Below are 1,044,158 nucleotides of genomic sequence, written 5' to 3' on the forward strand. Positions count from 1 at the left end.
AATGAAACAGATAATCTACTTGATAATTCAAAGTAATGTCATAAAAATGGTCACTGAACTGGGGAAAAGACAATCACAAGGAGAACTTCAATAACGGTACAAAAAATATAAAAAAAGAACCAGTCAGGAAAGAATAGCAGCTCGAGAGGATTAAAGATGGTGACATGAGGTGAGACTGAGGCTTCCTCCTAAAACTGCATATAACATGAAAATATAATTAATACGACTAATCCTGAAAGAGCAACAGGAAAGAGGGTTGCACCAAACTGCATACACCTGGAGAAAAGAATAAACCTCACGGAACAGGGTAATGTACCAAAGCTGTGTACCAGTGGGACCCAAGCCCTTCCCCCACCCCAGCTCACTTGTGGGAGGAAGAGAAATGGAGCGGGGAGGGAGTGGAGGCCTGGGACTGCTGAATACCTAACTCTGGAGATCTGCTCTCAGGACGCAAACCTACATTTCATGGTGCTTTTTTGGTACTCTCGTGATTAGGGGATTGGAAAGCTAAGACAGGCAGCATACCTGGAGAGCCTGAGATTCCAGCCCCTTGTGGAAAGCAGGGATCCATATCTGGCTGCTCTGGGACAAAAGAGGTGGGCAGTCTGAGAGACTTCCTAACAGCAAGAGGGCAGCTAAAGGGGCAAGGATTGCATAGAGTTTACTGCTCAGGAGAAAGGACAGGTAGACAAAATTGTCCAGGTGCACTCTGCCCAGCAGGCCGGGAACTTTCTTAAACTTCAGGTGCTCCAGCTGCCTGGCTGGCTACACAGCAACAAGGACCCCCTCCATGATAAGCAGCCTACTGTGCCTTTCTCGCAGCCAGCCCCACCTGACTGACAAACCAGCAAAACCTACGCTGGCATTAGGCCAGCCAGAGGGAAGCTCCATCTATAGCAACTACAAATGCAAAGCATAGAGGCTTATACCTGTGTGCTTGGCCCACTGGTTCTGGCAGTGGAGGCAGGCATAGCAGCCAGGAAGCAGGAAACAGCTCTCCTCCCTCCAGGCACCAATACCACTTCCCTGTGACCCCTGACATTGCTTCAGGGACTGAGCAGCTCCAGAGAGTAGAGCTTCTGGGCACTAGAGGGTGACATATACAAATATGAAACGCCAAAGAAACCTGGTTCAAAGTAAAACTATGAATACAACACCTGAGAAAGATTCAAATGACATCGACCTCATGAATCTTCCTGAAAGGGATTTCAAAATAAAAATCATTAACTTGCTCATGGAGGTACAGAAAAATATTCAAGAACTCAGGAATGAATTCTGGTTGGAGATCCAATCATTGAAGAGCACAAAGGAGAGTATTAAAAGCAGATTAGATATGGTGGAGGAGATGATAAATGAAATAGAATTTAGAGAAGAGGAATACAGAGAAGCTGAGGCACAGAGAGAAAAAAGGATCTCTAAGAATGAAAGAATATTGAGAGAACTGTGTGACCAATCCAAATGGAACAATATTTGTAATATAGGGGTACCAGAAGAAGAAGAGAGAGAAAAATGGATAGAAAGTGTCTTTGAGGAGGTAATTGATCAAAACTTCCCCAATCTGGGAAGGAGGTAGTCTCTCAGGCCATGGAGGTGTGCAGATCTCTCAACACAAGGGACCCAAGGAACACAACACCAAGACATATAGTAATTAAAATGGCAAAGATCAAGGATAAGGACAGACTATTAAAAGCAGCCAGAGAGAGAAATGAGATCACATACAAAGAAAACCCCATCAGGCTATCATCAGACTTTTCAGCAGAAACCTTACAGGCCAGAAGGGAGTGGCATGATGTATTTAATGCAATGAAGTAGAAGGGCCTTGAACCAAGAATACTTTATCTGGCAAGATTATCATTTAAAATTGAAGGAGGGATTAAACAATATTCCAATAAGCAAAAACTGAGAGAATTTAGCTCCCACAAACTCTCTACAGTGTATTTTGGAGGGACTGCTATAGATGAAAGTGTTCCTAAGGTTTAATAGCTGTCACCAGAGGTAATAAAACCACAGTAAAGAAAGTAGAACAGTTAATTACTAAGCAAATGCAAAACTAAATTAACTATCCCCAAAGTCAATCAAAGGATAGACAAAGAGTACAGAATATGATAACTAATATATAAAGAATGGAGGAGGAGAAAAAAGAACCTTTAGATTGTGTTTGTAATAGCATAGTAAGTGTGTTAAGTTAGACTCTTAGATAGTAAGGAAGTTACACTTGAACCTTTGGTAACCACGAATCTAAAGCCTGCAATGGCAATAAGTACCTATCTATCAATAATCACCCTAAATGTAAATGGACTGGATTATTGTCTAACCCCATACACAAATGTAAACTCAAAATGGATCAAAGACCTGAATGTAAGTCATGAAACCATAAACTCTTAGAGGACAACATAGGCAAAAATCTCCTGAATATAATCATGAGCAACTTCGTCCTGAATGCATCTCCTTGAGCAAGGGAAACAAAAGCAAAAATGAACACATGGGAGTACATCAAACTAAAAAGTTTCTGTATGGCAAAAGACATCATCAGCAGAACAAAAAGGCATCCTACAGTATGGGAGAACATATTTGTAAACGACATATCCGATAAGGGGTTAACATCCAAAATATATAAAGAACTTGCATGCCTCAACACCCAAAAAGCAAATAACCCAATTAAAAAGGGGGCAGAGGATATGAAGAGACAATTCTCCAAAGAAGAAATTCAGATAGCCAACAGGCACATGAAAAGATGCTCCACATCACTAATCATCAGGGAAATGCAAATTAAAACCACAGTGGGGTATCACCTCACACCAGTAAGGATGGCCAGCATCGAAAAGACTAAGAACAACAAATGCTGGTGAGGATGTGGAGAAAGGGGAACCCTCCTACACTGCTCATGGGAATGTAAACTAGTTCAACCACGTGGAAAGCAGTATGGAGGTTCCTCAAAAAACTAAAAATAGAAATACCATTTGACCCAGGAATTCCACTCCTTGGAATTTACCCTCAGAATACAGCAGCCCAGTTTGAAAAAGACAGATGCACCCCTATGTTTATCACAGCACTATTTACAATAGCCAAGACATGGAAGCAACTTAAGTGTCCATCAGTAGATGAATGGATAAAGAAGATGTGGTACATATACAATGGAATACTATTCAGTCATAAGAAGAAAACAAATCCTACCATTTGCAACAACATGGAGGGAGCTGGAGGATATTATGCTCAGTGAAATAAGCCAGTTGGAGAAAGACAAGTGCAAAATGATGTCCCTTATTTGTGGAGTATAACAACAAGCAAAACTGGAGGAACAGAACAACGGCAGACTCACAGTCTCCAAGAAGGGACTAGTGGTTACCAAAGCGGGAAGGTGTGGGAGGGCAGTTGGGGAGGGAGGGAGAAGGGAATCAAGGGGTATTTTGTTTAATACACATGGTGTGGGGGGTCACAGGGAAAACAGTTTAGCACAGAGAAGGCAAACAGTGAATCTGTGGCATCTTATTACATTGATGGACAGTGACTGCACTGGGGTATCGGTAGGGACTTAATAATATGGGTAAATGTGGTAACCACATTATTTTTTCATGTGAAACCTTCATAAGATCATATATCAGTAATACTTTAATAAAAAATTTTAAAAAAAAGAACCAGTCAGAGCTGAAGAATACACTAACTGAAATGAAAAATGCACTAGAGGGAATGAATAGTAAATTATAGGATGTAGAAGAATGGATCAGTGAACTGGAAGGCAGGGTAGGGGAAAGTAACCAAGCAGAAGAATGGAGAGTAAAAAAGAATTCTAAAAATGAGCATATGCTAAGAAAGCCCTGCAGCAATTCCATAGGAAACAATATTTGCATAATAGAGGTCTCAAAAGGAAAATATACAGACAAAAAGATAGCAAGTCTAATTGAAGAAATAATAGATGAAAACTTTCCCACCCTGGGAATTCAGAGAGCCCCTAACAAGATGAACATAAGGAGGTCCATACCAAGATACAGTAATTAAAATGGCAAAGATTAAAGATAAAGACGGAATCTTAAAAATAGCAAAAGAAAGGGAGACAGTTACCTAAAGGGAAACCTCATAAGGCTCTCAGCATATTTTTCAGCAGAAACTTTATAGTCCAGGAGGGAGTACCACAAAACATTCAAAGTGCTGAAAGGGGAAAAAATCAATCCATAATACAACACCTAGCAATATTTTAATTCAGAATTAAAGGATAGATAAGTCTTCAAGATAACAAAGGTTAAAATAACTCACTGCACTAAACTGGCCTTAAACTTATGTAAAAGGGACTTAGATGGAAATGTTCTTAATTTTTTAAATGTTTTTCATCAGTGTAAACAAACCTACAGTAGAAGTAGCAGAACAATCATTTACAAAGTGAGTATAAAATTCAAATAACAAATGCAGTAAAACCAATAAACATAAAATTAGTCAAGGGATACACTAAATAAAAAGACATAAATTATGGGATATAAAGCATGGAGAAGGGAATAATAATAAACAAGTAGTATTTTTAGAACATGTTGGAAATTAAGTGAGCATCAACCTAACAGTTATATATAGGATGCTATTCCTGAACCAAAAGCCTATGATACATACACAAAAAAATAGAGAAAGGCCTCTTTGCATAACATAAAATCATCAAATCACAAGAGAAGACAGCAGAAAGGAACAGAAAATTACAAAAACAACCAGAAAACAATTAACAAAATAGCAACGAGTACACATCTATCAATAATTACTTTGAACAGAAATGGACCAAATGCTCCAATCAGAAGACATAGGGTGGCTGAATTGATACAGAAACCAGGCCCATCTATATGCTGGTTATAAGAGACTCACTTCAGACCTAAAGACACATACAGACTGAAACTGAAAGACTGGAAAAAGATATTCCACACAAATAGAAAACAGAAAAAAGTAGGAGCAGTAATACTTGTATCAGACAAAATAAACTTCAAAACAAAAAAAGTAACAAGGAACAAAGAAGGGCATTACATACAATTAAAGGGATCAGTCCAACAAGAACTTGTAACAATTGGGTGCATGACTGTGCACCCACCAAGAAGCAGCTAAATATATAAAGCAAATACAGACCTAAAGGGAGAAACTGACAGTAATATAATAATAATAAGGGACTTTAACACTCCACTTATATCAATACATAACAGAAAATCAATAAGGGAACAGTGGCATTGAGCAACACATTACACCAGATGGACTTAACAGATATATACAGAACATTCCACCCCAAATCAGCAGAGTACACATTCTTCTGCAATGCACATAGAACATTTTCCAGGATAGATCACATATTTAGGTCACAAAATATGTGTCAGTAAATTTAAGAATTGAAATTGTATCAAGCATCTTTTCTGACCACAATGGTATGAAATTAGAAATCAACTACAAGAAAAAAAATGAAAATAACACAAACATGTGGAGGCTAACCAACATGTATCTAAACAGTGAATAGATTAATAAACAAATCAAAGAGGAAATTAAACAACACCTGAAGACAAATGAAAACAGAACCTAAACAGTTCAAAACTTGTGAAATGCAGCAAAAGCAGTTCTAAGAAGGAAGTTCATAGAGATAGAGGCCTACCTCAAGAAACAAGAAAAATCTCACAATTTACAACTAAAGGAACTAGAAGAAGCACAAAACCAAAGTTAGTAGGAGGGACATAATAAAGAGCAAAGCAGAAATAAATGAGAAATTAAGAAAACAACAGGAAAAAAAATCAATGAATCAGAGTTGGTTCTTTGAAAATATTTCAAAAGTTGACAAATGTTTATCCAGACTTAAAGAAATCTTCCAAGAATGACCCACAAAGAAACAGAAAATCTGAACAGACCAATTATCAGTAACAAAATTGAATTGGTAATCAAGAAACTCCCAACAAATAAAAGTCTAGAACTGGATCTTAGTGGGTGAACTCTACCAAACTTTAAAGAAGAGCTAATACCTGTCCTTCTTAAAGTATTCCAAAAAGTAGAAGAGGAAGGAATACTTCCAAATTCTTTCTATGATGCCAGCATTACTCTAAGATCAAAACCAAAGACACCACAAAAAAAGAAAATTACAGACCAATATCCCTGATGAACATAGATGCAAAAATCCTCAAAAAAATATTAGTAAACTGAATTTTAAAATATATCAAAAGGATCATTCACCACAACCAGTGAAATTTATTCTAGGGATGCAAGGATGGTTCAGTATCCTCAAATCAATGTGGCATACTACATTAACAAAAGGAAGGATAAAAACCATATGGTCATCTAATAGATGGAGAAAAAGCATTTGACAAAATTCAAAAGTGAAAACTATAGACCATTGTGATGACCTTACAGTATTTTATAAGTATGAACTTAAAATAATTTGAATGGACAATTTTAGTAAACTTTTGTTGTTGCTATTTTGTCTCGACCTAAAAATATTGCTATATCCCAAATCAAAGATTTTTAGCACTGCCAGGGATAAGGAAAGAACATGGCTCATCTTCCCAGACCAGCAAGGTTTACTCCATGTGAAGTAGAAGTATTTTTATATAAAAATATGCCAATATATTGATAAGCAAGATTTACATTAATTTTTAGTGCAATCACACGACTTCAAAGTAGTTTTAATTTTGCAGCAGTCATTTATTTTATCCCTCTCACCCAGTAACACTGAAAATCCTTTGGACACAATATTGGATGTTAATGCATCTCTATACAGACTATGTTTTAAAAGAGGAAAAAAATTCTGTGTTATGGGTTGGAAATACAAATAGCACATGAGTTTTCTCTGAACAATTTTGTTTGTATATACATGGAGTATTGAATGCCATTTTAATTAAATTTTTTAATAGATCATTCTAGGTTCTTTGGAGTCCTTATAAATACTGATTTATTATTCTATACAACCAGGTATTAGTAGGGAAAATGGGGCGGGGACTTTCATTTATAATCCACATCTACATGCACTATGCCCATTCTCACCTAATTGTTTCCTACCTAATTAGAGAAGGTATTTTTTCTCTCTCTCTCTCCAATACTTATCCTTTAGATTCCTTTCCACATAAAACTAATTGAATAAGAATAAAAATGACAATGGCTGTCATCTATTGATTGCTATGTTCTAGGCAGTAAGCACTTCTGTATATGTGATTTCATTAAATACTCACAACCACCTTTTATGATGGATATACTTTTAGGAATGAGGAAACTGAGGCAATGAATTTAAGTAACTCCTCAAATGATACAGCTATGGTTAAGAAATTGGGTTTCTGGCTCTGCTTTGAGCCAAATTCTGTGTTGTGGGATCCCCATATGCCAGGAAAAGGCAGGCTTTGCTCTTGGATATAAATACCTACATGCCCTTTAGAGAACTTTTTGAGTATTTGTCAAGGGGATAAACACCTAGCTGTAAGCCCATAAGCTTAGGAAAGAGGGGGAATTGGGCAATAAGAGACCTTCAGTTATTAATTGCAATAACATCAGCCCCATTTCTTATTTCCTCCCTAGTTTTCCAGCAATCTCTGATTCTAGAACCTTTCTGGAGTTGTGCTGGACCGATCAAAGTCTCCTCCCCAGAGCTCTCTGCTGTGAGGCTGCTAGGCTACAACTTATTTCTGTCTGCCTCCCCAGTTCATACCCTTCTATCTATTTTGTCTTCTGGATATACAGCGAAATCTCCAGTCTGATGACAGATCTTCCCATTCCTTACATCTTAATAATGTAGTCACTTGTTTATTCCTTTACTATTAATTTAATGGGAACTGAAGTTGAGGATACAAAGGCATGTGTTCATTATCTTGAATTCAAAGCCAATGTAAATTTCATTTAAAAAAATGGTGAGACTAACTTCTACTTCTGGTTATGATATAAATTACAAAACAACTAATCCAGTGGAAACAGAAAAATTCCAGGTAAAATAAATTTTCTTTATTTGAGCTACTGGAGTGTTACATGCAAGCAAGTGTAGGAGAAACAAATCCCAGAGAGGGATGAGTTCTTCATGAGTAAGCAGCGACTGAAGTAGCTTTTTATCTGAAGCAAATACCTGTCTGAGTGTTGGTGCATGAGAAGTGGAGCTGCCATAGACCAAGAGACGATGCAGAAAAGAAGAAACTGGCTGAGCTTTTGACAACATTGTGAGCTGGTGAGATGGGTCAGCAAGGGCATTCGGTGGTTGATCCAACAATTCTCCTGCCTTTTTTCCCTAGAATTTTGCCAAGAAAGTGGCAGTGGAGGATAGCCTAGTAAGCAAAGAGAATTCATGCAGTTTTGCCCACCACACTTAATTGCCAGAGTTTGAAACAAATTTGTATCTAAATGATGTAAAACTGACACCTAACTCTTACTCCAGTTCAAATAGTAAAAAGATCAAATTGCTTGGTCTCTTGGCACATGAAGCATGGGAGGTTGGGGACTGGGCTAACTGAAGGTGAATGCAGCCTAATTAAAGCTGCTGCCCAGCTCCAGCTCAGTGCAACCTGTGGGGAATTCTGCAGGGTGAGTCCCCCACCAGAACCACCAGAGAAAGATGGTGGTTTCTCTGGCATGTTTTCTATGGACACAAAATTACACTTTACTCTTCACTCTTCTGTTATGCACAAGACATGAAGAGGGGAGAAACTGGACCCACTATCAAGAGTAAGCAGCTAACAGAAACTTGTAATTTACAAGCAGACAAGAACAATTAGTGTGTTGAGGAATTTACAGGTAAGGATGGATATAATAGCAGAGAGATAGGAAATACCAAAGGGGTATTCTAGGACTTGTAAGTATATCAGAAATTTTAACAAAATCACTGGATAGCACTCATGGAAGGGGGGGACAGTCTCTGGCATGGGGGGTGTCAGAGGGGGTAGCAGGAACCATAAAAAGGGGTTATCAGGCATGGGCTAAGGAAGGCATCCACATCATAGATAAGGGAGTGATGATGGTGGGAGATTGGTTACATAAGGAGGGATTTGTCAAATATGAGAATGTTAAAGATAATGAAATCAGATTCTACTGTTGAAGAAGGGAATTACAAATATAGAAATGGAGAGAATTAGAATGATCTCTAAGATATAGAATTGAAATAGAAAGTACTAGATAGATTTAGAAATTATCATGACTGTAAGCATGTGTGCATGTGTTTATATATATAATCCATAGCTTTGCCTAAAAGAGGACTTCAGATTACTAGTGCCCCAATAGCAATGAACACACTTAGACCCCAGATTGTGGCTTCTGAATATTATTCTCCATTTAAAAGGAACCAGTGCTCTTTGGAGAAATAACTGATTACTTCTGATTATTTTTGCTGAAGCATCGAAAGAACAAGAAGTCCAGAATATCTGTTAGTTCCAAAAAGCAAACAGTACTCAAAAAATAATAGGGACAACTCAAAAAGGCACAAAATCTTGAAGTAACCCCCAATAGCCAGCTCAGATATATAATTTGATCATTAAAATAAACAATGATATAACAGATTATAGTCCATTGAGTAAAATAGGAAACTATGTGTCCATAATGGTATATATATTTTAAAAAATTAATACTTCGATGAACAGGACTGTTATATTTAAACAAAGAGGCATAATTTTATAAAATCAATAGAGGAGATAAAATAGAATTTAAAAATACTTGATTAACTCAAAAGAGGGTAGGAAAGGAAGAATAAAAGAACAAAACACCAATAGAACAAATAGAAAACAATTATCAATATGTCAGATTTAAAATTAACCTCACTGATAATTATGTTAAATGTAAATGGACTAATGACCTCAATTAAAATCAGAGATTGTCAGACTGGATCCAAGTTTCTCAACCTTAGTGCTATTGACATTTTGGAGCATGTAATTCTTCATTGTAGCAGTCTGTGCTGTTTTCTACTGTAGACCTCTACCTACTAGATGCCAGTAGCACCACCCCTTTTCCTTTAGTTGTAACAGTCAAAATTGTCTCTAGATATTTCCAAATGTCCCTTGGGGAAAAAAAATCACCCCTAATTGGAAATGATTTGAGTAGATTTTAAAAACCAAGATTCAACAATATATACTTGAAATTGCATTGATACAAGAAAGAAATTCCTATAAAATATAGACACTGATGGTTTTCACGGAAAAGTTTGAAAATATAAGAAAGTTAGTATGACTATATTAATATCTGACAATGCAGATTTGAGGATAAAGAGCACTTCCAGAAATAGAGATATTTCATAATAATAAAAAGATCTACCCTTCAAAAGGACTTAAATGTGCATGCCCTTAATAACAGAGCGTCAAAATACAAAGCATGAATTGACAGAAATAAGGGGAAAATATCTATAATCATATTGAGAAATTGAAACTCTGCTCTTTCAGTAATCACTAGAATAACTAGATAAAAACCAGTTAGGTCACAGAAGATTTGAACACTTTCAACCAACTTGACCTAAGGGATACTTTTCAGAATATTACACTTAGCAATTGCAGAGCACACATTCTTTTCAATTGCACCTGGAATGTTCACCAAGGTAGACTACATTCTGGTCCAAAAACCAAGTTTCATTAAATTAAAAATGACTGCAATCAAACAAAATATTTTCTATGGTAACAGAAATACATTAAAAATCAATAATGAAAAGGTATTTAGAAAAATCTCCAAATATTTTCAAGTAACATACTTCTTAGTAACCTTTGGGTCAAAGATAAGTCACAGGGGAAAGTTTAAAATATTTTAATTAAATGTCAAAGGTCTTCAGAGTAATTTGTTTTCATATCCTTGCTTTGCTGGTGCTTTAAGCAAGTGCTAGAATAAAGTCATCATTGAGGCAGGATTTATATTATCAACACACAGAATATAGAAATTCATTTTGTATACACTTATTTCAAAGGCATTTTTTAGATAACAACCAAATCATACAGATTTCTCCAGGGACTAATATATAAGAAACTTGAAGCCATTTTTTCAAATCCAGGATTGCCTAGGGTCCTTCTTGTGGAAGATTACAAAACCATGAAGGATAAAACCTCCAACACTAGAATGAACTCAGACCCTCCTCACAAGGAACGATTCTCTCTACCTCTTTACAGAAGACAGTATTTCAATGGAATGTCTAGTCTGACTTTAGGACGTGATTCCCCTCTTGGATACAGTTACAGAAGTCCCTTATCTAAATGAGTAGGGACTCCTTACCAAGAGATACAACCTATTTTATACTGGCACTTAAAAAGTAGCCATTCCTATCAGGCTATGAATAACTCCTTTGTGCTGGCTAAAATAAAAGGCTTCCAAGTTACAGAATTTCACCAAAATTCCATGACTTCTTTGAATATCCCTGAAGCACCTTCAGTTCCAATCAAGTCTTTTCATTTGGCCCAACCAGAAATCATTCTGGGTAAGTGCATAAATTCAACCCTATAGCCCTTGGATCATACATGCCAACACTTTGGTTGGTCACTCTTGATGACATAATAGATTGAAAACCACTTTCTCAGACCCAGCTGGCTTTGGATGATCAAAAAAAAGAGTTTATTGAAACCATTCATTTGCTTTCCTTGTATCCTTGGGCAGCCATTCTTCACTTTTAACCTCACATCTATAGGAATGGAAAGCTAATGAAGGTCATAAGTGTTATATTCATATTGTTATTCAAAAGAGACTTGGAAATAAATAAAAAGAATTCAATGTTCCTCTATTTTATAAGTCCAGAAATTGTTTTGAGTGTAGCAGGTATTGGGATTGTAGAAGATTACAGTTACAACTACCTTTTTGAAAAGATATTTCCAACTAGGAATGATCTTATAACTTTATAATGCTAAAACTTTGGCTATTTAGTGACAGATCCTAATCGGGATGAAATTGTATTTATTAGTAAAAAGTTATATACAATATTATGTTGGTTTCAGATTTATAACATAGTTACTGGATAATTATATATATAACTAGATGCTTGCCACAGTAGGTGTAGTTACCCCATTATCATATTAAGACATTACAATATTATTGGTTAAATTCTCTATGTTGTACTTCCACTCCTATGTCTAACTTATTTTACAATTTGCAACTTGTATTTCTTTATCCCTTTCACCTACTTTACCTATCCCCCCACTCCCTTCTCTCTGGTAACCAACAGTCTGTTGTTTATATTTGTGGGTCTATTTCTTTTTGTTTGTTTTTAGATTGCACAATAAGTAAAACCATATGTCTTACTCTGCCTGGCTTATTTCATTTAGCATGATACCCCCTAGATCCATTCATGTTGTCACAAATGACAAGATTTTCTTCTGTTTACGGCTGAGTAATATTCCGTGTGTACATGTATCACCTTTTCTTTAACCATTCATCTATCAAATGGGCACTTGGATTACTTCCATATCAAGATGAAATTTTGAAAGATCTACATCTAGACATGTCATAACATGCAAAGAACAAAAAAAATCTAAAGCAATTAGATTTTTTTAAAAGGACAAATTATCTTCAAAGAGGCAAAATATATACTGACAACTGTGTTTTAGCAAAGCAACAAGACAAATCGAAGGACAATAGAATTACATAATCAATATGCTAAAAGAAAATAATGACCAACATAGAATTCTATACCCAGCAAAAAATATCCTTCAGGAATCAACATGAAATAAAGACAATGTTTGGCAAAAATTGAAAGTATTTTCTATCATCACACCTTCAGGAAGGAAATAAGTACATACTTGATGCAGAAGGGAAATGATTTCAGTTAGAAGGTTAGCTATGTAGGAAGGAAAGAATTCCAAAGAAAGCCATAAATAAGTAGGCAAATCTAAATGAACATTGGCTACATAAAGTACTAATGATAAAGTCTTGTGGGGTTTAAAATATAGAGAAATTAAAATAAAGAGCATATGTAAATAGTAGCATATTGGTTGTACTTTCCTGTTGGAAGGTTTAAGTACTAATTAACTTGTAATTTCTGTGGTAAAAAATTGCATAATTTTCAGACTAAGAAAGAAAAACATGGACTAAGAAAATCAGTGACTTCACAAGAAAGTAAAAAGGGAGGAAAAACAACACAGAATAGGCAGGCTATATAGAAAGCACAGTAAGAAGGTAGGTTTAAAACCATATTTACTGTTTTAAGACTTTTGAGGATAGTACATGGGTGTATGATAGAAAACTGAATAACAGATTTATTCAGTTTTCCTTGTTCTAAGAAGTCCTCTTTTATAAGTTCTCATAAATGGAAGTTTAAGAATTGCTACTTCTTGAATACTTTAGGTACCCAGAGCACCAGCAATCCACTCTGCATTTGTCCTGTCATTTTATCATCATGATGAACTTTCAAGGAAAGTTGTTTTACCCCCAGTTTAGAGGTGAGGATTGCCTACCATTTCTGACAGTAAGTGACCAAAACAGGATTCAAATCAGTTTGAACTCATCCCAACCCCAACACAAATCCTGATATGACACAATTTCCACTTTTTAATAAACACAGCTTAGTCATATGTTATTTAAACATATCTTAAGTTCTTAACTGCCCAGAAGAAACACCTGAGCAAAAGTTTTACAACTCTAACTTTAAAAAAGTAAAATTTCTGAGATTTCTGAAGCTACAAATAGATATTTTTAAATGTACCAAACTTAGCCTATAGTCCTGTGCAGTTACTCATATTCAAAACAAAATTTATGGAGATGCTATGCATCCTGTATTTTTCCATTTTGCAGTCCACACTGCATATGCATTTCAGTTTCTACTTGGATCTCCATTTAATTCTGCTAAGAGTATTCATTCATTTCTTATTAAAAGTAGAGTTTTCATTTCTGAAGTGATTTATACAAGAAGACAATATAATTACATTAGAAGACATTTTAATTTTCAAATTCATTTCCAGCCAAGACTTGTGCAAAATAAAATCTAATTTATGTCAAAGAATATCAAACCTGCTAATCAATTCTCTTTAAATGACTTCCCAGGAAGAAACTGGTGTTGGCTATGATTCTTAACACAGCAGTTATTTTCCAACCATATTGCTTTCTAAAAGTGATCAATTTATTTTTGTGCTTTTTCAGAAATGAGGACTACATTATCTATTTACCACAAAATTAGAATTTTCTTGCCCAAATGATTAAGAAGAAAGTCTTTGATTGTTTTCCTTTCCTTCATTTATTTCCAGGTACATTCACTTTTATTTCCTTCTAGTCTTCTTTTTACTGTTTGACTCATAATGCCTTCTATGCTGATCTATTAACCATATTTCCTTGAAGTATTATTGATATACAGTATTATATTAGTTTCAAGTATATAACACAGTGGTTCAGTAGCTACCCATATTATTAAAACCTCAGCCCCACTATTAATAGCAGTTATGATCTGTTAACATAGAAGCTACAGAATCATTGGTTATATTTTCCATGCTGTACACTATCTCCACAACAAAGATATATTATGATTGAGAATTTTTACACCCATTTATTCTCTTCACTCTCCCCACCCACCAACCCCAGCCCCTCCCCCATGGTAACCACCAGTCATTTCTCAGTGTCTATGAATCTATTACTCTTTTGTTCATTTTGTTTTACTTTGTTTTTATATTCCACAAATTAATGAAATCATATGGTATTTGTCTTTCTCCACCTGGCTTATTTTACTTAGCATAATACCCACTAGATCCATCCATGTTGTCACAAATGGCAGGATCTCTCTTTCTTATGCCTGAATAATATTCCATTGTGTATATATACCACCAAATCTTAATCCATTCATCTCTTGATGGACACAACTGAAGCACTGGCCATTGTAAATAATGTAGCAATAAACATAGGGGTACATATATCTTTCTGAATCAGGGATTTTGTTTTCTTCAGGTAAAGTCCTAGAAGTGGAATTACTGGGTCAAATGTTATTTCTAAGTTTTTTGAGGAGCCTCCATACTACTTTCCACAGTGGCTGTACCAATTTACATTCCCATCCACAGTGTAGGAGGGCTGCCATTTCTCTACATCCTTACCAACACTTGTTATTTCCTGTCTTTGGATAGTGGCAATTCTAACTTGTGTGAGGTGATATCTCATTGTGGTTTTAATTTGCATTTCCCTGATGATTAGTGATGTAGAGCATCTTTTCCTGTTGGCCATCTCCATTTCTTCTTTAGAGAAATGTCTGTTCAGGTCCTTTGCCCATTTTTTAATTGAGTTATTTGCTTTTTTGGTGTTGAGTTACATGAGTTCTTTACATATTTTTTATGTTAACACCTTATCAGATACATTGTTTATGAACCATATATTAACTATATTTTAATATTATACAATATAATGCTGAAATTTCTGTAGCTTGTCCCTAGACCATTACATGAGAACAAGTTGGAGATAGAAAAATTGCCACTGGAAAAATGGATAACAGACTGGCCCTTACACACTGCTTCTAATAGAAAATCCAATGTAGTAGGTGAAAAGTTACCAGAAAACATGAACTGCCTCATTAACTTTATGCCCAACTTCTATCAGTGATTGATTTTCAATGCCTATGTTCATCATTTATGAGCTCCTAGCATTCTTTATATACATTTTAAATTAAATTTTATAAGGTGAACTAGTTACATCATGATGCTCACTGCATCATCATACATATAAAGGATCTAAAAGAATAATTCACAAACAGAAAGCTGATGAGCCACTGTGATGCAAATTAATTTGTGAAGCAAATTTCTAATTATTAAATGTCAAATCTGGCTGACATAACTGCTACTCTCTTTGAAATGACCTTAAAAATTGCCAACATGTCGTGAAGATACTTTCATAAATTCAAGGTAACATTGCTTCTTTTATTGTACTTCCATGGCATCTTTCAACCAAGGTTTCAGACAATACCACAGTGAGACCATCTGTACCACAACATATTTGTCAATGATAAAGAGATATCAGATTTGGATATTGTTGCATATTGAAGTGAGCCAAATGCATTTGCTTTCAAAGTGGGTTCTAGAAATGCCAATTCCATAGGTTCAGTAAATAATCCTTCAACTTTATAGAGTTGCTTGGAGTAATTTGTTTTTTAAATAGAAAATCATTTAAAAAAATTAGTAAGTAGAAAATAAGATTTGAAACATGGTTTTATAAGTTTGCTTATGATCAGTGGTAGGATGAGACTGTTAAAGCTAGCTGTGATGTTACTGAAACTAAGTTAAAAATAAATTCCCAAAACATTGGGAAATATTTTTTAATTTACATTAGAGGACAGCTAACATGTACAATCTCTATTGTATGCTTTGATGTATGTTAACTAATTTAATCCTCTCAACAGTCCTATGAAGAAGTACTATTATTGATATTTTAGGGATAAGGTAATGAGGCATAATTCACCTGAGGTCACTTAGTAGGAAAAGCAGGGATCCAGCCTGGGTAGTCTGGCTCTGAAACCCAATTCTAACTACTGCGTAAGCTTCAACTGAAGTGCTCAAACTGAGTGTAAAATGTCTTCTTTCATTAATGGCAGAAGAATCGTTGGAGAAATTCTAGTATATGCAGGAAGTCTTGATGAAACTTCAAAATGGAGCCAATCATTAATTAGATTAGCAGACTTTTTCACTGGCTTTCCCTCTCTAAGGACAGACTCACTCTGCTGCCTTTCAGCCCCTGACATTTAATTTCTCGCTCACTATTCTACATCATCTCATTTAATCCTCACAACAGTCCTATAAACTACAATGGATTTTATTATCTTCATTTAAATCAACATATGACATGGATTTTTGTGAACCTGAGGGCAAAGGAGATCACAAATATTCTGAAAATGCCAAGGGTTTAATATATTTCCACACCCCTTTTATAAATTTCCTTATGAAAAGTTTTGCCTTAAAAACTTGAGGCTGCAGATATCAACACAAAGTTGTTCTGATAGTCTGTTCTTCTGTAATAAAGTTTCTCTAATATAAATAAGTTAATGTAGGAGATATATGTTCAGATAATGTAGAAACTGTGTTGGTTCTTAGACTGTTTTTTGAAGTCAAGGGAACCAAAATTGTAGAAACAGAATTACAAACCTCAGCAGGAAAAGGAAAAGCTTGCAAGCTGGGTTGGTGATCTGGCAACATGAGCATTTTTAGCTATATTTTAGAAAAATTAGAAAATCCAGTAGAGAAATACAGTCATTTCAAGTACACATGAAACATTTTTCTGGACAGCCCATATGGTAAGCCATAAAACAACCATTCAAAGTATGTTTCTGGCCACAAATGAATGAAATTACAAATCAATAGCACAAATACATAAGAAATCCCCGAATATTTTCAAAACTAAGTAACATGCTTATGAATAATCCATGAGACTAAGAATAAATCACAAGACAAATTAGAAAAATTTTGACATGAATTTAGAAAGTACATTTAAAAATGTATAGGATGCAGCCAAAGCAGTACTTAGAAGAAAATATTTAGCTCTAAATACCAATATTTGAAAAGAAGAAAGCATCAGATCAAGAATCTAAGCATCTACCTTAAAAAGAATAGATGAAGTAAATTAAACCCAAAACAAACAGAAGAGAAGAAATACATGATGAGTAGGGAAACAATGAGTATGGAAAACTTCTCAACTTATTTGAAGAAGCTACCTGTACCTTGATAACAAAACCAAAGACTCCATAAGGAGAAAAACAGACCAATATAAACATACACAAAAATTCCTAACAAAATATTAGATATTGAATCCAGCAACATATAAAAGGGATTCTATATCATGACCAAGTGGGATTTATCCAAGGAGTACAAACTTGGTGAACTAATGAAAATCAACTAATGTACTACAGTATTTTAATAAAATAAATGCAAAAACATGATTATCTCAATAGTTCCAGAAAAATCATTCCACAAAATCCAACAGTTCATGTTAAAAACTCTTAAATTAGAAACAGAAGATTGCTTCCACAGCCTGATAAAGGAAGTCTACAAAAAATATATTGTCTCCTATTCACCCCATTGGTGAGGGAGGGATTCTTACCCTATGGTTCTGGGAATGACTGGACTTGCAACTCCTGATCCTTGATAGATGCGGTCAACAGCAGTTCATTAGTCAAATATACTCACAGCCCAGGGAAGGTGGAAACTACATGCTATGAAGGAACACACAGCGGTTGGTCGGGGTGGCCAACAAAATGAATAACCATAGACTGTAGGAGGCAAGCTTTGTAGTATCAAAAGATGAGCTGCCCCCTGGTGCCTGTAAGAGGATGTGAATTACTTGTTTGAATAATGCTATGGGCTGATAGGGAACAGAAACCCACTACTGAGAGATAAACAGGAACTGCACCTGCTCTGTTTAATAAAGAGGATTGTTTAGCTATGGGACCTTATCCATGCCCCTTATTCCCCTTCTCGCTCCCTTCCCACCCACCCTTCCCAGTCCCTTTTCCATTGGTATCTGTTTGTCCATTCTCGGGTTCTGTGAGTCTGCTGCAGTCTGAAGAGATCTTCTGGTAGAGATTCAATCTCTAATATGTTAGGAATTTTTGTATCTATGGTGGTCTGTTTTTCTCCTTATGCGTCTTTGTTTGGTTTTGGTGTCAAGGTACAACTGGCTTCTTCAAATAAGTCGGGAAGTTTTCCCCACCCATTGTTTTCCTACTCATTTGGAGTTGTCCCAATTTTACCAAACGTCAAAGCAGCACATAATGTGAGACTTTGGCTATATCCTATATATTTTTTAATGTACTTTTTCCATTCAAGTAAAAAAATTTAGGCTCTCTCTCTCTCTCTCTCTCTCTCTCTCTCTCTCTCTCTCTATATATATATATATATATATATATATATATATATATATATATATATAACATAACATAATATATAATATAACATAACATAATATATAATATATATATATAACATAATATATAATATATATAACATAATATATATAACATAATAAATATATAACATAATATTTATCAGTGAAAGAATAATTACTTTCTCCCTAAGATCAGGACAAAGGCAAGGATATCCATTCTCAACACTTATATTCAACATTCCTAGAAGTTCAACCATTGTAATAAGGTAAGATGATAAATTAAAGTCATATAGATTAGAAAGGAAGATGTAAAACTTGTATTTGCAGATGACATTGTGTTATGTAGAAAACCCTAAAGAATGTATCAAAAATATTATTATTATTATTGAAACTCACCACCAGGTTAACAAGTTTCAAGACACAAAATACACAAAAATCAATAGAATTCCTATGTATTAGTAATGAACAATCTGAAAAGAAAATTAACAATTTCATTCACAATAGCATCAAAAAGAATAAAATACTTTGGAACAAATTTAGCAAAAGGGTCACATACCTCTGCCATATGAACTTTGCTTACAGAAATTAGAGAAGACCTAAGTAAATGGAGAGTTATAGTGTGTTTGTAGATCACTCAATATTGTTAAGAGGGCAATTCTCTACAAATCGATCTATATAGTCAATGTCATCCCTACCAAAAACTCATCAATTTTTTTAATAGAAATGGACTAGTTAATACTAAACTTATATAGAAATGAAAAGAAACTAAAATAAGAAAAACAGTTCTGAAGAACAAAAGTTGGAGGCCTTACATTTTATTTCAAAACTGACTCTAAAGCATTTTACAAATACAATGTAATAACACTGTTGTATTCACATAAGAATAAACATAGTTCAATGAAACAGAAGAGAACATGTAGAAATAAACTGTTACGTTTATGGTCAACTGATTTTTGACAAAGTGCCAAGCAATTCAAAAGCAAAGGGAAAGTCTTTCAGCAAATGTTGCTAAAACAGATGGCTGTCCACATGCAAAAAAAAAAAAAAAAAAAATGACCTTTAAATCCTTACCTCACACCAAACGGAAAAATAAAGTAAAAATGGATTATAGGCCTAAATATATAAGCTAAAAATGTAAAACTTCTAGAAAAAAAAGCAGGAAAAAGTCTTTGTGACATTAGGTTAGAAAAGATTTATTGGATATAACACTGAAAGCATGCTCCATTAATAAAAAAAGTGAAAAGTTGGACTTCGTAAAATTAAAAACTTTTCCTCTACAGAAAGCATCATAAATAATAAGATAGCCCATAGATCATAGAAAATATTTACAAATCATATGTCTGATAAAGGGTTATGTCCAGTATATATAAAGAATTCTTAAAACTCAAACACAAGAATAAAAGTAACCCAATTTTAAAAATGGGCAAAAAGTTTGAACAGACATTTCACTAAGAAAATATATGGATGGCTAATAAACCCATGAAAAGATACTCAACATCATTTGTTTTTAGAAAAATGCAAATCAAAACTACAGCGAGATGTAAATACGCACCCATCAGAATGGCTGTAATGAAAAGACTGTCAAGACCAAGGTTTGCAAATATAAGAAGCTGGAATCCTCAGACATTGCTGGTGGGAATATAAAATGGCACAGCCACTTTGGAAAACAGTTCTGCAGTTACTTCAGAAGTTGAACTTTAACTCTTACCATAGTTAACTTACTATTATCTGTGGGGGCCCGGCCTACGGCCGAGGCTGAGCCCCACTCTAGCTGGACAACGCCCTAAAGATGGCACCCATTTCCTGCTCACCACCCTTTCCCCTCTTCCCTGTTGGGGATTGGCCCAGCAGACTTCCGTACCCATGCAGAGCTCGTGCTGCCTGCTTAGAGTGGCGCGTGACACCTATCCGCTTAAAGGTCACGCATGATACTGTCCCGGATTGGTTGGGTGACTGAATATAAGGGAGCCCGCGGGGAGGGAGAGGAGCTCTCCGACAACTGCTGTAACCGCTGCGAGAGATTAGACAATAAAGCCTAGAGAAGAATCAAGACCTTGGGCGTGTTGCTTTGGTCCCTGAAGGGTTGCGACAAGTGGTGCCGAACCCCGGGAATCGCTAAACCTCATCGCGACCTGATCCGCTGACCCTGGCGCCTGCCGATGAAGTAGAGCTTGTAACTCTTCAGGAACATCGCTGGACGCCGTTCGGTCGGCTGGCCAGACTGGGAGAGGGAACCGAGGAGGGTGAGTGGATCGGCGAGCAAACTGAAAGTATATGTGGCAGGGCAGACAGCAGGCAGTTGCGTTGGGTGTTTATGTGTAGTGTGTGTGTCCTGTTAGTGTTTGTGACATTGTTTATTATAATATATGGAATGAGGAGGCACCAGTGAAGGTTCGCAGAGCGGCGACGAAATCAAAAGGTTCGCAGAGTGGCGATGAAATCAAAAGGTTCACGGAATTAGCGACGTAGTCCATCTAAATCATAACTAGGATACTTCCCCCTTTAGAGAGAGGATGGGGACGGAGGACCAGGATTGGGTTTTTCTTTGGGGCCACTGAGGGAAAACAGCCTAAAAAGGCCCGTGTGAGTACCTCAGTGGCCCCTCACCAAAGAAAAGAAGGAAGCAGCCCACACTTTAGTACAAGAACAGATAGCAGCTGGTCACCTCCAGCCCTCTACCTCGCCATGGAACACACCTATTTTTGTCATTAGGAAAAAGTATCAAAGACTGTTTCTTCTCCATCCCGCTTCACCCCAGAGACTGTCAAAGGTTTATTGCCACAGGGCATGGCTAATAGCCCCACCATGTGTATGTAAAGAAGGCCTTACAAACTGTCAGGAAACAGTTTGCCCTGATAATCATCTATCATTATATGGATGACATCCTTTTGTGTCATGAGAGCAGCAGGGAGCTAGAGACAACCCTCAGGGTCAGGGTATGGTGGAACGCACCCACCTCACCCTCAAGAATGCCTTATATAAACAAAAAGGGGGAATAGGAGAAGATTTTAGAACACTGGACAAAAATGGCCGCAGTGCAGCAGAGTGGCACGGCCAACAATCCAATCCAAAACACATGTCTAAAGTTTTGTGGAAGGATGTGTTGGAAGGAACATGGAAAGGCCCAGACCCAGTGATAATCTGGACCCGAGGCTCGGTTTGTGTTTTTCCACAGGACCAGCAGAACCCCGTTTGGGTGCCTGAACGTCTGATACGCAGAGTATAAAACCCCAGAGCGGAGGTACAAGATGATCGCACTGCTTCTGCTCCTGCCGTGGATCCTACAGCAGGCGACGGCGAGCTGAGCTGCAGCTGCAGCCACCGCCGCGCTGACTATCACCATTCCTACAGCAGAGACGCTGAATGGTCTGTCCCAGGCCACTGCCTCAGCAATGACAGCACAGAACATCATCAGTGGCCATTTTAAGAATGGGATGGCCTTGGTCAACCAACGCATGAACCTTCTTCAAGAACAATTGGACCTCTTGGGGGAGGTTTTGTCTGTGGGCTGCATCCATTCTTATACAGGGGTGTATTACTGGTATTCCTTTTCATAATTATTCTAAAGCTGCCAACTTGTCCAGACAGTTAGGCAAGATGTTAAACGCCACCAAAGCCTGGTCAGGTGTAGGTGTCATAGGAATATTGCTAATTGTGGGCCTCTCCTGCTTGGGAGGAAAGTCTGTTACAAAAACAGCAATGGGGAGAATGGAAGGTCCTGTTGCAGTCCATGGCAGCACTAGAGGAAGGCATCTCCCCTAGAGTATATGCTGGATCAGTAGTCAAGGACGGGTAAGATCGGGAGCTGCGCATATCAACCTAAGACAGGGCGCAGACCTAAGCTGTCTGTTGCCTGAGGATGGGTAAGAATGCCGCAGACTCCGGACGACCTAAGACAGGCATGATCCCGACAGCCCTTTGGTTATAAAACAATAAAGGGGGAGATTTGGGGCCCTGCCTACGGCCGAGGCTGAGCCCCACTCTAGCTGGACAACGCCCTAAAGATGGCGCCCATTTCCTGCTCACCACCCTTTCCCCTCTTCCCTGTTGGGGATTGGCCCAGCAGACTTCCGTACCCATGCAGAGCTCGTGCTGCCCGCTTAGAGTGGCGCGTGACACCTATCCGCTTAAAGGTCACGCATGATACTGTCCCGGATTGGTTGGGTGACTGAATATAAGGGAGCCCGCCGGGAGGGAGAGGAGCTCCCTGACAACTGCTGTAACCGCTACGAGAGATTAGACAATAAAGCCTAGAGAAGAATCAAGACCTTGGGCGTGTTGCTTCGGTCCCTGAAGGGTCGCGACATTACCTAGCAATTAATCCACTCAAGAAAATGAAAACATCTATCCATATAAAGACTTGTACATAAATATTCACAGAAGCATTATGCATAGTAGCCAAAGACAGGAGACAATCCAGATGTTCACTGGCTAGTGAATGAATGAACAAAGAAACAACCTGTTTTTATCGTGACGAACATTCTTATGCTGCCCTTTTACAACCAGCTCCCTTCTCCAGTTTCTCCCTTCACAGCCTTTTTCCCCACTCCTGGCCATCCCCCAACCACCACTAATGCATCTTCCACTTTTATCATTTTTTGATTTCAAGAATGCTGTGGAATAGATTGTATAGCTATTACACAACCTTTTGGGACTAGCTTTTTTTGCTCAGCGTAATTCCCTAGGAATTCATCCAAGTTGTTGCATATATCAATAATCCATGTCTTTTTATTAATGAGTATTATTTCATGATATGGATGTACCACAGTTTTTTAACTATTCATTGAAGAACATTAGGGTTTTAGCCCAATTTTTGGCTATTATGAATGAAGCAGTTATAGACATTCATTTACAAGCTTCCATGTGAGGATAAGTTTTTATCTGAAGTGCAACTGCTGGGTTGTACGGTAGCTGCATATTTAGTTTTTTAAGAAACTGTGAAACTATTTTCTAGAGTGGCTCGGAATTATCTTTAAAAAAAAAGTAGTTCTGTAGAACTGAACAGAGAAAAACAAGGAAAACACATTTTTTATTCAAGCTTAGGTCTTTTTTAGAAGAACAGAAAATGAGAATTCTGTCCAGACCCTCTTATCACAGCTTAATTAATGAGAAAGGTAACAATGTGTTATAAGGTATCTTTGAAAGAAAAACAATTTCTTAATAAAATCAACTTAAAATTTCACAAGTATGTTTAACAGTAAACTAGGAGCTCAATGTCAATAGTACTGTGAATGCATAGTGATATAATAATTTGGCTTTGAGCAGACTCTGAATGTTTTACTCAACATTTTGGGATTAAATAGGAGAAACATGCTTCACGTGTTCTCAAATATGTAAACCTATGTATCTTGGTTCATTTTTTTGAAAGAAAAAGCCTTTAAAAGCATAGATACCTTTTCTCCTCTCAAAATGAAATAAACTATATCCTTTGAGGTTGAAAAATATAAATTTCAGATTTCTGAATAATTTAGAAGGTTCTAACCTTGAGACATAATGTTACGATTAGGAAATCATTATTGTATAACAAGTAATTTTGGCCCAGTCAAATGGAAATCTGAAGTCAACAGGAATTATGTGCAGAAAATGCTCCTGTTCTGCCTGTACAGGGTCACTCCCAAACTTGAAGCTTTCATTTCATTAAATATTTATACACTCTAAATTAGATTTTAAAGTCATCATGGGAATCTACCTGCACACAAACTTTTTTCTTTTCTTCCTCCACTTACCAGCTGCCTGGATTCCCACCTATTCCAGTTTAGCATTTTATGCTATTCCCTACACAACTCTGTTCACCTACATCTGATTATCTAATGCAGGAGATCATAGCTGCAAATACATTTGGTACAGCATGAGTCTAGGAAACTAGAAGCCTGCTCAGACCTCTTATCGCAGCTTAATTAATGAGAAAAGGTAACTGTGAGGTCTACTGTTTCCTTTTACATAGACAAAGATCACTTCCTGTCCTTGATGACATTTCCATCATGAGTCTTTTTCCATCATGACATTTCCTGGTTGGAGCTGCTACAATGTCTTTCTTGATTCCTCTCTCTCTTAGTCATTATCAACATTCATTTTACTCCTGAAACATTTGTACTAGTTCACAACTGTCATCAGGACAATAAAAATTTTGTTTACATCATTTTTTCTCATAATCCCACTAGCACTCCTTTCTTTCCCATAATTACACCCTTAATGATAAGTTTTTAATTCTTATTAGTATTATAATACTTGCTTTAATTGAAGGAGTTGTAGCTTTTCCTTGTATTCAACAAATACAACACATATTCATTGACTGCCTACTATTTCTACTGTGATATGCCTGGAGGGTATGTGATGAAAAAGATGGATATAGATCCTGCCCTAAAGGAGCTTACAGTCTAATGGTGGAGACAGACATTAAGTAGATCATCACACAAGTAACTAATTGCAACGTTAGCAAGCATAGGAAAAAATGCCACAAATGTATACACAAAGGGAGTCATGATGTGGAAGGAATTGTAGGCTGTGAAAAATGATATTCAACCTGAGATCTGAAAATGATTTGGATTTAGAGTCAAATGGAAGAGAAAGAATGTCACTAAAGTGAAAAGGACTTTGGCATAATTAAGAACTCAGTGAAAGTCACTGTGGCTGGAACTCCAAGAATCCAGGGGAGAAAGCTGGGAAGGAAAGCAGGAATCACACCACACTGAGTCTGATAGGCTCTGAATTTTATTCAAGTTGCATTTGAAAATTTTTTAAGCAGGGCTTGTCATGATCAGATCTGTTCTATGAAAGGATCACTCTAGGAAAATGAAAGTAACCATCTGGCTTAGGTTGGAGAACAAAACTGGATGAGGAAAGGCCAGTTAGGAGCCATGTATAGATGCTCAGGAGAGAAATGATGGAATTCTTCCATGACTGTGTGGGCACTAAAGGAGAAAAATACCTTAGATGTAGTTACTAAGCTGTAGTTTTCAGCCAGAGCAACTAAATGGCTGGGAAAAATTTAGGCATGTAACTTCATTTGGGAGGATATTTTGGGTATGGGCTAGAATGTGAATTCCATGAGGACAGAATTTTTTTTTGTATTGCCTGCTTTGTTCACTGCTGAGTCCCAGTGCCTCGGGAGATAGTCAAGTGCTGTTGAATAGGCAGTGAGACTACATGGGTTTGTAACTCAGAAGAGAGGTTGACTTGGAATTTGAAATGTGTGAGTCAGCAGAATATAGATTGTTTCAGAAGCCAAAAGAATGCTGAGCTCCTCTGGGGGAGTGGGAAAAAGCAAGATCAAGGATCAGTGCCAGGATCACTAGCTAACAGCTTTCTGCAACACCATGTGGCTGCTAAAGCATTTAATAATCATTCTCATCATGTTGAAATGAGCCCAATATGGTTCATACGCTAAAGGGGTCCTGAAGGCGTTCAGGTCCCTGTGTCTCCCATTGCAGTGCTCAGTTGGGTCCTTAGGACCTTTGTCCCTAGGTTATTATTCCTCCCTCTTCATTCCTTCTTTCAAGAGAAGTTGATGGGAGGAAATCAGGAAAATGAGCTATAGTCTAAAATGCAACACAGTGCCAAATTGTCAATGAAAGACACAGATTTAATGCTCTGCCCTTTCTAGCTATCAGGTCCCAAGTCAGGCTAGTAGGACACATTTTTAGCCAAGAAGGCATTTCTATGCTCTTTATAACTAAGCTACTTTCTCTACTCATTTGCATGACAAAGTCCTTCCTTCTTCCAGTTCTTCTGAAAGAAGTCTTTTATGTCTCACTGTTCTTAATCCACCCAGAGCAGAAAGAGGTTTATCAATCTCCTACAAACTCTTATCAGTTAACTAAATTTGTTGTGGGGGAAAAAAAACACTGCCTGTAGACATTTTGTGTTATTCTTTTACATGAACATGGGTGTCACTAGCATCCTTGATATATTACTGGACTAGTAAATTTATGTATACATTTCACCCTTAATTTCTCCTTAATAAAATGATATTTAATAAAATGAGATCTTTTCATAGTATGATAGTTGCTGAAGATATAAAACTTCTAAAAACCAAACTTGTTAGGGCCAGTTTAGAATCAGTTCATTTTTAGAATTACCTATCTTCTATAACTATTAATTTTAAAATGTAATTTGTTTATTCTATCCAAGTATCAGTTGCATTTTCTAGAAACATATGACTAGAATATAGACTGTCCTAGGTAACCAGTCTAATTGTTGCCAAAATGGAGAAACCAGGAGTCTCTGAGAGTTATAGTAAAAAAACAAAAAACATAGAACCCTCTGCTGTATCCACAATAAATAAGCACTATTTCTTTCATAATCAAGTAAAATGACTTATTTTCAAAAGATGGGGACTACAGATATATTCTGTTTGAGATCCTCCTGTCAGTACATGACCCCCCAAAAATCTCTAGTTAATGAAGTTCATTGATTAGGACTATTACATCATAGTGGATTTTATATCATTAGTAAAACACATTTTAAATTTTTCCTAAATACTATTAATATACTCATTACATGAGCTTAAAAAAAAACCAAAACTTTTAGATTAATGAAAGTATGGTTAGCCCAGTCCAAGGCAAACAGGTTACTCTATAAAATGGGAATAATGATGTCTGCCTCATAAGACTGTTGTGAGAATTAAATGCATTAATGTCTGGAAAGCATTCATAGCAAGCCAAATTAGTGTTGGCTGTTATTGCTGCTGTGACTGCTTACATGGCTCCTGTTAATCTGTATTAGAGATATCCGCAGGGTGGGGATTACAGCTATGCTGGAATTATAATGATTATTATTTTTAATGTTACATTGGTTACTAAGCAGAAATTCTGTATATAAATCAAATTATTTTTAAGGCACTAGAGGAGCCACAAATCAAAAAACTTCAGGAATGTTGAAAGAGACCATAAGAAAGGAAATCTCCCCTTTGCTGCCACATCCCCCAGCAGCTGTTTCAATTTGCCTCCGAGACAGCCTGCTGGAGAACTGGTTTGAGTCCAGGTTGGAAGAGAGTATGTTGCAAGAGGTGAGGTGGCAAATGACCTTAGCTAATACAGCTCTCCAGTCTGAAAATCATGTATTTACTTACTCCAATCAATTACTCTTACCTTTCCTAACATGTTCATATGCTGGTTCTCTGTCTACTTTCCTACCACGTACGGTTCCCTGTGCCCACTCAGAGTTTGTCCTCCTGACCTTCAGCCAATGTTTGTCCTGGCCCATCTCAGTGCTCCCTGGAATATCAGGTCAGACTGACCACACTCTTTACTCAGACCCTGTGATGTTTCTCTGGCCCTGGCTTCCTGTCTTTCTGCAGGCTTTTCTGCTGTACCTTAGCATGAAAGAGAGTCGAGGAAATTGCTATGAGACCACAGGTTTCTGTGTCTCTGATGTGAGTTATGAGTCCTTCTAAACTCTTCTCTTGCTTCTGTCCTTTACCTTCCTCTTCCTTCCTGAACATTTTACATAAGAAATCCAAGGAATGATGAGCCTACTAGTGGGTAGACAGTGATAAATCACTACTTCAGAGAGGTTTTTCCACCGTTTCCTCCCACAGTACAACCTTCAGTGAAGAGTTGGGCTCCTTTCCTTGTGGGCTCTGATAATGAAGCTGAAAGGAACCCACGCCCGGCCTGAGCAGGCTGGTCAAGCTTTCTCACCATGGTTTTTCAGAATGAACCCGGAAGAAAAGCCAGTCTGTGTGCTAAAATCCCCTACATGCTCACCAATGGGAACATCTAGGGGGCCCACCCAGCACATTAGCCAGATTTTCTGCCTTGCTGCAGACATAAACTAGGATAACTTAGATCCACAGCCCTACTTCCAGTAAGAGCTGCACTCACTCCAAGGGGATGATCCAAATTTAAGGATTACTGAGGCTTCTGAATCCACATAGACCTGTTGGCTGTTGAGCCAAGTCTCAAGAAGCGAAAGGAGGTCTTTTCTTCTCTTCAATTGCCCTTTAGACTACAGACTTGCTAGAGTCCACTCAACTGGAAAGGAAACCACTCATTTTCTAAAGTGAGCCAATGAATGGAGCAACATTCAGCATAAAAAGGAATTATTGATATATACACCAACATGAGTGAATCTCAAAATAGTATGCTGGTTGGAAGCCAGACAAAATAAGAGTACATATTGTATGATTCCACTGAAATTAAATTCTAGAAAATGCAAACTAACCCATAGTGACAGGTCACATGAGGTTGGGGAGGGGGCCTGTGAGAAGGAAAAGGAGGAAAAGATCACCAAGTGGCATAAGGAAATTTGGGGAATGACATATGCTCATTATCTTGACTTTAGTGCTGGTTTCATGGTGTACACATGTCAAAACTTACCAAATTGTCCATCTTAAACATGTACTATTTGTTATAGGTTAATTATATCTCAATGAAGATATTTAAAAGCCCATCTCCAACTAATAATACAGTATATGATATTACTGAATTCCCTAATATTAAATCAACCCTGCATTTTTGGAATAAATCTCATGTGATCAGGTTGTAGTATTGGATTCTGTTTGCTAATATTCAATTTTTGCATGTTTTAAATCTTTCACTTCTTAAAAATAGCTGAGCTATTTTATAGCTAATACCGAGGCACATGCTCTCAACCATAATATAGTCCTGGGGAGGAAAATACAGCACAGAGAATACAGTCAATAATTATGTAACATCTTTGTATGTTGACAGTAGCATCACTAGGTGGGGTGAGCTAATAATGCAGATAAATGTTGAATCACTATGTTGTATGCTTGAAACCAGTATTGCAATCAACAATACTTCAATTAAAAAAAGAAATAAAAACTCCGTTTCTGAATTCCGTATGATCTAAGTCTATTATTTGTTGTGTTTGCTGACTTTCAGTCACTGGAGTTTGCTTTCTTGTGTTTGGTAATTTTTCATTGGAAATTTTTGTTTTAATCTAATATGTTGGACTCCTGAGGGCCTTGAAAAGGAGGTGCTTTCTCTAGGATTTGTATTTGCTTATGCCAGGCACCCAGGGAGTATTTTTAGTCCAGCACTACTTTACTTTTTTTATTGAAGTATCACTGATGTACAATCTTCTATTGGTCTCAAATACAACATAGTGGTTCAACAGTTATCCATATTAATAAATCCATACCCCCACTAGGGCAAGGACTTTACTTTTTACTTTGGGGTTTTCTTGCTTGTGGGTAGCATAAGTTCATTAGAGACTATAAATGCCAACCACAGAATCACATGCAGAATCATAAACTCTCAGAAGGGATGATATTGTTGCTGTTACTGTTTTTCACCCAAAGTTGCAGTCCAGACAGATTTCCTCACAGCTGCCCTTTGCTGACTGTCAGATTTTTTTTTTCACACATTATTTTGTTGAAGTCATAGTCTCTTCAACAGGTCCTGACTTTAATATGTCTCAGGCTGTTTCCTTATTTGCATGGACAAAGCCTGGCCCTTTCATTTCCTCAGCAGTTACAAATCATAATCCTCTAGATACTGGGTATTGGCATTTGCTCCAAGTTAGCCAGGCTTCTATGTTTGGCTGCAGCCCAGATTTTCTTTTGGCTCTTGGGAATCCTCCTTACTTTCTTGCAAACTCAGCCATTTTTTAAAATATATTTGTTGTTCCGGACCTATGTGTATTTCAGCAAGATGGCTTTCAGAATATCTGACCCATAATACTGCTACTAACAGTGAATCCCCACTGTCTCTTAAGTATGAGACCTTTCTCTTCATTAAATTGGACTTATGGGTAACATGATCTGGTCAGAAAGCAATCATTCACATTTCTTAGGCTACACCCTTGGCTTTTTAAGATCCTAAGGGAGCTTTAGAATTTGATGAATTTGACTCTTCCCCAGGATTTTCTGTTGGTTGTGGCCAGCGGGAATGGCAGATACAACTAAATTCTGTCTAGCCTATTACCAAGAATGCGAGTTGTGAATTTCTCAGTCTGTGATTCTCCTTGTTTAGATAGCTACTGGTCATTCGGATTTACACACTTCATGCACTACTCTTCACTTCATTGTGACCAGTGGCCACAATCACTACACCACTGCAACAGTGAACTATATCAGAAGACCACTGAAGTCCAGTGGGCTTTCTCAGACCAAAGCATAACCTCAGCTTTAGCACCACTATGAATTCAATTAAATTTGAAATATTCCTGTGAGGTTGAACTGGGTACATCAAGTCAAGCTAAATAATTCTAATCAACCTGCCGCAATGGGTATAGATCATGTGTGAAAGCACCCTAACTAGTTCACATGTCAATTGAGGTGAACCACAGGTGGAAAGAGGGCCAAGACTAGCCCTCCTGCTTGGTGTGGTACTATTACCAGGGGCCACTATTAAGAGCCACACCTGTTCTTGGTTACTAAATCCTGAATTTTTTAAAAGCCATTCCCAATTACCGTTCCTGGTGTGTTTCTAGGCTATATCTAACCAGAAATGCAATGTTCCTATCTGGAAAAGATGCAAATAAAAACAAGTAGAGAGGGCATGGTGCTCAGTCCATGCCTGTCACCTGACCCTGCTCTTGCCAAGCCTCCCTGGTCGTTTCTGACCTGCCCTCCTCTTCCCTGCTGACCTCTCAAATTACTGTGTGAGTTGAGATCATAGGAAAACTTGCTTAAAATTTTTTTTAAATATCCTAATACAACTTAAAACAGGTGAGGGAGAAACTGAGAGTGGGGCCTGGTGCATTTAGCAAGTTTCTCAGATGACAACACAGCTGTCCCAGCACTACACATAGAGAAACATTCTTAGGTCCTGGGTTCAGGCTGACTGGAAGTACTCTGGCTCTTGGCCCTCTGATATTTGCTCACTTTGATCGCCTGATCTCCTGTGTATGTCTGTTTGAACTATTTGGCCCTTCCCTCCGTCCCCTCCCAGGCTTTATCTAACTGGGCTATAGGTCCTTGTGTCAGCTGCCCTGCTACTGAGGCCTGCCTGATGCATGCAGCCTGATGCTATCCCCGACACCTCAGCCCCAGCCCCAGCTGATCACATCTGTGGCAGCTGAAGAATTCAGCTCCTGACTAAAAACCTATGTGTGATTTTTCAGGCCTGACCACAGGCAATCTCAAAGGCTTTATCTGGCAGGCCTAATGGGGGATGCTACCCTCCCCATACCAGACTTGGTGCACAACCAATGCATAAAAGTCTCTGAAGGGAGTTTCAGTCAAGGATGCAAGCCCCTCTAGCCAGCAGGCTCTTCCATATATCTGCAATTCTGCCCCAGCACCTTTTGGCCAAGGAGGGCCTTGAAGACACTTGCCCACTCTGACTCAGTACCCTGTAGTTTTCCACTCCTAGCCCTCATTTCCCCCCAGTTCACCCATGAGGAGCACACTGTTCCATGGGGAGCAACAGACCAACAGACTAGGGACTGTCAATGTCGTCTCCTGTTTCAGCCTCTTACTTACACTATTACAGCATGTGAATAAAGACTTCACTGTTACCTCCATTTTGGCCTGTTGCTTTAATCAGCTACTCTAGCCTCTACCAGTTCAGCTCTCTCTCAGCTTTGCTGAGCTCCTGACACCCTTGAGATCCTGAGCCAAATCCACCTACTTACAGAAACTCTTGTAGAAAATTAGTATTTGCTATTTCAAGCTGCTAACTTATGGAATAATTTGTTACACAGCATTAACTAGCTAATACTATATCTCTCTCAGTTCTTGCATACATCTGGACTCACAACCATTTCAAAATGTTTTCACATCCATTATCCCACCTCTTCCTAAATATAATAGCTAACATTTATAGAAAATTTACATTGTGCCAGGCATGAAGTACATTCAGTATTTAACAGCCGATGTCTGAGTAAATTGCCACAACAACTCTCTGATATGGGTCCTTTTTTAACCTCTGCTTTATAGGTGAGGAGGCTGAGGCACTAGATGCTAAATAACTTGCCCCAAATTGGATAAATAGGAAGTAGACTCAGGATTTGACTCTTTGCTTCTACCACTACAAGAACAGAGACCAGAGAGATGGTATTATTTGCATAAGTTAACAGCCGGATGATATTGAAGGCAAAACCAGGACTCTGGGCTCCTAATAATCCACCCAGGAGTCTGGGAAACTGCTGAGGATTGTGAACAGACTTAGAAAACATTCTCAGCTGCCAGCTGGGCAGGGAGATTTGCTCAGAGGTTTGGAGGCAGAAAGCCTACTCAGGTGTCAAAATCTTACGCACCTCTGTGTCTTCATCTATATCCTGGGCACAATTGATCTGACTGGATGTAGAGTCCATGCATTCTGATTAGCTGGATGAAGACTTCCCACATCTCAACTACATGAGACAAAACTCACTTCAGCATGACAGGAAAGATAGTGAGGAATAAGGTACAAAAAATGGGGATTCAGTTGGGATTGTTCCCAGGACACTGTCTATGGGAAGATGCTGTCCAGCACAGGGGAGGTGCAATTGCAGAGGAACAGTAGGACTTTAGGAGGATGGTTTTCTGTAAGTTCATTAATTTAGACTTATTAAAGTAGAATTCATGATTAATATGGGAAGCACTGAGCTAAAGCTACACATCATGGTATAATAACGAGCTAGATTTGTCCATGTATTTATAGGATGCTATTGAATGCTTAAACTATTTGAGAGAACAAAGACTTCAAATTCCTTAATTCTTTGCAGCACTTGAAATGCTCTCTGTGGAATAAATTTGAAAAAGTTCTAAAGGAAATTTTCATTAGTTCCCTAAGGAGTTTGCAGAAAATTGAGATTCCTAGGCTTTTCTCTCCATGCTGATTTTGTAGACTGCCCATGGGCCCACATACCACCAGATTATTCTGATGCAATCAATTCCTACACAGTTGTTTGGGGATCGCTGCTTATTACACAACCAGGCATCTTATCCATTTATTTATTATCTATAATTTATTAACAGATACCTTAAGAACTTCCAGCCCCATAATAATTGAAATTTAGAAATGCTTTCAGAAATGCTTGTGCAATTGGCAATTACTAGTTGTTTATATAGGAACTTTATTATGTATTGATTTATCACCACAGCAGTTACACCTGATTAGTGAAAGTTCATTTGCAACGAGCACTCCCTCACTCCCCACAGACCTTACAACTAGGAAAACGTACTTGAAGACTCAGCCCACCCCAGGTTCTTAAAACAGTCCTCAATCAATAAATCTTAAATAGATGTCTGAACTGTACCTTATGTCTGGATGTCCCGGAAATGGTCCTTGTATCAAGTCCCTGCTGTGAGCCCCAAATCCAATAGCAGGAACCTTGTACCCTCACCCCAGCACAGGGGGCTTTCCTGTGTTCTGATCCCAAGAGCTAAAAATGCACCAGTGAGCCTGCAATGGGTCTTTTGAGCTTCCTGGCTTGACCTCTGACCTTTGCCTGCTACCAGATTCTCCTGATGGTCCACCTGTCTTCACTGATCACCTTCTATAATCCATCAAGGGTATTTCCTGGATCACCTGCCCCAGTGCTGGGTCTGACTACTCTCTATGGCCCTCCCCCAGTCCAGTTCAAGGTCTGATAGAGTCTGTGTTTCTTACAGCCTTGGAAATCCCCAAACCTACAGGGTTTTTTGAAACAGTGTCTTTGGCATATTTAAGGTACATTAAATCTCTTTATTTGTAATCTCTTTAAAAAAAACGTCTGAACCAATTTAAGAAATACGTTGAGCTACTAAAATAAAAACCCTCACATCTGAAACAAAATTTTAATATTCTGTTTTTTTGGGAAAGCCCTTTTTTATTTTATTCAAATTCATGAATAATGGATGACACTTCTTTTACGATGTCTCATTATGCTTGCGGCATACAAATACAGTTTCTTAAAATGGCCTCCTGTCAAATACATATGATTTCTCTTTGTCTGATGTTAATGTAATGGACTAAACACTAGACTCCACTGATTATGCCTTCCCTTGTAAACCACTTACTCTATAGGCATAAGCAGCTGTGTTTATGCTTCTGTGATTTTCGGGTTTCATTATGAAGTTTTCGGCATGCGGCTCCAGAGCAATAGGCAATGTAAGCACCCAGACTCCAGCTGGAACTCCCTCCCGGTAAAGGGAAGAGCCCCCAGGGGTTGGGTGTGTCGTGTAGATGGAGACACAAATGCACGTGCAGAACCACTGCGTCCACAATGCTGAAGATGAACAGGAAGAAGACAATTTTTCTGGAAATAACTGATCAACAAAGACCCGAATTTAACCGAGATAGTAAGCTCTCTCTCCTGCTCCTCCCTCAGCTGGGAGGTCCCAGCGCTTTGTTTTCTGACTTAGGAGCCCAGTGTCGGTGTTCAGAGGGGAAAGGGAGAAAGACTGACAGAAAGCAGCCACCAAGATGAGGAAATGCGTGCCGAGAAGCAGGAGAAGGAGGAGCAGAGGAGGAAGGAGGGGACGTGACTCTGGGGACTACGAGGGGACTAGGCTCGCTAGTCACCCAGGAGGTGTTTGCTATCCAAGCCTCTATGTTATTACACTTTAATTTTTTACAGCCCCAGGAAGAAGAAGGTTGCAGAAAGAGCTGATTTAAAACCTGGTTCTGCAACGTACCATCAGCATGACCTACGCCATCCCACGGCTTCTTCGGTTTCGTTTCCCATCTGTACTGGCAGCAGATAGTGGCTGCGTCTGGATGCGGATCCCACGACACCAGCAAAGCACAGGGGCTGAGAGCCAGGCTCTGTGATGTGATCGCACTGCACGGGTTTGAAGCCCAGTGTCTAGCTGGACAACCTTAAGCAAGTTACTAGCCCATCTGTGCTTAGTTTCTTACCTTTAAAACAGAGATAATAAAAATAGTGCCTATGTGCTTGCCGTTATTATGAGGTTTGACTGGAAAATACATGTAAAACACAACAAACAGGTAAAACAATGCCTGGCATTTGGTTAGTACTCAATAAATGATGACTCAGGAATATAAACAGGTGCACAAAATATGGCATTAATGGTGATGTTGCCTCACAGGAGGGCAGACACCATTTTGCTTTATTTATCCCTAGTATCTTGCAAGTGTATTGCCAAGTCCTTACTGAAAGTGTATTATTATACAATAGAAATAATAGAAAGCTTTTGTTTTCACACTTTTGTTTTGCACACTCTTGTGTTTACACTTATCTTTGCCTTGTGTAGTGTTGATTAGATGGCTAGCCAGACTTTCAACTGTTCTTTTCTTCAAAAAATATTTTAAGCTCACAAGAAATATATGAGTATCTTCTCTTGATTTAAAAAAAAGTTGATAAGACTAGAATCCATTAAGTTCAAACTTTATCCCATGCTCTTCCCCAAAGGCAATCAGCTTATTGATTTTGATGAATATTCTTCTCACCTTCTATTTTATATGCATGTGTGAATTGACATCTATGTACCTGTGTCATTTAGGGCTCTACCACAGTAACAGAACCCTTTAACGTCCATGGGATCAACAATGATAGCTCCTCTTTCATTTCTGATATTAGTAATTTCTGTCTTCTCTTCTTCTGTTAGCTGAATACAGTTTTATCAATTTTATTGATTTTTTCAAAAAACCAGCTTTGGTTTTGTTGATTTTATCTATTAAGTTCCTATTTTCAGTTTCATTGATTTATGCTCTGATTTTTTTTATTATGTATTTTCTTCTGCTTGCTTTAGGTTTATGTTACTCCTTCCTCCAGTTTTTTGAGGTGAAAGCTTAGATGAGTGATTATAGATCTTTCAAGTTTGATGTCTTCATTCAATGCTATAAAATGCATTGCTTTTGTGGTATCTCACAAATTTTGATAAGTTGTGTTCTCATTTATATTCAAAGCATTTTTAATTTTTCCTGAGCCTTCTTTAACCCATGTTTTGTGTAGAATTCTGTTAAATCTCCAAATATTTTTGATTCTCTAGCCTGTTTTCTGAAATTGATTTCTAGTTTAATTTCATTGTGGCCTAAGAGCATAGTTGTTTGATTTCTATTATTTCAAATTTGTTGAGGTGTGTTTTATCTGTATTACTTATCAGGATGTAGTCCATCCTGGTGAAAGTTCCATGGAAGCTTGAAAAAAGTGTATTCTGCTGTTGGGTGAAGTATTCTGTATATGTCAATTAGATATAGTTGATTAATGGTACTGTTCAGTGTAATTATATCCTTATGGATTTTCTCCCTGCTGTAACTGTCAATCACTGTTAGAGGTGTTTTAAAATCTCCAACCATAAAGTAGATTTATCTATTTCTCCTTTCAGTTCTATCAGTTTTTGCCTCATGTATTTTGATATTCTGTTAAGCAAGTAGGCATTAAAGATTGTTATGTCTTTTTGGAGAACTGACACTTTTATCATTATGTAATGACCTTCATATTCTTGATAATCTCCCTTACTCTGAAGGCTGCTTTGTCTGATAGCTACTCCAGCTTTCTTTTGACTGGTGTTAACTCTGGTGTATCTTTCTCCATTGCTTTACTTTAAAGTATCTGTGGCTTTCATTTACACTGGTTTCTTGCAGACAATATACAGCTGAGTCTTGTTTTGTATTCACTCTGATAGTTTCTGTCTTCTAATTAGTGTATTTAGACCATTCACATTTAAAGTGATTATTGATATACTTGTATTAATATTGACTATATTTGTAACTGTTTTCTACTCATTGCACTTATTTTTGTTTTCTTCTCCTCTTCCTTCACTGCCTCTCCCTCCCCCTCTTCTTCCACTTGTCTTTCACTCTTGTTCTGCCTTGTCTGGTTTCTGACTTTCACTGAACATGTTATATGATTCTCTTTTCTCTCCTTTTTTAGTATATCAAAAATGATTCTTAAAAAATTTTTAGTGGTTGCCTTAAAGTTTACAGTATATCTATTTAATTTACCACTAATCCAGGCCCACTTCAATAACACCGTATTGCTTCATTGATAGTGTGGCTACCTTAAACACCATATTCCTAATCCCTCCTGTCCCCTGTAACATTACTGTCATTTACTTCACTTATCTATATGCTATAATCACCAAATACATCATTGCTATTATCATTCTGAATAAACTGTAATCTGCTAGATGAGTTAAGAAAAAGATTTTATTTTACCTTCATTTATTCCTTCTCTAACATTCTTCCTGTCTTTATGTATATCTAAGTTTCTGAGCTATATTACTTTCCTTCTTTCTAAAGAGCCTCTTTTAACATTTCTTGCAAGGCAAGCCCATGGGTAACAAATACCCTCAATTTTTGTTTGTCTGAGAAAGTCTTTATCTCTCCTTCAGTTTTGAAAGATAATTTCTCCAGATACATACTTTAAGGTTGGTGGTTTTCAGCTCTATTAGGTTACCTCTGGACTGGACTTTCTCCAGAAACATGAACCTTACTACTATGGCATGGCCTTTCTGGTGCCCCATCTGGATGCCTCAGTGTTTAACATTCTTTCTGGATTGGAACTCCAATTTTACCCAGAATTGATCAACCTCTAGAATCTTTGTTTCAATCTCTACCTCACAGCAAACACTGTGGTGAGCCTCAGTTATCTCATCTGGTGCATGATGATGATACGAGACTTCTATGTCCTCTCTCACCACTCTTTCTTCCATTCCTGCCCTGCACATTGCAGTGACTTTATTTGCCCCATTCTGATTTCTTCCAAGCAGGACTTTCACGTTCTGCTTGGACTTTATCTCATTGTGCCATAGTTGATTAATTGCCTCCAGAGAGAGAGCCAGGGTCATTATCGCATATTATCTGATGAGTTTTCTTTTCAGGGATCACAATCCATTGTCCAATGCCTGAAACAATGGCTTTATATACTTCATGCAGTTACATGATTTCTAACAGTGTGAAAGCTAATCTAGTGCCAATTACTCTGTAATAGAAGCAGAAATATTTCTTATTCAATCTTATATTCCCAGTATCTAGCACAGTTCTTGGCATACAGAGGCAATCAACAAATGAATTAATTTGTAATCAATGAATTCAGGGAAGGGAGAAAAGAGAAGGAAAGGGGAAAGAATGAATTTGAGAATGTTTGGAAGGCACTGAGTAGATACAGAGTACACAAGTAAATTTAAAGTTTTAGTGTGGAATCTGATTCTTAAACTCAGAAGGTTCAAGAGTTAGGCTTAATATCATTGGTAGAAAAAATTATTCAATAATATCTGAGTTACTGTTCACTTATCAATATAATACATGTATTGAAAATCCTGTACCAAGGTTTCTGGTTTGAAATTCATCTTACATATCATGTAATCAATAAATTAGTTCCAAGGTAAATCGAGGCATATATGGTCATTAGAGTAACTATTAGATTTCAGTATTCTACAGATGCATGTTTTTGAATGTTAGCAACTGACAGACTAGTGCCAGGCTTTGAAATCTCTTAGGTTTTGAGGAAATATGTTTTTAAGTACTTTAAAAAACTTTGCTCCCTACTTCTGAGATATATTTTTGGGTATTATAATCAACCAAACAATTAGTTATATCATTAAGATAGATTATTACTATATGGTGAAGTGATCCACTTACTTTTTAGAAATAAATTTTAGAAAAATTATTTAACCAGTCTTATACTTATGTTTATCCATTTATTTTTTAAAGTATACTTAGCTGAGACATGTATAAGACCATAAGTTGTTATTTAAAACCATTTTTTTCAAGCTTTTCATGTAATATTAGGTGGTTGTATTCATGTGAGGTTTCTAGATGCTGCTGTTAATTTAAATAAAAGCATTCGATTCCTTATGGATCTAATTTTATTTCTCAACTCACAAGCTCCGATTTCTTTTACATGAAAAATACTGTCTTGCTAATATCTTCTATAAAGAAAATGAATATATGTCTCTGTCACAGAAAGATTTAAAAACATCATATTGTTATAGAAGAAAATAGGCAGGAGAACTTTTCTCACAGTCAAGCATTGTTCAGTGAGCTAAGGGTCATAAAAATATTTTAAAATGAGGACAATAAATAAGAAAAATAGAAAGAAATTTTCAAATAAGACATCAGGATAGATGGTTAAGCACCTGGCCTGACTTTTTAAGTGCCCAACTATTCACCTGTTATAAAACCTTGTGGCCCCAGGTGTGGGAGAATTTAAGTAAAATAAATAAATGAAATTGTCATGAACAATATTTTATTTTCAATAAAAATAGAAGGAGACAGGGAAAGATATCTTTGGGTAGTCCTGGAGGAAACAAGAAGAATTTTTCATCTATGAAAATTGAACTTTAAGGGAAGATTATAAGAGGAAGAATAGCCTGAAGAAGAGAAGGTTGAATGGGAATGTTCAATATCCCTCAAAGTATGTACATGTGTCAACAAAGATCCAAAGACCTGAAGTCCACTGTGACAGAGTAAATAGATGAGAAATGCTTGACCTACAGATCAGATGTTTCATACAATTCACAGCACAGGTAAACCCACTGGTACTAACACTCACTGTCTTCCTTAATAACACTGCAAAAGTGTAAAAGATGTTTTATTAAAGGCACTGAAATAATGGGTAGACCGAGACAAATCAAAGAAAAACTAAATATAAGCAGCATCTGTGTGTCAGACATATTTAAATTATCCTCACTTAATTTTGTTAACCAAAAATGTCACACACCAATACCATAGAACACAGTATTTCCAATAGCAGGGTTGCTGTAATATAATTTGCCGAGTGGAAGTGAGACAGGGATCGTGGGTGTAGTCAGAGTAGGGTGAGGGCCTCCAGGAAAAGCAGGGCAGAATATTTACAGTCAGAGCAATGTAACAATGGGCAAAGAAGTCCCTACTGAAACTCTGTGCTAAGCATTACGCAAAGTCAAAGTCACACTAATTCTCTAGGATAAAGATATAGACATCATCAGTGAGATCAGTTAAAGGTCAAAAGGCCAGGAGCAACTTGGCCTTTAATGTTTGAGTGTTCTGCAAGGTTATCAGCATAACCCGTGACTCTGCTGTCAGCCCTAGCAATCAGACTGTGACCCAGCGCACCTTGAGGACAGGGCAGGTGATGCAAGTCCACACCCTAAGCCTTTTTTTGTTGTTCTCGAAAAATCCTCAGCTGCCTATAAAACCCTCTAGATAACGCACCAGTATGGGCTCTCTTGTCCCCTCCTGGTGTGGGCCAGGAGCTCTTTCCTCTCACTTTATTTCTAAATAAAAGCCTGTACCTGACTCTCCTTGAGTGTTTGTGAAGCTCATTCTCCAGCTTCATGAACAAGAACCCCAGCATCAGAAGTATCAGCCAAATTTAATGGTTTTCCAAGGAAAATATTGTTGCAGAAAAAGCGTATGAATAGCTCTCTTTTGGGCATGCTACATACATGGTGTATTAAATTTTTCTCTTTCTGTTTCTCATTCTTTTCTCCTTTGCTTAGTACTGCTCTTTGGAGTCTCCAAAAGGAAAAAGAAAAAAAAAAAGAGAAAGACATTTATTTTGATTATGTTGTGGAAGTATGTTGCAGCTTGTAGTCTATTTTAAAACAAAATATAATCAAAATATTAAGTTATATCTGGGTGGGGAAGTTATATTGATTTGTACTTTCTTCTTTATTCTTTCTTAAACTTTCCAAATTTTCTATAAGGACTGTATATACTACCTCTATAATCATAAGCAAACCAATAAATTTAAAGGAACTCATATGCCTATTTATTTCATTCCAGCTAGGCACGTTTACGATTCAACCGTCCCTGTGATATTCTGATCATCACACCCTTATAAAAATCTGCTATTAGCTTTATAATTATTTAGGAAATTCTAAATAAATTGCTTGGCTTAAAGGCTAATTATAATCTGAGCACCTTTGACAATTTGAGGCTCAAACTCCCAGGTTTGTGGGGAGGAGGGAATAATGTGAGGAAAGTTTTATGCTACGAAAGGATACTCTAAAGATTTTCCAAAAAGTTTAAGAATTCCAAAAATAACAAGGATTATGAAAAAGAGAAAGAAAACTGAGTTTTAAAAAATTCTAAATAGAGTTGAAATTAACTAAGGTTAATCAGTAGTTTTATAATTACAAGCCAGAATACCTGTAGAGCTTGCAAGACTTTACTTAAGATGTTAGCATCCAAGGATAAGATCAGTTATATCCTGATACATTACTACCAGGTAGAGGAAAATGTTAAGTTGAAATACCATTGAATTTTTCAGGTCTTAACTACTATTACTATAAGAGTGAAGCAATAAAGATATTGATAGAGAGAGAGAGGAATATCACAGTTCTTGGCATACATATTACATTTAATGGATTGTTTCTATGTTCATTCTGTTTCCAATCAAGAAAACTTTTTCTTTATTATTTTTTTACCTGAAAGAGATAGTGGATGATTTTATCATTGGTGAGTCATGAAAATCTTACTATTAGATATGGAAGATACTCCTACTGTTTTTTTGTGTTGTCTCTGAAAACTTGCTCTCCAGAGAATCAACACAAATTTTCTATATCATTTTTAGACTTGAATGTTAGTTTAGCAGTATCCAATTTCAAATTGTGAATTTTTCCTTTAGTAACTGAAATATTATTATTCAGTATGTGTTTTGCTGTATGCTAAACAACTATCAGATTTAACTTCTAGTAATTTTTATAATAGGGTAATACCCTATTATAAGCATAACTTCTTAACTAATTGGTAGAAAATATAAATACAAATATACACTTATTGTTAATGATAGTAACTGGAGCATTTCAGATTATTCCTGCTTATTAATTCAATAAGGTTTCCTTTTTAGCAGATTCAATAAGCTGTCCTTTTTAACAGAAAGACTATATTGGCATCATTGAATTATTATTAAATATAAAAATGCTAATTTTATAACAGTTTATATTCAGACTGGTTCTTGCTAACCAAGGAGATTATTTTATAGGTCCCATTAATTACAAGGTGTACATGCACATTACTAACATTTGATCAAATAATAACACAGAAATTGAAATGCTATTATTCTCTCACCAGATACTTCACCTATTGATGCCTACAAATCTGTGCAGGTCTAGATTTCTCTAACACAGTTCTCAGACCCACAGGGGTTTAACAACATTTACATAAAGTTCAGGATTAATGGACTAGAATTTTCAGTGGTTAAAGGCCTATGTAACTCCTATTTCCCCTACATTTTGTATTAAATAGGTTTTGAGATTAGGAAATTGAATATAAATACGCCATTGATTTGTAATGGGTCTCAGCCTATTGATAGTAAAGCTATGTGCTAGAAATGTCTGGGGCACTCATCTGGGCCCTAGTGAGCTTTACACAGTATCTCCCCTTTCCAAACCAATGTTAAGCGGGCTACCTTTGTGGTTCTTACTATGAGCAACAACCACAGAGAAACTGAAAAAATAAAGGTTTATAACTTACAAGTGAAGGCAAATTCTGGCATGCTAAGACTCTCACCCCTTAAGATCCAATCACCAACACAGAGCACACCCTACCCCTACTCCTTAAAAACGCACTTCCTCACCCACAAGCTGCTGCTCCCTCTCCCTGGGGACAGCCATTTTCTCTTTCAGATAATAAAATCTTTTGCATGGGCCCATGTCTCCTGAGTCATTCTGGGGTAAGGAGGGTTGTGGCAAAATACTCTTTCATTGGTGCTGTGACTTTGGATGAGGCTCTCCCATTGACTTTGCTCTTCCTCCGGGAATCTGAGGCGCTTTGGGAACCCTCACTGCCCGATCCTCCTCTACGGGCTCACCGTCCATTTTCCCGGTCACTCGTCTTCTCACCTAACACTGGCCTTCAATTTGATGAATCTCCCCTTCATAGTCAACTTAAATATCCCTTTGGAACCTGCGAAGTGACCATTGAGTGTCCGACACCCCCAAGGGCTCCTCCAGGACAGGGGCACCCCCAACCACAACTTTCAGAGTCACGGTTGATCCCCCTAGCTGACCCTTCTCTGCCTCCCCATTGTGAGAATCCTCATTCACTGAGGCCCAGCCTCCCTTTATCTACTCATAAACTCCTGGTACCAGCTACCGAGCCGCCTCAGTGTTTTCGCCTGGACCGCTCGGTTAGAGGTGGTGATGACCCCCTAACTGTGTCTGGTCTTCTCCATGACCTTCTCAATCACTCTGGGATGCCTGAGCTACTTGTGAATGGTCTCATTCTCAGCATGGGATCTGGCCCCTCCATTCCTGCAGATTCACTGCTGGGGTGCTTACTCAATAATCTAATGCCCCTCCACCTCACTCCAGACCTCAAACCTTCTAAACTTATTCACTACTGTAATGAGATCTGGCCACAATATCCCCAGTACCTATGTTTCTAAAACATATTTTTAGTCTTATTGGATTATGATGTGACCTGCAAGATATTTACTTCTTCAAATTTGTAAGGTTTTCTTTGTAGCTGATAACATGATCAATTATTATAAATCTTGCAGTAATATATGAGAAGTTTATTTTCTAATAAATAGCTAGAAAATATGTACACATAAGTAAATATTATCCATTACCTCATACTTTTTGATTATATGATTCTAATCATATATTAAAGTCTCCCACCATAACTTTCTTTTTAAAAAGGTCTCTTTGTACATCTGATAGTTTCTGCTTTATATATTTATCTGTTATGTTGTTTGATTCATACAGAATGATAACTATGTATTTGTCATAGATTGGATCTTTTTCCTACAGTATGGGAGAATATATTTCTAAATGACTCATCCAAGAAGAGGTTAACATCCAAAATATATAAAGAACACACATGCCTCAATACCCAAAAAAAACAAAAAAAAAAAGTGGGCGGAGGACCTGAATAGACATTTCTCCAAAGAAGAAATACAAATGGCCAACAGACACATGAAAAGATGCTCCACATCTCTAATCATCAGGGAAATGCAAATCAAACCCACAATGAGATATCACCTCACACCAGTTAGGATGGCCAACATTGAAAAGACAAGGAACAACAAATGCTGGCCAGGATGCAGAGAAAGGGGAACCCTCCTACACTGCTGGTGGGGATGTAAATTAATTCAACCATTGTGGAAAGCAATATGGAGGTTCCTCAAAAAACTAAAAATAGAAATACCAGTTGACCTGGGAATTCCACTCCTAGGAATTTACCCTAAGAAAACAAGATCACAGATTTAAAAAAATAAATGCATCCCTATGTTTTTAGCTACATTATTTACAATAGTCAAGATATGGAAGCAACTGAAGTGTCCATCCATAGATGAATGGATAAAGAATTGGTGGTACATATATACAATGGAATAGTATTCAGCCATAAAAAATAAATCCTGCCATGTGCAACAACATGAATGTATCTAGAGGATATTATGCTCAGTGGATACTATGCTCAGTGAAATAAGTCAGGTGGAGAAAGACAAATGCCATATGATTTGACTTATTTGTAGAGTATAAAAGCAAAACAGAATGAACAAAACAGCACTAGACTCTTAGACCCTGAGAAGTGACTGGTGGTCACCATTGGGGAGGGGTTGAGGTCACTAGGTGGGGAGGGTGAGGGGGATAAAGGGGCACAAAAATTCTCAATCATAATATAAGAAGGCCCTTCCATGGGATGGTAGTACAGCATAGAGAATATAGTCAGTTGTTCTATAACATCTTTCTATGTTGACAGACAGTAACTGCACTAGTGGGGGTGAGGATTTAATAACATGGGTAAGTGTTGAACCACTGTGTTATATATTTCAAACCAGTATAAGATTGTATATCAATGAAACTTTATTCTAAAAAATCCAGCAAAACAACAAAAATGGTACAATAGAACACAACTAGGTAAGATAATCATCAAAGCACTGATATATTAGGGATTCATTATATCATTCTCTCCACTCGTGTGTATGTTAAAAATATTCCATAATAAATTATTTTTAAAAGAATTTTTTAAAAAGGACATCAGCTATATTGGTTTAGGGTCTAGCAATATGATCTTATTTTACCTGAATTACCTCTTTAAAGGCCCCATCTCTAAATACAGTCACATTCAGAGATACTATCGGTCTGGAGTTTGGGGAAGATTGCATTTAGCCTATAATAGTAGTCTTCTTTTCTCCAGAGGAGGGTGTTCAAATGGTGAGATCTATTACATGTTTCAAATTTGCCAGAGGCAGAGTCAAGAAGATCATTTTTTGGAGGATGGGAAGTTTTAGAAGAGCTAGAAAGTCATACAAACTGGATTTGCCTCTTTAGAGTATTAGTTCTAAAGCAAAATAGGTTGAATAAAGTGCCATGAGGTAGTTTTTCAAGTCCAATATTTGGATAGTCACTAACTCCCCACTTCATTTTTCAGGTTACTATTAACTATAAGGTAAAGAATAGAGAACTTAGTAGAAATAAAGACTAGTTACTGTTCTTAATGTCCCCAATCTTACCCACCTCTTCTTGGACTCCCTCAGTCTCTCAGCAGATAGACCCCACTCCATGTGGGCCCCCTGCACTTCACTTCCTCTCCTCTCCAACTATCTGTGTGCCTTCATCCATCCCATCTCCCTTCCCTCCTCTCTCAGAGGTCACAGGCCCTTCCATCTTCCAAGGCCAACTTCTCTACTTAGGTGTTTTTATGGTCAATCATAGCCTCTGAAACCTTCTTCTTCAATGACTCTTTTCTATCTCCACCGTCTTTCCTTCTCCACTGGTTATTTCTCCTGGGTCCATCAAAACAAGCTCAAAATACTAGTATTTTTAAACCAAGACAAAACATAATTCCCTCAAACGGTGTGTTATGCCTCCTCCTCACTGCCAGAGCTCCCAAGGTAATTGTATACTTGAATTCACTTGTCAGTTGTCTCCCTTAGTCCTCGTTCAGAGACTCAACTCTCTTGACATTTTTCAGAAGCAGTTCCCTCCCTTGGTTTGTTCTGGTCCTTCCTGTTCTCACTCTCTCCCTATAGCTTGGCTCTTGATTCAGCCCTCTTATTGCCCTGTGGCCTCCCAGTGATGTCATTTGTTCCCATGGCTCCAATATAAACCTCTGCTCAAATAGTTACCAAATAAATATAAACTGCTTTGACGTAAGCTCCTGACCCACACTGCCAACTGTCTCCTGACCAATTCCACCTAATGTTCAACTGGCATCTCCAGCAAAATGTGAGCAATACCAAATTGCTTTCTTCACCTCAATACCCACCCATTTTTCAACAAATAAATTGCAATTTTGGAAAAGGCAACAGAAAAATATAACAGAAACCTATAGGCTAAAGAGACTTAAGAGATGTGTCAGCCTTGTGGATCTTATATTGAATTTGATTCAGACAAGTTGGACAAAATTATAATACAATCAGAGAAATTTGAACACTGATTAGGTGTTTGCTAATTTTATGGAATTAATACTAGCCTTGTTTAGATGTGCTAAGGGTATTGAATTTATGTTTTAAAACATACTTACCTTTTTGAAATACATACTAAAATATTTATGGATGAAATTATGTAATGTACAAGAATTTTCTCTTAAATCCTCTGGCAGAAGAAGTAGGACTTACAGATGAAATAAGGCAAGGAATGAGTTGAAGCTGATGATGTTTACACAGGGGGTCATGCACATAATTATCTTACTGTGGTATTTATTTAAAGGTTCCCATAATACAGAGTTTTACAAATTAAGAAGTTAAAAAATGAAATTAAATTTTTAAAAACTGTACCACCTTCTCACTCCCCTAATTTTGTTAGTAGACCCTTCCTCCTTTATCTTTGTCTTTCCATTATGGAAAATAGTATGGAGTTCCTCAAAAAACTAAAAATAGTACTACCATAAAGCCCAGTAATTCTACTTCTGGGTATTTTCCCAAAGAATACAAAAACACTAATTTGAAAAGATATATCCTCATATATATATCATAAAAATATATATGCTCATATATACTATGTTCATTGCAGTATTATTTATAACAGCCAAGATATAGAAGCAACCTAAGAATCCATCAATAGACGAATGGATAAAGAAAATGTGGTATTTGTGTGTGTGTATAATGGAATATTACTCCACCATAAAAAAGAATGAAATCTTGCCATTTACAACAATATGGATGGACCTACAGGGTAATATGCTAAGTGAAATAATTCATCAGGGAAAGACCAGTACCATATCATTTCACTTATATATGAAATCTAAAAAACAAAACAAATCAACAAACAAACAAACAGAACAGAAATAGACTCATAAATACAAAGAACAAACTGGTGGTTGCCAAAAAGGGAAGGGCTGGGAATTTGGGTGAAATAAGTGATGGGGATAAAGAGGTACAAACTTCAATTATAAAATAAGTAAGTCACAAGGAAGAAAAGTATAGCATATGGGATACAGTTAAAAAAAATCACTACATCCAAGAAAAGAAACTACAGACCAATATCTTTCATGAACATTGACAAAATTCCTCAATAAAATATTAGCAAATTGAATCTAAAATGGTATAAAAAGAATTATACATCATAATCAAGTGGGACTTATCCCAGGTGTGCAAAGCTGATTCAACATTTGAAAATCAATTAATGTACTCTATCATATCAATAGACTAAAAAACTCACATGATCATATCAATAGATGTGGAGACAACATATGACAAAATCCAACACTCATTCATGATAAAAATTCTCAGTAAAATAGGGAATAGAAAGGAATATTCTTAACTTGATAAAGACTATCTAACAAAAAATCTAAGCTAACATAAAGTTACAGTTTAACCCAGCAATTCTACTAAGTATATAACCAAGAGAAATGACAAGATATGACCACACAAAATCTTGTACACAAATGTCTATAGCAGCACTATTCACAATAGTTAAGACGTGGAAACATTGCCAATGTCCATCAACTGATGGATGTTTAAAGAAAATGTGGTATATTCATATAATGGAATATTATTCAGCCACAAAAGAAATGAAGTACTGTTACATGCTGCAACATGGGTGAATCTTGAAAACATACTAAGCAAAAAAAGTTAATCACATAGACTGCATATTATATGACTCCATTTATATGAAATGCCAAGAGGCAAAACTATACAGACAAAATATACATCAATGGTTGCCTAGGGCTGGGGGAAATGAGAAAATAGAATAATTAAAGGGCATGGGGTTTTCGTTTGAGGTGATGGTTGTGCATATCTGTAAATTTAACAGAAACTATTGAATTATACATTTTAAATAGGTAATTTGTATGATGTATGAATCATATCTTAATAAAGCTGTTTTTAAAAAAAAAATGAGTGGGAATTTTGTTTCAGACATTTTGTTGCTGATGACACATGATCAAAAGATTGAGACCACCTATGTGTTCTTGGTGGATGGGTATATTAAAAATATATCATAATTCTTGACAGTTGTATCATTCTTTGCAAGTTATAAAGTAGCCTCACTTATAATTGTGGTTGTGAGCCAACATAAGTTCTAGTTAAGGAGGGTGAAACTCCACAGATGCAAATTAAAACTGGTTCCAATCTCATTATATACAAGAAACACTCTTCAGAGATATAGTCTGAACACAATAAACGTTATTCTCTTTCATTCTAATTTCCTTCACTGAATTCCAATTTCTTAGCCAGGCATTTATAGATCAAGAAGACGAACTTAACTATTATCAGTTTGTTTTTGTTACTATCAGTCAATAGTTGGGCTTTTATTTCTTTGTTTTTTCCTTAAATTATGCACATAGTTTGTGGACAAGACTAACCTGGAGTACAGATTGGCAAACTTTTTCTATAAAGACCCAAATAGTATTTTAGACTTTGCAGTCAAAAGGTCTCTGTCTCAACTACTTAACTCTGCCATTACGGTACAAAAGCAGCCACTGACAATCATAATGAATTAGCACAGTCATGTTCTAGTAAACTTTAGTAGGAACACTAAAATTTGAATTTCATATTATTTTCATGTACAAATTATTTAGGATAGCATTATTCTTCTTTTGATTTTTTTCAAACATTTAAAAATATAAAAGCATTCTAAGCTCATGGGGCCTATAAAAAAAGTAGCTGGCAGGACCATAATTTGTTAGCTCTTGTTTTACACTATGACTGAATAGAGCTATAACTAAGGAAATTTTCTAAAATAAATATTAACCTTTGAAAACATATTTATTTTCCCCAAATATCCCACTTAGGGTCTCATGGTAGGAGTGGAGAGAAAGTTATAGAAATCATCATACTGTGGCTTTAACACTTAAAATCCCTTAAATCTAATTATGTAAAATTAGAATTAATTCTAGCATTGACTGAATACATAAATACAAACAAACAATCCCCCAAACTCCTTAGTAATCTGCGTGGCAAGCTTATAATTGAAAATTGATTTTCATCCTCTTCAACTGAGTGAATTTTATAGTCTCTCTAATCTTGAAAATTAGACACTGGGGGAGAAAAGACCTCCACCATTCCCAGGCATCAAGATGAAATGCTTTCTTCCTTTCTCTCTCTTTTTCTCTCTGATTTATTATCATCCATAACCTGCCACATGCAATTATTGTGTTACACAGGTTGTAGCTAAGTAACAAAACTGACTGAAAAAATTTAAAAAGTCAACCTCCCAAATTATAATTTTCCTTATTTACAAAACAGTTTGACAAGATTTTCAAAACTGGACTGACACTAATCACTCCTCATAGACACAGCTGGGGCCCAACCTGTCTTTTGGTAGTTTCCATCTCTACCTCTGTTGGCTTTGCCTCTCATGAGAAACACTAGTCATTTAATGTTTTTATTTAGTCATCATGCGTTTTAATGGCTTGAAGATCACAGCTTTTCTAATTATTCCCAACTTTAAGCAAACATATGTAGATCAGAATATATACTGCTTAAAGACGAAGTATGTCTTTCCGATAGTTCTACCATTGTGATAGTGTGAGGCATGTGCAGAGACCACAAGAATCTAGGAGAAAGGCAATTTTAATAAGCCAAATGAAACTGTTTCCTTCCTTTCCTCAAATTTTCTTTACTAATTTGGTTAATTTAAATGTGACATGAAACATCCATTTTTATTTACCACAAAAAGATTAAGTGCTACTCACAATAGGAAAAATAATTAGAACCAGAAGAAAGTGATCTCTTCTCCAAATACGATTCAATACATAACAATAAAAGGGCAAATTGTATTGACACCCACTAGGACACAATCAGGTTTTGAATCACATTTGTTTCTACTGAGGGAATCAGTACATTTTCATTCATTTTGTGTGAGAATTCCTGTGTCTCTTTTGCATGGGTTAACTGATGTGTATTTTCAGTTTTCTTGTATTACTATCCTTTTCTTTCTTCATTTTTTCTATAGGACAAATTTAGAATGGAATTTATTGTAACCATGGTGAGTCAGGGATATAATCAATGTAAAATGAATTATCAGAAAGATTTTTTTTAATGTTTACAATAATCCCTTCAGTATATTGTGATATCTTTTTGAAAATGGTTAAAGAGACTTAAAAGTTAAATGACCCCTGGTGGAGAAAAGGCAAAATAAAAGTTTGACAGTATATACATGTATGAATGAATTAGACTCAAGCTTTTCTGGGCTTCAGAAAAGCTAACAAGGACTCCTGAATTATGATCGTCTTCCCTAAGCAAGTCAAGCTCTAATTTTAGGACTGTCTGTCAGAAAACCACAACCTTCCATCATTTTCAGTCTGGAACCAAAATATTCTTCTGAATTTTGGCTTAAAAATGTATATAATATTCCTAAAGTCACCAGACACCAAGCTCAGGCATGCTGCACTATTAAATGTGGATATATTCTAAGTCCACCAACATTGGCAAAGATGTAAATGGGCGTACATTTAAGTAGTTAATTGAAACAGTCTTCAGCTTTCTGGAGGTTTGGAAAAAACTCCAGTCTCTGAGATCTAGCCATCTATGATACAAATGGGTATTCACACCCTACACATATTCTCCCTCAATCCGTGTGTTGAGTCATTTTTAGCTGCTAGTTCCGAAGCACACTGCATAGGTCTCACAATGACTCAAGCAAAATAAAAAAACCATTTGATGGTGGCCTAACAGCATAATCAAGAGTTCTCAAACTTCTTTTATAGCAGGGAAACTTAATTTTCAAACAAAATTATGCATTGAATTCCCAGAATGGAATGCGTATTTTTAAAAATAAGAGATTTAAAATAAGAGCTTTACTTCATAAAGCACACAGCAAGCAAGAGAGATTCTCCAAATTAGGGGTTGCCCACCACCCGTTTTTATACAGCCCACAAGTAAAGAATGTTCGTTATATTTTTAAGTTGTTGAAAAGTATCAAAAGAAGAGTATTTCATGACACATGTGAAGTATATGAAATTCAGATTTCATTGCCCATAAAGTTTCATTGTACACAGCCATGGTTATTTGTTTACCTGTTATGTATAGCTGCTTTCACAGCACAACAGCAAATTTGACTACTGCAGAAAAGACACTGTCTCCCACAAAGCCAAAAACATTTACTCTATGGCCTTTAAAAGAATGTTACTAAACTTCTGCTGTAAATGAGAACATTCTAGCTCACTTCCTAAAAACAGGTTTTGCAATGACTTCCTTTCCTCTTACATGTGTGTATGTTATTATACTCTGCCAAATGCAAATATCCCTGAGAATTGTTCGTCAGATCTACCTGAGGGCAAATTGCTTCGTTGGTAAGCTGGGTATGGGATATCCCAGCTCTGTGCTTGGCCCTGTGGAGAATTATGAAGGAAAACACGTTATATATAGCCTCTGCCCTCAAGGAGCTTACAATCTAGCTCAAGAGAAAACAATATTCTATTCTACGTTAAATTAAGTGTGAAAAAATCTCATTTCTTTGGTTTCTATCAGGAAACACTTACATGAGGCCTGTGTGTAGAGAACGGATCAAAGCGAAGGTCGGGAAGAATGGAAAAGGTAGTTTTCCTTACAACAAAGAAAATAATTTCAGGTGGAACGTGAACCATCCTGTTCTGCAAGCGTCCCCCGGTTGCTTGGCCTCCCTTTACTCTCACTCCTCTCCCCATTCCCGGTTCTGTCCATCTCTAGTGCAGAGGCATCTCATCAGGCTTTTCTGCCCTTTTCTGTCACTCCAAGCAGCTCATCAAAGTTTTGTTTTTCTACATTCCCCAAAGGAAGATGATTCTCTCCCTGAACTTCTGATGCCACCTAAGATAATACTTGAAAAAAAATTCAAACTGAGGAGGGAAGGAAAGAAGACAAGCTTCCTTGGTAAGAGAAACATGAGAGGAGGCTTGGGGATAGGCAAGGGGAAGCATGGAAGCAAGCTACCCAAGTGTGGAGCTTGGGCAGTGGAGGTTAAATGGAAGTCAGACCAAGCAGGCAAGTAATACATGGCCCTGGAGATGGCAATGAAGGCAAAACTTCACAGAGAAACAGAGAATCATTGTACATTTCCGGGCATTAGAGTAGAGTGATGAAATTAGCACCTAGTGAATGTGGATAGTGAGGCTGGATTCAAGGGGACACTTTTAAGGCCAAGAGGCCAGACAGTGGATGTTATAATAACCTAGGTAGAATGGGGTAAGAGGTGGCCTTCAGGGAGAGCAGTGGGGATGGAAGGGGTAGTGGCTATAAAGATTTTTTAGAGAAAAAAATCGATGTGACGATAGGCGGAGCCAGGATGGCGGTGTGAGTAGAGCAGTGGAAATCTCCTCCCAAAAACACACAGAGCTATGAAAATATAACAAAGAAAAATCTTCCTAAAATAGAGACCACAGGACACAGGACAACATCCAGACCACATCCACACCTGCAAGGAACCAGCGCCTTGCGAAGGGGGTAAGATACAAGCCCCGGCCCGGCGGGACCCGAGCGCCCCTCCCCCCGGCTCCCGGCAGGTGGAGAGAAACCGGAGCGGTTTTTTTTTTTTGGCGAGCGCTTTTTGGAAGCCTTAGGGGGACGGGCCCCCGTTGCTGGGGAGGTAGGGTGGCGGGACCGGTGAGCAGGTGCCTGGGAACGGCGCTGGAGGACAAAGAACACCCCGCGTTTCTCCCTGCGGGACTGGCGGGCGGGTGCCTGAGACCGGTGCCTGAGGACGGAGGAGGTCGCGCGTTTTTCCCCTTTTTTTTTTTTTTCTCTTTTTGGCGAGCGCTTTTTGGAAGCCTTGAAGGGACGGGGACCCCAGTGCTAGGGAGGCAGGGTGGTGGGACTGGTGAGCGGGTGCCTGGGACCGGCGCCTGAGGACAAAGAATATCCCACGTTTTTCCCTGCGGGACCGGTGGGCGGGTGCCTGAGACCGGCACTTGAGGACAGAGGAAATCGCGCGTTTTTCCCCTTTTTTTTTCTCTTTTCTGCGAGTGCTTTTTGGAAGCCTTGAAGGGACAGGGACCCCGGTGCTAGGGAGGCAGGGCGGCGGGACTGGTGAGCGGGTGCCTGGGACCAGCACCTGAGGACAAAGAATATCCCGCGTTTTTCCCTGTGGGACCGGTGGGTGGGTGCCTGAGACCGGCACCTGAGGACGGAAGAAATCGCGCGTTTTTCCCCTTTTTTTTCTCTCTTTTTGGCGAGTGCTTTTTGGAAGCCTTGAAGGGACAGGGACCCCGGTGCTAGGGAGGCAGGGCGGCGGGACTGGTGAGCGGGTGCCTGGGACCAGTGCCTGAGGACAAAGAATATCGAGCGTTCCTTCCCTGCGGGACCGGTGGGTGGGTGCTTTTTGGAAGCCTTGAAAGGACAGGGACCCTGGTGCTAGGGAGACAGGGCAGCAGGACCACTGAGCGGGTGCCTGGGACCGGCACCTGAGGACAAAAAAAAAAAAAAAATCGCTTGTTTTTTCCTTTTTTTTTTTTTCCATTCTTTCTGTTCCCTCTCTCATTGTTGCTGTTGTTGTTTTAGTTTGGAGAGTGCTTTTTGGAAGTCTTAAAGGGGCAGGACAGGTCACTTAGACCAGAGGCAGGGAATCTGGGGATCTCTGGGCACTCTAACCCCCTGGGCAGCAGGGAGCACAGAGGCCCCTTACGGAGATAAATAGCCTCCTGGCCGCTCCCCCTCCAACGGGACTCCACCATTTTGGAGGAACAGCCCCAGCCAGGCCAAGCCCACAGCAACAGCGGAGATAAACCCCAAAGCAACTGGGCAGGAAGCAGAAGCCCTGTCTGCGCACAGCTGCCCAGCACAAGCAACTAGAGGTCGCTATTCTCCCAGGAAAAGGCTACAAACCAACAAGAAGGGAAGCTCTTCCAGCGGTCACTTGTACCAGCTCTGCAAACTATCTCTATCACCATGAAAAGGCAAAACTACAGGCAGACAAAGATCACAGAGACAACACCTGAGAAGGAGACAGACCTAACTAGTCCTCCTGAAAAAGAATTCAAAATAAAAATCATGAACATGCTGACAGAGATGCAGAAAAAAATGCAAGAGCAATGGGATGAGATGCAGAGAAAAATGCAAGAGCAGTGGGATGAGATGCAGAGAAAAATGCAAGAGCAGTGGGATGAAGTCCGGAAGGAGATCACAGATGTCAGGAAAGAGATCACAGAAGTGAAACAATCCCTGGAAGGATTTATAAGCAGAATGGATAAGATGCAAGAGGCCATTGAAGGAATAGAAGCCAGAGAACAGGAACGTATAGAAGCTGACATAGAGAGAGATAAAACGATCTCCAGGAATGAAACAACACTAAGAGAAATATGTGACCAATACAAAAGGAAAAACATTCGTATTATAGGGATACCAGAAGAGGAAGAAAGAGGAAAAGGGATAGAAAGTGTCTTTGAAGAAATAATTGCTGAAAACTTCCCCAAACTGGGGGAGGAAATAATCGAACAGACCATGGAATTATACAGAAACCCCAACAGAAAGGATCCAAGGAGGACAACACCAAGACACATAATAATTAAAATGGCAAGGATCAAGGACAAGGAAAGAGTTTTAAAGGCAGCTAGAGAGAAAAAGGTCACCTATAAAGGAAAACCAATCAGGCTAACATCAGACTTCTCAACAGAAACCCTACAGGCCAGAAGAGAATGGCATGATATACTTAATGCAATGAAACAGAAGGGCCTTGAACCAAGGATACTGTATCCAGCACGACTATCATTTAAATATGATGGTGGGATCAAACAATTCCCAGACAAGCAAAAGCTGAGGGAATTTGATTCCCACAAACCACCTCTACAGGGCATCCTACAGGGACTGCTCTAGATGGGAGCACCCCTAAAAAGAGCACAGAACAAAACACACAACATATGAAGAATGGAGGAGGAGGAATAAGAAGGGAGAGAGGAAAAGAATCTCCAGACAGTGTATATAACACCTCAATAAGCGAGCTAAGTTAGGCAGTAAGATACTAAAGAAGCTAACCTTGAACCTTTGGTAACCACGAATCTAAAGCCTGAAATGGCAATAAGTACATATCTTTCAATAGTCACCCTAAATGTAAATGGACTTAATGCACCAATCAAAAGACATAGAGTAATAGAATGGATAAAAAAGCAAGACCCATCTATATGCTGCTTACAAGAAACTCACCTTAAACCCAAAGATAAGCATAGACTAAAAGTCAAGGGATGGAAAAACATATGTCAGGCAAACAACAGTGAGAAGAAAGCAGGGGTTGCAGTACTAATATCAGACAAAATAGACTTCAAAACAAAGAAAGTAACAAGAGATAAAGAAGGCCACTACATAATGATAAAGGGCTCAGTCCAACAAGAGGATATAACCATTCTAAATATATATGCACCCAATACAGGAGCACCAGCATATGTGAAGCAAATACTAACAGAACTAAAGAGGGAAATAGACTGCAATGCATTCATTGTAGGAGACTTCAACACACCACTCACCCCAAAGGATAGATCCACCGGGCAGAAAATAAGTAAAGACACACAGGCACTGAACAACACACTAGAACAGATGGACCTAATAGACATCTATAGAACTTTACATCCAAAAGCAACAGGATATACATTCTTCTCAAGTGCACATGGAACATTCTCCAGAATAGACCACATACTAGCTCACAAAAAGAGCCTCAGTAAATTCCACAATATTGAAATTCTACCAACCAATTTTTCAGACCACAAAGGTATGAAAGTAGAAATAAATTCTACAAAGAAAACAAAAAGGCTCACAAACACATGGAGGCTTAACAACATGCTACTAAATAATCAATGGATCAATGAACAAATCAAAATAGAGATCAAGGAATATATAGAAACAAATGACAACAACAACACTAAGCCCCAACTTCTGTGGGATGCAGCGAAAGCAGTCTTAAGAGGAAAGTATATAGCAATCCAGGCACACTTGAAGAAGGAAGAACAATCCCAAATGAATAGTCTAACATCACAATTATTAAAACTGGAAAAAGAAGAACAAATGAGGCCTAAAGTCAGCAGAAGGAGGGACATAATAAAGATCAGAGAAGAAATAAACAAAATTGAGAAGAATAAAACAACAGCAAAAATCAACGAAACCAAGAGCTGGTTCTTTGAGAAAATAAACAAAATAGATAAGCCTCTAGCCCAACTTATTAAGAGAAAAAGAGAGTCAACACAAATCAACATAATCAGAAATGAGAATGGAAAAATCACGACAGACTCCACAGAAATACAAAGAATTATTAAAGACTACTATGAAAACCTATATGCCAACAAGCTGGAAAACCTAGAAGAAATGGACAACTTCCTAGAAAAATACAACCTCCCAAGACTGACCAAGGAAGAAACACAAAAGTTAAACAAACCAATTACAAGCAAAGAAATTGAAACAGTAATCAAAAAACTACCCAAGAACAAAACCCCGGGGCCGGACGGATTTACCTCGGAATTTTATCAGACACACAGAGAAGACATAATACCCATTCTCCTTAAAGTGTTCCACAAAATAGAAGAAGAGGGAATACTCCCAAACTCATTCTATGAAGCCAACATCACCCTAATACCAAAACCAGGAAAAGACCCCACCAAAAAAGAAAATTACAGACCAATATCCCTGATGAATGTAGATGCAAAAATACTCAATAAAATATTAGCAAACAGAATTCAACAGTATATCAAAAGGATCATACACCATGACCAAGTGGGGTTCATCCCAGGGATGCAAGGATGGTACAACATTCGAAAATCCATCAACATCATCCACCACATCAACAAAAAGAAAGACAAAAACCACATGATCATCTCCATAGATGCTGAAAAAGCATTTGACAAAATTCAACATCCATTCATGATAAAAACTCTCAGCAAAATGGGAATAGAGGGCAAGTACCTCAACATAATAAAGGCCATATATGATAAACCCACAGCCAGCATTATACTGAACAGCGAGAAGCTGAAAGCATCTCCACTGAGATCGGGAACCAGACAGGGATGCCCACTCTCCCCACTGTTATTTAACATAGTACTGGAGGTCCTAGCCACGGCAATCAGACAAAACAAAGAAATACAAGGAATCCAGATTGGTAAAGAAGAAGTTAAACTGTCACTATTTGCAGATGATATGATACTGTACATAAAAAACCCTAAAGACTCCACTCCAAAACTACTAGAACTGATATCGGAATACAGCAAAGTTGCAGGATACAAAATCAACACACAGAAATCTGTAGCTTTCCTATACACTAACAACGAATCAATAGAAAGAGAAATCAGGAAAACAATTCCATTCACCATTGCATCAAAAAGAATAAAATACCTAGGAATAAACCTAACCAAAGAAGTGAAAGACTTATACTCTGAAAACTACAAGTCACTCTTAAGAGAAATTAAAGGGGACACTAATAAATGGAAACTCATCCCATGCTCATGGCTAGGAAGAATTAATATCGTCAAAATGGCCATCCTGCCCAAAGCAATATACAGATTTGATGCAATCCCTCTCAAATTACCAGCAACATTCTTCAATGAATTGGAACAAATAATTCAAAAATTCATATGGAAACACCAAAGACCCCGAATAGCCAAAGCAATCCTGAAAAAGAAGAATAAAGTAGGGGGGATCTCACTCCCCAACTTCAAGCTCTACTACAAAGCCATAGTAATCAAGACAATTTGGTACTGGCACAAGAACAGAGCCACAGACCAGTGGAACAGATTAGAGACCCCAGAAATTAACCCAAACATATATGGTCAATTAATATTTGATAAAGGAGCCATGGACATACAATGGCAAAATGACAGTCTCTTCAACAGATGGTGCTGGCAAAACTGGACAGCTACATGTAGGAGAATGAAACTGGACCATTGTCTAACCCCATATACAAAGGTAAACTCAAAATGGATCAAAGGCCTGAATGTAAGGCATGAAACCATTAAACTCTTGGAAAAAAACATAGGCAAAAACCTCTTAGACATAAACATGAGTGATCTCTTCTTGAACATATCTCCCCGGGCAAGGAAAACAACAGCAAAAATGAGCAAGTGGGACTACATTAAGCTGAAAAGCTTCTGTACAGCGAAAGACATCATCAATAGAACAAAAAGGAACCCTACAGTATGGGAGAATATATTTGAAAATGACAGATCCGATAAAGGCTTGACGTCCAGAATATATAAAGAGCTCACACGCCTCAACAAACAAAAAACAAATAACCCAATTAAAAAATGGGCAGAGGAACTGAACAGACAGTTCTCCAAAAAAGAAATACAGATGGCCAAGAGACACATGAAAAGATGCTCCACATCGCTAATTATCAGAGAAATGCAAATTAAAACTACAATGAGGTATCACCTCACACCAGTAAGGATGGCTGCCATCCAAAAGACAAACAACAACAAATGTTGGCGAGGCTGTGGAGAAAGGGGAACCCTCCTACACTGCTGGTGGGAATGTAAATTAGTTCAACCATTGTGGAAAGCAGTTTGGAGGTTCATCAAAATGCTCAAAACAGACCTACCTTTTGACCCAGGAATCCCACTCCTAGGAATTTACCCTAAGAACGCAGCAATCAAGTTTGAGAAAGACAGATGCACCCCTATGTTTATCGCAGCACTATTTACAATAGCCAAGAATTGGAAGCAACCTAAATGTCCATCGGTAGATGAATGGATAAAGAAGATGTGGTACATATACACAATGGAATACTACTCAGCCATAAGAAGTGGAAAAATCCAACCATTTGCAGCAACATGGATGGAGCTGGAGAGTATTATGCTCAGTGAAATAAGCCAAGCGGAGAAAGAGAAATACCAAATGATGTCACTCATCTGAGGAGTATAGGAACAAAGGAAAAACTGAAGGAACAAAACAGCAGTGAAATTACAGAACCCAAAAATGGACTAACAGGTACCAAAGGGAAAGGAACTGGGGAGGATGGGTGGGCAGGGAGGGAAAAGGGGGGGGGAAGAAAAAGGGGGTTATTAAGATTAGCATGCATGGGGGGGAGGGAGCAAGGGGAGGGTGGGCTGCACAACACAGAGAGGACAAGTAGTGACTCTACAACATTTTGCTAAGCTGATGGACAGTAACCGTAATGTGGTTGTTAGGGGGACCTGATATAGGGGAGAGCATAGTAAACATAGTATTCTTCATGTAAGTGTAGATTAAAAATTTAAAAAAAAAAAAAAAAAAAAGAAAGAAAGAAAGAAAGAAGGAAAAGGGGGATTACTCCTTAACAGGATAAAACTATTGGTAAATCAAAGATCAACGCATGCTTTAAATATCCTTAATGTTGATCACTTAAAGGGTGTCAGATGATCAGCTATGGAGGTACTCTTTTCTGATAATATTCCTTTCTCTTAATTAAAAAAAAAAAAAAAGCAGTTACTGTGTGCTGACCTCCAATGAGTTCTGCACAGTGGTATAGAGGGCATGTCAAAGTGTGGGCAAAGGGTCTGTTTGTTTCTATGCAGGAGATCAAGGCCTAGCTTGGATACCCAGAAAATGAACTAAGATACGATATGAGGAGGAGCTTCCGGCATCAGCACTCTCTGGAGGACTTGTGCCGGGGGATGATCATCAAAAAGCCTCCACAGGGATTCGGACGATGCTGCGGTTGTGGCTGCATCCAGCCCACCATCTCCTGGACTTGCCATAAGAATGAGGAGGGAGATGTCTAGGCTGGCATGTGCATACAGTGAGACAACGAATTTGACCGGATCTGTACTGTTGGAACTCAACCAGGAGTTGGGAGGGGTGCAGTTGTAGCACTCCAAAATCTCATGACTATAGACTATCTATGGTTAAAAGAACATATGGGATGTGAACAGATCCCAGAAATGGGCTGCTTTAATTTGTCTGATGGTTCAAGTACAGTTGGACAATATCCATCATATCATAGATAAATTTTCACAAATGCCTAGGGTGCCTAAATGGTTTTCTTGGCTTCACTGGAGATGGATGGTAATTATAGATTTGCTTTGTTTATGTCACCGTATTCCTATTATGTTAATATATGTGTGCAAATTAGTTAGTAGTTTAAAACCTATACATACTTAAGGTACTCTACAAGAAGATATGTCAAAGAAATAATCAATCCTCCCAAGTTTCCTTCGTATGCTACATCTATAGCTTTTCTTCTTCCTTCCTAATTACAACCCTTAAATAGAATTCGTGCCTCATATCGAATTTACCGAGTATCATAATTCCTCCAGGTGGTAAAGATACCTTGAGACAAGTGCTGGGCATAGAAGCCACAGGGCATAAATCTGCAAAGAAGTAAAAAGCTAACCTTTGCAAACAATATGGCTTCTCTCTCACTTACCAACTTTACATTTCCCTGTATGGCCCCGGAAGATGACTGGTTAGCCAGAGACGGGTAAGATTCCTCAAGGGAGGAACAACCTAAGACAGGCACAGTCGCAGGGGGGCCATCAGGTGAGAATTTGGGGATCAACAGAGGTGAGGCTCAGAACCTCACCCCCCCTGCTTTGAGAGAAATCTTCTGCATCCGTGGATGTCTTGATGCCCTTGTCTAGCCTGGATTAATACTTAGTCCATAGGCACACACCTGATCATCTGATCATCTACATTTGCCTTCTTACAGCACTAAACTATGTTTTCTACCTTTATCTTGCATCTACCTACCACTTCAGCATTTTATTAAAAATAAAAATAATAATAATAGTAGGAGAAATGGGGGATCAACATATAGATCAAGTACAAAAATCAAACGAATATTCATATTTGACCTGATTGTTTATAGGTCATATTGCATGATCAAAACCGAAAGTTTCTGTGATGACTGCCCTTGTACTGTTCACCATGTAAGAATTTATTCACTATGTAAGAATTCGTTCACCATGTAAGAACTTGTTCGTTATGCTTCAGAAGATTGGAGACTGACGAGAATTAGGCTTGAGATGGATTAATGATTGTACATTGAGCGTTGACCCCCCTATACTGAATTTTATTGTTGTTAACAACCATTTGATCAATAAATATGAGATATGCCCTCTCAAAAAAAAAAAAAAAAATCGATGTGACGTAACATTAGAGAACAAGGGAGGGGATAAAGATTTGAGCCTCCGTGACTTAAAAGATGGTAGAGACATTATCAGATAGATACCTTTCCTATATCCATAAAAGAATCCAGTCTTCTTATAGAAAAGACATATACATATATACACAGGGAAATAAAATGAGATATCTAAATTAATAGGAAAAAAGGAAACTGAGGCTGTTGTGATCCTCTGCCCAAGTACTAAATTTCACTCTGAACTCCCTTGCATCTGAGGCAGGTGGCTTTGCAGCTGGGGCTATCTGTATCAGTTTTTGCAGAGAACCTCATCTGCCTGGCAATAAATTCTGGAACAAATTACACTGATGTTTACTGAGCAATATAATAGATATGGTCTCAGAAGTGTTCCTTAAAGGACACAGAAAATATTCTTCATTTGGCCAATGCACTGATCACCACTGGAGTAAATCTGAGGGCATGGAGTTGAGTCATAGTTCTATGAAGGCTTTTCTAAATGAAATGAGGCTGATATGGATCAAATAGGGTGGGAACTGGGCCTGCTCAGGCCTAGGGGGTGCAGCTGCACTAAGGAGGAGAGGCAGGTCATACAGTATCCCTCTTGCACCAGAGACACCCAGCCCAAGTTCTGGAGCAGAAAGGGAGACACAAGACTTGGCCCAAGAGTGAAGGAACATGAGAACAAGGTTGAAGAGCAAAGGTAGTTGGAAAATGATCCTCAGGAACCTCTGGCCATTTCTCCATCTTCTCTGGGGTCTCACTGATAGAGAACAAATGGTCCATTACTTTCACAGGATCCCCACAAAGGGAACCAAAACCACCTTTCATTGTAACAGCATATATCACACACACCCTGTTTCCAGCCTGACCCTGGGCTTGGTGTGGGAGGTGAGGGAACACAGAGGGTGTGAGCACGGGGTCTCCACCGGGAGATGGCCCAAAGGAGCAGGGTCCGTGCGAAATCTTAGCGTGAGGGTGTTCCATAGTCACAATTTACCTCCCTTTCAGTTGTTACCATTGTTTTTTTTTTTAATATTTCTCCTCCAACTTTTCCTAAAAACATAGCAAATCCTAGGCTGAAACACAAAGTATTTGCCCTCAAATCAACCTGTCCTTCTTGTAACAACACTTACCACACTGTAATTGTTTGTACTTTTATGTCTTTCCAGCTGAATGATAAGAAAATTACAGGGGGCAAGACCTTGTAATCCTGTTCATCACTGCGTCTATGGTACCTAACATTGTGTTCAATAAACATGTGTTGAGTAATGTTGTATGAAAGTCTTCTCACATTTCTCTCCTTTTGTTATTTCTACTATTCTTGACCCTGACCCATTTTTTTTCCTAAGCAAAGGGACTGCCTCTCATTCTGACTTAAGAGGCCTGAAGCTGGTATTTGGAATCATAATTATTACTTGTCTAGGATTTTTTCCTATTAATTTTAAGTAGAGTTGTAGTAACAATGAGTGTATATAAAGTCTCCAATCCCCTGTATTTCTTACTCTGTAGTTCTTTCCAAAGCCACAAAAAAACTTCCATGTTTCATGGAAATCCCTGCTACCTGTTTGCCTACACTGTAGAGAAAATTAATGACAGCATGGCATTTATTGAATGTTTATCATATGGCAGCCTCTGTTAAAAAACTTCATAAATGTGAAGTTATTTAAAACTCTCACCAACTCGGGGGGCGGAGCCAGGATGGCGGCGTGAGTAGAGCAGTGGAAATCTCCTCCCAAAAACACATAGATATATGAAAATATAACAAAGAAAACTCTTCCTAAAATAGAGACCAGAGGACACAGGACAACATCCAGACCACATCCACACCTGCAAGAACCCAGCGCCTTGCGAAGGGGGTAAGATACAAGCCCCGGCCCAGCGGGACCCGAGTGCCCCTCCCCGCAGCTCCCGGCGGGTGGAAAAAAACTGGAGCAGTTTTTTTTTTTTTGGCGAGTGCTTTTTGGAAGCCTTAAAGGGACAGGGCCCCTGGTGCTAGGGAGGCAGAGCAGCAGGACCAGTGAGCGGGTGCCTGGGACCGGCGCATGAGGACAAAGAATATCGCGTGTTTTTCCCTGCGGGACGGGTGGGCGAGTGCCTGAGTCCGGTGCCTGAGGACGGAGGAAATTGCGCGTTTTTCCCCTTTTTTTTTCTCTTTTTGGCGAGTGCTTTTTGGAAGCCTTAAATGGACAGGGACCCCCAATACCAGCGAAACACGGCAGCAAGACTGGTGAGCGGGTGCCTGAGACCAGCACCTGGGGGCAAAGAAAATCGTGCATTTTTCCCAATACTAGGGAGGCAGGGCAGCGGGATCAGTGGGCGGGGGCCTGGGGCCGGCACCTGAGGACAAAGAAAATCACGTGCTTTTCCCTTTTTTTTTTCTGGCGAGTGCTTTCTGGAAGCCTTGGAGGGATGGGGACCCCAATACCAGGGAGGCAGGGCAGCAAGTCGGGTGGGCGGGTGCCTGAGACTGGTGCCTGAGGACAAAGAAAATCGCGCACTTCTCCCGTTTTTTTCTTTTTGGCAAGTGCTTTTTGGAGGCCTTAGGGGGACAGGGACCCCAGTGCCAGGGAGGCAGGGCGGCAGGGCGGCAGGGCCGGTGAGCTGGTGCCTGGGACCGGCGCCTGGGGACGGAGAGGGTTGCGCGTTTCTCCCTTTATTTTTGGCGAGTGTTTTTTGGAGGCCTTGGAGGGACGGGGACCCCAGTGCTAGGGAGGCAGGGTGGCAGGACCAGTGGGCGGGTGCCTGGGACCGGCGTCTGAGGACAAATATCACGTGTTTTTCCCTTTTTTTTTTTGGCGGGTGCTTTTTGGAAGCCTTGAAGGGACAGGAACCCTGGTGCTAGGGAGGCAGGGCAGCAGGACCAGTGAGAAGGTGCCTGGGACCGGCACCTGAGGACAAAAAAATCGCGTTTTTTTCTTTTTTTTTTTTTTTCTGTTTCCTCTCTCATTGTTGCTGTTGTTGTTTTGGTTTGGAGAGTGCTTTTTGGAAGTCTTAAAGGGGCACGACAGGACACTTAGACCAGAGGCAGGGAATCTGGGGATCTCTGGGCACTCTAACCCCCTGGACAACAGGGAGCACAGAGGCCCCCATATGAAGATAAATAGCCTCCCGGCCGATCCCCCTCCAACAGGGCTCCACCATTTTGGAGGAGCAGCCCCAGCCAGGCCACGCCCACAGCAACAGCGGAGGTAAACTCCATAGCAAATGGGCAGGTAGCAGAAGCCCTGTCTGCGCACATTTGACAAGCATAAGCCACTAGAGGTCACTATTCTCCCAGGAGAGGAAGGTCACAAACCAACAAGAAGGGAAGCTCTTCCAGCGGTCACTCGTACCAGGTCTGCAAACTATCTCTATCACCATGAAAAGGCAAAACTACAGGCAGACAAAGATCACAGAGACAAACCTGAGAAGGAGACAGACCTAACCAGTCCTCCTGAAAAAGAATTCAAAATAAAAATCATGAACATGCTGACAGAGATGCAGAGAAAAATGCAAGAGCAATGGGATGAAGTCCGGAGGGAGATCACAGATGTCAGGAAGGAGATCACAGAAATGAAACAATCCCTGGAAGGATTTATAAGCAGAATGGATAAGATGCAAGAGGCCATTGAAGGACTAGAAGCCAGAGAACAGGAACGTATAGAAGCTGACATAGAGAGAGATAAAACGATCTCCAGGAATGAAACAACACTAAGAGAACTATGTGACCAAACCAAAAGGAATAATATTCGTATTATAGGGGTACCAGAAGAAGAAGAAAGAGGAAAAGGGATAGAAAGTCTCTTTGAAGAAATAATTGCTGAAAACTTCCCCAAACTGGGGGAGGAAATAATCAAACAGACCATGGAATTACACAGAACCCCCAACAGAAAGGATCCAAGGAGGACAACACCAAGACACATAGTAATTAAAATGGCAAGGATCAAGGACAAGGAAAGAGTTTTAAAGGCAGCTAGAGAGAAAAAGGTCACCTATAAAGGAAAACCCATCAGGCTAACATCAGACTTCTCGACAGAAACCCTACAGGCCAGAAGAGAATAGCATGATATATTTAATGCAATGAAACAGAAGGGCCTTGAACCAAGGATACTGTATCCAGCATGACTATCATTTAAATATGATGCCAGGATTAAACAGTTCCCAGACAAGCAAAAGCTGAGGGAATTTGCTTCCCACAAACCAGCTCTACAGGGTATCCTACAGGGACTGCTCTAGATGGGAGCACTCCTAAAAAGAGCACAGAACAAAACACACAACATATGAAGAATGGAGGAGGAGGAATAAGAAGGGAAAGAAGAAAAGAATCTCCAGACAGTGTATATAAGAGCTCAATAGCGAGCTAAGTTAGGCAGTAAGATAGTAAAGAAGCTAACCTTGAACCTTTGGTAACCACGAACCTAAACCCTGCAATGGCAATAAGTACATATCTCTCAATAGTCACCCTAAATGTAAATGGACTTAATGCACTAATCAAAAGACACAGAGTAATAGAATGGATAAAAAAGCAAGACCCATCTATATGCTGCTTACAAGAAACTCACCTTAAACCCAAAGACAAGCACAGACTCCTAGGAATTTACCCGAAGAACGCAGCAATCAAGTTTGAGAAAGACAGATGCACTCCTATGTTTATCGCAGCACTATTTACAATAGCCAAGAATTGGAAGCAACCTAAATGTCCATCGGTAGATGAATGGATAAAGAAGATGTGGTACATATACACAATGGAATACTACTCAGCCATAAGAAGTGGAAAAATCCAACCATTTGCAGCAACATGGATGGAGCTGGAGAGTATTATGCTCAGTGAAATAAGCCAAGCAGAGAAAGAGAAATACCAAATGATTTCACTCATCTGAGGAGTATAAGAACAAAGGAAAAACTGAAGGAACAAAACAGCAGCGGAATTACAGAACCCAAAAATGGACTAACAGGTACCAAAGGGAAAGGAACTGGGGAGGATGGGTGGGGAGGGAGGGATAAGGGGGGAAGAAGAACGGGGGTATTAAGATTAGCATGCATGGGGGGGAGGGAGCAAGGGGAGGGTGGGCTGTACAACACAGAGAGGACAAGTAGTGATTCTACAACATTTTGCTAAGCTGATGGACAGTAACCGTAATGTAGTTGTTCGGGGGGACCTGGTATAGGGGAGAGCATAGTAAACATAGTATTCTTCAGGTAAGTGTAGATTAAAGATTAAAAAAAAAGAAAGAAAGAAAGAAAAGGGGGATTACTCCTTGATAGGATAAAACTATTGGTAAATCAAAGATCAATGCATGCTTTAAATATCCTTAATGTTGATCACTTAAAGGGTGTCAAATTATCAGCTATGGAGGTACTCTTTTCTGATAATATTCCTTTCTCTTAAAAAAAAAAAGCAGTTCCTGTGTGCTGACCTCCAATGAGTTCTGCACAGTGGTATAGAGGGCATGTCAAAGTGTGGGCAAAGGGTCTGTTTGTTTCTATGCAGAAGATCAAGGCCTAGCTTGGATACCCAGAAAATGAACTAAGATACGATATGAGGAGGAGCTTCCAGCATCAGCACTCTCTGGAGGACTTGTGCTGGGGGATGATCATCAAAAAGCCTCCACAGGGATCTGGGCGATGCTGCGGTTGTGGCTGCATCCACCCCACCGTTTCCTGGACTTGCCATTGGAATGAGGAGGGAAATGTCTAGGCTGGCATGTGCATACAGTGAGACAACGAATTTGACTGGATCTGTACTGTTGGAACTCAACCAGGAGTTGGGAGGGGAGCAAGTTGTAGCACTCCAAAATCTTATGACTATAGACTATCTACGGTTAAAAGAACATATGGGATGTGAACAGATCCCAGAAATGGGCTGCTTTGTCTGATTTCTCTCAGACTGTTCAAGTACAGTTGGACAATATCCATCATATCATACACAAATTTTCACAAATGCCTAGGGTGCCTAAATGGTTTTCTTGGCTTCACTGGAGATGGATGGTAATTATAGATTTGCTTTGTTTATGTCACCGTATTCCTATTATGTTAATTAGTTGGTAGTTTAAAACCTATACATGCTTAAGGTACTCTACAAGAAGATGTGTCAAAGAAATAATCAATCCTCCCATGTTTTCTTCCATATGCTACCTCTATAGCTTTTCTTCTTCCTTCCTAATTACAACCCTTAAATAGAATTCGTGCCTCATATCGAAGTTACCGAGTATCATAATTCCTCCAGGTGGTAAAGATAGCTCGTGACAAGTGCTGGGCATAGAAGCCAGGGCATAAATCTGCAAAGAAGTAAAAAGCTAACCTTTTCAAACAATATGGCTTCTCTCTCACTTACCAACTTTACATTTCCCTGTATGGCCCCAGAAGATGACTGGTTAGCCAGAGACGGGTAAGATTCCTCAAGGGAGGAACAACCTAAGACAGGCACAGTCGCAGGGGGGCCATCAGGTGAGAAATTGGGGATCAACAGAGGTGAGGCTCAGAACCTCACTCCCCCTGTTTTGAGAGAAATCTTCTGCATCCGTGGATGTTTTGCTGCCCTTGTCTAGCTTGGATTAATACTTAGTCCATAGGCACACACCTGATCATCTACATTTGCCCTCTTACAGCACTAAACTATGTTTTCTACCTTTATCTTGCATCTACCTACCACTTCAGCATTTTATTAAAAATAAAAATAATAATAATAATAAAGGGAGAAATGTGGGATCAACATATAAATCAAGTATAAAAATCAAACGAATATTCATATTTGACCTGATTGTTTATAGTTCATAATGCGTGATCAAAATGCCCTTGTACTGTTCACCATGTAAGAACTTATTCACTATGTAAGAATTCGTTCACTATGTAAGAACTTGTTTGTTATACTTCAGAAGATTGGAGACTGACGAGAATTAGGCTTGAGATGGATTAATGATTGTGCATTGAGCATTGACCCCCTATACAGAATTTTATTGTTGTTAACAACCATTTGATCAATAAATATGAGAGATGCCCTCTCAAAAAAAGAAATAACTCTCACCAACTCTATGAGGTAGGTACTTACGTCTATTTACAAGAAAGGATAAAGGGACACAAAATAATCTTAAAATGGGCCGAAGGTCCACAGCCATACATATGGCCATGCAGACTGTGCACTGTGCAGCTCTAGCGGGTACATTATACTTCCTACCCTGCTGTCACAGAGCGAGTAATCAGCGCAGCTAAGGCTCTAATCCAGGCTCTCTGTCTCCAGCTCCTGCCCTTAACATTTGAACAAATCTAGGACATTTTCCTTTCACATAATTCCTGCCCCTGTGGGGTTATTCTTTGGCATGTGGGAAATGCCAACCCTTCAAAGCTCACTATTGGTGAGTTCCTGATTCTATAAAGATCAATTCTTTTACATTATCTGGGGGTTCTGCATCATCATGCATACTGGTTTTATACTAGAACTGACCATAGGTCGCAGGTAAAAAGTGGAGGAGAGCAGGGAGTATTCTTTAACCTAAACCCAGAATTCTATCAAGTGAAATAGTTCCTTTCCTCATATATTTATGAAATAACTTTCTTTCCTTATGCTAGCAGGAAGCTTCCAGCCATGTTCTTAATGCTAACATAGCAGAGAATAAAGACAGATGAGAAGATAAAAAGAGGTTTATGCATAACATGTGCTCATAACAATGAATATACATTTATATTGCACTTACAGCTGGCCAAGAAATGTTTTAAACATTCGAAACAAAAAAAAAAACCAAAATAACAAACTGACTTTAGCTGCTTTTGCCTTCATATAGAGGGAAGGGGAGTCTAATTTACAGAGGGGAAGATGGAGTCACCATTCAGAAACTAGCAGCTGAGCTAAGGGAGCAGAGCCTCAGAATTGCCTCCTATTAAAACTTCAAGTGACCACACAAGTATTCTTCTATACATGGAGGCACTGGCGAGGTGGCCTTTTATTCAGCAAAGCAGTTGAGAGCATTGGGGTAAAGCAAGGTTTGTAACCACAGCGTGGTCAGCCCTTTGCACCAGATCATCCCCCTCTGTGGGGACGTCCTCAGGATGTTTAACATCATCCCTGGCCTCCACCTGAGAGATGCCTGTAGCTCCCTCCCCTCAATGGTGACAACCAAAAATGTCTCCAGGTATTACCAACAGTGCCCCAGAGAGCAAAACCCACCCTAGTCAAGAACCACTGGGGCAGACTAGGTAGGTTCAGAAACGGATAGAGACCAGAGTTAGATTGTTTCAGGCCAGTGCTTCTAAATGTGTAGTTCTTAGACCAGAGGCATTAGCACCACCTGGGAGCAAGTTAGAGACGCAGAATCTTAGTCCCCGCTGCAGACTTACTGAGTCAGAATCTGCATTGTCACATGATCTCCAGGTGGTCCATGCACACACTGAGTTTGAAAAGGACTGCTCTAGTCTAAGCATTAAAATAAAGGCATTTCTAAAAACCTTTATGTATTGTGGGACTCCAGATAGCTGAGAGAAGAAGAAGCTGACAAAGGTCTGGAGAAAGGGTGAGGGCAAGTACAGCACGGTGTTAGGCAAAAACTTTCTAAGGCAACTGCCTAAAGACCTCCAAAAAGTAATGTTTCATTTTCAATTAAACTGTTTGCTGTGCTGTGATATAATCCTCCTTTATCCCCCAATCTCTCTCACCTCCTTCATCCCCATATCGGCCCGCATAGACCTAAGCCTGCAATCCTGCTCTGCTAAATAAAAGAGACCTACATTGTTATTTTGCGGGGTTGAAGAAAAGCGGGCTCTTCCACGTCTGTGTTGATGTCCGGCAGATCAAAGACACCAGTTGCAGCAGGTAAGACACACAGGGGATCAGCAGCTCAGTGAAAGCAGGCACTGAACACAAAAGACAAGGAGAAACAGGCTCCCAAACCTCTAAAAATGTGGGAAGGGGCGCTTCACTGTGGAAAGGGGATGAGAGCCATTTTCTCCCCGTCTTCATGTTAGAGGAAGAAAGTAGGAGTCGGAGTAGAGTAGGAGAGGAGGGGTGGCTACGGCATCTGCAGACTTGTGCTCAACTCTCGGCATGTTCTACGGCGCAGGTGTCAAATGGGTTACTTCCTGTTTCTAAGGAAATGTGTATATATTTCCAGAAATAAATCTTTTTCTGAAACCCTTGGTTTCAACTAATCTGTATTTATAACTGAAATCTCCATATAATGAAAATAAAACATGGATATTTTAGTACTGATCTTTCCATGACCCTCAATATAAACAAGGGAAGAAGCAGGGCAAGTGACTGACATACTTGTGCTACAGCCTGTGCAATGAAGTGGATGCTTTAAATGGATAATGAAATTATATTTGGCATATCAGCTTAAGTGGTTTGAAAAAAACCTGCTGGAGTAAACTTCAATATGTCAATCAGGAATCCTAAAATGTGTGTTTACTCAATCAAAACTAATTCTCATTAATTAGTTTGAACAATACCCTGGGAACTGTTTCAAACAATGCCAGTTAAATTCTGTTGAAGAAATGTTGTTTTGTAAATAATCTGCTGGATTTCCATTTTAGAAAACAGTTCAGCAATTTATTAAGAAGCTACACGTACACTTACCATATGATACAATCATCCCGCTCGTGCACATAGTTACCCAAGATAACTGATGGCACATAAATGTTCATAGTAGCTTTATTTACAAACACCCAAAGTTAAAAAGCAAAACAAAATATCCATCAAGAGGTGAATGGACAAACAAATCATAGACTATCCATACAGCAGAATGCATCTCAGCAATAAAAAGGAGAGAACAATACATTCATAACATGTATAATTCTCAAATTAATTATCCTGAGAGAAAGAACACAAACAAAAAAAGGAGTCTACACTGTATTATTCTATTTATACAGAACTCTGGGAAATGCAAACGAATTTGTAGTGACAGAAGCAGATCAGTGGTTGCCCGGGTAGCAGGGCTGTGGGAAGTGAACTACGGAGGGGCACTAAACTTTTGGGGGTGATGGCTATGTTCATTACATCGGTTTTGCAAATATATGCATATGCCAAAGAACTCATCAAATTGTACACTATAACTATGTGCTGTTTCTTATATGTCAATTAACCCTCAATAAAACTATAAGAAAAACATTAGACCAAAAATTTTTATATGATTATTCATCATAAATTAATCACAAAAAGGGAATAAAAGTGCTAAATATATTTACTATTTTAAAAGCAAAAAATGAGCTGCACTTTTCTACTTCATAAGAATCCTTCCAATTAATCTTAAACAGCAATGGATCTGGTTTTACTTTTCTTTAGTCCATCACTCAGAGGGCGGATCCCTATAATTTTGGATGTTAGACTGCTCCCTTTGTGTGTTTCATATTAGTTAAATCTGCTTTCACATTGCAACTGATACTTGCTTACATAAATTTTTTTATTGAAATAAGCCTTGAAACAGATAATATCTACGGTTGTGAGCAGAGATACCTACCCTTACTTAAATGTGGCATTTAGTTTGCCTAAAGAGCTAGTTGAATGCATGCTGCACTCATTGCATGATCATTTACCAAATGAGATAAATCTGGGAGAGCACCTTATAAATTATAAAATACTAGAAAGATGGAAATTGTTCCTGCTACAGCTTCTGCTATTAATTAATTAGGATGGTGACTGGTGCTTATGAATTCATTTGATCAATACAATTAGCTAATTTGGAACACTCAAATTCCAAAGTGAACTGATACATTAATAATAAAGTTAACATGAAACTATTATATGAGAGAACAGAATTATAATATTTATATGTATATACGCTGGTCAGTGTGTGTGTGCATTGTGGGGAGGGGTGAGCTGTGTATATATGGCAGCCCCAGGGATTAGTAAGATTGTAAAGACATAATAAAAGTTTAGGTACAAACTAGGTATTTTGTGTGTCAAATAAAACTCTGCCACTGAGAGTCATAAACACTTATGAGGTCAAATAAACCGCTGATACAATAACTACCCCTCTCCACTTTTCCACACGCTAGAGAGTATCATCTTGAAGCAAGGATATCTCACTAGCTCCTGTTGTACAGAACCCTCTGCGGCTTCTTTTTCTATTCCCTACATTTTACTTTCCCTGTTTTGTTCCCAACTTTAATTCCTTCTGGCCTGCTGTGCTCTAATAGGACAAAAGTTTGATTTTCTTTGCCTCATTCTCTTCCTAGACTTTTTCTTTCCTGCATATAATCTCTATCAACCAAATCCTTACACAACTGCTTCTTTGACACAGCTTTTTTCAGAGCAATATCATAATGTTAAATTTTGCTGGAATTTGTGGTTTCCTTGCTCATTTTGAGCACATCATATACACAAAGATCTCTGAGTGCTTGTTTATTTGCATTCTAAAGGATTTGAAATGAAAACATATTTTCCCACTTCTCAACTGAAGCCTTAAAAGCATGGATTTGTCCATCACTCATGCTTCTTTCATTTCTGAGCCTGGAAAAGGTCTGGGATTATCTCTCTTGGGCCTGACATTGCTTTTCAATGCACTGCATAAAGGATTTTTTAAAAAGACAACCACTAGAGTAATAATTTAATTAGTAGAAGCCTATAGACCCAAATTTGTGAACAATGTAATATGATGATATAAATGTTGGTTTGGATTTTGAAGAGTGTGACATTGGTATAGGCAGCAACTGGTAAGAACCACAATACCCCATTAGCCTCCTTAAAAAGGAAACCCCTTTTCCATGAACCTGCTTGGATTAGCGATATCTCTGGTCAGCCGCAGATACTGCTTCTCTGATGGCTGAAGAGGACACTCTTTCTCACTGGAGGAAGCATAACCCAGGGTTCCAAATACCCACAGGATGCTGAGACCTTACTCTCTCTTAGCACAGACCAGATGGCACCCAGCTGGAAAGACTGCAGGAAGCACCTCCTGGTGGGGAACCTTCCTACCCAAAGCAGGAAGTAACAAAACTCACATTTTTAATGTGAACATGTATGTATACAACTGCACAGACAAAAGGTAAAACATCCAAAGTAATATGCCTTGTCCCACTGTCGGTACAATCTACAAACCAATCTATCTGATTTTCCTTCAAAATATTCACTTCATTAATTCCCATCACTGGTTATCTAACCCAGACCTTGGTGTCTTCATGTGTAGATTATATAGTGAGCACACCTTGAAGGCCTGTCATGTGACAGGCGTCATACCCACCTTATTATTAATTCTCACAGTAATGCTACAACTCAATATTCAAAGCTTGTACAAATGAAGAGTGGAGGAAAGCCATTGTTTCTGTCTACCTGGCACCCCTTTCCATCAACCTGTGGGGCAGTTGTTCCTTCCTGACCCCATTCCCATGGTACAATGACAGTGCCCTTCTCCCTCCTCCCAGACATATGAAGGGGTTTAGTTCAACCAGGGAACCACATGCTCCTGGCCGCAGTGCTGGTCCAGAGGGGCGCTAATGATGATGACATAAATGACAATAGCAGCGTTGTGCTGGCAACTATTCCAAATGTTCTAAATATTTTAACAACAACCCTATGACATAGGTCCCAGTATTTTTCCCATTTAAGACAGAGGCACAGAGAGGTTAACAAATTTGCCTAATTTTCTCAGAACTCAAGAACCACAGCTATGGAAAGAGTCCTTTCTCTTTGCTGAAGAAGCCAGAAAGAGGTGAGCATGCAGGAACCAGCAGACACACCCCTTACTCCATTATGAAATCTGCTCCCTTTACTCCCTTTCCCAGAGAGGAAAAGAGAGTTCTGGAAGTTTTTAAATCTCTAGCTTCGTTTCTTGAGTTCCTCAAACTGCCTCGGCTCATATTTCCCAAGGCTTGGTTGTTCAGCTTTCCCTCAGCTTTAGGAGTCAGTCCAGTCATTGTCCAGTAAGTACTTTATAAAACCTAGATTGAATTTAGACTTAATCACTTGAAAGCAAAAGATTACTGATTAACACAGGAAAAGGACACTCAGAAAGGCTAGAGGGTAGAGCCGGGAGGACAGCGAGGCTTCCGGGATTCCAAAGCCCCTGCCCACTTGACCGCACTGCTCCTCAGCTGGCCTGCCCAGTGCAGAACTTCACTGCTGCAGTTCCCCCTGCTCACCACTGCACACTTAGCCTTTCTTAAACACTGTTTTCATCACTCTTCAATTTCTCCAGTTCTCCACATTTCCTGATGCATCAAGTCCACATCTCTCTCTCTGCCTACTTTTAGTGCTGTCTGAATCTGACCACACTTAAATTTGAAAATTTTCCCACCACCCACCTTTCAAGAACCTAGCCCGAATCATGTCATTCACACTTGGATGATTTCTTTACTTGAGTCCTTTCCAATGACTAAAATCAAACCCACTCAAGACTCAGTTCAAGTCTTGCCCCTTTCCAGAAATCCTGACTACTCTACTCACTTTTAATTTCCTTAACTAAGACTATCGGAACTGTTTGGCATAAAGACAAGATGTGAATGGGTGAGAGGAGAATAAGGCCAATGGAGCCCACTAAATGGGACTCAAAGAGTTAACCATATAAAACCAGAGAGCCAGAAAGGACTCACAGAGTTAATTAGTTGAAGTTTTCAAAGGCCAGGAGTGACTTGGAATGTCCAGATATTCCCCAGGTAAAGTCAGTCAAGGACTTCTCCGCCCTACCTCATGAGGTAGAGCAGGGAAATAGGACAAGGCCAGGCCACTGAAAGGTGTACTTAGCCTGTGAAAAAGGCCCAGTTTATTTTTTAACTTAATCTATATGCTGTTCTTCCACTTCTTCCAGACCCTTAATTAAGCAACTCTGTAACCAGGATAGGATATAGACCTCTGAGGTGTAAATAAACCTATGTCAATAAAGAATGCTGAGGTCTGGACCAACACAGTCACTTAAATAACCCTATTCTCAAGATAAAACTTCAAAGGAATTTTAAACCACCTGTATACATCATACCTTATGCTGACCCTTACCCCAAAAGGCCTTATAAATCCCACACCCTAAACCCTTAAGTGCACCTCCTTTCTGAGGTTGCCCACACTCCCCTTTCTTCAAGTATGTCACTCTCTCTGTTCTACTCCAGATAAGCAGGGAGGGGCTACTGAGAGCTTTGATTTGGGCTTGCAAATTCCCATAGGCTGGGTGAGCCAGAGAGGACTGCAGCTGTATGATGCTCTTTAGTAGCCTGCCTGAAAATCTCCTCTTTTTGCCTGTGGGAAGTTCTCAGAACATAATCTCACTCTATTAGTGCTCTAGGGTTTCCCCAAGTCCTGGGGTGGTAGGGACTTAGTTCCCATGCCTTGAAGATTCAAGCAGACACAGGATGCCAGGTGATCCTGGCTTTAGGAGTTGGCAAGGGATTTGCCCAATGCTGAGCAGAAGTTCAATGAACTTCCCTTTCTTGCCTTTGTCTGCCTTGGCTCTGGCCTGCTCCTCCCTTGGAATGCATTCAAATAAAACTTGCATTCTGCTTCACTACTGTGTCTGCCTTTCAATTCTTTGCTGCAGTGGGACAAGAACCAAGGAGAATGAACTAGACCCATAACAGAGCTACTTTGTGTAGAAGGTAATTGAATAAGGCAAGTGGAATCAATATATTTATCTTCATATCACTTTGCACTTCTATTTCATTTTTAGCTATTTCATGAAAGTATTGCTACTGGAAACTGTGAAACAGGAATTGTAAAAAGAAAAACTGTAAAACAGATTCCATTTTAAGTAATCATAAAGCTGATTTCCTCTGATACTTTTGTCTTTCAGTTAATGTTTCAGCTCATGTTTTATTTCCTGTTCAGCTATAAACATACCAGAATTCAGACAAAAATCTAACTGAATGAGAAAAAAAACAGCACTATGATTTTCTCTAAACTCTTTTTCTTAGCTGAGATGTATTGCCTTTCCGGCAAGGAATTCAAAGCCCTCCTGTATGAGGTGTGCTATCCCCCATTAATGGTCTTCAGGGAAGCTGGGCTTGTATTGCTCACATCCCAAAGCAATTCAGTCTTTCATACACTCAGGAACATTGAAATCCAGTTAAGGAGGAAATTGCAAAGCTAAGGCCAGGATGAGCAACCACTGCTGTTCCTAAAAATGCTATTTATATCTCCCTTTGTCTGAACCTCAGAATATATGTTGCAATTTTTTGTTTAGGTAAAAGCTGCTTGAGTCCTTGACTTGGAGCCATTTATTTAGAACTTCAAATCCTCCTCTTCTCCTAGGTTACACTCCTACAAGCCTCATTTGACTTGTTCTCTAATTCCTACAATGTCAAAAAGTGATTTTTAAAAGACAAATCAGTAAGACATTTAGAAGACAGTATAGGATATATTCTCATGCTTTCAGGATGAGAAACTGACTTCTTCAACAGAACATAAAGAGTGCTAATTATAAAGGAAAAAATTGACAAATTTGACTTTATTGAATTAAAAAGCATATATTCATCAAAGGATACAGTTAAGAGTAAAAAATCAAGCCACAGAATGGGAGAAGATATGTGAATATATTTAACTACAAATCAACAAGAAAAAGGCAACCCATTTTTTTAAAGAACAAGAGCCTTGAACCAACACTGCATAAAACAAGAAATCCCAATAAGCTTATGAAAAGTGAGCAGTATCATTTGTGATCAAGGAAATCCAAATAAATAATACAATGAGATTCCACTAATAACCTACCAAAAGAATGAAAATTCAAGACTTAGACTCAATGTGTTTATAGAACTGGAACTCTCATAGATCACTGGTGGGACCATAAATTGTTACCACCACTTTGAAAAACGTTTTAGCATTGTCTACAACAGTTGAGAATATTTATCCTATGATAACAATCCACTCCTAAATATATAACTCTATAGAAAATATGTGCACAAAAGTGTTCAGAGAAGCATTATTCTGGCTATAATCCAAATGTCCTTCAGCAGTAAAATGGATAAATGATGATACATAATGGAATAATACAGAAATGAAAATAGCTACATCTAAGAATATAGAAGAATTTCAAAAATACAATATGGAGCAAAAGAAGTCAGAGAAGGAGAACTGTGAGACTGCATTTATAAAGTTAAAAAATCAAGGAAAACAAAACCATGAAGGTAAGGATAGTGGTTACCTTGAGAAGAGAGAATTCACTGAGATACACAGTTATGATCTATGCATTTTTTTCAACATGTTATATTAAACTCTAGTTTTAAATAATATTAAAAATTATTGGCCCTGGCAATTGGAAAAACAGTGGATTTCTCAGAACGTGTTCAATAGGTTACTTTGGCTAAAAGGCAGATTTAAAGTTTTTATGTAAAGCGAAAGTGAGAAAAAAAATGGAGTTAATTGGTGCATAAATGTTGAAAAGATTGAAGCAACCAGTAACAGCTCACCCAAATAGAAACAATAATAGTATGTCCATCTAATGTGCACATTAAATTTGCTGAGTACTCAATCTTTAATTTTGTTTTACTGCAAATCTTCACACGCTGCTCTGCTTCCTATGGTTTAAATTAGCCATAATAACCATAAACTGAATAATGAACATCCATAACCTATCTAGTGAAATGAGAAGCATTTTCAGTTTTGAGATATAAATGGCCAAGCTTGGAGGAAAACAGTTTTTACTTTGAAATAATATTGTATCTGGTTTAAAATCTTGTTTTTAAAATAATGAATACCGAAAAATGAGTTTTAATTATCAATACAGTTTAACTCGAGTTCCAATAGCTATCTCAATACTCCTATTTTGCACACTCTGGGTAAGATGACTCAGCAACACCTATTGTAATTAAAAGCTTCATATAAATATAGGAAACACACTCCATTGTAAAAGTTAATGCAGAAGCAAATCAAAGAAATTAAAGAAAATAATTAATAAGAACTTTGCTGTGTTCATAAGTCCGATTTCCTCATCAGAATTATTCACTCTTTCATTTTGGAACTTGCTTCCTTTCTTTTTATATATTACAAAGAGCTATTATCATTTAAGTAAAACTATTCTATTAAATAGCTGATCTTTCACTTCATAAGACCTGGTACTAAGTTTGATTCAAATTCCAAGTTGAAGTGCTCTCAGCTGAAAGCATATGTATGTTTTTGAGTCTCAGATTTGGGAAGATTTGGGGAGCTGGCTCTCACCCACCCCTCTGTGCTTCAAGCTTCTCTGCCTAAGTCAGTGACTCACATGCTGCATGTCTTTAGGAATGGTACCCCTTGGAAGGCATTACCAAACTCTAAGTCACAAACTTAAGATTAGTGTGTTATGGCCCATGGTCACAAAGCTATCCAGGAAATATTTTGAAATATTGATTAATTTTTGAATTCCACAGAATCATAATTTGTGAAAGTATTCTCCAAATGAAAGTCAAGGTTAAATGCATTTTGAAAACTTACCAAAAATATAAATTTAATAGATAACAAAGTCCTTTTCATTGTTGTAAGGTTAGAACTACTGGCTTTATATAAATATAAGAAACATACAGGATTATTTTCCTACCATTAATACACACTGCCAGTTACTTCCCAGTAAAAAACCCAGAAGTAATAAGTTCTTTTCTGTGTTCTAGATTCTTTTTAGTTGGATTTTTGGGGTGGTCTTTTAAATTATATTTACAATTTTAGAATGAAGCCATTATTACAATATCTTAATATATTCATGTCTTAACTACATGAAGCAAAATGTCTCTAGCGCACCTGATAAGACGGCTACCAAGATCCCAAGATGGCCTTGATTCCTGTTCCTTCTAAAATTTGGTGAGCAGATTCTTCTACTAAATTCATTTTTTATTGGCCTGTTGCTTACAACCACTGATGGCTAAACTGATCCACCTCCCCACATGTAGGACACTCCCAAATAGCTTACCTGCCTTTACCTGACCCTACCACAAAGGAGTAGAGGTGAGTTAAGATAAAACCCAAGACAGAGAAGGGTGACTGAGTAAATATTTGGCATGGGATCCACTTCTTTGATGACCTGCTGAGTATGGATGAATGGACATGCAGAGTAATAGCCTCAACGAAACTGGCCTCTCTGACATAGACATACAAAGGATGAGAGGAAGTAAAATAGAAACTTATTTTAAAAAATCATTAAGGGTTTGGATAGTCTGACTATGGAAGAGACGGGGGTGCTCTTGAGAACCAAAGTAGTTTAAAGATGAAAAAAACAAATTAGTGTCTTATACAGTAGGCACTAAAGGAATGCCTACTTGTCACCTCAAAAGGAGTAAATTTCAAACTAAGCAAGGCAAATAATATAGGAGGTGAATAATATATACATAACATACAATATATTAGCATATATAAATAATATAGCAAGGCAAACAATTATTTCATTAGAGAAATTATTTAATACATTTTTCTGTTTTCTCAGTAGTATTAACTTCTTGGTCTTCCATTTGGGAATTTATTTATCTTTATATACTTAAAGAATCATCATGTATTTGAAAACTAAAATAGGCTTGGCTATAAGTATGGGTGATACTAAAAAGTAAAAAATAGGTTGGAATATTTGTGGAGACTAAACTCACAAAGAGCCTAGGGAATTTTGTGTATGTCACCTCGCCCTAACTTCCTGTATCTGCTCCAGCCCTTTGCTTAAAACCTTTCAGGGTCTCCCTCTCCTCCTGCAATAAAACTCAGAATTCCACAAGACTAATATGGTCTGGCCTGCCTGCTTCTCCAGGGTCACATGACACTGCACCCTGCCTGACCCTCTGCTTTCTGACCCTGCTGCCTTCTTTGAATCCCTCAAATCGTCCCATTCCCTCTAAGCACAGTGCTCTCCCCTCTCCCAGGAACATCCTCCCTCTCCCTGACAATCTCCCTCCCCAAACTAATTCAGCACAAACATCCCTCCTCTGGCAGGCTCCTCGCCCCAGCAACCAGGTTGGATTCTGTTTGTTCCTCCCTCTAATAGTGCTGTGCTCAGGCTGTAAGTGCACATTTATTTGTATATTTATTTGATCTAACGTCTCTTCTGCTAGACTGTAAGTTACAGGTGAGCAGCCACTACATCTGTTTTACTTGTCATTTTATCCTCTGCAACTAAAGTAGTGCCTGGCATAGCCTAGGCTGGCAATATTCACTTGCTGATTTAAGGAAGGAACCAAGACCCTTGGTACCAAGGTCAGAAGCAGAATCTTGGGTTGGAGACCAGAGGTTTGAGCCTGTCATACTTGACACATTTTTCCTGATACTTGATATGGGGCTGAAAGACATCTGTGAGGGGCAGCCTTCTGCACGTTTGTATTTCTGCAAAGATCTACAGTACCTGATAAAGGTATAGGTAACATTCCATGAAACTCCCTCTCCTCTCAGGATCTAGGTAGACCCAGGGTGTTAGTGCTGGTAACATGTGGATGACCCTAGATTACTGCTCCTCTCCCCGAGAAAGCATTGAGAGGCTGCCACATACAAACAGGACATGCTTTGAATCTCTCCACTGATGCTGTAAGAAGGCAGGTGATGAGAAACACTGCTTTTACATGTTTCTGTTTTCTAATTCCATTAAATGCCAGGTTAGCATCTAAAAACACGGAGGCAGAATCTGGCTCCAAGCTGGCTGCAGAGAACAAAGAAAACTACCAGCTTTGAGATGAACCAGTACTTGGTTTCTCACAGAAAGTGGGATTAGCAGCTTGTTGGGAAATGGAATGGAAAAATGTTTATTTTAAAAACAACAATGAATTTTAATGTTCTACTGCAAAAATCTTGACAATGCATTTGAAATACAATCTTGAAAAGACATTGGCTTAAAATAAACTTAACAAATTGTACTGGTTTAGTAAATATCATAGTTAACTTTCTTCCATGGAGCAGCTATTTAGGTAAAATGCATTTTAACAATTCCAGATTGTACCATTTATGCCTGTGCCTTAGCAAGTATACCTAGCAATTTGCATACAGCATTCATTTTTCAAAGAGCAAGGGGAAAATAAACTAGTAGCTAAAAGCAGAAGAGACAGCTGTTGAATTCAATGAGAGTTTTGTATTTGAATAGTTTGTGTGAATCTTTGACTTGCAGTGCATACTAAGGGGACATTAAAAGATTCTTCACCTAAGTAAAGATACTTAGGTTGCCAAATATTTATGTTTTTCCTCTTTGAAGCCCAGAAATATGCAAAATTTTCATTTAAATTTCAGGCACAATTTCAAAAGCACTTGCTTTCAAAAAACCATCACCAATCTATTCCTCCAATCTGTAGGGGAATAAAATGTACACTTGTCTGAATTTTCATCTCTATTATAATCAACAATCACTAAATCCTGCAAGATGTATCTACTTAAAATAGTACACCCAAGCCTTTAAACCAGGTTGCAGGTTGTACATAATTTGTACTTACTTTCCCCTGTCACTAGACAATAGTCCTCTGAGGGCAGAGATTAGCTCAGTCATGCTGTATCCCAGTACTCAAGGTCGGCATGCAGCCAGCAGGCAGTATACCTCCTTAATGAACGCACAATTGTTCATGTAGAGAAAAAAGTATTATGTGACTGAGGACAAACCTTCTCTAAATCTTCTGGAGAGGAACTGTATATAAGTATATGATATTTAGTACATTTAGTATACATCCAAGTGAGACCAAATGCCTAAAATGCACTTTATCTTATGCAATTCTTGGGCTTGACTATGATTTGAGGGTGTTCAGAGGCAGCCTTGTGTAGAAGCTGGTAGGCTAGGAGAGATGATGAACTGGAAAGACAGACTATTCCCTAGATAACAAGCTGTAGATTTTAATGGAAACATCTGTGCCCAGAGGCTTTCAGTCACCACCCAACAGAAGAGAGTTTCAGGAGATTTTGTAGGATATAACCTGCACATTCAGTATATGCCCTAGAACTGCGGTAAGAGCCATTAGCTATTCAAAGATAGTTTGGTACTGAGCAGAGAGTGGATTGTAAAGCAAGATCCTGCCCTTGGATAATGTATGACCTGCTGATTGGTAGTTTGGTACAGAACGGAGGAAGCCCAGCCCCCAGGCTCGATGAAAAACAGAAACAGCAGATACGGAACATGTCAGCACTGCCAATGGGAAAAAGTCTACAACTCCCACCTCACATTTTGAAAAATATTATCTTAAGCCAAAACAATTTGGAACAAAGTGAAAAAAATGCCAGGAATATCAACGCATCATATAGCCTCTTGAGAAAACAATGTAACAGGGGCTGATGAAGGCCAGCAAAATTCTGAAATAAACTATTGCCGCTATGCTGAGGGTCGAGGCTGGGAGTGTGGCTGCCTGTGAGAAAAACAAAGAACTCCCTACAGGGAATCTTTCCTATGATCAGAGGACAAGGACTCAGGCCTGCCTGAAAGAATCTCACAGGGTCTGCTCTTTAAAAATATCTTACAGCAGAAGAAAGGCCTTGAGGGTGTAAGGAAGAATGTTTTAAGGATGATGATCTGGACAACGCAGGCAAGCTTGACCCAACGGAGCGGAGGAAGATGAGAGGAAGGCAAAGCCTGAGGCCACGGAGCCCGTGCATCAAATCAGAGTAAGAGCTCTTCCAGGGAAAACAGGGCCCCAAGTCATGGAGTGGCCTTGTGTGGGTTTGGAAAGTCACTTCAGGTTTAAAGAACACAGACTTTAGCTGATTTAACTGCCCAAGCCTCAGTCTCCTTCCTTCCCCAGGGTCTCAGACCTTGGTGTGGGTACATGTCTATACTAACAGCTTGAAAAAAATTAAGTCCACTTCACAATAACAATGAATTTTTTAAACAGCCCAAGTTCTTCTCAACTGTCATAGCACTTCCTTGTCATAGAAATCAGCCATCTGGGGACCACTGAAGTCTGTAACATCCAAGAAATGCTTGCTAGTTGGGCATATTTTACAAACCTATTAAAGAAAAGAGATGACACCTCAACTGTATTAATGTGAATTGCTAACACTGCATTAATGATGCTTAAATGCAATGATCCTGTGTGAACAAAAGTGAGAAATTTTTATCTCAAAGGCATTACTGCTTTAAGGGATTGAGTTTGTTCATGGTGTCTAATTGTATATTTATTATACGAAGTCTATTTCTGTGGTGCAAAAAGCAGTTTTACAATTACAAGCAGTCTAACAAATGAATCTGAATAGTTGGATAGTAGTGTAAGCATCTCATGATTAGTCTTTTTACAAGGCTTATTGCTTCATTGCTATAAGAAACATAATTGTTTAGAAATATAGAGAAACTTTTCAGAAAAAAAGCAGGTTGGATTTTTCTACTTATAACTCAATAAAACCAAAGTAAGCCATTCTATTTACTTAATTGGGGCAAGGATTCCAGCAGCCACAGTTTATGATTAGATGGTTTTAATAACTCTCCATTGCACTGCATTGTCAGACAGTATTCATTTAATTCTATTACTTTTGAGTGCATGAATCCTACACAAGGGAATAATCGCTCTTGCTTTTCCACATTTCTCTTTTCTGGAGATTGAGAACATTGTTGCTGGTTTTCTATAACCCTCAGTTCTGGCGATTATTAAATCTCAAAGTTAAGGTCAGATCTGGAATGTTTCATGTGTGGGTGGCTTCTTGTCCCTTATTATTATTGTTACTATTATTATGTGTGTGTGTGTGTGTGTTAATAGAGCACCCCCTTATTATCTAAAAATCAGAGGGTTGCTTAGACTTTCAAATACTATGAAGTCATAAAAAAGAAAAGTGTGGCATGTGACAATATGGAAAGAGCTTTAAGACATGCTGTTAAGAAAGCAAATTGCAAAATAGTATTATGGTATTTTCCTATTTGGATTTGAGTGTCTTTCAAGAATATGAATCCTCTTGTATAAACTATCTGCTTACACTTCCTGGAAGGATATACCCAATAGTGCTACTGGTGAGTGGGCTGGAAATCAGCAGTAGAAAAAAGAATCACCTCTCATTGCGTGTCTGGCACCCAGTCTCTGTTTTCCTACCTCTCTCTGCTCCCTCAGTCCTTTGCTTGTCCCTCTTACTGTGCATTCGTTCTAAATGTGATAAGTTCCAGAGCCTATGCTAAGTTCCTTTTCTTCTCCACACTCTCATTAATGACTTCATGCACGACCAGGGTTTTCAATATCCTCAAATGCTAATAACTCTCAAGTCAAAATATCTATTTCTTACATATTCCTGGAAATCTTGAATCATATAGCAAATTGGCCACTTAATTTAAACATGTGTTTTACTAATGGCATCTCAAACTTAATATGACCAAAAAAAGAAAGAACTGATACTGGTTACTGAGTCCTTTTCAGCTGAATAAATTAAGCCACTATTCCCCAAGTTACTTAAGCCAAAATCCAAGAATCATCCTTCATTTCTCTTTTTTCTCATACCCAGTATTCAATATATCAAGGAGTCTCTCCAGCTTTATCTCTAAAACTCCCCTCACCCATCCATTTTCCTTCATTTCTTTGACTATAACCCACACTTAAGTAACCATTATATTTCACATGAACTTACAGGACTCCCTACTTCTGCTCACTTCCCTATAATCCATTTCCCCCATAGGGCCCAACAGGACCCAATAGTGTCCCCTCTTTTGCTTAAAATACTCCAGAGTCGGGCGGGGAAAAAGGAAAAAAAAAATACTCCAGAGGCTTCCCATTGCTCTGAAAACAAATCCGTAGTTCTTACACTTGCTAGAAAGCCCTACAAATGTAGCCCGACCTCATTCCAGATTGTTCCACCCTTTTTCCACTAAGTTCCATTCATGCTGGCCTTCATTTGGCTCCTCAAATAGACTATAAGTATGTTCCAACGCTTGCCCTTTCCACCAGCTCTTTGTTCTATCCGAAACATTCTTCCCCTGAATTCTCAAACGGCTTATTTTTTCTCTTGTCACTCAAACCTGTGACAGAGACTGATACTCTAAAGTGGAGTGCTGACATCACAAAAGCCTAAAATGTGGTGTTGGACTAACAGTGTGATGGCAGAAATAAAGATCGCAGACACTGCAAGCTAAAAATCTGTTGACTCTTGTTACGCCACAGCAAAACTTCTGGTAACTGTTTCCTGTGATAATTTGGAAGGCAAATTATATGCCTACCAGGCCTGCAGCTCTAGCGGAAGTAGCTAAAGGAAGCCAGGATGTCCCTATGCACCTGAAACTCCTTGCCACTTTCTGGCAAGGTAGAGACAAAATCAGGCAAGAACTGGCCAGTTTGCAAGAGGTAAAAATATACAGCATCCAGAAGACTGGGACTTGACAAGGTCGGAAAAGCTTAACTAAGTCTGCACATCCCAAACAGCAGGAGATAAGATTCTTTTTGCTCTTAGCCTTTTTCAAAACCCTTACATGAGTCCTGTACATGAATCCATGAATGTTCTGTGGCAATTATATCTCAAACATTACAAACAAGGGAATAAAGCAGTGATTCTCACCCAGGGGCAGTTTTGCCCCTCAGAGAATAGTTGAGAATGTCTAGAAACCTTTTTGTTCTTGCACCTGAGAGAGAGGGTGCTACTGGCATCTAGTGGGTAGAGGCCAGGGATGTTGCTGAATATCCTTCAATGCCCAGGATGGCCCTACATGATAAAGACTTACTGAGACCCCAAACCATAAAACCCTTTAAAGAAAACACAAGGGAAAAGCTCCTTGGCCTTGGTCGTGGCAATGATTTTATGGCTATGACACCCAGGCACAGGCAACAAGGTGAAAGTAAACCTGGGGACTAGATGGAACTAAAAAGCTTCTGCACAGTGCAAGAAACGCTCCACAAAATGGAAAGGCAACTCAATGAACGGGAGAAAATATTTGCGAACCACATATCTGATAAGGGGTTCATATCCAAAGGAATTCATATCACTTAATAGCAAAATACTACTCCTACTAATAATAATCCAGTCAAAAAATGGGCAAAGGACCTGAATAGACATTTTTCCAAAGAGGATATTCAAGAAGCCAACCGGTCTATGAAAAGGTGCTCAGCATCATTAATCACGAGGGAATGCAAATCAAAACCACAATGAGATATCACCTTACATCTGTTAAATGACTATCATCAAAAAAACAAGAGGTAACAAGCGCTGGTGAGGATGTGGAGAAAAGGGAAACTCTGTGTACTGTTGGTGGGAATGTAAATTGGTGCAGCTGCTATGGAAAACAGTATGGAATTTACCCAAAAAATTAAAACTAGAACCACCATCTGATCCAGAGAAGCCACTTCTGGGCATATACCCAGAGGAATTGCAATCACTGTCTTGAGGAGATCTCTGCACCTCCATGGTCACTGCAGCATTATTCACAGTAGCCAACACATAGAAACACCCAAGTGACTGTCAGCATTTAAATGGATAAAGAAAACATGGCACACACAACACAGATGCACACACACACACACACACACACACACACACACACACACACACACACATATTATTCAGTCATAAAAAGAAGGAAATCCTGCCATTTGCAACAACATGAATGAAACTTGAGAGCATTATGCCAAGTGAAATAAGTCAGACAGAAAAAGATAAATATTGTATGATCTCACTTATATGTGGAATCTAAAAAAACAGAACTCATAGAAACAGAGAACAGATTGGTTGTTGCCAGGGGCAGGCATAGGGGTGGGAGAACTGGGTGAAGGTGGTCAGAAGGTACAAATTCCCAGTTATAAGATAAATTAGTTCCGGGGATGTAATGTACAGCATGGTGACTATATTGAACAATAGTGGATTTGTATATTTGAAAGTTACTAAGAAAGTAGATTTTAGAAGTTCTCACCACACACACACACACACACACACACGCACACACACACAAATTTCTAGCTACATGAGGTGTTGGATGTGTTAACCTTATTATGGTAGTCATTTTGTAATATATAGATGTATCAAATCACTAAATTGTACACTGTAAGCTTAAACAATGTTATACGTCAATTATACTTCAATAAAGCCAGAGGGGGTGGATGTAACCAGTCCGAAATGTCAGTAGTGCTAAAAGTTGAGAAACCTAGGTAAAGATGTATGGCAAAGATAAGATTAGGTTTGCCTTCTTAACCAATAAGAATAAGAATAAGGTGAAAGAACTATGTCCAGTAAAGAACTCCGAGTGTGATTACTGTCAATAGATCTGACTGAAACAAAAGGATGAGAAGTCTAAGCTTTCTAAGTTTTTTCAATTGAGCTCAAAGGAATGCCGCAAGATTACTTCCGATTGGTCACGGGAGTGCTTCTTCCATAATATCAAAAGGTAGCTTCATGTTCTGGAAAGTGGGCTTCTGACAAAAGTACAACTATTTGTAATTCCTACTTAAATAATGGATAGCTGCCATCAATGCAACACTGCCCTAACAGGTATAAAAATAAATGTTTCTTTCAGACATTTCTTTCAAAGATATTTAAAAGATGCAAAGATTTAAATATCTTCTCCCAAAGATAATTAAAATTCAAAAAGTGATTGTTAGTGTATTATGCTTTTGAGTGTGTATGTGATATATCTCTGCATCACTCATGTACCCAAGGTTTTTTTATTCTGTATTATAATTTGTTTTAGATAGGCTAATGCTATTACGATGCAATGATTTCTACTCCAAAATTTCTAATTACTAACTTACCGCTTTTCACATCACATTTCTTAATACAGTTGAAACTTCAGATAATAGAAGGAATGTGTATTGATTTAAAATTTATGATGTCAAAAGCATTTTGAAAATTACATTTACCTTTTTATGATCTTCATTATCATCAAACTGCTCATTTTCATCTGTAATAGACTTGGTGATAGCCCCTCTTAATACTAATGTACAAGTGTGATAAGGATTTAGCCTGAGGTCATAGTTCAAATCCTATACAGTTTCTTTGCATGAATTCCACGCAAGAGCTCTAACACAGTACACATCCTGGAAAACGTGAAAATCATGAAAATAAAAGTGGTTAATCTTCAGACTTTTACAAAAATGAAATCAAAACAAGCAAGAAAGACATAAGGCCGGCTAGCATAGCATAGCTGAAGGAACCCTATCTCAGTTCAGAGATCTGGACTTTTGTCCCATAAGTTCCATTAACTAACAGGGCCGTACTGTTGTGCACTGGAAACTCTGGGGCACCATTCACACACTAAACTTAACTCATTTACAACAGCCATTAGTGTCATTTACCACCTGCTGGCCTGGAGCCCATGTAACTAACCAATCAGTTCCCTGGATCTCACCTTCCTCATCTGCAAAATGAGAGAACTGGAACAGCTATCTTTCCAGCTTCTCTAGCTATGGGCTTACCATCATCTTCTCCATGCATTTACATTCATTACATTAGCTCTGCCTATCTTTTCAGAAAACCGCATATACCCTCTTAATGATAAACTGTTAATAAATTGATGAAACATGTTATCAATTTATTTTGCTGGAAGGTTTTAAAGGCATGTTTTATGAAGATGATGTGCAGTTATAAATAAGCTCTAGTTCAATATTATTGATCACAATAATTTTTAACTTGCTTAAGTCTTCCTAAATTTCACTGTTACATTTCAAGGGGCAAAATTTCCACTGGTTCAAGTATTAGTCAAGGACATATACAGTGGCACAGACGTACAGAAAAACAGGGAGTAATTATAACACTGAAAAAAACAGCAAGCAGAGATGATAAAGGAAAGAATCACAGAAATTGTACACCATTATTAGTCTTTTATGTTACTATTAAAATTTATCAAACCTACCAGGTTCAGAATGTCCAGAGAAATAGCTTTGTTAGCATCCTTTATTGCTTCTCTCATCTGTCCTAAATGAATGTAGAGAATGTTGTGAGTATGTTTTCCATAGCCAAGAATAAACTGGATAATAAATGCACACAATATTCTGATTAATATTCATTTATATGACATATTCATAGATGGTTGTAATTCACTGAAAAGGTACCACAGGATGTGCTGAAATTCTCACAGATTTATAAAGTGAGAAAGGGATTTTTTAAATGAAGATGAGCCACTGGAGTAATCTAAAGCAGTTAGTGGCAGTAAAGGGACTTACAACTGCAAGCCAGACTAGGGAGGCTGGCTGTGGGCATAGCTTGTGTTGGAGGGGAAGATCAGCAGATAGAAAAGGGCTAGAGAAGAGAGTAGAAGGTTAATCTCAGTGGAGAGCTGGCTTTAATAATTCTTTACTTCTTTGAATAGAAAATGAATAACATGCTTGAGAAAGCTTTGACAGAACTTGTGAGATAAAATGTAATTGTTCCCCCCACCAAAACTTAATATTTTAACTGCTTGAAAGGACTGGGGATGAAAGTGGAGATTATCAGGGGCTTTTGCTTCCTATGCTAATGTATTAGTCAGCTATTGCTGAGTAACAAATTACTAGAACACAAAGAACCTGGCCAGGGTCTTCATTCATCTTCCAAGGGATAAAATCCTGAGATTTAAATATGTCTGTCCTGGCACACATAGCATGGTTTTCCTATGTGGTAAAAAACTGATGACCTCCCTCATAAAATAGTAGTTCTATGTTTGAACCTCTGGGTTTAAGCACTTCATAGGCATATGAAGATACTATCCTATTGCATTTTTAAGATCCCAGTGCTTTAATCAAGCTACCTGTAAGTTATAAATACATAAAAATATTTTAGTATAGGAAGCACTTGACATTTCAAAACACTGACTTTTGTTAACTACTGTTTATGTAAAGTGAGAGTAAGGCCTCTACTGGAAACCTAATTTTATAGAAGAAACAGGTTTGTTAGCTTAAAAATTAATATCAGCCCAATTCAGAAAGAAATGATGCATCATATACATGAGAATATGTCATTCTTGAAAATATTGGTATGTGGAAAAAAGTTTCATATTACAGCCATTCTGGAAATGAGTGAATATCATTAATATACTATGAATTTAAAAGTGTATTATTAAAGCATTATAACATTGCTTAATATTTGAAAAACAGAGGAGGAAATATGTGATTTCACTATCGTTAAGTAAGTTACAGACTATTTTATATGTTACTTTCCTGTCTTACCTACATAATTGTTTGTAATTATAATAATGACTTTATTATAATAATGGCCTGTATTCTAACTCATACACTCATTTTTCACTTAAGATTTAATACATTTCTATATCATTATGTGATATTCATTATCATTTCTATGAGTTGTACAGTCTCGTAACAAGTAAAGCAACCCTACTTTACCAACTGTGATATTATTGTTGGCTATTTTTCCTTCCAATATTTTTGCTGTTATAGATAATACTACAGTGAACATCTCTGTCCATAAAGTTTTTCCCTTATTTTAGTTTACTTTTGTAGGATGAATTCACTAAGTGGACTTGCTAGTTAAAATGCTATGAATTTTTTGACTCTTGACTCATATTACTACACTGCTTTTCAAGAAAGCTGCATCATTTGTCTTCCCATTTGCAAGATACAAAGGTACCATTTTCATTTACATTTTAACTAATTTGGGTGGAAAAATAACTTATTTTGCCTTTTAATTTGCTTTTATGATTACTAGCAACCACAAATATATTTAATGCATCCTTAATAATTCTACTTCTTTGGTTGAATTTTATTTATGTGTTTGCCATTTATACTGGGGCACTCCTTTTTCCTTATGTAGTTTTTATATGTCATTTTTAGCTCTGATTATGTATACTAAAATACTTTTCTCTGAAATTTCTTTGGTGGTGCAATTTTTCTGAGTGATTTAATGATTAACTAGAATTGCCAAATATAAAAATCCCTCATGACAACTTCAACATATTTTTATACCATAATGGCATTAGCACAACTGGTTCTTTCTTTTAAATCACCACTCTTATTTATCTTGACTTTATAAAAAGATTTTCAGGACTTTTGCTTTTTCTCTAGGGCTGACTTATGCTGCTGTTCCAAGTGTTTCTCCTATAATTGTACTCAGTTTTTAAAAACAACAATAAAACCCAAGAGGATATAAAAAGAGCTATAACCTTAGTTATACATTAAAAAAATCAAGTTACATCCTTAAAAATTATTGTTTTTAAGTACATTTAAGAAACACATACAAAACTATAGTTAGCAGTTAAATACACTTTCAAAACACATAGGCATTGTGCAGAAAATTTTATGAAACTGAGAAATAAGCATTTATTTTAGGTTACTTTGAAAGCAAATATTATCTCCAATGTCTGTCCAAGTGTGATCAATACTCTTGGGAAAGAGCCCAACTGGAAGGTGAAATGGGAAGAGCATGGGCTCTGGAGTCAGAAAAACTGAGTCCAAATCCTGGCTTTGCCAGTTATAGTAACTGAATGAACTTAACTTATTAATCCACATCTGTTTCTCATCTATAAAATATAATAATAGCTTCCTCTATGCTCAGTATAGGGAACATTGAATACTTTATCCCACATTCTTACAACATCGTTGTAAAGCAGAAATTCCAGCTTCCATTTTACAGGGAGATCTTTGACTTCTCTGCTTAAACAATAACTGCCCCTTATACCCCACACTTGCTTTCCCCATTATCCTCCTCTTCTGTAACACAACTCACCATCTGATATACTATTTACCAATTTGTTTTTATGCTTACTCTCTGTATTTCCCTACTAGAAATTAATCTCCTTGAGAACAGGCCTTTTGTTTTGTTTAACACTGTATCTCCAGCACTTAGAAAAGTACACTCAGTAAACAGTTGTTGAATGAATAAACAATAATACCACTCGCAACCCAGGTTTCTCAAATCATTTTCTTCTCTATATAATTTCTCTTAAAAATTGTATGCAAAAATACATTCTAAGTGATATGACAAAGCTATATATTTTTTCATGTTACTTAATCACTAAATGAAAATATTTTTAATTGGGAAAAGAGCAGTGTGCTTGAATTCCTCCTACACATTTTAAAAAATGCTATCTCTTTTAAGCTAGTGTCAAATCTATTCTTTCCAATTTATTCCAAGTCGGGATTAAACATTAAATATCAAGACATGAGATTGTAGATTCAATACAATCTTTGGGCATTATGCTGAATCTCTGGTGGAATTCTCCAAACTGGACATCAAAGTGGGAGTTGGTATGAATCTACAGGGCTAAGGAGTCTTTAAGTCCAGTTTGTGTATCATCCTACATAAATATATAAAAAGAGGCAATAAATTTTTATCTTATAAATCTTTGTAGTAAAAAAGAGACATAAACTAGTTTTCTTGTGCAGTTGACAAGAAATGACTGCTTTGGAAACAAAAAACTGAGTCTTTCTCCTAATAAGTTCCACCACTTGTTTTCTGTGTGACTTTTAATGAGGATTTAATTTCTCTAAGCCTCAGTTTCCATATTAGCAAATGATAATATTATAATTTACCATGTGAGGTTGTGAGAATTGAATGAGATAAGTAAGAAAAGAAACTAGCATAGGGCCCTATGTAATGGTGATCAATAAATTAGCACCTTCCCTCTATTCTTTTCATGAATAGATAAAGTAAGAATGTTTTTCTCTTTTTCTTTTTAATTTATTGAAGTATTGTTGGTATGCAATCTAATATTGACCTCAAATACACAACACAGTGGTTCAACAGTTAATCCATTTTATTATTAAATCCTCACTCCCAGTAGTAAGGTTACTGTCAACAAGAAAGATGTGACAGAATTATTGACTATATTCTCATTGCTGTACTACTTATCCCCACAACCAACTTACATTATGATTGAGAATTTTTGTGCCCCTTTATTCCCCTCACCCTCCCCACCTAGAAACCCCAACCCCCCCCCTCCATGGTAACCACCAGTCCCTTCTCAGTGTCTATGAGTCTGCTGCTGTTTTGTTCATTCTATCTTGCTTTGTTTTTATATTCCACAAATAAGTGAAATCATGGTATTTGTCTTTCTATGTCTGGCTTATTTCATGGAGCATGATACTCTCTAGATCCATCCACATTGTTGCAATGGCAGGATTTCTCTTTTTTATGGCTGAATAATATTCCATTGTGTATATGTACCACTAATTCTTTATCCTTTCAGCTATTGATGGACACTTAGGTTGCTTCCATATACTGGCTATTGCAAATAGTGCAGTGACAAACATAGGGGTGCATATGTCTTTTCAAATCAGGGATTTTGTTTTCTTCAGGTAAATTCCTAGGAGTGGAATTACTGGGTCAAATGGTATTTCTATTATTAGTTTTTTGAGGAATGTACATACTATTTCCACAGCAGTTGTACCAATTTGCATTCCCACACACAGTGCAGGAGAGTTACATTTTTTCCACATCCTCATCAAGACTTGTTACTTCTTGTCTATTAGTGGCCATTCTGACTGATGTGAGGTGATATTTCACTGCAGTGATTTGAATTTCCCTGATGATTAGTGATGTGGAACATCTTTTCAATGTGCCTGTTGACCATCTGTATTTCTTCTTTGGAGAATGTCTGTTCAGGTCCTCTGCACATTTTTTAATCAGGTTATTTGTTTTTTTGGGTGTTGAGGCATATGAGTTCTTTATATATTTTAGATACTAACCCCTTATCAGATAAATCATTTACAAATATATTCTCCCATATTGTAGGTTGCTTTTTTGTTCTGCTCATGGTATTCTTTGATGTACAGAAGCTTTTTAGTTTCATGGAGCCCCACTCTTTCTTTTTTTGTGTGGTTTCCCTTGCCCAAGCAGATATGTCCAGGAAAAAACTGCCCATGCTTATGTGTTGGTTGGGTTTATTCCTAGGTATTTTATTCTTTTTGATGCAACTATAAATGGAATTGTTTTCCTGATTTCTCTTTCTGCTAGTTTGTTGTTAGTATATAGGAACACAACAGGTTTCTGTGTATTAATTTTGTATACTGCAACCTTGCTGAATCCAGTTATTAGTTCTAATAGTCTTTTGGTGGAGTCTTTAGAGTTTTCTATGTACAATATCATGTCATCTGCAAATAGTGACAGTTTAACTTCTTCCTTACCAATTTGGATGCCTTTTATTTCTTTGTGTTGTTTGATAGCTATGGCTAGAACCTCCAGTAGTATACTGAATAAAAGTGATGAGAGTGATATCCTTGTTTTGCTCCTGATCTGAGAGGAAAAGCTTTTAGCTTTTCACCATTAGGTATGGTGTTAGTTGTGGGTTTGTAATATATGATCTTTATTATTTTGAAGTATGTTCCCTCTATGCTCATTTCTTGAGAGTTTTTTATCAAGAATGAATGCTGAATTTTGTCAAATGCTTATTCAGTATCTATTGAGATGTTCCTTCTTTTAATGTTATGTATGATATTGATTGATTTATGAATATTATACCAGTTTTGCATCCCTGGAATAAATCCCACTTGGTCATGATTAAGCATCCTTTTGATGTATTTTTTAATTCGGTTTGCTAATATTTTGTTGAGGACTTTTGCATCTATGTTCATCAGGGATATTGGTCTTAAATTTTCTTTTTTTGTAGTGTTTTTTGTCTGGTTTTGGTACTAGAGTGATGCTGGCCTCAGAATGAGTTTAGAAGTACTCCCCCCTTTCCAACAATTTGGAATACTTTAAGAAGGATGGTAATTAGCTCTTCTTAAAACGTTTGTTAGAATTCAGCTCTGAAGCCATCTGGTCCTGGAATTTTGTTTTTCAGGAGTTTTTTGATTACCAATTCAATTTCATTACTGGTAATTGGTCTCTTCAGATTTTCTGTTTCTTCATGGGTCAGTCTTGGAAAGTTGTATTGTTCTAGGAATTTTTCCTAGAAAGGCTGTCCAATTTATTGTTATATCATTTTTCATAGTATTCCCTAATAATTCTTTGTATTCCTGTGACATTCATTGTGATTATTTCCTTTCATTATTCATTTTGTTTATCTATGTCCTCTTTCTCTTTTTCTTAATAATTCTGGCTAGGGGATTGCCCTTTTTTGTTTATCTTCTCAATGAACCAGCTCCTGGATTCATTGATATTTTTTCTATTGTTTTATTCTGCTCTGATCATTATTATATCCCTCCTTCTACTAACTTTAGGTTTCATATATTCTTCTTTTTCTAGTTTCATTAATTTGAGTTTAGACGGTTTATTTGGGATTGTTCTTGTTTCTTGAGGTAGGCCTGTATTGCTCTGTATGTTCCTCTTAGTACCACTTCTGTGGCATCCTACAAACTTTGGACTGTTGAATTTTTGTCTTCATTTGTCACCATGTATTGCTTGATTTGTTTTAATGTGTTCATTGATCTATTGGTTATTTCAGAGCATGTTGTTTTGTTTCTATGTGTTTGTAGGATCTTTTGTTTTCTTTGTGTAATTTATTTGTAGTTTCATACCAGTGTGGTCTGAGAAGCTGCTTGATAAAATTTCAATCTTTTTTAATTTATTGAGGCTCTTACTGTGGCTTAGTATGTGATCCATTTTGAAAAACATTCCATGGACACTTAAGAAAAATGTTTATCCCATTTCTTTTGGGTGGAATGTTATGTAGGTATCTGTTAAGTACATCAGATCTGTGTTGTTCAGTGCCTCTGTTTCCTTATTTTCTGTCTATTGATGTTAGTGGTGTGTTACAGTCTCCTAAAATGAAGGTGTTGCAGTCCATCTCCCCCTTTAATTCTGTTAGTATTTGTTTTACATATGTAGGTGCTCCTATGTGGGATGCATAGATATATATAATGGTTATATCCTCCTGTTGGATTGACCCCTTTATCATTATGTAATGTCCTTCTTTGTCTCTTGTTACTTTCTTTGTTTTGAAATCTATTTTGTCTGATGTAACTACTGCTACTTCTGCTCTTTTCTCCCTATTTGCATGTAATATCTTTTCCCATCCCTCCACTTTTAATAATAGCTATATTAAGCTGATGATTGCTGTATTTCAAACACAATCTAAAAGTACTACTTTTTTCTTCCTCCTCCTCCTCCACATTTTATGTATTAGATGTCATAATCTGCACTTTTTGTGCATCCCTTGGCTGATTTTGTGTTTAACTCATTTTATTACTTTTGGTTTTTTTTGTTTTAATCTCCTACTTGCTTGATAAGTAATTGGCCTATTACCTTTACTCTGGGTTTACTTTCACTGGTGAAAACTATTTAGGCTTAGGAACATTTCCATCTACAGCAGTCCCTTTAACAGGTCGTGTAATGCTGGTTTAGTGGTTATAAACTCTTTGAACCTTCAGTTATCTGGGAATTTTTAAATCTCTGCTTCATATTTGAGTGATAATCTTGCTGGGTAGAGGATTCTTGGCTGAAGGTCCTTCTGTTTTAGTACATTAAATATTTCATACCACTCCCTTGGGGCTGAGCCACCAGTGAGGGGCCTATAAAGTTTCTGCTGAGAAGTCTTCTGAGCCTGATAGGGTTTCCCATATAAGTAATCCTTTTTCTCTCTCTGGCTGCTCTCAATATTGTCTTCTTATCCTTAATCTTTGCTATTTTAATTATAATATCTCTTGGTGTTCTCTTCTTTGCTTTCCTTTTTTACAGTCTCTTCGCGCTTCTGTGACCTAAGGGTCTATTTCCTTCCCCAGACAGGAAATTTTCAACAACTATTTCCTCAAAGAGGCTTTCTATCCGTGTGTCTCTCTCTTCTATTCTGGTATGCTTATTATGCAAATATTGTTTAATTTGATTAGTCACACACCTCTCTAATCATTCTTTGATTCTTGGAGTTCCTTTCTTCTCTCTGTTCCTCAGCTTCATTGTGTTCCTGTTCTCTAATTTACATCCCATTGTCTCCTCTACTTGCAGCAATCTATTAATCATTCCTTCCATTGTATATTTCATTTCAGTGACTATATTCTTTAGTTCTGAGTGGTTATTTTTCAGCTCTTGTCTCTCTTTTTTGAAATTCTCCCTGAAAACTTCAATGCTTTTCTGCAGATTAGTCAGCTTATTTATAACTTTTACTTTGAAATCCTTATCAAGATTGGTGATACCCATTCCGTTTAGCCCTCTTTCTGGTTTCTTCTCCTGCAGTTTTGTTTGGAATAAATTCCTCTGCCTCCTCATTTTGGCAGGGTTTCTGTGTTTTTTTCCTCTCTATTACATGGTTCTGCTATGCTTCCTGGCCCAGAGAGTACTGGCCTTATAAAGAAGGCATCCTGTGGTGCCCAGAAGCTCAAGGCTCTTTACTCTTCAGTGCCTGGTTCTTTGTGGTGGAGCCCATTGCTGTTGGTGGGCTATGGATGGGACCACCTTTCTCTCTCTTTGCTGGCAGTGGTCTGTCCACTGCAGCAGGCAGTTTGCCTCAGCTAGCCCTTTGTGATCAGAGCATCATCTTCTGCTGGGGTCATTGTGGGCTCAGCCTCCCTCTGCCTTCTCTGCAGCCGGGCTGCAGGGTTAATGGGGTGGGTAGTGCAGATGCATGGCTCTGGGGCAAGCATGTGGCTGCTACAGCAAGTCATATGGGTGCCCCCTGGTTGCAGTGAGGCACCAGCACCAGGCTTGGCCACCAGCAGGGAGGAAGGAATGCTTGGTGCTGGCTCCTACAGATACCTCCCCAGTTGGGCTGAGACAGAGTTGAAAAAGCTGGGAAATTCTCCCTCTGCCTGCCAGGCAGCAATGTCTGACACTGCTGGGCCAAATGGGCTGGCACACTGGAGGTATGCAGGGAAGCACCCTGGGGCTGAGCCACCAGTGAGGGGGATGGTGTGTCTGAGGCTCCTGAGAGTGCCCAACTCGGGGAAGCCTGGGGAGATATCGTCCACCTGCCTTTTCTCCTGCGGAGAGAGCTCTGTACAGTCCTCACCCTTCCGGCACCCTTCCCACTGCTCACAAATCTCGCAAACTTCCTCCCCTGCTTTGGGTCTCAGCAGGACCTGTGGAGTGTGCCTGTCCTCCACAAGTAGCAGGAGTCTCAGCCTCTCGGAGAGTTCCAACTGTCCCTGCTATCCAACCCCACTAATCACCAGAACCCAATGCAGTATGAACTCATGCTCCCAGCGCAGATCTCCAGGGCCAGGTGTGCAGATTTCCTGGGTACCTCTCCCTGCCCCACTGTGTTCCTCTTCCTCCTGCCTGTGGGCTAGGGTGGGAAAAGGATTTGGGTCCCACTCAATAGCAGCTTTACCCCTTTAGCCTTCTCTGTGGGGTCTTCTCTTCTTCCCCAGGTGTAGGTGGTCTGTTCTGCAGTCTTCAGGTCATTTTCAGGGTTAGTTGTATTTGCTGTAGTTGCTTTGTTGGTGTGCATGTGGGAGGAGGTTTCTGCCTAGCCTTCCTATTCTGTCATAGTTTTTTTGATAGTGTAATAATATTAGAGGAGGCTTTGACTTTTGGTGCCCTCATTACCAGCCACTTCACCTTTTGGGCACATTCTATAATCATGCCCTGCTTCCACTAACCCATCTGTATAAAGTTACTAAGGATAGTGCCAGTGTCCTAGGTTTCTTGTGAAGACTGAGATCATTTACGTGCAGTGCTTAGCACTTTGCCTGACTGATGGTGGGTGCTCAGGGAGAAAGTTTAATATTAATAGTAATAATAATACCAATGTAAGTTAAATGATATTGAAGAACAGGCTAATTTCTCCTTACACTTGTGATATTAGATGCAAATTTAATGTAAAAGAAAAAATTCTGTTCTTAACAAGTCTCTCATTTACATATTTACAAATGACATCACTTTAGGAAATGCAGAAGAGGCTATAGTGGTGGGATTTGAACATTTCTTTATTTTCCAAACTCAACACAGAGTTGAGTATGCCCTCTACAAATGGAAAAATGTTTACTTTTACAAAAGCATGAAACAGCCTAAAATATTCAGCTAAAAGTGTTTATGTTATTGCCTGATATGACCCAAGCATTGTGTTGTGTATTCTGGGCTAGAGTATTTCATGTATTTTACATGACATCATGTACTGCTGCTGGAAACGCATGGCTGTCAGTCACCTTCAAATAAACATGCTATGACAAAACCAGCACATTATACTCCTATAATTTTCACATTTTTGAAAATTCTAAGCAATAGTTCCCCAGGCTTACCTTGGGTATGGAAGCAATATTTGCAGTATTTGTTAAATGCTGTATGGCTTTCTTGTGAAGATTTAAGTTTTGGGGAGCTACTGCTAAATGGAAATGACTCTCATAGAGCTGAAAGATTAAAATGGTGTCAAAATACGTAATGTGTTTTGGGGTTTTGTTTTGCTTGCTTTGTTTTCTTAAGAAGCAAGCTTTCGTCTAAGTTTAAACCATAAAACAGTTCTTTCTGCCTCTTTACTAATGTCCTCCGTGAAGTTGGACAAGTTGCCTCAATCTCCCCATGCCACTGAGAATGGACCCGTCCAAAGGCACAAAAGCTAAAGGAAGCTCACGACTATGATTACACTTACACAGATCCCCTAACCAGTACAGTTCCAAAGCCTCACTGGCCTAGGAGTTTAGTAGTTTGAAATGGCAGGTACATTCTTTTATATTATAAACTAACTCCCAGTTCCCTCTCAAAACAATGACACATACTTCCTATGGACTCCTGGATACCCTGACATGCTTTTTCAGTCAGTTTACATTCCTAACCATGTAAGGACAAATCCCTTGGCTTATGAGTAAATCTCTTGGCATTAACAGCCAGAAGGACAGGTAGCATAGGCAGAAAAATCACAGGTCTGGTGAGATGCTAAACTACCCCAAATTACACAGAAATTCATTCTTAACGTTGCAACCAGTATTGTTTTTAGTATAGTCCAATGCTAAAAGTTATGTGTTGTAACTTTCAAATCTTTAAATAGATATCCATTTCCAGAGGGTATGTATCTCATTTGGCAGTACTGATTCTAAATATTCTCTTATTACATATTAAAGAGACATTGAGGCACTGAAAGCATTAACCCAACAAAACAGGCGTAGCTTAATGTCTGATTCAACAAGGGAGAATTTTTAAAAATCTCTTCATTTGGTCTAGGGTCTCCCTCCATGATGTGACATTGGTGCAAGAGAAGATACGGAAGTCAGCAGAGAGCGTTAGGCTTTGAGCTGACTACTTTTTGTTCCAAAGCTGCATCAGGACACATCAGAAAGAGCAGGAACATAGATTCAGCCCCATCTCAGGGAGCTTCTCCGGTGGGAGTCATTCACCCACGCAGTACCTCAGTTTCCCCAGGAACAAGATGTAATGAACTCCTGAGGTCCTTCTCTTTGCTAACATTCTCTGGTTCTCTAACTTTGCTGATGCCAAAGTTCTAGGCACAATTTCTGGAGTTTGACCCAGAAAAGCCCGGAGAAGCAATAATTCACTCTTGCTGTCTACAAAAAACAAACAATAAAATGCCAGAAGTGAAACAAAATGAGATTTAAAAACAAATAAGACAAAATAAAGTATATTTTGCTATGTAGCCTTAATATTTATACTATCTACTCGTATTTATACTTATTACTTATATTACTTTGTAGTGGTCACCAATAACCAATGTTTCCCCAAATTTATCTTTTCTCATTCATCACTCTCTGCTTCTCTGAAGACTTGACCCTCTCTATAGGTGCTCATCTGCGGGGAAATTCTCTCCAAACTGGAGCCTTAGCCTACTGTCATTCTCCTCCTCCCTTCATGACTATTTTTATTTTACTTCAGTTTCCCTTCCTTTACCCTCATCTTAACTATGTATTTATCATAAATACATTTCCTCTGCTCCTCTTTCTATACATTCACTTCCTTGGAAAAATCATACTTTCTCATCTATATCCTACTTTGTGTATGATTCTCCGATCCATACCCACACTGCAGGCTCTGCCCTCATCACAGGTGTCTAGCTGTCCATAGGACGATATTTGTATATCCTGACATCATGTCATTCTAACATGCCCAAAGTTAAATTTATTACTTCCTCCTTCTCTGTTTGCCAAGACAAATCCAGGCTAGATCATCTCTCCAGTCCTTTCACTTTCTTAATAATACTACTAGTCTCTCAAGCCATTAATTTAAAAAGCTTTAGACTTTTGTATTCTGCTCTGGTTAAGGGGAGTCAGACTGCCTGTGTTAAATCTCAAGTTTCCCATACAGCATCTGTAGTCTAAATTAAAAATACAGACTGATTCAAAAAATAGTTAGGGAACTTCATGATAAATTTATAACCAAGGCATAAAAAAAGGGATGTTTGAGTGACTGTTTAGCATTTTGAGGTATCATGAAAGGCAAACATGATCCCTGAAGAATATCCCTATTGCTGTTAAGAACATAAGTCAGGTTGCCAGGAATTCTAAATCTGACCTGCAATTCAAGAAGCAGGGTTCCTTCAAGTGTGAATATTTTTTCAAACAGTAGTCAGGCCCAAGATGGTTTTGGTAATATTGCCCAAAATAATTTTGTTAATAGTCTTCTCTATTTATTCATGACACTTGTCATTTTACTGTTTAATAACATCTCCACTGGATATCATTGCCACCAACATACTAGGAACAATATTTATGGAAGCCATTAATTGCAAAGCATGTTGAATTTCACTACTTGAAATTACAACTTCAGCTCATTTTTTAAAAAATCCTCTAAATATGTGATGTCTAATAAATTTAGACAGGTTATTCATTCCTAAAAAATGAGACCAACAAAATTTATGGGATTTAATAAAAGTGAGGAATTCAAAATCTCCCATTGAAAACTTTTAGTAATTAATCATTTAGAAAATGATTGTTAAAATTGTCTAAATCCAAGTTAGTGGTACGACTGGGGCAGCCTTAACTGGAAAATGCCTTGGGGCTACTCCTGCTTTGTTAGGGCTTGTTCCAGAGAGATTTTGAAAATCAGTCATATCTCATAAGCATGAAAACCTATATCTACTATTGAGCTCAGAATGAGTGGGGAGGCTTTCTAAAGAGGATGAGTACCACTAAGATGTTAAGAGAAGTCAGAGAAGACATTCAGAAACAGCTCCAAGTGCACATACAAAATTCAGCAGAGCTTTAGTTCTACCTCTTCAATATCTTCGAGAGGAAGAAAATAAGTTAATCAGAAGGGTTAGACCAACCTCAATATGTGAATAAGTGAAAATCATCTGGAGCAAAAAAAAAAAAGTGATTACCTCTAAAATCAACTCCTTTTGTGCCTCCCCAGGAAAGGACAGGCCTTGATAAGACCTCTCTCAACACTCGGGTTCCAAACCATGCTGACGGATATGATTCCAGAGACTGCCATGAAACAAGTTTGTTTCCTCAGCTGTTTCCTTCCCCCAATCTAAGAAATTGCGTTTTGAAGTAACACAATGAATTAGGAATCTTTTCACACACTGCCTTCTTGCCTAAAAATCATACCATCTTGGTGCCTAATTCTTCCCCTTCTTAACCAGTGAAACAGTAATAAAAGAACCTCAAATCTACTTCTGAGATTCCCACATTAAAATATACATTTGATTTAAAATCAGGCTCACATTTAAAAGAATGAAATTCATTAACAATTTGATGTGTTCATTCATAATTCTCCAGTTTGACTGCCCCCTGAAATTGCCTTGGGAGCTTTAAAATTGCTCATCCTGGGTCACACACCCAGAGATTCTGCCACAGGTCCAAGGCATTTGAACTTTTATGAGCTCCCCAGGTGAATCTCATGTGTAGCCCCTCTTGTAAATCTTGTGGAGCACTGGTGCCCTTCACAGTACAAAGTTTGTACATCTATCAGCCTCATTAGGTTGTACACTCCTAGAGCAGAGTGGATAGAGTTGGTTTTTCTGTCTACTACTTTCCTATTTTGTTCTATGCTTTGCAAAAGTGAATCCAAAAGAACGATGCTTCAGGAATCACGTAAGGAGGACATACGAAGATACATTTGTTTCTGATCCAGTCCCACATTTTTTCCAAATTATTTTGTATCCACAACAGAATACTAAGGATAATAATCAACAAAACTCAAGAATTAAATTCATAATGTATGCTTTGCATTTTTTGTTCCAGAAATTTAATTCTTTTTTTCAAGGATCACCTATTACTACCCATAATAAGATTCATTGGCAAGAAAGTTAAAAATTACCTGTTGGGCTAAAGAAAGGACAGAGTCAGATATCAGATATACTTCCACTTGGTTTAGAGTGTCCAGTAGTTCAGTGTAATGTGCAACAACCTAAAATTAAAAGGAAAAGTAAAGCTTAATAAATTACCTAACTTGGTTATATTAATTTCTAGAATTTGATTTTCACCCTACAGTTAGCATGGCAGAGCCTTATTTTCAGAGCATTGAGAGGTCACTGAAGTGTCTTTAGTATAGGAGGGATGTTATTTTCTCAGAGGAAACCTGGAAGAGGACTAGGTAGAAAAAACAAGAGTTCAATTTGGGGCAACTGAATTTAAACTTGAGACATCCAAGTAGAATGCCAGTTAGTCAGCTGGCTATACTCTGAAAGGAAAAGGAAACTTTCAGGTTTCTACAGAGAGAAGATAACTGAAATTATGGGCAAGAAGAAGGGGTCTTGAGAAAGAGTAGAGAATGAGTGGTCAGATACAAAATGATAGGAGCTAGAAGAAGAAAACTGCAGTAAACACATTTCTATCCCAATCTCTAGCCACATCTCTAATTTTATTTCTTATATAAATCTAGAAGTGGAATTATTAGGATTAAAAAGCATTTAAAGTCTCTCGATCCAAACTAACAGCTTTCCAGAAAGATACTACCAGCTTTATCCCCCACCCTTGCCAGGACTAAATATGATCTTTGTCCACTTGGTTGGTAAAAACGTCACCCCATTATCTCAGGCAACTGCATGAAATAATTTATATTATGGAAGCTTAAATGGTGTTGCTATATAAATGAGACCCAGAGACTCCCAAATGCAGAATTATATTTGAACTGAGACTATGTAGTAAGCACAGTCATTACCCAACAAACTTGCTGAATTAAATTGAAATCAAAATATTTCATTTGTTTTCATAATTTGTTCCTAATGAGGGCAGGCTCTGATACTGATAGGGAAATATTTACAAGGCCAGCAATCTAGTCCAGGTGACTCCCTTCTGCTTCTCTTCTTTAGCAAAGGCAGCAGAAAAAAAATCTCCCGGTACCCCCTCCTCTTCACTCCTTGCTCCACCAGGCACTCACTCCCCCAACCCCCTTTTCCCCCTGCTTGCTTGCTGTGCACGTAGAAATGTTGCAGATATGGAAGAAAGACGTATATATTGCTCCCCTTGCCTTTGTTCAGGGCTCGGACCTTGGGAGATTACTTCCCTCTGAGCCCGCCAGTGTAAAAATAAAACCTCAACACTCCAAGACCTCCGAGTGCCGCTTGGTTCTTCTACCAGTGATCCAGTCCAGGTTTTCCAGTTTTTTCCATAACAGTACCTGCTTCCAAAGCTGTGTTGAGGAGGTCCCCAGAGTACGTGGCTGGGTATTTCAGGTAGACTGTCCTTTGGAATCCTCTCCTCCAACAGCACATCAGGATACTGCTCAACAGTATAAACTCAACAGTGGTGTTTTCAGGTTCAGCTTGGAACTTCAAAATCATCTTGTTAATGTTTTTAACATTGCTTGGAAAATAGGCGAGCAGTGCCTAACATATTTCATTTCAACCAATCTGTATAAATTCACATATAAATGTGCTGATATGTACTCTGTTTTCTGGTACATATATCATTGTCAATTTCAAATATCCATATATCATTATATCATTGTCAATTTCAAAGCCTTTTGGTCAAGTTCAAATCTTAATGTGACTAGATCAGGGCTTATTCCAATTGGTGTTTTTCTTCTTTTTTTTATTAAAGTATCATTGATATACAATCTTATGATGATTTCACATAAACAACACTGTGGTTTCAACATTCACCCATATGATCAAGTCCTCACCTCCTCTATTGCAGTCACTGTCTATAAGCATAGTAATCCAGTTGGTGTCTTTCAGATACTAATACACATTAATTTTCCTCCAAGACACAGCAGTCTCTTTAATGTATTTATATTTTTAACTGACCCTTAGAGATACAATAGACTGAAAGGACTTTCTCTAACGTAGACCACATTTTAATGTTGCTTCCTGCTCTGCATATTACCCTCAGAGCCTGTGGCTGTCTGCAACTCCCTGCTCCTGCCCTTAAAGGGCCACCGCGCCTCCTTGTGCAGAAACTCAAGGGCCTCAAACTTTTACCCAGTCAGGCCGGTTGGCTTTGCCTACTATGAACTTGTCCAGCCACTGTCCTTTGCGGTGGCCATGCTGCTTCAAGTTCCACACCTGCTTCCAGCTGCCTTCTTTGGAGAGCGAGCGGGTGAAGGCTTCCGTCTGGACCTGTATCCGGGCATCACCCCTCACAACCCACAAGACCCCAAAGGTTCTTTAACCTTTCAGGTGCCTCAGTTTCTTCATCTGTACACAAGTGATAAATACTACCCACCTTACACGGGTAGTTGAGTATTAATTATCATCACTTCACCTGGCTGTTTTGTTATTGCTTGTCGTTACTTTTGTCTGTCTGTTCCAGGGGCATGAGGAGTGTGCCACTTGCAACCCCATCCTGCCTACAACACAGCCCTGGTGGGAGTAATAGTCTGTCCTTTCTAATTTACCAGCCCTGCTCCCGAGGCCTGGGATTTCAGTGCACCTTGGCTTGCCAAGCCAAAGCAAAGCCCATGGAATTTTCCAGAGACTGGAAATGACACCACACACACACTCAGGTCCTCTCTGAGCACACATACCAGTACACGAGTCCATGCATATAAAATGCACACTCCTCCCCTGAGAGAAATAAACCATAGGATGTCCTTCCTGTTATTCTTTCACACAGACACACACACATCTGACAAGACAATGAAAGATGAATTCGAGAGCAAGCCTGAGGCTGGGAGGCTCATTGGAAAACTAGTGCAACCATCCCGTGGCATATGGAGGGCACATGCAGAGTAACACAAAATGATGCACTTATGGCAGTGAAAAGTGAGCACACGGACATTTTACATGTGTTTAATGCACATTTGCTGCAGCACACAGCACGTTGGAAAGGCTCTTTGGGGGACAGTCTGTGATCCACCGGCCAGGGAGGGTATGTGGGAGTGGAACTGCCAGCCTCCAGACCCGCCTGTACAGCAACTGACCCCACATCTACCCACGTGCCGGTCACGGGTGCCGTCCGCGCGCCTGGGTCCGCTGACCTGTCCGGCGCTGAGCTGTTGAGGACAATTCCTACTGCGACCTCGGAGACGACGTCACCCCGCGCTCAGTCCCACAACCCGCCCGACCAACTGCCGGCCAGAGGGCACGTGGCCGTGACGACAGGGTGACAGGTGGAGTCATGTCATAATCCTACTGGGATACCTTTATCAGCTTCACAAACAGAGCCGCGCACCTGGGGAGGGCCAGGACCCAAGGAAGGGATAGCTTCTCAGCAGACTAACCAGGACTAATGGAAGGGATAGAGCTTCTCAGGAGGCTGCCAAGGAGCCAGGTAGGGAACAGATTCTCAGGAGGCTGCGCAGGACCTAGGGAAGGGACAGGGTTTCTCAGGAGGCTGCCGAGGATCCAGGCAAAACACAGTTACTCAAGAGGCTGCCAGGACCCAGTTAAGGCACAGCTTATCAGGAGGCTGCCCAGGACCTACGCAAGGCAAATTTGCTCAGTAGGCTGCCCAGGACCCAGGTAAGGCACACTACTCAGGAGGCTGCCAGGACCCAGGAAGGGACAGTTTCTCAGCAGGCTTCCCAGGATAAAGGTAAGGTACAGTTTCTCAGCAGGCTGCCCAGGACCCAGGTAAGGCACAGTTTCTAAACAGGCTGCCCAGAACCCAGGTAAGAGACAGTATCTCAGCAGCTTCCCAAGAGCCAGGTAAGGAACAGACCCACAGCAGGATGCCCAGGACCCAGGGAAGGGACAGCTCTTCTCAGGAGGCTACCCAGGACCCAGGTAAGGGACAGCTACTCAGCACGCTGCTGAGTATCCAGGTAAGCCACAGTTTCTCAGGAGGCTTCCCAGGACACAGGTAAGGCACAGTTTCTCAGCAGGCTGCCCAGGACACAGGTAAGGCACAGTTTCACAGGAAGTTGCCCAGTACCTAGGGAAAGGACAGCACTTCTCAGGAGGCTACCCGGGACCCAGGTAAGGCACAGTTTCTCAGCAGACTGCCCAGGATCCAGGTAAAGCACAGTTAATCATCAGGCTTCCCAGGACACAGGTAAGGGACCGTTTCACAGCACTCTTTCCAGGACCAAGGTAAGGTACAGTTTCTCAGCCAGCTGCCCAGGACACAGTTAAGGGACAGTTTCTCAGCCAGCTGCTCAGGACACAGGTAACCGACAGTTTCACAGCAGGCTGCTCAAGACACAGGTGAGGTACAGTTTCTCAGAAGGCTGCCCAGGACCCAGGTAAGGCACACTTTCTCATCAGGCTGCCCAGGACACAGGTAAGGGACAGTCTCTCAGCAGGATGCCCAGAACCCAGGTAAGGGACAGTATCTGAGCAGCTTCCCCGGACCCAGGTAAGTGACAGTCTCTCAGCAGGATGCCCAGGACCCAGGTAAGGCACAGTTTCTCAGCAGGCTTCCCAGGACCCAGTTAAGGGACAGTAACTCAGAAGCTTCACAGGACCCAGGGAAGTGACAGATTTTCTCAGGAGGCTGCCCAGGACCCAGGTAAGGGGCACAGTTTCTCAGCAGGCTGCCCAGGAACCAGGAAAGGCACACTTTCTCAGCAGGCTGCCCAGAACACAGGAAAAGGCACAGTTTCTCAGCAGGCTGCCCAGGAACCAGGTAAGGCACAGTTTTTCAGCAGGCTGCCCAGGACACAGGTAATGGACAGTTTTTCAGCAGGCTTCCCAGGACCCAGGTAAGGCACACTTCTCATCAGGCTGCCCAGGACACAGGTAAGGTACAGTTTCTCAGCAGGCTTCCCATGACCCAGGTAAGGTACAGTTTCTCAGCAGGCTTCCCAGGACTCAGGTAAGGGGCAGTCTCTCAGCAGCTTCCCAGGACTCAGGTAAGGGACAGTCTCTCAGCAGGAATGCCAGGACCCAGGTAAGGCACAGTTTCTCAGCAGGCTTCCCAGGACCCAGGTAAGGGACAGTATCTCAGCACTTCCCAGGACGCAGGTAAGGGACTTTCTCTCAGGAGGCTTCCCAGGACTCAGGTAAGGGACACAGTTTCTCAGCAGACTTCCCAGGACCCAGGTAAGGTACAGATGCTCTGCAGGCTGCCCAGGACCCAGGTAAGGCACACTTTCTCATAAGGCAGCCCAGGACACAGGTAAGGTACAGTTTCTCAGCAGGCTTCCCATGACCCAGGTAAGGTACAGTTTCTCAGCAGGCTTCCCAGGACTCAGGTAAGGGACAGTCTCTCAGCAGCTTCCCAGGACTCAGGTAAGGGACAGTCTCTCAGCAGGAATGCCAGGACCCAGGTAAGGCACAGTTTCTCAGCAGGCTTCCCAGGACCCAGGTAAGGGACAGTATCTCAGCACTTCCCAGGACGCAGGTAAGGGACTTTCTCTCAGGAGGCTTCCCAGGACTCAGGTAAGGGACACAGTTTCTCAGCAGACTTCCCAGGACCCAGGTAAGGTACAGATTCTCTGCAGGCTGCCCAGGACCCAGGTAAGGCACACTTTCTCATCAGGCTGCCCAGGACACAGGTAAGGGACAGTCTCTCAGCAGGATGCCCAGAACCCAGGTAAGGGACAGTATCTGAGCAGCTTCCCCGGACCCAGGTAAGTGACAGTCTCTCAGCAGGATGCCCAGGACCCAGGTAAGGCACAGTTTCTCAGCAGGCTTCCCAGGACCCAGTTAAGGGACAGTAACTCAGAAGCTTCACAGGACCCAGGGAAGTGACAGATTTTCTCAGGAGGATGCCCAGGACCCAGGTAAGGGGCACAGTTTCTCAGCAGGCTGCCCAGGAACCAGGAAAGGCACACTTTCTCAGCAGGCTGCCCAGAACACAGGAAAAGGCACAGTTTCTCAGCAGGCTGCCCAGGAACCAGGTAAGGCACACTTCTCATCAGGCTGCCCAGGACACAGGTAAGGTACAGTTTCTCAGCAGGCTTCCCATGACCCAGGTAAGGGACGGTATCTCAGCAGCTTCCCAGGACTCAGGTAAGGGACAGTCTCTCAGCAGGAATGCCAGGACCCAGGTAAGGCACAGTTTCTCAGCAGGCTTCCCAGGACCCAGGTAAGGGACAGTATCTCAGCACTTCCCAGGACGCAGGTAAGGGACTTTCTCTCAGGAGGCTTCCCAGGACTCAGGTAAGGGGCACAGTTTCTCAGCAGACTTCCCAGGACCCAGGTAAGGTACAGATTCTCTGCAGGCTGCCCAGGACCCAGGGAAGGGACAGCACTTTTCAGGAGACTACCGAGGACCCAGGTAATTCACAGTTTCTCAGCAGGCTTCCCAGGACACAGGTAAGGCACAGTTTCTCACAAGGCTGACCAGGACGCAGGTAAGGCATAGTTTCAAAGGATGCTGCCAAGGACAAAGGGAAAGGACTGCGCTTCTCAGGAGGCTACCCAGGACCCAGGTACACAGCAGGCTGCCGAGGATCCAGGTAAGCCACAGTTTCTCAGCAGGTTGCCCAGGACCCAGGTAAGGCACAGTTTCTCATCAGGCTGCCGAGGACACAGGTAAGGCACAGTTTCAAAGGAGACTGCCCAGTTCCCAGGGAAAGGACAGTGCTTCTCAGGAGGCTACCCAGGACCCAGGTAAGGTACAGCTACTCAGCAGGCTGCCGAGGATCCAGGTAAGGCACAGTTTCTCAGCAGGTTGCCCAGGACGCAGGTACGGCACAGTTTCTAAAGAGGCTGCCAGGAACCAGTTAAGGCACCGTTTATCAGGAGGCTGCCCAGGACCGATGTAAGGCAAATTTGCTCAGGAAGCTGCCCAGGACCCAGGTAAGGCTCAGTACTGAGGAGGCTACCAGGACCCAGGAAGGGACACTTTCTCAGTAGGCTTCCCAGGACAAAGGTAAGGTGCAGTTTCTCAGCAGGCTTCCCAGGACCCAGGTAAGGCACAGATTCTCTGCAGGCTGCCCAGGACCCAGGGAAGGGACAGCAATTTTCGGGAGACTACCGAGAACCCAGGTAATTCACAGTTTCTCAGCAGGCTGCACAGGACCCAGGTAAGTGATAGCACTTCTCAGGAGGCTTCCCAGGACCCAGGTAAGGCACAGTTTCTCAGCAGGCTGCCCAGGTCACCGTTAAGGCACAGTTTCTCATCAGGCTGCCCAGGACACAGGTAAGGCACAGTTTCTCAGCAGGCTTCCCAGGACACAGGTAAGGCACAGTTTCTCAGCAGACTACCCAGGACACAGGTAAGAGACAGTTTCACAGCAGTCTTCCCAGGACACAGGTAAGGTACAGTTTCCCAGGAGGCTGAACAGGAACCAGGTAACGCACAGTATCTCAGGAGGCTGACCAGGACCCAGGTAAGGCACAGTTTCACAGCAGGCTGCCCAGGACACAGTTAAGGCACAGTTTCTCATCAGGCTGCCCAGGACACTGGTAAGGGACCGTTTCACAGCAGTCTTCCCAGGACACAGGTAAGGTACTGTTTCTCAGGAGACTGACCAGGACCCAGGTAAGGCACAGTTTTGAAGGAGGCTGCATAGTACCCAGGGAAAGGACAGTGCTTCGCAGGAGGCTACCCAGTATCCAGGTAAGGTACAGCTACTCAGCAGGCTGCTGAGGATCCAGGTAAGCCACAGTTTCTCAGCAGGTTGCCCAGGACCCATGTAACGCACAGTTTCTCAGCAGGCTGCCCAGGACACAGGTAAGAGACAGTTTCACGGCAGTCTTCCCAGGACACAGGTAAGGCACAGTTTCGCAGGAGGCTGCCCAGTACCCAGGGAAAGGACAGCGCTTCTCAGGAGGCGACCCAGGACCCAGGTAAGGTATAGCTACTGAGCAGGCTGCCAAGGATCCAGGTAAGGCACAGTTTCTCAGCAGAATGCCCAGGATACAGGTAAGGCACAGTTAATCATCAGGCTGCCCAGGACACAGGTAAGGGACCGTTTCACAGCACTCTTCCCAGGACACAGGTAAGGTACAGTTTCTCAGCCAGATGCCCAGGACCAAGGTAAGGCACAGTTTCTCCGCAAACTGCTCAGGACCCAGGTAAGGCACAGTTCCTCAGGAGGCTGCCCAGGACCCAGGTAAGGCACAGTTTCTCAGCAGGCTTCCCAGAACCCAGGTAAGAGACAGTATCTCAGCAGCTTCCCAGGAGCCAGGTAAGGAACAGTCCCTCAGCAGGATGCCCAGGACCCAGGGAAGAGACACATCTCCTCAGGAGGCTACCCAGGACCCAGGTAATTCACAGTTTCTCAGCAGGCTGCCCAAGACACAGGTAAGGTACAGTTTCTCAGAAGCATGACCAGGACCCAGGTAAGGCACAGTTTCGAAGGAGGCTGCATAGTACCCAGGGAAAGGACAGTGCTTCGCAGGAGGCTACCCAGGATCCAGGTAAGGTACAGCTACTCAGCAGGCTGCTGAGGATCCAGGTAAGCCACAGTTTCTCAGCAGGTTGCCCAGGACCCATGTAACGCACAGTTTCTCAGCAGGCTGCCCAGGACACAGGTAAGAGACAGTTTCACGGCAGTCTTCCCAGGACACAGGTAAGGCACAGTTTCGCAGGAGGCTGCCCAGTACCCAGGGAAAGGACAGCGCTTCTCAGGAGGCGACCCAGGACCCAGGTAAGGTATAGCTACTGAGCAGGCTGCCAAGGATCCAGGTAAGGCACAGTTTCTCAGCAGAATGCCCAGGATACAGGTAAGGCACAGTTAATCATCAGGCTGCCCAGGACACAGGTAAGGGACCGTTTCACAGCACTCTTCCCAGGACACAGGTAAGGTACAGTTTCTCAGCCAGATGCCCAGGACCAAGGTAAGGCACAGTTTCTCAGCAGGCTGCCCAGGACCCAGGTAAGGCACAGTTTCTCAGGAGGCTGCCCAGGACCCAGGTAAGGCACAGTTTCTAAGCAGGCTGCCCAGAACCCAGGTAAGAGACAGTATCTCAGCAGCTTCCCAAGAGCCAGGTAAGGAACAGACCCACAGCAGGATGCCCAGGACCCAGGGAAGGGACAGCTCTTCTCAGGAGGCTACCCAGGACCCAGGTAAGGGACAGCTACTCAGCAGGCTGCTGAGTATCCAGGTAAGCCACAGTTTCTCAGCAGGCTTCCCAGGACACAGGTAAGGCACAGTTTCTGAGCAGGCTGCCCAGGACACAGGTAAGGCACAGTTTCACAGGAGGTTGCCCAGTACCTAGGGAAAGGACAGCACTTCTCAGGAGGCTACCCGGGACCCAGGTAAGGCACAGTTTCTCAGCAGACTGCCCAGGATCCAGGTAAAGCACAGTTAATCATCAGGCTTCCCAGGACACAGGTAAGGGACCGTTTCACAGCACTCTTTCCAGGACAAAGGTAAGGTACAGTTTCTCAGCCAGCTGCCCAGGACACAGTTAAGGGACAGTTTCTCAGCCAGCTGCTCAGGACACAGGTAACCGACAGTTTCACAGCAGGCTGCTCAAGACACAGGTGAGGTACAGTTTCTCAGAAGGCTGCCCAGGACCCAGGTAAGGCACACTTTCTCATCAGGCTGCCCAGGACACAGGTAAGGGACAGTCTCTCAGCAGGATGCCCAGAACCCAGGTAAGGGACAGTATCTGAGCAGCTTCCCCGGACCCAGGTAAGTGACAGTCTCTCAGCAGGATGCCCAGGACCCAGGTAAGGCACAGTTTCTCAGCAGGCTTCCCAGGACCCAGTTAAGGGACAGTAACTCAGAAGCTTCACAGGACCCAGGGAAGTGACAGATTTTCTCAGGAGGCTGCCCAGGACCCAGGTAAGGGGCACAGTTTCTCAGCAGGCTGCCCAGGAACCAGGAAAGGCACACTTTCTCAGCAGGATGCCCAGAACACAGGAAAAGGCACAGTTTCTCAGCAGGCTGCGCAGGAACCAGGTAAGGCACAGTTTCTCAGCAGGCTGCCCAGGACACAGGTAATGGACAGTTTTTCAGCAGGCTTCCCAGGACCCAGGTAAGGCACACTTCTCATCAGGCTGCCCAGGACACAGGTAAGGTACAGTTTCTCAGCAGGCTTCCCATGACCCAGGTAAGGGACGGTATCTCAGCAGCTTCCCAGGACTCAGGTAAGGGACAGTCTCTCAGCAGGAATGCCAGGACCCAGGTAAGGCACAGTTTCTCAGCAGGCTTCCCAGGACCCAGGTAAGGGACAGTATCTCAGCACTTCCCAGGACGCAGGTAAGGGACTTTCTCTCAGGAGGCTTCCCAGGACTCAGGTAAGGGGCACAGTTTCTCAGCAGACTTCCCAGGACCCAGGTAAGGTACAGATTCTCTGCAGGCTGCCCAGGACCCAGGGAAGGGACAGCACTTTTCAGGAGACTACCGAGGACCCAGGTAATTCACACTTTCTCAGCAGGCTTCCCAGGACACAGGTAAGGCACAGTTTCTCACAAGGCTGACCAGGACCCAGGTAAGGCATAGTTTCAAAGGATGCTGCCAAGGACAAAGGGAAAGGACTGCGCTTCTCAGGAGGCTACCCAGGACCCAGGTACACAGCAGGCTGCCGAGGATCCAGGTAAGCCACAGTTTCTCAGCAAGTTGCCCAGGACCCAGGTAAGGCACAGTTTCTCATCAGGCTGCCGAGGACACAGGTAAGGCACAGTTTCAAAGGAGACTGCCCAGTTCCCAGGGAAAGGACAGCGCTTCTCAGGAGGCTACCCAGGACCCAGGTAAGGTACAGATACTCAGCAGGCTGTCTCAGCAGGTTGCCCAGGACGCAGGTAAGGCACAGTTTCTAAAGAGGCTGCCAGGAACCAGTTAAGGCACCGTTTATCAGGAGGCTGCCCAGGACCGATGTAAGGCAAATTTGCTCAGGAAGCTGCCCAGGACCCAGGTAAGGCTCAGTACTCAGGAGGCTACCAGGACCCAGGAATGGACACTTTCTCAGCAGGCTTCCCAGGACAAAGGTAAGGTGCAGTTTCTCAGCAGGCTTCCCAGGACCCAGGTAAGGCACAGATTCTCTGCAGGCTGCCCACAACACAGGGAAGGGACAGCAATTTTCAGGAGACTACCGAGAACCCAGGTAATTCACAGTTCCTCAGCAGGCTGCACAGGACCCAGGTAAGTGATAGCACTTCTCAGGAGGCTTCCCAGGACCCAGGTAAGGCACAGTTTCTCAGCAGGCTGCCCAGGTCACCGTTAAGGCACAGTTTCTCATCAGGCTGCCCAGGACACAGGTAAGGGACCATTTCACAGCAGTCTTCCCAGGACACAGGTAAGGGACAGTTTCTCAGAAGCCTGACCAGGACCCAGGTAAGGCACAGTTTCGCAGGAGGCTGCCCAGTACCCAGGGAAAGGACAGCACTTCTCAGGAGGCTACCCAGGACCCAGGTAAGGTATAGCTACTGAGCAGGCTGCCAAGGATCCAGGTAAGGCACAGTTTCTCAGCAGACTGCCCAGGATACAGGTAAGGCACAGTTAATCATCAGGCTGCCCAGGACACAGGTAAGGGACCGTTTCACAGCACTCTTCCCAGGACACAGGTAAGGTACAGTTTCTCAGCCAGATGCCCAGGACCAAGGTAAGGCACAGTTTCTCCGCAAACTGCTCAGGACCCAGGTAAGGCACAGTTCCTCAGGAGGCTGCCCAGGACCCAGGTAAGGCACAGTTTCTCAGCAGGCTTCCCAGAACCCAGGTAAGGGACAGTATCTCAGCAGCTTCCCAGGAGCCAGGTAAGGAACAGTCCCTCAGCAGGATGCCCAGGACCCAGGGAAGGGACACATCTCCTCAGGAGGCTACCCAGGACCCAGGTAATTCACAGTTTCTCAGCAGGCTGCCCAAGACACAGGTAAGGTACAGTTTCTCAGAAGCATGACCAGGACCCAGGTAAGGCACAGTTTCGAAGGAGGCTGCCCAGGACCCAGTTAAGGCACAGTTTCTAAGCAGGCTGCCCAGAACCCAGGTAAGAGACAGTATCTCAGCAGCTTCCCAAGAGCCAGGTAAGGAACAGACCCACAGCAGGATGCCCAGGACCCAGGGAAGGGACAGCTCTTCTCAGGAGGCTACCCAGGACCCAGGTAAGGGACAGCTACTCAGCAGGCTGCTGAGTATCCAGGTAAGCCACAGTTTCTAAGCAGGCTTCCCAGGACACAGGTAAGGCACAGTTTCTCAGCAGGCTGCCCAGGACACAGGTAAGGCACAGTTTCACAGGAGGTTGCCCAGTACCTAGGGAAAGGACAGCACTTCTCAGGAGGCTACCCGGGACCCAGGTAAGGCACAGTTTCTCAGCAGACTGCCCAGGATCCAAGTAAAGCACAGTTAATCATCAGGCTTCCCAGGACACAGGTAAGGGACCGTTTCACAGCACTCTTTCCAGGACAAAGGTAAGGTACAGTTTCTCAGCCAGCTGCCCAGGACACAGTTAAGGGACAGTTTCTCAGCAGCTGCTCAGGACACAGGTAACCGACAGTTTCACAGCAGGCTGCTCAAGACACAGGTGAGGTACAGTTTCTCAGAACGCTGCCCAGGACCCAGGTAAGGCACACTTTCTCATCAGGCTGCCCAGGACACAGGTAAGGGACAGTCTCTCAGCAGGATGCCCAGAACCCATGTAAGGGACAGTATCTGAGCAGCTTCCCCGGACCCAGGTAAGTGACAGTCTCTCAGCAGGATGCCCAGGACCCAGGTAAGGCACAGTTTCTCAGAAGGCTTCCCAGGACCCAGTTAAGGGACAGTAACTCAGAAGCTTCACAGGACCCAGGGAAGTGACAGATTTTCTCAGGAGGCTGCCCAGGACCCAGGTAAGGGGCACAGTTTCTCAGCAGGCTGCCCAGGAACCAGGAAAGGCACACTTTCTCAGCAGGCTGCCCACAACACAGGAAAAGGCACAGTTTCTCAGCAGGCTGCCCAGGAACCAGGTAAGGCACAGTTTCTCAGCAGGCTGCCCAGGACACAGGTAATGGACAGTTTTTCAGCAGGCTTCCCAGGACCCAGGTAAGGCACACTTCTCATCAGGCTGCCCAGGACACAGGTAAGGTACAGTTTCTCAGCAGGCTTCCCATGACCCAGGTAAGGGACGGTATCTCAGCAGCTTCCCAGGACTCAGGTAAGGGACAGTCTCTCAGCAGGAATGCCAGGACCCAGGTAAGGCACAGTTTCTCAGCAGGCTTCCCAGGACCCAGGTAAGGGACAGTATCTCAGCACTTCCCAGGACGCAGGTAAGGGACTTTCTCTCAGGAGGCTTCCCAGGACTCAGGTAAGGGGCACAGTTTCTCAGCAGACTTCCCAAGACCCAGGTAAGGTACAGATTCTCTGCAGGCTGCCCAGGACCCAGGGAAGGGACAGCACTTTTCAGGAGACTACCGAGGACCCAGGTAATTCACACTTTCTCAGCAGGCTTCCCAGGACACAGGTAAGGCACAGTTTCTCACAAGGCTGACCAGGACCCAGGTAAGGCATAGTTTCAAAGGATGCTGCCAAGGACAAAGGGAAAGGACTGCGCTTCTCAGGAGGCTACCCAGGACCCAGGTACACAGCAGGCTGCCGAGGATCCAGGTAAGCCACAGTTTCTCAGCAGGTTGCCCAGGACTCAGGTAAGGCACAGTTTCTCATCAGGCTGCCGAGGACACAGGTAAGGCACAGTTTCTCAGCAGGCTGCCCAGGACACAGGTAAGGCACAGTTTCACAGCAGTCTTCCCAGGACACAGGTAAGGTACAGTTTCCCAGGAGGCTGAACAGGAACCAGGCAAGGCACAGTTTCTCAGAAGGCTGACCAGGACCCAGATAAGGTACAACTACTCAGCAGGCTGCCAAGGATCTAGGTAAGGCATAGTTTCTCAGCAGGCAGCCCAGGACACAGCTAAGGGACCATTTCACAGCACTCTTTCCAGGACACAGGTATGGTACAGTTTCTCAGCTGGCTGACCAGGACCCAGGTAAGGGACAGTTTCTTTGTAGGCTGCCCAGGACACAGGTAAGGCACAGTTTCTCAGTAGGCTGCCCCAGGACCCAGGTAAGGCACAGGTTCTCAGCAGGTTAATCAGGTACCAGGAAAGGCACAGTTTCTCAGCAGGCTTCCCAGGACCCAGGTAAGGGACAGTCTCTCAGCAGGATGCCCAGGACCCAGGGAAGGGACAGCTATTCTCAGGAGGAGGCTTCCCGGGACCCAGGTATGGGACAGCTTCTTAGCCGGCTGACCAGGACCCAGGTAACATGCAGTTTCTTCGTAGGCTGCCCAGGACACAAGTAAGGGACAGTCTCTCAGCAGGATGGCCAGGACCCAGGTAAGGCACAGTTTCTCAGCAGGCTTCCCAGAACCCAGGTAAGGGACAGTATCTCAGCAGCTTCCAAGGACCCAGGTAAGGGACAGTCCCTCAGCAGGATGCCCAGACCCAGGGAAGGGACAGCTATTCTCAGGAGGCTACCGAGGACCCAGGTAAGGTACAGTTTCTCAGCAGGGTGCCCAGGACCCAGGTAAGGGACAGCTGTTCTCAGGAGGCTACCCAGGACCCAGGTAAGGTACAGTTTCTCAGCAGGGTGCCCAGGACCCAGGTAAGGGACAACGCTGCTCAGCAGGCTCCCGAGGACCCAGGAACGGGGCAGTTTCTCAGCAGGCTGCTCAGGACCCAGGAAGGGACAGCTTCTCAAGAGGCTACAGAGGACCTAGTGAAGGGTTAGCACTTCTCCAGGAGGCTGCTTGGACCCTGGGAAGGGACAGCGCTTCTCAAGAGGCTACGAAGGTCCCAGGGAATGTACCACACTTCCCTTGGAGGCTACCAAGGTCCCAGGGAAGGGCTGTGGCTGCCCCACTGGATACTTCACTTGGCAGACCAGTGCTGCCCAAATGACATTCATCCCAGTGTTTCTGTTCATGAGCCTTACTGCTGCCCTCTGTTCTATTAATAATGTAAGAGAAAAGATTGTTGTACCTGTGTGAATTTTTTCCCTCATATTTCCTTGGATTTCCCCTGCTGGTGTGGCAGAAACTCCCTCCCACCAGGCTGCGGGCCTTCCGGCGAGGTGTGGTAGTGAATGGCTGCTTGCCTCTCTGCTGCCCTGGCCCTGGATATGACTGTAGCCCCTCCCATGCACAAAAACAAATTCAAAATGAATTAAGACCTAAATGTAAGGCGCGAAGCCGTAAAACTAGAGGAAAACTTTGGCAGTATGTTCCCTGGCCAGGGGAACAAAAGTGAAAATAAACAAGTGGGACTACATCAAAGTAAAAAGCTTCTGCACAGCAAGGGAAAACATAAGCATTGAAAATCATTAAGACTACCCAGACCCGCAAAACACAGGGGGATGACTCCATAATCCACAGTAAAATGCAGTAACTCCACTGCAGTGTGCCCTTTCCGTAACTCACTCACATACCACAGATGCCTCTAGACCCCCTTCCTCTCTCACTTCTCATTCCCCTAAACTTTCCACCCCAACCTAGACAGAACAGTTCTCCTTTTATTTGTGTCATTTTTTTTTTGGCCCATCGGAACTAAACAAGAAATGGTGGCTCTCATTATAATTCCTTTAAATATATAAACATAAACTCTTGTCTAAACTGTCAATGAATAAATGTGTCACTACAGAAAAGAGAGAAAAAGGAACACAGCCTTTGATTTTTAATAAGACAAGGGAGTTGTTTGTCCCATTTTCCTAATTTTTCTATTTCCTTATGGCTAGTTAATGTGCAGTTTTCTAAGACACAAGACACACATTCCAACTTCCTTGTTAGCATGAGAGCAGCTTCCATTTCCATTTGGAGAATTACACAGTGTTTGATTTTTACACTCCAGGAAGCTAGTGACCTTGTGAGCACCTTCCTTTCCTAGAATCAAGCAGATGAATAAATCAGCGAGAGCAGAGGAGTTCCCCTTATTGCAGATATATTCACAGAGTTCTAGTAGAGACTGCAAATATAAAGACTGTAGAATTATCAGTGACAGTGTCCCGTGGGAACAAAATGGTTTTCAATCAGGCTAAAAAATACATGATAGAAGGAACCGACAGGAAGTTCAGGTGCTTCTGTCTTGGTGTAGAAGACTGACTGGCCTCCGTATGGCCCGCATGAGCCCAGCATTATTGAGCAATTCTACAAGAAAGGCCAGTACTGAGCTTTCTAGAGGATCATGCCATGCTGGATGATCCTTAAGAAGGTACTTGGATTCAAGGTCTCAACATCATTTTGTAAAATTCAGGGGCAGATGAGATAACCCCTGAGCTCCTCTTCTGGGAAAAGAAGATTCTACCTTATAGTGAGATGAGAAATTTATTGAAATAGAAAGGGAATCCTGGAATTCTCCAAATTCTATTCTATTCTCTTCTTTGAAAACCTGGGCGAGGAAAACAGGTTCATGAAGTGCAAGTGCAGCTTCTCGGGAGGTGTCCTAGACCATTCCACTCCTAACTGAAATCCACAGGACTTCCGTCTATCCTCCCCTGTGAGCTACCTCACCCAGGCATCACTTTGGAACACACTAGCATAACTGTTCCAGATCATTTTTTTCTAAGCTGATTTTCCTCTGCCTGAATCTTCTAATGATTTAGCTTAAAAAAACTTATTATATGGGATTTGTAAAGTTCCTTTATTTTCAGGAACAGGAAATATATGTAGAGAGAAAGCAAAGGTGAGAGAAGAAGAGTAAGCAGGAGGAGAAAGGAAAGAGATGGGTGGTTTTCTGCATTGTCTTTGTCCTCCACTGATACACTGCACCTGTCATCTCCAGGCCCGGAACATGAATGCCTGAGAGAAGGGGAAAGGCGAGAGGGATGGGTGCCCTGGAAGTAGTAATCTAGTAACAAAACTGCAGCTGGCACACTTCTTTGGAAGGTTCCACCATGTTTATCTTCAGCCACAAGCTTTCTCCTAGTTTCATATCCCGACTTGTCTATCTACTAGATTATTTCCACTTGCATGTCTTACTGTCACTTCCAAGTAATAGTTCTAAAATCATTTAAAGTGGTTTCATCCCCAAACCAGTCCCTTTCCCTCCACTCCCATTTCTATTAATGCCCCAAAACTTTCTAAATCCCTCAGCCAAACCCCAGATGCCATCTGACTCTTCTTCCCTCTTCTCACCTTTACATCACCCACACTTTCATCTTCGTGATATTCTCTCTCTCCTCCATACCTTCCTTTCCACTGTTAGCCTATCAGGCCCTTACCACTTCATAGACACCTAAAGCTCTAAAGATAAACTCCAGCAATTTAAGAGCTTTTTTCTGGGCTTATCTGATTGAGGATATTCTGAACTGAAAGGAAAAATTACTAAGGGGGATAAATAAACTAGAGAAGAGGTAAAAATTGTAAAATGACAATAGTAATAGTTGACATTTCTTGATCACTTATTATTTATCAAATACTTTTTAAAAACCCTTTACATGGATGAACATATATCAGGCTCACATTAAAACTATGAAATGGATGCTTCTTGTATCTTCCTTATAATAGGCAGAGAAACATCAGAGTGGAAATAAAACTTGCATGATACAATTACTGGGAGTCAGAGGACTAGGATTCAAGGTCTCAACATCATTTTGTAAAATTCAGGGGCAGATGAGATAACCCCTGAGCTCCTCTTCTGGGAAAAGAAGATTCTACCTTATAGTGAGATGAGAAATTTATTGAAATAGAAAGGGAATCCTGGAATTCTCCAAATTCTATTCTATTCTCTTCTTTGAAAATTACCCTTATTCTCTCCAAATTCTATTCTATTCTTTTGAAGGAGGAAGTGATATCTCTCTAGGAACAAAAAAAAATAAGGGATAGATGTAAAGACAGAGATATTCTAATGTAGATAGAAGATGAGATGAAGGAATATACAAGTGGATAATTTCCAGAGAAACAATAATTCGTTCATTTAAAACATTCATCAAGCACCTAGGAAGTACCATTGCCAAAATTTTATACAGCCTTCTTCTTTGCATCAACCCTTCCCTTCCTACTGCTAAAGTCTTCCCTGAGGTACATAACAGGACAAAGAAAAGGAGAGCTAAGAAAAGGTAATGGATCTTAATGGCAAGGCAGCTCAGAAACCACTAAGTGTCTTAAAAAGAGAAACCAATATGAATGGAGATGATTTTAGACTCAGGATTCCTGTACTTAAATTCTTTCCTGGGTGAGCAGAACCTTATATGCTTTGGTCTCTCTCAGATTTGTGGGGAGACAACTGTCCACAACCCCTGTATACACTCTATTTGTTCCAATCATGTTATGACATGTGTGATCCCTTATTACATCTTCACTACACTTCTTCCTCATCCATGTCCCTCCACTGCCTCAGTGACCCACTATCAGGGCTTAACCATGGGACCTCTTACCACTTAAAAAAACTCAAATTTAATGGCCTCCTTAAAAGTGGCACTGCCTTTCCGGACACCTATTCTACTTGTTCCACACAGGAGCAGTGCTTTCCCTCAGTCCACACATCTCCTCTCCTAGTCTAGAGAGTATGTCCACCAGCACCAGTGTTCCCCTGAATACTTCCATGAGGTCATCGGTAAACCCGAATCTTCACAGCCCCCAACTCAACTTCCTCTCCTCCTAAATCCAACAAGCTCGTGCTCCACCTTCACCTGCTTTCACCTGGGCCCTGGTGACAGCTTTCCATTGAGTATGACAGCCACGAGGAAGGGACTGTGTGTTCCCTGACCCTGTGCTTATACAGAATCTTAACATGGTGATGCTCATTGAAGTGCATTGAACGACTGAACTGACCTCCGCGCTGATTTTTGTCACTCTTCTACTGACTCCTTCCTTTCACCTAAGTGAGGCTGTTCATACAGAACTAACCCTTGTCCCTCCCTTTCTCATGCAAATTACTTAAAATCTTCCCCTTCTTTCTTTCCTGAAATATTGAGCCATCACTTGTTTATTCCTTTATCTCACCTTTTATCCACATTAAATATCTGGCTTTACCTCCATCCCTTCTGTCTGTAGAGAGATATCACTTCCTCCTTTAAAATCTATGTCATCTTCATAGGCTCTCTCTCTGATCTTTTCAACCATTTCCCTCTGTCATAAATTTCAGAATCCCCTACCCATTAAGAGACACAGATAATTTCAGACTGATATCATCTGGGATCAAAATTGCTTTGACCATGCCTGAAGATGAATGGGAAAGTTAAATTTAATAAGCTGGGCATAGATGGTAATGCAACCCTTAGCACAACATTAAGGTCTGACACAGGAAATTAATGATGAGTCCTTTAAATAAGGCATGATTATATATTTTTATTATATGTCCTTCTAAAAAAGAATTTAAGGCAGTTTATTTAATATACACATAAGAGATTAGCAATGATTGGATTATAAAATTGTGATGGAAAAAATAAAACAACATTATAGTTAAGCTAGAAATAGGCCATAAGTTTTGGTTAGTTTCCTGCAGTAAAAATAAGAGAAACTTATTAGAGAAGTTACCAGGCTGAAGAAATCTTGAGAGAGAACAAAGCTGGAGGAATCATGCTTTCTACCCTCAAGCTATATTACATAGCCGTAGTAAACAAAACTATATATATTGGCATAAAAACAGAGACAAGGATCAATGAAACGGAACAGAGAGCCAAAAGTAAACCCATGCAAAGATGGTCAACTAATTTATCACACAGGAGCCAGGAATATACCGAGGGGATAAGGCAGTCTCTTCAGTAAATAGTGTTAGGAAAACTGGACAGCTACATGCAAAAGAATGAAACTGGATCCCTACCTTCCACCATACACAAAAATTGACTCAAAATGGAATAAAGACTTGAATGTAAGACCTGAAATCACAAAACTCCTAGAAGAAAACACAGGGAAATCTGCTTGGCACTGGTCGTGGCACAGATTTTACTGGATTTGACACCAAAAGCAAAAATAAACAATGGGACTTCATCAAACAAAAAACCTTCGGCACAACAAAGAAAACCATCAAGAAAATGAAAAGGCAATCTACCAAAGAGAGAAAATATCTGCAAATCCCATACCTGATAAGGGGTTAATATCTAAAATATATAAAGAACTCATACAACTCAATAGCAAAGAAAGCAAACAATCCAACTAAAAAATGGTCAGAGGATCTGAATACATATTTTTCCAAAGAAGTCATACAGGTGGCCAACAGGTACATGACAAGGTATTCAACATCACTAATCATCAGGGAAATGCAACTCAAAATCACAAAGAGATATCACTTCACAGCTGTCAGATTGTCTATTTAAAAAGATAACAGGTAACAAATACTGGCAAGGATGGAGAGAAAAAGGTGGAGAAGTAAATTGGTGTAGTCATGGCGGAAATAAATATAAAGTTTTCTTAAAAGACTAAGAACTACCATATGATTTAGCTATTCCACTTCTGGGCATTTATCTGAAAGAAACAAAAATGCTAACTTGAAAAGATATGTGTATCCCCCATGTTCATTGTAGCATTATTTACAATAGCCAAGTCTCCATGTGTTGCTATTTATAATAGCAATCTAAGTGTCATCAATGATGAATGAAGAAGATGTGTGTATGTGTGTGTGTGTATAATAGAATATTATTCAGACATAAAAAACGGAAAGCTTGCTATTTGCAACAACCCTGAGGGCATTACGCTAAGTAAAATAAGTCAGAGAAATACCATATGATCTCACTTACTGTAAAATCTAAAACAAAAGAAAAACAAAAGCAAACAAGAAATTCAAACTCAAGGATACAGAGAACAGATTGGTGGTTGCCAGAGGAAGGGGTTTTGGTGGGTGATATGGGTGAAGGTGGTCAAAAAACACTAACTTCCAGTTACACAATAAATAAGTCCTGGGGGTGTAATGTACAATATGGTAACTATAGTTAGTAATACTGCATTGTATTATTGAAAACTGTTAAGAGAATAGGTCTTAAAATTTTTCACTGTAAGATGAATATTGTAACTCTGTGCATGGTGGATGTTAACCACATTTGTTATGGTGATCATTTTGATTATATACAAATATCAAATCATTATACAGTGTACTTGAAACTAACATAATGGTATATGTCAATTATATTTCAATAAAAAAAGAAATTTTTAAAAAGCAATTTAATAAATGCAGGCTATATAATGTCAAATAATATGGCACATGTTTGCAACTCTCTCTGTTTTTTGACTCAATCAAGATTCAATATACAGAAAATCTTTAGCCTCTCATAGTTAGAAATCCCTTTGAGAATTTAATGAAATGTAGGCTTCTTTGCCTAGGATAAAAAGAAAGAAATGCACCATGTATGTCTGCTAGAGTCCATATGCAATGTAGGAAGATTTCATAGGTTCCCCTCAACTTCAAAGCAATGCCACAGGTGGACATGGGTACCACCTTAAGGACCGCTGCAAAAGAAACCAGTAAAAGGAAGAAATAAGAAATCTAAGAGATCAAAAAGCTGGTCGACACTGGGGAGCATGAACCCGCATGCAAACACTGCACACAAGGGACCATCAGCCAGAACACTCAGTAAGGATGAGGGATAAGGCATGACCATGATTTTGCCCACAGGATACCTATTCACACAACTATTGTCACAACAAAAATATAACCCTAAAGACGAAGGGGTCACAAAGTCCCCCCACCTCCCCACCTCTGCCTTCTCCAAATAGACAGACAGTCATGAGACAATATCAAATCTTCCTTAGTAATTAGAGAATCTCATTATCCTAATCAAAATTCCCATGTACTCCCTAAGGCATCAGCCATTTCTCAAGCATGGCCAGTCTGAGAGGCAGGATAAGTGGACTGTGGTGAGAAGTTTACTTGTTCTCTAAGGAATAATGGTGGTTGGAAGAAAAGAGGAATGAGGAAAGATATATGGGCGAGTACTGCCACCATGATAGGGGTAGAGAGTAGATCTGACTTGTATCAGTATTAGTTAGAATTAGGTTTAACCATGAGAAAGATGAATTTAAGATAACAGTGACTTTAAATTCTTAGAATTTTATCTCTTTCTCTCATAAAACCTGGAGATAAACTATCCAGGGCTGAATGGTGGCTGCATGATCTCCAGTCTCCTCTTACTGCTCTGTCACAGTCAGGACACAGATCCAAGGTGGCTACTCAGGCTCCAACTACCTGTTTGCACCCCGGTCAGCAGGAAGGAAGAAATGTAAGGAAAGGCATACTCCATCTCTTTAAGGAAACTTGCGAAGGTTGCACATAATGCTTCCACTTACATCTTGTTGGCTAGAACCTAGCCACATTACTGTACTAACTGAAAGAAAGGCTGTGGGATTTAGTCCTGATTTGAGACAGCTGTGTGCCCAGTCATAATCTGGGGGCTTTATTACCAAGTCACAGGGGGATAATGCATGTTAGAGTAGCTGACTCACAGTCTCTACCAAGACTTCTCTCAAAATTCTCCAGCTCCTCATAGTATAGAGATACCATGTCAACATGAGAACAAATGGAGAAAAATCAGCACACCTGATTGTCTTGGGGATTTTAAGGAGTTTTACCATCACAAGCTGGGGTTCCATAAAGTTTCTGGAGGGACGAAGGGGCATTTCCCAAGGAACCACATCCAGATCACATGGGAAGAGATCATGAAGAGACAGAAGTGTGAGACTATGTGAGTTGCAGGTTGCATAGGTTGGGGTTCTCTCTGGTGGGGATGAGGACACGTGAGTGAATACTTTTAGTGTAATATGGTTAAATGCATTGACAGAAATACACATTGGTGTAAAAATCACAAAAATATTATCCAACTGAATCCAGAAGTTTATTTCTAAAATACCTCAGAACTATCGAGGACATTAGTCTTTCCTCTGGGCTATTTGGTATCTGACAACTTTCCCTTTGTTCAGGGAATTCCCATCTCCCTTCAAAGAAGCTGCCCCTGCTTTCCTCGAAGCTAAAGCCAGAGAGGTACATGACCTAGACTTTCCCCACCAGATCCCACCACTCCAGACTTTAAGTGGAAGCAACTGATGTGAAGAAGCAGGGAATGCTGAGAACCCATCTTTTGGGCCGTGGAGCTGATAGGGCCAAAGAGAGTACCTACTCTCCAACTTAGGTGATACAAGTTGTGGCATCTGTGCCCAGCAGTTTCTGCGGTGTGTCTTTGCTTGACCCTTTTTACAAAATTATGTGAAGCTTTGCTCTGGACTGTGTAGCCTACAAGCCTGACTCTTTTGACTTCCCAGAAATTCCAAAAGTTTCCTGATAGCTTTTTATAAATTGCTTTTTTGTTTAACTTAGCATGAGTCAGTTTCATTGCTTGCAACTAAGAACACGGACTTATATGCTGACAAAAGTAGCATTTATCCCACTAATGCAAGGATCATTTACACTAATAAATCAACCACAGTGATTAATTGCATGAACAGATTAAAAAGAAGAGCCACAGATTAAACAACCCAAAACCATTTCAACACCTCTTATTCACCAAAAACAATACAACTCTGAATTTTTCAAGCTAGAAATAGTGGGAAATTCTCCTAATACATAAAAGATATCTACCAGAAACAGAGCAAACAGAATATTCAATATGAACACATTGGAACCACTACCAGTGATGCATCAATAAGACAAAGATGTCACTCTCACCAGGACTATTCAGCCATGCACCTGAGATCCTACCTGACACTATCAGATGATTAAATCAATGACATAAATCAACTGTTGTTATTTGTAAAGAACTATGATTGCTTACCTAGAAAATCAAGAAAAACCAACAGAAAATTGTTAATTATTTTAGAAGGTTTAATTACATGGGCAGATATAAGATCAGTGTTTAAAAACACTGGAAACATTATGATATACTTAGTAATAATCAATTATTTTAATATAGTAGAAAAACCATATATAATAGCAAAAGAAATATAAAATATATAGAAAGACACCTATCAAAAATTTTCTAAATACATATGAAGAGAACTATAAAATTTAACTGAAGGACATAAAATTATATTTGAATAAATACAGAGGCCCACCTTGTTCTTGGATGGTTTTCTCCAAATTAATCTACTAATGTTATATGTTTTCATTCAAAATCCTACCAGGATTTTTGTTGTATATGTAACTTGACACACTGATTCTAAAGTTCATCTGGAAGAAAAAAATACTCCATAATATCCAAAAATGTTTGAAAAAGAGGAACTGCACTAACATTTATTTAAATATACTATGAAGCCATGATAATAAAAACAGAGTTGAGTTGGCACTGACATATACAAAAGCAGATCAATGAAACAGACTGGAGAGTCCAGAAACTGCTCTTTAAATATGTGGAAACAGAATACTTGATGAAGTTGATGTTTAATATCAATATGGAAATGATAAACCTTTCTAACTACGGTGTGATATCTGGCCATAACTTAGAGTGGGGGAGAATTATATCTCTTCTCCTCACCAAACATAAAATTAAATACCTAAACATAAAGGGATTTTTAAAAAATGAAAAAGTTTTAAAATCTTGGAAAGGAAGGGTCTTGCTTAGCAAGACACAAAACCCAGAAATTAGAAGAAAAAAGGCTGAGAAGTTAGACAACACCAAAACTTAAAATTTCTATACGGTAAAATATATCATAAATAGAGTTTTAAAAGGGGAGAGGGAGGAGAGACTAGCAGAAAATATTCAATATTGTAAAACAGATGAAGGCTTGTATCCATAACACATAAGGAGCTTATATATTGCCGTACTGCCCTTGGATAGGATTGCATGAAGAACAGCTCCATGAAATTTGCAGGTGCAGTTTAGCTGATGACCTTTTGGTAACTGGCACTGAGAAAGAATGTCACCTCTTGCATCTGTGGAAGGTATTGAGGGTGGTAGTTAAGGATAGCAGTTATACACAGTCTTGCTTCAAATCCTAGCTCTACTCTTCCTTTTGCCAGCTCTGTAATTTTGAGCAAGTCATTCCATTTCCTAATCCCTGAAATGAGGGTAATAATATTACCTAACTCATATGTTTATTGAGAAGATTAAATGAGATGATGCATTAGTTTCCAAAGGCTACTGTAACAGAGAACCACAAACTGGGTGGCTTAAAATAATCAGAAATTTATTGTCTCACAGTTCTGATGGCTGGAACTTCAAAATTAAAGTTTTGGTAGAACCATGCTCTGTCTGAAGCCTGGAGGGGGGATCTTCCTTGACTCTCCTAGCTCCTGGTGTTGGCTGGCAGTCACTGGTGTTTCATGGCATATAGACGCATCACTCCAGTCTTCACCTCTGTCATCCATGGCCATCTTCTCCCCATGTGTTTCTTTCCTCCTCTTATTAAGACGCCGTTCATACTGGATTAAGGGCCCTCCTACTCCAGCACGACTTCATCTTAACCAATGATACTTTTAACCACCCCATTTTCAAATAAAGTCACATTCTTAGGTACTGGGCATTAGGATTTAAACATATTGGGAGTGGTACAATTCCACCCATGAAAACTGTTATTTGAGAATCACTTGGCACTCAAGAAATACTTAGTAAACATTTGCTGCTATCACGAAGGCAGACGAAGGCAACAATTTTCATCCAGATTGACATTGTATTATCTTGCACTTGGCAGGCACTTAGTAAAGGTTGTTGATATAATCATTTTGTACATAATTACATTTTATTGTATTTATATTTATTTCAATGTGGCTCTCTGCCAAAGTATCCTTAAGAACAGGAAGTATGTCATCTTCCCTTGCATGGTATCTTAGAATTTTGCAAAATTTGCAAAAATATCTTAGAAGAGTTTCAGTGCCAGGTGAATAAATAAGCATATCTTATAACCACAGCTCTGTAGTTTTAAAAGTATGAAGAATGTCATTAAACTTGTTTATATTCAGAAACAAAAGTCTGACAACCCCATCTTCCTTGAGGTGAACTGAGGCTCCTTCACTTTTTTCAGTGCCAGAATCCTTCTAACACACAGAATTTAGTTAAGTTGTGTTTTTATAGTCCTGACAAGTTCTCCTTGTTGCTATATACTTAGCATTGCTCATTTTTCACTTCCTAAAATGAAAAGGAAGAAAGTGCCTTTCTTTGTAATCATTTTGATAGTGACTTAAAAATACAAAAGATTGATGGGAAGAGTGCCAAAACTGAATTAAATCATAAGATTTATCAAGATGAAAACCTTCCGTTTAATATTAAATTGTTTTAGAGGTTCTGGAATCTGTTGTAAGCACAAAATCAGTTCAATTATCAGACTAGGAAATATATGCAGAAGAACCATACAAATAGAAATCTTATTTTTATTCCCTTAAACGTACTTTTAAAAGTTCTATCAGGGACAAACTGCAACTTAATATCTCAAATGTCTTTCAAAACCAATCTGTGGCAAAAGACAGACTACAAAAACTAGAAATTAGAGAAAGTTGTCCCAGGCAGGTCTGAGAGAACCTTACACTCTTACCTAGATTCCTTCCATGGAATGGGAATTCTAGGAAGCCAGGGAAGCTGGAAAAAAAAGGCAAAAATCCTACACTAAAGTATTTATGTTCCCTGTTTTTAGCAATAGTTAAAATACTGAGGTCAGTTAGAACCAAAGCCTAGAATAAAGATGAATGGGCTCTGTTAAAAGGTAGAGGGCAACCTGCCTTACTATAGCCAGATATTTATCTTTTTTAAAGCCTTAATCTCTGATGGAAGTCGTCAGCAGAGAGCTAAGTATATAGCAACAAAGTGCACTTGAACCAGGGTCTTGACAGATTTAGAGTATAGGCTTGATTCTGTCTCTTATTAGCTCTGTCTCCTTGGGTAAACCATCAGCCACAGAAGCTCTCTGGTTTCCAATATTGCTGTTAATAATTTGCTTCTCTGTGTATGGTTCAGAGTGTACAAATCTAAAAATCTAAAATTATATGACTCTGAGTTTATGGATTTATTTTAATTCTGTGAATATGCACACATACACAGAAGTGATATTCAAAATATTTCACAACCAGTTCAGCACCAACTAATCATGACAAAGGTGCCTACAAATGACCAATATCATCATACTAATACATGCCTCCTGAATATTAGCTCTACAAGGAAAAAAGATCAATTGACTGACTGATTGATGGACTTGAGCATAAAGGTGGCTGCTCACTTTCAGTAAACCAAATCCATATTCACACTATAAAAATGCAGTCCGTGGGCTGTCATTCACCTGGTAGCAATTTTCCTGCATTGTAGACCTAGTGAGTAAGGGGAATAAATAGCTTCTATAAAAGAAGGAAGGGAGGGAAAGAGGGAAGAAGGGAAGGATCTGCATTTCAGAATCACAGGTCCTGCAAGTAGCAGAGGTTTTGATGAAACTATCACCAGAACTTGGAATTGCTTGGCAAGTAAATACTCATTCTCATCCTCTGACTTATATGAGTGCTAAGGAGCCTTTGAGGGGGAAAAAAATCTTCAGCCACAAGTCAAATTCAGATGGACAGATTTCAAAGACTCACCTGATGAACTAGGGCAGGAATCAGGGGAGCTGAGGGAATCCGGATGAACCCCTGAAATCTCCCCTTAGAGAAGGCTGCTCGGGGTGGCATTAGCTAGAAGTAAGGAACGGTTCTGCTGCAGCTGGCAGCAGGGCACGGTTGCAAGGCACTGTCCTGGGAGATGCGGCCTGTAAGAACATGGCCTCTAGTCTCTCCCAGTAAGGGTTTCTGAACGGCATCTGGCATCACTTACTGTGAGGTTTAGGCAATTACTTAGCATCTTTAGATTTCAGTGTCATTATCTGTAAAGTGGAGATGGTAATGATCACAGTTCCTGTATCACAGGGTGTCTATGAGGATGAAAGGGGGTATTGCATGTAAAGCTCTTAGAGAGAATTTAACACATTAATTATCATTACTTTGGAAGCACAGGAACATTTAGAAAAGGAGACTCAAGCTATTTGCTTACAAAATGAAAAACTTTTTATCTTATAAATCTTTGTAGTAAAAAAGAGACATAAACTAGTTTTCTTGTGCAGTTGACAAGAAATGACTGCTTTGGAAACAAAAAACTGAGTCTTTCTCCTAATAAGTTCCACCACTTGTTTTCTGTGTGACTTTTAATGAGGATTTAATTTCTCTAAGCCTCAGTTTCCATATTAGCAAATGATAATATTATAATTTACCATGTGAGGTTGTGAGAATTGAATGAGATAAGTAAGAAAAGAAACTAGCATAGGGCCCTATGTAATGGTGATCAATAAATTAGCACCTTCCCTCTATTCTTTTCATGAATAGATAAAGTAAGAATGTTTTTCTCTTTTTCTTTTTAATTTATTGAAGTATTGTTGGTATGCAATCTAATATTGACCTCAAATACACAACACAGTGGTTCAACAGTTAATCCATTTATCCATTTTATTATTAAATCCTCACTCCCAGTAGTAAGGTTACTGTCAACAAGAAAGATGTGACAGAATTATTGACTATATTCTCATTGCTGTACTACTTATCCCCACAACCAACTTACATTATGATTGAGAATTTTTGTGCCCCTTTATTCCCCTCACCCTCCCCACCTAGAAACCCCAACCCCCCCCCCTCCATGGTAACCACCAGTCCCTTCTCAGTGTCTATGAGTCTGCTGCTGTTTTGTTCATTCTATCTTGCTTTGTTTTTATATTCCACAAATAAGTGAAATCATGGTATTTGTCTTTCTATGCCTGGCTTATTTCATGGAGCATGATACTCTCTAGATCCATCCACATTGTTGCAATGGCAGGATTTCTCTTTTTTATGGCTGAATAATATTCCATTGTGTATATGTACCACTAATTCTTTATACTTTCAGCTATTGATGGACACTTAGGTTGCTTCCATATACTGGCTATTGCAAATAGTGCAGTGACAAACATAGGGGTGCATATGTCTTTTCAAATCAGGGATTTTGTTTTCTTCAGGTAAATTCCTAGGAGTGGAATTACTGGGTCAAATGGTATTTCTATTATTAGTTTTTTGAGGAATGTACATACTATTTCCACAGCAGTTGTACCAATTTGCATTCCCACACACAGTGCAGGAGAGTTCCATTTTTTCCACATCCTCATCAAGACTTGTTACTTCTTGTCTATTAGTGGCCATTCTGACTGATGTGAGGTGATATTTCACTGCAGTTTTGATTTGAATTTCCCTGATGATTAGTGATGTGGAACATCTTTTCAATGTGCCTGTTGACCATCTGTATTTCTTCTTTGGAGAATGTCTGTTCAGGTCCTCTGCACATTTTCTAATCAGGTTATTTGTTTTTTTGGGTGTTGAGGCATATGAGTTCTTTATATATTTTAGATACTAACCCCTTATCAGATAAATCATTTACAAATATATTCTCCCATATTGTAGGTTGCTTTTTTGTTCTGCTCATGGTATTCTTTGATGTACAGAAGCTTTGTAGTTTCATGGAGTCCCACTCTTTCTTTTTTTGTGTGGTTTCCCTTGCCCAAGCAGATATGTCCAGGAAAAAACTGCCCATGCTTATGTTCAAGAGATTTTTCCTATGTTTTCTTCTAAGAGTTTTATGGTTTCATGACTTACATTTAGGTCTTTGATCCATTTCGAGTTTACTTTTGTGTATGGGGTTAGACAGTAATTCAGTTTCATTCTCTTGCATGTAGCTGTCCAGTTTTCCCAGTACTAGTTATTGAAGAGGCTTTTTTTCCCCATTGTGTATTCATGGCTCCTTCACTACATATTAATTGACCACACATGCATGGGTTTATATCTGGTTTCTCTATTCTGTTCCACTGATCTGAGTGTGTTCTTGTGCCACTATCATACTCTGTTAATTATTGTAACTCTGTAGTATAGCTTGAAATCAGGGAGCATAATCCCCCAGCTTTGTTGTTCTTTCTCAGGATTGCTGTGGCTATTAAGGGTCTTTTGTGGTTCCATATGAATTTTAGAACTATTTGTTCTAGTTCTTTGAAGAATGCTTTTGGTATTTTGATAGGGATTACATTGAATCTGTAAATTGCTTTGGGCAGAATGGCCATTTTGGCAATATTAAATCTTCCTATTTGAGAGCATGGAATAGATTTCCATTTATTTGAGTCCTCCTTAATTTCTCTCAGGAGTATCTTATAGTTTTCAAAGATCCCATCTTGGTTGGGTTTATTCCTAGGTATTTTATTCTTTTTGATGCAACTATAAATGGAATTGTTTTCCTGATTTCTCTTTCTGCTAGTTTGTTGTTAGTATATAGGAACACAACAGGTTTCTGTGTATTAATTTTGTATACTGCAACCTTGCTGAATCCAGTTATTAGTTCTAATAGTCTTTTGGTGGAGTCTTTAGAGTTTTCTATGTACAATATCATGTCATCTTCAAATAGTGACAGTTTAACTTCTTCCTTACCAATTTGGATGCCTTTTATTTCTTTGTGTTGTTTGATAGCTATGGCTAGAACCTCCAGTAGTATACTGAATAAAAGTGATGAGAGTGATATCCTTGTTTTGCTCCTGATCTGAGAGGAAAAGCTTTTAGCTTTTCACCATTAAGTATGGTGTTAGTTGTGGGTTTGTAATATATGATCTTTATTATTTTGAAGTATGTTCCCTCTATGCTCATTTCTTGAGAGTTTTTTATCAAGAATGAATGCTGAATTTTGTCAAATGCTTATTCAGTATCTATTGAGATGTTCCTTCTTTTAATGTTATGTATGATATTGATTGATTTATGAATATTATACCAGTTTTGCATCCCTGGAATAAATCCCACTTGGTCATGATTAAGCATCCTTTTGATGTATTTTTTAATTCGGTTTGCTAATATTTTGTTGAGGACTTTTGCATCTATGTTCATCAGGGATATTGGTCTTAAATTTTCTTTTTTTGTAGTGTTTTTTGTCTGGTTTTGGTACTAGAGTGATGCTGGCCTCAGAATGAGTTTAGAAGTACTCCCCCCTTTCCAACAATTTGGAATACTTTAAGAAGGATGGTAATTAGCTCTTCTTAAAACGTTTGTTAGAATTCAGCTCTGAAGCCATCTGGTCCTGGAATTTTGTTTTTCAGGAGTTTTTTGATTACCAATTCAATTTCATTACTGGTAATTGGTCTCTTCAGATTTTCTGTTTCTTCATGGGTCAGTCTTGGAAAGTTGTATTGTTCTAGGAATTTTTCCTAGAAAGGCTGTCCAATTTATTGTTATATCATTTTTCATAGTATTCCCTAATAATTCTTTGTATTCCTGTGACATTCATTGTGATTATTCCCTTTCATTATTCATTTTGTTTATCTATGTCCTCTTTCTCTTTTTCTTAATAATTCTGGCTAGGGGATTGCCCTTTTTTGTTTATCTTCTCAATGAACCAGCTCCTGGATTCATTGATATTTTTTCTATTGTTTTATTCTGCTCTGATCATTATTATATCCCTCCTTCTACTAACTTTAGGTTTCATATATTCTTCTTTTTCTAGTTTCATTAATTTGAGTTTAGACGGTTTATTTGGGATTGTTCTTGTTTCTTGAGGTAGGCCTGTATTGCTCTGTATGTTCCTCTTAGTACCACTTCTGTGGCATCCTACAAACTTTGGACTGTTGAATTTTTGTCTTCATTTGTCACCATGTATTGCTTGATTTGTTTTAATGTGTTCATTGATCTATTGGTTATTTCAGAGCATGTTGTTTTGTTTCTATGTGTTTGTAGGATCTTTTGTTTTCTTTGTGTAATTTATTTGTAGTTTCATACCAGTGTGGTCTGAGAAGCTGCTTGATAAAATTTCAATCTTTTTTAATTTATTGAGGCTCTTACTGTGGCTTAGTATGTGATCCATTTTGAAAAACATTCCATGGACACTTAAGAAAAATGTTTATCCCATTTCTTTTGGGTGGAATGTTATGTAGGTATCTGTTAAGTACATCAGATCTGTGTTGTTCAGTGCCTCTGTTTCCTTATTTTCTGTCTATTGATGTTAGTGGTGTGTTACAGTCTCCTAAAATGAAGGTGTTGCAGTCCATCTCCCCCTTTAATTCTGTTAGTATTTGTTTTACATATGTAGGTGCTCCTATGTGGGATGCATAGATATATATAATGGTTATATCCTCCTGTTGGATTGACCCCTTTATCATTATGTAATGTCCTTCTTTGTCTCTTGTTACTTTCTTTGTTTTGAAATCTATTTTGTCTGATGTAACTACTGCTACTTCTGCTCTTTTCTCCCTATTTGCATGGAATATCTTTTCCCATCCCTCCACTTTTAATAATAGCTATATTAAGCTGATGATTGCTGTATTTCAAACACAATCTAAAAGTACTACTTTTTTCTTCCTCCTCCTCCTCCACATTTTATGTATTAGATGTCATAATCTGCACTTTTTGTGCATCCCTTGGCTGATTTTGTGTTTAACTCATTTTATTACTTTTGGTTTTTTTTATTTTAATCTCCTACTTGCTTGATAAGTAATTGGCCTATTACCTTTACTCTGGGTTTACTTTCACTGCTGAAAACTATTTAGGCTTAGGAACATTTCCATCTACAGCAGTCCCTTTAACAGGTCGTGTAATGCTGGTTTAGTGGTTATAAACTCTTTGAACCTTCAGTTATCTGGGAATTTTTAAATCTCTGCTTCATATTTGAGTGATAATCTTGCTGGGTAGAGGATTCTTGGCTGAAGGTCCTTCTGTTTTAGTACATTAAATATTTCATACCACTCCCTTGGGGCTGAGCCACCAGTGAGGGGCCTATAAAGTTTCTGCTGAGAAGTCTTCTGAGCCTGATAGGGTTTCCCATATAAGTAATCCTTTTTCTCTCTCTGGCTGCTCTCAATATTGTCTTCTTATCCTTAATCTTTGCTATTTTAATTATAATATCTCTTGGTGTTGTCTTCTTTGCTTTCCTTTTTTACAGTCTCTTTGCGCTTCTGTGACCTAAGGGTCTATTTCCTTCCCCAGACGGGAAATTTTCAACAACTATTTCCTCAAAGAGGCTTTCTATCCGTGTGTCTCTCTCTTCTATTCTGGTATGCTTATTATGCAAATATTGTTTAATTTGATTAGTCACACACCTCTCTAATCATTCTTTGATTCTTGGAGTTCCTTTCTTCCCTCTGTTCCTCAGCTTCATTGTGTTCCTGTTCTCTAATTTACATCCCATTGTCTCCTCTACTTGCAGCAATCTATTAATCATTCCTTCCATTGTGTATTTCATTTCAGTGACTATATTCTTTAGTTCTGAGTGTTTATTTTTCAGCTCTTGTCTCTCTTTTTTGAAATTCTCCCTGAAAACTTCAATGCTTTTCTGCAGATTAGTCAGCTTATTTATAACTTTTACTTTGAAATCCTTATCAAGATTGGTGATACCCATTCCGTTTAGCCCTCTTTCTGGTTTCTTCTCCTGCAGTTTTGTTTGGGATAAATTCCTCTGTCTCCTCATTTTGGCAGGGTTTCTGTGTTTCTTTCCTCTCTATTACATGGTTCTGCTATGCTTCCTGGCCCAGAGAGTACTGGCCTTATAAAGAAGGCATCCTGTGGTGCCCAGAAGCTCAAGGCTCTTTACTCTTCAGTGCCTGGTTCTTTGTGGTGGAGCCCATTGCTGTTGGTGGGCTATGGATGGGACCACCTTTCTCTCTCTTTGCTGGCAGTGGTCTGTCCACTGCAGCAGGCAGTTTGCCTCAGCTAGCCCTTTGTGATCAGAGCATCATCTTCTGCTGGGGTCGTTGTGGGCTCAGCCTCCCTCTGCCTTCTCTGCAGCCGGGCTGCAGGGTTAATGGGGTGGGTAGTGCAGATGCATGGCTCTGGGGCAAGCATGTGGCTGCTACAGCAAGTCATATGGGTGCCCCCTGGTTGCAGTGAGGCACCAGCACCAGGCTTGGCCACCAGCAGGGAGGAAGGAATGCTTGGTGCTGGCTCCTACAGATACCTCCCCAGTTGGGCTGAGACAGGGTTGAAAAAGCTGGGAAATTCTCCCTCTGCCTGCCAGGCAGCAACGTCTGACACTGCTGGGCCAAATGGGCTGGCACACTGGAGGTATGCAGGGAAGCACCCTGGGGCTGAGCCACCAGTGAGGGGGATGGTGTGTCTGAGGCTCCTGAGAGTGCCCAACTGGGGGAAGCCTGGGGAGATATCGTCCACCTGCCTTTTCTCCTGCGGAGAGAGCTCTGTACAGTCCTCACCCTTCCGGCACCCTTCCCACTGCTCACAAATCTCGCAAACTTCCTCCCCTGCTTTGGGTCTCAGCAGGACCTGTGGAGTGTGCCTGTCCTCCACGTAGCAGGAGTCTCAGCCTCTCGGAGAGTTCCAACTGTCCCTGCTATCCAACCCCACTAATCACCAGAACCCAATGCAGTATGAACTCATGCTCCCAGCGCAGATCTCCAGGGCCAGGTGTGCAGATTTCCTGGGTACCTCTCCCTGCCCCACTGTGTTCCTCTTCCTCCTGCCTGTGGGTTAGGGTGGGAAAACGATTTGGGTCCCACTCAATAGCAGCTTTACCCCTTTAGCCTTCTCTGTGTGGTCTTCTCTTCTTCCCCAGGTGTAGGTGGTCTGTTCTGCAGTCTTCAGGTCATTTTCAGGGTTAGTTGTATTTGCTGTAGTTGCTTTGTTGGTGTGCATGTGGGAGGAGGTTTCTGCCTAGCCTTCCTATTCTGTCATAGTTTTTTTGATAGTGTAATAATATTAGAGGAGGCTTTGACTTTTGGTGCCCTCATTACCAGCCACTTTACCTTTTGGGCACATTCTATAATCATGCCCTGCTTCCACTAACCCATCTGTATAAAGTTACTAAGGATAGTGCCAGTGTCCTAGGTTTCTTGTGAAGACTGAGATCATTTACGTGCAGTGCTTAGCACTTTGCCTGACTGATGGTGGGTGCTCAGGGAGAAAGTTTAATATTAATAGTAATAATAATACCAATGTAAGTTAAATGATATTGAAGAACAGGCTAATTTCTCCTTACACTTGTGATATTAGATGCAAATTTAATGTAAAAGAAAAAATTCTGTTCTTAACAAGTCTCTCATTTACATATTTACAAATGACATCACTTTAGGAAATGCAGAAGAGGCTATAGTGGTGGGATTTGAACATTTCTTTATTTTCCAAACAACACAGAGTTGAGTATGCCCTCTACAAATGGAAAAATGTTTACTTTTACAAAAGCATGAAACAGCCTAAAATATTCAGCTAAAAGTGTTTATGTTATTGCCTGATATGATCCAAGCATTGTGTTGTGTATTCTGGGCTAGAGTATTTCATGTATTTTACATGACATCATGTACTGCTGCTGGAAACGCAATGGCTGTCAGTCACCTTCAAATAAACATGCTATGACAAAACCAGCACATTATACTCCTATAATTTTCACATTTTTGAAAATTCCAAGCAATAGTTCCCCAGGCTTACCTTGGGTATGGAAGCAATATTTGCAGTATTTGTTAAATGCTGTATGGCTTTCTTGTGAAGATTTAAGTTTTGGGGAGCTACTGCTAAATGGAAATGACTCTCATAGAGCTGAAAGATTAAAATGGTGTCAAAATACGTAATGTGTTTTGGGGTTTTGTTTTGCTTGCTTTGTTTTCTTAAGAAGCAAGCTTTCGTCTAAGTTTAAACCATAAAACAGTTCTTTCTGCCTCTTTACTAATGTCCTCCGTGAAGTTGGACAAGTTGCCTCAATCTCCCCATGCCACTGAGAATGGACCCGTCCAAAGGCACAAAAGCTAAAGGAAGCTCACGACTATGATTACACTTACACAGATCCCCTAACCAGTACAGTTCCAAAGCCTCACTGGCCTAGGAGTTTAGTAGTTTGAAATGGCAGGTACATTCTTTTATATTATAAACTAACTCCCAGTTCCCTCTCAAAACAATGACACATACTTCCTATGGACTCCTGGATACCCTGACATGCTTTTTCAGTCAGTTTACATTCCTAACCATGTAAGGACAAATCCCTTGGCTTATGAGTAAATCTCTTGGCATTAACAGCCAGAAGGACAGGTAGCATAGGCAGAAAAATCACAGGGCTGGTGAGATGCTAAACTACCCCAAATTACACAGAAATTCATTCTTAACGTTGCAACCAGTATTGTTTTTAGTATAGTCCAATGCTAAAAGTTATGTGTTGTAACTTTCAAATCTTTAAATAGATATCCATTTCCAGAGGGTATGTATCTCATTTGGCAGTACTGATTCTAAATATTCTCTTATTACATATTAAAGAGACATTGAGGCACTGAAAGCATTAACCCAACAAAACAGGCGTAGCTTAATGTCTGATTCAACAAGGGAGAATTTTTAAAAATCTCTTCATTTGGTCTAGGGTCTCCCTCCATGATGTGACATTGGTGCAAGAGAAGATACGGAAGTCAGCAGAGAGCGTTAGGCTTTGAGCTGACTACTTTTTGTTCCAAAGCTGCATCAGGACACATCAGAAAGAGCAGGAACATAGATTCAGCCCCATCTCAGGGAGCTTCTCTGGTGGGAGTCATTCACCCACGCAGTACCTCAGTTTCCCCAGGAATAAGATGTAATGAACCAGGATGAACTCCTGAGGTCCTTCTCTTTGCTAACATTCTCTGGTTCTCTAACTTTGCTGGTGCCAAAGTTCTAGGCACAATTTCTGGAGTTTGACCCAGAAAAGCCCGGAGAAGCAATAATTCACTCTTGCTGTCTACAAAAAACAAACAATAAAATGCCAGAAGTGAAACAAAATGAGATTTAAAAACAAATAAGACAAAATAAAGTATATTTTGCTATGTAGCCTTAATATTTATACTATCTACTCGTATTTATACTTATTACTTATATTACTTTGTAGTGGTCACCAATAACCAACGTTTCCCCAAATTTATCTTTTCTCATTCATCACTCTCTGCTTCTCTGAAGACTTGACCCTCTCTATAGGTGCTCATCTGCGGGGAAATTCTCTCCAAACTGGAGCCTTAGCCTACTGTCATTCTCCTCCTCCTTTCATGACTATTTTTATTTTACTTCAGTTTCCCTTCCTTTACCCTCATCTTAACTATGTATTTATCATAAATACATTTCCTCTGCTCCTCTTTCTATACATTCACTTCCTTGGAAAAATCATACTTTCTCATCTATATCCTACTTTGTGTATGATTCTCCAATCCATACCCACACTGCAGGCTCTGCCCTCATCACAGGTGTCTAGCTGTCCATAGGACGATATTTGTATATCCTGACATCATGTCATTCTAACATGCCCAAAGTTAAATTTATTACTTCCTCCTTCTCTGTTTGCCAAGACAAATCCAGGCTAGATCATCTCTCTAGTCCTTTCACTTTCTTAATAATACTACTAGTCTCTCAAGCCATTAATTAAAAAAGCTTTAGACTTTTGTATTCTGCTCTGGTTAAGGGGAGTCAGACTGCCTGTGTTAAATCTCAAGTTTCCCATACAGCATCTGTAGTCTAAATTAAAAATACAGACTGATTCAAAAAATAGTTAGGGAACTTCATGATAAATTTATAACCAAGGCATAAAAAAAGGGATGTTTGAGTGACTGTTTAGCATTTTGAGGTATCATGAAAGGCAAACATGATCCCTGAAGAATATCCCTATTGCTGTTAAGAACATAAGTCAGGTTGCCAGGAATTCTAAATCTGACCTGCAATTCAACAAGCAGGGTTCCTTCAAGTGTGAATATTTTTTCAAACAGTAGTCAGGCCCAAGATGGTTTTAGTAATATTGCCCAAAATAATTTTGCTAATAGTCTTCTCTATTTATTCATGACACTTGTCATTTTACTGTTTAATAACATCTCCACTGGATATCATTGCCACCAACATACTAGGAACAATATTTATGGAAGCCATTAATTGCAAAGCATGTTGAATTTCACTACTTGAAATTACAACTTCAGCTCATTTTTTTAAAAATCCTCTAAATATGTGATGTCTAATAAATTTAGACAGGTTATTCATTCCTAAAAAATGAGACCAACAAAATGTATGGGATTTAATAAAAGTGAGGAATTCAAAATCTCCCATTGAAACCTTTTAGTAATTAATCATTTAGAAAATGATTGTAAAATTGTCTAAATCCAAGTTAGTGGTACGACTGGGGCAGCCTTAACTGGAAAATGCCTTGGGGCTACTCCTGCTTTGTTAGGGCTTGTTCCAGAGAGATTTTGAAAATCAGTCATATCTCATAAGCATGAAAACCTATATGTACTATTGAGCTCAGAATGAGTGGGGAGGCTTTCTAAAGAGGATGAGTACCACTAAGATGTTAAGAGAAGTCAGAGAAGACATTCAGAAACAGCTCCAAGTGCACATTCAAAATTCAGCAGAGCTTTAGTTCTACCTCTTCAATATCTTCAAGAGGAAGAAAATAAGTTAATCAGAAGGGTTAGACCCTCCTCAATATGTGAATAAGTGAAAATCATCTGGAGCAAAAAAAAAAAAAGTGATTACCTCTAAAATCAACTCCTTTTGTGCCTCCCCAGGAAAGGACAGGCCTTGATAAGACCTCTCTCAACACTCGGGTTCCAAACCATGCTGACGGATATGATTCCAGAGACTGCCATGAAACAAGTTTGTTTCCTCAGCTGTTTCCTTCCCCCAATCTAAGAAATTGCGTTTTGAAGTAACACAATGAATTAGGAATCTTTTCACACACTGCCTTCTTGCCTAAAAATCATACCATCTTGGTGCCTAATTCTTCCCCTTCTTAACCAGTGAAACAGTAATAAAAGAACCTCAAATCTACTTCTGAGATTCCCACATTAAAATATACATTTGATTTAAAATCAGGCTCACATTTAAAAGAATGAAATTCATTAACAATTTGATGTGTTCATTCATAATTCTCCAGTTTGACTGCCCCCTGAAATTGCCTTGGGAGCTTTAAAATTGCTCATCCTGGGTCACACACCCAGAGATTCTGCCACAGGTCCAAGGCATTTGAACTTTTATGAGCTCCCCAGGTGAATCTCATGTGTAGCCCCTCTTGTAAATCTTGTGGAGCACTGGTGCCCTTCACAGTACAAAGTTTGTACATCTATCAGCCTCATTAGGTTGTACACTCCTAGAGCAGAGTGGATAGAGTTGGTTTTTCCGTCTACTACTTTCCTATTTTGTTCTATGCTTTGCAAAAGTGAATCCAAAAGAACGATGCTTCAGGAATCACATAAGGAGGACATACGAAGATACATTTGTTTCTGATCCAGTCCCACATTTTTTCCAAATTATTTTGTATCCACAACAGAATACTTAGGATAATAATCAACAAAACTCAAGAATTAAATTCATAATGTATGCTTTGCATTTTTTGTTCCAGAAATTTAATTCTTTTTTTCAAGGATCACCTATTACTACCCATAATAAGATTCATTGGCAAGAAAGTTAAAAATTACCTGTTGGGCTAAAGAAAGGACAGAGTCAGATATCAGATATACTTCCACTTGGTTTAGAGTGTCCAGTAGTTCAGTGTAATGTGCAACAACCTAAAATTAAAAGGAAAAGTAAAGCTTAATAAATTACCTAACTTGGTTATATTAATTTCTAGAATTTGATTTTCACCCTACAGTTAGCATGGCAGAGCCTTATTTTCAGAGCATTGAGAGGTCACTGAAGTGTCTTTAGTATAGGAGGGATGTTATTTTCTCAGAGGAAACCTGGAAGAGGACTAGGTAGAAAAAACAAGAGTTCAATTTGGGGCAACTGAATTTAAACTTGAGACATCCAAGTAGAATGCCAGTTAGTCAGCTGGCTATACTCTGAAAGGAAAAGGAAACTTTCAGGTTTCTACAGAGAGAAGATAACTGAAATTATGGGCAAGAAGAAGGGGTCTTGAGAAAGAGTAGAGAATGAGAAGAGTGGTCAGATACAAAATGATAGGAGCTAGAAGAAGAAAACTGCAGTAAACACATTTCTATCCCAATCTCTAGCCACATCTCTAATTTTATTTCTTATATAAATCTAGAAGTGGAATTATTAGGATTAAAAAGCATTTAAAGTCTCTCGATTCAAACTAACAGCTTTCCAGAAAGATACTACCAGCTTTATCCCCCACCCTTGCCAGGACTAAATATGATCTTTGTCCACTTGGTTGGTAAAAACGTCACCCCATTATCTCAGGCAACTGCATGAAATAATTTATATTATGGAAGCTTAAATGGTGTTGCTATATAAATGAGACCCAGAGACTCCCAAATGCAGAATTATATTTGAACTGAGACTATGTAGTAAGCACAGTCATTACCCAACAAACTTACTGAATTAAATTGAAATCAAAATATTTCATTTGTTTTCATAATTTGTTCCTAATGAGGGCAGGCTCTGATACTGATAGGGAAATATTTACAAGGCCAGCAATCTAGTCCAGGTGACTCCCTTCTGCTTCTCTTCTTTAGCAAAGGCAGCAGAAAAAAAAATCTCCCGGTACCCCCTCCTCTTCACTCCTTGCTCCACCAGGCACTCACTCCCCCAACCCCCTTTTCCCCCTGCTTGCTTGCTGTGCACGTAGAAATGTTGTAGATATGGAAGAAAGACGTATATATTGCTCCCCTTGCCTTTGTTCAGGGCTCGGACCTTGGGAGATTACTTCACTCTGAGCCCGCCAGTGTAAAAATAAAACCTCAACACTCCAAGACCTCCGAGTGCCGCTTGGTTCTTCTACCAGTGATCCAGTCCAGGTTTTCCAGTTTTTTCCATAACAGTACCTGCTTCCAAAGCTGTGTTGAGGAGGTCCCCAGAGTACGTGGCTGGGTATTTCAGGTAGACTGTCCTTTGGAATCCTCTCCTCCAACAGCACATCAGGATACTGCTCAACAGTATAAACTCAACAGTGGTGTTTTCAGGTTCAGCTTGGAACTTCAAAATCATCTTGTTAATGTTTTTAACATTGCTTGGAAAATAGGCGAGCAGTGCCTAACATATTTCATTTCAACCAATCTGTATAAATTCACATATAAATGTGCTGATATGTACTCTGTTTTCTGGTACATATATCATTGTCAATTTCAAATATCCATATATCATTATATCATTGTCAATTTCAAAGCCTTTTGGTCAAGTTCAAATCTTAATGTGACTAGATCAGGGCTTATTCCAATTGGTGTTTTTCTTCTTTTTTTTATTAAAGTATCATTGATATACAATCTTATGATGATTTCACATAAACAACACTGTGGTTTCAACATTCACCCATATGATCAAGTCCTCACCTCCTCTATTGCAGTCACTGTCTATAAGCATAGTAATCCAGTTGGTGTCTTTCAGATACTAATACACATTAATTTTCCTCCAAGACACAGCAGTCTCTTTAATGTATTTATATTTTTAACTGACCCTTAGAGATACAATAGACTGAAAGGACTTTCTCTAACGTAGACCACGTTTTAATGTTGCTTCCTGCTCTGCATATTACCCTCAGAGCCTGTGGCTGTCTGCAACTCCCTGCTCCTGCCCTTAAAGGGCCACCGCGCCTCCTTGTGCAGAAACTCAAGGGCCTCAAACTTTTACCCAGTCAGGCCGGTTGGCTTTGCCTACTATGAACTTGTCCAGCCACTGTCCTTTGCGGTGGCCATGCTGCTTCAAGTTCCACACCTGCTTCCAGCTGCCTTCTTTGGAGAGCGAGCGGGTGAAGGCTTCCGTCTGGACCTGTATCCGGGCATCACCCCTCACAACCCACAAGACCCCAAAGGTTCTTTAACCTTTCAGGTGCCTCAGTTTCTTCATCTGTACACAAGTGATAAATACTACCCACCTTACACGGGTAGTTGAGTATTAATTATCATCACTTCACCTGGCTGTTTTGTTATTGCTTGTCGTTACTTTTGTCTGTCTGTTCCAGGGGCATGAGGAGTGTGCCACTTGCAACCCCATCCTGCCTACAACACAGCCCTGGTGGGAGTAATAGTCTGTCCTTTCTAATTTACCAGCCCTGCTCCCGAGGCCTGGGATTTCAGTGCACCTTGGCTTGCCAAGCCAAAGCAAAGCCCATGGAATTTTCCAGAGACTGGAAATGACACCACACACACACTCAGGTCCTCTCTGAGCACACATACCAGTACACGAGTCCATGCATATAAAATGCACACTCCTCCCCTGAGAGAAATAAACCATAGGATCTCCTTCCTGTTATTCTTTCACACAGACACACACACATCTGACAAGACAATGAAAGATGAATTCGAGAGCAAGCCTGAGGCTGGGAGGCTCATTGGAAAACTAGTGCAACCATCCCGTGGCATATGGAGGGCACATGCAGAGTAACACAAAATGATGCACTTATGGCAGTGAAAAGTGAGCACACGGACATTTTACATGTGTTTAATGCACCTTTGCTGCAGCACACAGCACGTTGGAAAGGCTCTTTGGGGGACAGTCTGTGATCCACCGGCCAGGGAGGGTATGTGGGAGTGGAACTGCCAGCCTCCAGACCCGCCTGTACAGCAACTGACCCCACCTCTACCCACGTGCCGGTCACGGGTGCCGTCCGCTCGCCTGGGTCCGCTGACCTGTCCGGCGCTGAGCTGTTGAGGACAATTCCTACTGCGACCTCGGAGACGACGTCACCCCGCGCTCAGTCCCACAACCCGCCCGACCAACTGCCGGCCAGAGGGCACGTGGCCGTGACGACAGGGTGACAGGTGGAGTCACGTCATAATCCTACTGGGATACCTTTATCAGTTTCACAAACAGAGCCGCGCACATGGGGAGGGCCAGGACCCAAGGAAGGGATACCTTCTCAGCAGACTAACCAGGACTAATGGAAGGGACAGAGCTTCTCAGGAGGCTGCCAAGGATCCAGGTAGGGAACAGATTCTCAGGAGGCTGCGCAGGACCTAGGGAAGGGACAGGGTTTCTCAGGAGGCTGCCGAGGATCAAGGCAAAACACAGTTTCTCAAGAGGCTGCCAGGACCCAGTTAAGGCACAGTTTATCAGGAGGCTGCCCAGGACCTACGCAAGGCAAATTTGCTCAGCAGACTGCCCAGGACCCAGATAACGCACACAACTCAGGAGGCTGCCAGGACCCAGGAAGGGAGAGTTTCTCAGCAGGCTTCCCAGGACAAAGGTAAGGTACAGTTTCTCAGAAGCCTGACCAGGACCCAGGTAAGGCACAGTTTCGAAGGAGGCTGCATAGTACCCAGGGAAAGGACAGTGCTTCGCAGGAGGCTACCCAGGATCCAGGTAAGGTACAGCTACTCAGCAGGCTGCTGAGGATCCAGGTAAGCCACAGTTTCTCAGCAGGTTGCCCAGGACCCATGTAACGCACAGTTTCTCAGCAGGCTGCCCAGGACACAGGTAAGAGACAGTTTCACGGCAGTCTTCCCAGGACACAGGTAAGGCACAGTTTTGCAGGAGGCTGCCCAGTAGCCAGGGAAAGGACAGCGCTTCTCAGGAGGCGACCCAGGACCCAGGTAAGGTATAGCTACTGAGCAGGCTGCCAAGGATCCAGGTAAGGCACAGTTTCTCAGCAGAATGCCCAGGATACAGGTAAGGCACAGTTAATCATCAGGCTGCCCAGGACACAGGTAAGGGACCGTTTCACAGCACTCTTCCCAGGACACAGGTAAGGTACAGTTTCTCAGCCAGATGCCCAGGACCAAGGTAAGGCACAGTTTCTCCGCAAACTGCCCAGGACCCAGGTAAGGCACAGTTCCTCAGGAGGCTGCCCAGGACACAGGTAAGGCACAGTTTCTCAGCAGGCTTCCCAGAACCCAGGTAAGAGACAGTATCTCAGCAGCTTCCCAGGAGCCAGGTAAGGAACAGTCCCTCAGCAGGATGCCCAGGACCCAGGGAAGAGACACATCTCCTCAGGAGGCTACCCAGGACCCAGGTAATTCACAGTTTCTCAGCAGGCTGCCCAAGACACAGGTAAGGTACAGTTTCTCAGAAGCATGACCAGGACCCAGGTAAGGCACAGTTTCGAAGGAGGCTGCATAGTACCCAGGGAAAGGACAGTGCTTCGCAGGAGGCTACCCAGGATCCAGGTAAGGTACAGCTACTCAGCAGGCTGCTGAGGATCCAGGTAAGCCACAGTTTCTCAGCAGGTTGCCCAGGACCCATGTAACGCACAGTTTCTCAGCAGGCTGCCCAGGACACAGGTAAGAGACAGTTTCACGGCAGTCTTCCCAGGACACAGGTAAGGCACAGTTTCGCAGGAGGCTGCCCAGTACCCAGGGAAAGGACAGCGCTTCTCAGGAGGCGACCCAGGACCCAGGTAAGGTATAGCTACTGAGCAGGCTGCCAAGGATCCAGGTAAGGCACAGTTTCTCAGCAGAATGCCCAGGATACAGGTAAGACACAGTTAATCATCAGGCTGCCCAGGACACAGGTAAGGGACCGTTTCACAGCACTCTTCCCAGGACACAGGTAAGGTACAGTTTCTCAGCCAGATGCCCAGGACCAAGGTAAGGCACAGTTTCTCAGCAGGCTGCCCAGGACCCAGGTAAGGCACAGTTTCTCAGGAGGCTGCCCAGGACCCAGGTAAGGCACAGTTTCTAAGCAGGCTGCCCAGAACCCAGGTAAGAGACAGTATCTCAGCAGCTTCCCAAGAGCCAGGTAAGGAACAGACCCACAGCAGGATGCCCAGGACCCAGGGAAGGGACAGCTCTTCTCAGGAGGCTACCCAGGACCCAGGTAAGGGACAGCTACTCAGCAGGCTGCTGAGTATCCAGGTAAGCCACAGTTTCTCAGCAGGCTTCCCAGGACACAGGTAAGGCACAGTTTCTGAGCAGGCTGCCCAGGACACAGGTAAGGCACAGTTTCACAGGAGGTTGCCCAGGACCTAGGGAAAGGACAGCACTTCTCAGGAGGCTACCCGGGACCCAGGTAAGGCACAGTTTCTCAGCAGACTGCCCAGGATCCAGGTAAAGCACAGTTAATCATCAGGCTTCCCAGGACACAGGTAAGGGACCGTTTCACAGCACTCTTTCCAGGACAAAGGTAAGGTACAGTTTCTCAGCCAGCTGCCCAGGACACAGTTAAGGGACAGTTTCTCAGCCAGCTGCTCAGGACACAGGTAACCGACAGTTTCACAGCAGGCTGCTCAAGACACAGGTGAGGTACAGTTTCTCAGAAGGCTGCCCAGGACCCAGGTAAGGCACACTTTCTCATCAGGCTGCCCAGGACACAGGTAAGGGACAGTCTCTCAGCAGGATGCCCAGAACCCAGGTAAGGGACAGTATCTGAGCAGCTTCCCCGGACCCAGGTAAGTGACAGTCTCTCAGCAGGATGCCCAGGACCCAGGTAAGGCACAGTTTCTCAGCAGGCTTCCCAGGACCCAGTTAAGGGACAGTAACTCAGAAGCTTCACAGGACCCAGGGAAGTGACAGATTTTCTCAGGAGGCTGCCCAGGACCCAGGTAAGGGGCACAGTTTCTCAGCAGGCTGCCCAGGAACCAGGAAAGGCACACTTTCTCAGCAGGATGCCCAGAACACAGGAAAAGGCACAGTTTCTCAGCAGGCTGCGCAGGAACCAGGTAAGGCACAGTTTCTCAGCAGGCTGCCCAGGACACAGGTAATGGACAGTTTTTCAGCAGGCTTCCCAGGACCCAGGTAAGGCACACTTCTCATCAGGCTGCCCAGGACACAGGTAAGGTACAGTTTCTCAGCAGGCTTCCCATGACCCAGGTAAGGGACGGTATCTCAGCAGCTTCCCAGGACTCAGGTAAGGGACAGTCTCTCAGCAGGAATGCCAGGACCCAGGTAAGGCACAGTTTCTCAGCAGGCTTCCCAGGACCCAGGTAAGGGACAGTATCTCTGCACTTCCCAGGATGCAGGTAAGGGACTTTCTCTCAGGAGGCTTCCCAGGACTCAGGTAAGGGGCACAGTTTCTCAGCAGACTTCCCAAGACCCAGGTAAGGTACAGATTCTCTGCAGGCTGCCCAGGACCCAGGGAAGGGACAGCACTTTTCAGGAGACTACCGAGGACCCAGGTAATTCACACTTTCTCAGCAGGCTTCCCAGGACACAGGTAAGGCACAGTTTCTCACAAGGCTGACCAGGACCCAGGTAAGGCATAGTTTCAAAGGATGCTGCCAAGGACAAAGGGAAAGGACTGCGCTTCTCAGGAGGCTACCCAGGACCCAGGTACACAGCAGGCTGCCGAGGATCCAGGTAAGCCACAGTTTCTCAGCAGGTTGCCCAGGACCCAGGTAAGGCACAGTTTCTCATCAGGCTGCCGAGGACACAGGTAAGGCACAGTTTCAAAGGAGACTGCCCAGTTCCCAGGGAAAGGACAGCGCTTCTCAGGAGGCTACCCAGGACCCAGGTAAGGTACAGCTACTCAGCAGGCTGCCGAGGATCCAGGTAAGGCACAGTTTCTCAGCAGGTTGCCCAGGACGCAGGTAAGGCACAGTTTCTAAAGAGGCTGCCAGGAACCAGTTAAGGCACCGTTTATCAGGAGGCTGCCCAGGACCGATGTAAGGCAAATTTGCTCAGGAAGCTGCCCAGGACCCAGGTAAGGCTCAGTACTCAGGAGGCTACCAGGACCCAGGAAGGGACGCTTTCTCAGCAGGCTTCCCAGGACAAAGGTAAGGTGCAGTTTCTCAGCAGGCTTCCCAGGACCCAGGTAAGGCACAGATTCTCTGCAGGCTGCCCAGGACCCAGGGGAGGGACAGCGATTTTCGGGAGACTACCGAGAACCCAGGTAATTCACAGTTTCTCAGCAGGCTGCACAGGACCCAGGTAAGTGATAGCACTTCTCAGGAGGCTTCCCAGGACCCAGGTAAGGCACAGATTCTCAGCAGGCTGCCCAGGTCACAGTTAAGGCACAGTTTCTCATCAGGCTGCCCAGGACACAGGTAAGGCACAGTTTCTCAGCAGGCTTCCCAGGACACAGGTAAGGCACAGTTTCTCAGCAGACTACCCAGGACACAGGTAAGAGACAGTTTCACAGCAGTCTTCCCAGGACACAGGTAAGGTACAGTTTCCCAGGAGGCTGAACAGGAACCAGGTAACGCACAGTATCTCAGGAGGCTGACCAGGACCCAGGTAAGGCACAGTTTCACAGCAGGCTGCCCAGGACACAGTTAAGGCACAGTTTCTCATCAGGCTGCCCAGGACAATGGTAAGGGTCCATTTCACAGCAGTCTTCCCAGGACACAGGTAAGGTACTGTTTCTCAGGAGGCTGACCAGGACCCAGGTAAGGCATAGTTTCGAAGGAGGCTGCATAGTACCCAGGGAAAGGACAGTGCTTCGCAGGAGGCTTCCCGGGACCCAGGGAAGGTACAGCTACTCAGCAGGCTTCTGAGGATCCAGGTAAGCCACCGTTTCTCAGCAGGTTGCCCAGGACCCATGTAACGCACAGTTTCTCAGCAGGCTGCCCAGGACACAGGTAAGAGACAGTTTCACGGCAGTCTTCCCAGGACACAGGTAAGGCACAGTTTCGCAGGAGGCTGCCCAGTACCCAGGGAAAGGACAGCGCTTCTCAGGAGGCGACCCAGGACCCAGGTAAGGTATAGCTACTGAGCAGGCTGCCAAGGATCCAGGTAAGGCACAGTTTCTCAGCAGAATGCCCAGGATACAGGTAAGGCACAGTTAATCATCAGGCTGCCCAGGACACAGGTAAGGGACCGTTTCACAGCACTCTTCCCAGGACACAGGTAAGGTACAGTTTCTCAGCCAGATGCCCAGGACCAAGGTAAGGCACAGTTTCTCCGCAAACTGCTCAGGACCCAGGTAAGGCACAGTTCCTCAGGAGGCTGCCCAGGACCCAGGTAAGGCACAGTTTCTCAGCAGGCTTCCCAGAACCCAGGTAAGAGACAGTATCTCAGCAGCTTCCCAGGAGCCAGGTAAGGAACAGTCCCTCAGCAGGATGCCCAGGACCCAGGGAAGAGACACATCTCCTCAGGAGGCTACCCAGGACCCAGGTAATTCACAGTTTCTCAGCAGGCTGCCCAAGACACAGGTAAGGTACAGTTTCTCAGAAGCATGACCAGGACCCAGGTAAGGCACAGTTTCGAAGGAGGCTGCATAGTACCCAGGGAAAGGACAGTGCTTCGCAGGAGGCTACCCAGGATCCAGGTAAGGTACAGCTACTCAGCAGGCTGCTGAGGATCCAGGTAAGCCACAGTTTCTCAGCAGGTTGCCCAGGACCCATGTAACGCACAGTTTCTCAGCAGGCTGCCCAGGACACAGGTAAGAGACAGTTTCACGGCAGTCTTCCCAGGACACAGGTAAGGCACAGTTTCGCAGGAGGCTGCCCAGTACCCAGGGAAAGGACAGCGCTTCTCAGGAGGCGACCCAGGACCCAGGTAAGGTATAGCTACTGAGCAGGCTGCCAAGGATCCAGGTAAGGCACAGTTTCTCAGCAGAATGCCCAGGATACAGGTAAGGCACAGTTAATCATCAGGCTGCCCAGGACACAGGTAAGGGACCGTTTCACAGCACTCTTCCCAGGACACAGGTAAGGTACAGTTTCTCAGCCAGATGCCCAGGACCAAGGTAAGGCACAGTTTCTCAGCAGGCTGCCCAGGACCCAGGTAAGGCACAGTTTCTCAGGAGGCTGCCCAGGACCCAGGTAAGGCACAGTTTCTAAGCAGGCTGCCCAGAACCCAGGTAAGAGACAGTATCTCAGCAGCTTCCCAAGAGCCAGGTAAGGAACAGACCCACAGCAGGATGCCCAGGACCCAGGGAAGGGACAGCTCTTCTCAGGAGGCTACCCAGGACCCAGGTAAGGGACAGCTACTCAGCAGGCTGCTGAGTATCCAGGTAAGCCACAGTTTCTCAGCAGGCTTCCCAGGACACAGGTAAGGCACAGTTTCTGAGCAGGCTGCCCAGGACACAGGTAAGGCACAGTTTCACAGGAGGTTGCCCAGGACCTAGGGAAAGGACAGCACTTCTCAGGAGGCTACCCGGGACCCAGGTAAGGCACAGTTTCTCAGCAGACTGCCCAGGATCCAGGTAAAGCACAGTTAATCATCAGGCTTCCCAGGACACAGGTAAGGGACCGTTTCACAGCACTCTTTCCAGGACAAAGGTAAGGTACAGTTTCTCAGCCAGCTGCCCAGGACACAGTTAAGGGACAGTTTCTCAGCCAGCTGCTCAGGACACAGGTAACCGACAGTTTCACAGCAGGCTGCTCAAGACACAGGTAAGGCACACTTTCTCATCAGGCTGCCCAGGACACAGGTAAGGGACAGTCTCTCAGCAGGATGCCCAGAACCCAGGTAAGGGACAGTATCTGAGCAGCTTCCCCGGACCCAGGTAAGTGACAGTCTCTCAGCAGGATGCCCAGGACCCAGGTAAGGCACAGTTTCTCAGCAGGCTTCCCAGGACCCAGTTAAGGGACAGTAACTCAGAAGCTTCACAGGACCCAGGGAAGTGACAGATTTTCTCAGGAGGCTGCCCAGGACCCAGGTAAGGGGCACAGTTTCTCAGCAGGCTGCCCAGGAACCAGGAAAGGCACACTTTCTCAGCAGGATGCCCAGAACACAGGAAAAGGCACAGTTTCTCAGCAGGCTGCGCAGGAACCAGGTAAGGCACAGTTTCTCAGCAGGCTGCCCAGGACACAGGTAATGGACAGTTTTTCAGCAGGCTTCCCAGGACCCAGGTAAGGCACACTTCTCATCAGGCTGCCCAGGACACAGGTAAGGTACAGTTTCTCAGCAGGCTTCCCATGACCCAGGTAAGGTACAGTTTCTCAGCAGGCTTCCCAGGACTCAGGTAAGGGACAGTCTCTCAGCAGCTTCCCAGGACTCAGGTAAGGGACAGTCTCTCAGCAGGAATGCCAGGACCCAGGTAAGGCACAGTTTCTCAGCAGGCTTCCCAGGACCCAGGTAAGGGACAGTATCTCTGCACTTCCCAGGATGCAGGTAAGGGACTTTCTCTCAGGAGGCTTCCCAGGACTCAGGTAAGGGGCACAGTTTCTCAGCAGACTTCCCAAGACCCAGGTAAGGTACAGATTCTCTGCAGGCTGCCCAGGACCCAGGGAAGGGACAGCACTTTTCAGGAGACTACCGAGGACCCAGGTAATTCACACTTTCTCAGCAGGCTTCCCAGGACACAGGTAAGGCACAGTTTCTCACAAGGCTGACCAGGACCCAGGTAAGGCATAGTTTCAAAGGATGCTGCCAAGGACAAAGGGAAAGGACTGCGCTTCTCAGGAGGCTACCCAGGACCCAGGTACACAGCAGGCTGCCGAGGATCCAGGTAAGCCACAGTTTCTCAGCAGGTTGCCCAGGACCCAGGTAAGGCACAGTTTCTCATCAGGCTGCCGAGGACACAGGTAAGGCACAGTTTCAAAGGAGACTGCCCAGTTCCCAGGGAAAGGACAGCGCTTCTCAGGAGGCTACCCAGGACCCAGGTAAGGTACAGCTACTCAGCAGGCTGCCGAGGATCCAGGTAAGGCACAGTTTCTCAGCAGGTTGCCCAGGACGCAGGTAAGGCACAGTTTCTAAAGAGGCTGCCAGGAACCAGTTAAGGCACCGTTTATCAGGAGGCTGCCCAGGACCGATGTAAGGCAAATTTGCTCAGGAAGCTGCCCAGGACCCAGGTAAGGCTCAGTACTCAGGAGGCTACCAGGACCCAGGAAGGGATGCTTTCTCAGCAGGCTTCCCAGGACAAAGGTAAGGTGCAGTTTCTCAGCAGGCTTCCCAGGACCCAGGTAAGGCACAGATTCTCTGCAGGCTGCCCAGGACCCAGGGGAGGGACAGCGATTTTCGGGAGACTACCGAGAACCCAGGTAATTCACAGTTTCTCAGCAGGCTGCACAGGACCCAGGTAAGTGATAGCACTTCTCAGGAGGCTTCCCAGGACCCAGGTAAGGCACAGATTCTCAGCAGGCTACCCAGGTCACAGTTAAGGCACAGTTTCTCAGCAGGCTTCCCAGGACACAGGTAAGGCACAGTTTCTCAGCAGACTACCCAGGACACAGGTAAGAGACAGTTTCACAGCAGTCTTCCCAGGACACAGGTAAGGTACAGTTTCCCAGGAGGCTGAACAGGAACCAGGTAACGCACAGTATCTCAGGAGGCTGACCAGGACCCAGGTAAGGCACAGTTTCACAGCAGGCTGCCCAGGACACAGTTAAGGCACAGTTTCTCATCAGGCTGCCCAGGACAATGGTAAGGGTCCATTTCACAGCAGTCTTCCCAGGACACAGGTAAGGTACTGTTTCTCAGGAGGCTGACCAGGACCCAGGTAAGGCATAGTTTCGAAGGAGGCTGCATAGTACCCAGGGAAAGGACAGTGCTTCGCAGGAGGCTTCCCGGGACCCAGGGAAGGTACAGCTACTCAGCAGGCTTCTGAGGATCCAGGTAAGCCACCGTTTCTCAGCAGGTTGCCCAGGACCCATGTAACGCACAGTTTCTCAGCAGGCTGCCCAGGACACAGGTAAGAGACAGTTTCACGGCAGTCTTCCCAGGACACAGGTAAGGCACAGTTTCGCAGGAGGCTGCCCAGTACCCAGGGAAAGGACAGCGCTTCTCAGGAGGCGACCCAGGACCCAGGTAAGGTATAGCTACTGAGCAGGCTGCCAAGGATCCAGGTAAGGCACAGTTTCTCAGCAGAATGCCCAGGATACAGGTAAGGCACAGTTAATCATCAGGCTGCCCAGGACACAGGTAAGGGACCGTTTCACAGCACTCTTCCCAGGACACAGGTAAGGTACAGTTTCTCAGCCAGATGCCCAGGACCAAGGTAAGGCACAGTTTCTCCGCAAACTGCTCAGGACCCAGGTAAGGCACAGTTCCTCAGGAGGCTGCCCAGGACCCAGGTAAGGCACAGTTTCTCAGCAGGCTTCCCAGAACCCAGGTAAGAGACAGTATCTCAGCAGCTTCCCAGGAGCCAGGTAAGGAACAGTCCCTCAGCAGGATGCCCAGGACCCAGGGAAGAGACACATCTCCTCAGGAGGCTACCCAGGACCCAGGTAATTCACAGTTTCTCAGCAGGCTGCCCAAGACACAGGTAAGGTACAGTTTCTCAGAAGCATGACCAGGACCCAGGTAAGGCACAGTTTCGAAGGAGGCTGCATAGTACCCAGGGAAAGGACAGTGCTTCGCAGGAGGCTACCCAGGATCCAGGTAAGGTACAGCTACTCAGCAGGCTGCTGAGGATCCAGGTAAGCCACAGTTTCTCAGCAGGTTGCCCAGGACCCATGTAACGCACAGTTTCTCAGCAGGCTGCCCAGGACACAGGTAAGAGACAGTTTCACGGCAGTCTTCCCAGGACACAGGAAAGGCACAGTTTCGCAGGAGGCTGCCCAGTACCCAGGGAAAGGACAGCGCTTCTCAGGAGGCGACCCAGGACCCAGGTAAGGTATAGCTACTGAGCAGGCTGCCAAGGATCCAGGTAAGGCACAGTTTCTCAGCAGAATGCCCAGGATACAGGTAAGGTACAGTTTCTCAGCAGGCTTCCCAGGACTCAGGTAAGGGACAGTCTCTCAGCAGCTTCCCAGGACTCAGGTAAGGGACAGTCTCTCAGCAGGAATGCCAGGACCCAGGTAAGGCACAGTTTCTCAGCAGGCTTCCCAGGACCCAGGTAAGGGACAGTATCTCAGCACTTCCCAGGACGCAGGTAAGGGACTTTCTCTCAGGAGGCTTCCCAGGACTCAGGTAAGGGGCACAGTTTCTCAGCAGACTTCCCAAGACCCAGGTAAGGTACAGATTCTCTGCAGGCTGCCCAGGACCCAGGGAAGGGACAGCACTTTTCAGGAGACTACCGAGGACCCAGGTAATTCACACTTTCTCAGCAGGCTTCCCAGGACACAGGTAAGGCACAGTTTCTCACAAGGCTGACCAGGACCCAGGTAAGGCATAGTTTCAAAGGATGCTGCCAAGGACAAAGGGAAAGGACTGCGCTTCTCAGGAGGCTACCCAGGACCCAGGTACACAGCAGGCTGCCGAGGATCCAGGTAAGCCACAGTTTCTCAGCAGGTTGCCCAGGACCCAGGTAAGGCACAGTTTCTCATCAGGCTGCCGAGGACACAGGTAAGGCACAGTTTCAAAGGAGACTGCCCAGTTCCCAGGGAAAGGACAGCGCTTCTCAGGAGGCTACCCAGGACACAGGTAAGGTACAGTTTCCCAGGAGGCTGAACAGGAACCAGGTAACGCACAGTATCTCAGGAGGCTGTCCAGGACCCAGGTACGGCACAGTTTCTCAGCAGGCTTCCCAGGACCCAGTTTAGGGACAGTATCTTAGAAGTTTCACAGGACCCAGGGAAGTGACAGATTTTCTCAGGAGGCTGCCCAGGACTCAGGTAAGGGGCACAGTTTCTCAGCAGGCTGCCCAGGAACCAGGAAAGGCACACTTTCTCAGCAGGCTGCCCAGAACACAGGAAAAGGCACAGTTTCTCAGCAGGCTGCCCAGGAACCAGGTAAGGCACAGTTTCTCAGCAGGCTGCCCAGGACACAGGTAATGGACAGTTTTTCAGCAAGCTTCCCAGGACCCAGGTAAGGCACACTTTCTCATCAGGCTGCCCAGGAACCAGGTAAGGCACAGTTTCTCAGCAGGCTGCCCAGGACACAGGTAATGGACAGTTTTTCAGCAGGCTTCCCAGGACACAGGTAAGGTACAGTTTCTCAGCAGGTTGCCCAGGATCCAGGTAAGGCACAGATTCTCATCAGGCTGCCGAGGACACAGGTAAGGCACAGTTTCAAAGGAGACTGCTCAGTACCCAGGGAAAGGACAGCGCTTCTCCGGAGGCTACCCAGGACCCAGGTAAGGTACAGCTACTCAGAAGGCTGCCGAGGATCTAGGTAAGGCACAGTTTCTCAGCAGGTTGCCCAGGACCCAGGTAAAGCACAGTTTCTCAAGAGGCTGCCTGGAACCAGTTAAGGCACAGTTTATCAGGAGGCTGCCCAGGACCAACGTAAGGCAAATGTGCTCAGGAGGCTGCCCAGGACCCAGGTAAGGCACAGTACTCAGGAGGCTGCCAGGACCCAGGAAGGGACAGTTTCTCAGCAGGCTTCCCAGGACCTAGGTAAGACACAGATTCTCTGCAGGCTTCCCAGGACCGAGGTAAGGCACAGTTTCTCAGCAGCTTGCCCAGGACCCAGGTAAGGCACAGTTTCTCAGCAGGCTTCCCAGGACACAGGTAAGGGACCATTTCACAGCAGTCTTCCCAGGACACAGGTAAGGTACAGTTTCTCAGGAGGCTGAAGAGGAACCAGGCAAGGCACAGTTTCTCAGGAGGCTGACCAGGACCCAGGTAAGGTACAACTACTCAGCAGGCTGCCAAGGATCTAGGTAAGGCATAGTTTCTCAGCAGGCAGCCCAGGACACAGCTAAGGGACCATTTCACAGCACTCTTTCCAGGACACAGGTATAGTACAGTTTCTCAGCTGGCTGACCAGGACCCAGGTAAGGGACAGTTTCTTTGTAGGCTGCCCAGGACACAGTAAGGCACAGTTTCTCAGTAGGCTGCCCCAGGACCCAGGTAAGGCACAGGTTCTCAGCAGGTTAATCAGGTACCAGGAAAGGCACAGTTTCTCAGCAGGCTTCCCAGGACCCAGGTAAGGGACAGTCTCTCAGCAGGATGCCCAGGACCCAGGGAAGGGACAGCTATTCTCAGGAGGAGGCTTCCCAGGACCCAGGTATGGGACAGCTTCTTAGCCGGCTGACCAGGACCCAGGTAACATGCAGTTTCTTCGTAGGCTGCCCAGGACACAAGTAAGGGACAGTCTCTCAGCAGGATGGCCAGGACCCAGGTAAGGCACAGTTTCTCAGCAGGCTTCCCAGAACCCAGGTAAGGGACAGTATCTCAGCAGCTTCCAAGGACCCAGGTAAGGGACAGTCCCTCAGCAGGATGCCCAGACCCAGGGAAGGGACAGCTATTCTCAGGAGGCTACCGAGGACCCAGTTAAGGGAGAGTCCCTCAGCAGGATGCCCAGGACCCAGGGAAGGGACAGCTGTTCTCAGGAGGCTACCCAGGACCCAGGTAAGGTACAGTTTCTCAGCAGGGTGCCCAGGACCCAGGTAAGGGACAACGCTGCTCAGCAGGCTCCCGAGGACCCAGGAACGGGGCAGTTTCTCAGCAGGCTGCTCAGGACCCAGGAAGGGACAGCTTCTCAAGAGGCTACAGAGGACCTAGTGAAGGGTTAGCACTTCTCCAGGAGGCTGCTTGGACCCTGGGAAGGGACAGCGCTTCTCAAGAGGCTACGAAGGTCCCAGGGAATGTACCACACTTCCCTTGGAGGCTACCAAGGTCCCAGGGAAGGGCTGTGGCTGCCCCACTGGATACTTCACTTGGCAGACCAGTGCTGCCCAAATGACATTCATCCCAGTGTTTCTGTTCATGAGCCTTACTGCTGCCCTCTGTTCTATTAATAATGTAAGAGAAAAGATTGTTGTACCTGTGTGAATTTTTTCCCTCATATTTCCTTGGATTTCCCCTGCTGGTGTGGCAGAAACTCCCTCCCACCAGGCTGCGGGCCTTCCGGCGAGGTGTGGTAGTGAATGGCTGCTTGCCTCTCTGCTGCCCTGGCCCTGGATATGACTGTAGCCCCTCCCATGCACAAAAACAAATTCAAAATGAATTAAGACCTAAATGTAAGGCGCGAAGCCGTAAAACTAGAGGAAAACTTTGGCAGTATGTTCCCTGGCCAGGGGAACAAAAGTGAAAATAAACAAGTGGGACTACATCAAAGTAAAAAGCTTCTGCACAGCAAGGGAAAACATAAGCATTGAAAATCATTAAGACTACCCAGACCCGCAAAACACAGGGGGATGACTCCATAATCCACAGTAAAATGCAGTAACTCCACTGCAGTGTGCCCTTTCCGTAACTCACTCACATACCACAGATGCCTCTAGACCCCCTTCCTCTCTCACTTCTCATTCCCCTAAACTTTCCACCCCAACCTAGACAGAACAGTTCTCCTTTTATTTGTGTCATTTTTTTTTGGCCCATCGGAACTAAACAAGAAATGGTGGCTCTCATTATAATTCCTTTAAATATATAAACATAAACTCTTGTCTAAACTGTCAATGAATAAATGTGTCACTACAGAAAAGAGAGAAAAAGGAACACAGCCTTTGATTTTTAATAAGACAAGGGAGTTGTTTGTCCCATTTTCCTAATTTTTCTATTTCCTTATGGCTAGTTAATGTGCAGTTTTCTAAGACACAAGACACACATTCCAACTTCCTTGTTAGCATGAGAGCAGCTTCCATTTCCATTTGGAGAATTACACAGTGTTTGATTTTTACACTCCAGGAAGCTAGTGACCTTGTGAGCACCTTCCTTTCCTAGAATCAAGCAGATGAATAAATCAGCGAGAGCAGAGGAGTTCCCCTTATTGCAGATATATTCACAGAGTTCTAGTAGAGACTGAAAGTATAAAGACTGTAGAATTATCAGTGACAGTGTCCCATGGGAACAAAATGGTTTTCAATCAGGCTAAAAAATACATGATAGAAGGAACCGACAGGAAGTTCAGGTGCTTCTGTCTTGGTGTAGAAGACTGACTGGCCTCCGTTTGGCCCGCATGAGCCCAGCATTATTGAGCAATTCTACAAGAAAGGCCAGTACTGAGCTTTCTAGAGGATCATGCCATGCTGGATATCCTGCCACTCCGGGCAGGCGAGGAAAACAGGTTCATGAAGTGCAAGTGCAGCTTCTCGGGAGGTGTCCTAGACCATTCCACTCCTAACTGAAATCCACAGGACTTCCGTCTATCCTCCCCTGTGAGCTACCTCACCCAGGCATCACTTTGGAACACACTAGCATAACTGTTCCAGATCATTTTTTTCTAAGCTGATTTTCCTCTGCCTGAATCTTCTAATGATTTAGCTTAAAAAAACTTATTATATGGGATTTGTAAAGTTCCTTTATTTTCAGGAACAGGAAATATATGTAGAGAGAAAGCAAAGGTGAGAGAAGAAGAGTAAGCAGGAGGAGAAAGGAAAGAGATGGGTGGTTTTCTGCATTGTCTTTGTCCTCCACTGATACACTGCACCTGTCATCTCCAGGCCCGGAACATGAATGCCTGAGAGAAGGGGAAAGGCGAGAGGGATGGGTGCCCTGGAAGTAGTAATCTAGTAACAAAACTTCAGCTGGCACACTTCTTTGGAAGGTTCCACCATGTTTATCTTCAGCCACAAGCTTTCTCCTAGTTTCATATCCCGACTTGTCTATCTACTAGATTATTTCCACTTGCATGTCTTACTGTCACTTCCAAGGAATAGTTCTAAAATCATTTAAAGTGGTTTCATCCCCAAACCAGTCCCTTTCCCTCCACTCCCATTTCTATTAATGCCCCAAAACTTTCTAAATCCCTCAGCCAAACCCCAGATGCCATCTGACTCTTCTTCCCTCTTCTCACCTTTACATCACCCACACTTTCATCTTCGTGATATTCTCTCTCTCCTCCATACCTTCCTTTCCACTGTTAGCCTATCAGGCCCTTACCACTTCATAGACACCTACAGCTCTAAAGATAAACTCCAGCAATTTAAGAGCTTTTTTCTGGGCTTATCTGATTGAGGATATTCTGAACTGAAAGGAAAAATTACTAAGGGGGATAAATAAACTAGAGAAGAGGTAAAAATTGTAAAATGACAATAGTAATAGTTGACATTTCTTGATCACTTATTATTTATCAAATACTTTTTAAAAACCCTTTACATGGATGAACATATATCAGGCTCACATTAAAACTATGAAATGGATGCTTCTTGTATCTTCCTTATAATAGGCAGAGAAACATCAGAGTGGAAATAAAACTTGCATGATACAATTACTGGGAGTCAGAGGACTTGGATTCAAGGTCTCAACATCATTTTGTAAAATTCAGGGGCAGATGAGATAACCCCTGAGCTCCTCTTCTGGGAAAAGAAGATTCTACCTTATAGTGAGATGAGAAATTTATTGAAATAGAAAGGGAATCCTGGAATTCTCCAAATTCTATTCTATTCTCTTCTTTGAAAATTACCCTTATTCTCTCCAAATTCTATTCTATTCTTTTGAAGGAGGAAGTGATATCTCTCTAGGAACAAAAAAAAATAAGGGATAGATGTAAAGACAGAGATATTCTAATGTAGATAGAAGATGAGATGAAGGAATATACAAGTGGATAATTTCCAGAGAAACAATAATTCGTTCATTTAAAACATTCATCAAGCACCTAGGAAGTACCATTGCCAAAATTTTATACAGCCTTCTTCTTTGCATCAACCCTTCCCTTCCTACTGCTAAAGTCTTCCCTGAGGTACATAACAGGACAAAGAAAAGGAGAGCTAAGAAAAGGTAATGGATCTTAATGTCAAGGCAGCTCAGAAACTACTAAGTGTCTTAAAAAGAGAAACCAATATGAATGGAGATGATTTTAGACTCAGGATTCCTGTACTTAGATTCTTTCCTGGGTGAGCAGAACCTTATATGCTTTGGTCTCTCTCAGATTTGTGGGGAGACAACTGTCCACAACCCCTGTATACACTCTATTTGTTCCAATCACGTTATGACATGTGTGATCCCTTATTACATCTTCACTACACTTCTTCCTCATCCATGTCCCTCCACTGCCTCAGTGACCCACTATCAGGGCTTAACCATGGGACCTCTTACCACTTAAAAAAACTCTAATTTAATGGCCTCCTTAAAAGTGGCACTGCCTTTCCGGACACCTATTCTACTTGTTCCACACAGGAGCAGTGCTTTCCCTCAGTCCACACATCTCCTCTCCTAGTCTAGAGAGTATGTCCACCAGGACCAGTGTTCCCCTGAATACTTCCATGAGGTCATCGGTAAACCCGAATCTTCACAGCCCCCAACTCAACTTCCTCTCCTCCTAAATCCAACAAGCTCGTGCTCCACCTTCACCTGCTTTCACCTGGGCCCTGGTGACAGCTTTCCATTGAGTATGACAGCCACGAGGAAGGCACTGTGTGTTCCCTGACCCTGTGCTTATACAGAATCTTAACATGGTGATGCTCATTGAAGTGCATTGAACGACTGAACTGACCTCCGCGCTGATTTTTGTCACTCTTCTACTGACTCCTTCCTTTCACCTAAGTGAGGCTGTTCATACAGAACTAACCCTTGTCCCTCCCTTTCTCATGCAAATTACTTAAAATCTTCCCCTTCTTTCTTTCCTGAAATATTGAGCCATCACTTGTTTATTCCTTTATCTCACCTTTTATCCACATTCAAATATCTGGCTTTACCTCCATCCCTTCTGTCTGTAGAGAGATATCACTTCCTCCTTTAAAATCTATGTCATCTTCATAGGCTCTCTCTCTGATCTTTTCAACCATTTCCCTCTGACATAAATTTCAGAATCCCCTACCCATTAAGAGACACAGATAATTTCAGACTGATATCATCTGGGATCAAAATTGCTTTGACCATGCCTGAAGATGAATGGGAAAGTTAAATTTAATAAGCTGGGCATAGATGGTAATGCAACCCTTAGCACAACATTAAGGTCTGACACAGGAAATTAATGATGAGTCCTTTAAATAAGGCATGATTATATATTTTTTATTATATGTCCTTCTAAAAAAGAATTTAAGGCAGTTTAATATACACATAAGAGATTAGCAATGATTGGATTATAAAATTGTGTTGGAAAAAATAAAACAATATTATAGTGAAGCTAGAAATAGGCCATAAGTTTTGGTTAGTTTCCTGCAGTAAAAATAAGAGAAACTTATTAGAGAAGTTACCAGGCTGAAGAAATCTTGAGAGAGAACAAAGCTGGAGGAATCATGCTTTCTACCCTCAAGCTATATTACATAGCCGTAGTAAACAAAACTATATATATTGGCATAAAAACAGAGACAAGGATCAATGAAACAGAACAGAGAGCCAAAAGTAAACCCATGCAAAGATGGTCAACTAATTTATCACACAGGAGCCAGGAATATACCGAGGGGATAAGGCAGTCTCTTCAGTAAATAGTGTTAGGAAAACTGGACAGCTACATGCAAAAGAATGAAACTGGATCCCTACCTTCCACCATACACAAAAATTGACTCAAAATGGAATAAAGACTTGAATGTAAGACCTAAAATCACAAAACTCCTAGAAGAAAACACAGGGAAATCTGCTTGGCACTGGTCGTGGCACAGATTTTACTGGATTTGACACCAAAAGTAAAATAAACAATGGGACTTCATCAAACAAAAAACCTTCGGCACAACAAAGAAAACCATCAAGAAAATGAAAAGGCAATCTACCAAAGAGAGAAAATATCTGCAAATCCCATACCTGATAAGGGGTTAATATCTAAAATATATAAAGAACTCATACAACTCAATAGCAAAGAAAGCAAACAATCCAACTAAAAAATGGTCAGAGGATCTGAATACATATTTTTCCAAAGAAGTCATACAGGTGGCCAACAGGTACATGACAAGGTATTCAACATCACTAATCATCAGGGAAATGCAACTCAAAATCACAAAGAGATATCACTTCACAGCTGTCAGATTGTCTATTTAAAAAGATAACAGGTAACAAATACTGGCAAGGATGGAGAGAAAAAGGTGGAGAAGTAAATTGGTGTAGTCATGGCGGAAATAAATATAAAGTTTTCTTAAAAGACTAAGAACTACCATATGATTTAGCTATTCCACTTCTGGGCATTTATCTGAAAGAAACAAAAATGCTAACTTGAAAAGATATGTGTATCCCCCATGTTCATTGTAGCATTATTTACAATAGCCAAGTCTCCATGTGTTGCTATTTATAATAGCAATCTAAGTGTCATCAATGATGAATGAAGAAGATGTGTGTATGTGTGTGTGTGTATAATAGAATATTATTCAGACATAAAAAACGGAAAGCTTGCTATTTGCAACAACCCTGAGGGCATTACGCTAAGTAAAATAAGTCAGAGAAATACCATATGATCTCACTTACTGTAAAATCTAAAACAAAAGAAAAACAAAAGCAAACAAGAAATTCAAACTCAAGGATACAGAGAACAGATTGGTGGTTGCCAGAGGAAGGGGTTTTGGTGGGTGATATGGGTGAAGGTGGTCAAAAAACACTAACTTCCAGTTACACAATAAATAAGTCCTGGGGGTGTAATGTACAATATGGTAACTATAGTTAGTAATACTGCATTGTATTATTGAAAACTGTTAAGAGAATAGGTCTTAAAATTTTTCACTGTAAGATGAATATTGTAACTCTGTGCAGTGTGGATGTTAACCACATTTGTTATGGTGATCATTTTGATTATATACAAATATCAAATCATTATACAGTGTACTTGAAACTAACATAATGGTATATGTCAATTATATTTCAATAAAAAAAGAAATTTTTAAAAAGCAATTTAATAAATGCAGGCTATATAATGTCAAATAATATGGCACATGTTTGCAACTCTCTCTGTTTTTTGACTCAATCAAGATTCAATATACAGAAAATCTTTAGCCTCTCATAGTTAGAAATCCCTTTGAGAATTTAATGAAATGTAGGCTTCTTTGCCTAGGATAAAAAGAAAGAAATGCACCATGTATGTCTGCTAGAGTCCATATGCAATGTAGGAAGATTTCATAGGTTCCCCTCAACTTCAAAGCAATGCCACAGGTGGACATGGGTACCACCTTAAGGACCGCTGCAAAAGAAACCAGTAAAAGGAAGAAATAAGAAATCTAAGAGATCAAAAAGCTGGTCGACACTGGGGAGCATGAACCCGCATGCAAACACTGCACACAAGGGACCATCAGCCAGAACACTCAGTAAGGATGAGGGATAAGGCATGACCATGATTTTGCCCACAGGATACCTATTCACACAACTATTGTCACAACAAAAATATAACCCTAAAGACGAAGGGGTCACAAAGTCCCCCCACCTCCCCACCTCTGCCTTCTCCAAATAGACAGACAGTCATGAGACAATATCAAATCTTCCTTAGTAATTAGAGAATCTCATTATCCTAATCAAAATTCCCATGTACTCCCTAAGGCATCAGCCATTTCTCAAGCATGGCCAGTCTGAGAGGCAGGATAAGTGGACTGTGGTGAGAAGTTTACTTGTTCTCTAAGGAATAATGGTGGTTGGAAGAAAAGAGGAATGAGGAAAGATATATGGGCGAGTACTGCCACCATGATAGGGGTAGGGAGTAGATCTGACTTGTATCAGTATTAGTTAGAATTAGGTTTAACCATGAGAAAGATGAATTTAAGATAACAGTGACTTTAAATTCTTAGAATTTTATCTCTTTCTCTCATAAAACCTGGAGATAAACTATCCAGGGCTGAATGGTGGCTGCATGATCTCCAGTCTCCTCTTACTGCTCTGTCACAGTCAGGACACAGATCCAAGGTGGCTACTCAGGCTCCAACTACCTGTTTGCACCCCGGTCAGCAGGAAGGAAGAAATGTAAGGAAAGGCATACTCCATCTCTTTAAGGAAACTTGCGAAGGTTGCACATAATGCTTCCACTTACATCTTGTTGGCTAGAACCTAGCCACATTACTGTACTAACTGAAAGAAAGGCTGTGGGATTTAGTCCTGATTTGAGACAGCTGTGTGCCCAGTCATAATCTGGGGGCTTTATTACCAAGTCACAGGGGGATAATGCATGTTAGAGTAGCTGACTCACAGTCTCTACCAAGACTTCTCTCAAAATTCTCCAGCTCCTCATAGTATAGAGATACCATGTCAACATGAGAACAAATGGAGAAAAATCAGCACACCTGATTGTCTTGGGGATTTTAAGGAGTTTTACCATCACAAGCTGGGGTTCCATAAAGTTTCTAGAGGGACGAAGGGGCATTTCCCAAGGAACCACATCCAGATCACATGGGAGGAGATCATGAAGAGACAGAAGTGTGAGACTATGTGAGTTGCAGGTTGCATAGGTTGGGGTTCTCTCTGGTGGGGATGAGGACACGTGAGTGAATACTTTTAGTGTAATATGGTTAAATGCATTGACAGAAATACACAGTGGTAGAGAGATACATGTTGGTGGAGAGGCTGTTAGAGCATCAGCCCTGCATGGAGGCTCTCCCTGTAGCTGGAGCTATGCTCAGGTCTGCCCTCAACCAACAGAAGGTTGTCTTGGATCCAGAAGTTTTCCAGTTATTTGAAAACTTACTATGATAATATGTATTTTGAAGAAGGAGAGGCTATGTAATGCAGTGGTTAACAGCACAGATTCTTGAGTCAGACTACCAGGATTTGAACCTTGAATTTTCCAACCATGGGACCTTGGGAAATTCGCTAACCCCTACATGCTTCAGTTTCCGCATCTCCAAAGTGGGTTAATAAGAGAGGCTCCTGTGTTATTTGACTCTGTTTGGTTCCTGAATTAAAATAGGAAGGCAAACTCTAGTATCTGTCTCACGGTGGTATGGTGCGGAGTGAACAAGTTCAGACAAGCGTGCTGTGATTTACATCTGGAACATATGACGTGCGATGCAAGCATTTGCTGTTTTTATCAGGCACCCACTAGATGAGGGTCTCAGCACCATAGCACACATCTGCCCTGCAGTGTCTGCCTGAAGCTGTGTTCTGGGCCTTCCCAGAGGGCTCTCTCTTACTGCTATTAACTAGGTCCTGCTCACTGGGCCCCTCTCTGAAAAGGCACAAAAGAAGACAGAGGACACTTTCATTCTTTCAGTGGAGACAAATGAAGGTTTCAGGTCGCTAATAGAGAATTGCAGCACTCAAAGGCTCCAATCTAGAAAGTATAGGTTTAAAAAAAAAACCTCCTAGTGTACCCAAACAAATGAATGGCTTAGACAGGAGCCCCTTTGTGGGTATGGACTATATCTAACCAATTCACCAGTGTATACCTGGAAAATAGCACAGCCCCTGACAGCATACATACTTCACATATTTTTCTTAACTAAAGAAATAAACGGTGAATGCCACAAGAAGCTTCAGCAGTTTTCTTTTGACTATGATTAAGTCACAAAGAAGTGAGTAGGAACTTCAGGCTACTTGCCTGAGTTTTCTCAAGTCTAGCCCTGATGCTAAGAAGGAAGGCACTAAAGAGAAACCCACCTTTGCTCACTCCTCAACTAGTGGCATCTCCTCGGAGGAACATTTATGAATGACAGACATTCACTTCAAATTCTTCGATACTCTCCGTCAGAGCCTAACTTTTTTAAGTTTTTTCTTCAAATTTAAAATATACTTTGATAAAACATTTCAAAATGTTACCACTCCTTCTTACTCTCCACATGTCAGCCCTTTTGTCTTAATCTTACACAATTTTAGCAACATATAATTGGCCCTTGAAACTCTGTAATAACATGCCTAAAGTCAGAAAAAGATAATCCAATTTTAATAATCATATATATTTCTTTAATAAAATGCCTAGGGATAAATAGTTGTCTTGAGACATTTAAATAAGTATATGTAGAAAATTTTGGCCTGGAAACATTGCAGAATGCTTTTAAGGAGAGATTTGTCACCATGATGTAGACAGACCAAACAGCGCAGGTCAGCCCTGGAGAGCTTCTGGGAAACAACACAGAAAGCTGCCCATTTCAAGGGCTTTTCTGTAGTTTCAAATGACAAAATCAGATGAGGTAACCCCCTCCTCCTTCATTTTTAAATTGAGGTTTCTGACCTCAATAAAAATCCATCAAAAAGCAATTTTTATACTAACAAAGAAATAAATACCCCACATTAAAATTTAGAACACAGAACATCAAGCCATTCCATATTCTAGTTCTGCACTGTATTCAGTTAAGTTATAGTGTGACAGATGAAGCAGAGAGAAAGAAGGATCATCTAAGAAAGCAGATGAAGAATCATCTTGTTCTGAAAAGGACAAATGTTGAGTGGACTCACTAGTATGACTTGAAGTCATCCCTAACCTCAGAAAGTCAACTTCTTAAAAAACTATTTTTATGTTCCTAATTTTAAACTGGAAAAAAGAAAAGGCTTTACAAAATTTGTGACTGTTGAATGAAAACCGAGCTTTAATATAAAATGTTTAATCACAGTATCTAAGTGATTTCCATTTGGAAATATTTCCATAAAAATATTCTGAATAAACCTGGTCAAAAAGTTTTAATGGCAAAGATGATAGTCCATTTCAAACATTATGCCAGTTTAAGTTCTGGCTGCACTCTCGTTGCAATGTCTGAACCCTCAGATCTCATTCTACAGTCTTTTGCTCCTTTTAGTATCATCACAGATAAAGCATTTTTTTCTCAGACTCATCAACGTGATATTGTATAAATATACTGTGACTCATTCATCAAAGGAAGTCGTCGAGTAGCTAAAATTTATTAACTGGATCTACATGTCTTTTCAGAGATAAATCTTAAGTACAATATGCTCAGCAGAAGCAAAGGCAATTTACCAAATATTTAACTTTAAAAACTTTATATAAGCTCTATGTTGCTTGTGGGTACCTATAAATGCAGTAAACAAAAGCATAATGAATACAAAGTTTAGGATAGTAGCTATCACTGGTGAGGAATTCATAAGGATACAAAAAGAAATACTTTGTTTCTTAAAAAAACTATCTGAAGCAAATTTGACAAAATATTAAGACTTGCCAAATTTGTGTGGGGAATATAGACATGTCCTCTGCTATACTTTTCTGTTTGCTTGATATAATTTATAATTTTAGGAAAAAATAAATATGCTAATTGCTCAGATCAAATAGCTAGAAAAACAATAATATCTCCAGAGAAGAAGAAAAAGAAATTTATAAAGATTAAATTTTAAAAAAATGAACCAGAAAATATAAAGGAGTAAAGTTGGTCAATAAAACCAAAAGATAGCACTTTGAAAAGTCCCATAAAATAGATAACAGCTTTGAATATTAAAAATAAGAGAGAAGAAATAAACACCATCTATAATGAGAAAAAGAATTATATCTACAAACACAGAGATTGTTTAAACTATAAAAGAATACTAAACTTTCTAACACCAATTCATTTGAAAATATAGATGAAATTATTGTCTCTTTAAAATGTAAATTATCAAACTGAAACAGAGAAGGAAAAAGGGTGAATATATCAATATTCACATATAACCTAATATGTCAAAGCTCTATCCTAAAAACAGGTTCTAGTCCCAGATGGTTCTATAAGTTTCACCTACCTATAATTACCCAGCAGGTAATTTTCTTCCCATATCATTCAATAAGAATAGCCTAACTTTGTATCAAAAACAAATGAGGATAGCTCAAAAAGACAAGACAACATTGGTGTAAAAATCACAAAAATATTATCCAACTGAATCCAGAAGTTTATTTCTAAAATACCTCAGAACTATCGAGGACATTAGTCTTTCCTCTGGGCTATTTGGTATCTGACAACTTTCCCTTTGTTCAGGGAATTCCCATCTCCCTTCAAAGAAGCTGCCCCTGCTTTCCTCGAAGCTAAAGCCAGAGAGGTACATGACCTAGACTTTCCCCACCAGATCCCACCACTCCAGACTTTAAGTGGAAGCAACTGATGTGAAGAAGCAGGGAATGCTGAGAACCCATCTTTTGGGCCGTGGAGCTGATAGGGCCAAAGAGAGTACCTACTCTCCAACTTAGGTGATACAAGTTGTGGCATCTGTGCCCAGCAGTTTCTGCGGTGTGTCTTTGCTTGACCCTTTTTACAAAATTATGTGAAGCTTTGCTCTGGACTGTGTAGCCTACAAGCCTGACTCTTTTGACTTCCCAGAAATTCCAAAAGTTTCCTGATAGCTTTTTATAAATTGCTTTTTTGTTTAACTTAGCATGAGTCAGTTTCATTGCTTGCAACTAAGAACATGGACTTATATGCTGACAAAAGTAGCATTTATCCCACTAATGCAAGGATCATTTACACTAATAAATCAACCACAGTGATTAATTGCATGAACAGATTAAAAAGAAGAGCCACAGATTAAACAACCCAAAACCATTTCAACACCTCTTATTCACCAAAAACAATACAACTCTGAATTTTTCAAGCTAGAAGTAGTGGGAAATTCTCCTAATACATAAAAGATATCTACCAGAAACAGAGCAAACAGAATATTCAATATGAACACATTGGAACCACTACCAGTGATGCATCAATAAGACAAAGATGTCACTCTCACCAGGACTATTCAGCCATGCACCTGAGATCCTACCTGACATTATCAGATGATTAAATCAATGACATAAATCAACTGTTGTTATTTGTAAAGAACTATGATTGCTTACCTAGAAAATCAAGAAAAACCAACAGAAAATTGTTAATTATTTTAGAAGGTTTAATTACATGGGCAGATATAAGATCAGTGTTTAAAAACACTGGAAACATTATGATATACTTAGTAATAATCAATTATTTTAATATAGTAGAAAAACCATATATAATAGCAAAAGAAATATAAAATATATAGAAAGACACCTATCAAAAATTTTCTAAATACATATGAAGAAAACTATAAAATTTAACTGAAGGACATAAAATTATATTTGAATAAATACAGAGGCCCACCTTGTTCTTGGATGGTTTTCTCCAAATTAATCTACTAATGTTATATGTTTTCATTCAAAATCCTACCAGGATTTTTGTTGTATATGTAACTTGACACACTGATTCTAAAGTTCATCTGGAAGAAAAAAATACTCCATAATATCCAAAAATGTTTGAAAAAGAGGAACTGCACTAACATTTATTTAAATATACTATGAAGCCATGATAATAAAAACAGAGTTGAGTTGGCACTGACATATACAAAAGCAGATCAATGAAACAGACTGGAGAGTCCAGAAACTGCTCTTTAAATATGTGGAAACAGAATACTTGATGAAGTTGATGTTTAATATCAATATGGAAATGATAAACCTTTCTAACTACGGTGTGATATCTGGCCATAACTTAGAGTGGGGGAGAATTATATCTCTTCTCCTCACCAAACATAAAATTAAATACCTAAACATAAAGGGATTTTTAAAAAATGAAAAAGTTTTAAAATCTTGGAAAGGAAGGGTCTTGCTTAGCAAGACACAAAACCCAGAAATTAGAAAAAAAAAGGCTGAGAAGTTAGACAACACCAAAACTTAAAATTTCTATACGGTAAAATATATCATAAATAAAGTTTTAAAAGGGGAGAGGGAGGAGAGACTAGCAGAAAATATTCAATATTGTAAAACAGATGAAGGCTTGTATCCATAACACATAAGGAGCTTATATATTGCCGTACTGCCCTTGGATAGGATTGCATGAAGAACAGCTCCATGCAATTTGCAGGTGCAGTTTAGCTGATGACCTTTTGGTAACTGGCACTGAGAAAGAATGTCACCTCTTGCATCTGTGGAAGGTATTGAGGGTGGTAGTTAAGGATAGCAGTTATACACAGTCTTGCTTCAAATCCTAGCTCTACTCTTCCTTTTGCCAGCTCTGTAATTTTGAGCAAGTCATTCCATTTCCTAATCCCTGAAATGAGGGTAATAATATTACCTAACTCATATGTTTATTGAGAAGATTAAATGAGATGATGCATTAGTTTCCAAAGGCTACTGTAACAGAGAACCACAAACTGGGTGGCTTAAAATAATCAGAAATTTATTGTCTCACAGTTCTGATGGCTGGAACTTCAAAATTAAAGTTTTGGTAGAACCATGCTCTGTCTGAAGCCTGGAGGGGGGATCTTCCTTGACTCTCCTAGCTCCTGGTGTTGGCTGGCAGTCACTGGTGTTTCATGGCATATAGACGCATCACTCCAGTCTTCACCTCTGTCATCCATGGCCATCTTCTCCCCATGTGTTTCTTTCCTCCTCTTATTAAGACGCCGTTCATACTGAATTAAGGGCCCTCCTACTCCAGCACGACTTCATCTTAACCAATGATACTTTTAACCACCCCATTTTCAAATAAAGTCACATTCTTAGGTACTGGGCGTTAGGATTTAAACATATTGGGAGTGGTACAATTCCACCCATAAAAACTGTTATTTGAGAATCACTTGGCACTCAAGAAATACTTAGTAAACATTTGCTACTATCACGAAGGCAGACGAAGCAACAATTTTCATCCAGATTGACATTGTATTATCTTGCACTTGGCAGGCACTTAGTAAAGGTTGTTGATATAATCATTTTGTACATAATTACATTTTATTGTATTTATATTTATTTCAATGTGGCTCTCTGCCAAAGTATCCTTAAGAACAGGAAGTATGTCATATTCCCTTGCATGGTATCTTAGAATTTTGCAAAATTTGCAAAAATATCTTAGAAGAGTTTCAGTGCCAAGTGAATAAATAAGCATATCTTATAACCAAGCTCTGTAGTTTTAAAAGTATGAAGAATGTCATTAAACTTGTTTATATTCAGAAACAAAAGTCTGACAACCCCATCTTCCTTGAGGTGAACTGAGGCTCCTTCACTTATTTCAGTGCCAGAATCCTTCTAACACACAGAATTTAGTTAAGTTGTGTTTTTATAGTCCTGACAAGTTCTCCTTGTTGCTATATACTTAGCATTGCTCATTTTTCACTTCCTAAAATGAAAAGGAAGAAAGTGCCTTTCTTTGTAATCATTTTGATAGTGACTTAAAAATACAAAAGATTGATGGGAAGAGTGCCAAAACTGAATTAAATCATAAGATTTATCAAGATGAAAACCTTCCGTTTAATATTAAATTGTTTTAGAGGTTCTGGAATCTGTTGTAAGCACAAAATCAGTTCAATTATCAGACTAGGAAATATATGCAGAAGAACCATACAAATAGAAATCTTATTTTTATTCCCTTAAACATACTTTTAAAAGTTCTATCAGGGACAAACTGCAACTTAATATCTCAAATGTCTTTCAAAACCAATCTGTGGCAAAAGACAGACTACAAAAACTAGAAATTAGAGAAAGTTGTCCCAGGCAGGTCTGAGAGAACCTTACACTCTTACCTAGATTCCTTCCATGGAATGGGAATTCTAGGAAGCCAGGGAAGCTGGAAAAAAAAGGCAAAAATCCTACACTAAAGTATTTATGTTCCCTGTTTTTAGCAATAGTTAAAATACTGAGGTCAGTTAGAACCAAAGCCTAGAATAAAGATGAATGGGCTCTGTTAAAAGGTAGAGGGCAACCTGCCTTACTATAGCCAGATATTTATCTTTTTTAAAGCCTTAATCTCTGATGGAAGTTGTCAGCAGAGAGCAAAGTGCACTTGAACCAGGGTCTTGACAGATTTAGAGTATAGGCTTGATTCTGTCTCTTATTAGCTCTGTCTCCTTGGGTAAACCATCAGCCACAGAAGCTCTCTGGTTTCCAATATTGCTGTTAATAATTTGCTTCTCTGTGTATGGTTCAGAGTGTACAAATCTAAAAATCTAAAATTATATGACTCTGAGTTTATGGATTTATTTTAATTCTGTGAATATGCACACATACACAGAAGTGATATTCAAAATATTTCACAACCAGTTCAGCACCAACTAATCATGACAAAGGTGCCTACAAATGACCAGTATCATCATACTAATACATGCCTCCTGAATATTAGCTCTACAAGGAAAAAAGATCAATTGACTGACTGATTGATGGACTTGAGCATAAAGGTGGCTGCTCACTTTCAGTAAACCAAATCCATATTCACACTATAAAAATGCAGTCCGTGGGCTGTCATTCACCTGGTAGCAATTTTCCTGCATTGTAGACCTAGTGAGTAAGGGGAATAAATAGCTTCTATAAAAGAAGGAAGGGAGGGAAAGAGGGAAGAAGGGAAGGATCTGCATTTCAGAATCACAGGTCCTGCAAGTAGCAGAGGTTTTGATGAAACTATCACCAGAACTTGGAATTGCTTGGCAAGTAAATACTCATTCTCATCCTCTGACTTATATGAGTGCTAAGGAGCCTTTGAGGGGGAAAAAAATCTTCAGCCACAAGTCAAATTCAGATGGACAGATTTCAAAGACTCACCTGATGAACCAGGGCAGGAATCAGGGGAGCTGAGGGAATCCGGATGAACCCCTGAAATCTCCCCTTAGAGAAGGCTGCTCGGGGTGGCATGAGCTAGAAGTAAGGAACGGTTCTGCTGCAGCTGGCAGCAGGGCACGGCTGCAAGGCACTGTCCTGGGAGAGAACATGGCCTCTAGTCTCTCCCAGTAAGGGTTTCTGAACGGCATCTGGCATCACTTACTGTGAGATTTAGGCAATTACTTAGCATCTTTAGATTTCAGTGTCATTATCTGTAAAGTGGAGATGGTAATGATCACAGTCCCTGTATCACAGGGTGTCTATGAGGATGAAAGGGGGTATTGCATGTAAAGCTCTTAGAGAGAATTTAACACATTAATTATCATTACTTTGGAAGCACAGGAACATTTAGAAAAGGAGACTCAAGCTATTTGCTTACAAAATGAAAAACTTAACAATGGTAGCAATTATAACAACAGTCAAGTAGACAGCCTCACTATGTATTCTGCATCATTTAGGGACCCAGCTCAGGGTGCCCCACCCTCTCCACCCAGTCCTGTCCCTTCTCAAAGGAGGGCATTTTTCTTTTCTCTTCCAAGAGAGTAGCTTTGAGTTGGAGAATTTGGGGCTCCCTCACTCTGGGGAAGAATGTGAAGCCTTCAACTTAAAAGCTGAAGTTCCCAAAGTTGGACTGTTTGAGCAAAAAGCCCTCCTCACATGGAAGGAGGTGGTAACAGCCTCTGGGGGAGACAGAGGACCCCAAGATACAGGCACATGTTTCCATCAATGCACCAATTTTTCTAATGAAAAAGAACAAACTATTATGAGAGAAGAATATCTTTATGACGATTTAAAGTTGCTGTCTATCACCATCTAAAACAAGCTGAAGAGCTGGCTTGGAGGTGACGACAGGGCTGAGGACACAAGAACCACCCGAAGAACAGGGGTGGGGCGGGGCTGCTGTTTGAGCCCAAGGCTGCAACGGAGAAATGATAGACCACCCGTCAAGGCTCCAAGGTCCGGGTCACAGGGCAAGGATGCCAGGGACAAAGAAGACTTGAGTAAAGTCTACAGATAAGAAGACGGAAAAAGAGTCTAGGTCATATAGAAGTGGGTGTCAGATCAACATCTGGAAACAACTTAGGAGGTCGCTGTCCAGCCTTGGTGCACCTGGCCTGCTGGTTCCCCTAACGATGGAGCCGATGAAAGCCTGGCCCTGTGACAGGGACCCCTGCCTGTTAGAGGGCTCAGATTACCCTGGAGAGCTGGGAGGAGGGAAGGAGTTTGTAGCCAGTCGCTTTTAAAGACCAGAGAAATCAACTCCTTCAATTATTAGTTCAGAGGTTGATTAGAGTTTTGTTTCCTATGTAACAATTATAGGCAGTATACCAGTGTACACTGTCAAAAATGTCATAAGAAAGTTCTCAGAATTAATGCATCAACTAGAGTGCTCTTATCAAGAGTTAAATACAGAGTTTGGGGTGAGGCTATGGGGCCATTACATATACAATGACAAAAATACAATTTTGTATGAGAGAATTCACTTTTGGTTTTGAATTGTAAAAACTGGCATCTTTACTATTTCTAGTCTCCTCTGTATATTTAGGTGATAATGAGTTCACAAGTAAAAGTGTTTGCCATGGTGGTCAGAGACTGCCCTTTCTAAGAAGATAAAAGGTGAGTAGCAATATTCTGGACCCACTGTTTTCACCTCTGTTCCTTCTATATGTGTCTCTCCATTAATATCACAGCATTAATATGATCCACAACACACTTGAACCCTTTGCTTTGAATATCAAGATGACTCAGCCACTCTGTCCTGTAAATAATAAGGTTTCGACACTTACAGATTACTCCTGTCAACTAAAACGTGGTTAAAGTGAGAATTACACAGTCCTGGAAAACATTCATGTGACCTAAGGTTTGGGGATTTTCTTAGGATTTATAACCCTGACAGTTAATTTTGTGGGCCTCCTTTAAAGCCTGTCATTTAGCACAAATTGACATTTAAGCAGCTCTTTAAAGCTCCAGTATAAAAATGTTAAAACAGCCTGCATTTTTCCTGTTAACATTGCCTATTATTTATTCTCATAGTCAGAGAAGTGAATCATCAATTTCTCCTCTCAACATTTCTTAGGAATTGGAGGCAGTGGAGAAAATAAGACATTCTCAGTCAATTTTATTTCTTTATTTAAGAAAAAAAATAAGCTGCTTAGATAAACATTAAAATCTTTTGTACAACGAAAGACTGCAAAATGAAGACAAGCTACCAAATGATAGTTGTGATACTTTTAACAAGGAAAGGGTTAGTATCTAGAATATATACACACATACATATTTCTATTTCTACAAAATTATTTGAAAAAATAGACAGGAAAACAAGATGTAATATGAAGTAGCAATTTACCAAAGACAGAGTTTGAATGGCCATAGTAAAGATACTCAAACTTACTAGTAATCAGAGACCGTCAAATTAACACAACAAAATGCCATTTTGTGCTCATAAGACTGACAAAAACATAAAGGGAGGAAGGCAGTGGCTTGAACTAGTCCTTGTGCTCTCACATTCACTGGCTCCCACCTCCAACCCACCTGCCACACTACTTTCCAGCCAAATGGCTCCTGGGCTTAGAGAGGCTGAGCAGGCTGTGGCTCTGCAAGTCCTGAAGGGAAGGTGAATCCAGGGGGCAGCAGGGAAGCAGCAGTAAGAAGGCCCAGGGGGAAGGGAAGACCTGTAGGTGAAGATTCTAGAGAAAGTTTGGCCTGTGGCGGTCCTTGATCCCCAGTGTTTTCTATGTTCTGTGGAGATACAGAAGAGCCAGGCCAAGACCTCCCTGTCCTAAAAGATGGGAGAATGACACACTTTGCTAGCATTTCTGTTTTGTTTTGTTTTGTCAGGGATTGTATTTCATTTTTTTTTTAACTCCCAGAGCATAGAGTTAACTAACCCAAAGGGATGCACATTTATTACAAAGGACTGCAAAAGAACACTTCAGAGGGACTTCAATCACATCAGCATAGAACTCAAGCTTCTTGGAAAGAAAAAGAATAAGAACCAGTTTGACAACTAGTGGGAAACTAAAAAGGAACTCACCACACGCAGTTCCCACTCTGCCATCACATGCAAACCTCAAGGCTGTGACGCTGGTCTTTCATTACAAGATGATGACCATGTACACCACTCCCCCAATGGCACCATTATTCAGGAGAATGGGTCTCATCTTGAAATCTGAAATTGCTTGGGTAAAAAATACATCCGTAAGGTTTGGATAAGGCCAGTCCATTACTCGTTCAGTATTTCACACTGAGGAAGATGAGTTAATTTTTGAAGAAAACAACTTAAAACTTGTACTGAATTCAGCTGCATCAATTCAAAAAACCATGACAGTTAAAAAAGGATATTAGAAAGGCTTTGGATGGTATTCTGCTTCTGATAAAGGAACAGGTTAGCAGGCAGATGAATAACATCTGGAAGCTGCCCGGCTATGGCAACAATGAGATGTGAATGATACTGAAGACCAGTATGCGATATTCAAAGAGTATCCTGAATTCATCCATTGAAAGACAGATACAAGGGTAAAATAAAGGCATTTTGAGACATTTAAAACCATTTTTCTAAGTAATTCTTGGATTAAAGGAGAAATCAAATCTAAAATTATCAATGAAATGAACATCAATGAGAGTACTATAGTTCCATCTAGGGCATGCAGTCAAAAGAAGTATACATCCTTCAGGTCACTTATTAGAAAACAAGAAAAACAGAAAATAAATGCATTAAGCTTTCAACTTATGGTGACAGAAAAAGAACCAGACCAAACACAAGTACACAAACCTCTAGTGGAATTTGATAACAGAGAGAAAGAAAGAACACCAGAAATAAGAACTAAGACATAGCCACAAATATAGAAAACACTTGCTAAATCAAATACTTATACCAATAAAATTTAAATTTTAGAAGAAAAAGTTATTTGGGACATCTAGATATCAAAATAATGTCAGAGAAGATGTAAAACTGAGTAGCCATAGAAAAAATGCAAAATGTAGTTTTTAAAAATCTACTCTTTAAAAAAAGGTATCAGTTCCAGACTGTTTTATGAGTGAGTTCTACAAAATTTTTAAAGGACAGATTTTTTGTTTTCATGTTTTATTTCAACTGTTTTAGGACATAGAATAGATATAAAACTCCCTGACTTGTTCTATGAGGCTGACATAACACCAAATTTGAGCAAAGGCTGCCCAAAATAGCCTTTTCTAAATTTCATATAAGATTATAAAAGGAAAGATATTTTTTAAATTACAAATCAAAACTAGCACTGTATTAGAAGAATAATATGTCATGACCAAGTAGTACTTTCTATAAGAATAAAAGGGTAGTTAAATGCTTAAACAATGAGAAATGTATTAATTTCTTGTATAAATAGAAAAACAAAGAAAATCTATATGATTCTTGCAATTGATGCTGAAAAAGGCATTGAAAAATATCCCAAACCTATTTGTGAAATGAACTCAGGAATCTAGGAATAGCATGAAATAGGACGCTCTATGAGAAATTAATGCAAATTTTATTCTTACTCCTTCAGATGCATTAGTTAGGAATAAAAGATAGTTTGACCGCTTTGCAAGAGGAGAGCCAAGCTATGGCCTAGGTTCTCCCTACCACCAGCTGGAATGGAGCTTCTGTGTCTCCAGACTAGTAAAGGAGAAGTTAGCAATTAAGTACAGACTACCCTGAAGATATTCAGTTTTGTGATTAGAAAATCTGGTTACCTGAGGGCCTTGAGCTAGACTATCCAAGAGAAGTCAGAAAAGAGCTTTGGGTAGAATTTGAAAGGAACTAATAGCTCGACTGAGAACCCAAATAAGGAAAACACTGGTTTTTTATAGAGGTGGGGACTTGAACAGTGAGGAATGACCTGAGCCGACTGGTATGTTGCTTTGGCTGTGTTGGCCAGGACCTTGTTGTTGGAGGGGGAGATGCCAAGGGCTTGTAAAAGTAAAAATAAGCAGGGCTGCCACCCTGGATATGTCCATGCGCTCTGCAGCATATTGTGTGTGGTGCTTATGTATGTCGTGTGTGTGTGTCCTTCGTGTATGTGTGCACACATTTGTGTGCATGTACACTCCCATATGTGATGTTCTGGATTTGGCTTGTCAGTTTTCACAGTGAATATATAATACTCATGAAATATTTTAAAACTATGAAAACTCACAAGAGAATTTTGTCAGATGGCCAAATATACAATCAACTATGAAAAGATGTGCTTTCCTGCATGTTGGCTTTAATCTACAAAGCAATGAGGAGGACATTCACTCACATTGGCAACAAAACCTATAAAACACATTGGAATACATATAAAACCTATGAGAAAAAAAACATAAAACTTTATTGAAAGAAATACTCATTTAAGTAGAATGACATCCTCTGCTTCTGGATATACAATCTTTCCAGTTGCACAGCAGGGTGAATTACTTAACCTCCCTGTGTCTTCTTTCTCTTGTCTGTTGTTTGGAAATGAAAATAGTATCCACTTCATTGAACTGTTATAAGAACTAAATGAGTTAATTTATATAAAGTATAATATAGTTACTTTTAATAAAAACAAATAAATTCTTCTTAAATTAATCTATAATTTCAATGCAATTATAAATAAAATCCCAAAAAGATTTTTACAGAGCATGAAAAAGATAACTCTTAAGTTCATCTACAAATATACATATTAAGACTACCTATGGAAATTATAAAAACTTATGAGAATGACTTGCTGTGCAGGATTTCAAAATATACTTTGGAGAACTTCAGTAACAAACAGTGTAGTACTTACTAAAATAACAGAAAAATCTTTCCAAAAATAAAGATCAGAGTAAAATAAAGGTCCTAAACAGACTCTTGTACTTTGTGTATGTGGGATATGATCTAAGATAAATGTAACATTTGAAAGAATTGTATATTCAAAGAGTTTTGTTGGGACTAATAATTATTTTATCTTTACACAATACCAAACTCTAAAATAATTTCAGATATAGTCCCAATCTGTAAATGAAAAACTACTATAAGGGTATTAGAAGAAAATAAAAGAGAATGAATGTATAACTTTAAGGAGGCATTAGAAAGTATACTAACCAGGATTTAGTTGAACATAACAGAAATTATTCTACCTGGCTTAAGTAGAAAAAAATTAAAATAGAGAACTTAATGCTTAGAAAATTATCAGAAGAGAATGAAAAGCAAGATCTAAGAACTTTCAAAAAAGGTTTTCAGAATATCACTGCAAACCTGGTCCACCAAAATAGTCAGAAACTTGTGTTGTGATCAGGAAATTCCATGATCAGAAAGCTGGGGAATCAGCTAGTTTTAAGACCACTCCACCTTAGCTCTTCCATAACAGCTAAATGGATCCCCCGCATCTGCCCTTTCCATCTATGGAAGTAAAGACCAGGAACTGGGATTCCACTATTGCTCTCTTAAAACCAAATGTACCCTCCCACCATGCTCACCTGGGGAAACAGTTAGACTAGCACAGGCATGAACCCACCTCACTCTCATCTTTTAAAACTTGGGAAGAAGGGCATTCATTGTCTGCTAGGAATTTGCTCACATGCAGAATTCAAGCTTTCATGAATTTTGTGAAATGCAGTCTTTCTACCCACTAGCCTTTAGCATGAAGTAAGGCATGCTACAAGGAAGCTGGAATTTCACCAAGAGTCAATTTCCAATTCTTTTCATTATAAGAAAGAAAATTCAGAAACCATAAAGGAAAAGATTGGTAGGTGGACTGCATAAAATTTTAAATTTTGATATAGCCAAAGAAGCCATAAACAAAGTAAAATAAGCAACAAAAGCAAAAAGCAACATACTGGGGGAAAATAGTTGCAATATATAGAGCAGATGAATCAATCCTCATATAATGATCTCTGCATCACTAAGGAAAACACAATAGGAAAGTGAACAAAGCATCTGAGCAAGTAATGAACAGAAAAATATACATGAATAAACATACAAAATGATTCTTAACCTAACCAGTAAAGAGTGAAATGCTTATTAAAACAAAGTAAAATTTTTATGAACCAGATTAACAAAATTTAATTGGCAATATGCCCAGTTGATGGAAGTATGAATTAGTGTCGTCCTTTTGGAGGGCCATTTGATAATATCTGACAAAATTGTAAATGCATATGCCACTTAACTGAATGTTTTCCCTTCTAGGAATCCAACTTAAAGAAATCTATTAAATGAAGCATCATTTGTGATTGCGAAAAAGGTAGACAACTAAATGCTTTCAAAAGGAAAAAGTGTTGAATAATTCATGTACAGCCATTCCATGAAATAACAAGAGATCATTTTTGATACTTGCATTTATTCATAGTATCCTGAAAATAGATACAAGATTTCTGGGGCAGGAATATACATCACAAAAATGTTTCCCCTTTGTCCCAATTCTTCCCCTTTCTGGGATGATAGAAGGAGAGCCAGACAGATGTCACCCTACTTATGCAAGAGTCTGATAGGTAAAGAACCCCCAAAAATATTAATTGGGAGTTTATTTACAAAAGAGGAACAGTTGCTTCCCCTCTTCTCTCCTACAAGGGAGAGAAACCTTTGTTCATGAATATAAATAAATTCTCCTTTGGAACAAAAGGGTGAGGATGCCAGGCTCTTACTCTTTGGCATATAAATAAATGTCTCCAGAGGGAAAATAAGCATCTCTGAGTTTACAACTTTGGAATGTTTCCATAGTTTGGAAGAGATAAGCTTATTTCTCTTTGGATGGGTGCAGATAGATCCAGGTCTAACATCCTTCAATGCAAGAAACAAATGGATCTGAGAAAACGGAGACTCCTGTCGCCTGTGGTTTCCTTTGCTTATGAGACCAAACTATGGGGAAACATGAGAATATTCCTCTCCTGACAATAAACAGATGAATAAAATGTAAATTTCTGATTCTGGCACACAGAATAATCAAAACATAGAATATTAAATTAAAAGTCAAGTAAGAGAACAATACATTAAATATCTCATCTATGTGACCTACTGAATAAGAAACCCCAGAGACAGGTGTCCAGCAACCTTTCAGCAAGCTCTTCAGGTGATTCTGACACCCATTGCGTACGCAAGTTTGAGGACCACCTGCTAAGGTTAAATTCTCAGAGACTGATGTGCAATGAGCTGGTGGTTTTCATTTAACCAGGTATCTTTTATTTATGCACAAATAGAAAGGGAGAATTATGGCAGGAAGGAGAATTTACAAAAGAAACATTTTGCTATTTTTCTCAAATACATGTATGTAAATAATATTTAATATAGGGAACATGAGTAAAAATATGCTTCACTTTAAAGAAAACAGCCTGACAAGTAGTGGGTAGATACTTCAGTCTCTACTGAGTTTTGGGCTTCAGAGAATAAAGTGGTACCAGAACCAAGTCCTCACAATGATAACACAGGCAATCTTTGATGTGTTATGGCTTGAGGAGACCAGGGAGATGCTCCTTGCCTCCAACACATGTCCAACCAGAGGCTATGTGACTAAAAGTCCACTATCAAAGATTCATTTTCTTCCCTTTAAGCCAAGCCTCTGAGTATCTATTCTTAAAAATTCAACTCCCCTCTCAAAGAATAACACTTTAAATTCTCACCAACTGATTCAAGCAATAATTTATTAATCATAAACTTTCTTCTGAAATGAGAGGTCCAGGAAGCATACTCAGGAAGGCCCTGGTCTGTTGGGGGAAATGATATATAGATAAGGGAGGTGGGGGGCATTAGTCACTAGAAATTAAATTTCTACCTTTTCACCAACAATAGGCTTAGATTCTTCAGAGTCTAATTCTGACCAAACTTTAGATAAGCCCCTCAACCCCTTTAATGCCTGAAATTCTCAGCTGTCAAAAGTCTCACAAGGTTAGGGTTTTAAAAATGCTTGATGGTCTTTGAGTATTAAATATGTGAAGAGAAAAACAAGTTCACATCAATGTATGGGAGAGGATCATTCTGGCTAACCTCACTCATTACTCCTATTATTAGTGCCAATCTAAAGACCTTCGAGCACCCTTGGTGAAATCAGGGAAGTCATTTGGCACCCAAATATTATCTCCTAGTGACAGCTTATTTTACCCCAGTTAATGAAAAGGTTGATTAAATTATAACCAAATATTAATGATGCTGAATGACTTTTGTGGAGACTGAACTGCAGGAGGAAGCCAGTGCTTTTTTTCATTAACCTACACCAATTCATATTGTTTATTTTATATATTTTTTGTCTCCTTCAGTATTGCTATGAGATGAGGGGAGAGAATTCCTTATATTTTATTACAGAACTGAGTTAAGTGGTTAATTAATAACTTGGACAGGGACTTTAAAGCACTTCCCTGGCTGCCTAATGAAGAATAAGATGTCTCAGGATATTCTTTCTATTCCTGGCAGCAGAGTTGCTGAAGAGATAAACAGCCAGGGCTGCTAAACATAAATCACTCTGGAGGAGATAAACTGCCTGACCTTTGGGGGAACCATTTATGATTGTATAACACTGAAACTCAAGGAGCTCAACACTCTCAGGGAAGAATACTGTGCATATTCATTTTTAAGTATTTGATATTGTCACTCCTGAAGACAGGAAATAGAGCATTCTGAATATATTTTCTGGGACCTGTAGACCACAGCAGAACAACATCAAAGAAAGCCCCAGTCTTCTCATACCCTAGTCCTGCCATTCCTCTGTCTCACCTTTTCTCTTTCCAAGCAGTGCTTCCTTGGTGGCAAAGGTGCCCTTGGGCAACAATTCTTGGTTCTTCATCTCACCACATACACTATTAAATCCTGTTCTCAGAAGACAGCACGTCATCTGTAGGTGTTGAGTCCAAACTGTAGGAGTCATCCCGGATGTGTCTCTTTCCCTCCCACCCCACCTTCCAACCAATCAGAATTGCCAAGTCCTACTTCCAGTATGTAAATGAACCCAACCACTTCTCACCACTTCCTCTGACACCCTGTCTGCACCCCCACTGCCGCCTCTTACCTGCACTCTGCTCCCTACAGTCCACTCATTACACAAGAGTCAGAATCATCTAAAATACAGATCAGATTTTATGACCATCCTGCTTCAAATCCTTCCTGAACTTCTGAGTATAATCAGAATACATTCCAAACTCCTGTCACGGTCCATAAGACTCTTAACTATCTTTATCCTCATGGTCTCTTTGTCCCTTCACTTCAGATACTCCAACTCCTCTGGTCCCCTGGTTTTTGGCCCCTCAAATACTTCTTAACACTACTAACTTCTAAGAGCCCTTTCCTGGAAAGCTCATCACACAGCCGGCACTTTCGTGTCATTCAGGTCTCAGCCTACATGTTCCCTCCTCAGAGAAGAATCTTCTGAAATGCTAACCTACCTCTTGGCTCAGCCATTTTATCAGCTTATTCATTTAAATGTTCTTTGGGTTACTCATCATACATAACATTTACTTATTTATTAAATATCTGTCTCTTCATACTTGACTGTAAGCTTCATGAACACAGGGACCTTGTTGTCTCACCCCTTAATTCCTAGAGCCCAGAGCAGCTGCAAGCACAGAATGGTGTTTCATAAATGTTGAATTAATGAATACATTCTTCTGAAAAAAACCCACTCTATAGATCATATATAACAATCATAAATGTAAGAACAGTCAACTCAACAAATATTCTATGTGTCTACCAGGTACCAGGCACATTACCAGGCATTTCATTGGGGTTGGCTTACATTCATCTACTAAAGTTGAATAGAACATGGTTTTGATAATAATAATATGCAAGTTAGTTGCCACTAGGAATAAGCCCGCTTGAGGTGCCCAGGCTGTGCCACTCACTGCTGACATGGGTGTTGCCAAATACACCACTAAGAAGAACAATCTTATTAATACTTCTGGAAAAACAAATAACAGAACACCTTTTCTGAGGATGGTGGAACAGAAGTGCATCTGTAGATATGAGGAGTAAGGAGCCGGGGCTCCAGCCCCAGGTTAGCCATTTACAATGCACGTGACTTTATCCCTCTGTGCCTCAGATATACATCTTTTAAAACTAATAAAATATTAGTAACTCCCCTGCCTACCTCCCAGAGTTATAACCAGCAATGAAATATTGCAGCTAAGAAGACACTGCATCCTGAGTATGTATATGCATGCCGGGAGGATAACAAAACATTAAATGATTTATGAATCATATTTACCACTTATAATCAATTAATTCATGTCCAGTGCAAACACTCACTAAAAAGTAAGAGTAGGTGGATCTTTCCAAACTCATTTGTTCACAGTAGATTTCCCCAACACAGCCTCATTTCCAGAGTCCTTTCCTTGAATCTGTCCTTGTATATGAGTCCCTAGCCAAGAAGGAGTACCAAGCATTTGGCACATCCATCGTTAGTAGTAACATCTCTTTCCTAAGAGAAACTAAGCTCAGAACATAGACCAACCTTCATTTAGGACTCCAAGGACATTCCAGGTAGCCTAAAATTCCCCAAATGTTTCCTTTCTAACACTAAATATTAACCCTGATGGTGATACCAGCCAGGGAGGAAAGCTGGCATGAATGCTGCATACATTCTGGCTAGGCCAGTCCACTCTGATGGGATGGCCTGCATGATAACTCTAGGCCTTTCTGCATGTAGTATAGAAGCTCACAGTCAATAAACTTCTTAACCCACATAGTTTTTCCAGCTACAGAGTTGATAAAGGGGAGAGGAGAAAATGCCACCATAGAACTCTGGTGACTTTTTGACAAATATTCCTTCACAAAATCAAAATGAAAACATGGTAAAGGCTTTCTCTTGATTGTCTTACCTTGGAGGCTGAATCTGCCCTTGCTCTGTCTTTCCAGTTTGAAGTCGTTTGTGTTTCATCAATTATTAGGCACCTGTTTCATTTGACCGTTCCTTGAGGCTCCTTCTTACTTATTTAAACACTCAGGAATATAAACTAAATAAACTTGTGTGAATGTCCAGCTTAAAAAGCATTTTAATAATTCTCTCATCTGGGCAGGTTTAAGAATTGTACCGCAAGGTGCTAGAAATGTGAAAGGAGAACAAAAATTTTAAAGGAAAAAATAAAAGGCGGCTCTGGTTCATGGCATCCATTGCATCTGCCCGAGAACACAACCCAGATAGTAGGGCTCGCCCTTCTTCCTGCCTTACGTGCCGATCCGTCCTCTTTATCCTCGCTCCCTCTGAACCGTGCAGGGACCGCACCCTGAGGGTGGCTTCTGAGTGCCCAACACAGGTCAGGAGGTTGGTGAAGGGGGGAACGTCAGAATCAAGGCCCGTGGGACCTGCTGCTGAGTGCTGCCGCTGTGCTCCCACAGGCGGTTTCGGAGCTCATCCCTGACTCCCAGGTCTGCATCCACATTCCAGAGCCTGTACTGGGTAGCTGCTGATCTAAATCTCTCTGCAGAGCGATTAGGCCCTTTGCGGTATAGAATTAAGTACAAATCCATATGTGTGGGGTTTTTAGGAAAGAGAACAATAGTTTTTATTAAAAGTTACGAACCACTGATATCCATGATTTGTGTTCTCCTAGTTTCTGCATTTTTTCCGTTGACTCACTACCTTGCTTCAAACTTGGACTTCAGTGTGTGCTCAGTTACAGAAGCATAGCCTCACCCTGGCCAGGTTGGACAGCTCATCTCACTTCAGCCCTGAGCTGCCCTTGGCCGTCATCCCCTGGGTCCTTTCCTGATTTCATCCCTCCCCTGACTCGCCCCTCTTCTTTGCACACCTGCTATAGCTTTTGTTCTTGGTCCCAATGTCAGTAAGCAAACCCATAGTTCAACTACAGTACTAGTCTTCAAACCTGTTCTTATGATCCTACTCATTGTAAAAACTACTCTGTCTCACTGATTTTAAGTATATTATCCTAAACAGATCCCATTCACTCACCACTCAATGTTATAAAAGAAAAAAGAAATGTTTACATTTAACAAGAACTTCAAGTGTTTTGATACAATGTGCTAGCTGACCTTCTGAACTGGTCGGGAAAAGGGCTTTTCACTGAATGTTTGTGGTTTTAAACATACTATAAACCAATAGGACAGGAGTTTTAGACATACTATAACCAATACTATCATGGTCCATAAAATGAATTCTTGACACTGGGCAAAAGACTTGGAAAAGAATGGGCCCTCAGGCCTAATAGGTAACTATTGGGAAATGCCTCATAGATTTCATCATTGGAGTGAGCATTTAGATAACCTGAAAGTCCTCCCTACAGAGATGAACTGTTTTGCTCAAAAATCAAGAGGAAGTGTACCTTTAAATTCAGTAAAAGATCTTACATTCTTGTAATCTGATTTCTGGTTTAGATATAATGTATAGATATTATATACTACCACTTTCTCCCAAAGATAGCAGCCATATTATCAGCCAAATAAAACTGAATAGTCTTCATTGCACATATAATATAGATTACATGTATTTTCAAGTTATAATAATTGTCTTATCATTTAAATAATGTCCCCATCTCTTTTAGGCAGAACTCTAAAACAGACTCTCAGGATTCTTGTTCACTAGTTAGTCAGTCATATGCTAATCTAGGTACTGCTGTAAAGGGGTTTTTAAGATATAAAGTCCCAAATTAATTGACCTTTAAATTCAGAAGTGTATGGGTAGGCCTGACCTAATCACATGAGCCCTTTAAAAGCAGCATTTTCTCTGGCTGTAGCAGACAGCGAAGCCAGAGAGATTAGAAGCATAAAAAAAAATTCCATGCACCTTTGCTGGCATTGCAGATGCAGGGGGCTGCATGCAAGGACCAGAGAACAGCCTCTGAGACCTAAGAAACAGCCCCAGTCAACAGCCAACAAAGAAATGACAACCTTAGTCCTATGGTGAAGGAACTGAATTCTGCCAACATCCTAAATGAGCCTGGGGACAGAACCTTCCCCAGAGCCTCCAGATTAGAGTTGCCCCCCTCCCACAAGACCAGTACCTTGATTTCAACCTTGTTGGGACCCTAAGCAGAGAACTCAGCCAAGTTCCTGCTGGACTTCTGACCTAGTGAACCATGAGCTAATAAATGGGTGTCATTTAAGCCACTAACTTTGTGATAATTTGTTACACAGAAATAACTAACTAATACACTATCCTTCTGGGAACTTATGTGTCATGTTTATTTTGTATCTAACATTTTCACACAGATGTGTATGAAGATTTGAAATCTAACTCAGAGGGAGAAACAGCCAGGCCACCTGGCGACCAGCAGAAGAGATCTGTCGGCCATTCTGAAGATAATTTGTTGAGTTACAATGAGCTGTTATAGGAAAATGACTCACGTGGCTTCATCAACAAGCCTAAACAGATGAATCAGCAGAACCAACTAACTGAAATGACTAACAATCATTTTCTAGACTGGGATGCACATTTGGAAATTGTTGCAAAGTTCTCTGATGAAGTTAAGTGCTTAATTTTAGAGCAAGCAATTTTCCAATAAAAGCAAGTGATTATGAAAACAAAGAGACAAAACTACATTGGATGGTTACATGGAAATGCAAGTAAATGCATACCTACAGGCACACAAAAGAAAGTTTTAACACTGCCATCCAGCGTATCTCAACATTGCTTAGCTATGATTACCTTTCCCCAACCTTCTGCCTCCCTCTCTACAGAATAAATATAATAGGAGGATGAGGAAATTGGTGGTCCACAGGGACCACAGAGAACATACATGAATCAGAATTCCCAATGTTATATATTCCCTCTGTATTGCTGGGAAAGCAATACAGAGCTACCTCCACTCATAGTTTGGAAATAGCACAGCATGATTCTCCAATTAAAAATTAATCAAGTGAGTAAGGCCCTGCAATACAAAACAGCAAAAGAAAATTAAACATCTCCCCAGGGGGAAGCCTACAAGTCATAAAAAATTGAAACATAAAACTGTGAATATTTACAAATATCATTTACAAAACTTAAGGCTGTTGATGACTCATATTCATGGCAAGATCACAAGTCCTTAGGGAGCTTCAAGACCTATCACAGGTCAAGCAAAGCTTCACCTGCCTGATGCACACCAGAACCACCACCTGGAAGTTGGTGGGGGCTGCTAATAAAACATATATGCTCAGGTCCCATGCTCAGAGGTGCTGACGCAGAAGGTCTGGGATGAGGAAAGTCTGGCTTTGGTAATTGTGACAAGTCACCTGAAGGGATTCTGATGGACATTAACCTGAGAGGAAAAGATAGCAGCCAGATTCCTCACAAGGTTTATTGTTCTGCCACTCTTTCAGGCATTGACTGTATTTTTAAATTATTCAGACACTTTCCAATTTTCTTTCCCAGTTACAAATGAGACCATCCTAAGAAGAAATAACTTTAGGATAAACATGGCTGAATAAACGTTTTCCATTGCTATTTTCCTCATTCATTTACTAATTCAACAGATAATGAGAAGATATTATATGCCAGGCACTGTCCTGGAGATTCAATCACAATAAGGTGAGAAATAGCTCCTGTTCTCAGGGTGCTCACATCCTAATGTCATTAATAAGCAAATATAATACAAAATGATGAGTGACAGGATGAGAGAAATACAAGGAGCAGAAAGAGTGTTGTTGGCAGGGGGAACAGTTGTTTCTTTCTTAACTTTTAATAAAGTTAAGAAAGACGATATGGAGGAGTAGAGTGTCTGTATATGGAGGCCTTATGTCTGGGTGTGTGCATGTGCACAACAGATGTTAGAAGGAATAGTGAAAGAGGAGATTGGAGAGAAAGTGGGGCCAAATTATGCCTCATTAAAGGAAATCTCATCTTGTTAAAGTATGTTGGTAAACTTTGCTGAGAGCCATTATTCAACAGACTCTATTCACGTTAAGACAAACAGAATAAGACTGGATACTGTTACAAGATGTGTTTTAAAGACAGCGAGATCTTCTAATAGCTCAACACTTACTGATATAGCGGTGCCTGTGTAAATTCAGAAAGATATATGACATATTTTCTTTTCCCACTTGCCTGTTAGTTATCAGGAGTGGTTGGCATAGCAAATCTACAGAGACCGCTATTGTGTACCTTAGCATGCTGACAATATTGTCATGCTTCTGACAATATTCACAGACTTCAGAAGTCATGGTCCAAAGCAACAATCTCTTTTTACATATTCTTTGTGGGGGTAGAACCTCTATTTCTTTTGAGTGGCTTGTCCCAAACATAGGAAGCCATGCTCTTCCAGTTTATGATATTGCTCTTCTAAACTGGAATTGAAATTTGAACTATTATTCTTGAAATAAATAATTTGAGGCAGGAAAAAAGTAGGGGAAATCATTCAGCATGTTCAAATAGAAAGAAAAGAAAGCGTGAGATTAAAAGAAACAGCTGATTTCTGGGAAGGAAGTAATTGGTAACATTCAAGGGAAAGATGCTGATATCTGGGCCAAAGTTAATTGACCCATGCCAATGAGGTAGGAAGTAGATACCAGGTATCGCCTGTGAGCTGGGTGTATTTCATTTGCTCTTGCAGAACAAATTCACTCTGCATGCTCCTCTTGCCTGCTGGGTGGTCTGGAGGCTGATTTGTATGGATTGCATCAGTGGGCTGTGCTGTCTTGTGGCCTCCAGTTGGGTTTAGCCTAAAGGAGGCACTAGTCAAAAGACGAAAGTGAGAGAGAGGACAATGAGACTGAGTATCTGTTTCCCGGGCCAGGGTTTGGCTCTTTCCCTTTCCCTTGGACCACAGCACCCATGAGACAAACTATTACAACTGCTCTCTCTCTCTTGAATCTGGTAGCTGCTCCCTTGTCTTACTGCTTCAGGCCTAGGAAGGTAATGGCTCCCTGGTACCACTAGCTCTGTACACTTCATCATTCTTTGCTGGCTCACTTTGACCTTGCCAACCTTGCCGACATCTTTGTAAACAGTCCTTTGATTAAACTCTCCTCCATTGCTCGCTTTAAGTGAGCCACTTATTTATTTCCTTTCTGGATCCTGACTGACACAACCTGCCACAGCATTGGTAATGGGAGAGTCAGCCTGACTTTCGGAGGCAGTTAAAGAGAACTGCTGATATAAACAGTTACAGAAATGTCAGCTCAAAGTGTGTTCACATGTTTTATCTCTTTTCTCATTCTTCATCCAAGACTACTAAAACTCAGACTTCACCTGCTCTACTGGAATAATAATTATGCATAATAAATGTAAATGTGGTTATTTACTACCAAATCCAAATCTAAACTATATTCTTAAGAATTAAAAAGCTCAACTATTGAATAGTCTTTTAAAGTTGAATTAAAGCCTCATTATATAAATTGGCTCTATTTCCATCACCTGAGCTCCAGGTTCTTCAAATTAGCTAAGGCTCATTTTGCAAGCTTTTGTTTCTATTGGAAAATTTCTAAAGGCAAATTGTCAAAAAATGCAGGATTATGAATCAGAGATTAATCATGAGCTGGTAGTTATCTAAGAACATATTTTACAATGATAATTGAATCAATTAAGAGTGGATGTCTACCAAACCAGTTGTTTGGTGTCATATAAATACATTAATGACCATAGTGTTTTCTCTCTTTTCAACCACTTATTTATTTTTTATATGGACTCAACCCAAATCATTTTCTATGTCAGTAAGCAAAACATATAGAACAAATTTTAAAAAGCAAATTTTTTAATTCTAAACAAAGAAGGGTGAATATTTATATAAATAAACTTGGTAACCAACTTCACAGGATACTAAATTCCCAAAATAAGTAACTGCCCAATGAATGCACACAAAATAGAGTTGAGCAATATGTGAAAATGTCATCTAATATTTGAGCAGGTTTATGCTATCATAATAAGGATATTGTTAAATCCAGGGAGTTTGCCAGTCTTCCCACTAAGGTAAGAGAGGTAGATATGACAAAGTTAGAATTCATCTTAGATTACTTCTAGCAAAGTTGGACTTTACCCCATACCCTACCCCTTATACCCAGAAAACCAAAGGGCCCAAATTATTGAATACCAAAAAATGAGATTTCTAAATCCATGTCTCCTTCTGATACATGCATATAAAATATAAAATAATTATCCCTCCAAAAAGTTGCACACAATAAAGACCCTATCTCCTTTCAGGAGAGGAACTATCATCATTGGAAGGTACATTCCTGATATGAAAGAATGAAATCTATGACCTGAAGATATGACTTAGCATAAATAGAACCTCAATGTCCCATTGAGTGGCTTGCCCCAAATTTTGTAAGTCAAGTTCTAGAGTTCAAGAAAAGCTTTTCTAACCAAGCTCCTATAGTTTGAGATAAAGCTTTTCTAGACTAGAATAAATATTTGAGCTGTAATTCTAGAAGGAAATAATTTGAGGTTGGGGAGAAGAGGCAAAGGAGATCACCCAGCATATATTTACAATCTGTACAATAGACAGAAGGGTAAGTAGGAAGATAAGAAACTTCCGACTTTTCAGTAAGCAGGTAATTGGTGACATTCAAGGGTGCACCTTAGTAGGAGGACAGGTGGGTACCAAACTATCATAATTAGTGGACAGAAAGGAAATGAAGATAGTAATCATTATCCACAAAAAGAAGAAATAAGTGGTTGAAAAGAGGGGAAACAATCACTATTGTGGTTGATATGTCTATATGACACTGGAGGCTGGTTTGGTAGATTTTTATTCTTAACGGATTCAATTATCATTATAAAACTATGGTCTTAGATAGCTACCTGCTTATGATGAATTTTCCACCATTTAGAAGCTTGCTTATGAAAAGGAAAGAACCCTATTGTGTGCTACCCTGGGCCGCTAGGACCTAGGAGCTGATGCCTGGCAAATGGATGTGCAGGACTGCATTTCAAGTCAATCCCTGATTCAGCCAGTGATTGGGTGATTGGGCTCAAGACCAAGGGAAGGTTTTTTTATGTTATAAGTGAGCCATGTATTTTTGAAAGCAAAGAAGATGAAGCCAATGGGAAAACAAAATTGGTCAAGTTAAAAGAAATACCTTGATTAAAAGAGAGACATGGGAGAAATTGTCCAGTGGCAATGGTCAAATACGGCACAAGGGCCTTCTCAGTGCCTCTCCCACTGTTCCAAGGAATTGTTTCCAGGCCTCCTTTTCCTCATTCCCCTCAACTTCCTTCCTTTTTATTTCTCCTTTCCATTTTTTCTTCCCTCAACTCCCTTCTCTCTCTCCCATCTAGCCACAATAGAGAAGTGAAATAAAACTGTTAAAAGTTAAATGTTAAAGTTAGTAATATTAACTTTAGTAAAATTATATTGTTTTATGATTGTTCTTATGCTAAAAGAAGGTGGACTGAGTGTTTTATATTCATCTCCTTTTTGGGTATGTAACTCTAGAATAAATATTTTCCCTTCAGGTAAAAAGCAATATAAGAAAAACCTTACCCTCATTTAGACCCTGGGAAAAAGAACTTGATTTTTGGTAGAGAGGGAAGGGGTTTGTGGTGAAAAGCATTATGATATCACAGGTTAAAACAGGGCTCCAGAGGTAAGCAGACCTGAGCTGAGATCACAAATCCATCATTTACTGGCTATTTGTCAAGTGATGCTATTATCTTCCTGTATGGGGTGGTTCTAATTTTTTTTTTTTTAATAAGGGGATGGTAGAGTTTTAGCCTAGTACCCAGCACAGGGTAAACACTCAATAATAGTAGCCATTGCCATTATTAGCGGTTTTACAGTCCTAAACTCCCTGAACAGATGAACTAAACCATAAAAATATTTTTCTAAAGCAACATTTAGCTTTTTATGGCCTTGGTTTGTATTGGCAAATTCACCGTTACCTTTATTCTCATTATCCTCATCTAAGGTTAAGGAAAAAAAAGGAAAAACTCAGACCAAATCCAGTCTCTTGCTGATATGCACAGAGGTAACTACTAACTGCAGCCAACTGCCCCAAAATGTAGCAGTGCTGAAAAGGCAAAGGTACATATGTTGATTTGACAGTTCAAGAGACAAATAAGCATATCAATTTTAATTTAACTTCCCAAGGAAGCAGGCTGTCACTCAAGATCATTGTTACATCAGTTATCTGGAGTTAAATATTGTTATGATTTTTGACATCAAATCCATAGTAGAACATTGTTGTAGAGTGACAGTTCAATGGAAAATTCCTAGTACTTTCCCTCTGCAGTCTGGGCTGGTAAGGTTTAATTAAAACAGCCAAATTACAGGCTGCCTCAGAAGGTTTTGTAACAAAATTGCTGGCTGGCCTTTAGTGATAATGGTGATTACTGTCACATGAGCTTACTTGGATATGAAAGGATCGGTCATTGATTCAGTAACAGAAGCCAAGACTTTTTTATTGCTGTCACTTTTCCTGCTTTTACTGACAATGAGAGTAGGAGACTGAAGGTTTCAGTTGTTCTCATAAATATGGCCAATAATGGAAAAGCATGGAGAGTTATGCATATGAAAGTATGTTGAAGGTTATGCATATGAAAATCTATTGAAGGCTAAATAATGTGAAATCTTAAGAACTTCGAATTCTATTCCAAACACTAATACTAAAAGCAATTTGGTCTGGACTCAGGCAAATCATTTTCGAGCCCTCCTGCTCCTGTTTGCCAGCTCAGTCCCAATTGCTTGTAGAGTGGGGAAAGATGCCAGGCAATGTTTCAGCTCTGTTGATGAGTGAGGGTGTAAATGGGGCATCAAACCTCTTGCTTCAGCAACTGTTTGTTCCCCAGTGGATATCTGGAATTTTAGAACAGAAAAATCTGTCAAAGGATATGGTTACTCCTTTCCTTCTAGTGACATTATCTCACAATCCTTCTAATTAGTATATATTCTTCAGGACCTTTATTCTCTTTCACACACCTCTTAAGTCTTTTGAGGCTTCCATCTCCTATTTCAAACCAGTCTCAACCCTCTTCTCTCCTACTCTGTTAAGACTGGCTGCCTAGACATCAACCAAATAGTCCAACTCTACCCTTCTTCATTTCTCAACCATAATACCAGCATCTTATTCAGCTCTGAAACTGTATGTATTTATAGATTATATGAATAAGCACTATCTGATTCAGATCAGAGTATAAAAAATAACCCAAACCAAATTTATTTGTACCATAGTAAATGGATTTAATAGAACTCCTCTGTAAGTACATCTGAAAGCTTCTTCTCCCACCACCACCATTCAGGAATGTCTAAGCTGGAATTACATCTTTCTATTAACTCTTTATTGGGACCTCCTCTCTTTCAAACCTTTAGAATTAAACTGGGGAAAAAAACAACAAAATATATCATCATACTCCTTGTTTAAAAAATGTATAATCATGACAATTAAAATTGTCAGAAAAGCCTACAAAGACAAAATTCAGTGCAAGAATTTTATTTATTAGTGCCAAAACTTTCTTCCAACATCTAATAAGGGTCACTCAATTATTGAAGCAATTATACATGTGAAAAGATCTTTGATTGGCAAGGGACACTAAATTACTATAAAACTTGTACCCATTAGTAAAATCATTGCCTGTTTGGAGTCCCATCACCAAATCTTAACTCTATTTCACTCTCTCCCATAGCCATGAACACATCACAGAGACGACTTTAGAGTGATATTGCCTGGGTTTGAACCTGTCAACCCTTGTGAAATGTTGACTATGGGCAATTTCTTAACCTCAGCCTCAGATTCTTTATTAGTAAAATGAGGCCAGATAATAATAGTGCTTACCATTTAGAGCTCTTGTGAAAACTAAAGCTAATATTCAGGATGTGCTAGAACTCTGCCTGGTCCTAAGCCCTCCATCAGGGCTAGCCCTGACCCTCTAGAATGTCAGTGCCACATGGGTAGGGACTTGTTCTCCAGTGTATCTGTCTCTACTTCAGTCCTAGGACAGTGCCCAGCACAAAGTACATACTCAATAAATATTTGCTAAATGAATGAACCAGAACATTCAAGTATAAAAGTAGTTCACAAAAATCATTTTCTTTATCGTTTTTCCTTTGTTTGCTTAATATTTATTAAATACCTATCACTTGCATTTTCCAAATCCATTTCCATTTTATGAAATCCATACAAAGAAAGAAAGTAATGGGAATATAGACTCTACCAACATTATGGCAATGTGTATTTCTGTTAGCATCTATTAATTCTGTAAGAAAAGTTGGTATTTAGGCAGTGGCCCAGGATTCACGTTGCAAGCCTAATTAACCCGAGTAAGAAGCAAACATGTATTTAAGGTTTAATTCCTAATAACTACAACCTAAATGCATTTATTCTCTATTCTTTATTGAAATAAACTTGTAATTGATTATTTCCATCTTTCACAAGATTTTTTGGCTGTAATATCTAGCTGATGCACCATGATTTGCTTGACTATTTGGTATTTCTGCATCCCCGTGTAAATAAGTAGATAGTAATAGTATTTGCTGATCATGTAGAGCTGGATCAAAAAATGTATGCCCATCAGAAAGACTTTAATCCTAACTAACACCAAGTTCATTTAAATAGACATCTTTAATTACATAGCTTGAGCAACAAGAAAACTTATAGTACAGTGTCTCTCCAAACTGTCAATGTTTTCAATTCATTAAAAATGTCAGTTATTTGTTATGTTTTATACACTCATTATGGGAAATATTTGTTGAGCACTCACAATGAGCCAGGCCCTCAGCTAGGTATTGGGGATAAAACACAGATATGGTCCCTGCAGTCATGGAATTTACAACCTAGCTCAATTTATAGTCGTAGAGTCATATTTGTATTCTAATTTTATTATTTTAACTCATAATATAATATGTTCTAAGGATAGGAAAATGAGTCCTTAATTTAAAACTTCAATTTTTCCAATCATCGCTTAATCTTTTCAAGTCATTTGAAACTATCACAAGCCAAGGAAACTATTAGTGTCAGTAACTCACAAGCCTGAATATCTGTGTCAAAATACTCTCTTATAATAAAATTCCCACCTGTTTTTATATTTATGGATTGGAGAGGAAAGAAAAATTTTTAATTGGGTTAGCTGTAATAAACGTACACTAAAGGAGCAGAGCTCAGGACGTGCAGACCTGGAGTCACTGCAGACTGGCAGGGGAGTGAAATGGGGCTGTGGTTCTTAGAACATGTTCATGAGTTCTTCAGTAAATAAATAACCATTTTTCTTTAACATTCATTTCCACTATTCAATAACTATAAATATGGCTTTCCAAATGCTTTTGAAAATAACTTATTGGACTAAAGGACTTCATTCAATAAGCTAATCTATTTCCTTTGTTTACATGATTAATATTCATATCAAACACATTTTTCTTAATGCAAAAATAACATCCCTTCCATTCTGAGGGTCAGAATTATCACCAATTCCCATCAAGTCTGTTAATGAGGTGTTTGGCTTTGTGTAGAGTACTATTCCTACCATTACTGCATATCCCAACTAGTTCACAGAGACTTCTTAATTATGCCATCTAGTGTATTCACAGGGACAATACGCCCTTGTCTATTTACCACCTCTTCATTTATGTACTCATCATTTACAAAGTGCAGTACATTGCAAAGACTCGTTTAGTAATTATGGGAAATTACTAAGTTTCCTCTACATAGCATTTCTCATTATACTGTAACAGAGTTCACAGAGAACTCAATTATATAAACTAAAGATTATATAAACTAAAGAAAATGACTAAAACCCTACACTAGCCCACTAACACCTTTTGAATCAGAGTAATGGCATTTTGCTAAATTTTTATTAACATGTAACTTTTAACAAAATTCACTAATCCTGAGTATACAATTTTTTGAGTTTTGACAAATGTATACAGCCCTGTGCCCTTCAACACAATAAAGTTACAGAGCAATGCTGTCCTATAGAACTTTTGATGATGATGGAAAAGTACTATACCTGCCCTGTCCAATATGGTAGCCATTGACCACAGTGGCTATTAAACACTTGAAATGTGGCTTCGGGACTGAGGAGCTGAATTATTAACTTTATTTAATTTTAATTAATTTAAATAGCTACATGTGAAGTGTGGTTACCATATTAGTGCATAGCACTTCCATTACCCCAAAAAGTTCCCTGTGCCATTACCTTGAAATGTTACTTCAGTGCCCTCTACTGAAAAATCCTAGTATTACACTAGCTTGCAGAAAAAAAAAAATGTTTGCAGGTTACAGATCCACTATCATAAAGCCAGGAAAGGTGGGTTGGGGCTGACAGTAAAAAAATGACTGCTCCAATACATGTATGTTTAATTGTGATGAATTCCACTGTATCCATTTTTTTCTTCACGCGTTTTGTGTCCTGCCTTCAGAATTGTTGACTAATGGAAGATCATAAATATTTCCTCCTGTTTTCTTTTATAAGTTTGACAGTTTTAGCTCTTACATTTAAGCCTATCATCTAACCTGTGTTAAAATTTTTATATGGTATGAGGTAAGGATGGGAGTTACTATTTTTGCATGTGGATATTAAACAGCTTCAGCATTTGTTGAAAAACATATTTCTTTACCCCACTGAATTGAATTACATTAGCACATTCAGCAAAAGTCACTTGACCATACATGTATAGATCTACTTCTGGACTCACTGGTTCACATGACTATCCTTAAATTAATTAAACCATTTTGATTACAGTAGTTTTATAGTAAATCATGAATCAGTTAAAACTTTGTTCTTTTTCTCACTTGAAAGCTATCCAATATCACTCACTCAAAATTGTTTTGGTTATTCTAGGTAAGTTATACTTCCATATAAATTTTAGAATCAGCTTGTCAGTTTCTATTTTGGGGGGTATTTTATTTGGGGGGTATTGACATTTTATTAAACCATAAGCCAATTTGGGATTAATGGATACCTCTGTAATGCTGCATCCTCCAACCCACAAACACAGCAGATCTCTCTATTTGTTTAAATTTTACAAAATTTCTCTCAGTAGTGTTTTGCAGTTTTCCTCCGTTGCCATTCTGGGGATTGGACAAACTCACAATTCTTACTCCTCTGGTTTAGAAATCAAACTCTCCTCTGGCTCTCAACTGCTTTAGATACTTTTCACAACCTTTAATAGCTTTTTTAAATTATTTAACGAGCTTCTATAATTATCTGCTCAGAATTTGTGGGGCCACTTCACTCCTCCATTATTACTAAAAGCAATTTCTTAAAATTTGTAAATAATAATTAACAAGTCTAAAATAAAGATTAGAATTCCTTTCTGTTCTAAGTTATATCAACTTTTCATGGCTTAAACTATTGAATATTATCCAGTCATGTCATGGTGCTTATACCATGATAACATCTTAGCTACAGTCTAGAATGGGGAGAACAAAATAAACAAAGTGAGTGCAGTTTCTATCAAGGTTCTTGTATTTGTAAATTACACAGATCAGAACAGACTCACTGATCAGGAAACCCAAAGACTGCACTCATTTCCTTGAAATATTAGATCATAAAGCATAAAAGTATCTTCATTGGAAGGTGAAATAGTGAGGAGAGAGGATAGTCCAGGAAAATACTTTCAAATATTATCCAATCTGTTTTATTTATCCCTCCCAGTACTGCCCTGCAATTCCTCTCTGCCATTTCCCTGGACAGCGAGCAAGAACAAAGATGTCATATTCACTGCCTTCAGGTTTGTTTTCTTACAGCAGAAATGAAGCTGTAAAGAAATGAGTTAATACTCAGCTTTTAAGGAACAAATTAGACTTGAATATTTTATCAGAGACAATATCCTTAGTTACTTCATTTTATTAAAAAATATTTCATTAGGTAATATAGGTACAATACAACATTCATAAAGTACAAAAGCATCTACAATGAAAAAAGTCTCCTTCACTCTCTATGCCTCAGGAAATTCCTTTCTGTGTTTTCTTCAACAACTTTTAAAGTTTAATTTTGATATTAAAATCTTTGATTCATCTGAAAGGTATTTTTTCCAGATTTACTGAGGTATGATTGATATATAACATGTGAATTTTAGGTCTACAATGTGATTTGATAAACATACATGCTGCTAAAAGATTACCACAATAAGGTTAGTTTACATATCCATTGTCTCACTTAATGACCTTTTTTTGTGATGATAACATTTAAGATACTCTCTTAAAATTTTCAAGTATATAATACAGTATTGTTTATAGTCACCATGCTGTACAGTAGATCCCCAAAACTCACTCATTATAGCTGTAAATCTGTACCCTTTGACCAACACCTTGCTTCCTCCCCACCAAGCCCCTAGCAACCACCATTCTACCCTTTGTTTCTATGAGTTCGGCTTTTTTAGATTTCATATGTAAGTGATACCATATAGTAACTGTCTTTTCTCTGACTTATTTCACTTAGCATAATGCCCTGATGGTCCATTCATATTGTTGCAAAAGGCAGGATTTCCTTCTTTTTTTAAGGTTGAAAATATTCCATATTTGCATGTGTGTGTGTGTGTTGCATTTTCTTTATCCATTCATCCATCCATGGACACTTAGGTTGTTTCCATGTCTTGGCTATTGTAAATAATGCTGCAGTGAACTTGGGAGGGCAAGTATCTCTTCAGAATAGTGATTTCATTTCCTTTGGATATGAATTGGATGTATTTCCTTGGATGCTTTATTTCCAGAAGAGGAATTCCTGGATCATGTGAGAGTTCTATTTTTAATTTTTTGAGGAACCTCCATATATTTTTCCATAGTGGTCATAGCAATTTACATTCCCACCAACAGTACACAAAGGGTGCCTTTTTTCACATCTTCACCAACACTTGTCATCTCTTATCTTTTTTATGATAGCCATTCTAACAAGTGTGATTGTCTCAGTGGGGTTTTGATTTGCATTTTCCCAATGGTTAATAATGTTGAGCACCTTTTCATATACCTGTTGGCCATTCTCTATGTCTTCTTTGGGAAAAAGTCTATTGTGTTCCTTTGCTCATTTTCTTAATCTGATTGTTTTTTTTTTGCTATTGAGTTGTATAAGTTATTATTTATATATTTTAGATATTAACCCTTTATGAGATAGATGGCATGCAAACATTTTCTCCCATTCCACCAGCTGCCCTTTCATTTTGCTGAGTGTTTCTTTTGCTGTTTAGAAGCAGTTTGGTTTGACATAGTCACACTTGTTTGTCTTTGCTTTTCTTGCTTGTACTTTCTAATGTCATATAAAAAAAAATCATTGCCAAGACAAATGTCAAGGAAAATTTTCCCTGTTTTCTTCCAGTAGTTTTACAGTTTAGAATTTTACATTTAGGTCTTATGTTCAAGTTTTTATCCATTTTGAGCTCATTTTCCTGTATGGTATAAGATAGAAATCCAGTTTCTTTTTTTTTCATGTGAATATCCAGTTTTCCTAGCACCATTTATTGAAGAGACTTCTTTCTCCATTGAATATTCTTGGTTCCCTTGTCAAATATTAGTAGACCGTGTACATGAGTTTATTTCTGGACTTTCTGTTCTATTCCATTGGTTTGTGTTTCTTTTTTTATGCCAATACCATACTGTTTTGATTAACATAACTTTGTAATAAAGTTTGAAATCAGGAATTGTGATACTTCCAGGTTTGTTCTTCTTTCTCAAAAATGTTTTGGCTATTAGCGTCTTTTGTAGTTGCAGACAAATTTTAGGATTGTTTTTCTATTTCTGTGAAAAATACCACTGGATTGTATTATTAGGGATTATACTGAATTTATAGCTTACTTTGGTAGTATGAACATTTTAACAATACTAATTCTTCCAATCCAAGAATATGGGATACTTTCCATTTGTGTTTTATTCAATTTCTTTCATCAATGTCCTGTAATTTTCATTGCACAGCTCTTTCATCTTGGTTAAATTTATTCCTAGGTATTAATTATTTTTGATGCTATTGTAAGTGGATCATTTTATGTTTTTCATATAGTTTGTTGTTAGTGTATAGAAATGCAAGTTATTCTTTGGTATATTGACTTTGTATCTTGCAGTTTTACTAAATTCTACAGAATTCATTTATTCTAATGGTGTTTTGGTAGAGTCTTTAGGATATTCTATATATAAAATCCATATCATCTGAAAACAGAGACAGTTTTACTTTTTCCTTTCTGATTTGGATGGCTTTTATTTCCTTTTCTTGCCTAATTGCTCTGGCTAGGCCTTCTAGTACTATGTTGAATAGGAGTGGTAAGAGTAGGTATCCATGTCTTGTTCCTGATCTTAATGGGAAAGCTTTCAACCTTTTACCATTGAATATGATGTTATCCATGAGTTTGCAATAAAATAATTGAGATTACATATACCTCTTTTTCCTTTGTTATATCATTGCTTAATATGTTTTTGTTGTTATTATTTTTATGTGGTAAGCAAAGGGAAAATTTAGCTTATAAAAAATACTCTCTAAAACTTTGCTAAAAGATTCCCTCAGAAAGAGGATTTATAGAATACTTACTATATGGCAGACAACACATTAGGTATTGGAGAAATGGAGATGCTTATTTTGATAAAATCTTTACTCAGATCTGTTCTACATGGACTGTCTTTGGAAACACAAGAAACTGTTAACAGGTTTACCTCTGGGGAGAGCATTTAATGTTTAGTGTATAACCTTTTCACTTTTTGAATTTTATATTCAAAAAATATTCTATAAAACTCTGTAAATCTTCTAGAAAATAATTTGTAAGATATCATGGGTTTTTATCTTTCATTAAAAGTCATTCCACATTGCAGCAAGTTAAATTCTAACAAACTTTTCTGTTTATTCATCTCAACTTTTTTTTAAGAAAAGAGCCTGTTGTTTACTTCGATTTGTCAAGCAGCATGGTTTATTGTTGGTTACAGAGGATCATATGACCCTTAACCTGTCCTTAATTAACCATGATAGCTCCACAGGGAGGATTCTAGTGTGTAGCATCATCTCTACTTTAAAATTAGCCAATTTGTACTGAGCATCAGCTCTTACAAAGCTCTCCTGTGGCTCTCCACCAAGTCCTACTTCCCATGTTAATGCAGCATCTCAATCCCTGTGTCGATAGAGATTATGAGAACATTTTTTATCTAATTCCCTTGCCTCACAGCGCTCATCTCCTTCAGTGAGAGCTGTAGCTGGGAGGATCTCAGCAAGGTGCTGCAGAAAGCTGATATGAATCCTCTATGAATGCTAAATACACTGAGACTAAGTACAAGAATACCTGATTAGCCAGTGTTTCAGTTGCTCAAAATGAATTAAAATGTTTATTACACTTGGGTTCTAGGAAAAAATAGAAGATGGGTAATGTATTACACAAGACATTGGCTTTGAGGGTGTATAAAGTAGTGCCACACAGAAGGGTAAATGCCAAAGGTTCACTGGGTATGTGGTCACTCTCAGAAAGGAGTTCAGATCTTGCTGCAGTGTGGAAAGGGTGGAAAGAGGATGAGACTGGAGCAGAGAGACCACATAGAGGATTGGATTAAGGCAGTAAGAGTGTATAGAAAGGATAGGCCAAATATGTTACACATTAAGAACATAGAACCTAAATATAATAACGAGGTAGAATCAGTAAGACCTGAGAACTGACTGGCAGAGAAAGTAGATTAAAAGCAGGATTCTTGCACCAGTGAATTCTAGCTCTATACTATTAATAATCCTGGCTTAGTTAAGACTAACAGAAATGTGGCTATCAGATTATTAGGCATATTGGGTGAAACAGTGAGTGACAGAGATGACTCCTGAGTTTCTGGAACACATGACTGGTAAAGAGACATGATTTTTCCTGAGCTGGAAGTAGAGAAGGAAAGACAGGGTTAGGCAAGAAGAGGAAAAGATGAGAAAGACACTGAGTTAGAGGGCTTTGGGGAGCATCCACTTGGAAACAAGCATATGCTGCATATGTGGAAACTGTGGTCAGGAGGGGGATCGAGGCATAGAAACAGAGATCAGTGAGTGGCCACATGGAATTGGTAGTTGATGTCATCAGAGTAAAGGAGAATGAGAGAATCATGCAGAGGAGAAAATGTAGAATGTAGAAAAGGAGGAGAGGTGGTGAGAAGGAAGAACAGAGAGCTTCCACGGAAACCAGGAGAGACAGTGACACAGAAGAAAGAGAGGGGAGAATTTGAAAGAGAAGGGCCGGGTCAGGGGCTCCTTCCTCATCAGACCAACCCAAGTGAAGTCTTGTCTAGAAGAGCATGAGGTTTGAGGTCTACTCCAGGACCTCAGGCTCAAGTATCCAAGAGCAACAGTGGGTGCACCTGCAACCACCCACCAGCCTCCCCGGATGCCTCCATGACAGGAATGGCCAGGACAGAAAAGTCCTCCTCTGCGCTCTTATTTCAGGTCCTCCAGAAACCCCATGGCTTCCACAGAACAGAAAGAAGAGTTTATCCCACTGTTAGTAGCTGGCCCATGTCAGTTTCATATAAATGGGAAAAGTTTTAGAAAGCATGAAGTCATGGAAGGTTGACAAAACCTGCCTATTAACAAATAAGTTAGAGATAATACTTAAATGTTGGAAGTATAAAGTTAGCACTCTCAAATTCCTCCATATTGTATAGTATGGTAATGTCTTATTCATATAAATAAATTTTTTAGACAAATTCTACTACTTTTGCAACCAAACCTTTAATTTTAGCCATTTTCATGTAAATCTCATTAAAATTTCCCTACTCTCCCAATACATGGTACACTGGACATAAAACATAATCTTGCTTGTAAACTCAAGATCATCATTATGATCATCATTTATTATGGTAAAAGAAGGAAAGAATGAGAACAAGATTTATTGTGCACCTACTATGTGCCTGGTGTATAACATTTAACCACTTCAATGATCCTATACACTAGGTATGTTTATCTCCATGCTATAGATAAAAACGTTAAGATTTAGAAAATTAACTTGGCCGAAATCAAACATATTTTTAGCTAGAATTTATATCTAGTTATGTCTAATTCTGAAAGTTTTCTATTCCCCTTTCCATGCCTTCCCCTCCAACTTTTGAAAGTTGCTTTTTAAAGCTATTTCTTGCTAGGGGTCCCTCAAGGGCTGTTTATCCCTATAACTAAACAGGCTAGGTTGCTGAGCTTTTAGTAGATAATTTACCTCTCATCTCCCTTGCTACCAATGATCACTTTCAGTGTATCCACTTCATCAGTAATCTCTCCCTGCTCCTAGTATCCTCTTTTCTGAAACCTAGGCAACTTGCCAGGGAAAACCAAATTACTGATTTTATTAAAGGAGTAACATAATTTAACACAATATTTAAGAATGGTTTCACATCTCTCCTGCGAATACTGTTTTCATTCCTTCTCAGAGACTTTTTCTTACAATCATATTTATGGCTGTATTCTAGAAAATTAAAGTTAATGAAAGTCTAAATGTTAAATAAATCACTCTTTCAGTTTGCCCAACAAGTCTTCCCCTCAATCACCTGCCAATAGGTAGGCCATAGTGATTGGTCCAGAGAAGGGCAGGTACCCTAGTCATTTAGAGCCTTTCTTGGGGATTTATCTGGTTGGACCCGGCAAGAAAGATATGGTCTTGTCACTAGAGCTATTCCAAGATGAGTTCAGAGCTTTCCAGAAGTCTATGGAGACAGCCCACCACTGTAATAGGGGAATAACTGCCACTCACAGAGCAGAGAGGAGAGATGGAGAGAAGGGAGGCAGCCTTAGTCTCTGGATCCATATACTGCTAGCTCTCCAACCATCAAGATATTATAAGCTTAGAAACCTTCATCTTCTTTATTATTTTAAGCTTGTTATGTTTCTTGTGCTTCTGTCACCCATCACTAATAGGCTCATGACCAATAGGCATTAATCAAGAATAGTAGTTCTTAACTTTGGTTGAATGTTAGAAGCATTAGGAGAGTTTTTAAAAGTCCCAATGCTCAGGCTGCATCCCAAACCAATTAAATCAGAATTTCTGAGGGTAGGAACCAGGCATCGGCATTTTTATACAGTTTCGCCAGGGGAGTCCAATGTATATCCAGGGTAAGAATCACTACTTTGGGAGAGCTTTTACTCTAAGTAGCCTATGAAAAACCAACAGTAAAGAAGGAATCTTTGGAAACATTCTCACTGAAGTAAAAACCAGGAGAACAATTGTCACTGTTCCTTGTACTAGTCAAGGTATACTAAAAATCATAATTGATACAAAAATACTAAAAATGTTCTATGAAGTTTAAAAATAGGATGTGGAGAGACAAAGTTGTCATGTTTTGGAGAAAAGTGATTGTCTGCATAGAAATCCAAGAGACTATATAGACAAATCATTTAGAGTTAGTATTTGAAAATTAGCTGGATACAAAATCAACACATGTACAAAGCAGAAATTCTTTCCAAAAGAATATGTGTAATCAATGCAAAGTCAACAGGGCTTCTCACAGAACTTTACTGGTTCATCCTAATGTTTACTTAGGAAAATAAAGGGTCAAGAAAAGCCAAAACAATTTTAGAAAATAACAAGTGGTGCACTTGCCCTACCAAATATAAATTCTTTCTCTCTTTCTCTTCTAAATTATATTTTACACACACACACACACACGCACACACACTTGTACCATGTATATCTATTCACTGTCCAGAGATTAAAGCAGTTACCAATGCAGTAAAAAACCAATAGACCAATAGAAAACCACTGAAAGGCCAGAATCAGAGCAACACACAGAGAAAAACTTGATAGGTGACAGAGGTAGAATTGCAAACCAGTGAGAAGAAAAAATGGAGTGCTTGATAAATGGTACTTTATATGAGGAAAAATAGATTCTTACTCCTCTAGTACATAAAAGATAAATTCCAGAAAAACTGAATAACTAAACTCAAGAGCAAATTTTAAAAATTTTGGAACAACAAATGGGAAAGTGCTTTGTGATCTTAGGATAGGCAAGAACTTAAACAAGATTAAAAGTACACACTACAAGGACACCCAATGAAAAATGTGACAGCATTTAAATTTAAAAATTCTATATGATGCAATACCATAAAAAAAGATAAGCCACAAACTGGAAGAAGATATTCATACTGTAGAAAGACAACAAAAGATTAGTATCCAAGCTATATAAAGAACTCCTATAAATCAAGAATAAACTCAATAAAAAAAATATTGGCAAAGATTAGTGGAAATGAGCACATCACAGATGAAACCCCATTGACAAATAAACATATGAAAATATAAATTTAAAATTATATATATTTTATATCTCTCAAGTTAATGAAAATTTAACAAAATGACAATCACAAATTTGGTGAAGGATATGGGAATAGGGAACTCCACTAGCTAAAAAGCTAGTGGGAGCATAAATTGCCACAGCTTTTTAGAACAATTTGAACTTGTCCTAAGATCCAATGATTCTATTTGGGATATATATGCTAGGGATACTATAGCCTATATGGACTAGAACATATGTGCAAGCATGTTCATTGCAATAGCATAATTTGTAATTGAAAGAGAAAAAGAAAAAATTTTAACATACAGATTACAGTATATTTATATTGGAAACAATACATCAGTTAAAATGAATGAACTACAACTACATACATCAATACAGATAAAACTAAAAAGCATACTATTCACTCTTCATGATAAAAGCATTCAACAAACTAGGAATAGAAGGGGAAAAAACCTATGAAAACCCCCAGCTGACATTATATTAAATGGTGATCAAGTCAATGCATTCCCTTTAAAATCAGAAACCAGACAAGAATATCCACTCTTCCCATTTTTGTTCAACACCCTAGGTCCTAGCCAAGGAAATTAGGCAAGAAAAAGAAATAAAGGTAGCCAGACTGAAAATGAAAAGCTAACTATATTCACAAATGGCATGATCTTGTGTATAGTAAAACCTAAGGAAGCCATTGAAATCAATCAAGATAAAAAAAAGAGTTCAGCAAGATTGCAAAATACAATATCAATATATAAAAATAAATTGCTTTATAGATACTTGCAATGAACAATCTAAAATTCAATTAATAAGACAATTCTATTTATGATAGCATCAAAAAGAATAAAAGACTAAGAAATGAATTTAATAGAAGATGTGCAAAATTTATAATCTGAAAACTATAAAACACATTGAAAGAAATTAAGGAATATCTGAATAAATAGAAAAATATCCCTGTTCATGATTTGGAAGATTTAACATTAAGATGGCAATGCTCCCCAAATTGATCTATAGATTTCTATACTTATCAGAATCCCAACTGACTTTATAAAAATTGATACGCTGATTTTTAAATGCATATGGAATTGCAAAAGACCCAAAAGAGCCAAAACAATATTAAAAAGAAAAACAAAGTAGGACTCACACTTCCCAACTTCAAAGCTTACTACAAAGTAATGATAATAAAGACAATTGGTACTGGCACAGAATAAATGTATAGATCAATGGCATAGAATTGAGAGTCTAGAAATAAATTCATATACCTATGGTCAACTGATTTTTGGCAAGGGTGAAATAGGAATAATAGGAAAAGAAAGGTCTTTTCAACAAATGGTGCTGAGACAACTGAAAAGCCACATGCACAGGAATGAAGTTGGGCCCTTACCTCACAACAAATAGAAAAACTAATTCAAAATAGATCAAAGTTATAAATATGAGACTATAAACTCTTAGAAGTAAACAGAGGTCAGTCTTCATGACCTTGAATTATGCAATAGATTCTTAGATATGACACCAAAGCATGAGAAAAAAGAAAGAAAAAAAATAAACTGGACTTCATCAAAATTGAAAATGTGCTTTAAAGGATACCATAAATAAAGTGAAAAGACAATCCACAGAATGTAAGGAAATATTTACAAATCATATGTTTGAAAGCAACTTATATCTAGAATACATAATGAACTCATGCAACTTAATAAAAAAGAGGCAACTAGACCAATTTAAAAGCAGGCAAAGGATCTAAATAGACATTTCTCCAAGGAGGATATAAAAGTGGCCAGTAAATACTTGAAAGGATACTCAACAGGTCACTTAGTCCAGAAGCAGGGAATCTGTAAATCTCTGAGAACTACAACCCCCTGAGCAGCAGGGAGCACAGAGGATAGCTTACGCATAAAAATAGTCCTCCTGGCTAATACCCCCTCTAACGTGGCTCAAAAATTTTGGAGGAACAGCCCCCAGCCATTCTCAAACACTACTGCAACAGTGGATGTAAAATGGCATAGCCACTGGGCAGAAAACAGAAGCCCTGTCTGCGCATTCCTGCAAATGATAAGCCACTGGAGTTAGCTATATGACCCAGCAAAAGGCTACAAACCAACAGGTATATAAGCTCATCCAGAAATGACTTGTACCATATGTCCACACAATCTCTATCACCATGTACATGCAATGTTTACAGGCAGACAAAGATTACAGAGATAGCACAAAAGGTGGAAACAGACCCAAACTAGTCCTCCTGAAAAAGAATTCAAAATAAAAATCATGAACATGCTGACAGAGATGCAGAAAAAAATGCAAGAGCAATGGGATGAGATGCAGAGAAAAATGCAAGAGCAGTGGGATGAGATGCAGAGAAAAATGCAAGAGCAGTGGGATGAAGTCCGGAAGGAGATCACAGATGTCAGGAAAGAGATCACAGAAGTGAAACAATCCCTGGAAGGATTTATAAGCAGAATGGATAAGATGCAAGAGGCCATTGAAGGAATAGAAGCCAGAGAACAGGAACGTATAGAAGCTGACATAGAGAGAGATAAAAGGATCTCCAGGAATGAAACAACACTAAGAGAAATATGTGACCAATACAAAAGGAAAAACATTCGTATTATAGGGATACCAGAAGAGGAAGAAAGAGGAAAAGGGATAGAAAGTGTCTTTGAAGAAATAATTGCTGAAAACTTCCCCAAACTGGGGGAGGAAATAATCGAACAGACCATGGAATTATACAGAACCCCCAACAGAAAGGATCCAAGGAGGACAACACCAAGACACATAATAATTAAAATGGCAAGGATCAAGGACAAGGAAAGAGTTTTAAAGGCAGCTAGAGAGAAAAAGGTCACCTATAAAGGAAAACCAATCAGGCTAACATCAGACTTCTCAACAGAAACCCTACAGGCCAGAAGAGAATGGCATGATATACTTAATGCAATGAAACAGAAGGGCCTTGAACCAAGGATACTGTATCCAGCACGACTATCATTTAAATATGATGGTGGGATCAAACAATTCCCAGACAAGCAAAAGCTGAGGGAATTTGCTTCCCACAAACCACCTCTACAGGGCATCCTACAGGGACTGCTCTAGATGGGAGCACCCCTAAAAAGAGCACAGAACAAAACACACAACATATGAAGAATGGAGGAGGAGGAATAAGAAGGGAGAGAAGAAAAGACTCTCCAGACAGTGTATATAACAGCTCAATAAGCGAGCTAAGTTAGGCAGTAAGATACTAAAGAAGCTAACCTTGAACCTTTGGTAACCACGAATCTAAAGCCTGCAATGGCAATAAGTACATATCTTTCAATAGTCACCCTAAATGTAAATGGACTTAATGCACCAATCAAAAGACATAGAGTAATAGAATGGATAAAAAAGCAAGACCCATCTATATGCTGCTTACAAGAAACTCACCTTAAACCCAAAGATAAGCATAGACTAAAAGTCAAGGGATGGAAAAACATATTTCAGGCAAACAACAGTGAGAAGAAAGCAGGGGTTGCAGTACTAATATCAGACAAAATAGACTTCAAAACAAAGAAAGTAACAAGAGATAAAGAAGGCCACTACATAATGATAAAGGGCTTAGTCCAACAAGAGGATATAACCATTCTAAATATATATGCACCCAATACAGGAGCACCAGCATATGTGAAGCAAATACTAACAGAACTAAAGAGGGAAATAGACTGCAATGCATTCATTGTAGGAGACTTCAACACACCACTCACCCCAAAGGATAGATCCACCGGGCAGAAAATAAGTAAAGACACACAGGCACTGAACAACACACTAGAACAGATGGACCTAATAGACATCTATAGAACTTTACATCCAAAAGCAACAGGATATACATTCTTCTCAAGTGCACATGGAACATTCTCCAGAATAGACCACATACTAGCTCACAAAAAGAGCCTCAGTAAATTCCACAATATTGAAATTCTACCAACCAATTTTTCAGACCACAAAGGTATGAAAGTAGAAATAAATTCTACAAAGAAAACAAAAAGGCTCACAAACACATGGAGGCTTAACAACATGCTACTAAATAATCAATGGATCAATGAACAAATCAAAATAGAGATCAAGGAATATATAGAAACAAATGACAACAACAACACTAAGCCCCAACTTCTGTGGGATGCAGCGAAAGCAGTCTTAAGAGGAAAGTATATAGCAATCCAGGCACACTTGAAGAAGGAAGAACAATCCCAAATGAATAGTCTAACATCACAATTATTAAAAATGGAAAAAGAAGAACAAATGAGGCCTAAAGTCAGCAGAAGGAGGGACATAATAAAGATCAGAGAAGAAATAAACAAAATTGAGAAGAATAAAACAATAGCAAAAATCAACGAAACCAAGAGCTGGTTCTTTGAGAAAATAAACAAAATAGATAAGCCTCTAGCCCAACTTATTAAGAGAAAAAGAGAGTCAACACAAATCAACATAATCAGAAATGAGAATGGAAAAATCACGACAGACTCCACAGAAATACAAAGAATTATTAAAGACTACTATGAAAACCTATATGCCAACAAGCTGGAAAACCTAGAAGAAATGGACAACTTCCTAGAAAAATACAACCTCCCAAGACTGACCAAGGAAGAAACACAAAAGTTAAACAAACCAATTACAAGCAAAGAAATTGAAACAGTAATCAAAAAAACTACCCAAGAACAAAACCCTGGGGCCGGACGGATTTACCTCGGAATTTTATCAGACACACAGAGAAGACATAATACCCATTCTCCTTAAAGTGTTCCACAAAATAGAAGAAGAGGGAATACTCCCAAACTCATTCTATGAAGCCAACATCACCCTAATACCAAAACCAGGCAAAGACCCCACCAAAAAAGAAAATTACAGACCAATATCCCTGATGAACGTAGATGCAAAAATACTCAATAAAATATTAGCAAACAGAATTCAACAGTATATCAAAAGGATCATACACCATGACCAAGTGGGGTTCATCCCAGGGATGCAAGGATGGTACAACATTCGAAAATCCATCAACATCATCCACCACATCAACAAAAAGAAAGACAAAAACCACATGATCATCTCCATAGATGCTGAAAAAGCATTTGACAAAATTCAACATCCATTCATGATAAAAACTCTCAGCAAAATGGGAATAGAGGGCAAGTACCTCAACATAATAAAGGCCATATATGATAAACCCACAGCCAGCATTATACTGAACAGCGAGAAGCTGAAAGCATTTCCACTGAGATCGGGAACCAGACAGGGATGCCCACTCTCCCCACTGTTATTTAACATAGTACTGGAGGTCCTAGCCACGGCAATCAGACAAAACAAAGAAATACAAGGAATCCAGATTGGTAAAGAAGAAGTTAAACTGTCACTATTTGCAGATGATATGATACTGTACATAAAAAACCCTAAAGACTCCACTCCAAAACTACTAGAACTGATATCGGAATACAGCAAAGTTGCAGGATACAAAATCAACACACAGAAATCTGTAGCTTTCCTATACACTAACAACGAATCAATAGAAAGAGAAATCAGGAAAACAATTCCATTCACCATTGCATCAAAAAGAATAAAATACCTAGGAATAAACCTAACCAAGGAAGTGAAAGACTTATACTCTGAAAACTACAAGTCACTCTTAAGAGAAATTAAAGGGGACACTAATAAATGGAAACTCATCCCATGCTCATGGCTAGGAAGAATTAATATCGTCAAAATGGCCATCCTGCCGAAAGCAATATACAAATTTGATGCAATCCCTCTCAAATTACCAGCAACATTCTTCAATGAATTGGAACAAATAATTCAAAAATTCATATGGAAACACCAAAGACCCCGAATAGCCAAAGCAATCCTGAAAAAGAAGAATAAAGTAGGGGGCATCTCACTCCCCAACTTCAAGCTCTACTACAAAGCCATAGTAATCAAGACAATTTGGTACTGGCACAAGAACAGAGCCACAGACCAGTGGAACAGATTAGAGACTCCAGAAATTAACCCAAACATATATGGTCAATTAATATTTGATAAAGGAGCCATGGACATACAATGGCAAAATGACAGTCTCTTCAACAGATGGTGCTGGCAAAACTGGACAGCTACATGTAGGAGAATGAAACTGGACCATTGTCTAACCCCATATACAAAGGTAAACTCAAAATGGATCAAAGACCTGAATGTAAGTCACGAAACCATTAAACTCTTGGAAAAAAACATAGGCAAAAACCTCTTAGACATAAACATGAGTGATCTCTTCTTGAACATATCTCCCCGGGCAAGGAAAACAACAGCAAAAATGAGCAAGTGGGACTACATTAAGCTGAAAAGCTTCTGTACAGCGAAAGACACCATCAATAGAACAAAAAGGAACCCTACAGTATGGGAGAATATATTTGAAAATGACAGATCTGATAAAGGCTTGACGTCCAGAATATATAAAGAGCTCACACGCCTCAACAAACAAAAAACAAATACCCCAATTAAAAAATGGGCAGAGGAACTGAACAGACAGTTCTCCAAAAAAGAAATACAGATGGCCAAGAGACACATGAAAAGATGCTCCACATCGCTAATTATCAGAGAAATGCAAATTAAAACTACAATGAGGTATCACCTCACACCAGTAAGGATAGCTGCCATCCAAAAGACAAACAACAACAAATGTTGGCGAGGCTGTGGAGAAAGGGGAACCCTCCTACACTGCTGGTGGGAATGTAAATTAGTTCAACCATTGTGGAAAGCAGTATGGAGGTGCATCAAAATGCTCAAAACAGACCTACCATTTGACCCAGGAATTCCACTCCTAGGAATTTACCCTAAGAACGCAGCAATCAAGTTTGAGAAAGACAGATGCACTCCTATGTTTATCGCAGCACTATTTACAATAGCCAAGAATTGGAAGCAACCTAAATGTCCATCTGTAGATGAATGGATAAAGAAGATGTGGTACATATACACAATGGAATACTACTCAGCCATAAGAAGTGGAAAAATCCAACCATTTGCAGCAACATGGATGGAGCTGGAGAGTATTATGCTCAGTGAAATAAGCCAAGCGGAGAAAGAGAAATACCAAATGATTTCACTCATCTGAGGAGTATAGGAACAAAGGAAAAACTGAAGGAACAAAACAGCAGCAGAATTACAGAACCCAAAAATGGACTAACAGGTACCAAAGGGAAAGGAACTGGGGAGGATGGGTGGGGAGGGGAGGGATAAGGGGGGGGAAGAAGAAGGGGAGTATTAAGATTAGCATGCATGGGGGGGAGGGAGAAAGGGGAGGGTGGGCTGCACAACACAGAGAGGACAAGTAGTGACTCTACAACATTTTGCTAAGCTGATGGACAGTAACCGTAATGTGGTTGTTAGGGGGGACCTGATATAGGGGAGAGCATAGTAAACATAGTATTCTTCAGGTAAGTGTAGATTAAAAATTTAAAAAAAAAAAAAAAAGAAAGAAAGAAAGAAAAGGGGGATTACTCCTTAACAGGATAAAACTATTGGTAAATCAAAGATCAACGCATGCTTTAAATATCCTTAATGTTGATCACTTAAAGGGTGTCAGATGATCAGCTATGGAGGTACTCTTTTCTGATAATATTCCTTTCTCTTAATTAAAAAAAAAAAAAAAAAAAGCAGTTACTGTGTGCTGACCTCCAATGAGTTCTGCACAGTGGTATAGAGGGCATGTCAAAGTGTGGGCAAGGAGAAGTAAGAATTCTCAAACACTACTGACAGGAATGTAAAATGGCATAGCCACTTTAGAAAACAATCTGGCAATTCCTCAAATGATAAAATGTGGAGTTAGCATATGACCCAGCAATTCTACTCCCAGGTATATACTCATGAGAAATGAAAACATATGTCCACACAAAAACCTGTACATGAATGTTTACAGCAGCATTATTAGTAATAGCCAAAAGGTGGAAAAAACCCAAATGTTCATCAAAGGACAAATTATATAACTTGGCCACAAAATGGAATGAAATACTACATACATGCTACAACAATTGATGAACATTGAAAACATTCTGCTAAGTGAAAAAAAACAGTCACAAAGACCGTATGTTATATGATTCCATTCCTATGAAGTGGAAAATCTAAGAGACAAAAAGCATATTTGTGTAAGATGCAAGAGGCCATTGAAGGAATAGAAGCCAGAGAACAGGAACGTATAGAAGCTGACATAGAGAGAGATAAAAGGATCTCCAGGAATGAAACAACACTAAGAGAAATATGTGACCAATACAAAAGGAATAACATTTGTATTATAGGGATACCAGAAGAGGAAGAAAGAGGAAAAGGGATAGAAAGTGTCTTTGAAGAAATAATTGCTGAAAACTTCCCCAAACTGGGGGAGGAAATAATCGAACAGACCATGGAATTACACAGAACCCCCAACAGAAAGGATCCAAGGAGGACAACACCAAGACACATAGTAATTAAAATGGCAAGGATCAAGGACAAGGAAAGAGTTTTAAAGGCAGCTAGAGAGAAAAAGGTCACCTATAAAGGAAAACCAATCAGGCTAACATCAGACTTCTCAACAGAAACCCTACAGGCCAGAAGAGAATGGCATGATATACTTAATGCAATGAAACAGAAGGGCCTTGAACCAAGGATACTGTATCCAGCACGACTATCATTTAAATATGATGGTGGGATCAAACAATTCCCAGACAAGCAAAAGCTGAGGGAATTTGCTTCCCACAAACCACCTCTACAGGGCATCCTACAGGGACTGCTCTAGATGGGAGCACCCCTAAAAAGAGCACAGAACAAAACACACAACATATGAAGAATGGAGGAGGAGGAATAAGAAGGGAGAGAAGAAAAGAATCTCCAGACAGTGTATATAACAGCTCAATAAGCGAGCTAAGTTAGGCAGTAAGATACTAAAGAAGCTAACCTTGAACCTTTGGTAACCACGAATCTAAAGCCTGAAATGGCAATAAGTACATATCTCTCAATAGTCACCCTAAATGTAAATGGACTTAATGCACCAATCAAAAGACATAGAGTAATAGAATGGATAAAAAAAGCAAGACCCATCTATATGCTGCTTACAAGAAACTCACCTTAAACCCAAAGATAAGCATAGACTAAAAGTCAAGGGATGGAAAAACATATTTCAGGCAAACAACAGTGAGAAGAAAGCAGGGGTTGCAGTACTAATATCAGACAAAATAGACTTCAAAACAAAGAAAGTAACAAGAGATAAAGAAGGCCACTACATAATGATAAAGGGCTCAGTCCAACAAGAGGATATAACCATTCTAAATATATATGTACCCAATACAGGAGCACCAGCATATGTGAAGCAAATACTAACAGAACTAAAGAGGGAAATAGACTGCAATGCATTCATTGTAGGAGACTTCAACACACCACTCACCCCAAAGGATAGATCCACCGGGCAGAAAATAAGTAAAGACACACAGGCACTGAACAACACACTAGAACAGATGGACCTAATAGACATCTATAGAACTCTACATCCAAAAGCAACAGGATATACATTCTTCTCAAGTGCACATGGAACATTCTCCAGAATAGACCACATACTAGCTCACAAAAAGAGCCTCAGTAAATTCCAAAATACTGAAATTCTACCACCAATTTTTCAGACCACAAAGGTATGAAAGTAGAAATAACTTCTACAAAGAAAACAAAAAGGCTCACAAACACATGGAGGCTTAACAACATGCTACTAAATAATCAATGGATCAATGAACAAATCAAAATAGAGATCAAGGAATATATAGAAACAAATGACAACAACAACACCTAGCCCCAACTTCTGTGGGATGCAGCGAAAGCAGTCTTAAGAGGAAAGTATATAGCAATCCAGGCACACTTGAAGAAGGAAGAACAATCCCAAATGAATAGTCTAACATCACAATTATTAAAACTGGAAAAAGAAGAACAAATGAGGCCTAAAGTCAGCAGAAGGAGGGACATAATAAAGATCAGAGAAGAAATAAACAAAATTGAGAAGAATAAAACAATAGCAAAAATCAACGAAACCAAGAGCTGGTTCTTTGAGAAAATAAACAAAATAGATAAGCCTCTAGCCAAACTTATTAAGAGAAAAAGAGAGTCAACACAAAAGTTAAACACAAAAAAAGCCAAGAAATTGAAACGGTAATCAAAAAACTACCCAAGAACAAAACCCCAGGGCCGGACGGATTTACCTCGGAATTTTATCAGACACACAGAGAAGACATAATACCCATTCTCCTTAAAGTGTTCCACAAAATAGAAGAAGAGGGAATACTCCCAAACTCATTCTATGAAGCCAACATCACCCTAATACCAAAACCAGGAAAAGACCCCACCAAAAAAGAAAATTACAGACCAATATCCCTGATGAATGTAGATGCAAAAATACTCAATAAAATATTAGCAAACAGAATTCAACAGTATATCAAAAGGATCATACACCATGACCAAGTGGGGTTCATCCCAGGGATGCAAGGATGGTACAACATTCGAAAATCCATCAACATCATCCACCACATCAACAAAAAGAAAGACAAAAACCACATGATCATCTCCATAGATGCTGAAAAAGCATTTGACAAAATTCAACATCCATTCATGATAAAAACTCTCAGCAAAATGGGAATAGAGGGCAAGTACCTCAACATAATAAAGGCCATATATGATAAACCCACAGCCAGCATTATACTGAACAGCGAGAAGCTGAAAGCATTTCCACTGAGATCGGGAACCAGACAGGGATGCCCACTCTCCCCACTGTTATTCAACATAGTACTGGAGGTCCTAGCCACGGCAATCAGACAAAACAAAGAAATACAAGGAATCCAGATTGGTAAAGAAGAAGTTAAACTGTCACTATTTGCAGATGATATGATACTGTACATAAAAAACCCTAAAGACTCCACTCCAAAACTACTAGAACTGATATCGGAATACAGCAAAGTTGCAGGATACAAAATTAACACACAGAAATCTGTAGCTTTCCTATACACTAACAACGAATCAATAGAAAGACAAATCAGGAAAACAATTCCATTCACCATTGCATCAAAAAGAATAAAATACCTAGGAATAAACCTAACCAAAGAAGTGAAAGACTTATACTCTGAAAACTACAAGTCACTCTTAAGAGAAATTAAAGGGGACACTAATAAATGGAAACTCATCCCATGCTCATGGCTAGGAAGAATTAATATTGTCAAAATGGCCATCCTGCCCAAAGCAATATACAGATTTGATGCAATCCCTCTCAAATTACCAGCAACATTCTTCAATGAATTGGAACAAATAATTCAAAAATTCATATGGAAACACCAAAGACCCCGAATAGCCAAAGCAATCCTGAAAAAAAAGAATAAAGTAGGGGGGACCTCACTCCCCAACTTCAAGCTCTACTACAAAGCCATAGTAATCAAGACAATTTGGTACTGGCACAAGAACAGAGCCACAGACCAGTGGAACAGATTAGAGACCCCAGAAATTAACCCAAACATATATGGTCAATTAATATTTGATAAAGGAGCCATGGACATACAATGGCAAAATGACAGTCTCTTCAACAGATGGTGCTGGCAAAACTGGACAGCTACATGTAGAAGAATGAAACTGGACCATTGTCTAACCCCATATACAAAGGTAAACTCAAAATGGATCAAAGACCTGAATGTAAGTCATGAAACCATTAAACTCTTGGAAAAAAACATAGGCAAAAACCTCTTAGACATAAACATGAGTGATCTCTTCTTGAACATATCTCCCCGGGCAAGGAAAACAACAGCAAAAATGAGCAAGTGGGACTACATTAAGCTGAAAAGCTTCTGTACAGCGAAAGACACCATCAATAGAACAAAAAGGAACCCTACAGTATGGGAGAATATATTTGAAAATGACAGATCCGATAAAGGCTTGACGTCCAGAATATATAAAGAGCTCACACGCCTCAACAAACAAAAAACAAATAACCCAATTAAAAAATGGGCAGAGGAACTGAACAGTTTTCCAAAAAAGAAATGCAGATGGCCAAGAGACACATGAAAAGATGCTCCACATCGCTAATTATCAGAGAAATGCAAATTAAAACTACAATGAGGTATCACCTCACACCAGTAAGGATAGCTGCCATCCAAAAGATAAACAACAACAAATGTTGGCGAGGCTGTGGAGAAAGGGGAACCCTCCTACACTGCTGGTGGGAATGTAAATTAGTTCAACCATTGTGGAAAGCAGTATGGAGGTGCATCAAAATGCTCAAAACAGACCTACCATTTGACCCAGGAATTCCACTCCTAGGAATTTACCCTAAGAACGCAGCAATCAAGTTTGAGAAAGACAGATGCACTCCTATGTTTATCGCAGCACTATTTACAATAGCCAAGAATTGGAAGCAACCTAAATGTCCATCGGTAGATGAATGGATAAAGAAGATGTGGTACATATACACAATGGAATACTACTCAGCCATAAGAAGTGGAAAAATCCAACCATTTGCAGCAACATGGATGGAGCTGGAGAGTATTATGCTCAGTGAAATAAGCCAAGCGGAGAAAGAGAAATACCAAATGATTTCACTCATCTGAGGAGTATAGGAACAAAGGAAAAACTGAAGGAACAAAACAGCAGCAGAATTACAGAACCCAAAAATGGACTAACAGATACCAAAGGGAAAGGAACTGGGGAGGATGGGTGGGCAGGGAGGGATAAGTGGGGGGAAGAAGAAGGGGGTTATTAAGATTAGCATGCATGGTGGGGAGGGAGCAAGGGGAGGGTGGGCTGCACAACACAGAGAGGACAAGTAGTGACTCTACAACATTTTGCTAAGCTGATGGACAGTAACCGTAATGGGGTTGTTAGGGGGGACCTGATATAGGGGAGAGCATAGTAAACATAGTATTCTTCATGTAAGGGTAGATTAAAAATTTAAAAAAAAAAAAAAAAAAAGAAAGAAAGAAAGAAAATAGGGATTACTCCTTAACAGGATAAAACTATTGGTAAATCAAAGATCAACGCATGCTTTAAATATCCTTAATGTTGATCACTTAAAGGGTGTCAGATGATCAGCTATGGAGGTACTTTCTCTTAATTAAAAAAAAAAAAAAAAAAGCAGTTACTGTGTGCTGACCTCCAATGAGTTCTGCACAGTGGTATAGAGGGCATGTCAAAGTGTGGGCAAAGGGTCTGTTTGTTTCTATGCAGAAGATCAAGGCCTAGCTTGGATACCCAGAAAATGAACCAAGATACGATATGAGGAGGAGCTTCCGGCATCAGCACTCTCTGGAGGACTTGTGCCGGGGGATGATCATCAAAAAGCCTCCACAGGGATCCAGACGATGCTGCGGTTGTGGCTGCATCCAGCCCACTGTCTCCTGGACTTGCCATAAGAATGAGGAGGGAGATGTCTAGGCTGGCATGTGCATACAGTGAGACAACGAATTTGACCGGATCTGTACTGTTGGAACTCAACCAGGAGTTGGGAGGGGTGCAAGTTGTAGCACTCCAAAATCTCATGACTATAGACTATCTATGGTTAAAAGAACATATGGGAGGTGAACAGATCCCAGAAATGGGCTGCTTTAATTTGTCTGATGGTTCAAGTACAGTTGGACAATATCCATTATATCATAGATAAATTTTCACAAATGCCTAGTGTGCCTAAATGGTTTTCTTGGCTTCACTGGAGATGGATGGTAATTATAGATTTGCTTTGTTTATGTCACCGTATTCCTATTATGTTAATATGTGTGTGCAAATTAGTTAGTAGTTTAAAACCTATACATACTTAAGGTACTATACAAGAAGATATGTCAAAGAAATAATCAATCCTCCCAAGTTTCCTTCATATGCTACATCTATAGCTTTTCTTCTTCCTTCCTAATTACAACCCTTAAAAAGAATTCGTGCCTCATATCGAATTTACCGAGTATCATAATTCCTCCAGGTGGTAAAGATACCTCGAGACAAGTGCTGGGCATAGAAGCCACAGGGCATAAATCTGCAAAGAAGTAAAAAGCTAACCTTTGCAAACAATATGGCTTCTCTCTCACTTACCAACTTTACATTTCCCTGTATGGCCCCGGAAGATGACTGGTTAGCCAGAGACGGGTAAGATTCCTCAAGGGAGGAACAACCTAAGACAGGCACAGTCGCAGGGGGGCCATCAGGTGAGAATTTGGGGATCAACAGAGGTGAGGCTCAGAACCTCACCCCCCCTGCTTTGAGAGAAATCTTCTGCATCCGTGGATGTCTTGCTGCCCTTGTCTAGCCTGGATTAATACTTAGTCCATAGGCACACACCTGATCATCTACATTTGCCTTCTTACAGCACTAAACTATGTTTTCTACTTTTATCTTGCATCTACCTACCACTTCAGCATTTTATTAAAAATAAAAATAATAATAATAATAGGAGAAATGTGGGATCAACATGTAAATCAAGTACAAAAATCAAACGAATATTCATATTTGACCTGATTGTTTATAGGTCATATTGCATGATCAAAACTGAAAGTTTCTGTGATGACTGCCCTTGTACTGTTCACCATGTAAGAATTTATTCACTATGTAAGAATTCGTTCACCATGTAAGAACTTGTTCGTTATGCTTCAGAAGATTGGAGACCGACGAGAATTAGGCTTGAGATGGATTAATGATTGTACATTGAGCGTTGACCCCCCTATACTGAATTTTATTGTTGTTAACAACCATTTGATCAATAAATATGAGAGATGCCCTCTCAAAAAAAAAATAAATAAATAAAAATAAAAATAAAAAGCATATTTGTGGATGCTTAGGAGTGGGGAAGCAGCAGAGGTGAGCAGATAGGGTGGCGATTGCTAATGGGTACAAGATTTCTTTTTTAGATGATGAAATTATCTATGTTCTAAGAATCATGGTGATGGTTGCATATATGTGTGAATATACTAGAAACCATTAAATTCTACACTTCCAATGGGTGAACTGTACAGCATATGAATTACATCTCACTAAAGCTAATAACAAGCTGCTATTGAGTTAAATAACATGTAGGATATCATATTTATGCTGTAACACCACTTTTTTAAAGTTTACAAATGCACAAAGGAAAATTTTTTATTGTATGGACAAATGCAGTAGACGCCTTAGAAGTCACTTAAGCAGGAAGATGCACACATTCCAAGACAATGGGTTAGCTTTTGGAAAGAAAAAGAAGTAAAATTGCTAAGGGTGCAAAGAGGATTTCAAGCACAGTTTAGTTTTCTGAACTGAAGTGGTTTCAAAAGCAGGATATCAGGGCAGGGTCAGTCTGCAATTGTTTTAGTTTACGGGAACATTCTGATGCACTCCTATGGATGCAGCTTCATCAAGATATAAACTCATCTGTAATACTGTATTAAATATTAAAGCAAAAGCAGAATAATGATGTGAAGTAGTGGTTTTCTTTAAAATTTTTAGTAAATCTTTCTTGTTGGCTTTAGTAAGGTCCAAATTGGCACAAGCAAAAATTATCTTAATTGCTAACAATATTGCCAAAGTCTACTTACAGGAAACAAAGTCTATGAGATACCTCTACATGGTATATTTTGAACAGAAATAAGGACCTGGGTCTATGGTTAATGAAGACTTGTTATACGTTATGTCTTTTGATCATTTAGTCCTTTTCCCAAACTCTTTTCAATTTCTACTCTACTTTACTAGTGCTTTGACCAAAAATAGATGTAATACAATCTAACAAGTATCTGACCAGTGGAAGGATTTTGCATATTTTTTTCATCCAGTCTAGATTCTGACACTTCTCCCACAAATTACCTAAGCTAAAGGCTCATTTTCAATTTGCACATAATCCACTAGGTCCTCTGGACTGATGTTGAGCCACAAACAACCATGGATACTAGCATGTAAAATATCCTGACCTAGCGTCTGTAAGAGCAAGAATTTGCTTTGCTAGATTTCTTGGCCCTACAATATAGCAATTACAACTCTTCCACAGGGTTTGAAACACTTATTGTAAACTCTGTCACTTTAGTCCTGTAATTTCAGTGCAAAGATCTTCAAGACTTCATTCTCATTCTCTCTCTCTCTTTCTCCTCACCCCCTACATGTTTACCATGGTTCTCAGACAGATGCCACAGTGCCTTAGCAGAAGAGACCATCAATACATTACTGATAATGCCTTAAATCTCTTTGCAACAATTTTTCCCAGTTTCATACTCACCCACCCACCCACCCACCTGCAAAAAAATGTTTTATTGTGCTAGCTTCCCAGACACCGCCACTTTACTAAAGAACAAACATCTAGAAGCTAATATTTGCTTTTAATGAACATGATTTAAAACTCTTTCTTAGAGTGCCACTAAAGTGCTGCTTTTTAAAATTTTGTATTAAGGTATGATTAATATACATTCTTATGAAGATTTCACATGAAAAAACAATGTGGTTACTACATTTACCCATATTATCAAGTCCCCACCCATACCCCAATGCAGTCACTGTCCATCAATGCAGCCACTAAACTGTTTTTTAAAGTGATTTTTTTCATGACCAATTTGCATTATGCATAAATGAGTCCTCTGTCCTTTTAGTGACTAGAAGTGGATTCCCTGGGTCAACCTGGGAACATAAGAGAAGCCAGTCACCCACGCGATTTGATATTGCCACACATATAGCAGATATGAATTGCCCCCCAATCCTCAAAAAGCAGTATTTCAAAATAGTTCTGATCTGAGCCCACTCCTCCACACTCAGTGAGGCCAAAAAGGAACAATGTACTTACAGATTTTCAAGAATACCATCTCCTCTCTTTGCATCATGCAAGAATACTAGGCCTTACAAGGTCTAGAAAGATAATGAGGAAGATCTGATTCTCAGTCCATGTGGACAGTACCCCTTCCACCCCATCCTCCCACCCCCACTTACTCCCCACCTCCACCAGCCACCGGAAAACAACTCATTTCAGTGGCAGTTCTACTCCCTCCATCCCAGGCTTGGCCAAGGAGACCTTCAGCACAGTTCACAGGGCCACATTCTTCATGATCAGGCCTCTCCGGGCCTGTCTAAAGCCTGAGAGCCTCACCATAGGGGCCTAGATGTTTTCCTTGGAACCTAGCTTTTTCCCCTTAATATTTTAGCCACCACTATCATATTCAGGCAGACTGTTTTGGCTGATTATAGCTAAAACTTTGGAGAGCCAATGGCCCTAAGGGAACTGGATGACATGGGCACACTGTGGTGGGAGGAGAAAGGGAAAGGGTGCCCTGGACCATGTACACAATCTTGGGTGTGAACATGAGGGTAATCCTCAACCATCCCACACCCTTCTTTTCTCTCTCTCTCTGACAAAATGACAGCCCCACTGCCAAGGCCTTTCCCCACTCCCTGATTACCTGTCACATTCATGCAGTTTCCACAGCAACATGTACAGATTTCCTTTGTAGGGACTGGGCAAAAGCTGAGGCTGCAGGAGATGCTGGCCATCAACCTCCCTGAAAAAAATAGCTTAGATTTTAAGGTCTCTACTGATATACTTCTTGATTTAAAAATTAAAATTAATTTGTATTTGTGGTATAAATAACTAAATAGGCCCAGAACACCTGATGAAAAACAACTGTCTCTCATCCAACCCCTTCCGATTCCTAGTTCTGTTCCACAGAGACCACCACTTAAAACCATTTCTGTTTTGAGTTCTTTTGCTAATTATACCAATATCTTTAAAAAATGTGCTTATATTGCTATGTCCTCATTGATGAACTTTAGGCCATGTGAGTCTATCGACTTTCTGCCATAATGGGGTACAGGCTCAGCTCACACCATCATGCACCTTCTCTTCCACCTGTATCCTCATTTTTGATATTCAGGTAACTATCTTTAACTCACCTGCAGCTTATCTTTGTAATTTTAAATAATCAATTAAACTGCCATCGATTTTCAACACAACCTCCCGACTCCACAGTTTGTAAACTGAGGATATTAATACCCCTGCTCTGACTTCCACTGCCCCTTCCTCTTCCACCTGCCCCCTATTGACAGATACCTCTTTGCTTTTCCATTGTCAGAGGTAATACCATTTTTATTCTCTTGTGTATTCTATACTTTTTAAACGCAGTTTTCTGAACTGAAGTGGTTTCAAAAGCAGGATATCAGGGCAGGGCCAATTTGCAACTGTTTCAGTTTAAGGGGGACATTCTGATGTACTCCTATGGATGCAGCTTCATCAAGATATAAGCATTCACCATTTTTTAAAACAAGAATTAGAAATGTACACGATAGACTTCCCAAGCTTCACTCCATCCCTGGGCCTAAGAGAGTGGGAATGGGGGAGAGTATGTAGGTCATGCACTGCTTGGCTTTAAGAAGACAGATGCTTAGAGAGATTCGTATTAGGCCACCTCAAAATGTCATCTAATTTCTGTCCTCCCCCACACTCATTTTGTCAATGCTGCCATCCAGAGGAAAATATTGGAAAACTCAATTATCTCCTGCATTTGGGACAGGCTAGGCAGCTAATCTAAGTAAGAATAATAGCAAAACCTCATGAGAGAATATGTCTAGTAATGTAAATAGCCCTGTGGGAAAATGTAGTAAAATTACATAGAAAAATGCTTCATAAAAATGAAATCTTATCTGAAAAAGGCCAGTGCTAAATCTCTTCAATAAAATACAAACTGTTAAAATAAAATACTATAATCTCTAGTTCATCTCTGGTCTCCCAAGAAAGCTATAAAAGAGTCATTGTTCTCTTTTTACACACACCAGCCCACCATCAATTTAAGTGACTTCCCTAGAGCCCAATAAGGGAGCTCATGGGTTGCCACAGGCACCCAGTCCCATAAAGCTTGAAAATTAGTATAAGACAAGACTCAGTCTTGGATCCTGTACCACACATTTTAACTCTCACAGAAAAATCATTTCACTTCAAAAAAATATTCTGGTAAATACATAATTCTGCAACACACCTCCAAAAGTCTACACCACGGTGAGGCTTCAGAGTATCTGACAGTTCACTGATTCAACTGTCTTCCGGCAATGCTCTTTACTGCATTAGATAAACACTTAGTTGAGATATTAGATAGATAAAAACTTAGTGTCTCTTCAGAAATGAAGGAGAATAGACATTCCCTCATGAAGATACCCATCTGCATATGAGTGCCAGGGTATTTTTGAAAGAGAGCAGAGGAGGAAAAACATACAAAACAAAGAATGCAGTAGTTGTAAAACAATCTTGTTTCAACTGGGATTGACTTCCAAGTGAACAACTGCGGCTAAAAATGTGCTTAAGACCTCTCAAACAGAGCCTGCTGCTGCCTCTGCTTCATTTTTTAAATAAAAACGCCTGCCCAAATCCAGGTGAATTAAAAGCACCTTGGCTGGCCAAGTCAGCATCCTAGCTAAATCAGTTGCATTTTAGATATTGAATCAAACAAGAATTACTTAGCAGGCAACCTCTATGACAATCTGGATCTGACATTTAACCTAGAACTCAAATAGGAGATGCTGGAGGGAGGAGACGATATGGAAAACTCCAGGACGCTCTACTCTGTTCAGTTAAATTAAAAATGCAGCACAAGAAATAGGGAACTCCTAGATTACAAAGGCAGGACGGAAATAAAGAGGAATTTGGAGAAATTAAGGTTCTAGAGTGAGCTGAATTGACACGGAGCTGCCATCAGGAGACTGAGATGAACAGATGAGGAAAGAAGGATTAAATGCCTTAGGTCACCATTCATCTTTGCTAGGCTTGCAGGGGAAGTAGACTGCTTCCAGGGAGCTGCTGAGCAACAGACTGAGAGGCTGAAGATCTCTGGGGTGGTCAGGAGCTTTCGAGGAGGACAGCCCCCTCTGGATCTCAGTGATGGGTGGCCTCTCTGTCAGTAAAGGTGCCTAAAGGAGTAAAGCCAATTGATCTAGGAATTAAAGTGAGACTAACCCTCTTAGAGACCTCATTAAGCTGTGACATTTTAAAGTAAAAAAATGAGTGCAAACCACAGGTCTGGTATTTTAACATGTTAACCTAACATGCATAAACCTTTGTATATGAATGTGGACAACCCAGTAGGTGCCTGAGGGATCCAGAAACTCCTCATCCTACCCAGATGCCACAGCTCAGGATGTCCTTTCCATCACTGCTGTCAGACTCTACCTTTCTTCTATGCTGAGGTAGATGAAATACTTAGGGTTACCTGAACAGAATTATTCTCAGAGATGTAAAAGTCTTGCTTCCATCCTCTGTTCATAGAATGACCAGAAACTCTAATGTGCAGTCAACCCAATGTGGTCTGAGAGACAACAGAAGGCTGGGAAGGAAAATAGGAAGGAATTCCTTTTATTAGAAAAAAACAGAAAAGATGCTCACCTACACTGCTTTTTGTCACCTAGCCACTTGGAGCCCCCATTCCCTCATCCTTCCAGAAGGAATGAGCAGATATAATTCTAGGAAACAAACTGTTTGTAAAATATCCACTCTACAGTCTTGTCTTTTGCAAACTTTAGAACTGCCATATGTGACTATGGTGTCCAATGGAGTCATGCAACACTGTGGTCCCAAATACTTTTGGGCCCTAGGATTGATTGAGTTGTTTACTCAGCAAGCATTTTTACTGAGCACCTACTAAGTGCCAGGCTCTGTTCTAGAAGCTGAGAATATAGTAACATCAACATCAGAATCCTCATATTCATGTAATTTACATTCTCATAGGAGGCAGAGACTACAAATAAGTGAATAATAAATATACAATCAAGCAGTAGTAAGGGCTATGCAGAAAAACAAAAAGAAAGTGGCAGAGGTTGGGGTCAATGGAGCAGGTTGGTTGTTTTGCAGATGATTAGGTAAGATCACTCTGAATAGTAATAACTAAGTAAAATCTGGATGATGAGAAAAAGCAAGCCCAAGGGAGTATGACTTTTATTAGAAGTGTGATGGAAAGCCATTATAGGGCTCTGTGCAGGGGAGTGAAATGACAGATGATGTTTTTAACAATCCCCCTGGCTGATATAAGAATAGATTTTATTGGGGCAAAAGAGGATGCAGAGAGACTGGTGAGAGATGACAAAGACTCAGACAAGCGTGACAGAGTGAAAGTGATACATGGTCAGAGTCAGCAAATACATTGAAAATGAAGTGTAGACTGATGGACTGGATGGAGGAAAAACAGAAAACAAGGATGTCTTCTAAGTGTTTGGACTAAGCAATTAGATAGAAGGAAGTGCCACGTACTGTAATGGGGAAGACTATAAGAGAAGCACGTGGGGGGAATGAGGGTAGTTAGGAGTTTTACTTAGGACATTTTAAGACCAGTATGCCCATTAGACATCCAAATAGAGATGTCAAAAGGCAGCTGGATATCAAATCTGGAGCTTAAATAAGAAGTCAGAACTGACTGAAGATACATATTTGGAGGTCATCAACCATGTGTAACATACCACATATTAGAATAAAGTTTTCTACTCTTATCTACTTGATCAATAAAGCTTTGCATTCTACTTACTTTCCTGCTAGAAAAGGTACCCAAGGGCAGTTTAAAGGCTTTCTGCAAAGACTGAAAAGTTTACCAATGATTGAAGACCCTCCAAAGCCTTCTTTTGAGGCAACTTTCAGGGCTTTTTCCAACTGATTCTGCTTTGTTAAGAAGTAAAAAGCTGCTTAAGCTCCAGATCTGTTCATGATTTTAGAAATGCACTTGGGCGAAGTGCCCTCTATTTATCTGCTTACAGTTATCATAGCTCCCACCTGGCCACATATACAGCTACAACTCAGGTGAGCTCTTATTGGTGCTAGGATTCCTTATGAAAAAATAAGCTAGCTCCATTTGCCCTCCTTGCCATTTTCCATTTTGTATCCACACAGAATACAGATTAATTAAAAGGATTCAGAGATCTTACACAGAAGCCAAGGGCAGAAATATAGTCAAGACAAAGAAGGACCTGGAACCAGGAGCAGGGAAGTTACCAGGACTCTGTTTGTCCTTTCTGGTCTAGGTGTTTGCTTTGCTCTTCCTTCTCAGGGCAGATGCATTCTATTTTCTGGGCCACATGGAGTAATATGGCCACCCCACAGATTAACTCCAGCCACATGTATAATAGAGTATATCATTAGCTTTGATTCTTCTCACCTCTCACCACCCATCCCTCAGGCCTCCTATGCACGCCGTGGACCATATGACTTCAGTGCCACCCAGGGCAGAGTGTATTTATCTACATCTTAACCATTGTCATATTAGGCCAACAGAACAAGGCTGAAGTGAGAGTGTGTCTGCCCGACGCCCAGGCTCTAACCGTCTGCTGCATTTCCACTTGTTCTCTTGTAACTCTACCATTGCCATGTATCTTAGTCTGTTTAGGCTGCTTCACATGATACCATAATGCATTAAACTCAGTGGCTTACATTCAACAGAAATTTATTTCTCACAGTTCTAGATGCTGGGAGGTCCAAGATCAAGATACCAGCAGACGGGGTTCCCGGTTCCTAGATGTCTCTCTCGCTATGTGCTCACATGGTGGAAGGGATAAGAATCTTCTGAGATCTCTTTTATAAAGCCATTAATCCCATTCATGATGGCTCCACTTATTATGACCTAGTCACCATCATCTTAATACCATCTTAATACCATCATCTTGGGGGTTAGGATTTCAACATAGGAATGTCAGTGGTGGAGGGAACACAAACATTCAGACCAGAGCACCATGAGAACATGCCCAGCCTAGGCCACTGGTTCAGAGATGGGGTAAAAGGCACAGGGAATGGAGCCGCTCAGTTGGGGCCAGACTAGATCAACCAAACCCCTGGCAAGCCTAGATGCATGAACATACATGAACACTGATGCTCGTATGACCTTGTGATGTGTGGTTGTTTTGCAACAGTGTTTTTCCAGAGTTACCTGATACATGTTGTGGTTATAATCATTCACAGAGACTGTGTCTGAATCTCAATTTCACTTTCTGAGGAGACAACAGAAGATTCATTTTGGGCCAAGTGTCAACCCTATTGCTAAAGAAGGTGGTCCAGGCTGTGAGTATAAACCTGGCTAGTGGGGGCTACCCCTACAGATCAAGAGACAATTTCCAGAAGAAGGTGGAGGTGAGGTGGTTATTATGAGTTGAGCAGGCACCCAAAAGGAGTCTACTTCTATTTTATGTGTAAAGTGGTCCCTGAAGCAAGAATGGCCTGTTTCCTCTGAGAAAAGTTGTCTCCTGCAAGAAAAGTTCAGAATTTCAGAGGCAACTTTACTTTGAGAAAAAAAAAGAAGAAAACAGCCACATTCTTTAAAAAGAGCAGATAGCAGGGATGAGAACAAGCAGGGATGTTTAAATGCTATTAACCACAGGATTTGGGCAGAATTTGATCAATGGTTTGCAAGGAAATCAAGTGTGAAATAGAAGGGACAGCAAGAAATTTCAGCTCTCACTCTCCTGTGACTCCAGAAGCCACACCATGCAGTTGGCCACCAGATGTGGCTATGAGCCTGCCGAAGGATACAGAGCTTCTCTTGAAGAAAATGGATCAGGGTATAAAGGTGAAGCTGAGACATAATCACAACCGTTTCAAATGTAATGAATACACAGTGATGTTAGTCCTTTACTTGAGTGGTGAATTTTAAATCAGAGTTACTACACTGCAGAAAAAATGGTTTATTCAAATTAGCTTCATGGTAACAAGAAAACAAATTGATAAGGTTCGAAGTTGTTTTTGCCTTAAACAGAGATTCTGTTTCCTCTAATCACTCTTGGAGGAGATGAGAATTTAAAAATTTTGAACATTCATATAGAGAAATGTTTATAATAATGCTCATGGTTCCATGTGCATCTAAAATTTAAATAACTCTAATTACCAAGCCATTTCTCAAAATATTAATATGAGGATGGAGATTGTTTTTCCTCTGTCACTTCTAGTGAAGAAATGCTGATTGTGTTTTTACTTGCTTACATAAATACAAGCAAACATATAGATATATATATATATTTGAACTACCATGGTTATTACACACACTATGTGCTAAAATTTAAATTGAATAAATAACTACAGAAAAAAGTCATAGCCAAATGGACTATGGATAGATCTTTGAATAACTGGTATGAATCTGAAATTAGTGCATGATACTTGTCAAGAACCAATGATTCCTGAAGGATTCTTTTTGGAAGCAATTAATTAATAACATTCATTAATGATAATGAGGGCATTTAGGAGGTACATGGTGTCCTGTCAAATACTTGCCAGGTAAGCAATAAAATTTGAACAAAGGATCTAATTTCATGAGAGAACTGCAAAAAAGTTGAGAAGAAATAGAAAGCTGTTCCAAATACTTTATAAGAAATAATACTGGGAGCAGAGTCACCTAGCAAGCAGCCCTTCAGAGAGTTTGGGTTTTAATGAAAAGCTGGAAGAGCTGGCCTTCAGCTTGTGGTTCCTCCTAGGCAAACATCCCAGAGGCAAGGCAACTCAGACGGCTGCTCTGGAGGTGGGTCACTTCCTCAGCCCTGCCTTAGACCTACTGAATCTGATGTCCCACACTAGACTAGGGATCTGTATTTTTAATAGGTCCCCCAGATGATTCGGTTGTGCAACCAATTTGGAAACCATTGCCCTGGAGGGAAAAATAAAAGCTACTGTTGACACAGCTGGTACCTCTGTGGTGGTACCCAGCAGGCCTTCAGATTGCCCTGAAAACACATATCACCTCTTTAGTTGAACACTCCCCACTCTGCTCTCCTCCCCACCATGGTTTAAGACTCTCCCTAGAATCTCCCCTTCTTCAGACATACAGGAGAAGGTGTTTTAACTTTCTAAAATCTTGTTTTTTAATTGTTAAAAAGTCTCAAGTGAAACGCAATCCATCTAAGACATGAACAATTTGGAATTAAACTGGCATAGGGCCTAGACAAAGGAATCTAAATTCTCTATTCATGGCTGTGATACAAAGAGGAACAATTGATCGCAAACCTGGTTTCCCTTGAAATGCACATTTTAAATCTGTTGGCACTGTTTCGTATTTGAAAAACACACGCCACACTTAATTCATGACTCCTTCATTCTTTGTTTGTTGATCTTTTGAATTATATACCTTTATTACACCAAGTTGCCTAAATGGGATTATGCTATATGACAAACTGCTTATAAGTGAAAAACTAAGAGCCTCCATCGGTCCACATAGCTTTCTGATGAGCAAGCGAGGCAGCACTCGCACAAAGCCGTGCTCAGAGCCCCACTGCACGACTCCTGGCAGCCTCCAGAGCACCCGCAAGCTGTGTGGAGGCTGGCTCCGGGCCAAACAGTATCACTGAGGGGTGGACAGGCAGGCAAAGGCAGGTGGGAGTCCTGCCCTTTGGTGATGGACTGCTGTGAAGCTCAGGTTGCAATTTGGATCTTACCATTAATGCGAACAAAGTAAAGTCTGAAGAACTTATACTCAGGGACCTAATAATCTTTAGATTTCCAACACGGTTGGAAGGATAAGCTCTGCATCTCTGACCCTCTTACACTGTTTTTGAAAGTAACTAAGAACAACTCGGGACACTCCAAAAGGAAAGGTACAAAAAGAGAAGCCTACAGAGAGTATCCACTCCTGGATATTATGGTGTGAGCAAATAAAATGGAGAGAGGAGAGACGTCATTTACATAGAAACACACACAGACACGAACCTACATGTCAGTGCAGGGGGCGGGATGTATAGAAAGCAAAAGCTGGTGCCCCCCAGGAAGAAAACAAGAAAGGCCACTGGGGACAGACCTCCCACAGTTCTGTGTCTCTGAGGACCAAGACGCCACTTTTAAAAAGTCTTTCTAAAGAAAGGAGAATAAAGTTACACAAATGTGATCCAAGGGCATTAGGTCAGTGTAGGAAGGGAAAGGAAATTCAGGAACAGTTGCTGGCCTGAGTCTTAGAACAAGAGACTGAAATACAAGGAATGAAAAATAAAAGACCTGTTTCAGTAAATTTTCTGTTAGCTACAGAACATAAAAAACAGCAGTCTGAAAAAAATAAAGGTATTCTGCCAGCCAGAACATAGAGGAGTTCACAGAGGGATTCTGTCATACACCACTTCAAGGAATTTGGAGCTTACTACAGCAGAGGACTACAGCCACTGACCATGAAGCTGGCCCCCCGCCTTCTGGAATAGTGGAGACAGCGGAGAGAATGTGTACCTGAGCTCCTCTCTGGGTGGCATGTGATGTCACCACAGCAGAGGGCAGAGGAGCGAGCAAGCTGGCATAGGCTTAGCTCCTAAGCACTTGCAAAGCACCTCAGGGTCTTCCTGAACCAGTTGGGAAGACCTGAGAGCCATCTGAATTTCCATAATTATAGGTGGTAGCAGAGCCAGAGAAATAAATACCTTTCTTCTTATATTATAACCCCATGGCAACTTCTAGGACGGCATGGCCTGGAGAAATAGGAGTCATTCCATTTAAAAAAGAAAGTGATGATATAATAAAAAATGACTCCCATCTCGAACTAGCATGTGTCATTATTGACAGATAAAAGTATATAAATTTATGAGTATGTACATGTATACACACATCCAAACACACTTATGTACTGTGGCTAAGCTTATACCCATATACTCTAATGCACATGTGTAAGCTTCATGCATGTGTAAGCTTATACCCATATACTCTAATACACACTTCTGGGAGAGAAATGGCAGATCTGGCTGATAGATTTGATGATAATCCAGGTGGTAGATGATGGCACTATTTACTAAGAAGGGGAAACCAAGAGAGGAGACAGAGGGGGCCAGTGGGATGCTGTAAACAGGAGTTAAGAATTCCATTCAGGACAAGTTCTGTTTGAGAAGACACCGGGGAGGCAGTGGATACACTCTGTGGAGTTCGGTGAAGAGACTGGGGGGAGATGTCAAATTGGGCATCATCAGCATTTTAAACCACAGCCCTAGATGAGGTCTCCTCTGAGGAAAGGAAAGATGGAAAAAGAAAAGATGTCCTAGAATTGAGCCTAGGGGAAGTCTGGCTTTGTGGCTGGACAGGAGAACTGGAAGAATGAAAAATTAATATGTATGTTTAATTAATGGAATTTTATAGAATTGTGTTTCTCCAACTCTAGTCCTTGGAATACCCTGCAGCAAAAGGGTTTTATGATCAAATCATTGTGGGATAAGCCACATATACAGTTCCCCACGAGCCTCCGAGTACCAGGGTAATACCTGCAGATTCAGAGCTGTCCTACGACGAAAGGTTGGTTTAACTTTATTGAACAAAGCATTTCCTAAGTCAGGAGTTCTTGAGATATAGTCCCCAGACTAGAAGCATGAGCTTCACCTGAGAACTTGTCAGGAAGGTGAACTTCAGCCCCACCAAGGCCTATAGAATCAGGAAGTCTGGGAGTGGGGCCCTCCATCTGGCCATCACAAGCCTGCCAAGAGGACTCTGATGTCAGTTTGAGGACCACAGTCCTAAACATTGACCTTTTTTCTATTTTTGACAAATATGAGTGTTTTGCAAGGTGATTTACTTAGAAAATATTGTTATTGCACTCTCTAGGTTTTAGATTCTTAGTTTAACAAACCTTAAAGTGAGGAATCACTCATGAGGATTAAATCCTATATCCCACCATTTTCTTGTTTGTCACTAAATCAACATGCTGTGAAATATTTCTATCAATAAAACAAAGGCTTCATCTGCCAAGAAGCAACACATGGTTATATTCTAGTCTATGATACACTTAGAAATTTTTTCTCCCCAAAAAGAAAAATCACATTGATTCCTTTTGCCTTCCTAAATAGGTCAAATTATCTGAATCTGCACTAGCCACCAAGTGAGCCACTAGCCAGATGTGGCCATTAACTTTTAAATTTGTGAACAAGAAATCAATTAAAAATCCAGTTGTTCAGTCACATTAGCCTCATTTCCAGCACAAGCCCCACGTGGCTAGTGGGCAGCGCAGCTGCAGAACTTTGTTGAACGGAGCACTGACTCAGACAATGAATAACTCCTTCCCTTTCTTTGTTATCAGTGAATGCCTCGCAGCCAACCGCTCAGAGAGGAGAGCAATCGTGATGCATGAGCATGCCCCTCATTTCTCTGGAAATCAGTCCAGATGGGGAAGACTGGAGAGGGGACAATGAAGAACACAGGAAGAAAAAATCCATGACCTAGAACTTCAAGCTCACATGTCTGCCTCATTTTCTGCCCTGAGTCTTGGGAGTTTCCCACTCCCAGGGGGAGAGACTACTCCTGCTGCAGCCCAGGAAGCCCGCGCCCCTCCCGTTGATGACTGTGTCTGCCCACCACCCCTCTGCCGCTGCTCCTGGTTTAAACTCTTGCCGCTACTGCCTCTCTCACCACACGAGGCACACTGGCCACTCCGTACCTTGGAAGCCCTCTCCTGCGCATGGGCACCCTGTGTCGTGAGCCCTGCTTTCTCACAGGACATGCTCTGCCCCTGCCGGCCTCCCTAGGACCTTGGCTCCACCAATCAGGTGCCTCCGGGCGAGATCTCAGTTGGGAGAAAGTAAATCCATTGGAAGGCAGCCCCCGGGTGCTACCTGACAGCATGGTGGCAAGGATGGGGGTGGTGGCGAGAAAGAGTCAGCTGTCAGAGACTGCAGTGGCCATGGTGTGGAGGCGGTGTCCTAGACTCAGTGTCTGCAGGGGACCTCCTTGTCCTGGCCCAGCATGACAGGAGGGTCTCCACTGGAACAACCCACTGATAAAAGCAGGATCTTGTTCCTGACTATATAAAACATCCAAGTCACATTCTCTGGTTTCTTGGAAATCTTGTGGGTTATCTAGTATCTTTTAATAAATTCGTTTTGAGCTCAAATTAGCAAGAATGGATTTTGTTGCTTGTAAACAGCATCCATAGCAGAAATTCTTACCCAAGTTGGAAAGAATTCTCTCCATAGCATTTTCTCACATATATTGATTATGTGGCTTGTATCAGGCTCTCTGCCAGAGCCTAGGGATAGAAACACAGGACTCATTCTCTAGGGCCTTTAAATTCAAGGGGAAAGAATGACCAGCAAACCAAGAACTTTAAAATACCATAGGTGGCCAGGGCAGAAATGCAAACATGGTCTCATGGGGCCCAAATGGCAGGGAGGAGGAGGGCAAGGTGGGAAGTCACCTAAGTGAAGATGACCCTTGAGCTGAGCAGTAAAAGATAAGCAGGTTGTTGACATGCAGGCAAGCAGCAGGACAAAGGTAAAGACAAAAGCAGAACTAAGGGCCAGGCGGCTGCAACAGTCTTCCTGGCTCCTGGCAGGACAGTCAGAGCATGTGAGGAGAGGAAGGAATGGCAGCAGCAAGCAAAGAGTCTAGAGAAACCCCCACTGTAGCAGACTATGTGTGCACTGCTCTAAATAGCTCACGTGGCATGAACCCATTCACTGCTCACTACAGTCCCAGGAAGTAGATGACTCTATCACTCTTTTTTTACAGACAAAAAAAGGGAGGCAAACAAGCAAGTGACAGGCCTGAGGTCACACACACCTGGGGAGCAACAGAGAGGGAGTTTTACCCTCCAACCTAGCTCCAGAGTCCACACTGTTAAGCACAGCATGCTACTGAAGTCAGGCAGGAGCCTGTTCAGAGAGGACTTCCCATCCCCTTCTGGGAGTTGAGCTGTACTCCAGAGCAGCAGCACAGATTTAAGCAGATGAGTGGAATGATGAGACTTGTGTTTTAGGACAAATGCAAAGTTTTTACAGAGTGGAGGGCAGAATGAGGGTGAGTAGCTGAGCAGGAAGACCTGACTCCACTCACCACACCTGCATGTACACACACACATACATTCATACACAACCACACCTACACATATACACACATGCATATGTATACATACATAACATAACCCACACACACACATACACATGCATACATACACACATAGACATACACACACACACACACACATACCCATCCTCTTGGGGCCTGCCACAGAAGCCAGGATAACAAAAAGGGGAGTTTTGGGGAACATGATTCAAAACCAAGGAAGAAATAGCAACTTTGAGAAGAATGGCTTGAAACAGATCTATGTTGGGACAACAGCTCCCAACTTAGCAGCTTTATGACCCTGGGAAAATGACTTAATCTCTTCAAGCGTTAGTTTTTTTATAGAAGCAAAGACACAGAATGAAAATTCCTATTCCAAAACTCAGAATGGAGTCAGCTGTGTCTTCAGAATCCAGATTTTCTAGATTACAGAACAGTCACACATTGTCCATACCATATATTATATAACAGACCCAGTGAGGTCCAACATGGTCCCCTTTAATCAAATCCATTAATAGTTCTGCAGCAAAACATATTCACACTAAGTGGGATAAATCAAAACTACAAATACCCTCACATAAATTCAAGTTATACTTTCCTATCAAAAGATTTCAGGTCAGATCAGTTTATGTTCAAATGAGTTATGAAAAACGAGGTTTCAAAGCTTTTGCGATTTCAGACTTGTAGCTAAGGGATTATGCCCCTCTTTTGATATTATTTGTTTCAGAGTTGCAAGAATTCAATAAGATAATGCATATAAAGCACTTTGAATCTGATATTCCTTCCAAACTACAAGAAATGTGACCCTTATGTCCCTCTTTTGATATTATTTGTTTCAGAGTTGCAAGAATTCAATAAGATAATGCATATAAAGCACTTTGAATCTGATATTCCTTCCAAACTACAAGAAATGTGACCCAGTGTCCCCAGCGTGTGCAGGAGGTGCCCCTGCCCAGCACGGCACAAGGGACTCCGCCAGACCCGCAGACTGATACGACTTACATCCTGTCCCTGGCTGTAAAACGTCCAAATCCCATTCCCTGAGTCACCTGCTTAACTCTGCTATCTCAAAGAGCCCCCAGAGTTGGAGCTATCTTCATTCCTCCTTTTAATTATGGGTTCTAATCTTTACAGTCTATGAGCCCTATCAACATGCACAATGCCCACCTCACCATTTTTATTGGGAATCCTAGTAAATCTTCATGCAAATAGTCCTCAAATTCCTAAGGTCCACGCTATGGACCAGCCCAGTCCTTCCTGTCCCCCTGTGTAGACCAGACCTGTCTGCAGGGTCACCCTGGGATGTGTGAGCTGGAGTGAAGTGCACCATGGGGGAACCTTCTTCTGCATCCACAATATTTTTGAAGGCAAAATATTGTTAAAATCAGCAAAAGTGATCATTAAGTGTAAAAGATAGGAAAGAAATGTCAGCAGAAGACACAAAACCTCAGTGAGGAAACACTTATTGACCACATACCATGAACCAGGCATCCTGCTGCGGGGCCTCCTACCCCACCCAAAAGATGCTCAGTTTCTGCCTCCTCTTCTCCAACTCTCCATTCTGCTCCTTTGCCTCAATCAGAGCTTTCCTGAGTCATCATCACCCTCTCCATCATTATCCTCCCATGATACAGTGCTTTAAAATTTACTTAGGACTCTTATGCACATCACCTTGAAGTTGGGACCTATGTCTCTACCCTGCTATTCTACCAGGCACTGCCTCCTCAGTCAGCCAGGCTTCGCAGCAAGTCATTTCCATGAAGTGCTGGTTGTTCTGCTCAGCAGGAGCTCTGGAGACAAAAACATCAAGTGCTGCAGATCAAGCCCTCTCACACCCACAGAAAGCCACCAGCACCATTTCCTGTGTTTGCCTGGGCCTACTTGGGAGGTCTCCACTGAAGCACAGAAGGGTAACAGACTGCCTGTCAGCAAAGCAAAGGGGAGGTGCAGTAGGTTGGCATTTCCATCATCATTTCCAGGAACAGCGGTTACCGAACCTTGACTGAGCATCACTCATCCTAGGAGACCTTTTTCAAATCCAGATTTCCAGGCCCCATCCCCAGAGAGTCTGGAATTGTGGATGTGAAGGGAAGGCTGGGAATCTGTACTTTATCATGCTCCCCAGCTGATCCTGACACAAAGGCAATCTTGGGAACCACTGACCTAGAAAATCAGGAAACACGAATTATAGAAAAATCACTTTCAACATATCAAATCCTAATTTCTGAAAACTATAAAATCTATGGCCGCACTGGGGACAGAAAGGAAATGGCCTTGGAATATTAATACAAACAGTCATAATAACTATTCACTTTGGGTAACCTTTATATAAATGAAATAAAGACTTTGCAAGGGAAGCACAAAATTGTAAAATGTGAAGCCTGAAATTAGGTGGAGTGACAAATGAATATTAGTTATCTAGAAGAGGCTCCAGGCAGCTTTTACAAAAGCTCAAGCTTGTTCTTCACCTCACTCTCTCCCCTAGCTCCCCACTGCCCTCCCCTACACTCCCTAAGTGGAAGCTGCCTTCAACTGCAGGATGACACTTCAGAAATCAAAAGGAAACCAAAAAATTACTTCTCTGGTTAGCATCTGTGTGGCAATATGTTTACTGCCTCTATTCAGCCCTGAGCAACTGCAAGGAAAGCCAAAAAGAGGGCAAGAGCTCTATTCATCTAATTACTTCAGCAGAAGAAAAATGTGTTAATTAACTGACCTTAATAATTCATATATATCCAGACCGAGGGATCATTAGACCTGCGCATAAGGCCTGGCATCTGAACAAAGGATAGCTGGAATGATCGCAGGGGCAGCGTCATTTTGGAGAGGTGATCTATTTTTGTTTTCTCAAGAGCAAATCTCCCACCTCCAAAATGATGAAGAATGGTTCTGCAAATTCTGGGTTTGCTGTAATACCTTGATTCCTCTCATTTCCTCAGCCCCTCTGGGGGGTATGAAATATTTTTAGAATCACAACAGCCTAACACATTAATTGGATTTCATTATGCTGGCTGCTGATTGGAACATTATACAGTAAAGGGAAATGTGTGTGTCCTCTACAGACTTCCAAATCAGAAAGAGGAGGGACAGCAATGAGGCTTTTTTAGGGAGTTAATAGAATCACAGCTCCCTATCAAATATGCTACTAGATAGAAACCAGCCGAGACATTAGTTCAGTGGGCCTCAGCTTTGAAGTCAAAGCGAATAGATGCTGATAATTTCATTCTTAAAGAGAGTGGGACCCCCAAGCAGATACTGCTTACATTTGCCTTCCTGGGGTCTTAGCAGGCAGAGGCAGAAAACTAAAGTCCACAGAGAGGAAGGGGGGTAAATGAGTCATAGTGCTTTTGCAATTAGGACAAAGTCATTTTCCAAAAGCATTTATGAAATAATTACAGAGGCCTCCTAGACAGAGAAGCACACAGATGGAAGCTAGGAGTCTGTTCTGCGGAGGACAAAGAACAGCAGATGCTTTTCCAGTGGGTCAGCAAGACATGGCAGTTTTGACAAAGAGGCAGCTGGCCGTAGGAGCAGGGGATGAACAGCTGCCCCTGGCAGTGACCCCAGCCCATCAGGCCAAGGCCATCATCACAATGTGCATGCCGCAGCTGAGCCCCAGCGTCAGCAGCAGAGCCAGGGGGACACCTGCCTCCCAGCCAAGGGGACTTTGTCAGGGGCCCAGCTGGAGGTGTGAATAGGTGGAGAGGACTGCCGACACACAGAACCCATGTCCACAGGTTCCTGGTGTGATGGGTTGAATCTTGTTCCTCCAAAATTCATACATTGAAGTTTTAACCCTCAGTGCCTCAGAATGTGACCTTATTTGGAAATAGGGTGGTTGAACATGTAATCAGTTAAGACAAGGTCATACCTGAGGAGGGTGGGCCCCTAATCCTACATGACTGGGGTCTTTATAAAAAGAAAATCACATGGAGAAACAGACACCCTGGGAGACTGGCATGTGAAGACTGGAGCTACATTTCTACAAGCAAAGGAGCAACCAGAAGCTGGGACAGAGACTCTGCACAGATGCTTCCCTAGGGCCCACAGAGGGAGCAGGGCCCTGCTGACACCTTGGCATCAGACTCTGGCCTCTAGCAGAGTGAGACAGGACATTTCTGCTGTTCTAAGCCGTCCACTTTGTGGTGCTGTGTTACGGCAGCCCTAGGAAACTAGGCCACTGGGCCAGAGGAAGCTTTAAATTGGAGGAGAGGGATCAGTCCCCTGGCACTGGAAATCAGCTTCGTGATCTTAGCTCGCTAGCTTTTCTAGCCTATTCCTCCATCTATAAAATAGGGTCACTGAAATAATGCCTCACCATAGGGTTGTTCTGAGGATTAAGTGACATAATGCTGGTCACCTGGTTAGCCCTGTGCCTGGCATATAGTAAGCCTTCAGTAAATGTGAGTTAGTTCCTCTTAAGGGGCTGCAGAGTCAAATTAGCCAAGTGTGGGTCCCAGTGGACATCCATCTACAATCTTTTCACTCCTAGGTTTTACTTTATAGACCCCATGATTGTGACATGCATTTTCTACCATGACAGCGAAAATTATTTATCTGAATGGCTGATGCACAAATATCACAACTCTTCTCAAATCCTTCTTTCCACATTGCTGCTTCACTGAATCACTCCCAGCTTGCAAGTCCTCCATAGGTCCCTCTCTCTGTACCTTCCTCCCTCGCTGCATCTACGGGGGGCTTCCCGGCCACCTTCCCTCCCAGGGAGATGCCTTTTCCCCTTGCCCATTCCATTGGCTCCGCCCACCTCCAGCCATAAATCTTCCCTCCCTGCTGCTCTGCCTGGGGCAGTCTCCCGTCATGGGCATCCCCTGCTTCCGTAAGCCTCCTCTCGTGCTGTCTTCCCCACCGAAAGACGTCCACATCCAAGCACAGTGAACAGAAAGAGAGGCAGCTTCCCACTCCACTCACACCTTAACATCATCAGTTACCTTCTAACCCCAGACCACCTACAGCTAATAAAAATAAACCTTTAAAAAACAGAATGAGTCAGATCGATCCAACCTCTCCTCATTGCACCAGGAGGAGTTCCATGTCCACGTCCTGCACAGAAATACAGCACATGAAAGACAGGGAGGTTTGTGTGGGGGACAGTTGATGAGAGAAAGCTGCTAGGTGGCCTGGGCTCTCTCACCTCCCCTGCCCTGCTCTAGCATCTACTAGATGCTCCCAGGAAAAGGCAGAGGCAGAGCACCCAGGAACTCGTCTGCAAACCCACAGGAGGAAAGCCAGGACATGCAGGCAGCCCTTGCCTCCCTCCACCAACCTATCACTGGGAGTCAACCTTCTGGGACCTGCTCCCACCTATTTGAGAAGCAGCAGCCAAGAAATGGACTGAACCAAGTGCAGCAGTGTACATGTTCGTGGGGAGAGAAGCTCTTCTACTCTTAACCTAACACCTTGCTATCAATCAACAAGTAGACAGTGTTTGCCTGTCAGCTCCTCTGTTTCTATTGGGGAGCTATTCCTTTCCTGTTCCACAAGAGTTTCATGAGGCAATCAAGAAAAACCATATACTCAGAGTAACAAAAATGCTCCCCATCCCCTGGCAATCAAGAAAAACCATATACTCAGAGTAACAAAAATGCTCCCCATCCCCTGGCAACAGTGATTGTCTAGGTCTAGGCACATGACCTAAGATGGGCCAATCTGAGTCCTTCCCTATGTTGACTTAAAGACATGGGGGGAGATAAGTCCCTTTTCCTGCTGGGGCTGCTAAACAGAAAGGTTTCCGTGGGACTCTCATTAGCTCCTTCCTCACCACCCTGAGCACCTGTCCACAGGAGGAGGCCAACCATGGGGGGCAGGCAGAGGGAGACCCTGACAGAGGCCCACGCAAAGCCCTAGCAGCACCGTTTGAGCTGCGGGAGCCAGATAAGCTTAAAGCCATATCCACCCGCAACCCCACCGAGGGTTGTAGGAGCTCTTTTTTATTTAACCCAGTTGGAGTTGGATGCCTAGCTTTTGCAACCAGAGCTGATATTTAGGTAATTTACACCTGTATGTCAGTATGTACGGTTGACATCTGTTCTGATTGTTACCAGTTGCTTAATATTTTGATCACCACCACTGCTTTTAGCAAAACAGCCTGCCCCAGCAAAGTGGGTGGTTAGCAGTGCTCTCTAGACTGTGAGATGGTTGCCTCCCCAACTCCCACCTCAATAGGGGAATGACACAAAGCCTGGAGACACTCTTCTCGTCCCCAAGGCGGGAAGAGAACTGCGGAGGCAGAATTAGTTCTTTATTCTATATGATCACGACATAGTCTGGTTAGAGGCTCGCCACAGCAGAGGATGCAAGACCACACAGGATGTACCATAAGGAGACTGGAGCCTGCTCTGGACAGCCAAGTCCTGAATGGCTGTTCAGAAGTACAAGTTTCAGAGAAAGCAGATCTGTCCCTGGGTAGATGGTCTGCAGGCAGGAAGATGTCTCCTTTCTGGGAGGCTGAGATATGGCGGAGGATTTTAGAGCTACCCTTGCATTATGGACTGAATTGTGTAGCTTCCAAAATCCCTATGTTAGAACCTTAACCCCCAATGTGATAATATTTGAAGGTGGAGCTTTTAAGAGGTAATTAGGATTGGATGAGGTCTTGAGGTCGTGGGATTAGAGCCCTTACAAGAAGGGGCACAGAAGACTTGCTCTCTGTCTCTCCACCAGGTGAGAACACAACCATCTGCACGGCAGGAAGAGAGTCCTCACCAGAATGCAGCCACGCTGGCGCCGTGATCTTGGACTTCTAGCCTCCCAAATCATGGGAAAATTCATTTCTGGTGTTTAAACCACCCAGCCTATGGTATTTTGTTTTGGCAGCTCAGGAAATTAAGACACCATGAAACCAAGAACCTGACTGAGTACGTGGGGATGTATGTAAAAAAAGGAATAAAGCAACTCAAATATTGAAAAGATAAGCCAGGATGATGGCTTAGCCCTTCAGCCATGCAGGTGAGGGGGAGGTGCGCTCAGAGGATTTTGCTAAATGGCTCCAGGCTGCCCTGGCTTTCCTCTGCAAATGGTATCTTACTAACATCTAAAGCCCGATGTTTGTTGACTCTGTAGCATCCTCCGGGTCAGGCAGGCATTCCAGCCCCAGGAAGGTGCTCCGTGGGTCCTCAGGAGTCCACAAAAGCCACCTCCCAGATCATTTGGAGCTGCCCCCAGACCCCAGCCCCTGCTACTCTGCCTTCCCTGTGGCTCCTGGATGGCCTGACCACCGTCCTGCCGACCTCATTCCTCCAGGTGCCTCAGCAATTCAGATGCTCTGTCTGTTGAGGATACCGAATAAGAGTGGCCCTTCTGGGGAGCACTCAGTTGCTCACTCAGTTGCTGAACCTCACAGGCCCCAGAGTGCTTCAGGCCTTGGGCCTTGATTAGGACCACTTAGGCTCACTCAAAACCCTAAATTTTTCCTAACACAACATCCTGAATCTTAGGGATAAGAGGCCGGTGTCCACCCAAAGGCATGTTTTGCAAGCAGGTCCGTCCCTCTCCCCAGAGTTTACACACCAAGCTAGAGGTTGGCTCTTCCAAGTCAGACAGAAAGTGCCCTCAGGCCTTTGCCCAGAGCCAGGGCCAGCTTGTGCTACAGTAACAAACTCAGAGGACCCATTGCACTGACTCTGATTAAACCTCTGGCCCCATGCAATTCCACCAAGAATACAGCTGTCAGTTTTTCTCTCAAAAAAAAAATAAAAGGCTCAGGGAAAGCACCCTATGGCATACCTTGTTATACAAGTGGAGGAAATAGATGCATGAGCGAGAGGTTATCACTGCATATCTCAGATATAGCTGCACCTCTGCTCTAGCCCAGGCCTGTGACACAGATACACAGTTACCAATCTGCTCTCTGCTACGGTGAAACCTAGTCATTAATTTTCCATTAAGGTCATTCTGGGACAAGAGTTGAGGGGCGGTGGGGAGGTGGTGGCACTTGGCAGAGCACAGCAAGGATACTAACAGTGGCTGGGTACATGGAGAGTGTGAGATGGACTTTTGGGGACCCCCTCCTCAATAAGCTCTTCCCCCTACTTACTACTCTGCCAAGAGGCACTTCAGCAGCCCATCCCTGCGAGGAGGGAGGACAGTCAACAACAGGGGGATTTGCAATCTTTCAGGAGGATCGCACATCGCACTCCTTGTCTCCTCCAGGCCCTGCAAGGACAGCTGGGGAGAGGGTCCCCCGTCTCGTGCCTCAGCCCATGCTGTCACCTCCCTGAGAGCTTGTGCGTCTGTTTCCCAGGCTCCAGGAACATCTGCTCGGGGTTTTGCAGAGTCCCATTTCTATCCCTGGCTTTGGCTCTTCTTAATTTACAGTTTTGCTGCCATCCTCAGGAAGGCTCCAGGCAGAAGAACGGCAATTCGATGACTGTGTAGGGGAGATGGCCCCGGGTCTTGGGTAATTTTGCTTTGCACGGGAAACAGAGAAAGCAGAAGCACACTCAGGGGAGGCATTTTACCTCTGTTAACCCCCAAAGTGTCTTTATAAAGAAAAATTAAAGGCAAATTTAGACTAGAGTTAAGTAGGGGATATTACAAATGGAAAGTGCTATGGGTCTGCTAGGAAAATGAACATTTGGAAGTTACTGAGAGAAGCCAGTCTGAGACATGTATTCCATGTGCTCTGGATAAAGATAATTATGTGGCAGATACCACTGGGACTGAAGAAATTATAAAGTGATATGGGGGCAGAAATACTCTAAGAGAAAAGGCCTCAAAAATGTCTTTTATTTTATTAGAAAATAATTTACATCAATGAGACAAATAAAACTTTTCTTACAATGTAACAGAATGGCCCACACAGTGACCAGTCGCTTAGTGAGGCATTTATAAAGAGTGATTCCCAAAATGTGCCTGGCAGGAGGGCTGTTGAGAGGTCATCCTCAATGTCTGAGACCTGCAGAGCAGGGTAGACAGTGGTTCCTGTGCCCTGGAAACTCCATTCTCTGTCTTTTCAGGCCTTCACACCAGCTGCACTTCCCATGTTGGCCCCTGGCCCCCACTCCCCAGCCAAGGCCACCCCACCACCATGGCCACTCTGAAGTCCGTTAACATTCTTGGATGTTGGACCATCATCTCAAACTCAAAAGCTGGTTTAATGAACCTGCTCCTTTCTTCCTGCCCTCATCTCCTGACCAGGCCTACCTCTTGGCCTTGTTTCTGATAATAGCCCCTCTGCTCTCTCAATTACCCAGACTTAAACCACCCAGTTACTTTTTACTTTCTCTCCATTGCTCCTACCCCTAAACCCATTGTGTAGTAAGGATTTGACCTTACCCAAAGAGAGGTCTAGCCTTTGTCCTTGGCTCCTTGGAAGTAATCTCTAGGGCCCTGAAATGTCCTTCCTGAGAAGAGTATCTTTGTTTACTCACGCCAGATAATCTAGCAGTGTGATTTGTGGGGCACTAAGTGGAACTGGGTTGGAAAGGATTTTCCAAAGATGGCCACATGATATCTTTCATGCCCTATCTTCTGAGCCCTGAGTTGACCACGTAAAGTGTCCAGCTATTGCAAGACTGTATGTTGTGAGGAAGCCCAGGCCACACGGAAAGGCCATGAGCAGGTGCTCTGTTGATAGTCTCTGCACAGGTGCCAGACATGTGTGTGAATACATTGCAGTGGCTCCAGCCCCAGCTGACACATTAGCCCCCCAGCCACTGGAGTCTTCTTGGCCAAGGGCCCAGACACTGTAGCACAGAGCAGAACTGGGCCCACTGGACCCCTCCCAAGCTGCTGACCCCCAAACTCTGTGAGCTAATGGAACGGTGGGATCAGGCCATTAAGTGTTGAGCCAGTTGGTTGCCCAGCACTACCAACAGACAGACCTGGTCCCCCGGCTCTGGATTAGGCTCTCTGGACCCCCAGGGAGTCTTGTACCTTGCCCTTCCTAACTTTTCATCCTGAATTATCACTGCCAGCTTGCTCATCTCTACCCCACGCTAGATATTAGGTCTGTTAAGTCAGAGACCATGTTTGCTGTCTGTATCTCCTCAGCACACTGCATAAAAAATAGGCAATCAATAATGATTACCAAAAGTCTCCAGTAAGGGAGTGCCAGCGAGCACCTGAAGACGTGCTGATGGCACCACCCAGCAGGAAGAAACCGTCCACAACAGGTACCCGATCACATGTACCACCTTCCTACATGAACAGAAGCACCTCAGGTCAGTGTGAGGGCTACCAAGGGCCTAAGCCTGACTCTACTACGAAACCAGCTTTCAGTCTGCGAATTTTTCTTGAAAAGGCAAGCTCTGCTCTGAAAGACCCAGACAGCAGGAGGCCAAGAGGCCGGGGCTGTGGCTCTGGGTGGCAAATTATCCAGTGAATGTAGGCCACCAAGGGGCTCAGAGAGGGAAGCAAGGTCTAGTGACCTTTATCTAAGGCCTGAGATTAATCATTAATCAGAAAGCCTGACCCAAATCTGTTGAAGTGACAGTCAGATCCTGTTTTCAACAGAAGCCTTTATAGTGCTCAAAAGATGGAGGGAAAAGGGCCAGAGTACCACACCACAGAATGATGAGGGGAGCTGGAAGGTTCGCTTCTCAGATAAGGAAAAATGAAAGGAATCTCACTAAGGAGCCAAGGTTCTATTCGGAGAAACCTGATGGAAGTGGAAACATTTTAATTGCTTGGCCAAGTAAAAACCTAAAAAAACAAGGAAGATTATCTAATCTCATTTCCTAATTAGAACTAGAAATAATGGACTAAAGCATGTTCTGTGGTATGCAAAATAATTATTACACTCAACCCAACAACATTTAAATAAATCAGACAAGGGAGGTTAGGTATTAGAATGATGATTTCATTTGGGGAAAAAAATGAGAAGTTCCATTTAAAAGCTATTTTGACAGTAAAGAATTTATCTTTTGAGATTTTTCTCTCTCCAGTTCTCTAGGCTTTTTTTCTCAAAAGTGCTAATATAAAAAGGAAGTTGTTAATAAAACAACCAATTCTGACAAATCCTGGCATGACACACTTGCTGAAAGGCAGGCATTGTGATTATGGAGGGCTGTGGTCTCCCAGATGTTTAAGATGGTTCTGTAAATATGTGTATCCACACCTGCCTATGGGAGTCATTCAAACTGTGAAAGAATCATATTCCTTCACGTCTGAAGAGAGCCAAAATTTGCTAGTCTTCTGAATATGCAAAACATGCACATGATATAAAATGTAACAGGTATAAAAGGGTATGAACTACTGGTGGTTACCATGGGGGAGGGTTTGGGGTGGCTACATGGGCAGGTTGAGGGGATAAGGTGGCACAAAAATTCTCAATCATAATGTAGGTTGGTCACAGGGATGGTAGTACAGCGTGGAGAATATAGCCAATGATTCTGTAGCATCTTCCTATGTTGACAGATAGCAGCTGTATTAGCAGGGGTGAGGATTTAATAATATGGGTAACTGTTGAACACTGTGTTGCATACTTGAAACTAACATAAAATTGTATGTCAATGATACTTCAACTTTTTTTTAAAAAGGTATAATGTACTAAGTTTCCCTCTAAGAGTGTTCTTTAAATGCCCAGTTTTATTCTGAGAATTCAGAACATTGAATTGTTTTGTTTTGGGTCTACTTCAAGAATAGCATTAGGAGCATTTTTCTGTGTTTGTACCAAGAAAACAAGTCTATTTGATCAATGTGTTATTATTAAAGTCACTTTCTATCTTAATTCAACCCTTCCTAATTAAGTTACTTTCCCTGCTCCCAACATTTGAGACTATGACCATGGCAAAATCCTACCACCTAGTGGAAAAACTCTCCATTCTCTACTCTAAATCAGTTTTTAGAATTTAATATACATTAGCTGTTAGTCATTAGCTACAGAGATTTTAAAAGCTTAATTTTAAGGAAATGAGCTGCTAAGACACCTTTAATCAATGAAAGATTATGTAAATTTTGGCCTTAGAGATTTCATCAGTGTTACCATTTTTTAGAAAGACAATAGTTACTGGGAACTGCAGAGATCCACTCCCATTGTTTTAACTTTCTCTCATTTTTTTGTTTAGTTTCAAGATATAAGTACAAGTGGGTGACATTCGGCACAGTTTTAATTTCTTGCTCATGTTATGCATGATAAATTCACATGTGTATCTGTCTATGGGAGTCCTTCAGACTGAGAAAGAATCATGCCTTTTCTCATCCCTCAAGTCAGTGAAGGAGGATCTTATTCTTGCAGTAGATTTTGAGGTTGTATTTTACTATATATGGGTAGTTCTACATTTATTCATAGATACAGACTTTCCGATGCTTTATTTACATTGATTACCCCATCACAGGCAATAGTTTTAAGGCTACAAAACTTAATGCAGAAACTACAGACTAATGATCAAACTAAGGCAATAGAGAAGGGGAGAAGAGGGGGAAAGAAAATGGTGAATTTTTGTGGGAAACTTCAGTCCATTTCAGCACTAAACCAACATGAGTTGACATGGAAAGAGAAATAAGATCTTAGCTCTTTTTCACATTTCCCTCCTTCTTCTAAATGGAATTCTTAGTTTCAGGTCAGTCCATCACTGACCCCAGCCTATGGTGACCCCATACAGGGCAGAAGAAAAAAACACCTGTCAATACAGACATAGGAATAATAAATATTTCTAGAAGCCCAAGATCCTGCCTTATATGTTATGCCTTGTCTGCTCATCTGTTTGACTATCTAAGTCCTGTACATCCCTCTTGGCATTTATCTCCTCATTTTGGAATTCCTACACCATGAACTAGAGTGTCCTTATTTCCCAAGATCACCTTCAACTTTCACTTTTCACACTCTAGAAATCTTCTAGCTCAAGTCCCTGCCTAATATATGAGTGTCTCGTATCTTAAATGTATGTCCACCCTTTCTTTCCTAGCAGTGAAGGAAAATGCAGTCTCCTGTCAACAAACTCTGCCTTTTTAAATGGAACCTTAATCTTATCTGGATTGTCTTGTCTTAACGAGGTGATGAAGTCACAAATACCTCTTCTCTAATTCTCTTCTTCTGAAGTCTATGTCATACCATACTGGGTCACCAACACCAATATCCACTCAGTTTCAGAAGCTTATGTCTCTGCTTCTGGCAAATCTGAACCCAAACTAATGTTATTTCTCCCTTCTCACTTGCTTCCATAACATTTGAACATTGGATATCCATGTTGATAACTCCTTGGCATCCTCATTTCTCAATAAACTTTGGGATTAATCTAGATGGAGATGTGTCTAGAATGAGTTCAGTGAAGGGATGGAGTATAAGGCAATTAAAGCCTTGATTAGTCACCTTTTAGCGTGTATGTCCTGTTTATAACAAAGCCCTTCTGAAAAGGGGTAACCATGTTCATACCATATGGCCCCACACCCCAATTCAGTCACACATGAATGGACCAGAAATAGTATAAGGTGGGCCACGAATTCTCCTAGAAATTTGAAATGGGCTTCATAGAAAACCAGATTGTTTCTTGAACTGAGGAAAAATAAATTCAGAAGATGTCAAGAAGTTAAATAGTTTTATTGCTATGTCTTCAAATTCACTGATGATTTTTTCTGCAGTATCTAATCTGCTGTTGATATACCTACTGTATTTTTTATCTTACACATTGCAGTTTTTATCTTTAAGTGTTTCATTTTGGGTCTCTTTTATACTTTCAAGACCTCCAGCTTTTTAAGCATATAGAATACAGTTCAAGGCAGTAAGCTGGAACAATCATTGGGCTTACTGTATTTGTTTCCACTCTCTAGAAACAAGTCCTTCAATGCCTGATGTCCATTGTCTTGAAACCACAGTTGCAAATATTTTGGGGAAGAGAAGTGATAAATCCAGTCCCACTCTGTCTTGATGAGAAACAGAAGTCCTTCCTCCCATTTCCTAAAGCCTATTCAACTTTTCATTGGATTTCATCATATAGACCAATGTCCTTCAAAGAAATTCCCTTTTTTACCTAAGCAAAAACGTCTGATACATTGAACAAATAGGACTCATGGGGTTTCATCATTAAAAAAATTATCTTTGTCTCTTGCATCTTTAAATCTCTTCACTGAAAGGTAACCATTCTTCTGATCTTGGAAAAAAACTCAGGCCAGTCTACATGGGAGTACTGAATATTAGTACCCTCCCATGTATATGTCACTTACTAAAAAAGGACAAAAAGAGAGCTAATGAAAGGGTCCACTTTATATCTCTGACACAGATCATAGCTGGGGAAGTCAGGAAGTCAAAAATCAAATAAAATACAACATATAAATAAGTAGCTACAAAGAATTTAAGTAATGCCATAGCTGTAGATACATATAATGCGTGTTTAATTTCTAATCACTCAGAGGAGCTATGAAGAACACCACAGTCACCCATAAAATATCCCGAGTGCCAGAGGCAGAATGCTAAACTAAATAAATCTCTGATCTGACTCAATATGGGTGGTCTTTCTTATCTTAGGACAACAATTAAAACCAAAGAATAAGTTTATGTAGAACCAAAGAATGTCAAGAAATTTGACAAAACCTGTCAAGATTCAAGTAAAGGTGAGTGCTAACTAAAATAATTGGAAGTGAAACTCTACTTAGGAAACTGATACTAAATGGATGCAGAAAAAGCATGAAGAGAGGAAATGCCAAATGTGAAAGGAGCCAGTTCTGAGAAAAGACTGTGGATATAATTTGGACCATAACAATGGCTGGAGTTGGCAAGCCATCTGTTGATAAGCTGGGTCTCCTAAAATAAGGCAGCCTAGCGCTGCATACACAGCCAGCCACGGCACTTGAACACTACACTCAATTTTAAGCAATTCATTTGTTGAGGAAAGGTGAAAATTGGAAGGAATCCAAAGAAAACTAAAAGTGACCGTGGAAGAGCAGATTATTTAGGACAGTCTAAATTAATTAGAGATGGAGAATCTGGTTAAAAGACAGCAAAGGCAGAGAAGGATGCATGGATGACATTCAGTCACAAAAACAGTGCACAAACTCTTAACAGAAAGGATGTGAGCTCGGACGAGAACAGGACAAAAGAAACCTGGAAAACCATAATGCATAAGGACTTTCAGGGCCTGGGGCAAACCACAGACAGGTACGAATCACAGGGAACACAGCCCAACTTTACAGAGGAGAGAAGACTTGCTGGCTGGGTATTTTTCTATACTTCCTGAGTCAGGAATTGGGCTGAACGCTGCAGGAAATGCCAGGAACACAAAGACTTTGTTGTCTCCAACACTGATACAGTCTCTAAACCAGGTCAATTTCACCTGCTCTTCACCCATACACTTGTACAGGCCCCTGGGCTTGGTTTAATGCTCTCCTTGTCACTGTCTTGAAATTCTTACTTTTCAAACAAAGGACCTATAATTTCATTTTGCACTGGACCCTACCAGTTATACAGCTGATCCTGCATTTTTCTTAGTCGCAGAAAAAAGGTGAGAGCAGAGTTTGAGGACAAGGGGAGGCTTTCCAACAAACTGAACCTGTAAAGAATTTCACCCCTACTTCAAAGTGTCTTTTTTCTCCACATCTAAAATAACAGACAAATCTGGAGAGAGACCAAAGCAAGAACTAGGACAATCCATTCACCTCCTTTTTCTGCAAGATCCCCTTTTCCGTCTTACCTGCCAACTGAGCTTGCCCCAGACATCCTGCCCCAGGAGAGCAGTCACAAGGTTAAGGAGTATGCAGTGCAGTCACAGTAGGAGCTGTCATCAGTACAATGCTGTCCTCAGCATCAGGGCACTAAAACGATTCCACCACAGAGGTCACTACATGTTAATAAAGTCTTTCTTTAGTCAACTGACATCTCTAATCTTTCCAGATTAAATCACCTTTCTTCTTGCAGATTCCACAATCTGCCTTTGATGAGTAAAGAGCTACATTGGCAAATAGGAGGGCAGGCCATTAAGGCCTAGGAGAATTAGAGATTTCTTATCCCAAAATAGTATTAATAAGCAGAAAATTGTAGGAAATACACATGTACATATATTTCTGAGAGTTACAATTTCTTTGTTCATATATGCAAAAAAGCCCCATTTGTGCAAGACACTGTCAGGCACTAAGGATTCGGGGATGAATAGGATAGATATGGTTGCTGCCCTCATGGTGGTTACAGGCCAGTCATATTGAACATGTTCAGTTTATCTAAATCCATATATTGAACAGGCAATTCATTCTATATCCGAAATACAGTAGAAAGACCTGGATTGAGGAAACAGATATGAAAATCACCTATTTGTAAATGGCATTTGAAACCATAAAATGAACTACCCCAGAAATAATGTAGAGACAGAAGAGCAGTGGGCAAAGTCCTGAGGAACAGCGACATGGAAGAGGCGGGCAGAGCAAGCAGGGCCTAGAAAATAGAACAGAAACCCTAGGAGTGTGGAAGGGAAACCATTGTTGATCGTCAGTGTCAAATGTAAGCAAAAGTCCATTAAGAAAAAGTTTGAGAAATGGTCATTGCATCTAGCAAAGAGGTCATCAGTCATACCCCTAACAAGGACAGCTTTGACAGAGGGGATGAGAGGGAGGTAGATGTCAGATTGCAGCAGGATTTGAGGAATGGATGGGAAGTTAAAGAGGGGGACATGGATTAAGAAATCTACCTGTTTAAGAAATCTAGACAGGAAGGAGAGTAAGAAAAAAGACAGTGGCTACAGCAGGTCATGGGAGAGGACTTATTAGGATGGGAGAGTCTTAAATGGGTATCAACAGGAAAAGAAGGAGCAAATGGAAAGGGACAGACTGACCACACAGAACATGGTCCACATGAGAACGAGAGACTGGGGTCAAGGACAGAAGACAGCGCACATTGGTCTAAGTAGTACGGAAAAGCCACAGCTGGGGGGAGGCTCTAAGTAAGTCTCGAGGAACAGAGGGAGAAAGCGTACATCTGGAGAACTCTTCCTGATGGCTTCAGTATTCCCTCTGAAAGTAGGGTGACCGACCTTCCCAGCTTGCCAAGGACTCAGGCTTTTGCAGGACAGCTGGTCAGCTTATTGTCCACTCAGGGAACTGCCTTCCCTCTTCTGGACCTTTCCAGCCCTTAGTCTCTGGGCCACAAATTGGGCACCTAACCATTTCTTATGTCTTGTTTTGCCATTGTGTGGTAATCTTATCTGCCCACTTACAGGTAAGCTCTGTAAAGGAAGCATGTCTTCAGGGTGAAAAGATATTTAAGCAGCTTATAAATCCCTACTGCTTCATGGGAAGATACTCCCCAACAGGCCTGACGATAGGTTACTTTGCACAGACCTTCCTAAAAGTGGATCAGACAGGCCCCTTCCAGAGATTTCCCCAAATCCAAAAAAGAACTATTGGCCCCTCACTAGAGCCAGTAGAAAGCCTCCCCTTGCCCTCAAACCCTGCTCTCACCTTTTTTCTGTGACCAAGAAAAATAACAGCCTCTTTGCCTGATTAAGTGCTTACCAAGTATTAGGCATCACTTTGTTCAATCTTCATAGCTACCCTGTTAGGTGGGATTCTTCCCATTGAGATGAGGAGGCTGTGGCTCAGAAAGGGTAACTCGGCCAAGGTCACACGGCTTGTGAGCAGCACGAAATTCAAAGGCAGGTCCTTCAACTTCAAAGCCAATGATCTTCACCACCATCTAGGTGGTCTTCTAGCCTAGTGGCCATTTTCCCCAGACATAGTCCCCAGATGTCCTATGTCTGATGTAACCATTCGCTGTCTCCTCAGAATCACACACTACATTTTAACTCTAGTCTAAACTTTTTTCCTTTGCAGGTGACCTCCTGCCCCTGAAATAACCAACTGCCACATGGTGTCCCTCCTCTCCCATCAGTGAGCACCACTTTGCTCTAACTGCAAATGGGAGGCAACGCAGATGGTGTGCAAACTCCTCCTAGCTTAGCTCTATCACATAAACTCACATTACTGAGCAGTGTACTGAACCCTGAGGATGCCCAGATGAGAATGCCATGCAAAGAGTATAACACATGTACACAATTACAAGGCAAAATCTGAGAGGTCCAAATGAAGTTCTAGGCTTGAAGGAGGGATGCATTACACAGTTGGTGGGGGAAACAATCGTAAAATATTCCTCTGCAACATCTACAGGCAATATGGGAGGAACTTGGGTTTTCTATCATTTGTACTGAATGAAGGTTAAAAATGGGTCTGAGATTGTACCTTGGAGACTACCTAATGTCTTTTCCACCATTGTTTTTCCTGAGTCTGTAAGAAACTGTTCCTGAGCCCGTATGTGGATTTAGAGTAATTCAGAAGTTCACCTCAGCTCATCAATATTAAAGAAGTTTGGCAAAGGGATGTGGAGTAGAATTATAATTTAGTCTGTTTTGGCAATATTTAAAACCATTTAAGGGTATGGAAAATTAGATATTCTTAGCATTTGGGAAGCCATAATTAAAATATTAAGTTAAAAAATATTGTTTGGCTTGCTCCATTTGTTTGTCAGACAAAAAAACAATCTGTGGCAACAGCAGTCCACATTCAGGATGAATATTGCTGATGGAATAAGCTTGTTACAATCCATTTCTTTGAGGATTCGTGCATGCATAATGACTGTTTCAAAATTTAAAAAGGGACATGAAAGTCAGAGGAGGCCAGCAAACAAACAAAAATTAGGAACATAACTTTTTTTCCCACAGCTCATTCATTCTTCATCTCCCCAGAAAGACACAAAATAGCTCATGTGTTCCTCTACCTGGGAGGCCCTCAAACACTGTAGCCTTCAGGTGGCCTCTATCACATCGCAGCTGCTTTCTCTGCCCTTGTTCACCTTCATGTCCTGCTCCCCCATATTCCTGGCCTAAATGCAAATATCTACAGAAAAATCTCTAGGTATTTTATTGGCAAAACCAACCCTGAAGGAAAAAAGTGAGAAAAAAGAAATGAAATAAAAGTCAATGCTTCCTTAAATTTCTTTCTCACCAATTCTGTGACTTCCTATGGGTCCAGTTTGATTCCTCTTAGGTGGTGAGGGAAATTTAGGGGCACCACAAACTTTGTCCAAATTAACTCTTGCAAAAACAGAAAACTCAATTAAATTTAAGACACGTTTTAATCTCTGTGCAGTTTGAAGAACTGCACCACACTGTATAGTAGTCAAGGCTGCTCAACTTTGTTTTGCTCCACAGGTGCTGAGAATTGAGTTAATCATTTGCCTTACTTCATGGCCCGCGACTGCCATTAGTTTCAGCTGATTCTTGGATGTTTTGGTATTGATTTTATTTTTTATCCCAACTCTGAAGAGTAATTTCTAAGTCACTTACAACAGTTATGTGAAACAAGAAGGACTTCTGACCATTCCTTGACATTCTCAATCCCCAGGGCAGGTCAATATTCTTTCACAGAACCTATAAAATGTCTTCATATGAAAATTTCAAAACAGAAGTTTTGCAATTCAAAATGGAAGACCAGGTGGGTTCAACACAACTGGTGCAGGTGTAGGACAGGCAAAGGTGATTCTAATGTGCAGCCAGAAGCCCCTCAGGTGGGGCCCTGAGCAGGGAACTGCTGTCTCCTATTCATGGTTAAAGGTCATTACTGGTTTCTTACACATGTCTTATTCATACAATCCTTCCTTTTTTTCTGTTTGTTTCCAGTGATTACAATTTATTTATTCCATAGAATGAAATATAAAACAAGAAAACATTAAAATTGCTTTCTTTAGACTAAAGAAATCATCTAGTCCATGTTTAAGAATCTAACATGTTTTCTTCTTGTAATTAAAATATTATATGAGGAAATTAGCACAGAGCCAGGCATTTAGCAACACATTAGATCCTTTCATATGTTTCCTGGGTGAAGAATTTGAGGGTGTTAACCAAATGTTTTGGTTCAAAGAACAAAATTTCTTTAAAAATTTTTAATGTCAAGGCCTGCCAGAGTAAGACATTAAAGACAGCATTTTATCACATGCTGGAAGTATTACTGTTATAAGCAATTAATTTGGACTTTTTTGAACAGTTCTCATAAAATATACATGGTTATCAAAACTCCCTCCATTCCCAACTGCAGGTAATGTCCTATTTAGCTTCCCCAGGCAGGAAAATAATTTGTTATGAACATAACCTATGACATCGTCTGTAGGGGGGAAGGACCACATCTCAGGGCCCTCCTGGGTCCTCTGCAGCATCAGCTCAGCACGGCACACACTGCCAGGCCCGGTAGATATGGTAGGAACTTGAATCACTTTTTCATCGCTTTTCAAAAATCCTTTTCCTCTTCATAAAAAGTAGAATTATATTTTAGGAATGTTATCACTATAAAAACCTTAACTGACAAGCTCTTATCTTCACCAAATAAGAATAAGTGGGCACACCAGTTCCAATAAGGGTATTTTCATTTGTCTTTTTTTAAACGCACATCCTGACTGAAAAGATAGCTCACAGTCCTAATGTTTTCTCCTCTTCTACAGCTTTTTTTGGGTGAACTAATTCACAGAAGGAATAGATTATTAGTCTTTTCTAATGATCTATTTCTTTTGCTCATCCTCTATCGAATTTAAATGGGGTCATTATTTTAAAATGGAATTTTACACACCCTGAATCAGATCTTGTTTCCATTAAAACTGTCTTTCTCAGCAATAAAAATGGGTTATAACCTAATAGTTTGTGCAATATTTCCCAAGATACCTCATTTAGTACAAATGACACCTGTACCAAAATTCTTCCCTTTTCCACAGGCTGTTGTTAGCAAAACAAACAAAGCAAGCAATTGTTTTGTGTTATTTGCAACCCTCCGGTTTGCTTTGCTCTTACCCAAAGAGCTTTGCTTTGGAGACTGGTGTCCACTGGCAGGGTGCTGGGCAGGTGATCCTGGCCTTTTCCTGAGACAGAAGTAACCTGTGTACCCCACAGTGCAGCTCAGCAACCACACCGGGAAGCTGGGGCCCCCTAGCTCCAGGCGGCTCCCGGCCCCAGCTCCTCCAGCTGTTATTAACAGCAGGGTGTGGTGAGCTGGGCCAGGCCAGGCTCACCTGCAGGTGGCTGCCAAGACAGAACAACTTGAGGAGCTATAGGAAGGCCCTTGCAGGGTCCTCCAGGAGGAATAGGAAATGCGTGGCATAGGCCTGGGATCAGAAGATGTGTGCAATCCTGTTATAGCTGGCAGTGTCAGAGGGGGCGTGCAGACACAGCCCACTGCCAGAAAAAAACCCTCTTATCCTCTTGCAAACATACACAAAGTCCAAAGAATGGAACAAAACGTTCCTTTCTTTCTCTATCAGGACATGTCTCAGCTCAGCTGTCCTTTCCATTTTGTTTTCCTACTCCTTTGCCTCCTGTTAGTGTCCTGGCTTCCCCTTCACTGCACCTGTGGTCAGGTTGCCAGTCCAGGACAGAGAGGCTCCTGGCTCCGTCCCAGGCAGGCGATGTGCACCCTTATGTTTTTCAGACTAGATTATTTGGAGAACAATAGACCTCCTGCCTGTACAGATCACCTCTTGTGACACAGCAGAATAAATAATTTGCCAAAAGGCTCTTACCCCACCATCCTTGGCCAGGTGCGATCAGGATGCCACAGTCTTAAGCAGTGCAGTGGAAGAATATTTTGACCCTAATTCCCCACCAGTAGAGGTTTAAATGTAGTGGGTTATTTCGACTGTACTACACCTAATACTTGTAGCAGTAATAACTACAATAACAATTAGCACGTACTTTGTTTCTGATGATTTTAAGTCCCTTATCACCTCTTTTAAGCCTCCCATCAGTACCAAGGAATAGATTTTATGGTTATCCAATTTTACTGATAACCAAAATGGTTAATTTTCCCAAATTCACAGTAAGCGGTGGCACCAGGATATGCAAACCAGGAAGCTGGGTTCCCGAGCCCAAGTCTCAACCATCAGATTTGCCCTAAGACTACATGTAGCCACAGGGTTTATACAAGATGAGTAAGTTCTCAAGTCCTAGGTTCCCAGCATCATGATAACAACTAACAATACTGTATTGTAGACTTAAAAAGTTGTTAAGAGCATAGATCTTGTATCTTCTGACTCCCATCCCTGCCCACCATCCCCAAAAGGTAACTATGTAGACATGATACATATGTTAATTAGCTCAACTCTGGTACTTATTTGACAATCAATATTCTGAAACATCTAGTTGCACACTTTACATAAATTTCTATATTTCAATATCTTAATAAAGCTGTTCCAAACAAATTGAAGTTTCAATTTAAAAAACTCCAGATGTTAACATTTACCATAGCTGCTTTATGCACACACACACACACACACACACACACTTTATTCTAAAAATTTTTGAAACTGAAGACATGATGTCTCTTTACCCTTAAGTACTTCCATGTATGTTTCCTAAAAACAGGGACAGTGTCTTACATAACCATGATACAATCATTAAAAATCAAGAAATTAACATTGATACAATACTTAGTCTAAGATCTTATTCAGATTATTTCAGTTGTTGCTTTCATAGCAAATGAAAATTCCTGTACTGCAATTAAAAAAAAAAACTACATAGACATGTAGCCAGCCAGTGTGCTGAAACAGGGCCAATGCAAGTTGTTAATCTGTGACTCCAAACACCAGGAGCCACGGTGGCTGGAGTCTAGGCTGTGAGTGACCACAGCTCCGTCCACGTCAGACAGGCTGGGCAGTGCAGATCTAAAAGGCCAGATCCAAAAAGATGGATGACATGATTTATCCAACCCTTCTTCAAGTTGGAAAAATCATAAATTTCTTGAAATAAATATCATTTATTACTGAGCATGAAATACATACACTGTGTAGGCTAAAGGGGAAAAAACATAAGATTCAGGAAAGAAATGGGTGTTTTTTAAAAATATGGTTTCTGAAACAATGTTACAATAAAACCGTATAAACTTATTTTGCCACATCCTATTAACAGGTCAATAAGTATTTTCCAGCAAACACAAATTCTAAATTTTTTGAAAATATTCTGTATGATATCAATTTTAAGAAAATGAGTATGCAGTACAAATGATTTTGAAAAAATGATTAAGTAAAATGGCTTGTGTTTTTCCATTAACTACTAAGTCTTATAAATGTGCATTATAAATAAGTCTTACCCAGATTCAATTTCTGGGTAAACACAAATGTTTTTGATCAACCTAAAATTATAGAATCACAATATATTTTGTGGATAAAGTGAAGGTTCCTGTGGCCAGGATTCTCACCTGGCTCTGGTTGGCTAGCTCACTACACATGTGTGGGCAATGCATTGTTATTGACTATAAAGAGCTCTGGGCAACACAGTGGCATGGCTGCAAGGCTGCAGGAGAGCAGAGGAGGGGCTGGAAGGTGGCAGCTCCGAGGATGAAGACTGGGACTGCTGTGTGGGCAGAGAGGCCTGCAGAGACCGGCTTGCTGCATGCAGACTCACTGAATAAATGGGATTTTAGTGACTGACCTGCCACTGTGGAAATAAAGTTGGGTATAATCCTTTCATCCAAGAATGTTCTTCTGTCATTTCTTTGGTCACATTGAATCCATAGTGAACTTGCCTAGGGCTGAAACCCATTGGCAAGACAATTCTTCAATAGACTTGCACAATATATATTAAAGATTTTCTAAGACTCATGCTTTCTAAGCTCACTTACATCACACCATATCTTATTTCATAAGTTGTCTATCTTACCTTTGTGCTAAAACAAGGCAGGTAAATATTCCAAATATATAGTTTTCTACTATAGGGAAGTAGTAAAGGCCAAAAACTGATGAGATTTCTTCAAAATAAATCAGCAAAGTACTGAAGCATTTTTTTCAGGAGAAACAAAGTCAACAAAGCTTATGTAATTACATATAGTCATACATGTCCTTTGTTCCCATACTTGAATGTGAGCTCCTCTAGAGTAGGGGGTTTTGCACAAAGTAAAAGCTCATCACCATCAGTTGAATCAACTGCTCTCTTTTACCTCCTCACCACCACACATACCTAATACTACCTGCAAATACCAGAAGGCAACGAGCTCTAAAGTCCACCCACCCCTTGTCCCTGGGGAAGTAAGAGTCAATGTGTAATCACCTGAGCAGAATTCTTTTTATTGAAAAGTTATCACCTGGATCCTTTGCATTCAAATAATTCAATGAGTTCTTTAGGCTTTCAAGGAAGTTCATAAAGGTACATGGGCTCCAGCACCATGAACTTATCTGGTAACAAAGCTCCTTTTGTAAGAGAAGGTGCACATACAGAGCCAAATCCTCTTGCTTACTGTGAGCTCTCCACCACGTCAGCCACCCTGAAGCCCGTTACGGCAAAAGGACCCTGTAATAACATAAGCCCCTTTCTGGCTGTTGTCCCCACACCCCTTCGCCTTGGAGTCCTTCCCATCCCTGCTGAGTTCACTAACCAGGTAATTTGCTGCCTGCAGAAATGTGCTTGCTCAATTCTTAACCCCGTACACTCCCAGGAAAGTATGAAGCTCAGGCGTTAGCAGTTCTTAGATGCTCACTTCTTTAGTTCTGTTTAGAGTCCAGTTGGTTGAGGCGCTTTACGATCATGCTGTTGATTTTCTTAAGATCCTCTATGTCCTTTCCCTCAGCCATTAGTCTTCTTGACACATCATCCATCTTGTTTCCAGTTTGAACTTCAAAATGGAAAACAGTCTGTGTTACACTGGCTTCCAGTACGTTCCACCGGGTCTTGTCAGCGCCCTGTGCTGGTGTTCAGCTGAGCGCTACAAGGCCCTTTGACAACCCCCCTGCTCCAGCATCCCCCGCAGCCCACAGCCCGCAGGGCAGAGAAACTGCTGAGGACTGAAGTTACCTAGCAAGTGACTGATCTCTACAACCTCGTGGTGCCAGCCTAGACACCTCTGGCAGCTCAGCTCAGATTTTGGCTGAGAAAGAATCACTGAGAGCAGCCAGAGGAAGCCACCAGCAGGTCTGGCTGTAAGCACGTCAGAGAAGGGGATGCTATGTTGGCTCATTTTAAGATCCATTCTCAGAAAACATTTTTCACTCCTCATTTGGGAAGTGAGATTTCTTTAGATTCCAGCCTATTTTGACATAGCAACCATGACATGGTTCTGAATTACCAGCCCATAATAATTCTCCTCTGACCACTCAGACCACAGAAAGACAGTATTTTCAAAATAAACAGAACCGCTGGCAATAGAGTAAGGTAGGGAATGGAAGACTCTGAGGTATGTTTATCAGAGTTAAAATTTCCAAGAAATTCAGCACAAAACCCAAACTTAACATTCTTATTTCCATTTCAGGAAGGTTTCCTCGAAGATATCTTTCAGGAGCTCATGGTGTTGGTAACACGCCGCTGGGCTCAGCGGACAAACTAACGTGGGAAGGTAAACTAGGTGATAGGGGTCCCCCTTCCAGCCTTGGGAAAAACTCTTGCCCAGAACTGCTCTACCCCCACATCTGAAAAATCATGCTGGGTGAACCACGGTCCAAGGGTGAGGGAAGGGTCGTGAGTAAACTGCTGCAGAGCAAGGCAGAGATACCACTTGCTTCTGGAGAGAGGAGTGAAGCAGAAGTAAATCCAAAACATGCAACATCCTTCCCCTCTCAGAAGCCTCCTACATCAGTCAAACACAGGAGGTAGCAGCCATGGCAGCCAAAGTATGTTCCATAATACAAATTAAATTCCAATGAAGGAAAAGGGCTCCACGTGCACAAAGAGTTAGAAAAAAATCAATATGCAAACCTGCCTAGTGGAATTCAGAAGAAGTAAAAAACACCTTGAGTATTACCCTAACCCAGCAATCTTCAAGCTTATTTCACCACGAAATCTTTTTTCCTTAAGGCAACACTTAATAACATGCCATGCACTTGGTATTTTCTGGAATACTGCTTGGTCCCTGGAAACTGATACCAAAGTTAGAAAGGCATCCACAGTAATCTCCTGCTGTGGATTATTCCTCTTTAGGACATGGAGTGTGACAACAAAATAAGGCTAAAAGTTTAAGAACTATGTAATCAGTATAAAATAGTCTTATTTCTTTTGTGTAAAAATGGCAGAGTTACAAAGAATACAAGTTCTTGCACTTCAGTTAAAAGGATACAAATTTGCACTGAAGCCCACTGACGGCAAAAAGATTTCTTGGTTAAAATGAGCACAGGCCAAGTTCATTTACAGAATGCCCGTGCCAACTCTGTTCTCAGATTGGGTTAAGGTTTGTCTAAAAGCCACAGGAAGCCTTCCCGATGACTTCAGCATAGGCAGCAGAGTGTGGGGCGCTCCAGCGCCAGACCGGCTGGGCTTGGATCCCAGCTCTGCCTGCGATTAGCCCAGCAAACACGGAGAGGTGAACTCTCTGGGTCTTAGTCCTTCATCAGTAAATATTACACACTATCTTGAGGGATAGAAAAGGATTTAAGATAATGAATGTACATACCTGGCACAGAGTAATTGTCAAATAAAAAAGCCTTCTTTATTCACGCCTTCTTTCTGTTTCTTAATTTGACTTCGCCCTCCATATAAAACTCCAGAAGCAAATATAAAATAAATCCTGTCTATATGAGAAGGGTGAAATGCTGATGATGAAGTGCCTGGTCTGTGATGTCAGGCACGAGTGTCTCTGAGCCCTGATCCAGCACTTGGGAGCTGTGAGCCTGGGGCACAGTAATTCATCTCTCCAAGTCTGTTTCATCATCGGTAAAGCCAGAATACTAACAGATCCTACACTCCAGAGTGGTTATGAGGTTGCGAGAAAACAGACATCAAGAGCTTAGCTCAGTGCCTGGGAGAGAGTAAGCCCCTAATATATAGCATTTTTTATCATCCTTACCCTTAATCTTATTTCTTATCATCCACAAAAGACAGAAGTTCCTGTGGGCTGCTCCCATGTCAGTAGGCATATCTTCAATTTCCCAACTGAAGTTTAACTGAATCATTACCCAAGCCAAGTGTGGCAGGATATTTGAAGCATTAATTTATGTGGTATAACATTTCAGAGGAGTAATTCAAGTGCTCTTTCTGGTCCTACAGGTTCAGGGCCAACACTCCTGCCCTGACAGTTGGATGCAAGGGCACCATTACTGCATGGACAGCTCCCGTTGCAGCTTGTAAGTGCAGTAGGGCATCAGTTGGTGAAAGGGAAGCTATTAAATATCACTCCTCCCACCAGTCCAAACCCCCAGGCTAGAGAAAGACCTTCAATCTGCAGAGGAGGAAGGAGTTTGGGGTGAAGAAAAGGGTCTGAAGCTGTACAAGTCATGCCCTCTGCCCACTGCTCTCCCTTCATCACCATCACCACTACTTCCTGAGTCCTGAATAAACTTAAATTAGAGGCACCTAAAGACCTAGGCTCCACTTCTCAGTGAGGATTTTTAAAAGCTCAAGGCTTGCAAAGCATGAAAATTCAGAAGAAATGACAGTGTGGTAGATCCAGGTAAAGAGCTGTCAAAGATAACTCCCTCCTCTCAGGCTCCTTAAGGGGCCTGGGAGGGAACTGAAATTATTCTGGATGATGGTAGGCAGAGAGGGGTTCGCTGAGAGAGAAAACTGGGTGGGCCCAGGGGATGGGGCTACAGGCAGGCGGGGACAGCACCCCTTCCCTGCCCAAGTCAGAGCGTGGAGGGCGGGACTGAGTCCTCTGGGATTTTCTTGGCCGAGGAACTGTGTGGGAAAGGCCGGGTGCCCACTCCAGGCCCAGGGCAGGCGGGGCAGGGTACAAGAGGAGCAGAAGGCCAGCCTGGGCTGTCAAACAGGGAAGAAGGTGGGCACATCCCAGCACTGCCTCTGGGGCCTTGCATAAGCCCTCAGGGTGTCTAACTGATTTCTGGGAAGTGAGAAAACCCGGGAGGGAGTTTGAAACCTGAATGTGACTGAATTATGTTATGGATCCAAATTAATGGAGAAATTATACCAAGCTGCCTACCATTTAACAGGGTCTCTGAGTACGAAATTAAAGTGTTACAGAAATATTGAACAAACGTGCTTGTGAACCTCCAGCACTAAGGCTGATGCCGTGGGCTTGTGCCCCTGTGATCCTGTCTAGGGCAACAGGGCTCACGCCAGTGCAGCACTGATGGCCAGAAAGCACCCACTACTAGGGAGCGAAGTTAAATAACCAGCTGCAAAAAAGTGCATGCAAGGAATGAACATGTCAGTTATACTCACCTATTAGAAAAATCACGAAGGAAACGAGTGCCAGGCTGACAATCAGCACAATTATCAGCCCCACAAAAAACAGACAGTGGCTTCCGTTCCCTGGGTCAGTGCCAATGACTGGGACTTTCTCCTCAAGAGCTAACATGAAACAAACACAAACCTGCTCAGCATACGTGTGTTAGCAGATGGAAGGCGCCCCCTCTGTGAGCGCCCACCCTGCAAAGTGGCCCTGGGAATATCTTTGGGCTGGGTGCTCTCGGCGAATTTTTTCCTCCTAGATTGGTATTCACAGAACAAGCAGGGCCAAGCCATCTCCTTATCCCTGTTTGGAAAGTTCTTGGAAGATCGTGATTTTTCTTTGCAGGGTGGAATAAAGAGGTTAAGTGTTAAGACTGATTAGGGACTCTTTCGCCCTTTTCCCAAAGTGGCCCAGGAGTAATTAAAACCCGGCTGGCTGTGGAACAGCTCCTCGGGGAGGAAGTCTGAAAACTCTGGGAAACTCCTTTTAAGCAAGGAATAATCAGCCATGCCTACATCCCTTGAAAGAGAAAAATGGCCCTGATGTATTTTGGTTTCTTAGAACAGTTTTCAGGATGGAAATGCTCTGGAAGAAAGTTCTTTGCAATATTTTACAGTTGAACAGAGAATGCAACCATGCTTCTAAGACAAACAGCTTGGTTCCCCCAAACCATGAGCTGCCTACATTTGCTCATCATTTTGCAAAAGCTGTTTGCCTAACACCCAAATTAAATTGAATAAGAAATACAGAAACTAAGGGAAATGAAGAATTGAATTACTTTTTGGATTCTCTCCTTTGCCTCAGTCCCACACACTGTGCTACTTGATTACTGATACATGGGTGGCTTATGTCCCATACTTCATAAGTATATCCTATGTCTGTCGGCCCCTCCACAGCTTTTGCTTCCTAATCAAAGCAATGGCATAAGCTGGCACCCAACACCTGCTTGTACTGAAACCGAATGCAATAAAATCAGGTGAAAATCTGAACACATAAAAATGAAGAAAAAAGCAAGACTTCAGAAGGGATTTAGGAAAATAATAGATACAATATCAGACAAAGTTTGGGGTACCTATGAAGAAATGGCAACTAAGCAATTAACATCTGTGTTTGAATGTCAGCATTTAAGCTAGGAAAGAGGGGGCTCAGAATGGTCTGAGAGAACCCATTTATAATGTTTTGCCAAACAAATAAAGTACACTTAGTATTTAGCAGATTTTTGTTTTTGCTTTTATCCTCCTTTTCCTTTTAATTGGGGCAATTTATAACTTGTAGGTAGGAAATAAAGTTGACTTCTAATAATTTTGTAAAAACTGAATATGTGGAACATTTTTCAGCAATCCACTATGAAGTGCAACCTCTCTAGAATAAAGTGGGCACCATCCACGATCTGGCTGTGGTCACCAGAAAGCACAACAGCAGCCAAGGGGGACAGCGCCCCTCTGACAGCCCAGCTCGGCAGCCTCTGCCCCTTTCCAGGGAGAGAAACTCCATAGGGGCTACTCAGAACTTTTAAAGACAAGAGTTCAAATCTTCTTTAGGAGCCGAGAAAGCCCGTAAGCTTGTCCAGTACTCAGAGAACAAAAGCAAAAATTGCCTACTAAGAGAGCATTCCCAGTGCCAAGCTGTTGCTAATGCCACCCCCCACCCCCCACCCCCACCCTGCCACACATCCAGTTGAGCATCTGCTATTTTTAGGTGGCCTAGGAGCCAGGAAGGGCTGTGGCAGTGGAGCTCACACATACGGAACAGATGCTGAGACTCCACAGGGCAGAGGTTTAGTTTGTTTAAGTCATTTATGGAATCCACAACGTAAAGCTTTCTATCTTCAGGAATGCCGGGGAAGCCAGCCTGGGAAGAGCGATTCATTGTCCCTGGAAGAAAACACTGGCGTGAATCAGAAGCCTGGGCTGGGAAGCTTGATTTCACAAAAATCACAGCCCACAGCAAGCACATAAAGAACCACCCACACATTTCTAGCTGAAGGTCTAGGAGAGCTCTCTTTGTCTGGAAGAAAATATTTCCTTTCTGAGACACCTTTGTAACTATTTTCACTTTGCTTGCCAGGAAGCTCAGAGTCAAGTGCACAGCCCAAGCTTAGTGCTTTATAGCCTGCTTCTCCGCATGTGCTTTTTTCCTCTCCCTCAGATTCCCCAATTCTCCCTATGGTTTCCAGGCTTTCTTTTTATTTTATAATTGATTTGTAAATATTTCTCTTTTATTACATTGTTATATTCAGTCAAGATGCTTCAAATGCTTCATCCAAGAAGACTGTATGTAAACATACAGATAGATAAAATTAAGCTGGTCAGACTGTGGCCATAAAGATTCTGAAAAAAGAGAATACTACTGTGAACCATTCTAATTACATGAGGCTTTAATACAAAGCTGTAATTTTCATATACTCCTTCAATACACTACATCAGTTTCTACCTTAAAATGTATCATTTAGCCATTGGATGCTGTGAGTCCTCAAGACAAAAACTTAGCAGCTTAGACACTACCAAGAGGAGCCCTGCAGCAGTGGAAAGTTAGACCTCAGGACCTCTGAGGTATCTTCCCCCTGAGCTCCTTTAGATTGAGGTCACTTATATAATAAAGAATTTCAAAACTGAGGTTTACCTTTAAGGTGATATTCTCTATTAACAGCTGAACTTCAGGAAACACTGAAAAGCCTGAGTGGATTAAAAAGGCCCATTTTAAGATGTCTCTGTAGCACACCAAAGAACTTGTGGCCTTTTAATTACATGAAAAGAAGGCTCCAGGAAAATAAATTCCAATTCCTACAAAAGCTTTCTTTCACAGTTACCTGTTTTCATAAAATAAGTTTAATAGTGATATAGGATTTTTTTTTATCTGAAAGGACTTAAAACATGCTTTGGTCTAGCTCCCATCCTTTCTACGAGGAAGTTGAAGCTCAGGTGGTAAATGCCTAAGATGGTGCATTTATTGAGCTGTTGCAGAGCCGGAAGTGGGCCTCTTGTACAGAGTGCCCTGGTGTGCTACCATATATAAACACCTGGTAGCTGCCCCTCTACCACGTCCTTGTGTAGGACTCCAGACCAACCAGACCACCGCAGTAAACAGGACCCAATAAGGTTGCAACGTAACTAGGATAAGGGCAGGTCAGAGGATACCTAAGGCTTCCAGTAGCTACAAAACAAGATTTTTAGTGGGAGATTGTATGGCTACAGGTGATTGAAGCACTTTGTCTCATCAACTTCCTTTCCTTTCTGAAGGTTTACCCTGGGAGTTTTCATGCATCCTCCTTTCTCAGCAATGTGTCAGCCTTTCTCTTTGGCGGTTCCCTTTGCTACCTTTCTCCTCCGCACCCTTCCTTAATCATCTTTCAGGACTCAGCTCAACTCTTATGTCCTCAAAGAATCATCCTGTCTTTCCCTTGTGCCCTTGCTGGATGCTGGACATTCTTCTGTCAAAACCTATAGTATTTTAGAACATTTATTTGCTTATATTTTTTACTTCACCAATTGACTGAAACTCCTTAGGGTTGGCACCATCCTGTGCTTCAAATGCTTAGTACCAAGTTTAGAAAGTGACTTAAGTTGGAACACCTAAAATATTTTACTAGGATTTCAACCTCACTATTTCAAAAGAATTTGAGGCAGTTAATTATAAGTATACTGACAGAAATAAAATAGAGTATAAATCTTCATGTGTGTCTATCTGGATTCTAGTGAAGTCAGTAAATTTCGTGCCTGCCTATATGGGGTAGTACACTATCTACTTCCCATTAACATTTTTGAAATTCCCTTTACTATCCAGCTACAGAATGAACAGAAATAGAGTTAGGAGAAACCAAATTCAGGAAAAGGAAAAAACAAATGTGAACACTTTCAGAAGATCTGAAAAAAGTACCAGCCATTTACTAAAAAGCTTGAACTGTACTCAAAATATTAAAACCCACTGGCTTCCCAGTAATACCTAAACTAACTAGTTAAACTTATTACTTATAAAAAATATGCTCCCAAAAGCCTAAGAAAACAGTGAGCTCAAGAAGTCATAGATAAATTACATTTTTTTTCAATCAAAGTTAAAAACTAAAAAGGGTGTTTCAGTTACCCTGAAATTTTAATGAACAGGAACACATAATTCCCTGAGTATTTTAGATAAGATACTACTGAGCATTTTAGATACTGATATTGCTGAATTCCAAATATACTTCAAAGAGCATTTCTAAGGGAATCACTTGAACTGCAATTTTTAAAAAAGTAACAGCATATAGAATGAAGGAGCCATAGTGATCAGTTAAATCTTACCCTTTAAAGATAAAACCAAAAGTACTGGCTGTTGCTTGGTCACAGATTTCTACACTATTCTTCTAGAAATGTTTTATGTTTCATCATCTCTTTATACTTTATTATCTCACATACTAGATTGCATGTGTCTCATCAGATCATTGTTCCAAGCACAGCTTCTATTTCAGCCTTGTGACTGACCCATGATTCATTTTTGGATCTGACTTAATATTCTTGATTCTTAGCTTCCCTTTTAGGAATGTAATTACTATTGCTTAGATCTCAGTGAGGCTTAATCAATGTTTACAAAGTAGAGGACTAGCTAGAAAGCCATCACGACAGAAACTGACTTAGTAGTGTAGCTTATAAATCTCAAAATTATTGGCTTTGCTACTGACTCAGAAGGTGACTCAATGCACCATCAACTCCAAAAGCACTAAGACAACAACTTACAGTGAGCTATGAAGTGCTCTGAAAGAAAATTTCTTTTTTAGGTTATAGCCACAGTATAAATAGATGCTATTTCAATGTATTTTTTAATTAACTGCAACATTCAAATGGAAAATAACTAGCAGAGAAAACTGAGCTTGGTGTGATTGGTTTACAGCCACCAAGATCACACAAGTGACTGTGCATAAGTGGATACAAGATCACATGGCCCCAGAACCAGGACCCGTGGCTGCTTGGCCCCCAGGACTTCTATCTTTGGTATTTCCATATGAGGGCATGTGGGAACAAGCAGCAGGGCTGGAAAGCCAGACTGTTACTAAGTCTGGCATCACAGTAACCCCGTGCTCCTTCCCAACTCTGGTGTGCAAATTTGCTCATTAAGACTGACCAAAGCAGGATCCTCTTAATGGAACCCTCTCTGATACCTTGAGCTGAAACATGTAAGTAATTTCATTTTCCTCCAGTTTAGATCAATACTAACAGCTACTTCTTTTGGTCATTTAAGTATTAAGACTCCCTACAAATATTCTGACAAATAAGATGACTATGAAAAATTGCTTTGCTCTTTATTTTATTCCCATAGGTGCTTAGTATTGAACCACAGAAATAATTCACACCAGTATTGCCCACCACAAAGTCAGATTTGTTACAATAGGGCTTAATTCAGAGCTAATAGGAAGCTTTATTGAGTGAGTTATGGTCATTTGTTCTTTAACTCCATTTCAGTCAGTGCCTCTTCATATTCAGTAATTTTTAAAATCAAGTCTACACCATTTCTATCAAAAGCAAAAAGCATAGAGCACATATGCAACAAGAAACATCCCGTCCCACCCTGAAGAATCACAATTCAGTCTCAGCAGAGTAACAGCATGCAAGTTACTTACAAAAATTTGAGCTTTGACTGCAACGTTACCAGAAAAAAAAAAATTATTCAGAAGCAACTATAATAAACTTTCTAAAAATTCTGTACTTCTCTCTCTGCCTTCCTTCAGCAGCTGGGTGCTCCTACAAGGCCCACAAGCCCCAGCATGAAACTGTTGGTCTATATTTGGTGTTAATTTAGCCAAGCAGTATTAAGATTCCAAATACTGACTTTTCATAATGTCTATGGTTTTAGTAAATAGATTACTGACACGATGATTTAAAAAGAAAAAGCCACCATGCCTTGATTCAGTTGGTAACAGGTAAAGCTCTGATTGGACTGAAGTTAATGTCCTTATTTGGCGACACGACCGTGCAAGCTGACAGACTGCCAGCCTCCTGCCCTGGTGTGCTCCCATATATAAGCACCCGGTAGCAGCCTGGAGCTGCCCCTCTACCACCTCCTTGTGTAGGACTCCAGACCAACCAGACCACTGCAGTAAACAGGACCCAATAAGGTTGCGACATAACTAGGATAAGAGCAGGTCAGATGATACCTAAGGCTTCCAGTAGCTACAAAATCAAGATTTCTAGTGGGAGATTGTATGGCTACAGACCCACTGTAGGTGATTGAAGCACTTTCTCATCAACTTCCTTTCCTTTCTGAAGGTTTACCCTGGAAGTTTTCATGCATCCTCCTTTCTCAGCAATGTCAGCCTTTCTCTTTGGCGGTTCCCTCACACACACTGAGGAGCTTCTGCCCTCTGGTGTAAAAAAGCAGCTACAGTGGGGAGAGACCTGCAGTCCCGCAAACCCTGATCCCAGAATGCAGAGACGCACTCTCCCAGCAGGATACTGAGCGTTAGGTGGTAAACTGATATGCAGTCCTTTATAAGCTTACCTTCCACTGCCACGACTAGATAGACATTAGTCATCCTTGAAACACTGCACATCAATTAGAAAATGTTTGCTCCAGCAAACTTGCTTCACAGCTCTACTTTGGGGGAAGAAAGACTGTCATCTTCTTAAACTTCATCTATACCTGAGGACCAATTCATGACGGAGATAATGTAACTGTTGACTCAGAAGCACATTATGCATTAAAAAGCCAGGCCAAATTTCTATAAAAATGAAGATATTAGCTGTTATTCTATTTGCCAAGATGCTGTTTTAAAAATCATCTCCCAACTACCAGATCTTAAAACATTTATCCTTTTAAGAAATAATAGAATAGCCTCATTTGGAGCATTTACTATGCGTTTTTCTCTCTACATTACAACCCTGTGAAATATTAATCCCCACTCAGCAATGAGGGAAATGGGGACTAAGCAATTCCTCACAGCAAAGTCTGAATTCAACCATATTTTATACCAGTGAGGTGGGAGTTGTTTTTTTTTTTTTTTTGCTGTTTTTGTTTGTGGCCAGTTAAGACTTCTGGAGAACCACTTAAGAGCAAAGCAAGATAACCTACCTTACCTGTCTGAGAGGTGAGCCACATCAACAAGAGGTCAGGCTCAAAGATGGGTATTCTCACATGAACTGTTTGAATTGGGGACATTCTTGAGTATTTCCTGCTTTTTCTTTCAAATATTTTCTCACAGTAGCCAGATGTAAATACCATCAAAGCCTTGAGTCACAGATGCTGATGGATTCAACACTAATGTTTGAGCCTCAAAATAAAGAACTGATTAGGCAGGAACCATTTTAAATTCCTTTAAACTAGCAAGATTAACCAAGAATCAAGGAATGAACTGGTCAATCATACACCATTTTATTCCTTTTGAGAAAACTCATTGTTATATATTGAATCCCCAGTAATCTTTGTCCAACAACTACCACATCAAGTTCATAAATAAAAAGCACCCATTGATAAATTTCATATGCAGATTAACACTCATTTATCTTTCTCCTAAAACCACAGTAAAAAGGCAGAGTAGCAATAAAAATGACAAAACCCCAAGAATGCAAATAGGAGGAAACAATACTAAGACTTCAACAAAGTTATTGATTATGAGAGAGAGACAGCAGCTGGTATGTGCATTAGCAGCCTCTGGGGATGACCACTGATGAGGGGACTGGCCCTGCAGAGTTCAGACAGGCTCAGGAATTGGAGGCAACAACCAAGTGTTGAACTAAATATAGGCAGGTACCTTCATGTTAATCAAGATTAAAATGCATTAGGAAAATTGGAAAACTGTTACAGAAACCTCCCAGAGAGGAAATGAAATCCAACAGCTCTAGAATCTCATGGAGTTCCAGAACAAAGAAAGCATGTGTGTGTGTGTAAGGAGGAAGAAGGGTTAAGAACTTAAATTTTTTCCAGATTGCCAGAGCCCACAGAGCACAGTATCACAATTGTATTTTAAAACACTAGAACACAGAACTTTTAGAACACTAGTGACAGTCTAAGAAAACAAATCAGAAAATAAAAATTGAGTCAGATACCCCAATGCTCTAACTAGAAGACAGTAGCACAATGCCTTCTAAATTCCTAATTTGAGTTTCTACCTACAATTTTATATACCAAGCCAAACTAGCTTTGACATGTAAAATCTCAGTAACTTGACACCCCCATGCACCCATTCCCAGAAGTTCCTGAAGTGTTCTTCTTTAGCAAAAAACTAATCTAGTAACAAAGGCAGGGCCCAGAAATCCAATCCAAGGGGAGAGGAAAACAAATCCCAAGATGAAGTCTCAGGGACTGCCATGTACTCCAAGAAAGCAGTCCAGGCTGAAACAAGAAACATGTTAGGGCTTTAACATGGAAAACAGGTTAAAGAATTTGACTTATCTGTTGCTGTTTTGGAAGAATTAGTGATATGAACGTAAAACCAAGATAAAATGTTCTGAGGGAAATGTAACTAAACTATCTAGCTCAGGAATGAACACAGAAATATGATCATTATAATGCAAACAATGGTGCTGACTTAACCGAAAACAGAGAATGAGAAGTGAAAAGGGCAGAAATCTTCACTTAATCAGGTATAAACCATCAGATTAGTCTAAACATAATAATCTGAGACAGCTGTATAAACCTATTACTTAGAAAACAGAAATCAAGGTGTTAAAAATAAGCTAAAGGCTGAGATGCCTCCTGAGGAATGGAAAAAGATGGTGCCAGTTTTCCTTATAAGCCCTGAAGTACTATTAAACTATGTACATGCATAAAACTGTAATAAAAATTTAAAAAGTGTATACATATATGAAATTAAAAATTTAAAACATTACTTGCAATCTCTTCTCCATAGTTCTGACCTTCTTAGAATATGGAGGTGACAAAATGCAAATCCAAGTTCTAGATTCCAAGTTGTTTCCCACTGCAGTGTTATCTGAGAGTTGGAACTCACTCCCACAAGCAACGACTCATAGGCCAGCCAATGATTTTCAACTAGTGGCCACACATCAGAGCTTCCAGCCACTGCTGAGGAAGTGGAGAAGACCACTAGTTTGAAAAATATACCTTCCCTGCTTTTGGCACTTAACAGCAGTATGCATGCTTCCCCACCCCACCTCTCATGCCTCTTACCAGTTTTCTGCCCTTATAGCAAAGAATTAAGGCTATGAATTCTAAACTGCAGATAATGCTGGTGCAATGTAATTCTAATATGAAGTTTAATAATAAAATACTGGGGCACTGCTAAAATGCTTACAACTTCATAAAGTGAAAAATTACTTTCTGGGGGCAACCAAGGAGCAACAGCCCTGAGTCAGCAACTGGAATCCCCCTGATAATATTGCCACAGTTTTTCACCTGTTTTCATGTTTCCAAATATACAAAGTTTTGTCTTTTTCCCTATCCAGGTTGGTCATTTGGAACCCTGAACCTCAAAACCATAAATAATATTTCTTCTATTAGAAAAAAGAAACACTTTTAGTGTGAAAAGATCTTTATTTCAAATGAAAAGCACAAGGTCTTACATGCAAATAAAATTAGTGTTACTGCCCTCAGAGGTCAAGGTTAGCAACCCTTGTGGTGTATGCTAATTCATCATCAACTCCCAGTAGCTGGACTGAAGAGCCTTTAAGTGCAGCTATAAGGTCACATGGTGTAATTCCCTTTGTCGATCCCAGTGACAAAATTTAAATTATAAGGCTCCATTTAAAAAGAAAATAGAGCAGCTTTCCAGAAGAACTCCCCAAAATTGTATCTAAAACTCATTTGTCTAAGATCTTGAGTTAAATGCCTTGCATATATCAGTATTTGTCAGCCACAGCATAAGAAATTTAACCGTAAGTGAAATTCTGCATCTTTTGCCCTCTTCATAGAGAAACTGACCAAGTATTATATACACTTTATTCATGTTTACTGATATTTACAAAGAATATTCAATAATCAGAACTCACCATTCACAATACTGTACATTAAATTATAATATAACCCCAACTACAAAAGGTAGCTCTATGTTAACCCAAGATAATAACTGTCTAGAATTTAAATACATTAGAAATCACACACACAAAAAAGGAAATTAGAAAGTGATCTTCAAGTGTTAAAAATCTAGAAGAATTCTCCAACATCTGCTCTCTTATCTCGACATTTGCTTCGAGCTTTTGTTCGAGCCTTGAAGGCTGCAGAATTATATAAATGCTGAAATTAAGAGAAAGTACTTGTTAGTCACTTAAGGCTTAAGGTATTCTTACAAAGTAAAAAATAATTTTGTAAATCACAAAGTAATGAACTAATTCAAACCTGTAAATATTTTAAACGTTTATAAAAAGAACAAGGGAAATGAACATAAAATGGTTACTGGCTTTTTTTATTAAGAAAAAACAATTAATGTAAAATACCAATGAAACGCCAAAGAATAAAGTTTTAAAACGTGTGAACATTTAATCTGACCAAGGAAAAGGTAAATCATGAAGTTATGTGAGAAATATCCAACCAGGCTATCAATTAAAATAACAACGAAAAAAGTGGTAAGATTTCATTTTAATACCAACTACCTTACAAATTTTTATAATTATAAAACCCAATGCTGTCAAATGTGTGTGTAATAGGTACATACCTCTTTACTCATTACTGGAAACAATAAAAGAATGATAGAATAACTTTGGAAGGTAATTTGGCAATACATATCAAGTCATAATCTGGTTCTGTATTCTCATTTAAGGATTTCTTCCAAGAAATCATTCAAAAGAGAGGTATATGTAAGAATGTTAATGTTTATTCAAAACATTTAAAAATAGCCAACAATTATATGGCTATGTAAAAATTAAATATAAATTAAATATAAAGATTCTATAAAAAAGAATTACACATTTCATACCCATTAGAATGGCTATAATTTAAAACAAGAACAAAAACAGGGTAACGAGTGTTGGTAAGAAGGTAGAAACTGAACTCTCCTACACTGCTGTGGGAATGTAAAAATAGCACAGTCACTGTCAAAGACAGTTTGGCAGTTCCTTGTAAAGTTTAACATAAAACCACTACATGACCCAGCAACGCCACTCCTAAAAGAACTGAAAACAAGTACTCTATAAAAACCTGCACACAAAGGTTCATAGCAGCACTATTCACAAGGGCCAAAAAGTGGAAACAAGCCAAATGTTCAACTGATGAATGAATAAACAACATGTGGTGTAGCCACACAATGGAGTATTATTCAGCCAGAACAAGTCCTGAAGAACTCATACGTACTACAAGGCAGATGAGCCTTGGCAACACTATTAACACTTCACAGAATGAAAGGAAACTGAAAAGGAAAATAATTTCTGTGTTCACAGGATTATGGACAAAATGTTTCATTACAATCCCCCATACTCTAAATGCAGTGAAGTTCTATACTTTAAGGACAGTTACTCTGTGTCTGAAGCATCAAGAACTCAAACCTCACAGAGACAGCTGAATACCCACCACCTGGCAGAATCAAAGCTTGGGCTCAGCTTTTTTTTGGTACTTTTTAGTTCTGTTGGAAACAAAAACAACACTTACCCTTTCAAAACGAGAAATCTTCATTGTTTTAAGCGTTGCAGCATCAAGCATGACTGGGGGGCCAAGTTCAAAGACATTGCGAAGGAATTCATTTGACTAAGGTAAAAGACAAAAATAGCAAGATTCAGTATTCCATATCAGCACTTTTTCCACTACATACAGTGAAATTTGATTAAGTTATGTGGAGCTATTTTATATGTATCAACTTAGACCATTTATTTTATTTCTTTCTCATTATAAGGCACAATTGTTTTGTTTTTCAGTGCCTTGAATCCAAGAAGTGGCGAACTATGTGCTTTCGTACAGATTTGAGTTGTGCTCCACCAGACAGCCACAATACAAAAACAGAAGTTTCATGTTTGTTCAATTTTCCTTTCAAAAATAAAGATATTGCTTTGTATCATGCTGAAAGCATTCTGCACATTCAACTAACCTCAAAAGCCAATTAAGTGAGCTATATTCTAAACTGCTTCCTAACTTAAAAGTAAACACGTAGAAAGGATGTCACCCACTCACCTGTAAGTGGTACTGCATCCCTGATCCAAGAACCTCCTTAAAGGTGTCATAGGTATGTTTTTTGACCCAGCAGTCAATATACATACGTTCAGGACCAAATTTAACAGTTTCCGTTGGAAAATCCCGTTCCTAGCCAAGAGAAGAATCAAAATTGTAAGAGGAACTAAAATGTCCTAAAGAGAGCCTACATAGACATAATTTCCAAGTAGATATCTACATGTCGAGAGAAGTGAGCAATATGGTTTAATATTATAACCATATTATACCTCCATCCCTGCTACATAAACAGTCTAGAAAGTACTATGTTATATATATGGATATAGGATTTGTCTAGCTGTGACTAACTTGAAGGCACAACTAAGTTTGGATAATAATGGCAAAACCATGTTGTGCATGTTTTAAAATTTCAGAAGCACTCAACAAAGAAAAAAATCAGATATGGGTACTGGTCTAGGATTAGGGGGTGGAGTGGGGAGGAGGTTACAGGACAGGTCTGAAACACAAGATGCCTCCACAAGCCAGTGTGGAATTGAGGAGAAGCAGGATCTAGGAAAGGAGGTGAAGATAAATGGGGTTAAAAGAGCAACCAGCAAAGAGAGGACCAGCAACTACAGTGCTCCACAGGCCTTTGAGATAAGGTTTATTAAGAAAATGAGAGTTAGCTCTGAGATCAAGATTTCCAAGATGAAGTTTTGCAAGATCATTTCTAAAGAATAAGCATGGGTGGGTGATCCAAGTGAAATGGAAAAAAGCTCACTGAAACAAACACAGGATAGGGATTTCCACCCAGACAGAGAAGTCACCCAGAATGGTGGCAGAACTGGGGATGAAAAACACTGGCTGCTCCATTCCTTAATGAATTATGAACACGGAAGACGATCAGAAAGGGAGAAGCTGACCCACTGTTAGGGGAGAAAGGAGATGGAAACTGATGGGGCAAGAGCACTCCACGACTTCCTAACATTTACCCAGCACCCTTCTCTCTCAGCAGACACAGTATGTATAGTATATAATGCAGTAGTAAAGAACGTCAGCCCTAGACTTTCACGGTGTGTTACTCACTGCCTTGTGACCTTGGCAAGTAATTTAACCTCTTTGGACCTGGTTCCTTGCTTGTCAAATGAGGCTGACTCCATCTATACCACACAGTGTTATTAAGGTGTTAAAACAGAACATGTCTGTGAAGCACATACAATGCCTGGTTTGTTACAACAGCTCAAAGAAAAAAGGAGAGGATTCTATTACTTCAGCCTCATGTCCGAAAATATTGACACCAGGGAAGAACTCCCTATAAGCTTATCTACATCTTTACCTACTCCTGTCTCCTGAATCAGACACAGCCTTGCATTGAGGAGTGTCTGACAGTACTCTTTAAACCATATCATACTACCAGTTTTTCAGTTGTTTTTTCAAATGCTCTCCTCTCCACTGGTTCCTTCTCCCATAAACTATCTCTAGCATCTAAAACAAAACAAAGTAATAAGCCCTCCTACAATCCAGGAGATCAACTCTCTTCCATTCCCATTACAGAAATGTTCCTCAAAAGAACTTCTCTTCCCATTCACTTTTCAATTCACTTCAGTCTGGCTTTTCTCCATTCAACTGAAGCTGCTTTTACAAAGGTCACCATGACCTACTAATTGATGAATCTAATTGGTACTGTTCACTCTTACACGACCTTTTCTGCATTTGGCCTTGTTAAAAGACAGCACAGTACAGTGGGTTCAAATCCCAGCTTTGCTACTTACTGCTCTTCAACTATTCCATTGGTATCCACTGTTCCTTAAAAAGTAATTCTGTTGCTTAATTCTATAAGGGAATTGAATAAGAAAATCGTATGTCAGAGGACCTAATATATTAATGCTTGCTGATTTGAGGACTGCATGAGCTTCAAGAAGGATTTCTGGATGAAAAGGCACAGTGTGGCAGCGACCACCACACCTAATAAAATGGGGAATTCTCTTCTGGGGCACTTCAACAACTTTCATTTAGAAGATCTATCAAGGAAGCAGGGTCCTTTAGAGAAAGCTGGGTGCCAATGAAAGAAAATCAACAGAAACACTTCACAAGGCTCTAGGAATAGGCCCTTCCTTGGCAGGTGCAGAGGCAGAGCTGGAGGGACAGGCAGCCCAGTCAACGGGCAGGGGAGGGACTGAAATCTGAGATGAGGAATAGAGGTGGTAAAGCCTGGGAAGGAGGTCACTTAAGGACAGAACTATGATGCAAACAGAGGGCTCCTTCCCTTTTTGCATACCGGCGGGGAGGGCAGGGGGAGAGGTGCACAAGAGGCCTGGTAAGGCTGCTGAGCACTGCAATTTCACTGGTGTCTTTCTCAGGAGATTCGGGCCTGCAAGTTGCAGCTGACTGAGGGACTGTTCAGGCCCTGCTGACCCTTAAAATCTATTACCCACAGAAGACACATTAAGAAGGAAAATCTGAAATCAGGTCTAACCCAGAAAATCTAGGACACATCATTTATCTTATCTTTGGAGGCCACAGTATCCAAGTAAAGGAATGGTTTCTAGTTAATCAAAACAATGGTTTGCTTAATTTGGGGATCCTTATACTCTAAATTATATGACTAATCAGATCAATTCTTAATACGGATGTCTGCTCAAGTCTGGGGGTTTTGTTTTGATTTTCACATTATAAAATTCAGAGTAAATATCAAGTATTACTACAATTCAGTTATAGTCAGCATTCACCAGAAAGTTTAGAACCCAAGAAATCTACACTACTTTATACCTTCACTTTTTTATGGAAGATTACAGTGAAGAAAGTAGTTCTTTAGCAGGCTACATACGGGAACCAGAAACACTTCAAAACTGGATCTGACTGGGGCTTCAGTTTCTCTATTTCTTTAAATTCCCATTCTAAATTTTCATATATACATCAGGTTGCATGACTCTCTGGTGTTCATTTATTCTAAAAAGAACTGCCATATTAGACAGCAATAACCTGATAAATTACCCTTCATATCCAGGAAATATTTATCTGGCCAACAAAAAGGAAAAGTTTTAAAAGATTTTGGTATTCTCCACAGCAAGACTGTCCTTATTAATAGGTTCTACAGTTCATTTTAATCAACATTCTATTCTAATCACTGAAAGCTTCTAAATCAATTTTTTTGCCAGGTAGACTGAAACAGGTTAAGATCCAGAGAAGGGACTCAAGCATCAGATGATCAGAATGTGCTCTGGTTGAAGGCTGGGGTTTGTTATTTCAGGTTTTAGCACCTAGCCTTCATAGAAGGATCACAAAGGTCTTTCTTTTCTTAAAAGTACTGAGGGGTAGGCAATATACTATTCACAAAACACACTGTACTAAGTATGTATGTTGTAAGTACCACTGCCTATATCAAGTACCCCAAAGTGAAATACATTTTTATCATTATCAGTGTTATTTTTTTAAACCTAAAAACGTACCTTTATGTATCAGAATTAAATTTTCATTTGTTTAAAAGAAGTCTTCATTTATGTTATTAAAAACCTGGCTGTCTCAAAATGAGATTATTTTAATCAAAGATGAAGTTTAACTAACAAAATGACTAAACTGTCAAGTTTAGCCTGAGATCATGTAATTTCAATATGAGTAGCCAGTATAGTGTTAAGCCTACCTCCATGGCCCTCAGGATGTCTCTGAACACTGACCGCTGCTTTCTCTTGTCCACTTTGGCACGGTGTTTATTTCCATCTGTAGCCAAAGCCCTAAGCATCTGAGTCAAAGACTCCATGTCTTCATAAAAGAAGTCCTGTAAAAGGAAAAGCAGTTTCATTTAGTCTGTTACTTGTTTTTTCCCCCCAGCCTCTTCCGGTGCTAACAAAGAACAGCCCACCTTCGACGCCATCCAGCATTGCTACAGAGCCATATAAACCTTCAAGCTATTCAGGCATCTTGGCAAACGCACAAAGGAACACATTTATGCTGTCATGCAAAGATGTGACCCCCAACTGCTGGCAAGATGTGTTACCACCAAATGATTAACACCCCCTTCCCAAGGATACCCAGATGCAGTCAATAAATACTTATGTGCTCCAACTGCATACAAGACATTCTTGGGATTTCAAGACGTTCAGTGAGTCAGATACACACGTACCAATATAGCTTCTATCCTTTGGCACTCCAGGCCCCAAAGCACACATTCCCAGAATTCCAAATATGCTTATTCCAGAGTGCAACCTATCAGTAATGCTTAAATCACCTCATGTCTAATGTATTGGCTGTATTTCAAACAAGCAATGAAGTATTTACATCAGACACTCAAGTAAGACGGTATTTTAACCCTTTTGGAGGAAAGCCATAAAATGCATTATTTGCTATTATCTTTGAATTGACTATGGGCTTCCTTGCTACAGTTTAAGAGGCTATACTTTTAAAAGGTTGCTTTATTTTGGGTGTTTTTATTTCCACTACATTTTACAACATTAAAAATTAAAGATGATTAAATTATTTTGCTGACCAAAAGCAAAGCAGACACTTATAGAAGTCAGCAGGTGAGCAAACTCCAGTTCTAGTTACTAATGCCTATTCAACATTTTTTTTGCATTAGCACTGGCAGTCATTTAACTCTTCTATTAAATTAAACAGTTCTTATTCTAGCATCCTTCAAATTGTATATATAATTTTCTAATCTCAGTAAGTCCAACTATGATTATTTTTAATGTCTAAAATGAAAAAGATTATTACACTGGTAGAAAATAAGGTTGCAATTAACAGATATTCTAACTTTCAAGTACATAAATATTTTACTGTCAAATATTTTAGAGATTTTATATTATTAACCATTTTAACAAATGTTTTCTTCAAATGTTATAATTCAACCTCCTATGTCTGAGTTAGTTGGAGACAAAACCCATTAAGATTTGCATGGAGAAAAGCAATTATTGAAGTTGGTGAGGTTTAATTAAAAACAGATCAAGGTCATGTGGATCTCTCTATTTCAATAAATTTGACTATCTTAACAAGATGAGGACAGTTTTACTTGTAGAAACTAGTATAAATTCAGGAACTAGCCATTTCCTACTCATTTTATTGGCTACTCTTTCATACTATTCTTAAAAAAAATGTGTGAAACATTTAAAAATACATTTTGAAGGAAAAAAACAAAATTAAGCAAACTCCATGCACTACTTTAATTAGTTCTAAGAACTGGGAAGTACCATCAGGGTTCCTGACAATCCTCCAAGGGGACACTGGTTATCTGTAACACATTTCTGGATGTCACCTCTGGGGAAGGAGCAGCTGCTACTGGCACCTACTGAGCAGAGGCTAGGGATTCTGCTTAACAGCTTACAATGTGCAAGACACCCCCCCCGCCATAACACAAAGTTAACCAGCCCAACACACCCACAGTGCTGAGGCTGAGGAACTCTGCAGGACGTGATCCCTGCAACTAATAAAACTCAACAGTCTACAGTCTGAATCAATGAGTTCAACTAACTTGGAAAAATAAACGTTAAACATTACAGGGAAATGTCACCACAAAGTGCATGGGCATTAGAAAAAAAGAAAATGTAAAATAACAACAAAAATAGTCCATGAGCAGCATCCAAAAGCTAATTTATTGGAGTTTAGGTAGCTATATAGTAAAACTGTACAGTAAGGGACAAATGAAAATGGGCTCCTGGAAGGTACAAATAAACACTAACTCCTATCCATCATAAGAAAATGGCATAGTAATTTTCACACAACAGGGCATGTGGCGGGGGATATGTGCATCTGTCTGTCTCTTTCCTGTGGCACTCCCTTCCCATCAGGTCAGGTCAGGGACAAAAAGGCAGAACTGGGGAAGGTCTGACCACACTAAGTTTTGGTGTATTTGCCTGAGCCAGCACATCATGTTACACCCAAGATCTGTAGTTCTGTCCACTTAGTCTTTGTCTTATTTACTATAAAATATCCTAGAGAGCTCTTGAAAGGCCACTACTAGACTACTGCCATAGAGGGGAGGCAACACTTAATTCACCTATGTATTCAGCAACACCTGGTTTAATTAATTTTTTAAACATCCTGTAACTGCCCTCACCACCACACATTCATTCCTTTCAAAAAGCTTATCTACTTAACAAACACAGCAAACAAAACACTAGGAAGGTTCTGCTTTGTAACCCAGTTCATGTTTGTCCTTGGACCAGGACTCAGGTCAAATTAAACGTTTTGGATGAGTCCTCCTGGCTATCTCATATGATTTATTAAGCCAGAGAACATAAGATATGTGGGTGATAATACACTCATGTTTACACAAATTTAAACAAGTTCAAGTATAAATTAAACTGCATTTCAAAGTCAAAAGAAATGACCATTTCTAGCCAACAGAACAAAAATTAAAAACTAGGACATCTGGTTTCTGTGCCTTAAGCTTCAGGAGTCATTAATTAGATCAATAAAATTAAATTGACTGCTAAACTTGAGTCCAGTTTCTCACATAAGGAGAATCACTGCTAATGACAGCACTGACAACTTACTTTCCATTCTTACCTGATATCCTTCCTCAAGAGGCAGGAGTGCCTACGGAAAGACATTTCCTAGACATAAACTCTAAGAGCTTAACCATTTGTTAAATACAGAGAAGAGAGTACTGGGGGCCGACGTAACCCAGAACGTGTATTGATCCTATTTATAATTATTCACCAGTAAGTAACTTAAATTCGAGAAAAATTATGGAAACTTTCTGGAAATAATCTTACTCCTTAAATTAAAAAGCACTAATAAGTAACCCAATGTTCACAATGGAAGTCACAAAACAGGGCTACTAAATGTCTCTGTTAGGGAGACAAAGGGTTTCCTGGAACTCAGCACTTTTGGGGCTAAACCTGAAACAGGACCAGGCAAACCAGGAGAGCCAAACTGTGGCAACATCCATGAACAGAAAGTGGGTGGGAAACTGCAAGGCACATATCCCAGCTAAAGGGCCGTGTCTGTTTCCATCTTCGGCTTAGAGAAGTTAAACTAACAGCAACTAAACTCATCTAATCGCAAACCTACGACAGCTTAATATTTCAACCATTTGTCTGATGTTTATTACAAAGCATCCATGCCTGAATTACCTGAATCCATGGTCTGAGAAATCCAAGCAGATCTGCACAAATTATACTATAGACACAGCTCTCTCCATGAGTAGTAGCAGAGCATCCTAAGCTTTAGTTCTACAGAGAGCAACAATTAAGCATAATGAACTATACTCAAATGCTGCTCTACCAACCCCTATTGGTTTATGCTTTTAAAAGTATTTTCTCAGTACTGCCAGGGAGGTGGCAATCAATCACCTGGTTCTTAAGCTGGTCACATTCCCAAGTTATCATCCAATTCTTAATGTGAAGGCGGTGATACAATAATAGTCCTCATGGCACAGTCTTTTTCCTCTACTCATCAGATACTTACACTCTCCATTCCTCTGGCGAGTTCAAATAGGAGCGCCAAAGATTCACCAGCAGCTATTCTCATGTTTACATCATCAGAAGAAAGGAGGCTTGGAAGTTTATGGAAATGCCTAAAAAAGAAGTCAGTTACTACTATGTGAACATGACCATTACGTCAATAAATGTTTTTATAAAATATGAAACTAAAAAATACATACATCTCAAGCTTTTTCTTCACTTCACTGATTGGGCATATGGTCAGTAATAATGTCCATGCAAGAAGGGAGTGGATATGAAGCACCGTATTAGTGGTGCTGCAAATAACATTAGTGTCTTTCTCTTTGAGATAGGACTTGGTGAAGATATTTTCCAAATATTCCAGAGTTGAAAACAGCTCCTAATGCATAAGATTATGAAATAAGATAGCCATCTTAAATTAAAAGTGTGCAAATAACTGGAGTCAAAGGTTTTCTACTTACTGTAATGTCATCTGTGGCAATAAAACAGCAAACACCAAAGCAAGTTGCACACTAAAAAAAAAAGACATTAATGTTTGTAATTTTCTTATTAATACCACATCTCCCTGCTTTTATAATTCAGTGTGAAAATGTTTTCAACTACCTGACTACCCTGGTCCCAAGTACAGTATAAAAAGAGGGACAAAGAATATCAGAGTTACAGGAAGTGAGTTTCAGCACAAGCTCTGCTTCCAAACTCAGAGTACAACTTTAGAGAAATTATTCCATTTCTCGAGTCATCCTTCATTAATCTAGCAGATCAATTTTTTTTCTTGGTATTTTGTTAAATATTTATTATATACTATTATAGTAATAAAAAATACAACGGGCCTTTTTTAAAATTAAGTTATCATTGATATACAAGCTTATGAAGATTTTGCATGAGCAACATTGCTGTTTCAACATTCACCCATATTATCAAGTATACCCCCTTTACCCCACTGCAGTCACTGTCCATCAGCATAGTAAGATGCTATAGAGTCTCTACTTGTCTTCTCTGTGCTATACTGCCTTCCCGTGACCCCTACACCATGTGTGCCAATCATAATGCCCCTTAATCCTCTTCCCCCTAGACATAAACTCTCACCCCTCCCCACCCGCCCTCCCCAACCCCTTCCCTTTGGTAACCACCACTAGTCCCTTCTTTGCGTCTGTGAGTGTGCTACTGTTTTGTTCCTTCAGTTTTGTTGTTACACTCCACAAATGAGTGAAATCATTTGGTACGTGTCTTTCTTCGCCTGGCTTATTTCACTGAGCGTTAATCCCTCTGGCTCCATCCATGTTGTTGCAAGCAGTAGGATTTGTTTTCTTTTTATGGCTGAATAATATTCCACTGTGTTTATGTACCATATCATCTTCTTTACCCATTCATCTACTGATGGACACTTAGGTTGCTTCCATATCTTGGCTATTATAAATAGTGCTGTGATAAACATAGGGGTTCTAACAGATCATTTTAAACTTCAATGCAAAGACAGGAAGTCTGAACATTTGAGATAAAGAAATCTGCTCTGTTAAAAATCTTTAAATACATTGTTTGTTGTAGGTTTGTAAGCTTTTAAAACTATTTGTATTCATTTGTTTTTATGTAGACTTTACTCCAAAAACTTTAAAAGGAATCAGCTTCCAAAAAATAAGCACTTAGGAGCAGAAATTTCCTAAAATTTAAGTAACTGTTCTGAAACTTCCAACCTAAAGGAAGATCTCTTTAACTCAGATTTCATTTTTTTGGATTATGTTGAAAAGAGGTCAGGAATCTTTTAATTACCTTTTGTTGGGGAGAAAAAAGGGTTAAACAAGTGAGTATACTACAAGGTTACCAAGGTAAAGCTTACCTAACAGAATGGACACAAAATATTTATATACAAACTCTGTGCAACATAAACAGGAGTCAACAATTCTCAGAATATTGCTTTAGCAAAACTAGTCACATAAAAACAGAATTTGTAATTTGTGAGATTTTATTATTCTCTATTTCCCTTTACTTCACGTATTCACTAAAATTCCCTCATGTTATTTCAAGTACCATTAATACTGTAAGTCTTTAAAGTCACCATTCAGGTGTCCAGATTTCAGCTAGTTTGTTTCAAGAACTATAAGGACACTTGTGATATTAATCTCTTAATGTTAGTATTTTATTTTTATTATATTCTTCTGGCAAAAATTGGCCATTGTTAAAATTAAGAGTCGCCTAGGCATTATTCTCAATCAAGGAAAATTTCCATCTGCAATTCCTTCTCCTAAGCAAGCAGCTGAGGCAAGGCCACATCTATTCTACTGATGACCCTCAGAGAAAACTATGACTATCTACCTTTAACACAGATTCCTGCTGCTAATTAGAGCTGCTAAGTGTAAAAAAGAATTCACAGCAGGAATTACAAGTATGAAAAAGAAATGGCCAAAGCAAATTTACATGCAACCAAAATTAAGTTGTCACTAAAAAGTATCTACCCAACAGTGTTTTCTGTCAAACATATCAAAAGTATCTCCATAGTCCTGCATGATTTAAAAGCTGCATGAAACTACTCCAAAAGGGGAGACAGAAAGTTAAATAACAAAAACTTAATTAAATATTTTAGGATTACTAACTGCCGGCCAGCAGAGAGGCCAGGATATCACCCTCCTATTTCTTTGCCTCTAGGGAAGCAGCTTAACTATTCCCAGCTCCGAAGAGTTAGTAAACCAAGGGAACTGGCCACTGAAGTGAGATGCCTGAGCTCCTGTTCGCTTTTTTCTCCACTGAGCTAGGGACCCTGCTGACTTACACTGGGCAGTTATATGAGCAAAAAGTAAACTTTGTTTGAGCCACTAAGACTTCAGGGGTTATCTGACTCAAAGATTAATGTCATTTACTTTAAGTAATACTAAAAAAAAGAAAGCTAATTTGAAAAATCAATATTAAAAGTATTAAAAAGAGTGAAACCCCAAAACTAGATGAGTATTTCCACAAGTCAGTTTCCTCCATCAACCCAAATCTACCAAGGAAATATGGCATTCAGCTTTTTCAAAAGGACTTGTAGGCCATGGCTGCCGAAAACTCTTAAAAAACACCCCACTGCATTTCTTAGAATAAAAAATGACCACCCAATAAACATTGTCTAGACCACTTCTATGAAAATTATTCTATGATCATCCTAAAGAACTCAACACAGTATTCCATATCAGTGTTATCTCCCACTTGAAAGATGTAGAAATTTGCTCTATATGGGATGCATTATGGCATCTCAGAAAATTTAAGAGAACAGTTAATTGTCCTGTTAACTCTGTTCACTAAAACTGAGACAAATGAAACTATAATGTTAATATAAACTATTTTTTTAAATGCTGTTTTCCAAGATCACCACAATGTATGGTGTCACGCCTAGATAAGATCTAAACATTTTTAAATCTTAATACTTACAGTTTGTCTAGCCTGGACACTAGCTGTTCCATCACAAATTATCTTCTTTAGTACTGGTCCGAGAGTTTTGAAAACCTCTTCACTTTCAATGCCAGGCCCCAGCTGAACACAGAGCACAGATGCCAATGCCGCAGCTGCTCGCTGCTCATCACTCTTACCTACAAAAGCCCAGGTGCCACTTCTTAGTAAGACAGCAACTGCCCCAATTTGTTCCACTTCAAAACTGCATCTAGCATTTATGAAACCCATAACACACCCTAGGCTTTGCCATGAGAAGTATGCCTAGTGAGGTGTAAGAGCTCCAACTCTGAAAAAAGATCTTACTCAAATTCTAGACCCACCACTTATTAGCCAGAACACCTTCAATTCCTGTTCTGAGAACAGATTTCCTCCTCAGTGAGATGGAGAGAAACACATTGCATAAGGGAGTACTGTAATGGCTCAACAAAGCAATTGTTTGAAGATGATTTGGCCTTTCAGATCCTTCAGGTACTGGCAGAAGAGTACTCAAGTAGCCCTTAAATTAATCTCTCACGCATTTCGGATACACATAGTCCACAAGGTAAACTAATACCTTCAAGATTTCTCCTCCCCACATTTTGTTTTTTTAAATAAGTCTTTAAAACCAAAACATCCATGTAAAGGTAAATACTAAGTTAATACTTTTGAGAACTGTAGAAACCAAAAGGTTTCTGCAAGTTTTGATCTCAAATTATTACCTGACAAACTAAAACTCTGTAAAATATTCAGTTGGGATGAAATGTTTAATCCCATCTGACTACCACTACTGGAGACAGTTTCAATGTAAACACTGCTAACAAAGCCACAGTAAAAACTCAAAAAAGGTGGCTCTGCTATCAACTGTACCACTAGCAAGTTATACAACTTTAGACCAGTCTCATGTTTCCTAGGCCTTTCTTTATTCTGTATAATGAGAGGCGGATTGGATGAAAGGTTTAGAAACACCCATTCCTGACAAAAGCTTTCACCTGAGGCAAAATGAGAAAAACAAGGACATAAAACTAAGTTAATTCAATTTAAAGAAGCATCTGTGCTTCCTATATTTTTGGTGCTAGAAAATATTTTTGTTAATAGAGATAATGATAGTATAAGATTATTATTTTCATTATGTTCTGCTTGGCAAAGTTAAGCCGGCAACCCCAAATCTTTTAAATTCAGTGGTTCCTAAAACTGCAGTCTGGTAATACTAGACTTAATCCTTAAGGTCTCTCTTTATTCTCAAAAGCTGTATGATTATAACAATATGAATTCCAGAGCCTCTATTACAAAATTCTGGAATTCATATATTCCAAGGGACATCCTGATAATGATGTCATTGACAGATATGACTGACATTTTAAATAAGCGCAAGGGAAAATGAGCTGGATGATTATGATACCTCTTCAATTTTAGAAAAATAAAGTAGGATGGCTTTCTTAATAATACTTTTTGCTGACATCTGACACAAGCTTTCAAACCTTTCTTAAGTACATAAGAATGGCAATCACCTCCTCAGATACAATAAAGGATGACAATCCACCCTGATCCTTCCTAATTTCAAGCTACTTACTACAAAATATAACAAAATGTTTTGTTTTATAAACAAAAACAAAGCTAACAAGTCTCATGTTGAGTTTTAACAAGCATGGTGTATTCCTTGACAATTATTAAGTTATGAGAGTGACCCAGTCTTCTAGTGCTGTAAAGAAACATTATTGCAAAGGCAGCAAATTCCTGTATAGATCGGGGCCTGTGACTCAAAAATAAGGACATTACCTTTTTTCAGGCAGCGTTCAATGCTATCAGTTAAAGTCATTCTTCTTTCCAGAATAAATTCATAAAGCATTTTTGAAACCAGTGCATTTTTAATACCTTCAAGAGCTGCCTGCCTTGTCTTCGCACTATTTAAAACAAAATTAAGAGAAAAAAGACCCAGATGGAGTATCATCAATAACTTGTAAAAACCTAGCTTTTCCCTCTAAATTTTTTCTATTTACAGTTTTTTAAAATCTGTCATCAAGCTCAATTTTTCAAAAATTAAATTTTCATCTACAACTCACCTTATTACACAAAAGATTTTAGACTGGCTTTGTATCAGAGCATTTTTGTTAGTTTGTAATCACAAGTTTAAATGACTAAGAAATATAGTTTCAATGGAAAAAACATTATTATATGTTTAAGTAAACTCACATTTCTTTTTTAACACTACACAAGTCTAGAGTTCACATTTGCATCTTCTGAGTTTTTAAAAAAAATTCTATTGGTTTTATGTCCATTTTGGAGCTACTGTGAAGTAAGGAGGTAATTTAGCTTGATATTTCCCATGTCTGCAACAAAATTCGTGGACAAGAGGCTTCAAGTTTAGTTGTTCTTTCTAGTTGAAGATTAAATTCAACACATCCATTCCAATTACAATGAAATACAGTTATAGACTATTACACTAAAATAATGACAAATCCCAGTCAATCTAAACTCTAGTGGCATGTTCCTAGTCACATTAAAAGTCCAAAGGAACAACAAAACATCCAAAGTAAACAATTCAAACTTTAGGGAAACATACTGTTAAGTCAGAGTAGTACACATATAACATATACCTGTACATAGTATTTCCTACCTCTTATCCATGGTCAGGTCAATGAATCCCTTCAACTTGTACTCTATGTCTTCCTGAGTTCCTTCTTCATCAAGGACTTCTGGTCCTAAGGAATAACATAAATCAACCACTGCAATTTAGAAAAAAAGCAGAAAGGGAACAGCAATACCTTAGCTACAGTATATTTTAGCTATAACAATTCCTTCACCTAAGACATCCTTTTATCTAAAGTTGCAGGTTTAAATTTAAAATTCATACCATCTTCAGCAAAACTGGAAGGATCACTGTAGCCACTGCAATGGCTCATTGTTTCAATCGATGCATCCTCATCACTAAAGGGCTGAACATTTCGATGCTGGCCACCTATTAGGTAAAGTGGAAGTAGATGATTTCATTGCCATATGTGTAAATATTTAACGTGGATATTTATTTACTTAGGAGAAATCCAGTAACAAAAACCGAAATATATTTAAGAAAAGGGATGATCAAATTACAAGAGTATACTTAAATATTCCCAAGTAAGTCAATTCACCTAAAAACTATTTCAGAGCATAAACTACTTATGATATACACCTGCTTCAGAAATATACTTAATACTGGTATTATGGATGAAAAACCTACTTCTAAACTGTAACTTCAAATATGAAGACAATAAAAATATCCAGAAATACAGAATGATGCTATAGAGCATCACAAAAAAAGCCAGTTTCCAATGACTACAACTGGGCTTATTACACATGGTAAATGAGTTAGTTTCTAGGTTATACATACCTTATTTTAAGGGGAATTAGGGAGTTAGAAGATGGAGCTTTAAAGATAACTTGAACTGAAAGGGGGGAAAAAAGGTTTAAAGCAGAAATTTTGGTATTTGATATAGTATAAAAGTCTGTGAAATAAATTACCTTCAAAAGTTTCTAACATATCCATCCAACAGTTTAAAAACATAGTGTTACTAGAAAATAAAACCTCTTAAAAATTAAAATATTTTTCTCAACTTTAGTAACTTAAGGAATAAATCCATAGCCACCGTTTTTTTGGGGTAGGGATTTAACATTAATACAAAGATTGCCCAGTCATGAATTATACTGAGCATGGACTTACAGTAAGTCCCAAATTCTGCCCAAGTGACCTTGAGTCTCATGATTTACTTTTGAACCCAAGTTCCCTAAAATCAAAAATTGCACCAGGTATCTGTAGGTCCCTACGCTCAAGAAATTAGTAACATTTACTATCTAAAGTTTGTTAAAAAGTCCTCCATGTTTAAGCCTGTTACTGTTGGGCATTCCTTTTTTTTTAAAATCAAAACAGATTAGATAATTTAGCAGATTTTTAAATCAACAGGGGAAGCAAGTGACTTTCAGATTTACTTGCTATCCTAAAGGAAAGACACTACCAATCAAAGCAGAAAAAGCATAAAGCAATGAAGAACCCAAAATAAAAAAAGATCTATGACAGTATATTCTATTTCTGGACATACCTTCACTGTCTTCATGATTTAAAGTCATGGAAATAAATGAGTCATTTGATTAACTTTTACTAATATTACTCACAACTCAATTTATATTTTTATTTTTCATATTCAGCCTATTTCTAAACTGCCAAGAAGTGTATTCCCATGCAGCTCTTACTCTAAGTTTGAATGATTTCCCAAGACTCAAGAGATAAAAATAAAAAAATAAAAAACTTTTCAAGAAAAACAACCCTATATAAATCCTTGATATCTAGGTCAAGCTTACCTACCTTGTGATCCCAAGTATCATTAGTGAGGTGGCACTCTAGACACATCGTCCTTATTTCTTATTGGGCTTATTTACTAACAAGGTTTTGTTCTTTCCTAAAAATGTTCTCTTCAAATTAAGTGCTATGACAGTTATGCATTTCTTGTAAGAGTTCAATTTTATTAGCTTTCTATAACCCTCCACTGACAAAAAATAAAGAATTTAAATAGAAAACCCACAGAAGTTGGTTATCTTTTGGTTATACATGTGAAAATCTCATTTGAGTCCCATTTCTTTTAAACGTCATCTCAAAATACCAGTAAGTGGTTTGTAAATAAGTACAAGTTTGTGACAGTTTTCCATCTCTCCTACTTAATTATTTATTTAATGAATACACTCACTTGGAATTAAAGTTTTGAAAAAGTAAATCTCACCCCCCCCCAAGCGCCACCTACCACAGGTGAGCAGTTTGCAAGTTCTAGTGTAAACGCCCAGATATTCAAAGCATGTATCGCTTTATAAGCTAATCAAAGGATTCTTTTCCGTTTGCTTATTATATATGCTAAAATTCAGTGTTTAAATATACCCTTCCACTGAAATCAATGGAAAAAGCAGCAGTAATAAAGCTGGCTGAAATCAGGAATGAGCCTTAAAAATTTGAAAGGCAACCCCTCCACTGGCACTTCAAGTTAGTACCAGGAAGGAAGAAGCCTAGAGCAAAAGTTTCCGAAGTGGAATGAAGCTTTATTTGTGATACAAGGAAGCCATTAGTAACATCACTACCATTTTCGAAATGACTTTAGCTTGCGGCTTCTCCATCACTTGCTTCATCAAAAGAATAAAATAATCTTCCAGACAGAATTGCAATGTTTACTTAAGTTGAGGATAAGCTGAAGCACAGTAAAGAGGTATCCCCAATTCAACACACAGCAACCGGATTCCACGACAAACTAATTATGAAGTTTTGATCGAGAATGAATTTCACGAACATCGAGAGCATTCAATCAAAATAAAGAGCGATATAAAAAAGGGGGTGGGAAATCTGCATTTACATAATCCATTCTATTGTTAATTATTAAATGTCTGATACATGGTCACAAGTTTTCCTGCTGCTCTAAACCCTACAGGAAAGCTTTTTAAATGCGTTTCCAATTACCTTCAACAGGAAAACCGGCCTATTTACCATCCAATGAGCAAAAGGCATGGCATTCTGAGAGTTAGGATGGAAATCTTGTTGACAAATATCTAGTGGTTAGTTCAGATGTGATAACATTTTAGGATAGTCCAATGTTTAAGTTCAGAATCTCAACAGAACAATTACTAAATGAGATGATTTTATCCAGTTTAATACTCGATGTACGTTTAGTGTAGTGTCTCATAAAACCTTCCACTTAATGCCTTTTTTGCTTTTAGTACGTAATAGATAGTAATTAATTGGGCTGAGGACCTACTCATCCTGGAAAAGTTTCAACTTCACGGTGAGGAGACCAAAGACCTAAACTTTTGGCCAATTGCAACCTGAGTTCCTTACCACCCCCGCCTACCCAGCGCCCACAGCAGAAACACTACACAATGCAACACAAAGGAGAAGGCAGTTGCTGCCCCTCGGAAGAGAATGTTGTCCCGACTGGTCTCCGGGTAGCTGCGGGCTTGGAACTGAGGTGCCAAGTAGAGGGAGGAGGAGAGCCTAAGCTGGGACTTCCCAGCAGCCGATGCCTCGCCTCGGCCCGGCCAGGTGGACACACGGGATGCACAAGAACGCAGCGGAAAAGGGAATGGCATACGGCACAGAAGGCCCAAGCCGCGTGACGCAGGAGCCCGCCCAGACCCGCTGGACATCTGGCATTCTCCGAACTCCGTGTTGGAGCCGGCGGTCAAGGGCGACCAGTGACAGCGCGACCGCAGCCCCGATCTCTGCCCCACCCTCCGCAAGAGCTCTGGAGAGCAAGCTCCTGCCTCTGGGGACACTCGTCGCCCGCCAGCCTCGCGTCACCCCCAACCCCGAGCTCTCCGGCCACGGGCGCACCCGCCGCGTCCCGCCCCAAGGCCGGTGTCAGAGTCCCGTTCGCGCACCAGACCAAATCGCGCGATGTGCGACCCCGAGGCACGCTGGGAACGGTAGGTCGCCAGCAAAGCCAGGAGCCCCGCAGGTGCCCACGCCAGGAGGGAAGAACTACAACTCCCGCAGTGCCCACGGAAGAGACACGCCAGCCCTCCGACGGTCGGGACACCCCCTACCTGCCGTCGCCGCAGCTGCCACTGCGCCGCCACCACCACTGCCACCGCGGTGGGGCGTGTTCCGCTTCTTATTCTTCGGCATCGTGGGACGCCCGGGGCCGCCTAAACTCGGAGCTTAGCGAGGATCAGCCGATGGAGCTGCACTTTTTACTCGTGCGTCTGTGCGGCGGGCGGCTAAAAGGCGAGTCTTCGGCTAACAACAGAGGCGAGCAGCGGCGGGGGTAAAAGTGGGTAGTGGCGGCCGCAGAAATCCCCGTTAAGAGCTGTGATCGGAAACGACACATGTTTCTCTCTAGCGCGGGAGCTAAGGCGGGGCAGGCCAGGCCACGACGCCTTAAGTATGCAGACCGCCGCTGGCGTCACCGCCGGTGGGCGGGACTCGAACGCTCACTGGCAAGTGCGTGCAGCTGTCCCCGAGCCCGGCTTCCGGCGGCCGCGCCCAGTTCCGGGACGTGTAGTAGGCGCCGGGCCTGGCCTGGCCCCTCCCGGCGGGCTTGTGTGTCCACCTGCGTCCCTCTCGTGACTCCGCCTGCATCCGTGGCCCTGCCTGGGGTGGACTTAGGTGCTCACGTGTCATGAGCAATGGAGCGGGTGTGCCTGATGACTACAGCTGGCTTCCAGCAGCGGGCGCCGCAGTCAGCCTCGCTCGTCCTGCTGCAGCGGCCGGCATTGTTCTCCTTAACCTTTCCCCTGCTTCTGTGAGGCCTCAGCCCGGGCACAGCCATGCCCATCCTTGGAAACACTGGTTTTAGTAATTGAGTTGATTTACCGATCATCAGTGTATATAATTGAACCGTGGTTCAGGGCTGTGTGCCCCCCCAAACCCCTCCAAAAAAAAGGTGTGCTTTAATCTACTTGGTTGTGTAGCTCGCGTATTTCTTCCAGACTTGTGATCTGGCGATTCAGTGTCTACAGGTTTCTATACAAGAATGTGTCCTTTGGTAATTCTACCTAACGATTAGGAGGTCAGTCTGGGATAGAGTTGGTTTCTGAGAACCTAACAGCTGGTAAAACAAACATGAGCTATAAATATCATTAATCACAGTGTTTTTTATTTTCCAAAGTGCTCCTAGATCTCTGTCTTCCTTCTTAACATCTGTCATGCATTTAGGACCTGTTATTAGGTTCATGTATTCTTATGACAGACAAACTCACTGACTCACCTCAGTGTAGGCGACTCATCCCCCACTCCACCTCTCTCCTGAGCTGCTTCTCTTCAACTGCCTGTGGCACATTTCCACCAGAATGTTCCATCTGCACCCCAGTCCTACATCTCTAAAACAAATACTGTTTCCCTTTTTTTCTGTCCCCTTTCTGTGTTCACAGTACTACTAACCTCTCATATGTCCAAATTCAAAATCTCACCCTCTTACATGGATCCTCTCTTCAGTGCCCCACAAAACAGTGTTTTACAGTAAAACTTACATGCATGTCCTATTCTCAGTCACACAAGGCCTTAGTTCATGCCTGGGCACTTAAAGGGATTTCTGTCTTCACCAGTGTTCTCATGTGTGATAGTGCTGCCAGATTAGTTTGTATATCCTCTATTTTACTAATTCACCTTCTTTAATGCTTGCTCAAAAACACCCCTTGGTTTCAGAACCAGTATGGTAAATGTCAACCCTCTTAGCCTGGCCTGGACTCCCTTTCCAGCCCCATCTCACTGCTGCTCCCCACACGCCCTGTTCTTCAGACACACAGGACTACTTTGCATTTCCAGTACATAGCTCTGCTCTCCTACCTCCATTTATCATTCCCATTCTATCTATCTTTCAAGATCTAGCTTAAATACCACTTCCCTCATGAAGCCTCTAATCAGAATTGTTTCTCCTTACAATTTTCAGCACTCTTTGTGATGCTCTAATGTCACTTAGTACATCCCCAAAGGCCACACGGTGTATTCAAAGATGCTATTTAAGGGGCAGCATTTCAGGTTGCTTTTACTTTGGTTAACCCTGAAGCAGCAAGACAACTGCTTGGAGCACCTGACCAGAAATGGATGCAGGCTGGTAGACTCTGCTCCAGTTCCCGTGCATCATCCTTCAGATGGCTGCACACCTTAAGTCTGATGGCTTTGGCCTACACTGAGGGAGGTGACCCCGACTGCAGGAGCACAGAACTCCATACCTTTTATAATCCCAGACTCTCCATCATCCAGACACAACTAATGCTATACATAAGGCAACAATTTTGGTACTCTGTGAGCCACATGGCTTAGTCTTGGAAACTTGTCTCAGACCTTGAAACTTTTGCTTTGCTTGCATCTGGGACACATTCCTTTCATCTGCATCCATTTTTGTCCACTTAGAGACGTTTCTTGGGCAGGCCTACCCATGGCCCAACACATCATATACCTACTTGTGTTAAATCTATTTGTGAACATAATCAATCGGTCATCCCATGAAATCGTCAGCTCTCCACAAACGAGAACCTTGTTCTTGTTTCATCTCTTCACCTCATGGCACATAAAGAAGTATATCTTTCTAATTATAGGTAGTAAGTACATGTTACTTGAATATTTAAGAAATAATTATTGACTAGATTTTTTTGGATCAAGAAAAGGGAAAAAACATTACATGCATGGAGTATAACTTTTAATATAATGAACTCTGAGAGACCCTTTTGATAAAATGATCTTGCTATATTTTATATCTGCAGTTTAGATCAGTACAGCTACCAGAAAGATTTAGCTGTAGTTCTCATAACTCAATATATTGATTTTGCAATATTTTAAAAGAAATTAGAAGACTGCAAACATCACTAAGTGAATCATCAAATAACTACAAATACCAGGAGGAAATGGAACAGAACAAAAGGGCTTTTTCCTAGCCAGGCTTGGCCTTTTTGTTTGGGAAGGAACACCTTTTCCAGGGACTTCTGCCTGAATCTCATTGGCCAGATATTTGCCACATGATGATCCCTTGTAGAAAGGAAGTCTAAAAAGAGTATTTTTAGTTGGTCTCAATTTTAAGTTCTGTTGAAATGCATGAAGGGGAGATCATGGATTTAAGGTAGGCAGCTATAGCAATGGGGAAGGTTTTTCCATGCTCTTATCAAAGTAAATATCACATATTTATTGCCACCTTGACATTATGTGATACCTTTTGCCTCTTACCAGCAAGATGTATCCTCCTATAAAACACCACCTACAACATTCCATCTATAGATTTACCATCATGGTAAAGTATACTCAGATGTCGCAAAAATACATTTTACATTAATCTGAATTTATAGGCAACACCTGAGAAGATTTTGGACATCTCATGGAGTTTGTATATTTAGGACTTTGGTTCAAGAACAGTGAACACAAATAAGGCTTGGTATTCAAACCTCCCTTGAAGGTGTAAACGTGAAAGGTTTTCTTTGAATGACTTTAGTCATGGCTTTCTTGGGATTCTTTGCAGAGCATCAGGCAGAATTAAGTATCTCCCAGATCCATCTAAGACTTGTCATAATCTAGATCCTGCATGTCTTCCCAACTCATCTCTCACTCACCTAACAACACAGTCCCTTCTCTTCTGCCATATAGAACTCCTAGCAGGTCTCCGAGCTCACCATGCTCAAGCTGCTGGGCCTTGCACTGGTTTGGTACCTGCCTACTGCTCCACCTCATCTCTTCCTCCCCCATTTCTCACCTGCTACACTTCAGGGACACCTGTCTTCTTTGCCAACTCAAAAGACACAGTTAATTCCCCCACTTAAGACTTTTGTAACAGCTCCGCCTCTGCCTAATATGATCATCCCCTGAGCTTCCCACCACTGCCATTCAGATCTCAGCTTTAAATGATACCTTCCCCACTGTCCATTCTAATTATCCCCATCCCCACTTACCACCACCCCACCTATATTATTCTCCTATAGCACATCTCACCACCTAATATTTGTCTAGTTCAGTTATTGAGACTCTGCCCTGCTAAAATGTTAGAATTATGAGAAAGGATATTTTGCTTGTTTTGTTCACTGCTGTATCTTCAGTACTGGTACTTAGTAGATATTCAGTCAATGTTTATTGAATGAATAAATGGCTAAATAATTGAGTATCACTCCTGTGCCTGGGATATCCTTCTCTACTCACCTTCATCCTCTAAGTCACAGATTCTGGATGCCCCCACCTGAAACACATCTGATTTAAATCTCACTTCTGTGTTCCTATTGTAACCTTCCCCAGAATAGCATTATTTATATATATACTGTAATTCCTGATTACTTAGCTATTTCCCCACCAGACACAAAGTGGGCAAAATCCAAGTTCATCATCTCTGAAGCAGACACGCACATGTAGCACCACTGTGCATATTAAAGAGAGGCCAGGGCACCCAGGTTAATGAGTAATAGTGGGCTGGAATTCAGCCTCCCTCTCCCTTCAGCAGGGAACAGCCTAGAAGTCTATGGCCCTGGCAGACAATAATGGTTTGTTTAATTCATTAAGGGGGCGAATTTCCTCTATCTGAGCATTTTCTTAAAAGAAAAGAAACTAAGGTGACTGAAAGGATGAAACTGACAGTTACTGAAAGTCTGCTCTGTTGCTGGCACTGTTAAAAGTTCTTTTTTTATTTTTAACCACCTTTGTATGATTGTCATACAAAAAGCTGTACATGTTTAATGGATACAACCCGATGAGTTTGGAGCTAAGTATACACCAGGGAAACCATCACCACTATCAATGCCATAAACACACCCATTACCTTCACAAGTTTTCTTCCACCCTGTGTGCATGTGTGTATGTGCATGTGTGTGAAAAATACAATTCTAGGTTCTTTTCACACATTTCATGTACTTCTTACAACAACCACATGCAGGGAAGATTAGTTTTAACATATTGTGGATGAAGAAACAGGCTCAGAGAGATTTTGCAACTTCCCCCATGGTCATACCATTAGTAAACATTGAGTCTGATTAAAACCCAGGCACATCTGATTCCAAGGTTGTCCCTGGCTGGCCTCGGCTTATTCCCGAGAATTCCCTTGGGCTTCTTCCCAGGAGTCATGGGTTATGTATGCAGTACTGTTAGGACAGGCCCATGTGCACAAAATCTTGTCTTGTTCCCTTTTTTTTTAATGTGCCTTGACCATTAGTGTTGTTGACTGCCTGATGATTATTGAGCAGATTTAGATTTTTCTGATATTTCTAAGTCTGTAGCGGAACTGTATTATCGAGTAGCAATGCTATTGTCAAATAATGTTTTTAAAAATGGATTATCATTTGTTATGTTTCAGGTTACAGTTGCTTTCTTAACTTGTTTGCAAGTTTTACTGCAAGGAATGGTGATACATTTTAAATTTGAGAAATTCTAAGAAAGGATACAGTAGCAATTTTAAGTTAGAACTCTTAAGCCTTATCATTTATTTTATTTGCCTATTATCTTTTTGCTATGTAGGAGATATTTCCTTTTCGTTTTGTTTTGAAATTATATACTTTCTCTACTGAAATTTCTAATAAAAGAGTAAGTTCAATTGTCTTCTGAAAAGAGAATATTGCTTATCTTACAAATTTGTGGTATTACCAATAATACAGTATAGGCTATGTTAGAAGAGTACCGTGGACCATAAGTACTATAATATACACAGCCAGACAATAACATTGATCACATATAATGTTGGAAGAGCTTTTCATGGCAACAACACACATATGAGTTATCTTTCTCTTGAAGATGGAGACATCATTGGACTTTTTCATTTGGATATCCTCTGACACTTTCATACTGGACATCATCAAAATCAGCTTGTTCTCCACCAACCTCTCTATCCTAAATCTTACAACCAGTTCTCCTTCCCTGCTTACTTTGTACTGGTGGTGCCAATCTTCTGCTCAAACAGCCAAAGGATCTTAAAGTTGAAAAAGACTTGAGAGACAATCTTCTTCAAACTCCTGTCTCATCTAAGGAAACACTAAAAAAATTACTGAGACCCAGATAACTCAGTCTCCCACAGTTAAAATCCTGGCCACACTACTTGCAGTGGATTCTTGAGCAAGTCATGTCACCTGTCTGTGCCTTGGTTTTGATAAAGATAAATAGAACCTATTTCATGTGGTTGGAGTGAAGAACACATGGAATAATACACATAGTGCTCTCATCACAGTAACCCAGCACACAGTAAACACTCAATGAACATAAGCCTTTAGTGTTAGCCAGTAGATATTTATCCAGCTTGCCTTAAATTGCCAATGCTAGGAATCACACAACTTTTCACAGCAGATCATTCCAATATTGGATAATCATTTTTAGAAAAGTATCATATTCCTTCAACAAATATTCACCAACTGTCTGCTATATGTACCAAATACTGTAATAGAACCTGAGAACAAAGGGGTGAGTGGGAAGAGGGTATCTGGCCTCATGAAGTCCCCTGTCTAGCAAGAGTCTACCTGACTGGCCGTTTCAGCCCACTTGGCGGTGATACTCTTCTTTGAGTCCCTTAGGGACATGACCAAGGAGACCTTTTATCTGCCCCTAAGCAACTGGTCCACAGACTCCCCAAGAAGTTCAGTCCTCTCTTCTAGAGCAAATCACCCTGTCCCTGTGAGCTTTCATTTCCTTATCTGTAAAGGGGAGTAAACAGTTCCTGCCTACTGTCACTAGGCTGTTGTAAAAATAAAATGAGATCATTATGTGGTCCTTGTAACCTGTCAGGTACTTTATAATGATGAGGTATTCCTGGTGTTAAGCCAAAGAAAGAAATGACTCTCCTGATGATGGAATTTTAGACATCAGTCAGCCATGGAAGATCTTTTGGCTACGACTTGATGGGGGTTGAGAAGAAGAACTGGACTGAGTCCCCAAACAGGTCTACCTACAGGGACAAGGCTGGGCCGTGTCAACAAGGCATCCAGCTTTGCTCCTGAAAATCACATTGATGGCTAATACTGTGCTGGAAGGTCACCAGGTTTTAGATCCAGACAGACCTGAGTCAAAATGCCTTATCTACCACTTACTAGTTGGGTGACTTTGTGCAAAGTACTTAACCTAAGCCACAGTTTTCCTCATTTGTAAATCATATTCTCTCTCCTGGGAATTCAGAATTAGAACCGAGACACATTCAGTTTGGACTAGGCTTTTGAGCAGAGAAGATGTAATGTCAAGGAATAAAACATGGCTATCATCTTCCCACACTGACGTGACAAAGCAAGAAAGCTAGGTTCCAAAGAGAAAAAAATGAAACAGGATTGTAGAGAAAAGCAGAGATAAGAGATGGAGCTGCCCAGCTCCTGATAGGCTTCCACTTCCAGGTGGCAGAATTTCCTGAACTCAACCAGGACATACCCCTGATATTTTAGAACAAACTCTTTCTTACACTAGAGCAGTTTCTGTTGCCTGCAAACAGAAGTAACTGATAGTTCCTTCTTGTCACCCTCCTATTTTCCTGAGTCTAGTATCTACTGGATTCCTAGGAAACTGTCCAGGCAGTTGCAAATGGGACTTGAAAAGTCCATCTTCTGTTTTCAGAGGAAAGGCAATAGGAAGTAGGAGCAGATTCTCCAACACTTGGGAGGCATGGTAGCATTTTTCTGAATTAGGGAGAATGAGGAAACTGCCAAATTTCATGCATCATCAGTAATATTTACTGTGAACCAACCCAGCCAATAGAACTCTGAAGAGATACTTTAAAAACCTATGCCAAACTGAACTGACCAAATCAGGTTTATCACATTGAATTATTTATATTAAGTAGTTCTAAAGTTATGATTATTTTATTAAAAATAAAATTGGCCATTGAACATGTTGCTAAAAGACAATTTTATTAATAAGACATTTTAGTAAATATTTCCTCATTCAAGAAAGTCCTTTGTAATTAATTTGTATTAGACACCTTGATTGCCTTCCCCAGATCTACCCAACTCTCCTTCCTCATTCACACACACACACAAACATTTCTGCCCATATTCCAACCTTCTTTGAATAGCCACGTGCTTCAGGAAAAGCTGGAGGATGTAGCCTCAGCTCCAGAGCCTGGGTGATTATTGATCCTATGATTGATTTCCTCTTATAAATGGTTGGTTTGACCAATTAGGTGTAAGAGTTGAGAGGTTTTTCAAAAAGATTTCTCCTTCACAAGAGAAAATAAATGAAACGATGGTCTTTTCTTTCTCTGGATATTATCATTTGTGACCATGAGGGCAAACACAGCTAACATACCAGAATGACAAAAGGATTAAAAAACCTGAATGACATTTTTGAGTCATTTAATTACTAACTGGCACTACCCACCACTTCTAGGCCACTCAGTATGTAAGATAATAAAGGCCCCTAATATTTAAGCCAGTTTTAACTGGAGATTTCTGTGACTGGGCTGAAAAACATCCCAACTGATGACCATGATATCTAACAATCCTTTTAAATGATGGTAGCATTTGGCAATTTCTAACATTCTTACATGTGTTCAAAAGTGAGTTGAATAAAAATAATCCCCTAACTATTCCCCTACAACCCTTAAAAGTTCCATATGTTACAAGAAAGAAAATGTATTTGAAATCCTCATTGCTGTCATCTGCTGTTGTGTACATAGAATGTACCAACACGGTGCCACTGCCCACTTCATGCCGCCTCCACAGAATTCTGTCCAAGGACATCCTGTTAAAACTCTATTTGGAGAATTTCCTTTCCTCCACTTCCACTATTATTGTGTATGTGTGTTTTGTGGGCTTTTTTCCCAGTGTCCTTTTTTCTTTTTGCATCTTTGGCATTCCTAATTAAGAGTTTTCCCTTAATGGCCCTTATAAGGTTGTTTGTGCTGTTATTGGCATCAGAATTTTTGTAACGGAAACATCTTGTAATGGGAGGAAACAATTTTTCTGTCAGTGGTATCCCCAATGGCTAACTTTCATTATACCAAGGTTGATGATTCATGAATGGGAGTTCTCCTTGTATATAAGCACTGCCATGATGGGTGAGCAATGGTGCTTTCGCTATAGTCCAAAGACCGAAGGAATAAAATGTCCTCCACCCATATGATAATAGGGTTAATTTGATTCTAAATAGATAGGTCACGACTTATTTCTTTGGAAGTTATTTATTTGTTGGCTTGATTTCCACAGCCTGCTCTTTTTTTGAATAGGAGATATCTTCTAGTCTCAAATTATTTCCATTCATACATCCATTGAAACAAACTTGCATTTGTCTCCTAGTTTTGTTTCCCAGAAGCTCCAGGCTGATCAAAGAACTCTCAAAATAGGAAGTAAGCTAAGAACTTTGATACCTTTGTGCTTTTCATATGCTTAAGGCAATATTCAGGAATGTTCTTTCCCTGCTCTTGCTCTCCCAAATTCTACCTCTTCTATCTTAATTCACCCTCTCCCCATCCCCAGTGTTCCCTTGTGCCAAAGGTATACACAGTGCTACAACTCCATTTTCACAGCCCTATAGACTAGCATAGCTGCCTGCAAGTTTTCTTTAAAATGAAGTGGTACATTTTGCCAGCTCGCTATTTGCTTCCTCATGGTATTATCCATTTTGTTATATTTGACCCAATTTTTTAAATGGAATCAATAGTTATGACACTTAGAGGGATACAATCAGTTAACTAATGTGTTAGTTTTTAAATCTTCAAAGATGACAATGCAATCTATACCTTTGATACTTCTCTTAAACTCGAGAACCCTATCTCCAATTACTGACTTTTACTGCCATTTACTATCCCACAGACTCCTCAAATTCAACAAATAAAAAATGTACCTACTCTACTCCTAACCCCACTGCTACCTGTTTCTCCTTTGGCGTCATGAATCATGCTTAATGGCTCTACTATCCAACTTGATAGCCAAGTCAGAAACCTAACCTCATCCAGCACAATAAATAAAATGCTTTCACAACTAAAATATCTCTGGATTATATCCTATCCTCTCATTCCCACTGATACTACCAACTGTTATTACTTAGCCTCCTCACGCACCTTCTTACTTCTAGTCTTGCCCAGCTCCAGACCTGTCAGAATGATTTTCTTTAAGGCAAATCCCATCACTGTCTCCATGAAACTTTCCAAACCCATCATCTATCCCTGCAGAATGGATTGTCCTCTCCAATGTCACCACTCATGCTCTCAAGAGATTTCTGTCAAGGGGAATCATAGACCTTAGTGGTGAAAAGTGCATTTTCTGGAATCAGATCTTTATGATTTGTACCCTGGCTCCACCACTTTACTAGAGGCAAGTTACTGAATATCTGTGCTTCAGTTTCCTCTTCTATAAAATGGCACTAATCAATAGTACACCTTAAGATTAGGCAACACATGTTAGCACTTAGCACATACCTGGCACATAGTAAATAATAAATGTTATAATAATGTGACTATTATTACAGAAAATCTATGACTTCCATTGCATTTGTATTTATATATAAATATATATTACATATTTACATTGTTTATATATCTTTTCACTAGGCTTTGAATTCCTTCCACCTAATTTACCTTTGTAGCTCAGCATCTAGCACTAGCCTGAAAAGTAGTAGACACTCCACACTTTTTGTCTGAATGACCACATTACAGCCTGGCCACATAACCCTTCATTGGCTTCTGATTGCCTGTATTATAAGATATATACTTTTTATAATGGTTTACAAAATCTCTGAAGTTCAGCTCCTACCCATCTATTTTGCTTCATCTGCTATACTCCAGCTAAGGAAGGTCATATGCAGTTCCCCAAACAGACATTTCCTTCAACCAGGAATTTCTTACCAGCCTTTTCCCCAAACCTGGTAAACTTGATATTCAAGAACCAAATCAAATATCTTTCCCTTAAAAGTCTTTCCTGACCTTACAGATGGTCACCAAGTCTAGAAACACAGGCAAATACATAATAAATGGTTTGCTCGTATATTACAATACAGGATGAAATTTATATATCTCTGTTTCCAGACTTCATGGCCACCCTAAAGCTAGAACTGATCCCTCCTTCCCTCCCGTGTGCACCTACAGTACTCTGCCTCTTGTGAAGCACTGATTACTCAGGATGCAGCACACAGAGGCTCTGCCTTACTCATCTTTGTATCCCAAGCATCCAACTCTGTGATTGACACAGATGAGCCACTCCGCAAATATTTGTTAAACGAATAAAATGTAAATATTTATGGATGATCTATGTTTAAGGGAAGGAAAATTGCTGCCCATTGAATCATAAATAGTGACTATCCCTAATATACAAATGGTGGTGAAGCAAATGCTTGGCATGTGCCCTGGGAATTTCCTGCTACATAGCTTACATTCAGCTTTTATTCATGGTTAAAACATGTCTCCTTTGAATAGATATTCCCATTTTTTTAAAAGGGAAAATATAAGGAAATATGGTCTATTTTAATCAGTCACCATTATTTGAAGCACTCAAGAAAAAAATTGAGTAAAATAAATAAAACATTTCAAAAATCAATGATATAATGAAGTATGAAGGTTCTTATTAATATGGGAAAATTAAAACCTTATAAAGAGCTATTATCCAAACTGAGCCGATAAATGTATTGCTGTTAAGGTCAACTTTAATTTATACTGGCCGATGGAACTCATGTATATGGTTGCAGTCAGATGTATATGGTTGCTATTCGAACTAGGGAACTAGCGGTCCCCCACCCATCCACCTGCAGCAGATTTCCTCTGGCTCATGGTAAAAATCACAAGCCAGTTTTCTCTCAGCAAACTTCTCAAAGAAATAATATTTCTTAAAGGTGACATTTGGCCAGAAAAATAAACACTAAACATGACAGTTTCGTGACATAGTCTGTGAAGTGGAATAGAGCCTCAGGCTGGTGACAATAACCACACTGTCAGATGTACGTTTTACAGTCGCACACTGGCTAGTCTAATAATGGAACCATTTAGAGGCTGTCTTCGCTTTCATAGTGACTCATTGTCCTAAGAAATTTCACTTTCTATGAGAGTAGAGTAGCTTGTAATTTCATGGTCACTGTAACAACTTTCAACCTGTCAGAGACACTTTAGGTCTTGGGGAGGTTATATTTTAGGTCTGATTTTGAAGGAGTATTGTGGGGGGGGGGGGTAATGCCACCATCACTCATTGAAATCTAAAGTAAAATTATTTTCATCTAATAAAGGATTACTCTGTTCACCATTAAACTAACCTATAAAAGGCCATGTGCATATAAGCTATAATAAATATGGCATAATAACACTCAGAACTAGGAGTGCAGAATTGGCATTTAAATCTCCGAGGAAGTTGTTAAATGGTATAGGATGAGTCAAAAAGAACTGAACATTTCCAAAGTGGACAACTCTAACCAGGTAATACACAATCATGTATGTGCTAAACTGTGGGCGACCTTTTAAGTGTCGAGACAGAGAAAAGTATTAGGTTTTGACCATGTTTATATTTGTTAAGTGTTCAGTTCCTTCTGAATCATTCTGTACAATGAGTGTAATAATCTGAGGTCCAAAAATGGGATCTAGATGGTCTGTGAAACCCCTGAAATTATATGTGAAAATATTGTATAGTTGAGAGTTGAAATTATTTGATTTTATCCCATATTACAATTTGTATTTACTAATAATACAGAATCAATAACTTTTTCATGAATAGATTTCATGATAATGTTAGTAATTATTGAGTTAATCTTAAATATTTATTTTAGAGTTTAATAAACTCCAACAGAGTTTTAGAATTTAAAAACTACAGTGTTTTTTTTTTAAGGTCTATAGTATACATATAAAAAACATGTCTCATATGTTTCATAAGTACACTTCACCCAAAGCACTCCCTATCAAAATACAGGACTGTATTTTTTACATAACCAAAGCACATAATCCTAAAATTTGTTTGGAACCACAAAAGACCCTGAACAGCCAAAACAATCTTGAGAAAGAAGAACAAAGCTGGAGGTACCACACTCTCTGGTTTAAAACTATACTATGAAGTTATAACAAACAAAATGATATGGTACTGGAACAAAAACAGATGCATAGATAAATAGAACAGAATAAAGAGCCCAGAAATAAACCTATTCTTATATGATAAGTTAATCTATGATAAAGGAAGCAAGAACTTGTAATGGGGGATAGACAGTTGCTTCAATAAATGGTGTTGGGAAAACTGGAGAGCCTAATGAAAAAGAATGAAACAGGACCACTTTTTTATACCATATACAAAAATAAACTGAAAATGCATTAGAAACATAAATGTAAGATCTGAAACCATAAAACTCCTGGAAGAAAACATAGGCAGTAGGCTCTCTGACATTAGTATTAGAAAAATGTTTTTGGATATATCTCCTCAGGCAAGGGCAACAAATGGGTCTATATCAAACTAAAAAAGATTTTGCACAGTGAAGGAAACCATTCAACAAAACAAAAAGGCAACCTACTGAATTGCCTTGAGAAAATACTTCTAAATGATATACCTGATAAGGGGTTGATATATAAAATATATAAAGAACTCATACAACTCAACTCAATCACAAAATATAAAACCTGATTTAAAAATAGGCAGAGGATCTGAATAGACATTTTCCCACATAAGATACACATAGTCAACAGGCACATGAAAAGATGTTTGACATCACTAATCATCAGGGAAATGGAAACCAAACCCACAATAAGATACCACCTCACATCTGTCACAATGGCTATTATCAAAAAGACAAGTAATAATAATTGTTGGAGAGGATGTGGAGAAAAGAGAACCCTTGTGCACTGTTAGTGGGAATGTAAACTGGAACAGACACTACTGAAAATAGTATGGAGTTCCTCAAAAAATGAAAAATAGAACTACCATATTATCCAGTAATTCTACTTCTGAATATTTATCCAAAGAAAACAGTAACACTAAAAGACATATGCAACCCTTTGTTCAGTGCAACATTATTCACAACAGCCAAGATATGGAAGCAACTTAAGTGTCCACTGAAGATGAATGGATTAAAAAAAAGATATGGTACATACATACAGTAGAATATTACTCAGCCATGAAAAGAATGAAATCTCACCTTTTGCAACAACATAGATGGATCTAGAGGGTATTTGCTAAGTGAAATTAACCAGACAGAAAGACAAATACCATATGATTTCACTTGTATGTTCTTCACTTTTGTTAAAAAATAGAACAAATGAACAAAAACAAACAAACATAGTCATAAATACAGAGAACAAACTGATAATTGCCAGAGGGGTGGGGGGTTAGAGGGATGGGAGAAACAGGTGAAGGGGATTAAAGAGGTAAAAACTTCCTGTTATAAAATAAGTCACAGGGATATGATATATAGCATGGGAAATATAGTCAATAATATTGTAATAACTGGACAGTGACAGAGGGTAACTAGACCTAACAAGCTGATCATTTCATAATATATAGAAATATTGAATCACTGTGGTATATTTGAAACTCATAAATTATTACATGTCAGTTATAATTCAATAGAAAAAATAAACTTCAATCCTGGCTGCTGCAGCATTGTTATCATTCTTGTTGGGGGACCCAGGGTCACTTCTAGTACAGAGACTCTTTCCTACAAAATATAAAAAAGGCATCAAGATGCCCTTTCTCTTAGTGGAAGAGAGGCAGTCTTGCAATGGGGAACATTGTTTGGCGTGGGAAATGTGACTGGAGTTCAACCTTTCATATCCCCTCAGCTCGCTACCTTTGTGTCATACACAAATTGTACAACTGTACACAGCAGCCCTGCTGGAACCCCAGTGAAAGAAAATATATAAGGACTCCAGTACTTTCTCTACTTAAAATACCTTGAACAGAGACCAAGCTATTTTTTTTTAATTTTTTCAAAAAGAACTGTATTTAACTTATTGTAAGGTCCACATTTTTAAACAATTTAACATCTCTGAAATTTCTCACAGTGTTATACCCAGTAAGCCACATTTTATATAATGAATACATTTGTTAAGCAAAGAAAAAATCATTAAATAAGTGAAATAATCCTAACTTCTATTTATTGTTCTCACTCAAAATAATATGCCATTTCTTACTTGAAAGAAGATACCCTGTAGATCTATCAAACAGAACACTTTCCCTTGTCCTCTGTTTTCAAGGACTCCTTAGACTAAAATAATTCCTCCTCAACCTCAAAGCACTTTGTTCATATTCTGCTTGTGGCTTTATTTTGCTCTGCTTTGTACTGTAATTATACTTTGCTTCTCTTGCCTGTAAGCTGCTGCCGGGCAGAGCCTGTGGACCTTTGTGTTCTCTTCTATGTCAGGTAACAGCAATGGTCAGGTGGAAGCAGCCTGGGCTCTGGAGCCAGGCTGACCTGCATTCGGACACTAGCTCTATGATCATGAGGAAGTCACTTTTAGAATCCCATTTCTTCACTTGCGAAATGGAGGTAACACAACAATTGGGATTGGTCTGAAAGTTTAAAAATGAGTGAAGTTGTAAAGGACTGGCACTTAGCAGGTTCTTTATAACTGACTAGCACTATTTGTCAGGTGGCAAGAACTTTGGAAGCAAACAGTTTGACATCCTTGCTTGGTCACTTAATGTGTCCCTAAACTACAAGCTACCTCTCTAAGCCTCAGCTTCTAGGCACCATGAAGGTATGATCTTGTCCATCTCACTCAGTGTTGTCCTCAGCATCTAACACAGAGCCTAGCTGTCGTTGAATGGATCAAAGAAACCTGAAGATAATTCCTTACAGCACGACTACAAACATTACTAAGACTGTATACAGAGTGCCAGGCACAGTTACAATACTTGGTACCTAGGCCATAATAACTGATTTTTGGTTGTCAAAACAAATGGATATAAAAAATTTTGGATGTAAAAAATGCTATGGGCATTCATGCCCATGTATTTACCATGTTAATTACAGAAGTAGGCAGGCAATAAGAGGACACAGCTAAAGGACTGGCCTGATGACTAACACCTTCTACTATTAAATTGTCCTCATACCTCCAATGCAATACTATTACAGGCAGCAAGAATCACTTGTTTAGTTAATATTTATTGAGCACTTAGGATGTGGAAGACACCAAAAGGGATAAAATATGAACAAGTTCATCTATGTCAGCAGCAAAACAGAGAGGTACTTGCTTGCTTTCAAGAGTCTGAGGCCTCAGATTACTGGTGTTTCATGAAAAGGAGATTCAAAAAGATCATAATTAACACACAGAATACTTGGTATCCCTTTCCCCCTTATTTCAAATAACTACTTCCATAACTATGACCTTTCTACTCCTACCCATTTAGACAGTGGGAGGTAGCCCCTATGACCTTTGTCACAAATCTAGATAATACAGGTCAGGACAAGGGAATTTCCTATGCCCTGATACAACCCTCCCATTATTACCACAGGCTAGACAGGAGGGCTGCCTAGATAAGAGGAATGGATAGAAGGAGGGCAAAACGCAGCTGTGAGTCTAAAGATAAATGATTACACCTCATCTGTGACGTGGCTGTTAGGTGATCTCACCTGAAACATTCCTAATCAATGCATGTCATTCTTGTTCTCCAAGATAGGTAGTAAAGCAGACTCCATAAGCCGTACTGGAGTACTATTGATCAAAGCAGAAGAAAACGTCCAAAGCCAGTATACTTGAATTATCAACTTGAATTTTCTTGTCATACATTTATGTCTTGATTCTTAATTCAAAATATGTATTAGGATATAGAGTCCAGAGTCTAAACAATGTTTTTATATGATTGTTTCTAGGCAAAAGGATCCAAGCAATGACCTTGAGGCCTAGCCACTAGCTTCTCCAGCTCCCTTTGTGCCCTCTGAGCCTCTAATGTTGGAAGTAGATTTCTGGCCACAACATGAAACACGGGATACTGGGAGGAGCAGCAATGCTGATTGAAAAGTAAGGAGCAGAAAATTTCCTGGACCAAGAATTCAAGAAGGAAAGTAGGGAGGGCAGAGAGAATATGGGAGGATGGAGAGGAGGATGGAAGGAAGGAAAGATAAAACAGATTAACCTAGAAGTTCCATCCATCTCAAAGATGAATTACATTAAACATGGAGCTGAAGGAGCTCTGAGGAATGGCCCCCGACCTACACTGGCCAGTGGGGTGGGGTGTGGGGAGGCACTTGTATCAGCTGAGGAGCACAGTGCTGAGCTGCGTGGAACAGGACACCTGGAGACCCTCTGTTTCAGACACCAGGCTACGTGAGCACCCAGGGCCACTTCTGGGGTGGGAGGTGATGGTGCCAAGCTACCAACAGGTGGTGTGAGTCTTTGAAATCCTCCTTGCTCCCTTTATACAAAACACCTTCTTGTCTTCCCTTCCCACCTGGGCAACCCCAGATGGAAGACGCAAGTGCATGGAAGCCAGCTAAGCGTGAACGTGTGTGTGTGGAAAGGAGGCAGAAACTAGTATCTTTCCTGGGTGTGGACTCATCAGTGTTGATTCTGGGGAGGCTAGATGTTCAAGGATCAAAACTCTTATCGTGTGTGACAAAAAGTTTATCTTCTACCATGTTCTTCACATGCTTCCGAGAATCCCTAAGGACTGCTTGCCTGCCCTGCACATCCACACTGGCCGCCCTATGTGCCCAGGAACAGCATGGAGCCGGGCTGTGGCTCAGCTCTCAGGCAGTCACCTCTCGCTGGGGAATGACCACCCTCCCAGGCTGCTGCCAGGCTTCTCGTTCTGCTTTCCTTCAGCCACCGACACATATCCATCCCTGAATCCCCCAGGGCACCACAGAGATCAGAAGGCTTGGGATAACAGAAAAGAATAAGAATATAAAAAATAATATTTTCCCAAAAAAGAACTGGCTCCCAAAAAGCTCCTTCAGGTTTTGTGGGTTCTGCATTGCTTAGTATTAAAATTTTTTGCTTTCCTTGGCTCCTAATACTGTCTGTGGGATTATGGGGGACAGATCCAGATCCCTTTATCTAAAGAGAAGGCTTGGGACCTCTGCAGATTGCTGTCAACCTGACCACATTCTGATTTGGATCTGCCAACATCGAGGATGGAGAGAATCAGGAAGTACAGAGAAGCTGAGAAGCAAGGAGATGAGAAAGATCTGGTATGAAACATCAGCACTGTGCTCTATGACTCAGAACCGTCTCCTAATAGTAACATTCTATCTTTATTTTATGTATATAGCAACTTTTCTCCATAATAAATTATCTTCTTATAAGAAAAACTGAAGGACTCGAGTGGAAAATTTAACCAAGCTGCAATTTTTGTAACATGAGGTCATACAGGAGGTTCTTTTACAGAAAGATACTAGGCCTGCCTTATTCCTAAAGGAAAAATAACATGGTGAAACTGCCTTGTTTATTGAGAATGCTAAGATAATAAATTGATGTTATGAGTCCCATTTGAGCGTGTCTGAGTGAGAATCTGTTGAAGCAGAAGGAACATTATGGGAAAAAAGCTTGGGAAGTGAAATTAGATTTTTCATACATGGAATAGCAGCTGCTCAGATAGCAGAAAAATCCTCGCAAACAACTTATCAAGGGGCAATGCAGAAAACAACAATGAAGACAGCTCTTCTTTCCAAAGAGAGAATGGTCCAGGACAGCTCCGTGACTGCAGGTGACAGCAAGTTACATTCCATATATGGAAAGTACTGAATAACTAATGTTCAAAGGTTTATAGCCCAGAATGAACAGTCTAGCTTGCAAACTGCCTCTGACTCAACTCAAAAACAGAATTTTAAAGCATAATCACGTGTTGGATGCACACTATGGCCACAATAAAGAGTGATGTTTGCTTATGCCAGAGGCTTTCTGGAGATCCAAGACATTCCAAACACCAGTCACCACTGAATGGCCAACTCTGAGATTAGGTGAGTGTTTAAGGTAGAGCAGCCACACTGGTATAAAAACAAAGCAAAAGATTGGTAGTAAACACGAAAGCCCAACAGAGTAATTGCACTAATGCAGCCCTCCTAGTGGGTAGGTCTTAAAGGACCAAAGACTTTCAGCATTTGTAAACGACATCCTTGCTCTTTGGCAGACAGGTCAAAATTATTTTTCTGAAACCATAAACATTTGGTGGGAAATGATTTTAGAGAGAGGAGGTAAAAGGCAATCCCAAGGTAAAATTGCCAAGCTGGGTAAAAGTTGACATGATGACGGTAGCTTTTGAGAAGAGGACTGACATGGTGTCAATGGTTTTTTAGGAAGATTAACAGTAATCAGAAGAATGAATTAAAAGAGGATGGGCAGGGGTGGATTCAGGTTTTGTGTATCTGAAGCTACCCTAGCTTAAAGAGTGTGGACCCTCTTTTAAAATAAGAATACAAAATTGCCAAGGCTACACTCAGAGCCTTTGAATGGACCTGTGAAAGGGAGACGGCCTGAAGGGTAAGCTTCCTTACCTTCACAATAAGCTGCCACATGGGTAAGTGACAGCTCAGGCCACTCACACTGTCACCCCCACCTACCCATCCACCAAAGCTAGAAATCGAAGAATCAGTTTTGATCCTTCCTCTCATTTCCTCTTCAGTCACCAAGTCATGCCCATTTCATTTCCTAAGCATTTTGCAAATTCATCTCTGTCTTCATTTTTCATTCCTCATGCTACATCACCACCTCTTACCTACTTCACTGCAAATAGCCTCCTAACTGGTTTCCCGATTCCACTCTGGTTTGCCTCCCAGAAATCTATCCTTCACCCAGTTGCTCAGAATACTCTGTCCATCTAAAAGGCAAATCTATAATTTCACACTCCTATTGAGTACCCTTCATTAAAGCCCAATCAAGAGAAAGCTCCAAGCCTCCTTACCATGACAAGCAAAGCCTCATGACCTGGACCTTCCTACCTCTCCCACATCACCTCTCAGCTTTTCATAGTATCAACACCATATTGCCTGTAGTTCTCTGCAAATTCATTGTAAGTTTTCACATCCAACTTTTGGCTCCTGGCTGGCCTCTTTGCTTGGAATCTCCTCCTTTTCTCCTCACCCCTTGTCCTTCCCACCTCCCTTTACCAGGCTCACCATCTCCTGGAGGGCTTCATCAACCATTCCTACGCCACCAACTAATGGGGTAGGTGCCCTCCTCTGCAGAGTTCCATCAAAGTACTGAGCAATGTAAAATGCTGAAGAAGGCCTAAAACTAGAAATTTTAGCCTTGGTAAGTCAGAAGGACTCCTCTTCTGAAGTTAAGGGTAGGATGAAAGGACAGTATGGAGACATTGATACTGAAGTGGAAGGAAGGTAGACTGGGAAATTTACACCATCCACCAGTTCTCCAGGGTTTCCCACGACAGAGCCCCAAGCTCCCGGCTTCCCCCACCCTAATTCTACCCAATCACATCCCCCCCAAAGTCACCTGTGACGCATTCCTCTCCATTTTCTACTTTTCTAAGTCAATGAATCCGCTAGACAAGAGTGTAAAGCCTTCAAGGGACACTGCCTTCTGTTCACCTCTTTAATTCACTTGTTTACATATTGTTATTCAATACATAGAAATTACCTTCATTGCCACAGCTAAGGATATGGAGGCAAAGAAGACAAAATCCCTGCCCTTGTGGATTTGATTTGAGGGCAGCATGTCCACTTCAATGATAACCTTCTAAGGATGATGCCCAGCTTTTGCTGCCTTATGCCAGTGAAATGTTCAGGGAGGGTAGACAGGGCTGCACTATGGCAGATGCCTCTCCAGTCATACTGAATATACACCTGTCCCCTGGTGACTGGGAGAATACAGATCTAGATAATAAATCCATGGGACATAAACATATATAAAAACAGAGGTGACAAAATATGGCTATCTTGAAGATAGGTTAATAAGGTAAACAAGCTTCGAGGTGGGACCTTACATGGCCACAAGGCCACCTTGGTTTTCTACCAGTAGCGTATGCTTCCCTCACCCTCTTCTTCCCTTCTCATCACATTCCCAACTCATGGTTTATTCTTAATTTTCTCCATGCTCTCCTGGGTATGATAACATAATTTTTGCTTAAACCCAACAAACCATTTCTAATCTCCACTAGACAGTAGAAAGTATAGGTTCAGAGCATGGGCTCTTCAGTGAAAAGGCTTAAGTTAGATTCTCAGTTCTTGAGCAATTTAATAAACATCTCTAAACCTGTTTTTACATCTACAAAAGGAGATAATACCAACTTTGTGGCTTGCTTCTGAGAATTGAAAGAAATGTCCATGTCAGGTTCTTCTATACCTAGCAATAACCAAAGATTATTACTTCTTGTTACGTGACAATGAGATCAGATACAGCAGCTGGTGTCAGCCCAAAGCCTGACCAGTTCAGGCTGTTGGCCCACATTTTAAAAGTAATGAGACTTTAATTCTGGGATTAATTTCACATCCCTTATGAAACAGCCTTCTGCTATACAGACCTAAAATAAACCAGTGGCCAGAAGAACAGACCAGTTTTAACATTAGTCAGCCTTGCTAGGGCCTCTGGGGTTGGCCTTAATAATAATAGTAATAATAGGAAATGCTGAGTCATCCTGCCCCTGGAGGGGGTGAGGGTGGGGTCGGGGACTGAAATCCTCGGGAACCAGGCCTCCCAGGGGAGCATTACAGGGGCCACTCTGATCTCCTGACCCATATGCAGCTGACTTTTGGTCTCAGTCCTATTTACAGCTCTCCTTTCTCTCTTGCTGATCCAACTGGTTACTGCCCTTCTCTGGGCACGAGCCTTCTGACCTCGGTTATTGAGCAGCAGCCAAATGGGCAGGTGCTCTTACTGACACCTGGGAATTTCCACCTGCTAATCAGGGAGTGCCCTGAACAAGAAAAGGTGCTTTCTTCCTGGGAACATTGCTCAGGTTCTTCTTTGTAAAAAGTTAAATGAGAGGGAGGAGGAAGCAAACACCTGTTCAATAGTGAAAATGGATGGAAATGAAACAAAGGAAAAAAAATTAGATGTGTTTTCTAAAAGACAGATGAATGCAACAACTTTATTAACTTCCTGATCTCATCTGTGCAATCTGAGCTTGCTGTCAGAGATGTAAAGATCTTGCCATCTATTCTCTGTTACAAATTCTCCCCATAATAAATATCAATTCTAGTGACTAAGTGACCCTTGCTCTGTGCTGTAGGACTGTGAGATAGATGGCCCTGATCTTCAGGCTGCGGAGCACTGTGGTGGACTGCAGATGTTCTGAGTTATAGAACTGGTCAACCCTCTATAAAAGAAGCTACCTGGGAAAATGTATTTCAGCATCCACACTTACTGGAGAACCAGTATTGACAAAAATGCTTGCCCTCTGACATCCTGAGTATACAGCTGCCAGCCCCTGTTCCCTTCTAAGCCCCCTCTTCCTATTTCCTCAGTTGTGAAATGCAGAGTGGGTAGAAGTCTCATGCATGAGGACCGAGTGGTCACAAATGCCTCCTCTGTCCTCACTGCTCCTCTTGCAACCCTAACCACAGTTCCTGCAAGTGGCAGGAGGAGGGAGTGGCCAGCAGGTCCAAAGAGCAGCAACTACCGACTGTGCCACTTCCTTCCTCCCTCCTGGGTTCTAGCCTCTGATACCCACTCTGCCCTCTGCCCCCAGCAGGGATGCAAACAAAGCCACCCCACAGTGGGGGCAGGCCCAACCTGGCTGAGCGCCCTTCTCCACTCTGATCACGGAGGGTGGCTGCCGCATGCGGGACTGCTTCCTGCCCCGCTGCTCCATGCACAGCCCTCCAGAAAGGCCTGTGAAGATGCCTTCCTGGCAGAGACAGGGTGTCCCTCCTCATGGGAGAGATGCTCCCCCACTCTGCCCTCTCGGCTTCACAGAGGGCCCACTGCTGAGTCATCCTGTGATCTAGAGATGGTTCTTATTGGCCAACACCCGAAATGATTTGCCATCTGCTCACCAGGTCCTAAAAGTTCTGACATTTGTGGTAAAGATCACATCCTCAGTTTTCATTCTTACCTTTGTTTGTGGACTGTTTTTTGTTTGTTTGTTTCTGGCCCTGGGTCTGTGTGCCCATATTAATTCTCCTGGTTTGTTAATGAAATGAACAGACACGACTTCTTTTATTTAGTTTGATTTTTGTTGCACGTTCTTATTGAAGAACAGGACAGAATCATGGAAGGAGAGCTGAGAATTTTAAAACTCTTAAAGAGTTATACAAATTACCACTTTCATTAACATTTCCTGATTGCTGTAAAATCATTTTTACATGATATGAAAAGTCCAGGAAAGTTTAGCTTACTAAGATAAAAAGTACAATAATCTCACCACCCCATGGCAATGACTGTCCACATTTTGATGTATTTCTTTCTTATCTTTTTTCCTACAAGTTTTACTAGGAATAGGAAACCTATTTTTATCAATAGCACCCTTTAGCAAAGAATTGGTGCCATGCTAGGTCTGTGACATACATATTTGCTATCTTTCTGACAACTTGGAAAGATAGGTATTGCTGAAATTGTAGAAACTGAGTTCCAGGAAGATGAGCTAGTAACTTGTCTGTGCAAGCATTCAAATCCGTATGTCTCATTTCCAGAGCAAATAGACTCCCAACTGAAAGTGAATTTTATAGTGAGAATGAAATGCCAATATAGGGATGTGGAAAGGTTGAGGCTATTCTCGGTGATAGTCAGATCTATCCAGTTCATAACTAAATCCGACCCAGGGAAAAAAGTTTCTTCACTTTTATATAGGAATTTTTAAAGAAAGATTTGTTTCCCCATGAATCTGAAATATTATTGCTTATCACTGTAAGCTGACCAGAAAGGAATGGAGAGGTATCTTTGAAGCATCTACAAAACAGCTCAGCTGGAAGTGCCATAAAGGAGAGAAGAGAGTAAATCTGTGGCAGTTTGGGCCACACTCAGCACAGCATGAGCCTGGCCATGTTTTGTCTGCCAGCTGCAGATAAAGTCATGGCAGCACCGTCCGGTACTATGGGCCAGATGTGAATGAAAGACAGTGAGGATAGAAATGTAGTTGTAGTTCTGCTAAAAACATCTGGGTTCAGATAAAAATATATAGTAAATAGTAAACCCTGTGTTAGCCCTGTACTAGCATGGGGGCATTAAAATAAGTACATATAATAAATGGCTTCCTTGCCCTCAAAGAGCTTCATTATTAAAAAAATATTTATTGAGCATCTACTATGTTCCAGACACTGTAGAGACTGTTTGAATACATCAGTAAGCAAAACTGATAAAGATCCCTGCCCTGTGGAGCTGACTGTTCAGTGGGAGAAGACAGACAACAGACAATAAACATATCTGAGGCAAGCTGGGCAAATCTCAAGCAGCACAGGATCTGGGTACAGAGCACAGGCTTTCTTGGGGAAGCTCCTTGGTGGGGTTGACAAGAAAAGGCACGTGGTCCCTTAATATGCTATTCATTTAAAATTCTTCAGTTTCTAATATTAGGATTTGATTTTATTATCCTTTACCTTTTTTTTTAATTTGTAAGATGTTTACATTGTTCAATATATTTAAAGAAGTGTCACTCTACCTCCTTTTTCCTGCCCTTTCTAGGAAACCATTTTTATAAATTTTTTACTTTTCCTTACAAGGCCTTTGTTTTTGGCAAAAATAAGCAAACATTTAATACATTTCTTTTATCTGCCTAATTTTTGTTTGGAATCTTGTTTTTAGAGAACTGTTCCTTTCTCTCTTTTCTTTAAATAGTTGCTGTATTTTCTATTTTATTTAGCAAGGCTCCTATTGAAGGATATTTGTATTGTTTGTAATCTTTAGCTAATAAAAGTGATGTCACAATGAATAACTCCCTGCAAATAGTTGTTTTGAATTTCTAGAGATTCTGAAGAATAGAATTGCTAAGTTGACAGGTCTGCAGCTTTATTAGGTAATTCCAAATTATCCTCTGTAGAGGCTGTACCATTTTGCACTCCTAACAGTTATGACAGTGACTCTACAGCCTCACTAACAGAGGATATTGTAAGACTTTTTGAGTTTTGCCAGATAGCTGAGCAGTGTTTTCTACCTCATGAAAATAAAACAAACAAAAATCAAAAGAGAACTTCTGCAGTTTTCTCATAGTATAAAATAATATTTTTACATCCTTTTTAATTCACTTTTCTCTTAATATATTCAAGATTGGTAGCTTTTCAGATATTTAAGGGCCATTTTCTTTAAAAAATTTTTGTTCTTCTTTGAACAGCCTGTTCATATCCATTGTGCCTCCTTTTCAGGGGTTTCCTGAATATTGCTTATTCATTTCTCTTATGTATTGTTGGGGAGGAAGAATTTTCCTCTATGCTTTGAGGTTCTTCTAGCTGGGCTAAGAGTCAAGGAAAAAAACCAAAGTTTGAATGGGCAATCCATAGACATGAGATCCCAGAGACAGGAAAAATGAGGTATATTGCAAACTAAGGAGAAGTGGGTAGGGGTTCTGAGGCTTCAAAGTAAAGGGACACAAAAGGAGAAGTGGGTAGGGGTTCTGAGGCTTCAAAGTAAAGGGACACAATTCATAGGAACATGAAAGCACAAGTGTTTAGTCAACAAATGGGCCACAGAAACAATGGGACAGAGAGAGAAATTTTAGTAAGACTTTGCCAGATTCCTCGGTTGTCCTGTTTCCTATTACAATGGAGTCATCTATGGTGACAGCTCTCTTCCTGGAGCAGGTCCTCTATTTAAATTCTTTCTGTGCAGTTAGGGATAAGGTCAAAGTTTCTTTCTGACCCATTTTTGGACCTTGATTGTTTCCAGCTCTGATGTAATCTACATGCCAAAGGGGCATGTATGGGGCGGCCTGTCCTTGGCCCTTACAGGGCTGCAGAATCAACTTTCCTGACTAGGAAAGAGAAAAAGACCACTTTTAATGTGATCACAATAAATGTCAATGTCAGCTCAGGGAGAACTGACATCTCCCTGATGCTGTGTCTGGTCCCAAGACAAGGCATATCTCCTGTTTGCTCAGTTCTTCTTTTGAGTTTCACAGGAGTGCTTTAAAGTTTTCCTCCTTTTGCACATTTCTTTGCACTCATTTGATAAAACAGAAAGGGTGCAGCTGAAGGTGACTGGAGAAATCCCACGGTCTTGCTTAATTCATCACCGCAAACTTCATGTAGTGCCTTCCTGTCCCTAGGCAGTCACACTCCCCTACACCCGGGACAGCTATTCCCACTCTACCTTTCCCTCCCCCACCCTCATTCAGCTAATTGTCTTGTTTTCTACCTCATTGAGAAAGTAAAGCAAATCAAAAAATCAAGAGAACTTCTGCAGTTTTCTCATAGGATATAAATGTCAGCCACCCAAATTCAAATCTCTCCACACACCCCCTCTAAAAAAAAAGAGAAAGTACAGGTCAATAAAGAAAGAGAATAAAGAGCTTGTACCTGCAGAACTACCAGGAGGCAAAGAATAATGCAGATTTCAGTTTAAACATAAAGGGAAAAGCAGAAATCCAAGAGCAGCAGTCATTTCAAAGCCTACCGCATAACCCCAAGCTTGGGTTACTCGGAAGAGGGGAGAGTGCAGTGGGGTATCAGCAGTAACACAGCCCAGGGGATGTCAGCTTGGGTTCACCACAAATGGGATGTGGGGGGAACAGGTCTCAGACTCTCAGCGGGCTCACTCTCCTCAACGGGGCCCACAGGGAAGGGCTGACTATCCCCAAGTGTGTGTGCTCTATCTGGACCGCTGCAGGTAGACTGAAGCAGGCCTGGCAATGCCCGGCTCATAGCCAGAATGAGGGCCCTTCACTGCCCCATAGAGCTCTAGGGACTGTGTGAGGGCTTAGTTTCCATAGCTGAGGAATCTGAATCCAGTTAATGGGGTTGAAGGCCTAGAGAACCAAGTCACACTGGGAAATCATGACAAACACCAAGCAATTAATAACCAAGAGAGAATGATACAGCTTAGATTTACACACTGATGTAGCTACTAAATATGCAGTGGAGACAATTCAGGAATTATTACAATATATAATAAGGTGCTAATCAGGGGATGAACGAGGTAAATACAAAAGATGCTTGAGAAAGAACAGATACCTCAAGCAGGAACCATCAGATCAGGGATCTCTTGATGAGAAGTGGGATCTAAAGTTAGTTTTTTTATCTCTGGCATAAAGATCGTGGAGGCTTTTGCCACAAGGACCTAAAAATGAGCAGTACATAAGGTGTACATTGGTGACCACAGGTATTAACTGTGGTGTCTCTTAGGAAGGTCCCAAGTCAGCCAGCAGAGGGCAAGAGAACACAGAGATCACTCCAAGATTTATGGTCTTGGGAATGTTTGGAATAGAAGGACTGTATGTGTCTTTGCAAAAATAAACAACAAAACAACCACAAGTGTGGCTTTTTGAAAGAATATATTTAAAAGCTGCATGTCTAAAGTAGAGATTAATGTACTACTGACATTACAACAAATTCCTGCTTTTTTATAAAAATCAGAATTTCTAAAAAATGCATGCATTTCTTTATAGATCCTTAAATGCTTGACAAAAATATGGGAATAATTTAACATTTTAAGAACCACTTTTATTTGAAGATGCCACAGAAATACAGTTTCTGAAATTTTAATAAACATACATGGCAGTGATTAATTTTATAAGTTCCAGAAATAGATTTCTTTAAAGAATGAGTAAATATAGCATGCAGTGACATTTGTTAAATGGGCTAACAAAGGTCAAAATGTTAAATGTGTTCTTTATTAAAAACAAACATGTAGTTGGTCTACCAGGTAAGTAAGACTGGAGGTAAGAAGAGCGCAAGAAGGAACTGCCCTTTCCAATAGCTAGAGGGCAAGACAGGCTTAGACCTCAGCAAAATCCTGAGGCCACTGTCTGTTCTGTCCAGTGTCCTCGGCTCTCTCTCTCTCATGCTGCTCACCCTCCCCAAAGGCAAAAGTATACTCACTGTTCAGATGAAGCTTCAAGCCGACAGACTCCAGACCCAGATGGAGAAATTGCGGCAAGTTTTCTCCAGGCATTTAAAATGTACTGTTCATACACTTACTTTGGGGGTGGCAAAGTGTAAAATTCTCTGAGCTGGAAGTCTGAAAACCAGGATAAATTATAGCTGAGTAAAGTTTTGAACTTTTCTGTCCACATATTTTCATCTATAAAAGTATGAGGTTAGCTGATCTCAAAGACACCTACTAACTTATGTATGCTAAGATTCTGTTCATTTTGTTCCCACATTACACTTCCCTATCTCTATTAACAACTGAGCTTGTAAGAGTATAGGATGCTAGTCTATGCTCAAGAAAATGTGTAATTTAAAAAAGGACTCCTGAAGAATGAGAAAATTGATCTCTACCTGTAAAATATCAGACCTGAAATCAAGATATAAGGAAATCTGTTTTTTTTTTATTTTATATGATGGGTAGAGTATTTTGGTGCCATTCAAACCACACTTCTAGAGTTCAGCTGCAGGTTGGAAGCACAGGCTGCTTTTACACATCCCCAAGCCTTATTGAACCATAATCCTTGGGTCTCTCAGGTCACTGAGCAATCAAAGAAGCAGTGAAGAGAATGAGAAGAAGGCAGGGTGGCCAGTTCTAACACTCCCCCAGGCAGTGGAAGAAGCGTTACCTCCTATCCAGATTTTAGGCCGTCTGTAGCAGCCGAACTGCATTCAACTTTAAGTAACAGAATATTCAACAACAGAAGCTTAAGCCTTAATGAACAAGAAGTTCAGAGCTGGACTCTTCCTGGGGTGGTCAGCAGCTCAGTGTTTCATCCACAGAATTCACTCCTGATGGTTACAAAATGTCAGGTTCTAGGCAGCCCAGCCTCACCTAGCAGTTCCATAAGCAAGGAGGGATGATAGGCAAATGTAACTTTCTTCTCCTGTAGCTTTTGCTTTTATCAAGGAGGAAAAGCTTTCCCTACCTACTAGCTTTTACAGTTCATTGGCCAGAACTAGATCGCGTTTATTTTTCACAGTTGTAGAGGCTGGGAAGTCCAAGATCAAGGTGCCAGCCAAATGCAAAAATCCTCAACAAGATACTAACAAAACAAATTCAAAAGCGTAATAAAAGGATCATACACCATGATCATGTGGGGTTTATCCCTGGATGCAAGGATGGTTCAACATACACATATCAATCAATAAATGTGACTCACCACATATAAAATTAAGGATAAAGCATAGGATCATCTCAACAGCTGCAGAAAAAGCATTATTTTATGAGGGCATTCATCTCAGTCATGAGGGCTGCACTTTCATGACATAGTTACTTCCCAAAGATCTAATTCCAGATACCACCACACTGGGGATTAGGGTTTCAACACAGGAATTTGGGGGAGGATGCAAACATTCAGCACCCACTAAAGGAGTTTTAACATATTTCATTTTTTGGTCTATTACATATCTTACTGTGTGTTTCTTGCCCTTCTGTTGAAAGTAGAGTCTCTGTGTTGAATAAGCAGCTAGGTTATTCCCAGGGAAGTGACTGGAGACATTGCCTTAGGAAGACTTTCTTGGCCCACAATTAAAATGCACCCTGTTTCTGCAGCAGCCCGCTAGGGTGCAGTGCTGCGCTGCTCACTCCCTCTTAGGGACGCCTGGGACCAGCTGTCAAATTAATCTCTCCTTTCTGAAATGTATAACAGTTCATTCTGGGCTTCTATCTGTTCAAGAATTTAGAGCCAGAACCTTAGACAAAGGGAATTTAATTGCATGCTGATAAAATATCAAAACTCTTGTGCATAAAATAGCTGTATATATTTTTTTGAAACAATGCCTCCATGATTACAAGTAAGATTTGCACCAGTGAGTGAAATCCATTTTGTAACTCATTAGAAAATCTTCAACCTAAAAGCAAATTCTTATAATCTCCTCTATAAGCCATTAAATGGTGGCTTTCTACCTTTTGGACTGCACAGGAATACAATATATTAAAATGAGTAGTCTGCAAATTTGGTTAACCTGTTTTTAACTTTAAGTGTTGATTTTTACCTCCCTGTGAAAACCTAATGGTGAATAAGGGCCATGATTTGGGGAAGTTGCTTATTTCACAGAAAACAGCTGTTATGCCTCATATTAAACCATGAAGAACTGTATCAGGTCACCTTCTCTAACAGTCCTTCTCGCTTTAAAAAGAAATATCCAGACAACAAGGACGTGGCTTGACTTTCAAGGTCATCCAATGAGATAAAGAGTTGCTCTAGGTTAAAGCAGAGATATTCAGTCAAAACATGCTACCACCATTGGTACCCAGAATAGTCAGGGTGAGCTACACGATTTATAGAACAATTGCTGTATAGAACCGTCTCCCAAAAAGGCAGTTTTTCTTTCTATGGGTTAAGACACATTCTCTGAGAAATGATTAATGAGAGGCAAGATGCAAATGGTTTAAGGCACTTGTCACTATCCTTAGTATTTAAGTAATAAGGCAAAAATGCATATATATATATATATATATACACACACATATGTAATATATGTACCTATAATATACATATATCTATGTATGTTTTCTATTTGCAGTAAAGTGCCCCCACCCTAGTCACCTACCTTACTCTTCAGTCCAACTGAACTTGATTTCAACAAAAGAGGTCATATATATGTTTTCAAAACCTGTTCAATGAGTCTGAAGTTACAGAACAGAAAAACAAATACCCCACTATTCTCATGATCCAATTACAAGCCTCTCAGCTATTGGAGTTCTTTCACGAGCAGCTTACAGCCCTTGAAAACTTCTAATTCCCCTGATAGACTCTCCAGGGTACACAGTCATTGCCTCATTATTGTGGTTCACAGTGATTGCAAATGTAACCCCCAGCTTGCATAAGTAAGCTTATCACTGCTTTAAAGTAACCCTGTGTTAGGTCCTGTGTAGAAAAGAATCTCCCTACATACATGTGTGTATTCCTGTCAAGAGTTTGTCCTTAAACACCTCGAAGCTAAGAAGAGGTATAACTGTTAATGACAGATCAGTTTTAAGATGTTTAAATAGACTTCTTTATTGAAGTTTAGCATACATGCATAAAATTATAAAAATATTAAGAGTTCAACTCAGTGAAGAATTACTTTAAAGAGACTGATCAAAGAGAACTTTACCAAGAAGGCTGTCAGCCTACAATTCAACATTTTAGAGAGAGAGAGAGACAGGCCAGTCAAGGGACTACTGTGACACCAAATTGAGAAAGCTTGATACATGGCCCCCTGAGCTAGAAGGACATGGAAACCGATACTTTTTTCCCACCATCGAGGGTGTAAGACAAGAGGCTGGCTAGAGCTGTTGGTGCAAAAAAAGAGAAGTACAGTGGGAGCAAGCAGGACTTGTGCCAAAGGTGGACAAACTGACAGCACAGTAGGTCACTGTGCTATTGTCATCCTCATGTGACCACAGAAGGATGCCTACTGGGATGAGGAGAACCAGGTAAGGACCCTAGAATAGGACCTGGTTGAGGGGGATTCATGAAATCAGATGTGAAGTACAATACTTGGGCCAAAAAATAATGTAATTAAAAGCCCTTGGTGGACCCTCCTACACTGCTGGTGGGAATGTAAATTATTTCAACCATTGTGGAAAGCTGTATGGAGGTTCCTCAGAAAGCTTAAAATAGAAATACCATTTGACCCAGGAATTCCACTTCTAGGAATTTACCCTAAGAATGCAGCACTCCAGTTTGAAAAATACAGATGCGCCCCTATGTTTATCACAGCACTATTTACAATAGCCAAGATATGGAAGCAACCTAAATGTCCATCAGTAGATGAATGGATAAAGAAGATGCGGTACATATACACAATGGAATATTACTCAGCCATAAGAAAAAAACAGATCCTACCATTTGCAACAACATGGGTGGAGCTAGAGGGTATTATGCTCAGTGAAATAAGCCAGGCAGAGAAGGACAAGTACCAAATGATTTCACTCATATGTGGAGTATAAGAACAAAGGAAAACTGAAGGAACAAAACAGCAGTAGAATCACAGAACCCAAGAATGGACTAACGGTTACCAAAGGGAAAGGGACTGGGGAGGATGGGTGGGAAGGGAGGGATAAGGGCGGGGAAAAAGAGTGGGGGGAGACACGGGGAGGGCTGTGCAACACAGAGAAGACAAGTAGCTACTTACTGTGCTAATGGACAGTGACTGTGAAGGGGTATGTGGGGGGGACTTGGTGAAGGGGGCAGCCTAGTAAACATAATGTTCTTCATGTAATTGTAGATTAATGATACCAAAAAAAAAAAAAAAAAGCCCTTGGTGGGATGGAGGAGAGGGCGTGTCCTCAGAAATGCCTCAGGAGAGAAAGCCCAGCATTTGGACCTTCTCCCTAACAAAGGGCATTTGCTCTCCAGGGAAAAACTACACACAGCACTAGCTGCATTCAAAGGCAGGATGTTCTTCTCCTGACATCCTAGGGGAGACTGTGACAGACAGTAGGAAAGAGGAAGGACAGGCCCTCCCCACTGCTGGCCTGAGGGACAGCAGGTCAGGCCTGGGCTGAGAACAGAGGGTAGGCATGCGAATATGGGTCAAAATTTTTACTTCATCAGGACTGGAGTTTCTAACACCTGAAAACAAGACTCTTTTGATAACTGAGAGACCAGAAACAGATGGCATTTCTCAAGATGTCCAGAGTCAGAAAAGAAAATCCAGTGTGGTGTGTTTGAGGGAAGCTCATTCCATGAACTGGCTACGTAAGTTTGAATGTCCATAGCCACAGATGAAAAAAAAGCCCACTGGCCATCATGAGATTGCCATGCAGCCTGAGGGTGTTCGGATTCCTACACAGGATTTTGAGTGAGATGGAGAGACTTGGTCAAAGCAGGAAGATTAAAATGATAGCTTGGACACCAAAAGTATTCACCAAGTACTAGGTTTTCTCCAGAAGCTTCCTAAGTAGCAATAATCTGCTTCACTGATTATCGCTTACCTACCTGGCATCTGCCACACCACACCTGGAGTCAGCTATTTCCTTCCAGGGGCCTCACTTTCAGAGGCAAGTGCCCTAAAAGTAATGGGAGAACTGTAAACAGGAGAGGAAGGAGATTCAAAGCCCTGGAAAACAAGGAGGGGACGAAACCTGGGGTGTTGAGTCTGAAAGAGACCTCAGGGGTTGTGGATAAAATGAAGGTTCCGGTGGCCAAGATTCTCACCTGGCCCTGGGTGGCTAGCTCACTACACATGTGTAGGCAATGTGTCGTTATTGGCTCTTTATAAATAGCTCTGCTCAGTGCTCTGGGCGATATGGTGGCATAGCTGCAAGGCTGCAGGACAGCAGAGGCTGGAGTGGTGGCAGCACTGAGGACAGAGGCCCAGAGGATGGCTGTGCAGGCAGAGAGGCCCAGAGGCAGAGACTGGCTTGCTGCATGCAGACTTGCTCTGAGTGAACAGGATTTTAGTGATTGACCTGCCACCTGGAAATAAAGTTGGGTATAAACCCTTTCACCCCAAGAATGTTCTGTCATTTCTTTGTTCACATTGAATCAATTGTGAACTTGCCCAGGGCTGAAACCCACTGGCAAGACAGGGTTCCATTTTTGAGAGGTGTGGCCCATCTCATGGTAGCAGTCACTATGTGTGCCTCAAGATGGCACACCAGCCACCATCTAAGAATTATAGGGTAGCTGGTTTTATCTTAGGAAGCTTTGGGTCAAAATGACTACTAGATAACTTCTTGGAGGGATGGTTATCCTAAGACCTAACAGGGAAGGCCATTCCCTTCTGGGGAGCTCCCTGTCCTTTGAAATGTGCAGTGTCAAGGAGAGAGTAATTCTTTAAGCATGGAATTGGAATTTGAAAGTGGGCTGAGAAGAAGGTGAGAAATGGAATTGCTTATCTTAGGTCTTGTTCTCCTGGGTCTACATCTCAAGGAAGAAAAACTTCCAGGATTCACTCTTGGGCGTCAATAGGAGGGATTCCATCTTCTAATCATAGTGAAGTTGGCCAGAATGGAAGAAAGAAATCTTAGCAAATCTAAATAGATCAAATATAATTTGATTTAATGATTTCAAATTATTTTCAGGCCCTCAAATTCCCATCTTCACTGTTGATATCACTAATTTGGAATTATAAAAGGATACAGTGGTTTCTTGGTCTCATGGTTCCTTGGTCTGTGGGGGTGAATGGTGGACAGTGCAAGAGTGGAGGCCCTGGAGTACCAGACGGACCGTTTTCTCTTCTCTTCAGCCACTCACCTGACTTAAGGATGTCACTCTGGGGACCTGTCAGACACAATTTTGAAATATAAGACAAGACCAAAACTTTTTGGCAAGTAATAGCTTAAATCTCACATTAATCTAAGAATTCTTGCCTCCCACTTCTTTGTTCTCATTTTTCATAGCATCTGTAACATATTTCAAGAACAGTCATGAAAAATAAACTCCTTTTATGCCCTTTAGGAGAGTCATTTCAAACAGGCATGGTAGATTTAAGGCAGGGCTTTAAAATGGACTATCTACCCTAATCTAATACTTGTCTTTTGGAACAAGGGTGATCCACCACCATTATCACAGGATCCTTGAGCTGTTTCATTTTAGTAATTTGTAGTGGTGATAAGTTTAAACTGATCCACTTAACACTCAGCTAAGCACATTTTGCAAGACAGCCAGCTAATTTTAGAAGTGTAATTAATCCATGGAGGGGAGCAAATACACATGGTTAAATATTTATAAGTAATATTTACTGAATGCTTGGTATGTACCGGGCTCTCTTCTAGGATTTTATTTACACATATAATCTCATTTAATCATCACAGCAGTCTAATGAGGTTAAGATCTACTGTACTGTATTATTCCTCCTTGCAATGGATGAGAAGCCCAAGGCAACAGAGAATTAAGTGACTATTCTAAAGCCAGACTTCCCTCAGGATACTGTCCAGCCAGGCTTCAAATTTTATATTCGTTTGCACAATAACATACCAATTCAATGCTTCCAATAATAGCACGTTCTGGACACAATGCTCTGATATATGCAATTCCAAAATTTCCCCAAATATCTGTATCACCTGCCAAGTAATTAGCCTTTGAAAACAGCTTACCAGAGATAGGTGGGTCTGGTTTAGTGAAAATCTTAACAATGTGTTCAAGGTTTCTGCTTAATTTTTCTAAGCATGCACTGTATCTTAAAACAACAGCTGAAACTGTCTTAAGAGTGAGTCATTACTGCCTAACTCCATGTACAAAAGTAAACTCAAAATAAAGACCTGAACGCAAGACATGAAACCATAAACTCTTAGAAAAAACATAGGCAAAAATATCTTGAACATATGTATGAGCAATTTTTTCCTGGACACATCTCCTCAGGCAAGGGAAACAAAATAAAAAATGAACAAGTGGAACTACATCAAACTAAAAAGCATCTGTACACCAAAGGACACCATCAACAGAACACAAAGGCAACCTACAGTATGGGAGAAATATTTACAAACAACTGATAAGGGGTTAACATCCAAAATACATAAATAACTCACATGCCTCAACACCTCAAAAACAAGTAATCTGATTAAAAAATGGGTGGATGATCTGAACAGACATTTCTCCAAAGAAGAAATACAGATGGTCACCAGGCACATGAAAAGATGCTCCACATCACTAATCATCAGGGAAATGCAAATTAAAGTCACAATGAGATATCACCTCACACCAGTAAGAACGGTCACTATCCAAAGACAAGAAATAGCAAGTGTTGGTGAGGATGTGGAGAAATGGGCACCCTCTTACACTGTCGGTGGGAATATACATTGGTACAACTGCTGAGAAAAGAAGTATGGAGGCTCCTCAAAAAACTAAAAATAGAAATACCATTCAACCCAGTATTTTCACTTCTAGGAATTTTACCTAAAGAAAACAAAATCACTGATTTGAAAAGATATATGCACCCTTATGTTTATTGTTGCATTATTTACAATAGCCAAGATATGGAAACAATCTATGTGTCCATCAATAGATGAATAAAGATGTGGTACATATACACAATGGAATGTTATTCAGCCATAAAAAAAAAAGAAATCCTGCCATCTGCAACAACATGGATGGATCTAGAGAGTATTATACTCAGTGAAATAAACCAGGTAGAGAAGACAAGTACCATAATTTCACTTATTTGTGGAATATAAAAACAAAACAAAACAGAATGAACAACACAGCAGTAGACTCAGAGACACAGAAATGATTAGTGGTGACCATGGGGGAGGGGCTGAGGTGGGAGGGTGGGGAGGCCGTGGGGCATAAAAGAGGCACAAAAGTTCTCAATCATAATATAAGTTGGTCATGGGGTTAGTAGTACAGCATGGAGAATATAATCAATGATTCTGTAAAATCCTTTTATGTTGACAGTAACTGTACTAGAGGGGTGAAGATTTAATAAGGATAACTGCTGAATCACTGTGCTGTATATTTGAAACCAGTATAAGATTGTATATCAATGATACTTCAATAAAAAAGAAGAGTGGGTCAGTTATACTATTTTTCTCCTTAAGACAAATCAGAAGGCCAGATATGTTAGTTATGGGTTATAATTAATTTTACTGTTCAGTTTCCTCTGAAGACCAGGTAGTTTTCCTGAATTATAATGCCCACTCTTCATTGCTTGTTTTAATCTTGGCAACACTTACACAAAATACTGTATCAGTCTCCTTGCTTTGCCCCAAGAATTCATTCCACTCACTTTACCCTTCCCTCTGTCCATTTGACCTAGTTTGGGTAAGGAGAAGGGAACCTAGCATTGTTTTAAATCAACTGGGACAAGTTAAAGTGAAGAATCAGATTTCTGAAACAACAAAGTGAACATAAAAAACAGTTCATCAGGGTCAAGTTGCTTAGGACAGAAAGGTCTAGGTTGGAAGGAAATGGAAGCTCAGCAGACCTTAATGTTTGTGGGAACTAGGGCCAAAGTAAAAATGTTGGCAAGGATGTAGAGAAAAGGGAACCCTTCTGCAATATTTGTGGGAATGTAAATTGGTACAGCCATTCTGGAAAACAGTATGAAAGTTACCCAAAAAATGAAATATAGAACTACCATATGATCCAGCAATTCCACTTCTGGGTATTTATCCAAAGTAAGTGAAAACACTAATTCAAAAAGACCTATGCACTCCCATGTTCATTGCTGCATTATTTCCAATAGCCAAGAGATGAAGCAACCTCAGTGTCCATCAATGGATGAATGAACAAAGAAAAAGTGGTATATGTGTATATGTGTATATATACACACACACACACAATGGAATATTATTCAGAATAAAAGAAAAAAGAAAATCCTGCCATTTTTGACAACATGGATAAAACTTGAGGGCATTATCCTAAGTGAAAAAAGACAGACAAATACCATATGATAATGCTTATATAGAGAATCTTAAAAAAAAAAAAAAAAGAAATGATTGAAACACAATAGATTGGTGGTTTCCAGAGGCATAGGGTAGGAGGAAGGAATCAGGTGAATGTAGTGTAAAGGTACAAATTTCAGTTATAAGATAAGCAAGTCATGGAATGGAATGTAAAGCATGGTGACTACAGTTAGTAATATTATATTGCATACTTGAAAGTTGCTAGAAGAATAGACCTGAAAAGTTCTCATCACAAGGAAAAAAATTTTTGTATCTATCTGTGGTAATGGATGTTAACCAGACAACCTGCTGGGCTGAGTATGCTGGGATGATTTTGTCCACCTGTCCTTTCTCCTGAGCAGCAAGTTCTGTGTAATCCTTAAGCCCTTTAGCAGCCCCCTTGCTGTTGGGAAGTCTTTCAAAGTGCCTGCCTTTCTTTTGTCCCAGAGTGACCAGTTGTGGGTTCATGTTCTCCACAAGTGGCTGGAGAATTCTCATTCTGAATATTTTGCCTGTCTTTGCTTTCCAACCCCACTAATCTCCTGAGCACCATGTAATGTGGGTTTGTGTTCTCGGAGTTGATCTCCAGGGGTGGGTATTTAGCAATCCTGGGCTCCTACTCCCTTCCCACTCCATTTCTCTTCCTCACTCCTGTGAGCTGGGGTGGAGGGAGGGCTTGTGTCCTGCCAGATCGTGGCTTTGCTACTTTACCCTTTTCCATGAGGTCTTCTCTTTTGCCCAGATGTAGGCCATCTCCCTAGGTATTTCGTTCTTTTTGATGCAATTGTAAATGGAGTTGTTTTCCTTGTGGTAAGTTCTTACAAGGAAATTCAAAATCTGTAGTAACTTGGCACCATCAATAATAATAAATATTAAACTATTGTCATCAATGAGCAATGTGGTACCAGGAACCAAAGTAACATTCCCATTATCCAACTCTTCTTGCCATTTTATCAACTTAAAGAATTATTAGGCTCTTTTAAAAGTGTTCCAGAGAAATATCTTTAATTGCTGATGCTAGATTCAAGTTAAACAACTTTCTACCCACGTAAGTGGGTAGGATTACATGATGACTCACTATTTCTCCCACTGAACAGAGCTGCACACAACCTTTTGGCCATCTGGCTAAGACTAATAACCTACGGCTCTCTGGGACCTAATAATTATATCAGACTGATACATATAACTCCTGCTGGCTAAATAATAACATTTGGACTGGAGCCATGAGACAAAGATGATGATTAAAATAACATTGGTAGGGCAGTTTACAATTTATATTATTTGTCATTTATAGTTTTCATTTGTTTCTCAACTAAAACCTCATGTATTAGACATTACATTTATTATAAACCTCTTTCACCATGCTACATTCTTTGCCATGTATCTAGGACAGAGTTTGCTAACTCTAGAAATCAAAGACAATTTGCCACATAGTAGTTGTTGATTGCTTAAGCCATGAAATGCCTGCATAAAATGTAAATAGCTCCATTATAATGAGAAAAATCCTACTACCCTACTACCTTACCAATCTACCTTGGCTGGACTTTGAAATTGTTTCTGTTCTACATGGCTTAAGACGCTTTTTTTTAATTTGGTTGCTTTACTCTGGCTTAATGAGCCAGATTCTTGAGCCAACAAGTACCTTTCCTACCAGCCCCTAAACAAAATTGACTATTTGTTACAGGAAAAGGCAGTGCAATGACATGGTAATGACTGCCTACTGTGGAATTTTCATCTCCTGCAGAAATTTATGACCCCATTCACCACAGCATCATATGCCTCCTAGAAAAAGCAGCAATAGGTAGTTTATTCCTGTCTAGAAATTGATGTGTAGCCAGGGGTAACATGTGCACGTTCACATCTGCCTAAAGTAGGGTATAAAATGTGCCCATGAATCAAAGATACTCCAGTATTTTTAAATCACAGGAAGTCAGAACTAGCTGCAAGAGGCAGGATTTGATTGCTAGGCTTCAAATGATCTTGATTTATCACTGCTCCATTTCCTGGACTAGATGTTCTCTACAGGTCCTTTTGACTCTAATGTTGTCAGATCTGTGGACAAGCTTAGCTGGTTTAAGGAATCCTCCTAAGCTATGGTAGCATGTGTTGGATCCTTGATGTCATCTGGTATTTTTCACGAGTGCTTTGGGTTAGGAAACATAATGGACATTGAAAGATATTGCAGTATAGCTATAGAAAGGAGTCATCAAAACTGGTTGAAAAAAAGGAAATATTTGAATGAAAAAGAAAACAGGTCAGAAAATAACATGTTTGGGTGTCCCAATTTCCATTCTCTCCTTATTTCCTTTATATCAAAACTCCTGATTTTAAGCTGGGCACAGGGCCATCGGAAACAAAGATATTTCTCAGTAGCTCACCAGTAGATATGGCCATATGTCTCACTTCTGGCTAATGAGATATAAGCCAAAGCATTAAGTGCAATATCTGTAAAGAGTCCTGCTGGCTGGAATGCAGACAAGACCACTGAAACACAAGTAGCCATCCTGAACCATGAGGGGGAACTTACCTCCTGGGGATGGAGGAGCCTTGATCCCTGACATCATGAGTGCTATCTATACTTGCCCTGAACTCACTTCAAACTTCATTTCCATGACAGAGAAATAAACTTGTTTATATCACTACCATTTTGGATTTTCTGTCCTTCGCAGCAGAATTAATCTTGGTGACAAAGCAGGAATATTTGTATCCCATTTTAATAAAATTATGTAGGTGTGTATGCATGTGTGTGTGTGTGCACACTCATGTGTGTGTGTGTGTGTGTGTGAGTGTGTGTGTGTGTGCTGGGTTCAGCCACCCAACATGCATTTTCCCATTTAATATTCTGATTTCCTTTTAGTGAACTGCTCCTTTCTTGCTGTGTGACACCTCAGTGGGTGGTCAAGAATAGGTGTCTGTTCTCTGATGAATCCAAGGGCATCCCCAGAGGCTCCTTTCATCAGGTCCTTCTTTTCAGTGCCCTGTTTCCTGGGAGACCAGGTAAAGTTTCTTAAAGCTCAATCCTAAAACCTCTCCATTTCTTGGCTATGCTCCCCCACAAAGGAATTTATTGTCCACGTCAGCTTTTGCTACATCTATTAACAGATAAATCACAAAAATATAGCTACAGCCTGAACCTGTTCTTTGAATTCTGTACACATGTATCAGTCAGGACCCTGGCAGAAATAGGCAATACACTCCAAGTGGCACAGTTTGAGTGGGTGGACAGAATACAGGGAAATTATTAGAGGCAGCACAGTATTCTGGAACAAGCAAGAAGGCAGCCCGAGACTGGAGGCAGAGGACTTGGTAGGCAGAGCCTCCTCACAAGAGTGAAGATCTTTGGTTCAGGCAGGCAGCTAGCCCCACAGCCACTCTGCGGGAAAGAGGCCAGGAAAATAAAGACCTACCTCATTCCTCTTTCTCCTGCCAGTGCTGCCCACTGACCACACCCAGTCTGAAGCCAGAGGCAGAGGGAGTTTGTCGGTGCAGGTCAGCCTCTCGGGGCTGTAAGTAGGGTGGAGATAAGGTCTGGAGAGCAGGCAGAAAATGTGCTGTACAGCCCATATATCCAGTTACCTGCTTAACATCTTTTGATGTCTCAAGGCACCTCAAATTCAGCATGCCCTAAATCAAACCATTCATCAATCCCTGCCAAGACTTAGCCAACCCAGTCTTCTTTCATTGTTGGCAATATTAGGAAATGGCACTATTACCAACGTATTTATGCAGGCCAGAAACCTTGAAATAATTTCTCACCCCTCTCTTTCCCTCTCCATCTATACTCAGTCTATCATCAAGTCCAGCTAATTTTATGTAACATTATGTGATTCCCATTCTTCCAACACCAAAAGCAATGATGTATTTTTTTCCCTGCATGTATGTATAAAAGTAACAATATTATACACAGCAGTAATAGTAGTATAACTCCATTTGGGTACTAGCACCTGATTCCAATGTGTGTAAGTAAGTGGGAGCGGCCTTCCCACACATACTTACACTAAGCAACTCTTGAACACCAGCAGGGTGTTGGAGAACTCCTGATGTTACCTGCTCTGAGATGGCACCAGATTCCCCAGATTAAGTGTTCCATCCTCCAACACTGCATTCCACCCCCAAAGATGCCAGTCCAAGCCCCAGGCAATTCCCTGTGCTTCTGACCTACTGGCTACAGATAGGAGGTTCCCACAACCTCCCCCTTAGGTTTGATTAATTTGCTAGAGCGGCTCACAGAACTCAGGAAAACCCTTAAGTTTACCAGTTCAATGAAGGATACCATAAAGGATACAAGTTAACAGCCAGATGAAGAGAGATATAGGGCAAGGTCCCAAATAGAGGAGCTTCTGTCCTCGTGGGGCTTGGGGCCTGGCTCCGTGGCTCATGGAGGTGCTCTGGTTCCCCAAGCATGGAAGCTCTCTCTGACCAAGAAGAAGGACCCAACGGAGCAGGGCAGAGCACAGACAGAGAGAGAGCTCTTCTCATGGGTTTGTGAGGCTTTATTGCATAGTAATCACTGACTAAATTATTGGCCCTTGGCTGATCCAGCCTCCAGCCCCTGCCCTTGGGTAGAGTCCCAAAGTCTCTCATTAGCATGACAAAACACCCATTTCACCTTTAAGACTGCAGTGTTTTCAGGAAATGTGAATGAAGAACAAATATACCTGGGAAATACATATTTGGTCATATGGTTTTGGTATTTCTTATAACTCATAATATCACACCTAAATTCCGCAAAACAAAACAAAACAAGAACCACTCTCTCCCACTACTTTGACTTTTGAGAAGAGAGGGGGAAACAAGGAAGAAAGGCCGAGACCACCAAGTCCTGTCTATTATAAGCCTTCTCTTCAATCCCATGAGACCCTTATTCTTCCAGTAAAACCTCTTTTTCCTCAATTTAGTGAGAGTTAGTTCCTGCTGTTTGAACAAGAGCCATAATGAATAAAGTAAAATGCTTAATTAGGATGCCAACTGAAAAAGTACTGGCTCCTCAAACATATCATTGCTCTTCAGAATTTACAGGATGTCTGAAGCTATTCTCTATTTCTAAGTATCTTCTTCAAAGAGAGGCAATAAAAGATAATTTTGTTAATTAAAAAATGTAAGGTATAACCATGCATAGCATGACACCATATGGTTACAGTTGACATCTCTCAGAGGAGGGATTAGAGGTGATTTGTATTTTCCTCTGGATCTTTGGTCCTATATTTTCTACTGCAAGTATACATGATTTCTGTAATTGAGTTTTACAAAGTAAGTAAACATCTTAAAAAATAAAATAAATTTTAGTGTATTAATGCTGGAATAATAGTAAAAAGTAAAGTAAAAATAAAAAATAAAAAGCTTTGATACTGTCTACTAAGACAAACGGCAAGAAACAGGTATTAAAGAAATGTATTAACAAAACAAAACTAAGGTTTGGGTTTTGGATGGGTATTCCCACAATATAGACACTCACAGATACACTCACATACACTTGCACACACACACACACACACACACATACACACACACATACACAGTAGCTGAGGTCATTCAGTCAATAAGCATGTATTCATTTGTTGAGTGTATGCTTATAATTCAAACTGGTAAATTGTTTGACTAACAGATTTTACCTTCATTATGTGTCTATGTACATAGCACATGGTCTATATAGGTCTTGGAGATAAAAATGAATGAAACATGACTTTCATTGTTGAAGCACTTAGAGTCATGTGTGTGGGATTATACAAGCATGGCCTGTGTACCACCTGCATCAGTCACTGGCAGCAATGGTTCAGTGGAGACACCTAGGGTTTTCCCCTGGAATCAGGGAAGACAATACATTGAAGATGAGATTTAAGCTTAATTTTTAATAATATAAGGAGTTAACTAGGCAAAAAAAAAAGGACTGGCATTCTACTTAGTACAAGGCAAGGAATATTCAAGAACTTCATTCTAGAGCTTCCCTATTTACTAATTTGTAAATAATGTATCATAGTAACAGTACTATAGACTTCCACTTCTGCTACCGAAAGAATATATATGCTGGAAGTAAAAGATGAATGCTGGCACTGTCCACAGCCATAAAGACTAACATGTTTATTAATTATCCTTCTGCTTATACTTCATACAGGTTAGTTGTTTGACTAACAGATTGTATCTTCATTATAAGTCCTGTGTGGCCAGTAGTAAGCTGGAATTTTATAGCTATCTTTGAGTTAGAAATGTCTTATATTTCATACCTGGAGCCAAGTTCAACTGACTCCATAGTAATACTGCCTTTGAGTTGTAAAACAGCAAGAAAACTTACATTTAAGTTGTTCTCTAAAAATTTGCAATTGAAATATTAACAAAAGGATTATTTTAAAATTGAAACTCCCCATGCTTTCACCTTGCCTTTATTCATTCGTTCATTCATCTAAACATTCATTTACACAGTCCTTTATATACATAAGCTAGAAACTGGAGTCAAAGAATCAAGGAGATGCTTGGAGCCTGGGCGGCAACAGTAGAAGCCAAGAGGAGGCAGAGCTTTTGAGAGGGGAAAGATGAGGTCTGTTTGGTGCTGAGTCTGATACTCTGCTGGCACACCTAAGAGGACAGGAAAGCAGGCAGTTGGGAAGGCCAGTCTCCAGCTCTGGGGAGTGCACGGTTGACTGTGAAGTGACCCCGATCAGAGGCAATGCTCACTGCCGGCTCTAAATGTGGCCTTAGTTGTGTCACTAAGCCTCTTTGGTCTTCAGCTTCCTCCTCTGCAAAAGGATCATGTATTTTAGAAAAAAAATTACACAACAAAACTTGACTTTACTGATACTATTTCTTCAATTAAGTAAAGAGGAAAAGCATGTTGAAAGAACATGTGAGAAGAGAAAGGGGTTTGCGGCAGAGCCTTGAGGATCCCACTGGCAGCTTTGGATGGAGGTGAGGTTGCTGCAAGCAAAGAGGCAGGGGAGTAGCAAGGAGCTCTGCCTCTGTTCTTTGGTCTTGGAGGTGGGATGCAGGGAGCCTATACTGAGCAGATGGAGCAGAAGGTGGAGATGGGCAGTTACTTGTACTTCCTTAGTCCCTGGGGATTCCCACATGCCAGGTGGAAGTACTTTGATCTCCCGATTCAGTAAGCTGAAGGAAAAGGATGGGAACATTAACTGCACACAGAACAACAAACTCAATCACACTCTTAAATCAAATGCCCCACACTGTGTCTGCACCTTTACGCGTGGGCAATTCATTCCAACTGACGTTTAGCTGGTGTCTAACAAGTTCCAGACACTCTTCGAGGTAGTGGGGATTTAAAAATGGATGAAATATAGTTATTACTCTAAAGACCCTGTGGCATGGAAAGGAAGGCAGTCATGTTTATAAACAATTAGAATTTAACGTGAAGAGTACAATTATAACACAAGTGCAGGGAATTGTAGTAGCAGAGAAGAGAAAGTGAAAAACTCTACTTGAATGAGACCAAGAGAAGAAAAGAGGGTGGTAAGGAAAGACTACCCAGATGTAGATGACCCCAAGGCATAAGGGAAATTTCACATTTTATATCATACCCTGAAATTTATTCATTCAAACACTATTTATTAAATGCCTATTATGTGCCAGGCACTATTCTAGACATGAGATAAACAGCAAACAAAACTGACAAAATCTCTGCTCTTAAGGAACTTACAGGCTAGTGAGAGGGGACAGGCAACAGATACCAAATAAATGAACAGTACATGAGATGGTGGATGAGTGCTATGGGGAAAAACAAGACAGGAAGGACGATGGGGAGGGCCTGAGGTAGAATGAGTTATTTTTAAAAAGGTCATCAGGGCAAGCCTCAATAAAAACAGGATCGTTGAGGAAATCCCTGAGGGAGATGAGGAAGCAGGCCATGTGGATTTAGAGGAATAGTGTTGCAGGAAGAGGGAACAGTGACTACAAAGGCTATGAAGGATGCATGCTCAGCAGGTTTAGGGAACAGCACAGAGTAATGTGAGTCAGGACAAGGGAAGCAATAGAAAATAAGCTGGAGAGTTAAAGTAGAGCCAGTTCAGCTTTGAACACAGAAAGAGGGAGATGTTTTGGAAACCTTATCCAAGTGGATTTGTTCAGTGGGCTCTCTGAATCCAGGGTTCAGATGGTCTGAGCTGGGCATTGATGGTGGACAGGTGGTGTTTGAAGTCTTGAGACTAGACAAGACCACCACAGGGTGAATGTACATGGCAAATGGAGGAGGTCTGTGGACTAAGCCAAGAGCACTCCAGTGTTCGGAGATTGAAAATGAGGAGGAACCAGGAAGTAAAAGATAAACAGCCTGATAGGAAAAAGGCAAGTCAGGAGAGTGCAGTGTCCTTGAAGCACAGTGAAGAACTGTTTCCAGAAGGAAGAAGTGATCAACTCTGTCAAATGGGTCAAATCAAACAAAAGGAAGACTAGGAGTTGGCTGTTGGATGAGGGAGCATACAAATGCTTGTTGATCTTGACAAGTTTTGGTGAGGTGGTGGGAGCATAACCCTCTTACTTGGGGGTTCAGGAAAGGAGAAAAGCAGGATTGTAACTGGGAAGTATCACAATTCTTTTGAAAATTTTGCTGTAGAGGCAGAGAAATGGGACAGTGGCTAGAGGGAGTTGGGGAATCAAGAGAGTTTTTAGAAGTTTTTTTTTTTAAAGAATAGGGATATTACAGCCTGTTTGCATACCAATGGGGATGATCTAAAAGAAAGGGAAGTTCATCAATACAGGATAGGGGAACTTGATATAGAAATAAGGGGAGAAAATTGTAGAAGCACTATCTTTTTGTAGAAAAAGAATAAAAATTATAGAAAGGTGTGCATAAAAATGTTTGGTCCTTGACAAACTTAAACTAAGAGAGACCCCCAAACAGCCATTCACGCTTTATGCATCAAGTCACGTTTCCCCATGGGCACAAGTGCTTCTGTGTATATTTGTGACAATATTGTGGAAGTATAGTACATATGGTCTGCTAGTAAACTGGGTTCCTTTTTGGTACTGTGGTTGAATAGATCCATATTTGTGTTGTTCTAAAAGGTTATCTTGATTCCTGGGTATTGATCCATTTATTCATTAAGCAGACATCTACTGAGTACACTATGTTAGACACTGTGACAATTGCTGAGGACACAAACGTTGAGCAAGGCGGGCATCATTATCCTTGTCTCCAGGGATCTCGAAATTGGACAAGTAAGCAAGTATTTACAATACATATAAAGCTGCAATGGGAGAGGTAGGTACAGTATATTTGTGGGTGTAGAAGGGATCCTAACACAAATATTGGGAGTGCAAGAGGACACGGAAGTTCTCATACAGAAGTGACATCTAAGCAGAAACCTGAAGAGAAGAAATTGGCTACACACAGGAGCAGTGTTCTGACCTCTCAGCAAATGTGAGAGCCACTGTGCTTCCAAGTAATTTACATACAACTGAGATAAGGAAAAAGCCAGATATTTACATGAGGGTTTCGCTGCTTTTCAAGGCACTATCCACACATTATTTCCTGAGACCCTCACAACAATCCAGAGCAACAGTGCTGAACTATTATCACCACTTTACATGGAACCAAGTAGAGGTACAGAGAGTAAATGACTGTTTTAGTTCATTTGGCTACTATAACAAAACACCATAAACTGGATGGCTTATAGAAACCAGATTTGTTTCTCACATTTCTGGAGGCTGGGAAGTCCAAAATCAAGGCTCTGGCAGATTTGCTGTCTGGTGGTTCACAGGCAGCCATTTTTCTTCACTGTGTCCTCACACAGTGGAAGGGGCCATGATCTCTCTGGGTTCTCTTCTATAAGGGTACTAATCCCATTCACGAAAGCCCCACCCTCATGAATTAATCACTTCCCAAAGGCCCCCACCTCCTAATACCTTCACATTGAGGGTCAGGTTTCAACATGGGCTTTCTAGGGCAATACAAATATTCTGTCTATAGCACTCCCCAAGGTCAAAAGACTAGTACTTATTGGAACTAGGGCCTGAATGACTGATATACTGAGCATTTACTATGTGCCTGGAAATCTTTTAAGCATTTTACAGGCCTTAACTTATTCAATCCTCATCCTCACAAAAATTCTGCCATCCCCATTTTACAAATGAGGGGACTAAGCCACTGAGGTTATTATTGCCCAAGGGCCATACAACTAGTAAGTAGTGGAGCTAGTATTCAAATTCACTTAGTCTGCCATAAGAGCACATAGTTACACCCACCATACCAAGTTGTCCACTGAAGAATTTGTCTTTACTGAGCTCAAAAAGGATGCATTTATATAGGTATGCTGTATATACAGTGGTGGATCAAGGTATGGAGAGGTATTCTTTCGTGATAGCCCTGAACCATATTACTACCTCTGTTAGGATGGTCAAATGGCCACTATAAGTGAAGTTGGTGTTAACTTTGTGTAATCTTGTTTAACTAGGAGAAGTTTCCATGACCACAGAAGGGAAGGATGCTTTACTTCTGTGACTTGGGAGCTGTCTTGAGGTTCCTCTAGTCTTTGTTGACCTTCCACACTGAGCAGCTTTCCATATTATGTACAGGCAAGAATCACATGTCAGACATCAGACATAACAAAGCACTATGCAACTGCTTGAGGAACACACTGGCACTGTGACATCTAAATGAAAGTTGTCCCTTCAAAGTTTCTTTAGGAAAAACTGATGCTATTGCTTAAAACATTTTTGCAACTCCTCTTCCACTCAGACCCTATGGCATGTAGAAAATGTTCATCCTGATAGCCAGAAAATGTGGAAGTGTCTAGAGGACATTCATAGCCAAGTCTGTTGATCAAATTTCTATTTTTAATAACTTTATTCAGGTCTAATTTATATACCACATAATCCACCTATTATAAATGTGTATATCAATGATTTTTGATACATCTAGAGTTGTGTAACCATCACCAAAACCTTGTTTTAGGATGTTTCCATCATCCTGTAAATCTCACCAGTGCTCATTTTATAATTCATCTCCACTTCCACCCATTGCCCTAGGCAACCATTGATCTTACTTCTATCTCTGTAAATTTTCCTTTTCTGGACATTTCACATAAATGGACCATATGATCTGTGGTTCTTTGTGACTAGCCTAATGTTTTGGAGGTTCATCCATGTTGTGTCATGTATTAGTATTTTGTTTCAATACATTGATAAATAGTAAGTAGTTCATTGTATGGATATACCACTTTTAGTGTATCCATTCACCAGCTGATGGACATTTGGGTGCTTCTAGTTTGGAGCTATTATGAATAATACTGCTATAAACATTCATGTATATGTCTTTATGTGGACATGTTTTTATTTCTCTTGAATAAGGGTTTTTAAGTGTACAATTAAATGGCTTTCAGTATAGTCACAGTGTGTAACCATTGCCACAAACTAATTCCAGAACATTTTCATCATATCCTAAAAAGAAGCCCTGTACCCATTAATATTCACTCCCTATTTCCCTTTCCCTTCATTCCCCAGACACCAGTAGTCTACTTTCTATCTCCATGCATTTACCTATTCTGGACATTTAATATAAAAAGAATCACACTGACTGACTTCTTTCACTTAACATAATGTTTTCAAGATTCATCTGAGTCTTAATACATATTAGCACTTCATTTCTTTTTAGTGGCAAAAAACCCAAAACAGATTGTATGGATATACCACAATTTATCCATTCATCACTTGATGGACATTTGGATTGTTTCCTCTTTTCAGCTATTACGACTAATACTGCTATGAACATTTGTGCATAAGTTTTTGTTTGGATACTGTGGGCAAAACTGTAATACTTCCAGAATATCTCACCTGGTTTTAGTACATCTGCATATCAATAGATGGTCAGAGGTGGAAAGAAGTATGGCTTTGGTACATTTGCATCATTCCTCAGGAGTGGAGAGAAGTTCATCTCCACATCAGTGGGTAATTACCTGGGCAACAGAGGGCTTATCTATACCTGAGAGGTGAGGGGGATGGCCGGTTTTGCTTCTTCTGGAGCAGAGGAGACAGATGGCCCCGGACTGAAGTTTGTAAGCAATAAACAGATTTTAAACTTTATTTCTCCCTTTGACTGATTTTGGTTTCTAGAGGTATTTTGCCCAGGAATTTCCTCTCCCCGGACTTACATCTGGCGTAGTTGGCAGGATTCCTCTGAACCTGAAATGTTATAATGAGTGCGACCTTTGGGAGGGCCACCCCAAGAAATGATGGGGAGAAGTGGTGCTCATGCTGAAGGACATGTGTTCACACTCGTGTGGTCATGGAGGCACCACCGCTGCTGGCTGTGCTGACCCTGGCCTGTGGCCTGAGCCTAAGGCTACTGCTTCAGCCATTGCTGCTGCTTCTGCTGCCAGCTGGAGCCTGGTCACAACTATGGAAAGGAGCAGAGGTCTGGTACATCTTAATAGAGAAGCAGCTGGCTGCTGTGTACCATGCCTTGCTGGCTATGGAGTCCATTACTGGAAAAGCTCTGACCAAGGTAATAACTACCTATCCCATTGCGGGGTGGGTGGGAGACTGGACCCAAAGGTCATGTAGTGGTGTGGCACAGACACCTACCATATATCATGTGACAGGCCATTTGCCTTTGGCATCCCCAGGGAATGAAGCAGACGCTTTGGCCCAGGTGCACTGGCTAGAAGGAAAGTCTGCTCGGATGTGGTTCTGCCCAGTGGCTACATCAGTGTTTGTTGCACATGGGGCAAAAGACAATGTGGGCTGTAGCCCGTCAGTGGGGCTTGCCATTGACCTTTGTAGAAGACAGCTGAGCCTGGATGGAGTGCCTTGCATGTTGTGCAGATCAGCAAACCAACAAGAGAGGCCTAGAGTGTCTCTTGGCAGCCTATGGCTGGTTGCTGGTGATTGACAGCAATCAAGGCACCCACTTTATTGGACATGCATTGCAAGGATGGGTGCAGCAATTAGGAATAAAATGGATGTGGCCCTGGACATTTCAACACATGGACCAGCAATGGCTAGCTCTTCTAGCCCCTTGGGGAAAAGGCCTGGAAGCTGGCCTCCATTTTATTCCTGGAATAACAGAAAAGTGGCCTCCCAAAATCATGGTTATTTGCTTCTACAGTCCCTGTGTCCTGGATGTACCCACTGGCTTCAGCTGCTGCATGATGGCTGGAATGGACAAGCTTTGGACTTTATCTGCATGGGACTTTGAACCTAGCTGAATCCAATGGCTTGAGAATCATGATTGTGTTGCTGTTGTCAAGAAAAAAATGCTTAAAGAGAGGCTTGACTTTGTCTAATGTTTGGGAAAAGTTTTGTGAGCAATCTAGCATGGTTGTTAGGAATGAGTAAACAAGTGTAGAAACATATTTTGTGCTTAGTAAGAGATTGTGCTATAAAGTACATTTACTTAATCTGAATAGGATGAATCCTCTGGCTTGATGATTATCATGATTTTATTGTTGTTGCTATTGTATGTCATTAGTTTGGCCATAAGAGGGGGAACAAGTAAATTGTAAGGTGAGATTTCTGGAGGGGTGGCCTGTGGGTAAAACTGTAATATTTTCAGAATATCTCGCCTGGTTTAGTACATCTGCATATCAATAGGTGTTCAGAGGTGGAAAGAAGTATGGCATTTGCATCATTCCTCAGGGGTGGAGAGAAGTTCATCTCCATATCAGTGGGTTATTACCTGGGCAACAGAGGGCTTATCTGTACCTGAGAGATGAAGGGGAAGGCCAGTTTTGCTTCCTCTGGAGCACAGGAGAGAGACGGCCCTAGACTGCAGTTTGTAAGCAACACACGAGTTTTAAACTTTATTTCTCCCTTTGACTGATTTTGGTTTTTAGAGGTATTTTGCCCCAGGATTTCTTCTCCATGAATTTACAGACATAAGTTTCCAATTTTCAATTCTCTTGGTATATATATCTAGGAATGGACTTGCTGGGTCATGTGGGAACTCTATGTTCAAGTTTTGAGAAACTGCTAAAATGTTTTTCAAAGTGGCTGCACCATTTTACATTCCCCATCTTCAAAGAATGAGGGTTCTAATTTTTCCACGTCATTGCCAACAGTTACTCTTATCTGTATTTTTTTAAATAGCCATCCTTGAAGGAGTTGAATATTTTGATCAAGGTTTTGATAAAATTAAATTTTGGTAAAATGAACTAATACCACCAATGAGTCAAAAAAGAATCCCAGGGATTGATAGCAAAGTAAAATAGGAATTCTTATGCAGCATATAATTTGACTGTAAACAATTCCCAAATACTAGCTCCCTAAGGCTCAAAGAAGCAGTAGCATTGTGCACTTGAACATGGCTTTGTACTGAGAAGAACAAAGAATGTCTCCCACATCTGTCTGACGATACAAGGGCTTTGGGACTTATACGTGACAGGTACAAGGACAAATTAGTATGACCCCTTTGGAGGGCACTTTAGTATGTTACAGAAGACTGAAACTAACAATTACATATTTCAGAATGTATCCTGAGAAAATAAGCAGAGACACACACAAAATTTAGGCACAAAAATGTTCATCACAGTATTATTTAAAAAGACAATTACTGAAGGGTTTAAAAACTTAAATCTTTAAATCTCCTTTATTCTTACCTATATTTTCTAAATCTTCTAACATTCCTTTATGTAATTAAAACCATTCAGAATACATGTTATTTCTTAAAAACTCTACTCAGTCTTCAGTGTGAAATTCAAGGCTGCAGCTTTCTTGATGAGTTCCCTAATCTTCCAATGGTCACTCCTGTCTTGGCATTTTGGTGCAGATAGGGCTGGGTCTGAGAAGGAAGATAATAAAAGAGGAGTTGCTTGTAATGACAGAGATTCATGACCAAGAGTGGCTTTTAAACTTGGTTTCTAAACTGATTACGGAAGAGGCTTAAAGATAGTTGCATGAGAGGTGAGAAAGAAAACTCCTCCCAAAACCACATATAATGTGAAAATATAGCAAATACATCTAATCCTGGAAGAGAAACAAGAAAGAAGGCTGCAGCAGACTGCATACACCTGGAGAAAACAGAAGACCTCGAAGAAAAGGGTAAAGTACCAAAGCTGTGATCCAGAGTAGGGAGGGGGTGGAGGCCTAGGACTGCTGTACACCCAGCCCTGGAAATCTGCTCCGGGAGCATGAACCTACATGACATGGTGCTCTGGAGATGAGTGGAGTTGGAAAGCTAAAACAGGTGGAACACTTGGAGAGACTGAGATTACAGCCACTTGTGGAGAACACGTATCCACAACAGGCCACTCAGGGACAAAAGAAAGGTGGGCAGTCTGAGAGACTTCCTAAGAGTGAGAGGGCTGCTAAAGGGGCAATGATTGCACAGAGCTTGCAGCTCAGGAGAAAGGACAGGTGGACAAAATTGTCCAGGCGCACTTTGCCCAGGATGTTGGGAACTTTCAGTAGCTTCAGGGACTCCAACCCTCTGGCTGGCCATGCAGCTAGGAGGCCCCCCACCGTGATACACAGCCCGCTGAACCTTCCTATGAGCCGGCACCAGCTTGCAAACCAGCTGCCCCCACCACTGCACCACACCAGCCAGTGGGTAGCCCTGCCTACAGCAGCTACAAGTGAAAAGCATAGAGGCTTAACCCTGTGCAGTGGAGGCAGGCAGAGCAATGGGGAAGCAGGAAAGAGCTCTTTCCTCCCAACAGGCACCAGTGCTGCTCTAATGCAACCCCCACCATCACTCCAGGGTCTGAGCAGCTCCAGAGACTAGAACTTCTGGTCAATAGAGGGCGCCACCTACAAATATGAAATGTTAAAGGAAATTGGTTTAACCAAAAATCCCACAAACACTAGAAAGAGGGCCATGTGAAATTGAACTCATCAATCTTCCTGAAAAAGATTTCAAAATAAAAATCATAAACATGCCCATGTAGCCACAGAAAAACATTGAAGAACTCAGGGAGGAATTAAAAAATGAGATAGAAACGTTGAAGAATACAGTATCTGAAATGAAACATACAATGGAGAGATTTAAAAGCAGATGAGATGAAGCAGAGGAAACAGTAAATGAAATAGAAATTAGAGAACAGGAAATCAAAGAAGCTGAGGCATAAAGAGAAAGAAAAGGATCTCTAGGAATGAAAGAATATTGATAGAACTGTGTGACCAATCCAAATGGAACAATATTCGCATAATAGGGGTACCAGAAGAAGAAGAGAGAGAAAAAGGGATAGAAAGTATCTTTGAGGAGGTAATTACTGAGAACTTCCCCAGTCTGAGGAAGAAAACAGTCTCTCAGGCCATGGAGGTGCACAGATCTCCCACCACAAGGGACCCAAGGAAGACAACACCAAGACCTATAATAATTAAACTGGCAAAGATCAAGGATAATGATAGAACTATTAAAAGAAGCCAGAGAGAGAAAAAGATTACATACAAAGGAAAACTCATCAGGCTATCATCAGACTTCGCAGAAGAAACCTTACAGGCCAGAAGGGAGTTGCATGATATATTTAATGCAATGAAGTAGAAGGATCTAGAACCAAAAATACTCTACTGTCAAGATTATCATTTAAATTTGAAGAAGGGATTAAATAATTTCCAGATAAGCAAAAGCTGAGAGAATTTACCTCCCATAAACCATCTCTGCAGTCTATTTTGGAGAGACTGCTATAGATGGAAGTGTTCCTAAGGCTAAATAGCTTTAACCAGAGAAAATAAAAGCACAGCAAAGAAAGTAGAAAAATTAATTACTAAGCAAATGCAAAATCAAATCAACTGCCCCCAAAGTCAAGCAAGGGATACACAAAGAGTACAGAATATGATACCTAATTTATAAAGAATGGAGGAGGAAGAAAATGGAGGAAAAAAATAAAGAACCTTTAGATTGTGTTTGGAATACCATACTAAGTGAGTTAAGTCCAATTGTTAGATAGTAAGGAAGTTACCCTTGAACCTTTGGTAACAAATCTAAAGCCTGCAATAGCAATAAGTACATACCTATCTATAATTACCCTAAATGCAAATGGTCTGAAGGCATCAATCAAAAGACACAGAGTCACTGAATGGATAAAAAAACAAGACCCATCTATATTCTGCCTACAAGAGACTCACTTCAAACCCAAAGACATACACAGACTAAAAGTGAAGGGATGAAAAAAGGTATTTCATGCAACTAATAGGGAGAAAAAAGCAGGAGTTGCAGTACTTGTATCAGACAAAATAGACTTCAAAACAAAGTCACAAGAGACAAAGAAGGACATTACATAGTGATAAAGGGATCAATCCAACAAGAAGATATAACCATTATAAATATCTTTGTACCCAACACAGGACCACCTACATATGTGAAATAAATACTAACTGAATTAAAAGGGGAAATAAAATGCAATTCATTCATTCTAGGAGACTTCAACACACCACTCATTTAAAAGGACAGATCAACCAGACAGAAAATAAGTAAGGACACAGAGGCGCTGAACAACACATGAGAACAGATGAACCTAACAGAATTCTACAGAACTTTACACAGAAAAGCAGCAGGATACACATTCTTCTCAAGTACACATGGAACATTTTCAAGAATCATATAGTAGGGCACAAAAAGAGCCTCAGTAAATTCAAATAGACTGAAATTGTACCAACCTACTTCTCAGACCACAAAGGTATAAAACTACAGATAAAATTATGAAAAGAAAACAAAAAAGCCAACAAATACACAGAGGCTTAACAACATGTTCCTAAATAATCAATAGGCCAGTGACCAAACAAAAACAGAGATCAGAAATGCAGCAAAGACTGCACTGAGAGGAAAGTATATTGCAATACAGACTTATCTCAGGAAAGAAGAACAATCCCATCTGAACAGTCTAAACTCACAATTAATGAAACTAGAAAAAGAAGAACAAATGAGGCCCAAAGTCAGCAGAAAGAGGGATATAATAAAGATTACAGAAGAAATAAATAAAACTGAGAAGAACAAAATAGAAAGAATCAGTGAAAGTAGGAGCTGGTTCTTTGAGAAAATAAATAAGAGAGATAAATCCCTAGCCAGACTTACCAAGAAAAAAAGAGAGTCTATACACATAAATAGAATCAGAAATGAGAATGGAAAAATCATTATAGACACCACAGAAATAATAAAAATTATTAGAGAGCGCTATGAAAAATATATGCTAACAAACTGGATAACCAAGAAGAAATGCACAGCTTCCTAGAAAAATACAATCTTCTAAGGCTGACCCAGGAAGAAATAGAAAATCTGAAAATACCAATTACCAGCAACAAAATTGAATTGGTAATCAAAAAACTACCTAAGAACAAAACCCTGGACCAGATGGCTTCACCGCTGAATTTTATCAAACATTTAGTGAAGATGTAATATCCATCCTCCTTAAAGTTTTCCATAAAGTAGAAGAGGACGGCATACTTCCAAACTAATTCTATGAGGCAAGCATCACTCTAATACCAAAATGAGGCAAAGACACCACAAAAAAAGAAAATTATAGACCAATATCTCTGATGAACACAGATATAAAAATACTCAACAAAATATTGGCAAACAGAATTCAAAAATACATCAAAAAGAGCATCCATCATAATCAAGTAGGATTTATTCCAGGGATGCAAGGATGGTACAATGTCAGAAAATCCATCAATATCATCCACCACATCAACAAAAAGGACAAAAACACATGATCATCTACATAGATGCTGGAAAGCATTTGACAAAATTCAACATCCGTTCATGATAAAAAACTCTCAACAAAATGGGGATAGAGGGTAAATACCTCAACATAATGAAGGCCATATATGACAAACCCACAGCCAACATCATACTTAACAGCGAGAGGCTGAAAGCTTTTCCTTTAAGACTGAGAACAAGACAAGGATGTCCACTCTCCCCACTTTCATTAAACAGAGTTCTGGAGGTCCTAGCCATCAGACAACGAAATAAAAGGCATCTAGATTGGTAAGGAAGAAGTTAAACTATCACTGTTTGTAAATGACATCACATTATACATAAAAAGACCCTAAAGATTCCCCCCTAAAACTACTAGATCTAATATCTGAATTCAGCATTCTTGCAGGATACAAAATTAATACACAGAAATCTGTTGCATTCCTATACTACACTAATGATGAACTAGCAGAAAGAGAAATCAGAAAAACAATTCCATTCACAATTGCATCAAAAAGAATAAAATACCTAGGAATAAACCTAACGAAGGAAGAAAAGACCTATAAATGAAAACTACAAGACACTCATGAGAGAAATTAAAGAAAGTATCAATAAATGGAAATACATCCCATGCTCATGGATAGGAAGAATTAATATTGTCAAAATGGCCATCCTGCCTAAAGCAATTTACAGATTCAATGCAATCCCTATCAAAATACCAACAGCATTCTTCAACAAACTGGAACTACAAAAGACCCTGAATAACCAAAACAATCCTGAGAAAGAAGAATAAAGCTGGGGGAAATTATGCTTCCCAACTTTAAGCTCTACTACAAAGCCATAGTAATCAAGACACCTTGCTACTGGCACAAGAACAGACCCATAGACCAATGGAACAGAGTTGAGAGCCCAGATATAAACTGAAGCATATATGGTCAATTAATATATGAAAAAGGAGCCATTGATATCCAATGGGGAAATGACAGCCTCTTCAATAACTGGTGTTGGCAAAACTGGACAGCTACATGTAAAAGAATGAAACTGGATTATTACCTAACCCATACAGAAAAGTAAACTCAAAATGGATCAAAGGCCTGAATGTAAGTCATGAAACCATAAAACTCTTAGATGAAAACATAGGCAAAAATCTCTTAAGTAAAAACATAAGCAACTTTTTCATGAACGCATCTCCTTGAGAAAGGGAAACAAAAGCAAAAATGAATATATGGGACTACATCAAGCTAAAAAGCTTCTGTATAGCAAACAACACCATCAGTAGAACCAAAAGGCATCTTACAGTATGGGAGAATATACTGGTAAATGACATATCTGACCAGGGGTTAACTTCCAAAGTATATAAAGAATTCACAAGCCTCAACACCCATAAAGCAAATAACCCTATTAAAAAATGGGCAGAGGATATGAACAGATAATTCTTCAAAGAAGAAATTCAGATGGCCACTAGGCACATGAAAAGATGCTCCACATTGCTAATTATCAGGGAAATGCAAATTAAAACCACAATGAGATATCACTTCACAGCAGTTAGGATGGCCAACATCTAAAAGACTAGGAACAAGAAATGCTGAAAAGGATGCAGAGAAAGGGGAACCCTCCTACACTGGTGGTGGGAATGTAAATTAGTTTAACCATTGTAGGAAGCCATATGGAGGTTTCTCAAAAAACTAAAAATAGAAATACCATTTGACCCAGGAATTCCACCGGTAGGAATTTACCCAAAGAAAGCAAGATCTCAGATTCAAAGAGACATACGCACCCCTTTGTTTATTGCAGCACTGTTTACTATAGCCAAGATATCGAAGCAACGTAAGTGTCTATCAGTAGATGAATAAAGAAGATGTGGTAGATATACACAATGGAATACTATTCAGCCATAAGAAAGAAACAAATCCTACCATTTGCAACAACATGGATGGAGCTGGAAGGTATTATGCTCAATGAAATAAGTGAGGCAGAGAAGGACAAGTACCAAAAGATTTCCCACATTTGTGGAGTATAACAATGAAGCAAAACTGAAGGAACAAAACAGTAGCAGACTCACAGACTCCAAGAAGGGACTAGTAGGTACCAAAGGGGAGGGGTCGGATAAGGTATTTGGGGCAGGAGGGGGAAGGGGATTGAGGGATATTATAATTGGTACACATAGTGTGTGTATGTGGAGAGGGGGGACAAGGGGAAGACAGTGTGGCACAGAGAAGCCAAGAAGTGACTCTGTCTCATCTTAGTACACTGATCGACAGTGACTTCAATGGGGTATGGGTGGGACTTGATTATATGGGTGAATGTAGTAACCACAATGTTTTTCATGTGAAACCTTCATAAGAGTTTGTTTCAATGATACCTTAATACAAAAAGAAAAAGAAAAAAGAAACTGATTATGCTTCTGTGTATTCAAGAGTTGTTTCTGAGATTATCAACAAGAGAATAAATTTTCCCTAAAATTAGGCTGTGGAAATTCACTTTTTAACAAACATTATTTAAAAAACTTCATTGATGTGTATTTATATTAGTTTCAGATGTAAAACATAGTGATTCAACATTTATATACATTGTGAAATGCTGACTGTAAGTATAGTTACCATCTGTCAACAAAGGTATTATAATATTATTGACCATATTCCTTATGTTGTAATTTTCATCTCTACGACTTCCTAATTATTTTTATTGAAGTATCACTGATATACAATCTTATACTGGTTTCAAGTATACAACATAGTGGTTCAACAGTTATTCATATTATTAAATCATCACCCCCACTAACACAGTTACTATCTGTCAACATAGGAATATGTTACAGAATCACTGACTATATTCTCTATGCTGTACTATCATCCCCATGACCAACTTATAATTGAGAATTTTTGTGTCTTTTTATCCCCCTCATTCTCTCCATCCACCCACTCCAGGAAATAAATTTACTTTTAACCAGTCTAAAAGTGGCTAAGCACTTACTTGGGGTGCTTCAGAAGAGTGTAATATTGCAACACCTCTCTGGGCTGAGTCTCCAGAGTGAACTGCTGGGTTACTCCTACAACTAAGGAGAGAATTGTCAGATGCAGATACTAATCCCATGGCAAAATCTCACTAGAAGCCTCCTCTGCAGCAGCTAATCAAATAATAATGACTTTGTAGGAATAGTTACACAACAGCAACATGCAACTTCCCAGAAACTACTTATTAAACATGTAATTCATGATTATATGTACTTCATGATTTCTCAACTCAAATTAGTTTCGATAACAGGTTTTAATCAATGAAGTAGAACATTTGTCTAATACAGGGAGTAGATCTGTGAAAAGAAGTTAAATTGTGTGTGTATACATATATAAATATTACTATACAATTTGGCATTGTATTATCATCTGCATTAAAATGCCAAGGCAGACAGCCAAAAGCCTCAGGGGATGCTTCCTTTTGGCCTAAATAATAATGGGGAAATTTTAAAGAGCTCATTATATTGAATTACAATTAGTACTATCTAAGTATAAGATTATGATGTTATATATTTCATGCACTGTTCAAGCAACTGCTTTAATTATGATTTTGGTTATAGTTTCTGCAATAATAATAATATCACATGTAACTAGTGTATTATACCAACAGGCATAATAATGTTAAGAACCAAAGAACCAGAGTGTGAATCCTTAAAGAAAATTCACATATACCATAATCTAAGAACATTTTAGAAATATCACATCAATATATATTTGAATGGACTCACAATAACTGGCAAATACTAGCAAACAAACCAAAATCCCCCAACTTGATGAAACTAATAATATAATGTCAATTAGTAAAACACTTTGCAAGAAAGAATTGAAAAGATAAAATTCCAGGTATCAGGTTCTGGAACAAAATCATCTAAAGATGTTCTCTTTTCCAATTATTCACAGCTCATATTTATATTATGTTTACTAACCCAACTGGTATCTTTTTGTTCTTCTTTTTATTTATTTATTTATTTATTATTTTGTTATTAATCTACAATTACATGAAGAACATTATGTTTACTAGGCTCTCCCCTACCCCAAGTCCCCCCCACAAACCCCATTACAGTCACTGTCCATCAGCATAGCAAGATGTTGTAGAATCACTACTTGTCTTCTCTGTTGCAAAGCTCTCCCCTTACCCCACCCCCCACATTATGCATGCTAATTCTAATACCCCCTTTCTTCTTTGTTGCCCTTATCCCTCCCTGCCCTCCCATTCTCCCCAGTCTCTTTCACTTTGGTAACTGTTAGTCCATTCTTGGGTTCTGTGATTCTGCTACTGTTTTGTTCCTTCAGTTTTCCTTTTGTTCTTATAATCCACAGTTGAGTGAAATCATTTGGCATTTGTCTTTCTCTGCCTGGCTTATTTCACTGAGCATAATACCCTCTAGCTCTATCCATGTTGTTGTAAATGGTAGGATTTGTTTTATTCTAATGACTGAATAATATTCCATTGTGTACATGTACCACATCTTCTTTATCCATTCATCTACTGATGGATACTTAGGTTGCTTCCATTTCTTGGCTATTGTAAATAGTGCTGTGATAAACATAGAGGTGCATCTGTCTTTTTCAAACTGGAGTGCTGCATCCTTAGGGTAAATTCCTAGAAGTGGAATTCCTGGGTCAAATGGTAAGTCTATTCTGAGCATTTGGAGGAACCTCCATATTGCTTTCCACAATGGTTGAACTAATTTACATTCCCACCAGCAGTGTAGGAGGGTTCCCCTTTCTCCACAACCCTGCCAACATTTGTTGTTGTTTGTCTTTTGGATGGTAGCCATCCTTACTGGTGTGAGGTGATATCTCATTGTGGTTTTAATTTGCATTTCTCTGATAACTAGTGATGTGGAGCATCTTTTCATGTGTCTGTTGGCCATCTGAATTTCTTCTTTGGAGAACTGTCTGTTCAGCTCCTCTGCCCATTTTTTAATTGGATTATTTGCTTTTTCTTTGTTGAGGTGCGTGAGCTCTTTATATATTTTGGATGTCAAGCCTTTATCAGATCTGTCATTTACGAATATATTCTCCCATACTGTAGGGTACCTTTTTGTTCTATTGATGGTGTCCTTTGCTATACAGAAGCTTTTCAGCTTGATATAATCCCACTTGTTCATTTTTGCTTTTGTTTTCCTTGCCTGGGGAGATACATTCATGAAGAAGTCACTCATGTTTATGTCCAAGAGATTTCTGCCTATGGTTTTTTCTAAGAGGTCTATGGTTTCATGACTTACATTCAGGTCTTTGATCCATTTTGAATTTACTTTTGTGCATGGGGTTATACAGTGATCCAGTTTCATTCTCCTACATGTAGCTGTCCAGTTTTGCCAGCACCATCTGTTGAAGAGACTGTCATTTCCCCATTGTATGTCCATGGCTCCTTTATCGAATATTAATTGACCATATATGTTTGGATTAATGTCCGGAGTCTCTAATCTGTTCCACTGGTCTGTGGCTCTGTTCTTGTGCCAGTGCCAAATTGTCTTGATTACTATGGCTTTGTAGTAGAGCTCGAAGTTGGGGAGCGAGATGCCCGCCACTTTATTCTTCTTTCTCAGGATTGCTTTGGCTATTCGGGGTCTTTGGTGTTTCCATATGAATTTTTGAACAATTTGTTCCAGTTCATGGAAGAATGTTGTTGGTAATTTGATAGGAATTGCATCAAATCTGTATATTGCTTTGGTTAGGATGGCCATTTTGACAATATTAATTCTTCCTAGCCAAGAGCATGGGATGAGTTTCCATTTGTTAGTGTCCTCTTTAATTTCTCTTAAGAGTGTCTTATAGTTTTCAGGGTAAAGGTCTTTCACTTCTTTGGTTAGGTTTATTCCTATGTATTTTATTCTTTTTGATGCAATTGTGGATGGAATTGTTTTCCTGATTTCTCTTCCTATTGGCTCATTGTTAGTGTATAGGAAAGCCACAGATTTCTGTGTGTTAATTTTGTATCCTGAAACTTTACTGTATTCTGATATCAGTTCTAGTAGTTTTGGAGTGAAGTCTTTAGGGTTTTTTATGTACAATATCATGTCATCTGCAAATAGTGACAGCTTAACTTCTTCTTTACCAATCTGGATTCCTTGTATTTCTTTGTTTTTGTCTAATTGCTGTGGCTAGGACCTCCAGTACTATGTTAAATAGCAGAGGGGAAAGTGGGCATCCCTGTCTAGTTCCCAATCTCAGAGGAAAAGCTTTCAGCTTCTCGCTGTTCAGTATAATGTTGGCTGTGGGTTTATGATATATGGCCTTTATTATGTTGAGGTACTTGCCTTCTGTTCCCATTTTGCTGAGAGTTTTTATCATGAATGGATGTTGAATTTTGTCAAATGCTTTTTCACCATCTATGGAGATGATCATGTGGTTTTTGTCTTTCTTTTTGTTGATGTGGTGGATGATGTTGATGGATTTTTTAATGTTGTACCATCCTTGCATCCCTTGGATGAATCCCACTTGGTCATGGTGTATAATCCTTTTGATATACTTTTGAATTCGGTTTGCTAATATTTTATTAAGTATTTTTGCATCTACATTCATCAGGGATATTGGTCTGTAATTTTCTTTTTTGGTGGGGTCTTTTCCTGGTTTTGGTATTAGGGTGATGTTGGCTTCATAGAATGAGGTTGGGAGTATTTCCTCCTCTTCTATTTTTTGGAAAACTTTCAGGAGAATGGGTATTATATCTTCTCTGTATGTCTGATAAAATTCCGAGGTAAATCCATCTGGCCCAGGTGTTTTTTTCTTGGGTAGTTTTTTGATTACCGCTTCAATCTCTTTGCTGGTAATTGGTTTGTTTAGATTTTGTGTTTCTTCCTTGGTCAGTTTTGGAAGGTTGTATTTTTCTAGGAAGTTATCCATTTCTTCTAGGTTTTCCAGCTTCTTAGCATATAGGTTTTCATAGTAGTCTTTAATAATTCTTTGTATTTCTGTTGGGTCCGTCGTGATGTTTACTTTCTCATTTCTGATTCTGTTGATGTGTGTTGATTCTCTTTTTCTCTTAATAAGTCTGGCTAGAGGCTTATCTATTTTGTTTATTTTCTCAAAGAACCAGCTCTTGGTTTCATTGATTTTTGCTATTGTTTTATTCTTCTCAATTTTGTTTATTTCTTCTCTGATCTTTATTATGTCCCCCCTTCTGCTGACTTTAGGCCTCATTTGTTCTTCTTTTTCCAATTTCGATTATTGTGATATTAGACTATTCATTTGGGATTGTTCTTCCTTCTTTAAATATGCCTGGATTGCTATATACTTTCCTCTTAGGACTGCTTTCGCTGCGTCCCACAGAAGTTGGGGCTTTGTGTTGTTGTTGTCATTTATTTCCATATATTGCTGGGTCTCCATTTTAACTTGGTCGTTGATCTATTGACTATTTAGAAGTGTGTTGTTAAGCTTCCATGTGTTTGTGAGCCTTTTTGCTTTCTTGGTACAATTTATTTCTAGTTTTATACCTTTGTGGTCTGAAAAGTTGGTTGGTTGAATTTCAATCTTTTTGAATTTACTGAGGCTCTTTTTGTGGCCTAGTATGTGGTCTATTCTGGAGAATGTTCCATGTGCACTTGAGAAGAATATGTATCCTGTTGCTTTTGGGTGTAGAGTTCTATAGATGTCTATTAGGTCCATCTGTTCTAGTGTGTTGTTCAGTGCCTCTGTCTCCTTATTTTCTGTCTGGTGGATTTGTCATTTGTAGTGAATAGTGTGTTGAAGTCTCCTAAAATAAATGCATTGCATTCTATTTCCTCCTTTAGTTCTGTTAGTACTTGTTTTACATATGCTGGTGCTCCTGTGTTGGGTGCATATATATTTATAATGGTTATATCCTCTTTTTGGACTGACCCCTTTATCATTATGTAGTATCCTTCTTTATCTCTTGTTACTTTCTTTGTTTTGAAGTCTATTTTGCCTGATACTAGTACTACAACACCTGCTTCTTTCTCCCTGTTGTTTGCATGAACATCTTTTTCCATCCCTTCACTTTTAGTCTGTGCATGTCTTTGGGTTTGAGGTCAGTCTCTTGTAAGCAGCATATAGATGGGTCTTGTTTTTTCATCCATTCAGTGACTCTATGTCTTTTGATTGGTGCATTCAGTCCATTTACATTTAGGGTGATTATCGATAGGTATGTACTTATTGCCATTGCAGGCTTTAAATTCGTGGTTACCAAAGGTTCCAAGTTTCTTTCCTTACTATCTAAGAGTCTAACTTGACTCACTTAGTATGCTGTTATAAACACAATCTAAAGGTTCTTTTCTATTTCTCCTCCTTTTTCTTCCTGCTTCATTCTTTATATATTAGATATTAAATTCTGTACTTTTTGCCCATTCCTTGATTGACTTTAGGGATAGTCAATTTGATTTTGCACTTGCCTCGCAATCAACTGCTCCACCCTCCCTACTGTGATTTTACTACCTCTGGTGACAGCTCTCCAACCCTAGGAACACTTCCATCTATAGCAGTCCCTCCAAAATAGACTGCAGAGATGGTTTGTGGGAGGTAAACTCTCTCAGCTTTTGCTTATCTGGAAATTGTTTAATCCCTCCTTCAAATTTAAATGATAATCTTGCTGGATAAAGTAATATTGGTTCCAGGCCCTTCTGCTTCATGGCATTTAATACATCATGCCACTCCCTTCTGGCCTGTAAGGTTTCTGCTGAGAAGTCTGATGTTAGTCTGATGGGCTTTCCTTTGTATGTGATCTTATTTCTGCCTCTGGCTGCTTTTAACAGTCTGTCCTTATCCTTGATCTTTCCCATTTTAATTACTATGTGTCTTGCTGTTGTCTTCCTTGGGTACCTTGTGTAGGGGGATCTGTGGATCTCCATGGCCTGACAGACTATGTCCTTCCCCAGATTGGGGAAGTTTTCAGCAACTACATCCTCAAAGACACTTTCTATCCCTTTCTCTCTCTCTTCTTCTTCTGGTATCCCTCTAATGTGAATATTGTTCCGCTTGGATTGGTCACACAGTTCTCTCAATATTCTTTCATTTTTAGAGATCCTTTTTTTCTCTCTGTGCCTCAGCTTCTTTGTATTCCTCTTCTCTAGTTTCTATTTCATTTATTGTCTCCTCCACCGTATCCAACCTGCTTTTAATACCTTCCATCATGTTCTTTAATGATGGGATCTCTGACCTGAACTCATTCCTGAGTTCTTGGATGTCTTTCCGTACCTCCATTAGGATGTTGATGATTTTTTTTTTAACTCCCTTTCAGGAAGAGTCATGGGGTCCATATCATTTAAATCTTTCTCGGGAGTTGTATTAACAATTTTACTCTGGACAAGGTTCCTTTGGCATTTCATGTTTGTATATGGCGCCCTCTAGTGTCCAGAAGCTCTATTCTGGATCTGCTGAGCCCCTGAAGCAACGTCGGGGGTCACAAGGGAGCAGTACTGGTGCCTGGGGGTAGGAAAGAGCTGTTCTCCACCTCCTGGCTGCTGTGTCTGTCTCCACTGCCTGAGCCAGTGGGCCGGTCACACAGGTATAAGTTTTTATCCCAGAGCAGCCAGATATGGATCCCTGCTTTCCACAAGCAGATGGAATCCCAGTCTCCCCAGGAACTGTGCCTGGATTAACTTTCCAACCCAGTAGTCATGCGAGTCTCATGAAAGCACCATGAAATGCAGGTTTATGCTCCCAGAGCAGATCTCCAGAGCTAGGTATTCAGCAGTCCCAAGCCTTCCACTCCCTCCCTGCTCCATTTGTCTTCCTCCTGTTGGTGAGCTGGGGCGGGGGAGGGGCTTGGGTCCTGCGGAGCCACAGCTCTGTTACGTTACCCCGTTCACTGAGGTCTGCTCTTTTCTCCAGGTGTGTGCAGTCTGATGCCGTCCTCTTTCCTGTTGCTCTCTCAGGATTAGTTGAGCCAATTAAATTTTCTAATTGTATCCAGTTTTAGGAGGAAGCCTCTGTGTCTCCTCTCATGCCACCATCTTTTCCCAACTGGTATCTTTTTATTCATTTTCATTAATAACTGGAATATTAAAACTTTTTGCTCTTAGCCATAAACACAAATTGAGCAATATTAGTGAAATTTTAGCAGACTCAACCTGGGAATGTTTGCATCAGTGAAATGGCCCATTCTTTTTTTTTTAATCTATTTTTTATTGAAGTGTCATTGATATTAAATTTTACATTGGTTTCAACTGTACAACATACTGGTTCAACAGTTATACATATTAAACCCTCACCCCCACTAGTGCAGTTACTATCTGTCAACACAGAAAGATGTTACAGAACCACTGACAATATTCTCAATACCATACTACTATCTCTGTGACCAACTTACATTAAGCTTGAGAATTTTTGCAGGAAATGGCCTATTTTTGGCAAACATATACTAACAGGGCTTGTGTCAGGTGGCTATGTTTAGGAAGGACAAAAGTGTTCCAAAGGTCCTCTGCACAGCAGTAGCAACCTGTGTGTTGTGTACCAGAGGCCCTCAATCAATGAAGATGGAGAAAGAGTGGGGAATTTGCTTCTCTCTCTCTCTCTCTCTCTCTCTCTCTCTCTTTCTCCACAAGCCAGGTGGGGTTTTAAAATATATATACAAGGAAAGGAGCCATCCTTTTTGAGTCCATTACAGTCATCTAAATACACAGGTTAACCAATCTCAGAGCATGTTCCTCTTCCAAATCAAGAAACAGACCTCATAAAAACAATGCCATACATACCACGTCATGTCCAGACAGCTGACCAGTCACTGTGAGATGGTTTCTGGACTCCCTGAGAGAGGCCATGTCAGACATAACCAGCTCCTCAGGCCCTACTTGCAACTGTGTTTGGGACTGCTTGGCCTGCCACGCAGATGGGTGGGAGGCAGAGCACCTCCACACCACCTGCCTTTTCTGCCCAGAAGACCAGACCCACCATTTCTACACAGTGTGCAGAAGAGTCATTTAGGAAAATACCCTACCCTTTGGGCATAAAGAAGGAGTGGCTAGTCCCCGACTCACCGCATCCCTAAAATTAGAGTTCTCTTTTAAGGGATTAGGTGCTAAGAGGGCTCAATACTGATGAACTGTCTGAATTAAAGCCTCTTACAGTTAGAGAACTTGTGGGGAGCTCCAGCTGGTGAAATTTTGGTGCCCATCTATCAGTGATACCAGTATTAACATAGGGACTTGGTGCCTAGCCTGGGGCTAGATTTGGGCAGGTGGGACACAGGGGCTTCTGAAGTTCTCACGTAGCTTGACCAGTCTCTGGGGATGTGGCCCACTATGTTCCACCTTCCCCCTGACTCGGCATGACTGACCCTCATGGTCCCCCTTTTTAGGGCTTTCTCCATGTTCTACCTTCACCTTCCTGGCCAGGAGTAATCTTTGAACAACCAGGTATCTCAACAATCCATAATAACGATCTGCACAATCTGTAGTAACTATTAATGGAGATAATAAAAAGACCTTAAAGACCAAGTTATGATGAAAACATCTGAGCCAATCTGAAGACCCCATGATTCTAAAAGGTCAAAAAAATTCCTTACTAGAATATTTAATGTACATGTACTATTTATTTTAATGTAATGTGCACATATTGGGTCAAGATGCTGGGGATTCATCAGGGAGTAAGAGATGAAAATTTCATCTAGGAAGAAAAATAAAGTAGAGAAGAAGAGTGGACAGCAGGGATAGAGTGGGTTGCAGTGGCCATGAAGGTTTCTCAGTGGAAGTGCTATGTTTGAGCAAAAACTCGCAAGAGGTGAGTCACACTGCTGTACCCAAAAGAGTGTTCCAGGCAGAACAGACAGCAAGTGCAAAGTTCCCAGGTTAGAGCATGCTTGGCATGTGCAAGGGGCAGCAGGGAGGCCAATGTGCTGGGATCAGAAAAGCAAGAGAGAGAGGGCCACGGAGAGCAAGACAATGGGGTGAACTGGGGGTCAGGTCTTATAGGCTCTCATAGGACCTTGGAAGGAGCTGGATGGAATAGGAGTTGCTGGAGCATTTCCAGAGGAGAAGAGAAAAGGCCAGACTCCAGCCTGCTGAGTGCCTGGGTCTGTGACTGGTCACTCACAGCACTCTCATAATCAGCCTGATAGTGCCCACGGAGCACGCCATCAGAGCAGAAAGACAGAAGAAAGGGAAGTCAGGGAGTGTGAAGGGTAGTAGTGAGCACAAGTCGGGGGTGAATGGGTGGATGGGTCCGTGTTTGACGTCTGAAGGAGTTCAAGAGCCATCACTGACATGGAAGTGATATGGACACAGGTGTTGAAGAGCCAAACCCCTAATTTACCCTAACAGCCCTGGAGGGTTCTATAGAAAGTTAAAATATGACCAAAAGAGAGTTGTTTCCACTTTATCATATCATGAGATTACACAATCTTTGGGAACATTCTGCCAGACATGCCCCACCACTTGTATTATTTGTGCCCCATTCTGGTGTCTGCTTTTAATTAAATTTGTAAGCTGCTTCACATATAAGCATACACCAATTATTACTGTAGTTATTAAATATCCATTTTATAATCAGCCATTGGAAATATCCCCAACTAAGTACGTAAGAAAAGAAACCAAAAGAAATTCAAAGGTCCAGTGCTGGGCAAACACAGAGAATGGGAGGATTTCTGATAAGCAATACAGACAAACTGACCAAATGGCACTGTCCCCTGTCCCTGAGTTCAAGAAGTGGAGGATCAAGGACAAGATTATTGTTTTGTGTTGTATAGTTTCGAATTGTCACTTTATTTTTATGTTACTGATTGTTGCAAATATATGAAGTCCTTAGGAGAGGCACGTGGGTGCGATGTTCTAATGGGTGTCTTCTGGTGGTCAGGGGGTGGGGGGACTCTTACATCTTTTCTGCCTATTTGATTCCCAAAGTAAGGCTCATTCATTGTAATTTTTTCCTAAACATTACAGGAGGCATGAATTTTTAAAAATTCCTGTCCTCTCAAATCAAACTGCAAGTTGTCAGAGTTAATAATTTGGTGTTTGTCTTCTACACTTTTTTCTGTGCATATATGTAATCTTTACATACAGATATATATTTCACATATATGCACATTACACACACACACACACACACACACACATTTAAGCAATGAAATAGTAGGTATACTTTACTTTTTGTTCTCCTCTCCCCCCACCTACTTCTTCATGGTCTTCTCTTCAGATTAGTTTATGTAGATCTGCCTCATTTTTTAAAATAGGTTTTTTAAGAAAATGGTGGTAAGATACACATAATATACAATTTAGCACACCAGCCAATTTTAAGTGTACAGTTCAGTCATGTTAAGTCTACTCACATTGTTCTGTTCCTTGGGCTTCTTAAGAGCTAGGACAACAGAATGAACATGTGGGCATTGGAGTGACTGCCTGGGTTCAACCCCCAGCTCCCAAGCCTTTCAGCTGTGTGGCTCTGAGCAAGTTATGTAACACCTGGGTGCAACCGTTTTTACACCTGTAGAATAGGAATAATAGCGCCATCTGTCTCATAGGAGGGCTGTGAAAGTCAAATGCATACCAATACTTGAAGTACTCAAAACACGGCCTAGCATGCAACGTAGTTAAATCACAGGTTTAAATAATTATAAGGATACATCACAATTTATCTAACCAACTCTCTACAAACAGCCAGTTAGTATATCCTGGTGGAGAGCTCCTCAGAGGCAGAAAGATGAGTGAGCACATATTAGTTTACCTCTGTGACTAGAGGATGTTGTTGGCATTTACTGAGGAAGAACAGTGCTGCAGAACAATCCTAAACAGTGAATAATTCCTGTACCCTTGATGTCAGAAGCAGAGAAATACTGTCATACCCTTTAACCCTGTATTCCCACTTCTTGAAATTTGTTCCCACAGATTTACTTGCACACAAACAAAATGATAAATGTAGAAGTTTACTCAATGTAGTTTTGTTTGTGATAGTAACAGATTGGAAATAATTCAAAGGCCATTCTTGACATGCTAGTTAATAATTTATTGTACATTCATACAATGGAATGCTATACAGCTGTTATAAAAGATTGAGAAACTTCCCCAGTACTAGTATGGAAAGATTCCCAAAATGTCTGAAGTGGAAAAAGAAAAGTTTAGAGTGATATTCACAGTAAGCTAGCATTTCCATAAAAATGACAGTGGTAGATGGGAGGCCACATTATCATATAGTTTTATTCTTATACAACCTACAAGTAATTAATAAATATGGTTACCTGGGAAAGGGCTTTCAGGCAGAAGGGGGAATGTGGTGGATGGAATTAGGGTAGAAAGTACATTTTTTAATCTTTGCCTTTTTTTAATTAAAAAAATTTAGAATCACATGAACCTCATGGTTTTTTAAACTAAGGAATGAGGTAGTCTTTCCTTGAGCATTTGTGGTACCTGGGACAAGAATACAAATGGAGGCCCAGATTGTATAATTCTAATTATGTAAAAGATATAAATCAACCTGTTAAATATGTTCTCTCACCTCAACAAAGTTTCTTAGTGACAAAATAGATAAATAAGTATGAAATGTGAAATCAGGCTAAATATCAAACATAATAGAATCAAATTATTGTGCATATATATCAGCATGGTCCATTGACGGTTCAGTGTTGTTTGAAAGAGTAATAAAGATATGCATAATTCACGTTTTTTTGTTTATTCCAACTTTTTTCCTTGCCTTCATTTCAAAAGCAACACTAATTATTTCATTATAATCAAGATTTTTGTAAAATTTGAGTCCTAGTAACAGTAATATCAAAGTACACAATCTTACTTGAGTAATTAAAGGTTTTAGGTCTTTTCCTTCATCAGTTTCAATTTGTGGAAATCACCTTGCTGAGGCAGAAACTGTAATTTTCAATAACTTTTTCTGGAAATACTTAGACTGTAACAAGCCAGTTAAATATAGGTATGTTCAAACATTATAATGGGATCTCTTTGCACACATTTTTACAATATATTAAAAAATTTATCCTATAAATCAGTAGTACTCAATTGCCCTTTTCTTCATCTCTCAAAGAGGTTATCTAGATCTATACAGTATTTCTCAAATTCTTCTCATTTCCAAATTTCCAATGCTGAGATGTTGTAAAGAAAACTAGAAATAGCACACCTCCTTCAGTGTCATACTTCAGAGCACTCAAAATCTCCAAACTTGCCCAGGTTTTCCTGAAGTATGAACATGACTGGTTTCTTTTAAATTGGGAGACAATATAAGCCAAATTAAAATAAATTATGAAAATGCATCTTTAATACTTAAAAACTAATTATTATACTGGTAATGGGATTAAAAAAAAGAAGGACTCTGAACTACACTGACACAGGTGGGAATGTGGTTGCACTTATTGCAGTCAGCAAAAAACTGCTCTTCTTTTCAAGTGTCTTACATCACAACAGAACTGAAGATGTAAAGGCAAACAATTTCCCAGAACTGCTAAAAACACCCATCTAAGAATGATGGAGACAGATGCATGGGACTAGGCAATAATACTTTCTCCAAAGACAGTCTCTAGGGGAGAAAAATCCCAAGTCTTTGAAGAGAAGGTAATTAGTCCAATTATTTCAGTAAATTTGAGCTTCTTGCTACAAAGTTTCTAGAACATTCATGTGATTATGATCTTGACAGTATGGTCATCTATATATAACAGCAGCAAGAATCTGATACAAAATTATAATATCCCAACTTTATTAAAATGCTTTATGTAGAGAGTAAGAATTTGACATTCTTACTACTCAGTGAAAGGATATATCTTAAGGTGAACTGGATAAGACAAAATGGTTGAGAGAGCAAGAGGAAGCAAGTAAGCTGGAGGAGATCATCTATGTAGAAAAAGACTGGATGAGGTTGACACCGAGTGGATAGACTTATCAAGGTGGATGGATGTTCATTCGTAACCTTTATGTTCACCTGTCATAGCATGTAAATCACTGTGCTGATGCTTAGCATGCAACACTGTGTGGCAATGGCCTTTTTATTTGATTGCCTCACCACTGATTTATAAGCGTAAGGATAAAGATGGTAACTTTTATTCCCGGTTGTGTCTCCAGCAATTTACCCAGGGTCTAACACAGCAGGTACTAGTAAATGTTAACTGCATAGGTACATGGATGGGTAGATTAGCTCATGAACCATTGGTGTTAGGAGCTACACATCCCTTGGCTACAGTAAATGAAAAGTTTTCTCATATCCATGGGAAGCTAAATGGGTCTGACACACAGTAGGGACTAGTAATTAACAGTAGGTGAATGGATGGGTGGATGAGCTCCTGCATCAGTGATGTTAGGAGCTACACTTTCTTTGGCTACAGTAAATGGGAAAGTTTCCTCATATCCATGAGAAGTTAAACTGCTAATACAATAGCAACAGATGTCTCTCAGACACCATCAACCTCTCTGCAACAGCTGGCTCAAATCCCTGGTGTTTACCTAAAAGGAACTCCAAATATTGAAAGAGGAATCTTAGAAATCCAAACCTAAAAAGTGAGAAAAAATGTACCACCTTCTCATAATTGGCCATACATTTCAAAGATAGCTCTGGTCAGGGCCAATGTGAAGCAACTTTGCTTTTTTGAGGTATTCCTGCACTTTTATTTTTATTTTGGGGGGCAATTTATTTATATTTTTTGGTATCATTAATCTACAATTACATGAGGAACATTATATTTACTAGACTCCCACCATCACCAAGTCCCCCCCCCCACAGTCACATACAGCATTACAGTCACTGTCCATCAGCATAGTAAGATGCTATAGAATCACTACTTCTCTTCTCTGTGTTGTACAATGCTCTCCAGGTCCCATATCCACATTATGTTTGCTAATAGTAATCTGCCCTCTTTTTTTCCCCTTATTCCTCACTTCCCACCCATCCTCCCCAGTCCCTTTTCCTTTGGTAACTGTTAGTCCATTCTTGGGTTTTGTGAGTCTGCTGCTGTTCTGTTCCTTCAGTTTTTGCTTTGTTCTTGTACTCCACAGATGAGTGAAATCCTTTGATACTTGTTTTTTCCACCTGGCTTATTTCACTGAGCATAATACCCTGTAGCTCCATCCATGATCCATGTTGTTGCAAATGGTAGGATTTCTTTTCTTCTCATTGCTGAATAATATTCCATTGTGTACATATACCACATATCCTTTATACATTCATCTACAGATGGACCCTTAGGTTGCTTCCATTTCTTGGCTATTGTAAATAGTACTGTGATAAACATAGGGGTGCATCTGTCTTTTTCAAACTGGGCTGATGCATTCTTAGGGAAAATTCCTAGGAGAGGAATTACTGGGTCAAATGGTATTTCTATTTTGAGTTTTTTCAGAAACCTCCATACTGCTTTCCACAATAGTTGAACTAATTTACATTCCCACCAGCAGTGTAGGAGGGTTCCCCTTTCTCCACAACCTCACCAACATTTGGTGTTCTTTGTCTTTTGGATGGTGGCGATCCTTACCGGTGTGAGGCGATTTCTCATTGTGATTTTAATTTGCATTTCTCTGATGATTAGCGATGTGGAGCATCTATTCATGTGTCTGTTGGCCATCTAAATTTCTTCTTTGGAGAACTGTCTGTTCAGCTCCTCTGCCAATTTTTCAATTGGATTATTTGCTTTTTGTTTGTGTGGTGCATCAGCTCTTTATATATTTTGAGTGTCAAGTCTTTATTGGATCTGTTATTTATGAATATATTTTCCTACACTGTAGGATGTCTTTTCATTCTACTGATGGTATCCTTTAATGTACAGAAGCTTTCCAGTTTGATATAGTCCCACTTGTTCATTTTTGCTTTTGTTTCCCTTGCCCAGGGAGATTTTTCATGAAGAAGTCGCTCATGTTTATGTCCAAGAGATTTTTGCCTGTTTTTTTCCTAAGAGTTTTATGGTTTCATGACTCGCATTCAGGTCTTTGATGCATTTCGAATTTACTTTTGTGTATGGGGTTAGACAATGATCCAGTTTCATTCTCTTACATGTAGCTGTCCAGTTTTGCCAACACTAGCTGTTGAAGAGGCTGTCATTTCCCCATTATATGTCCATGGCTCCTTTATCATATATTAATTGACCATATATGTTTGCGTTAATATCTGGACTCTCTATTCTGTTCCACTGGTCTGGGGGGTCTTTTCTTGTGCTAGTACCAAATTGTCTTGATTACTGTGGCTTTGTAGTAGATCTTGAAGTTGGGAAGTGTAATTCCCCTGCTTTATTCTTCCTTCTCAGGATTGCTTTGGCTATTTGGGGTCTTTTCTGGTTCCATAGGAATATTAAAACTATTTATTCCAGTTCATTGAAGAATGTTGTTGGTATTTTGATAGGGATTGCAATTAATCTGTAGATTGCTTTAGGCAGAATGGCCATTTTGACAATATTAATTCTTCCTAGGCAAGAGCATGGAATGAGTTTCCATTTGTTAGTGTCCTCTTTAATTTCTCATAAGAGTGTCTTGTAGTTTCCAGGGTATAGGTCTTTCACTTCCTTGGTTAGGTTTATTCCTAGGTATTTTATAATTTTTGATGCAATTGTGAATGGAATTGTTTTCCCGATTTCTCCCTCTGCTAGTTCATCATTAGTGTACAGGAATGCAACAGATTTCTGTGTATTAGTTTTGAATCCTCCAACTTTGCTGAATTCAGATATTAATTCTAGTAGTTTTGGAGTGGAGTCTTTAGGGATTTTATGTACAATACCATGTCATCTACAAAGAGTGACAGTTTGACTTCTTCTTTACCAATCTGGATGCCTTGTGTTTCTTTGTTTTGTCTGATTGCCGTGGCTAGAACCTCCAGTACTATGTTGAATAACAGTGGGGACAGCGGGCATCCTTGTCTTGTTCCTGATCTTAGAGGAAAAGCTTTCAGCTTCTCGCTGTTAAGTATGATGTTGGCTGTGGGTTTGTCATATACGGCCTTATTATGTTGAGGTACTTGCCCTCTATACCCATTTTGTCGAGAGTTTTTTTTATCATGAATGGATGTTGAATTTTGTCGAATGCTTTTCCAACATCTATGGAGATGATCATGTGGTTTTTGTCCTTTTGTTGATGTGGTGGATGATGTTGACAGATTTTCGAATGTTGTACCATGCTTGCATCCCTGAGATGAATCCCACTTGATTATGGTATATGATCCTCTTGATGTATTTTTGAATTTGGTTTGCTAATATTTTGATGAGCATTTTTGCATCTATGTTCATCAGGAATATTGGTCTGTAATTTTCTTTTTTGGTGGCATCTTTGCCTGGTTTTGGTATAGAGTGAAGCTGACTTCATAGAATGAGTTTGCAAGTATTCCCTCTTCTATTTTTTGGAAAACTTTAAGGAGAATGGGCATTATGTCTTCTCTATATGTCTGATAAAATTCAGCAGTGAATCCATCTGGTCCAGGGATTTTGTTCTTGGGTAGTTTTTTGATTACCAAAAAACTTTAGTTTTTTCTATATATTAGTATTCTCTGATAAATCTTTGTATTTCTGTGGAGTCCATCATGATTTCTCCTTTCTCATTTCTGATTCTGTTGATGTGGTAGATTCTCTTCCTTCTTTAAATATGCCTGAATTGCTATATACTTTCCTCTTAGAACTGCCTTCTCTGCATCCCACAGAAGTTGGGGCTTTGTGCTGTTGTTGTCATTTGTCTCCATATATTGCTTTATCTCTATTTTAATTTGGTCACTGATCCACTGATTATTTAGGAGCATGAGGTTAAGCCTCCATGTGTTTGTGAGCCTTTTTGTTTTCTTTGTACAATTTATTTCTAGTTTTATACCTTTGTGGTCTGAGAAGTTGGTTGGTAGAATTTCAATCTTATTTAATTTACTGAGGCTCTTTTTGTGACTACTATGTGGTCTATTCTGGAGAATGTTCCATGTGCACTTGAGAAGAATGTGTATCCTGCTGCTTTTCAGTGTAGAGTTCTGCAGAATTCTTTTAGGTCCGTATGTTCTAGTGTGTTTTGCAGTGCTTCTGTGTCCTTACTTATTTTCTGTCTGGTGGATCTGTCCTTTGTAGTGAGTGGTGTGTTGAAGTCCCCTAAAATGAATGCATTGCATTCTATTTCCTCCTTTAATTCTGTATTTGTTTCACATATGTTGGTGCTCCTGTATTGGGTGCATACATATTTATAATGGTTATATCCTCTTGTTGGACTGCCCCATTTATCATTATGTAATGTCCTTCTTTATCTCTTATTACTTTCTTTGTTTTGAAGTCTATTTTGTCTGAGACAAGTACTGGAACACTTGTTTTTTTCTCCCTATTGTTTACATGAAATATCTTTTTCCATTCCTTCACTTTTAGTCTGTGCCTTTCTTTGGGTTTGAGGTGAGTCTCTTGTAAGCAGCATATAGATGGATCTTGTTTTTTTATCCATTCAGTGACTCTATGTCTTTTGACTGGTCCATTCAGTCCATTTACATTTAGGGTGATTATTGAAAGATATGTACTTACTGCTATTGCAGACTTTAGATTCGTCATTACCAAATGTTCAGTGGTTGCTTCTTTACTATCTAACCATCTAACTTAACTCGCTTAGTAAGCCATTATAAACACAGTGTGATAATTCTTTATTTCTCTCCCTTCTTATTCTTCCTCCTCCATTCTTTATATGTTAGGTGTTTTATTCTGTACTCTTTCATGTTTCCTTTTCACTGGTTTTGTGAATAGTTGATTTTATTTTTTGCCTTTAGTTATTATTTGGTTGGTCTCCTTTCTTTGCTGTGATTGTATTTTCTCTGGTGACATCTATTTAGCTTTAAGAGTGCTTCGATCTAGAGCAGTCCCTTTAAAATATCCTGTACAGGTGGTTTGTCGGAGGCAAATTCCCTTGACTGTTGCTTGTCTCAGAATTGTTTAATCCCTCCTTTATATTTAAATGATAATCGTGCTGGATTTAGTATTCTTGGTTCAAGGCCCTTCTGTTTCATTGCATTAAATATATCATGGCCTGTAAGGTTTCTGTTGAGAAGTCTGATGATAGCCTGATGGGTTTTCCTTTGTAGGTGATCTTTTCTCTCTCTCTGGCTGCCTTTAATAGTCTGTCCTTGTCCTTGATCTTTGCTATTTTAATTATTATACATCTTGGTGTTGTCCTCCTTGGGTCCATTGTGTTTGGAGACTGTGGGCTTCCATGGTCTGAGAGACTATTTCCTCCCCCTAGTTTGGGGAAGGTTTCAGCAATTATTTCCTCAAAGACACTTTCTTTCCCCTTTTCTCTCTCTTCTTCTTCTGGTACCCTATAATGCAAATATTGTTCCATTTGGATTGGTCACACAGTTTTCTTAATATTCTTTCATTCCTGGAGATCCTTTTATCTGATCCTTTTATCTCTCTCTGCCTCAGCTTCTCTGTATTCCTGTTCTCTGATTTCTATTCCTTTAACAGTCTCTTGCACCTCATCCAGTCTGCTCTTAAGTCCTTCCAGAGATTGTTTCATTTCTGTAATCTCCCTCCTGACTTCATCCCTTCGCTCTTGTATATTTCTCTGCAGGTCCATCAGCATGGTTATAACCTTTATTTTGAATTCTTTTTCAGGAAGATTGGTTACATCTATCTCCCCAGGCCCTCTCTCTGATGTTGTCTGTTTGATTCTTGACTGGACCAGATTCTTCTGCCTTTTCATGGTGATAGAGGTAGCTGTAGGCAGGTAGCGTGTGTGTCAGAGAACAAAGTCCCTTCCTGCTTGCTGGTCACCTTGTCCTTCTCCGCTGCCTGTATTGGTTACCCGCACACCAGGAGCAGCCTCTGTGTTAATCCCCTGAGCTACCATGGGCGGGGCAGCCCTCAGTGTTGCCCAGAGCCCTGCGCAGAGTGGCAGGTGCAGCAGGTGTGTTCTACTGCAAGAATGGCACCCCTTCATGCCCTGCTCTGCCTTCCTCTGTCTGTGTTGGGCAGCTGCACGCCGGGAGCAGCCTCTGGGTCTGGCCCAGGTAGCTGTGCGCTGGGAGGAGACTCTGAGCGGTTGCTGTGGGTGGGGCCACTCTCCAGCTGCTCAGCTGCTGTGGTGGGGTAGCGCCAGCCAGGAAAAACAAATGCAGGCTGCTTATCACCTGCATTTGAAGATGGACTTCAAAGCTGCCTTGCCACCCGGGGGGTTATAGCACCTGAAGTTTCTTAGGATTCCCAGCCTGCTGGGCTGAGTGTGCTGGGATGATTCCATCCAGCTGTTAAGCCCTGTCCCTTTAAGACTTTCAAAAAGCACCTGCTTTTCTCAAAATAGACATACCATTTGACCAAGGAATTCCACTTCTAGGAATTTACCCTAAGAATACAACAGCCCAGTTTGAAAAAGACAGATGCACCCCTATGTTTATCACAGCACTATTTACAATAGCCAAGAAATGGAAGCAACCTAAGTGTCCATCAGTAAATGAATGGATAAAGAAGATTTGCAACAACATGGATGGAGCTAGAGGGTATTATGCTCCGTGAAATAAGCCAGGTGGAGAAAGACAAGTACCAAATGATTTCACTCATATGTGGAGTATAAGAACAAAGAAAAACAGAAGGAACAAAACAGCAGCAGAATCACAGAACCCAAGAATGAACTAACAGTTACCAAAGGTAAAAAGGGACTAGGGAGGATGGGTAGGAAGGGAGGGTTAAGGGTGAGTAAAAAGAAAGGAGGCATTAAATTAGCATGTATAATGTGCGGGGGACCATGGGGAGAGCTGTGCAACACAGTGAAGACAAGTAGTGATTCTACAGCATCTTACTATGCTGATGGACAATGACTGTAATGGGGTTTTTCGGGGGGACTTGGTGAAGGGAGGAGCCTAGTAAACATAATGTTCTTCATGTAATTGTAGATTAATGATAACAACAACAACAAAAAAAGCACCCGCTTTTCTTTTGTCCCAGGGGAGCCGGAACCGGCTGTGGGGACCCACTCACAGATTTTACTTTTCCATTTCTGTAATATCCAGTACACCATGCAATGTGTGTCTGTGCTCCCAGTACAAATTACTAGGGCCAGTTATTTAGCAGTCCTGTGCTTCTACTCCCTCCCCACTCTGATTCTTTTTCTCCCTCCGGTGAGCTGGGAAGCGGGGAATGCTTGGGTCCTGCCGAGTTGTGGCTTTATATCTTACCCTTTTCATGAGATGCTGAGTTCTTGCAGATGTAGATGTAACCTGGCTGTTGTACTGTATCTTCTGGTCTCTCTGTTAGGCATAGTTGTATTTGTTGTATTTTCAAAAATATATATGGTTTTGGGAGGAGATTTCCACTGCCCTACTCACACCGCCATCTTGGCTCCTCCTACTTTTATTTTTTGCAAATAATTTCACTGTGATTTGTCACATTGCTACTCAATAAGTCAACTAATGAGTAATTAGTATAAGATTTACTGAGAAATAATTAACATACCATTATGGTTTACTCATTTGAAATATACAATGTAATGGTTTTTAGTATATTCAAAGAATTGTGCAGCAACCACAATGAATTTTAGAACATTTCCATCACCCCCAAAAGTCCCCAAACCTATTAGCAGCCTCCTCTCATTTCTCCTTGCTCTAATAACTGGAAACCATTAATCTACTTTCTGTTACCATAGATTCCCTGTTCTGAATATTTATTTTATACATATGGAATCAAATAATACATGGTCTTTAGCTTCTTTCATGTAACATGTTTTCAAGGTTCATCCATGTTGTAGCATGTATACATACTTAATCCCTTGTTATTGCCAAATAATATTCCATTGCATGACTATATCACATTGTGCTTACCCATTCAATAGTTTATTTACATTTAGGTTGTTCCCATTTTTTGGTTATTGTCAATAATACTGCTATGAACATTCATGTACAAATTTGTGTGTGGACATATGCTTTTGCTTCTCTTGGGTATATAACTAGGAGTGGAATTGCTGGGTTATTTGGTAATTCTATGTTTAACCTTTTGAAGAACCACCAGACTCTTGTAAAGCAACTGCAGCATTTTACATTCCCACCAGCCTGTAGGAGGGTTCCAACTCCTCTACATTCTCATTCACACCTGTTTATATGTGTGTTTTTGAACACAAGGCAATCTTGGAAAGTGGACAAAGTTTGACTCGTGGCCCCTCCCAGTCCCCTATCTTCCCTCTCCTTCCGAACTAGGGTTTCTTCCAAGTACCCAGTGCTCTCCCCAGGCAGTGTCCCTTCCCACACCCATATGTTGCTGTGGTCCAGCTTTAAAACGCTCTCCTCACTTCCTCAGCCATTATGCTTTTTTAGTAGAGAACTCTGAGGGGGTATCACATTCTAGAAGCACAGGTTAACAAGCCAAACATAATTTAAAATAATTTAAGTTCTTCTCTTGATTTCTCAACACTGAGAAAGCTGCTGGGTAGACACTTCTGGGTGGTCCAAACTCTCTTCCAAGAAGGACTTGCTTCCCAGCTGGGGGTTGGGGGAGAAGCAAGTAGTGTAGTCAGCTGCTAAGAGTTGCTGCTTTTGAGTTCTGTCCCCTTCTGTGGGACAGGGCAGCCCACATTCTGTGACTAAGCAGATTGGAGATGTAAAGACACATTCATTCTGGCTTCTCACAGAACACTCACTCCAGAGCTCCTTGCCCAATTGATCAAGTCTTTGTTGAGCCTGCTCTGCAGTTCAACTTCTTCCTCTGCCTAATCCTGTTTCCTACTCTTTCCCTTCACAGGTGTTTATTCCTGATAAACACCTCTGCACTGCAAACCGCATCTTAACGTCTGCTTCCAGGGAGCCCAAGCTACGAGATTTGGTACCAAGAGTGGTCTAAGAAAACAGGCAGTAAAATAGAGGTTTGGAGCAGTTATTAATCACCTTTGGCTGGCAATAAGAAGTCCAATTACTGGTGGTAGGTAGGAGGAACACAGCCCTGGGGCAAGCTGTCAGCCCAGCTTTTACACTTTCACCTGTAGTGACTTGGGAGCGTATAGTGGTAGTACAGAGTGAACTAGGTGGAATGACTTACAAGGCATTTGAGATGTATGAAGAAAAGAACAGCTGCAAGGGTAAGAATATTAGACAGCAACTGCTAAGTGCCTGTGATGCTCTACAGAAAGATAATGAATATTTAAGGCCTGGGTACTGGGCAGGTAAAAGCCAGGTGAGAGCCAGAGGGCCTTACAGGAAGAAGCTCTCTTCTCCTCTTGGAGGGTGGAGAAAGTTAAGGTCCAAGTTCAGGAACACTGAACAAGCAATCAAGGCCTCTGAAGATTTTGACTTAGAGACTCAGAACTTTATAAGCCTGCAGATTACACACTGCTCATCTACACTATGAGGAGCTCACACCCTTCCATCTCTCTACCCCAGGAGACAATGCAGGAGCCTGTCCTTCTTGAAGGCATCCTATGATATTTACTCAGATAACTGTGCAATGGAGAAAGAGGAACACCTGGACATTTCAAGGATTACCGGAACAAGGCCTGGGTAGACACTGATACCCACAGACCCAAAGTATCACCACAGTCCCCCTGTTATAGTGAAAGTGTATGGAGATTAGGTAATATATGAAATTCTAACCAAATTCTGGACCCATCCTGTGATCAGTTCTCCTGTCACCAAATGTACAACTGGTATCAATATACTTGATGTTGATCCCACATCCTTCAACTCCCACATCAGATCCCTAGTCTTTGGGGCAAAAGCTATCAAAATTGGAAAGGCCAAGAGGAAAGCTCTGAACCTGATCTTCCTCCCAGATAGTGGTACTGCATTCTGGGAGAAAAAAGAGCTTAGTGTCACTCTTAGGAATAAAAAACATGCAGGGGAGGTGGTCCCCAAAATATCTCCATTTAATTTGCCAATTTAGGTCCTGAAGAAACCAGATGGATTCTGGGGGATATTTGTAGAACAGGGTCAATGAACTTTTTCCATAGATGACTAGATAATAAATATTTTATATTTTGCTGAACAGAGAGTTTCTGTTGCAACTACTCAATTCTGCTATTGCAGCATGAAAGCAACCACAGACAATTTGTAGATTGTTCTACATAATAACTTAAAAGATAAAACAAACCGTATTTACAAAATTAGCCAGAGGGCTGGCTTGTGGTTGCTGACTCCTGCTATAGACCACACAGTAGCCTACATCACAGCCACCATGCAAGATGTGGCATCTTTGCCAAAGAAAGTAATATGACCTCAGGAATATGGCATGTGGTCACTGATTTGGTGAATATACTTTTTTCCTATCAGTTAAGAAAGGGATCAGAAATGGCCCACATTCCTATCAAATGGACAACAATAAACATTTTCAGTGTTGCCCCAGAGCTCTGCAAACTTCTGTCCTTTGTCATGATATACTATAAGATCTGGACTATCTTGGTTTTCTTTTGAACATGTTACTGACCTATTACCTAGGGGGCATTACATTGATCAGCCCAGATGAGCACAAGGTGACCATCAGTCTGGGGTCCTTTGGTAAGAGCTCCATATATGATCTAGAAGTAGGAGATAAACTCTTGAGTATATAGGGGCAGGCAGCCTATATCCATTAAAATTGTATGGTCCCATGGTCAGGGACATGCAGGACATCCCCTCCCAAAGGAAAGACAAATTATTACATCTTACACCTCCTACCACAAAGAAAGATGGACAATGCTTAATAGGCCTCTTTGGATTCCGGAGGCAGCATATTCTACAGTTAGCAATACTCCTATAGCCCATATACTGAGTTAGGTGAGTGGCTGCTGGATTTGAGAGCTGCCAAACAGAAAATGGCTAGGCTGTAGGTCCAGGCTACAGTGGAAGCAGCCCTCTTGTGTTAGTCACATGAGTAAGCACCCTACGGTGTTGCAGGAATCAATGGTGGGAAAAGATGCTGGTGGAGTTTGTGGCAAACCCAGTGAAGAATCACAACATAGGTTCCTGAGATTCAGGAGCAAGGCCATGCCTTTCGAAAAACAACTCCTGGTGTGCTACTGGGCCCTGGTAGAGACAGAATGCCTGAAATAGGGCACCAAGTGATCAGTTTTCTAGAGTTGCCCATCATAAGCTGGGTGCTGTCAGATCCACCAAGTCATAATATTGGGCTGGCCCCAAAACAACCCTTCACAAAACAGAAGTGGCATACCCAAGACTGAGCATAAATAGGACCAGAAGGTATAAGTAAGAACTTAGACCATACCCCCACGGCCCCTACCACTATTGCACCAGCTCCCCTCCCTCAACTCTCGTTTATAGCTGTATAGGTGATTTTGTACAACTAACTGAAAGAGAAAGCTCAAACTTGATTTATGGATGCATCAGCTCAGTATGTATGCAATCTGAAAATAGATGCCTGTGGCCCTTCAGGCTCACTCAGGGCTGACCTTGAAAAACAGTGGCAAGGGAAAATTCTCCCAGTGGTCAGAACTTTGGGTACCTCTGGTTATTCACTTTGTGTAGTAAGAGAAATGTCTCAGAATATTTATAGATTCACAGGTGGTATCAAATGCGCCAGCCTCTGGTCACGTGCTTGGAAGGAAAAAGAGGAAAACTGTGGACAAGGAGTTCTAGGGGAGAATTGGTGGCTGGACATACAGGCATGGGCACCAAGTGTGAGAAGTGTGTATCTCATGTTGGCATCCACCAGATTGTGTCTATCACAGAAGAGCCAATGAACCAAGGAGACAAAGTGACCGGGCCACTTGAAGTCTGCCAGCCTTTGTCATTAGCTGTCCTAGCTGCTGGCACATGGAAGTGGCCATGGTAGCAAAGATGGAGGCAATTCATGGGCCAGCAGCATGGACTTTCTGATCTTTCTCATTTTGCTACGGGTCATCCACTTTGGGCAGAAGGGGAAAAGGCCCGAGGTTAGTTATTTCAATTGCTGATGCCCAGCAACAGAGATCAGCACTGAGCCCCTGATATGACGCCAGCCCCCAAAGAGACCCACTAGCTAACTTGGTAGGAAACTGACATTAGACCCCTTCAATCCTGGAAAGGCCAAAGTTCAGGGATACACATGTATTTTGGGTACAGATCTGCCCTTCCCACCTGTAGTCCTCAGCCCACACTACTACCCAAGGGCTTCCAGGCATCTGCTCCACTGGTATGGAAGATCCCATGTACCATCGCATCAGGCCACGGGACCACTTCCCCGAGGAGGAGCAGGAATGGGCCCAGGACCACAGGACTGCAGGCATTTCACACCTCTCAGAAGTCACCCACGGAGTGTGCTGTAACTGCTGCCTGCAGGGACAACTGAAGCACCAGGTCAAAGGCGTTACTCTGAAAGGATGGGGCACCAGTCTCTAGGGTGCAGTATATTCATGGAATGAAAGATCTTTAAATGCTGTCGCCGAGAGAAAGAACAGATGGGACAGTAAACAAGAATGGAAGGAGTAGACACACTCACAGTCAGTCTCAATGACGCAGCCAGAGGCTTCCTGCTTCCTCAGGATTGGGGTCTGCAGGTTCAGCAGACCCGGCACTCAAAACAGCCACGTTCTTGCCAGGGGACACAGTAAGAGTCCTGAATCATAACCTATGGCTCCAAGCCGGGCATTCTGGGCTCTGTATCCAGGAACCGCAGGAGGAAGAGCGCTCACCACGTGGGCACGGGTAGTGCCTTCCATCATCAGGGTCGGGCGGCCTGTGTCGAGGACGGGGAGGAATGCGGGGGCGGCCCACTTGGGCGCCCTTCAGCTTTCCCTTGCACGGCTGTGACTGACCAGCAAGGCCTGAGAACGGCGTGGGGACCTGCACCCCAGGGCTCCTGGGGCAGAGGCCTGGGTAGGCCATGGCATCAGGCCGGCAGAGGTGGCAGCTGCGCGCGAGGGGCCCTCGGGACGCCCGTGCAGGAGAGGCCCGTGAAGAGAAGTTTGTCCGCTCACCTGCCCTTCCAGGTCCCCTCAGGAAGAGAGGCCCACGGGGCAGTGGAGGAGAAACACGGCTCCGAGCCCCACCAGGGAGAATGCGGCAGTGACAGAGCTGCCGCTCACGGGCTTCAGCCGCCGGCCCGTAGGCCGGAGGGTCCGCGGCACCCGCAGCAGCCTCCCGTGGGGCGCGGGGTAGGCGGCAGGGATGCCGCTCGCGGGAGGCGGGGCCGGCCCGAGCCCCACTCCCGATTGGCTGGGCCTAGACGGGACCGCCTTCTTCCTTTGCCCCGCCCACTTCCCTTCCCAGGTGATCACTAATAACCTTTTTGTAACCGGAACTCCGTCTTTGCCTCAGGAGAACCCGGCCTAAAATAAGCATCATGTAAACCACAGCAGTAATTCTTTATAGAGTCCCCTTTTCCTTCCGCTCCCATCAACTTTCTTCCCAAAATTTAACTGATTTCCAGTTTTTTTTCCACTGCTTCTCCAAAGCACTCTTTCTTCTCAAGCCACAGTTGCAAGTGAGCCCAGACTTCACACCCACCTGGCAGAGAAACGCCAGTCTCCATGATAACAGAGGCCTCCCCCTATTCTCTCTTCCGCTGCCCACTCTCTTTCTCAAAGTGTATTTCTTCCACAGCCACTGCCAATCCCTGGGAGGGGGAGCTCTGGATACTCACGTTACGTTTTTGTCTTAGTCACACATAACCTATCAGTGCAAATTAGTGGTAATAGCTCAATAAAGCATACCTGAGAAGCATTTGCATTTTTTAAAAAGTGATTACTACAGAGAAGAGCTCTTTAATGGAATGTCAGGCAACAATTATGTAATAACAAGGTTGAACGTTCCCTATGTTCTTCCAAATATGCACCATTACTTTGCACACAGCCCCTTGGCTCACTCAAATACCAAAGAACATTAAAACAACAAAAATAACAATGACGGAGTCCATGTTACATGCTAGATATGGGGCTGGGCTTTTTACATTCCTCTAAACCCCACATCAACTTTGTTTAGATAAATAGTTCAGGCTTGGAAAGCCTAAGTGGCTCCCCAGGACATGCAGCTTGCAAGTAGGAAAGAGAAAATCCACTCAGCTATTTTGACTTCAAGTGCCCAGCCCACTGCAAGGGAAGGAAAGCTGCTCCCAGCTGGCATACAAACACGGTGCCATTAGCAACAGCTCAACAGCACACACAGAATCATCACACATTTGGTTGTTGAATAATACTCAAAAGGCATTGTTCACCATTTAGGATCTGAAATAATGTATCAGCCTGCGAAGAAAATGGGTAGGAAATTCTTGGATCAAAAGATAAATTTCTAAAATTATCCATTAATTTTCTTCCCAAGATTTAAAGCAATAATGAAGCCATCTACATGTATGAGGGTGTAAAGACCCCATATTTGGGAGTGCGAGGTGTCATATGTGGTAGCGGTTAATTGCTATTCAGCCACTTTCACTCAGAAATGCAATCTAGATCTTAGTGACAGTTTCAGATGTGTGATCAGAGGGAATGCAGATCCCATGGCCTCAGCCTACCAAAGACCGCAGCCCTGTGACCAGGTTTGGACCGGTGAATGACGGCTGATATGACAGAGGCAAAGTGCCTATGAGCCACCTCGCCTTTACTACAACATTGACCTTATTTGTGAATTCCAGTTCATCCAGTAGTAGCATTTTTAGGAAAATATGGAGAAGTGATACTGGGGTCCCTCACACAGCCATCTCAGTAAGTACACACCCTGTTAGCTCCCTTGTGAAAGTAGCAAAGATTTAAAGGCAGGGGTAGGGTGGGGATAGTCAAAATATTTCAGCCATCATGGTACACTGTGATACCCAAAGAGGCCATGCAAAAGTGACTTTTGGAGGTAGGCATCAGGCCACTGCATGCAGTTTTGGGGTGGCCAGGTGGGCATGGGCCATACCTCCCTACAGGACAATGGTCCCCTTCCCAGGATGGCAACTGTCTGAGTCTGCTATGGTAGCATCTGTAAGGGTGGGAGGAAGTGCAGGACAGCTTCAAGCGTGCAGGGGTGTCGGCTACTCCTAGGCTGACCCCTTGTAGTGCCCCCCAGGGCTTCTAGGGTAGAGGTGGCTGGCGTGGAAAAAGGATTCAGGGAGCTCAAGCCAGTGTTTAATTACCAACTGGCAAGGAGATTTACTATTTTTCTAATGTGCATTGCTGTATACTAGTAGCAGTTCTGGTTGTGACTCATGGACACTTGATGGCTTCCTGAAGAACACTGGATTTTTTGCACAGTTCTGAGACCAGAAAATCTCTGGGCTACTGACCATGCGTCCAGGGGCCAGTCTTCAAGAGCTTCCAGAATGTCTGGAGACTTGCTGTAAACACTCAGCAACAAAAGTTCAAAAGCCTTCAAAAGCCATGGGCAGAAAAATCCCAGGGCAGATGTAATCCACGGCTATGTCTTAACTCCAAGTGGACCTGAGCCTTATGAGGGCTAGAGATGATAAACAGGTATCATTTCAAAGGCCAGCACCAGTCAATCGCTAGTGGCTGCCTGATGCACTGTGTTGAGTAGGACTCCCAAGTTACATCCGGTCTCTAAAACTGAAGGAGTCCTATGGTTGGTGCAGTGGTGACACCTCACTCTAGCCTAGGGCTTTTTTTTTTTAAAGCTTTTTGTGTGTGTCATGGGCCCCCTTTGCTACCTGGACATTCTTTTCAGAGTAATGCTTTTCAAAAATAAAATTAAATGCAAAGGAAGTCAAATCTTTTAAATAGAGTTAAATAAAGGTACTAAAAAATATTTCAGATACAGTAATATATTTGCATTTTAATGTATTCAAGAAGATCGAGGGGTAAGTACAGTAACTGTTGAATTTTGAAGCACTAATGAGTGTAAATGATATTTGAAACATCTGCAACAGCTGAATGTGATATGAATATATCTGTGGTTTTTATCATCAAAAACACTGATAATTCCATCATGACGTTTTGCCTATATTCATAGTAGAGGGAAATGTTACATGTCTGTTTAAGGTCAGTGTAAATAAACTGTCATTTTCTCCTATTCATATCCAGAGACCCCTTAAATTCTATCCATGGACCCCTGGGGTCCTGGGGAACATCCAGGGGCCCCAGGTTACTAACCTGTAATTGAGATCACATCAGACACTGCTTTGTCATACTGTTCTCTAAGATGTTTCAGGACTGGTACTCACTGAGGCCCAGAATTGTGCACATTGGCAGCTAACACCCATTTGTTTACCTAAATGTATATCATTTCATCCTTGGGGAGGTGGGACATATAGTATCCTTCTGGTTTCCATCATAGCCTCATTCCTGGGAAAATAGAAAACTCTCTCTTGTGTGTAAATTCCCTGGAAAGCTCAGGTTCACTCAAGGTCCACAAAATGGGACACCAAGGATCATGGCACTCATGAACTGACAGTTCCCTGGTGTTGAGTGAGGTCTGGGCTATCATCAACTGCCTTGGGTCTGGTCAGGTCAGAAGAGAAGGGACTCCAATAGAAGCCATCTACAATGCATTGATGGCACATGTCATGGAGAAGAATGGCTAACACCCCCTCCTTGACTGTGTTTGTAAGAGTTAATACCTCTTGCACATTGATGAATTTGTAATTACCTCCTTGTAAAAGTAGGACTGAAAACAAACCATCTTCTAGTCTTAGACTTTTAAATAAAAATCAGCAGTAGATTTTTATGATAGCATGAGTGGAATAAACTGAGACTAACCCTTTTACAATAAAAATGATACCCAAATTTGGTTGCTACTAGTTACTATATTCAGAGAAGAAAAAAGTGAACAGCTTCCACCTGGAACACCAGATGATATTACTCTGAGGCAATGTCAACCCAGCATTTTCTTCGCTCCTCTGAAACTCCAGAAGCAATTGTGCAAAACACATGTCCAGGTCTTGACCTCTGAGCTATCTGCCCAACATTTTATTCCTTGACCTCAAGTCTGCTCTGAAATAACCTAAACAATAAAGTGTTTGAGTGTTTCATTCTCACAGGATATATCCAGCAGTGCGGCATTCAAGAGCACAGACCCTATTTGGTCTCCCACGCTCTGAAGACTGTACAAGTTATTAACCACAGTCCTTAGTGGTCTATAATAGGCTTTGTGTGAGCTATGGTTTGCCCATAGACTTGCTGCTCATTCAGTAACTCCAAACAGTGAGACAAGGATAAGTTCCTCATTTCTGTTCAGAATCCTAGAAGGGAGAAAAGATTCTGTCAGGTTCAGTCCTTGGGGACTAATGAGATTGGAACCTGTTCTTCCTTAACTGATCCCTGCCTACATCACATTTCTCCTTACACCCAGTCAACACTTGCCAAGCTCAAAGTCTGTAAGGAGTCACAGAAATATGCTAAAGGACTGACATCAGTATGCAGTATATAGAGAAGTAGGCTGGGAGAAAAACTGGTAATTATATTCAGGCTTAGTGATGATGATGGCACATGTATTAAGTGCCTCCTATAGGCTAGAAGTGATGTTATTTCTGAGCTCTCTATTCCATTCCATTGGTCTAGATGTCTCTTTATGTCAGCACCATGCTGCTTTGATCACTGTAGCTTTTGATGTGTTTTGAAATTAGGAAGCATGAGATCTACAACTTTGTTCTTCTCTGCCAAGATCCTTTTGGTTATTTGGATCCCTTGAAATTCCATATGAATTGTAGAATAGATTTTTTTCTATTTCTGCAAACAATGCCATTGGGATTTTGGTAGTGTTGGGCTGTAGGAACTCTGTTACACACTTTTAAAATATATTCCCATTTATTTCTTATGACAGCTTATGAGATAGGTACTATTATTATTTCCAAAATACTCATAAGAAAGCAGAGGCACATACATGTTAAACAACTTGCCTATGATCACACAAATATTGAGAGAGCCAGGTTTTGCACCCAGATAGCTGGACTTTGAATATCATCTACTTACCCATCGTCCTAAACAGCCTCCTTACTCAGGGTATGGGAAACCTAAAAAGTTTTTTCACTTTTATTGCAGAAAAAGTGAGGAGGAATGAGGAAAAATCAGCTAGCTGTTCACTAACATCCACTCTCCCTTTCTTTAAAAATAAGACCCTGAGTTTTTTGGTCACCAGACAGTGACTACATGTCTCAGCATATCCTGTGGTGAAGTGTGGCTATGTGAATAAGTTCTGTCCAATGGAGTGTCCGTGGAAGTGATTTGTGCACCTCCAAGGTTTGCATCTATAAAGAAATACTCAGGCACTCCTGTGGATTTTCCCTTTCTCTGTCCTGATGAGATGGAAGCCCTGCTCAGGGATGGCCAAGTAGCCTTACTGCCCTGAACCTCTAGACTGTGATGGCAGATACAAATAGACTCTGAGTTAAGCCAATGTATCCTTGGGTGTTTTTGTTACAGTAGCTTAGCCTAAACCCTTTTGGTAAAACTAGCATTGGGCAAAAGTTTCACTTGGAATTTTGTGTTCTGGAGAATGAGGTTTTCAAACACCTGCCTGAGAATAGAGTATCACCATGAGTGTATAACATTCAGTGCCTGCTGGTATTTGTTTTAGAACTTGGTGATTTTTATAATTATACTTCCAGGTCTAGTACCTTTTCACAAAGGTGTTGGCACTGAGCTGTGGAAATTAGGGCATGTGCTTTAGATTTACTTTCCAGTAGTGATAATGAATGCTCATCTAGCTATATTCTCTTGACCTTGTTCATCTGCTTTTGTCTGTGGGGTACCTTGACTGGAGCTGGGGATTTGGCCCCAGGACCTAGGACAGGGCCTGGCCAACTGGATCATCCCAGCAGAGAGATGGCAGTCTGCTGGAGCCTCCAGCTCTGACAGCTCTTGCTAAATCGGCCTTGTATGTGCTAGGATGGTTGATGTGCTTCACCGAGGGTGCCAAGCTAGTGCCATGAATAAGGCTTTTACCTTATATAGTGGTGCCACCAGCAGAACTCCCAGTGAGCCACACGTGGTAGGAATTTAAGAGATGGTGCCTGAAATACACTGCCCAGGTGTAAATTTCATGTGTTATTAGTCATAGTCTCTCTTAGGGAGGTTATGTTTGGAGCAGTTCGTGTGAATAAAGACTTTTTAAAACTTTTTTATTAAGGAAATTTTGAAACATATTCATAAATAGAGATTAGTATGAGTGCCCATGTTTGTGAATATTTTACATAGATTAAATCAAGTTAAAAAGAAGATCAAGGGCAGCTTTGAAGAGCAAAAGAGTTTGAGAAAGAGCAGACAAAGGAAGGCATGATGAAAAGGAGGGGTCGTGCTCAGACGAAGGCTCTTTATAAGACAAGAGCAGCAGGGGTGACAGCTCACTTGCCCTAGGAACATTCCTGAAACCTCCCACAGGATTTAAGATAACTCAATCATAACAAAATAGTTACTATTTTTTTATACCTTCCAGTGTGCTGAGCACTGTTTTACAAACTTATGAGGGGCCGTTATTATTATCCCCATATTACAAATGAGAAAATTGTGACTTTGAGAAGTTTAAGTTAACTTTCTCAAAGTCCCAGGGCTAATAAACATCATAGCAAGATTTGAACCCAGGACCTTTTGACTCAAGAGCCTCTAATCCTAACAATGTGCCTGTGTGTATTAACTGTGGTCTATGAGCTTTTTGATTCAAAACCACTTAGGGCACTTCAAAAGGCAGATTTCTCATTCCCACCCTTGACCTAGGGCATCAGAATACCATGGTGTGAGGTTTAGGAATGTGCATCTAAAACAGGGTTTTTTTGAGTGCCAAGTTTGAGAACTGTGGCTCTGTGACATTGTTGAGGTAGAGTCTCCATCAGAGGCTCTCTAAACTTTTTTTGATTTTACACCTTTATCTGCAAAATGTTTTAAAATATGATTTCTCAGGGCATTCTCATTCTCTCCTCAAATTATATCTATTCTTTATAAATCACTCTACAATAATATATAGGCACCATTCTTACAATATATTATATATACCATAAATATACACAAATATAAATTTGAAAACATCCCGAGTGCATGTACTCCACCTTTCTTTTGAGAACACTGGTCTATACTCAGTACAATATGAATTTGTTACTCTGTTTTATCATGGAATTAGCCTTCAGGTAGGAATTAAAAGTCATGAAATTTCACATGAAAATTGAGGTTTCTGACTTGTTTTGAAAAGTGTTAGATTGGGCCAACTGGGCCTGAGTTTCTGATGTGACAATTGTCAGGGGCATCTTAGGGAAAATGGGCTACAGCTGAGCTGTGAGCCCTTGAAGGTGGGGGTGCACAGGCAGCCTCATGGGGCACTGCAGTCCCTGCCTAGCCCATAAATCCACAACTGGTGGACACTTCAGGCTTTGCTGTCAGATCTGCTGCCTAGACATGAGGATTTCTAATTCTGCTCTACATGAAGGTAATCTTCATCCTGGTATGTTGTGTATGGCAAGGTAATTTTCACCCCCATTAACTTTTAAAAACCAACTGTAAGATAAATTCCAATAAATTCGAACTGAAATAAGCAGGTGAAGAGAGGCAACAAAGGGCCAGGTAGTTTATTTGAGTGCAACTCCCGGGTGATGTTCTGCGGTCTGGCTATCACAGGCCGGGGAAGTCACACCCGGTCAGGGAGGTGGGGGCTTATAAGGGGTTAGGAGGGGGAGGAGTGGGCAAGCTATCTTAGGGGGTGTGGAGAGGTATGATTGGCTAAAGGTGACATAATAGACAACTAGAAACTTTTTTCCTTCCAAGAGGGAGGAGGCTGACATCCGGGTCTTAGTTGACACATCAGAAGGATGGAATTCAGGAAGAGCTGTCCCCTTTCTATATAAAGCATGGACCTTGGGGTCTGGTCTGTTCTCCTTTTATGGTATCTCTCTGTTCTGTTTGCATGTCCTTGTTTTTCCTTCCGCCAGCCTAACACCAACCATCTTAGCCTGACCTACAGGAATTTGCCTTTTTTGTAGGTGTCAAATGCTAAAAATAAAGGAATTTTATAGAGGTCAACCTAATAAGTCTGCTGATTATGTGCACCACAGTGAGACCCTGTTTTGCTAATAGCCCAGGTTATTCCATTGGCTGGCACAGTAACAGACTGCTGAAACCCGGGCACTGACAAGCAGAACACTGTCATGCCTTTCCAGGGAGTGTTAAAATAACCATGTCCTCACTTTCTGAGGAAATGATAATATGTAAAGATGAAACTTATCTTATAAATTAATAAGCCAGATTCATTCAGAGGTTAAACCATTCTTTGATTGTAAGGTGGGGATCTGAAGAGGCAGAGCTTTCATTAGTGCCTTGGAATTTCAGGGATACAAGGAGACACCAAGTTTTACTCAGAGGTTTGTGTCCATCCGTTGGCAATGGGGCGACCATACGGCTGTTGTGGGGCCTGCCTCTGCCTGGTATGTCCAAAAAGAACAGATCAATTACAGAAAGATTGATGACAGATTTTTATCAAGATTTTTTTTCTCTAGTCATAATAAATTTTATTAGAAGGATTAACTATCTCAGAATATAACTGATAATGGTTAAAATATCACACAGTTTTTCAATCTCTTTTTTTATTGTGGTAAAATGTACATAAAATTGTCCATTTTGACCACTTTCAAGTATGTAATTCAGTGGCATAAATTAAATTCACAGTGTTGTGCAACCGTCACTACTATTTATTTCTAGAACTTTTTCATTAGCCCAAACAAAACTTTGTAACCATCAAACAGTAACTCCCCATTTCCCCTTGCCCCCAACCCCTGGTAAGCTCTAGTCTGTTTCCGTTTCCCAGGGACTGTTTCTGAGCATAAGCCCCACACGCCCAGCTGCCCACGAGCCTTGCAGGAAGCCCTCCGTGGCCCTTGCCCCGCTGAAGTGCCTGCGCGTCTCAGAGCCCGCGGTCCCTCCCGGTGTTCGCCACCCTGCTGCTCGCTCACTCCCACCTTCTCCTGTCCTGCCCATGCCTGCTTCTTGCATGTGACCTTCTAGAGCCCACACGGCAAAGTACAACCTGGCTTTTGTCTCATGGGGCACCTTCTTGGGATTCTTGGGAGTAAAATTCTCTGCCTGAGCCTCAGAAAAACTTACGACCGCACAAATTTACTGGAGGATATTCTCCCAAGAGAAGAGTGGGCAGAGACCAAATGCAATATTTACTTGCAGCACCCAAGGGTGTTTCCAACCCTTAGGCGACCACCCCCTTCCGCCCCCTGCTGATGGAGCTGAGGACTTTGAAGCGCTCTGATGCAAATTGGTTAGTGCAGGACACTGCGTGCCCTGGGCCAGGATGAGCGCATGGTTAACCTGCAGCCTGCGTGGTAAGGGGACATTAATGTACAGAGCCAGGCAAGTACAGACAGAACACCATGGGTGAAAATGCCAACGCAGGAAAAAGCGTGGTCTGCTCGAGAATGAAAGAAGGCCTGGGAACCTGGAGCGTAGTGGCGCACTACATGGCATTGTGAGGTTGGAGGTGTGGCTGGGGCCAGTTCATGAGGCCTGGACGTCATGGAAGTTTAGGTTTCCATGTTCAAGGGAAGCCATTTGTATCAGTTGGGACACTTTCACTGCGTGTAATAGAAAACCCAATAAAGGGGATTTATTCGCCTGAGTAACTGAAAAGTCCAGAGGAGGACAGCCTTGAGGTGAGAGATCTGGCTTCACTTCTAAGGAATTCTCGACTTGGCTCTTCTGGGAGAGTCGCTGGGCTAGTTTCTCTCAAGGTGGCAGAAGGTTTGGCAGCAACCCGTGTACGGGTTCCTTTTTGCACAAGGAAAGGGAGAGCCTAATTTCTCTAATGTAACGGAGTCCCCAGCCTTCCTCTCACTGGACCTGCCTGGCCAGGAAGCAGGGACTTGCCCCTTTCTGTATAACCCAGTCTCTGCAGTGAAGTTCTTACCCAACCAGGACTCCCTGCTCCTGAGGCTAGTGCTGGGGCTAACCCCAAATGGCATGGCTGCAACTTAGGGCAAAGTGGCCCCCAAAGAATCTGGAGTCTATTAGGAAAGGAAGGTGGAGTGAATGCTGGGTAAGTGTGGGTAAAATTGCAGTATTTCCAGAATCTCTCACCTGGCCTTAGTGCATCTCCCTATCAATAGGTGTTTCCAAGGGGTGGAGAGGAGAAGCCATCTCCATGTCAATAGGTAATTACAAGGGCTAACTGGACCAGAGAGATTGGGTGAGGCCTCTTCTTTTGTGGCTGGGTGGCAAGAGACATGGGAGCACAGAAACGGACTGCTTGTAAGAAATAAATGGGTTTCTCCCACTTTATTTCTCCCTTTGACTAATTTCAGTTTCAAAGGTATTTTTCCCTGGGATTTTCCCCCTGGAGTTACAGTAAGTAGCCAAGAAAGTTCACTATACTATGGAAGAATTTTAAAAGAGTATCTTAGCTGATTTGAGGAGGAAAGATGGGAAGAGCCTCCAGCAAAGGAGGGAGACCAGTTAGGAGACTATCGCACTCGTTCAGTGACTATGGTGGTAGCAACCGGGATGTGCTTTGGATATAGCATTGACTGGACTTAGTGGTGGATTGCATGATGGAGAAGGTAGTATTGTTAGGCAGTAAAGTAGATAGGAACAGGGTGGAAAGAGAAGAAGGTCAGTAAAGCCCACTAGAAAGGACTCATTTAACCAGTTAAAACTAGAAAGCCAGGAAAGACTCAGAGTTAATCAGTTAAAGCTCAAAAGGTCAGGAGCAACCTGGCCTTGAATGTTTGAATGTTCCCCAGAAAGGAAAAGTATCTGAGCACAGCCTGTGTCTTCATTGTGTCAATTAGATCATGCTATCGTAAGATTTACTCTAGCCTGCTAAAAGGCCAACCTATAAAAAGCATAATAAAGACAGGAAGATTCCACCTTAAAGCTAAAACTGCATTTTAAAAAATTCAAAAAGTTAAGAAGTAAGATTCTTAACATACTCTTTAGCAAACAGACAATAATTAAGTCCGCCTTGGAGGAAGGGCAAGCAGTCTTAATTGATGTGCTCCTAAACCAGGAAGTTTCTATCCTGGGAGGAAACCAGAGCAGTACATTTCTTCTGTTAAGCTAATTTGCAGAACTACCTGGAAGACTGATAAGAAGAGACTTGATGTCTCCTCAAAGATAAACATCTTGAGACCACTTAACAAGTCCATACCCCTAACCCTTTGTCATTCCTGAAAAAAACCCTGAAAAGGGGAAACCCCAATCTTTCAGTGCACACCTCTCTCTGAGGCTGCCCTCACTTTGTAAGTGCATAACTTTGACTTTTTCCCAATCTTTCAGCACACTTCTCTCTCTGAAGTAGCCCACAGTCCCTTTTCTCTGAGTGTGTACTTTCTCTTTTTAAATAAAACTTAAACCTTTCAAGGAGCCTCTCCCCCCTGAGGTTGCCTGACCTTTTTCTCTTTAACTTTAAATAAAACTTTTATTCTGTTTCACTACTGTGTCTCTGCCCTTCAGTTCTTTGTTGTGGCAGGGACAAGAACTGAGGAAAATACACAATGCCTCCCCTAATAGTTTGGCTAAGGGGCGTCTCAAATGCCAGGCTATCGACTTTATCTTTGTAGGCAATGGTAGAGGTACTGTGTTGCCTTTTGTGAAAGTAGGAGATTAATAATTTTTGGATTTGGGCTTAATTTTCACTTTTTCTCTTCTTTAAAAAACTTTTTTTTTACAATTTCTCATAGCATATTCTTTGGTCTTCTAATGTCCAAATGATGAAAACACCAATCACACTCTATGGTTTTATTATATGTTAACTCCAGGGAGAGGAAATTCTGGGGCAAAATACCTCTAAAACTGAAATCAGTCAAAGGGATAAATAAAGTTTAAAACCCGTATATTGTTTACAAACTGCAGTCCAGGGCCATTTCTCTTTCCTACTCCAGCAGAAGCAAACCAGCCCTCCCCTTAACTTCCCAGGTTCAGATAAAACCTTGGTCACCCAGGTAATTATCCATTGCTATGGAGATGAACCTTTCTCCACCCCTGAGGAATGCCTGTTGATATGCATATGCACTAAAGCCAAGTGACATATTCTCGAAATATTACAGTTTTACCCACACTATATTAGGGATTTATTTGCTTTTCACTCTGTTTCCAACTCAACTGAGATCCTCAAAAATATGTTTTTTATAGTCTAATTTTATGAGCCCCAAATGACACAGCTTCACTTGATCCTTAGAACACTGTGCAATTAATACTAACTTAGCTGAATGTTTTTGGTTTGAATTAACATACTTGCAATGCCATTCAATCTTGCAAATTGCTATCAGTCATCAGGAACTGAACATATTCTAGCTTTTCAAAATATCAATTATAAACATAAGAGTTCAACTGCAGCTCCCAGTTTAACCTTCTAGCTATCCATCACATAAAGCTTATTAAAAGTTGAATTAAACTTTAAGGCTCTAGTGTTGCTATTTCTGCAGGCTAAGCAACCAATAGCTGCAATTTGGTTCCCTGATACAAGTGGTCTATGTTAATTCTGTAAATAAATTCAGGAAAGCACTTACATTATTCATTCTTTCTGATTCAAGTTTGATTCTGTCCTCTCTAAAAGAATTACTATTCCTCCATTCATTAAAAAATTCAGGACTTGGCATTGTCTCATTTTAAATTTCCATATATTATCTTGTCACAGATTATTTCGTTATGATTTTTCCTTTCGGGTAAGTCTCCACCTCTCTGATCCTGTTTTCTCATCCTCTTTACCCTTCGAAAGAATTACAAATTTCTGACTACACTCCTCATAATATTGTTTTGAAGGTTAAGCACAATGACACTGTTGAGTTCCACATAAAGCATTTTTGGGGTAATGTGACATTATAGTAGTGGCAGTTACTGTCTGGGCCCTTTTGTGTTGCAGCTTCCTTACTCTTCTGCCTCCTGAGGACACCAGGCCAATGTGCAAGCAAGCTGGAAGTGCCAGAGAATTTAAACCCCTGAAAGTGGTCTTCAACCCATGACTAAATATCCCAGCTTTTTGCAGTGATGGTGGTTGGTGGGGCAACTCTAAGTGCTCTCTGCCTGCTCCCAGAGATGTTCAGTAAGGTTGAGCCCCAGGTCCCATAGCAGTGACCTCTTCATTAATGCCACCAACATAGGCAAATCTTGTCCATCAGGCAGGATGCATGCAAGAGAGTGGTCCTGTGATAGGACTGTGACAAGAAGGGGGTCCCTCCCAGGTCTAGTGTACCATACTTTTACTCCTTTCCCCATGGGGGTTACTGAAGGGTCTATATATAGTGCTACTGGAGGTACACACACTGGCCATAATGATAAAGCAAAACTCCCCAGTAAGATGCTCTTACCTTCTGGTCATTCAGGATATAATACTGTGACCTTTGGCAGCCACTCTGCTGTTATTCCAGGAATACACAGGAGGCCAGCTTCCAGGCCTTGTCCCCAAGGTGCCAGGAGAGCCAGCCATCATTGGTCCATGTGTCAAAAGGTCCAAGGCCACGTCCACTCAATGGAATCTCCGGGGTTCAGTGCAATTGGTGCTGGCAGCAAGATGTTATTCTGGTGGCCAAACCTCAGCTTCAGTGATTCTTTCTTGGTTTGTACTTGCAGTTGTATGGGGGAGGCAGCCATATGTGTTAACATGCTATAGGGCTCAAAGCTCCCTTTCGGGGTCTCTCATTCAAAAGCCATAGCACGGTCCATAAGCAGACTGACCACCCCTGCAGATTATTGGTATCTGACTTTAGTCCGGATTTTAACAAGCCATTGTTCCTCTCTATCATGCCTGCTGCGGTAGGATTGTATGGCAAATGAAACTTCCACTTGATTCCCAGGTGTCATACTCATTCTTGCAGTGTATGTCCAGTAAAATGGGTGCCCTGATCACTCTCAATCACCTGTGGTCGGCCATAGGCAGCAAAGAGATGCTCCAGGCTTCTTTTGGTTGCCTGCTGGTCTGCACAATGCATAGGAAAAGCAACCAGAAGTCCAGTAGCTGTGTTGTGTCCACACAAGTCATCGTGTACCGATATCCTTCTGACAAAGGTAGAGGCCCAGTATAGTTTATTTGCCACCTGACGAGGGGTATAGGCCCCTTAGCCATTTTTTCATACTGCTGTGGAACTCGGTGTAAGTCTCTTTTGGAGCACACACACACCTTCCTGCCGGGCTCTACTAACTTCTTTGAAGGTCAAAGGCAAGCCCCATGACGGGCTACAGCCCTCGTTGTCTTTTGCCCTGCATGCAATAAACGCTGATGTAGCCATTGGGCTACATCAGAGGCAGGCTTTCCTTCTAACCAACGTATTTGGGACAATTTATCTGCCTCATCATTTCCTGGGGATGCCTGTGGCAAATGACCTGTCACATGGTATACTGTAATTATTTTGGTCTGACCACAGGTCCATAAGTCTTGCCATAATTCTTGCCCCCAAAGGGGTCAGTGACCAACCAGCCAGTTGGCATGGTAGCAGGTTGGTAGCCACAGGGTCAAGCCCCAATAGACAGCCCAGCTGTCAGTGCAGACAACTATAGGGGAGGGCTCCTGGCTGATCACAAGCCACATAGCCCGCAACTCTGCCCATTAGCTGCTCTTCCCCTCACCATCTTCCATCCATATTGTTTCAGTCTCAGGATGGAAAGCTATGGCCCTCCATTTTGGGGGGCTGCCCATGGCTGAAGCCATCTGAATACCATGCATCTTTAGGTATAGGGGTTCTTCCCTCCCGATAGGGACTCTCTGCTACTAATGGTTCAAAAGCAAGTTCTTCTTGCTTTTCACTAGTATATGTCACTGGCCCCAACAAGCATTGGAGTTCTTCACTCAAGGGGCTACTAGAGAGAGCACTACGCTGTTGTAGGTAAGCACCCCACTTGGCTAATGTGGGTGTTTGTGCCACACCACTCCTTGGCTTTTGGGTCCAGTCTCGCACCCATCCCAGGATGGGATAGGTGGTTATTACCTTTATTGGGGCTATTCCAGTGATGGGTTCTGTAGCCAGCAAGGCATGATACACAGCAGCCAGTTGTTTTTCTATCAAAGTGTATCGTACCTCTGCCCCTTTCCAGAGTTGTGACCAGAATCCAACGGGTTGGCGAGTTCATTCAAGCTGCTACCAGAGAACCATCTTCAGTGACATGAACATACAGCTCACAGGGCCTTAATTGGTCTATCACACTCAAGGCCTGCACAGCCTTGACTGCCCGTTTTGCTTTAGTGAAGGCAGATGCACATGTCTCATCCCAGTCCCACCAGACACCCTTTTGTACCAACCGGTGTAAGGGTTTCAGAATTTGCGCCAAGTGTGGTATAAACACTCTCCAGTAGCCTAGAAGACCCAGAAATTCCTGTAGCAATGTTACAGTTGTGGGGGTAGAAAAGGCCTGGACTTTGTCTATAATTGCTTTTGGTATAACTTTGGTCTTATCCGACCAGACGATCCCCAAGAATTTAACAGACAAACCAGGTCCCTGAACCTTGGTGCTGTTCACAGCCCATCCTTTCTCCTGTAAATGTTGCAGCAGTCTAGGTGCTGCACCTTCTACATCTAAAAGAGAATCGGATGTCAGCATGACATCATCAGTATAATGGTACAGCTGCACCGTTGGCGGTTTCTCCCATGTAGCCAAGTCCTGGGCTACAAGTCCATGACAGATGGCAGGGTTGTGGAGGTATCCCTGTGGGAGGATGGTGAAAAGTCCATTGCTGTCCTTCCCACTTGAAGGCAAACTGTTCTTGAGTTTCCTGCTTAATGTCAATGGAAAAGAAGCATTATCAAGATCTACCACATAATGATATATACCTAGTTCATGGCTGAGGGTATCCATCAAGCCTGCAAGAGAGGAGACAGCAGCATGCATAGGGGGTATGACCTTATTCAGCTCTCTGTAATCCACAGTCATACGCCAGGAGCCATCTGGCTTTTTTTACAGGTCACACTGGGGAATTCAAAGGACTATGGGTGGGCTTTATAATACCCACCTTTTGCAGCTCCTGGAGAGTTAATCTCTTTATGCCCTCCAGGCAGTTTGTATTGTTTGGTATTAGTCACCTGCCTAGGCACAGGCAAAGCTATGGGTGGGTGCCTAGCATGTCCCCTCAGAACTGCCTTCACCACATGTACTCTCAGTCTGAACTCCCCTGCAGTGGTCTGCAACCATAGACCCTGCAGGATATCAATCTCCCACATATACTCAGGAATAGGAGATATATACACAGTATACTCTTTTGGGGGTAGATGCCCTATTCCCAAAGGGATTTGGGCTTTTTTTCACCCTGATAGCCTTCCCCCCATATCCATCTATGATAGTGGGGGTCCCAGGGAACCTCTTAGGGTTACCATGAATCAGTGAACATTCAGTCCCTGTGTCCACCAGAGCCAGGACATGTTGTTATGTTCACTGGGGACCAATGAATAGCTATTTCAACATGTGGTCTCCAGTCCCCCCATGGTCCCTCAGGGTAGATACCTTGACCTTTCCCTCAGTCAAACTGTGTTCCCCAATCACCTTCCTGTGTGGGCTCAAGTGAGGTTGACTCATTCTCGAGCAGGAAGTCTTGCAAACACACAGGCCAGACTTGTGGCTCTGTCTCTGACCTCTGCCTCTTTAGTCTTAATGGCTGGAACTGCTGCTTTGGTTTCAGCTGTTGCCATAGCTCTAGTAAGATCCTATTGGACTTTCCATCTAATTTCCTTCCATCTGCTCCTGCCCATATTAAATCAACCCACATCTGGGTCCTCGTAACCTTCATGGGGCCCTGTAAATTCTTCTTGTGAGTAACAGGTCTTATTTCTTTCCAGATTCTCACTGCTTCAGCCTCTCCTAAGTCTGCTAGTGTACATGTCACCTTGCTTATGGGATGCCCTAAGTGAGGGTAAAGGATGGCCACCAGAGACCCAAAGAGGGATGTAGGAGCCATTTGAAGTACAATTTTTCTCATCCCAGTAGTGAAAACCTCTTCATGTGGGCCATAATTGTCTGGACTACAGATGGCATTTCTTAGGCCTAGCTCTCGTAGCACCTGATGGAGCTCAGCATATGTCTGCCATCTAACAGGAGAGGATGGCAGATCACCTGGATTGGGCCACACAGCACGAAGTACAGCCATAAGCGAATCGAGGAGGGAGTGACTCCCTGGGGTCTGATGTACATTTTGTAATCGCTGCCTCAAGGCAGGCTGCACTGTCAGGGAAGACAGCTTTCCCATCTCTGATCCTGAAAGAACAATTCCATCCACCCCTAAGTCCCACAGATGCAGGAGCCAAGCTGATACTGACTCCTAGGGCTTCTGCCTAAACCGGGAGCCCAAATCCACCAGCTCAGCCTGAGTATAGGGGCGGACCACAGAGTGCCCCACGACCTAGGGAGGGGGCTGCTCCTCTTCTTGGGGAACTTTCAGCTGCTGGGTCTTTATTTTCTTTACAACCACTGGGCATGCTTTCAATACAGGAGGCACCAGTGCCTCCGGCACCACCCCTTCATCCTGCTCCAGTCCCTCCATTTCTGGGACTGATGGCACCTTTCTCTCCCCTCCCCCGAGTGCCTCCTCTGCTACAATCTTTACCTTTTCTACTGTGCCTCGCAGCAATGCTACCTCTGTCTTCAGAAGGTCTCTTACCTTCAGCTCAATGCTGCGCAGCTGATGTTCTCGTGCTACCTCCTCCTGTGCTTTCCTTAGGAGCTCGTCTTTTTCCTTGATGGCCTCTTCATCCTTCAGAACACCTGGCAGCACTGCCATCTCATCTCCAATGGCTCCTTGCTGCCAGTGCTCTCGTGCTGCCTCCTCCTGCTTCAAGGCCATCTCCCTCCTCAGGGAATCCACAGAGGTTTGTAGCTCACATACTTGTGCCACCTCCTTCCGCATCAATACCATCTCCGTCCTCAGGGCATCCACAGAAGTCTGCAGCTGGTGTTCTCATGCCCCCTCTTGCAACAATGCCACTTCCCTCCTCAGGGAATCTACTGAAGTTTGAAGCCTGTGTTCTCGTGCTGCCATTATTTGGGTCTCCTCTGTAGACCTTTTTAAGACTGTGAGAAGCAGCCAACCCACAGTCCCTGCTGCCTCACGGGCACTCTGCTTCTCAAAGGATCTGCTTACTATATCAAGAGCCACCCCCTACTGTCTCAGGTGTCACCTCCATTTGCCTCCAGTCCTGGGGAGGGGCCCAGTCCTCTAGGAGGCAAGCCACCTCAGACCACATACCCATTGGGGGATGATCCACTGTCTCCCCATTCATAGGGGCAGCCCGCTGAAGTACCCCTCCCATAAGGGCAGCCTGTCTTTTCCCTTGGTCAACAGTGAACCCTGCCGACTTTTGCCAATTGTCTTGCCAATGGGTTTCAGCCCCAGGCAAGTTCGTTATGCATTCACTGTGACCAAAGAAATCAACAGCAAAACGTTCTTGGGGGTGAAAGGATTTATTACGAGGCTTGTTCTCCGGCGGTAGGTCGAGCACTAGCATCTCTGCCTCCACCCAGAGCACTGGACCAAGCTCTCTATATAGCGCAATAATAGCTTATTGCCTACAGGTGTGGAAGTGGCAGCCCAGCAACAGGTGGTTTACATCATCAGGTGGTTTAAGTTCAGTGAGGATCCTGGCCATAGGAACCCCAAGTTCTCCACAACTAATTAGTCCTTATCTACCATTAACTCTCCATAGATTTGCCTTTCTGTGCAACTTACTACCCCTAGAAGTTCAAAGTCCTTTTCAACTTGTCTTGACACTTCTTTTTAAATTTATCCTCTTTTATCTTAATGGTATACAAGCCTCCAAGCTTAGCTGTTTCTTCGGGGGTTTTCTCTTCTTTCTAGGAAGCCCCTGAACATGTGAAACTTTCAGTATCAAATAAATTTGTGTTTCTCATATTAATTTGTCTGTTGTCAGTTTATTTCACATGTAGGGAAAATGAATGTCCCTATGGTTAGGATCCTCACCTGACCCTAAACTACTTGGCGATGTAATTGGCCTACTGCTTGGCTACTGCTTCTATACGTGCTGGCAATGAGCCATTGTTGGTGCTGCTATACAAAGAGGTCCAGGAGGCAGAGATGGAGATGGGTTTGCTGCATGCAGAGTGCCCCAGAGGCAGACGTGATTCCAGCACTACACCTGCCATAATGAGAGTACAGCTTGGTATAAACTCTTTGACCCCTAAGATTCCTGGTTGTTTTCCGGTCTCACCGAATCTTGAGTGAAACATGCCTGGAGGAAATACCCCTCAGATGAGACACAAAGACCAGGCTGAAGAACCTAAGAGGGTACAGCATTTTCCTCTGCAAGATATTTGCATTCTTGCCGAGGTTGGAAATACATAATGATAGCATGCCCAGTCATTAAGTCTGTTTTGAAGGGTGATCTTCTCTTCCACCTTGCATCTTAAAAACCTTTTAACTTTCCCATTTGAGCCTTGCTTCCCAACATCTCCTGATCCATGGGGTCTAGGTGCTTAAGACCCACATGGCTCCTGCTCTTGCCTTTTGTTGGGGGAATTACTTATGCCTGTGAAACCTGTCTTCTATGGGTAGTTTCCCCTTCATCCCCTCTTGTTTCAGTTGGAAAACATCCTCAGCAGATTCCTGAACTAAACCTGCTGCTGAAGTTTCTGCAGTGTGAAGGCAGATGTTTATTCCATTCACATAAACATCTAGGTCAGCCTTCCTGGGCAGGTGTAGCCCTGTACTATCAGCAATCAGATTCCTTTGATTCTGTTGCCTCACCACGCATAGCTTTGACCACAGTCTCATATGCAGATGTCTTGCCAATCGGTTTCAGCCCCAGACAAGTTCACTATGGATTCAGTGTGACCAAAGAATGACAATGGACCGTTCTTGGGGTGAAAGGTTTATATCCAAGTTTATTCCCATGTGGCAGGTTAATCAGAATCCCGTCCACTTAGAGCGAGTCTGCATGCAGCAAGCTGCTCTCTGCCTCTGGGCCTCTCCGTCCCCCACAGCCGTCTCAGTCTCTGTCTTTGGCACTGCTACCACCACAGTCTCTGCTCTCATGTAGCCTTGCAGCTGTACCACCATGTTGCCCAGAGCACTGGGCGGAGCTCTTTTTATGTAGAGTCAATAACAATGTTTTGCTCACACGTGTGTAGTGAGATAGCCGACCAGGGCTAGGTGAGAATCCTGGCCACAGGAACCTTCACTTAATCCATAGCAAACATCTATATTCTCAACAGGATATAGGAAGGTGTAACAGGAAGGCAGAGGGTGCTTTTGTCTAGTATTTTAAAGAAGACTTGGAAGCTGTCACACTATTTTCTTCTGTTTACATCTCATTTGCCACAATGTAGATACATGGGTATACTGAGATGTTGGAGAGGCTGGGAAATGTAGTCTTCATTCCAGTAAGCTATATACCCAACCAAACATTATTATGGAAGAGAGGAAGAATGAGTCCTGGGGGCAACTGGACTACCAGACTTCGTGTACTGGTGAGGACAGATACCTCTGCCATGCCCTCTTCAGCAAACCACCCTCCCTTGCTATTGACACGTTGGGCCTCCAGCAATGTCTCTCACTGCTCTGTCTTTTTCAGCAATAGTAGGTATGTCCTGGTGCCCTATTTACTTCCACACCTTTCAAGAACAGCTGAGTCTGTGGTAGTATAGCTTATTTCCTAAGTTGATCCCTTTCCTTGCCTAACACATATAGGCCTAACATTTGCAGGATTTGATGCCTCCTCCCACCCACCTTTTAAAAACTCTCTCCTTTCGGGTCCAGACATGAACTTGCCTAACATTCTCTTCTAGATTTTGTCTAATAGGGTCTTATGTTTTGAGACATAAGTCACTAGGTTCTGGTCTGCCAAAAGTAACTGTTGTTCAGATAAACCTTGGCCACTTGCACCACTTCACTCAGCATGTGTTTTCTGAAGAGCCAATCCAGGCTTAGATTCCGTTTATCACTGTCCTTGACTGGCTCTGTCCTATTGTTTCATCTTCCTTGTTGCCTTAATTTAGTCTTCTCAGAACTTCTCAGGTGTGTTCCCTCTGGTAACAGGCAGTACTTGTGTCCCTATGTATGATTAGAGTGACATCTGGAAACACATTCAATGTAATAATTTCTTCCATCTGACTGATCTCCCCTTCTCAAACTGTCCAGCCTTTCCAGGTACACTTGACATCACTGTTCCAGTCTTTAAGGAGCCGTCCCAGTGATTCTTACCCAGGAGTCTCCATGTAGCTCTAAGAGAGTACTTTGCCAGTAGTGGCATATATTCTTGCTCCCTCTGGGAGGGTCAGTAGTTTGCTGAGATTTTGCTTCTATTCTTGCTTGATTTCCTTGGGACCAAGTAATTATTCCTGACCCCCACCCAACCCCCTAAAACATCTACCCACATAAAAAATAACCTCTTATATGAACTAAACCTAAACATACCATGTTTTCCTTTTATCTGGCTTTCAATTTCATTTTTGCTTTTACATCCATCTGATCTTTATTTGGACTCTAAGATCTCCAAATAAGCTTTCTCCTTCCCAAGCATAATTATTCAGTTTATTTTGTTCATTTTTCCATTGCTCCTGACTGACACATTCAAGAAACACTCCAGACATTCCTTGATTTCCTGAACAAATCTGACTCCTAGAGATACAAGATTCTAAGTACAGGACTAACTGCCTTGCTAATCTTTGGTTTCAAAATGTAACTTAATTATGTCATTATTATTCTAGGTGTTTTTCATTATAACAAAGGTTCTCATTTCTTTGATTGGTTTTCAGTAAAAGTCTTGTATGGGTGTCTGTATAACTGGACGCTTGGAGATTTAGAGGCATGGTCAGAGCCTATATAATTTACAAATCTGTCAAACATGATGGGAGATTGCTCTTGAGACCCTGGACAGGCCATATGAGTTCACGATTAGTCTTGGGCACTGCCTACACAGGCTTCTATTAACAATTCAAAACCAGAACTTCAGACCCCAGTGTTTTGTATTGCACAAGCTGTGTGAAGAACCCACTGTAAAGTAAATTAGAAAATCATGATTTTGTAGCTCCTAAAAAAAGAACAGGTAATTCAGAAAGTGAGACAAAAGGCCCAGTTTCTTTAATAAATAAATGGCATTTAAAAGAAAGGGAGCATGGACTATTATAGTACATTGTAAGACCCTTAAGGACCACACCAACCAAATGCAATGTATTATGGATCTCACTTGGAAACTGATTTAAACACAACAATTATAAAAAGACATTTTACACTTACAGAAAAGTTGCCATGGTATGGAGAATTCCCATATACCTTCACCTAGATCCCCCAAATGTTACCATCTTACTACTACACAATTTACTTCATCATTCTCTCTATACATGTCCATATTAGTTTTTTAAAAGTTGCAAATGAAATGTTCTTTTACCCTAAATATGTCAGTCTGAATTTTAAATACTAGGACATTGTCATATATAACCACAGTACAATGATCAAAATATGCAAATTAACACCAATACCACAACACTTGCTCCAGATTTTATTCAAGTTTTGCCAATTGTCCCACTATCTTTTAAAGCAACAGAAAATATTTTTTTCTTGGTCCAGAATCCAGTCTAGGATTATATATTGTGAAATCTTTTTAGTCTTCTTTAATCTGGAAAAGTCTTTCAGTCTTTGTTTTTCATGAGTTTGACTTTTGAAGAGTAAAGGCCAATTACTTTGCAGACTTTCCCTCAATTTGGGTTTGTTTGATGTTTCTTTCTATATTCCTGTTATACATTTTGGGGAGGAATCCTCAAGAGGGATGTTTTGTTCTCTTCAGCACATGTTACCAGGACACATACAATAATTGTCCTAAAACTGGTAGTACTGTAAAATAACATTTTTGAGACAAGTAGGGGAAGTTGAAAACATATGATAAGAAATTATTGTTACTTTTGTTAGATGTTAAATGATATTGTGGTTGTGTTTTTAAAAATGGTACATATCTGCTAGTGATGTATAGACTGTATGGGAAAAAGTTATTTGGCTTGATGTCTATTTCTAGGGAACTTGCTAACTCTAGGCAGAAGGCTATAAAGATTATATAGTCAGATCTTGATCTTTCGGAAAGAGTGTCCAATTTGTGCATTATTCAGATCTTTGAATATTTCTCCTTTCTTTTGTGGTTCCTCTTTTGGTCACTACATTTATAGCTTACCCAGTGTAGTACAGAAAACACACAACTGTCAAGTTTTGTGACTTGTTGGATGAAGAAGGCCTGTGGGGAAGAGACTAAAGCTACTGGCTGAAAGTAGATTCATACATAATTTCAACATTTCATTTCATTTCATTGTGATTTTTGTGTCTTATTACAGATAATTATGAGTCTAATGAAATGTGATAAGTTAAAATGAGTACATAATAAAACTTTACCACCAAAATATCAAAAAGTCTTCACTGTATTTTTCTGTTTTCTGTTTTGTAAAAAACATTTATTTTAAAAAACTTTATTTCATCAAGGACTAATTTTTTGCTCATGTTCAAATTTCAACTAGTTTTTCAAGTCTGTCTCATAAAAGAAAAACATGAAGAACTGCTTCTGTGGCAGTTTCTAGTTTTTCAAGCACTCATGTAGTAGCAACTCATTCAAAATACTGCTTTGTTTCAAGGCGTGCAGTTTAGATGTATCTTCACTGATGATGGCAATATTTCCATTTTGTTCTGGAGCTGTCAGGTCACTTTCACTGTCAGACAAAGTACACAGTAAGGTGTCGTTTTCATAGGTTGGAAAATAATACCTGTGAACAACCACAAATATATTGAATAACCAAACTGTAAATTGTCCAGAAAGTTTCTAGGCAGCTCAATGTACATATTACTAAAATTTTGCTAGGTTTCCTTGCCAACAATTTCATCAGCATTTTGCAAAGGCTGTAAGGGAAATGACACTGAATTACTTTCAGTTTGACATTTACTGATTGACCTCAGTCCTACTAGTATCTTTGCTAGTTGCCCATTCAGCGTTTGCTTGCACTTGGTATTTGCCATAATAAGAAACTCACTATCTTAAAAGGCTGCTGACTCCACTATCAAACAGCTGTTAGATAGTACCTCCTCATAATGAAGCTAAAAATGACACTGTGGATAAAATGAAGGTTCCTGTGGCCAGGATTCTCACCTGGCCCTGGTCAGCTAGCTCACTACACACATGTAGGCAATACGTCACTATGATTCTATATAAACAGCTCTGCTCAGTGCTCTGGGTGACATGGTGGCATGGCTGCAAGGCTTCAGGAGAGCAGAGCAGTGGCTGGACTGGTGGCAGCACCGAGGACAGAGACTGAGACTGAGAAGGCTGCGGGGGTAGAGAAGCCTAGAGGTAGAGACCAGCTTGCTGAATGCAGACTCGCTCTGAGTGGAAGGGATTCTAGTGACTGACCTGATACCGGGGGAATAAAGTTGCGTATAACCCTTTCTCCCCAAAAACTTCCTACTGTCATTTCTTTGATCACATTGAATCCATAGTGAACTTGCCCGGCGCTGACACCCACTGGCAAGACAGACATCCCTCTCATTTATACTCAAGGGTCCCAGTTCTTCCTCAAAGGCTAGCAAAGTTCAAATACAGTCACTCTTTCATTCGTGAATCCTTTAAATATATGATAAAAATTACCACTTTCCCTTGTGGTTTTTGTTTTCCAATCTAATCATTACTGGTTCCTTCATTCTAGGTGATTCAAAATTATAATATCTAGAGAACTTTAAGTCTATTATTCTGGTTCCTTCTCTTGACACACTTCAGAGTTAGTTCTGGGGTTCCTCTAAAGATTTCAAGCTATATAAGAAAAACTGTAGGAACAGGGTGTCAAGTCAATCCAGGGCTCAACCTTGTCTCTCACAAATCTGGGATTTCTTTCTTTTATATATGTCTATATATATATATATATATATATATATATATATATATATTTTTTAGTAAGGTATGATTGATATACACTCTTATGAAGGTTTCACATGAAAAACCAATGTGGTTACTACATTTACCCATATTATCAAGTCCCCACCCATACCCCAATGCAGTCACTGTCCATCAGTGCAGCAAGTTGTCAGAGATCCACTATGTGCCTTTTCTGTGCTACACTGTTCTCCCCATGGTCCCCCACACCATGTGTACTAAACATAATACCCCTCAATCCCTTTCTCCCTCCCTCCCCACTCACCCTCTCACACCCCTCCCCTTTGGTAACCACTAGTTCATTCTTAGAGTCTCTGAGTCTGCTGTCATTTTGTTCCTTCAGTTTTGCTTCATTGTTATACTTCACAAATGAGGGAAATCATTATTTGTCTTTCTCCACCTGGCTTATTTCACTGAGCATAATGTCCTCCAGCTCTATCCATGTTGTTGCAAATGGTAGGATTTGTTTCTTTCTTATGGCTGAATAGTATTCCATTGTATATATGTACCACATCTTCTTTATCCATTCATCTACAGATAGACACTTAGGTTGCTTCCAAATCTTGGCTATTGTAAAAAGTGCTGCAATAAACATAGGGGTGCATATGTCTTTTTGAATCTGAGAAGTTGTATTCTTTGGGTATATTCCAAGGAGTGGGATTCTGGGGTCAAATGGTATTTCTATTTTTAGTTTTTTGAGGAACCTCCATATTGCTTTCCACAATGGTTGAACTAGTTTACATTCCCACCAGCAGTGTAGGAGGGTTCCCCTTTCTCTGCATCCTCGCCAAAATCTGGGATTTTCTAAAGAAGAAAAACTATAGATATTTGGCTAGAGTTTAGAAAGTCCTGATTTAATATTCCCTGAGAATAGAGGGACCTCTGGGCAGCTAGAACCCACAACCTCTCAGAGGTTCCCTCAACTGAGGTTGTCCAGAGTGATATGAGAACCAACCCAGAAGGTTGGCCTAGCAAAGGATACCTGGGAGTCTGATACCTCCTCAATAGGTGGTATCAGTAAACCAATCACTTAGTGTTTTTAAAGTGCCAACATGCAAAAATTTATACCAAAAGCCCTAGTAGTTGCAAACTTGACACAGTTTATTTCTAGGAGTGTATCTAAATGAAAACTTAGATTAAGTATGCAATAACTGCAGGCATATGAATATTCATTGTAACACTATTTAAAAGAGCAAAACATAAGAACCTAAATATCTAACAAATTAAGGCATATCCATACAATGGGATATTTGGCAACCATTAAAAAATAGTGCAATAGGTGTGTATTAGATATGGAAAGATGCTTGTACTGCTCTGTTAACAAAATATAACTAAAAATCTATACTTCTATATCTATGTACAGCTGTATCTATCTCCTCACCACATTACCTGAAATAGCTAGTTACATTTATAAGAGAGGGATTAATTTAAAAGTCAGGTTTTCGAAGATTTTTGCTTTTCACAAAAAACATGCATTTCGTTTTTATTTAAGTTTAATGTACTTAAATAAAGGAAACACATAGGGAGATGAAGCAAAGAAGTGTACATTTAGCTGAACAGTACTCACAATGGTTGATCCCATGTCTTTCTTTCAGGAAGCAGTGATGCATGTTTAGCTTCTTCCATGTGAGTCTTTAACTCTGCTTTGGATTTGAACTTCACGTGGCAGCCATAACATCTACATTGGTGCATCTGCCTCCGAATGAAATTAACCAGTTTCACTTGCTGATAGAAGTTTAACCCTGAAAATGACAATACACATTATCATCAGACAAGTGGTCAGACCTGTACTGTTGTAATTTTGTAGAAGAGCCACTTCTCTTTATTAAACAACCTGAGAAAGTAGTGCAATTATACAGCATAATAACAGATACCAAATAATAATAGCCAATACCTATATAGGTCTTATGTGTTAGGTACTGTTCTAATCATTTTCCATGTATTAATACACTTAATCCTCACAAAACCTCATCACATAGGCAGTATTATCCTATCATCCACATGACATATTAGGTAACTGTTGAAGGCTACACAGCTAGCAAGTGACAGAGTCAGAATCTGACACCAGACTGTTGGCTCCGGAGCCTATGTTCTTGATTACTAATCTAATGATATGTACAAATATATGTCTATAAGAACAGCAAAGTATAGTAATACATTCAAGAGTCTAGGGAAGTCGTCAGTGATGTGAGCTGTGGGAAATGAGCTTTGTACTGTCCTGGATTCATTAGTAAGCCAGTGTTTTATGTCTTCATGCCCCTAATGTTTCCATCATAGCGATACTGAGAATGATATAATTGGGCACACCTATAATAAATAATCTAGCTCCAATGTCAAGAAGTGCAGGGGGTATTTTATGCACATTATCTAATCCCTAATTCTTAGGACCTGGGCCCCAATGTGACACAGCCCATAAGTGCTGGAGCTGGAATATGAACTCTAGTCTGACTTCAAAGCCCACATTCTTCCCATTAGCCCCCTCTACTTTATGATGGATACTAACCATTAACTTGCATTTTATCTGAAGCACTCATATTGGTAGGAAAGAAGAAGAGAGACTATATGAAATAAACATTTGAAATTACAGTTCAAAATGTCTGTGAATCACTGCTTCAGGCAGGTCTGTTGACACCATCTGTGGAGACACACATTTTGGCTGTGCATGTTCCCATCATGACTGTGGAACACAGGCATCGTTTACAGGATGGGTATAAGAAAACGCAGCACTATGGAAAACAACTTCCACATCAAACTTACCAAGTTTTGACTTTATTTTGAGGAGATCAAATTCGTGTGCATCCTAAAAAATGGGATAAATATATCTGTGAGCACATGAATTATTTAATCTTTCAGGCCAAAGTCCAAAGCAGACACCTTATTCTCAGGAGTTTGAACACCACAATCTCAGTTCATCATCTGCTTTTGAAGTCTTCCAATCTAATTGCTTCCCTCCACATCCAAATGCTTTTTAAGGCAAAGCAAACAAGTCATGTCAATCAGTTAAAACATTTTAATTATTCACAGCTTGTACCTGCAGTTTTATAATTTACTCTGTATGCTTTCTGCAGACTGACAGAAGTATCTTCAGTCTCCAGGTAAGATGAAGCCCTACGTAGTGTATTATACATCCAGACTAGAATTAGGGACCTAGGTGCTTTGCCCCCAAGCAGATAGGTAATTGTACAAATTCTGCTTTTCATTTTATGCTATTTAAGCCTGCAAGTTTCTCTTCACTCACATCTTCCCATAAATTACATGGCTTGACTTTTTAAAAAAATTTTTTTATTAAGGTATGATTTATATACACTCTTATGAAGGTTTCACGTGAAAAAAACAACGTGGTTACTACATTTACCCATATTATCAAGTTCCCACCCATACCCCAATGCAGTCACTGTCCACCAGTGCAGCAAGTTGACATGGCTTGACTTTTATAATGCAGAGACTTATTTTATTCTGTTCCATCCTGTAATCACCTAATTGGGTAAATGTTTTCACTTGCAAGCATACAGAGACTAGTATGCCTCATCTAACTCCCTGTGAAGCATTCAGGGCAATGCCACAGGCAGGACAATTAGGAACCTCATAACGCATTATCACTGAAAGTGACTGAGCAAAGGCTGGGGACACCTGGCATGGATGCTGCAAAGGCAATTCCTACACAGGGTACAGGGTGCTAAGGCCCCTTTCACTTCTATTGGGGCATTATGAACTAAAATTAAACACTGGAACTACACACACATAACAGCTGCAACCTGTTCCAGAGAAACGGATTCTTTACTTTCATAAAGGTAGATACCCATGGCCTTTTGAGCACCTTCTGGGTCTTTATTTTACTGAACTAAGAACAGTATTTGTGAATGAGACTGAAGAGAAGGTGAGTGGAAGAGGGGAGTCTGCTCAACTTATGCCAGAAATGGGTGGGGGGCAGAGGAGAGAAAACATACCAGAATCACTTGGTAATAGTTTTCTATTATAATCATCCCTCTCCTCCCAGCTGAGATACTGCCATGAACTATTAGATGTCCCCATCCCTGCTCCCACCGTCCGCCCAGCTGAGGAACAGAGCTGAAGAGAGTGTGTCACCTCTTAGATATACTGGGATGAAAAAAAGATTCAGAACAATTAGCTTTAAGCTTTATTCTGACATAAAAATGGCATCCATAATGGGAAGCACAAACTAGAAATACCCTCAAATTTCTTCTCTCCAACTCCTGTAACAGCGGGAAATGCAAGACCATAGCCTGTACCCTTGCTATCCTCACAGCCCCTGCCCATGCCACCCCGTTTACTCCAATGGCTTTGGGAAGGGCCTGTCTTGCCTCCTGCTCTCCTTATGCACCAGCACAGGAAGCACCGAAAAAAGACACAGAACCTGTCCATATCTTGGGTACTGGGAATTGCAGCTGCAGATCCCACATTCTAAGCTGGAATTACTTGCCTGATAAGCATCTCAGAGGTGGGACAGCATCAGTGGTCTGTGAAATCCCCCACTAACAGTTCACCAGGTCCAGTAAATTGCCCTGAGAGCTTCCTCTCAATGTGACCTTCTCGATGGACCTGGCCTGTTGCTTCTGTTTTGCTTATAGCACTTTCATAAATGGGATCATGATTGAGAAACCAAAGGCATAAGCTGATGAGGTTGCGATAATTAGCAGCTTCCCCGTCAGAACAAAACAAAATTCAAATGAAAAGGTTTCTCACCTCCATGTGGACATACAATTTCTCAATTGTTTCTGCTTGCTTTTCACAAAATAGGCAAACAGCAGAGACAGGGTATTCTTCCCAATCAGACCATTCACTATAAAAAAAACCACAAAACAGCAAACCCTTCATTAAGAGGGTGTTCTTCTCAGTGACTTGGTATTTACTGTCTTCTCCCTAGGAAACCCTGCCAATCTTTTACAACTCTTGACATTTTTGTAAAGACTTGTCACATCATATTATACTTCCTGATACAGCTTTTGAAACTCAAAGCAGCACCATGAAATTAATATAAATAGTGAACAGGTGCTACTCCATTTTCATATATTTGTCTCTCTTCTGCGCCGATATTTCACTACAGAATCAGTGCAATGTCTGAGGCAGCTAGGTTTAATCTGCAAAGAGACATATCAGGAGATGCAATGCTCTCTCTCATTAGCCATAACCAGTAAGTGCACATGATGTGAGGTATGAGGCTCGAAGTGTTTCTGCATGACAAATGTGTATTTTAAAAAGGCAAACCATGTATCTTTTATATGAGAAATACTCATCATTTTAAATGTGTCAAGTGTTAAATCTGGTGGTACAGAACTAAAAAAAAAAACAAAACAAACGGGATCATTTTTGCCATTCTTCCCCACCCTGCTGCATTTATTTCTCGAGATATTGCCAACTTGTCATTTCTAAGCCAGGAAAATCAAAATCCTGGCAGAAAAATAAGGCCGAGCAGCTTTGAATGAAAAGAGGACAAATAACAGGGAATCCTTTTAGGTTGAAAAGAATACTTCTCAAGCTTATAATTTTAAGCAAAGAAGCTGTGAATGTTTCAAGTTAGTCATCAGAACACAGAACAAGGCTAACTTCAATTCAGTTATATTCTCTACTCCAATGACAAGCTTTGTAGCCTTGCAAGGTCAGGGATCAAGAGTAATTAAGCAAAGGTCTTTAGAATGCATTTTTCTCTGAATTATATATTACCTGTTTGTTCAATTAAGAGCTCTAATGGCAAAACACTATTTAGTTGGAGCAATAGTTGTTTTAGTGGTTTTTATGTCAAAGTTATTTTGGGTTTAAGTTTTTGCAGTATTATCTGACAGGATGCATGGCTGAGAAACTTTTCCTTGTTTGTATTTTCTCTTCAGAATGATCATTTTAAACCAAATAACTTTTTTTCCTACTCTTAGATACTATAATTAAATTAGCATCAATAACAAGTCTTACTCTTCCTGATGGTCCAGCAATTCCCGGTCATCTTCCAATTGAACCTCTTCCCATGATTTCCCAAGTTCCTTCGTAGGAAGAACAGGGGCATTAGAGAGATGGAGGGGGCAGAGGAGAGAGGAGAAAGGAGGTAGAAAACAGTCACAGAACTCCCCCCACTACCCCCAAAAACAAACACTAAAACCCATACTCAAATGGTTTTAAAACAATGTAAAAAGGATATACTAGAACTCTCATTTTGGTGGTAAGGAATGCTTTCAAGGTGTTCTTCTTTTTGGAGAAGCAGAAATATCTTTTCAGTCAAATTCCTTTCTCTTAAATGTAAATCAGCATTTCTCAAACTGGATACACATTAGGATCTCCTGAGGATCTTCTTAAAAAACCAAAAATATCCCTCACTGCAGACCCTGGAACACCCTCCTAGATGGATTGTTTCTACGTCAGGGCCCTGACAGCCTGCTTCTCAAGCAGTAGCCCGTCACCTTTCTGAAGGACACCTCCCCGTGGGTATAAACCTTCCCTGCCTGCTCAGCAGAGCTAGAATAAAACCCAGAGTCCTCATCATGGCTTCGAAGACCTCCAAGCTCTGCCCTGGCTCCCTCTCCATCCCTTGTATCCCACCACTTTTCCACTCACTCAGTTTGCTCAGAGAGACCGGTCTTTTTGCTGCCCTGCGAACATAGCACACTTACTTTTCCCCAGATACTTTGTACTTGCTGCATCGCCTGCCTGAAACACTGCTTCCTCACATATTTGTAAGGCTCAGTCATTCTGACATCTGCTTAAGTGTTACCACCCTTTTTTTTGACTAGTTTGTTTAAAACAGCACCCCTCTTGCAAGTTACTTTAATTCCTCTATGGTGTTTTATTTTTCTTCAAAGCATTGATCACTAACCACAATCATTCTGTGTAACTATTTGTTTTATTTGCTATCTGTCTTCTCCACTAGAACATCCCATAAGGACATGGCTGCTGTTGTTAAATTTCCAGAGCCAGGTATACAGTGGGTACTAGAAAGTATTTTTGAATTGAACTATAACTAAAAAAGTCTAAAAATTTGATGCCAATTTAGATCCCTCCTCAAATGGTTTTTGTAAGGTGAATAAATGAGTTAATGTATATAAGGCACTTGGCACCCAGCAACAGTGGTATTTAAATTTATCTACTCAAATCTCTTTTATCTCTTACAGTTCGTGGAGAAGTTCCACCCTTTTTGGGCTGTGTGGCAAATTTAGCCATTGTTTCAGCAACATTTTATGGAATGAAGAGCAGGAATGATTTCTTTTGGCCCAACCATTTCTCTTCTACTCCTGTGAGTCATCTGTTCCTCTCTCTCGTCCTTTCTTCTCTCAACACCCATTGTCCCACGGTGCCAAGCAAAAGCTGACACTGCATTCAAGAGGGGTAGGAACACTAATGGGCACCTTTCAGTTAAACTATGGTCATAGGCAAGCCCAACCTGGTCTGCTATAAATACAAAAACCCTTGTTCGATATCCTTCTTTTGGAAAAACATAACCAAATTCACTCTCAGTTTTGAACCAAGAGTGAATTTTTCCTCAAAAAAAAAAAAAAGGTATTCATTTAACTAAAAACAAAGAAATATCAGCACCATTATGATTTAGGGGGAAAAAAAACCTATCATTCATCAACTTAATGAGAGGTTTTTGAAGCTGTCATTATCTATCAGCTAAATGATGCATAAACACAGACATGCAGAGATTTACCATAATGTCATTAGAGATAGTTAATTTGGACTCTGTAATGTCCTTCTTCCCAGAGTCATCATGAAGTGTTTGAACCTCATTTATAGACACCAAGAATGTCTTCAACACTGCCAACAATAACTTGTTAGCTGGAATTTTTGGTGATGAATTAAATCTTTCATGCATTAATTGGTCTCTCTGGACTTGGTGTTTAAAGTCATTGTTGCAAGATATTACTCAAGAATGGGCTATCTGTAGTATTACCATTCTCAATGATATGTGCAAATGTTGCTTATCAATAAATGCTTTGGCCAAAAGTGACAAAAATTCTTTCATTGTCAAACTTCCAAACTCAATGCATTATTTTGCAACTTTCTCAGCATTCAGTATGGCACATAGGGATTTTTCTGGGCAATACAGTACTAACCATTTACTACTTGAGAGCAAAATAGAACTCTGTGTTCATTAGTATATTAGGAGACAAACAATTTGCACATGACACTGTTCCAGACTTTTCTAGAATGCTGTCTTGTATAGTTAAATATATGATTTATCAAAGAAACAAGACCCAAAGAGAAAAAAAAAGCATAACTCTCTTTAATTAAGACACTGTGCTTGCTAATGAATCATGTCAGGAAAGTGAAGAATGCAAGAAAAACAAGTTTGGAAGGCATGTCAGTAAAGATGTTCAGAACTCCCCCTCAGACCCATGCATCAGATGGTTTATAATCAAGGAGAGGGTGGAAAAAAACATGGAAAAAAAAGATCGCCTTCACTTCACCCAGCTCCCCTCTTCCCCCAAACACACACACTTATATATACTTAAAAAATTCATTAGAAACAAATTGAGAAGTGTTGTAAATGTAAATAATTTCATTAGAACTATAACAAAATTATGAAAAATTGTGAAAAATATTAACTACTCTTGTTACAAGTGGTTTTGTATATTTTAAGAATAAAACATTTAAATTGTAAATAATTCCCTTTAGAAAAAACTCAGGCTTGAAACATGAGCACCTCAGGAATATGTACTAACACTTTAATAATGATGTAAAGCAGGCTGTGGCCCTCCAAGGTGGGCGGGGTATCTGAACATGAAAGAACCTGGGACCTTGTCCACTTAACCATCTCCACTATCCACTGAATTCTTTTGTTTGTGAGAAAAAAAGAAAGGACTCAAAGTAGATAATCTACAATACATAAAGGGCCTTTTATATATTTGCAAGTCTGTTACTATTCAACAATTGATATTAGTTATTAAGCATGGAAATTATCTCACCTAAGAAGGAAAAAGGAATCTGTTAATTTGTATGTTCAGGAGAGCCAAAAACAACCTCTTTGTCCCTTAGCTTTCCCACCTTTTATAACTATTAAAGTGTACCTTGACAGGAATATCCTGGCAAGTGGGTGGTGAGTAGATCACTATAAATCACCATTACTTGACCACAGCACCCAACTGAAAGTGTAAGGGGTAGGTACTAGTATTATTTATATTGTTAAAATTGAGAAGTTGGAGTAAACTGATGCACAGAGAGGTTATGTAAATTGCTTTAGCTTTGTGACCTTAGGAAAATTACTCAACTTCTCTGGGCCCTAGTCTCCTAATCTGTCAAATGGGGATAATGGTAAAACCTGTGTCACAGGGATTTGGTTAAGAGTAAATGACTTAATATAAATACCCAAGACAGTGTGTGGCACATAATAAGTACTCAAGTGCTGTTAGTTAAAAACAGATACTTCTATCAATATTATCATAAAGTGATTTTTCATTTTATATGTTATTGTCTTCTCTCAAGCTATGATTCATGCTACATCAAATGTGGGTACTCTGAGAACAGTATAATCTAGCATTCTCATCTAGGGACAGCTGTCCCTAGCAGACAATTTCAGTTTTGACAGTCAACCTATTTGATGCCTAGGGAATAAGTATCATAATTTTCTGAAAGTGTCAGTAGAATTTGAGGGAGCAGTCCCTTTCAAGTTCCCTCTAAAAGCAACATCTCCAGCTACATAATGTTCTTCTAGTCCAAAACTCTTGAATATTAGTTTAAAAGAACCCCAGAAGGAAGTGCTATTAAATTGCTTCTTTTTTGAAGCAGTTGAATATTTCTTAGAGCTAACACTGAGGTCCACTCCCTATTAGATTGGGCAGGGCCCTAACGCAGTGTCTGTTCTAGGAATTAATGACTCAGTGATTTCAAAAGACTAAAGAACTCAAAGGGCGGCTTTGCCTGTAGCTAGCTGTAAAACATTTGTAGCAAGCTGTGGCAACCTCTCAGAGTCAATCTTAAATACATGTTGAATTTGCTTCTCAGAAAGAATTTTACTTTAATACCATAAGGATTAGTTAGAACGGACATAAATTCTACCCTAGAGCAGAAATTTCCAACATTAATTCAGGATATGGTTGTCTCTGTCCAATAGATAAAACGGCTGATTACAATCAACTGTGCCTTCTGCGACTCATGGGTCTGGATTCTAATTCATATTGAAAAGGAAAAAACAATATCCATTTGCTTAAGGAAAGTGTCACAAACAGAACTCCCCATCTTTCTTCCAGTCCCACTGAGGGTTACTTAACCGCCTCCCCTTTTACATTAAGTAGTTTCCCTTTGTTGTGTACACCTAAAACACCAGATTTGGGGCAGGGACCATAGCACTACCCAGTCATTGTGTCAATCAAAAATCCCCTCTTAAATTTCCAAGTGTCCCCCATCCCCAAAACATTTGCTTCCAATTGAATACCTTTTCTTACCATAAGGGACTATGATCTATAGAGGTCAGCAAATGGTAATGAGGTTTCTGGACAAGGAAAGCTTTCAATGTATTTAAAATCCTTGACATGGTAATCCTATTAGCTCATCCTACTGGACAAACAAAAGTCCTCTTGCCTAATGAAATGACTTGGTTTCTCTACAGTTTCTGTTAAAATAGAAGCTGGTGTATGAGAATGATTAGAATAAACTTTTTGGGGGAAAGGGAAGATTTTTTTAATGGTGAGATAAAGGAAGTGTTTTTGTAGATATATCTTGCATAGCACCGAGCACATTCAGAGATGAAGAAATGTTTTTGAATACAATACAGAAAGAAGTATTTGGTTTGGAGGTAATAGATAATACAGTAAATGGGGGAGAGTGTGTGGATATCCAAGTGCTTTCTGTTTGTTTTGGTCCAGGTTACTGTGAGTTCTAGAGACATGACATTTTTACTATATAGCATCTGGTAAGTGAAAGACAAATTAAGTCAATTTATGCTTTGCAAACCAACCCTTTTAAAGCTAATCACTGCTTGAAAGTGTCCCTCAATTACATTTTGACTTTTATGCTAATTGCTTGTCTAAATATTAGATGGACCTTAGAAAGACTTTTGTTTGCAGAAATGCAATCAGATTTTAGATAATAAAAAGAAAGCCTTACCAAATAATTGATGACATAAAATTGGTCATATTCTCTGTTCTTAGGATTGATCCTACGATGCTGTTTTTTCCTCATATGATCTTTAAGTGTATTTTTGTCCCTGAAGGTCTTCTCACAATACAAGCACTGCAAGCTAAAAGAAACACATAAACATTGATAGATTAAACAAGTCTTTGGAGAGTTGCTGAACTAGCCTGTTATTATTATTGAGTCTTAAATTTATTCATTTTAGGTCACACACATAGAGCCTTTACATGGGATGTGACATCCCTGTCAGGATCCCTCACACTTTATTCATTTGGCTTTGGAGGATCATGCTGTGGTTTATTTGGTAGTTGGCTAAATTGGCCAACTTAGCTATTTCTTATGCTAAATAACTGTATTCTTTTATAAAAAACAATTTATGGGCAAAAAACTGATGAGGGATATTCATTACTGCTAATCCTGCTAGAAAGAACAACAGGCAATATTTTATAAACCAAGGGTCATTTTAAAAAAGAGGGAAGGGACTTGTTAGTGTAGTGTTGATATGAGAATTTTAATTCAGAACTTTTTATAATTGATCTGTATCATTTGATACTTCTTTTTTAATTTAATTCCTTCAAATGTTGTCAGTTGAAATACCACACTCTTTAGTACTGTATATAAATGGACAAAAAAAAAATCTTTTAAGAGAAAAAAATCTTGGCCCCTTTACCAAGAAAAGTGAATGGATTTTTGAAAGCCATTTTGGTGACCTGGAGAATTTCCTTTCTTATTTCTACAAGCTAAACTCCAAATATCCATGGTTGCCAAAATGTGATCAATGCAAAACTGGAGTCCTATGATATATAAATGTGCATAAATATTAAGAGATGTAAGAATGCAGATAGTCTATCTCACATAAAGTTGAATAACATACAATTAAAAAGTATATTTACTTTACTAAATATGAAGAAAAATTACTGTGAAAAGTAAGGGCATTACAAATCCAAAATTAAGAATAGTGATTTCTGAGGAAATACTAATGTGGAAGGGCATACAGGGAGGTTCAGAAAAATTACTACTGTTCTGTATCTTAGGCTGGATGGTGAGTACAGGTGCATATTACAGACACTGCAGGTTCAGGTCCAGGCTACCGCAGCAAAGCAAAGACTGCAATAAAGTGAGTCAAATTAAGTTTTTGTTTTCCCAGTACATATAAATGTTATGTTAACACTATATGTTAACATATATATGTTAACACTATAGTCCATTAGTGGGCAATATAGCATTATGTCTAAAAATCAATGTACACACATTAAGTGAAAAAAACTTCACTGCTAAACAGTGCTAAAAAATATCTGGGCTTGTAGGAAGTAGTAAGCACCAGTCACAGATCACTATTACAAATAAAATAATAATGAAAAAGTTTGAGATATTGAGATAAGTACCAAAATGTGACAAAGACACACAAAGTGAGCAAATACTATTGGAAAAATGGCACCAATAGACTTTCTTGACACAGGGTTGTCACAAACCTTCAATTTGTAAAAGATGCAATATCTGCAAGGTACAATAAAATGAGGTATGTCTGTATATTCTTCATATCCTATACAACATACCTTATATGGTATGTGCATTGCTCAGTATTTAAGGTATTTTTAATTATGGAACATAATCTAGGTACTATGATCTAGACAAGATGAGGATTATCATATAAAATCCAACATAAGAAAAGCAAAAAGTCCATTTCTTTAATTATTTCTATTACATTAATTTTTAAAAATTCATGAGTCCACGATTAAAATAGCTCCAGGTGTGTTTCATAATAAAGTACTCACTTGTCAAGCTTTTTCTGTAATGCACATAGAAATTCATTGCAATTTACAATGTTGTCTGGCAATCCAATATTGAAAGCATGTTCTCTGGCCATGTGGTTCAAAAGAACGGATCTATGAAGAAATATGAGCTATTTAAAAAAAATTTATAAATCATGTAGGAACAAATTAGGTCAGGGGTAGCATTTGTATAATGACAAAAACACTAATTAGAGTATAAGCAAGTGTTAAATGCTCAAATTCACATTTGGGTTATTAAAGAGTGATATGTTATAAATTATGCTTCAAAGGGAGTCTAAGTTTGTCCTACTATCTGCCATTGGACAGCATTATATTCTACAGGTGAAAGTGGGTTCCTGACCTTTAAACTATTAAATAAGCTGTTGTTTGCCTACTTTTCCAAGTCATTATGGAGAAGAGGAAGAGACAACTTCCCAAGAGAAATACGACCTGTGATCATAGACATTTAGTCAGATTGTCATCAGACTGAAACCTGGTACCCACAGTTAACACAACTAATTACATGTAAGGGTTATATATGTTTTATCTGGTCACACAGTGACCAGCCTGGTAATTAATTTATGCTAAAAAGGAAAATTTTAATTTATGTAACTTTTACATAGCAAAAAAGCCTATCTGTCAAATATATTCTATTGGGACTTCATTACAACTTTAGTTCATAAAATAAAGGTTACAGTTTTGGGGAACACATGTCATTAGTACACATACCATTGATAGACTATATAAAATGATACACCATACATTTTGTTTTGTCTAGCTTATTTAGACATTAAGCTGGCCCCAAAACAATTGTTTCCAGTGTTGTTTTTTTTTCCTTTAGAAAGTGAAATGAAGCAACCACTCCTATGAAAATGTTTGTTTTTTTTTTAAATTAGGAAATATATTTGTTAATCTCATAGTAATATGCCCATTTGTCTAATTACATAACTTTGAATAAAACTAATACTTGGTATAGTACTTAAGTGTCTTTTGGGCCCACAGACAGAGTTGGACTTTCCCAGGGGTTCTAGGCCTGAGGCCCAGGCTGTGGAAGGGCCCAGGCAGAGGCCTACCTGGGAGTCTCCCATAAGAGGCAGGGTGATGGGTAGCAGAGGGCGTGAGACAGAGGTTGGAAAGCTTGTCCTACCCAAAAGGCTATGTTGGGAAGTACCTCTGAATCCAGGGAGGTTTTCCCTAGAGTAGCCAGGCCATAGTTACATCTGCCCAGGACTTCAGACCCTAGATTATGCTTGGATGGGGTCATAAATATAGCTGGCTAAGGGACATGGGTGAATTGGGAGGTTTCCCTCACTCCCAGTCTATATGCCATCAGGACCTCTTGCCTTTAAGAGTCACACTGAATGTACTCACTGGAGACAAGTTCTGCTCTCAACCTCTTTGGGACCCGAAGGCCTGGCATCTTAGTGTCCATAAGCTAGGAGATGGGAGCTAAGTCAGTATATTTTTCCTTCTCAAATATTTTTCCCTCTTTGTAGTGGAAGAATAAAAATTTCCTATATAGTTAACACTGTAGTTACCTGAGGCAATATCAGTTGGGGTAAACAACAGGTTGGCCAAAATCTTAAAAGGAAAATATGGGGAAAAAGATGTCCATAGGGAACACTGAAATGTTATGACATACTCCTGGGGATCTAGAAGATCACACACATGTGCAGGGCTATATGCATGACCAGGATATCTCTGAGAAGACCCTAATCTCTTGCCTCTCACTGACTCTGAGACTCTGTACAAGCAGGAAGTGGAGGCCAAGACAAACTGATGGACAGTAGAAGGTATGCTCTAACCCACTTACAGAGCCCTTTGGCAAAGGGAAGAGATATTTTGGTTCAGATCATTTAAGGAAATCTATCTTATTAGCTGAACACTAAGCTTAACTGAGTAGATAGTTCAGTGGCCATACATGACCAATAGGTCCAGGAGAGTCACTAAATACACAAACAGCAACAATGAAAATCTTGGTTGGGAGGGGGAGTAATTGGGCTTCTAGAGTTACTACACTGCACTATTTAAAATGTTGAATTTTCAGGAAAAAATGGTAAGACATGCAAAGAAACAAGAAACTATGGCCCATTCACATGAAAAGAAAGCAGTCAACAGAAATTGCCTCTGAGGATGCCCAAATGTTGAACTTATCAAAGACTTCAATTACTATGAATAAGTTCAAAACTGAAGGAAACCATACCTAAAGAATCAAAGGAAATTATGAGAATGATATCACCAAAAAGGGAATACTAATAAAAAAAAGTAGGAATTAAGAAAAACACATACACAAAGAAACAAATATAAATTCTGGAGTTGAAAAATATAAAACTGAAATGAAAAATTCACTACAAGGGCTCAAAAGAAAATATGAGCTGGAAGAAGAGAGGATCAGTGAACCTGAAGACTGGTCAACTGAGATTTTCTTCCAGTCTGAGAAACAGAAGAAAAAGAATGAGGAAAGATTAATAGAGCTATGATGTCTACCAACATATGTATAATAGGATTTCCCAAAGGCCAGAAAAGAGAGAAAGGGGTAGAAAGAATATTTGAAGAAATAATGGCTGAAAACTTCCCAAATTTGGTAAAAAATTAACCCAAACATCTAAGCCCAACAAACTTCAAGTAGAATAAATCAGAGAGCCCCATATCAAGACATAAACTGTTGAAATCCAAAGACAAGAGACAGAATCTTGAAAGTAGCATGAGAAAAGCAATTCATCACACACAAAGGATTCTTACTAATATTAACAGCTGACATTTCATAAAAAATCATGGAAACTAGAAGATAGTAGGATGACATATTCAAAGTACTTAAAGAAAACTGTTAACCAAGAATTCTATATTCAACAAAACCTATCACTCAAAAAATAAAGGGTGAAAATGAAGGTGAAATTGACATTCTTAGATAGACAAAAACTGGGAAAATTAATTTCTAGGAGACTTGTCCATGAAGAAACTAAAAACAGTCCTTTGGGTTAAGGATGAAAAGATGCTAGACAGTAACAGAATAACTCAAATTTACATGAACATATAAAAAGCACCAGTAAAGTTAATTATACAGTAAAATTTAAAAGACAATATAAATGAATTTTTGTTTATAACTCTTTTTTTCTCATAACTGATTTAAAGACAATTCTTTAAACCAAGATTATAAAACATGTTAATAAGCTTATAATGTATAAAGTTGTGATTTATATGTCACAACAGCACAAGAGTCAGAAAAAACATGTTCCATTGGAGCAAAGCTTATATGTATTATTGAAATTTCACTGGTAATAATCTGAATCAACTGCTTTAAATAAAATATTAATTGTAATTCCCAGTGAGTTGTAATGAATAGTGAGTGTGCCACTAAGAAAGTAATTTAAAAAATACAGTAAAAGAAACAAGAAAATTAAGATGGTTCACTAGATTTATTTTATACAAAGTAGGTAATAAAGGAGGAGAGAATTTAAAAGACATAAACATAAAGAAAACAAATAGCAAAATGATATAAGTAAATCCCATCTTTACCAATAATTACATCAAACATAAATGGATTAAACAATCCAATTGAAAGGCAAAGATTAGCAGAATGGATTAAAAAAACATGATTCAACTATGTGCTCTCTACAAGAGACACATATTGGTTGAAAGAAATATCTTTATACATTCCAGAGTCAAGAATTACTAGGGGATGGGAAACAATATATGTAGGATAAGGAAAGGTACTTATTGTTCTATCCTTGTCCATCACTCACCTGTCTATTCTTTTTATGTTCCTAGGCTGGGAGGATACAAATGTAGTCTCAAACACTGATAATACAGTACACAGCAGGAATCAGATGGTTATCTTTAATCTTCTATTATAAACTAACTTTTTCATAAAAATTGCTAAAGGAAAGGAGATATTTTCTAAAGAATAGATGCTGCTTATCTTTGTTACTGGTTGATTTCTTAAAAATTTCATTACTACAGAAAAATGACATAGTCAGTGAAAACCGATGAGGAGCTCACTTAATTCCCATGTGACCCTACTCAACAGAGAATATAGACAGAGGTAGAAAAGAACAAGATTACATTAAGAACTAGAAAAACACTTCAGTAAGTTGAAGTATCAATATTATCAGAATTTATTATCATATGGATATGTATTTCAAGTTATATTGATATCCACATTTACCATGAAAATTTAAGCTATAGAAAACAAAAACATCATTTGTAGCTTCTCATATGTCAATACTAGAGAACCCTAACAATAATTACATACCTCCTCACCAGGTTAACAATAATCCTACCCTAAAAATGGTTAAAATTTTCAGTAGCAATGTTTGGTAAATTTTTTGATAGTGAGGTGTATTTTTACTGATCATAATAACTCTCAAGCCTGGTCCTCACTGCCATCCTCCAAAAGCCCGTTGAAATGGAAAGACAGGTAGAAGCATAATCAGTGATCTTGGCACAGATTTTTCTCTATCTAACTGATCTATATAAGAATAAAATTTTTATTAATGATATTTTTACTAATGCTTTAACAAAACCCATTTCTCAATTCAAATATGTAGCTACCCTCTCCTTTTCAACATTTTCTAAAAAATAATGTCAGCTACTATGTGAAGTTTGTTTTGTTTTTACACTAAAGATTACTTTCTTTCAAGTAGGCAGAAAATGATACTTTTGTGATTGTCTATTTTATGTTGTTACTGAAACTATGCTTTCTAAACAATAATGTCAGGTACTGTGGTAGGTTTGTTTTGTTTTCACACTAAAGACTGCTTTCTTTCAAGTAGGCAGGAAATACTTTTCTGATTGTCCAGTTCTATGTTGTCAGAAACTGTTCCCTGTTCCTAGAGGTTACAACTTCATGACGTGTATCTGAGTGAATGTGTTAGTCAGGAAGCCAGAGATAAGTAAGAGGAGAGGTAGGGTTGACCACAGAGAGGTCAGGAATACAGATAGTTTCCACCAATGAGAAAATCCCTAGCAGGACCAGTAAAATCACAAGAGACATTCCACAAGCTACAGCCTAACTAGGCATGCTCCTGGGGTGTACTGAAGTGACCTGTCCTCATTACAAAGTCATTAAAATTCATCAGCATTGCGGTTTAGTCCCCTGTAACTCTGGTGCAAAATATGTTCCCAGCCTGGGAAAATTTCCTTTGAAGCCAAAATCAGTTAAAGGGAGAAATAAAATGGGAGAAACCCATTTATTGCTTACCAACAGTCATCCACTTCTGCTTGCCGGTGTCTCTTGTGACCTGGCTGCAAAAAGGGATCCCACCAAACCTCTGTGGTCCAGATATACCCTTGCTCCCTGCACCTGTGTAATCACCTATTGATATGGAGATGGAGTACTCTCCTCCCCTTGAAAACACCTATTGATATGGAGATGTACTAAGGCCAGGCAAGAGATTCTGGAAATATTACACTTTTACTGATACCTTCTTTGTGGGCAATCAGAGAGAATTCTGGGGCAGAGCATGCACAGTAAAAATTAGCTTACATCACTGCCAGCCTATCAATTAACTCTTGTTTGTATAACACTACCCCTCCTAAAAAACCCTTGCAAAGCTCATAAAAAGGAACTCTCCCCCAAAATTTGGGGCCTGTCAGACACTAGGTTTGGGCCTACTCTATTACAGAGCATAATAAAACTTGCTTTGCTTTCTTGACTTTGGTTTCATGTCTCAGTCTGACTTCCCTTTGACAAAGAACCAAAGTCTTTCTGAACAAATGTATGTTTGTAAATATTACTTTGCATAATATGAAATTTGTCTGATTTTTTGTCCCTGGTTCTTGGCACGCAGCTTCTAAAACCCTTAGAATTTCTCTATGATAGAAATATCTGTTGTGCTAATAAGGTGATTCCTGGTGGGTCCCTAGAGAGCTTTCAGATGGGGGTGGTCACCAGAATGACTAATCATGTGATTGGAGGGTTAGGACTTTGACCAGCCTGACCTTCAGTGAAGGAAGGGGGCTGGAGATTAGGTTCAATGATTTAATCAATCATGCTCATATAATGAAGTCCCATTAAAAATTCTGAACACCAAAGCTCAGTGAAGATACTGGTTGGGGAATACACTGATGTGCTGAAAGGGTGAGGTATCCTGATTTCTTGGGGAGAAGATATAGAAACCATGAGTTCAGGCCCTTCCTAGATCTTGCCCTCTCCATCTCCTCATTTGGCTGTTCGTGATATGTATCCTTTAAAATAAAACTGTAATTGTAGGAATAGCACTTTCCTGAGTTTTGTGAGTTATGTTAGTGAATTATTGACCTCATGCAAATGACTGGTGGGAATTAGTGAATTTGTAGCCAGTTGGTCAAAAGTGCAGGTGTCCTGGGGAATCCCCTGAACTTGTGGCTGGTGTCTAAAGCTGGGGCAATGTTGATGGGGACAATGCCCTTAAACCTGCAGTCTCATGCCAACTCTGGGTGGTTAGTGTTGGAATTAAATTACAGTACACCAGCTGGGGTTGGTAAGAGAACTAACAATCCCCCAGATTTTTGTTTTTGTTTTTGTTTTTTAGGTTCTTTATCATTTTTAATAATAGCGAAACACCAAAAACTGCTAATGGTTTAGTTAACAATACAGAAGGTATATCTGTAATAATTTGTTGCACATGGTCTTGCTGGTCAGGCAATTAAAAAGGTTTTTAACATTAAACACAAATCTATTTTTGGCATTTAAAAAATTTATTCCTCTAATCTGTTTCGAGCAACTACAGTCCATTTTTGATGTTAAGCATATTAAAAAAATCTCTGCAGGTATATGAAAAGGGTCCTGAGCCAACCCATTCAACTTAATTTGTATGACCGTTATGGATGTTTCAGTGAATTTTCAGATGAAAAACTAACATTTAGAGACATGCATAATGGCAAACCTGTTTCCAAGGAACTCCTCATTGCAAAACATACAAGTGCCATGAAAACTGTTATCATTTCTTTCTTGCTGCTGTTGTTCCAGAATTTCTTTCTGTAAGGCAGAAATAGATACATGATACTACCTTTAAAAAATATATAGTTAGCTAATGATAAATGTCATGATCTGGATGGGAAGCGATTGGTTGGAAACACAAAGGGAGTATATGATCACTGACAGTATTTCAAATTCCTCTATCTTGCCCTTGTATCAAAACTCCAAGTCTTTACTGTTAAATGCCTACAGAACACTCCATCTGAATAGCAACATAGGAAATTTGACAACAGGGTCTCACTAACCTTCCCTGCCCTGTCTTTCCTCCTATTTAGTAATTTTTATTAGTTGTCTCCCATCCTCACTCTCTTCCAAAAACAAAAATATGTGGTTGTATCTTTGACTTACTACTTTCCATAATTATCAGTTTTCTTTGTAAGAATGTTCTGATCAATTTTTCACTTGAACTGTCTTTCATATTACTACTCTCCACCATTTCCATGTCCTCACCCTGAGTCATTTGAGAATTTTAATCAGTCATTATGGAATTGCTGTAAGTAAGTCTCCTAGAGGGTCTCCCTGACTTCTATCCTTTTTCCATCAGATGCATCCTCTCTTTGCTGCTAGGAAAACTTTTTTTAAACATTGCTTTCATGCACAATTATCTTACTACTCTCCACCTCAAATAATTTTAAATATGCTTTGGCAACAACCTGTTCCAAACAAGGTGGTTCTATACATCATCTTTCCTTGAAGTCATTTTATTTCTTATGCTTTTTCACTCTTACAAATCATACCTGTTAAGATCCAACTTGATTCCCATTTCTGTAATGCAAGCATTTCTGGACTATATTACAGAAGTTAAGAGCTCAGGCTCTGAAATAATGAGCAGACTTGGGTTTAAAATCCGGCTCTCACCTGTACTCTATATTTTATTTAACTTCTTTAATACTCAGTTTTCTCATTTTTAAGATGAGAATGAAAACATTATCCTATGGCATTGTTTGTAGGATTAAATCAGATAACTTATGAATTCAAATTGTGCCTAGGTCATTAAATGTTGGATATTACTATTATCCAGCCAATATCAATTTCCACTACTTATTAGCAATTTTCTCTTTGGTAACTGTTGCCTGCTTTGTTTTCTGAAGGCAGGTGAAAACTCTTTGAAGTTAAAAGAAAGTCTTCATGCTGTTCTTCTACTGGCACACTATTTTCCAGCTTCTCCTACAACATGCAGCTCAAAATAGGAAACCTATTGCTAATTCTCTGAATATTTACATAACAGCATAAAAATGAGCTAGTACTTAAAAGTTTAATAAAGTTCATGTGGTATTTCTGGAATTGTATCACCAGATATCTAGAAATATTAATTCAGTGTAGAAAAAAGATATTAAGAAGCCACCATGATAAAAATCAATTCAATGAACTTCTGGTTTCAGCCATGATGGAATAACATATTATCTTGCTGACTCTTTCCCTGTAAACTACTCTAAAACAAACTGCTTCATTTATTTTATGTGTTTTCAGACACTGGATAATAGACAGCACAAACAAGGCTGTGATCTTTTAGAGAAAAAGGTAATACACTGTCAGTTTTCTGCTGGGTGGGATTTTCCAAATTGCAACATGGGTCAATTAAACCCAAACAAGGTATAGTTACCTCACTGGATGGATTAAAAAAAGACGACTAGCACTCAGGGTACTAAATTGAGTTTAATTTGTGGAACAAGGTTCTAGAGAAAAGAGAGCTGCTGAGGAACTCAAGAAACCTGTACCAGGATTCTTCTAATCTTTGTTCAAATACTGAGTTGCAGGGTTCAAATACATCCAGAGCAGGACTCTGAGGCCTGACAGAGGAGCTCTCAGAGGCTGTGAAGCTTACTGGAGACTCCAGAAGCTACAGCTTTGGTGTATGTTGGGGTTCTGACATGCAGAATGGAAAGACCTTGCTCAACACTTCAGGCATACAACAAACAGAAAAGAAACCTTTTAGTTCAAAAGGTTATATAGCTTCATGTTGGTATCAAGTGGATAGATAAAAGCAAGAGAAATAAAAAGGGGAAGGTTAATGTACCAGGCAATTTTAATTACTGCTTTTAAAGTTTAAGTGAACCTTACATAAAAACTGAAATTGACAGTAAAAGTCAAATGAAAGAGGTTTTGGGAAAGGAAAACTTTTACAAACATGACTGGTTTGACTAAAAAAGAGAACCTTGTTACTGACAACTCTGTTAGCAGCAAGAACAAAAACCAATGGATAAAGCTCTTGAAAAGATCACTATCACTACTCTGCAATAAGGCTGAGTATGTACTTCCTCTGCGTGATCCTGTTTTCAGCCCACTGTTAGTGTCCATTAAAAATCATCATTCTGGCTCATATTTCTCAAGCTCGTGATGATGTAACCCACATTTGGCTACAGAAAAATCTTACTCAACTTTGTATTTCCTTGGCTTTGACTCAGCATAAACATAAAAGATTTGTAAGTCCACACCAAGTGATATTAACTCATCTAAGATTTTCTTTGCCCAAATTTACCAAATGACTCTGAACTGTACAACTTCAGTATAAATACTCAAAGTTGTATGCAAAATGGTTCTTCTTAGGAGAGCCTAATTTGTACTTAAGTAGAGACAGCATGGAATAGACAAAGCAATAAAGCAAAAAACTACAAGTTTCTTGGCAAGGAACTAAAGCCACGCTGTTCTGCTGTTCTTTGGTTCTGGAGCTCCTCCCATATGTGATGGCAGTGCTGTGGATTCTCAGCTAGGTGACTGTACTACCTACAAGTACAATAGGAGAAACGAAGTTCCTTGAGTACTCACACAGTGCCTGATCTGGTAGGTTCTATACAACTTCTTCAATGTTTAGCTAAGTTCATTCCTTCAAGATCAGCCTTTTGTCCATTAAGCAGTCTTTTTAAATTTTTTCCCAGACCTTCCTTCAAGGGCAGTTTACTGAAACCATTTGTTACTCCACCTCTGCTGTTTATTTTATTTGCCTAAGACATTTCTCATTTTACTATAATCAATGCCAGGAAGAGCTCTATAGCTGGGAAAAATGTACAGGAGGACTAGGTAGTTCAGCTTTAGTTGGTTCTCTGCTCCAACTGTCGAGCTCCAACTTGTATTCTTCCATACCTGACTCCTGTGGTTGTAATAAAGTAAATACTCAGCCTGCTATTCCTTGGCTATCTTACTAATGTTTCCCCATTAAAATATTCAGTTTCTACTAACTACATCTAACCTCTCTAGGAAGATTTCCTTTCTGACCAATACTGCTCAGTACTAGCTTTTCAGTATTTGAGAAACTATTTACTGACTCCCTACAAAGAGATGTTAGGATTTGTTTAAAGCTACACAGCTGCTTGGTGCCAAAGTGGTGCTATTTTAAGGATATCACATTTGTTTTTTTTTCTCAGAAGGTACAGAGTGTAACATATGTAGACACATGGCATGTAACAATGACTTTTCTTTTTTTTTTATTAAGGTATTATTGATACACTCTTATGAAGGTTTCACATGAAAAACCAATGTGGTTACTACATTTACCCATATTATCAAGTCCCCACCCACACCCCATTACAGTTACTGTCCATCGCTGTAGTAAGATGCCACAGATTCACTATTTGCCTTCTCTGTGCTACACTGAACAATGAGTTTTCCCTTTAGCGAACAAACAAGTTCAGAATCTAGGGGGTAGAGATCTGGAAAGGCAGGATGATATAAAAACCTTTCTTATAAAATATCCACAGAAAAGCTTCATTTAGGTGAGTCGGATATTAGCTTCTCAGCAATTGAGGTTCTAGAACACACTAAAATCATAGGACAGATAATAGGTACAAATACAATTATACCTTATTCCTGAGTTAATTAGAAAAAGAGGTATTTTGGGTAGGTAGACTTTCTAGATTGCAGAAATTTTATTTTGGTATTAAAAGGGTTAATAGTTTTACACAAGATGGTTTCCAAGATACCTGTATTCTCTACTCTTCAAACTCAAGATATAATCTAACCTGTTCTGTATGAACAATTACTACTTTATTGTACTGTAATAACATGTGTCTTACATTTTACTTTCAGGATCTCTTTGCCCCCTACAAATGACTCTAAACTGCTGTGTTCTCTGGTTTGATTTTCACCTCTCTTTTATGGCCATCTGCATTTATTTCCTTTCAGTCACTGAAACTTTTCATTTCTGTTAGTGAGACTACTTCTGTCCCCACCAATTGGCTTCCCCATCTATATCTCCTTTTCTTTTGCTATTTATTTGCTATCCTGTTTAGACCCCCCTGTTCTTCTCCTTAACCTAGAAAAAAACTATAGGAATTCCCAAAGTTCAGGTAAAGAAAAACAGATAATCAAATTTTATGGGTAACATTAAGTCATATATGTTTATTACTTGAGAACAAGTAACTCCCCTTTTATCTTCTTTGGATGGGCTCTGGCTCTGTGGCACTTATTTTCATCTGATAGGGATGCTCTGTCCATTATTTCTGTGTTCTATGCTATTTGGATCTACTAAGTCTACCAGATACCAGATGGAAAGATTTATAGGCAATATTTGCCCTGTATATACAGTTGAAAAATCTGTTTATCAGTGGAAGAGAAGTCAAAATTTGATTGTAAATGGACCTTAAAGAATTATTTTTTAAGAAAGTGATGGCTACATCTGGAAGTGAAACAACTAGAACTAGAACTTGACAAAGCCTTACGTAATACTAAATAGCTCCCTGTTTTCTACTGAATAAAATCCGCAGTCTTTAGAATGGCATTCCCAATGCTTCATATCTGATTCTAACCTAAGCTTTTAAAAGCCGTCTTTCACATTGCTTCCCCATATAATCTGTTACAGGGAAAAACAAAGAACACCTACTATAATTTATTTGTTTTATTATTACTCTCAATAGCAGTTCTCAATCACCTATTATGATTTCTCAAGCCACTCAACGGTGTGGAGTAACTGTTCCCCTTTTCCACCCATCCTTGCTCATTGGATTCTCTCCCTTAATCCTTCAGAGTTCAGTTCAAACAATACATGTCAGTGGAGAGTGGAAAGAACAACTGACTGGAACTCAGGAGGTCTGTGTTCTCATCCTGTTTTTGTGTCTAACTAGCTCTAAATGTGGGTTTGGGCATGATACTTCTTTAGAACTTAGTTTCTGATGATCTCTAAACTGCTTCTGAAACACCTACAAATCATACAGGTGACTATCCTGACCACTTTTGTGCTAGAAGTGGTATCTTCTTTTGTGAGGTTGTAGCATTCCTTTGGCATCTATATTGCTTGGTCTACAAGAAACTGGTTTCCTAACCATTTCTACTAATAGAACATAAGCTCCTTTATGCCATATATTTCTTAGAGTAGATTCTCAATAAATACATGACAACTAAATTTATACCTCAGGTGCAACAACATACACATTACAGATCTGAATGTTTTCCTGAAGATTAAAATAGACTTCTCAAGAGAGGAGTTTGTAAAACATGTGATTATCCCTCACTGACATAGGATTATATGCACTTAATTATATGACTTACATTTTATATGCAATACAAAACAGAGGGACTTCCATAGCAATGTTACTTATTTAAAAAAATAGCCTACTGTATACATAAACTATCCTAACAAAAGGAATTTATAACTGGTTACCATTTAAAATATTCTAAATTAAAAAAACGAACTGATAATTTTTATAAATATACAGATACATAAAGAATTTTATTGCTATGGGGTAGGGATTTGGGAAATGTATTTTCATTCTTTCTCAATTAATCACTTTTACTTTTAATATTGTATATATATTTTTGATAAGCATTTATCTTAAAAGCATAACTACATATTTGTTACTAAGATGAATTTTTTAGAAAAACAGATGCAAATCAAGATAAGTAAATTAACTATGTGATAATTACTGACTCCAACAACTAAGGAAACTATATTAAGTTCTCTTCTATATTAAGTTCTTTAAGAAATGAAATAATGGCAAGATAGTTTTTCCCTATTCACTCTAGTAAAATCTACTTTGCATCATTTTTTAATAAGAGCCCACTACTTATTATTTTTATAAGTACCTGGGCCTTTTTCTCTTTCTTCAAACACACACACACACACACACACACACACACACACACACAGTATACATAAGCATATTTATGCTCTACGCTGCTTTTTTTGTTATTAAATCATTTGAAAACAAATTTTAGACATCATGACACTATTCCTAAATACTTTAGCATGTCTTTCCTAAGAATAAGGACATTCACCTATATAGAATCACAATACCATTATGATCACATCTTGGAAAATCAACAGTAATTCCAAATTGCATGTAGCATCTGGACAATATTTAAATTTCTTTGATTGTCCTAAGAATATCTTTTAATGTTATTCTCCTCCTCTACTCCCACCAAGACCATCCTAGGTTCACCAATTTCATTTGGTTGTTAGATGCCCTGCCTCTAAATCTTAAGCCACAAAATAACTATACCCTGCGACTTAGGCTCTGATGTATGAAAAAGGGAAATTTTTCCATACTCAGTAACAGCCTTCTGAAGTAAATGGATGACTATTAGGAAAACCTTGTTAATGTTACATTTTAATATAATCAACAAAAAATGTACCCCACCAGGTATTGAAACTAGCTGAGGGCAGAACTGTTTCACTTCTGTAGCCCTCACTGTGCCTCACAGACAGGGGTACACAGTAACTGTAGAATGGGGGTGTTCTGTTTTGTGTGGTTTGTACTTTCTCAAACTCCTTGAATGATTATGATGACTAGAAGAGACCTACATCGCCACTGTGCCCCAATACCCTTATTCCCACTGCTGTTAACTTGCTATGATGTGATAAAACAAAACTGAGCTTTAGAGATTTTGTGCTTCCTTCTGCTGGCACACATGTTGTCAGTTGCTGATCAGGCTTAGTGAGGAAAAAAACTAAATGGAAGTCACTCGGGCAATCAAGAAAAAAATATATTTCCCTTTTTCTCCTCTTTCTTCCCTCTCTCCCTTCTTCCTTCTTTCCTTTCTTACTTTGTGAAGGTTGGTATCTGATAGGATTAGCTTAGCATATGTTTGAAGTTACTTATGAACAAAAAAATAATATTAGGAGACAATCCATAAAAAGCATCACAAAGATGTGCAATCAAAACCCACCAGCTTTGTAGTTTTATTTTTTAAAAAATCTCATGCTAGGTATATATACTAGATTTTATTCACAGATTTATACAATAGAAGGATGAAGAGAATGCCACAGATGTTATATGTTTGAACTTCTCAAAGCAGCTTATAAAATCAGATACACTTCATTACAAAATAGGCTTGGATAAAAACTAGAGTTTTAAGAATGTAAGATCAGCTTATATATTAGGCAAAGAATCATTATAACAAGCTGTATGTTTCTCTAATTGGTTTAAAAGGTCAAGTGTGGTAGTAAAGGGGTCAGTGCACAGTCTTTCATCTTTATTCATAAGCTGAGAGCAAAGGAAATGTTAATGAAACAGTGGATGTAGCAGATGGCACTCAACATAGTCATAGGGGATTGACATATAGGTAGGAAATGAAAATGAGAGTTAGGCTGAAAGTTATAAAAATCAGCCAATTTAGGAAAAAGCAATTTAGAAAATGTCAGTTTAGCTATCTGTGCACAGGAAAGCAAGAACTGATGCTTTAGAATGACAAATTCAATGGAAATAGTTTGCATTAACACAAGCAAGTAAAACTAAGGCTGGTATTAGTAATTATAGATATCAAAAACATTTTATAGATATTGACATGTCAGATTCGCAATAGAGTTTCCTGGATGCATGGCTATATAAGTGGCTATGACAGAAAACGGCACACTCCTAAGGTTCCTTGCCAAACTCCTCAAAGGCAGTAGGGTGGCCTACCTGTGAGGAATTCTCGGTTTTGAAGCCCAGGGAAACTCCTCCAACAGAGAACACAACCATGTCCCCAGCAAAGTTAAAGCAGTGGTCCAAAGGCTCCACAGGAAAGCAGCAGAATCTCCTGTTCCTCCTGGTATTTCCAGAACCACAGCTTATCTTTGAGATATTTGGGACTATTTCATTTTGCCTCTACTACTAACAGGCTGGTAGAAAACAACATAGCATAAAAAAGAGAGTGAAGGAAGAAAAGAAAAGGAAAAGGGAAAAAATAGAAACAAAAACTGAAGATAAAAAATAAAAATACATATGTACACAAATATACACATACACACACACACACATAAATTCAAACCTAAAAATTGGTGCTATGGGCCCCAAATTTGGCTATCAGCTTTCTTAGAAAAGGTATACAGATCAGACAGTGGTTTGAGTAACAAAGAACATGCCTGGCTTTGTCTCCCTTTTCTGGGAGGTAACCCTGGGCATTTCATGAGTGACTAGAGAGTCTTTGTAATTGCAGATGGGCCTTCTGACTGCACCTGATAGTTAATGCTAATGAGATCACTCAGGATGGGGGCTGCCAACCCAGAGCCCAACCATGTGGTTGGTGGGGTAGGTGTGCTGCAGGATATCAGCTCCCTGCAGGAAGGGGAGGGAACTGAAGACTGAGGTCAGCCATGGGGCCAATGATTCAAACAATCACATGCAATGAAGTTTCCATAAACACTCTGGATGCCAAAGTTCCAGTAAGTATTCCTGGTTGGCAATAGTCTGTGTACTGTCCTACTCTGATGTGCTAGGAGGGCAACATGTTTGTAGGGATGGGGGAAACTTTTTGTGGAGGACTTTCAGTTCTCACCCTATGTATCTGTTTGGCTGCTTCCAATTTATACCTATTTCTGTCACAAAACTTAACACATGTATAAGCTTTCTTGATTCTGTGAATTGTTACAGCAAATTAATGAACCTGAGGGGATGCTGGGAACACCTAAATTTGTAGATGGCTGGTTATCAATGAAGGTGGCCTAGGGATCCCTCAAACTGCGGCTGCTGTTTAAAGTGGTGAACGGTCTTGTGGAGGACTGCCTTGTGAAGTCTGGCTTAACTCTGGGGAATTAGAAGTCTATAATAATAAGGATACTATGTGATATAATGGACAATATACTCAGCATAAATATACAAAACAATGTGGACCATTTCTCATGTCGATCCTCAAAAGGAGATGACTCTCATGCCAAAGCACATCCCCAAACTCAGGGAAGCAGTGCAGAGGGGTCGGGTGAGGGTTGTCATGATACAGCCCAGGTACCTGCTTCCTCTGGATTGGAGGCTGAAAGTTTGACTATCTTTGATGAACTTTCTCAATTTTATCTGAATATGGTTTTTATAAATATTGGTTGGTAATAATCTTGACTTTGTCTTTCCAGTAATGCACCTGGAATGTTGCTTTTCTAAGCTATCACTTGGATGCAGAGTTATAGGCCTTAGAAGCTAGTCAGGGGGACATTTGCATTGGCGCTGTCTTGTAGAAACTGTATAGTCCAAAACATGGACTGAGGTTACTTGGAAAGTCATTTAATTCCCTGTTAAAAATGACTCAAAAGAATAGCCACCCACTGGACAGAAAGAGTCCACTAAAACAATTTTTTTTGTTAAGGTACTGATACACAATCTTATGAAGATTTCACATGAGCAACATTGTAGTTACTACATTCACCCATATTATCAAGTCCCCCCCACCCAACACCCCTTTGTAGTCATTGTCTATCAGCATAGTAAGATGCTACAGACACTATTTGTCTTCTCTGTGCTATACCGCCTTCCCCGTGACCCCCTACATTATGAGTGCTAATCATAATGCCCCTTTATCCATTTATCCCTCCTTACCACCCACCCTCCCCTATCACTCCACTTTGGTAACCAGTAGTCCTTTTTTTGGACTATGTGAGTTTGCTGCTGTTTTGTTCTTTCAGTTTTTAAACAATCACTTTTAATTCCCACTCCACCCTCATAATACCAACCACTTTCCTCTAAAGTTGCATGTCAATTATCATGGTCACAATCAAAAAAAATTTTTTTATTAAGGTATTATTGATATACACTCTTAAAAAGGTTCCACATGAGGGGTGGAGCCAGGATGGCGGCGTGAGTAGAGCAGCGGAAATCTCCTCCCAAAACCACATATATCTATGAAAATATAACAAAGACAACTCTTCCTAGAATAAAGACAAGAGGACACAGGACAACATCCAGACCACATCAACACCTGCGAGAACCCAGCGCCTCGCAAAGGGGGTAAGATACAAACCCCGGAATGGCGGGTCCTGAGCGCCCCTCTCCCCAGCTCCCAGCGCGAGGAGAGAGGTCTGAGCAGAATGGAGAAGGAGCCCAGGACTGCTGAACACCCAGCCCCAGCCATACGGACCAGTGTGCAGACACAGTGCATGTGCAGGGCCCTGGATACTAGGGAAACAGGGCAGCAAGAACGGTGAGCGGGTACCAGAGGCCAGTGCCGGAGGACAAAAGAAAAGCGAGTGACCATCTTTTTTTGTTGTTGTTGTTGTATTGTTTTGGCGAGCGCTTTTTGGAAGTCTTAAAGGGATAGGGACCCCAATACTAGGGAAACAGGGCAGCAAGTCTGGTGAGTGGGTGCCCGAGGCTGCCACTGGAGAATAAAGAAAAACAAGTGGCCATTTTTTAATATTTTATTTATTGATTTATTTAATTTATTTTTTTGTGGTCGTTGTTTGATTTTGGCGGGTGCTTTTGGAAGTTTTAAAGGGGCAGGGTGGGATACTTAGTCCAGAGGTAGGGAATCAGGGGATCTCTGGGCACTCTAATCCCCTGGGCTGCAGGGAGCATGGAGGCCCCTTACGGAGATAAATAGCCTCCCGGCCACTCCCCCTCCAACACAACTCCACCACTTTGGAGCAGCGGCCCGAGCCAGGTCACGCCCACAGCACCAGTGGGAATAAACACCATGGCAGCCAGGCAGGAAGCAGAAGCCCTGTCTGCACGCAGCTACCCAGCACAAGCCACTAGAGGTCACTATTCTCCCAGGAGAGGAAGGCCACAAACCAACAAGAAGGGAAGTTCTTCCAGCCGTCACTCGTCCCAGCTCTGGAAACTATTCCTATCACCATGAAAAGACAAAATTACAGGCAAACCAAGATCACAGAGGCAATACCAGAGAAGGAGACAGACCTAACCAGTCTTCCTGACAAAGAATTCAGAATAAAAATCATAAACATGTTGACAGAGATGCAGAGAAATACGTAAGAGAAATGGGAAGAAGTCCGAAGGGAGATCACAGATGCCAGAAAGGAGATTACAGAAATGAAACAAACTCTAGAAGGATTTATAAGCAGAATGGATAAGATGCAAGAGGCCATTGATGGAATTGAAACCAGAGAACAGGAACGTATAGAAGCTGACATAGAGATAAAAGGATCTCCAGGAATGAAACAATATTAAGAGAACTCTGTGACCAATCCAAAAGGAACAATATCCATATTATAGGGGTACCAGAAGAAGAAGAGAGAGGAAAAGGGACGGAAAGTATCTTGGAAGAAATAATTGCTGAAAACTTCCCCAAACTGGGGGGAGGAAATAATTGAACAGGCCACGGAAATACACAGAACCCCCAACAGAAAGGATCCAAGGAGGACAACACCAAGACACATAATAATTAAAATGGCAAAGATCGAGGACAAGGAAAGAGTTTTAAAGGCAGCTAGAGAGAAAAAGGTCACCTATAAAGGAAAACCCATCAGGCTAATATCAGACTTCTTGACAGAAACCCTACAGGCCAGAAGAGAATGGCATGATATATTTAATGCAACGAAACAGAAGGGCCTTGAATCAAGGATACTGTATCCAGCATGACTATCATTTAAATATGATAGTGGGATTAAACAATTCCCAGACAAGCAAAAGCTGAGGGAATTTGCTTCCCACAAACCACCTCTACAGGGCATCTTACAGGGACTGCTCTAGATGGGAGCACTCCTAGAAAAAGCACAGAACAAAACACCCAACATATGAAGAATGGAGCAGGAGGAATAAGAAGGGAGAGAAGAAAAGAATCTCCAGACAGTGTATATAACAGCTCAATAAGCAAGCGAAGTTAGGTGGTAAGATACTAAAGAGGCTAACCTTGAACCTTTGGTAACCACGAATCTAAAGCCTGAAATGGCAATAAGTACATATCTTTCAATAGTCACCCTAAATATAAATGGACCTAATGCACCAATCAAAAGACACAGAGTAATAGAATGGATAAAAAAGCAAGACCCATCTATATGCTGCTTACAAGAAACTCATCTCAAATCAAAAGACATGTACAGACTAAAAGTCAAGGGATGGAAAAACATATTTCAGGCAAATAACAGTGAGAAGAAAGCAGGGGTGCAGTACTAATATCAGACAAAATAGACTTCAAAACAAAGAAAGTAACAAGAGATAAAGAAGGACACTACATAATGATAAAGGGCTCAGTCCAACAAGAGGATATAACCATTCTAAATATATATGCACCCAACACAGGAGCACCAGCATATGTGAAACAAATACTGACAGAACTAAAGGGGGAAATAGACTGCAATGCATTCATTTTAGGAGACTTCAACACACCACTCACCCCAAAGGATAGATCCACCAGGCAGAAAATAAGTAAGGACACGGAAGCACTGAACAACGCAGTAGAGCAGATGGTCAATAGACATTTATAGAAGTCTACATCCAAAAGCAACAGGATATACATTCTTCTCAAGTGCACATGGAACATTCTCCAGAATAGACCACATACTAGCCCACAAAAAGAGCCTCAGCAAAATCCAAAATATTGAAATTCTACCAACCAATTTTTCAGACCACAAAGGTATAAAACTAGAAATAAATTCTACAAAGAAACAAAAAAGCTCACAAACACATGGAGGCTTAACAACATGCTCCTAAATAATCAATGGATCAATGAACAAATTAAAATTGAGATCAACGAATATATAGAAACAAATGACAACAACAACACTAAGCCCCAACTTCTGTGGGATGCAGCGAAAGCACTCCTAAAAGGAAAGTATATAGCGATTCAGGCACACTTGAAGAAGGAAGAACAATCCCAAATGAATAGTCTAACATCACAATTATCGAAATTGGAAAAAGAAGAACAAATGAGGCCTAAAGTCAGCAGAAGGGGGGTACATAATAAAGATTAGAGAAGAAATAAATAAGATTGAGAAGAATAAAACAATAGCAAAAATCAATGAAACCAAGAGCTGGTTCTTTGAGAAAATAAACAAAATAGATAAGCCTTTAGCCACACTTATTAAGAGAAAAAGAGAATCAACACAAATCAACAGAATCAGAAATGAGAATGGAAAAATCATGACAGACTCCACAGAAATACAAAGAATTATTAGACTACTATGAAAACCTATATGCCAACAAGCTGGAAAACCTAGAAGAAATGGATAACTTCCTAGAAAAATACAACCTTCCAAGACTGACCAAGGAAGAAACACAAAAGTTAAACAAACCAATTATGAGCAAAGAAATTGAAACGGTAATAAAAAAACTACCAAAGATCAAAACACCCAGGTCAGACGAATTTACCTCGGAATTTTATCAGACACACAGAGAAGACATAATACCCATTCTCATTAAAGTTTTCCAAAAAATAGAAGAGGAGGGAATACTCCCAAACTTATTCTATGAAGCCAACATCACCCTAATACCAAAACCAGGCAAAGGCCCCACCAAAAAAGAAAATTACAGACCAATATCCCTGATGAATGTAGATGCAAAAATACTCAATAAAATATTAGCAAACCGAATTCAAAAGTATATCAAAAGGATTATACACCATGACCAAGTGGGATTCATCCAAGGGATGCAAGGATGGTACAACATTCAAAAATCCATCAACATCATCCACCACATCAACAAAAAGAAAGACAAAAACCACATGATCATCTCCATAGATGCTGAAAAAGCATTTGACAAAATTCAACATCCATTCATGATAAAAACTCTCAGCAAAATGGGAACAGAAGGCAAGTACCTCAACATAATAAAGGCCATATATCATAAACCCACAGCCAACATTATACTGAACAGCGAGAAGCTGAAAGCTTTTCCTCTGAGATTGGGAACTAGACAGGGATGCCCACTCTCCCCACTGCTATTTAACATAGTACTGGAGGTCCTAGCCACGGCAATCAGACAAAACAAAGAAATACAAGGAATCCAGATTGGTAAAGAAGAAGTTAAACTGTCACTATTTGCAGATGACATGATATTGTACACAAAAAACCCTAAAGACTCCACCCCAAAACTACTAGAACTGATATCGGAATACAGCAAAGTTGCAGGATACAAAATTAACACACAGAAATCTGTAGCTTTCCTATACACTAATAATGAACCAATACAAAGAGAAATCAGGAAAACAATTCAATTCACAATTGCAGCAAAAAGAATAAAATACCTAGGAATAAATCTAACCAAAGAAGTGAATGACCTATACTCTGAAAACTACAAGTCACTCTTAAGAGAAATTAAAAGGGACACTAACAAATGGAAACTCATCCCATGCTTGTGGCTAGGAAGAATCAATATCATCAAAATGGCCATCCTGCCCAAAGCAATATACAGATTTGAAGCAATCCCTATCAAATTACCAGCAACATTCTTCAATGAATTGGAACAAATAATTCAAAAATTCATATGGAAACACCAAAGACCCTGAATAGCCAAAGCAATCCTGAGAAAGAAGAATAAAGTAGGGGGGATCTCACTCCCCAACTTCAAGCTCTACTATAAAGCCATAGTAATCAAGACAATTTGGTACTGGCACAAGAACAGAGCCACAGACCAGTGGAACAGACTAGAGACTCCAGACATTAACCCAAACATATATGGTCAATTAATATTTGATAAAGGAGCCATGGACATACAATGGCAAAATGACAGTCTCTTCAACAGATGGTGCTGGTAAAACTGGACAGCTACATGTAGGAGAATGAAACTGGACCATTGTCTAACCCCATATACAAAAGTAAATTCAAAATGGATCAAAGACCTGAATGTAAGTCATGAAACCATAAAACTCTTAGAAAAAAACATAGGGAAAAACCTTAGACATAAACATGAGTGACCTCTTCTTGAACATATCTCCCCGGGCAAGGAAAACAACAGCAAAAATGAACAAGTGGGACTATATTAAGCTGAAAAGCTTCTGTACAGCAAAAGACACCATGAATAGAACAGAAAGGAACCCTACAGTATGGGAGAATATATTTGTAAATGACAGATCTGATAAAGACTTGACATCCAAAATATATAAAGAGCTCACACGCCTCAACAAACAAAAATCAAATAATCCAATTAAAAAATGGGCAGAGGAACTGAACAGACAGTTCTCCAAAAAAGAAATACAGATGGCCAACAGACACATGAAAAGATGCTCCACATCACTAATTATCAGAGAAATGCAAATTAAAACTACAGTGAGGTATCACCTCACAGCAGCAAGGATGGCTGCCATCCAAAAGACAAACAACAACAAATGTTGGCGAGGCTGTGGAGAAAGGGGAACCCTCCTACACTGCTGGTGGGAATGTAAATTAGTTCAACCACTGTGGAAAGCAGTATGGAGGTTCATCAAAATGCTCAAAACAGACTTACCATTTGACCCAGGAATTCCACTCCTAGGAATTTACCCTGAGAATGCAGCAATCAAGTTTGAGAAAGACAGATGCACCCCTATGTTTATAGCAGCAATATTTACAATAGCCAAGAATTGGAAGCAACCTAAATGTCCATCGGTAGATGAATAGATAAAGAAGATGTGGTACATATACACAATGGAATACTACTCAGCCATAAGAAGAGGGCAAATCCTACCATTTGCAGCAACATGGATGGACCTGGAGGGTATTATGCTCAGTGAAATAAGCCAAGCGGAGAAAGAGAAATACCAAATGCATTTACTCATTTGTGGAGTATAAGAACAAAGGAAAAACTGAAGGAACAAAACAGCAGGGGAATCACAGAACCCAAGAATGGACTACCAGGTACCAAAAGGAAATGGACTGGGGAGGATGGGTGGGTAGGGAGGGATAAGGGGGGGTGAGAAGAAGAGGGGTATTAAGATTAGCATGCATGGGGGGTGAGAGAAAGGGGAGGGCTGTACAAGACAGAGAAGACAAGTAGTGATTCTACAACATTTTGCTATGCTGATGGACAGTGACTGTAAAGGGGTTTATAGGGGTGACCTGGTATAGGGGAGAGCATAGTAAACATAATATTCTTCATGTAAGTATAATTTAAGTATAACAAAAAAAAAAGAAAGAGAAGGGGGATTACTCCCTGATAGGATAAAACTAACTGTAAATCAACGATTAATGCATGCTTTAAATATCTTTAATTTTGGTCACTTAAAGGGTGTCAGATGATCGGCTATGGAGGTACACTTTTCTGATAATATTCCTTTCTCTTAAAAAAAAAAAAGCAGTTCTTGTGTGGTGACCTCCAGTGAGTTCTACACAATGGTATAAAGGGCATATCAAAGTGTGGGCAAAGGGTCTGTTTTTGTTTATACAGAGGATCAAAGCCTAATTTGGCTACCCAGAAAATGAACTAAGATACGATATGAAGAAGAACTTCCAACATCAGCACTCTCTGGAAGAGATATACCAGAAGATGATCATCAAAAAACCTCAACAAAGATCCAGGCAATGCTGCAGTTGAAGCTGCATTCATCCCACTGGTTCCTGGACTTGCCATTGGAATGAAGAAGGAGATATCTAAGCTGGCCTGTGCATACAGTAAAACAACAAATTTGACTGGATCTATACTGTTGGAACTCAACCAAGAATTAGGAGAAGTGCAAGTTGTAGCGCTCCAAAATCTTACAACTACAGACTATCTACTGTTAAAAGAACATATGGGATTTGAACAGTTCCCAGGAATGGGTTGTTTTAATTTGTCTGATTTCTCTCAGACTGTTCAAGTACAGTTGGACAATATCCATTATATCATAGACAAATTTTCACAAATGCCTAGGGTGCCTAACTGGTTTTCTTGGCTTCACTGGAGATGGCTGGTAATTATAGATCTGCTTTGGTTATATAACTGTATTCCTATTATGTTAATGTGTGTGTGCAATTTAATTAGTAGTTTAAAACTTATACATTCTTAAGTTACTCAACAAGAAGATATGTCAAATAAATAATCAATCTTCCCATGTTTTCTTCCGTCTGCTACCTCTATAGCTTTTCTTCTTCCTTCTTAATTACAACCCTTAAATAGAATTCGTGCCTCATATTGAATTCACCGAGTATCATAACTCCTCCAAGTGGTAAAGATACCTCAAGACAAATGCTGGGCATAGAAGCCACAGGGCATAAATCTGCAAAGAAGTAAAAAGCTAACCTTTTCAAACAATATGGCTTCTCTCTCACTTACCAACTTTACATTTCCCTGTATGGCTCCGGAAGATGACTGGTTAGCCAGAGACGGGTAAGATTCCTCAAGGGAGGAACAACCTAAGACAGGCACAGTTGCAGGGGGGCCATCAGGTGAGAAATTGGGGATCAACAGAGGTGAGGCTTAGAACCTCCCCCCCTGTTCTGAGAGAAATCTTCTGCATCCGTGGATGTATTACTGCCCTTGTCTAGCTTGGATTAACACATAGTCTACAGGCACACACCTGATCATCTACATTTGCTCTCTTACAACACTAAACTATGTTTTCTACCTTTATCTTGCATCTATCTACCACTTCAGCATTTTATTTAAAAAAAAATAATAATAATAAATGGAGAAATGTGGGATTCACATACAAATCAAGTATAAAAATCAAATGAATATTCATATTTGACCTGATTGTTTATAGTTCATAATGAGTGATCAAAACCAAAAGTTTTTGTGATGACTGCCCTTGTACTGTTCACCATGTAAGAACTTATTCACTATGTAAGAATTTGCTCACCATGTAAGAACTTTTTCATTATGCTTCAGAAGATTGCAGATTGATGAAAATTAGGCTGGGGGTGGTTTAATGATTGTGCATTGAGCATTGACTCCCCTATACAAAATTTTATTGCTGTTAACAACCATCTGATCAATAAATATGAGAGATGCCCTCTCAAAAAAAAAAAAGGTTCCACACGAAAAAACAATGGGGTTACTACATTTATTCATATTATCAAGTCCCCACCCATACCCCAATGCAGTCACTGTCCATCAATGTAGTAAGATGCCACAGATTCACTGTTTGCCTTCTCTGTGCTACACTGTCTTCCTGTGACCCTCCCCCCCCCACACCATGTGTACTAAACATAAAATCCCTCAATCCACTTCTCCCTTCTGTGGGGGCCCGGCCTACGGCCGAGGCTAAGCCCCACTCTAGCTGGACAACGCCCTAAAGATGGCGCCTGCTTCCTGCTCACCACACTTTCCCCTCTTCCCTGTTGGGGATTGGCCCAGCAGACTTCCGTACCCGTGCAGAGCTCGTGCTGCCTGCTTAGAGTGGCGCGTGACACCTATCCGCTTAAAGGTCACGCATGATACTGTCCCGATTGGTTGGGTGACTGAATATAAGGGAGTCCACCGGGAGGGAAAAAGAGCTGCCCGACAGCTGCTGTAACCGCCGTGAGAGATAAGACAATAAAGCCTAGAGAAGAATCAAGACCTTGGGCGTGTTGCTTCGGTCCTTGAAGGGTCGCGACAAGTGGTGCCGAAACCCGGGAATCGTTAAACCTCCTCACGACCTGATCCGCTGACCCTGGCGCCTGCCGATGAAGTAGAGCTTGTAACTCTTCAGGAACGTCGCTGGACGCCGTTCGGTCGGCTGGCCAGACCAGGAGAGGGAACCGAGGAGGGTGAGTGGATCGGCGAGTAAACTGAAAGTATACGTGGCAGGGCAGACAGCAGGCAGTTGCGGTGGGTGTTTATGTGTAGTGTGTGTGTCCTGTTAGTGTTTGTGACATTGTTTATTATAATATATGGAATGAGGAGGCGCCAGTGAAGGTTCGCAGAGTGGCGACGAAATAAAAAGGTTCGCAGAGTGGCGACGAAATCAAAACGTTCGCGGAATTAGCGACGTAGTCCATCTAAATCATAACTAGGATACTTGCCCCTTTAGAGAGAGGATGGGGACGGAGGCCTCTAGGGTTAGGGCCGAGGAACCTCTGAAAGCGCTCCTTAGAGCTAATGGAACCACTTCGAAAATGAAGACTGCCAGGGCATTCCTGATCACTATAGAGAATCATGCCCCATGGTTCTTAGATGAAGGAAAGATCACCAGCCCTTTATGGGACAGGCTGGGGAATGACCTACGCAGGGCAGACAAGAGGGAGCCCCTTCTACCAGGGACAATCCCTATTTGGGGTCGAGTAAAAAATTGCCTGAAGGGACAGAAGCCAAGCTGCCGAGAGGCCATCCAAGAGGGGGAGGAAATATTAGAGGAAGTACGAGAAGAGCATGCCTCTGCAAAGGCATCGGAAGGGGGATCTGAACAGGGACTGCCATCTGATGAGGATGAAGACGGGGAACTTTCGGGGGACGAGCTAGAGAACAGGTTTAATAGCAGAGTTAAACTAACCACAGAGACTCTTTACAGTGAGCAGTCTAATGCCATAATGAAAAAACAGGGGTATGCGGGCACTAGAGGACTAGGGAAGGATCTCCAAGGGAAAGAACAACCAATTCTTTTAGCAGGGAGACCGCCCAAAGGGACTGGAGGACCAGGATTGGATTTTTCTTCGGGGCCACTGAGGGAAAACAGCCTATAGAAATAACATGGCAGTCAAAAAGGCCCGTGTGGGTACCTCAGTGGCCCCTCACCAAAGAAAAGAAGGAAGCAGCCCACACTTTAGTACAAGAACAGATAGCAGCTGGTCACCTCCAGCCCTCTACCTCGCCATGGAACACACCTATTTTTGTAATTAGGAAAAAGTATCAAAGACTGTTTCTTCTCCATCCCGCTTCACCCCAGAGACTGTCAAAGGTTTATTGCCACAGGGCATGGCTAATAGCCCCACCATGTGTATGTAAAGAAGGCCTTACAAACTGTCAGGAAACAGTTTCCCCTGATAATCATCTATCATTATATGGATGACATCCTTCTGTGTCATGAGAGCAGCAGGGAGCTAGAGACAACCCTCAGGGTCAGGGTATGGTGGAACGCACCCACCTCACCCTCAAGAATGCCTTATATAAACAAAAAGGGGGAATAGGAGAAGATTTTAGAACACTGGACAAAAATGGCCGCAGTGCAGCAGAGTGGCACGGCCAACAATCCAATCCAAAACACATTCCTAAAGTTTTGTGGAAGGATGTGTTGGAAGGAACATGGAAAGGCCCGGACCCAGTGATAATCTGGACCCGAGGCTCGGTTTGTGTTTTTCCACAGGACCAGCAGAACTCCGTTTGGGTGCCTGAATGTCTGATACGCAGAGTGGAAAACCCCGGAGCGGAGGTACAAGATGATCGCACTGCTTCTGCTCCTGCCGTGGATCCTACAGCAGGCGACGGCGGAGCCGAGCTGCAGCTGCAGCCACTGCCGCGCTGACTATCACCATTCCTACGGCAGAGACGCTGAATGGTCTGTCCCAGGCCACTGAACCTTCTTCAAGAACAATTGGACCTCTTGGGGGAGGTTTTGTCTGTGGGCTGCGTATATGAGGGTGTATTACTGGTATTCCTTTTCATAATTATTCTAAAGCTGCCAAACTTGTCCAGACAGTTAGGCAAGATGTTAAATGCCACCAAAGCCTGGTCAGGTGTAGGTGTCATAGGAATATTGCTAATTGTGGGCCTCTCCTGCTTGGGAGGAAAGTCTGTTACATAAACAGCAAAGGGGAGAATGGAAGGTCCTGTTGCAGGCCATGGCAGCACTAGAGGAAGGCATCTCCCCTAGAGTATGGCTTATGCTGGATCAGTAGTCAAGGACGGGTAAGATCGGGAGTTGCGCATATCAGCCTAAGACAGGGCGCAGACCTAAGCTGTCTGTTGCCTGAGGACGGGTAAGAATGCTGCAGACTCCGGACAACCTAAGACAGGCATGATCCCGACAGCCCTTTGGTTATAAAACAATAAAGGGGGAGATATGGGGGCCCGGCCTACGGCCGAGGCTAAGCCCCACTCTAGCTGGACAACGCCCTAAAGATGGCGCCTGCTTCCTGCTCACCACACTTTCCCCTCTTCCCTGTTGGGGATTGGCCCAGCAGACTTCCGTACCCCTGCACAGCTCGTGCTGCCCGCTTAGAGTGGTGCGTGACACCTATCCGCTTAAAGGTCATGCATGATACTGTCCCGGATTGGTTGGGTGACTGAATATAAGGAAGTCCACCGGGAGGGAAAAAGAGCTGCCCGACAGCTGCTGTAACCGCCGTGAGAGATAAGACAATAAAGCCTAGAGAAGAATCAAGACCTTGGGCGTGTTGCTTCGGTCCTTGAAGGGTCGCGACACCTTCCTCCCCACGTGCCCTCCCACACTCCTCCGCTTTGGTAACCGCTAGTCTCTTCTTGGACTCTGTGAGTCTGCTGCTGTTTTGTTCCTTCAGTTTTGCTTTGTTGTTATACTCCACAAATGAGGGAAATCATTTGGCACTTGTCTTTCTCAGCCTGGCTTATTTCACTGAGGATAATATCCTCCAGCTCCATCCATGTTGTTGCAAATGGTAGGATTTGTTTCTTTCTTACTGCTCAATAGTATACCATTGTGTATATGTACCACTTCTTCTTTATCCATTCATCTACTGATGGACACTCAGGTTGCTTCCATAGCTTGGCTATTGTAAATAGTGCTGCAATAAACATAGGGGTGCATATGTCTTTTTGAATCTGAGAACTTGTATTCTTTGGGTGAATTCCAAGGAGTGGGATTCCCAGGTCAAATGGTATTTCTATTTTTAGTTTTTTGAGGAACCCCTATACTGCTTTCCACAATGGTTGAATTAGCTTACATTCCCACCAACAGTGTGGGAGGGTTCCCCTTTCTCGGCATCCTCACCAGCATTTGTTGTTCCTAGTCTTTTTGATTCTGACCATCCTAACTGGTGTGAGGTGATATCTCATTGTGGCTTTAATTTGCATTTCCCTGATGATTAGTGATGTAGAGCATCTTTTCATGTGTCTGTTGGCCATCTGAATTTCTTCTTTGGAGGATTGTATCTTCATATCCTCTGCCCATTTTTTAATCAGGTTATTTGCTTTTTGGGTGTTGAGGTGTGTGAATTCTTTATATATTTTGGATGTTAACCCCTTGTCAGATAAGTTGTTTACAAATATATTCTCCCATACTGTAGGATGCCTTTTTGTTCTGTTGATGGTGTCCTTTGCCATACAGAAGCTTTTTAGTTTGATGTAGTCCCAGGTGTTCATTTTTGCTTTTGTTTCCCTTTCTCAAGGAGATGCATTCAAGGAAGAAGTTGCTCATGTTTATATTCAGGAGATTTTTGTCTATGTTGTCTTCTAAGAGTTTTACGGTTTCATGATTTACATACAGGTCTTTGATCCATTTCGAGTTTACTTTTCTGTATGGGGTTAAACAATAATCCAGTTTCATTCTCTTACATGTAGCTGCCCAGTTTTGCCAACACCAGCTGTTGAAGAGGCTGTCATTTCCCATTGCATGTCTATGCCTCCTTTATCATATATTAATTGACCATACATTGTTGGGTTTATATCTGGGCTCTCTAGTCTTTTCCATTGGTCTATTGTTCTATTCTTGTACCAGTACCAAATTGTCTTGATTATTGTGGCTTTGTAGTAGAGTTTGAAGTTGGGGAGTGTAATCCCCCCTGCTTTATTCTTCCTTCTCAGGATTGCTTTGGCTATTTGGGGTCTTTTGTGGTTCCATATAAATTTTAGAATGATTTGCTCTAGTTCATTGAAGAATACAGTTGGTATTTTAATAGGAATTGCATTGAATCTGTAGATTGCTTTAGGCAGGATGGCCATTTTGACAATATTAATTCTTCCTATCCATGAGCATGGGATGTGTTTCCATTTATTGGTATCTTCTTTAATTTCTCTCATGAGTGTTTTGTAGTTTTCAGAGTAAAGGTCTTTCACTTCCTTGGTTAGGTTTATTCCTAGGTATTTTATTCTTTTAGATGCAATTGTGAAAGGAATTGTTTTCCTGATTTTTTTATCTGTTAGTTCACCGTTAGTGTATAGGAATGCAACAGATTTCTGTGTATTAATTTTGTATCCTGCAAGTTTGCTGAATTCAAATATTGATCTAGTAGTTTTAGAGTGAATTCTTTAGGGTTTTTTATGTACAATACCATGTCATCTGCAAACAGTGATAGTTTAACTTCTTTGCCAATCAGGATGACTTTTATTTCTTTGTGTTGTGTAATTGCTGTGTCTAGGACCTCCAGAACTATTTTGAATAGAAGTGGAGAATGGGCATCCTTGACTTGTTCCTGATCTTAAAGGAAAGGCTTTCAGCTTCTTGCTGTTAAGTATGATGTTGGCTGTGGGCTGTCATATATGGCCTTTATTATGTTGAGTTACTTGCCCTCTATACCCATTTTGTTGAAAGTTTTTATCATGAATGGAGGTTGAATTTTGTCAGATGGCTTTTCAGCATATATGTAGAAGATCATGTGGTTTTTGTCCTTCTTTTGTTGATGTGGTGGATGATGTTGATGGATTTTCTAATATTGTACCATTCTTGCATCCCTGGAATAAATCCTATTTGATCATGGTGAATGATTTATTTGATATATTTTTGAATTCAGTTTGTTGAGTATTTTTGCATCTATGTTCATCAGGGATATTGTTCTGTAATTTTCCTTTTTTGTATCATCTTTGCCTGGTTTTGGTCTTAAGAGTGATGCTGGCCTCATATAATGAGTTTGGAAGTATTGTCTCCTATTTTACTTTTTGGAAAACTTTAAGGAGGATGGGTATTAGGTTTTCACTAAATGTTTGATAAAATTCAGAAGTGAACCCATCTGGTCCGGGAATTTTGTTCTTAGGTTGTTTTTTGATTACCAATTCAATTTTGTTGCTGGTAATATTCTGTTCAGATTTTCTGTTTCTCTCTGGGTCTGCCTTGAAAGGTTGTATTTTTCTAGAAAGTTGTCCATTTTTTCTAGGTTATCCAGTTTGTTAGCATATAATTTTTCATAGTATTCTCTAATAATTCTTTGTATTTCTTTGGAGTCCATAGTTTTCCTTACTCATTTCTGAATCTGTTTATGTATGTAGACTCTCTTTTTTTCTTGATAAGTCTGGCTAGGGGTTTTTCTATTTTGTTTATTTTCTTGAAGAACCAGCTCTTGCTTTAATTGATTCTTTGTAGTATTTCATTCTTCTTGATTTTATTTATTTCTGCTCTAATCTTTATAATGTCCCTCCTTCTACTGACTTTGGGCTTCATTTGTTCTTCTTTTTCTAGTGTCATTAATTATGAGTTTTGACTGTTCATATGGGATTGTTCGTCTTTCCTGAGGTAGGCCTCTATTGCAATATACTTTCCTGTTGGCAAAGCCTTTGCTGTGTCCCACAGATTCTGTGGTGTTGAATTATTGTTGTCATTTGTCTATATATATTGATTGATCTCTGTTTTTATTTGGTCATTGATCCATTCATTATTTAGGAGCACATTGTGAAGCTTCCATGTGTTTGCGGGGTTTTTCATTTTCATTGTATAATTTACTGCTAGTTTCATATATTTGTGGTCGAAGAAACTGCTTGGTACAATTTCAATCTTTTTTAATTCACCGAGGCTCTTTTTGTGGCCTAGTATATGATCTATTCTTGGAAATGTTCCATGTGCACTTGAGAAGAATGTTTATTCTACTGCTTTTTGGTGGAGTGTTCTGTAGAATTCTGTTAGATCCATCCATTCTAATGTGTTGTTCAGTTCCTCTGTCTCCTTACTTATTTTCTGTCTGGTTGATCTGTCCTTTGGAGTGAGTGGAGAGTTGAGATCTCCTAGAATGAATACATTGCATTCTAATTCCCCTTTTAATTCTGTTAGTATTTGTTTCACATATGTAGGTATTCCTGTGTCAGGTATGTAGATATTTATAATGGTTATATCCTTGTTGTATTGACCCCTTTATCATTATGTAATATTCTTCTTTGTCTTTTGTGACTTGCTTTGTTTTGAAGTCTACTTTGTCTGATACAAGTACTGCAACTCCTGCTTTTTTCCTCCCTATAAATTGCATGAAATACCTTTTTCCATCCTTTCACTTTTAGTCTGTGTATGTCTTTGGGTTTAAAGTGATTGTCTTGTAGGCAGCATATAGACAGGTCTTGTTTTTTATCCATTCAGTGACTATGTCTTTTGATTGGTGCATTCAGATCATTTACATTTAGAGTGATTATTGATAGGTATGTACTTATTGCCATTTCAGGCTTTAGATTCGTGGTTACCAAAGGTTCGAGGTTAACTTCCTTACTTACTATCTAAGAGTCTAACAACTAACTTAGTATGCTATTACAAACATAATCTAAAGGTTCTTTTTTCTCCTCTTTTTTTTTCTCCTCCCTTCTTTATATGTAGGTATCATATTCTGTAATCTTTGTCTATCCCTTGATTGACTTAGGGGGTAGTTGATTTAATTTTGCATTTGCTTAGTAATTATCTGTTCTACTTTCTTTACTGTGGTTTTATTACCTCTGGTAATAGTTATTAAACCTTAGGAACACTTCCATCTCTAGCAGTCCCTCCAAAATATACTGTAGAGACAATTTGTCATGGTCACCATTTTTAACACAGATTAAATTTTAAGTAAGGTATCACCAGTTGCTTAGCTCTGATTTGGGGGAGTTGGGGGTGAGGGGATGGTCAGAAAATTATTGGAAGAACAGTGGCAATAATTTGCTGGCACATCCTCCAAAGACAAACTCCCAACAAAATGTATACCAAGGTGACAAAATGTAGCAATTTAATATATGATTATCACTAATAACTAATTTAAAGGCCAGGATTGGATAACAAACAATAATAGGTTTTAGAGTTAGAATTATGACAAGTTAGTAGTGTCAACTGCCCCTTTAAACCATCCCTTTCCAAGCTTATGAAAGGATAAAAGCATCTACTTAAACCACTTAATCACTAAGATATTAATTCAACTAAAGCAGAAGGAGGAGGAGTTTTACTCTGCTTAGGATCAAGAAAGTCATGAAAGAATTTCCTTATAGTAAGAAAAAGCTTGATAATCCCTTCCAAAATCACAACTTATTTTGAATGCAAAATGCTGAAGTTACAAGGGAACAAGACCAACTCAATTCTGAAAGGTGACAAACCTCTCTGAGCAGAGGTTGGGACACCTGAACTATTTCACCTTTGACAAAGCATGGGAGGAAAAGTCAAGTAGGAACTGAAATTTTACAGACTTCTTAAAGGCTAAGTCTCTGGGAGCCCTAGACACAAAGGGGTCCAAATATTTTCCACAGGTTTCCTCCAAATTCTCAGGAGAACACTGGATATAGGACAAAGAATATGAACAAAAGCCTTTTGACGGCAAGCAGGCACAATCTCCCCACACCCAAATGCTGAGGGAGGACACAGGAATGCAGAGAAGTATAATACTATTTCTTGAGTTCTTTCTGAGTGTACAGTAGTGTCCTGGGTATAAAAGTTGGATGTAAAGACAGGTTTGGAAAACCCTAAACATGCAGTGGGTCAGTAAGTCATACAATGCATTTTTTTAGAACATTCTAGAAAGTTACACCCATGTATTTTGGTGTTAAAAGATTTAAATATTAAAAATAAATAAATAAAATATTTAAGATACTTAACATTTATGGGAATGAAAGTTTGTCTTTTTAAAAGATGGAATAGGTTTGGCCACAACCTGATGGAATGATAGGGAAAAAAGATGGATGGAGGAGATTAACAGTAATCACCTTGACAGTTCTGCTCCCCTGACCTGTTCAGGGACCAGTAAAGGTCCAGAGTGCATTTACTTTTTGCTTACATGCTAGGATTATGAATGATTCTCTCAAGAAAAGGGATAAAAACATGAGCCTTCTGGCATCCTACAGGAGTTGTAACCTTGAAGAAGAATCAATCCTGGATAAATTTAGGTTTATTTTTTTTAAAATTTTATTTAGGATTTTAAAAGAAAGGTTTTCAGCCATCAATAAAAGTTCAGGGTTAAAAATGAAACAGCAGATGGTCAATAAAATGGAGGCTTAAAAGAAAAGTCATAAAAATGAGTATTTTCATTAGTTAGATGCAGAAAAGGGTCTGTACTGTTGATACAAATGACTCACAAAGTACTAGCTCTCATCCGAAGTGACTTGTGTACAACACCAGGAGCCAGACTGTCAAATGGCAAAGACCCTAACACACACGGAACACTGAGGAGCCTTTCTCTTTAAGAGCATGAACATTCCCAGCCTGTAAGTACAAGCACTGGAGAGGCTGCGCTGGCATTCCCTTGTGGCACTGACGTCAAGGCACGGAGAATGGTAGGGACATCAGCTCTCACTGGTGATACAAAAGAGAGACCAAAGAAGTTGTGTGTGCTACCCACCTCCTGTTCTCCAGCCCCAGCATCACCCAAAGGGGTAAATGAGTTGAAAATAACATACAGAAGGTTTCATGTTTGTTTTGTCTTTTAGTGAAAACAGGTAACTTGGACACTCCAATTAGCTAAATAAAACAAATGTCATTTATTCTGCAAAGATTTCCCAAAGGTTAACTAAAAGTTTGGTATTACACTGGGCACTGAAACCTATTTCTTTTTTGGTCAGAATCTTCAATTCAGAATAGGTTTACCTCTTTCTTAACTGCTGAGTAAACAATTTTCAGTAAATTACCTAATCAATACAACTTTTGAGTGTCTACATGGTAGCTGATGACTAAAGTTAATCCTCCACAGATGACAATTCTTCCTAAATCACCACAACCATTTAAATTACGCTAAATGTCCTTATCTTCCAAAAGGATTTCCAAAGATTCCTTTGCCTCTAGCACCATTCTAGAAGCTCACCTCAAATATCACCTTTTCCAAAAATACTTCCTTTCCCCTTCAGAACAGCCATGAGGTTTTGGAGAATAGCCTTCCAAGAAGAGCAAATAGCAAGTGCAAGTGCAAGTGCAAATAACAGGCAATGCTGGAAAAAGCTTTTCCACGCTGGCCTGTGTCTGGGGAACACATATGGCAACATGATACGATGATACTGGACATAGCGAGCAAAGTAGAGAGAGGGCAGGAGAAACATGCCCCAGACCCTTTGAGACCTTGTTAAGGAGTCTGGGTTTTCATTCTAAATACATTTGCAAGTGTTAGAGAATTCTAATTACTGGAGTTATAGGAACTGAATGAGTAATTATATAAATTATTGAAATGGTCTTCAAGTGGTTTCAAACCCAGGAAGGATAAAAAATAATACATCTTCAGATAGTAAGTATGGTATTTTCATTTTAATCTCACTCAGAGTTACGATGAGATTAAGAGAAAATATGAGGCCTGTTTTTCCTATTAAACCTTTTACTCTACTGATGCAACATTTAATATGAATGAAAGCATAAGATGCTTATAAATTTCCACTAATTTAAGGATTAGTGGACAAGTTTGATTAATAAGGTAAAATGGCGACCACCTTCAGAAGAGAATCTGCATGCACCTTTTTTAGAAGCCCTTTGACCAGGGGACATGAAAAATGCTACCTTTTTCCCAAAGAATTCCCTTTTAAGTATCAAAAAATGCTAGCTATTCCTGGGAAAGACTAACTAGTTTGCCAGAATCTGATGATAATATATGTACAACAAAACACATCTCTACATTTAGAGGTAGGAATAACTGCATTAAAACAAGGATTATCAATGATATAATACAGTTTGATTTATTAAAATAAATCAATAAAGTCCACCATTCTCAGAATTTCATAAGAGTTGATGAAGGTAACTTTGACACTATCAAAGATCTTAATAAATATACGGGGAAAGTCATGTCAATGAGTAAAGAAAGACAGTGAAGAAATTTCTTAACTGGATGATGATAGATTCCCACAAACATGAGATTCAATCTGACTAAGATCTCACCTTCTTGAAAGACATGAGTACCTCCCACCCTTCCTGAAACCACGATGACACAGGCAACAGCCATCTTCTTGCTGCACAGGATAGAATGACAGGAATTTTCTTTTACTTTGAGTCGTACTGATGTGGCTTCTGAAGAGTAGGAAGAGACAGCATAGACAGAAACTCTAAAAAATTTACATGGACTAGATCTTCATGATGAAGAATATAGTAACAACAACAGAGCAAATGCAAGGGTCAGACAAGGGGCACTGGAGAACCCAGTTCCTATTCACACTGACCATGTAAGGCAGCCCAGCCTAGATGAGGAGCAAGGCTTTTAAAAACTGAAAGGTGGAGGGAGGAGCCAAGATGGCAGCATGAGTAGGACAGTGGAAATCAATTTCCAAAAACATATATATTTTTGAAAATACAACAAAGACAACTATTCCTAAAAGAGAGATCAGAAGATACAGGACAACAGCCAGGCTACATCCACACCTGTGAGAACCCAGCGCCTTGCGAAGGGGGTAAGATACAAGCTGCAGCCCGGCAGGACCCACGGCCCCGCACCCCGGCTCCCGGCGGGTGGAGAGAAGTCAGCAAGGAGGGCTAGGGAGCCCAGGACTGCTAAACACCCAGCCCCAGCCATCTGGACTGGAGCACAGACACACAGTGCATGTGTGGGGTGCTGTACACTAGGGAAACAGGACAGTAAGACCTATGAATGGGTCCCTGCAGCCAGTGCCCCTGGGACAAAGAAAAGCGAGTGCTTTTTGAAAGTCTTAAAGGGTCAGGGACCCCACAGCTGGATGGCAGCATTCCAGCACAATCTGCTCAGCAGCTGGGAACCTGGGGAACTCCGGGCACCTTAAACCCCTGGGCGGCAGCGCAGCTCCGAGGCCCCTCACGGCAATAAACAGCCTCCTGCCAGTTCCCACTCAGACACAGCCCCACCATAGCGGAGCAGCAGCCTGACAGCAGCCATGTCCACAGCAACTGTACGCGGAGCTTCCTTCACAGTGGCCGGGTAAGAATCAGAAAACCCGTCTGTGTGTACTTCCCCAGTACAAGCCGCTAGAGGTTGCTGTTCTCCCAGGAGAGGAAGGCCACAAACTAGCAAGAAGGGACATTCTGCCAGCTGACAGGTGCCAACTACCCACAACTCTCTATTGCCATGAAAAGGCAGGAGAATTGGATACAGACCAGATTAACCCAGACAGTCTTCCCTGAAAAGGAATCTGGGGAGACAGACCTATCCAATCTTCCTGAAAAAAAATTTAAAATTAAAGTCATAACCATGATGATGGACTTGCAGAGAAATATACAAGAGCTAAGGAGGGAGAATACAGAAATAAAACAATCTCTGGAAGGATTTATAAGCAGAATTGATCAGATGGAAGAGGCCACTGATGGATTAGAAACCAGAGAACAGGAATGCATAGAAGCTGATGCAGAGAGAGATAAAAGGATCTCCAGGAATGAAACAATATTAAGAGAACTCTGTGACCAATCCAAAAGGAACAATATCCGCATTATAGGGGTACCAAAAGAAGAAGAGAGAGAAAAAGGGATAGAAAGTGTCTTTGAAGAAATAATTGCTGAAAACTTCCCCAAACTGGGGGTGGAAATAATTGATCAGACCACGGAGGTACACAGAACTCCCAACAGAAAGGACCCAAGGAGGACAACACCAAGACACATAATAATTAAAATGGCAAGGATAAAGGACAAGGACAGAGTATTAAAGGCAGCCAGAGAAGGAAAAAGGTCACCTACAAAGGAAAACCCATCAGGCTATCATCAGACTTCTCAACAGAAACCTTACAGGCCAGAAGAGAATGGCATGATATATTTAATGCAATGAAACAGAAGGGCCTTGAACCAAGAATACTGTATCCAGCACGACTATCATTTAAATGTGAAGGAGGGATTAAACAATTCCCAGACAAGCAAAAGTTGAGGGAATTTGCCTCCCACAAATCACCAATACAGGGTATTTTAGAGGGACTGCTCTAGATGGGAGCACTCCTAGGGCTAAATAGATGTCACCAGAGAAAATAAAATCACAGCAAAGAAAGCGGACCAACCAAATACTAACTAAAGGCAAAAAATAAAATAAACTATTCACAAAAACAGTCAAAGGAAACACAAAAGAGCATATACACACAAAACAACACCTAACATACAAAGAATGGAGGAGGAGGAATAAGAAGGGAGAGAAATAAAGAATCATCAGACTGTGTTTATAATAGCTCAATAAGTGAGTTAAGTTAGACAGAAAGATCCTAAAGAAGCCAACCTTGAACCTTTGGTAACCATGAATCTAAAGCCTGCAATGGCAATAAGTACACATCTTTCAATAATCAACCTAAATGTAAATGGACTGAATGCACCAATCAAAAGACACAGAGTAATAGAATGGATAAAAAAGCAAGACCCATCTATATGCTGCTTACAAGAGACTCACCTCAAACCCAAAGACATGCACAGACTAAAGGTCAAGGGATGGAAAAAGATATTTCATGCAAACAACAGGGAGAAAAAAGCAGGGGTTGCAGTACTAGTATTAGACAAAATAAACTTCAAAACAAAGAAAGTAACAAGAGATAAAGAAGGACATTACATAATGATAAAGGGCTCAGTCCAACAAGAGGATATAACCATTCTAAATATATATGCACCCAATACAGGAGCACCAGCTTATGTGAAACAAATACTAACAGAATTAAAGGAGGAAACAGAATGCAATGCACTAATTTTAGGAGGCTTCAACACACCACTCACTCCAAAGGATAGATCCACCAGACAGAGAGTAAGTAAGGACAAAGAGGCACTGAAAAACACACTAGAACAGAAGGACCTAATAGACATGTATAGAACTCTACATCCAAAAGCAACAGAATACACATTCTTCTCAGGTGCACATGGAACATTCTCCAGAATAGACCACATACTGAACACAAAAATAGCCTCAGTAAATTCAAAAAGACTGAAATCCTACCAACCAACTTTTCAGATCACGAAGGTATAAACCTAGAAATAAATTCTACAGAGAAAGTAAAAAGGCCCACAAACACATGGAGGCTTAACAACATGCTCCTAAATAATCAATGGATCAACGAACAAATCAAAATGGAGATCCAGCAATATATGGAAACAAATGACAACAACAACACAAAGCCCCAACTTCTGTGGGACGCAGCGAAAGCAGTCCTAAGAGGAAAGTATACAGCAATCCAGGCATATTTAAAGAAGGAAGAACAATCCCAAATGAATAGTCTAAAGACAAGATTATCAAAATTGGAAAAAGAAGAACAAATGAGGCCTAAAGTCAGCAGAAGGAGGGACATAATAAAGATCAGAGAAGAAATAAATAAAATTGAGAAGAATAAAACAGTAGAAAAAAATCAATGAAACCAAGAGCTGGTTCTTTGAGAAAATAAATAAAATAGATATGACCTTACCCAGACTTAAAAAAAGAAAAAGAGAATCTACACACATCAACAGAATCAGAAATGAGAAAGGAGAAATTATGACAGACCCCACAGAAATACAAAGAATTATTAGAGAATACTATGAAAACCTGTATGCTAACAAGCTGGAAAACCTAGAAGAAATGGACAACTTCCTAGAAAAATACAACCTTCCAAAACTGACCAAGGAAGAAACAGAAAATCTAAACAGACTAATTACCAGCAATGAAATTGAATCAGTAATCAAAAAACTACCCAAGCACAAAACCCTTGGGCCAGATGGATTTACCTCGGAATTTTATCAGACATACAGGGAAGATATAATATCCATTCTCCTTAAAGTTTTCCAAAAAATAGAAAAGGAGGGAATACTCCCAAACTCATTCTATGAAGTCAACATCACCCTAATACTAAAACCAGGCAAAGACCACACCTAAAAAGAAAATTAAAGACCAATATCCCTGATTAACGTATATGCAAAAATACTCAATAAAACATTAGCAAACCGAATTCAAAAATACATCAAAAGGATCATACACCATGATCAAGTGGGATTCATCCCAGAGATGCAAGGATGGTACAACATTCAAAAATCCATCAACATCATCCACCACATCAACAAAAAGGACAAAAACCACATGATCATCTCCATAGATGCTGAAAAAGCATTCAACAAAATTCAACATCCATTCATGATAGAAACTCTCAACAAAATGGGCATAGAGGGCAAGTACCTCATCATAATAAAGGCAATATATGATAAACCCACAGCCAGCATCATACTGAACAGCGAGAAGCTGAAAGCTTTTCCTCTGAGATCAGGTACAAGACAGGGATGCCCACTCTCCCCACTGTTATTCAACATAGTACTGGAGGTCCTAACCACGGCAATTAGAGAAAACAAAGAAATACAAGGCATCCAGATTGGTAAAGAAGAAGTCAAACTGTCACTATTTGCACATGACATGATATTGTACATAAAAAACCCTAAAGACTCCACTCCAAAACTAGAATTAATATCGGAATTCAGCAAAGTTGCAGCATACAAAATTAACACACAGAAATCTGTGGCTTTCCTATACACTAACAATGAACTAATACAAAGAGAAATCAGGAAAACAACTCCATTCACAATTGCATCAAAAAGTATAAAATACCTAGGAAAAAAACCTAACCAAGGAAGTGAAAGACCTATACCCTGAAATCTATAAGACACTCTTAAGAGAAGTTAAAGAGGACACTAACAAATGGAAACTCATCCCATGCTCTTGGCTAGGAAGAATTAATATCATCAAAATGGCCATCCTGCCCAAAGCAATATACAGATTCAATGCAATCCCTATCAAATTACCAACAGCATTCTTCAATGACCTGGAACAAACAGTTCAAAAATTCATATGGAAACACCGAAGACTCCAAATAGCCAAAGCAGTCCTGAGAAGGAAGAATAAAGTGGGGGAATCTCACTCCCCAACTTCAAGCTCTACTACAAAGCTACAGTAATCAAGACAATTTGGTACTGGCACAAGAACAGAACAATAAACCAATGAAATAGACTAGAGAGCCCAGATATAAACCCAACCATGTATGGTCAATTAATATATGATAAAGGAAGCATAGACATACAATGGGGAAATGACAGCCTCTTCAACAGCTGGTGTTGGCAAAACTGGACAGCTACATGTAAGAGAATGAAACTGGATTATTGTTTAACCCCATATACAAAAGAAAATTTGAAATGGATGAAAGACCTGAATGTAAGTTATGAAACCATAAACTCTTAGAAAAAAACAAAGGCAAAAATATGTTGGACATAACAATGAGTGACTTCTTCATGAACATACCTCCCTGGGCAAGGGAAACAATAGCAAAAATGAACAAGTGGGACTACATCAAGCTGAAAACCTTCTGTACAGCAAAGGACACCATCAATAGAACAGAAAGGTACCCTACAGTATGGGAGAATATATTCATAAATGACAGATCTGATAAAGGGTTGACATCCAAAATATTTAAAGAGATCACACACCTGAACAAACAAAAAGCAAATAATCCAATTAAAAAATGGGCAGAGGTGCTGAATAGACAGTTCTCCAAAGAAGGAATTCAGATGGCCAACAGACACATGAAAAGATGCTCCACATCCCTAGTCATCAGAGAAATGCAAAATAAAACCGCAATGAGATATCCCCTCATTGAAGAGAGGGAGAAGGTGTGGGAAGAAGAAAAGGGGCCTTGCGATTAGCATGTATAATGTGGGGGGGCACAGGGAGGGCTGTGCCACACAGAGAAGACAAGTAGTCATTTTACAGCATCTCACTATGCTGATGGACAGTGACTAATGGGGTATGTGGGGGGGACTTGGTGAAGGGGGGCATCTAGTAAAAATAATGTTCCTCATGTAATTGTAGAGTAAAGATACCAAAAAAAAAGAATGTATTAATATGCCTTAGTCAACTGCAACAGTAAAATGGCTAGTTTTAAAAGTAAAAAAACAAAACAAAACAAAAAACTGAAAGGTGGCTGAGGGAGATGGTAAAATACCCATTTTTATGCCATAAGCCACGGCATGGATCAGCAGATTACCTGTGTGTGAGGGAAGTATTTTTCCCAGATAAACTCAAGGTCAGATGTAGTCGTGCATTTCTCTAAATATAGAGGAAACTCTGAAAATAAACTATCTTAACTTTTTTAAAAGAAAATATAAGAAGCTTAGTCCCAAAGGAATAAGGAATTCCTATCTAACACTGACCTAAGGTAATAAATTAGATTTTCTTAAAAAAATAATTCTTAGCAATGGAAACAAAACCCTATTATTTATGTATGTATGTATTTATGCCATGTTCATCCATTTTTATTCATTCTAAGAAAGATCAATTTAGAAAATGTCACATTTGCTTAGAGGAGGAAGATGAAATTTGATAAAAGATCCTATACAATTGGAGACAAGAATAGTGCTTGGGGTTGTAAAGAAGAGTTTGAGTTGCTTTTCTTCTTATTTTAACATCATATATAACTAGGGCCTTAAGCATATCTCCTAACATCTTTGACCTTGTTTCTCTCCCTAAACAGAGGTAATCAGGTTTCCTCACTGCTACCACAGAGCCAATGTACATAAAAGATGCTATGTAAATTTTAAGATCTGTTTAAGGAATTCAAAGTGGTAAACTTAAAGATTCAGTTTGGTATTGTTTTAGACAGGGTTTACATTTACTTCCTAAATGAAAACATCAGTTAATCTGAAAGTTAAAATCACTCAATGTATTGTTGGACAACTGTGTCTGGGGAGGTCTCTCCCTGCACAACAGGGGGAAACCTCAACCTGGATGGGGTAACGTTCTTGACGCTGGTTCAGAGAAAGAATTCTTGAACAGGTCAGAGGAATGTAGGTAAGGAAGAAATTCATTAAAGTGAGAGTAGTAGTGAATGGCAGCAGAGAGCAAGGAAGAACAGAGGGAAGAAGGGCAGGTCATTGCTCAGCGTAAGGCAGATCCTTTGCCAACTCCTGGAGCCAGGGTCACCTGGCATCCAGTGCCTACTTGAATCTACACGGTATGGGAACTAAGTCCCTACCACCCTAGGATTTGGGGGAGCTGTGAAGCACTGGATGGAGTGAGTTTATGCTCTGAGAACTTCCCAAAGGCAAAGAAAGGAGATTTTCAGGCAGGTTACTAAGAACATGATCATATGTACAGCTGCAGTCTTGTCCGGGTTAACCCAAGGACACTTACAACCCCAAATCAGAGATCTTGGTAGCCGTTCCCTACTTGTCTGAAGTGGAACAGAGATAGTGAAGACTTGAGCTTAAGTCTAGAAAATAGAACAAAATAGCAAAGTAACAAAGACGCTTTCCACTGGAAGAATGCAGAGACGAAATGCAAAAAGTTGATCAGTGAGAAGACTTCATTTAAGGCAAGAAGTACAGACTCAAAGAAAGGGGAATGTGGGCAACCTCAGAGAGGAGGTGTGCTTACGGGCTTAGGATTCTGTGTTTTAAGGCTTTCAAGAATAGGGCAAAGGGTAGAGGTGGGTGGGGATGGGGAGATGGGGTAGGTTGGCTTGACATGTGATCTCATGATGTCTATCTCCGGTGAGAGATACTGTGTCATCATCCATAGTCTGTCCTCTAGATGTTCTGTAAGACAAATTTAACAGAAGGAATTTCTTGATCCTGTTCTTCTCCAAGGAAGTGGTTACCCTTAAGCAGTGGGGACATATCATTTAAAGACTACTTGCCCTGCCTTAAGATAGGGTTGGTTACTGTATGATTACCATAAAATATGTTAGGAATCTTACCTCCTAACTTTCTGGTTTAAAAATATCTTCTTAGCCTTCAGATGGAGTCCCTCTTGTTCTTATTCTACTACTAATATCATGGCATTTTTCATCATAGGCAGGAAAAATTACTCATGATGCTTGTCTCATGTCCCTGTTCTACCTCAAATGGTCATTCTAGCTAACCTGATCTCTGTTGCACTGTTAGTAATGTTACACTCAATGGGAACTATTATCTTATATTTGGGAAAGTTTTCTACAAGCAATTAGAGAACTTGGGCTACAAAGCAAGGAATTATTTAAGAAAGATTTAAATGCAAATTGACTTTTTATTTTTAAGTCACTGATATAAAATAATTTGATCATTTACTAAAAGTCTCTGTAATCTAAAAGAAAAATGGCTCCAGGAAGAAAAATCTTAGTGGGACATGTATAATTTCATTTTTTAATTGTGGGGGGAGATATGATATATGAAATAGCATCAAAAACAAACAAAAAAACCCACTTTCTCTCTATAGGATCAAATTGCTATATATGTTAAAATTTTCATAAATATTTATAGTTGTCATAGATGTCCTCTCAAGCTGACATATATAATAGTAATTAAAAAAAAATTCCATGCAGTTAAAGGGATGTTCCCTTCATCCCAATTTAATTAAAAGTTATATCTTGCTACTGAGAGCTTATGGATGCCACATATCTTCACCTGTGGGCAAATGGAAAAATTAGCAGTGAGAAGTATAACCCAGTGATCAAAGATGTCTGCCTCAGCCATTTAACATCTCTTTTAAAATTTAGGGAGATTTGCCTATATAGTTTTATAGCAATACCATGTCAATATTTCAGAATTAAATTTAATACTTTATAAATAAGGTTCAGAGAAGATACAGAGGTGAATATGACAGTCCCAACCCTTAAAAGACATCTAATCCAGGAAGGAAGGTGGATTTTAAACAACTAACTATAATTCAAAAGCCAAATAAAATAGTGATATTAATAGAGCTCAGAAGAGGCTGTTCATCCTGACAGGTAGCATCTGCAGCATTTAGGCAATGTCTTCGGGGGTATGTGGTTTACACTGGTGGACACGTGGAACTAGCATTCACCGTTGTTGAAGCAGAGTCCTGAAATTGCTTAACATACTAGAGTAAATGTGAGGCAAGTAGTGTTTTCACTAGAGTGCAATCTCTACAAGGGCAGGTACTGGCTTCTTTCTTTCATTGTTATATCAATATCATTTAGAACAATATATAGCACAAGATAAGTATTTATTAAATAAATGAACTATACCCTATGTTACTGAAAGAATGGGGAAAGGCACTGGAAATGTAGGTTGAGCCTAGAAAAGCTTAAAATATATAGATGAATTTGAAAAGATATACGCACTCTTATCTTCATTGCAGCATTATTTACAATATAGGAACAACCAAATTGCCCGTTGATAGATGAATAGATGAAGAAGATGTGGTACTTATATATAACAGAGTATTACTCAGTCATAAAAAAGAATGAAATCCTGCCATGTGCAACAATAGGAATGAATCTAGAGAGTATTATGCTAAGTGAAATAATTGAAGACAAATACCATATGATTTCATTTATATGTGGAATCTAAAAAATAAAACAAACAAAACTCATAAACATGAAACAGAAATAGACTCATAAACACAGAGAATAAATTGGGTTACCACAGAGGAAGGAGGTTAAAGACATGGGTGAAATAGGATAAAGAGGGACAGACTTCCAATTATAAAATAAATAAGTCTCAGGCATAAAAAGTACAGCAAAGGAAATATATCAATAACATTGTAATATATTTGTGTGTTGACAGTAACTACACTTATAGTGTTGAACATTTTGTTATGTATACAATTGTTAAATAACTATGTTGTATAACTGAAACCAATATAATATTTAAAAAATGTAAAAGTCTAGAAAATATCTAGTGAAATGTTAAAAGAAAAAGAAAACTTGATAACAAAGACTGCTGTAAGATTTAGAAGAGAATAAAATGATCTGCTATGTTTTAATAGTAAAATTGTGAAGGCAATGTCCACAGGCAAGGTAAGATAAAGGGTACTAGGAATGCAAGCAAGGGTATGGATATGGGATTCAGAGATAGAACTGACAGGATCTGACAAATGACTTAAGTATGGGGATGAGGAAAAGGAATGAGTTAGATGATTCTAGAAATTTCCAAACTGAGTGACCAAAAGAATGGTGGTATCATTATGTAAGAAAAGGTAAACAAGCACACTGTAAATTTTGGTAGAGAAAAACTTAAGTCCAGTTTTAGGTACTTTAAACTTAAGCAAAGTGTTGACTAGAAACCCATAAGGAAAAGTTCAACATAAGGGAAATTAGAATTGGGGTTCAGAGGTAAGCCAGGATGAAAGCTGGAGATGAACTCCATCAATAGATATTTACTCTGATTGCCTACTGAGTACCAGCACCAAAACCTAAACATTTAGCATAGCAGCAGGTATGAGAGTAGATACCCTGGTTGGGGAACAAGACTTTGGGAAATTTACACGTAGCCACCGGAGAGAAAAGAGGGTAAAGAGCCACTGAAGGAGATTAAGGGAGAATGAAGAGACCAAGGGAAAAGTTGTAAAGAAGAAAGTTAAAGGGAGGAAGGTGTACAAGCTATTCAAACACTCAAGAATCTTTCCAAATTCTGTAGTTCCCTTCAGGGTGCAGAAGAAAATTCAAGGAAGTGTCAAGTAGGAATCAGGCTTTTCACAAAGAAAACTGAGAATACATGTAAATCTCACAAATGTCACAAGGAACCAGTAAGGTCTAGAAGAAAATGGAAAGTTGAATTATGTTTCTAGTCTTAATTCTGCTATGTTAACTGTAGTGGATCATTTAGATTCTATATGCATCAGCCATTTACAGAGAAATAGGAATATTTTAAAAAAAGGGAGTTGGGGAAAAATATCTACACCAACTTAGCAGTATATCTACAACAACTTAGCAATATGGTGAGTGCTGCTGAAGGATATTTAAATATGAGACATAATTCCTGCCGTCAAAGTTACATGGTCATGTAGAAGCAAGGACAAATTATACATAGGAACTTAAACTGAATAATTTAGAGCTCTAAATGAGAGTAAATATGAAAGAATGATACATACATAAGTTATCATTACTGCAAAGTAGGAAAGCAAATGCCACACTACTTACTCTAGTTTGAGGGTCCTCCCTCATGGACTTGAATTGAAATTCTGACATTGAACTGAGTTTATACAAACATAGACTGGATGATACATGCATTACCATAAAGCAATTAATTGATTTAAACTACATTTTCTGGAATCTAGACTGAAACTCTGATTAATGAAGAGAAATTGTTTGATAAAACACAATTATTAGCAAATAAGGAAAAAAACAGTCAAGCCATAGTACGTGACTTTGCAACCCTTTGTGTGTATGATTCTCCTAGGATGAGTTATTACAGGGAGACCAAGGGCATAAATATCTTGAAGATTTCCCAATACATGATAACAAAGCACCTTTAAGGAGTGGTATACCAGTTCATACTCTTAAAGGAAGCTGAATAATTGCTTTTTGTTTAACATTCTTAGCACTATTTTTTCAATTTTGTATAATTTTTTCAATTTTGTTAACTTGACAGAAAAAAAAGGCATATTCTTCCTTTTGTTCAAAGTTGTTTCATTTGATCATTTGGACTTCTTTCTAGAAATGCCTGTTACTGATTTACAGAGCTTGCTACATATATAAAAGAGAGACATCTTGTCATCATTACCAACTCCCAAAGAAAGATCACCCACACTAACCTCAAGCTTCCACACTATTAGAGCATAAAATTATGCTGAAATGGCTGACTACAAATTCAACCTGTCTTCTGGCTATTCGGTGTATATTTTCTTTTTGCTGATCCTCTCGCCATAATTCCCACTGGCAGCCTATTGTAAACCTCCTCTGCTTTCCCTAAACTTTCATCTTAGTCTGAATTCCCTCTCTACACAGACCTGTCAGACAATGAACATACAGGACAGAGCAATTCCCAGGGCCTAGAATAAGAGCACAGGCAAGTGGGAAACTACTAACCAGGCATAGAATGGCTTAAAAAGGCATGTATCAGGCATATTAGGTTTAGTCCCAGCTCTCCTCATTCACTATGTGGTCCTGGGCAAATTAAACTTTCCTCATCAACTGAACAGCATTTAACAGCTACCACACAGGGTTGCTATGAAGCAAGGACCTAATGCAAAGCATGGCATATGGCTGGCACTCAGTATTGTTAACATCTTACCAGATGACTAAATTGCTCTGTTCTTTGCCAGGATTTATCAGCTTTAATGGATTTTTATACAGTTTCATATATCATCTTTTCTTTATTTCTCTCTCATGGGGACTGAAAAGACATCATTGGGTCCTTATCACTACAAAGTCGATGTTTTTGGCACTGAAGGATTCCCACAATTTTTCTCCACCTTACCTCTTCAAAAAATCTTTCTACTTCAGCCAGACTAGACTAAAAATTAACTTTCCTGAATGTACGTTGAACATTTAGATCCGTATACCTTCTCCCTTCCTTTTCTACAATTCTCCAACCACCCAAATCCATCTCATTGTTAAGACACAGTACTACTGTTATTTGTACTATGGGCGACATTTATTGGGTACTTTCTATGTGGCAGATACCATTCTAAGCACATTACATGATTATCTCACTTAACCTTCACAAGCTCTAAAAGATATCTCCAGTACCAAGAACACATATTTACCTTTTTTCTGTAGACTGTATATTCTTTTATGACATGAACCACGTCTTGTACTTCCCGTGATAATCTAGTTAATCAGCAATCCAATGAATATGCACATTATGTATGAACTGACTGCAATTTCATCATATTTTCTTTTAAGCTGCTATAATGCTCACTTTCATTAAATCTATCACTCTGTTAGTCTATGAAGTTGGCAAAAAGGTGTGATGCTGTGATTTATAATAAGAAATATATATCTGGTCTTTGTCCCTGTTTTTGGCACATAGCTCCTAAAATCCTTTGAAATTCCTAAGTGCTCAGAACTTTAAGTGTTTTTTGTTATGTTAATGAGGTAACTTTTTGGAAAGCACAGAGCTAAAGGCTGGTTGCCAGGGAGCCAACCATGTGATTAGACTAGGGCTGGACCTGTCAGCTCCACGCTTCTAGAGGAGATAGTGACCGAGTCCAGGTACCAATGGTCAATGATTTAGTCAATCATGTCTAAGGAATGAAGCCTCCATAGGGCCCCAAAAGGACAGGTTTCAGAGAACTTCCAGGTTGATGAACCAGAACACATCCATGTGCTATCTTGCCCGGCCCCAAACTCTACAGGGATTGAGGCTCCTTTGTTAGGGACTTCATCCCATGTATCACTTCATCTGGTTGTTGATTCACATTCTTTAATATCTTTTGAAATAAACTGGTAATCTAGTTTGTAAACTGGTTTCCTAAGTTCTGTGAGCCGCTGTAGAAAATTAATGGAACCCTGGGAGGGGGAGTCATGGGAACCTCTTATTTATAGCCAGTTGGTTAGAAGAGGGGTAACAACTTGGACTTGTGATTGACATATGAAGTGGAGTGCAGTTTTGTGGACTGAGCCTTGAACCCCATGGAATCTGATACTATCTCTGGGTAGTGTCAGAACTGAGTTGAATTGTTGGCCACTCACCTGGTGTCGGAGAATTGCTTGATGATGTGACAGAAAAACCCACATGTTGGAATTGGGTGTCAGAAGCTTCTAAAATTGTACAGATATAAAATTTCTAGGGCCTGAGTCTATCTGCAGACACAGAGTAAGGATTCTGTGTACTGGATAACAGCAATGCCTGAAGTTGTAGGGTTTGAGTTCTTATAAAGAAATCCTTGGGGGTACTAGGATTATGACAGGATGCTCAGTCCTCGTTAAGGCCCCTGTGAGCAAGAATGAAAAAACTCATGGGAATAAAAAATCATGAATAAGTACAAGCAAACAAAATCCATAAAATATGACAATAAATTCATCCTTGTTTTGCAGATTTCTTAAGACTCTGTAACAGGGAAAGGTGAGACTCAGGAAGCCCTTTTTCTTTACTGGGTTTGTTACTGCAGGAAAAGCATAATTTTTCTTATGTATATACCAACATCAACAATATCACATCTCCTTATGGGAGAAATAATCGCTTGGGATGTTCACAAAATATAAGGTGCTTCAGGGGACTTTTAAAAATAACGTGACTATGGTACACAGAATTTATCTTCCTTCTAGATGTCTTGAGAATTCAGCAGAAACATTGAAATCACAGATCTCTCTCATGAGGCATCTAGCCAAGCCCAAAGGTACAAGGAACACTTACAAGTAAACAAGACATTTTCAAGTAGTAGTTGAGATTGGGTCACAAACAATAGAAAACTGCATACTTTTAAACAAAATTAATAAATTCAAAAACTTAACCAGTTTCTGTTCAATTTATGAAAATGAACATTTTCACACTTGTATATGCTGTTACCTTTTTTCAAACTAAAGATGCTCAGATTTTCAAATTAGCTTGCTTATGGTTAAGGCTAAAAATGAGAAAGGCTACTATGATAAAACCAAATGCTTAATACACAGAGGGGAATAAAAGAGGTGCTAGTGCACAACACATTCCAGAGAAGAGGAGAAAAAGTTAATCAATTCAGCTCAATTTTAGCCAAGGGCATTTTTCCACGACTGCTGAACCCTAGCATGTGTCAGGCAGCTAAAATTACACTAAAATTTGTAAGCTCTGCTGTTATTTTAGAAATAATCCAGGAAGCAAAACCAAGCCCAAAATTCTTTCTGCATTTTAAACAAGAAATGCTTTAATCTTTAATTAAGTGTACATTTTTTTAAAGATCTGTATGTATTGTCTCCTCTTTTGTGTATTTGAAAATTTTCAGAATAAAAACAAAGAATGACAAAAATGGTTTTGTATGCATTCCCAACACACTGTTCATCCTTTAAAATAATTCTTACCAGTCTCTGTTTCTGAAGTTCTTCTCTAAGTATTCTATCTTCAGGTAAAACATCACATAACAGAAAATAATTGTCTTGTTCCTCTGTTGAGAGATTAGGAAAATAAATGAGAAATAGTATTTATCATTTTTTTCCAGAAGGATTTCTTCTGGTAAATACTTCTCTTTCAGCTTTATTGAAGTTAGACAACATAAATACAGCAATTTAATTTTAGCTATCATGAAAGTGAGATAATCCTAATTTAAGAAAGCAGTATTATTCCTTTGAATTTTTGGGTTGTAGGAAAAAGACGGTAGCCAAGATGTACACTTACCAAGTGGAGCTGTGGAATTGATTCTTATCACACTACAAAAGTCTGTAATGGGCTGTTCAGTGAACCTTTTCCTCCAATATAAAATGTACCTTAGAATAAAAAAAAAAAGGATGATGAGAAAACTCAATACACTATTTTAGAATGATGGGATTTTATAAGAATATTTAATTATCCCAAAGCAACAAATCAAATGTTGATGGAAAACCACTAGAAAATGTGTAAGCAGTAAGGCAGTAGAGCATTGCAGAAATATGAAATAAATATTTAATGATATGAAATTATCCTGTTAAAGGCATGGAAATGATTAAACTTTACTATCCCCAAATTCAATGAACAGACATATGGGAAAGTTGAAATGAGTTATTTTTATGTGATAATGAAATTTTTCTGAAATCACACCTCAGTTTATCTGAATTTAAAATACAACAAGGATTAAATAGGCTTTATTACATATTTTCCAATAAAATGAAAGTTGGTTGGTATCTTTTACATCAAAAGAATAGAGGTCATAATAATAATGCAATGAGGAGTCAGTGTAAATTCATTATCTACAGAGTAAGGTAGAAAACCTTCACACAACCATACTCTATCTGAAATGAAGCAAATTTTGCATTTGGAGAATAGTCAAGCTTACAATTCTTGTATCTAATGAGCAGAGTTAGAAGCACACTGGGTAAATTTAAATCAAAGCCTAACACCCAGACCTGCACTATCTGAAGAAAGAGAGAGTAAGATGACGGGATTCAACAAGCTGTTAAATTATCTAGAAAGATTTATATTGGCAATTGCAATCTCATTTATCAAATGGTACCAAGAAGAAAATGTGGTCTTCTTCATGGCAAGAAAGAAACTGGAAATGTTGACTCTATAGTTGACAATTTACCAGGCTACACGGCTGATAGATGAAAAAAGAACTTACAGCAAGAACCAAAATCTGTGAAAGAGATGAGACTCAGAAACAGAAGAAATAGATGAAGTGTACAAAAAGAATAGAAATTTGGACATTTTAAGTGGGTTGATATACCAGTGTTTTGCACAAATAACAGGTCCACAACAAATGTTTTAAAGAGGTAGAAGAGCATGTGAAGATTCCTGTAAGGTTCTCTAAGTAGCCTCCAAGTCCCAATATTTTGTCTCTTTTTTATTCTTACCTCCCCTTTTCTTAATATTAATTTTCCAATTCTATGGTGCTCTATAAAAAGGGCAGTCATACATTAGGAAAAAAATATCTGCTGGGAGGTCTGAGAGAAAGAGAGAATTGTGACATGAGCTAATATAAAACTTAAATATATATGAATAACACAGTATAGAATATATAAGTAAAAAAGTAAAAGAATATATAAAAATAGAACGATACATTTTAGTTCTTTTTCTCGTGTACAGTCACAGTCACCCTGGGCAGGTAAGTAAGGGGAGAAATTTTTCCTTATAGAATAGTGCTAGGCCTTCTCTTAGGAGATCTGAACGTGATGTATCTTAGACTACAGCTAAGTCTCAAGCCATAAAAGCTATAAATGATGTACCGTGACTCTAAATGATGGCTATGACCGTATGCCTAGCTCACTGGCTTCCATAGTAGAAGTATCAGAAACATAAGGCAAGTGCCTATCAGAGCCATCAAAGTATACAGAAAAGAGGGAAAGTACTTACAAAAGGCTGAAACATTATTTCCTTGGCACCCTGGGCCAGCCTCCACTCCTCAGTATGTTACACAGGTACTCTTAGTCTCTCTCCTCTTTTCTATACCCCACTAGTTGCTTTCTTTTCTCCCCGGAAGAGAGAGAAAAGGGCAGAAGTAAAAGGCAAGAGAAGACTTAAGAGAGTAAAAATGACATTCCCAGCCACTTCTCTTATTCTCTCCTCAGCATATTTTCTATTACAAAGGGGTGACAGGGATGAATGAAAATAGGAGAACCCATACTATAGACGGTAGGGATAGAAGATGGAGTGCCATCCAAATGGAAACACACAGACTTCTATCTCGTGACCAAATCCATACAGCAGGAATTTATACAGGTGCTGGGATAACTGACTTAAAACAACAATGAAGACTATGGACAAACCCTCATAACTGATGTTTTAATAACTGACTAGCAGCCCAGCAGGCAGTAGTGAATGGAGGAGCAGGCACTTCGCATTCAGATATATGAACCTGAATTTAAAGTTTTTGGCCTTTGTGAAACTCAGTTTACTCATCTGGAAACTGAATTGCTGATAAATAAACAGGATAATACATGTAAAGCAGTGTCTAACATCCTGGGTGTTCAATACATGGTAGTTATTGTTATAATAAGTAACTTATTTAAGATTAAAATAGTGAATAATTTATATTTATACTACAGAAATACTGGTCCAAAAAATTAACAAAAACAATGATATTTCATCAAACATTTAATGAGTAAGTCAAAATAGGTATATTAGTAGTGCCAGAAGACACGTATAGGTGGCCAAGGTGGTGGCAGCATAAAGTGATGGTGATGATCAGGATGGCAGTCATTAGTGGCTCCTATTACTGAGACCTTACTTGCTTAAGGTCATATAATTAGAATGTCAGAATTGGCTCCAAATCCAAACTCAAATCTTCTACAACACAGTGCCTCTAGTGTCATGTGAGGACCAATCTATACAAGAACTGCAGAAAAGGGAAGGCACAGGAAGAAGTCTCTAGAGTTATAGTTGTAATAGATACTTGAAACATTTTTTTCCCTTAGATACCAAGGATAATGCATTTTAACAAGGCAAAACTGAGCTACAAAAATGAAATCTGAAGGAAGAGGGAATGTCTTTCTTCCCCAAAAAGCATAATACAACCTAATAGTAGTCCTTGGTCTTGAATTGCTCCTAACATCCTGCCTAAGTATTGAAAGTTGACACCAACTGTTTGGGGTTGTTGAACTGGAACTGCTTGACTATGCAGGATGTGTAAATAAGTACCCTTATGGAGGTAACAATGTCCTGATTCCAACAATCAATGGCTCTTAGTCTCCAAGAACTTCCATGTTTGGGTACTGTCTCCTTGACCTTTGAAGAGAAGTTTCACATCAGGTACTTATTTTGTATCAGAGTTTACTTCAATGTGGTAGGCACAAAGAAAGTGATTATTAACATCAACTGCCTTAAAAGCATGGGAGATTCTGTCTGGCAGAACCTCAGATGCCCTCCTCAAATACTAAGAGAGAGATTCCCATGGGATGAAGGGAAAGAAGACTGCTATAGTCTTCTATAGACTATTAAAGACAGCTTGGCAGTGTTTACATTGGTTAAAAGTTATTTTATTGCTTGATGAACAAGTAGTCATGAATTTTGGAAAGGGTGTTTTTCAGATACTGTCTCTAGGAACATCTCTGAGCTGTTGTTAGGTAGCTTCTTAATGAAGGTGGATAAAGCAGGCAATAGGTCAGTCCGATAGGCACAAGTTGTGATTTGAGTGTTCTCTTCCTGTCCAAAGATTGGGCGACAACATCCAAAAAAATATTATTTTACAAAAGCAAAATATGACCATAAATTACCATACAACTTAGATATATAAAATTATATTATCATGTCTTGTTGTATTGTATATAAAATAGATCTGAATTCAACATACATTTGACATCTAAATTTAAGATGTATCCTAAACATTATAGTTTATATAATTGATTTGGAAGTATAAACTAGTTATAATTAGAATTAAGATGTGTCAATATATACATTTGCCTGTGGTTGGTGAAGTATTCAGATAAATCGTACTCAATTGAGAGATAGTTTAAAGGTAGCAGATCTTTAATACATGCTTCCTGGGGCTTCTTTTCCTACCACTAAAACATATTTTTCAATGTTAAGGTATTATTTAGAACTTCCCTTCATTTTTTCCTTCTTCTCTAGTTTATTTAAAGCTTCAATTGCAGCTACTCAATATATAAAGGCAACCAAGAAATAATATGTGGTGTGATCTCTTACTAAATCATGTCATACTTTATTAAAAGCTAAGAGTAATTACTGGATTGTGAGCAAATGATTTTTTTCTTTTTAAAGAACTTCAATCATGTTTCACAGAACTGTCTCACAAAAAATCCTTGTAGTAATATCTTGCCTGCCCAGTCCCCCACTGTAACTTATATGCTTAATGACAGAGGCATAAAGATTTGAGATATGGTTGTTAATTAAACAGCACTGAGTGAGTGGCATTTAATATAGAAAGGGATAAGAATTAAGGAGTTAACATTTATCTTCCTGAAAAATGTGAACTATTGAATAAAGCTAGCAAATAGCTCTGTATAAATATGTTAAATAGCTCAAAGGAAATATTTTTATTATTATTTTTGTTTTATTCCCTCTGAGAAAGTTTTACTGTTACTTTGTTCCAATAAAGAAAATATCAAATATATTTAACATGAAAATTTATAACACATTCTTGTAAATAACAAGTCCATCTCATTTTTATTTATCATCTTTAATATTTATTGTACTTGGAAGCAACAGCTCCTTTCTGAGAACTTTTATATATACATATGAGAATTTTTTAACCTATAAAGTTCTGGGTGAATTAATTTAGGCCAATCGAAACTCTCACTCTTCCCTTCACACACCCCCGCCTACCCCACAGTAACTGCTTTTCTGGTTAGGAAAAAGTCATGTAACATTGAGATGATTTCAATTTAACTCTGATCACAAATAGTCAATGCATGATAGTTTTGGAGAGGAATTTTTAGTTCTCCTAATAGTAGGAAGCTATTATTTAAAGGAGACTGGACATAAAAGTTATTTAAAAGCAACAGTTGACTCATATACATACCTGGTCAAGCTGAATTAAGCACATTTTTACTTTCCGAGGGTGAAACTTTTATTTTATTGGGACAGTTGACAAGGAAAATTTAGGTTTACAAATTTAAAGTACATGTTAGCTACACACTTTACTTAGAAAACACTTATATCAGATATGTATCTTTTTCTTTTTAATAAAAGCATCCACTTTATTATATAACTACAGTTTAAGAGTGATTCATTCCAACATTTAATTATTGATCCTAAGCCCTGAAACCTAGCAAATAGTTTGATTTTCCTGCCCACATACTGATGAGAGTAATATCAATGATTAAAAGAGATTCATTAGTAAAAATACAGTTCCTAAACAATCATACATATGTACAAAGAATAAAATAAAAACTCTGATTCAGACCTTCCACACAGCTTTTAAGAGCAGAAGAAAATCTTAACGTTACCCAATTATCACTGGTAGATCACCAAATTTTCCTGTAATTCCTGTGGGAGAATTTGCATTTATATGATAAGAAGAATGGTTTCACATCAAAGAAAAGCTAGGTGATACAAGAATTAAAAAAGAGTATCTGACCTGTCAATGGTTATTTGAATAAGAAAAGAATTAGAAAGATCTCTAGCCTAAGAAGTGTCTAAAACAGAGCCAACAACAGATCTGACTACATATAACTAGGTACCACATATGAGAAAGCTACCAGAATACACACACGCATGCACACACATACAAATATTTTAACTGAAAATAAAGGAATAATGAATGTGAATGAGAAGCATAGTGTGCTTCCTCTGAAAGTAAGAATAAGTTTATTCTACTAGTTGGTGGCATATATTACTTATGTGGGCACTCTGGCTAGTCCAACTTAAAAACAAACTGGGACTCTAGAAGTTTAGAGTACTTAGAACCTTAAATGAAATTTTCTCAAAAGTTGAATTTCACAAATGATAATTAGGTTTCCAGATCAGCATAAATTTTTACTGCAAATCCACGCTATAGTTGCAGAAAACTATGATTTCAAATATATCTTTTGTAATCAAAATATAACAAACTTTTTGGCTACCATTTAATGGGTATAAAAGATGTCTCAGGCACCAGCTGGTGCTATATACATGACCTGTTTTATATAATACCTGTTTTATCTAAATACAGCTTATATAATAACCTGTTTTGTATAATACTCAAAAATCAATACTCAAATAATGGAGGCTGGTATTAACTCCATTTTATAGATAAGAAAACCGATGCTTAGAGTAGTTAAGTAGCTTGCTTGAAGCCACACGGTTAGGAAGTCTGCATTCAACCCTAGGACTGCCTGGTTTCACAGTTCACTCTTAATAATACAGCTAACTGCTTTGCAAGCCCCATCATTACCAAGAAATTGCTTGTGGAATTATGTGGTCGAGGAGATACACTTTAGATGCAGAGATATTACAATGCATGAGCTACTCTAATGTTTACAGGGAAATCAGGGCAGAGTATCTCAAAATTACCAGATTTATCAAAACGTGTGCTTCCAGGAACTATGTATAGCCAGTTAGCTATCATGACTTTGTTTTTATGAAAACGTTTCCACGTTTCAACTAATAATGACATGAATGTAACTATTCCACTACATATGCTTAAAATAAGGCTCTTTTGGACAGTTACTTCTAGGAATTATAAATTGGGGAAAAAAATTAAGAACTGCTTATGTTGGAATGTATATTCTAAGTCAAGTGCCCATAAGCTGGAGTCTAGCTCACTTTGGGTCCTGGCTATACAGGACAGATGCCTACATTTAACTCATGCCCAGTGTCAGCAGTTTCTCAGCCATGTACCTGTATCTGCTCTTCACCTTCCTTGTCTTCCTCTCAGTACCTCAGTCACTGACTTCAGCAGCTATCTACTCTTGTATCCCCTTTGGCTTGTTGAATGACTCAATTCTTTTTCTGGTTTTCACCCTTATCACAGCATTTAAGCTGAGACTTGTTTGGACAATACCCTTTTGGCCTGAAAGGCTCTAAGGATACCTCCTCCCAAACACTGCCATTTGAGTGGCTTTTCTCCAAAGTCTTTTCTGGGCTTTCTGCAAGGACTCACTGAGTTGGAGAATGCCTATGGCCTGAAACATCACAGGAGTATCAGTCTGAAAGAGACCAATGATGGCAACAATCTCATGGAATGTGGCAAAGGGAATATTACCTACCCTTGGAAAGCTGGTCTTTTCTAGACTATGTACATGAAACAGTATGTGACAGTCTCAAGTACAATGTATACACTCAAGAAGGTAAATGAATATGAAGATTTATTTTAAAAAACTAAGGAGAGACCTGAAAAAGAATGAATTTTCATATTTGTATAGGAATAATTTTATATATAAGTTATGCCTTTCTCTGAGGAATAATACATTTAGTTCTTTAACGACAAAACCAAAATTTACCTTTGGAAATTGGCAACCAACTTGACATCAGCTATGACAATCTTATGTTCAATAACCATGTGCTTCAGAAGTTTGTCTTGTTCACCTATAGGAAAGTGTTCTTCACAGAATATACAAGGAACAGATGGAGAAACTTCTGAAATGCTGGGGCCACGTGGACTTTCTGGCAGGGAAAGTGGTTCCAGGATACAATCCTTAGTGTCTGGGAGAGCCAAAAAAAAAAGAAAAAGAGAAAAGATGAACTGAACTTTCTTCAGAAGGATGCTTTCTCATGTCCTGCATTAAAAGGATTCTGAATATAGTTATGTATCTCTAAAAAGAAAAATAGATAGTGCCACAGGGGGACACTTTATCATCATTTAAAATAGCTTCAGTAACCTAGAGGCAGAGAATGTGGCAAAGCACTTCAAACTCCCCACATGCAGGCTTGAATGGGGGGAACCCATTTGTCAGGGCAGCTGCTCAAATCTTCTTCCTGGACGTTGGCCAATGGCAGCAATTCCAGGGGTACTTGGAGAGGGAAGGCTATCATACGGTGGGTTAAGCTTCTAAGGCACGGTTGTGACCTATGGCTGAGAGTTATCGCACTATGGGACGTAAATGGCATATATTGAGCGTACAGATACCAGGCCAATCTTTTAAGCTGTACACTGTTGTACCTGCAAACTCTCTCATGTTTCTATTCATGTGCAAAGTTAGCTGTCACATTGGGTTATCACAGCATGTGCTGGGTGGTGGTAATTTCTGATGTTGATTCACATCTATCATTTGCTTATTACACAATTATGTGTCATGATTTAAGTTCTTGTGAACAAAGAGATGGATACTCAATTTCTAGACATACATAGTAAGCGTGTCTCCTGTTTATACTATTCCTTTTCCTAACAACACATATAGGATCTTTAAGAGATGAGGTGTGTAAGGTCTATACCTCTGAATTCAGGGCCTCAAATTACTGCCCCTTGTGTCAGTAGTCCTCTTTAGTCTTCCAGGGTAGAAGGCTGTACCTGCCACCTTATGCAAGCTATTGAGCAGTTAGTAATCAGGCAACTAGGGTAAGGCTTTCACCCTTTAAGGAAGGGCAGGGAACCTTCTTCAGAAAGAAAGACAGCTATTCCATAGACAATAGTTTTGGAATTAGGTTACTGTTAATTCTACTGTTAAATTTTATTTACTTTTATCTTCAGCTACTTTTTAAAGGCCTTCCTAACTGAGTAATTCATTGAATCAGTTACTGGTGTACTGCTGACCATGGCCTAAGACCTGGATAAGTGATGTAAGGGGCAGCATTCATTCACTCAATAAAAATCAGCTCAGCATCTAGTGAGTGCTGGTTTTTCCTGCTCCACATTGCTTAACATGTTCCTTACCATCCAGGCTAACGTGCTTACAATTTGTTTGAAGGTACAAATAAATTAAAAGGATAAATAGAGACAGAGAATGGACAAGGTTTACAGGAGTACAGTCAGCGGAGTCCCCTAACAGCTGGAGAGGAAAGGCCATCCCATGGGACATGTACTTTAATACATCACTCACAATTCTCTGCTCATAGGAAAGTGTGCTAAATCAAAATATTAGCATAGTTTCATAGTTACTCAATATCAGAAAAGGAAGAAACAGGGTATACATGACAACAGGGAGAATATTTCAAATATATAAGCACTTTAAAGCACTATTAACATAATTAGTTACCAATTATTTTATTTATTAGGTAATGGAATCAAGGAGTTCTGGAATTCTATATTTCTTCAGTTGTAGATCATATCCTTTAATTGTAGGGTAAATTCTGTAGGAACTTAAACCCGTTTGTGAAAAACAGGATTTGGGAAAACAGATAAAGTAATATACTTGTGAAAAAAATTTTTTATATTCAGTAGACTAGGACAACAAAAGGCAGCATATATTCTAAGTAAAGGTAACATTAGTAATTATGACTTGCTATGTATGAAATAACAAGTGTTGTATTATACCCTTCTCCCCAGATTTGAGTGACATACCTGTATATTCATTTTGCTTAAATGCAGGAAACAAATGTATTAATAAACATCACCATCAGCAAGAACCAACATTACTTTGCTATTTATAAGTCACCAGCAAAGTGCTTCAGGGCACTTTCTCAGTAATCCCAACTACCTTATTTGGTTACCATTACAACCCCCATCTTCCAGAATAGAGAACTAAGATTAAAAAAGTTGAACAAGTTTTCACAGTAATAGTGTTTGTATAAGTGGCCTAAACATACTAAGTTGAGTCTAAATTCAAATACAGCTGACCCTTTAACAACATGGGTTTGAACTACAAGGGTCTACTTGTGGATTTTTTTCAATAAATACTGTACAGTACTGTAAATGACTTTTTTCTTCCTTATGATTTTTCTTAATAATATTTTCTTTTCTTAAGCTTACTTTTCTGTAAGAATATATAATTCATATAGCATACCAAATTTATGTTAATTGAGTTTTTTACTGGTAAGATTTCTTGTCAACAGTAGGTTATTAGTAATTTAGTTTTTGGGAAGTCAAAAATTCTATGTGGTTTTTCTGCTGGTTGGGTGATTAGTGCCCCTAACCCCACATTGTTCAAGGGTCAACTGTACTACATTATTCTGTCCCCAGTACCAAAAGGCACTTCCCCAGCTCTGTGTTTCTTCTCTAATCTTTATATTCAATGCTGTTTTGAATTTGTATGTATGTATTCTGCAAGTATCTTGTAGTCTCCCTTATACTACTTCCACTGCGACTCTTAATTCAATCTCTGTAGCCCACATCCTCTAAAAATTACTGGGTAAAGTTTATCTCGATCATTGTGTTTATTATTTCTGATGGCTTTGCTGCAAATACCCCACTACTCTTCTGCGGCTCATTTGTCTTCCCCTTTGTCTGTTCAATGCCCAGTTTCTCTTTTTTCAAATCATTCCTAAGAGAATGGATGCAAATGTTCACACATACTACAGCCCAACTGCCTGTCGTCATTGCAAAGGGTATGCAGAAACAGAAACCGTGAAAATGCAATTTCTATGTATGAGGAACTTGTGGTTTGGAAGGTGCCAAGTTGTGCTTGGATACTTGAGTTACTATATACTTCAGAAAATTAACATTTTAATAGAGTATTTTTAGACAAGATTTTAGTTTTTCTGGCTACCTAATCATTTAACATCATGCTCAAATTTCTAACAGCATTGATCAAAAGAAGTAATTTGTTTATCTCTCTATCACCCCTACAGATTGTTAGTCTCTGCAAGGCAAGGTGAATCCCAGTTGTCTTTATTTACCTGGAATGTACACTGTATGGTATCCCACCATGACCATTGCCACCATTGTGTGTTTATTCTGTGCCAGACACTGGTAAGCACTTTATATGTACACTATTAATTCAATTAACGCACATAATAACCCTCTGATAGATTCCATTTCTATCCCAATTTTACAGTTGAGTAAACTGAGGCACTGAGTGGCTAAGTGACTGGCCCTAGACAGTTAGTGATTGGTGGAGGCAGAATTTGAATCCAAGCAGGTTGGCTTAAGCTTTAGCACTCTTTACCTATACATGACACTAAGGAGTTAAGAACTTTTCCTCTAAGTAGGGCCACTCCTATGTTTTAAACTGATATGGGAAGGATAGACTGAAAGGAGGCAAGTCTCAAGATGGGGAGACACATCAGTTGGGAGAAAACTCTAGATGTCCAAATTTGAGGGCTTGTTTGAGGTAGCAATATATAGCAGGGCTTAGAAAAGAGGAACAGAAGAGAGGCTAGAGAAATTGTAACAGTTCCTGATTACTGGTTGGCTATATAGGGAGTGAAGGAGCAGACTAGGACGCCTCCTAGTTTCTGGCTGGGGTGATTGTATGAATGGAGGTGCCAGTCACCAACCTAGGAATCCATGTAGAGAAGCAGGTTTTTTGTTGTGTGAGGGAGCTGGACAATGAGTTAAGTTTTAGATGAGCCCAGCTGAACTGCTCAGGAATTATATATTCTTGACATGGCTGGTGGACAAGGGCAGCAGGGACTGGTGTCTCCTGTGATGCATTTCTGCTACTCTCTTCATTTGCCAGGTACCCTGCTCCAGCTGGATTTTCTGTGGGCTTGACCCACTCCACATCCCCACAGCAGCCCAACAAAAGCAAAATCTCTAAGTAACTATTTACATATATATATCTCTGTCACTAGCATGGTCTGTGAACTCCTCAAAGTCAAAGACTATCTTACATATTTTCATATCTCTGGTATAGAATATACAGTGTCTGAAATACAGATGGTACTTGTTAAGTTTTTGTGTGAATGAAGAAATAAAAGAATACATAACGGACTAGAGTACTTACAGCTGGAATTATACCTTTAACTCAGTTTCTAAGTGAGTCCTATATCAGGGAGCACCTGCGGCTGTCTGCCTTTAGGGGAACTTTCTCTGCTCAGGATTGAAAGATCTACTACATTTATAACTACATCTTTAGTGCTGTAGGCCTTGGTGTAACAGGCCCACTGATAATTAATAAATAATGTAAAAAATATAATGAATTCTAAGGTAACAAGCATTACTGAGTTAACAAAAGTTATGTTAAATTAGGGATTTTACATTCTTTATTTTTCATGTAAAGATATTCTCCAGTAAATAGGAGCAACTGGCATTTGTAATGCTGAGTAAATTACACCAGTTTACCAGAGGATATTTCTATGGGAGAGACCTGACTCCTCAGTATATGTTTTACTCTACAGCAGTTGTTTCAAGTGTGTTTGAGTTTCTTCCTCTGGAAGGGTTATATATATTTTTGTCATTGTCTTACATTTTTATTTTTTATGTTTTATTTTAGTATCATTCATATACATTTACATGAACAACACTGTGGTTGCTAGATTCCCCCCATTATCAAGTCCCCACCACATAACCCATTACAGTTACTGTCCATCAGTGTAGTAAGATGCTGTAGAATCACTACTTGTCTTCTCTGTGCTATACTACCTTCCCAGTGCCCCATCCCGCCACATTATGTGTGCTAATTGTAATGCCCCTAGTCCCTCCCTTCTCACCCATCCTCCCCAGTCCCTTTCCCTTTTGCTAACTGTTAGTCCATTCTTGGGTTCTGTGTGTCTGCTGCCGTTTTGTCCCTTCAGTATTTTTTTTTGTTCTTATACTCCACAGATGAATGAAATCATTTGATACTTGTCTTTCTCTGCCTGGATTATTTCACTGAGCATAAGGCCCTATAGCTCCATCTATGTTGTTGCAAATGGTAGGATTTGTTTTCTTCTTATGGCTGAATAATATTCCATTGTGTATATGTACCACATATTCTTCATCCATTCATCTACTGATGGACACTTAGGTTGCTTCCATATCTTGGCTATTGTAAACAGTGCTGTGAAAAGCAAGGGGTGCATATGTCTTTTTGAATCTATGATCCTGTTTTCTTAGTGTAAATTCCTAGGAGTGGAATTCCTGAGTCAAATGGTATTTCTAGTTTTATTTTTTTGAGGAACCTCCATATTGCTTTCCACAATGGTTGAACTAATTTACATTCCCACCAGCAGTGTAGGAGGGTTTCCCTTTCTCCACATCCTTGCCAACATTTGTTGTTGTTTGTCTTTGGAATGGTGGCCATCCTTACTGGTGTGAGGTGATATCTCATTGTAGTTTTAATTTGCATTTCTATGATTAGCGATGTGGAGCATCTTTTCATATGCCTGTTGGCCATCTGAATTTGTTCTTTGGAGAAGTGTCTGTTCAGATCCTCTGCCTATTTTTTAATTTGGTTATTTGCTTTTTGTTTGCTGAGATGCATGAGCTCTTTGTATATTTTGGATGTCAACCCCTTATTGGATATGTTCCTCCCCAGAGACATATATATTTATGAATATATTCTCCCACACTGTAGGATGCCTTTTTGTTATACTGATGGTGTCCTTTGCTGTACAGAAGCTTTTTAGTTTGATATAGTCCCACTTGTTCATTTTTGCTTTTGTTTACCTTGTGCAGGGAGATATGTTCATGAAGAAGTTCATGTTTATATTGAAGAGAGTTTTGCCTATGTTTTCTTCTAAGAGTTTTATGGTTTCATGACTTACATTCAGGTCTTTGATCCATTTTGAGTTTACTTTTGTGTATGGAGTTAGACAGTAACCCAGTTTCATTCTCTTACATGTAGCTGTCCAGTTTTGCCAACACCAGCTGTTGAAGAGGCTGTCATTTCTCTGCTGTATATCCATGGCTCTTTTATCATATATTGATTGACCATATATGCTTGGGTTTATATCTGGACTCTCTATTCTGTTCCACTGGTCTATGGGTCTGTTCTTGTGCCAATACCAAATTGTTTTTATTAGTGTGGCTTTGTAGTAGAGCTTGAAGTTGGGAAGCGAGATCCCCCCTGCTTTATTCTTCCTTCTCAGGATTTCTTTGGCTATTCAGGGTCTTTTCTGGTTCCATATGAATCGTTCCAGTTCATTGAAGAATGCTGTTGGTATTCTGATAAGGATTGCATTGAATCTTTAGATTGCTCTAGGCAGGATAGCCATTTTGACAATATTATTTCTTCCTAGCCAAGAGCATGGGATGAATTTCCATTTATTAGTGTCCTCTTTAATTTCTCTTAGGAGTGTCTTGTAGTTTTCACAGTGTAGGTCTTTCACTTTCTTGGTTAGGTTTATTCCTAGGTATTTTAATCTTTTTGATGCAATTGTGAATGGAATTGTTTTCCTGATTTCTCTTTCTGCTTGTTAGTTAGTGTATAGGAATGCAACAGATTTCTGTGCATTAATTTTGTATCCTGCAACTTTGCTGAATTCAGATATTAGTTTCAGTGGTTTTGGAGTGGATTCTTTAGGGATTTTTATGTACAATATCATGTCATCTGCAAATAGTGACAGTTTGACTTCATTACCAATCTGGATGCCTTTCACTTCTTTGTGCTGTCTACTTGCCGTGGCTAGGACCTCCAGTAATATGTTGAATAAAAGTGGGGAGAGTGGGTATCCTTGTCTTGTTCCTGATCTTAGAGGAAAAGCTTTCAGCTTCTCACTGTTAAGTATGATGTTAGCTGTGGGTTTGTCATATATGGCCTTCATTATGTTGAGGTACTTGGCCTCTTTTTGTTGATGTGGTGGATGATGTTAATGGATTTTCGAATCTTGTACCTTCCTTGCATCCTTGGGATGAATCCCACTTGATCATGGAGTATGATCTTCTTGATGTATTTTTGAATTCAGTTTGCTAATATTTTGTTGTGTATTTTTCTATTTATGTTCATCAGGGATATTGGTCTGCATTTTTCTTTTTTTGTGGTGTGTTTGCCTGTTTTTGGTATTAGAGTGATGCTGGCTTCACTGAATGAGTTTGGAAGTATTCCTCTGGAGGGCTTATTTTAAAAGTACTGATTCCCAGGCCTTATTGTAGACTGAGGAAATGTAATTTTTACCAAGTAGTACTTCCTAGACTGAAGCCTGGGAATCAGTGGTTCAGAGAATGATCATGGGTACCCTGATCATATGGAAGACTGTTGGTGTCTCAAACTCATAGCAAAGCCCATAAATTAGGCGACAAAGCCTTGTGGAAAAGCTTACTTGATAGTATTCTCTGTCCTAAGGAAAGTCCCTCAAATACTAAGCACTGGGTCAGCAGAGGGAACTCAGTAATATTTGTATAATAGGTTGTTTATTCTCAGCTGTCATCATAAGAATCATTATCTATGTCTTACCACATGGTAAAAAGACAACAGATGCAGAAATAAATAATTCTTTCCTATAGGGACCCTGATCTCTAAAAGGCAAAAGAAAGTAAATTACATGTAGCTCCTTTCAGCAAACAGGCAAAGCCTCTTGGAAGTTCTGCTTCTGACCAAACTGCTACACATATTTGTTACAAATTAACAAGAAATTACCTGCTTTAGTTCTCACTTTTTAACAGCAATTTCATTCAAATGAACTGTAAAAAATACCATCCTAAGAGAGCTGAGTTTTTACAGAGATCTGATGCTGATTATGAATAATTTTACAGATGCTGGTGAGATCCACTAAATGTCAAATTATTATTCTAGGAGTGTGCTTCCCAAAGTTTAATGTGCATTTAATCACCTGGAGATTTCGTTAAAATTCAGATCCTGATTCCCTAGGTGTGGTGCCCAGAGAAATGTGCCAGTCAAATCTCCTGCTGCTATAAGTATAATTGAAAGATAGCCTCAGGAGCTGGGCTCTGAAATCCCACTTGCACCGGCCAAGCTTTTCACAGGCTGTTCTCAGTAAATGATTGGAGACAGCAGAAATAGTAAGGCAGACTCATTCCTATGAGACAGAGAGAACTTCACTGTGTGTGATACTGGCTGGAGGACTCCCCACTGGCTTGCCATGAACTTAGACCCATGCTGCAGTCTGGGGTTCTTATCAGCCCTCCTTCCATCCCTCTTTTCCTCACAGGGCCAGACCTACACTGCAACCTCCTCCATCAGCCTCCTTTTCCCCTCTTTTGGTGTTCTCCCAAGCAAATCTCTTGTACCTTAAATCCCATCTCGGTGTGTGCATCTTGGAGGATATGACTAACAAAGTAGATCTAGGAGGTAGAGAGGCTTGAAATTCTGTAGTCTAAGTTCCCTGTTGATGGCAGTCCACCTATCCACAAACCATACTTTAAGTAGGCAAGGTTCTGTCTATCTCTTCATGCTAAAACAGACAACCCTAGACTTCTCAATGTATCACTACTGCCAAGTAGACAAAGACTTCTGGTGCTTTGAAGGAAAAATAAGAAGCCTCTGAATTTCTGTCCTCAAGTCAAATGAGAGAAGAAAAGCCCACATCAACAAACAACTGATGAAAAAATTCTCAGCATTCTATTGGAGGGAACTGCAGAGCATGCACATATCACCTGCCCTTTAAGGAACTCACCACAACTTGCTTTGTACACCAACATTACACCACTACTATATTCTGGCGGGGGTTGAAGGGAAGCAGTAATTTGGTGATACACTCAACCCAGATCCATTTGGGTTAGTTGCTACTCTTATCACACTCTGTAATCTAATTAACTGATAATCATCATAAAAGTTAGAATATCAAGATGGACAGGGTATTGTTTTGTTTTGCTGCTTTAATTTGGAAAATACTATAAACAAACTCCTGGTTTCCAAAGTAAACATTTCCTTGATACTTGTGTAATTTTTTTGATTAAAGCTCTCTAAAGTATTTCACCAAGCTTGAATATTTTCAGGCTTGTTCTCTAAGCTTTTGATTTGACAGACATATCTTTCTATAGGACTCCAATGCCTGGTCAATCTCCTTTATTATGTGTTGGTTTTATCCTGAAAATTAAACTCCAAAAAGGTAACTTTATTTCTAACTCTTGAGGGTACTTTTCTCTTACACTAAAAATATGGCCTTCTGCTTCCTAAACAAGTCAGTTTTTTTTATTTCTAACAGCATGCCCCTGCATATACATTTAGAAAATGGAAAAAGACTGTGTCTAATTCTTTTTAACTACAAGCAATCTCTGAAGCTCAGAGTAAGAATGTAAGATTTGTATGTAATTACCCCGGGCTAAGAATTCATTTTGCTAATTATTGAGGGTTACAATTTATTTATTTTTTAAATTTATTTATTTATTTTATTAAGGTGTCATTGATATACATTCTTTTGAAGGTTTCACATGATCAACATTGTGGTTGCTACATTCACTCATGTTATCAAGTCCCCCCCATATCCCATTGCAGTCACTGTCCATCAGCGTAGTAAGATGTGAGGCCATTTAAAAGATTACTCCTACTAAAAGTGGAAGAATATGGGGGGACGGATTTACCAGCCTTGTCACACACTCTTACTACCACTTGGAGACTGCCGAGGAGGCTGTGTCTGATCAGTACATGCCTTTGCGGCTGGGAGGTTTGCAGACTCCTCAGGTACGAAATGGTTAAAAACACATTCAACCCTTAAATCCAATCAACCCACGCTTAAAAATTTAAGGAGCTAATTTAACAAAAACAAAAAGCTATGAAAACTTTATTACAACATCACCTATAAAGCGAGGTAACAGAATTCTACAACCTAAATGTCATGCAAATGAGAATCAATTTTATAAAATAGGGCATATCGCTGTGTATAATGTGCATTTGTTAAATGGCAATTATGAAGACAATGGAGAGATGCTGAAAAACATGTTGGATATTAACTGAAAAGAGCCTGGTCTTCAGTGAGTTGCATACAGTTCCTAACACACATGCGCAAACATATATGTATGTACAGAAACATACAGGTACAAGGTTTAAAGGAAATATAATAAGGAAAACAATGAGAAATTCTTAATGCATTTCTTTACCCTGAATCTTAACACTGAAAAATTTAAAAATAAAAAGCAACTTAACTGATGAGCTCCTCAATATGACTGTGACAGACAAAATTAAAAGAAAGAAGCCAGCAGTTTTATTTGGTCACTTTCTAAATTTTGACATTTAAGATAAAAATTTTTTATTGAATTTATCATTTTAACATTGAATGCCTACTATCAGAAAGTATATGCTAGGTACTGTCAAAACTACAAAGATTTTTAATATAAAATCACTATCCTAAAGAAGTTGTTAATCTAGAGGAAATATGAGAAACTGTACAAATAATTATAATATAAGCCAACATATGTGAAGTTGGCCATATAAATCAAGGGCTAGTGGATAGAGAGGAAATAAGGCTCTGTATCTGCTCTGTCCAATATGGTAGCCATTAGCTACATGCTACTATTGAGCATTGAAAATGTGGATAGTGAGACTAGCAGACTTGTGTAATTTTAATTAATTTAAATAGCCACAAGTTATTACTATTATATTAGAAAGGGCAGATCTAATTAATGTAGAAATTCTTAACCTTGGGTCCATGGGCACCTAAGGTGGTTCACAAACTCTGTGAAGTTCACTGTGCAACTACTCAAACTGATATGTATGTGAATTTTTCTGGGAAGGACTTTAAAGATTCTTAAAGGGTTCTGTGGACTCTAAAAAGTTTTAAAGACCATGTATCCTATCATTTATATTTTTCTACCATTTAGTCTAACATTTTTATTTCTAATGTTTATGTGAATAGTGTATGTTGGGATGTTAAGCAATAACTAAATTCACCACCATTCTGGTGTAGGATTTAAATTATCTCATTTTGCAGTTACAGTGGAAGGAGATAACCTAGAGACAGAATAGGCAATAATTATACAGGGCATCATATAGAAAGTATAGACAAATCCTCTGGCAAAACAATTTTTTAAACTGGTTATCACAGTGCCTGAAGTTGCCACCACCTAAGTGAAATCCCTGGACCACTGTTTCTGGAAGTAAAATGTTATCTGTTACATAAACACAGGAATTTACTATCTGAGAACAGGCTTAAGAGAGGGATTCTTTATACAGAGGGATAAATATTCAGAGAGTTTCTAAAAGGATCAGATTATGCATCCTGATTATAATTGATTTATTTGGGAAAAGGCAACATGTTTTTTTTTCATAGAATCAGGATTAATAACTCTCCTGCTTCCCAAAGAATTTCCATTTTACATTTCCATTCTATAAAAAAAAATAGTTTAGGTGTTAAGCTCTGTAGCATATTCTATTATCTGGTTATTTCCAGTGCAGCAGATTGGTTCAGTTTGTACATGAGCACAATCAAAAGCAAAGATAAGTCAGGAAAAGATTGAGTGAGAACATGTGGCAACAATCCTACTAAAGTACTAACATATCCAATCTTCCTAGAAATACACAGAAATTGCTTTCTTATATATCCGGAAAGCACTGTCCATGCCATCCCCCAAGATAGGCTGGAAAGTTGGTTATTTGTAGATCCATTCTTTTTGTCTAGAAAACTCTCAGTTAGCTCAGGAGCTACTAAAAAATGGAGCTCAGGAGCAAACCATTACAGACGAGAAGGGTGTAGAAATGGCTTGAGTTCTGCCTATATTGTGGCTAATAAGATAATACTAATTAAGCCCCTTTTCCTTATTATACTATGAAAGCAATGCAGAATCTAAAAATATGGCTGCTGCCCCCCTTCTATGTTGCATTTCTTACTTTCAAAAGTGGCTAAGGATGAAGATGTGACTAAGTTTCCTTTCTCAGGCCACTTTGGCACAAAACTGGAAAACTGAATGGTTGTTATTTCTTGGCTATAGACTATGTATGTTCTGATTTATAGATGATATCTTCTTAATCCACTCTATAAATGAGGATTTAATGGTGTCTGCTTCAATAATGCAGTAGTAACAATAATGTGGAAGCAGCAGTTGTTTGAAACATTTTAAGTTCATGATATTTTAGAGGGAAATAAACCTTAGGAAGATAAAGCAAATAACAAAAATAAATCTTTCCTTATTAATATATTAAATGATTGATTAGATTTAAGACATACAAGATCTCCACTGTTAAAAATATGCTTTAAAACATGCATAGTTAAACTAAAAAGTTTCTGTACGGCAAAGGACACCACCAAAGAACAAAAAGGCATCCTACAGTATGGGAGAATATATTTTTAAATGACATACCCGACAAGGGGTTAACATCCAAAATATATAAAGAACTCACATGCCTCAACACCCAAAAAGCAAATAACCCAATTAAAAAATGGGCAGAAGATGTGAAGAGACAATTCTCCAAAGAAGAATTTCAGATGGCCAACAGACACATGAAAAGATGCTTCACATCACTAATCATCAGGGAAATGTACATTAAAACCACAATGAGATATCACCTCACACCAGTTAGGATGGTCAACATCAAAAAGACTTAGAACAACAAATGCTGGCGAGGATGCAGAGAAAGGGGAACCCTCCTACACTGCTGGTGGGAATGTAAGCTAGTTCAACCATTGTGGAAAGCAATATGGAGGTTCCTCAAAAAACTAAACATAGAAATAACATTTGACCCGGGAATCCCATTTCTTGGAATTTACCCAAAGAATACAAGTTCTCAGATTCCAAAAGACATATGCACCCCTATGTTTATTGCAGCACTATTTACAATAGCCAAGATATGGAAGCAACCTAAGTGTCCATCAGTAGATGAATGGATAAAGAAGAAGTGGTACATATACACAATGGAATAGTATTCAGCCATAAGAAAGAAACAAAGCCTACCATTTGCAACAACATGGAGGGAGGTGGAGGGTTTTATGCTTAGTGAAATTAGCCAGGCAGAGAAAGACAAATGCCAAATGATTTCCCTCATTTGTGGAGTATAACAATGAAGCAAAACTGAAGGAACAAAACAGCAGCAGACTCACAGACTCCAAGAAGGGACCAGTGATTACCAAAGGGCAGGGGTGTGAGAGGGTGGGTCAGGAGGGAGGGAGAAGGGGATTGAGGGGTATTATGTTTAGTACACATGGTGTGGGGGTCATGGAGAAAACAGTGTAGCACAGAGAAGGCAAACAGTGAATCTGTGGCATCTTACTACACTGATGGACAGTGAGTGCATTGGGGTATGGGTGGGGACTTGATAATATGGGTAAATGTAGTAACCACATTGTTTCTTATGTGAGACCTTCATAAGAGTGTATATCAATAATACCTTAATAAAAAAATACATAATTAAGTATACCCAGTTCTCCAGGAATATCTTCTCTAACTCTAATGTTTATTGCCAATGAGAAATTTAGAATCCAAAAGGCATTGGAATGGAAGATAAAAGACTAGATTCTGTTATATAATTACTTTAAATATTCTTTAACATCAATGGTATTTTATGTACTTCAGAGTATTTAAATGTGAAACTATGACAAGTTCTTATTTGAGGGCCAGGACTAGGGATGCTGGGGTACTAAGTGAAATCAAAGTCTGTGTATATATACTTCATTCTGAGAAGTAATAGGAACAATTAGGAACTAAGTCCTCAACTTACCTCCCTTCCACCAGTAGAAGGCAGTAGTAGCCAGGGGGCAGATATTAGGGATTTGGGAATATAAATCTGGAAATAAACAATGGCATTAAAATCTTAATCTGTTAATGGTAAATTTAGTTACCCAGAATAACCTACTGCAAACAATGCTGGTGATCCTGACAGGTCGGACTGTGACAAAATGTAACCAAAGATACTGACAAAGAAGACTTTTTGGCAGGAATGGAGAAACAAAGCAAATTGGTGAATGCTCTTATTTACTGAAATCTGTGTAGTAAAAGATAGAAAGTAAGGGTAAATTCTGATTCAGAAAGATTTAATTTGTTATTGACTGCCTTAGGCTAATAACAATAATAATAATAAAATTGTCTCTAAATAAGTAGTGCCCAGAGGAAATTTCATGATGCATTCACAGAAGTTGGGTTTAACTAATTGAACTGATTTGACTTGACAGGCAATTACTTTGGAATTTGTATTCTAGTCAATATTTTAATGAAATGGTTTGGCAACTAGAAAATTGTAAATTACCTATCTGATATTCTCTATTAATTATAATTACTGTGTTTGAAGGAATCATAAATATCTGAGTTGTGGGACTAATAGATCTCTATTTTCAAAAAGTAAATAGCTATGTTATCTTTTTTAGTGTTTGATGTCTTAATTCATCAATATGATTAATTTTTTAGTACAACAGCTTGTTTTATGAAACAGGTTAAGGATGGTAATTTTTAAGGCACAGAAAATCATGAATAAATTGGACTTTTTAAAAGTACCACATAACCACTGATACTTCTGTGTATATATATATATATACCATATGTACATATGTATGTATGTATTAGATATCAATTAGTTCCTGGGAAAAAATTAGTTTTTGTCTTTATAATGAATGGAAGTTGTTCTGTTTTATTGACAAGTCAACAAATGCATTTCTCTCTTTGGTTTATGCTCCAAATGATTTAGAATAAAGCCAAGTGCTAGTTTCAAATCAATATCTACGTTCAGTAACTACAGAGAAAAGTTGTTGAATATGTTCTCTGCTCTTTTGACAAGCAACTTTGCTATCTTAAACAGTAAATGACAACAACAGATTCTAAAATTAAGAAAATGTCCTAATTCTGTTTTGATTTTGGGGAGATACTAAAGTTAATAATTAACTAAGTTAGTCTAACTTCTTTAGAAGAAAACCAGACTTAAATGTTGAAATAGTAAAATACCTCTTTATAATAGCCTTTCAGCAATAAAGTTGCTCTGTAATAGCAAAGCTCTAAAGGCTATGAAGGTGAAAAACAGTAATAAATTGCCTCCTAGTCCTGATATTGAAACAGAAACTTAAAGTTAGGCAAAGTCTTAGCTGATACTCATTTTATCACCCCATTTTATAAACTTATTTCCCTGGAAAGTAAAATCTCCCTTCCAGCCCACTTTCAGGCAGAAAGACTGTGCTAGATACTGGGGAGCAATGAAGATAAGAGTAACTCAGCCCAAGGAACCCACACTTTTTCCCCTGGGAGGGCTGGCCATGCTCATAGATGTACTGCACACAACTCAGAATGTCAGGCACCAGAGGACAGAAAAGAACCAAGCACAATGGTAAGATTCCCTATTGCCAACAAGTTAGATGGTGAAGCACTGGATTCATTTCCTCAGTTTCCGTCACATACCACGCTTCTTGGGCAGTTGGCTGACTACTCTGAGACATTTAACAAATCCTTTCTTCAAGTAACTTGGACTTGTTAGGGTCTGAGCTGTTTTATAAAGACAAATCTACAAGTACATTTCTCTCTTTGGTTTATACTCCAAATGATTTAGAATAAAGCCAAGTGCTAGTTTCAAGTCAATATCTATCTTCAGTAACTATAGAGAAAAGTCATTGAATATGTTCTCTGCTCTTTTGACAAGCAACTCTGCTTTCTTAAACAGTAAGTGAGTAGTCCTTCAAAGCTTCTGTGAAACACTTGAGATTCAGTTATGTCTTCAGGACATTTAAAAAGAAATGTAATCTCCACTTTGTCTACTGACAACCTCTCTTGTATCTTCAGTGAAGTTTAGTATAAATCCCATCTCCATCATATAGCATAATTTCTACAAATGTATATGACATCACAAAAATCACTTGACTTCGAATACAAATGATAAGGCAATGCAATTATGCTGAACAATAAAACACAACATATTTTAGTCCTAGTATTTCAGATACAGCACTAAATTTCCTGTGTTTTATGTCACAATTACGATAATTAATCCAAAAAGTGACAGAAATTTTTGTTTTAATTTAAAGCGCTAAATTTCCTGTGTTTTATGTCACAATTATGATAATTAATCCAAAAAGTGACAGAAATTCTCTAAAAAATAGGTGTAAGTCAGTTAACATAAATGGTACATGTTGCAAATTACTCATGTGACAGCAAATACAATTTTGCTGCAGTTAATCTGACTAGCACTGCTTTCATTTGGAATGACCAAGTTTGACTTTACTAACAATGACACCCTAGACAACTTTAGTTATTTTGCTTTTCAACAGTGATTCTCAAAGCTGACAGTACATACAAATTGATTAAGAAGTTTGCAAAACATGCTGCTTTAAATACAGAGATTCTAATGTAATTGCTCTATAGTGACTGGGATATGTTTTATGTGAAACCACAAATGACTTCTAAGGAAAGCCTGATGTGATCAGTTATATGCCTATATTTACTGTAATTGTAAAAAGATACACTTTTTTGAGGGAAGGGTAAAAAATTGTCTGGTTTTGGGAAAAACAACATCTTTTCTATAGGTTTTAGAAGGAATATTTTATGATAGATGAAATTATATTTTGTAGATAGTAAAGCTGACTAAAAAGAGAAAGGACTTTATGAAATGTAGTCAAAGTCTTTACTGATACAAAATGTTTGAGTCTGCTTATACACATATGATAAAATGAAGAACACCAATATAAACACAGAAATTGTATTAGTTCATCTATGTTTTTGTCAAGAAAAATAATGATTTGAAGTAAATAGGGCAAGCTTTCACATTATTTAAAAAAGCTTAAGCAATATATAGAGATCTTAAAACAGAACTCCTGAAAATCCTAGGTAAGTTCTTCCTTACAAAGTAGGGGCTTCAAGAACTACGGCGTTTCCACTACATTAAGCTATTCAAGGAAGCTGAGAATGAAGGTGAAGAAGCTGCAAAGGCATTTCTTGGTGTGCTTAAAAACACTTGACTGGTAAAGATAGTCTCTTCAACAAATCATGCTGGTACAAGTGGACATTCACATGCAAAAAAATGAATCTTCACACAAATGTTGTATCTTTCACAAAAATTAACTGAAAATGGATCATAGACCTAATTGTAAAATGCAAAATTGTAACTCACAGACTCTAACATTGCAGAAAACCTTAATGACCTCGTATGGTGATGTCTTTTTAGATACAACACCAAAGATGATCCAGGAAAGAAATAACTGATAAGCTGGACTTCAATAAGATGAAAAACTTTTACTAGGCAAAAGACAACATCAAGGAAATTAGAAGACATTCAAAGATGGAGAGAAAAGATTGGCAGAATACACACCTGGTAAAGAACATGAATAGACATTTTTCCAAAGAAGACATACAGATGGTCAACAGACACATGAAAAGATGCTCATTATTAATCATCAGGGAAATGCAAATCAAAACCAGTCAGAATGGCCACTATCCACAAGACAAGAAATAACAAGTGTTAGCATGGATGCAGAGAAAGTGGAACTCTCCTACACTGCTGGTGGAAATGTAAATTGTTCCAGCTGCTATGGAAAGCAGTATGGAGGCCCCTCAAAGAACTAAAAATAGAAATACCGTATGACCCAGTATTTCACTTAGGTATATACCTAAAGAAAACAAAATCATTGATTCAAAAAAACATATGCACTCCAATGTTTACTGCTGCATTTTTATGATAGCCAAGATATGGAAGCAAGTAAAGTGTCCATCAACAGATGAATGGATAAAGAAGATGTGGTACATATATACAATAATGCAGCCATAAAAAGGAATTCTTTCCATTTACAACTACATGGATGGACCTAGAGGGTATTATGCTAAGTGAAATAAGCCAGTGAAAGAAAGACAAATACTATATTTCACTTACATGTGGAATCTAAAAAATCAAAACATAGCAAATGAACAAACAGAAGTAGACTCAGAGACTCTGAGAAGGGAACTGGTGGTTACCATGGGGGGGTGGTTAAAGAGGTGAAGGGGATAAAGAGGCACAAAATCTTGATTATAATATAAATTAATTATGGGGATGAAAGTACAGTATAGAGAACATAGTCAATAATTCTATAACATCATCCTATCTTAATAGTAACTACACTAGTTGGGGTAAGCATTTAATAATGTAGTTAATTGTCAAATCACTGTGTTGTATACTTGAAACCAATATAAATTGTATATCAACTATATTTCAATAAAATGTAATAGTAAATAAACAAAAAACAATTCAGCCTAATTTAACAAGGCTCAGTAGAACCATCTGGAAAACCTCAATGCAGATAATGCTGGCAGAAAAAGGCTAGAGGCCAGCAGGAAAATGACTGGTACGTGATCAAGCTAGGACAAAAAAAAAATGTCTGGGCCTAAGTCAGGACTGACTCCTGGGTCTGGAGGCTGCGACTGATTAGTGTGGTCTACAGAGCTTACAGGTAGGGAATAAACAGCTCCCAGATGTTTGTAAGGAGTCAAGCAAGAAGAAAGCTTCAAAATTGCTAGGTTACATGTAAATCTCATTAGGCTTTATAGGAAGACTTGAATAGAGAAGAATGGGCCACATTAGCACATAATTGAAGGGGAGGAAATTTAGCATTATAATAAGCAGTATAAATTTATCATTCTTCTGGAGGGATTTTTTAAGGGAAAAATTAAGACTCTATTTTGGTTTGGTAAAATGAATGAATGAATGATAAAATAATGAGATACCACTGCATACCTATTAGAATAGCCAAAATTCAAAGCACTGACAACACTAAATGCTAGTGAGGATGTGGAGAAACAGGAACTCTGATTGCAGGTGGGAATGTAAAATGGTATACAGCCATGTTGGAAAACTGTTTGGCAGTTTCTTACAAAGCTAAACATACTCTTACCATATGATAAGGCAATGTGCTCCTTGGTATTTATCCAAAGGAGCTGAAAACTTACATCTACATAAAAACCTGCACATAGTTTATGGTAGTTTTACTCATTATTCCCAAAGATTGGAAGAAACCAAGATGTCCTTCAATAGATGAATGGATAAATAATCTTTGGATATCCAGGCAATGGGATATTAATCAGCACTAAAAAGAAATGAGCTATCCAGCCATAAAAAGACATGGAGGAATCCTAAACACACATGACTACAAGAAAGAACCAATCTGAAGAGACTACTTACTGTATGATTCCAACCATATGACATTCTGGAAAAGGAAAAACTATGGAGAGCAAAAAAAAAAAAAAAATAAATAACCCAAACAAGAAACCCCAGAAAACAACCCATCAATGGTTTCCAGGGGTGGAGGGAGTAGGCAGGGGACTAGGCAGAGCAAAAAGGGTTTTTAGGGCAGTGAAAATACTCTCATAAAATGAATATATGTCATTATTCATTTGCCCAAATCTTCTGAATATACAACACTGAGACTGAACTTAAGGTAAACCATGGATTTTGGTGACTATGATGTGACAGTTAAGCTCATCCTTGGTAAAGAAAGTACCATTCTGGTGAGTGATGGGAGAGGTTATTCATGTTGGGGGTAGAGGGTTATGGAAAAATCTCTGTACCTCTTATTCAATTTTGTTGTAAATCTTAAAACTGCTCAAAATGTCTTAAAAACAAAACACCTAATTGACAGATCTGTACCCTGAGTCAGACATTTAATTTCAATGAAACAGGTCTTCATTAGGAGCAATGTCCCCAAGGCACTACATTTTATAGGAGGCAGTATGAGTTCCAGAGTTCAAGGATGCAAAGAATCACCTGGACTGTGCTCTGAATGTAAATCTAGTAAAGATTTAACTAACCATGCTCCTCTTTTTATTAGGACTGCTCTGGTTACAAAGTTCTAGAGGTTTGAGTGATCGATCCGTCACTCTGTATCCTCTACAGGACCTGTTATTTTTATTGTGTGTTTTGTAGGATACAAAGTTTTTCAAAAGTAAATGTAAGATTATTAGAGTAGAAGCCCCTTTGTTAAACAAAGTATTTTAGGGCAGAATATACTGTGACAGACAAGGGCATCTACTGGCTAAGTCTGATAGTACAGCTCAGCTTTTAGACTATAAGGCCTTAATAAAAGAAGGTGGGACTCCTTGGAATTTACCCAAAGAAAACAAGTTCTCAAATTAAAAAAGACATATGCACGCCTATGTTTATCGCAGCACTTTTTACAATAGCCAAGATATGGAAGCAACCTAAGTGTCCATCAGCAGATGAATGGATAAAGAAAATGTGGTCCATATACACAATGGAATACTATTCAGCCATAAGAAACATTTGCAAGAAACATTTGCAACAACATGGATGGAGCTGGAGGACATTATGCTCAGTGAAATAAGACAGGCGGAGAAAGACAAATGCCAAATGATTTCCCTCATTTGTGGAGTATAACAACGAAGCAAAACTGAAGGAACAAAGAGCAGCAGACTCCGAGACTCCAGGAAGGGACTAGTGGTTACCAAAGGGTAGGAGTGTGGGAGGGTGGGTGGGTAGGGAGGGAAAAGGGGATGGAGGGGTATTATGTTTGGTACACATGGTGTGGGGGATCACGGGGAGAACAGTGTAGCACAGAGAAGGCACACAGTGGATCTGTGGCATCTTGCTGCACTGATGGACAGTGACTGTATTGGGGTATAGGTGGGGACTTGATAATATGGGTAAATGTAGTAACCACATTGTTTTTTCATGTGAAACCCTCATAAGAGTGTATATCAATCATACCTTAATAAAAAATTTAAAAAAAAAAAGAAAAAAGAAGAAGGTGGGAGTAGGGAATAAGGGGGGGCGTCCCACATATTGTATAAGTGTTTCTGGAAGAGTGTATCACAGCTTACAGCTAGAGAGCCCTAGAATCAAAACCCCACTTTAGAAAGAAAGCTATGACCCAAAAGCTTTTTTCTACTTTGCATGTTACCCCCCCTATTAAAGTATTACAAGTCTTCTTATACAAGCCAGGGTTCATTATGCCAAATGACTGATATCTTAACTGTGCTGCATCATTTTATAACCAAGTCAACAAGGAGGCTCTGTCCTTTGCCAATGCAGTTCCAATTTTATTCTGCAAAGCAATGAGAAAAACAGCATTTGATTTGTGAAATCATGCTTTAAACTAGTTTTACTGATTAGGTTAGAAAAATCCAGATAGCAATAAAAATATATTCCCCCCAAATTCATATATAAAAGTCATACAGAGAGATGCAAATATTAAACTGAGAAAGATAATATAGTATCACATTCAGGAGCCCCAATCTGTAAGGTTTGGGGTATTGATTCATGTAATAAAACACTAATATCAAAGATATGTAGAAAGTTCTAAAAGTGAACAAACCACTCAGAAATCTAGATCAAGACAAATGCTGAAGTGATTGTGTATTTGAAGTTTTGAAGTGGCTGTGAATGAAACCTAACCAGATGTTTACATCAACCACATAAAACAGATTCATAGTGATTATATTAAAAAATTGAGAGTAATTCAAAATAAGCAAGCCAAGGAAACATTTTCTATATTGACAAAACAAGAGTAACGCATCCATAGTTTTCATATGTTTTATTTGGGTCTAAAGGAACATAATTCCAGAAAAATTCCCCACTTTTGAATATTAATTTTGGATATGCAAAAAGGAATTCAGAAACCATGATGTATAAACTGTCGTTTGTACTTTTCGGGTTATAAAATTATTACAAATTTCTAGAGTTCACGAAATGATTGTATATTGGATAATGTTCTGTACTAAAGAACAGAGAAAGGCAAAAAACCAAAAAAGCCTTTTAAATCCTTAAGGAACATGTAGCTCAATTCACCTTCATATCAAATTGTCATGAGGTACCTTTGCAGATATGGCACTCAAAACCATTCAGACTCAGGTCTTACATGGGGCCAGTAAACAAAAATGTTTATTAGCTTTCTTTATGAAAGGAGAGGCTGAGTTCCTGTTGCTTAAGAATTTCAATCATCTGTGTGAGCATCCAAGGAGACCCTGGAGAAGGTCTTTGCTGGCGCAAGCTGCCACCACTGCTATTTTCAAAGTGCAGTGGGCTCAGAACCCCTATGTGGAATGAGGAAATGTCAATAGTAGAGAAAGCAGTTTTCCTCTCTGTCTCTTAGGTTTGATGCCTCAAACCTCCTAGTCCTCCTCCAGTCAGGAGATATTCCCTAGTAATGAGAAGTACACTAACAAAACAGAAGGGAAAAACAGGAAAGGGAGCAAATGAAGGGGACTTTTAAAAGCAGGCAAGAGGGAAAAAACAAAAGATCAGCCAGCAAAGCTAATCAAACATTAGCATTCAAAGTTCTATTCATGCCACTCTTCTCTGCTCTTTCTTCCCTGACCTCTTCTCATTCTAAACTCTGACTCTATAAAGCTTTAAAAGCATTTAAGAAGTAATATTTTTGACACAGTGTAATTATTTTCAGTAAGATCCCATGGTTAAGACATAATAGGTAAATGTCCAAATTATGATACTGATAAATATGAGTCAGCATCAAAAGACACTAGGTTTCCCAAATCCCAGTAGTCCACTGAACAACAACTACTGATCCTGCATGATAGGCACTAAACAAAATACAAAACTGCAAAGTTACTTGTGTTATACAAAATAAGGTAATGGGAAAATAATCCTCTTCAACATAACCAATATACTTAGGAATATATTAAGAGGATACAAAGTGGCCAAAGGCCACCATTACAGAGCAGAAAGGTGCTTTGTTCTGAATCTCACTGCTAGCAGTCATTTCTGCCGTGTTATAAACCAGTCATCTACAGTGGGGGAGGAAGATATTGTTTTAATTTAAGAAGCTCTGTAAATCAATCATTACTCCAGGTGAGAGCCACTGGATGAAGAAACTCTTACTCAAAAAAGAATTTGAAAAGCAGAAAGCTTATAAATATCAAAGAGATGATTCCTACATTTATTAAAAGATAAATATACATTTTTGGTACATTAAAGGATTATTAAGAACCTTCAAGGATGAGTTCTTTAAAATCTAACATATGTGTGACATCAATAACTCCCTAAGAGAAGACTTAGAACTATAAAGAGCCAAGGGATATTTTAGGAAATGAAGAAAAGACCACATTATTGGCACTGTTAGTTTTTGGTGAAGCAACTGTTTTAGGAATATAATAGAATGTAGGGCTTTTAATGTTCTACACAATTTTATAATTACTTCCAAAAGTCAGTTTGTTATGATATGCTGGCAATATCTTCCCATATCTTTATCAGAAATTTCAGAAGCTGTCACAATTCTTAGTCACTGTATTAAAAATGTCTTCATTTTTTGGTTTGTAATTTTATAACCAGTGATGGCCCTGGACCATTGTTAGTGGTAATGAGGCCAGACATTACCTATATACTCATCTTAAGAATTAAAAATAAATATAGAAATGTTAATAGGAGGCAGGGTTGCCTCTGTCCTAAGACAATACCACTCTCAGCTTTTATTTGTCCTTATCATTTCAAGGTTAACAGAGCAGAGCCAGCAAGGCATCCCGCCTCCAATAGCTTCCTTATGTACCCTTCCCTCACCCAGGACTGATCCTTCTTTACACAGAGGCACCCAGCATTCTTCTGGGATTTTGACCTGTTGCTCCTATTCAAATGAAAGGAACAGCTCTTGATTGCCTTCTGTACTTCTTGGCTGATGGATGTAATATTTTGATTAAAACTCTCACTACTGTGACTAAGTATTATAGCTTTCTAAAATAAAGTTTTCAGACTACAAAATGAATACACAGTTCACCAGAGAACTTTTAGGAAATAAAGGAAAGGGCACCCATAACACTACCATTCAAAAATAACCATAATTAACATTACAATTTTTCTTCATATATATCAAAATATTTTTATTAAAAATCCAAAATATACTTTTCTTGATACATGTTTTCTCTACATTTAATACGCCACAAGTAACTTTCCACACCACTAAATATCCTTCTATAAAATTACTTAGGATGATTATAGTATTTTAACATTCAGAAAAAAACACTAACTCAATCTCTAAGTTAGATATTTATGGTGTACACATTTCTTGCTATTCTAAACAAAATCTCAGGGAATACACCTGTAGCTAAGTCTTTGCCGTTTTAAACTTTCTTAGGATTAATATTAAATATAGAATTTCTTGGTCAAAGTATATGGAGATCTTAATGTGGATCATTTTTATCTTTGTTTATGGAGGGGCTAAAGAATGCTTGGCTGTCAGCAATTAGGAGGCAAGGTTAGTAGGAGGAACCAGATATCACAAGTGTTGATTTTGAACATGAATCTAGTTCCTTTCTTTCATTCTAATAAGAAGAGAATCAGATGATCAACAATCTCTCCAGCCACATAAGCTCCTTATTTCTTTTCTAGGGAAGCATAACCTGGGTAGGGCCCTATTACAAGTGTGACCTATTCTTGGGTAGGGATGCATGCAGCCTCTCCTCAAAATATTCTTTCAACCAGAGGCAGGCTAGGGCCCAGAGGAAGCAATCTGCATTTTGTTAAGGTCAGGGTTTATTTTTCAATTTTATTGAATCATACGTTTAAAACTCTTTCTGATCTTGTCCTATTCTCTCCAGCCTGAAGGTATTTCTGTAGTACTTTTATTAATTATGAGACTGGCCAAGAGCAATTATCCCTTTTGACTGACCTAGAATTACTATAAATAATCACATAACACAAGTTGAACTACTGAATTTGAGTAGCTGGTACAAACAATCTAGTGTTTGTGGCCAGTGGTAAGTGTGTCTGAAGGACCAATGATATATCAGAGCCTAAAGTAGTAGTTCTCAAAGTGTGGTCCTCAGACCAGCAGCATCAGTATCATCAGGAAACTTGCTAGAAATGCAAATTATTGGGCCCCAGTCAGGGAGCTACTGAATCAGAAACCCTGGGGATAGAACCCAGAAATCTGTTTTAACAAGCGCTTCAGAGTATGCAGTTTAGCACCACTGGCCTAGAGCTCTGACACCGTAAGACCTAGAGGAATGCTTAAGTTGTTCACAGCTTTTAAGAGTTCACAGCTTTTACCAGGTTCTTAAGGGGATGTGTGATGCTCATAAAAGATTAGAAACCAAACCAAACCCACAAAAAGCTGGTCTAGAAAGCAAATGATACCTATTTAAATGTGAGATAAACATTGGATAAGATGCTAACATGTAGAATTGTGTATTAAGCACACACAGAAATGAAAATGAATGACATGCAGTGTAGGACACTGGAGAGGAAGACAAACTTGAGGTGCTACAGTGCCCAAGTGTGATGATCTAATGCTCTAAAGTGGAGGCCTTCATAGTTTTGGGGCTTTGTAAGTTCTTCAAGGCCAGATTCATAAAGATGATGGTTTGTTCCCTAGCATTATGCTAGGAAATTCTGTATACTCTTTGATTTAATTATCAGAAATGTCCTTTGAGGAAGGCAGTTTTGTTACTGCTAAGTAGTAAGAGAATCAAAATCAGTTTTAAACTCATTCCAATAGGACAGTGACAACTCAATTCCACTACCACTTTTGAAAGTTAATTGGCAATAGTTTCATTCAGTGACTATACTGCCATAGCTAAAGGTCTACCAATTTCTACACGCTCCTGCTTCTGAAAGTCCATGAGTTCCTGACTTCTGCAATTCCCCAAAGCCAAAATATCAGCAGTCTGCTTTTTTTTCAGAAAGAGTTATGTCTTTCAAGTACAGGTTTCCACTGTCCAGCAAGAGTAAATCCAGCTTCTTTGTTCAAATGTTGAGTAGTAACCTTTCCTTTTGTTACTGTGATTGTGGAATTCCTCTGTTCTTGTTTTCTTGAAGGAAACAATCCAGCTGAGAGACCCAATAGAGAGTTAAAGCTGCAAAGGGTTTTTTATTTAGCAAAGCCAAAGGAAACTACACTGATCCTGAGGGTGGGTAGCTGCCCACCGGTTCTACATTGTGTCTTTTTATGGGGGTTTATTTGGTTTCCTTCCTCCCATTCTGTCATTTGCACACCATCCTTTGGATCCTCGTGGTTCCTTCCCTTCAGCCTCTGCACAGGTTTGTGTTCTTTTTTCCCATGAGCACCTAAGCAAAACCCACAGTGGGGCCAAAATTGCAATGTAAATGGTATTATCATGATATTAGAATGGCCTCAGGGTCATCAGCAGACAAGGTCTTCCTTAAGTGCGTATGTTCCAAAATTGGTAAAATCCCACTGAGCTGTACTTTTGCTAATCAGTTTGTGCTGAACTGCAAAAGGGGTTGGGGTCTAAGGGAGACAGGGCGGACTCTAGGTGGTGGCTGGGTGGTCTGCCCCACTCCTTTCCCCCTTCCTGCTCATGTCTATCTAACTGCCTACTGTAACACTTTGACCAAAGGGTTACACCTAGGGTTACATAGTCAGTAAGATGTGAGAGGATTGGAATCCAGACGGTCTAACTCTATAGCCTAAGGTTTTTGAGTCATTATACTCTCCCCAATCAAGTATCCTAATACTTAAATTATGACAGAGAGCACTTAGTTTTCTCCTCCCTTTCTTGATCTTAGAAATGTTATTTAGAACTATTCAGCAACTTTTACAACCAAAAGTTTCCATTTTTTCAAACTCAAACTAAAAACATAATACTATCTTAAATGCCTGTGAAGCATTTTTTTGACTGAATGACAGCATATTTTTGTACTAGTGAGACAAAATATATTTAAAAAAAATACACAAACCTCTTTATTGTTTACAAAACATTCTCAGAGCTAATCTTATGGAACAAATTTTTCTGTCACTAAACTACCTTTACTGATATAATTAATTTATTAGCTTTTAATCTATTAATACAGAAAATAAATTATGTGCAGTATACTTTTCATAAATATAACAGTAATTAAGACAAATAGACAATCTTTTAAAAAATAGAAACTAAAAATACTGTTTGTCATGGGAACTTAAAGTCCAAAGTCTCTCTGTAATGACAGTACCCTGACAATGCTCTCCCTTTGGCTTTCTTTCTGAGTTTTAATATAAAACTGAAAATTCTTGGCCAGCATCTTGGCCATTTTAAGATCTATAAATCTGGGCAAACAGTCTATGCACATGGCTCAATAATAATTTTTTAAAAAAATTGTATTGCTTTTTAAAATGTCTCAGTAGCTTGGAAGACAGAACATGAAGGGAAGGGAAATCTACTGAGGCTGCAAAACCAGAAGGGCAGATGGTAGGAAGGAGAAGCTATTAAATGCAGGCAGGCTGAGAGCAGTATATAGAACTCATTGTAGAGAAATACAAATTAATGAGTTTGGGAACACCAAATTCTACAGTAAATAAGTACACCCTTGGTACTCATATGCTACAAGACACTGAATAGAAGAAAAAATGTTTTGTAGAAGATAAACCTCTCAACTTTTAGCACAGTGCTTAGAAAACCTAAATAGAATTCTAAGATGTTTATTGCCTTGGTACAAGTCAAGGGATATTATTTAAAACAAAAATAACTAACTTTATTTGGAACAATGGTGATTTAGGTCATCTTGCTTTAAGAAAGTTTTCTATTACAGAATATTCAAGTAAAAGCAAGCAGAATGACACAAGAGCTTTGACTAGAGGCTTTGATATTCAAAAGGATTAAACAAATGAACACTGTTAATGGAGAGAAGATTATGAAGAAACTCTAAGAATACACAATTCTAAAGCAACAATCAAGGTTAAAGAATATAAGAATTTGAGGCAAAACGTTAAATGTGGTAATACTCAGACAAGAAGCATGAAAATAGGGGAGAGTTTAATACTAAAAATTGAGATTTTGTTTCTATTGTCAATATAATTTATCATTCTTTTCTCTAAGAAACAGTAGTAAGTGGTTAACAGTAGGGGCCCAAATGAAGTAATCACTTCTCTTGATCCAAAAATAAAAAACATAACCAGAAATTACACATAGCTAAGCATATAAAATGCCATCCATTAGTTCTTTATGGGATTTAGCAAATTTACTTTGCATTCTCTCATTTTTTATAGGTAGAAAACCAAGTTGTTGGCTGTTAGGTAAAATACTTTACAAATGGTGAAATGATATACAGTTGGTCACCAGGTACATTATTACTGGTTCTGAAGGAAAATGTTGAAGCGGAAATTTCATTTCAATCACCCCAATGCCTGGTATCCTATAGTGAAGGGGAAGCTTAATAGGGAATTTAAAGACTCTAATGCAGTGTCCAGAAAGACACTTTTAAAATTTATGAAGCTAGATAAATGCCTGAAGCTTTTCAGTGACTGGAATCTTCCCAGGCTTCCTGAGCAAACCCAACAGAAAAGCATACAGTAAAGGAAGAGGACCACTGAGGCAAACTCTACTTAAGAGACCACTGTTAGGGGATATGGGGGCCTTTCATCACAAGCCCTAATCTCTCATTGTCACACACATTTGTGTGATTGGCTTTGAATGATATGAACAATTCTACCAAGTCCTGAAAGAACTGTTTAGACTAAAAGAGAAATATTACAAATTTGTGAGAAGTGAACTTCGGATGAAAAAAATGCAGTCACTCTATGCTCTATTCATCGCTTAAGTCAGAAAAGATGGTGCAGACACACCAAAGTAGGCATGTTTCTGATTCCATCACCTTTGCTCTCTGCCTATCCTATCCTCCTCATTTCATTTTCTTCTTGTCCATTTTACAAAACTGATGCATTTGAAAATTAAAATTTGACTGGTAACTAAGGCTGACACTTTCCCAGAAATAAGTGCCCTAAAAAAGCAAGACCAAGGGATTTATTCAAGAATATCTATTGGTGTTTATTTAACAATAGAAACGAGGACTGTTCAGTCAGTCTGAGCTGTTACTTTTTTGTGCATGCACTAACACATTAATAACTTTCCCTTTTTCTTTCTTTTTTTTCCCCTTTAAATAAAAATCCCTTTGGATACTGCAAGCATAACCATGAAAAGCAAACAATTAAAAAACCAAACTCACTGGATAGTGTCTCTGAAATTATGGTTAAGTAATTTGTTTTAGTGGTTAATTAATTCAGAAAATGTATCCCCTATGAAAGTACTATAAACAAAAAAATCTTTGGGATGCATCTGTGGCTTGGTTTCCTTACTATAGATTTGAGGGTCATAATACTCTTTACTTCTACATGTTACGCCAATTAGATTTTGGTGCTTTAAGAAGGAAACTGATTTTTCTTCTGATATTTGGAATACAATGGTAACAAAACTCCATTAGTTAGGCTTTTATTATATATGATAAAGTAATGAATCTTGATTAAGTTTAATTTATGTGAAAATATAAAAATTCATTTTTTAAATTATATTTGGGGACAATGAAACAAAATTAGAATATTTGCTGTCATGTTAAATATCTTTCTAATTAAATATAGCAGTTGAATGAATCAATTCATTAGTAACAAGCCTAGTTTATTATCTCACAAATACAGATGATTAATATCTGTAAGGGAGGAATTAAGAGAATCTCGAAAAGTATAAAAACAAATTCAAAGTGACATGGGCATCAGGGAGAATATTATTTGAACCAAAGTGCTAAGGACTTAACTTTTCAAAGGTTAAAATCAAAATCAGTGTGCTAACATGGAAAGGATACTTATGAAGATCTCTCTCTCTCTCTCTCTCTCTCTCTATATATATCTATATCTATATATCTATATAGATAGATAGGTAGATAGATGGATAGATAGATAGATAGATAGATAGATAGATAGATAGATAGATACTTTTTTAATGCCACAAAGGCAAGTTGGTGGCAAGGGCATAAATATGGTGATAAATGTGCTCATTTGAACTACAGAATTATTATTTTTTGTGCGAAAAAATAAAACAGAGTGAAGACATTTTTAGAAGCTCATATATAAAGACTAAATAAGGTTTCCCCATAGATAGCCAGATTTTTTTAATAACTTCCTATTTGAAGGTATGCCCAGCTTGGCATATAGCAATGACTCAATAAAAATTAGATTTTTAATTATTTTAAGTTAGTTATTGATATTAACAGTAGGAAAAATGATTAATGACTTCATTTACACATAAGCCAATTATTTGGCAAACTTAACTTCAAAACAGTAACAGTACTAGGAATAAAGCTGCCAGGCAAAACACAGGGTGCTCAGCTAAATTTGAATTTCAGATAAATAAGGCATACTATTTTTAGTATAAGTATGCCCCAAATACTGCACGGTATTGCATACTAAAGTATATACTGTGCAATATTTGAGATATTATAGTAAAAAATATATATATAGTTGTTTATATGAAATTCAAATATAACTGGGACTCATTCTTTATTTTAATTTGTTTAATCTGGTACTCCTAACAAGGAAAGAAGCAAAAAAGCCTTCTGGGTATTCAAATTAGATGCTAGAAGTCATGCATCGATCTCACAGGGGGCTCAGACTTTCAAAGCTTGCACTGGTAATCCTCATTCCAAATGTACCTTCCAGATATATTTTATTTGCTATGTATAGTATTTTAATTTCAATTTGCTGCCATAATTAAAACTGAAAGAGTATGCATTAAAAAATTTGCAGTTTCTGATAATAAAGGGAGTCTGTTTTCACATATCAACAATCCAGATATGGATGGCTGCTTCCTCACCCAGCCTCGGTATGTTCCCATTTGCCATGATCCTCACCACTCCTCATTATTCCAGTATCAAGCTGAAGGTAGTATTAATTCAAAGAGGTCATTTTTCACCCAATTCCATCAAATCTCTTACCTGGCAGGTCCTTTTTAGCTGAGTTTGTGGCCTGGGTTCTGCTATATATATTCATTTTATACCACAGATCTCAAACCACAAATTATGACAAGGAGAGAAGATGAAATGCAGGTGAAGTCTATTTCTCTTACTAGATTTTTAAGTTTGATGAAGGTCAAAAGCTTGTCTGTTTTGCACATTCTTCTAGTTCATTCTCAGTCCAGTGCCCAGCACACAGTAGATGCTGGGTGAATATTTGTTTGGTTAATAACTAAATGATCATTAAACAGGGAAAAGCATGAATAACTATGGACAGAAAGACCAAAAAGAGTAAGCAATTTAAGAATATCTGATGTAGAATCAGTAAGTAAAAGTATGTGTATTGATCATGTTGACAGTCATCAAGACCTGAGGTTGGTAGTCAGTGAAGCATGTGATCTCTTTGAAAAATAACTACTCAACATAATAATCCTCAGAAACCTGGTAAACGGATAAAAAATACTGTATTGTTTTCTAAGATGTTGCCAGATAAACTAAAGGGCATTATACTCCATTCCATGTTAAGGATCTAGAATTTAAAAAAATTTCCCAATTCTAACCACATTCCCTTAGTGGTTTGGATTTTGGATGAGTGTGGAAACGCAAAGAGAGGAGAGAACAGAAGAGGTTTTCTATAAAGTCTGAACAATTCAGTCCAAGACTTATGGTAATTAAATACCTCTAACAAGCACAGAAACACACTATCCTCTCTTCATCTTCAGACTTCACTAATAATGGATTTCCCTGGATATTTTTTTAAATGGCTAACGCATCCTCTCCTAACAGTAGAAATACCCTCCTCCTCTTTTCTGATCTATAGTATACATTTCTCTGGTATATTATTAAATAAACAAATCCTTTATTTAAAGGGTTTTTGTTATTTTTGCATATTAGAAATTCAGGAGACAAATTTGGGGCACTGAAATAGTAGAAGTTACTGATAGCTGAGAGAAAAGGACAATTTTAAACCAGAATTATTTCAGAAAATCTATGATTTGTTTGCCATTCCTATAATATGAAATATTTATTGAAAATCTACAGTGTGCTAGGCACCAATCTAGGAGATAAAGACACATATCCTGCTTCCAAAGCACAGGTAGAAACACAAGCAATTATAATTTATGGCATTTGTTATAAATAATAAATATGTGCAAGGTATAGGGAAAATCCAGAGTAAGGAGACCTGAAACTGCCAATCAACATCAAAGAATTATTGGACCTTAAGGGCAAATAAAGACTTTACAAGAGAAGCAATCCTAGCTGGGGAAAGCAGGGCGGCCATGGGCACTTCAAGGAGTAATATGGCAGGAAGGCAGAGAGCAAATTCAGGGAATTATGAGTATTACTAATATTTTGGGATCTGACCCCAATAAGCAAGCAATGGCAACAGTCCTGGTGAGATACAGAGAGGGTCTGAATAAGGGCAGTGGAGACGAAGAGGAGGGAGTAAATGTCAGGGGCTTATCAGGCCTAAGTGGGTGATACAATCACTCTGCTGCTGCTTCCGTGGACTCACTGCTTTCTGGATTCCTGACTGTATGAATCTTACTTACATTGATTTCTAAACCCTGTGTGGCTCTTTTTTTTTAATAATGCCTGACAGCCTGGCCTTCAGATTGGACTTGACCACCAAGAAATTCAACTCCTTAGGTTCTGTCTCAACATCCTGGTATACAGATAGGTCAGTTTTTGTGATAACCAGCAATTTTATATACCTTAACTTTCAGGCTGCTTCTTCAGCTCAAATTTCTTTCTGGGTCTCCAAGTCTCTCCAAGTCTCTCCAGGGCCCACCTGCCTCTTAAATCCTTACGTGACAGGGTAAACTCTTTTTTTGCAATTTTCTATTACATCTGCTTTCTATTTTTTGTTCCCTAATTCATGGCCTCCAAAAGATTCTTACTTTTACTGCCTGCTTTTGAAGCATTTCAGGATATAAAGGATGGATTACTACAGGGAGAAAAAGGCACTATTGAAAAGTTTCAACAAGGTGGATACTTGTCAGCATCCACACATCATAATGTGAAGAAACTGGAGGAAAAAAAGCACAAAGAAAAAAATGTACTTTTATAGTCTGAGTCATGACCTATTTTCATAGACTAGACTTAATGGCAATTACTTGGCTTTTTCTTATGCTCATTAATAGTGGGTAAATAAGGACTAGAAAACATTTCTCTTCAGCACCTAAAATCGGACACCCTCCACTGTGTCATGACACAAATTGGTATTCAGCTAGTATTTCATAGTATAAATACATTTAGGTGGTATAAAAAACAAACAGTAAAATAATTCCTAATCATGTTAGAAGAATCCATTACAAACTGGTTGTAATGCTGTTGTCTAATACAGCAGTGGTTTGCAAAGCAGTGTACATCTCAGTCACCAGCAGGACCTGCTAGAATAGTACTGGGCTCCATTCCAAGCTGCTGATTCAGTAGGTCTGGGGTGTGTATGTGGATCTGCATTCTAACAAGTTTCCAGGTATGCTGACGCTGCTGGGGAACCATATTTTGAGAATCACTGTTGTACACAAACATGGGGTGTGAGTGTCAGGAAGGAGGTGGTATCCCAATTGTGGCTTATTACCTTCAGAGAAGCTTCTCTAAATTAGAGATCCAATTACAGTTGGATAATTTAGGAAGGTAAGTCTTGATCATGGGGAAGATACCAAAATACCAGTTTCTTTTAAGGAAAGAGAATAATAAATGCATCTGTGTTTCATGGCTATTTTAACAGAGATGCTCTGTGGGAGAGCTTAAGATGTTGCAGTTTCATTAGCATTATCCGGTGTTGCTATGGGGACCATCTAGAGAGAAACCATCAGTACACAAGAAAATGAAGAGGGGAATTGATGAATTACAAAAAAAACATTTCTGAGAAAATAAGGCCAAGTCATAGTGCCCATTTTCTGGGATTTATATAAAGGTTTATGTTTAACTTTAACAATGTGATATAATCATGTACCTTCCTCAGGGAGGGAAGCAAAATCTTTTAAAAAGGACAAGGGAATGGTATTATGGGCTTTTATTAAGTAGTGACATGATGACCCCAAGGCTAGGGATGGGCATTTTGCCCAACTGTATTCAGTATTGCACAGTATGGGAGAATGGCGGCTCAGGCAGATAGGGTACACAGCTCTGGTAATTGAGAAAGGGAGAAAGGCAGGTTAGCCTCCTCTCAGTTTCTTAAATAATGGAATGAAGAAGAGTTGGAGAAGAAGGAATAATTTGAGAATAAACACCAATTCTCTATCTAAACTTTCTAGCTTCTGCTACCAATCTCCTTTCTTCAAGTCTGTTTTCAAAATATCAGTTTCTAGGATTAAAACCATAGTGTGTCCCTATTTTCTTTGTCAACAAATCTCAATCTTTCTGCTTTTCTGCTTGTTTCTCTAGCTTATGTCTACCCACCTTCTCTTTTCAATTTTATTCTCACTGTCTCTCATGTTGTCTATGTCCTTTTTTAAGCCAACTTGAGGAAGAACTCCTACTTGGAGCTTTACACTCCTTATCAGACACATAGTGGATTTTTTCCATCTCTCAATTTACCCCACGTTGATGTCTTTATTTCCTTTGGATTATAACTACATTTGAGATGCAAGAGGTTAGCTCGCTGCAATTAAGGAAAAGAAAGACAAGGCCACCAATTGGAGCTTAAATGAGAATAAAGCGTCTTTTGTCACCATTAGGGCCCTGCTGTTACTTTATGTGCTAAATTCTAATTGTAATCCCAGATGCCTTAGATCCCACTGAGTCCCACTGGGGATAAAGGCACAACCAGAGAGAATGGCTCCCTTGGCCTCCCCCAACCCTCTTTAATGAAAGATACCTGAATTTTATAGGCTTTACATATTGGAAATTTGTGTAAGAAAATTTAGAAAATAGTTTTATCACTTAAAAAAAAGTTTGAGAACTACTGCTAATATACCAAATCATAGATAATTCAGTAAAATGCTGTTACTGGCACTTTTGTTTACATGTTTATGTTTGTCTCATAAATTACATAGGAAGCTCTTAAAAATTAGCTCATCTTTCTTTTCCCCATTGTGCTCAGTTCAGTGCTGAGCAAAAGGAATGCATTCTGTTCACTGATTCATTTTAAAATTCATTTTGCCAATGATCTGGTGAAACTCACACTGAGGTGGCACATACTAAGGTAACACAATGTACTGCCTCTCTGAGTAATACCTCACATTTTTTCAAAAAAGCTCTTCATAGAGGGTGGTATGTAATGCAAAGAAATGGACTGATAAAAACAGGAGTTTTTGAATTATCTGAAAACCAGGACAGATTTTTGGGGAATGGAGGAATTTCTGATGCCCTTCAGTTAGGCCACCTAAATCAGCAGTAAATCTGTGAGACTGGCCCAGTTTTGGGATTTGGAGCTAATTTCTCAATCCCATTCATGCCTTTTGGGCTTACATAACTTTTTGTACACTGACACACGAATATATGAACCGTACATTTTGCTGAACTACATGTATTGTAAAGACCCATTATTTCTGTTTGTCTTATCTCATTATTTAAGAAATATACAGCTAATGAAATATTCATTGATGTTTTTATTTCCTTTGGATTATAACTACATTTGAGATGCAAGAGGTTAGCTTGTTGCAATTAAGGAAAAGAAAGACAAGGCCACCAACTGGAACTTAATTGAGAATAAAGTACCTTTGTCACCATTAGGGCCCTGCTGTTCTTTAAGCATTTCCTTAAAAGGATGAGTGAATAGAGCAGGATAGCATGGTAATATTGTTCCTGTGTCCAGTACAGGAATATAACTGTTTTCTTTAGTCATTGAGGAAAGAAAAATCTATTTTCTGGCCAAAAGGTACATTATACATATATGCCCTTAGTGTCTCTAAGAGAAAAACAACCTTGCAGGTAACCTTCAAGGTTACTGAAGTCTGTCAGGGTAGAATACAAACCTAGAATATTCCTCACTCTCTTCCCTATGCTGGCTCTTCCCTGCTCCCTTTAACCTGTTTAAGAACCACAAGAAGAGAGAAGGGTGGTTGGAGCTTCTCTCCCTTCCCTCTCTCTCCCTTCACCAGCCACGTTGGCCCTCAAGCCTATGGTCTCAAAGCAATGTAGGGTCAACTGCTGCCGGTGTCTTGAGGTAGGGTGAGGAACAACTAGAAAGAGGAAATGAAGACCTGAAGAATCATGAGCCAAAATGACTGGGGTAAGAGTAGTCACTAACACATCAGACAGCGAGGAGGAGGAGTAAGTGTCTCAAGGGAAGGCTAAAAAAAAAAAAAAGCATGCGTGAGGAAAAAAATTGTTTTAGATATTGTTAACAGAAATACTTATTCAAAAGAGATATAATTTGAGCTCTTCTGTAACTAGGTATTCAAAGTAGAAATAAGTAATAGGATTTGTGCTACTTTTCCTAGGTAAAACATTACATTTCATTTGTGAAAATTGTTCATAATTGCCTTCTGAAATTTTATAATAATCATACAAGTAATTGCATATTAGAGGCTTTACACTACTAAATAATAAAAATTATGTTTACTGCATATGTCAAAATTATAATAGAAAATATAGATTAACAGTTTAGGAAATGTATCAACTAATCACATGACCATAAATTCTAATCTAGATATTTTAATAAAATTAGGCAACCAAGTGACATCAAAACCATAGAGATTGTCAGGTATCTTAACAGAAAGAGATAATAAAGAAAACGATACAATATACAATATTAAAAAAGAAAATCTGATTAAGGAAGATGCATCTGTAGTCTTTTTATACTATACCTGTCTGTATATATAAATTCATGTCTAGTAATTTTTACTGTTTCAACTTTAAAGTCATTTTGAAATTAGTGGTACCCAGAATGTCAATGGATTCACCTTGATGAACTGAAGTGCATTATCATCTAAAATTACAGTATCAGAAAAAAATACTCCAAACCTTGATAGGTTACATAAACAGAGAACCTAGAAGGAAGAATGCTTACTATGAGAAATATGGGTGAAACAGTAAGAAATATAAATACCCACATATTACAATCTGGTTTAATACCTCATTCTCTGTCACAGAAATGTATCTTATTTGCAGTGACTCTTTCACAGTGTAAAATGTTTCTAAAATTATCAGTTGGGTTACAATTTAAAATGTTAGACTGTTCTTAATTTCAAACATGGAATGTGAATGACTGTTAGTGAAACGATTTATAGAATTTTTAGGGTGAACAAAACTTAAGCTATTTACCAAGCATTCACAACCATTTTAACTTTCCATTCTAAAACTTACTGCCAATTGTACAACATGGGTGCTTCATTAATACAAACTCACCAGTAAATTCCCTTTCCTTCCTATACTTTATTTACATGTTCAACTACAGAAGAAGGAAGTAGAAATTACTGTGCTCAAATTTTTAAAGGCTATCAGGAACCCAGAAGGGTATCTAATTGAGTCAGTGTCTAAACACCAGAAAAACCTAAAGGTTCAGATACCACTTGCCCAGACTTAGTACCTGTGTCCGGTGTGATCAAAGAATAATATCTGAAAATAGTCTGTTAAAAAGAGATTTCAAGAGATTATTTATAGGCTAAAACAAAGTGTTGCTGCTGATATTTGTCTTTCTTTTGATACACTTTGATGCTGGAAAATTCAGGTGAGTCAAAAACATCCTGACACATAACAAAGTTGAAGGGCTCATACATAACTAATTTCAAAACTTCCTAAAAACCTATAATAATTAAGACAAGGGTGGTACTGGCATAAGAAATGATCAATATGCATCAATGGGAGAACTGAGAGTCTAGAAATAAACTCTTACACTTATGGTTAATTCATTTTTGACAAGGATGCCAAGACAATTCAATTGGGCAAACAACAGCCTTTTCAGCAAATGGTGCTGGAACAACTGGATGTCCATATGTGAAAGAACAGAGCCGGACCACTTCCTTATACCATACACAAAAATTAACCAAAAATGCTAGTCATTCACAGCAGAGATATTTAAAATGACAGCATGAGAGGATTTGTGGTGTGGAATAATAATAGTGCCTTAGACTAAACAGACATGGAGATTCCCAAACACAGTGCTGCTTGTTAAAAACTAGTTGTGTGACTTGTACTTTTTGCCTTATAATTTGCTCATGTCCTAAACATAGCAAAGTGATAAAATGAGGGCAAACATGGAATGACAGTACAGAAAATATGACTTGTTAACCATGTGGGGAGGATTGTGGAGGGAAGTCAATGTGGGTTTGGATCTGCAAGAACAGTAGTCCCCAATAGCTAACAGGCATGGAGAAAAGAGGATGGAACCAGGGATGCCTCAGCTTCAGCCTTCGACATGCAGCAGACAGATGTCTAACTCCATCCACGTGGAAATGTCAAGTCAGGAGTAATGCTGACATCTGAACATAAAATATAAGAGCAAAGTGTATTGTACTCACAATCCCAAAGCTGAAATCAGAAACTGACAAATGGGAATGAAACAATAAGAACAGGAAATGCCGGGTTACCTTTTGGGTGGACAGAAGAGTCACTAAGAACATTTCACAGAAAAGGTTAAGGTGATAACTAACTACATCTTGGGGAATGAGTAGGGGTTGGAAGGTAGAATGGCAGGGTAAAGATATTCTTGGCAGAGGGACTTAGTGTATTAGGCATAGACTGGTCAGAAGATGACAAGCTGTCTCAAAATATGCAGAGATAATAGAAGTGGGTTTATTCAAGTAATTTTAGGCTCTTAGAACGACCACCCATTACTCTGAAGATAACTAGATAACAGCCTACAAAACTTCAATGTAGTGAGGTTGATGAGATTATGAACATCATCACTAGACTGACTTGGGTGCTGCATGAAACATTTGATACACAAGCCCTCTAACAACAAAACTGCTATTAAACTGCTAATCAGATCAGGACTCAAGGGATCTTGAGGAAAGGACATGGCTGGGAGAGCTGACAGTTTCAACTCTTGCCCATCCCTTACAATGCCCAGATTATCATTAACTAGGAGTGTGTGCGACTGTTTGTGCACATACACATATCTATAATTCCAGTAACCTCAGAGAAGTGGCCTCAATTCTCAGTACTTCTTTTGTAATCTGGCTTTCAAATAAATTCAAATTAGGTAAATCAACTAAAAAAGGTACTTGTGAGGAACACTTGAAAAATGGACACATCTTATTTGATTTCACAAGGTTTCTTTAGTTTGACACCATTTTCTTACAATTCATGTCATCTTCCCCAAGACTCTCATCCCAATTACGATGACTTCCAATCTCTATCTTAATTCCCTAGATTTTATTACTTGTTTTAAAAATCATATGTCCAGTCTTTAATAACTACACTTGCGGGAAGAAGTCTTGGAAATCACCGTAGTTAAGGGGTTGGGGAGGGGGCAGTCGCTGTATTCTGGTGCCATTTTTACTAAGGGAGCTAACTGGAGAAAAGAGCAGAATACTTTAAACTGACACTGATTTCCTTTCCTTATGAAGTGGAAACCACTGTCCTGTCTGTTTTATGAAATAACAGATGAGATTCTGCTCCTTACCCATTACTTATTTCATGCAAATACACTTGATATTAGTAAGAAATACAGGATAAACTGTACACTGGTCAACTGAAAGATTCTTTCAATCACAAAAGTTGTATGGTTGCCTTGATCACAATACATGATGTAAAATAGTATTATGCTCATCTGTTTGCTTACTTTCAGAAATAAAAGGTGATATTCATGTTAAAGAAAATTTAAAGAAAAACAGTAAGTGCATTCACAAGCACTGAAGTAATTTATTATGACAATAAATTATCAAAATGGCAAAAAGAACAGGGGAATGGGGAGATAGAAGGAGCCAAGAAAACAATCTGAAAAATTGTAATCCATCATTAGGACACAATGGCACTCATCAAAGACTTCAGAGGTAATTGAGGTAGTCTCCAAAAAATGCAGTTTTTCATTATAAGTATTACTACAGCAGAAGATTATATGTCTCTGAAAACTGGATAAGATGACCTCAGATTTGTCAGTTGTCCTAAACCAGAATAAAGGATTTGTGGTAGATATGTAAGTTTTCTTAAGAGGAAAACTAGCGGCAAACCAATACTGCCCCTTTCTAGTTAATCAGACTAGACAACAACTAACATTTTTATTACACACACAATTCTTAAGACTTATACTCACTCTCCCTCCCAAATGATGTGGGGTCTTGTTTGGAAATTCCTAGAGAAGAGATGTATAAAATCAGGAGCTTAATTAGAGTATTTGGTAAAATCTGCAATGAATCAAAATGAAAACACAAAATTGCAGGGGTATATGGCCATTAATTTTATGGGAAAGATATCAACTTCTCCTGGAAAACAAAAATTACTTAGAAAGAATTAAAAATATAACTAAGAAATTTACTTTCATCTAGAAAATAAAATTAAAAAGTGCAGAATTCCACATGACAAAGTCGAGTGAGCCCTCAGTGAACAGGCTTAACTCCTTCCTCCACCTGTATCTCACAGATTATTCTTTTAACGTGGAACTCACACTTGAGAGTGGTTACAAGGGAGAAAAAACCCTCAGCCATCTCTGTGGTTGGAAAGCAAGAGATTAAATTAGTGGGGCCAATGAGGAGTCCTGAGTGAGGACATACTTTCATTTGGGACTTTCTCCTATAGGTATAGAGAAATCCTAGCTGGTTTTGAGCTGCAAGGTTACTTGATGGTTTACTTGATGGTAGCCTTTTAGAAAGACTATTTAGCTTGGTGTCCAAGTAGGGACTGCATAAAAAACATGCTCTATTAACAAGTACTTCTGAATTATCTGCTCTTTGTATGTGTCTTCACATGATGCCTGCTACAAGGCTGTTCCTACCCAGCAGGATCCGTATTACTCACCCACCTAAAATCCTGTCCATCATGTAGGAAATAATCCAAGCTCTTTTTCAAGGCCCACGAGCTTCTTTTTAATTCAGTCCTTGCCCCCTTTTCAGCCTTGTCTCCTAGTCCACCTTCATTTTGGTCTCTGATAATGTGCAGGTTTAACGCATCAGCTCTTGCAGCTTCCTACCCTATCTGGTGAAAACCTCTGCCTAGTATTACCTCCTTGAGAACCCTACCTGAACCTACCAGGCAGGTTAGCAGCATAGAAGACAGAGTTATCTCATTGCTTCAGTGTAATTCTTTGATTGTACTTCTGAATTATTTTCTTCTACTAGTCAAGTGGCTTCTTCAGGGCAGGAACTTTGTCTTGTTCTTTCTGGTGTCCTCAAGAACTAGTACCTAGTTAGGGCTTAATAAATGCCTGGTAAAACCAACGGCCAGAGCAGATGAAAAGTGTCCTTTTTGATCTCTAGGAAGAATTGTCTGTGTGTGCTCTTATTTTTAATTGGGGATATTCTACTAACTGCTTTTGGAGACCATTTGGCCTGATGGAGAACAAAGATCTAAACCTCTGAAACATCCTCATCCACATAAATAAGGCCTTGAACACTGGTCAGTTGGCTGGTTTTTACAAGACCATTACCAGATGTAGTCTTTTCCATTTTCTCTCCCTCTCTCTGGAGCCTGAAGCTTTCAGCAGTTTCCAAAATTGCTCTGGATGACAGCTGGCTCCTTTTTTTTAAAAAAAATTGCAATCTGTTACTCTAGGCTCAGGTACCTGGTCCATCTACTTGCCTGCTGGTGTCTACCCTAGTCCTCTGCTCTCTCACTTCTTCCATGAAGCCAGTTATGATCAACCCTTTCAAGCAAGTATTTTCTCTATCCATTTCTCTGTTTACTCAGAGCTTATCCTAACTGCTGGTATATGAGTCTCTTCTCCAAATGGACTACAAGCTCTAACAAGACAGAAACTATGTCTTCCCCTTTTAAACTATTTCCCAAAGTGACTTATCCCTATGTAACCCTCAGATCAAATATTTTATAAATATTTAGATTAACTGATAAGTGACTGATAGTTTAAAGGGGGAACAGGCCAGTCATACTACACAGTTGGGATAGAATGTCACTGGTCAGTAACTACAAAGATGATCTCTTCTTATAGTATATTATTACACCACTGTTAAATATATAACCCTTTAAACTTTACAAAACCATCCTAAATACCTCACTGTTAACCTGTGAAGTAAGAAGGATTATTATTTCCACCTTAGTTATGAGAAAACAGAAGTTCAGGAAGTGTAATTTATTTAAGGTCACACAACTAATACAAGAACTGGATTCTTCTGTTTACAAAATCAGGGTTCTTTGCAGCACACTGCTCTCAATCTCAGGATGAGAGCAAATTTCAGAGGCTATAAGCACAAAGAACAAACTTATAGCTGTCAGTTAATAAGCAAGAGGACTTAGCATGTACTATGTACAACCTGAGTGCCTAAAATAATAAATGACAAGGAAAGTAAAAAATAGTAGTAATGGAAAGACCGCAGCATGAAAAGACTACACATTTTTAATAAGCCCTATCCAAATTCTCAGTGGTGGCTTTCTAGAAAGAATTTAATATTGATGAGGACAATTGAGTTCAATGCATAAATGCTACAGTCCCCAGAGTCAAGAAGCAGGTACCACCTGTTATAAAGTCCTTTAAAAACAGCAACAAGAGGCAGGACCTTCCCCTCCCCAGTTCACATAAAAACAAATACTCACTTCTGCACACACCCCTTGGCTGGATCAGAAAGACAACTGTCTGGAAATAAGGGAGTAACTTCAATATACATAGTGGATTGAATGGTAACTCTCAAGAGAGATATTCACCTGAAACCTCAGAAGTGTCCTTATCTGGAATAATGGTCTTTACAGATATAATTAAGGTATGTATTTGGAGATAAGACCACCTTGGATCAGGGTGGGCCCTAAATTCAATGAGTGAAGTCCTTGTAAGAGACAGAAAAGGAGAAGACAAACACAGGGAAGAAGGCTATATGAAGGAGGCAGGGAGAGAGTGCAGTTATGCTCCTATAAGCCAAGGAATGCCTGGAGCCAGAAGCTAGAAGACGCAAGGAAGGATTTTCCCTTAGAGCCTTCAGAGGAAGGGTGGCCCTGCTGACATCTTGATTTCAGCCGTCTGCCTTAGAACTGAGAGAGCAAATGTTTGTTTTAAGCCACCCAGTTTGTGGTAATCTGTTATAGGCAGCCTTCAGAAACTAATATAGTATATATTAATTGAACTACTAGAAGTAATGGAATTCTCCTACATAACTATATGATTAAGGATACAAAGAAGTGTGTAGCTAATTCAGTCTATGGTTCAGGAATGGCTTCATATAAAAAGAGACATTTAAGCTAAGATCTGAAGTATGAATATGACTTAATCAGAAAGAGAAAGGGAGGAGGTATATATTTATAATGAGGGTTATAATATTTATAAAGTGTAACTTATGAAGGATATAATATATAAAAGATATGTTGCCCATAAGTATATGAAAATAGTTTGAGTTTCCACAACTATGTGGGAATTTCACAGCAGGGTTCAAGGATCAGCTAATATGAATAATGTTATAGCAATTTTTGACAAGTAATAAGATGAGTAAGATGAATTCAGAATCTGAATCATTAATGTATAGTCACAAGGGCTATCGACAAATACGTGATTTTCAGAAAAGGTGACAAAGAGAACAACTAGCTGTCTAACTTGTATATACTGCTTGCTTAAATCAGTCTACTTTCAAACCACACTTAATGTAAGTGAATACTGAAGAAATGGAGGCTTGCCATTTGGCTCTAAATCCTAACTAGAATTGAGTAACAATGGTGTCATGAATCACTTCTAAGCTGTTTTAAAAAACCTTTCACTGAAAAATTCCTCTACATTCCACTACATGTGGATTTGATATCAAAGAGATGCTTGGATCAATCACTTCATTAATAAACAGTAATTCAGAAACTCTTGACATTTCTGACAATGATGCCACACACAGGCAATTAAAAAAAAAACGCAACTAACCTACATTCTTGAAGTCAATGAAAGCTGATAGAGGAACGTGAATTAAATTTTTATAACCTTAAATAATGTATTAAATAGCTTTGGTTACCTGACTTAATAACAAGCACAGGCTTGAGTGCTCTGGAATAGCAGGTCAGAAACTGGTTATTTATGAACACTTTCCTTTTTCAATCATCCAATATTCAAATTTTAATTTAAATATACTAAGGAAGGGACACTAAAATAAAGAAAAGACACCAATTTGAAGAGTTCTCATATGGTGCTAAAGTTGTAGGTTTTGTTTATACAAATATTTATTTCAGTGCTACCTTGGATACTTTTCTAAGAACTCTGGCTTTCTGGGTTTAATGGGTGTAGGGGTGGTTGGGGGTTGGGAGAAGGCTCCTTAGACATCCTATCTCCCTGAGGCAGAAGAAAGAGTAGTTTGTTGTTTTTACCCTGTGCTTAATACTCTATACTTATTTTATTCTTCACTAAGGGCTTGAAATAAAATAGGAGAGCTATAAAAATGAATGACAATGGTTATTACCACAGGCACAGGGGAATGATCTCGGAGATATTTACCAATGGAACTGTTTGGGATGTCTAAGCTATTAAAAAATATGAGATGACCCTGATTAGCATTTCCATACCAGATCAAATTCCATGGAATACCAGCATCTCATTAAATGTCAATAGGTGTGATTTAAGAAAAGTGTAGTGTAGTCAAGTATTTGGGAACTGCAATGTAATATTTATCTCTTTGACAGTTACAAAAATCAGAATATTAAAGTCCTGAAATAAGGAAGCTTTGTAACTTTATTAACTCAGTATTTTCAAATTATTTTATCATAAAATTCTCTTTGGGTAAAAAGATATTATAACACTTCTCTTAGAATTCTATGGAGTCCTGAAATATTGTCCCTAAAAACATAAACACCACACTAAATTTACATTAGCCCTACGTACTTCAATCACACAGATGAACAAAAACAATGAGAAGCCATTTTCTATGAATATATCTCAAAAGCATGACAGCAAAGAAATGAATTTTTTTAGCTCATTATTAAAAGGTTTAATTTAACATAGGCCCTAAGAACATGTACATTTGTATGGATGGATGTACTCTGTGTTTCAAGTAATGAAAAGAAAACATGATCATGCTCTATTTATAGAAACAACTATAACTACTGATACCAAAAAATATATTAATGGGGAGATATTATTAACATTATAATTTGATCTGTCTGTCAATAAACCCCAAGATGTTCCACAAAGAAAAAGATCAAGAACAGGAATCTTTCTCTACGTCATCAAACTTAATGTCGACTAAGGGTCATGAAAAAAAAGAGGGGGTTATCACCTTATACTTGAGAATTGTATTACAACCAGCTGATTATTCAGGATTAAAGAGCTCAGGGTTAGGAGTTCGGTGGCCATATGGGCAACTGTAATGAGTTGCCTGGAGCTAGGCTCCTGCCAATTCTGACGATCAGTGTGGCACAGGTCCCTAGCCTACCAGGAGTTGGGCTCTGCTCCAGCAGGGGACCATCTCAAGCCAGTGGCTCTACATCAATCCACTCTTCTTGGCCTCATCTTCATTATCTGGGATGCTAGTCTCTGGGTATGTGACTAATTCTTGGAACCAAGCCTCAACTTGTACAACTTTTTGAGTCCTCAAGCTGTTGCCTTGATGCTTCACTCAGAACTTACGTTCCTCTACACCTGTTTCGCTGAGACCTTTTAATGGCTTGAGTCCTGTTCCTAACTTCCAGTTTACTGGTGGTGGTATTCCTGCTACTGACCAAGACTCTCTCCTTGACCCAACTTTAGTCTGATGCCTCTGAACCCTTTCTTCCACTAGGCCTTGCTAGACCAGCACAGCCCAATTTTAGCAAGAATTTTAAGTCAGTTTAGAGAGAATCTCCCACTCCCCATATCTGATGGGGTTCCTCATCCTCTGCCGTCCTTCAGATGACATCCCATTACCCTGCCCTGCCTTTAGTAAGAATTTTGTCAAATTGTTTAGCCAGAATCCCCAATGTTTCCTCTTAGTAATTTTCTATCACCCCAACCTGCTCCTTGGCTAAAAATAACCGATTTTCCTTGTATCTGGAGTTAAGTCCAGTTCTATGCTCTTTCCTTCAATTGCAATAGTTCCTGAATAATGTCAGATTTTACCACTTAACTATTGACCAGTTCTGGTCTTCTTCAACACTGACTGCTATAAGATATCTTCACTTGTCTGTACTCTCAAAGTGACGCCTATTTTATCATAATTATGTTCTCTGCCTGCTTTCTCTGGGCCTTCATCATTACAGAGCTCAAACAGACTCCAACCTATCAAAGAATTTTCATACACCACTTGCTTTGCCCAGCTTATTTTTCTAATCTTTGGGATTTCCTTATAGGACCAAGCTATCACCTGACTTCATTAACAAGGTCATATTATTAAAGTCTAGTGTGGGTCTTCATTACCACTTGCTCCAGTAAACACCCATGACCCCTGATTCAAATTTCTTTCTTCTGTACTTTGTTATTTGATTAAAATTTGATCTTGTTATTTCCTTCCCTCAAGTCAGCAGAGTCAGGGTCTAACATCTGAGACTATACGATATGGCCTCAATTTACCATTCCAAACTTTTCAATGATCCCACATACCTACCATTTTCTCAAGGGAAAGTGAATTGATTTGTTACCTGTTGTATATGTCCTTAGTTTTCTATTGTTCCCTCCTTGCATATGCCTGTAATATTTTTCCTTATTTCTGCAGGTCCAAATCTTACTAAAGGTCCAGTATTGCCTGTGGGGCATACTTTCTTCCTTGCTCAACTCCATCTTGATCACTCTGATGGTCCTTAACACTTTCTACCTTGTAATACAGTTATTTACGTACTTCTTTATCTTCCCTATTAGGCCATAAGATCACTGATGGCAAGACTTCTCATTTTCATCTTTGTATTCTATAGCATCTAGAATACAGAAGCTTGTACATAGCAGATGATTAGTAAAAATGTTAGTAAAAAAAGTTCATTTTTGAATGAACTAGTTCAGTTCTGTCAACAGCTCCTTAATATTTGCATTGCTTATTAGGGGATGGGTGAGATGGGATGCATCCTAATGATCTATCCATACTCTCTTGGATTAAGAGACCTATCTATGGCAGTGTTTCTCCACCAATTTTCAAACCCAATATACCTGACCTGATAATGACACATATGGAACTAATTATTAAAGGACTGTCCAGATATATTTTTTCTTTTTACACAGGCTCTAGGATTTGTATAATTGGGTTAGCTGTAAGCCTACCTTCTCTTCTGTTGATATTTGGAAGATGGAATTGAAAGGATGCTAACAGCAATGAATTCTCTCATTTACAAACTAGGAAGTCTTAACCATGAATGCAAATAAGTTTCTAAAATCAGAGTCAGTCAGAAGCAGAAGTGGGATGAAAACCCAGGTCTTCTGACAACTTGTCCAGGGAGTTTTCCACTAAACAATACTGTCTCTGATTGTTGCTGCTGGAAAAAATAACTCCAAGTCCTCAGTAGATTATTAGAATTACTTTCCTTCATGTGGGTGCATATTTATAAAGCTTTCAAAAGTCATTCATAAACCAGTTTATAAGAAATTCTAATAAGCTTTTGGATTTGTTTTCACCTTCCTTTCCTCCCCTCCTGTTCTCCATTTGTGGAAATTAGTTGCATGGTGCTTCAGCAAAGATAGCTTGATTGATGTTATGCTACTGTTCAGCAATAGTTCCTGCTATTAATTGCTTTCTAATGGTAATTACAATTAGTGGTACAAGATATTTTCTTTTCTAATTGGCTATTACTAGTGAATAGCAGCTCGTTATATAACAAATTACAATTCTGAAGTCTTTCTCTTAAAAAACAAATCCCTCTAAGTTTTGGGATAAAAACACTAATTTTTTTTTCAAGGCAGGGCCTTTGTAATTACTTGGGGGAGAGTTCATCTTTCAGTTAAGAAAAAACATGAAATGAGGACAGTGTTAGGGAAACCAGGAGAGGGAGCATGCATTTCCTTTTAAAAATAAGCACATTTAAAAGCTTTACTATGTTCAGCTCCTCAGTCAATGCATACAAATCACAGATTCAAAAGTATCCACTTCCTACAGTGTGAACAGAAAGGATTCTCCAATTAGCTCTGGTAAAATATGAATGTTGAGTCCCACCAACTACGCTGAAATGTCCCCATGGATAAGGGCAGGGGTTCCTCTTCATTTCTGCCCATACAGCACCCAGCATCCACAGTCACCACTTAACCAACACCAAATATCATAATATTATGGCATCTTCCCAGGACAGGAGGACATCCAAAGGTATAGGCGACAGGTCCTGTCCTAAAAGGGTTTACATATTATAAAATCAGGAATATGTCTTGATTCAAACTCTAATGTTGATTTAGTCTGTAGACTTTTGTAGTAGCAATATCAGTAGCTGTCACAATAATAATGAGGTCATATGACTTGCTCAAGGTCATAGATGTTTTAGCTCACAGCCACTTTTGAATCCAGTTTGTCCAATTCCAAAGACCCATCACTGCCTCTTGTGATAGATCTTCGTCATCAGCATTATTCATCCCTATATTTCCATAGTGCATCAAAATTTAGAGTGCTTTCACATGCACTGCCTCACTCAGCCTCAATAATATTGGCAAGGTAGTTAACTGAAGCACGTTTTGATGAAACTGAAACTCAGAGAGGTTAAATGATTCTTCCCAAGTTCACACTGCTACAAAGCAGCACATTCAGGATCAAAATCCTGGTTTTCTGACTCCTAATCCAGTTTTTCCTTCCACATATTTTCACTCAATGTATAAATTTAAATATACTATACATAGAGAAAGTTCAACAGTATTCTACATTAGCTTATATCAGTTAAAATATTCTACCACTTTTCATTTGTTGACACCCTTGTTCACTCCAGTGAAGCAAAGGTTTAAATCCGGTTTCATTCTATAAACTTTACTTGGTTCCTCAAGCTAAGGATAACACCCAACCCCAATTGGCTATTTTACAAATAAATGACACTGGTCACAAAGAGTATTGGTTGAGATGTAAAGAGAGGCCGAGACTGATCAGTCAAATCCATCATCACTTCTGGAAAAAGCTGCCCTGTTCACCTTTGGGTCCATGAGGATAGTAGATCTTACTTGTTTCAGCAAGAGACTGCAATTCCTCAAGTCACTGTCAGTAAGATGCCAATCCATTCAGAGTCTGATGAGTTTATTAAATAAATCATAGCAAAACTGAACCCTAACTCAGTGACAAAGTTCTCTAACAACAGCTAATAGAAGCATTTAAAGATTTAATTGCTTGGAGATGGCAGTTTATGTATACTGATTGTTTCCATATACTCATGGATTCACATTTAGAAGTATGAATTTTATTACATGAGTCTGACTGACATCTTTAGTTTTTCATGTGTATGAAAATAGTAGGTGTATGATTATTTGTTGTGCAGGACCGTACTATTCTTTTGCCCAAATGGAAGGTCTATGTTAACACAATGAAAAATATATGTAAATTAAGTATCCGATACTACACATACCTACTAAATCCCTCAATGGAAACGTGGTCATGAAATGGAAAAGACATTAAAGTTACAGCATTCAAAAATCATCACATGCATCTTCTCTAGCACACATGTTAAAGATGACACTGTATCTATGACTGAAGTAACAGTCACCATTTATTGAAGACCAGGCTACTACATCTATCATTGTACTAGTCATTTCAAAATTCCAGCACGACAGATGATTATTACCCATTCTACAGATGAGAAACTGAGGTTCAGAGGTTGATTAGCTTACCTGTGGCTGGTAAGTAACTAGGATTTGATCCTAAACTGGCTTGACCTCAAAATGCACACATACACTCTTTTCTTCTATACCTTTCTATAGTCACAGTAGCTTTAGAAAATATTTATGTTTAAGGAAAGTCTGTTTCAGACCTTACCCAATGGAGTTTTGTCACTATTAAGAAATCATTATTATAGTAAATAGAATAAAAATTCCTTCAGTTGCTGTGTCACCTTGTGAGCTACTCTTTGCAACAGTTTACTCATTTGTAAATAAAAAGGGGATAACGTGAATAACCTCAAGGATGTTGTGAGAAGAAGATGAAGTAAGACCTGTAAAAGCACCTGAAACAGTACTTTGGCACAGGTAGAGCTCAACAAATGTGAGCTACCATTGGCATCATCATTTTCATGTCTCCATTTATAATGTCTCATCTTAGTATCCTACAAGCTGGGTTCCATGTATTTTTTTTAAAGTAAAATAAAAGGATATCTAAAAGAGGCCCTCTCAGAACCTTATACCAAACCCACAAGAAAGTTTCTATAATTCTTTTTCTCCTATGACATCATCTTGCAAGGCCATAACAGTATGCAAGATTATCTGAGCTTCTTGCTGACACTGAATGTGGGGATATGTGTGGGGAGGTGGGGATGATGGGGCAGCACTGAGTAGTAGTGAGAAAAGGTATAGAAGATAACATAAAAGGCTTTCAGAGCACATAGTTGCAATACTAGTGCGTGGCACCAACAGACACTCTGACAACCCCCAGGAATGCACGGGCAGCCTAAGTGGGTGACGCCAACACATTCCTAAGCTTCCCTTTGGTTACACCACAATTCAGATTGCTTCCTACAGGAATGCAGAATCAGAGAGCAGGCAGTTTTATAGTTCAATTAGGCATATACTTATACTGAGAGCAACTCATATTTATTGAGAACCAACTTTATAAAAGGAAATACGCTGGGCTTTCATAAATTAAATGAAATAATCACAATAATTCTGAAATCTGTATTTCTACTATATATGAAACTGTAGATAATTCTATCTATATCTATAGTTTCATACTGCAATGAAACTATACCTCTATTTTCATAAATGTAGCAGCGTATGTATAAAATAATGTTACACATGTACTAAATGTCAGAACTGAAATTTAAACAGTATTTCCAAGAAAGGGTGTAGACCTTTTTCCACTGTCATGTGAAATACGAGATTGGACTTAAGCATTAGCGCTGGAAATTAGACAACAATCTGTGGAAAACTGGATAAGGCCAATCAGATGATTATGAAGACAGACTGCAGGGTTTATGTAGTACTTCATTCAGTTATCAGTGCAAGGTTATATAGGACAGAGAAGAAGTATTCTTTTAAGAAATTTAATCATTATCTAAACAACTTTATTTGTCTTAAAAAACCCTGAAAACCTATGCTAAAATGCTAACTATGATTACTTCTCACAGAGTATTATATTCACGATGATATTCTGCATTTTCCAGCTGGTGTAAGTTTCACAAGTACAAAACATCTACTCAGTTTTTTAATTCTATTTCATTCCTCTCCTTAAAATAGCTGCCATTTTAGGAACTTTGAATAAACCTCAGAGTCTAACCTAACCATTAAACTGTTACAGAGTGTTTACTACATAGACACAGCTCTGATAAGCACTGCATGTATAAAGTAAAATAAGGCAACTTTTGCCCTCAAGAAGTTCACGATCTGCTGGCGTAGACAAAGCTGCCAAGAAGTAACTGCAGTCTGACATGGGAGTGTGATAACGGAGATCTGTGAAGGAAAGCAGCGTGACTGGAGATGAGGCTGGAAAAGTAGATTAGAACTTTAAAGGCCAAGCTGAGAATTTAGACCTAATTATACATGCAGTAGAGTTCCACTGAAGATTTGAAGTGAAGACCCATGAACACATTTTATTACGTGGATTAAAAGTGGGAAAATAAAAGGTGGAAAATGAAGAATCAATGAGATCGATAGGAAAGTTCTGCAATCATTCAGGCTAGAATTCCTTTCTGGTCAAAGATTTATTAGACATTGATGAAATGCCAAAAACAGGGTTAGGCAGATGAAAACAAATTTGACAAGGTTTTGGTCCCAAAAGCACAATCTGGATGGTGGGGGACACAGGTAAATCAGCAGTAATGGTGAGGGTTAGAAACAGAATAGTGGCTGAAGAGATGAAGAAAAAGAACAGGTTCAAAAGATTATTTCAGGCACAGAAAAATAAGACAAAGTAATTGATCAGATTCAGGACCTGAAGGCAAGACAGGAATCAAGTATGCTTCCTAGTTTCTACCTAAGGTTTGATGCCATTTATGTAACTAGGAAATAAATGAATGAGTTGATATCACCTGCTACTTCATTTCTCTAGAGGCTTCACAAATGAGTTAATAAATTCTCCAGAGGAAAAGCATTATAAATCCTAGGTAGCTTACCATGATCATCGTCTACTGGGCCTGCCTTTGCAGGGAGAACAGTTGGCTCTGTCAGAATATGACAATATTCTGGCACAGGCTAACACTGTCAGAAGGAATCACCTCCACCACAGAAGCTTCCTAGAAGTATTGTGAATTATAAACTATAGATGTGTCATCTTACTGTTTTCTAACTAATAACAGCAAAACAAACAAACAAAAAAAACCCACTATGTATTCCCCACAAGTGTGAGAAATGTTGAGTCTATTTACTATCTGTTCTTAATCTTAGGGCACAATATAGAAGCCTTGTTATTTACTGTTTAAATGTGTGGAAAGCCAGCATTGTGCTAGGTCAGAGACTTTCTGGAGAGGGATGGAGCCTTAAAGACCTGGCAACACAGATCTCAGGAGGAGGTGCTGTCCTGCCTGCAAACTCCAGTGACTCATTCTAACAGAAACCTTGTAGAAGAGCAAGGGCCTCTATGACAACACTCTCCAGTTCCTTCTGTCCCAGGATATGAAACACAGAGGTTGACATTTTAATTAGAATTAGAGGAAAACCTGTTAAAAGAAGCAGTTTTCAAGAAATTAATGATTTTATAGGGAAAGACATACTTGATAAAACTAAATGGCCGTTTAACCAAAATATATGAATATACTTTTAAATATTATTATTTCCAACCAAAATTTGTATCACACTTTACAAGCTTTAGAAAAAATTTGGATAAAGTCACAGAATGATATGCAGGTTATTAAGGGGATTTTTAATGACAAATTTACATTATAATTATGGCATAAAAATTAACCATTAAGCTTTCCTATGGACTGTCACAAATGAGTACACTGGGCAGCCATGAACCAGGGTATGGAATTTTTTTTTTTGTTACAGATACTGCAAATTTATTGCTGCTCAATACTTATGCTGAAAACAAACTGGAAACTAAAAGTATGAGATCAGTTACTCAATTCAATCCAACAGTCATTTAAACATTGGTCCTTGATTAATGTTTTCCTCACAGTTGGTAAGGATATTGGGAAAAGGACACTCATATACTATATATACTATATATATATACTATATATACTCATATACTATATATATATATATATATACATATATATAAAGCTGTTCACTACAACATTACTGAAGAACTAAAGCAACACTATATGTTCATTAATGAAAGAATGGTTAAAGTATGGCACATCTATATTATGGAATACAATAGGCATAGTCTTTAAAAAGAATGAAGCAATAAATGTACTGATAAGGATGAGTGTTTGTAATATAGTAACAGATCACTGGGACAAAGAAGAAGGTGGCAGATCTTTGAGCTTACATAGAATGATCCCTTTTTATTTTTAGAAAATCAGGACCATACAGATGTGGATCATACAGGAATATGACCAAAAGAACACACACTGAACCCTTACCAGTTGTTACTTTGGGAGTGGGGCTGTGTGGTGAAGGAATCTTCATTTTTTACCTTACACACTTCTGAATGGTTTGAAGTGTTTAAAGCTTTTATAGTTTTAAGATGACTAATGACATTTAAACGTTCTACAATGTTTTTGAAAGGCATACCCAATTTACTTCCATTTTATGAATTAATCTGTGAGATAAATTCACCAGAGATTCCATCTTTAAATGTTAAATAGGTAGCCCTCTGAAACTTTGAGAATCTGGAAAACCTTAATACTGTGTTACCATCAGAAGAGCCAACTAGATGGTCAAACCCAAAATGAACTGTTTAGGGTGTGGGTTTAACTCAATATTTAAGTTAAGAGACTAGCAAAGGCTTCTTTGGTAGAGGTATTGAAATTACTTCAGTTAGGAAGCTCCATTGGTGGGAAGTGGAAAAGAAATTGCATTTTATCTCAGTGCTGCTGAGATCAAAACTTACGAAGTCTATTTAGCCGTGAAAGCTGAAAACAAACAAACAAACAAAAAGCCTCAGCAAGGACCGAGAACCAAAATTTAAGCCCCAGACAATGTCCATTAGGAAAAGACAATCTGCTGTGTTGTTAAATTTCAAAGCAAGAAAGAAGGGAGTGGAGGCAATGGGGCTAGGTAAATTAAAAGTCAAAGAATGGGGCTAGTAATCCTAAAGACAATGCCCTTGAGCTTTCAACGTTTGTTTTTTCACTTCTGCAGTGGATCAGACAACCTGAAAGTCAAGTAGAGCGAAGGCAGTGGTGACGATTTTCCAAACTACCTTCAAATTTTCTCTGAAGCCACGGCAGTAAATTACTTCTTCCCTTTCTCGTTCTCTAAGGACCCAGCCTGGGAATATCTGTCAGCCTCCACATTATGCTGGAGAACGACACGGGCAGTCAACGAGCGACAGGGGAGACTAAGAGAGGCACACTTCCCTTTCAAAGACGGAGCAAATCCGTAGAGCTGGGAGCAGTGGCCAGTCAGCCACTGGAAATCCGCTCAAACCCAAATGAAACTTTTCTTCTAAGGCCACACCAATCACCCGAAGGCGGGGGCTGGGCACTGTCAAGGAAAAACTGCTAATCCCGGAGTTACAACCACACATGCGCGGACCTGACTTGACTCATACCCAGCTGATAGCGAGTGCAAAGCTGGGAGTTTAAAACGGGAAGACCAAACGCTCAGGGAGCGTTCCGGGGAAAGCCACTTCAACCCGTTGGCTCTTCCCTTCCCAGACAGCCCCCACCAAGAAGCTGACTCCGACCTCACCGCGTCCCGCTGAGTCCCGTCCTGGGCACCCCAGAGTCCAGGTGGCTCTAGGGCTGGCAGGCGCCCGGGGGCCGCCTGGCCATCACCTGCACTCCCGGTCGGAGGGAGAAGTAAGCAAAGCACTTGCACCTCAGGACCCCTGTACTCACCCCCATAACTGACACTCCCGGCTCGGCTACGGCTGCCCTCACCGCCCTCCTCCCCTTGGGTAGCAGCCACCTGGGCCTTGGAAGCAGCCATTACACCGCTGAGCAATGAAGGGAGGGCCGCGGTGAGGTTCCGAGCCAATGGACACGCGTCTGCAGGCGAACTCCCGGACAACGCGCCGTTTCCTCCCCGCCCACGCCTCGGCGACACGTTCTGGGCCAATAGGGCTTGGCGGGCGGGGCCCACTCCCCGCCCCCAGGTCCTGGTGCCACGCCCCCTTCCGGGACGGAGACGTTCTGAACTACGATTCCCAGCGTGCTGCGGTGCGCTGGGCGGGCAGCGCCGGTGGGGGCGCCGGCGGGCGGGGGTGCGCCCGAGAGTGCCCCGGCGTGTTCGCTTAGTTCAGTGAATCAGAACAATGACTGCGCCGCTGGGTCCCCAAGAGCGCGTCCGGGCACTGTGAGCAGCCGCCGCCTGCAGAGCTGCGGGCGGCGCAGCCTTGGGCGCGCGGTGTCAACGCCGGACTCGGGAGTCTCCAGCGCAGACCCTGCCCAGCCTCCGCAGCCCGCGCGGAGTCGCCGGGCTCCAGCGCTGCAGCCACTGCTCGGGAACCGTGCATTGTGTCGGAGAAGGCGCGGGGATTACAAAGCAGAGACCCCCGGACCCGCTCTAGCCATGTGGATACCTACGGAGCACGAGAAATACGGCGTGGGTAAGTCTCCGCGGGGCGAACTTTTATTCCTCTCGGCCGGAGTGGCTGTGCATTTCGCGTCCTTGCCCCCGCGCCCCTCTCGCTCCGCGCGGCAGGAAATGCCTAATCCTGGCTTCGAGCTGCGGGTCTGGGGCTTTGCCGAACCAGCGCCGGGCAGAGGGGTGCGCGTCGGGGTCTCGCTCCTCAGAACCCGGTTGGCGCTCCCCGCACGGGTCCCCGGAGCGCGGGGACAGCTGAGGGGCGCGCGCGGCCAGCCGGCCCGCTGCGGGCTCTGCCTGCGGAGTTTGGAGTGGCGACGGGGCGTGTGTGTCAAGTTGGAAGGGGAGAGGAAAAGGCGTTCCTCTCGCTCTTCCCCTTCTCCCCAAAGACAGCAATGGGCTGCAAAGATTTCCCAGGCTTGGGAGAGACCACAGCCGCGCGGAGAGGTCGCCCCCGAAACAGAGGGAAGCGCAAACCCTTCCCTCTGACGCCCTTCGACATTCCGGAGTGCGGAATGTGGCGCGGTGCTCCGGGGCGCTCTGACAGACCGAACCTGGCCCGGCGCCCTCCGCGCTCTCGTCCGGGTTTGCGGAGTGTGTGCCGAGGGGCTGGGGCATTGGTACATTTCAACGTCTGCGCCGCTCGGCTCCCTGTTCTTTGGAGGGGAACCGGTATTTCGGCGATGTTTTTACTTCTGGCCACCCTTTCAGCCCGGGGTGAGCGTGGTGGGGGTGGTGGTGGAGGACAGCTGTAGAGTGATAATGGGGAGGGGAAATCGGCAAGCCTGGATCTTCCAGGCGGAGAGACAGCTTTTAGGCAAGGACTACCCCGACACTGGCGTTCGGAGGGAAAGGAACAGGGTAGCGCTCGCTGTGCTGTGCAAAGGTGAACAACAAAGGACATTAATGTTGACTGATGAATACGGGAGTCTCCCTTCCTTTCCCTCCTCCCATTTCAGGCCGATTACAGTTCCCGTTTTTGTTGTTTGATTTCAGCTGGGTCGCCTTGACAGTTGCTCCTTTAAGGATTGTGACTACTAAGAAGCCAGGCTCTGACAAGCCGGCAGTAGCCAAATACAATTATAACCTCTCAGAAGGTCTAACAGGGAGAAAGCATTATGCATTATATTAACAATCCTTATTCCTATAATGTCCCGTCCTGCCGACTGGAATACTTTATTATTATCATTTTTTAATTGGGTACAGGTTTAGTGATTTAGATGATATGTAGGTATCTACCTATGTTCTAAATCCATTTTCCTATAATTAAAAAATTTGGAAAGCCTTTCCAGGGAGTCATGGTCACAGGGGATTTTTTCTTTTTTTCAATTTCACCTGGGGATAGGACTTTGGACTCCACTGAAAAGATTGTATGATTAAAAAAAGTCATGCCCATATTTTACATTAGCTTCCATTCCTGACTGTGGCTGGTTAGTGAGACAATAGTTTGTCCTGGACTCATCTTCCTGAAAGGGTTCCAGCTTTCCCTCAACTTAGAGTATAAAGGGAACCTTTGCCAGGCACTCTTCTGGAAAGGAGTAGGTATTGTTGGTTATTCTCTTCACTCTCTCCCTGTTTGGGAGTAGATTAACCCTTGCTAGGAAAAGGCATTGCTTTTGCTGAATTGGTGAGGAACTGGAGCTTTCCCTGATCTGCGGGTTTCACACTCAGCGGCAGAAGCACAGACCATCTAGCAACACTGTCCTGCTTGGCGTCATCCCAGATGTTGCTTTCTTCCAAGTGTTAAATTATACAGATTATGGATGGGATTTATTTTCTCGGTTTCTTTATGTGCCAGGTCACAGCTGGGGTGCTGGTATCAATTAGTTCTTCTCTCGCCTTTCTTTACAAGCTGTGGGCAGAGGCTTAAAACACACTCTGGGGTTTCCTGGAATGGTAAACCGGATATTATCAGTCAAGTGTTTTGGGCTGCCGCAGACATCTCGCTTTTGGGTGGTTGTGATTTGGCTGCAGAGTAGGGGGAGGTGGAAGGGTGAGCACACCTTTAGGAAGAGGAGGTTGAGATGAGAGATGAGAAAAGAGGGGTCTGTTGTGCTCATTTATACAATATTACCCATATAGGAATGTTAATCATCTTTTATTATTAATTTTGGAGCATTTGGCTTATAGAAAGCGTAACTGTTTTTTAGAATCCATCTGTTAGGCGTGTGTGTGTTGTGAAAATCTTGCTAGGATATTTGTGTGTGGACTTTATTTCTCACCATAAAGAGCACTATTTGTAGCTTTCTATGCTGCACAAAAATTTTTTTAACCTTGTTTACTGTATGTGCTTTTCTCATATAGTTTTTATAAGTACTAAAGAAAATATGTTTTATGGGCCCAAATAGTTACCAGGTAGTGATTCAGTTTCCTCATTTTTTGAAAGAAATCAATTTCTGTAACTTGGAATACCTGAAGTTTAAGTGCAAATGGTGTATTTCTACAATGATGTTTCTTATCTACCATCAATTATGAGGAGATAATTCTGTGTCCTTAAATCTGTGTTTGCTTCAAGTAACATTCTCTAAACATGGATAAAATTACTTGAATTTCATACCTGTAGTAAGATGTATCAGAGATAGAAATTCTTTTTCAAACCTAATGTGTGGGTTCTGTCTCCTCCATTTAGTTGATCAGTGCTCTTAAAACAATGTATATTTCGTCATATACCTGAGTGTTATGGTCTATGAAATTAGAAAGCTATAGTGATAAAGCTGTAGTCCTGACAGATAGGGAACCTTGTTTCTTTGAAAACATATTAGCAGGCACAGTGAGAGGCATATTTTGGGAGATTCTGGTTAGCTCTTGGTCCTAGTTTAGGTACTGCTGACAGCTGTGTGACCTTAGGTAAACCGCTTATCCTTTCTGGGTGTCAGTCTCTGGGTCAAATGATATCCAGGGTCCTTCCCAGTACTAATTATGTAGGGCTTTTCCAGACAAATGTGTCCTTTGGTTAGGAGAACATGTCCACAGCATAGAGATTGTTATGAGAAAGACACTTTGCTGTGACACATTCCACATGGTTTTTAACTAAGATCAGAAATCAGAGGTAAGCAAAAACTATGTGGCAAGCTGCCAAACTGAGGTGATGGTTGCTCACTTTCTCAGTCTGTTTCATTCTCCCTCTCCAGGAGGAACTCTGTGGGCAGTGACTAAAGCATTCTTGATCGCCCTCTCCAAATTCCTCACTGTTACTACCTGCCTCCTGCATGCTCTCCTCTGTCTTACTCACCTCCCCTCTCTTAAAAAGGTGGAATTAGTCACAGAGAAAGTTAAGACTGTTGCACATCTATTTTTGCATTCATTTGTTCAGTGGGCATTTAGGCATAGCGTTCCCAGGTGAGCTAGTCAGTCTTACTGAGCTGCCAACTGCACCTCCCAACCCCAGCCAGATAATTTACTTGTGTGAGCCTCGTTCAGCTTTGAGGGGGAATATGGTCTGGAATGCTCAGTGTAGGAAAAACCAGGACACTCATGAGAAAAAGGTCAAAACAAGCTGCTCTGAAGGTAGTCAATGTTATTTTAAAATTTAAGTATTTGAGTGCTGGTATCTCTGAGTCCTTCCAAATTATCCTGTGCCTCATTTCTCTTGAAGTGGTGTTCTTAACTCATCTGAGTAGGAATCCTATTCCTTTTAAAGCTCCTTCTGTTTCAGTGGCAGAGGAACCTCCTAGGGTTCTTTAGACTGTCTTTTCCCTCAGAAGGGTACTTTAATGATAGCTTGTGTGGGAGAGTTATGAGGGAGTGTGCTGTCCTCTGAGCTGTTTTCCATTTCTTAGCAGTGTCCTTAAAATGTTTCCTACTTGTGATACTGTGATGTGTCCAGATACATGTATAGCTAAATAACGATGTGCCGCCTGGAATTGTTTGTGGCATTTAGAGTCTGGCACAGGAGTCTAAACTTTAAGTGGGAAGCAAAGAGTGGTGATTTATATCTCCAAGTGAAGTGCCACTGAAGGGGTGGAGGGATGGCAGCTGATGTCCTTGATCTGGCCTCCTGTGGGAATAGCCTATAAACAGGTTTCCCTCTTTTGGTTATGATTCCTTCCTGAGGCCCCACAGAAACACAGAGATGCTACTTTTTCTCTAGTCTTGTTCCTGGCCACCCCCTACCCCACACCCCAGAGGCTGTACAGTAGGTACAACAAAAGAGATTATACAAATTTCAAGAGACGGTTTTCCTGTGTCTGGGCTTTACGTACTAGGAGACTACATTTTTGGATTTTTCTTTGATACAGTATGTCCAGATTTCTAGCAGAGTGACTTTATGCTGTGAGTGTATATGGCATAGAAACATTAAACTCTAAAAAAAAAACCAACCAAAATAATGTAATTATAATGTATTAATACAGTGTTTTATAGTTGACAAGGTGCTGTAAAATTACCTTATTTGGATCTACTGTCTGAAGTAGAATGATAATTTCCATTTAAGAGATGAGCAAGCAACTTCATAGAGGTTAGGTGATATACTTTAAATGAGTGGCTTTTAATATCATTTTACTATCATTAATAGTAAGAAATATATTTGATTTCTTGACCTGATATATACATAAACACTACTGGTACCACCCAGCACCAGCCCACACATCTGTAAGTGAACAATATTTGCTCATGTGCCATGTGATGTTCTGTTCTTTTTCATTAAAAACAAAATGCTTATTCCTAACTTGACTTCCTGACTCATGAATGGGTCCTGACCCACGAGCCATGAAAAACTCTGCTCTAGATGCCACATTTGTGATATAGGAAGGACTGGGATTCAGACTTTGTTGAGTTTCTTTTATTCATTCATGATACTGTTTTTTGCTATTTTAACATTTAGATAGTTCAGTTTATTTTTACTTAGAATTTAATAAGCAATGTAAATCAAAGTCCTTTTATATAATCTCATTAAAGATGGAACAAATATCCAAAGCCGTCACATACATTGTGTAAGTTGTCTCTTTAAGTTCAGGTTTGTCTTCCTGCTAAGATCTCTTTGACAAGGCCTAGGATCAACTGCATAATGAACAATTTTGGATTTTTCTGTACTATTTCCTTTGACAGTGATCTCTGGCTGTTATAACATAAGAATAAATATAATGATCTGATTAGATATATTGCCAGTTGTATGAGTAACACGCATCTTTCTTTTCTCCCTTTTTTTATGTATATGCTGATCATTATTAGAAGCAACAAGGCAACTTGAATAACTTGTTTTCTTAAAAAACTGGACTGGTAAGCTTATTTGGCCAGAGTACATAAACTGCTAAAGAATAAAGAAGTAGAGTTCCTCAAGCCTATGTTTATTTAACCAATATGAATTTACTAAAGGAACAACTCTTTTACTCTCTGAGACTTAACAGAAAAGTGTGCTAAGATATCGTGGGATACCTAGTAAGTAAATAATCACCAAAAAAAAGCGTGAATGCTTTTTGGTGACAAAGTTGCAGTAAAATTGATACACATTATCCTACTGTTGTATAGAATATTATCATAATTCTCTCAGAAACCATATATATATATATATATATGATATATATATACACACACATACATGCACACGTATAAATTCATTGTACATATAAAACAGCATATGTGGAGCACTTTTTCACATGCAAAACATAGTTCCAAGAGCTTGTCTTGGGCTGTCATTTAATTCTTGCACCAGTTCCACAAGGGAAGATTCAGTTATCACACATATTTTACAGGAAACCTGAGTCAGAGAGAGGTTAAGTAACTTGTCTAAGGTCACACAGGAAATGGTGAAGCTAGGATTGGAATCCAAAAAGTCTTACACCGAGCCTGCTGTCTTAGCCACTATGCTTAATATGACTTTTAAGAGCAGGCGTTTGAGATCAGTAATCCCAAAGTTTACGTGAAAAAAAATCAGTAGCAACAAAATGTTTTATGTGCAGCATGATTCCTTGCCATGGTGTTTGTGAAACAACACAAATGTCAATAATGGAATAGTTTAATCACTTTTGGTTATCAGCACATCAGAGTATTATATAGTCATGAAATGGGATAATTTCATAAATAAATCAATTTCTAAAATATATTCCAGGTATCTAGTGTTAAGTGACAAAATAAATCAAAGTAAATATAGACTGGTTGAAACTACAGGAAATGTGTAGCATATAGAGAAGATGCAGTTAATGAGTAGATGAGAATTATTCTTTTGTTACAATATAGAGATTATCAGCACATTAAAAAATTCCTTTTGATTGGAAATATGAGCAATATTAAAACTTCAAAGCATGCATATTGTTGCGTATGGCAGGGGTGGTGGCATAAAGATGAGTAAAGAGAGATGATTGCAGTTGATAGGGCAGAGTAGAGAGGTTAGCACCTGAACCAGGTTAGCAATCCTTGCATTGTGAAATGTGGGTGGATCTGAGATGTTTAGGAGACTGAAGCAGCAGGGCTTGGTAATTGGATATGAGGAGTTAGGGAAAGGAAGAAGTACAGGGTGACTTCTTGTTTTCTGGCTTGAACAGCTGGGTATATAAAGGTACTTTTCAACAAAAGACACATTTTGGTAGGCGGGGTGCAGGCTTATGGTTTAAGGTTAATGTTTTGTTTGGCCACTTAGAGTTTCCCTGTCAAATGTGCAGGTGGTGATACTTAGTAGGAAGTCTGTCTGGAGCAGAGCAGAGCAGAGAGGTTTGGGGCTGTAGAGTGTGATTAAAGAGTCATTTGGTTTATGTGCGTTGGGTGAAGTGATCAACCTAGATATGACTTTATTAATTGTATTGACTTCAATTATGTAGACAGCATGTCCAGTCTAAGTTTTAAAATGACAGGCCCAAAATTTCCAAAGAGCAGTCATCTTGAAGCAATTTATCACTATGTGTACAGGGGACTCTAAAGTAGGAAATACTAGCTGTTCATGTAGAGTTGGTAGTAACCTAAATTTTATGGTCTCTTCTTGCTTCTCATTAGTGCACTGCCTGGCTAAGGCATTAGTTATTTCTGTTTCTGTGACACTTCTCTCCCAAGCAAATAAAAATCATGCCAGACTGTGTGTATGTTTGTGAGATTTCTCCAACAGAATGTTGAAAAACAGAATGCACAAATAACCTTTCAATAAATAAGATTTACACATTCCTCGAACAGTATGTAAGTATAAACAGAGAAAATGCTCAGATATCCAAAGTAATATATTTGCACCTTCAGATAATTGTTTTTTTGTGTGTGGTAAATATGTAATACCACTTAGGAACCACAAAGTCAGATTTATAATTCTTAAAGTTACATCATTGCACCCCTGAAAAACATGTGATTGGGAGTAAGGGATTCCAGTTTAAGAGGACACTGGGCTCCCTTCTGCTAACATAGTCTGTTACAACTCCCCACTGAAATATCAATAAATGCACACAAAGAGGCAAACATTAATAATACTAAAAATTAAGTTTGACAAATAACCTGTTGCCAAAATTTGGGAGGAATTTCCCCAAAGTAGGTGGAACTGAACTAAGAAAACCAGTTGGTGGCTTCTCTCTGCTTTCCCTCATAAAGCAGAACATCTGCACGGACCTCAATGACCTGGGAAGGAAGACCCACTGCCCTTGCCCACTGTCACTGGCTTAGAGGCCAGGTCAGTACATTCAACTTAGCGTGTAGTCTTTACTGCCTGAGGCATCTGTGGTCCTCTTCCCACCCTGTCTTGGTATTTTAGTTGAGAGAGAATCACTTCCAGAAACAACTGGGATTGGAAGGGGTAGGTGGGTGGGTGGGGAGAAAGGAGTCCATAGAGGATGCCAGTTTGTCTTTGAGAAGTCAACTATGGTCTTCAAAAGAAAAGTGATTTTATGGGTGCCCTTAAAGTGCTGCAGTAATCAAGTATATTAGATATTATAATTTGCAGTCTATTGGGCTAGTTTAGAAAAAGAAACAGTGGGATAAGAGATGATTTCATCTGAATTGCCAAAAACCATGGCATGTGGTACATGATGACTGTAACGGAGAACTTGCCTGGGGAGCTCTGCACATCAACCAGACTTTGAGGAAAGACCTGTAGGTGGGACTGAACCCTTACCTTTATTTTTAGCCCATCCACAGCACTACAGAGAGGGTCAAGACCGAGGTTGCATCAATCAGTGATCACATTTGCATCCCTACAGAAGAAAGAAAACAGCTAAATCTGGAAACAGGCATCTGTCACTTCCTAATGAACTAAACTATAGCTGTTTCTCAGCTGGGGAGGAAGAGGGAAGAGCATGGTACTTACATGAGAGGCTGTTGGAAACTACCAACACACATGTATATTCTCCACCCCCACTCATGTTACCTGCCAGCGTGCCAGAAAGAGAAGATTGGTAGATGGGTGGTTGACTGAACCCTTCAGGATATGAAATTAGCAAGTCTTCCTAGGTGAATTTGATAACCACTCCTCTGGGAAGTTGCAGACCCTTTGCATGAACCAAGCAGTTTATTGTTCAGTTTTGTGAGTGTATTAATTGGGCATTAACCTGAAAAATGTCTCCCTGAAATCTTTAAGCAGAAATGTAAAGATTTGGTTATATGTGTTTTCTTTTTAACTCTTAAATGGAAGAATCTTGTCGGTCATTGGTGACCAGAGGTGAACATGTTTAGGAATATGAGCATGCATGTATGAGAGGCAACTAAAAATAACCCCAAGCCGGGTCTTGGGGAGAGGAGAGAGTGTGTTGGCCACTCTCCTGAGGTGTCCATAGTTGGTTGAAGAGTCTATTGGTTATGGAGCTTCCTTGGTCACAGGCTTATGGTTTACCTGGGCACTTGAAGAGAGGAAAATCCAAAAATGAATATAGGCAGGTCTATAAGAATGAAGAGAGTGCAAATTTGAGATTTTTCTCCAGAAATCTGGATGATAAACTAACAAGATGGATTCCTGTCAAATTTCACACACAGCACAAGTTTGCCCCTTCCTCATTTTTTTTTCAAGGAGAATCATAGTTGTATTAATTGCACTCTACATTTCATTTAATACTGCCATCCATAATTTATAGAAATTGATTCAGAAGACCAAATATTTATATTCTTGGCCTCATTTTAGAAGAGGAAATATTATGTATAAATTATGTAAAAATGATGGTAATGAGGTTTTAAGATGGGAAAATACTTATGGGAAGTGAAGAATTGGGAAACAACCTGTTAAAGTTTTGTTAACAATTGTTGCAGTTTGAGGTGGTCTTTTCTTTTTCAACATTCTTCTTTTTAATAATTTCCAAAATTAGCATGAATTTCTTTTATGATAATTATATAAACTCTTTTGTACAAGTCAAGCATTATTACCTATATAGAGATTCCTGTCAGGATTAGAGGTTAAACTGGTAGATGCTGAATGTGGAATGCCTGAGTTTAGTTTAGTCGTTTATGCCCAGAAGTACTCGGTTCCAGGGTTTCAAAGTGGCTTTCCTTACTATACTGGCTTGATTACTTCTGATGTCCCTGCCCTATGCATTCTCCAATGGCCGTGCTGAAGCTCTGCTTTCAGATGGCCTTTGGGTGTAAGTCTTTGGGGAAAAAAAAAAAAGCCCTAATCCTTCTTCAAAGGAATTCACCTAAGATAAAAATCTGCTCTGTCCATGAGGTGTTGGTTTATAAGATGGACCTTGGTGTCACTGCTCACTTTCCATTGTTCTGTAAACTGTCCTGTGAGACCGTGAGCCCTGAGATAATTTATGCAGGAGACACTTATCAACATAAAGGGTCAACAACTTCAAGAGGTTTTTATTTAGCAGTTAGGGGGAATAATTGGGTATTCATGGGTGTTAATGGTCTGAATGTGCTCCCCCCACCCTGCAAATTCATATGTTGAAGCTTTAATCCCCAGAATGGCTGTATTTGTGGTAAGAAAGTAATTAAGGTTAAATGAGGTCATAAAGGTGGGGCCCTAATTGGACCAGATTAGTGTCCTTATAGGAAGATACCCTAGAGAGCTTCTTACTCTCTCCACACATGAGCACAGAAGAAAGGCCATCTACAAAGTCAGGAGGAGGACTCTGGTCAGGAACTGATCCGGCCAGACCTTGTTAATGGACGTTCAGCCGCTAATAAAATAAATGTCTACTTCAGCCACCCAGTCTGTGGTATCTTGTTAGGGCAGCATGAGCAGAATAAATCAATAGATTAGAGCAGTTTTAGGCACTGTAGAAAGAGGGACAAAGAAAATAAAAGCAGAATCCTGGATCTCAGTGTAGCAGATGAAACCACTGCAGGCCCTTTGCATGGTCTGAGTGAGATCTTGCTCCCCTGGCTCATCCTTGGAAGCACAGACTTACCGAGTCAAGCTGTTTGATAATCATTATCTACTAATAACTCTGGGCATATGTTTAGTTGAATAATGGCATTTTTACAAAGTTGCCCACATTGTCTTAAGTCATCAAATCACTTTGGGTGCCTTCACAACAACCAATGAAGTAGGGTCTTGAAATGCTTCCTTTCTCCCTGCTATCATTATTTATTAAAAACCTGGGGAGACATAGAAGTTAACATTTAAAAATGATAGCTGAAGTTTTATTACATGGAAATTTGGGTGGGGACATCACTTTGGTGTACTTTAGTTTTGAAAGGCCTAGATATTGAATGCCAGGTTCCTGAGGGAGAGTAAAACTTTTTCTCTCATTTCCTGTCTTTAAGTATGTATTTCCTGACAGCAGGTAGTACATCCCTCTAAGAGTTTTCTTGCTGCATGCTTTTGTTTTCCCTAGTGGTAAGTGTAAAGACATATCATATGACACATGACAGGAAAACATGTGTTTGATGATTATTGGGAATGCCTACTATGTATAAGGCATTGCGCTAGCTTGATGGGGCATTCAGAGAGGCGGAGAACTAGATCCTTGGACAAGAGAAGCTGCTAAAAGTGTTTGATAGTTTATCTGATTAAATTTATAGAACATTTTTTCAAGGTAGATGTTACCTATTTAAAAATATATATACTTGGTATGGCAGTACCTAAACATATCGCAAAGAAATCAGTGTGAAGGTTAAGTCAGATATTTCCCCTCAAGCTTGAAAGTGGAGATAAGGACTTGGGACAGTGATATTACTTGCTTGTGAGCCTGAGGAAACAGCCCTGAAGAGGGAGTGTCTCATATCCTGGAAAACTCCGAACTTGTACAGAAGAATAGATGTTTCTTTTTAAGATACTCCCCACAGAAGTGAGTCACCAGCTGCTGAGATTGTCCAGTATAAACACCTGAGTGGAGCTGTGCTTTAAATAGCTGGAAGACCTTCTTCCTTTTCCTACTGGCTAATCTCCCCACCCTCCCCCCACCAATGCATTCCTCTCACCTGACTGGTGCTGAGTATCTTAGACAATGGTCTGTCTTTTTTGTGGTTTCCTTTTAAGATGGGGCAGAGGAAGGAAGCTGCATTCAGTATTTATTATTCTCCTTCAAGAGATTTTGGGAGCCATAAATAAAAATCAGTTTTCTGTAATTTAAACATATACTAAGAATGGGCAGGCAAAGGAAAAACTAACTTTAAGATGAGTACTAATGGGGCTTGGCCTATGTGATGGCCCTCTGCATACACTCTAAGCCTTGCAGCAGATTGAGAGAGAGCAACTGATTTGGTCTGGGTGACTGAACTGGGTAGTGGTAGAGCTGAGATGCTAATACACTGTGCAGGTCTGAAGCCTGTGGCGGTGTCATGGCGCCACATACTACATGTACATAGATAGGACTGTCACCAGAATAGGGGGTTCCATGGAGAGTGGTGAAGAAATTGTTCACCATACTTTACTTTTCTTTTTTATTAAGGTATCATTAATATAGAATCTTATGAAGGTTTCACATGAGCAACATTGTGGTTACTACATTCACCCATATTATCAAGTCCCCCCCACATATCCCATTGCAGTCACTGTCTATCAGCATAGTAAGATGCTATGGAGTCACTACTTGTCTTTTCTGTGCTATACTGCCTTCCCCGTGCCTCCCCTATATTATAGGTGCTAATCATAATGCCCCTTAATCCCTTTCTCCCTCCATCTCCACCCCCTTTCCCTTTGATGACCACTCTTCCCTTCTTGGAGTCTGTGAGTCTGCTGCTATTTTTGGAGTCCTTCAGTTTTGCTTTGTTGTTATACTCCACAAATGAGTGAAATCACTCCACAAATGAGTAAACTCATTTGGTACATGTCTTTCTCCACCTAGCTTATTTCACTGAGCATAATACCTTCTAGCTCCATCCATGTTGTTGCAAATGGTAGGATTTGTTTTCTTCTTATGGCTGAATAGTATTACATTGTGTATATGTACCACATCTTCTTTATTCATTCAGCTATTGATGGACACTTGGGTTACTTCCATGTCTTGGCTATTGTAAATACTGCTGCAATAAACATAGCGGTGCATATATCTTTTTAAATCTGTGATCTTGCTTTCTTTGGCAGTATAGCACAGAGAAGACAAGTAGTGACTCCATAGCATCTTACTATGCTGATGGACAGTGACTGCAATGGGATATGTAGGGGGGACTTGATAATATGGGTGAATGTAGTAACCACAATGTTGCTCATGTGAAACCTTCATAAGATTCTATATTAATGATACCTTAATAAATTCCTAGGAGTGGAGTTCCTGGGTCAAATGGCATTCTATTTTTAGTTTTTTGAGAAACCTTCATATTGCTTTCCACAATGGTTGAACTAATTTACATTCCCACCAGCAGTGTAGGAGGGCTCCCCTTTCTCCACATCCTTGCCAGCATTTGTTGTTCCTTATCTTTCTGGTGTTGGCCATATTTTACTTTTTATATAAGATGTTGGTATTAATACCAGTAATATGTGAAATAGGTATAGGTATCCCCCACTTTTCAAAAGTTACCCACTTTACTCCTACAAAAGACCTATGTGAGTACCAGTTTTTTCTAACTGAAGGAAATCTGAAGAGGATTTTCACTTTCACCAGAAAAGGTGAAAAGCCTGCTCAATGGTTTTGTGGCCAGAACTTACAGAGGCATCATGCAGCACTCTGAGCTGCCAGCCCCCTCCCAAGCTGCTTCCCTGGGAACCACTCTCAGCATCTCAGCGTCAAGCCACCAAAGCTTTGAAGTGTATCTGTGAGCATTTGCGTTTTATCTCACTTTATTCTTTTCCATTGCATCCACTTCAAGGTGGGTCCTTAAAGGATCTGAAAAGCCTAAGAGAGGTTATTTTTTTGGTTTGTGAAAGCTTAAAGATTTTTCCATATAAATTAATGAAAGTTGCTTCTTTGCTTTATATATTTCAGCTTACCAAAGGTTTCATAGGACCACTCTGCTTTCCGTAGTGGGGGACACCTGCACCCACCTTGTCTTTTTGCTCCAGCATTAGTCTGTGGTGGTCATGGTCAGTCCCTGCCTATGAGTGGGGGACATGATGGTGCACAGTGGTCCTGGAGGGGCCACTGGATGGGAGAGAAGGTGAGGAGGGGCGCCAAAAGAGTTGGGGGAATAGGGGAATGAGAGGCAAGGACCAAACAGCACTGTGTGAGGGGAAGGGAATTAAAGTGTGCATCTGCGCGTGAGGATGGTTCTTGGCCAACTCTAACCAGAAACAAGGAGGAACCCTGGAGTGAAAATCCAAGTTCTCAGTGACAGGGGGACTAGGAGGACAGCTTAAAGGGAGAGAGGATCAGCATTGATTGTAGAAGCCGTGGAAACCCTAATCTCTCAGGCTTGTGGTTCTGATATTGGAAGCCCTTACTTTGCGTGGACCTGGGCATCTCACTCTGCCCTGTCCATGCTCTGGGAAGCCTCACTTTGCAGACCAAAGAGCTAGTGCCATAAGTATCTGTGGTGTGCTGGGTAGTTGCCTCCTGTGTGAATTACTGCAGTAGCTTCTTAATTTGTCCCTTTCCCATAGTCTCCTCTCTCTGGAGTACATGCTTTACATTAAATCACAAGTCATCTGTTTTATAAAACAAATTTGTTGATGTGGTTCACCTGGAAAAACAATACCTGCCATGTTTCCTCTGCTCTCAGGATAGAGTCCAAAGTCATTTCATAGCAAGGAAGTACCTTCCTAAATTGGTCTCTGTGGTCCAGTCCAGTGTCAGGCAGTGCTTGCTGTACAGTGTGCTCATTCCTAAGGAATCACTTGGAGTTTTTCAAAGGTGCCATGCTGCTTCTGGACTCTAGGGCTCCACACTTGCTGGAACTCTGCTCTTCTTGAACAGTCTCCTTCCCTTCTTTACCTGGAAAACCTAACTGCACTATCTCATGTAAGAGCCTCCCATTTCTGACTCCTTCTCATAGAAATGAAAACTGCCTGCCTTCATCCCATGCTTGCGCCTGCAGCTGCCTCTCTCAGGGCCCTTCCTACTGCTCTTTCAAATTGTCTGCCTTTACTAAAGGCTTGTGAAGCCCTTGAAGCCAGAGATGCTGTTCTGTTCTGCTTTGATTGCCCTAGAGGGTAATACAGAGCTAGCTTCTGGTAGGCTTAGTAAGTGGTTAATCAAAGAATGAATGGTGTCTTAGTCCCTTTGGGCTGTTGTAACAAAATACCACAGACTAGGTAGCTTATAAACAACGGAAATTTATTTTTCACAGTTCCAGAGCCTGGGTGTCTAAGATCAGGATGCCAGCATGGTCAGTTTCTGGTGAGACCCTCTTTCAGATTGCAGACTTCTCCCTGTGTCCCCACTTGCTGGAAGGGGCTAGAGAGCTTTGTGGGAGTCTCTTTTAGAAGTGCATTAATCCCATTCATGAGGGCTCTACTCCCATGTCCTAAGTATTTCCCAAAGGCCACTTCCTATCATCATGACATTGGATATTAAGATTCCAATATAGGAATTTTAGGGGGATGCAAACATCTAGACCATAGCAAATGGGTTTCTTGGAGAAGGGAGAAATCTCTAAACCCAGTGTGTTGTAATTTCTTGTTAATTTTCTGTACCTGGTTGTTCAGGATACACAAACCAGGCTTTGAGGAGATGAGGGCATACAGACCAGCTGGGGCATGCTCCCCACATTGTTAAGTGTTGATCCAGAGGAAGACAAATATTTGTCAGAGAAGTGGCGGAATTTGTTAAGAGTACATGAAATTACTGACATCAATTCTGAAACATACCATGTGGTTCTGTTTGTTCTGGGACCATATAAAATGGGTATTAAAAAAACCAGATACAGAATAAAAACAAAAAAGTTATGGGTGCTATTTCATGAAGAAATGTACTACCGACCACTAAACTCTCTGAAGACAGGACTGGATTTTTTTTTTCTATTGTATTCTCTGCTCTTAGCCTAATATTTGCCACGTAACAAATTATAATTTATGGTAAATTAATAATATAAAAAGAGAATAAATTTTATTTGAGTGAGTGTAGGCAGGTCTAAATTTTTAATAGGGTGTTTACAAGTGACATCTGTACAATACCATATGGCTGCAGGACTGCATTTAAATGCCACCAGATGCCCAGGCACAGCAGTTTGTCACTTGCTCTGGCCACCACGTAATGGTGAATTGTAGAAAATCTGGCTAAAACTGTATCTTAGACATTTTTAGTGCTTCCTATAAGTTTGGGGTATTTTCCCAACTTTTTAGTGATTCACCTTTGTAACAAAAGTTTCCTACCATTCCGTTTTCTGAATAACTGTATCCTCAGGATTACAAGGCATGTTGTTACCAAAACACAGAAACAAAGCTGCTACCAAATAGGCCATTAGTCCTCAGTGAGAAACAGGTTTTTCTATTGTAATATCAAAACAAAATACAGAGCTCTATGGCATGCTGAAGAGATAGGCCAAAATTGTCATTATAGCTTCCCATTTTTTTTTGGTATCATTAATCTACAATTACATGAAGAACATTATGTTTACTAGGCTCCCCCCTTCACCCAGTACCTCTCACGTACTCCATCACAGTCACTGTCCATCAGCATAGTAAGATGCTGTAAAATCACTACTTGTCTTCTCTGTGTTGTAGAGCCTGCCCCGTACCCCCCACCCCCACACTATACATGCTAATTGTAATGCTCCCTTTCTTTTTCCCGCCCTTATCCCACCTTTCCCACCCATCCTCTCCAGTCCCTTTCCCTTTGGTAACTGTTAGTCCATTCGTGGGTTCTGTGCTTCTGCTGCTGTTTTGTTCCTTCAGTTTTTCTTTGTTCTTATACTCCACAAATGAGTGAAATCATTTGGTACTTGTCTTTCTCCTCCTGGCTTATTTCACTGAGCATAATACCCTCTAGCTCCATCCATGCTGTTGCAAATGGTAGGATTTATTTTCTTCTTATGGCTGAATAATATTCCATTGTGTATATGTACCACCTCTTCTTTATCCATTCATCTACTGATGGACATTTAGGTTGCCTCCATTTCTTGGCTATTGTAAATAGTGCTGCAATAAACATAGGGGTGCATCTGTCTTTTTCAAACTGGGCTGCTGCATTCTTAGGGTAAATTCCTAGAAGTGGAATTCCTGGGTCAAATGGTATTTCTATTTTAAGCATTTTGAGGAACCTCCATAATGCTTTCCACAATGGTTGAACTAATGTACATTCCCACCAACAGTGTAGGAGGGTTCCCCTTTCTCCACAACCTTGCCAACATTTGTTGTTGTTTGTCTTTTGGATGGTGGTGATCCTTACTGGTGTGAGGTGATATCTCATTGTGGTTTTAATTTGCATTTCTCTGATGACAAGCGATGTGGAGCATAGTCTTCCTCTGGATCAACACTTAACAATGTGGGGAGCATGCCCCAGCTGGTCTGTATGCCCTCATCTCCTCAAAGCCTGGTTTGTGTATCCTGAAGCATCTGTTGACCATCTGAATTTCTTCTTAAGAGAACTGTCTATTCAGCTCCTCTGCCCATTTTTTAATTGGATTATTTGCTTTTTGTTTGTTGAGGTGTGTGAGCTCTTTATGTATTTTGAATGTTAACCCTTTATTGGATCTGTCATTTATGAATATATTCTTCCATACTGTAGGATACCTTTTTGTTCTGTTGATGGTGTCCTTTGCTGTACAGAAGCTTTTTAGCTTGCTATAGTCCCACTTGTTAATTTTTGCTTTTGTTTCCCTTGCCTGGGGAGATATGTTCATGAAGAAGTCACTCATGTTTATGTCTATGTTTTTTTATAAGACTTTTATGGATTCATGACTTACATTCAGGTCTTTGATCCATTTCAAATTTACTTTTGTTTATGGGGTTGGACAGTGATCCAGTTTCATTCTCTTACATGTACGTGTCCAGTTTTGGCAGCACCATCTGATGAAGAGACTGTCATTTCCCCATTGTATGTCCATGGCTCCTTTATCATATATTAATTGACCATATATGTTTAGGTTAATGTTTGGAGTCTCTATTCTTTTCCACTGGTCTGAGGCTCTGTTCTTGTGCCAGTTCCAAATTGTCTTGATTACTGTGGCTTTGTAGTAGAGCTTGAAGTTGGGGAGCAAGATCTCGCCCACTTTATTTTTCCTTCTCAGGATTGCTTTGGCTATTTGGGGTCTTTGGTGGTTCTATATGAATTTTTGAACTATTTGTTCCAGTTCATTGAAGAATGTTGTTGGTAATTTGGTAGGGATTGCATAGAATCTGTATATTGCTTTGGGCAGGATGGCCATTTTGGCGATATTGATTCTTCCTAGCCACAAGCATGGGATGAGTTTCCATTTGTTAGTGTCCTCTTTAATTTCTCTTAAGAGTGTCTTGTAGTTTTCAGGATATAGGTCTTTCACTTCCTTGGTCAAGTTTATTCCAAAGTATTTTATTCTTGTTGATGCAATTGAAAATGGAATTATTTTCCTGATTTCTCTTTCTGCTAGTTCATTCTTAGTGTATAGGAAAGCCACAGATTTCTGTGTGTTAATTTTGTATCCTGTAACTTTGCTGAATTCTGGTACTAGTTCTAGTAGTTTTGGAGTGGAGTCTTTAGGGTTTTTTATGTACAATATCATGTCATCTGCAAATAGTGACAGCTTGACTTCTTCTTTACCAATCTGGATGCCTTGCATTTCTTTGTTTAGTCTAATTGCCGTGGCTAGGACCTCCAGAACTATGTTGAATAACAGTGGGGAGAGTGGGCATCCCTGTCTTGTTCCCGATCTCAGAGGAAAAGCTTTCAGCCTCTCGCTGTTCAGTATGATGTTAGCTGTGGGTTTATCATATATGTCCTTTATTATGTTGAGGTACTTGCCCTCTATGCCCATTTGAGAGTTTTTATCATAAATGGATGTTGAATTTTGTGGAATGCTTTTTCAGCATCTATGGAGAAGATCATGTGGTTTTTGTCCTTATTTTTGTGGATGTGGTGGATGATGTTGATGGATTTTCGAATGTTGTACCATCCTTGCATCTCTGGGATGAATCCCACTTGGTCGTGGTGTATGATCCTTTTGATGTATTTTTGAATTTGGTTTACTAATATTTTGTTGAGTATTTTTGCATCTCTGTTCATCAGGGATATTGGTCTGTAGTTCTCTTTTTTGGTAGGGTCTTCACCTGGTTTTGGTGTTAGGGTGATGTTGGCTTCATAGAATGAGTTTGGGAGTATTCCCTTCTCTTCTATTTTTTGGAAATCTTTAAGGAGTATGGGTATTATGTCTTCTTTGTATGTCTGATAAAATTCCGAGGTAAATCCATCTGGCCCGGGGGCTTTCTCTTGGGTAGTTTTTTGATTACCGCTTCAATTTCATTGCTGGTAATTGGTCTGTTTAGATTTTCTGTTTCTTTCTTGGTCAGTTTTGGAAGGTTGTATTTTTCTAGGAAGTTGTCCATTTCTTCTAGGTTTTCCAGCTTCTTAGCATATAGGTTTTCATAGTAGTCTCTTATAATTTTTTGTATTTCTGTGCGGTCCGTCGTGATTTTTCCTTTCTCATTTCTGATTCTGTTGATGTGTGTTGATTCTCATTTTCTCTCAATAAGTCTGGCTAGAGGCTTATCTATTTTGTTTATATTCTTGAAGAACCAGCTCTTGGTTTCATTGATTTTTTCCTATTGTTTTATTCTTTTCAATTTTATTTATTTCTTCTCTGATCTTTATTATATCCCTCCTTCTGCTGACCTTAGGCCTCATTTGTTCTCCCTTTTCCATTTTCGATAATTGTGACATTAGACTATTCATTTGGGATTGTTCTTCCTTCTTTAAATATGCTGGATTGCTATATACTTCCCTCTTAAGACTGCTTTTGCTGCATCTCACAGAAGTTGTAGCTTTGTGTTGTTGTCATTTGTTTCCATATATTGCTGGATCTCCATTTTGATTTGGTCATTGATCCATTGATTATTTAGGAGCATGTTGTTAAGCCTCCATGTGTTTGTGAGCCTTTTTGCTTTCTTTGTACAATTTATTTCTAGTTTTATACCTTTGTGGTCTGAAAAGTTGGTTGGTAGGATTTCAATCTTTTGGAATTTACTGAGCCTCTTTTTATGGCCTGATATGTGGTCTATTCTGGAGAATGTTCCATGTGCACTTGAGAAGAATGTGTATGCTGTTGCTTTTGGATGTAGAGTTCTATAATGTCTGTTAGGTCTATCTGTTGTAGTGTGTTGTTCAGTGCCTCTGTGTCCTTACTTATTTTCTGTCTGGTGGATCTGTCCTTTGGAGTGAGTGGTGTGTTGAAGTCTCCCAAAATGAATGCATTGCATTCTATTTCCTCCTTTAATTATGTTAGTATTTGTTTCACATATGTTGGTGTTCCTGTGTTGGGTGCATATATGTTTATAATGGTTATATCCTCCTGTTGGACTGAGCCCTTTTTCATTATGTAATGTCCTTCTTTATCTCTTGTGACTTTCTTTGTTTTGAAGTCTATTTTGTCTGATATAGTAGTACTGCAATACCTGCTTTTTTCTCCCTGTTTTTGGCTTGAAATATCTTTTTCCTTCCCTTTACTTTTAATCTGTGCATGTCTTTGGGTTTGAGGTGAGTCTCGTGTAAGCAGCATATAGATGGGTCTTGCATTTTTATCCATTCTATTACTCTGTGTCTTTTGATTGGTGCATTCAGTTCATTTGCATTTAGGATGACTATTGAAAGATACGTACTTATTGCCATTGCAGGCTTTAAGTTTGTGGTTACCAAAGGTTCAAGGTTAGCTTCTCTACTACTTTACTGTCTAACATAACTAATTTATTGAGCTATTGTAGACACAGTCTGATAAGTCTTTATTTCTCTCCCCTTCTTATTCCTCCTCCTCCATTCTTCATATGTTGGGTGTTTTGTTCTGTGCTCTTTTTAGGAGTGCTCCCATCTAGAGCAGTCCCTCTAAAATACCCTGTAGAGGTGGTTTATGGGAGGCAAATTCCCTCAACTTTTTCTTGTCTGGAAATTGTTTAATCCCTCCTTCATATTCAAGTGATAATCATGCTGGATATAGTATTCTTGGTTCAATACCCTTCTGTTTCATTGCATTAAATGTATCATGCCATTCTCTTGTGGCCTGTAAGGTTTCTGTTGAGAAGTCTGTTGATAGCCTGATGGGTTTTCCTTTGTAGGTGACCTTTTTTCTCTCTCTGGCTCCCTTTAATACTCTGTCCTTGTCTTTGATCTTTGCCATTTTAATTATTATGTGTCTTGGTGTTGTCCTCTTTGGGTCCCTTCTCTTGGGGGTTCTGTGTGCTTCCGTAGTCTGAGCAACTATTTCCTCCCCCAGTTTGAGTAAGTTCTCAGCAATTATTTCTTCAAAGACACTTTCTGTCCCTTTTTCTCTCTCTTCTTCTGGTACCTCTATAATGCGGATATTGTTCCTTTTCGACTTGTCACAGAGTTCTCTTAATATTGTTTCATTCCTGGAGATCCTTTTATCTCTCTCTGCATCAGCTTCTTGTTCTCTGGTTTCTATTCCATTAATGGCCTCTTGCATCCCATCCATTCTGCTTTTAAGCCCTTCCAGAGATTGTTTTATTTCTGTAGTCTTTCTCTGTATTTGCTCCTTTAGCTCTTGCATATTTCTCTGAAGATCTGTCAGCATGTTTGTGATTTTTATTTTGAATTCTTTTTCAGGGAGACTGGTTAGTTCTGTCTCTGCAGATCATCTCTCAGGGATTGTCTGAGCTTTTTTGGACTATACTAAATTTTTCTGCCTTTTCATGGTGATAGCAGTGTTTGTAGGCAGGTTGCTGGTGTGTTAGCTGGGAGAAGAAAGTCCTTTCCTGCTTGCTGGATGCCTTGTCCTTCTCTGCTGCCTGTGTTGGTTACCCGCACTCCTGGAGCAGCCACCAGGTTAATCCCCTAAGCTGCTGTGGGCGGGGTCTCCATCAGAGCAGCTGCAGATCTCTGTGGGGAGTGGCAGGTATGCTGGGTGTGCTCCTCCGCAATAGCGGCTCCCCTGCCGGGCATCTGTGTGCCAGCAGCAGACTTTGGGTCTAGCCCGGACGGCTGTGTGTCATACTGGGATTCCGATTGGCTGCTAGGAGTGCGGCTGCTCCTGGGCTGCTCCTCAGCCGCCACCGCCAGCTCCCACGGGCCATACTTGGGCCCCTCTGGCACCACTATAGGTGCGCAAGGGCCTCTCCTGTGCTCCTCTGATGCCGCCGCTGCCGGTACTCGTGGGTCGCTCCTGGGCCACTCATTTGCCAGTGCGGCGGGCTTGCACGGGCTACTCCTGGTCCCTTCTGGCGCTGCTGGCACATGTGGGCTGCTCCCAGTCCCCTCTGGCACTGCCGCCCCTGGCGCGCACTGCTGCTCTCCCACTACTTGGCCAGTGTGTCAGGGTCCACGCCAGTTGAGGCTCTGACTGGCAGGCTGCTTATTGCCATGAGGGGCTTCAGAGCTGTGCTGCCACCCAGGGGGTTAGGGTGCCTAAAGTTTCCCAGCTATGTGTGCTGGGATGTCTTCATCCAGCTGTGTGGTCCCTTTCTCTTTAAGACTTGCAAAAAGCACTCGCTTTTCTTTTGTCTCAGGGGCACCAGTTGCGGGGACCTGCCCGCAGGTTTTGCTTTTCCGTTTCTCTAATATCCAGCACCCCGTGAACTTTGTGTCTGCTCTCCGGGTGCGGATTTCTAGAGCTGGTTGTTTAGCAGTCCTGGGCTTTCACTCCCTCCCAGTTCTGACTCCTTTCTTCCCACCAGATTCTGGGGTGTGGGGGGCATTCGGGTCTGCCAGACTGCACCTTGTATCTTACCCCCTTCGTGTGATGTTGAGTTCTCGCAGATGTAGATGTATCCTGGCTGTTGTACTGTATCTCTTTTAGGAATAGTTATATTTATTGTATTTTCATAAATATGTATGTTTTTCAGAGAAGATTTCCACTGAACTACTCACGCCGCCATCTTGGCTCCGTCCCCCTAGCTTCCCGTTTCTAATTTTTGTTTTCATGAGAACAGCCTTACTCATTAGAATGTTTTATTAGAAGCCATCCATCATGCCCCATGGGTGGTACTGTGGGTTGTGCTCTGCCAAGGTGGCTGGATTGTGGAATGTCTCCTCTGGGAAGAATGATGCCTGCCTTCTATTTTCCACAGTGGAGTGATACAGACTAACAGGAATGCTGGCCATTGTTCTCACTGACTTGATACTGAGCAGATATAGATTTGAAAATATAAAATAAACTTACTAGGATAAAATGCTGCATTTATTGGTTTTATATGTAGAGGTTCTATCTAAGAGTTCATTTAAAAAAAGGAAAAAACAAAGCCTTACGGGGAAAACCAAAGTTTGAAAACCACTGACTTGGCAGAATGCCTTGAAATGAAGCTGGAGTATTGTAGATAAGTTTCTGTCACAAGAGGCTTTGAAATTAACTGTCCAAATTGTTCTGATGAGCTGACATCTTTCTGAGTTAAGTGGTGGTGGTGAGGGCTTCTGATTTGGGGAGTATATGTTACCTGGAATTGCTGCATTTTCCAGAGCACATTTGCCATGTGGCACAGTTTGCGGCATTTATAGATGCAATAAAGCTATTCATGTCTGAAAAACCATTTGTTTGGTACCATCGTACCATAAAGTACCCATTTGAAAGGGCTAACATGAGTTTATCTTATGAAAGCAAGAGCCTGGAGTTCTAATTTTGGTTCTTTCACAACAACCATAAAAACTGCATGAAAGCATTTATCTCCTAGGGCCTTCTTAGGGCCTCTGTAAAATGAGAGTTGGCTGAGGTGATTTCCAATATTCCTTGAAATTGTAAAGTTTCATTGTAAGTTGGGTGTTTCCTTGTGCCCTCTGACTTGATGTCAGTGAACTGGAATATTCTGTATCTGAAATGTTTTAGTCTGTGTTTAGGTAACTAGAGTATAGGGATGTTCACTGTTTGTGGTGGTCCCTTCTGCAGGGTGGTTTAGAGATTTTCAGCTTCATGTGTTATCTGGAAGCTCTTGGGCAATTCTTGTAGACTTTGGTTCTGTAAATTGTGCCAAGTGTTTGATAAATACCATGTTAAATCACTTTATTCCCTTAAGTCTTTCTGTCCCTAATAAGGCACTTCCAGGTTTACTAACTTCTTCAAATGAATAAAATAAACCCCATTGTCTATTTTTGAGTCACATTGTACCAATTCAAAGAAAACAAACTGGTGAAAGGGGTCAGATTTGGGAACAATTTATTATTTCTGAAAAGCTTCTTTTCTTTTTTTTAGTTGTGAAAAAGCTTAGGGATGTAAATATATTACTCATAGCTGTCAGAAGGAAAAGAATCATTTTAGATCTAATCCCACATCCAAATTATAGCACTCACAGACCACATTGTGCAAGACTGGTCAGATTACACTGACTGGTTGCGATTACTTCCCTAATTGGAAAAAATTAGGACTATTAATCATTGTGACACAGGGCAAAATGTCATCCTGGCATGATACCCTTGTTTTCCACCTGAGAAATGGTAGCTTCTGCGAGCAAAACCAAACCCTTCTTTCCCCACTCGCCCTTCTCATTTCCTTTCTGGCTGTGGTTCTCTGGAGTCCAGCAGACAAAGACTTGCAGAAAGCAGCGGAGGGCATGAAACAGTGGAAGAAAGCTTTCCTTCATTTTCATTCCACAGAAACAGCTGTGAAAATGAAAATGGGGTGGAGGTAGATGGAAGACCTCATAAACCAAGGAATTGTGTCCATTGCGCAGACATTTGAAATTATTTGCATGTAGGTAATCGATGGAGATAAAGTCTTTTTAGGCATGGGGACATCAAAATGACAGAACTCTGAATTTTCATTTTGTTCCTCCTAGATTCACTCAGAAGGGAGATGGTTTCAGCAGTTTGCTAGGATTTTCTCGTGTGGATAATAATTTTCTGACTATAGAAGTAATTATGGTTGTAACACATGAATCATTTTGGTACCAAGTTTTATAATTTCTTAGTGTTTTGGCATACTTACCATTTATTTAGGCAATTGCACATTTTAAGCAGGATTTAAAAGAAAAAGGTAACTGGCAGTTGCTAATCTACCTCATGGTTGGCTTTTAAAAACATTTGTTTTTATTCCCTCTAGACATCAGTATTAATCACTTTTTTAAAACAGAGAAACAAATATAAGTGTGGGTACAAAAATGTGTAATTAGGGATACCTCCCTCCCCCAACCCCATCTCTCCTTACTGCCTATCTCTTCCTGATAGCCGTGGCATTTTTGCTGGGTGACTTCTGTTTTCTCTAATAAATAAGCAACTTATTTTATATATCCCTGAAATTCTGTCACACTCCAATCAGAGTTCTTGCAGTACTCTAAACGGGGTACCACATTGTTTGTGTTTTTAATATTTCCAAGAGAAAACTGTTAATGACATTTGGTGAACATTAGGTCCAAATCCTGCAGTTTTTTTCTGTGGGTGTCTCATTAAGCACAATGAGAGGATTCTTGTGTTTACGTTTCTACCTTAGTACTAATGTTAATTTGATGTCAAATTGTTAATGGAACCATATTTTGTGATGATATAGACTATAATAGCACTATCTTGCTTTTATAATTGTAAACATTTACTGAACTCTTTATTATGTGTCAGGCACCATGCCAAGGTTATATACATATCATTTCATTCTGTGCTCATGACAGCTGCATAATGTGGGTACTATTCTTATTCTAGTTTTACAAACGAGAAACTGAGGCCCAGAAATGTTACAGAACCTGCCCAAGATCGTGAGGCTACTGAGCTGTGGAGCTGTGATTTGCTGTCACATTTCAATACCCAGTGCCTTTACTGCTTTTTTCCAGTGTCTCTCTGGCATGTCTCTGTTACTCATTTGTTTTAAGTTAGTGGTGGTAGTGTGGGACTTGGGGATGCCAGTTACCCTAAAGTCCAGCTATTGACAAAATCCATAGTTATAACCTGTAGTTGTAAGTGAAGCACACAGAGCCAAGGCTACTGGTGGGACAGCAGGTGATTTTGAAACCTTTGTGCTGAGTTGGGCCTTCGACTCCTTGCTCCTTGCTGAGAACCCCTCCTCATGATGCCCCAGCTGAGCTCTCCAGCTCAGAACATCAGTGCTCATCAGGGGGGAGTGCTTCTCTGCCACACCCTGAGCTTGCGGCTCATGGGCCCTCCACCAAAGTGCTCTCTCCCCTCTGCTGCAGGGTCCTTCCCATTGTGATGGCAGGTTCCTTACCCTTCCCACTGTGGTGGTGGGCATTTGTCAGGTGATACAGAAAAGACTGGATTCCATTTAGGAAAGGCAGTTTAGAACTGTGCACTCATAATGTGGGAAAGGCAGGCAATGAAAGTAGAATAAATGAGCGACAGTAAAGACCTGCTGGACCTTAGAGTAGATCTGCGGCAATACCAAGGAAAGCTTAAAACGCCATCATGTGATTCAAGTATTGTGGTCAGACTGAGTATGTCTTTAATTTAAAGTGATTTTTGCCCCAGGTACTTGCTAAGGGTGACCACCTATTACCTTTGACCTCATTGGGCCTGATAGATGATGACTTGAATGCTTGAGTCATGACTTTCCTGTGTGTAAAATAACAATACCCCATCTGCTGCTATGTAACTTTTTGCTATTCACATTGCTTTTTCACTTGTCCTGTTTGAATCTTTTAGCCTCTTGTGCGATAGATAGAAGGGGGTCCTTTCTATTTCAGTGATGAGACAGTCACGGCAGAGGGAATGAAGTGATGGCAGAGTGCGAACAAAATGTGGCGGATCCAGACAGCCCCCCTCAGCTGTTTGTTTGAAGGACTGTCTCCCTTTGCTCCTCAGTATACTTTTTCTCCATGGCTGCAGACATTTGGCCATTTTCCACATGGCTTGTGCATATTCGTGTCCACGTGGTAGACCACACCAGATGCTGATGGATGGATGGTCACCATCCTTAGATGAGACTGCCAGTGTGCAGCCTGTGCTTGGTTGCTGTGCTCCCCAGACCAGCCTCAGCCACTGCATCACCATGCTGTGTGTCCCAGTTACCTGTAGTCCAGTATTACTGGTTTCCTGTGGATGCTTTGTCATTTTTATACCCTGAATAAACCCTTTCTTTGTTTTGCTTCCTTAAGTATAAGAAGGACCCCAAGCTTTAGTTTCCTCCTCTTAAATGAGGTAATTATGCCTGTCTTGCTTATTCATAGTGTTAGTATCACGATCTGGTGAGCTTATTCATGTGAAGCCATGTGAATTATAAAAGGCCTCACAAGCATAAGGAATTCCCATGAATGACTGTAATTCAAGGTGGAAGTTGGCACTAGTCAAAATAAATGGTCGTGATACCATCTATTACCCCTCTCAAGACTTCTGCAAGCCCCTTGGCATACTCCCTTGGGGGAGTATGAGGGCTACACAGGTGTTTGTGAAGGAGCAGAAAGACTGCTAAAGCCCCATGGGAAAGACCTGACTCACAATTTTGGGAGCCAGTGCCCAAGATGTATAGCCATAGGAATGGGGACCCACTGTCAAACAGGACTCACCAGCTGACCTCCAGAGAACTGGGTATTTATGAGGAGGGTCAGTGCCATGCTTCTTCCTGGAACTAGGAAAAAGAAAGATAGTAGTAGCATGTACCTTTTTGCTCCAAAAGGAGAAAAGAAGGAAAATGAAAGACAATTTGGAACGTATGCTCTGTTAACCCTCAAGACAGGGTTAGTCAAAGCACTACATTAGTGTTCCCTGTATGTATGTAGTACATACTTGTATGCTGGTGAGGTGGGGCTGCAGTACACTGTGGAGGAAGTGCTTGGAGCAGTACCCCCATGAAGTGCCCCCTGATTGTGCAGTGGTGAGGGAGGGTCTGGGAAAAGTTGATCTGCCCAGATGTATTAGCCAAAGTGAGGGTCCCTTTGGCACCTACAGCTGTGCAGTATTCTCCGATTACTGTATGAGTTCCTCCTTTGTGCCAGGCACTGTGCTAGGAGCTGGATCAGTGTTGGCCAAGATGGGGTTTTCAGACCTCAGGAAGCTTAGAAATTTGCTCCTTTGTTAAATAGGTGTTAGTTATATGCATTAGGCAGTGCAGTGGGTACAGAGAGGAACAGTGATTTCCAAGTAGCTCAAAACTGCATGGAGGAAACAGAAGAGATCACTGGTCATGGTCCTGGGAGAGGCAGGTGTGCACAGAGAAAGGGCCTCACATCTGGGCAGGCAAGAGGGAAAGTCCCGGAGAAGAGGATATTTGAATAGAGTTGAGAAGGAATTAGCTAAGTGGAAGAAATAGGGGAGTACATACCTTAATAAAGGCAGAGTGTAAGTAAAGACAAGTAAGCCTAAAAGTGTGTGTGGAATGGTGGGGGAGCAGCACATAGATTATGTCTGTAAACATTGCCATCATAATACTGCTACATGTATCTGATGCATTACCTTATTCCAGTTTGAGATCTGTGCCTGTTGACCTAGTTGAACAACCCACCCTTCACCCTCAACTCCCGGGGTGGTTGGAAATGTGTTGTTTTGATGAGTACAGTGATTGGGAGGCCCTAGTGGCATTCACTGGACATGGCCAGAAATGGTACATGGCTTTCAGAAGCAAGGGCTCTTCCATCCCAAATGCCTATTGTGTCCTGTTTGAGAAACCTGAGTGGACATAATTCTATAATGTAACAAGGAGGTGAGCATGATTATCCCTTTTAATTATGGCCTAAAAATCCAAGGCCTCATGGCTTGTAGTCCATCAGTAGGGTTTGGAAAGCCTTTTCCATTAATGTCTTTTGTTCTTTCTGGGTTACATGTTTTATTGCTATTCTGCCTTGTAAAATTCTAGTTAATACCTATGTTGATAGTATCTCTGTTAAGAGGAAATACCTAACGCTCCCCCTGTCCCCAAGTGGAGGAACTCCATTAAAGAAACAGTCTGCCCTCTCTGCCCCTTCTCTTTCTCCCTCTCTCCTGCCTTCCTTCCCTCCCTTGGCTGGTAGTTGGCTGGCTAGTTTGAGGGAAGATATTTGGCTGGTTTGGCTTATTCTCTCCTGTCCACTGGGATCCACTCTCTGTAGAGAGGCTGCCTTCTCTTGTGAGATCTGTGAGGTTAGTGGCCATGTGGGAGGTCTGTATGTTTGTGACCTAAGGTCCGTGTAGGCAAGTGTTAGCCTGGCCCTGTGTACAGTGATGTGGTTTATGTACTGCGTAAAGGGAGCAAGTGGTGGCTAAAGGCCAGCCAAAGCTCCACTGGGCCCAGCCAGCTGTGCTGGGACCCAAGCAGTTCCTTTTCCTCATTTGAACAAGGGCATTGTGTAGTCCAGTGGCCTTCCTGTTTGTTGCACAACTCCAGAGGGCACCATTGTGTCCTCATTGTGTTCTGTGTCTACTGTGCTAGTTTTTGGATGCTATGCCTTGGTAGTGAGCCAAATGTTTGCACACCTAGTGATGTTGCTCTGCGTTGGGCTGATTGGTAGTAAAGTTGACACTGATTTGACCTGCATGAAAGGAGTTTTACTTATTACTTTATCTGGTCTTTTCATTTCCTTAGTGAAATGAGGCTTTGGTGGTCTGTGAGCACTTGTCAGATTTTCTCTCACACACATACAGCCTATATATGCTTGTGATTAAAAATTCAGATAGTACAGCAGGATGTAGAATATGAAGCTGAAGTCTTTCACCTCTTTCCCATTCTCCTTTTTATAAATTATTGCTAATGCTTTGGGGTAGCACCTCTCAGGGACTTTTCTGTTCTGTTGGTGTGCATATTTTTAAAAATGTGATCCCATTATGTAAGTTCTGAAACTTTTAACATTGTATCTTTCCATACCCAGTACATTATAAATCTGGATGTCTTAAAAACAAGTATTAAAAAAATTGATTTGAGAAGTTATATATAATAACAAACCATAATACTTAAATTTGAGGCTTATGGAGTATCTGTATTGCTCTAAATCCTTTACTCATATCACAACAAACCTATGGGACATACGTATCATATTTTAGCCTAAGAAATGGGCAGAGATCAGGTCACTTGTCTACAAGATCATGCAGGGCAAGGATGTAAAATTGGTATTTGAGGCCAAGTGGCATAGCTCCAGAATGCACCCTCTTAAATATACTTGACAGCATGTGGTATAGAATTCAAAAGGTGCAAAAAGTTAATGATATGTGACAATTGCCTGCTCCTTAAATTCTCATCCCAGGGGCAACTCTCTCTCAGTTCACTGTGAGCCCTTTGGGTAAATGTACCCAGGCTCTACTGCAGACGTGTTAACACAGTTAGTTATACAAGCACATTAAGTTTTTTCTTTATACCAGTGAGATACAAACACATCTAGTGTCCCATTCATTTCAACACTGTAATCCTGCTTCCTGTTACCATCTTCTTTCTTTTTTTTAAACCTTTGGCAACCACATTCTACTCTTTGCTCTGTGTGTTTGACTACTTTAGATTCCATATGTAAGTGACATCTTGCAGTATTTGTCTTTCTGCGTGTAGCTTATTTCACTTAGCATAATGTCTCCTAAGTCTATGCATGTTGTCACAAATGGCAAGATTTCCTTTCTTTATTTTTTAAGCCTGGATAATATCCCATTGTATGTATATACCACATTTTCTTTATCCATTTGTTTCCAGATCTTGGCTTGTTTGAACAGTTGCCCTTTCTTTTTGGTAGCTGTATACTATTCCACAGTGGGAATGTTCCTATGGTTTATGTAAACACCTCTCCTTATGGTTTCCAATGTCATGTTATTCCAAACAGTGCTGCCTCAAAAATGTTTGTGTTTATATTATATGCAAATCCATGCAATCATGTAATTAAACATGTGTGAACATTTCTGTACAATGTATTCCAGGAATGACAATTGCTGGGTTAAAAGGGATACACATTTAAACTTTTTATACATCTTGACAAATTATCTTCGCAACAGCTTGTATTATTTTGTACTCCCAAGAATGTACTTGTTTCCCCAGTATCTTGCCAACATAAGGTATTATCTCTTAATATTTTATTCACCATATGGGTAAAACCAGCAACATTTGAAGTTGTTTTTCTTTTAACTTAGGCAGTCTTGCTAAGATTCACTTGCTCAAGAAGAAATGTTATGTGCACGCGGTATACACAACAGTGATACTCATGACCCATTTTACTAAGAAATGTCTATATTCTTTTCCCTAAATATGCAGCTGCTGTGAGGCACTTTTATCAGCTTCAGGAAAACAGCCTTCAGTCCATCACCAGCCTGCGGAAGCTTCCCAGATGGGCAAGCCATTAACGCTTTGGGAGTCTGTACTTACCGTCATCTGATAGATAAGCCACCCCGCTCTGCCAGCCCCTCCCTCTAAGGTCAGGAAGGAGTGCATAGACAGGAAGTGTGGGGTGGCACGTTGGGAATCCCCGCTGCTCAGAAAGATGTCATGGCTGGGACAGGCCTCACACAAGCTACACACTATCATCAAGGAGTTGAGAAAGCCTTAGAAGGGACTCGAGCTTGTGCTTTTATTGTTGGTGCTGTTCTTCCCAAGAGTTCTCTAAGGAAAAGCCCCTGCATTTAACCATGTGCCCATGGGTTCCACCTCAGAGTGCTTTGGCTCCACAGGAGCTGCCCACACTTTCAATCATGGAAGAGCAGAATTTCCATCTAAGCTGCCTGGCTAATCCTAGATTGTTTTGTGTGGAGTAAAAGGCTGTTTGATAAGGGGAGATGGGATTTTCATGTACCTGGGGTGCTGTGCCTCCTTTTTTTCTGAGGTCTCTGGTCCTCTGCATGCATGTGGGGTGGTTTGGTTGGGCAAGGTTCTCTGGAAGGTTTTTCAGGCACCAGGGAGTCACAGGCTGCGTGGTGCTCGCTCCTTGCTGTGTTCCGTCACTGCCCGACCATGGCAATTGTCTGCACAATGGACCCTGGGTACATGGTACTGACAGCTGCTCAGTGGTTGACTTGAAGCTATTGAGTTTTGGTTTTTACTTTGAAATTTTGTTTTCTAGTCATGTTCTAGTGTAGGCCTTTGGACTTAACTGTTACTATAGAACTGATTCAGAACTGATATTGTGCCCCATCCTCCCAAAACTGAATTGACAAATTGTCAGTTTACTAACATCATGTCAGAAGTTCTTATAATAGGAAAGTGTCAACTGAAAAGTGTTTTATGCTTATTTATACTAAAGTGATGCACAGGTAAATTTAATATTCATCACACACTTCAGGTGCCTGTTTTACTGTCATATGCTTGATTTTGAAGGTTTTCAACAACACTTCCTAATCTCCTAAATCTTGAGAGTAGAACTGCTAGTTTTATTTCCATATTTCTAATTAAGCTAAATTTTTGTAGGGTGTGGAAGAAAGGGTTTTGAGGTGACTCTGTGTGTCAGTTAAAAATTGTGTAGTGCTTCTGGAAAAACTTCCTTTTGAAATAGCTGTGTTCTCCTTGATGAGGATCTTTGAGTGCCAAGAATCTTTAATTTACCTTGGGGTTTGGTATGCACGTATCTAGGTTTAAAAACTCTTTGGGGAATTTTGCTGAAACTCCTAACAAATAATGATTCATTAACACTGTATTGTTGTCTATAAGGCAGTATTTCTAGAGAGTTTGCTTAGAAGTTTATTCCTGTGGTCACTTTCATGTCTATTTCTATTCTTAAGTAAGTGTCCTAATCGAGCACTTCTTATAGTAACTTTTGGGGAGTTGGCTAACCTCAAAGACAGTTTTTAAAAATGTTCATTCTTTTCATCATTATAGGTTCATTTCATGTCTGAAGTTGCTGCATTTTTCAGGTAACCTCTGGAATGGATATTATCCTGATTGCTTGGGTTGGTTACGGCATAGTGAAATCTTTATTACAAGAGCCTCTAATTTGACAGCCTGCTGTGTGTGCACATGTATTCTGCATGTGAGCTCTCTGGGTCTGAGCTGAGGATGAAGAAGCAGTTTGGAGGGAAGTGTGATGGATAATGGATAGGAAAACTATTTTTATTTTTTGGATCACTTTTTAGAAAATTATATTGAAGTATAGTTGACATACAATATTCTCCTGGTTTCAAGTATACAACACAGTGATTCAACAGTTACATGCATTACTAAATCCTCACCCCAACTAGTGCAGTTACTACCTGTCAACACAGAAAGCTGTTACAGAACTATTGACTATGTTCTCCATACTGCAGTTCCATCCCCATTACCAACTTACATTATGGTTGTGCTTTGTGCCTCTTTAACCCCCTCACCCACCACACCCACCCACCCCAACTCCTCCCCCATCAATCACTTTTTTAAAAGCATGCAAAAGCAATCATTTCCACGTGACTAGCTGTTGCCAGCAACCAAGTGATGTCCTTGTCATTGTAGTTCACGTAGCTGCTCTGTAAACCTGGGACTCATTGTATGCTTTTGTTCAGTGTGTGGTACTTGAGGAGCAATGAGAGGAAACCATATATTCTCAGTTCAGCTCTTTTCCTAGTGTTTTTGTGCTTCCTTCTGGTGGGTATTTCTGTTCCTAGCTAATCTGTAGAGGATGGAAACAGAGAAGCTAAAGAGTTTTACAAAATTAGCCCTTTGAATAGGTACGGCTGGTAGATACAGGTGTTACCTCCATTGATTTTATCTCTCACAGCTCTCTCTGCTGATGTCCCATCTTATTTCCTCCTTTACTCTCTGCAGGGGATGCTCCTTATTCATTTAAATTATAGAATGACTTAGGACCATTTAAAAATTAAATAAGAAGAAAGACACACCATAAGTCTCAGTTCATAAGTGCATAGAGGTGGCCTAACTCCTCCTTGCATCCTGCAGCAGGACCACTACTGTTTTCAGTGCATGCACTGCTCAAACACTGTGTTGCATTTCATCTGTAACTGTGATGAAGGAAAATGAGACCAGAGTAGCCTTCAGAGCTCTTAGGGAATGGGAGAGTGCTTTTGGTGTTGATAAGCATTTTGAAATTCTCTTAATCCTTATATTGAGTACTTAAAACAATTTGCTTATTGGATTAAGCCATTTTACTCCAAGTGTCCTAGGATGTGTTGTGTGCATGCATGCATATGTGCACCTTGCATTAGGCAGAGGATGGCTGGGGCTAGTCATGCCCCATGGTGCACATGGTGTCTCTAGCATGAAGAACAGGATTTCTGCAAAGCTGGTGTCCTGTCCTGTAAGCACACCTAATGCTGTGATGATAGAGATCTAGATTCCCCCAAAAGGGCACTGCTTTTTTTTAACTTCCTAAAGGGCTTATTTCAAGATTTTGTGGGAAAAAAATCATTATTCCCTTATTACATTTGACTTATCATCTACTAATTCACTTTCAAAGAAATTGGTTCACAAATGTGTGAGAACATATTTTGTTGAACAATAAAAGCTGCTATTAAATGAGCAGTTCTGTTGGTCAGCACCAGTTAAGTGGTTTTAAATGCATATTTGCTTGTCTACTTCTCACAGTGGTCTTGTTAGGCAGGTGCTGTTATTAATCATTCCTTTATTTCAGAGGAGCTATCTAAGGTTTAGAAAAGTTACCTGCCCAGGGTCACACAGACGTGGTAAGAGGCGATACCTGAGTTTATACACAGGCTGTCTGATTGGGAAGCAGAAACTCTTAAGAAATTCGTCAGCCTATACTGATTGTGGCCTGACATCTGTAAGAGCAGGACAGGCACCACTTTGCAGGGACAATGCAGATTCCCAGTGTTTCTGCCTAAATACTGGGTCTGGCTGTGATTGTGTGTCCTGAAGTTCACTTGTTAGACAAGTGATGACTGGAATTGAAAGTTGGTTGGCAGGAGAATTATTTGCTCTCCTACCCACACCCCACCTCACTACCCTGTAACTTAGAGCAACTTGTGCCAAAAGAATGATCTTACCCAAGATCTTAATGGAAACTGGTATGTAAGGCTGCTTATACCTAGATGATTAACATCCTTGCAGTGATTTCGTAAAAAAATAAATACAAATAACAACCACCACCAAACTTGTTTTTATCTCCTGTGTAATCTCAACACTGAATACAGTGCTCTCAGAGGAAATGTACTTGGTTAAAAGAAGTAGGTACTCAGGAGATCTTCCTATAATGAATCAGTTTCCACATTGTTGCTGGACTTGGCTGTTAGAAGACACTGGGGGGTAAAGATTGCTGTAATTAGAATACAGTAATTGGCAGGTTTGTATAAAATACAGGTTGTTCTGTTTTGATTCTGGAGAAGCCAAATAAGATCACTGTATGTAAGAGATTTTTTCCAGTACAGTATTTAGTGACAACAAATTGAGCCATTAGAAGTTTTGTGTTGTTGAAGGAAAAATGAGCAGTCATGCAGGTAGACAGCCTTATTGTGGGAGGGAAGACCAAGCCCCCAGCCTCATGCTGTCTGTGGAGTTGGGACCAAAGAGAACACTGTGGGGTCAAGTGGAGATCTTCAGACAGGGATTCACAGACCCATGGACTTCTGATGCGTGTGAGGTTGCAGTGGTGGTGAGGGGTAGGGTGGGTTTCAGGTAACCTATTTCCAGGTTTCAACTCCATATATATTCTTTGTTTTGTATGTGTAGTCTCTTTTCTCACCACCTCTTTCCCATTAGATCTTCTGCCAATTCACAGGAAAAAGGCCAGTCTTCCATGCGTGCCTCATCTTATAGGGTGTTCTTTAGACCCTGTGGGAGAAAAACTCCTAGGCTCTAAACAAAGGGATGATTAAAATAGTGGTGTTGGTGTTGATGAAAATTAATGACTCCGATGACAGGATAACAAATACTTCTGCAATTCAGGTGGCATCCAGTTCTTTTATTTCCACAAATTGAAAGATGACTTAATTGAGTCGTCATTTGATCATTAAAAGTAATTTTGGTGATAGATCACCCCAAGATTGTTTTTGACATATGTCCCAGAAGGAATTCAAACTATTAAGGCAAATGATTACAACAAATTTAAATTTCCCAGTAGTTATTTGTGTGAGCAAGTTTTCTCAGGCTTCAGATTAATAAATGAGGGGCAGATAGGAAAGAAATTGATGCTAAATTTTGTTTCTAAAATGAATCTAATATTCATCTATGAATGCAAGATTTAATTGGAAAAAGTGATTTGTCTCAAGTGATGCATTTCTAAAACAACCAATTTTAACAATTATTTATAAATATGTAATATGCTTTTACCAGTTGTATACAACTAATAATCCAGATGAAAAAAATAATGAGTCTTATGATCATAGGAAATTAAAATTTCACATTTATGTTTTTATGTATATAATTTAAAAAGATCCTGTGGTCAGGATCTTATTTTTATTTATATGTAAAGTTTTAAAGTTTCCTGTGACCATATTTTCATATATACATTTTTCTGTAAATTATACATATATATTATTTATACTTATAGTATACTTAAGTTGCAGTACACTTATACTTAATATGATAGAATGATTAATAAAACTTTTCAAACAAATATTTTAAATTAAGTTAAAATTCTATGGGGATGCTAGAATAGAAATGCAGATTCAAAGAGAATAAAGAACAATGTAAAATTTCTATTATATAAGAGCTTTCTCAGCTTTTTTTTTTTTTTTTTTTTTTTTACGGTGTAATGGTAGATAGTGAATAGCTGGGGTGTTTTGATCCAGTGGATTACACTTTAGAGAATCACATTATAGTTTAATTTTCAAATGTCACTATATGGTGCCTTGCAAGTTAGGTTCTTAATAACCATTTAAACTTGAGATGAAAAAATTTAGATGTTGACTTAAACATGTATAAAAGGAAAAATTGTTACCACGATTGTTTTAGTAGGCATGCAGACAAAAACACTTTGGAAAACATCAACATAAAGTATCATCAGGTGAGAAACTAGGTACCAGCCATCCAGGAATATAATATGGGAGTGACAGAGAGCCCTGAAATCATGAGGTTTCTGCTGCCAAAAATCAACTGGTAATAGTAATAATAATAATTAGTATTATTTAAAAGCTGCCTTTATTCTCTGTAGTCATGATTTCTTTCATATATAAATGGGGTGTGCATATGTGGGAGTTGTGGGTGTAATTGTTCAGGTGTGATGTTAAGGAGAAGATTTTTGGGTCCCTTTGCTAGAGAAAGGTAAAAATCAGTGAGCTTCTATTTTGTGTAAGATGCCTTTCCACTATGGAATGTCAGCAGCTGACCATTAAATTGAGCAGTGAGCTTCTGAGTTGTTAAAGCCACTGGGAGAGAAAAGATCAAACTAGAAGAGACTGTGTATTTCAAGGGTAATGGCAGTCTTTTCCAGACTGTATTGTATGTGTGTGTCTTGCCAATGGGTTTCAGCCCCAGGCAAGTTCACTATGGATTCAGTGAGACCAAGGAATGACAATGGAACGTTCTTGGAGTGAAAGGGTTTATACCCAACTTAATTCCCACGGTGGCAGGTAAAGCACTAGAATCCCGCCTTCCAGAGTGAGTCTGCATGCAGCAAGCTGGTCTCTGCCTCTGGGCCTCTCTGCCCCACAGCCGTCTCAGTCTCTGTTCTCAGTACTGCCACCACTTCAGTCTTGTCTTTGCTCTCCTCCAGCCTTGCAGCCATACCACCCTGTCGCCCTGAGCGGAGCTCTTTATATAGAGTCAGTAACAAACGTATTGCCCACACATGTGTAGTGAGCCAGCTGACTAGGGCCAGGTGAGAATCCTGGCCACAGGAACCTTCACTTATATTCAGTGTGTGAACAATTTTGTTTTCAGACGATAGGCATCATTTCAGGGCCTGTATTAACATCTGACGGGATACCACAGGCTCTCACACCCAACCAAAAACTTGAAGGTCTTTTGGAGGTCAGGGGTGAGAGTTGGTAGATAGTGTGGTCCTGGCGATCGTTCAGACCATCTCTGCCAGGCCAAGACAGAGGCGAATGCTGGTCTGAGCACAGCAGAGAGGAAGTGAGGGAAAGCCGAGGAAGGAAAGCCTGCATTGGGAGGGCCAGAGCAGTCTGCTCTGAGGCATCCTTGTGGGACCCCTGCTGGGGACTGCTGCTGGAGGCCGGTCCCCCTGTTAGCAGGCTGCACAGGTGGCCTGCGTGCTCTTTTGACTTGCTTTGGTTGCTGCATTGTTGGACCATAATACTGTGTTGGTAGCCTTTCTCAGGGGCCATTTCCCACTTGGATTTGCCAGTAAAATGTCTTGCTGTGGGTTTTGCTGAGACAGCACCTGCCCTTGGGTGTTTCCGAGCTCTCTTGCAGCTGGTGTAGCCATGATCAGGGTCTCCAGCAGGTTCATTTGGTGTATTCAGGGTGTGCAGTAGCCTCTGGGAGCAGGTGATTCCTAAATATTGCCCAACTAATAACTATTTGGAAAGCCAGATTTGATCCCAGTGGAACCCTTTTGAACTAACTGCTGACTGCCTTTAAAAGCACAGTGCAGGCTTCAAAGCCACTTGTGTTTGGCTCTGTTATTAATCTTTTTAGAAAGTGATTCCTCAGGGAACTAGAAGACGACCTGGTGTCTACAAAACAGCTGCCTCGCCACTAAGTCTTTAGAAAGAGACAATGGAAAATAATCTAGTACAGCAAGGGCTATTGTCTGGAAGTGACATTTCCCTCCTTCCCTGGAGTTGAAATGGTTGTGTTGAAACATGGAAAAGTAATTATAAATTGGGGGTGAGGGGGACTTCATCCTTTTGCTGTTTCTTTCTCACGTAGTGCACAGGGAGATAATGCTTTTTAGCAATTTGTTTCCTCCCTGATTTCTGGATGGAATGGCTGCAAAAACCTGACACTAAATTCATCAAGTAAATGTATAGAATGTCAGAGGGATTACATTGGTTTCTGGGTGATCATTGGTTGTCCTTTGAGCTACTGACATGCCAGATGTCTTTGGTATCAGTGAAATGATAAATGTCCATGCGATCAGACTGGTTGTCATGAAGGGCTCACAGGAGGGAATTAAGCTTCTTTCAAGTTTCCAGGTTTTGTTCGTATTTGAGACTGTGTCCTTTGGGGTAGGGTCTACCCATGGGGGTCGATCAAGACAGCAGGCTGTCATTTTTACGTGTGCATCTATGTAGTAGAAAATAAGATTTAACACTTCATGGTTGAAAATGTAGAAATATCAAAAAGTGTAAAGAGAAAGGATCAAAGTCTATCCATAGTCTGCTGCTAAAAATAACCTATTGTTACTGTTTAACACAAAGACTCTTTGTGTCTTTATGTTTTTTATTTATGTATTTGATGTATTCATATAACGTGATCATATAATATTTACCATTTGGTATTATGGTTTTTTCCACTTACCAATAGATTGCAAGCTAATGAACTTATCTCTATTATAGAAGATGGATGCTTGAAAAATGTGAATTACTGTAACTTTATGTAATTAGTGTAGTCTGGCTTTGGAGGGAGTAATTGCCCTGATTTTTACCCTCTGTTTAACACTGGCAGTGAGTGGGTATGAAAAGTCACTTGTTCTCTTTATACCTAGAGATTACCTGGACCTTATCTGAGATCAGGTGCTTCTAGTGGTTCACTTTGCACTAGACAGAGGACAAGCCCTCTCAGAGATTGGGTCAAAATTCTTTTCTTACACGGTAGTACTACCGGAACCTAAGAGAGAGCCTGGTGCATTAAAATGAGCCCACAAAGAGGAGGTGAAACCTCTGGCTTTTTTTTTCTAGGAGTGTTTCTCTTGTTTTTGTGGGTATTTCTTCTGTTTGGCCAAATGGATGTCAGCCTTTCTAGAGGGAGGACATTTCCTTAAATTGCTGTAAAGAATCCCCAAATTCACAACACTGGAAATGTACTGAAATATTTGCTTTAAACTTCATTCAGACAGCGCTATGAACTGAACTAGGTCATCCCCCCACCACTGAAATTCATACTGAAGCCCTTGCTCTCAGTACCTTGGAATGTGACTTCATTTAGAGCCAGGGCCGTTAGAGGGGTCAGTAAGTTAAAATAAGACTTTCAGTTGGGCCCTAGTCTGATCTGACTAGTGCCTTTTAAAGAGAGAAATTTGGACACACAAAGAGGTACCAGTGGTGTGTGCATACAGAGGGACACCCAGATGAAGACACGGCAAGATGGCGGCCCATCTACAAGCCAAGGAGAGAGGCCTCAGAGGAAACCAAGCCTTGCAAAGCCTTGATCTTGAACTTCTAGCCTCCAGAAGGAGGATGTGCCGCCCACTCTTGGTATTTTGTTATGGCAGCCATAGCAAATTAAAGAAGCAGCAGAAGAGTCATTTGAGATAATTGGGAATATGTTTCCCAACTGTATAATAATAATGGAGGACACTTCCAGGTGGATGTGAAGAAATCATCCCTGGGCAAGGGAGATGGGATGAGGAGGGGAGTACCTAGAAGGATACAGGCTTTTGTAAAGTTCTAGCTCCTGGGTTGTGTGGGTCAGTTCATTGTGTTGCATTATACTATTTTGCTTTATAATTTACATCTATTTAATGTGATGTGATTTTCCACGAATCAAATATTATACTAAAGATAAAGGAAAAAAATTAAATATAAAAAAGGGAAAAACACTTGTTTACATGGATTATATTTAGTGAAATAAAATATGACATAGCATTCTTTCTCATTACTATCATTTACATAGTTCTTTTTTTCCAATGGCTATTCTGTGACCCAGATTGTAATTGTGTTCATTAGTTATTTATTTATTGAAAATAGTTTAATTATTTTTCCATTTAAGGGGAAAATTAATATCAGAAGTGAGTTATTCAACCTTGTCAGTATGATATGAAAATACAGAGGCTTATGCTATTGAAGTGTGATCCTGAAATATCTGTGCTGTGAAGGAGGGTCAGAAATGTTTATGAAAGTTTTTTTAACATTTAGATTGTAAGTGTTTACCATGCCCTAGAGAGTGAGTTGTGTTAGTGGAAGTGGATCCAATCTACATTCTTGTCAGTTCAGCTGTGTGTGTATGTGTGTGCGTGTGTGTGTGCGTGTGCTGTGACTGTACAGATTTTTCACATGGACAAGTCACATTTTAATGCATGGAGTGGTTGCAAGATAGAATGTCTGACTGGATCATTGTACTAGAGAAACACTCTTTTTAGTATATAAGATACTGCTTCTGAATGTAATACTATCCTCTGAGGCAGTAGCTGACAATATTTCTGTGTATCTCAGTACCTTGATGATAATTCATAGAGGAGCATTTGATTTTAAAATTTATTAGATTACTTGAGCAGTTTATCAGGTTTTCTGGATGCCTAAGATTTCCCTTTTTCCACCCTAGTTAAAAATATTTTTAAGAAAATTTTTCTAAAATATGTTAGATATCCTTTCCCCCTTAGAATATTCTGAAGATAGCTTGACCTTTTGTGTAAATAATCAAGGTCATCATTATAAAAGCAATTCTTGTTCTGGAGTATAATGATGTCTTTGGAGCTATTGAGATGAGTGTAGTTTGCTTCTACAATAAATAACCTCAATATATGTGATTTTTGAATGTTTTCCTTGCCTTTTATACATTTTTGTCTCTTCTTATGTTATCAGACCATCACTTATAATTTTCTTTGCTGTTTTTTGTAGTCTCTTCTTTCCTTGTAATTTGCTATGTCTGCTTTGCTTGGGGGAATGGAGATTATAATAATTGAACTTTTAGTGGTTCTGTATAAATCTGCAGCGTGAGAATCCTAAGAAACTGCTTCAGGAAGAAGTGTAAATGGAATTTGTGGCATCTAGTTGAGTTGCTCACCTATTCAGATTAATGTAGCTTTTACTGGGTGCCTGCTGTAGGTGAGCCTTACCCAATGTCAGCACTGGTCAGCTCCCTGAATTTAGGCTGGTGAAACACAAAGGTCTAATTTGTTTCTCTCCTGTCTTATCAGTTCAGACCATTTTTGCAACTGAGAAATAAGTTTCTTCTCCTCTGAGTTTTGATTTTTGCTTTGGAATAGAGGCCAAAACTCTGTCTCATCAGAGGCTATAAGAGAAAGGCTTGTGTGATCTACAAAGGCATAATTGATATTCATATGCCTAATTCTACATCCCTTAGTTTATTGGCATGTTAGTTTTCAAAAATTTGTTCATGGAGTCAACTACAGAATAATTTATAATCATTCCTCTCCCTGTCAAGGGGCTTCCTTTAGAGATCTAATATTTGGGTTGTAAATTCTCAATTTATTCCTTCAAAGATTTAAATGGGGTTTCATAAGTGGCCTTTCAATTTTTGTGTATAAAATTCACCCTTAAAGCTGTGTTTCTTATTCCCCATTTTGCTTGGAAAACTATAGCTTTGGAGTGATTGTGATAAAACAAATTTTGTTTGTGTGTCTTTGTAGAAAGGACCACCCAGGGTCTTGTGTTTTTTTTTTTTCAGGATTATACCATGCTTAACTTCAATTTTTCATGGACTTCTGACCCAAACTGAAACAACAGATGTAACCTGATACCTTCCTCCTTGCCCCCCCACCCCACCCTCAGTGATTTAGAAATATAGCTGCAAGTAGAATTCAGAATTATTCTCCTCATCAGCGATGGTTGAGTGCTTGCTTACCTTGCTTAATTCCTTGTATTGCTTAACTGTGTTTATAAAGGAACTTTTTGTATGTGTGCTGGCATTTTAGCCAAAATGAAGAGTTGCTTTTCCAGAGACTGACTTATTCAGCTCCAAACAATGTATATATACCCAGGTGTAAGCATATACAGATTGGGTGTGATCGATCTAGGATGTAAATATATAAAAAACCTGATTAATACTTTTTTTTACCAGAAAGGACCAGGTAGTTTTTATTTCTACAGTGAAAGAATATTTTCAAATACTCATGAGAAGTAGTAGTTTTCTTCCAGAAAATATGATGTGTGGTAGATTAAACAATTCAAAAAAGTGATGTGGTTTCTAGTTTTCATTTAGGTGAATCATGATCATGACTGTATTATGGATCCAAGTGAATAGGCTTTAAAGTGTAGGACAATTATTATTTTGAGGCATGGACAATGAGAAGGGGCTGGTGAGATAATGGCTGGCATAGGAGAAAGTCAAGAAGTTTTAATTTTATAATGATTAAATTAAAAGGCTTAAAGAGATTTTAGAGATTACTTAGTATAGTACCTCATTTTTTTTTTTTTTTCCTGAAGAAACAATCATGACCTAGAGTGGTTAATTGAATTTCTTAAGTTACTCAAGTTGTACTTCAACCAGCTCAGGTTGCCCTTGAACCAACAGTTGGTACAAAGGCCCAGAGTCATTTAATATGAACTGTAAGGGATGATAACTAAGAGTGAGGATTCACCAGTTTTGATAATTGATTATCTTAAATTCCTTGAGTATATGTGACCCATCCTCACCAAGAGTATCTGTGTCTTTGCTATTCTTCTTTTTTGCCATGAGCACTTTAGGCTGGTTTCCTAATGTTTGTTATGGTATGAGCAAACTACATACCAAGTGTGTATTTTCTTGGCCCTGTCTTTTCTTGTCTTTCACAAACATTTTCTTGTAAAGGTGGGACTGGACATTCTACAGCTGTGCATTGGGGAGTCATTGGTGACCTCGGCCAAGACTGAATGCTGGCCAGAAGCTTTGCCAGTTTAGCAACTTGACCACCTGCTTCTGTTTTTCTGATCCACTTCAAATGGAGGTTGTTTGTTCTTCTTCTGGCATTAACATCAGTTTCAAAAAATTCCTTGGAAAAACTTGGAAAGGGAAGGCAAAAGGATGACCAGCGTTCCTGGTTTTGTTCCCTGGAGAATAGCAATTCTTCATTGAGATCCTGTGACTTTGGATCAGCTATAGGCCATTTGGCCAAATGGAATTTTGTCCACTAATGCATTCTTTTGCAGTTGGAGAACTGTTGGAAATGTGTGTGATGGGAACCTTGAAAATTAGAAGCCACTTCACTTATTTTTCCTCTTCCCCTCAACAAATAGGCAGTGGGTTCATTAAAGTAATAAGATTTTAAAACAGGTATTATTCAGAATTTATTTTTCCAAGCAACTCTCATTCTCTAAGAGAAGTTACTTTAAACGTTTAATCTATTTTTCAGAGATACTGCCACTCTTGAAAACATAGGTGTTTACTGCAGCCTAGTAAGGTCATGTTTTTTCCCTATTGACTTAAAGGGTTATAACTGGATTGCTATACCTGAGTCTCTTGAGAGAATTGAGATTTGAATTTAAGTCAAATCCTGTCTTAAAGGATTTAATTTGAAATACACTGTAGGCTCTGAAGGCATCTTCTATGACAAGATATGGCCAAAGTACTTGTACAGGGCTTCCAGAGTGATTGCTTAGAAGAACAGAACACTTACTCTTAGCACGTTTATTTTTCTTTAATGGTAAAGTTCTATTAGCTAGATTGTGTTATACTTCAAATATGCCTTTTAAGTTTCCCAAGATATGCAGTTCAGATTCTGTAGTGGACAGTGGTGTTTAAAGGCTCTTCACTTCCTTTGCCTCTCTAGACATGATATTCCAAAGAAGAAGAAGCCTAACATTTTCCTCTTGGAAAGAGAGAAAAGATGTATCAGGCATGGTTGGGAAGAATGGCCTGTTGACTTTTTCTTCAGTAATGGTAGTGACACTGGTAGGTTGTGACTATTCTGCAGATACCAGAGGGTGGCAGTTATTTTGGGGAGGGGTCACAGGGCATTCCAGTGCTTGGAGGAATATTTGAAGAGGATGTTTAAGCAGCAGGGCTCTTTGATCAACTTTGTGCTGTTGAGTGATTTCTAGAGCTCTCACCTTGGTTTACTTCTAACAGAAGTCCTTACACTTAAATTATTCTTACTTTATGTTTAATTTAGTTTCTCATAGGAAAATACAAACTTCTTGGTTGCTTTTCCTCATGTCATTTTAAGAAATGCACTTGATATTTAAATACCCAGATAAGAGGATGGAGTAATAGTTCGTATACTGGAGTTTATAACCCAGGGAAAGAAATTCAATTTATAGGCATGGAGTAGACAATTTCTGTTTGCAGGCATAGACTGAAGCTCAATATTAATTAGACAGTTTCTGCTAATGTTAGTACTTAGAAAGACAGAGATTTTTTACTCCTAAACAGATAGTTCTGTGTCCTGCGAGTTTGTTATAATATATCTATCACCAATAAGTGACTTTTTCCCAATAGTCTCTGGTGGAGCTCTGGCTGACCCTAGTTTATATACTGGCTTTGCCACCTCCTAGGTATTTGAGCTGGTTCCTCATCTGTTTAAAGGAATAATGATGCCCACCTCAGATGGCCATGAATATTAAGTGAAGCAAAGCATGCACTGCTTTTAGCACAATGCCTGGCACACTAATGAAAGGTCTTTAAAAATAACTGTAAATACTGAACATGAGACAAGCTCTATAGACAGTGCTAAGATTGGCTGGGTGAGATGGATATCCTCCTGTTGAATTTTAGGTAGGCCACATAGGCTTGGAGTATGTATGCACAAATGAACTAATGCACGCTTAGTATAGTTTTTGGCAGAGTGAATATGTAATGTTGACAGGTTAGAGAACAACTATGATTATTGTTATTCAGTTGTTATTATTTATAAAGTCAACTGAATGTGTGTATCTTGTTAATATGGCTGTATATAGACCATGCAATAATAAAAGTATATATTTAAAGAACACTAAATATGTTATATATCCAATAAAGATGTGCAGGGTAATATTAATACGATTATAATGTAAACTCCTTTAAGGCAGTATGTTTGTGCATTTTGTTCATCCTTTTGTCTCCTTAGAGACCAGAAAGTATCTGGCACACAATAAGTGCTCAATAAATTTGAGTAAATGAATGGATAACTGTGTTCTTAATTCATTTCAGAATATGTGATTGACTAGCCCCTTGCAGTCCTAACTGATTATGAATTTTTTCCATGGCATAGTGGTTAAGAGTATAAATTCTGACTATAGACAACCTCAGCTCATATCCACTTACTGGGTATGGACCTTGGGGAAATTATTTACTTTTGTATGCCTCAGTTTCTTTATCTGTATAGTGGCTTAATAATTGTACCTACCTCATCGGTTTATTAAGAGTATTAAATTCTTGAGTATTTGTTAAGCACTTAGAAGAGTGTCTGCCTTGCTTCTACTAAGTTCTGTGTAAATGTTAAATAAATAATGAATAAGTTAACGAAAAAGAGTTATCTTTGGCTACCATTAGTTGGGCCCCAGGAGTGGACACACAACCCAGAGACAGATAGCCATCTATCAGCTGACCTTGGTTGACACTGACATGGGGTGCACTAGCTCAAAAATAAGAGCTAGGTCAGATCCTTCTTCCAAGAACTTATGCTTGGGAAGTTGGTAAGCAAATTAATTGTGAGAAAGGCAATTCAAAACTCAGAGAAGAGGGTGGACATTACAGGATGCATGCAATAGGGGATGCCATTTGGCAGGACAGTGGCAAGAAGGCAGAGCATGTTGTTTAGAGAGAAACAGAGGAAGTGGAGAGGGCCAGAGGAGGCCCTCTGAATGCCTGACCTGGGGTCCAGGCCATGTTAGGGTGGCTGTGTATATGTAGCATTTACTTCCTACCCCAAACCCTGCCATCTTTTTTTGTTTGTTTTATATCTTGAGTGAAATTATGTTCCTTGTGAGAAAAAGGACATGCTTTGATCAGTCATTCACAGCAACAACATCCACCTGTTGGTAGTAAACACAGGAGCAGCTACCAGGGAGGACAAACTCACATCTGGCTCCAACACACGCAGGCAGTGTTGTGTCTCTTACAATATGATCAACACAGGAATCTATCCCAAAGTAGTATTGACTCTTTAGGGAGGAGTTAAATGTCCCTGGATAATTCAGTAGTGCTTGAGAACATCATATGTTGCAATGTGCATCACTAGATCAAAAAGAAAAGGTTAGCTCATGTGTACTATGTTTTTTTTTTCCACCGAGGTAGGGAAGCATACAGTTGTTTTGGGAAGGTTTCTTTTAACATCAGGTAAACCTTAAATCAGATGAAGTTTGGATATTGTATGAACCAGAATCCTTTTAGCTGCAGTGATAAAACCCATCTTGAAAACGTCGACTCATGTAACCAGAAGTTCAAAGTCATGGCTGGCTTATGGCAAAGTAGTTCTTGGAAGGATTAAATGGAATTTCTTGGGGCTCTGTTGCTTTTGCTCCAGGTCTACGTGGTTGAGGCTTTTAGGTAAAAGGGAAGAATCCATCTTCCTCCCAATGTATACTTACACAAAGTTAAGTGAAAGGACCCAGGTCCTGTTCGGCTCACATGCCTGCTTTGGAGGTAGAGGGGATGTTGACTGCGATTGGTCTGGTCTGGGTCACATAAGCGGGGCTGGGGCACCATGAGCGGCAGCCCAGCGGGCCGCGCAGAGTGGAGGCTGGGGGAGTGCTGGCAGGAGAGACGCTTCCACTCCAGGCAAATGAATGGCAGAGTGCTTGTTATTCAGGAAACCACTCCTCTAAAGCTCTGCTCTCTTGATGCCAGATAAATGAGGTTTCACACTGTTTGGAGTTACTTACTCTTATTGGGAACATGCAGAATAAAAATTGTGATGCATTAAAAATAATTCCTCGCACTGTCGTTTTCATATTTGGAGACTCATTAGCTATCAGAATTTTAATACTTATTCCTTGACAGAAAGTAAACCTCCTTTCAGTAGCTTTTTAACCACTATAATAGTAATGACATACCTTGTTTTTTCCCTCCAAATCTTAAGAGGAAAGTTGAAACCAATCTGGATGGGGAAGAGCAACTGTAAGTTCAGAATGCTCTTAAGTTAGGGTGCTCAGGATGAAGGCTTTTTGTTATTCTTTACTTAGTCTCAGTGGAAAACATTACTTTGACATAAAGGTCCTCCAATTTTGTTATGCCACATTAACCAAGATGTATAAATGTCATAAGTGAATTATTGATATTGCTTAAGTGGTCCAGAGAGATTATTCTAGAGCTTGAGTTGTTATCCACAGGAGAACTTAACCTACTTTCCTTCCATAAATAAAGCATCCCTTACATCACATAAATTAGCCCAATCTCTTCAGACAGCACGAACTGCGTTTTGCTTTACCCTAAAAGGCTTTGCTGCATGAACCTGGCGTGCAGAATTAATGAACTGCTTTTGCACTTCACAGGTTGATACTATGATAAAGACAGATCCCAGGATGAAAGCAAAAAAGTCCTCTGATACTCTTTCTAGTCTAATTAGAATTTATAGGAAATGTAGTCTTCCATTAGATACTCCATCCCAGACATGTATTATGTATTTAGCTTTCCTTCCTGTTACTGTGTGCCTAGCCAGGTGGTTCTGTGCTGTTAGCTGCTGGCTTATGGTTTTCACAGTACAATGGAAGAAATTATCTTCCTCGGATTCTGCAAATAGGCAGAGGTCCTCTTCAGTTTTCTGAACAAGTACAGCAAATTCACTAGTTCACAAAAGTGTTTTTTCAACCTTTTCTTATATTTTGGACCTACAGAGGTGGTAATAAATCTGTTAAATATTCTAAAAATATTTGTATGGGGTATATTTGGAGACTCATTAGCTATCACCAGGTAGACCTCATAACAGGCAGGGAAACAACAGGAAATTTGCCAGTGATAGGCCTTTTCTGTACATATCTGCTTTCAAGGCTAATTTTTAATTATTAAAATCATATGACTCATTTTAGTTATTCATTCTTTCTGCTCTCCCTGCAAATATTAAATGTCTGTGTCAGAGGTATAGGAGGCTCAGGGTCACGGTGCTGATCCTGATGATGGGCCTGGGGTCTTGCTTCACAGAGCCCAGAGTCCATGTGAGCTCGTGAAAATCCTTGCTAAGCCTGCCTGCTCAGGAAAAAGTTGTGAAATGTAAACTGATGAATGTGGTGATAGGTTCTTTAATAGAGGCTATAGCCAAGTACAAGGAAGTCTTTTAGAAAGATAAGTGTATAGAAAGCTGAAGTTTAACAAATTTATTGTTGTTCCCTGTTGAAGGAACATTCTGTTTTCTTTCGTGCTCTATCCACTGACCTCTGGCTGGGGAAATGGTTGGTGCCTGATTAAGGAGACCACGCAGTTCTGTTCAGAAGATTTTTTAAGTAACCTCCAACTGCCATGTTCACATTCTTGATGATTTACTAGGAGACTAGGATGCCTTTTCAGAGAGGCTGGGCTGACTTGGTAGGCTTCCTTTGTCCTAGCTGCTCCTATTTTGTTTGCTAATACAGACCCTGCACTTCTCTGATGACTTGCTGCAAATCCTTCTCTGCAGAGAAAACTTTCCCCAAGAATCCTGCGAAGCCCAGAGTAGTCTTTGCTGTCTTTGAAGTCCTGTGGTATTGTAATACTGTGAGAGCTTGAGATCATACTGTAATAGAATTGTTTGGTTCTCCAGTACTGTCTGAATGCACGTTTGCCTCCCCACTTGTGTTAGCCCACCAATTCAATTTGTAGAGTGTTTTGAACAGAAACATTTCATTATCTCATGTGATTCACAAAAACCCTTCGAGAGAGGCACAGCAGGAGCCTACATGTGCAGATGAACTGAGGCACAGAGACGGGATTCCTGGAGTCAGACTTTTATGGCGCATTTGCTCTGGAGCACACTGTGGTAATTACCAGATAATTGGTAGTGTGATACACAGCTCTCGTGTGGAAGCTTATGGCCAAGAAGAGACACACTTATCTGAAATATGTGACAATTTATTATGTGAAAAGTGGAAAGAGGGGATTGTTTATCAGGATAAGGAAGGCTTCTGGTGGAGAAGGGTTCATACATGTGCTGGATCTCGACACATGTTTCCCAGACTAGCATCATTGGCGTCAACAGATGGGTAAGACTTTGATGGATACAGGACATTGTCACAGAGATAAAAGAGCAAAAATGGAAGTACAGACTTAATCAGAGGAAATAGGGCAGTTTGGCTAGAGCAAAGAGTTTGTTTAGAGGAGCAGGAAGGAAATAGGTTGGAAACTTGGGTTGGGATCAAACGAAGGAGAACTTTGGTTGCCAGACCAAGGATCTTGGTTGGGCCAAAAACTTGTTGAGGGAGGGGGTGATGTGACACAGGTGGGAATGCAGCAAGGAGCTGCTGGGCATGAGGAGAGGTGAAGGGGGGCTGTGCAGAGGTCTGCCCGACAGGAGCTTGACTGGGGTGGGAGTCGGAGGGGAAGATGCAGATGTGAGAGAGAGAGAGAGAGAGAGAGTGAAGAAGTAAGGAAGCAAGGAAATCCCCAGTCAAGTTAGGGCATTGGTGGTGGGGTTGTGTAACTTGTGGAGTGGCATGTTGGAAAGATGCTGGAGCTTTGTCCCAGGAGAAGATAACATATTTCAGAGAACAGCTTGTTTGCAGTAATACACCAATAGGTAGAATTCCAGAGGGATTTAGCTAAACTCACAAAGCTAAATTGTGGCCGACTTTCTCCTTGATTCTGTAACATCCTCCACAGCAACCAGCACAGAGCAGGCTACTTTACAAATTACCTATGGACTTCAGTAATGGGATTCTTTTAGTTGGCTTGTTGAACTTAGATGAAGCTGGGCTAAATATTACCTGAAGTGTAAATCTTGTACCTTGGTTATGGTAAATGAGAACAGACCAGGAATATTTAAAATACTTTTGGGAGCTATTTATTTATTTATTTTTTTTTTATTAAGGTATGACTGATATACACTCTTATGAAGGTTTCGCGCCAAAAAACAATGTGGTTACTACATTTACCCATATTATCAAGTCCCCACCCATACTTAGAATTTAAAGGAATCTAATAACGATGGAGTACAGTTCTCTCCACTGAAGCCCTGATTACTGTCCATCAGTGCAGCAAGTTGCCAGAGATCCACCATGTCCCTTCACTGTGATACACTGTTTTCCCCGTGATCCCCCACACCATGTATACTAAACATAATACCCCTCAGTCCCCTTCTCCCTCCCTCCCCACCCACCCTCCCACACCCCTCCCCTTTGGTAACCACTAGTTCATTCTTGGAGTCTCTGAGTCTGCTGCCATTTTGTTCCTTCAGTTGGGAGCAAATGATTTTTTAAGTACTGTCAGTAGCTAGAGAAACATCCATTTATAACAACTATTGAGATGCTAATTAAAAATAGTTTTCAGCCATTTATTACAAGAGTCCCTAAAGACTTTTTATTTTGACACTGTTAGCCTTAATAGGAGAGAGATTTCTTATATATGACTAAAGGGATTAAGCTTTTTAACTGATTGTTCACGTGTTATTTTGAAATGCACACTGTATATAGAGGAATATAACTGGTAACTTGAAGACCATTTTCTGAATCTTACAGACCTGTAAATTAGATCAAAAAATTGTAATCCATTGTCTTTAGGAGTCCCAAGGATTACAAAAACACAGCAAAAACCAAATGAAGGTAAAACTTACCCAAACACGTTAAGTACTAAATTCCTACTGTATCTGTACTCTGACTTCATTTGTTCACAAAATATTTATTGAATTCATAGTATGTTCCAAGTCCAATGGAACAGTAGTCCCAAGTCCATCTCAGTTTCTAGCCAGAAACCTGGGCAACACCCTCATACAGTGGTTGCTAAGTGTGTTTCCCAGACTAACATCATCGGCATCATCTAAGAACTTGGAGGGGAGGACCCCGCAGTCTGCTTTAGGAAGCCCTCCTAGTGATTCTGATAGTGGCTAAAGGTTGAGAGCCATAGACTCTTAATCAGGGCTTCAGTGGAGAGAACTGTATTCCATCGTTATTAGATTCCTTTAAATTCTGTGTGTTTCATTTTATGCACTTAAAAACATCTTGTAGTCTCACCAGAGGACAAAAATGGTCCATGGCACAGGAAAGGCAATCTGGGAATCCTGTTGGCCTGCATTCCTCCTGTTCTCTTTCCTCCTTTCCTCTCAACCATTAATTCATCAAATCTCGTAGTTTCTGCTATTAAGGTATCTCTCAAATCTACCTTTCTTCTCTATCCCCAATGTTAATTCAGCTGAAGCCTCATTTCCATCTTAAACAATTGCAGTCACAACCTAGGTGCCCTGCCTCACAGCAGGTTCCCTGCTTCCCCAACTCATCCTCTTCACTGTAGCCAGAGGGATCATTCTTAGGTGCTAGTTATTTAACTCCTTAAAATCAGTAAGCCATTGATCAAATGGGATCAAATCCAAATTCTTTACAATGGCTTGCAAGAAGTTTTCATGGTCTAGTCCTTTTCTGCATTTCCAAGATCCCCTCATAGCCTTCCAGCACATACCTTGAAGCCTCAGCCGAAGTTATTCCACATTTCTGTGACTGTACCATGATATCTCCACCTTTGCACTAACTGTTCCTCCACCTGGAACATCCCTCCCTTTCTTCACACTAAGTTCTGTAACCAGGTGTTGCTCAGCTCCCCAAGCCCGGTTAGAGGCTCCATTCTCGAAGCTGTTGTAGTGTTTTCCCCCATGTAGTTATTCCAGAAATTATTTGATCTCCAGGAAAGCACCCTCTCTTCCTGAAGCTCTGAGACTGAGACTGGCTCTGTGATTGTGTTGCAGCAGTGGCTTGGTCTTGCAGTGAGGACTGTGGTGCCAAGGTGTGCACTGTAGGGATTGGGAGCAACTGGGCAGCTGTGACTTGAGTATGCTCTCTGCCTGATGCATCTGGGTGTGGTGGAGGCTGGGCAGCCACCTACACCAAGTCTGAAATTGGTGTATGTGCTCCAGCCCTGCTCCCTGTGTCTCTATCAATGTAGAAAAGGAGTGTAAACAATGGTGATCCCCAGACCTCTGATCTGGAGAGAGTTCTAGCTGTTGCACTGCCAAACAGTGGGTGATTTAGTTCTATAAATTGAGTTTTTTCACTTGTAGTCTAGATGCACTTCAAAATGTGGCTTTTATTTCTGTGCCCCAGGGCAGGGAATCTATGTCTCAGTCCCTCAGAGATGTCCCTCCCCTTTGCTGGTTGTTGAACTGGAGGTGAAGTTCCAGCCATTACTGTTTCCATCGCTCCTTCAGTTTTTAATGTGATCTTTCAGTTCCTCCTTGTACAGAAGGTACTCACTCAGGCCTAAGTTCTTCATCAAGATGAATTGCTCTATGTAAGTGTAGATTCAGTGTGAAGTTGGGTGGAGGCAGGTTCAAGCTCTCTTTACACCACTGTCTTCCCAGTCAAATAGTGTTTTATTAATCTCTGTAGCCAAGTATATAATTAAGGATGTTAGTAATTACTCTTGAACTCTCTCTCTTTTACAATCAAACATTTATTGAACAGTGGAACAATGCTAGATAGTTCATCCCTTATACAGGAATGAGTCTCCAGATCTGTTCCTTGGGCAGACTATATCATATAAAGTAACACTTAAACAATTTTATGTGGTTTTTATGGTCTCTATTATAGAATGTCATACTTTGTGAGATAAGAGAGGAACATGCTTTGTTCTTGTTAATAAAGTATAGTTGTAATTAACCAAATATTAAAAAATGAGTATAGTGTGTAATTCTTTGATGCCTTACATTTTTTACCAAATTAAAATGTAAGCCCAGATGTGATTTTTTTACTTCTAAGCAATTCAGACATTTTTATAGATAGTTTATGAAATTATATCTCCTAATTGCCTGGTAAGTTCCAGGTGTACATTTCTTTTTGATTGAGAGGATAGAAGGAGAGAAAGATGAATGTTTTACAGAGTGTCTTACGTGCTGTACACAGTGAGAGGAAAGACCTTCCATAGCCCAGCCATCCTGTGAAAACAACCTGGGCTGTGATTCCTATGTGGAGTGATGTCATTATTCTAGAGCTAGGCTGTCCATATGTGACTCTTTAAATTTGAATTGAGTAAATTTAAATAAAATTTAAAATTGAGTTTCTCTCTCACATGGACCACATTTCAAATGCTCAGTGGTCAGTCACATGTCACTAGGGGTATTCACATTGGATAGTGCAGAAATAGAGCATTTCTATTATCTACAGAAAGTTCTGTTGGGCAATGTTGATCAGGTGGCTGCCTCCTGAAAAGTCCTTATAGCCTACCATCCATTATCTTCATTAATAGAATCTTATATAATCGTTATAACCCTATAAATACTTATTTGGGACCAAGACTTACACTTGCTCTTAGCCACTCATATACGCATACATCTTTTTGAACTCTAGAATCCACACTGTCCACAGGCTGGGGCCTCCTGACTGTAGGAGGGGAGAGGGCTTGTGTAACCCACTGGTTGGTGATTATAGTGTAAGCGTTAATAGTAGTTTATATGTAACATTACCTAAAGAACATTAAAAAACAATAGGTCAGACAGTGAGAAGAGTAGTGATTCTGTTTCCTTGCATGTTAAGTGCTAAACCATGTATCCCCCAGGTACAAATTATTCTTTTTATATTCTCTTAGTGTTTTCTCAATGCAGGGTCTTAATTCAGTTGGGGAAGGACAAACCACAATGAGATGTATTCTCGTGGATTTTGATCATATTAAAACAAAAATTTTAGTATCCTCAGGAAATGTTTATGGCTTAGAGGACAGACTTTTTAAATAACTTTTTTTTGGGGGGGGTGTAGTACATAAAAGGAGTCTTAACCTGCTGTCCATATATTTCATTATTATGGCATTTTAAAATAGTTGGGTAAAAGGTAATTTTTGCAAGTGAGATAGTGTCATATAAAAGAAAAAAACATTTTATTGTGAATCTCTAAGAAGTCATTTAATCTCTCTGAGGTTTATCAATTTCCTTATTCATTTCTTCATCAATTAATTGGAATAATACATCTGCCTTCCTAATCACAGTCATTGGATGCTCTAATGAAATCATGTTTCTGTGGGAGTATGTGGAAAATTACCAGTGCTGAGCAAGTGTCATCATGGCATTATCTGAAGGATCCTTTCTTTTCTTAAGTGTTTTTGAAGTCTGATGAACACTAAGGTAATAGGTGAGACTCAGCTCTCCTAAGTGCGCTCTCTGGTTGTATGTCTCTGGCATGCCCTTGCAGTGAAAAATCTTGTTGTTAATAGAGGGTCAGTAGTGATATGATTGACACCATGAAAAATACTTTGTTTAGGGAGGAGGAGTTCTGATCCCTTGAGCTGTCTTTCTTTTATAAACTCATTCACCCTGAGCCAATATTCCTGGGAAATGAGAGAGTCTTTATCTCTTGGAGGAATAAATACCAGTCTCCGTCTTAGCACATCTATAGCAGAGAACAGTTGCCTTGATATATAGAAGACAATACTCTATGTATCAGCTGCCGTCTTCATTCATGAAAGGGGAAAATAATCTAATACTTTTACTTGTTAAGCCTAAAGGGACAGTGTGGCAAATGGAGGACGTGATTGTAGAATTCCTCTTTAGTCTGTTTTTCAGAGTGGCAAATGGAGGACGTGATTGTAGAATTCCTCTTTAGTCTGTTTTTCAGAAAGCACGTGCAAAGAAGTCTTTTAAACAATAAGTAGTATGAAGATACTGTTCTTAGCTGGGGTAACAACAGACTCTTGATTAGTGATTGTGATTGTCAAACCTATACTTTCTTCAGGTACAGTGTCACTTAAAGGTTACCTTTTCTGTTTACTTTAAAAAATATTAAAAATCTGCTACATCATTATTTTGATAGGAAGTTTGTCATCTCTATCAGTGGTTAATTTTTATTGTTGTTACCTTTTTACTGAAATATTGCTACTTGTGGTTTCTCCAAAGTACCTGGTATGGGGCCTTGCACACATTGCTTGCTCGTTCAATAACAGGTTGGTAGAAATTGGAGAGTGATCTCTTTGTTTTGCTAGAACAACGTGTCCTTCACATACATCCCACATTCTGTGTTGGAACTGGCAATTAATTTTCCAGTTGGAATAATGTTATAAATAATGAGTTGGTTTCCAGAGTGGCCCCCCAAACTAACTAAATTCATAATATGGCTTAGCTGATGGAGAAACATACATGCTAGAATCTGAAGATACTCTCAAAAACTGACTTAGAGCTAAATTTTACACAGCTAGTAATTTCAGTTGGTAAGTTGGGAATGGCCTATTCATTTTTACAATATAGATTCCAAATAACTATCATCTCTATTAAATTTTAAGTTATTTCTGACTTCTCATTGTATGACCCTTTTCCCTCTATAGAAACTTTAACCTGAAATCTAAAACAAATTGAAATTTAGCACCTGGTGGAAGCTGAATTAAGTTTAATGTCCACTTATTTGCCAAAGTTTTGCTAAAAATTAACACTGGTTTTTCCATTTGTTTCATTCTTGGATTAAATGCAGTTTTAGAATGGCTTATTTTACTGATTTATACTGTTTTTCCTTTGTTATAAAAAGAATTCCTTAAAAACTGAATATATTAGTATGTAGTGGTGGTAACAAAGGCATAGATCTGAGAATTTATCGTACAATACCCTGTAAGAAAAATTTATTGTAAAATACTGTTGAAGTATAAAGTCTACATATAGTGTCTCCTATCTGCCATTCAGAACTCTGTCATCTGTTAATTACTATTGAGATTGACACTTGTAATTTGGATGAGTACTGATTCTATTTGTGATGTTTTTGAAATGGTTTAACATGAAAATATGTTTTAATTCTTAATATACTGTAGATTCTTTATATATTGACCATCATAGGATCTAGTTTAAATAATGTTGATGTTTTCATGTTTCATTGCTTAAGATATATCCTGTAGTGTGGCAGATGTAAACTGTAAAAGTATTCTTAAGAGTCAGTCTTCAGTATGTTTTGAGTGATGCACAAGTTTATTGTGCCTTAAAATTGTGACATAGACATTAGGACTGTGCATACCCCATTTCTTTATTTGTAGATAATTGAGTAAACAACTTTCTTAATACTGCAAGCTAAGAATTGCTGTACACATCGCCTTTTTGTTGGTCTCTGTGACTTGTACCCCATTATACCTCGGTGCTGTGTCTTTAGGAAGCATGCTGTGTGGCATGTGGGCCCAATTATCATCACCATGACTATTTCATTTGATGGGAAAATCTGTGGTAAATCAAGAATATTAAGTCTGTTAATATTGAAGTCTTCAGAAGCCAGCTGTGCTGAAACTGTTTATTGCTTATGTTTTTGGAAGAGTTTGTTAAATGCTGATACTCTCTGTCATGGAATGGTCTTATTGTCCATTTTCTGAGCTTGTTACTTCCATAGTAAATGGATGAGTTATTTTTTCTTTAGTTTTTTTTTTTTAAGTTAAAGTTGAGCATGTGCTTTTATGTAAATAGAGCATTTGAGAAAATAGCATTCATTATCCATTTGTATGTATTTTAATGGATTTTAGTTTTTCCCTCTGTTTTAAATGCAACTAGGCATCAAGTTACTGTATATTAGGTTGTATCAGCTGGAGTTTATTTAAAAAAAGTCAGCAGCAGTTTGGTGCTTTGGTTAAAGATATGTGGTTCTACATTCTACCCTTGTGTGTGATTGCTGTTCCTTCCCATCTGGCTGAACCTACAGCCAGATACAGGTTCTTTTTTTGATAATCCAATTTGTGTAAGTGGTTAGATCACAGAAACCTTTATGTTACACCGTACCTTTTCTCCTCTGTATCTCTACTTCTTGCTGAACTTTCCTCATTATTGAAAAAAGACATTCATTTGATGAAAACAAAAACAACAGAGCTTTTGGTAAGAAAAGCTTTCAGTGACTTACAATAACAGAACTTCGTGTTTGCCGATTTAACCTCAGCATGAAAATGGGATTTGGGAAAGGATGCTGTACGACAGGGTACGACTCAGACATGCATGTTAGTGATGAGCTCCATCACAGGAGTGTGCATCTGAATTGTGAATGTGCCTGCCACCCACTGAACCAACAATTGAGTGGATCTTTCTGAACTGCTTTACCCTGTGTGACAGTTGTGGTGCAGTGTATGTGCTGTTGAGTCACTCCTTTTTTTACTATTAGTAATATCTACTATATTTTGACTAAGTGCCTAACATATATTACTTTATTCACTCTCTATGGTCCTATAAGGTGGGTATTATTATAATTATTATTGCCATTATACATGTGAGGAAACTGAGGCTGCAGCAGGCTAACATAGCTGCTGGTACAGGCTACCATCTCAGGTTCAGATGCCCCAAGCTTTAATCACTGAATTGTCCCAGCTGTAAGTAGAAATCTTTGTTCTTGTACAGCTGCTTCAGAGATGGGTATTGCATCTTCTCTCCTACAAAGTGGCCTCAGGGTGTAATAAAAGTATACAGAATTAAGTTACTCTACCCATAGTTGAGTGTCCCTTACTTTACATGTGTGGCACTTAGTTGTGATACAGAAGCTGTGCACCCACCCTTAAATCTTAAAGGATAAGTGTGACTTAAAGCAACCTGCCCAAGTCTCTCAGCATTCACAGTCTGGCAGGCACCATGTGGTGCCTTGCAATGAAGTTGTGGAGACGCTGGCAGTATTGCTAATGTTTTAGAGCAAAGTGGCCAGGAAGTGTCATCTGAATGTATGGAAGCCCTGAGAAGGGATTGTAATCACACATGGGGACTTTGCAAGTCTTGGGGAAGTCACACTGGTGCTTAGAGCCATGAGGAATGCAAGAGAGAAGACTTTGAGAAATGCTATCACAGACTGGGAGCAAGGTCTGGGCCATAGGTGAGCAGAGCAGATGCTGGAAAAGTGCTCTAGTGAACTTCTGTGGGTGGGAACCAGGAGGCTGAATAGTCTTACATCTGGAGTTTTGCAAGAGGGAGCAGGATCGACTTGCTGTTGAAATGGTGGACTTTGTTTCTGTTTTTGAAGGAACTAATTCAGCACAGGCTCTCTAAGGGGGTAAAGACAAGGTTATGTCTAAGGATGAGAGGTGGAGGCTGGAGCAGCTGACTCAGTCTGCAACTAGGTGTTGAGAGAGAAGGATAAAGAAGTAAAGATAATAGAGTAAATTGAGACTATTTACCCATGAATTACCTAATTGTTGGGTAATTTATACCCTGATATTTCTGCCAACTGTAATAAAACAATATGCTTTTACTACTGCAGTTGCAGTATGCAGTGGACATTTGGGAGTTGCTTGGTTAAAAAGATAGTGAGTGTTAGGGCCTTAGGAGGAGAAATTCCTCATCAGGGAAGTATTTCAAAGCTTTGGAGTCCCACCTAGGTTTAGATCCAGGCCTGTGCCCTTACTACTACTTTGTTTTAGGCAAGTACTTAACTTCTCTAAGTCCATGTTTTCTTTTCTAAAATCTTGGGCAAAAATTAATAAAGTGCTTGTGAGGATTAGATGGATTGTGCCTGTAATGTGTTTGACACGTTGCCAGGCCCAGAGTAAATGCTCAGTACATGTTAGCAGCTGCCCCTTCCTGCCCCACCCCCCATCCTCTGAGCATGTGGCAGTCTAGCCTGTTGCAGACACCTTCCCTGGGCTCTTGTAGGGCCTGTCAGAAGCCTTTGCGTATTTGCCTGCTGATCAGACAAGCAAATCAGGTAGTTGGCCTAGAAGCTCATTCTTATTTTTTTGTACCAGTATTTTTCATCCTTCCTTCAGATGTATTGAATTCAGGAAGTAGGAATATTAGAAATAATACCTACTAATGAGGGATGAATTTTCTTTTCACAGTTTATGTGAACTTCTGTTCTCTTGTCTGTGATAGGATGGTTGACCTCTTCTTTGATAGTCTTATTTTATTTTCTGCAAAATAAGGGTACATTGTATAATTTTTATAATGTTCTTTCCTTTTCTTTTAAATTTCCTTGTGTTTCTTTTCTACGGAGATGGTAAGAAGACCCTGTAGTCTCATACATGGAGGGTTGTCAGACCCAGGTTGGCGTGGTAATGGAAGGGTTATCATGTATGCTCCGAATCTGTCCTCTGAAAGGCCCAATTGCTGAAAACATGAGTGTCTTGCACTTTTTTCCTTTTTGTGCTGGCTTTTTTCATCAGCCTATGGGCTCAATGCTGAGTATAGAAATAGTGATACATTCAAGTGGGAAGGTGAGGATCCGAAATGACAGAGGAACGGCAGTAACACTCGCTTGCAGAGCCTGGATGGTCTTACAGCTGCTTCACCTCTTACTCCACAGACATTCATGAATCATAAGTTCCTGTTGATCGGAATGAAAAATTTCCATGGCATCTCCATAGCCACATGCCAAAAAGAGATTGGTTAGCGAGTAGCACTGCTTGTAACTGTGAAAAAATTAAAAAACAATTAAAACTGTCATTCAGATAATCAGGAATAAAGCAAAACAAAGCAATAGAGCTTAGCTGAGAATATGGCCACTGCAGCCAGACTGCCTGGGTTGAACCAAACTCTACAATCTAGTTAGTTGTATGACCTCAAGCTAGCCATTCAACCTTTGTGTGCCTCAGTTTCCTTATTTGTAAAATGAGTGTCTTAGCTACCATCTCCTAGGCTTGTCTTGAGAATTAACTGAGTTAGCATTTATAAAGTGCTTAGAATGATGCCTGCCACTATTAAGTGCTGGTTAAACAATTAAATACTGAAAATTGATTAATGGTATTTGCTGAGCTTACTGGTTGGCATATTTCTGCAGAAGACCAAAATACAGGTAAGCAAAAATGTGAAATCGCTTACATTTTTTATTTGATTTTAAATCTGAGGCATTCTGCTTCTCCCTGCACAATTTAATGTCTGAAAATTGTACATATGTTAGATCAGTGCATCTCTTTAACACTGTGTTTAACACTCTGTCACCCCTTTCCCAGTAAAACTTGCATTTAATTAATGTTGCAGTTTTTAAAGGATCTCTCCTTTCATTGAACAAGGAAACAGTGATTCATGGGTCCCCACAAAAGTGCTTATGTATCTTCAGTTTGAGAAGCACAAAATCAGTGTCTGGGAATGAGGGGATGCTGCACCCGTCTGCTGAAGGAAGAGGCATGCTTAGGGGCCAGAGGCTTCCCCTCAGTTGAGGGGGTCAGGCTTTGGGGTGCCAAAGGCGTCATTCTATCCACAAAAACCTGGATTAATGTTACCCCTCTGGTCTAGGAGCTGTGTGTCCCGTTATCACTGAATTGGATTTTGTATTGACATGAATTTAGAGGTAATTCTTCTAAGAAGCCCAAATCATTTTAGGCTCTCAGAAGAATAACTGTGTCAAAGATTCTTGGCCAGGGAGCCCATGATAGAATTCTAGGGTGTCTGGACTTGGATGGAAGAAGAAAATCTGCATTTTCACTAATCCCTGACCGAAAGTTAGGATTTCCTTTAATTATGAATGCAGATGGCAAATCATGGTGGTATTTAGCATTTGAAATTACCATACTTCTAAAATATGATGCTAGGTCCTGTTAATCAGTGTGTTAACAAAGAAGCACAAATACAACTGCATTGGAATTTGCTTTTTTTTGACTATTTTGGTAATTATATTATAATTTAATTATATTCCTCTGTAATTCTACTTTTTATTCTTTTAAAAACATTCTGAGAAGAGGTCCACAGTTAGGCTTCACCTGTGCCTTTGGGGGTATTGCTAAAGGGAGTCTGGAGTAAAAAAGTCAAGACCCCTGTTCTCTGCTGTGTTTGCCTCCGTATTAGTCCTGATTCTCAGCCATTCTGTTTTCTTCTCTGCTGTGTTCCTCTGCCTGCACTCTGGAGAGCTGAGGTGTGACTTTGAAATGTTCAGCATCCGTTGTTTTGCTGAAATCTCTCCTATATTATTGATCCTGGCAACGAAGTTCTTTGGCTGTTTTTGTATGGGTTTACATGTCTTAAAAGAGAAAAAGGAAACTTTTTTAGCTTTTCTGCCTCTCCAGTATAATACTGTCTGCATAAACTTCCAGCAAAAGGTGTTGATTCAATGAGTTTTTGGAAAGCTGGGTACTGTGAAAGCAGGACACAGAGAGCAGAGACTATTTAGTTGTGGGAGAGCACGTGTGCACGCACAGGACAGTACGAGACGCCGGGGGAGAGCTTGTAGAGGCCGTGGACTGAGATGCAGAAATAGGAATTTGGTTGGAATAACAAGGAGAGGCAGAAGTAATTAAGTTGAGGCTTTCCAGCATACTCCTGATGGGCCCTTCTCCTTAACAAAGTCTACTTTTGCTCCTGGGAACCCTTCATGTGTAGTTAAGGATAGTTGCTTCACCCGTGTCTTCAGTGACCTGAACTCAGTGTGGTGCTTCCGTGACTCAGGGCTTTCTGTGGAGGCTTCCTTACTTCCTAGAGAACTCTCTTATTTTAGTTCAGGTTGTTGTCAGAATCTTCTGCTGTGGTAGTACCAGATTTTATACCAAACAGAGGAAGGTAGGCCAACTGGTCACTTGTAGGAAATCTCCCTTGGAGGGCATCTGGAGGTATTGGGAAAAGGTAAAAACCACTTCAGAAGAAAATATTTTTAGGCAAAATATCCAATAACAGAAAGGATGTTGAGTGAGTGTTAAGGCAAAGGTAAGTGTTACAGGTAAAGTGGATGCGGCACAGAATTTAAAGTGACAAGCAGGCACTGATAGATCTATAATTGGCTATGCTTAAACATTAATTCTAGCAAATTAAAAAAGTTGTTTATTCTGCTAATAGTAGAACTGAAGCTTAGAGCTCCTTGAGAACCCCCAAAACATGTTTTATTTAACATTAGGGAATAATAGTTTTAATGAATAGCTGAATTTATGTGGATTGTAGTCTCTAAAAAACCAGTAATTTACTGTTAACCTGTGTTTATTTCTAATGACAACACTGAATTCAGATTGAGGATAATCTAAAGTAGGAACCAGACAGAATATATAAATATAGTTAAACAAGAAGCATATTGTTTTCAAATATTTTTAGTAACTGTGTCTAAGAAACTCTTGTCTACTATATATTACTAAGGGTTCTGTTTTAATAAATAAATATGTTATCTTAGTAACATACCATTAGTAGGTAGATAATGTTGATAAAGTGCTTTGGGACTTTTCAGAAGGTCTCTTAAATATTAAAAATAAATCACTTTTGTTTGCGTTACCGGGTTCCCTGTCATCCTTTCTCTAGAGAAAATGTTAACTTAGACAAATTTAACATTATCCAAAACTTATCACAAATTCTTAACCACAAATTAATGAAATAGCAGGGTGAAGTTATGCTCAGTCTGTTCAGAACTCTGTTTGCTGCATGTTCTTTCTATATCAAAGTTCCTTCAATTACACTGACAATGCATGTGGCTCTGACATTCCTGCCTTTTATTTGGCACTTCTGAAGTCAGGGTGACCAAGAAGGAGGGGGATTGAGTTTTGCCAAGTTTGTAAGGAAAGTGTTGGTAGGCCCCTTGCAGGATGACCAAGCCCAGGGACCTTTGTAGACTTGGGTGGGAGACTTTGGAACTCTTCTCCATGCCAGCCTTAGGAAAGGCCTATTGAACATAGTCGTTCTGGTGAAGCACTTAAGATCCAGCCACTTTCCAAAACTAAGTCCCTTTGTGAAGTCAACTTGGGTTCCTGCTACAAAAACTGTTCTGTGTTATAAGTGTTTGACAAATACTGCCACACTGTGATTTTAGCTATCAGATCATCACATTTATTTCATGGGGTTCCAGCTATGGGAGGCACATTTTATTCTGTAGGATATTATATGTTTCAGTCTGTTTAACTCATTTCCTATATTGGTAATAAACATTTTAGCACATTTTAATAAAGTATGCAACTTAAGAGATGTTAGTGACATTGAATAATAGATTTTCATATATATATTATTACATACTTGCTCTGATACCCTCCCCTGCCCCCCTTTTATTGTTTCTTCCAGGTAACTGTGACTTGGATGCTGTGACCTGGACTTCTGACTTTCAAGAAGTCAGATGACAATAAGCATTCCCATGCAAATCATGTTTCTAAAATCATCCCTAGAGTGCATGTATGTCTGGTGGAATGCAAAGCTTACTAGAGAAAGGATGAAATTAGATAAGCCTGAAGGAAGTATAAAAATCCTGTTTAATGATCCTGTTAGGTTTTTATATAGATTAACTGTTATTAAGTGAGGAATGGTAAGTCCATCTGGAATTTCTCATCCCCTGAATAGCTGGCTTTAGCACTATAAACCGGGAAAACTTCTGTTGTATCTCTGAATATGTAACATTGCAGTATTGCAAGCCCTAAGGCCCCTTTTCCTGAACAACATATGCTTGCATGTGGTGCGGTTTTATGTGAGCCAAACCAATCTTAGGTCTAGCATGGGAGTTTATTAGTGCATATGTGCTGGTATATGTATGTTGTTTAAGAGAAATTTTAGGGCCTGGAGTAATGAGACATGGCCAGTTAAAGCAAAGCACTGCTTGGGGATGTGGCGCAGGGATGAAAGCCTAACTCTGAGCACTTACATTGACCAAATGCCCTCATAACGGTCCCTGAACAGGCAAATTGTCTGCAAGTCACACTGGCCTTTCCTTTTTGCAGCACTTTCTGCTCTTGGTACTTCTACCTCTGAGCATTCCCAAGGGGTCCAGTCCCTGTTTTGGCATCTTCAGCTTTCCTCCTTTTCATTACATAGGGAGCTGTCCTTATAGAGGCACCAGAAAAGTTCTGAGTTTGTAGCTATAAAGTGTAGCACTTTTAAGAATTTTAACAAGAGGCGTTCCATAACCCAGTAGGATAAAAATATCTAATGCTGAAATCCAGACCTTTGGGAAAGGTGCTTGTTTTGGGATGGGATCCCTCTTTTCATACCTTTGTGCTTTCTCTGTCCCCATAGTCCTGACGGGTTCCTTGATGTTCACATGCATCGTAGGGAAAGAGCATACCACGGTGTGCTTCAGAGGCATGGCACTTCGGTGAAGGGCGTGATGGTGAGATCCCTTCGATGGAAAGACAGTTAGCTGCAAACCACCAGTTTATTTTCTCTGCTATGCCAGAAATCTTGGTAAATGAGAATTAGATGATTACTTTTTGCATCGTGGTGCTGAACTGCAAAGCTCTGTGGCCACTGCCCTGGCTGCTTGCTGCCCTGGCATCCTTGCAGACACCGTGGTCCTCCTAGACCTGACTCAGCCTGCAGCTGTGAGCTGGGCACCTGGTGCCATCCATGCGGGTAAGGGCAGGAAATGCCAAATGGCCTGGCAGGTTTTAGTGTGGCCTTTGGATCCTTGCTGAGCCATATGGTGCTAAAATGTCAAACTGTTCCTGAGCCTGGGCCATGACTGAGGAGCTAAGCGAAAACACACTTCAGATAAAGGATCTGCTAAGGCGGTTGCTCCCCAGCCACTGACTTGTCACTGTTACTTTAACCAACTTTTATTAAGTAGTGTTTCCTTGACAGTGGGCTACTTGTATTGTGGGAGGTACCAAAAATAAAATAATCAGCTGTTTTTTTATTGGCATGGATTATATCTTCTGGGGTTCATGTATCTTGTATGTAATAAACTGTTAGTTTATTACAGAGGAGGATGAAATGAATGAGTGATTTACAAACAGAATTTAGTGGGAGGAAACTCTTAGAAACTGAAGAAAGATTAAGTTCCAAAAAAGATTGTAATATCCTTAGGTTATGGTTGCAGAGATCTTACTATGGTTGCAAGAAGCCTTATCCTTGTTTCCATGTAGGCTTGTTTCTGCTATATTCTGGCAATTGCCCTGTTGATGGATTGACATAATGCCTTGAGAGGTTTACTACTTGAGAAGTTTACATAGAAGTTTACTATGTAGGAAGTGAAAACATAACAGGGACTTAGAGATGACCCCAATCAAAACATCTACAAGTGCTAAGTGATTGAGGCCAGAGGGATTGTGGCAGGCCAGAGGGAGAGAGGAGGAGATGAGTGATGTGGCTCAGATGAGGTTAGGCCTGGCAGGCTTCCTAGAGGAGATGGCTGTGCTTGGGTTTGGACCCTGGAGCTCTCAGTCCCATTCTCTGGGTCTTTTCATAAAAACAGTTTGTTCATAGCACAGGGTACTGACTGGTTGGGAAGAACAGCAGGAAAAGGAAGACTCAAAAAGGGTTTTTTTCCCCTAGTACTTTAGGGGGTCTCAGACTTCTAGATGTGCCACCAAATGTATAAATTAAACACATGTATCAGCTTCAATTTAAACCTTTGAAAAAGGCAAGTGATTTCGTATATTGGATAGAGAGGTGCTATATAGCCTGAGAGAATTTTAGACTCTAAGGAATCTTTGCTGTCTTTTCAATTTAAATAACTTCTTCCTGTCTTGGTTTATAAATATTTAAAGAGTTGCTTTGATTTTACTTAACTGTACTTGACCATATGTAAGCTCAGCTATTTGAAGCATTTTAAACAGCCATGTTCACATGGCGGTGTTGTGGCATTTCTGGGGCTGGGTGCTCAGAAGCCAGCCTCTTCCTGTTGCCACTGACTTTCAAGGCCTGTCTGTGCCTAGTATTTAGCCCAAAGCTTTGCAATCCTAGGGCAATTGCTTTGAGTGGCCCAAAGATAGTGCTCTTTTTCTTTTTAAAAATTTTTTATTTTAAACTAATTTTAGGATTATAGAAAAATAGCAAAAATTGTACCAAATCTCCTTTCACTCACTCTGCTTCCTCTCATGTTAACATCTTATATAACCATATAATTGTCACCCCTACTTACCCGCCCTCAGAAAAAAGCCTCACTCTTACCCACAAGAAGTTTATGAAAGAGTGTGCTTTGCTGTATTGTGCATAACGCAAACTAAATATCTAATAGCAAATAAATGAATAAATAGCCTGTGTTATTTTCATACAATGGAATGTTACATAATGGTAGAAATAAATGTCAAATGCATCATGTCGAGGAAATAAAAGCAAGTTGTGGAATAGTATATTTGCTTAATGGTACCATTTATATCAGTCTGAAAAGGATGCAAAATAGTACTTGATGCTATATGTGCATGTGAAATAACAGTGTAAACACTGACACATACATGTAGACAATACACACAAAATTCAGGATACTGGTTCCTTGTATAAGTAGTAAAGAATGCATATAAACTTTCTATTGTACTTGTAACATTTAGTTTTTTTTGACGTTTAGTGTTTAAAATGAATGGTAGGCATTCTGTGTTTCACTATAAAATTTTCTGAATATTTTCAATGCCTAAAATGTTTAATTTAAAATGGTAAATAGTAATAGTACAAAAGCCCAGCCACACCATGTATTCAAATGCATTAGTGATTAGCTTTCCTGAGAGAGACATCAGTTGAATTATTGGCTCTTGTATATGAGGGAGACCTTCAACATGCCTTTAGTTGTCTGTCACATTTTCTCCACCTGTTAACGTTTCCATACTGCCTTTACATGCCTATTATGACATATGGAAGTAGAAATTAAGAGCTTCAAACTCTTCAGTAGGAGGACACAAGGCAGAGGTAAGCAAAGCTGTCTGTGACTCTGTACTCCGCCAGGGTTGATGTCCTGGCAGCCCTGCTTAACTAGCCATGTGATCTTGCCTGAGTTGTTTAACGTCTATACTGCAGTTTCATCATCTGCAGAAGTTATATAATTATAGTCCCTGCCTATAGGGACATCTTCAGGACTAACATCTACCTACAGGGGAATATTAACATAGCTAATGCACCTAGGTAATGTGCACAGAGCACAGAGCCCCTTCTCTTCTTCCATCTGGCTTTTGGACTCCTTTTATTTTATTTCTGTAGGATTGGATAATTAGATGCTTTAAATCTGAATTAGTTGCCTGTACTTAAGAATGGGAGGGGGTTTTACATTTAAAGGGCACATAGTTCTTGCTTCACTTGAACAAATGGAACATCTAGTGGCTCTGGTTCCCCCCTGCAGCCTGGCTGTAGGTAGAGATGTCTGCATTGCAGTGTGGTTCCCGGGACTCACTCATGTCTCTTGGGCACTGAGGCACCTGTCCATTGTCCCCTACTGTCTAACAGCTACTGTCCCACGTGGCATTATTTGCTTGGCTCCCCACTGGCATTTGAGTTTGCAACTCCAATTCTAAAAGGTCTGTAGTGATGTTAAGAGGGAATTGTCATGTATCAGTCATTGGGACTCTTCAGAGAAGCAGAACTGGTAGGAGATTTTATACATACACAAACTTTTATTTCTATATGTATGTATGTATGTATGTTTGTATGTATGTATGTATGTATGTATCTATCTATCTATCTATCTATCTATCTATCTATCTATCTATCTAGTCTATCTAATCTAGTATAGGAAACCCTTAGGCAGCAGTTTATGCTGCAAACTTGAGGCAGAATTTCTTCTTTAGGAAAATCTCAGTGTTTGCTTTTAAGGCCTTTCAGTTGATCAGATGAGGCCCTACCCACATTATCGAGAATAAGTATCTTAACTTAAAATCAGCTGCCAGTTAGATGTTAACCACATCTACAGAATACCTTCACAGCAACACCTAGGTTAGCATTGGACACAGTAACAGGGTGCAGTAGCCTAGCCAAGGTGACCTAGGAAACTAACTGTCATAGATTGTATTCTTTTGAGTAATTTTGTGATACGTATGTGGTACCCATAGAGTTTTTTCTGTCTCTTATGCTAGAGAATTATGATGGCATTTAGGATCTTTTGAAGGAATTCAATGCAGCCTCTGAGTTTAGCAATTAAAGCCCCTTTGGGCTGGGACCTAAGAGCAGCACATTGGTGGTTGCGGATGCAAGATGTTTCCTGTGGCTTGGGGGCAATAAGGAAGCTGGGTTCAGTGATCCTAGTTAACGCCATTCAGTATTGTGAACAGTCATGTGTAGGCTCTCAAGAGGGTTTTGGAAGAAGATGGGACATTCAGGAAGAACTAGATCTCCTCACCAGCTCTAGAGCCTCCTGCAAGCCAGGTGTACAGGTGTGTGTTATTCCTGCTCCAGTTGTGGTATTAATGCAGGTATGAATTCACAGCTCCACCATTAGCTTCATGGGCTTTGTGCATTGAAGGGGGATCAACAGGGCTTAAAATGAATTCTGGCAGTGCCTTCTTTGTTTCTCAGAGATTTGTGCAGAGCTGCTTTAGAGAAGCTGAAAGGCAAGACAAAAACAGTCCTTGCATGTGTGTTTGTCTCTGTCTTATCTTATTAAAACATTCATCAGGTAAGATAATTTGGAGCTTAGGTTTTTTACTCATGGAGAGCAGGAGTAGGGAGTTTGAATGAAGTCTCAAGACTCCATTTCTACATGTTTTTTGAGAATTCAAGACAACCTAACCTACTGAATATTTGTCTTTTGTTTCAATGAAAAAAAAGGTTAGAAGCTCCAAAATTAATCTTAAAGAATAATTAAAAAAAAAACCCCAAACAACCCAACATCTTAGCCTCAGAGTTTTTATCTCAGGAAATATGTTCTCTGTAGAACATGCTGAGATGCTGAAGAGCAAACGTGGAGGCGCCGAGTTCACGGGCCCTGGACAGGGTCTGGACATTGCTGTGTTGAAGGACCGTGTCCTGCAGGTGGGCGATAGAGGCACCAACATTCTACATCCCGATTTCCTGTCCTGGGGGCGAGCTTAGAGCCTTGAACTGGTTGTTTGTTGTTCTGACTGATCTACCTTTATCCCTCATCAGAACCCTGTGGATTAACCCTGGATTTTTCTTGGGAGAATTCCAGCTGTGTTAGTGTTTATTCTTGGATTAGGTCACAAGCTTCTGGGTGGAAAGAGCAGTGAATTTGGACTTGGGAGCTGTGGGGACCCATCTTGGCTCAGAGGATACCTTCGCTTCTCAGGCCTAAGCATGTGACTTAGGCCTCTTTTTCCTCATCTTAACCACAAGGGGATGGAGCGAGATGTGAACTGAGATTCTAGACATACTGTATTGTGCTTGCTCTAGAAACTGTGCCTTGGCAAAAATTTGTAGCCTGGTTCCAGCCTTTCACAGTTCCTGGATCCCTCTACTTTCTCCTCAGTTAACATCCTCTTTGTTCAGTGACAGCTTGTCATTCACGTCAATGACTGTCTTGTCTGTATCGAAGGTCTCACTCTCTCTCAGACCCCTGACCCCACCATCTTCCTATTCTTCCTCAGTCAGGGATTTTACTGTGCTTTCAGCCATCTTTATTGGTTCTCTGAGTTGTGTGGTCCTGACTTTATTTTTATTTTTTTTAAGAAAAACTCATAATTATCACTGCTAATCTGTGAAGTGTTGCTGTTTTGTCACACCTGGCTATTGAAAGTATCAGCCTGCCACTGAATTTGTTAATTTGATGCTTTTCCCATTCCCTCTCAGTTTGTTTGATGAAATGAAATTCCATTCTCGCATATCCTAAGGTTAGACTTAGATATTGCCCTTTCCTAAGCTGTGTCTTGTCTACAAGTTGTCTTTTATATTTCAAAAATGATACTTTTGATGAAATTGCTGCTGCTGCTGCTGCAAAAAAAAAAATCCAACAGGAGTGCCTGCTGTTGGCATCAGTGGTCACTGGGTCTAGAACCCCTTGTTTTCTTGTTGCAGACTGCTTTACTCTGGGGATTAATAATGCTTTTGTTCAAGGAAATTACTCCTTGCAGGGGGTTTTTACATGCTTCCTACTCAACAGGTAAGAGGTAGGATTGTCAGTTTAGAGGTAGCTGGACTCCGTGCCATTAGCAGCACTTCCTAATCCCGGAGACCCTGGTTTTTAATGTGCGTGATTGCTTGTGGGACCTGCTGCTTCTGTCGACACTACCAGCTTCTTGCAGGAGCAGGCAGTTATGTTGTAGGGCACTGGATGTGGACAGGGATATGGTGGTGGCTCCTCTCAGAATCTGGATATACAATAAGCTCTTCTAATCTATTTGGAGTTAGGAACCACTCATACCCTCTTCCTGTAAGGTATTCTGCCATTCTGGTATTCAGACTCGGCCTCCACATGTGTTACCTGAATATATAGATATACATGCTAAACTTTCTTCCGCAAATACTTACATGGTCATTCTACTTCAGCTCTACCAAAGAGAGAGTAACCCATGCATTACATTCAGTATCAAGAATAAGGGCAATAATTGTCCTCCTGTATCTGACTCCAGCCAAACTACTGAGAATATAATTGTGTTCCTTTCTGGACAAAACATTTTTTAGGAGGATGTTGACAAATTTGGAGTGGATCCCAAAGTGGGCAAGCTTGAGAAACCACATCATATGGAGGATGCTTGTAGGGAGGGGATTACTTAAGTCTAGAGGTAGATGATGGCAATGGCTAACACTACTGAATGCTGACTGTGTGCAAAGTACTGTGCCAAACATCTTATGTGTGTCACCCCATGTGCTGAACATGGAGAATGCCTGTGAGGCAGATAATGTAAGTGATGGAACCCAAGTACAGAAAAGTGTGATGCGGGTCAAGGTCAACCAGCTAGTAAACAGGGGACTGCTGCCCCATCCAGGAGTGTCTGACTCCAGGGCCTTGCTCCTTACATCTACTTTGGAGAATATTTGTCAAACATGAAATGGGCCAGCCATTGAAGAGAGATTAGGCCAGGCCTGTGTGAGACACTATTATCTGACTGTGTTTTATTGCATCTGAGATACCACTGATTACAAGATGCATCATTATTTTATTTGCCACTAAGAAAAATTGCTGCCAGTTAGCATTATGACATACAATTAACTGTAAGGCACTTTCTGATTTTACAGTTGTTAAAATGTGAAGAAAGTATGTCTTAGAACAGATGGAAAAATGTTGTGTTCTTCCAGATCTTGGACCAAAGAACCAAGCTCTAGGAAGATTGTAGCTCGCGGAAATGCCTTCCAGCTTCTCAAAGCTGCTGAGAAATGTTAATTCCTGTGTCAGAGGACTTGACACACAGCAGGGACTCAGCGTCAAGTTCCCTGTCCTATCAGTGTTCAGACTGGCCACTCTTTACGGATGATGGAAAGGGGTTTACTCAGTTGAGTAGAAGGTGAAATGAATGACTTAAGACCCTTCCAAATCTTATTCTCCACATAATCCAGTGAGAGTTTGACACATAGCAGGTGCTACATGCATGTATGAATAAGTGAATGTATTATGGCCTTTTGTAGCTGACATCTTTTCATAAATGTCAGGATTATGCTAATAAAAATTATTTTGTGTTCCCTGAGTGCATTGTACTTGTCTGTGGGAGTGGAAATTATGGCATGATTTTAGGCTGAGTGATTTATAGCCTGGGATTGCAGATGTGAAATAAACCACACAGATAAAAAACTACAAGCAGTTAATGTTTTTATTTTTTGTGTTGCTGGTCCTTCAAAGTTTCTATGCTTCTTTTTATATTAAAACACTTATATTAGACATAAAATGAGGCAAGTTTCCTTTTTTTGCTTTTCCCAGTTTCTTTAGAGCTTTGAAATTTTGCAAGCTGTTGATTTGGATTATAAACCACAGTGAAGTAAAAAAAACCCAACTTTTAGAATATGTTTAATTTACAGCAATATCTTTGAAAATTGGCCCCAAGAATTCTTTCAACCTGTGACAGTGGTGTATGACACAAGAGAAAGATCTGATTATTTCTTGAGTATTGCCTAATACTTGGTTTTCTCCTGGCTGAAGAGTTAGATGATTATTTTGTATCAAGTGGCCTGGAATTAGGATGAATGTGGAAGGGAATTGATGAGGATAAGGTGGTTGGTATTTTTTATTATTTTCTACGCCTATTAGTCTTTTCAGTTGGCCTTTCAGATATTCCTGGGAAAGCAATGAAAGTCAGTTTTTCATCATTATATTTTGGTGGTAAGTTGGAGTGGTTTAATTTTTTTTTTGGTGAGAGAAATGATTAGAACTTTATGTAATCCTTGAAAAAGAGAGAGTTAGAAAAAGCTATTGTGTATTTTTTTTTTCTGTAAGTTTCTGATGGCTTCTGTTCTAGAGTTCTCTAATTCCTTGCATAATAGTCTGCATGTAGGTTATTCAAGGTGGCAAGCTATCAGTTGAGTGGATGTGATACTGGAAGCTTTGACTGATGGCTTTCAGTTGATTAAAGGAGAAAGGTTATATACTTAATAAGAATTTGCTTTAGGGAATGAAATTTAATAAATAAGTTAGATTATAATTGGATATTGGAATAAATTTAAAATAAATTTATTGGAATAAATTTAATTGCATTCAGAAAAAAAGTTTTTCTTAAATATTTATTATATCTATGGTACTGTCTCAGGAAAGTATAAAGAGATATTTTAATGCCCTAGCTTTGACCCAAAGCATAAAGGACAGAAAGGTAAAGGTTAAAATGATAATAAACATTTAGTTCCATAATGTTTAGCTATTTTTAAATGAGCTAAAGTTCAGTCCATCTTTACCAATAAGCTTGAATCATATTTACTTGACAAATACACTGAATTTTAATTTAGCAATGTAAAGGAATCAATTTAAGAGGCCCCTATCAGAATAATTATGTCTTAGTTAAAGCAAATTATGTCTTAGTTAAGGCAAAATTGATTGGCCAAAAATTTAGAAAGAGTAAATTATATGAAAGGGACTTTATTGATTATGCAAAGATTGTATTTATATAAAATTTATTTGTGTATATCTGTTTTAAGGGTGAATAAATTTTACAGCAATCAAGACTAGATACTGATTAAGAAAATCATTGAAGTAAATGTCTTTTCATCATGACATATTACTCCTACTCTAAGAAATGGAGGATGCTTCATTGAATCATAGCCCAGGCATTTTGCTATTAAATAAGATAATACCCCTGAGGTTTTTCCAAACATACCTTGATATACTTTCCATTTTAGAATCTACTTCTTTATTTCCTTGTCTTAGGTAGTTTGCCTATTGTATTATTTAAAAGTTGTTTCAAAATATTAGAAAAGAACACTCCTACATACAGTTCATCGGCTTGGCTGGCCATGTCAAGTCTGATGTCTTTGAACAGATCACTTTAAGAGGTGCAGCATCTTGATGGATTGGTTGATAGTTTACCCCCAACCCCCACCCGCCTCCATCCCTGTTAGTGTCCCTTCTGCCTCAGGGAGGAGGAAGAGTGTTACTGTAGCAAAGGCTCAGCCCAGTTTCTTCATCTTCTTTGTCTTGAGTCTAAATTATAAAGGGTCTGGGACTTTGTCTAATGACAACTGAAATGATTCTGAAGAATTGTCATGGAATGAAGAATTCAAAGTAATATGAACAATATGAATTATGTGTTTACATTTTTCACGATGTGCAGTTGGCCTGCACAACCAAAGTAGTGTCTGTTTAAAAACCAAATCCTGTGACTGGTTAGCCAGAGACGGGTAAGATTCCTCAAGGGAGGAACAACCTAAGACAGGCACAGTCGCAGGGGGGCCATCAGGTGAGAAATTGGGGAACAACAGTGGTGAAGTTTAGAACCTCACCCCCCCTGTGTTGAGAGAAAGCTTCTGCATCCATGGATGTTTTATTGCCCTTGTCTAGCTCGGATTAACACATAGTCTACAGGCACACACCTGATCATCTACAATTGCTCTCTTACAACACTAAACTATATTTTCTACCTTTATCTTGCATCTACCTACCACTTCAGTAGTTTATTAAAAATAAAAATAATAATAATAAAGGGAGAAATGTGGGATCCACATATAAATCAAGTATAAAAATCAAATGAATATTCATATTTGACCTGATTGTTTATAATTCATAATGCGTGATCAAAACTGAAAGTTTCTGTGATGAATGCCCTTGTACTGTTCACCATGTAAGAACTTATTCACTATGTAAGAATTCGTTCACTATGTAAGAACTTGTTTGTTATGCTTCAGAAGATTGGAGACTGACGAGAACTAGGTTTGAGATGGATTAATGATTGTGCATTGAGCATTGACCCTCCTATACAGAATTTTATTGTTAACAACCATTTGATCAATAAATATGAGAGATGCCCTCTCAAAAAAAAAAAAAACCAAATCCTGGCCTCCACTATGGTACAAGTTTCACCAAACGATAGTTAACCTGACAACATGTGATACATCCTAATATTTTCTTTTCCACTCTATTCCATACCATTGCACTCCATTCCATTCCAAAAATTGATTTCATGAACCATTTTAGGAACCATTAATGAGACATAAACTCACAGTTTGAGAAATACTGACCCAAAGTAATAAATGCCTGCCTGTATGTGGTACTTTTCCAAAGGAGCAATCTTTGTCGTTTATAAGCAAGATTAAGTGTCTCCATCAGTTCTGGGTTCTATTTTGGTTTCTGTCTAGCTAGAAAGAACTGTGCCTGGCCATGCCTCTGCATTTCAGAGCTTAGGTGGCTCCCACAGGGGCACACATGGTCACACCAACCTTACCTGTCAGCGCCTCTCCCTCTAACACTTGCAAGGAGTGGTCTGACCTGTATCCCCATGCTGGAATTGGATTCTAGGGAAGACCTAGAAGCCTCAGGGCAACCTCAGTATCAGAGGAGAAGATAATTCTTCGGAATGTAGGGACATGCCATTATCTTGGAATTTGGGATTCTAAATTCTGAGGAAAGACATTCTGAAGAACTAAGAGTCTGAATAATCCTGATGGAATATCTCAGAAACTAAGTGTCTGAATTCATCCATTTCATTTTCATTCACTGTCAATTGAAACTTGGGAGCAAAACTTGGAACTTCTGACAGAGTAAGGCCTGGTTTATGTGGGCCTCCCTGCTTGACGAATCCTGCCAGGGGGATGGGTTTGTCAAGGTGAGGGGCCAAGCAACCAAGTATAATACAGGAATAAGTTTGCCTCAGGCTAGAGAATATTCTGCTCATCCTTTAACAGCCTTTCTCCATGTGATTCATGCTTCCTCCTACTTTGTAACCGAGGATATTGAATATAGGTGAAATAACAAGACTGAAGGTCTTTTTTTTCCCCTTTAAAGCATTTATCCAAATGCCTTGCCATGTATATGCATGCCTGCAGTCTGTAGCTTCCTGTAAGGTTCTGTCAGGGGAGGGATACCATCAATCTTTATGCTGTTTCTAGATACTATCTCTGTGTGAATGTTTGTTGTTCTATTTTTAGCACTGCGTCCTTTGTGTGAGCTGCCACCAGGCTGGGATGACCGAATGTCCTGTTTTTCTCCCAGCGTTTTCCTAGTTAAGTTCCATTCTCTTGTTCCTGATACCTAGAAATCCTTTTTGGGATGGCAGTCTCTTCTTTAATTGTGTCAAACTGAATTTCACTTGAAACTGTGCCTTTGAAACTGTGTGTCTTAAACCTCTTCAGGAATCCCTGTAGTTAAGACAAAAGGACCCCAGAGAAAATGACCTCTGGCTCTGAACTAAGGGGCCACTTTACATGGGGTTAAGGGAGCCTATCAAAATGAAACCCCTAAGCTAAACACCTGGACAGCCCACCGTTTCCCTAATGGTCTAAGGAACTGCCACCCCCTCTGTCCACATCCCTTACGTCATTCCTTAATACAGATATCAGTAAATACTTCTGAAAAAAGATTTTAAAGCTTTCTGGCCCACAGTGTTGATGAGCATATTCAAAGTCCCTTGTGTCTGAGTTAGTCTTCTGCCTCCAGACGCTGCATGTTTTCCCCACAGGATATTGGCCTCTTTCCAGGAATGGAATTTAAAAGCATTTCCTCCTTGCCTCGTACCCGTGTATCATTTTGAAGTCATGAAGTTTATTATGACCATAGTTAGTCCTTTTCCCTTTCTCCTCTCTTGGATTATTTGGGTCATGTCTTTCTCTTCTGTCACATCTGTTGCATCCCCTATGATCTCTGTGCCATACAATTTTTTTGGTCTTGTCCTCATGGCATGGTACTTGACTCATTACAGGCAACTGGCAAATGTTTGTAACAAGAGACAAGTGCGTGAATAAATAATGTATGTATCACATTTTAACTCCTTCATATGGTGCACCATGCCTGCATTCATTGTCATTCATTAATTTAGTAAAAACCCATTTATTGAGAGGCATTTTGTTTGGGACTGAGGGAACCAAGAGGAATAAGACATAGTTATCACCCCGAAAAGTCCATGGTTTATTAGATATGAAGGTAGTTGGCTTCTTTCTTGCCTTATAAAGCTGTGGGAAATTAGTACCTTATGTAGGTGAATAACGCACCTTGATGTTTATCCATTCAGTTGGTGTTGCTGGATGCTGATAGCAGTCCTTGCCTCCTTTTCCCTCCCCAGGTAGACAGGGGTCACAGTACTGCATATACTTGATGCCGCTGATTGAACAGTCACTGGCCACAGCACATTTGAAAATAATCTCAGGTACTGAAAAGTGAGCTGATCTCATCCAGTACAAGGCATATATTTCATACCCAGAATTTTAGATTAATTCTAAGATTGGAAGACACCTCAAAAATGACATAAGATAGAGTCACATTTGTTAGTTTTTAACACATGTTTATAGGTTACAGTGTGCCCTTTCCTTGATATCACAGAGGTTCTCACTGTGCATAAGCTTGTGTATTTCAAAGCTAACTTGACATTGAAAAAAATGGCTCTGTTTATTGTCTAAAATACTGAAAGTCAAATGGATTTATTTTTGGTAGCTTTTACTGATGTAATGACTTGACATAAAATAAAGACTCTGTTCCAGAGATTGTGAATTACTGCCCACGTGGATTCAGCTTTGCAATGCCATTAATATTTTTCTGCCACAGTGAACAAAGCTGTTAAATTTAAATTAAGAATTATGGGTTCCCTTTGGTAGGACACCTCTGTATTTTTACTCACCTCCTGTACATTTTACTTTTTCCCAGATTTACTAACTTAAAACATGGCTTAAGTTTATTTTGAGAGTATAGATCAGCTCTGAGAAAAGGCAAGATTGAATAAAAACATGGTGGGAGTATGTTACATGAGATTTCCTGTAGCTTTTGTGTACAAGTTGAGCTAGTGATTTTGATGCCATTCATCATTGCCTTAATTTTACTTCTCCAGGAGAATCTACTTGCTTTGCTTAGTCAGAAAACACACTGACAAAACATCACATTATCATAATTTTGGGGTAAATTGTTAGAAGCATGATATCTCATTTAATTTAAGTAGTAAAAGGTGTGCATGTGGGGAAGAGAAATAAAATATAGGTATCTTAGACAAAATTTAAAGAGGGAAAGTGTTAAGGGACCCCTGTCATTGGTGGAGTGTGGTGGGAGTGTAGCCTTGAATGTTAAGACTTCCCATTTGTAGCTCAGTGCTACACACCTTTAGAATCTGGTGCCAGCTTCTTTCTCATGGTTGTCACCCCACCCAACCCTTCCTCGTGGCACTGTAAACCTGGGGTGCTGTCCCGGCCTGTGGCTTCCTGGAATTGCTCTTTCCTTCCAGTTTTGCTGGGTGACGCCTATTCAACCTTCAAACTGGGCTCAGATTTCACTTCTTGGAGGAAACCTTTGTGACCTTTCTAGAAGAGTCAAGTGCTTCCAAGTCTGGATGTATTTAAGGCCTTGTTCATTTGAATAAGGATTCCCAAGGACTTGATGGTGAGGGAATGGCTTTTCTGAAAGCTAAATACTATATATATTAATATATGTACGTTTTCATTTTCTTCCATTGTAAAAGGTGTGCTAGAGAACTGGACTGTGAGTCAGGTGACAAGGATTCTAGTCTCCAGTCTACTGCTAGTTTGAGATTTGGGAACTCACAACCTCCTAAGAGAAGGGATGTTACCTGGGCAGGCTGCTGTTTACAGGTATCTACATATTAACGTGGAGAAGCTAAAAAGCTGCTTGGGATTTTTCTTTTCTTTTTTACTTTTACTTGTGAAATATTTATAATTATAGACTCACAGGATATTACTTGCATATGAAAAGTCCCATCTACCTTTTACCCAGCTTCCCCAATGATCACATCTTTTGTAGCTGTAGTTCATTATCAAAATCAGAACACTGATGCTGACACATCACTGTTAGCTAGACTACCTGCCTTGTTCAGTTTGTCCTTGCACTAGTGTATATGCGTGTAATTTTGTGCAGTTTAATCTTGTGTACAGATTCCTGTAACTGCCACCATAATCAAGATACAGACTGTTCCATCATGCAATGGACCTCCCCTAAGCTACTCCTTTATAGGAGCACCTGTCTCTCCCTGTTCTCTGGCCCCTCGTAACTACTTCTTTGTCTGTTCTCCTTCTTTGTAATTTTGTCATTTTTGAGAATGTTATATAAATGGAATCATACTGTATATTACCTTTGATATTGGCTTTTTTTTTCTTTTTACTAAGCTTAATACCTTGAGATCCATTCAAGTTGTTGCATGTATCAATATTTCATTCTTTTTTATGGCTGAGTACTGTTACATAGTATGGTCATAGCAGAGTTTGTTTCACCATTCATCCATTGAAGAATATTTGGGTTCATCCATTGAAGAATAACCAATAAAACTGCTATGAATGTTCATACAAAGGCTATTGTGTGCACGTAAGTGTTTATCTCTCTAGGATAACTGCCGAAGAGTACAGTTACTAGGTCATATGGTAACTGCATGTTTAGTTTTATAAGGAACTGCCAAACTGCTTTCCAGAGTGCCTTTAGCATTGTACACTTTGGCCAGTAATGTATGAGCTGTATCAGTTTTTAAGGTGTTAACAGTTTTACACTGAGAAAGTCATCTGAGTACAGGAGTCAGAATCTTCTATGATTGGAGAAGGATAGTAGTGGAATCTTCCCTTGTCTAAAGATTATAAGAGGTGTCTAAATTATGTGTTTATGGTGCTATTCATCTCCTTGAATGTTGTTTTAAATAAATGAGTCATAGACTTTCTTCACAAAGACACATACACATACTTATTGGCTATGTAACAATGGTTTATTCCATTATTGTTTTCATTTGCAGCTATTTAGGGTAATACTGCCCGAATCAGACACCAGTGGGGACAATGATCTAATGTGTGGATATAGACTTGGGAGTGAGAGAGATGGTGTTTAATTTACAACTCATCCCCATTTTAGCTGCAGGTATTTATCTGAGCTTTAGCTTTATCTTTATTTTGGAGATGAACTACCTAATTCACGGAGCCATTCGGAGAACTAAGTAGAATAATAGCATGGTCTCCTGGATTGTGGTAGGTACTCAGAGATCCTCTGTCTTTGAGGATTTTAGTGTCATGTCTTTTTGATTTTATGTTGATAAGAAATAGCCAACATATCCATTGGCTATAGTTTTACAAAAGAGAAAAATCCATTCATGATTATCTAATAATAATAACAGTGATGATGAGCCTTCCATTTACTGATAACATGTTGTGTGTAGCACTATGCTTATTAGCATGAATTATCTGTCTCATTTAAGTTTCCCAGCAGATCCATGGCTAGGTACTCTTTCAGTAACCATTTCTCAGATGAGGGAAACCTAGGCTTAGAGAGGTTAGTTAACTTGATGAAGGTCACATATCTTGGGAAGCTGAATTTGAACCTGATTCTGTCTCTTGATCTTTAACCATTAACCTATACTCATTCCTTAATGTCAGTTGTTTTTTCAGATGCAGTTCTTTGCACAGTGTGGATAAAATTATTATATTTCTAGAATATCTTGCCTGGCTTTAGTGCATCTTCATATCAATAGGCATTCCTCTGGGATGGAGAGAAGTTCATCTCCATATCAGGGTAATTGCCTGAGCAACTGAGGGCTTATCTGAACCTGAGAGGTTAGCGGGAGTGCTGGTTTTGCTTCTGCTGGAGCAGGAGAGACAGCCTCAGACTGCAGTTTGTAAGCAATAAATGGGTTTTAAACTTTATTTCTCCCTATGACTGATTTCAGGTTTAGAGGTATTTTATCCCAGGATTTCCTTTCCCTGGAGATAAATGTGGTATAAATGATAACTGAATTAATTGCCAGGTACACTTGCTGGATTCATTGGGAGCATACATAGCCTTCTTAGAGGTACTTTTGATCTTTGTCTAGAGGTCATATGGAAGCAACCACACATACAGAATCACTTCACATTTTAGGAAGAAAGAATCTGAGTACCCTTAGTATTTTTTAAATAGCTGGTTTGGATTTTTGAAAGGAAAGATAATTATTCTAAATGACGTGGTAGAAAAGGCTTTGGGGTCACTCCATTGTAGGGGTGGGGAGAAGCATTGTCTCTAAAACATGATTTTTCCCCACACACTACAATTTAGATCATAAAGATACTATAGAAAGTAGTAGATATTACAATTCATTACCTTATAATGAACTCTCCCATCTCTTCATCAGGGACATAACTTAAACAAAATGTATAATTCCGTATTGCTTATAATTCTAGAGTTGGTGGGGCTGTGGAATTCAGGTTGGCTGTTTTCACAGTGAGGCCCTGGTGGCTTTAGGCTTTAGGACCCTGCTCACACGTGAAGCTTCTTTATGAAACTATGTTCTGATGCTTGGAATACCAAGCTCATTTTTTGGATGATTGTCTCATCTAAGTCTGTTTATTTCATATCACTTTTTCAGCACACTAATAGATTCAAATACAGCCTGTGTTTTAAAGGCTTAATTAAGCACATTATGGTTAGGAAAGTGGTAGTAAAAATAAAACTCATACAAGAAATGTATCAGTAAATGTATTGCTTTACTGAATTAGCTTTGTTCTTTCAATTAAAAACAGGGAAATAAACCAAAAAATTTTTTAAACGGTATTAAATGAGTAACTGCTATGGGACAGGTGCTATGCTAGGCTGTTGGTTACATTATTTTATCCTTACAACAGTGTTAAGAAGTAGTTGGTAATATTTTTCCCATTTTATGAATGAGAAAATGTGGTTTCTGAAGTCATGTGGTCAGTGAGTGGTTAGGCCCCTCTTCATTTATTGCTCTTCTTTCTCCCAGCCATGATCTTCCCTTTGTTACACTGAGGTAAGGAGAAATAAAGCTGGTATTGGTCTGGTTAAAGAGGGGTTATGCTGGTGGAGTATCCTGGAGTGTGGCTGTGTGGTCACAGGTGGAATACTTTAAGCAATTCATTTCTCATTTAAATGTAAATGACAGAGTATGTTCTGTTAACCATTTCTAACTTATCCAATGTGTTACACGTATGAATAAATTGTAGAGAATGTTGGTTTATGATGTCACTTTAAGTGTTTTCTCTATGATCAGGAAAACTAATACACTATTTTCAGGATTAACTCGTAATTACAATTAATACAAGGACAGAGCAAGAGGGTTGCCCCCTAACCGTGGATAATCTTTCTGTTACTTGTAGATAGACTATCTAGATTTCTTCTATTAAGGTTTAACAGATATTATTTAGTTTTTAAAGCAGATTTTCCTTCCTTATTACAACTGATTTAGTGGAGAATGGAAATTAGCATGCCTGCCTTGAGTTCTAAGAGGTGGACACAGTAAGAAGATAGTTCAGGCCATACTGGATCCAGAATATAAAATTTACTAGGAGTATTCCATGATAAGTAGTGGAAAATTTATTGAGTAGTTGATACATTGGGTGGAGTAATTAAGAATATTATTTCCTTTTTTGTACAGGGATGAAAGGTTTCCTACCTTGATAGCTAAAATTCCAAATGCTGTTTGCTTGAATTGTGGAAATGATGGATAGAAACTGGGTTTAGTTAGCTAGACATTTTTTGACTTTGAGTCACAGATTTGTTCACTGGTACTCTTTACAAAGACAGCCATCCTCTCAGAGTCACTCTTTGGGGTTGCTAAATTCCTTATCCCTGTTTATGAGAGAATTGCAAGTGATCTTGCTCTTGACTTCCTTAAAGAAATGTGGAGTTTAGTGTGTATTTGATAACTTAAAGATAGCCACCAGTAAAGTAAAAACAAGATTTCAACTTCCAAAACACTAAAATAAGTAAAAGGAGACGAAATCCTAGTTTTTATAATGAAATGGGAAATACAGTACTTAGCATATAGACACACAAAAAGGATGAAATAAAATATCAAAATAAATGCAAACATCTCTGTCATTTCAATAAATACATTTGGGCTAAACACTAGAGGTTTCAAATTCAGATTGGGTTTTAAAAAATATGACTAATTACTGTTCATAAGAGACAGTCTTAAAACATAGCGACCTACCTCTAGAGTAGTCAAATTTATAGAAATAGAAAGTAGAAAGGTGGTTTCCATGGGTGGGGAGAATTGGGAATGGGGAGTTTCTATTTAATGGATATCGAGTTTAAGATTTGCAATATGAAAAAGTCCTGAAACCAAGTTTCATAACAATATGAATATATTTCATGCTGCTGACCTGTACACTTAAAAATGATTAACATGGTAAATTGTATGTTGTGTTTTTGCCACGATTAAAAAAAAAATGACCCATCAAAATGAAAAATAAAAAGACAGGCTAAGATCTGTTAGCAATACCAAGTGAGAATCCAGTGTGACAATATTAGTATCAGACAAAGCAGAATTCCATTGTATTGTTTGCATCGTTTTTTTTGCCCTCAGCAACAAATGTAAATCAAGTACTAATAGAAGTAGTTGGAGGAATTGATCAAAGTATAATAGTGGTGGTGAACTTTTAGTTCTATATTGAAATAGAAAGGAGTATTCATTTATGTTAAATAAGAGATCAGTTATTGTGCACCAGGAAAGTTACTGGAGACTTTGGTGAGAGCAGTTTCCATGAGTGGGTGGGGTCAGAATCACATCTCACATAGAGAAATGAGAGGAGCCATAAAGCGGGGACCCACAGACCCTAAAATATATATGTTTGTCTCTGTCGTCCTGCCTAGAGTTATTTTCTCTGCTGATGTGTGCAAATGCAATGTAACTGTAAAAGTGAAGTCCCAAACAGTGTGTTTCTGTTCTCTCTCACATTAGAGGGGGTGAAGAGTTCCTAGACAAGAATGATGAAATAATAGAAGTGCAAAGTCTGAAAGGGAAGGTTCTGAAAGTTCAAGGGAATATAACGTAATCCTGAGAGGTTGGTGACTGTGAGGGTATAAAGTGGATAAAAAGGAGAAGACACTGCCCCTGGGGACCTGTTGGAAACAGTACTGAACATTTGGTCAGTGGACAGTGGATGTGCCCTTCCCTAAGAAGCTCTGGGAACCTGTGCCCATCAAGATGCAGAGGAAGGTTCATGTAGTCTAGTGACAGAGTGAAGTCTTGCTACTGTCCTCAGAAGGAACAGGCTGTGTGGAGGTTACAGACTTTTTATTGAGAGATACACAGATAGCATACATGTAGAAATGCTATTTGGGACAGAAAGGAGATAATGAGATTTGGAATCAGGCTGACCTAGGTTCAGTTCCCAGCTTTGCCATTTTCTACATGTGACATTGGGCAAATTATTTAATCTTGCAGTTTGATTATGGGGATGTAACATATATAAAATATCTAGCATGGTGCCTGGCATATAGTAGGTACCAGTAAGTGAGGGTTACTGGTTCATAAATGCCCCTTTTTAAGGACTGCCTGGAACCAAGGCCAGAAGGCAGAGCTGTGGTCTGATGTCCTGTGGTCTGGTGTCGGAGCTCCCCGTCCTCACTGCCCTGCCCTGCTTCCTTATGAGGGGGCTGTACTTCTGGAGCTTATTAGGATGCAGGTCCGTGAATGTGGCACATGTCTTACAACAGGTGCTGTGCTGCCACAAGGATTAGATTCTTGGCCAGCCTGATTGTGGGTGAGGCGTCTGAGTGCCAGCAGTACCACAGACTGTAAAGCCAGTCTGGAATCCTCAGACAGTGCTGGCGTTTTAAATCTGGAGGACTGGGAGCTGCTCTCTCCTCAGTGGTGTCCTGTCCTTGGGCACTTCTGCCCTCAGCCATGCCCCTCCACCTACCGCTCAGACTGGTGGTACCTCGCAGTAGAGAGTGGGGGACAGGTGCTAGGGGCTCTGGGCTTTGGAGGCTTACAGAAAGCCTCTGGGGTTCTGCAGTTTACCCAATTCCCTTTCTCTGCCCCCCACCCCTTTGCTTTTCTTCTATGGTTTCCACTTCTTATCCTGGAGCAGAATTCCTGTCTCCTCTCCTTCCCTGGGTCCTTGATGGAATGACAGAGCTCCTTGGCTGTTGTCTTAGGATGTTTTTACTGCCAACAGGCAGCGAGCTAACAGGAGTGCCTAGCTCTGACCTCCTCCTTGACTCTTTTTTCACATAGATGCACAATCTTCACTAGGAAAAGGTGAAGATAGATGAGAGCTATTTGTGGGCACTGAATATTTAGACTTCTAGGGAAAGAGACATCCAAATTTAGGGAGAAATGGAGATTTTTTTTTTTGTGCATTTTCTGGGTTGCCATTGAAACAGCTGGCCTATGACTGTATACACAACAGATGTAAAGTTTGAGAAGTAAAATAGGGATGGAGCACAGAAGGGACAATTACCCGAGCTTCCTTCCCTCCTTGCCATTGCCTTTTTGCCTGTTTGATTCATGGATTGAGGACAAGGCCTACACTGGGGTTCTAGAAGTGGAGGAAGAAGGTGGCCTTAGCATCTTGGTCTGCATTATAGAGGGAGGAAGGTGAGAAGGGGAGCTCAAAGTAAGCAGAGAAGTCCTAGTGGCCACCTGACATGAGATATAGGAGGAAGACTTTTTCTTAGTTATTTCTGTATATAGTGTAGAGCCCACTGAGTATTTGTTAATATTTTTCTAAGAAGTGGGAATTTTATTTTGATGATATATTTGGGTACATAGATAGGTCAAAATGTTCTTTCTAAATTATTCCAAAGTCTAATACTTGTCTACTCTCATCTCCATCTTGCCTCTCTCTCTCTGAATGCTTTTCATTTGAAGCCATCCAATTAAGTCTTATTTAATTTGACAGTAAATTATTTAATAATTCCTGCAAATTCTCTAAAATTTAAGAGGGAGAAAATTGAATATAGTATAAGTAAGCTCCAGGGATTTTTAGAGAAACTATTCCTTCAATCTTGTTCTTGGTTCTGTTGTCATTCTTTTGTGAATAAGAGATCTGCAAGTCATACAGTCAGTTCTGCTGTATTGCAACTTTTGTGTCTCTGAAAATCACCAGGCTGCACAAAATTGCACAACGAAAACCACAGCATGTATGGGAAGAATAGGATTACGGACCCAGCATCCAAAAATGTAATCAATGACACGTTAAAAAAAACATAGGAACCAAATAAAAATGGTAACATGGTTTTACACATGTTAAATGGCTAAGAAATGCATAACTATTACAGTAAATATGACACTTTCACATGAAATAGACCTGAGGTTTGCTTGTGTAGGTAGGCTTCAGAGAGCTGCACCTGGGAGTTATTGTGAAGTGGAGGAAGGAGGGCTATGGGAACGCCGAGGGAAGTCATCAGTGCATGTGGCTTATGTATCAGTCATATGGATCCATCTGTATAATACATATAGATATGTAAACCACACACATTGACTTATATATCCTTGGTGTATGTAATCTGTAGAGACTTCAGATAAGTGGCTGCCAGGGTTTAGAGAAAGGCAGCAGTGCTAATGGGCATGGGGTTTTCTTCTGGAGTGATGAAAAAATGCTGAAACTAGATAGCGGTGATGGTTGCAACAACATTGCAAATGTATCTCATTCTATTGAGTTGTACACTTTAAAATAGTAAATTTTATGTGATGTGTATTTTGACACACACACACACACAAGGACAGCAGCAGCATATGTTGAATCTGGTCTGGGCAGAGCTCTGTTCTTGGTACTGCAGGGGAGGTAGTAAGAAGTGCCTCAAGGTGCTGCTGTCTCAAACGACTGTGCAGCTTAGCTGGGAGACAAGACAGTGGAGCAATAGCTAGATTACAAGGAAGAAATGAAGGGCACCCTGGAGGAGGTGAGAATAGTAGGCTGCAGTTCTTAAAAGAAGGAATGCAACTGTCTTCCCACATGATTTCAAAGGCTTTCCTTCAGGCAGTAGTGCATAAGATGGACTCCCTGGGTCCCAACCCAGGAAGCTCTTCAAAATACGTTTTCCCAGACTTGGCTCCATTCAACTTAAATTAAAGTCTCTAGAAGGAGGGGCTTAGGAATAAGTATTTTTTTAAAAAGACCCTCATGTGATTCTCACTTTGCAGCCAGGGGTGAGAACCACAGGTTAAGGAACAATTTGATAATGACAGGTGGATTCTGGGCAGAGGAAATTACCGAAGCAAATGCACAGTAGGGAGGGCCCAAGTTCATTTGAGCAGACAGAAGGGGATGAGTACAGGAGATGGAGGAGCCAGGCAGGAGAAGCAGCGTAGGCAGTATCCTAGGGGATCTTCAATGCCACTGTAGGAATCCGTAGTTAATTTTAACATCAGTAAGGAGGACTCAGAAGGATTTTGATAGGGGCAGGAGGAAAAGATGCCTTACTTGTGCTTTAGATAGGTGAATTTTGAAATGAAAATTATCTGCCATGCAGATTGCTGGAGACAAGGGAGGCCTATTAGAAATGCATTTTAATGGTCTAGACCAGAGATTCTCCTAGCGGAGTCTGAGGGCTCCTAGGGCTCTTCCTAGACCCTTTCAGGAGAAGCTCTGCAAAGACAAAACTATTTTCATAATAGTACTAAAATATTATTTGCCCTTTTCACTGGCTTTGGCCTTTGTATTAGTAGTGCAAAAGCAATGCTGGGAAAACTTTTGGTGCCTTAGCAGAAATCAAGGCCATGGCACCAAGCTGTAGTCATCTCCTTGCACCTGCTGAGAAAAATACCAGCTTCACTCAAGAATGCCTTTGATGAAGCAGTGAAGTTCTCAGCCCTCAGGTTTACATCTTTTTAGTAGTATATGTGACAAAATGGGAAGCACTCAACAAAGCACTTTGGTTGCATACCAAAGACATTGTTTGTCTGGAAGGAAAACACTTCCACAAAGGATTGAGTTGCAAGCTGAACTAGCTGCTTTTTTAAAGGAACGCCATTTTAGTCATGGAAGACTAATTGACATAGTTATTTACGCTTGGGTATTTGGTGGATATTTTTTTTGGAAATTAACAACACAAGCTTGTCACTTCAGGGCACTTGACAGCATTTACTGTTAGTGATAAAAGTTTCCCTTTTGAGCAAAAATGAGAATTTTGAAAAATTTGTATCTAGCACCATGAAATTAGTAGCATACTGATACTTTTCTGATGAGATTTTACAGTATTTTGATATGGAATAATGAAAGGCATCAACATTTAGATGATCTGCATTACTAAGCACACGAATATTTTCCAGTATTTGTCATGGGGTGTGACTGTGCCAGGAGGGCTTGACCAGGGTGGCTTGTTTGTTCATTCAGGGAACACAGTGAGGTGGGTCAGTTTTTCAGCATTTGGCACCTGCTTAGGGGATGTTCTGGGGAAAAGCCAAAAATCACACACATGTTTTGAGCCTGATGGGCCGAAATCAGTAGCACTTTTAATGAAACAAGGAAGTCAAATGAGGAAGGGTAAAGGAAAATAATGTAAAGCTTTTGGCTCGGTCCTGATACAACATTTTCTTAATCTCCATCAGATCTTTTGAAAAGAAGCTAAACTTTTCTGTTTGAGGAAGACTTTTCTGGAGTTAGATATAGAGAAATCAATTTACAAAGATTTTTTTTTCCTTTTCTTACCTTAATAATCATAACTTCGTTTTTGTTCCTTTTTAAAAATCACTTATGGTGCCCCAAATCTGCTCACTCTGGAAGACCCGCCCACATTGTCAGACCCCTGGACTTTGCATGGCTGCCCTCTTCTCATCAGCGTCACTGTTTTATCAGGGAACCAGCTCTTCTGTTTCTCCTGTTAACTTGAGACTTTCCTTCCTGGTCTTCATTTTTGCGAACAGAGGAACAGATCTCTTTGGCTGTTAAATAGCTAGAACTGGCTGAGGCCATGCTTCTGCCTCAGGAATTCCCTAATAATGGCTCTTTTCACCATAGCTTCTGACCTGACTTGTTGCTGCTGTTTTTATTTGCAAGTTCATTTTTATTGAATATGCAGTAGTTAATTTTTTTTTTTTCCTATTGGTAATCTACCAGTGCCTTCCATGGATCCTTATTGGGGGAAATCTGCTGAGTGGAGAATCAGCTCTCTCACAGTGGTAGCCAGCCCATTGTGGCCTTGAAGACTGTTAAGTGCCAGGTGAGGGGTACAAGGTGGGAGGTAGAAACAAGGATAAAACTAAACTGTGCTGCTTAGGAAAGTGGGAGATTGAGAGGCCCCTGAAGAGGTTCCCAAAAGGGAGGCAAAAGCCAGTGAGACTCAGAGCTCTCCTATAGAAGATAATGAGAAGGTGGAGCAGGAGGCTGCAAAGAAAGATGTGAGAGAAGAGATATGCCTCCTGGGCCTGGTGCATTTCTGTGGGTGTGAACACTGTGGTGGTTCTCCTGAGGAAATCGTTAGTGGAATCCATGCTGCTCACTCACAGCTCACTCTGAAAAGAATCTTCTTGACAAATGTAGAAAAATCATCTCGGTTGGGGGCTGAGGAGAAAAGTGGTGGCCCTTGGAGAGTATTATGAATATTATGTACACTGCTTTTCATAAATGAAGAAGCTTATACTTAATTAAAATGTCTAGCCATCCCAGCTACACAAGCAGGTCATACTCTGTCCATGCAGGGACCTCACTCCTGACCCTCCAGTGTGGAACTGCGGCCTCTCTGGATCAGAGCACTAGCAGATGAGTTCTGAGAGCAAAAGCTGAGGGTGGTGACTGATGTGTCATGGAATGACGTGTCATGTCATACATTGTCTGAACAAAAGTTTCATAAACATTAAAAATATTCAATGAAAAACTGAAAAAGATGGCTAAATATTTAAAACAGAAATTATTGGCTGGAATTAAAAATATAGAGACTAGCAAATGACTAGCAAAAATGTCCCCAATAAGTAGAAGTTCAATATAAAAGTAAATGATGGAAAAGTAAACTGGTGATTTTCAACCAGTTTGTAAACTTGACCAACAAGCTGGAAAACCTAGAAGAAATGGACAACTTCCTAGAAAAATACAACCTCCCAAGACTGACCAAGGAAGAAACACAAAAGTTAAACAAACCAATTACAAGCAAAGAAATTGAAACAGTAATCAAAAAACTACCCAAGAACAAAACCCCCGGGGCCGACGGAATTACCTCGGAATTTTATCAGACACACAGAGAAGACATAATACCCATTCTCCTTAAAGTGTTCCACAAAATAGAAGAAGAGGGAATACTCCCAAACTCATTCTATGAAGCCAACATCACCCTAATACCAAAACCAGGAAAAGACCCCACCAAAAAAGAAAATTACAGACCAATATCCCTGATGAACGTAGATGCAAAAATACTCAATAAAATATTAGCAAACAGAATTCAACAGTATATCAAAAGGATCATACACCATGACCAAGTGGGGTTCATCCCAGGGATGCAAGGATGGTACAACATTCGAAAATCCATCAACATCATCCACCACAAGTGTTTTTCTCATCCTTATGTAGGCACCACTAAAACCAGGCTGCCTGTGTCCTAAGGACAAGCAGCCAGAAATAACTGGAACTACGGCAGTCCCTTATCCCCTCTGCACATAAGGCAGTGTCTTCATGTCCACTGCTCACACCTCAAGACATTCCTACCCAGACGGGGACCTTGGGGGTGGCTCTGTTCTTCCCCACTGTCCTCTCAACTCTTCCTCAGCATCATCTGGTCTACTCAAATGCTGTCAAGAGCAGCGCATGAACTGTGGCAGGACCAGATGCCCACGAGTGATGAACAGAGAGGACCCACTCTTCCTGTACCTCAGTGACATCACCTGTTGTGGGTGTCTTTCAGAAATGACTACCCCCTTTTTCTGATGTGGGTCATCTGTACATCCTGCAATCTGCCTCCTAGACAGGAGGGTGAGGGTTAAAGGGTGAGGGGGCCTGGAGGAGGGGGATAGGAGGGACCTAGGTGGGAGGTGCAGGTGCGTTCTGAATGGGGAAGATGCAGGTGGATGTGTCTGTGCATTCACTGTGGGGAGGTTAGTCGCACTGATGCTGTTGGACAGGCTCGCCCTGCAGCACATGGACAATGTGCACCCTCCAGCTGACCACCCCTCTGATTTCCCTGAGCAGGACATGCTGGTCCATAGTGGGAGCGTCTGAGAGATGGGAGTGGGGAGTGCTGATCTGAAATGCCGCCCTCAGGAAGTCACTCCAAGCAGGGATGAGATTGCCTCGGAAACAGGGCCACCATCTTCTTGGCTGAGGGGTTTCAGGTGACCCCCATTGTGTGTAATGCTTGTGAGATGTGTCTTTAACCCACCTCACCTGCTGATGAAGGTAGTTTGAGGATCCCCTTCATCACGTGGTTTTTCCCTAGACAGGCCCAGGAAGGGGGCCTCTATGCAAGCGTAATGATACATAAATTTTTCCTGTTCTGTTTAGTTTCTTTTCATATAATAATAGAGTCATGTCTTTGAAGACTAAGGTTCTGAGTTGGATGGATGGGTAGTAGATGCTTGTCCTGGACTGAATCCAGAGTGAGGAGTGTGGGTGGGTAGATGTGTGTCACTGCAGATATCTGTATGAAATACTCATTTCCTTGGGCTTTTATCCTAATCATAGTTGGGTTCTTCAAGTGTTCCTAATGTTTAAAGACAAGATTTTCTAGTTATTTAATTTTTTTACCCTTATTAGAAAGTTACCTGTTGGTATATTACATTTTAGTGAAAAACAAACAAACAGTATCAGACTTGGAGGCTTGAGTTCATCTTTGGCAGTCTTTAAGCTTTTCTGGGAGGGCATCCACAAATGCCTGCTTTTGGACATAGTGCTGGGTTCACAGATGATTTTTGCTGCAGCTTAACAGAAAAATAGTGCTATGTATACAAATACACCCCAGTCACTCACAAAATACGTAGCATTTGTTCAATGACCAACCTCTCTCCAAACTTTCTTAAAACCTGAGGACCTTCCTTTTCTGCTGATACACAATATCCCTAAAAATCAATACATTCTTATTTCTAGTTTCTAGTTCAGTAGTTTTACCTTAAGAGCAGGTCAGGAGTTTCTATTATGAAAGCTGGTTGCATTTATGTGGGAGGTGGATCGCTTGACTTTATATGGCATTTTTTCCAAAAGAACTGTCTTGTTTTTTTTTTGTTATCATTAATCTACAATTACATGAAGAAGATTATGTTTACTAGGCTCCCCCCTTCACCAAGTCCCCCCCACACATCCCGTTACAGTCACTGTCCATCAGCCTAGTGAGATGCTGTAGAATCACTACTTGTCTTCTCAAGTTGCACAGCCCTCCCCATGTCCCCCCACACATTATACATGCTAATCATAAGGCCCCCTTTCTTTTTCCCCACCCTTATCCTTCCCTTCCCATCCATCCTCCCCAGTCCCTTTCCCTCTGATAACTGTTAGTCCATTCGTGGGTTCTGTGATTCTGCTGCTGTTTTTGTTCCTTCAGTTTTTCTTTGCTCTTATACTCCACATATGAGTGAAATCACTTGGTATTTGTTTTTCTCCGCCTGGCTTATTTCACTGAGCATAATACCCTCTAGCTCCATCCATGTTGTTGCAAATGGTAGGATTTGTCTTCTTCTTATGGCTGAATAATATTCCATTGTGTATATGTACCACCTCTTCTTTATCCATTCGTCTACTGATGGGCACTTAGGTTGCTTCCATTTCTTGGCTATTGTAAATAGTGCTATGATAAACATAGGGGTGTACCTGTCTTTTTCAAACTGGAGTGTTGCATTCTTAGGGTAAATTCCTAGAAGTGAAATTCCTGGGTCAAATGGTATGTCTATTCTGAGCTTTTTGAGGAACCTCCATACTGCTTTCCACAATGGTTGAACTAATTTACATTCCCACCAGCAGTGTAGGAGGGTTCCCTTTTCTCCACACCTCACCAACATTTGTTGTTCGTCTTTTGGATGGTGGTGATCCTTAACTGGTGTGAGGTGATATCTCATTGTGGTTTTAATTTGCATTTCTCTGATGACTAGTGATGTGGAGCATCTTTTCATGTGTCTGTTGGCCATCTGAATTTCTTTGGAGAACTGTCTGTTCAGCTCCTCTGCCCATTTTTTAATTGGATTATTTGCTTTTTGTTTGTTGAGGTGCGTGAGCTCTTTATATATTTTGGATAACAGTCTTGCTTTTTATATTTTAAGCTTACCATATATTTTGTTCCCTCTCTGTGCTGCATTTAGGGCTGCAGAGGAATTGAGTTGCCCAGTAGCCCATCCTCAACTCTGCCTCCTCCATAATCCTGACAGGAAAGAAGCCTGATCAGCAAAGATCTTTGTCTTGTCTGTATGGCAGTTGGACAGTCTCCCTGTGTTTCTTTCTTTTTTTTTTTTTGCCTTCTTTGTTTTTATTTTTTACTTGGGGAAATGGCAGCGAGAAGAGGGCTGTGGGAAGCTACCAGTGCAGTGCTCAAGTGCACCCTGCCTGCCCTTTCTCCTGGGGAAACTCAGGCCTCCTGGCCACCAGGATATTGCCATGTGGCTAGGGAATTAGTTTCCTTTGCCTAAAGAGAGAAGCTTCTCTTATTGAGAGGAATCCTTCAAGAGAGGAAAAGCATTTTCTTATCACTCAGTCTTTTGAAATAGGGTTAGGATTGGGTATTTTTTCCCTCCTATTCTCCCTCAATAAATACAACTGGGCCAAACACTGGAAGTGATTGGTCACCTTTATATCCTTAGTCCCTAGCAGTGTTCATAAATAAGGCGTCTGGCTATATTTACTACAAATTAAAATTCCCTACATTCTACTAGATTACCTCCCTAAGAAGCAGGAATACAACATTCATTCCATGGTTTATTTAGTAATTGTTGAGTTTCTACTGGCATTGATTGCAATGATGTGGGTATTTTGACATTTGTCGGCAGTAACTAGAAAGAATGTAATTAAAGGTCAGTTCCTGAAATGGGTTTTAGTTTATTTTGTTATCTGTGGAAACTTACTGTGTTTGGCCAATGTTCTTTTAATGACCTAAGTTTTAAATACTCTTTTAATTATCTAAATTTCACTGAGGTCTGCAAATTAAGGGAGTAGAAATAAATGTCCTGTTGCCGGGAGAGTGATCTAACAGTATCTTTAATAGTTTAATAATAAATAGTGTAATTAATGGCATAAAGTATTACACCTTCTTATTTATTAATGTCGGTGGAAATTTCAATTTAGAGTGAGAGCAAGTATCTCCTTGACTTGTTCTATCAAACTTAGAAGCATGGCAGCCTTCTATTAAGGGATTTGTTTATTCATTCATTTCCTATTCATTTTCCTAGAAGGATGTGTATTGTTCCAGAGTTAATGTGATACCCAACAGATTATGTAATGAAGATGAATTTAGAATTTAGGGTAGTATCCTTTTTTTAGAGAGTGTCATTTGTTTTACAAGCCATTCAGAATTCAGATTAGCTTGCTGTGAAATAATATCACCATATATCTAAGCATGTAATCTCAGAAATATTTGTATTACACTAATCTTAGACTCTTATAATGAATTTATACTTTGAACTTCAGTGTGTGTGTTTTTAGAAAAGCTAAGAACCTTTATTAACTTCATTATTTTATATAAGATTCTTCTCCATATTCTGAAATAGTCATTCCTGTTGCATCTAAAGGCTGTATAATTGGTAATTTATATTTTATATGCAGTTGTACCTCAACCAAATTCAGCTGACATTTAAAGCCCTTTCCTGTATAGATTTAATAGGGTCTCACTTCATGGCCCATAGGAAATCAGAATGTCACCAAACTTGGTAACTGACCGCTTTCTAGATGTTCTACTTCTTGCTACCCCGGAATCTTGGCTCCTTCCTCGAATGATTTCCTTCCTTGCTCTTCCTGCACCTTCATTTTTTCAGAATTCCACCTCTCCATCCCAGATTTCTTCCATGAAGTCTCTCTTGATTCTCTCAATTAAAGTATCACTTTCCTCTTCTGGTATGTATCATTACTTCCCCTACAGACTAGCTGTATTTGTTTGCTGGGATTTCCATAGCAAAATACCACAGACTGATAACTTAAACTACAGATGTTTATTTTCTTAAAGTTCTGGAGGCTGTAAGTCCAAAACCAAGGTGCCAGTAGGTGTGGTTTCTGCTGAGGCCTCTCTCTTCGAACTTAGACTCCTGTGTCTGTCCTTACATGGCCTTTTCTCTGTGCACATAGCTCCCAGGTATCTCCTCCTCTTCTGAGGATGACTCCAGTCAGAACCTCATGAGGCCCTATTTTCAAATACAGTCATATTCTAAGGTACCGGGGTTTAAGACTTCAACATCTGAATGGTGGTAGTGGTGGGGGGAGCACAATTCTGTCCAAAACAGTGGCTATTTGTATAGACATTACATGTCTTATTTCATTTCCATTGCTTTATTAGACTGTGAGGTATTTGAAGGTAAGGCTTTATATAAATGGGCTTATCAGGTGTTATAAGAATGCCTTGTACATAATAAGTAGTCAATAAAGATCTGTTGAATTAAATTTTAATTAAATCAACTCTTCAAAACTTAGTGTAGTTATTAGACTTTTATGGAAATGATCTATGGCCAAAACATGGTACTTAAAATTTCTTTATGGATTTGGCCAAATGCTGCCAAGTAATTTATGAAATGAAACATTGCCAGAATAATATGTTTCTCTTCTGTCTTTTTCCTTCAGATTTAAGTACTGCTCATTGTTGTTTTACATACATATCCTCTCTCATTGTTATAAACTCAAGGTGAAAACAGAAGTCAAGACAGAGCTTAATGCATCTACCTTATAAATCCACACATGAACCTTCACTGCCTTTGGCAATCATTCTCTGCATTCAGCTGGTGGATATTAAATAATGCTGGGATGTAACAAGCCTCTTCATTCAGCTCTCTAGGGCTAGTAACATCAAAGGCCTCATCAGGGACCATGCTACTCAGAATTAGATATTTCTTGGGAATATTTTTGAAGTTATCAGTTAGGTTAAGAGACTGGTTTTTCTCATTTTGAAAACTCGCATGGTTCAAAGCACTTCTGCCATCCTCCAGTGTATGAATTCCTAGATGCTCTATCAAATACATGTTTAAATGTCAGAGGACAATCTTTGCTGTTGCTCAAGAAAACATCTTGTTTAGCCCACAGCTTTCTTGGTGCCCCACCTCTGTGTATATGCTTTGTTTGGAAAGGCCTGGTTAAATTTCTCAGTTGACTCACAAGGTCCTGTCCCACCACTGCATGTTTAGAGCTGTCCTCATCAGTTTGAAATATCAGGCTCTGGAGCAGCTTAGAGTTTGTCTTTGCTTTGATCAGAAACCTGCCTAAGAGAAAGGGGTATTTAGTGTGCCTAAAGGACTCGTATCCATTTGCACCTTGGGGCACCAGGTTCTTTCAGCTTCCAGGGCCACCTCCCAGAGCTGTACTCAAGGCTAATGCTGTCTTCTCTTGCCGAAGGCTGTCCAAGTGTCTTAGGCCCGTCAGGTAGCTCTAACAAGATACCACAAACTGGGTGGCTTATTTATTGCTCACAGTTCTGGAGGCTGGGAAGTCCAAGACCAACGTATCGGCAGTTGTTCGTGTCTGGTTGAGGGCCCCCGTTCTGCTTCCTAGAAGACTCTCTTCTCATTGTGTCCTCATGTGGTGGAAGGGGCAAAGGCGCTTTCTCAGGTCTGCTTGATAAGATTGCTAATCCTAGCCCTTAGGACTCCACTCTCATGACCTGATCACCTCCTAATACCAGCACCTTGGGGGTTAGGGCTCAACATATGAATTTTAGAGAACACAAACATTCAGACTGTAGCAGTTAGGAACTGCCAGATGGAATCTGCTGTGGAGTCTGTTGTCTCTTATGTGCCATCTCATCCTTCATATAACCATAAAAGCTGCTTCTAAGAAATTTCATTTAGTATTTGGTGGCTTTATGCATTTGCTTCAAGGAAGTTTACAACCAAATTGTAACCTCTGTCATGGTTATTCAGGTTAACTCATGCAGTTATAATGTTTGCCTTTTGATTTTGCTGTCCGGATGAGTCAAAGAATATTTTTACACTAGTGTGAAGTTGTAAAGAGAACCCAAAGAAATCTTGTGTACCTGTTACCAGGTTCCCTCATGGTGGGTGTGTGCCTACCATGTTTTCTAAAGTATAAGTTTTAGTTTAAGAATCTTAGTTTTCACACTGATTTTTAAATTTGTTTCCCTAAGCTTATTGCTATGATTTTTATTATAATTTTCCATAACTTGTTTAGGGAAAGGTTCAAAGTAAATAAAAGCCTGTAATGAAATAAGAAAAAAATAACAGAATCTATCATCTTTGAGTGACTTAAACATGTTGCAAATCACCTCCCCAGGTGACAGGGACCAGGAGTTTTTCTCTTTGAATGCAAGAGCAAAATAATGTCCTCAATATGGTATCTGACATGTTGCTGATAACAGCCAGTAGCTTCCCATTTTTTAATGATCCCAGCAGGTTGTTAAGCTAATGGGAAGTCTCTAGGGGACAATCTAAAAATGCTGTAATTCCTTTCTTGAGTCATAATAGTTACTCTTGAACCTCTCATCCCTTAACATTACTGATTTCACTCTTCTTTGAGCCCATTTATTATTTATAATTGATATCACACCCTCTAGCAGTGGGTTAATTATAATACCTTATATTTTTCCAAACTTACTTTTTTTAGTCAGTTCTGCCCACAGACTGTAAGCATTTTGAAATCTCTGCTTTATACTTTTTACATTCTTTCTGTATTCCTTAGCATACATGTAAAACATAGGAGGTCGTTTGGATATTTTTCTCCTACAAAGTGTTATTTTATACTTGTCCCTTCTATATTATGCTGCCCGATATAGGGAGAGAAAAGCAGATTCCTTCTGATGACTGATGCTCAGAGTTTGGTAGCATTCATGGTTAATTTTAAGTTTTGATGTTTCCCTTGCCATGAGAGAGCCAAGTTTCAGCAGCCACAGCCTGCAGTTATTTGCAAAAAATTTGTAAAAGTTCTGAAGTGGGAGTTTCCCCTTCCTCTTGGAAGACCCTATTCTAATGATGTTTGCTAATGGATGAGCATGGCTGGCTAATGAGACATTCTATTTCAGTGATGTACTTAAAGGTAATTCGGTAATAACTGCTGTGTGTTATGATTCATATTCCAGAACACACAGTAGCGATAACACATCTGTTGTGAAAGTAAGTACCCTTGTAAGACTGAGAGAGCATTAACCTACCTAACCCCTGTTCTCTAATGACCATCATTCCAGGGAAACATTCCTGCTGAATTTTTCTGCAGAGCCTGCCCTGCCTGCTGGCCACAGCAGGGAGAAAAGAGTTGAGAATGGGTTGCAGAAGCTTGGATTTACTCTCTGGCTAGGTGTCATAAAGCTCTGGCTGGTCAGGCGGTCCCTGAGAATTTAGCCCTGTGTCGTGTCTCAGTGGGATACCTGGCAGAACTGGGTACTGGATCTCAGTAAAAGGGAAAGATTGTTTAGGGCTATTGTTAGGGCAAGGGCACTCATGGGTTGTTAAAAAAAATTCTATATAGATCATCTTTCACCAGTCCTACCCCAAGACTGAACCTCTCTGGCTTTGAGGGCTGTGATCAACTATTCTACAGCCCGATTCCCCAGAGTAAATAGGCCTCCCATCCAAGGCGAGAGGTGGCCCTTTGGGTTTTCCTGTAGGCTCTCAGGACTACAAAGGTAAGGGGGAAATGCTCTGAATATCTGGACGCAACTTCCCATTCATTTTTCAGTAACTCTGCACCTGCAGTCTTACTAGAAAAACTCCACCTTGTTCTTACTTTCCATTCACTCTCCAAGTTTAGGAATTTTGAGCTGACAATTTAAAAAGCTAGTCATGTGCTATTTTCCTATTGTGGGGAAATGGGTATAATTCATACATTTAAAAAATGAAACTGTGTCATGTATTTGAGTTGATTTTATAGATACTTGAAATGCATTCCTTTTTGCAACAGGTAAACGCATACATATGTCTTAGTCAGCATTCCCAGAGGCAGGGGTATGAGCACCTGTAGGTGTGCTTCCTTTCAGTAAGTAAACTTGCTAAGAAAAAAAATTAAATTTATTTTATTAATATCTTAGAAGGTTTTATTAGTGTAGAGTAACTAGAATTCTTAAAGGACTCATCTATTGTTGTAAATGTTAATTTGCAACATTTAAAGTATTTTGAATGCTTAAAGGCAGTTTTCTAAGTGTTTGGCTTAGTTATTCCTCATGACATTCATAAGGGAGGTACTGTTTCCCAGGCCACACAACTGGAAAATGGCAGGGCTGGGATTTGAATCCTAGAAACCAGGGCTTTGGAGTCTTTCCTCTTAACCACTGTGTTATGCCTGCTATCAGAAATCAGTGTTTCTAGCTTTCTGTTTCTTTCTCACCACTTATCCCATTTCTCATTCATTTGCTCACTTATCTTCCATTTATTGAGACCTGCTATTAATTAGGTGTTGTGCTCAAGTATATTTCCTGTCCTCAAAAACCTCAGCCTGGCTGTGGGAGGCAGATAAATAACCACAGAGTGAGGAGTGTGCTATATCAGAAGCAATAGCAAAACCCTTTGGGAAAGTTGGGATGAAAATGGAGAGATCCACTCCACCTGGAGAAGGGGGGTACATGTGAAACTCAGGAAGGACCTCAGAACAACAGCATTTAAAAGAAAGGCAAATGCGTTAAGGACTGGGCAAAAATGTCCTTAAGAAAAATTGGTCAGTAAAATGTAGAAGGTTCAGGAATAAACTACAGATATATTAGAGGGCAAAGGGGAAAATAAGTGTATTTGTTTGCATGGGAAAAGCGAAAAATGTATGGCCAGAAAATGAGGTATTGGAGTTTTAAAATACCAAGGGAGAGGGGCTCTGAGGGATTTCATTGTGTGAAAAAATCATAACAACAATAAATATCAAATTCAACTGAGAGAATTGCTTTGGGAAGTTGGCACTGGGTCATGACTTTTCTAGGGCTGATTGCTAGCCTTTGTAATAAGCTATTTTATTGGTGCCATTTGTCTTTGGACATAAAAGTACTTGATGCTAAGCAACCGTGTGTAAAAAATCAAGCTTCTCTTCTTTATAGCACATATTTCTCCCTTCTGGAACCAGAGCTATGGCATAGGCAGGGTCACCATAGTCTTGATTCAAAAGACATTTTGAGGGATGTATTATAGATGAGTTTCTTAACTGACGTGTGAAATAAATAGTAAATCAGCATGACCTTGTATTGGGATAATGGAGCTGACTTTATACTGAGGGACTCTGCTTGTGATTAAATTGCTTGTTAATTCTAAGTAGGTGACTTTTTAATTTTTTGGTGGGTTGTTGACTATAATAATTCTCATCTTTAGAAGTGGTGCCAAAAGGGGAAGTCTTCTCATTGTGTGTGTCCCCCCACCCTTTCCTTCTGTAAGATACACACCCAGATTCAGTTCCTAGGAGACTCTCACAATAGATGAATGGCTACTCCATAGAAACTTTTCAGTGTTGGCTTGTTCATTTGGTTATTAAGTCTGAATTCAAAGATCAGAGTATGGAATATAAACCATTCTTTAAGAGTGGAATTTCTTTAAAAATATTTCCCCTAGCGCTGACAACTTTTGATTATCTATCTATCTATCTATCTATCTATCTATCTATCTATCTATCTATGGTAGAGATAGCTTTCACTAAATGAGTTTCTGACCTCTTTGCCTTTGGTAAACATTTGAATGTCTAATATATGTGGGGCCTGGGGGATATGGGAGTGAATGTGGTGTGTTCCTTGAATTCACTGAGTTGTTATTCTAATGGGGAAGATAGATCTGAACACACACTTTCAATGCACTTTGATATATGGAATCCTGGATGTGGAACAGGAACCTAGGAGGGAGCAGCTATCTCTCTTTCACAGAAATTCTTTCCAGTGGATGGGGGTGAAGGTGGGGTCCATGGGCAGAATCTGAAGACAGAAGCAGTTCTGCAGGTAGGCTTGGTGGGCAGGATGGGGGTCCTCTCAGGCTTATGTAAAAAATTGGAGTATCTATGACCATTTGCCTTTGCTGGAGGATGAATTGACATTCAGTAGCTGTTCTGTCTTCTTCCTAAAGGGAATGGATAGCCTGGTATGCAGTGTTAACTCAGCATCCAAACCCATGTCAATTCCACATTGAATTCTCAGGGTAGTGCCAGAGATATCAAAAGAGCACTCTCCAGACTAATTTGTCATTGGGTAGAATTATGTGTAATTTTTCCTTGGAGGCATCTGATTTTAACAATTGCTTTGCATAGTTACTAATACCTGAATTATATCAGTTTCAAAACATTATATGAAATGCTTTATGTCTAATATAATATTCCTTATTCATGGTTGGAAGGAAATACGATACTTGGCATATGTAGGTTTGAAGCACAGCTCATTTTCATTGCCAGAATTTATTTTTGTTAAAGTATTTCATGGAGTCTAAAAATAAAGATATGATTATAAAATATAATCTAGAATTCAGAGGGTAAAATACTGTTTGTGAGTCCTTGTTTTGCAAATATTTATCAAGTGTTTAATTTGTGCAGTAAATCCATAAAAACAAAACCTGTTCATTATTTTTTCATTGATTTTTAATTTTATATCTTACCTACAGTCATGTTAGTACCAATATATTAATGGGCTCAAATATCACCAAATATTTTTGAAATATGAGTGAAGGGACAATCTTTTCATCTATTGTGTCCATCTGGCTAGTTGTCTATTTAATCGCATTCTATTTACTTCTCTTTTACACACATATTATGGTGTTTCTGGGCCAACTGTATAGTTGGTTGATTTGCAGAGCAAGTTTTTCTGATTAATGTGTCTGAATAAAGTCTTTGAACCTAAAAGAAAATAGTATTTGTTCATGAATTCAGTCAATCAATCCATCGGTTTTAATGAATGCTTACATGTGCTATGAGAGTTACTTAGTGGTGAACAGAACTGTCACCTTCCCTGACCTCTTGGGACTTACAGTGAAGTACTGGGGACAGGCATTGAATGAGTAAACAAGCAAGTAAATATGTAATTATCAACTGTGGTAAGGAATACAATAAATACAATTTTTCTCTGTTAAAGAGAATAAGGGGCTACTATTAAGGAGAGTCATGTGTGGAGGGCCCTACTATATAGATAGGATTATCAGGGCTGGTGCCTGCTGATATTTCTGTGGACTATTAACTTATTTGCCTTTCTAGGCTATAAAGAGTGATAGTTTTAGGAATTTAAGTAAATTCTGCACTTTTTAGGTGTTGTAAAAATATTTCTTGGGTTATTTAAAGTTCAGTATATGGTAATTTGGATCTAGTATTTATCTTATTTCAAATTTATACAATATATAAAACTATATATACATGTACATATAGAACTATTCACTGCTAAAAGAAATTTGGTATATGTGTATTTTAAATATAATATGTCTAATTAAATATAATATGTGTAAAATAAATATAATACATAGAATGAAAAGGTACAATTTCCTTTAGCAGTGAATAGTTTATTTTTAGGGAATTTGAGCAGAGGGATGTAGATTAGCTTTGTATTTTTTAGTGCTAAACCATTTCTAATAATTGTGTAGCATGGAAACATTTGAGATACACAGGGCAGAAGAGACGTAAAGCATTTCCTGAAAAAGCATACTATTTTGTAATATTTAAAGCCTAGGTTATCTAACAGAATTTCAATGCTGCAATACACAGGGGAATGCCTGAATTCTACCAAGGAATTTCAGCTTCCTGTGGCCAACCTGTGGTGTCCTAAACTCTGTTAGGCTTGGGGGTTCCTCCAGCATTCTGACATTCAGCATTCCCTCCTGCATCTCAGCTTAATAATAATAATCTCAGTTTAGGGGCTACCAGCTGGCCTTGAGTTCACAGGTCCAGAGCGTTTTAAAAGTTCTGTTCATGTGTTCACCAGTGTGATCCACCATTAACAAATATTGATCAGAATAGCAAAAGGATGCATCGCTAAGCATGTTGCTGTCAAAGTAATGTTTAAAACACACCTAGTGTACTGAAGGCCCATGGGAAAACCTGAATCTGTCTCATTTCTACCTGGAGCTGTTCAAACCTTTCAGTGTGTTTACACTTCCGGGATCTGGAATCAATGCTTTTCCTAGCCAAGGAAGTTTAAGAATCCTTGGTTTGAAGGCTTAATGACTTAGTACTAGTATTTTTTTATTAATTGTTCTCTTCTGATCGGTTACTAAGTTCTGTTGACTCAGCCTCTCCTTTCCTTCAGACAAGAATCAGCTCTAGTTGGTTACCACGTTCTGTGTTCCATTCCTCTGCCCTGCCTTAGCCTCAGCACACTCCTTCTGATATACATTCCATGTATTCTATACTGACACCCTTCCTATAGGCAGAGCCACCCCGCCCTGCCTGGGACTGAACTCCTGCCCCTGAAGCCCCTGTGTCTCTGCCTGTGTTATCCAGACAGTTCACCACCTGTTGCAGCACCAGTTGCCTTCCTGTTCCTGTGCTCCCCAGTGATGTGCCCTGGCTCCGTTGCTGGAACGTCCAGTTGCCCATCTCGGTGCGGTCTTGGCTTGTGTCTTATCTGATCTTCTCATTGGACCTTTTCCAATCAGCTATATGTTGGTCTTTGGGTTGGGCCAGGACCAAACTCACTCATTCTGGAGTTCCTCATTGACATTTAATATTGTCTTGGCTACTGGGTAGAATGCAAAGGCATTTGAATTCTTTTTGGCTGAATAAACATTTACTGAGCACCAAGTGTTTCTAAGGCAAGGCTTTGTGTCGTGACGGAGATGAGGTTTGATCCTGGCTTCTAGAGCTACGTTATCAGTTGAAAGAACAAAATAAATTAATATATGAATCATGATGGGTATGAGTGGCCTAAAAAAAATTGTTCATGTGCGCATGTACACACACACACATGCGCACACACACACACGTGTGCACGTGTACATGCTTTTCTGTGATTGTAGAACTTGCCTCAGAGAGACCTAATTATACCCATGCTCTTTCACTTCTGGATACACCTAAATTCATGAAACTAGATTATTCAATCATCTTAAAGGAATTGGGTAAGATGTTTTGGTTTCATTGTTTTATTTTTTAATTTCTTGCTTTTATTTTGTCCTTCCCTGCATCAGTGAACTTTATATAAATATTCCAAATTAGCATGCATGTTTAAGAAAGAATGAAGCGGTTTATTGGTTGAGTTATCACTGCAACAATTAGGGAAAAGATGACTTCTGTGAAATGCTTGCTGAGTGCTCTGCCCATAGGATTCATAGAGCCAGATAACTTCAAGCAGTGTCACGGGTCACTTAATTACATGATCTGTCTTTTAATAGATTAAAACTTTGGGGTTTGACTCCCTTTTGTGTTGTATTCACCAAATCTCCTTTGATTTTAAAGTAAATTTAAACCAAATATTTCTTATATCAATTGGAATCCCTTACCTTCCCCCATTTCTTCCCTCTTAAGCCTTTTATTTTCCTTTAGGAACTGCAAATCTTTATCCATTCCTAGGTAATTCAGCATTTCCCTCTCAACATGTCATGTTCTGTATAAAATATAGAAGCCTAAATTTAACCCTGTACTATGGAAAGGCTGATCAATGGTAAGTAACATAGAGGGATTTTTTTCCCCAGGATTGCTAGTTACTCTTTTGTTATTCAAAACTTCACAATGAAGTTCCTGTTATGGTCATTGAATTATAATGTAAAGCATTGGTCAGTTTTCTATTTCATAATTTTCTTTGTTGCTGATTCTCTCATTTTCTGTCATACATGATACATTTTTTTATCCCTATGTGTTTGTTATATTTAATAGACCGTTGTCATGTTTCTGTCTTTCAGGTTAGCTGCAACTAAGCTAATATATTTTGAAAAGTGTCTTGTTCTAAGTTGTAAGACTGATGAAGACTAGAGATTACCCAGGTGTAAACTCAAAGTCTTTGGAGATGGTTTGACCTAAAACTATCTTCAATTGATAAGGCTATCATTTGGGAAGGGATGGGCCTTGCTGAAATGGAGCTGTATTTGTTATATTCCCCTTTCATCCGTATAGTTTATCACAGTGTCACAAAAGAAAATTCCCTGTGGCTCATCTCTGAGCCCTGACCTGATAGTATTGAATTTCCTTTTTCCCTTGTGAGGACTATTAATTTACCCTATGACACACCAGTGTTGTTGAAGTAAGCAGTATTTTATTTTAATGGAATTAAATGAAGCCGATTTTTTTGAGAGGAAGATGAAATGAACATGCTTTTGAAAGAACCTGTTGATGTATATTTTAATATACATATTTTTCAATCATTTGCCAATATTTCAGTAGATTTTTCTTTCTACTTCAGCTAAGTCTAATGGTCTTATAATATCTAGGCTCACTATGTTTTTCTAAGAAACTAAATTGGTAATTTTTAAATTTCAAAAATAACTATTTTAGACAGTTTTGTTTTCTTCTTTTATTTTTCCTTATTATTTCAGAGAGCCATGAATTTATTTTTGTAAGGACCTAAAATCCTGATGGATCAATTTATCTATCTCAAATTTTCAAGTAGAATCTTTTTTCTTGTTTGTTTCTTTAAACAGCTAACTTCATACTAAATAGATAGGAGATGTTCCTTAAAAATTAGCATCAAAAACACTGGATATTTTGTGCTAGTCTTGGAGATGATATATTACAGTAATAAGAGTTTCCTTATGGAGAGGTAGTTTTGCTTACACAGCATTTCTCATTTAAAAGAAACATCTTTGCTGACTACCAGCTCTACTGTAGGAGAGCTGTTTAAAACAGGGAAAACAGACTCGATTCTTAAAATTGTTGCTCACATGAATCAATCGGGCATAATAATCACTAGACTCCAAAATAGTAATATTAATATAACTGTTCTTTCCCCTTTTGAAATGTGTGATGAGTTCTATTTAATCTGCAACATTGAGAAGTAGATTATTTTGTGGAGCATATTAATGATGGTGTGTAGACCAGCCTAAACACTTGTTAAAATGATACCTTTAATAAGTTAGCTGCCTGGAAAGAATTAAATACAGTGTTAATAACCACAGTGATTTGTAAGGAGTAGGAGGTGGAGGGGGCAGTGGAAAAAAGCACATTATGATAGGAACTGCTTACTGTTTATTTGTGATCAAGTGACCATTAAGCAATTCCTGGGTAATATTGTACCCACTTGTATCCTTTCAAGCCAGCAGGGTAACTCTGCCTATTTAAGAATTCAGCAACACACTTCTACTATGGTTGGGCTACTTTCTTCTCTGCCTGCTGGTGTAATTATCTCCACATGTACCCAAATCTTCCATAATAATGCCAATATGCAAAAGAGAGAAAAGATAAATCTTTTGTTGTTAAACTGGAGTTTGATTCCTCAGGATACTTTGTCTCTAGGCTGGTAGGGATTTCACTGTTCTATTCTACTTCTCCCAAATGCCCGGTGAGAGAGCAACACCTCTTTGACATCCTGAGGTGTGTGAGGGTGTAATTTACTGGTGCCCAGAGCCTGCTGTCTGTGCATTTTATTCCATCTTCTTGGGGAAGGAGGGCAGTCCAATTTCAAACCTGGAATAGTGATTATGGCTTTCTGATCTACTGCTGCCTGTCGGGCATGTTAAAAAAGAAAAGAAACAGAAGTTTAATGCAAATCACGGTCTCTTTGAGGCAGGTCATCTTAAGCTGTTTCACACTGCAGAAGCCTTTGGAGAAACTGTTTTTCACTTGGAGTGCTTTTAGATGTTGCTTTGAAGAGACTTGATGCTTGGGGCCCAAAGTCCTTGTGCAGGTCCAAGGACAAACCAGAGCCCAGGCTCTTCCTGTTCCGGTGGAGGGATGCCATCACTTGGCTAGACCTCTTTGATCCTTGACATCAGAGGTGTGCACATGTCATGTCTGCAGGGAGCTGTTTTGTGGACATACAATTGAATAGCAACATCTTCATCTGTTGGAAAGTGGACATAAAATGTCTCCCAGGGTTGTTAAAGGGATTGAAAAATAAAATGTGAAAACACTAACATAGTGCTTCATACATGGTGGGCACTCAATACACGCTCATTTATTTCCTTGCAGATGGCAGACTGGTGTGCCAAACATACTCCATGGTGGATGAACATGAGGCAGAATGAATATTTACAGTGTGTTAAGCAAGAAATAGTTCATGCCAATCTTTGGCATCTTTTCCTTTATTAAACTAAGTTAGTGCACAACCAGCCTTGGTGAGGGTGTAGGATGTTAGAGAGCAGAGCCGACAGTGGCCTGACTGTCTTACTGACACACAAAAACCGCTAGCCACTTGCTTGTGCAGTGTGCACTGGCATATGTTTGGTTATTTCGTGAGGCAGTGAGAGCCTCCCACCTAGGACAGAAGTCTGCCATGGTTAGGAGGCAGGAAGAGAAGGATGATTAGATGGCTCTGCTGATACTCAGGAAGAGAGCAAGCCAGTGCTCTTCAGTTCTCGCTGTCTTCCAAAGGAGCAGGGAGGATTCTGTGTGTCACTCATGGGCCAACATTCATTTCAGATCTCACTGTCAATTGGGGGCTTACATGAGCAGAGACTTTTTCCCTAGGTGAAGAAAGACGTGAGAAACATCTTTGTGAATCTCTTTGTGGAATTGGTGAGTGTGGTGGAGGTTAATTTAGTCATCATATATGGCACAGATGTTCCTAACTTCAAGTAAACCCAGTTTACAACTCTGGAAAGGAGGAAAGGTGATGGATTTCTAGTTTTAAAGATCAGTCTTTGAGAGCAGCCCTGTCCAGTAGAAATAAAATGCCAGCCACACATATCATTTAAAGTTTTCTAATAGCCACACTCAAAAGTTTGGAAGGTAAAAGTAAAAGAGGCGAAATTAATTCTGATGTTTTATTTAACCTAACATATTCAAAATATTATTTCAATATGTAACAACATAAAACTTATTGAGCTATTCTTTACTCTTGTTTTTTTTTTTAGAATCAAATTCTTAAAATCTGGCGTGGCTTTTACACTGACAACATATAATACCAAACACTATTGAGCATGTGCTACTTGCCAGGAATCATTGTAAGCTCTTTCAATGTATTAGTTAATTCTTTTATCCACCCCACGTGGCAGGTACTTGTATTATTTCCATGTTACAGATGAGAAGACAGACACAGAGAGGGTAAGGCCCTTTACAAAGGTCACAGAGTACCTAAGGATACAGTTTCAGGCAGTCCAGCTCCTGCACAAGTGACCTTAAGCAGCAGGCTATCCTCCTCAGTTAACACGTTCCTTTGAGGTGGGAAACTGAATGAGTGGAAGTTTGCCATCAAGAAGAGTAAGTGATTCTGGAGACTGAACTCCTCTAGGCTGCATCTCGGAATGTAAAAAATGAAGTTGTTTACCACTGCCCTGGGATGCTGAGCTGCCTTGTCTGCACCACGGAATGTGGAACTGAGAATCCTGAGGGTTTCCTCATTATTTTTCTGACTTTTCTTCCTTTTTTGCAGGGGGGCTGTATGCAGCATTCCTTGTTGAAATCCTTTCGTTTTCAGATTATTTTTCCTAATAAAATGTGGTGGTTATGGTGCAATGTTCAGTTCTCCCTTTTTCTAGGGGGGCTGCATATAGCATTCCTCACTGAAATCCTTTCTTTTCCTCATTATTTTTCCTAAGAAAATGTGGTGGTTATGGTACAATGTTCAGTTCTCCCTTGTGCTTTTTTTTTTTTTTCTTGGTCCTTCCCGTTGTGCTTTTGCTTTCCTTTCCCTGGTGCTGCTGACATGTGAGCTGTGACAAAAGCCATTCTAATCTGTGAACTGTTTAATTCCCCTGCATGCATGCGCTTCACTGTTAAAATTTAATGAACATGGGCAGGATGGCCTGGGCTCAGTGTAAACCCTGTCAGGATCATTAGATGTGACTTTGGAGTGAGGTTTTATTGACATTTTACATGACAAAGTTGATTTGGGAAATTGTGTCTGTTACTACAACCTTATTTCTGGCCCTAATGGAGAAGCTGACATTTGCCAGATTTTTAACAACCACTATTTTAACAAGAGGGACTGGTATCTTTTATATACCTCCTTAGCCTTTTACATTGGGGGCTTACATGAGCAGAGCCTTTTTCCCTAGATGAAGAAAGACGTGAGAAACATCTTTGTGAATCTCTTTGTGGAATTGGTGGGTATGGTGGAGGTTCATTTAGTTATCATTAGTTCAGAGGTAGTATGTTCAGAGGTAGTTAGTTCAGAGGTAGTATGATATATCTCCATGTATTTTCTGAACCTCAGGAATGATCCACATTTTGCTGATCTTACTTATCCAACACCATGGGTTTGGCTAGTAAAGGAGAAAGTAGGGACTCAATGAATGTTTATTGAATGAGTGTATTTTGGTGCTCTCAGTTCTAATTTTTTTTTTTAATTTTGCTTCATTGATTTTCATGGTTTGGAAAATCAGTGTCCCAAACTTAGTTTTTTAATACAAAACTATAAATTTAAAATCACAAAGTAAAGAGATAGGTAGATAGCTATTAAATGAAGCATTACTGATAGCCCCATATCTAAAAGAACACTAGCTCTGGTGAGTTAGATTTCTTTATTTTCCTTTTTTGCTTTATTTTATTATGGAACTTTGAACCTGTATGTATGCAGAGGTAGTATGATGTATCTCCATGTATTTCTGAACCTCAGGAATGATCCACATTTTTCTGATCTTACTTATCCAACACCATGTTCTCCACTCCCTGACCACCCTTTCTGTTTCCAGAGTATTTTAAGGCAAATCCTAGGTACTATGTCATTTACTCCAGAATTCTTCTGTATGCATTTCTAACTGAGAAAGACCATTTTTAAAAACTAGCTGTCATTTTATCATCACATCTAACACAGTGAACAGTAATTTCAAGAGTTAATATGATAGTCCTTATTCCCTGATCTCAAGGGTGGGTTTTGTAGTTGATCCCTGTCCTGATTCAGGACCTGAACAGAGTTCACATGTTGCAGTTGTTACTGAGTCTGTAACGTCTTTATTCCGTCTTTGTCTTTCCCTCTCCTCCTGCTCTTGTTCTTCCCCTTATGTCATTGACTTGGTGAGGAATGAGCCCGTTTGGAGGTTCAGACATTGCCAGATTGTGGATTTGGCTGGTGGCTTTCTCATGGTGTATATTAGCCTTTCATCTGTGCCTTGATAACCTTTATTTTCTCTAATTGGATATTAGAGTTGTGATTTAGCTTCAGGTTTGTTTTTTTATTTACTTCTTTTGGCAAAAATATCTCATAGGTGGCACAGTGTCTTGTTACCTTCCTTCAACAAAGATATGATGTCTGGCTGCCCCCATTTCGGTGGCACTCCTTGAGATACAGAGATCAAAGGGTTTGGATGCTGGCAGCCTAGCTCTGTTATAAAGTTCCCCATCAGCCTCTGACCTGATGCACTTGGTATCCATTGATGGTCACTGTCTAGGTCCTTTTTCCTCTTCAGGATCAGAAAATGGTGATTTTTTCTAATTCTGTCATTTCTTCTACATTCATTAGCTGGAATTCTTCTATACAGAACTTTTCTTCATCTACCATTTAATTACCTTGATACACAATTGGTACAGAAAGACAAGATAAATGCTTCATTCTTTCTCCATATTTAGACAATGTTGTAGTAATAAATTTGTATCCTTACAACCTCCTGTAAGGAGTAATTAGCTTTTTTCCGTAAGGATTACTATGAACGCATGCATTTTTATACATTGGGTATCTCTCCATCCCCTGCAGTCTTTCTGTTTGCTCAGTTGCCCTATCATAGGCCACTTGGACCCCTATGTCTTTTTGACACTAACCATATCAATCTTTTATCAGGTGTGGTATTTTAATCTCTCATCTTGTTTACTGTTTGAAATTGCTCTGTGGCATCCTGACTGATCAGCATTTGGGGGTAGAGAGGCAGCTATGAAATATTTCTCCAAATGTTACCATGTTAGATCTCTTCCTCAATTTGAGGAGAAAAGCGTAGAAGGTAACTTTGTGGTAAGATCTGTATGGTGGGTTCTGATGTTAAAATGAAGATCTTGGAACTGTTTTCTCATAGTATAGGATATGGGTAAGAACACTGGTCTGGAGTAAGACAGTCTGGCTCCAAAGCTTTGCTGGGCACTTCCTAGCCCTCCAGCTTGGTTGAGTTACTCAGGCTCTTTACATGTTAGTTTTTTCATTCTCTAAAGTGCAGGTGGTAATAATACATACCTTTTAGGTTATTACTTGAAGTAATAATAGTAGAACACCTAGTACAAAGCCTGCAACACATGGGAAATATTCAGTAAGTGGTGTAATGAAAGTGGTAATAAGTCATGTCCTTGGCATTTGGCATTAAATCTGAGTTTGTTACTTCACTCTATGCAGACATGAATGGGATTTTCTAAGAAAATAAGGATTTTCTTTCATTTTTATTTTTCAGGTCTTGAAATCTTCTGCATTGTTTTATTTGTGGGAAGTGAAGAAAATGTTTTCTCAGCCCACAGCATCATGTGACTGTTTCTTAGCAGTGTGAAACCTTAGATGAAAGTATATTAACTCAGGGTCTGGTGCAACTGTTCAGCAAAGCTAAGCAAACTTTATTTAAAGAAAGTGCTTGTTCTCTTTTTCTGGACACACAACTCATAAGAACTATGCATCACACAGTTAAGTCGTGGCTTTGGGATACTTTCCATATAAATGAATTTTCCAGTCAGTTGAAAGTTAATCTTTTCAAATGCTAAACTTTAACATATTTAATAGCTTCTGATAGAAATTTTACTTAAAATGTAACTGCCTTAAACAGAGGCAATTGAACAGCTCTTAACCATTTTTATTTATGGCACATCAGTCAGTTATTTCAATGTAACAAACAATTCCACAACTCAGTGGCTTAAAAGAATTTCCATTCATTCTCAATCTCCAGGATGCCGATTGGCCAGGGGTGTTCTAGGCCATATCACAGGCTATTCCTCTGTGGATTAAGTAAAGGTCTGTTCCACAGATGTTTATTCTGGGGCTCAATCAGAAGAGCAGCAAACCAGGGGGAAGTTTTCTCATGGTGATGGCAGAGATACAAGAGGGATAGCCCTGGTGTACAAGCATTATTTCTATTCTCTGCTTGCACAACATCTGATTCCATTCCATCCATCAGAGTTGGTCAACTTTGTTGACTGATTCCAACATCAGTGGAGCAGAGAAAGAGTTTAGGTAAGGATAACTAAACAAGAAAGTGTTTAGGTAAGGACAGGTACATTCTCTATGAGGATTTAAGGCCTTCTCCTAGGAAGGGAAGCATTTTCATGGCCACTTTGGATACTTCGCAGATTTTCCCTTTACTTTCTCTACAGTTCCAGAAAGAATCCCTAGTGTTGCCAGAAATTTGACTTCTGGGAGAAAAAGGTTAACTCAGGATGTAAAGGTAAACCTCTAGGAAACAGAGGTTAATTCATTTTCTCACAGTAACTGGGTCATGCACTATACTAGTAACTCTAGGTTTTCGGATACTAATCTTTCATCTTCAACCAACTCACAGAACAACCTGGGGCAAATTTCCTAATCTCTGGATACTTATAAATGAAACCAATGGAGATGATAGATGTGAGAGCCTGAGGTGATTGTGGTGGTATTCACATGTCAAATAAAATTATTTTCAACTACTTTAATTGATGTAAAATTGTACTAATTCCTAATTTGTAATCATTCTGACTCAGCTGCATGGAAATGTACTTTACCTTAGTGCAATTGATGGGCGAAGGGCTTATTGAAAAGATTAATGTTATGAATCTACTGAAAAAAAGTACATTTAAAAAAATTAGAACACTTATTTGAGGGGTATAATCAATGCTAATTATAATTAGTGCTAATTTCAAGTATGCTTAATCTATTCACAAAGCAGACCCAGTGGACTTTAAATTGACAATCTCCATAATGAATTGAAAGTAATAAAATGGTTTTGATTTAAATATGTTTCATAATAGATAATATTTTCTTAATTCAACATTTATTTCTAACTAAATCACAGGGGTAGGATTTTACCATGTTTATACAAAATTATGTATTTTTCAGATGCATGAAAGCATTACCAATGTCAGATAGCTGCTTTTGACATAATCTGTCTCAGCAAGTGATGCGGTGGTTAGTGTTTTTCTCTCCCTTCTCTTTTTTAGATAAAGCCTTAAGTGTGGTAAGTGTCATGTAATCTAAGTAGGAGAGAGAGATGGAGTTGCAGCTCTCTGTAAGTGCTGCCATCTCCATTAGGTTAGGGTTTAGTTTAACAATACATTCTCTCTAGGCTTCTCCACTTTCTTACAGGAAGGAAAAAGAATTTTGTAATAAACTACAATCATGTTGTTTGATTTAATGGGAAATCCCAGCCTGCTGAGGGATTTCCAATCCTATCATTCCTCAATAGATCTTGTACCACAGAAACCACCGTCCCTATTTCTGGCTGCTCTTCCTCTCTGTGGGACTTTCCTATGGAATTAATCCCCTACCTGGCATGTTCTCGATCTTCCAGACCCACAGATAAGGGTGTAGTGGTGGCTTTTATTTCCACTACTGACATTACTACAACTTATGAGAATTTCAGGGTCAAATATTATGTATTCGCAGTCTCACAAAACATGGTTTCATTAGCATGTTTTCTCTCACCCTGGTCTTGACATAGATTTTGTAAAGGACGTTTTTTGTTTCAGTATTTCATTCCTGATACTATTATTTCTATTCCTCTCATTAAGTGTTTATTTCATGCCAAGCTCTGTGCTACCATCTCATTTAATTCCCATGATTCTCTGCAGTAGGTGCTCTATGACATCAATTTTGCACTTAAGGACTCTAAAGCCCAGAGAGGATCAGCCCTTTGCCCAGTTTGTCCCACAGCTAATATGAGGCGGAGCAGGGCTCCAGCACAGGTCTGTTCCCTGGTGGGCCTGTACTCGTTTGGGCTGTGCTGCATTACTGTTACTGTTACTCTGTGATCTGCCTCTTTGGATTATGGCACTTAGGTAGTTTGCCCTTTTTTCATTCTGGAGTCCCAAGTTCAATTACCATCTTTCTTTTTGGCCCTTCAAGGAAAACAACCATTATTTATTTATTTAATTTACCAGATGTATATTAAACATCAGCAGTGGGAGGAGTACTGCATTAGGAACTGGAACTACAAGGATTGATTGGTTTGTTTTTGTTATAGTCTGTAAAACATTTGAGGTAGCTGATAAAATATATCAAATAATAAAGGGAGAAAAATAAGACTTAAAAACCATCAAGATAGAATGGCTTTCCTCAGGGAGCGATTTGGAAGAGCCCCAGAGCCCCACTTCCGTGTCCTTTGTTTGCCTACCTGGTCAGTTCGGCAGGCCGTTATGATTACTCCCGTGGGCTCTTTCCACCGCAGACTTCCCTGGAGGACTCCGCCCTCCCGCTGAGCCCTGGATTCAAGCCCTCCTGATTTATGACCATGATGACCAGCGTCCACTAAAGATTTTGTAGTGTGGTGCAGACTATTTTCCCATGGATTGCCTTATTTGTTCCCTGCAACCCTGAGAGGTCGCAGTCATAGGGAAACTGAGCCATGTAACAGAGCTTGCCCACATTCTGTAAAGGTCCTCAAACCTCTCTGCTTCCTTGAACTGCCCACTGGGTTTGCATTCCTCTCTGTCTTGGGGTTTCTTCTTCTTGTTTCAGTTCTTCTTTCGTAGGCTTTTTGTAACACCACCGTCTCCCTCCACGGCATTTTTGCTGTGGCTTCACCCTTGTGCCCTGAGATGGCAATCTGCCATCCATGGCCTATGAGGTACTTGACCCTTCATGATGGATCTCAACAGTCATTTGTCTTTTAAAATTTGTTTTGTGGAACAACAGCTAGAACACGTAATTAAACTTGCCTTTTCATTCTACACACCCCACAGATCACAAATCATACAATGTAAGTTTTAATGGCATAAATATAAAAGTTGTTGAAACATGAAAATATCTTACTGTCTGCATTCAGTTACTGGTTTATCATATTCAAGTGATGGTGGCTATACTTGTATGGCCCGAGGAAAATGGCAGAAGATGTGTTCTCTGACCATGGTCATCTCAAATAGTTGGAGACATTAGTTGTGTAAATATTCCTGAAACAAAGGAACTGTGTTATCTGCGCCTAACAGAGGCGAAAACAGAAGTCTCCAGAAGGTCTGTCCTCCTTTAGCCAAATGGGAAGTGATGAACCTGCAAGCTGCCGCAAGTATTGGCTGATCATGACCTCTTCTGAGCAATTTAAGCTAGCACAGGAAATCTGAGATGACTAAAGGATGTGTCAGGGAGGAAAAATTTCTCAAGTGTCATTTAAACAAAAAGTGGCAGATATGCAATATTTCCCTATTGATGTTAGAAAACATCCTAAATGAGAAAGGATCCTTTAAAAATGTGCTTAAAAGAACCCATTTGGTCACTTTCAGTTTTGTTACCATTAACCCTCTTAAATAGAGTTGTCAGATTTAGGAAATAAAAGTATAGGATGCGTAGTTAAATTTTAATTTTAGGTAAACAATGAGGAATTTTTTCAGTGTGTGTCCCATACAAATTTGGCATATACTTCTACTACAAATTTCTTTGTTATTTTTCTGAAGTCTATATTTTCCTGGGCATCCTGTATTATATCTAGAAATTTTACTTTAAGAAGTTTAATGATCCATATTTAGGTACCAGTTAAGAGTATTTATTAGTTTTTCAATGTAAATAATGTGTAGAAAAGCAATTGCTCTAACTTCAGATCTGACGGAAATTTAATTTTAATTAGCTGAAGAAGCATAAGAGTGTAAAAGCTGACCTATCTGAAGTCATTGCAACTAGATTAAATTAAAAATAAAGACAAGGAATCCCAGAAATAGGAAAGTAGCATTTATAGTTAATATTCAGTTAGTATGTATTTTTCTTTAACTCTTCCCCATTGCTTCTAATTCTGCCCTCTGGAGGCTATAGAAAGTAATGAGGATGATGTTACTAACCATAGCAAGCTCTTTCCTGAGATCAATTATGTGCTAGACAGTGTTCTAGTGTTTGTTTTATTTTATCAAATCTTCACAGCAGCCTTATGAGACAGCTGCTTATATGATTTCTGTTTCTCCAATTAGGAAATGACAGCACAGAAAAGCTAACTAACATTAACTAAGACCATATCTCTCTGTCAACTCTGGGAGTGTTTTTCTCTTTTGTAGTCTTACAGTTTCCAGTTAACTTTTTTTTTATCCTTTTAAGACAAGATTACTTGACCCTTGTCTGTCCTTGCTCAACTCTGGGCTTGCTGTGGTTTGCCCGTGTCCTTGAATATATTATTGGCCAAAATATTAAAATGTATTTCACATGTACTATAATTTATAAGCAGGGTACAGTAGGACTTTTAATGACCTTCATACTGGATGCTGTAGTTGTGAGAATTTTTATTTTTTCATTTAGTTGGTGGTAAATATACTTGCATATAATACAGTTGACTCAGATTGAAGTTTTATTCAGATAAACTTCTAAGTTCTTTTCCTACACAAAATGCAAGTAAGCCAAGTCTCCCTAAGTTTGTACATACACTTTTTTTTTTTTAAGCAAATGTTCAGGAATTCACTTGTACTTATGTAATTTTTAGAAATTATTGTGTTTTCCTCACTCTGCCTGCCTGGAATTGTATCATATAATGGTGATGGCAGTAATGATATGTGTTTAGAACAGAGCAGAGACCCACACTCCATGAGAAAGCTCATGTGTAAGTGTGTGAGCCACTCCTGTGTTCTTTCTTACCCTGGGTATTCCATAAACCCTGCCTATCTTCACTGTGGGCTTAAGTGGGAATACAATGGGGTGACATCAGTGTGTACATACTATTTGACCATCATGTCTTTGGGGAAGAAGGTTGGAGGTGTGTTACACCTTTTTTCTCTGTCATAACCTGTCAAACTCTTAAATCACCTTTCTTGATAATCCACAATGATTCTACCTAGTCAGATATATTATCCCTGAATCACAAACGTTATTTTGTGCCCTGATTGCAGATGTAAAGTTTCTTCCCATGTAATGAGACCGTTATTCATAAGAGTTTGCTCTTAATAATCAAAGTAGGAGAGACTTAATAGTAGGAAAAAGTATTAACCTGGGGAATTGTAGACTATTTCTATTTCATGTAAGAAAATATGACAGCTCTGGTGGGCTTAGAGATAGCTGGGGCAGAATGTGAGACAAAGGGCCTTCTTGTTTGTTTTCAAGGAGAGCTCAGATTTAGGTATCAACTAATTATGCATCTTCCAACATCTCTTAAAAAAAACTGGAGGAGAGAGAAAATTATATTTATGTATGTCCCATAGCCCTAAAATTTTAAAAAGAATCTGATAATTTTATGTATCTGAAGTTGATTCATCTATCAATATACCATTTAGTGGAGAACAATTTTCTGTGTTTGTCAGCATTACCAATAATTAGTGTAACACCTATACAAATGTGTTCAATAAATATAATAGTCAGAATTTCACTCACTTTGACTTGTAATGAATATCTACCCCAAAGTTTATTGTTGCTCTCTTTCTGGGATTGCCTTGGTATTTTTTTAGCTACCTTTTATACATTAAGTTTACTGATTATAGTTTTTATCTCTCAAAGATATTCAAATGAATGGTATTTCACAAAAATTTAAGAGCATTATGGGGAAAATTATAAGTATTATTCAGTGCTTTCCAGTATCAACATTCAGCCTAAAACCTTGCTGTGATACTGCAGACAAATAATGTTAAAAAATACATAAATGGACACATATGTAAATAAATTACAGGTGATCCTTGAAGGTAATCTGTTGCACTCCATGGTTTAAAACATGATTTCATAATACATGGCACCACAACTCACTATGAAATGCTTATAAATGATTTATTAGTGAAAGGTGTTTTCTAAATACTCATTCCATCATTCTTAAACACACAGAAGAACTGATTAATAATTCTTTGTTTTATAAACAATATATATATTTAAAAGACATGTTAGTTTCTATAAATACTTAAAATGTTTTTATGCTGTAAGAGGTATAAAGTGAAAAATGTTCTAATTGGATTTCCTTTTATATGATTTGTTTTTCCCTTCATATAGATGCGCATGCTGCTGAAGGAGCCCGAAATATGTATTTTTTGCTAGTGGGATGTTTGGCTAACTTTCATAGCATTTTTCCTTTTTGAATAACAATTTACTATGTAATCATCCAAGTTGAGGACAGGGGAAAGATTGATCTCAAAGGTTACCTTCATCAGAAAAGTGTACTGTTCTTGGGTTTCAAACTTCTGATTACTGACTAAGAGACGTTAATCAAATAAGAAAATATTGGTTGACATTCAATTGCTCTTTCCCTGTCCCATTGACTTTCCCTTTTTTTCATTTTGGCATCATACTGAGTAAAATCAAACATGTAACTATTATATTTATCATAATACCTTGGTATTTATATTTAACAGACCTTTTGGAGAAAAGAGCCTCCGAACTGTCATACCTTTGTTTTATGCTATTTGGAAATAATACTTTTACTTATCAACATTTAAGAAATAGTATATTTTGTTATCTCTTGATAAATGCAGTATGTTTTCTGAAAAATAAATCTGTGTAATGTTTAGTTCTTACCTGAATTTTTACCAAAAATAAGACTTATGAAAAAATGAGCAATTCTAAGCTTAATTTCAATTTTAAATGAAAAATTAATTCAAAAAAATTTCATTTAGTTTATAAAACTCTGAATTTACCTAGAATTTAGGACTTATTTATAACCATAAAGGAATAATAATCAAACTTCCCAATAAATAGTGTTTGGAGAAATGTGTATTAAACCAGCCACCTGGAAAATGTCCAAATATTGCAAAACATATTTGGAAAGAATCAAGTGGGCCTTAGTGTGGAATTCCATAAATAATCAAAAAGCCAGATATCTTTGATCATCAAATAATCTGTGGAAGTATGCCAATGTGTGCTAAGCTTTTATCATCTGTTTTTTTTTTCAAATAACCTATTTAATATGAAAATGAGTTCCAAAAATTTTAACTGTTTTTGCCAAACCCAGTTTGCCTTTAATAACTCTTATTGTCCAGATCCTAAATTAATGAAGAACCTGATTTCAAAATATTTTAGAGACCCTCAATTCTCTTCCTCAGTCCACTCAAATAAATCAGCAAAGATTTAATATGTACCTTCTATGAGCAAGGTGTTCTACTTGTTTCCAGGGGATATACAAGTGCATAATCACACTGTTTCTCATTAGTAGAAACTATTCTTATAAAAATTTCCTGTATTTATTACAGAGTTCTTTAAGTGACCTTCTGGAAATACTGTAGTTTTAGCATACAAATCAACAAGTATTTTGGGGGTATTTACTGATAGATTATAGGAAAATATAGAAAATGTCACATGTGATGCTTCCCCTTGACAAAGTAATTTTATGATCTAGCTTAAAAGAAGATAAAATAACAGATAATGCAAGGACATGAGTAAGTGATGATTGTATGAAAATTCTAAGTCCTCTAGGAGTCCAAGAAAATTAAGAAATCAGAAGTCACTGCGTTTATTTGGGTACCTCTTTTGGACTGAAAGAGTGAGTTTATCCCTGTTACACTACACATTTCTCTAGAACTTTTTTTTTTTTTAATAAAAGCAAAGCTTAGCTGCATTGATGTTTGCATCATCACAAGTTTCATCTTGGTTATGTGTGTGTATGTAGGAAGGTGATTTTATCTATGTGGAAATACTTTGTAATGAAAATCTAGTTAGAAATTAAAGCTGTCCTACCACTTTTTGGAGTGGGCAATAATTTCATTGTTTGCTGCCAAAATTTAAGAACTAGTTATATTTAATTATACACTATTTAGTGAGTTGTGTCTGAATTTCCTGCTTAATTATATACATCTTTAGAACAAAGACAGCATCTTTGCATTGTGCTTTCTAAGTGATCTTCCAGTTCTCCTCTATTGTACACTTCCTCGTAAGCTGTCCTCTACACTATCATCAGTGCTCTGCCAAAGCAGGGAACTGCATGCGAGTCTCCAATAACTCTCTGTTGCCTACAGGAAACATTTCTTAGTACCGACAAAAAGTCTCTCCTCCATCCTTGCCTCCTTTCCCTTCCCTGCAAAAATTATTTTCATGAGCAGGCTTTGCATTTTCTCTGTGGTTGCATCTGCTGTATTTTCTACCAGAATTTCCCTTCTCCATTTTCTATTGGACGAATTCCTTGTTGTCTTGTAAGGTTCTAGTTCAACTATTTAGCCTTTCAGTATCTTTCCACAACCCCACTGTTAGAATATTTTATTCCATAATCTGTGTTTCCATAGTTATTAGAGCATGTTGTGAATAGTTTATCAGCCAGAGTCCAATCAGGGACAGTAGCCACACTGGTTATTTAAACAGAGCTACTTTACTACGAAGAATTGTTAACTGGGTATAAAGGTGTTACCTTGGAAACTGGCAAGGCAAAAAGAGAACACTAAAGTATCAGGGATGTTGCAACTGTAGGGAAGAGGTTATGTTAATTAAAACTTAGAAACTTGTTCTGTAGGAGGGGCTCCCTACAGAACTGAAACGGACCTGAGGAGAGGGCGCTGTTCTGGCTGAGTTCAGAAGAGGGTCCCTCTGGGCCTGGGATCCAGTGGCTAGCCAGCTGGGGCTGCGAGTCCTGGGTGTCGCTAGTTCTTGAAGTGTAGGGAAACCAGCCCACTGGATTCAAGTGCTGCTGGAGGGACCTGCCACCTCCCAGGGGACAAGTGTCACCTGGATGACAGAGCAACTGCCAACAGACAGGAGGCAACATAGGAGTATCCAGAGACTGAAAGAAGTGTGTCCCTTCTCCCTTCTCAGTCTTCCTGTGCAGCCCAGCATTCCGGAACATAGAATAGGAGAGTGAATTTGGAGCTGATTGATAATGGCTTATTAACTGACTTAGCAGGATAAATAAATATCTTACTCCTGTTTGACTATGAGCTCCTTGATACAGGAGTTGTGCTTTATTTGTCTGCTATCCCCAAATCTCAGATATCTAAACTCTAAATTTTTTTTATAATTCATTTGACAGTAAGACCTAATCCAACTTGTTGATGTAATATCCGTACACATTGCTACAGAAACATTATCCCTGATTAGACAGTGACCCACATCTGCCTGGGAAGGTTAGTTAGTACATGATATTTAATCCAACTTACTTTTGAACACCTGGAACATACTAAATTACACAATACACCTGACCCTGAGGTTTCAGATAAGGGATCCTGGATCACAGGGCCTAGCATACATTATGTCTTGTGTAGGTGTTCAGTAAAGATTCAATAAAATGAAAATAGATTGTCCATTGACTTATTACGACTGTCATCTTATTATACAAGCTGATAATATGATCATTGGTAGTTTTTTTACACATGAGAATTCCTAAAAAGGTAATGAATATGTGAGTTTTTGTCCTGAAATATTATGGTTTATTTAAGCGAATGGAAATGAAAGTTCTTCTGTTAGAGCCTTTGAGAAACAAAGCAGAAGCTATTTCGAATTCCCAATAGCTTTGGCATCATAGCAGTTTATGACTCAGGAATTAATTTCCATATTGGCTTATAGTAAAGTGACTTCAGCAGGATGAAGGGGTATGTATTTCACTTCAACTTATGAGAGTCGAGAAATTCCACTAAAGTTTTAAACTTGTAGAAAGAAGAGTAATTTGGGGTTTCATGAGTCTAACCTTTTTAACTAGAAATAGGAGGTAAGGCTTTCTTTGACAAGGTTCAGATGGTAACTTCCTACTTCTAGCCTTATTTCTGTCAGTATTACACATTGTTCCTGGTACATGTTTCTAAAGCTAGCGTACTTTTAGTTTACTATGCTTAAGGGCAAGGACATGTAAGTAAGAAGATAAGAGTTTGGGAGGTAATTGTGAATAAAAATAAATTCAAAGGTTATAAGATATTTACAAGGATTATACCTGCATTCCTTTGAGATTGAAGTCTGCTCTGAGAATGTAACTCTTTACAATTTGTGTAACATTCCTATTGAAATAGAATCATTCTTGAGTTCATTCCAGTTAGAGAAGTAATAGAATTATATATGTTTTTGCTTGTAGGTGGTGGAATAAGAAGGATTTCTTATTTGACTCTGGTAGGGTCAGTTAGATCTCATACTATCCTTAATAATGATGCTAATGACTTCTGTTTTGTTGATTCTGCTGGTGTGTTCAGTACACTGTGCCAGGCAGGGCTGTGGAAGATACAGAGGTGGATGTGCCTGACCTGCAAGTACTTAAAACTGTGAGGTGGGAGGAAGATAAAGACCAAGGGGTGCAAAGTAATGATGGTTAAGAACAGTAGGAAAAAAATGTGTAAGAGTAATCACATTTGTTACGAGTATCAGATATCAACAAAAATGCCAGCTATTTAAGGAGGGGAGCCCTCTGTGGGCTGTGGTAAAATTGGGTAACCAATGCTGTTATTGTGAAAACAGAATGGCTTTGTAGAACAAATTGTTTCTTCCTCTGTCTTGGAACCTGAAGCACTGTTGATGTGGTTAGTGACCCAACTTCTGCTGCAAGGCTGGTACTTTAAGCATTTACCTGTGTGAGGGAAGCAGAAACTGCTACTCAAAGAAGAGTCCAAAGAATTATAGGCCAGCCAGCTCCCTCTCTGCCTCCCTTCATAGTGAGCAAAGCCTGCAGGCAGTTGTTTGCCATCTTTCCTGTTCCTTCTCCTCTGGACTGTTTCTAGGTAAGTGGCTCCTTTTCCAGGAAGTCTTGTCTGTTTCCTTCCACTGAAAGGCCTTCTCTGCATCTGCTCTGACAATATGGCACCCCTCACCCCCACTACCACCACTACCATGACTGCTAATAATGCCTTGGTTCAGGCAGTGGGAGCAAATTACCGTAAACTTGAGGGGCTGAAAGCACAGACATTTGTTTCTCACAGTTTGGAGGCTGGAAGTCTGAGGTCAGGGTGCCAGCAGGGTTGGATGCTTGGTGCGGGCTTCTGCCTTGTTTACAGAGGGCTGCCTTCCTTCTGTTTTCACACAATGGAAGGAGAGCTAGCTAGCTCCCTGGCCTCTCCTTAGAAGGGCAAAAATCCAAGTCATGAGACCGTAAGTGAGAACTGAAGAAGGTAAGTTTTTCAACAAGAGATAGAATTGAGATTTAAGGGAGCTATTTTGACTGTAGAGCCCTACCTTTCAACAATGATACTCTGTTGCTGAGATCCCCCTGAAAGCAAGACTTGTGTCTTTCATTAATAAATAGTTAAATGACTGCTTGACTGAGAAGATGAGCAAAGGTGTGAATATATTCAGTCTACATAGCCAAGGATACCTCATTCTTAGAAGAAAACCACTGAGCAGTCCTCCACCAGATGACAATAGTTGATTGGTTTATTCGTTATCGGGCAGTACCCAGGTCATGTGACAGATCCTCACTGGGTGCTCAGAATAGCCAAGAGTACATTTTTAATGTCAGGTATAGTCACTACTCTGAAGGAGGCACATTTTGTGGGATTAGAGATGGAAGTTGAGCATCATCCTACTGATATGATTCATTAATATTCCTCACTTTTTATTTTAACTGTTTCACTTGGGCCTTGGATTAAAGAAGTGATTCCTTGGCAAACCACTTGTGGGTAAAGGAGACAAAGATTCTGCTTCTATCAGAGGGCTTTCTGAATCCATAAAAAAATCTTAGGACTATTACTTCAACCAGAGTGTAAACACTCCCAAAGTGCAGGGTACTATGGGAGGTGCCCCGGGGGACCCAGGCATGAATAGGCACCATCTCCATTTCTAGAAAGGTAAGTCTCCCTCTAGCCAGTTGGGGGAGACCTGAAAGTTTCTGTCAGAAAAGATGTGTTTTTATTTATGTAGCCTTGAAAGTTGATCCTTGCTCAAGGCAGAAGGAATGATTTGTGTGTATTTGTAATGTTCTAGAACTGTGCCCAGCACTGTAAGTGAATTATTGAAAGATTTTTCGCAATAAGCATATGGAATGGAATAGATATTACCTTTGTCTTACAGATGAGGAAACTGAGGCTTAGACAGGTTATTAACTTGACCACATTCACAAACCCAGCAGGGATGAAGTTGGAATTCACATCTAAAGCCAGTGCTCCTAGTCCCCGCATTCTTTTACCTGCCTGTCTGACCCAAAGCACCATAGGAAAATGGACCTGTCAGGGTCATTACAAGGTACTCTAATATCATTGATCATGTGAAGGACCCAGTGCTGGATACAAGACACTATTCCCATTTTACAGTTGAAGAAACTGACCCAGAGGGGTACAGGGCCAAAGCCATATTCCTGTTATTAACTGGTGATACTGGGCTATGAACACAGCAGGCCAGTCCTCTTTGTACAACTGCCCAGTAGCAATTAAACACACAGGAGTATACTCTGCAGGAATAAAGAGATCTGGAGTTTATTATATTTTCTTTCATTTCTTATTTCCTTTCCCTTATTGTGTGGGAAATCCATAATTTCCTTGGCTCTGTGTATATATAATTACATACCTGCTTTGAGATGAACACTCAAGTGCAATGATTAATGCGCTGAGATTGGATATATTTGCACTGCAGCCCAAGTCGTTCAGTAATTTCACCAAAAATGCTAATAATTAGACTTCTGGTGGCTGCAAACAGCAAGGGTTCATCTGGTAATGTTTGCTGTAGTTTTCCACAGCAATAACATGGCAAGGGTTTAAGATTTCCTGGGGATTTCAAGTGGTGGACTTTGAAGGCATGCTTTGTACATGTCTCCTTGCTCTGGGGAGTTTTCCTGTTCCCTGTAGATACTGGAGGTGAGTCAGAGTTCTCAGTGCTGGGAGAGCTGGCAGGAAACCTGTCCCTGCCTGTTTCCTGCAGGTAATGCTGCTTTGCAGCAGGCAGTAGCCCCAGTAATTTACCCAGTCATTTGCACTTTTTTTTTCTTCGTAGCCCTCTGGTTATCACCCAGTAAGAGTGCAAAGGAATGAATTTTTCTCTCTTAATGTATTTGTCATTTCTTCAAAATTTAACTAAAGTTGTACCTCCTCCAGGAACACCTCCTCCCTGGCTGACTCCTGCCTGCACTCCTCTCTCCTGCCCACTTCAGAGTGCCTCTCACAACTCCACCAACCATTCAGCAGGATGCACCACCACGGTGCCTTCCTGGCTGTGTCCTCAGCAGTAGCAGTGTGTTTTGTTTGCTTAGTGTCATGACATTGTCTGGTTTGATTCAAGGATTCAAGGATCTTCTTTACAAAAAAAAGTTCCATGATTATTTTTCCTGGTTATAAATGTAATGATGGTCATTGTGTAACATTTTTTTAAAGGGGTGAAAGCAAAGGGTATGAAACAACCCATCAACTCACCACCTGGAGATGACCAGGGTTAATATTTTGGGCCATTTGCTTGTAGTCTCACAGGTGGGAGCAGCATGTATGTTTGTTCTGGCCTTGGAAAGAAGCTCCATTCTGAATGTCTCATGTGGTTATCATGTGGTAGTGCCATGGTGCTTCCTTAATTTTTTTTGATTCTTGGTCATAAGTTCCACTCTGGATGCCTGGTGTCATGGTGAATGGTAGTGTCCCTCCTGTAATCCACCAACAGTGTTTGGTTAATCTTAGAGCTGCTTATATGATAACTTGAGGAGAAAAAAGTATCATAACACACAAGTATCATGGATATGAATTAATTTTGAGGTGGATCTTGGAGATCATCAACTCTAGTGGCTTCAAGCCCAGCTGTGCATGGATCATCTGGGAGCTTGCTAAGCCGCCACTCATCCCAGGCCAACTGAATTAGAATCTTGGGGCTGGAGCCCGGCAATAATAAGCTGCCAAATAAGTCGGCCTAGCCCCATTCATTGGACTAGCGGCTGAGAGCCAGTTCACTGATTTTTTCATCAAACATCTGTTGAGAGCTTCTGGGCAGCCAGCACTCTGCTAGGCTTTGGGAACAGAGGCAACCAGGGCGGACATGGTATCCTCCCTCATGGAGTGTATATTTTATTAGGGAAGACAGAAAAATGCCAAGTGAACAAAAAGAATCATTAAAATCATGTTAAGTAGTTTGTAGGTAAGGCACTGAGAGATACAATGGTCAGTGGTGGCCTCTCCGAGAAAGCCAAGAGTCTCAGGACCCAGAAGCTGAGAAGGAGCCAGTGGGGGATGGGGAAGGGGTTCAGGCTCAGGCATGACATGTGCAGACACGGACACTGACATGAGTGAAGCTTGGCATGTTCGGGAGAGCGGTATGTCTGCAGCGCAGTGAGAGGAGAGGGAGTGCAGAGGCGAGTGCAGAGTTGTTTTAATTAGTCACTCAAGAACCAGACGAAGACAAAATGAAGGCAGGCTGAAGGCCAGAACCTGCTTTATCGAATGCGTGTCCCTTCAGCGCCTCCCATGAGGCTCTGTTAGTCAGCTCAGGCTGCCATCGGGAAATACCACAGTGAAGGGGGCTTACATTAACAAATGTATTTTCTTAATTTAATTTCTTAAATGTGTTTTCTTAGATTTCTGGAAGTTAGAAGTCGAAGATCAAGGGGTCAGTAGGCTTGGTTTGTCCTCTCTTCTTGGCTTGCAGGCGGCTGCCTCCTCTCAGTGTCCTCACACGGACTTTCCTTTGTACTTGCTCACCTTTGGTGTCTCTGTGTCCAAATTTCCTCTACCTCGGAGACCCTAATGGCCTTATTTTAACTTAATCACCTCTTTAAAGCTCTGTCTTCAAATATAGTCACCTTCTGAAGTACTAGGGATTAAGACTTCAACACAGGAATCGGGGGTGGGAGAAAGGGCGCAGTCTAGCCTGTAGGAGCTGCCTTCTTGCAGTTGACAAAATTCTCCATTTGTCACAGGAGCTGTTCTAACAAGACAAAGCACCTGTTTCTCACGTGCTATTGGGACTGAGAGGAAATCTGTATTATTATAGTTAATTAAATAATTCAATTTGGGAGCATTGAAAGTAACCCTAAACAAGAGACTGGCTTAGTGTCCCGGCAGCCTCCCATACAGCTGGAGGGATGGCATGTGGTTTGGAAGTGGCTTGTGAAATTTTTGCTCCACTGGCTGGGATCTTTTCCAGTTTCAACACCTTTCCTTTCTGTAGAATTCTGTATCTGCCAGAGTTCTTTGGTTCAGGTAATAGAATCCGTGGTAGCTGTTTTAAGGGGGAATTCTTATGGGATGTTGGCTATTTTAATGATTCTTTGAAAGGATGCAGAAATGTGCTCTACTCAGAATTTCCATGGATACTCCCTAGAATCACCCCACAGGACTAGTCTGATCAGAGAAGCGCAACTGCCACCAGCCCAGAGCCACACTGCCTGTGCTGTGACCCACAGCGCTGCTGCCACATCTGAGCCCAGCAGCCGCATCTCCACCATCACCTGTGCCAGCGAAATGGACCTCCTGCGCCCCGCTCGTGTCCTCATATCATTCACTTCCAAACCAACACATCTGGGCGGTGGAACCTGGGCTCGTGGTGACACTCTAGCTCTGAGGGGCAGGTCACAGTACGGGGAGCTGTCCAAGGTTGCCCTGTCCTCTTACAAAAAAAAAAAAAGAGAGAGAGAAAGAATCAGGTTTTGTGTTTCCATAAACACAAAATATGCAATATGGCAGATGGTCTCTATAGTCCCTTTTCTGAAGATATGCTCACATGTTACATCTCCCACTCCTACCCTGGAACAAAGGTAAAACATGAGCAGTCTGTATTCATTTGTCTCTTTTGACTTTTAGAGGGTGTGAATGAGATACAAAATTTGTGATTGCGTGATTTAAGGTGGAAGGCTGGTGGAAGACTGAGAAATAGGGGCTGGCTTGCAGCAAGTGCAGACTTGACACTCTGCAGCCCCGGGGCTTCTGTTTTGAAGCTGCTCTTGAACCATAGCTTTAGTCTTCGGGGTGGGGGGTAGTTTACGGTTTGGTCCGAGTGAAAGGTATAGTAGATGTCTTTCATTTTAATCTGGGGCATTCTGCATGCTTTTTGTCCTGTAGGTGGACTCCTCTGCATATAACTTCTCTGTCTTTGGGAGGTGGGTGGGGGCAGCTGTGTGCAGATGCAGAGCCACAGAGTATACACGTGATGTAAAGGCAGTGAGAGCTTTGTTCTATCAGGGAGGGCACAGTAAAAATCAGAATATATGCTTATGTTTATGCATGTGTTTGCAAATAGAACTATTTAAAGTCGACCTTAGCTATCACTCATGTTACCATTGTTTTTGGTGCTGGAGATAAAGTGGAGATAAAGGATGTATTAGCACATTTTGCTAGTCATTGCAATGTATCATCAAGTGGTGCTATGTAAAGCATAGCTAAATGTACACAATGACAGCTGCCTTCACTTTGGGAGCAAGACAAAAGATTTAAGAATTAAGCTTGTTTTTACTTGAGGCAGAACTGTCCCTTCAGAATGTCTTCTGAATGTTTGTAGTGCTCTTTCCCACTTCCATAACTTCCCTTATGTGCTTCTCCTCTTTTGAAACTTACTTTGTTTTACATGAAGAGAATTTCATGGTCAGGAGGAATGGACATTTGTTGTGCTTTTCTTTCAACTTGTATAGGTTTGAAATTCTTAAAAATATAAAGTTGGTTTGAAAAGAGATCATGGTCATAATTATCAATATTATTGAGCAGAATACATACTAGTTCGGAGTGTCCTACACAGTATACACACAGTAAATATGTACTAGCTGAGTGAATGAATGCATGCATGCATGTATGCATGCATGAATGAATGAATGAATGAAAAAGAACATATTTTGGAGCCAGATCTGGGCTCAAGTTCTTGTTCTGTTACTGCTAGCTGTGTTATGATTTCTTAATTCTCAGTTTCCTCATCTTTATACTGTATCATTTTACTTAATACATATGTCTGTTTTAAGGATTTAATGAGATAACATATATAAAAAAATGAGATGATGCTGGTCTGGCTCCTGTATAAGCACACCATAAACATTCCCATCATTACTTTATTCCCCTCTGGGAGATTCCCAGTGAAGATTGACATAACAAAGACAGTAGGAAGTTCTCCAACAGAGGAACCTGTTGACATTTAAAAAATCATGTACAGTTCTTTTTTTGTTATGTGGAACATTATTAACATATTCCCAGAATATTGTTCCACAAAATAAAATACAGGAAAGGCTACTGTGAATCAGATTTACATTTATATTCTTTTAAAAGGAAACCTTGGTGTATTTGTAAACATTTTAAATGACAAGAGAGAGCTTATAAAATATTTGTTGCATGCTGACTGTTGTTCAGTATCAGATGGAAGGATGAGAAGGTAGAAAGCAGGTGAAGGTTAGCATGCTGTAGGTCCAGGGCTCAGCTCCCTGAAGGAAGGGCTTGTTTGCTCTTCACTGCTGGGCATCTGTCTTGAGCTGCCTCCTGTGTCAAAGCCTGGCACTCTGGGACAGTCTTGCCCAGTGTGGCTGCTGTTCTCTCTGTGAGTCTCCCCCAAATGTCTCTGTGGTTTAATTCATGTGTCCCACCTCTGCAGCCCTCGAGGGCTTTGGGCAGGCCAGCAAGGGCAGGACACAGCTGCTTGTCAGAGTGTACAGCTGTGCCTTCTGTCTCGGAGGCTGTAGTCTACAGTCCATCCACAGTGGTGATTGTTGGAAATGCTGATTTACACGTGTGTGATCATCACTCCGTGAGAAAGACACCCACAGATGGGGGGTAGTCATTTTTAATTTCATCCTTTCTCTTTTACATTGGAAAGTTTTCATGTGAAATAAAGGAATGCAACAAGAGAAAAAATGGTAAAGTAGGTTAAAAAATGTGGGGTTGTTAACCCCCAGTATCTCTTAATCTTATGAACTCATGCCATTCTTTTCCTGTTTGATTTTGATTTTGATCTTTAAATGGCTTAAAAATCGGGGATGAAATTTCATCCTCCTTTTTCTCTGTAATTCCACTTTGAAGGAGGTGGGCATAAAATCATCTCTTTGTTGGAGTGGGCAGCCCTTTGCAGTGTGCTTTCCCTCTGCCTACTTGTAAAAGGGGCCACATTGACCTGATGTCATCAAGCCTTCACAGTTCCTAAATTGAATGTGGTGGTGCTCTGGCTACCACCTTGGATATGATCTTAACTCTTACCATTATACCCAAGATATTTTCTAAGGTTTTCTCTTCAAAATTTATTTAAAGCTTGTTTTTAGCTCTTAAATGTATTATCTTTTGTTCTTCTGAGTTGGTATAGACTTTGACAGTGGGAGTTGTGAGTGGTTCTGTCTGTACAGGACTCTGTGAGGGAGGCTAGTAAATGCCAGTATTTGAAAAGGACCATTTCTCAAAGTTTAGACACGGCCAAATCTCCATCTCTGTAACTGCTTGTCAGACTCTATGCCCATGGCTTCAATCTTTTTTTTCTTTTTTTCTATTTTTGCTGTGTCTGTGTTTATCTTAAATTAACTTTATGTTAATAAAAAATTATTGCTTTAGTCAACTATCCCTGTTAAGTCTAGTAGAAAGATTTCCTTGAGGAGACAGGATTGTGTAGTCAGGGCTGTGTATTTACAATTCTATTTGATTACATCATAAGTTGGTGAAATAATTGTACATTACTTTTGTTGTTAAAGGAAAATATGAGATGATTATCATCATCACACCTTGATTTGACAGGTGAAAGGGAATAGGTGCCTAAGTTCTGCCAGGATGATTTTGTGTTCACTGAAATGAAAAAACTCTGAAATGCTGCAGATTAATTTTATGACTGTGAAATTGTTATGTAATTGTTTAAAAACATCATTGTGATTCCACTTGCCTGGCTGCTTGTCCTGAATGGTTCAAACAACATTGTCTTCTTGAATCTCATGAAATCTCATCAGATTAGGCAACCCCTGATGGCCTTAGAGTGGAGCTTAAACCTTCACCTAAATCAGCTTTTTCTTTGGAGTTTCGACCTCTGAGTTAGGAAGAGCTATTCTCTCCTCTCTCTACTGTAGTTCCCTGGCTTCACTTCCCTGTTTCCTAGGAGAGTGCCATCCTTGCAGATGTGGGAAGAGGAAGAGGAAATAGACTGTGACCTTTGTCAGCTTGTACCCCAGAACCCACACTCAGATGTGGCTCTGTTCCTTTCCCTTCCTTTCTGCTGTCCGGCTTACTTCTTTGTCTTCTTGTTCATTATCTGACCACGTCCAGGTTAAGATAGCAAACAAACCTGTAATCAAGGCTCGTGCCTGACTGAAGCTCTAAGAATTGCTTACATGAGGCTTTTGCCCAGGGGACTCAATATTTAATGTGTTCATGATTGAGTTAATGAAACAGGGATCAGGTGACAAATTTAGTTTATAGAAGCCCCATTCAGGATAGTAAGCATTGGAAAGGGCTGAAAAGACATACCAGAGATTCTAATCAAGCAGGGTGGCTTAGATGAAAGGTCACAAATGAAATTTAATGTGAATTATGCTTGGGTAATTCATATTAAGAAAATAATTTAGGCATATTACATTATGTCATGACTTCATATTGCTTTTGGAGCCTTTGTGAAGTAGAGGAGGAGATACTTACTATTTCTTGTAATGGAGGTTTTAATGATTTGTTAAAAAAAATTATCTATACCATATATTATAAAAATACATTTATTGTGGTAGGGATGAAGAGGGTGGAATAAAAAAGTGATTAAAAGCCAAGGTAAGGTGCTGTCACTACAGCTGGACTCCTTTCTCTCCAAGTAGCTATCCAAACATTTCTACTTTATAAAACAATGTCTTCTATGTTAGTGAAACTCATTGACAAAAAAAAATTTGAGTCTGCATTCTTAAAATAGTATTTTTACTTACAAATTACATACATGGACTATGCACTTCTATTCAGCGTAATATAAAGCACTTACAAAAACACCTTTTCATAGGATGAGATGAAGATAAAATAAACCTTAACATTTAATGTTTATTAATACTATGAAATCTTTTTAATCGTGCAGCATAATCATCATCACTTTAGTGAGAGAAATGTGATTAAATATGCTTCCTTGTTTTTAAGCTTAACGTATTTCTTTGTGATAAAGGCATTTGAAGGTCATTTTCTAAGTACTTAATTATCTTTTGTCTCATTGTTTTTATTATAATTTATACAGTAAACTGCACCCATGCTAAAATATGCACTTTGATGAGTTTTGGAATAAGTTTATTTTTATATTTGGTTTTTATCGCTGATATTTCATGTACAAGATAGCTATAGTTAGGACACACTTCATTATTAATGAAAATAGGTATAAAATCTGTATTTCAAATAATTCTCTTGATTATTTCAGCCTTGTGTTGTATAATTTGTTTTTGCCTTCTAATTTTCAGATCTAATTATATCTTTGATTTTTTTTCTTAAAACATATGGCTGATTAAGATAAATCCCTTGGAAGTGTCAATTTTACCATTTTGTGTTTCATTTGCTTCCATATTAGTGCTCTCCTTGAGCACTGTTTTCTTTCCAGGAATCTTTTTAAGCATTTGCCCACTTTGTAAATGAGTTCAGTTAAACTGATGCAATATTGTTTGTAAATCCACTTATCCAGGCCCAGGTGCCTTGCAGTCTTTCACAATATGCTGAGAGTGAAGAACTGCATGGTCCCTTTGCTCTGGGTGGAATTCCCCCTCTTCTCTCTGGACGCCTCATTGTTCCGGAATCATGTGATTTAGGGAATGCACCAGGGAGTGTTCATGCAACACATAAACACTAAAACACAGAAACTCTAATATGTTCCCCTGTACCTCAGCGGCTCATCTTGCGGAACTAACTCTGTTCGTGTTTGTCAATATGTTTAAAATAAAGCCACAAGCCCTTTTACCCCCCAAATAACTTCTTTACAAAGAGGCCAATGTACAAATAACCAGAGCTTATTTTGTTCCTGAATCAGTGTTGAAGAGCTGAAATCGTGCCGCAGCTCACCTGCCTCGTTCCTTTCCCACCTGTCACCCTCTCCCTCCCCAGCCAAAGCTCGTAGAGCACAGGTGGTTCAAGATAGGGAAGAAAAAAGGTTTTTTCTCATCTTAGCAACAGATCTCATTGTGCTTCTCCTTTGCTGTCTCTTGGTTTTTATCTTACGGCACTGAGAATCTTGTCAGTGATCACATTTCCCTCTTTGCCTTTCTTTAGGAAAGCACTTAGAGCCAGTTTCGTCTTTTGTACTCAACAGTTCACTGTTCACATGCATCTGTTCCATCTCTTGCAGAATATGGAAATGAATGGAATATATTTGTTGTTTGCCTCTCAGCAACCATAGCCCCCTCCTGACTTTATCTTATTTTCATACCTTTATTTTGCTTTGATTCCTATTTTTTAAATTTATTTTTTTCTTTTTATATCAAACAAGTTTTTTTTTTTTAACTTTCTCTAGTATAGCTTACATTGCTTTAATGTCTTCTGGCATAAGTACAAGGGCTTTGAAAATATATGTTATTGTTCAGAAATTAACCTTAAGATTTTTGAGGAAAAAGTTCTAAATAAATGTAAAATAAGTGAAAACAAAATATAATGAATGACTTATCCTCAAAAGGATTTGGGAGCAGAAGCAGATTAATGTTACATGAAAAATCCTTTTCTCCCCCATAAGAACTGGAAAATACATAGTTGCATTTCATTATTTTGTATGGTTTTTTTTGGTCAGTGATGCCCAGTTCAAAGGCTAGTTTAGAAAAGAGGAACATCCGGTCTCTCGTTCTCAGTTGGAAGCCAGTTAATATAGTCATGAGTTCTCTGTCAATGGCAACAAGGTCAGAATTTTAAGGCTGGGATTACTTGGAGAAAGGGGGATCTTTTCTATGGAAATTAAGGTTCGTTGTGGTAGGGACACCTGGAGATTTTCCCAGGTATGTAATGACAGATCTCATCATTTTGGAGTTGGAAAGTAGCATTAAATAACTTTTATCCAGGGGATTTAATGTTTTGCAGTCCCAGCCCTAATGCTGAGAGAGCCATTATTTTGTGACTCAGTTCAGAGGTGGGGTACTCATTTTCTGAACATCACTGTTTTGGCCACATTAGTTGGTCAATCTTCTGGTTTTCTTGGAGGAGTGTTTCCTGCGAGGTGTCCACAGGAAGCTGAAGCTCAGAGTGGCCTCCGGGACATTTGCTGTTTGCCTCTCAGGGACCACTGCCCCCTCTCTCAGGACCAACTCCCATTTTCATTTGTGATTTGTGCTTCTGCAGACCATACCCGGCTCCTTGGGTCAGGTTCTAGCCCAAACTGGCTTATGGTTTAGTGAGGATGATATTGCTGACAAAGTCTGTCCCTCAGACCTTCCGCAGAGTCTGATAGAAATAACTGGTTTTGTAAGCTCTAGTAATTGCGTGTATACCATTGAGTCGGAATGCAAGTAAAATTCTAAGTAAACTATCAAAACAGATCCTCCTATTTTATAGCATAAGTTGGGTATTGTCAAGTGTTTGGAAGGAGCCCTTTATGATGATGATGATTGTGGTACTTTGTAATTAAGCTGGATGATGCCTTCTTGGGGTTGTACTAGTTATTGGTGCTGTTCTTCATGAGAGGGGGCAGAGTTTCTTCTTGGGCTTTTAAGAAATAGGGATTAGAGTGAGGAGGAAGCAAGTGGCTTTTTTTTCTTACTAAAAACCTTTTTTAAAGATATGCATGTGGATTGTGCAATAAAAATGAGATGAGCCAGGGTGTTTTTATTTGCTTTGTCTTTATAGTCTTGTGGCATCGTCTGCAGCAGTGAAGTTGATTGTGGCACCTTGCTTGTCCTTCCATTGAACTTCAAACCCTTGAACTTCATCTGAGGAGTAGGATATAAATAGTACCCTAGGGTCTTGCATGTGGCCAGATACTGTGCTATAATTAGTAGGTTTATGGCCTGCCATTGCGTCTCTGGAATGATGGCTGGTCCTTAAGAATCAGTGCTTTTATTAGCTCCAGTCTTTGAATTGTTAAAAGAATTGAGTCATTGAGTCTCATTATTTATGATTCCTTTGACATAACAATAATTGAAATGAATAAACACTGGTTAGGGGAAACCGTAGCATTTAACTGGCTTTTCACTTGGTTTTCTAACTCCTGTAAGTTTGGTGATACAGAAAGCAGAACAGGAAGTTGGAATCATATGGATGTGTTCTGTCAACTGATTCCAAAACAGATGGATTTTATATGTGGCATAAATTATGCCAATTTCACTGGGCCTTAGTTTGTAGAACTGTAAATTGAGAATGTTGAGAGGAAGAATTAAGAGTTTAAAAGAATATTGGAGAGGAGTGTGAAATCATTGCAGGGACATATCAAAGGGAAGGGGTAAGGGGTGCTGGGTATACAAACCCAGCTGCTTCTTAGAGGAAACTGCAGCCATTATTGCTGGTGGTGAGTGGGAAGCAGCAAAGCTTCCTGTCTAATAGTTTGGGGCTTGGTCTAAGGCATTATGGAAGAATGTAGAGATACAGATGGTAATTGGTGTGTTGGAAACAGGTCTGACCCAGCATAGGTCTGGTGATCCATCACTGAAATAACATAGACTTATAGTAGATTTCAGAAAAATCCAGCATGGGAATTTAATACTTTATATGCCCAAAATGGGGGAAAGGAAGGCAAAATAGGAAAGAATATTGAAGGTAATTCCAGAATTCTACTGAATGAGGCATGTATTTATAGAGCTTTCTTTAAGAACAGTATTGGGATATGGATATTAAAAGATAAGGAAGAAAAAAAAATAAAACTGTCTCTGTGTATACATATATAAATACCTATGGAAATAGATCTATAAACATACATATAGATACATAGAGCTCTATAGAGTTAGACCTTTCTTATGTTTTAATTAAAAGTAAGTCTAATGAAAAATAACTTGGAATAGTCTTGGGAAAGTGTAAGAGTACTTTTTTTCTTTTTAAAATCCCTGAATATTTTTCATAGCAATATCAAATCATCTCAGATAATAATATAGTATCATTTGGACAGCACTTGAGGTTCTTAATTTCATGTTCTCAAGTTTTGCTGGAAAAATATTTGCAGTCAGGTGCAATTAAAATTTTTTTTATTATTAGAAAATGTCATTCTCTGATCTTTTTCTGACCTATTAATGGTTTATAATCATTTTTAGATATCTTATTTCAGAAATTGACATCGAAAGGTGTTGAGCCTACATATTCTTCCCTTAACTCATTCTTCGGTCTTTCTGGCTCCTGTTCTCACTAAAAGAGGTCATTTAAAAAGAATCTGTAATTTAGTGTCATTGATACATCTCCATCTAAAAAGTATAATTAATATGTGTGCAGAAACTTCAAGGCCTTTTGTAATCTGGTGCCACTAAATTTACCCTCCATCGTATGGATAAATGCTGCTGCTGAAATGTCCTACCTTGCCCTCACTGTGAGTTTTTAACCTCCCACCCACAATACCACAAGGAATTCCAGACTCATTCATGAAACCTTTCCTCACAACCCCACTCACCTTAATCTTGCTGTTCCATTGCCCTACCTTCCTAAACCTTAAAAATAACACCTTATGTTTTACTGTTACACTAATTGTTCTTTATGTGAGCATATGAGGTATTCATTTTAATATACTGTAAAAAGCATTTTGGCAAATGGCAGTTGACATGTATTTCCTCATGTGTTAAACAATAGCATTCACATGGCAGTGCCTTTGATGTCTTCTGTGGCATTTTTGGTCAGTGGTGCTCACTTGAACAAAACAATGTGCTTTCACCCAGCTGTCCAATTTAGAAATGTGGCTTTTGAATCTACTATTTCTTAACCTATTGTGGAAAGTTGTTAGAATCTTATTTGATAAAGACTATTGACTAATTATTTTCTTGTAGGCAAGTGCTAAATTCTGGGGGGTATAGACGGAAAGACTTGCTCTTTGTCAGCTAAGGACCATTTAGCATCAAATGATTGTTAACTAAACATGGTGATAATTATTTACTGGTTTGTTTATTTGTTTATTAAGTATTTATTGAGACTCTGCTATGTGTCAGGTGCTGTTCCAGTCTGTTCAAAGCAGTGAACAGTTCCCTAGTCTCATGGAGATAAGGTTTAATGAGAGGATGATGAGGTGCTGTGATAGGGTAAAGGGATAGATCTTCATAGTGGGAGGGTGCTATTTTTGTCCAATAGTCAGGGAAACCTTTCTTTGTAAGATGACATTTGAGCAGAAACCTTAAAGAAGTAAGATGACATCTACCTACCACTTCAGCATTTTATTAAAAATAATAATAATAATAACAACAATAATAATAAGGGAGAAACGTGGGATTCACATATAAATCAAGTATAAAAATCAAACAAATAATCATATTTGACCTGATTGTTTATAGTTCATGATGCGTGATCAAAAACCGAAAGTTTCTGTGATGACTGCCCTTGCACTGTTCACCATGTAAGAACTTATTCACTATGTAAGAACTTGTTCACCATGTAAAAACTTGTTCATTATGCTTCAGAAGATTGGAGACTGTTGAGAATTAGGCTTGGGGTTGATTAATGATTGTGCATTGAGTCCCCTATACAGAATTTTATTGTTGTTAACAACCATATGATCAATAAATATGAGAGATGCCCTCTCAAAAAAAAAAAAAGAAGTCAGATGACAAATCATGGCATTATCTGAGGAAAGACTATTTAGATAGAGGCAGGGACTCAGGGACAAGGTAGAAAAGTAAGATGTGCTTGACTATGATCAAAAAACCACAAACAGGCTGGAGTGGCCAGTGGAATGAATGAGGGAGAATGGCAGGAGGTGAGCTCTGCAGGAGAGGTGGGGAAGAGATGGCATGGGGTGAGGAGCCAGATCACCTGGCCGTCTTAGCATGGTGGGAAGGATGTGAGTGTTCACTGTGAGTGAGATGGGAAGGCCCTGGAGGATTCTTAGTAGAGGAGAGACTTGAAGAACTTGGTTGTTAGAAGGATCCTGGCTGGTTGCTGCCCTGTGAAGCCAGGGAAGAAGCTTTAGGGGGTGGTTGGAGGTTTGAAGCTGTTGGAATAATCCAAGTGAGATTACGGACATCTTGGGCTGGGGTGGGGGTGGTTGGACGGTGACAGTGGTCAATTCAGGGTATATTTTGAAGAACCTATCCTTGGGTTTGATGAAGGTTTGGATGAAGAGTGTGAAAAAGAAAAAGGAATCAAGGTGGCTCTAGTGTTTTTAGCCTTCAGTACTCATAGAAGAGAGTTTTGTTCACAGGGTGAGACTGGGTTGGGATCAGGGGTTTTGAGAAAGTTGGAGGGAGGAAAGAATTTGATTTTGGACCTGGCATGTATGAGGTACATATTAGACAAAAATGGAGCTATCAAGTAGATACTTGGATTTATGAGCGTAGAGTGAGAGGAGAAGTTTGGGTTAGACATAAAAATTTGTTCTGGCACATTTTAATGTAAGTAGAAGAAAAAATTCATGCACTTTGAGCACTTGGTAAAAATAAGTTAAGATCATCTAACACAGAACGCACTTTGCAGATGAAGAATCTGAAGTCCCGTGAAGTAGAATGAGGTGCCCAAGGACGCACAGGCTGTCGGTGGGACCCAGGTCGCTTGGCTCATCTGGTGCTCTCTCCTCCAGCACACAGCCTGCTGGCCTTGTTGCTCTAGTGATAACAGCATAAGAGCCACGGGTGATGAGCATTGGTGGTTAGCAGTGTTTGAGAGCACAAACTGGAGGAAACTTCCTAGGTTCTAATCCTGGTCCTTCCACTCACCCACAATGCATCTTTGTGTCAACAACCCAGCTTCTCTGTGCTTCAGTTTCCTTATCTGCAAATGCCATTGGTAGTAGTACTTATCCCTCAGAATAACTGGGAAGATTGACAGGATATATGTAAAGCCCTTCAAGCGAAACCTGTTAGATAGATAGTGTTCTCCAAGTTGATGTGCGGCTCTAATAATAATAGCAATAATAACAATAGTAAGAGTTATTGTGAATTTTTATTATTACTCTAATTAGTCATTTAATTGTTTTATTTCAGAAAATCTTATTTTTTAATCTGTGTCCGTGGCTCAAATGCAAAATAATGTAGCCTGCTAAATGTTGTCTAAGATTCTTATTTCTAAGAATGGAAACCAAGATATTTTATTACAATTTCTGGGAGAGCCATAATTAGCTTGATATGTAGGGGTATTCAAATACTATGTATAAACCATATTGAAGTCGAATATTCTCTTATCCCTCTGTCCAGGGTTGTCTGCTCACTCCCTGACATTTGGATGTACTTGTGCTTGTTACTGGCTGGTAACATACTCTGCTCTTTTGCATTATTTTGCTCTTTAAATTGGCTGTGTTCTGTGGGAATAGCTCATCTGCCTTTTCATCAAACATTTATGACTCTGTGACTCCATTGATGGCTTTTATGGGTGCAGTATTAATAGAGATCCTAATCTTGCCTTTAACATTGTAGGCAGTTCTTAGTTGACTACACTGTAACCCCATCATTGTGTACAGATCAAAACAAGTAAGAACCTGTATTGAAGACCCCATCCTTTGTGGTTATGAGTTAATTTGTGGCAGTTTCTTGAGGGCAGAAGAATTGAATATGATTTTTTAGTGAAACTTGTTAAATTTTTCAGAGAGAATAATGAGATTGTGATTAGTATATTTTTTATTTCAAAGGAAATTTAATGACATAATTTTTGTCAAGACATGTGAAAGTCTCCATTTCATTGGGTCGGTGATGGTGTCTGCTTGTTCCTCCTTCTGCCTGGCATGCTAAGTGTCAAGTAAGGTGAGTTAAGAGAGCCGTTACTGTCCTTAGATGTTTGATCATTCTTCAGCAAGCCATTGGACAGCAGGGATTTAATTTTGTATAGGTTGTGCATTTATCAACTAAACACCACCTTTTTTGTTTTTCCTGGTGTATTTGCTCTAATCTTTGTCATGTGGCATTCTTGGAATTTTCACTCAGCATATACTGGTCTTCTAGCCTTTTCCCATCTAGTGACAAGTTTTATAATCTTTGCTATCTTGAATGTGAGTTTTACCAAAAGTGTTTGGTAACTCCTTGATCCTTTCTCTGTCTATGGTCCAGTATTCTCATTCACATTTTGACATGATCTTCCTGCCCTAAGGCAAATAAGGCAAGAGCTCAGAGCCTAGAGTCTTTGTCTCCCAGTCATTGGTTCCTCTGGACTACAGTGTTTGTTCCATGAGTGGAGCTGGACTTGAGGGACGGGTGCATATGTCAATACATTATAGATAAACATCCTCACAGATCACTTTTTATCATCTTGCACCTGGCTGTTACTTCATTCCATCAGGGCCTGGAGGATCTTCACATTGGCAGCTGTGCTCCTTATAAGCCCACAGGCTGTCACTCAACCCAGTGGGATACAGCATGGCTCTCCAGAGGTACCTATGTGGTGCAACAGGACCAGCCTGGGGCTCAAGTAAATGTCTTCTCTTTGTCATCAAATCACAGAATTTTAGGACTGGGAAGGTCATGGAAATCATGTAGGGTCTGGTCCTTCATTTTACTGATGAGGAAAAGAAAATCATAAATGGGAAGTGTCTTTGCAAAATGAAAGTTAATAGCATTATAGGAACCATAACTGAAAAGTCTTTTTAGTCCTGTTCCAGCTTACCCCTATGGTGAACTGGAACAAGAAAGTGGTAGAGTAGGAACAGTATTGGGTTTATAATTTGAAGATTGGGGTTTTATGCCGAGGTCCATTGTTAGATGGCAGTTGTATGATTTGTAATAACTTACGCATTTGAAATTATTTGGTATCTGTTGAATGGTGGATTTGTTAATGACCCTGCTTTTCTGTTTGTACGCATTGAATTATACCATATTTTGATAGTATATATTCACTAAAGGTTGTGATTTGATGAAAAATGTTGACTAATATGGAAATATACTATGACCCCATTTTCTTATCTTCCCTGTTTCCTATAGGTAGAGAAAATAAAATTTTAAACTCCTATAATTGTATATTCTTATCCACTCTGACAGCTACATCTCAGGGTCTCAGCTCTCCTGAAAAGAATATAATAACTGGGCATTCTGTGACTTTCTTGTCACAATAGATGGGTACTTGAGACTCCAGAAGGATTTTTATCAGCAGTGTTCATTAGTGTTCCCCTGTTAAACCTTAGGAAAATAATTCAGAAGATGTCTCAACTAAGAGTTTCAACTTGGGACTGCATCTCAACCTGAGCTGGTGTGGTTTCACTGTCTTACTAAAAAACAATATTTAGTTCTGTACCAAACTCCACGATTTGTTTAATTAAACTACTATTGGACATTGCAAAACAAAAGTGCAGTCTACCTGTGGCATAATTTCCCTTTCTGCTTCACTTACATGAAAGCCTTTCTATTTAGAATTCTACTACTCAGAAGATAAGATGTGATAGTACAGGAACTGAAAATCCTGTTGGAGGATTTCTGTTTAATCACTTATTGTTATTTCATATTAATTTCATTAAATTTTCTCTGTAAAACATTTTGATCTCACTGTAAATTGGGTCATCATACATTTATGGAGAGTCTATTTTCTCAGTGGGTGGGCGACTGTTTTCTTTATCTAAAAGGCCTGCCATTGTTCACATCAAACTAAGTTGTTAACATAGAAAATAAGGACCCAGAGTAATGGATTTTCTGATTTTTCAAGAAAAACTGGAAATTACATTTTATTTATACAAATTTCCTAATTCTTAAATGTTGACAATAATTATAACTTGTTGAAAATGCGATGCAGGTGAAAAAGGAGCTATCTGTGGATCTAATCTAGCCCACAGGTCTAGATAGAAGTAGCCCCGGGGTCAGTCCTCCAGCTCTTCAGGAATCAGGAAATCCTGTAGAAGGAGAAGGCTTTGTTTCCTACACCCAGTTTTCCAATGTTACTTTAGGAATAAGTAAAATATATGAAAACCAGAAGATTTCAAATAGGCCATTACATAAGGGAGGGGGAAAAAAAGGATGAACAACAGTTTATAGCTAGATTTATGCATTTTGAAGACTCCCAAATGAAATCCTTTTTAAACCCTTCAACTTGCCCCATAGCACAGTAAGTGCTTGATAATTATCAGCAGGAATTGTGGCAGGGTTCCATACACTGTCAGAAATCAGTAAATATCTTTCTGTTGAAATAATAATGTAAGTATTGGAGACAATTATAACATAACTCACACTTGAGTGTGACTGCATTCGAAGTGTATGTTTAAATATGAATGATGATTCTGGGGGATCTTGGAAATTCACTGAGCCTGAAGCAATGTATCATGATAAACGGATGTTAACACTCATAGCTTCTCTTTAGGTCTCCCCTGTCTAAATCCTTTTCCTGTTATTCACTCTGTGTTGTGAAGAGGACTAAACCACTTCTCAAAAGTGAAGGACTGGCCTAAAGTGTGCATGAACACCTCCACGTGGGTGGGCTTATTAATATAGCACCATTTCTTAGGCCCAGAAGGTATTATATAGAGTAGTTGCATTGGTCTAATATGCTGCTTTTTAAAAAGTTCTTACTGAGTCAGATAGATGTGATCCTTTTTATAGTGACAAAACATTAGGATTGGTAACTAAGGAGCAGGGATTGAAGTCGGCTCTAGCTGATGCCAAAATTCATGTCCTTTCTATAGAAAGGGTTTTTTCTTAGTTCTCTGATTGAGAATTTTCTAGCTTCTACTTGGCATTTTTGTCGCTTTGTCATCTGGAGAGGAAACGTGGTTGCGTTGGTGTTGGTTTTCAGAATACACACTCCATGACAGTGTAGGGGGGTAGCCTGTCCCGAGTGCAGTGAAGCTCCCCAGTCAGTGGTGGCACTGGAGTGATGGCATTGCCACCCAAGCTGTTTCTTCTCATTTGGAATATTGATCTTTAGTGCTCATCCAGGTATGTGGCAGGGTGACAGTAGTGTTCATTACCACACAGCCTCTTCTGTTGCTCCTCCCTACAAAGTTTTTGTGACATTGGAAGTCCTCAAAATAGAGATAACCGTGTGATAGGCCTGCTAATTAATTTTTCAAAAGCACTTTGATCTTACCTCCCTGTTTTTCTCTTTGTGCCTTTATATGGCTCCTCACCCCCAGTAAACAACAAATAATGGTTTTACAATTTTCTAAAATATAGGACATGCTCATTTTATAAAATTCAAGGAATATAGAAAAATGCAAGGAAGACAGTTACAAATCATCTTCAAATCTTACCTGCCAGAAACAGTTATCATTTGGAGAATTATCAGCTTCTGCAAATAGATGGGTAGAAGGAATGAATGGATAGGTAGACTGGCATGAAGAATTTCATAGCAGTGTGGTCATGTTGTACATGCTCTTTTAAAATTTAAAGCATTGCATTTAATTAAATAAAACTGGAGGAACTTTTGAACTTCTGATTAAGTTTCTTCATCATAAAAACATTAATATCTAACATAATGCCTCCAAGGTAGGAAAGAGAGTTAAGAAGAACTGTTAGGAGGTGGAAACCGTCATGGTATTACTGCTATGCACCCATTAGCATGGCTGAAATTAGAAGTACTGCAAATACAAAGTTTAAATGAGAATGTGGAGTAACTGGAATTCTCATACACTCTTGGTGGGAATGTAAAGACTGTCTGGGAAAATGTTTCTTATAAAATTGAATGTACCTCTACTTTAGGATCCAGTAATTCTATTGATATTTATTCCTCACAAATGAAAACCCATGTTTACAAAAGAATTTGTGCAAGAATGTTCATTTCAGATTTATTTAGAAGCACTTATAAGCAATGTCCATTAACAAACTGTGGCACACTTACACAATGGAATAGTATCCATCAGTAAAACAGGAAGGGGCTCTTAAGTGGTTGAGTATGAGACAAATGGAAGACAGACTAGAAAGGGGACTTTCTAGGATGTCAGTGTTCTGTATCTTGATTGATGTATTGGTTGACGGATGTCAATGTTCTGTATCTTGATTGGTGTATTGGTTGACAGATGTATGTATTTGTCAAAACCCATCAAACTTTATGCTTTAAATCTGTGCACTTCATTATATAAAATTATACATCAGTGCAAAAATTTTTTTAAAAAGCAACTAAATTTAAACATCTTAAATATTATGGATTGCCTCCCTGTTAGGAAATGAGAGGAATTAACAAACTTGTGCTTCCTCCTACCTTTGCTTCTGTTGCTTGTATTTGTTTTCTTTTTTCAGGCTTCACAATATTCATACTCTGATCTGCAGTCACAATCCCAATGTTTAGTCTTGGTTCTATGTTTAAATAGGGTCCTTTACCACAGTTTTCCCATTTCCTAGTTCCTCGTTTTGATTCATCTCTTGTTTATACAGATTTCATGGTCATTATTATTATTATTTTTTGGTTTGTTTATTCTAAGGAAAGACTCATGGATATTGTTTCCTGAGTTTTTAAATGTTTGCAAATGCCTACCTTTTGTTTTTATACTTGAACCGTACATTAGCTAGATTTAATAATTTAATATTCTTGGGTCATACAGTTCCTCTGTGAAGGATGTAGCTCCACTGTCTCCTGACATTGAGGCTTATTAGTGTTGTTGTCTTTCCCTGTCCAAATGGCTCGCTTTTTACACTTGATGTCTGATAAGTTTTTGCACTTATGTTCAGCAACTATTGCCTGATTTATTTTTTATTATGTATGTATTTCCCTGACATAAGAATGCCCTTTCAAGCTGCAGTTTCAGTTCTTCATTTATCTTGAAGAGCTTCTTGTTAGTGTGTTGTAATTCTCTTACTCTAGTGTTTGAATATGAATACTTCTCTTTTCCTTTTCCTGCATGTGTGTGTCTTACTTTAAGAACAATTGTCCTTACATTTGATTATTTTGATTCTCCATGTATCTATCACCTTCTCTCTGGTTCCCTTAACCTTTATGCTGTGTGATTACCTCCAACCTTTACTCGGTGCCATCATTTAGATTTTCATCTCTTCTGCCCCTTGCTCTCTCTAATTTGCTTATTAATAACCTAATACTGTTGTTTTCTGTGCGTCTCCTTCTATAATTTTTTATTTTGGCCTTCTGTTCTATTATCTAGTCTATGTAGAATTCATAGTTTTATGAAGTTTTTATAGAATCTGAAAGCCTCACAGAAAGTCTGTCACAGGGCTGTGTTTCTTAAGGTCTTGGTTCCACATCTGCTGTTGGCATGCTAGATCCTTTTCTTGAAATTTTTTATTTCAGGATAGTTTTATAATTGTTCTTTTTCCATCTCACTCATGCATAATGGAGACCTTGCTCCACATCATTTACTTGTTCTGATTATGTAGAATTAAATTCATTTGATCCTGTTCGACTCTATCTGGGACTAAATCGTTCTCCAAATTCCTACGCACAATTGAGGGCTGGCTGTCAGCTTCCCAGCAGTACTCTTAATCTGAATGGAGGAGAGTAGGGAGCGCTCAGCTGGAGGTATGTGCAGTCCTTGCTAGAGGACCTTGACCTAGGGTGACTATCCTCGTGCGTCTGGGATTCTCCCAGGCTTAGCATTGAAAACCCCACATCCTGGGAAACTCCCTCAGTCCCAGGCACCCCGGAATGGTTGGTCAGCCTACCCGGATCTACCTTCTTTTCTACAGTTTTTTAAATTCCCTAGGTCCCTGGCCACTTAGTGTAGTCATAGCTGGTTCAGCTTGACCCCACCTCTGCTTAATATCCTGGAATCTGGCAAGCCTGGGACTGCTGAGGAAGTACAGGATTCTAGGCTCAAGGATTTTTTTTCTTTAGGACTCCCAATTCTGATTCAGCTTCTTTCCAATTGAGAGCATTTAAGTGAGAATGTTCAGGGTTTAGTCAGCTCATTCTCTTTCCTCATTACCCCTTCTTGGGCAGAGTATACGGGTAGGACTCAGAGCTGTGAGAGAGCCTTGTGCTTTTCCTCCAGCTGCCACTTTTCAAAAGATGGCACGGAATTTCCATGTTTAGTTACTTTAAAAAGATATTTAAAAATTCCATTAGCCATTTGAGGAAGTAGATTCAGTAATCCTGTTTGATTCCACTATTATTACCCAGTCCACTGTAAACTGTGGTTATATCAATTGGTCTAATAATACCCTTGTACATACTCTCTTTCTCCTTCTCCTGTCCCACCCACCAAATATGCACATGAATGTATGCAAGCAAAAATATCAGGCCCTTTAAAAAAAAAAAAAGATTCGAGAGGGAGTTTAGAACCAAAACCCAATGAAAAGCACTCTAAATTAGCCCATGAATTGAAAATATGCTCCTTTATTGCAGGGTTTATAAATTTAGATGCTATCATTTGAAACTTCTATTTCTAGGGATTGCCTCAGACCAAGCACTCTATTTAACACCAAAATATTAATGCTGATGTGGGTTTTACAGAGAGCTTACTTGTTCTCTTAAAATTTCTTCCCTTTTTTTTTTTTAAGTACAAAGATTATGATCCCTGAACATAATTGTTGTAGCTCAGATTTCCAATGACTGTGTCACGTGGGGGGCAATGAGTATGAATGTGGGAAACCAGAGCTGGCTGGCTGTGCATGTCCTCTGAAGAACTGCTTTAAAAATTTTGTACCCATGAACTGATCAAGCGGTTGTTAACCCATCAAGCCAAGACAAAGAAGCCCCGTCTTAACTGATAGGCTCAGGAAAGGAGTTTTACAGTGTGATACCGCCTAAAAGAGGATCTGCTTTGAAGTTTTGAACGAAGGCAAGAAAGCATTGCAAGTAAATTTCCGAAAGAAATTTAAGACATGCCTTGAAAAGTATTGTTGAAGTCATTAGTAGGATATAGCATGTGCCATCAGAATAAATGGCATTTACCTTTTCCCTCCTGAAGAGGGGTTTTTGTTTGGCTTTCTTTTGTTTTAGATGGGATTGGGGATACTCAGAATTCTTCTATAAACTTGAACTATTATGCTTTTCATCCTTTTCTTTTGCAGGCCTCAAACAATAGATAACAAGAGATATGATCATTTTTATATTTGCTTTGGTAGCCCATTTTTTCCAGTCTTGAAAGATAAAGAGGTATTTGACCTATTTTAAAATTGTGTTATATCTGCCTGTCTTCATATTATATTTCTTTTGGAATTATTTCCTTGGTATGGCTTCTAGAAGCACATGTAATATAAAAAATGGGGAAAAAATTAAAAGTATACCTTTATGTCTTACTGGATCATTTGCTTGCTTAGATTTATTAAAGCTAAAATAAAGGTAGAAGATTAGATTAGAGATTGAAGTCAGAAGTGATTCCAGTGAATTTTATTATGCTTACATTTGTTAGCTAAATAAATGAATGCTGTAACACCTCCCTTCCCCTTTTCTTTGGGGATATTACAGTAAAAGGTTTTTCTTTTCCTTCAGAGATTAGAATGTTTTTTCGTCATGGGAAAGTAAAATATATTAGAGGAGGTTATTCAGTTGATACTTAATGTTCTTTTAAGCTATAAATTTAAGCTGTAAATAAAAGGCAATGCATTGACTTTCACCCCTTCCTGGCCCGCCTCTCTCCCCTTTTAGGTGAGTGAGGGGCCTGAGGGGGAAATGAGGCAGTAAAAGTACCTGATGTAGGCTTACAAAGGCATGGCTGCAAATAAAAGCTGTCCACCTCTCAGGCACTTTCTTACTTGCTGTTTTATATGATGTTCACATATTGCACAGGAATCTGACTGCAACACAACGTCATGTAGGGAGGAATTCAGAATAAGACAGATCCTTCCTCAGTGCTTTGGTGCCTTGCAAAGAATACCAAAATACCAAAGGCCCTTGTTAAAAATGAAGCAAGCAGCCCCAGAAATGGAAGCCAGGGACAGCATTCATGTGAGGCATCACTCTAGTAAGATGTGAAAGATAGGTTATCAAAAATTTAATCCCATTATTTGCATAAATAGCTTCTTAATTATACTTGGTCTTTATAGTCATTCACTTGAGATTTCCACTTTAAGGTAAGCAGCACCTTAAGCCTAATTGGTTATCAAATATTTCAGTTAAAGATGGTATCATACTTTCAGTTTCTCTGTTTGAGAAGATATTTTTGTATCCTTGCTTTCTAAATATTTCATAATTCTAATGCAGCCAAGGTTTGGTCAGAATAGCAAAATACTGATTTTTCCTCAGTATGATGTACACATTGTCACCCATCAGATTTTTCTTGCTGTCAAAAATTTTTAAGCTAGCTATGACCTACATAAGGGTCTTATGACAAGATTAAAAATCCTGGTGAGTTTTGTGTGGCAGACTGCAGTGGATTCAGCATTTGTACTTGTGTTTCCCAGTCGTGTTCCTATGGAGATAATGGCCAGCCTTGTCATACAAACCCACTGCCTTCTTTTTTTGGTAGACTTGCCTTTTGGTTGTGAATCTCAGGAAGCACTGTTGTTTGATTGGGTTAATCCGAGTTGCTAATGTATAGTGCATATCTTTCAGTATTTTGGCAGAAGACATTTTAATACCTTTAATTCTGGTTAGTCAGCATCTCCCTTATAAATCTGTATATTTTTTCAAGGGTTAATCTACGTTTCAAAATGTTCTTGGAGTGAAGCAAGAAGTCACCCTGTAGCAATGAGACTAATTTGAAGAGGCTTGAAATGATGAACTACACATAGCGAATTGTCTTTGAAGTCAGTCCATGAGTTACAGCCCAGGAGAGCACAAGGAGGAGAGGGGGGAGTGAGGCAGGAGGCTTCAGCTGCATGAAAGTTTAGAAAGCAGTGCACACAATGGAAGGGTATAAAAACTGAGCTGGTGTGCTTTCTGAGAAGTTTGTAGGGGGATGTAATCAATCTTTAATGATGTAAAGCTTACATGAAGTACAGATGAGAGGGAGTGAGGAAGGGAGGCAAGGGAGGAAGGAAGGAAGGAGGGAGGGAGGGAATTGTGAAGAATAAAAAAATGGAATTACGTTTCCTAAAGAAAAAACCCTTTGGCGTCTCACCTTAAATAAGCAAGAGAGCGATTGCTACTCTAGCGCCACTGAAGACCAGGTAAGGAGGAGTCGGTTGACTGTGTGAAGGGTGTTTTAGTTGGGTCAGCAGTCAATGGGAGTGAAGACTTACCCTTTTCTGCTGGGGATCTGTTATGGACTGAATGTTTGTGTTCCCACAAAATTCATATGTTGTAATCTAACTCCAGTGTCATGGTGTTTGAAGGTAGGACCTTTGGGAGGTGATTAGATCATGAGGGTGAAGGCCTCATGAATGGGATTAGTGCCTTACAAGAAGAGCCCAGCGAAGTAAATTACTCTCTTTCTGCTGTGCCTTGTGAGAATGCCATGAGAAGTCGGCAGCTTGCAGGCTGGGAGAGAGCTCTCACCATGACCGTGCTGACACCCCAATGTCGGACTTGCAGCCTCCAGAACTGTGAGAAGTACATTTTTGTTGTTACAAGCCACTCAGTCTATGGTGCTTTGTCATAGCAGTCCAGACTGGCTAAGACAGGATCTGAGCCAGCCCCTCTTGCAGCATCCTTGGCCAGTGCCATCCCTACTTGACTGTGTCGGGTTGCTGGTGTCCCTGGTTCTACAGTACAGCTGTCAGTGGTTAGTGGCCATGGTTCTACGATGCTTGTGGTGCTCTATAATCTTCCTGCTGTTTTCCTCTCTGCCTGCTCTAGTCTGGTTTGGCAGCAGTAAATGAAGGGGACAGACAGGTATATGTTCATCTTGATAAACTTGATAAAACAAGTCACAAGAGACTACACACCAGTGACTTCTGCCTTAAAAGACTCCATTGCATCCTTTTCTGAGTATTTGCCATAGAATGTGGCCACTATTCTTAGTTTCACGTGGCAATCCCCCCAGATTCAAAAGAGGTAAAAAAAAAAATAAGTTCATTGACGAGGAAATCTGAGATGCTGACCCTTGCTGCAATAGCTGCTGGCCCCAGGAATTTATTGTACCAGGAGAGTTCTCTTCATCCCTCTGGGAAGGCTTCTTTTTCTAGCAGGCTCTGTCTGCATGGCTCTAGCCTTTCCTGTTTCTTAGAGCTCAAAGTCCCAAAGAATGAAAGATCTTTTTTCTCATCAGCTCTGGCTAAACTTGGAGGGAAGAATCTGTTAGATCTTGCTTGGTGCCCAGTTGGAAGAGGAGTAAAATGTGTGCCTGCTCCCCCCGCAAACTACAGGGAGTGAGTGGAATGGTTAGAAAAGATGAAAAGCACATAGCACAATGTCTGTTCACTTCAGCCACCTGGTTTTTGTTTCATGATTTTTGTGGTTTCATTGTGATTTGGAAACACTTCGAAGGTGTGAATCCACTGTTTAGCTGCATTAATTGGAGCAGCATTAACCAGCCAGGTGGGTTCAGTATGTTTGGCCTTGGGCAGGTGTATTTGTACAGGCTCAGATTTGGGCATTTACTGTTTAGACCCAACCTGAGCTCCTCCCATCCCAGCCCTCTTCTCAGTCTTAATGGATGATCTCCTTAGGAAACAGATACTGGAACTTACTGTTCCATACCCAGTTGCTAGTTTAGGCTTAAAAGGGCATTTTATCTGCTTCCTGCAAAACCAGGATGCTGATCCTCTGTGTTGGTTAGTGCATATGGGAGCCAGCATTTGAATTAGACACATGACATCTGGTAGCAAGGTTCTTGACTCCAGTAAAGCTTTTTCTGTAGATGCAGTGATTTGCCCACTTAACTGCTTTGCTTATTTTAAGAAAGCAACTTTCTTGAGTCATTTTGAAGCCAGAAAGTTCCATTGCCAATGATTTAGACATTCAGATCTTTTTTGAAATATTACAGCTATTTAATTGCAATGAATGTTTAGAAAAATAATGAATCGTGTTACTGTTTAGTTTCTGCCATATTTCTTACAAATGATTTCTTTCTGTAATGCATCAGTAGTTTATCCTTGTAATTCCAAGGATTAAATAGGATCAGATTGGTTTATAATAGTATCTCCTTCTGTCAAGACAAGCAAACAAACCACCCAGTGAGGGAAATTACCATCTTCATTAACACTGCTGTCTGTTGGAACTAATGAATTTCCATGTTAAATTCAAAGAGTGACATTCAAACCAATGCTGGGTGACATTTTAGATTATTCAAATCATAGTGACAAATTCTGTCCTTCATATTAGCATGGAAGTTCAAGGGTTAATAGCAGTTCTCATCCAATGTCAATTGGACTTTGCAAAAGGTATTGCAAACACCAAGTGTTGGTTCTGTCCTGAAAATGAATGGTGTCATTTTATGAATTATTTTTCCCCATTTATTATCATCCCTGGAGGCTGCTTAGGATTTTCATTTTTATAAAAGAGATTCATATCCAGGACCTACCAATGAAAGAAGTGGTTCAGTGTTGCATAATTTGAGAGTTTCAAAATGTTGTTCCTCTTCCTGTGGGTGTCTGGTGAATCAGATATGCTGGGATGGGAGACTGAATGTGATTTTTCCCACAGAAGGCTGTCATTGAACTGATTATGCTCCCTGGGAGTGGCCATCTAGCCTTCCTGTCCTTGCACATTCACAATGATCAGTTTCTCAGATTTGCTTTGGATCCTGTGGGCCTTGGTGATGGGACACGGAACCAAGGAATGAGCAGGCACATGTTCAGTGGCAGATTCTTTGAGGGCAGCTGGAGGGAGCTTGATGAGGAGAGACAGAGGAGGGAAAACTCAGAACGTACACTGCTTACATCATAATATTATAGCACCAGCCCTGCTGGGTGTCTGATTTACATTTCAGGTAGATCATTGGAAAATGCTAGACCTAGCATTATTATTTTTAAACAATTAGAGAGCAGTCTGAAAAAAATCACAACTACATGAGTAGGACAGAGTTGTATGATTCAGGGTGAAATGTGTGCTGTCCATGCTGTGAGAGAAATGGACGAAAGGAAACCCAGTGACACAGTTAAGTCTTTTTGTGCGGCCGACCAGAGCACTCTGTGACCAGGATGACCAGAGATGTTCACTCTTCTCCAGGTTCCCATTTCACTTGATCTGGGTCCTTTTAGAAAGCTTTCTGGGTTGAAATCTCTCCCACTTGATGCCTTGTGCTGAGGTTCACCAGATCTTTTAAAGGCATCACCAGACAATTACACTTCAGCCAATTACTTCTGCTGAGATTGTGTTAGTGAGACAGTGAAGTTAGTTCAGGGCTGGGAAGTTCTCAAACAAATACTGACTGGTGCTTTTGATGTAGGCTCTGGCCTCCACTCTGCCAATGAGATGCTTTTGTGGATGGAAAAGAAATGTTTTCATAGAGTTCAAGAAGGAAGTTGGAATCCATTTCTTATTTGTGCTATCCCTAATTTAGGTTCTCAGATGGAGTCCCAAAGGGCCTGGACTTTGAACATATTCCTGTTTTGGGGCCTTTTTCAAGTTAATCTTTAAAAAAGTTGATTCATCACTTCATGCTCTGGTGATGCTTACCTACTTGTGGGTTTCTAAATGGCTGGCTATTTCTTTCCCTTCCTTTCTTGCAATCCTTTTCATCATTTAAAACTCAAGTTCGGTGTTGTTTTTGTTGTGGCAGCTTTATCATCCACCTTCCAGACCTGCCAATAATCCCTCTTCTACGTACTGCTCAGCACCCACCTCCAGTCTTGTCCTTCTCAAACTGCATCATAGCTATTGGGATTCCAAGCTCTGTCCTTCACTAGACTGAGTCTGGAGAATGCACTGTGATTTACCTACTGTGTGTAATCAGCCTCTCTGTGTGGTACTCAGGTGTTTAAGAAATTACTGTTGAAGGGAATTGGGTTTGGTGAAGGAAGTCAAGTTAACATTTGAAAAATAAGCAGAGTCCTTTTCCTTCTTCTACCTTCCTGAGCTCATGCGTTTACGGCTCCCTAAAGTCAAAGCTCTTTGATACAGCCCAGGTTCTTAGCACCTGTCCCGCTTACTTTATACTCAGTCTTCTGCTTTAACCAAAATACCAAAAACCAAATGAGCTGGCTCAGCTTATCATTTCCCCATCAATTTGGTGTGAATTATTTTTTATTTAGTTAAGTGAAGTTAGAATCTGTAAATAAAGACATAGGTAAAGAAAGGTAGCCTGTTTGTGTACAAAGGTCCTTTGTGTTTCAGGATCTAAAACAAGAAAAATTTTAGAGGGGGAGCTGGTTATCCTCTTTTTGGCCAGTCTGATAACTAAGCACTTTGAACTGAGATGAAAAGGCCAATACATAGCCAAAATAGTTCAAGCCCAACAGTGTGGTGCTGCCATCCACGATGTAGATCAGAAGCTGGGTCAGTTTTTATTCCTGGTCCAGGGTGTCTCTGAGCTTGCGGTGATTTCACACGCACAGAATACAGCTGAATTGGAAGCACAGTGAGAGCTTAGGGGACACAGGGGGAAGGTAGAAACAGCGGCTTTTTGACCCATCCTTGGATCCCCTAGCGCCCCCTCGCTGGCGCAACGTGGGAGGTGCTGAGTGATCATGAAGATGTGGCTTAATCAGCATTTGAAGCCATCTGTGCTATCATCAGGGTCGCTAGTATTTCCTGTTGGTCTTCAGCATTTCTGTGGGTTAGTGCTTTCTCAGTAACCAGCTGCATTATGTAAATGAAGTTTCTAAACTTGGAAATATGGTTATTTTGTAAATGTATTTAGTATCACAAAATAGTGAGGAAGGAGTTGTATAACTTTGCTAATTTTGTGACGGATTTTATATCACGTTGCAAATGTTATAAATGGGTAAGAACTGCAGGTCTTGATAGCAGCACTGTTCATGACAGTCACAAATATGAAAATAACCAATGTCTGTCACAGGACAGTAGAGGATGGAATTGTGGTGGTGTGAGCAGAGGCATGTCAGGATCTGTCTTAGGTTGTAGAAGAATCACTCTGGCTGCCATGTGGAGAATGGACTTTGAAAGCCAAGGACATTAGTAGGTAAATGCAGTAACCCAGATTGGCGATGATGGTGGTGTGAACCCAGTTGATATTGGTGAAGTGGGTAAAGGGTGGCTGGACTCTAGTACTTTTCAAGTAAAGAACAGGATTTGCTGATGAATCGGTTAAATGATGTAAGAGAAGGGAGGCAGGGATGTCTCCTAAGTTTTTTACCTAAGCAGTTGGAAGGATGCAGTGCCTTTTCCTGTGACTGAAGGCTGAGAGTAGAGCAGGTTTGGGTTTGGGGAGTTGGCTAGGGTGGGAAAGAGAGATGAGCAATTCAGTTTAACTGAGGTATCAAGCAGAAAACTGAATGTACTAATGTGAATTTCAAGGGAGAAGTCCCAGCTAGATATATCAATTTAGGAATCATCAGCATTTAGGTGATATTTAAAGCCAGGAGGCTGAGAAAGGCTTCTTATGACACTTGATTTATATATTAAGTTTTTAGGGCAAATAGGTTATTTTTATGAAGTCATTTTATTAGAAAATTGAAAGCATTGTATCCTTGAGCATGTCTTTTCAAAGACACACGCAAGTAGTCTTTCTTGAAAAACAAGTCAACATGAACCACCATGTACATGACAAACCTTTTATTGCCTCTGAAAAGCATAAACAAAGCAGTTTAGGAAGGAGAGCTGTTATTGATCAGCACATGATGGACAAATCAAGGGAAAGAGACACCTCCTTGTACCGGTATCTCTTGGTCTCCTGGCTAGCAGTTAGCAACACTGAATGTTTTATTTTTTTAATGTAATGAAAAGAGCTAGAACATAGATTAAAGAGTGCATCTCTTTTTGAGGACTACTTTTGTTAATTCCTCAAGGACATATCATGAATTGATAAGTTGACGATTTTCTTGGTGGGTTTTTGAGTTGCAGAAATAATGCTGCCCAAGGGACCCAGCCCCACCACTCAGGGGCTGGAGTGCAAAACACCTGACTCTTCTATTAGCATTCTAGTGTCTGGAGTCCAGGGACAAAATTTAGGGGAAAAAAAAGTCTTCACCATTTTTGGTTGTAAAAATAGTAGAAAGCACAGTAACCTAAAACCTGTTTTCCACTTCAGAAGGATGGTGCTGTCTAATATGTCCTTTCTTGCTGAGGTTTTGCCCCGCGAGGAGGTGATGTCAGGTCTTCACGAGTGAGGGCATCTTTGTGCGTCGCTTGGCCTGGCTTCCTTGGAACCTCTGTACCACTTGAATGGGAGTAAGTGCTGAATCTTAAGGGCAAAAACAGAGGCTCTTGCCAAAGTTCCCTGCATTACCTCTGCACCAAGCACATTTCACAGATAGAGTGCTTGTACTTCCACATGCTTCCCTCGGCCTTAAATAGCGACTCTGGGAATCCTGTCATGAAGGCTACTTAGAAAAAGCTTCTGTTTGATAGAAGTTGCACTTGTAATTTTTGGGCAATTTGCAGACCTCTGGCTTCTAATGCTTAGTAGGAATTAACAACCAATAAAGCACAGAGGTTAGAAATTGAGGTAGTAAGCATTTTGCCAGGAAAACATTGCTTGGGTTAACTATTTGTCAGGTGGTTACAGCAGTGGTGGTAGAAGAGGTGACAATGATGGTGGCTCACATACATTGACTGCACAGGTGTGCCTGTCACTGTGCTGAACCCCTTCCATGTTCTCCATGGAACTCATTCTATCCTCACATAACCCTGTGAGACAGATACTCTTATAACTCCAGTTTTACCATGTCAGCAAACTGAGGCACAGCAAGGGGAATAGCTTGCTTGAGGGCATGTGATTAATAAATAGCAGAAACGGTATTTGAACCCACCAATGCAGAAGTCCAAGGGATGCTTTTCTTCAACTCTGGTGTCTGTTCCCCTTTCAAGGATCAGTAACCACAGCTGGGACATCAGTTAGCAGACTGGGGTTTCAACCCTCCTGGGTACCACTTTCAAGCTTTGTGACCTTAGGCAAATTTCTTCACTTGTCTGGGCCAAGCTTTCCTCCTTTATAAAATACAGATAATAATACCTTTTTCACAGAGGGTTGCTGAGAGGAATAATTGTCATGTATTTGTGGATGTCCCTGGCTTGGTACATAGAGTGGTACCCATTCTACCGTAGCTGTTTAATAAATATTTACTAAGTGGGTGATTATATTGTGCTCAGCACATACAGCACTGCTGGGAGAAACCCATGTGGGGACAGACGACAGATACACATGAAGAGGGGAAGGTAAAACTTTTAGTTTGCACCATCATGATACAGAGTAGCACTAAGTAAACTGTGTCCCTGCTAATGGCTAGTGTGCTTTCTCAGCTTAAAATTTTGACATTACTTAGGAGCACAAATTATCAAATGCATATTTTATAAAAACAGCATTTTGTATGCTCTTACTTTGATGTTGGGATTTCTGGGACTCGCCATAGACCTGCTCTGTAGTCTGGTGGTGGTGAGGATCAAAGTGCGCTGCAGGACAACTGTAAGAACAAGCCTTGGTCTCTATTAGCAGACACTTAGAGGCAACCTGAATGTCCATTGCTACTAGGCTGCTCCAGTAGATTACGGTACCTCACACTACGAATCTCAGGTGTTACATTCGGTACAAGAAACTGCTGTGATGGTGTGTTGTTGAGTGAAAAGCAAGTTGTGGAGTCATTTGTACAATGTGAGCACAGATTTGTAGGGAAAAAAAATCAAAGCTAAACAATAATAAAGAATAAACACACTATATGAGAGGGAGGAAGGGAGGGGAAGAGACAGAGAGAGTGAGAGAGAGAGAGGGAAGAGGCAGGGAGGGAGAGAGGGGTAACTTCCGGGAGTGAGGTTGAACAGGTAGCTGGGGATACTCAGTTCTTACTTTAGACACTTTTGTGTTACTTTAATGTTCTTTAGCAAATATATGTTATTCAACATTCTAAACATTAATAAAGAAAGATTAAAAAAAAGGCTTGCTCCATTTTGTGTATACAGTTGAACTTTGAACAACATCGGTTTGAACTGCATGAGTCAATTTATGTGTGGGTTTTTTTCAATAACTGTATCAGGAAACTTTTTGGAGATTGTGACCATTTGGACACATTTTCTTTTTTCTAGGTTACTTTATGGTAAGAATACTGTATATAGTACATATAGCATACAAAATATGTGTTAACTGACTGTTGTAAGGCTTCCAGTCAACAGTTCATAGTATTAACAGTTAGTAGTTAAGTTTTGGGAGTCAAAAGTTATACTCGAATTTTTGACTGCATTGAAAGAGGTCAGCGCCTCAAACCCCTGTGTTGTTTAAGGGTCAGCTATAGTCATGTTTGATAGATAAGGATGATTCAGGAATCTTGAGAAAATTAGATCACAGCTCCCTGGGGAGTAAGTAAATTAAAAGACATGGATTTTAAGGGAAGTGTTAATGGATAGGGGAAAATAGCTTACTGAGTAGACTTGGGTGAATTGATGGAAATGACAGGATGATGTAAAATGGTTAAGCTGACAGTCAGGCTCATGGACTGAGTTAGCCTGACCTGCCCCGTGGAAGATGCGGGCCTCCTCCAGTACTCCAAGTTGCCTGGAGTTTTTGTTTGGCTTATGGGTGAGAACCATGTATGAGATTCATGCACTACCTCTTTCTTTTCTTGAGCTCGTCAAAGGATGAACAGGATTGACTGTTTTACATATTTTCATTTGTATCTGCCATTTTTCTTCATCTAGGTGTAGGCCTTTGAGAACAGATGCCTCATCTTCTGTAACATTTTGTATTTCTGGGACTTACCTCACCTATCCATAGCATAGCCAATACTAACAAGTAATTTTCTGAACAGACAACACGGATTTGCTGAAGTCTGTGCTCTAAAGCTCATGATATTCATTCTGGCAGTTTAGTGATTCTTTTTTATGCCTAAATATAAAGGGCTGGTTTCTGGGCCAAAATCTTCTAGAAGAGAAAGGTTATGATGGCTCTGGGCATCTACTTTTGCCTTCTGTGTACCCTCTGGTGTTTTGTCTCCCTGCAGGGGTGGGACAGGGTAATGGGCCATCTCCCATCCTCGCTTGTCCTCTTCCTTGGGTCTTGCTGGTGGTATTGCCCCTTCAAAAGGCAGTTTATAGTCCCTGTGGCCCAAGCTCTGGGCTGTCCGCTCGGCAGCCTCTGCAGACCTGGCAGGAATGTGACTCAGTATTCTCAGCTGCTCTCTGCTGCCCTCACAAGAGGGTGAGGCTGTCTTGATGTGGCGGGGGTGGTGCGGGAGCTGCTGGGGAGTTCAGGTAATTCAGAGTCAGTTTATTAATTATACCAGGTTGCTATGTCTACTCTGTTATTGTTGCAGTCCCTGCCAAAGTACCATGGAGCAGTGAGTGCAGACCTCTTTGCTTTGAAATTTCCCAACTCCATCAGGGAACCTCTGTTCAGCCTCTCTCCCCGCTTCTTGGGTCCTCACTAGGCTACCAAGCAGGCCCTGTGGTTGTATGCAGCCCTCTGGCTCACCTGTCTTCCTCCTCTCCTCTTCTCTCTCTCTCAAGACGGGAAGTGCTTTTCTCCTTCCTGTGGTGGGAAACTATTCTGCATAGTTTGTGCTCTGTAGGTTATAGCAGAACCCTGAGTCCTCCAGGTTCTAATTCTTGATATTTAAAGGACAGCCTTAGGAATTTAGAAGACACTTCACCCAGCTAAGCCAGGCTCTTGCTAATGAAAACCTGGCAAAAGGAAGGCTGACTTTCACAACCGTTTACTGGGAAATGAGCAAGTCTGTTTGGGAAGTAGAAGACTGAGCATTGATTGTCTCCTTTGTTTTGTTGTCCCCTGAAATGATGCAGCTGTCACAGTGGCAGGAGGGCTGCAGGGCATAGGAGATTACTAGGAATGAAAAATACAAATGATAAATATGTAAACATACTGTCCGGCCATATGATCGAATGTGGACCAAGAAGAAGCTCCCCAGCTCCAAGAAGTTGAAATTTCCTAGTGACTGAGAATGGAGCAGTGGGACTGTAGAGAAAGAAATGTTCTTTTTGATTATGTGAGCTGATTCTAACTCCTTAAAACTACACTATTTTATAGACTCTGAAGTCTTTAGGAGGTAATCTCTGAATTTTCTAAAGCCAGGCCATTGTGATTAGCAACTACCACAGTTTCTTATTATATTCTAGCTCTCTGACTCTATTGTCCAGCTTTTGTTCATTTATTAAATTTCTTCTAAAAATTGTACTTGTGGGGTACAAGTGGCCTTTGGTACAGAAAGCAAAATCTGTTTCAACCCAATTTTTGTGTCATATGATCTTACAAGGACCTCAGGCTTGGGACTGAAGGTTTGATTATATAAGCCAAAAACTTCAAGAAATGATTGACAGTTTCTCAGTTTCCAAAAACAAATGTAAACATAGAAATTTGTTTTTCAAGGTGCAACTACAAGTAGGGGCAAACTACAGACTAAATGAAGAGCATCAGAGATTCCAACTGAGATGAATTTTTGTTTTTTGTTTTTATTTTTAACAAACAGAAGGAACTGTCACACCTGGAAAATTGTATGAAGCTCAACTTTTTCACCTTGGAGGTTCAAGATTGATGCACATTATATAGCTTGACATATGTTACTTCTAGCAGGACCCTACTAGTCTTTGGGAAACTGACAGAATGATCTATTATGTCTATTTATGTACCAGGAACTAAAAGAGGTTCAATCTTATGGCAAAGGAAAAGAAATATTAGCTGATGGAAGGAGGAGTGGGTACATTTTAACTCATCTATTTTAATGAGACTTGGTTAATATGTCCTATTTGCTTACTATGTTTGTCAGAACTGAGGCATGTGGTGGGGAGGAGTTAATTGAAAAACACTTAAGACTTTTCTATATCTGTCACACAGCTTCAAATTCAATGTAGGAAAGCTTTTCCCTATAATGTTTGGTATTTTTAACTGTGCAGATCCAGTTATAAATTGGAATTTCCTGGTATAATGTAACTTAGTTCTACATTTATCTCCTAGGTAAGTAAACAAAAGACCTTCCTGGCTACCCATGTGTTTAGGAAGAACACACGGGAAAATGCAGAATTTTTTAAAACTGCACTCTCTAGTAGGCAAATCTACTACTACTCTGTGCATTTTCTAGCAATTTCATGTGCCCAAATATTTAGTACACAGAAAGACCTTCAAATTCAGTAACTGAAAATACTTTCAAGAATTATCTTAATGTTTTCTAATATTTCATTCAGCTATAAGGGCTAGGGTTAGGAGAGGTGGCAGGGACATTTATTTATATTTATAGTTTTGTATTTGAATTTTACAAGAAGTTGATAAATTCAGAACTTGAAAGCATATTATTTTGGAGTCTTGATAGCCTATGGTCAGTTTTTGATCCACTCATTTATATTTAGAAATAGCTAAATTATTCATTTATATAGATTGCTTTTAAACTTTAAGAATTCACTACATTTACGTATATTTTTTTAATTAATAGTGGAACTTTTAGTAAATTGTCAGTAAGGCATAACTAACAGATTGCTGTTACCAGAGGCTAGTAAGACAAGATACTTCTAATTATAGTCATTATTAATGACAACTATTTCTTCTAATATGTACTTTTCATTAGGTGTAGCTTCTGGTGCTGCTTAGGAAATTGAGCTTCTAATCCTTCTGTGTGTTAAATGAATATGTCTTTAACTTCCCACACACCTGTGAAAGTACATTCCACCTGCAATTTAATTTTTGTATGTTAAGGTTATTTGGGGGAGTTTGAGATTATTGTCCAAAAAATAATATTTTCTGTACTGTTGGAATTTCTTTTTCTTTCTAATCTTATTAGCTTTCTGCAGTTGTTATTTCACTCTGCATTGGCTGGAATATTAAAGGCACTCACTTGATACATAAGTCCCAAGGGCATTCACATTGTCAGGTTTAATTCATGAACAGACTGAGTCACTGGAGTGAGAATCAGAAAAAGAAAAAGAAATTCAAAATTATCATTCAAACCAAAAAATTACAATAGATGGATTGTTCCTAATAAACACACTGTGAAATAAATGACTGTTTTTGGCTCTCACACCAGACCTGTTGTCTGTTTTTGAAGGTGTTTTAGAAAACTTAGATCTAATTTGTTTGGTGAGTTTCATTGTAGAAGGGAAAAGGATAAATGTTTACAAAGATTTTTAACTCTGGCCAAGCATAGTAATTTTTAATCTTTATGAAAAAAGTGAGAGGTGTGTGTGTGTGTTGGGGGAGGGGGCTTAGTTGGAAAAAAGAAAAGTTTCTTTTAAATAAGTTTGTTAACAAAGAATCCAAATTTCAATTATTATAGACAACATCTGGAATCAATAGTTAGCTGAAATTTATAGTGAGAAGAAAAGAAAAGGAAGCAGTTGCTTCATTCAGTTATAAAATTGGAAGAGGTGAAGAACAGAGGGCATGATCTCCAGAGAAATTTAGTGCCCTTTAAAAATCCTGAGGAGGAATTTAAAAGTTCATTTATAATTGATAAGTGCTGAATAGGTAATGTTCATTTTTATCCTGGTTCCTTGATTTGGCTATTATAGTTTCATGAGTTTTGCCTCAACTTGTCATTAAAATCCGAAAGGTAAACTAACACCATTTCTTTTCTTAATATCTTTTAATTTAAAAAATAGTCTTAGAGGGAAAACAGGAAGGCTTCAGACAGAAATTATAAAGTAAAAATAACAGGGTTATACTAATTTCTTGGATAATTTAAGCCTCATGGATTCCAGGTTTACAAATAGTATGCCTTATAATGATGTGATTATTCCTTTAAGACCCCGCTCCCACTGGTCATGTAGCTTCTGTGTCTGCACTGGAGTCAGGGTGGGAGAGGAGTTGAAGGAGAGAAGTGTACCTGACGCAGCTGTGCCCCTCCGGAGACAAGGAAAATGGTGGGAGAAGGGCAGATGTGTTAGTGCCATCTGTATGGGGGGCACTGAGCACCAGGTTGTGGCAAAGCTGAGGTGCGGAGGCCCTCTCTGGGACTGGGGTTTTCTAGAAGACCAGGATGAGAAGCTTGTATTTGGAAGGAGTAGGCTTATGTCCATTGTCTCTCCACATTCACCAGCACCTCTCCACCTCCCTCAATGTATACCTCCTTTGCTAAAATCCCTCCCATCCCCTAATTTTCATTGCATGTGAAATATTTTCAGCTGCTTAATTGATTAAGTAGGCTGTTGTGTGGTAGCTTGAGAATCCAGTCACTGATTCTAAATAACCAACTTTATAAAATTTCCAAAATGTAAATAACTTGTAAATTAGAGAGTCACTGTAGTTTATCATCAATATCTTATTTTAAGTAATATTTGAATATGCAGTTCTAATACAGCATGCAACAGAATAAATTTTGATAGCTTTTATGAATCTCAGTTAAGACCTAACACCTTGGTTAAAAGTAAATATTATTGTACAAAATTATTAGAAAGGTGCATTATGTTCTCCAGGGAAACAGAACCAATAGGATATATATTATTTATCGTTTATTATATATAATATATTTGACATATGATTTACTATAAGCAATTGACTTATGTGATTGTGGAAGCAGAGAAGTCCCACAATGCAAGCAGGTGACCCAGGAGAGCCAGTGATTCACATCTGGGAACTGGCAGACTGATGCTGTAAATCTTAATCCAGACCAGGCTATCAAGCAGAGAGATTGAATCCCTCCTTCTACCTTTTTATTCTATTCAGGCCTTCAGTGGATTGGATGATGCCCACCCACATTGGGAGCGCAGTATGCTCTATTTACCAAGTCAAATGGTAATGGCTTCCATAAACACCCTCACAGACACACCCAGAAATAATGTTTAATGTGGGCACCCTGAGTCCCAGTCAAGTAGACACATAAAATTAGCCATCATAGAAGGCTAGATTCCACCCAAAAATGAAAGAAATACAAAATTTTACTGATTCCTTTTTCACTAGTAACTGGAGTAAAGACAGAAGGTGTATTTGAAACCTGTGAATCTTTAATAGTTAATAACAGGACTCATCCAATTGTCCTTAAAAATGTTGGCTGAAACAGTTTAAACATATATTTGTTTGAACACACACATATATGTGCTTTGGTTAAGGAAGTAGTACCTAAAGAGGCCATGTAATATACTGAAAATTGGGCAGAAATATTAATTTGTCCATTTTCTGAAACAAATGAAATGCTCATTTATTTAATGAGCAGGCTTCCCAAGGAAACCTATGGTCATAGCGGTGTTTATTATGTGCTTAAGAAATCAAGACTAAAGTCAGGACATTGTGTCACTTCAAAAAAGACCCATTGCAGATATCGATTGAACTTCAGATAATCCAATTGTGTCTTAATGGCCCTGTGAAAAAAACATCAGATTAAAATGGCCAATGTTGTAGGCAGGAATCATCAACATGCTATAAAAGTATGATGGAAAATAGTATATTTGCATAGTGTCAGAGTATCTCCCCATAAGATACTTGCTAATTACAAAGGAAAAAATATTAACTCCACAGTGGAGAAACCACCTTAGCTAACTGATCAAGGTCAAGATCACATTACCATTGTATACTTCCTGATAAGGTACACTGAGCAGGGCACATCATCACTTCTGCGGTATTCTTGCCAAAATTGCATATCCTACATTTAGTTATGAGTAAACATCAGACAAACCTAAATTTAGAGACATTCTGTAAAATAATTGGGCAGTATTCTTAAAGGCATCAAGGTCATGAAAGACAAAGAAAGACTGAGAAACTACCATATGGGAGGAGACTAAGGAAATAAAACAGTTAAATGGAATGTGGAATCCTGGATTGGATCCTTAAACAGAAAAAGGTCATTCCTTGGACAACTGATGAAATTTGCATCTGAACTCTAGGATAGTTAATAGTATCTTACCAACATTAACTTCCTGGTCTTGGTACATGTACTCTATTTACTTACAATACTAATGTTTGCTGAAGCTAACATAAGGTTCTGTCTATCTTTATAAGTTTCTTATAAATTTGAAATTATTTCAAGATTAAAAGTTAAATAGGCATTGGATTTATTTTTCTCACACAAGAATAATAGAACTATAAGTATGTTAGTTTTGTGTATACATTTAAACATCATTGGAGATTCATAATACAGAACAGTATTTTGTAAGAACCAAAAAATATGGGAAACATTCTTTCTTATGACTTCTATGAACTTGATAAAGCAAGTGTAAAATGTTACCTTCGCCACTGTATTTTTGGTGCATGCCACAGTGGTGGCACATAGAAGAAGGTGACTGTTGGCTGAATAAATGAGTTAATTGTACACCTGGTAATTTCATTCCATTATATATTCAACCAGTATTTTTTGAGAAACCTCTAGGTGTCATCCATTTTGCTAGATATTGGGAACATGAAGGAGCCCTAAAGCTAGAGGTGATGAGTCTAACAGATACTAGAGGGGTGTAACTGGGAGGTGTGCAGTGGAACAGGGATAGAGTAACCCTTCCTTAAGAGGATACTTGAAGTATATTGAAGAACCTGGTGGGAAAGGACAATAGGAAGCTGGAATCTGAAGTAGAGAGCAAAGTATTTGCTAGGGCAAAGATAAGAGGTTCAGTGTGACTGTTAATTGTGGTTTGTGAAGGATGAAATTGGAAAAGTGTGCAAAGCCAGATTTTGAAAGAACTTTGGACTTTGTTACATTTTTCTCCATTGACATGTTCACTGGTTCCCCATTTTCTAGAGAAATTGTTTTTGACTGGTTTTCAATGGCTGAAACCAGTCAAAAGTAGTGTTTGTTCAAAATTGAAAACTGGCTTAGTCATCAGAGTAGAAAGGAGAATAATAGATAAATAGTAGGAACATAGAGATTGATGCTCTTCAGATGGGAGTTATGCAATTTGTAGGTAATATCCTAGCAGACCTCTTAAGAAGTCAACATTGGGAATAGAAGTCAAAATTCAAACTGGAACAAGAAAGATTATGGAGGAAAAATTAGAAGTATGCATGCTCTGTTGTGTGTGGAAAATGAATGGCTAGAATAAAACAGGACTGAATATTAGGTTGGAGAGAATGTTAGAAGAGGCTCGCCTGGCCTCTCCCCATTTTGGGGTGGCTGTGAGTCACTCTGCTATGGGGTGGAGAAGGCAGAGATGGTTTGGGTCTGGTGTACCACTTCAGTTCTCCTGTGCTGTTCTGTGACTTTGAGTATTTAGTACTTAGGTAAATCATTAAAAAAAAAGACATAGCAGGGTATAACAGATTATTTTCTCTTACGGCAAAAAAACCCTCCCAAAGTCAGGAAATTTAATCCTGTGTTTCAAAAATTCTTTTAAATAATAATTTTCATATAACCGCTTTGCATTGTAAAAAGGCACATTATATAGATACATTGTGTGCATGTGTGTATATCCTGCTATTGCCCTTTCCCCAACAACTATTCTTCAAAGATACATACAGTACCCATAAATGTTTAAACCAAATATGTGGTGATAGATTTAATATGTTTGCTTGGAAAACGGTATTTTGTTCTTAATGAAAAATTTTCACTTGGATCATGGGGAAAGCATTGATTGTTTTCTGCTACTTCATTCCACTCTGTGACTCTATGTGGTAATGTTCGCCTCCTGAGCTCTCTGTTCTCCCTCAGACAAATAATGCACTGTTGAGGCAGAGTAAATGTTACAGGTCAAATCTCCTGCCCTTCCCATCTCTGCCTTAGCATTTTAGGAAAATCCCTCTTAACTCCATTACTTTTCTTACCGGGGTTTCATTTACCAAAGATATTCTTTCTGTTTTATCTGAGAAAGCTATAGTATCAGCTTTTTTTCCCTCAGTGTGGCTGAGCCTGAATCTGTTTAAGTTTAACTTGTTAATAATGATTTCTAAGAAGCTGTAATAACCAACAGTTTTTGACTTACTATTGTAAATGGAAACCTGTTTTTGCCCTTGACAGATTCAGTTGTAGCCTCCAAATTCCAGTTAGTAATAATGATGAAAAAATAATTTTACATATTTACTTACAATTAAAGGCTTACAAATCCAGCTCTCTCATTGGCTTGATCCTCATGACTTCCCTGTGAGGTAGGCCAGGCAGGTGATGTCATCCCAGGCTAGTGAATGGAAGGATCAAAGACCACGTGGGTCCTAATGGTTCTTAAGTAGTTGGAGCTAGGCCCCAGGCCTCCATCTCTCTGTTTAACATTGTCTCTCTTTCCTAAGTGCTGGGATGCTTTCGAGACAATTGTTTAAACTCTGTCTCTTCCAAAATGCTCCCCTTGGCTGGCATCTGTCCAAAACCATAACCTTCTCTATCATAGTAAGTTGTTTTTGAAAGTTCTGATAGGCAGATGCAATAATTAGTTCAGAGTTTTATTGTTTGACCTTCAGTTGTTCTTGTAGGCACTTAGGAAAGTGCCTTTGCATTTGTAACATTAAACCCAAGGTGAAGAATATGTTTATGACTCTGGAGAATAAAACTGGTTCATTTACTGCTGTAGCGACAATGTCTTCAAACCAGTCTTAATGTGGAGTTAATTCCTTCGTGTTGTTGTTCATTTCTTTGCTTCTCTCCTCCACTTTTTCTCTGTCTCTAAAATGGGAATAGAAACACCTACGTCATAGAAGATGAGAATAATAAAGAACTTAGCAAAACCCTTAACATAAAATAGTAATGCAATTATATTACTGTCCTTCTTCCTTGTGAGTAAACCTTGCAAGAATTATGAATGGGTAAAGCTTTAAAGCTTGTAGCATGTTGGGCTTTCCAGAAAACCAACTGGGAGATGGAGATTAGCTTGCAAGATAGTTCTCAGGGAATGTTCTTGGGGTTCATACCTGTGCAAGGGGGAGTGGGTTGAAGGAGAAGTTAACCTGTGATGCAGGCCCAAAGACAGCTTTAGTCCTTTGAGCTGGAGTGGCCCTTAAGAGCTGTGCTGAGTTGTAGCCTGGCCCTCATCCTCTCACCCAGTCAGTCACTGGATGCACACCACCCTTCAGAAGGGGGCATGACCTTGGGCAAAGCAGCTCTCTTCAGCTGAGACAAGCCCAGAAGGGGACCAGCGGCCATTGTCTGCTTGCCCTAATGCTCTTAGCAGCTGGGAGAAAAGGCCATCCATTTCTTAAGGGGGACTTGGTATTGTGACACCCACCATGCTCTCTGTTTCCCTTGAGTCCACATGGCAGTGGTTCAAGCAGAATGAAGACCTGCAATCCCTGAATGAGTTTTGCTCCTAACAGTCAGAACATCAATTTATTTTCAGGGGTACTTAGGAAATGCCAGGAATGAATACATTTTATTCAGTACATTTCTGATTTTTCAAACACTTAGGCCAGAAGGGAATCATGTGACAGGTCTCAAAGCCTGGCCATGCTAACTGTAGCATGTGAATGGAATCCCATCTGTAGGTGTGCATACAGTTGTGCTTCTCAGGTGTGCCTGTGAGGTGTGTGAGGCCTGTGGGCTCAGCCCATTACCAGAATGGAGGCAGACCCCAAACACATGGCAAGTGTGAGGATGAGAAGGTGGAGTACATCATCTCTTGGATTATCCTAGTGAGTTCATGTTCAACATCAAAGCAGCATTCAGGAGCTTCCACCCATCACCCTCTCCCACGTTTCCTTAGAATTTTTAAAAAATCTTTTTGTTCTACCTAAATGTCCATCAGTAGATGAATGGATAAAGAAGATGTGGTACATATACACAATGGAATATTACTCAGCCATAAGAAGAAAACAAATCCTACCATTTGCAACAACATGGATGGAGCTAGAGGGTATTATGCTCAGTGAAATAAGCCTAGTGGAGAAAGACAAGTACCAAATGATTTCACTCATATGTGAAGTATAAGAACAAAGGAAAACTGAAGGAACAAAACAGCAGCAGAATCAACAGAACCCAAGAATGGACTAACAGTTACCAAAGGGAAAGGGACTGGGGAGGATGGGTGGGAAGGGAGGGATAAGGGTGGGGAAAAAGGAAGGGGGCATTACGATTAGCATGTATAGTGATGGGGGTGGCTGGGGAGGGCTGTGCAACACAGAGAAGACAAGTAGTGATTTTACAGCATCTTACTACTCTGATGGACAGTGACTATGAAGGGGTATGTGGGGGGGACTTGGTGAAGGGGGGGAGCCTAGTAAACATAATGTTCTTCATGTAATTGTAGATTAATGATACCAAAATAAAATTTTTAAAAAATCTTTTTGTTCTGCCTGCTCCCCAAGTCCTGCTGTCATATTGATCACCAGGCAGGAGTCCCTTGAAGTTAGGAATGACCCCTTTGCTCTTAATGTCCTCTTGTGGAGCAGAAGGACAGAAGGAGGTAGAGGAGAAAAACAGTTCTGTTCTAAGTGTAGTATCAGTAGAAATCTCCAAGTGACCTTTGTCATTCCTTAAGACATCTCTAAAAAGGAAGTGTCTGAGACAATTAACTTGGTTTTCCCCAACATGTTTTGTATTTCCCTACAGGAGGATTTTGTACATGTGCAGGGGAAGTGATTCCTTGTTCTCATCTCCCGCAATTCACCATTTCATGAAATAAAGTCCCTGGAGAGAATATTATCTTCTTAATCCCCTTTCCCTTTTCTGTTTATTTCCCAGCTCTTTTCCAAGTTCCTTAGAAATCCTACCTGTTTTTCCCCTTTTCCACTTGTGCCCTCCCCACCAAATGATACTCAACAAAAGCTGATAAACTAAGAAGCCAGAGCCAAATGTGCTGTGTGAAATGAACATGGCCATAGTGAAGAGCCAGCTTTAAACATGCTCTGGGAAAGGGTCCTTCAGGCTGCGCACGGGTCAGTGCCTGCTTCGCCACCGCCTCCTCGCGGTCACAGTGCTCAAGCACCGGTGTTCAAGGTTTTACAACCATGAAAACCACAGCACCACATTCTGTGTCATAAATAGTCAGCCAGCAAGTGACCTTTCAGACTACACCCTGTTCATTAGGTGGACATCCGTTTATTAGAAAGATGAAGCCAAACTTCAGGCTTTGAGAGATGAGTTTCTTTCATTTCTTCACAAGGGACAAAGCGTTTTCATTACTTTCGTTCTACATTATGTTCCATTCATCTTCAATTGTCAGCCCATAAAGGACAAGGGCAGCATTTGCCAGGCTGGTGTTGAACTGTGGCAGGTAGAGCCATTGTAAATATTATTTTGACAGTGACGGTGAAGAATATGTTGTCTGAGACGTAGACCTACATGATTGACTTATACTAGTTTTTTATGATTTGTTTCTATTTTTGCTTATGAAAGTCATGGAACTCTGAGTTTCTGTGTACTAAGCTTAAAGGTTTTAAAATATGAATTTGTTCTTTGCATGGACAAACAATGTTATTGAAACTGAGAAATAGTTCTGTACTTCACAGCATGATTGTGCTTTCTTTTTACTTTTTTCATAGAAAATACTTATGAGTGTATGTAAGGATATTCAGCATAGCCATTTAAGTTTTAATAAACTGTCCATAGGTACTAAACTGATATCATTTTATCAATGAATGGTGATAGGCAGCTATTTATGATATGATTTCAAGATGGTTTTGCTCTACATTTGACACCTTTAGCTTACATATATATTTTTAAAGGACTTGCATTTTGTTAATCCAAGTACATTTTTACATACTAGCAAATGGGCAGAGATCAACACAGTATCATATGGTAGTTTTTATGTGCTGTTTGAAATTGTATACCAGGGTTTTTACGACTGAAGCAGAAGTATTGGACCTTTATATTTTCAGCTCTATTCAGGGCTCATTCTCTGTGACCTTTTCTGAAACTACTACAGTTGTTCAGTTTATAAGAAAAAAAAGAAAAGGAAGTGAAGGGATTAAGACAGTGTGTGGTTATGTTGAGCAAACCCGAATATTATTGGGGAAAAATGCCCCTGGAAAGTGGACAATGAGGACTTTCTTATAAAGACATAGCTACTTGACAGTAACTGGGGACAAAAAGGATTTTCAACTATAGACTTGTTTCAAGGAAAAATGCTTGGAGGAACTTAGAGGGATTTGGTTAGGAAGTTGTATCCAGACTAGATCTAAAATTAACAAATACTTTAAGTGCATTTGATGGACATGTAAATTAAGGTTTCATAAATGCCTGTGTTCTCTTTGAATTTTTGCTTTGCTAAACCAGTTTTTCTTAGTTGATATATAACATACTACCACTAATAAACATGAGCCAATCATGTTTTCAAATCTTTTACTCTTTTGCCTACAACTGTCTTCCCCTTTCAAATAACCTGAAGCATAGATAGCATAGCATTCATCCATCTGTTCATGAGTTTAGTACACCAGCAAGTTGGAGTTACTTGTATAACTCGGAGATTGAAAATGGCTTGTCATTTTAGAGAGTAAAGATCAAAGTCCTGCCTTGAACCATATCCTGAAAAAGTGTCACTCTCCACTATGATCTGCAAGTCAATGCTTACTTCCAGGTGTTTCTGGTTATGACAGGTGCCTCTGACATTCTTGGAGTCCATTAAAACCTGGGTACCTTTTCGGTGGCTTCATTCATTCATTCTGTATGTTCATTCTCCATTTCATACTCTCAACACTCATATACTTGTAGATGAATTAGAAATAGTTCATATTCTAAGTAGAAAGATATAGGTAAATAAAGTGCTATAATATTATGTGATTCTTTATCCTATTTAAAGTGTGGTCAGAGTGCCCTTCATGCACAGATAAAAGAGTAATTGATTCCATTTGGGCCCAAGGATGAGGAAAGAAAGGATAGTATCAGGAAGTCAAAAGCTAGACTTTGAACTAAGGCCACTTTGCCAGCTCCTAGTATACAAGGAGTGAGAGGGGCAACCCTCCCTCCCACACCAAAAAATAATATGTGTAAAGTCACTGAGGCCTACAAGAAAGCTTTGTGGAGAATTTGGATATGGCTGAGCATAGGGCACCTCATCTAGCTCCTTTGTTTTATAGAAGAGACAACTGTAGCCTGGAAAGATTGAAGAATTTATTAGCCTTCCTTTAAAGTTATCAACTATTCTACAGCTGAAGAGTAAAATCAGAATTCACACACATAGACTGCTTAGGTAAGAAATGAGATGATACATGGTTATGACTCAAACTATCTCCAAAGTTTTAAACAGCTCCTCTGACAGAATGAATTTTCACAGGTGATATAGTTTTGGTTCTTATATTTTTGAGTGCCTTCTCAAAATAGTATTGCCAATAATAAAGGAACCTGACTGACTAAGACCGGAAGTTTTAGCAGTAATGGCCACATCCTCTGTGATCATTTGCTGAGCTCAGATTGAGTGCCAAGCTCTGCAGTGAATTGGGTATACAATTGGGAGCTAAAACCAATGCAATTGTTGCATTCATGGAACTTAACAGTCTCTTGCCAGCTACATTCACAAAACTTGCACCAGTGAGGGATATGTGGTTGACTGGTGCATTGCTGTGGGGTGAGGAGGGCAGCAGAGCAGGTGGTCCTGACAAGTGACCACTGAATTGATACCTGTAGGATGAATATGGTTTAACTTGGCGAAGAAGGAGAGGAACATTATTTCTTGCAAGGATTCAACAGTCATTCACAAACTCCTGTGTGGGAGGTTATATAGCGAGCAAGGTATTGATAGAAGGTCCATGAGCCCAGAGTACAGAAAGTCAGGATTGAGAAGGGCAAGTGTCACAGGCTGCATTACTGATATTTACATTATTCTGAGAGAGTTGATATATTTAGGAGGAGGATGACATAATCAGATGTGCATTTTGAAAAGACCTGCTTAACTGTTGTCTGAGAAGTGGATTGGAGAGGTACCTGAGTATTTGAATACAGATCTATTAGAAGAATCTAGAGAAGGCCAGACAAGAGGTGATAGCAGAGCTTGGGGAGTTGTGGGAGTAGAGATTTCAAGGACAGGATGGCTTTGGAAGATACTTAGGAAGTAAGATAATTGTGGTATGGGTATGTGGTTGAGGGGACAAGTGAATGACCTGGTTTCTGGCTTATATGGGCAGTGCTAGCATTCAACAGAACTGGGAACAATGAAAGAGGATCTAGTGTGGAGACACCTAAGGATATATGAGCTAAATGGCAGCATGCATTAAGAGGAAAACAACTAAGGTCGTTAAGCTGTTGTTATACAATACTGTGTGATGTATTTTTTCACCTTTTGCTTTAATATGAAGGAAATTGAACCTAATAAAAGGAATGCAAAATTCTTACTGATGCCACATACAACAACAGCTAAGAACCTTAAGCACAAAGATGACAGAATCGAAGCATCCTGGACATTGTGTTGAGGAAGGACAGCCATGTGGCAGGAAGACCTCCTGAGGGTTTTGGTGTGGCCCAGTTGAGGGATATGGAGAACTCCATCTAGGAACAGCAGGATAAAGTAGGACTAAGAGTAGAATACTAACATTTTAGAGTCAGTAGTTGGGAGAGAGAAAATAGCTTAGATTTGGTCGAGGACTAAAGGGAAATAAAGAGCTCATTTGGAGGAACACTAAGTTTTAGGGGCTTAGACATCTGACTAGAGAGGCACAAGTGGGAAGTCTGTGTCAGATGTTCAGGGCATAGATCAGGATGGGAGAGATGTGTCAGCAGGTGATTCCAGAAATCTTGGCACTCTCTCCAGATAGGGAGACTATATGGATAGAAAAGAAAAGGTACAGTTTAAACAGTTGAGATACTTATTCAGTGACTAGACTATACCAGACACTCTAGTAAATTATTTCTGATAGGTGCCTTTGTTTAATCCTCCATTACCGTTTGCAATTCCTTTATTGGCACCCTCATTTGCCTGAGAGGTTCGCATCTTGACTAAATTCATGTGACTTATAAATGGTAGGGTCTGGATTCAAATCCATGTCTCATGATGCCAAGTTTGATGTTATTTTCCTACACTCCAGCCTTCATTTATGCTTCAGCATCTTGAGGATTGAATGCAGGATGACACCAACATTGAAGAAAAGGGCTAAGAGAAGAAGGCTTACAGAGGAAGGCTGGAACGTGTGTGAGAGAGATGCAGTAGAACACTCAGGCCAGGATAGACTCCTGGAGGTGATGGGCATTTGCTCACCGTCGGGAAACTAGTGACTCAGTAGAGCAGTTTCAGATCAGTGGATGCTAGATTGTGTGGGCTGGAGCATAAAGGGAGGGTGAAGTGAAATCCTTGAATGGTCCTGCTCTGTTTAAGAAGACGAGGGTGTTAGGTGGGCACCACAGTGGAGGAGGTTTTTGTGGCAGCCTCAGGAGTTACAAAGGCATTCCTGAGTGGAAAGAACTGTATGTTAGGCTGTGCTGGGGTCCAGGGGCTTAGATCTCTAAGTGAAGCGTCAGTAGTGTGGTGTTGAGCCACTGAGGTTTTGAAAGATTAAGGTAACTTCATGAGTTTAGAAAGGCAGTTCTGCTTGCAAGCATGTTTTGAAGGCTTTTAATTGCAATCAATCTACTGTCTGTTCAGTTATTGATTGCTTGGGAGAAGAGTTCTCTGAAAGTTATTTGAAATAATCTGTGGAGATATACAGACCCCTGATGATTTTTTTGAGCAAACATGATCTAGCATACAATGTAAGGCCATCTGGTATTTATGGTCATAGTTAGAAAATGACATCATGAATTAGTGCTTGTCTAAAATGTTCTAACTTGGTTACTCTACAGTTATTTTCATCCATCTCATATACTTTGGCTTATATTTTCTCTCCTGTGTTTTGATCTCTGCTGTTAATTTTGTTTTGAGATCATGAAAGGGCTTTAGATTTCTCTAAAAGCCTATTACTTTTCGGCCTATTTTGATTTTAGACAGATTCATGTGTTCCTTCAGGCTTTTAAGGTACATTCACAACAGTGCCAATAGTTTATCTTGGGGCTTGAGGTTGTATTTAAATCTCACTCTCTGAGACAGAATTATAAAATTCATTTCCAAAATTTTGATCTTTTAAAAATTATGTAGTTTAAGTATTTACTATCATTTTCCTTTGATGTAAATTGCAAATTGATTTCAGCACACATAGTGTTTATCAGCAGATGTCTCTTTTCTTGTCATGTTTTGAGGTGCATTTTCTTTATTTCTCTATCTCGGCCTCCTGTCTAACTCACCGTTCCTATCCTGGGGAGAGTCACTGTGCTTCATTCTCTCTATAGTTGCCTGGGGTTGACTCCTCGATTTGCCCTGAGATGACTAAGCTATGTACACTCCCTAGTATTACATCCTAGTCCTTCCCAGCCCTTTGAAATGTTTCAGATACCAGTTAATCTATAACTGCAAGGTAAGGCTAAATGGTGGCGCTCCCAACTCTTCTGTACGCCCAGTTCCATTTGGTATGAGAGCTGCAGCATACGGGGATTGTCATGGTGACTGTGAGTCCTAGGGAAGGGGTCCAGTCATTACTACATAAAATGTCACCACTGATTATTACACAAGGAGGCTGCTTTTATGTCACATATTGGTCCAGGTCCTGGGAACATAACAAATAGATGCAGTCCCTTCTTTTGAGGAGCTTAGAGTCTAGGGGAAAAGAAATCTTCAAATAACATAACAAATGTTAAGTCAAGCTTGATAGAAAGGAAGACATATATTCCTCATTTATTATTGAGTATTTTTCAAGAAACTGCTCTAGGCCAGGCACCTGGATCCAGAGTGAAATCAGCAGTGAACAGGAGGGGCACGGCTGCCATTGGAGCTCTCCAGCCAGTATCTTTTTTTACATACAACATTGAGCAATATCCTTGGTATTTAGTACATTATTTGAGTAAATTCCACATCTGTGAAATTCATATTTGTAATACTTATTTGACCAGGAAGTTAACAAGGTATAAAGTGAAGAATTGACTCTTTCAAAAGTACATAAAATTAAAATATGACAGGGGGTTCCAGCTATCAAAGCGTACTTCCTATTTACATTCATTTTTCCTAGTCAGTAACATTTACTACTAAGCAATATAACTGGCTCTAACTGATAGGATCACCTTCAGAGATTCTCTGTTATTTTTTACAGTTATTGCCAGTTTTCGAGGAACTGTTCCCTATGGCCTGTCATTGGAAATTGGAGATACAGTTCAGATCCTGGAGAAGTGTGATGGTAAGTGGGCTGGTGGTGATTGTAGGAACAACTTCCTCAACATTGACAGTTTATACAGTTTACAAATTCTGTCCATAACTTTATTAATCCCTGGAATTTGTCCAGTAGTCCTAGCAAGCCATTTTTGATAAAACTTGTTTATTGCATATTAGTGTTTGGCTTATGAAAGGGTATAAGATCCTTCTGGAAAGTATTTTTAAGCTGATTAAATTTTCCCTAGTATCATTTCCTTATACTGTTTACTAGATACGAACGTAACTCCGAGGTTAGGTAACCGAATGTCTTGGGGAGAATTCCTGCCCAGGCCAGTTCTTCTAGTCCTGCAACTTTCTCCCACCAGCCCAGATTTACTAAAATTATTCAATGTATATGAGATGCGAGTGGAATATATTATATAGACTTTATGATTATTAATTTATGTAGCAGGAAATTCATTAAATCAAGATAACCTAATATGTCTTCAAATGTTTCCACTCCTGTTCCAAAAACATCCTTAAATTCTAATATTTAAAAAGATCCCAGATGAAATGACTACTCTTTTTTCTTGTTAACAAAATGACCACATTTTAAAGACTCATTGGTATATCCCAAAGTATCCATTTTCCTCCTAAAATGTTGTCAATACTAGGAATTAATAAATGATATCATTCCATCATTTCAAGATTCATTATTGATTGGATTGTATTCCCTAAAACAGAACTATTAAATTTAGTTACAGTCTGGCATTAACAATAGTAGTAATTGGGGGTGTTTATTCTGTCCATTGTAAATAATACCTTAAAAAAATAAGGTTTTCCATGTTATTGCCAGATGGATTTCTATCTATTTCTACTTTATATACAGGTAAATATAACATTTGCTTTGAATTGCTGTGTGAAAATGGGCTCTATACCTAATGGGAGCTGTTTTACAATCTAAAAACCTTTCTGTATGGTATAATTGGACAGGGACCTCTATATTTTTACAATTCTCAAAAAGTTTTGGTTTTTCTGTTAGAGTGATTGTGTAAGAATGGGTATATTTTCTGGATATGTCTTTAAGGGATCTAAAAACCCCTGAGAGATGGAGATTCCAATTGTCAATTTGTTCTGTTGTCTTCAGGCTAATTTTAAGAGTGTTAGGGATCATACTTTACAATATATCCTTTAAAGAAAACTTATGAGGAACAAAAATATTTAAATACAAAGCTCAAATATTTCTTTTTAAAAATTCAGTTAAAAAAATCCAGTTCAATAGAACATTTGTTACATGATAAAATAATTTTTTACCGGTAAAGAAAATGTTTTATACTTGAAGAAACTACAAGTTGAAAATAATTTACTTATGGAAGCTATATATAAACCTTATACAACTGACCCTTGAACAATGTGGGAGCTGGAGGCACCGACCCCCACATGCAGTTGAAATCTGCATATAATTTTTGACTTAACCAAAACTTACCAATAGCCTATTGATCAGAAGCCTTACCAATATCATAAATAGTTAACAGTAATTTTGTGTTACATGTATTAGTAATATATATATATATATATCTCCTTAGAATACAGCAAACTAGAGAAAATGTTCTCTCAAAATTTTTCAGATCTCAAGAAAGTTTTCCAATATATTTATTGAAAAAAATTCACACATAAATAGACCCTCACAGTTCAAACCTGTGTTGTTCAAGAATCAAGTGTATATTCATATATTCATACGCATGCTGTATTTGTTTTAAACTATGAAAAGATATATTCCCCCTTAAGGATATGTTTCTTCTAACCTACTTAACAAGGTTAAGATAACAGTCTTAACCTTGAGAATTGCTCAAAGGTTAAGTAATAGGTATTCTACAGAATAAAAATTCTGGTGAACTCAGTTGATAGGACATTGGACTGAAGAAAGAGTGCCCATTAATTCTCTTAGTGGATGAGACATGGTTTCACCTTTTCTATGCTATCAAACTCATCTAACAAAAGGTGGGCTAAAGGTTATGCAAATTCACTACATGAGTCTTTACTATCTTTGTTGGTAGAGTCTGGTCTTTGTTGTCAGGCAAAGAGAAATTGGAAATGTGTTAAATTTTGTGCAGATTCTTGAATTTCCCTGGGACGTAGTGTAAGTAGCCTTTTGTAAAATGGGAAGAAACTGTGATCAGATATGTCAACTAATTTGCCCAAGGTTAAATAATCTAGGAAGTAGCAAAACCAGAATTTAAACCCAATGCTCTGATTCCAAAGCCTTTATGCCTATTATCCATGTTTCTGTATTTTATATAAATTTCCAATACAGTCTTTAAACAGTCTTATCAATACTTAAACTAGTGCTCACTTGAGCTAGAATATAGCCTAATACAAGCCCCCACCTTGTTTGTACCTAGAATATTTACATGTAGGGTAATAGTCCATAAGCAAAGGACAGATTGATTTGTAATCATTTCTTTTTTTAAAAATGTTACAGTGGTTTATTGAAATATGACCATGATTATTTCTCCACAGGGTGGTACAGAGGATTTGCCTTAAAAAACCCAAATATCAAGGTAAAAAGTATTACTTCTAAGCATAATTATGGGATTTTTTAAAAAGTTATTTTACTTTATTTCATTATACAGTAAAAATTACAGTGGGTACTCTTAGTTGAAATGCCAGATGGAAGTACACAATTGCATAATTTTGGAAATTCCTTTGAACTTGGATTATAGTTAAGACATGCTGCTTGAATTATAATCCTTATGGAGCTCTTGAAATTTGTACTGGGAAGACCTTAATAAGCTCATTATACATAAATAAAATCTTTTTGAAGTCTTAGTTTCATAGCGAAATTAAAATTCAGGCAAGGGAACTATGTATTCCAAAAGAAATATTGAATGGAAGTATTTAATCTTCAAGTTTTCTGTGCTCTCATTTGTGAAATATTGGTGTGGAGAAACAAGTTTATTTTTACAGCATGTTAACAGTCCCTTTGAGTTTGGGTAGCTGAAACATGGGAAAGCCATATTATAAAGAGCTCACCATTCTTACCTTTCCAGATAGAAACTTGCAGTCATTATCCTTTATATATTACTATAAATTCTTGGGAATTATGGTAGGAAGTACTATGAATTTTGTTTTACCTTTCATTTGTATGGCTTATGATTTTGACACTAATCCTTACTAATATCTATGTTTTTCTGCTTTATTCTAATTTCCTCAGCTTTCATCCATACTTGTCATATTCTAATATTCTCTTATATATCATGTTCAGTTTTTGGTTTTAATTCTGGCTTTATTAGGATTGTAGATAAGAAATTGTATCATTTCTTACTCTCAAAATATAATGTAAGTAATTAACCTTTTTTACCCACCTTTCTGCTTAAATATAGCCTTTTCTGGATCATCCAGTTGTGTTTATTTACTTTATTTAATTTTTTTTAGGTCATCCCAGAGGAGAGCCTCAGGGACAAAAGAGTATACACATTCAAATTTTTAGAAACACTTTAGCCCTCATTTAAAGTTACTTTTGGACATCTGCAAGGCACATGAAATATAATTTTAGTATTTAATTATTCATTTAGAACATGTTTGAGAAAAAAATTTATTACCACTTATTTTATTTCTGTCACTCTTCCAACAAACCTCAAGCCTGACTTTTCCTTATTAATTATAATTTCTCTATTTATTAATCCAGCCATTTTGAGGTAAATTTAAATTTTGAAGAAATGTATTTTTTGACCTCCAAGTTCACAGTGGTTATTTTTTAGTGTATGTTTTAAAATTAGACACATGAGTGCTTTGGAGAAGAGAAAATGAATAACCACTGAAACATATCTATTTACTACTGTAGTATGTATAGAATTTGCTTATTAAATTTTATGTTATGTTTGAATCCACAGTGGTGGTAATGTGTTCAAATGACATTTGTTTTCCTAAATATTTAATTGAATATCTCATTTGATTATATGTCAAAAAATCACTCAGGGCATATATTATCATTTAATGGGCAAGAAAATTGTGCTCATTTTTTTATGTTGTTTCTTTCAATTTCTCACTTAGAACAAAGGAACAATTTCCTTGTCCTGTCTCTTCCCTATAAGAAAAAGCTTTAAGCTAGTGTGACTTCTTTGTTTTAATTTTTGTTCCATGAGAATGACAACCTGGTGATTAATTTCTACTGTGTTTTCAGCAAAAGATTTTCCATAACACATAATATACATATTGTCTTCAAGTTCACAGTGGTTATTTTTTACTGTATGTTTTAAAATAGACACATGAGTGCTTTAGAGAAGAGAAAATGAATAACCCCTGAAACAAGCAAAAAAACCAATCCTCTTTCAAAGCTATGCAATATTTTTCAAAAAAAATTCTTGTTCAGTGTAACACACTGCTATATAGAATTCCTGAGAATTCTTAAATTTTATTTTTATAAAGAATATATTTTTGTGTGAGATTTAATTTTTGATTACTTTTAGAGAATCTCTGACTTTGTGAACTAGTGAATAGTAGAAAATATAAGGAATGCATCCAAGTTACAATAGATTTTACTTATAGAATGTGGTAGAGATATTGTTTTGTCTTGTTCCTTATATTATTGTGGTTGTATGGCTGTGTCTTATACGTATGATTTAGGAAACCAATTTTGCCTTAACAGCTAGCACTATAACCTTGTCTTCTCTTCCAGGGTATCTTTCCTTCCAGCTTTGTTCACTTGAAAAATGCCTGTGTAAAGAACAAAGGGTAAGAAATGAATTTTATTAATAGTTGGAGGATTTTCACAGAACCATTGCTTATTTAAGAATTTGAAAGTCTCAGTAATTGTCTTAAGTAATGGACTATAGAAGATAATGCCATGGTCTCTGTTGTTTGATGAAAGTAGATTACACCAAGGTTATTGGAGAAAATGAAACACACTGCATCTACACGTGCTGGACAACAGTAGGATCGGGGACCCTGGAGGGCTCTCATTGCCCGCCTGTGGGGCGGTCAGCCTAATCTTAAGCAGAAGATGTTGGTTCTTTCTGGTTTCCCGCTAGGTAGAGAAGTGGCAGTCAGACCCAGAGTGCTGAGGCATTTCTCCAGCCCCAGGAATTTCCTAGATTCACCATTAATTATAAGTAGCCAAGACTGTCATTTTCTAATTGGTGGTAACACTATATCCTGTGCAATTCCTTCACAGAGCCACTCTTCTATTTTAGGAAACAAAATTTCTAGCATTTTGTTTGAGTTCATTGACCACGTAGGATTTTTCATACATTAAGAAAGTTTTTCCTAGGATTTTTTATACATTTAAAAAGTTTTTCCAGTCTATTTCCAAAAGGACTTTAAAGCAGCTATCAGGATAACAGATCATTCAAATAAAGTATCACAGGCTAAAACAGTAGAACTTGCTTATTTAAGTGCTTCATGTGAGCAGATCATTCATTATAAGTGGGTTCATGAATTTGGGGCCAAACATTTGATGCCAATGTCACAAGGGCTATGCATTGGATCACTCAGTAATTTTCATTTTATAATGAAAGAAAGTATTAATACAGATTCAGCCATAAAAATTATATTTTCCTCAAAAAACAGAAAACAGCAATTTATTTGAATTATTACAGCACATTTTAAAGCATAGTAAATGACATTTTAAAACTTGGATATTACCAAAAAAGTTCCAAGGATACTCTTTAAATGGAGGATTCCTATATCCACTCTCTCTAAAAAGGCAGGGTATGAAGTCTTCAGTGAAATGATTCCTGCAGGTAGCTGAGAGTCTATGGCATAAGTACTCAGTGTCTTCCCTGTATGGATAAAACTTTGAGAGTCTAGGAGATCCTTGTACTGTATGTGTTAATGTCAGCTACTTCAAGCAATATTATCATTATTAGTAGCAGTAATTATGTGCAACTGTAGATTAAAAACACAATAATTCTAATACTAATAATGACACTACTACCACTCTTTTAATAAGTGTGTGTCCTTCAAAAGTGTTGTGTTGCTGTAATCCACAGAGTTATGAGTGCTTTTGGAGTGCTCACACTAGGCCAGGTTTGACACTGTCCATCGCCGCTCAAGTAAACCAGAGGATGCTCCAGCCACAGGCTTCCTCTTTGTTCTGGCCTCTCTGCCTTAGGGTCCTGAGCTCGGCAATGGGGAGACCCTGAGGTCTCTACCCTGACCTTTAACATGTTCACCTGGGTGCACTTGTGCCACCAGTCCCGTTTGCTGCTTTTGCCCCAAGCCCAGCCCTGTCCCTCCAACTCTCCAGAGCAAAGGACCACCCAGCCCTCACCTTACACTCTCACCAAGAAGGGAAAAGAGAGGATGCTGGCAAAGATGATGTCAAGCATCACTCCACCAGGAGAAAGTTCTGCTTTTCAAAGCGGATTGGAGTGGTGTATAATTTTAATTAATATAAGGACCTTCTTTTATTTATTTTTGTTCTAGTCAGTAACTAGTGCATATCTGACCCCCTATCTGACCCCCTTTCCTGAGCCTGAGGAAGTTTAAATATCGGTAAAGTTGTCTCAGAACTTCACTGGATAAGTTTTAAATCTTGATTGTGGGTTCTCTGCCTGATACAGGGTATGATGAGCTTTATACAGTAGGAGAACCCTGGGAGAAAGGACCAAACCTGATTTTCTAAAAAAAAGTTATTGGAATTGATTGAGACCCTACATCCTAGAACTCTCAACTGGGAGAAAAACTTTAAGCTGAAAACATTTGAGGACATGTATTACCAAATGATTGCTTTCCCAGAGAGGAACTTCTTTGGAATTTTGTTGTTACCTGTCTTATTTTAAGGGGATTAGCAGCTTGATGACCCACCAGGATGAAATAGCTACAGAGTAGTACATCTCAAAATAACTGAACAAAATATAATTTCAGAGGCAACTACATATGACTATTTGAACATTGATTTTAACCTTGATATAATTAAGGAGGAAACAGCTGCCTCACCTAAAATGGCACTTTTGTGCTTCTAAAAATTTACATTTTGGTTGAACAAACCCCAAGTCAACTTTCTACAGACTGAATTGCCTTTATGTTCTTTCCTAGGTCTTCAGAGCAATGTAGGACTGATGGGAGTCCTCAAATTAAATCATAGTTTGTGAACAGGGAGGCCACTTCTGTACTGTTGAGTTCTTGCTTGAGGGCATGTCACTGTTAAAATGTTAAGTAGGTTGTTGAGTCTTCCTGGAAATTCACCGTTCCTGCTCCTTTCTTGACCTTGTTGCATCCAATCATTCTATAATCTGTCTCCAATTGGCCATCATTTAAATTACAACCGCTGCTTCAACAGCAAAATAAGTGCACTACCATTTGAAAATGTCATATGTAGGCTTGTTAAAAGGCTCTATATATGTCACAGTACCTATATTACTGTTTATCTATATTTCTAGTTTTAAATCCCAGTTTTACATTTTCAGCTGTGTTTAAGCTTTGGAAAGAAGAAAAATATTTACAGAGCAAGTATTTTAGTAGCAGTGTGAAGTAAGATGAGGCTCTGTTGGTGAAGAAATCAAGGCAAGATTTTACTTTTCATACTTGCTGTCAAGAAGACTACACAAGGCAGTTATACACTTCGGACATAACATCAAAAAGAGGAACTGCAGAGCAATTATTAGCCTCATACTAAGAACTAATTTATCTCTTGATCATCTAGACAACCTGGTTAAGTGTCTAATATGCTGTTATCTTCTACAAATTGGATGTTGTCCTTGAAAAAAATTTACTCAAATAAAGAAAACAATCCCCATCAGTAGAATTGGTAGCATCCTTTGAGAAACTGTAGTCATAATAGCGACTTAACAATTTTAACCTTCACATGAACTGAAAGAATTTGAAAAAAGAAATTAGAGATGAAGAAAACCATTACTGTATGTCAAAGATAGACACAGAGGACAAATTAAATCTAGTTTTTTTTAACCCCTCCCTCTTCTTACATATCTTTTCAACATCAGGACCACTGTACACACCCCACTAGATGTTGGTATGAGTATTTTTCCCAGTATACTTTCTAACTTTTAGAGAAGAAATACTAAGAATATATTAACCTAAACAAAGAGGGGAGAATTTTGCAATGGGTTTTCAAACATCTGTGATGTCAAAAAGCACTGAGTACATTCTATGATATATGATAACATTGATAATAGTACAAATGGTTACATTTGCAGATAATAAAATGAAGTGTTAATAATGTTGAGTGTTCAATCATTACCTCGGTGTATAGTTACCTATAACACTAACTCAGTTTAGGTGTTTGCAGCCATAATATCTGGATTATTGAATAAGCCTGTCACTTCCTTTGAGTCCTATAGTCATGATATTTGAAAGGCAAGATGTCATTTCAGTTTATGTAGCCAGGGAACTTCATGTTCCAGATGAGGGCTTTGGATACAGAGAGGTTAAGTGGTTGCTGCTCAGTGGTCAGTCTGTGGCTGGAGCAGAACTCATCTTATACTGTTGCTTTTCTACCACCTGCTCGCACTTGACCTGAAGGAGGTGGTCTGTCATTTTGGTGTGGTACTGCCATAAACCACAGAGCATTCCTCACACATCCTCATCAACGTCTGCAGAACCAGAACTGACTAGGTGGCTTCCTTTCCTAGTGCATCTTTTAGAGGATTTAAAAGAAAATTGTTGTCTACGATACTTCCATGTATACTTTGTTTTTCTTTTTTAATTTCACAGACAATTTGAAATGGTTATTCCCACTGAAGACTCTGTTATCACAGAAATGACATCAACATTAAGAGACTGGGGAACCATGTGGAAACAACTCTACGTGGTAAGTGACTTTTTAATAGCATCATTTTTCAGGTAGAGAATTGTTTTAGGAGACCTGAACAAGAGTAAGCATTGACTAATATTTAAGCCCTTGCTCCAGTCATGAGAACTCCTCTGGGAGTTGGGGATACAGAGCTTATGTCATGTTGTAATATGTATGTCTACCAAGCTTGGATTTTTTTAGTTCTTTTTCAAGCTTCAGGAATGTAAAAGATAATTTTTCTGGCATCTAATCAAATAGGATGGTTTACTGGTGCAAGACTCTATGATTGTTTTTAATTTTCAGGGAGAAATGAACTTATTTTTGATACAATTTGAGTATTGGTGGCATTTTATTATATTCTCATTCTTTATAAATGATCCAGGTATACTGGAAATGATAGACTACTTACTCAGAATCAGTGAGGATATTCTGAATATACAGGAGAAATGAATGTTTCTTAAAAAAGGAGGGTCATCAATGCATTGGTGGTATGTTGTATATGTATGTACTTATTTACTTATTATAACTAGTTACATTTCTTGAGAATCTACCACATTGCAAACCCTATAGGACACAATGACAGTGACCATCCCCAGCTTACAGATGAGGAAAGCTGGGTAGAGAGAGAAGTACTTGCTCTAGGCCAAGTACTTGGAAAATGTCTGAGTTGGGATTCTATGTGAATCTGGTACCCTCACTCTGAACCACTGTATATACAGAAATTTGGGGGTGGTGAAGTTTTGGGAAAGACAGAGAGTTATTTTTTTTATTTTCAGAGGCATTTATAGAACAGCTTAATCATTTGAATGGATGCATTCAAAATATAAAGGTGTACTTAGCCTGACAAAACGATTTGAAGCAGCCTGTCAAAGAGAAAATCCAAATTAGTAAGGGACTTTGGCACAGAATGACAGTTTTCATTGTCTGTTACATGTAAAATGCAATAGGATATTTCACTGAGACAAGAAAATCTTAAAAATGAAAGCCCTTTGATTCTGGATCTCTCTGACTGTGCCCTCCTGGAGCTGCTGGCTTCAGGACTCAGTACAGAAATCCACAAGATAATCTTAGGTGAGATGCCAGAGCCTAAACTCTGCTGGAATGGGGTAAGTGCAGTCAAGATGCTCTGTGCTGAGAGGCTATGAAGGAAATGCTTCTTCTTTTTAGATTTTTAAAAAATTTATGTTTGAAAGAATATAAAATTGAAGTGTTATTTCACTTAAAATAGTATTGTGCATTCCACTAATGTGGAAAATGAAACTGTTTGAAATGTTCAAATCATTGCATCCCTAAAGATTCCTCATAAGAGTTATAAAAATAATGATAGTGTAAGTGTCACCCATGAGTTACGCCAGAGCACCAGCACTTTTCCTTTTATGTAGCTGCTTGTAGGTAGCAAAGTTGAATTTCTCTTGATCCTGCCTTATCTAGCTATTTTTATCTTTTGAGGTTGTGAGCATGTATTTTGCTGGCATATTTCATTGTCTTGAAAATCTATGTGTTATAAGCCCTAGGAGTAACCTTCTCACCTCCTAGTAATGGACTCAGAGAATTATTTAAACGTTTCTCTGGGCCCTGGAATGGTAGTCAGCCATTTTGGAACAAATGTAAAGTTTAATTTGGAGATGCTAGATTTTTTACCTTGAGACTGAGGCTGCTTGGTTACATTGGACCTTTTGGGTCCTCTTTTCCTGATATGTTTTATGCCAGATGTTTTGATTCAAGTTCATCATGCTTGAGCATATTGGGGTAGTGTCCACATTCTTTTCCAGTAGTTTTAAGGTGTGTAGCTTCTCTATTGGAAGATGTTTGATGAAGGTAATAATATTTTGTAGATTTTAAGCAGTATAGGGGATATACTTAATATAAGTAGAACTTTTAGCATAAAGCACATGGTAATTACTTGACATATGCTATTTGTTCTTTTTAATCACCTTGGTAAGAGCCTAAATAATGTTCTTTAAAATATCACTTAATAAAATATCAGTAACAGGACTACCAAAATTTTAGGACAAATAGAGCATCCATATTTTACTAAATACTTTTATGCAGGCCTTTGGCTGGGTATTTTACATCCCTCTTCCCTAGGGCTCTGCCAGATTGTTTTTATTCTTGAATCTTATCAAAGATAACCAATCCAGGATCCTATGCTAATTGGTAAAGCCTCAGTCTAAATCTAGATCTGCTGCTCCAAAACCAGTTTGAGGTAAATGAAAGTTTACCTTTCTCTAAAATACTAAAATAGCCATAATTAGCTTTTTGCTACATTTCTGATACATTGCAAGAATTTTTAAATAATGTTTTATTCCAAGTGTTTAATACTATACCCTACCTTTTTCATTTAACATTAAATCAAAAACATTTTTCATATTTCCGAGTACTTTTTATAACTATCTAATTTAAAAAATCTGGTTGTTAAAGAATCATCATCTATGACTTAGCTGTCAAACCAGGTATGTGCTGTTTTCATACATTAGTAGGCAGGTCAGGGCTGCAGTGTGTCAGTGTCCCTGCCCCCCTTCCCTAAAGAGGAAGCTGACCAGCTACTTTTCATTTCATAAAGGATCCAGCTTCCTTCTCATTTCAGCCTTCTTTTAAACTTAAGTACTAGAGGACATCATTAGAAAATCAAGCCCATCCTGCTAGAGAACTGCAGAACACCTTCCCCAGGAGCAGAGCAGATGACTTCCACACTGTGGCAGTCAGTACAAGAGGAGGCTGGCTCTCTGCTTTGCTGCAAAAGATTTGGCTTATTTTATATTTCTTATGTAATTTCTTATGTAATTTCTTCGACTCCAACAGACCTTTCTGACCACTGACTCTGTCAAGTTTTTCTTGATCTTACCTGCTTATTCTTTTATATGACCTAATATAGAACCTACCTCTCAAGATTCACAAAAAATACCTCCTGTAACTCAAGGTATTCATTCATTCATTCTCCCGCTGCTGGGCTGCCCAAGGCAGACCAAGCCTTTGTGGCTGGGAGCTCACACCGGGTGGAGAACACAGACACCGAGCAGTGGATTGCAGGAGCATCACATTACATGCCCTGTGGCGACTTGCCTGGGACTGTAGAACATGAGTAAAGAGTGAGAAGAAATAGAAGAACAGGCTCCAGAGAGTACTTTAGGAGTTGAGAGGGGAGCAAGATGATTTATATCTCTGAGAACCAGGATAATGTCATGGAGAATGCTTCTTACTGTCCGGCCTGAACAGTTAGGTGAAAATGCCTCAAGTCACCAAGTATGGATAAAGCAGAAGACATATGACTACTTTTTAAAATAAAAAGTGTTGTGACTGAGTGTCTTTACCCATCACCTTGACCTTGATAATTCTGGAAGCTTATTACTGTAGAAAACTATAGGTGACTGATAATCTCAATACTTTCATACCACTGTTATGTCATCTACTAATAATTTTTGTAGGAAGTAAAAGCATAGCTTCTAGTTAAGGAAGATGATGAAGGGTAAATAAGGGTTTTTTGCCTTGAGTGCCTCTGTGTGAGAGATATCACCTTAAGTTTTTATAAAGACACAATATTTGTAGAGGGCTTATTCTGTGCCAAGCTTGTAACAATAAGAGTAACAGCTGATACTTACATGATATTTATTCTAGGCCCGGCATTGTTCTCAATGTTTAAATATATTAACTCATCAATGCCTACAACCTTAACAGGTAGTTACTATGATATCCACTCTACAGATGAGAAAATATTTGGCTAATAAACTGCTAAAGGTTCTTCAGCCAGTAAGTGGAGAAATTGGATTGCAGGTCCAGGTATTTGACCCTTGAATCTGCTCTTCATTACTGTACTCTCCTGTTCTCTTTGCAAACTCTCTCTCTCTAGTCCATAAAACAACCTTATAGGAAGCTTGTACTCTCTCTGTTTTACAGATGATAAAACTCACTCCCCAAACCTATAAAACTAGTAAGTGGCAAAGCCAGGATTTTAAGCCAGGAGTTTAACCTGTCTTCTTTCCACTAAGCCACCTCACTTGATGAATTACACAGAAGAGTCTCTCAAATCTATGTGAATGTTTAATAAGTAAGAAAGAACACACCATTTTTTTAAAGGTCTGAATACTGACCAGATAGTAGCAGCAAAAACCCGTCAGTTTGAGAGCCCTCTATGTGCTCAGCTTCTGATGGGAAATACAGTAAATACCAATGTACAAGCAACAATTGAAAACCAGTATTTTTGATTGAGTCAGCCTCATTGCATGAAGCCATGGTTCAGAGAAGGGAGAAAGAATGTGAGTAGGAGTTGTCCGGAAAGATTCCCGACAGAGGGGAAAGTCAGTAGAGTTTGGATAGAGCAAAGGAGGACTTGCTGCGGAAAGGGAGGCAGCGTTGGGGAGTGCCGGGTGTGGGCGTGTGGTAAGGACGCCGGTAACGCAAGGTGTCTTGTGTTGGGGAATCTGAGAAGGGAAGCTTGATTCTTGGACAGGAGAGCACATTGTGAAACTGGATGAAAGCGTTCAGAGCAGGGTGTGTTTAAGGACACGAGGGGAGAGTTGGTCTGTGAAGGGCGTCTGTCCAGAGTAGTAAGCATCTAGAGGGGAAGCAGGACTTGCCTCTCCCTTCCCTTTGTGGTTACCTCGCATTCAGAGTGGGGACTGACTACAGGATCTCCACCGCTTACCTGCTTCCTAGAGAAATGAAGGCGATCTCTTCCACCGGCTGTGGCACATCATGAATGAAATCCTGGATCTGCGGCGGCAGGTGCTGGTGGGCCATCTGACCCAGGACCGGATGAAGGACGTGAAGCGCCACATTACCGCCCGCCTGGACTGGGGCAACGAGTGAGTACCAGCCTCTGCAGGGATGGCCTCTGGTGGCGAAACCTGTAGGTGCGAGCCACTACGTGGTAGTATCTCCACAAGACACCAGATGGGGCTAGTGCGAACAGCCCCGGAGGGGGCTGAGGACCGCATCCTCTAGGGCTGGCACAGGCACTGGCATGTGCCTGTTCTCTGGAGCCCTGTGTCATCTGATTGTGTGCGTGTGTTCACCGAATATAAGGTGTTCACAGGGACCAATCAGATATGGCTTCTGCTAAAATAGGTCTTATTTCCAAATAAGACGTTTAGGTTTAGCCATGTGTATTTGCTTTTAATACATAGTGTGCTAATAGGTCACCAGAGTAATCCAGAGGAAGACGCCAATACTAACAGCTTCTCTTAAGGGTCTTAGGGCAGGTGCACAGTGGGGTCCTTCATTATTGCCTGATTCTGCCTGTGTGTGTGTATTAGACTCTTTGAGGAGCTGCTTGGAAGAACTCAGTAAAAAGCTGTTTGGCTAAGATCTACTTTTAAATAAAATGAAATGACTAATCTAAAATAACAGCCAAACACTTTAAATAGTTAATCTAATCACTTAAAACTCTTATTAAGGCTGATATTGTGCTAAGTATGAAGGCTGATACTGTGCTAAGTATGAATGTTAATGTGTGGGTAAGAAATTAGAATAAGCCGACTTTGACTATGATCCTAGGTTTGTGCAGGCTTAAGTTTAAGGAATTTAAAAGGTCTCTCATATCTACATTGCCATATACTCCCTTCCATTCCTCTCCCCAAATCCCCATTTGCTATTTGGACCTTCAGAGGACCTCAGAGCAACAGAATAAAAGAAAAGCAGGCAGAAGAGGAGAAAATAGCAGGTACATCAGAGAGAAATTTACCTCTTACTAAATCAGAAAAACTGATTTGAAACAGAAGTGCTGCTTCCTTGAACCATAGGAAGTCACTTTATCAAAATCCAGTTTTGATTCCTGCCAAGATTGACTCCTACAGACATGGATATGTGAACCTACTAACACATTTGAAACCTTAATCTCACCCAGAGTACATCAGCTATTTTGTTGAGTAAGATGTGCCGTTCATCCTTTTACAGATGAGCAATGGCACAGCCCTAATATATATGTATCTAGGAGATTCATGCCTTGTGGGGAATAAGACACCAGTGCAGTGTGGAACGGCAACAAGACATTGGACCAGGAACTCTGCTTGTTTTTAAGATGTTAGGCAAATTCCTGAGCTTTTCTTAACTTCATTTCTTCACCTGCTGAAGCAGTACGTTGAACTAGAGGAGGTCCAAGGGCCCTTTTGGCTCCAAGGGCATTGTGAGTCAAAACATGCAGTATTTCCTGAGAGAGCAGATTTGCCAGCTGTTTGCACGGAGCCTGCAGTCTTGCTGCGTGAGACAGAGTAGGACTCTGAGATTTAGATCTGAAGGCTGTTTGAGCAGGACCTGTGCTGCCTGTCTTTCATGTATTTCTTTTCTTATTTTGGAAAAAATTTGAGATTACGCTGAATTATTTTGGCTCTTAGTAGCTGGTAATCCTTTAAAAGACTAGTTTGTAAATAGGAAGAAAGTTGGATAAAATGAACTGTTCAAAAATAGCTTAGAAATATAGAGCAGGCAAGAGGATGATACTTTTTCAGTTTTTGGAAGGAAGATTGATCACAAAAGGAAAGGGAAAGGAAGGAAAAACGTTAATCATGCTGGATCATGACTCAGTTTTGACTCACAGAAGTTCTAGCTTGTACTTTGTAGTTCTGTGGCTAATTTATAGTAAGTTGGTGAAACACTGATGCATGAAAATGAGCAATATCATTTATATAGATCATCTTCAAATTCAAGAGTTTTCTGAGGCCTCATTCTTTTTTCTCTGAATTTCTTTGACCACTTGTTTAAAAATGACTTACAGCATACAAATTGTGCATTTGCCTCTAAGTATAAATTAGTTTTCTTACTGAATAGTGCCAAGTGGAAAGCAAATTCAGGTAACTCTTTTGCATATTAAATTAGATCACATTGCCTTGCAAAATTATCTGTCAGTCAGCATGTAGATCCCGAGTGTGTTCAATCTGAAGTTGTATGTCCAACTGTTGAAGAGTGATGAAGAGAAGCCCTCTGGACGTGGGAAGCCTGGAGGGGAGGAGAAGGTGATCTATCTTGTTTCCTAATGGGGCCATCAGAAGAAGTGTTCTCTCCTGGAAGCCTCAGACATAGTCAAAACAGTGGCATCTCTTTCTGTTTCTGTTTCCCATCCAGTCTTTTGACTTTCATTCTAAGATTATACAAGAGAGGGATCCATTCATCTTTGCTTGCTGATGTCCCGGAGCAGTTTAGCAATTGAGCTGACATGAAACTTGACCCCCTCCCCATGTTTCTCCCACAGTGTCTCACCCCTGGCTTCCCAAAGCTTGACTGTTCTCCTTCTAACTTGTCCCTTCCCTCTTTGCCTCATTTCTTCTTCTTATTTTTAAAGCACTGCCCTGTTTCTATTCTGTGAGTTAAGAAACTTCAAAAACTGGGAGGGCTAACGTAAGGATATACCTAGGTATTAACAACACCAAAAAAATAGGAACAGGTAAAACTCTCCACATAGCTAGGGCTCCAGGACCAATCAAAACATTATGAGAGAGAGATTTACAGGCTTCTGCGGCACCAAAGCCCAGGAAGGTTTGAGAGCCCCCACCTGCTGAGTTGGTCTTATTGCCTCACTCTGCAGTGATGTAGATCAGCTTCCCTTCATGTGTCTTTTCTTCCGTCTTGCGCATGGCTGATGGTCTCTGAATTTCCAGGTTCCAGGTCTCAAAGAAGGAATCTCACTGACAGCCCATATCTGTTATTCCTATTCAGACTGAGCGTTTTATACCAGCCACCCCTGAGCTGCTGGCTAGTCTATGGGTCATCTTGTGCTCTGGCCAGATGTGGCTGGGGGAGGGGAGATACCAGGTGACTAGGTCTTCTTATTCATCTCCCACCTCTCCCAGCAGGGAATGTGGGTCTCTAGGCCTAGAACTACGCTGCCTTAGTTTCTGTCCCTTGTCTTTACTGAGTTTCTCCTAATGACTGATCCCAGAACTCACCAGAGATGAGGACCAGGCACGTGTTGCAGTGATGCATGTTAGAAATGTGTCACCTCTGGATATAGCTAGGTGGTGGAGTGCCAGGCCAAATCCCAAAGACCAAACTTAGCTCTCATTTCTAGAACAAAATTATATCAGTAGTTTCCACCCCCCAGAGACACTTTGGTGGTGGTGGGTTCTGTTGTGACAGTTTTTAGGGTGCTGAAAGCCTGCCTTTATCACCTTCTGTTACTGAAGTTATGTCCCTTGTCCAGCCTAGTTACACTGGCTTCTCCAACCATGGGAACAAGTTAATGAAAGGCAAACAATATGGGTGAGCGAAGCATGGTGGGTAATCTATCTAGTTTCACAGTGCTGTAGTAAAAATAACTATTTTTAACATATGCTTTAGAGGTGACCTTTTCTGCAAATGTGTGCAATTTGTTTTTTAGACAACTGGGACTGGATCTGGTGCCTAGGAAAGAGTACGCAATGGTGGATCCTGAAGATATCAGCATTACTGAGCTCTACAGACTGGTAGGTGCAGGAAACCTTGGCTCACAGCCTCCCTGCTAATTTTGTGGTTTCCATGGTACTCTCCATACTTGCTTGATTTTATAAGAACAGAATGTTCCAGGTTTAATTTGGAGCATGTAAAGAGAATTGAGAACTGAGGTGACCATGCCCCAAGCACAGAACTGAGGCACTTTGCCTGTTTCAGAATGACCTGATATTCTCCACTGAGCCTCCTCCTCCCAGGCACAAGGGAGGACATCAAGAGAAGTTCTTTCGTTTGTCTGTGTTCTTTTTTGCCTAGTCTAGTGACAGGCTTACAGGTCGCATATGTTGATCCATTGTGCTTCAGGACAGTGACTAATGGTACCCAGTTACTGCCACCACAACATCAGCCCCCTCCTTGCTCCCATTAGCACTGTATGCACAGGCTACTGAAAGTGTCTCCAACTACTGGTCTTATCCCCACCCCTCCCAGACCCCAATCCATTCCTAAGTGCTTAAGCAGGTTAATAACCCTAAGAAATGTGGTCATATTGCCCATCATGGCATCGCCTATGACTTGACTTTTCTCTTTGCCTGGCATCTAGGTTCCCCAAATCTGGTCCCATATGCCTTGTATTCTTAATACTTGTATAAAACTTAGCTAATCTCTTGATATTAACTAAGTGCTTTTAAAACCCCAACTCAAAGAAGAATGTGGTTGGGAAGGGCTTTCAAAGGCCATTGCCCCAGGCATAATTTTACTCTTTTAAAATTTGATATAGTTACTGTGGCATCTTACCATAATGTGCCAAGGAGGAGCGCCTGTAGTAAACAGGAGACTCCTTTTTGGAAGAGGCTGCCTCTTTTTGGGTAGCTTTCCAAGCTTACAGAATTCTTCATAGAATAGTGGGATATTCTTTACAGGAGATAAAATGTGGGAAAAAGTCATCAGTAAGTACATTGGGGCTTATGTCTGATTTGAGAAAGCAGTTCTTAATACTAATTTCATGTTTTTCCTTAGTCATTGATTTTTTTTTTCAGATTATGTATACCTCATTATGTTGGAATAAATTCTGTTTTTGTAGAGAATTTCCCTTACGTTGAGCTTCTTGAGAGTTATGTTTCATTCTATACCCCTTTGTGGCATCGGTGCCAAGCAGGGTACCTGGCATACAGCAAAAACACAGAGGTCAGTTGAAGGAGAAGCAGGGAGGAAGAAAGGAGACAAAATAAGAGTATTTCAAGCTTAAGTCATCACTAATTCTTAGCTTGTATAACAAAATCTGTATATAGTAGTCCCCCTTAGCTGCAGGGGATTTGTTCCAAGACCACAACAGATGCCTTTCCTTGACAGATGTTTGCAAGCACTTAAGCATTGCATTGATTTTCATTCATTTTTCATCTTTGTTTCATCCTTATTAGAAAGGCAGGATGGTAACAATAATTGATACCTTATATGCTGAACCTTATGATTAGATTTGGCTGTGTTAACTGAAATAAATAAATAATAGAAGCTTAGATGTTATAGAAATTTCTTTCTTTCTCACAATACATAAGCGCAGAGGCAGGAAGCTCTGGGCCTGTTGATGGTTTCATGGTGCCAGGAGTGATACGGGCTCTTATCTTTATTCCATCAAGGACACTTCCCAGTACCATGTGATGGCAAGAACTCTAGACTTTACCTCTGTTTCCCAGCAGTAGAAAGGAGAAAGATCCCTCTCAGTTGATTCAACTACTTTAATGAGCCTCCCTAGAGATTCCACACAACACTTGCACTTACATTTCATTGGCCAGATCGTAGTTACATCCCCATATGTAGCTCAAGATGTCAAATATTTGACAGACAATAACCATGTGTGATACAAATACATTTTATTTTCCCCAGTTTGATTTTTGTGTGCCTGTTGTTTTATCTCTGTTCTTTTCGTTTAATGTCATATATAAGATGGCAAATTGATTTCCTCTCTTTCAACATTCCAGGTGGCTGCTTGGAGTGCTACTTTTGTAAGCTTCTGGGGTTTCACTGGGGCTGTGGTTTCACAGCAATGACTGCTTTTGGTGGGAAAGATTACTATTGACTAGCAGTGACCACCGTTGGAGAGGATCTTTAGCATTTTGTAGCTCAAATCATAATCCAAAGTCTTCATTTTATGGGTGAGGAAAAGAAAACATTGTGATTTTACATGAAAACTTAATTTCTCCTTGGTAGTTGTTGCATTTTAGTGTTTTAAAGTAAAGACCATAGCCTAAGACAAACCAAAGGCTTCAGTAGGACACGTTCTCTTTCTTAAGCCAGCTTTAAGTTCCTGTTTCTATCCCAGCCTAGCAATCCTCAGGTATTCTGTAGCACTTGTCTGCTCAGTGCGATGTAAATGTGGCTGACAGCACTGACTTCACCAGGGAGAGATGGCAGGCACCACCACCAATCCCTTGTTTTAGCCATTTATTGTGACTTACAGATCAAAGAACATGGCTACAAGAAAAAAATGACCCAACAGCGAATGTTTCATTAATTTTTTCAACTCCTCTCCATTTACTATGTCTTCTCTGTGTCATATTTGAAACACAGGTGTTTGCATCTTACTAAATCCACATTACATCATTAGGAAAAAAGTCTTGCTTTAGGTTTTTGATAGCCCTGTTAGCAGATCTTTCTCACCTAATTGTGCTCATGTAAGCAGTAAAAAGTGCTAAACCTCACAGTGTTAACATATGTCCACTTAGGAAGTTTGGTTTACTGCCAAAGGCTAGATCTTAATCCTTCCATAAATAGAGAATCTTATTATCTGAATTCTCTGTTTAGTTGTGCATGCAGAATATCTTTTTAGGAACCTTTCTTGGTTTTAGAAGATCATGTGTCTTGCCAATGGGTTTCAACCCCTGGCAAGTTCGCTGTGGATTCAATGTGACCAAAGAAATTGACAGCAAAATGTTCTTTGGGATGAAAGTGTTTATTACCGGGCTTGTTCTCCTGGCGGTAGGTCGAGCACTATAGTCTCTGCCTCCACCCAGAGCACTGGGCTGAGCTCTCTCGATAGTGCAATAAATAGTTTATTGCCTAAAGATGTGGAACCGGTAGCCTAGCAACAGGCCAGTTACATCATCAGGTGGTTTAAGTTCAGTAAGGATCCTAGCCCTAGGAACCCCAACTTCCCCACATCATATTAGCTGCTTGGTTTGTGATCCTTAGTGAGTAGACCAGTGATTCACAAACAGAGACCAGGGGACATTTGGTAATGTCTGGCAACGTTTTTGGTTGTCACAGTTGGAGATGATGTTGAGTGAGGGCAGGGAGAGGTGTTACTGGCATCTGGTGGGGAGAAGCCACAGAAAGCATCTGAACATCCTACAAAGTCTGGGAGAGCCGCCATAACAGAGAAATATCCAGCCCAAACTGTCAACAGTGCTGAGGCTGAGAAACCCTGGTGTGGACAGTTCCCCAGTAATTAATGCCTGATATGAGTATTAAAAATGTGTGTCATTAAATAAATCTTTGGAATGAATCTGTTTCTTTTCCCAATCAAAGGTCCAGTTAAGCTGTAACTGGTAACTAGTACAGTTACACTATTACTAGAGTTACTGGTAGGTGCCTTTGTAATCATAAATTATTTCAGAGATGAATTTTTGTCTGTGCATTATAACTACCTACCAAATTATAGGCCTTGAAGTGTGAACATGCCTTTTTGATTTTGTTATTGTAATAATATTTTCACAGAAATATTTTTAGCAGTACCCAAAAGTAGTGAATTACCAAGAGATAAACAAGTAATCATAACTTAAATAAGTCCAAATCCATCCCAGATCTAGAAGGTTGGTTATTAAGAGGAGATTTCAATGCCAGAGATTCCAGTGCCATTTGTGAGAGAAGACTCCTTTTACATGTGCAAATGTCAGAATCAGGCATGCTTATTACTAGCAAACATGTAAAGACCAAAGGTTTCAAAGGCAGTGATTATACAAAAGATGCAACAATACATTTTCCAGTCAGCTGTGCTTTGCATCTCTTTGCATACGATCTCAATCAGTGATTTTTCAACCCTCATTGCACATTAGAATCACCAAGGGAGCTTTTACAACTACCACTGTCTGGACCCCCATCCCTTAGAAATTCTAATTTAATTGTTCTGGGATAGGATGTGGGCATAAGTATTTTTTAAAAGCTCTCTTGATGATTCTAAAGTGCAACCAAGGTTGAGAATCACTGATCTAGATATATTGGATTCTTTGCATGAGTAAGGGAGCTAATTTTTTTTCCTCAGCTTTTAGTGAATGTCATGATTGATGCTAGGAACTTTCTTAGCACTCGTTGAGGTAAAGAGCAGACCCCTCCTTGAAATGGTCTTTTCTTAAGGTTTTTATACTGTGTTTCCAACTCTAGTCTTTAGTAGCCATTCATTTCTTCATAGTAGGTTGTGCTTTGTTATCCTGAACTTTTAAGCAAATCAATAAATAAGTTGTCAATTCAGAAAATAAAAAGATCTAGTTTTATGAATGTATGATTCTTCTTTGGCCCAGGGTAAAAAAAATATTTTTAAGCACAAAATAGAGCCACCTTCATAGTAAACAAGGCAGAATTATGCCTTTTTCTAGAGGTAGAGTATTTCTCTGCAGGGAGCTTTTTCTAGTAATTATAGTCAACATTACCACAATGCTGAGGTCCACTTCAAAAGAAAATGTACTTACTTTTCACTTTTACAGAGAGGTGTCCAGTGGACCTGTTGTGTATACAATGATTCTAAATGCATTTGGTTAATTGCATTTTGTAAACTGTTTACTTTTCAAGTTCAAATTAAAAGATAAAAGCATGGAAAACGTTTGGTGATTTTATACTATTTCATTTCCATCTGTAAATTTTTGATGGCCTTTCTTGCCTTCAAATGTTGGTCAGTCAGACAGTGGTTACTGAAGAACCACACTTAGAATCGTAAAAAGATGGATAGTATGGAAGTGGGGTTATCCCCTAGCAAAGGCTGTGACTCCATTGGTATGGAGTTAATTCCTAAGCTAATTTTTTTAATTAGTCAAGGGATCCAAAACAGGTGGCCTCATTAGTAGTCTGTGTTAGGACAGCAATAATCCTCCACATTCTTAGCACCTGTCCTGTTAACACCCAGGCCTTGGCACATGTTTTCCCTGTGCTCTGACCTGAGTCAGTTCTACTCAAAGTGCAGTCTGAGAACTAGCGGGACTGTGGACTGTTTGTAGGTGTCCAGGTATAGAAATGGCAAGTAAACATTTATAAGCCTTTATAACATTTGACGGTACTATGGCATTTTTATTGTATTTAATGAAAACATCAGCCTGCAGTAGGCGAAGGGGAGAAACAGCTTGGTCCTTTGCTTCACGTAGTTTGAGCCGTCCTGTCCTGGGTGGTTAATAATCCTGCTCTCTCTTTAACTCTTGGCTCAAGTGTCACTCCTGTCACTGCCCAGATGCAAGTCAGATTCCCCCATAGAGACTGTCAGGATGAGCTGGTTCCTCTGCTCCGTTCATCACATCACACTGCAGTTTTACATCTGTTCTTGTGACAGTTTGGCTGATGTCTGCTCCCTGCTAGCAGATAAGCCCCATGAAGCTAAGGGCTCTTTCTATTTTTGCTCAATATCACTTTTCCAGTGCTTGGTATGTAACAGATGTGTGTTGAATGAATGGTTAGCCCCCTGTTCTCCTTATCCTTAGAGTCTTTCTTCCTTCAACTTATGAAAATTATCGTTTATGGTCCTGCCTCCCAAGTGTAGCCCGGCTAGCTGTATTGAGGACAGAAATTAGTTCCTACCTTGACACCTCACTGGCTTTCCTAAGTTCTTAAGTTTTCCCTATAGCTCCATAGCATGTCAGAAACACTTTTTTTTTTTGCTCTAGTAATTGGATATCATTTGCCACAGCCTGTCTCAGAAACCTGCCACAATTTTGCAGTTTAGTATCCTTCAGAAGAACTTCTAGTTATGGGAGATGTGGAGTTGTAGCTGCATTGTTCAGCTCTCGTCACTGAAGTGATCACTTGGATATAATTAAGTCTGAGTTTTAAAAGATGACTAATAACTTGTTCTTACCTTGTGAATTGATGAGGTAATCATAGAATCCTTTGAACTTCATGCTGCCTGAATCTGCTCTGTAAGTTGGTAGCATTTTAACATTAATGATATAAACAGATTCGTAAAGCAAGATTCCTTGATGGCCTGCAAACTTTATAGTGTCTTATTTTAGAAGTTGGAAGAAAATTTGGAATTTAACATCCAACTGGATACCAAATCCACAGCAAAAATAAAAATTATTATAGCACAGAATATCATTATAGTCACACCATAGCTAACAGTTTGTTGGGTCCCATTATTTTTGTCAGTGCATGCTGATCAATGTTTTTGTTGTTGGCGGGGGGTCGTTCAGATGGAGCATCGGCATCGGAAGAAAGATACCCCAGTGCAGGCCAGCAGTCACCACCTCTTTGTGCAGATGAAGAGCCTCATGTGTTCCAACCTGGGAGAGGAGCTCGAGGTCATCTTCTCCCTCTTTGACAGTAAGGAGAATCGACCGATCAGGTAACTGCGCACAGAGATGTGACTTGAACTCCTTAATGTTGGAATGGTGGATATATTTGCAATTGGCAAGCTTTAGGATATATGACCTTGTACACTTCCTCTATCAGCCTCCATTTTCTCATTTGTAAAACTCAGTGAATTTCTAAGCTGTCTACATTCTGGAGGTTTCCACAAAAGTTAGAGGGGATGAGGCATACCACAGTTCTTTGAAAAACTCAGAAGGGTTGTAGAATGGTAATTATTATTATTATTGAATGAAAGTATAGATTGATACCAGGCCTGTCATTTCTTTGAGTTGTTTTGTATTGATAATGCCAGGAAGAAAAGATATCTCTCATATTTGAGGTTTGTTTGCTTGTCAAGGGCAACACATTGCATTTTTTCAAATTTTCAGCTAACAGTTACATTATTCTTTATCCTGTCTGCATCAGATGATATCAAGAGATGAAGAAATACTGCGCAACCTTCCCACTAGAGTTTCAGAGTGGTGAAATGCTGCAGTTTTCATGTTTTCTTTTTTCTTCCTCAGTTTGCTGAGTCCTGCCTGTTGCACTTCTCTGATGGCAGTTTTGAATATTTAGGAAACACAGTTTCCTAATGTTCTGATTGTTATCCAGAAGTCTCAACTGGTAACTTTTTTATGTTTAAAAGTTTTTTATGCTCATTTTAAAGTTGAGCACAAAACACAACATCTTTTTTTTTTTTTTTTTAGAAATTATTCTTTTATTAATGACAAAAGCAAAAATGTAAACAATGACATTTGTCAGGTGAATTTTGGACACCAAAATAATCTGTTCCGTTTTTGACAAAGGTAGATTTTCCAAACTGAATGAAACATAACTGCTTAAAAATTATACCTGGAAAAAAAAAAGATTAATTGACTGAACCCTTGAAATTTAATCAAAACCGCCACATGCTGGTGAGCAAAAACCAGTTTTACTGGATTCCTTCTTAATGTTTAAGGATGTGAAAACGCAGTTAGTACAACTGCTGTTCCTACTGACTGCATTTGACATCTCAGTGAAAATTCTACCCTCAGAATTCATATATATGATGGAAATTACTGAAAAGATTTAGTATAGATAATTTTTTGACATGTAGACACTGGGCATATGCATTATCTTTTCCATAACCCTGCCATAACGTCATCTTTTTTTTTTTTTGAGAGGGCATCTGTCATATTTATTGATCAAATGGTTGTTAACAACAATAAAATTCTGTATAGGGGGGGTCAATGCTCAATGCACAATCATTAATCCATCTCAAGCCTAATTCTCAACAGTCTCCAATCTTCTGAAGCATAACGAACAAGTTCTTACATGGTGAACGAATTCTTACATAGTGAATAAGTTCTTACATGGTGAACAGTACAAGGGCATTCATCACAGAAACTTTTGGTTTTGATCATGCATTATGAACTATAAACAATCAGGTCAAATATGAATATTCGTTTGATTTTTATACTTGATTTATATGTGGATCCCACATTTCTCCCTTTATTATTATTATTATTATTATTATTTTTAATAAAATGCTGAAGTGGTAGGTAGATGCAAGATAAAGGTAGAAAACATAGTTTAGTGTTGTAGAAAACATAGTTTAGTGTTATAAGAGAGCAATTGTAGATGATCAGGTGTGTGCCTGTAGACTATGTGTTAATCTAAGCTAGACAAGGGCAGTAATACATCCACGGATGCAGAAGATTTCTCTCAAAATATGGGGGGTGAGGTTCTAAGCTTCACCACTGTTGTTCCCCGATTTCTCACCTGATGGCCCCCCTGCGACTGTGCCTGTCTTAGGTTGTTCCTCCCTTGAGGAATCTTACCCATCTCTGGCTAACCAGTCATCTTCCGGGGCCATACAGGGAAATGTAAAGTTGGTTAGTGAGAGAGAAGCCATATTATTTGAAAAGGTTAGCTTTTTACTTCTTTGCAGATTTATGCCCTGTGGCTTCTATGCCCAGCACTTGTCTCGAGGTATCTTTACCACCTGGAGGAATTATGATACTCGGTAAATTCGATATGAGGCACAAATTCTATTTAAGGGTTGTAATTAGGAAGGAAGAAGAAAAGCTATAGAGGTAGCATATGGAAGAAAACATGGGAGGATTGATTATTTCTTTGACATATCTTCTTGTAGAGTACCTTAAGCATGTATAGGTTTTAAACTACTAACTTGCACACACATATTAACATAATAGGAATACAGTGACATAAACAAAGCAAATCTATAATTACCAGCCATCTCCAGTGAACACACAACATCTTTTACATTATACATTTTAATTTAAATTTAGAACTACAGTTGTATCACACAAATCACACATAATGACCCAATTGTACCATGTTTAAAAAATAATAATACTAGAATGCTTGGACAGTAAGCCACATATCTTATTTTATAGACACTAAAATGATCCTGGAGTATTTCTTTTCTGGTAAAAACAAAAAGATTTTTTTTCTAGGAAATATGTGTGAAGTTTATTTTTAATGCATTTGTAGCCATAAAATCTTTGGCAAATTATATGTGAGTCATTATCTACTAGTAAGTGTACATTTTATTTCTTGACAGTGGACTGTGTCTGTAGAATTTAAAAGTGGTGTTTTTGTGCATCAAGGACAATTTATGAGGTGTGGAAATAACAATGGTAATACAGTTTCAAAATCTACTTTCTACGCTATTAAAGGAAATGAATAAGTGAGTTAGAAACCTTTCCCCCTTCATAAATCAGCACTATTAAAAAGAGAGGATAAAGGCATGAAAAATGGATCCAAGTTACAGCTCAGCACTTGCTTCAGAAATATGAAAGATTATTTAGGGGTAAAACCTGCTGACACTGAAGCATGTTGTAGAGAGCTTGGTTTCTAGGTAGTTTTGTTTAACAGAAATGCTTATAACATTATCTATAATATATGGTCTCTAAAATATTTAGTGAACTATATGGAATGTAAAAGGGAGACATGAGGTCACTCATTTGTTCATTCCTGTTAAGCTAGTTTTGGGGGAATACAAATTCCCCTTTGACACGAATGTTCAAATTGCATTGATATAGAGTGCTTTAATTATGATTAGTATTAGCTTGTCTTTCAATTTTGTCTTGTTATAAACATTTTCAAATTTTCTAAAGCATCCTTTTAGGTTTTGATCAACAGAGTTCCTCTCATTTTATTCCTGTGTGCTTGGTGAAAGTAGGAGAATAACGTGGAAACAGGGTACCCAAAATACTGTTTTTGTGGCCCCAGGTTCAGACCAGGAGCTGGGCCTTTTTCCTTTTGTGCGATGTGGTTGGACTACTAGATGTGCCTGCCTCCCTCCCGCCCTTCCCTCCTCTCTCCTTCCCTGCCTTTTCTTCCTGTTTCCCTTCCCTGCTCCATTTTTCTTCTGCCAACACACTCCTCTGATGCCCCACCTGATGGGTAACACCCGCAGGAGAAATCAAGTCTGTATCCCTCACCCCTGCTTCTGTTCACCGAGTTTGGCCATTGGCCCTTCCCTCCCAAACTTATAATCACTGTACGGATGGTTGGCAGAAGAATGAGGATGAAGGTACCCACTTACTTGGCATTTGGAACAGCCTAAGATTAATTTTCTTGACTTCCTGAGGCCTCAGGCAGCCCAGTGATTATCCTTTTAGGGAGTGTTCACAGCCTGGCTGTGAGGGTAGCTTTGGTTCAGACCACACAAGGCAGTGTCACCATCACCTTTCAAAGAGGCCTTAGCTTGCAGAGATCTGGAGACTAACTTGGTTCTTGTCTCTGCAGTCAGCACCACTGCCCTGACCCCTTTACTTACCTCTGTCTTTTCCTTCATCTTGGAACTGGTGACAAGTCATGCTTCCCTCACTGTGTCCAGCACAGCTAATGAGTGTGAAGGATTGGCCTCTTCTCAGAAAAAGGTGCTATAAATGTTAAGATACAAGTTTAAGGCATCATTGTGTTTCTCTGTGTGCCAAACAATGGCTGCATTGGGGGATATGCAGGTGTTTTAAAATCGAATTACATCTCTTTCTTAGACTTTTTGTTTAGAAAACTTCAGACGTAAAAATGTAAAATCGTGTCTTGAAGTCCCATGTACTCATGACCAGCTTCAATAATGATTGACTCAGGGCTGATCTTGTTTTAACCACATCCCTTTCCAGTCCTCCTCTTTGCCCCCAGACTATTTGAAGGCAAATCCCTACATAATACTATTGCCACAGGCAAATATTTCAGAGTGTTCCTCTAAAAAAGAAACTCTAAAGAAATTACCACCTAAAAAATTAATATCCCCTTCACATTATTAAATACCCATTTCTAGTCAGTATTCAGATGTCCCTTATTGACTCAAATATTGGTTTACAATTTCCAAAGAAGGAATTTAAGTCCATTTATTGCAGCTGGCTGATCTGTCTTGAAAGTCATTTTCAGCTATAGTTTCCCTCTGTCTCTGTCTTAAATTCCTTATGTCTATTTGTTGAAGAAACTGAATCATTTGTTTTTTTTTCTTTTTCAGAATTCAAAGTGCAGTCCAAACAATGAAAATAGTAGACAACAGTTGGCGTAGTTAAGTGGATGCTTTTGTTTTTAAATAGGATCATTAGTCCTGTAATTTCCAAAAAATAAAATACATTCTATATTATCTTTATGGCACTGTCGTGACTATAACCCCAGGAAGTTATCTTGTCCAGGTCTAGGTGGAGGGGCCAAAATGCACAAAATCAGCGGAGGTGTGGTCAGGAAAGGTGTAGATGTTTATTCCTCTCACAAGGCAGATAACTGGCTAGGACTTCCGGTTGAACTTCCTTCTTCTAAAAAGCCAACATTTATTGGGCACTAACCATCTCCCAGACTTCATTCTAAATGCTTTACCTGTGTTAGCTACACTGGTTGTATAGGTGAGGAAGCCCAGGCACGGAGAAGTCAGGTGACTTGCCTAAGCTCACAGGACCGGCGGGAGGCAGAGCCAGGCTGCACACCAACTGTCTGGCCCAATGCCTGCCCTGCAGCCGCTCCCCTGCTGGTCTCAGCCACGTTCCTCCTCAGCGCTTCTGTGTTTGTCTGGAAGTTTCCATTGCTGAGCAGTATTTTACTGGGTTGAATTAGAGCTTCAAAGACTGATAGTATTAATAATAACTTGTTCTAAATTATTGATAATGATAATACTGAAACTAATACAGGGCCTTGGAAATATTCTATGCTGTAGAAATTGGTTTTCTGAATTGAGTTCTTCTCAAGTGCTTTAAGAGCCAAGTAGCACTGGCTCTTGCTGAGTGCCAGTGATAAATATCCTAGGTTTGGTCCGTGGGCATGTCGAATGCAGAAGGAGCCACCCTGTGAAAATGATCACCTTCTGATTCTCTCAGGGAAACTGTGAAGCATGGGGTATCTCCTCAGTACCAGGAAGGATACGTTTTCTGACAAAAAGTTAAAACAAATCGTTACTGAAGCTGGGCCATACTTAGAAAACCCATCAATTTGATCTCAAAACAGTTTCTACCTGAAGGAGACCCAGTATGTCAGCCTCTGATGTGTGTTGCAGACCCTCTTGCTGTAAGTGTTCATAAAGATTTAGTCCTATTCTGACAGCATCCGGCTAACATACACCTTCCTGTGCTTCTTTTCTGGTTTTTACTTGATCCGTTGTTTGTAGCAGCATCAACTCAGAATCCCCTGAGGCATAGCTACCCTGGACTCAACTATCAGCAAAATACACTTCTATTTATTGAGTTTTGTGTGGTCTCGACATAATTTCTCACAATAAAAGCTAATTTAGAAGCAAAAAAAAAATGTTTGCCAAATTAAGTTTTACATGACTAAAATGTTTTTAAATAGTATCTGTCTGGTTGGAAGTTTGATTTTCCCCGTCTGTAAGGGCATAGCTGGACAAGTCAGGGAACCATTTCCCTTTGATTTTATTTGATTTGATTCTTGTCAATTCATTTAACACTTATATAATGCTTATGATGGGCCAGGTACTGTCCTAAGGTTTTTAAAAAATATTCATTTATTTGTCCCTGTTAATCTAATAACAACCTTATGAGGTCGGTACTATTCATATTCTCATTTTATTGATGGGATCACACTTGTCATAGGTCACACAACTTCTGTGTGATGAAATTGGTATTTTAACATGCAATGTGATCAGGTATCGGGACTCTTACTCACTTTTCTACCTCCATTCTCATTATCTTCAGTATTTATAACATTCTATTATCTTTCTCAAGTGGTTTTTACTCACCGGTGTGTAGTAAGGGGTCTGTTGAGTTCTTCTCAAGTACTTTAAGAGCCAAGTAGCAGTTTCTTAAGGAACTGGAGTGGGAGAGACTTGAGCTTGTTAAGAATTGACTAAAAGGGTCCAGTAACAAAGGAGAGGCTACATGCAGGGGAGACGGAAGTTATTGCTGGATTAAGGTCCTTTAGGAGGCTTCAGGAAAAAGGTTTGAGACTGAGGTGGGGAGATTAACCATGGGCCAGAGAAAGGGAAGCGTGTGGATGTGCACACCTGAGGTATAGGATGGGGAATATCAGGTGCCTTTTTTTTTTTTAAATAAGTCAAACTGCTTAACATTATATGCTATGATTGTCTCTGGCTTTCATTTAAAATTGACCATTGCACTATTTGGTAATATAAATAGTCAATTGTGTTTACGCTTACCATAGACTGTACACCTATGGATTTGTGTATTAATTCTTCTTTTCTGTAAAGGATATGGGCCAGTGAATACAGTATAGTTCACTGGTTGCTTCCTTAAAACTTTCATTACTTTGCTCACTGATATACTGTAAAGCTTCATTAATTAAAGTTGTAAGCTTGTTTCAGGACTAATCTATTACTGTATTTTATCCTCATCACTAGAATATATTTAATAGGACTAACCTATTATATATATTTAATACCTCTAACAGGTTCTCAGCTTAGTATACAGCTGCTCATGCAGGCAAACTGCTGGCATGGGCTTTATTTTAGAAAATAGCAGGGTAGGACTTATGGAAAAAGTCTTATCCTGCTGATTAAATATAAAAAGGCTTTTCATAATAATTAATTTAGATAAAGCTTACTTTCTATTGGCACCTTAGTCACATTCTGTCCTGAAGTTATGTATTTTTTCTACTATCATATAAGTAAACTCTTCATTTTCCTGGAAAATTTCCTTTCCATATAAATTTTATATTGTCTGCAATTACCTTATTTTTAGTATATCATTCCAACTCTGCCATTTGAGAAAAAGGATAAGAAGTGAAAATTATTGGTGAGGCAGATTTTTTTCATATGGATTCATACTGAAGTATGAAATATATCTGAATTCATCTCCATCCTCAAGACACCTATCTTCCTTTCCCTGGGGGAGGCACCGCTGTGTAGTATATGAGTGGCCCAGCCCTGGTATCAGAGGGTCTGGATCCAAATCCTTTCCTTTGCCACTCCATAGCTGCATCAGTTGGGCAAGTTAATTCATGTCTCTATGGATGTTAACTATCTGCCAAATGAGGATAATAATAGTACTTTCCTTGTTGCATTATTTGGGGATTAAATGAGATAATACATATACTTCTTAGCATAATGCTTCACACCGGGTAATTGGTCAGTAAATATTAACACTAGTGATGATGATTTTTAAAAATCAAACCAGAAAATACACTTTTAACATAACCAAAAGTGATACATGGTATTTTGTCTTGAATTCCTAAAGAAATCATATATTCCAAAGAATTACTGTTGATTTTTTAAGGTGTATGTTATAGTTAACATAAGATTTAGAGAGATTTACTAGTAAGCAGGTGGAATGACATCAGGGATATGATTTATTTTAAAATACTTCAACAGGAAAAAAAAAAACAGAAAGAATAAAGGGATAGGAACAAGTGTGGCAAAATTGAATGGTTGTGGATTTCCTGTGGAAAGTATATGGGTTCTTGGTTTAACTTCTAGCATATAGTGTACAAGATTAGTGAATTACCTCCTTAAAATGCATTAAAGGTTTATGTATCTGGGCAATAAAGCAAAGAGGGCAGGCATTTTTTTTCAGTCTCTTTAAGGAATACTGGTGTATTAGTCTGGTCTAGTCCCCATGAATGGTCTGGATTCCTTTCTGCCTGGAATAACATTTCTGGGTTCATATAAACTGATAATATTTTTGATAATGTATTTGACAAAGATCTAGGATATTCAGTATTTTTAATACATACATTATAATAATATTACCTTTACTGCATATGTTTTGACTCATATATGAAAAGCAAAATAGGTTGCTTTTAGAAGATTAATAAAGATTCTGTGAGAAGTACCTTATATGCTTAAGTGAAATCCTCTGTGTACACAAGGCTCACCTTCCCTGAAACTCTTGAGTTAGTATAGGTTAGTCCTCCTAAAGGTGAGGAAATGCAGTGGTTGAATTAAATGGCACATTCCCTCAAACTACTCACTTGTTCACTCATTTAGTTGTTACACAAGTGCATAGGAGTGACTGTTGTGTGCCAGCAGTGTGAGACCCAACTGGAGACCCAAAGGTGAGTCCCAGAGCAAACGGCAGAAGGGATCCAGAGCACAAGTGAAGGAATCTACTTTGAAAAGGAAAAAGGACAGTTATAGTATGGGAGGGAGGGAGGTCAGAGCAGTGAGGTGGTCATAAAATGTTGAGATGGAAAAGAGAGACTGGGTATGTGGCCTTGATCTTTTTTAAGTAAAGTGGAGAAACAAGTTTTATGTATGTGGGCAGTAGCAAGGTCAGCTGCCTTAGTGAGCAAAAGAGAGAATGAAAGGGAGTTTAGGGCTGAAAATGATTTGTAGGACAAGGGAAGCAGACTGCACGAAAGTTCGATAGGAAATGAGTTAGTGAGGGATAATAGAATTGCTGAATGTGGTGACAGCCCTGCTCAATCTAAGTTGGTTGTGCATCCTGGCTCCCAAGAAAAGACAGCTTCTGCCAGGGGTGCTCAGGAAATAGGCATCAGAAGCACATGGTGGGGCTTGAGACTGAAACATCATAATTGGAAAAGAATGAGAAGATTTGGAATCTTGTGTAATGAGGAGGAGAATCAAAGAAATTACAACCAGAGCTTCCAGTAGGTCTCTTCAGAGGTTGATGTAATCTAATAATAATAATAGCCTTTTCATTTTTTAAGTAAAGAAATCATGTTTCTTTGGAAAAACTCAGTTACTGAGAAAATCTTTTCAAGAACTTATAGAAGGGAGCTGTCAGAATAGTTATTCAGTCCAGACTAGGAAAAATGCTAATGTTTTTGTGTATGTGTTGTAGTACATAACACAGTTAAGAGAGCAGAAATGATTTTTTAATTCTCTGAGCACTGTGCTAGAATTTCTCATTTCATACATCATTTACAACTTATCATAGTATGAGCACACAAGTTCAGCATCTATATTTTCACATAAATTAGGAACATTTATTGTTTTGAATGTTGAATGATAGTTGGCATAGCTCTCTTTTGATAGTTTGATGTTATTAAACTAACTGAGAATTGTAACCTCTCCAGAGCAAAGCAGCAGTGTAGGGAAAAGGTCTGACTGGATGCACATGCAGGGGGTATAACTCCATTTGAGACAAAAATAGATGAAAAAGGCATTTTTAGAGGTCCTTCTTGGGTTGTGGCAATATCAACTATTCCATACGGCCCAGAGCATTTCCTGCCATGTCTAGACATGCTGGCACAGATTTCGCTGTGGGTGTCTGTACGGCAGTGACCGGCAGTGACCTCCCCTCGGGCCTCCTGTGTAAGGCCACAGTGGCTTTCCATTCTCCCTCTTCTTTTTGTCATTTGATTCTTCCAGCAGGTGCATGAAAATTGGGATTGTTGTCACCTTGGAGTTAATCACATTTTGTGGTTCACTCCCCCTTTGGTCACAGTTCTGTGCCACATTAAAAAAAAAACACACACAAAAATAATTGCTTTTAGATGTGGCAATATTGTTAATAGGAGAGATTTTAATAAATGGACCAGGAAGATTAAAATAACCAAAGAAAGAACCTGATTGATGCAGAAAACACCCAGGGTCTCCATGATCCACTTTTTCTCTGTAGCATTTTAAGAGCCATACAATTCCAATTATTTTTCAAATTGTTAATTACTACATTATTATAATAATGAGTGGCTGGAAATTTGAAGTGGCAGAAAACTGAAAACTAATAGAGTAAATGGATTCAGAATGGGCTTTCTCACTCCCTTTAGCTCTAAACACTTATTCAGGCTGCTTGTCCCTTTTTACTTAAATCGTCCAGTGTTTTAGAATGTGACCAGATGGTTATGCTTTTCACCAGCATGCTGGTCATTTCTGTCTTCCTTTCTCTGCTCTGTACCTGTTCCCTCTGAATAAGTTGTGGTCATACATAGCAACCCACCTTGCAAGGACTTCTTTGATATTCAGTGCCATTTGTTCTGGGAGACGATTCAATATTGACAAAGGAGTTATTAATGATATGGTCCTTGTTAGCCCCTTTTCTGAAGATGAGGCTTTGCCTATCATCATCTTGGAGGTTCTCTGTGCTTTGCAGAGGGCTTGGCTTAGGGTGGGCATGGAGTCACTTCAAGGAAGCTTGCAAGTATTTCATTATAGTTGAGGGAAAGCATTAAAAGATCATGCCGTTACTGTCTTCATTTTGTTATCATCCTCTACTCCAGTGGGGATATACTTATCAATAAGAGGGAGAACTCAAGGTGTCGAGGGCATCAGAAATGGAATTATTCATGAAGTTGTTGCATGTTACTTTGTGTGAATCAGAACTGTGCTCTCATACTTGTCTCAAGGGAGCCTTGGACATGCTAAAAAAATTGAATAAAAATCAGCAGATAAACATGTAGTATCTTCTAAGTATTTCTATTTAGAGATTTTTGACTACAAGTTCAACAGACTGTATCTTCTTTTTATTTCCATTCAACATCATAGATTACACACTGTTACTGTTGAATCACTGATGTTCAGTCATTCACCAAACTCATGCTCAGGGCCGGGCACTGATCTGGGCACTGGGGACACATAAATGAATGAAACAGAAAAAAAATTCCTGCCCTCTCAGAATTCTATTGCTATTCAAAATATTATTAAGCTTTCAGTTGAGAAATATTTTTAAAGGCCAGAGTTTCTATATAATCTCATTGTATAGTAACCAGTATGCTGTTTTCATTTCACAAAAATGTTCATGATATCTAAAGCAGTACTTCCTGACCTTTTCATTGCCTAAAGCTCTTTTCACACTTGTGAAAACTATAGACCTCTACTGAAAATAATGTACCTAGTCTCATATACATTAATATTTGTGTTAATCCATTTAGATACTTTGTAGCTGCTGGGTTAAAAAAAAAAAAAGGCATTTGACCTTAAGTCCAATTGCATGTGTCATCTAGCTAATAAGTAGTATTGAATGATAGTTTAGATCATTTTCATTTTGTAAAGATGTAATGGATATAAAATCTGTTAGTAAGCTGTTGTGACTATTAGTAAGCTGTTGACAAGAAATTTCGTTTTGGCTGATGTTCTTTTAAAAATAAAACATCTTTTTGAGATAATAAAATGCATGAAAGATTTATTATATTTACAGTTTTTGCAGGTCTTGAATTACTTAGATTTCTGTGATTTATTTTGTTTCACTTTAGGTTTTTTACCTTTGTAAGGACCTGCATGCTTCAACCCAGAGTACTTATAAAGAGCTCAAGTTGCTTTACTTTCAAGATTCCTTATAGATGCTTTCCCTGAAAGAGGCATTGTTAGAAAGGTCAGAATAATTACCGGATGTAAACTGCAGTGACTCCTCCTCTTGAAATGTCAAAGATACGGTGTTTTTACAATGATCAAATTAAGATCAAATTATGTAAATTCACAGAAAAATAAGCAGATGACATTCTGTCCCTATACAGACCTTCTCATTTCCTTGTCCCTGTTTCTGATGACCAGATTCATATCATTGCCTGCTTTTTGTTACTTCTTTGAGAAATTTGTTTTTCTAATGAAATTCTTAATGAGTTCTCTGGAGATAGATGGCAAGTATTTTCCTGAGTTGTTAAACAGTAAGCTGCTTCTAAGGATTTTATTTGAATTCAACGTTGGGATTTCTGGAGTTTCAAGTCTTCTGAACTTACATCATTACTGTTTTTTACAAATCAGTCAATCCAAATCATCCCTTTAATCAGTCAATTGTTGGGTCTGGTAATAGCTCAGGCAAAGTGAAATGCAGGTGATCTGAACACCACTTATTTATGACTTTAAAAAACATTGATGTTCCTTATTTCATTGGGTTTTACCTTCCTATAAAGAGTTTTGATTCAGATAACTTTATTCTCTGAAAAGAAAAATAGCATGAAATGGTAAAACTAGTCGTCCTATGTTGTAAGAAAGAATGAGCTTGATGTTCAAAATTGACAATCGAGTTGGCTATAGTTTAAAAAATTACTTCCCCTTGTATCATTCAACTAAAGCCCAATCTGTTAGTGTCCTAGCAAAGCCATCATGTTAGCTGGCTGCTTTGTCCCTCACCCTCAAGAATCTGTAAGTGAATCTGGGCTTGGATATTGATGTTAGAAAAAGAAAATCCAGTGTCTGTCTGCTCTTTAGGTAAACTGCTACAGAAGCCCTTGTATCAGCCATCCTCTTTCCCTTTCCCTTTAATAAAAAGAGCTCATAAGTCTAATGTTGCTCTAGCTTTAGAATTAGAAAGCACATGAATAGCTTTATCCAGGAAGGCTTGCTTGAGGGGTTGCTTTCATTTATTGGCAAGGAAAAACTCTGTTGTTTCTGTCAGTCATGCAGTTGGAGGAAGACGGGAAAAATCTTTGACCTCAAAATATCACGCATTTGTTGCCTGTTTCTTGGCATATATGAGTGTCAAAAGGCAGCAATTCTAAGTTGTTAGGGCCTGGGCATTTGGATCAAAACAGTGGTCCTTAATCATGACTGAGCTTTTAAACAAGCAGAAGAGATTTTAGGTCTATCTTGACCTAGTGAATCAGGATCTCCAGGGTAGGGCCTGGGCTTTATACAGCTCCACGGGAGGATGTTGTTCACCAGGGTAGGAGCCCTTGGGTGAGAAGGCCAGAGGGTCTCTTCTGTTTACCACTGAGCATTTCTCTCACCCTTCTTTGGTGCCACACTGAACACTAAGGCTTTTTGGTCCAGCAGCCACCTCCAGGCAGCCAGCACACTTTGCACCCTTTTAAAGATAGTGTAGCGCTGTGATTAAGAGCCGAGACTCGAGTCAGCCCCTGGAAATTAGTTTCCTGTCTTCATTCCTGACAGACCATGTTCCTTTGGCCAACGTACCTAATATTTCCAAGCCCCAGCTTTCTCATATGTAAAATGGAGATGGGAGTAGTTCCTACTTCATAGGGGGTGGTTGTGAGAATTACGTGAGAAAATCCATGCAAAGCATAAGTCACAGTACATAGCACAAGGTATAGATCTACTTGTATGCATTATTTTTCCCCAGGGATCATGTTAGGGTTGCTTATTTATACTTTTATGTCATTATCTTGGTTTCCACAAGTCTTTGTTAGAAGAAGGCAGGTTATAAATAATAAATAATTGTTATTTTTATTCTTTATTTCTAAGGAAAGTATTTGTTATTGTTGATTTATAATAGAATGATTTATAAGGGCTCACACATGGAATTCAGGTGGACACTAAATTTCCCTGGCAGTGAAATTTCCTCTGGGAGAACATGGCAATATAAGGGAAAGTCAAATGATGATGATTTTTCTCTGCTAATAAAAATATAAACTCTCATTTCTCAATGTTTCCAGAAGTGTTCTGTTTCCTTATTCATTCTTTGATGATGAGGAACAAGACATTATTCTCATTTGAAAACATATAATGTTATTGTGAATGTTTCCATTATTATATATTTTATATAATAAAGATATAAAATGGATACGAGGGACAAGGTTAAATGGCATGATCTAAAATCTGGAGGTGCTGTGAAGTTAATTAGATGACTCACATCTGGTGGTGAGGCACCATTGATTGAAATGTGTCTTTGGAGAATTTTATACATTTCCCTACCATAAAATAAAAGACATTAAGAGGAAGGGAAGGAAAGTTGGGGCAGAATTGAAGCTTCCCAATTATTTGTGTATTGTAATTTTTCCTAAAAGATTGACTTTGTTCATTCTTTAAACACTAAGGAGGTACCAAATCATTGTCTAGCTGCTGGGTCTGTAAAGGTTAATAATAATCATGGGCCTCTACTCTAGTTACTCACAATGTAATAGAAAGGAACACATGAACCTCTTATGATTAGGAAGAAAAAAGTGTGCACAATGAAATGGGGGTATGCACATCTTATAAAGCACTTTTTAAATTCACAAAATCTAGTTTTGTTTTCTATCAGAGATGCCACTCTTTGACTTACAGTAGAGAATTGAAAACACCTTTTGTTGTGGCCACAAAAGTTTGTGAGAGAATTTTAGATCATGTGCCAAAATGAAATATCATTGACTCGTTCAGTTCTCCCCCAGGCCTTTAAGGCATGCAGTTTGGTATTCTCCAAGCAGGCATGAGAATGTTCCTGGGTACTTATTTGTAATCCAGGGATTCTGAGGTGCTTGCTATGGGTCCTTTTTTCCTCTGAAACCTTTTGGTGATTAAGTAGTTGCTGTATCCCCTAAGCGGAAGAGACGTTGATTGAGTTTGTGTAGCAACTTGTCATCAAATGAATAAAAAAGGACTTTTTGATTGGCCACAAAGGTTTTCTTTTTCCTTTTAAAAGAAGTCTGGTTTTTAAAAAATCTGCACATGATTTATTTCTCCACAGTACCCATCTTCAGTCTATTTTTATCTTCCCCTTAAGCCATGCTTAAGCTAAGGGATATGTCATTGGCTTAGGACATATTGATATTCTTTCTGAAACAGGACATGATATAGTATAATAGTTGCATAATCAGGATTCTGTCTAGACTAGTGAAATTAAAATAGTGACAGAGCAAAAGGAGTATCTTTCTGAAATAGAATACTTAAGGAACATTGTTTTACCAAAATACTGATAAAACTTGCAAATATGGTGTAGTATTTTATATCATGTTAAAGTTTTAATATCGAGAATGCCTTATTGACTTTTCTATAATAATCTTATTGGTATTCATCCTTTCAGACTGGACAGTCAGAACATAAAGTGGAATTTGTTTCAAATGTTTCAGTAGTGATAAAGAGGAGCCTGAAGCATAATTGCATCTCAGAAAATGTAAAGTAGAGCATACTGTCCGTGATGCAGGAGAGGGGAAACGGTGACATTGCTTGTGTTTGGCACTAAACTTAAACCAATAAACATTCTACGTTAGTAAGTGGCTGATGACTGAAAAGCAAAACCAAATACCAGTCTTACATCTCAGGAGTTTTAATTAATTAAAACCAAATTTTTAAATCTTTTTGGACTTTTGAATTTGTTTAGTAAAATAATTTATTTCCCAAGTCATTTTTCTGGGTATGTTTCCTTGAAAAAGTACCAAGAAATACTTGCAAAAGAGGGACTTCTTTGAAGTCTGCCAAATGAACATTCCCACTTATTTCATTCCTGTTAGCCCACGAAAGGTGTGGGGAAAATTACCCTGAACTCATGGAACCAGGCGTTGCTGATCAATGGGTGTCCTGAGCAGATGAATGATTTCTCCCTTATCTCAGTACTGTGGAAATATTTGCTCAGAATTTCTATAAAGCAGAGGATTTACCTCATGGCATTCAGATGAAGTTCAAAGGTTTTGAAATAGAAACCCTACCCAGCCACACACCAGTTCTGTGATCTTGGGCAAAACTCTTTACTGTTTCTCAGTCTTCACATCTATCAAATGGGCACAATAACAGTACCAACTTCCTAAGGGCATAGTGAGAATAAAATGAGTTAGTTCATGTAAAGTCCTTAGGATCATGCCCATCAAAAGGCAATTTCTCAAAACAATAGTATTACCTAGTATGATTAAAGTATAGTTCTTTTATCCCAAGATGATTTTTTGCTCATTTCCTTTTAGCAGATCTTATATTTGAAATAACAGTGAATTCTCTTCCACTGTGAAGAGAGCTTTTTTCTTTTCCTTGAATTACAGTTGGATAAGGTTAATTTCACTGCATCCTCAGTTGGATCTGGCATTCCCAGTCTCTGCTTCAGAATTGTATCATATGGGAACTTTCACTTCATTTGAGAATTCCTTGCAGCAGTTTATATTCTCTTTGTTCAGAACCCATCAGCCACTGCTCTGTGGAAAAACATAGGTAGTAGATGTGGAAACAACCCCATAGGAATATCTATTCATTGCTATTTCAAATATGAGTGGTCAGGAATAGGCACAATAAAAAAAAAGGCAAGGTAAGCCAGGTAGTTGACTCTGTTACATATATCTATCTAGATTAAGATCCCAAAAGAGAATATAAATGTTTCAAAGCAGCCATAAATTCAAATACAAATGCTTCCTTGGAGATCTGATTATTGTCCTCATTTCTGCCCCTGTGTGGAAGATGGGAGATTTTGGATGACAGAGCCATTATTCCCAGCAAGGACTGAGTAATGAGCAAGCATAGACACGTCATGGCTGCTCAGGCTCCCTCCTTCTGTAGACTCCTCTCCCCTGCTGTTTCCTAGGCTGCAGCTACCCTAACCAGGGCCACCCCATGTGCTGATTTCATGTTCCGTGGATGTTGGCTGTGTGTTCTCTGCCTGAGGCAACCAGCCATTTGATTCCCTCATAGGCACCAGGATATGGAAATTCAGAAACTCATGGTAGCTGGTAGATTAATTTTTCCTGGGTTGCTCCTCATTTTATTTTATTTTTTTAAACATAAATAGTGTTAACACATTACCTTGGATCTAAATGGTGTTTACAAGTATCTATTTAGTGGCTGATCAATAGCATTGTGTTTGCATTAAATCTAGATGGCACTGCATTTTCAAATGCACGATTTATAGGGAGTTTGAGGTCATCTGTTCCTTTGTGGATCAAAGAAAATTCAAGTTACATTTCTTGGACCCTCTTTTTGAGTTTTGGATTATAGATTTATAAAAGCATAAGAAATTAGGCCTCCTAATAGATAGCTACCATTCAGAATGATGTCCTTGTATGATGCTAATTTAATACTGTACTGTAAAACATTGGAAGAAAATCTTAAGTTCAAACACACAACATGTGTCAAATTATATTTTTTCCTCTAGTGTATTTGTTTTTACTTTTTACAATGATAAAAGTGTTATCATGGATGAAAACCTGTTCTTTTAAAAGTTGATCTTTTGTTTGCTTATGTAGTTATGTTTTCTGCTTTTGCAGTTGCTGTTTTTCCACTGTTACCAGCAATGAAACGAATTTTTATTGTCAGATGCTCTTCTAATTTATATAAGTAATTTCAGTGTCAGATGCAAGACTTCATAAGTTTTGAGCTTCCCTCTCAGGATGAAGACCAAATAGAAAAGTGATGAGCTCTTAAATATTAAGTAGTTTTCAAAATATTATGCTTCATTTCTTTTGTAGTGAGAGATTTTTCTTGAGGCTGAATAGAAATGGGCTTCCCAAAGCTCCAGATAAGCCAGAACGACATTGCTCTCTCTTTGTGGTAAGTGGATCTTGTTTTACCCTGGAGGCAGAGTCTTCCAATGTCCTTTATATCATTTAAGAAAAGCAAATAATTGTGAGAGAACATAGTGGCTTTGCTTCAACTTCGTAAATAACACCCAAATTACAGTAGTGCCCAGAATTCTGAAATACCCCCATCCACACTCTCACCTTTGTTCCTTTAGTGCATGTTGTTCCACTGTTGCCCAAGTACAGCTTGGTACATTCTATTTAGTATGTTCTTAATAAATGTTGAAAGAATGAGTGGGAGATTGAAATAAGAATGGGCTCTTCTTTTAATATTATTTAACCTAGTAGATTTATGGTAAAGCTGACTGTAGTTGTATTTTCAGAGCAGGATTTGAACTATATGCTTCCACTACAAAAATTCCATTAAGAGTGTCTGTGTTAGTTATTGTCTTTCTTCTGTTATTTGTGAACATAATGGGCTCTGCCTTTTAAATGCTTCTGCATAAATTGTGAGTTCTGAAATAACCAGACTGTTTTTTGGTAGGATTTGGGTAGCAGCGAGCTAAGAAGGGACATCTATATCACCGTGCACATCATCCGAATTGGTAAGTACAACACTTGCCAATGTGGTACACACACACAACTGGAGAAGAAATGCTGAGAGGTGTCTGTGTAGCTGTGATTTACTTGCTGTCTGGATCAGAAAGGAGACCCTGTAAGTTCTCAGGTGGTTTGTTGTGTTTCATTTTGTTTTATTGGCCTTTTTGAATGTATTTGATTGAGAAATTTGGTATTTGTCTTTTAAATTTTAATTTCTATTAACAGCATAAATTAAACTTTTAGGAGCTGGATTTCCTACAGGTTTATGAAAACTTTACACCAGTTAGAATTTTTCAGAGTTGGGTGGTGCAGACTATTCTGACAGCAACTGCTATAAGAAAGGGTTATGAAATCCTGGATCCTATATATTTTCACTTGTATAATCATCAGCTTATTAAAGAGGTTGAGAAGACCTATAGGGAAAAATACAAATGCCTCTGTAAGTTTGTTGACCATAGGTTTTCCCCGAATTTTATTTGACTGTAGAAACATTTATACAATGTAATATCTATTAACATCTTGCAGAACACACCTTGGGTATTCTACCACAAACTTATACAACAGAGCTAGAATATCTTCAGCCTGTTTTACACACAAAATGCCTCTAAAAGCAGGAATTTTTATGGTAGAGGAACTAGGTAAAATGAGGAATGGTGCACCATTCCTCATTTTTTCTGTTAAAAGCTAGCCAGCTGGTACGGACAACAGGTTCCCACCTCTTGACTGACTCTGCTGCGTTTCTTATTTGGGAATACTTCTGCAGGGTAGTAATATATCACCATGCTGCCCTGTGGAGTCATCTTTATTGTTATAGTCTTTTATCCAGTGTACATGATAACTGCACTGTGCATTGAGAGAGGCTATAAAACATGTCATTCCAACATAAATTATCTGTATATTATTTCTCATAAAAAGCTCTTTGGAAAACCTATTATTGTTTTATGCTATTTTTATATTTAAGGGACAGTAGAAATTTTTTCAAAAGTGTACTGTTTCCAGTTGTGTTTTAATTTTCTTTTTATAAATGAGTATGTGGGAAAAAATTTGGAAAGAATCATTTAAAACGTTGGAGAAGCTGGAATGCCTGCTGCTATATCTTTATGAGCTAAAGCTTGGGTCTGTCCCCAGAATGGCAGGGGTGCTGTTTCTTGTGTAATTCTTCGTGATTTTTTAAAATTCAAGTTTGTAATACCAGTTGTTAATGTAAAATGTGGTTTTGGATATCTTCATGTAAACATTGCTGAAATTTGAATATAATCTTCTATAGCATTGAGATAAAAAGTAAAATACTTTTGCTTTCAGAACTTTTTTATAAAGGTACCTACAGGTTTGGGGCAGTAGACACACAACATGTCAGAGTGACTACACGGCCTTGGCCGCTGTGTCCTCCTTCTGAAGGATAATTGGAAGGAAACCATGTTAGCAGTATTAACCCGTCATAGGGCTGCCTTCCAAATACATGGTGTTTGATTAGTAATGGTATTCTTAATTAAGATTATTATGATCTTTCACGTTTCAGAATAAATGTTGAATCAGAAATTACCTACCCACCCTTTACCCCCAAGCTTTGGTCAAATTAATACTTCACTGAGACTACTGTAAAACTTACCCCATGGTCATGTTTTCTGGCTTGATACTTTGAGACTGAGGAGAAATAAGCTGCAAGTAAGAGACTCTAAAAAAAGTTAAGACTTAGTCTGCTGCAGTGCTGAGATGGAAAATTAAGAGAAGATAATTCTTACTTTTTCTAGAATGCAACCTTGTACTTGCTTTAGTAGGAAAAGGGCACACTGACCCTCACTGGCTGCAGAAAGCAAAAGAGCAATAGTACCTTGCCTCAGGATTTAAACCTGGATTTCTGATTGGAAAGAAGGGAGGAAAATGAGAAATAAGTAGAGTCCTATCCTTCTGCCTCTCCTGTTTAATTTTTTCCATTTCTGTGTCTCCCTTTTTGACTTCTAGCTCTTTGTACAATTTTTTTTTTTTGGATACTGAATACTTTATTATTTTATTTTATTTATTTATTTTGTCCTAAGGTATTATTGATATATACTCTTATGAAGGTTTCACATGAAAAAACAATGTGGTTACTACATTCACCCATATTATCAAGTTCCACCCCATACCCCACTGCAGTCACTGTCCATCGGTGTAGTTAGATGCCACAGAGTCACTATTTGCCATCTCTGTGCTACACTGTCTTCCCCATGATCCGCCCCACACCATGTGTGCCAATCATAATACCCCTCAATCCCCTTCTACCTCCCTCCCCACCCCCCCTCCCCCCCCCCCCCCCTTTGGTAACTGCTAGTCCCTTCTTGGAGTCTGTGAGTCTGTTGCTATTTTGTTCCTTCAGTTTTGCCTCATTGTTATACCCCACAAATGAGGGAAATCATTTGGCACTTGTCTTTCTCTGCCTGGCTTATTTCACTGAGCATAATGTCCTCCAGCTCCATCCATGTTGTTGCATGGTAGGATTTGTTTCTTTCTTATGGCTGAATAGTATTTCTTTGTGTATATGTACCACATCTTCTTTATCGATTCATCTACTGATGGCCACTTAGGTTGCTTCCATATTTGGCTATTATAAATAGGGGTTCATATGTCTTTTTGACTCTGAGAAATTATATTCTTTGGATAAATTCCTAGGAGTGGAATACCCGGGTCAAATGGTATTTCTATTTTTAGTTTTTTGAGGAACCTCCATATTGCTTTCCACAATGGTTGAACTAATTTACATTCCCACCAACAGTGTAGGAGGGTTCCCCTTTCTCTGCATTCTCACCAGCATTTGTTGTTGTTTGTCTTTTGGTTGTTGGCCATCCTAACTAGTGTGAGGTGATATCTCATTGTGGTTTTTATTTGCATTTCCCTGATAATTAGTGATGTGGCGTATCTTTTCATGTGCCTGTTGGCCATCTGAATTTCTTCTTTGGAGAAGTGTCTGTTCAGATCCTGTGCCCATTCTCTAATCAGGTTATTTGCTTTTTGGGTGTTGAGGTATGTGAGTTCTTGATATATTTTGGATGTTAACCCCTTATCGGATATGTCATTTACAAATATGTTCTCCCTGTTTGTACAGTTTTTACTAAATACTACTAAATATTTTTACCTTTTCCTATTCCTGCTTAGAGAATATTTCTAGAAATCTGACCAGAACTGTGAACCCTTATTAATCCTACAGTTGGGAACACCAGGGCTGGCTTCATTAGTCTTTCCAGAACAGTAATTAGACCAAAGTTGTGGTGTCCAAAGCTATGGTGCACACAGAGTCAGAAAAGAAAACTTGAAACTGAGTGTCTGAAGACCTGAGTGGTGTGGAGGTTTGGCTTAGGTTCCACAGTGGTCAGAGTGATGGAAACCTCCCTGGGGAGTCTTCTCAAGTTATCCTGAGAAAATGCTTCTGCATCTCCTTATTTTGCAGCCCACTTCAAGCACTCACAGTTTTTTTGTTCATTTCTATCTGAAGGGGGTAGAAAAAATTGGAGTGATATGCATACTGTGTATAAATGCCTAGGAATTTAGAACTAGAAGTTTTTGGGAATATCTTGCTAGAGTTTTTTTTTTTCCACCAATAAATTTCTTGAACGATGTTAAGTACCTTTGAATTAGCATTCAGAAATCTTCTAACCATTTTGTCATCTTGCATTTACTAAAGTAAGAAAAAAATATATTTTAAATTGTGATGTTGGTAAAGATTGGAGTATATATTTCATCCTAGTTCAGTCTGTAATAATATTCAAAATAGAGAAAAACTAGACTTTTTTCCATTTAATGAGTGACCAAAGTTTTGTATTTATTTAAATCAATTCTGTAAATAAAAGTATGAATCATTGACGAATAAATTCAAATATGTCATTGTAAAGTGTTTGACTTGCAGATGAGTTTCTTTTTAAACCTAGACTGAAATTTAGATACGTGTTACAGCATCAGGTCATGAACACATGGTATCAAAAGTTCTTACGTTTTGCACATCACAAAAGCAATGGACTTATCTTAACTGGGTTTTAGTTCTGATTCTAACTGAAAAAATTAGAGGTTTTCAGCCTGTTATTTCTAAGTATTCCCCTGAAAATGATGTATTGCAAAGGCAGTTTTATTACTGCTAAATGAAAACCAAATTGGATACTGTCATCCCCCACCCTTTTTTCTTTTTTCTATTTAACACTGGATATGGGAAGTACTAGAGTCATCTAGATGTGTTATAGGAGAATTTCACTCAGATGATAATAACTTACAGATCTGTTAGCAAGCATCTGAAAATAGACTTGCAGATTTCTTTCATTATTTTTCCTCACATTACCTTGTTATATTTTAGCTTCAGTATACTTTCTACTTTCTCTCTTCAAAATAATCTACTGGCAATTAAGTACAGTAGTAAATTTAAAAGTACTGCAATAACATACTTAAAAATATATAACGATTTAAATGAGTTGAAATTGTGTCAGAGTGAAAACCATCCCAAGTGATCAGGATTTCAGTGATTGGCTGAGTTATAGCCAACCTGAGCCCTGGGTCAGGAAAGGGTATGCTCATTTGATCACCTATTCTTACTTGCTGTACCTTCAGGTAATCTCAAAGTTCTTACTTTCAAATGTGAAATATTTGAAATAGTTTTTAAAATAAGGACACTTTTAAAAATAGAAAAATAGGCACCATTGCTGCCTTTATTGACACAAACCTCCTGAGGTGCCTTCATGAATCTGTGGGGGTGGTTCCAATCTTGGGATCAGTTCCACTCTTCCTTTTCATAGACGGCAGCTGAGTTTAAGGTGGTTGGAAAGGAGAATCCAGAACTGAAGTTACATCTTCTATTGCCCCAAACCTGTCTCCTTTCCATCACCCAGTTCCATTTCCTATGGCCTGTCTTGTATTATACGTTTGTCTGTTTAAGACGCACTGATCAAATGACTACATGAGCCATGTTTGCTTTTTAACTGAACAGGTCGAATGGGGGCAGGAGAAAAAAAGAATGCCTGTAATGTCCAGTACCGGCGACCCTTTGGCTGTGCAGTTCTTAGCATTGCTGACCTGCTGACAGGGGAGACAAAAGATGACCTCATCCTGAAAGTGTACATGTAAGAAGCGCTCACGTGGTGGGGCTGGGCAGGTGCAGAGGGACATGTGGGTCCTGCTTGGTGAATGTTCCTTTATGTAGGTAATGGATGCACAAGGGATGTGCCATTCCTCAGCAACTCAGTAATCTGTGGACTCACTCCCAGTGAGCCCATAAATCACCATTTGCCAGTCACAGCAATCGTGAAATTGAGAACCAAAGAGTACAGTGTACCAGTTGGGTACACCATCCACTGCATAGGTACCTCCTGTGAATTTAAAAACCTAACATGTCTTTACCCTGAGGGAGTTAATTTTTTCTTGGAAAATGGGAATAGTTTTTAATATAAATGAGTTAGACTTAGGAAAAGGAAGCTCAGGTAGGTGACTTCCCTCCTACTTCAGATTATTAGTTTACTAGGGCTGCCCTAACAAAGTGCGACAAACAGGGAGGCTTAAACAGCAGAAATCTATGGTCTCTCAGTTCTGGAGGTTAAGCCCGAGATTAAAGTGTTGGCTGAGCTGATTCCTTCTGAGGACTATGAGGGAGAATCTGATCCCTGGCCCTCTCTCCGAGTTTCTGGTGGTTTGCTGGCAATCTTTGGTGTTCTGCGACTTGCCAGTGCATCACCCAATCTCTGCCTTTATCTTCCCATGGCATTTCCATGTGTGTGTCTATCATGTCCAAATTTCCTCTTTTAACAAGGGCATAGTTATGATAGGTTAGGGACTACCCTAATGACCTAAATTTTACTTGATTACCTGCATAAAGACCCTGTTCCCAAAGAAGGTCACATTCTGAGGTTCTAGGGGTTATGACTTCAACATATCTTTTTTGCCAGAGACACAGTTCAGTTCATAACAATTGACTAAGAAAATCACTTCATGTATTCTAAATCCTAAGGTATGTGATTCTAAAAATACACATGGTTTTGGATCACCTCACCTTATGTACCCCCAGGCGCCTGGGGAGGTCGCGGGCATGTGGGGTGGTGGTGTCCACATTTCAGGTTTGAAGACCACTCCACTGACCACCTCCATGAGTGAGCTTGCTTAGGTTTTCTCGTCTGTCTGTTAGTTGATAGATTTAGTGTATCACAATAGTTTATTCATATGTGGAGGTACATAAGTGGCCCACTGATGGTGGGACATATGCTTCAAATTTTGACCAGGGTTTCATGGATTTATCCGTGCTCCAACCAGTGCCCCCCGCACCTTTGCCAGGCATGTGCTAATTAGGTGACAAGGATTTGTCTGTAGCTCATGGTTTAGGAGCAGAAATCATCTCTTTTAAGAGGGATAAAATCTGTGACCTTGATTTGAAACATGAAAACTTGTGGTGAAACTAGTGAGTAGTAAAACTTGCTAACTCTTTTTATCTCATGACAGCCTTCAACTTCAGTGGTTAGGCTTACATCTATGATAATCCTTTCCATATTCTACTGGTGATCATAAAACAGAATTTATTTCAAATAATAATGATGATAATGGCTATCATGTGTACAAAGAACTGCATTAGCACTCTGCCTGGATCATGCCACTGTATCCTCACGATGAATCCATGAAGCAGATGCTGCTGGCTCCATTTCCCACGTTAGGGACAGAAAGGCGAAGTAACACCCAAATCACCTGGCTAATCAGATCTGAAGTCAGGACTGACTCCAGAATCTGAACTCCCATGCTGCCAGGTTGTATGCTTCTGGATGTTGTTTCCCACCACTGTCTCACACTAATGTGATAATGATTTTATGTGGCATTGCTTTTTAAGAAAACTAGAATTTGTCACCATCTCACCGTTTTTTAGAGTAGTCTTTCCAGGTGTGGGTAGCAGATGCTCTATTTATATTGCCACTGGGAAATCTGAGGGACCAACAGTTGCATACCTCACCCTTGATTAGGCAGCCAGCTGAAGAAGACCCGTGAATTCCAGCTCGGCCTGTGGGAGACCCTCGCTCTCTACAAATAGATCATACTGCTCTTTATGGTTATGATTGTCTTGCTTTTTTTTCAGCCATCTAATAAGGTTTTGACTTATTCTTGCTGGAAGACAGAGCCCTCAAAAATGCCAATTCATAAAAGCATGAAGCTGTTACAGGAGGAATGTTAGCCAGTCAAAAAAAAATTACTGTAGATTAAGAAAAAAAGTGCGAATTTAGTAAAATATGTTAGGGAAGTGCCTGCTAGAAACAATTTGGAAGAAATTTCTGCTTATTAAGGTGACTGAATTCTCAGCCCATCTGGGACTCACATACGGAATAACAACAAATATCTCATCTGAGCCTGGAAGATATTTCAGTCATATATTTTAGGAACTTTGATTTTATATGGAGTTTTGCAGGTTAAAAGCATGAATTCTGGAGTCACTTAACTATAGAATAGGAAGCAAGCCATCCTTCTTCCTTCCCCACTGAGGTGAAATAAGAAAACTAGAGGCAGAATATACTAAATGGCAATTGGGTGTGTTGGCTTCATTTCATCTTAATTTCCAACCTTCCAGATTCAGTGCTCTCTTTCGTATCCTACTGTTACTGGCCACTATCATGTTTATCTTGGAAAAGCCTATGGTTGTGAAATAAATAAATATGTATGCAAATTGTGAATTAGCTGCTATGGACAAGATCATGAGGAATCTGTACTCTGGAACACTTTGATTGATAGTGTATAGAATCTTTATATTTAGGACTCTTGGGAGGAAATATTTGTGGCTAATAAAAGATAATAGTGAATTTGAAAATGTGTCCAGATAAGGGAGGCTTTCTCTAGCCTAGCTGAGAAAGTAGTGCCAGTAAGGAGGGATAGCAAACCCAGACACTTATGAACCATCAGGAGTTACCAGTCAGAGGGACATCCCTCCATTCATTCATGCAGCCGATCCTTTTTAAGTACCCACAGTGTCCAGAGTACTGAGAGGGACACAGATACCAACCTGTCCTAGATCCAATCCTCAAGAAGCTTAAAAGTCTTTTAGGTGAACCACACCATACAAACAAAGATAACATGAACTAGCAAGTGGCAGGACCTAAAACAAGGTACAGATGGCTGTGAGAGTAAAAAGAAAGATGACTTTTAGCCCAGAAGTGGAAAAATGGGGAGGATACTTTAATCACCCTTTGGTAAATCCTGCCAGTCTTTTGCCAGTGCAGAATTTAATTCTGCTTTTTGTGTTAACCTCCATGTAATTTTGCTTGATTTGTTGCATTTTTATGCTAGCCAATCTTGGTCATGTTATAGTAGATGGAAACTCACCAATGATAATGAACATTTATTGAGCATTTGCTATGTGCCTGACATTATCCTAAACCTGAGCTTATTTAGTGTTCTGATATCTTACCCCCTTCGCATAGATGTAGAAATCCAGAGAGGGTAAATAACTTGCCCAAAGGACTGAACTTACTCAGTCATGAGGAAGGAGTGAGACTCTTAATTTGCACTGCCTTCTACTGTGTATATTGTTCTCTGAGATTTTGGTGGGGCGGAGGGCTCTTGTAGTCTGTGAATTGTTCTTCCCGGCTGCTTCTGGCATGAGGTAGGTGGTCATGCATTACCAGGTATGGATATACCTGCTCATCTTGGAGGGACTATGCTAAAGTTGACATCAACTTAGAGAGGATTTTTAGGAACTCCAGGGAGGTTTAAGGAAGTACGTTATGGTGGTTATACCAAAAATCCCAGATGTGCTATTAAGGTCCTTGCTTGATGTCATGCATCACCCACACTTAACAGAATGTTACTGTTTCCATAGGTGTAACACAGAGAGTGAGTGGTACCAGATCCATGAGAACATCATCAGAAAGCTGAATGCACGTTATAATTTGACTGGCTCCAACACAGGCAAGTATATGGGGCTGACTGACTCCCCTTAACACTTTTCGTAGCAGGTCCTTCCCTTTATTTGTCTGTGTCAGAAGGAAGTGACTTGCCCTTTGTTTCTCTCTATTCAATCCCTAACTTTAAAAATGTGCAGTTATGTTGCTATAACTGTTGTGTTGCTATAACTCTTTCTTATATATATATATATATATATATAAATAGTCCATTCTGGTTTGAAACAAGGCACAGTCTCTGAATTTGTTTAGCAGTACCAAGTCTTGGGACCTCCAAGGTGTTACTGATTTCTAAGAACCAAATGACAGATGTGCTTGGCTTCATGACTGTTGTGGTGGAATAGGTTCAATGAGCACAAATCTGTCCCTAAGATCCAGAAAAGACATGTCTCTCTGCCTGTAGCTGGGACATGATTGTCCTGGAGAACGAACACACAGGCTCACATATTGAAACTGGCTAAGAAGGAAAGTGACGTTGACTGCAATGTCATGGAGAAAAAATGTGTGCACACTATTCAGAAAGGAACTGAAATATTACTGAGCATTATAAGTTATATATATTAGATGGTACATAGTCTTATACTAGTAACATTATAGAATATATTACATTAAGATGTAGCATGTGTAGTGCATCTTTAAGTTTAGTCAATAGACTAAATATTGTTTGCTCTCTATCCCCCTTCAAACCCATGTTGAAGCAAAATAAACTATGTAGTTGTGGGCTTTTGTTGATATCAAGAAACTTCAAATAAAGTAATCTCTTATTTGAACTGAATGCATTGTTTTTTAAGACTAGATTTTTAAAGGAACTTAAATACAGACACTGGTGTTACAGTCCAACCTGCCTGGTAATTTAGAAGAACAAGAATTTAAATTCAGACCACCTTTTTTCAGACCTGTGTACATCTTACTAGGTCACAATAACCCACAAAGGAAAAGAACCTTCAGAGAGAGAGTGGTCAGTTCAGTGAAAGCCTTAAGTATTCACAACTCATACATGAGGCAGCACTTCAGGCTATAGTGAGTGGTGAGGTCAGTTTTCTCCTCCCTTTCCCAAGAGTTGGAGAGGTAATTGGCTTTTATTTAATTCACACGAAGTCCTACATCTACCTCTAAATAAACAAGAGGCTTGGAGCATTTACTGTTGGGGGCAGAGTCCCTCAAGGGCCAGGAGGAGATGGTAGTAGTGGAAGACAATGTGAAGTGATACGTGTACACTTGTCTTCGCATTTCCCATGAAGCAATTATAATAGCACTTACTGGGTAGGGACCAAATGATTTAATTTAAATATGCCCTTAGTGATATGGTAAGCTGCCAAATGCATTGGCGGACTTCTAGCCACATCCTGTAGTTTTGTTTTAAATCTCTTGGTGTTTCTTGATACCATGGATGATTTTTCATCATTAAATACACTCTAGACCTGTTCTGCATTATTTGGCAGGCACCAGCCACATGTGGCTATTGACATGAGACTTGTACAGCACTGGGATTGGGATGTTCTGTAATTTTAAAATACATAACTGGATTTTGAAGACTTGGTCCAATAAAAAGAATGTAAAATATCCCATTAATATTTATATTGATTACATGTTGAAAGATAACATTATGGAGATACTGGGTTAAATAAAATATATTACTAAAATTAGTTTTCTTTTTCCTTTTTACTTTTTTAACATAGCTACTAGAAATTATATTTCATTGGATCAAATTATATTTCCATTAGACAGTACTACTCTGGACTCACTTTAAAAGATTTTTTTGAAGTTATTTCTATGCCACACAAATTCATTAAGCCTTGCTCCTGTCCTTCACCCATGAACTGTGGATAGAGGAATCTATAGCATTGTATAACTTCATTCTCCTGAAGATTCCTGTTACTCTTAATTTGCTTGCATTTGCCACCTATGTGAATAAACAAATAGAAAACTAACCCTGACATTAATTTTTCTCATACCACCCCTTCTTTCCCTGCCATCATAGATGCAGCCTTCACTGGCAGGGTATGTTAGCCTGCTCCCATATGCTTCTTTCACTGACTCCTAAGCCTTTCCTTTTTCCAGTGTGCAGAACAAAATTCCTCCCTTGTTGGATTGTTTAAATATATCATTATCCAAACTCTGATGTGATACCCATGTGCCTTTTGAATCAGGGTTAAGTTTTCAATAATGGACTTTGATTTCTTACCTCCAGATAGATTCCTAACATAACTGATCCTTTATATTATGAGGTCAGGATTCCAGACAAGCTAGAACACAGATTTCTCTCTGCTTACAGATGTGAGTTATCTCTCAGTGAATATAGCTTCTAAGAGCTTTGCTTCTGAAGTGGGATGTCCTAGGTTTGAATCACAGTTTTGCTGGGATAATAGAAGTATCATCCTCTGAGGGTTATCAGAAGATTAAAAGAGAAAGTGTATGCAAGACATGTAGCACAGAACTTGATACACAGTCCGTGTTAGTGATTATTGTTTACCCACTTTGGAGCCATCATCTGGAATATTCTCTTAAATCGGGTCACCTTGTTTCATTTTCTCAGAATGGATCCTGATTGACCCCTTTAATGAAGATTTTGAGAATAATACAGTTAGATATTGATGGATTGGATCACTGAACTGACCCTTCCATCTCTTCTCTGTTTTGTTTTGTTTCTTCCATCTGGTCTCTGCTGATTTGATTGCTGTTATCTCTTCCCAGGTCTTTTAAATTGAATTTCTGTCTTTCTCATTATGTAGATTAACTCCAGGAAGCAAGGGGAGTGTGTTCTGTTTCCTCAGGAAGTTCCCCAGGTGTTCAGACGGGGCAGCATATGTTCTGTGCGCTTTGTCAATTTTATTGATCCACTGATCACTTTTCTTGCTGGAACCCTGCAACTGTTTCAGAAAGTGGATCCCGATCACTTCATTCCCTGAGTGTTGCCTTTTCTGTTTACAGCCATCGTACTGAAATGAAAGCTACTTGTCTCCTTGTTGGAAAGTTGAAGAAACCATTGTAAGGTAGAGAAAAGGTCCCCTCTCTTTGGCAGACCCCACCCTTTGCTGCCTAGTGAGATACGTAGATCCTAGTCAGTCAAGTGTATGCTCTTTATCCTTGGTTTCTGTGGCGAAGCCCTGTCTCCTGCTCTCCTGTCCTGACGACCCAGCCACTCTCTATCCTCCTTTGAAGCCTGAGTCCCAGCCAGCTGCACCCAGCCAGCTTCTGTCTGCCTGAGCAATTCCTCTGGTCTCTGCCTGATCCCCTCCCGCTCTCGCAAGCCAAGGCAAATGCAGCCCTGAGTTTCATCACTCCTAAGTACTGCTCTAGAGAGAGAAAGCTCAGGAAGAAACTTAAAAAAAATTAATAAGCCCTTTACTCTTTCCACTTAAGTTTCTACCCTTCAGTGTTGGTGGCTCATTGTTCCGTGTCGCCTTGCTCTAGACCCCATCTTGTGGAAAGGCAATTAGAGGAACAGCAGATAGGTATTCCGGAGCTGTGTGGCTTTATATAGGAAGGGAGGCACTCTAATGACTTACTTAAAAATAGTGGGGGAAGCAAGGGTACACGAAATTGAAGTCAGAAGTTGTTCCTAATGTTCAAACTATCACAATGGTTAATCACGTTGACTTCCTTTGTTTTCTCCTTGGACCATGGAATTGTTGATTAAATGGAAGCAGTGCAGTCAAATGTTCTCCAGAGAACTGAGTTCACTCAGCAAAGTAATGTTTTTTCCCCTGCTTTCTTGCTGCTATTCCTTGGTCATTGGCACTAAAAAAGGAAAGAAAGAATAACTTTGAAATTAGTTTTAGAAACAAATTCTACCAACTAATTTCCGGCCCCTTTATGCTTCATTGATGTCCTGCTATCTCTTGGATTTGTAATCTTGTCTTTTTTAATATAGGGGTTCATCTACTTAACTGGGTTTTTTCCCAGTAACCTAAGTCTTATATTACAAAGGTACATTAACCACTATCTTTGTTGAGTTTAGAAAATGGGAGAAAATTGAAAGTGATCCATTTAACCTTTCAAGAAAAAAACTCATTGAATTAGCATATCTCTACAGTTAGGTTTAGTTAGGTTGAGTTGTGCTGTGTGGGAATTTTAAAATCCAAAAGTAATATTGTAAGAACTTGAAATTCTAAGCATAGTCATTAAAATGAGCCTGGTTAGGTTTGTTGAACAAATGGTTATTATAATTGTCACCTCTGATAGACATTAGCAGTTAAATTCTAGGAATGTGAAGTAAGACTGAGCCAATATGATTTAAAGCAAATTCAGTTCCATCAACTTGAAGTAAATTCTGTAAAAAATTCAGTTCCATCACTTGAAGTAAATTGTGTAAAAATCATTGGCTCTGGTTCAGTGTATCCTAAGAGGAACTTCAAAGTCTTTTCATATTATCTATGTATGGATGAAATCCTATTTCCTGTAGTTTGCACATGAAGCTTACAACTAGAAGGAACCATATTTCTTAAGCAGGTAAATTTCTACAGTCTTCTTTTTGCCTTAGCGAGATGAGTATTAAGTACATATATGGTTGCATTCCTGCCAACTATACCCCCACATAAAGGTGAAGGAATTCCCTAGATAAGGAGCCCACAGATACATGGAAAGCAGTTTATCTCTGTGCAGGAAGAAAACAGTGTTCTTTCTTTGGCTCAGGTGAAAGAAGGCTTTTCAGATTGAGATTGTATTTGGGGGTTGAGCATCCAATCCTCACACAGCAATGTAGTGATTTAATTCAGTATTATTGAACTGCTATAATTCTTAAGGATTGTATCAGTGCTCCTGAGTTTTGTACATGGCATTTGGAAACTTTGCTTTCTAATATTGTTTAGAAGAAAACTGGTACTTATTGGCACTACCTGTTGGCTAGAAGTACAGGATATGACCTTTTTGTTTACTTTTTGAATCTCCTAATTATTAAATGATACACTTTTTTATTCTTTTAAGGTTTTTATTTTCAATTAATTTTACTTACAGAGAAGTTGCAAGAATAGTCCAAAGTATTCCTAATTTATTTAAGGTTAACATTTTACTACATTTACTTTGTCTTACTTTCTTGCTTTTTCTATTTCTATACACACACATATGTATATATGCACACATGTGTGTGTATATATATACTTTTCATATATTATATATATATAGATAGTTATTTATGTATGTGTATATATAGACTCTATGGCCATTTAATATTAGTGAGGTGGTATAATTCTGAAGAATTGCATCAGTACTCTTGATGTTTATATATATGTGTCTATATGCACACATATATACATATATGTATATATTACACATGCATACATATAATTCTTTCCCCCTGAGCTGTTTGAGAACAAACTGCAGGCATGACTCCTCTCTACACCTGCTTCGTACAGGACATGGCAACATAACCATAGTACAAGGATAAAAAAATCAAGAAGTTAAGATTGCTATAATACTCATCTCATCTGTGGGTTTTATTCAGATTTGGACAGTTTTCTCAATGTCCTTTATAATTAGAGAAATCCAGGCTACCTTAAATACAGTTGTCATATCTTTTTAGTTTCTCTTAAACCATTCTTTTTAAATGACAATGAAGAAATAAGATACAGTTCAAAATATGATATTAAATTATTTATGCTTAAAGATACTTTTAAAGTTTTGTGTAGTATTTTTAAAAAGAAAAAATACCCAAGCCTAAATTATAAGCTAATGGGAGTAGTGATTAGAGTTTAATTTTATTATCTAAATTACTTGTATTTTTCTAATTTAGATATAATCACTAGCAATACTGTTTGGAAGATTTGCTATATAGAAAAAATGTACATCTTGCTTACAGATTCAATGCAATCCCTATCAAAATACCAACAGCATTCTTCAATGAACTAGAACAAATAGTTCTAAAATTCATTCATATGGAACCACAAAAGACCCTGAATAGCCAAAACAATCCTTAGAAGGAAGAATAAAGTAGGGGGGATTATGCTCCCTGAGTTCAAACTCTACTACAAAGCCGCAGTGATCAAGACAATTTGATATTGGCACAAGAACAGAGCCATAGATCAGTGTAATAGAACAGAGAGTCCAGATATAAACCCATACATATATGGCCAATTAATACATGATAAAGGAACCAAGGATATACAATGGGGAAATGACAGCCTCTTCAACAACTGGTGTTGGCAAAACTGAACAGCTATATGTAAGAGAATGAAATTGGATTACTGTGTAACTCCATACACAAAAGTAAACTTGAAATGGATCAAAGACCTGAATGTAAGTCATGAAACCATAAAACTCTTAGAAGAAAACATAGGCAAAACTATCTAGAATATAAACATGAGCAACTTTTTTGTGAACATATCTCCTTGAGCAAGGGAAACAAAAGTAAAAATGAACAAGTGGGACCACATCAAACTAAAAGCTTCTGTACAGCAAAGGACACCATCAATAGAACAGAAAGGCATCCTACAGTATGGGAGAATATATTCATAAATGACATATCCAATAAGGGGTTGACATCTAAAATATATAAAGAGCTTACATGCCTCAACACCCAAAAAGGAAGTAACCTGATTAGAAAATGGGCACAGAATCTGAACAGACACTTCTCCAAAGAAGAAATTCGAATGGCCAACACGCACATGAAAAGATACTCCACATCACTAATAATCAGGGAAATGCAAATTAAAACCACAATGAGATATCACTGCACACCAGTTAGGATGGCCAACATTTAAACACAACCAACAAGAAATGCTGGCAAGGATGTGGAGAAAGAGGAACCCTCCTACATTTTTGGTGGGAATGTAAATTAGTTCAATCATTGTGGAAAGCAATATAGAGGTTCCTCAAAAAACTAAAAATAGAAATACCATTTGACCCAGGAATTCCACTCCTAGGAATTTACACTAAGAAGACAGGATCATAGATTCCAAAAGACATATGCACCCCTATGCTTATCGCAGCAGTATTTACAATAGCCAAGACATGGAAGCAACCTAAGTGTCCATCAGTAGATGAATGGGTGAAGAATGTGTGGTACATATACACAATAGAATATTATTCAGTCATAAGAAGAAAACAAATCCTACCAGTAGCCACAACATGGATGGATAGAGGGTATTATGCTCAGTGAAATAAGCCAGGTGGAGACAGACAAGTACCAAATAATTTCACTCATTTGTCTAGTATAACAACAAAGCAAAAACTGAAGGAACAAAACATCAGCAGACTCACAGAACGCTCACAGATAGACTAGTGCTTACCAAAGGGAAAGGGGTGTATGGGAAGGGAAGGATAAGGGGATTGAGGGGTATTGTGATTAGTGCACATAATATAGGGGGTGCACGGGAAGGAAGTGCAGCACAGAAGACAAGTAGTGACTATAGCATCTTACTATGCTGATGGACAGTGACTGTTATGGGGTATGTGTTGGGGACTTGATAATAGGGGGGAATGTACATGTTGCTCATGTGAAACCTGAACATAAGATTGTATAACAATGATACCTTAGTAAAAAGAAAAATATGTACAGTTTATAGCAAGTATTTCAGTAAATTAAAATAATCAGATTAAGTTATACTTATATATGCTGTTCTATATGCATATTTTTAAAGTAGTTTTCAGACAGTGACTTACTATGTGCCTCATGCCTTGGAAAAATTAAAATAAGCAATAAGAGTTACAGTAAAAGGAAAACAAACAAAAACCTTTTAACCTGACATACTCCTCATTGTAAACTATTGAAATGTTGATATCCCAAATCAGAATAAGGATGGAAACTTTAAGGTAAGGATACTGCTTTGTTAAAAAGAAAATGTTAATTCCCTTTGAGTGGTTTCATTCACTACTACAATTACGGCTTTCGGTATATGCCTCTCCATTTCTCATTTCTTGTTAGTGAACTTCTTTTCTGGTTAAAACTCAATGAACATAAACAATTTCAGGTGTTTCTTATGTCCCTTAATTTGACATATCATGACTTATTATGTATTAGTTCAGTCTTACATATTCTCTATAACTCTTAGCCATGGACTAATAACTTCTTTAAAGAAAATATAAAGGCCTTCCAAAAACTTTGAAATAGCAGATCTGTAGGCTGTCAGTTATAGTCACTAGATTATTTGCCCATATATATTATACCTTTTGCATGTTAGGAGGTAGGCATCGCAACATATAGAGTTACCTGTTCAAAGATCCCAGTTTGATTATCTTCAGAAGGTGAGCCTACAGTCAGATTTATCCTTAGTGGTATCAAAATTAGATCCTTTAAGAGTAATGTTGGTTTAAGGAAGCAGTTAGCAATAGGTATGTTCACAAATTTAATAATACTAACTGAAAGTCAGAAATCCAGGTGTGACTTATTAAATGGGAGTGATTTTTTTCTTTTTTTCCTTTAAATTGGCTTTGAAAGTACATCTGAAGGAGAAGAAAGAGAAGGTAATCTCCAAATTTGAATAATGGCAACATAAGTGATATAAATGTCTAGGTTTTCAAGGTGACAGTGTGAAAGGACAGCTACCCTTTGAGCAGTCTGGTTCTGCTGGGTAGAGGCTTTAAGCAGCTAGGCCCCCTCCATCATGTAATCATCATGCCATTTAGTAGGCCTCTAGTACTGTCACAGCCCCCATTTTGTTTCTTCATCTAACCTGGCTCATTTCTATACTCTGATCTCTTCCTAATGCTTCTGGCTTTTGCTTAGTTGACTCATTTCCCAACAGTGTTGTCTCACTTGATACCAGTTCTACTAGACACTTGGCTTCCTTTCTTTCCTTTGCCCCAGAGACCCTGAAGACCCATCTCTTATTTCACGGTATAAACAACTCTCCTGATCCTGCCAGGGTTTTACTGCTTGATGCAACCAGGATGTACCTTTGAAAGTTCTCTCTGATGTTGAATTGGACTCAGATAAGACCTAAATGCTTCTAGTATATTTATTTAAAAAGTCAATTGTCTTACCTTATACACCTAACATGTAATATTTTAGTACCCAAAACAAAACTCTGGTGATAGGTTTTGTAAATAAAGTGCATAAAATTCTTGCTCTGATAATAATGGAGTCCTAAGTATTTCAGAAATGAACATATTTTACTGAAGATGATTTCCTGAAAGAATCAATACCATTATTAGGAAATTTTGCTGACATCTCGTGGTGTTAGTAATTCTGCAGTTCAAGTTTAAAGTCCTGGCAATTCTATTTTATCCTTAGTCCCTACCTCCCAAACAAAGTGTGCAACTACTATCAAGAAATAGTACTTTTAGTTTTGCTACAGAATGTCAGTGTGAGGTGCTGCACTCCAAACTGGAACAACTATAACTGGTAAAGATCATATTTTTAAAAAATCATTAAAGTCTGAACATTTCCCTAAGAGCGTGCAGCAAATAAAGAAATACTTACTCAAGAATAATAATAAATATTCAATTCCTACTTCCCACCTGTCCCTACTTAGCATGGAAGTTCTACTTTAGGCACATGTAGTCTAGAAAATGGGGCTCCTTCTCCTGTCATCTGTCAATCAAGGGATACAATATCTGACCAGGAGGTGAAGGCTGTCAGCATTTCTCACCTCCCTTAGCTCTGACTTGCTGAGGCAAAATTTCTGGTAAAAATGGCTTAGAAGTCAGGAGCTCTCTTCTTCCATGCATTCTACACTCATAGGACAGAGAATTTACTCTAGATGTAGCACACCAAGAATATTAGGGCTTCAGGTGCTCTCACCCCAACTTACTCGTTGTATTGGAGGTTCCACATAAGGAGAAGTAAGTTGAGAAGACCAGAAATTACAGCCCCAGCCTAGCACCTTGCTCATAAAGCAGAGGTGTCTCTCTAAAGAATGGGCCACTGTACCCACTCCAGGGAAGAAAATTCAGAACCTCTCCTCAAGGAAAATGACTTTATTTGAAACAGAGATTCTGAAGTTTAATGCTATAAGTACCCTTGAAAACATGCAGGATTTTGGAAAAAAGATATTTTTAAAAAAGAATGAAGAAAAATGAACAGACTTGCAAAAAAATATAAGATAACATGAAGCACACCAACATATACAAAATGGGAGTACCAGAAGGAGAGGAGAGAGAGATAGAAATAGGAAAACTACTTGGAGAAGTACTGACAGAAAACTTACCAAATTTGATGAAAAACTATATATCCAAGAAGCTCAATGACACTAAGTATGATAAACAGAAAAAGAGTCACACCCAGGCATGTCATAGTAAAAATGCTGAAAGGCAAAGATAGAATCTTGAAAGCAGCAAGAGGAAGACTACTCATCACATACAGGGAACTCCAGCGAGATGATCACCTGACTTGTCGTGAAATACAGTGGACGTTAGAAGTCAGTGATGAAGCACTTGTCCAGATGCTGAAAGTTAAAAACAAAACTGTCAACCAAGAATCTTATATCCATCAAAACTATCTTTCAAAATTCAAGGCAAAATAAAGACATTTCAAGACAAAAACTAATTTTCTTTGCAAACAAATCCACTTCATGAGAAGTTCTTGAGGTTGAAAGCAAGTGACCCCAGACCATAATCCAAATCAATATGAAAGTATTTTCTTTGTTAATTTCTCCATCTTGGTACACAGTCCCATCCTCTACAGAGTTGTTCAAGTCAGACACTCAGAGGTCTTCCATGACTCCTCATTTTCCCTTATTCTCTCACATCTAATAAACAATCAACACATGACTTCTGGCATTCTAACATGTAGTTTTTTTACCCCTCTTTTTCATCTCCATTAGAAACATAATTATCATGAACCTCCATTAACTCTTGCTTTCATATATGCAATAGCCTTTAACTAGACTCATGAGTTCCACTCTTCCCCCTCCAAGTCCCATTTTCTAGGAAACATTAAGAATACTTTCTTCAATCATAAATTGGATCATTATCTTAACTTAAAATCTTCCAGTGGCTTCTTGTTGCATTTAGAATAAGAGTACTTTATTGTAGTCTCCATGACTGCTGCTTATCTTTCTAGCTTCCCCTTCAGCCACATTTGACTCCGATTCCTTTGGACACTGCAGCGTTCTCCGTTCTCCCATTGTCCCAAGCTCTTTCCTGTTGCATGGACTTTGCACATGCTCTTCTCTCTGCCTGCAGCATTGCCTCCCTATTTTTAACATTATCGTCTTTTCTCTTTCCCAGCTTGAATATCACTCAGAAATTCCTGTTTAAATACTTATCCTGTTTAACTTATTATTATTTTAATCTCAGACTCTGGTTTATTTTCTTTAATGCAGTTATCACAATTGAAAGAGAAAAATTCTGGCAGGGTACATAAGAAGTTGTAAATTTTGATTAATTCTAGAAAATAGAACTCAGTAGCTGGAATAGGGGAATATACTTCCTTCCATAACCTTTTTTTGTATTTTAAATTATTTAACACAATGTATGCACTACTTTAAAAGCTTTAAAAATCCAATTAAATGTTTAAATGCCCAATGTATAGTGACTCGTAGTATTAATAGGCATTCAGTTAGAGGAACTCAATAAGTATTTCATAAATAAATTAATGAATAAAAATAATTATAAGATGTTTGTCTCAAGTTTATCTCTTTGGTTGCCTAGTACCAGATAAGAAAACAATTACAAGATGAAAAAAGATATGAGTTCTAGGGAGGCTACATAATTTTTCCTGGCTTTGAGATCTAAGGCGGTGACTTATGTATTCAACCCTTATTGTTGGAACTCTTAAATGTTTTCAACTTTTTCACATTTATCAGTAATAATATAAAGAGCATCCCTGAATTTTGGAATATGTTCTTAAAATAGTGCTTTAGAAATGGGATTATTAAAGGAGAATATAAGCTTTTTAATGAGTTTTGCCATGTTACAAAAGTTAAAGGAGCTTGAATGGTCAGTTTGGAAGAAAAATTAATACCTTCTGGAATAGGGTGTTGGAGACATCAAAAACAGAGAAAGCAAAGATTTTTAGATTTGGAGCCTGAAGATTGAGAATTACAGTGTTAATTAAAATGGAAAACATATGAAGTTGTTTGAGGATTGAGTGGAAGAGACTGGTTATATATGTAGGTTTACTTTCACAATCTCTGTATGCTCAAAATAATTGCTGAGGTTATTTCTCATCCTGTGTAATAATTCATGACATTAAGTTTGATCCCTCACTAATTGTCACCTAGACTATTAAATTCATCCATAATATATATCTGGCCAAATCTTCCTCTGTCCCACCACCAGAAGCCTCCATTCCCAAGTAAGAATCTGTTGGTCTGGTTCATCATTTCAGCTTTCATTGGTTCATCACTCTGATGCTACTTGACCCCTTCCTATAGTGGTGAAAGACAGCATCTCAAGATCTGACCCAGCCTTCTGTGATAAACACCATTCATGCCTCTTCCTACATTTTACCTTCAACCCAATACCCTTTGGAATGTGGTATAGTGGCTTTGTAGAGTTGTGATACTACAGATATGCATACCCCAGAAGAGCTAACCTTTATGGCAGTTATGTTAGAAATCAAACTAATGGTGCAACTTTGAATAATTTTACTCAGAATCAGAAGAGTTCAGTGATAAAAGAAAAAGCAGGACAAAGGCATTTATTTTGCCCATTCTGTATGTTTCCGTCTTTCCTCACAACACCATGCTATATGTTATGCATCTTCTCCCTATGTGGTTCTAAAAAAAACATACTGACTTTGCTAAAAAAATTCCCTGCCATTTTTCATTTAGATTTATGCCATGCTGTATATGATGATTTTTTAAATTAATGTATCATTGATATACAATCTTCTGAAGGTTTCACATGCACATGTGGTTTCAGCTTTCACCCATATTATCAAGTCCTCACCATCCCCATTGCAATCACTGTCAGCATAGTAAGATGCTATAGAGTTATTACTTTTCTTCTTCATGCTGTGCTGCCTTCTCCAGGACCTACCTATATTGTGATTGCTAATTATAGTGCCCTTAATCCCCTTCTCCCTCTCTCCCCACCCACAATCCCCAACCCCTTCCCAATTAACCCCTAGTCCCTTCTTGGAGTCTGTGAGTCTGCTGCTGTTTTGTTCCTTCAGTTTTGCTTTGTTGTTATACTCCACGAATGAGTGAAATCATTTGGTACTTGTCCTTCTCTGCCTGGCTTATTTCACTGCACATAATACCATGTAGTTCCATCCATGTTGTTGCAAATGGTAGGATTTGTTTTCTCCTTATGACTGCATAATATTTCATTATGTATATGTACCACATCTTTATCTATTGATCTATTGATGGACACTTAGGTTGCTTCCATATCTTTGCTATTGTAAATAGTGCTGCGATAAACATAGGGGTGCATTTGTCTTTTAGAATCAGGGATCTTGTTTTCTTAGTGTAAATTCCTAAGAGTGGAATTCCTGGGTCAAATGGTATTTCTATTTTTAGTTTTTTGAGGAACCTCCATATTGCTTTCCACAATGGTTGAACTAATTTACATTCCCACCAACAGTGTAAGAGGGTTCCTTTTTCTCCACATCCTGGCCAACATTTGTTGTTTCTTCTGTTTTACATGTTGGCCATCCTAACTAGTGTGTGGTGATATCTCATTGTGGTTCAAATTTGCATTTCCCTGATTATTAACGATGTGGAGCATCTTTTCATGTGTCTGTTGCCCATTCGAATTTCTTCTTTGGAGGAGTGTCTGTTCAGATCCTGTGCCCATTTTCTAATTAGGTTATTTGCTTTCTGGGTGTTGAGGCATGTGAACTCTTTATGTATTTGGGATGTTAACGTCTTATCAGATATATTGTTTATAATATTCTCCCATATTTTAGAATTTTTTTTGTTCTACTGATAGTATCCTTTGCTATACAGAAACTTTTTAGTTAGATGTCATCCCATTTGATCATTTTTGCCTTTGTTTCCCTTGCCCAAGGAGATGTGTTCATGAAAAAGTTGCTCATGTTTATATTCAATGGATATTCGCCTATGTTTTCTTCTAACAGTTTTATGGTTTTTTGACTTACATTCAGTTCTTTGATCCATTACAAATTTACTATTGTGTATGGAGTTAGATAGTAATCCACTTTCATTCTTTTACTTGTAGCTGTCCAGTTTTGCTAACAATATTTGTTGGAGAGGCTGTCTTTCCCTGTTGTATATCCATGGCTCCTTTATCGTGTATTAATTGGCCATATATGTGTGTGGGTTTATATCTGGGCTCTCCATTCTGCTCCATTGATCTATTGGTCCATTCTTGTGCCAGTACCAAATTGTTTTGATTTATAGTGGAGCTACAAATGATTTGAATTGTGGGTTTGTAGTAGAGCTTGAAGTTAGGGAGTGTAATCCCCCCAGCTTTATTCTTCCTTCTAAGGTTTGGCTACTTTAGCTTTTGTGATTCCATATGAATTTTAGAATTATTGTTCTAGTTCTTTGAATAATGTTGTTGGTATTTTCATAGTGAAAGCATTGAATCTGTACATTACTTTGAGCAGGATGGCCATTTTGACAATATTAATTCTTCCTATTTATGAGCACAGGATGTATTTCTATTTATTGCTGTTTTCTTTCATTTATCTCAAGTGTCTTGTATTTTTCAGGGTGTAAGTCTTTCACCTCCTTGGTTAGGTTTGTTCCTAGGTATTTTATTCTTTTTGATGCAATTGTGAATGGAATTGTTTTGCTGATTTCATTTTCTGCTAGTTCATCGTTAGTATGTAGGATTGCAACAGATTTCTGTGTATTAATTTTATATCCTGCAACTTTTCTGAATTCAGCTATTAGTTCTAGTAGTTTTGGGGTGGATTCTTTAGGGTATTTTATGTATAATATCATGTCACCTGCAAACAGTGACAGTTTACCTTCTTCCTTACCAATTTGGATGCCTTTTTCTTTTTGTTGTCTGATTGCCATGGTTAGGACCTCCAGCACTAAGCTGAATGAATGTGGGGAGAGTGGGCATCCCTGTCTTGTTCCCGATCTTAAAGGAAAAGCTTTCAGCTTTTCGCCGTTAAATATGATGCTGGCTGTGGGTTTGTCATATACAGCCTTTATTATGTTGAGTTACTTGCCATCTATACCTATTTTGTTGAGAGTTTTTATCATGAATGGATGTTGAATTTTGTTGAATGCTTTTTTCAGCATCTATGGAGATGATCATGTGGTTTTTGTCCTCCTTTTTTTGATGTAGTGTGCAATGTTGATGAATTTTTGAATATTGTACCATCCTTGCATCCCTGGAATAAATCCTTCTTAATCATGATGAATGATCTTTTTGATGTATTTTTTAATTCAGATTGCTAATATTTTGTTGAGGATTTTTGCATCTGTGTTCATCAGGGGTATTGGTCTGTACTTTTCTTTCTTGTGGCATCTTTAGTTTTGGTTTTAGAATGATTCTGGCCTCATAGAATGAGTTTAGAAGTATACCCTCCTCTTCTACTTTTTGAAAAACTTTAAAGAGGATGGGTATTAAGTCTTTACTAAATGTTTGGTAAAATTCAGTAGTGAAGCCATCTGGTCCAGGTATTTTGTTCTTAGGTAGTTTTTTGATTACCAGTTCAATTTCATTGCTGGTAATTGGTCTGTTCAGATTCTCTGTTTCTTCCTGGGTCAGTTTTGGAAGGTTGTATTTTTCTAGAAAGTTGTCCTTTTCTTTTAGGTTATCCATTTTATTAGCATATAATTTTTCATAGTATTCTCTAATAATTCTTTGTATTTCTGTGGTATCCATAGTGAATTTTCCTTTCTTATTTCTGATTCTGTTTATGTGAGTAGACTCTTTCTTGATAAGTCTGGACAGGGATTTATCTATTTTGTTAATTTTCTCAAAGAACCAGCTCCTGTTTTCATTGATTCTTTCTTTTGTTATTATTCTTCTTTATTTCATTTATTTCTTCTCTGTTCTTTATTATGTCCCTCCTTCTACTGACTTTGGGCCTCATTTGTTCTTTTTCTAGTTTCACTAATTATGAGTTTAGACTGTTCATATGGGATTGTTCTTCTTTCCTGAGGCAAGCCTGTGTTGCAATATACTTTCCTCTTATAACTGCCTTTGGTATATCCCACAGGTTTTCGGATATTGAGTTGTTGTTTTATTTGTCTCCATATATTGCTTTATCTCTTTTTATTTGGTCATTGATCCATTAATTTAGGACCATGTTGTTAGGCCTCCATGTGTTTGTGGGCTTTTTTGTTTTCTTTGCATCATTTATTTCTAGTTTCATACCTTTGTGGTCTGAGAAGCTGGTTGGTACAATTCTACTCCTTCTGAATTTACTGAGGCTGTTTTTGTGGCCCAGTGTGTGATCTATTCTGTAAAATGTTCCATGTACACTTGAGAAGAATGTGTATCCTACTTCTTTTGAGTGGAATGTTCTGTAGTTGTCTGTTAGTCCATCTGTTCTAATCCATTGCTTAGTGTCTCTGTCTCCTTACTTTCTGCCTGGTTGATATGTCTTTTGGAGTCAATGGTATGTTGAACTCTTGTAAATGAATGCACTATATTCTATTTCCCCCTTAATTCTGTTAGCATTTGTTTCACATATTTAGGTACTCCTGTATTGGGTGCATAGATATTTGTAATGATTATATTCTCTTTGTGGACTGACCCCTTTATCATTATGTAATATCCTTTTTTGGCTCTTGTTACTTTCTTTGTTTTGAAATCTATATTGTCTGTTACAAGTACTGCTACTCCTGCTTTTTGCTCCCTATTAGTCGCATGAAATATCTTTTTCCATTCCTTTACTTTTACTCTGTGTATGTCTTTGTGTTTGAAGTAAGTCTCTTGTAGGCAGAATATAGATGGGTCTTTTTTTTTTTTTTTCACTTATTAGCAAATTATTTAATTTTCTGAATCTGTTTTTCCAGTAATAAAAGTGAGATTTTAATACCTGTTTCAGAGATGGGTTGACAAAATAAGTCATCAAGTTACTATTTGTAACATATCTAGCCTAATTCTAAGCGCATAGCAAATTCTCAATGTAGATTCATTTCCATTTTCCTTCTTTCTTTATCTGGTACATATATAAAGGGAATCATTCTTCTCCCCTCTTCTTTTTTTTTTTCATTTTTATTTATTTATTTATTTAATTATTTATTTTTTCCCTTTGAGAGGGCATCTCTCATATTTATTGATCATATGGTTGGGGTCTTGTTTTTTTTATCCATTCTGTAACTCTGTCTTTTGATTGGTGCATTCAGTCCATTTATGTTTAGGGTGATTATCAATAGATATGTACTTATAGCCATGCAGGCTTTAGATTTGTGATCAACAAATGTTCCAGGATAGCTTTTTTCTAAGAGTCTTTTTTACTTCACTTATGACACTATTTCAAACACAATCTAAAGGTTCTCTTTTTTTATCTCCTTCTTATTCTTCTTCCCCATTCTTTATATATTAGGTGTCATATTCTGTACTCCATGTATTCCTTGACTAACTTTGTGAGTAGTTCATATGATTTTGTATTTGCTTAGTAATTAATTGGCCTACTTCCTTTACAGTGTGTTTATTTTCTCTGTTGACAGCTATTTAGACTTAAGAGCACTTCTGTCTAGGGCAGTCACTTGAATACAGACTTTAGAGATGGTTTGTGTGTGGTGACTACCCTCAACTTTTGCTGATCTGGAAATTGTTTAATCCCTGCTTCAAATTTAAATGGTAATTTTTCCAGGCTGAGTATTCTTTGTTGGAAGCTCTTCTGTTTTATTATATTAAATATATCACACCACTTACTTCCAGCCTGTAAGGTTTCTGCTGCTAAGTCCCCTGATAGCCTAGTGGGGTTTCCTTTATAAGTGATTTTTTTCCCCTGTCTGGCTACTTTCAATACTCTCTCCTTGTCCTTCTTATTTGCCATTTTAATTATTATATATCTCGGTGTTGTCTTCCTAGGCTTCCTTGTGTTGAGAGATATTTGCACTTACATGACCTGAGAGGCTATTTTCCTTTCCCAGATTGGGCAAGTTTTCAGCAGTTACTTCCTCAGAGACTTTCTATCCCTTTTTTTCTCTCTCTTCTTCTGGTACCCCTCTAATACAAATAATTTTCCATTTGGATTGGTCACACAGCTGTCATTATTCTTTCATTCCTAAAGATCCTTTTTTCTCTTTGTGCCTCAGCTTCTTTATATTCCTATTGTTCTCTAATTTCTATTTCATTTACTGTCTCCTCTACCTCATCTAATCTAATTTTGAATTCCTCCATTGTGTGTTTCAGGCAGATAATGCATTTTTCAATGTTTCTGTCTTTTTATTGAAGTCCTCTTGAGATCTTGAGTATTTTTCTGTAGTTCTGTGAGCATGTTTATGAGTTTTGTTTTGAAATCTTTATCAAGAAGATTGGTGATTTCAGTTCCACTGAGCCCTCTTTCTGGCATTTTTTCCTGAAGTTTTGTTTGGACCAAATTCTTTTTCCATCTCATTTTTTTGTGTGTTTCTTATGGAATAATAATTTTTTGTAAGCAGTGCCCTCTAGTGCCTAGATGCTCTACTCTCTGGAACCTCCAAACACCTGCAGCAATGGCAGGGGTTACAGGTGAGCAGATTCAGCACCTGCTGGGAGGAAAGGGTTTGGCTGGGATGATTTCCTTCCCTTCCCAGCTGTATCCCCTGCCTTCACTACTAGGTCCAGTTGACCAAGCATGCAGGGAGGACCCTCTGTGCTATGCCCCTGTAGTTGATGTTAGAGGGGCTACCCTCTAGCTGGTCTGGCATAATGGCGGGTGCAGTAATTGTATAGAACCAGTTCCTGCTAGGAGGAAGGAGCAACAGGCTATGTGTTGCAGTATGTGGCCTCAGGGCTGTGCTTCTAGCCTGGAAAACAGAGTGCCTGAAGCTCCTGAGCAGTGAGCTCTGTGTAATCTTTGCCCCTTTTGTGCCCCTTTCACTGATGGGAAGTCTGTCAAAGTGCCCACCTTTCTTTTGTCCCAGGAGCCAGTTGTGCATATCTGTTCTCCACAAGCAGCTGGATTCCCAGTCTTTTTGAGTATTCCTCCTGTCTTTGCTTTCCAACCCCTCTAATCTCCAGAGCACCATGTAATGTGGGTTCTTGATCCCAGAGCAGATCTTCATGGATGGCTGGGTGTTTTTCAGGGCTTCTACTCCCTCCCTGCTCATTTTCTCTTCTTCCTCCTTATGGACTGGGGTCTTGGGAGTGCTTGGATCCTGCCAGGTCCAATGGCTTTGCTACTTTATCCTTTTCTGTGAGGTTTACTCTTTTTCCCATATGTAGGTAGTCTGTTCTGCAGTCTTCAGGTTGCTTTTTCAGGGTTAGTTGTATTTGCTATATTTTTTGTTTTGTGTAACTTTGGTGGGAGGTTTCTGCCTCACTTCTCACACCACCATCTTTTTTATTATGTTTTTTTTAATCTCCTTAACCTTGTTAGACCCACTTTTTGAAATGAATTTTCTTAAACTTCAAAATATTCCAGTTGAATATATAAAGAGCTCACACACCTCAACAAACAAAAAAGCAAATAATCCAATAAAAGAATGGACACAGGATCTGAACAGATACTTCTCCAAGAAGAAATTCAGATGGCCAACAGACACATGAAAAGTTGCTCCACTTGGCTAATCATCAGGGAAATGCAAATTAAAACCACAATGAGATATCATCTCACACCAGTTAGGATGACCAACATCCAAAAGACAAACAACAACAAATGTTGGTGAGGTTGTGGAGAAAGGGCAACCCTCCTACACTGCTGGTGGGAATGTAAATTAGTTCAGCCATTGTGGAAAGCAGTATGGAGGTTCCTCAAAAAGCTGAAAATAGAAATATCATTTGACCTAGGAATTCCACTCTTAGGAATTTACCCTAAGAATGCAGCAGCCCCGTTTGAAAAAGACAGATGCATTCCTATGTTTATCGCAGCACTATTTACAATAGCTAAGAAATGGAAGCAACCTAAGTGTCTTTCAGTAGCTGAATGGACAAAGAAGATGTGGTACATATACACAATGGAATATTATTCACCATAAGAGGAAAACGAATCCTACCATTTGCAACAATGGATGGAGCTAGAGGTCATTATGCTCAGTGAAATAAGCCAGGCAGAGAAAGACAAGTATCAAATGATTTCACAAAAACTGAAGGAACAAAACAGCAGCAGACTCACAGAACCCAAGAATGGAGTAACAGTTACCAAAGGGAAAGGGAATGGGGAGGGTGGATGGGAAGGGAGGGATAAGGGGGAATAATGGGTCATTACGATTAGCACACATAATGTAGTGGGGTGGGGAAGGCAGTATATACGGAGAAGACAAGTAATGATTCTATAGCATCTTACTACATTAATGGGGTATGTGGGGGGGGGATTTGATAATAGGGGGAGTCTAGTAACCATATGTTGTTCAAGTAATTGTACATTAATGATATTAAAAGAAAACCGCAATGAGATTTCACCTCACACCAGTTAGGATGGCCACCATCCAAAAGACAAGTAACAACAATGCTGGCGAGGATGTGGAGAAAGGGCAACCCTCCTACACTGCTGGTGGGAATGTAAACTAGTTCAACCGTGAGGAACACAATATGGAGGTTCCTCAAAAACCTAAAAATAGAAATACCATTTGACCCAGAAATTCCACCCCTAGGAATTTACCCAAAGGAAATAAGATCTCAGATTCAAAGAGACAAATGCACCCCTATGTTTATCACAGCACTATTTACAGTAGCCTAGATATGGAAGCAACCTAAGCGTCCATCAGTAGATGAATGGATAAAGAAGTGGTGGTACATATACATAATGGAAAATTATGCAACCATAAGAAGAAAACAAATCCTACCATTTGCAACAACGTGGATAGATCTAGAAGGTAGTATGCTCAGTGAAATAAGCCAGAGAGAGAAAGACAAGTACCAAATGATTTCCCTCATTTGTGGAGTATAACGACGAAGAAAAACTGAAGGAACAAAACAGCAGCAGACTCACAGACTCCAAGAAGAGACTAATGGTTACCAAAGGGGAAGGGTGGGGAAGGGTGGGTGGGGAGGGAGGGAAAAGGGGATTGAGGGGTATTATGATTGGTATACATGGTGTGGGGGCAGGTCACGGGGAAGACAGTGTAGCACAGAGAAGACAAGTAGTGACTCTGTGGCATCTTACTACTCTGATGGACAGTGACTTCACTGGGGCATGTGGGGGGACACTTGATAATATGGGTGAATGTAATAACCACAATGTTTTTCTTGTGAAACCTTGAAAAGAGTGTATATCAGTGTTACCTTAATAATAAAAAAAATTTTCCTCCTAACAAATTAAAAATATATATATTTCGGTTGAGTTGAAATGAATAGCCTGTTTTAGATTCTCTGACACTTTATTTTCAGAAGAAGTAAAATAAAGCAAATTTTTTGCCTTTTCTTAGCATACAGGTATTTTAAAATGCTGAAAATGGAAAGAAAGGACCTTTTTAATTTAGTCATAAAACTTAATGAAAATTCTAAGTGAGAAAATTAAGTGTTAATTTACATATGCCAATGATATATGTTTGATTTCCAACCCCCTACTTCAGTAGGGCTTTGTCTTTTATTTCTTTTGGCTTGTAATGTGACCTGTAGGTACCCTTCTCGTGAAAATATTTTTGCACTATTAACACATCTATTCTTAGCTCAGGTGTTTTAGCACATATATTTTTAAACATATAGTTTAATATTCTATCATTTCTCTTTACTTATATAGAAAATATAATTGTGCTGTGTTAAGTATTTTTTAATTGTCTTATATTTCTTAAGTCAGTCTTTAAATCAATATTGTGATTTTATTTCATACCTTAAGTTGGTACCTTTATAAAACTTTTGGAGTGAAGAATGGTTTTTGAATAAAATTTTGGTAAGATATGTTGTCCTTAAATATTACATAGGTAGAGCAAGGTTTTGCTTATTCAGTCCTTTACAATTATAATGTTGTTATGCATTGAAGGCATACTATTCTATTTTCTAGTAGAGTGCTTGGGTTATTGGAGAGCAATAGGGATTTCAAGAATGGTTTTAAAGTTGACTTTCTGAAACACAGTAGACTGTTGTAACCTCCACTTCCACTACAAATACATGAAAGTGCTGGATAAATTACAACCAAAACATGGTATGGGATAGAGAACTAAGGTTCAAAAAAGGAAGGAAACCCTGCTGAAATGAAAAGGGAGCTGAAAACTAGGACGGTGAACACTCAGTTAGATGCTCTGAGAGGGAAGAGGGCATGAATATAGACCCTGACAATTTGGGGCTTGAATTTTAAATTTCCTATGGAAGTTATGACATGGCTTAGGTGTAGACAAGTAGCACCTAGAGTGAGCCCTCTAGTACTGGGCCTGAAGGAGCAGTCGTCTATTTCGAGAAGGCGATGAGGGTGTGTGGTTCTCCCATGAGATGTAAGAACTCCAAGCTTATGCCATTAGTCTGAATTTTTATATTAACTTGTAGTTTAGAAAAGTCCACATCTGTGAAGTTCAGTGTGAAAAAAGGAAATTGGTCCCAGTTGAGTAGCCTCAGAAAAGTACATGTATAACCACTTCATGTTGCCCCTTTCACACCCATGGTACCTGGATCCCTGTGCAAAGGCAACACCCATGGAACAAATCACAATAAGATGATAACAATAACAATAATCGATCATGAGCCAATCAGCAGTGGGGCCTAGTAAACATATACAACAAACAGGAATCATGATCTTCTAGAATTTTAGGTAATAAACTGTAAGGAAAGACTCAGAGGTAGGAAAACAGACTCATGATGAAAGCATCATGAAAAAAATGAACAGTTTTTCATTGCAATTTAATTTAGTTGTCTATATTAAACATTTAGCAATAGGAAGAGCATATATAACTTCCAGAACTAATAACAATCTATTTAGAGTATGGAAATGAAGAAGAAAAAAGAAACCAAGAAAAATAATTAAAATTGAAAAACACAGAATAATAGAATAACCTCTACTCATCCCAATTTACATTTTAAATAGACTCTGGATTATTTCAGAATTTTCCACTTGTTCAGAGCTTTGCCTTTCTAATATCTGGGCACTGGAATCCCTATCCTTTTAAGAATTTCACCATCTTCCTATATGTCTGTCTATGCACATTGCCTACTTGTATTTATCAGTTACAACTTTGTTAGATCTACCGTATTAGAGTATTGCTCCTGATAGATTTGCTCCTAAAGCCTCCATAGAACTTCATCATTCAAATATCCCTGGATATTTGTAATACTTGGCTTAATTGTATGGTAAATGGGCATGGGGAATGTTGGACATTTTTTTGATAGAAGCTAATGTGTCTATATTCATGGTAGGGAGGAATAAGAACAGAACAATGATATGATACAATAATAGTAGTGGCAGTAGAAATTGTAGTAGCAGCCAGTATTTTTGAGCATGTCCTTTGTGCCAGGTATTGCCCAAGGTATTTTATCAGGTTAATATCATTATTATCTTTATTTTGCAAGTGTGGAAACTGAAAGCACAGAGAAATTAACAGTGAGACGAGGTCATGAACTGTATGATACACTTAAACCGAACACTTAATCACAATGTATTTTTATCAGATATAGTTGTCACTATTCTCCATTTTTGCATTGCTGTGCATTCCCAGCAACATGTTATTTTGGTTCATTGATGGCAAAATGGCTGATCTAGTCTAAAATTAATTTTGCCTGCTACTTTTAAATCATGCTGTGCTTCTCACTTTTTTTGTAAAAATGAAGAATTTTATGAATTTGAAAGGAACTGTCTTAGAGAGTGAGTTAGGTTCAATTCCTATGAAATTAGAGCTACCAGATAATCAACTACATTTGCTTTAATAGATACCAAACCTTCCTTTCCTGCACCACTGCTCTGTAAGCTGAGCTTAATCATGAAGAATATGTTGTTTTTTGACAGACTACATTAATTAACAACTGTGCCTTTGCTTACAATTAGATATCAAATCATTATAGTTGGCCCTTAAACATCTAGGCTGATAAAAATGTTCAGTTTAATAATTGTTTCTTCTAACAAGGGACACATTTCTCCCTTAGCAGTTTTATTTTTGGTACTGACATTAAGGGTCAGAAAAAAACTGATTGTAAAACATTATTGGTGTATTTTGTAAACTTAAAAACTTAACCTAATTCTTCAGCTTGTTAGCTGTCATAAATCCCTGTTTCAAAAAAATTTCTTACCCGAACTTTCAAATTTTCTCAGTCAGTACTGATTTTCCTTACTTCAATATACCTATCATATACTTAACTTCTTCTACTTTATAGTCTATTTCTGTGTATATGTGTCTTATGTTCACATTACATTATGAGTTCCTTTGGAGCAGGACTCCTATCCTATATATACATCCCTGTGTTCCCCCTTCCACCTTCCTCTCAAGCCAGAAGTTACTGCCTTACCCAAAGTGTGCAGTTTCAGTTACGGAAGTAGGAACAAAGAGTATGCAGATAAAATTTTAGAAGTTGCACCAGCCCCAGGGATAGCAGGTAAGGTGAGGAGAGTCAAGTTGTCTGACAAGAAAGAGACTGGAAAGGAAAATACTGCTCTGTAAATATACCATGAATGATTACTCCTGAAAGGTAGGGCTAATCCTTCAGTAATTGGAATGGGTAAATATTTGATAAGTCTTTCCTTTGTAATGATGAGTAGTTTCTCCATTTTAATACATTATTTCTTATTGTTCTGGTGACTCATTTATCCAACCTGTTACCTGTTGTCGATAAATATCGGTTCAGGAGATATCCCTGATTGAAAAATAACTATTACAGTGACTCTTTGTAGGCTGGTCCCTGTGGACTCACCACTCTGTCATGCTTTTTCTGTCTTATTAAAAGCATGCCCACTCTTTGATGTTTCTTTGTTAAGTGTTGTGGGTTTTTTAAGTAGAAACCAAGTTAATGATTTAGGAAGAGCCAGTAAGCCCTTGATTCAGTTGACTTTTCCAATTCTGGACTGTCTGTGAGGTACTCATTCTGGGGAAATTGGATCACCTCTGAAAGAGTACCTTCTTCTCTCCCCAGAGTTGCATCAGTCGCCTAGACCAATGAAATCATCATACCTAGGCCCTTAATCTTTATCTTCCAGGTTGGAAGCTGCTGTATCTTCCAACCATATTTGAGGATGCATTCAATTCTTAAATGCCTAGGTTTCCTTTCCTCCCTTTGCTGTTCTATCCGCTCTGTTCCTGTTGTTTCCTCATTCCCTCTCCTTGCCTCCCGGCTGGCTTCTCTATACTCTCTCCGGAATGGATCCTCTCATCTGTCCTTTTGCCCACTCTCATCTCGGCAGCTCTGCTGAAGGGAACACTGATGTGTTCTCTGCTCATGCTTGCATCGGGTCTTTCCATGAAAGAGATGTTTTTTTTTCTCAGTTACCTATCTTTAATTTTCTTCAGCATTCACATTGACTTTTCTAATTGTTGTATCCTTGGTATTCAATTTAAAAGAAAAGTCACTGATGATTAAATGAATTCTGGCTCTGATAGGCCAAAACAAGACCTAGGCACTTTTCTTCTCCCAGCCCCTCCCCCAATGATGAGTGTTTTGTCATTGCTGTTTAGTTCTTTATCTTCTTACTTACTATGTACACGGAATGTCATTATTGTCTCTGCTCAGATCCTTTGATGGGAAGTCCTAGTAAATAGATCTTCACTTGCAAAAAATCACAGGGCCTCAGCAATTTTGCTAAAGGCATCCAATTCTCTATTTGGAAACCCTGATTTCTAGTACCCCAGGATTTGAGCAGTGTTCTCCCCAGCAGGAGGGATTGTTGATCATGTACATGTCTGGCACACACTGCCATTCTACAAATACCAGCTCCCAGTGATGTTAATGTGATGGTGACGGTGTGGGTGTCTATTTTGAAGGCAAAAGGACAGAAGTGGGAGAACAGAGATGCCCGTAAGGAGGTGGGGGTGGTGGGAGAGTGTGAGTCAGGAAGAAATAGCTGCTGGGACAGATGGATTCTAACATGTGTTAGTTGTCTTCGTTCTCTTGCCTCTGAGGTTTAAACCATGAGTCCCCCACAGAAGTACCCCAAAACTGCACTGATGCTTGTCACCCTCAAACCACCCAGACCTCTTATTCTCCTGTGTTTCATTCCATGTGGGTGTCAGAAGGCAGCTGCCCCTCCTCTGTTGCCTGCAGAGAAATGACACTTTTCTCTTTCTATATATTTTCTCTTTCATTCATCTTCTATATATTCCACTATAATTGGAGTAAAAAAAAACTGCTACTTTATTAAATTCCCTTTTGTTTTCTGGTGTACACCAGAAAGCATGAGGATGCAGTGATGCAGTCATGCCCTGCCCTTTGCTTCTTAGTCACTGCCTCTTAAGTATGCCTCGTCTAGGTCAGATTTGCAGCCCAGGAAAGGATCCATCTTCTCTCTGAGCCTAATGCTTTTTTTTTTCAAAACACATTTTCTTGATATTTTAAACCATTCTATTGAAAAGCAAGCAAGCAGACCAACAAAATGCTGTTTTTGTTCTTTGTCCCTTACTGTTAAAAAAGATCTAATTGGCTTTGTTGTTAAGCAGTTCATGAATGCATAGCATCCCATCTAGTAAGTAGGAGAGGTTCAGAGGAATTGTACAAAATGGAAGGTTTTAATAGACAGGAGGATGGGGCAAGAAGTTGTTAGCAGAAGGAAAGAAGGGACTGTTTCAGGCAAGATGACCCTCCCACAGGGGAAGGGCCCGTGGTCTTACCATGCAAACTCCATCTTTTGAGCCCATGTGACAGATTACCTAATTGGTGATGATGGGAACATTCTTGATGGACTCTTATGAAGTCACTACCTATTTCCTGGAATAGGTAGAAACTGTTATAAAGTCTGCATAGGTGGCAGATGATTACATTTGGGCTTGTTTCTCTTTTTAAACAGTACTGCTGAAGGAGAATGAAAGGAAGACCCTTATCTAGATGTATGGCAAATGAGTTTTGCACTTACTTTTCAATCCAGCATGATTGTTGTCCTTATGGTTTATATTTGTAGAGAGCGTGGTAGTACTGTAAAAAAATGAATGAGGAGTGAGAACTTGCACATAGTAGGTATATTACTGAGTGAAAGGGGTGATGAGTGATGATGTGGATGGAGAATCTTTGAAGTACAGATTTATCATCTTCTTGACTCCACTACCCAAATTCATATTAAAATTGAGTTCAGCTTAATGATGGCTGGAAGTTTTTTTAAAAAAGAAGTCATCTTTGACTGGTTTCATCTGCTATCACAATTGTGAGGGACTTCTTAAATTTATTTTTTGGTCTTTCTTGTTTTAAAATAATACAAGAGAAAGGAAGAAGGAATTAAAAGCTTAAAGAGAAGTATCATCTTGGAAATACACAAAGATTCTACATTCACAAAGATACCACATGACATCCTTTCTGTAGTTCTTGCCTGAGAGTTGGGAAAATAAGATATGAGAAAAGTGTCATTCATCTTCTATATATTCCAGTATAATTGGGGCCAAAAAAAATTACTACTTTATTAAATTCCCTTTGGTTTGTCAAAACGGCCTGCATCCTGCTAAATTATTCTCAGTAGAAAATAATGCCATTATAGGTTTCTACTGTATGTAATATTAAGACTATAATCTTGGTTCTATTATAACCTTTGTTACTTAAGTTTAAAAAAAATCTCTATGAATATTCTTAAAATCATTGCAGTATTATGTGTTTTTAATGTGGTTCATCTTTATGGTGTGTGCTAAGCAATTATTTTTAGACCATATAAAGCTTAAAAAATATTAGAACTCCCATTTTGAAATCAGTGTCTTCTGGAGCTGGGTAGCCAGCGTTGATTGCTGGAGTGAAGCTGGTGGAGCAATGTCTTCATCTAGTGGGACTGGAGAAGAGGGTGAAGGGTCTATAAACCAGATTTTCTCTTCTTAGTGTTCTGCTCAAGCTTTTTGAAGTTGCTGTGGACGTCCTTATAGATGGGAAAACTCTAGTAGTCAAGTTGGGAAAGTGTTATTATTTCTGTAGATTCTGTTGATTGTGTCTAAGTGTTAGTCCTTAGTTTAAAACAAGGATGCCATAGATGTGAGCTTGCTGAAGCAAGTTCAGTTTCTGTTCATGCTATTTCTATCCTTCTGTTTTTAACTCTGGTATCTCTCATTTCTTGTAGGTTTAGCAGTTTCCCTACAACTATTGCATGGAGACATTGAACAAATCAGAAGAGAATACTCGTCAGTATTTTCTCATGGAGTATCCATAACGAGGAAGTTAGGCTTTTCTAATATTATTATGCCTGGTAAGTGACTTGGCATGGCTCAGATGATGAAATATGGGTATTTTGTCTGTTTTCTACACTTGAGAAATTTTTTAGATAGTAAGTTTTGAAGAATTTAAGTGGGCCCTGCTGAAGATGAAATGAAGTATGTGATAATAAGGAAGCAAAAGTTTTAAATAAACATCTTTATGTTTTGTTTATATTAGTGTAGGTAACTTGTGGGGCCATGGGTACATCATGATGGCCATGCTAAGAAGGAAAACTGAAGCAGCATTTAGAAATTATTTTATTCTTTGGTGAAAAATGTTAGTGAAATCACTTAGGGGAAATCCTTCAAGGTTTTGCTAAGAATAGTTATTGAACAATAGTTAGCCCTTCTTGGGGGATTTTTCCATCAGAGATACATACATGTAAATAAGCAGCCATAGGCAAATGCCCTGTGTGTTGCTACCCCTTTCCGAGTCCTGTTTGAGATCTATTCAGATCTCAGTTAGTGACCAAAAAACTCCAAAAAGTCTTTGTTTCTAAGTGGAGAAGGTAGGGCTTAAGGAGATTCTCACTCTTAAAGTAAATGACAAGTTACAGTATTTCTCAGTGCCCTACATCCCACCCTCCACAACCAAGAAATAAATAGAAAGACAAAATAAAACAATCTCAAATTGTTGACAGCACTTTTAGAAACAAAAATTCTCTAAATTACTTCTTAAATCCCGTGTGTAAAAGTAAGCAAGGGAAGCTGCATCTGACAAGCTGTGAGACCCGAGGGAGGATTGCTGTGAATAAAGATGTAACACGAGGCAGAAACTGACCGCTGTTGCTCATTGCTGCACTTTATGATCTCCTTACAGAAATAAGTTCACACAGGGAGAGCTAAGAGAACATCCTGGAAAGTTTCCTGGGGTGACCTGACCTAGCGTAGGGACCCAGTCTGCCTTGAGCATCTTGTGCTACTGTCGTCGAAAATGACTGTTTATAGAACTGTTTACTTGGTGGCATGTTATGCAGTGGCTCTTGGAACCATTCATTATTTCCCTCAGTTGCTATAAATAACTGGTATTTCCTCTTCAACAAAAAGCAAAAATTTCATGCCACTGGGAAGCAAATTGATGGGCAAATCTAATATAAAAAACACATTTTCGAACAGAGTGCAGCCAGCTGCTCGGAGAATTCTTCAGCTTGGTCTCTGGGCAGTATCATTGAGAAATGGAGAAACATAAAGCAACATGACACTTCACTGGCTGAATAATTGTCTGGGAGGCGCTCTGCTCATGCAGCTTTTGTCTGAATTTAATGATGGAGATGAACTTTCTGTGGAATAAGGCTCACTTCTGTCCCTTTCCTGCCCATACAATAGCATGGTTCACACTGTCTGGGAAATCATTCCTCCCGGATGTAAGTCTGCCATGCCAGGGATGGCAAGAGGTTTTTTTAAATCACTTCCTTTTTCTTTTAAATCACTCCTTTTTCTTCTTTGGCTTCTTAATCTTCCAAATTAGATGGAGAAGGGAGAGATGTGTGTTTGTGTGTGTACTTAACAGCTGAATGTAATTTGAAACTCAGTGGAATTTTTTTACAGTGGCAAACACAAAGTTATTGTTTTGTTTTCCTTTGTTATTTTTAGAATTTGACTTGTCAATTGATTCTATGGCTTTAATGATGATTTGAGCAAATTCTTCTATGAGAAAATGTATGTCAACAACATTTCTGACCCCAGTGTTGCACTGACAGTCTGCTAGGATGATGTCTTTATTTTCTTTTTATATCTAGACTTGTCCTTCAGAGTTAATTTGTGTTCTAATAGGGGTCAGGATAGGTGAGGTGCTTGCTTCTTCCAGCAGGGCCAAGTTCATCTACATGTCAGTGCCTCTGTGCAGAATGAATTCTCTGTGGTCCTGACACAGACAGGAACATACACAGAACTCTTTTGGAGGGTCACAGAATGTAATCAATGCCTGACTTTCTGGAATGGAAAAAACACGGACACAGAAATTCTGCCCTTGGTCTGGCCATTGTATAGGCAGGTCTCTGCGATGTTGCCCTGTGTGAGGAGGCAATCTGCCCACGTGCTTCTGAGCTATTGTGAAGTCCTCTGGGCCCTGCCTTGTTGTTAAGGGTCAGTCATTCAGCACTTTATTTCCTAGGGTATCCAGTTTTCAAAGAAAATCCACTTTCTGTGAAGTCCATCACTGCCACCTATCAACCAAACAGCCACAGGAAGTCCCATGGTCTGATCTCTTAGCCTGTGACAGAGAGAGCAGAGAAGGTGCTCAGTCATTGTTTCCTAGTACAAATCTCTTGAGAGCCACAAATGTAATTTTAACTTTTCTGGTAGCTACTTTATAAAAAGTAGGACAAAGAGGTCACGTTAATTTAGTGAGATGTTTTATTTAACCCAGTACTTCCAAAATATTATTATTTCAACAGGTAATCCATAATAAAAAAAATTCTTAATTATTTTATGCTCTTTTTCAAGCTCAGTCTTTGAGAGCTGGTGAGTACTGAACGTTTACAGCACATCTCTTTTCAGCCAAGTCACATTTCAAGGACTCAGTTGCATTGGAGAGCCCAGCTCTAACTGTCCTGACAGCCTCTGTGCAAAGGGGGGCCCGGGCTATTGCAGAATATCAGGAAGAACTGAGCTGCTAGCCACCAGACATTTTGGAACAAAGCTGGCTGCTGTGTCAGCAATGTCATGGGAGGCCAGGCTATGCCCTCCCACTCTGAAGGTTCATTTTTACTCTGAGTTTATGATTCTTTCTGGGCAGAATTTGCTTTCATCAATGTCTCCGTACTTTATCTTCTCACTTGGACCCTGTTCTCCTGGACACTCGTTCTCACATATCGAGTGGTTAAACTGACACTCTTTGTTAGAGAATCCCTAATTAATGCCTTCTGGTGGATTCGCTTTTAGTATTAGAGTTTTGATGCTGCTGACCCTAAACGGAATCAAGTGAAAGTGGCAGAGTGTAAGAGGAGGAGAGGGTTGAGACTGGGGACGCTGGAGGCTCACACTGAAAACCGTTAGCAGAGCATAGGTTTCAAGTGGCTGCAGTAGTACTAGCTTTGATAGTGATCTCAAGATTGGTATAAGCTTTATTTTACAAGTGTCACTCAGCGTAGGCCTCCTTTGTCTTTGATCTTTAGGAGGTAGTTCAGATAAGTCAGATTTTAAGGCTGGGGTAAGAGGAACGCTATAGATATGTTTGCCTCATGTTTAATAACATATATAATTTCATTCTTTCAAATATAAGTATTATTCTTTACCACTTATTGATGGAGACATGCATGTCAACAGATGGAACTGCCTGAGATAAGCCTTCTCACAGAGGAAGCAGGCGGGAGCCCGCATGGTATTTGATCTTCCTTAAAGATAGATCCTAAATCTAGCCAAAGCTTACCATCCCTAGTGCAGTCATTGGGCCTACACATCACACAGGTGCAGCCTCTTGGCTTAGACCTGAACCCGCCAATCATGCCGGGGGAGAGGCTGGGGGGGTCTTTCAGCCAATGAATGCTGTAGGGACCAGAGAGATGGAGGCAGGTTCTACCATGTTCCTAGAGGTGGATCCCAGTCCTCGATCACACTGGGGGAGGGGCTGGTGCTTCCCAAATTTTGAAGTGTACAGGCCTCATTGCCCAGGGTGTAGGACTTTCCCAAGGCCCTACCAGAAGTGCATGCACTGTCCTAGACTGTGATGGGCAGCAGGGAGCCCCAGCCCATTTCTGCCCCCATCTCTGTGCAGCACAGTCTGGCAAGTCCCCTGTGGGTGCTTTCATAGCATTTGCCATTGTTGGGTTGTCACAAAAAAAGTTACCCGTCCACCAGAAAAAAAAGTTGAGCATATCATAATACTCTCCTAAAATAAAGCAAAACAAAAGCAAGATGAAGAAAAAAAAAAAAAACAGGAAACACTGAAGTGTACTCTGTGAGAAATAAAAAGTTAATTTTCAGCCAATCCATAAGTTGTCCCTGTCTGTGGTTTACTTGATTTCCAGTTATGTGAGAACCTTGTCTTTGTTCCCTCCCCTGCCAAAGGTGTCATGAAGTGGTAGAGGCTTGGATATACATATTGTGCTAGTTTCCTATGGCTGCTGTTGCGAAACACCACAAAGTGGATGGTTTAAAACAACACATCCTACAGTTCTGAGATCAGAAGTTTGTGCAGGTCTCACTGGGCTAAAATCAAGCCCAGCTGGTAGGGCCACAGTTCCTCTGTGGCTCAAAGAGAAAGTCCATTTCCTTGCCTTTTCCAGTCTCTGGAGACGTATCTACTCTCCTTGGCTCATGTCCCCACGTCTTTCCCTTCCACCTCTGTTGCCCTCATCACAGCCCTTCTCTGACTCTGACCCTCTTCCTCCTTCTTATAAGGACCCCTTATAATTATGCTGAGCTCACCCTAAGAGCCCAAGAAAATGTCCCCATCTCACGATCCTTAACTTAATTGCATTTGCAAAATCCCTTTTGCCATGTGAAGTAACATATTCACAGGTTCTGGGATGGGCCTGGACACCTTGGTGGGGCTGGGAAGTGTCAGTGCCTGCTGCACACCTGCACCCAGCCATGTGGCCGATGCATGACTTTCTTTCTCGGGTCACTGGTGATGGTTTTCTAGCTTGCACTGGAATATTGTTAATGACCATGAACACAGCGTCTCTCAAAATGACTCTCACCTTAGACAAGTCTCTCTCCACCTTCTATCCATTGAGTTGAGTTTTTCTGCTTGGAACCTCAACATTTTAAAATTCAGTTTTAACTCTCTTGTCTCTCTCATCCCTCCTCTGAGGGTTCTGAGGCCTTTCTCTATATTATTTACTATCTGGATGATGTCATTTGTGTCTTTCTCTGTCCTGTAAGGATGGTTCCTAGAACTTAAATCAGGGCTTCAACACTGTGACCAATGCAGAATTCAGGACTAATACCTTCCCTGCTCAAGGCACTGGTCTTCTGGTGACAAAGGCACTAGCTTATTTGATGGCCTTTCTCACCCTATGGAGTTATGTTTTTTCATGCTGAAGAAATATGATTCTTTTTTCATGTATAATAATTGAGAACAGGTTGGACACATTTCTTAATCACTACACTTCAGTTTTCTCATCTGGGAAATGGCAATCATAGAGCCTTCTTATAAAGTAGATGTGAGGATTTGAGATGTTTTACTAGTAGCCCTTGGCAAAGTCATAATTACTGTCAGTTGTGGTCATCAGCCACTACTGTCACCATCCTTGTCATAATCTAAGTTCACAAGAGCTTTTAGTCTTTTACACATGTTGATGTGTTTTTAACTGAAGGACAGGAATGTTTCTCTTCCAGTTCCACAGATATTGACAAATATCCAACATGACTTTATCTTTATCTTGTCTACAGTGATATTTGGAGAAGCCTTCACATGTGTAGAGGCATCCAGCCAGTGGGCCTGCTGAACAGAGGGAAGTGGCATGCACATCAAATTCACAGAGTAATAAATTCGAGAAGTTCAAGGTGTTAATAAACACTGTCAGGAAAACAGCTTCTCACACTGGTGCATGGCTCCCTTTCATACTCACTTTATGGTTTCTCTCTTAATTACCCAAGGTGCTTTCTTAACATCATTTGGGCTTATCAGTTTTCTCCAGAGCCAACCTCAAGTGTATGGATTTTAATTAGCACTTGTTTCAGCTTTATTGTGGTACATGTTTCGGCAACACATGGCACCTTGGAACATAGCAAGCTGCAGAATTCCCGGGGACATACTTGTAGAATGTCATCCAGGAGAAATGTTCTTCTTGGCGTGTGTTCTCTTTTCAAAGAAATCTTATTTTAATCTAAAAGGTTTGCAGAGGGTAAAGAGGTGACAAGGATAGTGACAGTTGAAGAACAGAGAAGTAAAGTTAAGTGTATGTATAAGGTGTTTTACTGTATGAAAGTGTTATATTCCGCAAGTTCTTTCCTAAGTAACAGAAACAGTATAACATAACGAGTTGGTTGGGTCCCTCCTGTCACCTCTCTGGCCCCTCCCTACCTCTGTCCTTATCCCACCCAATTTTAATAACATAAAACTTGAGTCCCAGAGGATTTTGTTACTCTGTTTAGACTAACATCACTTGAGAGACCTGAATCCAGATCTCCTTATTCCAATCATCCTGTGACCTTACATCTTTAGGGTTACTTGAATTCAGAATCTTTTCTAAATTCAGAAGAGATAGGAGAATCCAGCTAAGTTATAAGCTAGAGAGACTTTATGCACTGGTCTGGGAAGCAAATGCCACTTTCAACCTTGCTCCTGTATTGAAACACACCCTAGCCTCCTCAGATCTCTCAGCTTCTCAGTGAGTCTTTCTCCCATATAAAAATCCTTTGTCCCCACTTCACACACCCTGTCTCCCCTTCTCTGTGTTAATTTTTATCCCCAGTATTTACCATTACCCAACATGCTATATAATTTACTTCTTTATTAAAGACCTCCCCCTACTAGAATCTGAGCCCTGTGGGGAAGGGATTTTTGTTTTCTTCACTGCTGAGTCTGCCAGGCCTGGAATAATATCTGGCACATAGTCACTGTTCAAGACATATTTGCCGAATGAATACGTGGAGAAAGAATTTCGTAGCATTGGCAGTATATTATTCTACCCATGACCCCACCCCCTCCTTGGGCCTAGCCTACAGACAGGAGAAAATAGGTTCCCTTGAAAACTCCATGATCCCCTCTTGCCTTGGTGAAAGTCAGAGTTGCTGTGTCCTTCCAACAGATGAGAGTAGAAGTCTCTCCCCTCAAGAAACACTCTCACTCTTCATTTTGCAGGACCATTAATCCCCATGTGCTTTGGACAAGCTAATTCCTCATTATGAGAAATTCTTTAGGTAAACCCCCTGTGGCTATACTTCCCATTAACTAGTGTATGTTTTATAGGCTATTTGTAAGCAGAGCTACCCATTATGTCACCTACTCCAAGAAACAAAGAAGTTTTGCTATCGTTAACTAACTACCTTGCTATCTTTTGTTCGAAACTACCTTGATTTGAGTGTTGTTTTTCACATGCCAAATCGGTTAGTAGGAAAACTATTGTCAAGAGTTTCATCCCAAACATGCTGTGGAAGTAGCGTGTGTGCAGAGCATTAGTATACCAGACGTATTTTGAGTCTGTTGAAGTTGGTTGCTTCAGAGGACAAAGTTTTTGAGTTTACTATTCATTCTGTAATGGAATTGTTAAAGTGAAATTGTATTAAGAATGTCTGTGTGTGTATGTGGATAGCAATAAATATATATGGTAATGAAATGAACAGGATCATAAATCTAGCAAACTTGTAAAATTTCCTGGACCATTCTCTAAAAATTAAAAAGACATGGAGGTGGTTAAAACAAAAAATTTTCAATGCATACAAATACAATTTAAATGTGTTGAAATATGTTGTTTTTCTCGTGGAATTCTGAGTTCATTGCGTTCCCGACTTGATTTGTGTGAGCTGTTTGTGAGAACTAGAAATTCAGAAGTCAGAGACCATTGTATCAGTTGTTTCCACTCCTATATTTCTTATATACCCTTTGTAAAGGGTGGTTAAGATTCCGTCCGTTTTAGGAGTGACTCATCTCTCTGTCTCATGGCCCATCTGTTTCCTGGTCAGCCCAGGCCATTCGCAAGTGATGGCCCCATGAAAAGTTGGTCCCCAACGAGAACGGTGACTAGGTACACTGGTATGCCCCAGTGTTTTGAGAGCGAGGGTACTTTCTTCTGCTCACTTTGGAAGTTACATAAATCTCCCAGTTGTGGGCATATTTGTATGGTTATTATTCCTTAGACTGATTTGCTTTTTTATGTGTCTGTTTTTTATTAGAAGAAAAGAATATTGCTTTTGATTCTGCAAATGTTTGAAACCTATGGTAAATCCAGCCTTGCCAACCTCACCAGTTACCTTCAAAAATGTTCTAGTAGTGCTTTGTTTACTTATTTCTTTCTCTTTTCCCTATCCACACACCACTTACCCCTAATTTAATTCTTACAGGAAAGGTAAAAGCATGGCAACAGCATGTTAATCTAAGTTTGCTAGTTAGCATCAGATATCCCTTTTCTTTGCAGTAATAAGAAAGGGTCAAGATTAAAAAGCATTCAGGTTTTATAAATAACCAGTGGAGAAAAAAATAGATGTATATGTGTATATAAAATATGTCACTTTGAATTCGGGGTCTTTCTCATTTGTTTTATAGCTTGATGGTAAGAAATGCTAGCCAAGCTGGCCTGTAAAACTGAGTTATTCTACATCTGTGTTCATAAAGCACTAATCTGGGTTCTTCCAGCAGTGAGATCATTTTGTCCATGAATTTTGGGAAAGATTTAAGTTGTAACTGTACCCTTTGCAGTCCTATCATTTTATTCCATTTAGGTATTTCTTCTACTCTAAGTGCTGTGTCTATAAAGTATTAAGACTAGTTTCTTTGAGCCATCCCTGCTAGGCTGTCATTTTGTAATCGCACCTCATAAATGAAATGAGAGAACTATTGAAAAATGGTGAAATCAAGCCCAGTATTCACCTCCTAAATGTACATTTTCAGTATTGTGAATTTAGACTTGCAAAGGCTGACCTTTCCTTTTCTTAGATATTGGCAGTGAGGGTGAGGACTCCTTTATACAAGTATAAATATAATATATTGTGCCTTATATGTATCCTGTAGCCATGTATTTTATGAACTGAAGTTTTTTCTTGATAGAGTACTTTATTGTTCTTCCTAGTATATATAACATGGATTAATTTTCCTATTAGGTGAAATGAGGAATGATTTATACATTACTGTCGAAAGGGGAGAATTTGAGAAAGGAGGGAAGAGCGTGGCCAGAAACGTGGAAGTTACGATGTTCATTGTAGAGAGTGGTGGTCAGACCTTAAAGGTACGTTAATAACGAATCCTTTTTAGTGAACAGTTTCACATAATTGTTTTGAGTTCATCTTTAATGCTATCAGTTAATTTCTGCTTTGTGGTGCTTTTTTTCTCCATCTTGTGTAGTTTTCTTTCTTTTTTTGAATCATTAAAATACATTTTGGAAAAGAAAGTAGGAAGACAAAAAGGCCTTTCCAGTTTAAATGTTAATTAATTGTGTCAACAGTTTCCTCCTAGCTGCTAGTCCTTAACTACAGAGTTTTTTATGCACTTCATTTTTACCTTTCCTCTGTCATAGTTTTGGAGATGAACACTTTCTTTTCAGCAGTTGATTTAAAAAATGACAAAAAGCAAAAAACTAGCACACATAAGCCTGTATATGTCCAGTCTTAGTTTTCTTCTCCACACCTGACCAAAATAGGGCATGAAGATTGGGGTATTTGTAATTGGGGTGGTAATAGCAGGTGCCTTCATAGAAGAAGTGTTTAGCATGAGCCCCAGTGCTCAGCAAGTTTCCCAGGAAGGCACAGAGCCCACTTGGACTGCAGCAGGCCGAGGACTTTGCCACGTAGTTGAACTCCAGAATGGGCCCCTCTCCACCACGTCACCGAGGTCCACCCTTGGCATAGTAGGTGCTTGGAGAGCAGCATCAGAATTAAGCAGACACAGCCGCTAGCAGAAGGAAGTGCAGAAACAGAGCTTCCAAGGGCTAGGAGTCAATTTCGCATCATGTGCTATTTGGGAAGCAGGCAGGTAAGGCAAAGCGATTGCTCTGCTGCTTTATTAAAATAATCTTCAAGTGAAGCTGTCTTTAACCTGCATGTTTCCTTTGTTAGGATTTTATCTCTTTTGGCTCTGGAGAGCCACCAGCTAGTGAGTACCACTCCTTTGTGCTTTATCATAACAACAGTCCCAGGTGGTCCGAGCTGCTGAAACTCCCTATTCCTGTGGATAAATTCAGGGGCGCACACATCCGCTTTGAGTTTCGACATTGTTCCAGTAAGTGTTCTGTGGGGTTGGCTGTGTTGTATTGGGCTAGTCCACTTACTGATCTGCCATGACGATGGGGGCTCACCTGCAGAAAGTGTGTGGCAGAGACCTCCAGAAGGGGGATTGAAGGTGAGTGGAGTCCAGGAGGTGAGGGAGCTCACTTCCTGAAGAGCCAGTGACCCCTCTGAAAACACAGAGCAAGGGGAAGGGAAAGAAAATACCTTGCAGATCTACATGGTTCTTCTTAATTTGACCATTTTCATAAAAGTCAGTTTATCACTTTTGTAGTGTAAAAAGATTAGACAGAAAGGAGATACACAGCATTTTAAACTTGACTGGCTCGGTGGTCTTTGGAAGTTCTGACCCATCTGCTGTCTACAGCCAGGACATGCAGTTCTCAGACAGCTGAGGGGAACCCATGAGGCTTTTCTGAGCATGTGAAATCACTAGGAGAGCCTCTGATTGGCTCAGATTTATATCTGATTTGCATATATCTACATCACCATGCAGTCTTAGGTGGTATTCAAATGACATTCAAGTGATATCAGTCTGAATGGGCCTTTGAGATGACATGAAGTAATCGCCTCACGTTACAGATCTAAAAAATCCAAGACAAAGAAAAGTTATGCAATTTGTCCATGTGAACATTACTACCCATAAAATGGTCATTTCTTGACATCTCTATTTTTAAATCTTTTGTATGCATCCCCACCCTCTCAAGTCCCCACACCAGCTCCCAGTCCAGGCATCTTCTGGTATTCCATTCCCTGTGTCCTGAAGTTTCATCTCAGACATTACTGGGCATGTACATTATGACCAGAGAAGGTTTAGGTGAATCCTGCTTTGGGGCAGTGAGATGAGTGAGAGGTCGCGAAGAATCCGAGTGCTGGAGAAGCAGGCTTGTCTTCAGTCTGGAAGGAACGGGGTCAGTGCCAGTAGATATACAGTGGCTTCACCTGAGTGGTTGTAATTCGCCCAAGATTTGGGGGTAGGGGAAGGACTTATCTGCTGCAGGGATGATGGCATGTTTGGCATTGGCTCAGGGAGCTCCAGAAATTATGCTTTTGTGGATGTTTCAGAACGGAGGGAGAGGACCAGCAGGTCCTTACGGTTCTTCCAAATTCCCAGGAGAGGTCCATGGATAGGACTGTAAGTGGGAAAACAAAGGACTTGGAATGATGCCATACTATTCCTTCCATCAGTCTTTGTTATAAATTCTCAGTTGGACTTAGTACGATCTTTGAACTTTAAGGTAGGAGAAAGAGGGAAAGGTCAAGATGAAATGGGAAAAAAGGAAAAACAAGCATCGAGAAAATTACATGTAACTCAGAAGCTGAAAAGTGGAATAAAGGCTATTTTCAATCAAACATATTAGATCTCTGCCCTCTTGCCCTTGTACTTCAAACATTGCTCACAGGGTTTTTTTTGTTTTGTTTTGTCTTTAATGTTCATTATTAACATGCAGAAGAAATAAAGCACAAAGAAAATAAAATCCCCATAATCCCATAATCTGTGAATAATCAAGGTGTCCACTTCCTCATATGAGCTTCCAGGTTTTCTCTCTGTGTACATATATTTATTTTTAAAATATCATTTATTCATGAAGCAAGTACTTACTGAACACATATTACATGTCAAGCACTTGCCTGGGCATTGGAGATACATCAGTGAACGTAAAATACCTCATAGCGCTTTCATTCTAGAGAGGGAAGACAGACAGTATGTGAGCAAATAAATACATACAGTATTAGGGTGGTAAGTGTAGTGAAGGGGACTAAATTGGGGGTAGGTCCTAGAGAATGATGGTGCTTTGTCACTATTTTGTAAAGGGCAGTCAGGAAAGACCTCTCTGATAAGGAGATGTGTCAGCAAAAACCAAGGGAAGGTGTGAGCCCTTGGGGATCTGGGGAAAGACCATCGCAGGCAGAGCAGACAGTGTAAGTGCAAAGGTACTTGAGGTTGAAACTTGCTTGGCATTTTCAAGGAATATCAAGGAGCCCAGAATAAGCAAGTGAAAGAGTTTGGAGATAAGGACAGAGAGGTAGCAGGGGAGCCAGATTCCATTCTGCGTTTTAGGTCACGGAAGGACTTTATTTGGAGCAAAGGGAGCCATTGGAGGATTTATGGTGAAGATAATTCTGGCTGCCAGATGGTAGATTGTAGGTGGGAACAGGAAGATTATTCAGGAGGCTTTTGCCATCTTCCAAGTTAGAGATTAAGGTGGTTTGGTAGTGGTTTGATTCTCTTTTACAGATTTATTGATAGATGGGATGTGAAAAAAGGAGAAAAGTCAAAGGTGATGCCAAGATTTTGTTCTGAAAACAGTCACTTAATGAAGTGACGAAGACAACAGGAAGAATGTTTGAGGAATAAAAATGAACATTCCATTTTAAAAATGCTAAATATGAGAAGTTTATTAGACATTCAAGATGTCAAATCGACAGTTGAATGAGATCTCAGCTGGAGACTTAAATTAGAGAATGAAAACATACAATTCAGTGGTATGCTGTAAATGTTTAATAACAAGCACTTGGGGTGGTGGTGGGGGAGAGGGAATCCCTGAATTACAGCATTTGCTGACTTCCATGTGGCAAATACTCTCACCATGGCCAATGTCAGTCTACCGACATGACCATCCCTAAGCATGGAGCTGGGGAACAGTGCACACTGTCGGCCTCTGGGGGCCAGTCCTGACCAGCTCCAGCATATCCTTGACACCCGTGAGGCTGGATGAGCATTCTCAGGACTTAGCCGAGATGGCAAAGGGAGGTCGAGGGTGGGTCCCCGTGGCGCTTTGGCATTTTTGGTCTTGGGAGAAGGAGGAGGAGTCATTAGTGGGACTAAGAAGGAATAGTCAGTGAGGCTAGAAGAGGATCCAGAAAGAACAGAATCCAGGTGGCTAATCAAAGAACATTTCTCAAGAAAGTTTCTCAGATGTGTCAGGTGCCAATGATAATCAAATAAGGTGAAGATGGAGAAATTATGACTCAGTTTGGGACCATGAAAGTCATTGAACCTTGCATGTAGCTTTATAGGATTTATGGTAATGAAGGCCTGGCAGGTGTGAGCCCCAGAGGGAGGGGAGGAATGAAAGGGCAGGCAGTGAGGACAGACAAACCTTTTGAGACACTGCTATGAAGAATATGAGAGAGCAGGGAAGTAGGATAGTAGCTGTAATGGAACAATGGGGCATAGGAGGGGTTTTCTGTTTTTGTTTTAAGGTGGAGCCTTTAAAACATACTTGTTTGGTGTAATGATTCAGTAGAGAGGGGGAAGATGCTGCTGTAGAAGAGAGAGGGGAGAACTAGGAGCAGTGTCCTTGCGTGAGGGCAGCATGGGTCTAGTGCTCCAGGTTACCAGCCGGCTTACCAGCTAGGGAGGAGCATGCAGAGTTCAGGCACTGTGCAGGGGCCAGACGCAGGCCAGCCAGTGAGTGGAGCACCTGGAGTTCACTCCGCCTCCACTGGGTGGAAGGTACCCTGCTCTCAGGCTTGAGAAGGGAGGAGATTGGATGAAATAATTGTCTAGAAAAGTTATTAAAAAGGTGAATTGATTAGGGAGAGGTAGAAAGTTTGCCCATTTGTGGTCAGTGTGCATTAATTCAAGTGAGATGGGTCTCCTGTGGGCGTGGAGTCAGCCGCATGTTGGATCTCACCAGGCTGCAGTATCGTAGTGGGAAGCATTGGGGAGTAAGGGTTAAGAGTTTTTGTGAAGAACTGATTAGAAGATGTGCCATACAAGTGGGAACTGACAGTGGAGGGGCAAGGAAGGGTGGGCCAAGAAATCGGGAGATCAGTTCCAGTAGAATTGTTGGAATTGGGGTACTAGAAAGAATGAACTGGAAAGTTGAGAGGTAGAATCTATAAACTGAGGGCCTTTGTTAGTAAAGGGGGATTGCATTATGCCTACTGTGTATAACAGTCCATCCAGTTTATTAATGTTAATCTAATAGCTCAAGACAAAAGGTCACATTCTTTAAACTGTGGTATTTATTTTTATTTATAAGAAGACAAATTTGGAGAAACTGTTGCCTTGTTTCTTATCCTTGCTAATTGTGTTCATCATGGAATCTTTTTTTCCTTCCAAATTGAACACCAAAAACACACCAAGAAGATAAATAGTCGAATAAACTCAGGAAATTATTTCTAAGTAAGTCTTTCCCCCTAAATCATTAAGTTCCATGCCCAGCACTCTCACTGATTTAGCAATCTCTTCCCAGAGATCTTTGCTGTGTTTGCCACTTAACTTGAAAGAATATTGATATTTTCCCAGTTTCTCTCGGGTTGAAATTAATCTTTTAAAAGAAAATCCTTTGTTTTCATCACATTTTCAGGGATGTCCTCATGAGGAGCCAAAATTACTGTTCTCTGTGTGGGCCTCCACTGCCTTGTGGTTAAATGCCAGAAGCATTTGTAAGGGAACCATGTGTTGCTAAAGCCTTTTGTCTAATCTTCAAGATCAAACTTGAATCAGACTAACTCCTCTAGCTCAGGTCTGACTGCATCCTAAAGCTGGGCTTTTCTAGCAAGTATAATGCTCGACTTCTACACAGCATGGAAAAGAATAACCATCCAGCTTGTGATAGACTGCCAGCCCTGGAACTCCTCTGTGCACATCTAAATACAGGGACGTTCCTTTAATGCTTTCTCCCGTTTTGGAGAGAAGGAAGCTGGATGGAAAGGACTGGAATGGTACTCAAGAGATCTAGAGTAGGTTACCTAACGGAGTGATCTCAATTTCCTTATCTACAAATAACCTGCCAATGATCCTTGACATTTCTATCCATTGTAATTCTTAATTAAGCATCTGAAAACCTCATTGCCTCATTTCCAGCTTCAGGAATACTACTTCAGTAAGACCTTATTAACCAATAGATTGCAATTCCTGTTGTTTTTCAGCATGTGTAACATTCCAAAGAGGTAAATCTCCACAGGGCGATCTGTCTTCACACAGAGATGTGTCTTCACACAGAGAATGTGGAAAATTCTGTCATGGATTGAGGCAGAGCTTAGAGACTCCCTTTCCACAAGCTAAGGAAAACATTGCATTTCACATTCATTCATTCGCTCACTCATTTAGTTAACATATTTATTGAGAACCTACTATGTTCTTGGCACTCTTTGAGATACCAAGCTTAGAATAAAAGAGAGAAGAATCCTACCCTCACTGATGCTTATGACCAGGAGTGGAGGGTAGGATGTGAGGAGAAAATACAAGCACACCAGAAATTTTTAAAAAATGTAATTTCAGATAATCCCATGCAGAAAATATCAAGGAATGTAATTTCTAGATTATGTTGGGAATGTAGGATTGGAGGTAGCTACTGTAGATAGAGATCCCATCATCACAGCTTTCCTCCATTGTGTAGAGCAAACTGGTGACTGTGGGTTGTATTTCTTGATGATCATGCTGCTTAACAATCTCTGCATCTGAACATGGGTGTTTAAATAAGCAACCAATTTTTTTCCCCCCCACACAGCAAAGGAAAAAGGAGAGAAGAAATTGTTCGGTTTCTCTTTCGTCCCCCTGATGCAGGAAGATGGTAGGACTCTTCCAGATGGCACTCATGAACTCATTGTGCATAAGGTAACATCAATCAGATGTCAGTAATGGACTGTGAAAAATAGGGCTGAATTATTAACTCACTGTCTTGTCATTGTTCTGGAAAAGAGAAAAAGAATGACTCTTCTGGAAGACTGCTGCCAGGGAGTGTGTTTTAGAAAATGCTGTCTCTATGTTTCATATCATACTCCTAAAACATATTTCAAAGATAATTTATATTTTCATCTTAATTTAGGCATAAGTATTTGATTTGGGTAAGTCTATATGTTTACCTTAAAGTCTTTTCCATTGCTGTGATGGGAGTAAATAATCTTGCAAATAAGTTTTTGAGTGCTGCTGGTACCTACATGCTTTCACATCTGGAGGTAATTTCGCAGGTCGGGCCTCTGACTCTCACTAAGCAGAGAAGTGGCTGTGCTTTGTCATGACAACTTTTGTTGGTTGTTCCTTTCTATTTTTTTGCATCAAGAATTGTCATAAAAACATTGGGAATGAAGTATACTGTAGGCAATAAAAGAAAATTCATAAAACGAGATCCTTAGAAGTTACCAGAGAATGATAGTAATGAAGTATAGAATAGAAATACTAAGATCTGTGAAATACAGAATTCAAGTATCCAGTTTTCTCCAAAATATTTCTCCTTTGCATTTCTCCATTTCTGTAGCCAAGTGACATTTCAGGTTCTCATCATCTTACCTGGACTAACTGGTCCTGTCAACCTGGGTGTTGTCTCCTCTGGTCCAGGTTTCCCCAGCCATTAAGGGGACCTGTCTAAGAGGCAGATATAACCAGGCCACTTCCTAGTTTAAACCCAGTGAAAAGCTCCGCATTGCTGAGAGAATAAATAGCAGGCTCCTCAAGGTATGCCAGGCTTCCAGTTCCCTACTGCTTGGCCTCTCCGGCTTCTGTTCTGTACTTGACTCCACAGCCACACACTCCCAGCTTCTGCTAGTTCCTCAATCCCTGCCTGCTAGTTGTCTGTGCCGCACCTCTGCCCTTGGCCCTCTTGGAGTCATGCCTCCCCCAACCCCCACCCTAATTCCTGCTCATCCTCGGAGGCTCACCTTGACCACAGCCTTTTCCAGAATGGTCCCCACTCCCCACCCCCTACTCCGTATATTCCCAGCTGGCCAGCTGCTGTCCTGAGCTCCCTGGATATCTGCTCGCACCTCTTGCCATTGTACTCACTACATTGTCCTGTAATTATCTGATGATCCCTTGCTTACCCAGTAGATTTATGAGGCTCTTGAGAGCAGCTGCTATGTCAGAGGGTCCTGGCAAGTTGTACATGTGCCATGAAGATTTACTATTAGGAAAGGAGATTACCATCAAAAACTTTCTTTACCTTTGAATTATTGCTAAAATATGAGTGTCAGTACATAATATACCTAGTAATTTCTATTTGTATGTGTATGTATATGTATGTACATATTTCTTTAATCATTCATTTTCTCTTTGTTCAGCATACTGATGACAAGTGACAGGTTAGGCACTGTTCTCAGTACTGCAAGTACAGTGTCGAACATAACAGTCCAAGTACCTCCCTTTCTGGCACTTACATTCTCTCTGCTTTGAAAAGTGACTTAAAGGCGCTTATAGTGTTAAAATACAAAGAAAACATATTTTAAAGTAGAGTAACCAGTAAAGCAAACAGAGTAGCTCAATGTGCTAGACACCTACGGTGATCAATTTACCTCTCCGTTAGGTCAGAGGTCCCTTATGTGAGATGTGTAATGTGACAAGCAATGTCTTCAACTATTAGTTTCCAAAAGATGTAATGGTACTTTCCATGGGTGTGATATTGCCTCAGTGTAACATTAAATCTTGACTCAGAAAAGGCAGGCTGAGATCATCAAAACTGGGCTTGCAGCTTCCTAATAATATACAGGGGAATGATTTGCTTCTGTGAGGCACATTGGGTGCGGGCTCTCTAACCTGTGGTCAGAGGGTGTGTTTGGGACAGGTGCTAAGTTTCCAGTCAAGTCCAGGTTGACTGCTCCAAATGAACGCAGTTAATACCACAGTTGTTAGTTGCTGATGGGAGACATCCATATACTAAAAGGACATTTGCAACTTTACATGATTGAGGACAGGTAGCAGAGCTTGCTTGTCTGTGTGAGCCCTTAGGAATCCTGCTGGTATTGATTCCCAGAGAACCATTCTACTCCAATATCAAAGGCCTATTGGGCACCTATTGGCAAGACCAAAACCTTTCAAAAACAAAGCTTTGAATCAGCTCAAGCCTTTGCACAAATTTTCACTGAGTACCCAGAATTCTACTCCATACAGCATAGGCAAATTTATTTGAGCTTGAACAATTTAAGGTGCAAGTGCTCCTAGTGATAATCTTCAAGCACAGAGGAGGTTCAGGATGGTAGGTTATCTAATTTGGGGCAGACCCATCAGGCAGCATTACCTCCACACAAAATCCCTAAGTAGCTGAATTGTCTTATGATTAGGGTTATTCAGCATCACTTATTTAAAGAGATGTGGAAAACTTACCAAGTATAACAACTTTCCTTTTTAGTCTAGTTGATGCCATGATTTTCTTTTTAATGGTACTGAGCCAACAAGTTCAATGTCAGCTTAAGGCCACTTACAGTTTATGATTATAAAACCATATTATGAGCATAATGCATATCCTTCCTCAGTCATGTAGGAAGGAACACAGCCTGCTGACAATTGCAGCCTTGGATTTATTATTTAAACAAAATAGGAAAAAAAAAATAAGAGGAGGAGTGGATTTCAAATCACTGGGTAAGAATAGCCCATTTAATAAGCATTGTGGAGATGACCATGATGGATATTGGGGAGAAAAGAAAGGGCTGGATCCCTACCTTCTTATACCAAAACAAATTCCAGATGAGATATAAAAAATAAAGCTGCAAGAACCTTAAAATATGAGTGAACATTTTTATAATAGGGAAAGAGGGCCTTTCTAAGGACTGCTCAAATGTTAGAAATCTAGTACAGAGAAAGTCTGTAAGTTTGGCTGCATAAAGTTTACAGCTTCTTTATTAACAAACCATCATAATCAAGGGTGCAGGGTACACGACAAACAAAAGTGTAGGTTTAGCTCAGTTAAAAAGCATGACCATTCCCGGTTTACCACACATTATCACAAATCAGTAAGAAAAAGAATTGAGCAAGATATCCAAAAATAATAAATGCAAAAATATAAAATAAATATATGAATAATCAAAGAAATATAAGTTAAAGAATGGGAAAGCTTTTAGCTTATTACATTGATAAAGATTTTTAAAGCTCAGAATCTGAGTAAGGTTAGAGGAAAACAAACACTCTTGCATCACAGAGGAAACTTGAATCATGTTGTCTTTCTGGAGGACAGTTTAGCAACACATAGAAAAATTTAAACATGTATATCATTTGACTCATCCCTCCCATTTCTTGGTATTTATTGGAGGTAAATAATCAGACAAGCTGAAAAAAGATGATCCAGGATATCATTGCAGGTTCCTTAAAATACGGAAAACGTGACAGTAATCTAAATTACCAATAACATAGGTCTGGCTAATTAAATTAGTTATATTCATACAATGACTGCGGTATTATTATATGTTTATTGGGAATTTTTATGGGCATATAAAAATGTTTATGCTACACTGACAAAGCACACATTATAGAAGCATATATTTAGTATAATACCATTTTTATAAAATTGTTTAACTACATGTCCATATATGTGTGTGTGTGTGTATGTGTGTGTGTGTGTGTGTATGTGTGTGTGTGTGTGTATTACATAGATGCTTGGAGGGATATCCTAAAATGTTAACACTGACTTTATTTTTATATTGCTTAGTTTTTGTTAATGGACAAGGGTTATTTTATAACAGTGAAATCTTATTTTCACTTTGAAAAAATAAAAATGAGAAGATACATAAAGTTAGACTTAGGCTTGTTTTGTACCATTTAATTATGGAATTTTTAACTAAAGACCATTCTTCTATCATAATCTTGATAGTAATGTATATTGTAAGGTTCTGAGGAAACAAACTGCCATAAGTCTTTAAAAACTGTATTTTGTGTCATTCACTGATGGATACAATCTATAAAATGGAAGGCTGATGAGAGAAGGTTATATTTTTGCAGATTTAATACAGAGAATAATTGTGATTCATAGTGGATTACTTAGAGTTAAAACCTACATGCTCCTCATGTAAGGTATTAGTTTAAAAAACTCAATCCTACAGTAACTAAGAAGAAAGCTTCTATGTTAAAGACTGTTTAAAAGGCTGTTTGTGAGAGAGCTGGACTTTGTAGCAGTGGCTGGACTCCACTTTGAGTGTGTTTTAAGGAAATCTTCCAGAGGAGTTAACAGTTAATAGTCTGACAAGGACCTAGACTCATCCTCTAGAGTAGGAGGTAGGAAATTCTGAGGTCAAAGACTCCTTTCAAGGACATTTGCAACTTTACATGATTGATTACATGTTTGGAGTCATTTCCAATGGAAATAAACTCTTAAATCTATAAAAATATGACTATCATAGCTCTAGAAACATAAGCAAAATAACTTAGTCATCATTAGAGAGTCTCTTTTACAGTTCTTAGAAAATTAATGATATCTCCACGTGGCTGATGGCTAAGTTCAAAACATCCCTTTGGAATTGCTCATTTGCTAATAACAGTATTTAATCTAAGTTTTATTATTTCGCTACTTCCTGGTAGGACTGTTGTCTTCCACTGTTTTGCAGGGGTGTTTCTGGCTGCCCCTCTCCAGCTACTTGTCGGAAAGCAAGTTTAGAAAAGACTGCAATAAAGGGCATAAGAGATTTCATTTCTCTAAAGTCAAGTCTCTTAAGGAGAATGATGTGACAATTCAAAAAAGGAAGATAGGGAGTTAATAGCTATGCACTCAAGGCCTATTCTGGCTTATTCCAGTGAAGAATTTTTTAGTCCTTGAAAATACATTCTAAAACACCTTCAGGTCCAGTATGTGTATAAAATAAATAAATAAGCAAACAAGCCTAATAATAGTAATAGTAATAATGTAGTCTACCTTTGAGAAATTAAAGTTCTGTGAATTCATCTTCGTTGACTAACACCACCATGGCAGAAACAGCCCAACTCAGCCCGGCTGGATTTTGCTTAGTAGAAATCTGATTTCTTTATGGTGGGACTTACTGGCTTCCTAACCCAATACATCTGAGCAGAAGAAGGACCAGGTAAGAACCAGCCCAACACATGATGGTTCTGCTTCCTTGATTGAAGGATTAATTTGATGGGGTAGCCTAGGCTGTAAGAATCTGTTGCAGATTCTTTTATTTCACCTTTCCTACCTAAAGGTTTGTCCATAAATCCTTTGTGGCTCATAGGTTTTCCTACAAGTTTTCAGTTTCTGTGCCCCACCTACTCTGTAGAGTGCTGCACAGGCACTTGTCTTCACTGGCCACTGTCTTTGAGAAGGATTTCTCAGATTCAGGTGAAAGCTCTTGCTTTCCCCTTATCCTTCCCTATAGTCTGATTACACTCAAGTAAAATGAAACATGGGCTAAATGTCCGGGTATGCCGGTGGGCCTGCCACATGCCTTGCTGCCTAGAGAACCCTCCGTGCTCCTCCGGCTGTCCCAAGAGGGGCTGCCCTATAACCGTAGTCACTGGCTCTTAGACAAGCCAGAGCATATGTGTCCCCCCTGCACCTGGGCATAGGAGAGCTGTGCAAACAACCCTTGTTTCATTATGCATTGTGAGAGAAATTAAAAGATAAACATCTGCAACATTTAAAAAATTAAGAATAAGTAATCTGGTAAGTTTAGCATAGAGGCATGCCAAGCTGAAGACAAAAAAAGTCTAAGATAACTTAATAGGTAGACATGTCAGCACTGAAGGCAGTGTGTGTGACATTCAGCCCCTTCACTGTAACAAATTAATACCACTATGTTTTCAGTCTTCCCCAGATGCTCTGCCTTAACAGAAACCTGAATCTCCTCTGCTGAGAAAGCTTCCTGAGCAGCTTGTTGAGTAGGGAGACCTCGTCTTCTGAAGGCTTGTGTCCAGGGTTCAGAGCGCTGATCCATCTAAAGGCCCCAGTGCCTTAAAGATACCAGTTCTCCACCCTCTCGTAAAGAGCTGCCTGCCTCCCTGGGCTCATTCCATGCAGTGCTGCAGCTGTCCACCAGCCTAATTACTGTCTCCTCCCAATACACATTTACTGGCCAGCACGGAAGAGTGTGGAGATGGGGCTGGGCAGCTGTTCAGCGTAGCCCCTAGCTCAAAGCCGTCTTCTGTTGGTTGGCCTGTCCAGTGCCCTCTCCTCTTGTTTCTCGGTCACCTGAGTTCCAGCAACCTTCACTTGTGTTGTGTCACTGTGACCTCTCCCTGGCCTTGCTTCATCCACAGCCAGCAGGATCTTCCATGTGGGTGGTAATAAATACTACATGGATGGATGAAATAATCCAGAACCACTTCTAACCAAAAGTCTTAAATTCCCCATATCCTGACCCTAACCTTTCAACCTTCCAATTTTCTGATACCTGTTTTTTTTTTTAATCTTATTCTCCTCTGATAGGCCCTGCCTGAGTTCACTTTCTCCCTTTCCTTATTCAGGGTGTCCCTTGACCCTTAGTTCTACTGTGCCTTCAAGGGAAAAAAACACCAGCCCTGGATCAGTCCTCCAACGTTGCCCTTCCCATAGCAGCTGAGGATGGCTAGAGGGCTGACACTGTTGTTACAGGTTAACCTGATGAGTGCAGATACAGGACCCAGGACCGTCAGCACTGCAGGTGACCGAATCAGCTCTCTCAGTCCGCACCAGAGCTCTTTGCAAGATTTTGCCATTCTGCCTCTCCCACCACTTCCCTTCTACCTACTTAACAGAGCAAACAGTAGCCGTCAGACAGGAACTTCCTTTGCTTCCTGTGCTCTCTCCCTTTCCACTGCACACTTATCAGCATCCTTCCTTTCCTTCCTGCTTCCTGTCTAAAAGGAGAGGCAAGACTCCTTCCCTCCAAGGCTAATTCTTCCACCTGCTTCCTTCAGGGTCCTCCTCCGGCCTGGCTCCCCTGGGACCTGCTCCTCTTGCTCTTGCATCTGTAACTGTTTCCTTTCTTCTGGCAGTATCCCTGAATGTAGACATGCTCAAGCCTTTTTGTATAAAACAAAAAAATTTTTATAGCCCCCACACTCCCTTTTCCCTTCTGATCACAGCCTGCCTACATGAAAAACCAGTCTTCTCGCACTGTCTTTTCTTCCTTAAATTCCCCTTCTTCCTCGGGCTGCATCTGTCCCCACATCTTAAGTCTCTCCCTCAAGGTCACCAGTGCCCACCAGAGGCAAAAGCCACTACGCACTGTCAAAATTTCTCCTTGTTTGACTTTCCTGTAGTGTGTAACATGCTGCTTACTCCTCTTTTTGAAAAATGTCACATTGTTTGGTTTGTCTGAGCATTTTCCTGAGTTACATCCTTCCCCTTTGAAGATACTTCTCTCTTCTCTCCATACCCTAATGTCGGTTATGTTGGATTTAATCCTTAGCCACCACCTACGTCTCCTATACTCTAAAACCATCTGATCTACTTTCATGGGTTAACTTGCCACATCTCTGCTGAAGATGACCAGATTGCTAGCCCAGAACTTTTACCAGCTCTCTGAACATCTTCAGCTGGATTTGCCAGAAGCACCTCAAACTCAGCACCACCAAAGCTAAGCTCCTGCTGCAAACAGAGCCCTGCAGATTTCCTTGACTTCTCACATGTCTACCTGTCTAAGCTACTGGTTGCATGACTGGTCAGTTCATCTCCTTGATAGTATTTCAGTCTAATTTAAATCGGAGGCGAATATCAGAATCACCTTGAGTTTTTCCTGGTTAAGAAGTCTAGGGTAGTCCCAAGGCTTTTTGTTTTGAAAAATCCTATGTTCCAGTGATACTAAACTACATATGGTTGAATAAACCTGTACTTTTAAAAACAGTTGTTTTTAAAGATATTTTTAAATTACAAAAGAGCAAAAGTAGTACAGGAAATTCCCATATGCCCTTCACCCAACTTCTATTTATATTAACATCTTACATAACCTTGGCACATTAATTGAAACTAAATTGCCCTTGGTGTAATACTGTTAATACAAAACTTATTTGAATTTCACAAATTTTCCCACCAATGTCATTTTCTGTGTCAGGATCCATTTAGGATCCCACGTTACATTCAATTGCCATGTCTCCACAGTCTGATCATGCACTTTTTTTGTTGTTGTGGTGGTGGTGGTTTAATTTTTTATTAAGATATGATTGATATACACTCTTATGAAGGTTTCACATGAGAAAACAATGTGCTTACTACATTTACCCAAATTATCAAGTCCTCACCCATACCCCAATGCAGTCACTGTCCATCAGTGTGGCAAGTTGCCAGATGATCATGCACTTTTTATACCCCCAATGCGTCTATATGCGTGTTGTCTTCCATGTAATATGCCTTTCCCTGCTCGGTGAGCCTCTGATTCGTTATGACTGAGGTCAAGTAGTCCCTTTCCCAGAAGGCCTTTCTTCCCTTCCCCAGGAGAGCTGGAGTCCAGGGGTTTCTGAGCAGTTTTTAATCAATATTAACAGATGAGTACAGAGGTCAGACGTGTAGTGGCCTCAAGGACGGGACTCTGTTTATTTCCTTGTTACATTCTTAACACCAAATTAAAGGGCTGGCAAATAGTAGGAATTTAATAAGTGTTTAATAATGACATTAAGGATGGCTAATCATATTGAAAGAGTCCCTAAAATAAGGTATTTTGCTTCCACAGCTATTTCAGTCTGGTTTTGTAACTGCTAATATATCATTCCAGCTGGATTGTCTACCTTACTGTGTTTTTTTAATTTAATTCTCTATTTCCAGCAGATTACAGACTCCTTAATTAGGTAAATATACTATGGATTTCTGTACCAGGTTATTCCCGAGTAGATAGTAGATGCTCATCTCCCAGCCACATAGCTTGCATTAATTAGTACAGATACCGCATGTCTGGAACACTTTATGACTGACCATGCAGGCCTCTTTCACATGTCTCAGACAGTGGTCAAAAAAGTGGCCCAGGGTACAATGCCCCATTCATTGTTGTACCCACTACTTTTAGTTCTAGGCAAAGAGGTCTTTCCAAGCTGTATAATCATAAAGAAAATTGAGATGATTACTGCTACCACAGAGCCTGCATTTAAATTCTTTTGTGAGAGGCCGAAGGAGCATCTCTCTCCTGTCAGATCTGATTTCAGTCTCAAGTGTGGTAAAGCAAAGAGCTATTTCTCAATGCCACTGCTCTAATTTGTAATAAATTAACTTCATGCCTTTTTAAGATGACTTGCACAGCTCCCAGCCTATCAAAGCAAAACAGAGTTGTCCTTTACTATGACAGTGGCACTGTTTTGTTTCCACAATCCAGTAGCAGTCTCTAGAGGCTGTGGCCATGTTGCCTTATTTATTCTAGAAAGAACAGTTCAGTTAATTGTTCCCTCATCTATCCATCATCATACATCTGTAACATCAGTAACACTCTAGCTGTGTCTGTCAAGGGGATGGGAGGACAGTATCTTGGTGTCTTATTAATCTCATGTTCATATTGCCTTCTTGCATGCCTGCGCTGGATTTGATGAAAATCTCAAATGCTAAGACCAAAAAGTTGTTTTGCAAGTATTCCCCAGAATGCAAGAGATCTCTACTTAACCATCCATCTAGTTTAAAGTGTAACAGGATTTTACTGTGGTAACAAAACCATATATCCACTACATACCACGTTGGTGCTGCAGTTTTATGGTGTTGAGCCTGGATTGCTCAGATTCACAGGCATTCAAACATCCAACCGTGACTCTCTTGCTCTGGTGCTTCCAGTTAAAGTGCAGGAATGCAATGCCAGGCCATGCTTTTCCAGCCGTGTTGCTGTGACTGCATCGACTTTGGGCCCCTCACAGGAGGAAGAGATCATTCATTCTTCTTTGCTTCTCTGGTCCACGCCCTGGTTCAGAATCATTCAGTGCAACCCCTTCCCCCACCTGGCTGAAGAGCACCTGAAACATGGACTGCTGACTCTGTCTCACTCCCTGAGTCTGCTGGTGAACAGTGCACTTCCTCCTAAGAGGTCAGAGAACCTTTTTGGTGTAAACTTTTGCTGACACCTGCCCCTGCCCAACAGGCCCCCTTCTGGAGCACCATTTCTGCTCTTCAACCCATTTCTCTTCTATAGATTCTCTTCTATTGAATGAAAGAAAAGATGACCCCTAACTCATCTGTTCTGTTCTCTAGCTCCTGTGTCACACCTCATCTCTTCCTACTTCAGCTTCCTGTCCACTACGCCCAGGTCACACGGTCCCTTCTCCTTCTGTCTCCCATCTGGTTTCAGGGCTTGCGCTGACCATCTTGCTGCCAGACTCATAGGCTTATTACATATGCAACTATTTCAGCTCCACAGACCACTCTACACTGTCCCTCATGGCATCTCCTGCAAACATGTTTTTTTTTGAGAAGTGAACTGTTTGTGGTCTTCTTAGCCTTACCCACCATTCAGAATGTTACCTATAAGTCAATACAATTTAACTTTGCTATAGCAAAACTCAGAACTTAGTTAAAACAACAAGCTGAGGTCAAATAGTTCCTTTCCCAGAAGTGCTGGGAAGGGAGCAAAAGGAGGCAGTGTTATGTAATAGTTGTAAACATAAATTTTGGCTTAAAACCTGACTCTGATACTAATACTGTGACTTTGAGCAAATCACATATGCAACTCAGGTTTCACTGTCCTGCCTCATGCAGTTATTATGGGAATAAGAAAATACATGTAAAGTGCTTTGTAAACTGCCTCACATTTAGAAAACCCTCATAAGTGGTAGTTGCTTGGATTGCTTTTAAAATCTCCAGTGCTGGTATGATGTGTTAAGGATGCATGCTAAAAACCTCATAGAATAAAAGAAGATATACTATGAGATTGTTCTGTCCAATTTCTCCAGGCCACCTAAGTTCTTCAGAAATAGAATAAAGCCTCCAATTCTAACCTTGTATGTAGCAGATCTCCTTTGACTCTATGGGACAAAAAAATCAGTTTTGAACCCCTGGTAAATATTAATATGTTCACAGAGACCAAAGAGTGAGGACATGCTTTTCTTTACTAACTCAATGGGTAGAATTCTCCCATCTACTCTCCCCTAACACACACACACACACACACACACACACACACACTCCAGTATTCTTGCTGGAAGGTCGTGAAATAACTTTTATATTCATAGTAATGTTTATATTATTACATTTTGTACTTGAGTGAGGGTGATAGGCTTTAGCCATAAGCAACTCTCAAGGTGTCACTCCTCAGACAAGCTCACACACTAAGGCTTGGCCTCCTTGGCTGGGGGAGAAGTGAAGTGAACCAGGGTTGGTGCACTGACCTGGCCACAGTGCCTGGCCCTGGAAAAGGCAACCAAGTCTTCCACCCACCAAGAAGAAGGATTTCTGTGGGGGCAGGATTTCTGTGAACAGATGGAGCATACCAGACTAGGTCAGGAGACCTGGAAATAGCTGGACAGTATGCTGCATTCGAATGACATTTCGGCCAATAGGAAGTGGTGGTTAGTCAGATGGAGCAAAAGTCAGGTGGGGGAATACAGACCAGAACATGATCCTAGCCCTGTAGACCAGGAAATAGGGTCAGTTGGAGGTTACTGTGACTCATGTTATGACTTGCTGTGTTCCAAGCCCTGATCCCAAGAATGAGATGGGGAAGGGGACAGTGAGTGATCCAGGGTTCCAGAGCATTACTTTGCCTAAGCACTCTTTCTGCACAAGGCATTTGAAGTGTTCACTTTGTATTATTCTTTACACCATATATATGTGTGTTCATGCCCTCTTTTGTCTATAGGCAATATATCACGGTAATAAAAAAAGCATTTGGAGTTGTAGCATTAGAAGAGAATTATGAAGGCTATTTATTGTGTTATAGGCACTCCTGTTAATGGGCCAGTGTGCTCGAAAAACATCTTGTAATATTGTGATTCTGTTTCTCTAACCTTGTTACAGAGGTCTGTCTTAAAGATTTATTTAAAATTAAAAAAAATAAAAACATTTCTGACTCACACAAAGTACTTGAATACCAAAGGTATTCTCTGCTTAAACTCTTGCTATTATCAGGACAGTAGCCTTGAAAATATTTAAACAAAATAAAGGGATAAAGTTCCTGTGAGTTTAAAAAATTTATACTCAAAATTATCTAAACTGTATTAAGAATATCTTACAATACTTTCTCTCAAAAATTTAAAGTCACCTTTTTTACAAAACCAATACACAGATCATCAAAATAGAATAAAAACAGCGTACTCTCATTACACAGATGATGTTAACTGCTAATTCCTTAGAGTTCTAGATATTTTTCTGTATGAACTGTTTCATGCAAATGACATTACATGGAACCTATTTTTTAATAAACTGTTTTTTTAGAGCAGTTTTTGGTATACAGTAAAATTGAGAGGAAGGCACAGAGCTTTCCCATATACCCCTGTCCCTCCACCCCCAAATGCATAGCCTCCCCCATTATCAACATCAGTCACCAGAGTGGGTCATTGTTTACCAGGGATGAACCTGAGTTGACTCACAATAATCACCCGCAGATGACCTCAGGGTTCACTCTGGGTATTGTGCATTCTATGGGTTTGGACAAATGCAAAATGACCTATATGCATTATAATATCACACTGCCCTAAATAACCTCCATGCTCTACCTGTTCCTCCCTCCCCCACCAAACCCTGGCAAACATTGATCTTTTCACTGTCTCCATAGTTGTGTCTTTTCCAGAATGTCATATAGTTAGAATCATACAGTATGTAGCCTTCTCAAATTGGCTTCTTTAACTTAGTAATATGCATTTAAGCTTCCTTCATAGCGTTTGTAGCTTGATAGCTCATATCTTTTTAGTGCTGAGTAATATTCACTGTCTAGATGTACCACAGTTTGTTTATCCATTCACCTTCTGAAGGACATCTTTGTTGCTTCATAATACATACACTGCTTAATCCACTTTTTCAGGCAATGATTTTTCTGTTGGCTAAATTTTTATCTCATCTAGAAGTTTGTCCATATAGAAATGTAAAAAAAATCATTTTGAGCAGGTTTGTCCAAATCCAGGACCATTTGTTGCATCTGGTGTGTTATTTAATCTAGAACAATCCCTTTTTTCATATAACACTGGACTTGAAGAGACAAAGGCATGCATCCTGCAGAAAGTGCCATCTTCTGGATCACGTTGCTTCCCCAAAGTGTTCAGCAGGTTGCTCAGTCTCTTACATTTCCTATGAAGTGGAAGTTGGATCTGTAGTTGTGGTAGATTCAGGTTCAACATCTTGGGTAAGAATTCAGTGTCGATAGTGATAATGTTTCTTTGCACTGCCCTGCATTGGTGTGATGGCAGCCCGGCCCCCTGGCATGCAGTTGAATTTGTCCTCTTGCCAGAGGGAAGTAATCTGGGTGTTGCTAAATTGGCATATGAATTTCCAGTTCTTATCAAAATTTTCCTGCTGACATTAGCTCTAAGTAACAATCCCTGACTAAAGAAAGCATTACGTTAGGCATATGAAACTATTTTTTCTAAATCTGTAATAATACTTTTCACATTTGTTAGTTGCCATTTTCTTTGAAGTAGCTATTTCACATAGTGGGACTATTAGATTACTCTAAAATAACAGTTTCTTCTAATTACCAGTTTTCAAAGTAAGGTGTTATTTCATAGTGGCCTCAGATGAGATGCTGGAAGAATGTAAGCATATTTAAAAAATGGCTCTGGCCACTGCAGATATAATTTCTTGAGTACTTCCAGTGTATCAGGCAGTGTGTTAAAAGCCTTATATAATCTAATTCTTAGGATAACACAATAAGGTTTTAGAGATAGGAACGGAAATCCCAAGTGGTTAAATAACTTGATAAAGTTACTTGTGTGGGAAGTGACAGAGTTGGAATCAAACCCAAATCAGCTTGAGTCCAAAATCCATGCTTAATTCCTTTCATACATTTTTGTTGCATTTTACTTAAAAGCCAAATTCTATTTGTAATGCTGTTTGGAATGTTTCCCAGTTCATGAACACTAGCAATGAAAATGGTGCTTAATAATTCTCATGAAATCTCTTCTTCCCTTCCCCCTTTTTTAAAAAAAATGTTTTTTACAGTGTGAAGAAAACACAAATCTTCAGGATACTACCCGCTACCTCAAACTTCCCTTTTCCAAGGGTATTTTCCTTGGGAATAATAGTCAAGCCATGAAAGCCACAAAGGAGTCTTTTTGGATAACATCTTTTCTCTGTTCCACAAAACTTACACAAAATGGTAATGTATAATACTGTTTATTTGAAATCTCTTATTCTTAAGTACTCATGTGAATTTTGGTAGGCATACTCAACAAATACCGCTGTTACATTTAAGAACCTTGCACCAGAAAAACTGTTGGTCTTTCTGTTTATAAATTCCAATAAAATGGAAGCAGTTGTGCCCAGTGATCTGTTAAATGCCTGTAATTTAAGGATTTCATAATTATCCCAGTATTGGGATCCGACGACACACCTCTTCATATAAACCATCAAAACCCAACTGCTTAAAAAAAAAACACACACACACACAAAGACTGCCACCTCCTTACTCTCTCTTGTTTTATAGCTGCATAGACAGTGCTAATTGCAGGCTTTAGAATAAAGGCTGTTTTTGTTTAATTAGATGGATATTGCTTTTCTGTGCTAGCATTGCTTTTTATGTCAGTGGTTGCTTAGCAAGTTATGATTAATAAACCAAGCTCTTCTTCTTGGTAAATTGTCATGAAAACATCATCTGTAATGAAGGAAGTAAATTAACATTTTTGAGTTTTTTCATGGTTGCCACATAAGGCTTCTGGCTAACATCTGGAATGTCGTATTAGTAAGGCAGATTCATTATGTGGAGAGAATCACGTCATAATAAGGTATTGTGTTTCATAAAATGTTCCTGTGCCTAAACATTTGTAAATGATATAAGTTCTTTCAACTAGTGTCATAGAATAGCATTTAGTGGGAAATTATTTCTTCTCTTAGAACATAGGTTCAGAAAAGAAGCAAAATGTAGTGCTGTGAGACTGACAACTTTCAAGGGACTTCTCAGTTTCTCATGTGGTGCTACCATATTTATAGAGAACTTTGGCAAATGATTCTTTCACATTTTTATTAGTTTTTGTTTCTCCTCCTCCGAAAGTATTTTTGGAGAAATACATTTTTAAATTAACCACATAATTTGTTTTTAGTAAATTGGATCAACTGTGGCTGTCACATGGTTAAGATATGTCAAATTATACCAGACTTGTATCAGTATTCAGTGGGTAATGATTTTACTTAAAACCTTCATTGACATACTCTGTAATGATTGTAAAGCATTTACCAAACCTCAGGTATTTTTTTTATGGGGCCAGTCTACTCCCATGGAGGTTATGAAGATGATAAAATCACCCTGTTATTGACTCCCTGAAACAGAATTTTTATTCATCCTATGTGGATTAGTCGGATGTGTGTGTTATAGAGCCTGGGTTCACATGCAACTGATTGCCTTTAGTAGAATTTTTTTCACGTTGTATTAGTTATCTTTTGCTGCTCTAATAGTGACTATAAACTTACTGGCTTTAAAAGAAGGGAAGTGCATTATTTTTCAGTTCTGGAAGTCAGAAGTCTGGAATCTCACTGGGCTGCATTCCTTCTGGAAGCGCTAGGAGAAAATCTTTTGGCTTACCTTTTCTAGCTTCTAGGAGCCACCTGCATTTCCTGGCTCATGGGTCCTTCCTCCATCATCAAAACCAGAAGCATAGCATCTTCAAATCTCTCTCACTCTTTCTTCCACCTTTTAAGGATCCTTATAGTTACATTAGGCCCACTACATAATCATAATAACTACCCCTTAATCTTAAAATCTTTGATTTAATTACATCTGTAAAATATCTTTGTCATGTAATATAAACATATTCACAGGTTCCAGGAATTAAAACATGGACATCTTTGAGGGCCATTATTCTGCCACACAGATAAACCTAATAATAGATTATCTGCAATCAAAATATTTGACCCTGCATCCTTAATATGTTCTAGTTCTCAGATTTATGATGTTAGACAGAATTTTGAATGTAAGATAAAACCAATCCTGTGATTTAAAGTTGCTGTTTTGTAAAAGCAGAGGACATTTTCAATTAAATAGGGGTCAATAAACTATTCTCAAAATCATTATATTAAATATCTCACTGTATGGTAGGCAATGCTTGGTTCATTTTTTGACACTGATAAATGCTTAATTATCATTTGACTTTGATTAACCTTGTCAGTGTAAGACAGCTTAAAATGAACCAGGACATGAGTAGAGTATTTCAAAAAGATGGGAAGGAGGAAGGAAATTAGTTGATCTTCTTGAAATTTACATGCTAGACTCACATCTCTTTGTAGAAATAATCCAGTTCCAAATTGGAATTAAATTGCTCTGTATTCATTTTACTCAAGTTGGAAATTATACAAATCCCATTTCCATTACAATTGGGCATTTAGTAAGTGATGTGGTCTCTAGGAACAATTTCCTAGAGTAGATTTTCCTTTCAGGATCCCTAAAATGTATCTGTGTGCACAGCTTTCTCTATATTCCAACATGGTTATATAGTGTGTCAAGGCCAGAGCACTCTGCTGGACATCTGTGATTGCCAGATCAAGTAGGTATTTTAAGCTTCTTAAAAGCAGGGATCAGGAAAGAAATCAGGAAGAAAATTTGTTAGCTTCCTTGGGCTGTGCAACACAACTTAGAAAAAAGTTAAAAAGAATGAAAATAATGCTAAATTTAGTCTAACAGTCATACAGTTGACTTCCCCATATCCCTTTTCCCCCCAAATAATGTGTGGTTCATTCCATCTCTTCCTGAGACTGCCATTTAAAAAAAAGTAGGGATCATGTCATCCACCTATTTGATAACTCTTGGTAGATTAGGCATACATCTAAGTGTTTATTGAATGGAATTTATACAACTGATATTTTCTGTACTAAGTCATAGCTCCTAATTTCCAACTAACATATCTTCAAATGGCTGAAATAGAGACCTAAGAGATGACAATTTTAACTTAATTCTGTACTTTGCCTACATAACTAATTATGTCCCAAAGGACATACTACTTTACTCTTCCTTTTGTTCCGTAATGAGCAGTCTCTAAGAGAGTCATCAGACTTCTTGCGGGGAAGATGGCCACCTGATCCTATTGTCTGGACCGCTGTCATCTGCTTTCCAGGTTCCCCACTGCTGCCTGTGGTGACGCCACTTTGGCCAGCAGAGCCACCTCCCTCCTCTGCGCACTCTCCACTCTGCACCCTGGGCCTGCCCTGGGCGCCACACAATGGCCTTGCTCCCAGGGCCAGAGAGCAAAGAGATGGGGTGCAAGCCAGAGTGGAGGTGGTGTGGGATGTAAGGGGAAGCGCATCAGGGAATTAGAGTAGGGGGCCAGGGCAGAGGGGCTTCCTGAAGTTAGATGCAGGCAGTAGGAATCAGCCAACAGATGGGAGGGCAGCGGAGAGCTGTCCTGCCACTGTGGGTCTCATGATGCAGAAATTCTAATATTCTAAATATAAATGACCAGTCGTTTTGGAAAGGGTTTCAATTACACCTCCAGGATGTCTGAGTTAGACAAGAATATTGAATATTTTCAGGTTTTTCTGTTAGGAAAATATAAATCTCTTTTTTAAGAGTAGTTTTGAAATGCCCTCATTTTTCTAATTCTAAATCCACCTCCTCTTATCCCTGTTTGCTTAGGTGAACCTTCCTATTTAGTACTGAAGTTCTCACTCTTAAGTCCTTTGTGGAGTCTTCTCTGGAGTCTGGCTTTGGTGGATGTTGCTTCTTTTTCCTCTTGAGATGATTCATGCTTTTTGTCATCTCTGTTCATTGCATCATTATTTTCTTTCTCATCCTAACTACTTCTTTGGTTTCTTGTTTTTTTTTTAAATTTGTTTGTTTCCATGTTGGTCTTTCTGTCTCTGAGTAAGTCCCATTTGGATTTCTTTGGAAACAAATGCTTTGAAGTGGATTTCTTACTGTTAAGTCTGGAAATCCCTCCTGGCTTCTGTCTTTGCCGTTCTGGTTTCTCAGCACCCGCTGAGCACGGAGGCCACCCTGCCAGGCTTCCCTGCCTCAGGCACTTACGCACACATGGGCCATGTCATTTCTTACTGCATTCATTGGCCTCCAGATGCCACCATCTCCCTGCTCCCTTTGGAGGCTACTGAAGCTGGACACCATGGTCAGCAGCTTTTCTAACTTCTGCCCAGGAGGCACAAGGGAAGAATTTATTCCCTCACCAGGTGAAGGGGACCTCGGAGGACCCTGCAGATGCCAGGCCCGGGTGTTGTTGGTTTAGGAAGGAGCTTGAAGAGCGAGGGCCCTTCCCTTGCCTGGAATCTGGGATGGAAATGACGATAGAATTCAGAAACTGACCCCCTCAAGTCCAAGGGCTCACTACATGATCAGAGAATTGACTGGACGTGCCATCATTGTGCAGGGACCATCTAGTCCTGCCAGGTTGGGGTCAGATTGCCAAGAAGACCTTCATTGCCCAGTGGAATTGGTTCCTAGGCAGCACGCTATGTACTTGGGGCACAAATATAAATAAAGCAGGGTCCCAATCCCCAAGAAACTCCCATTTTAATGGCAGGAGGTGGAAAATGAGTCAACAAATACTTACCAAGTGCCTGCTGTGTGCCTGCTCTCTTCTGGGTGCTGGGAATAAATAGGGCCAAGGTTGGCATGGATTTGTTCTTTGGAGTTTACAGTCCAGTGGGAGGAAAGACAAACAACTGTTAATAGTAAAGTAAGTATTGCTGTGAGGTGGGAGCATGTGGGGGATAGTTGCTCAGTCTAGAGATTTCAGGGAAGACTTCCTGAATGAAGCAGTAGCTAATCTGAGAACTGAGGGATGAGTAGGTGTTTTTAAGTCAAGCATATTGGGAGGGGGAAAATAATTAGAACACACTGTAATGAATGCCATTAGAGGGCTCGTCACAGTCTGGGGAAGCGTGCATCTTAGATGACCAGGAAGGGTAGGCAGCAAGTTTAAGAATTCAACTTCTGCCAGTGGAACACTTTCATGTGAGGGACTGTTATCTCTAAAGGCAATTTCCTTTTCTGTCTGGAAAGGTGATATGCTTGATCTTTTGAAATGGAGAATGCACCCAGACAAGATCACAGGCTGTCTCTCTAGATTAAAAGAAATCGATGGCTCAGAGATAGTAAAGGTATATCCTATTTTGTTATCCCTCTTTTGGAAATTCATGGGATAAAGACTCATTTGGAGGGGAGGGCCAGATATTATTTTATTTATTCATTAATTTTTTTCTTTATCTAACAGTTTCTACAAGATACACTGGATACCTTATTTGGAATTTTAGATGAAAATTCCCAAAAATATGGGTCAAAAGTGTTTGATTCTTTGGTAAGTTTAAATTCACTTTAATTAGATCTTAGCAATTTTGTCTCTGAATCGTGACTTTCATAAGGCTGTTCGGGGGAATGTGTGCTTGTTAACATAAGAGTTCACTTAAAAAGAACTAAAAAAACCTTGGTTTGCATTTGGTTTAATAAAGCCCAATTTTCTTTTTAGGTTCACATAATAAATTTGCTGCAAGATAGCAAATTTCATCATTTTAAACCTGTAATGGACACTTACATTGAGAGTCATTTTGCTGGAGCACTGGCACACAGGTAGGGCCTTTTATCTTATAATTGGTTTAGAAGCAGTTCCTTTGGAGCTCTTCTAAGCAGAACCAGCAATATAGGAAAATTTAAAAGGCCGTGTAGGAAGAAATGAAGCAAAACAACTGAAGTGTCTCTTAACACAGTGTCTTCCTTTCTCACACACCTTCTTTTAATGGCTAGAACTTACTTTGAATAAAGACAAAAAAAAGGGTGGGGAGGAGACTTCCTGAATTCTGTTCCTGAAACCTAAAATATAAAGTGTTTTCTTCTTGTCTCTATTTCACTTGCTATTCTTTGTTCTAAAATGTCTGGTTATTTCACCTTGGCTGCCAAGAGCCCCATTTAATCACCACACTCCTTGAAGATTTTTGATGTCAGTGAAAACAGCCTTTGCCATCATACCTTGTTAAAAAATCATTCATTCATTCATTCATCCATTTATCCATTCATCCATTCCTCTGGTCCTGTTTACTGAGTGCCTGCTGCATGCCAGGCACCCTACTTGTGCTGATTAATGTGAAGGCCTGGTCCCTGGCTATAAGCAGTTCAGCCACAGGATACTATCCTTTGATACTAGCTGCCATTTTAACTGGTCATCCTGTCCTATTAGCTCAAATTATGTAAAGTGAATGAATAATGACATGCTTTAACTAGTACCTGCCTCCATGTAGCTTGGCTCGCCGGAAGGCAGCCACTTCTCTCTGTCCTGCCCCAAGCACCTTCTCTGTCACTGACCCTGCTTGAGTACAGCCATGGTGTGCCCCAGTGTCCTCTCTCCACTCAAATACTGTCATGGCTATTCTGCGCACATTTTGCCTTACACCTTAAGCATCCATAGGCGTGCATGTACAGGCACAACCATGTATTCCCAGAGGTGTGGTAAAAGAGCATGGAACCAGCATTTTGTCTCTTCCCCACATCTGTGGAATGTATGAAGATAGTAGGTAATCAGATAAACATTTGGCCCTGTTACCTTGATATTTCTTATCATGGCATGTTAGATTTCTGCCTCCAACCTTTAAATGAATGGGGTTATTTTTGCAAGACTTGACCCTCTGTCACATGATTTTTGCAGAGGGTGAAAGGGAACAACAGGGGTAGTTTGAGATGTTGGCCTGGCTCTGCTGCTCAGAGGAGCAATTTGGGCCCTAGTGTGAGAGGTCAGCACTTCCAACTGAAATTGTCACTGAAGCTAAAGAACAAGGGAGTAATTTCCAACTCTTCAGGTTGGCGAGGAAAGCAGATAATCAGTCCTAACAAGACAAATAAGGCCTTGGGCTTAAAGTTCTTGGTCTGTGGGTGATCAAAACCTCACTGACTGACTGTCTCTGAAGTAGCACTTCTGGCAGCATCCACTACAGGCAGCTCCGTGTATTCTTCCCTGACTGAGAGAGGAGAGGAGCATTTAGAGAAACTGCTCAGTTTCCTAGGAACCAAGAACTGACCAAAGTCAAAGATAGCAGACTGCAATCATGAGAATTGTTGGGGTTTTTTTCTACTCAATTTTTTGTTTCTTAAAATATATATATATATCTTGGCTCTTCTGGAAATGCTCCTATTAGGGCACACTCTGATGGTAAGCCTTGTACTTCCCACAGGTCAGAGGATTGGCTTGCTGAATCCATGGGAGTGTGATTTGAAGTGAGGAAGTGTTGGGTTCGTCCCTCCCCACACCTCCTTTTGCCTCCAGCTGAATTATCTCACCCAACTGTTCATGTGGTTCCTAGGAGAAAAAATCCCAATTAGCAGTTGTCCAAGATTGCCCATGACATATCTCCAAGCACTTCCTTGGCCAGAGTCCTTTTCTCTGATATTTGTGTGCACCCATTTGGAAGCATTGCCAGAAACAGCAGGGTTGATAGAATATGACCAGACTGAGGGGTATCTCAACGGAAGGAAGTGTTTCTCTCTTCAGCTTCAAAGAGGGGTAGTAATGTTGACGTGCAGTCTTTGTAAAATTATTTTATTGTAGCGGCCTGACAAAAAAATGTGAGAACTGATGGGAAAAGAAGCCTCCTTATGATAAAAATAATCTTTGATGTGCTGGGATTTAACTGAGAATCAGGCCAATTCTACCTTCTGCGCATTCCTCCCTGTGTTTTAGAGATCTCATCAAAGTTCTCAAGTGGTATGTGGACAGGATAACAGAAGCGGAGCGGCAGGAGCACATCCAGGAGGTGCTGAAGGTAAGGGCGCACCATCAGGAACACAGTGTCATCTAACAGAGCTGTTGCCCTGACTAACTGGATTCCCATACACAGACGGCAGTTGGTGGTGATACATTACTGACATTCCAGGTCAAGGAGCTTCAGTTTAGGCTGCTCCAGAGCTGATGAAATGTGAAAGGGACTTCACTGGGCTTGCACCCTGGAACCTGCTTGGGATTGAATCCTTACTCCTCTGGTCTCTGGGACACTCGAAGTGAAGTCTAGGGCTGGTAGGACGTGGGGTTCATGAAGGAAGAGTACTGATGGGCATTTAAGCGCAGATGTTCCTGGTGCCTGCTTCTGTCTACCTGACAGAGGCCATCTCAGAGCCATATGTCTTAAGTTTCTTGGTTTAACATTGCCCATTTCTCTGGGCCCTACGTGCTCTGTACACAGGAACATGCTAATACCTTATTTGCAAGCATGTTCATAAAGAATACAGATTCTTAAAGAGTTTGTCCAGTCACTGCCCTCGTGGTTTTCTGATTCCCATTGTTGAGTACCACCCTGTCTGATGTCAGTAGATAAAAGTAGACAGCTGTACTTTTTTAAAAAAAGCATTTTACTAATTACAAATTTGTCATTTTGGTCTGATTGAAGGTAAAATGCTAAATGGCAAGAGGACCTACAAGCAAAGCAAAAAGATTTTTGAAAAACAGACTGTTCTGTTAACCAAGTTTAAAACCATCTGAGGATCAAAAATATTTAATGCTCATACTTCTGAGAATTACATAAAATTTAAAAAAATTTTTGTATGTTTTCTCTCATTAGGCATCAGAGAAAAATGGCTTGGCTCCTACAAATAAATACTGTTCAAAAATCTCATGAGGCTGTAGCGTTTAGATCAGTAATTTACAAGTCTAACGTTGTGCCACCATTTTTATGCTGAGTCTGTTAAATAAATGCTCTTGAAACTAACTTTTTAAAAATCTTGTTTTAAGGCCCAAGAATATATTTTTAAGTATATAGTTCAGTCTCGAAGGCTGTTTTCCCTTGCGACTGGTGGACAAAATGAAGAGGAGTTCCGTTGCTGCATTCAAGAGCTCCTCATGTCAGTCCGTTTCTTTCTTTCACAAGAGAGCAAAGGGTCTGGAGCGTTATCTCAATCACAGGTAATTTTTTTTTTCATCTCTACTGAACAGAAGAAAAATGAGTCCAGTTTGCTTCTTTTTACATAGCGGCATACATGAATGTTCTCACTGTGAAGAATCCATGGCTCCATTTATAGTTATAGCTTTACTGACTTTAAATAGACTTTAAAAAGCCCCCCAGCTTCCAAGTGCCAGCAGAGCAATAGTTGAGTTGCCTTTCCCCAGACAGTTCTCACTCTGAATGGAGAGCCTATTGGTTTGCATCAGCCTCGATTCCAGTTAGCAGAATGCATGCAGATGATTAAACGCACTGTCACCACCGACCTCCGGGAGAGAAGTTCACTGGCGCCAATCTATTGCAGTCGTTTTTCCCCAGCCTTGCCCTGCATTTCGATCTGTCAGCTTGAGACTCATTATATTGGACTTGGCTAAACTGCATGTTGTTGCATTTCATTTAACTTGACCCTGATTGTTCCGGGGCTGATCTTACGTGACCAGTGCTGAGCACCGGTTGCCAAATGCTGTTACCTGGAGTAGCTCCACATGTTTTGTTTGACAACAGGACCCATCCACTTCCCAAATACCATGGCCTTGAACATGTTCCAAAAGAGAATTCTATCTGTCTCTACATTTTCTTAGTCATTCTTACATTTACTTCTAATAACTTAGCTAAAAACCTGTCAGATGGAGTAGCAGCCTCTTTGCTTCCACCTCCTGGGGACTAGCGATTTATAATCATTGACAGTTGGGACATAAAATGGGAGATTAAAAGACAGAACTAGCTGCCTCAGAGTATTGTTGTTTAGAAGGCATTATACATAATGGCAAAACCCCACAAATGTACCAGCCCTCCAATAATAGCGCCGTGCTTTTCCTGACTGTTTGGGGTTGTTTTGTGACTCTTGTCTCTGTAGAAGTGAACCAGTCTTCCATCTGGCAGGGATACTATTCAGGCTCTTTCAATGTCATTCCAGCCTCTGTTGTCAATGGTAAATTCACAGCACTTCAGGAACTTGCCGGAGACCTCACTGTCGAATTGCCTACTAGCCAAACCGTATTTTCAGCAGTTGATATTTGAAAAGGATCATCCATGTATTTCTTTAGATCAGAGTTCTCAGAAGTTGACTTCTTCTACAAAAGTCATTGGAAATTTGAGGTTTCAATTTGAGATTTTCCTTTTTAAACTTAACTTTACCAGTTGTGGGGCTAAAGCTTACCTAATTCACACCTGAAAATATGCTCTTACTCTTCAAGGAGTAACCTCAAGTCATGGCTTCTCAGTAAGATGCCTTCCTCAGGAGTCAAGAGATATGTTCTTTCTTTAAGGCTGGACAAATAGTTTTTTACCTTGGTTATGTTTCCACTGATTCCTAGTAGGTGCCCTGAGATGTCTTGGACCCCCATGATAGAGCCACGGTAGAGAGCAGGTGCCCTTTATCTGTTTAAAATACTGATTCTGCTGTGCTTGATTCTCTGTAAGTTCTGTTCTTCAGTCAAGATAGTGAAACAAAGTATCACCTTCAAAGAATCATATCTGATTTTTCTTTTTTTGCCCTTTGCTCTTTATCAAGAGATAGTACATAAAATGTGCACATAAAGTTTCTGAATATCTTCATAAACTCTACTGAAATCATTCTCTACTATTTTGAGAATATCCCATACTTGTAAATTTTGGTATGACAATTATGTTTTAGTTTGATGCTAAAAGAAAATTCATATAAAATGCTGAAGTGATTCATTTTCTCTATTTAGCAGTGAGGACCTTATCCCTCTGTATTTTAGAAGGGGAGTACTATACACTTCTTTCCATTTCAGGCTCCCTTTTTACCCCACACCTTCACGGCTGTCTCTTTTAAAGAAGGTGCACCAATCTGATTGCTTTTCTACTGCTGTGTAACGAATGACCATGTACATGTGGGTTGTAAAGAATACTCATATATTAGCTCACACTTCCATAGATCAGAAGGCTTGGGTGGACTTTTTGCTTAGGGTCCCCTAGAGCCAAAACCAAGGAGTTGGCTTTCATGGCTTATCTGGGGGCTCTGAGGAGGAATTCACTTTCAGAATCTTTCAGATTTCACAGAAATTAGTTTTCTTGTACTTGTAAGACTGAAATTCCATTTCCTTGCTGGCCAACAGTGAAAGTTACCAAGAGGAGAAGGGGGCTCAGCTTTGAAGGCCATTCACATTCCTTGGCATGTAGCCCCCCTAACCTCAGAACCAGCAACAGTAGGTCAAATCCTTCTCATGCTACAAACCTGACCTCCCCTGACCACCAGCCACAGAAAACTTTTGTTTTAAGAGCTCATGTGATTAGGTCAGGCCCATGTGGATGATTTCCATATTTTAAGATCTCTTTAGCAACCTTCATTATAACTATACAGTTCCTTTTGTTGTTTAACATAACATAATCATGGCAACAGCAGCAATGCATGAGTGTCTTGGGGGTCATCTTAGAATTCTGCTTACCACATCCAGAGCCAGGGATATCCATTGGTCCGGTTTTATTATTAGGTTGCCTTAAGGCAAAAACGTAATTTCCTTGCTCCAATTTGCTTTTTTTTTTTGCCTGTGGGCTACAACTCAGGGCAGTTTCCCTTGGAGGCAAGGCAGCTATCCCCGTAACCACTCATGTTGGGTCAGTGGACGGCTGCCCCACAGACCTGGCCATCCTGGTTGGCCATCCTAATCCTTGTAGGCTGCCCATTTAGTTCTCCTGGCCTAAGCCCAGCTTGATAATGTCTGGCTTTGGGAACCCTTCCCTGGGCGGGACTGCCAGCTAAACTCAGCTGTTGAAGCATGGTTCTTGGTTTCCCATTCCTTGGACAGATCCCTACCTCTAGGAACCCCAAGAGAAGAAGTGGAATGACAGAAGAGTTGAGGCCCAAGACCCTTCATCAAATTCCTAATAATTATCTTTCTCTATTCGCCATGGCTATCAGGATGGTCAAAACAAAATTATTTTTCTCTTTACTTCACAGTAAGAATCCTTAGCTCAGATACCTGGGTACAATAGCCTTTCTACCCTTATCACAAAGTCCTTGTTCCTTTATCCTTTTTAATATATGCATCTATACTACAGGCATATTCAAATACTTTTTTGAAGTAAAGAGATAAAAATGAAGAACAATGGATAAACTAAAGGATCCCTAAGGAAAATCAATGTAATTGACTTTTCAGAAATCAGAAAGCTGGGCACATTTTATTTTTCTAAATTCATCCATATGACTCAGCTCTTCAGAGAGTGAAATGAAGGTTATATATAGTCTTTAACAGAGAATACCAAGTCATTAATTTTAAATGCATTCAAGTAAATCTATAATTTTTAGGAGTCAAAGAGAACATAGCTGTTGACTGCAACACCTTAAGCATTTTGATGGGACTGACATTAAAAGAGGTCTTGGCTCTTCTAGATTGTTTTGCTTCTGCTGTAGAGATAAATACCAAAATCCATACATTTGAATTTGATTGTGTGTTTAAGTCATCAGCACATGTAGACCTGACCTACTTTCCGCTGTTGTCAGCTCTCACTTGTAAGCCAGCTAATACTAGAATCTCAGCATCTAAGAAACATGTACCTCTAGGTGGAGTTAAGGCTGATCTGGCTCTTTCTTTCAGTGACCTCCTTTGGAGGAATTTTAAAAGACTGAACTTTTTGTTCATGTGCCATCATAGCTCATTTTTTAAAGTATGGTCCTTAGGATTTGGTATTAGCATCTTTTTTTTTCTCTTAAAAAAATGGTGATGGGGTTTCTTTATTTAAAGAATATTGGTTTTCATCAGTACACAGAGTTCTGGGTTTACAATTAATCTTGAAGCAACCTAAGATGCAGTTCTTTTTATTTTACATGTGATAAAATTAAAACCCAAGGAGCTAAAATAACTTGCTTGAGGTCACAGAGTTGATCAGAAGCAGAGCTAGGACTACATATCATCTAACTCTTCTGATGCCCTGCTCTATTTTTTTCTTTAATCATATATTGACTGCTTAAAGAAATGAATGTATCTGGTTTCTTAAAGGTAAATGAGATTTAAATGAGCACTTCAGAAAAGTTTCTCCAAAAAGAAATGAAATATAAGTGACTACATGCCAGGTCTTAAGTTGAACATTCTTTCCATTTAATCATGCTGCATTTGGCTAATTCTATGGAATTTTTTTTGCCAATCATTTTGCTAATGTCAATGATTTTCCAGAATGTTCCAGTTTTTATTATGTTGCACCTTTGCACATTTCAGGAAATTGTCCTATTTTGCTGAATTTTTTTTAACTTTAGGTATCAGAAACATTTTACATTCATTTTCCCAGCATTCAAAAATATTTGCCAGTCTTAAACTCAATGACATATTACAGCAAATTTCTCAGGGCATGTCTGGGAGTTGATTTAAATGTCTTCTTTTTAAGGCTGTGTTTCTGAGCTCTTTCCCAGCCGTGTACTCAGAGCTGTTGAAGCTCTTTGATGTTCGTGAAGTGGCCAACTTGGTACAGGACACCCTGGGCAGTCTGCCGACCATCGTGCATGTGGACGACTCCCTGCAGGCCGTGAAACTTCAGTGCATTGGCAAAACCGTGGAAAGCCAGCTTTATACTAACCCAGGTAGGGGGTGCGAATCTCCTGGATGAAGTAGGGTCTCTAGGAAGCCATTACTTACCTGTGGTAGTCAGAGCTCAACAGAAGCAATTGAAACAAGGAAACTGAAAATTACTTTCTCAAAAATACTGTGTATTAGGATGGTAGAATAAATCTATTGAGTAGCCAAATACAAAAGTATGGCTATTAAAACTATTTCTAGAAAGAATGAAATCCCTAATGATTAATTTTTTTATTCTAACCCCAGCTAGTTGTGGTATAAGGAATGCTTTTTTCTTGTTACAGTTTTGCAGAATTCTTTTTTTTAATGTTCAACAAAATTTAACAGTTTCTCTTAGTAATATAGGGGCTTGTTATGATCTTTATTTGTTTGCCACTTTTTTTGTAAGGGTTTTCCATCAATTCGTGTCCTGATATTGGGTGAAAGTTTTGACATATTACTGTTTTTTTAATTTTATCCTAATAGCAAGTGACTACTTACTAAACTGATTTTGTTGTAATATCTTTTATTAAATCCCCTTCCCTCTTACTTTTTTCTAGTTTTTCTGGAAATAAATAATACAGTGTCGACCTAATTTTAAAGTTTATTTGAGGAGATTTCTGTCAGTATCACCAAGTCAACTTTTAAACTGAATTCTATTGAGAATTGTCTTTACACATGAGTGAGGTTGACACTGTATTATTTATTTCCAGAAAAACTAGAAAAAAGCAAGAGGGAAGGGGATTTAATAAAAGATAGTTTCAAATATAGTAAACAAACCTTTTTTTACATTATTTTATTGTAAAACATTTTGAACATGCAGACAAGAATAGAGCATGAGTAAATCATAAACAAATCTTAAGAATATCAGGTAATTGCTGTAAGTCTTTTATTCAGAAATTCATCATTATAGAATGTGTGTATTCACTTCCTTCAGAGAAATTCCCACTATAAGGGATTCCCGTTTCTATTTTCTATGTCTTTATTACATAGCTGTAAAAATGTATCTCATTATTTTTTCATCCAGCACAGCACATCTCTCCTCTGTCCTAACCCCACACCCACTAAAATTACTAATTGGAGCTGACTTTATCTGCTCAAGTGTGTACAGGTGAAACAAAAAGTAAATGGGCTTTACTTTTATGCACTCAACAGATACACAATACAGTGAGCTTTGAGATATGGAGTATGAGTGTATTGACCCCTTCAAGGACAGAAGCTGCTGTTGTTAAGTGTATGGAAAGTTAGTGTTTGTTCACCTGTGGGTTTTCTTTTTGTTTTGGTCCTTCTTGATGAATCCAGGTGTTTTCTTTTAAAGGTAAGAATTAGCATTTTAACCAGTCAGCTTATTTGGCATTTACTCGCTGATTCTATCATTTGCATTGGCTGACATTGTCCTAGTAATGGAGAAAAAGCAAATCTGGAGGCTAGTCATATTTCTTCTTATACATACCACACATGAATTATTTGTCTACTTTACTTATTTTCTTTTTGTAGTAGATATAATCTTAACAGTTGGTTGCAAATTGAATTTTTAAAAATCAAATCCCACGGGCTGCAGGAACATACCATATAAGCTTTATCTTCCTTTCTAATTAAGCATTATTAGGCAGTGTTTCTGTTGTGTAAGCTTTCAGTTTCTTTCTCTTGGTTCTTTCTGTCAAGTAATTGATGTATAAATAAGTATTTAAGTTCCCTAGTCAGGTTTACTGTTTAAAGGAAGCCTGCAGTGAATTATTTCCCAATTTTGGATTTTAATATTCTGTGTTGGTTTTCATAAAATGAAGAATGCCTGTGCCTCATGTGGTTTGTTTTGGTGGTAAACTTACGGCCAGACCTCCTTGCATTGGTAAACTGGTGGCAGGCATTAAAAGAAATATGAGATTCCAAACCTCAATCCTGAAAGAAATCAAGAAGACAGGACAAGAGATTAAGCAAATACTGATAAAAGCACTTTCAGTCTTGTAAATACTTTGTTTGTATTCGTTATGATTTTATTAGGATTCAGAACCATACATTATTTTTATATGGATGTACCTTATTGTGCTGGCTGGGAATCCTTTACAATGCTGAGTTGGTGAAATTGATCATCTTTGCCTTATTTTTTATCTTAAGTAGAAAGCATTCAATCTTTCACTATTCTGTTAGCTAAAGGTAGGCATTTCATTAATGCCCTTTATCAATCTGAAGAAATTACCTTCTGTTCTTAGTTCCCTGACAGTTTTTATCATGAATGGATGCTGAATTTTGCACTTTTTCCCATGTATACTGCTAATATGGTGAATTACATTATTGATTTTCAAGTGTTAGATAAACTTTGCATTCTCAGAATAAACCCTATTTGATAATACTGTTACATATTTACACACAGACGTGATAGATGATAATACATTTTGCTAAAATTATACAAGTAGTTTTGCCTCTATATCATGAGACATCAATCACTCTGTAGTTTTCTTGTCTTGTAATGTCTTCAGCCAATTTGGTATGAGTAATGCTGGCCTCAGAAAATGAGTTAGTTTTATTCCTGTTTGCTTTATTTTCTGGAGGATTTGTGTAGACTTGATATAATTTCTTTCGTAAATGCTTCATAGAATTCACAAAAGCCTTCTGGGTCTAGAATTTTCCTTGTGGGAAGGTTCTTAGCTACAAATTCAACTTCTTTAATAGGTATAAAGTTCTTTAGCTTATCCATTTTTTCTTGAGAGAGTCAAGTGGAATTATAATTTATGCAAACTATTTATAAGAAACAGGTTTTTTATAAACCAAGAATAATCTGTCTGAATTGTACAGATGTCATCTTTTAGAAAACCAAGTAGAGCAGGGAAAGAGGATAGGGCATTTTATAAGTGGGCGCATGAATAAATAATATGTTCATTATGGGCATGCAATGGGTGATAAGTTTATGCTCATGACATACTGTTGAAAAAGAAGACAATAAGCATACTTATTGTTACTTTTTCTTAAGATTGAAATATGTACTGCACAAATCAATTTTTAGATTACTTATCAAGTTATTGTTTTGAATACTTATTTAATGACAATATAGGGATGAATATAAGACTTACAGTTAATGGAGGATTGGCACATGTATAGTCAAAGTTCATTATTTGTGGATTCCCTTACCAAAGTTTATTTGTAACCTCAAAGTCAATACTGTGACTCTTTGACATTCATTTGTGGACATGCACAGAGCAGCCAAAATTTGAGTTGTCGAACACACACATTCCTAGCTGAGGTCGGTCCAGGTAATGCACTACTTTGTTTCCTCTGTCATACAGAGATGAGCAGAGGGAGGAGGCAGTAGAGGGCAGTGCACTGCAAGGAGCTCCAGCTCCGGGGCCCATTGACAGGGTTTGACTCCCAACACCGGCCCCCATTAGTGGCGTGGCCTCAGGCAAGTCACTTCACACTTCTGAACTTCAATTTCTCTTTTGTAAAATAAAAACAGAATCAACCTGGATGCATTATTCTTAGGATGTAGGACTGTAGTCTGTGTGAGGTATGTACCAGGTATGTGTCTGTTCTCTGTAGCAGAAATGACTGGTTATTCACTGTTCCATTGTTCTCAGCTACTTGTTAAAACTTAACTACCATGAATAACAAGAATTGACTGTATTTATCTTTCTTTCCTGATGAAAGTGCACAGATATGATTTCCAGATGTTTAAACAAGCCTTGCTTTTAGGATAAACCTTAGCTGGTCATAAACTAATACATATTTTAGATATTGCTGGACTTGATTTGCTAGTTTTGAAAAGGATTTGTGTATCTATGATCAGTAAAGGAATTTTTTTAAAAATGTATAATCTCAAAAGTTCAGAATGGGAGAGGAGATGACAACACAGTAGAAATATCAACAGTTTTTACAAAGATGAATGGCAACTGGCAGCAGACAGGAGAAGTCTGAAATCCAGCCTTATGTGGAATTGGGGTAGAGCCAAAGAAGAAACTAGTTCCTACCACAGAACTATGGGTGACTCAGGGCTGTTTCATAAAGGATGAAGAATTGCAAATGCCAGGTATCTATGAAGATTAGGGGTGCTAGAAATAGGAAAATTGTTTTTTTTTTAATCTTTAGAAAGAGTCTTTGTTTAGCACCCCACCTTGTCCCAATCCCCTTCTCTATTTCAGTAAAAAATAGAAAGTTCATTCTTTAGAGAGAATGAGTAAAATACAGCTAGATTCAGGAGAATTGAACACTGCTGAATTTGGGGATTCAAGAGAATCAGGCAGTGTTAAATTTGGCTCCATAAACAGGCCTCACAATTAAAAAGAGAGACCCCTTCCTTCCATTTCCTTTCTGGATTTCAAGTCACTAAAACATGTTTTCATACTCCCCAGAGAGGATTTGGCAGGTTCCTCTCTAAAGAAACTTGATCAGCCTCAGAGAAAACATCTCATCTTCTGAAATTTGTTGGGGGTGGGGGGGAACGACAGTGAAACATGTGGATGTCTCCCCTCCCTGTGGACGCTTCAGCAGTCCACCAGCTTGCTTAGGTACATGACTGCAGTTTTTTTCCAGTTTAGTATTTTTGTGCCTTGCTTGCAAAGATGGACAATGAAAGAGCACTAGATGCTGTAGAAAAACCTCTAATGAGAAAAGCAGAGGCCAAAATGAAGGAGAAAAAAAATTCACTTGAAAAAAAAAGATAATTTAGGGAGAAAAAGAAAACATCAAAATTTATCTCTTATTTCTCCAGAGAGAGGAAATAGTGCATCCATGAAACAAGAATGGGAAGCTATAAAAATAGATCATTCAGAGAAATAAACAGGAATGGCTGCATGATAAAAATGCAACACCTCTTCTTTGAAAATTACTAAGAATTTCATGATGAGAGTAGCAGAGCGTTAAACCAAGTGGCGCCCTTCTGAAGAAGAGGGACCTGTGACAGTGCAAGTTGCATACCTATGACACTGGCCTTGGAAGTGGGAAGAGCTCTTGAAGATGAAATATATGATAACATAAATAAATTGCCAGACTCTAAAGAGGATTAAAGATAGTAGTGTGAGAGGTGAGGCAGAGGCTTCCTCCTAAAACCACATATAATATGAAAATATAATTAATATGACTAATCCTGAAAGACCAACTGGAAAGAGGGCTGCTCAAGACTGCATACACCTGGAGAAAAAAATAAACCTCAGGGAACAGGGAACAGGTCCAGTGGGACCCAAGCCATTCCCCCACCCCAGCTCACTGGTGGGAGGAAGAGAAATGGAGTGGGGTGGGAGTAGAGGCCTGGGACTGCTGAATACCTAACTCCAGAGATCTGCTATGGAAGCACAAACCTACATTTCATGGTGCTTTCATGGTACTCCCATGATTAGGGGGTTGGAAAGCTAAGACAGGCAGAATACCTGGAGAAACTGAGATTCTAGCCACTTGTGGAAAGCAGAAATCCATATCTGGCTGCTCTGGGACAAAAGAGAGGTGGGCAGTCTGAGAGACTTCCTAACAGCAAGAGGGCTTCTAAAGGGGCAAGGATTGCACAGAGCTTACTGCTCAGGAGAAAGGACAGGTAGAAAAAATTGCCTGGATGCACTCTGCCCAACAGGTTGGGAACTTTCTCGATCTTCGGGTGCTCAAGCTCCCTGGCTGGCTACACAGCTCAAAGAACCCCCTCCATGACATGCAGCATACTGTGCCTTTTCCCAGCCAGCCCCACCTGACTCACAAACTGACAGACCCTACCCTGGTGTTAGGCCAGCCAGAGGGAGGCCCCGTCTACAGCAACTACAAATGCAAAGCATAGAGGCTTATACCTGCATGCTCGATCCACTGGTTCCAGCAGTGGAGGCAGGCATTGCATCCGGGTAGCAGGAAACAGCTCTTTTCTCCCTTCAGGCACCAATACTGCTCCCCTGAGACCCCTGACATTGCTTCAGGGGATGAGCAGCTCCAGAGAGTAGAGCTTCTGGACACTAGAGGGTGACATATACAAATATGAAATGCCAAAGAAACCTGGTACAAAGTAAAACTATGAATACAACATCTGAGAAAGATTCAAATGAAATCAACCTCATGTATCTTCCTTAAAGGGATTTCAAAATAAAAATAATTAACATGCTCATGGAGGTATAGAAAAATATTCAAGAACTCAGGAATGAATTCCGGTTGGAGATCCAATCGTTGAAGAGCACAATGGAGGGGATTAAAACCAGATTAGATATGGTGGAGGAGATAATAAATGAAACAGAAACTAGAGAAGAGGAATACAAAGAAGCTGAGGCACAGAGAGGAAAAAGGATCTGTAAGAACAAAGGAATATTGAGAGAACTGTTTGACCAATCCAAATGGAACAATATTCGCATTATAGTGGTACCAGAAGAAGAAGAGAGAGGAAAAGGGATAGAAAGTGTCTTTGAGGAGATATTTGCTGAAAACTTCCCTAATCTGGGGAAGGAGATAGTCTCTTAGGCCATGGAGGTGCCCAGATCTCTCAACACAAGGGACCCAAGGAAGACACCACCAAGACATATAGTAATTAAAATGGCAGAGATCAAGGATAAGGACAGACTATTAAAAGCAGCCAGAGAAAGAAATAAGATCACATGCAAAGGAAAGTCCATCAGGCTATCATCAGACTTCTCAGCAGAAACCTTACAGGCCAGAAGGGAGTCGCATGGTATATTTAATGCCATGAAGCAGAAGGGCCTGGAACCAAGAATACTTTATCTGGCAAGATTATCATTTAAATTTGAAGGAGGGATTAAACAATTTCCAGATAAGCAAAAGCTGTGAGAATTTACCTTCCACAAACCATCTCTACAGTGTATTTTGGAGGGACTGCTATAGATGGAAGTGTTCCTAAGGTTTAATAGCTGTCACCAGAGGTAATAAAACCACAGTAAAGAAAGTAGAACAACTAATTACTAAGCAAATGCAAAATTAAATTAACTATCCCCAAAGTCAATCAAGGGATAGACAAAGAGTACAGGATATGATACCTAATATATAAACAATGGAGGAGGAAGACAAAAGAGGAGAAAAAAAACCTTTTGATTGTGTTTGTAATAGCATATTAAGTGAGTTATGTTAGACTCTTAGATAGTAAGGAAGTTAACCTTGGACCCTTGGTAACCATGAATCTAAAGCCTGCAATGGCAGTAAGTACATACCTATCGATAATCACCCTAAATGTAAATGGACTGAATGCACCAATCAAAAGACACAGAGTCACTGAATGGATAAAAAAAGAAGACCCATGTATATGCTGCCTACAAAAGATTCACTTTAAACCCAAAGACATACACAGACTAAAAGTGTAGGGATGGAAACAGATATTTCATGCAACTAATAGATAATAGGGAGAAAAAAGCAGGAGTTGCAGTACTTGTATCAGACAAAATAGACTTCAAAACAAAGAAAGTCACAAGAGACAAAGAAGGACATTGTATAGTCATTAAGGGGTCAGTTCAACAAGAAGATATAACCATTATAAATATCTATGTGCCTAACACAGGAACACCTACATATGTGAAACAAATAGTAACAGAATTAAAAGGGGAAATAGAATGCAATGCATTCATTCCAGGAGGCTCCAACACTCCACTCACTCTGAAGGACAGATCAACCAGACCAAAATAAGTAAGGAGACAGAGTCACTGAACAACACATTAGAACAGATGGACCTAACAGACATCTACAGAACTCTACACCCAAAAGCAGCAGAATACACATTCTGCTCAAGTGCACATGGAACATTTTCAATAGATCATATACTAGGCTACAAAAAGAGCCTTGGTAAATTAAAAAAGATTGAAATTGTACGAACCAGTTTCTCAGACCACAAAGGTATGAAACTAGGAATAAATTAAACGAACAAAATGAAAAATCCCACCAACACATGGAGTCTTCACAACATGCTCCTAAATAACCAATGGATCAATGACCAAATAAAAACAGAGATCAAGCAATATATGGAGACAAATGACGACAATAATTCAACACTGCAGAATCTGTGGGATGCAGCGAAGGCTGTGCTAAGAGGAAAGTATACTGCAATACAGGCCTACCTTGGGAAAAGAAGAACAATCCCATATGAACACTCAAAACTCACGATTAATGAAACTAGAAAAAGAAGAACAAATGAGGCCCAAAGTCAGTAGAAGGAGGGACATAATAGAGATTAGAGTAGAAATAAGTAAAATCAAGAAGAATAAAATAATTGAAAGAATCAATGAAAGCAAGAGCTGGTTCTTCGAGAAAATAAACAAAACAGATAAACCCCTAGCCAGACTTATGAAGGAAGAAAGAGAGTCTACACACATAAACAGAATCAGAAATGAGAAAGGAAAAATCACTACAGACACCACAGGAATACAAACAATTATTGGAGAATACTATGAAAATTATATGCTAACAAACCTAGAAGAAATGGATAAATTTCTAGAAAAATACAACCTTTCAAGGATGACCCAGAAAGAAACAGAAAATCTGAACAGACCAATTACCAGCAAAAACATTGAACTGGTAATCAAAAAACTACCTAAGAACAAAATTCCTGGACCAGATGGCTTCACTGCTGAATTTTATCAAACATTTAGTGAAGACCTAATACCCATACTCCTTAAAGTTTTCCAAAGAGTAGAGGAAGAGGGAATACTTCCAAACTCATTCTATGAGGCCAGCATCACTCTAATACCAAAACCAGACAAAGATACCACAAAAATGCTCCCCAACTTCAAGCTCTACTACAAAGCCACAGTAATCAAGACAATTTGGTACTGCACAAGAACAGAACCATAGACCAATGAAACAGACTAGAGAGCCTGATATAAACCGAACCATATATGGTCAGTTAATATACAATAAAGGAGCCATGGACATAATGGGGGAATAACAGCTTCTTTAACAGCTGGTGTTGGCAAAACTGGACAGCTACATGCAAGAGAATGAAAATGAATTATTGTTTAACCCCATACACAAAAGTAAACTCAAACTGAATCAAAGACCTGAATGTAAGTCACGAAACCATAAAACTCTTAGAAGACAATGTAGGCAAAAATCTCCTGAATATAAGCTTGAGCAACTTCTTCCTCAACACATTTCCTTGAGCAAGGGAAATAAAAGCAAAAATGAACACATGGGACTACATCAAACTAAAAAGTTTCTGTATGGCAAAGGACACCATCCACAGAGCAAAAAGGCATCCTACAATATGGGAGAATATATTTGTAAATGACATATCTGACAAGGGGTTAACATCCAAAATATATAAAGAACTCACATGCCTCAATACCCAAAAAGCAAATAACCTGATTAAAAAAGTGGGCAGAGGATATGAATAGACAATTCTCTAAAGAAGAAATTCAGATGACCAACAGACACATGAAAAGATGCCCCACATCACTAATCATCAGGGAAATGTAAATTAAAACCACAATGAGATATCACCTCACAACAGGAAGGATGACCAGCATCGAAAAGACCAAGAACAACAGATGCTGGCAAAGATGTAGAGAAAGGGGAACCCTCCTACACTGCTGGTAGGAATGTAAGCTAGTTCAACCATTGTGGAAAGCAATATGGAGGTTCCTCAAAAAACTAAAAATAGAAATACCATTTGACCCGGGAATCCCCCTCCTTGAAATTTACCCAAAGAATATGACTTCTGAGATTCAAAAAGACACATGCACCCCTATGTTTATTGCAGCACAATTTACAATAGCTAAGATTTGGAAGCAACCAAAGTGTCCATCAGTAGGTGAGTGAATAAATAAGATGTGGTACATATACACAATGGAATACTATTCAGCCATAAGAAAGAAACAAATCCTACCATTTGCAGCAACATGGATGGAGCTGGAAGATATTATGCTCAGTGAAATAAGCCAGGCAGAGAAAGACAAGTGCCAAATGTTTTCCCTCATTTGTGGAGTATAACAATGAACCAAAACTGAAGGAACAAAGTAGCAGCAGACTCACAGACTCCAAGAAGGGACTAGTGGTTACCAAAGTGGAAGGGTGTGGGAGGGCGGGTCGGGAGGGAGGGAGATGGGGATTGGGGGATATTATGTTTAGTACAAGTGGTGTGGGGGGTCACGGGGAAAACAGTGTAGCACCGAGAAGGCAAACAGTGAATCTGTGGCATCTTACTGCACTGATGGACAGTGACTGCATTGGGATATGGGTGGGGACTTGATAATATGGATAAATGTAGTAACGACATTGCTTTTTCACGTGAAACCTTCATAAGAGTGTATATCAGTAATAACTTAATAAAAATTTTAAAAAATAAAATAATTTGACAAAAAAACTGACATGTGAATATTTGCAGAAAGTAAATGGTAGTTTAAGAGATTCTTCATGTGAATGTCATCTAAGATCCAGAGAGAGGACAGAGAAAATAGAGAGAAGGAATTAATTCTGTAAATATTTGAAGTCAAGTTCCCAGAGCTGAAGGACACGAGTTTATATAGATTTAATCATCCAAATCAAGACACATGATAATGAAATTTTGAATTACCAGGAATAATATCCTGAAAGCTTTCAGAGAAAGAAAAACAAAAATAAAGCAATCTGTTCATGTACACAGGTTGGAAATCAGAATGACAGCAAACAAAGTGTTAATTTAGTCAGAAATTATGATCTCTTTTTTGAGGCTAGGGAAGAGAGAAGGGGGTAAAAAACTAAATTCTTATCTACCATAGTAGAAGTCAGTAGGTGAATCGATCTCAATGAAAAATCAAGAAATAGCAAGAGAAACATGCCATTTAGAAATTGGAAGTAAGACAAACAATTTTTTAAAAAACCTACTTCAGTGAAAGAGTTAAAGGCCTCTCAAGTGCAGGAATCATGAGTTGGGAAAAGGTACTACTGTTTTTCAATGTTAACCTTGCAGAACTAGTACCTTTTGAACTACATGTGCTAATAATTTCATAATTAAAATTAAAGAGTGGGTGAAATCTGTGTGAGGTTTGTGTGGGACTCTACAGGTGTGGCAGTAATGGTGCTTCTCTCCAGACTCCAGGTACATTCTCCTGCCTGTCGTGTTACACCACCTCCATGTGCACTTGCAAGAACAGAAGGACCTCATCATGTGCGCACGTATCCTTAGCAACGTATTTTGTCTCATCAAGAAAAATAGCTCAGTAAGTAAATACAGGTCCAGTATGTAGTTCACATTAAATGTCTACTGGAAATAAATTTTAAGTCTTCAAAGAAACCACACTAAAGAGTAACCCTCTGAGCCTCTTACTTTTATTTCCAGCTGGGTTGGACTTTTTGCATTTCCTCTGGGGGATTTTTTTTTTTTTTTTACCCTTGTGCAATTGCTGAAACCCCAAATAACCTGGGTTTCCTACACTTGTATTTCAAGAAAGAACCGAATACCCAGTGAGAAAAAATTAGAAATCTCAAAGCCTCCCACATGTGTCTTTAATCTTGATATAATGAATGCTGTGTGGCAAGAATAAATTACTGCTTGCAAAGTGAAGTCTTTTGGGGGCCATTTGGGAATGGCTGCATAATGCTCAGAGAGAGCTTGGCCCTGGCCCTTGAGCTTAGTCCTGTGGGGATCACTGTGGAAGCAGAGGAAAGCCTCCGGAGGCTGGGGGTATCTTGTACTTGAACCATTACTAAGCCCCAGCAGTCATCAGTAAATCATTACATAAGCCTTTGGGAATTCTTGTTGATGAACCTGACTTTTGATGCTGTACATTCTGTAAGTTTTCTTTGCAGAGGCAGTCTTCTTGGTAGGGAGCATTTATACAGAGTTTTGCCTTGTGCAGGTAAAGTAAGAACCAAAATCCACTACATAACAGTCAGTGCAAAGAAATTTGGGTTTTCTTAACAAGTCCCAGGAGTTCAGATAGTATTAATTTTGCTTCAGGAAAGCAGTGAAGTCCAAGTCTGTCGAGCTCTCAAGTTCTCTGACTCTTGGAGTCTGTATTTGGAAATGTGCTTCCCCCTTTTCTGTTAGAGAGATTAATAGACCCATTAAGCCACAATTTCCCGAACACATTATTATTTTTTTTCTCTTAAGGAAAAATCTGTGTTGGAGGAAATAGATGTGATAGTGGCCAGCCTGCTGGACATCCTGCTGAGAACCATATTGGAGATCACCAGTCGCCCTCAGCCATCCGGCTCCACAATGCGGCTCCAGTTCCAAGATGTCACTGTAAGATCATAAAGCAAATGGCACACAGACCACAGCACAGTTGTGCTTGTTAAGGCTTCAGTCACCTTGAGGGTGGGAATTCTGGCCTTAGGAGAATGATCTGTGTGCATTTCAAAATACATGAAGTTACCTTCCTTTTACCAGGGAACAAGATAAGAACCATGTTTGTTGAAAGATCTTGTGTTAAGATTTTTTTTTATTTCATAAAGGTAAATTTGATATTAGCTTTTACTTTGTCCAATTTAACCTGTGATTCTACATCCCTAGTCACCTTGGTAACTTTTCATCCATTCGATTGCTTGAGCAAGAGAGAATAGAGAAATAGAGCAATAGGAGTCAGGCGTCCTGATTTCTAATTCTGGATATTTTACTACAGTTAGTTGGTATCCTAATTTGGGTGGGGAGGGGCAGGGGCAGAAGAGGAAGGGTTCAGTTTCTTCAGCTATGAAATGAGAAAGTTTGACTTGGTAATTTCTAAGGTGCCTTCAAGCTCCACTATTTTATGAGTCTCATATAACATAATTTATATAAAGTACTAAGAAATAATATACCAGATAGTTTATTTTTGTGGTAATAAAAACAAAGTAATATTGCATGTGCCTTTTCATATTTACATGTGTGTGTATAGAGGTACATGTGTGGATGGGTGGATGGATGGATAGATTTCTTTTTAAAACACATTCAACTGACCAAAAGTTTAAGTCTGATTAAGAATATTCTTCTGTATCATTTGCAGAAATGGAGTAGATGCTATAGTTTTCACTTACAGATTATGTGCAAAAAATGTTAGCCTGTTGCCATTCATTTTACAAATAGTGCACAATAGAACCCCTGTCTTAAGAATGTTTGCCTAGCTCCTAATGAAAATAATTTTTGTTTTTACTTAGAAAAAAATGTCTACCCTGGCTCTCCTTCCAAGCTTGACTGTTTAAGGATGGCCATCTTGTGTTCAATTTTATTTTCTCTGCATTATTTTTTTTTTCTCTTAAGGAAAAATCTGTGTTGGAGGAAATAGATGTGATAATGGCTAGCTGAGATTTACCTGCAGGGAAACCAAGCTCTGGGTTTGGGAAATGCAGTTAAACTCTTAACAAACCAAGGTTAAAGATAGTATGAAAAAGCTTCTTAACATATGTAATAGTTACACTGCTTCATTTAAAGAAGAAAAGAGCAAGCAATTAATTTCTCATAGTCTTATGGAAACGCATATGTAAAAGGTACCTACCTCATAGGGTTGACTTTCTGTGTTCAGTACACTACTTGGTCCATAGTAAATGCTCAAAACCTGTTATTATTTAATACCACTGGAGTTCATTATGATTTTGGGTTTTTTGTTTTGAATATTTTTGTTTTGTTTTTTTTCTAGACTACTTTAATTAAACTTTTTATTTCATGACAATTATAGAATCACATGCAGTTATAGCAAATAATAAAGTAATATTGCATGTGCCTTTTCACCAGGTTTTGCTAATAGTAACCCTTACAGAACTATAATACTATATCACAACTGGGATATTGACACTAACACAATCAAGATACAGAATATTTCCATCACCCCAAGGATCACTCATCTTGCACTTTTATAGCCAAACCCACTTCCCTTCCATCTCCACCTCTTCCTGCTCAACACTGGCAACCACAAATCTGTTCTCCATTTCTATAATTTTGTCATTTCGAGAGTGTTGTATAAATGGAGTCATACAGTATACCATATAACCTTTATGATTGGCTTTTTTTACACTGCATAATTCTTTAGAGATGCACCCAGGTTATTGTGTGTATATATTTTGTTTCTTTTTATTGCTCAGTAGGTTCTGTGGTATGGATGTACTAAAGTATGTTTAACCACCTGGATTGTTTCTGGATTTGGGCTCTTAGAAACAAAGCTTACATTTGTATGTAAGTTTTTATGTAACTTTAAGTCTTCATTTCTCTAGGGTAAATTCCCAGGAGTATTGTTGCTGGATTGTATGGGAGTTGCACATTTTTCCAAGAAACTGCCAAACTCTTTTCCATAGTAGTTGTGTTGTTTTACATTCTCATATACACAATGTATGAATGATTCAGTTTCTCAGTACTCTCATTAGCATTTGGGGTTGTCACTTTTTTTGAGGGGGAGGGGAACATTCTGGTAGATAGGTAATGATATCTTATTGTGGTTTTAATTTGTTTTTCCCTAATAGCTAATAATGCTGAACATCTTTCCACATACTTATTTGCCACATATGTATCCTCATCAGTAAATGTCTCATGTCTTTTTTCCATTTTCTAATTGGATTGTTTCCTACTGTTGAGTTGTCAGAGTTCTTTATATGTTCTAGATACTAGTCCTTTATTGAACATGTGGTTTACAAATATTTTCTCCCACTCGATAGCTTTTTTCTTCATCCTCTAACAGGGTCTTTTGTAGAGTAAAATTTTTAATGTCGATTAAGTCCAGTTGATCGGTTTTCCCTTTTATGGGTAATGATTCTGATGTCAAATCTAAGAACTCTTTTTGTCCAGCCCTGTATCCTGAAGTTTATCCCCTAGTATTTTTTCCTAAAAGTATTTAAGTTTTATATTTTACATTTCAGTCCATGAAACATTTTGAATTAATTTTTGTGTAAAGCTGTGTCAGATAATTCTAACATCTCTTCAGTCTCAGTGTTGACATCTCTTGTCTTTTTTCTTTCAACTTGAGGTCTCCCTGACTCTTGGTATGATGAATGATTTTCAGTTGAAATCTGAACATTTTTGTATTATAAGACTCAAGATCTTATTTAAACTTTCTGTTACAGCTGGCTTTATGTGGCACTACTTTTCAGGGAAAGAGGGAGGTTGTCAGCTCATCACAGCCATTATTACCTTCTACTGAAGTATAAGTGCAGGTTCCCCACATTGTCTCGCTAGCACTGACCAGTGGGCATGAAAGTACCTGCTCCCTTTTTGGCTTCCTCTGACACTGCTCTGCAGAGATGTGCAGGTGCCTGACACAGCCTTGTGAGGGGCTGGGAGTCTAAGCACCCCACCCGGCCTTTACAGGTGAGGCTGGAGTTTTGAGGTGTTCAGCTGGAGTAGAGCAGTTATTGCTAAAAGTTTTGCCATGCTAAGCTTCCCTTCCCTGGTCCCTTGGCCACGAGAGTAGGCTTTTGTTGGCAGTTTTTGTTTGCAGTTGGTGTTTCAGGGTGACCAACTTCTTCAGCTCCAGGTGTGGGATATCTGAGGCAAAAAGAAAAGCCAGAGAACTCAGCACCATGCCCTTCCTCGGGTCCCAAGGTCATTAGCCAGGCTGCTTTCTTTACCTTTCAGACCCTTCTTTAACTTGTTACATATATATAAGATTGAGGTTTTTAGTGCTGTGCTTAGTAGGAGGAAAAGGTAAAAGTATATCTACTCTGTCTTCCCCAAAGCAAAGCAAGTCTCCTTCATTATGGTTTTTATGGCAACGTTTTAATTGCTTCCTGGCAATACAGTTCTGACATAGTTCTGAAATTATGATGGTCCAGCAAGCAAAATCATAGCAAATACTGGATATGGTTACAGACTCCCTGGAGTCAAAAGCTCTGACACTCTTTCAAACTGCTTTTTATCCATAGACAGGGGTGTCACTGACAAATCCCTCTGGGATACGTGTGGCCTTTAGGCCTTCACAATGTGATAATCAGTGCAAAATAAGAGACGTGAAGAAGGCCATGAATCAGGTTTGTGGATAGAGGTGAGATCATCCAGTGTTTCAAATTTTATAAAATCATACAAAGAAAACCTTTCCCCTCCATAACTCTGTTGTACCCCTTGCTATGTGAAAAACCAATTTCACAAGGCATGTGGGGTGAAATTTGCTAGGAAACACTCAAATTATTTGGCAGTTTTGATTTTATGCTTTAAGACATTTTTTTGAGAGTACTCAGGTAGATCTGGTTTTAACCCTACTCTGCCTCTTCATTAACTCATGCACTGTCTAATATCTCTAAACTTCTGTTTCTTTGTCTTTAAAACAGAAAATAATTGTACCTCTCTTAAAGATAGTATAATGATTTCATCAAATTTGTAAAAAGTATTTTAAACAATATCAATACGTTTTATCTAGTTATTAGTTTTAATAAATAATTTAGTTATTATTAGTTAATAACAACTAAATTTTATTTAGTTATTTAAGTAATTAGCCAGTTATTGTGGAAGTAACAACAGTCACATTAATATTATTGCAGAAGTAATAATTATATTGTTGTGATAACTACGTCTATGGTGAGAAGATGCTCTGGTCATTAAGTCAGTTCTTGTTGGGCACTGAAGAATGTCTAATTTCTTCATCATTTTCTCACAGAGAACAGGCTCTCTGGACAGGGAGTCTTCACATGGTAGTCCCACATTGAGCACTTTTCAGTCTTTACAGAAAAAGTGCCCACAATGAGTGGACATGCTGTGGATAAAAACAGTACCCCAGCGTGTGGTATGAAGTGTCCCAGTTCCCCGTAAATACCATGGCTCTGATGCTGCCTCCCAGTAATACCAATAGGAGAATTGGCTTCTGCTGTATCATTAATTGCAGATAACAGTAGCCTTATTTTTACTTCTTAAAAGGTTTGTACTTTTTGTTCTTCTACTACCAATTGTTCTTTAAACTTTAAAATGCTCTAACTAGGGGAAAAAAACAGCACTATTGTGATCAGTTCCTTTCAAAATTTAATTGTACGTGGAAGCAGATGAAATTTTAAAGCAGCATATATGGCCATTTGCTCACACCTTCAACTAACTGGACTCCAGAGTTCCTTATAATTTATAAGTGCTTCTTTGCACATAATCCTGATAAGCACCATTTATAGTGCAGATTGACTCAGCTCAGCATAGACAATGTCTAAAAAAGATACTCTGGAATGCTTATCTGAAGTTTTTATGCACTATGGGTTTATGTTTAGGGGAAGGAAGGGGTGTGGGAGAATTGTGCATATGTATAATAGAAGGCTTCATGAAGACTGTGTTGTAGCCATCTAATACCTTCTTCACAATTATTGACAGAAATGACTGTTATATTTAATATATACATAAAATGGATACAAGCCACTGAAGCATATAATGTTTTAAAGGCAATTTGTATGTAAAAAATACTCATACTAAAACCAAGTGAATCGTGGCCAACAGTGGCTTTTAATTCTTTTTAACAAATTGTAAGTCTAGGTTTTTTATATAGATACTTAAGATACCTTAAAAACAAAGGAAAGCACATTGTGAATGAAAAATATGTTAGTAAAATATTGAACTTCTAGGCCTCTTCACTGGTTAAATGTACTTTGAGTTCCTAAGTAGGGTAAGTGAATAAATCAAATGACACTGAAGAATAGATGTTGAGACTGACAACATATAAATGTGCCAGAGACTAGATATCAGGATAGGTTGTTTGCAATGGATCTAAATCAGATACGACATAATATAAATACTTAATAACCTAGACTCAAAATAGTGTTCTTGTGTATACATTGATTGTAGACTTAATGAAAGTCTTTATTTTTTAATAATTTTTCTTCCTATTACTAAAATTATTACAAATATCTATAATTATTCTACTTCAAGGTATATAATATACAGAGGATAGTATGTTGAAATAAATGTTTTAGGAATATTAGTCTGTTAGCTGTATTAGAGTTAGTGCAGGATGTAGGAAAACTAAGGAATGAAAAATTGAATGGGTTTCTACCAACTAGATTTGCATTTTTAAGTCAAAACATAATAAAGATGTTAAAAAGACAGATTCTTATGTACCAATTTCTACTTGAAATATAATCCCAAAACTCCAGTATATTTCTTCTATAAAGTCAAGTAAGTCTGAGCGGTGGGAAGAAGAGCCAGAGATACCTGGGTTCACATCCCAGCTTCATCATTTTCTAATTGTGGAACCTGCGATAAATACCTTAAACTTAAGAGATCTTACTGTAAAGTTAAATTAATAGTGTCTACCCAACAAGGCTTTTAGTAAGGAATAATTTGATAATACAATAAAAATATAATAACTTATGCATAGTACCATTGTATAAATGATAACGTAGTCATAATATCTTTTTGTTTTATTAAGGTGAAATTGATAAACAAAAAGTTGCACATGTTCAAAGTATACAATTTGACAAATTTTGACATCTGTATATACCTACTAACCATCGTGACAATCAAGATAATTAACATGTCCATCACTGTCAGAAATTTCCTTGTGTCCCTCTCCATGCCCTCCACCATACTACCTCATAGAGAATGGAATCATAGAGTGTATAGTTACTATTGTTGGGTTTTTTTGTGGGGAAGGCATTCTGACTTTCCCTCAATATAATCATTTCAGTTTCTTCAGTGATGTTGTGTGTATCAATAGCTCATTCCTTTTTAATGCTGAATAACATTCCATTATATGTATATACTACAATTCATTAATTCATTCACCTGCTATTGGACATTTGGGTTGTTCCTGATTTGGGCTATTCCGTCCTATTTACCTGTTTTTCTGCTTTGACATCAATAACATAGTAGCCTGATTACTATAGCTTTATAATAAGTCTTGAAGAGAGGTAGTGTAATTCCTTCAATTTTGTTCTCTCTTCAGTTGTTTTGATTATTTCAGGACCTTTACATTTCCATATGCATTTAAAATCAGCTGGTCACTTTCTACCTCACTAAAAAGCCTGCTGTGATATTGATTGGGATTGCATAGAATCTATAAATCAATTTGGGGAGAATTAACATCTTAACAATATTCAATTTCCCAATCCATGAATGTAGTGTATCTCCATTTATTTATGTCTTTGATTGTTCTCATCAATGTTTTGTAATTTTCAGTGTACAGATCTTATATCTCTTTTGTCTATATGTGTCACCAAGAATTTTGTATTTCAATGGTATTATAAACTACATTATTTTAAATATGAATTTCTGATGTTCATTTCTAGTGTGTAGAAGTAAAATTGATTTTTATGTATTGACCTTTTATTCTGGGACATTGGTTAACTATCTTAAGCAGTCCTCATAGCTCATTATAGATTCCATGGTATTTTCTATGTACACAAATACATGATTAAAGATAGCTTTTTAAAAAATTCCTTTCCAATATGTATTTCTTTATTGCTTGGTTTTGCTTCATTGCACTGGCTAGAACCTTCGGTATAATATTGAATAGAAGTGGTGAACTATTTAAGCTTTGGGATGTCTGAAAAGTCTTTATTTTTGTTTTTGTTTTTGAAAGATATTTTCACTGGGTAACAAATTCCTGGTTGATAGTTGTTTTCTTTCAATACTCTGTAAAGATGTTGCTCCACTATCTTCTAGCTTATATTGTTTCCAGTGAGAAACCTCTCATCCTTATCTTTGTTCTTCTGTATCCAATGTGTTTTTTTCCTTGATTGTTGTTAAGATTTTTCTCTTTAACTCTGGTTAAATACACACAACATCACTGAAGAAACTGAAATGATTATATTGAGGGAAAGTCAGAATGCCTTCCCCACAAAAAAACACAACAATAGTAACTATACACTCTATGATTCCATTCTCTATGAGGTAGTATGGTGGAGGGCATAGAGAGGGACACAAGGAAATTTCTGAGAGTGATGGACATGTTAATTATCTTGACATTATAAGAAATTTTATTATGATGTGCATTGGTGTATTTTTTTTCTGTGTTTCTTGTGCTTATGGCTTATTGAAATTCTTTGATACATAGATTTATAGTTTCCAATCAATCAAATTTTTCCCCCTTATTTCTTCAGTTACTTTTTTGTCTCTCCTATTCTTTGGGGTCTTCAATTATAAATATATATTCTACTACTTGAAGTTGCCTACCATTCACTGGATGCTTTTTTTTTTCAGTTTTTTTTCTCTCTGTGTTTTATTTTGGAGAATTTCTATTACCCTGTCTTCTCTCTCTGTGTTTTATTTTGGAGAATTTCTATTACGCTGTCTTAAAACTCAATAGCTTTTTCTTCTGCAGTGTCTAATCTGCTCTTAGTCCTGCAGTGACTTTTCATCTCATATAGTCTTTATCTCTAGGAGTTCAAATTGGGTCTTTTTTATATCTTTCATGTCTCTAATTTAAATGTTCAGTATTTCCTCTAACTTCCTAAATATATAGAACATAATAATAATAATATCTATTTTAATGACCTTGACTGCTAATTGTAATATCTGTGTTTATTTCTGGTGATTGGGCTTTTTTTTTCCATCCTCATTTGCATCATCATTTTTTCATGCATCTTTGTATCCCTGACAATTTTTTGAGTGCCAGATATTGTGACTTTTATCTTTTTGGAAACTGGATATATTTTTTTTAATTCCTAAAGATATCTTTGAGGTTTGCCCTGAAATGAAATTAGATTTCTCGAAAACTGATTGTTTCGGGTCTTGTTTTTGAGTTTTCTTAAGTGGGATTAGAGCAGCATTTATTCTAGGAGTAACTTTTCCCTGCTACTAAGGAAATATCATTTTTAGTTCTCTGATTCCCTGTTAATTTCAGGGCTTTTCCAGCTTGGTGGGTGCGAAAACAAACTATTCCCAGTCCTGTGTGAGCACCAGGTACTGTTCTCTAAGCCCTTTTGGGTAATTATTTTACTAGCCTTGGGTTCTCACTCACATGCAGTAAAATATTAATAATTGTGCCCTTAAATTTTCCACTTCTGTGTTAAGCATCAGAGGTCCCTTTGTTCATTAACAAAGTATTATTGTGCTGAGAGGATATTTCTGCTAGCCCATACTGGTTAGTTTCTTAAATATTTTCCCTAATAAGTGTGCAGGATGATTGTCATACCTGTGTGTTACAAATGATTATCCATGTGCAAAGAGTCAGCCTACATCTCTGGTTATCCTGACATGGCCATTCATTAAGTGGCCTCCTGAGGCCTCTCTTGGCAGCTGGTAGAAATACATTTGACTGTCCTGACTTATCTGCCTCTATGAGAAAATCCACTTTGAAGGCTTTTAGTCTCTAACTTTACATGTGAAGCTATAGTCTCTATGTAATCTCAAAAAAACCAATTCCCAGTTAAATTTCATTTCTGTAAATTTACACTCAGTTACCACTGATTGTTTCAATTGTTGTATTTGTATTGTTTTAAACATTATTGTTATAATTATAAGTAGATAAATTCTTTGCTGGGCAAAAATAGTTGCACTGAAGGCAGATATTTTAAATTAGAAGTACATTGGAAATGCAAGTGATAGCGATTTCATATGTATTGAAAGAATGCCACATTCTTACTAATTTTTAAGAAGTGGACTTTTTTTAGGTGTCAACCACATAGCACCCAAGCACATAAGGATCACTATTAAACTATTTAAAAGGAGATGAGAGCCAACATTACACAGTGCATGGCTTTCTCTACATCCTTTGAGTAAGCAGATGGGCATTCTGATAAGGTGGAGGAAATCATGTGAACTCAAAAGTGGAGCATGAAGTTACAGGAAGAGCTTTGGAGTCAGGAAGACCTAGAGATAACCCCAGCTCTGCCACTTTCTAGTGGTATGCCATTGGGCTAGTCTAATAACCCACTGAACCTACATTTCACCTTCTTTAAATAATCATTATACCCCCTACTACATAATGTTGATATGAGGCTCAAATGATATAATGAATATAATGAATGAAGGTATAGTAAGTGTTCAATAAATGAACATCATTGCTCTACCTCCTTTAAATGTATAAAGTTAGTTCCCTAACTTCCACCAAAATTAAAAATCCACTGTAAATTTTTAAATGTGTGTATACCAAGTAAGTGGTAATCATCTCAGGGAGAAATTTCAACTGGAATTATGGTTATTTAGATTAAAAAGACTTCACAGGATAAGTTTGTATCATAGTGAGTTTTTTTAGGTGTTCTGTTTGAGTGTAGTTCCAAGTAATTTACTGCTGTTGTTTTATGTCCTTACTAAAGAAATATGCTTATTTGTTTTTTTAATTAGGGGGAGTTTGTTGCTTGTCTCCTATCTCTATTACGACAAATGACAGATAGACATTATCAACAACTTCTTGATAGTTTCAGTACAAAGGAAGAACTAAGGGTAAGTGACATTTAAAAAATTTTCCTTTAATATATCTTTTTAGCTTCTCTTGTTCTTACTCATCATTGTTCAGATAATTGTTTAACAGTTGCCTTACCTGTTTCTATTAAATTCTAAGCTGTTTTTTCTAAGGTTCTTACATCTTTATCCTGGCTTTTTAATCTTTCTTCTATTCAAGCAAAGCAATGAACTCTTACTTTGGACAAGGACATAGGATTTAAAACAGTTGTCATCAAAGTCCAATAAACTAGAAACAGAATAACAGAACTAATGAAATGAAAGAAAATAGACTAACTCTAGTTAAGTTGACTTAGAAATATTGCCTTAATAGAAGATAAGGAAGAACATATAAATATGTTAACTGATTTCATCCCTCTCAAACCAAAATGGAAAGCTGTGGCTACAACATTCTGACTAAGGAAGCATAGTTATATTTGACATTCTCTATTAGCTATAGTCTAATCAATATGCTGTGCTAGTCTGACAGGCTGACATTAAATAGAAAATATTAATGCCAGGTTTATAAAAATCCAAACTTTGCTGAGATTTAGGGAACTTTAATGCTTCCTCCATGGTGCTCACTAGAATCTTTGAAGTTGATTGTCCTCAATTAGAGGGATAACCCATCATCTGTCCTTATTTACTTTTATTTCTCTTCCATCTCCTCAGTTTTCCAGACAACCTCAAATGTAAACCATTTTAATGAAAGAGTCACTTAAATGCTAGAGGATAAAGAATCACAGACAGTGGGAATAACCAGGCTACAGCATTGGCCTGACTGGAAGCCTTCTCAGGACCTCAGGGGAAGATCTGTAGATTTTTAAAATAAAGATAGTTGATAATGGTGACTTATCTTTGACTTCTAACTGCGTGGATAATGTTGAACGACCTCAGAAGAACTTCTCTGTGACTTTGGAGCATTGACAAGCTGAGTCATATGAAACAAAGAATAGGTTTGGGCAGTTGTAACCTATGTACTCAATTGTAACCTAAGTCGCTTGATTGGCATATGCCCAAGCCTGAAAATATATTTTTCATGCCTCTATTCAATTTTGAGTTTAGAATTAAACATGGATAAACTTACCCACTCTACAGAAAAAAATCTGTGTTTTAAAAGGAAGATAATTGTGGAGTTTTCAACTTTCATCAGAAGTTGAATGTTTAACATCGTTGATGAACTCTTTAAGTTTTACTTTGAAAGTCTATGACTTCATGTTTCAAAATTTCATATAGGAAAAGGCTGCCCGTTTTTATAAAGTCTGGGAGTAACAAGAACAGCAGAAAAGCAAAAATTGAAAAAACATGATTAATTTAATCTAGGTATTGAGTTTTACATTTTAATATTCACATTAACAATAATAAAGCTAATGGAAGTAATGAATGAAGTGTTTTATGTGGCCTTTTGTTTTCAGTCGACACACACCTTATCAAAGGACATGTATTTCCCTCTTCAAAATTAATTAGTCCTTCAGGCCAGGAAAAGTATTTAATGATATTAAATACTACATGTGTCCTTCAGGAAATGTAGAGTGAGCAATTACAGCATGCCAAATACTACCAGTGTTATGTAGCCAGGAACAAAATGTCGAATCCTGTAGTGAGAGGAATCAGAGAGGTAATGGGCATTGATGCTGTGAGTGGCGAAGGCCCAGGGAAAGCACATGGTGCTTGGAGCATCTAGGAGTCGCTGCTAACCCAGACTTAAAGCAACAAGAAAACTCCCCAAGGAAGGTCTTAGCTGGAAGCACAGAGGTGAGGAGTGTGCTGGATCTATCAGATCTCTCAACTAAAATGTCACCTGAAAATGCTAACTGAAAAAGCACACACCCCACCCCACCCTTGTAACAGTTCTTGGAATATTTTTAGTTTATTTGTTAACATGTGTCCCCAACTCATAGCCACTGGGTTATATGCTATGCCTAAGGCTTTGGCTGGTTCACTGCTGTATCCTCAGATCCCAGAACCTGCCTACCGCATTGTAGGCATTGAAGAAACATGTTGATTGTTTGATATAATATAGAGTGTGAGGAAGAGAGTTGTAAGCCATTGGGCTCTCTGACTGTGTATAGACTTTAGTTTGAGGACATTTGGAAATTACAGAAGGTTTTAAAAGGGAGAGATGTGATTACCTTTGAGATGTGATCACATTTAAGAACCTGTCTGGTTGCAGTATTGAAATGGATTAGCCAAGGTCAAGACAGCAGGCAGAACCCTGTAAAGGACCTGATGTAATAGTCTAAGCAAGAGAAGACTTGCCGGAGTTAGAGGCGAACATGATGGTCAATTCTAGAGACATTTAGGAAGATGAATTGACAGGACCTGCTGACTGATTATATTTTTAAAAGGTGAAGGAGAGAGAAGAGTTGAAGATAACTCCCAGGTTCTTTGAAACATGGCTGGATGTCAGTGCCATTCACCACATGGGGAGTCATTCAGGTCAGGTGGTACTGGATTATATGGATAAACTGATTATAAAATCCAAATTTTTAGAATACTTTGGGATTTGCGTATTGTGGTAAAGGAAGTGAGGGCCCCAACAGCAAACATTTATATAAAAATTACTGCATGCAGAGCACTGTTGTAAGAGATTGATCAGTATTAATTCATTTAATCCTCAAAAGAAACCCATGAGGTAGGCACTGTTATTATTTTATTACCAATGTCAATTGTTTGATTAAGGACATCACAACATTAATTTATAATTGTGATGTGTATATAACGGAACAGTTAGGGAATACCTCCTCACCCCCACTGCCATGTGCCAGAAGCAATGCCATACATTTTCCTTCATTTTACTGACCTCCCCGTGTTCGTCTCAGTGCACCTCACCGGCCTGCAGTGAAGAGTGATGCTGTTATCCCCAAGTAACTGGCAGGGCCAGGAATTCTATTACCAGCATTCTATTAGCATCTGAGTTCTCTGCTCAGGCAGCTAAACTCAGATTTTTCCTAAACCTTAATAACTTCCCTGAATGAAAATCTTTGCTATCAAATTGCCTACAATTTCACTGATCAACTCTTTAAAAGTAGTAAGGTGGTGGTTCTAGTCATAAAGTATGGATAAAAGGCCAAATTAGTAGATAATAAGTTATTTGGAGTTTTTGTGTCTACATTTAGGTTAGATATGGAACATAATAGGGAACTCTCCATAAGAAAAGGTATAACATAATAGAGGAATATTTAATGGAAAATTTTAATTGACAGGGGGATTAGATACTAAAAATACCATATAATCCTGCTTGTTTAAAGTACTATCAGAGTATATGTCCCACTCTCTTCCACACACATTTATTCTAATCCCCAGAGGTAACTACTGTTAACACAAAGGGTTGTGTCCTCATAGACTACTTTCTGTGATAGACACACACCTTCAGTTTTTCTAAATGGAATCATATTATTCATATTAGTTGTACTTTTTTATACAATAATATGTCATAGATATTATAGAGTCTACTACATCAGTCATTCCTCTGAATCACAATATATGGGTGCTAAATGATTTAATCATTCCCATTTTTAATGGGCATCCAGGATGTTTCTGATTTTTGCCATTAGGAAGGATCCTGCAGTGAACATCTTGATATATATGTCTCTACAGACCTGCACCTTTATGGCTATTGCATGAATTTCCGAAAGCAGAACTGTTGGGTCATACCCATTTTAAATCTCAATTGATATTGACAAATTATATATTGAGATTTTCAAATCAATATTTTTGTTGGTCTTTATTATTTTTATTATTTTTATTGGTCTTTATTCCTAGCAGCACTGCTTTCTTCTTTCTTACCAATTCAAATAAAAATTTGGCTTGGCATTTCACGGTGGTTCTCTGAATTAAAATGAATTTTGAAAGTATGTAGTTCTCAAGTATCTGCTAAAATGAAACAGCGTTTTCACTCCTTTCTGGCTTGAGGAACCTGGATGTCTCCAGGGTTACTGTTGGAGCAGCTTCTGGCACTTTGAGCTCAGTCTGCCGTCTCTTCTGCGGGGTCCTCAGGTGCTCACGGGGTCTGCAGGTGCTCGCGGGGTCCGCGCATGCGTGGTGTGAGTCACAGTGTCCGCAGGACCGTGCAGGAGCGAGGCCCCGAAGGCTGCAGCTCGGCACTGCTTCATTCTTTCCTTCTCAAGAATGCAGTGTTATTTTAGAAATGAACAAAAGCAAAAATTTTGAAGTGATTCAGGTGTTTTTCTCTCCTTCTGTAGTCGTAATGTTTTATTATACACCCACCTTCCACTGGGGCTGAAGTTTTGTCCGTATCCCTGGTGTTTCACGTATACAGAGAGCAGAGAAACTCCTGTTCTTTATTGATTTTGACTTTTCATAAAGAACTGTGGGGATCTTGCTTTAAGTATGAGATTATACATTTCTGGAGGTCAAGCATGGCACTATTATAACCTTTCATCGTCTTCCATATACTGGCCCACTGTTTTCAAAAATCATGTCAGGTCAAGTTTCAACCCAACTTTAAAACTCTGAGGACTTCACATGACTTACAGGGCCAAGTCCCATCTCTCTGTCAGGTCTTCCCCAGCCTCAGTCTACTTACCCATCCTCACTATCACCTACCTTTTCCAAATACCTTTACTCCTGCCATGTAAAATTACTTGCATATTCCTGACAAACCATATATGAATTTTTAATTCCTCTGACTTACTATTTTTTGTCTGCTGGAAGTGCCAATTCCTCTACCACCTCACTTCCATTGCTTGACTTGCACCACCATTAATCTCTTCCCTGATTTCAGCTCATGCTATAAAATCCAAATCAAAAGGCATTGTGATTATTTGTTGTTCCCTTGTATTCTTGATGACTCTAGACTCCATGAGGGTAGGAACCATGTCTTTGTGTTCTAAGCTCAGAGCCTGGCATCTCATGTCTTTGTTCAGTGAAGCAACACTCTTAATAAATGTCTGCCTGCTTCATAAGCCATCTTTTCCTGTACAGTTATTTCAACTTATAGTCTTTATTTTATTACAGAAAAACAGTTCATACCTCTCAAATATTGAAGACCGCATGGGAGTTATTTCTGCATAATGTACTTAAATATTCAGTTTTAAGGATATGAATTTCAATGTGATAATGATTACTAGCACCCTTTAATTGAATTCAATTATGTATCAGGCATATTATGTATTTGAAATTTGTGACAAATTTTTAAAATAACATTTACTATAATCTAAATCATAGGTAAAAGAAATGTGTTTTTAGAAGGCCCTGTCCCTGTTCTTTCCTCTTGACAAGGAGACAGTGTCCTGGTCTGTCTACCTAACTCATGATGCCTTATTTTCTGGGTGTCTTAACTCATGTTTCATGATCTCAGGATTCCTCTTCTGTCTGTCACCATTCTGTTTCATAAACCCAATTTCCATCTTGTGCTTTACTGATACCAGTCATGCCTGAAGACAAAACAGCTTCCTTATACAATAAAGTCAGAGAATCAGTAAGGCACAGAGCTGACCCTCTGACACAGCTGCATAAACCCCTGTGTCGCCACATTGCCCACGGGACGAATTTCCAAACTCCGTACCATGGAAAACGTATAGATTTATTCATCTTTTACCTTACATTTATTCATCTATCTTTGATTGATCCCTATTTATTTATCATCTTTCTCTCTCTTTCTCTTTTTCATTCATCCCTGTTTGTCTTTCACCCCACTTCTTGTCTGTCTGCAGGCCAGGCACCCAGTGTTCTCCTCTGTCTCTGAGGTTTGCTGGTGCTCTTTCCTCTGCATGGAGTACCTGCCCCTGAGACTTACCCTACTTGTACTGCAAGCATGTATCTGTGCGGTTTTTAGACTAACATTCATCTCTCCCACCAAATCGTAAGCTCCATGAAGGCAAAGATCACACTCAGCTTACTATGATGTGGCATGTTACAGGCATGCCATAAATATTGTTGCATGAATAAATAAAAGAATATATTTTACCCCACTAGGTGTCCCCAGCACCTAACACTGTGCCTGGCACATAATAAAGTACCCAACATTTTTTAATGAAAAAATGTTAGTGATAATTTCTAATAGCATAACACATTGCTTCTTTCTTTTCTATTTGAATATGAGATGTTTTATTGTTTGGTTCTCATATAAACTTCCTTACTTAAACCTCTTGCATTGCAGGAAAAATTCTTGTGTAAAGTGGCACCTCTCTGTTTCCTTTTTATTTTGAACCTTTATTTTAATAATACCAGTAGTGCAGTTAAGTTACAGTGTTGTGTTATTTGAAGTGAGCAAATAAAACTGCTCCCAGACTGCCAGTTTTAAAATGATGGCATATGAATGTTACTACACTGATGGACAGTGACTGCAATGGGGTGTAGAGAGGGACTTGATAATGTAGGTGAATGTTGTAATCACAATGTCGCTTGTGTGAAACCTTCATAAGATTTTATATCAATGATGCCTTAATTAAAAAATGATGGCATACGAAACACTTCTTGCTCTCCAAGCAAGAATAGTATTCTATTAATGTTCTTTTTTTAATTATGAAAAAGATCTGTTACAGTTTTTGTTACATGTATGAGATAATTTCTTATATCTATGCAAAAGCACACATTTAGTGAAATGATCAGAGCCAAAAAGTACTTAGAGAAGACAGACAAGGAAATACCACTGTATTTGGGGAGGGAAGAAAGGGGGATATGAAGAATCTAGCCTTCAGGTCTCAGTGCTTTAAAATGTTGGAGCTGAGTTTGAAATGAAACCTCTTGTGTGGCAGTTGACAATACTTGCTGAACTAAATTATGTGTTAAGATCACAGTGAAAGGTGATGCTGTTACCATTTGATCAAACGTTAGCCTACAGTTTAGGAGTAAGAAAAAATGTTATGTACTATTGTGAATAGATATGTGATCATATTAACTTTTTTAAATCACCTCTAACTACAAGGGACCTTAAAGCCCCCACATTTTCCAAGAATAAGAACTCAGTTCCAGAGAGGTTAAGTATATTGCCAAGGTCACTGAGCTAGTTAATTACAGAGCCAAGATTACAACCTAGGTTTTACTGATTCTCAGTATAATGTTCTTTTATTTTCATTATAAGGTTTCTATGAATTAATGTGTTTGATTCTATAAAGGTAGATGAAGCTTGAAGGGATATCTTGTAAGACTCCTTGAGGCACTGAAAGGTTTCCTTGAAGAAATAAAGATTTAAGTCATTACATGGGCATTGGCACAATGTGACAAGCTGCCATGCCTTTTATGTTGTGAGATAAATGGAAATAGGAAAATGAGCTTGCACAGAAACAGGTTGTCTATCCCCAACTCCTACACCTGTAATAACTTCCCTTTGTCCCTAGCACTAGAACAACTAAAGTTACTAGCCCAGAAGACAGCTATCTTGTCCCCGGTAGCCACTTTCAGTCAGTTTTATTCTCTGCAACTGATCATCACACTGCCCTACCACTCCTTTACACACTCCCCATTTCTAAGCGTGCTGCATCCAATTTCCAATCCCGTTAAAAGTCTTGAGGAGAAAAGATGAAACTATAATAATTCAGAATTTATTTGAAATATTCCTAAGTAATTGTAGACTATGAGAAACAAATGACTCCCTATGTTCATTGATTTTTCTTCAATATCCAGCTAAGCAAATGCAATAAGACAGGAGGCTGAAGTAAGGTATCACTCTTGGGGAGTTAAATGCAAACATCAGTTTTTGCAGGATTATATGCATTCGTTTCTGGAAAACCCAAAGAATCAACTGAAAGGCTGTTTGAAATAAATTTTAGAAATGCATTAAAATGGGCTTCTCTCAGGTTTAGTATGTTGATGACTTACTATCCCAAGGGAGGGCTAGAATGTGAGGTATTTCCCCAAATTATTTGACCTACAGTAGAATACAGTTGGGCACTCTTTCTCTGTCATTTCTGCCTATTTGTGCAGGATCTGTCTGGCCATTTAAGACAGATGACCTAGTAGGCTCGTTTCCACATGCGCATGCTACATATCAACGGGTGTGTGTTGATGCCAAAGAAACTAAAATAAATTCTCGTCAAAATATTTATGGGCTCCATCAAAGCTGTTAGAGTATGTAAAAAATCACACACACATACCCCACATGTTTTTTAGCTTTTTAGATTCTATCTTTTTATCTTCTGATGGTGTGAGTGACAACCATAATCTTATGCTCAAGCAGCTTACATGTTTAACATAATGTGTTGTTGGGTTTGATAAATAAAACTCTAGTGTTTTGGTTTGTTTTTTTTAATGCAACACCATACTGTTGCCTTCTATCAGATTGCTAGATATATTTTCCTAGCGGCACTTAAGGTTCAAAAAAATCTTTAAGTTTTCTAAGTAATAAATCTAAATCAAAGCTAAACTGAGCCATTCTCTTGTGTAGGGCACGCTTGTTTTTTCATTATGTGTGGTATGTTATCTCTTTGATTCACCTTTAAGTATAATGTGCTATAGCATTTGGAGCCCTATTTCTCCTAGTGTTTTAGGAAGAGATACATGTCTGACAATAGCTTCTTGTCAAGAGTTTTCCAGGTGATCTTTTCAAAGAAAACATCTCAGTAAATTCTGCTGCCCTCTGGTATGGCATCTGTGAAGAAAACCTTGACACTCAGCTACTAAGCCCCTGTCACAGGCTCAGCTTAGCAGGCATCCTCATTTGAGCTTGCTCTGCAGAGCATACTCAGATTCTAACAACCTGTGTGCATCTTGTTAAAACTGCTTCTTAGAGTGCATTCCAGATGCCCTCTAAGAAATGTGAGTGTCAACTTATGATGCTTTTTAATGAACATAACTTTCTAAATTTTGTTATCCCCTTAAAGGAAAGCAGAACTGAGTTAAGACTGTTAATAGTTCTCTCGGGTTGAAACATTCTGATGTTTAGGACATTACAGTAGAACTTAAAGAAGATGTGTTTGCCTACTAATCCACTATTACCAGTTTTCCATTTTATTTGTAAAACCTACGTTTTTAGAAGAGAAATGAAAAGTCATTTTGTCTGTGAGAAAGAGAAAGAAAGAGGAACATTTGGGAAGGGTAGCAAGCCATTCGGCAGCTAAGAGCGGGAAGGATGGTGATTCCTTCTCCTGGCAAACCATTACAGGGGGCACCCTCCTTCTCTGTCAACACTTTGGAAATGGTAACAACGGTGCTCTGTGTGTGTGTGTGTGTGTGTGTGTGTTAACAATTACAACTCAGTAAAATGGTCTATTTCCTCCTTCTCCAAGGATTTCCTGCTGCAGATATTTACTGTGTTCCGAATATTGATACGCCCAGAGATGTTTCCAAAGGACTGGACTGTTATGCGCTTGGTGGCTAACAAGTAAGGCATTTCAATTGATGACAATTGCAGTTCATTGTATAGGGAGAGAAGAGAGTACAAAGTGATATTTTTAGTTTGATCTGAAGTCTGAAACCTCCAAGTCCTAGGGTTCATATTCTTTGTGTCTGAATTAACTTCTCTCATTCTTTTTTTAAAATTATTAATTCATTTTAAATAGGTGATATATTAACATAGTTCAAAAATCAAACAATATAACAGTGTACATTGAGTACTCCCACTCCCTACTGTCTTATTTATTTCTCACCCACAGCCTGTAGTGACCACTTTTATTAGTTTCTTGTATATCCCTCTCATGTTCTTTTATGTGGAGGTAATGTAATATATAGGCTGTTCTGTGCATTGCCCTTTCACTTAAAAATCCTGGCAGTCTTTCCACATTAGTACATAGAAATCTCTCATTCATTGGGTTTTTCTTTCATTTATAGCTGTATTATATTCCAATGAGTAGATATACCATAGTTTATGTAACCATCCCAGTCCCTGGACACTTAGATCATTTCTGATCTTTCTCAATTTGTTTTAATTCAACAGAGTACATTAATTATCACCATGTGCTGAGCACTGGAAATAAGATAAATCCCTGAGCTGGACACATGAAGATTGAAGTTCCTTATACATTTAAGTGATATGGCCAGTAGAGAGTTGAAAATAGTGCTCTGAGAAAAATTCAGAACCAGATGCAGACATTTGGAAGTGATTGACATAAAGTTGAATTTTTAGGAGTTGATACTTTGAATTAAGCGTAACAGGAAAAAATATAAAATAATGTGTGGCCAATACTTGAAGGAATAGGAGCCAGCAAAGAGGATTAGGGGGCAGTAGTAATGACTGGAGCTGTTCTGTAGAATACAGTGTCATGGATTTATCTGTTCTCATGCTGTCTGTCATCTCAGGATACAGATTAACAATGAAATTTTGTAGTAAATTGGCCTGACCTTTATTTCCACACTTATAATTTACCCTGCTTCATAAGCATTCTTTCTCTCAGCCCATATTTGCATGCCTCTCCTTCCTCCTCTCTGTAATCCCAACACCCTCATGCTCAGGATGAAGGTTGAATTCTCCAGGTATCTCTCCATAGGCCAAGGACACCATATGTTTTCCCCAGATACCCAGGATTGATGGTGGTAAGAGCCCCAGCAATATAGGATTTGATTTTTTTACTAGATATGGTCTAATATGGTTTCTGCTGCAGTATACATTTATAGCTATGGAGGTGTTGAAATGATGTGTTAAAAACTTTGAGAAGTAACAAATAGTATAATATGGCATATTATATTTTACATAAGTACAGAGGCAGCTTTTCCATTTTGAAAACTAATTAAGACTCCTGAAATAGCTCTCTTCAGAATTTAGCATATTTAGTTTGATATCTGTGAATAGAATTAAATATCTTCATCTGGATGTCCAGATGCTACAGATCATGTATCTGGCCTTATTGGTAAAGATCAAACCTTCTGGGTACCTGGAAAGGGCAATGAAATAATCCAGGGAGCCTGCAGGGAAGGGGTCCAGGCTGCTGACATGATCATCACACAGCACCATCACTTGGTCATTCTGCCTGCCCTGTGTACAGGGTGTTTTTACTAGAGATAGAATTTGCAATGGCAAAAATTCAGACTGAAAGTAAATTTGACATTTTGTTGCTTACATGCACAGGCTCTGCTTGAACTTCCTGAAAACCATGGCAACTGTGTAGCTCTTTGATATTAAACTGTTTCTTTCTCTATCCCACCTGAAAATCTCCACTCCATTTATGAGGATGTCTTGGTCACAGGAGTGGGTAATAGACTTGCAAGTATAGATTTTGCTTTTGAGTAAATGCATGATGTTTAAAATTTTCATCTACAATGCTAGCCAAATAGGAGTCTGGCAAGGTAGTGTAATATATACACTATTCTGCACATCACCCATTCACTTAAAAATCCTGTCAGTCTTTGCACTTTGGTACCTAGAAAGCCCCTCATTCATTGGCTTTGTCTTTCTTTTATAGCTGTATAATATTCCATTGAATAGATGTACCATCATTTGTGGGACCAGCCCTGTTCCTGGACACTTGAATCATTTCTGGCCTTTTTTAATGCATTTTAACTCAGCAGAGTACGATATCCATCTACCATGTGCTGAGCACTGGAAATAAGATAAACCCCCAAGCTGGACATGGGAAAATTAAAGTTCATTTTATACATCTAAGTGATATGGCTGGTAGAGAGTCAGGATAAACAAAATTAGGGCCTGGCCAGGAAGTTTTTACTTTCCTCAGTAAGCAAGTCTGTTATAAGATTTCTGTCCTTGAAAGTAAATGTGTAATACATTGAAGAAGAAGATTACTCTATAGCACACCCCAAAAAAAGGCCATCAACCTTTGTTAGATGCAGTGATAGCATTCTATTGCAGCCCAAATTGGTGCTGAGAGGAATCTGGCCCTGCTTTTTCACTGGTGAAGGCTGGCGGTGGCAAGACCAACCTAAATCACACATAGGACTCCGGGGCCTGGTGAAACACCCGCCAGGCTGGAGCAGACACTGTGCTCTGGGCTGTTCTTCCTGCTCCTTTCCTCTCTTCTCCTCATTTAGCCACCCTAGCCATTTCCCATTTCAAATTATCAGTGTATGGAGATTTCTCATGCTTTATAAATGCAGAAATAAGCCTTTGACTATTTGTGCTTCATCTGTAAAAGTTATTAACCTGTATGATATTGGTAGAAAAATTAATTCCTGAAAGATGTTAAAGATATTTTAAGTATGTAAAAGAGCATACACTGGGGAAAGAAAAGATCCTACTTTGCTAAACTATTTAGAAGTGAGTCACAAGAGCAAGGTCTCATCTCTGAAGTTGACCACCATTTCTTTCATGGTGCTAACTTTCTTAGATATATATTTGATAAGGACCCCTCAAAGAGGCATTTTAATCAAAACTCCCACTTTTACTATCCATCTGTGTACTTAATACATGTCAAGTTGATAGTAACTAGTTGAGAAATCACCAGTGTTCTACCTACCCTTGAACCCAACTGAATAGCTTGTCCCTCAGAATATATATTCTCTTATGTCCTTTCTTCCGATGTTTTCAAATAAATTAAATGCTTTTAAGTTTTATCTATAAACTGTGTTGTACCAAATCCCATAGCTTCCCTGCTTGAACTATTAAAGTCCTGCCAGAAGCTGTGACCAGACACCTGGTGATTAGTATGGGCTTTTGTTTATTGCCACCTGAGTGTCTGATACTGTGTCACATGGTGAGTGTATCCAGGCTCAGTTTTACAAGGATAAGAAATGTGACTTATCCTCCTTGATTGTGCACAAAGCTGTATCATGCCCACTGTAAGGGCTTGGTAGATGTTTCTGATGAGGACAACTGCTCAGTCTGAGAAAGAAGGAACATAAGGGAGATGAAAATTAAGTACCAGAAATAAGGACACTTTGAGACAAGCTTCTTTCCACCCCCTCCCCATACACATTGCAAAATATAGCACAAAAATAAAGTCATAGCTTTATACATATTTTCCAGGAGATAAATCTTATAACAGACTTGCTTACTGAGAAAAGTAAAAACTCCCTGGCCAGGCCCTGATTTTGTCTGTCTTGTGTGCATGTGAGTTTCAAACACATTATACATTTTCTTTTGTGTTCTTTACCATCAAACACTGAATTCTTAATTGACTATTAACTTTGACCAATTTAGCTTTCAAATGAGATCTGCATAAAGAAATAAGTAATTTATGGATTCAAAGATTCTTAGCAGAGGTCATTCATTCTTCATTGGCCCATCCATTCTGCAAATATACCATTGCTTACTGTGTAAAATAGCTGTCATAAAGATAAGGAGCACAGTTCTATGAGGAGGTTTATGAAAGGAACTTTGTTCTGGGTTGAGGTAGGAGGGGTCTTTCATTTGGGAGTGAAACTTGAGCTGAAGGCTAAAGCATGAATTAACAAGCAAACAGCAAAGGACAAATGTTCCTTCCAGCATGTACAAAGGCCCTGTGGTCAGAATGAGAATGACACATTCGAGGAACTGAAAGACTATCAGCATGACAGAAACAGGAGGAGGAAAGGAACCAGTAAAGGTGAGGTTGGAAGAAGAGGACAGGGCCCAAATATAGGGGATAGAGAGGCTTAGGAGGAACCAGTTAGGAGCTTAGTAAAGCAGTCCAGATAAGAAATGATGATGGCTTGAGCATGTGGATAGCAATGAAGCTAATGAGAAAATCGATTTTGGAGATAGAGATGACAAAACTTGAAGATGGCTGCATGAGGGTGGGAGAGAAAAAATTAAAGATGACCCATAGAGTGTTGGCCCAACAGAAGAATAAGTGGTGGTGCCATTCACCTAGGTGGAAAAAACTGAGAGAGGACCAGCTTTGAGGGTTGGAGTGTGGGAGGTGAAAAATCCTATTTTGAATGTAAGTTTGAGATGCTATTAGATGTCCAAGTGGAGCTGTAGAAGAGGAAGCTAGACATGCTCGTATGGAGCCCCGGGAATAGGACAGGGCGTGAGATGCATGTTTGAGGGTCACCAGCATATGGATAGTATTTGAAGACATTCAACTAAATGAGAGACCACAAAGAAGGTGTAAATGTAAGGCAAAAAATATTTAGGACTGGGCCCTGGCACATGTCAGCATTTTAAAGGTCAGGATGTGGAGAAGCATCCAACAAATGATACTAGAAAGGAGCAGCCCATGATGGAAGGTGAAAACCAGCAGCATATAATACCCTATGGAGAAAGTATTTAGTAAAGGAAGGAGTTCCAGCGCTGCTGGGGATGATGAAGATGGACGGTTGGCCCTGGGGTTTGGCAATGTGGTGTCGATACTGGTGACCTTGACAAGTGGTGTTTCAGTGATGTTTTGGATTCAAGAACAGATGGGAATTGAGAAAGTACAAACGGTAATCATAGGCAGCTCTTGAGAAGAGTTTTGCTATAAAAGGGAGCAAATACAGAACTGTATCTGGAAGGATTATGGGGACTAGCATTCTTTTTTAATTGGAATATTATAGTATGTTGGCCCAGTAAAGACAGAAACAGAGGTGATGCTGAAGAATGCAGGGGTAAGTGAAGGAACAGTGTCCTTGGGGAGGCAAGTGGGATGGGATTGAGTATGGTATTGCTCTCTGTGCCTGTCTGAGCGCCCTCTGTTACAGGTCCACGGCCGTCTTGCGCTGAGGGCTAACTAACTGTGAGCATTTGATGTAGTCCAGCTGATACTGCTTATTTGTGGTGAGACTTTCTCAATGAAAGAAGCTTGCCACAGTGAGAGTAATTCTGATGCAGTATGCACAAAGAAAGCTCGACCTTACCTGAGAGCATTGGCAGTTTTCCCATAGTAATAGGAAAGGAGATAACATAGCTGATACCTTGAAAAGTTGGGGCTGTTGAGCACCCATTGACACAGTTACTGTTGTTTTTGGTGGTGGTGGTGGTGGTGGTGGTGGTTTTCTGTTGGGGTAATTATCCATAAATGATTTTACTGTTCAGAGAGAGAGAAGATACTGATTTTTATAAAAATTTTATATTCCTGAAAAGAATGTGCCAAACTTCAATAGTTGTAGCAAATATTTACACAGAATTGCCTATGTTCTGCATCTTCTGTCAAGTTGTGTAGGGAGAGCGAATACATGAAGGAAAGGCTTCCTTAAGATCTGAGCTTAATAGGTCAGAACTGAGGCTGTTGCCACATGAGTGAGATTCTGCCGGAAGCGCCCAGTGGAGTAGGCCAAGGGAGGTTTCAAATGCTTCCGTTCCAGCCATTGTTCGTTCTTGTTACCTCACCTGCTGCATGCTCCCTTACCTAAAAGCAAAGCAGTCCTGTTCCCGCTTGCCTGTTTGGGCTGATGCTCTGCCCTCCACTTGATGTGCCTGTCTCCATCTGTTTTGCCTGTCAAACTTCAGTCTGTTCTTCAAAATATACTTTAAAAGGTGTAAAAAAGGTTTACAAGCTTCCCGTTTTAGGATTACCTAGTACAACAAATAAGTATGATGAAGCATAGATTTTTAAATATAATGGTGAGGCTATGGTCATTCAAAAAACCCTGATCAGGCTCCACTCTTGGTGATGGTGGTTAGCAAGGCCAAATTCCCCAAATACCATTGCTCTCCAAGTTCCAGCCCTGTTAGAACTCTCCTCTTCCATGTGTCACACCAGTCCTCAAAGTGAGAGAGGACGATCACATGCCTCAGAATCACCTGGCTGGGCTCCACCTTGAACTCACCATGCTGTAGGTGGTGGTGAGGCCCTGCAGTCCTGTGTGCCCTTCAGGTGACGTTCATGCATGCTTAAGTGGGAGAACCACGTGCTTAGGTCAGTCGACGGCCATCCAGGGTTTTCATCTGCCCTAAATGTCTTTGTGTTGATTTCTTCCACCCCCATCAGCCTACCAGGCTCTAGGGAAGTCACTGTACTCCCGTATTAGATTTCTTTGGTTTTTCAATGTGCCAACATCAGCCTTGTGATGCCCAGTTTAGCCACGAAGGGGCTTCTCTCAGTCTGTGTATACTTTGTGGAGATGGGCTTTCAGTTGAGCGGACTATAAGATTGGAGTACTTTTCAAAAAGACAAATTATAGGAGATGAGGTTTCCATAGGAGGGAGGCAGTTGGGTTAAAAAATACTTCCTAGAATGAGGCGGTAGCTGGGAACCTTGAGGCACTGACTCTGACTCCCTGTGCACCAGTTCCCCTTCTACATGTAAATTTTATCACACTGTGTGCACAGATTATAGCTGTCAAAAGTGATCCTTGTGCCTACATTTCTATGGCAGATACTAGTAATTTGACCATTTGTAGTAACAGATTGCAAACCTTTCTTCGCTATTGAATTGGAGCACTGAGATTTGAAATGTCCTCGTGTTCAGAAACTGAGTCATGGGTGTAAGAATAAAACCAAAGGAGCCACATGGTTTAGGATAAATTGAAACAAGTAAAGAAAGATCCCTTAACACCACAGGTATCCACTACAATGAGGGAGCAATAATATGTAATTCCCTTTAGTTGACTTGGGGACCAGTGTGCCAGGAAACCAACCCAGTGTTGCTGAGTTACCATAAAAAGCTCTGGGATGAATATTCAGTTGGGCTGAATATTATGAGCATAAATGAAAAACAATTGAAGTAGAGTCATTTTCAGATCTTTCTAGCCCTGAAAAGTCTTATTTTTGGAGGACTTATCCTTCATCATATCAAATATATTGAATAGACCTGAATGCCACATTAGACAGATATATTTTACTGAAGGAAAATGAAAAACAGTTTTTACATTTCGCTTTGTAAATTACTGGCCTATGAGTAAACCATTTAATTCCATTTGGTTGTGATTTCTCAGCAATTCTGTATATTTAGGAATTCTTGTGAAGTTGTAAAAAGTAACCTATAATTTTTTAATACAATAGAAGTTGCATGAATATTAAATTGGACAATTAATGAAATCGATGTTGTGTTCTGTAGACATAAAATTAACTTTTCTTAGATTTTTAGTTTCTATTTTTCAGTTTTAATTTTTGATCCCATAACATTTTTCCAGGTCTCAGTATTTTCCAAAGCCCCTGAAAAGCTTATAGGCCCTAAACACCATGCCTCTTGTGCCTAATGATAAAGCAGCCTTGATAAGAGGATGAAATGTTCAATCTAGAGCAAGGACTGCATGCCCCATTAAAGAACCATAAGAACAGTCATTAGCCTAAACTTATAGAAGCCCAAAGAATGTGAAGCAGAGTTCATTGGAATGGTGTTCTGACTCAAGCCTCTGTAGATAACCCTGCTCTTCAAAGGGTGGGCTGCCGATCAACAGCATGAGCATCCCTGGAGCTTGTTGGGAAAGAGGGCCCCACCCCTAGCCGAATAAATCATAATCTGCGTTTCAACCAGATCACTGGGGACCCATTAAAATTTAAGAAGCACTCCTGTGTCTAAAACAGCGGTTCTTACCTCTGGGTGCATAAAAGAATCCCTTGGGGGTTTTAACAATCCTGATGTCCAGGTTGCACCCCAGTCCAATCATTAGAATCTCTTGGGGTATGGTCTGTGTTTTAAAAGCACCTAGATGATTCCAGTGAGCAGCCAGGTTGAGACTCCCTGGTCCATGCTACGGCCAGAGAGGCTCCACATTGTTCACCAGCAAGTGCAGTTCAAGAAGCTGTGAGTTTTGTTTGCGTGTTGGGGACCCAGCATGTAAATAACAAATGGGTCATCTTTGCTGTGGAATAACCTCTGAACTTGGAACCTCTCAACTTGATTTGTTGGCTCCTTCCTGGGACCTTCAGTCCAATAGTCTGAATCCCAGAGATGTCATGTTCCACTAACACTAGAGGTTATTGTTGCTGAACAACAATCCAAGCTAGAGTTGGGCCAAAAGCTTTTTTACGTAAAACTCACGTATAGTGCAACTGTGTTTTTCTCCATTGAATGTGAAGGCAGAACATTTGTGCTTAGAACCACATATGAAGGATGCACAATTTTTTTCTTTAACTTGATTAGTCCAGTGATTTTCTAGATGCTGGGCAAGGAACTGCTTCCTTGCCTGATAGCATTCCACTTTCTGATAATTAACTTCAGTTTCATATAGTAAGTTTGAAACAAACTGCTTTGGGAACCTTAGCAATTTCTTCAGTTACTGACTATCTTTGCTTTGCCAGTCTCTAGAAAATTGCCATTTTATACTGTTATTCACAGATGATTTATCTCTTTGATATGAAATTCACTGATGGTATCTGCCACTTGGGGACTAAAGAAACCGCAGGACTTCTCAATTTCATAGGCTTTATTTGTACTTCCGTAGTAAGGTTTGTTGAAGACATAAATGACCTATAAAATGTACATGTGTGTACCACTGTGTTTGTTCATAGTAGAGCAGGTGCCCAAGAAATGGTGGTTTTCTTCTCTTTTCCTTTCTTCACATTGAGCTTTCACATTCAGCCATCTACCCCTTATCCCATTCATATTACCCCACCCCATGAGCAGGCTTAATAATGAGTTTTCGAGCACATAACAATAACTAACATTTATGTCCTTTGAAAACTATAAATATTCTTATAACTAGTAAATATCCTTCTAGTCTATATTTTATCAGTAGAATAGCCCAAATATGAAGTTGGTGGGGTCTTGTTCTGTTTCATTTTGTTTTACCAAAGGTCCTACAACTAATTATTCCAAACCCTAGAGTGAGACCTAGAGGCTCATCATCACAAGCATACCTTTACACAAGCATCTCAGAAAAGACCAAAGAGGCTTCGAGTATCAACCCTTTATATACTGGTGCTTGGGTTATTGTAGTTTGGGGAGTGGCCTATCTGGTTTCAATATAATGCTGTATCTAATATTAAAAAACCTAACTGGAAATGTATTCGGTTGTGAATATCTACTGTTACAGCTGCAAAAAAGGAGCAGACTTTGAGCAAATTATATAACTCTAGAATTAACCCAGAATGCTCACCAAATCTTTCTTTTCTAATCTTCCCAGCAAGATAGACATGACTGCATAAGCCCTCTCTGTCAGGCTTTCTCTATTTCTCCAGCTCTGAGGTGCCCCATTCTCTGAATGACTATAATGCTCACCAGCGTTTCACAGCTTAGCCAGTTTCACACAGCTTAGTACTGGGTTATAGACAATTTCACAGTCTGTAATTGTTTCCTTAGTGGCAGTCTTGTCACCATGAGAGAGGACTCTGCCTTCCATAGCAGGGGAGAGCAGAGAGAAGACGTCTAAGGAATACTCATTGTATTCTATCATTTTACCCTATCCATTTCATTTGGGGACTCAATTTCGTTTTATTTTTAAAAAGTGCCACTTTTTTTCCATGTTAATCAAACATGAATATTATATTTTCATTTAATTTTGCTTTGTTCAGAAATCAATAAAATCTTAAAACATCTAGATTAATACATTTCTGAGTTGTATGAATTCCTAGATATGTATCATTTTACAAAGAACCCCACTTCAGTGATAGACTTCATTTTCTTATTTTCCTCCAACATCTCTTTTCTTTTTTTATTTCACCTATTAATTCTTTAATACTGTTCCACATGATTATTAAAGGTTTTCTGTGATCTTAGTTGCTTTTTACTCTTATCTAATAAATGATTTTCACTAATGTGAAGTTTATAACTTAAAATGTATTCTTTTTTATCACTAGTGTTATTATTACAACAGTTCTATACCTGTCAGATGCACTTCGTAAGAACTTCTTAAGTGAAAATTTTGATTATAAGGTAAGTGTCCATTTAAATGACTGTCCAGCTTTGGCAAAAACGTTTCACATTGTACTTCAGGAAATTACCTAATGGACTTTTTTTCTCTTAATAATAGGAAAATAAATTTATTCCAGATACTTCAAATTAATCTTTGGCCATATTAATTTTTATTATGAATAATATTAGAAGAGTTTTCATTATATTTGTGAACAAGTTAGGGCTATAATCATGCCTATCAACCTGACAGAAATGATAATGGCTTGAAAGGAGATTGGTTTTTGTTGTTACTATCAGTTTTAATTTTGTTATTTTCCCCATGCATGACAAAGGGAACTTAGAACATATGTTTTTAAGACATTTTTAAAAATAGAGTTCATATGAAGAAAATATTTACAAAGTAAACTCATTAGTTCCTTTTTTTCTCCATCTTCCCATTATTTATAATGAATTAATGAAAAGAAAACAAATGAAACATTAGCAAAATTCTTTCAGGAGAACTCTTTGTATATCTGTGATATAATGTGATATGCTTACATGCCAAAGAATTCTTGATGTAGTATTTTTTAAGTGGGAAATGATATATGGTAAACAAAGATGAGCATTACCTATGTTGGCTTCCCTTCTTTATGATGTTTTATGTTCTTGGCATCTTTATTATTATTCTTAAAATAACGTTTTTTGTATTAAATATTTAATGACATTCCCTTATTGGATAACCAGAAAATGTAAAAAAGCAAAAAACTATAAAAACCAATGGGATTTTAATGGACATATTACGATTATCAATAACCAATATATCAAAATTTCATAATTAGAGCTCCACTTTTTAATATTCAAGTTGTTTATTTTATTTTATTCTTATAAATTGTTCTTTTTATGTGCATTCTCACATAATATAACTTGGTATATGTTCCTAATTATTTCTGTTGATAAATATTTATAATGGAATTGTTGAGTCAAAGGTTATATCAGTTACATTTGATTGCCTTATATACATACTAATACTGAAAGAGACAATTTTTTTTTGGCAATTTGATAAGGGGAATAGTCTTTTTAACATTAATTTACATTTTGTATTAGTTATGTATTAGTTATTAGTTGACTAATTATTGACTACAATTCATATTTTGTGAAGTATCTGATTTTGACATCATTATTTTGCTGGGGTTTTTATTATATTCTTTTTCATTTGTAAGAGCTCTTTATGTATAAAAGATATTAATTCTTTATAATGTTTCCCCTATTTATCTTTAATTTTACATGGTGTCAGTAGAGAAGTAGCTTCCTTCCTTTATGTCCTACATGTTTTTGCTTAAGTTTATTTCTGGGAATTTTATTCTGATCTCTTTCTGATGCTGTTTTTGGTATAAGAAAATAGACTCAGAAGATTTATTTGGGCAGGGAATTTTTATATACTGTCTGAATTTAAAGCAATTAGCATATCCAAAGAAGTATATGCATTTTTTTTTTAGTCCTACATTATAAAGAGTTCCAAAAATGAATTCACACAGGAATAAAGTAATCCAACTTATACCTCAGCCTCCTTGGAGATACTGTGATGTGTTATAAGGGAAGCAAAACATCTCTACCATTTAGCAGATGCCAGAGAGCTCAGGAAATATGAGATATGGCATTCAAGCAATATATAAATATATAATATTTATTTAGTTTACTTTTTGATATAGAAAACCTCAAGCATATAAAAGTAGAGAGAATAGAATAATGAACCCCATACAACCCATTTCTAGTTTCAACTCTTGTCAACTTTTATTTCAACTATATCCCCAACTACTTACCACTTTTGAATCAGATCCAAGATACCACGTTACTTCACCTATAAATGTTTTGTAACACTATAATATTTAAATACCTTGTTCTTGTTTTAGATATGGGATTCCTACTTTTACCTGGCAGTCATTTTTATAAACCAGTTGTGTCTACAATTAGAGATGTTTACACCTTCCAAAAAGAAAAAGGTGCTAGAAAAGTAAGTACCAGAGCATAATTAGGTGGGAATAAAAGGTAAATCAAATCCTGTGCCTTTTAAAGCATGTTTAGGTCAAATAATTCATAAATCAGATGTACATAATTAAAAATCACATTGGAGAGTTAATGACCAAGAGGAAAGAAGCAGTCTTTTCTGGAAATTTCAATATTTTGAGCTTATTTATACATTTTTCCCCTCAGTCTTTCAGAATTCAAAATACTATAGAAGCAAAATTTATGAAACAAGTCTGTTTTACTAAAGGATTTGCATCAGAAGCATCAAGATATCTACATTAAACATCATTAATGAAAAACAAATTGCCTTGTAATTCAGAATGATAGATTGTATCCTAAAGAGATACAAATATTGTTTTGTTCTGGAGGCTTTGTATCAGGTTTTCTTTTTGTTCCATTTCAGATATGGTGACATGCGTGTAACAATGGGTTGTGAAATTTTCAGCATGTGGCAAAATCTAGGTAAGTAGTGAAGAGAAGTCCCCTCCGTTTTCCAGCTCATCCCTGTACAAAGGAAGAAAGGCAGTGTACCAGTGACAGCATTTGAAACCAAATGTATAAATCACTAAAGATATCTGTAGAAAGTAATTGATACTTTGGCATTGACTAAGGTGAAAACTAATTCCTTAGGTTGTGTTTCATTGTCAAGGAATAATGCATTTTGTAATCTAGCATTGCTCCAGTAATTCACACACTTCCAGCCATGAGCTAACTTTTCAGATTTGGCAATTGTTAACTCGGAATTTCTAGAACTCTGAACTGAGGCTAGGAAGCATAACAGATTTAGAATAAACTCCATGAAACAGTGACTGAAGTGTCAGTACTCTCAGAAACTTGAAACCATGGGCCTGTATCATAAAGAGTAAAGCCAAAGGACTTAAAAACATCTGCAGCTGCTGAGGAACGAGCAGATCCAATTTTGTTCATCTGCCACAGCAGGTAATGCATATTATTCCAGCAAATTGATGACACAGACCTGGTTGCATAGGAAAGAATATACTTTGGAAAATAGTTTTAAAAGCTCATTGGCATAGGGTTTCTTTCTAGAGAGTCTTAACTTATTTAATTTGGTATGTTAACTATGCAAGTTTATAGTATTCATTTGCTGTTACTGCACTATGATTTCTCCTTGTGGCTTATTAAAGTAGGGACCTATTTGAATGGAATATTTAAAGATCTGAAAGTATCTTTTCTCTTGGGCTCATCCCAGCACAACTTGGGAGATAGCAGCATTATTTTCTGTAAGGGAAAATAGGACCATTATCATTTTACTTCAACTCATGTTACAGAGTGATTTTTGACTAGGATATATATATCCCCCAAATACATACAGCAATTGAAGGAAGCTTTGTTATACATAGTTGAGTCTGTGTTCAATATTTGCTGGTAATTTCAGAAAACAAGTGAATTAGCATCTTGAAAGCAACTTCCAGTATCTAAAACCAGCCAAGAAGAAGAAATGACTGTATTTAGATTCAGCTCAGAAATAGCATCAGTCTGTCTTATTTGAAGATCCTCTTAGTCTTCCTGTTTTGCTGATTTTCTGTGCCTTGTTTTTCAAAAGTAGATCAAGTCCCTTGTAGTGTCCATATTGTATTGGGCATTGCAAGATGTTTTTTAGAGAATAATGCATTGAAATGTTGTTGTGGTTGTTTAGGCTCAGATAAGACCAGGACAGATTCATTTGAGTTACCAGAATACTAGGCAACATGGCAGGTTAGCTCTTCTAGGTAAATCTTAGCATCGCCACATATGATTATTTCCCTAGAAATGTTTATGCAAGCCAGAATAGCTATCCATTTAGGGCCATGACCTTCTGCTTGCTAAATAAAGCAGCACCTTTAGTCTCCCTAGGGACATCTCTGTATACTGCATAAACTTTCCCTCTCTATTTTGTCTTTAAAACAAAAATATTTCTACTTCTCTGACTTTTATGTTAAATAACTTCTTTGTTTTCTTCAGAAATGTAGAGAATGTGGGAAATCTCTGGAGCATGTTGGTCCCCATAACACATAATCATGTCAGGACGCTTTAGACAGAGATACTGAGAGACCAGCCACATCAGCTTCACCTGGAAGCTTGTAAGAATCACAGAGTCCCTGGCTGCACTGCAGACCTCCTGAGACCAAGTTTCTCAGAGTGGGGTACCACATCTGAGTGTTCATAAGTTCTCTAGGTGATTCCGTGCACTTGGCTAGAGATTGAAAAGCACTATGGTGGACACCATCCCCTTTCTTCTGGCCCTAAAGACTAGCAACAGCACCTCACTAGCACTGTTAGAAAAGGCTCTTAAAACTCAACCACAAATTCCCAGCATGACATAGTTCGAGTATAGGGTGAGTGTAAATAAATGTTCCTTGGTTTCTGAATTATTTCCCAGGGGTTGTGTCCTGACTTTTCTGATGCTCCAAAACATAAGGTTAATTTTAAAGGTCAGTACTACCACACTTTCTACAACTAGAACTGGAAAATGTTCAGAAATGTTAAAGCCTCTCTTCTAACATATATTCCTACAAACTGATAAGCAAAGCTAAGTCATCAGGGTACTATTTGAACATCCCTTATAGACCGTAAGTCAGCTTGTTACTTAGGAATATAAAAATATATTAGTTATAATTTGATTTACTTATAAATGTGTCATATTGAGTATTTTAAAAGCCAGTGGAGCATTTATTCAGATAATTATAGATTTATAATGGAACAGGACAATAAATTCAGTTTAATACAGGTCATCAAGCACTGGCTATGTGCAAACTATTTGTGGGATATGAGAAGAAGTGGCCCTTGCCTGTGTAGAGTTTCATTTTAAAATCTTATATTTTAAACTTTTTGTCAAATTTCTGTGAAACAGAAAAAGCTTCATAAAGACAGATTCATCATGTCTTAGTAAAGCAAGTAAGCTTTTATGATTTCCTAAATCAAAATCTTCAATACTTTTTACTAGATACAAAAAGTACTGTTTTTTAGAAAATGAATTGAAGAGAAGAAATGCCCGGAGTCACTAAATATACTTTTTTGCCACTTGAAAGTGGCCACTTGGTCTAATTTGGAAACAAATTTTATTGGGCAATATTTTTAATTTTTTATTGGTGTTTGCATCATAAGTGTGGAAACTCTTCCACATGCTAGAAATATTGGTTTTTCCATTCTATTGAGGTTATCTGCTTTTAAACATAAATCTGTAGATTTTCAAGTCGGACCATTATATCCCCTAGATTTAACTGTGAGCAATGGATCTTATAGTAATTCTATGCTTAATTTTTTGAAGAGCCCCATACTTATACTGTTTTCCACAGTGACTACTACCATTTTCCATTCTCACTAATAGTGCACAAGTGTTCTGATTTCTCCAAATCTTTGCCTATCTTTTTTTTAATAGTAGTCATCCTTATGGGTGTGAAGTGGTATCTCATTGTGGTTTTGATCATTTATTTTTGAATAGTTAAGACCAAGGAGTTAAAAGTGAACACCTTTTTGTAAATGTGTTATTGCTCAGTATTTTCATTTCCTGAGTAGGACTAAAAATGTTCTGTCAAGAGAGAACCCCTGCCCAAATTTTATACATTTCTCCCACAAGAATAGTCTGCAAAGGAAGAGGTTGGTTTGGTTTTCACCACTGTGTTCAACCTTTGGCATTCATTGTACCACAAGATTAGGTTTTTATCCTTTTTTTCCATTGAACTAACATTCTTACTAAATATAAAGTGGGCTCTTTCTTCCACATTTGCAAACACAGTGTCTTGTAACTGCTGTAGAAAATTCAGTACTTCCCTAGCAGGCTGTTCTGTGTGTATAAATATAAAACTCCAGCCATCCAGGAGCAGGTGCCCTGAATACTTCAAAACAAGACCATGTGTCTGACAATTAGAGATGGGAAAAGTATACAAAATCTGTGGTTTAAAAAGAAATCAGTTAAATGAAGTTTATTTTGCTGTTGCCATACATAACTCAAGATTTTGCTTTGCTGATTAGGGAGAAATTAAATTTTCTATGGTGGAGAATGTGTTCCGGTTTGCACGGATCCTGTTCCCAAAGCATGTTTTCAGAAAATAAGGCTATTCTCATGCTTTCCTACACAATGATTTAAATGTAGGTGTGGCTTCTCTACTGTCAATAGAAAATCAGGCTACAAAATGTAGTGTATGGACTTTGTTTGGATCATGATTGAAGGAACCAACTGTGTAAATGACATATTTTAAGGCAACCAGGGAAATTTTAATATAGACTGGGTTTTAGATTAATTTAAGGAATTATTGTTTGTCTTTGTTAGGTGTGATAAAGACATTGTATTTTATATTTACAAAATGCCCTACCTGTTCAAGATGCTTATCGATGTATGGACAGGTATGTCTCAGACTTGCTTTAGAATACCCTGGGGGAAAAAAGTTGATATGACAGGTGAAACAGGATCAGCAACAACATTGATAATTACTGAAGCTTGATGATGCATATGTGCAGATTTGTTTTAGTGTCCTTTATAATTGTGTCTTTGTGTGAGTTTTTTCATAATACATTTATTTTAAAAAATCAGGAAAATGTCCATAAATGGAAGAGATTTTTTAAAAAACAAATTAAAAAATACTCAAGCAAATGGTGGTAAGTAAAATAGTTGCATGCTAATGATGCCATTATGCCAGACTCAGGAAAGATTAAAAATGAAGATTGTAATATAGCAGCTCTGAATCCCATCCCACCAGTACAGGCACAGAAGGACTATCTAGGCGGTCAGGAAACTCTGTTTTAGTTAGTATTCCTGCCTCTCCCATGCCTCCTCCTCCCCAAAGCTGTGCAAAGGTTTGGCGTCTTGCACAGTCGCAAGGCAGCAGTGAGGCCCTCCTGGTTATTAATCACAAGGCAGGATGGCTGTTACCCTGCGGGCGTGGCCCTAGGTCTGTGGCTCTTCTGGGGCACAGCATCTATGGCTGGACTTCAACGGCTGGGGCCGTTTCCTGGGGCAGGGCCATGGGAGAGATGTAAAGCCTGTTAATCTCAGGACTTGCCAGCCTTTGCCCCTACAGGGATCTCCTTCCCTCTTTTATCTTTAATCCCCTCACTTGCCAGGAAATCTTGAATAAGTGTTGAGTGGGTTTAGGCTTTTACAAATGACAGCAAGAGTGATTGAGTTCAGGTGGATCCTGCTTTCTGCCCTGGCAAAGATGACTGAGGAAAGGAATTGCACAGGCTGGCTGCTGGTTACCTGCTTGAACCGGTCATGTTGGGAAGATGGGGGAAATAAGGGAGGAGAGCTATGAACTGACTTTTCTGTATATTCTGCCACAATGAGTTTGTCAGTTGTGGAAGGATTTATTCTTTTAGAGGAAAATATACAAGGTTAGATTACTAAGGAAGTTTCTTTTGATGAATAAGAGGTGTTAGAGCTCTGTTGAGGAAAACTGAGCAGGCTCTTGGGAGAAATATTGCTTGGGTCAAAAAGAAACATAGGAAAGGAAAAGGAACCACAAGCCAGTTTTCTTCCTTACTTGTAATGGGTGTGGAAAAGTGATTTAGAGATGGCAAGAAACAATTAAGTCACTTCTGATGAAATCTCAGAGAGAGGAAAGGACCACATGACCTCAGTAATACAGAGGAGTTTTCACATTGGCCTGTGAGTTGGGTCCTGCTAAATGTCCCATAACACTGAGAAAAGGGACGGGGGCATCCTTCCAAAGATGGCCAGATTATTCCAAGGCACTTCCAAAAACAAAGCAAAACAAAGTGAACAAAACAGCAAAAGACTCATAGACACTGAGAAATGACTGGTGGCTACCATGGGGGAGGGGTTGGGGTGAATGGGTGAAATAGGTGAAGGGGATAAAGAGGCATAAAATCTCAATCATAATATAAATTCATCATGGGGATGAAAGTGCAGCATAGAGAATACAGTCAATAATACTGTAACATCTTTCTATATTGACATAGTGTTGGATTCCCCTGAGGAAGGCGCCGCCCCAAATCACTCACCAAAGACGTTTCTTGATGCAACAAGCAAGAGGAATTTATTCAGAAGCCAACTAGCTGGGGTCCAAGTCAGCCCGATGCAGCGGGTCTCAACGAGGACCCCAAGCACTTCTAACTAAGGGGTTATATAGGATTTCCGAGGCATTCAGCCCTAAAGGATTACCATGGTTACAGATTAGATAACAATTCTACAAAGGCAGTAATTTTTCAAACCTATGATTTCTGGGTTGGTGCCACGTCCTGGGGGTGTAGCAAGATAGGATCATTCTCTTACTGCTAGGGTGATTTAGCAAGGTAGGGTCGGCATTTATGATTAACTAACCGAAAGGTTAGCGCTGCCAGCAGTCATGATTGATTAACTTGTTTTTCCAGAGGAGTTACCTGGTTTCAGTTGTTCCCTCTGAGTCATATATCAGAATGGCTTTTTGGGCTTCAAGATGGCCACTCTTAGGCTAACTTATTTCTCAGGGAGGTTGGGGTCCTACAATAGTAACTACACTAGTTGATGGGAGCATTTACTAATGTAGATAAACATCGAATCACTATGTTGTATACTTGAAACTGATATAATATTGTGTATCAACTATACTTCAATAAAGAAAGGCCCTTCCAGTCTCCAGAAACAGTGACTCCTTAAGTACGCATTGAAGTTTGCCCATCTCTGATCTCATTCATCATATTTTCACAATTTCCAAAATCTTTCTTTCATTTTCTCTTCCTTTTAAAAACCTCTTTAAAGTCAATATACACGTAAACCATATATTTGCACCCTAGATTTGTATATATGTCTATGTCTGTGCTTTGTGGCTACCATAATGCCTTCTAGTACAAAAAATAAAACAGAGAAATTAATGTGAAGGCATGTAACTCTGAAACTGACCAGTAATGGAACAGTATGATTCTGTGTGTATTTGACCCTAACTACAAAAGATCACAGGTAGAAAAGAAAAATGCGGATAAAATTATCCTCTTTCTTGAAGGCATCTATCTTCTGCTCAGCTTCCCAACTTGTTTTGTGAGTATGCAGTAGTCTTTTTTTTTAATTAAGGTATCATTGGTACACCATCTTACAAGGGTTTCACATGAGCAACATTGTGGTTTCCACATTCACCTTTATTATCAAGTCCCTCCCCCCAACCCCTTTTGATAGTCATTACTTGTCTTCTCCATGCAGTACTACTGCCTTCCCTCTGACCTACCTATGTTGTGATTGCTAATTATAGTGCCCCTTAATCCCCTCCTCCCTCCCTCCACACCCATCATCCCCAACCCCTTTCCCTTTGGTAACCACTAGTCCATTCTTGGGTTCTGTGAGTCTGCTGCTGTTTAGCTCCTTCAGTTTTTGCTTTGTTCTTATACTCCACAGATGAGTGAAATCATTTGGTACTTGTCTTTCTCTGCCTGGCTTATTTCACTGAGCATAATACTCTCTAGCTCCATCCATGTTGTTGCAAATGGTAGGATTTGTTTTCTTCTTATGGCTGAATAATATTCCATTATGTATATGTGCCACAGCTTCTTTATCCATTCATCTACTGATGGACACTTAGGTTGCTTCTGTGTCTTGGCTATTGTAGAGTATGCAGTTCTCTCATTATAAAAATAGAGACAGATTTAACAGTTAATCAGTATAATAGACTGAACTCAACACTCATCTGCTAGATGAAGTCATCTATTTTTGCCCCACCCTACCCTCTCCTTTCCTATGAATTATCAAGACCATACCTTCGAGCACTTGATAATACATCATTTTGTTATTGTTCTTTTTAAGTTAGTTTAAAATTTTATTTTTTTAATTTTTAAAAAATATTTTATTGTAATAAAAAGGGAGAATCCAACTATCCTTGTGGGACATCTGTCTGTTTCTCATGCAGGACACTCAAGTTAATGGAGAAGAAAGAACAGGGGGCAGTGATGCATCATTTTGAGTTCACTGTTGTTACAATGTAGTCTTTTCAGAAAATTGTTATATTCCTTTTTTGGACCACCATTTAGATTTTTATTTCGAATGTGTGTTTACTTTATGGAAAAATAAATAAATAAAAATGGCATAATACTGATAAGAAACTGCCTTTTTTCACATGTAAAAAAATCACCTGTTAATCTTACCACCCACAGACATAGCCCCTGTGGTTAACAATAGGGGATATAATCTTTTAAACTATCCCACACATCTTTTTTAAATGAAAAACATACCCATACCTACTATATTGTGCCTTGCTTTTTCATTTTTTAGTTCATTATGTTGAAAAACTTCACTTATATTGTCCTTCCTCAGACTCATTTCTAATGACTGCATAAAAATTGTAATTAAAAATTGTAATGTATGAATGTGTAGTACTGTATATAACCAATTTCTGGTGATTTGTATAACTTTTAATTATATCTTATGACTTTTTTATTAACTGAAAGGTTTTTTAATTAAAAATGATGGAGAACTATTAGCACATGGAAATTTACTGTTTCTATATCTGTTTAGGGAAATATATTCTTGTTTAGAAAGACAACTATAATTAGATATGCTTGTGGCAGTAATTTTCAATTTATAATACTAACTTTCTGAAATCTTATTAAAATGAAATGTACTGAAACTCAAATATTTCATTCAATTTAGGAGAGCACAAGCTTCACTTCATCCCTGCCCTGATCGGCCCCTTCCTAGAAGTGACCTTGATACCCCAGCCAGATCTCCGGAATGTCATGATTCCTATTTTCCATGATATGATGGACTGGGAGCAGAGGCGGAGTGGCAATTTTAAACAGGTAAGCACGTGTGCTCCTCAGAGCAGTTGGAACGTGTTTCAGTTCTCCTCAAGCCTCTCAGCTTCCAGATTCAACTCTGAGTTGGGAAACGAGCACCGAAACAGCCATCAAGGGACCTAGATTCCAGCCTGGCCTGCACAGGCCCAGCCATATGGCCCTGGGCATCAATGGTCCTATGTTCTGCCGAGCCTCTGGGGAAGCCCTGAAAACCTGTTTGATTCCCTTTCAGCTAAAATCTTCTGTGATTTCCCAGGTCTGTGTCTATGTACTGGCAGAGACTTAATTTGCTCCCAGTTGGACACAACATAGAAGAATCAGAAGATTAATGATTTTTTTAAATAATCGACCTCTCAGTGGTCTACATATTTGGTGAATGGCTTAGTTTTGAGCATTTGATGCACAGTATGTTTTATTGCTCTTTTTTGCTTGAAGCATTGAAAATTAATTTATAAAGGGAAAGCAGTGGAAATTCTTGCAAGGGAAATTCCGAGAAGATGAGACTATCACTTCTCTTTGACATAGGTACTAATAGCTCTGCTCCAGTTTTGAAAAGACAGATGTTCTTATTATAAAACCAGATCTCATATGAAATCAGCTGCTTTTGCCATGCCAAGTCACTCAGGGTGGAGCTAGCTGGCCTACTGTCTGTTCACACAGCCATTGCCCTAGCATGAGTGCAACTCACCTGTGTGGATTTGGCCCTTCTTCATGCTTTTCCAGATGAAGCCTTTCTGAAATATTAGAAATGATTGTCAACTGAATGAGCAAGCTGAATATACACACAGAGCCCTCTCATTGCCAAAAGCACGGCATTTCACTTGTATCGATGTCTGCACTTCTTTTCAAGAAAACTAATAGGTACATGAAAGGCTGTTTTAAAATTGTATGGGATAGAGGGGATGCACTTTCCCTCCCCTTTGTCTTTATCCCCTTACTGAAATTTGATTCAAAGAATAATAGAGTTTAGTCCTTTGACGAAGTCCAATATCCCTCCAATCCCTCATTGTTTAATAAATGACTGTGCAGAGGTGTTTCATTTTGTCACTTACACTGTCTGAGATAGATGGAGGGATATTTCTACCTTCCTAATATTCAAGTCCCAAAGGATTTACCTTATTGAAGATACAAATGACTTGGCTACAGTTTTCAGGAAGCATGGCTTCTCTGTCTCACCTGCTTCTTTGCTGCCTTAGGATATTTCTACGATCTGCCATCTGCACATGGAGAGGGCAGGTTCTCCACTTCAGCCAAGATTAGGGCAACTTCAAACTGTTTTAAGAAAGAAAATAGATATAAAACACATCAAAGATTTAAATTAATATTTGTTGATATGTTACTTTGCTGATGTTCATATATATATAGTGCTTTTTAAAATAAATAAATAGGACTTGACAGTTTTTATAGCTTCTAAAAATCCCATGATAAGCTGGGCTGCAAGCACATTTGTGTTTATCAACAACTAGATGGATGCCTTTGGCAGCAGCAAGTGCTCCCTCGCTGGGAGTTAGAAGTCATGTTGTTCTGCCTAAATTAGCCCCCTGGAATTCCAAGGGGGTATCTGCTATTAACCACAGCTTATAGTAAAGTCGCTTTCACAAAATTTACTCCGGCTTTTACCCTTGCAGATATATGTATTTCACTTTGCCTAGAAATCCTACTTCGAGGGGGAGGAAAGAGAGAGTAATATTTGGGTGTGTTTCAGGTGGAAGCCAAGCTAATTGACAAACTGGACAGTCTGATGTCAGAAGGCAAAGGTGATGAAACATACCGTGAGCTCTTCAACAGTATGTGAGTAACGTTTACCTCAGGCTGGTTCTATTCAGAGGCTGTGGTGTCAGTGCCAAGCGGCTGAGAGCTACAAAGACAGCTTGGGTCTCACAGGAGTGCTTTGTCTTTGTGGAATGTGCAATAAAGGGTAATTGCCTAACTCGAGCAAACGGATCTTATTATGTTCATGATTAGACATGTATCCTTATTTTAATCTCTGATTAGGTCAGGTCCTATGTGTTACATAACAAATCTCACTCTTCATGCCTAATAATTTTAAAACCAGAGCTGCAAGATAATGATTTTAAGTAGGGCTGAGTGTGGGAGAGGGGAAAAAAAAAAACATTATGATTGTCTATTTGTACGCAGTACTTTCCCAAGTAAGACACCCTGCGCTGATTGGCTGTTGGGAAAATAAACCTGGTTTGCATCTGTTTTTCAACACTTGATTTAATTCATAAATACTCATGGCTCACTCAGGATTATTAGTTGCTTCATAAATGTTTCTTATTAGAGTATCATGGAAGCTAATCACTTTTAAATTCTGTGATTTGGGTTTGCATGGAGGAGAGAGAAATAATGGAGTGTTGTGAAGGGACTTTGAGATGGTCCTGCCAGTGGAATGTGATCACACTCACAGGGTGAATTGCTTGTACCTAGTGTTCACCCACTGAGACAATATGTGAGAAAGATTTATTACTTTAGGATTTTAATTCCAACACTTGTTTTCTCTATAGTATTTTATGGATTTTAGTCATTTTCTAACCTAGTATATTTATAAAGTGTTTCTTTTTGAAGAAAGAACCAGCTCACTGTGCTTGGAAAATGTTTTGCAGTTCTTTCAGAAGTGCAAAAATCATTCAGCAATACATTTTTCTACTACACAGTATACTTTTACTTGTATTTATGCCCGTGTATCACCTAAAACTAAATACGAATGCTTTAGAACTGATAGCCAAATACAAGATTCTGTAATTTATTTATGATCATCGATTTAGAAAAGTTAACATAGAAATATATAGGTTTGAAATGTATTATTAGTGACTGATAGATTTTAGCTTGCCTCATTCAAAATCATTCTTGAAGCTTTTAAGAAAATTATGTTGAAAGGAAAAGCTGAGAAGGGGTTTACATATCTCTCATAGTGGTGGTGGGTGATAAAACACATTCTTTGTACTGAATCCTGAACAACACCATTTTCTTCTGATGCTGTAATTAAACTGGAACTTTCAGTAATTATTCACCAAGCCCTCATTCATTTTGGTGTACAAAGCATCTGTCTTTCATGATAGCTGGAGTTTAACAAGAATTCTGATTAAAACCTCATCCAATATAACAAATTGCTTTTGAAAACTGGTCTCATTTCAGTTACTAGTCCTTGGTTTGACAAAGAACTAAAATAAGAAAGCACTCAGTGAAATGACTCTCTTGAGATTTGTGATTATTTATAATAAATTCACAAGATTAATAAATACATAGTTCTCTAGTGCCTCTTCTCTACTTTAATAAAGGCTTGAAACATGCAATTCGGATTGCTTGTATATAAATATGACTTTGAAATAGAAGATGTACTTCGACATTAGATTCAAGTCAGTAATTAATATATTAAACCTCTATAATTAGCACAATTTTAAGGTCCCTGATTCAATGGAGATTATTTTCTTTTCTTGATTTTTCGATTACTAGAAATGTTACTATAAATATTTTCCTTTCATGCTTTTATGATCAGCATATTGGGAATAAATAAAATCTAAGGTGATAATTAAATATCATTACTACTGGGGCTCAGGAAAGAAAGTGAAAATCTGTATTTCAGGAAACAATAATATGCTTTTTTGGCAATAGAAATCACAATGAATTATTATAATCACCATGAGTCACTGCACACATTATGAATTAGGAACACATGCTGTTATGGTACAGATTCTCACTTGTTCTCTGTAATTCACGTCTAAAAATTAAAACTTGTTCAGAAGCTGGAAGTAGCTCACTACTTCCTGAAAATGTGCTGCTCGCCCAAATAGGCTCCTGAGAGTCAGACTTCAAATTTGTGTGGTGCTTTCCTTCCTAAGAAGTCACCTCATCATTCTCTAACCCCTAACATTATCTTCATTTATCCATACTACATCTTCATCTACATCTTTCCGAAATAAGTTGGAGTCCGAATTTATTGTTTTTGATAATGCTGAAGATCCAGAGTGGAGTATCAGAACTCAGTTCTGCTTCCCCAGGTTCTGCTTGATCCCTTCATTCAACTTCATTTATTGAGCATTTCTCTGTGCCAGATCCTCTCCGAAGGCTGAGGTGTCGCAGCGACTGTGCTATAGGAGCACACAGAGGGGGTACCTACAGCCTTGGGGGTCCTAAAGGGGTTTTCCAGAAGAGGGAACATCCATCTCAGTTCTTTCCCTAGTCTTTTACTCTGCTTTTTCACATATGTTGCTCTAAATAATTCAGTAAGACTTCAGAGCATTTCAAAGATCTTTATTTAGTGATCATATATTTGATTATAGTTTGGAGGAAGAGCATTAGCCAGGCAATGCATACTTTAGGTATCAAACTCTAGTCTTCAGTTTAATAAGAGCATGCACAGATACAGGTATTTTACATAAAAGTGATGGCCTCAACCCAATTCTGTTGTGGTATAGAGAGGGGTAGATTGAGGACTAAATCCTACCCATCCCCCATATTCTTTCATAGAGTGAGTATGATGAATAATATTATTGTACAGGACCGTGGTTTATCCTGCTGCCCACAGGTATGGAGGCCCATTGCCTATCAATTAGCAATAAGAAATAACCTTTCACCGCTGTTAGATGAATCCCTGTATCCTCAACATGGGTATGTGGGCATGAATATAGACCTAATAAAAACACCTAGTCTAACCCAAGTTATCTAGAAGACACTTCTCTTCTTGCTGAGAGGCTTCTCTCCTCAGTTTGTATCAGGTAAACTGGGAGGTCAGGCTTCCAGCAGAAGGAACAAGCCTAGTTGAGAAAGCAGATGAATTGACTTCTAGACTTGGTCCTAGCATTTGAGTCTTGTGTTAGTCAAGGAAACAGGCTCTGCAGAGCTTTGCCTCTTCTTACAAGTGCATTATGTAGCTCTGATTTCTTACTGCATTAGGAGGCTGTGCAAACTAGTAAAACTCACTCTGTAAAAGAAGTCTCCATGTATTTTTAGAATTATTACTTAACTTGAGCTCTTTGTTTTTCAGCCTCTGAAGTGTATGAGGTGTGGGCTGTCACTTGGGGCGATTTCTCCAACATCCTGCGTTGCTTTGGCAGGCAGATTTTCATTTGGGTACTTGGTTCAACACCAATTTAGCACTTAAGCTTGAAATGGGTGCTGTTGAGAGCTTTTTGAAAGAAAACACATTTTAAACAAACTAGGGGACCTCTCTCTGGGAGATTAGTCAGGGCGAGCCCCGTCCCTTCGTACTCTACTTCTTAATCCAGGAAACAGTTCAGAAGACAGAAAAACAAATGATCAAGGGTGCTAGGCGACAGATGAAGGGACAGGAGTGATAGAATGGCATTAGCAAGAACTGGCGGCTTTGGAGAGGAAAATGAGAAAAGAATGATGCCACAGACCCCAAAAAACAAAACTTTGGCAAAACAGCTCTTTTCTTTAATGTTTATTTTTGCACTAGGCACACATATAATAGGCTTAGATTGTTCTTCTAAGAAATGTTTTCTTTCTATGTTATACCTGAAACCAAGATGACAGTGAAGCAAGATTTTAGGCAGAAAAGATGATCATTAAATTCAGAGGGGGTAGAGAATTACTTCATAGTGTCATGCTTCCGTTCTTACTTTTATCTTTTGGGGAAAGTTCAATCATAGAGGCTTTGCCAAGTATATGAGTGGTTTGTCAAGAGGCAGTGTGAAGTGAACCAGATCCTAATTATTATGATTGTTGTTTTATGTTTACATAGTGCCTCTGGTCGAAGGTGCTTAAGATTAGGGAAAATGTAGGAGGAGAGATGTTCAGTACTTGTCATCAATCTTCTATAACAACCACCTAGAAAATCCTCTGTGATTAAGGACAAAATGAATGAAACTGTTGATTGAGTGCACAGATAGTACAATATGTATTGAGTGGGCAAATGTTAAGTGAAAGGAAAAAACGCAAAACGTCATACCGTCTGTAAAAGGATTTTCCTGTAGCAGTTGCATTGCAGTAAAATTGCTTGGATGAAGATGCATTCCACTGAGAGGTAGGAAAACATTTTTATGTGAATAATGCAAGATCTTACTTGAAAGTAAACTTAGAGGTACTTTCTGTTTTTGCTTTTTGCAGTGTTATTTGGTGTGGTAAGGCTCAAGCCTCTATTAGTGTAAGAGAGGAGCTAGAAAGAAATGTCTGAGCTGTGAGGTGCTTACATAGTTTGGAAATATGATTATATGCATGTGTTCATGTTTTATGACTTGGATAATCTGAAAAATCAATTTGCTTTGTCAATGCTTCCTGGATTAGAATTCCACTATTTGGTCCCTATCCTAGGTAAGACATTGTTTGCAAATCGTGCTGCTTGTGAGATGTTACAGTGGTTGCTAAGGCATTTAAGGTACAGATGAAAGTAAAATGGTTGTCATGGTGACTGATAAAAATAAATGTTGAAATGCCCTGGGTTCTTTCTTTTCCAGTCTCCTAAAGAAAATTGAGCGGGAAACATGGAGGGAAAGTGGTGTTTCATTAATTGCCACTGTAACTCGTCTAATGGAGAGGTTGTTAGATTACAGGTAAGCTGAGTCCCTATGTTTCCCAAATATGCTATGCTCGAGTTAGAAAATCAGAGCTAGAATACCATCAACATTCCACTAGAGTTAATCACTCAAAGAATTGGCAATCAGACCCTGGGACCTTGTGCAGTAAGATGATGGACTTCTAATTAACTGGTTTGGAGTTTTTATCTGTTTTTTTTTTCCCCTCCTTTTCTCCTGTTTTGTTTTAGTTGACAATTCTTTCAAAGTCTTAGTGAATTGAAAGAATTCTCAGAGTCCCAATATTAAAGGAATCTTTTTTTGGGTGTTAGACTCACCAATTCTAACAAGTAGATCTATTGATTTTAGGGGGAAGACAAGGTTACAGAGAATTGTGCTACAATGCTGCTTCTTACAAAAGGGAGGGGGAGTGAAATGCATGTAATCACCTTTCATAGAGATAAGTTTTGATTTTTAGATTATCTAAACTGTTAAAGCATTTTGTCCCACTTAAATGCATGGTGTTTCTGTTTTGAGAACAAAACACTCATTCTCATTGACGGCCAGGCTTACCAGCTACTTCTCACCCGACTGGAGGAGGCATAGTATAACATGCCCTCATGCCTCCTTCCCTGGATGTAGAAGTGAAATTCTCAGCAGAAACTAGTGCTCAGGAACGTCTGACGCTCCAGCATTGCTGGGAGATCATGCAGCCTGGAAGCACTGTCTTTAGTCTCCAGAGCCTCTGTCTGAATAGCAACTTGCAAATTGTCTCTGGTCTCAGACCTTTTTTTTCCCATTAAAGAACAAACTGTGTTTGCCCCTAGGAAGGAAGGAAGTTCTAAGTTCTGACTCTTGCTTTTTTTTTTTTTTAGGGACTGCATGAAAATGGGAGAGGTAGATGGCAAAAAGATTGGCTGCACCGTTAGCCTTCTGGTTAGGAAACTATTCCTCTTTTCCTCCTTATAGCCCAATGTTCATTTTCCCAGAAATACTGTGTTTTGTTTGTTTTTAATCCACAATGTGCTGTTACCTGGATGTTTCTTAGAAAAGTTTAAAAGTGTTTTTAGAAGAGGCATGGTGAGCTTCAGGTTGAATTAGTTTCAGGAAGTTCTCAGGTCCAAGCACTGCAGAGTGCACCCCCCTGTGTTCCCCAGGGCTCCAATGGCTGGCCTCATAAGATGGGGGTGATGCTGCCCTTTGTCCTGTTGCCTGGCGCTCCTATCCTGCCAGGTTTGGTTGTTATCCTAGGAAAAGCATGATTTCCCCAGACAGAGGTCTCTATTTCTGTGTGGACAGTTTCTTGCTGTCCTTCTTATATTCATTCTACATTTTAATAAATATTAGTGATCTCTTCCTTTGTGAACAAATGTCAGTTTTCTGTTTAACACACTAATTTTTTACTCCCTAGGTTCTTTGCAAATTAAATTCATAATACCACTATTGTTAAAGTTTGAATTGTAACTAGGATGACCACCATATAATTTATCACCCAAACAGGACATTTTTAGGAATAGAAAATAATATTATGTAAGGGTATCAAGCTAAACTAGAATTTTCCTGGCTAAACTAAATTCATAGTAAAATGTCTCATAACTAACTATTTAACAGACTGGTAGTCTCACCTCAGAGCAAAAGAATGACCATACATCTAGACATTTGTGTTCTCTATTTTAATATAGGGTATGTTGATACTTTTCCCTTAATCAGATTTGAAATATAGGAATATATGATTTCTTCCAGTTCTAAATTGTTGAATACCATGGTTTCATTTTCTAATGTCCGGATTAGGTGGAAGCTTCCACTGTGAGGCATTCTCGGTCTTACTCTGACCGTTCGGCTCCCTCACATGCCTGGTTGTACTCTACTTCACCTTGGGACTGCATCCCTCACTCTGATTCTGCCTTGTCTTGGCTAATCGGAGTCAACTTTTGCTTTGTTTTTTGTGCATTCCCCCTACAGACCTCTTCAAAACAGAGGACTTAAGCTTTCTTACAGCTTCCTTTTATGTGTTTCCCCAGTTAGTTTTCTCACTGTGCTGTTCTTCCTCCATCACTATATTCTTTGCCACACCCACCACTTCCTCCTCATTTGAATTTAATCGTTGCATCTCCACCTCCAACATCAGTTGCTAAAAATAGTGGGATCTGAGCATCTTCTATCAGGCCCCATCTTGTTAATGCACTTTTTACCATAATTTTTTATCAGACCCAACAGTAATTTCCAAGCCATCAGGCCAGACTCACTGGGTCAGCCCAGTTACTTCCCCTCAGCGCTTATTTCTAACCCTGAGCAAAGTCATTGTCACTTTTCAGTCTCCCCAGTTTTTTGCCTGTTGTTACAACCTTTCACTATGTTCAAGATTCTCAGCCTGAGCTGCTCCTCTGTAACCCCCTGTATGTCAGGGTTTGGGGAGAAAAGCTGTATGTGCTCTAAGCTTTTCATCTTCTCAGTTGGCCTCTTTAATCCTGGCTTTACCCCAGCTCCAGCCACAAAGCCTCATAAATAATTTCAGAGGAAAACCTTTACATTTTTCCAAACAAATTTTCTTCCAGTGTCTCTATCTGCTTTCACAGTGCATTCTGTTTGAATGTAAACAAATAAATGTAGACCCTAGGTTCATTTTCTCAATTGGTATAACAGACGAGCTCATTTTCTTGGATGAGGAATTACTACTGTGCCCTAAATGTGTTTACTCTAGTCTCTCAGTAGGAATGAACCAGACTTGGTCAAATCAGTGGCCCCATCAGCATACACTTGAGACAAAGAATTTATCCTGCTGGCTTTGCACTGATCAAAAATAGTCCTTATAGAAAATGTTAACATTGTAAAAGCAGTTCTGATTTCAAACTAGCGCAAGAATACTTATTATTAAGGAACCAAATATATAACTTTGAAGCTAATCTTTTTAGCTTCTACTCCATGTGGAAAGTTCTTGATGTTTTCTAGCAGCAATAAGGTTTTTTCTTCAACCACTCACTTCCTTCTTAGAGACTTTTCTCAACTCTTTGGAAAGATAAATTCCATCTCATCTTCAGGGCAGCTCTGGCTTCCTTTATAAGATCAGAGTTAAACTGCAGTGTAGAATTAAAAATGCGTAATCTTTGACATGACTAATACAAGGAAATGTAATTACTGTTTTGTTCTTTGTGTCACAAGTTTTGCCAGACATATGTAAAAGATTCTCATCTGCTGACTGGAGAAATCTTTTGCTTTTTTTAAGGAGAACTATTCTTTACAGAATGATCACTTATTTTGTTCTCAAAGAAAGCTCCTTGTTACCAAAAAGCTATTAGAGCAAATCATCCTTTAATGATGTAAAAACCTGCTGTGGGGTTGTTAGACTTGTGTTTATGGTACAACAATTCTTGCTAATTAATATGATTTTGGTTATAATAAGAGAGATGTGAATAGCATTATTTACTTAGCCTTTTAAAGAATGCCAAGATCTACAGGAGAGAAGAGGAGAAGGGGGAGGATAATGGTATAAACTGGGGGAAAAAATTATTATGATGTATTCAACTAAATGTCAGTGTTTTCAAGGTTGTAAGAGTCCTCATGTTGAGTAATGGACACCTGTAGGTGGCGGAAAGAAAGTACCTTTGACCAAAGGTCTCGGGCTTCAAGCCCAAGTACAATTTAAACAGTGACATCGACCAGTTTGGTCCTAAATTAATGGACCTCTCTAGCTAATCAGTTTCAAACATTTTTAGAATTCCTGGCCTTTACCTCTTAGAAAAATCTTACACTCCTTCAGATCAACAGATTTATCTCCCCATCACTATTCATTTTCCCTTCGTCCGCATACTAAGTAGCATCAGTCAGAACAACAGCAACAATGATGATTATAGTTCAGGTGGCTTCAGTAGGGTTTTCATAATGTACAATGCATCTGCCTCCCTCAGAGTCTCACGGTGTCATGCTTTTGCTGGAATCCAGCCTCATATACATTTGCTCCTTCGTTTATTAAGTTCAATGAGGACTAATGTACTTACAAACATGGTGAAGGAGTAGATGTGAATGCTTATAAAGTGTACCTTTAATGTGTCCAGGCAAGTCAAAGTTGAGTTTTTGATAACTAATGTTAAAACATTTTAGAGATGTTTAGTAAGATACAGATACTTTTTTTTAAAAAGTAAAATATTTTCAGTTAGTATGCCCCTATAATAACAATGTGAAATAAAACCTCTTGTTATCAATGCCTTTATGTTCTGAGCATAAACTGGAAATATTTAAACTCCAACACAAGCAACTCAGAATAACATCTTACAATAGAGACCATTTTCATTTACCCTCTTTTACATGATTCTTGAGGGGGGAAAAATGCTTTAACATTGTTGTTTACCCATCCTTATCTATATATCTCATGTGTATGCATATACACACACATGCACACACACACATATATATCTTTACCTATATATCTTAGGTATATATACACACACACACACATGCACACACACACCTATATCTATACATATATATATATTATATATGCATATATATAGTATGTATACAAGTTATATATTACTTGTATATCTTACCATTTATCTTTTTTCCTTTAGAGCAAAATATGTTTGAAATTTGAAATAAACTGTCCTTCAAACATCAATGATAAAATGTAATAAACAGGTTGCTCTATTACATATTTTTAATATTTTTTAGTTGAATACGCTGATTGTGCATTGACAGTAAAACAAGCAAAAAATAATTCAGAGTAACTAAAGAAACGTGAATCAGTGGTAGTAACACCTCCCAAGAGTTACTGCTTATCCAGTAATTGCTAGGTGATATTTAACACAGACAGTGTTGAGTGGAAAGTATATCACTGGGCCTCCTTACTTAATTTTGTAAAAGACATCTGTATGGAAAAATGCATCCATTCCCTTTGTTCAAGAAGTAAAACTGCAGCAGAGTAAAAGGCAGTTACTTGCAGACCTGAGCTTGCAGAACTGTCTGTACTTACTGTAATCTCTTTTACAGAACTTCTATAAGACTGAACTGAATAAGGAGGAGATGTACATTCGCTACATCCACAAACTCTATGATCTGCATCTCAAAGCACAGAACTTCACAGGTAAGTCTATCTTTTGCCACAGGTTGGGGAAATGGGCTGGACTTCAATTTATTAAACATGGTCACTCCTTTGCTTTTTATAATTACAGCTGAGAACTCAAGCATTTCTACTTTAAAATTGAAATTTGTTTTAAATTGGATTTATGTTTCCAAGTGCTCAGTTTTAATTTATGTATTTTCTTTTTGAGTATATATCTTGGCATTTTTTTACAGGTTGCTTGTGGGTTACAAACTATATACCTAACTCTTCACAGTCTATTCAGAGTTAGTATTTTACCACTTCAGGTTATATACAGGAACTTTACAGCCACATAGGTCCTGTTATCCTCCCCCATTTATATTACAGTTGTCATACTGAGACCTCATCAGATCGTGTCATCATTTTTGCTTTTAATAGTCATACCTATTTTCAAAAGTTTGAAGGATAAAAATATTATATTTATTCAGATATTTACTATTTCTGTTGTTCTTTCTTCATTCATGAAGTTCTAAATTTTCCCCTGATATCATTTTCATTCAACCTAAACAACTTGTCTTAGCTATTTCTTTTAAAGCATATCTAGTGGTGAAGAATTCTCTTACTTTCCTTAATCTGAGAATGTCTTTGTTTTACCTTCATCTCTGAAGGACAATGTTTGTTGGATATGGAATTCTTGGTGGACAGTTCTTTTGTTTCAGTACATACTTTATAAATATTGTTTTACTGTCTTCTGTACTCCTTGGTTTCTGATGAGAGATCTGGAGTCATGTAAATTCTGCATGTATGTGCATTTTTTTTCTGGTTGCTTTGAAGACTTTATCTTTGGTTTTCATCAGTTTGATTATGATGTACATGGACATGGTTTTCTTTAAGTTTGTCCTGTTTGGGTTCACTGAGCTTCTTCAATCTATAAACTTATCTTCTTCACCAAATTCATCAAGTTTTCAGGCATTATTTGCTCAAATATATTTTCTGCACCAATCCTTATTTTCTCTGTTGGGACCTCAATGGCATGAATGTTGGTTAGGCTCTTTGATTCTGTTCCATAAGTTTCTAGGGCTCTGTTCTTTTTTTTTTTTTTTTCCCTCTCAATTTTTCTTCTATAGTTCAGATTAGATAATTTCTGTTGATCTGTTTTCAAATCCATTGACTTTCCTCTGTCATTTCCATTCAACTATCAAGCCCTTCCAGTAGGATTTTTAGTTTTGTATGTACTTCATAGTACTTGTCTGTAACTCCAACATCTGAATCATCTTGGGGTTGACCTATGTTAATTGCCTTTTCCCTTTGAGACTTATTTAGTTTTCCCTTACTTGGTTCTTTAAATGACAAGTAATTTTGGATTGTATCCTGGACATTTTGAGTATTATTGGACTCTGGGCTGTTAAAATCTTTGGAGAATGTTGACTTTCTTTTTATTTTAGCAGATAATCAGTCCAGTTAGTTTCAAACCTCAAGTCCTGAGCTGAAGGTTGTGATTCTAATGTCAGGTTAGTTTTCAAAGCCTTTGTAGTACTCTTCTGGTCTTGCCTGCCTGTGTGTTGCCCAGGGAGAGTCTGAGACCTAGACAGTGATCCCTACCATAGTTCATTTATCAGAATCTTTGTGATGTTGATTCTAGTCCATTCTGTGCATATGCAGCTTGGGAATGAACCAGGACATCATATACAGAATTTAAGAATCTCTTTCTCCATTTCCCTCCCCTCTATGATCTTCTCACTCTTTCTCTCTCAGAGGCTCCTTTTCCTAGCACTCTTGCTGGATCAGAACCAAAGTTTTCAGAACCAAAGCTTGATCCTCATGCAGTGATGCGCTCCCTACACTGGTCTTCCCGGGGGCCTAGCCATGAGCATCAAAAGCCTATGGACGCTGCTCCTGCCACTGTGACTGCCCCTATGCAAGTTTGCAACTGGTTCCTCGGATTCAGAGTGGGCCAGAAGAGCCAAAAGTGCTCCATCCCAGTCCCATCCCAAGTCAAAAGGTTGTCTTCCCAATCCTCTGACTAGAGAAGGTTTTCTTAGAGATTTTTTCTCTTTCCATTTGTAGTTTCAGGACAGGGAAGGCTAAGCCACGAGATGTGGGAGACAAAAAATAACATGGAACTCACCACTATAGGGTCATTCTTTGAATATTGATTTTCCTACTCTGTCCACTTTCTCTTATTTACTTTTCAGAATCATCCAGTAGTTGCTTTATACATTCTGTCTAGGGTTTTTAGTTGCAGTCAGTGGGTAAGCTCGAGAGAATGTGCTTGCTACATCTAAACCAGAATGAGAACTCTTTACTAGATTGAGGCGCAGATCTTAGTCTTTTGCTGCACTAGTCTTCCAAGGAACTCCTGTATCGTGGCCCCTCCCTCAGCTTGAAGACAGTAAAGGAATCCTTTCCGAAATGGTTCTCATGTTCCCAGAACTTAAATATGCCTCTAGCTATGATTTCACTGTATTGATTAATAGCATCCCTGTTTCCTCAGTCTGGAGACCTTGATATTATCGTTGCTCTCTCTCTTGTTAAGCTACCTCAAAAAATCATTCATCATGCTATATTGATTTCACTTCCTTAAAATCTTTTAAGTCATTTCCTTTTCATTGTTCCCACTCTCACTGCCTCAGGCCTGTATCATCTCTTTCCTGGACTGCTTCTTCAGTATCTCCAGAGTCATTCTCTAGTGTAGGGGTCAGGAAACTACAACCTGCAGACCAGCCACCTGATTTTGTAAAGAAAGTTTTATTAGAACTCAGCTACACCCACTTATTTACGTATTGTCTCCGGTTGCTTTTGTGCTCCAGTGGCGAAACTGAGTAGTTGCAATAAAGACCATATGGCCTGCAAGCCTGAATTATTTACCATCCAGGCCTTTAAGAAAATTTTGCCAACCCCTTCTTAGAGATATAACTGTTGTCAATTCATGTCTTCTGCAAAATAAAGTTCAAGCTCTTTATTCAAGTCCATCATAATTAAACCAATGCCTGTCTATTTAACCTCATCTTATCATTTGTACTGCATTTTTCATTTTCATCCCTCAGGGGCAGTTCCTTTATCATCTTTTCCATGAAGTCTTCACCATCCTGGAGTTCTCTTCCTTTTCTTCCCCTCCTTAACTCCATGCCCTACCCGTTGCCCATGGGATGAGTTGGTAATGCCAACATTTTTCCCATTGCATTTTTTTTCAGATTTCCATTAAAACACTTATCACATTGCTTTTATTAGTAGTAATATGAGATATGTATGTGTGTGTGTGTGTGTGTGTGTGTGTGTGTGTGTGTGTGTGTGTGTGTACATAATAGGTTGGTAGATAGGTAGGTAGATCTATTAGTCAATAGACATATCATCAGTTAAAAGGTGAATTCCTTGAGGACAGAGATGATGTTTTCTTCTTTTTAGTCTTCTCAGTTCTTAAAATCGTGCCTAGCAACGTGAGATTTAAGTAAATGCATCACTAATAAATTTACTCAGTTAACATCTAGAGAACAGATTCTTTCTCCTTTAATATTGGTAGTTCCTGGATCTCTAGAATCTCTTCACACAGATTGGCTGATAGTTTTAATTAAATAGACTAAGATTTTATCTGAGCTGACTATGTTGTCTGAGAGTCTAAATGGTCACTTTTAAGTAGTTAGTAGTCAAATTTTTAGAGAAGTGGTGAAGCTGGTTTTTGTATCTGTGAGAACAACCTAGTAGGGTTCTTTCATTTAAAAGCCCATAAAAAAAGAAGTTAGAAAGGACACTGAGGACAAGAGCCTCCAAATATGGAGCGGGTGCATTGTGGTTCTCTGAAACAAAGGCCAACTCTGTCTATTATATTTTGGAAATGGGTAAATATTTTTTTCTTTAATTTGTTTACTCAACTTAGAGTATTTATGTTCCCCCAAAGTCATAAGAAATAAGTCCTTTTCCCAAACAACATTTTATTGATCTCTCTCTGTCCTCATTGTGTGTGTCCCTGGAGAAAGTGAAACTGATGGAAAAACTTTTCCATCTCCATAGATAGAGCCATTCTGTTTAAATGGCTTAACCCTTTCCCGCCTTGCGTAACAATGTTCTCTGTTCTTTATTCATCTCCACTCGTCTCTATGTTCTTTTTGCATATTGGTATCCTCACTGTACACTTTTCAAAATGATGTAACAAGATGGCCCATATTTAATTATATGGTGATGTCCTTTTTTCAAAATTATAAATACTTTTTAAAAGATTGCCTGTTGGAAATTTTGGATGTCATTCATTCTTCCCTCTTTAATACATAATACTGTCTTCTAAAGATGCAGAAGAATAAATATACAACATGTTGCAATAAGACATCTACAGTTTGCTAATGTGTTCAAAGCAGCCTCTGTAGTCTGCTGTGTTGTTCATGCCTCAGAGGTATATATATATATTATTTTTTAATGAAAAATTTCTACAGCTTCCTTTATACACACGATTGACCCCACACATACATCATCACTTTCCTGAATCAAATGCTGAAGCAAGTGTGATTTTGTTTCACACCTTTCCCATGCCAACCACTGAGCCATTTGGCAGCATCCTCTGATGGCATGCCAGTGTCTACTTGCTTCCCAAACGTTTTAGGGGCCACTTGCCCATATTTGACCTTCCAGGCCACCCCCTGGGCCTTCTAGGGTCTCCAATTCGGAGGGCTAGAGGCTTTTTAGGAAAGACAGTGGTGACTCCTTACCTGTCCTGTGTGGGGGGATGATGGAAAAATGTGAATGGAGAAGTTGGTAGGGACCAGATCATGACCAGCCTTCTCTGTCACTTTAGAAAGCCTATGTTTATTCTGTTAGCTACTGAGAGTCATTAGCTACTTTTAACTGGAAGCAACATGTGCCATTTGCATTGAAGGAAGGTCATTATTGGTAATAGTGTGTGAACTAAATAGAGCAGGATCAGAGACCGCTGGTGGGTTTTGAAAACTCTTGCAACAATCATTGAAGCCAGGAGATTGAGCTCACCAGAGGTAAAGAGATAAAAGGCTAGGGCCTGTACCTCCCAGATATCTGGGTTTAAGAGGTAAGAGAAAACTTTTAGGAAACCAAGCCTTTCTTATTACATCTGTATTTTATATATTGAGGTGGCTACATCATAGTACTAGAACTTAACATATTACTTTAGAGCTTTATATGTAGTTACCCTTACAGCAAATGAAGAAAAAAAATGACCATTTATTGACATTGTGTTAAAAGCTACTATTACATCTTTTAAGACCCAAATAACGATGGTAGTTAAATGGACTAGTAACATAAGGATTTGTTAAAAGTCCATTTTATGCACTTTAGTGAATTGGCTATTACAATGTCAGAGGAAAAAATTGTTCCTGTCCTTCAGCAGTGACAATGAATTCTGGTTTCTATTCTTGATCACTTTGGCAAGTTTTTATTAAATATACTACCTATCTGTCAACTATGCATAAGCCTGCAGGTCACCATTTCCACATGTGTGTACAGAATGTCCCAGCTTTACATATTTCCCCAAGAAATCCCAACCACACCAGACATGGAATGACTTCAGTAGCCATGACTGGAGGTCTGGGGGCCAGCTGGAGTGGGGGTGGGTCATATCACATAGCTGTCTCACTCCATCACACAACACACACATATACACACTTCTTATCCAGCACTTCTGCCCTTTCTAAATCCCCCCATCCCCCACCTTGCTAGATTATTTTTTTTCTTCTCTACTCTCAGCTCCTCTCTGGCTTCTTTGTCCCTCCTAAATTCTACCCTCTACCCTGACCATCCTCCCAATGTCATTTTCAATTTTTCAAGCCTTTTAGTATCCAGAAGTATTTAGCTATCATTTTTTGTTTCCTAAGTATGCCCTTTAGAAAATGCCCATATTCCCAACTCTCAGTTCCAGTGAACTACTGGCCTTCCCTAGCAAACAAAGGCATGTCTCCCTTTTGAACCAACTACCACAAGCTATCCCTAAACATTTTTAGAATGCTGGCAGCATACAGGCATTGTAGCAAAAATCAAGAAGGGAAGGCAATGGGAGAGAGTGAAATGAATGAATGAGAGAAGGAATGAGTGAATGAATATGGGGAGCCAAAAGATTAAACACAAATCTCTGATAATTCCATCCTCCAGGGAAGTCATCATTCATTAAGCTGCTCTTGCATATATTCTGGACATTTTTCTTCAATATCATGAAATTCAGAGAACACTATTTTCTCAGGCGGGTCTCAGACCAGCCCCATTTGAGGCGAGGTTGTTTGGGGCTCCACCTGGATCACTGCGTTCATCATCCCTCTTGACTTTCAGAGGCCGCCTATACCCTCCTGCTGTACGATGAGCTGCTCGAATGGTCTGACCGGCCCCTCCGGGAGTTCCTCACCTACCCCATGCAAACGGAGTGGCAGCGCAAAGAGCGCCTGCACCTGGCCATCATCCAGAACTTCGACAGAGGCAAAGTGAGCGGCCTGCCCCCCTCTCCCACCCCTGGCTCAGCCGTGCGGTGTCACACTTCCTTCTTGGTAGTTCACTGGTGCTCCCCTCTTCGGGCAGGAGCCCTCAGATTGTGACGAACCTTACAAACATCCAAGAGTTTGTTAGAATGCACGTTGCCAGCCCCTACCTCCAAACATTCTGAGTAAATAGGTCTGGCAGGGGTCAGGGGATTCTGTGGTTTTCCACGAGGACTCCAGGAGATTCTAGCCACACTTTGGAAACACCGATCTAGAGGTTTTTGACACTGGCTATTTTATTCTACAAAAAACCATTCTTGCCCCTCACTCACCTCCCCAAATTGTCATGTATTCCACCCCATTCCACTTTTTTGTAAGGTAAAAGAAATGAAACCGAATTTGTTTAAAGAATATTCTGTCATCCATGATACACCTGGAGATGCCACGGAGTTCTGAGAAACCACACTGACCGATGATGCCGCTCGGCACGTTGCCACCCTCCGCCCCAGCCACCCTCCGCGGTGCTCTGCCCAAAGCCTTGTGAATCTGACCCTGGGTGTTTATCTGATAGGAACACCTGGATGCTCTGGTGATACATGTCTTAGATTTAAAAATACCTTCTAAATAGCCACAGCTAACAGTAGATTAAAATTCAACCAGTGGCCTTCACTTTTTTATAAAATATAGTTGGTACACCTAAAAATTTGATGCAAGTAAATCTGATTGCTTTTTTTATACTCTTCCTTATTATTTATTGAAATACATATCATTCTTATGTTAATAGCAAGGAAAGGCCTTTGTGCCCTCCTTGGGTAGAATTTCCATCTGTTGGGTAAGCTATTTCAGAATCTCTGGCTGCATGTATTGATTGGCCCATTCCCAGGGGTTTGCTCTAGGTCAGGGATGGCAAACTACGGTCATGGGTCAGAGGGTTCACTGTATGTTTCTGTATAGCTCACATTCTAAGAACTGCTTTAAAATTTTTAAATAGTTGAAAGAAATCAAAAGAAGAAGAATATCTGACTTGTGAAAATTATATAAAATCACACTGAAGTGTCCATTGATTAGTTTTACTGAAACACAGCTAAGTTTACTCATGTCTACAGCTACTTTTGTGCTTTAATGGTAGAGTTGGATAGATACGACTAAGACTGTATGGCCCACAAAGACTGAAGTATTTACTGTCTGGCCCTCTGCAGAAAAAGTTTATTGACAATGGGACTACACTGAAAAATTTTTGCAGTTTTACTTAGAGTAACCAGCTGGATTAGACCCTCATAATTTACAAGTACAATTGAGCCAAGCTAAGAATCCAGCATGCCAGCTATGGATAATTGGGCCTTAGAGGTCAGTGGCAATTCCTTACCTCAGCACAGAGGTCCTGTTTATTCATCTTGGCCTTTGTGGAACTGTAATGATTTCAAGATGATGATTCTGAAATAACACCAGAAAACGTTGTTTCTGCACCATATGTTAATGACCATTGTAGTAGATTCTAATTTCCAACTTTCTAAAGATTTTTAATAGTTTACATGTTAATTGCATGCTGTTTTCATGCTTAAAAGTTGCAATGATAGTATCAAAAGTAGGTTATAAAAGGTCAAGAAGTAAGGCTTAATGATCTGAAAGCAAATATGTCCTGTCCTTTGAGTGGAAGTAAGTAAATGTTCTGAGAACTTTAACATTTATTTATTTATTTATTTATTTATTTATTTATTTATTTATTTATTTATTTGATGGGCAGCGTTTTTAGCAACAGTCTTTTTTTTTTATTAAGGTATCATTGATATAACAACCCTTAAACATTTACAACATTCATTTGTCCACAGTGTTGGGAGAATGGCATCATCTTATGCCGGAAGATCGCAGAGCAGTATGAGAGTTATTATGACTACAGAAACCTGAGCAAGATGAGGGTAAGGTAGCTGGATGCCTCCTGATCAGGCTGCAGCATCCTTTTTTGATTAGCTTTCCAAGATGGTTCTATGAAGTTTACTTTGTGATCGTCTTGACATGTCTTGTAGACAGCTTTTTTAAGATTAGTCTTTCTTCTAAAGCATACTCAGCTATTTATACAGAGAAATAGCAATTGATCTTTGTGATGCTTTTGACTAATATACAAAAAGTAAACCCTTAATCTCTTCTAAACATCACATCTGAAATAGACAATCTAATGCAGGATCAATACTTTTAGTTTATTGAGGAAAATCTCCACACTGTTTGAAGAGCTTCCCACTTGTACACAACTCTCTATAACAATATACCATTCTTAATCATATAAACTGCACAGCAAAATAGTAGAAATGGCTAACTGACCCATTTTTAAATATTTTGGGGCAGAATTCTATAGGTGTCATCTCTCTTTAGCTAAAAAAGAAAAAAGAGAAATAAATAAATACATTTTTTTTTGCTAAATCTAAATCAAGGTCTTAGTAACCAAGACTCAAGGAGTTTAATATTCTGTGTGCCTGAACTAAATGTTTAATCCCTTCTTTTCTTTCAGGTTCAAACAAGTCCCTTTTGCCACCTGAGTCATTCCTTATTCCTTAGAGTAATGGACACTTTGTGTCATCTCGTAACACTCATGCTCTTGCAGTATTTCTAAAATAGGATCATCAGCTTTTTTATTATATACATGTATATGTTTTATTAAAAGATTATGATATTGCCTTTTAATTCTGAGATAGCAATTTACAGGATGACATTATAAACTTTTCAGAGCTCATAACACTGCTTACACCACAGGGAACTCAGCCAGCTGGCAGGAGCGAGCCCCATACTGTTGGTCAAGTGTTTCATGTCAGCAGTCCATCGATATTTCTCCTAACATGAAAACCAAAGAGAAAAAACCTTGTGTTAACTTCAGTCCCTCATGCTGGCTCTGACAGGCCCTGTAGTTTTATATAAAAACATTGCTGTGCCTCTCTTGGCGTTCTGTCCCTGTAGCAGAAGCGAGGTTACAGTGTTTATCCGTGAGAGCCCTTGGGTACCATAGTCACTGAGATTTTTATAAACCCAAAGCATTACACCTCGGGCCAACTGCTCTTTTGGGTGCTGTTACTGGGGGTGGGGGGAGGGAGGGAGGTTTTCAAGTACAATATTAGTCTTTCTCTGGAAACCCTGGAGACGATAATACCATGAATAGGAAACCATAAGCTTTACGTGCTTCAGAGTTCCAACATTGTCAGAGACACACTAAAGAGCTTTTGGCCTGGACAGCACTTTACACTGTGGGCCTCTTTTAGTCTGTGTATCAGTTTTATTGCTGTCCAACCTGTGCAAAGTTACACCTACCAAATGTCCTGAATTACATGACCAAGGAGAAGGAAATCCACAGGTGAGATTGTCTGGCAGCAGAATTCTCCAGAAAGGTTTTGCATCTAACAGTTCATGTTAATTTGTATTTAATTGTGGAGAAAGAATTTCCTCAATGGACTTATGTTCATAGGACTCATTTTCTCTGGTGAGAACATGTAATAAATACAGTTGATCCTTTAAAGCAGGGGTCAGCAAACTGCTGCCTGTGGGCCTCACAGAATTGAGTAGTTGTGACAGGCACCATATGGCCTGAAAAGCCTAAAATAGTTCTTCTCTGGCCATTTACAGAATAAATCTGCTGATCCCTGCCATAAAGCATAGAAAGAGAGTTAAGCCTTCTTTCTGCAAACTAAACTAAAATGAAATTCTCCTCTATAGAGAAGAAATAACCTCTTCTATAAGCAGTGAAGCTGAAAGATGAGATGAAATGATTAGATCTTCTCCTGTACTTTCCTAGATGATGGAAGCCTCTTTGTATGACAAAATCATGGACCAGCAACGTCTTGAACCAGAGTTCTTCAGAGTTGGATTCTATGGAAAAAAATTTCCATTTTTCTTAAGAGTAAGTAATATACCATTTAATTTACTTTCATACTTCCAATGTATCTATTCCAATCCAGAAAACTAAGATAATTGTGACATTTTATCCTTTAAAACAGGTAACACATCATGAGATTTCTAACTTTTTAGTGTGCAAACACCTTACTAACCTAGAGTGCCTTGTCTTAAAATAATTTCCCAAGATATGAAGCAGTAATTTGATTTTTCTTCCTAAATTTCTGAGTTTATTATATTTTTTAGAACAGCCTTTGGTAATTATAGTTGTTTCCCTTGTGTGATTGACATTCATTATTTTCTGCATTCTACAATTTCCATGAAGTTAGCGTTGGAGACAAATGGCTGAGGTGCAGACAACATTGTACATATAATAAAAATACCTAGAAATACAGAAACATATAGAAATATAGTAAATACAGAAAACATTGCACATGAAAATTTTATAAATTTCACATCATGCACAGAACCCAAGAATGGACTAACAGTTACCAAAGGGAAAGGGACTGGGGACGATGGGTGGGAAGGGAGGGATAAGGGCGGGGAAAAAAAGAAAGAGGGCATTACTATTAGCATGTATAGTGCGTGGGGGACACGGGGAGGGCTGTACAACACAGAGAAGACAAGTAGTGATTTTACAGCATCTTACTACGCAGATGGATAGTGACTGTGAAGGGGTATGTGGGGGGGACTTGGTGAAGGGGGGAACCTAGTAAACATAATGTTCTTTCTGTAATTGTAGATTAATGATACCAAAATTTAAAAAAAAAAAAATTCACATCATGTGGAAACTACCTCCCGACTAATGTCAAGAACATTGTTTGGCCTAGGTAATGATTTTGTGAAAAGGTAAATGTCACCCAGCAAACAGATCCAATTTATTGCTAGTATAAACTATTTCTTCAAAGGAAATTTCCATTCTAAGGTACCTACTGGATAATAAAATATATGACTCCATTCTTACTGTTCTTCACATTGTGCCAAATAGTATCTTACAGACTTGAATACTTAATACTTCAGTATGTAACATCTTACTTACCCTCACTTATATAAAAATATTGGTTAGGAGAGTAAATGTACCTCCCCAAGCAACTAAGGAGAAGTATCTGGGATAATTTGAAAATTGAGTGAATTCAATACAAACTTTATATTTCAATATACAAATATTTTCGTATTTGCGTTGCCCTAAACCTTTCTGTAATGAGCACATGAGAAAAGATATAGGACAGAGTATTGGAAGGAGAAAGTAGAGGAGAAAAATTTTACTTCATTGTTTGTTTAAGAATCATTGACTTACCTGCCTTTCACAGTGACATTTTTATATGTAGTTATTTATTCATATATTTATGTAAAGTTTTATACATATATATGTATTCCAAAATATCCAGTTGACATGGGCAAAAACTCGTTTTAGTGTTACATGGAACATTCAAATGACAGGTTATCGTCTGTGACTGAAATGGCTGTGCATTTGGGTTCCACACAGACATTAGTGAAATCTTCTTGTTAGGTTAAAAAAGAATCCACATGATGTTGTGTGTGGTAACAAAGCTGACTCTTTATGTGGACCTGCCTAAAGACAGAGGAAAGCCTGATTCCCGATCAAAAACAACGGCAGATTCAGAGCACTTTGTCAATTTGAAAGACTAAGTTTTGAAAGTGGACATGATAGGCCTGGGCTGTCATCGGCAACCCCCTGCAGAATGTATATGGCCTGGATCCAGGTTCTGAGTTGAATGAGGAACATTCTAGAGCTGTGAGCAGCACAGAGCCCAGCGACCCCACAGGAGGGTCCCGAAGTGACTCTACCTCAGCAGACCCCCTTCCTCTCTCTTGGCTCAAAATCATGCAGAGTAAAAGAGAACGTTTTCTTACCCAGGACTAATTGATCCATTACACAGAGTTTAGAGACCATAATATTTTTAGATGGAGTATGAACTGTTTCAATTTATTTTAAAAATCAAAGGAAAAAGTGAACTTTAAGGTTAAAGAAAATGTTATAATATATATTATATTGCATATTATATGCTAGATTTTTACTGACATATGTAACTTTATACCAAATCGGTCCTACAATACCACTTTTAATATTTTTATGGAGGAAGGGGCCCACAAAAGTCACAATGTAGCCCTGATCGAGTTGAGTTCAGCCAGCAAGTATACTGTGAAGTATCCTAGACATCTATCTTGTATATGCAAATAATGTAGATTAAAAGTGTAGCATTTTTAAAAAATCAGAAATAGTTTAGAAGCCATAATTTTAAAGGTAATTCAGCAAATTAGAAAACTGAATTGACTAATAAATTAATTTTGTTAAAAAGTCAATTAAAATAAATAAATCTTCATGTTTTCACTCATTTAAAAACAGCTTTTCCAGGTATAAGCGGCATTTCCTTCAAAGTGAAAGAGATGGGTCACCCTCTGTTGGTTCCTAAAGGGCACTGCACCCTTCAGAATCATGGGACTAGATCTTCATAGAAAATCAGAATCTAGTCTGTTCTTCAGTTTTAAAACAAACAAAACCAACCTTAAAAAGTTCCTTTCATTGTTTGATCAATTTCAAGATAATTTCTAAAGCTCATAAATTAATAAATTTATACAATTGTATTATCTAAGTCATTTTTTAAGCCTCATGGAAAATGGGCTCTTCATAAACAGTGTTTTATGTGCATAGAATGTCTCTGAATTCTTGGGAGAATGACTGTGGTCAAGGATGGGAAAGAGACTTACATTTCATTGTATGCCTTGTGTTATTTGAGATTTTCTTTTTTAACCAGAGGTATGTATTTCCTTTTCTAAAAAAAATACAGTAAACAAGATTTTTTTAGGTATTAACAAATATGACCCAGCATTTCTACTCCTAGGTATATACTCAAGAGAACTGAAAACATACCTCTACACAAAGACCTATATACACAAATGTTCATAGCAGCATTATTCGTAATAGCTGAAAAGTGGGAACAGCCCAATATCCATCAGCTGATGCATGGATAACGGCAATGTGGTGCATCTATACAAGGGACTACTCAGCATGAAGAAAGGGATGGAGTACTCAGAGTCCAGCCCCTGCTGCTGTTTCCTCTGCTTTGTCTGTGGCTGCCTTTCCTCAGCTGCAGCCCTGAGCTCCCTGCCCATGGGTGGTTTCTAATTTCTTTACTTTAGCCCAGAGTTCTTAGAGTATTTTGCACTATCCTGGGAATCCCTTTGAGCTGAGAAACATGGAGGAACTTGAGTCTCAGCTCCCACAGACCATGAACCACTCTTTTTCTCAAAGATCTCAAGACAGGTTACCCCACAACCTTTCTTGGTCTCAGTAGCTCTTAGGAGTTTTTTCTGGACATACCAGCCCATGTTTAGAGCAGATAGAGCTCAGGCCTTGGACTCAAACTTGAGCTTGAATCTAGTATAAATGGACAAAGTATATATTGATCTTTGATTCTCGATTCCCCATTGTACAAGGTGAGGGATGTTGAGCTTCTTCTAAGTTCACTTGGTTTAAGTAAGATGTGTGCAGAGTGCCTAGCTAATGACTGTGCTCAACAATTGTAATTTCATTATCATTAAACTCTCAAGAGTTCCCTCATATCTAGTCTGATCATTAAGGTACGTTTTGGAAACTTGTCCATCTTTCCAACTCTCTAGCCTACCTCAAGGATAAACCTTCACCATTCTTCTCTGAATGAGAGTTATTCCCAAGCCACAAAATATTTATACATATTGTAAAACAAAACAAAAACCAGACAAAAATTTGTCCAACATTTAGCAAGGCCCTAAAAATCCTGAATCTTAGCTGTGGGCAGTTAACAGGATTCCTGGCCGCAGAAAGCTGAACTGAGTTGCTTGTGGCAGGGAAGCCCCCTGTGTCAGCCCTGGTGAGATCAGGGATACACACAGCCTCACTCTTTCTTTCCATAGAAGAATCTAGTAATGAAAGTGTTTTAAGACTGATCTCTGTGGCCTTTATAGAAAAAATACAATAAAATGCCTTTTTAGAAGTTGCTTTTCTCTCCTTCTGAATTTAGAATTTGTTCGCTTAGTTTGATATCCAGTTCATAAAAATAATCTGTACCACATGTGCTCATTAAGAGGGAACACGATTGCTTTGTTCTGTACTTGGGTGCTCTGAGAATCAGATGCCACTTGGCACCTCATGCCAGCAAACTGAGAAGGGTGAAGCATGCTTACTGGGTCTTATTAAAAGCAATAGTCTGAAGCTCATGACCTTTGCCTTGTATTTTTAACATTTAGGCAAACTTTTTCAGCCTGTGCCAGTGTATTTCTCCTGTTATAGTCTTTTGACGTGGGGCATAGGCTCAGTTACTGCCAGTGTCATATTTTTTGACTTCTCTCTGTAATTAATGCACTCAATGATATGGTCCTAATTTCTTTTGGATTTCAGAATAAGGAGTTCGTGTGTCGAGGGCATGACTATGAGAGGCTGGAGGCCTTCCAACAGAGAATGCTGAACGAGTTCCCCCACGCCATCGCCATGCAGCACGCCAACCAGCCCGACGAGACCATCTTCCAGGCAGAGGCCCAGTGTATCCCCACCGAGAAAGGCCAGGTTCCGGTCAGATCCAACTGGCCATTAGCTGCAAAGCATTTTCCTGCAAGGTTGTTCAGACGCTGGCTCGTTCTTCAACAGCCGTGTTCTTACTCTCCCTCTTTCTTGTCATCTTACTCCTAGCTCCTTCTCAACAGAATTGTTCTAGTTGTTATCAGATGTCAGTGGAAAAGAAGTCCCTTCAGAGTCCTGTTCAAGGGAGTTTTTCCTTTCAATTAAAACTTTTATGTATCTCAGCCCTGCTTTTAAAACACCTTTCAGTGATTTCCCTTAGAATAGTTTTTCTCTGGCATATCTTGTGGAAACTGCTTCAGTTCAAGGAAATGATAGCATCATGTTTACTGGCACACCTCATTCATCCCCTTTTCCCTTGATATTTTTATTTTGGAAGGAAGGGAAGAGAAAGAGGTACCCCAGTATCTTTTGGGGACTCTTAGCCTTGGCACCTTAGATAGCCTTCAATAATTGCTATGTGATTGACACTCTCACTGTCTAAACATGAACAACTCAATTGAAATTACACAGGCTTTAGAGACAAAACGAATTCACCCTCGTATTCCTTTCTGAGTCCCTCTGCCTCTTTCTGAGACTGATGATCTGAGAGAAAATCACAATTCCCACTGATAATTATGGATACCATTTCAAAGTAGAAACTAAAATGCAACAGAAGCAAGAAATCATGTAAGGAAAAAGATTTTGCTGTCCCTCTTTGAAGGAGAAGAAAGTAAATATACAAGTAAATATGATGCCTTTTAATGTAATTTTTAAAAATATCAACTATAACTAAACACTGTGCTTATCAGTACAAGATTTGGGAGAGTGGATACCACAAATGTGGGAAGGCTAGAGACACCAAGCATCCCTCAGGCCAGTGTCAGTCACCATCAGTACTCTCTGGTCATGGCTGCATGGGTATTTATACATAATTTTGCAAGCAAATTCATTAAAAGGGACCATACATGCACTAAAGACATGAATGTCTCATGAACAAGGATTGGAATATATAATTTTGAGTACTTAAGACCCAAGCCATTCCCATCCACCCCCACCAAAAAAAAAAATATTAAGTTATAAATAAATTCACAGGCCATAGAAATTTCAAATTGTAAGAATCACCTACCTAAAACTAGTTCAAAGCCTATAGTCTGAGAAATGATTTGCTAAGAACTGCGTTCTTGGCAATTGTTTTAATGACTTCAGTCCAAATGGAAAGACCAGATTGTTACCCATCCTCTTCTCCCAGCCACAGCTCAGCTCAATTCAGACTTCCATGGAATTTGTCAAGTCAGGTTCCCTCCTTGACTCATGAATTCTAGATTTGCAGATATATGCCGTGACGCCTATTCCAGAGAACCAGGAGGTCCTGCAGAGAGAGGGTGTTCCGGACAACATCAAAAGCTTCTATAAAGTGAATCATATCTGGAAATTCCGCTATGACAGACCATTTCACAAAGGCACTAAAGATAAAGAGAATGAATTCAAGGTACCATGCAGTTCTTATTACATACAATTCCCTCAGATAGATGGTGAGCCACTTGGGGCAAGATCCTTGATAAAAATTTTCTCAGAAAAGAGTCAAGTGCTGGAACCAGAAGGGATGGGAAATCATTTAGTCTAATTTTTCTCAAACTCTGCTGTGTATCAGAGTGACATGGGGTACTTTCTAACCAAGCAGTTTCTTAGCCCAGGAATTCTGACTCAGTAGATCTGAGAGGAAGCCCTGAAATCAGCTTCTTTTGACAGTTCTATTGCCAGTGGTCCTCAGGCCAGTCTTTAAGGTCTCACAGTTGAGCTAGTCCTCTCATTCATTCATGTTGAACCAACTGTGGGAACCTCAAGATATTTATTCTCAGCAAAGTACAATGAGTAAAGAATACTTAATGAACAGGGGACAAGAAGAATCTGAGACAGAGAACAGTTGGGTAGACTGCTGGTATGATGGGAAAGCTCTGCTCTCTTCTGCTGTGTTTTCCTTTTAGAATAGTATGTAATTAGGACTTCTGAGAGGAACCGGAGTCAAAGCAAACCTCAGACTCTTGGCATGTGTTGAGTTCCCCGTTCTCAGTAGTTCCAATATGCCTTACTGAGTCAGAGCTCTCTCAGCCAGGAAGGGATAAGATTTCTCACAGCCCCACTGGGGGAAAATGCAAGATTGTTCCACAGGTTAATTATAACCTATTCTTCCTTGATAACAGTGACAAATGAGATCAGATAAATCCCCAGGTAGTCAGCATTTCCCCCTAATCAGAGAACGTGCAACAAGCTTATTGTTGTAAGCTAGTTGGCTTAGCTTTGTCCCTCGTAGTCTCTGCATATGCTGGAAAACATTCTCCTGACATTGCCAGCGATGACTGCCTGACATTGACTCACCTTGTCACCTCTGCCTAAGTATCAGTGCCCAGTGTTCCCAGTCGTAACTCCAGGAATTAGTTGCATCCCAGCAATTGCAAGGGGAGGCTGTGATAGTTTTGCAGTGTTATTATGATGGGACTGAACAAAGAGCAGTCTTTCTAATGGGTTAAAAGTCATGGCACGGAAACCTTTGCAAAACAGCCCTGGATTTACTGAAAAGATCTGTGATCCTTCTTTAGTCCTTTTGAATACTTACATTTTTTTTTTTTGTCCTCTAAAACCTATTAAAGATCATTAGTTGATGCTAAGTGAACAGAAAGTCCCAGATCCACCGGAATCAGGCAGTTGACCTGCTCAGAGTCACAGCCTAATTGCCTGTAGACCATGCTCTAGAACCTGCACCTTCTCATACCTTCTTTGCATTTTCTGCTGCACCATACTTCCTCATGACCATCACTTTTTATATTATCAGTGGTATAGCACTCCTCCTTAAAAAAAAAAATCTGGCTCCTTATTCCTGTGCTTGGAGCCCATGGGCCTCTGACTCCAGACTGCCCTTCAAGAAGTCTCATCCCTGCCACAGCCCACTCACCCACCCGCCCGCCCTCACTGAGCTTCTCTCTCCGTCTCTTGTTGAGCCCTTTGGCAAGCTGCGCTGGTCCCTGCACCTGCTGCCTCCTGCTGCCTCCTGCTGCCTGCCGTGCTTCCCCCACTCCGCCTGGCAAACTCCTACTCACTCTTCAAATTCCGCTCACGTGTCACCTCCTCTGAGAAGTGCTGTCCTCCCACAGGCTGGCGCGTGTGCGTGCGTGCTTCCCCCTGCTTTCCCTCAGCATCTTGAGCAGTCCTTTCTCCTCACCCTGAGCCCTTAGCCCTTATTTATCTGCTTAGCTCCCTGTCACCACCACCACACTTGCAGCGACTGTCACAGGGACTCTGCAATATTCAGTTCAGTATATCTTGGCTGGCACCAAGAAATCCTTCCATTTTTTTGTTGTTGTTGAATAAATGGCATTATTTCAGGAATTTTGTACAGTTTATTATCCTCTGGGAGAAACACTTTATTTAAATAAGAAACATGAGACATAGATATGAAACCTGGTTGACCAAAGCGAAGTCTGTCATCATCAGCCCTTAACCAGGGCAGCCATGGATGCACATGTCATGGGGGTGTGCTTCCTGGCTAGAGGGAAGCCCACCTCTTCACTATAAATCCTCCAGGATTATAGCAGTTCACATGGGGGTGAGAAACTGTGGCTCAGTGGATGCAGCCGTGGAGAAGTCAGAAACTCTATTGGGCAGGGTCTAGCCCTGGTTCTGCAGGTAATTAGAGTAGCTCTGAGTGGGTCACATGGCCTCTGTGAGGCTTGGCATCGTCTTTAAAGTTGAAAGTTCAAGCTGTGTGATTCCTGAAGTCCCTTTCCTTCTTTAATCCTGTGCTGCCTATCTGATACGATATCCCTTTCAGATTAAAAATGGCTCAGACCTTAAAGCATGAAAAGAGTTTAAATTAGAATCTTAGAGAAATAGCAATAGCAAAGGAAATAATGTTATAGCCTGTTATATTTTTAAGCTTCCTCTCCACAGTAGATAATTCACTCCACACACAAAAAAGTTTCAGACAACATGTAATGGAATTATTAACGCAAGCTTCAGTGGTAATCTTACTCTGATAGCTTTGTGAGTGCGAAGGAATCCCCAAAATGCAGGCATGAATACTAAAGAAAAACTGGCAGGAATGAGCAGAACCTGATAAAACGGAATGGCAAACATTAGGCATTTGTTTTGTTTCCACAGAGTCTCTGGGTAGAGAGAACGTCCCTATACTTGGTGCAGAGTTTACCTGGAATTTCCCGCTGGTTTGAAGTGGAAAAGCGTGAAGTGGTAAGGATCAGAACTTACACTCAACTGCTTTCTCATCACAGTTACTTACCTGTGATGAGAGTCATGTCATATATTAATTGCCTCTGCTTTTGACTCAAAGTCCCTGTCAGCATTCACTGTAAGTCTGTGAATGTTTATGATATTGACAACCATGCCCACGGCTTGAAGGGGAACGTTGCTCCTGTCCTAGTCCAGCCAGCTAGGATTCCCCAAAAATATGGCTGGAGCATGTAAACCATTAGAGCCTGGGAGTCAGAAGAACTGGAATCCCAGCCCTGTGGTTGCCACAGTCCTCTAGATGCCAGATAATGGGCCAGTTGTGAAAATACAACTGAATCCCTTCCATATTTAGGTACCAAGACTGCTCTGTCAAATAAGAATACCTCCTGCCCAAACTGTCTTCCAAGAATGGCTTGTCTTACCTGAACTCTATCCCCCTTAGCATTGAAACCTCTCATCTCACCATGTTCAGTTAAGCTAAGGGTTTAATGAATGGCATTTTCCTTTTGCAGTGCTAAAAATTCACACAGCTCCCTGAACAAATTGAACTGAGTTCATCATATTGTGTCAGTGCAGTTGTACTCTTGTAGGGTCTGAGTGAAGGGTCCCCAAAGCCGGCTGCATACATGGTGGACGCTGGTCCTTCCGTGGGAGAGGAGAGGCTGCTAAACACAGTGCTTGGAAAATCTTTCTGTTATGCTTCCCACTGAATGGCATGGGCCCAACCCACAGAAGTGTTCTTAGTCATCTATGCTGCATTAATGATTCAGAGAGCTTTTGCAGCTGCTTACTACCCAGAGTGTTAAATTCTGTAAAGTCTCACCAGTGATCCTAAACCTTCGAAATATTACATACGCACTTGTACGCACACACACACACACACAGTGCTAATAAAAAATAACACACTGGTAATAATTAAAGGAGCATTACTAAATACAACCTTTCAAACATCAGCTGCCTTTATTAGAATAAGCAATCTTATATTCTATCAAGTAGAGCAAATTAAACTGGCCTACTTTGTTCCCTGAACACAGCCCACTCCTAACAAACTTGTGTTCTCTTTCTCTTGTTCCCACTGCCTGGAATGTCCCACCTTCTCCTAAAATTGCTGCTTTACTGCTTTGATTCCTAGTGTATAAGGTCCTCAAGATCAGAGGCACATAGTAGGGGCTCAATAAATATAGGCCAAACTGAGTTGAAATCCTTATGTACAATGACAAATCTACAAAGATTTTGAGAAACAAAATATGTCTTCATAAGTTTGGCTCCCAAAACTAAATTGGTAATAAATCTAACCTGATCTGATGTAAGGCAATTTATGATTTTACCTCACTTAATGTGAACATTCATATGTTTAACTGCAGAACTAGTAATGCATTTGGCTAAAGGGAACTTCCCTGTGCCCTGCTTGAGGACTATATAATATACTGTACTGGCCCTGTGTTTACCTTTCTAAAATCTGCAAACTCCGAACTCTGAGCTATCTTGCACCAAAAGGTTCAGATGAGATTATGAGCCTTTATTCTCTAAATTGTAGCCCCAGAATATATTATCCCATTCTTTCAAAGATAACAATGCCTTTGAATCCTGTTTCCTCAGTAATTACCTTTTTTTTTTCAAAAAAAAATCTGTGGTTTTCTGATTAAAAATAAAGCTCTTTTAAAAAATTTAAACAAGGTGACAAACTATACAAGTACATACAAATAATAATTTGTTTAACTTTAACTAAAGATAATGAGAATATTATCACACCTCACATCATATACATCTGAAAATCATGTGGCTCTGCTCTCAAAATATATGCAGAATCCAGCCATACTTCACCAGCCCCCCTGAAAGTGCCACCCAGAGCTTGATTTTTCAGTCAGCTCCTAAGAGGTCACCTGCTTCCTCAATGCCCGCAGTCACTTCTGTACACAGCAGCCAGTGTCCTTGTTAAACTTAAGCTGTATCATGCAAAAGAAGAGGAAATATATAATGAACCTGATACAGATACCAAAAGGCCAATTTTATTTCATCTGCACCATTCTCTCTAACATTGGATTATTTTGAGGTAAATTGCAGACATATCATTTCATCTATAAATATTCCAGTATGTTTATTATAAAAAAATAATCACAGTATCATACATTTTTCCATCTAAAAAAATAACAATAATTCTTTGACTGTAGATTACCCAGTATTCATTCATACTTCACCAAGAGTCTGTTCATTTTATGGGTTTTTGTTTGGTTGGTTTTTGACATTGGTGTTTGAGTCCAGATCCAAATAAGGGCTGTCCATTGCTTGCAGTGTCTCCTAAGTCTCCTCTACTCCATAGGTTCCCTCTGAATCACTCTATTTCCTTGCAATTTTTTTGTTGTAGAGACCAGGTTGTTTATCCTGAAGTGTTTGCTTAAGTCTGGATTTTGCAGCCTGCAAACCAGTTGGGTAATTTACCATGTTATTTTGTTTTCATTTTTGTTTTTTGTTTGTTTATTTGCCAGACTAACTAGGTGGCAGTAAATGCTTTTATCGTCTCTTTTTTGTGTGTGATGTTGGCAGCCGCTAATGATCACTGCCCCAATGCATCAATGTATTATTAGTGGTTACAAAATGGTGATGTTTTGTCATTCCTTCTTTCTTCATTCATTGGAAGTATCCCCTCCCCAACTATTTGATTACCCTGTGGTGTAGGAAAGGAAGGGTAATACTTTATTCTTTCCTTTATTTACCATTTTTCAAAGTAATCATTTGGTTCCCTTAATGCCCCACAAAAGTCACGAGATAGACTTTTGTTTGATTAGCTTTGTTTTTAGTATCATTAGTAACCCATAGATTTAAACATACTAGTTTTTTTTCAATCCACTGAAGTTATTACTTTATTAATTTTCAAATTGGCTCTCGAGTCTTTTTGACAGTATCTAAGTATAAGTAGTCTTTGTTACTGAACTAACACACAGGACCAGATTGTCAAATCAAACAGAGGAGTCATCATCAAGCTTTACTAATAACTGTAGGACAATCAAGAGGCTCAGATGAAGCATTGAGCCTGAGACCAAAAACCTTTGTCTTCCAAGTCCTTCTTTCCTAATCAATAATAATAACTAGGAATAATGGTGTGCCTAAATGAAGTTCACAGAGTTTTTCATCCAGGGGGCACTTTTAAATTATGAAATTTAAATTATGAAACATGCCATTTTATACTCCAGAGAGTTGTGAAATTTCTCTGGGACATCCTCCAGGGAATCATGCCTCATGGATTCATGGATACCCTGTTTATTTACTGTAAGCAGTCCTTCAACAGAGGACTTCCTGCTAAGGGCATTCCATAGATTCCATCTCTTCCTCTAGCAATTACTCTTAGTCTGTTTACTTTTGAAGGTTCAATTGACAAGGGGATAAGACCAGGTCACCTGCCGTCTTTAACGTTCCCCAAGGACATCTGCACAGTAAAGAGGGTGAATAGATCACAAGGCCAGCTGCTTTAATGCCTTCCCCCAACTGTCATCCTTGATTTACTGATATGACTAGGTAGTACAGGATCACTTGTACATCTCCTGCCCCAGACCTGAAAGCAACCATTTCTCCAGTGATTACTGATTCTTTTTAGTGGTAGACCAATATTTAAAGTTCACAATCTGGAGGTAGAGGAAAATAATTCCTTCATGAGCATTTTTTATACATTATTCCTTGCACACTTCTTCGACCATCTTCTTAGAATAATTTCCCTAGAAGTGAATTGGTAAGGATCCACAATTTAACCTTTAACTCATGGATCAGCAATGGCGTGTATCAATTTATGCCCCATCTGGAGAAACTAAGTGTTCTCAGGAATACCCATTTTCCTAGTATCCTCTCCAACACTGGGTGTTATGTTATTTTAATCTTTCCAAATAATAGACCAACAATGATCATATTAGGGTTGATTTTTTTTTTTTTGGTATTTGTTGAATGCTAGTGAAGATGACATCTTTTCATATATTTATTTATTTATTTTGTGAGTGTACTTTTCATAGCCTTTGTCTACTTTTCTTCAGTATTTGAGAAATGTTGATAATTCATATATGTTAGAAATATTTTCCCAAGTTGTTGCTTGTCTTTTGCATGTGTTTCTTGTACTTTGTTTTGGTTTACTTTAAAAACTTTTTCATATTCATAGCATTTGAATTTTATAAAGATGAGCATGAATTTCCTTTTTTTTTTAGGTGTGGTCAAAAACATGAAATTTACCATCTTAGCCAATTTTAAGTATACAGTACAAGTGTTAACTATGTGCACATTGTTGTGCAACAGTAACAGACCCTTTTCATCTTGCAAACCTGAAACTGTGTCCATTGGACAATTCCTCTTTTCCCACTTAGTGCCAGTCTAACTTACAACAGGTAATCACTGTTACACTTTCTGTTTCTGAGATGTTTTACTTCTTAACTTTCAGTTAATAAGAGCTCTCAGACTTTTCTTTTATGATTTTGCTTTAATGATTATAAAACAAAGGTTTAATTTCATAAATAACTAGAAACTAAATACCCAGTTAGCACCACTCACATAAAGAAACAGAATATTCCCAGTAGCACCCTAAAGGCTTCCCGTTTACAACTCCCTCCCTTTCCCTTAGAGGTCACCACTATTTTGACTTTTATGGTATCTATTCCCTTGCTTAGTTTATCACCTAAGTTTATGCCTCTCTAAAACAAGTCAATTTAGTTTTGCCTGGTTTTGAACTTTATATAACAGTGTCATACCGCATATATTCTAGTGCAACTTGCTTCTGACACTCAGTGTTATCTGTAATATTAGTCCATGTTATTATATGTGACTGAAGTTTGTTTTCAATGCTGTATACTATACCATTGAATGAACATCCATACTATGTTTAGGCATTCTGTTATCAATGGACATACAGATTTTGGACACAGTTATGAACATTTTTGTACATGTTTCCTTGTATACATGTACATACGTCTCCTACTCTACTTTGTCAGATATATACATAGGAATAGAATTGCAGGATCATAAAGTAGAATACACAGATTTTCGACTGCAATATACAATGCCAAGCTGTTTACCAATGCCAAATCAAAAGTGATTGAGTCAATTTGAACTTCCAACACAGGAATTGAGAGATTCTATTGCTTACCATTCTCTCCCTCATTTACTACTGTCATATTTATTTTTGCCATTTTGCTGAGTGGTAGTAGTATATTACCATAGGATTTTTTTTGCACTTCTTTGACCACAAATGAGGTTCATTATGTTTTCAGATGTTTATTGACCATTTGGATTTCTTCCTTTGTAAAGTGGTTTCCCATTTTTACTGGGTTGTTTGCCTTTTTGTTTTATAGTTTTTATATGTTCTGGACACAGGCTCTTTAACAGTTTTACATGTTACAAATACCTTCTACTTCTTGGCTTATTTTTCCTTTTTATAGTGTCTTTTGATGAATGTATATTCTAATTTTGACACTGTCAAATTATTCTAGTACTTTACAGTGTTGGTTTAAGATGATGTAAGTCACCTTTAAAAACTCTAATTTTTTCCTTACTTGAAAGAATGAGTATTTAAATGTGTTTACTGTAAGCTTGAATTTCTTCACAGCTGAGAGCTTGGCAGACCTTCTCGGCAGAAGAGAATGTCAATGCCAATGACAGTCACAATAATGTGCATTTGAAGAGCACCTTCATAATTTTCACAGTTAGGTCCCCTATGCAACCCAGAATTTTTAGGTCACTGTGATTCTGTTTGGCTCTCCTTCAACAAATAGATCCTGCAGCATACATGATTATCTTATTTTCTATAACTCCCAACTGTGGATCATCTTGTGCCTCCTTATGGTACTGTTTCATATGCATATGGGGTCCATATGGACATATGTCCCTCTTCTTAACTGGGCTGAAAGCTCCCTGACATCAGAGGATATGTAAATACATCTTTGTGTGTCCCATGGTACTTTGCGTTAAGTAAGGAACTAAAATGGTGATAATAATATGCAGGGCCCCTAAATATTTTGCCCTTCCAAAGAAAAGAGAAAAATAACTTTTTAAAGGCATGAATGCTTGGATTTTCTTTTAAGGATTAAATTGATTGTTGCAATGCTAATATATATTTGATGACTGCTGATTATCCAAACTACATTTCAACCAACGAGTATAATCCCCTTCCCTTTCCAGACCTTACTAATGAATAGCTAATTTATATCCCACATCCTTCTCTATTCTACTGTATGGCCCCCTGGTAGAGGTATTGATGGTAGCCAAGGGGGGATGCATAGATAATTTAGAATGTAGATAAGCTACTTTGTCTTTCTTCTTGAATGTCACAAAATCCAATATATATTTATGTTCATTTGCTTCTCAGGTAGAAATGAGTCCTCTGGAAAATGCAATTGAAGTGTTAGAAAATAAGAATCAGCAGCTGAAGACTCTGATTAGTCAGTGTCAGACAAGACAGATGCAGAATATTAATCCCCTGACCATGTGCCTGAATGGAGTCATAGATGCTGCAGTTAATGGTGGAGTTTCCAGGTATCAAGAGGTGAGGATTAGGTATTGTTTGAAAATTTTCAGATGTCATTTCTTAGGTTTTCTGGAAGTTTTTTTCAAAATATGTGCACAAATCCGCATGCTGATTCAGGGCTAAACTTGACACTGAGTTCTTTGTTAAATAGAGCAAACATACAGTCCTTTGTGATGCATATCTGGATTCCATTTCCCAAGATGTGATATTTTGAGTATAAAAGCCTCTGTTCTTAGATGAACAAAAGTAGTGAGGGTATCAGGGTTGTTTAATAAATGTCTACCTAAAATCAATTCCCTGAGCAATGAGATTCACCAGCATAAGCAAGCCTGATCTTGTTTGGAAGATACTTTAAGTGGACTTTCCTTCTGTACTGTTAGTTTCAAACAGAAAGACACAATAACTTGGAAAGTGAGGCAGCCACCATCTTGGTCAGACGGAGTCTTGAGGCTATTTATTTTAGGATGTAATGATATAAAGCTTATTGGTTTGGATTTGCTTTTCATCTGTTTGTTTTACCAAAGATATTCAGCATATAATCTCTGATCTCCCTTGACCAATCCTTTCCTTATATTCCCACTGTGACTAGCTGCCCACAATAGGAATCATTCTGTCTGCTCCCCCACTGTGGTTTACAGTGGTATCATGTCTTTAAATATGCCAGGTCTTTAAAAACAACTCTTTTCATTTCTTTTTAACTCTCCTGAAGTATACTGACTATCCGTTTTCTTACTAGGCATTCTTTGTCAAAGAATATATCTTAAGTCACCCTGAAGATGGAGAGAAAATTGCACGGTTAAGAGAGCTGATGCTTGAGCAGGTAAGTGGAGGAGAATCCAGTCACCTCTCTCCTGCTAGATGTGTGCATGCTTTTCCAGAGACCCATCCACATGGATTCCTACATTGGTTGTCTAACTGAAGCTGGCAGTCAAGGGTTGCGGGTTCATCTGTAAAGTGTTCCAACTCTCTAATTCTATTTTTTCTTCGTACTTTGATGCAGAAATAAATTGAACAGTGAGTAGACTATGGAAGTCCCTTTTAACAAACAACTCCAAGTGGTCTCTTGGAACATTCTTTGAATATTCTCTTCCTAAAGACTTGCTGTAGGCTGAATGCTGACTTTTCATTCAAAGTTTTGGGCTCAAATAAGTTCAGGCTACCTCAAAATAAGTGAACAGATAAATGAATGAATTGGATTCTTAAATGTCACAGTCAAGTGGGCAGTCTATAGACTTTGTTTTTAAAACAGTGTCATGTTTTACAGACTAAGACTATGTAAATATATGATACAGGCAAAACTAGATACACTTCATCATTTTGTACTTCAGAGAAGCATTATTTATTTTTATTTAGTTCCATCAACTACAAGGAACAAGGAACTGGAGTAACTAATCTGTTACCTCCTATGTTCCTGTTAATAGCTCTTAGCTTGAAAAAGGTTTGAAAACCTCTGGGATAGGAGACATTGTGATTAAAAAACTGGGTTACATAGTAAATAAAGCCATTTTATATCCATGAAAAATGTAATATGTATGATAAATGGGACAAAAATATCTCTTCGCACTTGATAATACCAAATCAATAAGCAAATAAAGCATGCCCTTTGGGATTAGAAAATGCTGAAGTTGTGTCTGACTTTTATCCATATGTTAGGCTCTGTGGCTTAGTCCACAGAACTTAATACTGGGGGAAGAGAAGTGGCCGTGGACAAGGGCTATGGCTGGAAGAGGGTCAGTCGCACAGCTTTTGGAAAAGAGAGAAGAATTACTTGAAGTTGATCTGCAAGGAAATAGAGAATAAGCTGAGTTCTCAATGTGGCCTTGAGGGTGATGTAGATACTGGAAGCAAGCAGTTTAGGTTATCCAGTTCTTAGGATTATGGAAAGGTCTCTCATGAGCGGTTTGCCTCACCCCAGGACTTTTGCCTGCTGTATTTTGTCTGACTGAATTATAGCCCCAGGATTAAAGTTAAAAGGGCCAAGAAGCCTCTCAAGAAAAATAAAATCACAGAACCTTGGTGTCCTTATGTTTTGCCCAGTTATGTTCACGGAGCCTTATGGGAAGAGCCACAGCCCTGAAAACATTACCTCACAAGCTGTAATGATAAAAGATGAGGTGATGTGTGATTTGCTTTCCTCCTAGCCTATGAAGTCTGTTCCTTTGACCACTTTAACATGGGGCATTTTAAAAAAGTCTTCTAGACAGCTGCTAGTCAAATCGAAGGGCTTAAGCACTATTGATAGTTGAGCAAAGGAAATGTGAATGTTTATGTTCATCTCTTTTTGGGGTCCTCACGTCAGGAAACCTTTTTTCCCTGTTGCATTACAATAAATGACAAGAATAATACACATTTTTTAATAAAAGCAAGAAGCGTAGCAACTATGATAGGATTCCTGTTCATTTTTTACTTCCTCTGTGACAGATTTTGAACATCTGGGGGAAGGATAGATGGCACAGAAAATCTGATGGAGAGAGAAAAGTAATGCAGAAAAGGGGGTCACCATTCAGAAAAAGATCCCTCAGGGAGCACCTCCTGCCCTCTCTTGGAAAGTGCAAGAGTGGACCAGAGACACACAGCTGCTTAAAAGGGTGGCTTTTACAGATCTAAAATACATGGGGAAAAAAAACAGGATAGTGGAAAAATCAAGACTTGGGATCAGAGACCCCTAAGTTCAAATCCCATTTATCTTTTACCACATGTAGGAGGATGTTTCTGACCCTTCGGTGTCCACACCTTTAAGTTAAGGGTTGTTCCTATTTTACTGGATTGAGGGAATTAACAAGAATGCATAGTACAGTATTTGACCTTTAGCAGGCACTTAGTGGAGTTACTCATTGGTGCGGATTTTTTTCTTACATTATTATCAAGGCCCAGATTTTGGAATTTGGTTTGGCTGTGCATGAGAAGTTTGTACCTCAAGATATGAGACCCCTTCATAAAAAGCTGGTTGACCAGTTCTTTGTGATGAAGTCCAGTTTAGGGATACAGGTATGTCCCGAAAATGTCCATGGTGGCTGAGCGGGGGTGGAGCGCAGTCCGATCACTGCCCTTTGCCTTTTGTTGAAGGGATGATGAAGTATCCAATAGTGGCATCTATTGGTTTTGCTACCAAACTACACCATTTTACCAGGGGGCCCTCAAATATTAAAACTGCATTATCTTATATTTGCCATGCTCAACTTTTATGAAAACAAAAAAAGTGAGAAAAAGCTTAAAGCTTAATAATACCCAAACTTACCTTAGTTGCCTTATGTAAAGATTTCATGGTATCTAATGTACTAAAATACCTCACAAGTTATTTTGCCCACATAATTACTTTTCTAAAATATTTCCTTTACAACATCTTAAGGAGTTCTCTGCTTGTATACAAGCCAGTCCAGTCCATTTTCCTAATGGAAGCCCTCGTGTGTGTAGAAACTCAGCACCTGCTTCTATGAGCCCAGATGGTACCAGGGTAATTCCTAGACGCAGGTAAGTCATATTCTGAATTATCTTACAATTTGACCTCCCCACAAGATGATCTGGAATGATTCTCTCATTCTTTATGGCACAATTTGTCAAATACACTATTTCTTAATGAAATAATTAACCCACAGGGCAGCTGCAGACATCTGCCACTTGATAAAACTGCAACAGCATGAGTAATAAATAAACTCAAACATTTGATTACATTGAGTCAAACAGGAGACAATGAAAGGGGATATATATTTTTTTCCCTTTGGTTTTATACCACGCCAGCATGTGATAACGTACAATTCAGAGACTGAGTTAACGACCATTTTTTCTCCCCTGAAACAGCCCATTAAGTTACCCAGCTGTCAACCGATACTCTTCCTCCTCCCTGTCCTCACAAGCTTCTGCTGAAGTAAGCAATATCACAGGGCAGTCAGAAAGCTCTGATGAAGTCTTTAACATGCAGGTACTTGATTGGCTTTTTGTCTGCCTGTGTTTATTCCTTTTCTGTCTCGATCATGAACGTGTCTGTCCATTCTGCTGTGCTGATGATCAGACCTGCAAGCAAGAACTTCACTTCCGGACAAACTTTTAGACATTACTGCTGTCTTGGTCTCTGGAGTGTACAAAGGTGTTTCTCTCAGAGCCCGCCCCATCTACTCTGAGAAGACATGAGCAAGCAGTGGAAAAGCCTGGGCAGGCTGTTACAGGGCTTAGTTAGTGTTGAGACCCACCTCTCTGATTTGGTTCATTGGGCCAGGATGCTGGGAGCATGTCACCACGTACTAGCTGCCATCTAGGTGGCTTTTTTTCCTTAAGATTACAAGGTATAGGGGTCCATTATACAATTTCTTTACCTGATGAAGAGAGAAAAGTGTGTGTTGGAAAAATCTATAATAATTTTTTTACAAAAGAAAAAATAGTTTTCACAGTTTTAGTCAGTCTAACTCTTGCAACAAAAAAAAATGTATTTAGACACTACTAATATGACATTGACAATAATTCAGTAAGACTAAGCCAAAACTTTCCTTACCACATCTTTGGAAAAGGGGCATGATTACATATTACCAGTTTCATGCTCTGAATGCATTTTTTGGAGAAAATGAAAGGGCACATTCTCTGCCTTTTAGAAGTGCCCGCCAGTTTCCATGCCCCGGTGGAGTGCCCGTACTCTGACCAGAAGTGCACTGCTACCTGGGACGCAGTCATGGATGTGGCCAAAACCAGTGTGAGGCATTCCTTTGGCAGGAGTCAAAGTCTTGGGTTCTGATTCAGACAGAATTCCTTATCAGTCTGAGTTAGTGAGATTTTTCTAAATGCCTTTTTTCTTTTTGGCAAGTTTGGAAAAAAAAAAAAGTGTCAGTGATTTTGTTTCAAATATGTCAGTGTTGTCTGAAACAGTGAAGCAGTGGGTGATAACAGCCCCTGTGTATTTCCAGCCAAGTCCATCTACCTCAAGCTTGAGTTCTACTCACTCTGCTTCGCCTAATGTGACCAGTTCTGCACCATCGAGTGCCAGAGGTGAGTGCCAGCTGTGGGGTAGACCAGGGCTGCCCAGAGGACCGGCCAGCCACCCCAGCTCCCACCCGCCACACTGATGGTCCTTTCTTTCCTCCTGTTCCCAGCTTCTCCATTGTTGTCTGACAAACACAAACATTCCAGAGAGAACTCCTGCCTGTCGCCGCGAGAGAGACCATGCAGTGCCATCTATCCCACACCTGTGGAGCCTTCTCAGGTAGTCCTGGAGGGGTGGAAATGCTAGAAAACAAGGAAGAGTCTGGAACTGCTTACATATCTCTGCGCAAGCACACTAACTGCCAGAGACAACCGGACAGGCTATGTTAGATGCAAGCCCAGCTGGATGGAGGGAAGCTCTGTTCTGCGCCTTCTGTTAGGAGTCTGTCTGAGCCATATTTCAGTGCAAATACGTGGGTTGTCGCCTGAGCAGTAAAGCTAAGAGGGAAATGGAAAATGATTTTCTCCTCCTTGATGTGCCTCCATATTTCACTGCTGTTACTTCAACATTACAGGGGTAATTGGGTGAATGAGTTGATGTGTGTGTGCACATGTGTGTTTGCATTTGCATGTACATGTAGCAGAAATTTGGAGGAACTTCTTGCATTAGCAAAAAATCCTTGAGGGGAAACATGGTCTGTCCAGCAGTCTTTCTTTTGGCCTCTACCTAGTTTGAGCGAGCTGCAGTTGGTTCCTGTCTGAGGGAACCGTGATGCTGGCCATCACCATGCTTCTTTAGTGCACTGAGGGAGGAGCGGTTGAGTCCGGCCTTTGCCTGTACTCCTCAGGAGGAAGGGAGCACAGCATAGCCCTCACCTCCTCCCTGGATTTGGGTTGGAAGTTACCCCCCTTAGTCTGAGGGCAGGATCTAGAGCTTGGCTCTCTGTGTTCCTCAAGGGCTTTGGTTCCAAAGTTGAAGATTCCTGTGTAACCCTGAATTTACTGATTATTTGGGAATAACTTAGTAGCAGAGAACAAAAGTTATTTTGCTCCAGCTAATTTTTCTGTTTTCCTACATCATCTTGGCAAAAGTCTGTGGCTGCATCTGGAAATGGATGAGAGCGGGTGGGGTTTGGCTTGACTGGCTTATCTTTGCTGGTTGTGTGATCTTCCTGCAAGTTCCGCACAACACTGATGTCTCACAGAAATTGTAGCTGAGTGCCTTTGGCTAAACCAGCTAACCAGTTTTATTTCCCTTTATCACTTGATGTTGCAAGGGAATTTCACAGTTTGTTCCATCTGCTCGGGGAGAGCACATTGCCAGTGTGGGGGACTCTGAAAGCCTTCCTAGATAAGCCTGCCGAGTTCTCTGCTTTCAGTAAAATTTGTTGCCACACTTCAAAATACTCATTGCTATGGTGCATCTCCTTCTAAGGGCTTGCACTTTAAAAAATATATATTAGATAACCCACAAAAATGCCAATTTTACCTGGTTCTAAAAATTGTAGAATATTAAGCATTTCATATGTTTTAGCCTAATCTAGGATTTAAAATGTGATGTCCGTTCACTAGAGGTTTTATGAGCTAATATTTTTCCTTTAATTCTTCCTTGCTTTTCTTATTGCCAGTCTAGCATTTGTATTTTTGAAGAACACCATAGCTTAACTGCTACTTACTATTTATTTTCCCTACATTTTATTATGAAAACTTATTTACCATTCATGCTTAAAATCTAATACAAACTTTATTTAAACATCATGCTCTCTTTCTCAAAACCTAAGGCCCTTCTCCCCTTTTTTCCTTGAATATAATTGAATTCTTCGCTCCCAGGCTCATTGTATTCCATATAAAAATTATTTTTGAACCAAACTCTGTAGTAATGAGATAATCATCTCATTTGCTAGACAGTCTCACATACCAGCATATACATCATAAAAATAGAGTCTCGTACCTTTCCAGAGGCTGCTGTTTAATCATATTGGAGATGGGGCCCTGCCACGCAGTGACCCGAATCTTTCTACACCTGAGAAAGGTGGGTATAAAGCCAGCCCTTTCATCAGTACTGAATGTGTACAAGTTTGTTTTGTCCTCATTTTCTCCAGTCTTCTGTGTGTCTGTAGAGAAGGCAGATCTCCAGATTTCTAATGATCAGGACTAGTTTTCTTTCAGGGGATTAATGAAAGTCTTTCATGATGCATTCTTTTAAAACTGTTTTCTTGTAGGATTTACCGGCAGTATCTGAGCAAGTTAGGAACTCCTCCGTTAAATGGCTTTGGTGTCATTCAGTAAGCCTTGGAGGCAATTCCCCTACCCCTGCCACTTAGGCTACCTGTTCAACACAATGAAAACAGCACCTTCCCAAATGGATTCTAGTCCCGTCCTTTGTCTCCCTTACAAAGCTCATTCTGCGGGCTTGTGTGTTGTTTGTGGTGACTCCAGTACTATTCAGGAATTGCAATCCAGTGCATAATGGAGTGTGCCCTGCCTCAAGGTCACACAGAAAATGTGAAACACATGCATAGCAGTTAATAATAATTAGCATCAGCCTGTGCAATACAGCAGAAGAGGAAGAGCAGATTCAGTGTGACTTCCTCAGCTGTGGGGCTGGGGACTGGCAGCTGGTCACCCATTCATCTCTCTCAGGGTAAAGCCTCAAAACTCCAAGCGATCCCACAAGCCAGGGAGTCAGAAGTCATTAAGGAAATGTCCCCATCCAGTGCACTTCAGTTGCTCCCGTTAAGAACTAGACTGTATTGTCATTTGAGTACACCAATACATTAATATTAAATCTTTCTTGAGAGACTGAAATTAGTGAGATTGTAAACTAAATTATTATAAAACACAACTTCTGCTTTAATGTTGCAAGTCAAATGTTGATTGTCTGGAGAACTTAGGAATATGATATTTTTCTTACCCCTGCTACCACAGAAAACCACAAGGTCAATTTAAAAGGAACAGTGTAAAAGTATTGTCAGAGTTGTGATTCCATCCTATTAAATGAAGTGGTAATGTGGAGTGGTAAAATGTTGAAGTTCTAGACATGTCCATCAGATGGCAGTGTCTGTACAGGGAACAAGCTACTGGAAATCTCCTAAGACCTGCTTTTATAAGCCTTCTGGCATAGCCACTATTTTTAGCCCTGTGTGTCTTGCCCTTGTTCCTAACAGGGTTATTCTATAGTTCTGCATCTTACTGAAGCATAGAACAGGCAAATTATAAAACAGGAATGATACTGTTAGTATTCCAGGTTTTTTTTTAAGGATATATTTAGTATAATCCATTTATTTTTAGGAACAAGGGTCCTTTTCTTGAGAAGTTGGTCAAAAGGATGGTTATGGCATGGCTGTTTCTTCCCAATAATTCTGCCAAACAGTTTAAGCATTAGCATGTTATTGCTCTACCCCTTTTGGATGACACTTGTCCAGAAATTTACACTAAAAACTAAATTTTAAAATAGTCTGGGGATGACATCTTCCATCTGTTATCAAGCATCTAAACACATTATAATTCTCAACAAGTTTCTACACTCTAGTGTAGAGACTTGTAGTTCTGTTTGACAGCTTGAGGGAAATAAACAGACATGCTATCACCCAATTAAATGTCAACCGTAACTGTGAGGTAGGCAATGAAATAAAGGTTTAGTATTTAGGAGATATCCTGTTTTTTTGTTTGTTTAATCTAGTTGATTTTTTTCATTCTGGATAATTTAACTTTCTTCTAAGGTCTCAGGTGTTTCACAGGGCCAGTGGACGTGTGTTTTTAGCTGTGTTATTCCCTTCCAGCTGTGAACCCCACCCCTAGCAGCTGGAGCCTGGACAGTGGGAAAGAAGCCAAGAACGTGTCGGATAGTGGGAAAATTCTCTCTCCCCCTGTCCCTCCAAGACCCACACAAACTGGTGGGTATTTGAAGCATTCGAACAATCACTTTTATAAATTAACTTCTGTTGACTATTCCAACTTGTTGCAAATTCCTCAGAGAAAGGTAGGCATTTGGTATCTGAGGTAAAAACCTTAGTAGCTGTGTAATTCGTTTACAGTGTTCTCCTTTCCTGAGAGTCTGTCAGACTGAGTCAAACAGTGCTCCATTCCTAATAAACTCCACAGACAGATTTTGTAGAATGTCCTCCTCATAGGCACCATCTTTAGACTTTAGGGAGGTCCCCTAACTTTGCTAAGCCACTAACATTTTCTTTCTCGTTCTTATTAACCTCTTCATTCTTATCAACCACTTCATTCTTATCAGCCCTCTGCTAAGTCAGTCACTTTCTTCAGTCTTATTCAGGACTTATCCAAGGTTTCTGGTTTCCCCTAAATAGTAACTGACTAACTATAACTTGATAGGCTTGTGGAAAACAAGCAACCTCACATCCATAGCTTTCTGTTACTTAGGGAGGTCTATGCTCAACAGTTAACCCATTTTCAAAGGGTTGATTCAGGGCACTGCATCTCTCAGAGTAGTGGTTTAAGAAGCCCATTCTTGGGTCTAACCTCAGACCTGTAAAGGCAGAATTTCAGTATTTCTGGGGTAAGTCCCTTGAATCGATATTTTACCAAACCTTTCTAGGTTATCAGAACCACTAAAAATTGAGAAACTTCCTTTCTGAGTTCACGGCAATCACAGCTCCCCTTTCCTCCCAAACAAGCCATTTGCTTGGTGACCTACATATGCCATAATCTTTTAGAGGGACCTGCCCTGCTGTACAGACTCTACTTATCCTGATGATGAGAAGAGTCTTTCCAATCCTTACTCTAGTCACAGAGGATTTTTGAAGCTTTACAAATACAACTGGCCTAAAGGCGAGAGAAAATAGGATACTATTTCCTTCACGGATTTTTCTGGGTTGATCGTTTATGTTTCATTTGCTGTATTTTAGCATCTCATCTTTCTATTTTATTTATTTTAAAAAGTTACTTTTCTTAGAAAAAAACTATGTTTGCTAACAAGTTTTTTCTATACTTGCCACAATGAAAAGTTTTTAGGTTTTAAAAGGCATGTGAAATCTTTAAACAGAACAAGAAATAACCAGGCTTAGTTGATAATCTGCATTAGTGTATCATTGTGACAAGGGAAGATTAAGACTTATTAACCGAGTAATTTTTTCGTCTTTTATTCATGACATACTTATATTCAGGCAGTCTCCAGTTTAGACCTGGTTGTGTCCTGAATTTTGGAAACTTGAAAAACATCTTCTAAGGAATAATAATATTTATGGTAGTTAGGTTCCTAGGCCCATTCAGACTTGTAGACAGTGATAGTGATAGAACTTCTACAGGTCTCTGTGTGAGAATGCCTTTCTAGAAAAACACCTCTGTGAATATGCAGTGGATGGCAAGGGCTGCTGGGAGTCCACTGTGGTGGTGCCATTGAATGCCTGAGTCAGGAGGAAAAGGGTCCCAAGCTACAGTCAGTCAGTCTTGACTTCTGCCACAGCAAGTGGCAGACACACAGTTAGGAACTTCTCTCTATAAACATGGTTTTCTTCCATAATCAATACCCACGATTGACAGGACAGGAGAGCTAATGCCAGTGTTTGAACATGGCATGCCCAGTGTGCAAGGCAGAGACTGTGCAAGCCCACAGTGTGCTAACAGACCACACTCCCTGATCCCTAGGGCCCAGAGCAGGGGACCTAACCTCTCCCCCGTCAGTTGGCAGGGCTGCCCCTCCCTTCTGCACTGATTGTTCTCGTGGTCTGTTCTCATGTCATCATCTGTGGTCACTGTTGGGGAATCTGTAACTGTCTTTTTTTCCCTTCAGCCTTTCTGTAGTTTTCTTATGAGTTACAAACCTCATTGTGACAGCTGGGAGAATGGCAGCTTATCACAGAGCAACAGACCCTGAACTCCCTGGAACCTCTGTGGGTGGAATGGGGGTCTGACTCCCACTCACCATGGTGACCGCCTCAGCAGGCGTTTTCTGTGCATGACTCTGCTTCAGAGATGGGTCTAAGCTGCCAGCGCACGTCTACACAGCAGTGCCAGTGCACGCACTGCAGCCAGGGCTAGGGCTTGAAACTCTGGCAGGAGAAACAAAGTTGTAGCACTTCTTGGCCATGATGTTGAAATCCACAGAGCACCAGCCCCCTGGGGACAAAGGGAAGACCTGGGTACAGGCAAACAGTAGGGGGAGAAATGGAAAGCTAGTCACCTCTTGTGTGGACATGGCCAAGGGTTTTCTGTCTGTTACAGGAGGAGTGGGGGTATGAAAGGGGTGGCTGGTGTAAGTATAACCCCATGGACCTATTCTAAGCTGCCCAGGTGACCCTCAGGCCAAAGTCAGTAGCTGTTTTCAAAGACTGGCCCCTGGCACCTCATACCTAAAAGCACCTTTTGAAATAGATCAAGCAGCAGAGAAGCATCTAGAATTTGGGGAAATGGAAGGGACAGTAGACCAGTTTGGGGCCCTGTCACTTTGGTTACACTGTCATGTATGCAGTGGTGACTTTTCCTTATCACCCCATGTCTTGGTGCTGCCATCCTTTGTTTTGCACAGGCATCATTTATTCCCCCCATCTCCTCGCCCAGGAGGTGCACTGGTTCATCTATACAAATTTATACATACACAGGGCATTTGCAAATAGGCAACTACCTGGCTTCCCTGAACTGAAATGATCTCTGTGTATTTACAGCTTCACCAGCAAGACACACAGCATCGGTGTCCCCCTCGCCTGCTGGGCGATCTCCATTGAAGGTACAGACTCTTACACTGACTGAGGCTAGAGACTGGTCCCAAGTGCCTTTCATTCCTTTTTTCCTTAAGCCTCATCCCTGGTCCTTTAATGAGGGGCTTGCATTTGCACAGATGAGGCAAAGAACATATGAAGAAGAGGTAGAGGCACATGGGTAAGAAAAAGCCCTGGGCTTTCCCTTTGGGGAGCCCAGGCTGTGAATGCAGCCCTTTCTTGTCAAATTATTAACCTCATTCTCCAAATGGTGGCAGTGAGAGTACACTGACTATAGACACTGAATTGGGAAAGATATTGGTCCCCAGTAATCTCACAGGACATTTTCTGCTGGGTCTTTTGGTTTAAGGGACATCAACAAAACAAAACAACATTTGAAAAACATCAAGAATCAAGATCTGCTAAATATTCCCCTGTGTCTTTTTGCCTTTATCATCAGCCTCATCTATTTTGACAAAGCTTTTTCTCTAATATTTTATGCCAATACTCTTGTTTATGTTAGTTATACATACTTGATAATGAAAAAGAAGACAGTAAAATGCATTAAAAATTTCTGGGGACCAAACTGGAGGCTTTAAAGGTGAGATGTTTGAGTTGTTATGTAGACATTGGCTATTTAACATCTCTAAACATACAAAATCCCTCATGAAGGTAAAGAATAATATTTAGTCTCTATCCAAATTGAATCAGACTGGCTGAAAGGATTGTCAATACATATAGAGGTCGGTGTTCAGAGCTGCTACACCAGAGGCAAATATAAGGTTGAAGTGAGTATTGAAAGAATGATTTTGTACCTGAGTGACTTAGGATTTATAGGCTTTTTGTTGTTGTGATATTTCTAGCTAATGTAAAAGAAAAAGACAAATTAGCTTCTACAAACACACAGGAGCAGGTCGTGATCTGATGCATCTGTGGTGCTAAGGATAGTTGCTGATAGAAACTGAGAATCTGGGAAATAAAACCAAAGAAATGGAAAAAATTACAAAAATGTGTGATTTCATTTGCATTGCCAGTACTTCTGATGTAGAAATTTGCTGGTGAGTGGAAATTATATGCTAGTTTTGTTGTCATTCTGCAATGCAGCCGTTAATCATGAAGTATGTGGGACTGCATTTGCTCTGGAAGCCCTAGACTGCCATCCTGATGTGACAGGAAGGAAAGCAATGTGGTGTTTCTGGCGAAGAGCTCCCACAGTGATACAAAATTAACATCTGCCTTTTTTCAACTTGATTTTGCAGAGTAGTAACATGATAAGAAGCCTTCGAGATTCTTTAAAAATAAAAAGAACTGAAGGGATGAAAATATTTAAGTAGCTACCATAAAGTCCCATTTCACAGGGTTGGCATACTGTTGCTCTACAGACCTGCGTATGTTCTTATTGGCCATATGTATGCAGCCTATTAGCCCTATTTTTACAAATGGGTTTTAAAGAGAAGATGGACGGAACATTTGTGTTGTAACTGCTGAGTTACGTTAGAGGGCACACTGCTACCAAATTACTAGCTCTACTGTGCTAAGGATGCAGTTTGTTGCCTTAGCTGATAGAAGTGTTTTCAGCAATTAAATGACGGTGCTGACTGTGTGGAGAAGAGCAAGCTTACCTGCCTCATTTTGAACTTGGGGTCTGCTTCCACTGACAGAAACAGCTGTGAATTTGGATCTCTTAATTGGCCAAGCTTAATTTTAGACTCCTGCTACTTAAAAGGATGTGTGTCTGCCAGCAATATTTTGTTTTAAAAAAGAGAGCAAGGCAAACTTCGTCTTGGCTAACATTTCTCAAAGTGTGTTCCATGGAACAGTAATTTTACAGGCTTCTTATGTGATAAATGAAAAAATGGTCTATGGTCAGATGTGTAGAATACACTGGGCTGAACAAAGACCTTTAGGTTTCTTTATTATAAGACTTTTAACATGGCAATATGCTTTGAATGTGCTCAAGGAGTACAGAGTATGCAGCATGGTGCAGAGGAGGAAGCCTCTTTTCACAGAGTATCTCTTAGGATTCATTTTCCTTAGGACACCGGTTAGCAAAGTAGCTAATTCAGATGTTAGTGCAGTTAGGGAGCTAACATAAATGAGTGAAGCTGGTTAAGCACAATGTGGGGTAGTGGGGACTTGGGTAAACTGAAACCTCCATGCCCCATCTAAAGGGGCAGGCCCTGCTCAGCTTCAGAAGATGATCTCCATTGAGAAAAAGTGATCCATTGTTGCTAGAACTTCCACTTCTTTATGAAGTGCCAGAAATCTGGAGTTTTAGGGGAAATAATCCCAATTTTAAAAATTAGTAGCTATTTCATCTGCAATGTTTTTAAAACCCTGAGGGCTGCGGAGTCTGTAGGGGAGACAGAAGCCTGCAATGCAGACCTACAGGCCTCTCCCTCCTCCAGTGCGAGGCCCATGCACACGGCGAGCTGCACTGCGTCCTGTCCCAGTTCTGGCTCTTGCCCTGCTGAGCTAGAAAGGGGAAATGGTACCTCCAAAGACTATTTTTTTGTTTGCCAGTTCCCATATCTTTCAAACCATGGGACTAATTATATGCCTCTGAATTTTCTTCCTGATTTCGTTTCTCCTCTATACTCCTTATTTTCGCTGGTGGACTTGGCAGATAGATGCCTGATGTATGTTTTCAGTGCTGAGAATGACAACACTCAGATTTCTGTCTGGGTGTTTGCATTAGTCCAACAGAACTGTCACAACAAAATACTGCGGACTGGATGGCTTAAACAACAGAAATATATTTTCTCATTGTTCTGGAGGCTTCCAGTCCAAGCCAGGCTTTGTTTCTCCTGAGGCTTGTCTCCTTGGCTTACAGAAGGCCACCTTCTGCTCTTCTCTCTGTGTGCACGCACCTTAGTATCTGCGTCCAAATTTCCTCTTCTTGGAAGAGCAGCCTTTAGGTCGGATTAGGGCCCACGCTAAGGCCTCGTAACAACCGCCTCTTTCAGGGCCCTGTCTCCAAATGGAGTCACACTCCGAGGTACTGGGGTGCGGGCTTCAGGGTGTGGGTCCGGCGGGGCACAGGGGCCGCAGTTCCGCCCATAACGTGCGTGACCTGGCTTCCCTCCCTCCCACTCGCGCAGTGCTCCTTGCAGTCTTTCACGCCCTCTCCGGTGGAGTATCACTCCCCAGGACTGGTCTCCAACTCCCCCGTGTTGTCGGGCAGCTACAGCAGCGGGATTTCCTCCCTCAGCCGGTGCAGCACGTCGGAAACCTCAGGCTTCGAGAATCAGGTGAGCGAGCCGGCGGCGGGGCCGAGCCCCAGCGGGCCGGAGGAGCCGGCGCGCAGGGACAGCAGGACGCCGCCGCCCTACAGCGTGTACGAGCGGACCCTGCGGCGCCCCGCCCCGCTGCCTCACAGCCTGTCCGTCCCCGCCGCCGCCGAGCCGCCCGCCTTGCCCCCCAAGCCCCTGGCGCGCCCCGGCCTCCTGGAGAACGGGACCCGGAGGACCGAGCCCCCGCGGCCCCGGCCCCTGCCCCGGAAAGTCTCTCAGTTATAGGCACTTTGATACTGATCCGCGATGAATTCTCTGCCGTTTACAAGAGAGTAAGAAGTATGATGAGAAGACATTAGTGTAGGCACTTTAATAACTTACTCAGATTTGTCCTTCGGTGAACAGAATTAAAACTTGCTTATTAATATGTTGCACAATATTAAAAGTTACTGACTAAAACGCCAGATGTTCCATGAGGTATAGCTGAATTTCATTAAAACGTCTCTCATTTGAAAGTGGTAAATAGTGATAAAGACCTCTTTTGTATCTTTTTATGTTCACTTTTTTTATATAGTTTAATCTTAAAACCAGTACAGTATTGTCAAACAATACGACGTGTGATGTTGTATACTTTTTACTGAATACTTGATACTGCGAGAAAGCTTATTAAGTCAATGCATATCCTAACACAATGGCCCTTACTAAAAGAGACTTCTGTAAATAAGGTGAGGTTTCTGGCTCTCTGCATGAGCAGACTGATCAATGCACATCATCAGAGTTTAAAGTTAAAGCAAGCTACTTAGACAATAATACTTAAAGGGTTGCAAGCATTGGGACTGGAAGTTGTGGTGTTCTTGAAACAAACCACTTCTTAAGGTTGCTTTTGACATTTGACAGCCGTCTACATTCTTAACACTTTGTGAATTTGGTTAGTAATGGTATCTACTGTATTTCATTTCAAGGTGCAATTTACTTTCAGAGTTCCAATCAGCTAGATTAAGCAAAAGACCCCAGGAAAAATGTTTACTTGAATCTCGTGCTTCCTTACTCTATAATTTCCTCTGCAAAATGTGTCGTTGAAGGAGCAGACGTTCATGTATTAAATAGGCACAAATTAATGTGTCCCATTAACAAGAATTCAGGAATCAATACAGGACAGTATTAAATCAATAGCGTAAAGGGAGAAAAAAAACCTTAGAGAAATATATTAGCATGATTAAATGGCAAAAGGACTTTCAAAAGGCAAGGGCATTAACTTTCAATCCTGCACAAAGTAAAAAAATTCCTCAAACTCTCCATTCTTACTAGTGGAGCTTGTCTTCTTAGCTGATCTGTTGTCTCTTTGTTGAAGGATGATGGCTGTAGCCTGCTCTGGCTTGAACATTGCGACATAGCATCTTAGATTTAGATAGAGATGCTGGTGCCACAGTTGTAGGCGTGTGAAATGCACCTTGTATGTAGTAATGTATTTTGTATCTTTGTTTTTCATTTTGCTGACTGTTTATAACACTCAACTGACAATAGATAGGAACTGTATTTTGAATCATATTGTTAAATATTTTCCCTCTTTTGTTGGGAAGCTCATTTTAGTTTAACTGTGTTTGTTTTTGTTGTTAGCTTACCTGGAAGGCAGTGACCACTTTTTTATATTCTCTTAATGAAACCATTCAGCAGGTATATGCTGTTGAGGCTGGTTATAGAGGTTTTCTATAATAAATGTTCAAGTATTTTTGTACATAACTGGTTAATTTTAATAAGAGATACCATTATGTGTAAAAAAAAAGTAAAAATAAAAGCAAACAGTTGTGGATGCTGAGTGATTGTTATAATTATGCCAAATACTTTATGTATGGAAAAAGAATATTTGTACATATGTGCTTTTAACAATAATTCTGCCATATTGACTTTACAGTTTTGAATGTCAGAAAAATTAATATATGTTAAAATATTTATGTTTAGTGAAAGTATTCATAATTGAGAAAAGGAACATATGAATTTTAGCTTTGTATCTTGCAAGTTTTGCAGTCAGAAATTTCTTGAACTAGCTTTTGCTTTTGATGATAACACTGTGTTTGTAATCACATCCTTAATATATATGTATATACATATATATACATATACATATATATATACATATACATATATATATATATATACACACACACACATACATACATACATAGGAAGCTCCATATTTCTGGTTGCTTTAAAGAAGTAAAGCCTTCCATTTACATGCGTAAGATAACAAAGCTTCTTTGACTTCCTTTTCCTCTGTAATTTAATAGATTTGTTGACTAGTGCTTGGGCACAGTATAAATCAGTGTTATTTGCTCTTGAAGCCACTTTTTAAAAAAAAAATTGGCAATGAACAGTTGAATTATCATGTGTGTGTATTTCTGCAGCAGCTATATAGCAGAACATTTTAAGGGATTGTGTTAGCTCAAATGTTCCTGTTGGTTGCTGCTGAATGATAAATATTAAATAAAATTACCTGATTAATCTTAATATTTCTGTCTTTATTCCTGTTATCATTGTTCCTTTACCTAGTACAGAAGCTGCATAAATCTCTTAGACCTCTTTGTTGATAGATCCCAGATATCGAGATAGACTGTTTTGTTGTTATTGTTAAGCCTTGGTTGATGCACTTGGTTTCTCTGTACAAAGCTTATTTGTGCCATAGACAATAAAGATTGAGAAGGTAATAGTACTGGTTCGTATCAGTAAAGAAGGTAACCTTTCCCTGTGTGGCTAACCATTAATTGGCATAACCAGAGTGAATTGTAACAAGCTAAACCATCAAAATTTCTTTGCATTAGAAAACCCAATACAAAACAGGTAACTGCCGATTGTACAAAGGAATAGCTCAGTGCTGTTTTTACAAGCTGTGATTAACTACATCCAACTTTTCTCCCTGATTTTCATAAAATGATAGGAGATTGAATTGACAAACACTGCAAAACCCCTTGACCACAAGATTGCTGTTAGAAAAGCCTGGCTTTTAATTTTGTGAGATGTATGCTGTGTTAGGTTTCCAATATTTATGTATCTTAGTGCTAAGCAACCCATTGTCTAAAGCCTCTGTCCCCTTAAATACCAAAACCCATTTAAAGGCCATAGTCAATGTCCTCCTGATTGTTTCTCAACATTAACTAAATGATTTTAGAGCATTTTTGGATCATTTTCATTAAAAGGGAGCCCCTAAGTATTTTGATTCTGCAAGCATAATTACAAATGAATAGCTCTGCTTCCTACCTAAGTAGTCTTCTCTGTGGATTGTTATTGATTGTTCTACATAACACAACATAGAGAATAACAAGTTGCACAGCTTTGCCTTTATTTGATCTTTGTACATTAAAAAGTGGCTTATACCAAAATGAATTATTATTGATTGAAATAAACCTTGCTCTCATTACATAAGGATACCATAAAAAAGGTTTGAAAAATTGAGAGAATACCAATCCCCTGTTGTTGTTTTTTTACATACTCCTTTTGCCTTTTTCTACAGGGATATGTTACATAGTTTTCCTACATTGTTGAGCACTTGTTCCCCCAGTATCGCCAGTACAACCTGTTGAAAATACACAGCTGAGTTTACTGCTCATGTCATAAGGGTAAGCACTCCAAACAGGACTTTGGTAGTGTCTCCGAGGGGGCAGGGCAAGATCAGATTCTCTTGTAGTTCTGGAATTTTGTTTAAGGTGGGTCTTTCAATGAGCAGGCATTATTTAAGGTTGAGTAAAGATCATGATATAATTGTTCAGGTTTGGTGGAAACAACAGGGCAAGGATTTTGAGTTGAGTTCAAAGAGTCGTATTACATAAACTGACAATCTGTGCTTTCTATTGGTTATTTGATGGGTTTACTGAGAAGTACCTGTTATGAATAATAAAAAAATTTGCCTGGTCTAGAGACTCCTGAAAGAGTAAATTTATGCTAATGAGCTTTGAAATAGTGAAGTCACATTTGTGTAGACATAAGCTATATGGGGTAGACTGTTTCAGTCCTCAACATGTATGTTTTACATAGTTGTAATCATGGTATAGCCTATCTTTTTTTAATGTTATAGTAAGTATTTTCATATTAGTACATGTATGTAAAAAAGCATATATGCTTCACAATTTAGCTATTCCCTTGTTAGTGGACATTATATTGTTTTCAACTTTTCACCAGTATAAATAACACCTCTATGACTGGTCTTATATACAGCTTCTTCCATGTCTTGGGTTTTTTCCTTATGAGGGATTCCTAGACTGAAATTGCAAATACAAAGGAATGATGATTGTTATAGTTCTTTTGCTTATAGGCAAATTATTCCCAAAAGTGTTAACACCAGCAATGTGGGAAGGAAATAGTTGCTACTATTTGCAAAATTGGAGGAAATGTTAATAAGTTCTTGAAGTATTTTATAGACTCTTGTACTAAGGTAATTGATATCCTTATAAAGGAAATAAAAAGAAGAGGTGAGAAGGCAGAAAAGTAGGGGACATTAATGTTTAACATGGCACCTACTGAAAATACTTCGTCCCAAAGAAGAGATTGCTAGAAAGACATTTTAGATCCTCTTATTTGCCTAGAATACTAGAAAAATCCCCAACATTCTGCATACCAGTCACTTATCCAGAATTTAAACCTGTTATTCACAATCAGTGGAGGAACAAAAAGCCTAGAAGGAAGGACAATGACCTGAACAGCCATAGGAAGTGCCACAGTCTGCTAAGTGAACTGTCCCAAGAAGGTAAAGTGATCAAGTGCCTGGTGTATTGAACTTACTGAAGGGAGATTGCACATTTGGAAAAGAATGGAGGGCTTGATGAGATAGGTTCCTAGAAAGCTATGCAAATGGGGAAAAAAGTTAACTCCAGAGAAAGCAACATATAATATTTACCTACTTATGGAAATGTAAAACATTGTGATTTATATATAATTAATCTATATATAGTTAACATTGAAAAGATGAGGGTAAGGAAGGAATTTGTGTAGAGAATAAATAAATTCTCATCTTCCATAAAGGGATGTCAATAAATGTTTAAAATTTGGAGATAATCAAAAAGTAACAATTTGAGATACTTCTTAATGTTTATCTTATATCCCTAAATTTAAAAAGTAACTTCTAAAAATGGAAAATAATTGCCTTTGAAAAGTGGAAATGTCTGGGGGACAGTAATGTCACAGGGGACTCATGTTCTTCACAACAGCTTTATAGAACTGTATGCATGTATGACTATGACTGGAAAAACGAATTCTAAAACATTCAGTTAACAGCACTCTGGCTTCACCTCTTGCTTGTTGTTTTCCTTCCTTTATATGATACATTGCAGATGTGGATTTGGACCTCTTTGAAAAGCCCATACACAGTTTGCAACCAGGTGTCTACCTAAAGCAGTGTGTGTGGCAGGGAGTGAAGGGGAGGAGTTTCTGGACCCATTGCAACTCCTCCTGGAGCAGAAGTGACTTACAGTGTTGCGAACAAATTTTAACCCCAGCATCAACTCATTTGCAATAGGCTTACGGGAAAGGCTCCCCTTTGTTCTTTAGTGGCAGCACAAAGCAGCTAGTAGAAAATTTTTGGAGTTCTAAAAGAAACTCTGCAAACATTAGCAACCAACAGGTTTTGTGTCAGTAATGGGAGTTTTCTCATTCTGTTAAACACACATGTGCTGGTGTGACTGACTTGGGAACACAGTCAACAGTCCCAAGTTATTTCCCTCTAAGAGGGGGAAAAAAATGAGGAAATACATAGTCATTTTTAAGCAAGCCTTATGCCTATGATGAAGAATTTGGTGGTGGGTCTTATATACCCATCGTCCTTCCCTTCCCTGTGCCTCAAACTCTTACCTGACCACAGCTTGCTCAAAGCCTTATTCCAAACCGTCTTATATACCCATCGTCCTTCCCTTCCCTGTGCCTCAAACTCTTACCTGACCACAGCTTGCTCAAAGCCTTATTCCAAACCCAGAGGAGCAGGTGCTTCCCTGACCAGAATAAGCTATCCACTCACCAGTTGATCTCATCTCACCTCCCTCCTCCGAATCTGTGCTTACCAGTGAGGAAGTGAGAAGACTGGCTGTGACGTTTGACCCTGTTTAAAGAAGTAACCTGAGGGCTGGGCCTGAAGACAAGACCAAGTACAGTACTCACTTCAGACAACAATACGAATTTCCTTTTCTGTCTTTCCTGTTTACTCCCTTTGGTAAGGCAACTTTCTAAGGTCAAGAATTTACAAGAAGTTGGCAGAATTCACTGTTTTAAATTTCAGAACTTAGGTATGTCAAAGAAAAATATAGCCAAAATAGCAAACAACAGGCTAAAAAAAATTTGCACCAAACACAACAGTGTCAATATCTTAGAGTTCATACAAATTGACTGAAAAAAAAAGGACAATATTAAGAGACATAAGAATTAAGGAGAAAATAAGTTAGTAGTCAAATAAATAGATAATTTACAGAAGATGAACCATAAATAAACATGGTAAGATAATTCACCAAACTGCTAATCAAAGAAAAAGAAATGAAAACAACAATGATGTAACATTTGTTGCCTATGAAATTAGCTAAATATATAAAATGATAGCGTCCAATTCTGGGAAGAATATAGTGAAAGCTGTACTTACTGACTCAGCTAGTGGCACTAAATTAGGATAACCTTTTTTAAATGCAATTTGGTGATATGGATCAAGAGTCTAAAAAATGGTCATGTCTTTTGAGCCATAACTCTATTACTGGAAATCTATACGAAGAAAATATTTCATGGGTATATGGAGAAACAACAGGAAATAATTTCAAGTCATAGAAGTGTTAGTATAGAGATGGTTACATAAATATATCACAACCAATCAATCAGATGGTACAATTTTTAAAAATGTGTTTGAAGACTGGTAATGAGGAAAAACTAATAGCGTATGGAATGAAGAAAGATGTAAAATGTTTGCCTTAAGTGGTGAAATTATTGATGGTAATTTGTCTTTCCTTTGAATTTTCCAATTTTTGGCTAAATAGCATTCATACTTTACAAAAAAAAATTGGAAAGGCCAGGCCAGAAACAGCAAACTCAGAGTATTTCTAGAGGCATACAAATCCTGGACAAAGAGAAGCAGAAGTAGCCCATCCTATGCATGGGTTCACCTTGCCATTTTCCTCGAAGGCATCATGTACCTTAAAAAATGCAGTGTTACGGAGAAGACAAGTAATGGCTCTATAGCATATTACTATGCTGATGAACAGTGATTGCCCTGGGGTGGGGGGGACTTGATAATAAGGGTGAATGTTGAAACCACAATGTTGCTCATGTGAAACCTTCATAAGATAGTATATCAATGATACCTTAATTAAAATAAATAAATAAATAAATAAATGCAGTGCTAGTAGAATGCATTTGAATTTCAGTGACTCTTAATTTAGCATATATTACTGTATACATAGGATGTCATATATGAACACAATGGTAACTACAAGCCAAAAAACTATAATAGATAAAAAACAAAGAGAAAGAATCCAAATATAACAGTAAAGAAAGTCTTAATGCATTAAGGAAAAAAAACAAGACAGGAAGAAAGGATCAGAGCAGAATGACAAAAACAACTAGAAAACATTTAACAAAATTAATGAGTACATGTACCTATCAATAATCACTTTAAATGTAAATGGACTAAGTGTTCCAATCAAAAGACATAGGGTCAACTAATGGAAAAAAAACAAGACCCATCTATTTGCTGCCTACAAGACTCACTTCAGACCTAAAGACATACACAGACTGAAAATGAAGGGGTGGAAAAAGATATTCTACGCAAACAGAAAGGAAAAAAACTGGAGTAGCAATACCTTTCTCAAACAAAATGGATTTTCAAATAAAGACTGTAACAAGAGACAAAGAAGGACAGTACATAATGATTAAAAGCACAATCCAGCAGGAAGATACAATTGTAAATAGCTAAGCACCCAACAGAGGAGCACCTAAATATAAAAAAGCAAATATCAACAGACATAAAGGGAAAAATTGCAATAATATATGAGTAGTAGGGGACTTTAACACCCCATTTACAGCAATGCATAGATCATTCAGACAGAGAATCAATATGGAAACTGGATTTGAACAACACATTAGACCAAATGGAATTAACAGATATATACAGAACATTATATCTGAAAACAGTAGAATGCATAAGTCTTTTCAAGTGCACATGGTACATTTTCCAGAATAGATCACATGTTAGGCCACAAAGCAATTCTCAATAAATTTAAGAAGACTGCAATCATATCAAGCATCTTTTCCTACCAGAATGGTATGAAACTGGAAATCAATTGCAAGAAAAAAAAATGGAGAAAACACAAACACTTGGAGGCTAAACAGCATGCCACTAAACAAACAATGGGCCATCAAGGAAATCAAAGGGGAAATAAACAAATACTTGGAAACTAATGAAAGAAATACAACAGTTCGAAATCTTCAGGATGTAGGAAAAGTAGTCCTAAGAGGAAAGTTTATAGTGAAACAGGCCTACCTCAAGAAGCAATGAATATCTCAAATAAGCAATCTAACCTTACACTAAATGACACTAGAAACCTTACACTAGAAAACAAGCTAAGCCTGAAGTTGATAGAAGGAAGGAAATAAATGAAATACTGACTAAAAATACAATTTAAAAGATCAGTAAAGCTAAGAGCTTGTTCTTTGAAAAGATAAACAAAATTGATGAACCTTTTCGTAGACTCATCAAGAAAAAGAAGAGAGGACTCAAATAAAACCAGCAATGAAAGAGGGGAAGTTACAAACAACACCACAGAAATACAATTCTAACATATTACTAAGAAAAATTATATGCCAGCAAATTGGACAACTTAGAAGAAATCATTAAATTCCTACACACATACAAGCTCCCAAGACTGAACCAGGAAGAAATAGAAAATCTGAACAGACTAATTACTAGTAACAAAATTGAAATGGTAATCAAAAAAATTCCCAATAAACAAAAGTCAAGGACAGATGGCTTCATAGCTGAATTCTACCTAACATAAAAGAAGAATTAATACCTAGCCTACTCAAACTATTTCAAAGAACTGAAGAGGAAGGAGAACTTGCAAATTCATTCTACAAGGCCAGCATTACCCTGGCCAGGAAAAACCACCCAAAGCCAGACAGAAAGACTACAAAGAAGAAAATTACAGACCAATATCCCTGATGAACATGGATGTAAAAACCTTCAACAAAATATTAGCAAACAATTAAAAAATATATTAAAAGGCTCATTCAATATCACCAAGTAGGATTGATTCCAGGGATGCAAGGATGGTTTAATATCTGCAAATCAGTCAATATGATATACCATATTAACAAAAGGAAAGATAAAAACATCTGGGCATCTCAGTTGATGCTGAAAAAGCATTTGACAAACTTCAACATCCATTCATAATAAAAACCCTAGGTAGGACATATATCTCAACATAATAAAGGCCATATATTACAAATCCACAGCTACCATCCTACTCAATGGTGAAAAACTGAAAGCTTTTCCTATAAGATTGAAACAAGACAAGGGTGCCCACTTTCACCACTTTTATTCAACCTAGTACTGGAAGTCCTAACCACAGCAATAAGACAAGAGATAAAAGACACCCAAATTGATAAGAAAAATATCATACTGTATGTAGAAAACCTTAAAGATGCCACCAAAATACTGTTAATAAAGGCATTAAAGTTGCAAGATACAAAATCAATGTACAGAAATCTGTTGCATTTCTATATGCACTATAATTTGTGCATTTCTATATTGAACTAGAAGAAAGAGAAATCAGGAAAACAATCCCTCTACAATTGCATCAAAAAGTATAAAATATCTAGGAGTAAATCCCACCAAGGAGGTGAAAGACCTGTACTTGGAAAACTATAAAACACTGAAGAAAGAAATTTAAGGCAACACAAATGGAAAGTTATTTCATGTTCATGACTGGGAAGAGTATTGTTAAAATGGCTATGCTACCCAAAGCAATCTACAGATTCATGCAATCTCTATCAGAATACCAATAACAGTTTTTATAAATCTAGAGGGTATAATTCTAAAATTTGTATGGAACCACAAAAGACCTAGGATAGCCCAAGCAATCTTGAGAAAGAAGGACAAAGCTGGGGGTATCATGCTTCCTGACTTCAAACTATACTACAAATCTATAGTAATCAAAACTTTATGGTATTAGCACCAAAATAGACACATAGATCAATAGAACAGAATAGAGAGCCCAGAAATAAACCCACACTTACATGGTCAATTAATCTATGAAAAAGGAGGCAAGAATATACAATGGAGAAAAGACAGTCTCTTCAATAAATGGTGTTGGGAAAACTGGGCAGCTATATGCAAAAGAATGAAACTAATCACAGTTTTATGCCATAAACAAAAATCAAATCAAAATGAATTAAAGACCTAAATATAAGTCATGAAACCATAAAACTCCTAGAAGAAAACATAGGCAGTAAATTCTTGAACATTAGTATTAGTAGCTTTTTTCTGGATATGTCTCCCCAGGCAAAGGAATCAAAAGCAAAAATAAACAAGTTGGACCACATCAGAATAACAAGCTTCTACACAGCAAAGGAAATCATCAACAAACAAAAAGGCTACCTACTGTATGAGAGAGGAATAGACACAATGGAATACTACTCAGCCATAAGAAAGAACGAAATCTTACTATTTGTTACAACATGGATGGACCTAGCAGATATTATGTTAAGTGAAATAAGTCAGTCGGAGAAATAAGAATACCATATGGTTTCACTTACATGTGGAATCTGAAAAAAAAAGTGAACTAACAAAAATAGATAAACTCATAAACACAGAGAACAGACTACTGGCTACATAGGGTGATGGGGAGGCAGGTGAAATAGGTGAAGGGGATAAAGAGGTACAAACTTCAAACTATAACATAAGTTACAGAGATAGAAGTACAGCATAGGGAATATAGGTAGTAATATTTCAATATCTTTTTATGGTGACAGATGGTTACAGTTATGGTGAGCATTTAGTAATGTATACAATTATCAAATCTGTTGTTCATCTGAAACCAATCTAACATTGTATTTCAACTGTATTTCAATAAAAAAATTTTTAAATAAATAAAAAACAAAAACATTTTGTAGAAATGAGCTGATTAGTTATTGCCTAGGCCTCAAGTATTTAGTGGGATATAGTTTCTTTGTAGTAATTTTATGTAACATAGTAAGTTTTAACCTGTTTTACTCCTTCCTCTCTACCTCCATAATGCTTAGCTGTGATTTCAAAGACTTCTTAGGCTAAGAGCTTTGGGTGCATTTTATGCTGTGAGTGTTTGATTGCTGTAGAATTCAAGTCAAAAGTACTTGAACAACCTGGTAAGTAGGTAATGGCTCACAGAGACTAATTTTATTTTCTCCCATGTTCCTGTTACTGGATTTTAGATAAAATTCCTACATTCTTTATGTTGGTGGCAGGCTGTTATAAGTGTTATTCAGAAAATTTTTTCAAGTCAGAGTCGTAAAATGTTAAGACACAATGCTGAAAGTCACTGACAGGTTGAGTGGTGAGAGCTGGGTAGCCACAGCAAAAGTATGAGGTGCTGAAATGGTCCTTGACCTCCTCATTGACTCCTAGCAATGCCCACCAGCTGTCAGCCAGGACTGTCCACTTCCAGCCTGCCACCTGACTCATGCTGAGGAGAGTCTCCTTCAACTACATGTAACCAGTATGCTGAGGGCTCACCGTGGAAGGTGGTTAATTCTCTTATCTGAAAACATTAAGAGAAAAAGTTCTCTGTCCCTTCCTCTGGTAGTTTTATCAACAATATTTATTTGGGTGATTAAAAATATTTATTATTAGCCCCCTTAGAGCAAAAATCTATACACATAGAGAAGTATTATCCCCATTTTCCAGGAATTTATTGTTAACGGGAAAAATGGAGACTTGTGTAATTACTGGTTAATGACATAGTAAGAAATGCCACCATAGCATGATTAATCACCACATGAGTGGCACAGTCCATAAAGGCTAACTTCACATGATATATATGCCACTTAACAAACACCCTCTGCTTATAATGCTGTTTGATTAATTTTCTAGAAAACTGAAACTAAGTTTGTCTGGGGTTGATGATCCTGAAGGCTGTGTTTCCTTAATTTTAGAAAAGGCAGTCAGCTAGGGCATGAATCTTTGACATGTTTGACACTGACAGAGACAGTAATACTCCAAGTGTGGCCCTTGGGGGCGTAGAAACTAAGAAAACAATGTTTCCACCTTGGAGGAATCTCCAGACTAATGGGAAAGAAGAGAGGTAGACCATCACTTCAACACAGAGTGACTCTGCTATTGGGCATAATATTTACCAACACACTCCTTGACCCAGAAATTATGTTTTTAAGAACTTTTCCAAAGAAAATACCCTTATCAGAATTGTGCACAAGTATTTATGCATAATTATTGCAATACTGATTGTAGTAATGAGATTTTTGAAATATTCCAAATGGCTAGTAAAAAAGAATGGCTTTAATAAAATATCCATACAGTATAATTCTTAGCAGCTATTAAAAATTATAATGTATATGCATATTTATTGATATGGCAAGGTATTTACAACACTATTAACTGAAAATTTTTATGATATAAAACAGTATGTACAGTACAAACTAATCAAATTAGTATATACTCATATATACTATACTTAGAAATATATGCTAGATACTAGATACTAGGATATATGCCAGAAAGTTATTATTGATAAACCTGGGTAGAAGAACTAAAGGATTTTTTTCCTTATGTATGCTTCCAATTTTTCTGATTACTTCTATAAAGAAATAAATTGCTAAAGAGATGAATAATTGATAAGGCATGATAAGGACTAGAAAAGAATCATGAGGAGAATGCTATGGTAGTGCTGAGGCATTTAACCTAGAGTGGGAGTAATGGGGTGGGGTGAGGTGGAGAAGCCTCCACAGAGGCAGCAGCTCTTGATCAAAGACTGAAGACCAACCAAGGAGGGCAGACATGGAGAAGGCTTTCCAGGCAGAGAGACCTGTACCAGCAGAGACCTGGGAGCCCGGTAGCATTTAGGGGGTGGAGGTGGATTCTGCCTGCAGGAACATTCAGTGGCAAACAGAGTAGAGAAATGGACCCCGTTATGAAGGGTATGGTTTGCCATGCCTGGGAGTTGGGACTCTTTTCTAGTAGTGAAATGGAGCCTCTAAAGGATCTTAAATAGAGGTAAGCCATGCTCTGACCTATGTTTTAGAAAGATTGCTGTGCAAGATCACTCACAGTGGTGATGGATGGCCTGGGAGAAGCAAAGAATGGAGGAGGCCAGGAGGCCAGAAGGCCAGGTAGGGGCTCCACGGGTTTGCAATAAGCGCAATCTGACTAAAGGCAGAGTTGTGGCAAAGCAGAAACTACAAATATAACAGATCTATCTGTAATAAAAAACAATAGGATGCATCTGGGAGAGAAATAGTTGGCCTATGGGGTGAGTGAAGATGTTCCTGAGAATGGAAATGGGCTGCAGAGGACAGCAAACGGATTTTTCTTGAGAAGAAGGAGGGGTGTCTTTTCCTCTGGGGCTCTTGGTGCTGAATACAAACCAGCATTTTTAAGGATATGGGGGAAGTGTATAGTTCCCTCCTAATGACTCCATTTTATCCTTGTAGCAAGAAGAGAATTATTTGCTGAGAATAAGGACAGTGGGCTGATAAAGCAGGCCTGAGGAAAGTTATAAAGTTTGGCCAAGTATGTTGGAGTTAGTGATATTTGAACACCTGAGTTTACTGGGCAGTGTGGAGGGCCAGCTGTGATTGGAGACCACAAGTTTGTGATGGCACCAATTGGCATAGTTTTGTGACTTTCTCCAAGAGTGTTCAGGGGCCAAGCTCTAGCTCCCAGGGAGGCAAATGAAAATTGCCTTCATCCTGGTTCCTTTTAGCTGAGCACTCCTAGGGCATGAAGGAAGGGGGCCCAAAGACACACTGACAGCAATAAACCACGGGGCGAGGCCCGGCAGGCAATTCCAAACGTGTGGGGCTCTGATAGACCAGGAGGTATGTGACTGGAGGTTGGGCTAAAGGAAACAGGATGTGCAAGGAGTGAGAGCTGAGAGGAGAGGAAGGTGGCCCCTGCAAGGGGATCAGTGATTATCATTCCGTAGGGGTCAGCAATCCAGAGAATGCAGTGGAAATGAGTGGTTCATGTTGAAGGGAAGTGAAAGATACCGAAACAAGGATACTATGTGGCCATAGTTTTTGCGGTTATATACCATATTGGTCCTTAATGCATTATTGTTTGAAACACACGTATTTACTATTTAGCAGTTTTATTATTTCTAGGCTAATACAATATTCTACACTGAAATGTACTGTTGCTTATGTCTTTAGAGACCTTTGATTTAGAGGCTTCAACTTAACACATTAATATGTTTCATCACAGGAAGATTTGGACCCCAAGACCCTCATTTGGTATTGTTCAAGAACTCTTCTTCAATAGAAAGGAGCCAGATTTTCAAACATTTCTACCTCCAAAAAACTGACAGTAAATTAGATGAGCAATTATTGACTCAAGCCCACAGAAGAACAATCCCTGAGGTCTTTCTTCATGAACTGGTCCACTCATTCGTTTTTTTAGTCTCTAGATGGCAATTTGCCATTTCTTTGTACCACTTTTTTGCATGATTTCTTCATGCTGCCGCACTTTTTCACTGAGCATTCATCACTTCAAATATGACTCCCCAAAAAATGTTGACATTCTATTGAGAACAGCAATGAGAATATGAAAATGTGTTCCCTCTGCCTAGTTAAAAAATAAAGTCCCAAGAGGCTTTCATAGCCTTAAGAACTCCATCAAATGTAATGAGCTGATGAACCAGGCACGTGGAAGTGTGGTGCACTAAACCAGGGGTGGTGTGGGTCAGGCTTGAGTGAATCCTGAGTAGGCTTCAAAGGCCTCAAAGGTTGGATTTTACATTAAGCCCCTGTCCTATTTTCTACCATGAGTTGTGTCCAGGTCATTTGTATGGGAATTACTAGCTTCAATACCAAGATTACATTTTTTTCCTGTGCATCCACTGGCCCTACATCACCGTGTTAATCAGACAAGGCAGCACTGGAAAGAATTAAAGACTTCTATTTTCCTTATCAATTACAACCAGGCCTAACTCCCTGAAACTGTTCAGAGGACAGACTATGAAAAGGAAGCACTGTTGTTATTCTGACCCATGGCTTTCCTTGGCCTTAGTGACTCTGCCCATTCATTGAACAATTATTACCAGCCTATTATATGTTCATGAATACCCTCTATGAGCTCATTTTTTAAAATTTAAAAAGGAAAACTCACTAACCCTCAGGGCTTCAATGGCATTGTTAAAAGGACAAATCACAAGTCCCATGTAACTAGAATCAGTATCAAGTTACCAAAGGATTTGCTACTGAGAAGTCAGGTTTTTTGTAATGAGACAGGACGAGTGGGACTGGCGTGGCACTGGACCCGCCTACCAGGTCAGACCTGCAGCTGGGATTGCTGATCAGATGTAGGGGCTAACAGCTAAGTACAATCTGGATTAAAAAGCACAGAAGGCCCAGACCTTGTAAGTGTCTCCAGTCATGGCTCAGGCATGATTTATGTAGGCTGCAAGCTGAAAGTGAGCAGGCAGAGGCCGCTAGATAAGGGCAAAGGACAGAGGGCGGCTGCGTGCTCAGGCACCTGGCAGGTGGTTCCATTGGTGAAGTCTTCTCAAGGAGAACAGAATGCCAGCCTCTAGACTGAATCAAGGCAGTGAATGCCCAACACAGTCTCAACCAGGAGTCAGATGAGGAGTAGAGAGAAGCCCAGTTCAATAAATTGACATTTACGTGGAAGACTTGGGCCTGAACAAAGACTCAGAAGCTCTTTAATATATTAGAACATGTAGGAGGGGAAGTGATCGATATCAGAGAGCAATTCAGAAGCCCTTATCTATCCCTGGGATACCACATCTTAGATGAGAGATGAAGCTGGTATACTGAGGACACAATTCCAGAGCCTCATGCAGTGCTAGGCAACCAGGTTGGGATAATCAGTGGAGTAAGTCAGTGCTGGAGTCTGGAGGTGGGATGTGGAGAAGATATGAATTTTAAGTATTTTCTGCTGCCAATCTTACTAACTTTCGGACTGAAGAGGACATAGCTTTTATGTGAGGTGGGAGAGGCATGGGAAATATGTGGAATTGGTGGATTTATCAGTGTGTAAGTAGAGAAGGCAAAGACAAGAGAAAGGAAGAATTAGGTGGTTGCTGACAATGTTTCAGCTTCCTAATGATACTAAGAGGAACTGCAGCTTTTCCTATATAGCACCATCTTTAATGGATTTGATTTCTTCTTCCTGACTGTTTCCTCATGGACCCAAGATGGCTGCCATAGTTTCAGACATCACATACACAGATGGAAGAAAGAAGACAAAGAGAGGAAGGGAGAAAAGAAAGAAAAGGAAATGGGGGCAATACATAGCTTCTTGTTTTATTAGTAAAAGCAAAAGCTTCCGTGAAGTCCTAAAAGAAACTAGTACATCTCATTGGCCAGAGCTGTATTACATAGCTATCCCTAGCTGCAAGGTAGGCTGGATAAGTAAACATTTTATTTGGGGCTGAACATATTGCTGCCTTGAACTAGATTTCTAATAGCAAGCAAGAAAGGGACAATGGATAGTTGAGAGACCATTAACAGTGTCAGAGAGACCAGAGGGCCTTATCAGCTGATAGAGAGACTGATAAAATGAGCATCTTCAGAGGTTCAAGTGCAGGAGCCGTGGGAGAGGGCAAGAGTTGCTGGGGTGGGGATTTGAGATGAAAGTTTAAGAAAGTTCTCAACATGAATTTTCTAGAAGGGGTTTGGAAGGAGGAACTAGAATGAGCCAAAACAGAAAGCAGCAAGGTGTTGGCAATGGAGGAAAACTTTGGGGAGCAGTAAAAATAGATGAAGTTGGAAAAGTTACAGAGGATGAAAGGTAAGGCCAATTAAATGGGACCGTGGTTGCTCTTTGAAAAGTACAACCCATATCAGTACAAACAATTTCAGGATATTTTCATGATTAAAAATACTTTTAAAACTAACAAGCAGTTAATTATCTTCCGTAGCAGCTAAAATATAAACTAACATATAACTGAGTGCTTACTGTAACCCAGGTACTCTTCCAAGCACTTTCCATCCCTATCATCCCTTTGAAGAAACTAAGACACAGAAAAGTGAATTCATTTACTCAAAGTCACAGAGCCAGTATAGAGCAAAGCTTGATTTACCAACCCAGGTAATTCCCCCACTTCCCCCACTTTTACTTCTAATGTCTACCTTTTCCCACTGTAAGGAGCAGAAAGAAAGAGGTTCCTTGTAAAACAGAATATCCTTCTTTGTACTTCATTCAGCAAGGACTGCGTAAGCATGGAAAACCTGGTAAACTTTCACACATTAGTTGTCCCTTGATTTGGTGGAGACCTTTGCCTCCTAGTATTCTTTTCTCCTTCTTCCTTTAGCTCTGGAACTCATTTATTTTAGCTGGGCTCATGGTAAAAACATTTTCCAGCCTCCTTTTTAGCTAGGAGTGACCATGTGTCTAAATTTGGGCCAATGGGATGTGATCATAAGTGAGTATGCAAATCATGGAGCAACTCAATGTTAAGACAAGCAGCTTCCCCTGGACCAAAGCCTTTCCCCCTTACTGCCAGCTGGAAATGGGAAGACCTGTTGCAGGGGCCTTAGGCCTGGAGATGATAGCCAAACATTCAGAGCCAAGATTACTGGTCATGGATCACAGCCATATACCCATCCTCGAACACTGGGCTTATTATGTGGGGAGATGAAAAAAAAGCTATCAAATTTAATCCACAGTGCTTAAGCAGCTTAGACTGAACCCTAACAACACATGTGGAATTTAAATCAGAGAATTGATGTGAGTGTGTCAGTAAAAATAAACCATGTTTGCCAACAGCTTCTTGCTGGGTTTTTGTACTGTGTAAGCAGCCAGAAGTAGAATGGAATAAATCAAAGCAGACACTTAGCATATTTTTACATATACAGGAAAGATTATTTTCAATAAGTCTTCTTTGTGTGTATGCATGTGTTGAAAATACCTCCAGGAATATATGATGCCTTAAAAATACTTTTGAAGATTTTACAATCCTGCAAAATCTATGCTGATATAATTCATACTTCAAACCATCTAGACCAAACATATAGTCAAAAGTGACAGCAGATCAGATATTTATATGTGAGCTTGACTTGCTATTGAATCTCTGTCACCCAGCCCAGAGGATTTTACCTAAAACATTCTTTTAGAGTAGACCCACAAATTTAACAGTCTATATTGCAGATGTTTGTGTTTGGAGAAGAATAATAATGCAGAATCTAATTTGCATTCCCGAAAGGGGGAAGCCTCTATTATGGGTAAAATTCTGGAATGCGGTACTCCATCTCCCATCATAGTAACTGAGTGCTAGACTCTATTTCTGCTCCCTGCAGCCAGAGGTCTCCAGTTGGATACCTCACCTCAAAATTTTAAGTCTTATTCTAGTGATGTGAAGACACATGATGAATTAGAATTCATTCCAGGATTCCCCCAAAGTGACCCAATCTACCAATCATACACCAGCAACCTAGCCCTTCCCTGTGCCTTTTCTAACCTCCAAACACTGATCAACAAACTGTTCTATGACTTTAACCTCTTTCCTGAACATCCCCTTGACTCCCTTTTCTAAAAACTGACGTCTCTGAGGACACCTCCCTTGCAAGTTGCAGCCCCCTCAAATAGAGGTTGCTTTCCCTCTTATTTCCATGTGCCTCAGGAGCAGGAGTCAGCCTAGGTGGTCTCTTTAGTACCCCCACAGTTTACTTCAGCAGAAGTCCAACCCCAATATTTTATAAACCTTCTTCCAAGATCAAAGTGAATTCCTTGTTGCCAAATGCGTGGTTATTTCTCTGTCTTCTCTTTACTCATCAAAGTAATGAGTAAAGAGATTATTCATCTCTCCCAGCACACAAAGCACAGTTGACCATCACCCCAAAAACACAAGCAACAGAGTTAAAAATAGAGATGTTGAGTTTCACCAAAATTAAAAACTTTTGTGCTTTAAAGGGTACCACTAACTGAAAAGACAACTCACAGAATGAGGGAAAATTTTTGCAAATTATATCTTGTAAGAGTCTTAATGCAGAATACATGAAGAACTCTTACAACTCAATGATGAAAAACAATTAACCCGATTAAAGAACTGATGAAGGATTTGAATAGCCAGCTCCCCAAAGAAGATATACAAATGGCCAATTAGCACATGGAAAGATACCTAACATCTTTAATTCTCCGAGAAATACAGATCAAAACTGCAAGGAGATACCACCTCCCACTGATGAGGATAGCAATAATAAAATAGACAGACAATAACAAGTAATGGTGAAGATGTAGAGAAATTGGAACCCTCATTCATTGCTGGTGGGAATGCAAAATAGTGAAGCTACTTTGGAAAACATTCTGACTCTCAGACAGTTAAAGGGAGTTACTGTATGATGCAGCAATTATACTCCTCAGAGAACTGAAAACTTATCTACACAAAAACATATATGTGAATGTTCATAGCAACATTATTCATAACTAAAAAGCAAAACTATCCAAATGTTCAACTGGTAATAACAGAAAAAAAAGTGGTGGATCTGTTTGATAGATTATTACGTGGCAATAAACAGGAATAAAGTGCCAATGATACTACAACAGGATGAATCTTGAAAACAAGTGAAAGAAGCCAATGTCAAAGGACCACATTTTGTTTGAATCCACTTTTATGTGAAATGTCCAGAATAGGCAAATCCAGAGACAGAAAACAGATTAGCAGTTGCTAGAGATGGGGTGGGGTGGGTGGGGCGGGAGGGAGGAAAGGAAAATGAGGAGTAACTGATAACATAGTTTTCTACTTTGGGGAAGAAAATATTCTGGAATTCATAGTAATGGATGCTCAGCTCAAGTCTCTAAATTGCACACTTTAAGAGGGTGAACTTTATGGTATATGAATTATATCTCAATAAAGCTGTTTTTTGTTGTTTTTTTTTAAACCCCACAGTTGCTCTTGTCCCTCTTGAAGCACTCTGGCTTCCACAATACCACTCTCTCCTAGTTTGTTCTCTCTCTGGCTGCTCATTCTCAGTCTTTGTAAATCCTACATCCTCTGACAGGCCCCTAGATTAAGTTTCCAAGATCATCCAAGCACTCCCCTCTCTCTTTCCATTCTCCCTAGATAACTCATTACATTCCTATAATTTCATATAGCAGTTTCATGCTAACACCCACATGTCTTCTCTGAGTTCAAGATTGCTCTATCAAGTAGTCTTCTTGACTTTCTTTGATTGAATATCTTATAAGCGTCTCAGGTTTAGCTTGTCCAAAACCAAAGTCTTGAAGCACACAATGTATATATACAAACTATTCTGGAAGCAAAACCATAGCCAGGTGAGCACATAGGAGTGAGCTGGATGGTCACAGGAGAGCAAGGAAACAGAGGCATACTGCACAGAAGTAGACAACACATGGCAGGAGGCATTCTGAGGGCAACTTATGCCCTTGAAATCCTTGATTGAAAGCATGAATAAATATTTATTTATTTAACTGATTGATGCATGAGTATTTTAGTTGCAGCTGGTAGGACCATATGCATTGCAAGAGTATATGAATGAATACCCCAGAAAGAGTATAGCTATTACCATACTGTATCCATAATGAAGTACATAATAAAGCAGCAATCTCTTTCTCACCCTCAGAGAAGACATGTAGTGATGTGGAGTAAGTCTTACAGCACACACACAAAATGTGAGCGTGGACCAAGTCCAGTATTTATCTGTGGCAAGCTCTTGTGGCATAACTGTAGGTGGTCGCCCAGATACTGGGACTGTAGCTCAGACTGGGAAAGGGGGTCGGATGCAGGATTTTTTCTGGGGAGCTCAGGAACGGCATTGTGAGGGGTGAGGGAAGCAAGATTAGGCAGAGGGATATGTTGATCTGAGATGCCTCTGCCTAAAAGCCTGAGCTGATCTCACAGGGATGTTGGAGCAGAGGTCATGTGACCGAGAGTGAGGCTGCTCCCTGATTAAGGGAACTTCCTGGGCAGGGAGGGGACACGTCTGCAAGCGCTTCCTGCTCAAACGGCCAGCTGCTGGGGAAATGAATGTCCCAGTCCTGTGGAGGAGTCGGGTCTGGCAGCTCCACCGCCCTGGCTGTGCTTACTTGTGTCGCTGTCCTTGTCACACCATGTCACTATAGCCGCCTCCAGCCATCACACCAGAGCAAGCACTTCAAGCCTCAGAATTCTTTGATGTGAAGCTATTTACCGACTGAACAAAACAGAAAGAGTCCTGACTCCCTTTTGTTTGGAGCAAGAATGGAATTGTTTAGATCCCTACCAACTGGTTTTGAGAAATTGCTTTCAGTTACGGGGCTATACATAGGCTGTGGGGGACTCAGTCACTGGCTCCACTGATGGTCTGTGAGTCCCACGCAGGGCTGACTGAGGGGCCTGCACTGAACAGGGTTAAAATTCATGTGCAACGAATGAAATGTTCTATGCAGGCAGAGAAATGACAGCAGATGGTGAGGTCAGCTTGTTAGCTGTATTTACCTAATTACAGGCTCTACACATCTTGTCAGGTAAAAATCAGCTGTCAGAAAGTCCACCTGGTCATAATTGATCATCATTAATAAGTTTGTTCCTACCACTGCTGCCAAAATCTTAGTTATGATCACGTAATCTCAATTAATTAAGAAAACAACGTGGTATTACCTTCCCAAACTTGAACGAAATGATGACTGAAGGCAAGGAAAACTGGACATGTTTGTCACGGGACTATCTCTAGACTCTAGAGGGAGGCGCCATTACAAACCAGGAAGCGATGGTAGGGCTGCTCCGCTCAGACTGACCGTGAGTATGACATCTGTATTGTGGGTGCAGCAAAATACTGATGAGAGAAAAACCAAAGAAGTCTGGAGTTCCTCCTTGCCCTTTAAAGCCAAATGCAGCTTGGGGCATTCTTCTGACCTTCCCTTGAGATGTCTTTATCTAAACTATCAGTTTACATACATCTGTTGAATGAAATTAGCCTTGACTTTCCAAGAAAGAAGCTTGATTCATGCTCTCTCTTCACAGAAGTAAGGAAGACTAATTATGCATTTGCATTCGAAAGGAATTAGAAGAGCTAATGGGCTGTGTTTCATCAATTTTTTAAAATGTCAAATAATGGTCCGGCTCGGCTGGCACTCTGTGGAGACGCCAACATGACGTTTAACCAGTGTATCATCAACATTAAGATGGTGTTCCTAAGTACCTGACCAGCCGGGCTCATCATGTAGCCATCCTCCATGTGGGCCCATACTCCTTTTCAGAAGGATGGAAGAGAATTCCAGGAGTTGCTCTGATACGCACAGAATCTGGCTCACGAAGGAGGCTCAGTAATTCCTCTCACCAATCTCTGGAACACCAAGCAGCCTGGCTCTGTTTTGAAGCTGTAGACTCTGACTACAGTTAAAGAAGGTTGCAAGTGGGGGCCAGGGAATAACATCCCCTGTCATCTTCTCAAGAGCCCAAAGATTGAGCTCATCAGATTCCTTTCCAGTGCATCAGGATGTTTCCTGGGGTATCCGGATGTGCAATGGGCATTTCACATGGAGAATGCACATAAGGGTTTCACAGAAAAAAAAAAAATCCTGTTAAAATCAGAATTATATGGGTATAAATATATAATATGTTACATGTTTTGAATATAAAGCCCTGCAAACCGAAGTGCCAAATGAAATAATTGCCAGGTGTGTGTGTATGCAATGTATGCATGTACATGTAAAGTGAATGAAATGTGATCTTACTGCCAATAAAACAGATACGGAAATACTTTCCTGGAAAAAAAAAGTCAAATAGTGGCTGAAATTCAACCCTTTGGTATAGCTTCTCTACCCTCTTAAATGACCACACATGCATTTCAAAGCACTTTGCTGAAGCAATAGAGCAGAAGCAGAACACATGTATCTGTTCAACCTGCCGGTGCTGTGGGCTATGTTTTTTTATATAACACATCCCTTAGTATTTGTAATGTATATTAATATATTTTCAAACCATATCTATTGCAATGTGAAATTTCTCAGAAGTATGCCAACAGAACTCTTTTTAAAAGCTACTTAAGCAGTTGAGGCAAAGGGAAGAGACGATGCAAACTAGCATGGGGGTTACTCCTACCCATTAATACACAGTCCACCAAAATTATCAGACGTCAATAAACTAAAAAGAAGTAAAGAGGAAAAGGAGATCATATAAGAGTAATACGCCCAGAAACATGATCTGGTTTCTAAGGCAGGCAAAATTCCCTTTGAAGTCTAAAAGAGTTTTACTTACTAAGAAGCAAGGGATTTAGTTCCCAATGAATATTATACGAAATGATGTTAGCTTAAATTAACCCTCAGTAAGTAGAGATTGGATAGACCTATAATTGGCTTTGTCATAGAAAATCATACCAACTGAGACCTTAGAGCTCCATGGATCATTTTTTCTCATATAGCAATTTTCTCAGCCTCTGGCTCTGTCTTAACCCCATTGGGATAGTTTTGATATTCCCAGTGAAAGTTTCACTGAGAACTAATGGATGAATTTTAAGTAAAATATCAGAATTTACCTATACTTTCCAAAAAGGACTTCAAAGATGTAACATATTAAATAATTCTTCCTGTTGTTTTTAATTATTTTTTGGTCATTATGTGAGAACAAATGTGAAATACTCAGGTAAGTAGCCTAACTCTACCTTATTTGATCACAATCAATGTTATGTCTTTGAATTTCATATTGAACTCTTGGTCTTTTTCTTTTTACAAGTGGAATGTTTCAAAGAGAAACATTAATAGATCTCTGACATTGCTTAGTTTACAAACCACAATCTTGACTCATTAATAGTGAACTTGGAGGTTTGTGATACTCTAAATTGGAACTTTGCTAAGACACAAATTTAAATTCTGTGAGCTTCTGTGACTCCCAAGAAGAATCGGTATCTCAGGGCAACTTTTTTGCTCTATATAGTTGTAATTAGTCTAAATCTAATATTTATTTATCAATTACTCTATACCAAATACCATGATAAAACTTTCTGTCATGTAGTCATTTCAATAATGTATTGAAGTATCTTCTCTATTCATTAACTACTCTCTCCAAGATTTATATTCTATGGAGATAAACCCTGAGACCACATTTCTACCACTGACGCTGACCGCTGACCATCCAGAGCAGACATACCTGATCCAAGCTCAGCCATTCAGGACTCTCCTCTAGGAATTTGGACGTGTCTCTCAGCTTGCATGTAGAGCCGTGAGGCAGCACTGCATATGGAAAAGCCAAGAAAACTCATCTGCAGAGACAAGAATGAAGCTTATGGACCGAGTATAAAAAGGCCACAGAGATTGAGAGAGGCAGAGAGAAACAAAGACATGGGGAGAAACAGCGTGGCTGCCCAAGGCTTTCCCTGACTTCCCTCAGACTTGAGTGTGCTTCTTGCGCTTGGATTTTGTGAAACAGGTTTGTTGAAACTTAAGATAAATTCTACATTTTCCTGATGTTGGTTTGAAGTGGATTTCTTTGATTCACAGACACAAGAGCCTAGCCCTCCAAGCAGGAGGTTACATGGCCCCAGCTGTGGAGGCCAGAGGGCCAGAGTGTCAGGGCACCGTGTCAGTGCTCACACAGAGGTCTCTTAAGAAGATTTAACATTTTCCCCAAGTTCTAAGTCACAGCTAATATCCATCACAGAGAAGAGAATGAGTAAAGGGAATCCTTGTTGAAACTTCAGCACTTAACAGAATAATTTGTTAATTTAATTTATAAGTGTTGTCATTGAGTCAATGAGTTTTGAGCTAGAAGGGACTTTCCTATGACTCCCCTGGCAGATGGTCACCCAGCCACTACCTGAGAGTAGTGGCTCATGAGTCACCCCACATGGAACATGGCCTCACCCCCCTTTAGGCATTGTATTCTCTTGCTGAGGAGCTCTGGGCACTTTGACAGAGCCAAAGGCTTTCTTACTGCAGCACTAGCTCTCTAAAACCTAGTTCTTTGGGAAACAAGTCTCTCTGGCCAAGGATGATGTTTCATATGTTTGAACACAGCTTAGACTGCTCTTGACTACGTTCCTTCAAACATTGTTTGTTATGGATTTGGGACCACTTATTACTCTAATACTAGGCAAGCTCTAGCATTCCCCTCTACAGTGTGCTCAGAACCAAAGTGAGGTTCCAGTGTGCTCTGGAAGGGTCTGGAGTATCATATGCAGTTGAACACATTTTAAGGTGAGATTATTATATACAACTCCAGATATATACAGCGTAAAGTGTCTTAATCATTTTTAATGTACTGATTTTATCTTTTATGTGTTTACTTTCATTGTGGTAAAATTTATAACATGAAATCTTTCCTTTAAACACATTTTTAAGTGCACAGTATATTATTAACTATAAGCACAGTGTTGTACAGCAGACCTCCAGAACTTTTTCATTCTGTATGACTGAAATTCTCTCCATTGAACAGCAACTCCCCATTTCCCCTTCCTCCCAGCCCCTTGCAACCACCATCCTACTTCCTGCTTCAGAATTTGTCTATTTCAGATACCTCATAAAATGGAATCATGTGGTATATATTATTCAGGAATATTATTCAGCTGTAGAAAAAAGAAAGTCCTTTCACATGCTGCAGCACAGGTAAACTTTGAGAACATTGTGCTAAGTGAAATAAGCAGTCATAGAAGGACACCCAGAACCCAGTGGTTTCAATGGTGAATTCTACCAAATATTTATAGAAGAATTAACTCTAATCTTCCTTAAACTCTTAAAAATACATATATCAAAGTGGAGGGAATGTTCCCAAACTCGTATTATGAAGCCAGCATTACCCAGCTGCTGAGAGTGGGCTGCACTCTGCTAAGCCCTCCACTGTCTGTGCTTCGGTGAGACAGGAGCACGAGGAGACATTATAGTGGTATGGACTGAATATCTGTGGCCCCCAAAATTCATGCACTGAACTCCTAACACACAGTGTGATGGTCCTAAGAGGTGGGGTCTCTGGGAGGTAACTGGGTCATGAGCGTGGAGCTTTCACAGATGGAATTAGTGCCCTCATAAAAAGACATGAAAGAGCTTGCATCCTCTTTTTCTGCTCTTCACCATGTGAGGATATGACAAGCAATCAACAGCCTGCAAGAGGATCCTCCCTAGAACCTAACCAGGCTTTCACTGTTTGTCTCAACCTTCCAGCCTCCAGAAACATGAGAAACAGCTTTCTGTTACTTATAAGCCACTCCATCTACAGTACTTTGTTACAGCAGCCCCAAATGACTAAGATGTATGGTGCATACCATGAGCCTGGCATGACTCTGTGTAGAGGCTTACAGTAGACAGAATAATGATCCTCTAAAGATGCCCATATCGTAATCCCCAGAACCTATGAATATATCTTACATGGCAATAGGGACTTTGCAGATATGATTCAAGTTAAGGTGCCTGAGATGGGGAGAGTAGTATGGATTATCCAGGTGGGTCCAATCTTCTCACATCAGTCCTTAGAAGCAGAAAACTATTCTCAGCTGCAGAGAAGTGGCAGGATAAAAGGGATTTGAGCCTCTCTCACTGGTTTTGAGGATGGAGGAAGGATGCCACAAGCTGAGGACTGTGGGCAGCCTCCGGAAGCTGAGCAGGTAAGGAGGCAAAGCCTGCTCTGGAGTCTTCAGAAAGGGATGCAGCCCTGCCAGCACCCTGACCTTTGACCAGTGACAGCTACATCCAATTTCTGACATGCAGAACGGTCAGTAATATGTTTGCCTTGTTTCAAGCTGCTGAAATTGTCAGTTAGAGCAGAAATAGAAAACTAACACAAGGCTCTTCATCTTCTCATCTCAGGGTAGAAAGCAAGCCTCTCAGTAGATACATTTCTGGGTGTATGATGGCCGACCAAGTGTTAAAAAGGCCCCAGCTATCAATCTTTAGGCACTGGATCTATTCAAGTTTGGGTAGAAGTTGCATACCAGTGTTACTTGAGAGTAGATGCCGCTTTACACTGTTGTTTCTTTGAATATTTCTACCTCAACATTAGAAAAAGTTTTGTTTAGGGCAAAAATGAAACAGTCAGAGAGAGAAACTTTTGCTAACAGGTCCTTGGACTAGAAGCCTGGGCACGTGTAAGTAGAAGAATGGGAACTTTAAAAAATAAACAAACACCAGGTCAACCACCAGGCCTCGGTAGGTGTGGCACACCTTGTCTGTACCAAAGGCATTGATTCACACGTGCACACAAATGCCTGTGGGGTTTCTGATCAGTCTGTACTCACTGTGGAGGTGAGTACAATAAAATGTTGATGCTTTACAAATACCAGATGAGTCTAATGGCATTATGCAACCTCAAATCAAGTGTAAATTAGGTTGTTTAAGCCCAAGCCACCTGTGCCTGAGGGGAAACAGTAACGATAAGACAGGTCTAGGGAAGGTCCTAGTCATCCCGGTATTAATGTGAAATCTCTTCTTTATGGACATACGAATGTCACCCTCAGGCCCAGAGTGTACCGAGAGGGAACAGCCACTAGAAGGATACTCCAGCGCTTTGGCAACCGCAGAACCTTCAAGGCACAATTCACTCCACAGAGCAGTTCATTTCTAGATCCTTCTCTTTGTTTTGTAAGCGGCACCATCTGAGGAGGATGAGAATCTGCCTTTATATTAAGCTTCCTTTGTCACTTTTGCTTCAAAAATGATTTCTGAGTTTGAAGTCCCAGGATTTTAGATGAAAAGAACTTTTGAGTTAGTTTAGTTAAGGTGGCAAGGGTGGGGTGGAGGGTGGGGTGGGGAAAGCGGTTGGGGGGTGGAGGGCGGGTCACTATGGGTGAGGGCCTCTTCCAGTCTCACAGAGTGCCCACATGCTGGCTGCCTAATTAGACAAAGGCCATGGGAAGAATGAGAAAATCAGCTGCCTCTGGATGGAGGATTCAAGTTTCACTGCCACTGACACCTATTTGTTTTTATTTGTGATACGTTTCCCAAGGGATAAAGTGGAAATGTGTCGCCCCTACCCTAACACTGCAGCGCATCCCCCCCCCACCCCGGCAAAGCACAGGAGTATCCTGCCAGCAGCAAAGGTGGAAAACGTATAGCCCACAGCTGATTTCCTCTACAAAGGGTGTTTGTTTATGTTCAATTTTTCATCCTTTCAGACACTTCCAGTCTTGAGTACCGTTTGTGCAACTGCAGTGGGTAAGCTGGAGACCAGCTGCTGCAAGCTAATGCTTGTGCTGACTATTTTCGTTGTATCTTCTAGGGCTAGTTTTTGTTGACATCTCTCAAAAAGTTTATTTACACAAGTCCATACCTGTTGATGATTTTCTCACACTTTGTAGATATCAGAAATGTGCTTGTGTTTCTGCATGTGTGAGCAGATAGAGTATAAAGTGCACATGTTATGTCTCTGGTCTTAAATATAATCACATTTCTGAACAGATCAAGTACTTTAAAAGAACTATTTATTTTGAAATCATTACAGAAGACTCATGGGAAGTTGTGAAAATGGCACAGAGTCTTGCATACCCTTCCCCTGATGATGACATCTGACATAGCTGTAGAATAACAAAATCAGGAAATGACATTGGTAGATGACTTAATCAGACTACAAATCTTGCTCAGTTTCATGGTGTTAAATAAGAAAAAAAAATACATATATTGGTCTCTGATTCCAGTTTTTGACCCAGAGCTCCTAAAACCCTTATCTCCTGAGGAAAAGAGGCGCTAGTAGCATCTTTTGTTCTAATATTTGGTCTTTGCCCTTAATTCCTGGTGTGGAGCTCCCAAGTCCTTGGAATTCTCTGGGTGATAAGAGCATCTTTTGCTCTAATGAGGAGACTCTTCCTGTGCTCCTGGATGAAAGCTGGCTGCCAGAAAGAACAAGCCATGACTAGAAGCTTGCCACTTTCAGCCCCACTGCCCATCCTCTGGGGACAGGAGAGGGGCTGGAGATTGAGTTAGTAATCAGTCAATCATGGAGCCTCCATAAATGTCAGGGTTTGGAGAGCATCTGGGTTAGTAACCATAACCCCTTGCTGGAAGGGTGGCACACCCTAACTCCAGGGGGACAGATGCTCCTACACGTGGGATCCTGCCGTGCCTTACCTTACACAGCTCCTCAGCCGTCTTTTCATCTGTATCCCTCATGATATCCTTCATAATAAACCAGTAAATGTGTTTCCCTGAGTTCTGTGAGTCATTATAGCAAATTATTCAACCTAAAGAGGCCATCATAGAACCACTGATATGTAGCCAAGTTGGATAGAAGTATAGAAAACCTGGGGACTAACACCTTGCCATTGACATCTGCAGTGGGGTTGGTCTTGTGGGAGTGAGGCTTGTGGGGTCTGTGCTGACTCCAGGTAGTTGGTGGCATATGAGTTGCAGGACATCTAGTTGGTATTCAGAGAGTTAGAGAATTTGCTGTTGTGGGGGAAACTCCCACACATTTGATGTCAAAAGTATTGATGAGAGTTAAGTAAGGGAAAAATTTCCCTTTACATTCTTTAGCCCTCATTTGTGTGTATGTATGTGTGTAGTTCTATGCAGCTTTATCCCATATATGGATTTGTGTAACCATTACCATGATCAAGATAGAAAAACCTTCATCATCATGAAAAACCTCTGTGAATACTTGCACCTAATCCTAACCCACCCTCTGTCCCTGTCCCTATCCTCTCACAAGCACTAATCCGATGTCCATCTCTGTGGTTTTGTTATTTTGAAAATGTTATGTAAATAGAATCACATAGAATGTAACCTTTTAAGATTTTTTTTTTAACTCAGCATAATAACCTTGAGGTTCATCTAGGTGTTTAAATGTATCAATAGCTCATTCCTTTTTGCCAGTGAGTAGTATTCCATTGCATGGGTGCACCATTATTTGTTGACCTGTTTGTCTGTTGAAAGCCATCTTCAACTGATTTGTTACTAGTTTTGGGCTGCTAAGAATAAAGCTGCTATGAACATTTATGTTCAAATTTTGAATAAACCTAAGTTTTCATTTCTCTGGAATAAATCCTGAGAGTGCTTTTGCTGTGAAATTACTTTTTGATACAATTCAAATCTAATATTACAAAAACAAACACTTAAAAAGAAGCCCTTCAGATTCTGCCAAAGATAAAATAATAATTATATTTTTTTGCAAAAATAGAAAACATTTTCCCCAACTTTACTGAAGTATACTGCATAAATAAAATTGTAAGGTATTTAAAGTGCACCAGGTGATGATTTGATAAATTTGATATATGTGTATATTGCAAAAGGATTCCCTCCATCTAGTTAATTAACACATCCATCATCTCACATATTTAATTTTTTTTTTTTGGATGAGAATATTTAAGTTCTACTCTCTTAGCAAATTTCAGTTATACAATATAGTGTTACCAATGTAGCCCCACATGCTACATTAGATCCACAGACCTTACTCATTTTATAACTGAAAGTTTGTACCCTTTAACAAACCACTCCCTATTTCTCCCATCCACCAGTTCCTGGCAATCACTTTTCTACTCTCTGTTACTATGAGTTTTATTTTTTACTTTCTAGATTCCACATATAAGTGACACCATTTGGTATTTGTCTTTCTCTGTCTGGCTTACTTCAATTACCATAATGCTCTCAAGGTCTATCCATGTTGTCACAAAAGACAAGATTTCTTTTTTATAGCTGATTAGTATTCCACTGTGTGCAAATGGCTTATTTTCATTATCCATTCAATTCATCTATCCATGGACACTTATGTTGTTTTCATACCTTGGCTATTATGAATAATGCTGCTATGAACATAGGAGTGCAGACAGCTTTTCAAAATGGTTTAATTTTCTGAGGATAAAAACTCATGAATGGAATTGTGGATCATATGGTAGTTCTATATATAATGTTTTGAAAAATCATACTGTTTTCATGTACCAGTTTACATGCCTACTAGTTGGATATGAGTGTTCCCTTTTTCCACATCCTTACCTTGTTATCTCTTGTCTTTTTGATAATACACATTCTAATAGGTATGAGGTGATATCTCATTGTGGTTTTTATCCACATTTCTCTGATGGTTAGTGATATTGAGTACCTTTTCATGGATCTGTTGGTCATTTGTATGTCATCATTGATAAAATAGCTACTCAAGTCTTTTGCCTATTTTTTTAAAATTGAGTTATTTGGTTTTTTGCTATTGAGTTATATGAACTCCTATATTTTGAGTGTTAACCCCTTGTCAGATAGGTAGTTTGCAAATATTTTCTGCATTCCTTAGTTGCTTTTTCATTTTGTTGATGGTTTTCTTTGCTATGCAGAAGCTTTTGTTTGATGTAGTCCTACTTAGATATTTTGCTTTTATTGCCTTTGCTTTTGATGTCAAATTCAAAAAATTATTGCCATGGCTGATGTCAAGGAGTTTGCTGTCTGTTTTCTTCTAGGAGTTTTAGAGTTTCATGTTTTATGTTCAAATCTTTAATCCATTTTGAGCTGATTTTTGTTTATGGCATAAGATAGGCTTCCAGTTTCATTCTTTTGCATAGATGTCCAGTTTTCCCAACTCCATTTATTGAAGAGATCATCTTTTCCCCATTGTATATTCTTGGCTCATTAAATGTAAGTTAATTGACCATTTGTGCATGGGTTTATTTCTGGGCTGTCTGTTGTGTTCCATTAGGTTGTGTATCTATTATTATGCCAACACAATACTGTTTGACTACTGTAGCTTTGTAATGTAATTTGAAATCAGGAAGTTTGATGCTTCCAGCCTTTTTATTTCTCAGAATTGCTTTGCCTATCTGGAGTCTTTTGTAGTTCCATACATATTTTAGGATTGTTTTGTCTATTTCTGTGAAAACTGCTATTGGAATTTTGATAAGGATTTTATTGACTCTGTAATGACTTTTGAGTAGTATGAATATTTTAACAATATTAACTCTTCTAATCCATCAACACAGAATATCTTTCTATTTGTGTCTTCTTCAATTTCTTTTATCAATGTTTTAAAGTTTTCAGTGCATAGATACTCCATCTCCACATTAAATTTATTCCTAGATATTTTATTGTTTCTTATTCCATTATAAATGAGATTTTTTCCTTTTTAAAAATGTAACTATTGGTCTCATGGTTATTTATTCCTAATTCTATATTGAAATGCTCAACACTGGTATTTTAGTAATGATTATTATTACTTTATTTTTTATTTATCTTGTCTGAGTTTGATAATCAAGCAATTTTTTTAATTTAAAAAGTTTTATATTGAGGTACATGCAATAAAATCCACAAATCTTAGTGTATAGCTTGGTGTATACCCTCATGTAACTGTTACCCAGATCAAGATATCAAACATTCTAATTTTTCTCCCTTTGCCTATTTCACCAATCCCTATCCTGTCTATGGTAACCATCATTCTGTTCTCTTTATTTACAAGTCTATTTCAGGTTTGTTTGGTTGGTTTTTTAGATTCTACATATAAGGAAAATCATACAGTATTTGTCTTTGTCTGACTTATTTCACTTAGCATAATATTCCCTATGCCTATCCATGTTGTCCCAAATAGCAAGACTTAATTATTTTTTATGGTGAAATAATATTCCACTGCATATGTGTACCACATCTTTTTTATCCACTGGCTATTGTATATAATGTGATAACATAGGAGTACATATATTTTCAAATTAGTGATTTTGTTTTTCTTCAAGTGAATTGCCAGAAGTGGAATTGTGGTCAGAGGGTATTTCTATTTTTGGTATTTTTGCAAAACCTCTGTACTGATTTCCGTAGTGGCTATACTAATTTGAAATGCTACCAGCAGTGTACAGGGTTCCTTTTTCTCAAAATTCTTTCCAACACTTGTTATTTCTTGTTTATTTTAGTCTTTCTGGCTGGTGTGAAGTGGTATCTCTTGTGGTTTTGATTCGTATTTCATTGGTGGTTAGTGATGTTGAGCATATTTTCACGTGTCTGTTGGGCATCTGCATGTCTTCCACAGAATGTCTATTCTGTCTGTCCATTTTTTAATCAATTTTTTTCATTTTTATAGGGTTGAGTTTTTTGAGTCCTTTATATATTTTAGGCATTAGTCTCTTGCCAGACATATCGTTTGCAAATATATTTTCTCATATAGTAGGTTGCCTCTTCATTTTGTTGATGATTTCTTTGCTGTGCAGAAACATTTTAGTTTGGTGTAGTCCCAATTGTCTATTTTTGCCTTGGATTCCCTTGCCTGGGAGACATCCAGAAAAAAGTTACTAATGCTGATGTTCAATAGTTTACTGCCTGTTTTGTTTTTTTCCAAGAGTTTTATGGTTTCACGTCTTATATTTAAGTCTTTAATACATTTTGAGTTTATTGTGTATTGTGTAAAACAGATCCAGTTTCATTCTTTTGCAGTTAGGTATCCAGTTATCCCAACACCATTTCTTGAAGAGACTGTCTTTTCTCCATTGCATATTCTTGCTTCCTATTTCATAGGTTAATTGACCACATAAGTGTGGGTTTCTTTCTGGACTCTCTATTCTGTACTATTGATCTATATGTCTGTTTTTGTGCCACTATACTGTTTTGAGAATTGTGCTATGTAGTATAAAATCAGGGAGCATGATATCCTCAGCTTTGTTCTTCTTTCTTAAGATTACTTGGGCTATTTGGAGTTTCTTGTGGTTCCATTTAAATTTTAGGGTTATTTACTGTAGTTTAGTGAAAAAATGTCATTGACATTTTGATAGGGAGTGTATTGAATCTGTAGATTTCTTTGCACAGTATGTCCATTTTAACAATATTAATTCTTCCTACCCATGAGCATGGGATGGCATTCCATTTATTTGTGTCTTCTTCAATTTCTTTCATCAAAGTCTTATAGTTTTCAGAGTATAGGTCTTTACCTCCTTGCTCAAATTTATTCCTAGGTATTTCATTCTTTTTAATGCAATTGTGAATGGGATTGATTTCTTGATTTCTCTTTATTAGTAGTATATAGACATGCAACAGATTTCTGTATATTGATTTTGTATCCTGAGAGCTTACTGAATTCACTTATTAATTCTAGTAAGTTTTTTGGTGGCATCTTTAGGACTTTTTATGTATAGTATCATGTCCTCTGCAATTAGCAACAATTTTACTTCTTCCTTATCATTTTGGATGCCTTTTCTTTCTTTTTCTTGCCTATTGCTATGGCTAGGAATTTCAGTACTATGTTGAATAAATATGGTGAGATTGGGCATCTTGTCTTGTTTCTGATCTTAAAGAAAAAGCCCTCAGCTTTCCACTATTGAGTATGATGTTAGCTGTGGGTTTATCATATATAGCCTTTATTATGTTGAGGTATGTTTACTCTAGACTTATTTTGTTGAGTGTAATTGTTATTTTTGTCAAATGCTTTTTCAAATTTGACAAATGCTTTTTCAGCGTTGACTGAGATCACCATATGATTTTTATCCTTTTGTTATTGTAGTGTATCACATTGATTGATTTATAGATATTAAACCATCCTTGCATCCCTGAAACAAATCCTACTTGGTCATGAATGATCCTTTTAATGTATTTTAAAATTTGGTTTACTAATATTTTGTTGAGGATTTTTGCCTCTATGCTCATCAGGGGTAATGGTCTGTAATTTCCTTTTTTGTAGTGTCTTTGTCTAGTTTTGGTATCAAGCTGATGCTGGCCCACAGAATGAACTTGGAAGTTTTCCTTCCTTCTATATTTTTTGGAATAGTTTGAAAAGGATAAGTATTAACTCTTTCTTTAAATGTTTGGTATAATTCATCTGTGAAGCATTCTGGTCCTGGAATTTTGTTTTTTGGGAGTTTTTTTAAATTATCCCTTCAATTTTTTTTTTATCAGTAATCAGTCTGTTCAGGTTTCCCTATTCCTTCCTGGTTCCATCTTGGGATACTGCATGTTTCTCGGAATTTATCCAAATCTTCTAGGTTGAACAGTATGTTGGCATAAAATTTTTTATAGTAATCTCTTCTAATTGTTTTTCTGTGGTGTCAGTTGTAACTTCTCTTTCATTTCTGATTTTGAGTCCTCTTTCTTTTTTTCTTTATGAGTCTATCTAAAGGTTTATCAATTTTGTTTATCTTTTCAAGAACCAGCTCCTAGTTTCTTTGATTATTTATTTATTTATTTATTTATTTATTTATTTATTTATTTATTTATTTATGTTAGTCTCTATTTCATTTGTTTCTGGTCTGTATTGCTTGCTTCCTTCTACTAATTTGGGGCTTTGTTCTTCTTCTTCTAGTTCCCTCAGTTTAGTTGTTGGGTTAGTGTTTACTTGAGATGTTTCTTGCTTCTTGAGGTAGCACTTTAATGCTATAAACTTCCCTCTTAGGACTGTTTTTGCCTCATCTCAAAGATTTTTGCATTGTTTTGTTTCTTTTTTCATTATCCTCCAAGTATCTTTCTGATTTCCTGTTTTACTTCTTCATTGACCTGTTAGTTGCTTTGTAGCATGCTATTTAGCCTGCACATGTTTGTTTGTTTCTAATTTTTTTTCCTGTAATTGATTTCCCATTTCATACTGTTGCAGCCAGAAAAGATGCTTGATATAATTTCAGTCCTCTTATGTGTACTGAGACTTGCTTTCTGGCCTAACATTTGCTCTATTCTGGACAATGTTCCATGTGCATTTGAAAAGAATGTGCATTCTGTTGTTTTTGGATGTTATATTCTATATATGTATCTGTTAATTCCATTTCATCTAATGTGTTACTCAAATCCACTGTTTCCATATTGATTTTATGTATGGATGATCTATCCATTGATATAAGTGGGATGTTAAAATCCCTACTATTATGTTACTGTCAATTTCTCTCTCCAAAACTGTTAATATTTGCTTTATGTATTTAGGATCTCCTCTGTTGGGTACATAGTATTTATAATTGTTGTATCTTCTTGCTGGATTGTGCCCTTAATTATTATGTGTTGTCCTTCTTTGTCCCTTGTTACAGTCTTTGTTTTTAAGTCTATTTTGTCTCATATAAGGACTACTAATTCACCTTTTTTTTCTTCATTTCTATTTGCATAACATATCTTTTTCCATCCCTTCAGTTTTCAGAGTGTTTAGGACTAAAGTGAGTCTTTTGTAGGCAGCAAATAGATGGGTCTTGTTTTTTTACCCATTGTCACCCTATGTCTTTTGATTGAAGCTTTTAATCCATTTATATTTAAAGTAATTATTGATAGGTATGTACTTATTGCAATTTTGTTAAATATTTTCTAGTTGTTTTTGTCATTTTTCTCTGGTCCTATCTCTTGCTTTCTTTAATTTGTGTGATGACTTTATTTAGTGTTATGATTGGATTCCTTCTCTATTTTTTATATATCTATGATATGTTTTTGATTCATGGTTACCTTATGGTTTATATATAACATCTCCTATATATAGGAGTCTATGTTGACAGTTGCTTAAGTTTGAATGCATTCTAAGAGCACTGTATTTTTAACAACCTCTTCTCAAAGTCTTAGTATATATCTTCTTTAGCACCTTTTTTTTTAGTAATTCCCTTAACTAATTCTTACAGGTGTTGATTTTGCTACCTTTGTCTTTTAACCTTTACACTAGCTTTTAAGTGATTGTTGTACTACCTTTATTGTTTGCTTTTCCTAATGAAATGTTTTCTTTTCATAATATTCTTGCTTCCAGTATGACCTTTCCTTTTTCTGTTAAAGAAGGCCCTTTAACATTTCTTGTAAGACTGGTTTAGTGGTAGTAAACTCACTTATCCTATATTTATCTGAGAAACTATTTATTCTTCACTTCTGAATAATAGCTCTGTTGTGTTTAGTATTCTTGGTTGTACATTTTCCTCTTTTAGCACTTTAAATATATCATGCCTCTCCTTTCTGGCCTGCAGCATTTCTGTTGAAAAGTCAGCTGATAGCGTTATGGGGTTTCCCTTGAGGGTAACCCACTGCTTTTTTTCTCATTGCTATTTGTCTCACTTCGGCTTTGATCTTTAAAGATCTTTAAAAATAGAAATTATTTGTTTTAATTATGTGTGTTAGTGTGGACATCTTTGGGTTCATTTTGTCTGTGGCTTCCTTTGCTTCCTGTTCTAAGATGTATGTTTTCTTCCCTACATTAGGGAGGTTTTTTCAGCTATTATTTCTTTAAATATGTTTTCCTCTCCTTTTTCTCTCTCTTTTCCTTGTGGAACTCCTATAATATGAATGTTTTGAAGTTTGATATTGTTCCAGTACTCCCTAGACTTTTCCTCATTTCTTTTTATTCTTTTTCTCTTTCTGCTCTTCAGCTTGAGTGTTTGTATTACTTTGTCTTTTAAATCACTGGTACATTTTTCTGTATCCTCTAATCTGTTGTTAATTCCTTCTAGTGTATTTTTCATTTCATTTATTTTATTCTTCATGTCTGATTAGTTCTTTTTTACATTTTTATCTCTTTGTTGAGGTTCTTGCTGATTAATCTATTCTCTCAAGTCTGGTGAGCATCTTTTTAACCACTACTTTGAACTCTTTGTTAGGTAGATGGCTTAACTCTGATTGATTAGTTTTCTTTTCTGAAGTTTTATCATGTTCTTTCGTTTGAAGCATATTCCTGTGGAACCTCATTTTTTTTGGCTTTCTGTGTTTGTTTCTATAGTTTAGGTGAAAGGGCTGTCTCTCCAAGTTTTGCAGGCATGCCTGTGTAGGAATATTCCCTTGGTAGGTTGCATTTGCCTAGCAGTTTTGGATGGCTAGCTGGAGGCCAGTTGGGCATGGACTGGGGTGTCCCAGTGCTGGGGTACCCAGGGTGTGTACCACGGGTCTCCTGTGTGGTTGCCAACTGGGACTGCACTGGTGGGGAGGCCAGTGATGAAGGTGCATGATCTGAGGAACTCTTGGGTGAGCGATGAGCTGGGGCCTCTTTGGCAGGGTAGCTAGGTTGGAGAGGTACTCTCAGGGATCTCCCAGGTGGGCACGTTCCAGGACCACACCAATAGGGGAGCTAAGTGAAGATGGCTGCCATCTGGGGTCGCTCGGTTGGCACCAGGCTGGAGAATGTGCAAATGGAGCAGCCAGGGATGGAACAGGCATGAGCATGGTGAATTCTCATGACTGGTGTTCTGTACCACTTTGGTCTCTGACAGGTATGCTTAGGTGGATGGGAACCAGGAGGTTGCCTCTGTCACATCTAGAGCTGGTGTGTTCATTCTGACCCTGCTCCTATCCACACTATCAATGTGCATGTGGAATGTAAACATTGGTGCTCACCATTCCCATTTGCACTAGCAGTGTTGACCAAGGTGTAGGAGAATGTAAACAATATTATTTACTAGTGGCTCTGGTGCCTGAAAGTGTTCCAGCAGTTCCCCTTCCATTTGGCAGGGAATTTAAACTCAGCAACTTGTGGCTTTTATCCTGTGCCCCAACGTAGGTGAGCTCGCATTTGGGTAGCTCAGTGATATCCTTCCCTAGAGCAGGGCCATGGAGATCCCTCCATTACTGTGTCTCCACCTCTCCTGCTGTTTTTTGCATGATCTCTTTATTCCTTGTGCAGAAGGTGTTTACTCTGTTTGTCCTTTGGATAAATTGCTCTGTGTGTACATGGGAAAAGGTAGGCTCAGGCTCTTTTTACTCTGCCATCTTGGACCTGCCTTCTCATTCAATGGGATTGTTTTCTTACCTTCTCTTTCTGTTCATTGTTGACTTATAGAAGTGCAAATGAAGTTTTTTATATTGACTGTTATATCCTGCAACTTTAATGAAGTTGTTTATTCTAACAGTTTTCAGTATTGTCTTCAGTGCTTTCTATTGTAAATATCATGTCATCTGCAAATAGAGACAATTTGACTCCTTCCTTTATGATTTGTGGGCTTCTGTCCACCACCACCCTTTTCTTGCCTAATTGCTGTGGCTAGGACTTCCAGTGCTGTGTTGAATAAAAGTGGTGAGAGTGGACACCCTTGTCTTGTTCCTGATCTTAAAAGAAAGTTTTCAGTGTTTCACCATTGAGTACGATGTTAGTTTTGGGCCTGTCACATATGGCCTTTACTATGTTTTAAACATTCCCACTAAACCCAGTTTTCATTATGAATGCATATTGAATTTTGCCAGATGCTTTTTCTGCATCTATTGAGAGTATCATGAGACTTTTATCCTTCATTTTGTTGAAGTGATATATCTCATTTATTGATTTGTGGATGTTGAACTATCCTTGTATCACTGGAATAAATTCTACTTGATCATGGTGTATGATCCTTTTAATGTATAGTTGAATTTGGTTTGCCAATATTTTGCTGAACATCTTTGCATTGGTTTGCATCATTAAACTGAACAGCTGTTTACCTTTAGAAAATCTATTTTGAGCCTTTTAAAAACTAGTTTTAGTGTGATTATGAAAAGCAAGTGGAAATTATTACAGATCATAAACCAAATGGTTAAATATGCCAGTATTAAGGGCTTACATTTGAAAACAACATTAGATATGGGTGTGCATAATGTATCTGACATACATTTAAAGGATTAATTACTTAATTAGAAAATAGACATTACACTTTTTATATTTTACATTGGTAATGGGGTCTAAGAACATGTTCACCTCTTAAAAAAAAGTGATGGTGGAATCCTTTGCAAGTAAAGTAATATGATCCCTTCCACAGTTTTTGCTATGTATGTATGTGTACTTCCTGTGGTATCTCTTTAAATCAACTCAAATTTTCTAAAATAAGTGTAATCTATAAAGAAGTTCAGAGTCATTACTGTAAACTGGAAAATGTTATTGTTTATCATGAATAAAAGACAACACATGAAAACTATTTTTAAATTCCAGCTGGTTTCCATTGTTCCCTAAATTCTATGTTAAAAAAATATTAGCACCAGAAAGATGTTAAAGACTTAACACCAAACTAAGACTTTTACCTTGGTCTAATCTAATTTAAAAAGAATTTTAAACATTTTTAAAAACTTAAAAGAAGAAAAAAAATCATCTCATTATGATTAAATATACATATGTAGCTTCTGTGACACCACTTAAAACCATCAAGAATATCAAACATCTCTGAAGCATGACTTCCCCTTTTTCCACACAATTTATCTTGTGTGTCTACCTCCATTGAGATCCATGTACAAAATCTATCTTGTCAAAAGATTTAGCTAGATGATAGAAGTGAAAAATAGAATGTCTTCATTAAACATTAGCCTAGGTAATATCTTTGAGATTATCCCAGCTGACCGTTTTGCTATATTGATGCAAACTGTATTATAGTATGTAGTTCTTGACCCATTGGCCTATATATTGGCGCAGCATTTGCTTTCTGTTCTTCAAAGCTGCATCCATTCCCCTCTGTAATACTTCCTTGGCTCAACAAGGGCTCTAGGCAACCGAGACTGGGGTATCATCCTGGGAGTGACCAGCAAAGCCTGAGATGGGCATTAGGCAATGTTTCAAGAATAACACGCCAGCAGGAACACCCACTGACCTTGAAGGTGAGAACAGATTCAGCCTAGGCGGTCCCTCTCTCCTGCCGGTCAATATTTCAAGCCAGTAACCAGGTACTTACAGTATTGCCCAAGGGGCATTAGCCAGGGCTATAGTAGCAGTCACAAGGGTGCATTTAAAATGCCCACAACCAGCCTCCTCCCCAGAGACTGTGTTTTAATTGGTATGGAGTAGCAGAAGTATTTTTAAATAGTTCCCCAAGTGATTATGAGGTGCAGTAAGGGTTAAGAACCAAGGAGGCAGCATACTCAGGAGAGCGTCCACTACTGCAGCATTAATGGCAGTACCAGAGCTAAGGTTATAAATGTATATTCAGAAGGTGGGTGAGATCCATGTGTGTCTAAAAGTGGATGTTCCTCCAACCAACTATTTCTGTACTATAATTTCTCATTTTCCAATGGTTAGCTACATAAAGGTTTAAACTGTGCTACTAAGACAATATTCATGTATAGAACAGGATAAGTAGAACATTGGATTTAAGCTGACTTCAAAATATGAATAAAAATCATGTCAGGTAAAAGGAAATATCTTCACATACTGTGTAACAGTGCAATTAATTGATAGGAAAAGCCACCCCATCTTCCTTTGTTGGAGCAAGCAGAAGCATCATGTTGTCATTTGTAATTCTGGCAGAATCAAGCACATCCTCTCCCCCCACAGGTTAGAGTTCCAAGTGCTGATTCTGAGTGACAGGAACAAATGTCGTTTCACCACCATCTCAGCATGAGAACTCCTGGGCATGATGCTGGTCTTCTCCCTTGCTGGGGTATTGTGAAGCTTAATTAATGTTTGTAAAACACTTGGAGGACCTTACAGAGAAATTACTATGTAACTGCAGAAGAAGACAGTGAGGGGAAATGCCAGTAAAATTTACTGGAGAGGAGGAGGATTTAATTGGTAAACCTTATGCTTTACTTTGAAAATTACATCAGACAGAAGTGAAATGACTTTTAAAGTATCCAAGAATAAAGGACATTACCTTAAGATAGTGATCTATAAATTCAAGGTATTATTACATTTCCTGGCTCAATTTAATTTTGTTTAAGGTCATAATAATATTACAAACCTAACCATCTACATTAAGACCATTTGTTACAGATACCAAATTTGTTTATATGGTAGCTGTCTTCTAAAACAGCCCTAGTGCATAAGGACCCTGACTTTTCTATGAAGTTCAACCAGAAAACACACCCCAGCCACCAACATGGTAATTGGATTTACTCTGAGGTCTTTCCATCTCTATACAGCTTTTGGATGCTTGTTGGAGCTGCATATTATATTTGTTGGATTACTTCTTGAAAAAGTTGAGCAACATCAGTCATGTCTTGAATTTTATTCATTTTGTTTTTTTTCTGAAGCAGAACATCTGAGCTGAACTTGTTTATCTGATAACACAATTTCATAACCATGTAACTTATGGTGGTACCCTGCCTCTCCCCGACCCCCAGTCCATTTTATGGTATAATGTTAATCTTATCCATCAATTCTCATTTCAGGGGTAATGGATAAAGTAGAATCATTATCCAACCTAATTCATAGGAGCCAAGGTTTGCAAACACTAATTACTATAATGCTCAAGGCTTAAATGGCCAGAAGTTCAGCAACCCAACTCGGAACTGAGCTTGCTCACAGGTCCAAAGGAGCTTCTGTCTCCACATCCAACCTGCAGGAGCCAGAGTTCCAGTCACCAGGGCCAGCCCTTGCCCAGGCTGTGGAACAAGACTAACTGTAGGGAGAGCAGCCGGGGTGCTGCAGCAATCCAGGGTTTGCCAGTAACTTCCTTTGTCCAGGAAGCTCTACTTATCCAAGATATTCCCAGGCTGGTTCAGGAGCTGTGGCCATGGGTGAGACTGAAGGAGTCAGTTGGAGGGGAGCAAAAAGATAAGGTTCTTCTAGAAAGCAAGCCAACATGTAGTGTCAGTCTTGTTAGGAGTTGTAGTCTTGGTAGTGTGCAAACCTCAGGGCAAGAAGTAGAAACTAGGGCCCCCTGGTCATTAAACTAAGACATGAGGCTTGAACTGGAATCCAAGGAGCCTTGCAATGGTGTCAAAGGTAAAAGTAAGAATTAGGGGCATATAAGAGGTGAGGACAAGGGCTGAGAGGTGGTTTGCGTGACCGGTGCTCTGCAGTGCTCACATGAGCAGCTCGCACTCCCACACAAACTGGAGTACCCTACTGTGTTCTGAGTGTCCCGTTTACTTGCCTTGATCTGGTTACTTACTAGACTCTGAGCTACACAGTGCCTGATGAGAAGGTACTTTACAACTGTTTGCTGGAGAAAAATCTGCCTGATTAATGATCACCTGCTCGGAGTGGACTATCTGGTCATGACCACCTCTGTGCTGTTTCTGTGGCAATGAGTGTTGCGGCTCTTCTGATGTGATTGATAGCACTCACCCTGTACAGACTGGAAGCCCTAATTAAATGTTAGAAGGGACTAAATTGCAAAGTGTGAATTGTTTCTTAATTAAAGGGAAAGCAATTTAACTAAATGATTAGTAATTGTTTAAAGTGACCATGCCGAATCCTTAGAATCATTCTGGGTTTCTTGCCCTCTTTCTGCATAGGAGTTGAGGGGCAGGTATCACAACGTCAAAAGCAGAGCCAGGGGAAAGAAACTTTAGATGCCTAAATGAAAGGATGACTCCCTACATTCCTGTCCCTTATTAATTTCTCTTTCCCTTTTTCTCTTTCACATTTTAGTTCACTCTTTCCCAACTTTTTGTCATTACCATACAAGATACTTTTCAGAATGCATACCACATCTGTGTCCCACTAATATTTTTATGTGCCTTCTGTTTTACTAATGCACACTAAAGGTGAACTTGATGTGACTACCTTAACCAGTAAGTAGTATTTCTCGTCATGAGCCAAGGTCACCTTAAAAATACATAACAAGAAATTCTTGACTTCTAGCCTGCCATGGAATCAGCTCCACACTGATGGAAGAGAAGAATTCAAAAAGGGCTCCTCTCTTGGATCCTCTAGAAGCTCTCTACACCTTGATTACATGCTCTGTATGATAGGCTTTGTAGGAGCTGAATAGTTGTGTTTCAAATTATGGTTCAAGTTCTACCAAATGCCAAGCAGCTAATAGGTCACCAGCAGAGGATACCATGTAGCACCACAGATACCTGCACTGCACTGCAGCTGGCATTGCTGGGGTCTCCAGTCTCTAAAGAGATGGGCGCCCTGTGTTGAGTAGGAATTCCTGATTCTTCCCTTACATGCCACATGCAATTCTGATCACCTTAACATCTTCCCTATTTTACTTTCCCACTCTTTTAACCACTTCCACAGATGCATTGCTCTAGGTTTCTGTTAATGCCTCTTTAAAAATCATGCAGCTAGATCTGGAAACTGACATTAAGCAGGTAGTTTAAATGCTCTATCTCTATTAATCCTGATAACAACCCTGAGATACAGATATCATGATCTCTATTTTACAGATGTGAAAACTGCTGACTGTTAGACAGATAGGGATCTCAACAGGCTGTTTGTTCGCCCCCACCCCAGCCTGCCTCTGGGAATGCGCCAGGGTAATTTTTAGTAGTCATGTGGTGGCTGAGTGTTATGGCAGCATTGCCTCAAGATTCCGCCTTGCTATATTCCTAGTGATAAAATCAGATCAGCTATGTCTGTGACTTATGTTCAGTTTGGGATCACTATGACCATGTCAGCCAGGAGGCAGGTAGATTTTGTCTGAATGTCAGTGCCAAACAACAGGCAGAAGCTGCCTGGAGCTCTGCACTGGGAGCCTGTTTCAGGGCTTGGCAGGAAAAGATGATTAACTAGAAATTTCCCTTGTGAGCTCTAGAGTAGGGAGTGGCAGCCTGAGTACCATGCATTTGCCATGTTTGATCTAATCTCTTTTGGAAGTACACATGTGCTCAGGTGTGTTCCAGTTAGCATTTACATGCTGTGTATTTCCTCTTTTTACTAATAGCTTAGCAGTGGTCTTTCGGATGTCATCTTACTTCTTTGGCTGCCCAAGTTCTAAAATTTAAATCCAATTTAAAGACCTGTGAACTAATGAGACAAGGAGCTGGCAAACTTTGTTGTTTCTCTTCTCTACAATAACCCACTATTATCCACCTGCCTAAGGTGGTGCCAAGTAAATGAGGACAGGTCCTTACGTCACAGAAACAGCCACTGGGACCATAGCCTCCATTTTATAGTCTGTTCAGAATAAATTTCACAAAATGCACAATAAGGTTTTGCCAATTTTTGTGTTGGATTCCTAAATCCAAGTTTGTTTGCCTCTGATTGACAAGCCCAATATTAAGTATATTATATAATCTATTTGCAATTTCATAGATAAACTATTTCTATGTTTGAAGACCAGTTTAAGGGTTCAAAAATGACTTCGGTTGTTTGTCTTACAAGTTTCACTATTTAATTTCTTGGCTAGAATTTAATAAAAGTGATTTTTAAATTTTGTGTTTTTTAAAGCACTAATAATCATTTTTCTTCCTCCTTAACCTTAAGTAGGCCTCAGAACCAGTTTGCAAATGGACTTCTAACCAATATCTGAGAAGGCCACATTTTCTAATATCCATACTAAGAGAATAAAATTTCTTTCCCCTGAAATGATTATTTTTTTAATCCAAGTACAGAATATGTTTGGCAGGGAGGGAGTGAAAATGTGCACGTACCAAGGTGACAATTCGAGTTCTTTACTTGTGTTCTAGAGTGGGGAAAGCACAGTAATTTTTTTCCTATACATTATTTAAGAGGTTAAAGTTCTAAGAATTGTTTCATATTTGTGAGCCTTTCATAATTGGAATGATCTATGCTTAGTATTTACATGCTGGTTCTTGGTAAAAAATGTAGGTCCTGAAAAGGGAAATTATCTGTTTCAATTTATAGTATTTTCTTTGAGAATTTTGCTTTTCTTGAGTACCCCAACCAAAGGCAAATGAAATAAGAGAGAGCACAAGTCATATAACAGCCTCAAGAGAAAATTCATTTTAATTGCATTGATCTTACTTCATAAGGTTAAATACAATTGTTCCCCAAGTCATATATCATTTTTATTGAGGTTAATGTTGAGTCAAGATCTAATTTCAGCAGCGTCTTAAAGTTATTTGAACTCTTCCCCCTAGCTACATGATGATACTCACTGTTCATTTGAAATTCCAATTCAGTGTCTCATTCCACTCATAAATAGTTGGATGTGCTTTTAACAAATTGTGGTTCAAAAGAGGAGTATGTGCTAGTTAACTAAAACCTCAGAAGCTTCCGTTTCTGAACTATGACAAATTTGATGATAACATAACCCCTCCCCCTCCCCCTCCCCCCTTCCCCCAAACTTGTGGTCATTTTGAAGGTATTTAAACATGGCCTCACATTCTTTGACCCATCAAGAAGTGATGGTCTCTCCTGGCTTATCAATCTTCCTGTAACAAAATGTGAGAGAAGGGCAATGCTCTAAAGAGTAGAGTTTGGAAAAAACGAAAAAGGCACAAGTGAGATTTCCCCAGCTAGTAAAGAGTTCCTAAAGTAAGAAAGGACCTCACCTCAGGAAAAGGATCAAATGCTAGCTGCTCTCAGGAAAATGTTGTCTCAGGGAAAAGATGAAACTTGGTGCATGACTTACAAACCTGTGTTTAGGCCTCACAAAAATTTAAGGTGGGGCCTCACCCTTTTCAAACAAAAATCTAAGGCTCATAAGAATGTGCCTGGGAGACACTATCCATAAACACAGACCTTTGAGAGAGACAGATGAACGTACCCTGATGTAACAGACAAATCTAAGAACTTCAAGGGCATTGTTTTTTTGTAGCCTCAGAGGAGTCCCATCCTAGGGACTCAAAGATCCTAGGAGAGATTTTTAGGTACTTATGAAATGCATAAGAAAAATATTTTAAAGAAATCATGTCAGCTTGGAATGAAAGGGAGAGAAATAGTATAAAATGAAGGGAGGTCTCGAATCCCTGAACTTCTATGGGCAGAAAGCAGAGAGGGAGTACTTATCAGAGGCAAAAATGGGCTAATTATTTTAGGAATGGAAGGACGACACAGAAGGTGAACCAAGAACCCGGTGTGGAGCCTAGAGTCCTGGTGACCCACTTCTGGGAGGGGCCTGATCAAGAACTAGCGGCAGGGGCCTGATTTCAGAATTACTGTGGACTTGGGGATTGCTGTGTGCTTCCTGGTTCTCCCCTTTTTGAATAGGAATACCTTTCGCATAATCCTACACTTATCCTGCCTCTCTATGTTACATATTTAGGGGCAGATAACTTGTCTCATTAGCACACAGGTCTTCAAATTTATTTATTTATTTATTTATTTATTTATTTATTTATCCATTTATTTATTTCGGTGTCGTTGATGTACAATTACTTGAACAACATTATGGTTACTAGACTCCCCCTATTATCAAGTCCCCCCATATACCTCATTACAGTCACTGTCCATCAGCGTAGTAAGATGCTATAGAATCATTACTTGTCTTCTCTCTATATACTGCCTTTCCCAAGTACACAGGTTTTTAAATCAAAAGAAATCATATCAGAAAAACTATACCCCAGGAATGCTACCCACATCTAGACCTGATTTAGATATCAAGATCCTGGACCTCAAACCTGAACTTGACATTGCACAAGTATGGGATTGCTGTGAGTTTTTGACAGAGAGTATGTTCTGCATGTGGGGAGAATGTAGATACTTTCAGCCAATGGATCAGTTGTGGCTATTTTGAAACTTGGCTGCAGATTCTTTGCCACTTCTCGTCAAGAGATGAAGCACTATAGGCTTCAGTCCATGAACACAGATATCTTTACATTTCTTTGTGTCTTCTTCAGTGTCTTTCATCAGTGCCTTAGAGTTCTCAGTGCACAGATCTTTCATCACATTGGTTAAATCTATTCTTAAGTATTTTATTATTTTTGATGCTATTAGAAAGCAGTTTATTTCATATTCAGATAATTTGTTAATGTATAGGAACACATGTGATTTTTGTATCCTGCAACTTTACTGAATTTGTTTATTCTACCAGTTTTTTGGTGGAGTCTTAAGGATTTTACATATATAAGACATGTCATATGCAAATAGAGACTATTTTCTTCTTCCTGATTTGGATGTCTATTATTTTCCTTGCTTAATTGCTCTGACTTCCAGTACATGTTGAATAGGAATGGTAAGAGTGGGCACTTTTGTCTTTTTCTTCATCTTAGAGGAAAAACTGTTAATCTTTCACCACTGAGTATGATGTCAGCTATGGGCTTGTCATATGCGGCTTTTATTATGTTTGGGGTACAGTCCTTGAATAGCCAATTTGTTGAGAGCTTTTATTATAAATGAATGTTGAATTTTGTCAAATGCTTTTTCTTCATCTATCGAGAGAGTCATGTGATTTTTGTCTTTCATTCTATTCACGTAGTATATTACATTGATTGATTTGCATGTGTTGCACCATTCTTGTATCCCAGGGATGAATCCCACTTGGTCATGATGTATGATCCTTTTAATGTGCTGTTGAATTTGGTTTGCTAATATTCTGTTAAGAATTTTTACATCTATATTCATCAGAAATACTGACTTTGATGATAAGGCTGCAGCCCAGCCCTTCTCCCAACATTACAAGTTGGAGGTTTTTAGATCATGTGTTGGGAAGCTCATGATGCACACTCCAAGAAGAAGAGGGATTCACATTTGTCAAGCTTCTCCCCTTTGGGGCAGCCCACCTATGGACCGTGCCACACAGGCACCATTGCCCTGTGCTTCCGGGTTGGGCACCGCCACACACAAGCGGGTCAGAGGGTGCGATGAGAGCTCGAGGAATGCATTCTGCTGGTCCCCATTCTTCTGGGCATCTGCTTTCCTCTACCTAAGGTTACGGTTTCTGTCTGGCATCTCCTCTCCCATGGCTAGAGGGCTTCCCCGGTCCCAGTAAGTGCTCCGTGCCCTTCACCCCAAGGCCCAGGGATCATATCCGCTCCCATTGTTGGCAGCCCGTATAGGCTTGACCTCCCCTTGCCAGACCTGCTTATCCCTGCCCACGCTTGACAAACACTTCTTTCATTAAACTCTCCTCAATTATGTTGTTTATGCATGCCAGCTGTCTCTTACCAGGGCCTTTCTTGTCTGATACACCTGGGTATGCCAGTGTCTTTGTGATCTTGCACAAGTTACTTAACCTTCTCAAACCTCAGTATTCATATATGTGAAATGGAGATAAGAACAGTTACTTCATGGGGCAGTGGTGACTCAATTATTTAATTCATGTATAGCTTAACATGGTATTTGGCGCACTGTGAACATTTACATTTATTTTTGCCAAAATAAAGGAAATGAGTTCTTTGAGGAGCTGAAAGCTCCATCTGGATCCAGGTGTTCTACCAAGTCTTAAAATGTAGTTTTTACACCAATGAACAAGAGTTATTTTGAGTAACTATTAAACTAAGGCCTTTGGATTTACCAATAACTAACTGCTAGTGATGCTGCTGAAGGTACCCAGACGGTCCTTACATACTGAGGGATGTTCAGATTCAAACCTCTTTATGATTTGATATTTCTGGGATTTTCCACTGTGACACTGAGACTCTGCTTTCTAATTTTCTGGATGTAGAACAATTTAAATAATGTAAGCAGAGAACTGTTACAGTAGAATAGGTAGTATTTGGGAAATAAAAGTCTGTCTGTAAATCAGTTCAGATACACTAATTGCTTCTCAGCTTACAAAGAGTTTCCACCATGATCTGCTTACAGCTATAAGGTATAAATGTAGAATTTTTATGAAGACATTCCACTTTTAAAGGGTGATGCTTATCATGGAATCAGGAAAAAGGAAAAAGGATGAAATTGTAAAAAGCTACAGGAAGTCCTTCGGTATTTTGGTACATGGCGATCCAAGTCAAGAGATGGACGCAGAGAGATCTGCTTCCCATGTCCCCCTACCGTACATGGATGAAAAAGTGAGACCCTTTAGGTAGTGTTCTGTGGTAGGTTTAAGACCCTACTCTGAAAGATCACTTTAAGAGGGAAGATGGGTCCCTGAGGTACGATCTATAGGGAGACTGACCTGCTCTAAGAACAGAAGTTTGGGACTGAGGGAAAGCAATTAAAGGGAAGGGAGCAAGATGGAGGAAATGGGAAAGAGCTACCCCCGGTGGCTACAGCTGTGCATGTTTTGAATTGTTTGCCTTGTAGTGATTTAACTTCTTGGTTTCCCCAAATCTTTGATAAAGCCTTCCTCATGCCCACATTCCTCATCTGTGTGATTTTCTCAAGAAGGAAATGGGGTTTGAGTCCATATGTGGGTCACCATACCGCTAAGAGGAGCGGAGTTGGGGCGGCCGAGTGCTGTCAGAGGAAAGGACACTAAGAGATCAGCAGAAGAGGAAACTCGGAGCAGATGATGTCCACAGAACATGAGCTCTAAGACCTGTGTGAGAATACCAGGGAGAGCATCAGCATTCCCACAGGCCAGAGATCAAAGAGACTTAAGCCAATTATATTTGAATTTGAAAGAGCCAGATGACCTCATCTGATACCTGGATTACAGTTTTCCAGGAATCCAAGTGGAAAAATAGAGATATGAAAAGAGAGCTACTTGTGTCAGTCTGTTAGGACAGCTGTATTCCTATGGCCAGCATTTTCTTGACCCCATACATTGACAGTTCTTGCTGAAATCTATACTAAAAACAGAGTAAGAGCTTCAAGTCTATGAAAAGGTTACTTTTTTCATTGATAAAAAACAGCCGTTGCTGAAACACTGTGTCAACTGTTGGGGAAGTTCAGTTTATGGCATTCAGTTTACCCACATGAAGACTTTAAAATGTTTTATATATTTAGTCATTTACTGTCAAGTATTTATTGACTTTCAAATCTTTTCTTGGGCATTAAATGACTACAAACCATTGCCTAGTCATTGACATCTCACCTTTTAGGGGTTAACTGCAAAATACCACATGGCATCAATGGTCACTATTCCAGAGCATTGTTTTCAATAGAATAGAAAAGCACATGCCCACCACACACACACACACACACACACACACACACACACACACACACACACACACACGCGCGCGCGCGCGCATGCCCACATGCACAACCTCTTATTTTGGGACTGTATGTGTTTACAATGATCTTCAAACCCATGTAATTTGCACTGATCACAACAGTTGCTAAACTTCTGTAGATTGTGATGACAACAGTCCCTTTGCAGATTGTTTGTGGGACCTAAGACTTTTGCCCAGGGCTTATGGCTTCACACCTGCCTCCCAGCCCAGAAAAGCTATTTGTAACTTGATGTTCTAGGCCTCTGACTATCAAAGAATACAGATTCTGTTGGGCCAACCCTAGCGGAAGTATTGATGTTGGAAGATTCTCTATTACTTACCTCTTAGCTTATTTAAATCAAATAGGAACCTGTTTAGAAAAGCAACTGACTGAGAAATTTAGCAGGAGAATTTCCCCAATGTATGGAGACCCTTAATGGTAAACAATAAATTTTTGATTGTCATTCATGTTCCCTTGGCCTCATTATATGAAGGTCACCTCAGATTTATCAATCAGCTACTCTTCTGAAAACTACTCTGCCCAGAAGCTTATATATAAGTGAGGAGAAAAAGCAGGCAAATCCAAAAAGTATATATTTGGAATAACCTCCCTGTGATGTTTAATTTTATGTGTCAACTTGCTTTAGCCACAGTGCCTGGATTTTGGTCAAACATTATTCCAGATGTTTCTGTGAAGGTGTCTTTTGGATCAGATTAACATTTAAACTGGTGGATTTTTTTTTTTATTAAGGTATGATTGATATACACTCTTATGAAGGTTTCACATGAAAAAACAATGTGGTTACTACATTTACCCATATTATCAAGTCCCCACCCATACCCCAATGCAGTCACTGTCCATCAGTGCAGCAAGTTGCCAGAGATCCACTATGTCCCTTCTCTGTGATACACTTAAACTGGTGAATTTTGATAAAGCACATTATCCTCCACAGTGTGTGAGGGCTTCATCCAATCAGTGCAAAAACTTAACAGAACAAAGACTGACCTCCCCTGAGCAAGAAGGAATTCTACCTGCAGACTGCCTTTGAACTCAAATTGGAACTTTTCCCTGAGTCTCCAGCCTACCCATCTCCCCCATCAGATTTGGACTTGCCAAGCCTCCACAATTATGTGAGCCAATTCCTACCCTAATCCTGTTGGTTCTGTTTCTTTAGAGAACCCTACCTAATATGTTACCAAAGCTTTGTTTATATTTTAATAGAAGCAGCATCCACAACAAAAAGTCTTGGTTAAGAATTCACACTGAATTTTACAGGATTATTTTAGAGAAAAATATGAGTGTTGTAGATGATTTTTAAAGTATTCCAAGTAATTTCAGTTTCAGCTCAATCTCCTAAAGCTCTGCGCAATGGCACTAGGCAGTCCTCATGCAACAAATATTTTTGGGGCACTATTTCGTGCAAAGCACTGTTCTAAGTGCTGACAATAAAGCAGTGAATTAAACAGACAAAAACCCCTGCTTTCATGGAGTTTATATCCTTAGAGGGGATAGACAACAAACAAATGTATATTAGTAAGATGGTAACTGCAAATAATTAAACCAGAATAGTTACCCTGTTTTAGGATTGGGAGTGATGAGGTGTATTGAGTTTGTGAGATTTCATATAGGGTGTTTGGAGTAAGCAACATTTCCTCAGAGGCTTAAAAGAAGTGAGAGTCATGCAGGTTTCCAGGCATTGAGAACAGCAGGGGCTGTTGGACAGAAAGGTGTTTGGGGTATTAGAGAAAGACAAGGAGGCACTGTGTCTGCAAAGGTGTGAGCAAAGGAGAGTGGTAAGAAATGGAGCCAGAAAAATTTCCAGGACTGAAATGTGTAGCGTCCTGTGGGTAGTGGAAAGACTGAGGATTTTGTTTAGAATGAGATGGAAAACAAATGGAATATTTCGAGCAGAAGCTTTACATAATTGCACTTGAGCTTTAATGGGCTCCCTTAGGCTGCTCTGAAGACTAGAGTATGTGTGTATGTAGAGTAAGTGTAAGGGTTACAGAAATGGGAAGAAGGAGGGATGCTGCTTGGAGACTACTGCAATAATCCTACCAGGAAAGGATGATAGTGGGAACAGTACAATTGGATATATTGCAAAGGTAGAGCTGACAGAACTGAAAAATAAAGAGGAGTTGAGGAAGATTCCATGATTATTGGCTTGAGCAACTAGAAGAATGGAGTTGGCTTTACTGAGATGGGAGGGAGTAGACTGAGGACTCGGTTTTGGACAAGTTGCATTTGAGATGCCAATTAAACAACTAAGTGGAAATGTCAGGAAGGCAGTTAAATACATGAGAATGGAATTCAGGGGCGAGGTCTTAGCCAAACTTCTATATTTAGGAATTGTCGGTGTTGAGGTGGTTTACAAAAGTCATGAGACTGGATCAAATGTCCCAGAGGTTAAGTACAGAAATTGAAGAGGAGAAGCCTGAGGACAAAGTCTTGGGACCCTCCAGTGTTTAGAGGACAGAGGGGAGTTGCATTAAGCCAAGCAGACTGAGGAGGAGCAGCCAGTGATGGGAGAAAAACCGAAAGCAAGTGGGGTTTTGGAGGACAAGTGAAAGTAGTGTTTCGAGTAAAGGGGAAGTGATCAAGATGGTCCAAGTAAACCATGGACTGGGAATCAATCATTGGATCTACCCAGGTGGAGGTTAATTAGAATCCTGCTGATAGGAGTTTGAGCACAGTAGAGGTAACAAAAGCCTAACTAGAGTCTATTCAAGAGTGACAGAGGAGAGGAAGCATAGGCAAGAATATTGGCAACTCTTCCCAGTTTTGAGGTAAAAGGGAGGAAAGAATGTAGTTCTGGCAATGTTAGCTAGAGAGGAATGTAGGGAGGGTTTTTTTTTAAGTGTTTTTGGGTTTTTAATTATTTTAGGTTAGAGATTTAATGATATGCCTGTAACCTGCTGAGAATGATCCCTGGGGGTGAGCACGTGTGGCAGGGGGCAACAGATAAGGCAGGGGTAAGAGGGACTAGAATCAGTGCACAAAGTTGGATTATGCAGGGAAAAAGGCCATGTTTGGGGTATAGATGCAAAGATGTTGGTGGATTTGGTGGTGGGAATGTGGGGAAGCTCTCTTTTGACTGGCCAATTTATTTCAATGAAATGAAAGTGATAAGCAGGCCATGAAGATAGGGAAAGAGATATTAAATGCCAGAAATTTCCTTTTCTGACAGTGGTTCTTTATTTTCCTCAGTTGAATTTAAGGAATTGGGAGCAAAAGCTTTTCTATCTTACCTTCTCCTAGCAGAAGATACTTACAATTGAGGACATCTTTGAGTTTATTTTTGAAAGAGATTGACCAAGAACACCCCTCAGCTCTCTCATTGCTTAACCCACCACTCCACTGCTCCAGGTACCAGGGTGTGTTCGGCTACATTACTTATGGGAATACAATTTAAGACCTATCTTGACTTTTTTCTACCTAGGCTTAGGTGTAAATTTATGCATAAAACTGTGTTCCAGATGCTGCATTGGCTCTTGTTTTCCTTTCTTGTTCTCAAAGGAATAGCTAATCCCTGAAGGTTTAAGAACACCTGCTTTAGAAATATTATTAAGCACTGATTTTTAAAAACTCATTCCTGGATGGGGGTGGGGATGGAGGCAGTTGTGAAATGGGAGGCAGGGATCAAGAGGTACAAAATCCCAGTTATAAAATAAATCTGTCATGGGTATTTAATGTACAGCATGGGGAATACAGTCAATAATATTGTATTAAGTTTGTGTGGTGACAGATGGTGTCTAGACTAAGTAAGGTGATCAGTTCAAATGTATACACATGTTGAATCACTATGTTGTACACATGAAACTAATAGAATATTGGATGTCAATTATACTTCAATTAAAAAAAACTCATTCCTTCTGACATCTTACAAGGTAAATGAAACAAGCATCTATTGAGTACCCACCCAGTGCATAGGGACTAATCTTTTGTAAGATCTACAAAGTAGAAGAAGTAATAGTTCTCCGACTTCTACAGTTGCTGAAGGTAAATTTCTTAAATTCTTCAACCTCTAATGTAATTTTGAAACATCCTTGCAGAAGTATTCTACTCTTTGGTTGAAATATTATTAAAAGGTAACACTTTGATATGCCAGAGGGAGCTTTTAGGTTCAATGCCAGTTTTTTTGTTTTTTTGGAAGATTCTTTTTTCCTTTTGAATTTCCACATTGAATTCAGGGCAGTTCCTTGCCAGTGCTGGTCCCACTATAACAAGGGTGGGGAAACAGGGAGGAAGCAGGAAACTAACATTAGGCATCCAATATCTGACAGGCACTTTCCAGGGATAATTTAAATTTTAGAACAATATTGTGAGACATGTCTTTGAGTTTCCATTTTGCAAATGAGGAAACTAGTATAATAAAAGTTGCTCTAAACCACTTGGCATCATGGAGAGTTGTTAATTAATTACAGTGCCTCAGAAATTTTTGGAAATGAAACACTGCTGAATTTTAGTGCAACATGCTGTAAGCCGTCCTGCATAGAAAATCTGCCCACTGTGTTTTGGCCTGGTGTCCTGGCATTTGAGATTGTCCCACTCTACCCACCCGACTTAATCAAGGTCACTGAAAGCTATTCCCATCTTGCCAGGTGTAAGAAGCTGCTCCAGATTGGTATTATCAGCAAATTTATTGAACTTATGCTCACTTCCATCACCCTGTGGATAACTCTGGCCCACAGTCAGCCCCTATGGATGGACACCACTTGATAAATGTCCTCCAGATGACAGGAAGTCACTGATAGCTACTCTTTGATTGCAACTCTTTAGCCACTTGACAGCACTGTGATCCAAGCTATGTATTACCAGCTTATTGAAAAGCAATGCCATGTGAAATAGTATCAAAAACCTTATAAAGTCTGGATATATTATATATATTGCCTCTCCTTTGTCAGTGGGTCAAAGAAAGAAATTTAACTTACCTGGCTGGTTTCTTCCTAAAGATATGTTGATGACTATCCAAAGTCTCTTGTTTTGGTTGATTTGCCAACCAATGGACTGTTTGCATCTTGCTGCAGGCTGAGGTTTTTGCATTTCAACTAACAAGCACCCCTAACACCACATGCCAAAAATCTTCAGATGCTTTTAGATTGGTTTTCACTTGATTCTATTCTGACTTGATGAGGTATAAGAATAAACCCTTAGGACCCAGGGAGTAATGAAAATATTCTCTTTGTCCATTCACAAATAACTACTGGCTACTAGATAAGAGTTGTCTTTATATTCCAGTTCTGACTGTGCTATCAGAGGGCAAAGAGGTGTCATTATTCATAGGAAGTCAGGCAGCTTTGTGAGACGGAGGGCTGAAGGTGTATGTAAGTGGATGTGTATGCATGTGAAGGGTGGTGCAGAGGAAAGGAGCCACACTTTTTCAGAAAAGATGAATTCTTTCCTACCACTATGCCTTGTTTCTATCACTTAAACTCATAATTTTCCTCCATATTTTCTATATTGCCAATGAATATAACTTAATCCATAGAATAGAAAACTAAACTTAATGTACATATATTTTGAATGATAAGATTTGGTTTTATAAGTTTCCTATCATCCCCAGTGACAAGTCATCTCTTTTCCCTGACATCGCTTCTCACATCATTGCCCCCAACTCTTGATATACTCTTCAATGTTCTCCCATTTCTGGTAGATAATTAGACTTTGGGTTTGATGCTGAACCTACTCTTTTACATCACATATTCCCATCATGCCATTCTTATTCTGGAAAGGGAATAGTGTGGGGCTGAGAGATATATGGTGCTCCTCCTCCATGAACTTAGCAGACATAAAAATACCAATCAGAGCATTCTCTCCTTCTGAGATTAGCTGAGGCCTCAGGAGTCTTCCCAACCTAATACTCTAGACCAGGGACCAGCAAACATTTTCTGTAAAAGACCAGATAATTATTAGTTAAGGCTTTGCAGGCCATAAAGTCTTGGTTGCAACTGCTCAACTTTGCCATTGTAGGGCGAAAACAGCCGCAGACTGTATGGAATGAATAAGCATGGCTGTGTCCCAAGAAGACATTATTTATAAAAACAGGTGGCTGGCTGGATTTAACCCATGGTTATCATCTGTAGTTTGCTCTAATTTGCGGTTCCCTGCTCTAAATACCTACCACCAACCAGAACTGTCGTCTGAGAACGGAACCTACCTGATGTTCTTGATCCGAAATACAGGATGCTACGATGCTTTCATGTTGACTCTGTCCACCTGCTGATTTCCACCTGAGAACTGGTTTAACTTCGTTTTGGACCCTCTGCTTCGGGTGTCTTGAAGTTAAGTCACTTTGGGACCAAGAGCAAGTTTCCAGCCCTGCTCATTTCCTTCTCCTTAGCTTTGCTAGTGCTGGAGCTGGCATGGGAATTCTATACATCCTTTTTTTTTTTCAAACATATGGAAAGAAATGGCATGCAATACCTCAAAGTCATTGACTTAGAATAGGTACTATTATATAGAGCAGGTCAATCACCAAATGCTTTTCCCTGCAGGATTAAAAAGAAGCAAGACCAACAATCAAACGAACCTGAATTACATTATAAAGGGGTAGGAGGAAATGGAACTGGACTGCAGCCTAGCCACCCTCTGTTGAAGCTCAATTATTTATGAGACTTAAAATGGGTAGAAGTAGTTTAAACGATCCTATTCCTGATTCTTCTGGACTGACTACTTAGTCAAATGGACAATTGAGAAGGTAGATAGGGCCTTGAAAACCTAATAGCACATTTAAAGCAAAAAAGAAAATAAAATTTTATTAAGAGATTATTTTTTCTCAGAGGAATATTACTTGAATGAAATATCTCATTGTCTTTTAGCAACGATAATTAACACTCTTCTTAGGACTGTTAAATATTATTACATAATACGTCTTTATATTTTAAGAAGAAAATGGTAATTTTGATGATAGGATATTCATATGAGCCCCCTTTTAGAAGTTGTTTTAATGGAATCCATTCTCCTCTTTCTGGCTGCCACTCATCACCTGCCTACCTTTTACTCTTCTCCTGACATCACTGCCAGCAGAGATCATAAATGTCCTCTTCTCAGATTAGTATCCAGAAGAGGAAGCACAAAATATTTCATTTGATCTTTTCAAGCCTGGCATTATATGAAAAGACAAGAAATCTATTTTTATATCGACTCATTACCTTCAAAGTCTCTTTAATGCAGCTTTATCAACTTGGACAATAAAATCTCATTAATTTGTACTTCATCACTTTAAAATTTGAGATAATTTGGGCATGGCTAACCTAAGAATGATCTGTTTAATATTTATGGGAAAATAAAATTATTCATGCTGATGATTAATGCAAATAACTTCCGGAAGCAAGCTAAAAGTTCAAGTTAGCTTATTAAAGTCTAAACGCTTTGACAGACTTCACAGGCCCTCTCTGAACTAGTGAGAACTCCAGTTTTGTGCACCAACTCCATGTAGATTCCTCCATAGCCAAAGCGAAAGATCACTTTGTATTTTCCCTTTTTACACCCTAATTGTATTGTTCTCTGTATTGGGAATCCCTTTTCTTCTTCCTTTAGTTCTACTTTTTAAAAATTCTATTCCTCCTTTAAAAGCCAAATGTCCCCAGCATTATGAAACCTTCTCTGATACTGCAACCAAGATGAACTCTCTTCCAACATTTTGGGACATGGCATTTTGTGGTATGTTGGCCTTCACGTGTGGCAGAGTCTCTGAGAATGATTACACATAATCCAAACATCTGTCTACTTCATTACAGTTTTATGTAGTCATGTCTGAACATTTATATATTGATATAGATATGTTGTCTTCATTTGCTTTCCTCTTATTTATATTTTACTTACTGTTGTGCCATTAAGTTACAGTTTAAAAATTATGTATGTAGGGCGGAGCCAGGATGGCAGTGTGAGTAGAGCAGTGGAAATCTCCTCCCAAAAACACATAGATCTATGAAAATATAATAAAGAAAACTCTTCCTAAAATAGAGACCAGAGGACACAGGACAACATCCAGACCACATCCACACCTGCAAGAACCCAGTGCCTTGCAAAGGGGGTAAGATACAAGCCCCGGCCCGACAGGACCCGAGTGCCCCTCCCCCCGGCTCCCGGCAGGTGGAAAGAAACCGGAGCGGTTTTTTTTTTTTTTTTTGGCGAGTGCTTTTTGGAAGCCTTAAAGGGACAGGGACCCCGGTGCTAGGGAGGCAGGGCGGAGAGACCAGTGAGCGGGTGCCTGGGACCGGCGCCTGAGGACAAAGAATATCACGTGTTTTTCCCTGCGGGACCAGTGGACGGGTGCCTGAGACCGGCGCCTGAGGACGGAGGAAATTGCGCGTTTTTCCTCTTTTTTTTCTCTTTTTGGCGAGTGCGTTTTGGAAGCCTTAAAGGGACAGGGAGGCAGAGCAGCAGAACTGGTGAGCGGGTGCCTGGGACCGGTGACTGAGGACAAAGAATATCGCGCGTTTTTCCCTGCGGGACCAGTGGGCGGGTGCCTGAGATCGGCACCTGAGGACGGAGGAAATTGCGCGTTTTTCCCCTTTCTTTTTTACTCTTTTTGGCGAGTGCTTTTTGGAAGCCTTAAAGGGACAGGGACCCCAATACCAGTGAAACAGGGCAGCAAGACTGGTGAGCGGGTGCCTGAGACTGGCACCTGGGGACAAAGAAAATCGCGCGTTTTTCCCAATACTAAGGAGGCAGGGCGGCGGGACCGGTGGGCGGGGGCCTGGGGACGACGCCTGCGGACAAAAAAAATTGCGCATTTCTCCCATTTTTTTCTTTTTAGCAAGTGCTTTTTGGAGCCCTTAGGGGGACAGGGACCCCAGTGCCAGGGAGGCAGCGCGGCACGGCAGCAGGGCCGGTGAGCAGGTGCCTGGGACCTGCACCTGGGGACAGAGAGGGTCGCGCGTTTCTCCCTTTTTTTTTGGCGAGTGTTTTCTGGAGGCCTTGGAGGGACGGGGACCCCGGTGCTAGGGAGGCAGGGTGGCAGGACCGGTGGGCAGGTGCCTGGGACCGGTGCCTGAGGACAAACAATATCACACGTTTTTCCCTTTTTTTTTTTTTTTGGTGGGTGCTTTTTGGAAGCCTTGAAGGGACAGGGACCCCAGTGCTAGGCAGGCAGGGCAGCAGGACCAGTGAGCGGGAGCCTGGGACCGGCGCCTGAGGACAAAAAAAATCGCGTGTTTTTTTCCTTTTTTTTTTTTTTTTTTTCTGTTTCCTCTCTCATTGTTGCTGCTGTTGTTTTGGTTTGGAGAGTGCTTTTTGGAAGTCTTAAAGGGGCAGGACAGGACACTTAGACCAGAGGCAGGGAATCTGGGGATCTCTGAGCACTCTAACCCCCTGGGCAACAGGGAGCACAGAGGCCCCTTACAGAGATAAATAGCCTCCCAGCCGCTCCTGCACCAACGGGGCTACAACATTTTGGAGGAGCAGCCCCAGCCAGGCCACGCCCACAGCAACAGCGGAGGTAAACTCCATGGCAAACGGGCAGGTAGCAGAAGCCCTGTCTGTGCACAGCTGACAAGCTAAGCCACTAGAGGTCGCTCTTCTACCAGGAGAGGAAGGCCACAAACCAACAAGAAGGGAAGCTCTTCCAGCGGTCACTTGTACCAGCTCTGCAAACTCTGTCTATCACCATGAAAAGGCAAAACTACAGGCAGACAAAGATCACAGAGACAACACCTGAGAAGGAGACAGACCTAACCAGTTCTCCTGAAAAAGAATTCAAAATAAAAATCATGAACATGCTGATAGAGATGCAGAGAAAAATGCAAGAGCAATGGGATGAAGTCCGGAGGAAGATCACAGATGACAGGAAGGAGATCACAGAAGTGAAACAATCCCTGGAAGGATTTATAAGCAGAATGGATAAGATGCAAGAGGCCATTGAAGGAATAGAAGCCAGAGAACAGGAATGTATAGAAGCTGACATAGAGAGAGATAAAAGGATCTCCAGGAATGAAACAACACTAAGAGAACTATGTGACCAATCCAAAAGGAATAATATTCGTATTAGAGGGGTACCAGAAGAAGAAGAAAGAGGATAAGGGATACAAAGTCTCTTTGAAGAAATAATTGCTGAAAACTTCCCCAAACTGGGGGAGGAAATAATCGAACAGACCACGGAAATACAAAGAACCCCCAACAGAAAGGATCCAAGGAGGACAACACCAAGACACATAGTAATTAAAATGGCAAGGATCAAGGACAAGGAAAGAGTTTTAAAGGCAGCTAGAGAGAGAAAGGTCACCTATAAAGGAAAACCCATCAGACTAACATCAGACTTCTTGACAGAAACCGTACAGGCCAGAAGAGAATGGCATGATATACTTAATGCAATGAAACAGAAGGGCCTTGAACCAAGGATACTGTATCCAGCAAGACTATCATTTAAATATGATAGTGGGATTAAACAATTCCCAGACAAGCAAAAGCTGAGGGAATTTGCTTCCCACAAATCACCTCTACAGGGCATCCTATAGGGACTGTTCTAGATGGGAGCACTCCTAAAAAGAGCACAGAACAAAACACACAACATATGAAGAATGGAGGAGGAGGAATAAGAAGGGAGAGAAGAAAAGAATCTCCAGACAGTGTATATAACAGCTCAATAAATGAGCTAAGTTAGGCAGTAAGATACTAAAGAGACTAACCTTGGACCTTTGGTAACCATGAATCTAAAGCATGCAATGGCAATAAGTACATATCTCTCAATAGTCACCCTAAATGTAAATGGACTTAATGCACCAATCAAAAGACACAGAGTAATAGAATGGATAAATAAGCAAGACCCATCTATATGCTGCTTACAAGAAACTCACCTCAAACCCAAAGACAAGCACAGACTACAAGTCAAGGGATGGAAAAGCATATTTCAGGCAAACAACAGTGAGAAGAAAGCAGGGGTTGCAGTACTAATACCAGACAAAACAGACTTCAAAACAAAGAAAGTAACAAGAGATAAAGAAGGACACTATATAATGATAAAGGGCTCAGTCCAACAAGAGGATATAACCATTCTAAATATATATGCACTCCATACAGGAGCACCAGCATATGTGAAACAAATACTAACAGAACTAAAGAGGGAAATAGACTGCAATGCATTCATTTTAGGAGACTTCAACACACCACTAACCCCAAAGGATAGATCCACCGGGCAGAAAATAAGTAAGGACACACAGGCACTGAACAACACACTAGAACAGATGGACCTAATAGACATCTATAGAACTCTACATCCAAAAGCAACAGGATATACACTCTTCTCAAGTGCACATGGAACATTCTCCAGAATAGACCACATACTAGCTCACAAAAACAGCCTCAGTAAATTCCAAAATATTGAAATTCTACCAACCAATATTTCAGACCACAAAGCTATAAAAGTAGAAATTAATTCTACAAAGAAAACAAAAAGGCTTACAAACACATGGAAGCTTAAGAACATGCTACTAAATAATCAATGGATCAATGAACAAATCAAAATAGAGATCAAGGAATATATAGAAACAAATGACAACAACAACACAAAGCCCCAACTTCTGTGGGACGCAGCAAAAGCAGTCTTAAGAGGAAAGTATATAGCAATCCAGGCACACTTGAAGAAGGAAGAACAATCCCAAATGAATAGTCTAACATCACAATTATCAAAACTGGAAAAAGAAGAACAAATGAGGCCTAAAGTCAGCAGAAGGAGGGACATAATAAAGATCAGAGAAGAAATAAACAAAATTGAGAAGAATAAAACAATAGCAAAAATCAACGAAACTAAGAGCTAGTTCTTTGAGAAAATAAACAAAATAGATAAGCCTCTAGCCAAACTTATTAAGGGAAAAAGAGAATCAACACAAATCAACATAATCAGAAATGAGAATGGAAAAATCAGGACAGACTCCACAGAAATACAGAGAATTATTAAAGACTACTATGAAAACCTATATGCCAACAAGCTGGAAAACCTAGAAGAAATGGACAACTTCCTAGAAAAATACAACCTCCCAAGACTGACCAAGGAAGAAACACAAAAGTTAAACAAACCAGTTACGAGCAAAGAAATTGAAATAGTAATCAAAAAACTACCCAAGAACAAAACGCCGGGGCCGGACGGATTTACCTCGGAATTTTATCAGACACACAGAGAAGACATAATACCCATTCTCCTTAAAGTGTTCCAAAAAATAGAAGAAGAGGGAATACTCCCAAACTCATTCTATGAAGCCAACATCACCCTAATACCAAAACCGGCAAAGACCCCACCAAAAAAGAAAATTAGAGAGCAATATCCCTGATGAATGTAGATGCAAAAATACTCAATAAAATATTAGCAAACAGAATTCAACAGTGTATCAAAAGGATCATACACCATGACCAAGTGGGATTCATTCCAGGGATGCAAGGATGGTACAACATTCGAAAATCCATCAACATCATCCACCACATCAACAAAAAGAAAGACAAAAACCACATGATCATCTCCATAGATGCTGAAAAAGCATTTGACAAAATTCAACATCCATTCATGATAAAAACTCTCAGTAAAATGGGAATAGAGGGCAAGTACCTCAACATAATGAAGGGCATATATGATAAACCAACAGCCAGCATTATACTGAACAGTGAGAAGCTGAAAGTTTTTCCTCTGAGATCGGGAACAAGACAGGGATGCCCACTCTCCCCACTGTTATTTAACATAGTACTGGGGGTCCTAGCCACGGCAATCAGACAAAACAAAGAAATACAAGGAATCCAGATTATTAAAGAAGAAGTTAAACTGTCACTATTTGCAGATGATATGATACTGTACATAAAAATCCCTAAAGACTCCACTCCAAAACTACTAGAACTGATATCAGAATACAGCAATGTTGCAGGATACAAAATTAACACACAGAAATCTGTAGCTTTCCTATACACTAACAATGAATCAATAGAAAGAGAAATCAGGAAAACAATTCCATTCACCATTGCATCAAAAAGAATAAAATACCTAGGAATAAACCTAACCAAAGAAGTGAAAGACTTATACTCTGAAAACTACAAGTCATTCTTAAGAGAAATTAAAGGGGACACTAATAAATGGAAACTCATCCATGCTCATGGCTAGGAAGAATTAATATCGTCAAAATGGCCATCCTGCCCAAAGCAATATACTGATTTGATGCAATCCCTCTCAAATTACCAGCAACATTCTTCAATGAATTGGAACAAATAATTCAAAAATTCATATGGAAACACCAAAGACCCTGAATAGCCAAAGCAATCCTGAAAAAGAAGAATAAAGTAGGGGGGATCTCACTCCCCAACTTCAAGCTCTACTACAAAGCCATAGTAATCAAGACAATTTGGTACTGGCACAAGAACAGAGCCACAGACCAGTGGAACAGATTGGAGATTCCAGAAATTAACCCAAACATATATGGTCAATTAATATTTGATAAAGGAGCCATGGACATACAATGGCAAAATGACAGTCTCTTCAACAGATGGTGCTGGCAAAATTGGACAGCTACATGTAGGAGAATGAAACTGGACCATTGTCTAACCCCATATACAAAGGTAAACTCAAAATGGATCAAAGACCTGAATGTATGTCATGAAACCATTAAACTCTTGGAAAAAAACATAGGCAAAAACCTCTTAGACATAAACATGAGTGACCTCTTCTTGAACATATCTCCCCGGGCAAGGAAAACAACAGCAAAAATGAGCAAGTGGGACTACATTAAGCTGAAAAGCTTCTGTACAGCAAAAGACACCATCAATAGAACAAAAAGGAACCCTACAGTATGGGAGAATATATTTGAAAATGACAGATCCGATAAAGGCTTGATGTCCAGAATATATAAAGAGCTCACACGCCTCAACAAACAAAAAACAAATAACCCAATTAAAAAATGGGCAGAGGAACTGAACAGACAGTTCTCTAAAAAAGAAATACAGATGGCCAACAGACACATGAAAAGATGCTCCACATCGCTAATTATCAGAGAAATGCAAATTAAAACTACAATGAGGTATCACCTCACAGCAGTAAGGATAGCTGCCATCCAAAAGACAAACAACAACAAATGTTGGCAAGGCTGTGGAGAAAGGGGAACCCTCCTACACTGCTGGTGGGAATGTAAATTAGTTCAACCATTGTGGAAAGCAGTATGGAGATTCATCAAAATGCTCAAAACAGACCTACCATTTGACCCAGGAATTCCACTCCTAGGAATTTACCCTAAAAACGCAGCAATCAAGTTTGAAAAAGACAGATGTACCCCTATGTTTATTGCAGCACTATTTACAGTAGCCAAGAATTGGAAGCAACCTAAATGTCCATCAGTAGATGAATGGATAAAGAAGATGTGGTACATATACACAATGGAATACTACTCAGCTATAAGAAGTGGAAAAATCCAACCATTTGCAGCAACATGGATGGAGCTGGAGAGTATTATGCTCAGTGAAATAAGCCAAGCGGAGAAAGAGAATTACCAAATGATTTCACTCATCTGAGGAGTATAAGAACAAAGGAAAAACTGAAGGAACAAAACAGCAGCGGAATTACAGAACCCAAAAATGTACTAACAGGTACCAAAGGGAAAGGAACTGGGGAGAATGGGTGGGCAGGGAGGGTTAAGGGGGGGGGGGAAGAAAAAGGGGGGTATTAAGATTAGCATGCATGGGGGGGAGGGAGAAAGGGGAGGGTGGGCTGTACAACACAGAGAGGACAAGTAGTAATTCTACAACATTTTGCTAAGCTGATGGACAGTAACCGTAATGTGGTTGTTAGGGGGGACCTGATATAGGGGAGAGCATAGTAAACATAGTATTCTTCATCTAAGTTTAGATTAAAGATTAAAAAAAAAGAAAAAAGAAAGAAAAGGGGGATTACTCAATAGGATAAAACGATTGGTAAATCAAAGATCAATGCATGCTTAAATATCCGTAATGTTGATCACTTAAAGGGTGTCAGATGATCAGCTATGGAGGTACTCTTTTCTGATAATATTCCTTTCTCTTAAAAAAAAAAAAAAAGCAGTTCCTGTGTGCTGACCGCCAATGAGTTCTGTACAGTGGTATAGAGGGCATGTCAAAGTGTGTGCAAAGGGTCTGTTTGTTTCTATGCAAAAGATCAAGGCCTAGCTTGGATACCCAGAAAATGAACTAAGATACGATATGAGGAGCAGCTTCCGGCATCAGCACTCTCTGGAGGACTTGTGCCAGGGGGATGATCATCAAAAAGCCTCCACAGGGATCTGGGCGATGCTGCGGTTGTGGCTGCATCCACCCCACTGTTTCCTGGACTTGCCATTGGAATGGGGAGGGAGATGTCTAGGCTGGCATGTGCATACAGTGAGACAACGAATTTGACCGGATCTGTACTGTTGGAACTCAATCAGGAGTTGGGAGGGGTGCAAGTTGTAGCGCTCCAAAATCTTATGACTATAGACTATCTACGGTTAAAAGAACATATGGGATGTGAACAGATCCCAGAAATGGGCTGCTTTAATTTGTCTGATTTCTCTCAGACTGTTCAAGTACAGTTGGACAATATCCATCATATCATAGACAAATTTTCACAAATGCCTAGGGTGCCTAAATGGTTTTCTTGGCTCCACTGGAGATGGATGATAATTATAGATTTGCTTTGTTTATGTCACTGTATTCCTATTATGTTAATATGTGAGCACAAATTAGTTGGTAGTTTAAAACCTATACATGCTTAATGTACTCTACAAAAAGATATGTCAAAGAAATAATCAATCCCCCCATGTTTTCTTCCATATGCTACCTCTATAGATTTCCTTCTTCCTTCCTAATTACAACCCTTAAATAGAATTCATGCCTCATATCGAATTTACCGAGTATCATAATTCCTCCAGGTGGTAAAGGTACCTCGAGACAAGTGCTGGGCATAGAAGCCACAGGGCATAAATCTGCAAAGAAGTAAAAAGCTAACCTTTTCAAACAATATGGCTTCTCTCTCACTTACCAACTTTACATTTCCCTGTATGGCCCCGGAAGATGACTGGTTAGCCAGAGACGGGTAAGATTCCTCAAGGTTGGAACAACCTAAGACAGGCACAGTCACAGGGGGGCCATCAGGTGAGAAATTGGGGATCAACAGAGGTGAGGCTCAGAACCTCACACCACCTGTTTTGAGAGAAATCTTCTGCATCCGTGGATGTTTTGCTGCCCTTGTCTAGCTTGGATTAATACTTAGTCCATAGGCACACACCTGATCATCTACATTTGCCCTCTTACAGCACTAAACTATGCTTTCTATCTTTATCTTGCATTTACCTACCACTTCAGCATTTTATTAAAAATAATAATAATAATAATAAAGGGAGAAATGTAGGATCCACATATAAATCAAGTATAAAAATCAAATGAATATTCATATTTGACCTGATTGTTTATAGTTCATAATGCATGATCAAAACCGAAAGTTTCTGTGATGAATGCCCTTGTACTGTTCACCATGTAAGAATTTATTCACTATGTAAGAATTCGTTCACCATGTAAGAACTTGTTCGTTATGCTTCAGAAGATTGGAGACTGATGAGAATTAGGCTTGAGATGGATTAATGATTGTGCATTGAGCATTGACCCCCCTATACAGAATTTTATTTTTTTTAACAACCATTTGATCAATAAATATGAGAGATGCCCTCTCAAAAAAAAATTATGTATGTAAATAGATTGTTATCCACAAATTTTCAGGGTAGTAGGGATATAATTATTTTTATGTAAAGAGAGTGTGCTGTGTCTAGGGTTGAGAATATCTGAATGAGATTCAGGAAAGATCTGTTTCTGTTTTATTAGTTTCTATTTCAAAGAATGTTATGACCAGACACCCATTTGCCTAGGTCAGAAATTTTGACAACATTGTAAATTCCTCCTTTCCACCTCCTCTCCTCATCTAGTCAATTGCTAAGCCTTGTTGGTTCTACCTATGAAGAGTCCTGTCATCTGCAGGCCCACTACTACAACTGCTGTAATTTATCAGGGTTTTAATATTTATACCTAGATTATTTCAACTCTACCTGGTTTTCTGATGATTTTTTTAAAAAAGTATAATGTTAATATTCCCATTCAAAATTCTTGGCTACTCCCTTTTATATGCAGAATAAATACTCAGCCCCTTAGCATGGCAAATTAGACCTTTTGTGATCTGGCCCCACACTGCTATCTAGAGATCTCTCCCCTCACTCCTACAGTTCTCACCTTGCACTTTCCACTCCAGCAACATGAACTGCCCTTTAATTTCTAAGTTAAATGCCTTGCTCTTATAATCCTCAATGACTGCACTTGTTACTTTTTCTATCTTGGATGCCACCTGGAGACCTTTTCTCTAAAAATATCCCTGACTTCCCTTTTTTTTCATCTGTATTTTTAAAAACAATTGACCTTTTTTGTATCTGAATTTCCACAGAAGTAAACTCATTGAGGGCAGGAACTGTATCTTTCCCTCCATATATCCACAAACTTGGCATAGTGCTTAACAATAAATATTTATTGAACAAGTGAATGAACAAACAAACGAATACGTTTTACTTTCAATAGAATAGTTTATTATGTATGTTTGAAATAATCATTGCTGCTTGAATAATCTTCCTTCTAATAACACTGTTACTCAGTTAAATTTTATTTTCTCACTCAGTTAAATTTTATTTTCTGGGTCTTTCCTAATCCTGCCTTCTTACAGTTTTGCTAAGTTTGCTCTGCTTTCTCCTATTTTGACATATTTTAATTTATTTTATTTTATTTTATTTTTATTTTGCATTTGTGGTCTGTTAAGTTAATAAATGATTGGGCTGTCTGTACAATTAACTTTAACTCAAATTAATCACTAGCTGCTTTAACATAAACCCACCCTCCACTCTTGCTAAGAAATGAGTTTAACAGAGGAGTCTCAAGCATCTAGAAAACATGGAAGTCTCTACCTGGATAATTCTAATACTAGATTTACAGTTTGAAGGAGAGCACAGTCAATACATAACATATACATTAAATACATATTATTCATGATCATATTGTTTATAATAGTAAAAAGCTGGATAGGTAAGACATAAACTTTACTGAATATATTTAATGAAATATTATGCAGTAGTCTAGAAGAATGAGGTAGCGCTCAATATGTTCTATAGCGATGTTGAGTTATATTAGGGTAAAAAGTTGGAGAACAGTAAACATAGTATGATTTACTTTCTATGCATAATACAAAGTACATGCGTATACATGTTAACATTTCTTGGGGTAACAAAGTTCACAGTGGTTATTTAGAGAGGGACTGTGTGTGTGTGTGTGTGTTGGTAAGAAGTGTGACAAGTAGGTTTTACCTCTAACTTCCTGTTTTATTTGAATTGTTTTATGTACTTTTTAATTGTTATGCCAAGAGTAGAATTATGGACCATTTTAAATTTCTTATACTTTTCTGTATTAAAAATATGTACAAAATTTATATTAAAAATGGATATTCACAAATGATTCTCAAACTTTATTGTGCACTAGATTCACCTGAAGTGCTTCTTAAAAAGCACTTGAGGTAGTTTCCACCTCAATCCTCTGTATTAGAAATTCTACATGTTGGAGGCCTAAGAAGATGAATTCAACAAGGGTCTCAGGTGCTTTTGGTATAGTGGTTTGAACAATATATTTTGAGACAAGAAATCATATACTGAGAAAAACTGTTCTTTGAGAACCTTTAAAAAATGCTTAGTGTTCTTTCCTCTCCTTCAGTGACACTTTCTCATTGGTACAGCAATTGCAGTTAAAATCTTATTTGACTATTTGATGCTATTATTTTATCATAAAGTTTTATTTTTCCATTAAATACATGAATTCTCATGATGTCTGAAGTCAAGATTTATGTCATGTGGGAATGTGTATCTTAAAAAACAATAAGTCTATGACAGAATACTCTTTAATTTATAAGAGTGTGGTTTTCTTCAAACTTTTCAAAATGTATTATTATATAAAGTAGGATACACTAGAATATGGAGAGGCCTGCAGTCGATTCTCTGCATTATGATGATTCATACTCTATTTGCCATTTCTCTGGTGAAGGAGTTCAGAACTAGCCTCCCCAAAATGTGCCGTTTTGGTATGTGGATTATTTTAAGCTGAGGAACAATCGAAGCCCAAAAGACTCAGGAAGAGCTTATAACCTTCTCTTAACTGCCTAAAAGAATTTAGATAGAGGGCCTCATCAGGGGGAGAGCTATCACTCGGGAACTACATAGAGTATGGGCTCCGGGTGGTAAGCTGGGGGAGCTCAGCAGGGCCTGTCTGTCCAAATTCCTCCCTGTGTCCCACTGTCTCTGCGTGGCACAGTAAACTTCTAATCACCAAACATGTGCTCTTATTGCCCTTGTAAATCACCCTACTCCCCTTTGAAAACCCAGGCCCTTACCCCATTCCTTAGCTCAGGATGGCATATGAGCCTCGACTGTCCAACTTGCCCTTGGGTCTATTTTTTATGGAACCCTTGTACATATGTAACTTTTGTTTTTCTCCTGTTAATCTGTCTTATGTCAATTTAACTAATATTCAGCTGAAAGAACCTAGAAAGGTAGAGGAAAACCTTTTCCTCTGCTACATTGGCCAGGAGGCGGTTTGTAAGTCCTGAGGCCGAAAGGAAGACAGTAAATATCCTGGCAAACATAGTGGCCTGTCATGTTACACGTCTGCCTGAGAACAGACGTAGGAAAACACAGCCAACAGCACAAGAAAGAACCAGCTGGATTTGTAACAAGTTAAATCTCGATCAGCTAGTTGCACTTAGTCCATCTCTGGTGACATATTTTCAAGCCCCGGGGACAAGCAGAAGTGTGCCACGTATCATTCAGTTAATCCTCTGAGGCGCTGTTCCGGCTGTACAGGACAAGGAGCCCTCCACCCTTTCTCAGGGCTCTCTGGGGTTCCTGTCTGGGTGGCTTACCTGAGGCTGCCTTCAACAGAGTCTCACCTGGGATGTATCTTGGTTTCCTCACCAAATGCTAACTCTTCTAAGGTTTGAGCCAATCACATAAACCATATCTATGAAACTAACAGTAGCCAAATAGCATGGTACCAGGATCCCTTTGTTGCCTTAATCCAAAGACTGAATGAATGTGGAAACTTCAGGCTCTAAAGTCAGTTGGTAGAGAAATGTTTGACTTTTGTTTTATGTAGTGGTAGAGATTTTGAAAAAACATTTTATGTTCAACATCAGAACTTGATACCTAAAAAAAAAAATTCCATCATTTTTATGTGTTAACTGTAGAAAATAATGCTTAATAAAGCCCTCTTCTCTGGGAAGGATTCAAAGAAAATACTTGATCTTCATTTAGAAGATTCTTGTTGAGGGAGGTATAAGCTTCCCCAAGTAACATATCATTTTCGTGGGGGTGAGTCGGGGGAAGAGGTTAATGTTTTTCAAGGAGTGCATGGATTGAAGTGGTTAGCTACATTGTCACTACTCTGCTTAGTTTGGGTACCGAGCTAGGTGGCTGGGTCTGTCCACTGACATTCTCCTATCTTCTCTTCTTCCTAAAATTTTAGTTTCTGGTCCCTGGAAATATATAAAACAGAATTCTCCAGATGAATCACCAAACCCTGCGTGGTTAGTGTAAGTAGCAACTACCTCCATGTCCTGGGCTCACTCTCCACCCCACCCCCAATAGTCTTAAACTTCAGAATATAATATTTATGTCACTCTTTTTAATAAGAATACTGTCTGATACAAAGCATTTCTTCACTTTTAGAATGTTACTCCAAAGTAATTTAGCTGAGGAGTTCTACTTTTTTAAAAATAAATTAATTTAATACATGAAATCAAATTGTCCTGCAAAAATCCCCCAAACCATATCCTTCTCAAAAGAGCAGTCTACTGGCTTATTATCAGCAAACTTGGGTGGAAGGCAAACATCTTTTGAAATTTAAGACTCATAAATGAATGATTTCTTGATTGATTTTTAGACATCGAACTTAAATTTCAAAAGACATTTGCCTTCCACCCAAGTTTGCTGATGCTTTTCAATGCTCCTGTTCCCTCCCTACAATGTCACTAACCTTGGTTCTAGGGTACTGGGAAGTCTATTAGAAAAAGTAATCTAGAATATAGGATTCTGTTAGTCTGAAAGAGGTAATGCAATACTAGAAAAGAGGAGCTTAATTGCCTGTCATCTGCAGATGTTTTAAATTCTTTACATTCTTCAAATTTTAGCAACCTGACAATAAATAAAACAAAGGTAGCCACAGACTAAAGAATAATAGAGATTTGCTATATTCTCCAGTAAGAGTTATGCCTTAGGATATGTAATTTTAAATAAATATGAAAAGGTTTAGAAAATGTGAAAAATGATAATAGAGCTAAAGGCATTTTACATTGACTTTTTTAGTTTAGTATATATGTTTATAATAGACAACAAAATAAGTGAACAGTCATTATTTGGTTGTTTTGAAACAAATGGAAAGATGCTGTATTCTTTCTTTCTGAACATTCTTGACAGTGTGAAGCAGTCTTGCAGAGAATAATTGTTTCGAACATTTCTAAAATGCACAGGTAAACAGAATTTAAAATTGCTCTCTAATTACTAAAATATTTCAAATGTGTTTTGAACTGTGTTGTTTCCATTAAAATCTGAATCAACACAGCTGTAACAATATGGAGTAAAATGTTTAAAAACATCAGCAGAAAGTTAACCAAAAACAGCGTTATGAGCTACTGATGGCAGATACGCACCTCTTTCATATAATCAAGCACTACAGGGTAATCACCTACCTCTTAAAATTCTTCATACAGAAAGAGATGTGATCACATATTGCTGTGACCACAAGTATCTGAGCATTTTCTCCCTTGGCTGATATATTAAATTTAAGAAACCAACATGACATTACAAATGAGAGCTTCTCTAGCTGTTTCCAGGATTCCAGGCTAACCAGTTGGCCTGCTTGTCCAGAATCATTTTGATGCAATTTACAAATACCCCTTCCTGGAAGAAGATGATTTGAAGTTACTATTGAGCAAGCAAGATAAAAAGCAGTAGGGCTCAACACCACCATGTTTATAAAGCCTTCATGTGTTCTCTTTCTTTCTTTGACATTGAGCAAAAAGGTGGTGGGTGTGTTGGTAAAATATTTTGCAGATTTTAAATGAACCATAAATAGTCTCAGTGTTCTGAATTGAAGTAGGGCTCTTGTCCATAGCTGTTCCTGAGTCCGTGGATATTTTTCTCCAGGTAGCCCATTCTCTTTCAAAGTCTTTATAAACCAGGACAGATTTTGTAAGGAGAAGTGCATCTAAGGACAGTTTCAGAGATCCACAGGATATAAAGTATTCTCAAAAGAATAAATTGGAAAAGTTTTTAGAGATGAGGTTGATAAGAAAAAAAAGTGGCACTTGGAAGAACATAATAATGAGAAAATGGCTACGACTCTGGTTCTTAAGTTATTTTTTGAGCCCCTGATCCCTTTGGCAGTCTGGTGAGGTCAATGGACCTTCAATCTTCAAATAAAGGAAGATTGGGATTTATTTCCATTCTAAGTCCAGAACCACTCTCCCCAGTCTGAGAATCCCAAGAGTGGGTATCACTGGCTCCATCTGAAAGTGTGGAGTGGGCTAAATTCATTTCGGGTACTTCACAGGCTTTCTCTTTCTGTTCCCATTTCCTCCTCTAACTGCCTCCCCTCTCACTAGTCTAGCCCTCTTGTTTTGAGGTCCTGTCCAGGCTTCATGTCTCTGAGAACACTCTATCTTTTCTTCTCATTGACCCTACCTCCACCCCCATTCAATACGCGCCCCCTCTCTTGGGTCTTATTCTCATATGAGAAATTCTTAAAGAGTGGGATTCAATTTCTAGCAAAGCATAACAGACTGAGGACGGAGCAGTCTTTGAATCACATACACACGCACACACATACATACACACTCATAAAGACATGTCTCTGTGGGAGTGACAGGGGACTTTGGCTTCCACTCCTGGTCCCTTTGAAAGTCTGCAAGTGGAATGAGAGTTGTGATGGTTGCCTTGTGTGTGGGAATTGTGCAGAGGCAGAAACAAAGCCCTGTGCCCTTAAGAAAGTGCTATTCAATTAATAAACACTTGTCTTGAATTGTCTACTAAAGTGTGTCCAAAATGAACTCCATTTTATTTAGGACAGGATTACCTTCTAAAAATAGAATTGATTTCAATGCTGGAAATGAGAAGAGCTTTGGCAGGGAAACATCTTGTGATGCCTCTACCACTTAGAGAGGGCCCACGCCTCCACTACACGTTTCCCTAGAGATGTGGAGTTAGCTACTGAATAGGATGCACACAAGGGACATCTTCCCTAAGATAAAAACGGAACAAAGTAAAACCCCCACCACAACCCACATAATAATAAGCTCCAAATTATAGGACTGAGAGTCCCTATCCTCAAAAGGGAGTAGCCGGAGGAGAATTCCAGCCAATAGACTGATGCTACCTTGTGGGAGGCATTGGATGGGGAGAGTTAAGTGATGCAATTTGCTGTTGATCCATCTTTGCCCTCCTCCCCTCCTTCTAGTCTTCAAATCGTGAACAAGGGTAATAGGTGCCAGATGAAACTAGACAAACAGACTGACTCTGGTAAAAAATATAATCATTTATCTAAAATACAATGGGAAGTATTTGAAGGGTTTTGAACTACAGGCATGACATCAAATTCAAATTTTAGAGAAAAAATCACTTAAAAATAAGAGGTTTAACATTTCAGTAGTACTAATTACCAAAGTTAAAGTGCTGTTATAGCTGGGCATTGCTGATTAATATTTTAAATTCTTATTCATTATTCATTTTCATTTTATTCTTTAATATTTTATTTCATTTCTTATTTACACAGGTAGTTCACAGTGATATATTTTATCTTAATTCTTGTTTACTCCATTCCAGAACTTCACTGTGATTCCAACTGCTCAAAATATTCACATGCCTTTACTTATGTCTTAAGTACAGATGTTGGTCAGAAAAATGAGCACTACTGACCGAGTACAAACCAACAAATGAGGTGACTTCCCTTCCAATGAGCAGTGAGTTAGAACTGGAAGAGATAGGATAGAATTTCAGTGCTCTGTTTTGTTTAAATGTGGATGGGAGCAAACTCAGGAGTGCAGTGTGACCTGAGAAAGGCAAAGCATGAGAGGCTGAGAGGAGATTGGGAGGGCAGGCAGTGCACAGATTTGTATTAAAATTTTTAGAGAGAGGCTGCCTGGAGAGAAAGAGAAAAAAGGGACATGAGCCAAATAGTAATTTTTCTCAGAGCTGGTTAAATTTGACTGAGATTTATGGAAGTTTAAAGTTTCTCTCTATGCCTGCTCCGTGTTTGTGTATAGTTTATTTTTCTTTTTGGTTTATGCCTCCCCCAGCCCCTCTGCTTGCATCATGTTAACTTTAGAGTGTTTTTAGGATTAAAATAAACCTAATAAAAGTTCTTGGAGGGGATCATGGGAAGATGGCGGCGTGAGTAGTTCAGAGGAAATCTCCTCCCCAGAACATATATATTTATGAAAATACAATAAATAAAACTATTCCTAAAAGAGACACCAGTGGATGCAGTACAACAGCCAGGATACATCTACATCTGTGAGAACTCAGCATCACACGAAGGGGTAAGATACAAGCCGCAGACAGGCGGGACCTGAACGTCTCCCACCCAAAAACCCGGTGGGAAGAAAAGAGAACGGGGAGGGAGTGAAAGCCCAGGACTGCTAAACAACTAGCTCTAGAAATCAGCACCCGGAACACAGACACAAGGTGCACGGGGTGCTGGATATTAGAGAAATGGAAAAGCAAAACCTGCAGGCAGGTCCCCGCAACTGGTGCACCTGAGACAAAAGAAAAGTGAGTGCTTTCTGCAGGACTTAAAGAGGGAGGGACCCCATAGCAGGACAAAGTTGTCCCGGCAGCTGGGAATACCAGGGAAACTTAGGGGCCCTAAATGGAGGCAGTGCAGCTTGCAGCTCTGAAGCCCCTCACAGCACTAAGCAGCCTGCCAGTTGTTCCTCCAACTGGTGCAGACCCTGACACACGGGCCCAGTAGCAGGACAGTGGCAGCATGTGCTGGGGATGGCAGCACTGGAAGGAACCGAGAGCAGATCTGTGCACTGCAGGGGAGACTTGTGCTAGCCTGCAGCAGCGTGACCGAACAGCCTGGGCGAGGCTCATGCGCACTGGTGGCAGTGAAGGCAGAGGAGCCCAGTAGAAGTCTGCGTGGAAGAGCCCCGCACACACCTGCAGCGGAGCCAGAGGGAGCAGGCGCACTCTCAGTGTCCAACGGGAATCCCAGCCCAAAGTACAGCCCCATGGGGCAGATCAAAAGGCTGCTGTTGTCACACAGCTGCCCGGCAGGGTTGCCGCTAGCACAGAGGAGAGCGCACCTGGCGTGCCTGCCACTCCCCACAGGGATCCACACAGCACTGATGGACACCCTGCCCACAGCAGGTTAGGGGATTAACCCAGTGGCTGCTCTAGGAGTGCAGGTAACTGTCACAGACAGCGGAGAAGGGCAAGGCATCCAGCAAGCAGGAAAGGACATTCTTCTCCCAGCTGACACACCTGCAACCCGCCTACAGCCACTGCTATCACCATGAAAAGGCAAAAAAATCTGGTCCAGTCCAAGATAGTTACACCTAAGAAAGGATCTGCAGAGGCAAACATAAGCAGTCACCCTGAAAAAGAATTCAAAATAAAAATGATAAACATGCTGACAGAGCTGCAGAGGAATATGGAAGAGCTAAGGGATGAAGTCTGAAGGGAGATTACAGATGTCTGGAGGGAGATTACAGAAGTGAAACAATCTCTGGAAGGATTTATAAGCAGAATGGATAAGATGCAAGAGGCCATTGATGGAATAGAAACCAGATAACAGGAATGCATAGAAGCTGATGCAGAGAGAGATAAAAGGATCTCCAGGAATGAAACAATATTAAGAGAACTGTGTGACCAATCCAAAAGGAACAATATCCGTATTATAGGGGTACCAGAGGAAGAAGAGAGAGAAAAAGGGATAGAAAGTGTCTTTGAAGAAATAATTGCTGAAAACTTCCCCAAACTGGGGGAGGAAATAATCGAACAGACCACGGAAATACAAAGAACTCCCAACAGAAAGGACCCAAGGAGGACAACACCAAGACACATAATAATTAAAATGGCAAGGATAAAGGACAAGGACAGAGTATTGAAGGCAGCCAGAGAGAGTAAAAAGGTCACCTATAAAGGAAAACCCATCAGGCTATCATCAGACTTCTCAACAGAAACCTTACAGGCCAAAAGAGAATGACATGATATATTTAATGCAATGAAACAGAAGGGCCTTGAACCAAGGATACTGTATCCAGCACAATTATCATTTAAATATGAAGGAGGGATTAAACAATTCCCAGAGAAGCAAAAGTTGAGGGAATTTGCCTCCCACAAGCCACCTCGACAGGGCATCTTACAGGGACTGCTCTAGATGGGAGCACTCCTAAAAAGAGCACAGAACAAAACACCCAACATATGAAGAATGGAGGAGGAGGAAAAAGAAGGGAAAGAAATAATCATCAGACTGTGTTTATAACAGCTCAATAAGCGAGTGAGGTCAGACAGTAAGGTAGTAAACAAGCTAACTTTGAACCTTTGGTAACCATAAATCTAAAGCCTGCAATGGCAATAAGTACATGTCTTTCAATAATCACCCTAATTGTGAATGGACTGAATGCACCAATCAAAAGACACATAGTAATAGAATGGATAAAAAAGCAAGACCCATCTATATGCTGCTTACAAGAGACTCACCTCAAACCCAAAGACATGCACAGATTAAAAGTCAAGGGATGGGGGGAGCCAAGATGGTGGCATGAGTAGAGCAGCGGAAATCTCCTCCCAAAACCACATATATTTATGAAAATATAACAAAGACAACTCTTCCTAGAATAGAGACCAGAGGACACAGGACAACATCCAGACCACATCCACACCTGTGAGAACCCAGTGCCTCACAAAGGGGGTAAGATACAAGCCCTGGCCCAGCAGAACCTGAGCACCCCTCCCCCCAGCTCCTGGCGGGAGGAGAGGAGTCAGAGTAGGGAGGGACAAGGAGCCAAGACTGCTGAACACCCAGCCCCAGCCATCCAGACCAGAGCGCAGACACAGTGCATGCGTGGGATCCTGGATACTAGGGAAACAGGGCAGCAAGACCAGTGAGCGGGTCCCTGAGGCCAGCGCCAGAGAACAAAGAAAAGCGAGAGGCTTTTTTTTTTCTTTTTTTGGCGAGTCCTTTTTGGAAGTCTTAAAGGGACAGGGACCTCAATACTAGGGAAACAGGGCAGCAAGTCCGGTGAGCGGGTCCCTGAGCCTGGCGCCTGAGGACAAAGAAAAGCAAGTGGCTTTTTTTTTAATTATTTAATTTAATTTTTGTTGTTGTTGTTGTTGTTTTGTTTTGGTGAGAGCTTTTTCAAAGTCTTAAAGGAACAGGGTGGGACACTTAGTCCAGAGACAGGGAATCTGGGGATCTCTGGGCACTCTAACCCCCTGGGCAGCAGGGATCACAGAGGCCCCTCATGGAGATAAATAGTTTCCCAGCCGCTCCTCCTCCAACGTGGCTCCAAAATTTTGGAGCAGCACCCTGAGCCAGGCCATACCCACAGCAACAGCGGAGATAAACTCCATAACAGCCAGACAGGAATCAGAAGCCCTGTCTGCGTGAAGCGGCCCAGCACAAGCCACTAGAGGTCGCTGTTCTCCCAGGAGAGGAAGGCCACAAACCAACAAGAAGGGAAGTTCTTCCAGCCGTCCCTCGTCCCAGCTCTGCAAACTATTTCTATCACCATGAAAAGGCAAAATTACAGGCAAACCAAGATCAAAGAGACCACACCAGAGAAGAAGACAGACCTAACCAGTCTTCCTGAAAAAGAAATCAAAATAAAAATCATAAACATGCTGACGGAGATGCAGAGGAATATGCAAGAGCAATTGGATGAGGTCTGGAGGGAGATCACAGATGCCAGGAAGGAGATTACAGAAGTGAAACAAACTCTGGAAGGATTTATAAGCAGAATGGATAAGATGCAAGAGGCCATTGATGGAATAGAAACCAGACAACAGGAACGCATAGAAGCTGATGCAGAGAGAGATAAAAGTATCTCCAGGAATGAAATAATATTAAGAGAATTGTGTGACCAATCCAAAAGGAACAATATCTGTATTATAGGAATACCAGAAGAAGAAGAGAGAGAAAAAGGGATAGAAAGTGTCTTTGAAGAAATAATTGCTGAAAACTTCCCCAAACTGGGGGAGGAAATAATCGAACAGACCACGGAAATACAAAGAACTCCCAACAGAAAGGACCCAAGGAGGACAACACCAAGACACACAGTAATTGAAATGGCAAAGATCAAGGACAAGGAAAGAGTTTAAAAGGAAGCTAGAGAGAAAAAGGTCACCTATAAAGGAAAACCCATCAGGCTAACATCAGACTTCTCGACAGAAACCTTACAGGCCAGAAGAGAATGGCATGATATATTTAATGCAATGAAACAGAAGGGCCTTGAACCAAGGATACTGTATCCAGCACAATTATCATTTAAATATAATGGAGGGATTAAACAATTCCCAGTCAAGCAAAAGCTGAGGGAATTTGTCTCCCACAAACCACCTCTACAGGGCATCTTACAGGGACTGCTCTAGATGGGAGCACTCCTAAAAAGAGCACAGACCAAAAGAGCCAACATATGAAGAATGGAGCAGGAGGAATAAGAAGGGAGAGAAGAAAAGAATCTCCAGACAGTGTATATAACAGCTCAATAAATGAGCTAAGTTAGGCAGTAAGATACTAAAGAGACTAACCTTGGACCTTTGGTAACCATGAATCTAAAGCATGCAATGGCAATAAGTACATATCTCTCAATAGTCACCCTAAATGTAAATGGACTGAATGCACCAATCAAAAGACACAGAGTAATAGAATGGATAAGAAAGCAAGACCCATCTATATGCTGCTTACAAGAGACTCACCACAAACCCAAAGACATGCACAGACTACAAGTCAAGGGATGGAAAAGCATATTTCAGGCAAACAACAGTGAGAAGAAAGCAGGGGTTGCAGTACTAATATCAGACAAAAGAGACTTCAGAACAAAGAAAGTAACAAGAGGTAAAGAAGGACATTACATAATGATAAAGGGCTCAGTCCAACAAGAGGATATAACCATTCTAAATACATATGAACCCAACACAGGAGCACCAGCATATGTGAAACAAATACTAACAGAACTAAAGGCGGAAATAGACTGCAATGCATTCATTTTAGGAGACTTCAACACACCACTCACTCCAAAGGATAGATCCACTAGGCAGAATATAAGTAAGGACATGGAGGCACTGAACAACACAATAGAACAGATGGACCTAATAGACATCTATAGAACTCTACATCCAAAAGCAACAGGATATACAGTCTTCTCAAGTGCACATGGAACATTCTCCAGAATAGACCACATACAAGCCCACAAAAAGAACCTCAGTAAATTCCAAAATATTGAAATTCTACCAACCAATTTTTCAGACCACAAAGGTATAAAAGTAGAAATAAGTTCTACAAAGAAAGCAAAAAGGCTCACAATCACATGGAGACTTAACAACACACTCCTAAATAATCAATGGATCAATGAACAAATTAAAATAGAGATCAAGCAATATATGGAAACAAATGACAACAACACAAAGCGCCAACTTCTGTGGGATGCAGCGAAAGCAGTCCTAAGAGGAAAGTATATAGCGATCCAGGCACACTTGAAGAAGGAAGAACAATCCCAAATGAATAGTCTAACATCACAATTATCAAAACTGGAAAAAGAAGAACAAATGAGGCCTAAAATCGGCAGAAGGAGGGACATAATAAAGATCAGAGAAGAAATAAACAATCGAGAAGAATAAAACAATAGCAAAAATCAATGAAACTAAGAGCTGGTTCTTTGAGAAAATAAACAAAATAGATAAGCCTCTAGCCAAACCTATTAAGAGAAAAAGAGAATCAACACAAATCAACAAAATCAGAAATGAGAATGGAAAAATCATGACAGACTCCACAGAAATACAAAGAATTATGAAAGACTACTATGAAAACCTATAAGCCAACAAGCTGGAAAACCTAGACCTAATGGACAACTTCCTAGAAAAATACAACCAAGGAAGAAACACAAAAGTTAAACACAAAAAAAGCCAAGAAATTGAAACGGTAATCAAAAAACTACCCAAGAACAAAACCCACAGGCCGGATAGATTTACCTCAGAATTTTGTCAGACACACAGAGAAGACATAATACCCATACTCCTTAAAGCGTTCCAAAAAATAGAAGAGGAGGGAATACTCCCAAACTCATTCTATGAAGCCAACATCACCCTAATACCAAAACCAGGCAAAGACCCCACCAAAAAAGAAAATTAGAGAGCAATATCCCTGATGAATGTAGATGCAAAAATACTCAATAAAATATTATCAACCTGAATTCAAAAATATATCAAAAGGATCATACACCATGACCAAGTGGGATTCATCCCAGGGATGCAAGGATGGTACAACATTCGAAAATCCATAAACATCATCCACTACATCAAGAAAAAGAAAGACAAGAACCACATTATCATCTCATAGATGCTGAAAAAGAATTTCACAAAATTGAACATCCATTCATGATAAAAACTCTCAGCAAAATGGGAATAGAGGGCAAGTACCTCAACATAATAAAGGCCATATATGATAAACCCACAGCCAACATCATACTGAACAGCGAGAAGCTGAAAGCTTTTCTCCTGAGATTGGGAACAAGACAGGGATGCCCACTCTCCCCACTGTTATTTAACATAGTACTGAAGGTCCTAACCACGGCAATCAGACAAAACGAAGAAATACAAGGTATCCAGATTGGTAAAGAAGAAGTTAAATTGTCACTATTTGCAGATGACATGATATTGTACATAAAAAACCCTTACGACTCAACTCCAAAAGTACTAGAACGGATATGAGAATACAGTAAAGCTGCAGGATACAAAATTAAATCACAGAAATCTGTGGCTTTCCTATATACTAACAATGAACCAATACAAAGAGAAATCAGGAAAACAATTCCATTCACAATTGCATCAAAAACAATAAAATACCTAGAAATAAACCTATCCAAAGAAGTGAAAGACCTATACCCTGAAAACTACAAGTCACTCTTAAGAGAAATTAAAGGGGACACTAACAAATGGAAACTCATCCCATGCTCCTGGCTAAGAAGAATTAATATCATCAAAATGGCCATCCTGCACAAAGCAATATACAGATTTGATGCAATCCCTATCAAATTACCAGCAACATTCTTGAATGAACTGGAACAAATAATTCAAAAATTCATATGGAAACACCAAAGACCCCAAATAGCCAAAGCAATCCTGAGAAAGAAGAATAAAGTAGTGGGGATCTCACTCCCCAACTTCAACCTCTACTTCAAAGCCATAGTAATCAAGACAATTTGGTTCTGACAAAAGAACAGACCCACAGACCAGTGGAACAGATTAGAGACTCCAGATATTAAGACTAACATATATGGTCAATTAATATTTCATAAAGGAGCCATGGACATACAATGGCAAAATGACAGTCTCTTCAACAGATGGTGCTGGCAAAAGTGGACAGCTACATGCAGGAGAATGAAACTGGACCATTGTCTAACCCCATACACAAAAGTAAATTCAAAATGGACCAAAGACCTGAATGAAACCATAAAACTCTTAGAAAAAAACATAGGCAAAAACCTCTTAGACATAAACATGAGTGACCTCTTCTTGAACATATCTCCCCGGGCAAGGAAAACAACAGCAAAAATGAACAAGTGGGACTATATTAAGCTGAAAAGCTTCTGTACAGCAAAAGACACCATTAATAGAACAAAAAGGTACCCTACAGTATGGGAGAATATATTTGTAAATGACAGATCCGATAAACACTTGACATCCAAAATATATAAAGAGCTCACACACCTCAACAAACAAAAAATAATAATCCAATTAAAAAATGGGCAGAGGATTTGAACAGACAGTTCTCCAAAAAAGAAATACAGATGGCCAACAGACACATGAAAAAATGCTCCATATTGCTAATCATCAGAGAAATGCAAATTAAAACCACAATGAGGTATCACCTCACACCAGTAAGGATGGCTGCTATCCAAAAGACAAACAACAACAAATGTTGCCAAGGTTGTGGAGAAAGGGGAACCCTCCTACACTGCTGGTGGGAATGTAAATTAGTTCAACCATTGTGGAAAGCAGTATGGAGGTTCCTCAAAATGCTCAAAATAGACTTACCATTTGACCCAGGAATTCCACTTCTAGGAATTTACCCTAAGAATGCAGCAGCCCAGTTTCAAAAAGTCAGATGCACCCCTATGTTTATCTCAGCACTATTTACAATAGCCAAGAATTGGGAGCAACCTAAGTGTCCATCAGTAGATGAATGGATAAAGAAGTTGTGGTACATATACACAATGGAATATTACTCAGCCATAAGAAGAAAACAAATCCTACCATTTGCAACAACATGGATGGAGCTAGAAGGTATTATGCTCAGTGAAAAAAGCCAAGCAGAGAAAGAGAAATACCAAATGATTTCACTCATCTGTGGATTATAAGAGCAATTGAAAATCTGAAGGAACAAAACAGCAGCAGAATCACAGAACCCAAGAATGGACTAACAGGTACCAAAGAATGGACTAACAGGACTAAGGAGGATGGTTGGCTAGGGAGGGATAAGGGGGGGGGAGAAGAAAGGGGGTATTATGATTAGCATGCATAATGGGGGGTGGGAGAAAGGGGAGGGCTGTACAACACAGAGAAGACAAGTAGTGATTCTACAACATTTTGCTATGCTGATGGACAGTGACTGTAAAGGGGTCTGTGGGGGGGCGACCTGGTATAGGGGAGAACCTAGTAAACATAATATTCTTCATGTAATTGTAGATAAATGATAACAAAAAAAGAAGGAAAGAAAAGGGGGATTACTCCCTGGTAGGATAAAACTAACTGTAAATCAACGATTAAAGCATGCTTTAAATACCCTTAATTTTGACCATTTAAAGGGTGTCAGATGATCAGATATGGAAGTACATTTTTCTGATAATATTCCTTTCTCTTAAAAAATAAAAAAAGCAGTTCCTGTATGGTGATCTCCAATAAATTCTTCACAATGATATAAAGGGCATATCAAAGTGTTGGCAAAGGGTTTGTTTGTGTTTATACAGAGGATCAAAGCCTAATTTGGCTACCCAGAAAATGAATTAAGATTTGATATGAAGAAAAACTTCCAACATCAACATTCTCTGAAAGAGTCATTCCAGAAGATGAACATCAAAAAACTTCAACAAATATCCTGGCACTGTTGCAGTTGTAGCTGCATTCATCCCACCAGTTCCTGGACTTGCCATGGGAATGAAGAAGGAGATGTCTAAGCTGGCCTGTGCGTACAGTAAAACAACAAATTTGAATGGATCTATACTGTCGGAACTCAACCAAGAATTAGGAGAAGTGCAAGTTGCAACGCTCCAAAATCTTGTGACTACAGACCATCTACTGTTAAAAGAACATATGGGATGTGAACAGTTCCCAGGAATGTGTTGTTTTAATTTGTCTGATTTTTCTCAAACTATTCAAATTCAGTTAGACAATATCCATCATATCATTGATAAGTTTTCACAAATGCCTAGGGTGCCTAACTGGTTTTCTTGGTTTCACTGGAGACGGCTGGTAATTGTAGGTCTGCTTTGGTTATGTAGCTGTATTCCTATTATGTTAATGTGTGTACACAATTTAATTAGTAGTTTAAAACCTATACATGCTTACATTACTCTACAAGAAGATATGTCAAAGAAATAATCAATCTTCCCATGTTTTCTTCCATCTGCTACTTCTACAGCTTTTCTTCTTCCTTCCTGATTACAACCCTTAAGTAGAATTCGTGCCTCATACCGACATTACCGAGTATCATAATTATTCCAAGTGGTAAAGATACCTCAAGACAAATGCTGGGCATAAAAGCCACAGGGCATAAATCTGCAAAGAAGTAAAAAGCTAACCTTTTCAAAGAATATTGTTTCTCTCTCACTTACCAACTTTACATTTTCCTGTATGGCCCCGGAAGATGACTGGTTAGCCAAAGACGGGTAAGATTCCTCAAGGGAGGGACAACCTAAGACAGGCACAGTCACAGGGGGGCCATCAAGTTAGAAATTGGGGATCAACAGAGGTGAGGCTTAGAACCCCACAGCCCCTGTTTTGAGAGAAATCTTCTGCATCCATGGACGTTTTGTTGCCCTTGTCTACCTTGGATTAATACTTAGTCTATAGGCACACACCTGATCATCTGCATTTGCCCTCTTACAGCACTAAACTATGTTTTCTACCTTAACCTTGCATCTACCTACCACTTCAGCATTTTATTAAAAAAAATAATAATAATAATAAGGGAGAAATGTGGGATTCACATATAAATCAAGTATAAAAATCAAACGAATATTCATATTTGACCTGATTGTTTATAGTTCATAATGCGTGATCAAAACCGAAAGTTTCTGTGATGACTGCCCTTGCACTGTTCACCATGTAATAACTTATTCACTATGTAAGAATTTGTTCATCATGTAAGAACTTCTTCATTATGCTTCAGAAGATTTTAGACTGTTGAGAACTAGACTTGGCATTGATTAATGATTGTGCATTGAGTCCCCTATACAGAATTTTATTGTTGCTAACAACCATTTGATCAATAAATATGAGAGATGTCCTCTCAAAAAAAAAAAAAGTCAAGGGATGGAGAAAGATATTTCATGCAAACAACAGAGAGGAAAAAGCAGGTGTTGCAATACTAGCATCAGACAAAATAGACTTCAAAATAAAGAAAGTAACAAGAGATAAAGAAGAACATTACATAATGACAAAGGGCTCAGTCCAACAAGAGAATATAACCATTATAAACATATATGCACTCAATACAGGAGCACCAAAAATGTGAAACAAATACTAACAGGATTAAAGGAGGAAATAGAATGCAATGCATACATTTTGGGAGACTTTAACACACCACTCACTCCAAAGGACAGATCCACCAGACAGAAAATAAGTAAGGTCACAGAGGCACTGAACAACACGCTAGAACAGATGGACCTAATAGACATCTATAGAACTCTAAATCCAAAAGCAATAGGATACACATTCTTCTCAAGTGCACATGAACATTCTCCAGAATAGACCACATTCTAGGCCACAAAAAGAACCTCATTAAATTCCAAAAAATTGAAATCCTACCAGCCAACTTTTCAGACCACAAAGGTATAAAACTAGAAATAAACTGTACAAAGAAAGCAAAAAGGCTCACAAACAAATGTAGGCTTAACAACATGCTCCTAAATAATCAATGGATCAGTGACCAAATCAAAATGGAGATCCAGCAATATATGGAAACAAATGACAACAACAAAACAAAGCCCCAATTTCTGTGGGATGCAGCAAAAGCAGTCTTAAGAGGAAAGTGTATAGCAATCCAGGCATATTTAAAGAAGGAAGAACAATCCGAAATGAATGGTCTAATGTCATAATTACCAAAATTGGAAAAAGAAGAACAAATGAGGCCTAAGGTCAGCAGAAGGAGGGTCATAATAAAGATCAGAGAAGAAATAAATAAAATGGAGAAGAATAAAACAATAGAAAAAATCAATGAAAGCAAGAGCTGGTTTTTCAAGAAAATAGACAAAATAGATAAGCCTCTTACCAGACTTATTAAGAGAAAAAGAGTCAATACACATCAACAGAATCAGAAATGAGAAAGGAAAAAACACGACGGACCTCATAGAAATACAAAGAATTATTAGAGAATACTATGAAAACCTATATGCTAACAAGCTGGAAAACCTAGGAGAAATGGACAACTTCCTAGAAAAATACAACCTTCCAAGACTGACCCAGAAAGAAACAGAAAATCTAAACAGACCAATTAGCAACAACGAAATTCAATCAGTAATCAAAAAACTACCCAAGAACAAAACTCCCAGGCCAGATGGATTTACCTCGGAATTTTATCAGACACACAGAAAAGACATAACACCCATTCTCCTTAAAGTTTTCCAAAAAATAGAAGAGGAGGGAATACTCCCAAACTCATTCTATGAAGCCAACATCACCCTAATACCAAAACCAGGCAAAGACCCCACCAAAAAAGAAAACTACAGACTAATATCCCTAATGAACGTACATGCAAAAATACTCAACAAAATATTAGCAAACCGAGTTCAAAAATACATCAAGAGGATCATACACCATGACCAAGTGGGATTCATTCCAGGGATGCAAGGATGGTACAAAATTCTAAAAGCCATCAACATCATCCACCACATCAACAAAAAGTAGGACAAAAACCACATGATCATCTCCATAGATGCTGAAAAAGCATTTGACAAAATTCAACATCCATTCATGATAAAAACTCTGAACAAAATGGGCATAGAGGGCAAGTACCTCAACATAATAAAGTCCATATATGATCAACCCACAGCTAGAATCATACTGAACAGTGAGAGGCTGAAAGCTTTTCCTCTGAGATCGGGAAGAAGACAGGGATGCCCACTCTCCCCACTATTATTTAACGTGGTACTGGAGGTCCTAGCCATGGCAATCAGACAAAACAAAGAACTACAAGGAATCCAGATTGGTAAAGAAGAAGCCAAACTGTCACTATTTGCAGATGACATGATATTGTACATAAAAAACCCTAAAGACTACACTGCAAAACTACTGGAACTAATATCAGAATTCAGCAAAGTTGCAGGATACAAAATTAACACACAGAAATCTGTGGCTTTCCTATACACTAACATTGAACTAATAGAAAGAGAAATTGGGAAAACAATTCCATTCACAACAGCATCAAAAAGAATAAAATATCTAGGAATAAGCCTAACCAAGGAAGTGAAAGGCCTATACTGTGAAAACTGCAAGACACTCTTAAGAGAAATTAAAGAGGTCACTAACAAATGGAAACTCATCCCATGCTCCTAGCTAGGAAGAATTAATACCATCAAAATGGCCATCCTGCCCAAAGCTATATACAGATTTGATGCAATCCCCATCAAATTACCAACAGTATTCTTCAATGAACTGGAACAAATAGTCCAAAAATTCATATGGAACCGTCAAAGATCCCGAATAGCCAAAGCAATCCTGAGAAGGAAGAATGAAGTAGGGGGGATCTCACTCCCCCACTTCAAGCTCTACTACAGAGCCACAGTAATCAAGACAATTTGGTACTGGCACAAGAACAGAGCCACAGACCAGTGGAACAGAATAGAGACTCCAGACAGTAACCCAAACATATATGGCCAATTAATATACGATAAAGGAGCCATGGACATACAATGGGGAAATGACAGTCTCTTCAACAGATGATGCTGGCAAAACTGGACAGTTACATGTAGGAGAATGAAACTGGACCATTGTCTAACCCCATACACAAAAGTAAATTCGAAATGGATCAAAGACCTGAATGTAAGTCATGAAACCATAAAACTCTTAGAAAAAAACATAGGCAAAAATCTCATGGACATAAACATGAGTGACTTCTTCATGAACATAATTCCCCAGGCAAGGGAACAAAGGCAAAAATGAACCAGTGGGACTATATCAAGCTAAAAAGCTTCTGTACAGCAAAGGACACCATCAATAGAACAAAAAGGTATCCTACAGTATGGGAGAACATATTCATTAATGACAGATCCAATAAAGGATTGACATCCAAAATATATAAAGAGCTCACAAGCCTCAACAAACAAAAAGCAAATAATCCAATTTAAAAATGGGCAGAGGAGCTGAATAGACAGTTCTCTAAAGAAGAAATCCAGATGGCCAACAGGCACATGAAAAAATGCTCCACATTGCTAATCATCAGAGAAATGCAAATTAAAACCACAATGAGATATCACCTCACACCAGTAAGGATCACCATCATTGAAAAGACAAACAACACTAAATGTTGGTGAGGTTGTGGAGAAAGGGGAACCTTCCTACACTGCTGGTGGGAATGTAAATTAGTTCAACCATTGTGGAAAGCAGTATGGAGGTTCCTCAAAATGCTCAAAATAGAAATGCCATTTGACCCAGGAATTCCACTTCTAGGAATTTACCCTAAGAATGCAGCAGCCCAGTTTGAAATGCACCCCTATGTTTATCTCAGCACTGTTTACAATAGTCAGGATATGGAAGCAACCTAAATGTCCATCAGTAGATGAGTGGATAAAGAAGATGTGGTACATATACACAATGGAATATCACGCAGCCATAGGAAAAAAACAGATCCTACCATTCGCAACAACATGGATGGAGCTAGAGGGTATTATGCTCAGTGAAATAAGCCAGACAGAGTAGGACAAGTACCAAATGATTTCACTCATATGTGGAGTATAAGAACAAAGGAAAACTGAAGGAACAAAACAGCAGCAGAATCACAGAACCCAAGAATGGACTAATAGTTACCAAAGGGAAAGGGACTGGGGACGATGGGTGGGAAGGGAGGGATAAGGGCAGGAAAAAGGAAAGAGGGCATTACGATTAGCATGTATAGCACGTGGGGGGCACGGGGAGGGCTGTGCAACACATAGAAGACAAGTAGTAATTTTACAGCATCTTACTATGCAGATGGACAGTGACTGTGAAGGGGTATGTGGGGGGGACTTGGTGAAGGGGGGAACCTAGTAAACATAATGTTCTTCATGTAATTGTAGATTAATGATACCAAAAAAAAAAAAGTTCTTGGAGTAGGATTTTGGAGTGAGAGTTTAAAGGATTGATGAGCTTCTCATGTGACATCTATCTAGAGGAGTACAATGGAAATGTGATGTGTCTACAGGTTTGTTTATGTGGTCAAACTGGGAAGAACCCTTGCCTGAATATATCAGATCAGACCTTACAGCACACAATACATTATAATTTTCAAAAAGATTCTTACACAAATATAAAATGAACATGGTAAATATTTTAACTCATTCATTAGTAAAGGAACTAGTAAGATGTTAACAACAATTCAAAGAAAAATTTGAAGAACATACATATAGCAGAAATGAAGAAATGAACTTGTTAATAGGTACAAACTTGTTAATAGATGTTGAAATTCTACAGGGCAGTAAAATTTAATGTTTTGGGATCATCTTTTCTAAGCGATGGAAATCAATGATAACTCAGACAAAATTTATTTGAATTTTCATGAAAAGGAATCATTTGCATTTCTATAACAGGTAACATTTGCATTGTTACCTGTTTTCTACAACTTAACTGCTCTTTATTAAACAGTTGTAAAATACTCTAACAATTAAAGACAAAGATACAATATTTTTATATTAAAAGTTATCATTTCACTCTTGCAAAAAAAAAGCATTAAAAGATTGTGGCATGCTTAGTTTTTCATCTTATTATTCTCAAACTATGTCATAACCCAAATTTCAAATCATGTCTTTGTTGTCTTCCTTTACTGTCATATCAAACTTTCCATTTCAACTTAAACAACTTTTCAGACCATTTAGACCAGCTCCAATTCCCTCTATAAATTGTTCTCAAAACACACTGTGCTTTTCATTGTTTTCAGTTTCTATAATTTTGTTTCATTTGTAAAACTATTTGTTCAATATAGGTCTCTCAACCTGGACCCGAAGTTACATGAGAGCAAAACTCCTGTCTATTTTATTCATAACTGTATCCTTAGTCCCTAGCAAAATGCCTAGCACTTAGTAGCAGGTCAATAAATATACAATGAGTGAATGTATGTGTTCCCTCAGTGCATCTCGTCCTTCCATTAGTTTCCAAGTATGAAGCTTACAGAGGTGGTATAACATGATTTTTATTTTTATTTCATTTATTTATTTTGATATATTTTTAATTGAAGTACAGTTGTTGTACATTATATAGGCTTCAATTATACAACATAATGATTCAACAGTTATACACATTATTAAATCCTCACCCCCTCTAGTGTCATTATTGTCAACATAGAAAGATGTTACAGAACCAATGATTATATTTTCTATGCTGTACTTTCATTCACATGGCTGACTTATATAATGACTGAGAATTTTTGTGCCCCTTTATCCCATTCAGTCTTCCCATTCAGCCACCCCAGCCCCTCCCCATGGTAACCACCAGTCACTTTTAACTGTCTATGTGTGTATTGCTGTTTTGTTCATTTTACTTTGTTTTGTTTTTAGATTACACATATAAGTGAAATCATATGGTATTTGTCTCTCTACACCTAACTTATTTCACTTAGCATAAGACCTTCTAATTCCATTCATATTGTCACAAATGTCAGGATCTCTTTCTTTTTATAGCTGTATAATATTCCATTGTGTACATATACCACCTCTTTATCCATTCAGCTACTGATGGACCCTTTGGCTGTTTCCATATCTTGATAAATAATGTGGCAATAAACATAGGGGTGCATATATCTTTTCAAGTCTGGGATTTTGTTTTCTTCAGGTAAATTCCTAGAAGTGGAATTACTGGGTCATATGGTATTTCTATTTTTAGTTTTTTGAGAAACCACCATCTTGCTCTCCATAGTGGCTACACCAGTTTGCAATCCTATCAGCAGTGTACAAGGGTTCCCTTTTCTCTACATCCTCACCAACACTTGTTATTTCTTGTTTTGTTGATATTAGCCATTCTGACTGGTGTTGAGTTGATATCTCATTGTGGTTTGGATTTGCATTTTCCTGATAAATAGTGATGTGGAGTACCTTTTCACATACCTGTTGGCCATCTATACATCTTCTTTGGAAAATGTCTATTCAGGTACTCTGCCCATTTTTTAATTGGGTTATTTGTTTTGTGGGGTTTTTTTGGTCTGGGGGCATAGGAGTTCTTTATATATTTTGTGTTTTAACCCCTTATCAGATAAACCATTTGCAAATATATTCTCCCATACTGTAGGTTGCCTTTTTGTTTTGTTGATGGTGTCCTTTTCTATACAGAAGCCATGTAGCTTGATGTAGTCCCACTTGTGCATTTTTTAATTTTGTTTCCCATGCCTGGGAAGATGGGTCCAGAAAAAATTTATTCATGTTTATGTTTAAGAGATTTTTGCCTAGGTTTTCTTTCAAGGGTTTAATGGTTTCATGTCTTATATTTCAGCCTTTAATCCATTTTGAGTTTACTTTTGTGTTTGGTGTTAATCCACAGTAATCCAGCTTCATTTTCTTTCATGAAGATGTCTAGTTTTCCCAAACACCATTATTGAAGAGACTATCTTTTCCCATTGTGTATTCATAGCTCCTTTGTCATATATTAATTGACTATAGATGCATGGGTTTACTTCTGGGCTCTCTATTCTGTTCCATTGATCTATGGGTCTATTCTTGTGCCAGTACCAAATTATTTTTGATTACTGTAGCTTTGTAATATAGCTTGAAATCAGGGAGTGTGATAACCAATTTTGTTCTTCTTTCTCAAGGTTCCTTTGGCTATTGGGGTCTTCTGTGGTTCCACATGAATTTTAGAACTATTTTTTCTAGTTCATTGAAGAATGCTGTTGGTATTTTGATAGCATCTGCAATGAATCTACAAATTACTTTGGGCAGGATGACCATTTAGACATATTAATTCTTCCTATCCATGAGCATGGGATAGATTTCCATTTATTGGTGTCTTCTTTAATTTCTCTAATCAGTGTCTTACAGTTTTCAGAGTAAAGGTCTTTCACCTTCTCGGTTAGGTTTATTCCTAGGTATTTTCTTTTTAATGCAATTGTAAATGGAGTTTTCCTGATTTCTCTTTCTGCTAGTTCATTGTTTATGTATAGGAATGAGACAGATTTCTGTGTATTAATTTTGTATCCTGCAACTTTGCTAAATTCAGTTATCGGTAGTTTCTTGGTGGAGTCTTTAGGGTTTTCTATATATATTATCATGTCATCTGCAAAGTTACCATTTAACTTTTTCCTTACCAATTTGGTTTCTAGTGCTTCTACTATGTTGAATAAAAGTGGTGAGAATGGTCATCCTTGTTTTGCTCCTGATCTTAAGGGAAAAGCTTTTGGCTTTTCACCACTGAATATGATAGCTGTGGGTTTGTTGTATGTGGCCTCTGTTATGTTGAGGTATGTTCCCTCTATACCCATTTTTTAAGAATTTTTATCATGAATGGATGTTGAATTTTGTCAAGTGGTTTTTTAGCATCTATTGAGATGATATATAGTCTTTCTCTCTCTTTTCTTTTTTGTTAATGTGGTATATCACATTGATTGATTTAAAAACATTGTACCATTCTTGCATCCCTGAAATAAATCCCACTTGGTTGTGATGAATGATCCTTTTGATGAGTTTTTAAATTAAATTTGCTAATATTTCTTGTTGATTTTTTGCATCTATACTCATCAGGGATTAACATATGATTTTTAAAAGGGCTTTAATGTCAGACCATCTGGGCTTGAATTCTAATTCTACCACTTACTAGCTACTCTAAGAACAAATACAAATTAAAAATAAGAGGCTTAATTTCCTCCAGTCAAAAGTAAGGGAAGAGATTTCCCTCTCTTCCTTTTCCTGAAAGCATTTATTTTAGAAACTTTAAATCATAACTATTTTCTCCTCTCCTGAAATGTATATAAATCCTTTTGAAAACTAGACGGGGTTTTTTTTGTCAGCTGTACGACCCAGGGATGCCTTTTTGAGGACCTGGATACTGTCTCTTTGAAGTGTGAACATTAAGGAAAATAGCTTTCCTATCTCTCACTTAGGGAGCCTTGCCTTGATGCAAATTGCAAAACTCTGTCTTTAATAAAGACAGGGGAAGTTATCTTTCCTCTGATAAAGCCAATTAGCTAACACAGATGATCACCCCAATTACCAGGTAAGGTTAGGGTGAATTATGGGTGACAAAAAGTCCTCTTAACTAGTTATCCTTTATCTGGAGAACATGTATGTAAAGCGTTGTATCTGGCTACCAAAAAAAAAAGGTGGGACTTCTATCTTTGCAATCTCTTAACAATATTGCCTCTGACACGTACCACATTCTGATTTGATGTTCTTGCAATAATAAAACTATTTTTTTTCTCTTCTAACCTTTGTGGAGAGATTTTCTGGGTTGACAGATTTTTGTTTTAAATTTTCAGAACAATGTAAACCCATCCAAGTTACTTTTAACTATAAAATTGTGCTTCAGTTCCCTTGTCTATGAAATAGAATCCTAATATTTATTACTATTCATAGGATCGCTGTTGAGATTGAATGAATTAATACTATAAACTTAGAACAGAGCTGCTACATCTGGGCTCAGTCACGAGAACTCCACATCTCTGCACAAACCCTAGGGCAGCACCTTAGTGAGGAAGGTGCACCCTGTGTGGTTCCCAGGGTCTGTGGCCTGGGTCCCCATATCACAGAGCTGGGAAATTCGAGGTGGAAATTTAAAAACAGTCCTGTGAGTCACATCCACCATTTCAAAATAACATCCAAAAGATGGGCCTTGATAAGGGAGGGGAAAACACCATGTCTGGATCAGCTGCAGGGGTAGGTCAAAGGTGGACTCAGGGGCCTGTCATCTATCCCTGGACATGGATTCAGAGACAGTGTATATTGAGTTCCTACTTGGAGCCAGGCTCTATTCAAAATGAGTCCTTGTCTTGAGGGAGAAAACACGTAAGCAAATAAGACACTTTGAGATACTGGTAAGGATTCCAAAGAAGACAAAATAGGTAATGGGTAGAAGGTGAGTGGCTGGGCTGCTTTAGGTAGGTGGTAAGGGGATCATGTCCCTGAGCAGGGAACTATTATCCATGTATGGCTGTTGTGCATGTCAAATGTCCAAATTGAGATGTGATGTTAACACACTGGATTTCAAAGTGGAATTCACACTGGATTTAAAAGACTTAGTATGGGAGAAAAAAGTGAAATATCTCAATAATTTTTATGTAATCATATGTTAAACATAATATTTTGGAAATATTTGGTTAAATATGTTATTACAATGACAAAAAAAAAGAACCAATGCCTGCTGTAAACCAAGAACTCAATAAATTTTGCTTATTATTATCACACAAAAGTGATCAACATAGCAACTTCTGGAGCTGATGCTCCAAGACATATCTGCATTTAAAAACAGTATACTGGAGGCCACAGTGTTCTAAATGGAAGCACTAAGGTTGGCTTTGACTGGTAGTAAAGAAAATGTTGACACTCAACTAACCCCTGTTCTTTGTCGAATGGTGGTTAAGTCTATCCAAGGCTCACGGGCCATTATGGATGTATGTTTTTACATATTCTACAGCTTAGCTTTTGGTTATATTTTTTTAAAAGGCAAGGGCAGAGTTTTAATTCTTATTTGTCTTTTCAAACTCATCCAATAACTCAATCTTCTCCCTGATTCCAAATTACCCCCTTTTGATTACATACTAACTACATTTAGCCACTTGTATTTCAGCTGCATTTTCAGTATTCCAGTCTCGTGTTTTTAGCAATTCTCATTCCATTATGTTTCTATTTTAATTTCTTCTGAACTGATTTTTTAAAAAGTGTATTATTAAATAGGAGGCAAGTCAATTTGGAGGGGAGAGAGCAAACTATTTTGGTGATAATACAATAATAATAATTTTGTAACAAATTAACCCTGTGGGTTTTATGATAAATTCTAAAGCAATAAAGTATGTTAGCTGCAAACATTTGCAGTAAAGCCAGTGCCAACTACATGGAGGTTATTTCAGAAATTGTAGGTCAGTATTAGGGCTGAGTTCAGTTAACTGGGCAATCCCTTCACATGATAGCTGAAATAGGGCCACATTAGAAGTGCTGCTGTGTGATCACATTTTAGTGCCTATTATGTCTTGATTGAGACTCCCCTGGATATTCCTTTTTAATGGAATTTGAGGAATTAAAAATGGCTTCACAAATCACTTTTTAATCTGGTGAAGTAAGCAGGGAATGAAAAACACCATGCTGTCATCTTCAAGTACAAGGAAAGTTGTAAATAAAGAAAACAAATTAGTGGCTGATTCACACCTCATCAGCTACCTAACAACCTGTTACCAGTTAATTACACACCTTTAAAATGCATGTACAAGAGAAATTACTCAGAAAACAGTTTCTATAAGGGGGAGGGTGGCAGACAAGTACCGTATCAGAAGAGGCTATATTTAACCATTTAGATAACCCACCAGGAAGGGGACAAAAATATTTTCTCAAGAATTATAGTCCTGAAAGTGCCACCTATTAGTAGTCTTGCCTCAATAGTCTCCATATCAATAATTCACTCTAGACAGATAAATATTTGTTGAGGACTTCCTGGGAAATAGAGTCTTTGGTATCGCTTTGTGACCTATTCAAATCTTATCAGTCTATCAGTAGCAATCACTGGTGGTTTACTACATTCAGAGTTCAGTCCTGAGTGATGTGAGCATTAGATCACAGATGACAAAGCTCAACTCCACCACTGCCAAGAAATGTGAACAGCCTTGTGGTACACTTTTTGTTTCACAATATACCGATTTCCTCTTGTTTTGGATTTCGTGTGAATAGAAAGCAGTTGGAAACTGCATATTGAATAGCAAGTAAATTTGGTGTGGAAAATGTTTAGAACGGTTACGTTATCTCATCTATACACATAGCCTTGTTGAGGGACCTGTAAGTATATGTGTGTGATTTATTTCTCCAAATTTGTTTTCAATAAGTAAAAGACTAAAATATGGCTTTGTAGATACTAACAGTGTTAGGGGAATGTCCTCCAGGATATTGGTCTGCTTGCTCACTTTGCTTTCTTGGGTTATCTGGAGTCAATCATTTTCTTACTCTTTGCTCCATGTTACCCGGTTAAACCAGGATAATCATAACCTACCTTATGGGGTTGCTTGGAAGTGCAACTGACAGAAGCAATTTCAATGCATTAAGCCTGTGGTAAATGTTAATTACTAATATTTGCCATGGTTGTTAATGCAGAATGAGCCATGACATTAGTTTGGTTCCCTGATCAAATCTATTTTCTATAGCATTCTAACGTAACTTATGCCTGGAATTCTTAAAATTATCATATGCTATGCACCTACTAAATTAACCTATTTTGAAATAGGAGGTAATGCAGTTTGAAATCAATTAACACCACAAATATCTTTTTAAAGGATATTAATTCCATTTGAATTATAGTCATTCATAAGTGATTATTTTCATGATGTGTATTCAGGTCATTCAGTATTAATTTATCATCCAGTGACTTAATTCTTCAATGGGCACTAGAGTCAAAAGATATCTAGTTATTTCCAATTTTTAAAAAAATGTATATACACCCATATGTACATGCACACATATATATTCCATAGTCCGTAAGTTGTTCAAAATCATTTAGGTAAAATTCTATATATCTGTTCTGAAGCAACCCATTTTGATGGGAATTTAGGGTGTTTGCAAACTTTTCTATTATAACATTACTGGGAATAAACATCCTTGAACTTATCTTTCACTGTGCAAATCTTCCACTGATTAAATATCTTAACATAGAGTTGCTGGATTAAAGGGTACCTGCATTTAAATCTTAATAGATATTACTGAATAGCCTCCTGGAGAGCTTATGACTTACATGCTCACTGACAAAGCAGGAGTGCACCGATTTTTGCCAGCCCCTTGCTGGTACTGGTTAATACTACTCTTTTATGTCTTTGTCACTCTCAAAGATAAGGAAAGACAGTTCTTGTTTTTTGATTTGGGGATTTGAGACCCTCATGGGACTGAGCATTTAATCACTTATTTTTGGTCATTTTACTTCCTTTTTCCATTAATTATGGCTAGCCTTCACTTTCATCTCATTCCCATTTTCTGGATCTATGACTCTGGGCAAGTCAATCTCTCTGCAGTTTGGTTCATTGTTTGTACATTGTCCAAATTAGACGTGTCCAAACTGTGCATTTCGTTTGGCCCTTTCTTTCTTACCTGATTTCATCTTTGTCCTATTTTGAAGGTACTGTTAAAAGATAATTTTCCTCAAAAAAAAAAGGACAATCATGACTTTTATGCAGATATAACAATGAACATGTATTAAAGCTTAAACTTCACTCCTTTGTTGAGGAAACCAGGCAGATGTTATACCAGTTCAAAGGAAAAGTCAAGAGGCACAAACCTACATGGAATAAAGGAATGGAATTGTAAATGTAAGAAAAGGTGGTTTTTCTTTGAGGGAGGAAGGAAGTCAGTCAAAACTTTATCAGACAGGACAAAATATCGCTACCTATCAGTGTTTATGGACATGTAAAATAGCTCAAAGATTATGAAATGCTAGAATCTAATTAACAGAAGCATATGCTATATGTGAATAATGCATGGTTTTCTTCTGAAACAGTTTTTTCTATAGTCTCTCCTCTTTCAATAAAAAATAATTGCAAAACATTATTCTTGATTACAAAATAAAATCGGTGTTAGTGGACTTGGCCTGGTTACTTATAAAGATGTATCAACAACTCTACTTTACCATACAGGCCTATGCAAGTTTTTTTTGCTGCAAGTTTTTATACAGAATCTCAGAATACGCTTTTAAAAGCCTCTTGTTATTTGCTATTATGAGGTTAGAAGACCAGATAAGAACGCACCACCAAATTTCACCTATATTACTTACAAATATGGGCAAATCCCTATGTTTTCCAATTCCCCAAAATATTCTAAGATTCTTGGGCCTAGTGGGAACTGACCTTCCAAGCTCATCTGGAAGGCTAGAAACCCTGTAAACCAGGTACCAGGCCAGTTTATCCAACAGAACTTTGTAAGCCTTTGTTCATAAAGTCTAAAACCTTACTTTCTTAAAAATACATTGTCATATTTGATCAAATGAGCATCATTCTTAAATATAATGACTGGATATTCATATACAAAAGAACAAAGTTGGACCCCTTTGTCACATCATATACAAAATTACCTCAGAAGAGATCATAGACCTAAATATAAGAGCTGAAATAATAAAAATCTTAGAATAAAATATAGGAAGTCAATTTTAGATATGACACCAAAAACACAGTAGGAAAAATTAGATGAATAGGGCTTTATAACAATTGTGTTTCCACGGACACCATCAAGAAAATGAAGAGACAAACCCACAGAATGGGAGAAAATATTTGCAAAAGATATAGAAGACATATCTAGAATATACAAAGAAGACTAGCACCTCACTAATAAAAGGACAAATATACAATTTAAAAATGGGCAAAAGATTTGAATAAACAATTCTCCGAAAAAGAAATACAAATGGCCAGTAAATGCATGAAAAGATGCTCAACATCATTACTTATCAGAGAAATATAAATCAAAATCACAAGGTGATACCATTTTGCACCCATTAGGATGGCAAAATCAAAAAGATAGATAATAGCAAGTGTTGAAAAAGATGTAAAGAAATCGGAAGCCTCATTCACTTCTGGTAGGAAGGTACAATGGTACAGCCATTCGGAAAACAGTGTGGCAATTAAACATAGAGTTACATAAAAGCACTTAACCATAGAGTTACCACATGACACAGCAAACCTACTCAGTTTATACCCAAGATACATGTCCACACAATCGCTTGTACATGAATATTTATAGCAGTATTCCAAAGAGTGGAAAAACAGAAACGCCAATCAACTGACAAATAGATAAATAAAATGTGTTATATCCATACAATGGAATAATATTTAACAATAATAAGAAATAAAGTATTAGCACATACTACAACATGAATCTTCAAATGTTTTGTTTGAAAGAAAGAAGCCAGTCACAAAAGATCGCATATTGTATGATTCCAATGAAAAGTCCAGAATAGGCAAATCTGAGTTGGTGGCTATGCAGGGAAATGGGGAGTGGCTGCTAATGGGTTACATGGTTTCTTTTTGAAGTTATAAAAATGTTCTAAAATGGATGGTACTGGTGGTTGCATAATATACCAAGAGCCATTCAGTTGTACACTGTAAATGGTTGAAGTTTATGGTATGAGCCTTCTGTCTCAATAAATCTGATATGTAAAAAATAACTGAAATTATGACTGATAACATTATACTATTGTTATCTAACAGATAAAGCAACACCAGGACTCTGATAAATAGAAATCCATCATGGATAGTGAGGGCACTAACAAACTCTAGAAATTTCACTTCCAGACTTCAGTTTCTCAAATGTTTGTAGTAACGAGATTGTATTCACATGAATTATCCTAGGGTAGGCTTAGCATCTCCTCTGATTTGACAACTCTTTCTAGAGAACTGATCAATAATAATGTATCAGATAAACCTACCTTTTTTTCCTAGTACCTCTGTTTGTAAAACATGAAAGAAGAAATCTTTGTGATTTTATAGGAGTCCTCTGGGAAACCTCAAAGACAGTTTTAGTTCTGAGGGGCCCTCAAAAACTTGAAGAACCCAGAGGACCTTGGAGACGAAACTACCCCAGTCCTTTAGGATATAACTATTTTTTTCCTTAAAAAAATTAAAGTACATACAGAGCTGTATTTCTCTGAAACGATGGCTTCTAAATATAGTTTATACCACATAGTAATTATAACTTTTAACCAAAGTAACTAACTTTGATTTCACAGAAAACACTGGGGAGTGAATGATTGCCTGTCACATACCAGCATTTTGTAGCACACTAGCAAGGCTCATGAATACACATAACACAACTTTCTACAGCCACACACATTCTTTATATACACATCTCAGGAGTGGCAGAAATGAGCACATTCATTACAGAGCCAAGAGTTAGCCTCACGAAAATGAAGCAAATGGTTATAAACTTAAAATTATGATTAGTAATCTGTAATTCAGTACTCTATCTTATTATTTCAATATACTGTCATCATCAAATGAATGTCCATTAATTAAGTTAGCAGCAGCTCAAGATTTAAGACACCTATAGATCTTGGAAACTGTCTTCAAACTGATATATAACAAAATGTAATTACTGTTAAATAAAGTTTCTTAGAATAATGGTTTAATCTGGGTAAACACAAATTTACATTTTTCATAATCTTAAACATTAAGAAGTAATGAAAATTTATTCAACCAGTAAATCTATATAACATTAGAAAAAACATATACAAGTAAAATAAAAATCTACTTTTATGTATTATACTATTAACAAATCATAGAGAAGACAAAGCTGCTTCTTTTATAAAACCAATATTAAAGTTTCATTTATTAAATTATGTGAAAGTTTATTCTTAAAACATTTCTGTCATAATACTTCTTACATGTAATGTGTTGAAAATATGAGAAGTTCAATTTCCTTATCTTCTGAGAATTTTAGGAATATTCTAATTATTTAAGTACTTATTTATCTTTGTAAACCAATTAGAATAAAATTTATTTAATTGAAGAGCTTTTTGTAATCTAATTTATTCATCTATTCTACAATTTTAGCCATGGGTCAACAGTAAATACAGAAACATAAAACTCACCAGTCTAGATATCACCTTCCTAGTGGGCATGAAATTCTTAATTGATTTGATCTTAAAATAGAAAAACAGAAAAGACTAACACACCAGATTTTGTGCTATCCTTTATCCAGTAGAGATCTCTATAAACTATTACATTTGAGTTCATGAAATAATATGATCATAAAACCCAAATCCCAATTATTATTGAGAAATAATAACTCCTTGGCCACAAACAATCCAAAACCAAAACAGGGAATATAATACTGGTAGAGAGCAAAGTTAAAATTAGAAAAACAGAAAGTGAACAAAGTCCTACTGCCATTTTTGGACTCACTTTTGGGAGCCAAGAAGAGACCAGTGCAGGTGTAAACTGTCCATGATGTGAAATTTCTGTTTATAAAGCTTTCCTGTCTTTGGTAGTGAATTCATGGACATCCCCATGGAACCTCCACAACTGTTAAAAGATAACTTTCTAGAAAAGATAAAATCATGGCTCTCATATGGATATAAAAATGAGCATGTGTTAAAGATTAAGATGTTATAATTAGGTTGAAAGGAAAAGCCAACAGGCACACATTTCTATGGAGTAAAGGAATGGAATTGAAAACAGAGGCAAAACTATTTTTTTATATGGGAGGATGGGAAGTCTACCAGACCTGACAGAACGTGCGTGTCTGTCAACTTACAGAGAGTCGTAATGTAGTTCAAGAGCTATGAAAGTCTCGAATCTGATAACCCAGAAGGATATGCTGTATGTACATATTGAATAGTCTCCCAATGAAATAGAATATTTTTTCTACAGACTGTTCTTCTAGATGTCTTTATATAGCATCTGCTCATTTCTCCCTTAGACTCCATAAATGTTTAATTGTTCTTCAAATAAAACGTGGGTCTCATATGACTAGCAGTTCAGAAAAGACTTAAGTAGTAAAAGTAAAGCGATTTTTATGAATATTTTTCTCCTTTTTATGACACTGAGTTTCCATTAACTACTTTTATTTTCATTTCTCTATTAGTTGTTTGGACATCATTTTTAGATAATATGCAAAAAAAGTTGCTCATAGTTCAGAACAATTGAAGTTACAAGCAGAAGTGGAGAGGTTCAAAGCTTAGTTAATGAACTGATAGACTCAATAATCACTTATTGATTGTTCTCTGTGTGCCAGGCACCATGCTTTAAAAAATTTAAATTTGTCTGGGCAATAGGCATCATCTAGAGAGAGTGGCGAGAATATTATAATACAGGTATGTAAAAGATGTCTTAGGAGCGAAGTCTCCGAGTCAAAGTCACTTAAGACACTAAGCCCAGTCTCCATGGAGCTAGCAAACTCAGAGATGTTTATGGAGTGTTTCAGGAGGAGTAATATAAGGATCTGGGTTGAAAAGCAAAAGATCATTCTGGAAATTACAATTTGTTCTATATGTCTGGAACGTAGAGTGTAAAAGAGAAGGAATGGCAAGAGGTGAGGTAGGGAGGAAGCAGGGCCCCCCATGGAAGAGCAGATCATGACAAGCTAAAGACCCAGAGCTGGGGGCTGCTGGTGAAGCATTTTAAGTAGGGAGTTCCACAATCAAATTTGTATTTTAGGGAGATCACTCAAGCAGCAGGGTGGGGAGTGGACTGCTGACTCTAATGTATCCCAGTGTATATTTCATCAATGATTTAGCACAGATTTTTAACTGATTCTCAGGTTCCTCCCTGCAATCTTTGTTTACAACATTTGGTCTGTAGCTACAGCTTTGCTGTATTTTGAAGGCAAAGCTGTGACTTTGTGACAGAGGATGAATGAAAAGAAGCGAAGGAAAAAAATGATGAAATGAAGCAGGAGACAGCAAACTATGGCTCTCATGCCAAAATCCACTGCCTGTTACTGTCAATAAAGCTTAACCAGAACACAGCCAAGCCCATTTATTTCTATTCTGTCCACAGGTCACAGCAGCAGATTTGGGTAATTATGAGAGATTGTATAGAATGCAAAGGCAAACATACTTTAACCTTCAGGAAAGTTTGCCAACTCTGGATATGAGGGGTTAAAAATTCCATGTTAACTTACTTTGTTTAATCAATAACTTATTCCCTGTATTCAGAAGGGTTTATGCAAATGTCTGTGACCAGACCAGTGTAAATTTTCAAACCTTGAAGGCTTTGTTGGTAGTAATACTTATCAAAATGACAATATTAATGCCATGTAGATCATCTCTACAACATTAATTCTCAAAATTCTTCCAAGAAGGAGCAGAAAAATCCTGTGTCTATGCTATTGAGCTTGATTTATTTTTGTTCAAGGAAAGATCCTTAATAACAGGTAAACGTTTAAATATTCTGTGTAACTTTCAGGACTTTGAATCTGAATATCTCAAAGACAGGAAGTACAAGTTTGGGGACTGAGTATAATAGTGATCTTTTTTTTTTTTTTCTGGATTCCTGGTTTCATGTCTCTGGGCTTACCATAATGCCTTAGTTGTGAGAGAAATACACAGAAGTATCTTGCCACTGACTAATTTTAGCAGCTGTTTAGAGTCCCTATTCTAAATAAGGCTGCTTTGGATTGCATCAAACAGGTATTTTATAGAGCATCCAGGACTCAGAGTGGTAATACACAAATGCTTTGCAGCTAGTGTCTCCACACCGTTCACCAGGTCCCACAAGCTGCCTGTTCAGCCACCCTTAGCTAGGACACCTTGAGTATTTGAAGATTTGGAGAAAAGAAGCAAAACCTGTTTGTGGTTAAGTCTTCTGTAGCGTCTCAGTACTCACCTCAGGAGACGACTGGGAAGCATACATCAGTAGCATTTACTTAATAAGAACCACCCTTGACTAGTCAAGGCCAAAAAACTGATGTTTAAAAAAAGAGAGAAGCGTATTTCAGCTCTTGATTGAAATTATCTAGCATTTTCGGAAAAGTCAATTTGCGTAACAGTTGGTGTTTCACCTCCTGGTGTTAAACCCATCTTCCCGAGGCTGTCTTTTTGGATCCGTTAATCAAGTTTCCTGCCTTCTCTAGAGAGCAGCCTCATTGCTTATGTCCTGCAGAAACCCCTCACTGAGAAAGAGATTTAATTTGTACCTTAATCCAATATTTTTATGCGGTATGGTAAAACACTAGTACTTGTTACAGGATTCTGTCAGCTTCATCATTAGTCTCCTAATAGAATCCCTTCCTTTGGTCTTAATCTGACTTCTATTTTTCTGCTACTTCTGTCACAACTTCTGGTTTTATTTGTTGACCCAGAATATCCTTTTCTTCCAGAGACAAATCACCATCATCACCATAAGAAATATTGATTGCTTGCCCACAGCGAGCATTTCACTGTACCCGGTGTGGTGGGGTTTTACCAGCTTTCATTAGCTTTTTTTCCCCTGATAACAGCAGGAAAAATAACCAAAACCAATGCAGAAAAGAAAGGAAAAGGAAAAGGGAAAATTCCCACTTTGTGTTATTCCTTATATTTGGAGAAAAAGAAAAAAGTATTCCAAACATGAACCAGGCACCGATGTGGGTCTCACAGAGGCAATTTAATTGGGAGCAGCCTGGGAGTATGTCAGCTCAGGCCTTCCGCCCTGTCTGGCTCTCTGTTTCTCGCCAGCATGACTTTCTTTTCCATCTACCCTTTTCCTTTTTGCCCCCATCGGGCCTTCTGACAGCAGCAGAATGAGTGTTAGCTATGTACTATTATTTGACATCCTTCTTTTTATAAAATTGAATTTCTTTTGATAAATGTCAGAAAGGGACACACATTCTTCAGTAAAATGAGCTAAGCCTAGAACAGATTTGTCACTGCCACCTCACCAGTCATCTCTTTTGCTTCTGACAAATACAGTAAGTCCTGAGCTTGTCTGTCCTTGGTGACCTTAAGGGAATGGAAAAGTGATCCCATCCTTTCTGATTTTGGCACCATGAATTGTCACAGATGGCAAGTTAGAAATGATTAAAATGTTTACATATTCTTCCTCTGTTGCTGTTTTCTCTGGGCAAACGTATAGAAGGATGGCTGAACAAAGCAATGGGATGGGCTTCATTTTAAATAAGGGTGTTTTGCATTTTGGTTTGGAAAGTTTAAATGAGTCCTATTAAGATTCTATTAGTTTTCATTTCATTACTCCTTTTAGTATCTCAATAAAGGGGAGGACTTTAAAAATAGCTGTTACTTCAACACTGACTCTCCCTCTATATGGATCATAGTTTTAAAAAAGAAAATTCACACGAAATAATCTTTTACTTAATTCCAGCGTATGGGAGGAAAATTATCTTTTCCCTCTACTTTTCTAAATTCTCTCTTGGGACCCCTCTAACAAAAGACAGATTAACAGAGGAAAACACATGTTTTTTAACATAAGTTCTATGTGACAGTGGAGACCTCTTAAGGAAATGAAGACTCAAATAGTTACCAACTGAGCGTTTTTATGCTAGGTTTGATGAAGAGAGAAAAGTCAAGGACGGATGTCACAGGATAAAGGATATTAGCTAAGGGCAGTAAAGGTGGGGGTGGGATTTAGCAAAGCCTGTTATTCAGAGTCCTCTCTGTGTCCCCTCATCTTCCCAGATAAAGCTGCTCCTTTCCTCTGTGTAGGGGGGAGGGCACCAGCTACTGGAGGGTTTTATGACTTGCTTCAGGGGAGGGTCAGAAAGTCCTTTCTGTATACATGTCTTTTATCAAATTCCTTCAGCTTAAAAGGAATATGCCAAAACTTAATATGCCAATTTTCCATATTTTGGGGTAGCCTGTCCTAAAACCTGTCACCAGTGAGTGGTTTGGTCTTTCTCTAAAAACATGATATTATTGTTATTTATTCCAATGTCAGAACTGCCCTAAAGTGCAGAAATGGGACAAGTGAATATGTTAATGTAGTGGTACAAGGTATTATCTTATTCTCAGGCAGGTAGTCCTAAAAATAACAGAAGTCTTTCTTTCCCAGATCTGCTTGAAGGTCTATTGTTACTGCATGTTACCTTTCTTTTAACTTTGAACTAGGTGTTCCAATGTTAGCTCTGTAAGAAAGGTTTCAATTAGATTTTACAGATCACTCATCAATTATCATTCAATGGTCATTGAATAAAATGGATCATTCATCAATTTATTCCTGTAACTGTTACTAATCTCTTCGGTATGCAGATGCAGATGTTAAACATGGAATGAATGGAAAATTAAACAGACAAGATTCTTGCCTCCATAGGACCGATTTGCCAGTGAATAGTAAATTAATCTACAGATTATGATACTGTCATGGAGGAAATAAACAGGAGGATGTAAAATAAAAGAACAAAGAAGGCCTACGCTGGATAGCAGTACAGAATGTCCAAAGAGTTTATTCTACTTAATAATTCATATTTATATTCTACTTAATAATAGCATATTTGTGGATATTGCTTATGTACTGAGCACTTACTATATGCCTAGTATTCCTCTATGCTTTAAATGTATTTATTTAATCATCATAACATTGTTATGAAGAGAGTCTTATTACTATTTCATGTTAGGATGAGGAAACCAAGACACAGGGATGTTTAGTGCCCAAGGTCACAAAGCTAATAGGTGGTGCAGCCAGGATTTATCACGCATCATCGAGCCCCAGAGCCTTTTCCCTCAACTACTACTGTTACTGCAATTCACCAACAATTATTATGTAAACTAAAGTGCTGAATATTGCATTAGGTAACTGAGATACAAATACAAATAAAAATGGTGCATCATCTTCAGGAAACTCACAATATAGAGAGGGAGACAGAATGGTAATTACATTGCAGTGGGATAAAAGCAATACTAGAAATATGAACAAATTACATTAGGAGTATATAGCAGCACTATGATTAGTGTTTATTATTTTCTTATTTTAAAAAATCTAATAGGGACAGTAATCCATGATAAAGTTTAGAATGTACTGCTAAATTTGCTGCTAAGGCAAATGGGTAATCAAGGCACTGCTAATGACTCTTTCCAAATATAGTTTGTGGAAATTCATCTGTCCTTATAAGCCACATTCATTAACCCTCGATGATGCTTTATCTTCCCTCTCTGCCATACCGAAATAGAATTTGGAAAAGGGAGGGAAATAACTGCATTTAAGTGGGTGATTCAGCATTACAATTCTATTCTAAGTTATAACTATTGTTTGATGAAATTTACTATTCTTTCCCCCATCGAGCTCTTTACTCTTTACTTCACTCTTCAAGCCTAAATCCATGGTCCCAATCCCCGCCTAACTTCCCCACACCAATATTTCCCAAGCATCCGTGAACATATTCACCATTGGGTGTTCGTATCTTCCCAGGCTCTTATACTCCAAGGCTTCCCCCTCTCCTTCACCCTAAAAGTAGTTTTCCTAAGGCTGCTGGAAAAAATTGCCACAGCATTGCTTAAAACAGCAGAAATTAATTTTCTTACAGTTCAGGGGGCCAGAAATTCTAGATCAAAGTATCAGCAGAGCCACACTCCTTCCCCAGGTTCCAGGGGAGGGATCTTACCTCGTCCCCTCCAGCTTCCGGTGGCTCTGGGTGTCCGTGGGTTTTGGCAGCAGAGCTCCATTCTCTGCCTCTGTCTTCACAGGGCTGTCTTCACTGTGTCTGTCTCTTACCGCAAGATTCTCTCTGTGACCAAACTCCAGTCAGGCTCCTCTAAGCCCTCTTCTCAACTCGGCCTCACGCTTGGTCTGTAAAAGCTGCAGACTCTTTAACACAAATGGTTTTGTCCATTCCCCTTCTCCCCTCTCCCCACCTCCTAAGCACATTAAAAGACTTGGGGAAACACTACATCATTTCTAATAGTTCAAGGTCGGATCCCTAGGATGATGAGTGTCAGCCCTCTTAAGTTTCTGCCAGGGAGAGGTCAAGGATGCCAAAACAATCTACTGTTCATTTCAGCCAACACCTGCAGATGGGGCCCTTGTCTGCCAGTCTCTCCATGAGGGTAGGAGCCTAACTTGGATAAATGTCAGTTAACAAACCCAGATGGATTTCACACGGAGCAGCCCTCCCCTTCTCTACTTTTGAAAATTTCCACTTTCCAACTGCTCAAACCCCTACCATTGTCCTTCCCTACTCCTTCATTCTCCTTTTAAAACGCCCAGTCACCTCTGCACAATTTGAAGTTGAATTCAGTTCATGATGGCCCCTCTTCCCTATTGTGATAGTAGGTTATTGATTAAAACCTGAATCTTTGACACTTATAAGGACATTCCCATTGGAGGTATGGTTCTTCTTAATTCCATATGATTGCATAACAACCCTTACCTTTTTACATCTGCAAAAATCCTATTTCTAGAAAAGGTTGTATGCTGAGAATCTGGGTAGACAGAAATTTTAGGAGGACCCTGTTAAACCCATTCTATCACCTATATCCAAATAGTCACTGTGGCAAACTCTACTATTTGTCTGCCTAATATCCAATGCCTATTTATTCCATGCTAATAACTTTTTTTTCAAGAGAACAATGTGATCATCTCCTTGTGATGGACCACGGTCCGTCTCAGACAATCCAGACATTCCCATGCACCGCATTCCCAGCCTCCACTGCAGCTAGAGGCTGCCATGTGACTCAGCTCTAGCCAACGACATATCAATGTGGCAGTGGAGGAGAAGACTATTCGACATAACGTGGCAAAAACCAAGAGAACTGAGAAAAGTCCTTGATACTGTCAAGCTCTGCACCAATCTCAGCAACCACCTACTTGCACTTACTATAAAATACCTATAACATGTGAAGCCCTTTTTAGCACATATTCTGTTTCTTGCATATAAATGCATTTTAATTGATTTACTCAGCAAGCTCAGTTAATTTTCTTTTTGAAATGCCTCTCCTATTTATTGCTTCTGTTGAAGCTCAGGGCAGGCTGCCCCAAAATATGCTAAAGTGACATTTATTTTGAATTAAAGTTACTTGAGAAATATCTGGTGCTAGAAGGGCACTCTGACCTTCCTCTGTCCCCCTGGAAGCAGGAAATAAATTTCCAATGCGCATGGTGCCCTCCTTGCATCAGGAGGTAGGAAGACATCCTTTTTGCCAGGGATAGAGAATTCAGGGAATTCAGAGATAGAGAAAGCTGTGTAAACAAAATCAGCTTAGTTTCTTCACTAATTAGTAACCAAGCCCAAGTTTCTTTGTCTTGTCAGTTCTTTCCAAATTTATTGTTTCTTTGTCTAAAAGGTATATAAACAACCTGTTTTAGTCACCTCTTAGGTCCCATATCTATGAGACCTCCATATGTACGAAATTAAATTTGGTTTTTTTTTGTCCTATTAATCTGCCTGTGTCAATTTAATTATCAGACCAGCCAAAAGAACCAAGAGGGGCAGAGGAAACTTTTCCCCTCCCTGACACTTCCTTCCATTCAGTCAAGTTTTCATAATTTCTTACTAGACAATTAGAACATCTTAATTAGCCTCCCAGCCTCCCTGCCTCATTCCAGACTCATCTATTCCTTATGGGCTCACTAGAGTAATTGTTCTGAAATACAGATTATGCCCTCTGCTCAAAAACTTTCCTAAGCTCCCAGTTACTTAGAGAATAAAGTCTACACTTGTTAGCACTAATGATCTGGCCTCAATCTATTGTTTTCTAGTCTCATTTACTTCCATATCCATCATGCCCTCTATACTGTGCACTACTCAATTACTTTCCTAGACATACATTTCAGCCTCTCTCCTCAGTCTGAAATAACTTGTGAGAATACTGGTTGTCCCTCAGAATCCAGCTCAAATGTATCTTCCTCCATGAAGGCCTCCATAGTCATCCAGTAGCAGTTAATCCTTGAACTGGCATAGCATGTCCTTTGTTCCTGTATTTGAGACTGTCCTATGCTTTAGATACTTGACTTTCAGATAACTTGCATCTCCATCCAGTATATATCTACACTTCTAAATCCTCTTCCCTGTGCTGAATGTAGACCTTCATCCTTCACTGATACACATTTCACACCAGTACAGGGTGCTTCAGCCTGACAGCCCAATGTTTGATCTTGGCAGCTTCAGCATCTCCATTCCTTTGTAATGCTCATGCAATTATTTAAATATCCTAATGCATTTTACTCAATATTTTATAAACGTGAAAGTGATGCTACTAATGAAAATATAAGTGAGACACATATTAAAATCATGAAGTGGGCACAAACTTGCTGTATCTTTAGCTTTAATCAAATACTACACTTAAACTGGTCCACCAGGTTTAATTGTGAAGAAATGGGATTTACTTTAGAGAATATGTAGAAAATGTGGGGGTATATTGTTGAAGGTTGTGGCTTGATGTCCAGGTCTATTACTCGGAGAAATGAAGATCTATTTAAAATTACAAATTAATAATCAGCTGCAAAAATACATTGCTATTACCCAAAGGCAGAGAGAAAATTGCAGGTCCCTAAAGCTGTTGTTTGGCATACAACTTAGTAGGAATTCTTTTATGCCAGAAAAGAATGAGGATTAGCGTTCTACATTTTTTTAAATTAAAAATGTTTAGAAGCTGCATACCACAAAGTCAGCATCACAGTTTTCTGCAACATCTCCATTAGCAAGCCCTTCCCCTCAAAATGGAGATAACTTTTTAAAAATGCCATCTAAAGGAGATGGGGAACCATAAATTGAGGTAAGCAATTAGTTAAGAAAATTACTTTTCTTGTCGCTGTTTAGTGTTTAATCTACTTTTTTCTTTTTAAAAAATGTTAAATATATCATGGGCATATTCTAGAACACTGAGAGATAAAATAAAGTACACATTCATACCATAATTACAGATTGGAAGGTACAGTTAGCCCTACATAAAGAGAATCCCCTACAAGGCTGGTATGCCTGGAGCTCAACCTCTGTGAGCACTGTGAATAGGGAGCTGATAATTAATTGGGCTCCAAGAGAACAAAGAATTCCTGATCAAATAAGCTTAGGAATGCCATTCACTAAGTCCTGCCTTGAAGTTTCAAAATACATTAGCATATTAAAGAAGTCCCACAGTTAAGAAAAAAAATCCATTTAACTTTATTTAGTGGTTTATTTGTAAAGAAGAATTTTTTCCCCTTAGCACACCTGTTAACAACCCTTTCCCAACAAAAGAGAACAAAACCATATAAAAAATTAAACTGCTTTCCTTTAATTTAGGAAGAACTGAATGATGGATTTCAAGGAAAGAAACATGCCTTATTTTGAATTTTATGCTGTCCCCAGCACACTGGTTAATATAAGAGCTCTCAATAATTGCTTATTAATTCATTGACTTAATGAGAGAAAAAAAATGGAAGAGAGTTTGGAGTGTTTGGAACTGAGCTTTAAAACCAACTTAAATTCCAACCAATGATCTTTTCTTTTTTTTTTTTTGTATTGTGTTGAAATGTACATAACATAAAATTCACACACATTTTTTTTTTGTGTGTACAATTTAGTGGCATTAAGTGCATTCACATAGTTGTGCAACCATCACCACTATTCATCTCCAGAACTTTTTCATTATGCCAAACAGAAATCCTGTAACTACTGCAGGGAAGGAAAAAGTTTTCCTCAGGGCTCTTAGGGTTCCTGGCTAGGTGTGCAAATTTTACTGACAAAGACAGATTAACAGAGGAACATACAGATGTATTTAATGGAAATTTTACATGGCACAGGAACCTTCAAAAGGAAATGAAGATCCAAAGAAATAGTTAAGCCTGAGTGTTTTTATGCTAGTTGGATGAAGACAGGAAAGTCCTGGGACGATGTGGTAGGACAAAGGGAGCTAAGTGTAGCAAACTTGGGAAAATGTAGGAAGGCCTATTCATTTGGATTCCTCTGTGTCCTACTTCCTAGGGATACAGATCTTCCCTTTCTCCGGTAGAGAGAAGGCACTCTCACATGGAGGTTTGATGACCTGCCTTAGGGCAAGGTCAGAAAGTCCTTCCTGCACATGCCATTCCTCAAATTACTTCAGCCTGAAATATTCAATATGTTAAGGTACCATATTTTGGGGTATTTTGTCCTGAATCCCATCACTATTCAACAAAACCCCATTCCTCACTCCCCTCAGCCCCTGGAATCCTTTACTCTTTCTGTCTCTATGTATTTGACTATTCTAGGTACCTCATATAAGTGGAATCATATACTATTTGTCCTTTTGTGTCTGACTAATTCACTTAGTATAATGTTTTCAGAGTCCATTCATGCTGTAGCATTTATCAGAGTTTCATTCCTCTTAAAGGCTGAATAATATTCCATTGTATCTATGTATTGAAGGGGTTCAGAACTTACCATCCCAACATATGCCACTTTGGTATACAGGTTATTTTGAGTTGAAGTCACTTGAGAAACTATAGGTGTAGGATGGAATCTCCAATCTCTTATTCTACTTAAAAGCAGATCATAAAATTTCCCATAAGAGAGATGGCCTCTCTATACCAAAAAGAGAAAAACGTTCTTATCCCTGGAGATTGGGAGCCTCCACTAACGTGGATCATACAGAAAAATCTACTAAAAATAAAACAAGCCTACTGAGATAATTTCCATTAGTTTCCCCCATATATTTCCTAGTCACTGTTCCCACAATTTATTGCCCCTAATCTGAACCCCTTTGTCTTGTCACATCTCAACAAATAATCGTTCTTGGTTTAAAAAGGTACATAAGCTTTTGGGCCTACTGGTTTCTTCAGGTCTTTGTTTTCCTTTTGAAGATTCCTGTGTACATGGGAAAATAATAAATACAATTTGTATGTTTTTCTCCCATTGATCTGTCTTATGTCAGTTTAACTCTTAGGCTCAGCCAGAGAACCTAAGAAGATAGAAGGAAGTTTTCCCTCCCCTACAACACCACACTGTTTATCCACTCACCTGTTTGGGTTGTTTCTGCCTTGTGGCTATTGTGAAAAATGCTGCTATGAACATTGTATGTGTTGAATCTTTTGTTTTAAATTATTTGGAGTATGACATAGAAGTGGAATGGCTAAATTACCTGTTTAACTTTCTGAGAAATTGCTACACTGTTTTCCATAGCTGCTCACCATTTCCAATGGCAAAGCGCAAGGGGTTTAATTTCTCCACAAACTCACCTACACCTGCTGTTTAATGTTTTTTGGTAACAGCTATCCTAATGGATGTGAAATGGTATCTCATTGCTTTTCATTTGCATTTCCCTAATAACCAGGGATGTTGAAATGTTTTCATGTGCTTATTGGCTGTTTTAATATTTTCTTTACCTGCTTTTGAATTCCAACCGATGATCTTTTAATACAAGATCAGGGAAATCTTCAGCTTGTTAGTCATCATCTGGACATATAAAGTGTCATAAGTTATACAACAATACTTTTAAATACAATTTTTGGCAGATGAATGAAAAGACACATGAACAGAATTTCTAAATTTTCCATCTTTCTCTTTTTTTCCAGTTCTCATCTGACCTTTATTATAGTGAGTAGCTAGGTTTATTTGAAGAACGTGATAAGAATCTAAGAAAATAATTTCATGATTTTTCTGGATTACTGTATTTCATATAGATTCTCACATATCTTTTAAAAAATTATAAACTATTTCAAACATTGTAAATTTTCATTTAACCAACAGCGTTCTTCTAGTTTTTCTCCTTGATGTCCTGTCATGAAATCCTGTCAGGAAGACTTGTGAAAGATTTCAAAATGGGCATGATTTTTGGTTGTCCTTTCAATGGGATGTCAGACATTATCAGGCTTACTTTTCAGGTCATCTGATTCTCTTGGGAACCGTGCTTTGAGTTGTCCTTGCCTGAGATATTTTATAACTCAGGAAGTTGTAGAAAACTGACTGATGAAATGTAAATTATTCTTGTCCATAAACATGTAAATGAACTTTGTCATAGAGATACAATTGATTTCCTCTCTTAGAAAAGATGACTCCAAGCATTATAATTTAGTGCCTATAGGATCTATGTTTTTGCACCTATTAGCAAATTTACTTCAGAATTCCTGATTGCCTTACATATGTCTGTACTACCAATTCTTTTCTGAACAAGTTGTAATATCTTACCAGGTCCCTCATTAATTCACAAGTTAAATAAAACCCTCAGCATATGTTCATTTCATATTTGTATTTTACCATTTTGAAAATTATCCTTCAACAATCATATTCTCTCTAGTGATTACGTTGTTTTCTTGTCTCCTTGAGTAAGTATGTAGTATAAGCAATACTTTGCCTTTGATCAAATTCAGTTTTTTCCACCTATAAAGAAAGTCAACATATACGAGGTCTTCCTTGTTTACCTATTAATAAAATACATGCTAATGAAGTTTAAAGAGCATTACTTAATGTTCTCTCATCTCTCCCCAGCCCCTGCCCAAAATTCTAATAGTATGTTGTTTATCTAATTTAGGAGTCATTGCTTTTTCAACAAGGTCACTGAGCTAGTAGATTAAAGAAATGTTATAGAAATAGTTTATCTGTATTTCTGGAGTAAAATATTGTATTTATCATTTTCTTATAGTTTTCTGAGTAAAAGGGATAAATGTAAATGGAGACTGTAATTAGTGCTGGCTCTGCCCTATTGAATATTTTGCCAGATGATTGTTATGCTTATTGTGGATGATTTGTATTGATCTTTGTTGAACACATGCTGTTCAACAGACATTTTTAATCATATTATCTAATTTATGATATGTTATATTTGTCTTATGTGTGCTGAAGGGCCAAATTAAGATCAGTGACTGCCAAGATTGACCCAAGAAGAAACAAAATTTAAACAGACCAATTACCAGCAACAAAATTGAATTGGTAATCAAAAACTTCCTAAGAACAAAATCTGTGACCCAGATAGCTTCACTGCTGAATTTTATCAAACATTTAAAGAAGACCTAATACCCATCCTCTTTAAAATATCCCAAAACATAGAAGAGGAGAAATACTCCAAACTCATTCAATGAGGCCAACATCGCTCTAATACCAAAACCAGGCAAAGACACCACAAAAAAAGAAAATTACAGACCAATATCTCTAATGTACATAGAAGCAAAAATCCTCAATAAAATATTAGTGACCCAAATTCAAAAACTCATCAAAAAGATCACCGATCATGACCAAGTGGGATTTATTCCAGGGATGCAAGGATGGTACAACATTAGTAAATCCATCAATATCATACATCACATCAAAAAAAAGAAGGACAAAAATCACATGATCATCTCAATAGATGCTTAGAAAGCATTGGACAAAATTCAACATCCATGCATGATAAAAACTCTCAACAAGATGGGTATAGAGGATAGGTACCTTGACATAATAAAGGCCATATATGACAAACCCACAGCCAACAACATACTTAATATCAAAAAGTTGGAAGCTTTTCCTTTAATATAGGGAACAAGACAAGGAAGCCCACTCACACCACTTTTATTCAACATAGTTCTGGAGGTTTTAGCTATGGCAATCAGACAAGATAAAGAGATAAAAGGCATCCAGATTGGTAAGGAAGAAGTTAAACTGTCACTGTTTGTAGATAACATGATATTATACACAGAAAACCCTAAAGACCCAACCTAAAAACAACAAGAACTGGTAAATGAATTCAGAAAAGTTGTAGGATATAAAATTAATACACAGAAATCTGTTGCATTTCTATAAACTAACAACAAATTAGCAGAAAGAGGAATCTAGAAAAGAACTCCGTTTACAATTGCATCATAAAGAATAAAATACCTAAGAATAAACCTAACCAAGGAGGTGAAAGACCTATACACTGAAAACTACAAGACATTCATGAGAGAAATTAAAGTAGACACCAATAAATGGAAATCTATCCCATGCTCATGGATAAGAAGAATTAATATAGTCAAAATGGTCATTCTGCCTAAAGCAATCTACAGATCCAATGCAATCCCTATCAAAATATCAACAGCATTCTTCAATGAACTAGGGCAAATAGTTCTAAAATTCATATGGAACACAAAAGACCCCAAATAGCCAAAGCAATCCTGAGAAAGAAAAATAGAGCTTGGGGCCTTATGCTTCCTTACATCAAGCTGTACTACAAAGCCAC

At 39.2% G+C, this 1,044,158-nt stretch overlaps 6 protein-coding genes and 4 long non-coding RNA genes across 19 annotated transcripts; 2 read left to right on the forward strand and 8 right to left on the reverse strand.

The window, feature by feature from the left end:
- Positions 1 to 99,275: 99,275 nt before the first annotated feature.
- On the reverse strand, positions 99,276 to 105,516 carry LOC140849874 (uncharacterized). The gene is made up of 4 exons (XR_012132182.1): positions 104,865 to 105,516; positions 103,563 to 103,652; positions 102,622 to 102,773; positions 99,276 to 100,852 (listed from the first exon to the last, which is right to left on the reverse strand). It is a non-coding gene; the product is annotated as an uncharacterized lncRNA (long non-coding RNA).
- A 32,878-nt stretch (positions 105,517 to 138,394) lies between these two features.
- On the reverse strand, positions 138,395 to 257,771 carry LOC108388157 (uncharacterized). 3 transcript variants are annotated; one of them, XR_012132183.1, is made up of 7 exons: positions 257,441 to 257,771; positions 252,314 to 252,434; positions 224,395 to 224,493; positions 223,785 to 223,846; positions 142,696 to 142,785; positions 141,755 to 141,906; positions 138,395 to 139,985 (listed from the first exon to the last, which is right to left on the reverse strand). It is a non-coding gene; the product is annotated as an uncharacterized lncRNA (long non-coding RNA). The 3 variants fall into 3 exon arrangements; XR_012132184.1 differs by lacking the exon at positions 252,314 to 252,434; XR_012132185.1 differs by lacking the exon at positions 223,785 to 223,846.
- Positions 257,772 to 260,482: 2,711 nt separating this feature from the next.
- Positions 260,483 to 274,369, reverse strand: LSMEM1 (leucine rich single-pass membrane protein 1). 4 transcript variants are annotated; one of them, XM_073238578.1, is made up of 5 exons: positions 271,796 to 274,369; positions 271,221 to 271,361; positions 266,498 to 266,626; positions 264,743 to 264,871; positions 260,483 to 261,248 (listed from the first exon to the last, which is right to left on the reverse strand). In XM_073238578.1, the coding sequence occupies exons 2-5, from the start codon at positions 271,270 to 271,272 to the stop codon at positions 261,118 to 261,120; spliced, it is 441 nt and encodes a 146-aa protein (XP_073094679.1). In that variant the 5' UTR covers positions 271,273 to 271,361; positions 271,796 to 274,369; the 3' UTR covers positions 260,483 to 261,117. The 4 variants fall into 4 exon arrangements, with proteins under 4 accessions (XP_073094679.1, XP_073094678.1, XP_073094681.1 ...); XM_073238577.1 differs by having other exon boundaries at positions 271,791 to 274,369; XM_073238580.1 differs by lacking the exons at positions 271,221 to 271,361; positions 271,796 to 274,369 and adding an exon at positions 270,623 to 270,976 and having other exon boundaries at positions 260,484 to 261,248.
- Positions 266,633 to 312,310, forward strand: LOC118974144 (uncharacterized). Of its 2 annotated transcripts, none has more exons than XR_005063750.2 (2): positions 266,633 to 269,898; positions 310,692 to 312,310. It is a non-coding gene; the product is annotated as an uncharacterized lncRNA (long non-coding RNA). The 2 variants fall into 2 exon arrangements; XR_012132186.1 differs by lacking the exon at positions 266,633 to 269,898 and adding an exon at positions 309,543 to 310,568.
- Positions 274,600 to 294,321, reverse strand: IFRD1 (interferon related developmental regulator 1). Its single transcript, XM_017646581.3, has 12 exons — positions 294,095 to 294,321; positions 290,397 to 290,501; positions 290,160 to 290,244; positions 289,322 to 289,446; positions 287,546 to 287,703; positions 284,608 to 284,658; positions 284,347 to 284,525; positions 284,151 to 284,259; positions 280,387 to 280,521; positions 276,771 to 276,899; positions 276,255 to 276,350; positions 274,600 to 274,907 (listed from the first exon to the last, which is right to left on the reverse strand). The coding sequence occupies exons 1-12, from the start codon at positions 294,174 to 294,176 to the stop codon at positions 274,818 to 274,820; spliced, it is 1,344 nt and encodes a 447-aa protein (XP_017502070.1). The 5' UTR covers positions 294,177 to 294,321; the 3' UTR covers positions 274,600 to 274,817.
- On the reverse strand, positions 294,220 to 294,378 carry LOC140849875 (uncharacterized). Its single transcript, XM_073238581.1, has one exon. The coding sequence runs from the start codon at positions 294,376 to 294,378 to the stop codon at positions 294,220 to 294,222; it is 159 nt and encodes a 52-aa protein (XP_073094682.1).
- Positions 312,311 to 345,685: 33,375 nt separating the features above from the next.
- LOC108388156 (uncharacterized) lies at positions 345,686 to 380,035 on the reverse strand. The gene is made up of 5 exons (XM_073239993.1): positions 379,898 to 380,035; positions 378,369 to 378,612; positions 352,652 to 352,733; positions 346,734 to 346,794; positions 345,686 to 345,826 (listed from the first exon to the last, which is right to left on the reverse strand). Exons 1-5 carry the CDS (start codon positions 380,033 to 380,035, stop codon positions 345,743 to 345,745), a joined length of 609 nt encoding a protein of 202 aa, XP_073096094.1. The 3' UTR covers positions 345,686 to 345,742.
- Positions 380,036 to 400,283: 20,248 nt separating this feature from the next.
- ZNF277 (zinc finger protein 277) lies at positions 400,284 to 530,087 on the reverse strand. 2 transcript variants are annotated; one of them, XM_073238583.1, is made up of 12 exons: positions 529,402 to 530,087; positions 473,998 to 474,199; positions 466,823 to 466,911; positions 466,510 to 466,592; positions 422,844 to 422,935; positions 415,981 to 416,091; positions 414,179 to 414,311; positions 409,058 to 409,125; positions 407,837 to 407,933; positions 405,890 to 405,932; positions 404,700 to 404,874; positions 400,284 to 401,975 (listed from the first exon to the last, which is right to left on the reverse strand). In XM_073238583.1, exons 2-12 carry the CDS (start codon positions 474,054 to 474,056, stop codon positions 401,789 to 401,791), a joined length of 1,137 nt encoding a protein of 378 aa, XP_073094684.1. In that variant the 5' UTR covers positions 474,057 to 474,199; positions 529,402 to 530,087; the 3' UTR covers positions 400,284 to 401,788. The 2 variants fall into 2 exon arrangements, with proteins under 2 accessions (XP_073094684.1, XP_073094683.1); XM_073238582.1 differs by lacking the exon at positions 529,402 to 530,087 and adding an exon at positions 528,715 to 528,890.
- Positions 528,959 to 930,826, forward strand: DOCK4 (dedicator of cytokinesis 4). Of its 3 annotated transcripts, XM_037027395.2 has the most exons (53): positions 528,962 to 529,424; positions 702,367 to 702,450; positions 704,925 to 704,965; positions 707,083 to 707,138; positions 711,078 to 711,174; positions 715,810 to 715,958; positions 719,465 to 719,549; positions 725,898 to 726,049; positions 743,479 to 743,560; positions 744,074 to 744,134; positions 749,075 to 749,207; positions 752,927 to 753,015; positions 781,015 to 781,140; positions 789,854 to 789,978; positions 790,805 to 790,967; positions 796,438 to 796,544; positions 810,655 to 810,811; positions 815,654 to 815,751; positions 815,865 to 815,948; positions 816,117 to 816,217; positions 818,316 to 818,397; positions 819,360 to 819,530; positions 823,912 to 824,104; positions 835,044 to 835,171; positions 836,065 to 836,199; positions 846,106 to 846,204; positions 855,393 to 855,487; positions 865,637 to 865,712; positions 867,581 to 867,681; positions 868,099 to 868,157; positions 876,268 to 876,416; positions 878,119 to 878,204; positions 882,663 to 882,689; positions 882,833 to 882,928; positions 883,765 to 883,825; positions 887,873 to 887,966; positions 894,207 to 894,355; positions 896,179 to 896,265; positions 898,125 to 898,229; positions 902,622 to 902,763; positions 904,103 to 904,269; positions 906,936 to 907,022; positions 913,360 to 913,536; positions 914,255 to 914,338; positions 916,387 to 916,506; positions 916,868 to 916,989; positions 917,317 to 917,437; positions 918,411 to 918,492; positions 918,597 to 918,706; positions 920,386 to 920,458; positions 922,209 to 922,322; positions 925,056 to 925,117; positions 928,190 to 930,826. In XM_037027395.2, the coding sequence occupies exons 1-53, from the start codon at positions 529,388 to 529,390 to the stop codon at positions 928,604 to 928,606; spliced, it is 5,898 nt and encodes a 1,965-aa protein (XP_036883290.2). In that variant the 5' UTR covers positions 528,962 to 529,387; the 3' UTR covers positions 928,607 to 930,826. The 3 variants fall into 3 exon arrangements, with proteins under 3 accessions (XP_036883293.1, XP_036883290.2, XP_036883291.2); XM_037027398.2 differs by lacking the exon at positions 922,209 to 922,322 and having other exon boundaries at positions 528,959 to 529,424; XM_037027396.2 differs by lacking the exon at positions 882,663 to 882,689 and having other exon boundaries at positions 528,964 to 529,424.
- Positions 904,301 to 917,970, reverse strand: LOC140849876 (uncharacterized). The gene is made up of 3 exons (XR_012132187.1): positions 917,706 to 917,970; positions 908,906 to 908,968; positions 904,301 to 906,624 (listed from the first exon to the last, which is right to left on the reverse strand). It is a non-coding gene; the product is annotated as an uncharacterized lncRNA (long non-coding RNA).
- Positions 930,827 to 1,044,158: the final 113,332 nt, after the last annotated feature.

This window comes from Manis javanica, chromosome 6 (genome assembly GCF_040802235.1).
Source record: "Manis javanica isolate MJ-LG chromosome 6, MJ_LKY, whole genome shotgun sequence".
NCBI lineage: Eukaryota > Metazoa > Chordata > Mammalia > Pholidota > Manidae > Manis > Manis javanica.

Bases quoted from the DNA above. Each gene is read 5' to 3' on its own strand.
- LSMEM1 (XM_073238578.1), bottom strand. From the start codon at position 271,272: ATGTGCAGTGTTTCAAGGATGACTAATGTCTATCTAGTCGTGGCAGTG. The intron at 264,872-266,497 runs GTATGTGTGAGC...GTTTCATGTTAG, and splicing joins GGAGTCTCAGCATCTGTTCC to CTCTTGAGGAGAAAGTCCCA. The intron at 261,249-264,742 runs GTGAGTATAACT...TCCATTTTGAAG, and splicing joins CTTCGTGATTTTTCTAATAG to TTCAAACTGGAAACAAGATG.
- IFRD1 (XM_017646581.3), bottom strand. From the start codon at position 294,176: ATGCCGAAGAATAAGAAGCGGAACACGCCCCACCGCGGTGGCAGTGGT. The intron at 289,447-290,159 runs GTAGGAAATACT...TGTTTTAAATAG, and splicing joins GACCTGACCATGGATAAGAG to TGCGAAGACAAGGCAGGCAG. The intron at 274,908-276,254 runs GTAAGTGTTGTT...TCTTAATTTCAG, and splicing joins AGATTTCTCGTTTTGAAAGG to CATTTATATAATTCTGCAGC.
- LOC140849875 (XM_073238581.1), bottom strand. From the start codon at position 294,378: ATGTGTCGTTTCCGATCACAGCTCTTAACGGGGATTTCTGCGGCCGCC.
- LOC108388156 (XM_073239993.1), bottom strand. From the start codon at position 380,035: ATGCTACTACTGGATGAACTGGAATTCACAAATAAGGTCAATGTTGTA. The intron at 352,734-378,368 runs GTGAGCGGACAA...TTCTCTCCTTAG, and splicing joins GAGGGGACCTGGAAGGGCAG to TTGTAGGAGTAACCCAGCAG. The intron at 345,827-346,733 runs GTGGGGGTTGCA...CTTCCTTCTCAG, and splicing joins GCTCAGACCCTGGAGTGATG to ACCCAGCCCTATCTGCACCA.
- ZNF277 (XM_073238582.1), bottom strand. From the start codon at position 528,805: ATGGCTGCTTCCAAGGCCCAGGTGGCTGCTACCCAAGGGGAGGAGGGC. The intron at 422,936-466,509 runs GTAAGAATTATT...TCTGCCTTACAG, and splicing joins AACTTCAGAAACAGAGACTG to AAAGAAATTCTGGAACAACA. The intron at 401,976-404,699 runs GTGAGTACTGTT...GGTTGTTCACAG, and splicing joins AAGACATGGGATCAACCATT to GTATTATTTTCCAACCTATG.
- DOCK4 (XM_037027395.2), top strand. From the start codon at position 529,388: ATGTGGATACCTACGGAGCACGAGAAATACGGCGTGG. The intron at 790,968-796,437 runs GTAAGTGTTCTG...CCCCCCACACAG, and splicing joins TGAGTTTCGACATTGTTCCA to CAAAGGAAAAAGGAGAGAAG. The intron at 816,218-818,315 runs GTAGGGCCTTTT...CCTGTGTTTTAG, and splicing joins GCTGGAGCACTGGCACACAG to AGATCTCATCAAAGTTCTCA.